We start from the raw sequence: 1,153,433 nt of genomic DNA on the forward strand, positions 1-1,153,433 counted from the left end.
AGTCGCCACAGGACCTAAGAATCCGACGAGGGTAACGCTGAGCCGACCTGCACGACGACACCTCCGGTGGAGCCCTGCGGAACCGACTCACCACTTCCCGACAACAGAGGAGATCTCCCTGCCGGAGAGTCTCTTCGCCTGACTGGTGGGAACAACCAGTCCCCTTTGCTTTTTATTCGCCTCAGGACGCAGTGGTCGAATTGCCCGTGCAGAGCACCCCGGCAACCGGATAGCCACTACCCCTGTATCGCGACCAAAAGGTGGTGCCTTGTGACGGAGCACTCCGCGGCTGGTCTCTTCCCTGGTGGTGCACCGGACTTCACTTTTCTTCGACGACGAGATCATCTCTACTCTTGGCAAAGACCCGACGTGCATCCACCACCAGGAACAACTGCCCCCGCCGGAGCTGCCCTCCACAACAAGGTACCGTGTCCGCCTGGCTTCCCTTTCGATCGGTTCGAGTGAGGTGTCTTAATCCTCTCCTTTCCGTTAGGGTCGCCTCCAAGTTTTCTCATGCGTTGTTCTGAACTGGTTCAATCTGCCGATAACAATTTGCTACAAAGACTCGAACGCATTTCCACTAGAGACTTTTTGGGACATATCGCCTTGCCTCTCTCCGAGTAGGCCTGGCCTCTGAACTTTATGATCTATTGTGGTTCTTGCCTTCTTGCCTTGCATCTTTCTCCTGTGAAGTATTGAACTGTGTTGATTTCGTAACCTGCCTATTTTTCTCTCCCGTCCTAACTAATATTAGAGTGCCATCTAGGTTGAGGCATACACCTCTGTCTGCAAATAAGTGGTGCCGGAAAAACCTAGACTTGTCGAAATATCGCTAGGGGGATTGATTGTTTCTTCTTCGTAGAGTAATTGTGTTTGATGTGTTTGCCGTGATAGTGCCATAGTGTTTTTGATAGATGTTTCGTTATAAATAAATACCTTAATATCTTTACACTGAGCCTTGTTGCGTGTTTGCTTGTCTTACTGTGAAGAATTGCCCTATCTTGTATACATACTGTTTAACTCTTCTTGAGAGAGGTCTGACTGCTCAGCCACAGCTGCCAACAGTGAATCTGTGTGGTACAGACTGCTACCTAGTGGGTTTACTTCCAAACACCTGTAGTCCTAAATCTTTTGCAGTGGTCCCAGAGGGAACAGCACAGGTTTCCGCCTAACAGAGACATGAGTGGGGGCCTGGTGGAGGGTGCCCACAGTGCTGGGGGGGGTGCAGGGAGACATGAGTGGGGGCCTGGTGGAGGGTGCCCCTGACTGGTGGGGGGTGGGGGTGCAGGGAGACATGAGTGGGGGCCTGGTGGAGGGTGCCCCACAGTGCTGGGGGGTGGGGGTGCAGGGGGACATGAGTGAGGGCCTGGTGGAGGGTGCCCCTGGATGCAGGGGGGTGGGGGTGCTGGGAGACATGAGTGGGGGCCTGGTGAAGGGTGCCCCACAGTCCTGGGGAGTGGGGATGCTGGGAGACATGAGTGGGGGCCTGGTGGAGGGTGCCCCTGGATGCAGGGGTGTGGGGGTGCAGGGAGACATGAGTGGGGGCCTGGTGGAGGGTGCCCCTGGATGCAGGGGGGTGGGGGTGCTGGGAGACATGAGTGGGGGCCTGGTGGACGGTGCCCCACAGTGCTGGGGGGTGGGGGTGCTGGGAGACATGAGTGGGGGCCTGGTGGAGGGTGCCCCTGGATGCAGGGGGTGTGGGTGCACGGAGACATGAGTGGGGGCCTGGTGGAGGGTGCCCCTAGATGCAGGGGGGTGGGGGTGCTGGGAGACATGAGTGGGGGCCTGGTGGAGGGTGCCCCACAGTGCTGGGGGGTGGGGGTGGGGGTGCAGGGAGACATGAGTGGGGGCCTGGTGGAGGGTGCCCCTGACTGGTGGGGGGAGGGGGTTCTGTGAGACATGAGTGGGGGCCTGGTGGAGGGAGCCCCTGGATGCTGGGGGGTGGGGGTGCAAGGAGAGATGAGTTGGACATGAGTGGGGGCCTGATGGAGGGTGCCCCTGACTGTTGGGGGGTGGGGGTGCAGGGAGACATGAGTGGGGGCCTGGTGGAGGGTGCCCCACAGTGCTGGGGGGTGGGGGTGCAGGGGGACATGAGTGGGGTCCTGGTGGTGGGTGCCCCTGGATGCAGGGGGGTTGGGGTGCTGGGAGACATGAGTGGGGGCCTGGTGTAGGGTGCCCCTGACTGGTGGGGGGTGGGGGTGCTGGGAGACATGAGTGGGGGCCTGGTGGAGGGTGCCCCTGGATGCAGGGGGGTGGGGGTGCTGGGAGACATGTGTGGGGGCCTGGTGGAGGGTGCCCCTGGATGCTGGGGGGTGGGGGTGCAAGGAGACATGAGTTGGACATGAGTGGGGGCCTGGTGGAGGGTGCCCCTGACTGGTGGGGGGTGGGGGTGCAGGGAAACATGAGTGGGGGCCTGGTGGAGGGTGCCCCACAGTGCTGGGGGGTGGGGATGCAGGGGGACATGAGTGGGGGCCTGGTGGAGGGTGCCCCTGGATGCAGGGGGGTGGGGGTGCTGGGAGACATGAGTGGGGGCCTGGTGGAGGGTGCCCCACAGTGCTGGGGGGTGGGGGTGCAGGGAGACATGAGTGGGGGCCTGGTGGAGGGTGCCCCTGACTGGTGGGGGTTGGGGGTGCAGGGAGACATGAATGGGGGCCTGGTGGAGGGTGCCCCTGGATGCAGGGGGGTGGGGGTGCTGGGAGACATGAGTGGGGGCCTGGTGGAGGGTGCCTCTGGATGCAGGGGGGTGGGGGTGCAGGGAGACATGAGTGGGGGCCTGGTGGAGGGTGCCCCTGGATGCTGGGGGTGGGGGTGCAAGGAGACATGAGTTGGACATGAGTGGGGGCCTGGTGGGGGGTGCCCCTGACTGGTGGGGGTTGGGGGTGCAGGGAGACATGAATGGGGGCCTGGTGGAGGGTGCCCCTGGATGCAGGGGGGTGGGGGTGCTGGGAGACATGAGTGGGGGCCTGGTGGAGGGTGTCCCTGGATGCAGGGGGAGGGGGTGCAGGGAGACATGAGTGGGGGCCTGGTGGAGGGTGCCCCACAGTGCTGGGGGTGCAGGGGGACACGAGTGGGGGCCTGGTCGTGGGTGCCCCTGGATGCTGGGGGTTGGGGGTACTGGGAGACATGCGTTGGTGGGCAGTAGTGCAAGGTGACATGTGGGTTGGCTGGGGGGCATGGCCATGGTTGATGGGCTGCCTGCGGGACATGTGCAGGGGTGCAGGGTAGTCCCCTGTGGTGTGGGCCGCCTGCAGGGGCCGTGGAGGGTGTAGACGGAACAGCTGGAAGGACCCACATGGCCAATTCACGTGTGGAACTCCCCGGCACCCCAGAAATACACGTAGGCTGCTGGATTTGCGTGTGGAATTTGCCGAGCACCCGGAGTACACGTACCCTGCTGAAATTGCGTGTGGAACTTCACGCGCACACCGAAATACACGTACCCTGCTAATGTGCGTGTGAAACTTCCCCCGGCACACCGAAATACACGTACCCTGCTAATTTGCGTGTGAAACTTCCCGCGCACCCCGAAATACACAGACCCAGGGCAATCGCGTGTGGAACTTCCCGCAAACCCTGTAATACACGTACCCTGCAAATTCGCGTGTGAAACTTCCCGCGCACCCCGGAATACACATGCCCAGGCCAATCGCGTGTGGAACTTCCCGCGAACCCCGTAATACACGCACACGCTAATTTTCACACAGAGGGTGTCCGTGTTTGTTGATACCCCTTTGCACCTCATTTGTCCTAGAGGGCCACTGTATGGACCATTCATCATGGCTGTATATGGGTGCTTTTTGTTAGCGCACATTTTGGTGCACATTTATTTCAGGCGAAGGGACGCTACCGCCTGCTTTCTTGTGGTGTACTTGTTTGGCCCTGTGCGCGTCTTTCACCGTGTGCTGGTTTGCGCTATTCGATTCCATGAATATGGGTTGTAGGCGAGCGTGTGGGCGTTCCATGCACTTGCCTCCTGTACTTCCCCCGTGACGCCCATATTTTCACGCGTTGTTCCCCATTCATAGTGTTACGCCCCGTGTTCCGCCTACTTTTGTGATGTGCGCTGCGCTATGTGCGATTTCGCAGTGGCCGTGGTGCACGCCGTTGGATGACCTGTGCGCCGGCGTGCGCCGTGCACTTTTTCAGCGCACATCCAATGTTTTTCTAGCGCACGGACTTCCATGAATCGATGTGCGCTGGTTTCCCTGCGATTTTCGCAGTTGCACTGCGATTTTTGCACTTTTACTGCGAATCGCACGTTTTGGCACCGCTGCGTGGGAATTTTCGGCGCACATTAATTCCATGAATCGACCAGTAAGTGCAGCCTCCATGAAGGTGCCAAGGGTTTTAACCTTAATGGGCATGGGTACATGGCCTCCATCAATGCAGAAGCTCATATATTCCCTGCCCAGGCAGTCACAGGCATGATTCGACCCGTACAGCATAAGCTCAGCTTTACTAGCATTTAAGCAACGCCAGTGAGAGAACATCCAGCTTTTGATGAGCATTTAGATTTCATTTAGCTTTTCTTGATCTGCTAGGTAATCCCCACTGAGTTCCACAGAGAGCTGAAAATCCTCTGCATAATTATCAAAGAATACCCCCAATCTCTCTATTTCCTCACACAATGGTTGGATATAAATATTCAAAAGAGATGGGGACAGACAGTCCCTCTGTGGGACGCCACACAGAATTGGCTCAGAATCAGGGGAAGCATCTTCGCAATAGTTCCTGGAGTTTCGACCACAAAGGAATGATTCCATCCATGTCAAGGCTTCCCTTAAGAAACCACCAACATCAATCAAACTACACAGCAGCCTTTTATGGTCGAGGAGGTCAAAAGCTGCTGATATATCTAAAAGAATCAACAGGCCGGTAACCACTCCTTTCCAAGGCTGAAAGCATATCGGTTTGGAGGTCTAATAAGGCACTTTTGGTCCCATGGGCAGACCGAAAACTTGACTGTTTCTTATGGAGAAGACCCTTAGCTTCCACATGACATTGCATTTAAATGGTGGCCACTTTGATGAATATCTTAATAAGAAAATGGATATTAGTAATAGGCCTAAGGTTTAAGGGGTCCTTAGCATCCCACCTTTGTTTCTTAAGGAGAGGGGTGACCACCACATCTTTAATAGTCACAGGAACCAAATTATGTTGGACTGGCAAGGTTTTCCATGAGGATGCTATGCCAAAAGAATTGTCCCTAAAGTGTGGAGTGCCACAAGGCTAGTGCCTATCTCCTACCCTTTTCAATATATTTATGCTCATACTTTTTGATCAACTTGATGCTGATGGTACCTGTTATCCTAACTATGCTGACAATACTCAGTGTCTCTTTCCACTTTCAGGTGATTTAGAAAGACACTGAGGTCATCAATGCCATGTACAGCCAAATGATATGATATGACATTTATAACGCACCTATACACAAGTGTTTCAAGGCAAGATGAGGCAAGGGGGGGCAGAGGGACGACAGAGTCAACTATCTTACTAGGCAAGGTGACATTGAGATTGCGCAAGTGCAGGGGAAGGGGGAAAAGGGAAAGTGCAGGGGGAAGGGAGGGCATGCAGTACATGGGATTGACAGTAAAACATAAATAGAATAAATAAAAGCAAGAAGTAAAAAGTGCGGCCAGCTGGTGGCAAGTGCAAGAGTAAGTGCGGACATCTGGTGTCAAGTGCTGGTAGGGGACTGTAGGGATACAGAAAACAGTCCCCAAGTGCAGGGGTTGCCAGAGAGGCAGTGCAGGTGAGCAACTGGTGGGGGAGGGGACCTGGGCCCAAGATCAGAGGGTTAGCCAGGTGACCAGTGCGGTTTCATTTTCAGCCAGGAGTTAAGCAGGGGAGAGGAAGAGAGAAAGCAGAAGCAAAGAGGAAGATTTTGAGGTTCTTCTGGAACCGGAGATGATTCTCCTCAAGTTTCAGGGAAGAAGGCAGGCTGTTTCAGAGAGAGGCCCCAGCTGAAGAAAGAGTGCTACCACCAACTCGTTGATTGGAGAAGCAAATGACCCTGAGGGAGTTGGAGGCGGATGAGCGAAGAGCAAAGAGCTCGAGAAGGAAGATATTTAGCAAGAGAGAGTTGAAGGTATTGAGGCTCCAGGCCCCAGAAGGTCTTATGGACAATGCAGAGGGTTTTCAAAACTTAAAGGATAGTTCCGGGACTTTTCTTTTATTGTCCCTACGGGTCGGCCATGTGTTTGTAAGCATAAATCGGTAGATCGTAGGAAACTTTCCTATGGACCTTACCCGACTTTTCGCCCATTATCGCACTCGAAATCAGCCTCCATTTTGTGATAATCCTATCATTCCGCCGCATCGACCTGGCTCACCTGCCTTTGCGGCACTAAATCAAATCCCCCGCCCCTGAAACAGACTTTATCAAAACATTCATATTCCCCGCCTCTATCCGTGACGTGACTGTGCTGCGTAGGCAAACGCGCCCAGGCGTCTTCTACGCGACTCCACACAGACCCCGGAAATCAACACAGATCAGCTCACAATACAGCGCACCACAATTCGGAATATGAAACTGTACTTTGAAATCAAACCGCAAGATTGTAAATGTGGTAAAGTACATTTATTTGACATCAAATGTTTAGAGAATATTCAGCGATTTGCATTTTTATTTGCTCATGTTCCAAAAAGTTCGTATTGAGGAACGCGATGGTCCTTTGCTGTACACAGGGTCTTAGAGCATCTCACAATACAGCACCACAATTCGGAATGTGAAACCGTGGTTTAAAAGCAAACGGCAAGATTGTACATTTGGCAAAGTACGTTTATTGGACATCAAATGTTTAGAGAATATTCAGCGATTTGCATTTTTATTTGCTCATGTTCCAAAAAGTTCGTATTGAGGAACGCGATGGTCCTTTGCTGTACACAGGGTCTTAGAGCATCTCACAATACAGCACCACAATTCGGAATGTGAAACCGTGGTTTAAAAGCAAACGGCAAGATTGTACATTTGGCAAAGTACGTTTATTGGACATCAAATGTTTAGAGAATATTCAGCGATTTGCATTTTTATTTGCTCATGTTCCAAAAAGTTCGTATTGAGGAACGCGATGGTCCTTTGCTGTACACAGGGTCTTAGAGCATCTCACAATACAGCACCACAATTCGGAATGTGAAACCGTGGTTTAAAAGCAAACGGCAAGATTGTACATTTGGCAAAGTACGTTTATTGGACATCAAATGTTTAGAGAATATTCAGCGATTTGCATTTTTCTTTGCTCTCGATCCAAATTAGTTCGTCTTGAGGGAAGCGATGTTCGTGTGCAGTACACAGGGTGTTGGTTTACGATAAAAATAAGCTCTTCTGTCGCACTGATAATCGCATGGCTGTTCCAACAACGAGGCACTAGGCCACCACAACGGTAGGTATGTTGCATCTAACCGTTAGTACCGCGTAAGGGCATACTTGTACTTGGCGATCGTCCCATAAAATGGTCAGGGTGGTAACGTTGTTCACGCGGAGAAGCAACTGGCGGCTGTAGAAGCCGTCCGCCGGTGTCTGGTACTCGTGACACAGACAGTAGTGAATGATGTACCTAAAAACATAAAAAATGAAATTAGTCTCACCATCAGATCCTTATTAAAATTATTCATTTCATAGCGAGGACAGCGCTACTGGGTGTACACAAGTGTTTAAAGGCGTGGCGAGGCATGGAGGGGGGGGAGTGGAGTACAAGGTAAGTAGCATAAAATAATAAATAAATAGGGCCAGCTGGTGGCAAGTGCAAGGTAAGTGCAGAACAAGTGCTGGGAAGGGGGGGCTGTAGGATACTGAGACAGTCCCCCAGTGCAGGGGTTGACAGGGAGGCAGTGCAGGTGGAGAGTGGAAGGGCCCAGGACCGAGGTCGCAGACAGTGGACCAGTTGTAGCAGGGGAGAGGGAGAGAGAAAGCAGAAGCAAAGAGGAAGGTTTTGAGGTGCTTCAGTAAAAGAAGATGGTTCTCCTCCAGATAGTGCGCGGTAGAAAACACTATGCCACATAGAACGAACAAGTACAACTGAACCCGTCTTTAAAGCCACTGTATAGTAATGAAATTGCGGTATAAACTCATCAAAAGTTACTTACATTATATTTGCATTTTCCATTGTGTCTCTGTGTAGGGCAGACCCGAAACACCACTCCTTCTTTGCCGACGTTACTTCTTCTAATGAACGTGGCTCATCGTTTCGTTTCTGAAATTTTATTCATTATCTTTTCTTAGTCTTTCAGGATGGTCCCGGCCTGTCAAGGTCAAATCACAATAGAACCTTATATTGGGTCGTGGGCCTTTCCGCCACCCGAGCAAAACATCAAAGCAGCTGACCTTCACTTTGAGCGAGCACACATTTCTAGTTAGCTCCAGTTAGTGTAAGGGCATCTTGTCTGCGTGCCTTTTTTTTTATTGTCCCTATGGGTCGGCCATGTGTTTGTAATACGGAAACATTCTATAATTTTTGTAAAAATGATTTATATTACTGTTTGGTTTAATTGCAATGGGCCTGCAACATGAGGAGACTCGAGAGAACAGACAATCGAATTACAATCATTTAAACCGTGATGTGTATTTCTCAATGAGCTCTGCTTTAGGTGGACATGGAACAGAGGCAATGTTGGGTGGCAATGCAGTTGTCCCCTGCATAGGTTCGTTCACCACTCCATGTATGTGCCTATCGAGGACATCTACGATAAGTCTCTCAATAAACTCATATTGCATATCCTCAAACACTGGTTTGATCACCCATTGTTTACTTCTTTTAGTGAAAGCCTTATTGTAGCGAAGCGTCCCTAAAGTTCCGGTCGTCCTACTTTGTTGACGGCCAACATTATGGTTATGTGCCAAGACCGCTAGAAGAGTCCGATTTATCATGCCTTCCATGCCAAAATGCAATCTTTTGGGCCTGTACTTTAGGCACATATTGTGGAACACCTCCAAATCTCCTGTGTGGCAGAATTCCGTGAGTCCCCTCAAATCTCTTGTTATAGTTTTATCAAATACAATCTTTTCAATGGCCTTGTGAGTGGGTGATGAAGGAATCAACCACTTCTTCTTCCGTGCCTCCTCTGTGGACAAATGGCCATGTTCACATTTGTGGAAATGCTCATTTGTCGACCATTGATGTACGTTGCTACAGTGCAACATTACTGACCGCCATTTTTCCAGTAGAATTTCCAACGACCCTTCACATGTTTTTGAGCTCCACCAAAGATGGTTGCTGATTGACTTGGACCACTGTGAAATACCTTGCATATCTTTTTTTTTTCCTGCAGCCGACAATTTTTTATTGATTGTTTTTGCAAGATGCCATACGTCAAATTGGTGATTTATATTTTTGTACTGTTCTCTCATTGTCTTGGCAATTGAAACGTGTCTGTCCGTGGCTATCAGGTCGATCACCATTCCCCGCGATTGTAGTTCTTGCAATGATGCTACAAAGCCAACTTTCTCCATGGCCACTGAGGATGTACTTTGTGACACCTGCACGACCACCGAACTCACAATTTTCTTACTTTCCATGTCCTGAAAGTGGTAGGTGCAGTACTTGGCTGAAAATCCTGGACTGTCGCATTGTCCATCACCGGCTAGCCTGAAGCGTTTGCCCGCGAATGTACTTTCCATTGACATTTTTTCCATTCTCCAAGCTTCGCTGATGGCTGGAAATAGATAATCGGTTTGGTATTTGTAGAACTGACTTTTCGCAATGAAATGGATTCCCACAAACTGAAAGAAATACTGTAACTTTTTAAAACTTGAACCACTAAAAAGTGCGGCCGCTGCACAAAGTAGATTGCCTGCTGGCAGTTGCCCCAGCATGGGTTGTGCAGACCATGCGAACGGATGATATTGTGTACAGGTGGCATGTATTTTAAGGTTAGTGCCTCGAATTGCACGAGTCACATTAATCAATGGCTCCCCACATACTTCCCCACCAACCCAATGCCCACATTTCATCATCATAATAATATCCATCAAACAGCTATCGAATACAATGAATTTGGCCTCTTTCCTTATACTGTCACTCTGCATCCCAGCTGGTTCGGCCTGTAACGTTGAGGACATGTCACTCGCATGAAAGGTACAATCTCTGATATCGTCTTCCGCTATGCTGAGTGATATTGATGGTGTTTCATTGTCGTCCACTTCATTCTCTTCCATTGCAACATCTGTTCCTTGTCCGGAGATGGGAGAAAAAAACAATGTCTTCAACTTTCGCGTGCTCTTATTTTTTGCGGGTGTGGATTCTGTGAATTGATCTACGACTGCATCCAAACTACCAGGAGGACATTCACTATCAATGGCTGGTGGTGGTATAGCTCCGTTGTCAATCACTTCATATTCTTCCCATTGGCACGATGCATCTCCAGTCTCAAGTCCCTGCCAAAAGGTTTGACAAGCAACATCTCTCGTTCGCTTCACTGTCTGTGTAGATCTAGTTCTTACACCCACTCGCAACTAGAGGACAGATTAGAAAAGGGATGTTCAGTTTAAACACAACTTACAGTATTGAACTATTGACAGTGAAAGACAACATAATATAGTGAACAGGACACTAACCTTCTTTTGCTTTCTTTTCTTTGAAACTTTCTTTCCTCGAACTTCAACATCTGGACGCTGTTGCTCCGACTCGTGTGTGCATGTCTCCACTTCCTCTCGCGCTGCAACGACTATACTTTCATGATAAGCACATCCATCACTCACTGAGGCTCCATCGACTCGCTGAAACATAGAACTTTCATTAGTATGTATAATAATATTGAAAACACAAAATGTACTTGGGGACCAATACCCATACGTACATCTCAATAGCAAAACACGAATGAACGCATTGTGTAGAACATTCAAACGACAATAGTTCACGCATTGTTGATCTAGTTAGATTGAACTGTCAAGATCCATACCTCGGGCTCCGCATAGACTTCCATTGATGATATTATTGAAGATGACGCTTCAGCAACTCCCTGAAACACAGTAATTGCATTAGTATGGTTTTCTATTTTGTTTAAAAGAACATAAACTTTCTGCAGGCGTCAACGGCTCATCTAAATAGACCTGCACAAATGATCAGTTGTCTAAAATAAATAATGGATATCTAAATATGATTCGATTTGCTCCATCGTTGGAAGTGTCACCACCCAGAGATCTGCATCAACTACTAGGGGTGATGTTCTTGTTGAAGAAGCTCCGTCAGCTCCCTGAAACATAGTACTTGCGTTAATAAAGAAGGAAGTATAGCGGATGTAATCACGTCATTTGATCTCGCATGATTGATCTGTCAGTATCCATACCTCGAAATGCATAAGAACATCAAGGGACGCTGTAACTGCGGTGCACACTTCTGCAAGCTGTTGCGCCGACCCGTAACTGCATGCTCCCCCTTCCTCTTGGACTAATGCTCCATCGACTCCCTGAAACATAGGACTTTCATTAGTAATGAACACAATATTGAAAAAAGAAGACACATAGGAGGGCGACGACAGAAGGACATACCAATGGCTAAAAACGAAAGAAACATTGTGTGTAACAATCACGCTACAAGAATGCAAGATCTGATGATCTCCATCGATGGAACTGTCCGGAAACGTACCTCGAGCATCTGAGTGACATCTACGGTTGTCGTCAATGCGTTGGACTCCTCAGCATCTCCCTGAAAGACAGTACTTGCATTATTTTGGATAACAATAATTATAACTGAAAACAAAGACTAGAGGACGAGTACTGTGGTGTACCATTAGGTAAAATAATTACACGATCAATTAAAACTATTGATTTACATGCCTAAAACAAGTCAGTGTCAGAATAGCTAAGTAAGATTACCCGATAGGCGCTTGAAGTGGCTGATGACTGCAATAACGAAACGGATGGAGAATCTTCAGCCTTCATATTGAGTGGATACATAAATGGGGAAATTATTGTTAGCTAATGCTACACACTACCGCAATGCCGAGAGATAAATACGTAAACTTGACTCACCAGTGGAGGGATGTGGACGAATAGAGTGGGAATAGCGGTTGAGAGCAATTTTCGCCTCGCTCGCGGTGTTTTCGTCCTTATTAGCAATGATGTGGAGTACATGTCTGGGCTAAAGTGCCTGCTGCAGATGCGGTATCGATCACCCCTCTTGTCCGCAAAGACTTCTAGGACTCTACTTTCTATCTCAGAGGCTGGATATCCGCAATATCGGACCCATTCTCTTATCTGATCTATTGTCTTAGGGAAAACATGCATTATAGTACCTTCAGATTTGTTATGGGTCTTCGAAGGGCAACCGCCAATGGAACAGGCAGGCATTATGGAAAGTTCTGAAAAGTAAAGATCAACAATTCTCTATGAATACCAATGTGTTAAAACATTAAATGACACATAAAAGGTTCAATGCAAGGTCCGTTTTGGTTCTTGGAACTATACATGTTATTCACATGCGGATAAGTATTTCAATAACTTTCAAAAAATAGAAAAAGTAATTTGACTAAACTCAGAACATGTGACTAGTTCCTTGCATGTACTGTCGTGAACGAAAAGAAAACATGGATGCAATTTGATGACTACTAGCAAATAGATATAAATTAAAAAATTGGACGCAAAATGATTATGGTACATGGACTTACCTTGACGAACAAACAGTTAGATGCAGGGATCAGAGTAGTTTCTTGTCGTAGAACAGGGAGCAGTTCACAGGTTGCAAACTGACGAGTTTGCTCAAAGTGGTCACGGAAGTTCACAGAGACGAAGAGCAGATAACCAGCACCTTCACGGGTTGACTAGCAAAGCGCAAAGAAGTTCTCATTAGAAATATGAAGTGGGTTATAAAGAATTCGAAACAGGGGTGTGTTTGTGAATGAATGACGTGTATATGTCGTGGCATTATGCGGTCTGCAGGGGGCCGTCCAGCGTGAGGGGGGATGCTTGGCAGGAGACACGGGGTCTGGAGGTAGACATGGGAACAACAACCCATGCTCTATAGACCACTTTGAAGTGTACATGGTCTTTGGCACCTCTTGGCCTTTATCGCTCCCTGACAGCTCCACTTGCCAGCACAAGTACCCCGGTGCGAACTGCCTTTGATAGGGCGGGGGGTGGATCGGGGCGGTGGTCGTGCAGACAAGACACAGGAAGACTCGTGAATGGAGACACACTTATGTGCATTGCAGGGGGCCGTCCAGCGTGAGGGGGGATGCTTGGCAGGAGACACGGGGTCTGGAGGTAGACATGGGAACAACAACCCATGCTCTATAGACCACTTTGAAGTGTACATGGTCTTTGGCACCTCTTGGCCTTTATCGCTCCCTGACAGCTCCACTTGCCAGCACAAGTACCCCGGTGCGAACTGCCTTTGATAGGGCGGGGGGTGGATCGGGGCGGTGGTCGTGCAGACAAGACACAGGAAGACTCGTGAATGGAGACACACTTATGTGGATTGCAGGGGGCCGTCCAGCGTGAGGGGGGATGCTTGGCAGGAGACACGGGGTCTGGAGGTAGACATGGGAACAACAACCCATGCTCTATAGACCACTTTGAAGTGTACATGGTCTTTGGCACCTCTTGGCCTTTATCGCTCCCTGACAGCTCCACTTGCCAGCACAAGTACCCCGGTGCGAACTGCCTTTGATAGGGCGGGGGGTGGATCGGGGCGGTGGTCGTGCAGACAAGACACAGGAAGACTCGTGAATGGAGACACACTTATGTGGATTGCAGGGGGCCGTCCAGCGTGAGGGGGGATGCTTGGCAGGAGACACGGGGTCTGGAGGTAGACATGGGAACAACAAGCCATGCTCTATAGACCACGTTGAAGTGTACATGGTCTTTGGAACCTCTTGGCCTTTATCGCTCCCTGACAGCTCCACTTGCCAGCACAAGTACCCCGGTGCGAACTGCCTTTGATAGGGCGGGGGGTGGATCGGGGCGGTGGTCGTGCAGACAAGACCCGTTTGCCGCAGGGCCTCACCAAGGAGAGGCCATCTAACTGAATGTAAGAGGATGGCTGCAGGATCTACTACATGGAATGCAGGGGGGTGAGTTTATAAATACCTCACCCTCCCAGGAGAATATACACTAGATTCATTTAAAAAATCAAAACAACCATTGTTAAAATATATGTTGGGCTTTATTTTAGATTTTAATTAAACATAAATAATAAACATTACACATTGTAAAGTTGAGGTTGCAGCACATCGAGGGAAAATCCGCGGTATTGTCCACTGTCACTGGGGAAATGTTGTCTAATGGCAAGTACCGCACAGGCAGGTATTACTCTCCGAACGCGGTGTCCGAGCCTCCCGTGAAGCCACCAAGTGAAGCAACGATAGGCCACCAGCCTGTACCACCTGTGAAAAAAAAAGATGCAAACTGTATTAAAGTGACCAAACTTTCTTATCAATGTCGATTCAGGTAACACATGTCATTTTTCTTAGAAAAAAATTATATCTAGAAAATGCACTATATGGAACAAATTTACATGCGTTCGAATGATCTGTAAATGTAATTTTATATGTGGGAGACGACCATGAAATAGTGGTGGCATCACTGACATCACAAACAGAGTATACTTACTCGTTACTCGGATTACGCGGACGAACAGTGCCGCGAAGTTCGTGCATAAGCACCATCATCATCCTCAACACGGTCCGTGAGAGGCAGGCTTCCCTGAACTCTGGCAGCTCGGTGATGCATTGCGGACTTTGCTCGCCTTCCTGCAGACTTTGCTCGCTTTCCGAAATGTAGGCCAAGCACCCGGAATTTTCACGGCAGCAGCAGTTCTCCTCCTCAGTTGGCATTAGCTCGCACCGATTGCACGTGCACCAGGTGGAGACGCCGTCCATGCGACATGGTCCAGGCTCTTCATCCGTTGACTGGTCCTCCCAACTGCCGTCCGAATCCCCATCGTTTTCGCGTGCTTGACTTTCCAGTAGTTCTTCCTCGGTGTACTCGGGCTCGTACATATACGGCATTATTGTGGCCATTGTGCGGTAAAGATAGTAAAATAATTTACAGAGATGGTACAGGTGTTCACACGGGCTACAAGCGGCGAAGGTAGCTGACCAGAGCACTGAAACGAGTCACAGAATACTCAAAGTAACACAGAGAGAGGAATGGAATCGAAAATCTGCTGCTGTGTGTTGTGAAACGGTCTGTTTATACTTATTGGGGAAAGAGGCGTCCTGCCATTTCCATGGCAACACGTCAATAGCTGAGGCGCAGCGATTGTTGACACGAGACGTGCTTGAAATGGGCAGTACGCGTCTGCTGATGTCAGGCTCAGGGGCGGGGGATTTGATTTAGTGCCGCAAAGGCAGGTGAGCCAGGTCGATGCGGCGGAATGATAGGATTATCACAAAATGGAGGCTGATTTCGAGTGCGATAATGGGCGAAAAGTCGGGTAAGGTCCATAGGAAAGTTTCCTACGATCTACCGATTTATGCTTACAAACACATGGCCGACCCGTAGGGACAATAAAAAAAAAGTCCCGGAACTATCCTTTAATCCTCACTGCCACTGGGATCCAGCGCAGAGATTTCAGTCCTGGAGAGATACGATCCCTGGACTTGAGGCCAAGGACAAAACTTGCAGTCCTGTTCTTGATGAGTTGCAGAGGGCGGAGAGTAGAAGCAGGCAGATTTTGCAGTAGTCCAGCCTAGAGAGAACCAGAACTCTGGAGACAGTGAGCTGGTGGGGGAAGGAGAGAAAAAGAAAAATAGCACTGAGGAGGTGCATCTGGTAGTGTGACTTTTTAGAGACGTCAGAGATGTGAGGAGAGAAGGAGAGTGTGGAGTCGAAGTTGACCCAAAAGGCTTTTAGCCTCACAGGTGGGAACAGAAAAAGGGCCAAGAGAGGTCTTTTATTTTTTTGTTCCTTTCCTCCAACAGTGTCAGAAATGTCTGGAGAATTTTAATTTTTCAAGGTCCTTATGTAATCTAGCACGTGCTGATCTGATTTTGTCTGCAAATACTTTTTGAATCATCTTTATCCAGATTAATGGTCTAATATAAGGCATTGGGTTTTTCCCAAGTCTTGAACAATTTGAAAAGCTCTTTGGTCTCATTACTTGCTTTTGTAATTTGTTTGTTGTAGTAATTTTTCTGTGCCTCCAATATCTTAAATTTGTATTCTCTTTCCCTAAGTTTCCCTAAGAATAAAACACAGGACAAACATGTAAAACCATGCTTTGAGGTCCTTGCTGATACACCTCACGAATGTTTTCTGCAATCCTGTCTAGCACTTCGGGCTGTAGCCAAAAGCTGAATTTCCTTCCCATTCAAACCTATCCGGATTTCGAAAAACGTTAACACTTAGCTGGTCCCTGGTGGCTATGACCACTTTAACGCCATTGTCGGTTCCTCGTGGTCATGGCCAGTAGCCAGATTGTCTGGTTCATGGACACTGGCCATGACCCAGATAATGTGGCCACTGCCCATGGCCACAGGCTATACCTCAGTCACCAAAGGTATATCACTTTTTTATACCTACATTATAACACAATCCAAAAAAATAAAATACAGACAAATTTGCAAAATCACGCTTTCGGGTCCTTGCCAATGCTCCTTGCAAATCTGTCCATGTTTTATTTTTTGAAAAGTGTAAAAATGTATATACATAAAATAATCATATAACTTAGCCCCGACTTGACAAAATCCATTCAGACTTTGAACAAACATTCAAGGTTGGATCTATAATCTTTCTGAAAACCTTTGAGAAGATTTGTCAAAAAGCAACAAAGTTATAACCCCCCCTCTAATTTTTCCCCCTGTTGACAAAGTGCCACCAAACTTTGCAAAAACATTCAAATCTGCGTCTAAAATCTGTCTGCAAACCTTTGTGCAGATTCATCAAACATCACCAAATGTATAAGCCTTTCAAATATTGTGGGCAAGACAGCACCAAACTCTGCGGAACCATTCAAGGTCAAGTCAACAATATTACATAGTTACATGCAGTTTCGTTGAATGGTGCCAAAGTTATAAGCCATCCAAAAACTGCTTTTTACTGACCCTGTAATGCAGAAATATGCATGACTGTCCCCAAAACATCTGAGATGTTCACAGACTTCGTAGAAGAAAAAACACCCAATGCCGTGCTTGTTATGGCCATATTCCATCCCATCCACATCACCCCTCACCTCTCCAGAGATTGCCTCATTAGTTTGTCAAGTGAAATGTTGTATTTTTAAATATGTTGTTTCTGCGATGTCCACGGACTATGGGTGCAGTTCGCGAATCCAGCATGATGTCCATTTTGAAAGTTTTGACGCGAGGAAGGGCAACCAGGGGGCGCAGAGGTGAGTCTAGCCTCTGTGTGAGCTCTGCTTTCTTAGGTCCCAAAAGTGCCCTGAGCCCCCACTTTGAGGACCCCCAACCCAAGAAACTCAGCTGAATCGGATGTTAGAGTATGCCCTCCTGATCGTGAGAGAAAACCCGATGAAAAACGGATCACGACGTCCTGAGAAAAGTGAATACTGCGATTCGTCATGCTGCACCAGCCACTCGACTCGAAAGTGAAAGTGGCTTGGCATTGACGCGTGTACCTAAATATCCCAGTGAGAGCCCCGCGGCGAAATGAGCATACAATCTGAATACGCCAATAACACTCAGAAGAGGCCTGGGCCCAGGGTGGTCCCCATTCAGTGAGGCGCTCCATCTAAGGCTGACGGCGCGCCTGACCCCCCTACAACCTGTGAGGTGAGGCACTGTTAAGGCAGATCCAGTTGGAGGAGGCCCTCCTGTGGGCCTGCTAAAGGTGAGCTAGCAGGCATCACCCCGTTTCCTGACTTTGTGCAACCAAATCCCTCTCCGAGCACCAGCTGGAGATAACGGTGCAGAAGCGGGCTCGTAGGAGTTGAACAAGCTCCCAGCCTGTGGAGACCGGACAAGCGAGGGCTCCTCCTGCTCCTACATCTCTCGCAGGGGCCTAATCAGCCCTCCTCTGTTGGCAGGGGCAGTGTACTACATGAACATTTGTATGCCGTCAGGCAATGTGACACACCCCACCGGCTCTGGTGGTAAACCAGAGATGGACAGATGTCCCCGTCGCCCTCAGAGATTCTGGTGATGCCTGATGTGATTACCCCTTGTGCACCGCCCGCCATTTGTAGTTCAAGGCCTTGAGATAGGCGCCTCAACGGGGCAGCCGAGCATGCACCTGGCCGAATAATCAATCCGCTTGACATCCCAAGCTGGGACTGGCTCCGCGCAGATACAGTCCGCCTCCAGCATTATTCATAAGGCCTTGCCACACCTTGTAATTCAAAGCTGGAGACATAGTCAGAAGGGGCAGCCGATAAAGCTGGCAATAGATCAAGGCTACAACAGATCACCCAGGACCCCACCCGCCAGCTGACATGCATGATCCCTTCCCGATAAACTGTGAAGTATACCCTCTCCGCACACCCTGTACCACATAGAGCGCCTCACATGCCCCAGAAGACCGTGAGAGTCTGACTTCAGCCCCCTCCCTGACTTCTGGACTATCCTGAAAAGGGGACACAGAACCTGTCCTGTTACCCAATGATCCCTCAGTAATCCAGAACAGTCCACAGGGCGCACCCCCCCCACAGTAGCAGCTACGAGCGGGGTGGGTAAATAAGAAATAGTGGGGGTTGCCTCACTGCCCTCATTGAGTAGCGGACACACGTGTAATAAGGACCTGGAGGACTCCATTGCACACCCATCAGCACGAGGATGCCCCCTGCACAGGGGCATACTCCTGGAATCATACTGGAGACCACTCAAACTGAGGGATCTAGTCAGTGTACCACCCCACAGAACTGTATAATTCGCCCTAGTGGATTGGCTCCGAACTGTGAGGCATGAGAATTGCGCCCTCACCCGCCGGTGTGGGTATAACCTTTGCTGTTCCAATGGGGCAGAACTACGGCCAAACTCGCAAAGAAAATAGACTTAAAATCTGGGTAAAGGTGCAGAGACAGACAGATTCTACACATCCAGGCAGACTCATCTGGGACACACCATGGGAATCTACTGAAGGGTTGGGCTCCCGTTTACGGGGTGTGTGCCCTCCTTCTGATTCAGAAGACACAGCGGTTGAAAGGAAGAAGCCCTCCCCACATCTGAAATCCTCTAAGAACTGATGGCCCCAGAGTGCCACCTTTAATCATCAGTGCGACTCTGTGAGAACCTTTTTGAAGGTCCCGAACCCTTTACCTCCTCCCTGGCAGGCAAATACTCAGACCATACAACTACCCTCCCCGGCTTCGGTCTGCGACTGCCATTGCGAAGATTGGTCCCGATTTTGTGGGGTTTGTGGCCTCTTCCGCAGGCAGCGTCCTTTGAAGAAGTAGTGTACTCCCCTTTGCACTAGCGGAATCAGGCCGAAAGGTAGACCATAACTGGTCCAACAAAAGAACAACAGAGCTCAGGTCGAAGTAATACAGTGAAGCAGTGCATATCCAGCTGACAAGGCCCAGGTGAGAAACACATGGACATAAGGCAGAAACTTGCAACGTATCGGTTTTCCTCACACTGTGCCGATCTGACCCCCTCTGTAACGCTCACCTGATTCCCACGGAGGAGCTGATCCCGGCTGGGCTGCTATCGTTTCTTCAATTGAGAAGCGTAGAGCTCGGACGACTCTCAGGACTGGGCTTCCTCTTATCGAATGTCTGACTTGCAGGGTAAGTTTTCTGCAGGTGGAAGAAAAAGGGTTAATCACCGTTTGATGGGATTCCTTCTCCCACCAATCGCCAGTTTCTCCCACAGCCTAGCTTTCTACTTGTCTCGGCAAGCTCTCACCTTAGGCGTATAAATGCTGAGCTCTCCATCCTGCGTCTGGTGCAGGGGTGCGTGGATTCCAGTTACGTCACTGGATGAGTTCAGTGTTGAGGCTCAAGTCTTTTGCGGCCTTAGTTGTGGCACTGGTGCTGGGATGCCGAAGAGCGATGCCGCCGTTACTGCACGAGCGGATGCCTGTAAGTATACTCAGGGCTTTAAGTGGGGTAAGAAATCGAGGGGGGGCCCTCATTTGGGGGCGTGGCTTGTGGGGGGCGTGGCCTAAAACGTACGCAAATCGTAAGGTATGCACACACATATATATATATGCATGTTATATATCTGTGTGCGTACCTTACTATGGTTTGTGTACTTTGCAAGCCATCTTTTCTAAACATAGAAATATTTATTTCTATGTTTAGAAAAGATGGCTTGCAAAGTACACAAACCATAGTAAGGTATGCACACAGATATATAACATGCATATATATGTGTGTGTGCATACCTTACGGTTTGCCTACTTTTCAGGCCATTTTTTTTTAAACATTTCGGTTTTATAAAAGATGGCTTTGAAAGTACACAATTCAAGCCATCTTTTATAAAACTTTGACTACGGACAAAATTGTCCGTCGGCAAAGCTTTATAAAAGATGGCTTGAATTGTGTACTTTTCAAGCCATCTTTCATAAACCTCGAAAAATGTCGAGGAATCCCCAGGTTCGCCGAGGGTTAAAGACGCCTCGGCGACCTGGGGAAACAAAGGGACAGTAACTGCCTCTGGTGACCCCTCGCGCGAGAGGTCACCAGAGGCAGTTACTATGACTTACAGAAGTGGCAGCCAGGCACAGCATCGCTGTGGTTGGCTGCCACTTCTGTCAGATGCCTGACTTCATGGCAGGCGCATCTCCCGTCGCGGCTACCGCCGCGACGGGATAATGCATCCCGCCAATGTTGCGTGCAGTGGAAGGGGGGGCCCCGGCAGGGCCCCGGCTCAGTCCCACTTTTTGGAGACTGCCGGGGCCCGGCCCTGGCAGGCCCCGGCCCACTTAAAGCCCTGAGTATACTGTAGTCTTTAGGCTTTAAAAGATGGGCACCTCAATAATGTCCCTTTTCCTTTGTTTCAGGCCTCGGGATGCTGTGGGCGTAGTTTTCCAATGCCGCTGCACGTGCGGATGCACGTAAGTATAATGTTCGTTGGCCACTTTTAATGGCACCTCTAATAATGTCCTTTTTCTAGTTTTCAGGTGCCGGGATGCTGCGGGCTTTATATCCGTTGCCACTGCACGTGCCAATGCACGTAAGTATAATGATCGTTGGCCGCTTTTAATGGCACCTCTAATAATGTCCTTTTCCTAGTTTTCAGGTGCCGGGATGCTGCGGGCTTTATATCCGTTGCCACTGCACGTGCCGATGCACGTAAGTATAATGATCGTTGGCCGCTTTTAATGGCACCTCAAATAATGTCTTTTTCCTGTTTTTCAGGTGCCGGGATGCTGAGGTTGATGCGGCCGCTACTGCGTGTGCAAAAACTGGTAAGTTAAGATGAATGCGACTGCCTTCACCCGAACCCCTTTTTAATTATGTCCTTTGCCTTTCAGGTGCAGAGAAGCTGCCGAAGAGAAGGCCGCGGTTAGCTCCGTTGCAATCACGGATGGATCAGGTAAGCGGGCGTGGCTGCGAGCGAGTTGCACTTTTCTAACCTTATGTTTATTCTTTGCAGGTTTTGCCGGTGACTGGATTCCGGGATCTGGTAAGTATTGTTCTGTGTCTTTCTTCATCCACCGGTTGCTGCGCGGAAGCTGAAGATGACTCTGGACCTGGAATGCAGGAGCCGACTCGGTGAGCGTCCTGCTGCTGCTGCAGAATAACGCGAAGCACGTGTTTTCCATCGGGCGTGGTTTAAATAGCAGAGAAGTGTTTCCAGTGTGTGTTCTTCCACCGGTTCCACCCAGGTAAGAAAAGAGTTCCTGAATGGAGGGAATAGTTCCTCCCAGCCCTGATGGCTGGGGACTTCAACCAGACTGGTTTGTTCTGGGTAAATATGCAGCATTGTCTGCCTCAGGTAAGTCCACCCAAGCATTATTACACTGTTTATCAATATGAGCCCGGCGCATATGGCGCCGGGACTGAAACCCTTCATGAGCCTGGCGCCAAAGGCGCCAGGACACGGTCCAAAGGGCCCCTGTAGGGGTCTGCTGGGTCCGGAGTAGTGGAAGACGGGTCTGCTTCCGAGGGCGCTGGGCCAGTCCTGGCCCCTCGGGAGTAGCGCCCATGACAGCACCCCCCCTCAAGGCCCCTCCCAAACTTGTCCTCCCCGGGGGTTTTGGTTTATCGGGAAAGGTTTGGTGAAATTTCTGGACTAGACGAGGAGCATGGACGTGGTCATAGGGTTCCCATGACCTTTCCTGAGGTCCGTAGCCTTTCCAGTCGATTAGGTAGAATAGCTTCGATCTGATGATTTTAGAGTCCAAAATGTCTTTTACTTCAAATTCGGGCTCCCCATTCACTTGAATGGGCTCTGGAGGATTGGTCAATCTGGTTCCAGGTTGCATGGGTTTCAAAAGAGATACGTGAAATACAGGATGTATTCTCATATGGGTTGGCAATTCTAATTTAACGGCCACTGGATTAATTATGGCCGTAATTGGATATGGTCCCAGGTATTTGGGGTTGAAGGTGCGAGGCCCTTTAAGCGATAAATGTTTGGTGGACAGCCAGACTTGATCCCCAACCTGGTATTGAGGGGCATTGCTTCGGTGTTGATCTGCTCCTTTTTTGTACCTCTCTTTAGCTTGTTGTAGATGTGCAGTCGCTTCCTTAAAAGCTTGGGTAATAACGGTGTGCAATTGATCCACGGCGGGTGTTCCAAGATCTTGAGGTGGATCAAGGTTGGAGGTTCGAGGATGAATCCCATACAAGATGTAGAAGGGACTCTTCCCGGTACCCGAATGAACTGAATTGTTGTAAGCATATTCAGCTATCCAAAGGATGTCCTTCCAGTTACTCTCCGACTGTTGTGCCATGCATCGTAAATATTGCTCGAGAGTCTGGTTTGTTCTCTCGGTTTGCCCGTCGTTCTGGGGATGATAGCTGGTCGAAAGTCTTACATCGATTTGAGCTAATCGACAACAGCTATGCCAAAAGTGGGAAATAAACTGGCTCCCCCTATCTGAGATTAGTACTGACGGGAAGCCGTGTAGCCGGACGATGTTTTCAAGAAATACTTTGGCTAGGACTGATACTGAAGGTAAGCCTTTTAGCCGAATGAAGTGGGCCATTTTAGAAAACAGGTCCACAATAACAAGAATGGTGTTGTACCCGGAACAGGAGGGTAAGTCTGTGATGAAGTCCATGGAAAGGGTATGCCAGGGACACGGTGGGATGTCTAATGGTTGCAGAAGACCAGCCGGCCTCTTCTTCTGACCCTTGTTTTGAGCGCACACACCGCAGGACATCACAAATTCCTTTATGTCTTTTCTCCACGAAGGCCACCAGAAGTGTCTCTTCACCTTTTCTGTGGTTTTGGCAATGCCAGGGTGACCCTCAATTAATGAATCATGATAGCAGGAGATTACCTGTCTTTGTAAATCGGCCTGTGGTAGGAACAATCGTCCTTGGAAATAAGGCAAGTCATTGCTTACGGTGAAATCTTTTCCTTTTTGTAACCAGTTCAGTAAGTCTGGTGAGGTTACAAGTTGTTTAGTTTTTTCTTCAATATCCTCAATGGACTGTGAAGAAATCAGACCCACGATCCTTTGTTCAGGAATTATTGGTACAGGTTCTGGATTGGCAACATTATCTCCCATTCCAATTCGGGAAAGAGCATCCGCTTTGCCGTTCTTGTTGCCGGGGCGATAAGTGATCACGAAGTCAAATTCAGCAAAGAATAGAGCCCATCGAAGCTGTCTGGAGGATTGAGCCTTTGCGGTTTTCAGATACTGCAGATTTCGATGATTGGTGATCACTGTGACGGTGTGTCTGGCCCCGAGGAGATAATGCCGCCATGCCTTAAAGGCTGATTTAATCGCTAGAAGCTCTTTGTCTGTGATGGTGTAGTTGATCTCAGGCACCGAGAACTTCCGAGACCAGAATGCCACAGGATGCAGTTGGTTAGTCTCTGAACCTCTTTGTGATAGGACTGCTCCCATTGCTAAGCTGGAGGCGTCGGTTTCAACAATGTAAGGGAGGTCCGGGCGTGGGTATTGGCGCCGAGGTGAATTTAGCCTTTAGCTCTTGGAAGGCTTGTTCTGCTTCTGCGGACCATTCAAAGCGTTTATTTTTTCTTAAGAGGGCGGTGATGGGTTGTACCACTCGTGAAAACTCTGGAATAAATCTACGGTAAAAATTGGCAAAGCCTAGCATGCTTTGAACACCTTTCACGGAAGTAGGAGACGGCCATTTGAGGATAGCGTCTACTTTTCTCGAGTCCATGTGGACTCCTTTGGGTGTCAGAATAAATCCCAAAGATTCGACCTCAGTGACATGAAAAACACATTTTTCGAGCTTGGCAAAAAGTTTATGTTGGCGAAGTTTTTCAAGGACCGCCCTAACATGATTTCGATGGTCAGCTTCTGAAGATGAGTACACAAGAATGTCATCTATGTAGACGACAACGCAGACATCAATGAGCTCTCTGAGGACATCATTCATAAAATATTGGAAGGCGGCCGGTGCATTGCATAGTCCAAAGGGCATCACTTGGTATTCAAATAGCCCATACTTAGTGCGAAAGGCCGTCTTCCATTCATCTCCTTCCTTGACCCGTACCAAGTGATAAGCTCCCCGGAGATAGATCAAGCTTAGTATAAATACAGGCGTTTTTTACCTGGTCAAGGAGTTCCGGGATCAGAGGTAAGGGTACCAGTTTTTTACTGTTATCTGGTTCAGAGCACGATAATCTATACAGGTTCTGAGGTCACCTTCTTTTTTTGGTACGAAGAACAGAGCCGAGGATGCAGGGGACTTCGACGGACGGATAAAGCCATTGGCCAGGTACTGGTCTAAATACTGTCGCAGATGAAGGTTCTCAGGCTCGGTAAGGGCGTAAATCCTACTGCAAGGGGGAGTTGCACCGGGTAGCAAATCTATCTGACAATCGTATGATCTGTGGGGTGGCAAGGTGTTAGCCTGTTCCTTTTGAAAAACATCTTGGAACTCTCGATACTCTAGAGGTAATTGTGGACCGTCAGCGTTACGGACGCTAGGCCAATGTTGGGTCGTGGATAACAAGTTGGTGTGCACTCTGGGAACTTTATCGTCTTTGCTCGCCAATCAATCTGAGGATTGTGTTTCTCCAACCAAGGAATCCCTAGAATTACTTGGAATTGAGGAGCCTTGATCACGTCGCACACAATTACCTCCTGATGCCCGTCTTGGCGTAGTATCGTCACTTCAGTAGTGGTATGGGTCACTGGTCCGGAGGCGATTTCCGTCCCATCCACCGTGGTAATGACGTCTTTAACCACCTTTGGACAAAGAGGTAAGTTCATCCTGGAAGCCAATTCGCGGTCCACATAATTTCCAACTGCTCCGCTATCAATGTATGCCTTAATTGCATGCAAACGATCCGGTTGCTTTGGGTTTACGAGGACCATTGGCATTATGAAGTGCAAGGTCAAAGAACTGGTTTTTACGCTCGGCAAGCGGGCCTCTACACTTGTCGGGCGAGGTCGTTTCCCGGCTCAGGCTTTTCAGAACTCTTATCAGAAGCTCCCACTGTCTTCTTAGGTGGTTTCACCGGGCAATCTCGAAGAAAATGTCCTGAATTTCCACAATAGAGACATAGTTGCATTTGTCGTCTCCTGTCGCGTTCTTTCTGGGTTAGGGGACCCTTTACAACCCCAATTTGCATAGGTTCGACGGCTTCAACTCCTTTGGTGTGACTTTGAGGCTTAGGGAACACTCGTGTTTCAAACCTGGATCGATCCGCCTTTCTGTTTTGTAGTCTGTGATCCAATTGGACCACCAAATCAATGTACTCTGAACAATCCTGAGGAGGATTCAATACCTGGGCAAGGATGTCTTTGAGTTCGCCACGCAAACCCCGGTGAAAAAGCGTGATTCTTTTGTCCTTAGGCCATCTGGTTTCCACGATTAGCCTATTGAATGATGCAATGTAGGCCAAAAGATCTTGATTGCCCTGTCGTAGGGAAAGGAGTTCGTTTTCCAGGGCCTGCCCCTGGGAATGCCTTGCAAAAAGTCTTTCCATATTTGCCTGGAAGGTCGGGAAATCACGAAGGATCGGGTCATCCTGTGTAACCAGAGGGATCGACCAATCAGCGGCACTGCCGCTAAGATACGAAAGCACAAAGGCTACCTTAGTCTGGTCAGTCGGAAAGGCTGCAGGTCTACAAAGAAAGTGCAATCGGCATTGATTTATAAACACTGCAAACCATTTAGGGTCACCAGAGAAGCGTTCAGGCGGTGCCAATGGCACATTTCCGGGTAGGTTGATTTGAACAGGATTGGCTGAAGCCGCTGGGATATAGCTCCCTCCTGAATTAGGTAGCAGGGTTTGCCCCGCTTGTGTCTGTAATAACTGTCTGGCGAGATCATCAGTTCGTTCTTTTGATATTATCAATTCCCTCCTAAGGGCATTCGTTTCCTGGCGGGCAGCATGAACTTCAGCTCTTAATTCCCCTAATAACTGGGCCAGTTGGTCTGTGTCGGAAGTTTCCATAGCGCCTGGGTAGGAGGTTATTGGTGGGCTTCGCATTCTGTAACGCTCACCTGATTCCCACGGAGGCGCTGATCCCGGCTGGGCTGCTATCATTTCTTCAATTGAGAAGCGTAGAGCTCGGACGACTCTCAGGACTGGGCTTCCTCTTATCGAATGTCTGACTTGCAGGGTAAGTTTTCTGCAGGTGGAAGAAAAAGGGTTAATCACCGTTTGATGGGATTCCTTCTCCCACCACTCGCCAGTTTCTCCCACAGCCTAGCTTTCTACTTGTCTTGGCGAGCTCTCACCTTAGGCGTATAAATGCTGAGCTCTCCATCCTGCGTCTGGTGCAGGGGTGCGTGGATTCCAGTTACGTCACTGGATGAGTTCAGTGTTGAGCCTCAAGTCTTTTGCGGCCTTAGTTGTGGCACTGGTGCTGGGATGCCGAAGAGCGATGCCGCCGTTACTGCACCAGTGGATGCCTGTAAGTATACTGTAGTCTTTAGGCTTTAAAAGATGGGCACCTCAATAATGTCCCTTTTCCTTTGTTTCAGGCCTCGGGATGCTTTGGCTATAGTTTTCCGTTGCCGCTGCACGTGCCGAAGCACGTAAGTATAATGTTCGTTGGCCGCTTTTAATGGCACCTCTAATAATGTCCTTTTTCTAGTTTTCAGGTGCCGGGATGCTGCGGCCTTTATATCCGTTGCCACTGCACGTGCCGATGCACGTAAGTATTATGATCGTTGGCCGCTTTTAATGGCACCTCTAATAATGTCCTTTTCCTAGTTTTCAGGTGCCGGGATGCTGCAGGCTTTATATCCGTTGCCACTGCACGTGCCAATGCACGTAAGTATAATGATCGTTGGCCGCTTTTAATGGCACCTCAAATAATGTCTTTTTCCTGTTTTTCAGGTGCCGGGATGCTGAGGTTGATGCGGCCGCTACTGCGTGTGCAAAAACTGGTAAGTTAAGATGAATGCGACTGCCTTCACCCGAACCCCTTTTTAATTATGTCCTTTGCCTTTCAGGTGCAGAGAAGCTGCCGAAGAGAAGGCCGCGGTTAGCTCCGTTGCAATCACGGATGGATCAGGTAAGCGGGCGCGGCTGCGAGCGAGTTGCACTTTTCTAACCTTATGTTTATTCTTTGCAGGTTTTGCCGGTGACTGGATTCCGGGATCTGGTAAGTATTGTTCTGTGTCTTTCTTCATCCACCGGTTGCTGCGCGGAAGCTGAAGATGACTCTGGACCTGGAATGCAGGAGCCGACTCGGTGAGCGTCCTGCTGCTGCTGCAGAATAACGCGAAGCACGTGTTTTCCATCGGGCGTGGTTTAAATAGCAGAGAAGTGCTTCCAGTGTGTGTTCTTCCACCGGTTCCACCCAGGTAAGAAAAGAGTTCCTGAATGGAGGGAATAGTTCCTCCCAGCCCTGATGGCTGGGGACTTCAACCAGACTGGTTTGTTCTGGGTAAATATGCAGCATGGTCTGCCTCAGGTAAGTCCACCCAAGCATTATTACACTGTTTATCAATATGAGCCCGGCGCATATGGCGCCTGGACTTAAACCCTTCATGAGCCTGGCGCAAAGGCGCCAGGACACGGTCCAAAGGGCCCCTGTAGGGGTCTGCTGGGTCCGGAGTAGTGGAAGACGGGTCTGCTTCCGAGGGCGCTGGGCCAGTCCTGGCCCCTCGGGAGTAGCGCCCATGACAGCCTCTCCGGAACCTGCAATGGCGACAAAGGAGGTGGAAGCAGCAGCTACGAAAGCTGATATTGCGGCCTTGCTATCCGACATGAGAAGCAAGAGAGCAGACCTAGGCAGGAAAGTCGATACAATAACACAACGAATTGACAAGATGGAAGAACGACGGGAAGAGGTTGAAAACAACCAAACCTCGCTTGGCACGCTTGAGTCCCAAATGGACCAAAGGATCACAGAAATTGAAACTAGGGAGGAGGAGTTCAGTCTGAAAATGGATGACCTTGAAAACCAGGAGCGACGGAACAACCTGCACATTTTCGGCATTCCGGACAGAGAGGGGGAGACTGAGCAGGATTTGAAGAGGACCCTCCATACGATCATGAAACTCCTTTTTGAAGACAAATCCATCGATGAACCAAAAATTGATCGCATACACAGGGCAGGCGGAACCGCGGGTGGTCCAAAGACAATGTTAGCACAATTTCACAATTATGCTGACAAGGCCAGGGTTCTCAAGAAAGCCAAACACAGCCAACAGATCCTCTTGGACACAGCAAGAGTGACAATCTTTCAGGATTTGTCTTCTTTGACTGTTGCCATGAGAAGGATGTGTATGCCGCTCACCAAATGGCTAAAAGAAAAAGGTGTCTGGTATCTTTGGTGTTACATATTCTCACTTACATTTGAATGGGAGGGGTCTACGGTGAGACTACAATCTGAGAGAGACATTTAGAACTGCACCACTGACCTACTGGGAAATCAGGAGAACGGAGCGAAACAAGGGGAAAAAGGAGAAGACGACAGGCAATGGCGCATTCAGGGCCCGAGGCGGACGCGCATACCAGGGTCCAGGAAGTATAGGAGATCTAACGCCTCGCCAGGTGCAGATCGTTGAACACCATACCACCGCACATCGGCACAGCTCAGGCCAGCCTTGGGGCTGACTTGATATACTGCTGCGACAGACAAACATCTGCTAAAAGAAGACTATCGAAGGCCACACATGCGACCAGCAACATTGAACACACATGACTGACACTCCAGGCATTCTATACTGGTGTGGCTGTGCCCTTTTGGTGCTTCACGATGTGACCGTGACCTGCATCGGAGACGAGGCAACAGAAGAGCAGACAGAATTGCTGATGGCATGAACTCTGATGAGTCAGGTGATTTATTCACGAGGGAATGTGCCCAACTTGACTTGAGGGAGAAAAGTAATGATTTTGGTGATTGTGGGGAGTGGGGATTCTGATGACAGGGGCTCAATAGTTATTTGATTGGTTTATGATGGCACTGGGACGGATCCAGTTCTCACTGGTGGTCCGATGATAGCTGGGTGATGTTAAGTGAGCTGAGTCGGACGCCACTAAGGGATCAGGGAAGGGGATTGGGTAAGGGGAGGGGGGAGGGCAGGAACAAATTTATGTGAGAATGGGACGAACGGTCCAAGATGTTACATATGTCGGCTGGAGTGGTTCAGAGCTGCAATGAGAGCGTTACGAGCAAAAAGAGAAAAATGGCGGTGAACTCCAATGTAATGAAGGGCAAGCTTCTTAGAGTTAGTACGCTCAATGTCAAGGGGCTAAGTTCCCATGCAAAGAGGTCCTTGGCGTCTAGGGAATTTCAGAGATCAGTAGATGTACTCTTCCTCCAAGAAACTAAATACGCACATGGGGACAAACATAGAGTCCTGCAATCTAAGGTGCGGATGGAATACTGGGGGTAGGGCCCTCTCAAAAAAGCAGGTGTGGGGATGCTAGTTTGAAAGGGACTGAATCTTAAGGTCATCAAGACCTGGGCCGATGTGGAGGGTAGGGCACTCATAGTGGTGGGTACTGTGTACAAAATCACGTTCACGTTTGCGACACACTATGCTTCCAATACTGGCCATGCCAGATTTCTACAGCGCACTATATCGAAGATAATGTTAGATGCCATCGGCCATGTAGTGCTAGGTGGAGACTTCAATTTCTGGGCAAACACTACAGAGGACAGACAGGCAGGCAACCCAGACCAGTTCAATCCAGGTGATGGTGGCCGGGCAGCGGTAGTCGAGATAATGACAACATATGGGTCACGAGATATATGGAGGTGATTTCATCCGAGCGAAACAGGCTATAGCTTCTATTCGGCATCCCATGGCACCTTTACCAGAATCGATTATGTGTATATTTTGGAAGAACTAGTGAAGGTCGCCACTGCCTCAGAGATTATGCCTATTTCGTGGTCAGACCACGACATGGTCACCGCCAATGTAAATCTAATAGCCCTTCCACATAGGGGGTCAAAATGGCTGTGTAATGAAACACTCTTGAAGGATCCTGTCTTCCGAACAGAAATGACCACTGCGATTGAGGAATATTATAGACAAATTGCATGGGGGAATATCAAAGAGAATGGTATGGGAGGCAGGGAAGGGAACATGGTGATGGGTATTGATCAGGGAAGGCGCTAGAAGGAAAAGAGAGATAGCTCTTATTGAAAATAGACTGAGAAAAGAAATCGCTCACTTGGATTGGACCACACGGACCACTACCGAGGAGAGGGCAGAGAAAATCTCAGCAGCCACACAGAAAAGGGAAGAACTCTGTCTACTCGACGAGGGACAAGTCGTCCACAAACTACAGCTCCTCAAACAGAGGTATTATGAGGAGAGAGACAAAGCGGATGCCCTTTTGGCAGCTAGACCAAGGGGTCAGAGGGAAGACAGATGGGTGACCGCCATAGACACCAGAGGGGACACCGCCTACCATAGGCAGAGAGAGGACATCACAGAGGCATTTGCACAATTTTGTATTTTCCGAGACAACTCAAGACACAGTGGAAATAGAGGGGTATCTAGAAAGTCTTGAGATGCCGAAACTCACCCGTGCAGAGGCAGACACAATGGATGCTCCAATCACGGCTGAAGAAGTGGAGCGGGCGGTGAAGAGGCTACCTTTTGGAAAAGCCCCTGGGAACGATGGATATACGGCCTGCTTTTATAAGACTTTCCTCTAAGTCCTATTGCCGTTGATGGTAGTCTTATTTAATGATATATTGGAGACAGGGATAGCACCATTCTCCTTCTCCGAGGCACTGATGACGGTTATCTTCAAAGAAGGCATGGATCCAAGACACTGCGGATCATACCGCCCGATATCACTGCTCAATATTGATGCAAAGATATACATAAGGATATTAGCAGCTAGGCTGGAGATATACATGCCTAAACTAATACACTCAGACCAAGTGGGATTCATATTGTGGAGACAGGGAGCAGACACGATGTGCAAAACACTGCACCTGATCCACGAAGAAAAAAAGATGATGGTCGATCTGGCTCTCCTGTCTGTCGAAACTGAAAAAGCCTTCGACAGGGTGGAATGGAGCTTTCTCGAGGCTGTCCTGACTAAGGTACGATTCAATGAGAGATTCAGAAGAGGGGAGAAGGCAGTCTATACATCCCCTAGAGTCTCAGTATCAGTTAATTCGGACTATTCAAGTTTGTTTGCTCTAGGTCGAGGAATGAGGCAGGGCTGCCCTCTATCTGCGCTACTCTTCGCTTTATCCCTTGAACCCCCGCATAGACAATTAGAGCTGACCACTTAGTTGAAGGTCTGAAAGTCCATGGGAAATAATATATATGCCGATGACTTATTATTGCATGTATCGAACCCTTTAACGTCAATACCAAGAGCCATACGACTGATTGATCAATGTAGACTACTGTCCAGCTTTAAAATTAATAGATCTAAGTCTATCCTGTTCCCCTTAACAGAACCCACCCAACAAGATAATGACAGGGACTCTACACTAGGTGTCACCATTGGAGAAACGACGTTGAGATATTTGGGGATAAAACTCCCATGAAATTTAGACGCCCTATATGAGGCCAACTTCCCCTCTCTACTCGCCCAATTTCATGCTGATCTAGCCAAGTGGCAGGAGCTCACGATCATTTTGGATGGGGATGCTTAACACAATTAAAAAGGTGTGCATTTCCAGATTCTTGTACCCATTTCAGATGCTTCCCATCAAAATGCCGAAATCGCTCTTTGGTGAGGTGAAGAGAGCCATTTTGAGATTTCTCTGGCAAGGAAAATAGGCGAGGATAGCGTATGAGGCCTTAACTCTTCCAGAGGAACAGGGAGGAGCGGCCTACCTGACGTTAGAAAGTACTATGTAGCGGTACAGCAGCGGATCCTAGTACCCCACATGCGAAACCACTCGCACTTTCAGTGAATACACCTTGACAATTACAACTTCACACCGGCCACTCTATCCAAATGGTTCTGGGTACCAGGAAATAAATTAACCCATAGGATCAGACACCATCCCATATTAGGTACCATTTGGGAGATCTGAAGGGAGGTGAGCAGAGATGAGAGGCACTACCACATGGCTATTGCACCTGAGTCATATTTGGGTGCCAGGAATCCGAGATAAGATTCCAGACCATAGCCGATTCCAATCCTGGTTTGAGGCTGGCCTGGAGAGGGTGGGACAACTCTGGAAGGAGGGCAACTTCCTAACAATTATAGATCTTGAGAATGCATTGGGGATAGGGCCCCTCCCTGTTTTTCACTTTCTGCAACTTAAGGGCATACTGGTGAGAGAACCATGGAAGGAGAAAATACAGAGGGACCCCCTGCCCCCCATTCAAGACTATTCTCAACACCTTCACAGAGATCAAGAGTCTCATATCAATTATGTAGAAAACATTAATAAATGCGTGGAGAGGATCCATGGTTAAATTGAAGGGTGAATGGGAGAAAGACATGAATCTAAAAATAGACCCCGAGTTGTGAATGAGAATTTGTAAGTGGGCCTCGCTAGTTTGAGATAATTTGCAAGTATTGGCCTGCAGAAGTGGTTAGATAGGATTAGAATGTGAGAGATATGTTCAACTTCTTCCAATACCCGTATGTTGTTTAACCTGTTTTTTTAAAAAACTTAATAAAATCAAATTTAAATAACAATAAAAAAGGTTTTGATGCAACTCATGTTTTTAATTGACCAATCAGCGGACTCAAATGGGTGGGGAGTGGAATAAAGTTGACATGGAACTGGTTTTATATGTGAAAAAAAGGTGCAGGAGCCGCGGACATCTTTTAGATGGCACAAGGTTCTCAGCGAGTCTTGTTATTTGAAGTTGTATTGTACGTACTTGTTATATGGTTTAATTATATTGTGGTGACAGTGGCCAGTGGCCAGATTCATGGGGGCATGGCAATGGGCCATGCACACCTGTAATCAAGCCACGTGCATCATACACTATAGTAATATGTGTATAGAAAGTATAAGTACTGTAGGGGGAGTATAAGATATTTGTAATATGGCGGAATTATATAATTGAAGTATGTGTGATATTTATGATCGTAGTACAATTGAGGATAGTGCTCCTCAATCTTTGACCTGCCTTTGACACCTTCAATCATTCTATCCTCATTAAATGGCTACATGATACCTTCAGCATCACGGACTGGGCACTGGACTTTCTGACTTGTTTCCCTCACTAACCGCCCTTCCCAGCTGCAACAGGGCTGTTTCTCCTCCACCACCTCACTGTCTACCTACAGCATCATCTAGGCTTGTATCCTATTGCTGTGGCTCTTCAATATGTATCTCGTCACTCTGGCTCACCTATTTTCTAGTGTTATGCTGATGACACACAGCTTTCCTTGAAACTTCTCTCTACTACTTTTTCCTCCCCGTCTTTCATCCCTGATTGTCTAACCGCCAAACAGGCATTGTGTGCAGCTAACAATCTCTATTTCAATTACAGTAAAATGGAGATCCTTCAGATTGGGACACGTGTGCCCTGTTTCCCTTCTACCCTCTGGCTGCCCTGCTTGGGCCCTCTACTATCACCATTCTGTGAGGCCAAAAACCTTGGGGTCATCTGTGACTCCTCTCTGTCCTTCTCTCCTTACATTTTGGACTTTGTCAAGAAGGCCCACTTTCAGCATCACCACCTTACAGGCATTCTACCTTTCTCATCAGTGTGTAAAACCAAAACCCCGCAGAAATGTGCCAATTATGGTAAGCTAAGCAACCATAACTCAAACCACCACCGTCCACTGCGAAGTCTAACACCCAGGACATCAAAGATGACATCACAAATGTCATTCATGACATCACCGATGACCTCACATATCTGGGCCACTTATTTTTGTTCACTGACATATCTAGACTAGTTGTTTTTTTCACTGACAGTGAGAATTTCAATAATAGAAAAGGTGCTATACATCTAGAAATGACCCTTCACATATGTTCTCAAAAGTATTTTCCTTAGAGTTTGATCTCAGCTCATGGTGAACATACATGGGCTTAATAAGGAGGCTTCAAACACACAATCCATTTGTGTACATGATAATCAACTCTAATGTCATTGTCATTTTCTGGTGATTTTGGTTCTTTAGTCCTTACTGGTGTTTCACTGTGCCTCAGAATTCTATACATTGTGGCTCTGCAAATGTATTGTTTGTACTAACACAAGTGTATAGTGAGTTTTATATTGCTATCTATTTCAAGTTTAATGTTAGTCAGCATTCTGATAGGCTTGCATTTATTATTTAATTGGCACTATTACCAGATTAAAAATACTGTACTTCTATGGTACATGCTGCACCCATTGCCTATGTGTGAGTATTGTTAGTTTCCTGGATTAACAACACACCAATATCATGTCTTGTTTAGATAAGTACATTTTTTAATACATTAAATAGTTCATGAGAGGTCTCCCAATCATCCCTGATATCTCGCTACCAACATTGTAAACACAACCCCCTGTAGAGACTTTTCATCAAAATGAATGTCGTGTGTGATGTCATCAGTGATGTCATCAATGACATTTGTGATGTCATCTTTGATGTCCCGGGTGTTAGTCTTAGCAGTGCACAGTGGTGGTGCGAATTATGGTTGCTTAGCTTACCATAACTGGCAAATGTCTGGCTCTTTCGGTTTTACTTGTAACCATAACGTCCCTTTAACAAAGTGTTTTCCATTAATTTCATAGATTTTTATTAGTGCAACTGAACCATAATGTCCCTTTAACACATTTGTTTCCCCAAATATATATATATAAAACAAAACTTTATTCTAGTTTGCCTCACACGTGCAAGCTGGACTTGAAATTCAATCTGTATTAGCAGCTCTGTATGCAGAGTTAACTGCTCTTTTCATGTGGGCCCCATGGCAGCTTGCCATTTAGAGTATAATACTTTCAAGGACTGATATTAGCGCAGTTTTAAAAGAATAATGTTGATGCCTTGTGTTTTCTTAGTCTGTAATTAGATATTCAAAACTAAGAAAGCACACATCATCTAGGACTGTGGACTGCTTAGATTCAAAGCGAGGCAATGTTGCTCTAATTGGTCAAGTGGTCTTGTAACTTGTGCTCATTTATTAGGCAACTGGCCCCTTCTTCGCTTTGATGCTAATCGGGGTGTGTCCCGGTTACTGCATGGATGGGAGTCCCAGATGCTTATTTCCAGTCTGCGGCTGTGTGTAGTTTTATAGCTGCGAATATATCAGAAAAACATCTGGAAAAAATGATTTGTTGCCCCCCCGAGGCCCCAACTATGTGCCCCATCATCTGTGCCAACTCCCCTCACTCCCTTGATGTCCTACTCACCTCCCCTGCCCTCCCCTATTCCCCCAACACACATTTTTTCTGTGACACAGTTCACTTTGAGATGTCAGCTATTTGTGGCTAGCCCCAGGTTGTAGCCACGGGTATTGTAATGTAGCCGCCATTTATTTAGCCCCATTTGTATGGCTTCAATGCGCTTTGTGGTTGGAACACCCTCGGGGACCGAAGTCCATGTAGGGAAAATTCTAAGAGTTTACTTTAAGATGCTTGTGTACATTCAGCTGGGTTAGGACTTGGGTGGGCTGGCTGGGCCCCCACAAAGCAGCCCAGAGGTCAGGCAAGTGCTGTCTGTGGTTTAAGAATGTGTGCAAGTGAAGGAGACCCATTGTGTGCCCAGCTAGACTGATTTTTTACCAAGGTTGTCGCTGTATACTACTGGCAGAGGTGTTGAGGCATACCAGGGGTTTCAGGGTAGCTGGCTAGGTGAGCTGCTAGACAGGATTTGACATAGTCATAGCTGCATTTTAGAGTGCATGAATGGGAGCCATGCCTGCGGCATGTGTCCACAGATGTGGTACCATTTTTACATACATTAGACTTTGATAGATTTTATCTTTGGTGCTGTTTTCCTAGGTCTCTCAAGGTGATAAACTGGTTGTTCGAGTGCATCTCCTGGTGGGGTTAGAATACTACTATTGCAAAGGACCGGACTGGTGGCATTCTTTGAGTGCAATAGGAAAGTAAATTAAATAGACCTTGACACCTATGGCCTAAGGCCAATGTTATCATTTCCCATCCCCAGCAGAGAGAACCGTCTAAGTGTGTCTCAGTGCATCTCTATTCCTACTCCCAAAAGCCAATAAAGTGCATTCTGTGCCCAATAACCCAACTTGAACTGGAAAATGTCCTCTCTACCTGCAGAAAATCTATGGGTTGAGCATTCTGAGTGCTTGGCTAAGCCGCTTGATACTTAGGTAGGGCCATCAAACTGAGTGCGTGGCAATATATGTCCCCAATTCAAATGGGTCCCAATACTGTTGCTACCTCTAGTGGGACGTCTGATCGAGCATTCTGTCCAGACACTTCTAAGTGGCTAGACCCAAGGTGCAATCATATTTACAGGATTTACTTGGTAACCGTTTTGCAACAGTTATAGAGTTAGTGGTCCGGGTGGAGGTGGTGGTGGGGCAAGGGAGGGCGAGGGGTTAGGAGTGATGTTTGATTGTCTGTGGTGTGGAAGGAGCATGTTTACCATGGTTTGCCACAACAAACTCTGCCAGCATCCACAGCATCCATGGTGGTTTGAAAGTGCAGGTGTTTTGTTGGGTCTGGGCCAGTACTTGTGTGCGAGGAGCAATCAAAGTATAAAGTGGAAGAGGGTTTTCAAGAGGAGGAAGGAGAAATCCAGGATTTGAGGGCCTTTCTGAATGTGAGGTAATTGTCAATGCTGCTAATGGAAAAGTTAAAGAGTTAAAGATGCCAGGAGTTTGCATGGAGAATGAGGATACACCCAGTCTGGTGCAGTTATATTTTGGGGTAACTAGGAGAAAGACTGTGCCAGATCTGAATGTCCTGAAGGGTTGATGGCATGGAACTTTATCTTGGAGGAATTTGGGGCTGGTGTTGTGGATGGCAAGGTGGGTAATGCACATGGCTTTAAAGTTAGTTTGTTGATCAGTATGGAGCCAGTGAAGGACTCTCGGTGTGAGGCTGATGTGTTCTCTGGGAGGGAGGCCAATAAGCAGGCGAGCCCCAGCATTTTGGATTCTTTGGACTTTCCTAGGTTGGAATGCCAGCATGCCTAGAAAAAGGCACATTGCATAATCTAAGCAGGAGATGATGATGGAGAGGATGGCAGATATTTGGTGTGGATAGGTGAGGTATTGGAAGTTACAGAGGATTGGAAGGTGGAAGACACAGGTTGGGATGTGTTGGGAGAGGGATAGATTTGGGTCCAGCGTGCATCTGAGGTTTTTCATCAAAGTAGAGGTTGCCAGGGGAGGTGTAGGAGGCTAGAGAATGAAGCCAAGGTTTATGTTGGGGAAGGAGTGTGGTTCTTCATAGACTAGGAGTTCTGTTTTCCCACTGTTGAGGATGTTGATCATCATCCAGTAGTCAATATCTGAGAGGCATGATGAAAGATCTGGACAAATGGTGCCTGGTGATTTGGAGATTTTGAGGATGATCTGGCTATCATCTATGTAATTTTAAAAGGTGAGAATGTGGGAGTTGATGAGTGCAGGGAGTGGTCTGAGAGAGATATTTAAGAGGAGGGGAGATAGGGATGATCCTTGTGGGACCACTTTCGGCACTGGGTGGGGTGTGGAGATGAAAAGGTGGAGGAGCATGATTTACGAGTGATTAGAGATGAACAAGGAGATCCATGTGTCTATCTAGTAGAATGGTATGGTCAATAGTGTTGGAGGTGGCAGAGAGGTCAAGGAGAATGAGTACAGCTCAGCCTTCCGCTGTTCTTTTTAGGTTGTCCCAAATGGTCACTAGGGAGGACTCCGTTCCTCGTAAGGGTCTTAAGTCAGATTGGGGAGGGTCAAGAATGGTGTTGGCTTCAGTCAAGTGGCAGAGTTGCTTGTATGCAGTGCGGTCCATGTGTTCGAACATGAAACAGGTGTTGGAAATGGGCCGGTAGTTCTGGGGGAGGAGAGGGTTGAGCATAGGTTTTTTAGGAGGGGTTTGATATGGGAGGTTTTGAGGGCTTCCAGGAAGATTCCCGATGTGAGGGATTGGTTAAGGATTGATTGTGCAATAGTGTCTGCACAGGATGAGTTAAGGATGTATTTGAGAAGAGTGGGCACTCAAGGGTCATCAGGGTATCCTGACGGGTGGCTTTGTGCTAGGAGTGAGAGGAACTCCTGGTTTGAGATCGAGGAGAAAGAGGCAAAGGTTTGCATTGAGAGGGAGTTGGGACAGGGGAACGGGAGGTGGGCTGGAGTATTGTTCCTATTTTAGAGCACTGTGGTTATCGATAGTGATGTTGTGAAAATGTTTGGATAAAGCATTGCATAGGGATTGGAAGATAAGTGGACTGTGCGTTGAGCAACCTGAAGGTTTGGATTCAGAGATGATTCTATGCAATTCCTTGCTAGGGTTGTGAGAGTTCAAGATTCTGTTCCCATGGAATGCTTTATTGGCTTTTATGATTTCTGATCTGTAGGTCTTTGTAAGTCTTGTCAGAGGTTTTGCTTAGAGGGGTTGGTTGGTTCTCTAGGTCCTTTGCAGATGGAGCTTAAGTTTTTTCAGGGATTTGAAGTGGTGGTGTAGCTTTTGTATGAGGGGCCTGATCTCTGAGTGGTCCATTTTATTGGAGTGAGGGGTGTGAGGGCACTGGAGAGCCAGTGGTCAAAGAGTTTGATGGGTGAGCCTTCTTGCTGGGAGAGTACTGGGAGAAAGTTGAGGAGGGAGTTGGCTAGATCGGGGAGAAAATGACTTTGTTCCAGAGTGTGGTGAGGGGGTGCGTTTGGAGTTGGCCAGGCATGGCCTTGGGATGGAGCCGGGGGTAAAGATGGTAAGGAGAAGAATATTGATGAGTGGTCTGTACATGTTAAGGAGTGTGGAGTTGCCAGAGAAATGTGTCGTGTCAGGTTGAAATCTTCTAGGTTATCCTTGAGAGAGCCAGTTCATGGGGTTTGAAGGGGAGTTAAACCAGATGTTGAAATTACATTGTATTGTGAGCACAGAGCATCGCTCAGTGTTTCTGCAAAGTTTTTGTTGCACCCAGGGGGTCTATAAATTAGTATGAATCTCTGGGAGGTAGTGGGTGAGATTTGGAATTTTACAAGTAGGGATTCATAATCTGTGATGTTGGTTAAGGTGTCCTTGATAGGCACTTGAATTTGTTTTTTGTGTAAGATGGCTAGTCCCCCACCTCTTCTGGATCTGTTCTGAACAGTCAGGTTGTAGCCTGTGAGACAGGCCTTGTGTGCAATGTGTTCATTGTCATCAGCAAACCATGTCTCTGTGATGAAGAGGATGTATGGGTTTGCATCCGAGATAAGGTCAAAGATGTTACATCTGTTTTTAGAGACCAACCTGTTGTTGATGCAAATGCCAGAGATTTGTTGGGATGTTGGGTGTGTGTTCCTTACAGCACAGGGAGACGTGCAGTGTGATGTTAGAGATGTGGGCTGTGCTGGAAGCCCTGAACTTGCACAGGCCATCTTGGGGATTCTTGAAGGAGTGGGAAAGGAGAGGGAAGTTCTGGAGGTGGGGAGAGGGATGGGGTGGCCAGTGGAGGGTATGGGAGGAGGAGGTGGACAGAAGGGGTGGGGAGTGGAGTGGGATAGAGCTAAGACCGTGTTGAGAGCGGGAGGGAGATTTGGATGCTATAACGAAGGGGCAAGGATTGGGATCTGGGGTGGAGCATGGGCAATGCTAAGTGTGGTTTGAGGTGACTGAGGCCTGTGCCTTTTCTTGTATTTCTGGTGGCCCATGCAGTGTTGGTGAGAGTGGGGGGCTGTTGAAGTCAGGGTGTTGGCCAGGGCTGCCCTTGCTGCACTAAGTGACGGGATGTGTGATTTGGGGGGGCAATGGTGTTCCAGGGAGGTGAGACATGCAAGCAGAGGCAAAGTCGTAGCAGGGGGTTTATTGGGAGGGTTGGCAGGGATGGGTAGGTGGGTGGTGTGATATGCTCAGGTGGTCGATGTTTTCAAGCGTAGCTCTCCAATGTGTTGCTCTGGCTTGTGAGGAGGCTTATCTACATGGAGGTTGGAGCAGGGGGAAAAGGGGTGGTTGGACATGGGTCAAGGTGGGGCATAGAACTGGGGGTGTTGGAGGGAGTGTGAAGGGCTGTGTGAAGGGGTGGATGGGAAGGTCGTTGGGCTGTGCAGGGACAAGGGTTTGGGTTGGGTGGAGTGGGCATCATACAGCCCTGATTTGGGAAATGTGGGGCAGGGTGTCTATCACATGTGTGGATGGTGCAGCTGGAGTAACAAAGGGGCAGGGGAGGCCGGACCCTGAGAGCACAACTAGGCAACGTACTTGGAGTTTAAAGGAACGGGAGTGCACCTAGGTATAAGACAAACCCAGACGAGAGGATGCAGCTAGATCACTAGAACACAGCAGGGATGACGTACCTATATCTCACAGAACAAAGTACCCAGATCACAGACAATGCAGCAGGCAGTAGTATGCCTCCGCATAGGAGAACACAACAGTGGAAACACACTTAGCCTTGAGGTGACAAAGCAGGAAAAAGTACCTAGACTTAAGATAATACACTGTAGAATAGCTTAAATATAAGACAGCAGCAAACAGAGAACCACCTAAATTTGGGACACAGATGTGAATGGAGACACACCTACATTTGAGATACTTTAACACTCGGAGAAAAGTCTACATTTGAGAGACAGCAAAAAGTCGAAAACCACCTAGATTTGGGACGTATAAGTGAATGTAGACACATCTAAATTCGAGACTCAGCAGTGAATGGAGAACACCTACATTTGAGACACTTGAGCAGTGGGAGAAAAGCCTGCATTTGAGAGACAGCACCAAATAGAAAACCACCTAAATTTTGGACATATGAGTGAATGGAGACACAGATATATTTGAGATTCATTTAAATTCTGAGGAATTTGGATGTGAAACATATCTGGATAGAATGTCCCCTAGTTTCACACACACCCTTTTTGTTAATTTCCTACTGGGAACTCTGTCATTGTTGGACCGTCAACTAGCTTGGGGACTGAGCAGCACTGATGTCTGTCCCATTTGCTTGACCTCTAGGGAACATATTGCACATTTTATTTTTAATTGTCCAGTGTATAGCAGAGTGACAGCATGTTACCTCAAACGGTTTATAGTTATTGCATCGAATGCAATAGCATTGAAAGCCATACCAGAGAAAAAAAGCATCGAAAAAAGCAACAAATGCATTTTTTTTTTTTTAATGGGGGTCCCCTCCAACCCCTCTCTTTTAACCTTTAAAACCAATTTTAATTAAACTAAACCCTCTACCTTTAAAACAAAAAAAAACATTAAATTTCTGTGGTATGGCATTCGATCCTATGAATCTATGTGATCACTGCGACGGCCAGAAATGCTGACTTTTTCTTTTTTTAACCCTTTACACCACATATATATGCGGGGGGAGACCCCCGCAGCCCCCCACCATTATAATATCATACTCTAAACCCCCCAACATATATATATATGGTGTAAGGGAGGGGTTAAAATGAAGAAAAAAAAGTCTGCGTTTTTGGCCGTCGCAGTTCCCAGGTCGACATTTTTGTACTATTCCGATCCTATTACATTCAATGGAATGACCAGATACCACATCAAACCATTGCTTCATTTGTGTTCTATTTGCCAGATTAATGACACATTGGCTCTAATCAAATCAACAGAATGCAATTAATAGACTTGCACTTTTTCTGCATGCCTATATGCGGTGTGGACCATTGGAGCAAACTATCTTAAGTGCAACCAGGTATAACAAACTATCGTAGGTCTCTTTTGATGTTAGGGGAACATTGTTACATAATACTAGAACCACAATTCTCAGTAGATGTGATTCTCTTAGCAACATGAGTTGATGTGTTTTATAAAATGGTACCTTGCATATGCACTTTATTTTTCTGAATGTTTGTCCATAAAGGATTCAATAAATGAATTGATGTTTTTTATAAAATGGTACCTTGCATATGCACTTTATTTTTCTGAATGTTTGTCCATAAAGGATTCAATAAATGAATGTGTCATGTATAGGGAGGTGATCCATTCATTAATATTTTTTATATTTGTAATTAACTGAATTATGCTGCTGCAATGAATGATAATCTGTTTAACCTACAAATATGTGTGGATTTGCGGTTTGATATGGATTGTGATTGTTTTATACTGTCAGTTATACTTTTATGGCTGAGGCAGAAATAAAGTTGTATTAATTAATTGATTGGAAACAACTTTTATGGTTACCTCAATGTTTACTATGTGTGTAATTCAAATTGAACTGGGCCTTCAATTTTTGGAATCTATCTGATTGTACACAAATTGATGTTGTTTTCCAAGATAATGAAGCCTCTGCCAAATTCTCTGTACTAAGACTTGCAGTTTGCAAATGTAGCTGGTACTGTACCTCCACTCTCCAGGATTTACAAGGATACCAAGATTGAACTGGGAAATATAGAGTCTAATCTTGAGGACCTAATGTACAATCCTAACAAAGTCAAAGTGTCTTTATGAGATTGGTCTACTCAACATGATAATCTGCAGAAGTATAAAGTATACCCATTGTAAGTATGGAATCAAAAGATTTAACACGCTACTAGAATATTTAACTATTTTTCGGAGTCCCAAAATTTGCATGACCTTCCTGATATTAAATTTGGATGTTTGAAACACATTTGATGTCATGCGTCCTCTTAGGGGATATTGTCCCTTGTCATGTCTTCTATTGAATGTGTAAAAACATGAACACAATGGAAAATTGGAAGCACCATCTTCTTGAATGTGTTGAGACATCCTCATATTCGAAATCACTGGCTGGGTAAATACATCTGTTAACCTGAATCTAGTAATAATGAAATTCTGTGGAGCCAATTATTATTAGGTACTCAGACGTCCATCATCATTGCTCTTGTGAACCTAACCAAAGTGATCCATAGTTTGTTCAGCGAAATATGTGCATTGAGCTACTAATATCCACTTGTTCTCTACGAGGCACTCTAGCTACTAATTTCTGTTTTTTCCCATTTAAAATTATCTTTTCAAATGGATATGTTATAAATTGCTGATAATTATTATCTATCATAATGTCTTATTCTAATGAATTAATTGTAGAATTAATTGGAGTACTTTTCCATTTTTCTTTTCTTTTTTCTTCTTTTTATGATGTTTTGGATGCAATTTTAATAAGGTGTATTTTGTATTTAATGTGTAAGCTTTTGTAAACCAAATCACATAGAAAATAAATAACATATACAATTAAAACATTAGTTGATCAACATATAACAATCGTTAAAAAAGTAATAATATTGACTTCAATGCAATCCATTGATAGCCTCAGATCCTATTAAACCTTGGTTCCAAGAGGGGCATGCCCAAATGACTAGAAGATTTGCCTTACTTTACCTCCCCACCTCCTCCTAGCAACCTATTCTACCAGCTGCAATTGTGGTTCAGAGTCCATGCGAGGGGGAGCCCCCGTGGTTTGATGCGCTACCTTGGTCTGTCTCCCGATCCCTTCCTCTCAGTTTTGTAGTCCTGGGGCTTTGAATGCTAGAATGTATGCTATAATTTATGGACTGAGGGCTAGGGGAGTGACAAGCATCACAATGAACCCTCATATAATAGAGGAACATTCAAATAAAAACGAGTGTCAGCAGCACTGTACTGGAGGGAACAGTATGACCAGATGTGTGTAACCATGAGATGTGGTACCAAGGGGGACACCGGACTGGCTCAATGAGTGTGCACAAGTCCATCTCCCACTCCTAAGGGCTGGCACAAAACCCCACATTAAAGATCACCATTCTCCTAGCTTCAGTGTGATGATGATAGTTTCAAAGTGCCTAATGCAGAAATGTTGAGACAGAGAAGTCCTACAAAATAGGAATATGTAAACTTTAAACTTTGAAAAAGGGCTGATGGTGTCTGATGGGACAACAATCACAGATAGCTCGGACAACTTTAAGAATTGAGATGGCCCGGGAGTTGTGTAATACGCAGCAACAGTACGAGATTCACAGCTAACTTCAGAAACCTGTCAGTGTTCATTGTTTTCTCTGCTGTGTGTCCCGGCACTCCAGGTTGCTTCCAAATGGCAGGAATGAGTAACTCTTGAGGCCAAGGATACGTTTTGCAGTCCCATTCAGGATTAGTTGAATGGGCGAAGGTAGGAAGATGTTGTTGCATTAGTCCAAGTTTATAGAGAACCAGGGCTCTAGAGACGTTGAGCTTCTGGGGGATATGCATTGCCTTTACCACAAGAGGGCCAAATCCACACAATTGAATTGCTCCATATTTTACAAAGGTTCCAATTTTAATATATAACCAAAAACGTACATGAAAGGTAAAGCAGACAAACATATGCATATGCTCTTAAATCAAACTAAGTTCTAACATAAACTCTTGTTATAAAATCATTGCACATGCCTGTGTTAGCCCTGAAAAGGAATTTAGAGTGTTGTCTAAATGTACATTCCAGTTGGGTGTTCCTTTATCTTTAATTTACAACTAAACTTAAGAGAGAGAAGTTTTTATTGAAGGCAAATAGGTTGGCAGAGTTTTTAAATTCAGAAACATAAAAAGAAAAGAAGAGTAGCTACCATTGTCTCCCTCGATTGCAAAGTCATATACCAGAATGTAAAATGTGAGCTAACATAGATAAAGTGTATCCCTCTAGCTGTTACTGCAGATTCTGAACTATGTTATGTTGCTGTGTTTACACTACTGTGAAGTTCATTAGAGAGAAAAGTGCAAAGATATGACAGATTGCTACTACAGAGGCATCACAATTAGATTGTATGTGAGAGCATCCATTTGGATTTACATAATACTTATTTTCAAAATGTCAGCAAAAAAAGTCATGAATAATTTATTCTTCTTTGCCAACATATTTCTGTACTATTTGATGAAAGCAGAAAACGTAGGTGTGAAAACACATCAAAGTAATGAGAAGTTTTACAAACTCACTGAGAAAAGGAGAATATGAGAAGAAAGTTTGAAGAGTCATACATTATTCTGGTGTGTACCTAAGGACATGAATTTTAATATGAGTAACTCTTTAATACCAAAAAACATTAAAGTGATTTTAAAATAATCACAGGGGCATTCTTCCAGAATCGTCATCAGGGACATGTTTTATCAAATGGATAGAAGTAAATAGTGGAATCTACACTCTATTACGATATTGGACAATAATGTACATACATGTATTATTGCCCCTGAGCTTAAATTCATGATCAGGATCCGTTTAATTAATAGTCATTTTGAACTTGGAAAGCCACTGAACTGCAATGTCACTGTGGGAACTTCAACATTAAGTTTAAATGCAGAAATAACACATAGACATTTCTCATCCAGCCCATCCACCAATTGGTTATTCCAAGCCATAGAAGAGCCTCTATTTACCAAGTATGTCTCGGAAGAGAGCTCAATAATTAAGTGCTCACAGCTAGCATAGCACTTACAAGCAGGTGGCCTCTGTCATGAAGCGATATACACCAACACAATTATTTGTTATATTTGCCTGTTTTTCTTTTGGTATATATTATGTAGTTGTAGTAAAGTTGCACTCCCCATGGGAAGAGCACTTTTGAGTTGGCTGCTGGCTTTGGCAACATTAGAAATATCTGCAAGAAACATTTAAATATACCTAGTAAACCACTCTGTATTGTTTGGAAAGTGACAAGTTGTTTAGCAAAGTGGATACAAAGATTATAGTGGCGATCCAAAAAATGCAATTTTGCCATTCATTTGCCTTTGACAACCCAAACTACTGGGCAGATTTCCTTAACCTTTTGCGTGAATTGGCCATCTGGTCTTGAAATATGCCTTTTGAAATGTTGGTGAAAATCTGTTCACCTGTTTCTTTTAAAAGTGCCCACAAATAGGTAAAAATGAGTAAGAGATTACTGGGTCCTGTTTGTGGGTCCTGTTTCTGGTGCTCATGTTCACAGTATTTTTCCAGCGTGGATTCATTTGTTGTGAGTCGTTTGATATGATTGGTTGGTGCCATGTACCATTTTTCAAACAGATTCAATTTTATTTTCTGACTTTTGTGGGGTCCTGGGGATCCCATGTGTTACAGGTACTTTCACTTTAAGACAGTCTCTAAAATGGACGTCACAGCAGGATGTGACACAGGGAGAAGGAAGGGGGTTTTGAGGCAAGAGGAGGAAGTTGTCACTTCCATTTTCATAATCCAATAAAGAAGGTTATGGCGTTGTTTGAGAAATTAAAGTGTTTTTTTAGGGTTTCACAGAGTTTGTCCTGGTCTACCAGATCAAATGCTGCTGATAGGTCCAACAGCAGTAGGGTAGCCATTTTTCCTGTATCTCTGATGGTGTCTAATTGGCTTTTCAAATCCAGGAGGGCCGTCTCAGTACTATGGATGGGCCTGAAGTCGGATTGTCTAGCCCCTAGGAGGTTATTTTGTTCAAGGTGGGTTTGTATTTGGTTGTAAACTAGTTTGTTGATGATTTTGAGTAGGAAGGGGGCGGTAGTTATGGGCCGGTAATTGGTGGGGGCTAGTGGATCTAGTGTGGGCTTTTTAATAGTGGCGTGACCCACGCTTCTTTCATGCTGGCTGGGACCAGATTAGAATTAAAGGAAGTGTTCACAAAATTGGTGATTATGGGGGTAAGGGTAGGGGCACATAGTTTGACTAGATGTGCTGGGAAGTTGTCTCCTTTGCAGTGTGATGCTTTGAGTTTGGTTATAGTGCTTTGTACTACTTCTTGGGAGACTGGGGTGAAATTGAAAGTGGGAGTAGTGTCTCCTATGTGCTTGGTGATTTGGTTCAACGTGAGATGTTTTTCAGATAGAAGATTTCTTTTGGAGATAATTTTGTTTTGTAATAGTTTGATTTTAGTGGCAAGAGCATCTTGAATGGTGGTAAACCATTCTTTACTTGGTTGAACCGGGTTAATGATGGGGATGGGGTTTTCCAACTTTTTAAGGATGGAGAATAACTCTTTTGTATCAGAGGAGGCCTTTCTGATCCTGGTATTGAGGGCATCTGCTTTATGAGCAATGATGGCTGCTTTATAAATTTTGTTGGCGGTGTTAAAAGGGTACACAGCTTCTAGAGTGTGGGTTTTGTTTAGACGGTGTTCAAGCAATCGTTTAATCCGTCTAAGAGAAACTAATTCCTCATTAAACCAGAAGGAGGATTTTTTGTTCTTGCGTCTGGTTTTGGTGACACAAGGTGCTAGGGTATCTATTGTATTAGTGAGCCAATTGTGGTAAGCGTCGGCCAGGTTACAGGGGTTCTCATTATTGATCCTTTTGCCATTAAGGGTGATTGCTAGCAGTGGGTTATGGTTTTCTGCTGAGAGTTTGTGGATATTTCTAGTTGTGTAAGATTCCGCTATGGTAGTTTTAGGTAGGTCAGGTTCATTACATAGGATAGAAAAATGTGCCTATGATGATCTGACCAGGGTACTGTGTTAATGGAGTCTATGGATACTGTAGTATTGAGTGGTAGTATCCAATCTAGAAACCTCCCTTTCGCGTGGGTGGGGGCATTCACGAGTTGTGAGAATGCCATGTATTTGAGTGCACTGTGTAGTGCTTCTGCTTTATAGTCTTGGGTATCATTGAATCCGAGGTTCAGGTCGCCAAGGACTATACATTTTGTGTTAGGTTTAATGAGTGCCATAAGTAGTAAAGGTATGTCTGATTCAGGCTGAGATGTACTGTTAGGCGCTCTGTAAATAGTTACTATGTTTATAGTAGTTTTGAGGTTAGTAGCTAGTTTGGCTAACAGGATTTCATATCTGCCTGGGTTCTCTATGGGGCAGGCTCTTATTTTGAGTTGGGTTTTAGCAATAATAGCTACTCCCCCGCCTACTGACTTCATTCTGTCCGTCCTGAGGATGGTGTAGTCCGGAGGAATGGCAATGGTAAGTATTGGTCCAGAGGCTTGGTGGAGCCAGGTTTCAGTCACTATAAGTAGGTCAAGTTGTTGCTCAATAATGTAGTCATGTATTTCTGTGGCATGTGCAGCTATGGAGCGTGCATTAATGAGGGCTACTTTGAGATGCATAGAGGGGGGTGGCACTTGGACTAAAGGTGATGGGCATGTGTTGGTAGTCCCAACGGCGGTGGTTTGTTGTTTGGTTGTGTTATTCATTTTGGAGGGTTTGGTACACTGGTGGGTATACACTACCTATAGTGGCAGATGTATTAAGGGATTGTATGCTAGGGCGATTTATGAATCGGGATCTAAGTCTTTGGGTTCTAATGCTACCCTGTAGCGGGATCTGTTTGGGTTGCTTGGTTTTGTTGTAATCTCTATCTGGACACCATGGGGTGGTGTAGGTCCGTGATCTGAGTCTAGCGCATCTGAATGCACTGAGACTGGGTAAGTCATTTTGGGGGACTTATTGGTAATGAGTGTGTTTGGTTTGGTAGCAATTTGTGGCTTTTGGGTCATTATAGTGTCCGTTTGATTGTTGGTCTGGTGATGATGCTGGGAGAAAGGATTGGTATGTGGTAGGAAAGGCAGAGGGCAGGGAATGGGTGGTGACGTGGGCATGCTGCCCTGAAGAGGCCATTTTCACAGGTAATGAAATGGGAGCCTGTGCAAGGCAATTCACACGGTACAATGCAAAAGGGGAACATCATAAGCAGTAACTAGCCTTGCATGGTTTAATTGAATTTAGTGGGCTAGGCGTCTACTGTCTGTAGGGTGGCTAGTGGCAATGACTAGGGAGAAGGAGGCTGGACAGGCAATAGCGCTAATAGTTCACTAAGTCATTTGGATTGCTAGAGATACAAATCCAAGGCAGTAACAGAATAGTAGTAGCTGCAATTGTACATATAAGGTTCGGCTAATATGGTTAGCTACAGTATTACAACATTGTGCTGGTAGGAAGTGTAATTGCTAACTACAGTTGACACGGATAGTGTTACAGGTACTCTTGCAATACTTATGAGAAAAACATGACGATAGGAATAAAGCGTGGTTGGAGACTATGGCAAAGCAACACAGTGCATGGAGGGTGATTGGCAATCAACATAAGCACAGAATGTAATATGGATATGTAGCAAGTAAACTAATGGACTATAGAGGGTGGTGCAATAACACTGTGTGTTTATGTTCATTGCTCAGGACACAGAGATCTTGCAGTCTTACCAGGTCACTGGCTGGGCTAATGGAAAGACATTGTGGATCCTAGGACGGCTGAATCGGACATAGTGGCTGGCCCTGGGCTCTGTTAGGCTCGTGACAGGCTCAGGACAGGAGCCTTAGTTTTCCGCCTTAGTGCGGACGCCGGCTTGCGTGTGCCGGTGAGTCGGGTGGGTAATAGGCTGCAGTGTGACCAATCAGGAAGCTGCTTAGGTGAGGGAGCCGAGAGCCCTAGAGGTCAGCCATCTTAGTATGGTCAGACCACCTCTTAAGCAGCAGGGCATTTCGTAATTAAATAAATGCACGGCAATGTGCTGGTGAGAGCGGCACGAAAACCGCACATGCTATGTGCAGCCAGCAGACTCCGGTGGGTAGAGGGAGGAGGGTGGACCCCAAGCTAACCTCATGTGTGCAGCTGGGCTTCAGCTGTGAAGAGGGCACTGCTCCAGCAGTATGCCTCGATGAAGGAGATATGATACAGATCATATCGAAGGGCACCGCCAAGTCAATCATACCAGATGCGCCCCTATCAATAAGTACCAAGAAGATATGTGAAGGTAGTAGAAGAACTATACCCAGAGGACGAATTCCAAGAGTACGAACCACAAGAATGACATCCACGAATCAGCGACGAATATGATGGTCTACCTCCACCTCGCTCAGGCTACCAAGCCGTATCTCAACAATCCAAAGACTATGAGAGTGATCGCTTTGATTTGTATTCACATGACAAATTTGTAAACCTCATCATGGACAAGGAGAAGGCACGGGAAGCACCACGGATACCGGTGGACATTTGTGACAAACAATTCTGCTTCTTCATTATCTCGGGTGCCACAGTAAACATTATGGGGAGAAAGGATTCCAGCAACTTCAAGACAAGCCACCACTAATGCAGACACCCTCCAGGATAGTCAAATGGGGTGCCAACAATCCCCTGCACTGTGTTGGTTCATTAAAAAGATAACTTTTCCACAGAGACAAGTCAACTACTACCATAATACATGTAATAAGGCGCTCAACAAAGGGCCGATGCCTGTTGAGCTACAAGTCGGCTTCCTGTCTAGGCCTCATTGACATAAATGTACAGGAGGGCAATACGATCAGCTCAACTGCGCCGAGAGGTGAAACCCGAGGATACATGTACAACATTGGTCAAACACCACCCATGAGCCCGAGCATCTCAGAAGATGACATCCTGAAAGAATTTCCCCATCTCTGCCAAGGCCTACGCAAAATGAAAGGTCAACCAGTCAAGCTACATATTGATCCACAACAACCACGCAGAGTTGGATTCCACCTTCAAGTGGTAGTATCAAATGACCTAAAGCAGCTCCTTCGAGATGATATCATAGAACCAGCCACTTGACCAATGCCTTGGGTATCCCCACTTGTGATCGTCCCAAAGGAAGGGGGTCAACTGTGACTGTGCGTCGACATGAGAGTAGCCAACACAGCCATCGGAATGGAACATCATCCTGGACCCAAGATCGGAGACATGATCATTCAATTAAACAAAGCCGTTCTGTTTTCAAAACTGGACCTGAATCAAGGATATCAGCAATTGGTACTCCATCCAGAGTCTCAACCAATCATCACGTTTGCATCCCACGACGGATTATTCCATTACAAATGACTAAACTTTGGGATATCGTCGGCAGCTGAAATTTTTTATGAAACCATCAGGCAAATCATCAGACCTGTGAGAGGAACCTTAAACTACTGCGACAACATCCTCGTGTTCGGAAAGACTCAAAGAGAACATGATGAAGCACTTTGTGCCACCTGTGCAGCTATGCAAGATGCCGGACTAACCCTAAACCTGGAGAAGTGTCTGTTCAGTAAGTCCAAGCAAAAATTCTTTGGACACATCTTCTCAGCCGATGGAATGACTCCAGACCCAGACAAAGTCTCCACCATCTCCAACTTGCAGAGACCTGAACAGGCTGCCGACGTAAGATCGTTCGTGGGGGTGGCCGGATATTGCGCTCGCTATGTACCGCACTTTGCCACCATCACTGAACCCCTTATCAGACTGTTGAAAAAAGAGGTCCCGTTTGCCTGGACAGATGAATGCCAAGGGGCATTTGACTCCATCAAACTAGCCCTTGCAGAAGCCCGGAAGCTCGCCTAGTTTGACCAAACCAGCGGCCCGGACAACCATCTGAGACATGTAATTGCCTACGCTAGCAGAGCGTGGCTCCACCTGAATTGGCATACTCCCAGGCAGAAAAGGAAAGTCTGGCAGCCGTCTGGGCCTGTGAACATTTTCACAATTTTGTCATTGGAAAAAAATTCACACTAATAACGGATCACCTGGCACTGCTGTTTTTTTTGAGAATCCAAGGACAAAAATGCTCCCCAGAATTGAACGCTGGGGCATCCGCCTTCAAGAATATGATATTGACATCATCCATCGACCAGGCGAGAACAATCCAACTGACTATTTATCCAGGCACCCGACAGACAAACCCATCCCCAGATCCGGTGATGCCGAATACGTAAGCTATGTAATAGCCAACGCACTACCCCCTGCCATTTCCAGCGAAACCATCGCAGCTTCCTCAGCAGCGGATCCCTCCATGGTGTTAGCGATAAGCTTGACAGAAAAGAATAAATGGAAAGACTTCCATCGAGCAGTTTAGAGACACCCTGGCGCATGCAGAGATGAGTCCGAAAGGCTTGCCAAGATACACACCAAACTAGCCGTCCAGGACAAGACAATCCTATTGAGGGGATGCTGGCTAGTGATTCCAGTGACACTCAGATTGGACATCATCAAGACGGCCCATGAAGGACATAGGGGCGCGGACAACACCAAAAGACAACTCAGGTGCCATGTCTGGTTCCCCTTCATGGATTATATGGTTGACAGGTGGGTGAAGAACTGCACAGCCTGCCAATGCACGGAAAATGTGGAACCTCTGGTGCCACTCCGAATAACCACAATCCCAGACCACCCATGGGAACGTGTTCCGGTTGACATTTATGGCCCACTCGAAAAAGGCGAATACCTACTATTATTCATTGACGAACATTCAAGGTTCCCCAACATAAAGAAAGTGAAGTCCACAGCATTCACCCACGTAGCCGCCACGTTCAACGAAGTCATCAGCGAATGGGGAATCCCAAACACAATAAAGTCAGCCAACGGTCCACCGTTCAGCAGACAAGAGTTCGGAATATTCGCAAAGCACATGAGGTTTGTACATCAAAAGATCACGCCACGCTGGCCCCAAGCCAATGGGATGGCAGAAAGGTTCATGGACTCAATTAAAAAGACAATGCAATTAGCAAGAGTTGAGGGGTCAGACCCCCACCAAGCATTGTGCAGAATGTTGAGAGACTATTGAAATACCTCACATGAGGTAACCAACAAAACCCCAGCTGAAGTCATGGTGAAATACCAAGTCAGAACCAGACTTGTCAACAACCCAACAAAATGTCCCGAAACAGATCAACAGGTTATTAGATGGGATGGGGAACGAAAGGAGAAAACCAAAATCCAGACAGACGAGAGAAGGAGAGCTCAATCGAAAGAGTTTCAGATAGGAGACGCAGTCTGGGTTCAACAGAATACGACCAGGAAAACAGACTCAAGGTATAACCCAGAGCCTCTCCAAGTAATCGCCGTAAAAGGGACAATGATAACAGCTGCAACTGAGTCAAAGGAGGTGACCAGAAATAGTTTGATGTTCCAACATGTCCTGAGGGAAGAGGAAGAGAGACCGCCACTGGTTGACCCAGACCCTGAATACTATGACATGCAAGATGAAGAGTGGGTTCCTCTCGAACCGCAGGTTCAACGTCAGTCAGAGCCACACGACCAGATTGACGGTGGTTCAAGTCAAGAGTCACGAGGATGACCCCAGAGGGTCATCAAGAGACCTCCAAGACTAGTAGAAGAATGTTAAACCACAGTTAAAAGAGTTCCAGTTAATTACCTGGCAAGGACATTTCATCCGGGGGTGTTGTTACAGGTACTGTCGCTTTAAGACTGTCTCTAAAATGGACATCACAGCAGGATGTGAAGTAGGGAGAAGGAGGGGCATTTTGAGGAAAGAAGAGGAAGTTGTCACTTCCATTTCCGTAATCCAATGAAGAAATGTCCATACTCTCCGGCGGTGTGCCTCCATTTCAACAAAGGTCAAAGCCTTTACACCATGCTTCACAAACTTTGAAAAGTTGTATATTATATTTGTCTGGTACTTACATCAACTCTAGAGAGGGTGAGGGGATGTGTCAATTTGGTATAATGTGCCCACAAAAGTGAAGGCAATGTGCTGACATTTGGCTGATGTTTCCTCCTGGGATTCTCCAAACCCACTGGAAGGATCAGCAGACCTGCTGATGCTTCCAATTTTTTTAAAAGGACACACGGGAGTGTTCAGGTTTTCATCACAAACCTATAGATGTTGAAGGGCGTGGCCACAGTGGTGTGTAGCGTGCTTTTAAATGTCCATAGAAAATACATTGTATTAATGTAGTTCATGATCATGAAACATTTTCTGCAGGAGAAAGTGATCGCCAGCAAACAACTATCATTTGCATGATGGTGCATTACAGGTGATTTCCTGTCAGGTCAGTAAGAAAGGCGGAAGGAGTTATTATGGTATGCATTATTTTTAAATGATCGTGAGTGCTTTTAGTTGCTGAAGTAGGGGTAAAGAGGTGACTGGGTGTGCACAGTGGACAGGTTCAATAACTTGTTTAGGTGGTTTGTGGGGCTTGGTGTATGTCAGAAGCAGTCAGTGGCCGTTGTAAGTACAATGGGTATGAAGTGGTCACTGTGCCGGGTGTTAAGATGGATTTCTAAAATCTGGCTTGGTGTACAGATTTTAGGAGGCCACCCTAGTTATGGTGAACAGGGGAGTCCGGGAGTTTAGCCGGACCCAATCAAGGTAAGCCTGGAAGAGTGGTGGAAGCTATGTATCAGGAGAGGTGAGTATAGTCAGGTGTCCACAATGCATCCACAGAGAGTAATACACACGGATTCTACTTAGTAGGTACCAAAGTACTCTATTTATTGTAGGCCCATAAACACACTAAAAAAATAAATCAAGCAGGCAATATATCACACAACACTCTAAATATAAAACATATATACAGTCACAGTTGGATATTCCAATGCATCCTTGTCACCATAAACCTGAAAGGAAAGTTAAGTAGTTAAGTAATTGTATAATCAGTTGACAGGATCGGAAGCCCTCATTTTATCAGTTCAACCATAAGTTAAATTGAGCCTTGTGCCCAAAAGTTCCCAGAACTATTTAGAAGATGGGACAAAGTTAAAAGTGTTTCCTGTGGGTGTGATGATTGTTCCAGAAATCTTTCAAAGGTATTTACTGTTAAGTAAAATGCTTTTCCTAGCTTCTAAAGCAGCTTTTTCAACAAAATTTTTAAAAAGTGGTGGAATAGATTATAAATCAAAATTCTTCACAGATTATATAATGGTGTAGATAGGGGCACCTGTGAGTATTGTGACTGCTTACCGCCCTTACTCCAATTTTCCCAAAGGATTTGGCAGGTTGAATCGGGGTCACTGAAGTTAGGTCTCCCCACTGTTGGGTCTAGTAGAGAATGCCCCGTTGCTGCGGGTTCAAGGAAATGTCTGTTCAGGTCCAAGAGCTGAGTGCAACCCTTTCCAGCAAAGAAATGCAGCAGGAACCAATGCAGGACTCTTCAGGACACTCTACCAGGTGGAGGAAGCCTTTCAGAACATTACCTGACGATGCTGGGGTGCTCAAACTTGGCAGGAAGGTGACTTGTCGGACTAGCTGGAGACCACTGATGATCCGGGCAAAAACGCAGAATGGCAATAGTTCTGGCACGGTCATCCAAAACAAAGCTGCTCAGTAGACTGGGTGGTCCAGGGACACTTCCAAAGGCTCCAGGTTGCAGAATCATGAGCAGGTGTCGAGACTGGTTGGTACTGTATGCATTTGTTTATAACCACTAAACATTTTATATTGGGATCCTTGGTTAAATACACTAAGCTTAGTACCATGTCAGGGAACACATCTATAAAGCTTGGTGTTATGCCAATAAACAAACACTATCACACCTTTTTCAGAAACCAAAATAAATTTAGAGACAATGATAATCACAACACTCTTTTAGTGTTTTGAGTTTTTTTGTTATATTAGATTTCATCAAAAACAGCCAACACGTAAGAACTACTTATCACATGTGGACACATTTGCAGAAGAACATTTGAACCAACAAAAAAAACATATAAACACAGCTTTGCAAAAACACAGCTTTCATGATTCATCATATCATTTACATTCACATTTATATTGGCATACTTTTAAACTCCCATGATAAACCCCACCCAAGGACAGTGAATTCTCTTTCCCTTAAGCAAACATAACTACTCTTTATGTACAACCTTGGAAATATAATGGACACATTTTAGCACTCCTGAAAACTCTCCCATTTCTGAAAAAGTTACCATTTGTGCACAGGCAAACCCATGTGTCCTTTGGTACCTCAAGAAGAAATGAGGTAATGCTCTGTTTGTGTCCAATTTGACACTCTACTAATAGGACTATGAGAGTCCTCACAAAGACCATCCCTAAAGTATCCACCCAGGTGGCCAGAAAAAGGCAGAAACTTCCTGATCCTGACCCTTGGAGTATCACCTGCGAGAAGAAAGGCCCACAGGGGAATAGGAGGACTCCACTGGATGAGGCACAGTATTTATCTTCGTCAAGGAAGAAAGTATCATAAGTACCAAAATATGTAACGGCTTGTGGTCAGATCGAGCTTTTACTTTCCCAAGCTAACTATCTCAATGTGGATGAAAACAATAATAACCATTTATGTATTGGAAAGAAGAAAAACCCTTTTAAAGTCACAGGCCCCTATAGAGATGAAAGCTCCTATGAACTCCAGGGGAGTACTAAAGATGTATCCTTAAATCTTAATAGCTTATATGCTGTACATCATAATTCCCCTTTAAGACCAAACTCTACATTAAATTCCTATACCACTCCTTTATGGAATATAAGTAAGGAAATAAATTCATTTGTTGTTGATTCTTTCATTAGAAAAACTGATCTTTACATTGTGGACTCCAAGTCCCACAATTCCCAAAGTACTGGGATGAAGAAGAGGGCTGCAGGGGCACAAGACAGCACGTTGCAGCCTAATGGTGTTAATAACCCACACCTGAGGGAGACTGGGAGGCATTAAAGGCCTCCTCGCATGCAGGCCAGAGAGAGTAGCAGCAGGAGGTGGAGTAGTCCTGTTTTCTCCATGTTGCAGCAGAAGCAAAAGCAGAATCCGGCAAGAGAGCAGAGACGCAGGAATTACTGTTTTGTGTTGAGCAGTAGCCGGTCCTGAGATGGTATTTTCCTCTGAAGACCTTGATTTCAGAGGTTGCACATCGGGAAGTGTTGGATTTAGAAGCTTTCCCCCCTGGAGACCCGAACTGCAGAGGTCGCGAGGCAGAAAACATAAACGTTGAAAGCTTTCCCCGAAATACAAAAAAGCTCCAGTGGCAGGCTAGAACTGGAGAGCCTCTGGAGCAGAGAACGCTCCTTTTTTGAGTGGCACAGGCTGCAGTGGACCGAAGGAAGACGGTTGCCGTGCCACGCATGGCAGAAAAAGAAGAAGACCTGGAGGCAACAAAGAGAGGGGATGTGCACTATTTTATTGTGATCTCAGAGAGCTCTGCGATCGCCTGCTTGCCAAGCTGGGGTACCCTGAGTATGATTTAAATATTAAGAGAGTAAAGGGACAAAACAAACCTTATTTTGAATACTGAACTGATATCAAGTTGAATAATAAGCTGGTTGAAAACCAAGCTGATGTAAAGAAGAGAAAGTGATAAAATAAGAACTGGACAAACAGACCAGAAAGGTGTGATTTTATTTATATGGGTCAAAATGAATGCAAGCAACAAGAGAGGGTAATATTTCAAGAAACCAATACAAACAACTATTGCCAAATCCAAAATAGAATCATATCAAGGCAAGTTAAAAAGAACCAATATTGCCAAAGCCAAGACGGGGCAATTAAGAATCAAATTGTTTATAAAACAGAGTGGTCACATATAAAAGAGGTGCTAAGATGAACTGACTTAAATACACATTGCAGCAGCCAAAGAAGTGTAAAAGTGAGAAGAACCATTGCCAGCATCTGGTTAATGCAGAAGTGGGGAAACAAGAGTGGCAGAAGGGCTGTCCTTCTGACAAAAGATATTCTTAAGTAGTGGAGCATAATCATACACGGCATCTGTGTGTTTCTTCTTTCCCCCAGAAAAGTACTTAAACTTGAAGTTGTAGACGAAATACGTAAAGTTTGTGAAGCAAGAGACATTGGTAACTTTGATGTCATGGGAATTAGTTTTAGCAGTGCATGGTGGTGGCGCTAGTTATGGTTGCTTATTTTACCATAAATGACGATTTTCAGGGGGTTTTTGGTTTTACTTATAACCATAACGTCCCACTGAATTTCATAGGTTTTTAGTAGCGCAACTTAACCATAACATCCCTTTAACAAGGTTTTTTCACTGAATATAGATATCATGAATTTCATAGGTTTTTACCAGGATACTCTTAGTTTATATAGATATACCATACAACATACTGAACCCCCCCTGACCCATCGCAATGGCTGCAGTGTCCGCGGACTATGCAACTGTCCGTGGACTCGGGCATCATCCACACTGTTCAAAAGCTTAGGGGGTATCTTACATTGTTGTAGCATACAACAAACACACTGAACATATTCAAAGAGCAGCATATAAATGAATTACTTTCATAAATAAATAAGAACTACAAACTGTATACGTAACAATCCAACAGTGCAATTACATAGGATATGAAACATAATGGAACACACCAAAAACAAAAATAACATATGCCTCTAGCAGAATGACCTCACTGATGCTTTATACAGAAACTGCAAACCAACTATCATCAGCACACCTACAAAACACTAACAGGAAAACTGAAAAACAAACTGGCAAGTGCACTACATTGGGATACACTAAAAAAATAATGTATCTTTTTTTACACAAAAATGTCTAGCACCCTGGAGTGGCTTGAAGAAAATTTTCCCCGGGATGAAATGAGTGAAGACAGCGATACTACTGCTGTTTTCAAAGTAAGCCAAGTAATACACATTATTTCACATGTACCTAACACATTTCTTTTTCTTTAAAAGTACATAAATAAAATAAGAATAATACTCCAAAAACAGTACATCATGAAGTACTCCCACTTCACACATGCAAAACATACATAATTTTAACAAAAAAAAGTCTTCTTACCTTTTTCTTTCAGCTTCGGTCCGTCCTTGCAGGCCCCCTTGGCTCCTCCGTGCTGCTCACAAACAGGATACAGGAAGCTGCAAGAGCTTCAAGGTTCCTGTATGTGAAATGCAAGGAAGCCAAGGGAGAAGGTGTTGGAGCTCAACGTGGCATGTTAGAAGTGGCATATGTCACGGCCATCTCCAACCCCTACTCAGTGTCTCCCCGGCCCAGCCTTCAACCTGATGTGTGGGGACTGGGCCAGAGGCCCACCAGACATGGTGTAGTGGGGCACCCATGCTGCAGGAGGGCCCACTACACCAGGAGCACCCATTTTATTTTGGGAAAAATAATCTTTTTTGTTAATAAAACAAATATATATTATTTTGAAGTTGGGCTCGCACAGGAATACCAGGGGTTGCAACTGTTGCCCCCAGGGGTCGCAGATGAGAGCCCTTGCGACCCACAAATTACATCCCTGACTTTAACATCATTAAATCATTCAGTAAGTTTATCTCTGGTCATTTGGTTTGATCTGTTCAGTTGAGCAACATTATTTAGTTGAAGCCGTGGATTAAGCAGTGGAAATTCAATCCTTCAAATGCTCAGAATGTTTTCTTCTGTCTCATTGGCTCATATCTACTTTTAATGTAACATTGGTTTCTTGAGTTGTGCCATATCAAGATTTGCCGTCCAACTTTCTATATTTTGAGTATAAATTGTAGGAACCATACAATTGCTCGAGTCAGGTTATGTTACAATTCGATATGTGGATGGGATTAATTACAGCTGTAACAGAAGCATTTTTGTTTCTGTTCATCATTCTAACAGAGAGGATGGCATCTATGGACCTCATTAGGTGTGCAATGAAGCTAATGGTAAGTACATATGGTTTTAAACAATCCTTTTTTTTATAATACCCTCTAATTAACCTTAACAAAATACACAGCTATATAAAAAGAGAACACAATTTAGCTTGCTCAATTAAAATAATAACACGTCAACAAGATATAAAAGTCCCATTTTATGAAGGTGGCCAAATACAACACATATTACATATTAAGCCGGTCAAGTGGCACAGCGAGTAGAGCGCCCGCTTTGACACCCGTGCAGAGCCTGTTAACGCAGGTTCGAATCCCGGCGGGGCCAAACTCAGCCTTTCATCCTTCCGAGGTCGATAAATGAGCACCACACACCGTGGGTAATAATAAGCAGCGCTCAGATACCTGAGGGTTTGTAGCGCTATATAAAAGCCTAATTATTATTATTATTACTTTAGATCCAGCTTCAAACAGTGTTTTAAATCCCAAGACATCTAAAACAAGCAAATTAGAGCCACCACCCAGAAAAGTCCTCCAGAGGGTCCCAGGGTTAAACATTGCCAGTTTGTTAACAAAGGATCCCAAGTAGCGGGCTTCAATATCAGAGAGGTACCCTGTGTATTAACATTATTTTGAACAGTTGATATGCCAACTGAATTGCTGTGGATGTCTAGATAATTTTGATATCCTGGAAAGCAATTACCCACAGGATTTATCAGTTTTTAGAAATAGCTGATCTAATGGCTCCCTTTTGCACCTGACATGCGACTTGTCAGGGGAAAGTGGTTCTCTACTGTTTCTGAAGTGAATACGGGTTTCCGCATTGCTGATCAACATGGTGGCCCTGTTCATTTGTGAGTCCCTGCCGGTGCCTCTTGCCTGGTGATCCGATCAGGGCTCTGGGGTTCGGCTTGATGAAGTAGGACTTTGCCATTGGCATCCATTTTGGGAGGCAGATGCAAAGCTCATTGAGGGAAACTTCTGAGTGCTGAGAAATACACCTGGGTGAGACTTGGGATGGGTGCCTGGATTGATTGTGTAGGGGTTATTGGTTGCTACAGGAGATTGAGTCAATTTACTTCTCCTTTACCTGTGCATTAGCATTATCCATATACTGGGATGCTCTGGAGTGCTAAACCTGCTGTGGAAATACAAGTTTTTTTTATTTTGAGCACCTGTTTATTTAGAGGGTAATTTTTCAAAAGTTAACTTGGTGTTCATTGGTGTAAGAGAAGTATGCTGAGACAGCAAATACTACTACAATTAAGTGTCAAGTGAAACATGTTTTTCACAACAATGCCAGTGTATCCCTGTTGATGAATTTGCCTGCCTCGTTTGCAGGACCCCAGTGTGTTGACTTAAGGATTCAGTGGCCAGGCCAGTTTTCACCTAAACAATGCTGAGGCTTGGAATGATATGTGGAGGATACCCTGATCACTTCACCTTGCTTACTGACTGATTTGGGAAAATCAGAGTCTCACTCTAATCTCGCAGTCAGACAGGTGAGTTATAAGAGCTTTGTCCCTCCCCAAACCCATTCTAAGTTCATGGTAATCCTGGTGCATCATCTCCCCAACTGAGAGTGCCCAAACCTCCCGAGTAGACCGAAAACTCCTACATAGTGAAATTATATATGGTTTGATAAATCATATTATTAGGAACAACCCTGACCTACGGACACATATACTTTATCAGATCTTTTGTGATGTTATAGCCTCCTAGGTCATCCCTCGATCAAGGTGCAAATCAGTGATAGTCCTGATATTTACAAATGGTAATCAATGGCTACCTCATAATTATCGCCCAATAGCACTTCTAGATAAGCCAGGAAAACTATTTTGTAGGCTAATCTTAAGAGATCTTACTAAGTGGATCAATAGCAACAACGTATGTGATACCCATCAAATTGGGTTTGTGCCTGAACTTGGGACAGCTGTTAACTTGACTGTTATAACCGCAATCAAAACTCAAGTCAAACATACAAAGCAGCCAATCTACATGGCATATACAGATTTCAAGTCTGCATTCGACTCTATAACAAGAAACATCTTAATTATGAAATTTCAAAAAGCAAATTGCCCCCATCTCTTTTGTTCATTATATCACAGTTGCACTCAGAAACATCCATCCAACTTCCAACTTAAGTTGACACTAGATGGGAAAATATTCACCTCAATACCTACATATGGAGGGCTAAAGCATGGGTCCATATTGGCCTCAATACTATTTAACATCTTCATTGCTGATATATATAAAAAATGTACATCCTTGGATGCTGATCCACCACGACTAGCAACATCGTTTGTAGCTTGGCTGCTCTATGCGGACAGCCTCATCTTAATGCCCAAGACACCCAGAGATCTTCAGAAACTATTTTCCGCTCTAGGGGAATTATGCCAAACAAAATCTACTTGCGATTAACATCGCAAAAACAAAAGTATTATACTATACTGCAGAGAAGCAAAAGAAGACAAAATCCTTTTGCTGGCTTTTAAATCATGAAAAAACTTGAAGTTGTGGTCCAATACAAATACTTAGGCATTAATATCAATAATCAGATGTCAGACCAGTCAATTCTAACTCAAGACTGCCACTTCACAGGCATGGATAATTCAAGGTAGATATGGCAAATTTTCATGTTCTCCAGCGATAACTTACTACATGCAAAAAGCAGTTTCTATAATTTTATATGGAGGAGAATCTAAACCCAACAAACCAGAATCATACTGGACCAAACTTGAAGAGTCCTACTGGAAGAGAGTCTTAGGATTACCAAAAAGCATAGCCCATGCCTATTGTAAGAGCAGAATTAGGCCTAGCCATCCCTATACATTATGTACAGTTGGAAGTCATGTTCATTGTACAGGAAATATTTACTAGCGAATGGTCAGAATCTGCTCTTACCTAAGTTGTCAAATGACATGCTCAATTCGGAACACAAGTTTGCTCGTGAAAGGAGAAATCAAATTATCTCAGTATTAGCCGCGGCTAGCATATCTGAGGAATTGCTTAAAACCAATCCCACATGAGCCAGATATCAACGTTGGTATCATGATTGGACATGCACCATTGAATCATGCTACAAGTATATGCCATTCAAGGATAATCCCTTTTATCTCAAAAAACTGTGAACAACAGAATCATGCTTAGTTAAATTCCCTAGCCGGGTATAGAAACACATTCTTGCGCTTTCACAAGGAAAGCTGCCATTCCCCTCAAATATAGTAGAATAACCAAATAAGGGACACTAATGGATACACCCCAGTAGGGAATGAGACCAGGAACAAGTTTTACATCTTACTATGTGTATGTTGGCACTGGATAGAATAATCTCATAAGCTGTTACTCTCTGAGTTGTCAGTATGGATTTTGCTCTTTCGAGTATGGCAAACAGTGAGTGCTCTACGAACAGTGTCACTGAGCATCCCATTACAATTGTGGCTCTTTTCTCTATCGCAAACGCGGTGGTTGTGAGAGCCTGTTTGCATGCAAAGTGTCCTTGCATCACTATGTCAAGTGTTCTGCTGTAATATGCTAGAAGTTTTTGCCCTAGTGACGTTTTTTGTGTCAGCACTGCTGTCATCAGCATTTCGTTACAATGTGAGAACAGGTAGAACTCACAGTCATAATCAGGGGTCGCTAGAACGGGTGCTCTTGAAATCAATTTTTTGAGTGTGTCAAAAGCTATGCTCATTTCTGGGGTCCATAATAATGTTGTGCTTTCTTTCTGTGCCTCTTTCAGTGTGCGCAAAAAGGGTTTTGTGTATGCTGCTTACACTAGTATCCAGGCGCAACAGTAATTGCACATGCCCAAAAAAGTTTGCATTTCCTTTACCGTGTTTCGTTTGCTTACTGCTCACACCGCTGCTGCTCTGTCTGGTATTATTTGCTTACCATCTTTTGATATGAACTCTCTCAGATACAATACTTCAGATAGGCAATACTACAATTTTTGTTTGTCGATCTTGTACCCTTTGTGGTCTAACAGTGTGAGCAATGTTATTGAGTCATGTCCGCACTCTTCCTCATTCTTTCCACAGATTAGCAAATCATCTACATATTGGATACTGGTACCCTTTGTGACAATATTTCCGAGATCTTCGTGCAATATCCTGTTGAAAATACTTGGGCTTTCGCAATATCACTGGGCAGTCTGCAATGTTCATACCTTTTTCCCCCCCAAGGATGAATGCTGTTAAATATTGCGACTCTGGGTCCAATGGTACCGAGAAAAATGCATTTTTTTTCAAGTCCAGCACTGTAAAGCATGTCACCGTCTTTGGGATGCTACACAAAATTGACGCAGGGTTTGAGACAAGTGGAAATTCCTTTTGTATGACATCATTAAGAGGCCTTACGTTCTGTATCACCCTCCAAGCCCTGCCCTTCACTTTTTTGATCGGATAAATGCACGTTTTACATGGTGATTTTGATGGTACAATGAGCCCTTGCTCTAATAGGTCATGTATTGTTTCTTTTTTCCCCTCCTCTGCCTCTCTAGATAGTGGGTACTGCTAGTGGGTACTGCTTTACACAAGGTAGTATTGCTCTGGGCTTAAGCTTGATCTTAACAGGGGTCACTTCCTGCAATAGGCCCACATCATATGTCTGTCATGATGCCTACCTCCAAGGAGCCAGGTCCGACCCAGCAACCCCAGAGGCAGGCATCATTTCCCCCAGGGGAGTGCCAGCGGGCCCAAGCTGGGGCCCTTTGGACGCAGTCCTGGCGCCTTAGGCGCCAGGCTCATGTTGGACCCCTGTCCTGGCGCCTTAGGCGCCAGGCTCATAAAGCTAGACATGTGTTCAAGTCTTTTAATGTGCACTTACCTGATGCAGACCATGCTGCTACATCCAGGCCCACTTGAGGCCTGAATGGAACTACTTTACCTGTGGGACTACTTTCCACCCGGATGTGGTCGGGGAAGGATACATACCTGATCGGTGGAAGGATACACACTTGGAACTTCTTCCAAGCTATTTAAACCACACCCGATCAGCAACTCACGCTTCGCGTTGTTCTGCTCCTCGCAGCTGGACGCTCACCGTGTCAGCTCCTGCATCTGGACCTCAGCCACGCCTGTCAGTATCCTGGGTCACCTGCAAAGGGAGACAAAAGACCTTACCTGCTAAATCAGCACCACGGAGACATCACACCGACGATCCTGAAAAGGAAGACATCATTTTTAAAAGCATTTCGCTACGATCGCTGCAGCGCTGCATTTCACTCACCTATCCTGGACGCCTCCATCTTCAGCAGCGATCATCCGGCTCCGCAGCCACTTCCCAGAGCCTAGAGAGAAAAAGACAAGAACAAGGTGAGAGAAGGAAAGGAATAGGAAAAGCTCAGTTTCCTTCTAAGACTTACCTGTTGGGTCATTCCCATTTCATTTCGGGTCTTGCCGCTTCCAGGCATTTTCCGGACCCCGGCCCCTATGGGGAAAAAAGACAAAGACATTGAATGAGCAAATGCAAAGACATTGGGCCTCATTCCGAGTCCGGCGCTAATGGAAAAACGATGGCGGTAAAGTAATACCGCCATCCTTTTCCGCCGTGGACTATTCCGACCCATCACACCGTAATTACCGCCGCTGTAAAGTACGACGGCGTAAATAGCGGACCAGTGTCGCGCGCCCGAGACACCACGTCGGAAATAACGCTAAGGCGGTAACCAGTGCTGATCCCAAGTAAAGCGGACACGGTAAAAACGGGCTCCACAAGGGCGCAAAGTACCTTAACGCCATGGCGTAATTACCGGCATCGCAGAGAAGGTGTTAACAACCCTGAACAGTGCCAGAAAGAGGAACAGGTGCACCCAATCAGCACAGGTGGAGTCCATAGAGTCAGGCACAGCACAAAAGGAGCACACCCACACACCACACCCCCTCCCACACCAAGATGATACCAATTCTCGCAGCATTCATGGAGCTGGAGACCCTGCTTGCAAGGCAGCAACTACGACAACATCAACAACAGCAACCACAGCAACCACAGCCCCCACCACAGAGGATACACAGGAGGAGAAGGAGGCAGAGACAGGCCCAGCATGCCCTACCGGTGCAGCCACCATTACCACGCCGTCAGCCCCCAATTCCACGCATCAGACCCACCCCCTTCAACCTCACACCAGAGCAGATACACACCCTGTACCGGCTTGACCGGGACACCATAACCACCACAGTGGCCCTGATACATAACGACATAGTGAGCCTAATAGAAATCAGCACTGCCATCCCCCCTCTACTAAAGGTAGTGTCTGTGCTCCACTTCCTTGCCACAGGGACCTACCAGCATACAGTGGGGCACATGCATGGCATTTCACAGCCCATATTTTCCCGGATACTCAACCAAGTGCTCGATGCCCTCCTCAAGCACAGAAGGGACTACATATGCCTCCCCCGGACTCCCCAGGAGACATATGATACCAAAGCTGCCTTCCATGCACTCGCAGGCATGCCAAATTGCATAGGTGCCATCGACTACACCCACGTAGAATTGGTGGTTCCCCATGCCATGGAGGTGCCGTATCGCAACCGCAAGCAATATCACTCCATCAACGTCCAGATGGTGTGTAATGCCAGTAAAGCCATCACACAATGCAATGCCCGATACCCCGGATCAACTCATGACTCCTTGGTCCTGCGCAACTCTACACTACCACGCTACATGGAGCGACATGCTGAACGACGTACCTGGCTGCTTGGTGAGTAACCGGAATGGGCCATGGCAGTCCATTGGGGCTGTGAGTAGGCTGTCAGCATACTCCACCCGGGTGGTAAAGGGTGGGGTAGAGAGATGCATAAGGGTGGGACAGTCAACGCCATTGTACGATGTAATGGGGTGACTGTTTCCTGGGACATGTGTGCATGGCCAGTGAACACCTGCTGCAATGTCAGATTAGCACAGTTCTCCACCATGATTGCACGAACACTTACCTTCATTCCACTCTCATGCAGGTGATGCTGGCTACCCATTGAAGCCGTGGCTCATGACCCCGGTCCGCAACCCACAAAACAGGCACCAGGAGGACTACAATAGATCTCATACCCATACACGGGTGGTGATAGAGCAGACCTTCGGCCTTTTGAAGGCACGATTTCGTTGCCTCAGCCGGTCAGGTGGGGCCCTCATCTACAGCCACGAGAAGGTGGCCAAGATCACCATGGCATGTGCAATGCTGCACAACATGTGCATCCATCGGAACGTGCCACTGCCCCCTGACGTGGGTCTGCTACCACCAGATGAGGAGGAGGAGGAGGAGGAGGAGGAGGAGGAAGGAATGGCAGGACAGCATGACGGGGCCGATGCACAGGAGGGACGTCACGTGCGACAAGCATTGATTGACCAATATTTCTGAGTCACAAGTCAGCTGAGGGGGTGAGGATGACAGGAAATTGGGCACTGGGTGTGGGGATACATGTACTACAAGCACTGTGAGACATTAAAAGACATGTACAATGATCAATGTCCACTCTGTTTTCCAGGATACACCAAACTGTGTATTGTATAATCATGTGAAAACGTGTACAAATAATCCTCCACCCTCACCCCCCTCCCCCCCAACTCCCACGCACACCCTCACCCCCCTCCCCCCCAACTCCCACGCACACCCTCACCCCCCTCACCCTCCCCCCACAACAGCCCCACAATGGTCCCATCAATACTACATAGGCCACATGTGTGTGGCTTCATAGTCAATGGGCACTCCCCGAGCCTGGGGTATCATTTTCGCATTGTGCGTTGTGACCTGCGGACCGGGCTGGTCTGCGTGGAGGAGCACTGGGAGGGTGGTTCCTCCTGCTGGGGCTGAGGTCTGGGGGTTGCTGCCTCCAGGGCATCAGCAATCCTGCCGAGCACCTCACAGAGCCGGTTTGTGGATGTAGTGATGACCTCGCCCAGAGCCTGCAGGTCATTGTGATGCACCGACCCTGATTCCCGGTTGTCCCGGAGGAACTCCTCAATCATGGCCGTGAGGTTCTGGGAGTGCACAGCTTCTGCGGCCGATGTGGGGGATGTGGTTGGCAGGCTTGGTATTGGGCCTGCAGGCCTCTCAGGTGTTTCGGCAGGGGAAGTGGGCTGATGTGAGACAGGTGTTACCCCTTCACCTGTGAGACCTGGGCCATCACTCGACCCGGAGTCGCTGTGTGCAACCTGGCTGTACGATGGTGACTCAGGGCTGTAGACATTGGTCTCCTCCACGTTGACCACGGAATAGGATGTGGGGCTGTCTGGCACACTAAGGAGGCACATGGCAGCATTCTCCCCTGACATGCTGGATTCCTCAGGGTGCAGCGTGGGGCATGTTTCCGGCGGAACTGCAGCCATGTCCAGGTGCGCGGGTGGGGGTTGTGTACCCTCCATGGGGGTTGCTGGAGCAGGTGGTGTAGTATGGGCCTTATGTCTGCCAGCAGGTATGCGCTGTACCCTGCCCCTGTCCCGGGAGGTACTTGGCCGGGAGCCTTCCTGCTCCTCACTTTCATGACCGCTACCTGTAGGGGGCAAGAGAGAGACAGCATGATCAATGATCTGGGGGTCATCATGACTTCAAGCCTATGGTAACACATTGGGAGGGCAGCGTCTTGGTGATATTTTGGTCGGTGAGTGAACTTGGCTTGGATGGTAAAAGCATACTGTTGGCGGGGTCAATCATGTTGGCGGAGTACTGTGGTGAGTGACATTGACCAGCTTTCTGTGTGGCATGGCCAATATGGGTGTCAGCCTTGCACCTGACATCATCCTGGGTCCCACTTGTTACGACATGGTTGCAGGGGGGGGGGGTCTACGAAGCAAACATGATGTGACTCTTTGGCCGGCCCTTTGCGGTGAATTACATTAGGGATGCATGTACTGTTTGGACTCATGACACTCACCTGCATCAGCGGATGAGGGATCACCGCAATCCATTTCGCCAACACCTTCGATGGCTTCTGTGCCCATCATCTCCGCACATGTTTCCTCCCAGGGCATCATTTTAATGGGTGAGCCTGGGCCTCCTCCTGTCTCCAGGGCCTGCTGACGGTTTGCTGACATGATGGCCCGCACCCTGAGACGGAGGTCATCCCAGCGTTTGCGGCAATGCGTTGTGCTGCGGGGGGTGTTCCCAACGGCGCTCACCCTCTGTGCGACCAACTCCCATATCTCCTTCTTTCTGAGGATGGTGGGCCTACGCATGTCGCTGCAGAATACGATATCTGCATGTTCATGCAGAGTGTCGACCAGGACCTGTAACTCATCCTGGGTGAATTTTTCTTTTCGGATGCGCGCAGCACCCTTTTTCAGAACTTTAGGCATGATGATGTTCTCTGTAGTATATTTGGTCGATCTGAGTCCTGTATGGAGTCCTGTATGTCCTGTATGGAGAGGATTGCAATGGATTGTGATTTTAAATATGGCCGCCGTGATGCTTCCCGTTCCTGTGCGATGACGTTATTTCCGTTTCCGGTATTTAACGGTGGCCGTAATTTACGGTTAGCGTAAATTACGGTCTCCGCTAATTACGGATTCCATCGAAGGCGATGGTGTTAAATACGTCTAGGTTTATGGCGGTAAGGAGTTTGACGGGACCTTTTGCGCTATGCCGCAAGGGAGTTTACCGCCATGGCAGAATACTCGTGCACGCGAAGTTGGAATATGGTGGAAATAGCGCCTTCCAACCACATCGTACATGGTATTTACGCCATGGCGGTAATTACTGTTACTTACCGCCGGACTCGGAATGAGGCCCATTACCCGAGCGCTCATCCAGAATTTACCTGTCATTTACTGGAACTGCACGTTTCACTTCGGGTCGGCGCCATATCTCCGGCATTCCGAACCCCGGCCCCTAAGGGGAAAAAGACATAAGCATTAGCGCTTGCTGCAACAAGACAATGAACATTATTATTAAGCTTGGACTTTTGAACTTGCAGCAGAACTTTTGCAGCGCCTTACCTGAATAGTCAAGCTTACCTGAACTCCCATCAATCCTCAATCCAGTGAAGTAACTGGGTTTCAACGTGCCCCTGCATCAGAAGCAGGATGGAGAGCTCATCCTTCCTGACCCTAAGGTGAGACTTCACGGGGAATCGTGGAAGGGTATCATGGAGGGTTGGAAGAGAGTGGGAGGCTTGAGCATAACTCAGTCAGTAGGTAATACTCCCTTTTCACGCACAGGGGAATATTCCTGCGAGCCAGAGAAGCCAGAGTAGAGGGGCCCTTCCTGTCCATCTTCAGAGTCCTGCGCTTCACCATTGAAGAAGCATCAGCACTTGAAGCCAGACCTTCGCCTCCGTGGGAATCAGGTGAGCATTACAGAATGCAAAGCCTACCCACAATTTCCCACCCGGGCGCTATGGAGACTTCCGAGACTGACCAGCTGGCCCAGCTTTTGGGGGAATTACGGGCAGAGGTGCACTCAGCCCGCCAGGAGACTAACGCTCTCAAAAGAGAACTGATCCCATCCAAGGAAAGAACAGATGACCTAGCCAAAAGGTTATTACAGGCCCAGGCAGGGCACACTCCTTTACCTACTTCCGGAGACATTTCCACATCAATGGGTTTGAATAATCCGGTACAAATCAATCTACCTGGACACATGCCTTTGGCCCCGCCTGAACGTTTTGCGGGGGATCCCAAGAAATATGCCGTCTTTATGAACCAATGTCGTTTACACTTTCTATGCAGACCCGGAGCCTTCCCTAACGACCAGGCCAAGGTAGCCTTTATACTATCTTACCTCAGTGGCAGTGCTGCCGATTGGTCTATTCCATTGGTAAATCAGGATGATCCCATTCTCCAGAACTTTCAGGGCTTCCAGGCCAGCATGGAAAGATTGTTCGCTCGACACTCTCAAGGACAGGCCCTTGATAACGAACTGCTATCCTTACGACAAGGTAATCAGGATCTTCTGCCCTACATTGCCACCTTTAACAGACTGGTTGTGGAAACTGGATGGCCAGAAAACAAAAGGATCACATTGTTTCATCGAGGCCTGCGCGGAGAGCTTAAGGATGTTCTATCTCAGATAGTAAACCCACCCCAGGTCTGCGCAGACTACATAGACTTGGTGGTTCAACTTGATCACAGACTTCAAAATAGAAAAGCAGATCGGTTCAAGTATGAAACCCGAATACCGATCAAAACCCACGCTAACTCCAAGAGTACCGACGTATCTGAACCTATGCAAATCGGTGGTGTTAAAGGACCATTAACGCAGAAAGAACGAGAGAGAAGGCGGCAAATGCAACTTTGTCTGTATTGCGGGACTTCCGGTCACTTTCTTCGAAATTGTCCAGTTAAACCACCTAAGAAGGTGGTTGGAGCTACTGATAACGAATTATTGACACCTGATTCGGGAAACGACCTAGCCCGACAAGCGTAGGGGTCCGCTTGCCGAGCTTGAAAACTAACTCTTTGACCTCGCATTTTGTCATGCCAATGGTGCTCGTGGATCCAAAACCGCCTCAGCAGTTGCATGCTATAAAAGCATACATCGACAGTGGAGCTATTGGAAATTACATAGACCGTGAATTGGCTTCCAGGATTAAGCTTCCTCTCCGCCCGAAAGTAACCCAAGATGTCATCACTACAGTAGATGGAACCGAAATAGCCTCAGGGCCTGTAACGCATTCCACTGTTGAAGTGACACTGGTGGGTCAGGATGGACATCGGGAAGCAATCGTGTTTGATGTGATCAAGGCCCCACAATTTCAAGTGATTCTTGGAATTCCTTGGTTAGAAACACATAATCCCAGAATTGACTGGCGAGCAAAGAAGATAAGTTTTCCTGATTGTGAACCAACTTGTTATCCAAGAAATCCAGCTATGGGTCTAGCCTCAGCAACTTCCACCCCTGTACAGTTACCGTCAGAATACCAAGAATTCCAAGACGTTTTTCAGAAAGAACAGGCTAATATGCTATCTCCCCATCGGTCTTATGATTGCCAAATCGATCTGGTACCCAATGCTCAACTCCCTTGTAGTAGGATTTATGCTCTTACGGAACCTGAGAACCTGCATTTGCGTCAGTATTTAGATCAGTACCTAGCCAATGGTTTTATTCGCCCGTCCAAGTCTCCTGTCTCTTCAGCTCTGTTCTTCGTGCCGAAAAAAGAGGGCGACCTTAGAACGTGTATAGACTATCGCGCCCTAAATCAAATAACGATTAAGAATCGTTATCCTCTGCCCTTGATCCCTGAGCTTATCGACCAGGTGAAAGACGCTTGTGTGTACACCAAGTTAGATCTCCGAGGAGCTTATCACCTGGTGCGTATAAAAGAAGGCGACGAATGGAAGACTGCATTCCGCACCAAGTTTGGGCTCTTCGAATATCAGGTGATGCCCTTTGGTTTGTGCAATGCACCTGCCGCCTTTCAGTACTTTATGAATGATGTACTTCGGGAACTTATTGATGTCTGTGTCATTGTTTACATTGACGACATCCTGGTGTACTCTTCTTCAGAATCTGATCACAGAAAACATGTTAGGGCAGTTCTTGAGAAATTGCGCCAGCACAGACTATTTGCAAAACTCGAAAAATGCGTTTTTCATACCACAGAAGTTGAGTTTCTCGGATTCATCCTGACACCTCAAGGAGTCCGAATGGACTCGCGAAAGGTGGACGCCATCCTCAAATGGCCATCTCCTAGCTCGGTGAAGGGAGTTCAGAGCATGCTCGGCTTTGCCAATTTCTATCGAAGATTCATCCCGGAATTTTCCCGAACAGTCCAACCCATCACAGCTCTCCTAAAGAAAAACAAACGCTTCGAATGGACTTTTGAGGCCGAACAAGCCTTTCAGGACCTGAAAACCAAATTCACCTCTGCACCTGTATTGAAGCACCTGCACCCAGATCTCCCGTACATTGTGGAAACCGACGCATCCAGTTCGGCCATGGGAGCTGTCCTGTCGCAAAGAGACCCAAAAACTAACCAACTACACCCAGTGGCCTTTTGGTCCAGAAATGTTCTCCTCCTGAAATCAACTACGCAATTACCGATAAAGAGTTACTGGCCATCAAATCTGCTTTCAAGGCTTGGCGTCACTACCTTTTCGGGGCAAGACACACCATCACCGTAATTACGGACCACAGAAACTTACAGTATTTAAAGACGGCCAAAGCTCAATCTTCACGACAACTCCGATGGGCTCTATTCTTTGCGGAATTTGATTTTGTAATTACCTATCGCCCTGGCTGCAAGAATGGAAAAGCGGACGCCTTATCCCGGATTGGCATGGAAGAACCTAATTCGAGCTTAGAACCTGTGCCCATCATACCTGAGCAAAGAATCTTAGGCTTAACTTCATTGCAAACTATTGAGGACATCCAAACGCAAGTAAAACAACTTCTAGACTCTTCAACCTTACTGGAATGGAGTCAAAAGGGTCCTCATTACACCATTAAGGATGACTTACCCTACTTCCAGGAGCGGTTGTTTCTGCCAAGTAAGGAATTGCAAGAACTTGTTATTGCCCATCATCATGAATCTTTAATGGAAGGACACCCTGGTATCGCTAAAACGGAGGAAAAAATCAAACGCCACTTCTGGTGGCCTTCTTGGAGAAAGGACATAAAGTATTTTATCTGTCTTGCGGAATTTGCGCCCAAAACAAAGCTCAAAAGAAAAGGCCAGCCGGCTACTTCAACCCTTGGATATTCCACCGGCACCATGGCACACCCTGTCAATGGACTTTATAACCGACCTGCCTCCTTGTGCTGGTTACAACACAATCCTTGTAATTGTGGACCTATTCTCCAAAATGGCCCACTTTATCCCTTTAAGAGGTTTGCCTTCAGCTTCCACCTTGGCCAAGGAATTCCTGGAGAATATAGTTTGCATACATGGTTTCCCTTCTGTATTAGTCTCGGATCGTGGAAGTCAATTTATCTCCCATTTTTGGAAGAAGTGTTGCCGATTAGCACAAATAGATGTGCGGTTATCCACCAGCCACCACCCCCAGACTGACGGACAAACCGAGAGAACCAATCAGACTCTCGAGCAATATCTTCGGTGCATGTTATACCAATCTGAGTTGAATTGGAAAGACATTCTTTGTATCGCAGAATATGCATACAACAACTCAGTGCATTCTGGAAACGGACAAACCCCTTTTTATACTTTGTATGGTCACCATCCTCGGACCTCTGACCTAGATCCACCTCTGACCCTGGAAATGCCCGCAGTAAATCATCTGCATTCCACAATAACCCGAGCCTTCAAAGAAGCTGCAATTCCTTTACAGCAAGCCAAGAAAAAGTATAAAGAAAACGCTGATTTGCACCGAAGTAAAACTCCTCCTTACCAAGTAGGAGACCAGGTATGGCTAGCAACTAAACATTTACCCTTCAAGGGCCCGCGAACCTTCAATCCCAGATTCATAGGACCTTATCCCATCAAGGCTATAATCAACCCAGTGGCCTTTAAACTGGATCTACCGTCCATCATGCGTATTCATCCAGTTTTTCATGCATCACTTTTGAAGCCAGTACAACCAGGAACCCGATTGTCCAAGCCTCCAGATCCAGTTCAAATTGAAGGGGAATTAGAATTCGAAGTTAAAGACATTGTAGACTCCAAGGTGGTAAAGTCGAAACTCTTCTATCTTGTTGACTGGAAGGGATATGGACCTCAGGAGAGATCGTGGGAGCCTAGTAACCATGTACACGCACCTCGGTTAGTACAAAGGTTTCACCGGAGATTTCCGAACAAGCCAAAACCCCCGGAAGAAAGAACCTTGGGAGGGGCCTTGAGGGGGGGTACTGTCATGATGCCTACCTCCAAGGAGCCAGGTCCGACCCAGCAACCCCAGAGGCAGGCATCATTTCCCCCAGGGGAGTGCCAGCGGGCCCAAGCTGGGGCCCTTTGGACGCAGTCCTGGCGTCTTAGGCGCCAGGCTCATGTTGGACCCCTGTCCTGGCGCCTTAGGCGCCAGGCTCATAAAGCTAGACATGTGTTCAAGTGTTTTAATGTGCACTTACCTGATGCAGACCATGCTGCTACATCCAGGCCCTCTTGAGGCCTGAATGGAACTACTTTACCTGTGGGACTACTTTCCACCCGGGTGTGGTCGGGGAAGGATACATACCTGATCGGTGGAAGGATACACACTTGGAACTTCTTCCAAGCTATTTAAACCACACCCGATCAGCAACTCACGCTTCGTGTTGTTCTGCTCCTCGCAGCTGGACGCTCACCGTGTCAGCTCCTGCATCTGGACCTGAGCCACGCCTGTCAGTATCCTGGGTCACCTGCAAAGGGAGACAAAAGACCTTACCTGCTAAATCAGCACCACGGAGACATCACACCGACGATCCTGAAAAGGAAGACATCATTTTTAAAAGCATTTTGCTACGATCGCTGCAGCGCTGCATTTCACTCACCTATCCTGAACGCCTCCATCTTCAGCAGCGATCATCCGGCCCCACAGCCACTTCCCAGAGCCTAGAGAGAAAAAGACAAGAACAAGGTGAGAGAAGGAAAGGAATAGGAAAAGCTCAGTTTCCTTCTAAGACTTACCTGTTGGGTCATTCCCATTTCATTTCGGGTCTTGCCGCTTCCAGGCATTTTCCGGACCCCGGCCCCTATGGGGAAAAAATACAAAGACATTGAATGAGCAAATGCAAAGACATTACCCGAGCGCTCATCCAGAATTTACCTGTCATTTACTGGAACTGCACGTTTCACTTCGGGTCAGCGCCATATCTCCGGCATTCCGAACCCCGGCCCCTAAGGGGAAAAAGACATAAGCATTAGCGCTTGCTGCAACAAGACAATGAACATTATTATTAAGCTTGGACTTTTGAACTTGCAGCAGAACTTTTGCAGCGCCTTACCTGAATAGTCAAGCTTACCTGAACTCCCATCAATCCTCAATCCAGTGAAGTAACTGAGTTTCAACGCGCCCCTGCATCAGAAGCAGGATGGAGAGCTCATCCTTCCTGACCCTAAGGTGAGACTTCACGGGGAATCGTGGAAGGATATCATGGAGGGTTGGAAGAGAGTGGGAGGCTTGAGCATAACTCAGTCAGTAGGTAATACTCCCTTTTCACGCACAGGGGAATATTCCTGCGAGCCAGAGAAGCCAGAGTAGAGGGGCCCTTCCTGTCCATCTTCAGAGTCCTGCGCTTCACCATTGAAGAAGCATCAGCACTTGAAGCCAGACCTGCGCCTCCGTGGGAATCAGGTGAGCGTTACAGTGTCCCTGTGGTCCATAATATAGACGTTACCTGTTGCATATCTTCACTAATAAAGGCCGGTGGTGCACTGACAATGGCCATGAGGGGCATAATCACTTGTCTATGTTGGACCATTATTTCACACGGGATGGAAATCTCCATGATTATTTCTTCATCTGTGTCATTGTCAGTGAACACCTCCTCGTCTGATATGTTGTGCAGCGATATGTTAGGGCCTCTGCACAGCACTGTCCACCACTCACACCCATGTATGCCCGTTCCTATCACTGAAATTCTTTGTGTGGATACTCGCACACCGTGCAGGTCTATATACACGATCGAACCTGGCACACCTCTGGGGTATCCGCGGGGCGAAATTCAAATTCTGATGGTACTCGCCACTCTTAGCATGTTATCTCTGGCACTACTCTCGCCAACACCTGGATCCCTTGCACGAACATGTCTGGGTCTACAGGTATTCCACGTGTTGTTAGTTCATTAGCTTGTGTGTGTATAAGCAACATGGCCCTCATGGCGCATATCCCTGGTCTTGAACACTCTATGCCTCTTCTGTAAAGGATATTGTCATATTAAGCTTGCTGAGGTGGTCCCTCCCTAACAAGTGTATGGGTGAGTCTTCATAGTACAGCGGGGGTGCTTGCACTGTTTTTCCCCCAACTGTCACATCCAAATCTTCTGTGTATGGAACCTCGACCACCGCCCCAGAAAATCCCTGCGTCTCCATCTTTCTATTTGGAAGCGGAAATAAGCCATCTTTTAGACATGATTTTTTCGCTCCAGAGTCCACCATAAAGATGGACTGTTTGTTTCTTATCTCCGCCCCCATCAGTGGTTCCTCATCTGCGCAAAGGGTCATTGACAGTGCTGGACACGCAAGTGCTTTCTGTGGGCTGTCCTATGCTGGGTGTCTCATTGTATCATGGTTATTAAAAACATTATCTCCCACTACTGCTGTTCCTCTGAATGGTGCCGGCACTCCGTTCGCTGTTGTGGCAAATGGGTTGCCATGCGCATGTGTCAAATTAGTCTGTGATTGTGGGTGCTGGTGTGCACTTTGCGGGGGTGCTCTTTGTTCATATGTGTACCAGGGATCCGCTTGTTCTTCGCATCTAAATCCACCCATAGGCAAGCCATATGGGCTACTGGGGTGGGGGTGGCTGTACTGGTGTTCATTCTGGTAAGGTACCATGGCACGACTACAACACTCTCTTGAAAAGTGACCCAACCTCCCACAGTTCCAACATGTCCCTTGCCCTCCTCCTCTCGGACCTTCACCACAATACCCCCCTCTCGACCCCCTGTACCCACCTATTCCTCCTATTCCACCCCTTCCTTGCCACTGGGGCCCTCGATACTGTTCTTTGCCGGCCCATTGCTCCTGTCCGTTTGCTGCCCAATTTGCTGCCATTCTTGCCTGTACTGCTATTGGCCCCTTCTCCACATCTACCAGCCGCTCTATGGGGAGGGCAGCAGCTACTGCTGCGACCTTCACCAATTTTGTTTGTACTAATTTGGCTTTGTCCGCCAACCTTTTCTGCACTATCTCCTTTTCCCTCTCTTTGATCCTCCTACAATGGTGTACTATGATGCTCTTTATTTCGGGCAAGCCCTTGGCGTCTATCCCGGCAATTTTATCAAGAGCCTTCTGTACTTCCTTTGGGAGGCCCCTCTTGATTATGAAATAGAAAAGGGAGGTAGATTGGTCCCAAGCCGTGCCTGTCTCTGCTCGCCACATGTCCTGCACCCAATGAATGTAAGCTGAGGCATCTTCATCCTCTCCATTAGTACACTGCATAACTGACTGTAAATCGGGAGTGTCAGGGAATGTGTCCCTCAGTGCGTCCCACACTCGGGCCCTCAAAATGTTAAATGATGCCCCATCATGTCGGTCACAGTCTAGCGTGACTCCAGGGAATCCTGCCTTTGCCCACACTCTATTTGTTTGGTCGCCTACTGCAGAAACCAACAAACTTTTAACATCTCCAGTTGCTAAGGGGACTCCAGCGATGTTTTTCCCAAATTCATATATCCACTTACTCGCCCCCCCTGACAGTGGAGGCAATGTCTTCAGTAAGTTCACCTTGTCCATCTGTGCCCACGGAACATAATGCGGCATTCACGCCCCCTTATGTATCAATGGCATCTGTAACTTGCTCTTCCCTCTTCCCATACTCACCCTTACTCCTTTTTTCCCTGTTACCGGCCCCTTCCAGGTGTTATTTCTTAATCTCCCCTGCCACCCTTCCTCATTTCCCTCCTGGCCAGTTGATGAGGCCATGAGCAGGGAAGCTCCACCCCATACCCCACCTACAGCCTCATCTGCTTTGTTTTCTTCCTCATCCTCATCTAAATCACTCCAATATTCTTCCTCTCTTTCAGATAACCCAGCTTCTTGCTCTGTACTCACCTGTATCCCTTCCTGATCTATCTGTATGATTCTCATGGGGGTGTCATTAATTCGGAATAGAATCTCCCCCTTTTTCCACTTCTCTCCCACTGTATTTGCTGAGGTATCAAGTGTTTGGGGTGGCGGTGTCCGATCGCTCCCTTGTGAGTGTGTGTTTTGTTAACATATTCTTCTGAGTCGTGTTAATTCTGTTTGCGTATTGTTAATCATGCTTCTAAGACTTGTGTTAGCTGCCCTATATTTAGCGGAGGGGTGCACATCTGCCCGAACAAGACTTTTGGATCTGGTGCTGTTGCTTGTGACACAGGGGGGTTTTGGGCTGGTGCTGTTGCTTGTGACACGGGGGGTGTGTTGGGTTTTGAAATATAAACTGGGTCGCTATATCCCTCTGCAGGTTTTGTTAACATTGGGTATAGTCGCACATGCTCTATTGGTTTTTCCTTACTCTCCCCCTCATTGTTGTTTGTTGCCTGGGAAGACGTACCTTGACCCTTACTCATACTCACGGGTAATTGAAAGAGTCTCCACAAATCCAATACTTTCCTTCTGTTTTGGAGCAGTTTACTCTTATACTTAATGATCAGATAGGTTCTATCATGTCTAACATTGACTTATCAAACGACCCACCTTCAGGCCATACTTGGGGCATACCTTCCCCTTTCATTTCTGTGCGCCACTGTTCGTGGTACTTAATTTTTTCGCTATACCATGGTAAACTTTGACATATATGCATGAGTGGCGTTTCTGCCCCATCACCCCTTCATTTTTTCCTTTCGTATTTGTATGTAAATATGGACAATTTAATATTAATTCCAACAAATCTCTTATGCACAATAACCTTTCTTTTTTCGTCAAAACTATTGCAATGTTGTTCACCAAAATATGTTTTCTTATATTTCAATTGTCTCACTTTTTCATTACTGACTCAAAAATAAAACAAGACACTGGCCATGTGACATATAACACTTAGTCAGACAGACGCAACACAGGTCATTCAACATTAAACAATAAACCTTTTCCATGAACATTAAAACATAAACCCTGCCTGCCTAGGGACCCCTATCACCTGTATCTCTGTTTCACTCAGACCCTTGCTCCTATCCTGGCCCCTTGCGAACAACCCGCTTAGATATAAGAAATGGAGAATGGAAAAAGAAAAAAGCATTTCTAAAAACTATGCTGTGTCTTCTCCTTACACAAGACTCCTACTTTGTTCACTTTGTCCACATTTAATCCCTGTACTAGTCGAAATAGTACTACACGGCGCCGCCTTCTACCCCCTCGCGGAGTTAGGTTCCCGTACCTCTTTTCACCTCTTATCTTCTCTCTAAACTCCTAATGGCCATATGCGAAAGAAAAAGGCAGTAATGAAAAGCCCCCTGCTGAAAACCAGAAAATGTCTCCTATTTTTATCCCCACCTTATAATCTCAGCACACCTCTATCTCACTCCCTTTCCTACTTTCCCTCCCACCTTCTTTTAGGGTCTCCTGCACTTGATAATCACTTGTACACCTTGATTTGTGAGCCTCCGGACCCAGTCTGTCAAGATGCCGCCCCACACTCAACTGCCACACCCGGCTGCGGCGAGCGGTACGGATGGATATTTGCAAAAACCGGGACCTATGGAACCTTCTGGCCTAATGTGTGCACGTCTATGGGTACCAGTTTCCGTAGGTGGGTAGCCTTGACGGGGGCGCGCCCTGGATCTTGCCTCTGTGGCCGAGGGACGTCTTGTGCCAAAATGGACGAAAGAACGCTATCACGTCGGGGTCACTAAATGAAAGCTGGCCTTCCCCACAAATATAGTAACATAACCAAATAAGAGACACTGATGGACACACCCCAGTAGGGAATGAGACCAGGACAAAGTGCAGGCGAGGTAAAAGACAAGTCTTTATATGAAGTGAAATGGAGCATGCAGAGGACTCTGCTTGCTCCGAGAGCGCTCTGCCCAAACAACAGAAAATACATGTTATATTACAAAAACACGTCATCTATGACGTGTGCTATAGGGGATACATTCAGTTGTATTCATTGGGACACGGGGACTGGGCAGTATGCAGCATATATGAATGGTGTTCCTTGATTGGTTGGCCCCAAGTTGCAACTTCGTGGATCACATGGTTCTGCTGGGCTCATCTGGGAGGGGTGCAGGGTCAGGCGATGTCCATGTTGTGGTGATGTAGACTACCTGACATTTGCTCTTTTTGGCCACACATACCATGAGCATTATTTATAAATCTCGACATGTAATACATATCAGCAAACCTTTAACATGGGCAATAAAAGTAAGGGTACACAAGTTCAGGTACCATATCTAACACAATATTTCAATGAAACATTCATCAACTATCCCCTTGGATCTATTGAGAGGATGGTTTATTGTTTGTTAGTACGAAGAGAATATATAGCCATACATGGGATTAGTCTAGGGGGGTGAACTGGAGTGGCACACAGATGAGGGGTATGCAACTGTTACATCAAAAGGCTGTGGGGTCATGGGGCTCGTGGTCTATATTGCTTTACAGGGGGTCTGATGGTGCAGAGGCAGGTTTGTGGAGACAAATGTTTTTTTTCCAGGACCAGGCTCCAGCCCGGTCTTTCACAGGGCAGTGATGTAAAAAGGAAGGCGAGAGATACAGTGTTTAGTTTGATACTTCTCACGCCCAGGCTTCCATGAAAACAGGACAGCCGCTGAGAAGGCAGAGGGGAGGAGGCGGGGGTTGGCTTGCTGACTGTGCGCGGATACTGAAGGGGAGAGATGCAGACCAGCTTTCAGCATTTATATGTGTTCTAATAAAAAATGGAGTCAGTAACTAAACAAAATGGAGTTTCGCGGACGGTTATGTGTCATTCAATGGGTACCGCCCACCTTGGCCAGAGGCTTATTGTCAACTGTGGAATGAGTATACCATGTGCATTCAATAGGAATGAAGGGGGGCCTGGGAGACCCTTCTGACCTTACAGCCTTAACCTCTGTAAAACTGTAGACATTTTAATGAAACAACATGAACTCTGCAAGAACGAGAACATCTATAGATTTGGTTGTAATAAAGACCAGTGTGAAAATCTACAACATTTGCTGACAGAGTGTCCAGTCCTGTCGAGCTCAAGAAATAGGTTCCTCCAACCGTACTTTAAATAATTCACAATTTTTACATCTAAAGATCTATGTTACAAACTTTTCTGCACTCGATAGGTTAAGATTCAAATTGCAATTGTGAAATATATCGACCTAGTGAATCTTGATTAGTCGAGGTTAACCTTTACAAATCTAAGAATGTATAGGCTGATCATGAAATTGACTGCATGACTGTGATTCATGTGATTGTTCATAATTCAAACTCAAACTGTTTTGGATATCATGTTTCTTTGTTGTGTGTCACATAATTAATATCTTATTCACTGACATCATTCATTTTGTATTTCTAACTTTAATTTGTGACACATTCAATGCACATTTTTATAGATTTTCTTACGCAATTTCTTTGCTCTCTTTTTATTACTAAACAATTCTTTAAAACGTGTTCTTTATGTGGAACACTTTTGTAAGTTGAAATTATTATTGAAACTATTATTTAAAGGTTGATCTTCACAACTACAACAATAATTTAAAAAAAAATGATGTCTCGATACTGAAAAAGGTAGCAAATGTGTTGATGCTATTGCTGCTTCACCACGTGCACCAAAGGACTCATTTTATGGGGTTTGCTGGACCTCCAGTGTACTCTGCCTTTCTACTGATAAAATGCTGCCCATTTGCCATTTCCCAAATGCTGAGAGTTCAGCACAGGAGAACAAGATTCAGAGGCATTGATCCCCAGCAAGATATTTGCCTGCCGCTGATACAATGTTATTATTTGCCCAGAAACTCAGTGAAACAAAGTTTTCGAAAGGCTTAACTAGTGTGTTCCCAATTCCTAAATTATAAGCAGGAAACAGCAACAACTGGGAGAGTATAAGGAGGAAGATTAAAACTCAAAATGGTGGATGGGCTTATTTTAGACTTAGACAGCACCAGGTGCACTCAAGAAAAACAGCCAATCGCAGCCCTCATCCAGTTAACAGCCCCAGGTGGTAACCATAACTGCTTTTCCCACCCAGTCTGAGGAGGGCTCACACTATAAACATACCCAGTCCCAATCTGGCAGTGTAGGTTCTTGAGTTGGTTTTGGGGACCAGTGGAACAGAGTTTTAGCATGATATTAGGAACAATTAGGAGGCCCCAGAGGAGTGAGAAGGAGGTGTTACCGAGGAAGAGTTGGTAGTGTCTGAGAGGCAGGTGGTATCAACTGAAGAAGAGATAGAATTGTCTGAGGCGTAGATGTTAACAACTGATGATGAGGTCGTGTTTAAGGAAAAGGTGGTGACAACTGAGGTGAAGGTGGTAAAAACTACAGGGCATCTTGAGATAGCATAAGAGAGCATAAGGAACACGAGATGAGATGTGTGAGAAGGGAAATAACCTACTCAAACAAGACATCGATGCATGGAAATGTCAGTCTGGACCATGGAAGGCTGTGAAGGCAGGGGAAGAATGTGACCCTGGCAGGAAGGATAGATGAGGAGTGGCCAGGGTGTTGGAGGAGGGCGAATATGTGAGGGAGACAGGGACCCTCAGTTAAGAGAGAGCAAGATACCAAAAATCAAAGGTGACTACTCCTGGGATCATCAGCTTTCCAACAAGCACACAGTTTTTACTGTTTTGTTTCTTCTGTCCAGACCCTCTGCCTTCACTGTGAAGTGACAATGGAGTGATATGTGCGTTGGTTTTGATCCAGCGGTCCATAATATATCTGCCAGGTATCACCCCACATCATTTTTTCCATAGTGTCCTTCTAGGGACTGCTTTACTCTACTAATGTACGATATTTTATTTCGAAACAAAGATCATAAGAATGGGTGTAGGGAAACAGATGGCATGTGCCTGGTGGTGCCTCAACCTTTGGCAATTGCAATTCCCTTCTCAGCGGCTCCTGGTGACAGTTAAATATGATGCAAAACACTAAAACGGCGAAAACAACTGAACATTCCTTACCCTGCTGCCAGAAGAGATTGGGTACATTTTTTAGGCGGAGCTGCATCCAAAAGAGAAAAGTCAGTCACGCATTGTTGTCCAAGTCCCTACTGGACACGCTGCGGGAGAGGATTTTAGAAAATATGGAACCACTAAAGCCGTTTTTGAAAACAACTTACAAGAGACTTAATTTAATCAAATCAATCAATAAATAGTTTATCAATTTTTAAAAAAAACCTTAACCTTTACACATTCAATTAAAATATAACGTCTCTTTAAGAAACAGTTCTTACATAATCTCTTAAAAACAAATAGAAATGCCTGCAACTTATAAAGGATTTATTGATATTTACACCACATAAAGAGTGCCCGTGTCAAAGTTTGAAATATTTCTGCTAACAGAATAAGTAGGACTTCCGCACACTTTCTAACATTGAACGTTTTCATTGATGGTACTTTTCTGAGATGCTTCTGAGAACAAAACATGCATCAGAGTTTCAAGAGTTTGCTTATCACACTTACAAAATACTTTTATACAGTCATCTGTTGCCAATTCTGTTAGATTTGTGCAAGTTGGCAGTTAGCTAAATCTTGCTGTATTTATCCATATTCTTGTAAAACCTAGCGTAATGTTACCAAGAGAACCTCCCAGCCTAAACCCGTTTTCATCCTGAAATAAATACTTATGAAAGGTATGTCTCTTGCCTGGAAATACGACTCTATTCTTAGCCTTAAATAGAAGAGCGTTTAACCACGATCACTTGATTAAGGCCAGTCTCATGCCTGCCTTCATACCATCGACGAAGGCCCAGGTCAGCAAAACATTTTCTAATATACTTTAGCCAGGATATATTCGAGATAACCCCATGGAAGCTTAGATTACCCAATATAGTTTAACTCATTCTGGAAACAAGATTATCCTAAATACTCATCTGTAGGTCAATTACTAAATAGAGCAAGTCCATTCCTATTTTTGACCCACTAGAACCTAGATAGACCATGTATTTTTGTATTTTGTATTTTTGTATCAATGAGGCTACTATAAGGATCTTTTTTAAAAAAATAAGTCTCTATTAATTCTATTCATTCATATGTTTTGCCTGGTATATAAACTCAAAACACATTGGGCCTCATCACGAGTCTAGCGGTAACCCTTAAATGCGGTGGTAGCGCTATTACCGCTGCATTTAAGGGTCCGCCAGATCATGGCCTTGGCGGATTTCCCCCCAGCTTTAAGCTGGGGGAGAAATCCGCGGCAAAATTGCTGATTTTCGGCGATATTACCGACGGCGGGAAATCCGCCGGCAGTAGTAGCGCAAATTTTCCCCATTGGGCGCAATGGGGAATGCGGAATTCCCGAATGGGCCCAATGGGGAATGAGCAATAACCCTTCCGCCAAACCCGTGATCCGGCGCTAATAGCGCCGGGGGGGTTTGGCGGTAGGGCTATTAGCGCCAGCGCTAATAGCGCCGGCATTACCGCCCAACTCGTGATGAGGACCATTGTCTGATCTAATCATAGCTCTTTATTTTGCCACATAAACGTCCAGAGCAATATCATTGCTACGCTCCTTCAGATGCTGATATCTTGGACTCACAAGCTGCAACCATTAATTTTTTCCACTTTCAAGCGAGCATATCAGCAAAACATAGCCATATGTAATCAAAATGTCTGACTTATCCGGTTTAAATTCACTTTTAAAGAGAGCGCTTTTTAAAATTGTTTTAGGTCCGTCCACATCATAGTCAATTTTGAGCAATTTGTGGTTTACCTTCTCATGGAAATACAATGATCATAGCCATCAACCAGCTCCTGGAGGGGCAAGGGGTTTTAAGCCATGATTACATCATTTTAGACATTTAGCAGAAGTGGTAGGGGTCTGCCTCACTTAAGAAGAACATCAGATGTTGCTGTAACTTGCTCAGCCTCCTCTCAAGCTCACTGATATAAAGGGACAATAACAAAGGAGAAAGCACACAGCACTTTCTAAGTCCACATATAACTGGTGAAGTATTTTTGATCGAATCAGTATTTTCAGATTTTACTGAGCTTTCAAGTTTCAAATAAATATAGCTAATGATGTGCCTCAATCCGTCCTCCATTTCTTTTGGCTTTATGACTTCACATGAAATGTTTCCATCTGTGTGATCCAGTACTGTGGGGTGGTCCTTGCAGGAAAGCCAACATAACCCTTCCCTCCCCGTGAATACTTCTCTACCATAGAGGCTCAGACATTTTCCCACTGTTACCATATGACATCAGTTTCCAAATTGTACATTTGATAGCATGAGATTTATCTCACTACACTTTTCTGCATGAATCAGAATTGTTGTGTCCATCATCTCATAAATGCATCAATCAGGGTCTTAGTAAGCTGGGCAGCTCCTGTCAAGTGAATCTAAAGCAAGTGGCATGATACTATCTGCCATCTGGCTCCTGTGAAACAACAAATCAGTGACATCCAGGGCGTGTAGCCTACTTCGGCCAAACTTGAGGAAAATGTAGCAGGTAAGAAAGAACAAGGCGCACTTTGTTGAGAACAAAAATCATGCAATAACCCCTTCAGCTGTATGTCCTGATGGAAAACACAACGGCACACATATGCCCTGCCTTTGTGTATGCCAAAGCTCTATTTCCCAACTTGAACAAACCATTTGAAATCCAAATTGCTTATCAATTGGGTTATATCACTGGTTGGTCCTTCTGCAATGAAGCTGCAATCTTTCATTGCGGCCTGTAAGGATATTTGGCGTGTTACAGCACAGAGTACAGCACTACTGCACAGGTAGCAATTTTTTTTTGATGCAGCACCAAATGCCTATGGTGCATTGCTATATGTGTTGCCAGGATAACATGGACATAGAAGTAAAGTCAGGCTTTTCAGTCAAAAACGATTTTTACATATAAGATGCAAATCTATTTTCACGTGCACATTCAAAAATGCACAATACTTTTCACCTGAAATGCCTATGGTGCAAGAGACACATTTGAAAATTAATAACTAACATTACTCATAAATAACCTGACTAATAAAACTGAATTTAACATAACCCACATAAAAAAATGTGTCTCCACTGCAGAATTAGGCCTATTCTGAAAGTGAACTTTTAAACGCACATTCATTTTGTTTTTCGTTTTCTCTGCTGCTCTGTCCATATAACTACAGGAAGCAAAAGGGCTCGAAAGAACAGGAAATCAGTTGGTTACAAAGTATTACTATAAAAATGAGCCATTGTGTAGAGAGGGAGGATGTGGCATGATTAATTTCTGATTGGAGCAGCGTCATAGCAAGTATCATGCTAGAGGCAGTGATTAGGGTTTTGCTGGGGGGAGTTTGAAGAGAGAGGGAGAGAAGTCAGTCGAGATTTGGCAGAGCTGGGAGAAGGACCTGTTTTTTCCTGGTTGGAGCATTTCTGCTGAAAAAGCTGAGAGTTCCAGGCAATGACCCCGGTTTGAGAACGAAAGGCGCTCGTTTTCACTGGGGTTAATCTTCAAGGGAGCCACATTCAGAAAGAGAACAGCTGAAGAAAACTCGGGCTGAACAGATAAGGTAATTACATAAGTGTGGGAGCTGAGTGTGTACGAGAATATTCAGTCAGTGTAGGAAAGGAGATTCCTGTGCCTTAATCACATGTTAATGTTGCCAATTGAGTTCTTTTCTCCGCCACTCTCTTTTCAGTGTATCACAGACAATGCTATTACTGTGCTATTTTATTTATTTCTGTAAAGAGTGAGATCGTGTTTAAATGCAACTTTTATAATACAGAAAAATATTTGAAAGCAGACGGGTGGTGTGTTTTATATTTACCAATACAGTGCTGATGATGTGGGGAGATTTTTAAACAGTGCAATTGTCATTTTAAGACAGATGTGTGCATGATCATATTCAGTATGGACAGTTGTGAGTGCTGTTTGTAGCATAGCTCGTTGGAGGTACATGAGCCAACGGGAAGAGGGACTCTCTGGACATAGTTCCCTACCGTATATAAGGTAGTGGAAATTACCACAAAATTACCACATATAGCTCTCTGTCGTAAATAAGTCAGTGAGATCGCCCATGGTGGCACACTAACACTAACACTGAAAATGTGGTATTCCTGAAATGTAGGTCTGAGGTCTCTCTAGTGATTACACGAAAAATCTAAGCAAAGATAAGGGATTCTGGACCTTGGGGCCACAAATAAAACAAGGGAATTATGCTCACCAAAATACCACCAACCACGCATACCAACCACGCATACCAAATATGCATGTCTGGGTGCTGAAATAATGCATGTCCACTGTATTATTGTTGTACATGGCCCAATCTGAATACAAGGAGTGATTGTTGCTAAGTTATTTTTTTCGGCGGTAATAAAATACCGTCAGGCCCCAAATCTCCACAAAATACCCTACAGGCCTTCCTTAAGCTTGCTCAAATATGTATGATTTTCAAGGCAGCTAAAGAGAAACGGTTGGTGGGGCTAATTGGTCACAATCAGGTTTTCTCACAGAATGTACTGTGATGAGTCCGATGGTGTCATCACTTATTTCCTGGTGGTGACTTCATCACGTGTCCAGAGGACAGCAGCTGCTACCTGATCCTGACCATTGGGGTGGCTATATGAGGGAGGATCAAATGGGAGGAGAAAGCCTCCAGGAGGATATCATGGCTCCGTCGGATGAGACATGGAATCCCCCATTTTCCCTTGAAAATAATATCCCCATGTCTGAAACCCATATGGCCTATTGTCAAGTATCCACTCCTTTTCCTATGAAGAGCAGGGAAAACCCTTTCACCAAATCTACCGACCAACCTTCCAACGTTGGTCTAGTTTGCCAATGTGATGACATCAACTCTTTCAATTCCACTTGTCAATTAATCAGAACTAACGTGCCATAAAAACCTTTTAAAAATGTTTATCCAAATTCCTTGAGTCAAAAATGACAGCAAACCTAGCAAGCTCTCTAGTGTTTTCTTGTGTTCACCTCTGCCTGGAATGTTAAGCAGTCCAAACAGAGAATGGAATACAGCTGCTGTGGCACTTGGCGAGAGAAGGCTGCACCGCTCCATGAGAAGCAGGGAGCCGAGAAGCCAGGACCGACGTGGTGGATTCAGATGGCTCACCACCCGAGGAAGAAGAAACTGCTTAACCGAAGGCCGCTATAGGAAAGCCAGGAGCCGGTGAAAAACTGCTAGGCATTCACAGACACAGGGTTTCAGCATTTTGCTTACCTGAGCCAAGGGATAGCAGGCGTGTTGAAAGAAAGCCACAGAGGAACGGTGAGTGAAGGAAACAATACCGCCAGAGGGGAGTGGACAGGGAATCCTATGCCGGACGACTGCAAGAGACGAGACCAATGCCTACAGAAACTGGCGGGTCCTCTCAAAAGTAATGGGGACATCAGGGTATATCAGCGAACACACAGAGTGCAAACAATTGAAAGTTACTTACCTGAGAGTGAGAAAAAAAATTGACATATTAAAAGAAGGGAATTTAAGTCACAGCTAAACCCTTCTCTAATTTGTAAATGTATGCAATGCCAATACGAAGACAGCAGAAAGAAGATAATACATCAAGAAGATACATTATCAAATACAATGTACAGACAACTTCGGGAGTGGGCGAAAACCCCAACTGAAGAAAAGTCCTGGCAGGGGAATATACCAGGCAGTCACAAGTGTGTGGAGTCAATCAGAAATCTTGGCAGTTGAGTACAAGGGCAAATTCAAGTTTGTGAAACAGAGGTCCTAGCAAGAGAGTACACCAGACAACCTCAAGTGTGTGAATCAGTAGCCATGTCAGGAGAGTACACCGGGCCATTTCAAGTGTAGTCCTGTCAGGAGAGTGCACCAGGCAATTTCAACTGTATAAACTAAAAGTCCTGGCAGGGGAGCGTGCCAGGCATTTGAAAAACTGAAGTCAAACAACATGTGTGTGCAAGTGTTGCACTTGGCCAGGAGAAGCCCAAAGATTGTGAAATTAAAAAGTTGTTGTACAAGTGTTGTACTTGGCTAAGAAAGGTCCAAAGAACTGTTGTGAATAAACACTCAAGGAGTAAAGTAGAACACTGAGGATGAACAACCCCCTGGAACAAAGACCTTTATCTGTGAGAACACTAGTGTATGAAAACCTCAGGTAGTAAAGAAGAATCCAGGGCAAGAGATGGAACCAAGAATGTTATCCTTAAAGAAACTTTGGTTTAAGTCATGTATCCTTACTTTATGAACACTTTTCCCAAACCACTGAAGGTTAAAGACACTTCCCTTTTTCACCTTAGGGTTAAGTTTTTAGTGTGATGGTCAGAATAAAACATTAGACACAGGACAGTTTTGTTTTTGACACTCCTGACATGCACAGAGACTTAGGTTGTTTTAGGTAGGCAATTTCCTCTTAGAGCGGGGTCAGAAAGGCCTTTTCCCAACCAATTTAATTTTCAATAAAAGTCTTTAACCAAAAACATGTCAGACTTGTGTCCCACTCTCATGTCTGACTCCTCACAGTACCTTAAGTAATGACCATCCGGAGAAGCAGAATTTAAATAATTCCCTTTTCTTTCTTTTTTTCATAACAACATTTTATTGATCTTTCAAGATAGTATAGATAGTATATTTCATACAACAATGCAATACATATCAGTGTAAACATTAACTAGTGCCTTTGTAGTCTTTTGTGAGTTGGGGGTAAGAGAGATGGCGGGTTGATTCCTGGCTATTGCAGTTGGGTGGAAAAGTCCTGGATGATTGTTTGAATAGGTTCCGGTGTGTTTGGGGCCTGATCGGGAGTCAGTAGAGGGGGCTGCATTGGAGCCACCTTGTGAGTGGGGGCCTCCTGGTGCGAGTTGGGTATTTGGCCGCATAGTCAAAAAATGGTTCCCATATATTCAGAGTTCTATTTAGGGAGTCTGAGCGAATTGCTGTGATTTTTTCTGATACTGCAATCTCCCAGCATTTGGCCCACCATAGGCCGATCGAGGGGCCATTTTTGTCTTTCCATAGTCGGGCCATTGCAATTTTCGCAGCTAGTAGTAGGTGGTTGCATAGGCTGGAGATATGACCGGTTTCGTCCAGAAGGACAATTCCTGGGTTCCAAGGGATTGAGAGGCCAGAGATTTCTTTTATGTGTTTCAGCACTTCCTTCCAGTATATCTCTGCTTTTGTGCAGGACCATACTAGGTAAAAAAGAGAACCGGAGCATTGGCCGCCACGCCAACATGTGTCGGGAAAATCCGGGTTGGCCTTAGGGATTTGGGTGGGGTTGATATAGTATCTGTAACACAGTTTATAGCCTCCTTCCTTATTCGTGACGCATTGTGAGCTTTTGTGTAATCTGGTTCATATTTGCTCCCAGTCTTCTACTTCTATTTCCCAGCCAATGTCCTTTTCCCATTCTGTCATGTATCTTTCTTTCCTTGCTGGGTCAGATCTGTCTAAGAGCCGGTATACAGTGGATATTCTGCCTTTGCTGGTCGGAGATGACAAAGTGTGCTCCACAACTGTTGGTTCTCTCGAGCATTTGTCCCGAGTTCTCGTGTGACATCCAGTGCCTAATTTGAGAGTACCAGAATCTTTCCCGTTCCCCCACTCCAAATTTTATTTTGCATCTCTCGAAGGTAATGGGAGAGCCTTCTTCGAGAAAGTCACCAGTTTTTGCCAGGTTCCCTGCTATCCAGGCATGGAAGTCCCGTGGTGGGTTTCCTGGTGTGAATTCCGGGTTGTTCCAGAAGGGAGACATGGAACCCAGGGTGCCTCGAATTCCCCATTTCCACGCTGCTGTTTTCCAGCATTGGGTTGTGACAGTCGTGGCAGGTAAGGGCCCAGAGTTGGCTTGTGGTTTTAGCAATGGCAGGTATGGAAGATCGTGTAGTGGGACCGGACACCAGGACTCTTCGATTTATCGCCATTTCGGGGGGTCTACTTCCTGCACCCAGGCGAATGCGTGGGATAGTTGAGCCGCTAGTGAGTATCTGGCTAGGTCAGGGACACCCAGGCACCCTTGTGGATTTTCTTTCATCATGATTCGTTTGTTGATCCTGGGCCTCTTCCCCCCCAGACAAATTCCATTATTTTCTTCTGTAGTGCCCGTATGGCAAGGGAAGGGATCTGTAGTGGTAGAGATGCACATTGGTATAGCCATCTGGGTATCAGGTTCATTTTCATGGCTGAAATTCGTCCAAACCAAGAGATTTCTTGTTGTTTCCAACTTTTGAGATCATTCTGCAGAGAGCTGAGTAATTGTGGGATGTTATTTGAATATAAACGCATTGGATTTTTGGTGATCTGGACTCCAAGGTATTCTATGGCCTCCTTGGCCCAGGGAATTGGTGGTGGTGGGAGAGGTTGATGGATAATGCTGCGGATTTGGATAGGTTGACCTTGAATCCCCATAAGGCGCCAAACGCCTCGATCTCCCTCCACAGTGCTCCCAGGGAAGTTGAAAGGTTTGTCGCAGTTAATAGCACATCATCGGCATAAAGTGCGATTTTATATTCGTGGCTCCCCACCTGAATTCCTTTTATGGCTTTGCTTCGTCTGATTCTGGCAGCGAAGGGTTCCATGGACAGAGGAAAGACCAGGGGCGAAAGTGGGCAGCCCTGTCTAGTGCCTCTTGTGATGTGGATGTAGTCGGACCTGATGCCATTAATTCAGAGTTGTGTCGTGGGGATTTGGTAGTTGGCCATGACCCATGACGTGAAGTTAGGATCGAAGCCAAAGCGTTGGAGGACCGCACGGATGTATTCCCAATCCACCCGATCAAAGAGTTTGTGGGCATCTAATGCGAATACTGCCATCTTTGTTTTTGATTTGTGAGCACACTCAATTAGGTTTATCACTCGCCGAATGTTGTCGTGGGTTCCTCTGCCAGCGATAAATCCTGTCTGGTCACGGTCGATTAGGCCTGGAAGAGTCGGGCCCAATCTTCTGGCTAACACTTTGGCGAAAATCTTCCCGTCATTGTTCAAGAGCGATATGGGCCGATAGGAATCCGGCAGTTCGGGGTCTTTCCCGGGCTTGTGAAGCAGGATCGTGATTGATTTGGCCATGGATTTTGTGACAGCTCTCGTGGATAGGAAGGAATTGAATAAGGCGGATAATTGTGTGGCCAGCACCCTGGTGAATCTTTTGTAGAAGTTTGCGGTCAGGCCATCTGGGCCTGGAGCGGAGGATTTGAGGGCTTTGATGGATTCGATGACTTCTTCATCTCCAATGGGAGCCTCCAGATGTTCTAGGTGAGAGGAGTTGCGGGGCGGCAGCGCCCTCATGTATTCTGGTAGATCTTCTAACTTTGATGGTTCGCTGGACATTATAGATGTATGGTATCTCAATAGATCCTTTATTTTATCCGACTCGCAGAAGAGCAGTTTTCCATTTCCCCCTCGTAGTTTGAGTATGTTGTTCCGACTGCGGAGAGCCCTTAGCTTCTGTACTAATATCCTGTTTGCTTTGTTCCCTTTAGCATAATAGAACTGCTTTGTATACGCTAAAGATTTAGCTGTCCGGTTGGCGCAGTGCATTTCCAGGGCCGTCTTTGCCTTTCTCAAGGCTCATTCGGTTTTCCTTGAATATTGAACTTTTAGCTGTGATTCGTGGAAGGATACTTCTTTTTCTAATTTGGATGCTGCTATGTTTGAGATCCTTCGTTGTTCCACTCCAGCCCCTATTAGCACACCTCTGATCAACGCCTTCATTGTGTCCCAGATTATATTGATGGGGGATGTTTGCGTGGTGTTTTCTTTAAAGTAGTTAACCAATGAGTCCTCCACTTCGGCTCTTCTACTGATGTCTAGTAGGAGTGAATCATTTAGTTTCCAGTACCTTTGGGGGGGAGATTTCTGGACTGAGATGGATAGGTTCACAGAGACTGGAGAATGGTCGGAGATCATGCATGTGTGGATTTCTGTGTTGTTGTCACATGGATAAAGGATGCCGGGGATTAAAATCAGGTCGATTCTTGAGTATCCCTCATGGATGTTGGAGTAGTGTGTGTAGTCTCTTGAGGTGTCATTTTGTATTCTCCAGGCATCCACGGTCTCCGTTTCTTTAAATAGATTGATTAAGGCCAGGGCCTGCGCATAGTCTGTATTCGTGGGGGGAAGAGTTTTGTCTAGCAGCGGGTTCGGAATGGCATTGAAACCTCCGCCAATGAATAAGTGGCCTTCCCGGAATGATAGGATAATTGGGAGGATGTATTTTTATTTGTATTTGTATTTATTGATTTATAAAGCGCCTTATACCAAGGTGCTGTACAGTGGAACAACTTAGCACATAAAACATAAACAATATAACGGTAGAAGCAAAATTACAATATGAACCATTCAACAAAACAGTGAAAAGAGCAATTAACTGAGGGGAGAAGGGGGGGAGTAGTGGTGATGAGTTGGAGGAGGGAAAGGGAAGGGAGCGAGAGTGGAGGTAGGAGAGGGGGGGAGATGTCGTTGAGGAACTTGCTTTGGGAGGTATTGGGGCTGTAAATTGATACCAACGTGATGGGGAGTTCTTCAAAGAGGCCTTTGAGTAGTAAGTAACGGCCCTCTGGGTCTCTCCTTATTGTGATCTTGAATAATGGAATTTTGACGCTGAGCAGAATTGCCACACCCCTTTTCTTTGAACCAGAAGTGGCGAAAAAGGTCTGCTTATATCTCTTGAATTTTATGCGATGTTCATCCTCTGCGAGAAGATGCGTTTCCTGCAGTAGGACGATGTCTCCGGATAGGTGACCCAGGCGGTGTTCCACCGATCTGCGTTTTCTTGGCGATTTCATCCCCTGGATATTCCAGGAGAGGATTATTAAATTGTTTGTATTAGCCATCTCTGGCGCTGTGGTGTTGAGTGTGTCTCATGGGGTTTACCCCTGGTCTACCCTGTGAGTTTTGGATAAGGCATGTAATGAGTTGTGGGTTTGTTTTCGGATGTTGTTGCATGTTGTGCTAAAGAGTCCTTGGAAGACTCTAGTGACGGCAAATGTCTGTGGTGGTGACGGAATTCTTGTAAGTTTCATACTTCTCTCTTTTCCCTTCCTCCTTTCCCAACGTTGAACTGGTAAATGGAATGTCTACCTACTGCCACTGGGGAACTTGTGGCATCAATGCGCTCGGTGTGGCCAACTGGGCCGCCGAGATGAACCGTGTGGGAGCTCGCATATGAGTTGCTTGCGATAGCTGCAGAGGGGTTTCAATTGGTCTTGGGTGGATCCTGTGTGTGGGGTCAGCAGGCTCCTGGACCAAGGAGCTGCAGCTGCGCATTCAACCCCTGTCGCCGTCTTTTTTCGGGGGGGCCCCTGAGTCTGGGCCGTCTGTTGGATTTGGACCACGACCCTCCTGGGGGGTCGTCCCAGTGAGGGCCAACTGATTCTTCAGTTGCGGTGCTTGGGTCAGTATCGGCTATGCCCATGAGTTTCTCCGCCTCTTTCATTGACTGTATTTGTCTCTGTGATCCATCCCATTTGAATTTTACTGAAGTGGGAAATCCCCAGTGGTACGGGATTTTCTTATCTTGTAGCCAGGTTGTCAAGGGCCGCATTGCTTTCCGTTTCAAGAGTGTTGCGTTCGCTAGGTCTTGATAAAGTGAGATCGAGGAACCTCAAAAGGTGATCTGTCGCATTTGCCTTGCTTCTCGCATAATGTCCTCTTTCATCTGGAAGGAGTGTATCCTGACCAACACGTCCGGGGGGAGCGTGGAAGTTTTCCTTGGAGTAGTTCTGTGTACCCGGTCTAATTTCAGAGGGGAAGTGTCCGGGAGGGTAATGATGAATCGAAGGAGATCAGATATGTAGGCTTTCAGGTCTGATTCTGGGATAGAGGTTGGGATGCCTCGGACTCTGATGTTGTTCCTCCTTGATTGGTTTTCCAAATCCTTCTGCTTTGCCTCCAGGATGTTGCATCTTAATTCAAGCGCGGCTAACCTGTCTCTGTCATGTTCACTTTCAAATCGATGGTCACAAACTTCAGACTCTAATTCGGGAGTTCGATGCTCCACTTCCTCCATTCTTATGTCCAGGGAGTTTATTTTCTTAGTAATTTCCTCAGAGCTTTTCTGGATTTCCCTCGTTAGGGCCACTAGTAGATCCTGTAGATCAGCTTTAGTTGCAGCTTGTGGTGGGTTGGAATCTGATTCTGCGGATGAAGGAATGCTATTCTTGTTAGTATCCTCCTGTGAGCCGCCTTTCTTGGCCCTGTCAACGGCCGTGGTGGTCATGAGGGCGACAATGTCACCTTGTTTAGGTGCCTTCCCGCTTTTGGACATTGTAGTGGATGCACAGATGTGTGTGACAGCACCTCGGAGTGGACGAGACAAAGGAAGTTCTGTGCTGCCAGGGAGCTACTGGAGCTGGGTATCCGAGTCCGGTGGCGAGAGTCGCCTGCACTAGAGGGTGTAAGACTGAGACTTTGGGGGAGTCCTGGAGGCGGGGGGACCCCAGCCGGGTTAGGGGTTGAGTTGGCACCCCAGGAAGGTCCAGTGGGGTCTGATGAAACTGGGCTCAGGGGGCTGGGCCGATGAAACTGTTGGGGCCACCCCCAGCTGCGCACCCGGAGCCAGTAGAATGCCCCCCTGCCCCCTTCGACTTCTCACCTCCTGGTGCCGGTGCTGGCACGTTGCTGTGCCACTGTACTGGTTCCGGGGTCTTTCCGTGACCCGTGGGTGGCCTGCATAGGTGGTGGGGGTAACAACCCCTGTAGGTCTGTGGAGTGATAGATGGACCAGTAGGTGGGCCAGAGATACTGTGAGGTGGATTGTAGCCGGCAGCCGAGTGTAGGAGCTCCGGTGGTGGTCCACAAGATGGCCGACTGGTCTGGGCCCTGTAAATGCAGGAGCTGTAGCGGGTGTCCTGGGATGTTGGAGTGCTGAAAATAGCCTGGACGGGCAGAGGCTGAGAGTGCAGGAAATTCCACCGTATGACCGGAATCCCGAGCAAAGGGAGGAAGTTCGTGGGCTGGTGCCTCTGTGGATATTGCGCGTGCCCTGCGCGCACTTCTGGTGGGACTGGTACCCGGTTGCTGTTGGGGCATCCGCACACGGGTGGCGTTGTCTGGCGGTCGATGGGCCCCTGTAGTGGGCCATACATCGGAGGGAGTACTGTGTGTGCGGGAGGCTGCCCCGCCTGGTCACGGAGCTCGGTGGAGAGGAGCCATACCGGCGGCTGCATCCCGGCAGGGAGGAGAAGGCGGAAAGCCGATGGTTCCTCCGCTCAGTGTGTAGCGTAGAGCTGCTTTTGGCAGGCTTGGGAGCCCTTGGCCGCCACTGGGCCACCCGAGTTCGGGAGGCGTTGAAGGATCCCTGAAAGTTGCCTGCAGTAGGACGGGCGCAGGTAGGCTGCCCGAGGGTGCGAGAGGCCGATCCGCCCGTTGCTGGGGCTCAAGGAGTGGAGGCGGGCCAGCGGCCGCGTCCTGATAGGCGGGGGTGATGGAGAGCCGGAGACCTCACCACCCCAGGCGCAGTGCTGCTTCGGGCGGCGCCGGCGAGGGGAGCTGGGCGATGGGTCCGAGGGTAGTGGGGCACATCAGCAGGCGGCGAGCAGGTTCACACGGCCCACCGCACACGGCTTCAGATCGGCCAGGCTTCTATGGCTGTTCCGCCCCCTCCTGGGCGGCCTCCGAGATTCGGAGCTGCAGCGGCCCTTTTCCGCCGAGTGGGTCCCTGGGCGATCGAGGTGTCGCAGCGGTCAGTCCAAGGGTGAAACCGGGACCCACTCGGACGGAGGGTGCAGGGGGGGTTCCCCCACCGGTGGGTTTAATCCCGGGCTCAAACGGAAGCTGAATACGGGCTTTATTTAAAAGGGCGCATTGGGCCGAGCGGGAGCTCTCAGGAAAGCATTCCAGTCGAGTCGGCTCCAGGCCACGCCCCAATAATTCCCTTTTCTACACACACGTTTTCAGTGCAATGATCAATGGGTGAACAAGAGCTTATGAAGACTGTGAGGGCTTGAAGGTATTTATCCACCTGAGGAGGAAATTGGGTATAGAGATTGGAAATGTGGAAGAGGTTGGTTGATTGAATGATCAAAGTGATGTCTAATCTCTGTTGTGGATTTGAATCCCTCTGCTTGCCCAGCCTAGCTAGCCAATCAGTCTTGTGTCATGAATTATGTTTGCTGTTCATGAATTAATAATACATGCTCCAAGTTTGATGGTTATTTGCTAGTATCTTTATTACAAAGCAGTGAGATATGTATGATAACATTATGTCATGTGCATTTTCAGAGATGTGTTGGGATGGTTGATGAAAAGAGGTTTGCATTGCGCGTGCCATATCAGTGACTGGGTTAGATGTGATGTTAGTGCGATGTTGCAATCTGGTATTTATCTAGTATTGTTAACGAGAATCGGATGAGTTACAATTAGTGTTATTTTTTGTATAGTTGATACATTTTTGATTTTGCATACACATAGCAACATAATGACAATCGTGCAGATACAGTGTGAATCCAATTTAGTTGTGTGACATGCAACATAGGACCTAACGATGGGAAGCAAGGAGCTTTACATGTGCACGCATGGATGGAGAAACCACTGTGAGGGGATGCAGTAGTCTTGAGCACACATACACAAACATATAGATATAGGGGTTTTCAGGGAGAGTTGTTTGGGTCATTTGGGGATTAGGGGTTACATGATGAATACATGGGATGTTTGAATACCATATGTCCCTCTTAGCTGGGGTTTTGTGTAGTCCGCAGAAGCCTGGTTTGGCAAAATAAACTTTGTGTGACCTCAAGAGTTGGTTGACTGAGGTGGAAGGATGGGGTAAGACAGCTAACAGCATTTGACCAGCTTCGATAATATTGAATGGTCAGTCATGGCCAGGACAAAATAAGTGCAGGTGGATCATAGGTTTGTGACTTGGTACTGTTGTGTATAACAGATGTAATCTTCCTGAGAACATGGCAGCTTGTTATTCAGTGACCAGGGAAGTCTTGCCAAATGGCAAGGTTAACATGGGGCCAGTAAATAAACCAGGTGCAAGACGTGCTTAAGGGCAGAAGTGACAAATGGTGTATGGCTTTCAATTAGATTCTCCAAAAGATGTACTAGAGGCCATCTTGGCCGAAATGGCAGTTGCAATAGAATAGCGTGAAATGAGAAATACCAGGGACGTCAGAAAGTCAGGGTAGATAAGATGTATAATACTGGCTCAAAGCAAACTTGTTTATTTCTCGCCAACTGCAGGCACGACGGGAGAGGCCCAAAGGAAAGGAAGTAGGTAACGACACAGAAACAAATGAAGACCAGCTTAAGCTACCACAACTCTACTCTGGGAATACTGTACTCCTCCAGGACTTCACTGGGACATGGTTCACGCCCAGATTCACGGGTCCACATGAGATAGAGGAAGTAACTGATAGAGCGTTGAAGATAAAGGGCAATAAGGCCTGGAATCTCCTCTGTTACATCAAGCCCTGTCGAGCAGCGGCCTCTCCTAGCAACGACAGTAAAAGAGCCAACATCCCACAAGAAGAAGAACAAATGGATCAACAAAGAGCCTTACAGCCTAGCAGAGGGCATCTTATGATTATTCGCTCCTGAGCGAGAGATAGGGAAAAGATTTCCTACACATCCAGAGTGAGGATACACTGTTAGTTTATTATTTTCCTTTACGCACACTGACACCATTTATTGTGAAAGTAACGACTGTGATTTCTCCATTGTCCCTTGCGTCCCCAAGACCCTCACACCACGACCTTTCCAGGCCAATTTCTCCATTTTGTTAGGAGGTCCAAACATGTAAGAAGGCCCCCAGTTTATTATTTTATATTTTCCTGACCTATTTGTCCCAAACATACCCTCGACTCCATTGAGGAATTCCCTCCGTGATTAAAGTTCTTTGTGACCCTAGAATATGCACTGTGTGGGAATAATTTTTCCTTATAGCAGTAGAACAACATTGCGACCACAGAGTTTAACTAATATGTACTAACACCATAATAATGCATTTCTAGTGCATTGCAGGAAGTTCATCAATATCTTCAAAGCTACACAAGGTTCCGAAGCAGAAAACGTTATGAATTCCAATATTAAAAGTGTGATAATAATGACGTGTGTCCTTTTTTTGGTTGTCGTCTTTCACTCATTTTTTGGCAAATGTCTTTCATTGTAGAAAACAAAGCTGTGATCCCTACTAACATAACCGCATTTCCGACAGGTGTGGATACCATGTACAGTCAGGAGGTAAGCACTTCCAGACCAATTAGGAGAGGTAGATGCAGTGTTGATGTAGATGTAGAAGGCGTGGCATGTCCAGACAAGACTGATACATGCGTTGACCACCGAACATTGCAACCTGCAGGCACTCTCCCAGGCTAGCTGGTGATATCAGTGGCAATAATGGGGACACCAAGTTGTTCTCATTACCTTGAAAAGGTACACTGAGCACTGTGAAAAGAAAAGGGTGTCAGGCCTGGGGAAACCCGCACCGGCCAACCCAAATGATCAAATCCAGGGGTAGTGTACAATGTTGTAAGGACCAATACTCATTGTGCGACCCTGAAACTGAGTGAACTGGAGTACTTCCAGCCCTTTAAGACAGGGTAGCAGTACTCTGAGATGAATGAGGATGCATAGATTACTCAAAACATCAATAATCAAAACGACTCAGGAAGTAGCAAAAAAGAGAACTGTTTTAATATCAATTATGTAAAACAGGGAGTACAACGAACGCCATTCGGACGTATCATAGCAAGGTCTCAATGAACTTCACAAAAAAGCACTCTTTTATACTAAAATCTCATCATAGATGACATACAACCTGTGTATTACTAACATCATCCTACGTGGCAAACTACAAAACCTACTCAAAAGTGTGATTGGGTCTAAGGGAACATTTAAGTATATAATCCATACTAGTCTGATGGACGTAAAAGAGATGATACGCAACGTCCTATTGGCTACTTAACTATAGGGCTCGTAATCATCTGGTCCTCTATCATTGGTTGATTCCTAACCTCCATCAGCCCTCTTCCACCTACACTAGAAAAACACAGGCCAGACTGCCAGGTGCTTGGTGAGCGGGACATAACCATAGCTTTTCACCAATTAGAACATCATCCATCATCACCTCAGTGGTCTATTGTCAACTAAGCCTTTTGAACTTGTCCTTGAAAATGTTATTTTGCACTGGAAGATACATGGGAGTAGATGCACACTCTAGCCTCGTGTGTAGGTGTGACCATCCTGCTCGTCCAACTCCTTCTCCTCAATTGACTGAAGACCACAAAATCGAGTTAGGGCATATTAAAAAGACTATTTTCCAATGATTCTTTGACGTCTTTTATTATTCTTATCCTCGCCTTCAGAACAGGTGGTTCATTCCTAATTGCTACTAATTCCTGTTCCTTCTAGTCAGAAACGACCTTGGCTTCTTGGCTCTTTCAACCTCGCCTTTCTGAACTTCGTCTGTAATTCACTTATTTTCTTACTGCGACATACTTTGAAAATAACGTCTTTCTTCCTTCTTTTGGTATGGCTCTGCTATAATACGTGGGGGAAGACTCTATTTCTCACTTGTACTTTATATATATATATATATATATATATATATATATATATATATATATATATATATATATATATATATATATATAATATATATATATATATATATTCAGTGAAAAAAACTTTGTTAAAGGGACATTATGGTTAAGTTGCGCTACTAAAAACCTATGAAATTCAGTGAAAAAACTTTGTTAAAGGGACGTTATGGTTCCAAGTAAAACCGAAAAACCCTTGAAATTCGCCAGTTATGGTAAGCTAAGCAACCATAATTCGCGCCATCACCGTGCACTGCTCAGACTAACACCCAGGACATCAAAGATGACATCACAAATGTCATTGATGACATCACTGATGACATCACATGTGTATGTACTTCTCATGAAATATGTGTAGAAGGGATTCTTATTATGTTGCGAAAAAAGTGTCAAGAATCATTGCAAGAAATATACCCTAATAAGTGCATTGAACGATGCATTGATATAAATAGCAGCCTATTATGGGGTTCTATCTAGTATACTAAGCTACTCATACAGAAACATAACATTGTGTGCAGCGTACAAGATGAAGGTATGATATTCGTAATGTTAATATGTTGAATAATGAAATGATAATTGTTTTCTTAATAGATTTTTGTGTACTGTGAAATATTTAATAAGTAGCTAATAAAACCCATGTATTACATAATTGCATTACTATAGACAAAACACAAAGACACAAGAACACATACCAATATGGGTGTATACAGGGAAAGTGAAGTTAGCAAAAAAGCACAAGTAGTAGCAGAAACAATTCATAACTTAACTGATTAGTTTCATGCAAATAAATGATTGCTCTGTTTGAAAGCTGCTATTTACCCTATGTATATGTATCACTTGATGTGATTGGACCCTAAGGAAAGTAGTGTGAGTACAATGTATACAAATATGACCATATACAGGGAAAGTACAGCCATAAAAAAAAACAACAGAACTATCAGAAAGTGCTCATAAGTCTAGTGATTATCTTTATGCACAAAAAGGATTGCTGTCTTTCAAGCTTGTGTTTTCCCATATGTATATATTTCATATGATGTGACTGTACTCTAAGGGAATTACTGTAAGAACCTACTTGAAGGATATGTCTACAAATAAAATAAAATTCTTAGTTTCTGACTGTTACTGAAGAAAACCATGTGGCCTAGATATGTCAGCAAAAGAAATAATAGTGAGCCAGACATGTGATGTCATCAGTGATGTCATCAATGACATTTGTGATGTCATCTTTGATGTCCTGGGTGTTAGTCTTAGCAGTGCACGGTGATGGCGCGAGTTATGGTTGCTTAGCTTACCATAACTGGCGAATTTCAAGGGTTTTTCGGTTTTACTTGGAACCATAACGTCCCTTTAACAAAGTTTTTTCACTGAATTTCATAGGTTTTTAGTAGCGCAACTTAACCATAACGTCCCTTTAACAAAGTTTTTTCACAGAATTTCATAGGTTTTTAGAAGCGCAACTTAACCATAACGTCCCTTTAACAAAGTTTTTTCACTGAATTTCATAGTTTTTTAGTAGCACAACTTAACAATAATGACTTTGACTTTATATACATGTCATATGGAACTGACTAGATCTCTTCTTATGAACTTGATGTCCGCGAACTTTTTTAATGTTCGTGGACATGTTCGGAGAACAGTACCACTACCTAAAAACTGTGTGGGGGGGTGGTGGGGTATGTGTGATTGTTATATCATAATATAGGAACATTTAACAAATTCAAAAAGCAGTACACAAACACATTATATATAGTAATACATAAGAAATGTAACCCATATATGTAACACACTAACCATTCATTTAAATACAATATGTTCTGAAATGGAATATACCACAAGAAGATAAATTGGCTTCCAACATAATTACCTTACAGACACAACAGAACTGAGAACAAGACCAGACCCACTGAATACATAGGACTTATCTTAGCAGAAATAGTAAGTGTACTTCATTTTACTCATATATTTATAAACTTTCTGTATTAGATTAAAAAATATATTATCTTTTTTTTTTTTTCTCACAGAAATGTCTAGTACTCTGGAATGGCTAGAGGACAATTTCCCACATGAAGAAATGTCACAAGATAGTGAAACTAATGGTAAACACTTTATAATATAAACCATTTATTTATTTTTTTTTTTTATATACATTTAACATATATATTATTTTTTTGTACAGAGCATACCAAAATAGAAAAAACTTCAGAAAACCCTGTTATGGATAACAGTCTTCACAATATAGAAGAAAAAATGGATGTATTGTTGGCTAATTTTAATAATTTAAAAACTTTTGTAGAAAATCATTTCAAACCAAAAACCTCGTACCATTGCCCCACATGTACTTGTCCCTCCTCACCATATGCCAGTCAATTATCCCCAGACCCTCTCCATAATCCAAAATGTTTTGATGAGACTTCCATCCCTTCTTCACCTAATACCAATCATGTTGAAACCCCAAATTGTCCTGTTTTTGTTTCTGTTTCTGCCTCACCTTCTCTGTCATAAATTAGTAATATATGTAAAATAAAGTTTAATTTTTATATTGTATTGTGAATAGTTTCCGTTTTTTTTTAAAAAAAAAACAATAAAAGTGTCCGCGGACAGTGCGAGTGTTCTGAAATGTTCGTACATAAACGAAAATGGAGGTGTCCTGAAGAACACCACATCTGTTCGTACTGTTCGCTAGCAAGTTGAAACTGTTCTAAGAACACACGTGGTGTCCTGAAATGTTTGTAAAGAAAAAAAAATTAAAGTGTTCTAAAGAACACTATATCTGTCCGTAATGTTCGCTATCAACTTAAAACTGTCCTAAGAACACAATTGGTGTCCTGAAATGTTCATAAATAAACGAAAATGATGTGTCCTGAACAACAGTACAACTGTTCGTAGTGTTCGCTAGCAACATGAAACTGTACTAAGAACACAGGCGGTGTCCTGAATTGTTCGTAAACAAACAAAAATTAAAGTGTCCTAAAGAACACTATACCTGTCCGGTACTGTTCGCTAGCAAGTTCAAACTGTTCTAAGAACGCTATTGGTGTCCTGAAATGTTCGTACGTAAACGAAAATGGAGGTGTCTTGAAGAACACTGTACCTGTTCATAGTTTTCACTACCCAATTGAAAATGTTCTAAGAACACAATTGGTGTCCTGAAATGTTCGTACATAAACGAAATTACACGTGTCCTGAAGAACACTATATCTGTCCTTACTGTTCGCTACCAAGTTTAAACTGTTCTAAGAACACACGCGGTGTCCTGAAATGTTCGTTTTACGTGTGACGCACTTTTAATTACTTCAGAACCCGAACAGTGTCCGTAGAACATCAATGCGCATGCGCTAACCAATCTCCGTGCACTTGGTGTCCTGCGGACAGGTGCTTCCTTCGCGGACTAGTTCGCAAACGGATCATATGACCGCGCCCACGCTCATCGTGTGTCCTGAAATGCGGACACTGTTCGTGTCCCCGAACAATTTAAAAGTACATTTTCAGTTAATCCATAATATTTTTCAATAAAATCTCACCATGGCACAAGTCCCACATAGCAATCTTGAGTTTCTATATACCTTTTGAAACTTTCCGATCCTTTTTTTGTGTTCGATCTGTCCGAGGACAGTGCGCATGTCCACGTACCGCGCACAAGCACCCCTATAAAAGACCACGCCCAAGAGCGTATTCCCATTGTGTTTCTGGCTATTCTTCAGAACACAGTGATTTTTGCTGCCCACTGCACACTACACCATCATCGAGATGGCATCCTGGGCTGCTGAACTGCCACTTGGTGCTGCACCTGCTTCAGCACCACCTCCACCGCCTCCACCACCACCACCTCCCCAAGGGCCTGAAGAGGGGAACAGGAGTGAGGATGCGGAGGAGGAAGAAGAGGATGATGAGAATGAGGTAGAGGAAAACCCTACTACCCGCACTAGGCGTGAGTCTTGGGTGTGGCGGTTATTTACCATTCATGGTAATATTCCTAAGGCTCGTGCGAACCGTGTTACCTGCAATGAGTGCAAAATGATACTCAGTCGCGGGAAGCACGGTAAGTACAGCTTTGGGACCACTACTATGAAGCGACACCTGAGGTCATTTCACTCTGGGGCTATTCGTAAGGTTGTACCTTGCGAAGAACGTAGCAGGTTGATTTCCTCTACTTCATCCTCTGTTTCTGATCCTGTCACCACAAGGACCACCTCTGTGGGACAGCGTCTTCCTCAAGCTGCCTCACAGGCCATACAGAATGCTGATGACCCTTACCTTTCGAGGGTCACAGTTGTATGTATGTACTGTGACACAGTACTCTGCAGGGGGGAGCGACTTCGGAGTGCTTTTCAGACTATCGTCTCAGAGCACGAGAAGACCTGCTCACTACCCAAATAAAACCCACTCTACATCTTCCTCTCTCAGCTCGCCCTTTCTTATCCCTGTGGTTGGTGTCCCCCCCTTTACCCTCCTTTACCCTCCTCTCCTAGTGTGTCGTGTCTGAAAAACCCAAAAAAATAAAAAATTACAAAAATCAAAAAAAAATAAGGCTCTTTTCAGAGCCGCCTTTCCCAGTTAAAAAATAGAAGTGAAAATAAATGAAGCAGGGCTCTTTGTATTTTTTAGAAGTCTGCGGACAGTTTGCGAACATTAAAAAAATTGGGTTGCTACTCCATCACAAACATTGTAATTTTCTCTGGAAAGAAGTGGTGGATCTGAAAAGAGCCTTTGGGTGGTGTTTGTAAGTCAAAAATTGTAAATGCTTAACATCTACTTCAAAATCGTTGTTGTAATTCCAAAAAAGGTCGCAATGCATTTTGTACATTTCTCAGAAAAATCTGATTGCCAGCATAAGTAAGATGGACTCCATCTCTACGAAAAATGTATGTACTACAAAACATAATATTTTCATTGTGAAAAGAAGACATGCCAAAATCTCTTAGAAAGGCACAAACAGCCTTATTAACATTGCACCTTGCTTTTTCCATTTGTGGACCAAATGAAGAAGAACGAAGCCACATTTGTCTCTGCGCAATCCGTGAAAATATCACTTGAGAATTAGGAAACATGTCCATAACCTTCCTAAATCCTTCTTTCATAGCAAATTGCAAAAAAATTCCAGTCACATGTCCTAAACTGTTCCCTCCACAATGAATTACAATTATGTCTGGATGTTGCTCTGTCTCCAAAGTAGCACAGAGAGGTAGCAAGTCCAACCACTTCATTCCACGTACTCCATGCCAGTGTACTTCCACATGTGGGAATCCAAGATCTACAGCTACTCCACAGCTTTCTGCATGCACCTTCAACCAATGTATCCACGAATCTCCTAAAATCCAAACAATCTGTTTTCTGAAACACACAGCCATAGCTATCTTTTGTTCTCTCAGCAAAAAGAGTATCTGAGAAAATCTCTCCTGGCACAACACACCCACCAAACTTTCCTGACCAATCCCTTTCAGTGCTTATTCTCATTTGCATGACTTCTGAACCCAAAAATCCCCGGATGTAACTCCCGATGTCCGCGAACTACCGCCATGTCCGCGGACATATCGTAACATGAACAGCCCTTCTACCATTTCCACTACACTCTCTCTGCCATTCCCTCATTGGATGTATCTCAAAAATCACATGACCATGCACCAATCACATTCAAGACCTCTACATCTAACTGCATCATCATAGATCAGCACTGCAAATGTACTCTGAATCTCTCTAAGTACAAGTGTCATATCATTGGCAAGCAGCATCTACCAGAAATACTGTACAAGTCTTCAAGATTTCTACTTGCAGCTCCATGCATATCCATATGAATGAACACAAACTTCAGGTATGCATATTTTCTGTATAGTAGATGAACACATTTTCAAACAGACTTTTACCTTGTAAAATCTGTAAAATGAATTTACAATACTTTTTCAATTTCCTAAAATCAACTATCACTTATAAACCTTTATACTTTTTACTTTCTTTATACACACACACTCAAATCATGTTAAACTAACATTTTTTAAATGAAATATATAGACTACATATATTCAAACAAAATTGCATGCAAACACAATCTATGTTTAAACCTTTATAAAAATACTTATACAATTTCATATTTTTTGTTTTTATTTATTTATTTACTTAATTACTTTAAATTAGACATGACATTGACGCGCTATTACCTAGAACAGTTTACTTACAGAAATAGTGGTATTCACTAATATATTATAAATTTCACAAGACATAGTAAAGATATTTCTTTTTGCTACAGTTAGTCATTCAATACAATTTGTTCATTAAGAACATATCATATGTACTGAACTGATGCAATGTATCTTATGTAAATAAATTAGTTTAATGGTTTTACAGAAGGCACTGAGGATTTCAATTAAAAAAATCAATATCTAAATTAAAAACAGTGCTATATACAAACAAAGTTACTAATTTGAAGCTTTTACAATTGTAGTGAAGACCAGTTTCCTGAAAAGAAGCAGCCGAATTCGAAGACAAAAGAAAAACTAAGAAGTTACCTGTTAATTTAAAAAAAAAGTAAGTAAAATATCACCATAATATTTGTATTATTAATCAAATATTCTATAACATTAATACGAGCTATTTCGGTTTCTAAAAATAGAGATTTTGTACCATTTTGTCCAAAAATGTCCATGTCTTAAGCAGCGATTCACAGCCAGAATGGCTCACAAATTTCTATTTTTGGACACACAAATTACCCAACTGAACCACTACAATTTTCATATTATAGAACAAACAACTGTTTTAATTGTATACATTAGATTTACTATTTGTACTTTTCCACACCACTAGCTTACTTTTTTTTGTCATCTGAACCCCAGTTTAGTAACACATAAATTCAAGAATACCTATCCCTACTAGTTTTAGTTCCCAATGCACAATCACACGCCATTACATACATCTTTATCATCTTACTCAAACACTCATGCACACAGCACACATACATTCCAGAACACCCCAACCCATATCTTCTTTATTTTTTTCAACAGACCCTAAAGAATGCCTACCAAAAGTCAAGTCCGTAGAAAGCAACGCAAAAGTAGAGCAAATGAAAATAAAGGTGTCCAACATAAGCATCCATCTCTGGCAGAATTTGTAAAAAAAGTTGAAACAAAACAGCTAATACAATCATTTAGTGAAACACAAGAAGTTTCAGGTACAACAACTTCGCTTCCTCTATCAAAATGTAAAACAAACCAAAAAAGAATTAACAGAAAATGAGCTATCAGTACAGATAAAACTACTTCTTCAAATTTTAATATAGTGCAAAGTAAGCATACCAAGAAAAGAATTTTAGCCAAAATATACCGTCACAAAGTCCTTCAAAATCTTATAAAAACAGGAGAGAAATCAGGTTCAAAGCTTAAAACCTATCGTAGGAAATTAATCTTAGAAGCATTGATGGACAGTGCAATTCTTCTCAAAAGAAATGTATTTATTTTACTGTTAAACAAAATGAAACCACTAACAAAACTAATAACTAAATTACAAAAAAGACTTCTCAATAAGCGAAATATCAACAGAAAGAACTTCTTAAGTATCAGCGGAGGCGAATGGAATCACACTACAAGCACAGAACCATATTTTAATGAAGAAGCGTACGAACAAAAGCAAACGAATACAATTGCTATACATAGCAGTGGTCGAGGTTATGAAAAAGTAAATAATACCATAATGGAACAAGAAGTACTTCTTACAAAAATATGCTTTGAAAACTTAGAATTACCCCTCCATTCAACTGAATCAGAACGTCTAGTGTACAAATGGCCATGCACGTCAATGTGTAACATTCCCAAACAATGTTTCAAATCTTTACGCCAATTCCTCAATAAATATGTAAAAAGCAAAGACAAAATCAAAATTAAATTACTGCAAAATATAGATACCTGTCCAGTGCGCAAGTACACAGGACTACAAGGACATTCATTGGCCTGCATTACAGGACCTACTTGTAAAACCACTTTCCATGATATCAAAAGGATATCAACACATCATTCAACTATAAGAAATCTAGTCTATAAATTGTACTATGCTAAAAGTCCTGCTTTAGCACTAGCAAAGTTAAATAACATCCTTCTACAGGGTCCAGCAAAAGACCTACTTGAAGAAATTCACTATATCCAGAAAAAATATTTTGGAAGTGAAAGCCATTTACAGAATGAAATAGCTTTAAACCAATTAAGCAACAATTCTACACATGGCAACCTTTTGCTAAACACATACAAAAAAGAAATACAAAAAATTTAAAAGTACATCAGCTGAAGTACCAAACCATGTATGTGTATGTTGTCGTAGAATTTTTTATAAAAGTAACATAAAAACTGTGGACCTATCATACAAAATAGAAGACAATGAAGATTCTAAATGGTTTGAATTAGCTCTCTACCTTGTAGCAGAAAACAAATATGAAATAACTGAGCCCTTAATACTTTGCAGTTATTGCACTGCAAAACTTGACAACAACCAAACTCCTTCACGTTCTATCACAAATAATTTGGAATTATACCCAGTACCAAAACCTCTACAACAACTTAATTTATATGAGAGCATCATAATTCAAACAGTACACCCATTTCAAGCAATAATACGCCTTCAACCAAAAACAGCAAAATGACCTCCCTCTGAATTGGTAAAAGGCATTCGTGGAAAAGTAGTTTATTTACCATTAAATCTAAAAGAAAATGTGCATACTCTAGGAGTGCAACGTCCAATGCAGCAATCTTTAATTATATTAGTAAATGGAGTACCTACAAAAGACAAAACAATATGGCAACAGCTGGTAGATTTATATAAAGTTAGACAAGCCTTCCAATATCTTAAAGATAATAATGAATATTACAAAGAAATTAATATTGAAGAAAACTTGAAAGATACAACTGAAACAATTCAAGAAACACAAGAGGCTGGTCAATTTGAGCTACTAGATCCTGCTACAATATCAAATACTTTAGACCATTATACAATTCATTCTTTGCACTGTAATGACACCGTACAAGATGTACTGGAAACTTACCAAATGCGTCAAACAAAAGGATCGCCAATCAGTATATGGGAAAAAAGTATAGAAGCACATGCTTTTCCTCTACTCTTTCCTACTGGCAAAGGAGGAAGGTATGATGATAGACCTATTCAAATATCAGCTTCAGAATACCGCTCATTACCGATGTATTCTGAAGATCCCAGATTTAGACAAAATGTGGAATACATATTCCACCTACTCTTTGAAAGTGAACCAGCAACTTTATGTTACGGAGTTGCACACATATTAAAATCAGGATCTTTCAAAATATGACAGCTACACAATTATTAGAGAAAGTGCAACAAAAGGATGAGGTTTTACAATCAAATATTACAAATCTATTAGCAAATATGTGTGGTACTAAAGAGTACTGGTTTCAACGTCATGGAGATGTACGTTGTATGATCAGAAACCTTGGCCCACCCACTTGTATTGTTACATTAAGTTGTGCAGAATATGCATGGGAAGATTTACATGATTTCCTACGCATATCAAATAAAAACAAAACAAACATAGATATTCTAACACCTGGAGAACTTTGTTCTTTGGATCCTGTTAATGTTTCAAGATATTTTCACCATCGCTTCATTCCTATGCTACATTTTATTTGTAATAAAACTGTTCCTCCCCTTGGAGAAGTGCAACACTTCTTTTGGAGAAAAGAATACCAAGCCAGAGGAGCACCACATATCCACATGCTTTTATGGATTAAAGATGCTCCTAAATTTGGTCAAGACAGTGATGCCACTGTTTTACAGTTTATTGAAAAATATGTCACTTGTGAAATTCCATCAGAAGCCACAAATAGTGATCTTCGTGCACAAATGTTACAATTTCAAAGACACAAATGTGGAAAATATTGTCGTCGCAAATACAAAAACAAAGGCAAATACTACACCAAATGCGGATTTGGTTTCCCTAGACCAGTTACAAATACAGGTCAAGTAAACAACCTCATGTCTTCAGTTAGAGATAGTGTTAAAGGTAAGTCACCTAAAAATACATATTACATAAAAAGAAAAGAAGAAGAAAAATATATCAATGATTATAATGCAATCATTGCCCACTTATGGAATGCAAACATAGGATTGCACTACATTGCAGACAATTCTACTGCAGTTGCACGATATGTCACGGCATACTTAACTAAAGCAAAAAAGACAGAGCTCCAAGACCTCTGGAATGACCTGTCATCAGATAAAACAGTATCTCAGAAATTATACAGCTTGGGCATAAAAATGCTCACCCATAGAGAATGTGGATCTTATGAAGCAGCTGATCGTTTAACTGGTACTTCATTGTATGGTAAATCTGAAAATATAGTATGGCTAAGTCTTGGTCCAGCTAAATCTAGAAAAAGAGTTCTAAAATCATATGAAGATATAGAAACAATAGCCAAGCATGATCCCAATAGCCAAGACATTTTAAAAAACAATTTATTGGACACATACTACCCAAACAGAAGTAATACTTTGGAAAACATGTGTCTATACCAAATAGCCCAAAACTACACATACAAAAATAATATGAAACCTGATGAAAAAAAAGGTAAATATAGAGTGACAGACTGTGAAGGCAGCTTAGTTAAACTCACTAAACCAAATTTAATTAATCATATCAAATTGTCATTGAAGACTCCTCAACATAAAGAAGTATATTACATGTCCCTGCTACAACTCTTCAAACCATGGAGAAAAGAAGAACAATTACTAGATAACTATGACTCATATGAGGATGCTTTCAAAGCAAATGAAAGCACTAAAACTGATGTAAACTTTACACAGTACAAAACAATGTTGCACAATGAACAGCAACATGAAGAAGAACTCCAAGCCCAACTAGATAAGGATACTCCTGACAGTAGTCAACCTTCTGTAACAGGAAGCCAAGAACCACTGGGAGAACCACTAATAACAAATGAGGCAGAATTAGCTATGATAGAAGTAGAAAACACCATGTGTCAGTATGAAGATAAGGAAGACTTAACTATACTACAATCAAAACTAAACAATGAGCAAAGTAGCATTTTTCAAGAAGTAACAAAACAAATTGCACATGGTGTAAAACATGAAAATAAAGAATGTTCCTGCCATACTTATAAACCTATACTACTGTACGTCAGTGGTGAAGCTGGTTCTGGCAAAACATTCCTAATCAAAATCATTAGTAAGTTCCTTCAACAATTGACAAACAACAAACTGTCAGCTGTTGTCACTGCCCCCACAGGTTTAGCTGCCTACAACATAGGTGGTGTTACATTACACTGATTACTACTATTACCAGTAGAACACCAGAACAAATTAGACTATTACAAACTTTCTGCAGAAGCTGCAATGGAATTAGGCAGAGTATTGAAACAAATGAAAATGCTACTAATAGATGAAGTGAGCATGGTCTCCAACCTGATGTTAGCTTTGATTCACCTAAGATTACAAGAAGTACTCAAAACAGACTATTAAGAGCTCTTTGCAGGAAAACACATTATTGTTTTTGGAGATCTGCTTCAATTAACACCAGTAAAAGTTGAACCTATTTTTAAAACAATAGGGCACAAACTCTGCCGTAAAACTGTTGGCAGCATTGGAAATGTCAACCTTTGGCAACATTTCCAATACAGAGAATTAACAGAAAACATGTGCCAATCTGCAGCTCTAACTTATGCCAACATTTTAAAAAGTTTGAGAGTTAGTATACTTTCTAAAGAAGCAGAAGCAACATTGAAAACCCGGCACATTAATGCACTTTATGGCGATAATGCATGTGCTACAGATGTTATGGAAAAATTAGCCCACAAAAATGTCAATTGTATGGCCTTAATGCCAACTCTTGCAAGCTGTCTCAAATTCAATGAAATAATGTTAAGTAAAGAAATGCAACCAATAATGGAAATTAGCGCCACAGACAAACTAGATGTACATGGTATGACACTACCCATGTGTGACCAAGCCACAACAAGACTAAATAATTTAGAAAAATCAATCTCAAACACAGCAGGCTTAGAAAAGATGTTAAAATTATCCTTAAATTGCAGAGTAATGCTTAAACGTAACCTTGACGTGGACCAAGGACTAGTTAATGGAGCACTGTGTACAGTTGTTGGCTTTCAAACATACCCATGTGATAACAAAATTCAGTTTGTCAATATACTCTTTGACAAACTTTCTGAAGTAAAACGGATAGGACGCTCAATAGCTAGATTCCTTCTCTTCAAAGATATGTATGTACGCAGAGAACAATTTCCTCTAACTCCTGCATACGCAGTCACGATTCATAAATCACAAGGTCTTACCCTAGACAAAGCAATGATAGATATTGGTAACACAGTCTTTAAAGAAGGCATGAGCTACGTAGCACTATCACGCTTACGTACACTTGACGGTCTATTTCTAATCAACTTTGATGCAAGTAAAGTAAACGCTGATATTCCTTGCATTTTAGAATATAATAGACTTTGCTCACTATACACTCCCCATCTAAACACATATTCTGTTCCACAAAAACTAAAACGTTGTAAAAGAAAACTAAATCAAACAGAAATGCAACAGGACGTCACTGCAAATCCTCCAAAGAGAGTAAAAGAAACTAATACTTCATCAAGTACCACAAACAAAAAAGAATCAATTAGAGAAAGTAAACCAGGTGCTTCTTTAAAGAAGGAAGACAAACTCCAAAAAAAGCAGTTAGATACAGAACTACCTGGACCATTTAAATTCTCAAATATAGTTGGTGTAAGTTGCTATGCAAATGTAGCAATGAATATTCTATTTCAATTACCACCAATTGTTGACAACATTTACTTACACAGTACAGACCCATTGTGTTTGCAAATGTTAGTACTTCATAGAAATGCAGCAAACAATCCTGACAACACATATAGTGTTTTTGGAATAAGACGACAATTGGACTACTGTGCTGGAATGGTGAAATTCACTATAAACTCACAGGAAGATCCACAAGAATTTCTAATGTACTTACTACAAGTACTGGAAAACAAAAACATACCTATAAATGAAATCTTTCAGATTTCATACATGTGGAAACATACATGCACTCTCTGCAACAATGTGACACAAGAAGAAATCCCCAATGAACGCTTCATATATATATCAATACCAAATTGTGAATCCATTCCATTTCAGCAACTTGTACAAAATGCAAACCATGGTAGATTATGCTCTACCTGCAATTCAGATAATCGCTCCACGTTAGTAATACAAACACATAGTAAATAGGTAATACTAATTCTTCTACGTTACAATGCAGATGGTACCAAAAACAACTGCAAGCTGACTGGATTCACACATGGTCAAATATCACTTGGTAAGAAAACCTTCACAACAATAGGTATAATCTACCACGCAGGAGCCACAACCAATTCAGGGCACTACACTGCATATATAAAAAAGAAATGTGGATGGTTTGAATGTAATGATAGTACCATTACTCTAAAGCCGAGATTACCAGCAAATCTTACAAACGCTTATTTGATGTTCTTAAAACCAAAATTTGATAAATAAACTGTATTTAAACCTTTAAGTAAATTTGTGTTAAAAAAATATAAACTGTTAGAATACTCCAAAAGCTATCTAACTGCTCAGAGATTCTACAACAACTAATCAGATAAATGAATACCACTAAATTAGGCCAAAAAATACACAGTTAGAATACGCCAATTGGTATCTAACTGTCCCAAAATTTAACAATATCCAAATAGATAAATCAAAACCACTAAAATATATTTAAAAAATAGACAGTTATAATACGCCAATTGGTATCTAACTGCTCCAAAATTTTATAATATCAAAACAAATGAAGAATCTGTTACTGCTCCAACAAAAAAATACAACAAAGCAAAGTATAAAGCATTAGCCAGAAACAACAAGTGAACACTGAAAACAAACAAACAAATAATCTGTAGCATAACAGAAAAAGGGTTTTTTTTTAATCCAACATGGATTTTTTTTTCTCCCACAGACCCAATGATTTTAGCAACAAATACAGAAACTGAGCAAATTGCACTGTACTCTGATTTGTACTCTACTAAATATGAGGGTCGAAAAAAAATAAAAGTATATTGCTTATACAATGTAATAAGTCATTACAAAATACTAATACTAACATGCTATTTTCTTTTATCACAGAAATGAAGAAGAAAAACATGGACTCCCATTAATAGACCAAACAGTAAGTATACAATAATAAGGACAACCATAGCAGCATATCACATCCATAGTATCTAATACCTTTGTTCTTTATACATTTGTTTTTCACCCAAAGTTATAAGCAAATATGAATGTGATATGCTGCGGTGGTTGTTGCCAGGGCATAGAGTCTTGGGTGCATGGTGCACCCAAGACTCTATGCCCTGGCAACAACCACCGCAGCATATCACATCCATAGAGTCAAACATTTCAACTATGATCTATGGGAAACTTTTAATGTCCGCGAACAATGTGAGTGTTCTTAGAACACTTTGAACTTGCCAGCGAAAAATACGGACACCGTTTTCAGGACACCCCCTACGAACATTTCAGAACAACGCGATAGTTCTTAGAACACTTTCAACTTAACAACAAACAATACGGAGAGCGTCCTAAGGACACCCCCTACGAACATTCCAGGACACCGGGAGTGTTCTCAAACACATCTTCAGAACACCCCCATTTTGTTTATTTGCGAACATTTCAGGACACCGCGGGTGTTCTTAGAACACATTCAACTTGACAGAGAACAATACGGACAGCGTCCTCAGGACACCCCCTACGAACACTCCCCGGACACCGCAAGTGTTCTTAGAAGCGTCTTCAGGACACCACCATCTTGTTTATTTGCGAACATTTCAGGACACCGCGAGTGTTCTTAGGACACATTCAACTTGACAAAGAACAATACGGACAGCGTCCTCAGGACACCCCCTACGAACATTCCAGGACACCGGGAGTCATCTTAGAAGCTTCTTCAGAACACCACCATCTTGTTTATTTGCGAACATTTCAGGACACCGCGAATGTTCTTAGAACACATTCAACTTGACAGAGAACAATACGGACAGCGTCCTCAGGACACCCCCTACGAACACTCCCCGGACACCGGAAGTGTTCTTAGAAGCGTCTTCAGAACACCACCATCTTGTTTATTTGCGAACATTTCAGGACACCGCAAGTGTTCTTAGGACACATTCAACTTGACAGAGAACAATACGGACAGCGTCCTCAGGACACCCCCTACGAACACTCCCCGGACACCGCAAGTGTTCTTAGAAGCGTCTTCAGAACACCCCCATTTTGTTTATTTGCGAACATTTCAGGACACCGCGAGTGTTCTTAGGACACATTCAACTTGACAGAGAACAATATGGACAGCGTCCTCAGGACACCCCCTACGAACACTCCCCGGACACCGCGAGTGTTCTTAGAAGCATCTTCAGAACACCCCCATTTTGTTTATTTGCGAACATTTCAGGACACCGCGGGTGTTCTTAGAACACATTCAACTTGACAGAGAACAATACGGACAGCGTCCTCAGGACAACCCCTATGAACATTTCAGGACACCGAGAGTGTTCTCAAAAACGTCTTCAGAACACGCCCATTTTGTTTATTTGCGAACATTTCAGGACACCGCGGGTGTTCTTAGAACACATTCAACTTGACAGAGAACAATACGGACAGCGTCCGTCCTCAGGACACCCCCTACGAACACTCCCCGGACACCGCGAGTTCTTTGCTTGCGAACAAAACCGACACATATTGAGTCCTTAGAACACCCCCCAGTCAGTTTATTTAGAACATTTCAGAACACCCGTGATGTCCGCAAACAAATTGAACACAAAAAGAACGTCTAACACATAAAAAACACAACTTTCATCCTATCTCATTCACTCCCACCCTCCCCAAACACTCCTACACACCAACACACTCTACAAAATACACATTTTGAACAAAGTTGCACCGCGCTGTCTGCGGATGTCCGCGAATCCAAGATGGCGGGCGCTACCGAAAAATCTGACGCGCTTCACGCTCCATGCCGTCCAATCAGCGAACACGTTGCATGTCTGCGAACATCACGCAAGACGATTGGCCAATCAGGACACTGTCCGCAGAGCGAATAGGGAAGTGTGTCCGCGAACCGAACACAGATATCACTAATTTTTTTTTACCTACTTTTTGGTCATTTTAAAAAAAAATACTGGACGGATTTTCACCAAATTTGCAAAAGCACGCTTTCGGGACCAAGCCGCTGCTCCTGGTCCAAATTTGGTGGAAATCCGTCCAGCGGTTTGGGCTGTAGGCGCAAGCAAAAAAAATAAGTTTTGGGACTTGGGACCCCCCCTATAACTTTGCCCCCCCTGGACGAATCCTCACCAAACTTTGCGAAAAAATTCAGAGTGACCCAAATACTTTTTTTTGCAAAGTTTGGTGAGGATCCGTCCAGGGAGAGCGAAGTTATAAGCCACCCAAAAAGTGCTCTTCCTATGGAAACAGCAACTTAACCATAACTACATGGCCACTACCGTGGCCATGTAATATATAGATATATATAGATATATATATAGATATATATATTGGCACTTGCCGCAATCTATTTTTACTATAAAGTTAGCCTCATGAAAACGTTGTCTGCTTGCTTTACTTTGCATCTGTACATGTGTGAACTGACTTTAACAACATTTCTGTAGCATAAGCCTCTTCATCTTGAGCCCAAGATGTTGCTTATCTTGGATACATTATTGATGCCTTATAGAATATCTGCATTCTCTCGACTATGCATCTACTCTATTACACGTCAGCCCGAACCTCAGACCCGACCACCAGTCTGTTCTGTCATGCATTCGTCCTTTTCCGTCTGGGTTTTCATTCAAATAGCCGTCATACCATCTTGGATACCGGCATTCTCAACGGGAACCTCACCTCTAGGATTCTCTTGGATATGAGAACTTCCCCTGGTACTGCTTGAGTTTCACACTCTGGTATCCAACATATAGGCAATATGGGTGAGGTGGTTGAGGTGTGGGTACTTGGCTCCTTCTCTACACAAGTAGTAGATTGTTTTTGGGGAAGTCCCAGGTGAACCCACCTGACATGGGAAGACCAATGGAGTAACTCACATAGGGGATTTCCATAGGTGGTATCACCTGAGCCACCCAATGGATATGGCCCTTAGGTTTTTGGTATGGGTTGGTGGTTGCGACGTCACTAAGAAACAAAACCAAAGGATGCGGGCTCAGGAGCTGTGATTGCCAGAGATTTTGTTGTTTCCTGTATGATCCCTGTCTTTTGGAGAATAAAGATGATTTATTTGCCCCATGGCTGAGTTCTCCGTTATTGCAGGTCGGATGGGTTTGGATGGACCCCAAATGCTCTGGTAACTTGTAACATTATTGGTTGGAACACCCCCGTCCTTTGGTATACTGTTACGTGTTCTTTGTAATTCAGTTTATTGGCCATTCTTCTTTATGTGATATTTTTTGACTTTCTGAATACAGAACCATCTCAAGTCTTACACATCATGCCCAAATTATAGAAAATGTGACACTAGTGTTGCATTTAGGATTTTACTGCAAATTTCTGAGTGATGCTAATTTATTTGGAAGTGCATCTCTGTAGGTGTTTTGCCCACATATAGTTTTTAACAAGGGCATTACATCCCATAAATCACATGTTTTCTCTTACATTTGGTGAACGTCTGCAATTACCAGGTTTTTCACCATATTCAAAATATTGAATTTTCAGAGATAGTATGCATGCTGAACAGGATAATGCCCAAAACTGGTTGTTGAAATACATCCCTAATTCTCGATATTGTCCTTTCTGCTTGCCCTAATCAGACTTTGTTTCAGGTTGCACCCTTTCTCGAATGCTAACAGTGAATTTACCAAGTCTTACGTCCATGGAGGACAAAACCCTCCAGTTTTTCAAAATGGTGCCACGTATATCTGTACTATGCAGGCAAAAGGTGGTGGCACAAACCTATTTATCAGCATTTCTTTCTCTTGATTTTGATGTTAACAAAACTTGATAGTGCTTGGATAACCTCTTCGAATCAACCTTTTCTGCAAAATGCCTCCATGTTTATTGAAATTCACCAGTGTGGTACAATTGTGGCAGAGACGCAAAAACATACCATGCAGAATATTGTTTGGTAAACTTTGAGGATGTTGGCTCAAAAAATGTAGCATAGTGTTCCTTTCACCACTCTTGAGGAACAATTCAGTTTCAAGGGCCCCATTATGCTCTGATATTTTCAAATCCAAAAAGGAAATATTGGAAGTTGAATATTCACTGGTAACATGTAAATCAGGATCTAATTTATTGATCCAGGCTACACATTTGCACACTACCTCTGCTGTACCAGTCCAAATAAAGAAAATATCATATATGTACCTATGATATTTTGAAATAATTGACTGTAAGAAGTGATTGACATTGTACAGCACATAAATCTCTTTAAATGATGCCATGTGCAGAATGGCGGAATTTGGTGCAAACATACACCCCATTGCCGTACCTTTGTGCTGGAAAAAGTACTCTTCTTTAAACATAAATACGCTATTTCTCAAAACTGCCACTGCACAGACCATCAGAAAATCTGTTGGTACATTATGAGGCACAAGTCATTGATTTAACATAAAATCGAGGATGTGCAGCGCCTTGCCCTGTGCAATATGTGTTTATAATGCTTTGATGTCCATTGTGACTAACAATTGAGTCAAATGGCAAAAAGATATGTTTTCCACCAAATTGATTACCGCCTGTGAGTCCAACAAGAAAGTTGTGGTAGACACAGCTATTGGTTTCAGAAACAAATCAATATACTTAAACAGACGTTCCAAGATGGATCCACAACTGGACACAATGGGGCATCAAGATTGATTCCTACTGTCTTTATGCACTTTGAGCAGGATATAGAATAGCTGGATTGTGTCCTCTGATGAATTAATGAACACATACTCTTTTTTGGACAAGAAACCTTCCTGGAGTCCAACTTCACTTATCATCAGTATTTGTGCCTAAACCTCTTCTGAGGGGTAATATTGAACTAAATCATAATGGCCTGGTATTCTTAAAAGCCAATAGACTTCCTAATCATACTTTGCTGCATCACAGATCACAATAGCACCTCCCTTGTCAGCTCCTTTTATGACTACGGATAAATCTTTAGACAGGGATTCAATACTAGGTTGAACATTATGAGCTTGTCGAATGACAATATGGTCAAGTTCTGTAAGCACTTGTTTTTCGAAAATTAAGAACGTCCACAGGAATGTCTGCATTACTTGGAGTAAAAGAAGTGTTTAAGGCTAGTGATATATGTCCCTATCTGCCACTTTATTTGCAAAGTATGTCTTCAACTGTATGTTCTGAAGAAATTGTTTTACTTGTGTGATAAGAAGCATCAAGCTATGGGTCTGAGTAGGTACAAATGAGAGCCCTCGCCTCAATACCCCTAGTTCATTTTCAATAAGCTCATGAGCTGACATGTTAAACACAGGTAGGGGTTCCTCTAGCACCTGTATGCCCTGTGGGTTTAAAAGTCTCTTGGCTAGATTTCACTCTAAAAGTTAAGTATGCCCTAGGATTCGCAGTTCGTTCCAGTGCAAAGCTTGGACAAATAAAGCCAGGGACTGTTGCTGTAAATATTAAGAAGAAAGTTGGATCTAAAAGGAATGTTACGATGTTTGATTGTATGGTTTTCTCTTTTGTCTTGTTATCCTGCTTAGGCCCAATAAACAATGTAAATGTGAATATTTAATTAGTCTATTTTAATGTGGGATTTGTCGAGGTGTTATTTAGATCATAAAGAAGTATTGATTCTGAACTTATGAGAGACTATGATGAAGTAGATTCAGACCAAATAGTGGATGTACATGAATTTGCAGCTGACAATTTTTGGTACATGCATACGAAGAAGGTGGGAGAGAGAGATTTGCATAGTCGTGTTACACCTCCTCTCCTATCCCCCATGCTTCTGGTGAAATAGAGTCAAAATTAGCACTGTGTTTGGTGCACCTAGACTTCTGCAGGGTCGAAGGTCAGTTTAAAGGGCGATCTTCTGGCATACCTATTGATGAGGAGTGTTTGAAAAATGATTGTATAGAACATCAGAATGTATGCTTTACACATAGTGTCCAGCTGAATTTGGAAGGTGTAAAGACTGGAGAAGGGTTTCTGTACTCCTGCCCTATATATCGCAGAGTAGAAGCACAGAGCACCCCAGCCAAGATTCTCTATGTGGTAATGAAGGTCGAGCAATCAAGGCTTAAGCTCTCAGGAGGTGATGCAGGCTGGTTCTTAAGTACAGTGTAGCCCACAAGCCCCCAAAAAGGAATGTCCACACACTCTTGTATGTGATAACACAGTTTTTGTTATATATATAAGGTTCAGAATATATACACAATCAATAACACACTTTGTGCTTTGGCAATACTAAAATGATAAATATGTACAATATATATGTGGTACCACAATTCACTCTTGACCCCTTTAAAATGCACCAACTGCTGACAGTTACAATGACATACAAGTCTAATAGCAATGTGAACCAACACCAGACATAGGAGGGAAACAAGTGGTTAATGAATTGGCAGAATACTTGTCCCTACCAAAGACACAGTTCTGTTTGAGGATCCCCCCACCTGGACAACCAGTAAATAAAGTACATTAACAAGCACAGTCCACATATTGTTTAGAAGAGTCTGGTTTCCTTCTAAAATGTTCTACTACCCCAGTGTACCTGAGTTTAGCTGACTTCTTCGATGGGTCGTTGACGGTTCCCTCTTCAGTGGACACCCTTTAAGGCAGGAGCCATGGGTCTTTGAGATTCCACAAAGAAAAGGTGAATGATATCGCTGAGAGAGCAGCTTCGACTTTTGCGCTGCTCATCGATGATCGGTCGTGGACATCCAGTAAAGATGAGGCATGCAGTTCATCTCGATGAGGAGGGTTCATTGCCGCAAAGAGTCAATGAAGAATGTAGGTGCAGTAAGGGCATCGGGTCATCAGCGTTGATGATCGGGACTCAACCACGGGTGGCTTTCGGATCTTCATCAGTGTCTTGGTGTAAGTCGGGTGGTGGGAAAACCCACCGGCGGATTCTCCTTGGGGCTGTTGGCAACCTCGACTTTCTATGGTGGGACAAAGCAGTCGATGGTGATGAGCAAGGGAGTCCTTGATTACAAAGTGTCTTAGGCAATGGAGCGTTGCAGCTCCGGTCGATGAGGTTACAGCAGTCCTCCAAGCCTCGGCCGAAGGCGATGATTGTCAACGGCCTCGACGTCCTGGTGTTTCACTTCAGATTCCACAGTGGTCCCCATCTCCAGTCGGCAGCCTTTCGAGGACTGACTTTCAGGGAGACTTGGTGATGGCTAGCTGGTGCACAAAGGTCCCTCATAGTTCAGAAAGAGGTCTCCTAGTCAGGTCCTCTCTTAGATCAGTTCTTGGAGACACGAAAGCTTTCGGATTGTGTCAAAGGAAAGCAGCAGCAAAGCCTTCTTCTTCCAGCTGGGCTTCAAGGTCAAGCACCAAGTTTCGACTTCAGCTTCTGAACAATTCCAGTTGAGAGTTCCCCAGATATCCTGTTCTCTCTCTCTCATTCACATTGCTGAGCCAGACTCAGGCAGCCGATCATTCAGAAGGGCATTCAGTAGGCAGGCAGCCAATCAGGCTCACAGTGCATTCAGGCCATTATTCACATCTAGACACTCACAACAAGGAATGTGGATTGGGACAAGTACCCAGCCATTCAGCACTCCACACTGCATTCATACCCATTTCAGGCAGGGCTGTCTCATTCATTGGGCCTTATTATAAGGTTGCCGGTCCGGAAACAATGCTACCGGTAAGGTTGCTGGTACCATTGTTTCCAGACCGTAAAACTATGAGTTCTGCAAGTGGGTGCCTTTTTGCCCACCATGTCTCACCTGGCGGGTGGAACAGCACCCACTTGCAGACTTTGACGGATGCACCGGCACCATTCATGAATATTGCTGGTACATCTGTCCTCCCGATTCCCATTTGAGTTCAATGGGACTCAAATGAGAATGGGGAGTAATATTTTCTGGCGCCTGGCAATGAGGAATTACCGGGACCACCGGGCTGTTATGCCCCGGTAAGTCCCCATTGGATGGGCGGCGGAAATAAAATGACTCCTGAGACAGCCGTGCCGGAAATTAACAGCACAGCTACCGCCGGACTCATAGTGACCGCCATTGTGTCACACACCAGAACCCAGACACCCATAACATGAAATGTATATTGGTCACACACTCCATTCACCCAGTCCCACCCCAAGGGTGTACACAAAACATACAGTCATTGGGGAAGCTCCAGCTAGTCTTGCCTGGACTTCCCCACAATACCATATATGGAACTTCCACCCAACAGCCAGTCAGGGGAAAGGACTGAGTCAGGGCTTCCCAGGACTTTGGGAAAACAAAGGTAACAGGCAATAGAATACAAGAGGCCATAGGGGCAATCTTGTCTCCTATCAGGAATCAACTGATTCCAATGGCAGGGCCTGGGTATCCCAAAATTAAGGATACTCAGAGCACCTATCAAATTCAGCATGGAGATGCCACCATCCCATACCCTGCTCTGTGGGACACAAATAGGTGCCCAAAAACATACTCTATGGGTACAGGGTTGTACCCCCACCCATGGGTTCCATAAGGGTATGCCAATGGTCTGTTCACCACAACCAAAAAGAGGAAGAGATGCACTGCCAGGAGTCCCACATGGACTCCTGTGCAGAAAACAACACAGAACGCACATGAAAAAGGAATACAGGACAAGGATGTGGAGGCCCTGTCGCTCCAATGCATTTCCAGCATCACAGAAGGGTCTATGGTTATGAAGAACTGATGGGAGCAAGGGGTAAAGAGTTGCAGACCTGGAGGAATGAGGTTATTTTCTAAAGAAGGGATGACACAGATTCATAAGGATTGTGGAAATATCTGGAATCAATATCTGAAATGTTTGACATGGCCCAACAAGCCAGAGAAACCTGTTAAGATCCAGTTACTTACACGTTGTTCTATGTTTTAAGGGTGATGGCATGGCGCCCATTGGCACAAATGGGAACTGTACCCCAAATATAAAACCAGTTATAGAAACAATGAGGGAGAGTGGCGATTACAGTTAAAAACTATATTTCCCTATACAAATCTCCCAGCCTCTGTAGTGGCTGTGATATTCTCCATCTGAAATTAATCTCCACCACCCCGCAGTTGTCTGAACCTTATTCTGATCTATCGTCCACCAGTTGCCATGTATATCTTTAATCACAAAATCTTGCAGCTCCTGCCAAATCTGCAAGGAACCAACAATGACACCTTATTTCTAGGGGACCTCAATCATTGAAGAGGAGACCCCTTGGACAAAGAGGCTATCTTGCTTGAATCCACTTTAAATAAGATTGATCACCATGTTCTCAATATGGATCCTACCAACATCAAAGGAAATATTGTTGAATGGATTGTTACAAAAAATATTAAAGTCCAGATAATACTACACCTTGCATTTGGTCCAATTATTTCACGATTAGTTTTGTAATCCATCTTCAGACACCCTTACCAAAGCTACCTAATCCTCCCAAACTAATCACCAATTGAAACTTCAAGAAGGTTGTACCTATTAACCTCCAAGAATGCATTACAAATATTATGTCTTCCACCTCAGCCCTAGATGCCCCTGACTTGCTTATTGAAACCTTTAAAGCCAACTTTAATCTCCTCCTATACAAACTCACCCCTCTTAAAACACGGGCTGTTCTGAACAATCATAACCATCAAGCATGGCTCTCGTCTGACTTAAATTCCATGAAAACCAAAAAAAGAAGAGCAGAGAGATGCTCTCTTAAATGCCGGTCACCCGTTAATAGAAATGCCAGGAAAACTCTTGAGAAAAGCTATAAGGACACAATCCTTGAGTCAAAAAAGTATTTCTATAATGAAAAAATCTCCAAGGCCAGAAATAAGTCCAGGAAACTGTTAGAAATACTAAAGAAAATCCTCGGGCAACCCAAAGTACAACTGACGCCATTTACACCATCCAACACAGACCACTCTAAAATCCAACTGGCCTTCCAGGAAAAAGTAATCAAAGCAAGGGACAATATTCAGGATCAGATTACAGCTTGATTGAACTCATCAAGCTTATCCACCCAACTCATCCCCCACTCACCTCCCCGATTCCTGGACCCAACAGAGGTGGCACTGTTTTCAACTTCACTCAAGTAACCAGTGCAGAACTACTAATAACCTTAAGTACCATGCACCCGTCTGCGGGCCCAGATAACATGATTTTAGACAACAAGGGAATATTTTCTCTGTTCCTTGCTAGATTTATTAATGCCTCCTTCCACAATAATACAGTTCATGACTGCATCAAAAATGTTTGCATCACACCCCTCGGAAAAAAAGAGGATTAGACGCCAATGATGCAGCAAATCTGAGACCCATTACCAATTGCAACTTCTTTTTGAGGGTGTTAGATAAAGAGGCCACCCGTCAGATTCAGACTTGTATTGAATCTATCAGTATACTACATCTGAGACAGTCTGGCTTCCACCCCACTCATAGCACAGAGACGGCCCTTGTTGATCTCCATTCCCACATGCTGAGCCTTATGGACCAGGGAAAATTTGGCCTCCCGATCCTATTAAACCTTGTTTGTCTTACTGGACCATACGCACCCCATAAATACCCTAAGGAGAACCTGTCACTTTACTGGATGGTAGAAAACTGGATGTACCTCAATAAGGGTAAACAGAGCTACTTATCTTTGACTCCCCTCAATTAAGAGCCAAACTTAATGCCTGTTATCAGTCCTTATCCATCTAGGAATGCAACATCCAAGTTTACTGGATGGTAGAAAACTGGATGTACCTCAATAAGGGTAAACAGAGCTACTTATCTTTGACTCCCCTCAATTAAGAGCCAAACTTAATGCCTGTTATCAGTCCTTTTCCATCTAGGAATGCAACATCCAAGTAAAAGAAAAAATCAAAACACTTGTCATACAAACTGAGTGTGCCTTGAGTGCATCATCCCATGTAAGCCTGGTCAGTAAAAACTGTGCATACCACTTAAAACTGCTTGTAAACATTTGTCCCTACCTCTCTGAGGATAACACTTCCACAGTCGCCTGTGCAACTATTCTATCTAGAATAGATTACTGTAGTGTGCTACTGGTGGGTGCTGATAAAAGAAGCATCCAGAGATTGCAGGTTATCCAGAATGATGTTGTCCAGATTGTTAAAAAGGTCCCGCAAATGAGGCACACCTGAACCTACCGGCAGGGCCTGCACTGGCTCCCAGTTGCAGCTAGGTGTACTTTCAAAGTGGCCACCTTACTACACAAGTGCCTTTATGGGAAATCCCCAAGCTACTTGAAATCCACTACCGCTTGGTTTGAGCCGTCAGTATCTCTCCGATCATTGAACACCAAACTTGTCATCTGTCCCACTTTCAAAAGATCAAAAGGGCTTGGCAGATCCTTTCCAAACTGCTCTGCCAAAATCTGGAACAGTCTCCCTATAACTCTGCACTCAGACACGAGCATCAAAATATTTTTAAAACAACTGAAGACATTCCTCTTTGAATAATCTTAGACCCACTCCTTGCCTCTGTCCTCCTACATTGATGTCCTGTGAATCCTTTTTGGTTGTCTTTTGTAAATATGTGCACTCTTATCCCCTCAGGCTGCGGTGCGTTAGAAATAAACAAACACATTAATAATTAACAATCTATTGACTTTGCCTGGATGTGAGAAAGTGGAAGTTTTAAATTGGACTAAGAGGTCGAACTATATATCTACAGCATCTACATAAGCTCTGAGGAGCATTCCTGAACAGTACAGACTGTTCGGTAGAAATGAGATGGCCTTTGCTTTTCTTTTGGCCTCCGGTGTTCAAGCTATTACTCGCTACTAAATGTTATTGTTTTTCAATAATTCAGAGCCAGCTTTCAGTGCTGGTAAGGAAGAAATGGGGACTTTGAGGCTATGACTCTACAGATTAGGTACACCTTCGACCTCTTGACAGCCATGGAGGGTAGGGTTTGCCAGAAAAAAGGGAGTACATGTTGTACATTTGTGCTCCCTAATGAGTCAGAAAATGGGACTCTGACATGGACAATTGTCGCACTGTATTAGCTTAGGGTGGTCATGGAGAAAAAGGCAGGAATTACAAATGATAACTGTTTGGACTCTTTTTCTTGGTTATCTACCGGGATGAGCAGAGCAATGAAAATCCTCATGCTGGTTTTTGTCTTTTTTAATTGTTATTTTTTGTTCCAGTAATGCCATGGTGACTGCGAAAATGTCCAAGACTAGGGCCACTGCCATTTCATATCACATAGGTATGCAGTTAGAAATGGATCCAGGGTTGGCTGGTATTCCAGGTGCTGTCCTATGTCCTCCACCAAATTAGAATAATTGAATGGATCAATGGGTAGATTGAAGAAATGGTGGTGGGACAAGTGGGTCTTGTTCACAGAGGAGTATGCCCATAGTGGGACGAGCATGAGAGATTTTTGTAGGGTTTTGATTCCCCGAGAAGATGTTGTAAGAGAATAAGGAATGGGGTTATTAGTTCATAAATCAATTAACTAAAGGGGGAATGCTTGGATGGTCGATGTTGGTTTCAGTGCAGAAAAGAGGTTTGCATTGCGCATGTCATATTGGTGACTTGGCGTAGACGCGATGTTAGCATGATGTTGAAATCTGGTACGTAGCTAGTATAGTTAATGAGAATGGGATGAGTTAATATTAGTGTTATTTTGTATATAGTTGACACATTTTTGATTGTGCACGCACGTAGTAACATAAAAGCAATCATGCGGAGACAGCATGAATACAATCAAGTTGTGTGGCATGCAACCTAGTATCTATGTGGACTGTGAGGGAATGCAGTAGTATAGAGCACAAGTACACAAACATATACATATACGGGTTTTCAGGGAATGTTTTTGGGATATTTGGGAAACAGGGGATACATGGTACATGGAGAATACATGGGATGGTTGATCACCACAGGTCCCTCATAAGTTTACACAAAATACAAACACTGTGATACGTGCGCTAATAAAAGAAAGTTTTATTATTATTGGTATCTTCTTTACTTTGCTTTAGTGCACTTTAAATTTGAATACATTTGAAATTGATTGACCCAGTCACGTGTTTGCCCCTTAATCACAATGGTTCATCAGGAGGGTGGAAGCATTAGTGAGTGAACATTTTTGGGTTTCTTGTAGTTATAATTAAGGTGACAATAGGTATTCTCAAGATGCTTTTAAATTATTTGTGCTTATTTTGCTTAGTTTTCCAAATCTCTCTGTGATTTTATTCTTTCGATTATTTAATTTTGCATGGTTCCTTGCGCCGGTCGCAGATAGTTAATCCGTTCCCTTTCGGGTGCATTAGTCATCCCACTCGTGATTTCATTTGTTACACAAGTCCCTCATAGCTGGGGGTTTGTGTAGGCTGCAGAAGCCTTGGTTGGCGAGATAAGCTTTGTGTGACCTGGAGAGTTGGTTGACCAAGGATGAAAGATGGGGGAAGGCAGCTACCCGCATCGACTAGCTCCGATAATATGAAATGGTCAGTTACAGCCAGGACAAAATTAAGTGTTAGTGCGTCAAAGGTTTACGAGTTGGTACTATTGTGGATAAGAGATGTAATCTTCCTGAGAACATCAGAGCTTGTCATTCAGTGACCAGGGAAATCCGGCCACATTGCAGGGTTGACTTGGGGCCAGTTAATAAACCATGTGCAAGAGGTGCTTAAGAGCAGAAGTGGCACATGTTTTATGGGTTTAAATTAGGTTCTCCAGAAGATATGCTAGAGGTCATGTGGGTTGAAATGGCAGTTGCAATAGATTAGCTTGAAATAAGAAATACCAGGGATGCCAGCAAGTCTGGGTAGATTACATGTTTATTACTGGTCCAAAGGAAATGCATTTATTTCTCTCCTTCCTCATATCGATGAAGTATTCTTGTAAATGCCATGTGCCTTAGAGGTCCCTGACCAGATTGAATTTGTAATAAATTATAATTGCTGTAGTTGAATATATAATCATGTGATGGAGTCACAATTGACTATGGAAAAAGCCTAAAAGGGGTTGTATTTGTAAATAGGAATGTATGTTAAAGGGGATGGTGTTAAGGTTAATGTGTGTAACAAGAGTGTGGGAATTTAGGGGGATTTGATTTCCTTGTATGAGGTTGGCCAATCATATTTGAGGGGATGACTTTGTATCTGAAAGCTATTCTGATTATTAGCCCCATTTACAGATTAGTTAACCACTGATATGGACCTTAAATTATTGGTTCATGCTTTCTTTGTATTTTCTTTTTTCAGTCCATCCAAGTTCTCCACTCCTCCTCTAAGTCTTTCCCTCTGCTATTCAGGCTTTGGACTCTATGCATTGCTAGTTTATTTCTGGTTTTAGGAATGACAGACATATGACGCTTCAATGTATGTCCTATCATGTGGGCCTATCACTGTAAAATACTAATATTGACTGATTTGCTGCCACCCATGAATGGGAATCCAACAGGGATTATCCATGGGTAGTTCTCCAATGCCAAGACACAGCGTTTTTGTCCCATAATGTGAATTGAAAACAATTCTAAGGAATACTGGCTTGCCTTGGAACTTTAAGCAACCACATAATTGTTTTACCATGTTGGTCGGGGTTCCAGAGGTAGGCCTTGCTCTGGCATGAGTTGTCAGTCAGTTTTCTGGCTATGGTTGATTTACAATAGAAGGAGCTTGAGCCAAACTATTTTTCATTTTCATCTTCTCCCCATTCTTTCATTTGAACAGGCAGACCCACAATCTTTGCATCCTGTCCTCTAATTTGTATTTGCTAGCATTAAAGACTTTTCTGAAAAATATTAGGATAAATGATATAGTCAAGGGAATCAGTGTTTATGATCCTTGCATCAAACATTCACCTTACACTTTTTATTCCTGAACTACATGTCATACCCTAAATCATCACTATGTCACTTGTGGGGGATGGTCAGTTGATGGTTGGCTATCTTGGAGTATTCTTTAAACATTAGAAATAAGGAATTAAACGGCACTGTACAATGGACCTCAAAAGGTAAGGGGAGGGATGCAGCCCAAATAATCTTAAGTACTAGCTATTCTTGGTGTAACATATGCAGTTCTAGCATATCTTAAAGTCGATATCGGTCGGCAATTCATAGGGTGACATACGCTGTTCTAGCATATCTTAATGTCAATATCGGTCGGCAATTCATAGGACTTCTGTCCCCCTACTTAAATATCAAAATAACCACTGATTGCTTCCAGGAAGAGGGCGTAGGCCCCTGTGACTAATTAATGGTTATTGAAGGCTAAACGTATCAGATGGAATGAAAGGTATGTCCAGTATAAAAACAGTATCTAAGTTGTATCGATCACATGGGCATCTAAGATGTGTCTTTGTAGATGCTTAATTGTCCACCTTGTTCCATTGCAGAGTCCCTATGATTGCATAAGATTATATAGTAGCATAATCATAAGCACTTACTTTCAGTTTTAGCTTGTGATGAGGCATTCTTCCTACAGCGTTTCACTTTTTAGAGACTGAAAAGGTCAGAGTGCAATTAATTAACTGTTCATTTACACTGGAACTGCCGTGGTCTGTGAGAGTAGAAGTGGGGCTTTAAAGAAGTAACTTGAAATTATTCCAAACGTTTGTGATAGTGGAAGGTGAAGATGACCGCGTATAACCATGTTCATTCTATTTTTTGAAATGATAGCTGTTGTTGAAGTGGGTGTACTTTCCCATTTGGAGAACAGAGGGCAACCAAACACTGATAAATTGTATCAGCTGAGTACAGAAACATACGTAAGTGTGTTATACATATAGTTATGTGCATTTTCTTTGGGAAAATGCTAGGTAAGACAATAAGCTCAATGTAACCAATGTTCTAGCTAGTAAACAACAGACGTGCTTGCTAGTTGCAGCTCAGTCTGCCCTGGAGAAGCAGAATAGATACCATCAACATAGTGTTTCATCCTATACTCCTATAACAACACTCAATGCTACTGATTCACTGGTCAAATTACATCTTTAATGTAGTGGTGGCAAAGTAAGGACAGTTATAAATAAATTAAACAAGTCCAACGTTTTTTGGTGTGGTATGCTGTAATGACCTTCATAACTTCTGTAAAACCCAGGATCTAAGGCACACCCTTAGATGGACTGGTGCACAGAACATATATTTGTTGCCTTATCACTCATTTTTCTTCTGTTATTTAGAAGCCAAAGCTAACCTGACATTAAACACTTCTCTCAGGTCCTAAAATGCTTATGGAAATTGCAAAAATACCATACTAATCACTGCACATTCACCGTAGTAAAAGAAAATTGTCAATCTTAATTAGCGGGTATCCTTTCTTCTGGTGAGTGTAGTTGATGTGATGATACTCTGCGTCACCCTTAAAGTTTGTAAGTGGGAGACAGGGGTCTAGGCCCACCACCATGCAGACCAAGGCGTAGTATGCCCCCCTCGAACATTAAAGATATGGGGCAGGGGACTGCCACATGGGTTGTGCTACTGCCCTGTAAATTCAGGCTACTGCCCTGTAAATTTAGTCTCTGAATATATTGAAAATTGCAGGCGCTGTGAGCCTAGATCCTTAGTGCTTTGCCCATTGTGATTACATATAGAAGCTTGTGAAAGAGGAATTAACCAGTGATTTGTTAACCATTATCACGGAAAAAGAGCATCAGAGTGGGGAAAAGCTGTGGGGCTTGCTGTATCTGCTTGTGGAGCTATGCATGTTCCACATGTTGCGCATGTGTGTCTCTGGCAGATCCACGATAGGTGCTAGGCCTTTTGGTTTTGGGGTTGTAGGAGGAGAAACAAGCACTTGGTAAAAGGTGGAGGTCCGGCAACAGCCAGCTTTAGTGCCAGAGACAGCCCCTTACACATAAGGGTCCACACATTGAGGAGCAGAGTAACATGTAGTTGTGTGCTGGAACATTCTGTTCTGTAGTGCGGGGAGTGTAACCAGAACCCAGTCAGGTTCCTAGATAACCCTCTGGCTGACTGGACATATTGGAGACACTATGGAGTCTGCAACAATGTAACCTAGATCACCAACAGGCATAAATGAGAAGTCTTAGACTTGCTATCCAAACAACAGCCCGCTAGGAGAATATGCTCTCCCCGGGAACCAGCTTCACTAGAACGACTTTGTACCAGAGACTGTGAGTGACACCAGGGAGAGACCTGGAGAGACCAGGACAGAGACTATTTGCACATGTGCAATAATTGTGTGAAAAGGGGAAGGAACTGCAATTAACCTTTGAGCTTAGTTTGCATCTGGTTCTCCTCTCCATACAACTGGAGAGGGAAAACATTCCTTGAGAGACAACCCAATGAAACTGGATTTCACCATGAAGAGTTATTAAAGAAGTATTAGAGGTCCTGGGAAACTGTAGTGGAATTTAATGCAGACAATGTTAATGATCTATGATGGAAATCCTGGAATTATTTTGCCATTATTGGTGCCTGGGAGTAATTAGTAAAGAACTCTAGGGAAAAGAGGGTGGGGTAATCACAAGATGGATCGTGTTTGTTATTTTTAATTTATATATAATTCTACCTAATTTGGGATTTATTTCTTTTGTACCATGGCCAAGAGCCTGTAAAACCCAATAAAGGCCATATCATTGAACCATATTTGTGAATCTGGTGGTGCTGCACAAAGTCTTCAGGTTATGCGATAGGGAGCTTGCTGGGCACATCGAACTATGTGGGTGGGCCAGTATTACTTTCGTATGTTCCTCGTAATTCTTTTTTTTAAATGGCCCATACCCTCTGTTTATGTTCCTAAGGAAATCTTTTACCTAAGTGAGATTAATTTGTTGGACAGGAAAAGACACTGTTCTAGAATAATGTGTCACCTGGTATTCAATTACTCATGAAACTTTGACTTCTGGGGGAACGTGTAGTCCACAATTGGCATTATCATTGTGACTCGCCTCACTCTCCATCTTTCTGATATCTTCTGCCATTCTTTGTTGGAGGTACACAGTTCTGCATGTCCCTGTGACTTTACTGTTGGTGGTTCCATAAGGGATGGCAATTGTTCTTTTCATATATGAAGAGGACCCTCACTCAACTGATCCAAAATCAAGAATGGAATACCAGGTGTAACAGTATAAAAATATCGACTATACTACTATTAATATAAAGTAATGAATATATGTGTTTATGTATTCATAGGAGCCGCCATCTACTTTGTAGGTTATTCACTTGTTAAAATAGCTTTTTTCATTGTCAGATAATTGTTTAAACCTTTACAATAATACAATAATTTACATAGTGGGAGACTGCTAAGGTATTGATGGGGCTGTATACTCTTCAAGAGTCAAATTACCAAATCTGTGTTCAATTGCTTCTTGACTAATTTGCACATTTTCTTTGTTTGTGTTTACTTCTCTAATGGGAACTCTTTAAGTTTAGTATTGTATTGAAATGAGATTTACATATGCTTCTCATCCCTCCTCTGGGCTTTTCTGCAACCTCTGTGACACTCTCTCTCTTTCCATTCTGCCCTCTGTCCCGACACACTATGCCGGACATACTTTGGATGTTCTCATCACCTCAGACATACCCCTCTCTAACACTATCACCACTCCTCACTCTTGGACTGACCACTTTCTACTCTCCTCTCATCTGAAACTCACTATCCCTCAAGCAAAGCCCAACCCCAGCACTGCCACCTACCTTCTCAGTCATTCCTCTCATGAAGTGTGTATCAGTGGGTGCCTTTACCTCTAATTTCTCTGCTCCTCCTACTCCTGCACCTGACTTACACCTTGACATAGCCCTTTCTAATCTGCATCTTTCTATTTCCAACACAATGGACATCCTTGCCCCTGTTATGAGAATCTGGCTGAAGCCTACCTCCAAGTTCAACTCTTGGTATGATTCCAACCTTGCTGTCCTGAAATGCAAGTGAAGGGTGGCTTAGAGGAATGGGAGGGCTTCGGCCACATGCTCTGACAAACTGGCCTGCTGTCTGCTCCAAAGACAATACAGACTCTCTGTCCTGCCCAAGAAGAGAGCACACATTCAAGCATGCATCTCTGCGGCCGCTAACATCATGGCCAAACTCTTTAAAATCTGCAAGGAACTGGCCGATCCAGTTGCAGTCTCTACCTCTCCTGTTCCCTCCAAGGCCCTCTGTATGGCTCTGGCCTCTCATTTCTATGCTAAAACTCGGGACATCCTGTCCGCTATCAACTCTTCCGTTCCCTCTTTCTCTCTTGGCCCCCCTTTCGCTACTTCTCCCTCTCCTCCTCCTTTTTCCTCTTTCTCTCTTACAAGACCTGATGAGGTTTCTAGACAAGTCTGATCTATGAAAGTATCATCCAAACAGGTGCTCCCCTGCTCCCCCAAAACCATCAAGGACCATATTGACACCATCGCTCCAGCCTTGGCCAATTTCTGTAAACACTCTTTCGCCACTGGAACTTTCCCCTCTCCCGCTAAGCTCTCCCTTGCATACCCACTCCTCAAAAAGCTGTCTGCCGATCCTACCTGCCCAGGAAACTATCACCCAATCTTCATCACCCCTTTCCTGAGCAAACTCTTGGAAATGCTGGCCATCTCCCAGCATACTCTCCACACTGAATCGGTTGGTTGTCTCCATGACCATCAATCTGGCTTCAGAGCTGTCAGAGGCATGGAAACTGCTCTCCTGAACACCTGTGAAGATCTGGTGTTCAACCTTGACTCCAGCATTTCTTCTGTCCTCATCCTCCTTGTTCTTTCCTCTGCTTTTGACACAGTTAACCACACCATCCTGATCAATTGACTCTGTAAGTACCTGGACATCATGGTTCAGGCCCTGCAGTGGCTGACCTACTTCCTCTTGGACCGCCCCTCCGAGGTCCAACTTGGTCCCTTTCTCTCTGCCACCTCTTTCTCTAACTGCAGGGGTAGAATGGTCAATCTGCCATTCTGCCACTGGCAGAATCAAAATGGACTTTGGATGTCCCCGGGCCGATTTTATAAGCCACATTAATATCCATGGAGCTGGGCTGGATTTTTGTACTGAAGTTGTATGGATGTATTTATGATTAGAATGCATAGTGTCAGCCGGAGAACATCATCAAAGAAAGGTCAATAATTAATAAGTGTTAACTTTGCTTTGATGGTGCACTAAAAGCATGAGTCGTGGGCCTGCCACCAACAATTCCTGTCATGGGGAGTGGGCTCTACATCGAGTTTGCATTGAGTTTGCTTTTGCCTGCTGTGGGTGGGGGGCTGGGCGGATCTGTCCCGGGGATGACCCTTGAGCATCGCTTTTTCTCAGGGCAGGGTCAGGGGGCCTGTTGATATTTAGCAGGCTGGCAGTGGTATCCAATCATGCTCAAGATGCGTGGGACATCATGCACATTGGTGTGTTGCTAGATGCCACACCCAGCACAATTTCAAAAGGAAGTGTTGATGACAGAGAAGGAAGCAGGCCTCAAGCAAAGCACACCCGTCAATGACGAGGGGCCTATTCGAGCTGCCTGGCCCAGCCGTGAACTGCAACAGAGAGTCTCTGGAGACAGAATGTATGCACATGCTTTACACACAGTAAGTAATAAAAACATAAAATTGAATGGGCCAATGGGGGACAGGAGTCGGAGAAGAGCAAGTCACTCTGAACGAGAACAGTCAAGTGGAGTGTTTGTAATTAATTATTACTATCTTTGTTAGTCAAGAAAGGGCCAGAGCACTGCCACTCAGTCAGTATGTGTCACGGCCGTGCAATCATTATCCCTGCATGACTATCAACACATGAAACTCAAAACACAAGGGAATGTTTGAGCAGAGACCACAACAAATATGAAAAAACAGATGTCCAATCAGACTAAATGAGTGACTGTTCAAAGAAGATAAAGTTTTCACCAACACCTGTTGCAGGCAGCAGGATCCCTCCCATTCATGGCGTATAGTGTTGGGAGTATGAGATGACAAACTCAATGCTGTTCCTGGTGCTGGATCCAGAGCTGTGTCGTGTTGTGGTCTGTTTGGGTCATTGCTTGCAACACCTGGCTCAGTGTGGGCTAGACAGCAGTGGAGGGCCGGCCTTTGCAATAGTCCTTACAAAAGTGCACCATGGCAGGGGGGAACACTGAGTCCTAAAATGACCCGTTTGTGTGTGTATAAATGTGCACATGCAGGATTGCCAACTTAAATTAATGCCAGAGCAACAGACTTAAAGTAGTGTGGACTCGCCCCACATGAAAGAGCTTCCCTGGACAAACCGGGTGCAGCAAAAGGTGAAAGGTCCTGACCTGGTGGTGCATGCAGGGCCTTGGTATCCTGGTTCATGTGAAGTTTTCAGAAATAGTATCATTGTCTAGTCTTTTATTCTACTAATTGAAGCATCAACATGCTCCAAATTCCCATTCCCCTTTTGCCTTTATCTTCCTGTCTCCACCCTCCATATTCTATCAAGCATGGCTCCAAGTATTCAATGGAATCTGATTTATCATAATGTGGGCCCATGTGGTGTTAGTGACCCAGATGTCCATGTTCCTTGTCTGTGCGTGCATGAGGCGTTTATGCTGCAGCTCAGTTGGTTTGTTGGAGGCAGCCCCACTGATGCTTGCTAGTGGGCACTGGGTTTCTGGTCGCAAGTCCGAGACAGTCTGCGCTTGTCTATACATTTTAAGATAGCCCGAGCCGGGCACAGGCCTTCACTTCTTGGGGGTGCTACTCGGTGGGAGGGCTCCACAAATGGAGAAGGTCCAACTACAGTTTAGGTGAATCAGGCAGGCCTGGTTCTGAAGTGATTATCTGCTGCGGCAAAGTCAGGACAGAGTTACCAAATGTGCAGCCTAATATATAAAGCATTAATGCATCTCTTTGATGCTACTCAGCGAAAGAGATGTTTACACTGCTGTCAAAGGTGCTATGCTCCTGTAGTACTGCTTTGTGTTAAAGGCATGTGAATGTGATGGTGTTCTGTGGTTAAAACACTGAGTTCTGCCTAGTGATAAAGGCATTTGATGCTACACGGTGTGTCAGTGTTAAAAAAGCAAGGTGAAGGTGGTTAATTGTAAATGTTTAAATTGGGTGGGACTGGGAGGGGGTGGTGACGATACAGTATTTAGGTGGCTCCAGTGTCACAATAAATATGTGCAGGAAGCTCTATGTTTCAACCTGGAAGGCCCTGGGTTTATGTTATCGTACCTGCTGGCTCATGCAGTGAGTTTGTATGTATGTATGTCACACTTATCAAGTCATGATCTAGCCTCTCTGAAAACTCACTAAGACTGAAAACAAACTGAATCCACGCCACATGTCTCTTTTTAACCCAAAAGGGAAAGCTCGTATCTTCCCAAAATGTCTAAAATTAGACACGGACAAACCGCTGCAGGCCAGGACAAAGATGCATAATTTTAGTTTACAGAAATGGAAATATCCCTTAAACAGCAGGAAATATTGCTGCATGTATGTGCATTTTGTGCATGTCTGTTGACTAAGAGTGTCCAATGCACAGTGCTTCTTGTAAGAGCTCATTTCCTAAGTGCCTTTGTACAATTATAGGACACAGCTAGTCAATTGTACTTCTGCATTAGGTATAAAGTGTGGCAGCACAAGTGTGCACTATAATTTGCCGTAATGTGGTCCTTTCACTCTCAGACCAAACTGTTGGCTTTGGAGCCTAGTGTTTGACCTTAATTCCAAACTTTGTAGCATACAGCTGTCGCATTCTGTAAGCCCTAGGATTCTATTTCAGTATGTACTATACATCCAGAATATGGGGATTAATGCAATCAGCAAAACTCATTTTTTAAACTATTTTCCAGAATGCCTTGCACACTGCTTCATCCTTACCTTTGCAGGTCAAGGGAGGGTGAAATAAAAAGAACATTTGTGCTGGCCAATTGTTGCATTTGTTGATACCTCAGGTACGATCATTATTCTCTCTTAAAAGCTCAGTTTTGTTTATTCCAGCGTTAGTCACAGTCTCTGGCATCTAAATGCTGGCCCTTATTCCAAACAGCCTGCTTTAATATATATATTGGCTGTATGGTTGAATGTACAGATCCTACCTTTTATTGTCCCTATGCACTTGCATAGCTGAACCCCAATACACAAAATGATATGAAACAATGTTTTCTCTGTGCTTCCCCGTGCATTGGGAGTTTGGTTACAGGCCCCTCAGTAAGGGACCTCTCAGAGGCTGTGTATGGTTCAGATTCAGTGGCTGCATTGAGAACCCTTTCTGAAGCTGCTTCAAGGCCTGTTTTCTTGGGCCATTTTGTGTGCCTGGGAGGGAGCCCGAGGGACATAAGGTTTATTGCACCATGTTTGCTTTGAATACATGTTTTCTGGTGTAGGGCGTGTGTGCTCAGGGTTTTGAACAGAAAACATAAAGTTGTGGAACGTGAGAGCTTCTCATTTCACTAAAGTCTAAATACAGCGATCTAAAGCCAAGTTATTGCTAGTGCTAGTTCTGCAGCACGCTGTGTGTTAGGGAGAATTTTCAGAAATGTGCTAATTCCTCTCTACCTTAGTGACCCCCAGAACTTTTGCTGGACTCTATGACTTTTTAATTTTTAACCTGGAGAGAGTGAGACACTTTTTCCCACTTTCTCATGCATTTTAATGTAATCTTAACACTGTATTTCTCTTAGTTGTGGAGTCTGACAAACTCCATAGGCATCATCTTTTACATTGTGTCACACAGCACCTTCAGTGCACTGGCACAGGGAAGTATTTCAGATTTAACAAAGGTTTAAATACCTTCTCTTGTATAAACTACTGTTTCTAAGAGCAGTGAAGTGAAATTGACCTTACTTAAATTTGTAACTTTCTAGACCCAGCACACACTATCTTACAATAGGGTGCTAGAGGAGTTACTAAGTATCCCCTTTGTCTAGTTTCTCATGTAACATGTTTATGTTACCCTTTCCTCGATAAATGGCTGGTAGCAGTGGTTTACTTTTAACTACCGTGGTGTGCTTTTACCGCGGGCTGCATTCACAGCTGTTGTAAAGCACCCAAGGGTGCCATTTGTGTCAAAATGGCCCCTGTCTCCTTTTTTGCCATATATTTATGGAAAGGTCCTTCTTGAGATGTACTCTCCGCGTTTAATCAGGTTTGGTCCCTTTGTTAATTTTGCCTTTGGTGGGATTCACAAGTGGAGCCTGCCTCTGGCTCCAGGGTGTCTGGCGGGGACAGGAAGCAAGGGAGGTGCCAAAACTCCCTGTGCTTAATCTCCTAGGAGGCAGGAATGTATTCTTAGGTGATTGGCCGGCTGGCTGTCTGGCAAGGACAGCCACCCTGCTGGGTGACTTACAGCTTACTGGAATGAATGGGAGAAACCTGCATAAAAGTCGAGGATTTTGGTCTTGGAAGGCAGAGTCGACCACTGGACGATGAATCCAAAGAAGAACTTGGAATAAACGCCTGCTTCAACTCCTGGACCGTTGGTTTGCAGTGAAGCCCTGGTGCTGTGCTGAAGCTCCAAATTCATATCTACAGAGAAGCCATGGAAGGACGACTTCTCCCCTTGAGTTGGTGGTGTCGGAATAAAAAGTATATCGTGCCTCCTATTGTAATAAATATATTAATATTGGCCTACGCCAAGCTGCTCGAAAGTCATTTGTGAGATCTGTGTTACAAGGTCCTAACCTTTAATCTAGGTAGGCCGCCATTTTAGGTCAAACTGGCATTTTAGGATTTATGTGGAAAAGTCACCCTGTGAGCTAAAATGGTGGACAATGTCATTGCAAAATACAACATGGCCGTCTTGACCTTTGTACATCGCTAATGTGTAATCTGCCTGCAGGCTACTTGTTGAGGTCATGAACTGAGACCTCGTCCTGCGTTGACCTATGTGTAAAAGGATTACTCGCGCAAGTAAACCAATCCACGAGTATGTATTATGATAATGTATTTACACATTGGACAAAGAACATCTGTTTTACTATATTGTATTAATGTTTAAGAAGACCTGCAATACGAAACTTAGAATACACAGTTAATGCATATGCTTATTGTCACATGTAAGAAAGAACGAACCAGTTAGACGCGGTTATTTGAGACTCGGCAATGAACCCTAGAATTGGTGATGTATAAAGTAGAATATTAACCCGAAGAGGGGTTGGCCATAGCGCTCACAAAATGTATAAAAAGCGAATGCATTCTAATGTACAGTCTCTCACTGAACACACTGAACCACGCTGGAGTTTGTTGTGTTGTACTGAGGGCTGATAGCTGTCTGACTTTGCACTGTTTTATAATTGTATTCGATAGAGAATAAAGTACTTTGTATATTCATTTGAAACCTGTGTTTGGTGTATTTCCTTTTGGGGTGCTCAGCCTCGATATTTTGTTTCTGTTTTCACAGTGGGACCAATGAACACCAAAGTAAGCCACCTGGACATCCTCTCTAAGCTAGTTGATTTTCCACTGCAGTCGCTGCTGGAACCGAATAGCCAGGGAGAGAAACACCAGATTGTGTGCGTTGCTTTTAAGCTGGCCAAGAGCTCCAGGAAGATCCTCCGGATTGCCAGGAACCAGGACTGACCGAGCCTGGACCACCTCAACAAAGTGCTGGACCCCAGATGCAAGGAAAGCCCATCTCAACAGCCAGGAACCGCAGTGTTGCTATTTACGGTAGATGCAAGGAGCTGAAACACCAAAGTGCCACTTGTTTGAAGATTGCTGATTGTGGTCAGTGACCGTCCCATTGCAGTGCAGGAGTCCCCAGAAGTCCTCCCTCTTGTCCCCATGACTGAGGACCAGGAATATCAGCATCTGCAGAGCTGCACAGGAACAGAAGCCATCTTTTGCACTTTTCTTCAACCTAAAGGTACTGTACAGTCTAAGAGAATTTACCTCTTGCTGTCTAACCTCACTTGTCCTTGTTGGAGACTTTTCTTTGTTACTTCTGTAGAGTTGCTAACAGCTTCTTTACCTCACAAGCCTAATCCGCTTGTGGCCCTACTGGTTATTCTACAAAGACTTCTAGAACATTGTGCAAGACTTTTACTTACCTGCAAGAAGTGCTCCAGTTCACCTTGACTTTTGCTAGCTTAACATTGGCTGGCCTGGCTCCCTGAATGACTCTTCTCTTCTCTGCTTATGTGGTTTTGCCTTCCTTCTAGGAAAGAGTTAACTGACTTTGCATTGGTTTTTTTTCAATGTACTTACCTGATTGAGAATAATGGTGTGACCACTTGGATTATTCTGAAACCTCTTTTCTTTGACACTCCTCTCAATAATATTCTAAATGCAACAGGGATATATTACTATCCCGCGCACCTTAACTATTGAAGTCACCTGAGGGTGTAGGTAATGTCTGTGGGTCATCCGAAATGGGTATTTGCTGATTTAGAAAACTAAGAGTGTGTATTTTGAAGTATATTTGTGTGTTGCTTTATATGGCTCCCTTCTGAAGAAGGCTTATTCAAAATGACTGTTAAATAAATTAATAATTGTTTAATCATGAAACCTTGTGTGTAAGCATTTATTTGGATACTTGTCACTGTGAATCTCTGTGTAACTCCCCTACAGCTCACATTGACCCCTCTTGAGATAAGCCTGGCTACTCGACCACACTACCAATCTGTGTAGTACAGACTTATACCACAGGTCGGGTTCCTATTGCCAGGAGGTCAGGGTTGTTATAGTGCACCCAAAAGGTACTGCACACAATGTTGCCTAACACTGTGTCATACTGGTATGAGCATCACATGGTGCGCTGAGGGCAGGTTTTCCTAATTTTCCAGCCAGCAATCGCACCTCAGTAGTTTAGGTGCATTACCCCGATCTAACGAGGGATGGTTCTCACACTGTAGAAATGGGGAGGTGGTAACTGTAGTGTGGCATTGCTTTAAATTGGGGATTGTCTGAGCGGCATGCAGTGTGTGGTGGCACCATGGTTGTTTTGAATTGTGGCATTGTTAAGTCATAGCTGAAACTGCATGCTTGCGGACATCACCCTTTCCTGGCACCTAACCCGCAGGACTAGACAACAAATACAAGCATTGGAAATCCGGGCCCATATTCCTATGAGATATCCATACCAAGACAGACCTAGATGTGGGGTTCATGCATGCTTAGATGAAATGATTCTGTCTGAACATGGGTTTATCACACTCTTATGCTATCTTGACTAAGGGCTTGTTGATGCAGCGGCCCTTTGTTATCAGCTGTGATTCATGAATGCTGCAGAGCCCATCATTGCTCTCGAATCAAGTGCTCCCTAGCCTGTTGACTCAAGCACAATCATTTATCTTGAATTGCTATTTTCCAACATAACAATGGGGTAGAAATTACAGAGAGTGAGGAATCAAAGGAATAAGAAGGAATGGCAAAAGAGACAAAAACATGTAGGGTAGAAGGATGGGGGAAAGTTAAGAGGAAAGATGGTAGGGAGACAGGAAGGAAGCAATGTGAGAGAGGAAGGAAAGGAGGAGAGGAAAGATATCCATGAACGAAAGGGGAGCGAATAGAAGGAGAAGCAAGAAAACAGGAAGGAACAAAAGAAAAAAGAAAGAAGAGAATCAAGAGGAAGGAAGGAAGGCAGGGATAACAGAGTGATGGATGATGGGAGGGAAGAAGGAAGGAACTGCTTGCTCCTACTAGCTTACTCCAGTAATATAGAACAGCAGGTGTAGCGCTCGCTGGCTCTGCTGCGATCTATGCATGATCTGCAGGTAGCAGGTTCAAATCCTGGCATGCCCAACTCAATCAGAGGTTGATAAATGAGTATCAACTACTTCGGTTGGGAATGATTGTATTTAAATATGTGCTATGTACAGTGTTTTGGTAAACGCATATTTAAATAACAAATCATTATCAAATGCCAGGGCCATAGAAAAGGAATGTTATTACTCATTTTCTCACGTGTTTACACAAAACATAACATGCAACAAACACCATTAACCCTCCATAAGTAGCCTTTTCTGTAAAGTTGTGAATTCACATGATTCAAGGATGAGGGTTTGAGGGCTACTTTTTTAGGTGAGGGCCACTTTTTTGGAGGTGTCCAGGTTCTTGTCCCAGTCCGACCCTATCTACCTGTAATTTTCCCCAGGGCTCTATCCTCTCAATCTGATTTTTCAACCTCATCTTGGTCCTTGAGCCACCTGATCTCTACCATCTCCAAATTTCAGTGCTATGCGGATGACACTCACCTTTCCTTCAGGCACCCCTCAGCCTCCTCTCCTCTCTTGCTCATTGCTGACTGTCTATCCACTATTCGAGATTGGTGCACCACCAATGGTCTCTGCCTTAATACAAGTAAGACATAGATCCTTCTCATTGGAACCCCTGCTCCCGCTTTCCCTCTCTCACTCTGGCCACCTGCCTCTGGCCCTTTATCTTCACCTTCCTGCGAGGCAAAAAAGCTTGGTGTCATCTTCAAATCCACTCTCTCTTTCTCTCATCACTTCTTGGACATTGCCAAGCAGTCCCACTCCCAGCTGCACCTCCTCAAAGGGAGTCTTCCCTTTCTCACTTTCCCCCAGAAGCTCACTGTCTCCAGAGCCCTAGTTCCCTCTAGGCTGGACTACTGCAACAATCTCTTTCTCAATCTGCCTTCCTCTACTCTCATCCCTCTGCAACTAATCCAGAACAGGACTGCAAGACTTGTCCTTGGTCTCAATCCCAGGGAGCATATCTCTCCAGCCCTGAAATCTCTCCACTGTCTCACAGCAGCAAGGATCAAGTTCAAGACCCTTTGCATTGTCCACAAGGCTTTCTGGGGCCGGGACCTGCACTACATCCAACACTCTCTTCCAAAATACCTTCTTCTCTAGCCCTTTGCTCAGCTACCTCCAACTCTCTTAGGGTTAGACACTTCTGCAGGCAGATAGTGGGGGGTAGATCTCTCTGCTCTGCAGGTGCCTTCCTCTGGAATGGCCTCGATGCCCTTGTCAAAATCGAGCCCGACAACCTGAAGTTCCAGAAGCAGCTCCAAACGGTTCTCTTCTCCTCCATTTTCTCTCTCACCCTCCCCTGCTGACCTACGTGACCTACCTGTATGCTGTACACACTGGTTGCTTGGATACCCTCAGAGTAGCACTCGGTACCAGGCTCTTTCTTGATCAGTCACCCTTGCACTGCCTGCAGGCCTACAATACACTTAGGAGCTCTAACTTTAACCCTACAGTCCCTTGTTCTCCTTGCACTACCTAGAGGCCCGCTGGCCTGGCTGCATTTACTCAGAAGATTGCTGCCCTGTTTTCCCCTCCCCTCCACCCTGCACTTCCCCCTCCCTTTCACCTTGCACTTCTCGTTCTCACCCTTCTACAATCTGAATGAGACAAGGCCTAGTAAGATTGTTTTTCCTGTCCTCCATGTGTCTTCCTCCCCTTATCTTGTCGCACCTAGAAACACATGTGTACAGGCGCCTTATGCATGACTTATCATATCATATATTCCTGTTGATAAAATAATCTGTGAGTTATTGCAGAATACAACACATTGTTTAGTATAGTAGATGCATACAGAATTACAAATGCGCAGTCACGCTTTTAGTCCATAATACATTTACGTGGGGTGTTGGCGGCCCGCTGCTCACGCTGTTTTGTCCCTGGGGGGACTCCATACCTTGGCCACGCCCCCCTGGAGCATTTCTACCACGATCCAAGCCCGGCAGGGTGAAGCCCGGGGGTCAAGGGCGCGGGGTGTTGGTGGCCCGCTGCTCACGCCGTTTTGTCCCTGGAGGGAATCCTTACCTTGGCCATGCCCCCCTGGAGCATTTCTACCGTGACCCAAGCCCGGCAGGGTGAAGCCCGCGGGTCAAGGGCGCAGGGTGTTGGCGGCCCGCTGCTCACGCCGTTTTGTCCCTGGAGGGACTCCATACCTTGGCCACGCCCCCCTGGAGCATTTCTATCGCGACCCAAGCCCGGCAGGGTGAAGCCCGTGGGTCAAGGGCATGGGGTGTTGGCGGCCCACTGGGTGTGTTTGCGGATCCGTGGGGGGGCTAGAGAGAAGGGGCCACAACAATTAGGACCGGACCTGGATCTGAACTGGACTATGTCAAGAACCTCATAGGTGAGCAAAGGCTAGCCACTGCCATCCCGGCCTTTCCCAGGAAGGGGGGGGCTGAACATTCCTCCAATCACCCTCTTTTGCATGAGGTCTTTTGCCGCAGCTAATCCAAGCCAAGCCCATAACAAGACACCCTTGTAGGGTGGCTTGGTGTGACTTTCTCTGTTTGTATCAAATCCGGAGGGCTTCTCTCCATCCGGCCTGTATAATGGTTGGCCCTACCAGTGGTACTGACCTAAGAGTCATGGAGGGAGGAGATATCTCATCCCCTTTTTCCCCCCTCTACCTCTCTAAATCATCACTCCTATCTACACTACAGGAACATCTTTCCCCATCAGGAGTTCGGAAGCCTCGCATGGGCAGAAGACAGAGGGGGGTCGTGTTGAGTAATGCTCCGGTGGACTTGCAGGCAAAAGGCACTACATGCCTTTGCGCGGATGGAGCACTTGTCCAACTGCCTCCTGCCCTGGTTAGAGAGGGGGGCCCCGGGGTATCCACTTCCAAGTCACCCAAGTTACTCAGCAAGACTGGTCTACAGGTGGGGGCCTCAACACAGCTCTTTGGGTCCACCTGTGGCATCGCTCCCTTTGTTCACTCTAATTCGGACTTGGCAAACCCCCTCTTGGATGATTCGAGGATTCCTGTAAATTTGTTAACCCCAGGAGGGGGTCGTGACTCAGTAGCCACAGCCGCTCTTCTGGACACCCTGGCCAATGGCTGTGAGAAGATCTCCAAGGGCATCTCGAAACTGTCTGGAGGACATGTCCCGTTGGCCCTACCTTTGGCCCCTCAACTGGTGTCAGCCGCCTTCCACTCCTCTTCTGATCCAAATTTTGATATATTAGCCCTGTATATGTCACCGGATCCCATTGGGGATCGCTCCTCTCTTTCTCATGCGCCTATGCCTTCGGTCTCCAGGGGTGGGGGTTCAGTGGGTCCAGTGGGTTTGGGTACGGGAGAGAAGCACAGTACCCCTTCTAGTATTGGGAGTGTGCTCATGCTTTATGCTCCCTTGGGAGCCCCAGCAACCATAGCCTCAGCCATTCCACCAAGCTGTTCCTGTCATCACCTTCGTTCTGAGATGGCCGAGGTAAAAAACCTCCTACTTGTCCTGATTAATGGGCTGCTGGAGGGAAGGGGGAAGTAAGACGTGGGGAGGGGTGTAATGAGCACAGCTGCGGTTGGGCTAGGGGGGCCGAATTCTGACCCCAACAAAGGGCCACACACCTCATACTCCTGTCCATCCCCTCCCTCCCCGAGGAGACAACCAGAGGTGGCTCTTCCCCCAGTGCCGCCTACACGAAGGGAGTCCATCGGGTCCCCAGCCCTCGGGAGGGCCCGTGGCAACATTTGTTCAGGGGGAAGGGGGGAAGCTGCTCCAACCCCGGGTCAGGGGAGGCTCTTGTTGGGGTGTCACTCCCCGGAGGGTGGTGGCCGTTCAACTGTGTTTCTTCATGGAGTCCCAAAACTATTTTCTGCCTCTAGAGAACCAAGGGATGCACTACGGAACAAATGCCTTCATTGGTTGCGGGCTGTTGGGGATTGTGGGTTTGTATCCGGGGGCTCCATGCTGAATTGCACCAGACTGTCCAATTTTTCAGGCATTACGGATGTGGTCAAAGTGGTCTTTGGGGATGCACTTACGGCCAGGGTCGTTGCGGAACAATGTAATGGCCCTGGGTGGTCAAGGAAAAGTGTTATTACGGCCAGTCTATCCCTTATCCCTACCCATGTGTGTCCCACAGGAGATCTTCCCAGTAAGAATCCCCTTTCAGGGGCAAACTTGACTGCTTTGGGTTCAAGGTGCTATGGGAGATTGCAGAGGTAAGGGGTCGGTGGTACTTGATCTTGGGAGTAATTTGTTTGAAGAAAACTGGGAATTTGTAATTCTGTATAATTGTATTTTTGTCGTTTAATGGATATTTTTATATATCCGAATAAACGTGTTTGATTGATATTATTAAAATAGTGATTATCTCGAGAGAAGAATTATTTTCTAATAATTTTTAGCATTCAATATTTTACTTTTTTGACAGCATGCGATTTAGAGTTGTTTCAACAACAACGGGTAATTATATCTCTTTGCCTAAACACATCCAACATGTGACCTTTGGGGTTTATATGAAGGCTACTTGGTAAATATTTCTGGGTCATTCTTTTGTAGAGTTGGATAATATTTTACGTGTAGGATTGATCATTTGTTCGATCATGAATATGAATATGCATTCCTGTTGATTCTAGTTGCATCAGCATGATGGATCAGCCTAGATGTATTGTCAACTGAAAACATCTAATGTGGCGACTTGGATGAACATCATTCAGATAAATCCAAATAGCAAAATGCATTATGAAGGACTGTAAAACTGTGGAACTGAGAACACATTAGATGTTCTTGTTGTGTGGTTAGGGGCGTAGACAGCTTTTTGCAAGAGCACACGCTGCAATCAGCAAATTTGAAGCATGTGCAGTGGTAAAATTAGGCAAATTTGCTTATCTTTCCCCCAGAACTGCTAATTAGTATATTATATGCGTTAAGTTTGGTGTGTATTGTAAGGGAATGTATAAGGATAATTTAACTTAAACACCATTGACTTTTAATTAAAAGTTATACATTATTGTGGTGTTTTCCAACTGCTCTATAATTCTTTCACCCTTTTTTTTGTTCTGTCATTCCTGATATTGAATATATTTAACTATGATAAAGGCAACATTATGTGCTTGTAGCAACGGTAGGACGGTAGGCAGCACATACAAATGATATACTTCTTTGCAGTATGATTCACATTTGTAATTTTAAAAAAACACGTGATCTCAACTCAATAATTGGTGGTGGTATTACAGAAACTTTGCAATGGGCCAAGTACAATGTGCACTGGGGAAAGGTGCTCAGACAATCAGGTGGCTGTAAACGTGGGTGAGAAAACACAGTGTACTGCCCATGTTTTCCAGTCACCCGAAGCTCTTCCCTGGGTACCATCATCTTGATTGTAGTGAGGCAACAGGGAGACATTCCCTGTTGCCTCCCCCTGGCCAGTCTTCCTCCCACCCCTCCAAATAATTGTGTACCCTTGCACCACCCTCCTCCCTTCCCACTTACCTGCTGGACCAGAGCTTCGGCTTCAGTCCCGGCTCTTTCGATCATCCTTGGTAACTGCCATGGAAATAAAAAATGGGCTAAACCACTTTTCTATATACAATGGCGGGGAAACATTTATTTTTATTTTTATTTTCCATGGAAGAGTGGGCCCTCACAATAGTAAGCTCTCGGCTGCCACCACTCGGGCTGATTACCATTACCGGCCATGTCTGTCTACCGACGTGGAGGTGATAGATATATTTACACTGGCGCAAAAATGTACCAAGTGCACAAAACATATGCATTTTTGCACTAGGACAAATGACTAACACTGGAGCAAAAATGCCTTGGTGCATTGAAAGAATATGTTATTGGCATTAGGACAAATATTTCCCTCGTGCTATTTGCATGTGCACCAATGCACACAATTTGTAGTAGTGCACTGAGGTGTTATTTTAAAAACATGTACAGTTTAAAATACAACGTTATGACTGTGACCACCATACTCACGGTAATGCCGCTAGTTGTTGTTTTCTGTCTTTATCCGACACAGGCAGCTAATGCTAAATGGTTATGTGCTACATTAATTATGACGTCAGGCTCTGCGTACTGCCCATGGATGGTTTAGACGTATGCTAATCAGTGATTTTTGTTTTACAATTAAACCCACAGTGCAATCTATTTTAAATAAAACAAGGGATATTTTCTAACATCAGCTCCTTGAAAATATGAAATCCTTTATATTATTCCTATATTAATCCAGTTAATGTAATTAAAGTAGATTTGCACTCCGCAAGGTATTGCCACTATAATACTAGTTAATCTGACAAAAACATGCAGAGTATATTTTGGTTCAGGTATTGTGCCCATTAAAGGGTTTGCTTACATTATTTATGAGACATTTAAAGTACAATACTGCAAATGAAAAAGAACATTGCTGAAAAATGCAAATTTCATGAAACAGGCAACCATTCGTTTGATGCTGCATTAAGTATGCAACAGAGGCACTGAACGAGGGGTCATTTTTGGGTGGAAGTAAATTGTGGAGAAATGTTCTGTTGACATCAACATAATCAGGCAATAAAATACACAGCAAAATGACAGCCAATATGTCATGTGCTTGATTATGTTCAGAGACCATGGGCTTAGCACTTCGCACGCTGACAACTAATCAACACAGCCAAGGCCTGCTACTATCAGAACACCATAGCAGAAGCTGACAACAAAAGCAGAGCCCATTTCAAAGTAGTCAAGCATTGCGTCAACCTGCTAACCAAACGTGCCATACCACATTCCATCAAAAAATCCACTGCAACAACACCTTCTTCATCTACAAAATCAGCAGGTTTTGTAGCTCTGCATCCACAGACCCACCTCACGTTCCTCCTCACAAAATCTCCACACCATGTACAGCATTCAAGACCCTCTCTGTACAGGACCTGGTAGAAACCCTGGACACCCTCAAAGTCACATCATATACAGACAACATCCTACCAGCTTCCATCCTCAAGACCCTCCCAGAAGAAGCACTTATTCCCTACCTGGAGATCATCAATCGCTCCCTAACTCAAGGCACTTTCCCATCGACCCTACAAATCCTCCCTCTACTAAAGAAACTCACTCTGGATCCCAACAACTTAGTAACTATTGCCCCATCAGCCATCTTTCCTTCCTAGGTAGGATCATCAAGAAAGTGGTAGCCATGCAACTCCAGCAACATATCGACACCAACAATCTCCTCCAAACCTACCAAACCGGGTTCAGACCCAGATGCAGCATGGAGATGGCAACCATGCAGGTGGTTGACGACGCACTCAACATACTTGATGATGGCCACTCCGGCCTCCTGGTTCTACTAGACCTCTTGGCCGCTTTTGACACAGTAGACCACCAGGCACTCACAGACACCCTACATTGGTGCAGGGGGATCAGCGACCTTTTGCTTCGCTGGTTCAAGTGCTACCTCACCAACCACCAGCAGTTTGTTCAGATGGACTCCTCTAGATTGCCAATGCTACCTGTCATCTGTGGAGTTCGCAGGTGATCTTCAATCTATAAATGGAGCCACTGGGAGCCCTCCTAGACACACATACTGTCCACATCCATCAATACACTGATGACACACAACTATAACTCAAGATCGACTCCATTTTGGACATCCACATGCTCAAACCTTCCTCTTCCTGATCCAGTCTTGGATGTCCAGTGCATATGTGAAGCTCAACCCCTCCAAGATCAAATTCCTATTCCTCACCAACAACACCAAACACCATACATACAGACCTAGCTATCAAAGATTAACCCTGAGAGCTTCACACACCGAGGTCACCCCCTGCACCAGGTCCCTCGGGATTCACATTAACAAACACCTCTCTTTCAAGACACACATAGTCAAGAAAACTCAGACATCTTGGTATCAGCTCTCACTGCTGTTGAAAATCAAGTCCATCTTCTATCCGGACAGCTTTAGATCCACAGTGCAAGCACTGGTCCTATCCCACCTGGATGGGGAAAATACCCTCCTCGAAGGCCTCCCATCGTCCTCCCTTGGGCCCCTGAGAAGTATCTTACACGCGGCTGCACGCCTCATCAAGGGTCTATGCTAATACAACCACATCACCCCGGCCTTCATCGACCTTCACTGTCTCGTACTACAGGCACAAGTCACCTTCAAGTCTTACTGCATCATCTATCAGGCAGTCACCCTCAAGTCACCCTGCTACCTTGCAGAGAAACTCAGCATCTTCGGTGGACACTGCACAACCAGAAGCCAGGACACGTGTAGACTTGAAATCCACTGCTAAAAAAAGGAAAGGCCAAAAAATAAGCCTTCTCTGCCTATGCCCCAAGGCTATGGCACCTCTTCGTGGTCAGCATCAGTCTCCCCTCCCACGCTCCTACAATTCAGAAATGAACTCAAGACCCACCTCTTCAATGAGTCTCTCCTCCTCAACACCTAGGCCGTCACATCGCCCCATGCGCGACCTGACTCACTAGACGCTTTCCACACCTCTGCTCGTCACCACCCTGTACAGATGTACCCCTCCTCTGTTCCCCTGTGTATCCTACACCTGCTGTATATCTGTTCTATTGTATACCTATGTAAAATGCTCCGTTGTGTATCTGTATCGTTGTATGCCTCTGTAAAGCGAACCATTGCTTCTCAAAGCTAGGTCCGCGCTAAATAAATACCATAACAATAATAATAATATAAATAAAACACTCTTCTCATAATTTCCAGATTTCGAGCACACTATGCAGTGGGATTTATGATGAATGCGGGTAGTGTTCTGTTCTCGGTAGGGGGCCATGCAGTCACGTTTTAACAAGCATATCTAACAGGCTTGGTGAAGTGCTCTGTGGGGCAGAGGCTCCAAGTTGCAGGGCTGTTTGCGATGCTCTCAGAACACTTAATAGTTGCTTGTGTTTATTCTTTACTCTGAAGTGCCTCGGTGTGACATTTGAAATCACTCTCGCCTGCTCCTTTTGTTTTAGTATGACAGGCCATTTATCCTAGTGCAGTGCCACTTGAAATCTGCATAACGAGAAGCCTGCTGCTCTTCTAGTATATTTTCATGAATACTTGCATTCTGAATGCTCCTAAAATAATAATATTTAACGTACCTACCGTGAACACGTATCTAAATAACGGAACGTGTTTATTTGAGCTGAACACTGATACAGGCACAACAACTGTGCATTTGCAGTGATTATATAACGAAATATATAAATATGCTCCAATGGAACACTCCTTTCTTGGTTAACATCGTAACTGAGCATGCTAAACCAATACTACGGTTTTTGATAAAGTATTGTTCTTAAGAACATATTGTATCCTGTGATCATATTGCTACAGACACCTCCCTCCTCCCTCCTCCCCTCTATTCTTGTGTTCGTATGTTGTCTGTCCCCTCGTTTGCCACCCCCCCTGTAAGTCTTCTGTATATGAACTTCAAGTCGATTGCGGATCTCAGTGTTGTTGAACTTCCCTCATTAACTATTCTTTTGGCCCTAATCATTTGGCTACTAGTTCTGCAAATATATTATTGTATTCCCCTTGATTATATTATGATTACTGTTTGACTTCATGAATATCTGCAATGCTTTCAATATGTATTGTTTGTTACTTCTTATAATCTCAATAAAGATTATTAAACAACAAAAAAGAAGATATCTTACCTTTGATGATCACAAAAGTGATTGATATTAAGCCACAAAAACGTTGGCATCTGGCAAGAAATGGAGCGCAATGTTTGCATCTCTAAAGAATGACCGACTAAGATGGTCATTTGCAGAACTGACCACTGGCGCTTGAAAAAGCTATCTACCAGTTTGGTGATCATTGTAGCTAGCGTTGATGAAACTTTCCCAAATGTGACCTATGGGTATTTGCAGGTTTCTGATCCAACTGTCAGTGAGAAAGAGAATTATATTGGACATTTGTGAGGGTGTGAAGCAAGCAACCCCTAACCCTTGCAGTGCACCCCTCCTATGGCCTCTTGTTCCCATATACAAGCAGCACCCATCACCCCTGAGCATACCTAGCACAAATACTCTGGCAATAAAAACAAATAATAATAACATACTGCAGTGCAGAGCAGGAACTGCTAGGACCAGTATGGCAGTCGTTCATGCTATAGGTCACTGTAAGGGTTGGCATGCCTTCCCTCGCAGGGCACTAATGTGTTTACACTGGGTGACTTCAAACTACCCTGGCAAACATCTGGAAATGTTCTAGGTTTTTGGATTTCGAACCACCAAAAACGTGGCTGCTTTAAGGGTTCACTCCCCCCTAATTGTATCTACTCTTTCTGTATTGGAACAAATGTAGACGTAAAAACAATGGTGCATTTTATTCAGGGATGTCTTAATATTTTCATTTACATTCAATAATACCAAAAATCTTATTAGAAATACTTGTAAAAAAAACATAAATGCCACTGGGCATCAAGTAGTCCCCACAAATATTAATGAAAGACAATTGTGAAACTTTTTAGTTTTCAGAGCAATTGAAGGTTGTGATAACTGTAGCGGATAATATACACAGTTAAGAGTGGTTCCCAGAATACTGGCAACAGGAGAATGGTGGGATCCAGTAAAAAGGATCAAGGGATCTGCTGCTTCACCTCTGCTATTCAACATGCACGGGAAAAGGGCAAGTCCCGACAGTCCGGCAGGAGGCAGCTGCTACCCGTTTGCCGAGTGTACCTGTTGGCGCCACCCAGCGATCCAGAAAGGATATAAAGATCAGGTCGCTGTGCGAATAGGTGCATGCAAAAATTGCAGGAGGAACGTCTACCGAATTGCCGAATGCGCACCTGTTGGCTCTAAACTGTGATCCAGGAAGAGTATAAAAACGGTGCTGCTGCGCGAATGCCCAGGAAAAGTTCAGCCAGTGCAGCAGGAGTCAGCTGCTACCTGTTCGCCGAGTGTATCTGCTGGTTCCACCCTGTGATCCAGGAACGATATGCAAAATCGGGTCGCCACACGAATGCGAGCGTGAAAGCACAACGACAAGCACTGACCGCCGTCCAGTGGAAAGGTGAAAGACTTTATTTGCAATTCTTGCCTTAATTGTGTCTTTAGCACAACTGAGCTTCAACGTATTATCCGGAATGTGTAGCATGAGGGAAAGGGCACGGGCAGACATCCGCAGCACCCAGTAATATGTGGACGCACTGGAGCGATGTGAGCAGCATGTTATGGTGTGCTGTAAACCCCACCCACTTTCAGTTAAAACGGTTGCTTCTACTGCCCTCAGCAAAGCCAGAGGAAAGGGACAAGGTCAGTCATCTGCAGTCTGCTGTAAGTCTGAACAGCAGCGCTTGACCGATCTCTTGTGGATATATTGAACTCAGTCCTTGGACAAAAGTTGAAAGATAACCTAATACCTGTTACGTGGGCAAAGATGCAGTCCTTATAAGCGCAGCATGGGTAACTTTATAAATAGGACCCAACACAGAGTTATGGTTGCACACAACTTATTTGGCTTCTTGCCTCTCTACTGCCTACATCACCGCCGGTCACTTGTTTCCTGTCAGAGCGAGGGTAGTGAAACAGGACCATGTACACCACCATTAATAAAAACTAGAAGGTTAAATCCCAACACACACATTAATCACTGCCAGGTTCAGTCACTCCATCTCTACAATCCACCTCCTAGGTTTTATTATCAGTCTTTCTGGTGGACTACGTTTCTCCTGAACTCTTTTTACCTCACAGTCACTGCTGTTAGTAGTATCCACAACGCCATCTGAAAATCCGAGCAACTCTCTTGTGAACACGTGATATCTGAGTCATCTGTGGGAAGGAGTGAGTTTGCAATGTCTGTCAAACTTTGTGAAAGAATGGCGAATTTCTACTAATGCACTGCTCCTCATTCTCTGCAGATATCATGGAACCCTTTGTGTCCGTTACTCTCAGAGGACTAGGATGAAACACAGGCATATCCTTATGTGACACACTGAATTTAGAGGAGACTTCAGGGAACACAGAAAGGGTTGTCCCTGAAAAAATACTAACAATACAACATAGACCCTCCTGGGATATACATTTTAGTTAAGGCAGCATGTTGGTATTGCTTTATTTATTGTGTTTTCATAACAAAGGAGGATACATATTCCTAACTTTAGGATTTATACAATCACCAGCAAGCTTGAAAGTTGAAAAGAATTTTAATTAAGACATGTCATTTCTTTTTTTTTTAAACCCATCTTATTACAAAATTGACACAAAGTGACATATGTGACCCACAAAAAGTGAGTTTTCATCGATATGTAACACAGTTGTAAAATCAATGTTACTTATGGCTAATGTTTAATTTAATGTGACACCACTGTAGTATGCATGATAAAAAGATTTCCCCAACCCGCGTTGAAAAAGAACTCACATAAATTTGTGAACAAATTTTGTGGAAACAGAAAGGGCCTGGTGAAGAACAGTGTCAACATATATTGTACTGAGTGGAGATTTTAAACAAATAATACGATAGTCACCATTAGGCACTTTGTTCCACACTGACTCAAAAGTGATACCCCGCTCTTGTTTTGGCATAATATACCAAGAACACCACAATGTTCCTATACAATTGATTTTTCACATACTAGGCAGTAGCTTCCTCAAATATTGATATTGATGTATAATACCAAAGTGCTCCTAGAAAAGGCCCGATTTTCATACAAGGAACTTGTTGCCAAAAACAAAGATGCAAAATTATCTGATGGATTATACCAAAGCAATTGACAAATGGAAATCACTGACTTCATCAACTGCAAAACCAAATTTGTTATATATGGAATTGTGTGTGTGTGCAATAAGGTATATGTCGGCAGTACCATTCGGGAACACCGGATTAGCATCCGAGAACACCTTTCCAGTCTTATCAATCAACACATTAAACTCCCTTTGGCTACTCACTGGCAGACTACAACATCAGCTGGACAACTACCAAGACGTCAGTTTTGTTGGCTTACGAGTGGTGAAACAACATCCCAGGGGAGGAGACCGCACACTACAGCTGCGCCAGCAAGAGGCACGAATTATATGTAAATTACGATGTCTGAAACTTTGATTAGACAAAGAACATGAACTTAATGTGTTTTGTGAAATGGGGGTCCAATCAATATAAACGCCCCATGTAATTTATGGCACCTGTATACATCTTTCAAACACTAGGTTTTTGCTATACCTTCCCAACATAAATCCTTCGATGATATTTTACCTTTAGTAATGATCAATTATCTGCTCTCAATCGTATCACCATTGGTGGCACAATGGGCAATATGTCCATTAAATTGGAGGGTGCAGGGTGTACCTTTTCCCCGTGGGACCGAACATCTATGCCAGAAATCACTTGGGAATTGAAAAAATTATTATTGCAACCATGTGTACGTTGCTTCTTTCTCCATGAGACTAATCGTGAGTGTCATATCACATCAAAAAATCTCTATTATTCGTACAATATTTGCTGCCTAGCTGGCAAAGGAATTCCACAAAGCCATTTGGGCTATAATGTTCACACGCATTAGCCAAGCAGACCATAGTGTATAACTTTATTTATGATACTTGGCACACTGGACAGCTTTGCCTTTTTCTTTGATATTGCATATATATCTTTGAGAAAACAGACCAGAGACATCATCTCGCTTTCCATTGGCTATCATTACAGTCACATGATCACACACGTGACCATTCACATGACCTATACTCAACCTTTTGGCTGAACAGTGACACACGTGCGCATCGAGGCGCGGACTAGGAGCTGTCATTAACATTTTGCTGGTGAGTGTTATTAGTGAGGCTTTGCTGCTTTAGCATTTTGCAAGGGTTAAATCTATTTGGGCAGTTGCTAAGGAGTGTTTACTTCTATTTGTCAGGTCACTCAATAATTGCAGACACTGGCTTTTTCTCCATTTTTGGAATGTACACCGCTGAGCGTTGTCCTTAGTTTCAATCATGAAAGGGATTCGTGGTGAGTGGCAGAGTTCACAGCAATGCATGCTGAGTGTTTTTCTTCTGGCGATAAGCAGGTTTCTGTTCCTTTGTTCAGTGCCATTAATCAATGCTGAAATTGACTACTTTCAGTGGTTTCCTCTTACATTATCACACATGCCTAATGGAACAGCAGTGAATTGCGAGTATTTCACCCAGACACTGGAAGTAATATTTGGAGCAAGCTTCGGCATGGGATTGATACTAAGTCCTAGTTGGTGAGCAACCGTGTGTTACCGTGATATGACTGCACAGTTTGCAGTATAAACTCTTAGTATTTTATGTAAACGTTGGGTATTTCTCTCTCTCCTCTCTCTCTTCATTCAGTAAAATACCGTCTCTAGATCGGTTTGTTTGTTACATCTGGTCTTCACACTCTATTTTTCTCTAGCTCGCCACTGTGTAAGAACAGGTAGTTATTTCCAGTCTCCTACATGCAAAGCATTTATTCTTGGAATTAGCAACACACACCTAATTCATAGACTGGTATCAGACCTTTTTGTGAAGCAGTTATGTTAACTCAGAGAACAATAAATGACATTTAAATAAATTAGAACATTCATAAATACATTGGGAGATGTGACTTGGTTCACTGGGGTAGCTTATCCCTTGCACCCTCCAATGTTTCCTTTTTATCACGTGTTTGTCAATGATGTTTCTGCTTAGAATGCTTACTTTTTCTTGTGCTATATGAATCTGTCATCATGCGATGATCAGTGCTATGGGGTCAAAATAGTTAAGTTAGCATTGGCATACAATGCTCTGAATGTTCACAGTGAAAATGTTGCGTTATGTACATTTTTGTGCGGCCAAACAGACTAACATGCATTTTGTCTCTGTTTTTTTGTCCTCCCTTCCCCTCTTTCGTGTCCATGTGCTCTGACATCCCATCATTATGAATACTTGGCATTTTCTTTAGTCCAAGAAAGACCCTGTTGTGTGAATATTTGCTTTATTTCAAGGGCTTTCAGATGCAGAAATATTAATGATTCAGCTGTGTGACATGCAAATAGTGTTTGTGGGTTGAATCATGTATAGCACACAGAGAATTAATAATTAGAACATGCCCTGAGGAGGACCCAATAGCAGGTCAAAACACGTGTTGGCATTACTTATGATTGTGTTTGGTATGAGACACTCATATGATAATTGGGTATCTTCCATGATTGCTTTGGTATAATCCATCAGATAATTTAGCATCTTTGTTTTTGGCAACATGTTACTTGGTATTATACATCAATTTCAAAATTTGAGGAAGCTACTGTCTAGCATGTGCAAAATCAATTGTATAGGAACATTGTGATGTTCTTGGTATATTGTGCCAATACAAGAGCGGGGTATCACTTTTGAATCAGTGTGGAACAAAGTGCCTAATGGTGACTATCGTTTAATTTGTTTAAATTTTCCACTTTGTACAATAAATGTTGACACTGTTCTTCACCAAACATTTTCCGTTTCCACAAAACTTGTCCACAAATTTATGTGAGTGGTTTTTCAGCACGGGTTGGGGAATCCTTTTATCAAGTTCTCTCCAGCAAGTGGGTAGGGGGATCCACTTTTGTCTATAAACCGCAGCTAAAATCCTCATCAAATACAGGTACAATCTCATATTTTGGGCCTTAGCGCATAATCAAATAGGTACCCCACTTCGCCTTTCCCACCACTTTAGTATGGTTCACATGCAGAGAAATTCCTTTAGTCTTAAACTATCGTCATATAGCTTCTAATGTAACCCAACATGTTTTGTTCTCTACACATTTATTCATAACATTTTTGAGAACTTATTCAGGGGATTTGGAACACCATAAAGCATAAAAAGAGCTATTCTTAAAAACGAATGAACTATATAGTTTACACTGGACAATGATTCAAGCAGTCTTTGCCTTGATTCCCTTTGTTCAATTGCATCCAGTGGCATATAACATAATGCAGAACATCCTTAATTAGTGCTGTGATTTCTATTTAATGGCATTCCTCTTGTAATTGAATAACTTGATTCATGCTTACCACCAATCTGTGTTTTTTTGTCAAACACCTATCGATTAGGCTATTCACCTACAAATAGAGACAAACACAACTCTTATACACCAGAATCAATAGTATTTTCAAAACTCATTAATGGGGTATATCTATAAAACTCATTTTCTCGGAATATGAGATAATTAAACACTTACTAGTCTCTCTAGTTCTCAAATTATTCTGATTCTTGAAGGTTTATCTAATAAAGGGGCGTGATATCCCTTCCTTTCTCATAGATATTGACAAATTGCCAGAGGCGCTGACAACAAGAAGAACATTTCTCCTTGCAGCACACAGGAGCGACCTATTTGGACGTACTGATCACGAACGCCCCATCCCTCCTGGCCTGTCTGTCATGAATTACAGTTTGGAGACCGGGCCTGAATAACAGGACATTGTTGCCTCACACGGACCCCTGATTTGGTTCGAAGGCTCTGTGGCTCCCGTCTGTGACTCCATCTAACTTGACACGAGCACGCAGCATACTCTGACCCTACAGTTTTTCCATCCTGATGAAGGCCCATACAAGAAAGGCTTACAGTCTAGCCACTTAAGGCTGAAACACTTTTGTGTTGACTATATTACTTGAAGTCCCAGTGTTTTAACGCACACACTGTTTTACCATTGTGCAGTGCAGCTTTGTTTTGCATATATATTGTTGTAACCCCTGTCAGTTCTGTGATGGCAGCAGGGTTTATATGTTTTTCATCCTAAATCACAATCGAAGGAAATCACATTGGGTTCACTCCACTTGTATCATGTGTTATTTCATGCTTTGAATTATTGAGCCTCCTGTATTGTATCCACTGTAGATACCTGTTACATTGTGACTTATATTAAACTATCGAATAAGCGATGGCAATGGTCCCAAATGTGGTAATTGACCATAAGGAGTGGGTGTCTTTGGTTCCTATGATCCTGTCTGTTCATTGGTGTTTGATTAACAAAGTGGCAGGGGCAAACTAATTATTTCCTTAAATTGAGCCGTGTTTACAGCACCATACGTTTTTGCAAATAAAGCAGTTGTTAAGACGACCGTACTGCAATTCGCCATAATCTATAAAACATAACTCATAAGGAAACGCTAAGTACTGTTATATCTCTAAATGTGTTGCTTTACTTGTACACATGCATACCTATTTCTCTCGCTGTAATTCTATCCGAATTCGTAGCAAGATGTGTGTGACTGGCATTCGGCAAGTTCGGAAGCTATCTGCTGTGCCAAATTCTATTACCATGTATAGCCTCTTCTGCTATATGTCGCCAAGCGTCAACATACAAGTCACGTGTGGACCTCATGCCGCTTGCAAAGTGTTGCAGATTTAGCTGAAAAAAATGCCAAAAAATGCAGCGACCATTATTAAATGGCTGGACACCAAGGAAAATCAATAATGCCATTCGTATATTCTTTTGAGTTTTTAAGCCTTATCGAATCAGCCAGTTAAAATGCACATTTCCGTTGCCACGTGTTGACTCAAGTGGTACTTGTTATTTTTAAATATAGTTAATTGCGCCTTATTGCAAAGACAGTTACTTCAGGTGTACAGTCATCTGTTCATAATAGCGTGATAATATATATATTATTTTGGCTCAACATCTCAGTAGTTTATGGCGTGCTTTAAAACAAAAGGGTCTTTTTGTTCCCCCAGATTAATAATAATGCTGCAATCTAAAGATCAAACGGGCTTCTTCTGTGAGTTTCCTTTTGCCTCTAGCCATGTCACCACTTTGGTGTATATTTATCAATAGAGTCCATTGCAGTGCCTTACATTTATTTTCCATGCTAGTAAAGTGATCCACCATGGGAGCAGTAAATAGTTGGTCACGTATACAGCTTTTATGTTTTTTTGTTCTGTTTTGCCTATATATAACTTGTCACAAGGGCAAGTGTTTTGTGTCCATGTTCTATTCAGGCCAATGTCTACCGTGAGGCTTCTTTTAGTCTGACTGCAACACCTGCAGTGGCCACAAGGTGTGTGGTCTTGAGTTTTTTCATACCCCAAGATTCAGTAATGCTCATCTGGTTTTCTGTTGGTAAGCATGTCATTTTTAGTCAGCATTGCTTTTAAGTTCTTACGGCTCTTAAATGGGCATTTAGCTGGAGGTAGTGGACTGCTTCCACCTTTTAAAACACTACAATTCTTCTTAATAATTGTGTTGATCTGATTTGACAGGGGATTGTATGTGCTGACAAAGACAATAGTGTACTTGTTTACCACTTTCTGTTTGTATTCTAAAGGGCTTCCCTATTGTTGTTGCTCGCTCTTTTACAATCTCGTTTCACAATTTGTTTGGGATATCCTCTGTGTGTCAGCTTCATGCTGAGTTTCTTGGATTCCAATATGTGCAATGTTCTATTGGTACTGTTACGTCGTATGCTTAAGAAGTGTCAGACCGGTAGGTTCTCTCTTGCATGTCGAGGATGGAAGCCCGAAAACATGAACAGAGAGTTCCTGTCCGTAATATTGTGATACAGCTTTACAAATAGTACTTTGTTTACAGTATCTGTCTCGATTTTGTTTTTACTCTGGTTATATGTAAAAGTTAGGAATTGGTTTGGAGTGTTTAGCCAATTGAAGAACAGATCGAACAATATCATGTCTCCATGCAAGACCATTAAGATGTTGTCAATATAGCGTTTCCATAATGTGATATGTTCTACATCTGAGTTGCTATTTGTGAACACTTTATTTATCTCAAAACTCTCTTACATATAGATTTAGCAAGGGTTGATGCTACAGCTGACCGCATTTCTGTTGTGTGTATTTGGTGGTAGAATGTATTATTGAATGTAAAGTAATTTTCCATTAGGGCTAATTCTGTAGACCATAATATAAATTAATCTGGTGTCTGGCTATTCCGGTGTTTACCGAGAAGTAGCTCTTCAATCATCTCAAGTGTTGCTGTCTGAGGTATCTTAGTGTACAAAGACACTTTATCAAGACATATTAATATGTCTACTGTATCATACGTATGGTTTTAAATGAAAATCTGCACATTTTGATAATGGCTCTAGGATAGAACCTGTTCCTGACACTATTGGTCGCCCTGGAGGGTTTGTCAATGTTTTATGAATGTTTGGTAAAATGTAAAATTTAGGAACATTGGGTTCTCTGCTACAAGATCTTCAGATTCTTGTTTTGATATCCATCTCCTCTCCAAAGCTTTCTCGACTTGTTGAAATGAATGTCTTGAATCAATTGGTGGGGTCTGCGTCTATTTTTTCATAGAAAGATCTGTCTTCCAACTGTTGTTCACACTCCTTGTGTGACTGGTTCTGTCATACCAGGACCATGTTCCCTACATGAATGTCCGCCTCTTTAGCATTTCATTGATCATCAGCACAAATCTTCATCCTTGGCTTGTTGACTTTGTCTCTCTCCCGTGCATGAAGTATCGCTGATGTTAGGCAGAATTATATGCAGTACCCTTTGGGAACACCACACACAATTAAGACTACAAGTGACAGTGGAGATCCTCTAGGAATCTTCTTCCCCTGAGCTGGTGGGACCAAACAGTTCACCCAAACTACAAGCCAGGACTCGATCCTCTGGTCGAATTCGCTGTACAGAGCTACAGTGGGCCGGATAGCTAGGATGATCGGACCCTGCTTGGGTTTTAAGGAGCACACCTTTTATTTGTTGCTTTGCTCTGCTGCTGGTTTCTTCCCTGGGCAGTGCAGGACCCTCCAGTCTTCCTACTTCATGTCAGTCTGACAGTCGCTTCAGGAACCGTCAGCCTGCAGGAACTGCCAGGAACATCCACCTCAGCTACAGCTTCTTCCCCATTTAAAATACAGTTGTTCGTTTCATTCAGCCGCGGTGAAAGTGTGTGAAATCTTTCTCCAATCCAAGGGCTTTTCCTTCTCTACACTTTAAATAACCTTTCTGCCGACCAACTCCATCCGGAACTCTTGGCAAAGACTTAACTGCAAACTAACCTGAACTGTGTGATCTTGAGCAAAAGGCTTTTGTCCTACTGACTTTGGCCCTAAGTCTTTTTGATTTGATTCCATCACTATAGTTCCTATTTCTAGATTGCCTTACTTACTTACCTGTTGGTGCTGCTCAATTTCTGCCTAACTTTGTCTTTCCCTCCCTTTTAAATTACTAGAGTGCCATTTTGCTCACACTTCATTTTGTGAGCTTAACTTGTCTGGAAACTATTGGGAGTGGTGTGGTGTATTAAGAGTGTGATTTTTGAACTGCTTTACTTTAGTGAAATGTTATACAACTGATGTGTAAATAAATGTATATTCTTTTACTCAGAAACCGTGAGTCAGTGTTTGTTTGAATCATAGTAATTGCTGTCCTTTGTGTAACTATTGATACTGCTCACTTGCTCTTGAGATAAGTCTGGCTGCTCAGCCATTGCTACCACTTTTACTGTGTAGTACGGGCTTGTACCAAAGGTGAATTTGTACTAACACTTGTAGTCTTAATTGTGTGTGGTGTTCCCAAAGGGTATTGCATATAATTCTGCCTAACACTGGTGTACAGCGGTGAGGATCAAGTATAGAAATCCACTTAGGGGGCCATTACGAGTTTGGAGGTAGCCCTGGTGCTATTAGTGCCATGGCTGCCTACAAAGTCGTGTCTGGGTCCGGGTTCCCTGAATGGGGGCTTATCAGGTAATTCCAACCTTGGAGGACCCAGTAAGTCTCCATTCAAAATACCCATCCCCATTCCCATTCGAGCCCCCATAGGGCTCAATGGGGATGGGAGGGAGCTAATATAGCTCCCTAGTCCCTTAGCGGCTCCCGCTAAGGGCGGCTGGTTTTACCAGTCGGCCTTAGTGAGACCTGCTAAGGTAAGGGGTTAACGGCACCGGCATCCTTACCGGCGCCATTAACCCCTTAACGCCAGCCTCGTAATGAGGCCCTTAGAGTGCTTCTATTACCTTGGATCAACTAACCACAAGGCTAACATCATTAAAAAGCAATATTAATTATGTCTGATATGGAAAGCTACAATCAGGAGACCCTCCTTATTTACACTGTGGAGTATTTAAAAAATATGTCTAGAGAAAGGAATCTCTCTGCCAAAGGCAAAAAGTCTAATTGATTGAAAAGTTGTTAAAGAACCAAAGTCTGGGGAGTGGGTCTGAAATACCTGACTCTCCAGCAAATGTGGAAAATAATGAGGATGGTAATGTGTCTATTATTGATTAGTTAGAGGAAGTAGATGTGTCTCCAAATGTAGGCCTCACTGCTCCTTTGTCTGCTCAGCAACCTCAACCTTTGTCCACTTAGACCCCATGAGATCTACACTCAGTCCTGAATTCATTGCTCTAGAAAAGATGAGGCTTGAATTGGAATTCAAACCTTTAAATGTTCAAACTGAACAAAAACATCAAGAACTTAAACTCAGAGAAATAGAGTTGAATCAAGAAGTAGAAATGAAAAGGTTATCTCTTGAAAATGTTTCTCTCCCAGAGTCTTCTAAGTCTTACAGTACTAAGAGACCATGTATGCGTAAAGAAACTGTGGGTATGTATGAGGTTAAGCTTGATATTTTGGATTAATTGGCAATGTTTGAATATAACCATGGGATTCAAGGTCTTAGAGGGAATCAGTTGCTTCCCTGGCTCTTCTCTATGCTACCCACTGCTGTATCTGATGTTGTGATGGAGTTGGGGGAGGTGGATAGGATGGATTATGAATGTGTAAAGCTAGCATTAATTGCAAGATTTGGGAAGACCCCTTCCCAGTACCTTAAGAGGTTTAGGACCCTCAAAAAGCATGATGGTACCCCTTGGGCTACCTGGGTATGTGAATGTTTGAAAAACTTAGATGGTTGGATTAAGGGTTACAGAGTGGACACTTATGAAGGTATGAGAAATCTTGTTATGTTGGAGTAAATTTAAGATGCCTGCTCTCCTGAGCTCAGACAGCACTTGGCTGATTCTAAGGAGATAGATCCAAAGAGGTTAGCTAAGGCTGCTGACTTGTGGGTTGCCAACAGGGCTACTCACAAGGATTCTGGGGCAACTCAGAAGAAGGATGAGGGAAAGCAGCCAAAGAAGGATAACAAGGAGAATTCTAATACCTCCACTCCAAAAGAGGGCCACAAACAGCAACATAAGGGTAAACCCCAGGGGAAACCGAATCAGGCTAGTGCACAATCTGGACCCAAACCAGATGGACGTCAGAACAAACCCCCATTCATCAAGACATATGGGAAATGTTATGTTTGTGGGTCAACTGACCATGTGAAAGAGGATCCCAGGTGTAAGGGTAAACCTTCAGGGGTCCACACTGTCTCATTAGCCTTCTCCCCAGAGGAAGAAGTACCTATGGCAAGTGGAACATTTCACCTATTGGCTGATGAACCCACGAGAGTCTGAGCTAGTGTTTCTTTAGTGTCCTTGGGCTTGTGGGAACAACAGAATTTAGATGTCTATAATTCCATCCCAGATAATACTAAAGAGAATTATAAAGATAGTGTTCTTGTGAATGGCCAGGAGACCCCTGCCATCAAAGACACTGGAGCCAGCATAACTGTGGTGGATGAATCATTTTTCAAGGTGGAGGATGTTGCTAAGCCACACAAACGCCTCACCAAGTTAGCTGGAGGCCCTGTGCAAATGCTTCCCCAGTTACCAGCTCTCATCCAGTGTAATGATATGACTGTCAAAATACCTGTTAGTGTGCAGAGTGAAGTGCCTGAGAGAGTCCTGTTGGGTAATGACCTGAACACTCTTGGAGTTGTGTCCAGCACCCCCAGGCTTCCCAGTAAGAGGAGACAGGAGCTCACTAGGCCTGCAAGGGAGAGGACCTTGAGAGGCTCTCCAGAGGAGTTGAAAGAGGAAACTATCACTCCCACTCCAGAGAAGTTGCTCACTGCTATTTCTAGAAAGAATGAGGCAAAGGAGAAACCCAAGACCTCGAGGAAAAAGTCAGACAGCACCCCTGTGCTACCAACAAGGACATCCCCAAGATTGTCCAAGATCACACCTGGGATCCCCCCCACCTGCTGAGGCAGAGTGTGAGGTGCAACCTTGTGTGGTTGAGCCAGTTTCTGAAGAATCAGATCTAGAAGAAGACACTGTTTTGGTTGGAGATCTTGACCCTGTTGACCACCCTGAGCTGCAGTCTTTACTGGCAGAAGGTGGACCCAACAGGGCAGACTTCAGCAGAGGACAAATATAGTGTCCTACTCTCGAGGGTCTTCGACAACAGGCTGCTAACCAACTTGATGGGCAAGAAGTTGGAAAGCATAGGTTAAGCTGGGAAGATGATCTCTTCTACAGTGAACCTACTTAGTCTATCCCGGATGACTGCAAAATAATTGTAGTGCCCCTTGCCAACAGACTCCAGTTCCTACATTTGGCCCATGAGATACCTTTGGCTGGTCATTTGAGTTTCAAAAAGACCAAGGAAAGGCTCTCCTTATACTTCTTCTGGCCTAAGATGGGTTCAGAAGTTGACAGGTTCTGTAGGAGCTGTCACACTTGCCAAACCTCTGGCAAGAGTTTAGTCAAGAATGTGGCACCCCTGGTGCCTCTCCCAGTGGTGGGAGTTCTTTTTGAGAGGGTGGGCATCAACATTGTTGGTCCCTTTGACCCTCCCACATCTTCAGGGAACAGGTTTATCCTGGTTGTAATAGACCATGCTACAAGATACTCAGAAGCCATACCTATGAGAACTGTTACGGCTCAGGCTGTGGCTAAGGCTCTACTTGGTATTTTTACCAGAGTAAGGTTTGCTAAGGAAGTGATATCTGATAGGGGATCCAATTTTGTCCCACTACATGCAAGCCATGTGGAAAAACTGTGGTGTCACTTACAAGTTCTCTATAGCCTACCATTCACAGACAACATGACTGGTAGAGAGGTTTAATCATACTATGAAGAGCATGACAGGTGCTTCAGAGGAACCCCTTAAAAGAAAGTGGGACCTTCTACTTCCATGCCTTCTCTTTGCTTATAGGGAAGTCCCTCAGGAGGGAGTTAGTTACAGTCCCTTCAAACTTCTCTATGGCCATCCAGTCAGAGGTCCATTGGCCCTGATTAAGGAGGGGTTGGAGAGTGCTCCTTCCCCCAAGCCAGTCAGACTGACTGACTATGTGATAGGTTCTGGAGGAGAATGTCACACATGATAGCAGAAACTAGTGATAACTTAAAAGCAGGTCAGGCTCTGGTCAAACATTGGCATGACCAGAAGGCCAACATGGTTGAGTTTACTCAAGGCCAGCTTGTATTAGTTATGGGGCCAACAAGGCAGAGGGCCTTGCGGTACAAATGGATAAGACCCTTCAAGGTTGTGGGCAAACTTGGAGAGGTGAACTATTTGGTGGACTTAGGCAGACCAAAAGTGGCTTCCAGAGTCTTTCACACCAACCGTTTGAAGGCATATGACTCGAGACCAGAAGTGGGAGCTTTGCTTCTAGCTTCAGCTCAAGAGGAGGAGGAGAGTGAACCTCTACCGGACCTCCTCAGAGGCCAACCTTTGGTTGAGAAAATAGAAGGAGTCAATTTCTCTTCTTAACTGACTTCTGAACCACAGGAGGAGTGCAAAATTCTTTTAAATCAGTTTGCCTCCCTGTTTCCACTTTCACCAGGCGTGACCCCTTGGGGCCAGCATGATATTCTCACGTGTGACTATTAAGCTGTGAAAAGCAGAGGTTACAGAATGTCAGAACATGTGAGATCCCACATCAAAGGACAGGTCAACAAGATGCTTGATCTCGGGGTTATATAGCCCTCTATAAGTCCAAAGGCAGGATCCAAGGAGTTGAGATTCTGTGTGGACTATAGAGCTCTAAATGCAGTCACTAAGACTGATGTCCATCCTTTGCCAAGGACAGATGAACTGGTGGATAGACTTGGTTCAGCCAAGTACCTAAGTGCTTTTGATCTGACGTCAGGCTATTGCCAAATAGCTTTGACAGACCATGCCAAGGAGAAAACAGCATTCTCAACCCCAGCAGGCTCTACCAGTTTAAGTTTATCCCTTTTGGATTAAAGAATGCACCTGCTACATTCCAGAGGATGGTAAAACAAGTTCTGGATGGGATGGAGGGCTTCTGCATGGCATACTTGGATGACATTGCAGTGTTCAGCCCTACATGGAAAGAACATATTGATCATTTAGGATGTGTTTTGCAGCCTTTGAGCAGGCCCATTTGACCATAAAGGCAAACAATTGTCAAATTGGTCAGAGAAAAGTGTTCTACCTTGGTCATGAGGTAGGAGGAGGTGAAATAAGGCAATTGCCTAGCAAAGTACAAGCTGTATAACACTGGGCCATCCCTACTACTCAAACCCAAGTGAGAGAATGTCTAGGTCTCACTGGGTACTACAGGAATTTCATAGAGAATTATGGGACCAAAGCTTCACCTTTGAATGTGATCTCCTCTACAAAATTCCCTAAAAAGGTTAGATGGAATGAGGAGTGCACTCAATCCTTTCAAAACCTGAAGAAAGCCCTTTGTCAAGATCCTGATTATCACCAACCCTTTATTGTTCTGATAGATGCCCCCAATACAGGTATGGTGCAGTCCTTAGTCAACTGGATGAGAAAGGTGGGAGCACCCGACTTGCTTCAACAGTAGGAAACTGAAGGAACCTGAAACAAGGTGGGCAACCATAGAGCGTGAATTTTTGCCATTGTGTGGTCTCTGAAGAAGTTTAGACCATACTTGTATGGACCTACTTTTGTGATTCAGACAGACCACCAACCCTTGAGATGGGCACAGAGCAGGATGTCACCACCAAAATGCTGATGGTATCTCTAGGATGTTTTAACCGACTAGAGGTAGAGATTCATCCAGGAGTGGATTAAATCATCCTGTCTGGGGGGGGGGGGTCGAGTGCTACAGAGAATTCTCCAGAATGGCTAATTTCCTTTACCTCCTGATTCCTAGGATTTATTTTTCTCACCTGGTAAGGGTGTGAGCATTTTTTCCCACTCTTACATGTGTTTTGCTGTGTGTGTTTAACATTTTTGCGTTCATAGACTGTGGAGCCTCACCTACTCCACAGGCATTATAATTTTACTGTGTGTTACACAGCACCAGCACCTTCAGTGCAGTGACACAGGGTTGTCTTTTAGACTTCGCAACTCAGACTTCATTTTCTGGGACTGACTACTCTCCCCCAGAACATGTAAAGTTGCCATAGACTTTATTAGTCTTTTTAAATCCACAGACCCAGTACAAACCATCTTAGATGGAGTACTGGAAAAGGGTAATACTTTTCCCTTGTTGTATGTTTATCTTGGAGCATTGTTTTGCTCTCTTTTCTTCAAGACTTGGCTGGTGGCAGTGGTAACTACCCTATTTTTCCTACCACAGTTATCTTAAATAACCTTGGTATTGTTTTAGGCTATCTTGGTAGCCTCAAACCTAAACCCGCTAGACAATATATGTTTTTATACTGTTCGGGCTGGGTTTATTCGCCATTTCTTTTTGAAAATGTCTTTCTCGTGTTTTTCTTTGCACTCCAAACCATGTTTGGGTCCTTTGTTCACCGTCTGTTCGCGGGCTTCTACACAGAAACCCTCCTTAGGTGCCTGAAAGTCTGGCTAGGCAGGATGTGAGAGAGTGATTTTAGGACCCCTGCCATGGGTTCCCTTGGTAACCCTAGTCACACTCCTGTTTGATTGCCTAGGTGACTGTCCTGCCAGGACAGTCACCCTGCAGTGTGATTGACAGCCAGGCTGTGTGAATGGGGGAAAACTGCATAAAAAGCAGGACTCCGGGTCTGGAAAGGCAGAGTCACCACTGGAACGAAAGAACCGATGAGGAGCTGACGGAAGAGGACCCCTACAACGACTGAACCGTTTGGTGAGGCCCTGCTGCAGGTTTGAATCTTCAAACTCCAACGACAGAGGAGATCCTCCAGGAATCTTCTTCCCTTGAACTGGTGGGACCAACCAGTTTGCCCGAACTACAAGCCAGGACTCCCTCCTCTGGTCAAATTCACTGTACAGAGCTACAGTGGGCCGGATAGCCAGGAAGACCAGAACGTGCTTGGGTTTTAAGGAGTGCACCTTTTATTTGTTGCTTTGCTCTGCTGCTGCTTTCTTTCCTGGGCAGTGTAGGACCCTCCAGTCTTCCTACTTCATGTCAGTCCGACAGTCACTTCAGGAACCGTGAGCCAGGAGGAACTGTGAGGAACGTCTGCCTCAGCTACAGCTTCTTCTCCATCTAAAGGTACTGTGCAAATCCGGTTGTTCGTTTCATTCAGCCACAGTGAAAGTGTGTGAAATCTTTCTCCAATCCGAGTGCTTGTCCTTCTCTACTCTTTGAACTAATTTTTCTGCTGACCAACTTAGTCTGGAACTCTTGGCAAAGACTTAACAACAAACTACCCTGAACTGTGTGGTCTTGAGCAAAAGACTTTTGTCCTATTGACTTTGGCCCTAAGCCTTTTTGATTTTTTTTTTTTAATTTTATTTTGATATAGCTGAATAATTCAACTTTTCAAAAGACAGAAAAAGAAAAAGCAGAATGAAAACAGCAATTAAGAACAAACTAAAATCAACAAGTACGAAGATATACATGCATATTATTGTACATCGATTCTTCTCTAAAATTGCAATTTTAGCAGCATAAAAATTACGAAGCAATTGATAAACAAATCTAGCACGTAACTTATTTAGTTCGACGTTACTTAGTTAAAGCAGGTAAAATTGCATCCAAAAATTGCATAAATGATTTAATTGTAGAAAATTTCATATCAGCACATACTGCTTCCCAAATTTGTGTACCATTTTTTTTGGCTATAAAAGTTCATTAAATTTGTAAAGAATTTGGACCGTTGATCATGCAAGCCACTACAAAATATGATCAAATGCTGTAATGTCTCCTTTTCATCCGTTATTCCACAAAAGCGACAATAGTCCATATTATTTGGAATCAAATGCCGCCTCACAAGGACTTCCCTAGTAGGGAACAGGTTCAACCTAAACCGTAGATATTTGTTCCTTATGTCAGTGGATGGACATTTCAACAAATAAGGCGCAGAGTGGCCCAAAAGTTTATGACCAAAGATACGTCTATCAAAGTCTTTATATTTCAAGCATGCTGTTTGATTAAAAATCCATGACCATTGATAAAATTTTATCTTTGCCTGTGCAGGATTTTCAAGTAAAAGAGGAATCGATATGTTAGCTACAAGCAAAATATCAATTACATGATTACGCCAAGTTCGTGGATAAGAGTGAGTAGAAGAAATCAAGTAACGAGCTACAGTACTTAAAATATTGTTAATTCCTAGGCCCAATAAACATTTGCGGAAAAAAGCACACATACGCCATTTGACTCTAGAAGCCATTGAATTCAAGCCAAGTTCGAATCTTAGTATGGGCATAGGAACACAATTTGGTAGATGTAAGACACTCTTCCAAAACATAGCTTCAAACGTATTCCATATTCTATCACTAAGACAAAGCTTGGATTCTACAGCATATAATAATATAGGTATAACTTTTTGTTCATAAAAGAGCAAAGGTGTTATAAAGTGAATTTGTCATACTTAAAGTTCAAGATTCTTGCTTGAGAGGTCAAGTTAGCTAGTTTAGACTGTAAATTGGATAAGTAAAGATTGTCATTTAATGTATTTTGCACCGTAAGGCCCAAATATTTGTATTCTGAGACAGATTTCAAGGGTTCATTGCCAATAGACCAAGAGAAGTAAGTGGATTTTCTGTTGACATGAGGGTTACACATCAAAATTTGAGATTTGTCATAGTTTATAATTAAATAATTATCCTCAGCATAAATTGACAGTGCAGTTAATAGATTTTGTAATCCCTTTGGGGTCTGCGATATTAGGACCAAGTCGTCAGCGTATAATAACCATCCTATGCGCTGGCCCCCTAACTCTGGGGCATCAGAAGGCACCTCAGAAAACAGCTTACCCAAGTCAAGGATAAATAAGTTAAACAAAAAAGAGGCCAGTATACAGCCTTGTTTGAGGCCCGTATATGTGCAGAAGGAAGATGACAAAAGCCCATCTAAGTTTAACCTTACACGCATAGAGGTGTTAGAATGTAGCTGTACAATAAGGGTTAACAAAGAGGGAGGGCAACCTAAGAGATACAATTTCTGAAACATAAGGCTCCTATTTATAGAATCAAAAGCTGACCTGAAATCTATGAAAGCAAACTATAAAAACTGCTTCCGTACTGCATATTGGGATTTTAACATGTTGATGGTCATGATGTTAGGCAGAGTACCAACTCCTGAGATAAAGCCAGATTGAAAAGGATCTGCCACATGATTTTTGGTCGACCACGCACGCAGATCTCTTAAAATTAGGCGACAAAAATTTTTTCCCGGCACGTCTAACAAGGATATTGGGCGATAACTCGCCGGGTTAGATCGATCCCTTTTTTATAAATAGGGACAACAATAGACTTTTTCCACGATGCCGGGATGCATTGGGTCTTGTGTATGTGCACAAAAATGGAGTACAGTATTTTGGCCCAAATTAGAGGAAATTGCTTCAGGTGCATGTTTGACAACCCATCAGGCCCAGGGGCCCGTGAAGAATTAGCTTTATTGATAAAGAATAAAAGGTCTTCTTCATCAAAATTAAGCTCAAACGCAGACTGTTGAAGCTTAAAGCTGTCTGCTATGATGGTACGAGGAGCGTACAAATTAGAGTAATATTGTACCCAGGATCCTTCACTCACCCCATTCGTCTGTATAGCAGCCTGCTGACCTGCAGTCGCCTGGTTTATAATTTCCCATGATGCTTTTGAGTTTTTGCTAGCCAGTATTTTTAACATCTTACTGCCATCTTGTTGATATAGTTTAGCCCGCTTGCCTCTTAACCAGTTCCTATACCTGGTTTTAATTGACATAAGCATTTTCTTTCGATTATCATCATTAAGTTTACAAGCCACCCTTTTTTCTGCTCGAACTAGAGCTTTCATAGTTTTAATTTCATGATCGAAAGTGTGAAAATGAGGTGATTGTCTTTGTGTATGCGTGATAGAAGCGGGTTGAAACAGTTGCATTAGCTCATAATATATAACTGTGGGGTTGTGATCCAACATACACTGATGTTCAAGTTGAGCCTCATAGTAATGTCTAAATGCTTCCAAAGAGGTTTCAGTCCAATGTAATCTGTTCCCAGCTGTATTCACATTTATGGAGCCTCTTAAGTATTGTGGCATTTCGTGACTCGTGAAAGTCTTAGAAGTCCAAGACATGTTAAGAATATTATGGTCACTTGCTTCTGCGTCTATAACCTGAAATGATTTAGCCCTGTCTAAAATACGGCTATCTACATAAATATAGTCGATGGTTCCTTTTGCTAAAGGCACGTTGCCATGTTGCTCTTGCAGGTATATCAGGAGCAATTGAACCATTTAACATAAACAATCCTCTGTCCTCAACTAAGTTCAGCCATTTATTCAACCTACTTAACTCTGTACTGCGAGGCGTACCAAGACAATGGAGATTAAAGTCTCCGGCAATGACAATAGAATCTACTTTGTCATCTACAATAGTGAGGTCAAGTGCGTTAGTTATGTTGGCCAAAAATGTATCATCTGTAATGCTCAAGGCATTCCAATATACATTGATAAGTGCACAATGCATGTCGGGACCAATGAGCCTTGACATTTGGATAGAAGCATTAGGGAAAAACCATGGTTCAACTTTAAGAGTGGAGTTTTGTTTAACGGCCATTAGAAGACCAGAGGTAGGCCTTCCATATTTCCCCTTCTCAGCGGGTACAAGCAAGATGTCATAGTTATCCCAGGATGGCAGATGCATGAGCCAAGATTCTTGTAGCAGTATGACATCATGCTTCGACAGATCATAAAGTCGGTTATTCATCAGATGTCGATGCCCCCTGGAATTCCAGCTGATCAAGGAAAAGGTAACCTCATTGTTTGCCTGATGCTAACGCTGAGTTTGCTTTTGATTGCAGGCACACTTTACAGGACTGCAACTCAGATTACGATTTGCAAATTTATGTGTAAGATGCTGAGTGTTTTGTTCTGAAGTATGTTCTGATGAACTAGAATGTACCGAAACCATAAAGCCTAATTCAAGCAATTTTGCTCGAACTGCCCAGATGGTGTTAACTACAATGCGAGAATTTATCCATAATATTACTGAAGACCGTTGAGAGTGGTCAGGGAATTCCACTTGCGCAATATCAATAGAGCCAATATCATCCAGCTCTGAGAGCTCACTGAATATGGCTAAAATAGATGCGCGATTCAAGAGGTACTGAGTGGCCGGTAAGGGACAACATTTGAAAGATAGCGAATGGACAGCAGGTCTCTTAGGGCCCAAATTCCCTTGTGTCAGTTCAGAATTATTGTTAGCCTCCATAGATGTTTTGTTTCTCAAGGTCACAGATTTAGGGTCTTTTCCAACTACAGAGGAATCAGTATTAAGAATTTTGACTAATGTAGTTTTAATCAAAGATTCAATGTTCAGACAAGACAAATTTTCTTCTTGTGTTTTATTCTTATGAGGCGCTGTCTTAGTGTCATCAATCACTTGCTGTCCTGGCTCTTGAATTTTGCAAAAATTCAGAGATCGAGCATTTCCAGAGCTGGAATTAGCATTTGGACTCAATGTTTTGACATCGGGAACAATAGGTTCACAGTTCGGTAATACCAACTTCTTTAAGACCGGTTGGGAAGCCATATAGTCATCAACAGCCTGTCTAATTTCTCGTCGCTGAGCCATTAAATTCGGTTCATGTGTAGATTGTTTGGGTTGTAAAAATGACGTTTTTTTTTCCAAATTATTTACAGGTAGATCTGGTTCTACTTGCAGCGCCACATCAACCAAAGCATTCAGAGGACTATACGACTGAACAATTTTATTTTTCACCAAAGCTTCTCTAATTGACTTTGCCTGAGCATTGTTAAATATTTCTTTGTTATTGCTTTAGAAGCCATTTGAGAATTTGATGCGGGCAATGTAATATTTTTAACAAATGCTTTAATTTGTGACGGTCGTTTAGGGACAGATTTGATATTTTTTGATTTCTTTTGTAGATCATCCTTAGATTTCCCTTGCTTTAAGGATACGGTCTCTGTCCCCATATTGCCAAACAAAGCATAGTTTGGTTTTTTCTTCTGAATGGTAGAGTCAGGCAAATGCTCTTTAGGGCTACCCGTTAAATCCACGATGGGCTTACTTATGTAGGGTAAGATAGAATATGTTTGACGAAGCTCATCAGACCATACAGTAGTTTGAGAGTTGGCAGATTTTTTTCTGCGGAAGTGGATAAGATGGAAAGTGTAGATCGTTTAGCTTGTTAATTATGTCAAGATGACCAGATAGCAACTGATTTAGTTGCTCTGAATGTACATCAGCCTTGGAAGCCAAAGCTTCAAATAGCTTTGCAAGAGACAGAATAGCTGTGTTCATAGATGACAAGGCAATAGTGACCATGTTAGTTTGTGGATTTGCTACTTCCGTTATAGAATGATGATCAGGGCCAATTTTACGCGGAGTGGGAGCAATAAATGATATTTTCTCAGCAGAGTAAGAATCACTAATGTTTGTGAACATAATTGGTGATTTAGAGAGGTTGTCCGAAAGAGTGTGCACAGTAAAACAAGAAGCGTTTATGTCCGAATCTATTACTGCCAAATCGGTAGAAAGTGGACTTTTGGCACCATTTACAACAGGTAAGGGCAGAGCAGAATTGTTTGCAGACACTATTGTCTTTGCAGTAAGTACATTGTTTAAAAGTATACTGTCTGTTAAAGAAACGTTTTCCTTAGCAAATGTGACAGTGGGGGTGCCTCCAGTTTCGCCATAAGTTTGAACTCTTGGTGTTCCTGGAGAATTTTGCAACCCACACGTCTCAGAGACAAAAGTGTTCGTGCCATGGATGTACGTTGTGGCAGGTTTTATAACTGAACCAATCAGTTCATCAGATGTGGTCATCCGACCCTTCGCTTTAGAGTGTAAGTTATCCATATCACAAAAAAAAGGGCGGATATCCACTTGCAATGAAGAGTCAGTTTTGGATTTTACGGAACGCTTATTTGTAGTTGCAGAGGGGGTAGAGCTCAAACGACATTTCTTGGTTAAAGAAGACGAAGAATTGAGATAAGATCGCTCCACATTGGTGACATGATTTTTAGTAATTGCAGGCATACCTGATTTTAGAGAAGTAATGCCCCTTTTCATTTTATGATATGATGATTGCTTTATCAAGTGGCAAATGTACGTTACGTTATTAATGTAGGTGTCCTATATTTGAAAAGTACCTGCATGTATAGATGTTCCTGTGCGCAGCTCGCCAAACAGCCGCACAACAGCCAGTAGGCTTTACTCCACCGGGCTTCACGCCACAAGGGTGGTAGCCTCGGTCTTTTGTGGCCAGTTGCGGTCACGTGATGAGTCACGTGGTCTTGTCTCCGCCTCCTCCAGGAAGCGCGGCGGCAGCCCCGACAAGAGCATGATTATGCTCGCAGTGTCGGGCACATCAGATAGGTGTACGAGGCTCAGTAGGCAGTCCCCACACAATTCGCAATAGAAAACCGCGCACGGGCGGCAGCCTCAGTCTTTTGTGGCCAGTTGCGGTCACGTGATGAGTCACGTGGTCCAGTCTCCGCCTCCTCCAGGAAGCGCGGCGGCAGCCCCGACAAGAGCGTGATTATGCTCGCGGTGTCGGGCACATCAGATAAGTGTACGAGGCTCAGTAGGCAGTCCCCACACAATTCGCAATAGAAAACCGCGCACGGGCAGCAGCCTCGGTCTTTTGTGGCCAGTTGCGGTCACGTGATGAGTCACGTGGTCCAGTCTCCGCCTCCTCCAGGAAGTGCGGCGGCAGCCCCGACAAGAGCGTGATTATGCTCGCAGTGTCGGGCACATCAGATAGGTGTACGAGGCTCAGTAGGCAGTCCCCACACAATTCGCAATAGAAAACCGCGCACGGGCGGCAGCCTCGGCCTTTTGTGGCCAGTTGCGGTCACGTGATGAGTCACGTGGTCCAGTCTCGGCCTCCTCCAGGAAGCGCGGCGGCAGCCCCGACAAGGGCGTGATTATGCTCGCAGTGTCGGGCACATCAGATAGGTGTACGAGGCTCAGTAGGCAGTCCCCACACAATTCGCAATAGAAAACCACGCACGGGCGGCAGCCTCGGTCTTTTGTGGCCAGTTGCGGTCACGTGATGAGTCACGTGGTCCAGTCTCCGCCTCCTCCAGGAAGCGCGGCGGCAGCCCCGACAAGAGCGTGATTATGCTCGCAGTGTCGGGCACATCAGATAGGTGTACGAGGCTCAGTAGGCAGTCCCCACACAATTCGCAATAGAAAACCGCGCACGGGCGGCAGCCTCGGCCTTTTGTGGCCAGTTGCGGTCACGTGATGAGTCACGTGGTCCAGTCTCGGCCTCCTCCAGGAAGCGCGGCGGCAGCCCCGACAAGCGCGTGATTATGCTCGCAGTGTCGGGCACATCAGATAGGTGTACGAGGCTCAGTAGGCAGTCCCCACACAATTCGCAATAGAAAACCACGCACGGGCGGCAGCCTCGGTCTTTTGTGGCCAGTTGCGGTCACGTGATGAGTCACGTGGTCCAGTCTCCGCCTCCTCCAGGAAGCGCGGCGGCAGCCCCGACAAGAGCGTGATTATGCTCGCAGTGTCGGGCACATCAGATAGGTGTACGAGGCTCAGTAGGCAGTCCCCACACAATTCGCAATAGAAAACCGCGCACGGGCGGCAGCCTCGGTCTTTTGTGGCCAGTTGTGGTCACGTGATGAGTCACGTGGTCCAGTCTCCGCCTCCTCCAGGAAGCGCGGCGGCAGCCCTGACAAGAGCGTGATTATGCTTGCAGTGTCGGGCACATCAGATAGGTGTACGAGGCTCAGTAGGCAGTCCCCACACAATTCGCAATAGAAAACCTTTTTGATTTGATTCCATCACTACAGTTCCTCCTTCTAGATTGCCTTGCTTACTTACCTGTTGGTGCTGCTCAATATCTGCCTAACGTTGTCTTTCCCTCCCGTTTAGATTACTAGAGTGCCATTTTGCTCACACTTCATTTTGTGAGCTTAACTTGTCTGGAAAATATTGGGAGTGGTGTGGTGTATTAAGAGTGTCAATTTTGAACTGCTTTACTTTAGTGAAATGTTATACAACTGATGTGTAAATAAATGTATATTCTTTTACTCAGAAACCTTGAGTCAGTGTTTGTTTGAGTCATAGTAATTGCTGTCCTTTGTGTAACTAGTGATACTGCTCACTTGCTCAGCCATCGCTACCACTTTTACTGTGTGATACGGGCTTGTACCAAAGGTGAATTTGTACGGTCACTTGTAGTCTTAATTGTTTGTGGTGTTCCCAAAGGGTACTGCCTGTAATTCTGCTGAGTGTTTTCCATTTTCTCCTCGTGCTTGGGGCAGGCATGTCTAGATTCTCCTATTGAACATGAGTTCTGAGGGACATACACCTGTGGGGTGCTGTGGTCAGTGTTTTTGTAATCCCTCAAAAGCATACAAATAGCTTGCATAAACAACCCATTGGTCATAGTGCATATTTATAAGGTGCTCTTGATGTTGGCCATGAAGTGTTCCATTGTGCCATTGGCCTGTGGCAAGAGTTGAGTGATCTGTCTATGTTGAAAGCCCAGGTGTACGGCAAACAAGGCAATGTCCTGTCCACTGAAAGGAAGACCAGTGTCGGATTTCACCATGGTGGGAACTCCATAATCTGCAAACATCTTGTCAAGTGCTGGAATGACAGCCTGGGAGGATCACTCAGCGACAGCGACAACGATAACGCGCTCGCCTTGGAAGCAAGACAAAGCGAAGCAACACATGTTCCATTCCTGGGTCCACGCTTAGAAACCTCTGGGTATTAAGTGCGTTATAAATAACCAATTACAATTACAACCTGAGCGATTGTGGATGATACTAGATGTACCTCTTGGTACGGTGACATCTTGTTCACAGCGACAAGGACATGTTTGCCATTTGTCAGGGGTCCAAAGAAATCAGCAGCCAACTCGTCCTACACCTTTAGTGGCATCAACGTCATCTTCGGCGGTTCCAGAAAAAGTGCATGGTGGCAGTGACTTTCAAATAAGGCAGGTTTCCAGTGCCTTTTGTACCTTGGTGTCCATTTTAGGAAACCATCCTCTCATAAGCAGCTGCTGTTTTGTTATACCTTGTGCAATAGCTGGCCATTCCCAGGAATGACCGCACTGCCGAGATTGAGGATGGCGTGGGTGTGTCAACCACTGCATGTACTTTTTCGGAGTCTGGTTGGAGTCTATTGTTCAAAAAAATGTTGCCAACGAATGTTATTGTTGATTTGCTGAATTCACCCTTGTTGATATTTAGTGTTAGCTTTGCTTCCTCTAGGGCCATGCATACTCTTCTTAATGTGTCATTATGAGCCTCTTGGTTGGCTCCAAAGATTAAAATATCATCGCTATAATTTAGACAGTGGGGAATCTGCCAAATGACTTGCTGTATTTCATTCTGAAATATTTCTGTGGCAGATGAGACACCAAAACTTAATATTTTGCATCGAAAGAGTCCTATGTGTGTCGCAAAGGTGGTTATGTATCAACTCTCCAGGTTTAGCTCGAGTTGGTAGTATCCCTTATTGAGATCCAGTTTTGAAAACAATTTGACTCTGTTCAGGAGGTGCATCATGTCTGTCATTCTGGGAGATAAATGCCTTTCCCTTTCTATGGTCTCTTTCGGCATCCACATGTCTACACAGAGACATATTTTCTCACTGTTTTCTTTCTTGGGCACTGGCACACTTGGAGAGAGCCAAGGGGTCGGCCATTTTACATGTTCAATGATGTCCTGTGCAAGCAGTGACTGTAACTCGTCCTCTACCTGGGACTGAGTATTTAGTGGAATTCCTATATAATGTTGCACTGTTGGCTTAATATCTTTGTTGATATGTAATTTGATTTGGGTGACTTGCAGCTTTCCTAACCTCTCAAATAGCAAAGCGAAGAGCTTAATGACAATGTCCTTGGAATTTGATGAATATACTGACATCAATTGGAACATGATGTGCACCAGGCCCGCTATGATCAGTTATTTAAAACTAAGTATGCTCCGACCAGGTATGTTGCCATTCACTACATATATCTTCAGGTTTACAGCTTTGTCTTTGTAAGAGCATGATGCTTTAAACATGCCTATGCAGGAAAGCGGGGTGCTCACGCCATATGGATGTATGTCAATGTCTGGTGTTCTTAATCGAGTGGTATTCCGTAGACTGGCATACGTTTCTTCACTTATCATGTTTACAGTAGCGCCAGTGTCTATAAGGAACTCTTTAGCCATTCCGTTTACTTGTAGCAATAGAGTGTGGCTGAAGTTCACTACCGTCTTGTTTCCGATGACCTGCATGGGCTCAATTTTCGGCTCTCCATTGGATGAGGAGTCTGCTTGGTGCCTGGGGGATGTTTCAATATAACCTATCTTGTTGTACAGCAATCTCAGTTTATGATCCTTTGGGGTTGCAGTTTGATGATATTCTTGACATCTTCCAGACAAGTGTTTTGGGATTCTGTGCAACGTAGTGTGTTGTGAACCTCATCTCGGGTGTACCACAGATCTTGGTTTGGGCGATTGTTGCCCTTCCAAGCCCCGCTCTGAGTATCTTATATCTGGACTGTGTTGTCTGTATTTTGACATTTCGAACATGGACCTGAATTGCAGATGTTCTCTACCCCTATCATATCTGTGTCCCATGGCTGAGCACATTCCTGCATGATGGAAGTCATAAGCACATCTGAAACCCTTTAGTGACTCTTTTTTGTATGACTTGTCAGTCATCTGTACTAGGTACATCGAAGCAAGAGTGTCTTGAGATATGATTATTTTTTCCATGGAGACAGCTTGCATGTTGATTGCCATGTCGGATCTTGCCAGCATTAGCATTTCTTCCAGTGAGCTCCTCTTATGGAGCAGTTTTTCCCCAAATTTGACTGACTCACAGCCTGCTAATACTTGGGATCTGAGTTCCACAGTATCAGTCACAATATTTCACCCGTTTGCGCAGTCTCATGATAAACATATTGAGGGTTTCACCTTTTCTCGGGTGATGGTATGAAAAATGTGCCTCTCATAGTCAATGTTTCTGTGGGGGGAAAAATATGCATTTAAAGGAGTCAATAACACCCGTGTACGAGCCAGTGGCATCTTCTGACATTTCGTATAGCATTTGCCACACCATGGGGCCCATTGAGTGCAATCAATATTCGCATTAAGTGTCTTGGCTCACGTACACCCATGGCATCTATGTATCCTTTAGACATTTGACCCATCTTGGACCTAAACTGGTAGTGTCCATGATGTTGAATGTTGGTACCAGCTGTAGTTGCATGTGCAGTGTGGAACACTATTGATGCATTATGGCACAGAACAAAAAAAAACAACAGCATGCAAATGTGTCTTTGTGCGCTGAACTAACACCACAGAAACCTATTTCTCTTTTCTTTCTAGAGGAGACTCTGGATGCATCCGACATAACTGCTTGATGATAACTGCACAACAAGCTGTGGCACCAAGCTAGCTTCGTTACAACCAACAAACATCACTAAGAAGAACACAATTGAGCCTGTTTTTCTATTGCTTCAGATTCAGTGTCCGCGTGCCTGACGAATAGGATGACGTACCAGGTGATGTGACAGGCTGATGTTCAGCAGAACGCAGGAGCAACGTCAGCACAACGTGGGAACAATATAGATGAATGAGTCATATGGAGGAAATAAACCGTATATTCTTTCCGCAAGTAGCTTGTAAAGTTGTATTTTTGAGTTGTACACCACTCCTAAAAACCCCAAAAGCCAATGCCTGCACAAACACGCACACACGTTACCCCTAGCAACAATTGGCTTAATTTAAAATAAAATTGCAAAGAATGTAAACATGTCAAGTAAAGAGAAAAAAGGCAGCAGAAGTTCTGTGGGAACTTCTCAATAACAATGAAGTGAATGTTTAGCGAAATGATTAGCATAAGGACATTTGAAGACAGATGCTCCTTGATTCAGTTTGATGCACATGCAGAGATTAACTTGAGTAGAACGCGGCTACTCAAGGAGTGATGGTCTCGTCACTGGGCCATAAAATAGGCGCAGAGTTAGCACTTTCTACTGCTCACTACAACACCTACCAACTGAAATGTTTAAAACGGTGGCCGAGGAGCCTATTAATCCACGGTCTGCTGTTAGAAAAATACCATCTCACTAATCCAACGATTAATTTCTCCTGTCATATTAATGAGCTGTCTGTGGGAAGGGATATTGCAGAGCGCAGCACATATCACTTTTAAAAGTTGTCTAGAGTCTTCTCGGGGGAAATTAATGTCGTGCACATGCACAGTGCTAAAGCAAGGCATTTGAACACCAAGGGAAATAAATGGTCCGTGCGTAGATTCTGTCGAAGGAATGTAAACAGCCTCACATTTTAAAAGAGCCATACACGTATGGATTTTGTATTAATATTTTGTGGTAATTGTTCCCAATTCCGGTCGCTGTTATTTTTCGAATAACTGATCTGTGACAGGTTGTCATAGGGGAATGATGTCAGTGATTTAAAATAGCTACAGGAGCAAACATAATAGCAAAACTATACAGAGTTACTGGGCATTTCACTCGAGGACAATAGTAAGATGAAATATGGGTAAGTTATATTTCACTTACAAATGTTATTAGGTTAAGGGATGTTTATGGATGAAAACCTTTACTAAATTGCCAGTAAAGTAGCCCAAAGCTGATTGATATAATGTTCTGAGCATGAAAACAGAGAGTAAACGCCTCCAAACTCTGTTAATCTATTGTAATTCACACATAATAAAGCTACTAGCAAACAATATCCGTAATTCATTGGCTGTGCAATGTCAAACTTTTGCAAAGTTGCTGAGAATAGATAACGCAAGCAGATCTTGGAGAACCGAACCCGATTATTAAAATAAAATACTAAATAAAAGTGCTTAAAGCAATACAGAAAAGAACAGGCAAACAGATGTGGCTCGAATTTGGCAGCAAGAATAAGGCTGACTTTTGCTTTATAATTACTGGGACTAGAGTTACATTTAACACAATTCCACATTCCGTGTGACAGAAAAGGAGAAAACAGCACCATATAAATGCCTTAATGGTTAGGGCCAAACATTCTAATATTGCACAATGTGCTGAGATGCTCTCCTACAGAATCTAAAAAAATGAGTCATTTAATTTTTTTTTTAAACGGGGGCAGAAATAATAATTGAAAAAAAGTACAATATGCCTAATCAGATCACTGCTGCAATAAGGAACATGATAATTTGTATTTGTATTTAAAGAACAGGGATGTCGATTTCGAACAGAAATTACTCACAATGAGAAATGTACGGATTCTGGCACCTGTACAATAGCACAAAGATGATAACAAGTGGTCAGCCAGTTTATGATGGTGTAAAACAGTGCGACATATACCAGGGACAAAATGAACAGAAACATTATATATAAGAAAACAGGTAACTTACAAAAGTAACATTAACCAAAGGGTGCAAGTGCTTCAAACTAAAGAGGAGCACTGTTTAAATATACACAATTACCTAAGTGTCACTGGATATATTGGTGTGGTCAGGTAGAAAGGATGATGGAGAGGGCAGGAGCTACCACTTTAGCAAGTAGGTGAAGTTTAAGCCAAGTTTTGAAGAGATCCACAGTTGGGCTGGCTTTGATTGCTGGGGGGTGGGGTTCCAGCAGAGCAGGGTGAGTACGGAGAAAGAGTGGAGCTGAGAAGAGGCACACAAGGTTATGGGACAATGAAGTTGAGTGCAGAGGAGCAATGGTGGGTAGAAGATGGTGAGTAAAGTGAGGTACAATCAGACAGTTATTGATAGCCTTATAGAGTAGGGACAGAAACTTGAAAAACAAGAGGTTGTGTTTGTAGGGAAAGGTGGGGGAGGTTCTGGGTAAGTTGTAGAGAGTTTGGGTAGAAAAAAATAAGAGTAGCTAGGAAGACCAAGGAAATGCCTAAAGCACTTGTCAAGTTTGCTCAGCACGAGAGTGAAGATTACAGTTTTTGTACAGTAGTTCTCAAGAAAAGGATGTTCCCATATAAAAATATGTTATAAAATTCTTATTAGCAAGTTACTAGAAATAGTGAGAAACAGATGGCATTTTGGGAAGGGTAATAAGAATAGTTTAAGAACTTATATGACACCAACATGTGTAATGGATTCTTATATTCATATACATTTTAAGTAGGATGCATGTAAAATCATACATATTTCTGATAAGATCCTTGTAAGAAAAATGACAAGAAATTATTGTATTGGAGGGTTTTTGAAAATGTTGAGGAGGTTAATAAGAGCAGCAGAGGTGGTGGTAGCAAGGGAACGAGAAGGCCATGCAGGAAGGAGGTAGGAGAGGAGAGGGGAGGGATGGCAATGTAAGCTGGGAGAAAGATCACTTCTGTTTTTGAAGAGCTCAACATGATGCACAGGAGAGCCATCCAGTGATGAATTGCAGTGGGGCAGTGTGTAAGCTGTTTTGAGATGGCTGGGCTGAAGGAGGGAATGAGAAAAAATATTTGTGTCTCAGCAAAAAGCTGATAGTGAAAACAAAAGGATTAGCTAAGTCTTCAACGGGCAGAGAAAAGAGGAGAAGATGAGAGGTACATGGAATGATCTTTTGGTGGTGCTGTCAAGTAGAGGGGTGGGGCCAGAGGATTGCGAGTTCCAAGAGATTTGAAAGGATCAACCTTCCAAGAAAAAGGTGATGCAGGCAAGAGCAGACTTGTGAAACCCAAGATCGTGGAGAGTGAGAAAGAGAGAGGGTCCAAAAGGATGAGTATATAAGAGAGTTTGAACTAGTGAGCATTAGAGAGCAAGTTGGAGACAAGCACAAGTGCAGTCTCAGTGGAGTGTTTGCTACATTAGTCAGATTGAAGTGGCTCTCCAAGGCCATTATCCTCATACTACTTAGTGATCCAGTAGAAGACCATTTGTGCAATTACTTTTGAATAATGAGGAGAGATACTGGGTGATAGTTTGCTGGGACGTTTTGCATCAGCAGAAACTTTCTTCAATCGAGATAAGACAGTTGCAGTTTTTAAGGAGGCAAAAACAATGATGGAAGCACAAGATTGGGTGGCTCTGCAAAGGATGTGTGATAATTCAATAGGCGATGTGGGGAGATCTAGTCAAGAGTAGAATAGGTAATGGGAGGGTTGATTAACAAGGAGGGTCAGAGAGGGAAAGTGAGGAGGGCTTTGCAAGTGTCATGATTTTAGAGGAAATATAGTGAGAAAAGTAATTAGCAGAAATGAGGGAGGTGCTGGGTATTGGCTTTTGAGGTGTGAGCAGAGATTGGAGGGTAGATGAAAGTTTGAAGGGGTGGGTGTGAAGAGAGGAGATAAGGTTTGTGAAGAAGGAGACTTTGGCCAGTGCAGGGGTTAGAGCAGAAAGGAGGGGTTTTTTTGTAGGCTAGGAGTAGCCTAGGTGTCCGTAATTTGCATCAGCACCATAGGTCATGGTGCATGTACGTTTTTGAGGATCTGAATTTGAGAGACGATCCAAAGCTGAGGAAAGGGTGGTAAGATGGAATCATAAGTGCATAGTCAAAGTCAGAGAAAGCACAATAAATGGCAAATGCATAAATAGGGGAAAGCGACAGGAGAGAGGTCTTCACATCATTAAGGTAAGGGGCAAGAAAGTCCTGCCCGACTTGCCTCTTAGTCATTAAAGAGGGGAGATGAGGAGTAGACAGTGGAAGGACCGGTATGTTAAAGTCACTGTAAAGGTCAGAGGATGAGTGAGATGGAGAAAAAGATAAGGTCAAGACAGTTTCTACCAGAGTGGGTAAGCTGGTTGTGGAGGGAGCAGACGCAGTGATCAAACAGGAAAGAGTTAAGTTCAGCTCAGTTGGCTGCAGAGAACTTGGAGAGGTTAATGTCCTCAATCATAACAATGGGGAAGTCAGTAGAAAGTTACTCATGGGTAAGATTAGGGAAGAAGGAGTTGAGGGAATCGGGGGTCGATATATGGGATAGAAAGCCAAAACAGTAAGAGGGAGTAGTAGGGAGAAGTTGTATTGATAGGCGAAGGGGGAGACAAGCTAGTGTTGTGCAGTAGGCAAGTGGAACAGATGGGGCTGGAGATCCTGGGAGCACAGGAGTGTCATATCTCAGTGGTATGAGTGCAGAGGGGAAGGAGGAAGATCGGGAGGCCTGAGAATGATGTAGAAGTTACACTAAGTTGAGCCTGAAAACTATGAGAGAAAGGAAGGAGAAGAGTGAGTAGAAGGAGGAATGGAGCAAAGTCAAAATGCATGATGAAGGGTAGAATATATCTGCAGTTGAACACAATGAAAAAAGGGTGCATCCCAAAAGAGAGAGAGGGGCTAGGTAAGTGTGAAGAAAGGGTAGGAGTGGATGGTTGAGTGGCCCAAATAGGTAGTAACAGCTGCTTTTGGTCCTTCGCTGCAGCTGCATGTCTGGAGGCAGAGGAGAGACTGAATATGGGGGGCAGTGTGTCACATCTATCACGGGGTGCCAATCCCAGTGTTCAAGATGACTTCCACACTTGGAGGCAGAGCACTAGGAGTTTTATGGCAAGGGAGCTTTGTTTTGCAGACAGGACAATCGTATGGTGCACAGGGTCCTCTGATGGAGCAAATTGGATGGCCAAGCGGCCGAGAAAAATGTACTTCATTGAAAACAAACCTCCAGGCAGTCACATTTCCCCCTTGGAGTCAAACAATGTCTCCAGATGGTTTTCATACTTACAGGCAACCAGTAGACACATAGCCAAGACTTAAAATCTGAGCAGTATTACACAGAAAATAGCATCAACGTTGTTCCTTGTTGGTCTGTTATCAGCATATTTCATGGAACATTACTTTTCCCTTCATCATGTATGACCAATCTACTAACAGCTTGAAATTATAGCACATGCAGAGTTAAGGAGCTCATGTGCAGAAATTGCTTTAGTCCCTACACTGCTTACAAAATAAAATTGATTTTTATTTTATTATACACTTCATGACCACAAGACAAGGTATCAAACCAATGCTGCTCAGTGCAGTTTTGTTTCCATGAAGAGCGTGTTGCCCCAGAGTGATCCTGCCAGTCCTAGTATCATTGCAGAATGTTAATATTGAAAGTGAAAAGGCCCATCGTAAATTCATAATGTGGAACACTGAACAAGACTAAATAAATAAATAAATAAACACACAGACAAATAAATAAATAATCAATATGACGGAAAATACAAATGAAAGCAACGGAAGCTATTACAATATTAGGAAAATTAGAATGCCAGCTGCCCGAACAACATAATATTCCACAGCACAACATTGCCAAGCGGTCTAGAAATATTATTCAATTAATGGGAATACCTGAGTCAAACTATGTCCAACTATTCACCCAAACCCACATTCCTATATTTAAACTCACCCATCTCTTTAAGGATGGTACATTTAAAAAACAAATACTCTGCAAATATGTCTTAAAGATGTCACGAACATTGCCAAATCTAGTCACTACACGTTCATCCATCTTAATCAAGAAGCACATTGCGGCTATGGTCACTGCCCTGACATCACACATAACTGTCTTCGTCATCTATTGGCAGATACCCAAGGCTCTCAACCAATCTTGCATCACCCGAGTAATCAATACGGTACAATGAAATACAAACCCCTCGTTATGGGTAATCTTTCCCAAAGAGAAGCCATCGATCTGGACTGCGAATTTGTAAACTGACTGAGAAAAGGGGGAGGGGGGAGTGTCACCATGGTAGGTATCTAGGTATCAATGAGTGCATCTTTCCCGCCTTTCATCACTGAATTTGCAGTGTTAACATTATCATCCTTTTCTCGTTAACAGCATACACTGCATGGAAGTAATCTAAACTGTTCCAAACATTGTTGGTAACATTTGGATAATGTGTGCCACATCAGTCTGTCCCACTGATAACGTAATACGTTCTAGTCAGAAAATAGGCACCTTTAACAAGAATTGTCTCACCAGCTGACCTTTTTCAAAGCAAAGGTGTGCACAATAGATAACACAGTTATCACCCAAAATATAAGATTACATAAGTCAAATGATGAAAATAATTTAATACATGTGCTCAAGCTATGCAACAAAGAATAGTGCGACAGGAACAGATGACTACGCTATTTACTTGTATGTTATATTTAAAGGTTGATGCATGACAGCTTCGTATGTTTTATAGCATATGGCTTAACGTGCCCAGCACTGAGATGATCATGTTAGAGTTGATAACTCAAGCCATGATTCTCTCTTTGCTTGATAAAATATTGCGGCCCAATAACTGACCATATTAGGACATTTTAGCAACACCCGTTTAATTTGTAAACCTGTACTATGTTTTCAGACTCTAAATGTTGCATTTACGAACGAGCCTTACTTTTAACTCTCCATTAGCCGCATGCTTTAACCATGTGCACTAAACGTACAGGATACAATCTGTCATTGAAAGAAAAATCAGCAGCAACAAAAAGAACTGAGCGTTTGCAAAATGTCAGGATGAAGAGACCAAATGAATGCTTTTTAGGATGCAAACATGATCACTTTGAACCATTAATTAGTTATTTCCTGCCTTCTCAAAGAACTGAATAAGCTTTTACGGTATTCTGCCTTCTATATAAAGCTTCATGATGTCGTCCCAAAGTCACTCCACAATCCATTCACTCAGTGCACTCCCTAAGCAGGATCTAAAATCGTACACTACACAAGACATTGTGTTTGAGAGATAGCTATAAACTAGTATTCCAACAAAGGAAAAATACCATCACTTTGACCAAAAATGTCATCTAGAATTTGCAATAAATAAAGATCAGTGTTATGTAGAAAACATGCCGCATAGCAGTTGTACTGAAGTTATGGAGCAAGAAATATATAATATTGTTGTCCACAGGGAAGTGCTTGGTGGTATTATATGTGAGTTTACTGTGTTTATTGTATCAATGCTAACAGAAGAAGGGCTTAGCTCAAAACTCAAAATCGACTGAAAAACTACCTGATGCACCAATAATTCAGAATGAGTAGGAAGACAGTGATCATACGTAGCGTGCAGAATACTTCCAAAATGCTACTGTAGAAGAAATATACCAATGTAATGCAAGGTGCATTGGCCATGTTACATGGAATGCACACACCATGGTAGTTTTGATAGACTACAACCAAGAAACAACAAAACAGCTGGTAGAATTTAAAGATGAGAAGGAAGAAGCACCCCGCTATAAAATCACACAATACTGTTAGAAAATGCCTGCTTCGTCAGTGATAAACATGAAGCTAGGAGTCATCTATTGCACACTATTTGCACGAAGATGCTGTTCAGAAGATGCATGATGCAGTTCAGTTGAGTATAAAAAGCCAACGGAATCTGACGTTAAGTGGGTGCATCAATCCAAAAGGTGTTCATACATATGACTTAGTACTTCCTGAGGGATGCTATGGAAAGAAATGCATGCAATGTCTTGTAAAATGCAGAAACAACTTTAGGAAACACCAATAAATGCCAGAATGTGCAGTTCAGGGAGGCAATATTGATTGTTGTTTATGTTCCCTTTTGGAAGTCAAGGTGTAACAACGGCAGATTGTCAGTGATACTACAAGAAAAACTGTCTGTTACTCACAAAATGTTAAAGAGTATGGTAAAGGTCTGATATTGAGTAAACCCCTGAAAACATCTACAGTAAACTTGTGTTTTGCCATATGTCTAGTATTCAGCAATCGATTTTTCAAGAACCAAATACAGCGGATCAGTTACCAATGCAGTACTTTCCCATGCAAAAGCGGTCCAACATAAATACAAAATATTAGGCACTATATCAGGCTGATTAGTTACTGCAGAAGACCATCCTAGTAGACATTTAAATCTTTTATCACTGAGGGCAAAGTTACAAAAGCAATTTATCAAGAAGTGTTATCCTTTCTCAAATTAAACATTGTTTTTGTTGGAGAAGAAATATTTCATATTTTGCAGGTTGATAATGTTGGGTGTCCTGACCCACGTTTGGACTATTATGCTGCAACATTTGGTGCTGTGGGCTTAGGAAATCCAAGAGGGCGGAAAAGCCCACATTTTGCGCCAGAATCCTAGAGAACCGTGCAGTTTTGCGCACAACAAAGTGGTCCCCTGACCTGCCACCCACCAGTGCAAGCATGATGGGGCAGGGGTGCCATGAGTGGAATGTGTGCCAAAGGAAAAACAGCAGTGCCGGTTCGCTAAAAAAAGCGCTTTAAAATCACCTTTGTTTCCCTGAATGCAAGCTCAAAATGCCTATTTTAAACATCACAAGATATTCAAAAATCTCAATGAACACCAGCAGACATTTGGCAGAATGTATTCTTGCGTGCATACTAAATCTGGAAAGAGAAAGAGCCCAAAACCATGTTCATAACAAAACTGGCTGAACTGTGGATGTCAGCAGCTTAACTGAAATTGGATTTAAAACCACTAAAATTGAAATGTTTAAATTAAGTGAGTGACCTACTTTTGAGTGTCACATAGTTTGCAACTGTTAAATGTCATAGTTTTGAACTTAGAATCAGCATTCTAGCTGCATGTGTCAAAATTGTAAGTTTGATTTGAATGAAGAAAAACTTGGAACAAAAGTGACATTTAGCTGAAGCCTGGCTTAATGAAACTGGATTCTGCCTGACAACTACCCCCGACAGGAGAGGGAATTCAGCAGCTGTGTTCCCAGGCCTGGCTGCATCCTACTGCCCCTGCCAAAAGGAGATGACACATCGCTGATTGAATTAGGGGAGTGGCACCTGGGGACTACAGGAAACTAAACAAAGCACTGTCCCTGGCTCAGGCAAAGGTTATATTGGGGGGGTCGTAAAATGGCTTCCTCTTGGGTGAAACTGGGAGGGGCAGTGCCTGTGAGAGCAAGCTGAGCTTGGGGAAGTGGATAAACCAGAAATTCCACCATGTGCTTTGGAAAACCACACCCCTTTGGGGCCAGAGCATGATTTTAAAAAGATGGATAATTCATAGTGCAGACTTGCAAAAATTATATAAACAACATCATCATTCTTGTGATTTTTCTGTGCACATTGTAAGAGGTGTTAGGACCCTGTGGTATGTTCTTGGGGATAGTAGCGGAAAAAAAGGTTGTTACTCCAAATGTATGCATGTTAAAAATCTGACACTTTATCATCTGAAACCCATATCCCTGGTGCACATTTGTGTAAAATCTGTAAAGGTTTAGAGGTCGTTATCTGGATGAAAAGGGGAGAATTCTGTCATAAGTGGACACAACATCGTACAAAGACAGGGATCGGATGGTTTGGTGCTACAGAAAATATGTTAACTGGACCTATAATATTAGAAAAATGGTACATAGATAAATATGTGTTTGGATCAGAAATAGATTTGTGTGCAATTTGACAAGGGGAGGATCCTCCGACCATAAACCTACCTCATCATCTGACTCACAACCCAGTTCCCCCAATCAAGGAAGAGAGGAGGAACTGGCCAATGATAAGTTGAGAGGGTTGGGAATGCAGAATGAGCCGACCCACCCACTTTCTAAACACATAAAAAGAGCCACTGGAACCCAGGTAGGGACATTCACTTTCCACTTTCTTGCGGGACGCTTTGCCGGGAGACTCCAGACTTCAAATCCAGAACTCCAGGGATCCAGAACTTTACTTCAGAACTTGTAGCAGAGAGGCTAACCCACAAGCTGAGTTCTCTTCAGCAGGCCTCAGAAATCATTTGCAAACTATTCAACCACCGGGCTCTGCGGTTTGCTGCTTGCTAAGAATCCACTTGATCCAGACCCGCAGAACCAGAGACCGCTGTATCCGGAACCGCTAGCAGAACCGATAACAGAACCGGAGACCCAGAGACCAGATAGCTGTGAAGAACCGCTAGCAGAAGTCCAGCCAATCCTAATCCGATCAGTGACAAGGTCGCATTCCTGTCCAAAATCTAGTGTGAGTACCCAGCTAGCACTGTGCCAAAACCAATCTCTTAGTTTAAAATAATCTAATCCAAACTATTTTAGCCTATTAGAACTGCCTCCTACAATCATGTCATTCTGTCATCTTTAAAACTGAAAACTGTCATCTGTCATTCTGAGCTTTAAAATTTCAAATCCGAAAAACCACCTTTACTAAATCGGCCGTATCTCCGTTTTAACTGTCATCTTAAAGCTAAGATTCTACGCTTTCCAACAAGTCTTCCTACTCCTCATACTCCCTCCCTAATCGCGCTCGACGCACGCGACTAAATTTGCTGCGATTTGACATTTTGCTTAATTTCAGTCAGGTGTAAAAAGATTTGTCCTTGCTTTCCTTTGCTGAAATTCGTTTGCAACCTGACAATCATTCATAGAGCATTGCTAAAGTGATCCTGAACTAATACAAAGTAGCTGTCACCCACCCTGAACCTCTAGAGGGAATTAAAATCATTTAAGCATATTTCTCACTTCTTTGCATACCACATCAAAGTATATTGCCTGGGTTTAAAACTCCTACCTGTTTTCCTCTAAGCTTGCTAGGGGGGAACTGAATTATATTTGATTGCATTCCTGATAACTGTGTGCTTTCCTTCCATCTCTTTACCTTGCATAAAGGGGGGGGGGAGTGAATTGTCAAAGAAAAGTGATTACATTGTCTTTTGTTGAAGTCATATAAAGTTTATTTCCTGTACCTCATTTTCATTCATCATTGCATTGTCCTTGAAGCCATAAAAGCATCCTCAGCTACTGTATCCTCTCTGTATAACTTCTAAGCCATCAAAAAGAGTGTACCACTGTAACATTATCCATTGTTGATCACTAACTTCCTCACAAGTGTGCTATCAAATATTAATTTACTATAAAAGTGTGATAGATATATATTGTTTAATTTTCAAATAAACCTTTTAATTTGCAAAACAAACCTACTTCTTGTCTCAGTGGGGTCAGGGGGATTCGAAGAGAGGGGTTTTATATAAGGGTTGTCATCCAGAGTAAACGAACTGGACATAAAAATATATCAATAAGGGTTTCCCTCAGCATCCCAGACTAGGCATTGACTTAGCTGTAGTGTTGAATTGAATCCGCTTACAATAATAACCATTTACCTCTGTACTGTAAACATGCAAGTCCAATTTCCTAATGGTGTCCACAAGTACAACATATGAAACCTCTTTTAGCAAGGCATCAGACTCCTGATAGCAACGCAGGTGTCACATATTTTTCCGTGGTTTGACATATTTATTCACATTCTTTTTTACCACACTTATATTATAGATAAGGTTATGTAGTTTGGCTTTATTTGGATGCTGTAGAGTGAGTTTTGGTAAGCGTTGTTAGTTGATGTATTGAGCAAGAGGACTACCATTTTAAAATTCACTATTGGTAAAGCTGTAGACGTTACCATTCTAGTGTGCTAGGCTGCATTTCCAAGCTAAGAACATTTAATGCAAGGTTTATTTCAGCGGATGGACCGAAATCTCTAGACAGCCAAGATAAGGATGGCGAGAGATGCAGAATGAGACTCAAGGCTTCCCAGACGATAGCCAAATCAATTCATAATGGTTCTAAAGGACACAGTGAGATACACAAGAAAGCCCACACATTAGCATTGCCAAATTGAAGAACGAGCATGTGAGCACAGCGCCCTCACTGAGAGAAGAGCATTTGGTTTGGAGGTGAAAGTCTATCTAGAAGGTCAGATCCAGAGTTGGCAGCACGCTTTGAGACAGGAGTTGCAGGTGCAAGAGGCGGAAGGCCAAAGATGGATGCAACAAAGTTTTGATCTCACTGATTTCCACTCACCATATGTTGGCTCATCTCAGCGGGATGCTACGGCCCGAACTACCTCAAGTTTCACTGTCCAATATAGGTTTTTTTAAAAAAAATCTATTTCATCATGAAGAGTGCCAACCAATGGCGCTGCAGCATTTTCAGCTGACTATGAAATTAGGTCATGTTTAGGGATGATTTTGGTAACTGTCATGAGACTCCCAATCACAATGTTTAATGTATAGTATACTTTATGGGCTTGATGACAAATAGCCAATTGAAATGGTAGACTAAGAACTAATTTTGTATTTAGAGTATATAATAATTTTGCAATTTCCCACCTTAAATACTGTAGCCCCTATTGGGCTTGTTGAGCTTTTTTCCCGACCAAGTTCTACAAAGCTGTTCGCTTCTCCCAGCCATATTTCCAAATAAAAAGCATGTTGAGCACTCCATTTTTGATAACTTTTGGTTATTTCTTGGATTACCTCTAAGTGACTGTACCTTTTTATATCTGGAGGCCCCAGCGAGATCTCCAGTACCCCCCAAGAGCTAGAGACTCCCCGCTGCACACCTCTGCATCAGCGTGCCGACAACAGTTTTTTGGATACAACCAAGGAGGCGAGCTGACACCAAGTTTTCTGAAAGTCTGCCTGATCCCTTAGGTGGGCGACTGACCAAGGTGGTGCAGGCAGTTGAGGACGGAGACTCAGTATTGAGGGAACCCTGAGGTTCTATATCACGTGAGTGTACTCTTGCATGAAAATGCAGTATTGTGTGCAGTATTGTGGATGTTCATTTGTTTGTTGATGTTGATTTAATTTGTTGGTTAATAGATTCATAGATTAAGTTGGAAGGGAACTCCTCCATTGGGGGAAAGACAGTGCTAAGTAGTATTGCACATGGTTTTAATAAGATATTGAAGGGATTGCCTCCATTGTTGGGAATGATGACTTCATAAGTAGAATAGAGTTGCACATTGATGTGAGAGGTCTCACTATAAGAGGAACAACAGCACTGTTACAAAATAGAAAGGGATGCCTCTGTCCCTCTGTGGGAGGGGTGAGAGGAAGATATTGTAAATATTATTGGGCGGATTTTGTTGTGGTGGTATATTTAGAGTTTTCTTTTGATATGTGAATGATTTGGTTGAGATGATGGATGTGTGAGTAAGAAGAGTGAAAGTTGATGTGTGAGTGTAGGCACCTTTGAGAAAGAATAAGAAAACTGATTTACAATTGCATTTTTGCAAAGTTTTTTTATTGATGGAACAAATTGGGAAGAACTGTTGTTGGATTTTTGCAAATTGGGTTATTGATGGGACGCAAATGGTTTGGCATATACAACGCTGCTGGAAAAGTGTTGTCAAATATTTAGCTAGGAGAGATCGGGCTTCTTGGTATTATGGAGACTCAATTAGAAAATATGTGTAAAAAGCTTCAGCAGTAGAGGGATACAATATTGAAGTAACATGAAGAGTGGATACAGGGGCCGCTGGAAAAATATTTAAAGCACATGTACACATACCTGTTGTCAACACACAAAGGAAAACGGCTGAAGAGCAGACAAAGCATATCAGAATTGTGGAAAATATTTGCAAAGGAAGAAGAGGCCCCTAATGATGAGGTAGCTAAAAGCAATGAGACTGTTATGGTGCCTCCCGCACCAACTCCACCCCTTTATGGGTTCTTTCCTCTGCAGCCCACTGCAGGTTACACCAATCCCTGTTATAAACCTGTAAATGATGATAAAAGAGGCTACAGAGAGAAACCTACAGGGGCTATTAGAAAAACATCAACAGACATGGTTAGGAATAAGATAGCCAACACCGTTAATAACCCAGTGCTTTAAGAAATAGAGAAACACACACAAAGGTAAATAGAGTATTGAAAGGTGCAGAAGAGGAGTGGGAGAAGGAGGAGGGGTGATGTGCAGCAGTAGCAATTTATAAGTTGACATCAGGGATGATTATGTTTAAACTTGACAGTAAACCTGTCCCAGAGCTCCTTACCATAGAAGAAGTGGATGAATCAACGTGCACACAGGCAGAAAGTGATGATGGAGGGAGTGTGACAGGAGACACAAGGGACAGGGTCCTTTGGGAGGACAGAAGTAGGATATCAAAGCCTGGGGAGGACCGAGATTGGATAGCATCATGGTCCAGACGGCTTAGGAAAAGGCTCTCCAAAATAGCTGTAGTAAATATCAATAAGGAGGAGGAGACATTGTAGCACCACATGCAGGGAACACAGCTCCCCCTATTACAGAAAGCTTGCCGTCCCTCACAGCAGGGACAGACACATGGATTTTGGACCTTAAGAAACAGAAAGCAGTGAAATCTCTGGGTGTAGGGGAGATGAAAAGCTTGTTTGCCTCATTATTGGGTGAGCAGGCTGACACACTTTGGACAAAGGCAGGATATGATGGAGTGACTTTGAAGAGTAATGACCATGATGGCATGCCATTCAATAACTCTGAGTAATTTTTTCTCGCATTGCCTAGAGACAGATGTGGCTGTGTTCTTCGGCATTTGGTCCGCAAATGGAGAAAGCGAAGCACAAATCAACAAGGCGGTTTACGCCTTTTTGAGAGATGTTGGCATGTCCTCCTTCCACAATGAAAATATTATATTTCGTAGCACAAACATTTTCTGCAGAGAAGGAGTCCATCTTACTGATGCTGTCAATCAGCTTTTTTCTGCAAAATATCCTAAATGCATTGTTTTCCATTTTGTAAGTATAGGAAGTATTTTTCTGGTAGGTATTGGCCACTTCAACCCTTCCAAAAACAAACAAACACCACAAATCAGTGTAGCCACAGCTACATGTATGGGGCCCGTGCATAGCTGCAAAAAGGTGTACCGCACCACAACTGGTTATCCTGTAGCTGCAGGTATGATCCCCAGCCATTGCTGGGATGAACCTCACATACAATATTGCCAAATGATTGGCTGATGTGGTAGCCGTGGATGTTTAGAACAACATGAAATAAATCAAATTGTGATCTACACTCCCAAGTGCCCCAACATTTCTACAGCTCCCCCCATCCCCCTAATGTCCTCCTCACCTCCTCTGCCCACTTCCATTCCCCCATAACACTTGCTGATTCTCTGGTGCAGTTTTGCTCAAAAAGTCATGTAGCCGCAGCGATGCAAGCCGGTAAAGCACATAGCCTACAATTGGTTCGTATTTATCTGTGACAAGAAAGGGTGCTAATGTAGCTGCATGTTCATGCACTGTGCATTGACAGGTGCTTCTGTAGCCGCAGATGTGCACTCCAGTCATTGCTGTGATTAGCTGTGCCTCAAACTTTGCCTTGTCATTGGCTGTTATGAGAGCCAAGGTTATGGATTATTGTCTCTGAAAAAATATAAATTTATTTTTACATATGTATATATGTATGCAGTGGTCGAAGTGAGTGGGAGCTGACAGGAGCGGTGCTCTTATACTTTTTTAAATTAAGTTTTACAGCTCCTATAGTTTTATTTTAAAAAGAAACCGTTCTGGAACAGTTTCGTTTTAAAATAACAGTGTAGGAAGAGGTTGAAATTTGCACTTTCAGTGCACTGCACTGAACAGTCCCTTAAACAGCAGGCAAATGTGGTTGGGGGTTTGTATTGTGTGTGGGAGGGGGCAGGGCGATGGGGTCTGTGAGGAGCGAGGCAGGCTAGCAGGGAACATAGTTCCGCTACTTCTTTTCTTACACTTCGAGCACTGTATGTATGTATTCAGTACTCCTTTAAATTACGTTTTAAAATATATAGGGCCTCATTTTGAGTATGGTGGTAGTCATGGCGCTATTTGGGCCATGACTACCTCCCATACTGGTATCGACTCCGACCTGGTTCAATGAGGACTTACCCGTGTAGTCCGACCTTTGCGGGACCGGTAAGTCCCCATTGAAAAATCCATTCCCCATTCCCATTTGAGCCCCTATAGGGCTCAATGGGAAAGGGGAAGTAACTAATAACAGTACTGCAATTTGCGGTACCGTTATTAGCTTTGAAGTCCCTTAATGGGTCCCGTCCATAACGCCTGGTCAGACCAGGCATTAAAGGAGGGACCCACTAAGGGACCTCGTAGTAGGGCGGTAAGGGATTACCGGCACCCGTCTCCTTAACGGTACCCGGTATCCCTTACCGCCCTACTCGGAATGAGGCCCATAGACTGTATCAGATGATGGGAGTATGGTGCAGTACCATGAATACATTTTATGGTACTAGAAAGATAAGGGTTGAACAAGGTAGAGATAACTGGAATAAAAATTCCAAAGATGTAGATAGAATGTATAGAGTGTGCATAGACTGTAAACAGGCTGAATTGGTGGAGATAATCAGACATAGGTAAAATTTGAGGATTTCATATTAGGCATGGACTCTTAATACATGTCATGAGAAAGGTATGATTTTCCGCTCTCCTGTCTGCAAAATAATTTTTTTGTTTTTAAATTAGTTAGAGAACATACTTTATGAAATACAAGTAGACACAATTATTTTACCCTCATATATAGTGCATCATATGCACTATATAAGATACAAGATGTGTGCGTAGTAAACTCTCATTCTCTTCACATATAGTAATCATTGGGCCATTGAAAAAAGAAATCCAAGGTGGATTAAAAAAACCTGTACACTAATATAGCTTCATAGACCTGCAGCGAGGGCCCTACCAGGTGTTATGGGCCCTGAAGACTGAGTTATGAGGGACCATAACGCCCGGTACGGCCCGAGGTGCAGGTCTATAAAGCTATTAGAACACCCTCAGTCTTTAATTAAGGTACAATAAATGAGACATGTTCAATTGAAGTAGAAAAAATTGTTCATAACTTTTGCAGACATTAAGTATTTATTTGGAAAAGGATTACAGGTTGGAAGGTACAGTTTTCAAAAGAAGATTTTCTATTTGAGATTTAAGTGTGTGGTGCCATAGAAATTAAGGGTGCAATTGATAAATTGCCCATGTTGATCACGACTGGGGTCTCCACTTCTGGTTATATTTGGGGTTGAGGTAGTAGACAGCAAATTATGCCGAGATGATGTGCTTGGTAGTACATCCAGAAAAGTCTCTTCAACTTCTTCATTTGTTTTCTGGGACAGTTTAGGATATTTATTATTTTTGTGTCCTGCAGGAGTGCATATGCTACCAACCACCTACAGTATTGGGCTTTGATGATGTGCTTGAAAGTTCTTCTGGTATAGTTATTGCAGTTTGTTTTTCACTGCTTTCTGTTACTGCAAGATATTATGTTTTTCTGCTTGTTGTCGGTGTATCTGTGTCCGCTTTTGCAGTACAATGGGAAGTTGAAGTTTTGTCATTCGGTTTTCCTGCATTGTACACAAGTCCAGACCCTTCCCTTCTCTCAGAGTACTGCACTGTCCAGAAGCTTTTCATTGAGGACTCATTTCTGTGGCCAGTAACAGACATTATTTGCTGTGTTTCCAAGCCTGCATTGGCTAACATCTGCACAGTTGTCACACGTAAGGAGGGGTTTGTGTAGATAGAACTTAACTTTGCTTTCTTGCTAATTATCTGCATCATTGAGCCCAGTGAGTTTTTACCAAGTTGTCAACAAGTATACCAAATAGGGTTTACTTTCCCTTCCGAAACGGTCATCTCTTTGGCTAGGACAAAGAAACATAGTGCATTCTGGGGAGTTTCTGCATATATAGTTCCAATGATTTAATGGGGCAGTCCTCCTCATCTGGAACTTCATACATTGCGCCACGAAGGCTATCACTGTTCTTCTCATTTATGGACTGGAGGTTTTTGGTAGTCTCATTAAATGATAATGTCGCTTATTTGCACCGGGTTTCATCTGTGCAAAGATTAAAAGCATCCCTTGGTAGAGCGCACTGTCCTTCTCTATCTCGTCCTGCAGAATGCAGTTGTACATGGTACCATACTTTATATTGCGGAGTTATTGGATGGTCTGTATTGAAAATTCCACTGTTCTTCAGTGTGGGCAGATTGTTTTCACTAATGCACGGTTTGTGCGCAGTTTGATTTTTGCTCTCAGGTCTTGCTTTCTTTATCTTGGCAATAAAAATATTGCTGGCGCTCTGGAACACTTCCCCAAGCATCAAGTTCACATTTTGCGAAAATGGGGGGTTGTTCAGATACCTATTGATGCCAGGGCGGATTGAATTAGACTTGCAGGTTGAAATTCAGTGCTACATGAATTACATACCTCTGCATAACATTTCCACAGCAAGTTGTTCAGCATTGGTAGTTTAAGTTCTTCAAACTGCAAAGAAAGTTTGCACTGTGCTAGCCATGTTTTAAAGATGTCAGTCGGCCATTTCCTAGCATTTTGGGTGTTGGCTTCACACCTGTTGATCTCCAGGGCATTCAAATCAGCATCAGACACACAATTGTGCCTTTTAGGCATTTCCTCCATGCCTTCAGTGTCTTCTTTCAACCACTCTTCCACGGTTTTATTTCCAAGGAGGCCAAATGATATCACTGCCATTGCTCTCAAAGAACACAGTAAGGCTCACCAAAGTAGAAGCTACAATGTTCAAGCTATTCACTTGGTTGTGTTAATTTTATGAGATGATTGGGTGGGAGGAGTATGCTACTCAATAGAAATCAGGTGTGGGTATGCCTGCCCAGTGTTTCACTTAAGGTACATTCTGTATTTTTGTTGTTTTGCCCCTACACAAAGTTACATTTCCAATTACTTCACACTTCAACACACTAACAAAACATTCCCATGCAAACTCTGCATGTATATTTACTTAGTGTCTAATTAACTTACATGTCTCTCCTCTGCTTTTCCATTAGCCGTCCCATAGCATGGTGCAGGAAACAAACAAATCTCGTGAGGAAGTGAGGGCAAGGTTCCCCCTGACTTCATTGCGCTGAACAATCATGCCGGCCATGTTTCATTTTAAACAAACATGCCGCTCTTCGTCCTCTGCAATTTGACACTTGTTTAAATGCTTTCCTGGCGAAGGGAAAGCGGAAAGCGTTTCTTCCGCCTTGATTGCTATGGCCGGGGCTCCATTGCACACGTTGGTCTTGCAATGTGTAATTTGGAACGGAAAGTTAACTCTTTCTGTTCCGACATTACACTGAGACCAACGTAGCCTTTCCAGGCTTCGGTGGGCGCCGGCAACTGCAACAGGTAAGTAATTAAAACACTACTTGAGGGCTGTATTCAATCTGCGGCCTATACCAGTTTGTATAGCCCGCAGATTGACCATTCAGGATTGTGAAACACCCGCTAGGGTGCTCTAATCAATCAATAAGGTAAATGGCTGGCAGTATAGTGGGTGGAGATACATTGATTCAATACAGGTACACAAGAAGCAGGAGGGTGGGTGAGAGTACATAGTATGGAAATGCAGTGCTTGGGGAATCTAAAACTAGGGTAAGGTGGCTGAAGGGTGTCCAGTCATAATGTCGAATGAAATTAGTCGAATTACAAAAAAGTCGAATCCAAAAAGTCGAAAACAAAAATGTCGAATTTTTTATTTTTTTATTTATATATTTTTTTTAGTAGGTTCCAGTGGTAAAAAAATGGGGTAAAACAAAAAAAAAATTAAAAAAGGGGGATCGAGGGGGGAACTCCCCCATTTCGAAAAAAAGCAACCAAAAAAAAAAATTCGACATTTTTGTTTTCGACTTTTTGGATTCGACTTTTTGACTTTCGAAATTATTGAATTCGACATTATGACTATGAACCGGCTGAAGTAAAACAAAAACGGGGGATAGAAACTATACCACAGGCCATACAACATAGCATATCAGAGTTTGGGAACATTCATGCTCATCCACCACCTGGTAAGAGTACATTGTGATGACGTTGATGACGAGTAAAGGCCCATGAGCATCACAAATTACAAATTCATGCTCCCAACTCTGTATGCTAAAGACCTGCTCCTATTTCAACATCTGCAGCCGCCACAGCCACCTTACGGTCACCATGAGAAAAGAACCATTTGCTTATTGTGAAAAAAAACATGGTGGATTGAAAAAAAAACTATTAAATATGTCCAAAAACTCCTTCACTTTTCCCCATTGCTTTTAAAGTATATTTTTCTGCAGTATATCGTATGACCTGGATTATTTGAATGTTCTCATTGAATGAGGGATAGTTCACAAGAATAAATATGTACATGGATGGACTTGCAAGAAACTGCAGACAACTGGGCAAGTGCAAGCAAACAAACCTTTACCCTCAGAAACCTACATACAAAAAGGGAACTAGATGCACACAAATTCTATTGATTGAAAAATATATTTTGAAACAGAATGTTAGTGAAAGTTAAAAAAATACATCAAGAATGAATTGCCACTTAATCGGACTATGTGGAAAATAGCGGCAATGTATGCCATCTGATAGCAATGGTTGATATAGCTGATACAAACAACACTGCAAATAAACCGATAAATATGTAAATCTTGCCTTATACACGCAGGTATCGAAATGACCCATGGTGATGTTTTATTTATAGCCATGGCTGTTCTGAAAAATTATGAAAACAAATGATGTTCAGCACTCCCAAACCCTCACCCAGTGCAACACCATCTGTGCCAGCTCCCCCAAACTCCTAATGTCCTTCTCTCCTCCCCTACTCTCTCCCATTCCCCATATAACTCTTGTTGTGTCTATGTTGCAGTTTCACTCAAAATGTCGGGTAGCCGTGGCTATAACATTTCGGCAAGTGAACAACATGCCATTTGCCTGTATTTCGCTGCATTAACACAGAGTACCATATGAATAGCAATGGGTATGTGCGCTAAACAATGAGAGGTGTTGCCGTGGCCATGGATATGCACTCCAGTCGTTGCTGATATTTGCCACGCTTCAAACATTGCCTTCTGATTGGCTGATGTGATAGCTGTGGTTATGGACTAATGTTTTTTTAAAAAGTATATATATATATATATATATATATATATATATATATATATATATATATATATATATATATATATTCAATGAAAACAGAAAACACTTTGTTAAGGGGACGTTATGGTTAAGTTGCACTAATAAAAACCTATGAAATTCAATGTAAAAACTTTGTTAAAGGGACGTTATGGTTCCAAATAAAACTGAAAAACCCCTGAAATTCGCCAGTTATGGTAAGCTAAGCAACCATAACTCGCGCCATCACTGTGTTCTGCCAAGACTAACACCAAGGACATCAAAGATGACATCACAAATGTCATTGATGACATCACTGATTACATCACGTGTGCATTTACTTTTCATGAAAAGTCTGTACAAGGGATTCTTATTGTAATGTTAATAAAAAAGTGTCAAGGATCATTGGAATAAATTGGTAAGCTAAGCAACCATTACTCGCGCCACCACCGTGCATTGCTAAGACTAACACCCAGGACATCAAAGTCATGACGCTAGCTGATTAGCCAATCAGTGTCCTGCCCGCGGAGCGGACATAGATATCACACATTTTTTTAGACCTACTTTTTGATTGTTTTTAAAAAAAATACTGGACGGATTTTCACCAAATTTACAAAAGCACGCTTTCGGGACCAAGCCGCTGCTCCTGCCATAAATTTGGTGAAAATCCATCCAGCATTTTGGGCTGTAGGTGTGTGCAAAATGTTTGCCCCATTCAGTCTATGGGAAAAAAAGACATTTTGGGACCCCCCCTATAACTTTCCCCCCCCTGGACCAAACCTCACCAAACTTTGCAAAATAATTCAGAGTGGGCCATATACTTTATTTGCAAAGTTTGGTGAGGATTCGTCCAGGAAGTTATAAGCCGCCCAAAAAGTGCTGTTCCTATGGGTTTAGCAACTTAACCATAACTACACGGCCACTACCATGGCCGTGTAATATATATGCATATAGATTACATGGCCAGCGGTAGCGGCCGTGTAGTTATGGTTAAATTGCCCAACCCATACGAAGATCACTTATTGGGCAGTGTATAACTTCGCTCCCCCTGGACAAATTGTCACCAAAATTTTGCAAAACAAGTGCATGGGACACTCTGAACTTTTTTTTGGCAAGTTTGGTGAGATTTTGCCACGGGGGGGCAACGTTATAGGTTGTCCCAATTATTTTGTTACTCCATAGACTGAATGGAGAAAATCTCTGCACATGTGTACAGCCCAAACCGCTGGACGTATTTTCTCCAAATTTGCAGCAGGGACGGCGGCATTGTCTTGGAAGTGTACTTTTGTAAATTTTGTGAAAATCCGTCCAGTAGTTTTTGGAACAACAGGTCAAATGTAGGTCCCTAAAAATGTGTGATATCTGGCTCTGCTCTGCTCTCCCATTTCCCTGTTCGCTCCGTGGGCAGAACTCTGATTGGCCCAGAGGGCGGCATGATGTACGCAGACATTCGACGTGCACAGGCATTGGCTGGAGGGGAGCGTGATGTGCGTCATAATTTTCAGAAATGCCAGCCATGTTGTATCCGAGGATAGTGTGGCGGCGAAAGGGGCTCAAAAACATGCTTTGAGGCATCTGGTGGTGGGAAGAGAGGCTAGCAAGGATGGGGAAGTGAACAATTGATCATATGATGTATTTGTTTAGGTGGAAGAAGACGGTGGCAGGCAGCCTTCATTGGGGTAGTATAGGTCCTGAGGCCAGCAGTTTATGTGGTGACTGCAGGCAGCCTTAATTAGGGAAGGGGAGTTGATTGCAGATGATATGAGGATGTTGGTATAGGGTGTATTATGCTGTGTTTTGTGTGGTAAGCTCCTAGTATCTTGGGTGCCAAAGGCCATGCACCCAAGAGTCTGTGCACTGGTTGCAAATATTTAAATGGAATGTGTACAGGAGGGGGCTTCCGGCAGCTGGCTTATTTAACGCAAGAGTCTGTCAATTGTTTGCAAGTTCTGTAATAATGTGTGAACTGAAGTGGGGAGAGCCGCAGGTGGCTGTGTTATGGTTGTGGGGTGTGGTAACTGGGCAGATGATTGCATGCATGGCTGTATAATGTTGCAGTGCTTGTGGCCAGGGCCTAGAGTCCTGGGTCCATGGCCAGATGTTATAGGCCATAGGCCATGCACCCAAGAGTCTAGGCCCTGGCCACAAGCACCACAACATAATACAGCCATGCATGCAAAGATTGTGATACTAGTATATGGATTCGACAAATATGTGTACAGCGTGTAATTTTATTGTACCAATCATTCGGGCAAGTCGTTATAACCATACATTGATTGATCCTAAACATTTTTCCTATGCATCTTACCTTAGTTTTCCTCACTTTTACAGATGCGAAAGGATTATGTTGGGCGTTGCCATCTTGTGCTAATCGTATGCGTGGATCAATCGCCCTAAGTTTAAGTAAGGGCATGGAAATAAATGAAAAAAGCTGCCTCTGAAACTGACATCAGCTGTCCCAATGATCTGCTACAGCTATTTTCATTACGTTCGTAGCAAACGTAGCCCAACGTGCCACGTCATCACCCACTCCTGCTCAAACAGGAAGACAATCACAAGATAAAACAGACCTGCTCACACAGAGTGTACCTTCTGTGTCTTGCAATAAATAGTATTTTGTAAGTGAATGTTTCAATAATCCATCAACAATAGTGTGGAATGTTGCAGATGCTTTTATTTTTCAAAGAATGTTCACAAGAAAGTGTAAGCTTCATGAAACAAACAATTTTTAAATTTTGCGGGTAACTTGGAGCTGATAATGTTTTTTGTCCTTTGTGCCCTTATCTTGCCATATTGCAAATTAGCAAAATAATTCAATGATGGTCCTTGGTGGTCCATGTGGGAGAACAGATGTCTTCTTTGCATTTTGAAAGGTGAAAATTCTTGTTCATGCGGCTTCTTACATCATAAATGCGGATATGTTGCACCTTATTGCCGGAAACTCAAATGGACATATAGGGCCATATCGATCAACCCAGATAACGGTGAATGAAAAAACACCCCTTATGGTAAGCTTGCACTGTTGGTTCCAGAATTAGTCTGTTGGCACTTGGAAACAGTGACACGGACAGTAAGGTTGAAAGTATCTGCAAACGAAACCCAATAACAATACCTTTAAGTATCCGTTCTTTATTTTAATATAATTATTTAGCGTACAACTCATATTTGTTTAAAATCTAATCGTAAGCACCACATAGCAATCTTTAACACACAAATGAAACAATGTTTATTGTTTGAGACCACGAGTTGCGTCAATTTGAGCGCTGTCAATTAGGTATAGGTCCGAATATGATGGAGAACCACATGGAGCAAACCAGGAACAATCATAGGAATCATTCAGCTTGAACCTCGGAGAGATGTCATTGTAACAAAGTGTGCAAGATTACTGTGGAATACTGTGCACAGATCACACCGACAACGTTTACGCCAATGTCCATTAATAATTAGGCATACAACACTCTATCACACTCATTTTAATCCCAATAAAAATGAGTTTAACCTAATTTCTGCAAATTTCATGCTTATATTGTTTTCACTGGAAATCGCTCTGTACGACGTATCAGTTCCGTTTAGACTAACTTGGTGGTACATAGCCGCTCTGAATATAGTTAAAGTTATCTTTTCTTTTTTTCTATTTCGCACAATAAGTTTCCTTGGAGTAATTGATGCGTGCCTTTGAAGGCTAAATTACAATAAGCATTTGTACTGTTGAAGGGCAGATAAGTTAGGTTTCTATTTCCAGAAAGAATGCGGTAAAAAAAGACATTGAGGCGGAACACGCATATTATCATGTATTTCGCAATGTAAGCAGTGTAGTAAAATAGATCTTAGCATTAGGTACATGGAGAGATGATCCTACCTTACACACGATGCAATGAATAGACGGATGAACAAAAAAAACAAGTGAAGAATTATGCCCCTATGTAATAGTGTTATGTACAGTGTATTACAAATGACTGGTGCATGTTCGGATACTGTGTGTGACAGAATGTGTGTTAGACAGCTGAGCATACGTGGTTGGCAGGGCCATGTTAAGCACTTTTGGGTCCCTGGCAATGGACATTTTTGCCCCCCCCTTCAACCAAACCAAAGGAATAATTTTAAAACTATTAAAAAGATTATAAGTGGGACATGGTTTTCAAATAGTGTTTCATTTAGATATTAAAAGAGTAAAGTAGAAGTTTAAAACTTTAAAGAGTAGAGGAGACTTTAAAATATGCTTGCCCGAGTCCTGCACCATGTGGGGCAGTCCATTCTGTCTTCTACCCGTTCCAGTCCATTGGCCTACATAAGAAGAAAGGTCAAGTAATGGGCTAAACGATGCCACTGGTATGCAAGGAGGCTAATCTTATGTAACACAGTACAGTTATGCAGAGGCGTTGCTAGGGGGTGGCTAAGGGGGCTATAGCCCCTGGTCTTTTGATTGTAGCCCCGGATAGAATCTCAGGAGCTACAACCAAAAGGCTAGCTAGCCCCCAGTCCCGACAGTTCCGACATCAGCGTAGCCCCGGGCCTTTTCCAGACCTAGCAACACCCCTGCAGTTATGTGCCTGATATGAATGCATTGTGTGTTTGGGTTGTGGGTAATGGCCATATTATTTTGTCGTTTAATGTATTACGATGTATTCGTTGTGGGCAGGTATTAGAGCCTTGGGTGTAGAGGCCATTCATCAAACAGTTTGTCCATTGGCTGGATGTACTGCAGTACTATGTGAACTGAAGTTGTTAGGGGTTAGGTGGCTGTGTAATTTGTGTGGTTTGTGGTAAGTGGGTAGATGATTGCATGCATGCCTGTATTTTTTGATTTTTTTATTATTATAGTTGCATTTTAGTTCATAGAACCTTAACAACTATTTCAACAATTAACATAACACAATATCACAACATTAACAATGATTAAACAAAGCATCTCATATAATCAACTTATAAAGTGCATCATTATCAGTTTTGTTTCTTTTGTTAGATTCCTAGTTAAATTCATGAGATTATGTATATACAAACATTACATCCAAATCACATTTCATTTCATTACATTTCATTTCATTTCATCTTCATAGAAATTTAAATGTAAGTTCATTGTACTGCAAATAATACCCAGATCTGGTCATATCATATTAATGACAGGATCAATACACCTAGGAGTACCATTCCATTTTAGCTCAGCCACTGACCATATCTTATAAAGTGCAATGTGCAGTGAATTCATAGGAGAATTCAAACAGAGATGCCTGTATTATGCTGTGGTGGTTGTGGCCATGGTGTAGAGTATTGAGTGCATGGCTGGAGGCTGTAGATTGTAGGGTATGTAACCAAGAGTTTAGGCCGTCGGTAGAAGCACCAGAGTATAATATACCTATGCATTCAACAATGGTAATGGTATGTGGATTGCAGAAATATGTGTACACATTGCAATTTGTAGATTATAAAGAAGTATAACACCAATAATGTTATACTTACTGTTTGCATTGGTGAGGGCATATGCAGTTTTTGTGCATGGTATGTGGAAATGTAGGAGTAATTGTTGTTTAATTCTCTGTGATAAAAGAAACATAACTTGTTACGGTAGGTACTTCATCATGTTGTAGTTCATTGTATTGCAAACATTTGTATACTTTATGGACCCTCATAATTAGTACTTCATAAGTACCATGCTTTAAACAAGTTTACTGTGCAATTTGCACAGTTCCTGTGTTTCTTCACATAATCATTGGGTCTGTGGGAAAATAAAATCCATGCAGGATTAAAAACAACAGTTCTACATTGATTTGTTGTTATGTTGCATGGTCCTTTGTAATGACGTGTGCACTAGTTACAGCAATGTTTGAAGTGCACTGTTACAGTAGGAGGAATCGAAATGGTGTATGATTTGTCTTTTGGAAGTGGTGGTAGTATGGTTGCAGTCAGATACCAGTTGGCGTATTATAACTCTTTATATGTTTCCTCTTTTAAGCAGTATTTCTTTATGAGTTTGGTTGTTGTTGATGGTTTGTAAGTGTTGTGCCATTGCACTGTGATATTGCCATGAATATCAAGAAATATACCTGGACACCCAAAAAAAGTGGCCCACCCCTTGCCTCAAAAAAGCAGTCCACTCCTCACCTCAAAAAAGTGACCGATCCCTCGTCTCAAAAAAGTGGCCCTCAAACCACCATCCGTGAATCGCGTCAATTCATGACTTTACAGAAATGCTACTTATGGACGGTTCATGTGTCTGTTACATTACAACACAACTCATAAAATAACATGACTTTGCATATTGTTCTGTGACAGGGTCCACAGCTCCGAGGCGCAGGAGTGGCATGAACCAACCACCCCACTGCGATTTTGGGACCTGCTGCAAGTCAATGCTTATATAGGGCTCCACAAACCCAGCAGGGAAGGAGGGTTAGGGTGACGATGGTTGGATAGAAGGGGGGGGGGAGTAGGGAAACCGGAATGAGTTTTAGGGAGAAGTTATGGATACGCGTGGATGTTAGGGTAAGGTGTTGATCACCGCGCATGCTTCCAGCGAGCTGTTACTCTCATACAAACACTCGTCCCTGCTTCTGACTCTACACACATATACAATATCACCCTAGCACAATATCACCATGGCAGTATACAAAGTCACAGCAACATAATGAGGTAGTGTAGCACATAGCTTAGGTTAATTGTCACAAGGGTCTCCCTTGTTGCCTCCTGAGATTTCATTGTGCCAGGATGTGTCAAAATAGCTATTCAAATGCTGCAAGAAAGTGCTACAATTAGTGCACATATAAAAAACTGCCACATGTTGCTGTTCACGTGCTTGTACACATGCAAGAGATTTAGAGAGGCTGTGCGCATTACGTTGCACGTGGCTACTAAACATGCACAGTAGGGGCAGCATGTGGCTCTGGTAAGTGGTGGTAACGTGTTAGTTAGGGCATGCAGGAGTAAGCAGTTAGTAATGCCTTAGGAACATGCTCTGAATTGTGCCACGGCTAGCGAGCTGGCCCCCTCTACAATGATTTATGGTGCTGCGCGTGGCTGGGAAGCACTGATTAGTGTTGTGCTCTGTTACGTGGCATTCAGCGTCTTACTGGTACTGTTAGCTTTGTAGAAAGCAGACGCCAGTTGCCTCTGTCTATTCGGGCTGGGCCCCGTGCACGACCCCACTGTTCCCTATGGTTATGCAGAGTGCTGCAGCACATATTCTGTGTCAGGCAAGGGGCCGGAATATGGATCCGGTGGGGCGTGGCCCATGGCAATGGATATGAAGCCAGAGCTGCTTGGAGACATGTCTTCTCAGCAAGAGGACTTGAGCACACGCAATGTGCTTTTGTTCCTGTGCACGCACGATGACCTGCCACTCCCAACGTGGCCTTACTGTAGTTCGGGGCCACGTACTGCTGGGAAACAGTCTGTTAGGTGGTTGCCCTACAGAAAGGGCAGAGAGAAGCCTTCTAAAAGGCTGGATTGTACATTTGGGGATGCATTTTAGTTGTTGATGTGTCTCTGGCACTATTACAATGTCTTTGTCCTGACTGTGCCATGTTTGTTTGTTTGCTTGTTTGTTTATTTATAGGGCGCCCGAAAACCCTTGGGTAGCTGGGCGCACAGAATAACAAGAATGCTTAGAACTTGGTTATAGGTTGCATATTACAGGTTGTTGGTAACATAAATTGTATACAGTAATTACATTATGTACATTCTTTACATGTAAGGGTGGAAAGGTAACAAATTATATACAGTGAATACATTATGTACATTTTAATTGTAAGAGTGGAGGGGTATGTGTGTCATCAGGTCAGAATGCTCAGGGTCACCGGTTTCAGAGGTCATTGCGTCGAAGCCAGGTGCGGGTATGGTGCCTGAAGCTGTTGTAGCCATATATTGCTCGCTTGCCTTTCTTGCTTGTTGGGTGGCGCCTCCCCCTGGACCACAGCCCTTATATCTGTGGAAAGTCTTTTTTTTCTGTTGAAAGTCATGTAGCTGGCCTTCACTCAAAATCTGATGATACACGAAGATGTAAAGCTGAATGATTCATATATTGTCATCACAGATGTTAACAATGTCGTGATGAATGGTACCATCTTCACAGAAACTTTATGATTCTAAGTACTGTGTCACCTTTCCCACTTTGGTCTTTGATTAGACACATCATCTTGGTTTCAGAGTACATGATGCATTGCACATTTCAACTGAACCAAATCAAGGTCATAGCGATTAAAGTGATGATTGTCAAATGTGAATTCTGCAGGTTCAATACAGTACGTTTTTAAGATGTTAGTTGCTGGTGGGGGGGCTAGAGAGCCTGAAACCAAGATGGCCACACTTCTCTGAGCTCCGTGAAGGGCCGATGGAGTGGGAAGATTGCAAATATATCCATTGGGCATGTACCAGCTGCAAATCAACACAAGACCCAGCTGAGCGCGTCAACAGTGCCCGGACTGAGTTTGATCGACGGCTGAGCCCGGGAAGTGGCTGAAATAACATTGAGGCCAAATGACTTAGCACGGCCAGAAACCACACTTCCTTCCTGACCCCAAAGATGTGGCTGTGCCTGTGGAGGGAGTTCGGAGGCCTGGGCCCCGCAGAACTTCTGCCCACTGTGGTGGAGCATCCTGAAGCAACCTGATGCAGGAGCATAGAGAGCCTTAACCCCTCTCGCGGACGTGGCCCAACCAGGGTCACCCTGCTATGCGGGGGAGTGCAGGTCTGTTCAAGGAGGAGGAGGGACCTAGTGCAGCCAGCATTGCTGAAACAGCAGCCCAGCGAAGACCACCTACCGAGAGGTGCTGGTGGTTCATGGCCACGCAGGAGATGGTGGCGAGCAATCAGCCTGAGCGGTGTAGGAGGGGAGAGTAAGTGCAGGGCAGGGTGTCAGTGGGCCCCTGTGTTTGCGACCTGGGACCGTAGTGGGGGGCCTGCAAGCTAAGAGCGCAGAGCCCGTGCTTCTGTACCTTGGAATCACCCACAGCAGGAATAGTAGATCCAGAGCATCTGCCCACTTCACAACACACCACATCCATCAACGAACAATGGAGTTGTTGGCCCTCCGTGTGCAGACACGTTTTCATTGCAGATAACGTGTAGCAGACATAGCTATAAGAGTCCATTCACGTAGGAGGCAAGGGGGTGGAACCAGTGGCCCTACAGCGGCAGCACACTGCAGACCCCTGTACCGGTGGGGGGCCCCCAATGAAGATGGACTGAAAGCAATGAAGGTGATGTGGGGGACCCACGCCAGGACGGGTCAGAGGAAGGAAAGGAAGTGGGACACACCCTGGAGGCTGCTGGCAGGTACAGCTGAGCCGCTTATAACTGAGCCCAGCAGCAACCCTGTGTGGAAGATGGTGGTTGAGGGTGAGCGGGCGGCTCGACCCTCTGGGAACCCTAGTCGACCTCAATAACTGGAGGTACCGCAAGGAGGTTCAGTCAAGTGACAGCGACCCCTGCCCCATCTGAAATGAGGAGGGCTCCCCGGGGCATGTAAGTGTGGCACTTGGACAACAGCAATGAACATCAGTACTGGGCGAGAGGAGGAATTGGAGAGTTATCCCTGCATCCCCAGGAGGGGTTGCTGATAGGACCAATATAGTAGCCAATATCTGACTTGGAAGAAGCTCTGGGGACAATCCCCAGTGAATGTAACAGGGTGCGGAGTGAGGAGGAGACCTTGGCCCCCAGTACCCACGGGGCATTGCGGCGAAGGGGGAAGCACAATCCTTGACAATGCAGGTCCCCTATCATCCGGTCCCGACACAGGCCCAGTGCTGACGCATGTGCCGATTCCAGTGGGAGAAACCCCCCTTGTTATGCCGACTGACGACATTGTGGGGTCCGGACTACTAGGAGTATAATGGAGTTCCGGAATACGCCAGGCAGAACAATAGTGAGCTGCATGGCGAAAGGCAACAAAAAACAGTCCCGCCCGACCTGCTCCCAGAAAGCAGGGCTAAACACAGGCAGTGAGAAGATGCCAGGGCCCCGATGATGCTACCAGGGATACCACCCATTGCATAGAGGAGTCCCCCGTATGATCAAGTGGCAACCTCCAACAATCTGAACTGAGCCTCGTAATAGTGGAGATGAGGTCTGGCTTCGCCTCGGTCAACACCAAGCTGAATGGGCTGGTGTATAAAGTGGACCAGATGCAAGACCGCATCAAAAAAGAAAGCGTGAGGATATCGGAAACAGAACACGGCATGGGGGCCTGGAAGATTCCAGTGGAGAGACAGAGCCAGCTATCCGGGAACTGCGGAGGGATGTCAAACTGATAAAGGAAAAGAACTAGGACCTGGAGGTGAGATCCCGGAGGACTAACATCTGTGTGGTAGGAGTGCCAGAATCGATCCCCCAACGAAACAAGAGAACCTTCATGGAGACTTTCATAAAGGAGTTCCTACAAGACCCCCGCTATCAACTAAGTTCCTGGTGGAAAGGGTGCATTGGGTGTCGCAAATTACTCCTAGAGCGGGTCAGAACTCCCACCCGATAATTGCATGCTTGATCAATTACAGGGACGGTGATACAGTGCTGTGCAGAGTCAGGGAACTGGGAGACCTAATGTATGAGAACTCCAGGGTCTCCTTCTACCCGGACTTCACACCATCAGTCCAGAAAGCCCACCTATCCTTCCTAGCAGCAAAGAGAGCCTTGTGTGACAGGGGGAATGCAGCATGCCATGCTGTACCAATCTAAACTGCGGCTCCAATATGAAGGCCGGGCCCACTTCTTTGCTGACCCAGGTGTTCTACATGAATTCATCGATTCCTCAAGAAGAACCATCCTGACTCATGACCACGAAGCTGAGATAAGTAAGAGGCAGGGAAGGAAACATTGAGTCAAGGGTATAAAGGGCCGGGAGGGCCCATGACTTTATTGGGTTAAAAAGTTGGGATCAAAGTTATTTTCCAATGGAGGCTGACATTGTAATCTTGAAGTAATGTAATGAATCAGTCCTGCAGCACAACATTAGAAATGCTTATGAAATCTCTCCCCGAGAGACAGGGAGTCAAGCGAGGACTTGGGATGTGGTATCCGGTGCCCCCAGGCAGTGCCCCATGGAGAACCAATGGTTAAAGGGAAATGGAAAGGGGGGGTGTACCATTGCGAGTTGTGGATGGGCAGTGTGGGAGGTACTGGTTATCGTTTGTGTTGTGGGGCGAGGGGGCTGTGAGGGGGCGGCGTGCAATGTTGAAGGTTGAGTTGAAAAATGATTCACATCGCATGATCATGAAAATCAGTGACAAAGTCGCTTACACTTAGTGGGAGAGGCAACAGCGGTACACAAAGATGTAATGACAATCAAGGTACTTAGTTGGAACGTGCATGGCCCGAACAACCCACGCAAGACCCGCAAGGTAGTCCAATTCTGTGAACGACATGGCACCAAGGTGGTCCTCCTACAGGAAACGCACCTAAAGAGGAGTGTGAATTAGTGAATTGCTAGATCCTGGTGTACATGCCGGCGCTATACTTCATACTCAACTTACTCTGCCAGATTGATGACATTGGTACACAAGTCATTGGGTTTCAATGTGTCTGAGGTGATTATAGACCCAAATGGCAGATTTGTTATCGTGTCTGGGTCTCTGGGGGCCACGTTGGTAGCATTCATTAATGTCTATGAACCCAATGTGGATGGTCCAGGTTTTTTCGATTCGCTGGTAAACAAGAGCCATGGGTTTCTTCACACTTGTCAGGTCTGGAAGGGAGATTTTAACAATGTGCTTGATCCGACAAAAGATAGGTCAGCGGAGGGGGAACGCCCATGCTCCAGGGCAGCAGAGGTGATACTGGGGGGCATGCTGGATCTAGAGTTGGGGGACGTCTGGAGGATACTACATCCAGAAGATAGAGAGTATTCATTTCACTTGTCAGTACACGGTAGCTCCTCGAGAATGGATTACATTCTGGCCGGACCCTCACTGGTCCACCTGATGACCGAATGCATCCTTCTCCCCAGAACCCTATCAGACCACTAACCACTCCTCTGGTCAGTGAGTCCAGAGGAGGAAAGAGTGCAACAACCTTTCTGGAGATTCAAATCTGCAGCACTAACAGACTTGGTATTCAGAAGTGCAGTCCACGAGCTAATTAAATCATACTTTAGTGTTAACCCGTGCTCTCTACACTTAACGAGCACAATATGGGAGGCGTTTAAGGTCGTACTAATGGGTGGTTGCCTGTCCCTGGAGTTGGGGGTACTAAAATTGATTTGCAGACAACTAGCTGACACAAAGTGAAAATTAAGGAACTTGAAAGGAAGGTGGATAAGGGAAAGGGGCTCAGGCCATGACTGACCTGCGGGGACAGCAGGATACATTTAGTGACTTGGCCGAGAGGGAGATCAAGTTCTTTGCTCACCCAGCTATGGCTTGCAGATATGGAGAGCAGGGCAGATCAGACAAATTGTTGGCAATGATGGTCCACCATTAGAGAGGCAACACAGACTTAGCAGCTGTAAGAACTCCAAAGGGGGTGGGTGGTGGTGAAACAGGCCGAAATTGCACATACTTTTCACCAATACTATGCAAATTTATATTCCTCCAAGAGGCCCCCCCTCAGGCGATACTGGAGTACTATGTCGGGGAAGCCACCCTCCTAGTGCTGAGTGAGGAGGCTGCCCTAGCTTTGGGCGCCCCATTACCACTGATGAGATCATTGGCGTGATTTCAGCCCTACCCTCTGCTAAAGCGCCCGGCACAGACGGCATCACAGCCGAGTTTTATAAGGAATGGGGCCCGGAGGTGGCCCGACATATGCTGAAGGTGTGGGAAGAGAGTATGAGAGAGCTGAGCCTTCCCGGCAATGCGGAAAGCTGTAATAACCTTAATTTTAAAGCCAGATAAAGACCCCTTAAATTGCGCCTCGTATCGCCTCATATCGTTATTGAACTTGGACATGGAAATCTTTGCCAAGATTCTTGTGGACAGGCTTCTCTCGCATAATCCACGTAGACCAATCAGGCTTCATACCTGGCATATCAATCTCATCTAACCTGCGCCAACTCTTTGCGATGCTGGCCCAGATTGACCCTGATATACAGGCGGCAGCGGTGCTGTTAGATATGGAGAAAGTGTTTGATTCTGTGGAATGGGACTACTTGTTCGAGGTGATGCATCAGGTGGGAACCCCCCCTTACTTCCTGTCAGCTGTAAAGCTATTGTACGCGGGGCCAAAGGCTTGCATTGGGGTAGGCGGCTGGCAGTATACATCCTTTGCATTGGGCCAGGGGACCAGACAGAGCTGCCCACTTTCACGCTGATCTTTGCTGCAGCAATAGAGGTGATGGTGGCACGACTACTGAAATACCATGGGACTCAGGGCTTAGCCATGGGAGTGGTCCGGGAATTAATGTTGCTATACGCTGATGATGCAATCCTATAACTCAAGGACCCGGCGACCAACTTGGCTCCGCTTTCACAGGAAGCGATGAAATTCAGGGAATTCTCGGGTCTAAAGTTGAATAAAGTTAAATCCACCCTGTTCCCTCTGAACAGGAAAAATGAAAGTCCACCAGACACTGAGGGATTCAGCTGGGAGCCACAAGCTGTCACATACCTGGGGGTGAGGGTCAGTAGAGATGCCCGCACACTCTTGGAGGACAACCACTTCCAATACCTGCAGGCTTTGAGAGAGAAAGGAGAGTGATGGTGTAGGCTCCGCGCACACGGAATAAAAAAGACATCACTGTTGAGAAACTCTTACCACTCATCCTCCCATTATTGCACGCAGCTTCAGAGTCCTGCACTGACCCCACAGCATTAGTAGACACTTATAATCGTGTTATGCTAAAAGCCCTTAATACTATCGCCCCTATCATACTGCGTAAACAAAAACCACGGACCCACTTGAACTCTTGGTTCACTCCGCAACTACGTGACCTACGCAAAGAAAAAAGAAAAGCAGAGGCCTCATGGAAAAGTATCCCCTCCCTGGCCAACAAAAATAATCTTACGCTAGCCACCCTGGCCTATAAAGAAGCCATCCTTGCTGCCAAAAAGGAAGCTTATAACAAAAGAATCACCCAAGCCCGCTCTAACACTAAGGAACTGTTTAAGATACTTAAGGAACTGGAGTCCCCTATCGCTCCTCTCAATAAGTGTACCCCTGACACTGATTGGTGTACAAACATCCAAAATGCTTTACTAGACAAAATCACCACTCTCCAAACTAAAATCAAAGCAAAAAAAAACTACCTCTCAAGTTCAACGAGCACCACCCTGAATTATAAAATACAAGCACTCAATCACAACCTCAAACCATTCAGCTTCTCTCCCCTCTCCATCAAGGAAGTAGAAATCATTATATCTAAACTAAAACCTTCCAATTGCCAAGGTGATGCATGCCCCGCTGTCATCATTAAGGAAGCCGCACCCAAGCTCGCCCCATTTATTACCTCCTTCATAAATGCCTCCTTTGAATCAAGCACCGTACCTGACAACCTTAAGGATGCCTGGGTCATACCATTAATTAAAAAAGCCAATCTTGACCCCAGCAACCCTTCAAACTACAGGCCCATCACCACTGTGCCTTTCCTGCTTAAAATCCTTGACCGCGCAGCCTATCTCCAAATCCAGGAGTATCTCGAACGCAACAATCTACTAGGGCTGAGACAATCTGGTTTCCGTCCCAGGCATGGCACTGAGACAGCTTTACTGGACCTGAAAACCCAAATCGAGGACCTGAAAGACAAGGGCAAATTGGCACTCCTGCTCCTCCTTGATCTCTCAGCTGCCTTCGACCTGGTTGACCACCAAATTCTCTGTCATCATCTCAAAATCGCCGCCCACTTCTCGGAAGCAGCCACTTCTTGGATCAGTTCATTCCTTGCCAACAGAACCATGAGGGTCTTCTCTCCACTAGCAGCGGCTGACCCCTCCCACGTCCCCTGTGGAGTCCCACAAGGATCCTGTGTATCTCCCACCCTTTACAATGTGTTTACTAAACCACTCTTTGATATCCTTGATTATCTGGGTGTCTCCTACACTAATTATGCGGATGACACCCAGATACTCATCCCTATCACTGGTGATTTTGTAACCGATTCAAAATCACTTAATACGGTCTACTCCGTCATCCAGGCCTGGATGGCCAATCATGGGCTCTGCCTTAACGACGAAAAAACAGAGTTAATCATCCTGGGCTCCCAAACTAAACTCGCGAAACTTGACGCCAACTACAATTCCTTCACTATTGACGGGATTGACATCAAAGTGGCCAATGTCACCAAAACTCTAGGAATCTACCTTGATTCTACCCTGTCCCTCACACGACAAACCAATGCAGTTGTCTCTGCATCGTCCTACACCTGCAAATTGATTACAGCCTGCAGGCCATTCCTGACTCCAGACAATTGTCTGACCCTCGCGAGAACCCTCATCTTATCCAAAATAGACTATTGCAATGCCCTATACCTTGGGACGAGCCAAAGAAATCTGGACAAACTACAGGTCACACAAAACAACGCCATTAGGGCAGCATTCAACATACCTAGACGGAATCATATAGCCACTATCAGACGCAACATCCAGTGGTCACCTATCTTGCACCGCATATCACTCAAATCACTTGTGCTCACACACAAGGCACAGAACAATGCAGCTCCAGCCTACTTAATATCACGTTTCTCGCATCACACAGCCACCAGACCCTTGAGAGCTGCCCAGGCGCACACTTTGGACATCCCCAGCTTCAAATTACGCTCGGCAGGAGGGTCAAGTTTTCCGGTCCTTGCTGCCAAGCTCTGGAACTCACTCCCCAATGCACTAAGGAACATTCCGCTTTGCCACGTATTCAAAACCAAAGCTAAACTTTGGTTACGGGAACAAGACATCCTGTAAATTTGTAACTGCTCACAGCGCGTACCCTTCTACTGTAACCTTGGGTACTGCTACTTTGTTGTTATTATCTATGTCATTTTCACCCGTTATGTTATACTGTATCATTGTCATTTTCACCGTTCATGTTATACTGTATCACTACCTATGTAACTGTTAACCTCTTCTCCTGGAACCTGTAACTTCTCCTCTGCAACTTGTAACTGCCTACTAAACATGCGCCCGCAAGCCTCCGGGCAAGGTGCGCAATACAAATAAATAAATACAAATACAAATACAAATACACTATCAGTGCTGGGAAGGAAAGCAGTTGCTAAAATGGTGGTTGACCCCAAGCCGCTGTATATATTTCAGAATGTCCCTGTATGGCCGGGTGGTGGGATTCTGCAAGGACGTAAAGACTTTACTGATAAGGCTTGCCTGGAACCCCGAAGTCCCTGCATTGGTTGGGAGAAACTGAACCTACCTTGGGATGGGTGGGATTCATAGCCCCAGATGTAGAACTATACTTCTTAGCTTCACAGCTGTATTTCACTTCGAAATGGATGCCTGGGGCGCAGACCTCTCCCCACGTCCACATGCACTATTCATTCATGTAAGAGGTCCTTGAAAAGATTGAGGATAATCACCCCCTTTGACCCGGGCATCCAGGTGTGGAATGTGGAGACAATAACCCCAACCTGTGATGCAACTATTAGTAGAGAATGGCGTGGAGCGGTGATACTTCAGATGGAAGACACGTACCCAAATGATTCCTTTGTCACCCTGGAACTATTCACGGAAAGGATGGGAGGGGGTCTTCACCACAGCCTACAGTATCTAAGAATGCCGGGCAGCTTTTAAGGAATGGTCCCCAGTATTCCTGGAACGGCCGCTCACATCTCTGCCCCTGCAGTATAGTGTGAACGCACCATGCTGCAGAGCGGTGGTTTCTACACTACACAGGCTTATCCAATATAGCAACCAACAATTGCCCTTAAAATGCAGGTAACAATGGGAGGAGGATGTCGGGACCCCTTAAAAGAAAAATAGTGGGCGGTGATGTGCGTAAACACGCATAAGGGGGCCTTCAATACATGGTTACAGTTGATTCAACTAAAAACACTACACAGCACGTTCATGTCCCCGGGCGTATTAACCAGTTTGATAGCTTAAGGCCGGCTGTTTGCCAGTGCTGTGATCACGACCCAGCTGTCTTCCTCCACATGATGTGGGCATGCATTAAGTTGCGACCATTCTGGGAAGATTTGATGGAGTGCTGCTCAACAATTATGGGGCAGGTTATCTCTTGTGAACTACTATACTGCATGTTTGGTTGGGCCCCAATTCTCCCTCAACATCATTGAAAATTGGTCATGACATGTATGATAATTGCTAGACGCTGCATTTTACTGAAATGGACCAGCTCGACCCCCCCTGGGGATAAAAATCTGGCTCAAAGATTTAACATGGCACAATGACATTGATAAGGAACACAGGAGCCTGTGTGGTCAGCAAAACCGACCGAAAGATATTTAGGGCCCCCTTACTGCTTACCTACTATCACTAAATACCAAAGCAGAAGACTGGACTGGCGACAGCTGAGGAGTCACTTGCATGAGGCGATCCCTGTGGGAGGGGGGCAAGTGGCATGCTTACCTAATATTGCTCACCAGCTAGTCTGAATCACTGAAAGGACATTGGACTGCACCTATGTACCAATAATCCACCAAAACGTGGCAACCTCTGGTTTATTGTTATTGCTATATGATGATATAATGTGTACCAATGTTATGTGATGTGAATCTCCAATAAAGAAAGATGATAGTTGGTGACTTATCCAACCTTAAATGTTCTGGTTTACTTTAAAAGACAATATTAGGCTGTTTGCCTTCAAGAAATGTGGTTTGGCAAAGCAATCTAAGAACACTGTTGCATGCATTGACAAGTTGGCTCTAAGTGCTTCCTGGTAATCCTGAAAATCACTCAATCAAGATTTCCTCCAACAATGCACTTTTTTGTGCAACCAGATCGATTATGTGCAGATTTTGCAATTGGACAAAGCACATTACGCCCCACAGACATGAGCATAAAGGCTGTCCTGGCTGAGGTGGTTTCTTAGGCGGGTTTTAATATTCTTCAATTTTGAAAAAACTCTTTCACATCCTACCTGTGTGCAAGATAAGGTCAAGATGAACTTGTATGTCAAATACAATTGCCGGTAAGCACTACTAAAAAGTTCATACTTTTTTAGAATTGAGTAGCAACATACTGCACAGTTACGGCATGTATTGCATTTCTGTACTAAATGTTTAGGTTACTCTCCAAATTTTTCTTGTAGTCTTGGATCTTCACTATGTAGTGCTTCAAAGGCATACTCTTCTGGTAGTGTCCTCCTCAGTTTAGTCCACTTGGTTGCAAAGTCCAAGAGTTCTTCCCTTAACCCCTGTACCGCTATGGAGTCACCCAGTCTTTCAAGCAAGGAACATATATTTCTAGGAGCATTGTCGGGTAGACTTTCATTGACATTTTTTGGGATCCAGGCATACTATTTCTGCGGCAAGAGATGAGTGGGTTTTAAAACGACTAGTTAGGCTTTGAATAATGTTGTCCATAATGGCATTATGTACAGTAACTCTAAACCGGTCTTTAGTGAATGTGATTGGCTCATCCCTTGCAATCATTCCAGACAATCCTCCTTTTGTGGGACACTGTCCCCTCTGGAAGTGCAGTTTCCACTTCTTTATCATAGCCTCTCTCTTCCAAGCCCATGTTGGCCCATTCTGCAAATTATTCTGCTGCACAGTACACAGAATAAAAATGTCTTGACTCTGCAGCAGGCGCTTTTGTAGTTTCCAAGAACATTCTTTGTTCCTGGAGGATGTCCATTTCACTTGTCTGGAGGTGGCTAGATAATGGGGTTGTCGAATTAAATACTCTGAGATATAACTGGGCTGTGATCACTGTTTGGAATTTGCACAGAGCCTCAGAAAAGTTTAAAGCTTGGTAACAGATGTTTGCATTGAATTTATCTGTATTTGAGCCAATATTATTAAGTGCTACAACCACATCAATGAACATTTCTTTGTTCGGGTTATTAAAGGAGACAAAAACGTTCCGTAGTGCTGCATCCTTTGCCCACAACCTTGTCTCTCCTATTATTTGGACTGTGCGGACTTCCACAGACAGCTCACGCCACACATCCATCCTTTTGTAGGACTCCCGGAACAAAACAGCACAGGAGTTTAACAGACCAACCAAAGACATGGATTCATTTGATACGTGTGTCCCTTCTAAAATTACACGATTTAATACATGTGCATAGCATCAGACATGTATTTTACCAGGGGATTCCTTACTGATACCATTGTACTGGCTGTGCACATTGGATGCACCATTGGTTGAATTTCCAATGCACTTGCGTAGGTCAAGACCAGTATCTTTAATAATGCTCTGAACCAACTCAAACAGCTGCTTTCCAGTAGACAAAGTGCAGTTGGTTTCTGCTAGCAGGCGTTCATGTACAGTGTATGTAACATATCTAATAACTATAGAGCACTGATCAGTAACACTCACATCTTGGGTTGAGTCTATCTGAATGGAAAATAGTCCTGCTTCCTTTATTTCTTGACAGATTACCATTTTAATCAGTTTGGAAATGGCTTCAAACACATACCCAACTGTAGTCTTTCACATGAAGGTCACAGAAGCAGCGCGCCCTTGCCTGGTTTTCTTTTTGGATTTGGTGTGAATGGCCTCAATATGTTCTGTTAAAGGTCTGTCATATTACTTAGGAGCAGAAGGATTTCAAGGAAGTTGCCATGATCCAGCTCTTTGTTATCCAGCTTTAACATGGACTCTGAATTCCCACGAAAACTGATCTACCTTTTCCCAATGACTTTTACGTCAATTACGCACTCCAATATGTCTCTCCTTTTTCAGATTTGGTAACTTCGTGCTAATTTATGTTGGTGAAAGAGTAGACTGCCTATGTCCACCCCTGAAAAGGTCTACATGTATGAATCCATGCACCTCTGATGACCTTGGCCTGCCTCGCGCTGGTAAAGACGCCTCCAGTTTCTCATCCCGTTGATGAAAGGACCCCTCTCTCCACGTTTAGTAAACGGTAAATAAACTGTGCAAAAACAGGCATTTTGTATTTCAGGGTAACTTAACCAATACCATTTACTGCCATGTTTCCTCCAAAATGCTAACTCTGCTTTAATGCGTCTATGTTTGGGAAGTTGAATTGGATGGTGCTGAAAGAAATGGGAAAGTTGATCTGGTTTTGGAAGTTGAAACAAATAGTAAGCCACCTGTGGATCATCTTTCCGTGCTCTGTGCTGCACACCCCAGTCAACTGAGTCTTCAGTATTCAGGAAGGCAGATAAAGATTATTCCGAATGACTAGAACCTGTCACTTCCTCTCGGGGGATGATGTTGTCTCCAATTATTTCAGGGACACTGGTTTCTGCCACTTCCTCCTTGGGGGATTCTTCAATTGTTTGTGACAGACTGATACCACCACCGGCTGCCACTCCCTCGAGACAGACATCCTCAATTATTTCTGGCAGACTTGATTCTGACACTTCCTCCCTGGGGGAATCTTCAATTGTTTGTGACAGACTGGTACCACCACCGGGTGCCACTTCCTTGAGACGGACATCCTCAATTATTTCTGGCAGACTTGCTTCCGACACTTCCTCTTGGGGGGCACTTTCAATGATTGCTGACGTTGTAATTGCAGCTGCATCTGCTTCTGTTGAGATGTCCCCAATAACTGCCTTTGGCTTCTAGTCTACTCACATCTTGAGCTCTTTTTGAAGGCTCCAGTGAAGAACTAGTTTTAACACCTGTACCTGAAAAAGATGCCTGGTCACGCTCCTCCACCTTTCTCCCAGCAATAATAAATGACATTTTGATGGTATGACCTGTAAACAGATCTATTTTTGTTTTACCGGAATTCCTCTTCAATCTGCTTTTTCTTCTTTTCTCTTAGTTTTTCTGCTCCTCCCTTACTTTTTTTTAAAATCCATTTCTCTCCTAAAAAATGTAATTACCTTAAAAATGGGCATCGGATTCCTGCATTTATCACATTATGTCTAAGTAACCTGGCTGGCAACATACAAAATAGCATTTCATTTAGAGGTAACAAGTGCTTTCCATTAGTTCAATGTCAGCATTTTCAGATTTGACTGTTTCCCAGCCTCACCATAACCTCCCTCTTCAAAAAAAAGAGAACAATATCCAGCTGTGTCTATAAAATGCTGAGTCTAACAGTAATCCAGTCCCATGGCATTGTACATTAACTGGAAGCATGCATTTTATTTCTCCTGGCCAGCAGGGATCTGGACGTTGTATTATGGTCTGACTTCTCAGAAAATAATAGTAGCCTAAAAGGAAAGCGGCATGGTAATTAACTTATGAAAAACACCACGAGTGCATGCAGCAATACATACATATAGCAAATGAATTCCTGATGCATTCACACAAATGCACACGTTTGCGAGTATGAGAGATGTATAATCCAGGTTTTCTTTTTGACCTAGCACACATTAGATGTGGATGCAAATTCACAATAACAAAATTTGCCCAGATTGAAAGAGGAGAGTGACTGATTCTCTAACTCTAATTTGGGTGCGGACTGAAGAGGAATAGGATAGGAGTTCTGCCTGGTCACTGCTGCTTATAGGCAGAACTGGAGCCTAGGGTGGCCGTGCTCCTGGGGGGAGACAAAAGATGTGCATAATGAAGGTCGTCAAAGTGGTTTGAGTGTGCTATACAGGACCACCTTACGTTACACTGCATTGAAGATATACAGTCACTAGTGCTTACTTACCCAGAGGGATGGGGCTTGCTTGGCTGGTTGTTGGTAGCTCTGCTAAGGCCTGACTAGATTGGATACTTGAATAGCAACCTGCCTGCGAAAAGAAACAAAGTAAAGATGACAAAAACCCAGTAAAGACAGCATATATCATACAGTGCAGGGCTTGTAACAAAGATATGATGGGCACCGAAGCATCCCCCAATAGCTAGGGGCTAAACCATAGATAGTCTGTCACAAACAAAGGAGTAAAGACAAAGGTCATTTGAATATAAGCTTTCAAATAGAAAGTGAGGGGTTGTAAAAACAATGTGTGTGTATGTGTAAGACTTGATACATAGTGAACACTGACTGAGGAATGTGTGCCCAGCAAAACACAGGAAGTGGCATCAAATAGCATTGTTCCTAAGTACACTGCGAAAAATATGGTTATGATTTCACGAATGTGATATACATTTCATACAAGAATGGATCACCATATGTATCATTAATATCTGTGTGTATAGATCCATATTGTCAAATTACTGTGAATGCAAGCAGACGTCCAAGGCCAAATGATATGTTATTGTATAGCACTTGATATGATATTTTATGAATGTCACACTCATACACAGGTATTTCAGAGCGCGACCAGGCAAAGGGAGGGGAACAGGGGAGAACAAAAACAATGATCTTACTAGGCCCAGTGACATTGAGAATGCGCAAGTGCATAGGGTAGGTAAAAGGCGTAAAGTACATGGAAAGGGGGAGAAAATTGGAAAGTGCGTAACATAGGAGAGAATAACATAAATTATAATAAGTAAATTAAATAAATAGATAAAGGTGATAAGCAGTTGTAGTGCAGCCGGCGAGTGGCAAAGTGCAAGGTTGATCAGATATGGAGTATCTGATAAGTGCAGAAGAAGAGTAGGTGGGTACTGTATGGGTACAGATACAGGCCCCAGTGCAAAGGGTGGCCCGGAGGCAGTGCAGGAGGGTGGCAGGGTGAACAGGTACCTGTGCCCGAATGACAGAGGGTGGCCTGGTTCACAGTGCCGAGAGAGAAAGCAAAATCAGCAGGGTAGAATAGGGGCAAAGGCAGAAGCGAAGAGGAAGGTCTTGAGCTGCTTCCGGAACCAGAGATGGTTCGCCACAAGTTTCAAGGTGGCAGGGAGGCTGTTCCAAATGGAGGCCCCGGCTGAAGACGAGATCTACCCCCGGCTCGTTTCTTTAAGAAACGACTGACCCTGAGGGAGTTGGAGGTAGAGGAGTGAAGGGGTCGAGAGGGGAGGTATTTACGGAGGGATCGTTGAATGTAATTTGGACACAGGCCCCAGAAAGCTGTATGGACAATGCAGAGGGTTTTAAATGTAAACCTTGCATCCACTGGGAGCCAATGAAGGGATTTCAGAGCTGTAGAGATACGATCCAAGGGCTTGAGGCCAAGGACAAGTCTTGCATTCCTGTTCTGGATTAGTTGTAAAGGCCGTAGAGTGGAGGCAGGTAGATTTAGAAAGCGGCTGCTACAGTAATCCAACCTAGAGAGAATCAGAGCTTGTGAGACAGTGAGCTTCCGAGGGAAGGAAAGGAAAGGAAGAGTACCTCTAAGGAGGTGAAGTAAGAAGTTTGACTTTTTAGAGACGTCAGAGATGTGTGCAGAGAAGGAAAGTGAGGAGTCAAAGATGACCCCAAGGTACTTAGCCTCACAGTTAGGGGCAGGAGGAGGGCCAAGGGAGACTGGCCAGAGAGAGAGAGAGGAAAGGATAGTCATGGTGTGCCAATGAGGAGGGTCTCAGTCTTGTTGGCATTTAAACAAAGATATTTGGCAGTACACCAATTTGTAATGGTGATTAGGCAGTCACAGATGAGGGAAGCAGAGGAGGTGGCTGAAGGAAGCTTGAATATGAGTTGGGTGTCATCAGCATATCAATGGAAATTAGAGCAGAATATGGAAATGCAGTAGGCAAGAGTTTCCAGGTATTGGTTGAAAAGCCAGGGTGAGAGGTTAGACCCCTGGGGAACACCACAGGTAGAGAGGGAGATAGAGGATAGGAAGGACCCAGGTTGTACCTGGGAGGGTCGAACAGAGAGGAAAGAGGTCAGCCAGGCCAGAGCCTGATCGGTGATACCCAGGTTGTCACGGAGACGATTGAGCAGGGTAGAATGGTTGACCGTGTCGAAAGCAGAGAGATCAAGTAGGATGAAGACAGAAGGAATGTTACAGTCAAGGTTGGAGAGCTGGTCTTCACAGATGTTCAGGAGAGCAGTTTCCATGCTTTTGGTAGCTCTGAATCCAGATTGGTGGTCACGGAGAGAGCCAACAGAATCAGAATGAATGTTAAGCTGAGAGATGGAAAGCTTTTCCAGGAGCTCACCCAAAAAGGGAGTGATGGAAATTGGGTGGTAGTTAGCCAGACAAGAAGGATCAGCAATGGGTTTCTTGAGGAGAGGATGCACAAGGGAGTGCTTCAGAGGGGAGGGGAAAGATCCAGAGGAAAAGGATAGGTTGCAGAAATTGGCATGGGCCGGAGCGAAGGTATCTATGTGGTCCTTAATGGTTTTAGTGGAACAGGGATGGACCTGTTTTGATGATGTTTTCATAGATCAGACTTGTCTAGCGACCTCATCATGGGAGAAAAGTGGAAAGGAAGAGAAAGAGGGAGGGGGTAGCTGAAGGTGAGTCAGCAGGCATAGAAGGTGATGGGAGAGGAGGGGGAGGAGGAGAGTGTGGACAAGATGTCCTAGGTTTAAAGATAAAGTGAGAGGCAAGCAGTGGTCGAAGTGTACAAAAAGAAGTAGTGGAACTATGTTCCATACTGGCCTGCCCCCTCATATAAACCCCTTCGCCATGCCCTCTCCAACACACAATCCAAACCCCCAAACAAACACACCTGCTCTTTATGGGAATGTTCTGTGCAGTGCACTGAAGTGCAAGCTTCAACTTCTTCCTATACTTTTACCATTCCAGAACAGTTTCTTTTTAAAATAAAAGTATAGGAATGGTGAAACTTAAAAATAAAAAGTTTAGGAGCACCGATCCTGACCGCTCCTGCCCACTTTGACCTCTGGAGGCAAGGGCATTGCAAAGAGCCTGGGACGCGAGAGGAGGGGTGGAGATTGCAGCAGGGTTGGCCAGCTCTTTGCAGATTTTAAAGAGTTCGGCCGAATTGTTAGATGCCGCAGAGACACAGGCTTGAATGTGCACCTGCTTCTTGGTCATACAGTGAGTTGGTATTGTCTTTGGAGCAGGCAGCAGGCCAATTTGTCAGAGAATGAGAAAGAAGCCCTCCATTTCCTCTCGCCTGCCCTACACTTACGTTTAAGTGTAGCTAGGTCAGAGTCATACCAAGAATTGCACTTGGCTTTGGACTTCAAGCGGATCCTCATGAAAGGGGCAAGAGCATCAAGGCTAGCAGAAATAAAGGAGTAGAGATGAGACAGGGCTGTGTCAAGATGTGAGTCAGCCTGGGGAGGAGAAGGGGGGAGAAGGTGGCAGCGAAAGCCTCAACTGACACACACTTCATGGGCCGGATGTCCCAGAAGATGGGTGGCAATCTTGGGGTAGGCTTGGCTTGAAGAGAGGAGATGGAAAGATGAGAGGAGAGGAGGCAGTGATCACTCCAGGAGAGAGGAGCAGTGAGGGGAGTAGATAGGGAAAGGCCAGAGGACTTCAAGACATCAAGTGTGTGACCAGCAGAGTGAGTCAGGCCGGAGGGGAGGATACAGAGGGATAGTGAATCGCAGAGATCACAAAAGAGCGCAGAGGAGGAACAGGAAAAATCAAGATCAATATTGAGGTCACCAAGGAGGAGGAGTTGAGTGATAGATGCTAGGAGGGAGGAAGAGAGGTCTGCCCACTGAGAGAAGAAAGAGGTGATTTGACCAGGGGGCTGGTAGAGAGTAGCAACAGTAAGAGAGTGGCTAGGAGTGAAAGAGAGTTTGCAGACAAGGCCTTTGAAAGAGGAGTAAGTCTGCGTGAGGATGATGGAGGCAGGAATCCACTATGGAAAGATCAGGGCTACACCCTTCTGGGCCAGGTAGATCTGGGTGCAGAGAGGATCTTGTAGCTGTCAGGGAGGAGATTGTCAAAGCTCGTGACAGAGCTGGCCGTGAACCATCTCCCAGTAAGAACGAGGACATCAAGATCCAGTTCTTCTAGGAGGGGGCAGATGTCAGAGGAGTGTTTGACAGCTGAGCGAGAGTTGAGGGTGGCAAGATGAAGAAGGTTGCCAGCCTTAAATGCCTTCCGGGGAGGGGTACAAATCAGAGGAACGCCATGTGGAAGTGTGGAGGGAGCTTGAGATGGGGCAGAACAGGAAGGAGAAGAGGGCAAGATAGCCAAAGGAGTAGAGTAGGAGACAGCTGGAGATGAGAGGAGGTTGATGAGGTGGGGGAATCGCCTATCAAAGAGAAGGAGATTGGCCTGAGGGCCTTGCAACACGACAGTGCCATTTAGGCAGGGTCGGACTGGGACAAGAAATAGCCCGGACAACAACAAAAAAGTGGCCCACCCCTCGCCTCAAAAAAGTGGCCCACCCCTTGCCTCAAAAAAGTGGCTCACCCCTCACCTCCAAAAAAATGGCTCTCAAACCATCATCCGTGATTCGCGTCAATTCATGACTTTTACAGAAAATGCTACATATTGAGGGTTCATGTGTCTGTTATGTAAGATGTTTACCGGCCTATGCTAATGCGCTTGCTCTTAAGTGCCAGAGGTTTGCTGCATGCCCCACTTAGAGAAAAAGGTACAATGCCGTTAATGCGATTCAGCAGAAGGCAGTATTTCATGGGATGGATATGATTTGGGGGGTGCAGGGTTGGGGAATGGCCGGCTATTAGGGGTAGTCGGGTCATCCCGGATTTTCATCATGAAAATCTTGCCACCCTACACTGTGCACCTCGACTACAAAAAATCGTACAGACTCCTCTCGTACCTTGCTCTGAATGAAATCTATAAAAGCAGAGGTACTTAGAAAACGGCAGGTTGACGTACTACATGGTCGATTTCAGCCACCATGTTGCACAGACATTCCTTCATTATAAAGGCTGGTGGCCTGGGATTTGGTGGCGATCAATGACTTTCTCTTGGCCTCCAGCCAGGTTAAAGCAATTATGATGTCCGGCTTTCATTTTAATGCGTCGGAGGCTTCCTCATTTTATGGCACAAACACCTGCTTCCCAATCCCCCCTTGAGCCCCACCTCCCCCACACACCCAGCCCACAACACTCTCCTCAACGTCCATCGCACGCAGTCTTTACCAGACCCAAGAGTTACCTCTCATTCCACCAGAAACCTCGAAAACAATCCTTCTTGTGCATATACTGTTTTTATTTTTCCAAGTATGCCAAATATTTTACCATTTGAGGCAAATGGTGAGATGTACAACTTGTCCATGTATGGTTGTTATTATGTTATGTCATGTTCCACCCCAGCCATCTTTTACCATCCGTGATAACTGCCTAAATGAAAGTTTGCTTTCCAATCTGTGCAGCTTTCTTTCCGTGTCTGAATCCAAATTTCATTTGAACAAAATACATATATTACTTTCTATGCAGCCCAGCGATCATTCGCATCCAGCCGCTCAGTTGTACTTCCATGCCTACTTTAACTCGCATCCTTCTTTTGTGCCTCTTGCTTTCACTCTCTGCTGTTCCCGCTCATCTTTTCCCCCAGCTACAACCCCTCTCCACAGTAAAGTCATGGAAGCCTATGGTGGAAAAATAAAGCTCATAGGTGATCCCCTGATATCAGAATAGTCAAGCACGAGACACCAGGCATCAGCATATGTGCAACTTCTGCTCATAACATTCTTGTGTCTCTCACCATCCAGAAATGTAAGGGACCACCATTAGAACTAACCCCGCCGCGTCCGTGAAAACGCACTGAGCTAGCTGGTGGTGGGCTCGCTGCTCCTGCCTCATCCTGTATTGCCAAACCACTGCACTGTCTTTCTAGCTCTTAATATTGCAAATTCCTTGGCTAGGTGCAAAAGATGGGCAAAGACGTTAGGGTGTTAAATGCACTGGTAAGTACCATAGCAGCACAACACTGTCTTGTTGTTTTTTTAATTAAGGTAACCGCGCTATTGCAGTATCCACGAGAGATAGATTGAGCCTTTAATAAGGAAATCACTTTTATTATTTTCTTCCCATAGAACTATGTGTAGGTTCTATGCAGTGCACATTCCAAGCATTGCTTATTAAGTCAGCTGAAAAACATAACTCGAAGCAGCAGGTAGCAAGTAATTTTGTTTACACCAGTAGCCATTTTCAATTTCAGCTGCTTTTTAGAAAATGTGTCATGTCAGAGTTTAATCATGTAGCCATGCTTGAGCAGTTGCTAATCCGACTTCTGTCTCCATGTTGCGACAGGTGTAACTTTTTCATATAGACTCAAGATGGAGGGCAGGAATTGTGGATATATAATAGGAACAAGCAGCCATCCACACTACACCGAGGCACTGTGTGTACCTCAAACTGACCCAGTGATTCGGGGGTGGATTTCAGACTCCATGCCCATCCAAACTTTGCGTGGCCTCTCTGCTGAGACTGACACCAGGGTTCCATGTTGTGCCAACGCCACCAGTGTCTAGAGGCAAAATTAAATGGAAAAGAACAAAAGAACACACATTCGTAGAATTATCCCAACGAAGGGTGAGCCATGTTGTTCTATGACCAAAATTACAGCAGTGTGGACAAGAATCGCAAACCAGAGGACCCACGCAGAGTCAGCCCCCTTCTAAGAAAGGCAAAACATATGTACATGCCTTGCCAATACAATTGGGGCTCCTAATATTTAACATTCTCTAGACACCGAATGTGTTCATGAACATCATTGTGCAGCTTTCTCCTACCGAGCTGTGCTATCCTGCTCGGCTCGCACTGGTGCCCTGCCCGGGGCGCATGGAATGCTAAAGCACGCGCACCATGGCCCCTGAAGGTGCTGCGGGTGCGGGGGGATTACCAGGCCGCGGGATGCTTTCGGTGGAACATGCATGCAGGTGAATGATGGAAGTAGGTGTTACTACTTGATGTGTCATGTCAGAGTTTAATCAAATCAGCGCGAAAGCTTTCAGCGCACCAAAGAACATTTCTATGAATTAAACCATTTCCCAAATGTAATAGTTGCCAAAGATTGCACACATATCCCAATTAAGACCACTGTGAACAATGAGCACAATTATGTGAATCGAAAGAATTATCACTCCATAAATGCGCAGATGATTTTTTATGCGAAATATATATTAGTTACCAATGCTCTTTTCAAGATGCCAAGCTCCACATATGACAGCTACATTTTTAATCATAGTCAAATAAAGAGGCAACTCGAGACACCGGCGTTCGGTGATGGCTGGCTGCTAGTTAAGCTTAAGTAACATGGACCTGATTCACAGAAGCATTTTATAATGGAACAATCCCATAGGAATTACGCTCTGTGAATTAGGCCCATGTGTGGTTAGAATTCAGATCAAATGCGCGTTGCCGGTAGAGCCTCATTTGCAAGTGACATAGTGTTGGTTTATTTTCGGAGAATCAGCATGCAATTGTAGTCACCTGTTTTTCCTTTTCAAGGTGACAGCGGCTATGGGTTAAGGCCTTACCTGTTCAACATAACTCCAACCCACAAATAGAGGGGAGAGCAAGTACAATGCTGCACATGGTAAAAGTCGGAATGACATTGAACAGAGATTTGGGATTCAAAAGCCTCAATTTAGGTGCCTCCATCATTCATGGGGTGCCCTTCAATATGATCCATAGTTTGTTTGCAAACTGCATTGTCTCGCTGTATTCTTCACAACATAGCCATGCGAAGAGGCGGCCCTGAGTCACTACAGGTGATGATATGATGGGCCCTACGAGAATAGTACTAGTACTAGTCCTTACCTCAGTGGCTGGCTGGCTGTTGGGCTGCCCTGCTGTCTGTGGACTGTGGCCTGTGGCAGTGGCACTGGGCACTGTCTGCTGGCCGCCTCACCTGCTGCCTGGTGGTCCTCCTGTGTGTGGGAACTGGGCACTGGACTGTCGGCCTCCAATTTGTCTGGTGAGGTCCAGCTCAGTGGTGCCTGGTGGTGGTGGCTCTCTCTGTCTCTCTGCCAGAGCGCTGCCTGCTGCGCTGTGTCGGTGTGACTGCGGCGTGCCCAAATAAATCAGGGCCAGCCCAGGGTGGGCCAGAGAGGCAAGCGAGGCCCAAGGCAATTAGAAATAGCAGCAAATGGGTGGGCACTGCAGGGCAGCCTTCCCAGCCGAATTTTCATTCATTGGCTTTTCTGCGGCGCCGGCGGCCCCGGGCCACAGCCCAGCCCCCAGGCACAAGTTGAAGACAGTTGCTTTCAACTTTGCAAAGAAGTGTTACTTACTTCCTGCAAAGTTGAAGCAATTGTCTGTGAAATGTGTCACTGTTCTGGCAGTGCCGGCCCCAGGCAGGCTCCCAGCTCAGCCCTCAGCCCTGCAGGCAGGCAGGCTGCCCCCCCAGGGTCAGGACTTGGAGGGAGGAAGGTGTTACAATTGCTTTATTGTGTGTTTGCAATTGCTTCAGCCTGCCTCCCTCCCACAGATCAAATAAACGTTCTGGCCTGGCCATTGCAGGCCCGAGCGGAGCGCAAGCCGGCGAGCACACACGGCACTGGCCCCCTGCAGCCCTGGGTGTCCTACGACGCTGTGAATGAATTATGCATGCATCTGCATCTGCATGCATCATACATTATGATGCATGCATGATGCAAATGCAATCATCAAAGCAAGGTAACATCTAGTGTGTTACCTTGCTATGATGATTCTGCAGATGGCAGACAGTGCCGCCACCGCGCGGCGCCGGCGCCTCCCCATCCTGGCTCCCTGCCCTGCTGCACAGCACAGCCCAGCCCAGCCCAGGCGGCCCAAGCACCCCCCCCCCATCTGACTTCCCGGCCGCAGGCGGCCTCCTGCTCTGACTCTGAGCCCCTGGAGCCATTAGCGAGCTGATGCTCTGTGGTGCTCGGCACACACACACACACACACTAGGCCGGCCCGGGGCCCCCGGGCCTGCCAAAAGAAACCGGCCCAGAGGTGGCTGCTGGAAAACCGGCCCCAGGGGACCCCAAAGTCTTTCGGCCGCGGGCCGAAAGACCGAAAGGGCCAGTCCGAGCCTGCATTTAGGTAGACACTAATGATGACTCTGGAGGAGTCAAAAGAGTCCATGAGGACTTCCCAGTGTGTGCCACCATTAAAGGGAGAGGAGAAGACAGGAGAGAGCACAGAGATCATAAGAGGGGTCCAGAGATCTGGCTATGGGACGAAAAAGAGGATTTCAGTGAGGGTTTGTGTGGCAGAAGCTCTTAAGCTCTTTTTTATAGAACAAATATGCAACAATATCACCCGACCTGTGTTGGTACTCATTTATCGACGTCAGAAGGATGAAAGGCTGAGATCACCTAGCAGGGATTCGAACCTGCAACCTGCAGATCACACACACATATCACAGCGAGCGTTCAACCCACAGAGCTATCATATCGGCTATAGTAAAATGAGCAATTATTCTATAGTGGACACCATTAAACTGGTAACTGAGATTTAACAGCAGACCAGGTCTGGTGCAAATTTGGCCACATGTCAAACCTGCATGCATCTACTTTTCAGGCTACAGAATCAGAGGTTGGCAAAATAGGGAAATCAGTGCACTCACAGGACATCCCATACTCTGAGCATTTGTTACCTACATGCAAACAAACATCCTGAACAGCATGCCAGGGAGCGGGGAAAGATAGACACATCCAACAAACAACAAAGCATTAATTGGCACAATGAAGTCAATGTTGGAAGACCATAGAACATCAAGTGGCCAGGCCACTTGATGTGCTATGGTAAAATATTTCTGCACTATACGCAAGCTTTTAGGCACAAGGATTTTGCCAAGTGACCAAGGACACCGCGAGATGGAATGTCTTATGATGATCGTAACTGAGACAACGGCAGAAAAAAAAACATGCTATTACTGCAACTGCAAAAGCAAAATACATAGTCCGAAGTGGAGGATTATTCTACTCTAAAATTGGAGCACCAGTTATGGGACGCAAAAGAGGGGGGAAGGGGTATTGCACAGCACAGGCCTCACAGATCTTTGTGAAATCTGGGGATCACAGTTCAAAATCCCGATACTGGGACCGAGCCTAATTCAGAGAAGCGTGAATTAGGCCTGTTCCATAGGGTCAAGTTCAACAACAAGACAAGATTGCATAAAATGCGTCATGGGTGCCCACGGCTCACTTTAACTATATTTGGGTGGGGTCTTAGAGTCTGACTCTTCTTATCTCAACTCAGGCCACAAGTGTTTCTAGGCACAATGACTATCATTTTCCCCAAGCTTGGGTAAAGCTCTCTGCACATTTTTCAAAGTGAATGTTGCGTTTTCAGGGGGCTCTCATGTCCTTTATGTAATGCACCTCAAAGAATGTCTGTCCCTGGAAACCCCAAACTATAAAAGGTAGCAATCGTTCAACTAGTGTTTCTTGGGTTATGCACAAAGAATCAGGAACAGGCTGCTCTACTGAAGTATGCCTTACCCACTCATCACTATATCAAAGTGAATCTTTGTTTAGAGGGACATACACCTTCCTGGGTTCCTTGAAGCTGCTTCCTGCAGGCGGGTATCCATCATACTGTATTCAGGAAAGTTGAGCAACACCTCCTTTTAGAAATTAAGGGCAAAACTACATAATTCATTGCCTTTACTGCATGTCAAGACCATTCCTTCTCAGGCACGGTTGAGAGCAAGCTCCTAGTTCCCTACTCTTACTTTGTGTAACAATTACTCTCCCTAAAAATTAAATGTATTGTTCATTTGTTATGTCATATGTGGATTGATGCTCATGTGGTCCCGTTTTATGCTATATAAAATCTAAGAATGAATAAAAGAATACTTTATAAAGTCGTTCTGGTTCGCCTGATTGTTATGGTGGTGTCTATTGTGATTGAGTGCTGTTGAGGTTCATCCAGTGTTGTGGATAAGTGTTGGCAGATTTAGTCTGGTCTATAAAAGATATTACTATTTAGTTTCTGTTTACAGACTGGAGCACATTTACTAGTTAATTATGTGTAAAACAGCTTGAATTCTTCTGCAGCTGCACAAGCAGCACTCATGCAGAGGCATGCCAGAGTGCCATGTTTGGCCTGTGAGGACAGTGATAAGTGCGGAGAGAGCCTCCATTAAGACACACAGTCTGAGGGCCGTGATCTCTCCATCTCCGCTGCCAGGAAGCCTGTGGAGCGTGCCGGTAGGTGGCTGACTGGCTGTGGGGGTAGGGCGAGGCGAGGGTCTCTGGTGCAAATTTGGCTGCATGTCAAGCCTGCGTGCATCTACTTTTTAGGCTTCAAAATCGGAGGGTGGCAAAATAGGGAAAGCAGTGCACTCACAACACACACAAGACATCCCATACTCTGAGCACTCGTTAACTCATACATGCACAAACATCCTGAACATGAACAGCATGCCAGGGCGATGGGAAAGATAAGACACATCGCAAACTATAAAGAACAAAGCATTCATGGGGACACAATGAAGTCAATGTTGTCCATAGCACATCAGTTTGCACGGTATTAGCACGAGGGCAAAGTTTGTCCTATTTTTTAAAACAATGGGACACATTAAAAAATTACTGCACCTCAACAAGTGCAGTTTGGCATATTAAAAACACCAGGGCTAAAATTGCCCTAGTGCTAAAAAGATACATTTTTTATGCATTTTTGCATCAGGACAAAGATTGCCCTAGTGCTAATACGGAATGGTATTAGCACTATGGCAATCTTTGTCCTGATGCAAAAATGCATAATAAATGTCTCTCAGTCTCTCCCCCCCCCTCTTCCTTCCCATGGCCTCTGCAACACACTGGCCACCCACTGTGCCACCAAAACTCAGGATATCCTGAATAGCCTTGTTACTCACCCTCCCAAGCCTTCCCACATCACCTTGCCTACCTTGGTCCTCACCCTCCTCCTTCCCCTCATTCGCCCCTGTCACACCTGAAGAAGTCACCAGAGTTGTCTGTTCCATGAAGGTCTCTTCCAAACAGTTTTCCTCTTGCTCATCCAGAACCATCAAGGACAACATTGGCTCTCTTGCCCCTGCACTCGCGACCTCTGCAACCACTCTTTTGCCTCTGGTTCTTTCCCCTCCTCCCTCAAGCACTCCCTTGTGCACCTCTTCTAAAATAAAACCTCAGCAGACCCTAGGTGTCCAGCCAACCACCACCCTATCTCCATCACCCCCTTCCTGGGAAAACTGATGGAGAAGTTGGCACTGCTCCAACTCAACTTTTACACTGAACTTGTTGGTGGTCTTCAAGGTATCGACCCAAAAGCTCAGATCCAGAAGACCGCACACATGGTTTTCCCACATTAGTCACAGTGGGCCTCGGCATTTTGCAAGTCGATCTTTTCATCCTACGTTATTTTAACGTACATCCGGCCTTCACAACCATCCATCAATCTGGATTCCAAGCATCCAGAGGCATGGAAACTGCTCTTCTGAACACCTGTAAAGAACTGCACCTATCCCTCAATTACAACTCCCCTGCTGTCCTCATCCTACTTGATCTCTCTCTGCCTTTTACATGGTCAATCACTCCATCCTCATACAAATGCCCCATGACACTCTAAGTATCTCAGAATGAGCACTGTACAGGCTGACCTCCTTCCTAACTGACAGCTCCTCCCAAGTCATCCTGGGCACCTTCTCCTCTCCTACTTCCTTCTACTCATGTGGTGTCCCCAGGCCTCTATCCTCTCCCACTCGCTCTTCTTACTCAGCTGGCCCTCCTCATCTCCTCCTTCTCCCCAACTTCCAGTTTCATGCAGACAACACACACTCTTTTTCAAGAGTGAACTTCTGGCTGAACTTCTGTTAGGCAGAAACCTGTGCAGTTCCCTCTGGGACCACTGTAAAAGATTTAAGACTACAGGTGTTGGCAGTAAACCCACTTGGTAGCAGTCTGCACCGCACAGATTCACTGTGGTAGCTGTGGCTGAGCAGTCAGACTTCCCTCAAGAAGAGTTAGGCAGTATACAGAGGATACATAATAGGTACAGAGGTACAATAGCACAAGCAAACACTGACCAGAGCTAGGTGTAAAAGTATAAACTTATTTATTCAAGGTACACTCAAAGATTACACTAGCACATTAGAAAAGGTAAGAAAGTCAAACACAGTTACTATTACTCATATGTACATCCCTAATCGTTTGTTGGACAATTCTAAGTTAACACCACTTATTTCCAACCAGAGGTGAGCGCTTAACATTAGATGGTACTCCAACAAGTATTACCAAAAGGGAGGGAAAAGGCAGAAATAAAGAGAGCTGTAAGGTAAAACACTTTTCACATAAGGTTAGCAAAGACAGTCAATGGTGGAACAAGGTGCCCGCGTTGGAGGGAGCCAGGCGAAAATGTGCCCAAGATCACACAATGTCACAAGTCTTTGCAGGTGAGTAGAAAACGGTTTTACTACGGTTCTGAAAAGTTTAGTTAGGGTGTCCCAGACCTACCCAGGTTCGAGAGCCGAGGGCTAAATCTACGCCGTACAATCGGTGGCAAGGGAGGCCGGGCGGAACACAGTACCTTTAAAAGTGGGAAGATTCCTCCAGCGGTGGTAGTCGTTCCTGGTAGTGGGTGCAAGTCGCGGCGTCGTCCCGAGGAAGAGGTGATCTCGACGGGGAGGAAGGCTGCAGGTCGTTGCACTACCAGGGATGAGGCCAGCCGTGGAGTTCTCCGGTCACAAAGGATTTTTACCCCTCTTTCGCGGTTGAGGTAAAAAGTGGTATCCCGGTTGCCGGGGTGCTTGGCACAGGCAAGGCGGCCACGAGATGCTTCGGGACGGCGAAAAGAAGGCAGCAACTGGTTGTCCCCACCAGTTAAGGGAAGAAGACTCTCCGGCGGGAGATCTCCTCTGTCGTCGGGAAAAGTGGTGAGACGATTCTGCAGGGCTTCACAGGTGGTGTCGTCTTGGCAGGTCGGCTCGGCTTCTCCCTCTTCGGCTTCTTAGGTCCTGTGGCGACTTCTGAAGAACCAGTCCCAAAAACCCTGCTTTTATGCAGCAAACACCCATTCATACAGCCTAGCTGTCACTCAAACATGCTAAGTGGTGAGCGGGGTGGCTCACCACTTGGGCCAATCACACTAGAGTGCGACCTGAGTTGGCAAGGCAACTCGGTACAGGGTGCCTAAACCCCCTCCCACACCCCCTGTGGTACCCAGACAGAATGGCACCACTTTGGAGGGCTTCTGTGCAGAAGCCCGCCAAAAGTGGAACAAAGGCTCCACTCGGGTTCAGGGTTACTGAAGTGAACCTAGACGCCATTTTGGTGGCGAGTTCCTGCAAAAGATCCCAACCGGTGAATTTATATTAATTAAATAAACCGGCGGTATCTTTAACATTGCACCAAAAAGTGGTGCATCAAAAACAATGGGAAATCCCATTGGGAAATATTCCGGTGGAATATTTCCGTGGTATCCACTGCCACCAGCCAGAACTCGGCGAGGGGGGACGGGACAGTACCCCCTCGACAACATACCCAGGGGCAATCTAATTGCCCCTACCAGTACTTCCACAGTAAGATGGTTTGTACTGGTTAAGTTCCTAAGTTAAGACTAGTAAAGTCAATGGCAACTTTACAGACCCAGGGAGACAGTAGTCAGTCCCAGGGTGTGGAGTCTATGATTGGGGGTCTCTAAGACACCCCTGTGCTACTGCACTGAGGGTGCTGTGTAACACACATTCAAAAACCAATGATGGCCTATGGGGAAAATTACCCCCTAGCCCATAAGCACATAGCAAGTCTCAGAGAACACTCTCAAGTCATGTCCAAGAGTGAGGGTAAAAGAGTCTCACTCTTGGCAGGAGAAAAAAATAAACCCCACAAAATCCAGCAAAGCTGCTGGGGGACTCACTAGGTTAGGAAATTCAGCCTAAACAGAGAATTCTTCCTAACACTCGCCCCCCCCAGACTAAGGGACAGGAGGATTTAATCCACTCCTGGATGAACCTCATACCTCTAGTCGATGACATACATCCTAGAGAGTCCATCAGCATTTTGATGGTGACACCCTGACCTGTGCTCAATGGTGAAATCAAGCCCTTGGAGGCAGATTGACCATCTCAATAGTTTTGGATTTTCCCCTTTCATTTGCATTAACCATCTCAAGGGTTGGTGGTCAGTCTGAATGACAAAAGTAGAACCATACAAGTATGGCCTAAACTTTTTCAGTGCCCACACAATAGCAAAGCATTCTCTTTCGATTGTTGCCCACCTTGTTTCAGGATCCTTCAGTTTTCTACTGATGAAGCAAATGGGGTGTTCCCTACCCTTCTCATCCAGTTGGCTAAGAACTGCACCTATACCTACATTGGAAGCATCAGTTTGTACAATGAAAGTTTGGTGGTAGTCAGGAGCTCTGAGTACTGGGGCTTGGCAGAGAGCTTTCTTCAGGTTTTCAAAGGCCTGATTGCATTCCTCAGTCCATTTGACCTTCTTAGGTAATTTTTGAGAGGAGATCACATTCAGAGGAGAAGCTATGGTCCCATAGTTCTCAATGAAATTCCTGTAGTACCCAGTGAGGCCTAAGAAGGCTCTCACCTGGGTCTGAGTAGTAGGTGTTGTCCAATTTTGCACAGCTTCAATCTTGCTGAGCAAAGGCCTTATTTCTCCACCGCCTACCTCATGTCCAAGGTAGACCACTTTACTCTGACCAATTTGGCACTTGCTTGCCTTTATGGTCAGATTGGCCTGCTCAAGAGCCTGCAAAACATGTCCTAAGTGGGTGACATGTTCTTCCCAGGAGTGGGTGGCTGAAGACTGCAATGTCATCCAAGTATGCCATGCAGAAGTCCTCCATCCCAGCTAGAACTTGGTTCACCATCCTTTGGAATGTTGCAGGTGCATTTTTCAGTCCAAAAGGCATAACCTTGAATTGGTATAGGCCAACTGGGGTAGAAAATGCAGTTTTCTCCTTGGCATGGTCTGTCAGGGCTATTTGCCAATAGCCTGACGTAAGGTCCAGTGTGCTGAGGTACTTGGCTGCACCAAGTTTATCCACCAACTCATCTGTCCTTGGCAAAGGGTGGGCATCAGTCTTGGTGACTGCATTAAGAGCTCTATAGTCCACACAGAATCTCAACTCTTTGGATCCTGCCTTTGGTACTAACACCACTGGGCTAGACCATGGACTAGTAGAGGGCTCTATTACCCCGAGATCAAGCATCTTCTTGACCTCACCTTTGATGTGGGTTCTGACATGTTCTGACATTCTATATCCTCTGCTTTTGACTGGCAGACAGTCACCAGTGAGTATCCCATGCTGTCCCCAAGGGGTCAAGCCTGGTGAAAGTGAGAACAGGGGGGCAAACTGATTTAATATAGCTTTGCACTCCTCCTGTTGCTCAGGGGTCAGATCTGAAGAGAGATTAACTCCTTCAACCTTTTCATCCAAAGGAAAGCCTCTCAGGAGGTCAGGTAGAGCATCACTCTCCTCCTCCTCTTCCGAGGAAGCTAGAAGCAATGCTCCTACTTCTGGTCTAGAGACATAGGCTTTGAGGCGGTTGGTGTGGAAGACTCTGGGAGCTTCCCTGGGTTTGCCCAGATCCACCAGATAGTTGACCTCTCCAAGTTTTCCCACAACCTTGAAGGGTCCCATCCATTTGTCTTGCAAGGCCCTCTGCCTTGTTGGGAGCATAACTAGAACTAGCTGGTCTTGAGTAAACTCAACCATGTTAGCCTTCTGATCATGCCAATGTTTGATCAGAGCTTGGCCAGCTTTCAAGTTATCACTTGCTTCTGCCATCATGTGTGACATTCTCCTTCGGAGACCTATCACATAGTCAGTCACTCTGACTGGCTTGGGGGAAGGAGCACTCTCCAACCCCTCCTTAATCAGGGCCAAGGGACCTCTGACGGGATGGCCATAGAGAAGTTCAAAGGGAGAATAACCTACTCCCTCCTGAGGGACTTCCCTATAAGCAAATAGAAGGCCTGGCAGTAGAAGGTCCCACTTCTTCTTAAGGGGTTCTTCTAAGGCACCTATCATGCTCTTCATGGTTCTGTTAAATCTTTCTACCAACCCGTTTGTCTGAGGGTGGTAGGCGGTTGAGAACTTGTAGGTAACTCCGCAGGTTTTCCACATGGCTTTCATGTAGTTGGACATAAAATTTGTCCCCCTGTCAGAGATCACCTCCTTAGGAAACCCAACCCTGGTAAAGATACCAAGGAGGGCCTTAGCCACAGCCTGAGCTGTAACAGTCCTCATCGGAATTGCCTCAGGGTACCTAGTAGCATGGTCTACTACAGCAAGGATAAACCTGTTGCCTGAGGAGGTTGGAGGATCAAGGGGACCAACAATGTCAATCCCTACCCTCTCAAATGGGACTCCCACAACTGGGAGAGGCACTAAAGGTGCCACATTCTTGGAACCAACCTTACCAGAAGTCTGGCAGGTATGGCAGCTCCTGCAATACCTATCTACTTCAGCCCCCATTTTTGGCCAATAGAAGTAGAGAGAGAGCCTTTCCTTGGTCTTCTTGAAACTCAAGTGACCAGCCAAAGGAATCTCGTGGGCTAGTTGCAAGAACTGTTGTCTGTTCTCTTGGGGCACTACCAGGTGTTGGTATGCTCCAGGTTCAGATTCGGTTGGTTCACTGTAGAAGAGGCCATCTTCCCAGTGTAACCTATACTTCCCAGGCTCTTGCCCATCAGCCTGAGAAGCTGCCTGCTGGCGGAGACCCTCCAGAGTTGGACATTCTCTTTGTCCATTACGGAAAGCTGTCCTGCTGGGTCCACCTTCTGCCAGTAAAGACTGCAGCTCAGGATGGTCAGCCGGGTCCAGGTCTCCAATAAGTTCTGGACCTCCTTCTAGCTCTTCTTCAGAGTCTAGTTCAACCAAACAGGGTTGTACCTCCCTCTCAGCCTCAGCTGGAGGTGGAGTTACAGGTGTAACTTTGGACAACCTCGGGGAAGTCCTTGTTGGAAGCACTGGGGTGCTTGCTGTAGGTTTTTTTCTAGGAGTCTTGGGTTGCCCCTTTGCTCCTGATCTGGTAGTTACTGCAGTAAGTTGCTCCAGTGGGAGAGGAGTGATTTCTGTCATCATCTCCTGAGATAAACCTTGCAGGGTTTTCTCTCTTGCAGACTTGGTGAGCTCCCGTAACCTTTTACTAGGAGGTCTGGGGGTATGTGACACAACTCCAAGAGCTTTTAGGTCATTTCCCAGCAGAACTTTTCCTGGCACTTCACATTGTATACTGGCAGGTATCTTCACAGCCATATCATTACACTGGATGAGAACTGGCAACTGGGGACACATCTGCACGGGCCCTCCAGCTAACTTGGTGAGGCATTTGGGTGCCTTAGCAACATCCTCTGCCTTGAAAAATGATTCATCCACCACAGTTATGCTGGCCCCAGTGTCCCTGATGGCAGGAGTCTCCTGACCATTTACGTGGACACTGTCTTTATAATACTCTTTAGTATTATCTGGGATAGAATTATATACATCTAAATTCTGCTGTTCCCACAACCCCAGAGAGACTAAAGAAACACTGGATGAGACTCCAGTGGGATCATCAGCCAGTAGTAGAAAGTTTCGACTTGCCATAGTGACTTCCTCCTCTGGAGCGAAGGCTAAGGAGACAAGTTGGACCCCTGAAGGTTTACCCTTACATCTGGGATCTCCTTTCACATGGTCAGTAGCCTTACAAACATAACAGGCCCCAAAGGTCCTTTGGAATGGAGGCTTGTTCTGACCTCCTTCCGGTTTAGCACCAGAAGGTATACTACTCTGCTGTGGTTTCCCAGGTGGCTTACCCTTATGGTTTTGTTTGGGGCCCTCTTTGGAATTAGGATTATTAGAATTCTCTTTGGAGTCTTTCTTAGGCTGTCTTCCCTCATCCTTCTTCTGAGTTACCCCAGAATCCTTGTGAGTAGCCCTGTTGGCAACCCACAAGTCAGCAGCCTTAGCTAGTTTCCTAGGATCTAATTCCTGTGAATCAGCCAAGTGCTGTCTGAGCTCAGGAGAGCAGGCATCATAAATTGACTCCATCATTACAAGATTTCTCATTCCTTCATAAGTGTTCACCTTGTAACCCTTAATCCATCCCTCTAAGTTTTTCAACCCTTCACACACCCAGGTAGCCCAAGGGGTACCATCATGCTTTTTGAGGCTCCTAAACCTCTTAAGATACTGGGAAGGGGTCTTCCCAAATGTAGCTATCAAAGCTAGTTTCACACATTCATACTCTTTCCTATCCTCCTCCCCCAACTCCATTACCACATCAGTTGCAACAGGGGGAAGCCTAGAGAACAACCAGGTGAGTAACTCATTACCTGTGATGTTCTGGAGCCCATGATCATACTCAAACATAGACAACCAATCCAACACATCCAACTTAGGCTCATACATACCAATCAATTCCTTAGGCATCCGGGGTCTTTTAGGACTGGAACTTCTAGAGGAGCCAGAGAGAGAAGCATTCTCAACAGACAATTTCTTCATTTCTAGCTCATACTTGAGCTCCATTTCCTTTAGCCTTAGTTCTTTGTCAGTTTGAGCATTAAGTTTCTTGTACTCTAATTCAAGTTTCATTTTCTCTAGTTCAAAGTATTGAGGACTAAATGTGGGACCTGGCAAAGGTCCAGTAGGTACAGCTGGTAGAGCAGACCGAGGCCTAGAGGGACTATCTACAACAGTTTCATCCTCCTCTTCTGGTTCTGACCCAAGATCATCAATACTTTGTTCCATATCAAGACCATTGCTGCTTTCTACATTTGCTGGAGTGATAGGTTCCTCTGGACCATCCTCCAGACTTTGGTTTTCTAACAACCTTTCTATTAGCTCTATTTTCTTTCCTTTAGTCATGAGATTCTTATGCTTACAGAGAAGTCTTAGACAATCAGCAGTTTTTGTAGCAAGGGACTCTTGACTATAACTTTCCATAGTAGACAGGTTAAAAATGACTTTTTCTTTCTTGTGCTTAAGATTTGTGGTTAGTTGCACTAAGGTATCTCAAAAGTACTCTAAAGTGTATACTCAATACAGATCCCACCGCTGTACACCAGTGTTAGGCAGAAACCTGTGCAGTTCCCTCTGGGACCACTGCAAAAGATTTAAGACTACAGGTGTTGGCAGTAAACCCACTTGGTAGCAGTCTGCACCGCACAGATTCACTGTGGTAGCTGTGGCTGAGCAGTCAGACTTCCCTCAAGAAGAGTTAGGCAGTATACAGAGGATACATAATAGGTACAGAGGTACAATAGCATAAGCAAACACTGACCAGAGCTAGGTGTAAAAGTATAAACTTATTTATTCAAGGTACACTCAAAGATTGCACTAGCACATTAGAAAAGGTAAGAAAGTCAAACACAGTTACTATTACTCATATGTACATCCCTAATCGTTTGTTGGACAATTCTAAGTTAACACCACTTATTTCCAACCAGAGGTGAGCGCTTAACGTTAGATGGTACTCCAACAAGTATTACCAAAAGGGAGGGAAAAGGCAGAAATAAAGAGAGCTGTAAGGTAAAACACTTTTCACATAAGGTTAGCAAAGACAGTCAATGGTGGAACAAGGGGACTTAGTTCGGGGCCCGCGTTGGAGGGAGCCAGGCGAAAATGTGCCCAAGATCACACAATGTCACAAGTCTTTGCAGGTGAGTAGAAAACGGTTTTACTACGGTTCTGAAAAGTTTAGTTAGGGTGTCCCAGACCTACCCAGGTTCGAGAGCCGAGGGCTAAATCTACCCCGTACAATCGGTGGCAAGGGAGGCCGGGCAGAACACAGTACCTTTAAAAGTGGAAAGATTCCTCCAGCGGTGGTAGTCGTTCCTGGTAGTGGGTGCAAGTCGCGGCGTCGTCCCAAGGAAGAGGTGATCTCGACGGGGAGGAAGGCTGCAGGTCGTTGCACTACCAGGGATGAGGCCAGCCGTGGAGTTCTCCGGTCACAAAGGATTTTTACCCCTCTTTCGCGGTTGAGGTAAAAAGTGGTATCCCGGTTGCCGGGGTGCTTGGCACAGGCAAGGCGGCCACGAGATGCTTCGGGACGGCGAAAAGAAGGCAGCAACTGGTTGTCCCCACCAGTTAAGGGAAGAAGACTCTCCGGCGGGAGATCTCCTCTGTCGTCGGGAAAAGTGGTGAGACGAATATGCAGGGCTTCACCGGTGGTGTCGTCTTGGCAGGTCGGCTCGGCTTCTCCCTCTTCGGCTTCTTAGGTCCTGTGGCGACTTCTGAAGAACCAGTCCCAAAAACCCTGCTTTTATGCAGCAAACCCCCATTCATACAGTCTAGCTGTCACTCAAACATGCTAAGTGGTGAGCGGGGTGGCTCACCACTTGGGCCAATCACACTAGAGTGCGACCTGAGTTGGCAAGGCAACTCGGTCCAGGGTGCCTAAACCCCCTCCCACACTCCCTGTGGTACCCAGACAGAATGGCACCACTTTGGAGGGCTTCTGTGCAGAAGCCCGCCAAAAGTGGAACAAAGGCTCGACTCGGGTTCAGGGTTACTGAAGTGAACCTAGACGCCATTTTGGCGGTAGTTCCGGCAAAAGATCCCAACCGGTGAATTTATATTAATTAAATAAACCGGCGGTATCTTTAACATTGCACCAAAAAGTGGTGCATCAAAAACAATGGGAAATCCCATTGGGAAATATTCCGGTGGAATATTTCCGTGGTATCCACTGCCACCAGCCAGAACTCAGCGAGGGGGGACGGGACAGTACCCCCTCGACAACATACCCAGGGGCAATCTAATTGCCCCTACCAGTACTTCCACAGTAAGATGGTTTGTACTGGTTAAGTTCCTAAATTAAGACTAGTAAAGTCAATGGCAACTTTACAGACCCAGGGAGACAGTAGTCAGTCCAAGGGTGTGGAGTCTTTGATTGGGGGTCTCTAAGACACCCCTGTGCTACTGCACTGAGGGTGCTGTGTAACACACATTCAAAAACCAATGATGGCCTATGGGGAAAATTACCCCCTAGCCCATAAGCACATAGCAAGTCACAGAGAACACTCTCAAGTCATGTCCAAGAGTGAGGGTAAAAGAGTCTCACTCTTGGCAGGAGATAAAAATAAACCCCACAAATTCCAGCAAAGCTGCTGGGGGACTCACTAGGTTAGGAAATTCAGCCTAAACAGAGAATTCTTCCTAACAACTTCTTACACCTTCCTTCATCCCTAACTGCCAATCTGCTATCCAGGATTGATGCACTTTCAATAATCTCTGCCTCAATGCCAACAAAATGGAGATCCTTCCCATTGGGGCCCCTGCCCCTGCCTTCTTCCATTCTATCTGGACTTCCTACATGAGCTAACTCCTTCCCCTTCTTCTGAAGTCAGATAACTTGGAGTCATCTTCGACTCCTCTCTTTCATTCCTCCCTCACACTCAGGACATTGCAAAGACGTCCCACCTTCAGCTCTTCCATTGCAAAGGAATTCTCCAGAAGCTCAATGTTACCCGAGCTGTGGTTCCTCTAGGCTGTCTATTGCACTAGCCTCCTCCTGAATCTACCTTCTTCCATTCTGCGACCCCCTCCAGGTAATCCAGAATAGGGTAGCAAGAGTTCACTGGCTGCTGGTTTCTTCACAGATTAAATTAAAAACCCTCTGTATCATCCACAATGCTGTCTGGTGCTGGGGACCACACTATCTGCAACTCTCTCTTACTAAATAGTGTCCCTCTAGATCTCTGTGTTCCTCGGGCACCAACTCTTTGTGTGTAAGGTGTTTTGTTGAACAGAGGACAGGAGGTCAATCACTTTCCTCAGCTGGCTCCCTTCTATGGGACAGCCTCCCTCTGTGTCTTGAGCAGGATTTTCTTAAATTCCAGAAGCTCCTTAAGACTTTCCTCTTTAGCTTGTCCCTTCTCTCCTCTGCTAATTTCACAGTTGCTTTGATTGGTGCCAGGGTCCTTATGGATCCTCGGGCCCTGACCTCCCACACCAAATCTCCATACCTTGAACTTCATCTGTTGATCACCCATGAGCAGTGTTCCAGGGCACTTACCCCCCAGTGCCCCCTCCCTTCTGCACATGAACGTTCTGAATATTCACAAGGCGTAGTAGGTTCATCCTTTTTCCCCTCCACTGTATTTAATATTACTATGTATTTAATGTGTCTCGTTCCCATGTCCCCTCACTGATGCCCTGTTGGTGCTTTTAAATAGTATTTACTTCCGGTATAAGCGCCCAACAACCTAACAATAAATACATAAATAAATAAATACATTTTATATGTTGACATGTCACTTTTAATGGTGAAACCAACGGGAGTAAATTCTTATATAGGAGTACTGGCATATATTGGTAGAGCAAGTTTGTGCGCAGTGCCAGTAATGATACTATGAAACAAATCTTAAAGTGAACATGATTGTGGTCTTATATGGGAATGAATACTAGCAAATATTGGCGGAGCCCGCATGGAAATATATGGGCACAGCCAGCTTGAAAATATTTTTTTATACTGGCATATATTGCAGGGACCGGCATGACAATGCATTGGGAAATACCCCATGCCCTTTTGGTGACTTGCATCTATTGACATTGTTTCATGATTTACGCTACACCCTACAAAACCAATTGTTAACCTTTAACCCAACTTGTTGGCATTTTACGCACATTTTCACAGAAAGTGTGCTGTGTAATGCACCATTTTAACCCATTATTCAAAACATTTTCTCAGGGGAGGAAGAAGACTCCCCCTTGAAACTCCTCCAAACCCAACACACTCCAAAAAACAACTCACCTGCCACCACTGGTGGCTGGTATATTTGTGGACAAGGCACCCCCACCCCTTCTTTCTACATTATGTGAAACATTTAAGCTTTGATTAAAAAACATATTTACTTCTTCCACTTGCAGTAGTGCATGCCCCTGCAGCGGGATTATCAACATGGACATCGCACACATGTGGTGGTCCTGGCCGGCCCGTGGTGTGGCACGCCATGTGCTTTGTTAAGGAGCTTGGGGAGGAGGGGCCCAAAGCATGGCACGCAGAGGAGCAGTCATATTTTGTGCTACACCATTGGACACCACTGGGTCTGACAAAGGTGTAGTGTGGAGTGTGTACCTTGATGTATGCCAGTGAATCCCCAGGTGAGAAGCAACTTGTGTGTGTTTTCAATTTAAAATAAATGTGTGGTGCCATAGATTTATGTGTGCAGCAATGATATTACATGAAATGGTGGGGGCTTTTTAAGTCCTCTGGTACCCAGTATTACACTTAAATAGTAAAAATGATGGGGGTACTCGGTTACACTGAAATAACCTTTCCCAGGTATTATACTCCAGCAAAGATAACATTATAAGGTGCACTCCCCTGTTTGCATGCAGACCAGTCTAATAGGTTTCTTCTATGGTAGTGGTAGGCTAACCTCTCTCCCTGGAACCTCTCGCTCACTGTATCGCTACTTTCTGCTCCAATTTTCAGTGTTAGGCGGATGACACTGAGCTCTCTTTCAGGCTATCCTCTTCTTCTTCTCTTATACCAGACTGTCTGACCGCAATTCAGGAATGATGTGCAGCCAGTGATCTCTGCCTTAATGTCAGTAAGACTGAGATCCACCTCATTGGGACACCTGCTCCCTCTGTTCCTCTCTCTCTCTCAGGTCGCTCACTCTGGGCCCTCTTCCTGCTCCTTCTTGTGAGGCTAGGGACCTTGGTGTCATCTTCGACTCTACCCTCCCCTTCTCTCCTCACATCTATGACCTCTCTAAGAAGTCAAACTATCAGCTGCACCTCCTCAGAGGTATTCATCCTTTTCTCACTTTCCCCCAGAAGCTCATAGTCTACAGAGTTCTGGTCCTCTCTAGGCTGGACTATTACAACAGCCTCTTCTAAATCATCCTGCCTCTACTGTTCAACCTTTGCAACATATATAGAACAGGACTGTGAGATTTGCCCTTGGCCTCAAGCCCAGGTATCGTATCTCTCCAGCTCTGAAATCTCTTCACTGGCTCCCCGTGGCTGCCAGGATCAGGTTCAAGACCCTCTGCATCAGCCACATGGCTTTCAGGGGCCTGGGATTACTCTACCTCCAACTTTCTCTTCAAAAACATCTTCCTTCTTGAGCTCTATGCTCATCCACCTCCAACACTCTGAGGGTCAGATGTTTCTCCAAGCAGAGTGTTGGGGGCAGATCTATCTCCTCAGCTGGGGTCTCCCTCTGGAACAGCCTCCCTGCCTCTCTCAAACTTGAGCAGAACCACCTTGGTTCTGGAAGCAACTCAAGACCTTCCTTTTCTCTTCCGCTTTCTCTCTTCCTCTCCCCTGCTGATGTACCTGACTGCTCCGTGCACTTGTCAACTGGTCACCCTCTGAACTCGGACTCAGGCTCCTGCATGTCCAGTTGCCCTTGCACTGCCTTCAGGCTCTCCAGCACTTAAGGGTCTCTATCTGTAACCCTACAGTCCTTTCTCTCTGCACTTATGAGCCACCCGCTGGCTGCACTTGTGAGTTAACTGCACTTCCCTCTGCCCCTCCCCCCTGGCACTTCACCTCTTCCCTCTTCAGTGCAGGTGCACAATCTGAATGACACAAGGCCTAGTAAGATTGTTATTTTGTCCTCCCTTGTTTTCCCCTCCTTGTCAAATCGCACCTAGAAACACTTGCGTACAGGCGCGATATAAATGCCACATCATAAATCATATCATAGATACATTTATAACCAGGGAATTTTGTTGACACTAAATCCTGGTCAATTATTTAATTTTCAAGCCTTGGTTGTGTAGCATTTTCCTCCTGGGTAAACAGCAGTACAAGCCTCCCCAGGTCAGTGCTTTTTTGGCTAGTATAACACAGCAATGCCACAGATAACGAGTATTTATGTGTCCATTGATCTACAGATGTTTCATACACTAGTTGTAGCCTGCACTAGAGATTTTGCTTACTGTGTTACAAGTACTGCATTATGTATGTTTTACATATAGACCCCACTGTGAATCTGGAAAATGACATTCCCCCAAATTTGTGATTGTGAACAAATAATGTCTCCCTCTGTGCATGGGTTCTTATATCTGGCCGAAATGAGAGTGCCTGGAAGCACGGGTGCTAGATGCATGCGAATAATCTGAAGGTCGTTTGTCATCACTTCCCCTGATGTCATTTCTGGGCGGGGTCAAATCACATCACTTCCTGTTATGTTATCAGGGAGTCAAGGGTCGTGTGGCATTGTGGAATTTTGGTGCACTTACTTCCCTTTATGTTCTTTTGCCTGTTGTCTCCAATAACACTCCAATTCATGTGTGCCTTCATAGATCTTCTGTCCCATTCTCCTCCCTAACGTTTGCCCTTCCTCTGTGCTCATGTGGCACTGGCGGAGCTATGCACAGTGTGGCTGCTCATAGTGCAAATAGCGCTTTGTCAGCGCTAAACTATCTTTATGAATCACTTATGTTCTTTGTGACATGAACAACTCATGCAATTTTGGTGCAATATCACTTAGACGTTTTGTGAATCAGGGACGTCAACTTCTTTTTTTATGTTGCAACATGATTCCTAATGAAGAGACATTGGGCCGGATTCATGGAAGTGTTTCATAATGGCACAGTCCCATAGGAAAGCGTTCCATGAATCAGGCCGTTTAACATGAGGCCACGGCCTTTATGGGTTATATGTCCGAAACGGGAATGGCTTCGCTTGGTTTGAGAAGCATTTAGAAATATACCTTATAAAGACCTATCCAATCATTCTAAGGTTTTTCTTACTATATCTGAGATGGAAAAGTAGAGGTTCTGAATGAAGCATTTGCCTACCGACAATTCACTTGGAAAGTATTTCTTCCACTAAATACTACCACCAATAATGTCCCCATCAATGGTTCTCGCCGCCATTTAAACAAAAAAAAAAGCCGTCTCATTATTGCTCTGAGGCAACATCGCCTATTCCTGCAACGTTGTGATGAACGCCCTGTCTCAATATGCATTTCTCGCACTGTCACGCTTAAGTGGCAGCTTCTCCCCTCTGTTGTTGTCACAGAATCTGACAACCTTCTGAATTTCAATTATCATAAATACAATTCCATTTTTCTCCAAGCCATGAAATCACAGACTTGCGTATCCTGCAAAAAAAAAAAAAAAATACTCGGTAGAACAAAATTATTGGAACACACTTTGCAGAATGAATTGTCAAGCTGGAAACACATTTGTAAAAGCTCTTTCAAGCCCTTCCAGGAGAAGTACTGGATATAGCCGATAAGCAGCATAATGCTCTTGGCTCAGACTCGACATTCATTTGGCAACTTTCTTTTTTCGCTTGTGGCAAATGATTTAAAAAATCTGTGTGTGTGGTTGCCAAAGCATACGTAATTAATTAATCTGCTTGTTTATGTTAACGTCTGACAAAAACCTTTCTTACATCAGCCTGAGGCAAGCTTGAATGATTTAAATTCCTGTCCTAGAAGTTTGTCTTCTGATGGTTCTGGTTAAATTGCTATTTTCTGCTTACTGCAGCAACACCACCTTTAGTATAATATAGTTATTTAAATGTAAGGGCTTGTTAAATCAGACTGTGACAAAGTATGCGTTTTGCATTAGAGACGAGGATGGGATCTGTGGCTTGCAACTGGTTGTGATTCACCTTTGGTTGGCACCACACTAGCCTGAAAGACTGCTGCTCACCTCTCTGCTGTCCGTTCAGAACTGATCCTAATAAGGGGTTGTTATCCGACGTGATCACCTTTTGAGTACATAAGACAAGCATATCCGGTGTCCACAGTCTGTGGAGCATTTGCGTCCCCTGCACACACGATGTGTTTGTAAAAACAAACACAACTTTGAGCTATGTTGAAGTAGGTTTTCTAACAAACAAGTTTAAACAGAATGAAGTTCACAAAGAAGCAATATGAACATGAATTTTACGAATCCTAATTAATAATATTTAATAAATCAGCCTAACATGTCGTGGATTGTATCCATTATTTAGATCATACTGTATGAAACATTTAATTCAATCAATAAATACATGAATTTCTTATTTACTATAGAAAACCAGGAGTTCTACGCGTTTCGGGACATGAGTCCCTTGGTCAGGAGAAATATTTAATTGGCTTTTTATCAAACAACCTTCAATCGGCACTAATCTACATTTCAAAATAGGAAAAATAACGAACTAAATGAATGTTATCTAATCTTAGACTAATATTTATGATCTATATTAGAAAGTTCACAATTCATCAAGTGATCTCTCTCATGTGTTCAGCTTGGGCAATCACCTGTTAAAGATCAAGATTGGATGCTTAATCAGTTCAGGGAGGAAGGTGTCAAGCCTTCTGCTCCCCCTACCGCACCTGTAGTAAATGGCGATCGCGCCAAAGATGAAGCAGTGTATCCTTTAAGGGACTTGAAAGCGATGATAAGATATTGTAATCCGATACATGAACCGTCAGCTTACAGCAGTGACAAGTGTCCAGAAAGAGAAAGGGCTAAAGGAAAGGAGGAGACCTTTAAGGTCCTACAAGATAAAGAGGAGAAAAGTGAACAACTGAATGTGTCCATAGATATAGAATGAGAGATTAAGAGATAGAAAGGAGAATGGGTTAAAGCTGACGAGGTTACGCTCGTATAGAACAAATGGATGGGTGGACAGATATTGCTCAACCTTGATGGGAAGACCATTGAGGAAGTAAGGCAAGGGGAATATCAAGACGACAAGATAGAACAGACAGAGAACGAGAGAAGCGATTGAAAGAGAATGAGCTTAAAAGGAAGAGTAGACAAAGGTGAGAGCAAATGCATCAGGAGGAGCAACTCAGAAAGGAAGAAAGCGCATAAGAACAGCGAAAGTATGCCAACAGAGAACGAGAATAATCAAAGAAAGAGACAGGATAGAAAAGAAGAAAGAAGAGGAAGAAGACCAGAAATTATGAGACAAAAGAATGCAAAGACGAAGAGACAAAGAAGTGTGTAGAGCAAACAAAATAAGGGAAGAGAAAAGACAGGAAGAGGAATGAGTTGGATGGGAAGGGAATTAGACAAAGAAATGGAATGAAAAAGGAGACAGAGGGCACGCAACATTGATCACATTGAGAAAGAGTTGATGGAACCGAGTCCAGTAATATCATGGGGCAACATAGAGGAGTTCCTCCCGTCGCAAGGAGCAATGCCAGGACCATAAAGGCTAAACCTAGAAGTGAATTTCGAGATAGCAAGCATCGGAGATAGGATGGATAAAGCTTATCAGGAGATGAGGACAAAAAGTGAATCAAGAGCCAAGAGAAAAGAAGATTGTTCCACAGGTGTCCAGTCACGAGGCAAGAAAGGAAGCTCATTCAGTCTCGAGCACAGACCCTTTTGGACAGGCTGACTTTAAACAGAGTTAAGAATGATGAAAGTCATACTAGTTGGGGACTAGATAGGTCAGACGAAGCTTATCAGGAGATGAGGATAAAACGTGAATCAAGAGCCAAGGGAAAAGAAGATCGATCTCCAGATGTCCAGTCAGAAGGCAAGAAAGGAAGCTCATTTAGTCTCGAGCACAGACCCTTGTCCTTCGACAGGTTGACTTTAAACAGAGATGAAAATGATGAAAGTCATACTAGTTGGGGACTAGATATGTCAGACAAAGACAGAGAAACCTTCTGTGAGGAAGAGGGAGAAAGTGCATGAGGTCCTGAGGGATGTCTGCAGACGGATAAGGAAGTAAGATGGTCAGATTTAGAGCAACGTAAAGATAGGATGCCAGACCCCATGGCGTACCCAGAGCGACCTAAAGGACGATTGCATAGTGAGAGGGGGGAATCGCCACCATATGTGAGCAGGTTAAGGTCATTGCCAGGTTTAAGGCAATCAGGAACCATTGTCCCCACTATGAGTAGGCAGAGGATGGGAGCGGATTGCAGATGGGTTCACACAATTCCCCTTACTGGAGAAAGGAGGGGCCAGACTTCAGTATATTCCTTAGCCCGAAATCGATAAGGATACTTTGAGATGAAACTACCTAGTTCAATGGTGAGTATGGGAAAATGGATTTATGATCTAGAAAAGATGACAGGAGGAACTACGCTAGCCATAGGGGACATTAAGGGTCTCCTAGCACCCATTCTTGGAAAAAGAGCTGATGATATTTGGAGAAGAGCAGGTTATTTGAGTGTTACAGCATAGAACACAGCGCATGACGGAGTGCCATTTAATAATTTCAGGGCAGCTGTCTGGAAAGCAGTCAGGGTACAGTATCCAGACACATCAGATATGGGTGCAATTATGGCACATAAGATGAAAGATGACGAGGATCTGCTTGCTTACATTCAAAATGAATAGGGTCCTGCAGATGGACCTAAGCAATATTGATTTGCCAAGCATTGTGCTGCAGTACGTAGATTATATTTTAGTTTGTAGCATGACAGACGATGAGTGTAGGCAAGATTTGATTTGGCTAATGACTATTTTAATACACACAAGGGATAAAAGGTAGACAAGGAAAAATTACGATAGTGCCAGATAGAGGTGTTGTACATAGGTCAGTTAATCTCACATGAGGGAAAAAGGTTACACGTGAAAGAGCTGAGGCAATCATGAATACGCCAAAACCACACACGATAAAGCAAATGCAGCAGTTTTTGGGATTGTGTATTTGATTATAGTTCAGGTTTGTAAAAAGGGGGGGATGTCCTCTTTTTTGTTATAGAGGGGCCTGACCCAGGAGGACGTATACACTAGGGAGCAAGGGGGGCAGGGGGTGCAGGCTACCTCTTCCTCTAGACACTTACAGGTGTAGTACACTATACATGAAACAGAAAGTAGTACTTGAAATCTGTATTTTCATTCAGTAGATCACAACCTTTTTGTGGTACAAAACATGTTTTTATTACAAGAAAAAGAAGATGGATTGAAAACCATCCTTTTTAGAAATTATATACATAAGAAAGAACTTAAAAGCCCATATTTTCCATTATATTGTATAATCATATAATGTAGCTGTTTCATAGCCATAGACAGTGTGAGGGTTAGTACAAGGTGACTGAGAGTGCAGTTCTTGTGGAGATGCACCTATCAAGTCAACACTGTTTTGTGTTTCCAGTTTAGAACAGAAAACGTAGTATTGGTATAGTTGTGTTCCAAAGCTTTCCTCAGAACTGGTTTGGACAAGGATTGTTGGCTAATATTCCATGTATTAACAGTTGGACCAAAGTCACTAAGGATAAATAAAATGTCAAAGTTTTAAAAACGTGTCTACATACAAGAGGGATTCTTGACATGTATGTGTAACATAACATACCTGTTTCAATAACTTTTGTGTCTCGGGACTGGGTATTAAGAAAATGGCGTTCATCAATTGCCAGGAGTTGAGAATGCTTCTCGGCTCTAGTTGCGGTCGTCAATTAGTCATCTGCAACATAGATAAATTGATTTGTTCTGTGGTCTGTCTGTATAAGGGACAGATCTACTTTGTAATACGTGAAAGGGCAGTTAGCCCGTGCTGCTAAATATAATTGAAATGGTGCTGTCTATGGTGACCATTGTGGGGGGAGGAGCTGGGTGAAATTTATCAAAGATCCGTATGGTGGGTCTGGCTGCCCGCCTGTGCCTACTGATGCGTATGGGCTGCAAGCGTCTTGTGCTTGCTGACGGCGATTCTTACCTCATCAGGTGCCTCCGAGTGAGCTGTATTCGCTGGAGACCTCCGTGTGTACTCCGCACATGCGCGCTGATGTACAGAGGCTACGTGAGGGATCTAGAAATCTAAATGGTGTATGCCTGTTGCTATGCGACCGTTCAGTGTACTACTCGGTGCGCATGTGCATATTGGGCTCGCAGCTACTCTACACGGAGAGATTGTTCTGTTTTCAACTGGATAAACAACCCGATACGCTCTACTGAGACATGCGCAGTATGAGCAATCGTACAGTGGATATATAACAAACATAGTTTCGTTTTTGAATATACATAATTGTATGTTGTATTTACACAACTTTTGTATACCTATTATCCATTGATACATTACTGTTTGTTTATAGTTCATACACGAGACCCCTTTTGCATGCATTAATGAAGGCCAAAGTGAATAATGAGAAAATAGAATGGACTGAGGAAATGGAGGAAGGGTTTGAGGAGTTGAAGAAAGCAATTTGTACAGCTCCAGTTACAGCAATTCCCAATTATTCTGAGGAATTCATCCTCTTTTCACACATGAATGGAACATTTATGACAGTAGTGCATACACAGAGAACCACACCTGGGACAAACCTTGGGCATATTATTGTGGGAGTCTACATCTAGTTATGAGAGGACACTTTTCATGCTAACTATTGCTTGCAGGAGCTGCGTTCGCCATTGAGAAGACTAGAAGCATTGCGACGGGGTGTTCCATGACTTTATTTGTAGAGCATGCTTTGCTGTTTTAGAGAAACCTACACTGACATCTCAGAGGGCTTCTGCATACAAGGTAGTTCTATCGAATTCAGCAATCAAAATAGTCAGGTATAAAATAGTGAACCCTGCCACATCTGTAGTCGAACCTGTGATGGGACGAGCAAGTGCATGATTGCTCAAATTATAATGAGTTCTATGATGCTATCCCCAGGGTAAAGGAGAATGCTCTAGCGGGTGCGGTCTCTGTATTGATGGGTCATCATAAATTGATCAAACTGATGAAGAAAGACATTCAGGTTCAGCTGTGCTAAGGCACAGAGTGAATGGAGAATTTGAACTACCGTCTCACTTTTCAGCACAGGCTGCAGAATTGGTGGAGCTTATTGTTGTGCTCGAGAAACATGGAGGGCAGGAAGTCACTGTGTACAGTCACTCCGCCCATGTGACGTCAACAATGCACGCAGGATTAGCACTCTTGAACAGGAGGGGATACCTCCTGTATGTCCAGAAACAACCCTAACCAAGTATAGAAGGTATATTATGTTGGCCGAAAACCAATCACATCATATGACCAACATCGCAAACACAGAATCATCAGTATAACCACAGGGCGTCCATCTAGTGTAACATCCACCTTTTACTTCCTTCCTTTCTGTCAAAATGCTTTGCGAAACGTATTATATTCTGAAAGCTCATATACGGTACGAGGCCACAGCTTGCATGTTGAAAGGTCAGCCCAGAAAGGAATGCCAAACAGTGCAAAAATACATTGTTTTCCTCCCTCACTGAGTCCTTGAAAGCAAGCAGAAACAGCATTTAATCAGCGTCACAGGTGCCGGCCTGTCTCACTAAAGCTGTAGCAACAGGCAGTTAAAGCACGATTTATACTTGTGTAGCGGTCCTCCTTCGCGGATCTTCCTTAGAACAGGCTGACCCCTAGTTCATTAATAGGAACTAGTAGATAACGTGCTTTGGAATGTGTCTCTCTCGTGAACACGATATCCTTGCTGAGCAAGTGCTTTATGTTCTGTATAACAAAGAACTATGTCTGCAACTGTTGCTAAGAATAATAGATTGAGTAAGAAACTTGTCATAATGTGTCATATTTGTCATAATTGTCAATCACTAAACCCTAGCTGAAGAAGATACATTATGGGCGGTTCTGATGTGCCTTGAAGGCTTGCTTTTGCTATATATGTAACTGTTTGAATGATGTTCACTCTCTTGCGTCTCACGAGGTCTGGGTGACACACGTTGCGAGACGTTAGACCCGCAGTCGTCCGACTGAGCATATTTTTTGCAATAAACCATAGTACTTGGAAAATCAAACCTTGTGTTGTCATATCACTAGTATATGGGGATTGTGCCTTGGTTTCTATATGCGGAGGGTCTTCAGGGCCTAGCAGAAAATGGCGCCCGAATAGAGACCCTCCCCCCTTTGCTCCATTGTATAAATTAAGTTTGAAGAAGGTGAAAACGAATCGAGGATGAGGCCGTCGAGCCGGGATCAAAAGGTGTTTGGGGCGCCCCTGTAAAAGTGATGAGAAACTCCTTTGCAGATTTGTACACAGCCGGTCCCTGATCGATGAGCAGCGTCCAGAGAGCATCAAAGCGAAGGTCCTGAAATTAGGCAGATTGAGCCAGATACGCAGTCACGGGATTCTTGGTTGCATCTGTATACGGACGAATTGCGTCCTGAGTGACGAACTGATTGATCAGGTGATTCCTGCCCCGATTCTTAATCACCCTGATATTGATTGAGTGTTGCTCTTTCAAGATCAAACACCCATGGTAAGGTACGAGTAAAGATCAATTATGCCTGGGAAATTGTCTTCCTGTCTAGTGGGATTTTTTCACTATGGTAGACAATCTTTGGAAACTGGGAACAAATTGGTTGTAGAGGTGCAATCCTTAAAGCAAAATAGAGATTAAATGAAGGTAAATCATTAACAATAGATGTAAGTACACTCAATAGTGCTCCCTGTTGGAATCTATGCTACTAGATTCGAAATAGTGAAAGGAAAGGGATGATACCTCGAGACAACTCGAGGTACAAACAGGTGCACAAACAACAGCAGCCCAATAGCTACTAAAATATGTTCTTTAAGCAATGTAAATATTTAGACAATAGGATTCCACACGATAATCTTTAAATACAAAGTAATATTTTTGATTACAGTGACCAATCAACAGTCTTGTTGGTTTGTACTCTATACATAGATTCTCATAAGAGCAAGTTTCTCATACAATTAAATCAAAAAAACAGAACACATAAATATTTGGATTCAAATTACACAAACATATATCTTATTCTTTAAACATTGGATAATAACATAAATATGTCATTCAATGTTTTCTTCAAAAATTCTTTTGACTTCAAAAGAATGAACTTTAAAAGGAAACAACGTAAATATCTGACCACAAGAGAAAAACAGGTTCTTGATAAGCTTTGGCAAAATCCTGACATTATCATCAAACCGGCAGACAAAGGCAGAGCATTGGTGATTCTAGATACAACAAAGTCAAAGCGGAGGTTGAAAGACAACTGGCTGACACAGAAACATATATGGAAGTTTCTACAGATCCAACAGAACAAGTGAGAGGAATAATAAAGAAAGTCTTAGACGAAGCAGAAACGGAAGAAATTATTACCCATAAAACGAAGGCATTTCTAATCAACTCACATCCAATTATGCCTGTAATCTACATGTTACCTAAAATCCGCAAAGACTTACAAAATCCATCAGGACGTCCAATAATAGCTGCAAGTAATAGTCTCCTGGAACCACTGGCACAATATATTGATACAATTATCCACCCCTAGCACAACAGGCCACCTTATACAACAAAATCACCGACCACTTCTTGTCAAGGTTGGCAACGATCCCTTTTGATTCAAGGACAGACATAATGTTTACTATGGATGTTACCAGTCTTTATACGAACATCACCCATCAGGCTGGCCTTGAAGCGATAGAAGGGGCAATTTTAAACCCAGCAGTTAACATCAAGAGTGACAGACTTTTCATTTTACAACTACTTACAATAGTCCTGAATAATAATTTCGTCATGTTCGAAGATAGATACTTTATCCAGATCTAAGTAACTTCCATGGGGGCAGCCATGGCCCCCAGCTACGCAAATATCTTTATGAGATACCTGGAGGAGATGAATGTGCTCAACAACCCTGTGTGGAATGACAAATTTAAGTTTTTGCCAGATATATAAAAGACTTGTTTGGTATTTGGTGCAGGACAGAAAAACAACACAAAATGAATACGTTGGCACAAAGAATCAAATTCACTTACAGAACCAGCAGAACCTCGCTTGAATTCCTAGATGCTATGATATATGTACACCAGGACAAACTGTCTACAACTGTATTCATAAAACAAACCGACAGAAATAGTCTTCTTTTGGCCTCAAGCTTTCATCCACAAACTATGATTGAAAGTATTCCTTTGAGTCAACTATTAAGATATAGAAGTATTGTATCCAAAGAGGATGAATTTGACAGAAAAGCAAATGAACTTACCAAGACATTGTTAGCAAGAGGCTATGATCCAACCAAATTACAACCAGACACAGAGTAAGTGAAGAACATTACTAGACAACAAGCCCTATGTCCTAGTGTCAAGAAGGATACTAATGACATAGTATATGTTACCACCTACTCACAACAAAGCAGACAGATCAAAAAAATAGTCAAAAGAAATTGGGAGAGGCTATCCTTAGACCCGAAATTAGAAAATCTCTTTCCAACCCGCCACTCTTTGCCTATAATAAAAGTAAATCTATTCGAGACTCTCTGATCAAATCAGATTTTAACACCAAGAAGATACAGAGCAACACATTTAAGGGGACTCTTCCATGTAACAACTGTAACTGTTGTCATAATGCGATGCAAGGCAATTTCATACATCATCCATGCAAAGGTAATAAGATCCTATTGAATCATAACTCTACATGTGATACACAAAGTGTCATCTATGGAATCAAATGTCCCTGTGGACTTTATTATGTTGGCCTTAAAGGCAGGAAAGCGAAACAACGATGGTGCAAACATAAATACAATATTGGGCTGAAATTGACCGAATCTCCTGTGGCTAAACACTTCAGTGAACGGAATCACACAATCGCCCAAATGCAGTTTGTCATTTTGGAACATGTACAACTACCAAGACGTGGAGGTACTCTACAAACAATGCTTCAGCAAAGGGAAACCTTGTTTGACAAACTGGATACCATCTCCCCACGAGAAATGAACTTTGAATGGGACTTATATTGTTTTTTGTGACAAGTGAACTGTTTGTGTAAAATGTACCACCTTTTAAGAAAAATGTTTTACTTGGCCAAACATACACCTGCTTTATAGTGTTAAACTTATTCCATTATAGTTTGCTCACTATAATAACTCCCAAAGAGCCAGAATTACGCTCCAACTCATATAATTAAACGGTTCATCATAGACCAATACACCAACTTGGTAATATAGGAATACAATATGCAGGTAATTAATAGTGCTAAGGTTCCCTTAGCATAAACATTTGTAATCACAAATGACTGCACGCCCATCAGTCCACAGGCACATATACCTGCCCAGAACACCTGCAGAAAGGCAGGCTGTCGTCCAGGATTTTTACGGGGTGGCACACTTCCCCAAAGTGCTAGGTGCCATTGACTGCACCCATGTGGCTCTACGTCCTCCCAGGGCAACTGAGCACATCTACAGAAACCGCAAGCACTGGCATTCCATCAACGTGCAGGTAGTATGTGATGCCAAGAGAATCATCACCTCAGTATATGCCAACTATCCAGGGTCCACCCATGACAGTTTCATTTACAGAATGTCAACCCTAAACCGGGACCTAGAAGCTGGGTGGCATGGCGATACATGGCTGCTTGGTGAGTATAAATGCCCCTGCACATGCATGCATGTCAGATACTGAGTAATGTCACAAACCCACTAATGATACCCATCATCACCTCCCCAGGGGACAGTGCCTACCCTCTGAGCACCCACATGATGACGCCAATTCGGTACCCCACCACACCACCCGAGGTAAGATACAACACAGCCCATATTGCAACCCGGGACATAGTGGAGCGCACATTCGGAGTGCTCAAGTCACGCTTTTGCTCCCTTGACCGCTCTGGTAGGCCGCTGCTATATGCGCCCCCAGTAGTGTGCAGGATCATAGTGGCAGCATGTGTCCTGCACAACATTGCAACACGCCGGGGCCTGCCGGTGGACATGGTGGTGTCCCCACATCCCCAACCACAAGCACGGCCACTGCGCATGGGAGGGGAAAGGGCATGTGGTGAGGCAGCCTGTACGCAGCTGGTGGCTAATTACTTCACCTAAATCACACCCCTGTGGAGTGCACACAGCCCTGGCACGTACCAGATGACAATCAATGATGAGGGACAGTCAACTGTCACAACCATAAGGGACAGTCAACTGTCACAACCATACCAATCTGAGATTGGTCACCTGGAAGTGTTACATTGTGTGCATCCCGACCTACCCAAAGACAACCAATGCTGTGTCACAAAAAGAAACACATTTATGCTGCATGAATGACTACCCCCTTGCAAACTACAACATTAAAATAGCGCCATGTCACCCAACCCCTCCCCATCTCCGCCACTCAACACACCATGGCATGTCCTGCAATGTGAAAGCAAACAAAGGAATGCACAACACATGATACAAGTGTCACAATGTGCACTGTCCCAAATGGAAACAGGCCACAGACAATATGCTCCCAGTAATCAATAACAAACAGCACACATGACCAAATACTTACCAGCAACACAATACAGCAACACAGCATGAAACATTGCCAAAATATGACAGTACAAACTCAAAGTAATGTAATTCATACAACCTCAATAAGCCAGCACATCGACCCCTTCCAACTCCAGAGTGTTGCTGTCAGGAAAATGTGTCAGTGTACTGCATACAACATGAACTGCATCTGCAAAGGAGACGGCCTTGTGAAGACAAGAAGAAGGTACCTGAGGATAAGGAGGAAGACATGGATGCACAAGCACATATCAATACACCATGCAGTGTTCAATACAAAAACAAACCCCACTAGGGATGTCCCCACAGTTATGACTACAGACTGTCCACACAGCTCAAGGGAGCCCAATGTCACTGTGTAAGTCACTGTCACTTGGTCACACCCTTTGCGAGCCCATGGAAACGGGAAGATGGAGGTGTGTGTCAGGAATCCAAGCATCTAACCCAAACACAGGACAAGCCTGCATGTGCCCAGCTGGAATACACAGTGGATGCCCACGGGAGCCACACAAGGCAACACACTGTAAAAAAAAAAAGAAAAATCAAAAATGGCCATGTCGGGGCAAGGGGGGGGGCACCCAGGAGGTCCGAGGACAGGGTGCACACCAACTCCCACCTGTGTGGATGTTGCGAAAAAAAAAACACCTCCATGGGCTCATGGCTTGCACGGCTACGCTACTGTGGGAGAAGTGCTGCTGTCACTCTCATCACCTTATGCTGCTGCATCAGGAGGTGGTGGTGCTATGGGAAGCAGCCCATGCAAAGCCCTGGTATGGTCTTCCATGGCAGCAAGCATGCGGGTGTGGAAGGTCTCGTACTGGAGGATAATCGTGCGGAGATCCCCATCCAGCACCTGACGGGTTGCCTGCATTTCTGCACGCATGGCCTCCCGTGATGCCCGGATCTCCTCCTGAGTTGCCTGCAGCTCAGCTGAGAGTGAACATGTGAGCCGCTCCAGCTGCTGTTCTGTCCTCAAATTTGTGGAAGCCTCAAGTTCAACAAGAGTCTCCCTGAGGTTATGAGTTCTACCCTCAGGGCTTCCCTGTGGCCCTGTGACTCTATAAAAATGGCTTCCCTCAGAGTCTCCAGTGCCGCCCGTAGGTCCCTGTTGGATGCCAACATGTCTTCCCTGTGTGATTGGCAAATGGAGTCTGTTGCCTGCTGTTGTTGCTCCATCTGCCTTTCAGGGGGGATAATGGAAGTGGCCAACCTCTCCATTGCCTGAGCCATCATTTCAACTGATGCTGCCTGTTGGGTTGCCATACTGTACATGGAGTTTTCCCATACAGTATTGCCTGGTGGCGTACGGCCACCGTGTCGGCGGGCACCACACCTGTTCGGGGAAAGGTGATCTGCACCTTTCTGTGCTGGCACTGCCTGAGGCTGCAGGACTGCATTCCCCCTCTGATCTGCTGGCCCAGGAACAGGATCAGATGTTGTGGAGTGTGACCCTGCATCCGTAACCGCCAAAGGCAGACTTACCAACACTGACATCCCCATAGATGGTTCTACCCCTGGTGCAGGTGGATTGGACAGAACAGAATCCTGCCAGAAACACTCACCTGCGACGGCACATACATCTCATCATCCGATTCAGCACCTGAATAGAGGTCTGGGGAGGTGCACCCAGAGGCACGCCTGGACAGTATGGTCTGCAGTAAGATTGGGTTTTCACCCACCACCACACCATGTCACCCACTGGTGCCCGGTCGTGCCTGAGATTCCTCCTGGGTCTGCACCATCTCCTAAACCTCAACAGCATCAAGTGCGTCATCACCTGCAAAAACATGAAAGACACAAAATGGAAACAGGCATTAGCACCATAGCACACACATAGGCCTGACAAGCCAGAGATCCAGTACATGATTTACACATGTCCCACATAACTAAAACCCTGACATGCATGCACTGTCACTGAGTTGGAAGGGGAGGCAAAAGGCATACACTGATGACACCAAGATGGAAAAGCAACACATTTGCTGCATGCTGGGTAGCACTGGCATCAAACATTAGCCTGTGAGTGGCATGTCCAATACACATACGTGACACATGCCAGCACACAGATGGCATGTAGCATAGCCATGGTACATTTCACAAGTACAGCCATATGTCAGTGAATGAGTACTTTCAGCCATCCATGTGAGATGGACATGATGAGCTGAAAAATGCTACATAGTGTGAAAAAATATGCATTTGCCACTCAATGCAACACATCCAGTGTCAAAGAATACAGTGATTGCAGGCAGATGTACACATCAATGGTTGGTCACTTAAACTTCACAGGAAACAACTATCATGTACCACATACAAACTGGCACCAATAATCAATGTGAGCAGGCCAATACTCAATCAGCCTGAATGGTCTAATCATTCACATAACAAGGTAACACATGTGAGCCAATGTGGGGTGTAATCAATGACAGAAGCATGTCACATATGGGAAAATAGGGCTGGAAAATGTGTTGCAAAAGTGGGAGAATCAAAACAATCAGCCTGAATGAACACTGAAAAATTCTGAACAATGGTGTTGCAAGAGGACAGTTCAAGGGGAACTGCAGTAATGTGGCGCTAAATGGCTACTGTGGACAGAAGGGATACTGTCATACCCAAATCCAAGGCCAGTGAACGTTTTGGAGGAAGCACATGGGTGACCCATACCACTCAGGTGCACACACCCTCACCTGGCACTCAATCAGAACCCCTCAACCACACAACATACACATGGATTACACACACATGCATGGGCACTCACCGGACAATGCATCATAATCTAGTGGGTCTCCCACGCCTTGGATCTGTTCCTCTGTGACGAAGGTTCCAGCAACAGATTCATGTTCAGTGAGTTGGTTGTCCTCTTGTGGAGACCCAACGCCAGTCACCAGAGTAAAAGCATGATTTGAGGCCAGCTTGTTCTTTGCTCTGCGTTTCAGGTTATTCCACCGCTTGTAGCAATCATCAGCTGAGCGCCACACAAATCCAAGGGCACTAATGATGTTTGCGATTGTCTGCCAGTGTGCCTTACGTTGACCAGGTGTGGTCTGGCACCCTGGAGTCACCACCATTTTGCGGCTATATGCCGACACATAGGCCACTAGTGCATCAAGTTCGGCGTCATTAAAGTTAGTCTTCCTTGATGTGCTGGAGTGTGTAGCCGTGTCTGGGGTCTCAGCCTGTAGTGCCAGAGCACCCTTCTTCCTCTTTTTCAAAGGTGCTGCGGATCCTGAGTGGCTTACGCCGCTCTGGTCAGCTGGGGCAGAAGTGTCAGTGGACTGGGTACTACGAATACACAATGACCATAGGTCTTGGTGCAGGCATTGGCTGCAGGGTGATGTTGGCAGGGGCAACGTCTGTTTGATGGACCAGGACCGACACTGTCCCGGCTGGGAGACTCAGAGCTGGGGTGGATAGAGCTGCAGCTGCCCCTGCAGCCTCTCCACCCTGCCTACTTGGGGCAGCAGATGACATATCTGCCCCAGATTCATGTGGCCTGGTGACACCAACTTGCACCGCCACACGTGGCGTAGACTTGCTGACCTGGAAGTCAGCCTGGGAGTCATCCTGTGCCGGTTCAGGTGCCACAATGGGCTGGTCCAACAAGGGCTGAGCTGGGATGTCAGCTACGTTTCCCACAACCAAGGGGGGGTGCATGGGCGTCCCTGATTGCTCCTTCACACATGGGGGTCTTGGGCACCCTGCAAATCCTGGCCACGTCCCCTACCGCACCCACCATGCCCACCTTTGGTGGTCGGCCACCTTTACCTCCCTTACCGCTTGGTCACCTCCCAACCATGGCACTGATGTTGTTGTGTGTATGGGAGTAGCAGTAAACGATTGTCCTGGGCAATTGGGGGTAAAAGGGGTAGGGTACTAGATGGAATTCGTACCTTAGTGCTGTAGCAAGACTTTCTGTGACCCCTGGGGGAAGATGACGGGTCACGCAATGCACAGGTACCCCAAAAACAAAAAATAACGTGCACGCAACCCCTCGTAGACCACGTGCATGGAAAAATGAACCCGCACTACGCTATGGCACCCAGAAAACAAAAATAAGATATGTGTTTTACATGCAGCCTACAATGACCTCTGAAGGGGTACGCGACACACAGGGCAAGCATAGTTGGTAAATACGTGTGCGACTCACCGTCTGCCTGGAAAAAGAACGTGAAAAAGACACGCTTCTGCGCGTTGGCAACACCCCCGCAAAAAGAAGAATTGTACGCTGTCTGAGGAGACAGGACAAAAGAAGAAGTGAACGCTGTTTGAGGAAACAGGCTCAACAAAAAAAATTAACACTGTCAGAGGTAACAGGGAGTACGAACTTGAAACGCTGTGAAGTAATCGCGTGTGAACATACAAGAAGTACAGAATTCACCCACTCGTTCTCCACGAAAAGCATGTACAAGGAAATAGCGTCCTACATGTACCATTTAAACCGGCCCACAAGTACAACGTCACTTACGCGTGTACGCACTAAGGCCCTTTCCTCCAATTACACGAGCTGACACTCGGACGTATAGTTTTTGCACGTGTACGATGAACATGCACCCGTGTTGAGGGAAACGCCCTTGCGCATCACGTCACAGACGTGTAGGCCCTTTCCTCAGATTACATGCATTCACACGCGGACGTGCAGTTTTTCACGCGCCCTGAACCACTATGCCCACGTCACGAGGGAAACGCCCATGTGCGTAACATCACAAATGCGCTTACGCGTTAAGGGCATTTCCTCGAATTACACACAGACGTGCAAGATTTTCACGTGCCAAATCACTCCGTATCAAGCTAGCCACGCAACAACGCACGGAAGACCACGCTCCTGCCCAGAAAGCCGAATTACTGCCCCCCAGAGCCCTGAGCACACTCCCACCTGCCATCTGCTGCTGCCTGTCTGCCTGCTGCCAACGTGCCCTGCTATTTGGTGCCTGCACGTCAGCCAGGGTTCCAGTTGCTGTGTCCACCCCTGCTGGAACAGAAGACTCCCGACTGGGATACCATTGCTCCACAGCCCAATCCCAGGACCCAGTTGCCCACCCACGCCTGCCTCGGGGGTCGCCATGTCGGGGCAAACACCATCTGAGACCACTGGCGACCTCCAGCCAGAGAGGCAGAGGGCCAGCAGCGTCAGTGTCAAGGAAGTTGGTGTCCTGGTGGAGCATGTCCTGGGGCGTTTTGATGCCCTCTTCGGAGCATCACGTGCCAACAAGGAAGGACGGGAGAGGATCTGGGATGACGTAGTGGATGCCATCAAGGCGGAGGGGGTGGCAACCCGCGACATCAAGCATGTCAAGAAGCACTGGGAGGACTTCAGGTCCAGGACCCTCTACAAGGCCCGGCGCCTCAAGGAGGGGGGTCGGGTCAGCATGAGTGACATCCAGACGAGGGTCCTGGAATGCGTATGCCCAGCGCTCCACACCCAGATCCTTCGGAGGAAGACCCGTCTGGAGTTGAAAGGTAAGTGGCCAAGCATTGGTGTGTGAGACAGGGCATGTTGCAGTGTACTGGTGGTCTGATACTTGCCTGTTTGTGTGACATAGGCCATGTATGTATGTGTGTGTGCAGGGACATCATGGTCATGCATGTGAGTCCAGTAATGTGTGAACCACATGGTTGGTGCATGTGTTACAATGCAACATGGGGAGCTGTATGCCAAATGCACACATGAAAGCATGCCAGTCTCTGTTATTGGACATGGAGGGGGTGTGAGGGATGGGTGCTGCTGTCATGTACATGTATGGTGCACATGTGTGTGTCTGAGAAGTGTGTGTGTGACTTTGAAACGCCATAGATGCATGACACATGTCCGTGATGATGTGTACATTCTCTCATGCAGTGCGGTCACCGTTGAATGCACTGTGTCTATCCACTGTGTCTGTGGTGTACCAGCCATGATGCATGACCCTCCGGTGATGTGTGTGCATGGGATCAGTGTGAGCCATGATGCATGAGAGTTTGAAGGCAACATTTTGGTTAATAGAGGCCCTTGTACATGGATGCTGATGTTGATTGCAGGCGCCGTGCCTGTTTCTGCATGTGTGTTGCATGCATTCACCCATGTGTCGTGGAGGGACAGGATGGAAGTGACGTTTGACAGTGCCACTCATGTGTTATTGCTTCCTGTCTAGGGGAATATTGTACTGTACCCTGATGCTTGTGTTCTATGTCTCCCTCTACGCAGCGTCAAAGTGAAGAAGAGGGCGGAGACAGCGCTGTGGAGCCAAGCGGCGGGGATGCCTCCACCGGGCGGCGACGCAAGGCCCAGCCAAGCTCCCAGGACTTGCCATCATCCGGGAGTGAGGGGGCTGGTGCCGCATCTGCCACTACGGCTGTGGCGGAAGGGCCGGGTGAGCCCCCACAGGGGCTTGCAATGGCAGAAGACAGTGTGGAGACATCCAGGTTGGTGGTCTCCACAGAGGAGGAGGAGCCCGCTACTGAACCGCATATGGGGCCTGGTGGGGGTAGTACCACTGGTGCAAGTGGTGCAGTCCAGGGTCAGGAGGCAGCACATGTCATCACAGAGGGGCTTGTGCATGTCACTGTCCTTGACCCTGTTACTTCACCACCATACACCAGCAGGGATGCCCCTTCCCAGTCCCGTCCGCAGGTAGGGGAGAGTGCCATGTCATCTGCCTCTCGACTACCTGTGGACGAGGGGTCCCATGAATGTATGGGCTCCGTACTTATTGGTGTTGCATTGCGCACGAGTGACATTCGTGATAACGTGCATTCTTCCTGGGTGGAGAACATACACCATCACGAACAGCAGCGTTACGACGTGGCACTGTTGGGAGGGGCCCTGGTCGGTGGGTTCCTATATGTGACGCGCACTCTGGCAGACCTCTCCTCCTATGTGGAGACTATGCGCCAGTCGTTCTCCCTACCGTCTTCCGGCCCAGATTCCACCAGGGCCCCCTGTGGACCTGGCCTGACCAACACAGCCAGCTTGGTGGAGATCGGCCGTCCAGGAGGGGGGGCACCACAACTGGAGACCAGCTGATGGAGGATGCGCAGGCATCATCGGACAGGGCACATGGACAGCAGCAGCAGCAGGAGCAGGCTCTAGGTGGGAGCAATGATGGCTCAGGGCCATCGACATCAGGGGGGGCAGGCATCAGCCAGAGGGCAGGAGGACCCTGGAATGGGTGTGTCTTCTGTGTGGCTGCGGTTGGGCCAGCGTATAGGTGCAGAGCCGTAGTGGGCGGAAGAGGCGCAGCTCACCAGGTTCAGGGCGGAGTTCTCCATGAGTCGGGCGTTGAGGCGGGCAGGGTGCCTCGAGGTGACTCGCAGGGATTTGGAACAGGCCATGAGTACCTCCCTGCGAGACCTCGGGGCCAGGACAGAGGCCCACCTCCAGCAAATAGACATGGAGTTCGATGATCCCTTGGCCGAAAACATCACTGAGTGAGCCGCAGGACTTGTCCGTCGCCATTGTAAATAGTTTATAGTGTTAGGTTTCCTTTTTTTTAATTTTGGGGCTTTTCGACTATGCCCCACACTTTTGTATATAGTTTTTTTTTAGGTAGGTTATTAGATAGGTTTCATTTGTTTGGTTGGGCTCATGGACCCTTGAAAATTGGATTGTACATAGTTGGACGTTGGATTTATTTAGACATTTTAATTTCATTTCACCATGGATCAATGGATTTACCTTTTTGCCTTTCATTTGGATTTCGTTTGGTGGACAGAGAGTTTTGGCCATTTTTCTTTTTAATTACTTGGGTTTTTTGAGGAATTATATTTGTTTTATTTGGACATGCATTTAATTTCATTTTTGCCATTATTTTATGCTTTAAGTACTTTCAATTGGTTTTCTTGTTAATACATTTTGATCTTTTACTTCAATGTGTCGGATTCACTCATTGGGTTCATGCATGTTGACATGTGGGTTTACTCAATCAATGGCAACCTGTGTGTGTGTGTGTGTGTGTGTGTGTGTGTGAGGGACATGTGCTGATGTACATAGTTGACTTTTGGTTTGTGTCATGAGATGGGCATGTCACTGCTGGGTGGGTGAGTGGGTGGGTGGACATGAGTGGGGGCCTGCTGGCAGGTGCCCCTCACTGATGGGGGTGGGGGCGCAGGGGGACATGAGTAGGACATAAGTGGAGGCCTGCTGGCAGGTGACCCTCACTGCTGGGGGGTGGGGTGCAGGGGGACATGAGTGGGGGCCTTCTGGCAGGTGACCCTCACTGATGGGGGGTGGGGTGCAGGGGGACATGAGTGGGACATGAGTGGGGGCCTTCTGGCAGGTGACCCTCACTGCTAGGGGGTGGGGGTGCAGGGGGACATGAGTGGGACATGAGTTGGGGCCTGCTGGCAGGTGCCCATCACTGCTGGGGGGTGGGGGTGCTGGGGGTCATGAGTTGGTGGTCACTAGTGCAAGGTGACATGTGGCCTGGCTGGGGGCGTGACCAGGGTTGCTGGGTAGTCCCCTGTGGTGTGGTTTGCCTGCAGGATCCGTGTAGGGGGTAGAGGGCACCCCTGTGAGAACCCACACTGCCAATTGACATGTGGGACTCCCCGCACACCCCCGGATACACGTACCCCGCTCTGACAGCGAAAACACGTGTAGAACTTCCCCCGTACCGCGTTATCCACGTACCCCGCTCGTACAGGGCCAATTGCGTGTGAAACTTCCCGCGCACCTCAGTTATCCACGTACCCCGCTTGCACAGGCCCAATCGTGTGCGAAACTTCCCGCGCACCCCAGTAATCCATGTACCCCGCTCTCACAGGCCCAATCGCGTGTGAAACTTCCCGCGCACCCCAGTAATCCATGTACCCCACTCGCACAGGGCCAAACGCACGTGAAACTTCCAGCGCACCCCAGTAATCCACGTACCCCGCACGCACAGGGCCAATCACATGTGAAACTTCCAGCGCACCCCAGTAATTCACGTATGCCGCTCGTATAGGCCCAATCGCGTGTGAAACTTCCTGCGTACCCCAGTAATCCACGTACCCCGCTCGCACAGGCCCAATCGCGTGTGAGACTCCCCGCGCACCCCCGTAATCCACGTACCCCACTTGCACAGGCCCAATCGCGTGTGAAACTTCCCGCGCACCCCAGTAATCCACATACCCCGCACGCACAGGGCCAATCGCGTGTGAAATTTAGCGTGTACCCCAGTAATCCACGTACCCCGTTCACACAGGGCAAATCGCGTGTGAAACTTCCCTCACACCCCAGTAATCCATGTACCCCACTCGCACAGGGCCAATCGCGTGTGAAATTTCCCACGCACCTCAGTAATCCACGTACCCCGCTCGCACAGGCCCAATTGCTTGTTAAACTTCCCGCGCACCCCAATAATCCACGTCCCACGCTCGCACAGGGCCAATTGCATGTGAAACTTCCTGCGCACCCTAGTAATCAACGTACCCCGCACACACAGGGCCAATCGCGTGTTAAACTTCCTGCGCACCCCAGTAATCCACGTACCCCGCTCGCACAGGGCCAATCACGTGTGAAACTTCTCGCGCACCCCCGTAATCCACGTACCCTGCTCGCACAGGGCCAATCACGTGTGAAACTTCCCGCACACCCCAGTAATCCACGTTCCCCACTCGCACAGGGCCAATCGCGTGTGAAACTTCCCACGCACCCCAGTTATCCACGTACCCCACTCGCACAGGGCCAATCGCGCATGAAACTTCCCGCGCACCCCAGTAATCCACGTACCTCGCTCGCACAGGGCCAATCACGTGTGAAACTTCCCGTGCACCCCAGTAATCCACGTACCCCACTCGCACAGGGCCAATCGCATGTGAAACTTCCAGCGCACCCCAGTAATCCACGTACCCCGCTCGCACAGGGCCAATCGCGTGTGAAACTTCCCGCGCACCCCAGAAATCCATGTACCCCGCTCGCACAGGCCCAATCGCATGTGAAACTTCCCGCGCACCCCAGTTATCCACGTACCCCACTCGCACAGGCCCAATTGCGTGTGAAACTTACCGCGCATCCCAGTAATCCACGTACCCCGCTCGCACAGGGCCAATCGCGTGTGACACTTCCCGTGCACCCCAGTTATTCACGTACCCCGCTCGCACAGGCCCAATCGCGTGTCAAACTTCCCGTACACCCCAGTAATCCATGTATCCCTCTCGCACAGGCCCAATCGCGTGTGAGACTACCCGCGCAGCGGGGTATTTGTATTCAGAGGGGTGCGCAGGGAGTTTTACAGGCGTTTTCGAGGTTGTGAACCTGTGCGCCAAGTATGGGATTTGTGCGCTGTACATGGCGCACGGGGAGGGGTTGGGGGCATAACTGGCGCTGCTGCAGGGTCACTGCGCCACTCTGCGCCACAGCTGGTTTTGGATGTTAAAATCCATGAATACGCTGTGCGCGGAAATGGATTTTAGCGCACGCGGCTGGCGCAGGAAGTCGCACATGCACACTGTGGGCCAGCCGCGTGCGCCACTTGTGCGCAGAATTCTATGAATTACCCCCTTGGTTTGTAATTTTAAGTTGCACTGAGTATGTTTGGGATAATCTTACATAGTGGATTTGTGAAAGTAATCCACAGAAAGGAGACGTAGAACACATGAGACCAGGAGAATTGGACCATGTAGGTGTATTGTGGTTCTTTCATCATAGATTTTTAGTTATGTTACACTTTATATGTAATAAATAAAATGGTCCACTGGGCACTGTGTAACCTTTATTTTGGAGAAGGAGTACCAGGCATGTGGAGCTCCACATATAACTGTTGTGGAATCAAGATGCTGCTCAGTTTGGTAATGAAAGTGATGGCTCTGTGTTGGAGTTCATAGAAAAATATCTTACTTTTTCCATTCCTGCTCAACATGTGAATGATGATCTATGGAACAATGTGGAAGAATTTCAAAGGCACTCATGTGGAAAGGACTGTCATGGAAAATACAAAAGTAAAGACAAGTACTAGACTAATTTGGCTTTCCTAGGCATGTGACACCAGTTGGTTAAGTGAATAGTTTGATGTCATCTGTGCAACATCATATTACTGGTAAATCACAAAGAAATACATATAATTTAAAAAGAGAGAAGGAATGTTAATTCATTAATGATTATAATCCTGTCATTGCTCAACTTTGGAATGTAAATACTGATATACAATATGTTTCTGATGATATAACAGCTGTTGCTTGTCATGTTACAGCATATATGACAAAAGCTGAAAATAGCAATGCAGCTGAGGTATGGGCAGATTTATCAGCAGATAAAAGTCTTAGTCAGAAATGTCTAAGCTTTGGTCTGAAGATGCTCTCACATAGAGATTGTGGTAGCTACACAGCTGCAGATCAGCTAACTAGCTTTCTCTGTATGGATGTAGCATAAATGTACTTTGACTAAGTCTTGGCCCAGCTAATGCTAGAAATCGGGTACTGAAGCCATTGAGTGAAATTCAGCAGTTAGCTGAAACAGTACTGATAGTACAGAGATTCTGAAAACTAAATTGATTGATACATATTATCCAAATTGACCTGTAGAGTTGGAAGATCTTTGTTTATATGGAGTAACACAATGCTACCCATATAGAAATATTGAAGCAAACAGTGACAGAGGACAGTTTAAAGTAAATGGTTGTACTGGTTGTCTAGGGAGACATGAGAAGGAAAAACTCATTAAACACATGAAACTGTCTTGCCAAACTGCAGAGAAAAAGGAATTATTTCATTTTTGTCTTTTGCAGTTGTTCTTCCCATGGAGTGCAGAGAGTGATTTGCTTGGAAGTTTTAAAACGTTTGAAGAATCATTGTTTGCTAAAGAAAAAGTCTTAATTACATATCCCACATTTGAGCATTTACTTCGAGTTGCAGGAGAAAGAAATATGTCAAGAAGAACTTTTGGAAGCTGAATTGGCAAAAGCGACTCTTGGGGAAGTCAAGATTCTGCAACAGGAAGTCAAAATGTGCTTGGTGAACCAAATATTGAAACTGATGTTGAGCTTGCCATGGAAGAAGTTGAAAGTGCAATGCAACAAACTAAAGTTGCAGATGCACATTTTGATGAAATAGTAAACTTAACATAGAGAAAAATAGGTTTATTATACAATTAAAGATAGGTTCTTACAAGGTTTACATCCCAACAAGCATATATGTTCTTGTGTCCAATACAAACCTGCATTGAAATAAGTTAGTGGACGAGCAGGAACAGATAAATCTGTTTAATTCATGCAAGAAGAGCTTTGAACCAAAATGTAACTCATTGTTCTGTGTCATGTATTTTAACAGCTCTAACAGGCTTAACAGCATTCAGTGAAGGAGGTGTTACTTTACATTGACTGTTGATGTTACCAGTGGAACCTGACAACAGAGAATCAAAAAAGTGTATCAAGTGCAGCACAAGAAGTAGGAAAAGTTCTTTGAAAATTTGATATCTTGATTATAGATGAAGTGAGGATGGTGTCTAATTTGATGTTAGCTTTCTTTAATTCCCTTGCAAATACAAGAGGTTTTGAAGATTGACTACGATGTTTTGTTTGGAGATAAACATGTACTTGTTTTTGGAGACTTGTGACAATTAACTCCTGTAAAAGGTCAACCATTTACAAAATGCTGCAATCTAAGGATAGTCAAAATACTATAGGATGTAATGGCCATTTTAACCTTTGGAATTGTTTTGAATTCCTGGAGCTTACTATTAATAAGAGGCAATTTAGAGTATGCATAAACGTTTAGTAAAATGTGTATAGGTGTTCTTGAGGAGAATGTGAAAGCAGTCTTGAAGGGCAGACTTATTTCTAACATGTTTCATGTAGATTGCAGTCTGTCTGATCTCATGTTTACTCTTAAGGAAAGGAAAATTTCTTGTGCTGCTCTGATGTGCACACTTGTTGAGTGTATCAAGTTCAATTCTTCAATGCTACTGTCAGAGAAGCAAATTATTGTGGAGATAAAATTGTGTGACGTTTTAGATGGTTATCTTATGCCATTATTGTTGGATAAGAGCGCAAAAGCTTGATTAGACCTAGAGAATTCAATTTCTAAAACAGCAGGTCTAGAAGCAGTTTTGAAACTGTTAATCAATTTAAGAGTAATGTAAAAAGTAAACTTCAATGTAGGAATTGGTCTACTCAATGGAGCGATGGCAAGAGTGTTTGCATTTCACACTTTTCCTCACAGTACAAATATTGAACATGTTGAAGTAAGTTTGATTGTGTAGAAGAAACTCATTTGATTTCTCTGTCCTCTGCATGTTTCATGCTTTTTAAGGATACCTTTGTGAAGAGAGCACAATTTCCATTATGCTCTGCATATGCAATTACTATTCATAAATCACAAGGTTTGACTTTTGAAGTAGCACTTATGCACATTGGTCATACGGTGTCGAAAGAAGGAATGTCATATGTAGCTCTGTCACATGTGAAAAATATTGAAGGTTTATTTTTAATTGACTTTGAAGAAAGAATAGTGACAGTTGATATTTCTTGCACTGAAGAATGTAATAGGTTTTGTGTACTCTATGCTCCTGACCTGAACCCTATACATGTACCTGCTAAGCACTTAGCCAGGACACATAAGAAGTCAGTGAAACTACATTTTAAGAAAATCAATCCTCTTAAGAGTAAAAAACAGAATTTGCCAGAGTTGGAGAATTGTTCAACTATGACATACACTCTTTGTAGATTTAGTAATGAAACCGGAGTGCAATGCTATTCTAATGTAGATTTGTGCCTGTTGTTTCAAATGACACCATTGATGCAAGAAATAGCTTCCACAGCAGACAATCAGCTATGTGTGGAACTTGCATTTCTTAAAATATCTGTAGATGAAAAACCACACAGTACACATTCAGCAAAGTCAATTCGAAATGTAGTAGCTGTTGCAAGTGGAAATCTACAATTTTCTCAAAAATACACAGAAATTACTGTATTCGATTTATTGGTGCATGAAAGTGTTAGTGTAGATAGGTAAGTAGGAATTAGTTGAGTGGAATCATATATATCCACAATGTAAGCAAGATTACTCTATTCCGGATATTTCTGAAAGATTTGTATATGATATTATGCCTGATCAGAAAAATGTGCACTTTTCTGATCTTCTTCTAAGTAAAGTATTACCTGAGATGCAATGCAGTGCCTTTAGTTATAATTTACAATCAACAATGTAACATCTCGTTTTTAATAAGTATGTATTGATTATGTTTCGAAGATACAGTGCAGATGGTAGGAAGATAAACATGGCAGTAATTCATTTTGTAAATAGTTAAGTTTCTATTGGTAAGAAAACCTTTAAGACGTGTGCAATCATTTTTCATGAGGGGGAATCCATTCACTGTGACCATTTCACAACATGGGTACATACAGAAGTAGATTGGCTAGTTTGGAATTACTCTATAGTCACCCACAAAGCTAGATTGCCAAAGGGTTTGAAGAATGCTTATTTAATGTTTTTAGAAGCAAAGTTTTAAAAATATGTTTTATATTCTTTGTGAATATAAATATGTAAAAAAAGGTTTTAAATGGAAGAATAGGGTAATAAGTGCAGGAGATGGATTGTTACTAGGGTATATTTTAAAATCAGTATCAAATAAGTGCAGGGATACTATTCTTAAGATTATATAAATTAGACGAGAAAGCAGCATTCCAAATTCTTCTACTTCTGTTGTATTGTGTATAACAGTGCATATTTTAATATGTACAAGTGTTCCATATAAGTGCTAGGTTACATAAATGGTTCCATATGCATTATTTTGAGTGTTAGGGAGTGTAGAATGTCATGACCGTTTACATATGAAACAAGTAAACAGTAGGATGTAAATATAAAAACAATAACGTGCAATGTTTGTAAAATAAATGAGATATAACTACTAACAATATAGTTTTATGGAAGGATTTATAAATACTGTGTTAACTTTTTATGTGTATAGGTGGTCAAAATAAGGACGCATAAAACATTAGTTATCATTTTTATATTTTAAAATGAAGATTGATTTCATAGAAAAGTAGTCCACACTACACACATCGATATTTGCAAATAGAAGTTGAAATAACAATTACCAGTTTTAAAACATTTCAAATATGATGTGTACATTTTGAAATGTCAATATTAACTTCTCATGTGTGTATGTGGCCAAAAAAAGGACGCACACAGATGTTACAAGAAGTATGGAAATTAAATTTGTTTGTTTATTAGTGTAGCTTTTGCTAAGTGTTAATATGTCACACACACTCATGTTTTAAGTGTCTACCTATTATTTGAAATATTGGTATGACTATACTTCAAAAAAGATTTATACTCAAAATAACGTTACAATGGTGCACGTCTTCATTTATTTATTTGTAAAACTGAAGGCATAGTTAGGTTATATGTCCTGCTTTCCTGGTTAAGGTTACCTAAATTAATTTTTGTAAATGTATTTAATAGTAAATAATGTGTGTACAGTATTTTAACATATCTTCATTGTAGTGAAATGCCTTTATAGGTGCACAAACTATTGACATTGTGGGCAATTCTATTTAGAATTTGCTGGTGCAAAACTAAGTTTGTATTTACTTAAATGGTTAGTGTAGTTGAGGTAATCAGACAATATTTATTTTTTCTATACTACACTGTACATACCCCTTCTCTTTGAAAGTGTTATTATTTTAAGCTTTTTTTGACACAAAGTGTATGTTATGCAATAGTTTACATTTTTATTTAACATGTTATAAAGATATAATTTATTTTAGAAAGGGAGATGGTATATAATTTATATATATATTGTTGCATGGTTAATGAATACAACATTTTATTGGTTGTTTAGTAGGAATAAATTCAGTATTCACTTATTAACATTATGACAAAAAATCAATATTCTTATTTTAATTTTACTATGAAAGACATCTAATTCTGTTACAGAGTAAGTGATATTCAAGAAAGAAGATGACACTTATAAAGGTATTAGGTAAGACATTTGACAAATGTGATATATATATATATATATATATATATATATATATACATATATATATATATATATATATATATATATATATATATATATATATATATGTTACACAGCCCGCGGTAGCAGCTGTGTAGTTATGGTTAAGTTGCTAAACCCATAGGGAGAGTTCTTTTTGGGTGGCTTATAACTTCGTTCCCCCTGGAAAAATCCTCACCAAACTTTGCACAAAAATAAATAAATGGCCCACTCTAATTCTTTTTGCAAAGTTTGGTGAGGTTTGGTCCGAGGGGGGCAAAGTTATAGGGGGTTCCCACAATGTCTTTTTTCCCATAGACTGAATGGAGATACCATTTCTGTCGTGTTTACAGCCCAAACCGCTGGATGGATTTTCACCAAATTTACGGTAGGGGCGGCAGCTTGATCCCGAAAGCATGCTTTTGTAAATTTAGTGAAAATCCATCCAGTAGTTTTTTTTAAAATGACCAAAAAGTAAGTCTAAAAAAAATGGTGATATCTATGTCTGCTCCGCGGACACACTTCCCTGGACACAATTCCCTGTTTGGTCCAAGGACAGGACACTGATTGGATAATCAGTTTATTTCATGTCCGCAGACATGTGACGTGCTCTCTGATTGGCTGGGATGAGGCGTGAGGTGCATCATATTGTTTCGATGTGCCCATTATATTGGTTGCGCGGACATGCGCTGGAAGTGAGCATAAATCCAATTTTGGGGAGTGTGTTGATGTGTATGAGTGCTTGGAGAGGGTGGGGGAGTAAGAGATGGGTCAAATGCTATATATGTTTAGGTGGGAGAAGGATGTGATGTGTTTGCGGTGTTTGCAGTCACCGTGGTTGTCCGCGGACATACTAAACACTGGGCACACTACTGCACTACTGGCTATTTTAGTTTAGTATGATGTTGGTTTTGGGTCGTTAGAAGAGCATTGAGTGAAGTGGGAATGTACTGAAGGGTTTGTACGTTGGTTGTAATTATTTTTTAGAATGTTTATTGAAGTGCACATATTTGAGGTGGATGTATTATGTTTTTGGGTTGTGGTCATTTGGTGGGTGTTTGTTTATATGGGTGTGTTATGCAGTGGTGGTTGTGGCCAGGGCCTAGAGTCTTTGGTGCATGGCCGAAGGCTGTAGGCTGTAGGCCATGCACCCATGACTCTAGGCCCTGGCCACAACCACCGTAACATAACTCTACAATGCTACCAAACATTTTGATTGTGGTATGTGGGATGCTTAGGGAATATGTTTTCAAACATGTGAGTACTGATTGGTAGTAGTATAATAGTGTTTATAGGATAGTGAGATGATGTGGGGATTGGTTTAGGGGAAGCACTTACTTTTTAGGATGGAAAGAGTAGGTTTCTTCTGAGTTCTCGTTCGTACTTCAGGCGCTGTTAATGTAGACATGGATTTCTTTGCTTTTGCAGTAGTAGTGCTTTCTGATAACTGTGCATAGCATGTACATGCACTTTTCTTTGCCTATGTGTATTCTGTATATTTTATTTAGAATCTCTTAGTTGAATGTGCTTTAGAATTGAGTACAATAGTAAGTGCACAAAGCACACCTGGTATCGTAAGGCGGTGATATTGTATGTTAGGAGATAGAAGAAATAATTTTATGCTTTGTTTGCTATTTCTACAGAGTAAGTTGCAGGAAGTGTGTGGAAAAGTATGCAACGTATGTATTTATGAAGGTGTGGGAAATAAATCAGAAGGATTTGTTGGGGTCAGCAGCTTATTATTCAGTAGGTGATTACCAAACTGCTGGGTGATCCTGTAGTGCTTGGAGATGGGAGAGTGTGAAATAAAGTAAGGGTTGCAAGGAAGGATCTGGTACGTGTCTTGCAGACTGAAGGTAAGGGGGGAGATGCTGTATGTCTTGCTTTACAACACTGTACATAGTTGTAGATGATGTGATAGATATGACTGCACCTGTGCATAGTTGAATACTGTTGTGAAAACTAGAATCAAATGGACAACCAGCTGGAATGAGAGAGCTGTCTAGATTGGAAGAACAGTTGTAGTGGCAGTGGTGCTGTTTCAGCTGGGAGCCTTTCAAATGATAGTGGCTATCTGTGTGCATACATAAGATGCATGTACTCATCCTGGCTGCGTGTAATTTTATAACACACTAGAAAGCCCTTTTCCTTAATTATACTGTTATTTCTCTCATCTTTTAACATGAAATGACACTTTATTAGATAGCTGTGTGTGTTGTTTCTGATTACTAATATAGTCATTTGTAAAGGAAGTTGAAATGATAGACTGTATGTGAAATATGGAGAATGTATACAAAGGAAATTGTATGTACATCTTATGCACTATAATGCATTAAAATCTATCATGACTTGAAATGTGGTTAAATACGTGGCAGTGGTTACAGAAATGATTGATTGAATGACGAAAATAACAGTTTGCACATTGCAGTTAATAATATGGGTAAATACACATTTGGAGAGAAGACAACTTTGCAAATGACACTTGATCATAGTAGATGGGAGAAATGACAGTAAGCTTGTTTTACAGGTTGCACAGGGTAAGTGGAAGTTACTCTGTTTATATGCATTTATACAAGAGATATACATTGTACTGTGCAAAACATATTCACACCTGTACTTTGTGTTCATGCATATGGATGTGCATGAATCTGCAAGTAGAAGTCTTGGGGAGTGTTATAGTAGTTGTGCTGTAGGTCCTTTGCAGTCACAGCCAAATTGTACTAAGAGTGATCAATCATACATCTAAAGTGCTGATCTGTGATGATAGAGTTAGATGTAGATTTCTTGGATGTGATTGGTGGATGATTGTGTGACTGCTTAACAACAGCCAATGAAATAATGGTGCAGGGAGTGAAGTGAAAAGGGTAGAAGGGCTGCCCCAGTGTTACGCGCTCTGCTGTCACCGCGGTTGTCCGATGATCGGGCGTGCCACATCTGGGGTTTGTCAGCAAATCCAGCATGGAAAAGGGACTGTACAGATCAGCCAATCAATGTTCAGGTTGTGGTTTGTGTTGAATGAGGCTGTGTGTAGTGAAGATGGCACAGGTGGATAAAGTCAGGGTGTTGGTGCTCAGAGATATGTTTGCTGATATTTTGGAGCAGTATGCTAAAGGTAGGAATGTGTCAAAGAATTTTGATGTGAAAGGAGTGGAGGGGGTGTGGAGTACTGTGGCTGGTTTTCATTTGCAGGCAATGTTGGAAGTTTGTCAGGATATGGCTAGGTTCAAAAGTCCAGATGTAGTTGTCCTGCACTGTGGTGCTATGCATTTTGGGCTATGTCAGTGCCCCACTGTGTTGCAAGATCTGCAAAACTTGGTTCAGGCAATCATGAAAGTCCTTCCAAATGCCAAGGTTATTTTTTCGCTTTGTTAACTAGGGCAGTATGGGACAATAGTTTTGTTTTTTGTCCTCAGCAAAATATTGCTAGGTGTGCAATCAACTGAGGCATGTTTGTTTTCATGCTTAGAGCTGGTATGTTCTTTTGTAATAATGAGAACTTTGATTCTGTTAAGGTTGTTCATTTTAAAGAAGATGGCATTTCTTTATCTTTTATGGGAAATGCCATGCTGTTTTGGAACATAAGGGTTGCTTTGGCGAAGCTAATGTGAAGATTTTTGGAGGAAAATAAGAAGAAAAAACAAAACAAAAACAAAATAAAAGGTTTTTTGAAGTATCTGCAAAAAAACAAAAAAAGGTTCTTTTCAGAGACAACCTCAAAGGGGAAATTAGGCACACTATTTAAATTTTCATTCCCCACGTTCAAATTACTTGATTTGTCCGCAGACACCTCGGTTGTCCGCCGACAGCGCATATTACATACAGGGATTTTGGGGCTGTGAGGCATGCAAATGAGTATGAGCAGAGCAACGGATTGGTTAAGAAGGTTTACTGGGTGTGTTCTGTAAGGAGAGAGTTTGTCAGTAGGTCTTTTTCCTGAGAGAAGAGCAAATAGCTATGGCTTTGTGTTTCAGAAAGCAGATTGTCTGGATTTTGGGAGATTCTTGGATAAATTGGTTTGAGGTGCATGCAGATCGTTGCGGAGTGGCTTCACATCGTGGATTCTCTCATGTGGAAGTGAACTGGCATGGAGTGCAAGGAATGAAGTCATCCAGACATTATTATTATTATTCATTGTGGAGGGAACAGTTTAGGACATGTGTCTGGAATCTCTTTTCAATTTGCAATGAAAGAAGGGCTTGGGAAAGTCATGGACATGTATCCAAACTCCAGAGTCAAATGTGGTTGCGTTCTTTTTCATTTGGTCCACAAATGGAGAAAGCAAGGTGCAATGTTAACAAGGCTGTTTGTGCCTTTATGAGAGACATTGGCATGGCCTCTTTTCAGTTTGAAAACATGGGGCCTCATTACACGGATGGCGGTAAGATACCGCCCTTACTGGCAGGGCGCTATTAACCTGTCAGCCTAGACAAGAGGCCGCTAATTGCGTGCCATTATGAGTATGCGGACACGAGCATAGCGCCATGCCGTTAATTACCCTACTGCCATGCCGCTAAAGACCCCGTTAAGACCCCTAGCGGCACCGATGAAAGCGCTGATAGCACTTCCGACCTCCTGCAACACGTATTTAGCGGTGACAGCTATTAGCGGTCACCGTAAAATTGCGGAACCGGAAATAACGTCATCTCACAGGAACCGGAAAGAGCACGGCGGTCATCTTTAAAACACAATCCATTACCATCCTCTGCTCCCAGGACCTGCATCACACCAGTGCCATACAACACCATCCAAGACCCCCTGACAATGCCCAAGGCAATTAAAAAAGGAGCGGATCGGCAGCGGAAGGAGAAATTTACCAATGAGGAGCTTATCATGCTCACGGACATGCTTGCCGCCAATGCAGATGTGGTCTTCGCGAATGACATGCGGCGTGAGACCCTAAAAAAAATAGGCCATCTGGGCACAGGTGGCCCAGAAAGTCAGTGCGGTGGGCACCACCACTCACACTGTGAAACATTGCAGGAAGCGGTGGGAAGATCTCTGCCGCCGTGTCCGCAGCATGCTGGCTGCCAATCAGAAGCTGGCCATGGCCACAGGAGGTGGTGGAGAATCACCTATAAAACTGAGGGAGTGGGAGGAGACCTGCGCGAGCTCCATAGGTGTCGGCGACATGGAGCGTGGTGCGCCCACAACATCAGATGGAGGTGAGTGTCCACATAAAACAATACACTGTGAAAGGTGAGGTACCCCCCCAAATGTGAGCCCTAAATCAGCTCATGGATGCAGCCACAAACATACATGCACACAACCCTGCCCATGTGAGTGTCACACCCCAACACACACACATGCACGCATCACCACAGACACGTGCCACCCAGACCCATGCATGAATGACCCACCCAACAGTCCCATGACCTGAATGCCCACTAATGAAGTCGCAATGCATAGAACAGCATGATGAACAACATCTGCATAAAGCACGTTGCCCCATCACCAATGCCATCCCCCTCTTTGTCCCCCACAGGCTCACAGACTGACAGCGATGAGCAGGACACTGCGACACAGGCTCCCCCTGCCAAGGAACAAGCCAGGGCAAAGGAGCCAGGGAAAACCGCCAGCACATCAAGGGGCACAGGGAGGAGTGTGCTCCTTCAGAGGGGCAAACACAGCAAGCCACCCATGTCACCAAGATGTTAAGCTCCAGCTGAAACAATTGCTGCACCCACTCCAGTGATCCCCCCAATGCAGGAACCACCCACGGAAGGGCCACTGTCTGCTGGCAAAAGTTCAATTGGCGAGGTATCATCCACCGCACCGCTGTATGATGTGGAGGACACCTGTGACTTGGCCATGCAAGAGCACACCACCAGCCCCCACCAATCCACAGAAGCAAGCCCAAGGCCAACATCACAATCCAGCAGCCATGCCCAGTCTGGCGATGAAATCGTGGCAGGGTGCTGGAGTCCACTGGTGTCCTCACCTGATGCCCAACTGATAGATCAAGGTGCGGCACCCACCCCACGAGCAGGACACAGTGGCCATGACATGGCCACCATCAGACAGCGGCAGGTGGAGATAACAGCGCTGGTTGGCCAGCATGTTGATGAGGCAGCCCGTCTGAGGGAGGAGGCCAGGGAGAATGCAAGGGAGATGAGACAGGGCATGGAGGCCTGCACCAACAGGCTCTGTGAAGAGATGGCACTACTGAGGCAGGTCCTCACCCGCATAGCGGATGCTATGAACAGACACTCCCCCCCACCTCCACAAGAACAACCATGTACCTCCTCCTCTGCCAGCTCAAGGCAGACAAGCCCCCGGCACCGCTCCTTGCGATCCATGTGGCACACACCCTCCCAACCCCCTAATGGTGGTGGTGGGGATGGGAAGTAGGGCCAGCCCGATGTAGCTGGCACATGTACAGCAAGAGAGCAACGTTGTACCAGCCATACATAGGGTTGTCGTGGGGGGAGGGGGGATAGGGTGTTTGGGAGTGTTGTGGGGATGGGGGATAGGATGTTTTGGGAGTGTTGTGGGGCGAGGGGGGATAGGGGGTTTGCATTGTTGGGTCCATGCACTTCTTTATTTCTTAATGTATTAAACACACTGGTGATGAGTTAAAACACAGGCTTGGACCTTATCATTGAGTGTGTGAGCTTTATTGGGGGACAGGGCCCAGTGTGCGCTTCACCACCGAACCCAGTGGACAAATACCCACATCCATTCAACAGATTAGGGCCATGTGATTCAGAATATTTGGTTGATCAGATGCTGATGCACATCCCGTCCCTCCTGAGCATCGTCTCCTGCATGACCTGCAGCCCGATCTCCTCTTTCCTCATCCCCTTCATGATCCTCATCAGGTAGTTGCATTTTAATGTCATGGGGCATTGGCACATTCCGTCTGATACACATTATTGTGCAGATTGACACATGCCATGGTGATCTTGGCCACCTTCTCATGGCCGTACAGGAGTGCCCCACCGACCTGCTGAGGCACCGGAACTGTGTCTTCAAAAGGCCAAATGTCTGCTCTATTACCACGCAGGTACGGGTATGTGCACAATTGTATTCCCCTTCGTGCCTGTTCTGTGGGTTCCGTACAGGGGTAAGGAGCCCCCTCCTCAGGGGATAGCCAGCATAACCTGCATGGGAGCAACAATGGGGACGTGTTACTGTTCACATCAAGTACAACCTGTACATATCACACAAATCTACTTTGCATTGCGATTGTCATCCACGAATCCCAGAATGCATGGGGACGATCTGTGTAACTGCAATGTGAGAGGGTGAACTAGTTCTTGCAAGTGGACATGCACCATGCATGCCTCCGGCAGTTATTGCCATGTCCTGGGTGAGGACAGGCCTTAGGTGTTCCTGGGCCCAGGCAACATTTGTACCACACTGCTAGTGTACTGCCATTCTGAAATCGATGTCGCCATGCTGTGAAGCGGCACTTCAGTAGTGGTGTACGGGTGTGGTTCAGTACAATGGCTACAGGTGATCCCTTTGCATGCACTCAAGGGTGCATAGCTGTAGTGATGTTTTTCAGCGCACATTTTGATTTGCCATATTGGCACCATGTTGCTGATTTGTTTCATATGGGGTATGGTATGATGTACAATGTGCATGTGGATAGATGTGTCATGTTTGGCATATTGGTTTGATTTCAATGTTGTGCAGCTTCAAGATTGCATGTGGTTTTCATTCCGGTCCATTGTGGCCTATCTTGGTGGACATTGGCGTACATCTGTATGTCCATTTGTTCTACGGACGACAGTCCACACCCACTTTCCCCCCAATCACAACCAGTTGGAGTATGCATCTCTTCCCCACCCAATCACACCCAGTTGGAGTATGCATCTCTTCCCCCCCAATCACACCCAGTTGGAGTATGCATCTCTCCCCCCCAATCACACCCAGTTGGAGTATGCATTTCTTCCCCCCAATCACACCCAGTTGGAGTATGCATCTCTTCCCCCCAATCACACCCAGTTGGCCAGTTCGAGTATGCATCTCTTACCCCCCCAGTCACACCCAGATGGAGAATGCATCTCCCCCCCAATCACACCCAGTTGGAGTATGCATCTCTCCCCCCCAATCACACCCAGTTGGAGTATGCATCTCTCCCCCCCAATCACACCCAGTTGGAGTATGCATCAGTTCCCCCCAATCACACCCAGTTGGAGTATGCATCTCTCCCCCCCAATCACACCCAGTTGGAGTATGCATCTTCCCCCCCCAATCACACCCAGTTGGAGTATGCATCTCTCCCCCCCAATCACACCCAGTTGGAGTATGCATCTCTCCCCCCAATCACACCCAGTTGGAGTATGCATCTCTTCCCCCACCCCCATTCACACCCCACATCACACTGCCATGTGCTTGCCCTGCTACTCACCAAGTAGCCACGAACGTTATCCGGCATGTCGCTCCATGTAGCGTGGTATCATTGAGTTCCACAGAACCATTGAATCATGGGTTGATCCCGGATATCGGGCACAACAATGTGTGATTATCTTATTTGAGTCACATACCATTTGGACATTGATGGAGTGGAATTGCTTTCTGTTTCGGTAGACTGCTTCATTGTGATGTGGGGCCACCAATTCCACATGGGTACAGTCGATGACCCCGATGCAACCTGGGATGCCTGCCAGTGAATAGGAGCCAACTTTGGTGTTGGAGATCTCCTGGGCAGTCCGTGGCAGGGATAGGTGTTCACTTGTGTGCTTCAGGAGGGCATCAAGCACCTGGTTCAGCATGCGTGAGAATACTGGTTGTGATATGCCATGCATCTGCCCTACTGTATGCTGGTAGGTGCCTGTGGCCAGGAAGTGGAGCACAGTTACCACCTTCAGTAGAAGGGGGATGGCAGTACGCTGTCTATGAGGCTCACAATGTCATTGTGTATCATGTCCACGATGCTGGTGATGGTATCCCGGTCCAGATGGTACAGGGTGTGTATCTGCTCAGGGGTTCGGTTGAATGGACTGGCTCGAATCCTGGGGATTGGTGGATGCCTCTGTGGTATTACTAGGTGCACTGGTGGGGCTTGCTGGGCCTGTCTCGCCCTCCTCCTCCTCCTGCGTCTCCACTGTGCTGCCTGTTGTTGGTGCTGCAATGCAATCATCTCCTCCAGCCCATGTAATGCTGCTAGTTTTGGAACCATCTTGGTGTGGGAAGGGGTGTGGGAAGGGGTGTGGTGTGCTTCTTTTGTGCTGCAACACTCTCCATTGCCTCCACCTGTGCTGATTGTGGCCACCTTTGGCAGGTGGGAACACTGCTCATGTCTCTTAACGGGTGGTTCGCGATGCCGGTATTTCCGCCATGCCGTTATGGGCTTTTTGAGCCAAACCATGCCTCTATTAGCATGTCCGAATGGCTTGTGATGGTGTGCTATTAGCGGCATGCCACTATTTCTGACATGAGGGGTCGTGCGCCCGCTGACTAGCCGCTATTAGTGGCACCGTTCTTAGCGGTGCCACTAATAGCGGTTATGCGGGTTATAATTGGCGAGGGTATTTAGCGATACCGGTAATCCCTTACCGGTATCGTTAATCCCTTACCGCCATCCATGTAATGAGGCCCATTATGTTTTGTAGCAGACACATTTTTCCCAGAGATGTGGTACATCTTACTTATGTGGGCAATCAGATTTCTCTGCGAAATATACAAATGCATTGCGATTTTTGTGGGAATTACAGCAATCCATTTTGCAGTAGATGTTGACCATTTGAAGATTTTGAAACTCAAGAAAACACCACAAAAAGGCTCTTTTCAGAGCCACCACTTCCATCTATAGAAAAGTGCAATGGTTATGATATGGATGTAACCCAAAAAAATAAATGTCTGCGGACATATGAAAAATGTACAGGGCCCTGAAGTATTTATTTGTCACTTCTATTTTTAAACTGAAAAGAGCCTTTGTTATTTTTTTGGTTTTTTGGTTTTTTAAACACGACACACAAGGAAAGGAGAGGAAAGGAGGGTAAGAAATAGACACCAACCACAGGGATAAGAAAGGACAGGTGGAAAGAGGAAGATGTAGTGTGGGCCTTATTGAGGTAGGTTGCAGACCTTCTGATGTTCCTTGACCGCAGTCTTGAAAGCACTCCGAGGGTTCTCCCCCCTGCAGAGTAATGCATCACAGTACATGCACAATATTGTGACCTTTGAAAGGTAAGGGTCAACAGCATCATGGATGGCCTGTGAGGCAGCTGGAGGGATGTGCTGTCCCACAGGAGTGTCTTTTGTGGTGAGAGGAGCGGAAACAGAGGATGCTGCAGCAGGACTCAACCTACTACGTTTATCACAAGGTACAACCTTACGAATAGCCCCATCGTTGAGCAACTTTAGGTGTTGCTTCATTGATGTAGTTCCATAGCTATAAGAACCAGGCTTGCCACGACTGAGCACCATGCGGCACTGAGTGCAGATCACCTTGCTCGCATCAGCTTTTGACTTTCCATCAACAGTGGTAAATAATCGCCACACCCAAGACTCACGATGAGTGCTAGTAGTAGGGAATTCCACTACCTCATCCTCTTCATCCTCTTAAACCATCTCCTCTGCATCCTCACGGCTGTTCCCCTCTGCAGGCCCTTGGGGATGTGGTGGTGGTGGAGGGGTTGGGGGTGCTGATGCTGAGGTAGTCACAGCAGAAGCAATTTGGGATGCCGTCTGGAAGGTTAATCACCAGGAACAAGGGACCAGGAACCAAGAACAGCAACATACACAATTGTCCCGTTGTAAATCTTGGAAATCAAAAAGCAGAATTAGGATTGGCTCTGGGGTGAGGCCTTTTATAGCGGTGCTGGGGCACGCTTCACAGACACCCGTGCCATCGCCGAACACTTCGAACACCAAGAAAGAGATCAAAAAGTTCCAAAAAGTATGTAGATAGGCAGGGACATTGTCTGGGACATGTGCAATGGTGACCTTTTACTGTAAAATACTTTGGAGTGCTCAGAAAAGCACTTATTAAATGTTCGGGGGCCTGGACAGTGTCTGCAAACCAGGACACGCCGCTCAGCGTGGGTGCGGTCACATGATGACGTCGCGGACACGTTCACGAATGGGACGGCTGTCCGCAGGACACCATATGTGCAGGGACGGTTGGGCGCATGGGCGCGGGTGTTCTACAGATAGTGTTCGGTTCCCCAACTAATTAAAAGTGCGACAGATGTGCAGCAGACAGTTACGGACAGGCGCAATGTTCGTAGAACTCACGGGTGTGGTGCGCATGTGTGCAGGTGTTCTACGGACAGTGTTGAAGTCCCCGAATAAAATAAATGTCCATCAAAACTTTGCGGACAGGCGGACGGGATGTGTTCTATGGATATATTCATTCTGGTTGCAGACATTACGAACAGGGGGGTGTTCTTAGAACACCCTCATTTTGGGCGATTGCGAACAGGCGGGCATCTTGTGTGTTCTAAGGACACCACCGTTTTAATTATGAACAGTACAAACAGGTATAGCGTCCTTAGGACACCCCCATTTTGGTTAATTGTGGACATAACGGACACCCGCGCTGTCCGCGGACACACTGACTGTCATTTAAAAAAAAAATAAGACACAAGTATATACTAAGAACACACTTAAAATGTTATTACTGTTTAACAGTATACAAATTACGAAAGAGAGGGGGAAGCAGAAACTGAAACAAATACAGGGGAATTACAGGTTTGGACATGATATATGGAAGGAGAGGAAGGGATGAAAGTCTCATTGTAACATTTTTCTTGCGGGGGAGGGTTTGGGGATAGTTGGCTGGGACATGGAGAGGGGGAACAGGTACATGTGGGACAGTGATATGTAATCTTTTCTTTAATGTGGTCCTCAACTAACTGTTTTAGAAGATTGAAACTTTTCATTAACATATCCATTTTTAGTTCCATTCGTTTCAGAGGATGTTCTAATGTCTCTCTTGGTATTTTGTCTGTATGGTCTGTTAAAAAAATATATGTTAACTACACATAAAGTAATGGTTATTAATTGGCTTATATAGAGAAATGTTGTGTCTACCATTAGTATCACTGTCTTCACTCATTTTATCTCGTGGGAAATTTTCTTCCAGCCATTCCAAAATATTGGACATTATGTATTTATTTATTTATTTATTTATTTATTTATTTATTCACATTTGTTGAGCGCACAGCAGCCCGTAGGCATCGTGGCGCTTGTTACAATTTGTGCTTATAACTTAGTTACATACAGTGATACCGTCCGTATAGGTTACATTGGAAGAGATAGCTTAGTTACATACATATACTGAATGGTAGGTGTATGGGTGCGAGTAGTTAATTGAATAAAGCAGATTTGAGGTTTTTGCAGAAGGCATAGTGAGCTCTGAGGGCAGTAGGGAGAGCATTCCATAACTTGGGGGTGAGGTAGGGGAAGCCTATTCCCCCTGCCTCGGTCCTATTGATGCGTGGTACCGTGAGTTGGTTAGTTTATCGTAGTCTAGTCGGTCTGGTAGATTGGGATCTGGATATAGTGTCGGATAGGTATGAGGGTGCTGAAAGGTTGATGCATTTATGTGTGGTTGTGAGAATTTTAAAAATGATACGGTCCTTGACTGGGAGCCAGTGGGCGGTCTTTCTTGCTTGTGTAATGTGGTCTCTTTTAGGTATACTAAGGGCTGCTCTGAGATAATTATTTTGGGTGGTTTGGAGTCTGGCTAGGTTTTTTTTGGAGGTGCCAGCTAGGAGCGCATTGCAGCAATCTAGTTTGGCTCCTATCATTGCTCTGCCGATGGAAAGGCAGTTATCCTTAGTTAGGAATGGCTTTATGGCATTGATAAATTTCGTACTCAGTGCGGAAGCAGAGACAATGGTGCTGACTTGTTTATCCATGAATAGTGTAGCATCAATGTGGACTCCAAGAGTTTTAACTGAATAATACTGGGATGATGCAGTTGTCTATGCTGAAATTGAGGTAAAGCGGGTCAAGATTGGCTAATGTGGATTTCTGACCAAGAATGAGGATTTCAGTTTTGTCCCCATTCAGACAGAGGTCGTTAGTGGCCATCCATGCTTGTATGGTGGAATAGATTTGCTGTAGTGTTGTAGCGTCCTGGTGATAGAACCCAGTAAGGGGAAGGAGCACCTGGGTGTCATCAGCATAGTTTGTGTATGTGATCCCAAGTGCATCCATTTTATCAAAGTGAGGCTTGGTAAAAAGATTATATAAAGTAGGGGCAGTACAAGATCCTTGGGGGACACCGCAGTGGATGATAGTGGGCTCTGCTTTAGCTATGTTGGAGAACACTTTCATCGCTCTACCTTCTAGGAAGGAGGTAACCCAAGTCACTGCATCCTTAGAGAAGGGCGCAGCATGAGTGAGATGACTGGTGAGGGTGTTATGATCAACCAAATCGAATGCTGCTGAGAGGTCTAAGAGGAGGAGAAGTGAGGGCTTGCCTTTGTCGAGGATATTGGTGATTTTGTTTTTTAAGTCTAAAAGGGCAGTTTCAGTTCTGTGCCCTTTGCGGAAGCTTGATTGTCTCTTACCTAGGATTGAGTTTGATTCAGGGTATAGTTGGATCTGTCTGTGGGCGGCCTTATCTAGTAATTTCAGATTGAATGGGACTGTTGTTATGGGTTATAGTTATTAGGTTGAGAGGGGTCTAGTGTGTTTTTCTTTTAAAAGAGGGCACACACAGGCCTCTTTGAGGCTATCCGGGACTATGCCTGTTTTGAAAGAGGCATTGATGAAGGTGGTAAGGAGGGGAGCAAGTGGTGCCACACATTCCTTGATGATTTTGGGGGGGCACACCTCACCCTTACATTGTGATGGTTTGAGGTGTTTAAGGATGTCTATGACATCTGCTTCAGTGATTTCCGTAAATGATAATTTGGGCAGGTTGCTTTTTTTGGAGATGGGCTGTGTCTGCGCGCAGGGGTTCTGCTTAGGTAGGGCTTTGTAATGGTGTGATATTTTGTTTTGGAGGAGGTTTCTTTTTCTAGCATAGCAGTTTGTATGCTAGTGCACCATGCTTTGTCTTTGACGATCTCATCAGTGCAGATGGGTGGTACAGTTTGTTCTTTAAAGATACTAACGAGTTCTTTGGTTTGGGAGTTAGCAGCAGTGATTCGGTGATTGTAAGCTTCAGATTTAGTATTGAAGATGGAGTCTTTGCATTTTTTAGCAGTAGATTAGAAATTATCTTTGATGATGTCACAGGGATTGATCTGCCAATTTTTGAGTGCCTGGCATTTGCTTTTGGGCAGATTTTGGAGCTCCTCTGTGAACCAGGAGTTGGAGTGGAAGGATTTTTTCTCTTTTTTTATTTTCCAGTAGGGCAACAGTGTTTATTGCACTGGTGAGGGTGTCTTTAAATATCTCTGCTAGGATGTTAGGTTCTGAGGAGAATGGTGGTGCTAGGCATGGCAGGTAAAGACAAGCGCAGATATTATCCGCAGTGAGTTTTTTGGCACTTCTAGCTAGGGTAGCGGGTGCTGGAATAGTTGACTTGGTGCATGGCGTTAGTGGGATGGTGAAGTACAGACAGTTTTGGTCTGTCCATGGGAGGCTAGTATTAGATGCGATGACTGTATCAAAATAATGGTCTAACACCCAGTCTAAGATGCAGCCTTTCGTGTGAGTAGGAGATGTGATTTTTTGGGAGAAGCCGAGATTGAGGAGGTCCTTGGTGAGAGATGCGGCAGTTTTGTAATTAGGGTCGTTGAATACTAGATTTAGGTCTCCTAAGAGTAGTGTTTTGGTGGATTTTTTTAATATTGTCCCCTAGAAGGTGGTTGACTTGACCTAAGAAATCGGTAGTGGGCCCAGGTGGACGGTAAATGACAAGGATATTTATAGTATTATTTGGATAGAGTGCTAGTTTGACTGATAGGATGTCTACATTTCCTTCCCCTTGGCGATGTACAGCCTGATAGATAAGGTCTCTTTGAAGATTAGAACTACCCCCCTCCTGTTTTGCGAAGCCTGTCTTGTCTGAGGATTGAATATCCTTCAGTTAAGGCTAGCGTGATGGCATGCCCGGAAGCATTGTGAAGTCTGGTCTCAGTGATTGCTAATATGTCTAAGTCTTGGCTAGTGATTAAATCATTAACTTCTAGTGCATGGGCATTGAGAGAGCGTACATTAAGTAAGGAGCTCTTGTATTGCATAGGATGCAGATTCTTTTTAGGTAGAGGTGGAGTGTCTGTTTTAGTTGAGCTGGTACGTTGTTTGAAGGAGTTGTGGCTGGGTGAAGCATGGGTCAGTTTGGTATTGTTGCATTTCTGGGCATTTAAGCAGTGGCGGTCAGTCTTCCTTTTGATGGTGCGTCAGCCTAGTCAGAGGTTTCTGTGTGCTGCCAGTGTAGGAATGGCATGGAAGTTCATAGGGAGGGTGCGTGATCTAAGTCTGAGCAGTCTGTAGTGATGGTTAAGTATGTGTGTGTCTGCATGCGTGATGTGAAGAGGAGGGTGTGTGGACTTGAGCAGGATGTACATCGTAAGAGGATTGAGTCTGCGGGAATAATAGCGGTTGCTGGGATCTGTACTGGGATGGTTAGCTGTAGTCTTAGAAGTGAGCAGAGTGCCTAACAAGCATATGTAGAGAGGCAGGGTGTACATGCTGCAAATGAGTTCACAATTCATCAGGTAGGTATACACTATTGTTGCTAGTCAGACAGTATCTGATGGTCTGTAGCAGGATAGTTAAGCCCCTATAGGTAGTAATACTCTATGCATTAATAGTTACAACAGAATGGCTATATCAAAATATGAACATGCAAAAGGTAACGATTCTGAGCAGTTTCATAGGAGTCTATAAGTGAATGCCTCATACGAGCACTGTTAGGTAGGACACGTGCTACTCGTACCTATACCTAGGTATTCCGACTCTATAAGTGAATGCCTCATGCGCGCACTGTTAGGTAGGACACGTGCTACTCCTACCTATTCCCAGGTACTCCAAGGCTATTCGTAGCCTCCCTCTCCTCTTCCCTCCCCCTCCCCTAATTTTTCTCTACCTCCACCTCTGATGCCTCCTTCATCTTATCTTCTTCTCTCCCTTCTACTCTTGATCTACGCTACCCCCCTCACCATTTCACTCCTCTCACAAACCTGCTCAACACTGGTTTTCTTTCTCATCTATCCTCAATGCGTCGCCTCCTTAAGCGCCTTGAACGTCAGTGGCTCAAACACCCATCCCCCTCTAACCAATCTGCTTATTTCTTCTATCACACCCTCTATGACTCATGCATCAATTATGCGAAATGCACCTACTACTCTGACCTCCTCCAGTCTCATTCCTCTCACCCTATTTCATCTTTCAAACTTTAGCCACACTTCTCTCTCCATCTACTCCTTATCCCGCCACTACCTTTTCTCTAACTGCTACTGATCTTTCCTCCTCCTTTTCTAACAAAGCCCTCAATCTCTGTCAAACTATCATCTCCTCCCCCTCCTACTCAGCTCCATCTCCTCCCCCTACCCCCTCTATCTTCGCTATCTACGGTCACGCATTCTAAATGTCACTTTTCTCCTATCCAACACTCATCCTACTGCTTCCCCCTCTGACCCTATTCCCTCTCCCCTCATCCTCAAAATCTACCACCTCCTCATCCCCTACCTCACCTCTTTCTTTAGCATCTGCCTTTCAACTTCCACCTTTCCCTCTCCATTTCAACATGCTACTATCATCCCTATCCTCAAAAAACCTTCTGACAACCCCCACCTTGCCTCCAACTATCATGCCATCTCTCTACTACCCTTCCTTTCTAAACTTCTTGAGCATATTGTCTATTCTCAACTCTCTTCCTTCATCTCCAACCATTCACTCCTTCCTTCCATCCAATCTGGCTTCCACCCACTGGACTCCACTGAACCAGCCCTCACTTCTATTTTCAACTCTCTTCTCTCTGCACAATACGCAAGGCACTCCTCCATCCTTATTCTCCTTGAAATTTCTGCTGCTTTCGATACTGTTGACCATCATTTTCTCCTTACCTCCCTTTCATCATTTGGCTTCAAGGACAACGTCCTTAACTGGCTCTCCTCTTATTGCACCTTTTCTGTCTCCTGGGGTGGTTCCTCCTCCCCTTCTTTTCCTCTCAACTACAGAGTTCCCCAAAGTTCTGTTTTTGGCCCTTTTCTTTTCTCACTCTACACCTCATTCTTAGCTCTTATTATCTCCTCTTTTGGCATCTCGCACCATTTCAATGCTGATGACACACAACTCTTCCTCTCCTTCTCCTCTTTCTCTCCTGACATTCATGATATACTATCTTCTTGCCTTTCTGCTATTAATTCCTGGATGTCCTCAGACCTCCTTATTCATTCTCTTTCCCCCTGCCCAGCTCTCCTTCTCTCCCCACTCCTGCAACATTGGTCTCCATCTTGACCCTCTCCTCTCTCTATCTCACCACATTTCTCTCACTGCTAAATCCTGTTGCTTTCACCTCTATAACATTCGTAAAATTCGACCTCTCCTTACCTTTCACGCCACTAAACTTTTAATTACTTCCCTCCTCTTCTCCAGACTATTCTACTGTTCCTCCCTTCTCTTCAGACTCCCCTCCTCCCATCTCTCCCCTCTCAAATCCATCTTCCACTCTGCCATCCGCTCTCTATGCCTTCTCTCACCTCTTGACTCCATCATCTCCTCCCTCACCTCTCTTGGTTGGCTCTCTTTCCACTCCCAACTCAAGTTCAAGTTCCTCTGTCTTGTTTTCAAATCCCTCTATAATCTTGCTCCCCCTTACCTCTCTTCCCTTCTTTCCTTTCACACCCCTTCTCGTCCTCTCCGCTCTGCTAATCTTTTCCTACTCTCTCCTCCTCCTCCACCCTGCGCCCCCTCCCGCTTCCGTTCCTTCCAACTCCTTGCACCTTTCCACTGGAACCGCCTCCCCCTTCACATCCGCTCCTACCCTTCCTTTTGCTCCTCTCTAAAATCGTACCACTTACACTCGCTTCACTAGCACCCCTCCTTCTCTACCTCCTCCCTTCCCCTTTACCCTTACTTCATACTCCTCCTCTTCCTAACCCTCTCCATCCCTTCTTTCCCCTTTCTCCCCTGCCCCGCTTGATTCTTGTCTCACTTTCAACTACCTTCTTCCCTCACATTCCTGTTCTTTCCCCCGTCCTTAACTCCTCTTCTACCTACTACTCCCTAGTTCTCCTCCCCCCTCCTACAACCTTCTCTCCGCTGTAATATTGTAAATTGTTGTTTATGCTGTTATCAGGTTGTGGTTCAATTGTCATCTTATGCTTGCTGTATGTTTACTTGTTCTCATGTAAAGCACTTTGGAGTAAGGGTCTATATAAATTCAATAAAATACAAATACAAATACGTGTGCAAGTAATGTGGCGTATGGGCTATAAGGCCTTGGACATTCTGGAATGTTGGTATTGCATCAATATTCATGGTAAATCACAGAACATATGAGACTGGGAGATAACATTCCTTTATGTCGTTATACATGATTGAAGCACGCAACAACTTATATAAGGGCAGACTATACAGAGAATAGTGTTTAACTAAAGGTCCAAATCAAAGCGCTGGTCAGCCGTTATGTCGCAGCGTGGTACTCGGTGGTCATATGAAGGGAAAGTCATATGGGGATGCCTTCTCATATGCGGCGTATATTGCATAGATACAGAGTGCGGATCAGCCAGGTGGAGTGTCTGGGCTCACCTTAGACAGGGCACGGGCAGCGATCCATGGCTCCAGGCTCCTAAGGCTCCGACAGGCTCGGGACAGGGAGCGTTTATGGGTTGTGCCTTCGTGGAGAGGGCCGGCTCTCGCCTACCTCGTGGTGCTGGTGGTCGTCAATTTCGGCGGGCGGCCATCTTGTAATGATAAAGCCTCGTGGATGTCAATGGAGGTTCACTTTTTCAACAGAAGTTGCTCCTAGCAGGCGAGCTGTTGTGTGGATACATTTGCTGGTTGTGAATAGGCAATTAATTCACAGCGGAGATTCCGGCGTCCGGAGGGTAAATTAAATTTCTTATGCTTGTAGAGCAGAATAAGCCTTTTGGCTTACCTTGCAACAGGTAGTTGCAGTGATCATTTTCGTTGTGGTGGCACTGTTCCTGCAGTGTGCGGGGGAGAGCTCCTGCTCCTTCACGGAATAGTGGGGAGAGTCAGGCTGATCAGGATCGGGACAGGGAACCTTTGTGGGTCGTGCCTTCATGGAGAGGGCCAGCTCTCGCCTACCGGTTCCAATTGGTCTGCAATAACGGAGCAGTGGCCAATCAGCAGCCACAAGGATGTAGCACTGGAAAACAGAGTGCTGGTGGTCATCAATTTCGGTGGGCGGCCATCTTGTAATGATAAAGCCTCGTGGCTGTTAATGAAGGTTCGCTTTTTCAACAGAAGTTGCTCCTAGCAGGCGAGCTGTTGTCTGGATGCATTTGCTGGTTGTGAATAGGCAATTAATTCATGACGGTGATTCCGGCGTCCAGAGGGTAAATTACATTTCTTATGCTTGTAGAGCAGAATAAGCATTTCCGTGTAAACAAAATAAATATTAGTTTTAGTGTACGTAATACTGAAAATGTATAAATATATGAAATAAATATTGTGTACTTACTAGTTTCTTACAACCTTGTGGTGTTACTGCTTTGTATGTATGCTCTTGTTTTTTGCTGCACAGTTTCTGTGAGGTAATTCTGTTGGAGGCATATTTATTTTGTTTTGGTATATTCCATTGTATTGGAAATGCTATTTCAGTGGATTGTTGGTGTGTTACATATACAGTTTCCGCTTCTTATTTATTATTAAATGTAATGTATTTATGTGGTGCTTTTTTAACATGCTTGGTGTTTTTATTGTATGATACAATAATGTAAGATAACCCCTGAGTTTTTGGATAGTGTTGATGGTGACCGCGCCCGTCCGTTGACATGCGCGTGATCCGCAGACATCAAAATTACTAGCGGAGCAGGGGGTCCAGTATTTTCTATGTTATATGTATGTAAGCGAAGGGAGTCTTAGTAAACATTTTTAACATTTGCATTAGCTATGTTCAGTGAAAAAAACTTTGTTAAAGAGATGTTTTGGTTAAGTTGTGCTACTACAAACCTATGAAATTCAGTGAAAATAACTATGTTAAAGGGACGTTATGGTTAAGTTGCACTACTTAAAACCTATGAAATTCAGTGAAAAAACTTTGTTGAAGGGACTTTATGGTTCCAAGTAAAACCGAAAAACCCTTCAAATTCGCCAGTTATGGTACGCTAAGCAACCATAACCCGCGCCACCACAGTGCACCGCTAAGACTAACACCCAGGGCATCAAAGATGACATCACAAATTTCATTGATGACATCACTGATGACATCACATGTGCATTTACTTTTCATGAAAAGTCTTTACAAGGGATTGGTATAATAATGTTGATAAAAATGTCTGAAGGATTATTTGAATAAATATCATGAGGTACGTAGTGCATTAAGTAATGCATTGATACGAATACCATTCTATTATCAGGTTCTTCCCAGTATACTAAGCTACCCATGTAGAAACATAGGCAGTGAACGCAACATATATGATGATGTGCAATATTTTTAATCTTACCATGTTGAATAGTAAAATGATAAATACTTTTTATTACAGTTTTGTCTACTGTTCAACATTTAATAACTAGCTAATACAACCCACTTACTGGATAATTGCATTATTCATAACAAAACACAAATAACAACAACACAAACGAATATGAGCATATACAGGAAAACTGAAGTAAACAACAGTATTACTAGCCAATCTTCATACCCCAACTGATTAACTTTATACACAGAAATGATCACTCTGCTTCAAAGCTACAACTTCGCTATGTATAACTATCACGTAATGAGACTGGACCCTAAGGAGAGTAGTGTGCATAGAATGTATACAAATATGAGCATATCCAGGAAAGTAAAGTAATTAAAAAAAGTCAGAGCTATAAGAAAGTGTTGATAACCTTACTGATTATATTAATACACACAAAGCATTGCTGTTTTCCAAATCTGTGTTTTCGCCTATTTATGTGTTTCATATGCTGTGTGTGGACCACAAGAGAATTAATTTAAGATCATATTTGAAGTATAACTTAGCAGTGCACGGTGGTGGCGCAATTTATGGTTGCTTAGCTTACCATAACTGGCGAATTTCAAGGTTTTTTCAGTTTTAATTGGAACCGTAACATCACTTTAACAAAGTTTTTTTACTGAATTTCATAGGTTTTTAGAAGCGCAACTTAACCATAACATCCCTTTAACAACGTTTTTTTTACTGAATATATATAAAAATATATATACGTAAATCTAGAAAAAGAGTTCTCAAATCATATGACGACATAGAAACAATGGCCAAAAATGATCCCAAAAGCCAAGACACTTTGAAAAACTATTTACTAGACACATACTACCCGAACAGGAGTACCACTTTGGAAACCATGTGTCTATACCACATAGCCCAAAACTTTGCATACAAAAATAATATAAAACCCGATGAAAACAAAGGGAGATATAGAGTGACAGATTGTGAAGGCAGCTTAGTGAAACTTAGCAAACAAAGCTTAATTAATCTTGTCAAATTGTCATTAAAAACTACTCAACAGAAAGAACTATATTACATGTCCCTGCTACAACTTTTTAAACCATGGAGAACAGAGGAAGATATACTACATAACTATGACTGCTATGAAGATGCTTTCAAAGCAAATGAAAGCACTATCACCGATGTGAACTTTACGCAGTACAAAACAATGTTGCACAATGAACAGCAACACGAAGAAGAACTCCAGGCCCAACTAAATAAGGACACTTCCAACAGTAGTCAACCTTCTGTAACAGGAAGCCAAGAACCACTGGGACAGCCACTAATAGCAAATGAAGCAGAATTAGCTATGACAGAAGTAGAAAACACCATGTGTCACTATGAAGAAGATACAGAAGACTTAACTGTACTGCAATCAAACTTAACAAAGACCAGCACACCATTTTTGAAGAAGTAACAAAAGAAATTGCACATGGTGTACAGCACGAAAATAAAGAATGTACCTGCCAAAATTACAAACCTATACTGCTATACGTCAGTGGTGAAGCTGGTTCAGGCAAAACATTCTTAATCAAAATCATCAGCATGTTCCTTCAACAATTGACAATCAACAAACTGTCAGCTGTTGTAACTGCCCCCACAGGTTTAGCTGCCTACAACATAAGCGGTGTCACTTTACACTGATTACTACTCCTTCCAGTAGAACACCAAAACAAATGAAAATGCTACTATAGAGGAAGTGAGCATGGTCCCCAACCTAATGTTAGCTTTGATTCACCTTCGCTTGCAAGAAGTACATAAAACAAACTACGAAGAACTCTTTGGAGGAAAACACATTATTATTTTTGGAGATCATCTGCAATTGACACCAGTGAAAGGTGAACCTATTTTTAAAACCTTAGGACACAAACCCTGACGTAAAACTGTTGGCAGCATAGGAAATGTCAACCTTTGGCAACATTTCCAATACAGAGAATTAACAGAACACATGCGTCAATCTGCAGATCTCACTTACGCCAACATTTATAAAAGTATTAGAGTTGGTGTACTATCTAAAGAAGTACAAACATATTGAAAACCCGGCATGTCCAATGCACTTTATGGTGATAACGCATGTGCTACTGATGTTATGGAACAATTAGCACACAAAAATGTCAATTGTATGGCCTTAATGCCAACTCTTGCAAGATGTTCCAAATTCAATGAAACCGCGTTCTGGCCATTCAGGGCCATGGTAAAATCATGGCTACTAGACTAGACTCTCACAGACACGACCGGCCAGCCGCCGCTCTCTACCTGCAATGTAATTGTAATGCAACCAGTAATGTTTACTCTATCTACTGCCTATTTAGGACCAACCTGTACCCCGATCCTCACTCGCCACGCTACCTATTTTGTTCCTATTCCCGGTACATACTCTTCTCGGTATATTCTACTCTTGTATGTAAACATTCAGAGCCTGGACCAATGTATGCTCTGTCTGTTATATTATGATGTTCGTGTAACGATATGTAACTCTGCTGTGCACACGATTATGCGCCCAGCTACCTGAGGGTTCGGACACGCTTTATAAATAAACAACCTAAACTAAACTAATGTTGAAAAAAGAAATGCAACCAATAATTTAAATTTACTCCACAGACAAACTGGACGTACGTGGTATGACACTACCCATGTGTCAACAAGCCACAACAAGACAAAATACCTTAGAAAATTCTATCTCCAACACAGCTGCATTGAAAAAATATTAAAATTATTCTTAAACTGTAGAGTAATGCTTAAATGTAACTTGACGTCGAGCAAGGACTAGTTAATGGATCACTCAGTACAGTTGTTGGCTTTCAAACACACCCACGTGACAACAACATTCAGTTTGCCAATATTCTCTTTGACAAACTTTTAGAAGTAAAAATGATAGGGCGCTCAACAGCTCGATTCCTTCTCTTCAAAGACATGTATGTCAGCAGAGAACAATTTTCTCTAATTCTTGCATATGCAGTCACCATTCATAAATGCCAAGGTCTTACCCTAGACAAAGCATTGATAGATATTGGTAACTCAGTCTTCAAAGAAGGCATGAGCTAAGTAGCACTATCACGCTTACATACACTTGAGGGTCTATTTCTAATCAACTTTGATGCAAGTAAAGTAAACGCTGATATTCCTTGCATTTTAGAATACAATACACTACGTTCACTATACACCCCCCCATCTAAAATCATATCCTGTTCCACAGAAAGGAAACGTTGCAAAAGAAAAGTAATTCAAACTGAAATGCAACATGATTGGACTGCAAATCCTCCAAAGAAAGTAAAAGAAACAAATACTTCATCAATTACCACAACCAAAGAATAACCTATTAGGCAAAGTAACTCAGGTACTTCTTCAAAGAAGCAACAGACACTCTGAAAAAATGACTTGGACACAGAACTATTTGGTCCATTCAAATTTTCAAATGTAACTGGTGTAAGTTGCTACGCAAATGTAGCAATGAATATTCTATTTAAATTGCCACCAATTGTTCAGAACATTTACTTACAGAGTACAGACCAATTGTGTTTGCAAATGTTAGTCCTTCATAGAAACGCAACAAACGATCCTGACAACACATAAGGGGTAATTCATAGAATTCAGCGCACAAGTGGCGCACGGGGCTGGCGCACAGTGTGCGCGTGCGAATCCCTGCGCCAGCCGCATGCGCCAAAACCCATTTCCGCGCACAGCGTATTCATGGATTCTAGCTACCAAAACCAGCCGTGGCACACAGTGGCGCAGCGACCGTGCAGCAGCGCCAGTTGCGCCCCCAAGAACGCCTCTCGCGCAGGGAAAAGCCATCAAAATCCCCAATCCAGCGCAAAGGGCTGCGCTAACACTGTACCAGCACGGCAAGCGGGCTACGTGTATCACTGGGGTGCGCGGGAAGTACCTCACGTCATTTCAGCTGGGTATGTGCATTTCAGGGGTACGCGGGAAGTTTAACACGCAATTCCATCAAAGTACGTGTATTTCAGGGGTGCGCGGGAAGTTCCACGCGCGATTTCAGCAGGGTACGTGTATTACAGGAGTGCGCTTGAACTTCCACACGCGATTCCATCAGGGTACGTGTACATCAGGGGTGGGCGGGAATTTTCACACATGAATTCAGCAGGGTAAGTGTATTCCAGGGGTGCGCGGGAAGTTCCACACGCGAATGTCCAGGCTACGTGTATTTCGGGGTGCGCGGGAAGTTTCACACGCAATATCAGCAGGGTACGTGTATTCCAGGTGTGCGCCGGAATTTCCACACGCAAATGTCAAGGCTATGTGTATTTTGGGGTGCGCGGGAAGTTCCACACGCGATTTCAGCAGGGTACGTGTATTCCAGTGGTGCGCCTGAACTTCCACACGCGATTTCAGCAGGGTATGTGTATTACAGGGGTGCGCTTGAACTTCCACACGCGATTCCATCAGGGTACGTGTACATCAGGGGTGCGTGGGAATTTTCACACGTGAATTCAGCAGGGTACGTGTATATCAGGGGTGCGCGTGAAGTTCCACACGCGAATGTCCAGGCTACATGTATTTCGGGGTGCGCGGGAGGTTTCACACGCGATATCAGCAGGGTACGTGTATTCCAGGGGTGTGTGGGAATTTCCACACGCGAATGTCCAGGCTACGTGTATTTCGGGGTGCGCGGGAAGTTCCAGACGCGATTTCAGCAGGGTACGTGTATTCCAGGGGTGCGCCTGAACTTCCACACGCGATTTCAGCAGGGTACGTGTATTACAGGGGTGCGCTTGAACTTCCACACGCGATTCCATCAGGGTACGTGTACATCAGGGGTGCGCAGGAATTTTCACACGTGTATATCAGGGGTGCGCGTGAAGTTCCACACACAAATGTCCAGGCTACGTGTATTTCGGAGTGCGCGGGAATTTCCACACGCGAATGTCCAGGCTACGTGTATTTCGGGGTGCGCGGGAAGTTCCACACGCGATTTCAGCAGGGTACGTGTATTCTAGGGGTGCGTGGGAAGTCACACACACAAAGTCAGCAGGGTACGTGCATATCAGGGGTGCGCGGAAAGTATCACGTGCAATTCCATCAGGGTACGTGTATTACAGAGGTGCGCTTGAACTGAATCTCAAAACCCATATCATTATATGCATGAAACCAATGAGATGATACTACACATTGAAGTTCGATAAAAAAATATGTATTAAAGGAAACATAAATAGATTCAAACATAAAGAAACAGAAATGGGAATGTACAAAAATGAAAAGAAGCATGTCCGTGAAAAAAAGCAAAACCAAAAATCATAATCCAAAGTAATGGTGTCCAAAGTCACTGTCCACAAAAGAAAATCCAATGAGAAATAATAATTGAAAGCCATTGCTCCATGGGTAAATTGTGAAAGAAAAATAAAATCCAACAGTGAACTATGTACAGACGAACAAGCCAGGGTCCATTATCCCAACAAAAGAATAGAAACCTATCTAACAACACTAACTAATAAAATTAACTATATACAAAAATGTGGCCAATGTCCAAAAGGTCCAAAATAAATCAAAAAACAAAGGAAACCTAACACTACCTACATAACTATGTACAAGGGCAGCGGGCTAGTCTGACCGCTCACTTTTGGATGTCCCGGGCCAGGGCATCATCGAACTCCTGCTCAATGTCCCGGAGGCGGTCGTCCTCCATGGCCCCGAGGGTCCGCAGGGCCGTCGACATGTCCACCTCCAACCCCCTGCGGATTGCCTCGAGGCACTTGGCCCGCCTCAGGGCCCTCCGCATGGAGTTCTCCGCCCTGACCATTGTGAGCCATGCCTCTTCCGCCCGCTGCCGCTCCGCATCTATCGCGTGGCCCAACCGCTGCCACACGGAAGACACTCTCTGTCCTGGGACCCCCTGCCCTCCGGCCGATGCCTGCCCCTCCGATGTTGAAGGCCCCGAGCCTTCATGGCTCCCACCACGTTGCTGCTGCTGCTGTGCCTCTGCCCGTGCACTGCCTCCTGCTGCCTGCACATCCTCCGCCGGCTGGGGTGCAGTCGTTGATGTGGCCACCCCTGCTGGACGTCCGACTCCCGACTGTGGCAGGGATGCCTCCTCCACCAGCCTGGCGGCACCGTCAGAGGCAGCTCCACAGGGCACCCAGGTGACTGATGGGTGGGAAGATGGCACGGAGGACGACTGGCGCGTAGGGGGTTCAGTTGAGGAGGGGGTCGTAGCAAGCCCCATCAAACGGAGGAATCCGGCCTGGGTGACCTGTCCCAGCAGGCTGACTTGGTCAACGAGCCATTCGAGATGACGTGCAGTCTCCTCATGAAAAGACTGCAGGTCACCTCGCATGGCCCTTTGATGCAACGTCACACCAGTCAGGACAGGCTCAACCCAGACCCGGATAGCCACGTCCGCAGGCAGAGGAAGGCCAGTTGTCATTTGCTCACCCCCTGCCTGAAAACGGGTCTGGACGTAGGCATCCCTGCTGGTGCAAGATGATGCAGGGACAGGATAAGGGACAGGAATGCACACAGGCACCTCCGCGGCAGCCTGTGCTGCCTCCTGTCCCTGGTCCTGCACTGCACCACTAGCACCAGTGTGATCCCCACCTCCAGACCCCGTCTCTGTTGCTTGCACGGCCTCCTCCTCCACCAAACCCCCCACCAACCTGGATGACTCTGTGCCATCTTCCCCCGTTGGGCCCTGTGGGGTCCCAGCTGCCATTTCTGCTGCCGAGGAGTCCAACTCTAACCTCTGCCTCTTGGACCTCCCCCCGGCAGCTGCGGCCTGGGATGCGGCACCGGACTCCTCACTCCCCGACGAGATCACAACATGGGAGGGGAGCCGGGCCTTGCGTCTCCGGCTGGCGGTGGGATCCCCACCGCTGTGCTCCACAGCACCTTCTCCGCCCTCTTCATCAGTTGACGCTGCAGACAGGGAGAAATAGAACACAGGCATCAGGGCACTGTACAATGGACACATACACACATGACAGTTGTATATGAGTGGCATTGGCAAACCTCAGACATTGCCATCACAATCCCCAACACACATGTCATATCAACTCGCACACATGAGCCATACCACAGCCATATCGCAACTGCCAGCACCATCCATACCCATACAACAGCATGAGCAGGCAAAGGTGAGCCAGACATCACATGCAACACAGGAAGTGCACCACACATGTACACACACCACCACACTTGCATGCATGTGTACACCTCTGCCAAGTGTCGCAGTGTTCAGATGGGCATCCATGTCACATCTGCCAATCAGGCTTCCACATACCGCTGTCACATGTATCCATGTTGCATCACTGTTGCACCCTTGTCAAATACACACAGATGCACATGTACACAGTGCTGATGCATGCAGCTGAAAACAACATACATGCGTGACATCACGGACATGTCTACTTACATACACATTCATCCAAACATGTGTGCCCAGACAACTGCATTTGGCATGCAATCCTACACACACAAGCACCATCCATGTCTCACACATTACAGCCCTTGCATGTGTTAGCCCCACAGCCCTGTACACCCCCACCCATACTCGACCCCATACAAACAGATGTGCAACCTGCACACTACTGAAATATCACCACACGCACAGCTCACAATCAGGATGCATGTACACTTACCGCTCGAATCCAGACGGGTCTGCCTCTCAAGGACCTGGACGTGAAGCGCTGGGGATATGCGTTCCAGGACCCTCATCTGATCTTCTGACAAGTGGCCCCGGCGCAGCTTGGCATTCGCTGCCTTCAAGAGGACCGGGCCTTGTCCAGGGTCCTGGACCTGAAGTCCTCCCAGCGCTTCTTGACATGTTGGAAGTCGCAGACTGCCACCCCCTCCGCGTTGATGGCAGTCACGATGTCAGTCCAGATCCGAGTCCGTCCTTCCTTGTCGGCGCGGGAACTTCCGAAGAGGGCATCATACTACCCCAGGACTTGCTCCACCAGGACACCAACTTCGGTGGCACTGAAGCTGGTGCCCCTCTGCCTCTCTGGCCGGGGGTTGTCAGTGGTGCCAGATGTTGCAGTGCCCGACATGACAACCCCAGAGGCAGGAGTGGGTGGGCAACTGGGTCCTGGGGCTGGGCTGTGGAGTGATGGAATCCCAGTCAAGAGTCTTCGGGTCCAGCAGGGGTGGTCACAGCAACAGCACCCCTGGCTGATGTGCAGGCAGCAAATGGCAGGGCACGTGGGCAGCAGGCAGTCACGTAGCAGCAGATGGTAGGTGGGAGCGTGCTCGGGGCTCTGGGGGGGCAGTAATTCGGCCTTCTGGGCAGGAGCGTGGTCTTCCGTGTGCTTACGCGTGGCCAGCTTGATACGAGTGAATTGGCACGTGAAAATCCTGCACGTCTGCGTGTAATTCGAGGAAAGGCCCTTAGCGCGTATGCACGTCAGCATGCATATGCGATTTCATTGGACCGAAGGCCCTTAGCGCGTGAGCGCGTCTGTGATGTGACGTGCGCGGGTGTTTCCCTCATTACATGTGATGACATGGGAGGCATCATGGCTCGGGGCCATCAACATCAGGAGGGCCTTGAGGGTCTTCGCAGGGAGCTGGAGCTGGACACTGCTTTATCCCTGCGAGACCTCGGGTCCATGGAACATGCCCGCCTCCAAGCCATTGAACAGGAGTTCGATGATGCCCTGGCCCATGACAACATCCAGTGAGCCGTTGGACTAGCCCACTGCCCATGTAAATAGTTATGTAGTTAGTGTTAGGTTTCCTTTGTTTTTTGATTTTTATTTGGACCTTTTGGACATTGGCCACATTTTTGTATATAGTTTATTTTTTTAGTTAGTGTTGTTAGATAGGTTTCATTTGTTTGGTTGGGAATATGGACCCTGGCTTGTTCGTCTGTACATAGTTCACTGTTGGATTTTATTTCACTTTCACAATTTACCCATGGAGCAATGGATTTCAATTATTATTTCCCATTGGATTTTCTTTTGTGGACAGTGACTTTGGACACCATTACTTTGGATTATGATTTTTGGTTTTGCTTTTTTTCACGGACATGCTTCTTTTCATTTCTGTACATTCCCATTTCTGTTTCTTTATTTTTGAATCTATTTATGTTTCCTTTAATACATATTTTTTTATCGAACTTCAATGTGTAGTATCATCTCATTGGTTTCATGCATATCATGATATGGGTTTTGGGATTCACTGACACCCATTGGGTGTATGTGAGGGACATGTGTTTGTTTCAAAACTTGCAATTGGTGTTCTGTCATGTAATTGCCATTTCTGAGTGGGTGGATGCAATACTCAGGTGGGTGTTTTACATTTGGAGGTTGACCATAGGGACCAGGGATCTAGATTGTGATGACATGTGCTGGGTGATGGGGGTGGTGGGAGACATGGGTGGGGGCCTGGTGGAGGGTGCCCCTGCACTGCTGGGGGGTGGGAGTGGTGGGAGACATGGGTGGGGGCCTGGTGGAGGGTGCCCCTGCACTGCTGGGGGCTGGGGGTGGTGGGAGACATGGGTGGGGGCCTGCTGGCAGGTGCCCCACAGTGCAGGGGGGTGGGGGTGGTGGGGAACATGAGTTGGACATGGGTGGGGGCCTGCTGGTATGTGCCCCACAGTACTGGGGGGTGGGGGTGGTGGGGAACATGAGTTGGACATGGGTGGGGGCCTGCTGGCAGGTGCCCCACAGTGCTGGGGGGTGGGGGTGGTGGGAGACATTGGTGGGGGCCTGGTGGAGGGTGCCCCTGGTGGCTGGGGGTGCAGGGGGACATGCGTTGGTGGGCAGTAGTGCAAATTGACATGTGGGTTGGCTGGGGGGCATGGCCATGGTGGATGGGGTGCCTGCAGGACATGTGCAGGGTAGGCCCCTGTGGTGTGAGCCACCTGCAGGGGCCGTGGAGGGTGTAGAGGGAACACCTGGGAGGACCCACACGTGCAATTCACGTGTGGTGCTCCCCGCGCACCCCTGTAATACATGTACCCTGATGGAATCGCGTGTGAAACTTCCCGTGCACCCCGAAATACACATAGCCTGGACATTCGCGTGTGGAACTTCCCGCGCACCCCTGTAATAGACGTACCCTGATGGAATCACGTGTGATACTTTCCGTGCACCCCTGATATGTACGTACCCCGCTCAATCGCGTGTGTAACTTCCTGCGCAACCCTGAAGTACACGTACCCCGCTCAATCGCGTGTGTAACTTCCCGCGCACACCCGAAATACACATACCCCACTGAATCGCGTGTGTAACTTCCCGCGCACCCCCGAAATACACGTACCCCGCTCAATCGCGTGTGTAACTTCCCGCGCACCCCCGAAATACACGTACCCCTCTCAATTGCATGTGTGACTTCCCGCGCACCCCCAAAATACATGTGCCCCGCTCGCACAGGCCCAATTGCTGTATGTTGCCACTTTTGTAATGCGCAGGGACGCTACCGCCTGCCTTCGTGTGGCGGACGTGTTTCGGCTTGTGCGTGTCTTTGGCTGTGCGTGGCTTTGCCCTATTCGATTCCATGAATACATGTGGTTCGAGTGCGTGTGGGCGTTCCGTCTGCTTCCCTGCAGTACATCCCCATTTACGCCCTTATTTTCGCGCGTTGTTCCCCATTCCGCGCGTTACGCCCCGTGTTCCGCCCACTTTCTGGTGTATGCGCCGAGGTTGTGCGCTTTCACTGTGCGCGTCGCGCACGCCTTTCGGGATGTTGCAGTGACGTGTGCGTCATGCACGGGTTTGGCGCACATCCCGAGGAAAACACGCGCAGGGACTTCCATGAATCGCACGCATGCGCGTGCGCCTGTTTTTTGTGCTTGCGCCTGCTTGCGCAGAGATTTTCGGCGCACGTTTGTTCCATGAATCGGCCCCATAGTGTTCAGGGAATAAGACAAGAATTGGACTACTGTGCTGGAATGGTGAAATTCACTATAAACTCACAAGAAGATCCACAACAATTTCTAATGTACTTACTACAAGTACTGGAAAGCAAAAACATACCTATAAATGAAATCTTTCCGATTTCATACATGTGGAAACATACATGCACTTTCTGCAAAAATGTGACATAGGAACAAATCCCTAATGAGCGCTTTGTGTATGTAGCCATACCTAATTGTGAATCCATTCCATTTCAGCAACTGGTACAAAATGCAAACCATGGCATATTATGTACTACCTGCAATTCAGATAAACGCTCCACCTTACTAATACAAACACATAGTAACTACGTAATACTAATGCTTCTACGTTACAATGAAGATGATACCAAAAACAACTGCAAGCTGACTGGATTCACACACGGTCAAGTATCACTTGGTAAGAAAACCTTCACAACAATAGGTATAATCTACCATGCAGGAGCCACAGCCAATGCAGGTCACTACACTGCATATATTACAAAGAAATGTGGATGGTTCAAATGTAATGATAGTACTATTACTCTAAAACAGAGATTATCAGCAAATCTTACAAACGCTTATTTAATCTTCTTAAAACCAAAATTTAATAACTAATCTGTACTTCAACATTAACAAAAATTCAAATAAAAAACTATAAACAGTTAGGATACGCCAACAGTCATCTAACTGCCCCAAGATTCTATAACAACCAAACAGATAAATAAATACCACTAAATTGGAACAAAAAAATAGACAGTTATAATACGCCAACAGGTATCTAACTGCTTCAGAAATCTGCAACAAGCCAACAGATGGAACATAAACCGGAAACAACAAGTGAACACTGAAAGGAAACAAACAAATAGAGTGTAACATAACAAAAAAGGGTTTTTTTAATCCGACAATGATTTTTTCCCCACAAACCCAATGATTTGAAAAACAAACACAGAAACTGAGCGAAATGCACAGTACACTGCTTTGTAAACCAAATATGAGGGTCCAAAAAAAAGCTGAAATATCTATTATTCAATGTAATAAGTCTTTATAAAATGCACACACTAACATGCTCTTTTCTTTTATCACAGAAATTGAAAAATAATATTTCCTCCAGGTACCAAAGTCATGTAAAAATATATATTGAATCTCAACAAATCAAACAGTAAGTATAATTTCAAACATTTGATAGATATTAAAATCTATAGAAGTGATCTATAGCTGTGATATGGTGCGGTGGTTGTGGCCAGGCCCTACAGTCATTGGTGTTTAGCCTACGGCCTACGGCCTGCAGCCACGCACCCAAGACTCTAAGCCCTGGCCACAACCACTGCTGCATATCACAACCACAACCACTGCACCATATCACACCCATACTACCTTATAACTTCGGTCTTGGGTGCATGGCCTTCCGCCATGCTCCCAAGACACTAGGTTGTGCACACAACCACCACTCCAGATCACACCCATGCTGACTTATAACTTCAGTGCTTTTAACTTCGGTCTTGGGTGTATGGCCTTCGGCCATGCACCCAAGACTCTACGTCCTGCCCACAACCACTGCAGTATATGAAACACATAGTGGCTTACAACTGCAGTTCTTATAACCTTGGTCTTGGGTGCATGGCCTTTGGCCATGCACCCAAGACTTTAGGTCCTGGCCACACCCACTGCAGCATATCACACCCATTGTAGCTTATAACTTCACTACTTATAACTTTGGTCTTGGGTGCATGGCCTTTGGCTATGCACCCAAGACTCTAGGCCCTCCTCACAACCACCTGATAGATATTCAATACTATGGGTGTATCTATAGCTGTGATATGCTGCAGTGGTTGTGGCCAGGGCCTAGAGTCTTGGGTATATGGCCGAAGGCCAAGCACTCAAGACCAACATTGGCCACAACCACCGCAGCATATCACACCCATGGTGGCTTATAACTCAGTACCACACCCATAGAATCAAATATTTTAACTGAGCAATATACTCAATTTGCACCCAACGCTCTAGGCCATGCCCACAACCACCTGATATATATTCAATTCTATGGGTGTGATATGCTGCGGTGGTTGTGGCCAGGGCCTAGAGTCTTCAGTGTATGGTCTACAACCTACGGCCTGCGGCCATGTACCCAAGACACTAGGCCCTGGCCACAACCACCACAGCATATCACACCCATGGTGGCTTATAACTCAGTACCAAACCCATAGAATCAAAAATTTTAACTGCGGCATATACTCAATTTTAATGTACGCTGACACCATGCCTGTCCTTAGAACAGTTTCAACTTGCCTGCGCAAAGCACGGACAGAAATACTATCCTTACGACACCCTTCATTTTCAGTAATTACAAACATCCCGGACAGCGCGGGCATGGCGAATACCACAGTAGCACCTGCCACCTAAACAAATACAGTATTTCACCCATCTCTTACTCCCTAAACCTCCCCAAGCACTCTGACACACCAAAACACTCCCCAAAACTGCATTTCACCTCTGTTTGTCGCTGCTCTGTCGGCGGATCCAAAATGGCGGGCACATCCGAACAATCTGACGAACATCACGCCTCACTCCAGCCAATCAACGGACACGTCGCATGTCCGTGGGCATGACGCAAGCTCATTAGCCAATCACTGTACTGCCCACAGAGCGAACAGTGAAGTGTCTCCGCTTAACGGACATAGATATCACTAATTTTTGGAGACCTACTTTTTGATCGTTTTAAAGAAAACTACTGAATGGATTTTCACCAAATTTACAAAAACACACTTTCGGGACCAAGACCCTGCTCCTGCCGCAAATTTGGTGAAAATTCATCCAGCGGTTTCAGCTGTAGGCGTGCACAAAGTTTTCCCCCATTCAGTCTATGGGGAAAAAAGAAGTTTTGGGACCCCCCTATAACTCCCCCCCCGGACCAAACCTCACCAAACTTTGCAAAAAAAGCAAAAAAATCAGAGTGGCCCATATACTTTTTTTGCAAAGTTTGGTAAGGATTCGTCCAGGAGGAGCAGAGTTATAAACCGCCCAAAAAGTTCTCTTCCTATGGAAACAGCAACTTAACCATAACTACACGGTCACTACCGTGGTCGTGTAATGTACAATGCACATATGTATGCACACATTTGTATATTTGTTTAAAATTATTATTTCCAGCCGCGGCTACAGCATAAGCCATTGAGTTGCAGGTTTATAGTTGCGCGGATAAGGCAAGCAACAACTGCAGTGGTTCTAGCCGCAGCTACATGCCCCCTTTAATATTGTAACCACAGTTACAACTAAATATTTAGAGAGATTTTAAACATTCAAACAGCATAATATAAATTACAATACATATTGTAATATCTTTTTGCAGTCTGTGTTCAATTTCATCTATTTTTGTAACTTAAAGGGTGGCCCTTAAAAGGGTTGTTTTTGGGGAAGGAAAAAGGCAGTGGAACAGGGGAGGAAAACACATATGGCTGAAACATAACAACGGGAATTAAAATAAAAAGAAACATATAATGTTGGGGTATTTTCTTAGTTTTTATAATTTCTTATTAAAAAGGGGGGAAAATTGCCACTTAAAAAAAAAAATAAAGATAGTAGTTAATCTGGTGTTCAGATATTAACTACTCTCAAACCTTAGTTGTGGCACCTCCCGTGGCTACCCAGTCGAAGCATCGTCCACACAGGACTATCATCACTGAGATATTGGGAGTTGATACAATTGTAGCAAGTGCAGTTGACACTGCTGCTGAAGTTAAGGCTTCATTCACTGATGGTGATGTCCCACTGATGGATGCAGGTGGTGGAGGTGGTGCTGATGTCTGTGCATGTAGGGCATGAGCCCCATGCATTTTATTTTGTGGTGCTCGTATGATTTCCGATACACATCATCTCATTGGATAGGCACCAGATGATTTATCATGAGTGATGTTCCCAGGCTTTGTGAAAGAACATTAGAAGGGCCATGGGCCTCATTATAAGTTTGGCGGTAGCCTTCCCGGTAAAACCGGCAGGCTGCCGCCAAACCTCCAAAAAATTCCAGCACCTGCGAATGGGCAATTACCGGGTAATTATGGCCCTGCCGGACCCGGTAATTGCCCATTTGTGGGTGCCGGAATGGAATGCTCGCCATTCACATTGAGGTTGGATGCACTGGCACCATTCAGAATGGTGCCGGTGCATCCGACATGCTCTGCTCACAGGTGCTGGTATGGCCACCAGGTCAGACCTGGCAGCCGTAATGGCACCCTCTAGCAGAACTCATAGTTTGCCGGTCCGGTAACTACAGTACCGGCAAGCGTACTGGTACTGTAGTTACAGGCACGGTAAACTTATAATGAGGTCCCATGTCTCAGTGTGTTCTTGCACAATGTGCATAGTATCTCCTCTGCCTCTTTTTAGAAACAGTGCTCTTTCATTTTTAAATGTTGCCATCTTTCTGCAGTGGTCTTCATTCCAGTTGCTTTTTTTCCTGGATGGCAACGGATTGTGGACCCTAGTGACATCATCATCATTGCTGGTTAGACATGTTGGAATGTCATACTGGGGAGGAATATGTAAAAGAACAAAATTCACAACACTAAAAAGACAATGGCCCTCATTATGAGTGTGGCGGAAAGGCAACAATGGCACCGGTAGTGTTACCGGCGCCGTTATTATCTCTCCACCAGATTACGAGTTCTGCTCGCGGGTGCCGGACTGCACGCCTGGTCTGACCAATGTGTCCCGTTGTCTTCTTCAGAAGGAGGCAAGATGGATTCATTGTTTATCCACCCCCACTAACGGGCGGAATGAGGATTTCTTTCCCCTATCCTGAGCAGATTTCCTGCTCTACCCCCTTTTCCCTTCCTCCTGCTTCGGATTTCTCAGTCTCTTTGTGGTCTTTATTATTCATTTTTTAGTATTCGTTTTTTTCACCCAACTATATTAACATGAGTCGACTGAGGCCATTCAAATTGGAATTCACTGCTAATAAGCTGTTTTCAAAATTGTGCCTCCCGCATTTATGCTCATCTGCACGCTTAACTTGAGCTTGCCACCCACTAAGTGAGCTCATTGGCCGGTGCAATTGCCTATTTATTTTTGTGTCCTAACATTTTTTGCACTTGCCTAGGTATTCACTAGCTCGCCTGCCTTTACGTGTAATCTGCACACTTCTTTATTTCCTTCGATATTTAACGATCGTTTCCTGTCTTTCAGCTGGCTTCACGAGCCATATATCACTCCATCATCACAGCCTTCACATTCATATAATCGCTAGCCTCTCTTTAGGCTGGGCGTTCTAATCAATTGTACCCCTGACATAGGAGCGGCGTCAAATGCGATTACGCATTACAGCCTCCCAGGGGCTGGTCTGACACCATCCAACCTAATTCATCGTATCAGGAGGCACGTCGACCTCCATCCAATCCTGTCTCTTCTTCGATGAGACACTCACACAACTGCCAGCCTCTCTTTTTGGCTTGGCGTTCCAATCAATTGTACCCTTGACGTAGGAGCAGCGCCAGACGCGACTTCGTATCACAGCCTCCCAGGGGCAGGGCTGATATCATCCAACCAAATTCAGCGAATTAGGAGGCACGCAGACCTCCATCCAATCCTGTCTTTTCTTCTTTGATGAGACCCAATAGGAGGCGCTTTTAAGACCATCGCCCTTTTCCTTAGGCTCTGCTCTTTCCAATCTGCAAGCACACGCATTCGAGCACTTCGCAGTGACGTACGGTTTCAGTCATCAGCGAGACGGCTCAGGCTTTGCAAGCGTACGCATCCGAGCGTGTCACAGTGCCATACAGATTCAGCTACCAGGCAGCCGGCTGTCACTGGTGGTAAGCAGCTTTTCAGCTCCATTCAGCTCCTTTCCCCCCCAATTCTAATCTTTAAAAAAATCTACTCGTTTTTGCAACCCAGACCGCAACGAGCTCGATCCCGAATCACTGTTTTATCCACTCTTTGTCATTTTCCGTTGCCATTCACAATCGTCTGGGTTCAACGTTATCTCGCTTTTCAAGGAAGGTGCATATCATATCAAAATATATACTATTTTTCACTGGGCTAATAAATACTTATGTGCTTTCTTAAACATTCTTAAACATTTTAAGTCAGACATAGTTATATATATCTGATCATCCACAGGTTCATCCCTTGATGTCAACCACTGGCCCTAGGATTCATCCCAGGCTCACTAAGAAACACCATATCAGGAACAACCCCTTTCCAGCGTTCCCCTTAAGCATGGACTGACAGGTAGTTCAGTGATTACTTCAAAGGTACACCTACTCCTAGCATTATTTTCAAACCCCTGTCTTTGCAACTTTCTTTCATCTTACTTTTTAGAGAGCGTTTTTTCTCCAATGCGATCCCCTCTCTGATGATGTGGTCCTGTTGTGGGTCACCCGAGTTCCACCCATCCAGATGCCCTGCACCGGCTCTCGGGCCAACAACGCGCCTGGTTATACCTATCCACAGCCCATCTATTTGGTAATATTTGTATTTTTGTGCCTCCGGGCTTTTAACTCTCTCTCTAAGCAATCCTGGTAGAAACTCAGAAAGGGATCATCTCTTTCACATTATTCATTTTGTTTATGTCTGCTTCCCCACAGGGTCCAGTTATTGTGTGTTATCTCGCCCTGAGGAAGGCAACTTTAACTATGTCATGGAACTATTGGCCAGACAGGTGGCTTTTTTGACGAAACGTCCATTAAGATGTCAATTTAAATTTGTTGTTCATGTTATTATTTTGTGACACGTACATGAAGGCAGACCTGTCAACAAATTGAAGGACATAGAACAATTCTAATTCTGCCAATCCTTTGAAAAAACGTATGTAGTGGCTAAATACAAGCCAAATCTAGGATCGTTGACTTAGGTTTAGGTCATCATTCAGCATTGGCAGTTTTTTGTCCATTTTTTTCAGTTTTTTCCTTTTTTTATTCTGTTCAAAACTTTGAAGGAAAATTAATATTTGGGTTCTTGTGTTTTCAACTTTTCAATCAATAGACAATTTCATCTATATGTTGATCACATTGTTTTTCTTTAGTTGTTTATGTATTACTTATATCTTCTTGTTAAATAAATACTTTTATTGTTTTTTAATACGAGACTACCCTGATTGCTTTCTGAGTATGTAATAGCCCACAACTTACTTGGTTTAGTGATACTCTTGCGGTACGCTCATTACAAATAACCTACTATTTGAACAAACCATCAATTGAATTTACAGTAGTATGGACCCCATTAGTTTTTTGTATAGTTCTTAGTCCCTTTCCCTTACTGCTCTTGGGACACTTCCCCCCTCCTTTTGTGTTAGAACAGGCATGCAGTCCGGCACCGGTGGCAAAACTCATGATTGCACCAGCACCGTTATTAACGTTATTAACTGTGCCGGTGCAAACATGCTCCCGACCCCCATTGTGCCCCATAGACCCATGAACCGGTTCTTGCCCATTCGTGGGTGCCTGAAAAAATGCAACTCCGGCAGCAGCCGTGCCCTTAATAAGGGCACATCTACCGCCAGAGTTGTAATGAGGGCCAATGCCTCAAAAAATTGAAAAGGTTTTAAAAAAAGAAAAAAAGTCAACCAAATAATAGACAAACTGAACAAATCACAAGACAAGGGAAAAGAGGATTAGGTGAAAATTGGGAAAAAAGGAAGAAGAATTAAAGGGTTGAAAAGCTAAATGTTCTCGGATAACCTTTCACTAACAAGCACTGATAGCAATGATCAATATAACATTCTTTTTTTGTGAGTGAGGTGATTATTCACGGCTACACACTGCTGCACGCACTGATTGGACACTTTCGCATTAGCGTATGTGCTCATACAGCATGGACGTAGGCGTGTTAATGCATCGCAGCACATGATTGGACTGTTCATTGATGCAGATAACAATCTTGTGTAGGCGCGGAGCTACATTGTAGGATATCATTGGCTGGTACATGAGGTACTCAGATGCGTAACTGCATTGAAGAAGCTTGACGTCCTATTGGGTCATTTTGCATGTGCGGATTTAATAAAACAGCATGGGCGGAGCCGCATTAAAAAATTGCAACGCGTGATTAGACTGTTTGTTCACTTGGCTAGAAGTCACGTGTATGCACGGAGCCGCAGCATGTGATATGATTGGCTGGTGCATCAGGTGCAAAGATTTGTAGCCACATTCAAGAAGCTCAACATCCTATTGGGTTATTTTGCACACTTGGATTTTGTCAAGTGGCATGGTCGTAGTCATGTGAATACATTGCGGTGTGTCATTGGCTCATTTGTTGACGCAGCTAGAAGGGTACGACAGCCAGTAATGCGATTGGCTGTTAAAAATAGGCGCAAAGACACGTAGCCATGTCAACGTAACTTTCAAAGGGATTGGGCATTCCATTGACTCAGCTACTGCCACATGCCAGCACGACTACTCATTGGACCATGTGATTGGTCGATAACTTAGGCACAAACACGTCATTGCACTTCAGTGTACCCGCATGTATGGAGCACACATCCTGGTTTGCTATGTAGCGTAAACTCATTACACCCCACTCCCAAACATCTTTTTCATGTTTTCTGTGTTTGCTTTTCATGTCTTGGTGGGTGAATGTCATTGTGAGCCTTCAGTAACTTTTAAAAGCAATACCCTGATTTATCAATTCCTTTTTTACCTCTGTTCTTCATATACCTTTGTCTTTTGTCTTGTGCTTTGTAGTTTGTCAGTTTGTGTTATTTTAGTATGTTATATATTTTTCTTAAATATTTTTTGATATTAACTTTTTGTGTTGTGTATTTTTACAGTTTTGTTTTTCCTACATGTTCCAGCATTTTAATATGACTACGACCAGCAGTGATGATGAGGTGGTATGGGTGGCTTCAGCTTTGCCGCCACGGAAGAAGCAATGTGTACAAAAAAACATAGCTGGCAGTTGGCAATATTTCTGTGTAAAGGACCAACATAGCAAAAAGGAGATCGAGGAGGTCATGTATTATTTCTGCAGTAAGGTTTTGCAGAGGGGACCTTCACAAAAGCCATCGCAAAACTTGGGGACATCTACATTAATACAACATCTTGTCTGTGTTCATTGGGATGAAGTGGATGAATCATATAGGAAGGTTCATGTGAAACATGAGGTCAAAGCACATGGAGTAAGATCCGCACAGCAGTATTTGTCATCTGTGCCACAGACTTCAAACACTATTACTAACTATTTTTCCTCCATCTAGCACGCAACCTCAGTCCACCCTGCCCACACCTGATCCTTCTAACATTATCGTAATGCACAAAACCTGTTGCATCTTGATCAAGTTGTGAGATGGCACCCTAGATTCTTTTGGCAAGGCTCTTTAAGAACATATGGCCAATTTCCAACTGTAGGTTTATTTTTAAGTGTCAATTTTCTTTAACCCAATTCTTTGTTATATGTATGATTCCCTTCCCAGTTCCAACCTCTTTTTTCCTTATTCCCCAAAACGGTCCATTTCAGGGCCAACGTTTGAGTTATGAAAATAGACAATTAAAACACATATTGTATATATGGATCAAATACCTTAAATTGATCCTTTCAATACAGTGTGGTTGAAAAACAACTACATACCCTTATGTATTTCATTATATCTGCGGTTATACCATGTAGAAGCCATGGGTAAACCCCCCCGCAGTCATTGCCTGTATCTTGGAAGCCGCGGCTAGCAAACCATTTATAAAAATGTGCATATGTACATATATATGTGGGCAGTAGTCTTGTAAAGATTTATTTCAGGATATGTTGGGTGTAGTCTTTGTACACAGTTAATGTAACAATTTAATAAAGTTCTATTAATCAACAGTACATAGAAATGTAAACACTTTAAAAAGTGAAGTAAATATGCAAACAGTTTTTTAAGAACAGGTTTATATGGGGGGAATGTGGTTGCACAATTTCTTTTGATTTTGCTTTCTACACATATATGATACATCGTTTTCATGAGCCCAATTGTCTGTAGTATTAATGTCAATTGTTTATGGAATAACAACACCCTTGAAAAAAAATTTAGTTGCAGGGACGTTAAGCTGTGCAATACATTATAACAAAACCTTTGCAATTCAAGGAAAACACTTTAGTTGCATGAACGTTAAGGTGAGAACTTAACGGAACAAAACCCCTGAAATTCAAGTAAAGCCACCATAACTTTGTGCCCCCTGTTGCACAGCCTATGATCACAATAATGACATCACAGACCACATCAATGATGGCATCACTAATTATATCAAAACATTAACCGGCTATAAGGATGGCCTTCAGCCATGGTAAGTGTGCATGGCCAAGTATATTTTAATACATTAATGCGTACTAACCATGGCCTTCAGTCATGGACACTGGCCGCAGTTTTCACCCATGGGCACTGTATATATTATATTCAGTGATCATACCCTAGACATGAATGTTAGCACAATACTGGCCAGTAGCCACAATCTTTGGCTCTGCTTACTATATAGTCTAACATATAAATGGACGTCACTAGCCATGCCCTTTCACCATGAGAGGTTTGTCCACTGCGTATTTTAAAATAATAAAATGCAATACGCAATGGCCCTCAGCCGTGCCCTCTGTATAGCATGTACACTAACCAGCCACTAGCAATGGTGCACAGCACAATACTAGCCAGTGGCCACCGCCTTTGACTGTGCCGGCTGTATATTCTTACATATGAATGTGCACTAGCTATGGCCTTTAGTCATGGCCACTGACTACAGCTTTCAACTTTGTCCACAGTATATTTTAAAACAGTGATGGGCTACTAGGCATGGCTTTTAACCATGCACATTGGTATTTTTTAACACTAACCGACCACTAGCTATGGCCTTTGGTGCTGGCCAGTGACCCCAGCCTCTGTCATGGTCATCAGCGACCCGTGATGTATGTCAGAATGTGTGGATGCGCCCGACATCTTGGATCCGAAGACAGCGTGCTACTTATCAGAGGTGAAATGCTGTTTTCAAAACTGTTTTGCTCTCTTACAGTGCGTGGGGAGGATCTCAGAGTAAGAGATGGATGAAATGCTGTACTTGTTTGGCCGGCAATTGTCTGTTATATATTCTGAATTGGCGCCTTCTTCAGGTGTTTGTACATGGAGAAAATGAGGGATCTAAGAAGGCTACTATTTGAGTCCGTGCTGTGTACAGGCACCTTGAATATGTTCGCAGGACACACGCGGCGTAGGTGACCATTCATTTTGAGTGTATTTCCCGATTACATTACATTTTCCTATGGGTGTGTTATTCCTTAGTACACCACCATGGTCGTGACATGCTGCAGTGGTTGTGGACAGGGCCTAGAGTCGTGAATGCATGGCCGTAGGCCGAAGGCCATACTTCCAAGAATGTAGGCCCTGCCCACAACCGCCGCTGCATGTCACGACCATGGCTACACATGTAGTATTGATTATCGCTTACATGGTTGAGGGGAGAGTGAACAGTGTTGGGTGCATGGCCAAAGGCCATGCACCCAACAACAAAGTTATAAGCACTGGAGTTATAAGCCAGTGCACATCAACACATTGCAATAATATCTATGTACAAACAGGTAGGAGTGCAGTATCTGGCCAGAATAAGTGAAGCATGTCACGACCATGGCTGCACGTGTAGTATTGATTATCGCTTACATGGTTGAGGGGAGAGTGTACAGTGTTGGGTGCATGGCCAAATTTCCTACCTAAATGATCGCCTTTCTGTGTACTTGCCATTTTGTTTTCTCTTACGGCACATGCAAAATCTTGCCGTTTCTAACCTCCACCTATAGGTACATTTGGACATTAGTAACATATTACTAAAATGTCAACTTTGAGCACGTATTTTTGTGTACCACTTTGCACATTTTCTATTTGATCTTTTAAAAAATGTTGGTACAGGTTGGTTACTGACACTTATTTTTTGTACCTTTTCCCGACTAGGTATATTTTGCCATACTGTGCATGCCATGGCTTTCAAATCCAGAGTGTGGGCTTCTTCGGACGGCAAATACAACTGCTGGTGAGCAGTTGCCTGTCCATAACAATAATGTGGAATGACACTGTAAACCCGCTTTGTCCGTTCGCTGAACTCGTTATTTGGAGCAACGTGACATCATTTATGGTGCTGTAGGCTCAACATCATGACAACTTTTGGGAAATAACTGTGGAAACAAAGCGACTGCTTCAGCGAAGATCCCAAATTTTTGTTTGAGCAAAAAAACCGCCTCCATATCATCAACATTTGCAATGCCTCCCTAACCAGCATTGTAATCATTGCATTGGTTATGCGATTATTCCGATGGTCTCTGCAAGTTTGTTATTAAATATGAATAGTTTGTAACCTGTAAAATGGTCATGTGTTCTTTACCATTCCTCTGTTTTATTTGCAAATGTAATTTATTAGCTTGTACATTGCTGAATGTTTATTTACAGGTTCTGCGTCACGCCACGTCCTTGTGCTTTTTGCAACCTACAATGGAAAGGGAAGAGGGGCTATGTATGCAATAACCACCTTCCCTTTCTATGGCGGCCATCTTGAAAGAGGATTTTCTTTTGTGATCCTTACTGCCAAAGTCACCTCGGATTACAACAAGCACACGTCCTTTTTAGTAGCACACGTTACTGCATTCATAATTTAGACTATTGCTGGCAAAGATTATTGTGCCTATGTACAGAGAAATAAGGAGTGCGTGGAGTGTATTCGAGTTTTTTTTTTTTCAATGATACTGTGAAAGGTCGTTGTTAACCCATTATTAACTTTGTTTACGGGTGGCTTTATGTTTTTCCACGGCAGGCAATAAGGTAATATGCGACCGGCATTGAGCAAAAAGGCATCAAACGGTAATATGAGTGACTGTATGTGTGGCAAAAAATTATTTCCGTCTGTTATGTGCAAGATAGCAACACAGTTTCTTATGCTTTTGCATTACACCACTGCTGCTGTTTCTTAGGGAGGAAGGCTGCATTTAGCTGATGTCTTTTTCAGATAAGTACAACTTTTCCTACCAATATATAATGTGTAGTGCATTTGCAATCGCTGCATACCAGTACGTGTTGGCATTGTTTAAGGCAAATGTTGAAGGTGGACGTTCCCACATGAATACAAAATCTATTTCCACATTTCCCAACAGGCATACTTCGTTCAGGTAAGTGTGTACTGATTCTGGGACATGTCACGGTGCTGTACAACAGTATATTTTCATGTGGCATTCTTCAGAAGCTATATATTGTTTACCAAACAACCCTTTTTAAAGGAACCTTTTGGTTATGTTGCACTACTGAAAATCTGTGGCATGCAGTACAACATTTCTTTCTTAGGTACACCTTATACGTAAATTGTACTACTGAAAACCTGTACAATTCACACAAAACAAATTTTGTTGAGGGGACGTTATGGTTAAGTTGCCCTAAGAAAAACCTGTACACTTCACTACAAAAATACTTTCCACCTCCCCTTCATGCTTCAAATTAAAACCGAAAACCCCGTGAAATTCGACAGTTATGGTAAACTAAGCCCCCAACTCTGCCACCGCCCCTGTGCACTGCTAACACTAACACCCAGACCATGAAAGATGTCATCTCAAATGTCAATGATGACATCAATGATGACATCACTTGTTTAGCCCCTTTCTTTTCCTTCCCTGCCATACATATATATGTGCATTCAGTAAAGAAAATTCACTAAAAGAATGTTATACTTCACAGTGCAATCAAACACCACTGCACATTCCGCGATTATAATAAGCTAAGCAACCATAACTCGCACCATCTATGTGCATTGCTAAGACTAACACCCAGGACATCAAAGATGACATCACAAATATCATTGATGACATTTGAAAAGGGAAATTCACCCTCCCAGTAAAGTATGTGCCAGTAGAGATATGGCATTTGACACTTTCCGCCACTGACCCGCGGCTTGATCACAATGCTTTCCCCCAGGTGCACTACACCCTTTAAAAAGCAAATCAATAGAAAGTAAAAAAGGAAAAATAAATATACATCCTGCCAGTGCATTTCAGCCATGTTGCATAGGTTTGACAAATGAGCAATGTTACATACTGAGAAAAGCCCCTGAAACGTAAACTTTAAAATCAAATACATCCCAATCAGTAATTTGCAGCTAAATGTAGCATACGCCATACAAAACACGTGTTACCACATGTTAAGATCAAAAGCCTATATGCTGTTCAGCTTTACCTATTGTTTTGTCATTTCATTGTCACTGATGTATCTACAACTCCTATGTAGATGGCATATTCTTAAACACCTCACAGTGCTGTCTCACATTTTAATTATTATGATTCATGTCATCAGATTAGTTTAAAGTGCACAGTGCTTTTAAAACAGGGATTTTCCACCCCATATGCATTCATACATGTGCACATTACTGCAATATTAGCAATGTGTACTCATCCATATTCATATAGATATGTGTGGTTCAGGACATCCGATTTGTTTAAAGTACATAGTGCATTATCACTACTAATTATAACGTTGTGTACTTAGTATTGTCCAAACATATCTGGAACCTGGATAATCTGTACGTGTCCTTGAAGATAATTGTAGGAGTCCTAAAATAGGTAGCTTATTTTTGAACATTGTAACAAACATATATGTGCAACTTGTGGGATTGGGGATCTAGTCTAAAATGGCCTTGCAGATGTCTACTGCTTTACTTGTTAAGGTATCCAATGCCACGACCAAACGACCCATATCATAATGCAGATGGCCATTCAGTCTGCTTTCTATATGTTGGAGGAAAACAATTTAAACTTTTAGGTGGTCAAGTGTCAAGTGCAATGACTATAAAATTCCAAAACATGGCAGGGTCTAGCATTCAGATAGCAGTCTGTTAATGAACCATGATAGTAAAAAGTGTCTGGTACATATCTTTAAATGACTGGTGCAAATGACTATTCATCCTCAATATTAAGACAGTTAGACAGTATGTCCGCCTAGGGAGCCTGATATGGTGTTGTGAAACTTAGTGTTCACTTACCATAATCATGAAATGCTATTGCATAACTATTAATTATGTATTCTGTATACTCACTACTAAGTCATATATGGATCACATTTCAGGCTGGGCAATGTCATGACAACTGCATAAATTATCCTTCCACATAGCAGTAGGCAGGATACCTATTACAGTGCAAGTGTACCTTGTCACCAACTATTCCAGTTGAGGACTGTGAACCAATAAAGTGGAATGGAGGGATTAGGAAAAACACCTGATGAAACCCAAAATATATAGCTGTTCTCTGATTCTAGAACATCATATGTACAGTGTGATTCGAACATTTGGGGACAAGCAACATAAGTGCCGATTAGCAGTTCATCATCAATTGCACCATTTCTTTAGAATTTGTTAAGGGAAACAGATATTGAACAATGATTCCGTCCTATTCCTATATCTGTTCCAAGTACTCATTGTATTCAAACTCTACAACCGGTTTTATTTTGGAGCATAGAGTACATCAACAAATTATTCCATTCACAAGAATGTGTATAATCCTTCACCTAAATTGTGCCCCCTTGGATTTTTGCTCTCAAGGCTATAATGAATTGTTTCTCTTCTTGTCGCAGCAGTCATTCCGTATCTCCTCCTCTTGGTCCTATATCCACTTTGTATATTCCAAAGAAGGTTAGCTCAGTAGGATCACCTCTGTGCAGCTCAGAAAAATGTTTGGCCATGGAATAGGCACCATCATTATTCCTAATTGCCCTCACAGGTTGCAATATACAGGTCGTCAATTTTCATTTCGTGCTTCCCACGTACCATTTATGACAGGGGCAAGAGAGGACATAGACTACAAATTTAGATGTGCATGTGATTTTACCTTTAATCGTATTTGGGTGCCCTAAAACTGGATTGTTATAAGTATTGCAATTATGGGCATATTTACAGATTTTACAGTGGGTTCATTTGAAAAAGCCTTCTCCACTGGTGCCCAAACAAGTTTGTCCTTCCCTTGGTTTTTCTGATTTCATGAAGCTGTTTACCAGAGTATCTTTAATGGAGCTGCTTTTCCTGAAAGTAATATTAATATCAGAATATTCCTTGAGTATCACACCTAGATCTTTGTCTGCTCTTAATATTTTCTAATATTTATTGAGAATATGCCATATGGATTGTGCATGGGTTTCAAAAGTGAGAATTAATCGTGTAGCATCTTCATTGATTTTACTGAAAATTTTGGATGTCTGATTTATTAGCAGGGCATGTCTGTCCAGAGACCGTACTTTCATATATGCCAGTTCAATTATCTTGTTGGGATATTGCTGTTTATTGAAGCGCCAACCAGTGATTTTACTGGCTGCATCTAAGTCTTCTATATTGGTACAGTTTCTTTGTATTCTAATAAATTACCCATAGTGTATGCTTCAAATTAGGTTTTTTTGGGTGGCCACTTGTGGTTTGGAGTTGGGCATTTAAACCAGAGAATTTGTGCATAGCTCGCAGATGACATGTTGGTCCACTATTTTAACTGTGACATCCAGAAACACTATAGAATGCAAACTATGGGTTTCTGTAAATTTCAAGTTACAATTATTTATATTTAATTCTTTTATGAACTCCATCCAACCTTTTTCACTTCCTTTTCAGACAATGAAGAGATTGTCGAGGTAGCGCAGCTATAGCACTATATTCTCTGTATGAGCCTCATTTTTGTCTGCCCACACTGTGAATTTCTCTCAATAGACCATGGTCAAGTTGGCATAAGCATGGGCAAATGTGGCACCATGGCAGTCCCTTGGATTTGCCGAAAAATGTCATTATTGAAAAAAAATGTATTGTTGTTGAGACAAAGATAGATCATACCTAGAATCATGTTGGTGTGTTTCAGGTAATTCAATGACCTTGTGTTAAGGAAAAATTCACATGCTTTCATTACAAATGTGTGTTGAATAGTTACATCTGAAAGAATTCTTTGCTACAAATACATACAAAAACAAAAATCTTATGAAGGTCGTACAGACATCACCATAGGAAAACTTAACACACTCTCCTTACTAATAGCAGAGCTGCACCCACGAGCAGAACTCGTAATGTGGTGGCATGGTAACAATGGCGCTGGTAGCACTACCGGCACCGTCGTTGCCTTACTGCCACAATATAAAGAGGCCCATTATCTTTATGTTTCAATCTGCTATTTTTTCTCATATTCTTTAGACCCTGTATCGGCTAAATTCTGCAAAGCTTCGATGTTACTTCCTGTGGTACTAGTGGGATTAAATTTGGATTTCTATTTTAATTTGCTGGTAGATGGCCATTCTACGTTGATACCCAATGCCTCAAAATGGACCTCCTCTTCAATGGTTTACACCTTGCCTTCCTTTTACAAATGTATTACTAAGGAGAGTGTGTTAAGTTTTCCTATGGTGATGTCTGTACGACCTTCATATGATTTTTGTTTTGTATGTATTTGTAGCAAAGAATTCTTTCAGATGTAACTTGCGCATAGATCTGTCCATTCTGGTCTGCAAATAATCAAACCTTGCTAAAGGACACAAATGAAGCCCCGTATTTAGCACTTTAATTTGTTCATCAGTTAGAGTATGTTGAGATAAGTTGATCACTTGTTGTTGACTGGCTTCCCCTGTAGTAGTACTACTCATTTGCCAGAGCGCAGAGATCTCCCTGGGGGATTGTTGATTTTACTTGCTGCCCCTCTGCCCACTCCTGTTTTTTTTTTGCCTCCTCTCCCTTGGCCTCTTGAGGTAAAATTTCCACCTGGTGTTCTTTTTTTTTTACCCTGCCATCTTGACACAGCAGCCTCATTTCTTCTAAACAATTACGGCGTACACATGGTTCATCATTTTCACTCTCTGTAATATCTGATTCTGATGTTGACGCAATGGCATCAGAGGTATTTTCATGATTGCTTGAAGGTGTTACAGACACTATTTTAGCTTTTTGTCTCAAATGGTCAAACCTGCATGCAAAAGTTTAGACACAGCCTTTTCGTAGTCCTCCTTCTCACATAAGAATTTACGTTGTTTCCTTGCCTTCATTTATGTATAACTCAAACGTTGTGTGTGGGTTTGGGAGTTTGTGGCATGAAGGATTTTTCCTTATACAACTGTTTCACCAATCTGCACCAAAGTCTGCATTGATACCTGTTTGAACCCTCCAGATACCTGTTTGAACCTTCCAGACATTACTGGCTACATGACATTTGGACAACCCACCCCTTTCCCTGAATTTCAGCAAAAGGTAAAATTTGTTTGTGGGTTTGTGGCCTGCCGACGAATCCGTAAACCATGTTTACCGGGAAGAGAAAGAGAAAATATATGAGAGGCGAATGGACATGTGAGGCGAAGGTCAAGGCAGGTAGAAATGCAGATGTTTCCAAATGTTTGCCACATCAGGAGAAATTCCTTTTGCAGAGGATTTTTGCGAGATGGGCCAGCCAAGGGAAAGAAAAAATGTTGCTACTGGTCCCAACACGAGGAACAAAACTCGAGGTCCAAAAAAACATGTTTCAAGGTGCTAGGATGCACGATTTCCGAAAACGGGTACTTCAGCTAGTCTTCATTAAGACACATCTATGAAAAGATAAATCACCTGCATCAGCACATACTTGATTGTATTATTATTATTATATATTTAGTACTATAATAATGCATTGCATTATATCAGCTTTATATTCAAATAATGTGTCACATGTACATTATAATCTGGCCCGCAAACAAACTACAAACTTTGAGGTGGCTTTGGGAGTTAGGCAGCACTGTGTCCTGGCCCCCCTCATGCTCAATCTATATATAAAAGTAATTGTAAATGAGATAGTGAGGGGGGGTCAGGACTGCCCGATGCTGGCTACAAGCAAGTTCCCAGCATTATTCTACACTGATGCCGCTGTCCTAATAGCCACGTCACCGCAGGGCCTAAAGGAATCTCTTGCTATCTTCATACGGAAATCTAGGCAGCTTGGTCTTGGCATTAAAATGGCCACGACAAAGTCGATGGTTATCAAACCAAAAAGTGGGAAGTGGGTTGCCATCCAAATTACGATTGACAACAAGATAATAGAAGAAGTCAAAGTTTTTACTATCAAGTGCAAAGTTTGCATGGTATTAGCACTAGGGCAAACTTTGCCCTATTTTTAAAAACACTGGGACACATTTAAAAACCATTGAACATCGACAAGTGCAGTTTGGCATATTAAGAGCACCATGGCAAAAATTGCCCTAGCGCAAAAAAGATGCACTTCACTACATTTTATCACCAGGGCAAAGTTTGCCCTAGTGCTAATTCGAAATGTTATTGTTACCTAACAATTCAAAATGTTAATGTTACTTAACAATTGCCCAACTGTGAAAAAGATACATTTTTTGCCCTGATGCAAAAATGCATCAAAAATGTATCTTTTTCGCACTAGGGCAATTTTAGCCCTGGTGCTTTTAATATGCCAAAGTGCACTTTTCGAGGTGCAATGGTTTTTCACCCTCTGAGTGAAATCCTTCTTGACTGAGCGCACACTAGAGTTTCCATTGGCAAAGAGGCTGCAGACCCCATCCCGTCCCAGTCCCCATACGGGTCCCCCAAGGGTCATGTCTATTGCCTACCCTGTACAATGCGTACACTAAGCTCCTATTCGCGGCACTGGATGCTATGGCTGTCATCTACACCAACTTTGCAGATGACACCCAGATCCTTATACCTCTCACAGGGAACTACAACCAGGACTTATTGGACCTCATTACGACCCAGGCGCTAATGGGTTAACGGCGCCGTAAAAGGCTGCGGCGCCTTTAACCTATTAGCGCCAAATTATGAGGTCCCTTTGCGGGACCCTACCTTAACGGCTGGTGTAGACCAGCCGTTAAAGTAGGGACCCGCAAAGGGACCTTGGTGCTAATTACAGTGCGGCACCGTACTTAGCGCCTTCCCCATTCCCCTATGGGGCAAAATTGGGAATGGGGAAGGGCCGTGGAGGAAGGGGGAATTACTGCCCCGCCAACCTTTCTCCATGGCGGAGTCGGTAACTTACCGGCATAGCACCATGGTCTTCTGCCAGGGTCGTAATGAGGCCCATTGTCCTTAACAAAATGTATGTAATTGAGCAGACTCTGCCTCAACGATGAGAAAACGGAGATACTCATTGCGGGCTCCCCAATGAAAATCAACACCCTCCACTCGGACTATGCATCAATCAATATTAATGGTAGCCCGATTCCAGTATCGAAACAGGTACAATCCTTAGGCGTTTACCTAGACGCTAAACTAACAATGACCAAATGCCTTATCCTGATCTACCTCCTACACATCTAAATTAATTGCCCTAATTCGCCAGTTCCTCTCGCCCAAAAACTGTATCACTTTAGCCAGGGCACTAATATTATCCAAGTTGGACTATTGTAACATACTCCTACTAGGCACTTCCAATGCCAATCTAGATATAGTACAACTAATGCAAAACAAAGCTTTACGAGCAGCCCTAGGACTAAAAAAGGCAGATCATATCTCTAATATTAGGAGGAAGACCCGCTGGCTACCCATCAAGGCCAGAATTATTGTCAAAGCACTTTGTGTGGCCCGTAAATGACTTGCCAAGAAAGCACCCATCTACCTCAATCTTCTTTATAAATAAAAATGTAAATGTTCGTTCAAAATCTTACATTTCCGAAATTTCTTCACTGATTGCTTTGCTATTTTGACACAACGTTGCATTCAAATAGGCATGTGTTTTTATATACCTACTATACATAGGTGTTGCACCTGTGACAAATAAAAACATGCTTTTTCTGAAAATCAGTGCCATCTGTTGGACATAAAAGCAACACATGCTATACTAAATATTTTACTGAAAAACAGCGCCATCTGTTAGACGTAAAACCAACACACGCTATACTGAATATTTTACGATTCCATTTCAATGTTTCCAATTTATAATGGCTCAAATACGTGCCGAGGAAGCAGCAGAGCAACGTGCAGGCAGATTTCAGGATGCATGGTTGCGAGCACAGCGATTGCGTTCTGCAGCTTCAGATCTGCTTTGTTCTCAACAGAATGAACACAACAGGCTAAGAGTGGCTGAAAGACATCAACGAGAAACAGCAGATCAGCATCAAACACAACTCCGTGCTCAGCAATCATGCAATTACAATCACCTTGCATTCCGGTACAACCCAGCTGATGATTCTAGTTTGAGCCGACATGTTCTCATCGGCACCATGACTCAAGTGTGTCCTTATTGCAAGGCTCAGAAATTTAATGGAGGAAAAAAAGAAATGTCTTGTGCCACCGGGAAAATTAAACTGCCTGAACTTGGAGAACTGCCAGTGCCATTAAACATTTTGCTTGCCGGATATACCGCTGAATCAAAGCATTTCCTATCTAACATCAGGAATTATAACTCATGCTTCCAAATGACGTCGTTCGGCGCAGAAATCGTAACAGCTCAATTCATGCCAACTTGCGCTTGCAATCACCATCAACAAAGCTCAAGGCCAATCGTTAGAATTGTGCGGTTTAGATCTAGACATGGATTGCTTCTCACATGGACAATTATATGTTGCGTGTTCTACAGTCGGCAAACCAGATAATCTCCATATATGCACAGACAATGGAACAACAAAACAAATTGAATAACACAAGCATTGTGAAATTAAACATATTAGAAACATGCGCTTTGCCCTTTTCTTTCTTTTCCATTTAACCATACTGAGCCACAGCAACGCATGGCCGGGGACAGCTAGTAACTCAATAAGAAAAAAAGAATCTATCAGAATGCTTAGATCTAACAATAACTCACTCCTTGAAGTCCCATGCATCAAAAGTTCCAGAGCAGGGGGAGGCAGCTTTCCAGTGATGGCCCCTAAACACTGGAACTCCCTCCCACTAAAGATCAAAAATGAAGATTTCTTCCATTGCTTTAAAAAGCTACAAAAAACTTGGCTTTTTAACCACATTTAACTAACTGACACCCTGCTTACACCTGCCAGCCACTGCAGCTCCAGCTCTATGCTATGTAAATAAGTTAGGCTACTAGAATATGCAACTAACGAGTACAACTATATAACTATAACCTATGTGCTTAATATGTATTGTTGTTTGTATATGTATGTATTTTAATGCTACTGAATATTATCAAGATGTCTGTAGCTATGCCGTGATACCATAGGGTTGGGGCGTACAATAAATGCAATACATAAATAAAAATAAAATAAATCTTATCTGGATCAGATGAGGCCTGCCAATGCAATATCACTATATTTGAGGGTAAGACTAGGTATATTGCCTATCACCGCTTTAGCAGCCAAATGGAGTGGCCTTGGTTCTGTCAGATGTCCCCTCTGTGGTGTCCCAGAGGAGTCAATATCACGTTTTATTTTTAAAGCCATTCCAGCGGCTATGGTTCGTATACCTGAGACCCGTCCTGTTTGAGGCAGGGATCAAGTCATGGCCTAATGCCATGGAATTTCTGGTCCAACCAATTGCCCCAAAAACTGTGCGTGTTGCGGCCTGTTTTTTTGCATAGAGCATGGATCTTGAGGAGTAAAATGGTAGCACTTTAACTGGGCAACAGGCTGCGAGTATAGCTATCCTTCTGTCCCAGTAATCCCTTTTGACAGTTAATTACCATCTTGCTATGTTATTTATGGTTATATGGCAAACTGTTGGAACATTATTTTTTGCAGTCATTTATTAGTTTTGTTTTTATATCTTTTACCTGTGTTATTTACTTTGTGTATTTGTGATAGCTGACTGCAATTTTAATGTATTTTATATTTTAAATAAGGTAACCTAATGACTTTATGTCAAATCAAGTTTTAATAAACAAACCAAACAATTAATTGCAATCTGTAATATTAAAATGGAATCAATAAATAAAGCACGATTTACAGTTGGGTTTTGACATCGCTACGCACAAGTAATGTGAACATGACATCACAGACGATGTTTAATAGCTTATTATATTATTGCATTTACATAACGATTTCATCTGCTTAAGTGAGCCCCGAGCAGCAATCCATGTCCCACTGGACCAGTTAATTAATAACATAACTAGCTTTTCATTATTCTGTTCATGGTAGAAATGTTCTTTGGTGCACTGCTGCAGCTTGACACAGGCATGGACAGTTTCTCAAAATCCTCTATCCTGATTGGCCAAGCCATTTATAATATGTGCACCAGGGTGCTAATACACTGAGGTCAACTGTTTAAACTAGTTTTTTTTAACATGTAAATAGCTGAATATCAGAGTTATGTTATGTTTAGATCAAACAGATTCTACATTCATTGATATGTCACCCCTGCATCTGGGACAGGGCGTGTAACGGCACTCCACCCTAAACCCAAGATAGCCTTGTGTGTAGTAAGGGCATCAGAAGGTTCAGAAGGGGCTCAGGCTGTTGTCAGCCCTTTCCCCACATGCACAAGGAGTTGATAGCTACCAGCACCCTGGGGCACACTCCAAGATTTTGATAGCATTGTTTGTTTTTAAGGGGAACAGGCATTATGCGACCCAGCCACACCTTTTGCCCTCTAAATCAATCTACAAACAAAAATGGCCACTGTGGTAAGAGTAAAGTGATATGGTCCTCTTATTAGTTCCATGACCAAGTTGCAGGGCCTACGACAAGGGAAAAAGCGTGCACAGCTGCTGCCTAGAAAGTAAATGGTAGTGTGGGCTGGAAGGTGCAAGACACCAGAGGGTGGGTTCACAAAGACTTTAGGAGGATTGGGGTGCCGCACGAGGGGGAAGACAGCCAGGTCACTTGTGGAAAACTATGGGAAGTATTTTTCAAATATTAGTAAAAGATGTGAAATAAACGAGGTGTGGTTACTCTCTATATCATGGGTCTTTGAACTGAATTAGAAGGGTGTTTTTGCATTCATGGCAAAGGCTTGCAAAGGCCCCCTCAGCAGTCAACAGGTTTTGTAAATTTTGTCAACAGGGTGGCTGCGGTTAGTTGGCAAATGGCTCAAGTGCTGGAGGGCAAAGGGAAATACGATCTCTGGTAAACAGGAGAGCTCATTGTTGTAAGAAATAGGCATTTGTGAAACTTGCAAGGTTGTTTGGAACAGGTGCCCTCTCCCAGGGCACTTTCAGTAGTAATACATTTCAGAAGAGCGATTGTGTTGTCAAAATTGGGCGGAACTCATGTGAACTGGAAAGGTCAGTAGTCAAAAAAATCAGACACTGGACAGATTTGGGCAATGCGATTAGCAAACACAAATAGGTCAAAATGGAATCTACGTGTCTTTCTCTCATCTTCACTTTGCTTATGTATCTTTGGGGCAGGTCAGTGTGCATTATAAATAGGATTTCTGTTATTGTGTAACTAAGAGGCAAGGCTGCCACCAAATATGGAGAGGTTTTTGGGAAGGGGTATGCTGGAAATGTAAACCTTGTAATTATACATTTTTAGGGAATTGTGTTATAATGTTTGTGTCCAATGAACTGTGTGGGTTTTAGATTTCTCTGTACAGGGCAACCAGTTATGTTTGGGGGGATGCTTTCATAACGGTATCTGGGGGAGTGCATTAACTCTTGCAAACTGTATACAATGTGAGCTCTCTTTGTGGTTCAGGGAGACCAGGTTTAGTGTGACTGCTTGATGCCATCTGTACAATAAACATGCTTTGTGGACAAAAGGCACACTTACTAATTCTAGAGGTGGACCTAATTTGGGTAAAGGGGCAGAGCTAAAAGTCCACACTTACAGTTTCCCTGCCTCAACAGAACTAAGGAAAGTCTGTGTCAGAATGTTAAATAAAACAAAAGTGTCCTCTGCCCAGGGTCCAAACCCTAAAGTGACCATTACATTCAAAACCTAGTATAATTTGTAAAAGAGAATTCACATAAGCTATCCTCTTAGCTTTCTTTCCAAGTACCAAATTAATTAAGTATAACACAGGGGCAACGCGCTGGTCGTGCAATCAAGACCACGCAGAGCAACAGAGGTTCGAATCCCTGCTCCAGGCTTAGAAACTGAACTCAGGCACAGTATTAGGCGTGTTATAAAAAAACAACTAAATAAATAAATGAAAAAAGGTTGCAAGGAATACAATAATAAAGTTCTACCAGCCAAAGGGTTTTCCGTTTCCTTAGATTTCTTCTGGTAATCAAAAGAGTATTCAATCATAGTTCTATCCATTCTCTCATACTGTGTTTATCTTCAGTGATTTTTCCTCGTGAACTTCCTGGTGTCCACCCTTTCCAGGATGTGTTTTTTCTTTCTCATTGATTCTTCAAAAGGGTATGTTTTTTCCCTTGCACACTTGTTTCTTACAATTTTATATTATCAAGTTTACTCTGCTTTCTACTCATTGTGTACTCCATTGGCAGGATATTATTTTTCACATAGTTCAAGTTAGCTTTCTTTCTCACTCCAGGCCTACTCTACGACCAGGAAATCACTATTTTCATGAATGCAAGTTTGCTTCCTTTGCCACTGCTAGTTTATTTCCCTGGCAGGATAACACTATTTTCATAAATACAAGTTTGCTTTCTCTTTCACTTCTGATTTACGTTCCTGCCGGGATGACACTGTTTCCTTAAACCTCTTTCTCACTCCTGTATGTGTGAGTTCAACCTACCAATTGCCTGGTTCACTATCCATCCACTCTTTTCAAAGTGTTGGCCTACTGGTCCCTTTTTAACATTATTTGCATTCACATTTTTTCTTCTCTTCATATGTTGTGTCGCCGCCCCTTTCTCTGCGTTATTTGTAAATATCGCAACTTCCTCAAAGGCCTTGCTTTGACTTTCTCGTATTACCTCTGTAAAACAGCATTCACTTGCTGGCATTCTGGTAACCCGTTCAGCTTCCCTGGGCTTACCGGACATCTTTTGTTTCTCTCACATCTCTGTCTCTTCTGTTCCTCTGCTTTGCTGATGTAGTGTGCGTCCTTTTAGCTGAGCGACCAGTGTGGCGCTCCTTTATGCAGCGTAGCACGCCCGCTGCTCTGTGTGGTTCCTTCACTTTGCTTTTCCCACAGGCCTCTTGGGTCAGCCTCAATTGCTCTCTATTCTTTTAACTCACAAGTCAACAACTCACTTTCTACCTCTCTCCCTTTCTACTCATCAGCTGTGGCAGATTTTAACTTCTTGGTCTTGACAAACAGTTTGCAAAGACTAGACCGCTGTGTTGGTTTAGTGGCCCTAGTAATCTTTATTGTTCCGTTGCACTTCCTCGTCCCAGTATTAAAAAGGGGCAGGGGAGGCTGACACTTTGTTTGACTAGGCATAACTATATATTCTTCATCTATATCACAATACGCTAAATAAGTATGCTGTATAGATTTATGGTTGTCATTGAATACCGCAGTTAAAAGGTCATTTTGGTCAAGTATTAGTTTATCCTCTGGAGGTTGTCTCCTCCCACATGTCCTCTGGCCCATAGCCACCCGCTGGGTCAGATTAAGTGGCTTCTGCCTTTCCCTGGCCTCAAAAGAGAACCTTTATTACAGAGGATTAGTGACAATGTTGCTGGATTTGTCACATGTGTTAAACATCCAAAAATGGCAGCAATATATTTATTACCAAAAATTAATAAAACAGGTGGTTTTCTACCCACATCTTTGGAGCAGAAACAGTTTCAGCCGTATGGCGCAACAATAATATCATTCGCAGTTGATCTATGAGGAAGGTTTTGAGCAGACTGTGAATGCAGTAATTTGCTGATCCCGCATTGCTTGGCTACTGGCACTGTGATGTTGGGGTTGCTGTTGAAACCATTCCAGAGATGGCAATAACTTGTGCTCATGTCCAAGGAGGGTCTGTTATGTATAACGAGAGACCTGTGTTTAAGATGTCATTCTATTCACATAGCAGTGATGAACAAGTTGAATTCACACCTGCTGCCTTAACAAAATGGTACCCAATCTGCCAAAACTCAAGTAACTGGAGTTGATGTTTATGTGTTGACTTTTTAGGTTTCTCTCCAGTGACTTTTTTGAATAACATTTGTTGTATAGTTGTTTGCATTCATTGCTATTTGTATGACAATTTATTGTTGAGTGTTTTGGGGATGTTCTATGTATGTATGTTTTCTGGGAAGATCAGGATATGTCACTTTTCATGAGATTGATATTATTTGTAGACACATTGAATGAGTTTGAAGGTACAGTGAGGATTTGCTGAGTGCTTCGCTTCCAGCAGTACAATCTCTAATTATTAAGAGTGATACACAGCTATGTCTGCCCTGTTACATCTAGACACTGTCAGATGATTGTACGATGTGTTCACTTCTTTCTACAAGAACATGTTTATATTTCTTGCTTTCCCGAGGTGAATACAGGATGGTGCACAGCCAGGTCACTGTTTATTTAAGATGTTCTGTAGTATAGTGTTTTCTTGATCGTTGTTGTCTTTGAATCATTTCATGAACAGTGGCCTTTCTTTCTTTGCTGTACTGTTTACTCTCACACCGTATGCATAGTTTTTGAGAGTGCAATTTTTTGCTTTCCTTTGCTGTTTGGTTTTAGACTGATAATAAGTGGATATGTTTTTTTTTAAGTGAACTCATCCTCCAATTTAAAGAAAGACAATTGAATCCTAAAACAGCACAGCAACCAGTATAGCTCAGAGACACAAAGGAATTACAAAGCAATTTAGAAAACGTCAGCTGCCAATCTAATTACCTATTAGTAACCTTATACATTACAGCCCCCTACACGTCCATCAAATATGAGCCAGCCATTCAAGAAGTATAAACGTTCTTCAAACATAGGTCCGCCATTTATCTGCTTTACAATTAGGACATTTTGGAATTATTATATTTCACTTTGAACAAAAATAATATTTTCAAGTTCAATAGCACTTCTTATAGGCAAACCAATGGGGTAGTTATGGGGTTTAAATGTGTGCCTCCTTTAAACATGTTTGTCATATTTTGAACAAACAAACATGAGCAGTTCATTCATTGATGTACTTTAAAGTCATAGCATTCTGTACTCAAGGTACATAGGTGATCTATTCATGGTTTAGTATTGTCCAGAAATATAAATTAAAGAATTTGTTAGACAAATCAATAAGAATACTATTTGAATTCATGGTTGTGAAATGTGAACAGCTAAGATTGCGCCAAACTAAGTTGCTTTTCAAGAATTACGTCACTTGTTTTTTTTGGTAATGTTCATTTTTTGTAATGTTCATTTTCGTGCAAGCTTTGGATTTTGTAGAAAAACAAATCTCCTGTTATTCCTTAATTCTCTACACGTGTTTCACCAGTGATTTGGATACTGGCTCAACAGGAGGAAATCGGTGGACGATTTGAGATTTTAAAATATAGGTGCAATGTTAGTATATTGTCTTTTTCCAAAAAGATCCCAAAGAATTTAGTTTTTCCTTACTTTGCATTATAAGCGTTTTTGGGGTCTTTGTTGTGGCCAGTAATGTGCCTCATTTGGGCGCTCAGAATGCATTAGACATGTCTTTCCTGCTCGTGAACATGGGTGACCTTTTCACGCCGCAAGCTTTTTCTGTTCCATTAGCCTCATATAGGAGGTTTAAGACAGCGTTTTCGCCATACTTGTCAAAACGGCATAAAAAGGTCATCCATGAGCAAGCAATGATGGACGGAACACTTTTCACAAGTCGACTACCATTTAGATTGTATTTATATACTGTTAAGTGGCAAGTAAAATATGTAATGTGCCTATCAACTCCATCAGCTTCTAGCTTCTAGCGGGACCTGTTGGGGGAGTGTGTGGGAGCAAGGGGGAGGAGATGGACTACGGAATCCTCCCAAGCCGTTGGGCGTGCCTCACTTCACGCTCGAATAAACACTTGGATTCACACAGGCCTTGGGGCTAGGAGTTGTTGTTGCTCCTGCTGCTTAGTGCCCACGTTAACTGGTGTGCATATTCTCGCTCCTCCTGAATTTGCAGTGTTGTATTGAGGATTCGGCAGAATTTCTTTTCTGCTGGCCGGAGTCACTAGTTTATCATTTCGGACTATTGATAGTTGTCTAGCCTCGGAAGATAATTGGATTATTTGGGCAATTTTGAATACATGAATTCTAATTGTATGCAATTGATTGCACTGCTCCAGGGTTCTCGAAGACTTTCACCTCTGGATACTGAACAACGGGATAATCAGGGGCGTTGCTAGGGGGGGGCTAAGGGGGCTATAGCCCCTGGTCTTTTGGTTGTATCCCTGGATAGAATCTCAGGAGCTACAGCCAAAAGGCTAGCTAGCCCCCAGTCCTAACAGTTCTGACATCAGCGTACCCCGGGGTCTTTTCCAGACCTAGCAGCACCCCTGGGGATAATGTTGGGTTTCCTAGACTACTGGTTTATTGATTTTTATTACACATTATCTTCCACAATTAGTTTATACTATTCACATTTTAAAGGGCTTCTAACGGCTTTGGTTTCTGTAGGATTTCAATATTTTCAGCTGGAAACATTTCTTTTGAATTTAATTGAAACCTAGGCAGTTGCATTTTGTATTACATACAAATGCTCACAGGCTCATATAGGTTGGAATTTTAATCACTTAGGTATAGTGTAATGTTATGAACATCGCCAGAAGAGGCATTTAGGTGTTGACCATATAATAACTTTCAGTACAACGAGTAACAGACAGGCGTTGAGTCCCCTGCATAATGGCTCTGCTAGAAAATGTATTGAGGAAGCTAATGCAATGATGAAAGAGATAGCCGGGTTTCTAAAAGACATGGACCACCCTGGGGAAGGGGCAGGAGGTGGGAGATTGGCCGCACCAAGGGGGGACCCTGGGCTCAGAGGACAATCTCCAACTGCAGTGTGCTGACTGGTGACAACACTATGAAGGCAGTTAGCAAGGAGGGGGTACCCAGCATCAATAGATAACAATTTGTATCCAAATGCAGGCTCAGTTTAGCAGAAATGCAAGTATTAGCGAAGAAAAGCCTTGGCTTGCGTAAGGCGACTTTGGCTGCACCTGTAGATATGGGCAAAATACTCCAGGTTACCAGATCTCAAACTAACAAGTGGGCAAGGAAGGGACATGGTATAACATACCAGTGGAGGTTTACCCTTTGGGGGTAAAACCTAAGGTGTCTGAGAATGAGGGAGGAGGAGGAGGAGTTATTTCACCCGAGGCAGAGGCTGAAACTATTATTATGTATGCACCAGAAGTCACCCTCACTAATGCATTTCAGATCCTCGGTACTATGCCCACTACAGATGTAATTTCTGTTGGTCTTAGATCCTCCACGGTGTTGGAACCTGCATCTCCCCGGAATCCCTAATCACCATCTGGGGAGGGGCAAGAACCATGTGTAGTAAATAGTACAAGGCCTAATGGGTGTGAGGGTTGTAGGTGTGCTATGGAAATCATAGCTTAAATCCGGGAGGAGAATGAGGAACTAAGGAGTGACTTGAGCAGATTGGCCAAGATCGTTGAGGGCCTGGTGTCGGGGATCCCAGACCCCCTGGTGGCAGTGGGTGGTGAGGGAGCAACGACACCAGGTTCCTCAGGCAGAAGGAATGTGGTGCTTACTAGGTCAAGTGGCGTTAATGGGTGGACTGCCCGGAGAACCTCTGTGTGAGGAACAATCTCCTGTCAGGGAGGCTGGAAGTCGTCCTTGGGTAGCAGTGCCACCAATCCTAGGATACTAAACAGGATGGCACTCATAGTGTGGATACCTTTTACCTAATAAATGTGCCAAAGTCCCAGGACAGTCAATTTTTTCGGGAGGGGTGTCATCAATAAGGTCAAACACTGGCTAAGAGACAAGAGGGGGTGTATTTCTGTGACACGTAGTGATATTGCGTCTTGTGTGAGATTATGCAGGCTTAATGGCAAAGACTCTATAAGAATTCCGCTTAAAGACCCCCTTCTGGTTCGGGGGTACTGGAAATGGAGCAGCGGTCGCTGCTCCCAAGTGGATTGTAAATTGGGTGAAAGCTGGCCCCACCTATTTGGGATACTGCATTGGTAGGAAGTAGAAGGGGGCATGACAGGGGCTTAAGGGGCATATTTCATGAAGGTGCAGAAGATGATTATTATGGCTATCAGGTTATTAACCAACTAAGAGCTGAAAGTATGCTGATTGGCACCAATACTTGCATGAGGGGTCTTGTGAATGTTTATAATCACCGACAAGGATTCAACAGAGATTAGTCCTGCTTAGTGGGAGCCACAGCATGGTTCATAGGTATTGAAGGCTCGGGAACCCTGGGCAGGGACAGAGTCAGGTCCCTCTGGGTTGCGATCAGGAACTGCACTGCACCTGTCAAACCAATTTCAGGGTGCATGTCCAGCTCAGTCAGGGCCCAATAATGGTGGCACCTGATGGGAGGCCCTCCTTGCCCCCTTCCACTTCTCTAAGACCATCATTAATATCTACTTAAATGGTACTGTCTTGGTCCAGGGCCCGCAGGACGATATCCTCTTTTTTGATAGGTGCTGCTCATGACTTATCAAATTAATTTCTTCTCTTGCTATTCCTACTTAGCCCTCTCAGGCTCTTCTGCTGCCTCCTTTGTCCGCCACCTCTCTGGCACCCTCCACTGCTTCTTTGGCTTCCCTGTTGCCTCCTCCCTCAGACACCTCTACAGCACTCTCTTCTTCCTCTCTAATTACCCTGTCATCTCTTCCTTCCTCCTCTGCACATTCTCTGGCACCTCAAAGACTTACGCAGGGAGTACTTCATGCCTGTACCCCTCCACGGAAGTCCTTCAAAGAGGGCAATCTGTTCCACATCACTACTCTTTACTCTCGCTCCACTGTCAAACACTTCAATGACATCTGCTGTCTCCTGGAAGACCTTGATTTGGATGTACTCGGTCTCACCGAGACTTGGTTCATGGCCAGCTCTGTCACAGGTTTTGACACTCTCCTTCTTGATGGCTACAAGATCCTCTCCAAACGCAAAACTAACTGTCCCAGCCGGGGTGTATCCCTGGTTTACCCAGAGTGGATCCCTGCTTCTGTCCTTCCAAGGCAGGAGCCCTCCTCCTTTGAATACCTGGTCTACAGGCTCTTTAACTCACCGGGCCTGGATCTAACTGTGGCCACTATCTACAGGCCACCTGGCCAGATCGCCCTCTTCCTCTCTGAGTTGGATGACCTCTCCTCCTCCCTCCTTGCCTCTTACCTCTCAAATTCTCTTCCTCAGAGACCTGAACATCCAGCTGGAAACTACTAGCCCCTCTTCAGGGCTCTTTCACAACCCATGACACTCTATATCTCTCTCTCTCGCTCTCTATTCTTCCCTTGTCCTAGCTCGCTCTACAGGTCACACCTTGGATGTTCTGATCTCCTCAGACCTCCCCCTCTCCAACCCTCTCACCAATCCTCTCTCTTGGAGTGACCACTTTCTTCTTTCCTCCCACTTTTTTCTCTCTACCCCTCAGGTTAAGCCGACCGCAGTACTGCCACCCACCTTCTCAGTAATCTGGCCCATGAAGCATGCGTCAGTGGAGGCTTTAGCAACCACTTTTTCTCCTCCTCCTACACCTTTGGCTGACTCACACTCTGACACAGCCCTCTCCAAACTTTATTTCTCTATCTCTAACACCCTCGATGTCCTTGCCCCTGCCATGGGGATCCATTTGAAGCCTGCATCCAAGCGCAACTCTTGGTACAAATCTGATTTTGCCACCCTTAAGCGCAAGTGTAGTATGGCATCAATCGTACCCTCTGACACACTGGCCTGCTGCCTTCTCCAAAGGCATTACAGACTCTGTCCTCTCGAAAAAGAGAGCCTACATGCAAGCCCGTGTCTCAGCAGCATCTAACAACTTGCCCAAACCTTTCAAAATGTGCAAGGAGCTGGGCAATCCTGCTGCAGTCTCTACCTCACCTGTTCCCTCCCAGGCCCTCTTCACAGCTCTGGCTTCTCGTTTCACCACTAAATGGTTATATTGCCTGAATTTGGTAGTTGGGAAACCTGGGCAATAATACAATTCAAATCTGCGGTTCTTGTAGACCTGATTCGGGAACACTCAAACAATATTTGGGGTAAAAAATTGGAGATAGTAATATGTAATACCATTGCTAATTTTGAACAAAGGGAAAATAACATAGAGCATGTGATGAACCAAAGAACAGATTTGGCCACAGTGTGAAACCAAATGTAAATATGGATCCCAGAGAGTACTTATTTCCCAGACTACTGAGATAAGGAAAGCAGAAATGAAACCACCTTGCTGTCTTGGAATAGTATAGGATGTAATTCCCTACTACATGTAGATGGCATCCAACTATTGATGGATAGTGATATATTTGCCCTCCAAGAAACGTGGGTGAGTGGAGAAATGTTATTGGAGGGATACATAATTACATAATATGGAACAAAGCTGCCATTAGTGGGGGGGGAAGAGCGTCCGGTTGGAGGCCTATGTATAGGGGTGAAAAACAATATCCCTTTTAGGGAATATGATCACTTTGGGAACTCTCCCTTTGTTATGTGCGCAGTTATAGACAATGTGAGCCCATTTGGCCAGATGCAGCTTATTAAAATGTATTCACACCCGGGGGGACAAAATATGTCTGATAGAGGTGATGTTATAAACAACACAATAGAAGGATGATTACTGGAATCCCCAGATTCAGAAATATGCATAGTAGGCGACTTCAATGCATATTGTGATGTTGCTAAAATGGATATGGATAAATGGAAGGAATTATGGGATGATTCCCTAGATACCATGCCCGCTGAGATGGGGAAACGTGGTCCCAATAGGAAACACCAAAAACAGATAGTGAATAGGATCTCAAACTGAAACTTTTATTAAACAGGGGGTTGGAATATCTTGAACCAGTCAATGGGGCCACAAGGCATTAAAGGGAAAATTTGCTAAATTTGGCCAACGAAGATGGGATGTAGGAAAATAAATTAATATGCAGACCTCTATAGGAGGAATAGGATCATGAGGTCTTAGAAGAACTTAGAAAAATTTGATAGATTATTTGATATAATGCACTTAGATGGCCATGAGATAGCACTTAATGGCTTTACGGTGATTGGAAATCTATTGGGCATGATTCAAAAAGAGAATTGTAAGCTGTATGTTAAACATAAACATAGGAAAAGCCATGTAAATAAATATGACCACCAATCCATGAAAGAAATAAAGAGCTGAAGAGGGAAATTGAGAATCTAAAAGGGAATCATGAGATTAATTATGAGGAGAAAGGATTAAGAATAAGAAACACCAATACTAGATATAAAAATGTCTCAAGCACACAAGCATAACATTAATAATGCAAATTGGAGGAGTATATATGTGCTTTGTAAAACCCATGATTCCAAAAAATGTTGGTTCCTGTACCGACAATTTATGTTGGAAGAAGGAAATAGAGAAAATAATGAAGTAGGACAGGATACCCGAGTGCAGTATATTTCTAAAATTTTCTACATAAATAATAGGATAGATGATACTTATAAAAATAGTGGGGAATATGGGAAACAGAACTTTCCTTATGGAATTTCAGAAATATTAGAAATTATAAATAAAATGAAAGCATCACGAGCCCCAGGCCCTGATGGGTTGGCTAACATTGTAATTAAATGAAACCACAGGAAATGGGCAGTGCTACTATTCCAATTATTTACTGGGATTTGGGAAATGGGTATCATACTGGATAGCTGGAGAAAAGCCGTAGTTGTCCCAATTTTTTAAAAGGGTGTTAGAAAGATCCCAGATAATTATCACCTACTTGCAATGGCTGATAGCAGCTGTAAAATGTTCTGCTCCCTGTTGGTGGATAGTATTAACAAATGGAGCAAAGTGGAGAGATTACTCACTACCCAACAAATGGGTTTCTGAAAAGATTACAGCACTCTGGACAATCTGACCATGTTGAACCATATTGTCTCTGACACCATGGACACTAAAGGGACAAGACTATATGCGTGCTATATTGATTACTCCAAGGCATTTGACACTGTCGATAGGGATCAAGTTTGGAAAGAAATGAGGGATAGAAATCTTTGCCCCAGAATTCTACATTTCTGGCAAGAAATGTACAGGGACACAACATTTGTTATCAGCCTAGGTAAAGGGGACAAAATATCCCCAGCTATTAAAACTAATTTAGACCTTAAGCATCGCATCTCCAGTATTATACAACCTATACGTGTCAGATTTATGGGATAGATATGCTACCCACCAAAATTAGGAGGCAAGGCTATCTGTGGCCTACTGTATCCGGACGACACTATTTTATTGGATAAAACACCAGTGGCATTACAAAGGATGCTGAATGAATTGTATCTATATTCCAACAAAAATAATTTAAATATCAATATTAATAAAATAAAGATAATGATGTATGGACTGCTCAAAAGGAAGAGGGGAAAAACTGCTTTTAGATGGCATATTAACTCCAAAATATTGGAGGTGGTGGACATCTACCCCTACTATTCCAATCATGAACAATCCCCCTAAGAACTTTTTCCAAGAAATGGTAGAATCCAAAGTGATGAAGAAGTGGAATGTTATACAAAAATATATGTCAATTAGAGGTGGATATTCCATTGAAGGTTACTTGGAAGTGTATAAAAGTTGTATTCTATGCAGGGCACTTTATACATTTGAAACAGTGGAGGGAAATTATATGACCAATTTAGGGAAAGTAGAAGGGGAGCTGTGGAAACCTCTGCTGGGTCTCTCCGGGGCCATACTGATAGAGGCTATAAGGTGCGAATTGAGGTTATCCCCGTTGGAGACTTTGTGGAAAATAAGGTGTTGCAAACTTTACCTTTGGATTGTGATGTGGGAAGGGGAGGAAGAGAGCTTAATGAGACTTATTGGCAAAAATAGAAATGGGAAAGGGAAAAATTAATACTTATATGGAAAGTTTAAAAGACACTGTACTATCTTTCCTCAAAGAAATAGATTTTAATGCTCCCACGGAGAAAAGGAGATCACTATGTTACTTAAATATCTCAAGAACAAAGCAATAAACTGGGACTTGAGCAAAAACTTGACATATCTTTACACAAAGAAATGATATGGAGTATATGCTTAACAGGGGTTAAAACCTGCTACACCTAGAGGCTACCTGATAAAAACGGGAAATAGAGAGTTGGTGAGATTTATTATCCTACTTCGCTTTAACATCCTCCCTTGTAAGGTATATATGGGGATTTGAACGAAGACACCTTAGGGAGAAAGACTGTGTAGACATTGTAATATAGAGGTAGATACCACCAGACATATACTCACTAAGTGCATACAATTACAAGAATGGTACTATAAAGGATACAGAAATTTGGTGAGTGATCTAAATATGATATAATCTGACTAGTTTTTGTTGGCCATCTATGAGGCCGAGATCATGGTATATATTGGGGCAGCTTTTTATGTATGGAAGAGAGACATTTTTAATGGTTAATAATCCTTTTAATATGTTTTAATGTGTTATTATTGTGAATGTATGATATGCATTGTATTTAATAATTGAAGGAATAACATATAGCTTCTATTATATAATTTGTTTGGGTAGTACATATGGAATAATATGAGTATGGAATATGTACTTGACAGGAAGGGTTTCCTCCCCTTCTCGTAGAACAATATTTGAAAGTTGAATAACACTGTGAAGTAATGTCTTACTTTTTAATGTGTCCGTATAATTCATTTGTATTTGTATATGTTATAGTGTATAAGGTTTTAATAAACCAATTTGCACTTCAAACTAAAACAAATACAATTAAAAATGTCACCACTAAAACTCAGGACATCCTGTCCAATCTCTCTTCCTCTACTTCCTCTTCCTCTCCCTCTACCACCCCCAACCCCTCTTAGGCCATTTCTCCCACTCTTGTCTCTTCCTTTCCCCTGTTCATCCCTGACGAGGTTTCTAGACAAGTTTGATCTATGAAACTCTCATCAAAGCAGGTGCTGTCCTGCTCTTCCAGAACCATCAAGGACCACATCGACACCCTTGGCAATCACTCCTCTGCCAATGGGTCCTTTCTTTCCCCCTTATGCACTCCCTGGTGCACACCCTTCTTAAGAAGCCCTCTGCCGATCCTTCCTCTCCGACAAACTATCGCCTGATCCCCATCACTCCTTTCCTGCACAAACTCCTGGAAAAGCTAGGCCATCTGCCAGCTTAATCTACATACTGAATCTGTTGGGTGTTTCCACAACCACCAGACTGGTTTCAGAGCAGCCATAAGCATGGAACTGCTCTCCAGAACACCTGTGAAGACTTGCTCTCTAATCTTGACTCTAAATTTCCTTCTGTCCTCATTCTCTTTGAACGGTCCTCTGCTTTCAGCACGGTCAACCACGCCATCCTGCTCAATTGCCCTCATGACAACCTGGGTATCTCTGGTCAGCACCTGGCCTGGCTGACCTCCTTTCTAACTGATTGACCCTCCCAGGTCAAACTTTTATCTTTCCTCTCTTCTATCTCGCTTTCTACTTGTGGTGTACCACAAGGCTCTAACCTGTCTGCCTGGCTTTTCAAACACTATCTGGCACCTCTTGCCCACCGCATCTTCAAACTTCTGCTCTAACTTTCAGTGTAATGCAGATGACACCCATTTCTTCTTCAAGATACCCTCAGCCACTTCTGCTCCTTCTCTCATAGCAGACTGCCTTTCCGAATTTCAGGAATGGTGTGCCTCCAACGATGTCTGCCTTGATGCCAGTAAGGCTGAGATCCTCCTCATTGGGACACCTGCTCCCTCCTTTCCTCTCTCTATCACTCTGGCTGCCCACCCTGGGCCCTCTACCTGCTCCTTCCAATGAACATTGGGGTCATCTTCAACTCCACCCTCTCCTTCTCTCCTCACATTTATGATGTCTCTAAGAAGTCACACTATTAGCTGCACCTCCTCAGAGGTAGTCTTCCTTTTCTCACTTTCCCCCAGAAGCTCACTGCCTCCAGAGCCCTGCTCCTCTCTAGACTGGACTATTGTAACAGTCTCTTTCTGGTATCTAGTTTATCCATCGAATGTTTATTCATCGAATTGAAATCCAGCGAAATGCAAGCCATTTCCATCAAAATGCACTTTCATTGAATACATTTTGGTGGATTTCAATTAGGGTTAGGGTTGGGGGTGCCTTTGGGGATTGGGAGGGTTAGGGGGCACCCCCCAATAAAAAATAAACACTAAAACGTTACATGAAGCTGGCCAGTGCTGAAATACTTTGAGGATTTCAGCAATGGACAGCTCCATGCAACGTTTTAACGTAAAAAATAAATGCATCGAAATGCTATCTTTTACATTTAAAAGTACATATCCATTGTAACTTGTCCATTCCTATATTCGATGGAAAAGTTTCAATGGATATGTACTTTTAAATGTAAAAGATAGCATTTCGATGCATTTATTTTCGGTGCTTTTACTTTGATTAATTTCTTTTTCAATTGATTTTTTGTTTGTTACAAAGACAATAAACCTCTCTTTCTACATCTACCTGCCTCTACTCTTCGCCCTTTACAACTTATCCAGAGCATGACTGGAAGACTTGTCCTTGGCCTCAAGCCCAGGGATCAAATCTTTACAGCACTGAAATCTCTCCACTGGCTCCCTGTGGCTGGAAGGATCAAGTTCAAGACCCTTTGCATCATCCACAAGGCTTTCTGGGGACAGGGACTGCACTACCTCCAACTTTCTCTTCCTAAGCATCTTACTTTTCGGGCCCTCTGCTCATCCACCTCCAACTCTCTGAGGGTCTGATGCTTCTCCAGACAGAGAGTGGGGGGTAGATCTCATTCCTCCTCTGTGGCCTACCTCTGGAGCAGCCTACGTGCCTCTCTCAAACTTGAGCAGGACCACCTCAGGTTCGGGAGCAAGTCAAGACCTTCCTTTTCGCTTCTGTTTCTCTCTCCCTCTCCCTTGCTGATATCCCTGACTGCTCTGCACACTAGTCACCTGAACACCCACTGAACCTCGGGTCCAAGCTCCTGTGTGTCAAATTGCCCTTGCACTGCCTCCGGGCCTCCCTTGCACTTACGGATCTGTATCTGCAACCCTACATTCCCCCGATTCTCTGCACTTATGAGCCACTTACTGGCAGCACTTATGAGCTACCTGAACTTTGACTCCCCTCTCTCCCCCTGGCACTTCTGCCCCTCCTTCCCCCTGCACCTGCACAATCTGAATGAAACAAGACCTAGTAAGATTGTTGTTTTGTCTTCCCTCTGGAGGAGGAGGATAGTCACTGGGGATTGGTACCTCAAAATGCAAGTTACCCGGTCAGGCAACATAGGCTGGCAGAGGAGATTGCTATTTCTTTTCTGTCGGCCAACCTAAGGGCTTGTAATGGCAATTTCCCAGGGGGGATACCAGCAGTCCCAAAGTTTGACAGCAATTTGACCAATATTAATATTGACTATAATCTGGTGAATATTGAGGCCTGGGGCTCTGGGAAATCTTTTTGCATATGAAATAGGGATGTGAGAGATCATCACACCTTGCTCTAGGAGGTGAGTGAAGACTTTTGGGCAACAGCTGATGGGAGAGAGGTCAGAGCTAAGGTGGGTGCTCTGCCAGTGAATGTGTCAGGCCATAGTAAGCAAAGTATTAGATGGTGTAAGTTAGATCTTGATGTGATTGTGCCACTAGTTTACCAAGATATTATTCAGCTTTTGGGTGAGTTTATCACAGCAGACCCCCTAGATGGGAATGCTATACTGGCAATATATGAGTTTTGAAGATCTTCTTAAAAAATGTGCACTTAATGCAATGATAAGAACACTCCAAGTTCCACTTCTTCAACAAGTCTGCACTAGGTAAAGTGCTTATAGTTAGGCTTAATAAAAGAGATATGTAAGAGTGAATAGTTATCAGGTCTAGCTATTGCTCAAAGTAAGAGGATTATTTTACAGACAGGTGATTCAAAAATGTAGCACTGGTAGGATAATTATACAATGTTTTTTCTCCATAAAACATGGATAATATTTCTCTTTATCCAAAGTGCATATTTATTTCATTTGGATTATCCCACAACATGGCTTCTCTCATTTCATACTGTATAGTCTTCACAGTTCTGATCCGAGGAACTTGTAAATTTCCATTTCGATTTAAGAGATCACAGATTGGGTGGGCGACCAAACCCTTATCAGAGTATATTGATGCAATGCTCAGACTCTATGTAAGCCAACTCAAGTCCTATTTGAAGGATACGACCAGTGTACTTAATATTGTGAAGCAACTTAAATGGGATAAAGAATGTATGTTGGCCACACTTGATGTTCGGGCGTTGTACACCTCAATTAGACATGAACTGGCACTCAAAACTATTGAAATCGTATTCAAATACAGCTCTGCTTCACACTATCACCACCAAAATATACTAATGGAAATGCTAGATGCAGAACTGCTACACAACAAATGTATCTTCAATTACATTTATTAACCACAAGTGCAGGGTGTGGCAATGGGTACTAAATATGCACCAGCATTGGCTAATCTCTTCATGGGGCTCTTCGAGGATACTGTAATATTTACATATTCAAATTATCAAAGACATGTGATATTATGGACCAGGTACATAGATAATGTACTGCTCATGTGGAAGGAGAATGCCCAGCAGCTTGAGGGATTCATTAATGAAATCAATACCAACAACCTTGGCATTTTATTTACTGGGACTTAGAAACCGACCCAGGTGAACTCAACATTATATGCAACAAGCTGTCATCATGATATAGTGATACGTAATATACCAGTTGGTGAATTCATCAGGGGAAGAAGGAACTGTGATGACCAAAGAATCTTCCAAAGTGAATAAGATTAATTATCAAACAGGTTCTATCAGAGAGGATACTCTAGGATCAACATACAGGCAACAATAAACAAAGCTAAAGTAATGGACAGAGATGACACTTTGATATAAAGAAAGAAAGATCAAGACACACAGACCATGGACGTTAAATTCATAACGAAATATTGTCAAAATCACTTCAGGATCTGTAAAAAAATACTCAAAAGGCACTGGCATTTGTTGCGATCGGACAAGAGTCTAGCATAGCACTTGGAAAAGAAGCCTACGGTTGAATTCAAGAGAGCTGAATCATTGAAAAATAAGCTCAGTTCATCATTCCTAACAAGCTCTATGACGGACGGACCGGCCATCTGGTTCAACCCATAGAAATGTGGTATCCACACATGTGAGATCTGCACAATGTGCAAATGTGCACATGATGTTAAAGACCCATTTAATGATTCGAATTGCATATCAGTGTCTATCAAGCACTTCATTAATTATAAAATGCTGTACTTGGTGTATGCAATCATTTGAGAATGTTTCACAAGAGAACATTTCTCATCCATTGCTAGCCAGGACCCCAGACTTCCTTTGGCAGTGCAATTGCAAGGGAACCATCAGATGGAGAATAAACACAAGATCAGGTTTATTGGGCTAAACAGAATCATGATGAGTAACAGAGAGGGAAATAAGGAACAACTCCTTAGACAAATAGAAGCTAGAATGATATGCTATTTTAGGGCAACTGAAATTGGCTTAAATCTTTACCATGAAATGAGTTCATTTCAATAAAACACAATTGTTTTCCTAATTTGATCCAGGTAACTAACTATTCAGAATATACACGCTGTAGGAGGTGCTTTGGAAACCATCATACAACGATGTAAGGCTAAAATTTAAGGCATAACACCAATGATTGGACAACACGCGGTCCATACTAAATTAAACTAACATTATACCTTTTATGTTTTAATCAATAATCTCACATTGGTGTTCTCAAAACATACATAGAAGATAGATATTTAATATTAAACTATTTTTGGATAACGCAAGGCTCATACTTAATTAAAGTCATGGCACACCTTACATAGTTTAATTATCAATGTTACTTTGGTATATTTAATATAAATATAATTCAGTAAAAAAGTTTTTTAAAGGGACATTATGGTTAAGTTGCGCTACTAAAAACCTATGCTATTCAGTAAAAAAACTTTGTTAAAGGGACATTATGCTTCCAAGTAGAACCGGAAAACCCCTGAAATTCGCTAGTTATGGTAAGCTAAGCAACCATAACTCGTGCCATCACCGTGCATTGCTAAGACTAACACCCATGACATCAAAGATGACATCACAAATGTCATTGATGACATCACTGATGACATCACATGTCTGACTCACAGTTTTTTTTCCTTTACTGATATATTTTAGACAGTAATAGTTAGGAACAAAGAAATCAAAAAGTACTATATTTGTAGACTTATACTTCAAATATGTTCTTACAATAATTCACTTAGGATCCACTCACAGCATATGAAACATATACATAGAAAAAATACACACTTAAAAGATAGCAATGCTTTCTTTATATGAAGACAATCAGTACATTTATCAACAGTTTCTTATTTTCTGCTGTTTTTGTATTACTGTACTTTCTCTGGATGTGCTAATATTTGTATTTGCATTACTTTCTTTAGGGTTTAGTCACATCATGTGATATTTGTACATAGGGAAGTAGTAGGTTTGAAGCAGAGAAATCCTTTCTGTGCATAAAGATAATCAGTTAGGTTGTGAACACTTTCTGCTTCTACTGCTGCCTTTTTGCATACTTCACTTTCTCTATACATACTTGTATGTGTTGTTGTGTCTTTGTGTTTTGTATGTAATGATGAAATTATGTATTACGTGGTTTTATTAGCTACTTATTACATGTTGCACAGTACACAAAATTGTAATAAGAAAGCATTTATCATTTATCATTTCCCTATTCAACATGGGAAGATTATGAATATTGCACCTCCATCATGTATGCTGCACACAATGCTTATATTTATACATGAGTAGCTTAGTATACAGTAAAGAACTTCATAATAGAATGCTATTTATATCAATGCATTGCCTAATGTACTACATAGCTCAAGACATCTATTCCATTGATCCTTGACACTTTTCTTGTCAACATTATAATAAGAATCCCTTGTACAGAGTTTTAATGAAAAGTAAATGCACATGTGATGTCATCAGTGACATTTGTGATGTCATCTTTGATGTCCCGGGGGTTAGTCTTAGCAATGCACGGTGGTGGCGCAAGTTATGGTTGCTTAGCTTACCATAACTAGCGAATTTCAGGGGTTTTTCGGTTTTACTTGGACCCGTAATGTCCCTTTAACAATGTTTTTTTACTGAATTTCATGGGTTTTTAGTAGCGCAACTTAACCATAACATCCCTTTGTCAAAGTTTTCTTTACTGAATAAACATATACATAGAGTGAATTTGATAGATGTTTACTAGGATTCCCTTACTTTATATAGATATAACATGCTGAACCCCCTGCGAGTGATTTTGATGTCTGCAGACTGTGCATATGTCCACGGACGGACGCGGACAACATCAACAGTACGCAAAAACTCAGGGGGTATCTTAGATTGTTCTACCATGCTATATAAACACTGAACAAGTTCCAAAAGCAGCACATAAACACATTTTATGTAACAATAAATAAGAAGTGCAACCTATATATGTAACACATCAACCATCCATTTAAATACCATGTGTACTAAAATGGAATATACCAAAAGAAAAAAATATATGCTTCCAACATAATTACTTCACAGAAACTGCACAGCTAGGAGCAACAGCAGGCCTACACAACAGTAAGAACACAACCTACCAGAAACTAGTAAGAAACTTAATTTTTCTTATATATTTCTAAACTTTCTGTATTTGGTACACTAAAAGTAATATTTTTTTTTTACACAGAAATGTCCAGTACTTTGGAATGGCTTGAAGAAAATGTTCCACGCGAGGAAATGCCTGAAGACATTGATACTAATGGTAGACACTTCTCTATATAAGAAAATTAATAATCATTACTTTTTGTGTACTTAACATATATATATATATTTAACAGACCATGCAAACATAAATACAGCAAAAGAGACATTAGAAAATGCACTACAGCACATGGAACAAAAAATGGATATGCTTATGGAAAATTTCAATCTTTTGAAACATTTTGTAGAGGAACACATAAAAGAAAAAAATAAATACCATTGTCCCACATGCACCTGTTCCCCCTCTCCATGTCACAGTCAACCATCCCCAAACCCTCAGCACCAAGAAAAACATTATGATGAGACTTCCATCCCTTCATCCCCTCACATCGATCCTCTCCAAACCCCTAATTCCCTCTATTTGTGTCAGTTTCTGCATCCCCCTCTCTTTCATAAATGGTATATTTGTATATAATAATACAATGTTATATGTGCTGTTACTTCATTCCTTTGTGTCTTATTTTTTTAAAAGGTAGTTAGGGTGTCCTTGGACAGCGCGGGTGTCAGGAATGTCCACAATTAACCAAAATGGGGGTGTCCTGAGGACACTATACCTGTCCGTACTTTCTGAGAGCAAGATGGAACTGTTCTTAGAACACATTCGGTGTCCAGAATGTCCGTAATTAACCAAAATGGAGGTGTTCTAAGGACACTATCCCTGTCCGCACTGTCTGCAAGCAAGATGAAAATGTTCTGAGGAACATACATTGTGTCCGGAATGTCCGTAATTAACCAAAATGGAGGTGTCCTAAGGACACTATACCTGTACGTACTGTTTGCAAGCAAGATGGAACTGTTCTTACAACATACTTGGTGTCCAGAATGTCCGCAATTAATCAAAATGGCGGTGTCCTAAGGACACTATACCTGTCCGCACTGTTCGCCAGCAAGATGGAACTGTTCTTAGAACACACTCAGTGTCCGGAATATCCGCAATTAACCATAATGGAGGTGTCCTAAGGACACTATACCTGTCTGTACTCTCCGTAGAACATCTATGCACATGTGCACCACACCCATAAGTCCTATGAACATCGTGCCTGTCCGTAACTTGTCCGTCTCACGTGTGTCGCACTTTTAATTAGTTTGAGGACCCGAACACTGCCCGTAGAACACCCGCGTGCATGCGGAGGTCTGTTCCTATGCATTTGGTGTCCTGCAGACAACAGTTCCAGTCACGGACGTGTTCGTGACATCATCATGTGACCGCACCCACGCTGAGCGTGTGTCCTGATTTGCGGACACTGTCCGGGTCCCCGAACATTTAAAAGTACTTTTTCAGACAATTCAAAGTATTTTACAGTAAAGATTCACCATTGCACATGTCCCAGACAATGTCCCTGGCGATCTACATACTTTTTGGTGGAGCGTGCACCTGCAACCCTACAAAAAGGCCACACCCCAGAGCTCATCTTCACTCTGTCTTTCTACTATTGAAGATTGACCTGCTTTTGCCGCCTTTGCTGTTGCATCATCAAACCTGATGGCATCCATGGCTGCTGTTCTTCCAGCTGGTGCTGCTTCTGCCTCAGCAGCACCCCCACCCCCTCCACCACAACCACCTCCCCAAGGGCCTGCAGAGGGCAACAGGCATGAGGATGTAGAGGAGGAGGATGAAGAGGATGAGGTAGTGGAAGTCCCTACTACCAGCACTCGCAGTGAGTCTTGGGTGTGGCGGTTGTTTACCATTCATGGTGACATACCAAAAGCATGTGTGAACAAGGTCACCTGCAACCAGTGCAAAATGGTGCTGAGTCGTGGGAGGCCTGGTTCATACAGCTTTGGTATGACATCCATGAAGCAACACCTAAGGTTGTTCCACGGTGGGGCCATTCGCAAGGTTGTACTTTGTGATAAAAGTAGTAGGTTGAGTTCCTCTACAACATCCTCTGTTTCAGCTCCTGTAACCACAAGAGACACTCCTGTGGGACAGCGCATCCCTCCAGCTGCCTCACAGGCCATCCATGATACTGTTGACCCTTACCTTTCGAGGGTCACAATATTGTGTATGTACTGCGACGCAGTACTCTGCAGGGGAGAAAGTCTTCGGAGTGCTTTCGAGACGGTGGTCACGGATCATGAGAAGGTCTGCATACTAACTAAATAAGGCCCACCCTACATCTTCCTCTCTCCACCTGCCCTTTCTTATCCCCATGGGTTGGTGTCCCTTCCTTACCCTCCTTTCCCTTCCTTTCCTTGTGTGCCGTGTGTAAAAAAACATTAAAATATAAAACAACAAAACCCCCCCAAAAAAAGGCTCTTTTCAGAGCCGCCTTTCACAGTTTAAAAATAGAAGTGGCAAATAAATGGAGGAGGGCCCTGTGCATTTTTTAGAAGTCCATGGACAGTTCGCGGACATATAACATTTTGGGGTGCTGCCCTATCAAAACCATTGCACTTTTCTCTGGAAGGAAGTGGTAGCTCTGAAAAGAGCATTTTGGTGGTGTGTGTTTGTGATTAAAAACTTCAAATGGTCAACACCTACTACAAAATGGAAGGTTGTAATTTCAAAAAAGATCACAATACATTATGTACATTTCTCAGAAAAATCTGATTGCCAGCATAAGTAAGATGGACTCCATCTCTGCAAAAAATGCATGTGCTACGAAACATAACATTTTCATTGTGAAAGGAGGACATGCCAACATCTCTTAAAAAGGCACAAACAGCCTTATTGACATTGCGCCTCGCTTTCTCCATTTGTGGACCAAATGAAGAAGAACACAGCCACATTTGTCTCTGTGCAATACGAGAAAAAATTACTTGACAATTTGGAAACATATCCATGACCTTCCCAAGTCCTTCTTTCATTGCAAATTGCAAATAAATTCCAGACACATGTCCTAAATTGTTCCCTCCACAATGAATTATAATTATGTCTGGATGATGCTGTGCTTCCAAAGTAGCACAGAAAGGTACCAGGTCGAGCCACTTCATTCCATGCACTCCATGCCAATGCACTTCCACATAAGGGAATCCAAGATCTGCAGCTACTCCACAGGTTTCTGCATGGACCTCCAACCAATGTATTCATGAGTCTCCCTAAATCCAGATAATTGGCCTCATTACGACTTTGAAGGTAGCCATGGCACTATTGGTGCCATGGCTGCCTCCAAAATCTGGTCCGGGTCTGGGTTCCCTGAATGGGGAATTACCGGGCCATTCCAAGTATGGAGGGCCCACTAATTCCTCCTTCAGGGATCCCGGGCCCGGTCCTTCCCCATTCCATTCCCATTTGAGCCCCCATAGGGCTCAATGGGAATGGATGCGGGAGCTAACAACGGGGCCGATTACGACCGGCCCGTTGTTAGCTCCCTGGTCCCCTTGTGGGACCTGCTATGGACGTTCTGGGTTTAACGGCGCCGACACCATTACCCTCGTCGTTAAACCCATTCCGCACATCTTATAATGAGGCCCAATCTGTTTTATGAAACACACAGCCATAGCTATCTGTTCTTCTCTGAGAAGAAAGACTTTCTGACAAACTCTCTCCTTACACAATAAACCCAGTAAACTTTATTGACCAATCCCTTGCTCTACTCATTCTCATTTGCATGCCTCTCCACCCCAAAATCCCTGTATGTAATATGGGATGGGATGTCCACGGACTACCGCCATGTCCGCGGACATATCAAAAATCTGAGCGGGGTGAAAGTAAATTTAAATAGTGTGCCCCATTTCCCCTTTGAGGTTGGCTCTGAAAAGAGCTGTTTTTTTGTTTTTTTGCAGATATTTGACAGACACCTGTTATTTTGTATTTTTTTTTTCTTAGTTTACTCCTAAAATCTTCACATAACCTTCTCCAAAGCAACCCTCAGATTCAAGAACAACATGGCATTTCCCATAACAGTTAAAGAAATGCAATTTTCTTTAATTTAAACAGCATTACTGGAATCAATATTTTGATTATTACAGAAGAACATACCAGCTCTAAGCATCAAAGCACACATGCCTCGGTTCATTGCACACCTAGCAATGTTTTGCTGAGGACAAAAAACAGAACTATTGTCCCATATTGCCCTAGGTATTATTCCAGAAAAAAATAAATTTGGCATTTGGAAGGATGTTCATTACTGCTTGAACCAAGTGTTCAAATCTGCCAACAAAGCAGGGGCACTGACATAGCCCAAATGGAAAGCGCCATTGTGCAAAACTACCACATGGGGACTGTTCATCCTGCCCATATCTTCACAAACTTGTACAATTCCCTGTACATTGTAATCAGGCACACTGCTCCACTCCACCTCCACTCATTTAACATCAACATTGCCACATGCCTGCATTGAGCATACTGCTGTAAACCATGAACAAACATATCTCCAAGCACCAACACCCTGACTTTCTCCACCTCTGCCATCTTCACTACACACAGCCTCTTTCAACACAAATCCACAACCTCAACACCTGATTGGATAATCCCTACAATCCCCTTTCCATGCCGGATTTCCTGGAAAACCCTGTATGTGGCACACCCAGTCCGCGGACAGCCGCAGTGTCCGCGGCCCACATAACTCTTGGACAGCCCTTCTACCCTTTCCACTTCACTCTCTGTGCAATTCCCTCATTGGATACAGCTAAGCAGTCACACAACCATCAACCAATCACATCCAAGACCTCTACATCTAACTACATCATCAGAGTTCAGCACTTTAAACGTACTGTTGATCACTCTGAGTACAAGTCTCATATCATTGGAAACCACCTACTACAAAAACTACTGTACAAGTCTCCAAGATTTCAACTTGCAGCTGCATGCATATCCACATGCATGAATAAAAACCACAGGTATGCATATTTTATGCAGAGTACATGTACAACTCTTATAAATGCATATAAACAAAGTAACTGCCACTTAACCTGTATAACCTATAAAATGAACTTACTATTATGTTTCCCTTCTGCTATAATGAACTGTCACTTCCAAACCTGTCTGCTATCTACATTCTTTTTTTACACACACAACTATCTAAAAAATTATAGTATTAAAAGATGGGAGAAATAACAGTATAATTGTAGAAAAACACTTTGTAGTGTATTATACAATTACACACAGCCAGGATAAGTTAATGAATCTTTATACATTCACACAGATAGACACTATCATTGAAAAGCTCACAGCTGAAATAACACCACTCCCTGTACATCACATCTTTCTGCTTTATTACCCACACCTTCACAGCGCAAACATTCTATGCTTTTCTATACAGTTTCTGCCATTTACCTTACAAAAATTGCAAAACAAGCTCATCATTATTTCTTCCATCTCCTAACATGCAATAACACAGCCCTAAGAAATCAAGTGAGTTTCATATACTTAGTATTCTACTTATTTGCAGAGCATGTTGAACTAACATATTGTAAGTAAAATATAAAGACTGCACATAGTCAAAGGAAACTGCATGCACACACTATTTTCAGTTATCAAACAAGAATACTAATACAAAAACATAAAAATCAACATCTAAATTAACATCAGTGCTATAAACACACAAAATTACTAACTTCGTTCTTTTACAATTGCAGTGAAGACTACTCTCCTGAAAAGCAGCAGCAACTGAAGTACAAACAACAACTCAGACGAAACCTCCTCATTCCAAACTAAAAAGTAAGTACAATACTACCATAACATTCTTACTGTTACTGAAACAAACTGTGGGGTTGATTCATGCAATTTGTGCGCCAAAAAACACCATTCTGTCCACAAATCCCCATTTGTTAAACAGGGATTTGCAGGCACAATGGCACACAAATCCCTGTTTTCTGGCGCACAAATGACATAACTCAACCCCTAGTTAGTATTGCAGAACAAAAAACGGTTTTAATTCTATACCATTAGATTTACTATTAGTGCTTCTCCTCACCACTAGCTTACTTTCTACTGTCATCTGAACTCCAGGATACTGACAAACAAATACAAGAATACCCTTCCCAACTACTTGTAGCTGTCCAATGCACAATGACACACCACCACATACATCCTTAACATCATACTCAGACACTCATGCACACAGCACACATACATTGCAGAACAGCCCAAACAATAACCTCTTTTTTTTCAACAGACTTCAAAGAATGCCTACCAAAAAGCAAGTCCGTAGAAAGCAATGAAGAAGTAGAGCAAATGAAAATAAAAGTGTCCACAATAACAAAATAAGCATCCATCTCTAGCAGAATTTGTACAAAAAGTTCAAACAAAAGATCTAATAAGCAAAACAAAACAAGCTTCCGGTACAAAAACTTTCCCTCCTCTTTCAAAATGTAAAACTAAACAGAAAGTGATTAGCATGAATTCAGCTACCACTACTGCTAACACTGCTCCTATAAATCTTGATGTGGTGGCAAGTAACCATACCAAAAAAAGAAGTATTTTAGAAAAAAACATTCCGGCACAGAGTCCTTCAGAATCTTATAAAATCAGGAGAGAAATCATGCACAACCCTTAAAACCTACCATAGAAAATTAATCTTAGAAGCTCTCATATACAGTGCAATCCTTCTCAAAAGGAAGTTATTTATTTGAGTGTTAAACAGAATGAAACAACTAACAAAACTAACTACTAAATTACAGAAAAGACTTCTCAATAAACGGAATCTCAACAAAAATAACTTTTTAAATATCTGTGGAGGTGAATGGAGTCACACCACGAGCACAGAACCATATTTCAATGAAGAAGCATACAAACAAAAGCAAACAAGCACAATTGCCAAACATAGCAGTGGACGAGGGTATGAAAAACGTAATAATACCATAATGCAACAAGAAATAGTTCTTTAAAAAATATACCCGGAAAACTCAGTATCACCTCTACATTCGACTGAACCAGAACATCCAGTATACAAATGGCTGTGCACGTCAGTGTGCAACATTGCCAAAAAATCTTTCAAATCTTTACGCCAGTTTCTCAATCAGCATGTGAAAGCCAAAGACAACATCAAAATGAAACTATTACAAAATATAGATACCTGTCCAGTGCGCGAATACACAGGACTACAAGGACATTCATTAGCCTGCATTTCAGGACCTATTTCCAAAAGCACCTTCCATCATATCAAAATGATATCAAAACATCATTCAACTATAAGAAATCTAGTCTATAAACTGTACTATGCTAAAAGTCCTGCTTTAGCACTAGCCAATATAAATAACATCTTCTACATGGTACAGCCATAGACTTACTCGAAGAAATAGAGCATATCCAGAGAAAATATTTTGCAAGTGAAAGCCACTTACAAAATGCAATAACTTTACAACAGACTAGCAAGAATTGTACAGATGGCAACCTTCTACTACACACATACAAAAAATAAATACTAAAATGTAAAAGTACATCCGCTGAAGTACCAAACCATGTGTGTGTGTGTTGCCACAGAACTTTTTATAAAAGTAACACAAAAATTGTAGACGTAACATACAAAATAGAAGACAATGAAGATTCCTAATGGTTTCAATTAGCTCTCTACCTTATGGCAGAAAACAAATATGAAATAACTGACCCCTTAATACTTTGCGCTTACTGCACTACACAACTTGACAACAACCACACTCCTTCACGTGCTATCACAAATAACTTGGAATTAACCCCACTACCAAAACCCCTGCAACAACTCCATTTATATGAGAGCATCATAATTCAAATAGTGCACCCATTTCAAGCAATAATACGCCATCAACCAAAAACAGCAAAATGATCTCCCTCTGAATAAGTGAAAGGCATTTGTGGCAAAGTAGTTTATTTACCATTAGATCTGAAAGAAAATGTGCACACTATGGGAGTGCAACGTCCAATAGAGCAATCTTTAATTGTCTTAGTAAATGGTGTACCTACAAGCCTTGCAATATCCAAAAGACAATAATGAATACTACAAAGAAATGAATATTAAAGAAAACTTGAAGGAAACCACTGAAATAATTCAAGTGTCACCAGAAACTGGTCAATTTGAACTTCTAGATCCTTCTACAGTATCCAATATTTTAGACCATTATACAATTCATCCATTACACTCTAAAGACACCATAGATGATGCACTAGAAACGTCCCAAATGCGACAAACCAAAGGATCACCAATCAGCATATGGGAAAAAAGTATAGAAGCACATGCTTTTCCTCTACTCTTTTCTAATGGGAAAGGAGGAAGGTACGATGATAGACCCATTCAGATAACAGCATCAGAATACCGCTTGTTACGAATGTATTCTGAAGATTCCAGATTTAGACAAAATGTGGAATACATAGTCCACCTACTCTTGAAAGTGAACTAGCAACTCTATGCTACAGAGTTGCAAACACATTGAAATCAGGTACCCACTTTCAAAATATGTCAGCTACGCAATTACTACAGAAAAACACAATTATTTGCCTAATTTAATCCAGGTAACTAACTATTCAGAATATACACTCTGTAGGAGGTGCTTTGGACACCATCATACACAGATGTAAGGCTAAAATTGAAAGCATAACACCAATAATTGAACAACACGAGGTCCATACTAAATTAAACTAACATTATACCTTATATGTTTTAATCACTAATCTCACATTGGTGTTCCCAAAACATACATACAAGATAGAGATTTTATATTTATCTATTTTTGGGTAATGTGAGGCTCACACTTAATTAAATTCATGGCACACCTCATATAGTTTAATTATCAATGTTATTTTGGTATCTTTAATACAAATATAATATGGCATTTCAGGAAACAACATTTATTTTACAATGGCACATATGTTTTTTGGGGGTCTCGTTCTCACAGTAATGAAATGAGAGCTTCAAAATAATTCTATTTGTATCCTGAATAAGTACATTGCTGTTACTAAGCAACATCCAACTAGGAGAACCAAGTATACCCCAGTGCAAGTTGGTACAACCGCCTAGGGGGCGTGGGTTTACGGCTGCCGTTTTTGTATTTAGTTAAATTCAAAATGTTGGACGCATTTCTTGCAAAGGAACGTGGCCGCGTGGAGAACTAAGCTTCTTTATTTCAGGTTAGTTCAGGGGGCAACTGGGAACTATTGGTTGCTATAGCAGAATCCTGCAGCCTTGGATTGATATTCATGTAAATGAACAATGGTGGCCGTATTTTTTTACAAGGACGAGGGACGCGAGGAGAATTATGCTTGTCCTTGATGTATACCAATGTTAATAGGGTTCTGTTATTAACCTACGGGTAGTATGAGGGGGAGCTCGAGGCTCGATAGTTTACCAACAACAATTTCTCAGGTATGATATGATATGGCATTTTTAAGCGCCTATACACAAGTGTTACAAGGGGCGACGAGGCAAGGGAGAGGGAACTAATGGAGACAGAGAGAACAACCTTACTAGGCCAGGTGACATTAAGATTGCACAAGTGAAGGGGAAGAGAAAAAGTGCAGGGGACGGGGGAGTGGGCAGTGCAGGAAAATAAATAGAATAAATAAAGCAATAAATAAATGTGCGGTAAACTGGTGGCAAGTGCAAAGGTTAGTTCAGACATCAGGTGTCACGTGATGGTAGGGCGCTGTAGGGATACAGAAAACAGTCCCCAAGTGCGGGGGTTACCAGGGAGGCAGTGCAGGAGAATACACAACCTTAGTTAATAGAAAAAATGACATTGCAACAAGTCAAATATGAGGCATAAGAATGACAAATTAGAGCATCAAATACTATAACAGAATTGGGAAGGGAAATATAACAACGGCTTAATTAACCATTAGTTCAGTGTATGATGTTTATATTATAGAAAAACGATCAAACCGGAATTGAAGTCATTTCTGAGAATTACGGGAAAAATTATATGAAACGAGTTCAGAAGTAATTGGGGTGAGTACAACATTTGGGTATTTTCTCCAAAGGACCCACTCATGTGGTAGTGATTGATTTAACAAATTGAATTGGTTTGCAAACCGATGTGTATTACTTTATATCTAATTTAGTGTTTTATTATTACATTTTTTCTTTTCTTTTCTTTTCTTTTCTTTTCTTTTCTTTTCTTTGTAATCCTACCCTTGTCCAACCCCTTTTCTCTGTCATTCACACACAATTACGTCAATTAATATAATTATTCAGCATATGTCCAGTTTTTATGAAAGGCCACGGGCCAAAACACGTGTAAACCTCAGGACGTAATTGAAATAAATGCACCTGGTGCAGTTTGTGAAGTGGCTATTGATTTGTATTACTAGTAGAAGAATTATGTTCTAAACGAATTAACCACTTAACAAGAACTGGTTAAGAATCCAAGTTGCAGAGTGACTCTCCTTAATACCCCAAGTCTTACTGTCTAACCTGTGCACACCCCTACACACAGCATATAAAGCCTTGCAGGTGACAAGCATGTTCTATGTCCAAAGGAAGCCCAGTGACTATTCCATAATATAAACAAACACTGGACTGGCTTTTATGGCTGTGTATGATGCATACCCTTATAAAAAACAGTTACATCCAGTGTTTGATGATAGGGTTCACATTTGGTAAAATAACATTTTAATCACAGGCTCAATAACAAGAAATGACATTCTTTGTCATTTGCACGGAAACCTTTAATTTACCATAATGTACTAAAGAATTACTTTATGACGGGCCTAAAATGAGAGACGCCAGCACATTAACAAAAGCATTTTCATATTTTTTTTTAATATCATGATTTCGTTATTATTCATCTTTATCTTTCAAATTGTTAAAACATCATATAATTAAATACATCAAAAAATCATACAGCAAGATATAAGTGTAAAAAATGATACATTTAAATAATTAGATATAGACAATAGTCAGATCAGCTTTAAAAATATATATATATATATATATGCAACTCTTCTAAGCCAAGCATATGGAAGATATTTTGAAACAGTAAATACACAATCCAGAGCAGCTAGGTACCTACAGTGGAACATAGGAGAGTGTAAGTTGGTTATGCCCTTATTCCTCAACCAAGGTTTCAATTTTTGTTTTCCTTATATCGATACACACAGGCCATAAAAGCAAAAAGTGTCGAGGATCTCCTGAAAAAAATCTGCACGCACATAAAGGATAAGATCACCCCAAGTTCCACTTCTTCAACAAGTTGGCACCAGGTAAAGTGCCTAGAGTTAGGCTTAATAACAGAGATATGTTAGATTGATTAGTCATCAGGTCTTGCTATTGCTCAAAGTAAGAGCATTATTTTACAGACAGATGATTAAAACATTGAGCACTGGTAGGATAATTATACAATGGTTTCTCTGGAAAACATGAATAATATTTCAGTTTCACCAAATTGCATATTTAAATCATTTGGATTATCCCACAAAGTGGATTCTCTAATTTCATACTGGAAAGGCTTCACCTTTCTGATCCGAGAAACGTGTACATTTCCATTATGATTTAAGAGAACACAGATAGCATGCCTGCAATCAATCACGTTTAAGTCTGTATGCAATTTGAGCCAGTATAAAACCAGCCGTAATTTTAATAGTGTAACCACCCAAATGTATAGTGAACAGGGATGTTGGGTGCAGATTTAGGAAGACCTAGGATCTGTTTAAAAAATGTATTTTCAGTTTATGTTTATGTTAACTGTTTGTCACCTGTGTAATCCCAGATGTCTGCTCTACAGAAACAGACTTGCCAGATTTGGCTTTGTAAACTGTTAGTGCTAGATTGAGTAGCGTGCCACTTTGCCCTCGAGCACATTTCAATACTTCTGCTGCATTATTGACACAGATTATGTTCAGTTTTAGAGCTTGATCCCTCCAAGTTCCGTAGCCCGAGTGGATTAATGTGATGACTTCAAGGTATTTTACCCGCTTCATAGTACATAAATGCACTTGGCTCGAATCAACCAACAAACGTTGGGTCACAGCTAAAATAAATTGCTGCCTTCATTTGAAGGAAGAGGTTTGCAATTCTTAAAGCCACTCTACCTGCTTTACAGCTCATACCTGCACTTGGCTAGATTCAATCTGCACAAGTGGGGTTATAGCTATAAGACACTGCTGCCTTTGGGTACAGGTTGAGGTTTATAATTTCCCTTCCTGTTCATTCCACTTTTTTAGCCAACACAGGCAACATTAGTTTCCTGTTCCCAGCAATTGCACACAACAATATTAGAAACAAGGTGGCTCTCTCCACATGCCAAAGACTTGAGATAACACACTTATTTCCCGTACCATGGATCAAGGAAATTAGAATGCTGAGTGCATTCATTAGAACCTACACTGGGCTTCTCCTTTATTTCAGGGTTACTACCACAGGTCCCTTTTCAGGTTCCCAGTAAAAGTGGATTCCAGGGTTGTGTGGGACACGTAACATTCTGTGGTCTATTGATGTAAACAAGTTGTAACTTCTCTAACTCCCATCATTGGTACTTTTATATTTTTCAGATTCACTAGCAAAAGAATTCTATTATTTACTTCCCCAATCTCACTGAGTATCTTGAGAGAGGACTTTCAACTTAAGGTCAGTAAATATGGGGCTACAAGGAGCAGCCATACAGTAGTCTGTTGAAGTATGACTAGTAACTCCGTAATTCAGTCTCTTGTATTCCTTTCAGGATTCCTAGAGTGGATTAGCTCAGTGTTCTAGAACGTACAAATCATTTCTTGTTTTTGGGGAGAGGGTTCCTTGCCATTGTCAGCTCTTGCTGCCAGGGAATATCTGGCTCCAAGATACAAGCCTGCAAGGGCTAAGTCGGGTCACTGACCGATTGCAAAACCTACTCATTCTTTGTGAGCCATGGAGGACATAGTCAATGATCTAGTGTCCAGCCTCAAAAAATTCCAAAGCCTGAGGAAGCGGCTTCGCGACAGGGAAATGCTATGTTATATCAATCCTTGACATAGTGGGGCAACCTCAGGCTACGATGACAGGTACCTCCCCTTCTCCTTCTCCATCCAATCAAACTGATTCGAATCCCATTTCGAATCCACCAACCCTGCAGATCCCAGTGCTAGGCCCTAACATTTAATCTCCTCCCAAGCCTATTAAATATACAGGAGATCCCAAGGAATTCTGGACATCCATGACAAAATGCCCTATTGATTTCTTGAATTGACCTCCCCTATATGCAATGGACCAGGCCAAAGTTGCATTACTGTAGTTAAACCTAGACTAGACTGCATTATCTTGGGTCACCCAGTTCATAGCCAACAATGAGCCCATCCTACAGCATCATTCAAGGGTATGTTTGATAGACAATATACCAACTAAACAATGTGTAATGATTTCATTGATATTAAACAAGGTAACAAAGACCTTTTATCTTATATCTTGAGATTCGGGAACCTTGCAGCTCAGACCTTGTGGTCTGAAGAGGTGCAACTTACCCAATTCCAAAGAGATTTTAGGGAAGACCTTAAAGACGCCCTTAGTCAGGTGGTTTCCCGTCCCGACCAACCTTGTGAATTTATCTCCCTTGTGGTTCGGCTGGACCAAAGAATGAGCGATAGGAGGCGGGAAAGAAGAACATCAGACTACAGGAGGTACCAGGCTAGAACAGATATAGAGCCACCTCCTTCAGTTTGAGGAATGGTCAACCCATGCAGCTAGGCAGCATCCAGCAACCCATCCCAGGAGAAGAGAGGAACAGGTGCCAGAAAGTCAACTTCTGCTTTTATTGTGGGGACCCCGGACATACTGTATACTAATGTAAACAAAGAAATTCCAATAAAATGGGAAACAAAACAGCTTGTTAAGTACAGGGAATGCTGTAATGAGCCATGCCTTACCCATTTCCTGATCAAGTTATGCTGCTGCCCCTTCTCAAGCACCACATTTCCTTATTTCTGTTTCACTCTACGTGCTTACCCAACAGTGGTCCCAAGTATCGGTCCTCCTTGAATCGGGAGTCACAGGCAATTTTATAGACCTTTCCTTTTCCTGGAAGAATAGAATTGAACTCATGGATAAAGAAAACATAAGCCTATAGTGGGTCCCAACTCACCTCTGGTTCCATAACCCAACAGGCCAACCCTTAATCCTGATTTATAATGAATTTCATTACGAAGAGATTAGCTTTGATGGTATTTCTGCCCCAAATTTCCAAATCATTTTGGGTATTCCCTGGTTAAATATCACAACCCTCTCATTGATTGGGAAAAAAGAACCCTCGTATTGGGAACCCCCTTATGTCAGGATCAGTGTAATCTAGTTAATAAATACTCCTATTATTCCACTAAGGCTATTTGCTCGACCATTCGGAAACCTTGTGTCGTTGTCACTTCTACTGATTTAATACCAGTCTTTCAAAGCTGTGTTTGATCATGTGGCATCTAACAAGCTTCCCTAACATAGACCGTATGATGTATGTATTAAACTGATACCAGGGGCTAGCATTCACTATGGCCGAACGTATGCCCTTGTGGAAAAAGACAATCTTATTCTCAAGACATATAATGATGAAAATCTCCAACATGGCTATATACATCATTCCTCCTCCACTGCTGAAGCACCTATCTTTTGTAACACTAAAAAAGGTTCAGATGAAAGTAAGACCCTGTGTGGACAATAGGCAGCTTAATGCTATCACAATGAAGAACCAGTACCCATTACCTCTGATTCAAGTCATCCTGGACAAAGTGTGACATATCCCTGGATGTCGTCACTTCCTCCCTAGGGGCGACACTTTCCATGGGGCCAAGGAGGTAAGGGTGCTACATCATAGTTCCCATGGGGGTGGTACTCAGTGGGATAATCTCATGAGAGGAAACCCTCTCTTTGGAGGAAGGGAAGACTATGAAGGAAGAACGTGGTATAAAAATGATCACTCTACCCCCAAAAACAAATCCCCAAACTGGTAGGGCCAAAACTCCTCCATCCTCTTTACCTCCTCTTCTACTCTTCTACTCATAGTTACTTTATGCAGAGTAGGCCTGTATTTGAGTTCAAAACAGTGCTTGACAGGCTAGTGATTAGGGCCTGATTGAGAGACATTATAATCCTGAGAAAGGGGTCTGGGGCCCGAATGGTGAAAGGATTGAAGAATTGCATGTGTGAAACAATGCCTGTCAGGATAGTGAACCGGGCTTGAGTGAGATATATTATAAGCTTGAGCAAGGGGTCTGGCACCCACATAACTGGAAGAGAAGACCAATGGGAGAGAGATACTCTTTGGCAAATGTCGCGAGAAGACCACAGTAAGACAGATATGCTCCGGCAAAACCACAGACATCATTGGAAATATTAAAAGAGAGCCTGGGAAAGGATTGGCTAAGGGAGACATTTTCCCCATCTTTGCTGAACTGTAAAGAGTTGCCTAAGAAGGCCTAGGGAAGGGAGGCCTAACCCCCCATCTGTTTGGAAGGCCTAGTAGCGACAAGGGGAAGAAGGAGATTTCCCCAACAGTAATGGACATGACAAAAAACATTCAGAAGGAAGAACCACCTTTCTGGAGTCAGGATGGAACTAGTTATATAGTTTTCTTTTGAAATGTGAGGGATGTAAATATATTTGGGACATAGGACAATGGACTATCTTTCTTTTGACGGCCATTCTGACACTATCCTTAATTTTGTTTGAGGCAGGGAAATCCCCTCTTAGTTATAGGGACATACAGGGTTTTTCCTTACTTTCTACGAAATAAAAAAAAATGATGCCCACAAGCAAACCACCTCTGTTTCCCACAAGCCAAGATCAATAGCATCTATACAAAGTTATACTTGAAAGGAGGCTACAGTTTGGTTCACATTTTTCCCGGGATGAATGGGAGACTGTTAAAGACGTGCATGCCCCCAGATTGTTACGTTTATTTCATACCAATCAATCAGGGGAACAAGGGATATTCTTGGTGCTGAAGGAGAGACCTAGAGGTGGAAGTGCTGTTAGGATCCTGCATTGCCCATTACCTCATTCCACGCTTTTGATGGACAGACTCTGGCAGCTGTGATGGACCCACCATTAAATGGCATCTGTGGTCCGTTGCACCGAGGACCCAGCTGGATGGGCTGGCTCTCTCTCGCCTCAGCCAACAAGCCCGAGACCTGAGTCTTCATGGGGGTCAGCCTCAACAGGGAGACTGAATGGTCATTCACTGGTTCTGACGGGTAGACTCTGGCAGCCGTAACGGACCCGTCATTACATGATATCTGTGGTCACTGGGACGTTCCCACAAGAATGTGGGAACACGCATCACATGTCTGTTAGGGTTTAAAAGGACTGCGAGATCATGGATTTGTGTCTTGAAAATGTCGTATCCAGAGACACCCTGCTGGCCCCTTTTTTCTAGGTCTTTAGTTTTGTTTCTTGTTTTGTTCTGAAGTTCTTGTTCAGGCTTGTGTGACTTTAACCCATCAACTATTGGGGACCCGATGGTTACTACCAAGGCTCTGGACTTCCAGGTACTTCTTTTACATTAAGGCAATAATGTATAATTGGCACTGAATTGATCATTGACATTTTGTTAATTTCTCTCTTTTGTGCAGGTATGGGTCCAGGTTGTCAGGAAACCATAGAGGGGTGCACCACACAAGCCACCTCCACCTGAAATCCTAGAGAGGTGCACTACCTAAGCCTCCTCCACCAAGGGAGACAGGGTTGGCTTGTTGTTTTAGGACTCACCAATCAGGTCTTGTCTCTCGTGGTGAGGGTTCCCTGTCATTGTCGTCAATGGCTCCCAGTTCTGCTGTTAGAGATCTCTTCTCAGGTTCATATCCTGGTGGGATTTATTGGGAATACCTTTTGCTAGGCTTTTTCTTACTAGGGCTGTTGTCTTATGCTATACTATGTTTTTTAGAAGCATCTCACATTGTTGTTGAAGAAACGTGCTTTCATGGGACACCAGGACCACTGCGAAGTGGTTGCCTCTGTCTCCCTTTATGCTTTATTTACGAAAATGACGCCAGCAATTTGAGTGTGATAAAGTCATTAGCGTGATGACGTCATTGCATGCCGGCAGCCTTTTTCAGTGTGTTTTGAGAATGCATACACTGTATTCACAATATTCTTTAGTGCATAACTATGGTTGGTACAGTAACATTTATCATATTAAGATAGTTTACCCTTTCTAAGAATATCTTGTATTTAATGTATAATACACTCTTGAGTATAGTAAAAACAAATGAAAAAGGTTTAATTTGTGCAGCTCCGGGGTCCAGGTTGTCAGGAAACCATAGAGGGGTGCACCACATAAACCACCTACACCAGAAATCCTAGAGAGGAGCACTACCTAATCCACCTCCACCCTGGGAGGCTGTGTTGGCTAGGTGGTTTAGGACACCCCAATCAGTTCTTGTCTCTTGGGGTGAGGGTTCCCTTGCATTGTCATCAATGGCTCCCAGAGAATATCTAGCTCCAAGATAACAGCCTGCAAGGGGTAAGTCGGGTTATTGACACTTTATTACTATCTCTTGGGTTGGATGCCTTCAATAGAGCTTGCAATCATTGTTTGCAAGATCTACAATCCTTATTATACCCATTCTCCTTATTTAATATACAATGCTTGATCTCATATTGTGGCTTAGAGAAGAACTATATTAGACATATATGATAAGGAGTTTACTCTTGATTCTGGACCTTTCTGGCCTTCTAGCAATATTGATTCTAACATGTTGGAGGATGTATTAAGTACTGCTGGAAGGACACTATTTAAATTTGCTTTATCCCATCTTACTACCTTTCGGTTGTTACAAAACTCTAGTGAGATACCATTTATTAACTTCAACAAGACTAGTTCTGATGTAAATAGAATTAACAAATTAGTCATAATAGGATAATGATCACTTTCCGGATGATAGATAATCTAAGCAGCTTCACATATTTCCATTCTGAAATATTAACTAAAACATAAAGGCCCTCAGAAGTTTGTGGGTATCCCACCCGTAATTCTGGCAGGATACTGGCAAACGGACCTACCGTTACCGGCACCTCATATGTCGAATTTACCAGCATATTACAGGTGCCAGCAATTGTAGGTAAATCCCAATTCAATGGAGTCCATAGGACTCCAAGTGGGGATTGTCAATATTACCGGCTGCTTTTTGCTGGTGGGGACCTGGGTTACCTACAGCTCTTGGCTGGAGGTAAATCAGGTAACCCCACTCTTAAAATTGTAGTTTGGTGGTGTGGGCAAAATGGCAGTAACAGAATTACTAGTCTTACTAGTGTTTGAGTGGGCACCGCAGATACATTATCTGTTTATCTACTTTCAATTCAAGATTATTTCGTGGAATGATTTGGTCCTGTTGCCAGAAAAAATAACATCTGCACAGTGGAGAACAAACCAAATGTACAGTATTTTGTTTGGGTTCGAATGACGCAAATGTCTGGAAGGACCTGTGTGATAAATCACTTAGGAATTACATATATTCATATTATTCGTTTCAATTTTTCATATTTTCACTTAAAGATTATTTTACAAGCAGGGATTGCCGGTTTACTGGTGTCTTTTTGCGGGTGGGGGCCTGAGGTACCCACAGGTAACCCCACTGGCAAACTTGTAGTTTCACGCGGTATGGGAAAAGTGGCACTAATGCAATTACTGCCACTTTTTCCCATACCGCCAGACTTGTAATGAGCCCCAAAGTGTCCGAGTCCTCTATAAGTGGGTTTAGCAGGGCAATCATCCATGTGTATACCATTTAGAGCTCTTAAACCAACTCTAAGCAATAGCTGATCTTTTCATTGCAGGGATATTGAATATTAAGCCCTCTTTATCAGAAATACAAACAACTCCATCTTTTGGTTGAACTGTTTGGTTAGGTCACCCATGACCAGGCAGGTCACATCACCTTTTCTTTTGTACAGTGGTATCCATTTGTCAAACACAATGTCCAGTCTATACAGCATTCATGATCAATGAATAAAAGTCAGTAGATACTCCAGAGCAATGGCTAGTATATCAGGAGACATGCATTGTATTCGCTGTTCGTTTAAAGACAGGCCAGAGTCAATACTAGTCACAAGTCCCCCACCAGCCCGAATTCTAAGGTCCATAATTACAGGAAAATGGAAATTGACATAACCTTTAAACGTAACTTCTTCCTTCACCCTGGTTTCTTGCAGACAGATAATATCGAGTCATCTAATGAAAGCAAACTACACACTGGCCTCAATTTTGTTTACCAAACCTGCAATGTCCCAAGACACAATTTAACCTCTCTAGTGCCAAGGATGAAGTATCTCGTCCTCGGAATTCCCTCCGGGTTGCCAAGGACGAGATAGCTGGTCCTTTTAGGCACTCTGATTGAGCAAACCTTGCAAAGAAGGGATCGCTGAAAACTGTAATCAAACCCCCGGGCTGTTTGAGGGGGAGGTCCCTCTTCATGGCCCGGGGGTTGGATTACCTTCAGTTTCACGTTGGCTTGCGTAATGCACGCCGACATGAAACTGAAAGTAAATTCACTTCAGCAGCCATTTTCGGCTGTCGCAGGGAATCGAGAAGGTAAGAGCCCTTCTCCCTCTCCCTCGATCTCTGGCTGTATTGCAAGCCGGAGATCGAGGGAGGTGCCGTTGGAAAGGGGAGACTCTCCCCTTTCCAACACCTGTTTTGAGAGCATTGCTAGTCGTGGATCGGGCACAGAGCGCTCGATCCGAGGCCAGCAATGCCACTAGACCACCAGGATCTGTATGTGATGTGGGGGAAAAGGGGGCTGCTTACTAGGTAAGCTGCCCCCTCCCCCTAGGCCCCCAAAGGATGGGGCTGTAGGTTGGGGCCCAACTGGGGGCCATATGCCCCACAGGGAATGGTCCAAAGCCCTAAAGAAAAAAAAATATGTTATGCAATCGGGGACCACTCGACCACCAGGAAATTTGGTGAAAAGGAAGGGGGTGGCTCTCTCACCCCCCAAACCCTAAGTGGATGGGGGAACATAATGTAGCCCTCCCTGGGGGCAGATTTCTGCCCCTAGGAAGGGGCACCTGCCCCCAGGGAGTACTACATGAGATCCCCCTATTCATTTGTGGTGAGGGGGAGGCCACCAGACATGTGAGGGCAGGGACCCCAAGTATGGGGCTGTAGGTTTGGGGTTTCAGGACACCTGTGGGAATGGGGGAAGGTAGGCCATGTGTTGTTGGTGGCGTGTTTTGGTGGGTGGCCAGAGTGAAATGTCTGACAATTGTGTTTATTTTCACCAACTTTCAGAGACATTTCCCTCTGCCCACCCACCGAAACACGTCGCCCACAACAGATGTCCTACCTTCCCACGTTACCACATGTGTCCTGATAAAAACATACTTCACAAGTGTGGGTGCACCTACCTGGCGCAAAGGTAAAAAGCTAACCCACTGCTAACACCAAGCCTTTCAGCACAGCAGATTTTGTTCATGTGGGCAACCTACAGATTTGGCCCTGGGTTGTCCAAGCCAAGAGGAAAACTGTAAACCCTATGCATTTCTGAAAAAGAGGGCACCCGTGGCAATCCACAGAGGTCTGACTTGCACAAATCGGCCCAGAATGTATTACCCAGAACCTCCGGCACAGTCCGAAATGTTGACAAAAAAACACAATTTGCGCACATTTAACTCAGCTCACCCACCAAAACACACAGCCAACACCACATGTCCTACCTTCTTGCGTTCCCACAGGTGTACCGATGAAAATAGTACCTCACATGTATGGGTGCACCTACCTGGGCGCAAAAGGAATAAGGCTAAATCACTTGTAATCCCCAAAGGGTGTGGGGAAACAACCTACAGATTTGGGCCTAGGTTATCGAGGCGAGCAAGGAAAACAGGGAACCCCATGCATTTCCCGAAAAAGGACACCGGTTGCAATCCACAGAGGTCTGACTTGCACAAATCAGGCCAGAATATATTACCCAGAACCCCTGGCAAAGTCCAAAATGTGGCAAAAAAAACTAAATTTCCTCACATTGCACTCTGCTCAACCACCGAAACACCCCGCCAACACCACATGACCTACCTTTCTGCGTTCCCACAGGTATCCTGACGAAAATGGCACCTCACATGTGTGGGTGCACATACCTGGGCGCAAAGGGAAAGGCCTAAACACGGGTAACCCCAAGTCTTTTCGCAGAGCAGAAATTCAGGAATATGGCTCATGTGTACACCAGGCAGTCCAAGCCACCAAGGAAACCTGGGAACCCCGTGCATTTCTGAAAAGAGGACACCTGTGGTAATCCACAGAGGTCTGACTTGCGCAAAGCGGCCCAGAATGTATTACCCCGACAAAGTGAACATTGTGTTTTTCCCCACCAAATATCAAACTTTTTTCGGGGATTGGGTATAATAAAATCTGCGGCGATTTGCGCAAGTCAGACCTCTGTGTATTCCCACAGGTGTCTTCTTTTCGGAAATGCATGGGGTTTCGAGTTTTGCTTGGTGGCTTTAACACCCTAGGTCCAAATCTGTAGGTTGTCTGCATGAGCAAAATTCCTGCACCCACACATGTGAGGTACTGTTTTTGTTGGGACACTTGTGGGAACGTGGGAAGGTAGGCCATGTGGTGTTGGTAGCACGTTTCGCTGGGTGAACAGAGTACAATGTGCGAAAATTGTAGTTTTTTCGCCACATTACGGACTTTGCCAGGGGTTCTGGGTAATAAATGATTTGCACAAGTCAGATCTCTGTGGATTCCCACTGGTGTTCTTTTTTCAGAAATGCATGGGGATCCTAGTTTTCCTTGGTGGCTTGGACACCCTAGGTCCAAATCTGTAGGCTGCCCACATGAACAAAATCTGCTGTGCCGAAAAGCTTGGGGTTAGCAGTGGGTTAGATTTTTCCCTTTGTGCCCAGGTTGGTGCACCCACACATGTGAGGTACCGTTTTCATCGGGACACCTGTGGGAAAGCGGGAAGGTAGGACATCTGTTGTTGGCGACGTGTTTTGGTGGGTGGGCAGAGGGAAATGTCTCTGAAATTTGGTGGAAATAAACACAATTGTCAGGCATTTCACTCTGGCCACTGACCGAAACACGCCACCAACAACACATGGCCTACTTTCCTGCGTTCTTACAGGTGTCCCGACAAAAACACCTCACATAGGTGGGTACAGCTACCTGTGCGCAAAGGGAAAAGCCTAAAAAACGGTCTTTTCGCAAAGCAGATTTACAGGAATTTGGCTCATGTGCACACCATGCAGATTTGGGCCTATGGTTTTGATTATTCCTTCTTCACCTCAGGCTGAAGGGTTTGAAGAGCACAACTTTCCCAAGGGAAGTCCACTGAGAAAATCCAGAGAAATCAGAGAGGAAATTAGCAAACCTGCTGAAGGGGTAGAATACCTTTTCTTTTAAAGTCAAAAGTCCTCAGGTGATTGGACTAAAGCTAGCCTGCCTTTCTGGTCCTATCCCTGCTCCAGGACAGAGTGGACTTTTCTCTGTTGATGTCACACCCAAAGTGCTTTGCTCCAGAGGAGGTGAAGGGGACAAAAAAGAGAGAGGGGGACAGATTGACTGGACACCTCCTGTCTATCCTAATCCTGCCCCCTTTCCTTTCTTACAGAGAACAAAGACTTTTAGAGATGCAGCTTCCTTATATGCTCTCTTGATACCCATGCCCATGCCATCTGCCCGCTATTCGGCAGTTTTGGGTGAAGGGTGTTAACTGCGCTCGCAAAGAGATCAAAGATGAGGCCCTGCCTTCCAGGTTCTCATACTGCCATTAGGTGTACTACACCTGGTTGGTACACACAACCCTCCATAGTTACGCTGACTCCCAGGAGCTGAAACATGTGTGACATCAATTGGAATGTGCAAGTTGCTATCATAGGTAGCACCATGCACTGTGCCTAAACATAGGTCATGCTTTTATTTAGAGTTCACCTTGCCACCAGCATTGGCGACTCATGATCATCATCATTTTCGGTACAGCGGGGCATATCTTAAATGCTGCATCTGAGCTGCATGAACTTAGTTGTCTCTGTGGGTGTCAAGTGGTCATCTCAAGGACTTCGAACCTGCTCTGTGCCATGAGTAGAGCATGTGTCACGGATCAGACTACTGATCTGCAGATTTCCCATTTTTGAGACAAGACTACCCTCATCATTCTATTTGTTAATAATAATAAAAATAAACCAGGGGTTTGCTCCCTTGACAGATCGCTCGCTCTTCACAAAAGGTGTGACAGGGTATGTATATTGAGGTACTGTGATTTTGTCAAATGGAAAATATTGTTTGTGAATGGTGTGTGAATTGTGTGAACAGAATGGGTATTCCGTGATCCAAGCATGCACAGTGACATAATGGAGCAGTGTGCATACTGTGTACAGAGTGTACCTAGTGGATTGATGGGGTGAAAGGTACATTGAGTGTGAATGTAGTGTATATTGTTCATTGATGACCATATTTATCCCATGACATGCCTGTAATATTTTAGGAATCGTACCACTTTTGAAAGCCATTTATTTTGCAAAGCTGTATAAAAAGTATTTTGGAATATTTTATCAAGCTTACAAGGAGTGATATACCAGCTTTACAAGTCCCTTAACAAAGAATGCTGCTCTAGTTTCATAAACATTTTACAAGCATAGAAAAATACATCATCCCTGTTTTTGCTGGCCTCATCAACATAAACCAGAACATTCCGAAAATTATCTTTTAGGAGTACCCTAGCTATGGAATACCTCTTAGAACTAAACATGAAACCAATTTGTAGAAATCATCAGGAACACCTGAAATAGATAATACCAGACATGATTGTCCTTGGGACCTATCTCATTATCCCAGTCATTCCCAAACATAAGCAGCAGGTCTGCCTAATCCTTTAACTGAAGGTATATTTGGTAACCATTATTCCAGCTTGAAACCTCTGCAGATTAACAAAAAGCTGTGTTCAGAACGCAATAGACTTCCTCATGCAGATTCAAGAAAAATAAACAGTAACATCTAATGCACATTGCATCTAATGCACATTGGATGTCACTTCATCATCTTCCACTTTTCCACAACGCAATTGCTATAAAAAGGACATCCTTACTGATATTCATATTTACACCCAACAACATTTCTTTCAAAAAGGCATTTTCTACAAATGTTTGGAACTGGTGTTGGCACAGAATGGCACTTATGTTAACCTTTTTCTGCAAGGCCTTGAATAATCATTCAAAGAGAAATAAACCACCAGAACATCAATGTTTAACATAGATTAAATGTTCATCATTTGGATGGAAGGTGAGAATTCTCTTATAGAATTTCACGAATTACTCAATAGCTTCATCTATTGAATTAAATTCACAGTGTGTGCTCCAAAACGAATATACACAACCAATTTACAACAGTTTCTGTCGAAACAAATGGCTACTTGAAAACAGATGCATGCAAGAAACCCTAATGTAGGAAAAAATAACTGCACACTACAAACTTTAATCAAGACCATACACAACCAATCTGTGACACAAGGACAGCCAATCAGCTTGCAACGTATACCTTCTAATCATAGGATGAAGGGCGAGCAATTTACCTCTACACATTTGGTTTTGCAAAATGGCATTAAGCAAGATAAATAATGGATAGGGAATGTTTGTTTGTTTGTACTGAGAACATGGTCACTGATAACCTGCTGCAATACAAAGACATAGTAACTACAGGCAATGTCAACATGTTGTTGAGGCACAATAATTGTTAAAGATCTACAACAATAATCACCATCAATGCAATTTTAAAAGACAATACAAATGTTGAGGACATTTATGTGCTTTTCCTCAGCTTTCCAATGGACATCCACTCTTTGTGAGATTAAGACTATTAGATGGTGGTGTTGAAGGAAAGTCCTGTTTATGCATACTCCAGAGTGAATACACCCCTTAGGGAAATAAACCAGAAGATATCTTGCAAGGATAACAAGGTTTAATTGTACAGAATACAAATATCAGCAAAGGACTCTGCTGCTCGAGTAGGTTCTGACTCCAAAATACATGACAGTGCTTTATGAGGGACCATATCATCATAGATGACATCACATTGGGATCTGAACTAGCACATTCCATTGGGTGGACAGTATACATAAACCTGCTCCATATGGGATGCCAGGCTACAATTGGTTGGTTCTTCTGCCATCATTTAAGCTCCACGTGGGTCGGCTGGGTGTATCTCGTCGTATGGTGAAGGTCTGGTCGCTCATGAAATACAGTGTTACATCTAAGCTAGCACACTAAGCTTCTACTACATCACTGTGGCATGCACCTGGATGGCTCAGGTATTGGTGCCAGGGGGAAGGAGGATGAAATACAGTCACACTGACACACACATACTGGGTTTAATTGATACCGCTCCTCTTGCATTCAGGGTCTCCAAACTGGTTTTGATCTATAATTTAACCCCCCATGTACCTTGTGTTACAAAGGATGTTTGTATGCTGGGGGTTGAAACAGTTGAATATGCTTAGATCTTTTATGGTCACTTGATTTGTGCTAGGACGGGAAGGTTGCTCGCTTATCATGAAATGCAGGAATGTGGGGGTCGGATTGGTGGTGTGGGCTCTGGCTATGAGCTGGCCGGGTGGGGGTCAGAGGCCTGGTGGCAGCTTAATTGTGATGAATGGATACTGCACAGAGCCTGGTGTTGTCTCACTCTCTTGCAGGGCACATTCCTCTGAAAGATACAAACTGTTTGCAACTGTGAAGGGACATGGGGAAAGTGAACTTCCATGAGAATTCATTCTGCCTTAATGATGTTGGGCCTAGTTAAATATTTCCATAGAGCTCAGATGGTGCAACACGGCCGTGCAAGCCTGTGCTTTTGTCATAATTACACAATTGCATTTCTTTCTATGTGTCTCCTAGTGTTATGCGTCTGCTGTTCACGCAATGTTACCCCTGCGCAGAGTTTCATAGTCCGGTTCTCCCCCCCTTCTACACTACACTATTTCACAGGGGATTCTCCTCACCTGAAAGCGCCTCAGGGGGTGGGATACACTAATTTCCATCCAACATTCCCCCTTTCATTACTTCTACAGTAACACATTCTCCTCCCCATATTTATGCTTGTTTTCTTGTCGTACTGCTTCTTCATAAGCAGGTGTTTCCTTGATTGGCATCCATGCCCTACACACATGTCTTAAGCTCTCCCCTGCTTACGCGTATTGCTTGGTTGTACATGTCATATAAATGCATCCCCCATCCATAGCCAAGACAACCCACACTTCTTCGTAATTTTCAAGGTCAGGGGGACAGACAATAGTTGTGTGATATATGGGATCAACTGTGTCTCCTAAGGGCATGGGGACCATGTGGTGAACAGGGCGATCAGTTTGTACTTCTATTTCTTTTGTATCACAAGGTACTTTAGTACTGCCAGTTGAAACCATCATCATTGTGCTATTAGGTACTGCTTTGGCACAACACCGGAGACCCAATTGGCACTTATAGAAAATCACCAAGACAAACACGATGATGGGCACCAGTGTTTTCACCAATGTTGCAAGTCATGACAAGGCTCAACTGAAGGCCATTGTAAACCAATCTTCTTCTTGAACGCCAGCTTCTTTTTTTTCATTTTCACCCCTAGTTCATGCACTGCCGCAATGAGGTGTGACAATGTCCCATTTTCAGCATCTTCAGAAGGTACGAATGTGCAACATGAACTTCTAGTCTTTTTGCAAACACCTCCTTCGTTGGCTGTTAGTAGATCCAACATGTACCTATTTTGCATTGTTATTAGTCTAAGGGCCCTCGGCTCCACTCTTATGATGTTGAACCCTTGTTCAGTGTCGTAAGCCAACTGGATCAGCTCCCATCGTAGACATTTTGCATTGGCTCGTGTCTGGATGCTTGGTCTTAGGGATGCCAAACATGTCTCTGCAGGTTTATAGAGCTTGTATTCATCAGGTATGTGTGCTAACAGTTCAGAAGAGTCTATTGGATATGTCATATGAGGACTGTTTTATTCTTCGCAGTTGGTCATAGGGCTCTTTCTCAGGGAGGATGCGAAAGTCTGGCCGTGATATTGTGTGCTGTGCTCTGATTGTCAGGGGCACTGTGGGTGCTTCATCAGGCAACCCCCCCCCCTTTCAAGTGTTCTTCTGAGACTACTAACAGGGCAGAGTGCAGCGTGGCTAGCAAACAATGAACCCTTCAAGAAGGCGGGAGGTGCAAGTACGCCTGTTGGCTGCAGACCCAGTAATAGTCCATCAGCGCTGCAGTGCCTTCCCTGAGGTCTGGAATTAGGATAGTTCTGTTAGACCACTCGTTTGAACCAACAGAATCAGTTCCTTCACTGTAAAATCATAGTTCATAGCTTTTTTCTTGGTGCTCTTTTACAGGATTTTCAATTGCTGCAACCCAAGTCAATTTTGTAATGTGCTCTGTCCATGCCTGTGCGCAAGTTTGTTCCACAAGTGCTGCAATGCTTTTGGGTAATCCTAAAGGTCCTTCAACTTTGCATGTGAGGGTTGTTTCTTGCCACTTATTGTTAGTGTATTTACCCCTTTGATCACCATGCATGGTTCTTTCAAATAGTTTGCGTTGGTGGAACTCGTTTTGCATTTCCGGGTGTCTGGATTGAAGAGTTGTTGGTGGACATTGCGTGCCTGGAATGTGCCTTTGATCCTACATAGTGCAAGATGAATTAGGCATTGTGCCTTTATCACTGGTACTTCCTGCGGTACTAAAACCTTGGGTGCCACAGATGTGTTCAGTATTAAGGAACAGACGTAGCAAATCCCATGTGTTGTTCATCGTCCCATTGCACTCATGTCGGAGTACCAAATGTTTGATTGCTCAGGATGATGAATATCCTCAACTGTGCCTAGCCCTAAGCCATGGTATGCATCATATTTAAATGTACATGCTTCTCTCTTCTGATGTAGTACATGCCTTTTGGTTACCCTGCATCTACTGTTGGTAGAATTTATGCTACTGCTTATATTACACAAATTGTTTTTGACATTTGGTAGCAATATTTCAAAACATTATGCTGGTACATACAATTGTATCGGTGTTGCTACTATTCGTGGGGTCATGTTATGTGTGGTTCTCGTTATGTCTTTTGATTCTGTGGGATAAAATTGTACACTTTCATTTGTCCTTTCGTTCGAGTCTGGGTTGGGACTGACTGTTGTTACAATCAAAGATATAGGGGTAGGGGTGAATTCAGTTAGATTGGAGGGTACAGGAGTCAATTCAATGACATTTGAAGCAATACTCATGTTCCAGGTCCCTGTGGTCCCGTTCCCAGTTCTTTTAGATGGCCAGCCATATAATATATGTTCCCCAATAAATCCCTAATAAAAACATTAATACTGGAAACAAAATGGCCACCAAGTGGCGGCCCCAATCATAACTAAACATCCCGGTGCTACTAATACTGTTTCTATCTACAGTTGAAGAACATTTTGGCATGGTAATTTCCATCGTCGTTACACCTGTGGTTTGGAAAAACGGGGAAGGGAGGGAAGAACAAGGTGAGGAGGGAAAGAGGGAAGGGAAGGAGGAGAGAGAGAAGTAGTTTTAATTTATGTAGCTCGTGCTCTAGCTACAATGCATGTACTCATATGGTCAGCATGAAGCTACGCAAACTGAGGTAGTTGTGTTGTATTAAAATTGGACACCTGGTGTCCAGTCGGGTGGGGACCTGCGGATGTCTGAGAGGTGTATCCAATATATAAGCCCCTTCACCTTCACTGCGAGCAGGGTGGAAAATACAACCTCTTAGGGACCAAGGAACCTGGGGTTGTTCCATTTTTGCACAAATCTGACATAGACAAGTTCCCCCAGCAACAGTGGTTGAACGTGTACAGCGTATGTTTGGTGAGCAGTTGATGTTTGTGCATCTTCAGTATTTGGCAGAGCAATTTGTTTGGCAATGACTACTATTGCACGTGTTAGTTGGGATAGACAATGCTTACATTCTTCCCACAGAATCGTTGCTGCTCTATGAGCGTCTGACACTCTCATCACAGGAAATAGAGGTGTTCGCATACATCTGTCAGTCACTATTTCGTGAGGGTACAGGTGGTAGTCCTTACTGGGCTGGATGCACAGATGAAACAGGTTAGGGACAGACACTACAGCCAGTTCTTTTTAAGGGTGTTACATAACTTGGACAGTTTGCTTTTAAGAAGGATGGTTATTCGCTCCACCACCCCATCTGCTTGTGGGTGGTAAATTGAATACAACCTGGGAGGATAGCTTAATGGCAACATGCGCGCTTTGGAAGAAAGACGACACAAAGCAACACAGGTTCGATCCCCAGGTCCGCGCTTAGAAACCTTTGGGTGTTTAAGTGCGTTATAAATACGCAACTAAGACAAAAAAACGAACAATTCCTGTAACAGCGCCTCGATGCCCACGGGCTGTGCAAGCGCTTTAAAAATGCAAAATAAATAAATGCAATGTCCGATCCCCAAAAAGGGCTGTTATTTCTTTGAAGAGCTCATTGAAAAAAATGGGTGCCATTATCCAATCTCAAAATGTCACACACTCTCCAGCGGGGGAAGACCTCTCTGACAAGGAATTTTGTGACACACTTGGCATCTGGGTCATCACAGGGGCCAGACTCAACCCATCTCGAGAACGGACATAGTGGACCATAGTTGAAAGGTGTTCTTGTAAATTGGGTAACTTCTTGAATGTTTGCTGCAATGTGTTGCTTCAAACTATGAGAATGGTAATGTAGTAATTGCTCAGAAGCCGTGTGCATAATTCCACAGGCATCACTACTTTTCCTATACTTAGTTGTCTCCATAAGAGATCAGTGGGGGATTGCATGCACCCACGTTTGAGCCATATGTCCTTTTCTTCTAGGGGTGCCCTACGCTACAGCTCAATTATCTGTGTGATAGGGAGAGCTGTGTGTGTGTCTGCATCTGGTCTGGCATTTACTGTCGCTACCACATATTCAGCAGACGTGGGCACACAGAGATATGCTACAGCGTTTGCTGCTGCATCGCCGGCTATGTTTCCTAATGATATTTCATCAGTATTGTGTCTATATGCTGTGCATTTAATGACCGCCACCACAGAGGGTTCTGTGAAGGCGGAAATCAGTGTGTTGAGCAGGGCATCATGCTGTACTGGTGAGCCATCTGCTCACCTAAATTCCCCCCTTCTCCAGGCTAAAATTGGTTGGTTCTTCTGCCGTTTGTCAGGCACCACATGAGTCAGGTCGCTCATGAAATACAGTGTTACATCTAAGCTAGCACACTAAGCCTACTACTACATCACTGTGGCATGTACCAAGGTGGCTTGGGGATTAGTGCCTGGGGGGAAGGAAGGATGAAATACAGTCACACTGACCCACCCATTCTGGGCTTTGTTTATACCGCTCCTCTCGCACCCAAAGTCTCCACCCTGATTTTGATCTATAATTTATCAATCATTTTGCCTCTTGTTAAAAAGGATGTTTTTTATTCTGGGGGGTAAAACAGTTATGCATGCTTAGATCTTTTTATGGTCACTTGATTTTTGCTAGGACAGAAGGGTCGCTCGCTTATCATGGAATGCAGGGATGTGGGGGTCAGTTTTCCGGTGTGGGCTCTGGCTGTGGTCTGGCTGGGTGTGGGTCATAGGCCTGCTGAGAGCTTAGATGTGATGAATGGGTACTGCGTGGAGCCTGGTGTCTCACGCTCTTTCAGGGTGTATTCCTCCAAAAGATACTGTTTGCACCAGTGAAGGGACATGGGGGAAGTGAACTCCAGTGAGTGCGGATTCATTCTGCCTTAATGATGTTGGGCCTAGTTAAATCTTTCCATGGAGCTCGGCTGGCGCACCATATCCAAGCAAGCCTGTGCTTTTGTCATAACTACAAAATCGTGTTTCTATGTGCCTACTAGAGTTATGCATCTGCTGTTCTAGCAATATTACCTCTGCAATGAGTTTCATAGTGTGGTTCTCTCCCCTTATACATTACACTGTTTCATAGGGAATTTGCCTCACCTGAAAGTTCCTAAGGGTATGCGTTATACTCATTTTTATCCCAACTGTATATTGATGTCTTAGAGTTTATATGATATACAAGGTACAAACCCTTGTCCAAGAAAAGGAAGGTGATGCCATGTGTTTCATGCATGGCGTCCCATTAGATTTTCTATCCAACTCCATATGTCACAGCAAATCCATGCATGTAGGCAACATGTATAATATTATGATTCTGTTATCTGCTCTCGTTTACAGGCTCCAGAACACTGCCATAATTTGAGGCAATTATTATTTCCATCGACTTGTTGTTATAAATGCACTTTCATATGGATATATATATAGTATGAGCAGGGCCTTCAGAGTAATTCTTGTTTTATGCCTTGAGGCTGCAACCAATTATGGTAAAATATGTAATAAAAATCATAACAGTATGCCAAGGCCTGTTTCTATTTTGGTACCTATGCCAAGGCACCTCTGGAAAAAGAGAATATATTTCATATTATATACCAAGGAATCCTGATCCGACAAAGTCTGTTATGAGCTTCCTAGACACTTAGGCTGGTGTTGAGTCCTTTTGTATCTTTAGGCATTGAAAGATCCATACATTATTACAAACAACAGTGTTCTCAACAGATTCCATGTGTTGCTTCAGCTGGTCCATGTGTGTGCTTGCATGAAGTATAACTTTCCGTGGACACGCCATACTCGCATGCAAAATCTGTTGTCATTTGAGTCACTACTTATTGCAACCTGTGAACAGTACCATCATATGGGCAGGCACATTATACAGGTATATCTAATGAGCTTCCATGGCCTAATGATTTGATAGCACTGTGTTTTGACTAATTGCCAATAATGTCGAAGGACTTGTTCCATGTGGTGGGGTTGCTCTAATGGACATCCCTCTCTCTCTTTTGTCTCCTATGGGCTCCATCCACCCTTCGCCAGGCTTCCTATTCCCTGGGTAGATTTGCTCTAGAGATGTTCTTTGGCCAGTGGTAAAGGCCTAAAGACAGAAGCTCTGTCTTTCTCCCTCCAGAACTTCCTAAGGATATTTAACGTTTCCTCACAGATTCCAAATGATGTCATCAAGTTGGTGCCAGACGCAGACAACCTGGTCGTCCATTTGTTCTCTCACTCAAACACTCCCTTTCTCTCCTCTCCATGATCTTAGAAATTCCATCTTTTTCCTCCACTCTGTTACTCTCATCCCCCCCCTGCTACTCTCACCCCTCTTTTTCTACTCTGGCAAATAGGGCTCTGCTTAATCTCTCGGGGATATGCTACCCTGCGCACACTTCCAGAGATATGGTGGGCTGTTCCTCCGCCCACGTGTATGGTGTTCCGGTTACTTCCAGTGATATGGTGCCCTGTTCATCCTCCAGCAAAATGATGCCTCCTCATCCTAAAGGGATATGGTGCCCTGATCAACCTACACTACTTACCTTGCTCCCTCTCTCACCTCTCTACACCACACAATGTCTTCTCTAAGTCTCTATGTACGAGTTGTGCTACGCTCTGTCTGCCTATCACTTCCAACTACTTCACCTCGTTCACTACACCCTCATCACTACTTCCACTACCATCTTGCACTCACTCCTCCTAGCATACACTTTCTCTTCCACTCACACTCGCTCCCCAATTCTCCATACACTTTCTATCCACTATATCTCTGTATTCACTCTCCTTTCACACTCACCTTATACATGTAAACACACACTTTCAATTACTGTCTGCAAAGTACCACAGAAAACAATGTTCAATCCAGCCATTTGGAAAACTTGACATGGCTTTAATTAATTGATGCAGTGACATCTGGAGTTCTGCTCTGTGCTGTGTGCTGGCCCATTCTAACATCACAATTGAAGTGTAATAACTAATTACAGGTCAGTTGTGATGTCACAACTTGCCTGTAATATATGGGATAAAGTACCCCCTACAGAATGTTATAAGAATATTGTAAGACACTGAGGAGTTCTCTGACCAAATAGAGGAATGAGGCCAAAGGCTGAGTTCCTTTATAAGGCAATGGAACTCTGAGGTGCCTTGCAACATCCTTTTTACACAAAGTAGCAGAGACGTTTTTATGGGTGGGCAAATGGGGCACGTGCCCCAAGCCCTCACCCTTGGGGGCCCCACCTGCTGCCTAACTTGGGGTGTGTGAGATGCCACTGCTTGGGGGTGGAGGGCAGCACTTCATGGTGTGTAGCCAAGTCACGATGCCAGGAAACATTTTGCATTCCTTATTTCTTTCATTTACATCATTATTTAGATGTTGAACAGCACATATGCTTTGTGCGTACATGCCTGCACACACATTTCACACAGCAAAAAACAAGCATGGGCAATGCCAACAGTTTGGCCTTTTGTGCAGGAATTGGAAAGGCACTTGCCAGGCACTACATAGGGCCTCATTACGAGTTTGGAGGTAGCAAACCCGTGTCCGGGTCTGGGCTCCCTGAATGGGGAAATACCGGGCCATTCCGACCGTGGAGGCCATTTAGTGCTATTAACTGGCCATTGATGGTAGCAAGTACAAAACGGTGCAAGTACCTGGGCATCTAATAGCAGCTCCTGGCAAATGCCTAAAGGTATACATGTATTTATTTATTTATTTATTTATTTTTTAATTTAACATTTGTGGAGCGTTCAAAACCCAGAGGCAACTAGGCGCTAAAAACTTACAAAGATGGTTGCATTTAAAGAGGTTACAATTTTTCATAAAGATGCAGTTGCCATATTTACCTGTGTGCAGTCAGAGTACTTATCCTTTTCACTATCAAGGATTGCAGACAAGGAGCAGCTAAAATACATATTCAATGTACATCCAAGGATTACAGTCATGAAACAGCTAGGGTTGTAATATCTCTTTAAACTTGGTAATTGTCATGGTGGCAGTAGGGTCAACAACAAGGGGACAAAGACCGAGAGGCATGGTGAAGGTAGTATGGGGTCAGACTTAAATAATAAGGTTTTGAAATTTTTCTTGAATGACCAGATCGAGGTGTTAAGTTGAATAGGGAGAGAGTTCCAGAATCTGGGTGCAATCACTGGGAAACTTGAGCCTCCCGCTTTTTGCCTTCTGTATCTCAGGGTGATGAGCAGGTTAGTGTAGAAAGATCGAGTGGGTCTGGTAGAATGGGTTTTGCTAATCAAATTGCTAAGGTATGCAGGTGCCTTCTTTGAGATATATTTATGTGTGAGTGTAAGAATTTCAAATTTGATTCTGTCTTGGACATGGAGCCAGTGGATAGTTCTCGGATGCAACGAAATGTGTTTGTTGAAGGGGATATTTAGAGCTGCTCTTATGGTGTTGTTTTGTACAGTTTGTAGTTTTTTGATATTTCTAATACTGGTTCCAGCGAATAACGAGTTACAGTAATCAATCCTAGAAAATATCAGTGCTCTAGCCAGGGTTATGGAAGTGTTTGGAGAAAGGAAGGGTCTGCAAGCTCTTATCAGTTTGGATGTATAGGCAGCCGAGGATACTATAGAGTTAACCTGTCTGTTTAAGGTGAGGGAGGAGTCGATGTAGACCACAAGAGATTTTATTTCATTGACAACCATAATAGTGTTACCATCAATGTTAAATGATTTATACTCTTGTGGGAGATTGCTTAAATTCGTTTTATTTCCAATTATAATCAGCTTGGTGTTATCATTATTAAGACACAATTCGTTGAGAGCCAGCCAGGCCTGGATAGCGAGGTAAATTTCATTCAGATTATTTGAGTTAGTATCATAGCATCCAGTAATTGGGATGAGTATTTGTGTATCATCCGCATTGTTTGCATACGTGATACCCAATTTGTCTAACTTGTCAAATAGAATTTTAGTGAATGCATTGTAGAGTGTCAGCAACACACAAGAACCTTGCGGGATGCCGCAGGTCACCGCGAAGGGGGTGGGGCTGATGAGGTGTCCGAGAACACACTCATAGTCCGATTTGAGAGAAAGGATTTTATCCATTTGATGGCTTCTGGGGAGAAGTGGACTGTATTTTCAAGGTGTTGACATAGAATGTCATGATTGACCAAATCGAAGACTGCAGAGAGGTCTAACAGAAGGAGGATACACAGGTCACCTTTATCTTTGTATTGGTCCATCTGTGTTTTCAAATCTAGTAGTGCAGTTTCCATACCATGACCTGGTCTAAAGCCTGATTGTCTTAGACCCAGGAGATTGTTACATTCCAGAACTTTTTGGATCTGCAGGTAATCTGTATGGTCCAGAATTTTTTGTAAAAATGGTACTGTGGTGATTGGACGGAAATTGGCGGGGACTGTTAGGGTCTAGTGTGGTATTCTTGAGTTATGGTAAAACCCTAGCCGCTTTTGAGTCCATCGGCATTGTGTTAGTGGCAAATGAACTGTTGATCAGACTGGTGATAAACGGTTCGAGTTCAGACGCACATTCATTTACCAAGGTTGCAGGGCAGATGTCGCCCTTGCATCTGGAGGGTTTTAGCCCTTCATAATGTTAATAGTGTCAGGGATGGATAGTGGCGAGAAGGCAAATGTATTATCCTTAAGGAGTTCTGATAGAGGATGTGTCATTGGGAGAGAGCGCATGAGGTTAAGTTAAAGTTTTTTTTAGAGCTTTTTGTGTTGTAATATAGAAACTTTGTCTGCTAAAGCATTTTGGATATTAGAGCACCATTGTTAATTTTTAACAGTATGGTCTTGGGTGGGTGCTGGTGATTCCAGTTCTCAAAGAATTGTAAAGAGTTCTCTATTGTTGGATTGGGCATTAGAAATTCTTTGGTTTTAAACTTCACTCTTTGCTTTAAATATTTCCTTTATGTAGGTGTTAGACAGTGTCTGGAAGAGTATTTTGTTGGTCTGAGTTGGCACCTTTAGCCAGATGTTTTCTGCAGATCTTTTGGTGGCACGCATGTTATGGAGTTCAGGGGTGAACCAAGAACTGATATGTGCAGAGGGTTTGGATTTTTAAATTTTCAAAGGAGCTACTACTTCAATGGCTGATGACTTTATTGTAATTGCTGACCATTGTTGATGGGTCATTATCAATGTGCGAGCGGTCTAATAGAGGCGGTAGGAGTGGAATCATATTGTCTTGGTTAATACTTTTCATATTTCTAGATTGTGCTGTGGGTGCTATAGTAGGAGTTGTGGTTGTTTTCATGGAACTGGTGGTGGTGAAGATTATGGTATTATGATCAGACCAAGGCATAGGGTAGTTAGAGAGGATGTCTGTGATACAGTTGGTGTTAGCTATCCAACCTAAGATACGTCCTTTTTCATGGGTAGGTGAGCAAACTCTTTGTGTAAAGCCTTGGGCTTTCATAGAGTTAGTCAATAGTTCAGCGTGGGTGTCTAGAGGGTCGTTCAAGCCTAGGTTGAAATCGCCCAGGATAACTTTCGAGTGAGGTTTCATGTTATATGCCAAAAGAGATATAATATCATCTTCAAATGTGGAGATGGCGCCTGGGGGTCTATAGACAATGTGTAGTGTGAGGGTGCAGGTATGGGTGAGGGAGGTATTTAGTGTAATAATTTCACATGCTGTGAAGGAACGTTTGGTGGATATTCTTATATTCAATGCTTCCTTAGCTAATAAGCCTACTTCCCCTCCTTCCGAGGTAGTTCTATCTTTCCTGAAGATAGAGTATCCCTCCGGAATGGCGAGGGAGAGATGAGGACCAGAGGCAGCATGGAGCCATATTTAGGTGACTGCTATAAAGTCATCATTGTTTGCTTTGATGACATCTGCTATATCCAGTGCATGTGCAGTGATAGATCTAGCGTTAATGAGCACACCTTTTAGTAGGGACTCAATAGTAATGACTGAGACCTTTGTATGAGGGTTAGCATCTGTGAGGTGCATTGAGTTGCCTGAAGGGTAGGACACTGGTTGTCTAGGGATCAGGTTCGAAGGTTCATCAAGGATGGCTATGTTGTTGAAGTACAAGGCTGGCACAGTGCTAGTGTAACTATGCACCTTGGGTTTTTGTTGGTTGAGGTTGGCTAGCGCTTGTATCTTGTTGATCCGTGGATAGGTGCGTGAAGATTGTCTGAATTTTCTTAAGAGTCCTACAATAGGAAGTGAAGATGAAGGTAGGGTGGTAATTTGTAAGTCAAGAGGAGTAATTTTCTGAATGGGGTGAGTCAGAGGTGGGTACGCTACATAGGTAGCGGTGTATCTCTGGGCTGTCTGCGCAGATACACAATATAATCTTGTCTGTCATGTCAAAGATTAGTTAGGGGGTATGTGGTAGAGTAATGGTCTGGTCTTGCTTGGTAGTTTATACGCAGGGGGCAGTCGGGTGAGGTGGGTGGTACTGGAAGGGTGTCACTCTATTAAGGAAGGGGGTGGGACAAGGGATAGAGTGGTGACGGTTGCACTGCAAGCGAGCTAGGCCTATTCCTATCTGTATTTATGCACCTGCTGCACAGGGCATATCTTTTCCTATAGAGATAGCCATGCCAGGACTAGAGTGTGGACGTTTCAGCTGGCCGCTGTTAGGATACAACAATTGTAGCAATGGGAACAGCAGCAATAGTGTAAGCCTTGTAATGCCTGATATAGCAAAGACTTTTGGAGTTTGCAGCATTCAAAGGCTATTGTTGAGTGACATGTTTACAGCCCGCAATATATTGGGAGCAATTGGGAACAGTTGTATTCATAGGCAGTAGATAGGTCGACATTAATGTTGCAGTTAATTAGGTCGTGGCCATGCATACATCGGCGTAATGGCACACTAGGTGTACAGCTTACACGGCTACAGGCGTGTGATGGGGTTGCTAAACACAGTATATCTGTATATCGTACACAATATATCAGGAGCAATAGATGGCCATTGTAATCAAAGGCAGTGCATATGCCGACATTAATGTAACAGTTGCATCAAGGCAAAACATGCATCAGTATTAATAGAGAGGCTGTATACAAGGTAGCTGGATGTGGTGCCAGGAAGGTATCGCATTGAGTGAGGCAGAGTGTGCGTTAATATTTAAGCACAGCAAGAGTATAAGGCGATGTTTATTTCTGCATTCATGGACAGCTAAGGGATAAACTAGAAAAGGATGCTATTTACTGGGTAAGGGACTAGACTATACTATAAAGGGAGACCCAATAACAGGACGGCTTGCATGGCTGACATTGCTGTGGATGGGACATTTCACTCGCACGGGAGACGTGCGGTCTTGTGAAATGATACACACTGGTGCATCAGAGAATACAACGCAAGTGAAGACAAGAAAATCGGGTGAGATGTTACCTGTGGTATAGGCACATGTCATTGAGTATGATGTCAAATAAGAGGTGAATGTTCAGAGATAGCAAGTATATACTATGGATTATATTGTACTTCACATAATCATATGAGAGTACTTCAGCGCATAGAAGAAGGCATCTGAGATGATCTGTTCAAAACGTTCACTGACGGGTAGCCGTATAGATGGGCAGAGTACATGGGCCCAAGGCCTTTAGGCCCGGACAGGCCCAGACAGGAGTTGGCCTTTGGTTTATGGGCCTTAGGTGTGGGAGACCGGCTTCCACCTCCGGCGACCACACCAGCCTATGAGGCGTTGGCAGGGGTGGTTGCTAGGCAACCCACTCAATAAACAAAGTGGCGTATATCGGTAGCCATCTTATACGATTTCACTCGCACTGCGGGCAGCATCGACAAGGGGTGCAGGTGAGCATACGGGAGCACACGGCATAGATGATCAAGGGCTGTGTGTGTCAGGGGAGCCAGTGGAGAAATGCTGCAAGGCTACCCGATACAGCCTCTAGAGGATGGTGGCTGTAATGACAAAGGTCTTAGCACATAGTAGGCAGATCAGTTGGTGCTTCCTCTGTTGATCAGCTGCTCCTGCTGCTGTTTTGGCAAGGGGGTTCCTGCCCTTACGCTGGTCGCTGCATATAGAGCATATGTATACATAAGCCAGTGTTGTTGGCGTTGCCCAGGCTTGTTTTTAACAGGACTTCAGTGAAGGACACACAGTGCTTACAAATCGAGTGGATGAAGGCAGACCTGGTAGATATTTATATTACACCAGTAGCGTGTTTACAACTCAAATTATGTAATTCACTTTCAGAAGACTGCTTTGAAAAAACATTGCCAGGCAATTTGAGAGCAAAGTTTGATGGTAAAGCTTGACTAAAAGTGAGCTGAAAGAGTTCTCATGAGAAGGTGTTTTGGGTGGGGAAAGGGAGGAGCAGGGAGGTATTGGCCATAGGGATTAGCATAGCCATAAGCAGTCAATGGGTGGGCAAATAGCCGAAAAACACCTTCAAGATTTGTGTCTCTCCTCAAATGCCATTTCTACCTATCTGTACACTAATGCACTAGCTTTGGCTAATAAGTGGCTCTGGCACCAAATAGTAGAAACTAATTAGATGACACGCTGCTCCCTGCTGTACCATGCAGCCCCCATCACATGGCAACCAATCAGTTTGCTGATTGGACACATGCTGCTCACTGCTGGCGCCAGAGCGGGGAGGACCGTCAAACTATGAAGATATAAAAACAAATATTGGTAATGCCAACAGTTTGGGTGTTTGTTTAGGCATAGGAAAGGCACTTTCCAGGCACGACCGCAGTGTATTAACTGGCCATTGATGGTAGCAAGTGCAAAATGGTGCGAGTACATAGGCGTATAATAGCAGTGCCTGCAAATGCCTAATACTTATACGCAAAACAAAACTGTTGGCTTTGTCAATGCTTGCTTTTAACAGACCTTCAGTGAAGGACACATACAGTGCTTATAAAACGAGTGGCTGAAGGCAGGCCTGGTTAAGGCATTTTTATTACATCAATATCGAATTTATTAGTCAAATTAAGTCATTAAATCTCAGAAAACTGCTTTGAGAAAACACTGGCAGGTGCTTCGGGTGCAAAGTTGGATGGTAAAGCTTGATTAAAGTGAGTTGATGAGGTGTTTTCAGTTGGGAGGAGCAGGATCTGGGTGCAAATGGCCATAGGGATTATCATGACCATGGGCATTCAATTAGTAGGCAAATAACCAACCCACACTTATAAGCTATGTGTCCCTCCACATTTGCCATTTCTCCCTATCTGTACTTTAATACAATAGATTCGGCTTTTAGATTATGCTAGACCACCACTTTATAACCCGACCTAAAAAACATGAATGATGATTGACATGAAGGTTCCTGTGTTGTCTGATGGCTCCACCCCTCCTTGCAGTGAGCCAATCAGTTGTCACTGTTCTCTCTGCCTTCCCCAGCTCCTGGGAGTGACTGTGGGTGTGAAAGCAAGTGAGTGCACCTGCGTGAGCCTCAGAGCCACACAGCACAAGGGCCCACACTTTGAATGGCAGCAGTTCCTGCATTCTATCCTGTTCCTGCCTGCCTTGGATCGGAAGCTTCGCCTCCTTTTGTGCAGATGGCCCATTGCAGCAGCTTGCCTAAGTTGGCTGCTCTTCCTCTGCCCTCCACAGTGCATGGTGTCGCAGGTCACCACCACTGTAATTGTGTTTCTGCCCCCCACAAGCCGCACTTTCACTTTGCTACCTATAGACTGCCTGCCACACAAGGACAGCCAACCAGTAGCCAGAGGAGCTCTTCCTCAAGTAGCTCCTGCTCGCTTCTTGATATGAGGGAGATGAATGGTCATCAAATTGGTAAAGGTATGTGAGAAACCAGAAGGTGTCTCATCCGTTACTCCCTGTGGTTTTGGCTTTCAGGTGTCCAGGTCACATCCATTGCCTTTGGATCCAGACCCTGGGGGTGGACTAGTGTGGGAGGATCACCTGGGTGAGGGGTTTTAGGGTACTGTGAGTGGGACACCAGATGACGAGACACAGTATCCCTCCACCTGTAGCACCTTTACCTCATTCTACAAGGTATGATACGTGGGAACTTTACCCCAGCCCCACAAAAACTTCCACATAGACAGTCCGCTCTTGGAGAAAACAGACTCACACTTGAGTTGTGTACCTGACAAGCCCCACCACTATGGTCAGGGGAAAACAGGCAATTACTGACAATCACTCACACCTGACTTCCATATGAGCGAGGCAAAGCAATCGAAGGAACGGCAGTTTCGAGTCGGCAGCTGAATGAGGGGAGAAAGATGGGAAATTAAGATGGGTTTGCAAGGAGGGAAATATCCTTGATCTTTTTGGCAAGAACCTGTTACTTTCCAGAAACCTTTGAAGCAGAAAGCATAAGGCCAGGAAACTTAGTCACAAAGCCTCATATCCCTTTACTGCCATGAAATAATCTGTAGGTTTTTACACCTGCAGTAGCACAGACAATACTATCCATTCAGGGAAAAGAGGGATGTTTCCCACGAACATAGTCCTAATGATGTTTTCTCTGAACATCCTAGCAAGCATCATAGATCCCGACTTCGTGGGAGACGTAAAGGTTCTCCTACAGAATCATGGCAAAACTCCATTTGAAATTCGTCGTGGGGAGAAGGCTCTATTTCCCTGTTTTAAGGAAGCGAGAAACCAGAAGAAACTGAGAGAGGTAGTTAGGGATTTTGAGAGGCTGATGGATATCATTGGACCATTTGAGACCTCTAAACTGGGTAGTAAACATGTCCTTGTAATCATTGATTACACTACCCGGTCCCCAAAGGTTTTCCCCATGCAGGACAATACAATCCAACAGATCTTAAAACATATTTTACCATTTTTTTCTAGTGTTGGTTTCCCCAAGGAAATTCTAACGGATCAGGGATCCAATTTTATGAGCAAATTGATGAGTGAAGTCAAGAAATGACTACATATCTCCCCCTTAAAAACCTCAGTTTAACACCCCCAAACAGATGGATTGGCAGAGAGATTTAATACAATCATTAAGATGATTTTGAGAAAACTGATAGATCAGGATGGAAAGGACTGGGATAGCATCATTCCATGGGCCCTATTTTCAGTAACAAAGACCCCTCAGGCATCCACTGGTCTCTCCTTTTGAACTACTCTATGGTTCAGAACCAAGAGATGTCTTAGTCATGCTTTGATAGACCTGGGAAGAAAGGGAAGAGGCACCTATTTCCCTTTCACAAACAGCTACCTAATTATGAGAGCATAGGAACTTTGCTCAAAATCTAGTCTACACTCACATGGAAAAAGCTCAAGCCCAATAGAAGTCCACATATGAGAAATAAGTAAATGTAAGGTCCTTTTCAGTAGGATAAACGGTATAAGTCCTCTTACCTAACTCTGAAAATAAACTTGTCTCACAATGGCATGGCCATATGAGATGCTAGAGCAAACTGGGACCTGTACCTATAAAATAGCCCAACCTGATAAGAAGCAGAAAATCGTCCATTACAATGTAAATCTCTTAAAGGAGTAATCATAATTGTAAATGTTTATTTATACAGCACTTATGTATTGGTGGATTGCTTCAAAGCTCTTCAAGGTGGGAAGGGAACAAGGGAATACAGTAATCATTCTTAGACCTTGAAGTTTCCTAATGATCTAAACAGAAAAACTAGCATACTAGGCCTGACAACATTTTTCCTAATGCAAGTGCATGAAGTGTTACAGTTGGGACAAACTAGTAACTAGTAACAGCTAGGGAAGGCGGACAGAAAAGGGGGGGACAGGACAGACAAACTTACTAGTCCTAGTACATTTTAGTCATGAATGCGTACAGACGGAGGTGCGAGGAAGGGGGGATGGGGCATCCAGTCCAGCAAAGGAAGGAGAAGGAGGAAGGTTGGAGATAAAAAGAACAGTGGTTAGCATGGGAGAGGGAGAGAGAAGGAAGAAGAGAAGAGGAAGTTCTTGAGGAGTTCCCAGAACCTAAGGTGCTCCAGCTCCAGATGGAGAGAGGCAGGGAGGCAGTTCCACAGGGAGGCAACTTCAGAGGATAAAGATCTACCCCCAAATCTCTGTTTGTGAAAGCGACTTGCCCGCAGAGAGTTGGAGTAGGATGAGCAGAGTACTATAGAAGGAGAGTACTTAGGAAGAGAGCGTTGTAGATAGTGCAGGCCCCAGCCTCAGAAATCCTTGTGGATTATGCAGAGGCTCTTGAACGTTATCCTTGTAGCCACTGTGGAGCCAGTGGAGGGATATCAGCCCTGCAGAGATGTGGTCCCTGTGGTTGGGGCCAAGGATAATTCTTGTGGTTCTATTCTGGATGTGTTGTAGAGGACAGAGAGTAGAAGTAGGAAGTTTGAGAAAGAGGCTGTTGCAATAGTCCAGCCTAGAGACAACCAGGGCTCTCGAGGTGGTAAGACTCTGGGGGAAAGTGAGTAAAGGTAGAATACCTCTGAGGAGGTGTAGTTGGTAGTGGGACCTTTTGGAGATGTCTGAGATGTGAGTAGAGAAGGAGAGGGTGAAGTCAAAGATGACACCTAGATGTTTTGCCTCATTGGTAGGTGAGGGTGCAGAGCCAAGGAAGGTCAGCCAGTGGCAGTGTGAAAGTGGGACAGCGGGAGCAAGGGTCCTAGTGAGGAGGATCTGGAAAGATGCCTTCCCTGTGCCCCTAATGGCCATGTTCATACAACATGTACAGAATTCTCACATGCATGCATAACATTGTACTCCTAAATGTAGAGTCATTCCCCTGTATCCTATTCCCCTTCCATGTGTGTAGTACCCTTTCCCCGTCTGATACTGTCCATGTATGCACTTTCCCTGCCTGCCTGCATATTCCCAGTCTGCTGCATGTTTATGAACGCTGGTCGCATTAGTACCGTCTGCAAATGCTGGTTGGGTGGCACCTGTGCGTAGCCTCCTGGTGGCATCACTGCAGCCACTCCAAGCCTGCCTTGCTGTGTCTGAGGAAAGGCTACTGGCCCTGTGAGTACTGCTCCCTATATGTGTATTTTCACCAGTTTTTTCTGAACAAATTTGTATCCTGCCTTGGTAGCATTGTCCACTGCCTCCTTATCCTTCTCCTGTTTTTTATTACAAAAGTGCACAATTGTCACCTGTATCTCAGGCCACCCCTTTGTCTCAATTCCCACTATCTTTTAAAAAAAGACCTGTACATCCATGGGGAGTCCCCTTGCTAGGATATGGTAGAACAAAGGTATATTTTCGTCCCATGGCTGCTTAATTTCCTGCGTCCACATTTCCTGTGTGGATCTCATGTATTCTGCAGGCTCATCAGGCTTCATTTTGCGAGCCAGTTTAGAACCCATGTCTGATGTGTCTGGATACAGCTCCCTCAGAGCCTTCCAAACATATACTCGATAATTGTTAAAGGGCACTCCATTGTGAATATTAGAGCTTAACTTCACCCTGGAGTATCAGGCCTGTTTCCATAGTTTGTCGCTTCTCTCCCCAACCAATACTGCCAACAAACATTGTATATCTCCTATGGCCAATGGATTCCAAAAACATAAATCCACTTGCTTGCCCCTGCCATCAATGAAGGTAAACTGTAAACTAGATTGTCCCTGTATACTATCTGCCACAGTATGTAATGAACTTATTCTCTTGTTTTCTTTTAAAGTGCCATTTTTGTGCATGCTATAGGTTTATTACCATGTTGTGATCTTTTTGCTACCACTATTCTGGTTTTCCTCCTGCTGTGCAGCCTGTTTCCCCAGTTGCCCAATGATTCTTCCCTTTCCTCATCTTCTCTTTCATCCCTTCTCCTTTCCCATCTCTTATCTGTTAAAGGGTGGGTGTCTTTTTCGTCCTCCCCTTGATCGCTGTTAGTGCTATCTTACCAGTCTGATATTGTGTGACCCTCGTCTGCCATGTCATCTTCACTATGGCCTGAATCCCGTCTCCACTTGTCTATTTTAAATTTGATGCGTCCTGCTGTCAACCCCTGTTCATTTGTTCCCTTCCTTTCTCCTCTATTTCCCTTTCCATAGCTTTTTCTGCCTTCTTGAACACACTGTCAAGTTGTTGCTGCACACTGTTTTTTAGGTCATTTAAATATTTCCTCTTTCTTTTTTCGTCCTTGCTGATAACCTTTGCACTGTCCCCATCTTGCTGTTTATGTGTTGCTTCCTTATCTTGACACTCTTGTTTAGGATTTGTATACCCTGCAGCTGGATTTAATCCCTTTCTCTGTTTCATTCTCTTTCTCTTTGTATAATTTCCAAAGCCCCAAAATGTCCTGTCTCTGTTTAAGTTTTGATCCTTTATATGTAGCTGCTAAGTTTACTTTTTAAAATATCCTTCTCCGGGCCATTCGTTATAACCCTTGCTCACTGTGTCGTGTACCCAAATAAAATGGTACTTTGATATTTTATCGCAGTATTGGGGCAAGTTACAAAAGTAGTCAAAAAGGAGCGTAAGCTGGTGTAAGAAGTAATTCAATTTTATTCAAGGTTCCAGATGCAGCTGGGACAGCAAATTGAACCAAAATGCAGAACAGAACTGCATGAAAAGGCGCTGTCAAAGAACGCCCTTGAGATGAAAACCTGTATAGAAAGCAAAATAATTAGTATTTGCGATCGTGTGACATAGCAAAAATCACCCCACACAGAAATGATTGGTCCTCACACTTTGCACCCATATAGACCTCCATATGTTATGATTGATTGTTGGGTCCATGAACCTTCCCAGACTGCCCTCAAATACACTAATGTGACATCACAATCCACCCCCAATTCCCACAACACAAAATGATTTGAATGAAACATTTGAGATGGCCAGCGGAACTTTATTATTTTGCCCTGGTCGCCTCTTCCTGACTCTCCTGGGAACGGCTACCCACCACAACACCATCAGAGACTTGACCCACGGATGTACTATTGAGTAATTGTTGCATATTAGGAATATTCTAACCCTATTCCCAGGGAAAATGGTCTTGCCTGCCTCACTAGAAAATCATATTTCATAAATGATTTTGAATTATAAAATGGTCATATTACTCTTTTACTGGCAGACCCTGTATGCTCTAATCAGTTGACCTAGAAAAATAACAACTTTGGTGCGTTTCTCTGAATGTGTGGCCTGGGATCGCATGCTCTGTACTAATGAAGTGGCTGAAGTGGCCTTTGCTGCGAACAAAATACTTGAACATGTTTTGAGCAGAAGCAGGATTTTAGTGCTTATTTACCAGGCTGCACTCTACAACTGAGTTTTATTATACTTACCTGTGCCCCAGGATTTATAGATTTGTTTCATTAGGCTTTCAGTTTCACAGATATCAGAAAGAGCCCCTCTCGCTGTTTATAGCTCTACTCTCTCAGCTGATAAATGTGTTCCATCATACCGCGCTGAACAGTTTGTTGTCAATTAATGGCTGTAACGAGTCACGGAAAACACTGTTACAAGACAGCCATTTGAAAAGCTTTTCACGTCTTTGATTAATTGCTGCAGTGACATGGAGTTCTACTGTGTGCTGGCTCAAGCAGCAGGCATTCTGACATCACAATGAAGTTAAAGGTTGAATGTTAAAGGTATTTATATTGCTTACTGTCACCAACGGAGTTGGTCCCCAGGCGCTCAGGCAGATCTGAAAAAAAAGAAGGTGTGTGGGTTAGGTTAGTCGAGTGAAGAGCGAGTAGGAGAGTGAGAGAGTAGCGGTGTGCTGTTGGCGGCTTCAGTTCTGTTTACACCATACACTGAGCTTTGGTGTGAGTATCTGACCGGAGCGAGACCTTGTGCGCTGTTGGTGCTGTTTATGTGTTGTTTGCTTGTTGTTGCAGTGAGGTGAAGTGCGTGCAGAATACTGGCTGAGAGATGGTTTTGCAGATTTTCAGGTGAGTTAGGTATGCAGAGATTTGAAGTTGGGTTAGTGGGCTGTATAGCTTGGTTACAGTAGATCTTGTTCTGTTTAACTAGCACTTCTATGGGTCAGCTTAGTTGCTGCTTTCCTTTCTTGACCATCTAACTGTTGTGGATGATGGTGTGGCGCGTTCCAGGCTTTATTGATGAACTTAGTATAATGGGGTTGGGTATGTCTATTCCCCCCACTTGTTTCGGTGCTGTGCAATGGCCGCCCCCTGTTCCCTTGCTGTCTATCGTGACTTAGGGTGTGTTGGAGCTTGGTCTGCCTGTGTATTCAGTCTTTAGTATCATCCTATCATGGCTATCTATCAGATTGTAGTTTGGTATGTCTTGGAATAGCTTGCTTAGATTCTGTTTGTAGTAGATTGCTCGGTGGGCTCTGGAATTGGTGTCTTCATTCATCATCATTTTTGGCTATGTGTTTGCCCCTGGGGGCGGTCTTCTAGTTATGCAATGAAGAGCCAGGATTTGAGCAGTTTCCTGAACAGAAAGTGATTTCCAGTGTTACATATGTTCTTTGGTAAATCGAAGTGTAATAATTGATCACAGAACGATTGAGATGTAATTTTCTTATTAAAGGTCAGTTGTGTTGTCACAACTAGCTTTTAACAAGAACATTATTTCCAGGTTTTTATATGGATATTGCAGCCTGTCAATTATTATAACGTAATTTAGTAATTGCTATAGTCAATAACTATATTACAATGTTTATCGTACCATTAATATCTTTCTTCTTCAGTTAAAATATGTTGTTTTGTGAAGATTTTATCTTTTTGGCTTACTACTTACTAGGTTGCCAAAAAAGTTGGAAACATTAATAAAATGATCGTTGACACATTTAGAGGGTAATTCATGGACTAAATGTGTGCCAAAAACGGGCACTTGCACACGTAAATGCATGCAAGTGCCCGTATATGCGCGCCTACTTATTCATGGAACACATTGCGCGTGGCTTACCTGAGACGTGCGGGTACAACACGTCACTGCAACACCACAAATGCCTTGCGCAATCTGGCCAGGGAAGGCGCACACCATCCAGCACACACACCTAAAAAGGGGGCAGAACATGTGAAATGGTGAACAGCATGTGAAAATGTGGGCGTTACGGGGAAGAACCGCAGTAAAATCCTTGCAACGCCCACATGCGCACTAACAACATGTATTCATGGAATCGAACGCGGTTCACCGGTGTGCAGAAAAATATGCGCAAACCCGGAAAAACATGCGCAGGCGGAAGCGCTCCCGCGCACCAAAGCCAATGCATAAAAGCACGTCCAAACAACAAACGCGCGTAATCAGCTACGATGAATGTACCATTCCTCACAGCAGTGATCGTGGGACACCGCAGGAGGAGTATGGCAAGGTCCCGCATTTTTTTTAATCAAGGACCAGCCTTTTTGGGATTCCTGATGACCAGGTCTATGGCGGGTATATGTTTCCACCTCATATCACCCTAGACCTGGTCACTGAGTGGGAGGATGACCTCACATCACCACCCTGTGTTCCCAAGCACTGATCCCCTTGGAAAAGGTGGTCAATGTCCTGCGTTTTTTGGCCACTGGGTAATTTCAGCGGACAATTGCCATAGTTGGTGGCGTCACACAGCCCACACAGTCATGCTGCCTACAGCAAGTTTTGGCAATCTTGACTGCACACTCCTCAGTCTGCAGGCACATATACATGCCCAGAACACCTGCGGAAAGGCAGGCCGTGGTCCAGGACTTTTACGGGGTGACACAATTCCCCAAAGTGCTTGGTGCCATTGATTGCACCCATGTGGCCCTACATCCACTTAGGGCCACTGAGCATATCTATCGCAAGCGCAAACACTGGCATTCGATCAACGTGCAGGTCGTATGTGATGCCAAGGGAATCATTACCTCTGTCTATGCAAACTATCCATGGTCCACCCATGATAGTTTCATATTCAGAATGTCAACCCTAAACCAGGACCTGGAAGCTGGGAGGCATGGCGACACATGGCTCATTGGTGAGTACAAATGGCTGTGCACATGCATGCATTTCACACACAGACAAATAGACGACCCAACTGACAACCATTATCACCTCTCCAGGGGACAGTGCCTACCCTCTGAGCACTTACATGATGAAGCCAATACGGAACCCCACCAGACCACCCCAGGTAAGATACAACGCAGACCATATTGCAACAAGGGCCATAGTAGAGAGCACATTTGGAGTACTCAAGTCACGTTTCCGGTGGACAGCTACAATATGCACCCCCAGTAGATGGCAGGATCACTGTGACAGCATGTGTCCTGCACAATGTTGCAACACGGCGGGGCATACCAGTGGACATGGTGGTGCCCCCACATCCCCAACCACATGCACGGCCGCTGCGCATGGGAGGGTAAAGGGCACATGGCTAGTAAGCCCTACCAAGCGTGTGGCTACATTTTTCACATAAAATCTAACCCCTGCGGAGTGCACACAGGCCTAGCATATAGCAGGTGACAATCGATGAGGACAAAGGGACAGTCAACTGTCACAACCTTACCACCCTAAGAATGTGTCCTTGGAAGTGCTACATTGTGTGCATCCCTACCTACTTAAACAAACCCAATCCCGTGTGACCAAAAGCAACACATTCATGGTGCAAAATCCACTATCCTCTTGCAAAACAGCACATCCAAATACTGGTATGTCACCTAAACCCTCCCAAACCCCATGTCACCCACCCGACACACTGTGCCATGGCATGCAATGTGAAAGCAACAACATAAATGCACAACACATGACACAACTGTCACAAAGTGCACCGTGACGAATGGGAACAGGCCAGAGACAATTCCCTCTAACACATCAAAATCAAACCGTACACATGAACATATACTTACCAGCATAACAAATCATGAACACAAGACCCAACAGTGGGAACGTCAGTCAGTGACCAATCACTAAAGCAAAAATGTCTCAATTTGACAAAGCAAACAACATGGACCCCTCCCATTCTGAGTGTGTCGCTGCTAGCTAAATGTGGCAGGGTACCGTATACAGCATGACATGTATCAACAATGGAGACAGGCAAGGTAATACATGAAGATGCAACATGTAAATATGCACAATTAACAATATTCAAACAAAAATGCATGTCAACCATGCACTGGAGAAACCATCACGAATCCCCACCAGTGGTCTATACACAGTTTGGACTTCAGTCTGTACACACAACTGATGAAGCCCAACGCCTATGTGTAAGTTACTGTCACACGGTGCCCTCCTTGCAAGCTCATGGAAAGGGGAAGCAGGTGTGGCATATGTGTCTGGACCCCAAGCCTCAAACACAAACACGAGTCAAGTCTGTATGGTCCCAGCCGGAACACACAGTGGATGCCTTTGGATGCCACACAAAGCAACACACTGTTACATGAATGCACAATAGACAAAAAAATGAAAAATAAAAAAAAATAAAATTGCCATGGTTGACCAGGGGGTAGGGGAACCACCCAGGAGAAAGGAGGTACAGGGTGCACCTCAACACCCACAGACGTGGATGTTGAGAATAAAAAAAAACTCCATGGGCTCATGGCCTGCACGGCTAGCCTATAGTGGGATAACTGCCATCGCGGTCGTCATCCTTTGGTGCAATATGAAAAGGTGTGCGTGGTATGGGAGGCTGACCATGCATAGCCCTGGCATGCTCCTACATGGCAGCAAGCATGCGGGTCTGAAAGGTTTGGTTCTGCAGGATGATGGTTTGGAGGTCCCCATGCAGCACCTCACGTGCAGCACGGAGTTCCACCAGCAAGGCCTTGCGTGATGCACAGATCTCCTCACAGGTTGCCTGGAGCTCAGCCAAGATGTTGTGTGTCAGCTGCTCCATCTGCTGTTCCGCCTGTCTACTCTGGGCTAGCTCAAGTGCACCCAGAGTAGCTCTGAGGGATTTCTTCTCTTCTCTCAGGGCATCCCTGTGGGCCTTTGCCTCTGCAGCCATGGCTGTGCACAGAGCCGCCAGTTCAGCCTGTTGGTCCCTGTTGGGGGCCATCATGTCCTGCCTGTGTAAGCGGCACATGGACCGCGTTGCTTGCTGCTGGAGCTCCACCTGCCTTTCGGGGGGAGAATGGAAGTGGCCACTCTTTCCATGGCCTGAGCCATCATCTCACAATATACCCCCTGTTGCTGTGCAATGGCATACATGGAATTCTCCCACACAGTATTACCCAATGGCGGACGGCCACCACGTTGCCAGACACCAGACCTGTTGGGCCCAAGGAGACGTGGCCCTTGCTGTGCTGGCGCTGCCTGTGGCTGCAGGACTACATTCCTCCTTTCATCTGCTGCCCCAGGAACAGGAGCAAATAGTGTGGAGCATGGCCCTGCATCCGTAACCGCCACAGGCAGACATTCCAACACTGATTGGCCCCTTGAGGGCTCTAACCCCAGTGCAGGTGTGTCGGACAGAACAGCATCCGTGCCAGAATCACTCATCTGCGACGGGACATGTGGTTCAATATCCGATTCTGCACCACAGGCATAGAGATCCTCAGAGGTGTACTCAGAGACACCCGTGGACAGGATGGTCTGTAGCACCAATGGATTTTCATGCGCTACCACCCCACGTCCTCCACTGGTGCCTGGTTGGGCCTCTGAATACTACTCCCCCTGCGCCATCTCCTCCTCCTCTACTGCCTCCAGTGCCTCATTACCTGCACAAAATCAAAAAGAAGACATGCCCACACATGTTAACAGCATGGGCCACACACATAGTTATTACAATGTTGACATTCAACAGATGAATCAGACATGTCACACATGACACAAACTCAGGCATGCACGCAGGGCCAATGAATTGGACCCTGAAAGCAGACAATGATGAGTGTAAAATGGCAAAACAACACATGTGCTGCATGATGCATAGCACCTGCATCACACACAAGCCTGTAACTTTCATGGACCTTCAACAAACATGACAGATGCCAACACACAGATGGCACGTAGCATAGTCATGCAGAACTGTCAACCAGGCCCAGATGGGAGTGAAATACTACTGTCCTTGATTCATGTAAAATACATGTCATCAGACAGTACATGGAAATCACTACGACAAAACACACATGTGTCACAGGATGCAACAACGCTAGGGTTTTGAAATACAGTGAAGGGAGGCACATCGATACATGAATGCTAGGTCACTTTGACATCACACAAGTGAATAGGCATGTTGAATGGTGAAAGACGGCTCAGAAGTGTGTGGGTGCAGTGCAGTACATGTGTGCAGCCTCAACTGTCAATAAAAAGACAAAACCAGTAATTTCAATGTTGTTATGATGGCAGTGTAAGGGCAAGTGCAGTCATCATATGCAAAGTGTTGGCAGTGGGTTGCATGGATACAGTGAACCCCAACCCCAAGGGCGGGGTATGGCTTGGAGGCAGTGCATGGGTCAAAATGGTCACTCAGAGTACCCTGTTGTAGTAGACAATGTGAGCAGGTGTCAATTTCATCCTCACAGTTATCTGGGACTACAGCAGGGGAGAAGAGGACAGAAAGCACAACACATGAGGAACCATCAGAAGTGCCCCCAGACCTGGAGCACCATCTACAGCAGTTGCATAGAGGCAGGGAGGCTGTACCAGAGGGAGGCAACCGCTTGACACAGACGAGACCCCCAAACAAATGGGCGTGAGGTTCAACTGACCCTGAGTGAGCAGGAAAAGGATGATCAAATACCATGAGAAGGAGGAAATACCGGAGATGGAGTCGAATGAGGGGCTTGGGTCGCACCCGTAGGGGCTTCCTTGAAATGCACATGGTCCATGAATGAGCACTCATGGCCAGTGTGAGCCTGTGCCATCAGCACAGTCCGAGTGAGAGACCCTGCATCAAGGCCAAAGGATGTCCCACACAGTCCATGTCTACCAGAGTTACAGAGGGAACATTTTATATACACAGTAAATTGGGAACATGCGGTTGAAATAGTCCACCATGGGAATCACCAGTCCATGGAGACAGTGAGCTTTCTGAGGATAGAGAGGCAAGGAAGGATGCCCACGAGGAGGATCAGCTTGCAGGGTGACCTCACAGAGACGTCAGTCATGTGACGACAGAGGGCGAGTCTTGAGTGGAAGATCATCACAGACTATCTGCAAACATGTTATTGAGCAAGAATATGGACAAGAGAGGCTGGCGAGTGATTGACATGGAAGGAGGGCGCAGGTGTGTAAATCAGGATTGCCTCCGTGTGCAGCACATGGCCTGTATGCAGTCTGCATCCCAACAAGCACGTAACAGTCAAGCATTGCATGGATCATACATGGCAGTCATGACTACATAGGGCCTCATTACATGTAGTGCGGTAAGGGTTTACCGGTACCAGTAAGGGCACCGGTACCAGTAAACCCTTACCGCCTTACTACGAGGTCCCTTTGCGGGTTGGTACTTTAACGCCTGCTTTTTAGCAGGCGTTAAAAACCAACCAGCAAAGGGACCAGGGTGCTAATTACGATACCGCAATTTGCGGCACCGTGATTAGCGCCTTCCCCATTCCCATAGAGCCCTATCGGGCAAAAATGGGAATGGGGAAGGGCAATGGGGGAAGGGGGAATTAGTGCCCCGCCAACCTTGGAATAGGGCGGTAATTCCCCTTTCCTCCAAGGCAGTTCTGGTATTTTACCACCGCCTACCGTGTAATGAGGCCCTGCCTGAACTGGCAGTCAATCACAACACATCACCCAAGCAACATACACATGGCCTGGTCACACATGCATGGACACTCACCAGACATCGTCTCAAAATTCGGGAGGTCTCCCACACCTTGGATCTGACACTCTGCGGTGAACCCTCCAGTGATCGCCTCATGTTCAGTGAGTTCATCATCCTCTGGTGGTGTCCCACTGCCAGTCACAGAGTAGAGGCATAATTAGAAGCCTGCTTGTTTTTTGCTCAGCGTTTTAGGTCATTCGAATGCTTCGAGCAATCATCAGCTGTGCGCTTCTGTTAGGCAGAATTATATGCAGTACCCTTTGGGAACACCATACACAATTAAGACGACAAATGACAGTACAAATTCATCTTTGGTACAAGGCTGTACTACAGAGTAAAGTGGTAGCGATGGCTGAGCAGCCAGACTTATCTCAAGAGCAAGTGAGCAGTATCAATAGTTACACAAAGGACAGCAATTACTATGATTCAAACAAACACTGACTCAAGGTTTCTGAGTAAAAGAATATACATTTATTTACACACCAGTTGTAAAACATTTCACTAAAGTAAAGCAGTTGAAAAATCACACTCTTAATACACTATACCACACCCAATAGATTCTGGACAAGTTAGGCTCAAAATGAAGTGTGAGCAATTTAAAAGGGAGGGAAAGACAAAGTTAGACAAGAATTGAGCAGCACCAACAAGTAAGTAAGCAGGGCAAACTAGAAAAAGGAACTACAGTGAGGAAATCAAATTCAAGGGGCCTGGCCCAAAGTCAATGGACCAAAGTCTTTGCTCAAGATCACCCAGTTCAGGGTAGTTTGCGGTTAAGTCTTTGCCAAGAGTTCAGGATGAAGTTGGTCGGCAGAAAAGTTAGTTTAAAGAATGGAGAAGGACAAGCCCTCGGATTGGCGAAAGGTTTTCATACACTTTCACAGCGGCTGGACGAAACAAACAACCGGATTTGAACAGTACCTTAAATGGAGAAGAAGGTTGTAGCTGATGCGGACGTTCCTGGCTGCTCCTGCAGGATCACAGTTCCTGAAGTGACTGTCAGACTGACATGAAGTAGGAAGACTGGAGGGTCCTGCACTGCCCAGGGAAGAAACCAGCAGCAGAGGAAAGCAACAAATAAAAGGTGCGCTCCTTAAAACGCAAGCAGGGTCAGTTCCTCCTGGTTCTCCGGTTCACTGTAGCTCTGTACAGCAAATTTGACCAGAGAAGGGAGACCTGGTGAGCAGTTTGGTAAACTGGTTGTTCCCATCAGCTCAAGGGGAGAAGATTCTTTGAAGATCTCCCTGTCGTTGGAGTATGACGATTGGGACCTGCAGCAGGGCTTCACCGGGCGGGTCAGTCTTTTTAGTGGTCCTCTTCTGTCAGCTCCTCATCGGTTCTTTCATTCCAGTGGCGACTCTGCCTTTTCAGACCCAGAGACCTGCTTTTTATGCAGTTTTCCCCCATTCACACAGCCTGGCTGTCAATCACACAGCAGGGTGGCTGTCCCGCCAGGACAGTCACCACACTCAATCAGATCAGAGTGCGACATGGGTCTCCAAGGAGACCCTGTGAAGAGAGACCTAAACCCCTCCATCACATCCTGTCCCCCACAGACAAACAGGCGCCTAAGGAGGGCTTCTGTGTAGAAGCCTGCAAAAGGACAGCGAACTAAGGAACCAAACCTGGTTTGGCGGGCAGGGTAAAACACGAAAAAGTCTTTTACAAAAAGAAATGGCGACTAAACCCAGCCGGAACCATATAAAAAATGTATAAGGTCTAGCGGGTTTAAGTTTGAGGCTACCAAGATAGCCTAAAACAATACCAGGGCTATTTAAGATAACCGCGGTAGGAAAAATAGGGTAGTTACCATTGCCACCAGCCAAGTCGTAATGAAAAGGGAGCAAAACAATGCTCCAAGAGAAACAGACAAAAAGGGATAAGTATTAACCCTTTCCAGAACTCTATTTAAGAGAGTTTGTACCGGGTCTGTTCGTTTTAAAAGAGACTAATAAAGTCAATGGCAACTTTACATGTTTTGGGAGACAGTAGTCAGTCCCAGAAAATGGAGTTGGAGTTGGGAATCCAAAAAGACAACCATGTGTCACTGCACTGAAGGTGCTGTGTAACACACAGTAAAAAGTTGATGCCTATGAAGTAGGTGAGGCTCCACAGTCTTTGAACACAAGAAAATGTTAAACACACACAGCAAAACACATGTAAGAGTGGGAAAAAAGGCTCACACTCTTACCAGGTGAAAAACAAAAATCCTAGAAATCAGGCAAAGCTGCTGAGGGACTCAGTAGGTAAGGGACATTAGCCATGCTGGAGAATTATCCCTAACAGCTTCTCACATACGAAGGCACTAATGTAGTCTGTGATGCACTGCCAGTGGGCCCTATGCTGAGCAGGCGTAGTTTTCCACCCAGCCGTCACCAGCATGTTGCAGCCGGGTTCGGACACGTAGCCCACAAGTGCGTCCACTTCCACTTGATTGAAACTCTGCTTACTTGATGTGTTGGAAGTGCTAGCCGTGTCTGGCGTCCCAGCCTGTTCCGCAAGAGCACGCCTCCTCCTCTTGGGAGGTGGTGCGAACCCTGAGTGGCTACTGCCACTTAGGTCAGTAGGGGCTGATGCGCAGCTGGACTGGCCACTGGAAGTAGGCAATGGCATGACGACTGAAGGGCTGACTGCAGGCATTGGCTGCTGGGTGCTGCTGCCAATATTGCACGCCACAACTGCCTCAGTGTGAGGTGCCAGGACCAACACAGTCCGGCTGGGTGACTCACAGCCAGGGTGGTGTCAGCTGCAGCTGCCCCTGCAGCTTCCACACCCTGGCCGCTCCTCACAAGGAAAGATATAGTCTCACTGCAATCACAGTTCTGATGTTTATGTTACTACATTTAACACAACTAATGCATAGACGTTGTATGTGACTAGACACTAAGTTAGCTAATATAACACCAAGCACATTTCTATATAAATTGTGCACAGCGATCATGCTCTATCACTAAACAACATACAGTGGGCCTCATTACGAGGTATGCCGGTAGCCATGCCGCTATTGGCGGCATGGCTGCCGGCAAAGCCGCATCCATGTCCGTGTCCTTGGAATGAGGACTTACCGGACCATTCCGAGTTCAGATGGCCCGGTAATTCCTCACTCGAGGACACGGACACGGTTCATCCCCATTCCCATTTCAGCCCCCATAGGGCTGAATGGGAATGGGAGAGGGAGTAAACAACGGGCCATTACGAGATGGCCCGTTGTTTGCTCCCTCTTCCCCTTGCGGGACCCGGTATGCACGCCTGGTTTTCCCAGGCGTGCTTAACGTGTCCCGCGAGGGGACCTCATAATGTGGCGGAACGGGTTGAACGGCACCGCAGCCTTTTACGGCGCCGTTTAACCCGTTCTGCCAGGGTCGTAATGAGGCCCAGTGTCTATTAAACCACAGGCAGGATTTAACCCATGGATTAACAACTAAGCAATATGAACATGATTGGATACAGATACATGTAAGATCCTTTATTATTACGATAACTATTTAACTACTCAAGATTCATTTATGCTCTATAGCCAGCACATCTGTTTAAACCGGAATGTCTAACCAGAATATGGCAGGCACACTTGCATTTTCTTACTTGCACCTGCAGAGAGCATTAACTGTAACTCACATGAACTTTGGTAGAAACCAAAATATTGCAAAGCAATTGTAAGATGTTGAAAAAAGTGATGTTTTCAATTAACAGACTGTGAAATGACAACAACCTTCTCAAACATCTCTTCTTTCATTTTTCTTTTCTCTCTTTATCTGTCTCTCAACGCTAATGACCCTCCCTGATTCCCCACCCCAATCGCTCTGGTTCTTCGTTCTATTAATATTGGGCGCTCAATTTATGTTTTCACTAACTCACTGTAATTTATTAATTTCATTTGTGACAATATACCCAATTGCGGCTTTCTATGGACTGTAGCTATATCCCAACGGCATGTTGTTTATATTTTTACACATTTTTATTGTTTATATTTTCTTTACTTTTCACCTTTATTTCTTGTACATTGGATATTTTCTGTTTGATGAGTAAATCTACAGATATGCCCTGATTTGAAAAAGACACAGTAGTGGCGAAAACACGTGTCATCACAAAGGGCCAAGATTAAACTCTAACAGATGTGTGTACTTTATTCTACGACCTATGGGCAGAGAAATGGTGTGTAAGAAACCTATGTTAACCAGTTGTTTACAACGGAGTTAAGGAACGCTATGTCTCTGTAGCTTCCCAAACCAATGTGACATTTTCTTAACAGAAACAAAACATAAATCCGGTCGCGGGGGTTCTCAAGTTGATATCCCTCAAAGGTTCCTCACCGTACATCACTGTCCCTGAATGGGCCTGGACACACTGCCCTTGTTGGCCACCCTGCCCACTTTGCCCACTGCGGCCACCTTGGCCACCCTGGCCACCCTGGCTACGACGTCCCCTACCACGGACACCTCTGGGAAGTTGCCCAGCTTTGCCTCCCTTACCACTTGGTGGCCTCCCAACCATGGCAGTGATGTACTTGTGTGTATGGGAGGTGCAGAAAACAATTGTCCTGGGCAATTGGGGTGAAGGGTGCAGGGTACTAGATGGAAAATGTACCCCTGTGCTCCTGCAAGGCTGTCTGTGACCACTGGGGAAAAAACAACGGGTCATGCAACGCTCAGGCACCCCAAAAAAAAACATGCATGCAACCCCTCGGTAGCCCACGTGCATGGAATGAATGTCCCTCAGTACGCTGTGGCACCCATAAACACAAAAAATGCATACGCGTGGAACACACAGGCTACTATGACCTCAAAAATAGGGTATGCGACACACATGGGCAACCACAGTGGGAAAAATACATGTGCGACTCCCGTCTGCCTGGAAAAATGAAGAAAAAAAAACACAGCCACCAAAACAAGAAGTCAGCACTGCCGCAGTAAACAAGAAGCACGCACTGCAACCATAGTGAAGAAATCATGTGTGAACCCACAAAAAGCAGAATCTCATGCGTCGGTTCCCACGAAAAACACGTACAGCGCACTGGTGTCCTATGCGGACGTTTAACCCGTACTGAATGGCAACACATGCGCGTGTCATGTAATTTACGCGCTAAGGGTCTTTCCTCTGATTCCACACTAACGCGTTGTTTCTGCACGTGCAGAATCACTCTGCATCCGGCGGCCACCCGAAAACACATGGAAGATCCACGCTCCTGCCCACATGGCCATTTACCTGCCCCCAATGCCCCGAGCTGCCTTTTACGTGCCATCTGCTGCTGCCAGCCCACTCTGTGTTCCTGCTGTCTACATGCCCTTCAATTTGGTGCCTGCACAGAAGCCATTGTCAGAGATCCTGTTGCTGAGACCACCTCTGCTAACACAGAAGACTCCCGACTGCTGTTCCATCACTCCACAGCCCAGCCCCAGGACCCAGTTGCCCACCCACACCTGCCTCGGGGGTTGCCATGTCAGACCAAGCAACATCTGGGGCAAGTGGCAACCCCCCGGCAGAGAGGCAGAGGGCTGCCATCTTCACGCTCAACAAAGTTGGCATCCTGATGGAGCATGTCCTGGGGCATTATGATGCCCTCTTCCATGGACCATCGTGACTCGACAAGGAAGGGAGGAGTAGGATCTGGGAAGACATCGTGGGTGCCATCAACATGGAGGGGGTGGCACCCTGCGACTTCAAACATGTCCTGAAGTGCTGGGAAGACTTCAGCTCCAGGACCCTCAACAAGGCCCGGCACCTCGTCACATCTGGTGATAGAGTGGGACGCTGGGGCCGGTTGAGCAACAATGAGATGAGGTTCTTGGAGCGCATCCGCCCAGCGCTTCACACCCAGATCCTAGAGTTGCAGCTAAGTCCGGAGTCGAGTGGCGAGTGTCCATGTGTTCTTGTCAAGTATAGTGCATGTTGAGGTGTGGATGGAGTGTGCACCTTGGCCTTATGTCTGGCATGCCACATGTATGGATGTCTGTGTGCATGTCCATGGCAGTGCCACAAGTGAGTCCAATCAAGTGTGTTCCAGATCAATGGTGTCTGTGTTACAATGCATGATGTGCACCAGCATGTGATGACACACACATGTTTGCATGCCTGTTTCTGAACTTGGCCATGTGAGAGGTGTGAAACATGGATGCTTATGTCACCTTCATGGATATGCATGGTGTACATGTGCGTGTGTATGAGTGGTGAGTGTGTGAATGGCCAACCCCATGGATGCATAACACATGAGCATCACGATGCATGATTGACTGATGCGGCCCAGTTGTTCACAAGGGCACTGTGATGGGAGGTCTACATGGCCTGATGCATGACTGTCCGGTGATGTGTGTGCATGTGATGTGCATGTACCATGATTCATGTGAGGTTCAGCCCATCTTCTGATATTCCCGCAGTGCCTTCGACATGGATGCGGATGTCTGTTGCACATGCCATGCTTGTTTGTGCATGTGTGTTGCTTGCACTGACCCGTGTGTTGTGGAGGGTGATGATGGTTATGACGTTTGACAGTGCCATTCATGTGCATTTGCTTTGTGTCTAGCAGACATTTGTTAGGTGCACTGATACTTGTGTTCAATGTCTCCCTATCTACAGCGGCGATGGAGGAAGAGGGCGGAGACGCCGCTGTGGAGCACCACAGCGGGGATGCCTCTACCAGGCAGAGACGCAAGGCCCAGTCATCCTCCCAGGTTTCAACATCTTCCGGGAGCGAAGTGACTGGTACCGCGTGCTCAACTACGGCCGCAGCTGCTGAGGGGAGGCCCAAGATGGCGAAGTTGGACGTGGGCTCCTCGGCAGCGGAAGGGACAGGTAGGCCCTATACAGGCGCAATCCAATACGAAGACGGTTCAGAGTCATCCAGGTTGTTGGTGGGTGAGGGGGAGGAGGAGGCCGCATCAGAACAGCACATGGGGCCTGGTGGGAGTGATGCCATAGGTGCGATTAGTGCAGTCCAGGGGCAGGGGCAGGCAGGCAGCCCAGGTCACCGCAGAGGGGCCTGTGCCTAATCCTGTCCCTGATCTTGTGCACCTGTAGGCATGCCTCAGTCCAGGCCATTCTGCAGGTAGAGAATGAGTCCACGTCAACTGACCTTCCTCTACCTGCGTACAAGCCAAGCCGTGACAGGGTTGAGCCCGTGCGAGCCGGTGCCGCGAGGCACACAGGTGTCATTTGTGATGATGTGCAGGCTTCCTGGCGGATGCTTGCACTTTATCACAAAGAGGTCTGTGCCATCCTGAACCAGCTAGCACGGCTCATTGTTGCGGGTTTGCTACATGTGCTGGGCACTGCTGAAACCCCCTCCTCCTCTTCCTCCACTATGCGCCAGTCATCCTCCCTGCCGTCCTCCGGCCCAGTTGACACCAGGGCCCTCTGTGGATCTGTCCCTACCATGGCGGCCAGTCTGGTGGAGACCACATCCCTGCCACAGTTGGGAGTCGGAGATTCAGCAGAGGTGGTCACCCCTGCAACAGGACCACTGGCAATGGAGGTTGTGCAGGCACCTTCCAGCAGTGTAAGACTGACCCCGGGGTTGTCATCATCCCAGAGGCAGTCCTGGTGGCGCAGGCACAGGGCTTATTGGCAGCAGCGGGCTCAACATAGGAGGTGTGAGGACTCAGGGCCAACAACATCACAGGGAAAGGCATCGGCCATCGGGCTGGAGGAACCTGGAACAAGGATGTCTTCCATGTGGCAGCAGATGGGCTACCAGGGTACGGGATTTCACGGGGGTACACAAGTCCCTTTTCATGTGACTTGACTGGCACGAGTGACGTACACGATTTTGCTGGGGTACTCGAGGCACTTTTCACACGATTTGACGGCACGAGCGGTGTACAGGATTTTGTGGGGCTACGCAAGGCCCTTTTCACAGGATTTGACTGGCGCGAGCGGGGTTCGGGATTTCACGGGTGTACGCCAGGACATTTTCACATGATTTGACTGCCGCAAGTGGGGTACGCTCAGATTTTTCACGCAATTACGATGGAGGGGGGCTGTGTGCTGGGCCAAAGATAGCAGGGGTCCTTTGCACCGTATTGGACATTTCACAGGCTTTTTCCTGCGCAAGGGGCGGTGTTGGGGGCGTAACTGGCATTGTTGGATGTTCACTGTGCCACGGCTGGTAATGGCTCGGGAAATCCATGAATACGCAGTGCGTGAAAATGTTGTTTTGCTCTGCGGCTGGCGCACACTTTGCACACACTCCCTCTCTCCGCTAGGCCCCTGCGCTGCTCCTGCACCAGATTCTATGAATTGGGCCCTTAGTATGTTACTGGCAGGATTATACACCTATACATGTAAACCTGAGTGGCGCCAAGTAGAGACAATGACCAGTCACATCCATTTACACAATCTAATGTGTTTTCCACCACAGACACAGGATACTCATACTGAATGGTCACAAGCAAAGAAACCAGGACAACAATGTTATGCTATCATATCCCTGTACGAATTCTGGGCTGGTTTCCCACCTGCGAGGATTTTGCATGATCGGATGTTCAATTCTGATTCGGCAACCCACGTATTGTGGGCGTGCCTGTTCTCCCAAGTAGTAGTAACCACCCCATCAGAATGAAATATCTGATGCTTCCTCAGGGAGTTTATGAGAGCCACTCCAGCCTTTGTGGGCGAAGGGAGAGATGGAAAAAGGTCCACTTCGGGAACGCATAGTCACAGATTCTCCTCTTTAAAGTCGGGGTGCCCTGAACGGTACTTATGGTGACCTAGAAATTTGTTATTTATAACGCACTTAATACCCAGAGGTTTCTAAACGGGACCCGGGTATCGAACCTGTGTTTCTGTATGTTGTCTTGCTCCCAAGTCGAGCACGTTGCCCCTGAACTATCTATCGTCACGAGGTTTGGAGTATTTTGGCAGGAGCCATTTGAAATATTGCCTGTGAACGGGAGTCACAGACCGAACTCCTAATTTGATATCAATGTGGCAGTCAGTCAGTCATGAAAATGAAGGTTTTCCTGCACTGGCAAAAACCGCACTTAATGTAATTAGGGACTATACAGTTCATAACGTGTGTAGAAGATATACAATAATAGTAATGTATGGCATTGGTAGCATCTTTTCAGTAATGCATGCATTTGTGTCCATTAGTTTCCCACACTGTGCCATCTTTGACATTTTATTTGTCATATTGATCATATATTTGTCATATTTATTGCAATGTTTGAAATGTGAAAAAATGTGAAAAAAATCATTCCATAATGCAAAACATGATTTGGTACTTTTAGACATTCTTGTAAATTATCCCTAGCGAGATCAAGAACATGGTCTTTAAATGGAGTGAAAAGGTTCACGTGTCGAGCTTTTACCATAATTGCAGCATACCGGGCCTACGAATGTACACCTTGACTCTTGGTCTTTACAATGGCACACAATTGAGCAACCCCCACACAAGACTCTTTATAAAAAACAAAACTGACTGAGTGGCATAGTGCTGTGTCGCTAATTAAGATAGATAAGAAAGGCCAGCTTAATTTTCACCATGTCAAACGGAAAAGACAATATCAATGAATATCAATTCAAGAAACATATCCTGAAGTTTTTTTTTCTTCCATTAGAAATCCTGTAATTCGGAGAAGAATGCTAGGCTATTTCCTTCGAGGTTGCAAAGTGACATGTTCCTTTCACTTGCTGTAAAACTCAAAGCAGGAATGCATGGGTAATGGAATAGTCTCCCATAGCGATGCAATTACTCACTGCTCATTTCCAACGAAATTACAGGATATGCGCCCCATACCGATCTAATTGTGCTAAGAGGCACAAAAACACTACTTCCTTTTCAGATCATATGTTTAAAAATCCACGAAAATAAGTAGTAGACGTGCCCCTCCTTGGGATGGCAGCGACCTAGGCAAGAATAACAGAATATCACCAACATTATGTACTACTTGCCCTCGCTCGAAATAAAGACTTTCTTGTTTCCTTGTGAAATGTCACTACAAACAGGGATACAGAATTAGATGGGAAAAGACTGAATAATGCCAAAATCGAGACAGATGTGTCCTTATGCTCCAACATCTGCTAGTAGACCACGCCTACAGAAAGGAGTGTATAGTCTTTCTCACAGTGAGACATCAGGTAATTATGTGCAGCTACAATAGCACTTTCCATGTGGATAAGAAAAATAAAGATACAGTTTTTAAAAGAAAAAATGGAGGAAGAACCCTGCAGTCAAGAAATCATGTTCATAGTAAAGCTAGGTGTGAAATGGCTAATGTACAATCACACTGTTATTATATTTGTTGTGTAGAGCTTGCAAAATTTGCCAAGTAGATGACAGGATAAGATGTTAGAAAAAGAATGTGGGTGTGTATGTATACTAATGTACGGTGTTGTTCATTAATCATGGCAAGTATACATTTGAGTTCACTAGGTTCACATTAAGTCTGGAGCTAAGTAAGTTACTTAAGTGTGTAATCTTGGTATTGTGCCTGTCTCCATCTAAGGAGTTCACAATCTCTCCATACCATAGTGAAGATATTTTGAGCCAAAGTATACTTCTGTTAGGAAAACGGAGTGTGTTAACAAGATTGTCAAAAAAGTTATAGCATCCAAATGTGTAAATAAATCTGTCTCTTTGTTCAGAGTGCACAATCTTTAGGCTTTGGTATCAGGTACCAACATCAATATTATTAAATCAAAAGCTATTACACTTCAAGGCCGTGGTTTGGTGAAAAATCATTTTTTAGACTTGTTTAAACATCCTGTATGGATATAACTTAACTGACATACAAGTCTAAATCTCTTTTTTATTAATAGATTTTTTGAAAGTTGAATTAATTTTCAGCCCCTGATGAAGAGAATCTGTCTCGAAACGCGTTGGGCATACCTATTTGGAATAATAAATTGGTTTTGAGAAAAACTGAAAACCTTTTGTGAAGTTTAACTAATGTCATTTTCATTAATGTCATTTTTTCCCTAAAAATGTATTTACTGACATAGAATGATATGTGATCACTATACCCTGATTGAAATTCCACCAATATTCTTAAACCTTTGGGCTTATCTATCCACAGATAGCGTGCAGGGTACGGGAGTTCCCAAATAGGGAACTTATGCTGTTTCTATTGTATCTACAACCCAGATGCCAGGGTTGTTTTCTTTCTCCCCTGCACCTTAAAGCTTCAGAAATACCTATTTTAAAAGAAAATACCTCTCCCTTTATTTACAAAATCTGCTACTAAATACTAGGAGTGCAAGGTGTCTAAATTCCATTCTTGTTTGAGTTTCACCCAGGGTCCACAATTCGGGATTTGAGAGGGAGGGGACAAGCTGCAGCCATCCACCACAGATCCCTATAATATGCACAACTTCCCCACTAGTGCCTATGAGTCCCTGAGTGCTACTTTTTTCCCTATTTGTTGCATTCTTGTGCTGGCGATAGAAAGTAGTTAAATTTCCTTGATTGGGGTTCTGTGGGCAATGGAGCAAAGCACTGAGGGCCAGTTTGGAATCAGGGACGAATAGGGTTATTTGGGGGTGTTAGTGGCTGATTTGCCATCCGTCACCACTGTTAGGTAGAATCACATGCAGTACCCTTTGGGAACACTACATACAATTAAGACTACATGTATCAGTACAAATTCACCTTTGGTACAAGCCTGTACTACACAGGAATGTGGTAGGAGTGGCTGAGCATCCAGACTTATCTCAAGAGTAAAGTGAACAGTACAAGAGGTTACACAAAGGACTAGCAATCACAGTGATTCAAACAAACACTTACTCAAGGTTTCTTGGTAAAAGAATAGGCATTTATTTACACAGTCAGTTGGAAAACATTCCACTAGCAAGAGCAGCTCAATATCACAAACTAATATACTACAATACACAACCAATACGTACGTTCAGCTCCCCTGAAGTGGGAGAAAAATGGCACTTCAGTTACTTTTAAAAGGGGTAAAAAGACAAGGTTAAACAAATTAAAGCACACATTCTTTTCAGGGGTAGGGCAAATAGTTTCACTTCACTACAAGCAGCAATTCAATTCAATAGGTCTGGGCCAAAGTCAATGGTTCAGAGTCTTGGATAGGATAGCACAGTTCTGATAGTAAATGGTCAAGTCTTTGCCATGGTTTTTTAGAAGTAGTTAGTCAGTCGAAAAGTTATACGTTGATTTAGGGAAGGACAAGCCTTCGAAGTTTCACCGCGTCAGAAAGGATTTCCTGACCGCATTTGCAGAGTACCTTTTTAGTGAAGAAAAGCTGTAGCTGAGGCAGTACTTCCTGGCAGTTCCTACAGATCTCGCTGTTCCTGAGCTTCAGTTGTGGGGACAAGAAGGAGGATGTCGGGAGGTTGTTGCACTGCCCAGGTAAGAGGCCACATGCTTGGCAAAACTACGGTTAAAGGTGTGAGTGCCTTAAAGACCACAAACTGGTATCCTTCCCACTGGCTATCCGGTTTTCAACAGCACTCTGAAAAAACATTTGACCAGTATAGGGATGGTTTCCAGGCGGCTTACGAGTTGGTTGTTCCCACCAAACTCAAGGGAAGAAGTTATCCTTGAAGGGCTTCTCTGTTGATGGAGTTTCAGGCTATTCAGACCTGCAGCAGGGCTTCACCGGTGGACCAGGAGTTGCAGCAGTCATCTTCCTTCAGCTTGTCTTCGGTTCTTTCATTCCAGTGGTTGACTCTGCTTTTCAAGTCCCAGAGACCTGCTTTTAAACAGTTTTCCCCCATTCATTCCAGCCTAGCTGTCACTCACCAAGCAGGGTGGCTGTCCTTGCTGGACAGCTAGCCAGCCAATCATGCCAGAGTGCATTCAGGTCTCCTAGGATACTAAGCACAGGGAGTTTGGGGCACCTCCCTCACATCCTGTCCACCCCAGACACTCAGGCACCAGAGGAGGGCTTCACCACTGAAGCCTGCCAAAGGTCAACGAACAAAGGGACAAAACCTCGTTTGGTGCGCAGAGTTGGATACAAGAAGGACCTTTCCTAAAAGAAACGGCAAAAAAAAGTCGACCGGAGTCTGTTTTTAACTACCGGTGTTCACGGTCGGGAAAAATCATGATAGTTTGTTAAAAACCACTGCCACCAGCTATTTCAAGTAGGCAAGGGTAGCATCTGACTGTTACACAAGTGTTCAGACTCAGGGGATGCTAGGCACCCCTCCAGCACTCTATAGGAAGATAGTGTGTGCTGGGTCTGTACATTTAAAGAGGCTAGTCAATTTAACGTTACATGCTCTGGGAGACAGTAGTCAGTCCCAGAAAAGGTTTCTTAAACTTGGGGAGTCTGTAAGACACCCCTGTGCCACTGCACTAAAGGTGCTGTGTGACACACAAGAAAAAGATGATGCCTATGGAGTTGTTTTAAAACTCCATTTCCAAAGAACAAAAAAGTAAACCACACTGAAAATAAAAGTTCAAAGTCCCAACATATAGCAAAAGTGCCAGAGGGCTCCAAGGTAGAGGGAATTTAGCACTTGGGTGAGAAATCTCCCTAACAACCACCCTCGCCCAATAAAACTGACCTGGGCAAATGTGCCAACCACTCAACTTTTGGGTCAGTGATGTGAGAATATTTGTTTGTCACTTTTTGGGTAGGTTGCCCAATATTACTGTAGAGGAGCAGCTGAATTCCTCTGCAGGAAGTCCCGCCCCCATACCTCCTGTGTGTTGTTAAGTCAGACTGTGCCATGCTTGATACCAGGATTTGTGACCATACCCTGGAGAAGATTCGAAAGAAGGTGCCCTCTGAGAAAACCCTACCAGATGTATTCCCGAAGAGATGATAATCAGAGGGCGGAACTCCCTGAAGAAATATGAAAGAGTGACAGAAGAGCTGCCAACGTCACAAGGGACGAGCATGACACACTAAGAAAACTGGCTGAAGAAGAAGTATGACCCTTATAGAAACTGATGACGAAGTAAAGAAGCAAGTAAACAGTGTGTGACGCACTGCAGAAAATGCAAGCCGTTCAATAACTGTACAGATGCAGCAACGCAAGTAGATTTAGTGACCTTAGAAGCCGGCTATGTGTAGGAAATAGACTGAGGGTGGAGCCGCCATTGTATAGAAACTGGACATCGGTGTCAAGAATTTAGTAAGCCGCACCCATGTTGAAGGAAAGCTGAAAACTGTATTGTAGCAAGAATTAGCTGATACCATTTGTGATATTATCTTTGATGTCCTGTGTCTTAGTCTGAGCAGTGCATGTTAGGAGCACGAGTTATTGTTTCATAACTAGAAAGGCAGAAGAACAGTACAGCACACCTAATTAATGATAGAAACGTTTTCAATCTAGAAAGTATGAAGCAATTTGTGGTTAATAGTGTCATAGAAGGTTATAGTTGCAGGGGAGAAAATCTCAGCCTTGGTATCTAGGCTGGGGGGAAGCAAAAAGAGAAAAGGTTTTCAACTAGGAAACCTGCCTCCCCTGCACAATGTTGGTGGCCTAAGCCTAAAGGTCATTTATACAGTATGACATCTGTTCTCTTAAAAAAGAGACAGAAGCCAAAATAGACTGAAGTGCATTATGGAACAATTCAAAGATATTACTTTGTAAATTTATCATCCAGCCTGTGAACAAACATATACATTTATGAAAAAAGGAACAGTACAAGTTGACAGTTGAGGTACAGTATAGAATACTTTAATTTGCAAAAAGGCCCAACGTGTTTCGAGTCGTTTTTCACTCAGGGGCAACATTAATTGCAAACAATTTCTACAAAGAAAAAGCAATTTATAAGAAATGTTAGTCCATATTCCTTGAACCAGTGAGATTAAGAAGCATTTCATTGTGTTCAATAACCAAATTAACATGTTACAAAACAACATCTAGTCCATATTCTGATCACTTTTAAGTTCATGCATTAAAAAACACGATTGCATACATATCAATCCTACAGTATAGTTTGTACATGCATTTTAACATAATGCATATAGTCTTAAAAATGCAACTAGTGCAACCTTGGAATCATTCTATTGCTCAGCCTCAGTCATTTGATAGACAGAATCACTGTCCCCTTGATCTAGGTACAGGTCAGTATAACGTGTTAGTGTAAACTTCAGGTATAGCTATATCTCAGTGTTCCCAAAGATTCAAACCTAAGGTAATAAACATTATCTATCTTATCTTACAGTTTTGTGGAAACTACATTCCAATCAATAATAGCCTCTTTGGATCAACAGAATAACTTCTTCGGAGAACGGTTCTGAACTGTCTTTTTGAGGTCTATGGGAAACATCTGTGATTTCAAACGCACAGTAGTGGGTCTGCTTGTTCTAAAAAATAGCATACCATGCTGTTTTAGTGGAGTACCCTTCAATTGGAGAAATTCTATAAAGATTCTACAAAGATTCATGTGCCAGATTCCTACCTCTGTCAGCCTTCACAGTATCTTATGGATTTGAGTAAAAGATTTCAGTGCAAACATCTTTAAAATGTGAATTTGGCAAGTAATGCTTGTAAAGAGACAGTGCCAGCTGATTAGTATACTGAGTTAAAGAGAGGTGGATGGAACATAAGTCTTGTATTAGACCTAAAAACACCAAATCACCTGTCATTAGGCATTTCAGAGACAATAAAAACAACATCTCACAGATCAGAGTGGTCATCTTGGAAGTCATACATCCCCCAGCAAGGGGGTGGTAACCTACCAAAGAGTTTATCCCAAAGGGAATTATTCTGGATCCATGAATTGGATGCCATGACCCCTTTAGGGATCAATGAAGATTACTATCTAGGACCCTTCCTATAGACAATTTTGGGTAATGTACATCAATTACGTATATTTCCACATGCATTGACAAAATCATCTCATGCCTTAGTATCAATATAGACTGGAAAACCTTGTTTAGAAAAAGTTCCTTTCTATTAATTTTTCGCTTTTTCAAGCGAAAGTTGTGATGATTGTTCATATTGAATATATATGTTTGACCAATATCCATGAAGAGTTGATTCTTCTGGGTAATGCACAATGATTTCGATGTATGCTGATTATAGGCACTCTAAGATTGTACACCCTATGGTTTGGGTTAGATTAATCTCGATGATAACACCTGCCTGATATGTAAAATAGTACATCTGTGGTGCCACACAAAACTATAAACCATAAATTGATCCTACAGGCTGGGTACTTCAAAGTATTGCATCCTCCATACTTGAACTATCTAGTAAACCCAGATTTGACTATCGAGGGAGCCAGGGTTCTATTTCAGCAATTACAGTAAAACAGATAATCTCTGTTACCCTAGTCACCCGACTTTCGGTATTTTTATCAAAACCTATGCTGACATATGCAGCAGTTTCTACAGATATGGAAATATTTTCCCACACACTTCCTTTGAGGTAGACGTGAACATATAGTGCCACACGCACTTGCATACAATCATCCATCCAAGTTGCACACCTTCAGACCATTTTTGGGATGTTTTCTCAATTGGCACACAGATTGTCATTATTTCTTCACCTTGAAGACATAGTCCGGTATGTCTTCCCCTTTTTTTGGGCATTTAAAATATCAACAAGAACTAGTAGGACTAACATTTTGAGTTCCATGATATTTCTCATTCATACACACAGATGACGTGATGCACCTCCTAGCACATTCTTTAAAAGACCGTTCATAATTTTTATATACTACTGACCCATCTTCCAGTCCTTATTTATGATCTTTTTTCTAAACGGGCGGTCTTGAGTAGTACTACATATGTCCCAGTCACTTTTCCGGCAAAAGACCCATGACGTCACTTGCGCATACATCATCCACCAATGAGTACACAATTCTTGTGACTTACACTATTCTTTCTTTTTCTTTACAAACTATGACTCATTCACAAGCTGAGTAGGTTTCTTTACCTAACAATCTCTGATTCTTCTTTACTTTGAACAAATCAGCTCAACACATTTTATGACGTCACTCGTGCATGGCTTCTCTCTCTTTTTAAGAGAACAAATGCCATATTGTACTGTATAAATAACCCTAAGGCTTAGGCCACCAACAGCGTGCAGGGGACGTGGGTTTCCTAGTAGGAAACCTTTTTTCTTTATGGTTTCATAACTAACCATAAATGGTGAATTTCTTTGTTTATAAAATGTTGCCTAGCAGCCATCCCATCCCTTTAACAACATTTTTTTACTGAATATCAGAGATTTTTATTAGAGAAACTAAACCAAAACGTCCCATTACTAGCATACAAATACACTGGGTGTACCATATTGTATATTTTGTTACATACAATAATACTGGAAAACAAGTATAGCAATTTACACATTTTTAAACAAAACGTTACGTACCTATCTCCTAAATTTGGAAATGGTAATAGTGTTTTTAAAACTGCAGCACCATATTATGTATTGTACCACATATTTAAGTAAAGGGTACACATGTGTAAACAGTTCACTTCAACATGTGACGACAATCATTTAAACACTTCAGTGAGTACAACTCTTAACTAAATAAATAGAATTTAATTGTATTGATAAACTGTTAGGAGTCAGAAATGAAATGTGGACACTAGTTAGACATGGTTTAAACCAAAGACTTTTTTTATTAAAAAGGGTTGGGGAAATGCCTCACTGTCACCGGATTAGAGTTGTTTCCATACCTGAAAACCGAAAAAAGTATCTGTCAGTGTCCTTGATCTAGAGCGTGTTGCCCATACCCTGGATTCTTCCTCACCGACTTGTTTATTCACAAGTAAGAGTTCCTTGAGTTTCTCTTGATTCAATAACAAAAGTTATTCACAAGTTTTTTGACTTTTTGCCATTCTCTTGTCAGGATACCTGTGTACTCGCCTGCCAAGGGTTGTTTCTCTGTAAACACACACTTGTAACTGCTTGCTAAACTCTCCTTCCATGGGCTTTACACTGATGGGCACTAGTTCACACTTGCCGACTTGATAGTCCCGTATGCTTGCCTTGCTGGCCAATAGATTACACTTAATATAAATTGCCTTGTTGGGATTTATAATATGCATATACTCTCATCCATCATTGGAAACTTTGAAAGTGTCTCCTTCCTGGTTCAATTCAATTCCCCTTTTTTGAAAATGTTTTTGATCCTTTCTCTTTCGGGTTTTACACAATACTCTTTCTCTCTTTTTCTCTCGGTTACGTTATTCTCAATGATGTGAAATCGGCATGGCCGGCAATAGGCCCCGGTGTTCCTTCTGTCTCTGGATGGACTCTTGAAGGTGTTCCTTGCTTCTACCACTGCAAGTCAGTGATGGTCTTTTGCTGCTTTCTCTCTCGTGATCATTTTCCCTTGGCATTTCAGCTCCTCGCAGCTTCAGCTGGGCACCAATGTTCCTCTCCAATTATTTTCTTCTATGTGCGGAACTGGTTGGCTGTTGTGCGCACATTATTTTCAATGTGCGCAACTGACTAATGAGGTAAGCCACTTTGTGAGCATGCACATTTAGTGAACTACCGTCGCAGTAGAGAGTTTGGAAAGGAAAGTCTTCTTCGTAGCCACTGCAATTCTTTACAAATCTTAAGACACTTTTTCCAAACACATAGGCTTAAATAAAATATGTCATATGTGATTATACAGAAAACACATCAACCAATCCAAGACTTTAACATCTGCCAAAGTACCTTGCAAAAGTACTTATGTGCAGTGAAATATATATGTTTTATGTCACTGGAAAATCACTCATGCCACGTGTATTCCAAAACACAAATATCTCCTGTCATAACTGATGTGGCTGTCAAAAAATTCAGAAAGAATGCAACATTTGCCGATCGATTAATGGCAATTAAAAGCAATGTGTCAAAAAAAATGCTGATCGGAGTTCAAGTGCCACTTTAATCAAGTAATTCAAGGGACAGGAGAACATGCTTCTAATAATGTGTAAGGCTGATAATTGCATCAAAATAACTGCACCTCAGAATATGATGATCAAAAATTCCTGTACCTCTGCTTATTATCCACATTTTTGTTTTGTGGGTAGGGATGACACCAGTCTTCTAGCTAAGAGACACGTGCACCATCCATTTTTACTCCCTAAACAATGTACCTAACAAAAATTAAAAACAATGAACATATTGTAGTGGCCTAGCACCTGGCAGGATGAGCTGCGTGTGTGTAAGCGGAGTGGAGGTCGCAATGTGGTGAGGGCTCTGGAACCTAGGTGGCACCTAGGTTCCAGGGATGACGGTTGGTGGGGAAAGAGATAGAGAGCCAGAGGGAGTAGAAGCTTGTTACCTGCTCTCCTTACACACCTTCCTCCCTGTAACTGGAACAATAAAGCAAGCTTACCTTTTGTACATATCTGGCTCTGGAGTAGTTCCTGCTTACTACTTGATAATCCCTGCCACCTATGATACTACACATATCATTGCTTCAACCCACAAAGCTCCACTGATATTTTATTGGATTAGTGACCGGAAGGAACTCTAATAATATTAATGCCCGATCTCAAGAGGAATTCTAAGGGGAAATAACATCTTTTAATACACAGAAAGTATCCCTACTGGCAATGCTAATTACTTATTTACTCCCTGAAAAATCATTTGACTCCAGGTAGGGAGCAAAATCTGATTAGAGCCCTGCTTCTACCCCTGGCATAGTGAGTGAAATTATAGGGAACATAATAAAGTCATTAGTTTTGCCCACACTTCCGCACCACAGCCTAGATGAAATGTAAACAAGAGCCTTAATGAGGTTTATTATAGAGCCCTGTTGAAGAGAATCACATATATATGCCTTTTAAATTGATTGCATCAATTCATCAGGGATACAACTGATTGAGTGCCTTCTTATCTAATTACGGATCCCTCTTCTGTAATTCTTTGTTATCTGTTAAATAAGTTTCAGGGAGATGCTAGAGACGATACACACAGAACACATGGTTATATTGAAAAGCCCTTAGCAGCTGAACCTGGAAAGAAAAAGAAGGTGTTAAGTGGACAAATTATTTTCACTTTACCGAGAAAAAAAAGATTGATTCAGAAAAACTGCTCTGTGACCGCACAGAGCGGTCTTTCTAAATCAAACTCTCATGCCCCTGCCACACACAAATACATGAAGGGGCTGACATGCATGGTGAGACCCAGAGGAGCTGTTGCAGCAGTGTCAGGTTCAGAGGCATTGCTAGGGGGGGCTAAGGGGCCTATAGCACCGGGTCTTTTGGTTGTAGCCCCGGATTGAAGCTCAGGTGCTACAACCACAATGCTAGCTAGCCCCGAGTCCCGCCAGTCCCAACATTAGATTAGCCCCTGATCTTTTCCAGACCTAGCAACACCCCAGGTCAGTGTGTGTCTGTGTACGTATGTGTGGGGAATAAGTGTGTGTTATCCTGGGAAGGGGTGGTAGGTGGTGAAATGGGGTATTTGTGGGGTTAAAACCCCTGATTACCAAGACAACCAGTGGGAGAGGGTTGGGAAGGGATCAACTTGCAGGGGCATTATGTGATATTTCAGCATTTTAAAGCCAACACAAAAAGGGCCAGAAAAAAACAGTCGTTTTTGTGTTCGGTCTTTCAAATGTGGAAATATCACACAGAAACATCTAGAAGGGTATTAGAATTTCCTATTCTTAAGCAAACAAGCAACACATTTCCTTCAGTATACTGCCGAAACGTCTGCTTTGGTTTTTGAAATGTGCTGCTTTGTTCATCACACGCAAGAAGTGATGACCTGTGCTGTTCCACCCATACCCTTCCCCAGCCCCTGTACTAGCCTCCAATACTAGTTCAGAGAGCACTGTAAAAAGTGAGGAATTGTAGCAGTAAAAATCCATGGGGAAATTTTCAGACCCATAATACTTTGCAAGTAAGGCATATTTAATGCCTCAACATATTATGTGAATTTTTAAGAATGTCATAACTCTGCATGTATACAATTCTTTTGCAGTGCAAACAAGATTGTTTGCAACATACCCCATCGTTATATCACTGTGTAGGATTACACAAGTGCGCATTGAAAATGTTTTTGTATAGCACCTAGTTACCATATAATGTGTGAAGATCTATAACCAAGAGAACTCTGAACACTTGGAAACAATGCAGATTCTGTGAAAACATTCTCCTGTCTGAATATACAGTGCCCTGATACTATGGTCAAGTAATACCAGGCATAGTCCATACCCATTATCCCTTGTTGGCAAAGTAAATGATATTGCAATGTTGCTCTCCACTTATAGGGTAATGATAGCAATGCTAAAGTAGGAGATGCTGAGCATCACATTCGTCTTCTCAAAATCCTTAAAGGGCCAATTAATATTTGAGTGTTATAATGCGTCAACTTGGAAGGGGACTGCTTCAAAGCACTTGTGTGACATATGTACAAAGAAGAGGAAGTATGGGATTAGGTTACTCACCCAAGTAGCCTGTTACTTACAGTCAGTATCTGATGTTTGAGCTGGTAGTTCGATTATAGATTGTGGGTGACGCTTTTGGTAAGGCACAATGAGTAACAGAAATTCTGGCGTGTGAACGTTATTCATATTACAACAAACATAAAACAAGTGGATGTAGCTACATGTCTGCTAAACTTTCGCAGAGCCAAGAGAGGAAGTGTCAAGGTTGTCCAGTAGTATCTTAATGTGTTCTGGGGCAGAGTCATAAGGTTAAAGTGTGGTGGTCAAGTTTAGGAGTCATGGATGGGGAGGGACCATTATTTGGTTAATGAGTGCAAGCATATCTTGGTTAGATTTTTCTGTTCATGGAGTCAGTTTTTCATATTCGTTTTTTAACCTCTTGTGTGTGTATTTTGCTGTTAGGGATTTTAGGTGCTTGCAAATGCAAATGAGCAGAATATCAAGACTAGTTGTTTATTTTAAGAGAAAGAACATTTCAGGTAATTGCTGTGGCTTGTGCCTTATTAAATCTTTTTGAATAGGTGAGAATTGTCTTTGTGCGCTGGTAAAATTCTTCTGAGTGGCACCCAGAAGGAATCTGGGCAAGCGCACATGCGCACAGCTTAGAGGGAACATCGTTGGGCACATCTGTTTCTTACAAGACTCGGGTAAGTGAAACACTGCCTCCCAACACCTGCAAATGCACAGGAGTTTCCTAATTACTTCAACCTGGAGCAGCTTTCCTTCCCTCCGTCCTCGCGTCTGTTGGCTCTGTTGAGCTTCCTTCAGCGTGCCACCTTCCCCGATTGCATGTAGAGGACCAGCTCTCTCCAGCCAGCAGTGATCTCTCTCCTTCTCTCCATAGACTCTAATACTTCTCACCCCTGCAGGGTAGTTAAATTAACTCTCCTGCCAGTCTGGTGAACTCATTAGACTGGGAGTCACAGCTTTTCTCCACAGCTTCCCGGCTATCTCTCCCTCTGCTGGACCAGTCACACATGGGGTCTTTGCAGGTTTGCCAAACTGTGAACCCCAGTCCTGCTGTAAAGCTGGGCAGCTCCTTCTCCTTCTACTCAACCAGTGTCTCCTCCTTGCCTCTGTTAGGGATTCCACTCCCTCCAAGTAAGTGTCCCCGTCTTCCCTCTACTGGCTACTCTGGAATGTCTTCACTCCTTCCACATGGTTTGCCCAGAGATGGCTCCTCTCATACTTCCTGAGTTTTTCATTGCTTTCATAGTGGCTATGGCCAATAGGATCTGGGGAAAGACTAGACTACTGATAGTGGATCTCATTGGGAGTGATCATCACTGCTCCTCGCCTCTTTCTCGTCTCAGTTATTGGAAAGAGACTAGACTGCTGACAGGGGTTTCCACTAGGAGTGATGATCATTCCTCCATTCCTCTCCCTTGTCAAAGCACTGAAAAAGTGATCTTTATTTTGGTAACTCTTATTCTTCCTTGTCACAGTACTTTTTAGTGTAATGGTAAGAGTGGTACAATTTATGAGTCCTTAAGGGGTGTGAATGTTCTTAGGGTTTTAGTATGGTGGTTTAGGGTCCCTTGACTGGTGGGAATACTTGTTCCATCTGACGAGTCCACTTTACTCCCATTAGGATTGTCTCCCCCCACATGTTCCTCCCTCGGGTAGCCACCTGCAGGGTCGGGATTAGGTAGTGGCTGACCTTCCCTGAATACATGGGGAGAGAATTTCACAGGGGAGATATTGTTGACAACATCAGATTCATTACATTCCCTTCCCCTACAGACCGTGTCATCCCTTTGGGGTTCCCCAGACTGTATCTTTTCCTTAGGGGTTCTTATTCAGGCCACTTGGGAGACCCATTGGTTGAACTGGGGTGCATTACTCCCTATAACTAATTGGGCCGGTAGGTTTGCGATCAGAGCTACCACAAGGTGTTATTTTCTTTGCAAGATGGTAATGTGGGTATCTCTCAATGAGGCCATGGACACAGCCTACTTCCTCTTGCCCAACTCTCTTCCATTCCTGGGGATGTAACTCTGCTTTTATAGTGCACCTCTTACCCCCAGTGTCCTATTGTGCCCAGATGGCCTTCCCCTCTAGGGTAGCAGGTGTTTTTGCCCCGGTGCATAGAAAGACATCGGCTTTGCTCTTGGTCTTATTTTTCTTCCCTTTTGGGAGGGGTTTCTCTGGCTCTCTTCTCAGCCTGACAATATTTCAATAGGTTGAGTATAGAAGATGTTCACATAAAAACGTTCAGCCCTTGTTTCTTCACCTGGCCCACCCTTACTGGTTGGGGAACCGATTCCATTCAATGGGTAACATTTTGGTTCACCACCTTTAGAACAATTGGGTGTCTCCAGTTCCTGTAGACACCTGAGTGGTGCCTCTGGGGTAAATGGTTCTTGGTCTTCCCGGTCCACAGGGTTATACCGTGGAGGAAACCCAGATCTGTCCCAAGAGGGACATGGCTGATCTCTCATAGGAGATGACGGTCTAGGAGATGGTATTTCTTCATCTTCTCCTCCTACTTTAAGGGTCTCTTGTTTGTCAGGGCAAGTGGATGACTTCAATAAGAAGTCTTGCTCAAGGAAAAACGTTCTTCCCCTTCTCACGCAAAAGTGATGGGAATGTTGCCAAAAGCAGGAAACAGGATATTTGAGACAGGGAAGTTTTGCAATTTTCTGTCTCTGAGGGATAAGAATTTTCCCCAAAAGATATAAAAGTGGGAAGACTGGTATTGTTCCTAATAGGAGCCCCAGTTAGGGCTCAGGTACTTTGTAGGGCTGCAGGAGACACAGCTAATGGTTGCTCGGGTGGTCTACTGTCCTCCCAGTGTAAAGGGGTATTCTCGTTGGTCCCAGATTCTATTTCTTGGTGGAAGAAATGCTTAACATATTTTAAAGCATGGGAGATTTGGTGTTTTCCCATAAGGACTTACCCATGGTTTGCTCATAAATCACCTCCCCTTCTATGGGATAGAGAACATTTTCCGGGGTTCCTTTCTCATCAGATGGGCTCTCTGGGTAACCCCCGTTATCTTCCCTATGGATCTCATCTGAGGGATGTTCCGACAAAGATTGTACAATAATCTTCCCACCAACTCGCCCCTTCTGATCTTAATAAGGACTGGAGTAAAATGTAAGAGAGCACATTTCAACTTGTCTCCACAGGAAAGTAGGGGTAGTATATTTAACTTTCTCTGTGGGACATAATATAGATGGCAAAGCTGGTGGAGAAGCTTATCTGTAAATCTTAAGAGATTACTGTCTTGTATCTCGCCTGCACTAGATAATTTCAAGGACAACAAAGATGGTAATTGTTCCCCTACATGGTCTTCCTTATGGGGAGAATGGCTTGTGTGGTCAATAACTGGAAGGGGACCCTTATCTGATGGCTTAATGATTTGGGTGGTTTATATTCTCTAAACTGTCTCTGACCTAAGGGTCTTGACCCATTTAGGTGGGTTGATGGGTCTTTATCTCTTGGGCTAATGACCCACCAGCATTGAAGATAACATCAGTCCCATTTTTCCTAGATGTAACAACCACAGGGCTAGAACCTACACTATCTTGTTTACTGCGCGGGTGGGAACCCCAGTGTGTGTCAACTGAGCCCACTCTTGTATATAAGTGATGAAGTATGTTCTGGACAACTTTTTTTTAAATAAAACAATTTGTGCATTGGTAGAAAAGAAAACAGATAATCTTTCAGCTGTTGTAACAGCACCCATAAGAATAGCTTCTTACAACATAGGAGGAGGAACTTTACACTGACTACTGCTCCTCCCATTTTAGTACCAAAACAAATTAGAATATTACGAATTGTCTGCAGAAGTTTTGTTGAAGTACGCAGAATTCTGCTACAGAGGTAAGTCCTTCTAATAGCCGAAGTAAGCATGGTTTCCAATCCAATGCTTTTTTTAACTTCACCTAAGAATGCAAGAAGTCCTTTAGACTGGATACTACAAACTGGTTGGAGGAAAACATGTCATTGTCTTTGGATATCTCAGACAGTTAACACCAGTCAAAGACCAACCCATATTCAACACATTATGTTACAAAGAATGTCTTACCACACTCTGCTCCATAGGAAACGTTACTCTATTCCATCACTTTTGCTATAGACAATTTGCCTATTCTCATATTTAAAAAAAAGCATAAGAACTGGTGTACTTACGACTGTTATGAAAACTGTTTGGAACCTAAACATTATCCCCTGATGTAGTGGAAAAATTAATACAACAAAAATAACAATGCATGTGTTTGTTGCCAGTCAAAGGGTGCCAAAATGTAATGAAATAATGCTTCAAAAAGAAAAGCAGCCTATCATTCATGTCAGCTGCACAGACAAACTATATGGACATGGCATGACATGACACTCCATGTGTGTCAACAAGCAATAGCATGCCTAAATAACTGAGAGCAATCTATCTCAAACACAATGGGATTGCAAAAACTATTACCTCTCTCCCTAAATGTCAAAGTGATACTAAGATACAACCTTTACTTAGAGCAAGGTTTAGCTAATCGAGTTATTGGAAAAGTTGTTGGCTTTCAAACATATCCAAGCAAAAATTATATCCAATTTGTCATCATCAACATAGACAACTTAAAGAAAGTAAAATAATTCACTGCGTGACAACACATTTCCTTCTTTTAAACATATGTATGTATGCAGAGAACACTTCTCTCTCTCTTTCTCATTGCTGTTACAATTCACAAGTTTTATCCCTTTACCAGGCACTTGCAGGCATTAGCAGCACAGACTTAAAAAAAGGTTAAGTAGCACATTCACATCTTTGTACACTCTGTTAAATCCTTACTAAATGTTGATACAGTCAAAGTCAAAGCTGACATTCCTTGCATCCTTGAATAAAAAGACTATGTGCATCGCACACTCCACACCTGAACATGTACCCTGTACCTGACAAAAGAGAACATTTGAAAATGTTATGAGGACAACATTAAATTAGTTCAGATCTCGCCACCCAAAAAAAAGCACCTCCTTCAAACCAAACTCATGTCAAATTCTCTGGTCCTTTAACATTTCTAAACATTACTACAGTGAATTACTACGCAACTGTAGCAATCAATACACTATTCCAATTGCCACCAATTGTGCACAATATTTAATTACGTGACTCAGAACAGCTTTGATTACAACTCCTCAACCTGCACAGAAATGTCACTAACAATCATGACAATGCTATTGTATATCATGAATTAGACAGGGTGTGGAACAGTGTGCACAAATTGTTAAATTCACCATAATCACACAGGAGGATTCCCAAGAATTCCTAATGTACTTACTAGGAGTACTAGAGAGCGAACCCATCCCTGTAAATGTAATCATACAGATTTCATACACATGGAAACATAAATGCAGTCTTTGCAACCATGTTTCTCAAAAGCATGTTCCCAATTAACAAATGGTGTAAGAATCTATACCGAATTGTGATACAATACCATTTCAACAGCTTCTCCAAATTGCAAATCATGCCATTTTGTGCTCCTTTTGTAATTCATGCATTCAACAATACAAATCGATTCACATTTCCACTATGTTATTTTAATACGTTTAAGATACTACGTAGATGGAACTAAAACTGACTGCAAACTAACTAACTTCACACTTGCACAAGTACCTCTGGGCAGAAAAACCATTCACCAAAGCAGGCATAATATACCACACTGGTGCCACAATCACTTTAGAAGACTGTACAACATACATAAACAAAACAGTTGTTGGTTTGAATGTAATAACTTTTCCGTTACTCAAAAACAAAAGTCACCAGCACACCTAACAAATGCCTTAATATTACTTAAACCAAAATGCAGTCATTAAATTATTCTTTAAAATCATGTTTACAATAATATACAGTTAGAATACAGGAATTGGTATATAACTATTTTAGAACATAATGCAATATGCAAAACAAACAAAATAACAGAATTATGCATTAAATAGATCACACTTAGAATGTGCCATCAGTTATGTAAGTACATTCAATAAAAAACATATACCAATCATTAGCAAATAATATAATACTCACAGGAAAATATCTGTTTTGATATTGATGTTCCTACTAACCTACCTACCGTTATTATTTTTCCCATGACCCAATGATTAGGCTATGTTACCACAGCAATAGTGTGGGAGACAAAAATATTGTAGAAAACAGTGCATACAATGCACTACTTATGAGGGTAAAAAAATGCATGCACATACAAAACAAATCACTGTGATTTCCCTCATTACCCTAAACATTACATCCTCCAAGATCTCCAACTACTACTTCCTAAAGAGGTACTGGCCCATCAGACAAAGATACAAGCATCCATGCTGTCATTATTGTACTCTTTACTCATTCTGGTTTGTCCTTTTTCGCGTCACAATGGCTTTCAAAATAAACAGAAGAAATGTGCATGACCATTGATTTCACAATGCACAATATCTTTCCTTTCCACAAACATCACAGTCTGAATAAAGGGAGAAAGTGTTTAACAAAAAGGAAATTGTACTAACAGTAAATGTAAAAACAAAACAAAAGTTTTAATTCAACTTTCTTCCCATGACCCAATCATTAGAATGTGATAATAAAACGCAGTGTGGCACACGCAAATGTTGTAGAAAACATAGTACATAGAATGTATTAATTATGAAGGTCAAAAAAAGTGAATGCATGAATAAAAGTTAACGTATGTTTATCATGTTCTACAACTAACTATATTTTCATTTCTTTGCAAGTGAACACACACACAGATGATTCCTTTTGCCCATGGCCAGTGCCTGCCAATGTAAATCCAATATATCATCCCTTGTCATAGTAGTCCAAGTAAGTGTGTCTGTGGCCATTGCCAATGGCCTGATATTCAGCCAAATCCCGAACATTCTGGCTATTGGCCATGACCACGGCCACTCTTACTTTGACTACTACTATACCAACACTTCGGCACCCCATGACAAGATTATTCAAACTGATTCCCCAAACAATTTCACATTGCCAAGCCCACAGCCAACCTCAATCCCAAAAATTATCCCTTATGCCCATAGGCAGTGGCTACCAAGGTCTGACAAACAAACAAACAGATGGTACCTTATGCACATAGCCAGTGGCTTCCGAAGTCAATCTGATATTCATTCCTTGCAGGAGTAGTACGATTAGTGGGGCCACACGATTGTCTACAACAATAAAACTCAAGCCAACATATATGCCAACAGACATGTGATCAACATACATGCAATAAATCACGAAAAAGAGTATGTCACACACTGCCACCATAATAAATATGGTGATGTCTGCGAATGTTAAAAATAACTTGTGGACACCTTTAAATAAGGCAAACGTAGGAAAGAAACTTTTTATCGGACAACACCAACATTATGTGTGGTTGCCCCTTCCCTGCCCTCCCCAGGCACTCTTTCCTTCTCAAAACAATCACACATGTGTTTCTGAACCCTTTTCATTCTGCATTGTCCATAAACAACTGGCACTGATTACAGACCCAACATTGCAATCGTCTCATAATATTTTGACAAAGCTCACATTCCTTAGTTGGCCAATCATCTCCCTTGCGCTATGTTGGCAGACATTGCATGGCTCCCTGATTGGTTCAGAGACATTCAAGCTCACCAAACCAGGAAGTGAGTCTGCAGATGGCAGACATTGCATGGCTCCCTGATTGGTTCAGAGACATTCAAGCACACCAAACCAGGAAGTGAGTCTGCAGACTGAACAAAGATAGCAACTTTTTTGTACCTCTTCTTTTATATTTTTAAAAGATGCACTGGACTGATTAATATCAAATTTGCAAAAGCACACTTTTGGGACCAAGCTGCAGCTCCTTGCACAAGTTTTTTAAAAATCGATCCAGCGGTTGAGGCTGTAGCGGCAAGCAATATTTTTTTCCTATTCAAGTTTACCAAGATTTCAAAATGTTTGGAACCCCTCTTGAAGACACCACACCAAACCTTTCTGATAAAGGTCTATATATTCTTGGGAAAGATTTGTGCATATTCGTCACATGGCACCAAAGTTATAAGCCACGCAATATCTGCTCTTGCTCTATTTTATATAACTACAGTTAAGGAGAAACATGTTTACACAGACGTTTCTGAAATGTATTTTACTAAAAACCTTTGACTTGCTGTATGGATTTCAATGATAATTTTCCCACATGTTTTTGTCATGGGCCAGTCCAAACAGGGCATTTAAAAAAATGGTTAACAGCTGGGCATGTTACCAAGAAAACCAAAAAATGCTGTTTTAGTCCAAATCTCATTAATTTTGGTATAAAAAAAGTGCTTCGATTCAACAACTGCAGCATGAAATTGCAGGATGGATTTGCACCAAATAAGAAAGAACTTGGACAAAAAGTGTCACAAATGTACCCTTTGATGGTTTGAGGTAAATCCGTCCAGTAGTTTTTAAAATAATTTATGGAGAAAGGGGGTCCCCGTGCTCCATAAAATCTTGGATATATAGTTTTTTGCTGAAGAGCGTCTGAGAGGATTTTCAGAAATGAAAAACTGCCTTTTTACATTTTTTTGCTTGATGCAAACGACTCCAGCAGCAATCCTTCGACAAGCTAACAATGAAAAGTGCTAGTGAAGGCAGAGTGAAGCAGAGCGTTCTGTCTAGTGAGGAGGCTAGTTCTACGCTCGTGCTGTGACTCAAATCTATCTACTGTCTTTAATGCTGCTGGAGGAGGGACCGGCGGCTTTAAGAACTCCTCCCCCCAGCGTAGCGGTGCGGAGTGAAGCAGAGTGTTCTGTCTAGTGAGGAGTCTGGTTGTATGCTTGTGCTGCGACTTCAGTCTATCTACTATTTGTATTACTACTGGAGGAGGGACCGACTGCTTTAAGAACTCTTGCATCCACCAGGGTGGTGCGGAGTGAAGCAGAGTGTTCTGTGTACGCATGTCAGATAACACGTGCTGCCAGCTGAGCAACCATGTTGCTGCACTAAAGGTAACTCATACTGGTTAATATCCGCTAAGGGACCTGCACATCGTATGATAGGAACGGACTGAGGGTGGGAGTGACTGCAGGCAGGATTTGCCTTTGAACACCACCCTGCTTGCAAGCTTACGGTCCTTGATGTTTGAAGCTGCTGGTAAAGAAAATAGACGCATCCACTGCCTGTGTGCTATAGTGCCAGTGACAGGCGTCTGTTGTAAAATCCATTACCTATCCCTCCACTTATATTATCATACCGGGCAAGGCGGTGTCCAAGCAAAAGGGCCAAAGGAAAGTTAACAATTTGATTAAAAAAGTGCAGCAAAACCCTTGGTAAAAACAAACAAACTCTCAAGGCCCATTGCCATTGTGATTCATTCTACTCCTTCTACAACTTGCCCTCCCTTCCCGCGTCACGACCCGTGCAGTAACAGCAATCATCAGAAGTAGTAACAATCGGGCCCTTTGGGCCTCAAGCGCGAAAATGATGGACTATTTTCAGCCAATCGACAAGGATGCTATTAATGGTCAATTAGTTAAAGGTCAACATGACTCAACTGCAGGGGCAGCAAACACAAAGGAGGTCTCTATGAGTGACTACAAGGACATTGACAACAATTCCCTATTGGCATTATGTTATTCACTGCAAGGAGCTGCTGCAGCATGTGTATCTCTCCCCTCTGTGAACATTGACCCCCCCCCCGACAATCAGCTCTGACACAGGTGAAGATATAAAATCTGTGGAAGGCCCGTCTGTGGGCTGATTGTCTATGCTCACAAGGGGGTTTGATTCCTTATCTGAGGTCCCAGAAGTCTCCACAGTGGACAAATCTATTAATACACAAGAAGCAGAGACAGATGTACGACTTTCCATCACCCCAGTACTTTTTCCCATGGACTTGTCGGGCACACTGGGGACTGTCTGGTGCCCAACAGCCCAGTTTTCAACATTAACCCATCCTGATTTAAGCACACTGCCTGGCACCTAAGAGCCTGCAGATAGAGTGAAACACTTCGCCCTAAAGAGATGAATTACATGATGTGCTGTAATTTTGGAAGAAGTTAAAAAACAAGGTGTGGTTATAGCCACAATAGACAAAAGACTGCAAGTCCCCAGAGCTGACGTAACACCAATGAATCAATATATGTTGCCCTTAGCCATCCATAAATCTTCGGTGCGAAGTGACACCTCTACAGAGGTGCCAGTGGATGTGTTGGAGGTGGAAGATTGTAGGGATGATATTATGGTGGTCTCACCATACAAGACTAGAAAGCAAAGGCAGCTGGCCAAGCAGGCCAGGCAACGTAGTAGGGATTGTGGTAACAATTTTCCAGCTATTGCTGAAATACCTGATCCCATGAACTCTACATGTATTACACTAGGTATGACTCAGGATGAGGTTGCTAAAGGTTCTACTAGTGTGGGGCAAATCAGGAGAAATAAGCAGGCAGTTCTTTGACTAGATGGTTACTTGATGGTGTGCAGACTACCGCCCACCAAACAAATCTTGATAATCCCTTAGCCACTGGGGGGACCAAGCATATGCCATTACTGTACCAGCAAGTACCCAACTGCATGAAATGGCATGCACTGCCAACGTACAGTCCATGATCCCTCATTAACCATCCTCAGCCCTCCTTCTCTCCCTAATGACCCCTTGATCCATCTCCTACTCTAATAGAGAATGACCCTAAGTCATTTACCTTTGGACGTGGCCCCACTATGTTCACTTAAAAAAGGAACAATAGATCAGACATTTCAAACCTATGCAAAAACATCCCTGCATTACGCATATTGACAACTACAGATTTTAGTTTTGTCAAACCAGTGGATTTACAGGCTGGTAACTTTGTACTTGTAAACTACTCCACTTCTGATGTACCAGCTTTAATACGTAGCAACCTGGGGTCTATTAAAAATAGTGCATTCATTGTTGATGATGTTACCCATGTATATACCAAGGAGGAAGGGCAGGCAGAGAGTATACCAATGTCTATACCCAAAGCCAGCTTGCCTGCTAACCATCTGTCCACTGACGATGCCAAGGGTTGGGACTGGTTCAGAAAATTCCTAACTAGGCAGGTGACAGAAACTAGATGACCCCTGTAGGTGCTTGGCTGGAATACTAGAGGTTATACCCATTTGTTAGACCCCAGGGGTGCATAACTGAGTTTGATGTCCTGTTTTTACAGGAAACATGGCTTACGTTAGGGATACAAATGGTGGGACTTCATTACATACCTACATCTGGCTACCAAAGGTGTGAAGGGCCAACCTTTTGGGGGAATGGAAGTCTCTATTAAAAAGTCAGTTCCTCTGATAAGTGTAAAGGCCATTATGAGCACCAGTTATGTGTTAGCTATAGAAGTAGTGATAACAACTATCCCTGATATACTGACGTGCTTGCTAATTAACATTTATGTCCCCCCTAGTTTGGTACAACTGGAGGTGCTCCATGAGAATCTAGATGAGATGTTGATTGAATGGTTATTGGGAGATAAGCACAAATTCATACTTCTTGGGGGGACTTTAATGCTGCCTGTATTAATTACGAATCATGTGCCCAATATAAATGTATTAAACATTAGAGTTTCATGACTAACCCGAGAGGGAATAAGAAGGGAAAGCAGTGGCTGGACTTTCTTAATGAATGGTCTTTACTGATGTATAATGGCCATACAGTCAGGGATAGTCCAGGCCACAGCACTTGTAGTATGGGTACTAGAGTCTCAACCCTAGATTATCTTTTCGGGAGCAATATGTGTTCTGAGCGAGTTTTATCTCTTGAACCCCGACAGACAGTTCACAGTGACCATCATATGCTGATATTAACATTCAATTTAGGAAATCCTATGGAAATACAGCATGGAGGAGTGGGCTTGGTGGCGAACCATGGGGGGAACAGGATTTGTTGGTCATCACGTAATCTTACTAAAAGTACCAAGCTTGTGAATCATCTGATAAAATATGAGCTTGACATGTTTGCACAGCTAGGGGTAGATGAGATGGGAAGCTACCTTAAGAACCTAGCCTAATAAACTAGATCATGTACAGCAGGCTTGTCCAATCTTTTTGAATGTGGGGCCGAAGCATTAGCTTTTCGTCACGCAGTGGGCCGGCGAGCCAAAAGTCAATGACCTCACCCAAAGCAGTATATTAAAAAGTGATATTTTGTGACCTTTGACACAATAGCATAACAGGCAATGATGCACCATGCAGTCCCAAAGATAGCTTTTGGTGTAAGGGGTAGCAAGTATCTAAGGGAGCCCCTCCATCAAATGATCCGAGGTCAGTTGCTTGTGATTTCTTTCAGTGTATATGTGTTAATATTTTCCTGAAATAGTGGGGGCAACCAAGCGTAGTGAGAGAGCTATAAGGATCTAGGGATGGTTTGGGGGGGGGTTCCCCCTCCAAGAATATTTGTTCAAATATGCAGTCAACATGGTGCATTTTACAGCAGAAAAGGTGACCAAAAAGGCATAAGTATACAATCACTTCTAAAGGGAAACATGAAAATTCAATTTCACCAACAGCAGACAAGAACATTTAACAACACAACACATTTTAATGTTCTATGTGTCCACAGTGTTAGGAAGCACTGTCACTGATGTAACACATTGTCATGCTGGTTGTGCTCAAAATATGCCTCTATAGCAACATGTCTATCCTGGCTGTTCCCAATGTAGGCCAGCATTGTCCTGTACAAAGCATGATTGATGCTGCCTGAGCATGTGCAGTGTGCCCAATACATATGCCATCTTATCTCTGTAATACACATTCATTACGTCTGTGGTAATGATTGATACTGCCTGTGCAGTGTGCCCAATACATATGGCAGCTTATCTCTGTAATACACATGCATTACGTCTGTGGTAATGATTGATGCTGCCTGTGCAGTGTGCCCAGTACGTATGGAAGTGTATCTCTGTAATACACATTAATTACTTCTGTGTTAACGATTGATGCTGCCTGTGCAGTGTGCCCAATACATATGGCAGCTTATCTCTCTAATACACATTAATTACTACGTCTGTATTCATGAATGATGCTGCCTGTGCAGTGTGCCCAATACATATGGCAGCGTATCCCTGTAATACACATTAATTACTTCTGTGTTAATGATTGATGCCTGTGCAGTGATGTGCCAATACATATGCCATCTTATCTCTGTAATACACATTAATTACTTCTGTGTTAACGATTGATGCTGCCTGTGCAGTGTGCCCAATACATATGGCAGCTTATCTCTCTAATACACATTAATTACTACGTCTGTATTCATGAATGATGCTGCCTGTGCAGTGTGCCCAATACATATGGCAGCGTATCCCTGTAATACACATTAATTACTTCTGTGTTAATGATTGATGCCTGTGCAGTGATGTGCCAATACATATGCCATCTTATCTCTGTAATACACATTCATTACTTCTGTGTTAATGAGTGATGCTGCCTGTGCAGTGTGCCTAATACATATGGCAGCTTATCTACTGTAATACATTCATTACTTCTGTGATAATGAAAGAAGCATAATCCTATTCAACAGAAAAAATGTGGAAAAGCGATCGCCCAAAGGTGAACCTAATTGAAGAAATGCAATGTGAGCACACTCTTAAAGTATGAAGAACTAGACATGGCCGGGTGCCATGAGGCTGCCGGTGCGCGGTACTCTGATCACTCCATTTGAGCTGAGGGCCATGTTGTAGGAACCAAGGAGGGAATTGACCTCATGGTGTCTGCTGTAAAGCCCACAGTGTCTTGGATCTAGTGGGCTACAGTGTTATGCACTCTGAAAATTCACTCCCCAGCTGGCCTTCCTCCAACAGGGGCACGGACACCTCCCAAGGGCTGTTTTGCCTCTTCCAGATTAGCACTTGTCAGTTGCAAAAACAAAAACTATATAGATCCCCAGGCATTGTACCTGCTGCGCTGCTTTTCCGAGTGTGGATGGCGTGATTGTGTTGCCTAGTCATTTTGTCAAATAATTCATTCCAACATGCGGTAAAATCATGTGGAAAATCGTTCCTTTTGTGACGAAATTTGAACAGTAGCCAAGGGAGAGGTTTTTGTCAAAACGTGATGCAAATTGTACCCTCCTTCCCCAGGCGGAATGTTCAAACATTAAAGTGGCCCGCGCTGCTTTTGAGCCTCCGAGATACTGCTGGCCAGATACTTGTGTTTCGGTGTATCTGGCCAGCAGTATCTCGGAGGCTCAAAAACACTGCATGCCGCAAACATATGTTGGAAAATATAGCAGGCAGTACTTCCCACTGCTGGAGGCATGGAGAACTAGGCCTCGGTGTGCACCGCAGGTGGCACTGTGAACCTGGGCTGAGCTGCTGGCTCATGCAGGCTCTGCCCTGGGCTCGGCAACGCAGATGTGTGAAGGTGGCGCTGTGTACCCATCACTCCACCTACACACATTATGTGATTATGATTTCCATTGACTGAGAAACAGCCAATGGAAATAGTGTTACCGTGCAAGGCATGCATTTATTGAATTTATTTCCACTACTACGACCTGCTTTGCATGGTAACAATGTGTGTGGGCTACGATTCCTACCCTGAAACTGCAGCCAGAACACTCAATGCATATAAAATAAATGCAAAACGTACAAAAGTAACCCTAATGCTTTGCCTGTGCTCTTGGGCTTCGAGGGCCTTATAAAATGTCTTGGAGGGCCGCATGTTGGACAACCCTGATGTGCAGCCAATTGTATGGCCCTCCATGGAGCACACAAAAGCAAACCCTTTGATATAGAAATTAAAGATGCTAAGCGACTCATGAGATGCCAGCTCAGACATGCCAAGGGGGGCTGGATGTTAGCAGAATTTGTGAGGCTCGAGTCAGGCACATTAAAAGTGATTACAAGAAATGGATCTGGAGAACGAGGCACCCCGAGCTTACTGTGAAATGGCAGCAAATGGTTATTGTTCTCTGTACAGGCCAAATTAGACCTATCTGGCAAATACTGTCCCAGGCTAAAGGTGACCTTAGGCATGCTGTGGTTAACACCATAGCAGAACGTGAATGGGTTCTTTTTATGGGTTCCAAATAAGCTGCCGTCGGGGAGACAGATATAGGAGAAATAACACCTGTGCCATGGTCTTTACAGCCTAGCTGGGTGGGCATACGTAAGGTCATCATAGGTTTGAAGGGTTCTCGGGTGCCAGGCCCAAGTGGTGTGTCTAATGCAGTGTTAATTGAACACCCTGATGCAAGGGCTATGGTGCTAAAACTGCTAGTTGTCAAGATGTGTGTGGAGAGGAGAGTACCTGTTTTATGGCAGCAGGCAATTTTGCTACCTGTATATAAAAAGGGAGATAGGCTAGGCCCAGTAAATGACAGGCTTCATTCCCTGCTCGATGTCCCTGGGAAACATTTCTGTAATTTTATATTGCAAGCCCTGCAGCATTGGGTAGATGAAAACAGTATATTACACTTTACCCATGCAGATTTCTGACCAGACTCAGCAACAGTACATAACATCAGAGCTATGGATTTGCTAATTAGGGAAGCCTCTACTAAAGCAAATCCGGGTTTGTACATAACATATGCAGACTTCAGTGCCGCATATGACACTGTAACTGACTAGCGATTATGGCAGAAACTTTGCAACTACGCTTGCCCGGAATGGCTGATTTCAATCTTGAGACTTCTCCAAAAGAACAGTAGTATGCAACTATGACTAACAAGTGAGGTCTACTATCTGTGGCTGTAGGGAGCAACAGGGGTGTCAGGGAAGGAGGTGTCCTGGCTCCTCTGTTGTTTAACTTATATCTGGCTGATTTCCTGGCACATTTGCTTGCCATATCTGGTTGTTCTGTTAAAATAGGTGACAATGCAATAATAGTTTAATTTATGCAGACAACCTCATTTTGTTGGATTGCACTATACGTGGAGTAAATAACAAGCTCACAGCCCTCTAAGAAAATGCAAAAGAAAATGGGCTGTTTATTTATTTATTTATTTATTTGTTTATTTGATTAAATCAATTTAATGATTTTTACAAAACAATGTTGAAGAAGAAAAATGCTGAAGAAGAAAAAAGAAGAAGGGGAAAAGGAGGAAGAAGAAGCAATAAAAGAAGAAAGAAGAAGAGAAGAAGATTACAGAGACAAGATGTGTTTGAAAGTCTGTGTGGTGGCGATTGTCCAGGTGTTCCTTTCTCCGCTCATTAAGCAACCCCACTAGAGTTACTCCTCCTTTGTGTACGATCCCGAAAGGTGTGGTAGCAAGAATTTCCTGCCTATTGTCTTTGTTTCTGGACAGTTTAGTAGCAGGTGCCGTAAGGTTTCAACCTCTTTTTTGTTTTTGCAGAAACAGCATTTATCTGAGATGCTTAGCCCTCTGAGTTTTAGGTTCTCGTTGGTTTCCAGAAAGTTAAGGCGCCCTCTCAAGAACAAATTTCTGGTGGATTTGCCGGGGAACTTGCTCAGGTAGTTTGGAACGATGTTTAGTTTGTTTTGATAAGGTGGAAGATGTCTGACAGATTTCGCCTTTGCTGCGTTGTCCAGGGTTTTGATCCAGTCGAGCTCGCCCATTTTCCTCTTTATTTTTTTCGGGTGTCGGAGGGGCTCGGCCTCCAAGGCGGTGATTTCCAGTAGTTTCCATTTACACGCTTCTTCCCAGGATTTTTGCGCGCTGCAGCGTGCGCCCACAGTTTCTGAGCGTATTATGGCGACTATAGGCGGTCGGTCCGTAAGCAGTGTTTTCCTGTACAGCATCATACTCTTAATCTCCGTCGTCCCACCCAAAGAGAGAAGGCCTAACTCTCTTCTGATTAATAACATGGAGGTTGATTTGGGCAGACCTAGAACCGTATGCCAAAAATAACCCTCCGGTTTCAACCACAGGGGCACTGGCGTGTGCGGGAGAGCTTCCGCTGCGTAGGTAAGAGACGGAACCACCTTTGAACGATAGAATCGGACCGTCGGCAGCAAAGAAAAACGTCTGAATTTCTTGTCCAGTGCACGTGCTTGTGCTGCCAGTTTTTTTGTTTTGTCCATTAAGGAACACTGCAAAGATGTGTTGATGCTTGAGCAATCGAGAGTGACTCCTAAGTATTTGAACTTGTCGACTTTTTCTAGTGGAGTCCCCCCCAGATACCAGGACAGTTTTTCTTTTGGGCGTTTGGCTTTTTCCAGGACCAATATCTTGGTCTTGGATACATTGATGGTGAGGTCGTTGAATGTATACAACCAGGTTGTCTAACTGAAGGCCTATGGGGGTTAGGTCCATTAAGATCAAATTGTCTGCGTACAATAGCCTTGTTGTTTTCTGCTCCCCCATGGACGGAGGAAAATAACGGATGGATTGTTCGGAATCGTTGAATTCTCCAAGGTAAGCGATAAAGAGGGCCGGGGCTAATGGACAGCCCTGCTTCACTCCTCTTCCCACTGGAACGTCTGCCGATAATAGTCCCGCTTGATTCAGCCTCACTCTGAGCTTGGTTTCTTGGTGCAACGCTCGGATGGGTTGAGCGATTTCAGTGGGACAATTCCAGTGTCTCAGTTTGTCCCACAGGATGGTTCTGTTCACCTGATGAAAGGCTTGGGCCAGGTCGATAAATGCCAAAAAGACACGTGGCCCTCCTCCCAGGACTTTGCTCTTTAGTGCGCTCAAGTACAGGATATTTGTCACTGTGCTGTTGTTTTTGGTAAACCCAGATTGAAATGGGTCCATGCACGGAGCCTGGAGTGCCCATCTCTGAAAGTGTTGTAATAGTAATGCTCCAAAGACATTGCCGATGGTGTCCAGCAGTGCAATGGGGCAGTAAGTCTTTGGTTCTTCTTTGCGCCCCTTTTTGAATATAGGCACCACGATTGAGGTAGTCCATGAGGAGGGAATTTGTCTTAAATTTTTGCAGCGTTTGAAGATTGCGCTTATCAACGTAGACCACTCCAGTGGGTTTTGTTTGAGGTCAAAGTTAGTAATTCCATCTGGTCCCGGCGCTCTCGATGGTTTGAGCTTATGAAGAACTTTAATAATCTCCTCTTCGTCGGACAGGTCGACCCAGGGATCCAGTTGAGTACTGGACTCTGTGGTATTTTGCAAAAGCGGTGGCTGGAAGAGGGATTTGTAAAAGTTCGTCTAGCCTTCTTCGCTTATTGGGTTTGTTTGTAAATCCTCCGTAGGGGCGGATGTTGATCTTAAGAGAGACAGGAATTCTCACGGGTGGTGGCCGGAGATCAATTTCAGCATGGCTTTTGCGTCCTTTTGGTGTAAGTGTAGTCGGTGTTGCCTGATCCAGGATTTGTAGGTTTGCTGAGCCTTGTTGAAGTTGGCTTGATTTTCTAGCGAAGGATGTTCGCGCTGTTGTCTTTTCATTTTCCTCACTAAGGGCCTTTTCTCCACCAGTTCTTTGCTGTACTCATGAGTGAAAGGTTTGTTAGGACGTCTAGTCTTGTTGATTGATGATATGTAAGGTACCAGGAGAGGTTGGTAGTCTGGTAGTAATTCCTTCTTTTTGGTAGTAGTTCGTAATCTTCATGAGGGAGGTTACCGATAGCTTAAGGCGTTTTTTTGGTTGTTGGTCTCCACTTGTGCAAGCATGTGTAGTTTGTTCGTTGCGCAGGTCTTCCACTTCAGGACCAGCAGATTTTGGTCGCTGGCCATGGACTCTAGAACTTCAAATGAATTTGTTAAAGCTGCCAGGTGTCTGCTTTTGAAAATGTGATCAATATCCGCGTGTGAGTTTCCTCTCTCCCAAGTTGGAGGTGGATTTTCTCTTGAAAACAGGTCCCCAGCGCATAGTAAGTCTCTAGAGGACATCAAAGACAGCCATTTTGATCCCTGACTTTTTCTCGGGGATACAGAGGTGCGGATGGCGCAGCTTGCGTCTTGCGGGGGCCAGGTGGCATTTAGGTCACCGCAGAGTATCAAGAGAGCTTTGGGGCAGTTCACACGGGCTTCGTCGATGGATTGCCTGATCAAGGCTATGAAAGAGGTGTCGCTCATGACTGCAGGGTTCCAGTAGACGTTGATAATAATTAAGAGCAACTGAGTAGAAGAACCCTTTTCTTCTGAGGGCAGATCCCAGCTTACCTCCGTAGCAAGGAGATGAGTGGAGGATTTCAATGTTTTTTTTAGATGTAAGCCGCAGCTGCAGCGGATTGCTGTTATAAGGCTGGAAGACGGACGACCAAAGATCCCTTTTGCAGCTGGAGCGCACGCTATGTCGTATCCGTCCATGGTGGGGCATTATGTCATCCTAGACTCTTGAAGGCAGACAATGTCGAAACAACCCAGATTCAAATCCTCTTTCTTGGTCAGGTGAAGAAAACCCTGAGTGTTCCACGACCCCAGCGCTATCTCTTCTTTCCCGGTGATTGTCTTTACGGAAAGCGGTGCAGAGGGGTACTCAGCGCATTGCTACTTGTTCTTTTTAAGCGAGATGGCCTTTGGTATCCAGGCCCATAGTTGCACAAGTGGCGCTTGATTGGTTATTTGTAGAAGTTTGGGGTCCTCCGGTTTGGGACATTGGGTGACAGTACGTTGGATCTTGGCCGTTGGACCGACCGGGAATCTTCCTATTCCCAGTGGGTCTTTTTATGCGTTTTCTGATCTTGGCTTATCCTGCCTGAGTTGGTGTGTGGCGGTCGCTGAGTAAGATTTCGTAGTTGCGCCCTGTGTCGGGCCACCTGAAGTGTTTGGTTATTTGTTGTTAACTTGCTGATTGAAGTCTTTCGAGTCAAAAGTCTCCCAGGTCACTTTTGGCTTGCTACTTGAGTTCGTAGAGTGACGGGGTATTTGGGACCTAACTAACTCTGCGCTTGGTCGTGGTGAAGTGGGCGGCACGCTCTCTTCTAGTTCGAACAAGTCGAACCCCAGTTTCAGCAGATTTTCGGCCACCTCGTAGATCCTGGTTTTTACCCAGTTGGTAGGTACGTGTAGGTATGCGTTCGCAGTTTTACCCTCGTGGAAGGGTTCTACCAGGACAATGTCTTTAGTTTCCACTCGTTTGAGCGACGGCACACATTTAAAGAGCTGGAGCACAAAGCCGCGGTTGAGAACCACGTATTTTTTGTTGTCCGGTAGTTGTTAAATCTTGAAGGTACGCTCTGATTTGGTGCGGGAGCCAATTTCCACAAGACACGCTTAGGGCTGGATCTTAGGCCGTGCTTAGTCTTGTTTTCTGTGTTGGAATTTTCAGCGTGCTTTGGCGTGCCGGGTTGCCGTTTGGCCCGGGTGGCATGCACCCATCTCTGCGTTTGCGCAAGGTCTGGTGTGGGAGAGGGGGCGGCTTTCTCCGCCCTCCATCTAGGAGGGGATTGAACACGACTAGTGTGTCCTTCGCCTGCCTTTTTAAATGAGTGATTTAAGAGTTCCTGAGTGGGGGAGCTGATGTGCGTTGGTCCCCAGGTAGATTTTTTGATGAGCTTCTTGCAGTGGGTTTCCAGAGTCAGAAAGAGTGATGTCTCCTCGTCCCTGTGCAGCGACTGACCGCTAGCCTCATGGTCGTCAGAAAGCGGGTAGACGCTAAGGTTGAGTGTGCCCTCCTCTTCCTCAGATGCTCCCACCTTAGAGGCGGGGGCGGTGTCAGAAGTGAGTCTCTCACCCTCCTTATTTGAGTTTTCCTGGCGGGCAATGATTGCCGATGGTTCGATGTGGAGCGGTTTCTCTGTCCAAATGTGGGGTCTGCCTTCCTCTGTAGCGTTAGGCTCTCTGGTCTGGGTCGGCTGTGTCATGGCTGAGTTGGTGGTTGTTTTTTGATTGTCGAATATGGCAATTTTTTTGTTTGCATGTGCAGTTTCCTTTACATTTGAATCTTGGGTCAGGTCACAGACGGGTAAGATGACGATCACTTTGTTGTTGACAGCACTGTTTTTAGTTAGAGGTACTGACTTGGATTTGCTCCCAGTGGGCCCTCGACCTGTCGTCTCCAGACCCGATGTTTCCGTTAGCCTTTTTGGTGTGGAGGTCGACCAGGCGGAAGGGGTCTGGGAGCTGGAGTCGCTGACCGGGGCTCGTGTTGGCACAGGAGAGGGGTTGTTTCTGACTTTTGGTGCCCCTGCCTGGGCTTGGGTCGTCTCCTCTTCTGCCTGGCGTTTCTCCATTCTTTTGTTTAACGCGTTTATGTAGACTTCAAAGAAGATAAGACGACTGTTCATCATTGCTGAGATCGAGGTATGGTCTTTTAGCAAGTCGTTTATAGACTCATACAATTTGCAGAATGGTGCGAGAGCCAGTGTTACTGTGGACAGAACTTGTTACTGGCCGCTGACACTGACACGTCCGCCTTTGGGGACGAATTCTGAGGTTTTAGAGACGGGTTTGGTAGTCTGATGTGCGGAGTCGACTGCGCTTTGAGGCCAGATTTTTGTCTCAGGTGGACGCATCGTTTTCTTCTTGCTGGAACCCCCTTTTTCTTTTGCTGGATGGAGTTTGTAGAGACATGTTGGGATTTGACATTGCTGCCCGGCAACTGGTCGCTCAGGATGGCAGCCAGGGTGGCAGACTCCGTTGGTGCCCTCTTATCAGCTGTATCCAGCCCCTCCTCAGCCTCCGACATTCCCTCTGGCAGCCGAGGACTGGGGTGGTGCAGGATGGGCACCACTGTCAATTTTGTCAGTCCTGGGTCAGTGTTTCCTGATCTTGTCAGGGATGGAAAAACCCCCTCTCCGCTCTGATCTGGCGGCCCCACCCTTGGCGGCAGAGGGGTAGTGAACGGGAAGAGGGATGAAGGCGAGTTCCCCGATGCCTCATCGACAGCTGATACAGACTCGGGTACACGGACCCCTTCGCTCCCAGAACCTCCCGCCAGCGCCTCCTTACCTTGTGCGAGGGGCGACGCTGAACCCGCCTCGTACGTCACGGGGCTGCAGGCGGGAACAGGTAGCTGCGTTGGAAGAGGCTGATGAATTTCATTGGTTCCATGAGGGGTCTCCGGGTCCTTCGCCAGGGGAACCTGTTCGAGTTCAATTGTAGCACGGGGCACCTGCCTCACCACGGTTGGCCCCGCCTCCCAACTCGGGGGAGAAGAGTGTGACGCCAGGGGGGGCCAGAGGGGCCACACCTTTTGTGAAGCTCCTTAGGCAGCGACCCTTCACCTCCAGCTGGGTTGCGTCGAAGTGCTGAGAAACGAAGAGCACGGAGGTTTTGCTGCCTTTTCCTTTTGCCGCCCTTGCTGCCATAGACTGCAGAGACTGCTACTCTTCAGCTACTCCGCGGCCACTCCGCGGAATGAGAGGGGTTTTGAGCAAAGTCCCGCCCTCTCAGCCAAAACACTGTAGAAAGACTTTGTAGCCACACAGGAGCCAGGAAACACATAGAAGGTAGCAGAGACTGCTACTCTGCAGCTACTCCGTGGCCGCTCGGCAGAATGAGAGGGGTTTTGAGCAAAGTCCCACCCTCTCAGCCAAAACACTGTAGAAAGACTTCGTAGCCACAAAGGAGCCAGGAAACACGTAGAAGGTAGCAGAGACTGCTACTCTGCAGCTACTCTGCCGTGGGCTGTTTATTAACATCACAAACACAAAGTTCTAGAAGCCATTGCATTTCCCAATCTATCATGCCTGGATTTAATTGAGAGCCTCTTCTGGAGGACGCTCCTGAGGCTGCCCCCATCAACACCAATGGCTTAGCTCCATTTGGAGTTGGGCCTATTGTCCTTATCTAGCCGATTGTTGATCAGAAGAGGCATACTCTTCATCAAGACGAGAACTGATCCTAGGTGCCCGATTCTGCAAATTGTGAGCAATGAAACTCGGGTGAATCGGACAGGCACCAGAAACGGGGACGATTTCAACAAATTTAACAATGCATGCTTTATCACAATTGATTGGCATCCTGACTTTGCACGGGACACAAGGTTTGAAACAGTGAAAGTCTTGTTTAAGAATCAGTTACAGCCATGGGACTGGATACAAAACTATACTCATCTAGCATCACTGCATAACTTCAAGTATCTTGAGAAAATTGCACATCAATACGTCAAGACTCAGTAATATCTGTTGAAATGTCCCAGTCCTGCTGTACAAAGTTTCAGATTGCACCTCTGGACCAAATAAGCTTTCTGTGCTGGCACTGTATTTGTATTTGTATTTATTTTATTTGTATAGCGCAAACCAGGCCCGGAGGCTACCGGGCGCATATCTTCAAACAGTGGTTACATCACAGGATGACATTGCATAAGACATTTAGGTTGAGCAAAGTAGTACAATCACATTACAGATTAGACAAGCAATACAAGATTAATCAAGTTTTCAGAGTGGGGCAGTGGGGCCGCTTGACAATTACTGATGAAATAGAATATGTAGGATGTGTATGCTTGAATCTGATGTTCAAACCCCTAGGCACGTCGTGACTGATTGCCCAAAATGGGCGCCCCTCTATATGACTATGCTGAGGCAATTTTGGGGGCATTACGATGCAACCAAGTCTGGTGAATTTTTGGCCTACTGTCTGAACACAGACTCAGAGGGGGTTCACTTGTGCTATTGAAAATCTGGAGTGCACTGTGGGGTATCTTGAGGGTCTGACAATAGCCACTCCTACGCTGTGCTACATATGTCGACACTGACTACATTGACCACTGACCACATATGACTGATGTTAAATGATTTATTATGTGATGTGGTCAGAAAAGGTGATTACGTTTTAAATGTTTCTTAAACGTTGCATGTTTTTAAATGTATGTATATATCTCTTAACGTTTTTAAATGTTTGTATGAATCTTTTGGTAAATTATGAATTATGTCTGATTAAATTTTGTAAAGGTTTGTAAGTTTATCAAAACAAATAAATAATAATAATAGAAAAGTGCTAAAAAATAAATATGGAGGAGGGCAATATGCGCATTCATACTGGGAGGCAAAAGGCGACCACATGTGCAGTGGGTACCTTTTGGGTAAGCTGGGGAGCCCATTTAGAGAGAACATTTTTTGGCTTATGAGGGGAATCCCTCTGCTATTCCACTAGCTCCCTTGGTAACTTTGAAAGGTGCGTCCGGGAAAGCAAATGTGTCACACAAAATGAAGAGTGAAATGGGGAAATCGGAAAAGAACAGGCAAGTACAATGAAAGGGGGAGGAGTGAGGTTCACTGTGAAAAGATGAGGGGGGCTCATAGTGAGTGTTAGAGAGGACGTCAAAGACTATCTGATTTTCTAGTTAAAGAGAATTTTGCTTGACAAATTGCATCAAGGTGTTAAGTATGTTACATAAAGCCATGTGTACAATTTACATTGAGAAAGGCACATGCAGTTTTGCAGAATTTGCCTACTTTCTGATGGGAATGAGTTGCAGCCAATGAGAGGTCAGGATTTGAGCTTGCAATGTTATGAAGAAACACAAAAGTGAGATGCCATGGAAGACTCAGGCGAAATATACATATCATGACAACAACAAAGGAGTGGGCAGCCAAGGGGATGGTAGTTGGAACATATATAGAACATAACCTATACATTACACAACACTTGTAGTGTTGAACCTGCACAGAGATAGAACAAATAGAACAATATACAGACAAGGGGGTGTCCTGGCTCCCCTGTTGTTTAACTTATATCTGGCTGATCTCCTGGCACATTTGCTCGCCATATCTGGTAGCTTCCTCCTCCTCCCGGCAGTTGGCGCTTTGCAACCCACTTCAATGGTAGCTCTCGTTGGGCTTACACACTGTTTGTGCCCTCCCTGACTCACACGTGTGAAATGAATAAAACAGACACTCCCTGGGCAGGGAATAAGGCACAAAAGAGCAGGCTGTGAGAGTTCAAGGATACATTTATCTAGATCTCTGAGAGCGCTCTGACCACATCAAGGTTACAGCACATTTATATAGTACATCTACATCTTTAACATATGATGCTACGTTGAACCTGGATTGGACAGCCGTGGTGGTGTCTTAGGTGTGGGCATCATCTCTTCCTCCGGGTTGGTTGCTTGGTTGGCAGGAGGATTGACGTCAGACATTTTTGCTGCGGATGGGTGAAGGTCAGGTCGCTGTGAAACACGGTGGTCACTATCTAAGCTAAGAAAATACATTCTGAATAATGCATGCACTAAATAATGGTTGATCAAAAGATTCTCAGTAGTGTATCATGTCGTTATACAAATCACTCAAGAGTTTATATCATCTACACATTTGGGTTATACAGGTCACAGATTTAAGGGTCTTGACCACTATAATACTGTCATTGAACTATAGGGTTAGTCTCACAAGAATCTCAGGTATGTGGCACTTGTTAGTATTGGGCACGATATACTGCAACAGGGGTCTAATTTTAGTTGGGGGTCTGTTGGGTGGGCTTCATAGCATGGTTGGCAGTCTGACACATGAAAGGGATGCCTTGCAAGGGCACAGGGTTAGAATGGCAATAAGTTTCAACTGACGAGGGTAAGAGGGCAAGGACACTTTTGTGGAGATGAACGAGCTATGTGCTTGGCTCATGTTGGTTCACAAGCAGGACAGTGATCTCAGAGGAAAAGGGATGTGTTACATTTATTATTTGTTGCAAGCAGCTCCGGCCTCAGCGTGAGAATGGAGCTGCAGAGTTTTACAGTTGGGTGGGGACGAGGGCGGGGGCCATGTGCTCCGAGCAAATGCGGCGGGCAAAAGGGAGAGATGCATTTGAGGCCTGGTTACCAAGATGGAGTCGAAAGGGGGTACAAAAAATGGATGCCCTGTGTCCTGCTTTGTGGTCCCATCTACGAAATGTAACCAAAAGTTAGTATCGCATAAGGGAGAGGGGCGTACCCACCACTAGAGGCACTTGGTCCAAGTTTTGTACTGAGAAGAATGGTAGAGAGGGGCCCATTGGCCCCTCACTCCCACACAACACTGGTGTTTTTCCGCTTTCCGTGCACACTGCACAGCGTGCCTTTTTTCTCTATTCCCTCAGCTGTGTCTCACTGCGGTTCTTCTCCTGCCTGTCCCCCGTGTCCCCTCATGGCTCCTCTCGATTTTTCCCCTCTCTCTCTCTTGGTCTTCTCTGCTCCCCTGTCCCACTTTGGTTGGCCTGCTCAGCTCTGCGCTTCCCTTCCGTGCATGCTGGTTCTCCTCTCCTTGGCTCACTCTGTTTGTCTTGCTCCCCCTTCTGGGTTTCCCGTACGCTTACTTTATTGCTATTTCTTCCGCCTCTGTGCTCTGCTGGAGCCCGCTTCCCCCTTGATCTCTCTGTGGCTTTCCCTTCAGACTTACCTTTATTGGATAATTTAATTCCGGCCATTTACGTTCTGGAACCCATATTCCACCAGACCGGTACTGCAGCGAGCCTGTCATATACTTACTGTCATCTCATTCACCTGCTAACATTGGAACTTGTGAGAAGCTGGATAAACGGAGTACTTAGATCCGGCTTAGGTTTTTTTTTGTGCCTTTTGGCTTTTTCCCCTCACCTGGTCCATCCCAGGGGTGGGCCAGCTGGCCACTACATCTCTAAGCGGTCACGGTGGCTTCCTCCCATGGAGAAATCGTCCAGGGAGAGCAAAGTTATAAGCCGCCCAAAAAGTGCTCTTCCTATGGGATTAGCAACTTAACCATAACTACACCGCCACTACCATGGCCGTGTAATATATATATATATATACATACTCACCAAACTATGCAAAAAAAGTATATGGCCTACTCTGAATTTTTTTACAAAGTTTGGTGAGGTTTGGTCCGGGGGGGCAAAGTTATAGGGGGGTCCCAAAAATCTTTGCTCATGCCTACAGCCCAAACCGCTGGACGGATTTTCACCAAATTTGCGGCAGGAGCAGTGGCTTGGTCCCGAAACCTTGCTTTTGTAAATTTGGTGAAAATCCGTCCAGTAGTTATTTTTAAAATGATGAAAAAGTAGATCACAAAAAATTAGTGATATCTATGTCTGCTCCGTGGACACATTTCCCTGTTCGCTCCACAGACAGGACACCGATTGGCTAATCGGGTCACATCATGTCCGTGGACATGTGACGTGTTTGCTGATTGGATGGTGAAGAGCGTGAAGTGCGTCAGATTGTTTCGATGCGCCCACCATCTGGGATCCGCGGACAGCACATTGACAAATGGGGGAGAAATACAACTTTGGCAAGTGTGTTGGTGTGTAAGAGTGTTTGGGGAGGGTGGGGGAGTAAGAGATGGGTCAACTGCTGTATTTATTTAGGTGACAGGCAGCCCCATAGTGTTCATCTTGTCCGCGGACAGCCACGCTGTCCTGGATATCCGTAATTAATCAAAATGGGGGTGTCCTAAGGACACTATACCTGTCTGTGCTGTACGCAAGCAAAATGAAACTGTTCTGAGAACACATTCGCTGTCCAGGATGTCCATAATTAACCCAACTTGGGGGTTTCCTAAGGACACTATTCCTGTTCGTACTGCCCGCAGGCAAGTTGAAACTGTTCTAAGAGCACGTGCGGTGTCTGGGATGTCTGTAATTAGCCAAAATGCAGGTGTCCTAAGGACATTATTCCTGTCCGTACTGTCCGCAGGCAAGTTGAAACTGTTCTAAGAACACACATGGTGTCCAGGATGTCCGTAACTAAACAAAATGGAGGTGTCCTAAGGACATTATACCTGTCCGTGCTGTACGCAAGCAAAATAAAACTGTTCTTAGAACACGCGTGGTGTCCGCGGACATAAAAAATGCCCATATGGCATAGTTAAAATGTTTGATTCTATGGGTGTGATCTATGGGTGTGATATGCTACGGTGGTTGTGGCCAGGGCCTAGAGTCTTGGGTGCATGGCCAAAGGCTGTAAATATTTTGTATTGTGGTGTACGGTTACATGTTTGCTTCAATGGTTGTGTTATGGAGCAGTGTTTATGTGTTGTACTTTTTATAATATATGTACTGATTGGTTTGGTAACTGGAGCACATATATTCTTTGTCAATTTCTGTGATAAGAGAAAAGATCATGTTAGTGTTGGTAGCTTATAAACACTTATAACATTGAATAATAGACATTTCTGATTTATTTCGTACCTCATATTTAGAAGATTACAAACCAGTGTACTGTGCAATTTGCTCAGATTCTGTGTTTGTTGCTTAAATCATTGGGTCTTTGGGAAAATGAAATCCATGTTGGATAAAAAAAAATGTTTTGGTACAGTACATTTATTTCTGTATTTCAGTGTTTACTTGTTGTTTCTGGCTAATGTTCTATCTGTTGGCTTGTTGCAGAATGTTAGATACTTGTTAAATTGTAACTAGTTATAGTTTTTTATTTATGTTCTCAAATTGCTAATCTATCTATTGGGTAGTTTCAGATTCTTGGGACAGTTAGATACATGTTGATGTATTTCAACTGTGTATTTCTTGTTATTTTTCAGTGGTATTGATTTATGTGTTTGGTTGTTGCAAAATCTTGGGGAAGTTAGATACCTGTTGCCATATTCTAACTGTTTATTTCTTGTTATTTTTCAGTGGTATTGATTTATCTGTTTGGTTGTTTCAAAATCTTGGGGCAGTTAGATACCTGTTGCCATATTCTAACTGTTTATTTATTCTTATAATTTAGTGGTATTGATTTATCTGTTTGGTTGTTGCAGAATCTTGGGGCAGTTAGATACCTGTTGGTGTATTCTAACTGTTTATAGTTTTCTAATTGAAGTTTTATTAATGTTTCTGCAGAGATGAGTTATTAAATTTTGGTTTTGAGAATATTAACTAAGCGTTTATAAGATTTGCTGCTAATCTTTGCTTTAAATTAATGGTACTATCATTACATTCGAACCATCCAAAATTCTTTTTTATATATGCAGTGTTATTACCTGCATTGGTTGTGGTTTTTGCATGGTAGAGTATACCTATGGTTGTAAAGGTTTTCTTACCAAGTGATAGTTGACCATGTGTCAATCCAGTCAGCTTGCAGTTGTTTTTAGTACCATTTGCATTGTAACGTAGAAGTATTAGTATTACGTATTTACTATGTGTTTGAATTAGTAAGGTGGAGCTATTATCTGAATTGCAGATAGTACTTAATCTGCCATGGTTTGCATTTTGTACAAGTTGGTGAAATGGAACGGATTCACAGTTAGGTATGGATACATACACAAAACGTTCACTAGGGATTTCTTCGTGTTGCATATTGTTGCAGAGAGTGCATGTATGTTTCCACATGGATGAAATCTGGAAGATTTCATTTATAGGTATGTTTTTGTTTTCCAGTACTTGTAGTAAGTACATTAGAAATTCTTGTGGATCTTCTTGTGAGTTTATAGTGAATTTCACCATTCCAGCACAGTAGTCCAATTCTTGTCTTATTCCATGAACACTATATGTGTTGTCAGGATTGTTGGTTGCATTTCTATGAAGGACTAACATTTACAAACACAATTGGTCTGTTCTGTCTAAGTAAATGTTGTCAACAATTGGTCCCAATTGAAATAGAATATTGATTGCTACATTTGCGTAGCAATTTACACCAGTTATATTTGAACATTTGAATGGACCAGATAGTTCTGTGTCCAAGTTATTTTTTCAGAGTGTGTGTTACTTCTTTGAAGATGTACCTGATTTACTTTGAGTAATAGATTCTTCATTGGTTGTAGTGATTGATGAAGTATTAGCTTATTTTGCTCTCTTTGGAGGATGTGCAGTGAGATCCAGTTGCATTTCGGTTTGAAGTAGCTTTCTTTTACAACGTTTTCCTTTTTGTGGAACAGGATATGTTTTTAGATGGGGGCGTATAGTGAACTTAGTCTATTGTATTCTAAAATGCAAGGAATATCAGCATTTACTTTACTTGCATCAAAGTTGATTAGAAATAGACTGTCAAGTGTACGTAAGTGTGATAGTGCTACGTAGCTCATGCCTTCTTTAAAGACTGTGTTCCCAATATCTATCAATGATTTATCTAGGGTACGACCTTGTGATTTGTGAATGGTGACTGCGTATGCTAGAGTTAGAGAAAATTGTTCTCTGCGTACATACATGTCTTTGAAAAGAAGGAATTGAGCTGTTGAGCGCCCTATCCATTTTACTTCTGAAAGTTTGTCAAAGAGAATATTGACAAACTGAATGTTGTCACGTGGGTATGTTCGAAAGCCAACAACTGTACCCAGTGCTCCATTAACTAGTCCTTGTTCCGGTTCAAGTTTAAGCATTACTCTACAGTTTAAAGATAATTTTAATATTTTCTTCAAACCAGCTGTCTTGGAGATAGAATGTTCTAAAATATTTAGTCTTGCTGTGGCTTGTTGACACATGGGTAGTGTGATATCATGTACGTCCAGTTTGTGGAGCAAATTTCAATTATTGGTTGCATTTCTTTTTCAACATTGTTTCATTGAATTTGGAACAGCTTGCAGGAGTTGGCATCAAGGACATACAACTGACATTTTTGTGTGCTAATTGCTCCATGACATCAGTAGCACATGAGTTATGGCCATAAAGTGCATGGATGTGCCGGGTTTTTAATTCTGCTTGTGCTTCTTGAGATAGTACACAAACTCTAATACTTTTTTAAAATGTTGGCGTAAGTGAGGTCTGCAGATTGGCGCATGTTTTCTGTTAATTCTCTGCATTGGAAATGTTACCAAAGGTTGACATTTCCTATACTGCCAACAGTTTTATGGCAGAGTTTCTGTCCTAAGGTTTTAAAAATAGGTTCACCTTTCACTGGCGTCATTTGAAGATCTCTGAAAACAATAATGTGTTTTTGTCCAAAGAGCTCTTCGTAGTTTGTTTTAAGTACTTCTTGTAATCTGAGGTGAATCAAAGCCAAAGTTAGGTTGGAGACCATACTCACTTCATTTACTAGTAGCATTTTGATTTGTTCTAACACTCTGCGTAGTTTCATTGCAGCTTCTGTAGAATGTTTGTAGTATTCTAATTTGTTTTGGTGTTCTACTGGAAGGAGTGGTAATCGGTGTAAAGTGACACTGCCTATGTTGTAGGCAGCTAAACCTGTGGGGCAGTTACAATAGCTGACAGTTTGTTGCTTGTCAATTGTTGAAGGAACTTGCTGATAATTTTGATTAAGAATGTTTTGCCTGAACCAGCTTCACCACTGATGTATAGTAGTATAGGTTTGTAATTTTGGCAGGTACATTCTTTATTTTCATGTTGTACACCATGTGCAATTTCTTTTGTTACTTCTGGAAAAATGGTACACTGCTCTTTGTTCAATTTCGACTGAAATACAGTTAAGCCTTCTGTATCTTCTTCATAGTGACACACAGTGTTTTTTTTAATTCTGTCATAGCTAATTGTGCCTCATTTGCTATTAGTGGCTGTTCCAGTGGTTCTTGGCTTCCTGGTGCAGAAGGTTGTCTACTGTCGGGAGTGTCCTTATCTAGTTGGGCCTGGAGTTATTCTTCGTGTTGCTGTTCATTGTGCAACATTGCTTTGTACTGTGTACTGTTTATATCCGTTATAGTGTTTTAATTTGCTTTGAATGCATCTTCATAGGCATCATAGTTATCTAGTATCTCTTCTTCTTTTCTTCATGGTAGCAGGGACATGTAATATAGTTCTTTATGTTGAGGAGCTTTTAATGACAATTTGATATGATTAATCAAGCTTGGTTTGGTAAGTTTCACTAAGCTGCCTTCTCAATTTGTCACTCTGCATCTACCTTTTTTTCATTAGGGTTTTATATTATTTTTGTATGTCAAGTTTTGGGCTATGTGGTATAGACAGATTGTTTCCAAAGTGGTACTCCTGTTTGGGTAGTATGTGTCTAGTAACTTGTTTATCAAAATGTCTTGGCTGTTGGGATCATTTTTGTCTATTGTTTCTATGTCGTCGTATGATTTGAGAACTCTTTTTCTAGATTTAGCAGGACCAAGACTTTGCCATACTATATTTTCAGATTTTCCATACAAAGCAGTACCGAGTTAAACGATCTGCAGCTTCATAGCAGCCACATTCTATTGAGAGAGCATTTTTATGCCTAAGCTGTACAATTTCTGAGACAGTGTTTTGTCTGTTGATAGGTCATTCAGGTGTTAAAGCTCTGTTTTTTCTGCTTTTGTTAAGTGTGCTGTAACATATCATGCAACTGCAGTGTACTTGTCTGCAATCTACTGCACATCTATGTTTGCATACCATAAGAGGACAATCATAGCATTGTAATCATTGATATATTTTGCTTCTTTTGTTCTTTTTATCTAATATGTGTTCTTAGGTGATTTACCTTTAACACTATGTCTAACTGTAGACATGAAGTTGTTCACTTTACCTGTTTCTGTAACTGGTCTAGAGAAACCAAAGAGGCACTTGGTGTAGTATTTCCCTTTGTTTTTGTATTTTCGACGACAATATTTGCCACATTTGTGTCTTTGAAATTGGACAATTTGTGCATGAAGATCACTATTTGTTGCTTCTGATGGAATTTCACATGTGACATACTTTTCAATAAACTGTAGAACAGTGGCATCACTGTCTTGACCAAATTTAGGAGCATCTTTAATCCATAGAAGCATGTGGATATGTAGTGCTCCTCTGGCTTGGTATTCTTTTCCCTAAAAGAAGTGTTGCACTTCTCCGAGGGGAGGAACAGTTTTATTACAAATAAAGTGTAGCATAGCAATGAAACAATGATGGAAATATCTTGACACATTAACAGGATCCAGAGAGCAAAGTTCTCCAGGTGTTAGTATATCTATGTTTGTTTTGTTTTTGTTTGATATGCATAGGGAATCATGTAAATCTTCGCATCGATATTCTGCACAACTTAATGTAACAAACCAAGTGGGTGGGCCAAGGTTTCTTATCATACAACGTACATCTACGTGAAACCAGTACTCTTTAGTACCACGCATGTTTGCTAACAAATTTGTAATGCTTGATTGTAAAACCTCATCTTTTTCTTGCACTTTTTGTAGTAATTGCATAGCTGACATATTTTTAAAGTGGGTTCCTGATTTCAACGTGTGTGCAACTCGTAACATAGAGTTGCTAGTTCACTTTCAGAGAGTAGGTGGAATATGTATTCCACATTTTGTCTAAATCCTGGCTCTTCAGAATACATTCCTAATGAACGGTATTCTGATGCTGTTATCTGAATAGGTCTATCATCGTACCTTCCTCCTTTGCCATTAGGAAAGAGTAGAGGAAAAGCATGTGCTTCTATACTTTTTTCCCATATGCTGATTGGTGAGCCTTTGGTTTGTCGCATTTGGTACGTTTCTAGTGCATTAACTATGGTGTCATTAGAGTGTAATGGATCAATTGTATAATGGTCTAGAATATTGGATACTGTAGCAGGGTCTATAAGTTCAAATTGACCAGTTTCTGGTGACTCTTGAATTATTTCAGTTGTTTCCCTTAAGTTTTCTTCAATATTTATTTCTTTGTAGTATTCATTATTGTCGTTTAGATATTGCAAGGCTTGTCTAACTTTATGTAAGTCTAGGAGTTGTTGCCCATTTTTTTGTCTTTTGTAGGTACACCATTTACTAAGACAATTAAAGATTGCTCTATTGGATGTTGCATTTCCAGAGTGTGCACATTTTCTTTTAGATCTAATGTTAAATAAACTACTTTGCCACAAATGCCTTTCACCAATTCAGAGGGAGGTAATGTTGCTGTTTTTGGTTGAAGGCATGTTATTGCTTGAAATGGGTGCACTGTTTGAATTATGAAGCTCTCATATAAATTCAGTGGTTGCAGGGTTTTGGTAGTGGGAATAATTCCAAATTATTTGTGATGGCACGTGAAGGAGTTTTATTGTTGTCAAGTTGTTTAGTGCAGTAACTTCAGTTATTTTGTATTTGTTTTCTGCTATAAAGTATAGAGCTTATTCAAATCATTTGGAATCTTCATTGTTTTCTATTTTGTATTGTATGTTACATCTATAGTTTTTGTGTTATTTTTATAAAAAGTTCTGCGGCAAAACACACACATGGTTTGGTACTTCAGCGGATGTACTTTTAAATTTTAGTATTTCTTTTTTGTTTGTGTGTAGTAGAAGGTTGCCATCTGTCCAATTGTTGCTAGTGTGTTGTAAAGCTAATGCATTTTATAAGTGGCTTTCACTTCCAAAATATTTTTTCTGGTTATGCTCTTTTCTTCGAGTAGGTCTTTGGCTGTACCATGTAGAATATATATATTTAAATTGGCTAGTGCTAAAGCATGACTTTTAGCATAGTACAGTTTATAGACTAGATTTCTTATAGTTGAATGATGTGTTGATATCATTTTGATATGATGGAAGGTGCTTTTGCAATTAGGTCCTTAAATAAAGGCTAATGAATGTCCATGTAGTCCTGTGTATTTGCGCACTGGACAGGTATCCATATTTTGCAGCAGCTTCATTTTGATTTTGTCTTTGCTCATCACATACTGATTGAGGAACTGGCATAAAGATTTGAAAGATGTGTTGGCAATGTTACACATTGACGTGCATTGCGAATTTGTATACTGGACGTTCAGGTTCATTTGAATGGAGAGGTAATACTGAGTTTTCTGGGGACATTTTTATAAGCAGTATTTCTTGTTGCATTATGGTATTATTAACTTTTTCATAACCTTGTCCTCTGCTATGTATGGCATTTGTGTTTGTTTGCTTTTGGTTGTATGCTTCTTCATTAAAATATGGTGCTGTGCTCGTGGTGTGACTCCATTCACCTCCACAGATATTTAAGAAGTTATTTTTGTTGACATTCCATTTATTGAGAAGTCTTTTTTGTAATTTAGTAGTTAGTTTTGTTAGTGGTTTCATTCTGTTTGACACTAAAATAAATAACTTTCTTTTGAGAAGGATTGCACTGTCTATAAAAAGCTTCTAAGATTAATTTTCTACGTTAGGTTTTAAGTGTTGAGCATGATTTGTCTCCTGTTTTTATAAGATTCTGAAGGACTCTGTGGCGGAACATTTTTGCTACAATACTTTTTTTGGTATGGTTACTTGCCACTTTATCAAGATTTATAGGAGCGGTTTTAGCATTAGTGGTAGCTGAGTAGAAAGTGAGCTAGTGGTGAAGAGAAGCACTAATAGTAAATCTAATGGTATAAAATTAAAACAGTTCTTTGTTTTGTAATACTAACATTCTAGGGGTTGAGTTATGTTATTTGTGGTCCAAAAAACAGGGATTTGTGTGCCATTCTACCTGCTAATACCTGTTTAATAAATGGGGATTTGTGGGCAGAATGGTTTAGAAATGTCTGTTTTTTTGGTGCACAAATTACATGAATGAAACACACAGTGTGTTTGATTAACAGTAAGAACATAAAGGTAGTATTGTATTTACTCTTTTTTTGTGGAATGAGCAGGTTTCTTCTGAGATGTTTTTTGTAGTTCAGATGCTGCTGCTTTTCAGGAGAGTGGGCTTCACTGCAATTTTAAAAGAAAGGAGTTAGTAATTTGTGTGTTTACAGCACTGATGTTAATTTAGACGTTGATGTTTATGTTTTTGTAGTAGTATTCTTGTTTGATATCTGAACATAGTGTATGCATGCATTTCATTTGATTATGTGCAGCCTTTATATTTTATTTACAATATGTTAGTTCAACATGCTTTGCAAATGAGTAGAATATTAAGTGTATGAATTTCACTTGGTTTTTTAAAGCTGTGTTGAATGTTAGGAGAAAGAAGAAATAATAATATATTTATTTTGCAATTTGTATAACATAAATGGCAGAAACCGTATATAAAAGCATGGAATGTATGCATTTTTGAAGGTGTGGGTAATAAAGCAGAAGGATGTGATTTACAGGCAGTGGTGTTATTGCAGCTGGGAGCTTGTCAATGATAGTGTCTATGTGTGTGAGTGTATGAAGATGCATAATATTTTCCTGGCTGTATGTAATTTTATAATACACTACTAAGTGTTTTTCCACAATTATACTGTTATTTCTGTCATGTTCTAATATTATAATTTTTTAGATAGGTGTGGGTGTAAAAAAATTGTAGATAGCCGACAGGTTTGGAAGTGACAGTTGATTATAGCAGATGGGAAATATTGCCTGTTCGTTTTTATAGGTTATATAGGTTTAGTGGCATTACTCTGTTTATATGCATTCATAAGAGTTGTACATGTACTCTGAATAAAATATGCATACCTGTAGTTTGTATTCTTGCATGTGGATTTGCATGCAGCTGTAAGTAGAAATATTGGTGACTTGTACAGCAGTTTTTGTAGTAGGTGCTTTCCAATGATATGAGATTTGCACTCAGAGTCATCAACTGTACATTTGAAGTACTGAACTCTGATGATGGAGTTAGATGTAGAGGACCTGGATGTGAATGGTGGATGGTTGTGTACTGCCTAGCTGTATCCAATGAGGGAATGGCAGAGAGAGTGAAGTGGAAAGGGTAGAAGGGCTGTCCAAGAGTTACGCGGTCCGCATCCAGGGTTTTCCAGCACATGCATCATGGAAAGGGGACTGTAGTGATCAGCCAATCAGATGTTGAGGTTGTGGATTTGTGTTGAAAGAAGCTGTGTGTAGAGAAGAAGGCAGAGGTGGAGAAAGTCAGGATGTTGGTGCTTGGAGATATGTTTGTGCATTGTTTACAACAGTATGCTCAATGCAGGCATGTGGCAAACAATTTTGATGTTAAGGGGGTGGAGGTAGTGTGTAGCACTGTGCCTGATTGCAATGTACATGGAATTGTCCAAGTTTGTGAAGATGTGGGCAGGATGAACAATCCCCATGTGGTAGTTTTGCACTATGGTGCTTTCCATTTGGGCTATGTCAGTGCCCCTACTTTTTTAAGCAGATTTGGAACACTTGGTCAAGCAGTAATGAACATTCTTCCAAATGCCAAAGTTTGGAATAATACCTAGGGCATTATGGACAATATGGGACAATTGCTCTGTTTTTTGTCCTCAGCAAAACATTGCTAGGTGTGCAATCACCCGAGGCATGTGTGCTTTCATGCTTATTGCTGGTATGTTTTTCTGTTATAATGAGTATATTGATTCCAGTGATGCTGTTCATTTTAAAGAAGATGGCATTTTTTTATCTTTTTTGGAAATGCCATGCTGTTTTGGAATGTAAGGGTTGCTTTAGAGAAGGTTATGTGAAGGTTTTAGTAATAAAGTAAGAAAAAAAAAACCAAAAAATACAAAATAACAGGTGTTTGTCAAGCATCTGCAAAAAAACCAATAAAAAAGGCTCTTTTCAGAGCCAACCTCAAAGAGGAAATGGGGCACACTATTTAAATTTACATTCACCAAGCTCAGATTTTCGATATGTCCGCGGACAAGGTGATTGTCCGCGGACATGGCGTATTACATATGGGGATTTTGAGGTGAAGAGGCATGCAAATGAGAATGAGCAGAGCAATTGGTTGGTCAGTAAAGTTTACTGGGTGTGTTGTGTAAGGAGAGAGTTTGTCAGAAAGTCTTTTTCCTGAAAGAAGAACAGTTAGCTATGGCTGTGTGTTTCGGAAAACAGATTATCTGGATTTTGGGAGACTCATGGATACATTGGTTGGAGGTGCATGCAGAACGCTGTGGGGTAGCTGCAGATCTTGGATTCCCTCATGTGGAAGTGCACTGTCATGGAGTGCGTGGAATGAAGTGGCTGGACTTGGTACATCTCTGTGCTAATTTGAAGACAGAGCATCATCCAGACATAATTATCCATTTTACCTATGCTGGTAATCAGATTTTTCTGAGAAATGTACAAAATGCATTGCAACCTTTTTTGGAATAACAACCATCCATTTTGCAGTAGGTGTTGACTATTTCAAGTTTTTCAAACACAAAAAAACACCACCAAAAGGATCTTTTCAGAGCCACCACTTCCTCCCAGAGAAAAGTGCAATGGTTTTGATAGGGCAGCACCCCAAAATTTTAGATGTCTGCGAACTATCCGTGGACTTCTAAAAAATGCACTGTGTCCTGCTCAATTTATTTGCCACTTCTATTTTTAGACTGTGAAAGGCAGCTCTGAAAAGAGCCTTTTTTTTGGATTGTTGTTGTTTTATATTTTTTTTTGGTTGTTTACACACGACACCCTAGGAGAGGAGGGGAAAGCAGGGTAAGGACGGGACACCAACCACGGGGATAAGAATGGGCAGGTGGAGAGAGGAAGATGTAGGGTGGGCCTTATTTAGGTAGTGGGCAGACCTTCTCATGATCCTTGACCGTAGTCTCGAAAGCACTCAGAAGACTCTCCCCCTGCAGAGTACTGCGTCACAGTACATATACAAAACTGTGACCTTCGAAAGGTAAGGGTCAGCAGCATCATGGATGGCCTGTGAGGCAGCTGGAGGGATGCACTGTCCCACAGGAGTGTCTTTTGTGGTGACAGGAGCAGAAACAGAGGATGTGACAGAGGAACTCAACCTACTACGTTGATCACAAGGTACAACCTTGCGAACTGCCCCACCGTGGAACAACCTAAGTTGTCACTTCATAGATGTCGTACCAAAGATGTGCGAACTAGGCCTCCCATGACTCAGCACCATTTTGCACTGGTTGCAGGTGACCTGGTTCGCACATGCTTTTGGTACATCACCATGAATGGTAAACAACTGCCACACCCAAGACTCACAGAGAGTGCTAGTAGTAGGGACTTCCACTACCTCATCCTCATCATCCTCTTCATCCTCCTCCTCTACATCCTCACGCCTGTTCCCCTCTTCAGGCCCTTGGGAAGGTGGTAGAGGGGGTGGGGGTGGTGCTGAGACAGATGTAGCACCAGATGGAGCAGCAATCATTGATGCCATCAGGTCTGATGGAAAGCAGGAAGAGCAGCAAAATTTGGAAGATTAGCAGCCAAAGTAGACAATGCTCTGTCAGATACCCAGAAGCACAATGAGGATGAGCTCTGGGGTGTGTCCTTTTATAGTTGTACGGGTGCGCGCTTCACGGACACCCGCACGGTCCGAGGACAGATTGAACACCCAAAAAGGCTCAAAAAGTTCCAGAAAGTATGTAGAATGTCAGGGTCATTGCCTGGGACATGTGCTATGGTGAATTTTTACTATACAATAATAATAAATAATAATAATTTGGCATTTATATAGTGCTATGAACCCTCAGGTATCTGAGCGCTGCTTATTATTACCCACAGTGTGTGGTGCTCATTTATCGACCTCAGAAGGATGAAAGGCTGAGTTTGGCCCCGCCAGGATTTGAACCTGCATTAGCAGACTCTGCACCAATGTCAAAGCGAGTGCTCTACTCGCTGTGCCACTTGACCGGCTACATTACATTACAACACATTGGATTGTCTGAAAAAGTACTTTTAAAATGTTCAGGGACCAGGACACTGTCTGCAATTCAGGACACACGCTCAGCGTGGGTGCGGTCACATGATGATGTCGCAAACACGTCCGCAAAGGGGACGGGTGTCCGCAGGACACCAAATGGACAGGAGCAGCTGTGTGCATTCGTGCGGTTGTTCTACGCACAGTGTTTGGGTCCTGAAAGTAATTAAAAGTGCAACACAAGTGAGACAGACATTTACGGACAGGCGCGATGTTCGTAGGACTTATGGGTGTGGTGCACATGTGCGTAGATGTTCTAGAGTTAGTACGGACAGGTCCTTAGGAAACCATCATTTTGGATAATTACGGACATCCCGGACACCGTGCGTGTTCTACAAACAGTTTTATTTTGCTTGCGTACAGTACAGACAAGTATAGGGTCCTTAGGACACCTCCATTTTGTTTAATTATGGACATCCCGGACACCACATTTGTTCTTAGAACAGTTTCACCGTGCCTGCGGACTGTATGGACAGAAATAGTGTCCTAAGGACACCTCCATTTTGTTTAATTACGGACATCCTGGACACCGTGTGTGTTCTTAGAACAGTTTCACCTTGCCTGCGGACATTACGGACAGGTATAGTGTCCTTACGACACCTCCATTTTGGTTAATTACAGAGATTCTGGACACCATGTGTGTTCTTAGAACAGTTTCTTAGAACTGTCATCTTGCCTGCGGACAGTACGGACAGGTTTAGTGTCCTTAGGATACACCCATTTTGGTTAATTACTGACATTACGGACACCGCGTGTGTTCTTAGAACAGTTTCATCTTGCCTGCAGACAGTACGGACAAGTTTAATGTCCTTAGGACACCCCCATTTTGGTTAATTACAGACATTCCGGACACCGTGTGTGTTCTTAGAACAGTTTCATCTTGCCTGCGGACAGTACAGAAAGGTATAGTGTCCTTAGGACACCCCCATTTTGGATAATTACGGACATCCAGGACACCTGTCCTGTCCACGGACATCTTAACAGCCTTTTTAAAAAAAAAAAGATACAAAGGACTGAATTAAAACACACATAATGTTTTTTTAATTATATACAGAAAGAGAGGGGGAAGCAGAAACTGACACAAACACAGGGGAATTGGTGGTTTCGAGAGGATGGATAGGAGGAGATGAAGGGGTGGAAGTCTCATGAAAATGAGATGGGGAGGGTTTGGGGATACTTGACTGGGATATGGAGAGTGGGAACAGATAGTGCTGATAACCCTACTGATTATCTTCATGCACAGAAAGGATTGCTGTCTTTCAAGCCTGTGTCTTCCCTATGTATGTTTCATATGATGTGACTGGAAGCTAAGGGATTTCAAATATAGTACCTCTTCAATTTTTAGTTCCTGACTGTTATTGAAGAAAACCATGTGGCCTAGATATTTCAGTAAAGGAAAAAAGGGGAGCCAGACATGTGATGTCATTAGTGATGTAATCAATGACATTTGTGACGTCATCTTTGATCTCCGGGGTGTTAGTCTTAGCAGTGCATGGTCGTGGCACGAGTTATGATTGCTTAGTTTACCATAACTGGCAAATTTCAGGGGTTTTTCGGTTTTACTTTGAACCATAACTTCCCTTTAACAAAGTTCTTTTAATGAATTTCATAGGTTTTTAGTAGCGCAACTTAACCATAACATCCCTTTAACAAAGTTTTTCTACGGAATATATATATATCACACGGCACGCGGTAGAGGCCGTGTAGTTATGGTTAAGTTGCTAAACCCATAGGAAGATCACTTTTTCGGCGGCTTATAACTTCGTTCCCCCTGGATGAATCTTCACCAACCCTTGCAGAAAAAGTATCTGGGGCCGGCTGAATATTTTGGCAAAGTTGGGTGAGGTTTTATGGAGGGGGGCAAAGTTACAGGGGGGTCTCCAACATTTTTTTTCCAAAGACTGAATAGGGATAAACATTGCACACGGCTACAGGCCGAACGGTTGGACTTATTTTGACCACATTTTCGACAGGAGTTGGGGCGTGGTTCAGAAAGTGTGCTTTTGTGTGTTTGGAAGAAATCCGACCAGTACTTTTGTTGCAAAGAACTGAAATGTATTTCTCAAAAAATGAGTGAGATCTGGCTCCGCTGACCCATTTCCCTGTTCGCTCCGCGGACAAAAGTCTCATTGGCTTGCAGTACGCTGTGATGTCGGCAAACATGGGACACGGCCAGTGATTGGCTGGAGGGAAGCGTGCTGTGAGTCAAAATCTTTGGGAAACGCCACCATGGTGTATCGGAGGATAGTGTTGTGGTGTGTGTTCAAAGCCCCTAAGGCATTGTGTGCATGGCTTGGGCTCCTTTACGTAACAGTATGCCCACTAAAATTAGTCATATCTGGCTCCGCTCCGGCATCCCATTTCCCTGTTAGCTGCATGGTCAAAAGTTTGATTGTACTGCAGTGTGTGGTGATGTGATGTGCGTCATAAGTTTTTGATAACGCAGGCATGTTTTAATCCAAGGCCAATGCGGCAGCAAAAGGGTCTGGAAAACATACTTTACGGCATCTGGTGGTGAGAAGAAGGGATGGAAAGGGTGGGAGAGTGAGAAGTGGTTCATCTGATATATCTCATTGGAAGAAGACGGTGGTCTGCTTGCGGTACCCATACCTACTACGCCAGTGTAGGCACAGATGTGGTATGTTTGTGGATTATGGTAATTGGTGCATGTCTGCTTGCATCCCTGTATTATGGTGCAGTGGTTGGGTAGCAATGTCGGTGCCTATGTTGCCTTTGTGCATTCTGGGACATGGCTACATGTTCGCCTGAATGGCTCTATTATGTAGTGGTGGGTGTGGGCAAGGCCTAGACTGTTGGGTGCCCCTCTGCCAGACATTAGTCCTGCTTACAAGGGCCTTACCCAGATTCTTTAGCTCACTACCTTTCACAGAGGAGTAATATCCAAAGCATATCAGTCTTTGTCCTGCCCTGGGACAGTCCAGCACTGAAATTCTGGGCAATTCTCCTACATCCACCTACATACCGTTCAGCACACCAAACGCAACGTTATGCAGAGATATTTAGGAAGTGAGAGTTACAGGTTTTGGAGCTCCAGGGCCCAGAAGGCCTTGTGCATAATGCAGAGGGTTTTGACCTTATTTCTCGCAGCTACTGGAAGCCAGTGCAGACATTTCAGTCAAGGAGAAATACGATCCCTGAGCTTGAGGCCAAGAAAAAAGCACAGTCATCTTCTGGATGATTTGCAGAGGGCAGAGAGTACAAGCAGGCAGATTTAGAATGAGGCTGCTGCAATAGTCCAGCCTATAGAGAACCACAGCTGTGGAGACAGTGAGCTTTTATAGACCTTGCTTTAGGTTGGTAACATACATTCAGTGCTGGTTTTGGTGCCATAATTTTATGATTTATGTAGGAGATGGGTTAGTGGGGAAAAAAATATGTAGTATTGTCGAAAAGAAAGAATAGATTTTCTGCTTTAATATTACAATGGGTGATATGGGTAAATGGAAATGTTGCAAGCATATACAATTGAAGTGCCACTTGATGGTAGTAGGATGGGAGAAAAAAACAGTACACTTTATAAGAATGTAATGGACATTCAGTGGCAGATACCATGCGCACAGGCACTTATAACGAGCTGAAAGCATACTGCAGAAAAAGTATTCATACCTCCACTTTGTGGTGATGGGTGCTCATGTATATGAATGTTGATTCACAAATCTTTCATTTTTTAACTGAACTTTCTACTGGACGTGTTTTCCAATGACACAACACTTGGAGACTGAATGTGTAACGGTACATATGAAGTGTTGTACAGAAGCGACAGTGTTAGATGCTAACTTTTTGGATGCCATTGATGGATGTCTGTGACGATTTAACGTTACCCAATGAGGTAGTGATGGCAAACATTTTGTGGAAAGGGAAGAAGGACTGCTCCAGCTTTACTGGGATGCAGCCCTTGCAGTACTTGGGGAAGCGCACATGCCACATTCTGCATATCTCAGCATGCTGGCCAATGGAAATGGGACTGTTGGGATTGTCCAATCAGGTGCTCAGGGTGTGCGTCACAGGAAAGGGCGGCAAAATATTTGTTTTCATTACTCTATGTAGTAAGGCTGGAAAAAGATGGAGAGACACACAGTTTTCATTGTGGGTGATGCCATTGTGCTAGATTTGTTCCAATATGCTGTTGAAAGAGGCTTTTATGGCAATTTTGATTTGGAGGGAGTGGAGGCTTTGTGGTGTGATGTCGATGTCTGCAGTTTCGGCGTTGTGCTTGCAGAATGTCGACGAGTGGCCACTTTCGCTACTGTACATGTTGTAGTTGTGCACTATGGAGCCTTGCAGTTGGATTCCATGGCTTGTTCACGTGTGTTCCATCAACTGAAGAAGTTGATGAAAGCAGTGAAGATATTTCTTCCCACTGCAAAGGTGCTTTTCTCATGCATACCACCAGGAATAGTGTGGGACTATTCCAATTAATGTTGTCGGCAGCCAGAGGTCGGAGGGGGTCTTATCAATTGATGCATGTGTGACTTCTTGAGTGCTGCTGGGATGTTCTCCTGTGAGAATGACAACATTGGGTCTCGATATGTGCACCTTTTCAATGCAAATGGCATTTATTTGATGACCAGTGGCAATGATATTTTGCTTTACAATCTACATGCTCTACTGAAGATACTATTGTAAGTATGTGAGGCGAACTACAAAAAAACCCTTGTAAAAAACTGAAAAAAGGTGTTTCTATGAAAGCAGCTTTAAAACATTTTTTTCAAAAAGGCTCTTTTCAGAGCCACCACTACAAACAAAATCCCCTGCCCTGGTTGAAATGTATTACCCCACTCCCGCGGGCACAGCACGATAAGTCCGCGAAGATCGCAATAGTTGCAGGGTTGCACGTGTCACATCCAGGCCTTTTTCAGATGGTGGCCATAGAAATGGCTCTCTGGAGGCTACGGGATTGCTCAACAGGGTGTATGTGTGCAGTTTGTATGCACAGACTGTGGTACACAGTGTATTTGTTGACAAAAATGCAGAAGGTACGGTTATGGCTGTGTGTTTCACGAGCCACAGCGTATGGTTTTTGGGGGAGTTCTGAATACATTTATTGAAAGTGAATGGAAACCACTGTGCAGTGTCTGCTCATTTTGGATTCTATCATGTGGATTTGTACTGGTATGGAGTACCAGCAATGAAGTGACTGATTTTGGTTTGCCTTTGTAAGACTTTGGTTATGCGTGATCCTGCTGACATTATTGTTCTTCATTGTGGAGGGAAAAGTGCACAACATGTTACCGGAGTTTCAGTGCCGTTTGCGATGAAGGAGGCACTTGACCAGGTCATGCATATGTTTCTGATCTTCTGCATAATTTTTATCGCATTACGTAGACACAGAAGTGGCTGCGTTATTTTTCATTTGGTCCGGAAATGGAGAAAGTGCGGTACATTGTGAAGAAGTTTATTTGTGCCGTTTTACGACATGTGACAATGTTGTACTTCCGAAATGGGAATATGACGTTTCACAGCATGAAGAGTTTTTCCCACAAATAGCATTCATCTAACTATTGCTGCCATTCCGATTATTGCACGACCTATCCAAAATGCTTTGCTGCCCTTCTGGGAATTACAGGATGAATTCTTGTAGTAGTTATTGCACACTTAAACGCGTTAAAACCTACGCAACCCTGAACAACAACTATTTTTACAGCCAATCCTTTCTACCTGATTCCACTACAGTGTTTTCCACAGAGCCACACCTCCCTTTATTTAGTGCACATTCTGTGGAGCGTATACGGTGGGCGGCACCTTGCAGCTGTTCATTACAATTCAATTCAACTCTGAAAGAAGCTTTTTTCATTGAACTTCTTTCCTTTTCCAGTTGGTTTCTATTTATGTTGGTCTTATAACTCACGACACAGAAGGAAAGGAAGGCAAGGGCTGGTACGGTTGGGGCACCACCTAGAGGGATAACATAGGGAACGTGCAGAGAGAGGGAAATGTTGGGTGGCCCTCACTTAAATAGGCGGCAGTCATTGTCATGCTCCCAGACTGACCCTTCCCAAGGAGCAGGAAGATAATTATTAAGTGCCCCCCATGCGGCTACAGTACTTTTCAAACCACCACTGATATTCCTTGTGTTCTGAAGAATCTGCTGTTTGCTTACTTGTTTTTGCATGCACTTGTATGTGAGTGGCCAAGCTGCACCATCTTTACATTTGGCAGACTCACTACAGACTGTCACACCTTCAGTTAAATGTTTTCTCCGACTCTTTGACCCGAAGGTGAACCCTTGACACTTTCCGTCATGGTGCTCACTGCAGAGGCGGTGTGTCTATTTCACGGGTCATGGAAAGGCAAGCAGCACATCAATCAAATTAATGTGACATTTAACACACCCAGCATACACTGGAGGTTGCTTTTCTTTGTTTCCAGTGTGCTTCATACAGCCATGCGTGCTGCAGCCATAAATTGGTAGGTTTTCACAGCAAACCACGTCATCGCCAGGACTGCTTGAAATGCAATAGCCTACCGTATGAATTTGTCGGGCTGCCGAAAGGGGCGGTGTTACCAACACACAGAGGATGCCCTACACATGCGCATAGCAGTGGAACGGACAGACATGCACTTCCACAACTAATTAAAAGTGCATTAGAAGATGCACCCATGCATGTCATGAATCACTGATTCCGACCTTTCTGGTCCATGATGCACCGCAACATCAGGTTGGTGATTCTCCCAACATGTCCGAGAGCACGGAGACGCTGCTTTCTAGTGTTTATGTGCAGTGTGCTGCCTCCTAGAAAATAGGCACGCCCCTGCAGCTCTGCGCGTCTCAACGCTTCTGTTCTGAGTTGTTCGGCAAGTGTATAGTATCCTCTTATTAGTGCTATTCTCCAAATGCCACCATCCTCTCCTTCCTGGAACACCCTTTTTACATGCCCTTGCTCCTGCCAGACCATTCCCTATTCCATCCCAGACTCTGTCCCATGCTCTGGTGCCGCGGACTCCCCGGCACCCACTGAGTGTTGGACTACCTGTTCCCTTTCCTCCCTGGATTCCACCGCCGTAACCTTTCTGGATACTGAACGCAGCCCTGCTTAGGCACTCCTCACACTGGAACCCGAAGACTCACGTCCTTTCCTGTACAAGTCCCGATCAGTCAGGAAGAAGGAAGGAGCTTCCAAGAAGACTGCAATCAAAGACAAACAGGTGAGAAAGAGGAAAGGGTGTGACATGCGGCCAATACTGGAGTCCTATGGATACCTGCATTGTAATTGCACATACACCGGCCAGATGCAGTCTCCCTAGGAAACCTCCATATTGCTTACCTGCAGCCATCTTGGACAGTAATGTGCACCACAGACTCACCATGCAATGTTAACACAAAAAGAAAAACCACCCATGCACTCACCAACACTTAACATGTACACCTTTAATTTTTAAGATATAGAGACACTGATTGGAAAGGGACGGGTAGCACACATGGATACATACACAGGGGAATTTTGGCTTTCCAAAAGTTCGTCATGAGGACAGCCAAGGCTTCCGTGAAAAAAACATTGTTAACGGGATGTTATGGTTCAGTTGTGCTCCCAAAAACCTATCACCTTCACAGAAAACACTATGCTAAAGCAAGGTTCTGGTTAAAGTGCCCTAATAAAAACCTATGAAATTCACAAGCAAAAAACATTGTTAAAGGGACGTTATGGTTAAGTTGTGCTACTAAAAACCTATCCCCTTTACTGAAGAAACTATGCTAAAGGAAGGTTCTGTTTACAGTGCCCTACAAAAAATCTATCAAATTCACTGACAAAAAACTTTGTTACAGGGGCGTTATGGTTCAGTTGCCCTAAGAAAAACCTATCATGTTCAGTGCAACAAGTACATGAAAGGAACATTATAGTTACTTTGCACTTAAAACAACCTATCAATATTAGGGTTACAAGTACAACCGAAAAACACCAGAAATTCACCAGTTATGGTTAGCTAAGCAACCATAACTTACGCCACCACTGTGCAAAGCTAAGACTAACACCCATGCCATCAAGAATAACATCACAAATGTCAAAGTGTACCCGGCACGCAAACTACATATATGCGTCCACGGAATAGCACTGTGGTATGGCACAGAAACGAGCCAATCTACGTTTAGTGTTTACCATGGACGCACAGTGCCGGGCACTAATGTGAATCATCTTACAATTCCACTACATGTGCATAGCCGGTGAACAATAGGTAGGAACATCATGTTATGGAATTTCTAAAAACGTGTAAAAAATAATGTTTGCAAGCGCAAAAGGCGGTTGGCTATGAGCACTTTCCTTAGCGTTACGTAATTGCACAGGCACAAACACCTTTTTAATGATTGTGCAAAATATATTTGTGTTCTGAAATATTTTTGATAATCCGGCTCTATCTGATTTATGGGTGTGAGAAACTCTTAAACATCATATAGAAATATCATATCATGGTGAGAACGAGCGATAAATGTCACCCCTACCGGTTTCTCCACACGCCAAACCAATTTTGAATGATTTTGCCATCGATGCACCTCTAGACGAATAATAAAATGATATGATCAAATAAGGTTATTTGTGTATTAGTGTATTCGGTGTATGTATTGATCGTGAACTTAGCGTTGAGAAGCAACGCCGTGCTAATTGTATTTAAAACATTATATTATAAAATAAAATCCAGGGCTGTTGTAATCTATCACTGCTCACTTTTATATTTCGCTTTTTGCACTTTTCAAATATACACTTTACGCACATTTTGAAAGACATGCATTTAAAACAATGCTGCCTTTCTCAAGGATTTCATTTCAGCTATTTTGCACTGGAGTAAAGCGATGTTGTCAATTCATATATCCTCGGCAAACTGCATGAGAACCTTCCTTCTTTCTTCTATAACATCTGTACCTGTTGTAATTTACAAACATAATAGTCGTGGCCCACGTCAATGTATACTGCAAATTACTCACTTCTTTGTGACCTTTTCAATCATCTCCAGTTTTCAAAGTATAGCCTTAGCGATTTTCCCTTTAATAGCCACTATTATAAGCTATGAACGAGAGCAGCAAACGATTCCGTGCCCATTATCGGTGAAAGTACTACACATAAAAGCTTACGTTGCTTTACATGTGGCATTTAGTTGCAGGAATGCTCGAGCTTGAATAGAAAACCTTTTGTATTGTAAAGACGGTGAGGAATGGTTTGCAAAAGGATCATTGCAGTGCTGACAGTGAATTTCAAATTGATTGTCCATTTCTATTAGATCTAGGACATACTTAACATATAATTAATCTTTGAAGAAGCACACATATTTGGCAGTTGGCATAACTTCCAGGTTGTCTACTGATTCTGCTCATGCTCTGCAAATGGTGCATGTTCCCAAGATTTGGGAGCCATGAGCAGGTGACCAGGAAATGATGGACCAGGCGCCCCAGGTGAGGAGAGAGCCCTGCTGGACCCGCTCCCAATATGGACCGAGATGCCATTGTGCTGCAAGCTAATCCGAGTTTTGAAATGGACGATGGGCTGACGCAGACCACACCTGGGGTGCGGGTCATTTCCCGGAATATTGCAGGGGCTACAAAATACCCATCTGATAACAATTGGCTTGATCATGTCAGGGACTGTGGGGTGATCTCTCTACAGAAACATTGGGCTCTAGAATCTCCATACATACAAGGGTTTGCCACCTTCTTTCCCCCAGCCCATAAGGGGCAAGAGACTATCCCAGAGGTGGTTTGGTGACATGGGTAGATGTGGCCCTGTTTAAGTCGATCACAAGGATTGAAACAGCATGTTGCGAGCTGCTCCTTATTCATATCAAACTACAATATGATTCTAAGATCCTGTTGATTAACTTTTACAATAAGGCTCCAGTTGTAAGGGGCACAAACTTAATAGATAGAATCATGGACATTGTAACAGATTGGAGATTGCACTCCCACAGGCCTCTCAAGATTATGGTCATGGGGGATCTCAATTTCCAATGTGTGCCACTTCGCTGTATGAGTGAGATCATGGATGAAGAGGACAGCCATTGGGTTTGGGACCCTTGTATGCAGTTTATCCACCAAGACAGCATAGGTGTGCGGAAGAAACAGCTCCTCAGTTTATTTCTATTAACTTATTTATTTATTTATTTATTTTATAGGGCACATAGACATGGCACATAGGCGTAAGAGCGCAGTGACACACAGTTAGAACACAAACAGTTCTGAACAAAAGATCATTGCAGGGGTAGTCAAAGAAAAGTTTTAGCAGAAAAGGGAAGTCTTTAGTACCTGTTTGAATTTCAGAAAGCTACTACAGGCTCTCAGATCTGGTGGAAGCTCATTCCAGAGCTTGGGAGCTGTGTGGGAAAATGAGTTCTGTGCGATAATGGCCAGTTTTGCCTTCACGAATGAGTAGAAGATTGGAGTTGTTGGATCGTAGCACCCTTCTTTCCAGCAGCTGGACCAATTTCTCTGCCAGATATCTGGGGTCATCTCTATGCAGGCATTGGTGTGTGATGCAGTGTCTGGAAGCCCACTCTCTTTTCCACTGGGAGCAGTGGAGATTTTGTCTCGCAGAAGAGACGTGGTCAGATTTTTTAAGACCCTTAACCACTCTTACTGCATTATTCTGGATGACCTGTAATCTGGCCAATCACCATTTTCCAACACCCTGAAGGAGACTAGAGCAATAGTCTATACGGGCTCCGATATTCCCTCTTGCAGTCACCACACAGTAGAAAGCACAAACAGACTTCCAGAACAACAGACAAAGTTCAGGGTGGACTGCAGGACTTCCACTCTAGGCCCGCTCCACGTCCGCTCCGCGGAATAGGTGTGCTTTTATGTGGGTCCTCCCACACAGTAGAAAGCACAAGTTGAATCTGCTCAGAAAGGGCCTGTTTTGGGCCAGCAGTTTCAGATAGTATGTGCTGATACTAGGGCACTAATGTGTGCTTTCATGGAGAGCTCCTGATCCAACACCACCCCCAAGGTCTTCACTTTGTTCAGTGTCTTAATTTCGCAGCCTGCAATGTTAAAGACCAGGTATTCAACCCCAAGTTTTTTTGTCTGTCCAACAGTGCCTGCACTCAACAACTCTGTCTTCTTGGCGTTCAGTGCAAGCCCATTATCATTCGTTGTTAGAGATGGTATCCTTGGTGTAGTTCCCATTGAGGCGTATCAGACAGTGAGTGTCGTCAGCATAGTTGGCATACAGGGTGTCCTCCATATCCAGCATGTTAAAAAGAGGAGTCATAAATATGTTAAACAGAGTGGGCAAGATACATGCCCCCTTTGGCACCCCGCATGTCACCAAATAGCTTTCTGCCATGGCCTCAATACAGAAAACTTTAGCCATTTGTCCAGAGATAAATTATTTGACCCAGTTGGCTGTGTTGGGTGAGAAAAAAGTAGAATCACAAAGTCTCTAGATTAGTATGTCATGATCCACTACATCAAACACAGAGGATAGATCAAGCAGCATAAGCATAACTGTGCTGCCCTTTTCAAAACGATGCAGGATATTGGATTTTAAGATCGAGTAGCTTAGATTTCATGCTATGTGATTTTCTGAAGCCTGACTGTTTATATCGTAGGAGATAGTGAGTTTCCAGGAAGCCCTGATTCTGAGTATATGTCACCCTGTCCAGAAATTTGAGGAGGAAAGGTATATTTGTAATGGGGCAGTAGTTCTCTGGTAGGGCTGGGTCGAAAGAACGTGAGGGCGTGTAATGGGCGTTTCCCAGGTGACTCACCAGCAGCCTTCGCATTCGATAACAATCTGGCTACAAGTAACATAGATTATCTTCTGGTTAACCGAGAGGCTTGGAGCCTTACAAAAGCATTATCTGTGCTCAAGAGGGCAGAGAGTGACCACCACCCCTTATGCTTAGAGACAAGCGAACACCCAGGTTTGTAGATCCAACTTCTGGAGGACTTTCAAAGGGTACCTCCTGGCGATGTAGCACAGGTAATCTCCCTGCATGAGAGGAGCATGTGGGCCAGTGCTTCTCCAAGCCATGGAAAATCATGCGTAGATATACTGAGACAGCTACCCCATGGTATGAGAAGGAATGCAAATTGTCCAAGGGCCAGCTGGTGGTGGCAGCTAAGCTTCCTCTCCCTAGGAGGGGGCTAGAGTTGAGGTTGGCCAGGCTGGAGTACTGTAGATTACAGAAGGAAAAGAAGAAGGGTTGGTATGAGGGCATATGGAAGTCACTGCTCAAAGCCATAGGAAGAGGGGACTCAAAGGGTTTCTGAGCATTGATGGGGGCAGGCCATGGATCTGGAGCCAATGATCTGCAGGGAAGTATACCCAAGCAGACCCGGGTTGACTACTATTGCAACATGTACTAATCAGAGGGGATGTCATGCATTGGGGCTAACTCTATGGGATCTGGGACATGAAAGGAGAAGGATGGTAGCACTGTTCTATTGGTCATATCCAGTGAAGTGACGAAGAAGGCTCTTTTAGGCCAGAAATTGGGTAAGGCTCCAGGCCCGGATAGGGTTCCCATTGATTTTTATAGGAACAAGATCACGGTCTAAGTCCCTTATTTGACCAAACTCTTCAACTCAATATTGAGTGGAGGCATGGTACCGGGGTCCTGGAGGTGTGCCAAATTGGTCCCAATCTACAAGAAGAGATCACTTGATGATCTGGCTTATTTTAGACCGATTTCTCTACTGGATGCTGGAGGAAAAACATTTTGCCAGGCACTCCTACACCCTATAACTGAATGGGAAAGCAACAACACGATCATTGACCACCGTCAGGTGGGCTTTCGTGTACAGCTGGGCACAACTGACCAAAGCCTTCTGCTGTGGCTAGTGTGTGATAAGTACGCAGTCCTCCAGAAAACTAGTGTCTACGCAGTGTTTGTAGATTTGCAAACTGCTTTCAACACTGTTCCTAGGGAACAGCTGTGAGAGGTCCTTAGAAACTATAGCATTCCGGGGTGCATTTATGTCGGCTATCCAAAGTCTTTACTCAGTCAACACTGCAGTGGGGAATGGATGGGAGTACCACTGGAGTAGAGGTATTAAGAAAGGTGTCTGCCAAGGGTGTGTCCTGGTGCTGATACTGTTAATTAATGGTGTCATTATGGAGCTCCTGGGTCCTCAAACAGAGGCCCCATCTCTGGCTGCTGAAAAGATCCTGGTCCTGCTATGTGAGGACAACGCGGTCCTATAATCTCTAACACCTCTGGGCTTCTGCAAGCAGCTGGAGATCTTCATCTCCTTCTGCAGGGAAAATGGGCTATCGCTTAACATCAGTAAAACCAAGTTCATGATTTTTAATACAATGGCTAGAAGGAGAAAGAAGGGAAATGGGAAAATTGAGCAGGTAGTCAGCCATGACTACCTGGGGATGCGAGTCATGGGGCCTCATTACGACTTTGGCGGTAGCCATGGCCTGAATAAGGGCATGGCTGCCACCAAAACCGGGTCCGGGTTACCTGAATGGGGAATTACCGGGCTATTCCAAGTTTGGAGAGCCTGGTAATTCCTCCTTCAGGGAACCCGGGCCCGGACCTTACCCATTCCCGTTTGAGCCCCTATAGGGCTCAATGGGAATGGGTGCAGGGAGCTAACAATGGGCTGATTGCGACCGGCCCATTGTTAGCTCCCTGGTTCCCTCGCGGGACCCGGTAAGGACGCCTGGTTACCGCATACCGCGAAGGAACCTCGTTATCAGGCGGAATGGGTTTAATGGGTCCACCTCCATTAGCGGCACCCGTTAACCCATTCCGCCAGAGTCGTAATGAGGCCCACGGAGTCGTTTGGGTGGGCATTGCATCTGGAGAAGGCAAAGTTAACTCTGGCAAGGTATAGTGGCCAGATTTACGAGTGAACCTGGCAATGGGGTTGGCTCTCTTGAGGCATATAGAGCACAAGCACGGCAGGCTGCAGTGTATGGTGCCAAACTGTGGGGCCAGACAAATTTCCACCCCCTATTTTTAAAGAATATTGTGGTTTAATGCTTTATTGGGAGTGGTCCTTTAGCATAAAACATCACAGTTACAGTCAGTTACTACATTCACATTAAATTGACATAAAATACAATAAGGAGCGCAAAACGAAAATTCAAGGATAAAACCACAATATTTTTAAAAGAAAAAGATGCAATTTAAAAATAAATCTATAAAATCGAGTTTAGGCCTCAAGAGGAGAGCAAGCTTGCAGCCTCGAGAGTGATCTATGGTTGTAATGGCTCATTGCACATCAACTTACTTCTTAGGAGCCAAGTGCAGTGGACATACCTATCTGAATCAAAATCAACTTTCCACTCCAACGTACTGGTAAGGAACTGCATTGCTTACCTTCTATTTCTTAGCCCCATATCAACTAGAAGGCGTCTTAAGTATCTGCGCCTATGCTGCATTAGGCTTGAACATATCCTTATGAAATAAGTTAGGGTTTCTTCTGCTTGGTGTTAAAATGGATTTCTGAACTCTGTCCTGGAGGGGCAGAGGTTCAGAAGGCCAGCCTAGTTTCTTGGAACAGGGTAACCTCTGGACAAGCCAGACTTAATCAGGGTAGCAATGGCGGCGGTCAAGACTAGGTCTCAAGAGGGGTGAGGGTGACTGAAAGCCCGCAATGAGCACACAAAGCAAGGACGCTTACAAATTACTCCAGGCAGGTGTTATATTAAAAATATAGACACATTTATTACAAGGCCTTTGTAACATCGACCATAGTAAAGAATCACGATAAAACTCAAGTAAACCAACACATCACAACCAATACAATATATATACCAGACCGAGGGGTCTAACAAGGTAGGAGCACGAAATATGCAGGCCACCTAGATGGGGAGGAAAACAGGCAGTGCAAGTAATCGTTAGGCCCAGTTCGACATCATAGACCACCCAACTAGAAGGAAGTCCGAGCCCTACGAAGAGTGGAGCCTTGTGCTCAAAAGTACCTGCACACGCGGGTGCCAATGGGCCAAGGAGTCTCTCTTCGGGGAAATCAGGCAGTTCAGCGAGGTGAACAAATGATGGCGAACAGACCTCCGCTACTCAAGCACACCCTCCACTTGTGGGCAGAAGCAGGGCACGACTATGGAGAAAGGGGTGCTGCTTTTCAACAGCGGGGGAAAGCCACAGGCTTCTGCAGGAGGGAGACCGGTTCAGGGTATTGACTACTCACCAGTCCCCGATGCAGGCAGACCCAGGCTTCTCCGAGTTAGTTTCTTCGCTGGCAGGTTCAGATGCGATCAGAGGGACGTCTCGGCGCTGTGTAGATTCCGCAGCAGCAGAAGTCAGGGTCGAGGGTGTCCCAAACGCAGCGAACACGCACAGATGGTTACCTTAGCAGGGCAACTCGGGAGCTGCTTGTATTCCAGGCCCAATGTACACTTCTCACTTCAGACCTGGGAACGCCAAGTGTACGAAGCGTATGAGAGTGTCAAGGGCTCGGATTTCAGCAGCAGCCAGACGGCGGTAACAGAGCAAGGTTCCTGTGTAGGCTGGTCAGTCCGCTGGATGGCCCAGGGACGCTTCCGAAGACTTACGTACAGGAGTTGGTGAAGATGCCGAGAATAGTTGTTCCCACTATTCTAAAGGGTCGAAGCGCCAGTACAGGCCTTCTCGTACGATCAGAGGCAGAGGGGTCTCACAGGACGACAGCAGTGCAGGGTGCCAAACCTTCAGCGGGTCACCAGCGATTTCTTGACTCAGCTTCTTGTTTGCAGGATACTTGGCTCCTTTATCCTTTGTTCGTGAGAACTCAGGAGATCAACATGGTAGTGGTGTTTCCAGCCACCTCTTATTCAGGGTTCCCTTCGCGCCAAAACGGAGAGGGCCCAATGGGAGATCTGCTCACAAAACACTCACACCCTACGTGGACCTATCACGGACCATGGTGGTCCCAGGCATTCAAGACACACTAAACTCTCTGGCACCCAGGATGTGTATTGGGACCAGACATCCCAGCCCACATCCTGGAGGCTCACAGCAGGCCTGTAGAAGCCCGCGAAAGCATCTGTGTTTCGCGGGAAAGTACATGCCCAAATAAGGATGGCCCCGGGTCGGCTCGACCTGGGGAAGGTGAAGGGGCAAGACGGTCAGCAGACAGGACAAAGAACCTCGTGGTCTGGCCATTTTGGAAGCCAGGCCACCCATTTTGGCCAAACGCGAGAAGCGCAGTTAACAGGGCAAAAGGGAGTTCAAAACACAAAGAAACGATCGCTGCCACCAGTCCCGTCCGTGACATACTTGCACAGTTCGTTATAATTCCATCGAGAGTTTCTAGGGTCTGTCGAATGACGAGAGACCCAAGAGAGCAGTAATTTAGCTTACAGTGCCCTCTTGTGCCATTTTGCGTGAAAGCTGCAACATGAGAAAAGAACTACGGAAAACAACGTTTCCCGGTACTGACTGTTTTAAGGGCATGTCAGTTTCCCCGTAAGAATGGAGCGAAAGCCCAGAGGAGTGCGGCGGAAGGCTGCGCTTCTCTGGAAAAGTCTAGATCAGGGTGTAAAACAACAGCAAAAAGTTTGGGGGTTGCCACATAGAAGGAAAATTACCTACAATATGAAATCTTTCCTAACACTTGGTTACAGAGTCGGCATACACCAGAGTTGTGCGAGGACCATTCGCGAGTATACCAAGCAGTGTGCAAAAAGCCCAGCCTAAAACGTACACATAAAGAATGCTCATAAGGGGGATGTATTACATTTAAATATGGACAAATATATTGGGGCTCCCAGCTTGCACACCAAATATTCCAGTCCTCTAAGAGACAGGCATGCAAGGGATTCTTTCAATCTGTCAATTGAGACCCATGCTTTATCGGGTCCTCGTCTGGACCAATGGAAATATCTTGGTATTTAGAGAGGCACTACAAGATGTTTTGTCCAAACAAGGGGGCAGTTCACTGAGATGGTTCAAGCATGTGAAGACTCTTTTGGGAGACCTGGGGATCAAGGATTATTGGTGTAACACTAGTGCTCTAACTCTAGTATTTAGTGCTGTGGTAAAGGGGGTGGCTTTGGTTAAGGTGGAGCTCAATCATGTGTTCAGCTCCCAAGCCTCTGTAACCTTAGTTCATTATCTTGCCATTAAACACCAGGTTGGCTGTGAAGAATACTTAGATTATATTCCCTAGAAATTTGAAAGATCTTTGTATGTAAAATTTCATTTGAGGATATTATTGATGGCCGATTTGTTGCACAGGTGGGACAATGCTGTTTCTTTGTTGTGCTTGTTATGCAAGGATCCAAAAGAAGACATACAGCACCTAATTTTGCTGTGCCGGGCCTCTTTGGGTTTAAGGAAACAATTTCTGAAACCGCTATTACTGAGCCATGGCTGCCAGTCAGTTGCTGAAGCTATGGGCTTGTGCCTAAACTCAGCGGACACTCCTGCGGTCTTTCTGAACAGCAGTTACCTTAAATGGGTATGGAGACTTGCATAAAAATGGGAAACAAGCATGATTAACTTATATTAAAAAGTATTCGTAATTTGAGCATTTTTAGAGTATTGTTTTATATTACTATATTTGTATGTGATGAACATGGGTTGTATAATGAATTGTTTTATCTTTGTATGATGTATCTATGAATTGTTGCTTTTTTGACTTGTTTCGCCGAAATAAAGCCTATGAACCTGATTATCAAAATAAATTAGGAAGCTCCTACTGGACCTCATGAATGAACTAGTACCTCATCTCTGATTATATCCAAATGAGTGGTGCTGAATTTGGGTCAGCCTGGAATACTGGTTCTTATGGTTATTCTCTTTTGTGTCCTTTGGCACTGTCAACATATTGATTTTAAGAGACAAAGATTTATAGTCCACCACCATTGTTGAAGTTATGAGATTTCAGAGCTACACTGCTAGAGAAGAAGTGTCTATTCCTCAGTGGACTGAAACCACTACAGGGATTCATATTTGACCCCATGCTCACAGGTTTGTAATCAAGCAAGTCTGCTCACCCTTCTGAGGTCAATAAAATGAATACCATTGAGTTGGGCAACAATACACATCCGTTATACACCACCACCATACCATTGGGTGAAAATGGACTTTACAAATACCAATGTAATATTAGAGATTAACTAAATAAAATGCTATGACATCAATGTTTCATCAGACGGTTCAAGTCTCTTGAATTTTCTTTACAGTGTACGTCAATAAGGTTGTTCTGAATAAGTAGTCGTACAAATTTACTAGTATTAGGAGTGGACTTTGCAGGAGTCCTTTCAGGACTTATCATTACATTTGTCTGATAAACATGGTTTTTAAATGCGGAGTGGGCATAGAGTGGCAGTCCTGCAGTCCACCCTGAACTTTGTCTGTTGTTCTGGAAGTCTGTTTGTGCTTTCTACTGTGTGGGAGGACCCACTTAAAAGCAAACCTATAGCGCGGAGGGGGCGTGGAGTGGCCGTAGAGTGGCAATCCTGCAGTCCACCATGAACTTTGTTGTTCTGGAAGTCTGTTTGTGTGTTCTACTGTGTGGGAGGACCCACATAAAAGCACACCTATTCCGTGGAGCAGACACGGAGTGGGCGTAGAGTGGAAGTCCTGCAGTCCACGCTGAACTTTGTCTGTTGTTCTGGAACTCTGTTTGTGCTTTCTACTGTGTGGGAGGACCCACATAAAAGCACACCTATACTACAGAGCAGACGCAGAATGGGCGTAGAGTGGCAGTCCTGGCAGGCCTGACAGGACGACACTTGCATTCTCCCCGTTTGCAGCAGGCGATAGCCGCCGCCTGAGGAGCTTGCGAACTCGCCTTGTGGTGAAGGGCTCCCTGCCAGCAGACTCAAAGACAGCTACCCTCAAAAAAGGTGAGCGGAAACCACGTATTTTAAAATGAAACCTGTTGACACCTATCGCTACACATATTGTAGACTCATCTGACACTGCAGCCCTTTTGGCTCCATACCTGTCTTCTACCTCAGCCATTGTCATAGTATCACCAGAGGTCCGTCCCCCCCGGCTTCGGAGATCTTGAACATTGCCATAACCACCCCCTGAGAACAAAGCTCGCCCGCCGAGAGCTCCCATGTTCCACTGACCTCAGGGGGGTCCCCCGTTGGGAACTACCAGGTGGACGTTGCGGGCCGGGTCGCGGACACAGGCGCAGGGTGGAGTAGTGGCTCCGCCTGCTTGTTGCCCCAGGAGCCGAGTGGGGAGAAGAACTGGAGGCCTTCTGACGTGGCGAGACACGAGAAAGGAGACCCTGATCCAGCGGCACGTACTCCCATTGCCATTGCCGCAAACGCTGTCTTCCAGGCTGGGGAGCAACAGGAACAGTCGTTGCTGGCCCCACCCACTGACAACTCCATCCCTCAGCCAGGCTTCACATTAACTGTAAAGGTGCTGGTTCATTCAACAAGTCAACATATGGACAAATCCTCAACTCTAGGAAGCTCGAAGAGGATTCCTTCGGCAGACTGCCCATTGGGGACTTTCATTAACCAAGTATTAAATGGCACAAAGAGAAAAAGAAAACAGATTTCTCCCCGGACAGAGGCAACTTTGATGAGATCTCATTGTCCCCCGAAAGCGCCAGGTAAAAAGAAAAGTAACCTACGAAGCATATCAAAAAAACTTTCTAATTCAGCCAGAGGGAGGAGGGCTCTCACAACTGCAAACTTAAAAAAAGACTCGAAGTGCCCAGATGATGGAAACAGTTTCAAAAACTACTTCCAAACTCGACAAAAAATAAACATTGCATGCAGAGAAGAACTTTCAGATACAGAAATCCTCCAGGCTTTAAAGGATTGCCTACCCCTCACCAAGTGTCGCAGAATCAAAGAGGCACCAATGTTCTGTTCACTAAGATTACCCCCAGATGTCAGTGCAATAACCCTGGCAAACGAACAGGTCGACGATTCTGGGTCAAAGGAAGCCTCTGCCTGCATGCCGGAGGGGGAACCCTTTGAGGAGGGAGCTCCCGCATTTATATTCCCTACTTCAGCTTTTAAAGAAAAGGACACAAAAGCGAGAAATTTCAACCCACAGAAGTCACGTGGAGGGGAGTCCAACATCTCTGGGGCATTGGCTACCGCTACGGTATCCTTACTTTCTAGTGAAGAAGCATCTAGAGTCATTGAAATTCAACTCTCTCATCAAATGAGTGCCAGATCTCAGGTAGACCTGTCTAGGGGATGAACTGAAAAACTGGAGAGAGCCATTACCGAATTGTCCCCGACAGCTACTACGAAGAAGCTAAGTCTTTTGAATCTGGTTGTAAACCGCAGAAACTCTTTGCACTCCCAGTGAATTCACAACCACCAGCGCCCACTGAGACAGCCCATGTTGTTAGACACCTCTCAGAAAGAAAGAGCCTGTACTTCTACAAATCAGACGCCGACGGAAACACCTTCAAAGAAAGCCAACATTTTTTCTATAATGTCAGCGGTCACAATAGCGTTAGCGCCTTTCATGAAGTTATATGAAGCGGTCAGCGACAGTCTTAAAAAACGCACAACAATAGAAGCGATGATGAACAGCAAACTGATCTTTCTTGAAGCATACATCATGGTGGTGGGGAAAACAGGCCCAAACTCATCCTTAAATGGGACTGATATTCCATCTTTTCCTCCACCTCTAGCAACTTTAACAACTCCGTTGGAGGCAAAAAAGACAGCCAGCTCTCAAACTGAATCCACAATTGACTTGACTATGGAAAACTTAAGAGAGCCAGGTACTGCAAACTCTACCTTCGCAACCCGATCGCTCAAATTAACGGCCAAGCAGGTGTCAGAGTCACTGGCAACCATCACAGGGGCCACTCAGACTCTACAATCTGATACAGGCCACAACAAACAGAAGCCAGGGCCTAAATCTTTGAGAGAGAAATCAAACAAAAAACCAGGGACAAAACCAATGACAGACAAAGAAAAGCCCCTCGAACCAGTCTTCAGAAATATCCCCTCTTCTAAGGGCTCTGCAACTTCATCTAATAAGCCAGACCTAAGACTGGTCCTTATGGGGGATAAAGTGTCAAATCAAGCTGCTGCAGCTGAGACAATTGTGGTAAATAATGAAACCATAGTTTCTGCCATCTCACCGAGGACAGCAGATGAATTCCTCAAAGATGAGGCCCTGATAAATCTCAGCCAACATTTGAGCGATGACACGACACGGGATGAGAGGCCCCGAAGTTCATCAACCAAATGTTCATCTCCTCCGCAACGACACGAAAGAGTGCACTACGTATCTAGAACCAACCAGTACAACAGGTTAGAAAAGAAGCAAGAGAAGACCAAATGGATCCTCAAGCTGGAACCAGGGAATGATAAACCTCTAATTGCCAGAATTTCGTTTGTTTGAAACAGGTTGAGTCTGGCTCTCAATAGTGTGTCGCACGCTATTCTAGATGGGAACTTCTTGATATAGGGCTGCAATTCATTTAATTTCCTGATGTTGTAGGGAAGGTGGCTTATCACTTTGTTGTTTGCCGCTACTTCTTTGGTCCTTACCCAGTCAAACTCTTTTAATTTTTTCTGGATTTTTACAGGGTTCGTATGTAGGGTCTCCTCAGCGCTTTCAATTGAAAGTAACGTGTCTAAATTTGATTTAGTCCAGGAATTGAGCATCTTTTTGTTTGCGCCCATGCTTTCCTTGAGTATCAGATTGTAAATCGACAGCTCTTTAGACATTCTGCACTTTCGAAAAAGAATGATGGTGTTTATTTTCACCGTTCCTCCCAAGGACATCAGGCTAAGTTCCTGTCTGATTGCCACAACTGAGGTGGAGTTTGGCAAACAAAAGACAGATCTCCAAAACATAGCCTCCAATTTTGGCCAAAGTGTCCCAGGTAGATTGGGCATAGCGTCCGCACCGTCAGTGTCGGCACCACCTTTTTTTTGTAAAAGTCCAAAGTCGGGAACAAAGAGAAGCAGCCACATTTTCTATCAATCGCCTTGCCTTTTTGTAGTTGTTTTCAGGTGTTCTTGCATGGTCGTTTCGTGCCTGGAGCTGTCCAGAATCACCCTGAGGTATCTGAACTCACTCACTTTTTCCACTGAGTGAACGGCCAGCTGTAGAGCAACTTTTTCCCTTTTCTTTGTAGATGCTGAGATGACCATACATTTTGTTTTCTTTTAGTTTATATCTAAGCTGTTATTAGATGTATACTCATGAAGATTGTTCAATTGGCGCTGTAGGCCTATAGGAGTAGGATCAAGAAGAATTAGGTCATCAGCGTATAGTAATCGGTTTATGTGCATTCTGCCCATTTTCAGAGGAAAACAACAAACAGTTAGACCCGATTCTTTGAGGTCCCCGGTGAAGTCCAAAACAAGCACCGGGGCCAAGGGACACCCCTGCTTAACTCCTCTTGATGTAGGTATTTCCGATGAGAGTAACCCTTGCTGATTTAATCGCACTCTCATACCAGTGTCCATATAGAGGGCTTTAATTGGCTCCAAAAGTAGTTGCGGGCAATCCCAGGCCTCAAGTTTTGCCCACAATAGAGCTCGATCTACTTGATCGAAGGCCTGAGTTAAGTCGATGAAGGCAATAAAGAGCCTGGGGCCCCCCTCCAACACCCTGCTCTTCAGGACACTTATCATCAAGATGTTAGCCGTTGTTCCCAGATCTTTCTTGAAACTGGTTTGCAAGTAGTCATTACAGCGTTTCTGGCCCAGTCGTTAAATTCTCGGAACAATAAAGACCCGAAAACCTTCCCGATACAATTGAGCAAAGCGATTGGTAGGTATATCTTCGGGTCAACCTTGTACCCTTTCTTGTAAACTGGCACAACTGTGGCAGATTTCCATGAAGGCGGGATCGACTTCAAGTTCACGTATCTGTAGAAGATTTTACTCAGGAATGTCACCCACTCTAATGGAAAGGCCTTCAAGTCTACATTGGTTATTCCGTCCGGGCCCGGCGCTCTGGAGTTCTTCAATTTCTTAATCTGAGAAGTTATTTCTTCAATGTCGTCAAGACATGCCCAGTTTGAAGGTTCAAAACTGGAGCTCTCTTGGCACGGACTTGATGTCTTCTGGAATAAAGACTTGTAGAAATTGGCCCATGTTGTTTCTCTGATGTTTGAAATAATGGAGGGCTCTGTAGTTGAAGAAGATGATTTTAGTAGTGACCAAAACTCTCGACTGTTGTGGGCACTTATCACCTTTAATATACTCTCAGTGTCCTGTTGGTATAAGGTCAAGCGATAGTTTGTAAGCCAAGCTTTGTATACGCAAGATGCTTCAATGGGGGCCGAGACTGCAGAGGGTGTCCCCACCGATTTTGCTAAACGTTTTAATTTTCTCATTTCTTTTCTTTTTTTGACTAGAGTTTTATCATAGATGTGGTTTTTTGTGCTGTGGGTACCCTTTTTGAGGGTTTGATGTTTATAGGTCATCAAAAGAGGCAGGTAATCGATCTGTTTGTCCACTTTGATATGGGCCTGGACTTGGTATTTAGACGTCAGGTCTCTTATTGTCGTGGCAGACAGTTTCAGTCTTGAACGTTGGTTGTTCACATCCAACTTGAAGTTGGAGCTAACAAGTGAAGTGAATTTTGCAGGCCAGGTCGTTGAGAGAAGGTTATGGTCACTAGCTGACGTGCGTATTACTTCAAACGATGTTGTAACTTGAAGTAATGGCGTTGATGTCACCACAAATTAAAAGATACGGCGATAGGTGGCTAGCTAGTGCCTCATCAATTGCTTCTTCCAGCATTTCTAAATATGAGGAGTCGCTGATTACATCTGGGTTCCAGTAAGTGTTCGCAATAATGAAAGACGAGGTATTTCCATTTCCTCCCTTGGCATCTGGGTGTGACCATCTGGCTTTGACAATAAGAAGAGATGGATTGCTGATAAGCGTCGCTTCCAATGTAAAGCCACTTCCTTGTCGACAAGCTACCAGAATGCCCGAGGAGGATCGCCCCAGCATCCCCTTTTTTGCTGGAGATAAGGAGATTTCATAGACCTCTAACGTCGGGGCTTGTGTAAGCCAAGTCTCCTGTAGACACAGGATGTCATAGTCAGATAACTTTATGTCCCCTTGTGCCGTCAGATGAGAATGGCCCCTGGCGTTCCATATACCTAGCTGAACAGAAGTCCTTGATACTAAGTCTGTGCTGATGGGCTGAAGGTTGGGCTCATGGTCCAAGCGTTGCTATCTTTTTGTCTGTCTTGCTAGGGCTTTTGGTAGCCAGGATCATATACTCTGTGAGGATGAGGTCTTGTCTGATGGCACCACAGATGGCTTTGCTTCTGGCCCCATTTTCAAGATAGTTCTTGTTATCATTGAATCGGTGCTCGAGTAATTGCACTTCGTAACTTCACCGATGTTAGACCTGGCTGGTGCCAAGTGTCTTGGGGCATTTTCTTTTGAGTCTCTTGGTGTTTCTTTTAAGTGGCTCTGCTTGGGTGCATCGTCTGCGCTCTGTGACACCTCAACTGTGAAGTGGTCCTTCAGGGCCATATTTAGGGTAACATGAGAGCTCCTTATCTCCAGCCAGTGGGCACTGAGGTCCCTACTTGGCGCCACTCGGTCAGGTGAGTTTAATTGTAACCACTTGCTCTTATGAATAGACCCTCTTGTGATATCATATCCCATTTTCAACAATGGCTTTGTTTCTTCTTTTAGGAGAGAGTGGACTGATTTTGAGGCAGTATAGAGATGAGTTATGGATTTTCAATGTACCTGCCTGGGGTCCACGATAAGTAGGTCTTCAGTTTTGATCCGGCGCAAGTTTGGGATAAAGTCAAATAACTTTAGCAGAGATCTTCGATTTATCTTCGATTTAGGGGGCTCAAATGGGAATGAGGTAACGGGTCCGGGTCCCACGAATGGGAATTACCGTGCCCGCAAAGGTGGGAATGGCCCGGTAATTCCCATTTTTCGGGACCCGGACCCAAGTTTGGGGGTAGCGATGCCAGTAAAAGAGGCATGGCTACCTTCAAACTCGTAATGAGGCCCATTAAATATGAAAATGATTTGCTTTGAAAGGCTGTGCCGTCTGATATTGTTTTATTTGGATATTCCTATTATTGTAGACACATTCATGTTCTTCTTGTTGAACTAACAGGTTTAAAACGTGCAGCTGATGGTCCCTAAGAGGGTAAAGGGCAGACTTACATTTTAGCGATAACAGAAGACTTTTCATACTGAACACATTTATTTGATCATGGATCATCCTCCTAAAACGCATAATTATAAACTGTTCTTCATGTTTTCAAGAAGTGTTAAAGTTGCTTGAAAAACAAAAGACATGATATGTGTCAATTTTATTGGGCCCCTTCTTTTAGATGGATAATAGTTGTTCAAACGCTCATGTGAATGCCATAGACAATACATGTTCATGTGGCTGGATCAACTGGGTTGAATTTGTAAGCTGCAAATGTATAGGCCTGAGTGAAGAAAGGGCATTTAACATGGGTCACAGTATGTTGCCACCTGTTAAAGACCACCACTTAAAACGAATAAAAGACCAATAAAACATTATGGCCCTCATTACAACACTGGCGCTAAACCATGGCGCTATTAGCATCATGGTTGGTGCCGGTGTTGTAACGGGTCCGCCATGGTTCAATGGGGAATTACCACCCCATTCCAAGGTTGGTGGGGCGGTAATTCCCCATTGAACAATGGCCGTTCCACATTCCCCTTTTCGCCCCATAGGGCTCTATGGGAATGGGGAAGGCGCTAAGTACGGTACCGCAAATTGCGGTACCGTACTTAGCACCAAGGTCCCTTTGCGGGTCCCTACATTAACGGCTGGTGTAGACCAGCCGTTAAGGTCGGGTCCCGCAAAGGGACCTCGTAGTAAGGCGCTAAGTGTTTAACGGCGCCACAACCTTTTATGGCGCAGTTAAACACTTAGCGCCAGGGTCGTAATGAGGCCCTATTATTTTGTTACATTAATGGTCCTCTTTTGTGACACTAAAAGTTCAGCTTGGGGTGCACATAAACGATTTTCACACAAAGTACGAATATAAAGAGGAGTGCCATTAAAAAGACAAAGGGAGCATTAGGAAGAGTACCTTTTTCACTTCCATTGTGGCACACAAGGAGATGAATAGGCAATTTAAGTGGATTAAGTGATCGAGAGGACCCACGAAGAGTAAATAGCTTTTATGTTACACCGGTTTATACTGTTATATTGAGTGAATTTTGAAAAACATGATTCAATACTAAGGCCACCACAGCTGTTGCCATTGTATAGCTCACAACATAAACTTCTACTCTAGGGAGTTGCATTTGTTTTCAGCTTCAAAGTCCTTGTGACCTGACGAGGGATGTAAGATGTTCTGCCAAATGGCAGATGTGAGAATTTAATCTGGGGGTTACGGAAAGTCAAATACCTCCCGACACCCCCATACTGTTTCATCTTAATGACTTCAATAACACAGTTATCAAGTTCAGAGGCTACGATGTTCATGTAGATTTTAAAAGCAGAAGTGAAAAGTGAAATCAGCCCTTCAGCTTCTTGCTTTGTGAGGGCTTTTAGCCCCCTTCGGCACGCATATGATCATCAATTCGGTAAAGCATTGGTTGGTTCTTACAATTTTATTGACTATGACTAACCATAAGGGTACAATCCAATATCGAACTTGAAATCTGTTGTATGATGAGTCAAGACTTTTTTTCACCTTTCCCCAGTTTCAATTAGGCTATGTTAAGTGAGTAGCTGTAAAATGCATGATCAGCTCTACAGTTTTTATATCGCAGTATCTGTTATTTAATATATTTATGAAATCAGAAATCACCTTACATTTCTTGCAATTAGTATCAACCTTTGGTTGAATACTATTTTCTGGGGATAAAACTCTGAGATGATTTTAGCTAGGCTATTATTATTTTTGTTGTTATGATACTGTATTTAAATGTTGTTTATACAGTGATGTATGAAAGTCACTTCTTTCTACCCAGAACTAGAGTTTCAACAGCCTTATTTCTGCCTACATGTTACATGGCATTTATGTTGAGATCCTGATGCTGGCACAATCACTGTTATGTTGAAATGTCTGTTTGGTTGGTATTCATTTATTTTTTATTATTACCATGCTTTTTTATGATCCCATGTGTGGCTCCCCGACTCTCCATCAGGAACTAGTGTCTTTTAATTCACATTCAATCCTCTGAATTTTGGATGAAACAGTGCCCCCGGATGCTCTGGGTAAATGGTTTATAGAACTGTCTAATAGTTAGCCACATGATTTTGTCCGCAAAGATTCTTTGAAAAGGAGCTGGTTTGATGAAGAATGTAAATTATCAACAACAAAAAAAGATTGCTTGATGTTTTGAGAGCACCTGATTGTTCAAGAGGGACATTATTTGTGCTAGAGCTGCATTTAAGGCTATTGTAGAGAATAGGAAATAGGGCCTAGCAATTCAGGCATGGGAGAATTTACTTGCAACAGTCTCTTCTAATTATTCAAAAAGATTTGGGGAATTTGTGGCCCTGGGCCCTTCTTACAAAAGAGTGCAATATCATTATGAGACACACGTGGAGGCCAAGGCTTGGGTGGACCATTTTTCCTCTTTATATAGGGGCCTATAGCTCCTAGCATACCTCGGGATCGTGATGCCGTCCTTCATGTTTCCATAGAGGAAGTTGAGGATGCTATTCACCAAGCGTGTAATTGTGTCCCTGGTCCAGATGCAGTCCCTGTGGACCTCTTTCAAGCATCATGGATTTACGGGCCCCAATTTTAACAGCTAGATTCAAAGTTTCCTTAGACATTGAGGAATGTCAGCCCTCATGGGCAAAGGCTATTATTGACCCTATTTTTAAAAAGGGTGCCCGTAAAAGCCCACCTGCTTATAGACCAATGTTTTTGTTGGACACGTCATATACACATTTTGGCCGTATAGTATTGGGGTGCGTTGAGGAATGGATTTCTGCTAACTTAATGCTATCTGATAATCAATATGGCTTTTGACCAGGTGTGGGCACTTGTGACCAAGCCCTGAATCTCTACTTGTTAGTAGCACAATCTGTGTTCAGTAGGGGTGAACCCATTTATGTAGCATTCATGGACGTAAGCACCGCCTTTGACAAGGTGAAAAGAAACTAAGCTGTGGCCGGTGCTTGGGTCCATGGGCTGCCCCCTTGGGATCTTGAGGTTGTTACAATTGATCAATAGGGGCATCCAGGCGTGTGTTTGATTTGGGGAGCAAGGTCAGTGCACTAGGTTTTTTGATGTCAACTCAGGAATCTGACAAGGATGTGCATTGGTCCTGGCCCTTTCTTAGCCTTTATATAAATGGTCTTTACAAAGCTCTTGTAGAATTGAATGTGGATTATTCACATACAGGTAATAAGGCCTTTCCTTTATTAGCATATGCTGCTGACACAGTGCTCATCTCTCATATTCCTAATGCTGGGCAGAGGTTGATCATGGATTCATGACTGATTGGATTTGAAAATTAAGACACCTAAATCAGCTGTTATGGAATGTGTCCCGAGTCAAAAGAACATTACAAAAAATAAGTTAAAATGAGCCAGTCACTGGGGCAGTGGCCCGTTTCATGAATATGTGCCAGGGGCAAACACTACAACTGATAATGAATGTGTTTAGTGCTCAGACAAGGGGCCTCATCACCATCACGACTTTGGCGGTAACCCTTAAATCCGGCGGTAGCGCTATTACTGCCGGATTTAAGGGTCTGCCAAATCAGGGATTCGGAGGTATGATCGCGAAATTTCCCCATTGAGCCCAATGGGGAATGGGGCATTCCCGAATGGGCTCAATGGGGAATGGGGAATACCATTACCGCCGAACTCGTGATCCAGCGCTATTAGCGCTGGGGGGTTCGGTGGTAGGGCAGATAGCTCCAGTGCTAATAGCTCCGGCATTACCGCCCAAGTCGTGATGAGGCCCAAGGGCTGCAACCAACTATGGGGCTTAGCTTTGTGGCTATGAAATACTTCATGTACTCCAGATCTTGGAAAATACATTTTTCCAAAAATGGCTTGGCGAGCTCACCGCTTACGCTTGCTGTACATGCCTAGCTTGGCGCCAAGTACTTGGAAGATGAGTGGTATCAGGTCCCACTATTACATTGGCTTTGCGTATGGTGAAATCCCAAGGTAGCAGTAACTCAAGACATTATTAAGGCCCTTCCTCAGAGAGATGTTTGGTGCAACATCCCTTGGTTTAATTTTATTCATGGTTGCTTGACTCAGCTAAATGCTCTAGGCTTTTGTTTACTGACTGACCTGCTGGGTCTGGCTCACATGAATATTCTTGAGAAGAACATTTGCCTCTTGGTTAAGGAGAGGCACGAATCAAATGAGTTATCATTGTATTCCAATAGGAACTTATGCTATTGTTAGCAATTTGGACTCCCTACAATCCTTTCTAACCTGCAGTAATAAGAGATAGGATTGTTTGGTTGTATCGAGAGCCTGCATGAATTCTTTATTGTTAAGAGCGAACACTGTTGGTTGGCAAGGCTACCCGGAGAATTCTAACTGTCCTTGCTGCAAGTCAGCTGCAGAAGACCTCCTTCACTTCATACTTTTGTGTCCATATTACTTGGAGAAAGCAAATGAGCCTTCCTCTACTTAGATGTGACACGCGTGTACAATGTCGCCCAGCACCAGTCTTTCTTCTCAAAGCAGATTCATCCAGCATTGTGTGGGTGCTGTTATCTTATCTGGAAAAAAGCTTGAAGTGCAAGGAGGCGTTGTCTGGGCACTTCTTTGAGCATGTCTGATTGATTCTTAACTCAGGAATATACTCGTTGTAATACAGAGGTTTATATTTATTTTTATTTTGTTGAGACATAGCTGATATTTGTACCTCAGTGTGTGTAATTTTAATTTGCAGTCAGTGATGAAACATTATTTTTGAAGGACCATCTGTAATTTAGAAATGTTTGACTTTTTTAGAGTTAATGGTGTACAGTTCAATGCGTTCAGTTTATTAAGACAACCACAGAATTGTGGTAAAATATGCATTTAGGTTTTCCTTAGGAAAATATTATAATCATTCATGGGATGATGTGGTGCATTCTTTCCGAGTATTATGTTTAAAATGACCTTCTGTTATATTTATTATATGAGTATTTATAGTTGTACATGTCATTTTACATTTTCTGTTCAGATACAGGCCTCTTGGTAGTGAGAAAATATCATTCAGAATCAGGCAATAGTTTTTGAACATGTGCTAACATGTTTGTATCGATATACAAAATGTGGATTTTCTGATTGTATGAATTTATTCATAACATAGTAGTTTCTTTTTTTAATCTCTTTATTATATTTCCAAACCATAAAAACTTCACATAGATTTAACAAGGTTTCAAAATAAGAAATAACATCCAAAGTTTCAAAACATCTTACATATCATACATTATAAATTCCATTAAAATAACCATTCCATGTGAAACATAAGAGTCATCACCAAATGAACTCACTTACACACACAAAACAACACAAAGGACAACATACATAGTAGTTTCTGATCACTAAATAGTTGTATATTTTACGCAGGATCGACTCCTAAGAGCAGTACAGCAAGGTATGGATGTCTGCCTGAAAACATGCATGAATGATCCAGACTGTCTTAAAATTACAGTGGGCCTCATTCCAAGCCTGCTGGTCCGGACCACCAGACTACATGTATGCCTGCAGAGATTGTTGCTCCACACAGGTCTGACTTGCTGGGTACAAAGGCCCCTGCAGGCATCGCTTCTGTGTCCCCATTCCCGTGAAGTCTTATAAGACTCCACGGGAATGTGGACCTACTCTTTCAGCCATCTGACATCCTGGGAAGTCAGGACTTGCAATGTCCCGGTGGTACTGGGATCTCAGGCAGCAGAATGGTGTTACGAGTTCAACGGCAACCCGACGGGTTACCGCAAACTTGTAATGAGATCCCAGTGTCTTTGTATTATAAGTGGATTTCAAAAAGAATATCAATTGATCATTCTCTTTTGTGCTCAGTAAGGACTTTCATATTGTATGCCATTGTGTTACGTTTCAGAATACATTGGATTGCAGTGATTGAAGTTAAACATTTCACAAGCTCAAGTATCATTGCAAAGTTAGTGAAACTCTAAGACTATAATTCAGATCAAAACAATTGAACATTAGAAGGCAATGCACCATTCAGAACATCTTAGCCTAATAGTATGTCCCAGTTGATTGTGTGCAAAGAGAACAGGTATTTACCAATAGCCACCAGGGTACTGTAACAGGAACCAATTACACTGCTCTGTCGTTCCTTCTCCCGACCTATGTACTATTCATATGGTCGCTCTGCTCTCCCCTTAAACTTCCTCACACATTAATGGTGGCATCCGCAGGGAGGTCCTTCTTGCTGTATTCTCCACCTTCAGGTTCATTATAAATGTCTATCGAAATGGCACCATCCTGATACAAGGGCCTCAACTCAACCTCTTACTTTTTGATAGGCTTCTCTCTCGCCTTATCAACTTTCCACATTCATCCTCATGGGCTCCCTTTCCAGACGTTTCTACGACTGCCTGGGATCCCTTGCCAGCTATGGCCACCTTGGCTACCTTGCCTCCTACTAACCTCACTGCCTCTCTCACAACTGCTGCCTTGTTGCTTGCAACTGTAGAGGCTCTCTTGCCTACACACACCGCTCTGACAAACTCGTCATCCCCCACCTCTCTGGTGCCCTTGCCACCCACTTCTGCTGCATATGAGGGTTCCTTGCCCCCTGTGGAACCTCCTACAATGGTTTCCTTGCCATCTACTACTGTTCTGGCTCACCTGCCTACGCTCCCCTCACTGACATTCTTGTCAGCCTTGGCTGCCCCTTCCTACCTCTATCTCTCAGGCCCTCTCGCCACTCACTGAGGGGACCACTATCCTCTGTACTCCCCCTCAAGTCTTTGAAGAACAGCATTCTGCTTCACGTTGCACACTTAACTCTTGCTCTGCTGTCAAGCACTCCTCCGATATGTGCCACCTCCTTGAACTCCTTGATCTCGATGTCCTTGCCCTTACTGAGACATGGTTCAAGGACTGTCATGTGTTTTGACACACTTCTCCCTGAAGGCTACAAGATCCTCTATGTCCCCAGGCTTAACAGACCAGGAGCGGGAGTAGACCTGCTCTTTCCTGAGTGGTTCCCTGTTTTCGTCATGCCCACTCAGTTCTACCTTTCCTTTGAATGTCTGGTCAGTAGACTCTCTCTCTCTCCTATCCCCTATATTACCCTGGCCACCTTCTATCAGCTGCCGGGCCAACCCACTCTCTTCCTCTTTGAATGGGCTGACCTGGCCTCTTCTCTCCTTTCTCCTCCTCTAAACTCCTCCTGCTGGAGGATCTTAACATCCACCTTGATTCTCCTGACTCCTCAGGTCCTTTACGCAATTTATGCAACTCGCTTTCTTTCTCCATTCTACCTTCTGTCCCGACACACTCCGCTGGCCACACCTTAGATGCTTTTATCTCCACAGAGATCCCTTTCTCTATCCCTCTCATGACCGCCCTCTCCTGGGCTGATCATTCTCTTCTCTCTTCCCACATGTAGCTCTCTTCTCCTCTAGCACTTGCACACCCTTCACTGCCTTCTGTCTTCAAGGTCATTCTACCCATGAAAAGAGTGACAGTGGCTGCGTTTGCCTCCACCTACTCTCCTCCTTCTACTCCTGCGGCTGACTCCCACCCTGACACAGCCCTCTTAAACTCTCACCTCTCCATCTCTAACACTCTTGACATTCTTGTCCCTGTCATGAGGCTCCATCTGAAGCCTTCCAAAAGGTGCAACTCTTGATACTAATCCAAGATGGCTGCCCTTAAACGAAAGTGCAGAGCAGCATAACAGAAGCACCATCTGACAAACCTGCCTGCCGCCTTCTTCAAAGGCAATATAGAATCTGCATCCACTCCAAGAAAAGAGTCTATATTCAAGCCTACATATCAGCTGCATCTAACAACATGGCTGAACTCTTCAAAGTCTCCAAGGAACTGGCCAATCCTACTGCAGCCTCTTCCTCTACTGCACCCATCCAGATCCTTTGCTCTGCCCCGGCTGCTTATTTCACTACCAAAACACAGGACATCCTGTCCTCGGTCTCTCCCACATCTTTGCCTGCACCCACATCTCTTGGGCCCCCTCAGCTACCCCCACCTCTTCTTTCCTCCCCCTCACCTGTCACACCTGATGTCCAGGAAAGCCTCCTCCAAACAGGTTGACCCATGCCCTCATAAAACCATCAAGGCCAACATTGATTCTCTTGCTCCAGCCTTGGCCGATCTCTGCAACCTCTCTTTCGCCACTGGAGTTTTCCCCACTTCTCTCGAGCACCCTTTTGTGCACCCTCTGCTCAAAAAACCCTATGCCGACCCTTCTATCCCGGCAAACTATTGCTTGTTCTGTATCACTCCTTTCCTGGGAAAACTCCTACAGAGAATTAGCTATCTCTCAGCTTAACCTCCACACTGAATCTGTTGGTTGTCTCCTTGACCATCAGTCTGGCTTTAGAGCATCCAGAGGACCGGAAACTGTTCTTCTGAACACCCATGAAGACCTGCTCTCAAATCGTGACTTGAACTCTCCATCTGTCCTCAAACCTCTTGATCTTTCTTCTGCTTTCGACAAAGTTAACCACAACATCCTGATCTTCTGTCTCCGTGATACCCTGGGCATCACAGATCTGGCCCTGGCGTGGCTTGCCTCCTTTCTCTCTGACCGCCCTTCCCAGGTGGAACTTGGGTCTTTTCTCTCCTCTATCACTCTCTCCACTTGTGGTGTCCCCCAGGTATCTAACCTATCCCCTTAGTTCTTCAATGTCTACATGGCCCCTCTGGCTCACAGGATCTCTACCTTCACCTCTAACTTTCAGTGTTATGTAGATGACACACAGCTCTCTTTCAGGCTACCCTGGGCCTCTTCCTACTCCTTGCTCATTCCTGACTATCTGTCTTCAATTCAGCCTTTGTGTGCGGCTGCCTCAATGCCAGTAAAACAGAGGTTCTCCTCATTGGGACCGCTGCCACTGTTTTCCCAATTTCTCACTGGCCTGCCTCCTTTGGTCCTGCACCCCGCTTGCTAGTGAGGAAAAAATATGGGGGTAATTTTCGACTCCGCACTCTCCTTCTCTTCTCACATCTCGGACATCTCCAAAAAGTCTTGTGCATAATATGCTGATGTCATGTAGCACAGTGATGCTTCATTGTGATCCCTGAGCATCAATGAAGTCTTTTCTGATTGCTTTTCTGTGATCATTGACAGGTGAGGGACCTCCAATAGAGGAGGACCAGGCATGCCCAACAACCAGCATAGGCCACCAGGCCGCGGTTGGAGAGAAGTGACAGTGCTGGTAGGCAGTCGTTAGCAGGCCAGATGACTCTTCATCATCAGTGACATTCATGAGATCTTCGAGGAACTACCGCATGGTCCATAATTAGGAAACCTAGAGGAGGTGAAATACTTGCTCATGATGTTTGAGGGCAGTTTGTTACTCTGCATGCAGGGCACATCTACCTCTGCTAATGACACTGTGGTGCCACAATCTAAAACTGTCGATGGTAACCAGATCAATGAAGTACAAATATATATGCCTGATACGAAATGGGGCTGTCTTTGGTGTGTCTACTGATGTGTTGGAACACATGTCGCAATGTGTTAGCTCCTCCCTTAGTGAGTGGTGCCTGCTGAGGCTGCTGGAGCAGTGATTGTGCCTCATGGACCGTTAGGTGACATTGTGGAATAATCATGTGATGCCCCATGTCCTCCTGTGTATGTGCAGTCTTCGAGATTGGCAGCACTAAGTAGGTAAATATATCATCCCTGTGCTGCCTCCGCCTTCATGGTGAGACATTGCAGACACTTGTCTTCCAGGTTGCATAGCTAGCACACACATGGGTGCCTCTTGGCTGAGCACCAGCCAGACTGGGAGGAGGAGGGGTTTCATTCCAGCAGCAGGAAACAGCAGCTCCTGGAGGACTTGTCTTAGAACATTGCCAAGATGCGACAGGACGTGGTACTTGGCATTGGGGAGATTGAGCAGGAAATGTGCATATTCAGCTAGGACGTGCACCAGGATATAATTGTCATTGATAGGATTCTCCATGAATCTCTGTCTCACATTGCTGCAGCAATAGAGGTTCGGGACTTGCCACAGGGTGTTATGAGAGGTGCTGTGAAGCAACAACCCCGACATGAGGATTGGGCTCATTGAAACAGTGAGGAGGTTTCTTGGGAGCTTTTCATATACTCTTTGGCCTGTTCACTCAGATTCACATTTGATGGTATTCTTTGGGTTCTTTGGGTCTGAATGTTATTCCATTTACTTTGTGCTTTTTTGGGAGGTGGGAGGTGGGATCAATGCATTTGTGTTATTGGTCTGGACTTGCCTGCACTTGTCTCTTTTTTTGGGCCACCTTCTGTTTGTATTTGCAGGTTCATGCCCAATAATTGTATTATTTTCATTGTAGTCAGATCCTGCATGTGCTCCACGTGAGTTCTATGTTCCACTCCCCTCGCCTTGCTCCGATCTGTCACCTGCTGCCACTGGCTCACAGGTTCTGCCACAGTGATTGGGTTGTCAGACCACATACACGGGTCAACATGATGTGAAACTGGCATATTTGAGGATTACCAGCTCACTACTGATGTACTTTAATAGTGTGTCGGAGATATTTGCGATCTTAGGTCCTTCTTTGCCGATCAGCCACCATGGGGAGAATGGTGCATTGTTGACCGACTCTGTGAAACGATGGTTGCAGTGTGACGTGTTTTGGCATATGCATGCTTCTGATAGGTGGGTATGCATATGGTCTTGTGCGTATTGGTGGCACATTGGTAGATAGGCTCATGGGCCTATGTGCAGTACTCATGCTTGGAATGGGTTGTGATTGATGAATTCATGAGGTATGGTTGTTATGTCTTTCTTCAGGCATGTTTGTGGGTACGGCCTGCCTACTTCTCCACATGTTCATTTTCACATTGTGGCGTAACTCCTTGCCACTTCTTGACAGGCCTTCTAAGAGACCTTCTTAGCATGGTGTAGTCCAAACAGGTAATGGCATTCCTCAAAATCGAAAGCCAGTTGGGGAGAGGGTTTTGAATCTTACCGCGATATGTGGTGGTGTTCATGTGAAGACTGTCCATACCACATGGTTCTGTGCTGCCTGTGCCTGGTCCTTTTGCCCCTTTCGAGGTATAGTTTATTCACGTCGATTGGGATGCAAATCCTACTGCCCTACACTTGCAGGCTCTGATCTGATGCAATGCTGTGCAAGAAACTACAGGCAAGTATTTTTCACAGACAACTGGTGATGTTATACAACATTACACCACCCAACAGATCCAGCAACCTACATGTGATTTCAGCACACCAAAAGTGCAATCCACTTTGCCTCCTGTCATAATGTCACTAGATCACTGCTGGCATGGAGGGATCCCAGAGGGTTTCAGAAGGAATGGGGAAAGTGTGTTTGCACAGTCCCACATAAAGTAAACATATGGAGCAATGGAGTGATTGTTTTTCTATTGGAAGAACATGCTTTTCCTATGCTTGTTTTGTGTATGTTGAGGGGTGCATCACATTAGTCATACTCAGCAAGTATCCACATGGTGCCAAAAGTTCCAAATGCCAGAAATGACTGACATATGTGGATCCAGGGTAATTTGCATTGAAATGAATGCATAATGTGCACTTTTGTGTCACATCTGAATTGAACATTTTTGCAATGCCAGTTCTTCCTGTTGTGGCATAAGTGTTCAATTTGGTTTGGTGGCTGGAGCGCTACATGGGTGTAGTCGATGGCTCCAAGGATTCTTGGGAAGTGGGCAAACGCTTAAATGGCCGAAGAAACTCTTTGACACGCCTGTGTGGTTTGGGGCATTTCTGTGTGGGTGTACAAGTGACCCGTGGTTCATTGCAGCACCTGATGAAGGCACTGGATCGTGAGGGTTGCAAAATGCGCCTGCGATCGTTTCGGGAGGATAGCTCAGGGGCAATGGTCGCTTTGGAAGGAAAACGACAAGGAGCAAAGCAGGTTCGATCCCCAGGTCCCTGCTGAGAAACCTTAGGGTATTAAGCACGTTATAAATATCCAATTACAATAGTTGTGTTGTGCTCAAATGAGTCTTTTGCAAACAAATGCAGGGTTGCTAGAACTTTGACATGGGGGAATGTTATCTGAGCGCATGATGTTGGACTTAAAGTTAAATCTCTTTCCCTCTCCCTCACCCTATCCAATATAACTTGTGCTGGGAATCTGCATCTGGAATGCACCTCACATCTAGCATTCAGAAGATTCTTGTCCTGATTTTGTAGATGGTTGTCATGGTCTGGCATTGAGTTCTTGTACTAGTGCTAGCAGCACTGGACCTGCCATTGAGTGAAACCGCGCCTGAGCTTGCATGCTGCATTTGCACTTTGCCACTGGTCTGGGAGGGCAACATTTGGGGCTCTTTCCACTTCGTTCGATGGTGCTATTGGTTTGGAAATTAGTCTGTGCCTGCAGATGAGAGAGAGGGACTGTTATTTTGCCAGTTCCCTCGCAGTCCACTCCCATGCAACTCCCCTTTATAATGATGCAAGGAGCCGTCGTGCATATTCTGTCTCGCTCCCCTCCCTTGCGTTTGCCCTACCTTTGCACTCGTGTGGCATTGTCACAGTTAGCCGCAGTGTGGTTACCCAGAGAGCACACAACGGTTGGACAGTGCAAAGTTGGTTTTAGCAGCTGCTAAAGATCTTTGCACCACCTGCAGCGAACGCAAATATTTTGCAATTTAAATTTGCACAGCACTAATCGTTTGGTGAATCACACCATTTCATACTATTCAATATTCATCAATATCAATCTGATCTCAGTGAATGAGTTGATCAAAATAAATACAAATGAAATGTGACGGTGCCCTTTATTCACTGAGTCCTAGAACGTCCTAGCATGAAGAGGAAACATAAAAATATACCCAGCGTCCACTGTCATAATCTTGTTCATACTTCCCTACCACACAGCTGGTACTAGACCTACCAAAGTCAGAAACCCTCACACCACTCCTTAGTAAGCCGACCTTAGATTGCAATGATTTATCTAAAATCTACCTGATATCAAACCTCGGATTTAACAGTAAAATTCTAGAAATCCTAGTAATATCTCCAATGAGAAAACCTCTATCTCCCATGACTATCAGTCTTTCTTCAGACAACACAGGGGACTTAGGTACTCAATTAACCCAACTGCATGCCAGGAACATCCAGCCAACTGCTAAAAAATAAGTTAACATTTGGTAGATATGATATGGGATTGTGATATTCTAAGTTTGATACAGTTACCACATTGCCCTGCCATGTTTTCAGATGTCTAGCACTTTAAGTTGGGGATTATTTCAGCAAGTAAATCTTGCGGGTATTTAGGAATGTCCATTTTGAGGATAGATAACTGTGCAGCATTGTTTTCTTTCCTCTGGGTTCTTGGAGATCATGGCAGGTTAATTTGGGTAATCTTCAAATAAATGTGTGGATTGTGCAATGCTGAAAGACAAATAACTTCAAAGTTAGTAAGAAGATGTTACAATGTCTGTCTTGGTGTTAGAATCTCTGCAAAGAGCATGGCAAATATAAATTCAGTGACCCCAGAAATAAATTGAGTTGGATCGCTTTGTGTCAAGGAAAGGACCCTGCGGTTCACCAAATTGGTGATAAAGTGATCAGGCTATTGCGCAATAAATGTACTCTCTTCCCAATAGAACTTTCTTAAGTGTGTCGTGCCCAATACATAACCCTTATGCCCTTTCTATCAAGTACAAACTTATTTTGACAGAACATGTGACAGACAGCCACTTGTTGGAGAAATAGGAATTGTATATGCACTGCAAAGAGGCAAATAGCTTATTGACACGTGTTCTAGTTGGGCTACTGATGACATTAAACGTTGTAATCTTCTACTTAGTGGGGTGCACCTGGCTAACATAAGGGCTTGCTTTGGCACGCTCAAGCAGACTGAAGTGGGTCAGAATCTATGATCTGTGAACTGGAACATTTCAAACACTTAAATGTACAGAGATCTTTCAACTGTAATAATGTATATGTGTGTAGTATACAAGAACACCCATGCATGCTGACCAAACTGTATTATTCAAAAATGATTAATCTTAGCTCTCCCTTGAAATCACGTGATCTTTCTGCTTATTTCTTTTAAGTGTGTGGGGAAATCATTTGTTATCCCTTACTTGCCATTGGCAGGTAATGCAACCATATATTACTGCAATTCCAGAGGGGATTGTATAGCCAAAATCGTCAAGGGCAAGGGATCTCCCCTAATGAAATCCCTGCTGCTTGTAGGTATCAACATTGACATGCCCCTTCAACAATATTTCTGGATTCCATATTTCTAAATATTAACATTTCATATCTGCTTCGATATCTGTTTAATATGTTCTCATTTCTCTGCTAAGTTACTTTAAGCCAGCATTACTCATCTGAAGCTTCCCTTTTCTATAGGGCTTACAAATTCTCAATGTGTACCAACTGAGTAAAGTTTGGACACGTAAATGCTATCAGATTAAGTTAATATAATCTAGTAAGGAGTTATCTTGCTCCAGTCTATTGTTCTTTTGTTTTGTTTTTGGCATGCACTGTCAAATCGCACTGCTTTTCTTTTGAGCAATTCTGCATATTGCACAGAATGATGCACCCTTTGGAAATTAGAGTCAATAGTTCCACGCCATTTTCAAATTCTTGCTTTTACAGAAGGAGTACAATCATGTGCAAAACAACCGCCCTCCTTTAGTTTCTGCGTTTATTGCTGCCGTGCATGTATTTCAACTTTAACATTTAATGTGACCATCTGGTTCTACGGTACATGTATATCTCTCTCTCTTTAGGTCCTCCAGCTACCTCCCAGACCTCGTAGGGCCTGATTCACAGAAGCCTGTTATAATGGTATAGTCTCATAGGAAAACCTTCTGTGAATCAGGCCACAAGTCTTTCCCCACTCCACCTGCCATGTGTTAATGTTTGCATGGAAAGCATAAATAGGATTCCTAAAATGCAAACCTAGTTGGGAACCAACAGAGAGCTGTGCACAGGAGACACAGTTGATCTTTTGCTCGCAATGCACTTTTGCCACGTATGTAATTTCTTTACACATGCACAAATGAAAAATGTTCTCATGTAGATTCCAACTCTAGGCCCTTAACATATATTTGATGCATATCGGTTTCCTAGTCACTATCCACAGTCTACGACCTCTCGATGACATGGGCCACTCTTTCAGACAGTCACTGAATGAAGCGCAGGCCCCCAACCCCTGGAGAGACTCGTATCATCTGTAATGTGGCCATTGTGGCCAAGGCAAGGCATCTCAGTTAAATATGTAGCCCTTGTTGATTATTAGCACCTGTCTGACCACCCACTGCCCTCCTCCTCCATTTCTGTACTCACCCACTCACCATATCGAACTGCTTTGACAATGAATGCCATGGAAAGGGAAAAGGGATTGGGAGGAGTTCCCTTCGCCAGTATTCCTCGTCAGATATTTTAAATTGCTGGGCTTTTTTAACTATCTTATAAAATCTGCAGCATTTTACAATTTACAATGCATGCTGGGATGCTAATAGCTACAACCCCCTCTGTAGGAGCCTTTACCGGCAGGACTTCATTACTTGGGACTCCGGCCATTTCTTTGCAGTAAAGGCCTCCACCTCAGGGCTTATTTCTTTGCAGTAAAGGCCTCCACCTCAGGGCTTATTTCTTTGCAGTAAAGGCCTCCACCTCAGGGCTTATTTCTTTGCAGTAAAGGCCTCCACCTCAGGGCTTATTATTTACATATATACAAATACATGAAATATAACACTTTTGCACCAAACTCCAATACCTTATTCCTTCTTCCCCAACTCCTGTCATATCTCACACTTTTTGAAAAAAGGAAACTTTATGGAAAAATGAACTTCTTTATACTGCCTTAATGTGTTTAATTAGTGTCTTCCACATTGGGATCGTTATTCCTGTAATCATGTGATAAATGCATGTAATCACTTTATATTTTGATGTTCACTGGTTTGAAGAATGCACGATTTCAAACATATTAAGAGGAGATTATATATAGCACACCATTAATGGTTATATTTTTAGATTAAACAACGAAATGCTGCTAGTTTGGATTTCTTGCAGAAGTGGCTCAAGTTTCGTTCATGTTATTTTAAAGCATTCAATACCATTATATTTTGTAAAAAGGACACAAAATATTAAAGCATGTGGGGCCTCATTTTGATGCTGGTTTTGTATCTGTTACTAGGAGCATGGCTGCTATCTGGTGTGGATTTAGGAGGGATTGTGAACCTACACCACAGGATGCAGTGTTAGGAACAGGAACCAGGATGTACCCTGGGGTTCTTTGCCTAGCAACGCATCATGCACTGACATGTCTAGGTTCACTGCATGAGCTCATGTATGCAAGCAGGTGATCGGCAACGGCGGCTGCCATGTAAATAAATGCCATTACAGCAGAAACCTAGGGCCTCTGTTTACTGTTTCCACATGCAAAGGAACGGGCATAGTCCACATGGGTCCATGCTTCTCCAACAGCATGTACATTGGGCTGCAGGCGAATAAAGGGGCGCTCTGCTGCAGAGAGTAGTGAAAAAAACGGGGCAGATTGTTTGCCCTCCATTATGCTCTGTGTTGAGTTTCGAAATAAAAATAGCTTGACTGCATCAACACCCACAGAATGTTTGAGCAGTAGTTTGAAAATCTGTGCTGTTTTCCTTACATATAAAAACAAGCATCATCAATGCTAATGGGTTGGGCTTTTGTGCAAACATGGGAAAGGCACTTCCCAGGGACCACTGTGGTGGTATAAACCTGCCATTAATGGTAGCAGGTGAGAAAATAGTGTGAGTACCTGTGCATCTGATAGCAGTGCCTGGCAAATGCCTAATACTTACACACAAGACACATTTTTTGGCTTTGCCAATTATTGTTTTTAACAGAACTTCAGTGAAAGACACGCATATTGCTTATAAACTGAATGCCTGAAGCCAGACCTGGTTAAAACATTTTTATAACACCAGTAGCGTGCTTACAGCTCCAATTAAGTCATTAACTCCGAGAAGTGTTCTTTGAAAAAACACTGGCAGCCACTTTGAGTGCAACGTTTGATAGTAAGGGGTGAATAAAGTGGTCCCAAAGCATTCCCATCAGGTGCAGCTTTCGGGTGGAGAGGGGCAGGAACTGGGTGCGAATGGCCATAGGAATTGGCATAGCCATGGGCAGTCCATCGGTGGGCAAATAACCAAACAAAACCTAAAAGCTTTGTGACCCTTCTCATATTTTCCATGTTTGCACAGACCGCAGTCTTCGGATTGGCCTTCCACCCTACAGAGCTTCAAAGTCATAACATTGGCAAAGCACTATACAAATAGCAAATAACATAGGGCTGGGAGGATAGCTCAGGGGCAACACATTTGTCTTGGAAGCAAGACAACGGATAGCAATACATGTTTGAATCCCTGTCTCACGCTTAGAAACTGGTCTTCCTTATTAAGCGTTATAAAAGAACAATTATAATTATATCACATGCCATTTCTGCCTAGCTGCACTCTAAAGCCAGTGCCTTAAGTGGCACTACAAATCGAGCCGGGGCTCATCGAGGGGGCGTGGCCTAACAACGGGGGTCTTGATTGCCCAGTAGGCCACGCCCACTCGATGCTACCTGGCTCAATGGGCAACTGGCACCCCTGCCAGGCAGCCTTTTGTAGAGATTAGCACCCTCTCCCCTATGGGGGAGAGGTTGCTAATCTCAGCATTTATTTGGTATAGGCTTGCCTGGCAGGGGACAGTGCCTCGCCTATTCAGCCTTAATGGTGGCGCTGCCCCTCGCCAGCTGGGGAGGGGCAGCGTCACCATTAAGGCTGAAAGGGTGAGGCCACTGGAAGCAGAGGCCTTTTTCCTAAAGACTGAAACTCCCGCGAATCCGCGGGAGCTTCAGTATTTAGAAAGCAAGGCCTCTGCTTCCAGCAGCCTCACGTTTTCTCCATAATGGTGGCGCCGGCCTATGGGCATCACTTGATGAAAGGGATGCCGCGCAGGTGCTGCGCCACCATTATGGCTCAAAGGCATTTTTTTCTGAAGCCTGAAGCTCTCGCACACGAGCGAGAGCTTCAGGCTGTAGAAAAAAATGCCTTTTCGTGTAGTGGCCGGGCCTGCCAGGGGAGATTAGTGGGCCCCGGCAGGGCCCCACCTCAAAACGAAATTTCGGAGCCTGCCGGGGCCCAGCCCCGGCAGGCCCCCTGCCCACTTAAAGCCCTGTCTAAAGCTTTGGCTCATAGATGGCACAAGCGCCATATAATAACCCAATCTAATAAGGGACTTAATAGCAGGTGGAACCTGGGTTAAAGAGCTTTCATTACAAATGTATTATTATTATTAACAACTTCTAAAGAAATCTATTTTTTAAGCCGCTCCCACAATTTAAAAAATATAAATAATCCATGTATACAATGACGTATGAATTAGTAAAGGCAAGAATCTGTATTTTCGAACTTAAAAACGCAAAATAAATAATTACTGTGAGGTCATGCTTTCACAATGGACCCAAGTGTATACTATCTGCCGTCAGAAACGGGCATATTGTACATTATACATTTCAGAGGCTCTTCAAAAATAACTCCGTAGAAAAAGCTTGCTGATGTTTTTCAATATCAGCTTGCAGTTTTATAAACTTGAGACCTTATGCATTTTACCATCATGCAGAAGCTAGAAAATGAAGACCCTAAGCCAAGAAAGGTCCAAGAAAAGAGGTAATTCATGGAATGATTGAGGTGTAGTGACTGAATAAAGCAAGAGGCCTAGGTTATATTGCAGAATGTCTTTTCAAAGCAGTGCTAATGGCAGTCATTATTTTACTTCTAATGCTGCAGTTGGCTAAAACCAGACTAGAAAATGCGTCGATATTCACTGCAGGGGAAGTGTAATTGTCGCTCACTAAGGCATGGAAAAGATGTTAACGAATAATAGAGTGAACCAGACACAAAGAAGTAAAGGGAGCACGAATAATGACCCAAGGTAGAGAGGGGAAGAGACACAGGTGAACATAAATGGCTGAATAAAGCTGTGAAATATAATAATGTGGATGTGATAAATGCATGTGTAAATGTTGGGAAGGGGCCACAATCTCCCTGCACCCCCCAAGAGCCTTAGGAAACGGCAAAGGTTGCCACAAGTACTGTAGGAGTCCAGGGGAGAGGGGGATGCCCCTAGTGCATGTGTGCAATTACATTATTCCATGCTTTATAGGTGCAGTACACATGGGAGTATAGCAGCTATCTTAGATATTAGCAGCTATACCGTGGCACAAAGCTTAAGCATAGCATGACAGCAAGCAGCCCAGGCATAGGCCGTGAACGTGAAGAATGGAAACGCTTATATTGCAGGCACTGAGGAGAAAGGCCAGAGCTACACAGATGCATAAACCCTTCATTGTCCTAAAATGTTGCCAACCTTTGTGCCCTAGACCGAATAGGCCCTGCAAGGCCATGGGAGGAGGGCTGTGTGCCTGTGAACAACATGATCCCACAAGAAGGCGGGCACGGGTCTCCGACCCCCACCAGTCCCAATTCTAAGTTATAGCACCAAACTGCCCTAGCTTTAGGACCCTTGAGCCAGCCCCAGACCACTGATCGTAAACCTGTTCGATCCCCGATCGATCAAAAAGAACAGAATACAGGGCTTCCCTGCCTTCACTTCTAGGTCACGTGATTTGTGCTGCAAGGTGCAGAGACAGATGATATCTTAGCCCAGAATGGGGATGGATGACCTTGGAGAAGTGCTAGGCTGTCTGGGGGTGAGTGAAGTGTGTGAGTTAGTATGACCTCAGCTTTCCTGCCAGGCCCCTGTCTGCTCATAGATGGTGCACTGCAGCATAGATAGAGATGTGTTGTTTAGTTTGTGAATAAATTACTTATTGCACACCTTGTGACCGATGACGAGTGCAGCATCAGTCACGTGGAAGAAGATGGACGGACGGGGCAGGGACCAAAGGCATGGCATCTCCTATGGAGCAGGCGGCCTATGTATTGGGTCTCACCAACCAGCCGCACAGGTTTCTACTGTATGTAATGATGTCACTGATGACGCTATGTATCTTTATTATGTACTGATCATGCAGATTCTGTCACTTTTCCCTTTTGTACAGAAATGAACCTTGTTATCCTTGCAAGAGGTGAATTGGGCCTTTTTTCCTTGTGGGTTGTATTGTTTCTATTGTGAGCGTCTAAGGGGGCTTTCCTATGTAACTCGTGAAGAAGAAGCAAACATTGAGGAGGAGAGCAAGAAAGATGGAGAGAGAGAGAGTGAGGATGCATGTATAGGAAGCAATGCTATCAAACTGCATGAAACATGCAGTGTGCACTGCCACTAATATTGAAAGCTAGTGCATTTCAGAACCAAGTCTGTCCTCAGGGCTAAACACTGCATATACACATAAAGTTGTGCTCAACCAAATAATTATTTTACCTGAGTGATGCTTCTAACTTACTCAAGGATGATAAGTACGCTCTGCAACTCTAATGAATGCTCTACACGACTAGCAAACACGGAGCATTGGCTACACAATAGTAATGGATTTTCACTGCCTTTTATGGTAAAATAAATTAACTGAGTTATTAAGACTATTGGCGTGATCCATAGAGCGTTTTCCAATGGGATTGTGCCATTATAAAACACTTCTGTGAATCAGGCCCCGTATATCAGAAGTATATGAACTTTTCAACTTGTTATAAGAGATGAGAGAGAGCACATGGTCAGTCAAGGGGTAACCCTGAACCTTTTCTTTTGTATATCTCTCAACTGTGCCTGGTGTACCTTGTTGATGTTGTTGGCTCTTGATTTGTAATAGTATGAGGCTGAGTGGGCACTTAAGCATCTACTCTACTCTACTCATCCTTGAACTCCTGTGGGGCAGAGGTCAATTTATCACCATACTTTCTTCTCCTGTTGCGGTAATGTGGACCAAAAAAGGTTATACTCTCAAAAGGGGTGTGACTGTTATTCAGTCGCAAAACAAACAGCTTCCTCAGATGTTTGTTCAAGAGTGAATCCAAGAAGAAGTGGGATAACGCTTCTTTCAAAAGAAAATATCCACTGGTGATTGAACTAAAACAAACTTGCTTTCAGGGGTAAATCCATGTTCTTTAAACAAGTGGTCTTTGCTTCAGAATTATACACAATGTTCTTTGTATTAAAGGAAGTGAATGAGACAGGAAGGACGATAAACTATACAGAGAAACAAGACAGTGGTATCTTTCCCTGGTGATGCTGAGCACCCGCTTTCTACACTCTGTCCACTTTCCTTGTCAATAATATTAAATGCACTTTTGGTAGGCAGCACCTTTGTGTGAGGGTAGTCCTTGTGCGGATGGGTGTGCCCTTTAATCCATGTTTCCCATGACAGCTTGCTGGGAGGCTGTCCTGCTAGAGGGAGGTGTTACCAGACCTCACAAAGGATACATTTCTCCTATTGGTGGTGGTATGTAGGGCCTCACAGGGAGAGACTCCCCTTTTGGGGAAATTGACTCCCTTTCCCTCGAGCTCCCTGAAGTCCTTCCTTGTGGACCATCAGTACCATCCAGGATTCAGAGAAATCCATTAGACCAAGCCATAGTTTGTTATTGCAGCATTAGACTACAAATTCAACTTGAAGACATTTTTGATGAAAATACTGAGAAGATGAGAGGTGAGCGAGTAATGCCGATCTCCCAATGATTGGAAGTCAAGCAAACTGGGACGATGACGAACAAAAGAACAAGTGAGAATTCTCAGTGGAAAGAGAAAAGGGACTTTGATGATGACCCACAAAGCTAACATACAAATGGAAGAAGGGCTATGGAAGGGGTGTGAAACACAGGAAGTTTGAATCAGCCAAGAAGCTACTGAGAACAGGTCTATCCTCTATCGTGAGTATTCATCTGTGGGTGTAACGAGGAGGCATGATAAGAGAGGCAAGCTGAGCCGTGCAGCAGAAGAGAACCCTGAGCAAAGGAGAACCAGAACAGCAGTGACGTGACCAGTGGACGGTGGACTGTTCAGGCCAAAAACAACGCCAAGACCATTTCTACCCTGGCGCCGCTGGGCCACAAAGAAGAACCAAGAAGCATTGCAGTGAATGCAGGAACCATCAGACTGCAAGTGCCGTCCCCATCATGGAGAAAGACCTGGTGATGCTAGCCCATGAACAAGAACATAACAGGAGAGAGGGGGACCTGGGAGGGCATAGAGGGACCAATGGCACACACAGCCTACTCATCCCAGTGAAAGGACAAATGTTTGTAAGAATGATAATATCTACAGCACTTAGCCTACTTGTCCCAGTAACAGGACAAGTGTTTATACAAGTGAGAATAACTATGGCATTCAGCCTATTCATCCCAGTAAAAGGATAGGTGCTCATAAGAATACAAACCACTTCAACATTCATCCTACTCATCCCAGTGAAAGAACAAATGTTCACATGAGTGGGCACCTCTACCACAACCAACCTACTCATCCCAGTGAGATGGCCTGTGCCTATAAAATTAAGAGTAACTCTGAGACTCTGTTTACACTTCTCAGTGAAGGGTCTAATATCTATAAGAAGGGAAATCACAGTCAGATATGTCCCAATCAGTGCAACAGGACAGGAACCCAACATGGGAGAAAACATAGTTGCTTGGACTTCTGTATTCGACACTAACACCCTGATTCATGGAATTAATAGCGCGTAAAACGCAGATTTGCACGCCATTCTACCCGAAAATCCCTGTTTGAGGTATGGGATTTTTGGGCAGAATGGCACACACATCTGCGTTTTACGCGCAGATAATTTGATGAATCAGGCTGTTAATCATTCACACATGCCTACTTAAATACTCCACCCCCTCCCAGGATTGACAACTTGCCTTAACCAACAGCTTACCTGGCTCCAGGGGGTGTGTCATGGGCAGGGTTTGGGAGGCTTCAATAAAGGCTTCTAAGCCCTGCCCCTTTCAAACTTGGACCGTGCCGGGGTCCATGGAAGTTGGATGTGAAAGGCCTCAATGGGACTTGTAATGTAATATTCATCCCTGCTGGTGTAGTGGATTAAAGGCCTTTCAGGAGGCCTTTATTTAATAATTAAAAAGTCCCTGGTAGGTTAGTGGTCTTATTGGTCGTGCAGGCTCCTGCAGACACTGTCTGCTTGAGCTGCAAGGGTGTTGTAGTTGTCGCAGCACGAGCTGGTGTTATATACAACCTTACAGATTCTCTTGACTGGTTTTACAATGTTCATGGCACGCCCTGGATTTTTGTGGCCCACTGCTCCACTTGGTCTACTGTGACGGTGTCTCCTCATTGGCAGCTCCTCAATGCAGGTAAAGTAGGTTGGGGAGGGGGCTTGCCCGGACCTGTGCACTGTTTTCCAGTTGGGGTGGGCTCCCTCCTCCCTCCCTGGACTCCCTCCCGATCCTTCCCACTCCCTCCCTTCCTCCCTTCCCCTGACAGGGCCACAAAGCTGGCTCTGTCCCACCACACTCCAGCAACAAGAAATATGGACCCTCTGAAGCATGGACTGCACTTTGTTTCACAATGGACAGTTCAGTACAAAATGGAGTGTGACCAAAACAAACATGCATTGAATTCCCACATGCTAAAATATAAGGAAGTCTAATGCAACAGAGAGGTGATGTTGTGTTTTGCATATCAGATGGAAACTTTGGCCATTCAGGTTCAGTTTAAACACAGCATTGCACTGTTTTCCAGTTGGGGTGGGCTCCCTCCTCCCTCCCTGGACTCCCTCCCGATCCTTCCCACTCCCTCCCTTCCTCCCTTCCCCTGACAGGGCCACAAAGCTGGCTCTGTCCCACCACACTCCAGCAACAAGAAATATGGACCCTCTGAAGCATGGACTGCACTTTGTTTCACAATGGACAGTTCAGTACAAAATGGAGTGTGACCAAAACAAACATGCATTGAATTCCCACATGCTAAAATATAAGGAAGTCTAATGCAACAGAGAGGTGATGTTGTGTTTTGCATATCAGATGGAAACTTTGGCCATTCAGGTTCAGTTTAAACACAGCATTGCCTAAAAAACAAAGGCTTCACAATGTCAAAACACTTATCCACAAAGAGAAATACATTAAAAGAGTGACACAGATTTGTAATGTGTAGTTCATCTAGACTATATAGTGTCCAATACGAGAATATAAATAGTGTTTGTTTTTCTAAACAATAATAGATTTACAAAGCACATTGATATTTTTCCATGGATATATGTCAGAGACATTACTGTCGTGCAACTGAAAATAAAAGGTAACACAATTTAAACACACCAGAAATAAATAATTCTATTTTAGATTGTAGACATCACACATACATTGCGGATTAAGCAGCATACCAAATAGTCTGGTGCCTAAATTGGCTTTGCAAATTTGTGTTTACCAGTTCATTTCATAAAATGATAACTTCAGTTCATTTTTGCATCGAATATAATATTTTTGAAATTGAATGGAAGGAGTAGGGTTGATCACAAGTAATCTATCGGGGAAAACATAAATGTCCTCAAAGAAAACTGTTGGTACAAATACAACAATATAATCACATATTCAGCTCAGAATAAATAGCAAAAAATACACCAAATTCGCATGCCAACAGGACTCAATACAAGGTCCTCCTTTCAGTTATTGAGGTACCTGCATTCTCAGCATTAGGCTTCAAAGGGCCCAGATCCAATTATGCTTGACCTTTTTTAACTTTACCTGATCATGTAGTATATTTGTGTTTAGCTATTAGATTGTTCCAATCCCCAGAGAGATAAGCTATCTGGCCTTGCTGAAAGTTAATGATTAGCAGATATGGAACTCCATGTACATAAATAAAAGGAGATAACATTTTGTGCTTATTTTGGAAAGCAACATTACAGTTAAAACTAAACAATGCTTAGGTCTTCAGGAAAAATGAAAACTGCTCCGAAATTTGGGGAGCATGCACCATGAAAAGACACAAAACAAGACATATACATATGTATCAATACATAATATTGTAATCATTTGCTCAAATGTCATATCACAAGCACATGACTCATGTTCCTGAATTCAGTAGGATCATACACATCTAGACATCATCAAGTCAATCATGGTAAATATTGCAGCCAAGAGTTATTGGAAAAAATATGAATTTGGCTCACAAACCCTGTCACATGTCTACAATATTATGAACATATCAAATGAAGGGAGGTTTTCGCTAGGGGTGTCGACTCGTTAAGCCAACCAATGGGAAGATTCAATCAATCAGGAATTATGATGTTGTATGTCATATGCCACTCATTGGGAAATGTAGAGCTGTTTTAAGTAGAAACTCATAGGAAGTAGCAAAAGAGGTCTGGGATTCTGGAAGGATTGCAGCCAGACACCCTGTAACAAGTGGAGGAGTGCTGGTGTGGGATAATACCTTGAGAGAAGGAAGAACTCACCCTGGGCCTTGTCCAAAAGGAAACATGATGCAGAAGTTTGCTTAGAGCAAACAAGACTCTATGGGAAGGAAGCACAGGCAGTGGAACTAGATGACTGCTGTTAGGCAGAATTATATGTTGTACCCTTTGGGAACACCATACACAATTAAAACTACAAGTGACAGTACAAATTCACCTTTAGTACAAGCCTGTACTACACAGTAATAGTGGTAGCTATGGCTGAGTAGCCAGACTTCTCTCAAAAGCAAGTGAGCAGTATTAATAGTTACACAAAGGACAGCAATTACTATGATTCAAACAAACACTGACTCAAGGTTTCTGAGTAAAAGAATATACATTTATTTACACATCAGTTGTATAACATTTCGCTAAAGTAAAGCAGTTTAAAAATCACACACTTAATACACCACACCACTCCCAATAGGTTCCAGACAAGTTAAGCTCACAAATGAAGTGGGAGGAAAATAGCACTCCAGAAATTTAAAGGGAGGGAAAGACAAAGTTATGCAGAAATTGAGCAGCACCAACAGGTAAGTAACCAGGGCAATCTAGAAAGAGGAACTACAGTGATGGAATCAAATTAAAAAGGTTTAAGGCTTAGGGCCAAAGTCAATAGGACAAAATTATTTTGCTCAAGATCACACAGTTCAGGGTAGTTTGCGGTTAAGTCTTTGCCAAGAGTTCCAGACGAATTTGGTCGGCAGAAAAGTTTGCTTAAAGCGTAGAGAGGGACAAGCCCTCGGATTGGAGAAAGATTTCAAACACATTCACCACGGCTGAATGTAATGAACAACCAAATTTGCATAGTACCTTTAAATGGAGAAGAAGCTGTAGCTGAGGTGGACGTTCCTGGTAGTTCCTGCAGGCTCACTGTTCCTCAAGCGACTTTTGGATTGACACAAAGTAGGAAGACTGGAGGGTCCTGCACTACCCAGAGAAGAAACCAGCAGCAGAGCAAAGCAACAAATAAAAGGTGTGCTCCTCCTTGGAGACCCATGTCACACTCTGAATTGATTGGCTGTGGTGATTGTCCCGGCGGGACAGTCACCCTGCTGTGTGATTGACAGCCAGGCTGTGTGAATGGGGGAAAACTGCATAAAAATCAGGTCTCTGGGTCAGGAAAGGCAGAGTCGCCACTGGAACGAAAGACCCAACGAGGAGCTGATGGAAGAGGACCCCTGGTCGAATTCACTGTACAGAGCCACAGAAGGTCGGACCTTGCTTGTTCGTCTGTTCAGCACGCATACACGATTCCATTGGACCAAAGGCCCTTAGCGCGTATGCGTGTCTGTGACGTATCGCGCACGGGCATTGCTTTTCATGGGGTGCGGTGCGTGTGTCTTGCAGGCGTTGGGGTTCACACGCTATTACTTCACAGCGGGTGGGTGTTGGCTACGCGTTCTTCTACACGCAAGGCAGACGGTGAGTGGTACCCTGCTCCCCCAGGCCCGATCGCGTGTGAAACCACATGCAAGCCCCTGAAATACACGTACCCCGCTCCCCCAGGCCCGATAGCGAGTAAACCCCCCGCGCGAGCCCCTGAAATACATGTACCCCGCTCCCCCAGGCCCGATCGCGTGTGAAAACACCCACAAGCCCCTGAAATACACGTACCCCGCTCCCCCAGGCCCGATCGCGTGTAAAAACACCCGCGAGCCCCTGAAATACACGTACCCCGCACCCCCAGGCCCGATCGCGTGTGAAAACACCCGCGAGCCCCTGAAATACACGCGCCCAGGCCAATCGCATGTGGAACTTCTCGCGCACCTCTGAAATACACGCGCCTAGGCCAATCGCGTGTGGAACTTCTCGCGCACCTCTGAAATACACGCACACGCTCCCCCAGGCCAGATCGCGTGTAAAACTTTGCGCGCACCCCTGAAATACCCGCACGCAGCCCTATTGCGTGTGAAACTTCCCGCACACCCCAGAAATACCCGCACGCAGCCCAATCGCGTGTGAAACTTCCCGCGCACCCCTGAAATACACGCGCCCAGGCCAATCGCGTGTGGAACTTCTCGCGCACCCCTGAAATACACACGCCCAGGGCAATCGCGTGTGGAACTTCTCGCGCACCTCTGAAATACACGCGCCCAGGCCAATGCGTGTGGAACTTCTCGCGCACCCCTGAAATACCCGCACGCAGCCCAATCGCGTGTGAAACTTCCCGCGCACCCCTGAAATACCCGCACGCAGCCCAATCGCATGTGAAACTTCCCGCGCACCTCTGATATACACGCACACGCTCCCCCAGGCCAGATCGCATGTGGAACTTCTCGCGCACCTCTGAAATACACGCACACGCTCCCCCAGGCCAATCGCGTGTGGAACTTCTCGCGCATCCCTGAAATACACGCGCCCAGGCCAATCGCGTGTGGAACTTCTCGCGCACCTCTGAAATACACGCGCCCAGGGCAATCGCGTGTGGAACTTCTCGCGCACCTCTGAAATACACGCGCCCAGGCCAATCGCGTGTGGAACTTCTCGCGCACCCCTGAAATACACGCGCCCAGGGCAATCTCGTGTGGAACTTCTCGCGCACCTCTGAAATACACGCGCCCAGGGCAATCGCGTGTGGAACTTCTCGCGCACCCCTGAAATACACGCGCCCATGGCAATCGCGTGTGGAACTTCTTGCGCACCTCTGAAATACACGCGCTCAGGCCAATCGCGTGTGGAACTTCTCGCGCACCCCTGAAATACACGCGCCCAGGGCAATCGCGTGTGGAACTTCTCGCGCACCTCTGAAATACACGCGCCCAGGCCAATCGCGTGTGGAACTTCTCGCGCACCCCTGAAATACACGCGCCCAGGGCAATCGCGTGTGGAACTTCTCGTGCACCTCTGAAATACACGCGCCCAGGCCAATCGCGTGTGGAACTTCTCGCGCACCCCTGAAATACACGCGCCCAGGGCAATCGCGTGTGGAACTTCTCGCGCACCCCTGAAATACACGCGCCCAGGCCAATCGCATGTGGAACTTCACGCGCACGCCTGAAATACACGCACACGCTCCCCCAGGCCAGATCGCGTGTGAAACTTTGCGCGCACCCCTGAAATACCCGCACGCAGCCCAATTGTGTGTGAAACTTCTCACGCACCCCTGAAATACACGCACACGCTCCCCCAGGCCAGATCGCGTGTGAAACTTCTCGCGCACGCGTGTTCCCGAAACCCGTAATACGCGTTCCCCGCTTTGCGTTTGCTGTTTGCCAGTCCGGTAAACTGGTACAGGGTTGGCACAGCCCTTTGCGATGGTTTTGCGATCTTGATGGCTTTTCCTTGCGCGAGGGCGTTCTTGGGGGCGTAACTGGTGCTGCTGCAGGGTCGCTGCGCCACTCTGCGCCACGTCTGCTTTTGGAGGCGAGAATCCATGAATACGCAGTGCGCGGAAATTGATTTTATCGCACGCGACTGGCGCAGACATTCGCACGGGCACGCTGTGCGCCAGCCGCGTGCGACACTTTTGTGAGGAATTCCATGAATCGGCCTGTATGTGTACTACTAATCCACATTTTGAACAGTAGCCATGTGCTTGCCTAGATGAAGCCGATACAGGGCAAAACATTTGCACGTGCACCAATAGGCAGATGTCGCACACGTTAGTACATGTAGAGTTATGAGCCGTTATCTGTACAAGTGGATTTCAGGCACCTACTGTTATATGCCAGTTTTGTGGGAAATATGTTCGAGATAAACAATTGTTCAGGGTAGTTAATAAACCCATTTGTAGGAAATGATTATGTTCAATTTGTGATTTTATTTTAAAGATTGCAATTGTGCGCACCTATACCTGAGTTTTTTTCTTTGTAGTAAATCGGCTGTGCCTTTTTTAGACTTCATGATTAAATATGACTCCAAATGATTGATTCTGTCATTATATAGAAAGCCTACCAACAGGAATACACACCTGATGCATCACAGCAAACATTCCCCGTGGCCTGAAAGACAACTTGCACTTTGGGCAATTATTGGGACTTAGAGCCCGATTCATGGAATTTTTTGCACGGTTCCAAGGTGCTTTGGACTACTGACAAGTGACTTTGTACTACCGACACGAACCGTGATTCATGGAACTGTGCAAAGGGTATTTTTCCAGTGCACTGCAAAAATACACTTTGCACAGTTCCATGAATCAGGGTTTGTGTCGGTAGTGCAAAGTCATTTTTCAGCAGTGCAAAGTCACTCTGAATCATGAAATAAAATTCATGAATTCTGCCCTTAGACTCAGCTGTACCTATATGGCAGACTGTGAAGATGCATCTGCTGTTCTCGAGGACAGACTAAGAGACGTTACCCCGCCAGATTAGTCAAAAAGTCCAAGATAAATAGCGCTCTATTGTGACAGTGCAGCATTACTTACAGTGGCATGCAAAAGACAGCCTATTCAACGCATTGTTTGTGTGTCCACATTCAATATTCAAAGCAATAATGTATAAAGTGTCATCCACAAAAACGTGTTATATTGTACAGGCTAGATTCCCTCTACATGGGAGAACATTGTTCGCGTCCAAGCGATGGAAAAACCTCAGAGTTAATTTGGTACGAGCAATGCACAAAATACAAAGTCCTCCCTCGAACACTACTAAATCATGGGGCCTCAATCCAATAGTAGGTCATGTCCCATGTGGCCAGTGTGCACCCTGTCCTATACGGGCAAACCCAGTGAAGTAAAGTTTGATAACTTCACATGAAAAATGAAACAATTCACGAAATGTCAGACCATGTATTGTATAAATATATATGAGAAGATGGCCTTGCAATAAAACATACATTGGAATGACCAGTCGCAAGGCCATGGTTAGTATCAGTGAACATAGTTCCCGGATTTGACTAGGCACCCTAAATGCACCATCAGTTTCCCAATATGTAGAACATGGACACCATGCCAGTGAGTTGATGTGGGATGTCCTTCAGGTGGCTGAACCAGATGCTCATTGTGAAACAGTAAACAAGATGTTATGCCCCTTGGAACAATAATGGATGAAAACAAACTTGCAGTCATGTGCATGGTTTGGATGAGAATATTCATTGGGCTATACTCTGAAGCTGGCCCAATAGCCTGGCTTCACAGTTCCTTATATTTATTCATATAATTTTGCTATTCATTCTTTTAAAACAGTGTCCTAGATTGTTGCAGTATTTAGAGAACGTAATGTCTTTTTCATACACCATCATAATCTGTGCTCTCCCCTTTCTGCTCTGCTGCCATTAATGGTGGCACCCGCTGGGACGCTCTCCTGGCATCCCTCCATTCCTCTAAATTCATCATCAATGTGTACTCTAATGGGAACGTCCTGGTCCAAGGGCCCCAGGCCAACCTTCACCTCTTTGATAGACGCTTCCCGCACCTCATCAACTTCCTTTCTTCTCCTGCTGTCCACTCTCCCCTTTCCGTGACTACCTCGCCTCCCCCTTCTGCCTCCTCCTCGGCTACCTTCTCTTCTCCCTTCCTCTCTGCCCCCTCCCGGGCTCCTCCTACACCTCTGCAGGGTGTACCTCTGATCTGTACCCCTCCCCGGAAGTCTTTCAAGGATGGCAACCTTCTCCATATCGCCACTCTAAACTCTCGCTCTGCTGTCAAACACCCCTCTGATATCTGCCGCCTTCTGGAAGAACTTGACCTTGATGTCCTCTGTCTCACCGAGACATGGTTCACGGCCAGCTCTGTCACAAGCTTTGATACGCTCCTACCTAATGGCTACAAGATTCTCTCTTCTCCCAGGGCCAACCACTCTGGGGGTGTGTAGCCCTGATCTTGCCTGAGTGGATTCCTGCCTCTGTCACTCTTACGCAGGCCTACTCCTCCTTCGAATGTCTCGTCTGCAGGCTCTCTCTCTCCCCTAGCCATTCTCTCATGCTGCTACTATCTATCGGCCACCTGGTAAGATTTCCTCCTTCCTCTCTGAGTGGGTGGACCTCTCCTCTTCCCTCCTGGTCTTGACTACCCAACTCCTCCCTCTTGGAGACTTCAACATCCAACTGGATGCCGACTGTCCTCCCTCTGGACTCTTTCGCGACATCTGCAACTCTCTCTCACTCACTATTCTCCCCTTTGGCCCAACTCACTCTGCAAGGCACACTCTGGATGTTCTTATCTCCTCAGACCTTCCCCTCTCTGTCCCTCTCACCACTCCTCTCTCCTGGAGTGATCACTTTCTCCTGTACTCCCACCTCACCCTCCCTACCCCTCAGGCCAAGCCACTTCCATCACTGCCACCTACCTTCTCGGCCACCTGACCCATGAAGCGTATGTCAGCTGAGGCTTTCGCTGCCACCTTCTCAACCCTCCCTCCCCCTTTGGCTGACTCTAATCCGGACACAGCCATTTCCATGCTCCACTCAGCTATATCTGATACTCTTGATATCCTTGCCCCTGTCATGAGAATCCGCCTGAAGCCCAAAGCCAAGTGCAGCTCCTGGTACGATTCCGACCGCGGCACCCTAAAACGCAAGTGTAGGGTGGCCGAGAGGAAATGGCGTGCTTCATGTACATCCTCTGACAAACTGGCCTGCCGCCTGCTGCAAAGGCAATACCAGCTCTCTGTTCTATCCAAGAAGAGAGCGCATATCCAAGCCCGCGTCTCTGCGGCATCTAACAACTCGGCCGAACTCTTTAAAATCGGCAAGGAACTGGCCAATCCTGCCGCAGTCTCTACCTCTCCTGTCCCCTCCCAGGCACTCTGTACGGTACTGGCTTCACATTTCATCTCTAAAACTCAGGACATCCTGTCCTCTCTCTCCTCCTTTCCACCCCCTCGCCCCATTCCTTCTTTTCCTCTGGCCACTCTGAAGCCACCTCTCCTCCCTCCTTCTCTGCCTTTCCCTGTTCTCTGCAGATGAGGTTGCTATACAAGTCCGATCTATGAAAGTCTAGTCGAAACAGGTTCACCCCTGTTCCTCCAAAACCATCAAGGACCACATCGACTGCCTGGCTCCTGCCCTGGCTGATTTCTGCAATCACTCCTTCACCACTGGAGTCTTCCCATCCCCCCGGAAGCACTGCCTTGTGCACCCCCTTCTCAAGAAACCCACTGCTGACCCCTCCTGCCTGGCCAACTATGGCCCAATCTCCATCACTCCCTTCCTGGACAAGCTCCTGGAGAAACTGTCCATCTCCCAGCTCAATCTCCACACTGAATCTGTCGGCTGTCTTCATGACCACCAGTCTGGCTTCAGAGCTGCCAGAAGCACAGAAACTGCTCTCCTGAACATCCGTGAAGACCTACTCTCCAACCTTGACTCTAACACCCCCTGCGTTCTCATCCTGCTTGATCTCTCTTCTGCCTTTGACACAGTCAACTATTCCATCCTGCTCAACCGTCTCTGTGATAACCTAGCTATCACCGGTCAGGCTCTGGCATGGCTGACTTCTTTCCTCTCCGACCGACCCTCCCAGGTCTAACTTGGGTCCTTCCTCTCTGCTATCTTTTTCTCTACCTGTGGCATCCCCCAGGGGTCTAGCCTCTCTCCCTGGCTTTTCAACCAATACCTGGCACTCCTGGCCCACTGCATCGCAGCTCTCTGCCCCAATTTTCAGTTCTATGCGGATGTCACCCAGCTCATCTTCAGGCTACCTTCTGCCTCCTCCTCGATTTCCCTCATCTCTGACTGTCTGTCTGCTATCCAGGAGTGGTGTGCTGCCAATGACCTCTGCCTTAATGCCAGTAAGACTGAGATTCTCCTAATTGGCACACCCGCTCCCTCCTTCCCTTCAGCTCTCTGGCCGGCCTCCTTTGGCCTTCTTCCTGCTCCCACCTGCAAGGCTAAAAACCTTGGGGTCATCTTCGACTGCACACTCTCCCTCTATCCTCACATCTCTGACATCTCTAAGAAGTCTCACTACCAACTGCACCTCCTCAGAGGTATACTTCCTTTCCTCTCCTTCCCCCAGAAGCTCACTATCTCCAGAGCTCTGGTTCTCTCTAGGCTAGACTATTGCAACAGCCTCTATCTAAATCTGCCTGCTTCTACTCTCCGCCCTCTGCAACTTATCCAGAATAGGACCGCAAGACTTGTCCTTGGCCTCAAGCCCAGGGATCATATCTCTCCAGGACTGAAATCTCTGCACTGGCTCCCAGTGGCTGCAAGGATTACGTTCAAAACCCTCTGCATCATCCATAAGGCCTTCTGGGGCCTCAATACCTTCAACTCTCTCTCCCTAAACACCTTCCCTCTTAAGCTCTTTGCTCATCTATCTCAAACTCCTTCAGAGTCAGTCGCTTCTCCAAGCAATGAGTTGGTGGTAGATCTCTTTGTTCGACTGGTGCCTCCCTCTCTAACAGCCTTCCTGCCTCCCTGAAATTTGAGGAGAATCATCTTCGATTCTGGAAGCACCTCAAAACCTTTCTCTTTGCTTCTGCTTTTTCTCCTCCTCGCCCTAGCTGACTTCCTGGCTGACACTCAATTTGCACTGGTTACCTGGTCACCCTCTGATCTCGGCCCCAGGTCCCTTCCCCTGCCAGTCTCACTCCTGCACTGCCTTCCCGACTTTCCCGGCACTTGGGGACTGGTTCTGTATCCCTACAGTCCCACCACCAGCACTTGACACCTGATGGCTGCACTTTCCTTGCACTTGCAACCTGTGGGCCGTACTTTTACTTAATATTTGTCTTTATGTATTTATTTTGTTTGGTTCTCATCCCATGTACTGAACTGTCGCTCTCCCCCTTCTCCCTCACACTTCTCCTCCTCCCCCTTCCCATGCACTTGCACGATCTGAATGAAACCTGGCCTAGTAAGATCGTTGTCAGTCCTCTCTTGTTCCCCCTCCCATGCCTCGTCGCGCCTTGAAACACTTGTGTATAGGCGCGTTATAAATGCCATATCATATCATATCATATCATAATTCTTTCTCATTCTCAACGTATGTTATTATTTCATCTTTATTTCATTATTATCGCTTCACTCTTAAACCTTCCTTGTGTGGTGGTTCCCTTTATTGCTCCTTTTTACTTCCTCATTTGCTGGGACTGACATTATTCTCTGCTTTTGAGTGCCACTCTGTGTTGTCTTATTTATTTCTATTTTATTTGTTTGCACTGTTCCTCAGTGTCATCTTTCTGCTGTACATGTTCATTCATATTTCCATTAACTTTTTTTTTTTTAACTTTGTTTTTATTGACATAATACATATAAGGTAGGGTGCGCAAGCAATCCCTGCCAGTAACACATTGAGCAAACATAACTGCCTGTATTTTTTAACATTTTAGTCCCATCCCACCTCCCCCCTCCCGCCCCGTCCCCCCCAACTTTTTCAACATAATCCCCTTCCCCCACCCCCCCAACTTTGCAACATACCAAGTTTTGAGGTTTTTTTCGCAGGTTACAGAAGCAGCAGTGAGAACTTTCGAACATTGTTATATGCACTTGTTATACCATTTGACACCGTGGGAGCAGCGCGGCTCAGAGCAAATTGATGGACAGGCTCCAGTTCTAGGGCCGGCGCTGGGGTAAGCCCGGGGGACACATATTGGGAGCCAACGTTACAGTCGCATAGAGACACAGTCATCGTGGAGGAGAACTGCTGTCCATTCCTGTGAGAACTCTGAGGCTTTGTCGTTTTTCACTGCCGTGAGTTTTTCATAAGTAAATATAGCCCTTAATTTACAGAGCCATTCCTCTTTAGTTGGTGCTAAGGGGCTTTTCCACTTTTGGGCCTCCATTAACTTTTTAAATGCTTTATCACTCAGTGTGCACTGATTGTTTTCAATTGCTACCATACATGCGTGTTTAATAACACATTTAAAGATGGCACCGACATTTGCCACCTGCTGTTCATGCTCTCTATGCAAACATGCTACATTAACAACTTTTAATGGCCACATGGGAATACACAATACCAGAGATGCTGGTTACAACGCTGAAGGGGGTGAGTGGCCTGGGACTCCACCAGTATACACACATTAGACTGTGGTAAACCCTCACCCCCCCCCTAAACTTCAATCCCTGTTGGTTGCTTACATATTACAGCCAGCAAGAAAGAGATTATGCTCCACACGCAGTATTTAGCGAGGTATCTCTGTAGATCCTGCGCGGACGTGCAATGATCTATAGCTTGCGAGACACACATGTGACATCTAAAATTTGAGGTAACTAGACTTTACCCCACCCGATTGCTGGGTGATTCAGTCCATGTTTTTCCCTACTGCACCGTTCCACTATTTTAATCTTTCACTTCATCCAATCTTAATGATTTTTTCACTTTTCAGTTCACTCCTTTATTTTACTTGATTTTGTATTTTCCTTTTCGTTTGCCTTGTCATCTATATGTCTGACATAATGAAAGACCGTGCTTGACTCCCCATGCAAAATATGTGAATACCTTTTTAAAATATATACGTTAATACTGTTTTCAGACTGCTTTAAAACTGTGACTGAACAAAGGATTATGTTCTTGTATGCTTTTTATGGTGTATATGTAACATATATGAACACTACTTCTAGACCGTGTTAACATTATGATTGAATTGGCTTTGGATTCAGACAGTTCTGTGTCTGTGGTGATAGGATTTCAATGTATGTTTATTGTATGCCATGGTAGATAAATGTATTTCCTTGTATATTGATTAGGTGGATACATTTCTCTGACCATGGCGAAGGCGGCCATACATTGGGTGAACACCACAACTAGTTGGTCTTCAGTTCCTCAATCTTCCTGTCTAGTCGTTATATGTTTTAAGTCAAACGCCATTATGTATTTTGTACAATTTTGAAATTAATGGTCATTGTATGGTGGTGATAGCCTTTTGACTCACATATTTAGCTGAACGTCTTCTGCAATGTATTGCCAATGTGTTTAAAGATTTAAACATTGGAGCGGACGTCAGCATTTGATGAACCATGAAATTTGAATTGCACTCACATATGCAATTCTGTTAATGCAATGCAATTAAATATGCAGTTGCTGACCACACCATCTTGAGCATATCACTCAATGCCTCTAGGGAATACTATGTATATAGTGACCTTTTAGCACTGTGATGAATGCAAGGACTTCATCACTTCTTTCCCTGCAAGAAATCCTGTATTTGACCTAGGGACGGCAGGCACTACCTGATCCTGAGCCTGGTGGTGGCTATATGAGGAAGGATCACCTGTGGGGAGTTGGCTCGCAGGGAAACCCAATGACATTAACAGAGGAAATTACATATCCTCCTTTTCCCTTAAATGGTGCTTCCCCAGTCCCCCATGCCTTTATGGCATGTTGTTACCATCATTTCTCATCTCAGGGTAAGGATGAAGTGTCTGGCCATCAAATGCCCAGCAGGGAGACTATGCAGGCCACTGGAACGAGGAAGAGGCAGGGGGTGATGAGAATGACTCCCTAGGTAGCCCGATATTTATCTCCATAGAGTTAGCTAACACTTGACGTGGCATCTGAAACCTTTGGAAATGCTTTTTCCCACTTAGTATATAAATTGAAAAAACCTCCCTTCTAAAATCACTGGAAGTATGACTTCAAAACCTGCACATACATTGTCAAACTTGCCAAAAAGGGTGCAAGCAGAAGCTTAAAAGGGGACACAGCCTTATTCATATACAGTAAAAACCTGCACGGCTGGTTGGTGCAATCCTACACAAGGCTGGCCTAATCCATATGGGGTGCCAGGGCATTGGACCCAGACCTGTCCGTCTTTCATCACGTGGGGTCAGCTGGGCTCATCGTCTCAGGGAACCATGGTCTAATAGACAATTAGCTACATTGCCCTAGCAGTGTTACCCTATCATTATACAGGGCACCTGGCATGATCATAGGCTGGTACAGGGGGAGTCTTGAGGTCACTCTGACCCGCACACATTTCACTCATCCCAGCTGCATCTTCCGGCATACAAGGCTTCCATCCTCGCATTTGAACTATAATGTATCCCTCCATGTACCTCACACTACAAATCATCTCATTATAAAGTAAAGGTAGGGTGACCATTCTCTTGGATGTTTTATGGTTGACTGGTTTATGTTTGAAGGACTGGGGTCAGCTAATATCTCGAAATTGAAGGGTCTTGGGACTCGGACAGTTGCAGGGGCTATAACTTGTAGTTGGCTGGGTGGGGGTTGGAGGCTTTCTCTGGCCTGTTTGTGATAAAACATGCAGCGAGGAGCCTAGCACTGTCTTGTGGCTTTGCAGGGTACATCATTTTTTTCTTGGGATAAACATATTGGCAGCAGTTTCAGAACAAAGGAGGGTTTTTGTGGGAATTAGCAGTCCTGCCGGCTGCTAGTGGGCTGAGGTTTTGGCCTGAGGTCGGCATACCAGTCTGGAGTGTATTGGTGATAGTGAAATCTGACCAACCCCACCCATTCGCCCAGCACAGGGCGGGGTACGGCTCTGTGCTAACAGTATTGGTGATTTCGGGATATTGACTATTTTGTGACTTATTCAAAAATAGGAAGTTAGCACACAAGGTCAGCATACCAGTCTGGGGTGTACTGGCAATAGTGAAATTTAACAACAAAACCCATGCTCCCTGCAAAGGGGTGGAGCGGGGTCTGGCCCTGTGCTATCCGTATAGGTGAGTTCAGGAGATTGCCGATTTTTAGACCCCACATGCATACACGGGCAATGCTGGGTGGTACCGCTCGTAAAACATATCCCAGAGTAAAAGAAAGCTTGTCAGGAGAGTTCACCAGGTAGTACTTTGTGTGCTAAATCTATTATTTTTATTTTTTATTTGGTTAGTTCAATTCATTGAACCTTTCAAATTTTACAAAAGAAACAATAAAAACATCATCAAATTCAACATATACTATACCAATTAAAACCAATATGTTTTTACAAAAAAATAAATTAAGTGCCCTTAAATACAACCTAACATTGCCTTAAAACAAGAGAGCATTGACTATGTGATTGCTCCAGCATATATACACTGACATTTCATTCACTTTGAGTTGTGCAAAAAGTAAAAAGAAAGTAAGAATAACACTCTATATTTCTTAATAGGATTGCTTATTTAGTCATTTTCAGATTTAAACAATTCATTCAAAAATTGAGCAGTAGCAATTTGTACAGACAAGTTAGAAGTAGAGAAACAAAGCCATTTCCAAGCATCAGACTGATTCATAGGAAGTAAAGAGGATGGGACTAAGTATTTCTTTCACAAGTCAACAAAGTTTGGACATTCGATTAGACAGTGCTTCAAGGTTTCTTACTGAGATTGTATATTACACCATCTACAGAAGTTTTCATTCTCTGGTATTAGTTTCCTCCTTGCCAGTACTGACCTAGAATGCCATAAATTACATCTAGAGCGCAAATATTGGTTACGCATGTACAGAGACAGATATTTCTGCAAATAACCAACCAAGGTTCCTAATTTCGTGTGGCCAAATGCAGTTATATCAAAATCTTTCATTCGGAAACACTCTTCAATAGTAACAATCCAGTACATTTGAAATAGCTTCATCTTTGCTCTAGCAGGATTGTGTAACAACATTTCGGATGAGATGTTAGAATCTGCAAGAATATTTAGTGTATTTTGAATCCATCTAGAGGCAAAGGTGTTGTTTGCGGTTGCCAGATGAGATGCTAATATTCCTACTACATTAGTAGAAGCAAGATTTACCAGACATTTCCTAAATAGCGCGCATCTTTTCCATTGGTCTTGTGAGTGCAGGGATGTTAAGCCCAGTTCAAACCGTTATATTGCTTTCGACAAGCACATGGGGAGATTAAGGATTTTTTTCCAAAACTTGGATTCAAACGTATCCCAAAATTTACGTTGTTTGGGTAATGTGGTTTCAACACCATACGTAAGAATGGGAATCACTTTCTGTTTGTAAAAAAGAAGAATGTGAGAATAGGAAAACTTTGCATATTTATGCATTAATAACTTCGCCTTGACAAAGGGTGTAACTTCTGAATAATTCCAAACTCGTTGTCGTTATTTCTTAAAGAGTTGGAGATCGAAACACCCAAATACTTATACATATTAACTTTTTCAAGTTTTTCATTTCCCAAGTACCATTGATAGGAGTGGACCTTCGACTGTGTCTTAGGTTTACAGACTAAAACTTGCATTTTAGTAGTATTGATGACCCAATTATTTTTCAATGCATAAGAGTTTAATGTGTTTAACATGTTTTGTAATCTACCAGGAGTTTGTGAAAGGAGAATGAGATCATCTGCATAGAAAAGATAATTGATTGGATGGGTACCTAATTTGGGAGTGTCACAAATTGTTTGTAGGAAGGCAAGACTAATGTCTAAGATGAACAGATTAAGTTTGCATTTGGCTATATCATCATCATCAAAATATGTTTATTCAAATTTCACAATTCATAAAACTAACATATACATATACTAACATAACATATACAACTCAAGACATAAATATGGGTTGAAAGGGATACCAAAATTTGATCTTAAAATGAACCATAGTTAACACGGTCTAAACAGTTCATCTAAAAACTGCTAATTACTGAACATAATATACACATTGCTCATGTCCATATAAAAAACATTTGCTATTCTGTAGTTTGTTAAATTTAGATTTATTAGGACTGATACTATATATTTTGAACTCGAACTCTTGTACAGATAACAAAAGAATAACACATGTAAACTTGATCTGTGAGTGATCCCGTCACTGTCACTTATAGAAATGTTATTGTGATCATGTTTGGCCATTGGTAAATGCAGCAGACATTGCGCCTCATTATAAGTCCGGAGGTAACCGAGCCGGAAAAAACATCAGGTTACCGCTGGACCCGTATTACCATTCCGCCTCCGTGATTCACGGAATCACCAGGGCATTACGACCCCAGTGACCCGGGAATTCCGGAGGCAGAATTGTGTAACTCCCCATCCCCATAGAACTCCATGGGGATGGGGACATGGAATCACTGGTTCCGTCTATGACAGAGCCGGTGTTTCCATGTCCGCCTGCAGGACTCTTAATCAGCCGGTCTGGAAAGAATGGTGGCAGCTGTTTTACCACCACCGTTCTTTCCGGACTGGCAGGGTCGTATGAAATGTAGTGATCAGTTTACGTGCCTTAACATTTGAAACAAGATTCGTGGACGTTTCTTTTAAAGACAACAATTGGGCATGTGTATAAAATGATATGACAGATATTTTGTTTTGAATGGCATCAGCCATTCTGTATTTACAGATCTTGGAAGTTCGTTATTTTAGATCCATGTATCCTTTGCTATTTCCTGTTTGTAATAATACAGATCGACCATCCCAACATCAGCCAGAAAGTTCAAACACATGCAAGCATTCAATACTGTTGGCATCAGATAAACTCTTTATACCTTCAATCAGAGCCCTTTTGTATTTCCAGGGTCGAACACCTATCCCGACTAGGACAGCCCACAGAGAGCCCTGACGTTGCCAGTCCTCTCAGTCACTGCCGACCCGGAAGAGGAATCCCTGGTAGGTGTGGAGATAGGCAACTTAGTTCTTTGATTAGACCATACAGGAGCGGCTTCCAAAGTAATTTCAAGTGGGGTCATATGTTTTTCTAAATATAGTGATTTGTTGGCTGTACACATTCTAACACCAAGTCGTTTTTTAAACAAATCACGTTCAATATTTGACAGTCCATACTCCTGCTCCATATCGAACGTGACCCACTCACCTGTTTTAGCTTTATAGATGTCCAAAACAGGGACTACGGCATTGTCACCATGATTTTTCATAAACCGTAGAATTGCAGCATTTCTCTGTGTCATGTGTGTTGCCATAGTTTGGTTTATTTTTGTTAAAAGGGAGCACTGAGGAGCTGGCTGCAGGATGGGATGTTGCCCTAATTGCAGGAGTAGGAGCAGACACTTGAGGTGTGCATGGAGCACCATTAATTAGCCAAAAGCAGCAAGCACAAGCAGGGCACTGAAGAGCTGGGTGCGGGTCGGGTTGGGCTGCTGCCCTGATTGCAGGAGGAGGAACAGGCACTCAAGGTGTGTGTGGAGCAGCATTAATTAGCCCAAGGCACTGAGCGCAAGCAGAGCTGGTTGCTGGGTGGGCTGTTTCCCTGCTGTTTGCCTGCCATCTGCCTGACCACCTACAGCCTGTGTGCTTGTTTCAAGCCTGAAGCTCGTTGGAAAGCTTGTTGGAGTCCAGAAGCCCAGGTATACAGGTGTTCAAGGAAAAAATTAAGTAAGAAAGTTGGCATATGGGGCGGATACTAGCCGCTGCTGTGGTCTGGTTGCTGCCAGTATGGGACCCACTGTTTGTGAATCGCTTTGGTTGTGCAGTGGCTATGCAGTCCCTGTGAGGATACTTGTGAGGACACTGTGACCCTCTGAGGCCCGTGTGTCTTTTGGCCGGCTGATCTGTGCATGTTGTATGGTGGAGATCCAGCTGTTGGCAGAATGCATAAACGCATTGCAAATTAATATACCGGCATTGGACTTCCTGCTTTCCACTTCCTGCATAATTAACGGCAGTTGGCACCTTGGCGTTTTGATTTTGACTTTGGTTTTGATCCAAACCTCACATAGACAGCTTGCTGCTTGGTCCCCTGTACTCAGCAGCGTTGAGATATGGGCAAGAGATAAGCTACCATGAGTCCTCCACAGCCCGGTGGGACCAAGGCAGGAGTGGTGACAAAGAAGCTAAAAGGGAATAGGGTAAAGGAGAAGGAGAAGGGGTTCCCTCAATGCTACTTTGGACTTTTATTTACAGAAGGTAGCGGGGAAAAAATCAAGGCCACAGAAAGGGCCATATCATTGTCATCATTGTTATCATTGTCTTCTAGTGCTTCCCTGGTCTCCCACAGCTACCAGAAATAGAAGCCAGTTTGATGGAGGCAGTGGAAATTGGGAGTCTATGCTGACCTCAATGGGTAATCAAGGTGCTACTCTGAATTATGGCTCTAGCTCTGATGACATCCAGTATCCACGTTCGACATATTGTGATGTAATTCCAAGTATCGGTGCATTCTACTCGCCAAATTCTTGTGACTTTTCTGCTGGTCTCTTTGTTGGCCCAGCTTCTATAATGCCTGTGGGTTGAGTCAGAGAGGATCTGGCAAATTCAAGGAGAACTCACCCAGCCAGTGCCCTAAGGGATGTAGCAGGTAATGATGATAGTATGGCCATGAGGATACCATCCTGGGGGGGCTGACCCAGATTTACATTGCCCTTAGTGATCTAAGAACGGGTCATGAAGATCTCTCCAAGAGTGTTATGGACTTTTTTTGAACATTTAAAGTACATGTTTTTAATATACTGTCTATTCTGGATGACCATGTCACTTGAGAATGATTCCAAGAAGGGTGCTGTCCAAGCGATGGTGCCAATCCCAAAGTGAGGGGCCCAATATTTCTATCAGCCAGCGGGCCACGCAGTGCACTGTAGTTACACTTTTGGACAAGTCTGGAACATTATCTCAAGCCAACTGTTCTGTAAAAGTTGGTGTGATGGTTCATGATCAACTAACCTTATCAGGGTGCCCGGTTAGGTGTTCTGAGAGCCATAAGAGCATGGGGAATAGTATAGATCTCAAGGTGGCTCAGACTTGTTTGCAGCTGCCCTCTGAGGCTTTACCTCTTATTGCAGTAATTGCCAATGGTCCCTGGTTGCCAGCTGGTGTTTGTGAGGACTGTAGGTCTTTGCTCAATACATCAAGTCATTGGATTAATTCCAATATACATGCTATGCCTTGTAATCCTCAATACTTGTTGATGGCCAGAAGGATCCCCTGGGTGGGTGTTACCTGCAAACAGATGGAAGGGAACTGTATTGTCCTGACATTCGCCAAACTCTGTGTTGTGAGTTATGTAGTTTACTCTAATCTGGGAAAAGTGAATGGGGTGTAGGTGGCACCCTTGAGTCATTTCTATCCCATGGGAGTCAGCATGAAGGGCTTGGCAAAGCTAGATGATGTGCAGTCTTCTAACGTCATCATGGGGAGGGACGCTGGAGGTATGCAGGATCCACTTAGGGCTAATTGTCTCTGGGAGATGCCAGTTATGGAGGGTGTTGGTTGTGCAGAAGCAACCAATCAGGAATATTCTGTGAACCCCTTGTTGTCGCACATTAACTGTTTTGAATGCCTGACGAAAATGTATGTTATCTATTGTCCATCACAATCTGTGTGTAGCTTGGGTAATCAAGTCAGGGGCCCACACTAGCTGCACTTCCCACCCTCCTGTTGAAATGTATGCAACCAAGACCCTGATGTTGCTCTCTTCGAACATAGCAGGGGCTAAATCTATATTGGGAAATCCAGAGACTCTGATACTTTTTGAGTTTTCTGATATTATTCTACTGCAGGAATCTTCGTCCTTGGATGATGCGATAATCAATGGGTTATTTACTTATGGTGTTGCATCCCAGAAGAATTCAAGAGGGCATGGCTATGGTGGCCTTACAATATTGGTAAAGACGAATTGAGTCAGTGAGTGTTATAAGTTGGAATCATGATACCCCTTTCTGCAGGTGGTCAGAATCAGTGGGAATGGTTGTGGTGATTTCTTGGTGATCAATGTCTACAACAGCCCACATGCTCAGTTTGCTAGGGGCTGTTTGGCAATCTTGTTGACTTTCTTGTAGAGTTTAGTTAAATTTGATGTGTTAGATGCTCTCCCCCTTATATTAGGAGGAGATTTCAATGCTAAAGTAGGGGGGTGGATACTGGCTTGTATAATGTTCTGTAAGACAATATGTAAGACAATATGTCTGGAATTCCATTTCCAAACAAGTCATACCCCAGAGTATGTTCTGAGAGATTAAGGTTCTGGCAACTATCATATGATCATGGTTTGCGTTCTGCCAATGACTGCTTTTCTAAGGACATGCTAGCTGATTGATGAGCAAATATTGATTACTTGTTTGTCTTTGTGAGATTCTGGGATTAAGTCATTGGATACAAGGTTGTGGTTGATATTTGTAGCACACATTTTCTAATCTGGCTTAAACTCACAGGGGGTAACAGTTGTAGTTTTTCAAGTAGGTCTTATCTCCTCAAATTGAATGTAGATGCTCAACAGCGTAGGTTGAAATGGCAGCCTAATAATCAGGAGAAGCTTCTGAAGAGTATAATTCAGGGGAATTGGCACAAATTGGGAATAGTGCTGGTCAAGCAGAGTGCCCAGGGACTGACTCTGACAGCTTTTTCTGCTCTAATGTCCAACCTGGCAGGTATTTTTACAACAATGGCTAGTAAAGGGAGAACACAGCCATGGGTGAGATGGTTTAAAGCACAATGCACAAGAGCTAAATGTAATCTGCCAGAATGAAGGACCCTCTAGCTGATAGAAGGGATATTGTTACTTCCCAAATATATTTCAAGATAATTACTGGGCAAAGAAAATGGGAGATCGAAGATGTAGCCTGGGAGGAATGGGTTAGTGTTTCTTCAAGGAATGATTCTAGATGCTTTTAGGAGATATATAATAATGGGCCCTTCTGCAGATTTAAGCAGAATGGTGTGTCTGTTACGGTTACAGATAAGGCATGGGTGGGTCATTTTACCTCCATGCATAGTGCAGGACCTGAAGAAGTTCCCCATAAGTGGCTGCCAGTAGGGTTAAGTTCAATGAATTTGGGTGGCAGTCTTGTTGAATGGACCAACTTAAGTTATAGAAGATTCGATCCACCATAATCTGCCAATCTTGAAAAAGTTCCCCAGGATCTGATAACATTCCTGCTGACCTGTTTTTATGTGGGCCTCATCTTTGGGCCCCTGTCATGACCGTGGGCTTTAATGCAATTTGTGCTAGGTGCCGGTCTCTTGGTCCTAAACCTTAATCCAACGTATCCATAAGAATGGACCCGTGTCATCTTCAGCATGCTATAGGCCCATTTGCCTTCTTGTTCAAAATGTTTGGGCAGTCCGTTTTAAAGAGACTTGAAATTTGGGCCAAGAGTGCTAACATCCTTTCCCCAATCCAGTTTGGGTTTATGGACTTTGGAACAGTCCCGGAATCTCTGGTGGCACACACTCTGTTCATTGATAAGGTCAATTGTGTGATGATTTGGTACATGCTCAGATCTATGTTGGTCAAACGTCACAGTTCCACCAAGGCTTGTGTGAGAAGTGGGGTACAAGAAGGTTGCATAGCCCCCTTCTCTGTGGAGCAGGGTATGTGCCAGGACTGTGTCCTGGTGCCGCTGGTATTCTGTTTACATATTAATGGTGTGTATGACCATTTGTTAAAATCAATCACAGACATTCCAAGGCTGGGTAGTAGGGTGCTTCCCCTGCAAGCATATGCGGATGACACAGTACTTCTGGAACACACACCTCGTGCATAACAGCAGTTAATTTATGAATATTCATAGTTTTGCTAGATTTAAAAGTAAGTGTAGATACATCATCAGTGATTGTTTGCCATTGAGGAAGCCGTCCACTAAAGTTTCAAGCTATGTTTAGCAGGGTAGAGCCTATACCTAGAGTTCAAGGTTTTGATTATCTTCGAGTGAGATTTGCCTCCCGGGCTATCTCTTAACCACATGTGTGTAAACAAACTATGAGATTTAAGCAGGACATGGGGGGAGTTGCTATTGCAATGGGTCTGTTCAAGGTACAACTGTTGATTTGACACTAAGATTTTATAATGGGAAGGAGGCCTCAGTCGCAACGCAAGATATGGTATGGACCAGTACGCCAATGGCAATATAAATTCAATCCAGGTGGTTGAGAATATTTTCTTCAAGAAGATATTAGGACTTCCGGTTTCAGCAGCCAATTTTGCAGTGCATCTGGAACTGGGGTGTATGTTCATTAGTGACATCATTTCATCCCAATCAGTATGCCATTGGCTCAGGCTTTGGAGTAATGTAAATGCTGTTTTCTGGTGAACAAGGAATTCCATCTAAAAATCCCCTGGTTGAAGTTTGTCAAAGCCAAGTTGGCAAACATCAAATGTTTGCCAGCAGCTGTTGCATAAAACAGAATCTGGAGAGATATTGAAATGGGCCAACAGAGGGCATATGATTATTGCAGGTTTCAGACTTCAAACGTATTTGTTAAGGGCAATGCACCCCTCTAGTAACCAGGGCACATTTTAACTGCATTTTTCTGAGAGATGTTGTGGCTGCCTGGTCCAATGATACCTTTAATCGCTCTTGTCTGTTGTGTAACTCACCTAAAGAAGATCTGGCACATTTTTTATTTTTTTGTCCCGCACATTGAAGGATCTTGGGATCCACAATAAAATAAGTTTTTAAGAACCAAGGTTTTTACAGTTTGAACCTGCTTTATTATATTTGTTGTGGTGGGCTGACTCACCATTTGTGGGATGGGGACTTTTATTGTATTTAAAGAATGATTTGAGGTTGAGGAAGTGTATAATGAACTCATTACTATTCTTTTGTTCTTTATATATATTAACTTTTCTGTTATTTTTGTTTTATATCTGCAATGCATGTTTTTATTATTTAGTTGGTGATGTAATCATGCCACGGTTTTTATGAAACAACATATGATGTTAAAAGTAATAGCAAGAAACTGAAAGGTATCAAGGGCTTCAATTTTTTCTAATGCAATGTATAATGTAAACCAGTTTTTATTCTTAATTTTTGTGACATTCTTGATCTTACATTTATTTACATTCACATTCATTTGTGATTCGTCATACATTTTACATTTTACATACCCATCCAACAGGTTTTACAACCCTATTGGTTCTCTATCGAAGAGAACCACAGTGTCTGTGTAATTAATGTAAGGCAGAAGCCTGAGCGCTATTTGTGGGATGTCCGATGTAATACTAGCCAAAACTTCATCAAGACCATTTAAATATAAGTTATATAATAGTTCTGCTATTACACACGCTTGACAGACTACTGTTTTTTTTTTTTTACAGAATTGTTCAGTGTTACCCCTAATGTTGATAAATAAAACAAATGCTGTAGTATTAGTGTATAACTGGACAATTTGGTACAGCAGTTCGGAGTCCATCCCCAAGGATCTCAAGGTGTACCATGATAATGAACTGACCATAGTAACAAAGGCTGTGGACCGGTCCATAAACTCTAAATACAAATACGTTTTCTTTGCTTCCAACATCATTACATGAACACAGTAGTTTCCCGGGAATAGCATTACTATAATACACCCACATGTGAAGTTCTTCCAAAATACATCTGCCTAAAATCTTTAAGTAGACATCACTTATAGAAATAGGCCTATATCACTGCACTTACTGCAGTCTCTCTTTTTAAAAATTGGGCCTAGTGCACTTGGCAACAATGTCTCTGGTAGCTCTTGAGTTGTTAGCATAGAATGAAACACATTCACCAGTACTTGGGCCCACGGTATCCCATTCAGGCCTGGTGCCTTTTCCATGGTAACTTCTTTATATTGCAAATGACAATATCAATGGTAATTTTATAATCAGGTGATCTCAAAAAGGGTTCAATGCTTTCCACTGGTGTAAATTAATATTTACATCGAAAAATCTTAGTATAGTAATTATACCAATCAGTGCCCAATATATTATTGCTGGCCAGTTCGCCCTCCTTATGATAATTGAGTCCTTTATTAACCAGGTACCAGCATTGTCTGGGATTATTTGTTTCACGTGACACCAGTTCATTCCATGTTTTTATCTGGATTTTTATTTGTTGCTACCATTTGATTGGCTTAATAGTTCTTATGCACATCCTGTATCTCGAGTTGAGTTAACTCTTTGGATGTTAGTGCCTTAATCACTTTCTACTTTGCATCCTGGCAGCCCTTATCAAACCAATATTTTTACTTTTATTTATTGGATTATTGCCTGTCTTAGAAGTAAGGCACGTGTGAATTATTCCATTTAACTCATACAATCACTTTAACACCTCTTTAGGATACTAGATTGTTCCCAGACATAGAAATATCTGTATATGTCCCAGGTTATATATTTTGGAAGTAAGAACATCTGCCTTAGTCATTGACCACTGTAAGTGTTTATGTTTAAAGGCCAACACATATTCATTCAAGGCAGTATGAGATATGAGTGGTACTATAGAACATATTGGGCCTCATTACGACCGTGGCGGTACAGGGTTAACCAGGCGTGCTTACCGGGTCCCGCGAGGGGAAGAGGGAGCAAACAACGGGCCAACTCGTAATGGCTCGTTGTTTGCTCCCTCTACCATTCCCATTCAGCCCTATGGGGGCTGAAATGGGAATGGGGAAGTACCGGGTCCGGGTCCTTGGAGGGAGGAAATGGCCCGGTAGTTCCTCATTCTGTGGACCCGGACACGATTTCGGCGGCAGCCATGCCGCCAATAGCGACATGGCTACCGCCGAGGTCGTAATGAGGCCCATTATGTAGCTAAAGGACAGAGGATAGTGGTCACTGTGAGTCTTATTATGATCTCAAATGACTGTACTCTACAACAATCTATCAGCCTTATCAGAACATAGTCAATAGGGACCACTTTTGATTTAACAAAGTTGTTTTTAGATGGCCGATCCAACTTTACTCTACCATTTATGATACCCAGTAGGTACTTATCGCATTGTTCTAACAATTTACATCCCCAATGATTAGTAAAGTCCCATTATGTTACCATTGGTGAGATTTTTATATTCCTCCCATTACTTTGTATCCAACTTTGTAAGTTACCTGTTCTTGCATTGACATCTCCCAATAGTATATCACATGGTTTATTTTTAAAGATAAACACATCTTGTTTGGTGTACTCATTTATTACCTTGACCAATATATTAAAAAGAAAGTTATGTAAATTCATAAGCAAGGGGCTGTTACAATAATTTAGGAGGACTCCTCTTTCACCATTCTGTATTTAAAAATTCAAAACCTGTACATGTTTTTTGGATTTGGGAGAAATATTGAATTCACCATTAATTGTATTACATATCAAAATTATAAAGACCCAGCCGGTGTGACTGGCTTCCCGCAAGATGGCTGCTTGAATAACTAGCTCTGAGCCCCACATACACTCTCTAATATGACTTGCCTGACCATTTGCTTGGGCCTGTGACCCACATGAGTTACGCTATCCTGGTGGTGGCCAAATGGCGTTTGCATGACAGGCAGCAGAAAAGACCTGGAGCATGACACCCCATACCTGCGTGAATCACACTTCACAAGGAACACACAGCACCTTGAGTATCACAACTGCCCGCAGACCAGCGCATAACAAAAGACTAAAAAGCTGCACATTGCAACAAGTACCCTCTCATTATCTGGCACAGCGCGCACACCTATATACAAAGGTCACCACTTTTCTTTTTTTGCATAAAACTACTGCTTGCTATGTTTTTATTTTTTGCACATGATGGTCATGTGCATTTTTTATAGGTTTTGCAACACAGGGCAAAATCACAAGTTGGGCAGTAGCACTTAAATGTGAGATAACAGGGTTCACGCCACATTTACCACTCCGCCCAATCTCGAGCTTGGCGTGTTTACCTCCAGCTCATAGCTGGGGGTAAACACGCCAGGAAAATGGGTTTTTTGGTGGAATTACCACCAGCAGTATTGCTGCACGGTAATTGAACTGAAAATGTCCTGTTTTGTCCAATGGACCCAGTGGGGAATGGGGAGTAACGGTTAGCGCCCAACCCATGATCCGGCGGTAATACAGCCAAACGGGTGGGTGCTAACACAAATAAAGTTGGGTGATAACCAAGTTGGGATACTGCCCAACTCGTGCTGAGTTCCACGTTGTGAAGCATATGACACGGTATTGAAAAGTCTTCTGTTTATAGGGATGCTAGCTGCTATAAGCAGAAGCTCTGCCATTATAGAATTACCTTAAGTAAAGGCAATAAGCTGCCATTTTAGTGCATTAGGCCACAGTTGTCAGAAGGAAGCACGGGATTGAATTTTGTTTCGCCCTGCAAACAGACTGAGAGTCCAATGGCAGGCAAAGAGGAGTGTGAGGTAATTGGCAGCTAGTTGGTGCATGGGAAGCGTTTCTCATGGGATGAATGCCTGGTCCTAGTCAGCAAGTACCGCCTCATCAGATTGGGGAGGAATACATAATGTTTGTGAAGGCCGTAGTGAGCATTCCCAGGCTCAATAATATGGGGAAATTAGCAGAAATGATGGTCCAGGAATGGTGATCACAGTGGACCAGTCATGTTTTCTCTAGAAGGTGATTTATCGCAGGAAGAGTACTAGAAGGCAGTGTACCAGGGATGGCTACATGTAACAAGATAGGGAGCTATATGGTGAAAAAAAGCAGATGGTGGGAACAGGGAATGAACAGGAGGTGTGTGCCATGTTGCTTCAATGCCTATTCGCCCATTTCAGTGGAACGTTGTAGCCTTAATTGTCTGAGGTAATATGTCCAATTAAAATTAAGCCCTTTATTAAAAACGTTTTTTTCTGAAATGCGATTGGTGCATTTTTTGGACAGATCAAGGGGGTTGTGAATATATGTGGTGGATGGTCATCTTTTTATGATGAGGTGGATTCAGCCAGTAGTTTTTCAACAATGTATAGAGAGTTTTAGGTCGCTGGTAACGACCAGCCAAGCACTTTGCTCTGATGATATGTTTGTTACACTTTTATTATCATATGCTAAAGTTCTTATTGTGGCTATAAAATGTTGGGCCTGTAAGGGTTGGGTCAAAGTTGGCTTGTTTTATGCATCTTCCGCACCTCAGTGTACCAATACATTTTGGGCCCGATTCATGGAATAAAATTGCGTGGAAAAAGTAGCGCTTTCATGCAAAATGCACGCAAGCACCCTTTTGGGATTTCATGGAACCCAATGTACGGGGCTGACCCGCAACTTACGCCGAATCCACGCAGCTCCATCACGTTACTGCGACATCACAAACGCCTTGCCCAAGATGCCCACAAAGGCGCCTACCGTCTTGCGCAAAAAGGGGGTGGAACATGTGGAATGGGGAACAACAAGCGTGAATGTGGCCGTTACGTGGGAAGTACCACAGAAGAATACTTGCAACACCCACAAGCGTGCTAACAACGCTTATTCATGGAATCGAGCACGGCTGACTGGCGCGTGGAATAAGACGTGCTAATCTCGAAACACATCCGCCACACGAAAGCAGGCGTAAGCGTCACTGCGCACTAAAAACAATGCATAAAAAGTGTGAGCAAAAAATCAAAGCGCGTATACAGCTATGATGAATGTAACATTTTTCGCAGCAGTGATCGTGGGACACCACAGGAGGAGGAGGATAGCCAGGGCATGCATTTTCTTACCCAGGACCAGCCTTTTGGGATGCCTGATGACCAGGTCTATGGCAGGTATAGGTTTCCACCTCATACCATATTAGAGCTGGTCACATCACCCACCCTGTGCTCTCAAGCACTGAAACCCTTGGAAAAGCTGCTCAATGTACTGCATTTTCTGGCCACTGGGTCATTTCAGCGGACAACTGCCATAGTAGGAGCATTTCACATGCCAAACATTTACGCTGCCTACACCAGTTGTTGGCAATCATGACTGCACATCCCCTAAGTCCGCAGGCATATTTGCATGCCCAAAACACCCGCAAAAAGGAAGACCGTGGTTCAGGACGTTTACGGGGTGGAGCACTTCCCTAGAGTGCTTGGTGCCATCGATTGCACCCTTGTGGCCCTACGTCCACCTAGGGCCACAGAGCACATCTATCGCAATGGCAAGCATTGGCATTCCATCAAGGTGCAGGTTGTATGATATACCATTTGATGTTGTTACTTGGTCCAATGGGCGGAGTTCATCTTGCTTAGATTGCATTTTTGTTACTGATATGTTATGTGGTATTATGTTGAAATGTGAAATTATACACACTCCACTCAGTGACCATACTATGCTAAATGCAGATTTTCACAGAAATACCCAAACAAATAGGAAACTGAACCTAGTTAAGGTTTTTGTAACAACACAGGGCAAAATAATTCTATGGTCTGAGGCCAATGTAAAAAGGGCAAATTAATTTATAACTAAATGATTTGCTCCCCAGAAGAGCTGAAGAACACTTGAACGAATACAGAGATGATTTTTTGTGAGTTGTATAAAGTAATCAGGCCTTTGCTTTACATGTCTGGTAAGATCACAGTCCATTATATATACATATTGAAAATTGTGCGACACGTAAGACGGTGGCAGCGATAAAAAAAGACTCTGATGTGTAGTGAGCAAAAAATCAAGATCTGGACCATTACCATCAAATACAAGAATTGGCTACGTAGTCACAAAATTAGCAATAAATCGGCTAATTGGAAAAAGGTATATGGCCTGATTCAAACTCAAGAATCACACACATTTTGGCATTTGTGCCATACCAATTTGGCTGCAACTACTCTGAAAGAAATCTCTGTTATTGCTGAGGGTGACTGGAAACAAAGCTTCCAACAGTAATCAGTAAGCCTCAGAAGAAATTCCGGGCAATGGGGCGCTTTGTAGTGTTTAACACACCTGCAATTAAGCCACAGTGAGACTGAGAGCAAAGTGAAATAAGGGGGATCGGGCAAATAACGTTAAATGAATGCCTAATTAAACCCCTTAATTGTTGAAATATAAGAGGGCAAAAGAGGATCAATTCTCCATTTACGAAACGTCAACTTGTAGAAACATGTGACCTGATTTGCCAAAAGACAAGAGGCTATCCAGAAGAAGTAAGAGGCCAAAAAGAGCACAATTCTGTATTTCTGAGATATCAACTTGGGGAATCCTGTAACCTGCATTGCCAACAGTGCAAAGACTATAACAAAGAAATAAAAGGGCAACAATGGGGCAATTCTCCTTTCCCAAGACACAAGTCTGTGAAAATCTGTAGCCCATCTTGCCACTAAGAAGAGATCCACTGTGGTAGTAGGAGTTTTCTCCCTGGCAGAAGAGTGAACCAGGAAAGGGACCACTTGGAGTTTGTCCTGACAAGTGAGTATCCCTGGAAAGAAACAGTTGCTTTGAAGGAATGTGGTTGTGGTAAAAAGGTGTTGTGGAAAGACATTGGTAATTTTATCATGCTGACAAACTGTTGCATCATCAAAGCTAGTTGTTGTCCTATCCTGACCAAAGTACTCCATTGAAAGAAATGTAGTGATACTGATATGTGCCTTACATCCTGGGAAAGACATTGCGTGGAAGAAAACAATGCCTTGGTTTTTGTACAAGTGTTTGTGAAAGTGACATTTGCCTTCTCAGGATGGATTCTGTGGCAGAAAACAATTGCTTGGGGTTTTGAACAAGTGTTTGTGAAAGATACTTTTACTTTACCAAGTGGGAAGACACAGTGGAAGGAAAAGACTTTTTGTGTTGAACTGAACAGAACTTTGTTGAAACAAAACTTTCCCTGGGGTATTCCTCAAGTGATCCAGAGGAAGGGAGGCCAAGCCTGGTCACAAATAGTACTATATAAAAACTATGAGTTGTAACTTCTGCATTGTTTTGTTGAACTGAAGACAGCCAATTATTCCTTGTACACTTTTGTTATGTTTATTAGTATGAGGGCCAGATGCTTTTGGGACAATAGGTCATCGTTCTTGAGTTTGGATTTTCTAGGCAGGGACATCCTCGTTAGCACAGGGAAAGATAGGTGTTTATATCAACCCATTTTATTTTAATATATGATAAAAATTGATAAAACTATACCTTTGCGTCCATCTCGCATTTCTAACCCCTCACAGCTCTCCCACGGAATGACGAGCTTGGGTTACTCAACATAAAAACTACATAAAAAAAGGTTACTACATCTTGTATCCATGGATCTCCCTTATGTTCTGCGTTCAATAAAAATAATTCCTCTAAAATGCCATATGGTCAAGCTAAACATAAAATACTTTACCTATACGCCTGCTACAATGTTCTACAAATGTTATTAATCTAGAAACAATTGTAAATATATTTCCTCACCTCACTGCTTTACCTGTACGTACCTGTACTACCTTTATCTCTCCAATAAAGGTCAATTAGGGAACTCAGACATCCCCTTCATTTGCACAAGTATTTACATTTTCTTTCTTGTCACGCCCCCTTCATATCCACAAGTAGTTAGCTTTTCTTTCTAGTCTCCAAAGAAAAACATTATGGGAAATTGACCCTCCCCTTCATGTCCAATGATAACCCTTTCTTGTGAGGCTCATCCCTACTATGTTAATAAGCTCTATATTGGTAAGGCACTATAATACTCCTTTGGGGTCTAAAATAATGATCTTTTGGAAGCTATAGTACACATCAATGGTACTGTCAGTCTCATAATGTTCACTGTTTACAAACAAAATAATTATTTTGTACTCACTCTGGTACATTGTGGCCTGTGCTGTAATCCTTGTAACCCCTCCTCTGTATTTCTGAAAACACTGAATGCACTATGGACGTGACATGTGCTCAGTTGGCACATACTCTTGTGCTTACAGTATGACATCCTCTACTATTCCTCACTCTTTTGAGGGGTCAGAATTGAGAGGCGGACACAAAGTAGTAGTGTTTCAACATCAGACATCTTTATTGAAAGGAAAGGGTTGAATAAAGGTATATCTGTCCCTATCCTAAAGAGGGTTTCCCTACCCAGGAACTAAAACTAAAGACCAGTCATGAACATTATATACATGGTCCTTGTGTCCAAAACATTAATCTGACCCTCACACTAAATTGAGCAACTAAGAATGTAATAAAGTGTCTCTGATGTATGTTTGATGAAAAGTGTTATAAAAGCAAATAGATACATTACAAAAAATAATCATCGGATCCAGAGGTGGGTTACAGGGTGATGTCTCAGGTAGGATGGCAAAACGGTCTCTGTCAAATAATGTCTCTTTTAATGTAGCAAAATTGTCTCTTTCAAATAACCAACTCTCAAGGATGGCAAAGGTGTCTATTTTAAGCAGCCACTAACTAAGACTAGCAAACATTTCTCTTTCAAGCAACCACTTCTTAAGGATGGCAAAAGTAGTTTCTTAAGATGTTGAAAGTACTTTCTTAAAATGGTGAAAGTGTCTATTTTAGAACAATCACTTCTTACAGAGAACTTCCTGTCAGGAAGCCTATAGTGAGAGCATCAGATTTCCTGATGTACTCTCCTGCCAGGTATCTGTTCCCAATGTCTTAATATCTGAGTAATTTAGAAGGATTTCCGGGTATGCTCCCCTTCCAGGAATCCCTGCCTGGGGTCTGCAGACCCCCTAGTATATTCTCATGCCGGGTATATCCTCCCCAAAATGCTTACTGGCTGATGTCCTTCTTTCACTAGGGTTTCTCTTTAATGTTCCCTCTATCTCTCAGGACACCACATTTGTATTATTTGACTGCATATACTTTCTTGGATTAAGGTATTAATTGTCCCAACCTTCCCAACATTGCCATTTCATATGTGTAGACATTTTCAGGTTTGACCTTTTCACTTCTTCAATAGTATTCATCCTCCTGATTGTGCTGGCAAAAGAACTCACTCTTGCGATCCTAATTGTATGACTCTGCCCATTCTACCCAGCATTCCCACATTCCCTACATTCTGTGCACGCGCGTTTAAGCAAAGTGCTGTTTGATAAGTGCTGTTGTGGCTGTTGGATTATCCTCCTGTTTGTGCTGGCACATGAACTTACTCTTGGTATGGACTTACAAAAGGACTTCTAAAGCGTCTTATTTTTTATGTAGATAGGAGTCACTCTATAATAACGTTACCACGTTAATATAATTGTATTTGTTTTCATTTTAGCTGTCCTAATTGTATTACTCCGCCCATTCTACCCAGCATCCCTACATTACCTGCAGTCCGCACGCATTTGCACACAAGCGTTCAAGCAAAGTGCTGTTGTGGCTGTTTGGGCTGCATGGGCGAAGGCCTGCTAATTTAGCATTGCATCTGACTGTCAGGAAAAAAGTATCGTGAAACAACTGCATCACGCGAGCATTGTCTGTCAGAGTAAAGGTCCTACACTGTCCTGGATTCACAGAAACGTTATTCCCTAAAGACAGGAATGCCTGCAAACCTAGGAACCATAAAAGCAGCTGCGCGCTCCATGCGAACCCCAGTAAAAACATTACAAACCTCCACAGCTATAAAAACTAGGCTCTCGATCTTACGTTCATGTACCCAATCTATGACAGCAGATATCCGAATGTTCTGTTCGCTTGACCCCTCCAAGTCAAATAAAGTAGATACAAACAAACTCTGCCCTTAACGAATCTGTCAGCTCAATGCACTGATGGCATAATTCCAGCAGAGCCATCGATAAGTGACTTGGCAACACCACCGGATTTCCAAATGGCGGCAGGTTTCAATGAAATCATTTCTCAAAATCGAACTTTGGATGCGGTATCGTTAAACCATCACGTGTCTCACATGAGAACTGATGGAACCTAATTGCAGCATGGAGCCCAAACACTAGCCCAGAAACACAATCCTCATGAAGATACCTGTACCTTACAAGAAAATGCTGAGATGGCTAGTGTAGCAAAACAATTGGCAAACAGGAACGAGAGCGCCATTACATCTCCGATCCTTTCTTGCTCTCCCAAAATTCCTATTCAAAGTCCAAATGCCCAGACTATTCTATCACAGTCTGCAATTATGTTTGATCCGTCCAGCAGTAATTTGTCGGCTCTCTCTATTTATTTTGCACAACCGAAGGTCCACAGAACAACCTTCTAACTTAGGCTCTCCATCGCCTCCTTTATTAGAACGAACCAGGGCTCAAGTCGAGGGTACAAGCGGGGGGACCGAGTCCCCCCACTTAATTCAGAGGGTGGACTCACTCCCCCCCCAGCTAAAAGATAAACATTGGACGTTCTCTTTGAATTAATGAATTAAAGCAGACCTCGGGGATCAAGTCGTCAGGTTTGTAGGCCGGACACTTCACCAGTGCACTATATAACCTGATCAAAAATAACAAACAACTAAAGGTGAAATATCCCATTTTGGTACTGCAAGTCCCAGGGAAAACATTTGTATTGGATCTTGGGGTTTATAACATGCACACATTTTAATGTTTTCAAAAACACTATTAGAAGAAAATATCCTGTCTTGTTTTGTGTGTGTGTTGATTTTATGAAAGGCAAATGGCATCCCTCCTGCTCATTATGGGTGGTTATGCAAAGCCAATTTAATGAAATGTGCATATTTCATCTTGATATGCTAATTCCTGGAGATGTCACATGTTGATGAGCCCCCCACTTACATTTTTAGGACTTTACCCCTGGAACGAATGCTGACAGCGATGAACACAGCCTTGCTGTCTTTGACAAAACTCTATGAAACGTCAAACAACAAAATGGACGTCCAAACCAATCTACTCCAGAAACTCTTACAAGTGGACAGCCTCAAAAACGGTCATTCCACACACTGTGAATTAACAAGTGTATGCAAACTACTAAATAGCAAGCTAAATGGTCACACGATCAATCCTGAAAAATGATTGCACCATAATGTACATATATCCGGAATGCCTTCGGCACGCCCTAGCACTACTAACCAACTAAATGTAGTTGATATGACAAGCTCTCAGGCCCACGCAACACCGTTGATTAATCCATTAACCTGTAAAATGGGATTGAAAAGCGTAGTACACATACCCGGAATGCCTTTGGCATGCCCTAGCCCTACTAACCAACTAAAAGCAGTTGATTGACAAGTTCTTAGGCATCTGCAATACTGTTGATTAATCCGTTAAACTGTGACACAAGATTGAAAAGTGTAGAAGCTCCCACTTGCACCCACCCTATGTTACCAAATGCATCACAAAAATCCAATTTTACAAACTTTACAAAGTCAAAAAAGGAACATCTACACCTGCCCAGCAGGTCAACATGCAATTACACAATGCCAGTGCAGCTATTACAAAAAGATACATGAACATAGCCTTAAACAGCAAATCCAAACACTCGAAACATGCTACTCATAACAGCTCTACACAAGAACCGATTGATGACCTATTGCATGCAATTGCCTCCCAAGAACAGAAAGAGCTCGCAAATAACGTTTCAATACCAAGCTCCAAGTGCCACGAACAAAACAGTTCAAACCAAGAAAGTGAATATCTCACCTTGGAGCAGAGAAGAGAGACCATAGCCAATTCAGTACCTCAGTACCGACATGTCACTGAATACACACAGAAGGTGCTCAAGGGACCAACTGCGTTTAAAGGTGAAACAATGATAACCACACCCACAAACTTATTTAACGAACAGCAACCGAGCAAAAAAAACAACCTACACCTCATTTTGTACCCTCAGAGGCCAAGAAGGTTATGAATCCGAAACCCAAGTACTGCCATAGGTTGATAATATACTGTAGACCCAGGCCATATCCCACCTATGACCTATACAGGACCTGTGTCCTGAACATCTATAGTGACATGCCAACTTTGAAGGGTCTTTCTACTTCTGACACAACTTGAGTAGAATTTCCTGATGACTCTGACCTTTCTAAAGCCAGACACTGTACACAGTCCGGTATTGTTTTCAATACTATATGGCAGGCTAGGCACTCACTTTTTGAGTTAGGGTTTTGCTTTTGCCATGAATCAGGCAATAACATAGAGATGACTATAGATTTAACTAGCGCTTGCTTCCAACCTTCAAATAGGACACCACAGTCCCCAACTATCACAAGGTCGTGTTCTCAACAAGCCTTAGATCACCACTGTCATATTGAAGTCATTGGACATGAGCAATAGTCTTCCCGTTCATGACCAACTGTAGCAGAATAGCAATTTGAGAGACACAAATCACAATCTTACCGACTAGTCAGCTGGAATACAAGAGGGCATACGCACCTCATGAACTTAAGAGCAAATGGTCTAGATTTATATGACATTGTCGCTCTCCAAGAGAACTTTCTTGTTGAAACCCCAATGTTGGAAGACCACACAATCGAAGTTTTACCTGCCAGAATACAGGTTAAGGGCAGATCTATGGCTGGATTATTGGTAGCTGCTAAAAACTCGACTGGCCTGAAAGTAGAGGCTTGGGCAGAACCAAATAGTTACATTCAACTGGTCAGAATTAAAACGCCCAATAAAGTTTTAGCCCTAGTTAACTTGTACTGGAATCACTCAGCCCTACCAGCAGATGCCTTCTTCACAGCCATGGAATCCATACTGAATTCAATCATATTTGACTCCTCAATAACGTCCACTATTGTGGGCGGTGATCTAAACATTCATTGCATTACGGAATCCACATCTAATGATAGCACACTAACACGAAGATGGTCCACGCTGATGGCCAGCAGAGATTTAATTATGCTAAATGGAACTATAGATGGGGACATACCACCAAACAGCATATGGAGGAGATAAAATTTAGAGGCAACTATAGACTAAATCTATGTAGATAGATCCTTATTTTCTATTGCAAAGCGATTTGAAGTCATATGGCAAACTTGCAGTGACCATGAACAACTATCCTTGATATGGATTTGGCAAATTCTCAGCCAAACCACTCAGTCACGTGAATACAGCGTAAATCTAATCGTAACAGGAGGACAAAATTGCCTATGCTGGTCTTCAGGAACAACTCACCAACCTTTACAACTGTATCACATCTAACACAGCCAATTCAACTTCCCATTTAACCAAAACAGATGGACACTATGTGGCAGTCCTTCAACTTTTTAAAGAAACAACATCAAAAATAAGCAAACCAATTCAAAGACATAGTCATTTGTATGACTGCAAAATATGACAGAAAAAGGCTACTCTTCGTTGATCCAGGAATTTAGCACACAATTTACCACTAGAAGCCAGGCTTGCCCAATAAAAAAGACTCAAAATCCAATATAAAAATTGGACGACATCACGTAAGGCCCTAATGTATCAACATTATGGTGAAGAAATGCTATGAGTCATTGCAACCAAAAGATCAGGTGACATCTGGCACTTGCTCAACCAAGCAAATCATCACACGCAAGTGCCTCTTCAAATACATGCAGCCCCAGAACAATCTCGGACCCAACATTTCACGGATCTATACACTCCATTCGACCAAAATGAGCATCCAAGTATTTTAACCCCTACTTCCTCCATCACACTAAACTTTGACCAAGATGACATCCAATTCTATATCTCCAAACTTAGCTCCTCTACAGCGCCAGGAACGAGGGTCTTACAAACCTGGTGCTCAAAGCTCATCCAGAATACTGGGCCAAGATACTCTGTGCAATCTTTAAACAAGTACTAAGCTCACAGATAATTCCTTCGTCATGGCAGACATCCATTATCATACCTATTTTTAAAAAGGATAACCAGCAACTGGCTTCCAACTATTGTCCCACAGCTCTATTGGATGTTCCAGGCAAACTGTTCTCTAGATTGGTACTCAGAGACCTTAGTGAATGGATAATCAACAATCATGTGCAGGATCCTTATCAAACAGGGTTTGTTGCTGGCCTTAACACATCCATTAACTTAACAACTATAACAGTCATCAAAATGCAAAGCTTCCAAACTAAACAACCTGTTTACATGGCTTATTTAGACTTCAAAACTGCATTTGACTTAGTAGTGTGACAACTACTAATCTCTAAACTCAGCGAAGAAGGCTGTCCTTTCTCCATTGCAGCATTAATACATCAACTAAACACTGACACTACAATCCAAAGTATGCTAACATTGGAGGGCAGACTATCTGCTCCTATCAAAACCTACCAAGGCCTAAAACAAGGATGTGTTCTACCTTTCTTCATATCTGATATGAGGATAAAGCTTAATGGAATAATTTCTGATTCTCCAAAGCTGGGCACAGAACCTATTGCGTGGTTGTTTTACACTAACGATCTTGAAATGCGATCCCAGTCGATCATATAAAAGATCTCCAAATTGGCATCTGTATGGAAAGACAATTGAAGTAGTCAAAGACTAACAGTATGTGGGAATCAACACTAATGATCACAATTCAGATCAACCTTATTTAATGATCTCAAAAGTAAAATAACAACAGCATCATAGCAGGCAAAAATAATAAAAACTAAATGTGGGAAATTCTCGTGCTCACCCTTGATGACTTTTTATACCCAAAAGGTTGTACCAATTGTCTTGTATGGAGCAGAAACCAAAAACTATAGGGCGCAATCACACTGGTTAAAACTTGAGGGTGCATTCTGGAAATGTTTACTTGCCTTGCCAAAGTCTCAGCTGATGTGTATTCTTAGGTATGAACTGGGTTTCTAGTCACTCTCTAACATGTACATCTGGAAGGCGTTGTGCTTATACAGAAAATGATGCTCGAGTAACAAATCAGGGGCCTTGCTCCAGACACTTGCCAACTATCTAAGCTGCTCTAATCATGCCTTTGCAATTGATTGGAGGAACCAAATCAAAATTGTCATGAGTACAGCTGATATCTGAGAAGACTTACTGTTGGCAAATCCAAATCAAGCAAAGCGAAAAGTAATTTTTTGACAATGCATTTGCTCCAAAGAAGTTGCAAACAGTAGAGTCATATTGGCTAAAATTTCCAAACCCAGTATATAGAAACACCTTCTTATGCTTCAGATCAAATCTGTGGCAAACCAGACACATTTTATGTAGACAAAATCTAATGCCCAATGGTAACAACAAATGTAGATATGGTTGTGACATTGAACAGTGCAAGAATTTGAGGCATCTGCTGACTGAATGAATGTCCTGCTTTATTGGGAAAAACAAAATCACTATCTGAAACCTTTTTTTAAGATTTTAGACTATTGACAACAGTCATATTATGGAAGCAAGTATTCCAGACACGAACATTGAGAGAAAGAATTGTAATCATAACATCTCTCATGTCCTTAGGTTTGGGATAATTTGTAAAATCCTGTTATCTACAGAAGATGAATTGTATTTGCTTCCTCAGACGATAATCTGAATACTGATTTTACAATGCCTAAATGTATAACATTGCTTTTTTATCACAATTGTAATCTTTACTTTACTTTATTGCTTTATTTCGACAAAATAAAAAATGTAATCTCTTCTTATACTCTCTCTCTATTCTACCTCTATATTCTGTACTGTAATATATGCAAAAAAGTCTAATTTATTGAAAGGTTGATTATTTTTCATTGTCAACCATAACAATAAAAAATAAAAATAAAAATTAAAACATTTTTAAAAAGTATTCATATGATTCTGATAACACTTGCTCCAACCTTCCCCATGTTGACATCTCACACATGAGGACTTGGGCAAACTCTATCTTTGTTTTCTGCTTTCTCGATATTCAATATGAGTTCTTAAGGCTTCATATGCCAGTCGGAATGCCTTGGGGCCCCCAACATCTCTGGGCAGACTCACCGGTGTCTGGCACTGCCTCTGACTCATGGCACATTGCTGAGGTGAAGCTTTCACCTCTGGGTGGTGTCCTCCATTATGTAGACCTCCCCTCAGCTCTTCTGTTAACTCTGCGCATGTCTGCGGGTAAGCCTGCTGCTCCAATACACAACTGGGCTACCAGTAGCTTATTTGCTGCTGCCTGTTCACCAGCAGTCTTCTTCCAGTGCCTGCAGCTTCATCCATGGCCCAGCAACACTCCGGAGAGTACTGCCCACAAACAGCAGTTTTGGAACACCTGTTCCCACCAGCATGATCAGTTTTCAAGCCTCTGCCTTCTCCTGTGGCTCTTCTTCCTTCCAACTCTGTTCGGCTTCTCTCCCTTTGGTAAATGTGGCCACCATTTTTAAATATCCTATTTAGTTGGGTTTCCTCATAATAACCAGCCTGCATATTTAGTTTAGTGTTTCTTCTGATCAACTCCTCCCTCCTCTTCCTTGTCCCAGTACTTGAAGTTTTATGTGAGTTGGATTCCATAGAATTCATAGGGCATTTGAGTCTGGAATTTTGATTAGCACAAAACCATCAAAGACAGGAGGCTTTGTTGTGTGTCATGTACATATGAGGTGGGGATGGTATTCTGTATAGAATGTCTGATAGGAAGGGATTGTGGGGTTGATCAACTGAAGGGAATTGTATAATGGCAACATGTCATCAGGAATTTAGGAATGATAGGGTCTTCTTCTTTTGGGAGGGAAGAATACTGCATCTCTCCTGATGAGGTCACCACATCTCCCCGACAGCCATCTTCTCCCATGTGATCCTACCTCATAATTCCAACCTCAGGGTCAGGATCAGGTAGCGGCTGTCTTCCCCTGGACACATGGGAGGAGGGATCAGTGATGACTCCAGAGGATTCCATTACACTCTGGACAGCACTGACAACTTGTATATTTACTTGAATACCCTGGTGGTCATTTTGGATGCTTTGTTCCTATGCCCTGCAAGTGAATGTGGTGAGTTGCTCTAATTCTAGATGTAGGGAATGCATTCTACACCAACTATGCTGTTTCAGAGGCCAAAGTCCTCGAAACCGATTTGTATCTTTGGTAATGTTTGTACATGGGTCATTTACAGCTGGCAATGAACGCTCTGTGTGTTTTTCCTTTTGCTACTGTCTGGTATAAAAAATAATTGGTGCTTATCTAATTTAAAGTCTTGGGAACAGCCCATTCTTACAGCTCCAGCAAAACACCCTATATTCCCTTGCAAGCTGAACACTGCATCTCACCTGGGCATTCCCCCATGCATAACCCTGAGCTCCCCTACCCAGGTGATCCTCCCTTGCCCGTCCACCCTCAGGGTTGAGATCTGAGAGTGCCAGCCCTCCCCATGCTACCGGAATGATGGAATCTCGTGGCCTACTCAGGAGAATACCCTCAGGTTTCTCACATACCCTTCCGCTGTGCTGGTTGGACCTTAGTGTTTTGTTTGGATATTCCATGATGGAACACTCAGGCTGTTGGTCCAAGTATTCCAGCATTTGATTGGAACTGTCACAGCTGGGATTTTCAACTTTTCCCCAGTGGATTATGGCATGCAACAGAGATGGTTTCAAGATCTCTCTCACCTCTCTTTCTCTTTCCATCTTTCTTTCCCTGTCTTGAGTTGCCAGCAGCTATTCCTACATATTTTCAAAATAGGCCTACATAACATGCCCCCACTCTCTGCAAAATAAGCCTTGATCTGATTGAGGGACCTCTAAGTCAGGGGGCTAAAAGAAATTCCGGTGGCATGTTTACTCTCCAGGTTTTGCTCCTCCTGGTCAGTATAAGGTTCTTTCTGTATCTCTTCTGTTAATTGCGTGTCCCTTATAATCCCCTTTGAATAGTAAGAATGGGATTTTGGGATGTGGTCTTCTGTAAAAGTGGTCTCTAGAGCCCCTCTTGATATTACATTTCCCCCAAGGTCTCATATATCAGGTTTTCTTTGGGCATTTTACTCAGCTGGGGTTCCCTAGGTGTTTCTTGTTCTACACTTCCCAGATTGTTATCTTCCTCTGTCTTTAAAGTGTTGTAACCTGGTGTCTCTTTTACACCTTTTCTTGTCCCCCGGAATGAATTTGTGAGTAGTTTCTCCAGTGACAGGGATTTGTACTTCTCATACCATGGGAGATGGGAGGTTAGTAGGGTTTCAAATTTCGGTGTTACAGGATTTGGGTCTACAAGGTAAAGGGATGGTCTATCTGAGGTTTATCCAACCCGCCTGGGTTTTTAGTGGTTCCCATCGAGGGGAACCTCCACATGTTCTCATATATGAGGATCCATAGTATTTCCCCTCAGTGAATTCCCCTTGGAATGGAAGAGAAATTGAGCAAAGCACATGTTGGCTCATCTCCACAATATATAAGGGGAAAGATCTCTATACCATGCTTTTAATGCAGTACCTGATAGATGGCTGAGGTAGCAGAATAACCCATCCGTAAGTCTAAAGGAATCACAATCTTGTCCCTTCCTGGAATTAGATAGTTACCAGGACATGAGAGGCAATAGCTATTGCCTGCCACTATTTCTCATTCAGGGGAATTGCCTGGGGCTTCAAATGATAAAAGGGAACGCCCTTTCTAAAATTGAAGTCTCCACTGACATTCTGGTCTTTATTTTGGTTGGGTCCCCAATTATTTTCAATTGAGTAACATCCCATTCCTGATACCATATGTAAGGAACAGTAAATACAGACACAAGTGATCACAGTACAATGGTGTTTAATAAACTGTAAATGCAAGGTGGAAAAATGCCTAACCTAAATCTAAGATGGGAGCAAGCTTCGACCCTCAAATGAAAAATAAGGTGGTACTTGTGGCATCTTGTCAAAGTAAAAGGCCTATACTAAAAAAAAAAAACTATTGCCAAATTCCTACAACTAATTACAGAAAGAGTGTGGTATAGGATTTTCTATGAAGAAAGAAGTGTTCACAAATAATAAGTCAGTATTTGATTGCCAGGGTTCTCCCTTCCCCACGTTTTGAGCACGGGAGAAGGTGGATCTCCTGAGCACAGCACACACTCGTGCTTTCCCAGCATGAGCTGACAGTTCCATTTCAGCTATAAGGTTCTTCGATGGTTAATTCTCTTTACAATAAAAAGTCTCTTGCCTTTGAGGGCCTGATGTATTCAAAAACAAAACAAACACAAATGTTCCATTCCAAATAGACTTTGGGTGTTGACTTTCCACCCCTGGATCTCCCTCTTTTGTGGCTCAGACCACTAGGCTTCCCTCGATCGGGCTCAGGCCTTTCTTTAGGGATCTCCTTCTGCTGGGTTTAGGCCCAAATACAAAGGGGGACCTTCCACTTCCCTGGCCAATACTTTTTGCATTCACAAATCTTAATGTTTTTTTTAAACCGTTCTCCAGGCTTTGTCCCTTTTTGTCAGCCTCCCTCTGGCGGGTTGACTCTTGCCAAGTTTTGCTAAACAGTTCACTGTGGACATCCCTCGGTCAGGTTCACTCATGTGAAAAAACACTGCTTATAGGGAGTTCACTCTTTCCAACTTTGTCAAACGTACCTTTCTCATTCATCTCTTGTCATGTGGGACTCACTTCACTTAACTTCACAAATATCTGACGGCCAAATATTTTCGACTATACCGAGGATTTTACAAGAGCCCTGTATGACCACTTTGATGCCCTTTCGCCTTTTCCCAAGGCCTTCTGGTTATGATAGTTTCTACCATCAGGTAATCACCCAGAGTATCCTGCGTGAACACCCACCTGGTGCCGGACTACTCTGTTGCTGGTTATCCCAATTTCCATCAACAGCTCTTTCAGCTGTTCACAGTTCAAATTAGCCGTTGGCTACTTTTCGGTCAACACAGTTTGGTTTCTTATCAACTCCCTCCTCGACTAACTGGCTGTGATGAACCGCTTGGCTTTCTTTCTCTTTGGAGTCAAGGTTGGCACCACGGAGACAAGCGTCTCTCCCCGGCTTGGTAATCAGAGGAGGAGTGTCCCGTGTTCCATTGACATCTGCTGCAACACATGCTGGCTATTGTTTGCAGTCTTATAATTCCTTCTGCTGAGGTTTCACAGGCCTTGGTCTGAAAGGGAAAGGTTGCTTCTCTCCTTGTCACCCTCTCGGTATGCGCTGTGTTTCTCCTCCTCTTGAACTGCTGAGTCAGCTCTTACATTGTGTGGTCGGTGTTGCATGTATTGTGCTCTCTTGCTCTACCTTTTACCTTTACCTTTTAAAGGAAAGGGCCATTAGGTGTGTGTGATTTTGGTCAATTGCCTGACTTTGCCTGACCCTTAGGTTGGGACATGTCAGGTAAACAGTTTTTGCAGTAGTCCATTATCTCCCATGATATAAACAAGTGCTTGTGTCAGAAAGGGAGAAGGTTAGCATTTGGTAGGGTTTATGAAATAGACAGGGGGGATTGTGGGAACAGTAGTTGAAAATTGATCAGACTAGTGGAGAAAGGCATTCTGGTGCAGCTGTAGTGAGGCATAGATTGAATGGGAAATTTGAAAATTGTAGCAAGTGCCAGGTTACCTTCTCACTTTTCAGCACAAGCGGCAGAATTGGTTGCGCTCATTGTCGAGCTAGAGAAACACGAAGGGCAGGAAGTGACGGTATACAGTGACTTCACCTATGTGACGTCAATCGTACATGCAGGGCTAGCATGTTGGAAAAGGAGGGACTACCTCAGAGCAGACGGCACTCTAGTGCAGCACACATCCGTATTGGACAGGCTTATTAAGTCACTACAACTCCCAGTAGCCATAGCGGCCATTAAATGTGCTGCTCACACTAAGCAAACATATCTTATTTCTTGCAGGAATGAAGCTACAGTTGCAGAAGCCAAAAGGGTTGCGTATTCCCCAGATATCTCAAGTTTTGACACTGCAAATGTCAAAGAGAAAGTAGTCACACGTATTGTAATGCAAGAAAGGTTTAATCATTTGCCAAAGACCCAATTAATGGAGATTCAAGAGAGTGCACTGGAGGAAGAGAAGGAGTTATGGAAACAAAGGGGGTGTTTTTTATCCCCCAAAGAAACATTATGGTGAGAGGATAGCACTGGAAAGCCTGTGATGCCAGTAGCATTGTTAAAAGTAGCGCTTGATCAGCTGCATTTCCCCGCCCATGTAACTAGGGAAAGTCTTTCTGCAACGATTGCAGAAGACTGGTTCATTTCAAATATGTTAGAACATGTTGCATTCTTCGCAGTGAATTGCATTGTGTGTCAAAGGTTTACGGCTGGGCATACACTGAGAACGATTAGAGGAGTAATACCTCAACCGAGTGGTCCTTTTCAGCATTTACATATTGATTATGTTGACATGCTGCAAGCATGTAATTTACAGGTATCTGATAGTGGTGTGTCCCTTCTCTAGGTGGATCGAGGAAGGTCCGTGTACACACCCTGAGCCACTTGTGCAGAAACATTTTTAGTATGTGAAGTCTTTCCAAGATGGGGTGTGTGTGAAGTGCTGAGATCCAATAATGGGCCTCATTTTGTTAATGAAGAGCTTCAAAGAGATAGGACTATTATTGAGTATTAAACACAAGTTATCTTCTGCTTATGACCTTCTAGCAAATGGGATATGTGAGAGACTCAATAGCCTCCTTAAACAAATGATTAGAAAAATCAAGCTAACTCTGAAGAAGGGATGGCTATATCGCCTGCCCTTAGCTTTATATGCCCTGAGGAATCTGCCTGGTACAGACCACCACCTCACCGCACATGAACTAGTAACAGGGAGGCAAATGAGAACGCCTCTTATACCTCCATCGAGGAGTAGAAGTGATGCCCAGAGTACGGCAAAATTGTTAGTTGATGAACTGCACAATTATTTGACATGTATGACCTCTAGCATCTCTCTCATTTCAGATCAACTCACACATCAGAGTGGTCAGTCTCACAACACAGATGAAAACAAACCAGCAAACAAATCTCCTGAACTTTTATTGGCACCTAAATTGTTTGTTGGTGACACTCTTCTGACTATAAATGTCACTCAAAAGTGGCACAAGCCACATTTCATCGGCCCCCTTTGCGTTGAAAATATAACCTCCTCAGCAGTAAAAGTCTTAGGCAGGTGAGCTTGGCATCACTTGAACGATGTGAAATTGTACAATGGCAAGAACGCCCCTCCTACTGTTGCCGATCCAGAAGCAAGACAAGAAGAACAAGAAGAACATATTCAGCGTGCGCAGACTCGATCGATGACCAAGAAGAAGGACGACAAACCAACCAGCTGATAATGCAGATTTTGCATTTGGACTCTGACTCATTCGGACACTGCTTATAGATATTATAACGGGAGTGCAAACCTTTGCGGAGAGTCACAAGAATCTTGAAAAAAGAACTTTAGAATTCACATGGATATGTCAAAGTTATGCCTAAATGACATTTCCTAATAAAGAATTGGAAATGAGAGCAATATCCAGATTCCTTTCTCACTGGGTATCTATTTGGTTAGCCCTATGGTCCTAACTGACAGGGAAGTGCATAAGATCGTGTTTACTGTTTTTGTATTTATTATTCAAGCTTTTCCTGCTCTTATCAGAAGAAACATTGATATTCACACTTTTTTACACAATCTTAAACATGGCCCAGTGATTAGGAGGTTGTTAATTGCAATCATTGAGCATATACTGCAAAACCAGGAGTAAAAACATGTTCTTATGATTATATTAGAAATGAGGAATGATGAGGCAAACACAATTTTAGGGAATGGACAACCACAAACAGCACCAGGATGGCGAGAGAGGTGGATGTCAATGGTCTTATGCATTGTGTATGCAGTGCCCCAAGGAAAATGGTGGCTCCTACAGAGGTGGATCCAGCTAGTATCTGCAGGTGTCAGCAGGGGTAGCCAGAGGCCACCCATCAACAAGCAGCGACTAATAAGGTATGAGTGGCCTGGGTGAGGGATAGAGCAATCACTCTACCCTGAAAACTCTGCCACATACCAACCTTACCTTCGCTAGAATAATTCTGTGATTATTATCCTGTGCCACGCTGGAATAGTGTTGTGATTATTGGCGTGCATCACACCCTGAAAGACTTGGTAGCAGGGCTGTGAGTCGCATCTAGAGAGTGCCACACTTGGATAGTACTTCTGACTTGTAGCCTGTGTAACACTGTGATAACACTATGGTTATTGCCCGAATGTATATTGCATTGTGAAACCTAGGACTTTCTCCGACTATACAGGACTCTCAGACCAAGGTGTGTTTTACCCGGATTTAAACTACACTGGGAAAGTATTTAAACCGCATTGTGAAAGTATTCAAACTGTATTGTCATATCTAGGCCTTTTACCCACTATACAGGACTCTCAGACAAAGGTATGTTTCTCCCATACCTAAACTACATTGTGAAAGTAGTGCTGTCTTGATGTTGCCTTCTTAGCAAAGCGTTCAGCTAGCAAACTGTTCTACTATTGTCTGAGCTTGTGTCGTTTTGTCCAATTGTTTACTTGTCTCCTCTCTCTGCGGCTCATCTGCTTGCAACCCTCCCTGTGTCCTTCCCTAGTAATCTCCCCACACCCACACCCCTCCCAACCCCTTTCCCCTTCTCTCCTCTCCCCACCTACTCTATGGTGGTCTGTGTCTCTCCTATCTTTTCTAACTGCTTCTATATCGACTATCCTGCTCTCCTCACTAAATCTGGTAGGAAGAAGTTTAAAAATGACATCCTGGTCTGTAACCCAAGCCTCCCTATCGCTGACACCTATATCAGTGCTTACTCCAGACAAACCCTCACCGAAATTTCTTTGTCGTTCCCTCGCCAGACCTATGGACTCTTCACATGGTCTCTGTGCTTTTTCCTTTTGCTTCTTCTCCCATTAATAGTGGCATCCGGTGGGAGGGTCTCCTCGCCGCCTTCCACTCCTCTAAGGTCATCATTATTGTTTACTTGAATGGTACCATCTTGGTCCAAGACCCTCAGGCCAAACTTCTCCTCTTTGATAAACGTTTCCCGTGCCTCATCAATTTCCCATCTTCTCCTGCTGTCCCCTCTCTTCCCTCTCTCCATGGCTTCCTTGCCTCCCCATGCTGTCTCCTCCTTGGCTATCTTGCCCCCTTCCTCTTCTGCCCCCCCCTCAGGCTTCTTCTACACCGCCGCAGAGCATACCTATAATTTGTACCCCTCCCCAGAATTCTTTTAAGGACGGCAACCTTCTCAATCTCCTCTCGCTCAGCTGTCAAACACTCCTCTGACATCTGCTGCCTTCTTGAAGAACTTGACCTTGATGTTCTCTGTCTCACCAAGACACGGTTCACTGCCAGCTCTGTCATGAGCTTTGACACTCTCCTCCCTGTCAGCTACCAGATGCTCTCCACACCCAGGTCCAATCGCCCTGGAGGGGGTGTAGCATTCATCTTCCCTGACTGGATTCCTGCCTCTGTCATTCCTTACGCAGGCCTATTCCTCTTTCAAATGCCTTGTCTGCAGGCTCTCTCTCTCCTAGCCATTCCCTTCAGGTATCTAACATCTATCAGCCACCAGGTCAGATCTCTTCCTTCCTCTCTGAGTGGGCGGACCTCTCCTCTTCTCTCCTGGTCTCGACCACTCATCTCCTCCTTCTTGGAGGCTTTAACATCCACCTAGATGCTTCCTGTCCTTCCTCTGGACTCCTTAACAATCTCTGCACCTCTCTCTCACCCTCTATCATCCTCTCTGACTGGACTCGCTCTGCAGGGCACACTCTGGATGTTCTGATCTATGCAGACCTTCCACTTTCGGTTCCTCTCACCACTCCTCTCTCCTGGAGTGATCACTTTCTCCTTTCCTCCCAGCTCACTCTCTCCCGCACTGCCCCTTACCTTCTCGGTTATCCAAACCATGAAGCGTGTGTCAGTTAAGGCTTTCTCCGCCACCTTCTCATCCCCCCTTCAGCTGACTCACACCCTGACTCAGCCATTTCTATGCTCCACTCTCCTATGTATGATACTCTTGATGTTCTTTCCCCTGTCATGAGGATCCACTTGAAGCCCAAAGCCAAGTGCAAATCTTGGTATGACTCAGGACTCGTCACCCTTAAACGCAAGTGCAGGGTGGCTGAGGGGAAATCGCGTGCTTCCTGTAAATCCTCCGACAAACTGGCCTGCCGCTTGCTCCAAAGGCAATAACGGCTCTCTGCCCACACCAAGAAGAGAGCCCTCATCCAAGCCCGCATCTCTGCGGCATCCAACAACTCGGCCGGACTCTTTAAAATCTGCAAGGGGATGGTCAATCCTGCTGCAGTCTCTACCTCTCCTGTCCCCTCTCAGGCCCTAAGCACAGCCCTGGCTTCTCACTTCATCTCTAAAACTCACGACATACTGTCCTCTCTCTCTCTTCCTCTCCTTCTCCTCCCTCTACTGCCAGCTCTTCCTCTGGCCCTTCTGTGGTCACCTCTCCTCCCTCCTACTCTGCCTTTCCCTTGTTCTCCCCTGACGAGGTTTCCAGACAAGTCTGATCTATTAAAGTCTCATCAAAACAGGTTCTCCCCTGTTCCTCTAAAACCATCAAGGACCACATGGACTCCCTGGACCCTGCTTTGGTTGACTTCTGCAACCACTCCTTTGCCACTGGAGTCTTTTCTTCCCCCTAAAGCACTCTCTTTTCCACCCTCTTCTTAATAAACCTTCAGTCGACCCCACCTGCCCGGCCAACTACCATCTAATATCCATCACTCCTTTTTTGGGCAAACTCCTGGAAAAGCTGACCATCTCCCAGCTTAATATTCACACAGAACTGGTTGGTTGTCTCCATGACCATACGTCTGGCATCAGAGCTGCCAGAAGCATGAAAACTGCTCTCCTGAACATCTGTGAAGACCTGCTATCCAACCTTGATTCCAAAACCCCCTGTGTCCTCATCTTACTTGATCTTTCTTCTGCCTTTGACACGGTCAACCATGCCACCCTGCTCAACTGTTTCTGTGATAACCTGGGTATCACTGATCAGGCCCTGGCTTGGCTGACCTCTTTCCTCTCTGATCGACCCTCCGAGGTCCAACTCGGGTCCTTCCTCTCCTCTATCTCTGTCTCTATCTCTACCTGTGGTGTTCCCCAGGGATCTAACCTCTCTCCCTGGCTGTTCAACCAATATGTGGCACTTCTTGACCACTGCATTGCTGCCCTCTGCCCCAACATTCAGTGCTAAGCAGATGATAATCAGCTAATCTTCAGGCTCCCTTCTGCCACCTCTTCTCCTTCTCTCGTCTCTGACTGTCTGTCTGCTATCCAGGAGTGGTGTGCCGCCAATGATCTCTGCCTTAATGCCAGTAAGGCATCTCTGGGCAGCCTCTTTTGGCCCTCCTCCTGCTCCCACCTGTGAGGCTAAAAACCTCAGGATCATCTCCGACTCCACACTGTCCTTCTCTCCTCAAATCTCTGACGTCTCTAAGAAATCACACTACCAGCTGCATCTCCTCAGAGGTATTCTTCCTTTCCTCTCCTTCCCCCAAAAGCTCACTGTCTCCAGAGCTCTGGTTCTCTCTAGGCTGGACTACTGCAACAGCCTCTTTCTAAATCTGCCAGATTCTACTCTCCGTCCCCTGCAACTCATCCAGATTAGGACAGCAAGACTTGTCCTTGTCCTTAAGCCCAGGGATCGTATCTGTCCAGGACTGAAATCTCCGCACTGGCTCCCAGTGGCTTCTAGGATTAAATTCAAAACTCTCTGCATTGTCCACAAGGCATTATGGTCCCTGGGGCCTCAAAACCTTCCACTCTCTCTTCCTAAATATCTTACTTCTCGAGTTCTTTGCTCATCCACCTCCAACTCCCTCAGGGCCAGTCGCTTCTCCAAGCAACGAGTTGCTGGTCAATCTCTATCTTCAGCTGGGGCCTCCCTCTGGAACAGCCTCCCTGCCTCTCTGAAACTTGAGGAGAAACATCTCTGGTTCCGGAAGCACCTCAAGACCTTCCACTTTGCTTCTGCTTTCTCTCCTACTCTCCCCTGCTGAACTCCTGACTTAAACTGCACTGGTCACCTGGCTACCCTCTGATCTCGGCCCCAGGTCCCCTCCACCACGAGTTGCACACCTGCACTTCGGGGCAACACCTGCACTTCGGGGCTGTCTCTGTATCACTACAGTCCCCTACCAACTCTTCACACTTGATGTCTGAACGTACCCCTGCAATTGCCACTTGCTGGCTGCACTTTTTTACCTATTGTTCTTACTTGTTTTCTTTTTATTTTACTGTTGATCCTATGTATTGCACTGCCCCTTCCCCTTTACCCCTACAATTATCCCTTTCCCCTGCACTTGCACAATCTCAATGACACCGGGCCTAGTAAGATCATTGTCTTTGTCTTCCCTCTGTTCCCCCTCGTTTGCCTCATCGCGCCATGAAACACTTGTGTATAGGTACGTTATAAATGCCATATCATATCATGTACAATTTCTCTTTTTGTTTTCTCCTGTTTACACTCTTTATCACTTTAGTCCAAATAAAGCAGAAGTCCTGTTGGTTCTTTCCACTATGAAAACCACTTTTGATTCACTTTGTGGTCAGTACACAAACCTTGTATATGGGAGAGTTAGGAGAAATGCAGAGGAACATAATGAAGGGATAAACACTTATCTAGATAATGCAGCACACTTGGGTAAAAACATGTGGTATCAACACATGAAAAAGGTGGGAGAGAGGAAATCTAAAGAGGGTTGCTATGTGTGTTCCCTAATACCTAATGCTTTGGGAACCTCTAAAATATTCATAGTCACTGAAATATCAGTGAAAAAAGCACATTGCCTGACACATCTCACACTTTGCTTGAAATGAGGGCGGTTCCTAGGCAGAACAGCATTCATAGTGTGGATGAATAAAGCAACATCTCAAAGACAAGACAATTATGTGCAAGATTTAAAGACAAGAGAGAAGCCAGAAACAAAGCATCAAATAATAAAATATGAACAGTCTGTAATGAATGGAGCAGGAATCAAGATTAAAGAAAACAAGATTCTGCAATGCAAAGATAAGAATAGGAAGGAAATATGAGAATTTTGGAAAGAGGTCAACTACAAATCATAGGAACATTGCTTACTCACAAAGGATGGCCAGATGAACTGGTTGTGTGCAAAGCAACAGCATTCACCGGATAGTGGAAGCAGTTGTGGCAAATGCAGAAAAAGCATGCAAAGATCAATGGCGGAAGATTGCAAGATTATTGACATGGGTCGACGATAAAGGAGGACCAGTGCAGATACTACCCCTGAAGGATGCATCAGAAATAATGGTACGAGGAAAGTTGGAGAGAATCACAAGTGTGGGCTAATTTTTGATGTACCAGGCATGAAGGAAGGGTCAGGCGTCCTGATGGATCATTATTGGGCTTGTGGGTCCAGAGCCTACATGTGGCTGACCAAGGACTGGGGAGGGACGTTTTCCTTAGTCATCATCGATGTTCCAGCATTAGTGAATCCTCAGAGTGACCTGAACATTGTAGGATTTCCGAAAGCAGAGGCCCCTTTAAGAAGAAGAAGGAGATTGCTTGAATTTCTCAATCGAACAAGGAGGGACAATTATTTCTCAGCAACACGTGTATGGGGCTGCTGTTGGTACTCTTGTTCAGAATGGAATAACCATAGTATTTTGGTGGTGGACTGCCCATGTGGGCGGGACAAAGACTGATATGCAAATGTATATTTCCCATCTGTGAAAGGTACAGTGATCAAAAAGTGATGGCTGCAAACTCTCAAAGTGGGAAAAAAACACAGAACAGGTTATCATGCCATGTTCCTTCTGCAGAGGGGTGCCTGCTACCTTTTTTAAAACCAATTGAAGCCTTTGATGATATCCCATATGAGCACAGGTTGTTCAGCAAGCCTGTCTCAATATTCACAATTATCTTTATGTCAGGGATCCAGACGATGGCCAACGCCAAATGGTTACAGATGACCATATGGGAACTTCTACAGACCATCAACACCATAAGTGAAGAATTGAGGGCCATAAGATGAATGACCCTTCAGAACAGATATGTCCTTGACATGATCACAGCGATGGATGGAGGATTTGCACCAAAATCATGCCATCATGTTGCACGTTCATACCTTCTCACGATGACAAGAATGGCGCCTTGACAGAGGCCATAACGCTGCTGACAAACCTGCACAACAAGATGGAAGAGAAGACAGAAGACATCACAGGTGATAGGTGGCCCGCATCTATTTTCTCATGGGTTCTACAGTGGATGGCAAACATCTTCAAGTTTCTTGGAGCAGTATTAGTGATGGTGATGTTTGGATTCTGTGTGATCAGGATAATCATTACACAGTGTGAGAAGACAGTGAAGAAGGCAGTAGGAATGAAGATCATGATCAATTTCAAATCAGGGTTGGGAAACCAAGGAGTTCACAGATGAAGATATCAGAAAATACACAGAGGTAAGCATCATAGCGCCCAAGGGGCCCAGTTCCGATACCCAAAGAATCACAAGAAGGACATGGCAGGGTGGGTCTATTATAATCTGAATGGACAGTGCAGCTACATGACCTGGAGTGTGGATGAACATGTAAAATTAGCAGGGTCCCTAAAAGGAGTGATGAAGATTTGGACCCCAAAGAAGCACCTCTTCAAAAGAAGAAATCAAAATGTAGAGGTTAGTGAAAGTGTAGTCGATGAATCAACCAGAGGGGGGAGTGTAGAGGAACAGCATACTGCCCCTGCAGGAAGTCCCACCCCCCAACTGCCTGTATGCTGGCAGCCTGAAATTGTGCCATGCTTGACACCAGCAGTTGTGACTATTTCAGGTCGAATCTTTGAGAAAGGTATACACTAAGAAAACCCTATCAGAAGTATTCCCGAAGATATGAAAATCTCTTGGAGGAGATCCCCGAAGGAATATGAAAAAGAAAGAAAGAAAAGTTGGTGACATCACAGAATTTAGCGTGATGCACTGAGAAGAGTGGCTGAATAAGTGAATGTATGCACCTTATAGAAACTGATGAATGAAGTAAAGAATCAAGTAAACTTTAATTTGCGAAACGAAGATTACACGTATGAAGAGCACTGTAGAAAATACAAATCGTTCAATAACTGTACAGATGCAGCAACGCAAGTAGATCAAGTAATCTTAGAAGCTGGCAATGTGTAGTGGATAGACTGCAGGTGTAGCCGCCATTATATAGAAGTTGGACATCAGCGTCACAATTTTAGTAAGTTCAAACCATGAAGAGAAGGGCTGAAAGCTGTGTCGCAGCAGAGAATTAGCTAGGAGCATGGAAGAATCAAGAAGGGCTGTCTGGCCTGGTGTCAAGACAGAAGGCAGCCAAGACTGGTTATCTATTCTTGAAGGCAGAGAACGTGAGAAGCTGAATCATCCCTTGTTAAGGTGCAAAGAGTGGGAGGGAGGGTCCTGTCATTACAAGTACACAAGCCGTTGACCCTCTACCCCCTTATGGGTGCTTCCTATTGCAACCCCTGTAGGATACACAAACAACACATTTTCTTCCCCGAGGAAATTAAGAGAAACCCTGCAAAGTCACGGGGTGCCCCCGAGCGATCAAAAATTATAGCCTGTGGGAGCAGGGCATGCAAGCAGGTAGATGAAGCATTACAGGAAGTAGAACAATAATTAAGGGAGACATTGCAGAGTGGGAGCAACAACCAAGAGAAGAGCACTCCCATAGGGACCGATGAGTGAAGAGAGGTGCAGATATTATTTAAAATAGATGGCCAGACAGTCCAAGGTCCTCCAATAGGGACTTGGGAGAGTGAAGATGAGGAAAATACGAACGAGGACAGAAGGGATGGATGAGAGGAAGCGGGCAGCGAGTGGGAGTCTGATGGCTAGGAGGAGCAAACCCCTTGGAGCTGCAGGCTTCAACCGTGGTTCGGCTGACTCGCCTTAGCTAAAACCAGGAGACAAAGGAAAGATTACAATCTAAAAAGCGAGGAATACAGTTCCTGCTGCTACATAAGGGTGTGGCAGCACTGCAGTATGTGCTAAGGCCCCAAATGTATTGCGACAATCTAATGCATACCTTGACCTCCCTCACAACAGGAGTATGCAATTAGATCTATGCACTAGAAAAACACACAGCAAGAATCACTTTAGCGGTAGGGGATATGAAGAGCTTGCTCACCTCCCATCTCCCACTGTTGAGCACCGGTGTGTAGATTTTTGAGGTATATATACCCAGACCAGGCAGATATTAACTCTATTATGGCCCGCAATGGAGGCAGGTGAGGACCCTGCAGCTTACATACAACAGATGCAAGAGATGCGGCAATTAGAGTACTGGTATGCATAGGACAAAAACATACCTGTTTTTTATCACCTGTTAAGTAAGGGTCTCCCCACAGAAATAAAAGCAGATCTGAGTAGGTGGTTGGGATAGAAGCAAAACCATGGCCTTAGATACAGGCAAACATAATACACTACTGTCGAAAGAAGCAGGAGAAGGATAAGGATCAGGCAGAACAGATGCTGGGGGCCAAAGCAAAGTTAGTAAAGAAGAAATTAGCAAAAATTAACATACAGGGTACAGTAAAAACCAATACCCCGGTGGAAACCCGAGCCAGTCCCTTACAGGGAGGAGCACCGGGATTAGAATGCACATGGAAGGATTTAACATAGGGTTAGAGGGGAGGGCTCGCAGGGACGAGATCACGAGTGGGGAAGCAATGTTGGTCATGTGGAAAGATGTGTAATTTTGCATGAGAATGCAGCAGCATACCAACCATACAGTTTAACACTAATACCCAGGCATATTACCCACCATCGCCAGCAGCACCAATATGCCCCTGCCCCTTATGCTCTGGGCCCTGAACCGCAACCATAGGCATAACCCCACAAGTGCAGCCCCAGAAAATGCAGCCCAAGGCAGACACTTTCATCCAGGCATTCGCTCCGTTGTCTGTCAAGAACATCATGCCACAGGACACGCTAACGCATTACACAGGAGAGAGCGTGTGGGGGCAATCTTTTTCCGCTCCCACGGCCTGGCACCACTAATCAATAAGATAGCCCACAGCGAGCTTTATCGGGCCCTGCGCTATCAGTAACTGCCAATCAGAAAGAGAAACCCCGAGTAGGAGTGAAGATAGGGAATATAGCACTTACTTTTTTGTCAACGTGGGGTTCACCAAATCCTGTATTATGGAGGGGCTGTTCCCACTGTCAGGCAGATAATGGACACACAGGGATTCTCTATTACGGCAGTTCCTTTAATATAAGACTTACTGATAACTATAGGCACACGTGCCTTGTCAGCCCCACTGCTGTAATCTCCTGGGTAGGAATATCATGAGTAAGCTAAAAATGACGATTTAATTTACAGAAGAGGTCAAATTGTGCTCCACACCAGTCACATACTACATCAGGGCAGTTGCCCTCACCCAGGCGTTGTGTGCAGACAACTCTTTGAGAGGTACACCACTTTACCCAGAGTTATTCCTGTATGGGGTAACAGTACTGATAGGGCAGGCGCCAGGGATTAGAGGAAAAAACTGCTGAAATAGTATTTAGGCCAGCAGTTCAACACCAAAAAGAAACAGGTTCCATTGTTATTTTGCATTTAGCCGCAGTTATCACCAGGGCTGACCGTGTGCGGTTTTGATGGGGATTATCTTAAGTGGGACATCATCATTTGCCCTGATCCCACACAAAGGTTGAGGGAAGTGTCCGATGAACACCTTTTCAAAGACACCCAGAGTGAAGTGGACATCATATTTGAGACAGGTATACCTTGTCAGATAAGGGTAGAGAACAGGGAAGTGCCCTACACCTAGCTCCTAGACAAAGATTTACCATCGCACATGCAGAAGTATTTGGTGAAGGTAGCCAGGTATCTGTGATCCCGTGGCCCGCATGATGTGGGGATATTGAAGAGAATATGAGCAGTGTGCATTCAGCTAAAGCCAGGTGCAGTCCTACCCTGAAGTAAAACAGTGCCCCATGTCAGAGGAAACATTTACCCAAACATTATAGCATTATGGCAGCAAGGGGGTATTAAGTTATCAGAATCCCATTGTAACACAGCTTTGTACCCAGTAGAAATTAAATTGGTCATCTTGGGGGATGGTTTAGGATTCCCAGTGGTCACTAATCTCGCCACCATCCTTTGCAATGTTCCTGTAGAAGCCGAAGAAGTTATTTCTAGGGATCGTTATATGGACTGTGCGCTAAATAATACTGTTACTAAATACAACATATCATAAAAGTCACACCAATTACTGAAGTAATAGTGGGACTGCTGCGCTGGTTCACTTTCACTGGGACCCCCCTAGTGATACCAGAAACATAAACTGAACAGTATGGTTGAAAGGAAAATTCAGCGCGTAATCCTTGATGATTATTGTGGTTGATAGATCAGTGGTATCAAAGGTAGTCTTGACTGGAATGATAAATATAGTCTTTAATTCTATTTTTCAAAGTGAAACACAAAAAACAGCCGACACGTGTTTCGACCTCCCGGGTCGTTCTCAAGGCTGTTCAATTGACAGAAAACCAAATTAACAAAATAGTTGGCACAAGAAAAACAAGCATAATTAAAAGGTGCACATGCGACCAAAAATATATACATATCAAAATACAGAGAATCAAAGTACAACATAAAAAGAGAAAGCAAATGGAATTAACATGGTGTCATACATAGAGTGATAATCTCGTGGTTAACTTATCACACCGTGTTTTGAATGATGATGAAATTAGAGTTTTGAATAAAGGCTTTTCTTTGCACCTACAGCTTCTACAGATTTTGTCAAATTTCAAATATATCTATTCAAATTTATTAGGAAGTTGAAATTAAAGAAATCTTTTGCTAATCAAGTCATAATGTATGTTTCCAAACCAATACTGACACCATTAAGCACACTTACTATGGCAGACATTGCTAATATTGAGACATTATTGTCCTTGACATCTGATACTGTTCCTAACAAAATTGCAATACTTCAGGACCTTGGTGTCCAATCTAGGCATTTGGAAATGACTGAACGTATGCCTCGCTCTAATACTGAACTTAGGTACTGAAAATGTGATAGATACATTTCATGCAGCAATGATAAAGGTTATACATAAGGTTTTGGATAAATAACCACAAAATTCTTGACTCTCGCGAACTCATAGCCCTTAAAAACCTAGCGGGTGATGCACCCATCACTATAAAAGAAGCTGATAAGGGCGGCAATGCTGTTCTTTTGAATACTGATGGTTATATTAAAATGGTTACCAAACATCTAGATATACCAGATTGTTACATTAAGCTACAAAAAAAACGACCAAACAGATTGTACAAGAGTTACATTCCATAATCAATTAATGGCATTGTTCAGGATATCTAACTGATGAAGAAAAACAATTTTTACTTATCAAAGATCCTACAATGCTTACTCTTTATTTTTTGCCCAAGATACACAAACAGTTCACGGAATTGCCGGAGGTAAGGCCAATAATGAATGGCATTGGGTGGGTGACTGAAGGCATATCGCAATACTTAGATCAAGTGTTCCAACCCTTTGTCACTAGTATGAGCACATACATTAGAGACAGTACTCAGGTACTACAATTTCTACGAAAGCTTGTTTGGCAAAAGAATTACTGTCTAGCAACCCTTGATGTGACAGCCCTGTACTCGAATATCAAACACGATCTGGCTATTGATGCTGTGGACTTTATCTTTCACAATTCATCAGCCTCTTATCATCACTATATACAAATGATCAAGTCTCTTCTTAATTTTGCTTTGTCTAATAAGCATACTGTTCAGTTCCTGTAGAAAAGAATGCATTCTTCTCATTCACACTGAACCCTGTCTCCCAGCCCCTAACCGCATTCTTCCTTGTTCTTTGAGGACATAGGGGCAGGCAGCTCACAGGGGTAAAGTAAAAGCAGCATTGGCACAAAGTGAAATATTCCTTTGAGAACATTTCTAAGTGTGAACCCCCCCATAGGATTGATCAGTGCGTTCCCCCATGGATCATGTGTTGAGTATAAGCCAGGGTCCCCAAGTCTCATCTCAGCCTGCAGAATGCATGCCTACACTAGGGAATGTGCATGTGAATCGATAAGGCCCAGGATTGCCGGCCGTACATTTTTTATAATTGTTGAACAACAGCCCTTTGATACCAGCCATTTCCTCAACCTTGCCAGGATTCTGGATTTATTACATCATATACCAGTGTTTAGTATTATTTTATCCAGTAAAATGGAATGTCTTGAACTGCCTGATCTGTACAGCACCTCTAACTGGGTGTTGGCTACACTTGTCTCCCCGATCATTGTTGAGAGAATATGTGCATATTCTGCTGATATGACTAGAATGGGTTTTGATCTCTCAGACTTTCTACCCAAATATCAACTGGCACAGTCATTTCTGCCCTTGTATACAATGGAAGGGAAACAAGACTTGATGGTCCCATACGGTCCCCAAACATCAAACTTGACTATCAAGTGGAACGCTACACAAAAACTCAGAAGCGGCAAATTCAAAGTCGAGGCAGACCTGGTCATGGGTGCCTGTCAGGGGGGAAAATCCTTGACTTAAGAAGCAAGATGTTGAGCCCTTTGCCATTCTCTCTTGGAATACCCACGGCCATTGTTCCTTCCTGTACTAACTGGCAGTCCTGGGGGCCCTACCAAATACTAATGGGTTTAGATTACAATAGACCTGGCTTTTGACAGACTTTGCACTTGATGGCGATATGGTTGTCTCGTGCTTGGCACAAGTGGAAACAGTGACTACTCATCTTGAGGATAACACTATGGTTCTACCTGTGGTAAATAAAGTGTTCTCATTTTTCCAAAAGTTGAAGGAGAAGTCGCTTGAGTGGGACCGCATGCAATCACTAACAAGCCTGACAGCCAAGAAAGAATATAGTCAGTATGTACATCAAGGACTCTTTGCTACTTCCCCGCACAGATATTTAATTAAGCTATGTGATTACCCTTTGATTCGATTCATAACAGACAGCAAGACATGTTTTTAAGAACTGCCCAACGTTACCCATAGAATATGGCAGAGCATATGCAAAATTCATAAGCCATGTCACTGACCAATTTATGTCAGTGATTTTTGGGGTGGAATCACTAGTAATAACCATGGCTGCCTACCACATATGGCTGAATGTTAAGTGTCATGGGTCAGAAATGTGAGGCGCACAATTTTTGGATCATTGCCCTGCCTAGAAAAACTAAAGGAAAACACTCTAATACAGACTATCTGGCCCCCACACTTAACATCAAATACACAAAGAAATATATGGCAATTTGCAACAACATCAACAATGTTATGTATAGTCTTTCTTGGTAACTTGAGTGAACTCCCCGTCACCAGGTTTCAAGGTAAATTCAGTTCCAACATTCAACAAAAAGAAACAAGGACATCCAGGCTTTGTAATAAAGTCTCAATTCTGTTCTTGGCTCCTTCAATGCGTCTAACGAAAGTCAAACAACAGAAAAGCTCCTCTTCTTCTTCGAACAATGACTTTCCACTTCATCAAATAGCATCTGTTTATTTCAGGCCAGTATGCTTTGCCACAAGTTACACATGGCACAGAAGAAACACGGTTCCTTATTAGATTCAAATAGACACAACTTTCGGTAAGGTAAAGGAAACACATCTTATTAGATGTATGAAAATATGTCAGGATGACTTCACAGTACTTCTACTTTCATCTCAGATCAACTTCAACAAAACCTCACCATGCAAGTCCACTCGCCTTCTCCATAGTGTTCCACATTCTACTGTACTTCTGAGGTTTTAAGTCTGCTGACAACCAAAAATAATACTACTGTTGCAACAGTTTGTTTCTTAGTCAATTTGCACAGAGAAGCTTCACTTTAGTGCATTTCAACACCTTTCAAATAAGCAAGTCACTCTTCTTCTAACATTCACCTTCCAGAAAGGGCAGCCTCTTTGCCACTCTTGTCTGTCTGCAACAACCACTACAAACATTCCTTTAGAATGAAATCCCCTTTTCACCTCTTGACTTTGGCAACGTGAGTTGCTCATTGAAAGGCAATATCGACTCTGCATCCATTCCAAGAAAAGAGTCTTTATTCAAGCCAGCATTTCCGTGGCATCAAAGAACAAGGACAAACTTTTCAAAGTCTGTAAGGTACTGGCCAATCCTGCAGCAGCCTTCTCTTCTGTCACACCCATCCAGGACCTTTGTTCGTCCCTGGCTGCACACCTCACCTCAAAAACCCAAGACATGCTTTCTCTCTCTCACTTCCACACCACATCATACACCAACACCTCTGGAGCCTCTGTTGGCCCCTCCACCACTTCTCTTCTCATCTCTCACTCCCGACACACCTGATGAGGACCCCAGACAACTCTGGTCTATGAAGGCGTCCTCCAAACAGATGGACCCCTCCCACTCCAGTACCATTAAGGACAACATTGACTCTCTCACTCCAGCCTTGGCTGATCTCTGTAATCTCTCTTTTGCCACTGGAGTTTTCCCAACTTCACTTAAGCACTCCCTTGTGCACCATCTGCTTAAGAAACCCTCTGCCAACCCCTCCATTGCAGCAAACTACCACCCTTTCCCTATCACTCATTTCCTATGCAAACTCTTGAAGAAGTTGGCTATCTCTCAGCTTACCCTCCACACTGAATCTGCTGAGCATCCAGGGGCATGGAAACTGCTCTTCTGAACACCTGTGAAGGCCTGCTCTCAAATCTTGACACTAATGCTCCCTCTGTCGTCATTCTTCTTGACCTCTTCTTGACCTCTCCTTTGGCTTTGACACGGTAAACCATAACATCTTGATCGCACGTCTCTGTGACACCCTGGGAATCACAGGTCAGGCTCTGGTGTGGATAACCTCCTTCCTTTATGACTATCACTCTTTCAACCTGTGTCGTTACCCAGGGTTCTAACCTATCCCCCTGGTTCTTCAATGTCTACAAGGCTGCCCTGGCACATGTGATTGCCACCTTCATCTCTAACTTCCAATGTCATGCGGATGACTCGCAACTACCCTCAGCCACATCCTCTTCCTCACTCCTATCTGATGGTCTACCTGCAATTCATTCATGGTGTGCTGCAAATGACCTCTGCCTCAATGCCAGTAAGACTGAGATTGTTTGCATTGGAACTCCTGCTCCCGCTTTCCTACACTCACTTTGGCCGACCTCCCTTGGCCGTGTGCCCGAACCCAACTGCGAGGCAAAAAAAACCTTAGGTCATCTTCGAAGCCACTATCTCCTTCTCCACTCACATTTTGAACATCTCTAAAAAGTTCAGATGCACCTCCTCAGAGGTACACTTCCTTTGCTCACCTTCCCCAGCGGCTCATTGTCTCCAGAGCCCTGGTTCTCTCAAGGCTGGAATACTGCAACAGCCTCTTTCTCAACCTCCCTGCTTCTGCTCTGCACCCTCTGCAAATCATCCAGAACAGAACTGCAAGACTTATCCTTGGCCTCAAGCCCAGGGACTGCATCTCTTTGGTGCTGAAATACCACCACTGGCTCCCCGTGGCTGCAAGGATCAAGTTCAAGACCCTCTGCATCGTCCACAGGGCTTTCTGGGGCCGAGGCCTTACCTATTTGCAACAATGCCTACTTAAACACTGCCCTTCCAGAGCCCTCTGCTCAACCTCCAACCTTCTGCGAGTTAGCCAGTTCTCCAAGCAGAGATTTGGAGGGAGATCTTTATCCTCTGCAGGGCTCTCCCTCTGGAATAGCCTCCCTGCCGCCCTCCGTCTTGAGCTGGATCTCTTTAAGTTCTGTAAACTTCTTAAGACATTCCTTTTCTCCTCTTCCTTCTCTCTTATTTTATTTATTTATTTATTTATTCGGATTTATTTAAAGCGCACGTCAGCCCGGGGGCATCGTGGCGCTGTTACATGAATACATACATAGGGCCTCATTACACGGTAGGCGCTAAAAAACGGGATTTACCGGCATGGCGCTATTAGCGTGTCCGCCCTCACAGGAGACCGCCAATAGCGCACCATTACGAGTAAGCGGACACGCGCATAGGGCCATGCCGGTAAATGACCCTACCGCCATGGCGCAAAAGCACCTTACCGTGCCCGCCCAAAGTGCTGATAGCACCTCCGCCCTCACTGTACATGCTATTTGCGGTCACCGCTATTAGCGATGACCGCTATTAGCGGTGACCGCTATTAGCATCGACCGTTAAATAGCGGAAGCGTAAATAGCGTCATCGCACCGGAACGGGAAAGAGCACGGCGGCAATCTTTAAAAACACAATCCATTGCCATCCTCTGCCCCCTGGACCATATTGGAGTAGTGAGCTGTGTGAAATCGACCGTGACACCTGCATCATGCCCAAGGCCCTGAAGAAAACATGTGACAGGCAGCGGAAAAAAAAGTACATCAACGAGGAACTGGTCATGTTGACGCAGACCCTTGCAGAGCATGCAGAGGTCGTCTTTGCAAATGATATGCGCCGTGCCACCTTGCTCAAGAAAAAAGCCATCTGGGAGGAGGTGGCGGTCAAAGTCAGTGCCGTGGGCACCAGCACGCGCACTGTGCGTGAATGGAGGAAGAGGTGGGACGACCTCAGGCTGCGGGTGAGGGGCATCCTGGCGGAGAACCACCGCATTGCCACTGCTGGCGGAGATGGCTCCCCAATACACCTGAAGGAATGGGAGGAGACATGCGCCAACATGATAGCCACCGAGAGCATTGAGGGAGTGGGCAGCATGGAGGTCGGCGTGGCTACCACTTCTGATGCAGGTGAGTGTACACATGACAGGATGCGGTGTGAATGCACAGTCACCCCCATATGTGAGCCCAGGCCCCACTCATGCATGGACACACATCCACACATGCACCCATCCATCACCATGTCAGTGTCAGACCCAAACACACACACATGCACACATCACCAGAGACAAGTCCCAAACTCAAACATGCATGGATGAGGCACTGAACAGGCACATCACCTGCATCCATAACTGCTAAGTCCCAATGTCCACAACTGCATGAACCCTGTGATTTACATTGAGTATATTGAAACGCAACCAATGCCATCCCCCTTCTCGTCCCTGACAGGCTCACATACAGATGGGGAGGATGCTGCTGATGCATCAAAGGCACCACCTACATCAAAGAGGCCAAGGGCACAGGAGCCGGAGGAAACCCCTGCAACATCGAGGGGCAAGGGTGGAAGGCCACACCTGAAGAGTGGCAGCCTACGTCACAGTGCCACTGCCAGGGCAGCAGTAGCTGCACCACCAACTGTGGGCCCACCACCGGAGGCAAACCCACTGGCAACAATGCCAGACACCCAGGGCCCACCATCAGCTGCGGCAAGCTCTGCTGGTGAGGCAGCCGCCACTGGCCCCCAGTCCGATCCAGAGGACACCCTACTCCAGCAAATGGAGATACACACCCCAAGCCCCCCAGGAAGCCCAGAGCCCATGGCATCCCAGACCCCTGGTTCTGATGGGACTTACGAGGACACCAACCCTGCAATAATGTCACCCATGCTACCATCACCAGTTGCATTGGAGCCATCTGTGGGCACGGCATCCAATGCACGGTCACCCGGCACTGATCAGCAATTCACCACCATCCTGCAGCGCCAACAGGAGCTGACCGTGCTGGTTGGGCAGCATGTCGCTGAGGCAGCAAATCTCACCGAGAAGATAGTCCAGACAGCGAGGCACTCCACTGAGCGCATGGACGCCAACACGGACAGGATCTGCAATGAAATTGCAAGTCTTAGGGAGGTGCTTGTCCGCATGGCAGACACAATGGACCGCCACTTTCACCCACAAGGCCAGTCTGCCCCCTCCTCGACTTCCGGGTCGACTCAAACAAGCCCCCTCAGGCGCTCGATGAGAACCACCAGGCACACGTCTGGCAACCCTCAAGACCCTTCCAAGGACAATTGCAATTAGGGGGCTAATGGGGATACCCCAGTGTGCATTGGCCATGGCAGAAATGGCAGAGACATGAGGGACTGTTGTGGGGGGTGGTGGGAAGGGTGTTATGGGTCTGTTGGGGGGGGGGAGGGTGTTATGGGTCTGTTGGGGGGGGAAGGGTGCTATGGGTCTGTTGGGGGGGGAGGGTGTTATGGGTCTGTTGGGGGGAGGGTGGTGGGATGTTTTTGGGCTTGCACTACTACACCTTCATGTCACTCAATACACTGGTTTCTCAACAAAACACAGGCTTGGACATCTTCATTGTGTGTATTTATTGGCAACAGGGTCCATTGCGTGCTTCAAAACATACACCAGTGCATTACCCCCCATATCCATGTGACAGTACGGAAACATGTTTCTCAGAATATTTGGTGGATCAGATGCCGTCTCACAGCACGTCCCTCCTGGCCATCCCCTCTTGCAACACCTGCATCCCCTTCACCTCCGTCCTCATCACCATCATCATCCTCATCAGGTACTTCTATTTCTATGTCAGGGGGCAGTGGCACATTCCGTCTGATACACATATTGTGCAGCATGACACATGCCATGGTGATCTTGGACACCTTCTCATGTCCATACAGGAAAGCACCACCAGACCTGCTAATGCACCTGAAACGTGACTTCAATAGTCCAAAAGTCTGCTCGATCACGATGCGGGTACGGGTATGTGCACGATTGTATTCCTCCTCGTGCCTGTTCTGTGGGTTCCGTACAGGTGTGAGGAGCCAGGGCTTCAGGGGATAGCCCGCATCACCTGTATGGGGGAATGAACGGGGTCCTGTTACTGTTCACCTCAAAATCGGCCTGTTCACATCACACAAATTGACATTGCATTGTGATTCAGGTACTAAATTGACAGCATTCATGCAGATGGTCTGTGTGACAGCAACGTGCAAGGGGGAGGTCGACCCTGCAAGTAGAAATGCCACATTCATGCCTCCAACAGTAATTGACATGTCATGGGTGAGGCCAGGTCTTAGGTGTCCCTGGCCCATACAAATTAGGTAACACACTGCTAGTGTACTGACATCCTGACACCGATGTTGCCATGCTGTGAAGCATCACTTCAGTGGTGCCATAGGTGTGTGGTTCAGTGCTATGTCTAGGGGTGATCCCTTTGCATGCATTCAAGGGCGCGTTGCTGGATTGATGTTGTGCTGCACTGATTCTGTATTACGGTCTTGACACCATGTTGCAGGTTTGTGTAATATGTGGCGTGGCATGATGTGCAATGTGGATGGATGTGTGATATTTTGCAACCTGCATTGTTCTCAATGTTCTGCACCTTCGAATTGCATGTGGGTTCCTCTCAAGTACATCGTGGCCTTCCCTGAAGGACATTGGCGTACATCTGTATGTCCATTTCCCCTACGGACGCCAGTCAACACCCAGTTGGAGTATGTATCTCCCCCCCCCCCCATTCACACCCAGTTGGAGCATGTATCTCTCCCCCCCCATTCTCCCCATTCACACCCAGTTGGAGTATGTATCTCCCCCCCCCAAATCACGCAGCCATGTGCTTGCCCTGCTACTCACCAAGTAGCCACGAACGTTGTCCGGTGTGTCGCTCCATGTAGCGTGGGATAGTTGAGTTCCGCAGAACCATGGAATCATGTGTTGATCCTGGGAATCTGGCACAGCAATGTATGATTATCTTGTTGGCGTCACATACCATTTGGACATTGATAGAGTGGAATTGCTTCCTGTTTCGGTACACTACTTCATTGTGATGTGGGACCACCAATTTCACATGGGTACAGTCGATGGCCCCGATGCAACTTGGAATGCCTGCCAGTGAATAGAAGCCAACTTTTGTGTTTGCAATCTCCTGGGCAGTCTGTGGCATGGATATGTGTTCAGGTGCATGCTTCAGGAGTGCATCGAGTACCTGGTTCAGCATGCGTGAGAATACTGGTTGTGAGATGCCATGCATCTGTCCCACTGTATGCTGATAGGTGCCTGTGGAGCACACTCACCACCTTCAGTAGCGGGGGGATGGCAGTTCTGATGTCTATGAGGCTCACAATGTCGTCGTGGATCATGTCCACGATGCTGGTGATGGTAGCCCTGTCCAGACGGTACAGGGTGTGTATCTGCTCAGGGGTCAGGTTGAATGGACTGGCTCTGATCCTGGGTATTGGTGGGTGCCTCTGTGGTATGATTAGGTGGCGTTGTGGTGCCTGCTGTGCCTGTATTGCCCTCCTCCTCCTCCTCCTCCTGCGTCTCCTTTGTGCTGCCTGTTGTTGTAGCAGCTGCGCTGCAATGAGGTCCTCCAGGCCATGTAATGCTGCCAGTATTGGAACCATCTTGGTGTGGGGAGGGGTGTGGGAAGGGGTGTGGTGTGCTCCTTTTGAGCTGCCACAGTCTCCATTGCCTTCACCTGTGCTGATTTGGTGCACCTGTGTCAGGTGGGAACACAGCTCATTTCCCTTAACGGGTGGTCCGCGATGCCGGTATTTGCACCATGGCGGTAAGGGGTTTGGGGGGATTTACCATGCCGCTATTAGCATGTGCACTGGCCTTGTGATGCTGTGCTAATAGCGGCATGGCGTAATTAACGGGATGGAGGGTCGCGCGCACGCGGACTGCCCGCTATTAGTGGCACCGTAATTAGCGGTGCCGCTAATAGCGGTGTGCCGGGTCGTGATCCACATGGGGATTTAACGTTACCGGTAATACATTACCGGTAACGTTAAATCACTACCGCCATCCGTGTAATGAGGCCCATAGTCTGGTTACAATTGAAGGAAGATGGTTACAAAGCAATTTTCATTACAGGAAGCATTTCGTGTCGAACACTTTTCGTATCAGATGTGTGCGAGCTGAAGTGGGTGAAGGGAAGGTGGACTTAGTTGAATAGCGTGGTTTTGAGGGATTTGCGAAAGAGATACAGAGATGGTTCTGCTCTGAGCGAGTTGGGGAGGGCATTCCAGAGCTTAGGTGCTATGTGAGGGAAGCCAATGCCGCCGGCTTTGGCTCTTTTTACAGTGGGTACTTGGAGTTGGTTGGCGTGATGACTTCTTCTGGGGCGGATGGAGGAGTTCTTGGTTATAGTTTCAGATAGGTAGGGGGGTGCTGTGACTGGGAGCCAGTGGACGCGTCTTCTGGCCTGTGAGATATGGTCAGTTTTGGGAATGTGTAGTGCAGCACGGAGGGCATTGTTTTGCACTATTTGGAGCCTGTTTAGTCTCTCCCTCTACCCTGTTAACCTCTCTCTCTCAACTCTATCCCTCTCCCCCTCCTTTTCCGCACAGCCTGCTGACTGGCCACCTGTCATACCTCAGAGTCTCACAGGTCCCTGGCACCCTCACCAGTCCTCTTGCACTTGCCTCCGGGCCTTGCACTTGCCTCATCGTTACTGCGCTTTGTCAATGACCCATGAGAGTGGTATCTCTTAGCACTTACCCCAACTTCTGAATGACTGGGTGCACTTGGTCCACTCCTCCACCCCCCACCCCTGCACTTGTCCCCCCTTGCTCCCCCTCCCCTCTGCCATACCTGTCTGCCCACTTGCATGATCTGAATGTATCATGCCTTGAGGACGCCTATCTGTTTTTCCCTTGTCTCCCATCCTTGCATGGTTGCGCCTTGAAACACTTGCGTATAGCCACATTAAAAATGAACAATAAATAAAAAAATAAACAAAATAGATCTTGTTGTCAGTCTCTTCTGGCTTTAGTTATTGCTTGCACACTCTTGCTTTAGACAATGCTTGTATCCTTTTTATCATAGGACAATGTGTGTACCATTCTTTGGCTTTGGGAAAGGTTAGCGTCACTCTTGACTTGGGCAATGCTTGTTTACCTCTTGGCTTGAGCAATGCTTGTCCTCTCAACTCACAAGTAATAATGTTTAGTCACTTAACTTCAAAGTAACACTGTTTTTGGGTACTTCACAACTGACTCAGAGAGTGAGTTTCATCTAAGAACATCTCAGAATCATTTTTACCTACACGTGACCAGTCTTTCATCTGTTATGCTTCACGCGAGTAAAGGGAAGAAAAATCACTCACACGAGAGTGCTACTTTTTATACTTCCCATTGTCCAGTAATCAATGGTCGCATTCCGATGGCATTCCGATGGCGCAAGGGATCAGAATGCTCGGTAACTCTCATCGGCTTATGTATTGTTCCCTTTGCGTCGCGCAGGACTTGGACTGCCTCAAACTTCTCTTAGGCAAACACTCTTCCTCTGCGAAGGTCATAGAGCTTCTCTTGTTCTCAGGGCACTGTGCTGCAAAACTCTTCTCATCCACGTTCTCCGGCACGCCTTCTGCTGCACAATCTCCGCAATTAGGTTCACTGTCGGAGAAGCCGTCTTCCTTCAAGCCTTCCATTGCACAACCTCTGCACTTCAGAGTTTGGGGAAACAAGATTCTCTCAGGACAGGCAGTTGGAATCTGCTTTGTCAAAGTCCTATCGTCCCTACTGTTCACCCACTTCTGTCTGGATTGCCAACACAGTGCTTTCTTCTTTCTGCTACCACTGCTGCTGCAACCTTTCCAGCTACAGCTCCATCTAATGGCCTGCAGCTGAGGGGGCCTTTTAAGCCTCTCACTTTTCCGCAGGTGTGGGTCGTTAGGCTCAATTGCCTGACTATTGCTGCAACATTGCTCCTCAGCCCTCTTCCTCATCCCATTACTTCAGGGATTATGGGACTTGTAGACCCTAACAAACAAAATTAGGTTTTGTTACTTCTTCTGCTTGGCAAAAAGCCATTCGAAGTGTGGAATTGCGGGGAAAGTTAAACACATGGATTCCCAGTCTTCCTCACCCGTTCCCCCCTCATGTGATCCTAACACAGAACACCACCCCCAGGGTTAGGATCAGGAAGTGTCTGCCCTTCCCTGGCCCCATGAGAAGGTTCCCAGGCCAGGTTTATGGGGGAATCCGTGCTTATTTAACACATAAGTCACAGTTTGATTCAATTATTTTAACTTAATCTAAGGATGGCTCTTTTTCCTTTTTATTGCTGTTTTATAATTCATATCATGAATTACGACAGGAAAGGTTGGAATTTCTGTTTGTTTTTGATTATTTTATCATATCTTACAAACACTTGTAAAGCGCAGCACACGCATCTTGGTGCTAAATTAGACAGGACAGGGCAGGTAAAGAATGCCTAATGAAAGAAAGAAAGAGGATTAAAAAAGATAGGTCTTTAATGAGTGCCTGAATGATAACTATTCATTGACCACATGGAGAGCATGTGGGAGGGAGTTCCACAAATAGGCGGTGGCCACAGAAAAGAACTGGCTGCCCACATGAGTCAGCTTAACCCTAAGAATCTCCACCACATGAGCTTCAGTCGAGCGCAGCGCACGCTGAGGGACGTAAAAGCTACATTTTGCCTATAAATAGACAGCTCCTACACCGTGCAGGGCCTGTTGAACCAAGCAAAGTGCCTTAAACTGAATGCGCTTTCCAACTGGAAACCAGTGCAAACCATGCAGAAGGGGATAACTGTGCACCGCATGGGGTAGTACAAGCAACCACATTCTGCAATATTTTAAGATACTGGATCAGATAGGCAGTATCACTGTACCTTTCAGCAAGGGAGAAATATCCATTTACATATCAAGCTTTGTCCTACCCACTTGAGCAGTCCAGCACCGAAATGCTAGGTTATCCTCTTTTCAACAAGAGTACCAACAGCAACACCAGACATGTGTTTCGGCCTAGTCAGGTCTCATCTGTGAGTGGAGCTGTGCCTCTTTGAGCACAGTGAGCAAGGGGTCCATCTCTGGATAACCATAGGTAACTTGGGGGAACCAACCCTAAGTTCCTTAAACATATAAAAAGAGGTATGGTGCCCATATACGAGAACAAACACAGCTAAATGACCTGCTCTATGGGAAGGTGCCCACTTGAGAGTCCGCAGCCACATTTTAGCTCACTATACCTTTCACAAAGGAGGAATATCCATTTGCATATCAGTCTTTGTCCCGCCCACTTGAGCAGTCCTGCACTGAAATGCTAAGCAATCCTCCTTTGAACAAGATTACCAACAGCTACCCTAGACACATGTTTTGGCCTAGTCAGGCCTCACCAGTGAGATGCAGCTGTAACTTGGGGTGATCAACCCTAAGTTCCTTAAACATACCAAAAGAGGTATGGGGGTCCCTCTATGAGAACAAACACGGCTTAATGACCTGTCTATGGGAAGGTGCCCACTCGAAAGTCCACATGAAGCCTGCCTCCAAGTGCACCACCTGGTATGATTTGACCTGGCCTCTCTGAAACACAAGCACAGAGTTGCTGAGCTGAAGTGACAGGCTTCTAGCACATCCTGGTACAGACTGGCATGCAACAAAGTCAATAGACTATCCTTCCGCTTGATGAAAAAGGCCTATATCGAAGCCTGTATCTCTGGTGCTATTAACAACACGGCTGAACTGATCAAAATCTGCAAAGAACTCGCTAATCCCACTGTAGTCCCAACTTCTCTCCTGCCATTCCTGACCATCTGTACTGCACTGGCCTCCAACTTCAAAACCAAAACTCACGGAATCATGTTCTCACTTTTCGCTATACCACTCCCTTCTCTCACACCCGCTCTCAGGCCTCTCTTGGCCCCCATTCACCCTTCCCTCCTACTGTCCTCTTTCTCGCCCATATCATCTGATTAGCTCTCTAGACAAGTCCTCTCTATGAAAGTCTCCTCCAAACAGATGCTCATCTGCTTCTCGAGAACTATCAAGGACAACATAGCCTCCCTTGCTCCGGCCATGGCTGATTTCTGCAATTGCTCTTTTGCCACTGGCTCCCTCCTGCTACTCCTCAAGCACTCCCTTGTGCATTCTCTCCTCATAAAGCCCTCTGCCGACCCCTCCTGCTTGGCTAACTACCATCCTATCTCCATTACCCCCTTCCTGGGCAAACTCTTGGAGAAGCTGGTCATCTCCCAGCTGATCCATCACACTGTTGGTGTCTCCACAATCCCCAGTCTGGTTTCAGAGCAGCCAGAAAAACGGAAACTGCACTCCTGAACACCCATGGAGACTTACTCTCATATCGCAAATCCAACTCTCCATCCGCTCTCATCCTTCATGACCTTTCCTCTGCCTTTGATATGTTGAATCATACCATCCTTATAAATCAGCTCTGTGATACCCATGGCAACATGGACCTGGCACTGGACTGGTGGACCTCCTTTCTCTCTGACAGTCCATCCCAGGTTCAACTCGGCCCTTTTCTCTCCTCCGTCACCCTCCCCACCTGTGGCATCCCTCAGGGCTCTATCCTCTCGCTGTGGCTCGTCAACATCTACATTACCCCCCTAGCCAATTTGATCACCTTCTCTCCTCACTTCCAGCGTTATGCAGATGACATGAAGCTCTCCTTCAATTTTTCAAGCTTCCTGTCCCTGCCACCTCCTGTTCCTCTCTCACTCCTGACTGTCTGAATGCTATTGAGGCATGGTGTGCTGATAACCGTCTTTGCCTTAATGCCAGTAAGACTGAGATCCTTCTCATTTGGACCCCAGCTCCCTATTTCCCCCATACTCTTTGGCCACACTCCCTGGGCCTCCTCCCCTCTCCCTCTTATGAGGCAAAAACCCGTGGTGGCATCTTTGACTCCTCTCTCTCCTTCTCTCCTCACATCACAGACCTTACACCTCCTGAGAGGCATTCTCGCTTCCCCTACCTGCCCCCAGAAATGCAATGTCTCCAGAGCTCTGGTCGTCTCTGGACTAGACTACTTCAACAGCATCTTCCTCAATCTGCCTGAATCCTCCATTCGCCCCCTTCAACTAATCCAGAATAGGACAGCAAGACTTATCCTTGGCCTCAAGCCCAGGTACTGCATCTCTCCAGCTATAAAATCTCTCCACTCCACTCCACCCCCATCCTAGCACATAGCATGTAGACCTTCATCCCCTGCACTCTCTGCATTCCCCTGGCATTGTCTATCTGGTCTCCCCTTTGCACTGACCTAGCCCAGGGGCCCTCTTTTTCCCCTTCCTTCTCCCCCCCAGCAATTGCGTGCTCTCTACTCCAACTGCACTTCCTTTCCCTCCTTAGCATTTGACCATTGCGCGCTAACCAGCACTTTCCCTCACTTAGCCACTTCCCTGCACTTGTTGTTTCTGCACTTGCATGAAATGAAATGACACAAGGCCAAGTTGGACCTTTTTTGTTATTCTTCATCCCTGCCCCCCCTTCATTATCTTGTTTCACCATGTGCTGTATATGTGTATTATAAATACCCAATAAATTAAAATAAATAAAAGAAAATCAATCACAATCTGATTTTGACCTGTTTGGACGTGTTATCGGTATGTATAAACGATTGCAGGCTTTGAGAACTCACAATGCCTTTAGGCAATACAATGAGATACCATTATTTGCCATGCATCACACACTTTGGTTAGGCAGCATGCTACAAGTCCCTTGTTTCATGACCATTCTCTTGGTGACTGTTGTGATACATCGCACAACCCCAACTAAACACATTTAAGCAGCACGGAACAGGGAAAAAAAATCAGACTCCAAGAATAACATGTGCCCAGGTACTTTTGCCCCCATTGCGAAAATCAACAGCTGGCACCTATGAATATACGCACAGTAACTGAACATATATTAGAAAGTGAGATATACAATTGTAGTTCAATTGACCTTCCCCTTAGATTAAAGTGTGCAAGACAGAATTGCACTGGACTTTAAAAAAAAGTAATGAACAACAGAAAAATAACCTGAAAGAAGAAATGTTCCAATAAATATGCTGGCAAAGTATATAAGATGCTCACCATTTAAAACCAGCAATTTGTTGTGAAACATTCTCTGGAAAACAAACCCCATTACGAGGCCAGTGCTTGTGTTCTTGTGGGTAAGGATCTGCACTGGGAACATGACAACTTGAGTAAACTCCTGGTAGCCAAATACTTGAGTAAGCTTGCCAACCTCAAAAACAACCGAGGTGTTGCATCCATCCTCTGAAAAAAAGGTACGCTGTCCACCCACATGTCCTTTACCTGTGCTCTGAGAAGCAGCCACACATAATTGCACCAGTGTCCAGGATTGCAACTGTCTTGCCACATCGTGGGCAAATACTCATGACTTACTTGCCCTCTCATAATTCCCCATCGTCGTCCCCATTTCTGGCTTTCAGCAATACTCTGGTTTATAAAGATAACTTGAAAAGTGCACTTACTATAGTATAATTCAAATATATAAATACTTATAGAGCTATGTTAGGCAAACGGTGTACAATTGTGGCATTATTCCCCCCCATCTTGACTACAAATATCAGAATGCAATTCAGCAAAAGACAAAAACATGGTCTCTAAGTCCAATACTTTCAAGGTCTGGCAGTAGCATGGTTTGAAAAAAGAAATAATGCGGACACTCTTTGTTTTCTTGGTGTGTTATGAGATATTTAAAACTAAGAAAACACACAGCATTTCGGACTGTGGACTGTCTTCCATCCATGCAGTAACCGAGACCGACATTGCTAAGCTTTCAAAGAGTGGGAGGGTCCTGCCACCTCAAGCCAAGTTGCTCTAAGTGATCTTGTAACTTGTGCTCATTTATTAGGCAACATGGCCAAGGTTGCCAAACGCTACCTTGCTTTGAAGTTAAGCAGGGTCTGTCCCAGTTACTGTATGGATGGGAGTCCCGGACATTGGGCATTTATTTTTCACCCCCAACATGACTGTAGCTGTAAAAATATTGATTTCTTCGGTATTATTTATTTTCTATAGCTGTTGCTATCTGTAATTTTATAGCTGTAAATATCAGAAAACGGCCAGAAATAAAATATGTTCTTGCCCTCCCAGGATCTCACCAAGTACCCCTCTCATCTGTCCCAGTTTCCGCCACTCCCAAGACGGCCTCCTCACCTCCCATGCCCTCTTCCATTTCCCCCACAACACATGCTGATTCTGTGATGTAGTTTCCTTTGATATGTCTGCAATTTGCGGATATAGCTGTGGTTACAAAAAAGCCCCTCAACCTCCTTCAACACCAAATTTCACTTGGTGTCCTCTTACACCCCCCCCCACCTCTAGACTGATGGAATTTCCATTTATTTTTACATGCAAATGGCTTTTTTTCCTGCGTTTCATTTTAACCTCAATTATCTCTCGCATCAAGCAAAAAACATAGATGGTTCATTTTATTTATTTTTTACTGTTTTGGCAATTTACCTGAAATATAGCTATCTATTTTGGGGAAGGAGGCACCCACTTTGCCATCAAATATTAAAAAGCTCCTTCACGGAATAACCCCAAACCACAAAAAGCCCCCCAGTAAATGCTTTGTGCCCAAGTTGTTTCAGACCTGGTCCAAATCCATCCAGTAGTTTGGGCTGCGCTATCCGGCAAAAATTGCACTTGTTTGTCTATGGGAAAATGAAAGGGGAAATATGCCGCAACTTTATTTTTTTTTCTTCTTAAAATATTTTTTATTTTTAACTAATCTTTCTCAAACATTACAGTCTGGCGGTTAAGGGGTGTCCCTAATTCTAATTGACTTCAACATTTTGTGGCCAAATCCGTTGTACAACTTAAAAGTTATTAGCAATATAAAGTTTTGAGGTTCCTATGGGAATCCGACTCACCTTAACTATAGGGCGGTGACTGCCGCCCTATAAAATATACAAATATATATTTGTATATATTGTTTCCTTTTCAGACACTGAAGGGAGGCTGAACATTCACAGCAACTCCACAGAAAATTCGCCCCATTTTCTTTACATAGAACCGTGTTCTGAAATTGCTGATCTACTGTTTTTTTTTATTCTTTTAAGAAGCATGCGTTTAAGGCCGATTTATGTTTTTTCAATATAAGGAGCTCCCCTAGGACTCTAGCATTATGCAGAGTGAAAATCCTAATGGAATCTTCGATGGGAAGTGGCTGCTTGAGGGCATTATTTCCCAACACATAACCATCACTATGGAAAATAATGTGTTGCTTCTAAGAAAACAAAGGCCTTTTGAAATATTTTACAGTCAAGGGGGCCTCGAGTATGCCATGTCACATGTTTAGTTAAGAGCCCTGGGCTCTGCTTTTGACTTCGATTCTCCCAGCCGGGCATCACAAGAAATCATCAACATGAAAGTCATTATTTAGCCAATATGTCTTGACAGCCAGAGCATTCTCATCCTCGACTGACCTGAATGTTCAGCTATGCACCACTGGCAGATGGTAGACACACACCGAATGCTTGGGAGTTTTATGAGCTGATTATTTTCTGGTCTGAGCAGTATTAATATTTAAGACCTTTTTCAGACTGCAAAACATTTTCCAAGTTCTCTTTGTATTTACACAATTTGGCCTAAATTGTATTCAGATAAAACATCACTGTGCCTGACATATATAGCTAGGAATCAATGGTATTATTTTACTTTAGATATTAGCTTCTATTCATGCAATTAGGCTGAATTATAAAAATGGAAGCACGCCTCATGAGTGATTTTACATTGTTACCTGTATCTCAATGATGACATATTTTCTATTGACCTTCAGAGTGATGCTGTGTTCTATAACCTACATATATTCAAGAAGAACACGTAAAATACATTTAACAAAATAGGTTGATATACTTTGAAGGTGACACAAATTATCCAACCATAAACCTGATACCTGTGGAGCCTGGCATTCCCTTGTCTTGATGATGTACATAGGAAGTGTTGAAGTAGTACAATATTTGCCCTTACACGTGCAACAGTGCCATGCTTCTGTAATATCACCCTCACAAGAGAGCTTTCACCATGAAGTACTTTACATCAGAGTACAGCTGACTGACGCCACGGCTAATCTACATATCACTGCCAGAGCTCGGGCATAGAGCTACAGATTTCACTATGAAGACCTACACGCTAGTAAATCGTGCTGCGTGCCATACATCTAAAGAATACAAAAATGGAAGGTTAGAGGAACCATGAGATGCATTTAGATGACAATGTTAGGTCAAACTAGGTGATCCCAATGCCGCATAGGCTGTCATTTTTGTTGGAATATCCATTGGCAGTGAGGTTAGAATAACAATAGCATGGTTGGGCACTTATAACATGTCAAACAAAAATGAATGAAGTTAACATATTCTTACAATGCATTTTTGAACCAAGGCGGAATTTTGCACTAGTACTAGCGGCAAACAATACCGGTGCACAAATACATTTGCAGAATATCGGGCTGACAAATAGCAACAGTATTTGCATAGGCCAAAATGTGTAAAATGGTTGTAGGTCAAAGGATCGACAACCAAAGGATCGAATAGTCAAAGGGTCGACACCAAAGCACCGAAAACAAAAGGATCGAAATTATTTTTTTTGTTTACATTTTTTTTTTTGGGGGGCGGGATCCCCCTAACCCCTGTTGTTTATGGTAAAAACCACTTTTTTTTCCATAAACGAAAACCCCCCAAAAAAATGTAATTAAAAAAAAAAAATCGATCCTTTTGTTTTCGGTCCTTTGGTGTCGATCCTTTGACCATTCGACCCTTTGTAGTCGACCCTTTGACCGGACACCGTGTAAAATGAGGTTCCGTCAGCTCAGATGGCATTTCAAACAAACTATTGCATGCCAGGTTTTGCACTGGTAATTCAGTGCAAATGTCAAAGTAAAATGTGCCATCACAGGGACATACTGGCCAAGTGGGCTAGGTTTCCTGCCACTGCTGTCTTTGTGTGACCAGGGCCTATGGGCACTACCACTGAAACTTGACACCAGTGCAATTCCCCCTAGACCGTATATGTTACTAGTCCAAAGTGCTACTACAAAACATTGTACAGGTACTAGTGCAACTTGCACTGGAGTAAAAAATGCCCCAGTGGAAAACAAAACAAAAAAATAGTCTACCAATGCATTTTTACCCCATAGCAATCTTTGCCCTATTGCTAGTTGTTTGCCCTGGTGCAACAATGCATTGAAGGAATATATGATGTTTGCACTGGGCATTTCTTGTGCCATTGCAGTTTCTAGAATGCTGTCCCATGTTTAATTTCTAGGACAATTTTGCTCTTGTGCTAATTGCACTTGAACTCGAGCATCGTTACTGTAATATCATGCATAGGGTCATGTTCTTGAAATATTGCATCAGTGCCAGTGCGATTAGCACCATGGTAAACATTGGTCTAGTCGAAACAATATATTCTTTTAAGGCATGTATGTCCCAGGACAAAGTGGCTAGGACAACCATTGCCCTGAAGCAAATATGCATTGAAAAACGATGTCTTATGTGCTAGGGCCCCTAGACGCAGTCATTTTGAAGAACCTAGTTCAACGGTGTAAGTTGAGAAGTCTTTCGCTCAATGTTGATTTTAAGAGCTTCTTATGTATCCACGTGGCTGTGCATATTAGAGTTATTTCTACTTGTGTGGTAAAAGAACATAATACTGAAGCTCCCAATGCAGAGCAAGCGGCTTGATGCAGAGAGTGACTTTCATAGAAAAATTCATTTTAATTCAAGCTGTATGTTAACAGATATCTTCTTAGGATGTGAAGTGATACCTAACACTGTTGTGGTTAGTGTTCACCTGTATGTTTAGTTATTTTTTTTATTTCAGTGTTTAAAGAGCAGACGTAGCTCGAGAGCAGTAGAGTGTTGGACAGAGTGTGGGTATCCAGCGTTTGGGCTGGCATCTTTTAATAGTAGTGCAGTACTGTGAGCTGTGGTCTGTGCATCCATTGAAATTAGTCCATGGTCCTTAGTCTAGGGAATTGGTCCTAGTTAAGTTTGACTCTTTCCATTAGGTGTGTGTTTTTCGTGTGGGTGACAAAAGTGAGATGCAGCATGAAAGTCTGCATTATAGGGAATAGATCACTCATTCATTTATTGCGTGCATATTTTGTTATGTGTTCTTGCATATGATAACTTTGAGGTGCTGGCATGCAATGAAAAGACACATTGCAGTAATTGTATCTCTCCTTTATATTGTAGAAATACATAGGGCCTCATCACGAGGTTGGAGGTAGCCATGGTGCTATCAGCGCCATGGCTGCCTCCAAACCCGTTCCGACTCCGCCCTGGTGAATGGAGCAATTATCAGTCCATTCCAAGGTTGGCGGGACCGGTATTTCCCCATTCACCAGGGCCATTCCCCATTCCCATTTGAGCCCCATAAGGCTCAATGGGAATGGTTAAGGCGCTAATAACGCTACCGCAAATTGCGGTACCGTTATTAGCTCTAGAGTCCCCTTACGGGTCCTGTCCTTAACGCCTGAAAAAACCAGGCGTTAAGGAAGGACCCGCAAAGGGAACTCGTAGTAGGGCGGTAAGGGATTACCGGCACCGGTGCCCTTACCAGTGGCGGTAATCCCTTACCGCCCACCTCGTAATGAGGCCCATAGTCAGTTACAGATGTATGGTTTCACATGATAGTGAACCTATCCTTGTGCAGTTGTTCAAGGATGCTGGGGGAATGTTGGGCTGCCTCAATAGGCTAGAGTGTAACATTACGTCTCAGTGCATTCCACAGAACAATGTTTTCAAAATACAACACATTGGTGCATATATAACACTATTTCTGAAGTCATTTCATATTTAGATTTACATTGTTAATTCTTACACAACTCACCATGCACCCAGCACTCTGCACTCAACCCTTTGGATCCATCCAGTGTGAAATAAAACATGATTACAGTATGGGATCAGCCAGTCCGATCAAATGTCAAAGCTACTTTAAATGACACCTTCCTGACTTCATGAGCATGCGTATGAAGTGGTGTTCAGGGAAATAGAAATACATAAAAAAACAGGACTGCAAAGAGCCATGAAAATCTGGCACACGTCATGAAGTTGGTATGTGGGGCATTCTCTTCCATGGCACATCTATGTCAATAACCAGTGGAAAATCCAGTAGCTCTGGCTATGCAAATGGCACATCTATTTCAATAACCAGTGGAAAATCCAGTAGCTCTGGCTATGCAAATGTAGAAAATAAGCCTATCATTCCTGTCAGTGCTTGCAAACAAAATCGTCTACTCGACCTTTACAAAGCCAGACCTAATAGCTTTGCCAATATTTGTTTTTCTTCCAACCACAACGCCTATGCTTTATGAAAATGTGTCTTCCTTTCACTCTTATAATTCGTTCCTACTATCCCTGACCACAGAATTATTATTTCAACAATGTTGAATAACTTGCCCAACCAGTATTATGTCCTGTGATTACTGCCAATGACGGTAATAGCATTGCAGTCTTCAAACATGATATTTAACTTTTAAATTGTTGAACAAATGTGCACTCTTATTCTGCAAAGTTGCACAATTTGTTGTACCAGTTACTTTCCCTACTGCTATTCATATTTGTTAGTTAGTCATTGTCTCCGGAGCTCTGGTTCTCTCCAGGCTGGACTACCGACTTTCTCAATTTGCCTAACTCTGCTCTTTGCCCCCTTTAACTAATGCAGAACAGGACTGTGAGACTTATCCTTGGCCTCAAGGTCAGGGGCCGCATCTCTCCAGCTCTGAAATCTCTGCACTGGCTCGTGGTGGCTGCAAGGATCAAGTTCAAGACCCTTTTCATCATCCACAAGGCTTTCTGGGGCTGGGTCGTGCACTATATCCAACTCTCACTGCCTAAATACCTTCCTTCTAGAGCCCTTTGCTCAGCTACCCGGAACCTTCTGAGGGTCAGACGTTTCTCCAAGCTGAGAGTGGGGGGTAGATCTCTTTCCTCTGCAGGTGTCTCCCCTGGGAACAGCATCCCTGCCCCTCTCAAACTTGAGCCGGACAACTTGAAGTCTCTGCCTTCTCTCTCCCTCTTAATTGCTAACCTTCCTTTCTGCCTGCCCTAACTGGTTGCTCGTTACCCTCAGTGTTTTCACAGGGTAACAGGCCCCTGCATTACCAGTCTTCCTGCACTGCATCTGGGCATACTGCACACTTAGGGGCTTTAACTGTAACTCCTACTGCCCCCTGCCTGCCATGCACTTACCCAGAGCTGTGTTGCCCTGGCTGTACTTTTCCCCTACCCTCTGACTTGCACTTCCACCCCTCCCTTTCCCCTTACACTTTTGCTGTCGGACATGCATGGTCTGAATGACACAACACCGAGTAGTATTATTTGTCCTGTCTTCGATCTGTTTCTCTGTTCCTTGTCTTGTGGCACCTAGAAACTCTTGTGTACAGTCGAGTTATAATACCAAATCATATCCTATCATATCATAGTTGTAGGCAGTCAGTCCATGGGTTCAAATTATTTTCATCAATCGGGACATGTAGATGTTGAAGATTAGGGGGAGAGGCTGGAGCCTTGTGACACTGCAGGAGATATTTTTGATGTTTAAGGTGAATGGAGGTAGGCAGGTTCTTTTGGTTTGATTGGTGAGGAAGGAGGTAAGCCACCATAGGGCTGATAATTATATGCTACATTCTGTCAGACTTTTTTATTAGTGTAGCATGGCTAATTTATTTTAAGGTCATCCCATATGGAAATGAGTTCTGATTCTGTTCCTCTCATTGGTCTGAAGCCGACTTGCGAATGGCTGAGTATTCTTTTTTTTTTCAAAGTATTTAAGTAGGATTTTGTATACATGGTACTCCAGGATCTTCATTGGGTAGGGAAAGTTGGATATATGTCTGTATTGGCTTGGGTCTTCTGCACTTTCCATTTCCTTTTTTATCAGAGGTTTGATCTATGAAGATTTGTAGGAGTTTGGTACTATTCCTGTGATTAGTGACAGGTTCATTAGGTGCCATAGGTGAGACGCTGGGGTTTTGTGGTTGAGTATTTCTTTGTAGATGTCTGGTGGTCAGGGGTAACTTGGAGTTACTGTGAGGCTGGTGCCCTTTATAAATATGGAGTCTTGCTGTAGTCAGTGTTTCGCCCATTATCTGTGCTTCAATGGTTGAGTTTGTGTTAGCACTGTTTGTATTGATGGTCTATTGGATTGTTTTTTTTTAATCTCAGGTGGTTGGTGATGTCACAACGTGTTTGTGTTGGGATGTTGTCTTTGTTGCAGGATGAAGGTTGTTTTATCTCTTTGATGAGTCTAAAGAGTTCTTTTTGTGGGTTGGTTGCTGCTTCGATTCTTGTAGTGTAGTATTTTTATTTTGCTTTGAGTACCATTGATTTGTATCATCAGTGTTGTCTTTGGTATTTTATTTTGTCCGGTCAGGTGTAGTGTTCTCTCCATATGTTTTAGAATTTGCAGTTGTTTTTTTGAGTTTTGTTCAGCTCGTCTGTGAACCATCACGCCGCAAGTTTCTTTGGTGTGGCTTTGAAAGGATTTGCTGTTGCTAAACGGTTCAGTGATCTAGGGGCTGAGTATTTTTTCCTCTAAATTTGGGGTAATTTCATTTAGCTCTGTGGTGCTTGGTGGCATTGATTCTAGCAAGTCTGCTAAGGACTCCAGGTCTAGGCTCCTCCAGTTTCAGAGAATTTGGTATCTCTTTGGTTTGAAGGTCCTGCATCTGTTTGTTCTTCTTTTACAGGGATTATGGGGAGATTTGCTATGGTTTGTTTGTAGTAGTTTTTTTTTTAATGTTTTCTTTTTAGTCCAGTGTACATATTGCGTATCCACATGTCGAGTGTACAGCACATGCAGTCTGTTGTATTCGAGGATGCAAGGAATGCCAGCATTGACTTTGTTTGCATCCAAGTTCACCGAGAAAAGACCAGTAAGTGCACAAAGACAGTAAAGTGCTAAGTAACTCTTATCTTCTGTTTTTGAAGACTGCACTGCCAATGTCTCGAAGTGCATGGTCAAGGATTAGACCTTGTGACTTGTGAATGATAACAGCATGTGCAAGAGACAAAGAGAATTGTTCTCTGCTTAATACGACAAAATGCCAGGTCTTGTCACTTCTCTCTTGGGGTGCCCCTTTCCTATGAGGCTGGGAAGGGGAGGTCTCTACCCAACAGTCCCCTTAGGGGTGGTTTAATGTATGAGGTCCTCATGGGGAGGGAATCTCTCTCTGGGGATGAGGATGATTACCTGGGGTAAAGCCTATTGAATGTTGTCACTCCCCAACATTACGTAGACCCCCTCCATCCCAAACACCTTCCCTGAAAGTAAGCCCATGTATTATTGTGATACCTTAAGTACCACCAAAGTAGACACTACTAGGACGAGGAAGATCATAGGAGACATGATGGTTACTCCCCATACCAGTACTGAGAATAGACATCCCAAAGGGTCCATGGAACTGGAGGAAACGTTCTAGTGCTCCACAGATGAGTGTTCACTTAAGCAACATAACGATAGTCAAAGGACTCAGAGAGAGTACCGTCCTGGATGTAGGCAAGGCCAGGAAGAGAACAACATGGGAGTCAGCGCAGCCCGGAGACTTGAGGAAGACGCAGAGAACGGTGTCCAGAGGACAAAGATTGTCCATGGCCTTAAGTGAAAGGCAGACAGTGGGAATCCCTTGCCTGTTGGCATGGAACCGCTCCCCAATTTAGCTAGAGACTGGGAGATGTGGCAAGACCTCAAGGAGGTGGACCCGGTGGTCCGATAACATCGCTGATACCGTTGGCCAGATACTTGAAGAGACACTTGGATGATTACCGAAGCAGAAGTAAGACCCCAGGAAGAACTGGGCAGGTGTCCCGGGAAGACCCAAGGTAGTGGGAGTGATGCAGACCATGTTCAGGGCTTAAAAAGATATGATAAACATATTCCGGATGGGGAGTTCATTGGGGATCATCTCCCTCATGGCAATAGTTGGCAAGAAATTGAGCGAGATGTAGAGAATGAGAAAGTGAGCATCAGAGGAAATGTATTTGGCGCACGGGTAATGACGAAACCACTGTCCACCAGAGAAGGGTCTGTGACCCCAACATGGAGAAAAAGAGCATCATAGGAAATCTTCCTCAGCACAGTGGTAGCAAGGAAACCACTGTTCACAAGAGAAGGGTCTGGGACCCCAACAGCGAGAGAGAAGGCATCAGAAGACATTTTCCTCAGCACAGTGGTAGCAAGGAAACCACTGGCCACCATAGAAGGGTCTGGGACCCGAACAGTGAGAAAGGGAGTATCAGAAGATCTTCCTCAGTGCAGTGGTAATGAGGAAACCACTGTCCCCAGAGAAGGCTCTGGGAACCCTACAGTGAGAAAGAGAGCATCAGGGTAAATCTTCCTCGGTGCAGTGGTAACAAGCTAACCACTGATCCCCAGAGAAAGCATTGAGACCCAAACACGAGTAATGAGATAAACAGTAGTAACAGGAATACTACTGAACAGCAGATAAGGGTCTTGGACCCCATTCAAAAAGAAACAAAGATCCACTAGGATTTCCTGCAGAACAGTGACAGAAAAAAACTCAGAAGCTACCAAGGAAAGTGGTGGGATCTTGTCGAAACTTATAAAGAATGGCAAAGTTACGTTTTTAACTTTTGTACAGGAAACCCTTTAAAGATACCAGGGAATAGGAGTAATTCCCCCGGTTCAGGCGCCATTTGGAAAACCCCCAAAGGTCAGGAGAAGGGAGTCATTCTCCTGGCCCATAAATATGGCTTCTGTTAGAGACACCTTGGGAAGGGAGTCATTCCCCCTAGCATTGTTTTGTGGGACACTTTGAAAATAACTAACAACTTAAAGAGAAGGGAGTCATTCTCTTGATAAAGGAAGTCAAACTGTTTCCAAGGAGTTTGCTAATCCTGCCGCAAGGAGAAGGAAGTAATTCCCTGTGGCCCTTGTTGTTTCAAGGAACAAGTATTGAAATTGAAATCATATATCAGGAGAGGGGAACCATTCTCCTGGTAAAGGAACTTTCTTTTGGAGTTTTAGTCTTCCTTAGTTTTAGTGTAAGGGATAGAGTAAGGTTTTTTGACACAGAGTGGTGGAACGTTGATTTGACAGACATTCTGACAATTCCTTTAATTTTAGTTTGAAGCAGGGAACCCCCTCTTAGAGATAGGGATAGTTAGGTTTTCAATGTGATAAATGAAAATGTACAACCATCACTATGTCATCTTTGTGTCAGCTTCCTTCTTCTGCATCCTTACAGTACATACATATATTCAAAAAGAAGGAAACACAATGTCGTGCAGGAAATTGTTTTAGTTTGTTCAAGTTTGTCAAAATGTATTTTGACAAAATGGATATTGTTTTTGTTTGGATATGTTTGAAAGCCAGAAACGGTTCCAATTGTTCCACTGACGAAACCTTGTTGTAAACCAAGGCTGTGTTTTAGTATCATTCTGCAGCTTAGGCAGAGAGTTAATAGATGTTCGAATCCAGCTGTGTTTGAGATAGATTTTCTAGGTGATTTAGTCATGCTGTTGCTTGTTGGCACATAGGAGTGCCATGCCATGCACTTCTAGTGTACTAATCATTGCATCTCTTTTTCTGCTTTGGTTCCTTAAATTGGACACAGTTTGCAAGGGTTGGCATTAAGCACAAGCATTTTTGATTACATGTTTTCCTCCAAACAGTTCTTTGTAACCAGTTTTCAGTACTTCCTGCACTCTTAGATGAATTAAAGCAAGCATTAGATTTGAAATCACTCCCACTTCATCTACCAGGAGGACTTCCATTTGCTGTAAGATTCTGTGTACTTCTGTTGACGCGTCTGCTGACAATTTGTAATGTTCTAATTTGTTTTGGTGTTCCATCTGGAGGATGAGTAGTTGGTGTACAGTTACACCTCATATGCTGAAAGGTTGTTATTTTTTTTTTTCTTCTAAAAATATCCTTATTGTTTTAATTAAGAAGGTTTTGCCAGAACCGGATTCAACACTTACATACAAGAGAAGAGGTTTGACATTTTTACAACTGGAACTATATTTTTCATGTTTTAGTCCATGTTCAATTTCTTCAGTGGCTTCTAGGTACATTCTGAGTTGTTCATCATTTAACTGTGAGTTGAGCACTTACACAGCATCTTTAGATTTTTTGAATTGATAGATTTTGTTTTCTACAACATTAATCACTAGTTCTGCTTCATTTTGAATAAATTGTCCTTGGCTTCCTGTAAGTGCTGGTTGACTTGCTTCAGGGGTGCCTTTATCTAGTTGTGCTTCTATTTCTTCTTCTTGTTGGCATTCATTGTCTAACATGTTTTTGTACCATTTAACATTTCCCATTTGTAACACTGCTTTCATTTGCCTTGAATGCAGCTTCGAATGTGTTATGGTCACATAACAAGTCTTCCTCTTGTCTTCAAGGTTTGAATAGTTTCAGTAGAGCCATGAGTTAAAGTTCTCTATGCACTGCAGATTAAATTGATAATTTTACATGGTTACATAAACTATGTTTTGAAAGTCTTACTAGACTACCTTCACAATTTAATATTGAGTATTGGCCAGTTGTCTAATTTAACTTTACATTATTTTTGTGTGTATATTGTTGGGCTATATCGTACAGACACAGGTTTTTCCAAAGCATTACTTCTATATGGGTAGTATGTGTCAATCAGATCATATTTTAAAATGTCTTAGCTGTTGAGGTTTACTGTAGCTAAAAATTTGATTTCTTTAGTAGGATTTTAGTACTCTTTTTTGCAATGAAGCTGGGCCAAGCTTAAGCCAGAGAATGTGTTCATATTTCCCATGCAAGGCGCTAACTGTTAAACGATCTGCAGCTTTGTAGGCCTTGCACTCACTATGGGACAGAATTTCGATACCAATGTTGTACAGTTTTTTTGAACGGGTTTTGTCAGATGATATTTCATCCGGGAGGTCTTTTAGCTTAGTTTTCTCAGCTTTGGTGGGATAGGCTTTGACATATGTTGCAACGGTATTGAATTGTCTGCAATGTATTTAATGTCTATGTTAGCATTCCACAAGAGTACAATGATATGATTGTAATAATTGATGTACTTGGATGCTTCGCTTTCAATGTTGTTCGTGTTTTTGGGAGATTGTGCCTGACAAAAGACATGAAACTATTTACTTGACCTTTGGTACAAACTGGTCTAGGGAATCCAAAATGATGTTTGTTGGAGAATCTTCCTTTGTTTTGTATCACCCTCAGCAGTATTTGTCACACTTATGCCATTGGAAATGTAGGATTTGTGTCCATAGGTCTTTATGTATGTCTTCTGAAGAAATATCATAGGCAATGTACATTTCAATAAATTGTAAAACAGTGTTATCACTGTCATGGCCACATTTGCAAGCATTTTTAAGCAACAAAAGAATGTGGATGTGTGGTTCCCCTCTGAACTGATATTCTTTCCTCCACAAGAAGTGTTCTACTTCTCCAAGTGGAGGACAGTTTTTATTGCAGGTGAAGTGTAACATCACAATGAAACAATGGTGAAAGTATCTTGAGACATTGGCAGGATTGAGAGAACATAGTTCCCCTGCAATTTGTATGCCTATAGCTTGTTTATTTTGGTTTGCAGTGCATAGGAAGTCATGTAAGTCCTCCCATGCATATCCTTCACAACTCAGCAAGAAAAACCATGTGGGTGGAGCCCTTGGTTCCTTAACCTTAACACGCAGCGTGCATCAGCATGACATCGGAATCAGTATTAATTCATACCATGCATATTTGCCAAGAGATTTGCAATATTTAACTCCAACATTTCATCCTTGTCTTTAATCTTTTAAATGAGTTCAGTAGCTGTTTTAGTGTGTGTGCAACACCATAACATGGAATTGCTAGTTCACTTTCAAACAAGAGATGGAAAATGCATTCAAAAGTTTGCCTGTATCTGGGATCTTTAGAATATTTTTGTAGAGAATGATGTTCTGATTCACTGTTTCCAATGGGTCTTTCATTGTCTCTTCCTCCTTTTCCTGTAGGGAATATTAGTGGAAAACAATAGGCTTATTACCTTTGTTACCATATACTAATTGGTAACCTTTGGCTTGACGCTTTCAACATGTTTCTAATGCATCTTCAATGGTGTCTCTGAAATGTAGTGGGTGAATTGTATACTGGTGAATAATGTTCTCTGTAGTGATAAGATCAACACATTCAAATTGACAATTTGTGGTGTATCTTCATTTATTTGTGTTGTTTTGTTTAAGTTCTCTTCTAGCTTATATCTTTGCCGCATTCATTGTTTTGTTTAAAATACTCTAGGGATTCTCTATCTTTGTTTAAGTCAACTAGGTTTCAGTAGAAACTTGGTTTTATTGTTTTACCTGTCGATCAAGATACCTTGCTAAAAAAGTGTTTTACAATTTATATGCAATAAATAAATAAAATGAAAACTAGTTTTTGGCAATTTCTTTTGTCTTTTGTTGGCACACCATTAACTACTACAATCAAAGATTGCTCTACTGGCCATCCTACTCCTTGTGTTTCCCATTTTCAATAATAGCTATTGGTAAGTATACAACCTTGCCACAAATGCATTTGTGTAATTCTGATTCAGGCAAATTGGCAGTCTTGGGCTGCAGACATGGTATAGCTTAGAATGGGTGTACTGTTTGAATCATGATACCCTTGTACACATTAATTTGTTAGAGAGCATTATTATTGATTGCGTGAGATAGCATTTCATTATCATCAATCTTAGTATTCCAGTACATGCAAACTATTAAGGAATCAGTTATATTTTATTTATTTTCTTCTATTACATGCGAGACAAATTGCCCAATCGGAAAGCTACCACTTTTGTACTTGTCTTATGGAAAGTTCTGCAACAGACACCTACTTTGTCTGGAATTTCAGTCAATTTGTTTTCAAACTTTGCTATTTCTTTTTTGTATGTCCGTGGCAGCTAGTGGAAGGTGGTAAGTCATCTGTGGAACTGTATGCCACTGCCAGGGATGAAGTAGATAAATCCCTTGCCTCATCTGCAGCTTCAGTGTACAGAATTCTGTCTTATCTGGTACACCCTTGTGTGAATCTGGCAACAGAGGCGATCTGAGCAGTACTGTGTGGGCAGACTTCCCAGTAGATTGCTGGCCTGATATTTGTATGAAAATTAGACACACCTCATAGCCGGCATCGGTCATTCAGACTCTATTCATGGTGTACAACAGGGCCCTTTTCACGTCATCTAAAATTTGACTGGCACAATGGGATGTGCAGTGCAGGTTATGCTGGCCATGTAAGGGGGACATTGGTACATTGCGACACATGCTATATGACTGCAGATTTACATCTATCTATTAGAAGTCAGTGTGGCCACAGATATGCAGAGACACTTGCTGTATAAGCAACTTACAAATGCACAATAAATACATAAATAAATACTGAATATGTATAAAATGCGCGTAAATTTGTCACTATCCTCAATATTGTGTGCTAGCATGCACCCCCTCTTTTGGAAAACTGAAGCCCAGCATCATCTGTATGACACACTGATTGTGGTTGCCCTCAAACATATAACATCAAACTGGAAGGACTTACAGGCAATGTCTTAGTTGGGACGGTGGAACCTCATGGCTTACACCCATCGCATGGAGTATTTTCTACTGAGGAATTTGCTGGCAATGAGCAGAAGTGGGGTGCGTGGTCCCTTTTTGAGGATGTTTTGGAAGCTGCGCAGCCGTGGCCTCATAGTGTGTAAGCTGCAATGTCTTTGCATTAGGAGCAGCTCTTGCTCAGAACTAGCAAGTTATTTTATAATTTGGTTATAGAGGTGTCTTTTGTGTCGCTACAGGAGTAGATGCTAACTGCAATTAAACTGATGGTAAATGCAATTGAACCAATTGTAACCAAATGGGATGTGACTGCATTTATTAGCATTGTATTAAGTGTAGCTGAAGTGTCTGCAATTTCATACCTGTTACTGTAGTATCAGACCTCGCTATCCCTTCCTTTTTCTATCTCCTTCTTATCTTCCTTTTTCCTTCTTCCTCCCTCTTCCTCTATTTCGAACCTCTTTAAGTATTTACTATAGATATGTATTTGAATATATTTGGTTGTTGACAGCAGGACACAAATACCTATATGGTGAGATGGTTATGATTGACATTAGCAATATTCTTTAATAAAAATGATTGAAGTAAAAAATAAATGTACAGTGCTTTCTTGGCTAATACATTCTTATAGTGCTTTCTCAGTAAATGTATTACATATTCAGGGCGTGGTCTTTATTTTGTAGTGATCCCAATAACTTACATTTAGTGGTGCTACATTCCCGGTCATAACACCCCGTTTACGTAGCTTGAGATCCTTTATCTATTTCACCGGTTTAGTAAGCCATTTACTGATTATAGCCAAAATCCTACTGTCCCACTAAAATCTAACATCATTTTCAGGTGTCACAGGCCTGACAGGCTCAAAATCTGTCATAGCCTAGTAATGCGCTGCATTCAGGCTAGTTACAAGTGTCACCTCAGCCCATCTCAATCTAGGTCTACTATTAGATGTACACATCTCCTGCACAAAAGTGTGCGGTCAGGGTCAGACCCAACACATTTCCCTTCGCGTTTGTACTTCGAAAGATTTAACCATGGGGGCATCTAAGTGTACTATATCATAGTCAATGTGGTTGTTCTTATCACCACTAAAATACGGAAGTGGATGCTGCAGTTTGACATGCATATTTATACAAATTGTATACACAGTTCTCTTGCTAGGAGGAAACATTCTGTTTTTTCCCAGATGGAATCCTCTTCATCCATAAATTCAACGAATTCCTCACAGGGCTCAAACTGCAGGTTCATTTCACCTGCTGTTATAATTCTGAGCTTTCCCCCATACTTCATCAACCCCTCTAATCAATGCTAGACATCCATGCCCGTATTGTCATTTGGCCTGTTACTGATGTTGAAAATACAGAATATTTATTCAGAATTAAGCTCAGCTATTAGAACATTGCAACTATTAGGAGTGTGTCTCTACCTTAGTAACATAAGCATTGAGCATAGTATTAATCCATGCACATAATCCATCACTCGTTTGCCCTACGCCACCCCTAGGTCTGGGCGCCGGATTAGTAAACACGGAGAAACCTTCCAGCATACCCTGTCCTGTAGCCCATGTCTCCTGAAAACATAATACATCATGTTCTCTAACATAATTTACCCAGTCGGGATCATCCAGGAGGCCTGCAATATTCCATGATGCCACTGTCACCTCCTTTGGTGTAAACCGAATCATATCTTGTCTATTGGCTACATTCAGACCACTTTGTAGGGAGGGAGAAGGATCTCAAAGCATACCAGGAGATTGCCACGCGGCCACAACTGGCAGGGTTGGTTTTTGGGTTACACTATTGTGTGGTGGTCTTCCTCTTATTTTAACTTTAAAATCAGTTGTTTGTTGTGACCTCACCTCTATTGACAGCAGTCCCGACCTTAAATAGTAATTTCCCAAGGTCAGTTTAACATAATCCAACCCCATTTGCGAATCTTGACAAAAACGCCCTGCATTTAAAATATCAGATCTACCCACAGAAAGACACTGTTTTTTGTGAAATAAGCAGTGTCCCTTTTGTTAGTAAGGCTGACCTTGTCTCACCACCACTTTGCTGTAATTTTGGCACATTTGTTAGATAAATAACATGTTCCTTGGGGTGAAAAAGTCTTAGCTATTTGTTTCTTTCCAGCATCATACAAAATCTGGACTGAATTAAGTGGTGCACGACTTGGCCTGGTGTACTTGGCGCTACCGAAGTAGCGCCTCCAGGGACATTTGTCCTTTTGAACGTACCAACACACAGCGTGGGATGGTTTTTAACATGCTTCTCAATTGCTTTATTTAAGGCACTTAAATCAGGGTTTTGTCCAACAACTGATGCCGCCCCCCCCGTTTATGTCCCAATTATCTTGGGGTACTCCCCTTCGCTCATCCATTATTTGCTTCATATCCCTCATTTCTGCCTGAAGGTCAACTATCAAGGATTAAAGGGCCTCAATGTCGGTCTATTGGCAGCCCTTGCACCAAGATTCCTCATTTTACACTGATCCTGATGCTGGGGCTTAACCTTTTCAGCAGGACTGTCATATCAAGAGGGGCTCTTGATAAGATTACTGGCATCATCAGCGTTTACCCCTGATAATGGTGAGAAACTGTTAGAAATTGGAACTTATTCATCGATAATCGCGAGAGGCAATGGTACTGGATCAGCTAATACTCTGTTAGAGGCACCCACAGTGTTAGGACATCCACAGGTACTAATGCAGGATAGATTTAAATGGGGAATGTATAATTCCGCCCCTGTTCATAGTCTATCCAAGGGGTAACCCATTAACTTGCAGTCAAAAATCCCCCTCCCATTCATTGTCTTGTGCTTCATATTTAGAAATGACAATTCACTTTGTGATGATTTCGCCTTTGTCATTGCTTCTTCTGCATTCCGCCTTCTCCATTTCCCTTATCCACAGGACCTTGGGAATGAATGCCTTGATCAAAGTCTTCTAATAGTACCCCTTTCTCTTCAATCAATAGATTGACTTCTTTAATTGAGGCCATCACACTTGCACTCTTTTTTTTTTTGGGGGGGGGGGTGGTTTGGGCCAGGGAGACCTGGGTATCTTAATCTACGTAAATCTAACAGCCCTCTAATTTAACTGATTTGGCTTGGAAAGAAAAAAAACCACTAAACGTTATACAATTCACGGCAATGCAAAGCACAGATTGCAGATATTGATCTATTTTCATTTTTAAAGCCGCTCACACAACCTGGGGGCATTGAGGCGCGTATTTGCACTTGCCACCAGCTGGCCCTATTATTTATCTTGTATTCTACTAACCATCTACTGCATTTCCTTGCACTTGCCACCACCTGGCCCTATTATGTATCTGTTTTTCTACTAACCATGTACTGCACTTTCCCCTCTCCCCTTCCCCTTGCACTTTTCCCAATCCCCCCTACCCTTGCACTTGCGCGATCTGAATGACACTTGGCCTAGTAGGATCGTTGTCTGTCTCCCCTTGTTCCCCCCCCCGCCTCGTTGCGCCTTGAAACACTTGTGTATAGGCGCGTTACAAATGCCATATCATATCATATCATATCAATACCCAGAGGTTTCTAAGCGCTGACCCGGGGATCGAGCCTGTGTTGCTTCGTGTCATCTTGTTTCCAAGGTGAGTATATTGCGGCTGAGCTATCCTCCCTAGATATAGCTGCTTACACCCGTTTACATTTGCAATATCTTCATATGACATATTTGGAATATACGTGTGCCTCCACTCATGTGTGCAAACATAGGCTGTAAATAGAACCTATTTACATACCTTATCATCATCCCAACCGAAATTGGTACATTCATTGCATACATCAGAATGTAGAAAACAAAATATGTGTTTCTGTTGACAAGGATGCCCTCTTTGCACCGAGGACCAATTTAAAATAGAAGCTGGGTCCTGGGAAATTTGTCAGGAATTGGAAGGACCTCCAATATGAATACATGCATTATTTCATAATGTCCAGTGATCAAGCCTTCATCAAACCAATAGTGTCTAGTGACTTGCTAAACACTCAGAGAAAGATTCGTAAATAACTATAATTAACGCATTCCTTGCATTTATTCCATCACAGGCAGACAACAAATGATAGGGCCCTACAGGCAGACAACACATGATAGGGCCCTATGCATTTCAGACGTGGAGTCCATCCTCAGGGGTCATATTCTAGAAAAACAATAAGGAAAATACAGAAATGAAATAAAGTGACTGTGCATTAATTAAAGCTTTCTACTTAAAATGTTCAGCACTTGGTCCAATAAAGCTGACTTGTAGCCTATGATGTGTCCTGCCTGCTCGACTGTGAATTAGAACCATGTTCCCTCAAAACCTTATGCATTCTGCAAAATGGATGAAAAAATGCCACACTAGAATTTACAAGACCGTGGTATTATTTACGAATAAATGGAAAGAAATGCCATGTTGTGATCGACACGAACATTGTATTATTTGCAAGTGCATCTGTTGAAATTAACATACCTGAACTTCACTGCTCTGCTGCTCAAAGTGAATGGTTAGACTGGAGTCTGCATGCTGTGAATGAAAACAACACCTAAGCGTGGGTGATTCACTAAATACACATTAACACAACTTCCACAGATATGTCAAAATCTTACCTCCAATGTGGGGCAGGTGAAAGTGATTGTTCAGAATGAACCTTCTCCAAAAGTTCAAGAACACAGCAATTGCCAAAGGGTGTATATATGGATGGCGATAATGCCAAATGCGTGCAATGACGTTATGACATCATTAGCATAATTATGCAATTACGATTGATGTGGATGCAGATACCCTAGTTTGCATGAAATGACACAATGACGTCATGTGGATGATTACATAACAGCATGGAACGTAATTCCAAAAACTATATGATGCCAAACTATGTTGCGAACACAGTAGTGACTGCACCCAACAAAGCAAATTAATCAGATAGAAGTGACTCCAACATCAGCAGGAAACATGTCCACGTTAATTATTCCAAATATAGAACTTAATGTGTGAGTGAAAAACATTGTGAGTAAAGAAGGCTAGGTTTAACTGCAATAAGAAATACAGTTAGGCAGTTAGGCATGACTAATATATATGTGCAAAATTATCAACTACATTAAAAAGAGTAAAACATAATAAGTGTTAGCCCGCTTGGTGAGTTTATTGTGCAGTTCTCCCTCCCGCTCTTTTTCCCTTCACATCTCTCTGCCCTCTCCCTCCATGGTACTTTCCATCTTGCCTATCTTCTCTAACTGCTACTCTATCACCTATCCTATCTCTGTTTTGAAGCCTGGAAGGAAAATGTTCAAGAAAGATCTCCTGGTCTCCATTCCAGGCCTGCCCATCACTGACACCCCTGTCAATGCTTCCTCCAGCCAAACTGTCACTGACATCCTCTTTGTCATTCCCTCTCCTGACCTTTGGACTCCCTATATGGTCTCAGTGCTCTCCCCTTTCTCTTCTTTGCCCAACAATGGTGAAAACTGATGGGAAGTACTCTTTGCATATTTCCCATCCCCTAGGGGCATCATTAAGGTCTACCAGAATGAGACTGCTGTGGTCCAGGGCTCTCAACCCAACCTACTCCTTCTTGATAGGTGTCTTTAGTCTCTCATCAACTTCATCCCTTTTCCTGCCAGTCCTCCTTTTGCCACCACTGATGGGTATACGACATTCCTGAGGCCCCTCCTCGGAAGACCTTCAAAGGTCGCAACTAGCTCCACTTAGCTACCTTCAACTCTTGCTCTGTCGTTTAACACTCCTCTGACATCTGCCACCTTGAAGACTTCGACCTTGATGTCCTCGCTCTCACCGAAATGAGGTTCTCGGCCAGCACTGTCACTATTTTTGACACACCTATCCTGGAGGGTTACAAGGTCCTCTTTAAGCCCAGGTCTAACTGGTCTGGGGGTGGAGTATCCCTGATCTTCCCAGAATGGGTGCCTGCTACTATCATACCCACTCAGTCCTACTATTCCTTCAAATGCCTCGTCTGCAGGCTTGGTGTCTCTCCAATCCTCTCACCATCTACAGGGCCCCTGGTCCGGTCTCCCCCTTCCTCTCAGAATGGTCTGACCTTACCTATTCTCTTCTGGCCTCCACATCCAAGATTCTCATTCTCATAGACTTCAATATTCACCTTGACTTCCCTGATGCAACCTATGGACTCTTCCACAGCCTCTGTGATTCTCCTTCCCTCATCATTCTTCCCTCTGGTCTGACACACTCAGGCAGGCACACTTTGGATACTCTCATCTTAGCAGGCATCTCCATCTCCAACCCTCTCACTACGCCTCTCTCCTGGTTTTACCATTCTCTTCTGTCATCTCACCTGGATCTCTTGGTTCCCCCGGCTAAGCCTCTGCCCACACGGCCGGTCTCCTCTGTTATTTAGCCAATGAAGCAAGTGTCAGTTGCTGCTTTTGCCGCCACTTAAATTCCCCCTCCAAATCCGGCTACTGATTCTCACACTGACACAGCCCTTGCTAACCTTCACCTCTCCATCACCAACACACTGGACATCCTTGCCCATGAGAATCCACATGATGCCTGCCTCCAAGCGCAACACCTGGTATGGTTCCGACTTAGCCTCTCTGAAACGCAAGTGCAGAGCTGCTGAGCGGAAGTGGCAGGCTTTGAGCACATCCTCTGACAGACTGACATGCCACCTGTTCCAAATGCAATACAGACTGCATCTGCTCGAAGAAGAAGACCTATATCCAAGCCTGCATCTCTAGGGCCACTAAAAATATGGCTGAACTGTTCCAAATCTGCAAGCAACTCACCAATCCTACTGCAGTTTCACTTCGCCTCTACCATCCCTGACACTCTGAACTGCACTGGCCTCTCACTTCATAACCAAAACTCAGGACATCCTATCCTCACTCTCCTCTACACCCCTCCCTTCTCCCTCACCCACTCCGAGGCCTCCCTTAGACCCCTCTCCTCTTTCCTCCTACTCTCCTCTTTCTCACCCATATCACCAGATGAGGTCTCTAGACAAGTCCTCTCTATGAAAGTCTCTTCCAAACAGGGGGTCCCCTGCTCCTCCAGAACTATCAAGTACAACTTTTCCTCTCTTGCTCCAGCCCTGTTTGATTTCTGCAATTACTCCTTTGCCACTGGTTTCTTCCAGCTACTTCTCAAATACTCCCTTGTGCACCCTTGTAAGAGGATTCAATTCAGCACTACAGCCAAGTCAACGCCTAGTCTAGAATACTGAATGGAAACCCTTATTGATATATCTTTATGTCCAGTTCATGCGTTCTGGATGACTACCCCTATATAACACCCCTCTCTTGGAATCCTCCTGACCCCACTGAGCCAAGAAGTAGTTCTGTTTTGCAAATTAAAAGGTTTATTTGAGAAGTAAAGCAATATATATCTATCACACTTTATAATAAATTAATAATTGAATATCACACTTAATCTGATATGATAAAGATTAACAACGGAGAATCTGGCACTAGCACACTTCTTTATAATCACTAAGGAGTTGACATGAAATGGATAAGATAGCAACAATACTTTTATGGTTTCCAATGGATGCAATGTGGAATGAAATGCAGTACAGAAAATAACTTGATAGGATTTCAGCAAAAGACAATGTAATCACTTTCTTGGACAATTTACCCCCCCCTTTATGGGATGCAAGGAAATGGGAGGAAAGCACACAGTTCTCAGAAATGCAATCAATGTAATTCAGTTCAATCCCCCCCAAGCACGCTTAAAGAAAACAGATAGGAGTTTTGAAAACACAGGCCCAAATACTTTTATATGTGCTAGCAATGGATGAGAAATATGCTGGAAATGCTTTTAATTCCCTTTCAGAGGTTCAGGGTGAGTGAAATCAAGTTAATATTAGCTCAGGCTCACTCTAGCAGTGATGCAGGGATAGTTTTTATGAGGCAAACGATTTTTTTTCAGAGGAAAGCAAAAGCAGCTATCTTTTTGCAAGTGGAGAAATTTTCAAAGCGCGGCAAAATTCGCGGATGCGTCTGGTGCGATTACAGAGGAACTACAAGGACTATCACTATCGTTTTGGGGTCCTAAGAAAGCCTAGGATCTCAGCTTCCAGATGAAAGTTACTGCAAGTCTCTAGCACAAACGGTCACGGAGATATGAGCGATTAAATAAAGGTCGTTTTTCAGATTTGAAATTTTAAAGTTCAAAAAGACAAGTGCAGCTTGCAACTAGAAAATGACAAGTGACAGCTTTACAAACGACAGGTGACAGTTAGGAGACAGTTCTACTTAGATTAAAATAGGATTGAATTATATTATTTTAACTAAGAGATTGGTTCTGCACAGTTTTCTAGGTACTCACACTATATTCTTGAGTTAAATGGGCCTTGCCACGGATCTGGTCAGGTTTTAGACGGGACTCTGGTCTCTGCACTTCACAGTGATCTGGGTCTGCTCTCTCTCTGGATTCTGAAGATTGAGGGATTTAAAGTCTGGATCTTTCTGCACAGCTTTCTCTGGAGATTGATGGAGGTAAAGTATGGATTTTCCCGGCAGAGCTTCCAGCTGCAAATGGATTTGAAAGTCCCTATCTGTCCTGTCTGTCTGCTTTTATGTGTTTAGAATGTGGGTGTGTTCTAGCATCACTGACCCTACCTCTCTCCCAGCTTCTAATTGGTCAAACTTCCATTTCTCACTTGATTGGGGGAGCTAGGTTGTGTCAGAGTGATGTCATTTTACAGCCTGCAGAAAGTCCACTCCTCCTGTCAACTTACACACAAATCTAGATTTGAACCAAATACATATTTCATAACTACACAGTGGTTTGAAATTACATGCACCCATCACATATCACAGGAGGTATACCCTGTTCAAACTCTGCTCTTCCTGGGGGCTTGCATTCAGAAATGGCGATATTTTGCACTTTTTAACTGGTTTGCAATACCGGACATTAACCCAAATTTACACACATGTGCGCAAGGAGTATGGACATTAGTTGATGAAGTGTCAGATTTTTCACATGCACACATTTTGAGTAATATCCTCTTTTCCGCTAAAACCCCCCTGAACATGCCACCGGTTCGAAAAACCTCTTAAAATGTGGGCAGAAAAATCACAAGAATTATGGTGTCATTTATAAAATTTTCACATGTCCGTACTATGAGTTATTCATCTTTTTCTAAAACCATATTCTGGCTATAGAGGTGTGTCTTTTCAGGTCACATGGTACAGAAACCAGTCTTTCCAGTTTCTGCCAAGCTAGCTTGCTCTCACAGGCAGTGCCCCTCCCAGCTTCTGCCAAGAGGAAGCTGTTTTACGACCTCTGTAATAAACCATCTGCCTGGGTGAAGGGGGTTGCATTGTTCAGAGCTCCTGTGCTCTGTGGGGCTCCCCTTAATTCAATTATCAGGGAGATGGCATATCCTTAGTGTGGCCAGCAAAAGGCAGATAGGCCTGGGAACACAGCTGTGACTCAAGTTTCACTCCTGATGGGGGTAGTTGCCAGGCAGAATTCAGTTCCTTAAGCCAAGTTTCAGATAAAATGTCACTTTTTGTTCCCCAGTTTCTGCATTCAAATAAACTAAACATTTTTACATATGCAGCTATAATGCTGATTCTAAGTTTAAAACTATGACATTTAAACAATTGCAACCTATGTGACACTCAAAAGTAGGTCACTCATTTCTTTTGAACATTGAGATTTTTAGTGTCTTTAAATCCAGTGCAACTTAAACTGCTGACTCCATAGCAGTTTTGTTATAAGCATTGTTTTGGGCTCTTCATTTCCCAGATTTTGTAGGCACACAACATTCCATTCTACCAAATGTCTGCTGGTGTCCAGTGAGTTTTTAGATGTGTTGCAATGTTTAAAATAGACATTTTGAGCCTGCCTTCAGAGAAACACAGGGTGGTTTTAAAGCGCTTTGAAGCTAACCGGCGCTACTGTTTTTCCTTTGGCAACCCATTTCCCTCATGGCAACCCGGCCTATCATTCTCGCACTGGTGGGTGGCAAGTGAGGCAACCATTTTGGTGTGCGCACAACTGCGCAGCTTTCCTGGATTTCGGCGCACATGTGGGTTTTCCGCCATCTTGAATTTTCTAAGCCCACAGCACCAAATGTTGTAGCATGATAGCTTAAACGTGGGTCAGGACACCCAACAAGCCCCCCCACGCGACTGCACTTTGAATTTGAGTCGATGGGGAGTCGGGTGCACAAGGGTTTTGACCCACGCACCGGTCTGTCCGCATAATCTTCTTCCAATTCTGCAAATGGCACAGCTCAGCATCTTCTTCTCCATCCGGTACTGATCGATCGGTTCTCCTCGCCGGTCCTGATGGGAGTATTGGGCGGTACACAGGGCCCATCGCGTCTCTGCTCCCAGTCTCCGGATCGTCCTCCTTGGCCCGTCTCCAGGTTTTCTTTCTCCTAGGACGACAAAGGAAGAGCAGCAATACCTACTCATAGACGTTTTTCCACCACTGTTGAGATAGTGGGGCAGCATATGCATTTCATCATCACGAAACATTACATTCTTATTTTGAAAAAAAAAACAGTATAACTAAGAGACAGTTTCATGCAAATCACAATATTTTAGAGACTAGATGTGGTATGTTTTATGATTGGAACTGAATTAGTCCGAGACAGTACCCGCTAGGATTCCAGAGGATTCCTCCAGTTGTTGCAGAGCGTGCCTGGGATGGCAACACTTCAACTGGTTTATGTGGACCCACTTGTCTTCCCCCGCTGCCAAAGGACCTTTGGGGATGTGGATTTTGTAGGCCACAGGGGAGATTTTGTCGATGATCTCAAAGGGTCCCTTCCATGTAGGCAAAAATTTGCGCTGCTTGGCCTGGTTCCTTTGGAAGTTGTATAGATAGACCCGGTCTCCCACCTGATATTCCTTCCTGGAAGTTTTCAGGTCATAGTGGGTCTTCATGCTATCAGCTGATCTTTCTAGATTCCGCTGAGCGTAAGCAAAAGCATGTTGGAGGTGTTTCCTTAAATTCTCCACATACTCATGAGTAGTGGAGGCATTTATTAGTGTCTGCTCTTGGGTCCTGTAGAGCAAATGCTGCGGAAGCACCATCTTGCGCCCAGTCATCAACTCAAATGGTGACATTTTGGTTGCAGATGAAGGGGTAGATCTGATGGCCATTAGGACCAGAGGTAATCGGATATCCCAACTTGGCCCAGAATCTGCCACAAACTTTTTTAAGATGCTCACAATTGTCAGGTTGTAGCGTTCCACTGCTCCAGAAGAAGCTGGCCTGTAAGCAATATGTAACTTCCTTTTGACCCCCAGTATCTCCCACATCTTTGTCATTACTTCACTGGTGAAGTGGCTACCTCTGTCTGACTCAATCCTTTGAGGTAGGCCGAAACGGGAAAAGATGTGGTTAATCATCAGGGCAGCTGCGGTTTCTGCCTTGCAATTTGGGGCTGGGAGACATTCCACCCACTTGGTAAACAAGCATGTGATGGTCAACATGTACTTATTCCCCCTCGCGGAGCGAATCACGGGGCCTACAAAGTCGATTTGTAAATCTGACCATGGCAGTGTCATCCCCCGCTTTTGGAGAGGCGCGCAGTGCGTGAGGGATGATGGCTGAAATTGTGCACACACGAGACACCCCTTCAAGTATTGGTCGAGGTCCTGCCCCATGTGTGGCCAGTATGCAACCTCTCTTAAGATTTCCAGTGTTGTGTGAAACCCCCTATCACCGGCGGTGGCCGCATCATGGGCGTGACTTAACATCAGGCTTCGGAATGAGGTAGGAACCACCCACTGATCGTGGCCAGCTTTGGATTTCCTTACCAACAAACCGTCTTGGATCCGGAACATTTTTGGACATTTCATCAACACTCTTAAGTCCTCTTTCCCAGTGTAATCGGTATCCGTCAGGGGAAAGTTCTCAGGGTCCTCAAGGTGCTGGTAAAATTTACCAATTATTGGATCCCCCTTCTGAGCGGTAATCAAATCAGCATCAGGGGTCTCCTTACTCCATTGTGCAATTGAAAGGTCGTTGTGAGCATTTGTCTGGGACCTAGTGATAACAGTGACCTGGATTTCCCCCAACAGGGACTCAATCTCAATTAGATCCCCTTGGATGGCCCCGGTTTTGGCCAGCTGATCAGCTAAGTCATTTCCAGTTTTGTCTGGTCCCTCTACTTTGGAATGACCCTTGATCTTTTTCCAATAGATGGTCATCTCATTCGAGGTGACCAGATCATCAATGTTTTGGATCAACTTCCCATGTTTCAAGGGTTTGTTGTTAGCACATAACATGCCTCTGGTTTTCCAATTAACCAGGTGCTCCACGAACCCATTCCGTACATAATCCGAATCTGTGATTATGACCAGTTCGTGGAGTTGATGCTGGACAGCAGTGAGGATGGCCTGATGCACAGCCATCAATTCTGCCACCTGACTACTTCGGGGACCAATTTTGTATCCAGCGGAGGGTTCTGGGAACTCATTCACCCATGCATTCCCTACGCCGGCCACCAGTTCTTTCTCCCCGTTGTTGTCAACATGGTAAGAGCATCCATCCACATAGACAGTGGGCATTCCCTCACACTTGTCCTCTTCAAAGACTTTGTGTGGGGAATTAAGGTATGCCTCCGTGTTGTCCTTGATTTTTAGACTTTCGTCCTCGAGACAGTTTTCTCTGGCACAATCATGCAAGTCAGCCAGACCTTGCGCGAGGGGACTCTTCTTGTTTTGGCCATATCGGACCTCCACAGGAAAGCCTTGCATTGACAGAATCCAGGAAGTAATTCGGGAATTACTCACATTTCCGGCCCGGATTCTGTCACTTTGGAGATATTGCAGAGGCTGGTGTGGAGTCTCCACTATGATGTGTTCCCCCTGGATAAACGGGCGGTAATTCTTCAATGCCCACACCGTTGCCAGGAGTGCCTTCTCACAATCGTTGAATTTTTCCTCCACAGAGGATAAAGTTTTGCTCGCATAGGAGATTACTTTATTGACCTTGTCATGCTTTTGGTATAATACTGCCGTCAAGCACGTATTAGAGAACCCTGTCTCCAGGAAGAACTCCTTGTTTCTGACAGGGTAAGCTAGGCAAGGCGCTTGTGAGAGGCTTCTCTTGAGTTGTCTTACTGCCTCGGCTTGTTCTGGACCCCATTCCCACTTGACCCCCCCTTCAGGAGATGAATCAGGGGTCTGGTGATCTCTGCGTAGCCCTCAATGAACTTTCTGCTGTAATTAGTCAGTCCAAGGAGGCTCCTTAGTTCCCGCAGAGTTGTGGGGTCTTTCAGTTTCTGAAGTGCTTCCACTTTCTTTTCCTGGGGACAGAGACCCTGAGGAGTAATCTCACGCCCCAAGAAATTAACACGGGTTCTACACCACTGTGCTTTCTGAAAGGAAAGTTTTGCTCCGGCGGCTCTCAACTGGGTCAGAACATAACGGATCTCCGCTATGTGTTCCTCCACAGATGAACTTTTGATGAGGACATCATCTACATAAGCCAGGTTACCCCTTGCACCCAGGTCGGGCATGGCCTTATGTAGGAAAATATTGAACTCATTACCGGAGTTAAGGTATCCGAAGGGCGTCCGGGTCCATGTATACTGTTGGCCCCCAAAGGTAAAAGCCAGTTTGTATTGGTCCTCCCTACTGACAGGCACAGTCCAGTATCCATTGGTCAGGTCTATTGCAGTGAATACCTGTGACCCCTGAATCTGGGCCAGCCCTTGGTCAATGTAGGGCAGAGGCCATCGGGAAGTATGGACCCGTTTGTTGAGCTCCCTAAGGTCAGCGCAGAGTCTCCACTGGCCGTTTGGCTTCAATATTCCCAGCACCGGGTTATTGAAGGTGCTGTGGACTGGACGGATTATTCCCCTGGACTCAAGGTTCTTAATTATTTCAGTAAGGGACTCCATTGATGCGAGAGGCAAGCGATATTGCTTCACAAACACAGGAGTCATGCCAGGGTCCGTGGGGATTGTGGTTGTGTGGATGTCGGTGCGACCACAGTCATATGAGTCTACCGCAAAGAGATCTTGGAAATCCAAGAAAACTTGTTTCAACTTTTGCTTTTGTTCCAGAGTCACACAGGCATCAGCTAGGTTGACTCTCTCTTCCACCATCTGCCTGAAGCCTGGAAAGACTTCTGGTTTGGCTATCTCCGCGGCCTCCTCCAGCTGCGTGGAGAAGTCCCTGGTCAGAGTGCTGATTTGGACTGGAGGCTTCAGGTGGGAAAGGCAGCCCTCATGGACCTGGAAAATCACCTCATCCCTCCTGAAGTCACAAGTCACATCTTCCTTACCATAGGGGCAGGAAGTGTACACCAGGAAGTTCCCCCCATGCCGGGTAAAAATCCTGTCTGGTGTTGTATTGTCCTCACTGTCACTGTCAAAACAGTCCTTGGGGATTGGTCCTAACAGTTCATTTACTAAGTCGATGGAAAAATGTCGGTCATCAACCGCCATTCCAATAATGGTGCCTGCGGCTAGAGTAATACTCTTTAAGTCGCTGTCATCCACCTCTGTTAGAATGGTGTCATGTTCTATGTTGACTAATGGAGTTGGGTTTACCCCCAACCCTTGCTGTTGGAGAGAAGCGTTTAGATGTATGTAAGCATCAGGGTTTTGCAAATATTGTCCTCTTTTAACTTTCACTTCCAGGGAGAATTGTCGGGTCCTTTCTGGGATGGTGACTTCCTCTTTGATCTGAATTTCAACTGCATAAGGTAGCAATTGGGCTGACCTAAATGCTTTTTCTGGATCATCAAAGCCCATGGGATTATCCGCTAATCGGGACCAAGCTTTGAAGTTTATTAGGTCCAAACTAATGGCAAAGCGATTGAGAATGTCACTGCCTAAGTAAAAGGCGGCAGGGACGTCTCGCACGACCCAACAATTATGGACAATGCTCTTGTTGCCAATGGAGATTTTGAGCATACACCTGCTTGGCAGGAGATGTTTGGAATTAGGTGCTTCCAGGTTCATTTCCCATTTGTCTATCAGTTTGAATGTGGGAATGGCTGGATCTTTTGGGAGTTGGCGGAACATGGCTTCGCTGATGAAGCTCTTACCGTTGTTCACACACACTCGAGCGAGAACAGAGTCCTTCCCATCATTTAATTGGACAGGGATGAACAACTGCTCTCCAATTTGCTGAATATCAGCCAGGCTCTGAGCTGATTTCACATCTTTCTGGACTATAGGAGTGGGAGTTTCTGATTGTGGATTAGTATAGAATCTCAGAGTGTTTCCTTCCAGCGTGGAATACCATCTTAAACTGGAAGGAAGGTTGATTTTCAGAAATAGAGAGGACCCTCCATCACCAGTCTGTTGTCCTACTGCTATTACTGTCACGTCTGGAATTTGGCTATTCTGGAAGTGAAATTCTACTTGGTCAGATTTTTGTTCAACCATGTGGCAGGTGCCGTTTAAACTAACATGGTTAACACTCTGTTTTAATTTTATTGGTCGGCTAGTCTGGGTCCAGAGGACCTTGTTTACGCAATCTATTAGGGGTGACAACCTTCTCAGGAGGTCATTCCCTAGTAAACAAGGGGTGCCCTCTGGAGTCACAATTATGACCGGGTGTTTCAACTTGTGTCGCCCAATTTTAATGTCCAAATCTGCCGTCCCCTCGACGGGAATTTCCTTCCCGTCAAAGTTCTGGAGTTGTCCAGGAAGTGAGGTGAGAGGAATTTGGTAATTCTCTCCCCTTCCTGCATTCAGTTCATCAAAGGCCCTTCTGGACAGAAGGGTAGCTTGAGATCCAGTGTCCACCAGTGCCAAAATTGTACCCTGCCCCTGTACTTGTACCGGGGCATAATATCTTCCCTCCTTCTCCTCAAGGGGGCACAGATAATGTACATTTTTGGACAACTAGTGGGCTAATTTTCTGGTTTTGGACATCGCTAGCGAAGAGATTTGGGCAGAATTCTGTGGAGAGCCTTGGGAATCTGAAAGAAAAATTTGGCAACTGGAGATCAGAGCCATTGTGGGTTCCCCTGGCTCCGGTTCTGGGCCTCCCCCCCTTTTTGGAGGCAGTCACCAGGATGGGTTTGAACCAGGGGATTTTCTTGCGGTTGGTTCTGGGATGAGATGGTGGGCGGCGGTAGCTCAGTCTCCACATCTCCCCAGTCTGGATTTGCATCCCTAGGGACCCATTTTTCTTTGGGAGGAGTTCCCCCCTCTCTGAAGGAGAAGATCCTTTTCCCAGGATCCTCTGAGGATCCCTCTCCCTCAAATTGGAAGACCTGTACCTCCTCCTCAAACTGAGTCTGTTTGGGTCTTTTGTTTCTCCTACCCCCCCTCTGCTCCTTAGGAGGAAGACTTTCAGGGGCAAGAGATTTTGTTTCCGGTTCCTGGGTTTCCAGGGGCTGTTTACAAGTGAGGAAGGAAGCTTCCTCCAAGGCTTTACACCCCCCTTCCCCTTGTGCCTCCTCCCTGGGAACCGGTGAGTTATCGGGGTGCTGCCCCCGTCATTGTTCTGGAGCACCAGGTCCAGAGTTGGGTGCGTTCTGCGCCGGCATGCCGATCTGAGGGTTCTGCTGAGCCCTCAGTATGTGACCCAGATCCCGCGCCATGTTTTTAACCTGGCGCTCTAACTGGGAAACCCGCTCAGGCTGATACGGGGCCCTTTTTTCTCCCCTGGGCTGATCCCGGGAAGGGTAGCTGTCCCTCCTCTGGTAATACCCCGGGTTGGGAAGATTTGGGTACCCCTCCACCCTTGGCCTCCCCTCTCCCGGATTAGGTTGTCTGGGCTCAGGGAATTGGGGAAAGAAGGATGGATGATTTTGGGGTTGGAAATTGGGTGGATACCTGGGGAAAAAGTTCTGCCCAGGATTTGGAGAATTTCTGCCCTCCTGTGGGAAGTTGGGAGGGAAGTTCCCTGGGTTAGGTGCTTGGCTGGATCCCCCCCCTTGGGTTGGAGGAGTCCACACATAACCCAGGATGGGTCGATTTCCCTTGTAACGGGGACTTACATAATCAGGAGAGCGAGGGACCCCATTTGTGGGGCTGCCTCCCTGGCTCCCTGTCTGTGACTGGCCCGAGGACCTTCTGGGCCTAGCATTATTAGGTGCAGGTAGGTTTTTAGGCCCCCCCATCTCCAACTCTAAAACGGGGGTGACCTTTACCTCTGCCACCTTGGCAGCAGCAGGGGTGCTGTTGGCTTTGGGGTTTTTCTGAGCATTATTTTTGCTATCTACCGGTTTCTGCACCTCATAGATCCGGGTAGCCTGTTCAAGGACCCAGTCTAAAGATCTTTTCTCGTGAAAATCCCTCACGAGCTGGGTCATTATGTATTTGGGCAAGGCATGAAAAAATGTATTGATGAATTCTCTACTGTCTGTGCGCACCCTTCTGGTGGTCTGCGCAAAAGCACGTTTCAGTTCTTGCAAAAATTCTTGTGGGGCCTGATCCTCCCCACATTGCAAATTGTAGGCTGCCTTGCGAGCCTCTTGAGGATTTCTATGAATGGAAAAATGTTTCAAGATGGCCGCCTTATAGGTGGACCATCTTAAATGATTTTGGTCCTCCAGCCCCGCAAAGAAACTGGAGTATTCCGGGGAGAAGGTCCACTTTACATATTGAATACAGCTTTGGCTGTCCTTCAAATGGAAAGTCTCCATCATTTGCTCAAACAACTCTAAGTGCTCCCAAACAGAATACTTAGCGTTCTTATGGTAAGGCGTGATGACGCTCCTGATCGCCTTAATCTGCTTTAAGGGGTCCTTAAGCAAGGCCCTTTTTGCCTTATTGGCCTTTTTGGTTCGGGTAACCCTTGTCCATTCATCCTCTGACTCAGAGGCACTGCTCCCAGAGGTTCCTGTCTGCTCTTCCAGGTTTTCCCGGATTCTGCGAGCCTGGGAATGGCTGGCAGAATGTGGGGACCTGGTCTCCTGTGTCCTGCGCAGTTCAGAGGAGTCTTCAGATTCCTCCTTGCTGCCAGGATTTGATGGGTACCCCCTCCACTGACCTAACTGGGCAGAGGTTTTCAGGATGCCCTTAATGAGCCTACTCTCCTGGGGTTCCCCACTGAACTGTACTGTACTTGGGTGCCCATACCCGGATGCCCACCCCTCCATTCCTGAGTGGTACTGGCCTATGAGCCCCATACTTTTAGCTGGATAGTAATCTGCCATCCCTCTGGCCCTGTGCTCATGTGCGCCAGGGGACATGGGGGTGGTAGAGTCCAGGGACTGGGAGAGATAAAGGCCCCTGGTGTTAGGGCTCCTGAGGTTATGGTCAGGAGTCTCTCTTTCCCAGCGGACCTCATCTCTATCCGCCCCTGCTCCCTGTTGCAATGCAAGAGCCTGCATTTGTGCTTTCAGTTCCTCAGTCAAGGCCTTACTAGACTCTATCAGTCTCTCCTGCATCGCTACCTGTTGTTGGAGCCTATCATTGTGTTGACAGAGGGCCTCATTTTCCCTCTGTGCTTCCTGGTTGGTCCTGGAGAACTGGGCCAGTCTTTGCTGCAGGAGGTTTACCTCCTGAGTCCCATCCCTACCGGCCTGCTCCTTTCTTGCCAGAGCATCTTCCACCCTTCTGGTGTGCTCTACCAAGTTCTGGTTTTCTTTTTGGAGGTCACCCAGCCCCTGGAGGGCCAGGTGATTTTCTTCAATTTCCTTTTTTAAGTGGCAGACTTCCTGGCCTAAAGTGTCTCTTTCCTGACTGAGAGCCTGCATCTGTGCTGCCAGGTCGTCCCTCTGCCTTTGAAGGGCACCAGCTTTCCGGCGCTCTTCATCAAACTCTGCCTGGGTATCCAGGTCTTTCAGAATCAGTTTATTGCTTTCTGCCTTTTCCCTATCTAGGTGGCCTTGCAGGGTGACTACCTGCTCAGCACATACCCTGTTGAAGTCCAGTTGTTGCTCCAGCTTTTTCTGGCTTTGCAGTAGGGAGTCCAAACCTTCTTGGTGTTCCTTCTGCAAGGCCCGAAATCTGGTATCCTGTTCTGACTTTTCCTTTTGCAGCACATCCATATCCTCCTTTATTTTAGTGATGTACTGTCTGGTCTCATTTTCTGACTCCTGGCTTCTGTGCAGCCTTTGCTCAGAAGAGTCCAGATCAGATTGGGCCTTCTCTAACGCCATCTGTTGCCTTTTTGCCAGATCATGGCCTTCAACACATTTATTCTGTATGGCTCCCATATATAAATATAAATATGCCGCTATCCTAACAATCTTGTCGTGTTCATCTTTGGCCTTAGGAGCCATATATAGTTCACTCAGGGCCACATGTAATGGACCCTGATCTCTCCATGAGTCTGACCCTGTTTCAGTGGCCTGTCGCGTGATGGCCTGCAACCAGGCCTCCTGGCCCTGCTCAGCCCATTCACCTCTCACAAATAACTTATGTAAGAAGTGCTCTCTGGCTATTTTCATGTCTACTAAGGTCGTCATTCTAGAGATTGGTCTCTGTCCTGACTTACAGAAGTTTGTATTTTATTTTTGCAGAACAGAACTTTTCTTGGAGTGTCCCTTTTGAGGAATGCTTTACAGCGTAACACAGCGTGGTGATCCGACCGGATATGTGTATCTGGTCAGCTGGCACGCTGTATTAATCTGCACAAATGGTAGATCTAACCCAAACGTCCGGCACGAGCCCCCAATTTGTAAGAGGATTCAATTCAGCACTACAGCCAAGTCAACACCTAGTCTAGAATACTGAATGGAAACCCTTATTGATATATCTTTATGTCCAGTTCATGCGTTCTGGATGACTACCCCTATATAACACCCCTCTCTTGGAATCCTCCTGACCCCACTGAGCCAAGAAGTAGTTCTGTTTTGCAAATTAAAAGGTTTATTTGAGAAGTAAAGCAATATATATCTATCACACTTTATAATAAATTAATAATTGAATATCACACTTAATCTGATATGATAAAGATTAACAACGGAGAATCTGGCACTAGCACACTTCTTTATAATCACTAAGGAGTTGACATGAAATGGATAAGATAGCAACAATACTTTTATGGTTTCCAATGGATGCAATGTGGAATGAAATGCAGTACAGAAAATAACTTGATAGGATTTCAGCAAAAGACAATGTAATCACTTTCTTGGACAATTTACCCCCCCCCCTTTATGGGATGCAAGGAAATGGGAGGAAAGCACACAGTTCTCAGAAATGCAATCAATGTAATTCAGTTCAATCCCCCCCAAGCACGCTTAAAGAAAACAGATAGGAGTTTTGAAAACACAGGCCCAAATACTTTTATATGTGCTAGCAATGGATGAGAAATATGCTGGAAATGCTTTTAATTCCCTTTCAGAGGTTCAGGGTGAGTTAAATCAAGTTAATATTAGCTCAGGCTCACTCTAGCAGTGATGCAGGGATAGTTTTTATGAGGCAAACGATTTTTTTTCAGAGGAAAGCAAAAGCAGCTATCTTTTTGCAAGTGGAGAAATTTTCAAATCGCGGCAAAATTCGCGGATGCGTCTGGTGCGATTATAGAGGAACTACAAGGACTATCACTATCGTTTTGGGGTCCTAAGAAAGCCTAGGATCTCAGCTTCCAGATGAAAGTTACTGCAAGTCTCTAGCACAAACGGTCACGGAGATATGAGCGATTAAATAAAGGTCGTTTTTCAGATTTGAAATTTTAAAGTTCAAAAAGACAAGTGCAGCTTGCAACTAGAAAATGACAAGTGACAGCTTTACAAATGACAGGTGACAGTTAGGAGACAGTTCTACTTAGATTAAAATAGGATTGAATTATATTATTTTAACTAAGAGATTGGTTCTGCACAGTTTTCTAGGTACTCACACTATATTCTTGAGTTAAATGGGCCTTGCCACGGATCTGGTCAGGTTTTAGACGGGACTCTGGTCTCTGCACTTCACAGTGAACTGGGTCTGCTCTCTCTCTGGATTCTGAAGATTGAGGGATTTAAAGTCTGGATCTTTCTGCACAGCTTTCTCTGGAGATTGATGGAGGTAAAGTATGGATTTTCCCGGCAGAGCTTCCAGCTGCAAATGGATTTGAAAGTCCCTATCTGTCCTGTCTGTCTGCTTTTATGTGTTTAGAATGTGGGTGTGTTCTAGCATCACTGACCCTACCTCTCTCCCAGCTTCTAATTGGTCAAACTTCCATTTCTCACTTGATTGGGGGAGCTAGGTTGTGTCAGAGTGATGTCATTTTACAGCCTGCAGAAAGTCCACTCCTCCTGTCAACTTACACACAAATCTAGATTTGAACCAAATACATATTTCATAACTACACAGTGGTTTGAAATTACATGCACCCATCACATATCACAGGAGGTATACCCTGTTCAAACTCTGCTCTTCCTGGGGGCTTGCATTCAGAAATGGCGATATTTTGCACTTTTTAACTGGTTTGCAATACCGGACATTAACCCAAATTTACACACATGTGCGCAAGGAGTATGGACATTAGTTGATGAAGTGTCAGATTTTTCACATGCACACATTTTGAGTAATATCCTCTTTTCCGCTAAAACCCCCCTGAACATGCCACCGGTTCGAAAAACCTCTTAAAATGTGGGCAGAAAAATCACAAGAATTATGGTGTCATTCATAAAATTTTCACATGTCCGTACTATGAGTTACTCATCTTTTTCTAAAACCATATTCTGGCTATAGAGGTGTGTCTTTTCAGGTCACATGGTACAGAAACCAGTCTTTCCAGTTTCTGCCAAGCTAGCTTGCTCTCACAGGCAGTGCCCCTCCCAGATTCTGCCAAGAGGAAGCTGTTTTACGACCTCTGTAATAAACCATCTGCCTGGGTGAAGGGGGTTGCATTGTTCAGAGCTCCTGTGTTCTGTGGGGCTCCCCTTAATTCAATTATCAGGGAGATGGCATATCCTTAGTGTGGCCAGCAAAAGGCAGATAGGCCTGGGAACACAGCTGTGACTCAAGTTTCACTCCTGATGGGGGTAGTTGCCAGGCAGAATTCAGTTCCTTAAGCCAAGTTTCAGATAAAATGTCACTTTTTGTTCCCCAGTTTCTGCATTCAAATAAACTAAACATTTTTACATATGCAGCTATAATGCTGATTCTAAGTTTAAAACTATGACATTTAAACAATTGCAACCTATGTGACACTCAAAAGTAGGTCACTCATTTCTTTTGAACATTGAGATTTTTAGTGTCTTTAAATCCAGTGCAACTTAAACTGCTGACTCCATAGCAGTTTTGTTATAAGCATTGTTTTGGGCTCTTCATTTCCCAGATTTTGTAGGCACACAACACTCCATTCTACCAAATGTCTGCTGGTGTCCAGTGAGTTTTTAGATGTGTTGCAATGTTTAAAATAGACATTTTGAGCCTGCCTTCAGAGAAACACAGGGTGGTTTTAAAGCGCTTTGAAGCTAACCGGCGCTACTGTTTTTCCTTTGGCAACCCATTTCCCTCATGGCAACCCGGCCTATCATTCTCGCACTGGTGGGTGGCAAGTGAGGCAACCATTTTGGTGTGCGCACAAACTGCGCAGCTTTCCTGGATTTCGGCGCACATGTGGGTTTTCCGCCATCTTGAATTTTCTAAGCCCACAGCACCAAATGTTGTAGCATGATAGCTTAAACGTGGGTCAGGACACCCAACACCCTCTTCTCGAAAAGCCCACTGCCGACACCTCCTGCCTGGCTAACTACTATCCTATCTCCATTACCGACTTCCTGGGCAATCCCTTGGAAAAGCTGGTCATCTCCAAGCTGTTCCACCATATTGAATCTGTTGGTTGTCTCCACGGCCACCATGATGGCTTCAGAGTAGCCAGAGGAACGGAACTGCACTCCTGAACACCTGTGAAGACTTGCTCTCAAATCTCCATTCCAACTCACCTTCTGTTTTCATCCTTCTTGACCTTTCCTCTGTCTTTGATATGGTCAATCATGTCATCCTTTTAAATCCTCTCTGTGATGCCATCCTCTCTGACTGACCAGCCCAGATTCTACTGGGCCCTTTTCCCTCCTCCACCACACTCTCCGTTTGTGGCATCACCCAGAGCTCTATTCTCTCGCTGTGGCTCTACAACATCTACCTTGCCCCTCTAGCCCATTTGATCTATGCCTTCTCTCCTCACTTCCAGTGTTTTGCGGACTACACACAGCTATCCTTCAAGCTTCCCTCCACTACTGCCTCTTCTTCCTCTCTCATTCCTGACTGTCTACCTGCTATTCAAGCATGGTGTGCTGCTAATTCTCTCAGCTTTAATTCCAGTAAGACTGACATCCTTCTTATTGTAATCCCAGCTCCCGCCTTCCCTCCTACTCTCTGGCTGCCTTCCATGGGCCCCTGCCCCTCACCCTCTTGTGGGGAAAACAACCTTGGAGTCATCTTGGACTCTTCTCTCTCCTTTTCTCCTCACATCACAGAATTTGCCAAGAAGGCCCACTTTCAGCTGTACCTCCGCAGAGGCATTCTCCCTTTCCTCACCTTCCCCCAGAAACACAATGGGCCTCATTACGACCCTGGCGCTAAGTGGTTAACGGCGCCGTAAAAGGCTGCGGTGCCGTTAATCACTTAGCACCTTACTACGAGTTCCCTTTGCAGGACCCAACCTGAACGGCTGGTCTGGACCAGCCGTTAAAGTAGGGACCTGCAAAGGGACCTCGCAGGCAATTACGGTACCGCAATTTGCTGTACCGTAATTGCCGCCTTCCCCATTCCCATTGAGCCCTATGGGGCAAAAATGGGAATAGGGAAGGGCCATGGGGAAATGGGGAAATACCGCCCGCCAACCTTGGAATGGGGCAGTATTTCCCCATTTCCCCAGGGCGGTCTCGTTACAACACCGGCACCAACCATGTTGCTAATAGCGTCATGGTTTAGCGCCGGTGTTGTAATGAGGGCCATTGTCTCCAGAGCTTTGGTTCTCTCTAGGCAGTATCAGGTAATATTATCCCCATCAATAATATCGCCGTATACATGGTTGTGGGGTAAGGCCATAGGCGATATTATTAGTGGGGATAATGTATGGGGTTATTGGGGCCGGGGGCTGCAGGGGTGACCCCCGCTCCATTAAAACAATTATTGAGGCTGCAGGGGTGTCCCCTGTAGGTTCCATGGCTTTATATCGCTGAAAAAATATGGCAATATTTTTGTATGGCAATATTTTTGAGGGGATATTAACACATGGAACCCTCTAGGCTGTAATACTGCAACAGAAAAACAAACAAGTTCCCAAATTTTGGAACTCACGTCCCCTGCCCACTTTCATATGTCTGGAATACCAGACCAACAATTCATAACTTAAAATATCAGTATTTCTGGTGAGACTTTATGTTATATATGTGTATTGAAAGGGAAAACGGTATGAAAAAAAGGAATCATTAAATCAATTTTGTCACAAGAACAAGTCTTCATTTTATTCATTCATGATGGTGAAGCTGTACAGGGCCCAACGCGTTTCGAATGTTAGTACACTCTTCATCAGGGGCAATTCAAATTCTGCAAAAGATTTATAAACAATATTTACAAATAAGAAGTCATAGGACATAATTATTTAAATCACACATGAGTAGATAAATAATACCCTCAGAAAAGAACTATTTTACATTTTATCAATCAGAGATAGAATCAATTATTTTACTAAGACAAATCTCCCATAGGTATTGTGGGTAACGTGTGCACACTAAAGTGCAGTAAACAATCTGTAGTGAGACCTGGTTTAGAACTTTTCAATAGTCATTTAGATAGCCGAATGTCACAGAAGTGAGGGTATACAATAGGCGCCCTTATAGTTGAACTGATCAGACAGAACTAAGAGTCTAGAAGATAAACTAAAGCAAATGGAGTAACCCCCTAGGGCTAACATTGTGATTTTTATAGTTAATATCCAATGCTTCTGAGTTCGTAATTAGTGAGTCTTTCACCAGTTATTGGGACCCGCTCAGACAGGGAAATGGAGCACTTCTAGGTTAGGACAAAATCCTATCTGAAGAAAAGAGGAAGCACTTAATTAACTGCTGGAATAGATACATTACAGGATAAGATGTATTAAAAAAACATAACACGCTTGCCACTCTGACCTGCTCTTCCTTTCCCTCCTTAGCACTGGCGCATTCTGCTCTGACTGGCACTTCCCCCTCCTCCCTGTTCCCCTGCACTTGGACCATCCAAATAACACAAGTCCTAGTAGTGTTATTCTTCATCCCTGCCCCCCGACCCTCATCTGCCTTGTTGCACCTTGAAACACCATTTGCTGTATGGACGCATTATAAATACCCAATAAATAAAATAAATAACACATTTGTCGGAAGAAGATCCAACAATAAACATAGCCAAATAAGAATGAGAAAGTTAGATCATAAAACTGAACTACACATAAAATAACCATTACATTCAATGAGTTGTGAGAATAACCTTGATACTTACTGTAAATTGAGTGTCAATAAACCATTACATTCAATACTTTGTGAATGCGGCCTTCATGCTTACAAATGTGTACTATTATGTGTGGAAGAATTGCATTGTTAAAAGACTGCAACTATTTCTTTAGATGACGCCCTACATACACGCAATTAAGGTGAACAATCATAAGAAACAATAGAAGTTACACTCTTCATTAAGCCCCCTCTGTGAACCGAGAATGTAGACGGTCAATCCAGAAAGTCTCTCTTTGCTTGAGCAGTTTAGTTAAGTCCTGACCACGTCCTTTGGTGTTCATGATTTGCAGTACTTAGAACTTTATTTGTGACACGTGGTGTTCTTTGTCTAGGAAATGCATGGTGACTGATGATTTTTGTAATACTTCAGGTGAAATATAATTGCTAATTCCAAAATGTGTAATGTTTAACCCTTCCTATAGAGATGGATAATTGGTCCAGGTGAAGTTATTTATGATACAAGATGATCTAATACCACATTATATAGTTGAGATTTGTAATTCTCGGCCTAAACACAATGGGCCTCATTACGACCCAGGCGGTAAGTTACCGCCTGGGCCGTGACTTTACCACCATGGCGTAAACTACGTTTACGCCATGGTGGTTGGCAGATTTACCGCCCCATTCCAACCTTGGCGGGGCGGTAAATCCCCATTTTCCCATTTTCCCTTCCCCATTCCCATTTTGCCCCATAGGGCATAATGGGAGTGGGGAAGGCGTTAATTACGCCACCGTAAATTACGGTGGCGTAATTAACATCAAGGTCCCTTAGCGCTATGGATTTTAACACCTGCAGGTGTTAAAACCTCCATGGCGCTAAGGGACCTCGGAATCAGGCGGTAAGGGTCGGCGCTGTTTACGCCGCCGTAAAACCCTTACCGCCTGAGTCGTAATGAGGCCCAATGTATCCAGTGCACACCTACTCTTATCCGTAGATTTCAAAATAGTACAGGTACAAAGTGAAATGATAAACTTGGCTGCGGGGGAGGTAAATTAACCCTGACACAGGGTTGTAGACAAACACATACTAAGAAAATCGTATCCTAATGTTGAACTCCTCTGTCCCCTGAAAATCTTTGTGCTATATATACAGACAACAGTTAAATTACAATTTCCATATGTCACTTTCGGTAAATTCTGGAAGAAAGTATTCAAAATGTAGTCTTTAGTATCTGAGTAAGCTTCTTTACAAAGGCCCACATGTGTTTCGGGGGAAAACCACTTCTTGAGGACCAAAAACATAATAAATATTAATTCTTAATGAAGATCGGATAAATGTTTTGAACTAGTCAAGATAAGTTTACAAATAAATACCTATTCACATGCCAACCAACAACCTGTCTTAATACTAGACATTGAAGGAGCTACTCCCAGACTCTACACTATTCAATATAATTAATTTATGAAATGATCATTCGAGATCAGGCGCCCTCTCCATGATTACACGTGTTTCGGCTCGGCTGAGCCTTTTTCAAATCAGGGCAGCAATAATTCAAACAGAAATTCCACGTGATGTTTATCATAAAAGGGTTAAATCCCACGATCCAAATCTCCTGCAGCTCCTCTCCCTCGTGTTGGCTCAATCAGAGTTCATTCTTAATACTAAAATCACCAATGCCGCAATCATAAAGCGGTAAATCATCCTTGTGTAGAAAGTTGCACTCATCAGTCACATCACCATCAAGTGAAAATAGATTGCACCTGTGAATCCTACTTTACAGAGAAGAGGGCATCCCCAGTGTGTTAATTCAGACCCTATACCCTAGTGATAGATCCATGGAGATACTAGTTAGGAAACAAGGAGAGAAAGACTAAGGACCAAAACTCCCTATTGGTTCATAACGAGATCACGCACCTAAAGGATAAACAAATTAAATCTGCGCCGATATGTTCGAGTATACCAATCCACTTGGGTGTGCAGGGAACAGAGGAGTCCAGGACACCAGTTTCTTTGTATGTTTTTTTTTAATTCTCTCTCTCTCTCTCCTTATATGAGAACGATTTTGGGGAGTTTCAAAGTCAATTTAACACTGCTTAGTAAGCTATTATTATTTATATGTCTGGTTTCTTTTCTCCATATATGAAAACCTAGTCCTACTGTGAACGTACCGATGTTGACAATAGAAGAGTACCCTCCCCAAAATAATAACGTTTCTACCGAAAGTTTTCATTGACAGACATTGTTCAGTGTAACACATTCAGTAGTTAATGTAATGCGTCTTTCATCTTCCCAGCATAGTTTTGTTGGATTGGATAAACGAGGTTGATGATAAGCGTTCAAGGCGATTGTTTTGCTTGATGGGTGTGATCTTGACATACTGCACAGCACACATCATTTCAGACAATCATTTGGTTTAAAGATGTTATGCTTTGGCTTTGTTGATATTTCCATTGTTGTGATGCACTTGTTTACACAGAATGCATAATGTTTGTGTCATAAAGTAGCTTTAGGGGTGGTTTGTTTAGCATCATGCTCATTTTTATTTTGGAAAGGGCTACCGAGTGTATTGCAGATCATGTTGGATACATGAACACATTGAAATTGGTGCGGCACATCTAATCAATATTTTATTTATCTCAGTCATTTCTATTTTTATTTCATTGAATCACATTTTTGCAATGATGAATTGTGGAAATGTTTCGGCAGCAAAGTAATAATTGTCACTCTGCATGCTATTATATTAAATTGAGCATGAAATAGCATTTTCCCGCACACTTTATCATTATTTCTTGTGCATTTCACTTTCAGATGCTGTGTGCTTCCCTGAATTTTCTTTGTGGGAGCCATGCATATTAAAACTACATAAAAATAATGTCTGACTTGTTCTAAAATTTGAAGCTTTGTTCAATATTTCGGGCGAGTGATCAATATACTCTGGTCACCCTACTATACATAAAAACATGGTATTTTGTTTATATTTTCGCAGTACTTTCTCAAACCGAGATCTAATGCACGGCACGTATTGCCACATTCCACATAACACAAAAAGATAGCCGGTGTTGTATGTCATCCCTTGTATGCATTTACACTTCACAGCAGGCAGCACAGCATATTTCTGAAAGCAGAGTACTTAATATGGCTGATGGCATAGAGCAAGCATCTCCATGTCCAGTCCTTAAGAGCCAAATCCACACTGTTCATTAAGTTACTATGGTATCTACGGTGCAGAGTATTCCACCGTAACAGTTTCGAAGGGTTGATCCATGACCATGGCGCACTCCACCCGCTGCTGGTGGAAACCAGACCTTCGTTGGGAAGGAGAGCACATTGAAAAGTAAAGTAAAAGGAATGTAAAGCAAGTAAGAGCATTGCAAATGCATGGAGAAGCTATGGGGAGGGTGTGGGGGGGCGTTTTGTGTAGCAGGGATGTGTGTTAGTACCATAATGCCTGTGAACATGCTTGGGCAATCTTGGTAGATATGTAGATATTAGTGATATCATCGGTGATGTCTTGCATGATGTGATTAGTGATGTCATCAGCAATGTCATCTAGGATGTCATCTTTTTTTTATTGATGAAGCTGAAATTATTCAACTTTTCAATCATTGTATAAAACAATTCATCCAACATACTATATACATAAAAATAAAAAATACATTTTAACAACATGAAAAAGAAAAATATCACATAATTGCATCACTTAGAAGAAAAAAGAACATGAAAAGAACAGAACAACCTGAAACCCAGTTCATTATGTCTCAATGTACACTATTCAGGCATATTCACACCAATGTTTCAGGAGTATTTCATTCTTGTATTCTCCAAGATTTAGTTCATGCAAAAATGCAATAGTTCTTATATTTACAGCTGTAGAGACCCCAGAATAGATTGTTCTACACAATGTATCGGAAGTGAACACTTTATATGGTTCCATTATTTGTCTGAAATATTTCACTCATTGGTTTAAGAGTGCATGACATTCCGTCAAAAGATGTTTTATGGTTTTTATCTGATCCTCTTGCTTTGGTTTTGGGTAATGAGTCTCCGTCGAGCTAATACTTGGCCAGTCGGTCACAAATTAAGCCATAGCCACAAAAAGTTACTCCAATGTTCTGTAGAAGGAGACTTAATAAGATAACATTCTGGCACATTGTGTCTTTTTAGCACAAACAGCTCTGGATCATAATCACGATATTCTGTACATTTAATTCTCGTGTTTTCCCAATCTTGAGCAAATATTCTTAATTTTACTTGCATTGGATTTTGGAGAAGTATAGATAAACTTACTTCTGCAAATGCTAGTGCTTGGATAACTAAGTTTTGACATTTGATTATAAATCTATCCTTGGACGAAAAAACATAAGTTGCTAGTGTTCCCAATACTGTACCTGAATTGAGAGCTAGTAGACATTTTCTAAAGAGTGCAACAACAAACCATGTGTACCTTATATGTAGGGAAACCAGTCCCAAATTGTGGCGTATCAGTGGGAGGGGTGTGGACTCAGGAAGATGTAAGACTCCACGCCAGTACTTCCTCTCTAGAATTGCCCAAAAACTGTCACTCAAAATGGGTTTGATTTCTGAAGAATAAAGTAGAATTGGTGACACTTTCTGATGGTAAAACATCAATGCTGGAGCAATGGTAAACATGCCATACTTCCCCTGATTTTTGCTTGCTGAATAAATGTTTTAACTTTAACCTGTTGCATTTGTTTGAATACAAGACTTTGGTTATGTGTTACTATTCATGCACCTAAGTATGTATAATGTTGTAATATTTGAAGTGTTGACCTTTTAAGGTTCCAATTATAGATCTTTCTAGTATGCCTTGGGTTAGTGTTGAACGTCATAATCTTGGTTTTCTCGAGAATTATGCTGAAGTGATTGGCCTCCCTGTAAACTACCACAGCGTCCAACGCCCTCTGAAGACCCTTAGGTTTTTTAGAGATGATAACTAGGTCATCAGCGTACATTTAGAATGGGATAATATTATTTTCCAATTTCGGCGAATCTGTGAGAATATTCTTGAATGTCTTCCCCACATCCAAAATAACAAAGTTAAAGAGGGCTGAGGCTAGGGTACATCCCTGTCTCAGCCCTCTAAATGTCATAAGTGTCTCAGTTAGTTTTCCTTCCGCTGCTAATCTTATCTGGATACTATTATTATTATGTAGGTCATCAATAAGATGTACAATGTAACTTGGGCAGCCTTGTTGAATAATTTTTGTAGTAATAGCTCTCATGAAACAGTCAAACGCTGCTCTTAGGTCTATGAATGTGATACATAGCAGCTGTTTTATTTCTCTATGATGCTCAGTTAATGCTGTTAAAGTGAAGAGATTTACACACGTGCCCTATACGGTAATAAACCCTGTTTGGAAGGTATCTCTTGCACCATCTTTTACCATCCATTTTTGGAAATCTCTCAGTATAAACCTCAAGAACAGCTTGCCTGAAACGTCCAGCAATGAAATTGGCCTATAGTTTCCCGGCACAGCTCGATCTTCTCTTTAAAAGATTGGGATGATTACTGCTGAACTCCACGTGGCTCATATTCTGTTAGTAGTTATAATCTGCTTGAAAATGAGGGTCAGAATCTTGGACCCCAATGCAGGATTCTGTTTCAAAACATAATTGCTCATCCCATCGGGACCCGAAGCTCGCAAATTTGAAAGCTTGTTTATGAAAATCAGCACGTCAGCTTCTTCAAAGTTGAGGCCTTCATAGTTTGAGCATTCTCTAACAGATACACTACTAGGAATCCCTTGAACTGGTACATCTTAGTAAAATACAAGACCTATTCTTTTTCATTTACCCCATTTAGCTGGACTGATTTTTGTGTTGTGCTATTACCAATGTTGATCAATGCTCATATCTGTCCCATGTTTTTACTTAGGCTACTGCGCAACATATTTTCTCCATCTGTTTGTAACAGGTACTTTTTGTGGGCTCGTAACCAATTTTTGCAATCACAATTTAACAAATGGAGCCTTTTAAGTTTGTCTGGGCACTTCAAATCGGTGATGAGTTTGTTGTTTTTGCATAGTGACGCTTTTTTGGCTTGAACCAGAGTGTCAAATTCCTGGTGTGGTTTACAATAAGCCAAATTCCGCTCAGTACATGAGACACGATACAGATGGAGGAAAGATGTATATTCTTTTGTTGCAGCTTTGCCATCATGGTAGGTACTTTGTATGTTCTTGTAAAAGACTAACAGTTTGTGTGTGTTCCACGTAAGTCTTGTGTGTGCATTATTTACTATTAGTGAATGAAAACAAGTTTGTGGAACACCTTCAACTACTGGGACCTCCACAAGCCATTTTAGATTCAATTTGTTATGGTCACTATACGTTTGGGGGACAATATGGAAACTCAGGGCCTTGTTGAATGTACCAGGGTCAACAAAGACATAGGGCCTCATTACGAGTAGGGCGGTAAGGGATACCGGGCACAGTTAAGGAGACCGGTGCCGTAATACCTTAAGGCCCTACTACAAGTTCCCTTAGCGGGTCCCTCCTTCAACGCCTGGTAAGGGATACCGGGCACAGTTAAGGAGACCGGTGCCGGTAATCCCTTAAGGCCCTACTACGAGTTCCCTTAGCGGGTCCCTCCTTCAACGCCTGGTTTTACCAGGCGGTATGAACGGGACCCGCTAAGGCACTTCAGAGTTAATAACGGTACCGCAAATTGTGGTACCATTGTTAGCTACTTCCCCATTCCCATTGATCCCTATGGGTGCTCAAATGGGAATGGGGAATGGTTTTTTCAATGGGGACTTACCAGTCCCACAAAGGTCGGACTACACCGGTAAGTCCCCATTGAACGAGACCGGTGCCTGTACCATTATTGGAGGCAGTCATGACGCAAATAGCGCCATGACTACCTCCAATCTTGGAATGAGGCCCATAGTCAATTATCGAGGAACTTAAGCCTCTTGACCAGGTCCCATTTGGGATTGTATCTCCTGGCAGTGATCCGTTCACATCACCAGCTCACGATCCTCAATTATACACACCAACCTCAAACAGGCCAGGTTATATCTGGGATTGTGAACTGGCAACAGCTGAAGATTCAGATCTACTACTGCTCATACGGTATTGATCTCTGGGGACTCCGAAATTCAATTCATCAACATTTCCAGATAAAAAAGAAAAGCATTGTCTGAAATTCACTTTGGATTGCGATAAAAGTTAATAATGGCCATTACACCCCCCGGAAACTCTAATTTTGCCAATTGTAGACATAAATGTGGGGCTAACCACAGAGAGAGATGCCACTTCTTATGGTTTTTAGTTGCAACCATTAGCCCAGAGGATGGTCTTCCCCGGGCTGCTGCCTTTGCCGAATGTAGAATGATTGTATAGTCTTCCCAAATTGGGATTTCAAGTAACCACGTTTCTTGGAGAATTATTATATCATGAAGGGCTAGAATATTTGCACAGGGCCCCATTAAATGGGAAAACCCACATGTGTTCCAACTAATCATTGAAATGGCATTTCTCTCTTGTTGTAAAATGGCTTGGGATGGTTATGAGTTTAGATAATTTGTTCTCTCTTGATTTTGAATGTACACTCCGGCTTTACTAGATATGTTCTTATTGTGATTCACAATTTGATCTTGTTCACGATTATCCATGTATTTGCCCTTATTTTCCAGCCTTATAATTCCCTCAGAATCCATACTCAGTGGATCTCAGGCCAGAACGGAACCCATTGCAAATATGTCCAATTTTGCTTGCCAGAGAGCATTCCTAATCAAGTTGGACTGTATCCATAATCTCACAATAGAAGAGTCAATTTCGTGAAAGAATTCTACCTGTTCTATGTCAGTAGAAGAAATATCTTGTAGGGTACCTACCTCATTGCATATCACCAGTATACTTGTTCGATTTAGCACATTCTCTGGAAAGGGAGCTAGCGGACATTTTAGTATCAACCTATGGTATTTTTCCCATTTCTTTCAAAGATAATTGGATGCTATTGGACCATGGGCCATCCCCTTAGTAATGTTCTGATCATTCAACTTTACATAATGTTTTTGTCTCGTATTCATAGGCTCTGGGTTAATTTGTAAACCTTGTAATTGACTGGGTTCTATCTGGGGAGTGTTCATATTGGTCGAATTTTGCTTAGGCATGTTGTGTCTAAAGTAATTCTCTATAGCCTTAGCAATTTGTTCCTCTATTCGACAACTTTCATGTTGCTCCACATTAGGTATGTAAATACCCTCCTGCCCTTGTGCCTGCTGAATGGATGGTTTACTATTCTTTTCACCTATCATTCCCGGTTGTACTCTAGACATTAAGTGTCTTTGCTCAGGGACCCCCTGTAAATCAGTTACTCGTTCCATGTTGCCCATCTGCCAGGATTGCTTTTGGTGGATAGGCTCATTTGCTAACAGGAATTGAGTTGGATTTAATAGCAACACTTCCTGTTCATGCAATGCCGCTTGGACTCTGCTGCTAATCCGAGCATCCAATTAGTGGGTTGTCACTTGATCAACAGATACTTTCTTGATTTGATCAATAGGCAACTCTGGTGCTAAACGTGAGATGATATTTTGAATCGGTACCTGACTTGCTATTGGATTAGCAACCAATTGCTGTAATTCCACATACTTGTTTATAGAAATTCTCGATTTGGGCTCTGACATCCGCTAGAACAGAGAATTATAAATTCTTTTTTTTACAGATAACGGACTAGTCTGACCACTGCTCAAAGTATCAGTCTGTGACCGACTTGGCATTCCAGACAACCCATTATACTCCCCGCCAGATGGATTAACCGTTTGGGACCCAACCGTGTTTAAACTACTCTCCTGTTTCGTTTTGTCTAATATTACCTCTGCTTGTTTCACCATTGGAACCAGAGTTTGTGATCAACCGTATTGGAGCTATGTTTCTGAACAGTTTTGTCTAGTACTACCTCTACTTATTTTACAATTGGATCCAAAGTTTGGGAACCCACTATCATTATGCAAGGCAGATTTGTTCTATTTTTTGGTTCATCATCAGCTGTCATGGTAGCAATCAATTGGTTTCCTGAAAGATAATCAGGAATGACAATTTGGATCCCAGAGCTCTCACTCCGGCTCTTCTTGTCACCCATCTGTTTTTATTTTTTCTCGAGGAGGATTTGGGAGCTGGTTTTAACTTGGGCACCAGTCGTTTTATTAGATGTTTAATGTTTGCCCTTGACCTCACCAGTGTGTTTTTTTGGACATATGGTTTCCCTGGTAGCTTTGATTCTCGGCGGCTTTGGGCTGAAATAAGTTATACATGATTTTTCCTTTGTGAGCAGCCATTGCTAATGGCGCTATAAAACCACTTGGTGCAATCAAATCTTTGTAAGTGCTGCCCTTTTTGTTTGACTGTGGATCAGAATTACTTTCATGGTGTGGAATAGAACTGTCGTGATTGGTTTCACGTTGGACATTTGAAATATTGCAATCAGGTTGAACATTTGAAACAACAATCAACAATTAGTGAAAAATGTATTCAATATTGGTCCAGATTCTGTAGTTCTCAGAATACTTACATGTACAACAGTATTCCGGGGATGAAATGGTGCATTTCCAGTCATCCAATCTGCCACCTAACAGTGGGAAAAGCATAGGGAAACAGCAAGCTTCTAAAGGTTTTTCCCAGACACTGACTGGTGCACCTTTTGTTTGTTTCATTTGATATAATTCAAGACTACCACCCATTAATTCTCATGAGTGTAGAGAATGAATAGTGTAATACTCACACAAACTGTTACCTTCAGAAACAACAAGACACTGAAACTGACCTTCAAGATTCTTGTCTTTTAATCCAACATCAAATATGGACAATCCTGGTACATTCAGACTGTCTTGTTACAGTTCATTGTGAATGACAGTAAACTCAAAATCTCCCTTTATCTTTGTGATATCTGTAAGCTGTTGCCATGCTTGTTTGTTCTTTGTAGCAACACCATTCACTAAAAGAAACAAAGAATCATTAATGTCACATTTCACCCGCAGAGTGTTCACCTTTTCTATCAAATTGAGAGGCAAATACACAACCTTGCCTTTCACGCCTTGCACACAGGATTTTATAGAAGTCTAACAATAACCTGAAAAGGATGAACAGTTTGCAATGCAATCACCTCAAACATGTTTAACATTTGAAGCACAATAGGATTTTCAGGCATCACCATGTTGTTCAATATTCTTCTTGTAGGGATCGCTCTTCTTTTTAACACACTGAAACAGTATATGAACACAAATAGTTCATCACTTGTACTAAATCGCTCCTCTAAAAATATATACAGATAGAGGTTCATTCTGTTACTTTGTCTTCTATTTACACTTTACAGCCTTGTCTTCTGTAAAATTTGTGTCCATAGGAAACATACTCAGGTGTTTCACTTAATGAAGACACAGGGGGCAATTACAAGTTTGCCGGTCTGGTAATAAAGTGCCAGTAAGTGTGCCAGCCCTTTTACTAGATAGACAAACTACAAGTTTGTCGGTAGGTATGGAGGATTTACCTCCAGCTAAGAGCTGGAGGTAAATCTGACCTCTACCAGCAGAACATTGCAGGTATTACCAGCATTTTAATACTGTTGCCAGTAATACCAGCTGAATCCCCCCATGGAGACCTATGGCACTCCATGGAATGGGGATGAATTATTTAAACTGGCACTTGCAATCTGCTGGTAATACCGGCAGGCAAGTGCCGGTAACAGTGTTACTGTTTGCAAGTATCCCAGTGGTATTACCTAATGACCCCCAAAGATTGCCAAACACATGAAAAATGTGATCCTTTTAAAGGATAGGATCATCATGGCCACTGCCTACAATTGATTCTTCTACATGTAAATCATATTCGAGATGAGCAATTTTTACCATTTAAAGGGTAGAAACTAAAGTTTCTACAGACCCAATGGTCAACACGTTATGTAACAGTGCAATTGACATGCAATGTGTTTTGCACTCATACAGTTTAAGAAGAAGATACCATATTTGCTCTGATGAGCAGCCAGAATACGTATGTGATGACATTGACTGTCATAACTTCATTTTTCAGGATAGGCCAGAGAGTGGCCCAGAAATCCAGTTCTTTTCGCCTCATAATTGTAAACCTGTCTTTAAGACTCTTCAAGAGTCCTTGTCAATATTACAGAAGGAAGTACATTTCCATATTACATTTTCTTTTCTCACTTGCTTTGAATGCTGCACTAATGTATCCTCTTCATTTCGTCTTGATTTTTGGATTTCGTCAATTTCAGAAATCATAACACCTTTCACTTCATATCTTCATCCAATTTCTGCAATAGCAAGAGTCACATTACATTTTGGAATGCAATTCTCTTTACTCAAAAATCTTTCTATATGTGTCATGCGTATCCAATAATCTCCAAACATCACAAAAGTGTTCTTGTTTATGTACATAGCTTGACCAGAACATTATCTGATTTCACACTTCTCCAAAGATTGTAGAACATTTGATAGTGAAATATTTTAAATGTACCTTCTTAATCATGCCTCTTAAAAGTAAAGCAGTGCTTGTTTTTCTTTATTAACTACATCCAGTCTGTTCATATGTTGTAATGATGTTGATACACTTGTTCTATTAACAGTCTTACAGAGGTGTACAGTCTCGGATGATTGCTGCTGTTCAAGTCTGTTTTCACTCTCCTTTGTTGTCCCAATTTGCCAGCAGCAAGAGCTTTTCTTGAAAAACCCTAAGAATTGCAGATCGGCGCAGAGCTGCACAGAGGTGGGCAGTCTCAGCAGTTTCTGGTGAGGATTGGCGGAGAGGCGGGCACGTTCTGTTTTAAATACCAGACTGTATTCAAGTGCTCCTTGACTTCAAAGTGGCATGGGTCCGATATTGGCTTGAAACTTCTTGTTATGTATTTATTTTCCCTAAGCTACATTCTTCTCTACTAGTGCTGGCCTCTGTGCTGTCCATGTGATATCTGTGCCTGTGTGGTGCCTGTGGGGGTTGTTCACTTTGAGCCAGGACAGAGCACTATTTGTTTGTGACTGTATTTTATGACTGGGGCAAGAAAATTAAGTTTCTGTTGCTTTACCGTGGCTATTGGTTCCCCGCCCACTGACCTGTGTACCTTTTCACTACTTGGTTCCCAATTGGACTGCTCCATTTAAATAGTCCTGTGCGGGCGATCCTGTGGAGTCACATAAGGCCTTGTGACGGATTCACTTTTATTCTATTAATCTCCTCTGTTTTGGCAGCTACTGTTACCTGTGGTATTCCTCCTAATTTTTTACTTTTGATGCCGGGGAGTGTACTGTGTCCATGGTCACTACATTGAGAAGTATGGGGGTGTGGTTAGATACAAACCCATCAACCTCCAATCCTCCGCTTGCGAAGTTGGCGGGAGCCTCAACATCAAAGCCTTCTGTGGTTGATAACATGGCGGTTGCAAAGTGGGGAGATATTGGCCTGCCTGGTATTTGTATGCCCCCCTAAGACTCTGGACTGTGCACCTCATCGTCAGTGGTATACAAAATATGTTTACGCGCAAACACGTTTTAACGGAAATGTCTGCCGTAGCGATACTGCCTTCTTTAAAGTAGGGCATACACGTGTGGCATGTATTGCCAAATTGGATCAGGTACTATCAAAAATAGAGGAGACTATTCAGAACATGGCTCCTCTGGAAATTGGGCAGAAAGTGGACTAAGTTTCTGATGTATCAATGCTGGCTCCAGTAATTTCCCACAAGCTGGGGAAATGTGTTAGACTTTCTCTGGACTTTAAATCTAATCAATGGGTAATTCCGGAATCTCCTGCCCATGCCCAGGCTTTATCAGAGATTATACTCCACCAGCCGGTCCACATGACTATTGAGAAATATGATGTAGCCTGCTCCCATGTTTTAAATCCATGTCATCTGGGGATGGGAGTGGGGAAGGGTTGGAGGATGCATACTTGGATGAAGGCTCACAGCCTAATGGGGAGTCAGCTCATTCCTTTGGGAAGCCTTTAACTGATTCGCTGCTGCATGTTTTAGGCCTCCTGAGACTGGGTTGGACATGACGGTTGTGGATAAGCTGTCCTTCCCGGTCCTGTCCCCGCTCTTAGATACTATGGATAGAGGCTACCAATCCCTTAACTTTGAAATATGCAAGGTTAGCCTGAATTTGAAGGAGTTACGTGGAAAAGTGAACTTCCTTGAAGGGTGTATTATTGCATCAATTTTAAACCAAAGGACCTCAGCGATACTATCTGAGCCCAACCCACCAGATCATTAACTTTCTGGGTTGGGTCCATAACCTTGTAAGAGCCAATGAGGAGAGAATAGCTGAAAGAGAAAATGACCCAGGGTCCCCACTCCCCATCAGAAAGAAGTCAAACAATAAAACGATGCCCCCAAACACAAAAATAAGGTATTTTGGAAATGTCTAAATAAAATAGTTGGACACTGCTTTGGTTCCAGTTCGGGGGACCACTACATTTAAAAGAAAAAAAAAAGAGGAATGTGGTTATGGGAACTAAAGGGGTCCAGAAAAATGGGGGAATAACATCTAAATTTGGCTCCCCAAATGGACACGTTTTAGGTAGTAACATTGGAGGAGGAGGGCCCTTCCTTTGACCTAAGTAATATTTCAGTGTACCCCATAGAAACCACATTTCTGGAAAGAAATTTGAATCAAATGGCCTGTAGTTGCGCAAGTCAAGGTGGCCAGCTAAACACTGATAGGACCCAGCAAATTGTGTATGATGACGGATGATACTGTGCAATTTTTAAATGGGAAAACCTTGGGTTTACAGCCAGTACAGAATAATAAAGTTGGGTGTACACAAAACATTGCTATAAAGCTGAAATGCTTCCCATTATTTACTAAAGCAGCGACCAAAGAAGAAACAGGCAAATGGCCTATCCCTTATTCCATTCTATTGATGAAAAGAGGTTGTGTTTGTCCAAATGTGTACATTTGCCTGTGGTTACACAAACCCAGGTGCGACCTAAAGACGTGATATGGAATCCTGAGAAGCCTAGAAGAGTACCCACACAGTCTAATGATAAAACTGTTAGGAAATAGTTTTGGCTTTGGGGTTCCGGCCTGCCAAGGTGACACAAATAGTTTAAGCAAAGAAAATGATTTATCTTGGGACATGGTGAACCATTTGTTGCTTCTTCATTAGTTTTTGTTCTCTCCTCAATATCGATGCTAAGATTTATGCCAGGGTCATTGCGGCCCGGCTTGAAATGTACCTCCCTAGGTTAATACATTCTGACCAAGTTGGTTTCGTTCTTGGGAGACAGGGCGTGGACACTATGCGAAAAACACTTCACTTACTCCACGAGGCACATGATATGGGAGGGGACACATCACTTTCGACTCAGTATTCGAATTTGAATGTAATTTGTCTGTTGAACCTTTACAAAACCAATAAAATTGAAATTTAAAAAAAAAGCCAAATAAACCACTCGAAACCTGTATTTAACAGAGATACTCAGATATCAGACAGCGCCAAGTTAGTGCTCAGAACATAGATTTATTTGGAATAGTTTCCCTTGGTGATGACACGTGTTTCGGCTTTGAAAGCCTTTATCAAATCAGGGGCTTAATACACTGTGTTAATCAATCCATGATTGCAAGTACAGATTCAACATGTTTTACAGAATGCACACAAATCAAATTTACAAAATACATTGTTACACATTGATTATTTTAAACCATTGCGCAAAGTGGTAAATGACAAATAGAAAAAAATGAGATGTTCATTCATTTAAAGTGAGTCTTTGAAACAATTATTAACCACAGACAGTTGAGGGTTGGTGAAGGGGAGGATTCACAGGGTTAGAAAAACAAAATAAGAAAAGGGACGACAAAAAGCCAAAATTAGTATAAGTAATTGGAGCCCAATCAATTACACTTGTAAAACTGCATTCATTCAAGTTTGTTAAGATTAGTTTACCTTCTGAAGCGTGTTCCCATTGGGCTGTGGAATGGATGCTCGACCAATAACAGGGTTCACTCCCTATGCAGGGAATTAAACACAAGTGTATCTATAATCAGTATCTATACTGTGATCAAACAGTATCTATATGCAAATAACATGTGATGAATAGTTATGCCATTTATCTATATTGTTGTTAAGTCAGAGATCCTTTTTGTATAATATATGTTGGCGAGTGAAATGAGCAATACAATCAATCATATTCTCCATTTATCAGCATATGCATGCGCTCTGCTTTTTACGTGTGAGCGCTTCTTACATTCAAGTAATTTAACTAACAGTAAGGGACTATAGTTTTGAGACGGTCTCTTACAGTGACTCTTCCTCTGATAACTATCTCCACGCGCGTCGGCTGCTAAATGGGGTGCCGAATGGCGTCTGAGTTCAGTATTTAGTGTTGTTGTTGCGTCGCCATGGGAACGATCGTGCCATGGTCCCTCTTTTGTTTTTCCTCGCGCTTCGGTTTAGCCGTGCGCCATCTGTTGGGGATTCTATTGTCGTGTTCCTTATAACAACATGGCTGTAATTCCCCAATCTGATTCAAGCATATGTTTCAGAATATTTAATCACTAGTTGTACTAATGGTTTACATCTATTGTGCAAATAAAATAGCATATGGTTAACTATAATAATAATAATTTGATTTTAATTTCATTCAGAACCAAAATATAGAAATAATTTAATCTGATCACTGATTATGTTCTTATTAATTAGTAGCATGCAAATATTTGTCCTGGGAGTGGCTCTATTATCCGTTTAGACCATTAATTGGTCTGGTGTTCATGTGTTTTGGGTTTAGAGGGTGTGTGTAGCTCTAGTTTTGTCCATCTTGTGATACATGTAGTGCTGCATTTGAATATCTTTGTGATCACATGCAAAAACAATTGAAAAATAATAATCTATCTATTTTGAGAGTTGCTGCATTAGCTTAATTGAGAGGCAGACAATTGGGGCTTATCACATGCCATTGTTTGTCTAATCCGTCATTTGCTGCATTTAGGAAGTGAGTAACATTGCACAGAATATTCTGTTAGCTGTTGTTCCTTCATTACATAGAATTTTGACATGAACGTAGTGAGAATGTATCGTGCTTGCAGAGAGGCATGTTGTATCAGAGATTATAGGTCATCTGTTACATATATTAATTTGCATATAATTATTGGTACATTGCTTTAAAAAAGACACCATCTCATTGTCTGAATTAAGGCCAAAAACCGTAGTGTTCAATTTGCAAATCATTCTGGCCTCTGCCTGGCATAATGATTTCTCCCTATTTCCTCCTCTTTTGCCCATTGAGATTCTTTGTAGTCCTATGAATCTTATATCAGCTTTGTTTGCCATTTTATGTTTTTTCTGCCAATGGCAGGCCAAAGGTAATCTCAGATTGTGTCTTCCAATCTTTGCTAGGTGTTCTCAGATGAAAGTTCTTAGTTCCCTGATGATACTACCTATGTATACCAAATTGCATATACAGATAATACCATACACCACATATTTTGTTTTGCCACTTATTGCCTGTTGATTTTTAATCTCTTTGTTATATTGGTCTTTAAATAGATTTGTTTTATCCAAGGCATATTTGCACATAGTGCAGTCCCCACATTTCTGAAACCCTCATTGGGAGGTTGTAACCAATGTGTGTTCTTTGTATCTTCTATATCTGGTAACAGTGAGGGACTTAGTTTGTTTCTCAAATTTTCTGCCCGTTTGAAAATAATTCTTGGATTCTGATCCACATGGTTCTTTATATTTCCATCCAATTTCAAGAGATGCCAATGTTTTGACAGTATTTTGTTGAGGATGTTGTGATTACTGCTGAATTTAGTGACGAATCCTACTTTAGGTTGTTCTGTCTTTTTATTGCTTGGTAACAATGTCTGTTCTTCTGTGAGTGTTTTGCTTTTGTAAATTCCTCATTTGACGAAGTCTTCAGAATAACCTCTTGCCAAAAATCTTGTTTTCAAAAGTAGGCATTCTCTTTCAAAAGTTTCTTTTGTTTCACAATTTCTTCTTGCTCAAATACATTCTCTGGATGGTATGTTGAGAATAGTAGATCTTTGATGACAACTCTTAGCATGCAGTGTAGAGTTCGCTTCCATTGGTTTCCTAAAAGTGTACGTGTTAAGTTTGTTGATATCCACATAGATTGTTAAATCTAAAAAGTTAATTGAATGTTCATCACATGTCCCGGTGAATTGGATGCCAAACTGATTGTTGTTAATGTGGTTGGTGAACTCTTTGAATTCTAAGTCTGTTCCTCTCCAAATTATCAAAACCTCATCGATGTATCGCTCAATGTTCTTTGAGAACTGCTAAAATGGATGCGATACATTGATGATGTTTTGATAATTTGGAGACATGGTGGAGGGAATGACTGAGACACTGGAGAAAATGTTCCACAGGAGGAACAGGAGGAGGATGATTATATGGAAAACTTCCTCAAGTTGGCAGGTAAATGTAAGAAATATTGGGTGTGGCACTTCTTCACAACATTTGGAGGTGTGACAAAAGCTCTGTCATGGCAGTACTCTTTTGGCATTGCCGTTTGGCGGTAGCCTTGCCGGTAAGACCTCCAGGATGCCGCTGAACTTGCGAATCTTACCGACGCCCGGGAATTAACAACCCGGTACCGGTTTGTTAATTAATACCACACCCAGTATTCACCCATTCCCGGCGCCGGTAAAACATTTTCCCCATTTTAGCCCCATAGGGCTCCATGGGAATGGGGAGGCTGGATGCTCAGCTCCCGGTGCCAGTCCGCCCGCCAGATACGACCTGGCGGGCAAAAAGGCACCCGCAAGCAGAACTCGTAGGTAGCCAGTCCAGTAGCTACAGTACTGGCAAGCTTACCAGTACCGTAGTTACCAGACTGGCAAACTTGTAATGAGGCCCATTATGTCCATGTGCCACCACACCCACCTATTCTATGAGGCCATGTCATGAAAGGCATTTCCTTTGTTGGGATATTGGACTTCATCCAGATCTTCATTACGTTCCACATCTGACAACACTAAAAATGTCTCAGTCAACAGTGAGTACCTCTTTCAGACTTTTGTATATATTGGGCCTCATTACGACCCAGGCGGTAAGGGGTTAACGGCAGCGTTAACAGCGCCGACCCTTACCGCCTGAGTACGAGGTCCCTTAGCGCCATGGCGCTTTTAACACCTGCTTTTAGCAGGTGTTAAAATCCATGGCGCTAAGGGACCATGGAGTTAATTACGCCACCGTAATTTACGGTGGCGTAATTAACGCCTTCCCCACTCCCATTATGCCCTATGGGGCAAAAATGGGAATGGGGAAGGGTAAATGGGGATTGGGGACTTACCGCCCCGCCAAGGTCGGAATGGGGCGGTAAGTCCGCCAACCACCATGGCGTAAACGTAGTTTACGCCATGGTGGTAAAATCACGGCCCAGGCGGTAACTTACCGCCTGGGTCGTAATGAGGCCCATTGTGTTGCACTCATTCACCAGGGGGAGATTTTCATTATGCTCTTGAGGTGACAGTGAAGACACATGTAAATAAACAATTCCCCCTCCACAATGTATCAAAAGTGCCCCAGTTCTTCCCTCATCCTTCTGTCCTTTCCTTCCTTAAGCCTAAAAAATGAAATGGAAAGGACATTCAATAAAAAATGCAAAAATAAAGGGTTCTGAAAAGCACAACCTTTTCTAGCTAATAATTAGAACAAATAAAATATTGTACTGCCCTATTTCCACTCATAGGGTGTCTGCGCATCTGTGAACAAATGTCTGTTGACTAAATGATCACAAAACAGAGAAGGGAAGCAATACAAGTTCTTTTTTAATGCTTTAATAGTGGCTCTTAAAAGCGCCTTTTGGTATTGTGAGATTGTAGTACCAATAACTACAAAAGCAAGTTCCAGGGCTTGATCTTGTCACTTTATATTGGTTATAATTTTTCACAAACATTTTTTTTGACAGTATTTTGAATATTGCACAGAAAACACTCTATTCCAGTATTTGTAAGATGGACTCCATCTTTTCAAAGAAATGTTAAGTGCATCATGTCGAATAGTCACATTTTCAAAACATACCACACCAAAATCTTGGAGAAGTGCAGAGACAGCTTTATTCACATTATTCCTGGATTTTTCAAATTTAGACCACATTGTCTTTACCTTTTCCATACTTGTTTTTACATAATTTGGGAAAGATGAACTCAGTTTCTTGAAGCTGTGAATGATTCTTTTATGGCAAACTACAACGATATTCCAATATCATACCCTAAACTCAAGAACAATAATCATTTATGTGTGTTTCCAATTTACCATGTCTTAACACATAAGTAACACGTGCTTCCACTTCATATCATAGACCCCATACCATATCACATCAAGATTTTTCAAAACTAAGATTATGTGAGCTACTTAGCTGCTTTGAATACTCCAACCAATAAACCATGGAATCTGCAAGATTCGAAGCAGTTATCCTGTTGAGCCCTATGCTTTCAGCAATGAAACATAGAAATAAGGCACGTGCTTTCCTTTCCTTGGAAGTCCAACTCATCCTCTACAAACTGAAGCCCTTATTTCCTGAGCCTTCATATGTACATTGAATGTGTCCATGAGCACCACAGTCCTCTTTCCCTGCAGGATATGAAAAAGTACCCGAATAGCATGTGCACGCCATCCACAAAAAAACACATATGTCCATAGACATTTGTTGAGAGGCAAACAGAATCTCTTTGTCTGTTTTTACCCGTATTTCAGTAACACATGCTGATTGGCTTCATTAAAGCAGCCAAAGAGTCATCCACCAATCACATCCACAAATCCTCGATCTAACCTTCTCACCACAGCTCAACAGTTTAGATGTACCTTTCAACTTTGAGGGTGCATTTGTGTTGTAATTCAGAGCCCGCTTCATTGCAAGCAACTTTTGATCCTTCTTCAGATTTCTGTTTCCCAGATGTACATCGGTCAACATCTAAGAAGACATTCTACTAAAATGGCCTAACCTCATTTGTCAAAACAAATTAATGTAACTTCGGATGTGCAGTACCACTGAAACAACCTAATCATGCAGTGAGTCTGAACAGTGAAGACAGCAAATTAGACGGAGCAATATCCTCCCACATGAGCTCAGACAATTTGACAATCCAAACAGTTCACTGGCCTTTCTCTGCAACAATTTTTGCAACTCCCATTTTGAAACATGTTGCTATCCCTGGCACACATTCTTCTAGCTAACTCTTGGGAACTAGGTGGCTTCATAAAATATGTAACTGAGACCCCACTCATCAGAAGTCATTTTTCACATGCATTCGTACCACCAGGCCATTTTATTGCAGACGCAGTTGTTCCAACATTCCCTAGGGGGCAGTATAACCACAATCTGGTTTGACTCTTTTGGACACCAAAATACTTTTGTACTTATCTACCACCGAATACAGAACCAGTTGTTCTACATTTCACTAAAAATTCCTGAGAAGAGCTAAGCCCCACAACAATAAATAATATGTTGGTTGCACCTCACCCTTCCTCCAAGGACCTTTACATGCTGAACGCTCACTGGGGGACGTAGGAATAAAGGTTGATTAAATGGAAGGACAGGGGTTTATATTTGCCACCTAGTGCCTTGAGTGGCAGAAATATACAACTCAGATGGGGGTCTAGTTCAAAATAGCACCACTCTGGCAAATGTGGCAAGAGGCCCTTATGCTAATATAAACCAGTAACAATATATTTTGCTGCCCCTCATTCCACCATGCCCTTGGTAGCCTAGGGCTTTCTAGAATGTGGCAAAGCTAAACCCAATTGGAATATGGCCTGAAATGATGCAACAATTGACAAAAACACTTACACAAAAAATGACCAAATCTTCATGCTAATAGAATTTCTGCAGCTTGTACTTGCATTCACATTTAGGGCATTGCATCTGCATCCTAACAATACCACAATAGTACTCCATTCCATGACCATGGCATTATCTTCGGCTCCCTCTTCTTAGTCCAAGTATACCAATAGTAGTCTACACAATTACCTCCACCTCCATCTTCCTCAACACAGTACTACAATATTAGACATTTGCATTTCAACGATCCTCCTCTTTCTCATGCCACTGTCCAATTAGTATGTTTACATTAACGACAACCTCCTCTTGCTCATCCCAGTACCCCTTACTAATCTGTTACTTTTTCACAGCCTCCCTCATCCTCATTGCAGTACTCCAAAACTTGGCACTCTCTTCTCCTCATCCGAGTACCCCATTAGTAATTGATTAAATAACCCATCTCCCTCTTCTTTGTCTCAAAACCCCATTATTAGTTTGTTCCATTCCCCAAACCTCCCTCCTCCTGATACCGCTACGCAACTACTAATAAGTTACATTTACCCCACAGCCCTCTTCCTCATCCCATTACCATTTTACTGATCTGTTGCATCAACATTCCCTCTCTCTTCCTCATCACACTATTCCAAGACTCAAATGATCTCTTCTTTATCACAGTAACATATTAGTAATGTAGCTTCCATAACTTCTAATACGTCCAAAAGCAAACACATGCCGATAAGTAAGCCCCCTCTATTCATAACTGTGCTAATTAACTAATACATACCAAAAACTATAGTCCTTCTTCAAAGCTCCATCTGTAAAAATGATCCCATGAAAAGCAATATCTTCCCAGATACTAACAAACAATAACAAAACTGAAATACACACACAGTTTATTGTAAATTAATGCCAATATTTGTTCTTTCCTCCCACAGATACAAAAAGGGTGCATTAAAACACACCTCTCTAAAAAAACAAAGAAAACATTAGGCAGTAAAAAAGAAGTCAGAGATATACACTCACTCACCACTAAAACAATTAATTAATCCAATATGTTTATTCGGATAACAACAACCATTAAACAGCACAAAAATACAATTAGAGATTTTCCACATTGACCCATAACAAAGAATACATCAATTCAGTGGACATATACAAAATACTGAAGATATAATTCACAGAACAACCAAGACACCTTTTCTAAGATACATAGCTCTTTTAAAAAAAGATAAGAATGCCCAAGCAACATATGGAGAATTGGCAGATAAAAGGAAAGATATAGCTGAACAACATTGTCTCAATTTAAAATGTCTAAGTAAAAATGAAGTAAATCATCAACAGCAGCTCCACACACCATACAGCTTTGAGAATCTGAATAAACTTCCAGCTTGCAGTGTTGCTCCTCAACAGCAATCTGTCAATCTGAGCATGAGTAATCAAAAAGCTATCATGCTTTTTATTAGCTTAAAAGGAGATAAGGCTGAATCAAATCAACCCTACCAATGGCTGCTATGCCTCAGTTCAATGGCATGGATAACTCCTTGTGTTCCCTCACTGGTATTGCGTCATCTTCAATTGTTGCTTGCCTAGATGGGCTTTACCCGTTACTGTTGCTGAAAAATGAACTCCCAAATAGTGAAATTCTGTAACTCTTGGGATAACTGCACCATTACAAACCATGGGGTCATCTTCATGGTCCTTCTCCAACACATAGCCATTACCTCAAATCTCGTAGTGTTCATTCTCAATTCTAAATTATTCATGAAGTCGGGATAGGCATTAGTCATTTTCTGAAGGACCACTGGGGTTCTGCCTATCAATACTGTGTCACCTTTGTAAGCTAGGGTGGGGAAAGTGCACCAATCTGAGAAGTCATATACCTCAACAAAGAAAACTGGTCCTAGAAGCAATGATTGACAGCATATTCAAACTAAAAAGACAACTATATATATGTGTTTACATTTTTTTAAATTAAACCATTAACAAAGATAATTTTAGTTAAATAATTTTAAAAAACTACAAACAAATCTGCAGCTTTTGTTATGGCGAATGGTGACACACCACTAGCACACTACCTTACTTTAACAAAGAAGCATACTGCCAAGAGCATAAACATCCAATTGTTGTGCACACGTATGGTAGAGGAAGTCAAATAATATGAGAGACTATTATGAAAAAAGAAACTTTATTTCAAAAATCGTTTCTCAACAAACATTCAACCAAATCTTCCTCATATCCAGACAGTTCATCCAGTTTATAAATGGCGGTACAGCTCAATATACAATGTACACCAATAGTAGAACACATTTTATGACAATTTCTAAAGAAATACAATAAAGTAAAAGACACAATTTGAATCTAAAATCTGAAAAACATGGACTCCTGTCAGGTGCAAATCCATGCCAGACTAAGATGACATTCTTAAGACTGCATTTCAAGAGCATCCTGTAAGAGCAACCTGCATTACATAACAATGTTAGCAACACACCATAATAGAAGCTAAATGTTCAGCTCTAAAATTACAAAAAGTCAAAGTCATCCTCCTTACTGGAACAACAGAAGAGGTCCTGCAATAAATAAATGACATACAGAATACATATTTTGATAAAGAAGAAGTAGAACACACAATTAACTGACAAAGTTATGACCAACAATTCTTAAATAGTACCCATCTTTCTAACATAAAGACAAAAGAAATAGCAAAGTTTCAAACTCCATCAGCTGACATTCCAGACAAAGTATGTGTCGGTTACCTTAAAACTTTCTATACATAAAGTACAAAAACAGTACCTGTGTCCCATAAAATGTAAGACAATGAGGAATCTCAATGGTTCCAATTGTCCTTGTATCTAACAGCTGAAAATAAACACAATATGACAGACCACTTTTTTATGCACACATTGCAATATTAAGCTTGTTTACAACCAAACACCATCTTGAGATATCAATATTAACTTAGAAATATTCCCACTTCCCAATGCTCTTCAACAAATCAATTTACATGAGAATATTATAATTCAAACAGAACACCCATTCCAAACTATAATACGACTACAGCCCAAGACTGCCAAATTGCCTTCATCATAATGACTTGAAAGCCTTTGTGGCAAGGTAGTATATATACTATAAAATCTCGAAGAAAAAGTTGAAACTCTAGGAGTAGGATGACGTATACATCCATTTTTATTTGTACTGGTGAATGGTTTACCAACAAAAGATAAAACAATATGTCAACAAACAAGTTAACTTAAACAAATTAAATGAAGCCTTGAGTATATGAAACAGTGAATGCTAAAATGATTTAACGTAGATATTAATATTACAGAAACAAGAGAAACATATGAAGATACAAAACAAAATGGTGAATAAATGTGTTGATCCTAACAATACAGGCAACATGTGTGACCACTACAAAATCCACCCCTACATTCAAGAGACGCCAATGAAAATGCATTAGAAACATAGAACAAAATATGTCAAGCTAAAGAGTCTCCAATGAGTTTATGGGGAAAATAGTTTAGAAGCATACTATTTTCCACTACTCTACCCTACAGGAAAAGGAGGAAGAGATGATAAAAGACCTATACAATCAGTGCATAAGATTATCCTTGTCTCAGAATATATTCTGAAGATCCAAAATACCATCAAAACATTGAATCCATTTTCCATATTTTGTATGAAAGAGTACTAGCACGTCTATTCCTCACAGTTGCACACACTAAAAATCTGGACACCACTTTACAATATGCCAGCTAATAAACTTCTTCAAAAGATAAAAGACATAAATGAAGTGTTAGAATCAAGTATTATTGGCAAATATGAGTGGCACGCTAAAATATTGGTTCCAACATCACACTAATATTCCCTCCATACCAGGGTTCTTATTCTGTGGTGTACTAACATCTTGCCCTTCTTTGTGTGTGACCCTGTGTGCCTCCCTCTTGTTGCCCCTAGCCTGTGACCCCCCACTGCTTGGGCTGCCCCCCTTACTGTCTGCCCCACACCCTCTATGGTGATCTATGTCTCCCTTATCTTCTCTAACTGCTATTCTATCGACTATCCTATCCCTGGCCTCCCTATCGCTGATACCTACACCAGTGCTTCTTCCATACAGACCTTCACCAACATCCTCTTTGTCATTCCCTCTCTAGGCCTTTGGACCCCCCATATGGTCCCTGTTCTCTCTCTTTTTTCCTCCTTTCCCATTAATGGTGGCACTAGGTGGGAAGCCCTCATGGCCTCCTTCCATTCCTGCAAGACCACCTCCTTCCTCTGCCACCTCTCTGGCACCCTCCACTGCTTCGCTGGCCACTGTGCATTCTCCTCCCTCCCCCACCTCTCTGGCACCCTCCCCTTCTTTGCTGGCCGCTCTGCATTCTCCTCCCTCCACCAATTCTCTGGTACTCTCTTTTTCCTCTCTGACTACCCTGCCATCTTCCTCTTCTGCCCATTCTCGGGCACCTCTAACACTTCCGCAGGATGTATCTCATGCCTGTACACCTCCACGGAAGTCTTGAAAAGGTGGCAATCTGTTCCACGTAACTACTCTTTGCTTACGCTCCACTAGCAAATTCTCCCGGACATATGCTGTCTCCTAAAAGAGCTTGATTTGGATGTACTCGGTCTAACTGAGAATTGGTTAACACCCAGCTCTGTCACCAGTTTTGACACTCTCCTCCCTGATGGCTACAAGATCCTCTCCGAACCTAGAACCAACCATCCTGGCAGGGGATTAGCCCTAATCTTCCCAGAGTGGATCCCTGCTTCTGTCAATCATTTGCAAGCCTACTCCTCCTTTGAATGCCTGGTCTGCAGGCTCTCTCTCTCTATCTCCGTGCCTCTCTCTCACTTTGGCCACCATCTACAGGCCACCTGGCCAGGTCTCTCTTTACCTTTCTGAGGGGGTTGACCTCTCCTCCTCCCTCCTTGCCTCTACCTCCGAATTTCTCAACCTCTGAAACCTAAACATTCACTTGGATGCTGCTAGCCCCTCCTTGGGGCTCTTTCACAACCTCTGCAACTCTCTCTCTCTATTCTAGCCTCTGGAATGACTCACTCTGTAGGGCACACTCTGGATGTTCTGATCTCGTCAGACCTCCCCCTCTCCAACCCTTTCACCACACCTCTCTATTTGACTGACTACTTTCTTCTCTTATCTCACCTGTCGCTCTCTGCCCCTCAGGTTAAGCCGACCCCAGCACTGCCACCCACCTTCTCGGTCATCCGGCCCATGAAGCGTGTGTCAGTGGAGGCGTTTGCTGCTACTTTCTCTCCTCCTCCTACACCTTTAGCTGACGCATACTTGGACACGGCCCTTTCCAACCTTCATCTCTCTATCTCTAACACTCTTGATGTCCTTACCCCTGTCGTGAGGATCCATATGAAGCCTGCATTCAAGTGCAACTCTTAGTACGATTCTGACTGTCTTATGGGACTCTATGGGAATGGGGAACAACATATTACCGGTTTTAATACCCCGGTGTTACCGGCAAGTTAGGTAACTGTTTACGGGTCCAACAGCTACCTGTCGGTTTTACCGGCACGGTTACCATCAGAACCATAATGAAGCCCATTTTGTTTAGTGATCTCCTACATTAACAAAGGTGAAAGGCCAGCCCATGTTATTAAAGTATTACATTGCAAGAATGCCATACCATACCCATGCATAGGGAACGTTAATCTATGGTATCACCTTGGCCACAAAGAACTTCTACCAAATATGCATCAGTTAGAAGACCCAAAATATGCTAACATTCTAAAGGACATCCTCATTTATGTACTTACCGAACACACAAAATTCTAATTTAAAAGTAGACTTTTAAACAGTATGGAAAAAACACACCGGGGCCTGAAGTAATGGAGCAAATAACACAGAAAAATCAACAATGCCTGTGTTTAAGTTCTTCTCTACCAAACTGTGCACACTGCTTGTGCATTCTGGCCATGAGGGATACCCATGGGTTGCTGGGATGGCATTACTTGCTGCTGCGGTATACTCTAAATGCTCTTGGTAAATGTGTAGTACATGGGCTGTGTTTGCTACTGTGTTTGGGTGTATTGTATAGGAAGTGTTTTCTGTTGCATTTGTGATTAGTATGGCATTTTGGGGTAGAACGGGATAGCATCATGGCCATACTGTACTTGGTTCCTGCACTTACATTCCCTTGAAAAGTGATCTATTCCTCTATAAGCCCAACACTGCCCTCTGTATGGTGGCTTCACACCTCCATACCCAAAACCCCTTCTACTTTGGAACCATCCTCATGCTCTCAGAAAATACCCCGCTTGTTGCGTGAAACCTCCTTGTGGCATGAAAACACCCGGGGGTGTGAACCCTCCCTGTGGTGCAAACTCTCCCTGTTGTGCATACCATCCCTGCTGTATGAACCCTGGTGGTCTATATTCTCCTGGTGACATGAAATCCTTCTTCTGTAAGTACTGTTTCTTCCATGTTAATCTTAATCAATTTCTTCTGCACTAGTTTTGCTTCTGCCTTTTGAGAATCGTCTCTCTTCTTTCTATCCCTATTCTGTTTTGCCCTACACTGATGTAATATGTTGGTCTGTATCTCTGACCGCCCCTTATTCTCTATACCCACTATCTTTCCTAGTTCTGTGTGCACTTCTATTGGGCAACCTCTCAATAGGATGTGGTAAAAAAAAAGGTATGTTATTATCCTATGGTTGTTGTGTTTCTAAATGCCACTTCCCTTTAATCTCTTGAATGTAAGAGGCGGGATCCTCTTGAGGCTCCATCGTTTCCACTGAGGATAGATGGCATGTCAGTCAAATCTGGGTACATGTCCCTAAATCCCATCCATACATGCGTCCTGCAATTGTTGAATGGCGCGCCATCGTGAGCATCATTCCTTATCATCACATTCTCATACCCTGGCTTCCACCATCAATCTTTAGCTTGTTCCCCCAATATTATGTTAAGCAAACTCTTCATGTCACCAATTGCCAAAGTCATCCCTGCTGTTTCTTTTTCCAGGGTGTATATCCATTTTTCCTGCACCCGTGGTGAGGGTTAGTAAGCTACTTATCAAATTCCCTCTGTTCATATTTGCCCATGGTACATACTGGGTACCCCTGCAACTTTTCTGTAGTTGGAGAAAATGCATCTATAAATCTTGAATTCCTCCCTTCTCCCCACCTCCCCTTGTTGTTCCCGTAGAAATGCGGGTCGGTCTCCTTCTAAGTCTCTCCACCCACGGTCTGCTTTCCCATTCTTCCTCCTCTTCATGCCCCCATATTTCCCCCTTTTTCTCCTCCTCCCTTGCTCCACAATCCAAATAAGTATCACATTCCCCATGCAAGGGAAAGTTCCTATCGACAACGGGCACGATGTCTAACTTAATCATTATCTGTCCTAATCTCCACTGATGAGGGGACATGGTCACCTGTCTCTACCCCTCCTCCTGCTCCTTTGCTATGCATACAAGCTCTTCCTCTGCCTCCTTCAGCACCTCATTGATATGTCCCTGTGCACTGTTCCCTAACTCTGTAACCAGACTGGCACTATCTAAGTCAATTGACGAACTTCTGCCCTGTACGGTGGTACTTTTTAGGGTATCTTTTTGTCGGTCAGGGGCATATCAGCAGTTGCTTTATCCTGTGGTAGCCATTAGAGGAAAGGGCGACACTATGAGCAGAGCTGACATCTCACAGTGCCCTCTGTGCTTGCTGTAGTGACAGGAACAGCCTGGACACCCTCCTCCTATTTCCTTCCTTTTTGTTGGACCTCCCCTCCTCCATAATTCCAAAACGCCCTGTCTTTTCTTCAATTTACGCCCCTCTTAATTTGCTGTGAGATAGGCATACATATGCCATATGATATCACACCCATCGGTACCCTCCCTGGGACACGGTGTGAAAATCTGTATAATCTGCCCCAATGTGTCCTTTTCTTACTGGAAATGATATTTCAATGTCTTGTCCCATTTCTGTGGAGGTGACTCACACATGTGCTCCAGTAAAGACGCCATATTGCCGAAGTTTACCTTTCCCCGACCCCTTTCAAACACTGTACCAGCAGTACCTAGTGCAGCCTCCCCATGCTTGTTTCCCCCTTGTCACTACTAACAGAATACAACTTGAAAATATGTTTACAACCCCAATAGTCAATACAGCACGCCTAAATTCCAAAAAGGATTTTCAACAGGTTATTTTCTATTTGTCTTTAACACATACTACATCCCAAACTCCATAATTCTTCAATACAGCCAACAACACAATAAAGTCAATTACATACTCCTTACACCCTCACACATTCTTCCAATCACACACTTCATCAATTAAAAACAAATCAAAAACACAGCCAACCCATACCAAATATCTCACCCAATTCTACTTAAATCACACCAAAACATACTTTTCCTCTAACTATATCAATTTAAACCATACTCTAATACTCCTCCAAACCACACACCTCTAAACACCACAATTAAATTTGCTTATCTTTCAAAAAACTATTTCTGAACAGTGTGGTAGCTATTTATCACAAAAATGACTCCATATAAATATATCAACACTACTCTACTCTCAACTTCATCTGTCCTCTCACCAGAGGTGTTCCCCTTCTTCAATCCACATGCACTACTATCCTGCAATATTACATTAAATATGATGTTATCACCAAATCGCCATCCACCATTTTGACACACGTCTTTCTCCACCTCTGGATTGCTCCCTTTTCAACTCTGCACGCACTACATAACGCTGCCTTTGCCTAACTACAGGGAGGCACATGGACTAAGTGCACTACTCAATAAAAGAGAGAAAAAAGAACAAATCTACTAAATCAAATACCATGCTGCAACTTGGGCTTTCATAAAAGAGTGCACTCACGTGCTTGTCACTCCTCTGCTTCCCTGGATTTTGCACCTGTCAAAAGTACCTGCACCACAACCGGGGCAGGCGGACATGCCCAATGGATCATGCAGACCTTTCGGACACTCAGCGCCTGCTATGCGTCCTCATTTGTTCGCACTACTACTGTTCTCTGTGAGCCTGATCCACCTCTCTGGAGAGCCCCGAGTCCCTCTGGTTTTCAGCAGGATCTCAATGGGCCTCCAAATGTAAAGGCAGGGGCGTTTCCAACTTGGTTCCAAAAACAGGGGAAAAATCAATCCACAAAAACTCATAAACAGAGTGTTTCACATGCAGTAAAGAAAAATGAATTTTTACATCACGGCCGGGAAGAGTAACAAAACAAGCCAACAACAACACGGCCCTTGCAGGCCTAGCATTTTATAGCCATCATCAAGACATTAACATAGTACAACAGGCATGTAACAACATCATCATCCTAACATTATGATTGGCTGTGTGTCTCCAGTCAACTAAACCGTCCTATACATTTCTAAAATACTATTGGTCATTACCGATTTGTTTCACAAAAGACACCACCCACTGACATGGTCGCAACCCCCTTGATTCGCCTGATGAATGCACTAATCCCAGCTTGTGAGAAGAGTTTGATAAAGGGCTTAATTTTAATTGGACAATGCCACCTCAATGGGTGGCAAAGAAACATGGCACACACCTCCTCTGTTCATTTCTCATTCCCACCATCTACACCTGCTCACTGTGTAACTCCTTATCTTATTATATGTTGCTAGTCCAGGTACATCGTGTCTGAGCACCCTCCTTCCAATGAATGGCCTTCTATAAAAAACATGATCGGTCCACCACTGTGCACTGCTCCTGGACCCTAAGTTCTGCTAAATCCTCCATATAATTCTGCTAATTTCATATTGTGGCTACGTTCAGATACATAATGTATTTTTCTGGATCTGATGAGGCAGCAATTGCTGTCTGGGATCAGGCATTCATCCATTAAGAAATGCTTTCCTTGCAATAAAGAGCTGGCAACTGTATCACACCCGCCCCACCTGCCCTTGAGCTCTTATCCTGTCTGCAGGGTAGGACAGCAATCTATCAAATGCAGCGAAATCCCTCTAACTGAGGCCTAGAAAATGGCAAAGCTCTTGCTAAAAAATGCTCAGTACCTCTAAAAGGATGGTACAGTAATACAATGTCATATAGGACTGGGATGATAGCTATGGGGCCACGCGTTTGTTTTGGAGGCAAGACATCGCATAGCAACATAGGTTTGAACCCGGTCTTGCGCTTAGAAACTGGTCTTCGATAGTAAGTCTATTATAAAAGAACAATTATAAAAGAACAATTATAAAAGAACAATTATTATGTTTTTTTATTTTATTTTTTTATTTGTTTATGTTCACACAGTAACCTTTACAAAATGTATGTACAGACCAATAAAAAACACTCATATAGTATTTCAGCACAATATTCATGTCAATATCTCTAATAATATTCCTAACAGCATCAGTAAAAATATTTACATAAGCAATTAATTTCACAACCATTCCATACCATGCACAACTTTTCCCTCCAGTAAATCATGGTAGCCAATTTGTATCTGTCCACAAAAGTGCCAGAGACACGTAACACACAAATAATATTACAATGTAAGCATTTAAATGCAATTTCAGTTAGAGGAATAAACAAACCGTTTCTTCAATCAATTTAATTTAGAACATATACCTTCGAACTTGAGTTTGACTTTGGAACTAAACACAAACGATTCTTCATTTGTTTGCATTTGCATCCTTCAATTTGAAGGAACACAAACACAACCATAACATTCCAGCTTCAGCGTTTGAACTAAATTCACGTATTAAATAGGCATGCCATTTCTTCAATTAATTTCATTTAGTACATACACCTTTAGATTTAAATTCAACTTTCAAATTAGACAGAACCAGTTAATTAATTATTTACATTTACATCTTTCAATTTGCAGATATCGGGCAGAAACTTTACTGCCGCAATCTGCACATTTACCCTTCAACCATGCAACATATTAATCCACAGGAGATCTAGATCAACACACTCAGTATTGGGGACAATTTTACTAAAACTGCTAATATGTTTAGATCTTAAAGCTACACATTCCATTACTACATGCCTTAATGTTTCAGTAATATCCTCCTGATTACCGAATCTACATGGAGAGATGTTCCCACTGCTTCTCTCTCTAATATCTTTGATTTCTCCTGTCTTCAGCACGTTGAACCTGAATCGCAGGAAGTCCTGTCTAAATGATTTGTTCAGAAATTTAGAGAGGTAGGGTTCAATTGTTCCTATTTTCTTCTGATGAGATACAAGATGAAGGTATAATTTGTATTTAAGTACCAAACCCACTGTGTTATTCCAATCTTTGTACTGTAGTAGCTTCTTTACTTTCAGGGGATTGGATATTAACAGTTTTCGAGGTACTCCCAAATTGTGCCCGGATGTCATGACATTCAGATTCAATTCTGCTTAGATAAGTGGAGACAGGAGAGCTGTTGTGCAAGCCATTCCCCAGGATTGCACATAGAGTGTTTCCTTACATGTAATCTGCTTTCTGTAGAGGGAGAGTTGACACCATTCTATGATGTTTACCAGAGAAAAGAGACCAAGCTCGTATCTAATAGCTGGTAAAGGGACACATTTCAGAAAACATCTAAGAATAGATTTTAACATCCTCGACTCATATCCAGGCAATTCGCGAGTTCTAAGCCATAGCAGAGCTGGGCAAAATACTTGTTTTTATAAAGGCGCAAGCATGGCAGGAGAGAGAATTTGCCAAACTTTGAATCTATTTTCCTTAATTGCGCAGTGATAGGAGTTACTTTCCTTTCCAAGAATTCTCGATAATTGGACTTTTTCTTGTCCCCAAAGATGGGATAGCCTAGATATCTGATAACAGGCCTGACAGCAGTTTCTCATGGTTTAAAATCCAAGAATATTTGATGGAACCTTTTCTCTCTGTCAGTCTCACAATGATGCTTTTTCTGTTGTTTATAATTGATGAATTGTCTGTTGTATATTCTCTGAAGGCACACAGAAGGTGTTGCAAACCTATTGAAGTGTCATCGAACAGCATAATATCATCCGCATATGTCGTCCAGCACACCTTCTTTCCTTCCACCATACGGAAGGCAAAATTCACTTTCTCCCAGGTTGGGATAACATCTGCAATGCAAAGATTAAAAATTGTGGGGGCAAATATACATCCTATCAAAGACCATTCATGACACGTATAGATTGGGATAAAACTCCCAAGCTGTTCAGATGACTTTTAACCCTAGAGCCTTCATGTAGATGTTAAAGAATTGATAGTAAAAGATCGGGCATCCCAAAGGACAAAAGTTTCCTCAAAAGTATGGTTCTATCAACCAGATCGAAAGCTGATGTAAGATCCATGGAAGCTACATATAGTGGTAAACTCTCATACATCCATGCTTTCTCTTGCATTATATTTAAGAGAACATCTCCCGCATCCGTCCACACATTACGCCTGACTCCAAAAAGAAAAATAGAGAGCGAGGTGTGTAAATCCATCCATTCTTATATGTGCCCCAAAACCAGTCCAGCAAAGATTTTTGAATCAGCGTCTCAGAGGATGATAGGTCTATAGTTGGAGGGACAGCCCCTATCGACCTTCTTGTAAATGGGCACAATGTATGATAAGTGCCAGCTGTCAGGTATAGATTTAGTCAGGATTATATCTCTAAACAGAACATACAGGATTTTTGCCCATAAAACAAAATTTTCTTTCAGTCCAAGATTAGCTAGGAAGTTTGGGCCGGGATCACGGCAAGGGGATGTTTGAGAGATCAGATTTTTAATGTCTGCCCACATAAAATCCAAAGTCCACGATGCATGAAGAATATAACCGGGTAAGGACCAATCTATTTGGGAAGGAGAATAGAGTGTACCGAAGTGCCCTCTGCATGAATCAGAGATGGTAGCAGTTTGGACCCTAGTTTGAAACCCAGCCCCTCTGTTGATCAAAGCCCACATCTTCCGAGCAGTAAAGTCAGATAGCGATGATAACATTGCCTTGCCATCCCTCTGGTACAGTGAGGCCCGAAGAGTCTTTAGCTGATTGTTACATTTAGTTTTGACTGTTTTGGTCAGAAGCAGTTTGGCATCCCTGGAAAGGAAGAGATTACGGATGGAAGTTCTAAGTTCTTTATTCCATCCATTTTTCAGATCCTTCACATGTTCACAGAAGATGTGTCTGTGTTTGACACTTACGATATTGGTTTTCTTTTGACTGGGGACCTTCTCCATAACAGTTTCCACATATTGGTCAAATTTTTTGTGGGCACATAGGGTTAGCTTCTCACTAAGCTCAGAAGAATTCAAATTGTGCAAAAATAACATGTTTACTTTTGCCACATTACCTGTGTGCCATGAAATCCTTTTACCGGATCTATTAATCGATAATGCAAGAGGGAGGTGAGGATGTTTAGAAGCAGGCATCTCCCAAAGAAAAGATATCTTTAGGATTTTATTGTTGCTCTTCAAAGTGGAGATTAGTAAAAAAGGTTTTACCATATCAAGTAAGTATCTGAACATAAAAATGTAGTCGATAGTCGACACCAGTGTTCCATTTGTCCAAGTGGAAGGATCACTAGATGTTGCTAATAACTCATTTGCACAGTACAGAACCCAATCTTTGAAAAAGCAATGCCACCTCTCTCCCTGTATTATTTTCCTAGTTGTCCTCTCCGAGCGTTATCATACTTGTTCGATATATTTACATTTCCTGTGGAGACATCCCCCCTTTTTATAGCAAGTTCCGAGTTTAAATCCCTTGCAATAAAAATATTCAGATCAGAACACGATTCCTGGCACTCAAGAAGAACAGCATCAATGTGTCCCAAAGCCTCTTTCAAGTTGTTGTCAGGAGACCAATATATGTTAAGAATCAAGAGATGCACACAAGTAAGGGTCACTTTGAATTCCACTAATACCGCAATGCAACCTCTGGAGATATTAAAGCATTTAATCATCTTCTCTTCAATGTCTGTTCTAACTCCAATCAGAAGACCCCCTGAATCTTGATTTGGGGGAGGGCTCTAGTTTCACTGTCCCTCGAGCCATAAGAGGGCGGCCTAATTTCTATTGTGGGTGGATGTGGATTCATACCTGCTTCCTCTCCCTCGTTAATTCTTGATTGATCTCCCAAAGATGGTAGGTGCAGTAATATTCCACCATTTGAGGGGAGTTGCAAAAGATTTTTCAGCGATTGTTGGACAAAACTTTGTATGTCCTCAGTGGAGAGAGTTTTAGTAGTCCCTGCTTCAGTTTCAGGTAACTCCTCCTCCTGATCAATAGGGTCTTGGGACCCTGCTACTTGATGTATCCATCGTATTTTGAGAACCAGCTTGTTCTGCAATTGCAGTCTTAGCATTGACATAGCTAATTAGCAAGGGCTTCTTAGAACAGATAGAAAGGCGGTTAGCAGTGTTCTTGTTGTTTCTAGTGAAGCACTGCTGAATGCCTCCTACCTCCTGCTGCCCCACAGTTTGTTTCTTCTCTTTTTGTACAGGATTTTTATTGGTTTTGTTTTGTTTTGTTATTTTTTTTCTCTTTTTTCCCCCTTATCCTTCATGGCCTCTGACAGGGTATCAGAAGGTTCTCTGTATCCCTCCATCAGGCCACCTCTTTCTGGGTTTACATATACATCTACAATGACCACATAAACTTCGCATTCCTGTGGAACAGCAACTTCCTCACTAATAAAGTTACGCCAAGATCTTTGCGATTATTTTTTACTTCCCTTTTCAATCTTTAGTTGTTTTTCTATTGCCGTTGTTGTGGCTGAATCAGTTGAGCCTGTTTTGCCTTTTTTTTGTGTCTTGTTTCATAGTCATTAATGTTTTTCTCATCTGTCATGATTGTTTTGGATGGATTTTCCTTGAAGAGCCAATTTACTTTTCTCATCCAATTGAGTTAAGTCAAATGTTCCTTCTTCCGAGGATAAGCTACAGATATATTTTATTTTAGAGTTATGCTTTTTTATTTTCGGTAGGGGAACATGTTTAGTTTTTTGCCCCACCTGAAGCGACTGCTGATGTTTCAAAGTCCTTCTCTTCATGGCCCTAAAGTATATACTTTTTTCCTGGCGGGATGCAAAATGTCTAGATGAGGAGATCCCATCTGAATTGAATGAATCCCCCTCTGAGCGTCGGTATTGATAAGCAGAGCTTTTGCTTCTAGTTCCATGACATCTGTAAGAGCAGATGGACTGTCAGGATTAGTTGTCCATTAAGCGTTTTCAGCCCTTAAGTTGGAAGTGGGCGATTTTAGTTGCTGTGGACAGGCAGCCATTTGATTAGATTTAATTATACACCTCTAAATCTCTAATCTTAGCAATATAAACATTAATTGAGTTACTTGCTTCTATAGTTTCATCACATGTAGCTTGTGTCCCATCTCAGTATTGGATAAAGACTCAGCGTAGGATTTGCCCCCAAGATTACTTACTTGAGTGTGTCTATCACATGTAGAAATGTGAGATGTCTGCACACTCTGAGTGTTCTTAATGGAATGAGCCATGTTCATGGGTTTAGCAACATTTAAGGTCCTGAAAGTTTCTTGTGTGCAAACAAATCCTTCTAATCTATTCAATTTTGCAAAAACCTCAGCTAGGATAGATTTTAGTTCTTGAATCTAAAAATGAGTTTTATCATGTCCCTTGTCTAACAGATTTAAAATCATTGTCAGCACTGGGAATGATGTTTCGGAGGCCAGTTGGTCTTGTGAGGATAGTCCATTAGAAGGAGAAGCAATCTAGGATGCTTCATGGTCATATGGAATAGCTTGTCTAGAATGTGTGGGACTAGAGCAAATATGAGGGTCAGAGTTATAAGCCATGTTTTCTAATGAGGCCAGGTCACTGCGCCCCTGATTCTCCAGGCCCTGTTGCTCATCCAAATGTGGTGCCATATGTTGAGTAGATAGACCAGATGGTGTTGTGTCAGAAGGTTTAGATTTATGAAAATGTACGTTGTCAAAGCCCCCCGCTCTCACTCTTATTGCAGTTGAAGGACCTAGTGAGAGACAAAATCTTTTGTCCAGTTCTGCCATTACTGCTGGCACCATTAAAGAGGTATCAGACTCCGGTTTAAATGGGATCTCCTCTTCACAATTGGGGATATCTGGATGCAAGATTATTTCATGCATACTCAGGAAGATCTGCTGGGTTGATAAATCCAGGCCATGAGCAGCTTTGAGCGGAAAAGATTGTTTGTCACACGGGGCATATTGGGAAGCTTGTACCTGTGCTTGTATAAATGATAATGTGAAATCTTGAATGGGATTATCTGTCACAAGTATCTCCCCTTCTCACCTGTTTTTGTTGTTTGCTTGAGACTTTCTTTGGTGTCTTCTTTCGCACGGTCTGGGATTTGTATAAACCTGTGTGCTGGTCTTCGGATTCCAGTGTGAGGATGACAACTCATCTCCAGGATACGTTCAGATGTCACGGACGGAAACCAGGAAGAAACAATGTCCGTGCTCGGGGACACGGAACGCCGTGACCAGAGTGCGGGCGAAAATCCAGGAAGTATGAAGGTTAGTTTTGAGGAAAGGGTAGGAAGGAAAGGGGATTCAAGGAACCGGGAAACAGGATACAGAAGAAAGTCCCGAGTGAACTCCGGCAACACACGTCCAACTACAGCAAGCGGTAGCAATGAGACGCGCAGAGCCGCAGGGTCATTTCTGTTTATTAGAACGCAGAGCGTGGAGTGCAAGGACTGGCAAGCAGTGTTCCGTATCAGGCGGCCATGTTGGAAGGATTACTGTATTCAATCCCCTATGGGTCAGGGACCACGAAGTCCAGAAAGACGATGGTTCATGACATCATCCCACTTATCATTGTGTTTGCAGCCTAGGGTTGCCTCAGCCATGCCTAATTTAGGGAGTTCTGGATGGGGTAGTGTAATTGCCAGAGTGGAAACTTCAAGAACGGAAACAATTTCCTTGCCACTCATGTTATTCAATTTCAAAGATCTTTTAGGAGGCATAGTTTTACAGATCTTGCTACTCCTCAATGACCCCACCATAATATTTAGCTTGTTCGGTACAACCCATAAGGCAGCAAAGACATTTACATAATTGTGCAGATTCAAGCTATCAGCAACAAAAGAATACAGAATTACACCGCCACGATAGTGGCTGTGTAGTTATGGTTAAGTTGCTGTTTCCATAGGAAGAGCACTTTTTGGGTGGCTTATAACTTCGCTCTCCATGGACGAAATCCTCACCAAACTTTGCAAAAAAAAATATATGGCCCACTCTGAATTCTTTTGCAAAGTTTGGTGAGGTTTGGTCTAGGGGGGGAAAAGTTATAGGGAGGGTTCCAAAATATTGTTTTTTCCCATAGACTGACTGTGGGAAAAACTTTGGCACGCCTACAGCCCAAACTGCTGGACAACTTTTCACCAAATTTGCGCCAGGAGCAGGAGCCTGGGCCCAAAAGCGTGCTTTTGTAAATTTGGTGCCAATCCGTCCATTAGTTCTCTTTGAAAGGACCAAAAAGTATGTCTCAAAAAATGTGTGATATCTATGTTCGCTCCACGGTCACACTTCCCTGTTCGCTCCGCGGAAAAGATAACGATTGGCTAATGGGCTCACGTCATGACCGCGGACATGCAACGTGTCCGCCGATTGGCTGGAGTGAGGCGTGATCTGCATCAGATTGTTCCGATGCACCCGCCATCTTGGATCCGCCAACAACAAGGCAGCGAACTGAGGCGAAATGCAGTTTTGGGGAGTGTTGTGGTGTGTCAGAGTGCTTGGGGAGGTTTTGAGAGTAAGAGATGGGTGAAATACTGTATTTGTTTAGGCGGCAGGTGCTAATGATGTATTCGCCATGGGCGTGCTGTCCGGGATGTTTGTAATTACTGAAAATGAGGGGTCTCATAAGGATAGTATTTCCATCCGTGCTATGCACAGGCAAGTTGAAACTGTTCTAAGGACACGTGTGGTGTCAGCGGTCATTCAAATTGAATACATGCCGCAGTTAACATTTTTGATTTTATGGGTGTGGTACTGAGTTATAAGCCACCATGGGTGTGATATACTGCAGTGATTGTGGCCAGGGCCTAGAGTCTTGGGTACATGCGCATAGGCCGTAGGCTGTAGGCCATACACCCAAGACTCTAAGCCCTGGCCACAACCACCACAGCATATCACACCCATACATCATACCCATAGATTCAAAAACCAAAGTTATAAGTACTGAAGTTATAAGCCACTATGGGTGTGATATGCTATAAGGAGTACAATTATAAGCTACCATGGGTTTCATATACTGCGGTGGATGTGGGCAGGATGTAGAGTTTTGGGTGAATGGCCTGTAGGCCATAGGCCGTAGGTCCTACATCAAAGACTCTAGGCCCTGGCCACAACCACCACACCATATCACACCCATACATCGCACCCATAAAATCGAATATCTATGAGGTGGTTGTGGGCAGGGCCTAGAGTGTTGGGTGCAAATTGAGTATATGCCGCAGTTAAAATGTTTCATTCTATGGGTGTGACAATGAGTTACAATCCACCATGGTTCTGATATGCTGCAGTGGTTGTGGCCAGGGCCTAGAGTCTTGGGTGCATAGCCGCAGGCCATAGGCCGTAGGCCATATACCCAAGACTCTAGGCCCTGGCCACAACCACCAGTGCATATGACACTCATAGATACACCCATAGAATTGAATATTTATCAGGTGGATTTTGGGCAGGGCGTAGAATCTTGGGTGCATGGTCAAAGGCCATACACCCAAGACCGAAGTTATAAGCACTGAAGTTATAAGCCACCACGGGTTTCATATACTGTGGTGGTGTGTCCAGGACCTAGAGTCTTGGGTGCATGGCCGAAGGCCATGCACGCAAGACCAAAATTCCAAGTAATAAAGTTATAAGCCACAATGGGTGTGATATGTTGCGGTGATTTTGGCGAGGACCTACATTCTTGGATACATGGGTGAAGGCCATGCACCCAAGACCAAAATTATAAGCCCTGAAGTTGTAAGCTATCATGGATTTCATAAACTGTAGTGGTTTTGTCCAGGATTTAGAGTCTTGGGTCCCTGACCAAAGTTGGAAGTACTGAAGTTATAAGCCACAATGGGTGTGATATGGTGCAGTGGTTGTGGCTAGGACCTAGATTCTTCGGTGGATGGCTGAATGCTGTAGGTCGTAGTCTATACATCCAAGACTCTAGGCCCTGGCCACAACCACCGCACCATGATACAACTATAGATCACACATAGAGATTGGAATATGTATGAAATGTTTGAAAATATACTTACTGTTTTCATGTATTGAGATTTGATATTTCTTTTTAGATGACTTTAGTAATTGGAGGAAATATTAGGCCATATAGCCAAGACTCTAGGCCCTGGCCCCAACCACTGCTGCATATGACACTCATAGATACACCCGTAGAATTGAATATCTACCAGGTGGTTGTGGGCAGGGCCTAAAGTCTTGGGTGCATGGCCGAAGGCCATGCACCCAAGACCGAAGTTATAAGCACTGAAGTTATAAGCCACCACAAGTTTCATATATTGTGGTGGTTGTGTCCAGGACCTAGAGTCTTGGGTGCATGGCCAAAATTCTAAGTACTAAAGTTATAAGCCACAATGGGTGTGATATGTTGCAGTGGTTTCGGCAAGGACCTACAGTCTTGAATACATGGGTGAAGGCCATGCACACAAGAGCAAAGTTATAAGCAGTGCAGTTATAAGCACCCAAGACCAACGATATAAGCCCTGATTCAGGATATAATCCCTGTTCAGGATCTAGAGTCTTGGGTGTATGGCCAAGGTCATGCGCCCAAGGCCAACGTTGTAAGTACCGAAGTTATAAACCAGCATGGGTTTTATATATTGTGGTGGTTGTGGGGAGGATGTAGCGTCTTGAGTGCATGACCAAGACCAAAGTTGTAAGTACTGAAGTTATAAGCCACAATGGGTGTGATATGCTGCAGTGGTTGTGGCTAGGAACTAGAGTCTGGGGTGCATGGCTGAAGGGCGTAGGCCGTAGGCTATACATCCAAGACTCTAGGCCCTGGCCACAACCACCGCACCATATTGCAGCTATAGATCGCACGTATAGATTTGAATATGTAAGAAATGTTTGAAAATATACATACTGTTTCATTTGTTGAGATTCAATATTTTTTTTACATGACTTTAATACTTGGAGGAAATATACTTTTTCAATGTCTGTGATAAAAGAAAAGAGCATGTTAATGTATGTATTTTATAAAGACTTATTACATTGCATAGTAGACATTTTAGCTTTTTTTCCGAACCTCGTGTTTAGTTTACAAACCAGTGTACTGTGCATTTTGCTCAGTTTCTGTGTTTGTTTTTCAAATCATTGGGTCTGGGGGAAAAGAAATCCTTGTTGGATTAAAAAAAATCAGTTTTTGTTATGCTACACACTATTTGTTTGTTTCCTTTGAGTGTTCACTTGTTGTTTCTGGTTAATGTTGTATCTGTTGGCTTGTTGCACATTTTTGAAGCAGTTAGATACCTGTTGGCGTTTCTAACTGTCTATTTTTTGTTACACTTCAGTGCCATTCATTTATCTGTGTGGTTGTTATACAATGTTGGGCCAGTTAGATACCTGTTGGCATATTGGAACTGTTTGTAGTCTTTTAATTGCATTTTTGTAAATGTTGAAGTAGTTTTTAAATTTTGGCTTTAGGAAGATTAAATAAACGTTTGTAAGATTTGCTGGCAATCTCTGCTTTAGAGTAATGCTACTATCATTACATTCAAACCATCCACATTTCATTTTTAATTTATGCAGTGTAGTGAACTGCATTGGTTGTTGCTCCTGCGTGGTAGATTATACCTATTGTTGTGAAGGTTTTCTTACCAAGTGACACTTGACCGTGTATGAATCCAGTCAGCTTGCAGTTGTTTTTGGTACCATCTGCATTGTAACATAGAAGCATTAGTATTATGTAGTTACTATGTGTTTGTATCAGTAAGGTGGAGCAATTATCTGAATTGCAGATAGTACATAATCTGCCATGGTTTGCATTTTGTACAAGTTGCTGAAATGGAATGGATTCACAATTAGGTATGGATACATACACAAATCGTTCATTAGGTATTTGTTATTGTGTCACATTGTTGCAGAGAGTGCATGTATGTTTCCACATGTATGAAATCTGGAAGATTTCATTAATAGGTATGTTTTTGTTTTCAAGTACTTGTAGTAAGTACATTAGAAATTCTTGTGGATCTTCTTGTGAGTTTATAGTGAACATCACCATTCCAGCAGAGTAGTCCAATTCTTGTCTTATTTCGTGAACACTATACGTGTTGTCAGGATTGTTTGTTGGGTTTCTATGAAGGAATAACATTTGCAAACACGATTGGTCTGTACTGTGTAAGTAAATGTTGTTAGCAATTCTTGGCAATTGAAATAGAATATACATTGCTACATTTGCATAGCAACGTACACTAGTTACATTTGAAAATTTGAATGGACGAGATAGTTCTGTGTCCGAGTGATTTTTTTCGGAGTTTGTGTTCCTTCCTTGAAGAAGTAACTGATTTACTTTCACTAATAGGTTCTTCTTTGGTTGTGGTAATTGATCACGTATTAGCTTCTTTTACTCTCTTTGAAGAATTTGCAGTCAGATTCTGTTGCATTTCTGTTTGAATTAGTTTTTTTTTTACAACATTTTCCTTTTGTGGAACAGGATATGATTTCAGATGGGGGGTGCACAGTGAACGTAGTCTACTATATTCTAAAATGCAAGGAATATCAGCGTTCACTTTACTTGCATCAAAGTTGATTAGAAATAGACCGTCAAGTGTAAGTAAGCGTGATAGTGCTACATAGCTCATGTCTTTTTTAAAGACTGTGTTTCCAATATCTATCAATGCTTTGTCTAGGGTAAAACCTTGGGATTTATGAATGGTGACTGCATATGCAAGAGTTAGAGAAAATTGTTCTCTACGTACATACATTTCTTTGAAGAGAAGGAATCGAGCTGTTGAGCGTCCTATCCTTTTTACTTCTGAAAGTTTGTCAAAGAGAATATTAACAAACTGAATGTTGTTGCCACGTGGGCATGTTTGAAAGCCAACAACTGTACCCAGTGCCCCATTAACTAGTCCTTGCTCCACGTCAAGGTTATGTTTAAGCATTACTCTACAATTTAAGGATAATTTTAATATTTTTTCCAACCCAGCTGTGTTGGAGATTGAATTTTCTAAGGTATTTAGTCTTGTTGTGGCTTGCTGACACATGGGTAGTGTCATACATTGTACGTCCAGTTTGTCTGTGGAGCAAATTTCAATTATTGGTTGCATTTCTTTTTTTAACCGTTTTTATTAAATTTAGAACAGCTTGCAAGAGTTGGCATTAAGGCCATACAATTGACATTTTGTGTGCTAATTGTTCCATAACATCAGTAGCACATGCATTATCGCCATAAAGCACATGGATGTGCCGGGTTTTCAATATTGCTTGTGCGTCTTGAGATAGTACACCAACTCTTATGCTTTTTAAAATGTTGGCGTAAGTGAGGTCTGCAGATTGACACATGTTTTCTGTTCATTCTATGTATTAGAAATGTTGCCAAAGGATGACATTTCCTATGCTGCCAACAGTTTTACGGCAGAGTTTGTGTCCTAAGGTTTTAAAAATAGGTTCACCTTTCACTGGTGTCAATTGTAGAAGATCTCCAAAAACAATAATGTGTTTTCCTGCAAAGAGTTCTTCGTAGTTTGTTTTAAGTATTTCTTGCAATCTGAGGTGAATCAAAGCCACCATTAGGTTGGAGACCATGCTCACTTCATCTATTAGTAGCATTTTCATTTGTTTTAATACTCTTCGTAGTTCCATTGCTGCATCTGTAGAAAGTTTGTAATAGTCTAATTTGTTTTGGTGTTCTACTGGAAGGAGTAGTAATCGGTGTAAAGTGACACCACCTATGTTGTAGGCAGCTAAACCTGTGGGGGCAGTTACAACAGCTAACAGTTTGCTGTTTGTCAATTGTTGAAGGAACTTTCTGATGATTTTGATTAGGAATGCTTTGCCTGAACCATCTTCACCACTAACGTACAGCAGTATAGGTTTGTAATTTTGGCAGGTGCATTCTTTATTTTTGTGTTGTACACCATGTGAAATTTTTTTGTTACTTCTTCAAAAATTGTGTGCTGGTCTGTGTTCAGTTTTGCTTGTAGTACAGTTAAGTCTTCTGTATCTTCTTCATAGTGACACATGGTGTTTTCTACTTCAGTCATAGCTAATTCTGCCTCATGTGCTATTAGTGGCTTTCCCAGTGGTTCTTGGCTTCCTGTTAGAGAAGGTTGACTACTGTCGGGAGTGTCCTTATCTAGGTGGGCCTGGAGTTCTTCTTCGTGTTGCTGTTCATTGTGCAACATTTTTTTGTAGTCCGTAAAGTTCACATCGCTGATAGTGCTTTCATTTGCTTTGAAAGCGTCTTCATAGCAGCCATAGTTATGTAGTATCTCTTCTTCTTTTCTCCATGGTTTAAAAAGTTGTAGCAGGGACATGTAATATAGTTCTTTCTGTTGAGGAGTTTTTAATGACAATTTGTCATGATTAATTAAGCTTTGTTTGGTTTTCACAATCTGTCACTCTATATCTAAATTTGGTTTAATTGGGTTTTATATTATTTTTGTATGCAAAGTTTTGGGCTACGTGGTATAGACACATGGTTTCCAAAATGGTACTCCTGTTCGGGTAGTATGTGTCTAGTACATTGTTTTTCAATGTCTTGGCTGTTGGGACCATTTTTGGCTATTGTTTCTATGTCCTCATATGATTTGAGAACTTCATTTCTAGATTTAGCAGTACCAAGACTTAGCCATACTATATTTTCAGATTTTCCATACAAAGCTGTACCGGTTAAACAATCTGCAGCTTCATAGGCGCCACATTCTCTACGAGAGAGTATTTTTATGCCTAGCCTGTACAATTTCTGAGATAGTGTTTTGTATGATGATAGGTCATTCCAGAGGTCTTGCAGCTCTGTTTTTTCTGCTTTTGTTAAGTAGGCTGTAACATATTGTGCAACTGCAGTGGAATCGTCTGCAATTTACTGCACATCTAAGTTTGCATTCCATAAGAGGGCAATGATTGCATTGTAATCATTGATATATTTTGATTCTTCTGTTCTTTTTATGTAATACGTGTTCTTAGGTGATTTACCTTTAACACTATGTCGAACTGAAGACATGAAGTTTTTCACTTTACCTGTTTCTGTAACTGGTCTAGGGAAACCAAAGCGGCATTTGGTGCAGTATTTCCCTTTGTTTTTGTATTTGCGATGACAATATTTGCCACATTTGTGTCTTTGAAATTGTACAATTTGTCCATGAAGGTCACTATGTGTCGTTTGTGAAGGGATTTCACAAGTGACATATTTTATGATGAACTGCAAAACAGTGGCATCACTGTCCTGACCAAGTTTAGGTGCACTTTAATCCATATAAGCATGTGGATATGTGGTGCTCCTCTGGCTTGGTATTCTTTTCTCCAAAAGAAGTGTTGCACTTCTCTAAGGGGAGGAACAGTTTTATTACAAATAATGTGTAGCATAGCAATAAAACGATGGTTGAAACATAAACAGGATCTAGAGAGCAAAGTTCTCCAGGTGTTCTGCACAACTTAATGTAACAAACCAAGTGGGTGGTCCAAGGTTTCTGATCATATAACGTACATCTCCGTGACGTCGGTACCAGTATTCTTTTGTACCACGCATGTTTGCAAACAGATTAGTTATGCTTGATTGTAAAACGTCATCTTTTTCTTGCACTTTTTGTATTAATTGCGTAGCTGACATATTTTGAAAGTCGGTTCCAGATTTCAATATGTGTGCAACTCAGTAACATAGGGTTGCAGGTTCACTTTCAAAGAGTAGGTGAAATATATGTATTCCACATTTTGTCTAAATCTGGGATCTTCAGAATACATTCATAATGAGCGGTATTCTGATGCTGTTATCTGAGTGGGTCTATCATCGTATCTTCCTCCTTTGCAAGTAGGAAATAGTAGTGGAAAAACATGTGCTTCTATACTTTTTTCCCATATGCTCATTGGTGAATCTTTGGTTTGTCACATTTGGTAAGTTTCTAGTGCATCATCTATGCTCTCACTAGAGGGCAATGGATGAATTGTATAATGGTCCAAAAGAGTGGATACTGCAGCAGGATCCAGAAGTTCAAATTGACCAGTTTCTGATGACTCTTGAATTATTTCAGTTGTTTCCCTTAAGCTTTCTTCAATATTTATTTCTTTGTATTATTCATTAGTGTCTTTCAGATATTGCAAGGCTTGTCTAACTTTATGTAAGTCCACGAGTTGTTGCCAATTTTTTTTGTCTTTTGTTGGTACACTATTTACTAAGACAAATAAAGAATGCTCTATTGGACGTTGCACTCCTAGAGTGTGCACATTTTCTGTCAGATCTAATGTCAAATAAACTACTTTGCCACAAATGCCTTTCACCAATTCAGAGGGAGGTAATTTTGCTATTTTTCATTGAAGGTGTGTTATTGCTTGAAATGGGTGTACTGTTTGAATTATGATGCTCTCATACAAATTGCAGAGGTTTTGGTAGTGGGAATAATTCCAAGTTATTTGTGATAGCACGTGAAGGAGTTTGGTTGTTGTCAAGTTTTGTAGTGCAGTAACTGCAACATATTAAGGGTTCACTTATTTCATATTTGTTTTCTGCGAAAAGGTAGAGAGCTAATTCAAAGCATTTGGAATCTTCATTGTCTTCTATTTTGTAAGTTACATCTATAGTTTTTGTGTTACTTTTGTAAAAAGTTCTGAGGCAACACACACACACATGGTTGGTACTTCAGCGGCTGTACTTTTAAATTTTAGTATTTCTTTTTTGTACGTGTCTAATAGAAGGTTGCCATGTGCAGAATTGTTGCTAGTCTGTTCTAAAGCTATTGCATTTTGTAAGTGGCTTTGACTTCCAAAATATTTTCTCTGGATACGGTCGATTTCTTCTTGTAGGTATTTAGGTGTACCATGCAGAAGAGTGTTATTTAAATTGGCTAGTTGTAAAGCTGGACTTTTAGCATAGTACAGTTTATATACTAGATTTCTTACATTTGAATGATGTGTTGATATCATTTTGATATTGTGGAAGGTGCTTTTGCAAATAGGTCCTGAAATGCAGGCTAATGAATGTCCTTGTAGTCCTGTGTTTGCACACTGGACAGGTATCCATATTTTGCAGCACTTTCATTTTGATTTTGTCTTTACCTTTACCCACATACTGATTGAGGAACTGGCCTAAAGATTTGAAAGAGTTGTTGGGAATGTTACACATTGACGTGCACGGCCATTTGTATACTGGACGTTCTGGTTCAATCGAATGGAGAGGTAATTCTGAGTTTTCTGGGGATACTTTTGTAAGCAGTGTTTCTTGTTCCATGATGGTAATATTGATTTTTGCATATCCTCATCCACTGCTATGGATGGCAATTGTGTTTGTTTGATTTTGTTTGTATGCTTCTTCATTAAAATATGGTTCTTTGGTCGTTGTGTGACTCCATTCACCTCCACAAATATTTAAGAAGTTATTTTTGTCGACATTCCATTTATTGAGAAGTTTCTTTTGTAATTTAGTACTTAGTTTTGTTAGTAGTTTCATCCTGTTTAAAGCTAGAATATATAACTTCCTTTTGAGAAGGAATGCACTGTCTACGAGAGCTTCTAGAATTCATTTTCTACGGTAGGTTTTAAGGGTTGTGGATGATTTCTCTCCTCTTCTTATTAGATTCTGAAGGACTCTGTGGCGTTACATTTTTGCTAAAATACTTTTTTTGCTATGGTTTCTTGCTAGTATATGAGGATTTATAGGAGCAGTGTTAGCAGTAGTGGTAGCCAAATTCTTGTTAAGCATTTTCTGTTTCGTGTCACATTTTGATAGAGGATGCAAAGTTTCTGTAGTTGAAGCTTCTTTTGTTTTGCTAAATGACTGCATTTGCTGTTTTGTTTCAACGTTTTCTACAAACTCTGGTAGAGATGGATGCTTACTTTGGACTCTTTTATTTTCATTTGCTCTGTGTTCCTTTCTATGAACTTTCTTTTTGGTAGGCATTCTTTGGGGTCTGTTGAAAAAAAAGACGGCATGGGTTGGTCTGTTTTACAATGTATGTGTGCTGTGTGCATGCGTGTATGAGTTTGATGGGGAAGATGTTTGTGGTGGTGTGTGAATGTGCATTTGGCAGTTAAAATGATTTGGGAAGGCTATTTTTCTGTTTGTATGTTACTACACTGTGCTTCAGATGAGAGTAGAAAGTGAGCTAGTGGTGAGGAGAAGCATTAATAGTAAACGTAATGGTATAAATTTAAAACAGATATTTGTTTTGTAGTACTAACATTATAAGACTTGTGTATGTAATTTGTGTTCCAAAAAAAACGGGGATTTGTGTGCCTGTTAATCTTTGTTTAATAAATGGAGAATTGTTGGCAGAATGGTTCAGAAATCAATGTTTTTTTTGGTGCGCAAATTACATGATTGACCCACACAGTGTCTTTGAGGAACAGTAAGAATATAAAGGTAGTATTGTACTTAATTTTTTTTGTGGAATGAGCAGGTTTGTAGTAGTGTAGATGCTGTTGATTTTCAGGAGAGTGGTCTTCACTGCAATTGTAAAAGGAAGAAGTTAGTAATGTTGTGTGTTTATAGCAGTGATGTTAATGTACACGATCATTTTTATGCTTTTGTGGAAGTATTCCCTTTTAATATCTCACCACAGTTTATGCGTGCATTTCATTTGACTATGTGCAGCCTTTATATGTTATTTGCAGTATGTTAGTTAAACCTGCTTCGCAAATGAGTACAATTTTAAGTTCATGAAATTCCCTTGTTTTTTTTCAGCTGTGTTGTAGATAGCAGAGAGGTTTGGAAGTGATAGGTCATTATAGTAGATGGGAAAAATGTTAATACTTTCATATTATGAGTAGGCATGCGAAAAATCGGGAGCACCTGAGAGGGAGATGTCACCACAGTAATCGGGAACGTTTATTTTTCTCATTCGATCGCAATGGGAGTAGCATTAAGTTAGGCAGAAGACAGTAAAAAATGGTGACATTTTTTAATGAAAAATCGAGTTTCATGCGTAAATCGGGAGAGTTGGTACGTATGTATAGGTTATGCAGGAGATAGTAAGAAGTAGTGCGATTTTCCAATGAAAAATCGGGAGTCTCGCATTTAAAGCGGGAGTGTTCGTATGTATGTTTTGGCTATGCAGATTTAGTGGCATTAATTTCTTTATATGGAATCATAAGAGTTGTACATGTATTCTGAATAAAATATGCATACCTGTACTTTGTAATCATGCATGTGCGTATGCATGGAGCTGTAAGTAGAAACCCTCGAGACTTGCACAGTAGTTTTTGTAGTAGGTGCTTTGCAATGACATGAGACTTGTAATCAGAGTGATCAACAGTACATTTGAAGTGCAGAACTCTGATGATGGAGTTAGATGTAGAGGTCTTGGATGTGATTGGTGGATGGTTGTGTGACTGCTTAGCTGTGTCCAATGAGGGAATGGATTTGCTAGTCATGTGGAAAGGGTAGAAGGACCGGCTAAGAGTTATGTGCCGCACAGACACCGTGCCTGTCCTTGGGTAGGGCGTGCCACATACGGGGTTTTACAGCAAATCCAGCATGGAAAGGAGACTGTAGGGATCAGCCAATCAGATGTTGACGTTGTTGATTTGTGTAGAAAGAGAGTGTGTGTAGTGAAGATGGCAGAGGTGGAGACGGTCAGGGTGTTGGTGCACCCTGGTATTTCTAAGGTATAGGCACTGAAGTTATAAGCCACCACAAGTTTCATATATTGTGGTGGTTGTGTCCAGGACCTAGAGTCTTGGGTGCATGGCCAAAATTCTAAGTACTAAAGTTATAAGCCACAATGGGTGTGATATGTTGCAGTGGTTTCGGCAAGGACCTACAGTCTTGAATACATGGGTGAAGGCCATGCACACAAGAGCAAAGTTATAAGCAGTGCAGTTATAAGCACCCAAGACCAACGATATAAGCCCTCATTCAGGATATAATCCCTGTTCAGGATCTAGAGTCTTGGGTGTATGGCCAAGGTCATGCGCCCAAGGCCAACGTTGTAAGTACCGAAGTTATAAACCAGCATGGGTTTTATATATTGTGGTGGTTGTGGGGAGGATGTAGCGTCTTGAGTGCATGACCAAGACCAAAGTTGTAAGTACTGAAGTTATAAGCCACAATGGGTGTGATATGCTGCAGTGGTTGTGGCTAGGAACTAGAGTCTGGGGTGCATGGCTGAAGGGCGTAGGCCGTAGGCTATACATCCAAGACTCTAGGCCCTGGCCACAACCACCGCACCATATTGCAGCTATAGATCGCATGTATAGATTTGAATATGTAAGAAATGTTTGAAAATATACATACTGTTTCATTTGTTGAGATTCAATATTTTTTTTACATGACTTTAATACTTGGAGGAAATATACTTTTTCAATGTCTGTGATAAAAGAAAAGAGCAAGTTAATGTATGTATTTTATAAAGACTTATTACATTGCATAGTAGACATTTTAGCTTTTTTTCGACCCTCGTGTTTAGTTTACAAACCAGTGTACTGTGCATTTTGCTCAGTTTCTGTGTTTGTTTTTCAAATCATTGGGTCTGGGGGAAAAAAATCCTTGTTGGATTAAAAAAAATCAGTTTTTGTTATGCTACACACTATTTGTTTGTTTCCTTTGAGTGTTCACTTGTTGTTTCTGGTTAATGTTGTATCTGTTGGCTTGTTGCACATTTTTGAAGCAGTTAGATACCTGTTGGCGTTTCTAACTGTCTATTTTTTGTTACACTTCAGTGCCATTCATTTATCTGTGTGGTTGTTATACAATGTTGGGCCAGTTAGATACCTGTTGGCATATTGAAACTGTTTGTAGTCTTTTAATTGCATTTTTGTAAATGTTGAAGTAGTTTTTAAATTTTGGCTTTAGGAAGATTAAATAAACGTTTGTAAGATTTGCTGGCAATCTCTGCTTTAGAGTAATGCTACTATCATTACATTCAAACCATCCACATTTCATTTTTAATTTATGCAGTGTAGTGAACTGCATTGGTTGTTGCTCCTGCGTGGTAGATTATACCTATTGTTGTGAAGGTTTTCTTACCAAGTGACACTTGACCGTGTATGAATCCAGTCAGCATGCAGTTGTTTTTGGTACCATCTGCATTGTAACATAGAAGCATTAGTATTATGTAGTTACTATGTGTTTGTATCAGTAAGGTGGAGCAATTATCTGAAATGCAGATAGTACATAATCTGCCATGGTTTGCATTTTGTACAAGTTGCTGAAATGGAATGGATTCACAATTAGGTATGGATACATACACAAATCGTTCATTAGGTATTTGTTATTGTGTCACATTGTTGCAGAGAGTGCATGTATGTTTCCACATGTATGAAATCTGGAAGATTTCATTAATAGGTATGTTTTTGTTTTCAAGTACTTGTAGTAAGTACATTAGAAATTCTTGTGGATCTTCTTGTGAGTTTATAGTGAACATCACCATTCCAGCACAGTAGTCCAATTCTTGTCTTATTTCGTGAACACTATACGTGTTGTCAGGATTGTTTGTTGGGTTTCTATGAAGGAATAACATTTGCAAACACGATTGGTCTGTACTGTGTAAGTTAATGTTGTTAGCAATTCTTGGCAATTGAAATAGAATATACATTGCTACATTTGCATAGCAACGTACACTAGTTACATTTGAAAATTTGAATGGACGAGATAGTTCTGTGTCCGAGTGATTTTTTCGGAGTTTGTGTTCCTTCTTTGAAGAAGTAACTGATTTACTTTCACTAATAGGTTCTTCTTTGGTTGTGGTAATTGATCAAGTATTAGCTTCTTTTACTCTCTTTGAAGAATTTGCAGTCAGATTCTGTTGCATTTCTGTTTGAATTAGTTTTCTTTTACAACATTTTCCTTTTGTGGAACAGGATATGATTTCAGATGGGGGGTGCACAGTGAACGTAGTCTACTATATTCTAAAATGCAAGGAATATCAGCGTTCACTTTACTTGCATCAAAGTTGATTAGAAATAGACCGTCAAGTGTAAGTAAGCGTGATAGTGCTACATAGCTCATGTCTTTTTTAAAGACTGTGTTTCCAATATCTATCAATGCTTTGTCTAGGGTAAAACCTTGGGATTTATGAATGGTGACTGCATATGCAAGAGTTAGAGAAAATTGTTCTCTACGTACATACATTTCTTTGAAGAGAAGGAATCGAGTTGTTGAGCGTCCTATCCTTTTTACTTCTGAAAGTTTGTCAAAGAGAATATTGACAAACTGAATGTTGTTGCCACGTGGGCATGTTTGAAAGCCAACAACTGTACCCAGTGCCCCATTAACTAGTCCTTGCTCCACGTCAAGGTTATGTTTAAGCATTACTCTACAATTTAAGGATAATTTTAATATTTTTTCCAACCCAGCTGTGTTAGAGATTGAATTTTCTAAGGTATTTAGTCTTGTTGTGGCTTGCTGACACATGGGTAGTGTCATACATTGTACGTCCAGTTTGTCTGTGGAGCAAATTTCAATTATTGGTTGCATTTCTTTTTTTAACCGTTTTTATTGAATTTAGAACAGCTTGCAAGAGTTGGCATTAAGGCCATACAATTGACATTTTGTGTGCTAATTGTTCCATAACATCAGTAGCACATGCATTATCGCCATAAAGCACATGGATGTGCCGGGTTTTCAATATTGCTTGTGCGTCTTGAGATAGTACACCAACTCTTATGCTTTTTAAAATGTTGGCGTAAGTGAGGTCCGCAGATTGACACATGTTTTCTGTTCATTCTATGTATTAGAAATGTTGCCAAAGGATGACATTTCCTATGCTGCCAACAGTTTTACGGCAGAGTTTGTGTCCTAAGGTTTTAAAAATAGGTTCACCTTTCACTGGTGTCAATTGTAGAAGATCTCCAAAAACAATAATGTGTTTTCCTGCAAAGAGTTCTTCGTAGTTTGTTTTAAGTATTTCTTGCAATCTGAGGTGAATCAAAGCCACCATTAGGTTGGAGACCATGCTCACTTCATCTATTAGTAGCATTTTCATTTGTTTTAATACTCTTCGTAGTTCCATTGCTGCATCTGTAGAAAGTTTGTAATAGTGTAATTTGTTTTGGTGTTCTACTGGAAGGAGTAGTAATCGGTGTAAAGTGACACCACCTATGTTGTAGGCAGCTAAACCTGTGGGGGCAGTTACAACAGCTAACAGTTTGCTGTTTGTCAATTGTTGAAGGAACTTTCTGATGATTTTGATTAAGAATGCTTTGCCTGAACCATCTTCACCACTAACATACAGCAGTATAGGTTTGTAATTTTGGCAGGTGCATTCTTTATTTTTGTGTTGTACACCATGTGAAATTTTTTTGTTACTTCTTCAAAAATGGTGTGCTGGTCTGTGTTCAGTTTTGCTTGTAGTACAGTTAAGTCTTCTGTATCTTCTTCATAGTGACACATGGTGTTTTCTACTTCAGTCATAGCTAATTCTGCCTCATGTGCTATTAGTGGCTTTCCCAGTGGTTCTTGGCTTCCTGTTAGAGAAGGTTGACTACTGTCGGGAGTGTCCTTATCTAGGTGGGCCTGGAGTTCTTCTTCGTGTTGCTGTTCATTGTGCAACATTTTTTTGTAGTGCGTAAAGTTCACATCGCTGATCGTGCTTTCATTTGCTTTGAAAGCGTCTTCATAGCAGCCATAGTTATGTAGTATCTCTTCTTCTTTTCTCCATGGTTTAAAAAGTTGTAGCAGGGACATGTAATATAGTTCTTTCTGTTGAGGAGTTTTTAATGACAATTTGTCATGATTAATTACGCTTTGTTTGGTTTTCACAATCTGTCACTCTATATCTAAATTTGGTTTAATTGGGTTTTATATTATTTTTGTATGCAAAGTTTTGGGCTACGTGGTATAGACACATGGTTTCCAAAATGGTACTCCTGTTCGGGTAGTATGTGTCTAGTACATTGTTTTTCAATGTCTTGGCTGTTGGGACCATTTTTGGCTATTGTTTCTATGTCCTCATATGATTTGAGAACTTCATTTCTAGATTTAGCAGTACCAAGACTTAGCCATACTATATTTTCAGATTTTCCATACAAAGCTGTACCGGTTAAACAATCTGCAGCTTCATAGGCGCCACATTCTCTACGAGAGAGTATTTTTATGCCTAGCCTGTACAATTTCTGAGATAGTATTTTGTATGATGATAGGTCATTCCAGAGGTCTTGCAGCTCTGTTTTTTCTGCTTTTGTTAAGTAGGCTGTAACATATTGTGCAACTGCAGTGGAATCGTCTGCAATTTACTGCACATCTAAGTTTGCATTCCATAAGAGGGCAATGATTGCATTGTAATCATTGATATATTTTGATTCTTCTGTTCTTTTTATGTAATACGTGTTCTTAGGTGATTTACCTTTAACACTATGTCGAACTGAAGACATGAAGTTTTTCACTTTACCTGTTTCTGTAACTGGTCTAGGGAAACCAAAGCAGCATTTGGTGCAGTATTTAACTTTGTTTTTGTATTTGCGATGACAATATTTGCCACATTTGTGTCTTTGAAATTGTACAATTTGTCCATGAAGGTCACTATGTGTCGTTTGTGAAGGGATTTCACAAGTGACATATTTTATGATGAACTGCAAAACAGTGGCATCACTGTCCTGACCAAGTTTAGGTGCACTTTAATCCATAAAAGCATGTGGATATGTGGTGCTCCTCTGGCTTGGTATTCTTTTCTCCAAAAGAAGTGTTGCACTTCTCTAAGGGGAGGAACAGTTTTATTACAAATAATGTGTAGCATAGCAATAAAACGATGGTTGAAACATAAACAGGATCTAGAGAGCAAAGTTCTCCAGGTGTTCTGCACAACTTAATGTAACAAACCAAGTGGGTGGTCCAAGGTTTCTGATCATATAACGTACATCTCCGTGACGTCGGTACCAGTATTCTTTTGTACCACGCATGTTTGCAAACAGATTAGTTATGCTTGATTGTAAAACGTCATCTTTTTCTTGCACTTTTTGTATTAATTGCGTAGCTGACATATTTTGAAAGTCGGTTCCAGATTTCAATATGTGTGCAACTCAGTAACATAGGGTTGCAGGTTCACTTTCAAAGAGTAGGTGGAATATGTATTCCACATTTTGTCTAAATCTGGGATCTTCAGAATACATTCATAATGAGCGGTATTCTGATGCTGTTATCTGAGTGGGTCTATCATCGTATCTTCCTCCTTTGCTAGTAGGAAATAGTAGTGGAAAAACATGTGCTTCTATACTTTTTTCCCATATGCTCATTGGTGAACCTTTGGTTTGTCACATTTGGTAAGTTTCTAGTGCATCATCTATGCTCTCATTAGAGGGCAATCGATGAATTGTATAATGGTCCAAAAGAGTGGATACTGCAGCAGGATCCAGAAGTTCAAATTGACCAGTTTCTGATGACTCTTGAATTATTTCAGTTGTTTCCCTTAATCTTTCTTCAATATTTATTTCTTTGTATTATTCATTAGTGTCTTTCAGATATTGCAAGGCTTGTCTAACTTTATGTAAGTCCACGAGTTGTTGCCAATTTTTTTTGTCTTTTGTTGGTACACTATTTACTAAGACAATTAAAGAATGCTCTATTGGACGTTGCACTCCTAGAGTGTGCACATTTTCTGTCAGATCTAATGTCAAATAAACTACTTTGCCACAAATGCCTTTCACCAATTCAGAGGGAGGTAATTTTTCTATTTTTCATTGAAGGTGTATTATTGCTTGAAATGGGTGTACTGTTTGAATTATGATGCTCTCATACAAATTGCAGAGGTTTTGGTAGTGGGAATAATTCCACGTTATTTGTGATAGCACGTGAAGGAGTTTGGTTGTTGTCAAGTTTTGTAGTGCAGTAACTGCAACATATTAAGGGTTCACTTATTTCATATTTGTTTTCTGCGAAAAGGTAGAGAGCTAATTCAAAGCATTTGGAATCTTCATTGTCTTCTATTTTGTAAGTTACATCTATAGTTTTTGTGTTACTTTTGTAAAAAGTTCTGAGGCAACACACACACACATGGTTGGTACTTCAGCGGCTGTACTTTTAAATTTTAGTATTTCTTTTTTGTACGTGTGTAATAGAAGGTTGTCATGTGCAGAATTGTTGCTAGTCTGTTCTAAAGCTATTGCATTTTGTAAGTGGCTTTGACTTCCAAAATATTTTCTCTGGATACGGTCGATTTCTTCTTGTAGGTATTTGGGTGTACCATGCAGAAGAGTGTTATTTAAATTGGCTAGTTGTAAAGCTGGACTTTTAGCATAGTACAGTTTATACACTAGATTTCTTACATTTGAATGATGTGTTGATATCATTTTGATATTGTGGAAGGTGCTTTTGCAAATAGGTCCTGAAATGCAGGCTAATGAATGTCCTTGTAGTCCTGTGTATTTGCACACTGGACAGGTATCCATATTTTGCAGCACTTTCATTTTGATTTTGTCTTTACCTTTACCCACATACTGATTGAGGAACTGGCCTAAAGATTTGAAAGAGTTGTTGGGAATGTTACACATTGACGTGCACGGCCATTTGTATACTGGACGTTCTGGTTCAATCGAATGGAGAGGTAATTCTGAGTTTTCTGGGGATACTTTTGTAAGCAGTGTTTCTTGTTCCATGATGGTATTATTGATGTTTTCATATCCTCATCCACTGCTATGGATGGCAATTGTGTTTGTTTGATTTTGTTTGTATGCTTCTTCATTAAAATATGGTTCTTTGGTCGTCATGTGACTCCATTCACCTCCACAAATATTTAAGAAGTTATTTTTGTTGACATTCCATTTATTGAGAAGTTTCTTTTGTAATTTAGTACTTAGTTTTGTTAGTAGTTTCATCCTGTTTAAAGCTAGAATATATAACTTCCTTTTGAGAAGGAATGCACTGTCTACGAGAGCTTCTAGAATTCATTTTCTACGGTAGGTTTTAAGGGTTGTGGATGATTTCTCTCCTCTTCTTATTAGATTCTGAAGGACTCTGTGGCGTTACATTTTTTCTAAAATACTTTTTTTACTATGGTTTCTTGCTAGTATATGAGGATTTATAGGAGCAGTGTTAGCAGTAGTGGTAGCCAAATTCTTGTTAAGCATTTTCTGTTTCGTGTCACATTTTGATAGAGGATGCAAAGTTTCTGTAGTTGAAGCTTCTTTTGTTTTGCTAAATGACTGCATTTGCTGTTTTGTTTCAACGTTTTCTACAAACTCTGGTAGAGATGGATGCTTACTTTGGACTCTTTTATTTTCATTTGCTCTGTGTTCCTTTCTATGAACTTTCTTTTTGGTAGGCATTCTTTGGGGTCTGTTGAAAAAAAAGGAAGGCATGGGTTGGTCTGTTTTACAATGTATGTGTGCTGTGTGCATGCGTGTATGAGTTTGATGGGGAAGATGTTTGTGGTGGTGTGTGAATGTGCATTTGGCAGTTAAAATGATTTGGGAAGGCTATTTTTCTGTTTGTATGTTACTACACTGTGCTTCAGATGAGAGTAGAAAGTGAGCTAGTGGTGAGGAGAAGCACTAATAGTAAACGTAATGGTATACATTTAAAACAGTTATTTGTTTTGTAGTACTAACATTCTAAGACTTGTGTATGTAATTTGTGTTCCAAAAAAAACGGGGATATGTGTGCCTGTTAATCTTTGTTTAATAAATGGAGAATTGTGGGCAGAATGGTTCAGAAATCAATGTTTTTTTTGGTGCGCAAATTACATGATTGACCCACACAGTGTATTTGAGGAACAGTAAGAATATAAAGGTAGTATTGTACTTAATTTTTTTTGTGGAATGAGCAGGTTTGTAGTAGTGTAGATGCTGTTAATTTTCAGGAGAGTGGTCTTCACTGCAATTGTAAAAGGAAGAAGTTAGTAATGTTGTGTGTTTATAGCAGTGATGTTAATGTACACGTTCATTTTTATGCTTTTGTGGAAGTATTCCCTTTTAATATCTCACCACAGTGTATGCGTGCATTTCATTTGACTATGTGCAGCCTTTATATGTTATTTGCAGTATGTTAGTTAAACCTGCTTCGCAAATGAGTACAATTTTAAGTTCATGAAATTCCCTTGTTTTTTTTTCAGCTGTGTTGTAGATAGCAGAGAGGTTTGGAAGTGATAGGTCATTATAGTAGATGGGAAAAATGTTAATACTTTCATATTATGAGTAGGCATGCGAAAAATCGGGAGCACCTGAGAGGGAGATGTCACCACAGTAATCGGGAACGTTTATTTTTCTCATTCGATCGCAATGGGAGTAGCATTAAGTTAGGCAGAAGACAGTAAAAAATGGTGACATTTTTTAATGAAAAATCGAGTTTCATGCGTAAATCGGGAGAGTTGGTACGTATGTATAGGTTATGCGGGAGATAGTAAGAAGTAGTGCGATTTTCCAATGAAAAATCGGGAGTCTCGCATTTAAAGCGGGAGTGTTCGTATGTATGTTTTGGCTATGCAGATTTAGTGGCATTCATTTCTTTATATGGAATCATAAGAGTTGTACATGTATTCTGAATAAAATATGCATACCTGTACTTTGTAATCATGCATGTGCGTATGCATGGAGCTGTAAGTAGAAACCCTCGAGACTTGCACAGTAGTTTTTGTAGTAGGTGCTTTGCAATGACATGAGACTTGTAATCAGAGTGATCAACAGTACATTTGAAGTGCAGAACTCTGATGATGGAGTTAGATGTAGAGGTCTTGGATGTGATTGGTGGATGGTTGTGTGACTGCTTAGCTGTGTCCAATGAGGGAATGGATTTGCTAGTCATGTGGAAAGGGTAGAAGGACCGGCTAAGAGTTATGTGCCGCGCGGACACCGTGCCTGTCCTTGGGTAGGGCGTGCCACATACGGGGTTTTACAGCAAATCCAGCATGGAAAGGAGACTGTAGGGATCAGCCAATCAGATGTTGACGTTGTTGATTTGTGTAGAAAGAGAGTGTGTGTAGTGAAGATGGCAGAGGTGGAGACGGTCAGGGTGTTGGTGCTCAGAGATATTTTTGTCCATGGTTTACAGCACTATTCTCAATGTAGTGAGTACAAAAAAGAAGGTGGGTGAGGCGCGCACTCCCGGTCCTGGTCAATTGAACCTGTTGTAGATAATAAGTAGCTGGGTCAAATCCCAAAATGGACTAATATTCACAGGGTTAGATCCCTATTCTCAATGTAGGCATGTGGCAAACAATTTCGATGTAAGAGGAGTGGAGGTGGTGTGGAACGCTGTGACTGACTGCAATGTAGAGTCAATGCTCCAAGTTTGCAGAGATAAGCGTAGAATGACCAGTCGCCATGAGGTAGTTTTGCACTATGGTGCTTTCCATTTGGACTACGTGATTTCACCTACTTTGTTGGGATATTTGGAACAGTTGGTTCAAGCAGTCATCAACATCTTTCCAACTGCAAAAGTCTTTTTTTCTGGATTACATCCTAGAGCAAAATGGGACAACAGTTCTGTTTTTTGTCCTGATCAAAGTATTGGTAGGCATGCAATCAATCGCGGCATGCATGCTTTCATGCTAAGAGCTTTTATGTTTTTTCTGTAGCCACTGTTTCCAGTAATGCAGATGCAGATTTTGAAGCAGATGGTGTTTCTTTATCTTTTTTGGGAAATGTCATGTTCTTTTGAAGGCTTGCTTTGGAGTAGGTTATGTTTTGATTGTAGGAGTAAAGTAAGAAGAAAAAAAAAGAAAAAAATACAAAATAAAAGGTGTCTGTCAGTCATCTGCAAAAAAACCAAAAACAGCGGCTCTTTTCAGAGCCCGCCTTAAAGGGGAAATGGGGAACAATATTTAAATGTACAGTCATCATGCTTAGATCCTCTACAAGTCTGCAGGCAGCGTGTATTACATACAGGGATTCTGGGGTGGAGAGGCATGTACATGAGAATGAGCGAAGCTAGGGATTGGTCAGTAAAGTTCAGTGGGTGTGTTGCGAACGTAGAGATTAAGGGGGTAATTCATAGAATTCAGCGCACAAGTGGTGCACGCGGCTGGTGCACATTGTGCGTGTGCGGCAGTCTGCACCAGCCACGTGCGCCAAAACCCATTTCGGCGCACAGCGTGTTCATGGATTTTAACATCCCTAAGCAGCCGTGGTGCAGAGTGGCACAATGATCCTGCAGCAGCACCAGTTACGCCCCCAACCCCGCCCCGTGAGCCATGAACAGCGCAAAAATCCAGTACTATGGCGCACAGGCTTATGGACCAGCATACAGCCCCCAACCACGAAAACGTGTGTACAACTCCCTGCGCACCCCTCGGAATACACGTACCCCGCTCGCGCTAGGCCAATCGCGTGTGAAACTCCCCACGCACCCCTCAAAATACATGTACCCCGCTCATTTGCGGGAAGTTTCACACGCAGTAGGCCCTGTGCGAGCAGGGTATGTGTATTTCTGGGGTTCGCAGGGAGTTTCACACGAGGTAGGTCCTGTGCGAGTGGGGTATGTGTATTTCTGGGTTTCGTGCGGACTTTCACATGCGGTAGGCCCTGTGCGAGCGGGGCACGTGTAACACTGGGGTTCGCGGGGACTTTCACACGCGGTAAGCCCTGTGCGAGCGGGGCACATGTAATTTTGGGGTTCACGGGGAGTTTCACATGCGGTAGGCCCTGTGCGAGTGGGGTACGTGTATTACTGCGGTTCGCAGGAAGTTTCACACGCGATAGGCCCTGTGCGAGTGGGGTACGCGTATTACTGGGGTTCGCGGGATGTTTCACATGCGATAGGCCCTGTGCGAGTGGGGTACGCCTATTACTGGGGTTTGCAGGAAGTTGCACACACGATAGGCCCTGTGCGAGTGGGGTACGTGTATAACTGGGGTTCGTGGTAAGTTTCACACGCGATAGGCCCTGTGCGAGTGGGGTACATGCATAACTGGTGTTCGCGGGAATTTTAACACACGATAGGCCCTGTGCGAGTGGGGTACGTGTATTACTGGGGTTTGCGGGAAGTTTCACACGCGATTGGCCCTGTGCGAGTGGGGTACGTGTATAACTGGGGTTCGCGGGAAGTTTCACACGCGATTTGCCCTGTGCGAGTGGGGTACGTGTATAACTGGGGTTCGCGGGAAGTTTCACATCTGATTGGCCCTGTGCGAGTGGGGCACGTGTATACCTGGGATTCACTGGAAGTTTCACATGCAATTGGAGCAGGGTACATGTATTTCGGGGGTTCGCGGGAAGTTTCACAGGTGATAGGCCCTGTGCGAGTGCGGTACGTGTATTACTGGGGTTCGCAGGAAGTTTCACACGCGATTTTGATGTCAGAGCGGGGTACGTGTATTTCGGGGGTGCGCGGGGAGTCCTACACGTGAATTGGCAGTGTGGGTCCTCCCAGGTGTGCCATCTATCCCCTCCATGGCCCCTGCAGGCAGCCCACACCACAGGGGACTACCCTGCACCCCTGGTCATGTCCCGCAGGCAGCCCATCCACCATGGGCATGTCCCCCAGCCAAGCCACATGTCACCTTGCACTAGTGATCACCAACTCATCTCCCCCAGCACCCCCACCCACCCACCATTGACGGGCACCTGCCAGCAGGCCCCCACTCATGTCCCCCAGAACCCCCACCCCCCAGCAGTGAAGGGCACCTGCCAGCAGGCCCCCACTCATGTCCCTCAGCACCCCCACCCCCAGCAGTGAGGGGCACCTGCCAGCAGGTCCCCGCTCATGTCTCCCAGCACCCCCACCCCCCAGCAGTGAGGGGCACCTGCCAGCAGGCCCCCACTCATGTACCCCAGCACCCCCACCCCCCAGCAGTGAGGGGCACCTGCCAGCAGGCCCCCACTCATGTCCCACTCATGTTCCCCAGCACCCCTACCCCCCAGCAGTGAGGGGAACCTGCCAGCAGGCCCCCACTCATGTACCCCAGCACCCCCACCCCCCAGCAGTGAGGGGCACTTGCCAGCAGGCCCCCACTCATGTTCCCCAGCACCCCCACCCCCCAGCAGTGAGGGGCACCTGCCAGCAGGCCCCCACTCATGTCCCCCCTACATGAAGTAAAGATGCACAATCATGGCCCACTTCTAGACCAAAATACCACAGCACGCCACCCCATTCTTGAGACGCAATGATTTCCCAATCCACCCCACACTGACATGCCTATCTCAAGACACAAACCAAAAGTCAACTATGTACATCAACACATGTCCGTCACACACACCCACTCGTTGTCATTGATTGTGTAAACCCACATTTTCACATGCATTAACCCAATGAGTGAATCCCATACATGGAACAAAAATATAAAAATGTATTATGTACAAAAATAAAGCAATGAAAGGAAAGCATAACAAAATAGCAAACATGAAATAAAAACCATGTGCAAAAGATGAGTAAATGAAAAGTATAACCAATCCAAAGTAATCTTAAAGAAAAATAGTCAAAACTCTCCCTCCACCAACGCAAATCCAAAGGAAACGTAAAAAGAAAAATCCATGGTGAAATCAAAAGAAAAGGTTCAAAATAATCCATTGTCCAACTATGTACAATCCATTGTCCAAAAGAAAAATCCATTAATCCATATTCAAAATCAAATAAAAAGTTCAAATAAATCCATTGTCCAACTATGTACAATCCATTGTCAAGGGTCCATGAGCCCAACGAAAGAAATGAAACCTACCTAAGAAACTACCTAATAAAAAAACTATATACAAATGTGTGTGGCATAGTCCATTCACCACAAATCAGAGGAAAAGGAAAAGGAAACCTAACTCTAAAAACTATTTATAATGGCAGCAGGCTAGTCCAACGGCTCACTTTTGGATGTCCCGGGCCAGGGCATCATCAAACTCTCTCTCAATGTCCTGGAGGCGGTCCTCTTCCATGTCCCCGAGGATTCGCAGGGACAATGACATGTTCACCTCCAACTCCCTGTGAATTGCCTCGAGGCACTCGGCCCGCCTCAGGGCCCTCTGCATGGAGTTCTCTGCCCTGACCATTGTGAGCTGTGCCTTTTCCACCCGCTGCTGCTCCGCATCTTTGGCATAGCCCAACTGCTGACACACGGAAGACACTTGAAATCGTGGGTCCTCCTGCCCTATGGCCGATGCCTGCCCCTCCGATGTTGAAGGCCCCGAGCCATCATTGCTCCCACCATGTTGCTGCTGCTGTGCCTGTGCCTGCACCCTGGCTCTTGCTACCTGCTCATCCTCCTCCGGCTGGGGTGCAGTTGTCGTGGTGGCCACCCCTGCTGGACGTCTGACTCCCAACTGTGCAGGGATGTGTCCTCCACCAGCCTGGCCGCTGGGCCAGAGGCAGCTCCACAGGGTACCCAGGTGATACATGGGTGGGAAGATGGCATGGAGGACGACTGGCACATAGGGGGATCAGGTGAGGAGGGGGCCGCAAGAAGGTCCAGCACACGGAGGAATCCAGCACCGGTGACCCGTCCCAGTAGGTCAACGTTGTCAAAGAGGCATGCGAGACAAAGTGCAGTCTTTCCCCAAAAAGACTGCAGGTCACCTTGCATGCCCCGTTGATGCAACGCTATCCGACTCAGGACAGGCTCAACACGGTCCTGGAAAGCCACGTCCGCAGGGAGAGGAAGCCCAGTTGTTGTGCACTCATCCCCTCCCTGAAAACGGGTCTGGTCGTAGGCATCCCTGCTGGTGCCAGATGATGCAGTGACAGGATCAGGGACAGGATTACACACAGGCACCTCCTTGGCTGCCTGTGCTGCCTCCTGTCCCTGCCCCTGCACTGCACCACTAGAACCAGTGGAATCCCCACCTCCAGACCCCGTGTGTGTCCCTTCCGCGGCCTCCTCCTCCACCAAACCCCCCAACAACCTGGATGACTCCGTGCCATCTTCCTCCATCGGACCCTGTGGGTTCTCAGCTGCCCCTTCTGCTGCCGAGGAGTCCACCACCGACCTCCGCCTCTTGGACCTACCCTCGGCAGCTGCGGCCTGGGATGTGGCACCAGACTCCTCACTCCCCGACAATATGACAATCTGGGAGGGGAGAAGGGCCTTGCGTCTCCGGCTGGTGGTGCGATCCCTGCCGCTGTGCTCCACAGCACCCTCTCCACCCTCTTCATCAGTTGACGCTGCAGACAGGGAGAGATAAAACACAGGCATCAGAGCACTGTACAATGGACTGATACACACATGACAGTTGCACATGAGTGGCAGTGTCATACTTCAGACATGGCATCACACTCCCCAACACACATGTCATTTGTACTCACACACATGAGCAATTCCACAGCAATATTGCACCAGCCAGCACCATCCACAAACATACAGCAGCATGAGCATCCGAAGGTGAGCCTGACGTCACATGAAGCACGGGGAGTGCACAACATATGCACACAAGCCTCCACACTTACATGCATGTGTACATGTCCACCAAATGTCACAGTGATGAGATCGCCATCCATGTCACATCTGGCATTCAGCCTTCTACATGTCAGTGTCACATGCATCCAAGTTGCATCACAGTTGCACACTTGTCAAATGCACACACATGCACATGTACACAGTGCAGATACATGCAGCAGGAACCACCATCCATGTGTGACACCACAACCATGCCAACGTACATACACACAAATTCAAACATGTGTGCTCCCACACCTGCATTTGCCCTGCATGCTTACCAACACATACACCATCGATGTGTCTCACACCTGAGAGGACTCATGTGGCAGCCTCACGCCCATGTTCATACACATCCCTACGTGGCCCTACAAAAACACATGTGCAACCTGCACACTACTGGCACGACATGCACAGCGTCCAATCAGTATGCATGTACACTTACCGCTCGACTGCAGACGGGTCTGCCTCTCAAGGACCTGGACGTGGAGCGCTGGGCATATGCGTTCCAGGACCCTCATTGGTGGTCGGACAGGTGGCCCTGGGGCCCCTTGGCAACCACTGCCTTCGAGAGGCGCCGGGCCTTGCTGAGGGTCCTGGACCTGAAGTCCTCCCAGCGCTTCTTGACATGTTGTAAGTCGCGGACTGCCACCCCCTCCGCGTTGATGGCAGTCACGATGTCCATCCAGATCCTGGTCCGTCCTTCATAGTAGGCGCGCAAACTTCCAAAGAGGGCATCATACTGCCCCAGGACTTGCTCCACCAGGACACCAACTTCCCTGGCACTGAAGCTGGTGGCACTCTGCCTCTCTGGCTGGGGGTTGCCAGTGGTGCCAGATTGTGTTGTGCCCGACATGGCAACCACAGAGGCAGAAGTGGGAGGGCAACTGGGTCCTGGGGTTGGGCTGTGGAGCGATGGTATCCTAGTCGGGAGTCTTCGGTTCCAGCAGGGGTGGTCACAGCAACTGCACCCCTGGCTGACGTGCAGGCAGAAAATAGCAGGGCACGTGGGCAGCAGGCAGTCAGGCAGCAGCAGATGGCAGGTGGGAGCGTGCTCGGGGTTCTGGGGGGCAATAATTTGGACTTCTGGGCAGGAGTGTGGTCTTCCGTGTGTTTTTCGCGTGGCCAGCTTGATACGGAGTGATTTGGCACATGAAAAAATTGCACGTCAGTGTGTAATTCAAGGAATGGCCCTTAGCGCGTAAGCGCGTCTGCGACATTACGCGCGCGGGCGTTTCCCTCATGATGTGGGAATAGTGGTTCAGCGCGCATGAAAAAACTGCATGTCTGAGTGTGAATGCGTGTAATCCGAGGAAAGGGCCTACGCGTGTAAGTGACGTGACGCGCGTGGGCGTTTCCCTCAGTGCGGGTTAAAGGTGAGCGGGGCCAGTAGTTCGCTGTACGTGCTTTTCGTGGAGACCGACGTGTGTTGCTGCTTCATGTTGTTTTGCGCGCCATCACAACTTCACAGCTATCAAGGACGTATCTCTTCTTTTGGCGGGGGTATTGGCTATGCGTGTTTTTCTGCATCACGCTAGTCATACGGTGAGTCGCGCACGCTATTTTTCCCACTGCGGGTGCCCCTGTGTATCGCACCTGTTTATGAGGTCATAGTAGCCTGCGTGTCCCACGCGTATGCGTTTTTCGTATTACTGGGTGCCACCGCGTACTGCGGGAGGTTGATTCCAGGCACGTAGGGTGCAGGGTTGCGTGCACGGTTTTACTGCAGTTTTGGGGTGTCTGAGCGTTGCATTACCCATCACTACAACACCGGGGTCACATACAGCCTTGCATTTGCAGGGGGGCTGTTAACATCTTGCATCCCACTCCCTTCACCCCAATTGCCCAGGTCAATTGTGGTGTACACCTCCCATTGGCACTACTCCATCTGTGCCGGCACTACTACATCTGTGCCATGGTTGGGAGCCCACCAAAGGTGAGGGGCGCCTCAGCTGGGTGTCTTCCTCATGGCGGGCATGGTCAGGGACGTGGCCGGGGTGACCAGGTAGGGGGACTCCAGGGTGTCCAGGGTGGCCGCAGAGGGGGAAGAGGCAGGGGTGCGCCACTTGACCACGATTTTGTGCCATGTGTCGGTGCAGTCATGCCACCAACCTCTGTGGTTCAAGGAGATGCAGCTTCTGCATCTGGCACTGGTGGCCGCGTGACCCGGCAGTCAGTTTCATCGACTGCCACGGGCCCAAGGGTAGTGGTAGCTGCAGGTGCAGCTGTGGACACTACCACCCAGGCTCAGGGTCTGCCAGCGCAGGCTGCGTTGGCACTTGAAGAGCCCTTGGAAGATTTCCAACAGGCCAGGAGGGAAACCGTAGGGGCACGCAGGGCTGCCCTGACCAAGACACGTGTCCCTTGGGCAGTTATGTCATCTGCTGGCCCGAACAGCCGGGTGTTGGCAAGTGCAGGGGCAGATGCACCCAACAACACCCCGGTTGTGAGTCTGCCAACCAGGACAGTTGCGGTCAATGACCCTGCCACAGCGGATGTTGCTGTGCAGGGTCCATTAGAGGGCGCCCAGCTGCTACTGACACAAGTCAGGCCTTTGGTCGTCCCTCCACCTGGCACTCCCTTGGCTCAATCCACCGAACCCACTGGCCATACTGATCAGGGCGGCATTAGCCAGCCAGGGTCTGTGCCACAATCCAAGAGGAGGAAGGTTGCACCTGCAGCACAGGCTGGGAGCACACACACAGCCACGACCTCCTGCACGTCGAGGAAGAAGCCTTTCTGCAAACAGGAACTGGACTTCCTCGTGGACTACGTGCGGGACCACAGCCGTGACATGCTAGTGGATGCTAATTGTCAGACTACGGCTGCCCACCGTGATACCCACTGGAAGCAAGTTGCGGAACATGTTAGTGCATTTGGCCATGATGTGCGCACAGCGCAAGAGTGCAAAAAGCGTTGGAATTACCTCAAACCCAGCGCTAAGGCTAAGGGTGCCTCAAATTACAACTTGACTCTGGTGACTGGCAGTGGGCCTGCACCAGAGGAGGAAGACCTTACTCCGCATGAGTCACTCATTGCGGAGTTCATACCATCTGAATCAGTCGAAGGAGTGGGAGCGATGTCAGGACTTTGATGCCCAGTCCAGTGAGTGTTGATGCGTGTTTGTTGAGGACGTGTGTGTTTTACTTGTGTGATGTGTTGTGCATGACTGCCACTACATGTCACATGTACATGGTTCTGATGTGCAAGTAATGCAATGCTTCCCTGATGCATGTCTGCTCTGCTGGATGGTGGACATGTGGAGCAGACGGGGACTGTCCGCATCACCACTATTGCACCCTATTCACATGCTGGTTACCAGTGTGCCCCTCCAGTCCATGTTCCAGCTCACTGGCACTTCTGCATGTAGTGTGGGGTGACCTTCCTCTCAGCCCAGGGACAATGTCATAGCATGAGTGACGTGCATGTGTCCTCTGCCTGCAAGGGGGTACCCAATGTAGGCATGCTCCCTTGCCCCTCCACCCCCCGCTCTGCACCCCAATTCCACCTTTGCACTGGTCTGCTTCAATATTGCTGTTGGGTACTTCCCTGTTCATGCGTCCTGTGTACATGCTAACTTCCAGTGGCCAATCTGCCAGACATATGCTGTGTGATACATGCAGGGTATCTCACTTGTACTGTGTAGAGGTCAGATGCCCCGCAGGGACATGAGTGCCCATTCATGCTCCATGTGCATTCCACGCATGCCCCTATCTGTCCTTGACTGGATGATCACTGTAATACAAGTCCTGGGTGACATATATTGCATGTCATTTCATCAGCCTTTCAATGTCCACTGTGGCTCAGTACTGTGTTGCACACATGTTTAGGGCCTGACAGTCTGTGTGTGTCACAGGCCTCAGCCTGTTTAATGGTCAATGACTCTGTCCAACTGGTGTAGTGTCTTCTTCACACGTGGGTGTACTCCAGAGGTTTCATCATGTGTCCTGCTTACTGTCCCATCATCATTTGCTGTGTTGTCACTTGATTCACATGATGACGTTGATGCTAGTCAACACTGTCTGTCAATACACAGTTTTATGTTCAGCCTTTTGATACCATGCTAGGCATCCCTGCATTTGCACTTGGGGGGAGGGGTGGTTTGCTTGTAGACATGCTACCCATTGAATGCACATTGCACGTGATGCCTGAAGTTGACCTTGCACTGCCTTCACATTTTATGACACACATCATGAAGTTCTTGTACAAGTAGATATTGAGTAACGTACATATTTGCTGCACTGCATTGACCCACTTCAGTGCAAACTGACACCTTTTGACATGCCTAATCACAGAAGCAATTTCAACTTGACCCAGCATGCATGGTAGGTTCTATTTTGTGTGTGACATGTCTGCTTGATGTGTTTGGTGTCTGTGTGTGTGTGTTGTGTGCTTCTAACATGTGTAGTGACCTTATTTCTCTCTACTTTTCAGATGATGACGCAATGGAGCCAGAGGATGGTGTTGTCATGCCAGGCACAGGGTTGTTATCACTACAGCAACCCGTCACAAGTGGGGTTAGTGGGGTGGTAGGCCACGAAAACCCACATGTGCTACAGTCCATCTTGTCTCTGGCTGGCAATGTGTCCAGCCCTGATGACCACTCTGACGTCCATGTCGAGTTGGACGAGCATCAGGTCCATATGTCAGGGGTGAGTGATTCTGATGTGGACACTCCTCTGTCCGCGACACCTGCACTGAGGGGTCAGACAGTCTTGGAACATCCCCCTGTGGTGGATCGGGACACAGGGTCACCCTCCACACCTGTCAATGATGTGCCTGGGCCATCACGTCGACGGGGGCATGTAGTCGTGCAGCCACGGGTGGTGCCAACACAACGAGGACACCCAGTCCTTGGGTCCCGCAGGGGTCAAGCCCAGCAACGCGGTCGCCGCACGCAACCGCAGTATACTGAGTGGGAGCAAGACATGACTGCCAATTCTGAACGGCAAGGGGCAGCAATGGAGAACATTGCTGAGAGCATGGAGCGTGTGGCCCAATCCGTGCTCCCCCCTGCTAGGCAGGTGCTTCTCCAGCAGCAGGCGGCACGGTCCATGCCCCGCTCGATAAGGCTGGGCATGGCGGCCTCAGACAGGGCACGCCAGGCTGAAATGTTGTCACTGCGTAAAGCAATTGCTGCTCACACAGAGGCACACATGGAGGCCCTGAGGCAAGAGTATTCTTCCCTCAGATCCACTCTATGTGTCCTTATGATGTTCCAGAGGGAGCGGGCAGAGGAGAGGTTTGCGCAGCTTGAGCGTACCATCTCGGCTGAGCTACATGCTTGCCGGGAGGTGCAGCAGTTGTCCAGCCAGGGCTTGCAGGAGGAACTCGTGTTGCACGTGCTACCTTGCAAAAGAAAGCACGTGTATCACGGGAGGTTCTGCATGCAGACCTACGTGTGATCGCCGCACAGAACAAGGCTCACCCGTCCGGCAGACTTGCTGCTGACGAGGGGCATGCTGCGGCTAGGCGTGGTCAGGCTCCTGTGCCATGTCCTCCTTTCCAGGAAGAGCCAGACTCGGACGACAGTCTATCTCCCACATAGGTCGGGCTGTGCAGGCGTTGAGCCCATGGAGGTTTTTATTTTTCCTCAACATCATCGCATGTGGGTGTAGAGCAGCACCCTGTACCTCCACCCTCCTGTGTACCTCCCACCCCTGGGTCGTATGTGGCCATTTTTGATTTTTCTTTTAGTTTAGTTAGTTTAGTTTCAATTTGATAGTTTAAATAGGTAATGTAGGTTTTTCATAGTTAGTATAATTAGTTAATATAGTTTAAAATTGTTTGTCTATTATGCTTTCATGTGATGGTGTGGTGCTTTGTGGCTTTTGAGAGCATCCACTGTCTGTTCCAGCTGGGCCCATCAAGCTTGTCTTGTGTATGTGTTTGCAGCTGGGGGTCCTTGACTCACATATGCCACTTCTGCTTCGCTTATCCATGGGCTCGCAAGGATGGTTCGGTGTAACAGCCTATTACACAAGGGCTCTGGACTGTCATATCTGTGGCATGTCTGCTGCTATGAAACTTGTGTTAACACCCCTAGTGGGGATGATAGGGGTGTTATTGACCACTGTTCTTCATTCGCTAGATCAGGGGTTTCATGATTGATGTGTACATTCATTGCTATTCATTGTGTAGTATGTTTATGATCTATACTGTACATGTGCTTGTTGCAATTCATGGCGTAGATGGTGTGTTCAACAGTTTGCCTGTGAAAGACGGACTGATGGTGTGATTTGTGATGTACGTCTCTGTCATGGTCCAGTCATGTAATGCCTGAAGAGACACACACAGATGATTTAAAAGCATTAATCATGTGTTTCATGCACTTTCTGTAGGGGGATGAGCCTCCAGACCACCTTTGCCAGCAGACATGGGCCATTGGACGTCTGGAAGCTGGACACATTTGGTGGTGCCGACATGCACATGTGTGCGCAAGCAGAGGCACAGGGATTGCGCTCATGCATCCGAAAACAGCTGACGTATTTCAAGGGACTCCAGGCAAGGTGAGCAGCACAGGGGGGCCACCACGCAGCAGACCTTCCACCTGGCCAGTTGCACATGCATGCTTAGTAGCAGCACTGATGGTGGGGTTGGACAAATATTGGTGTTGAAGCGCACAATACAGCTGAGATGCGTTAGTGGACTAATGGCTAGTTGATGGGAAAGTTGCCTGGGGCACCTGCATGGCCAGTGGCACATACATTCTGGTCCACCATGGTCCATTGAGGCACTTGTATTAGCCATGTAGCATTGCAAAACATGGAAAGAAGCAGATCACAGGGACAGACAGCAAGGGACAGACTTGTGTGCAGTGCATTTCATTACCATGTATAATTGGACACATGCACTACCTACTTTATTTGGGTCATGGTGGAACACGACTTGTTCTGAAGTCCTACCTTGCTATTTGTGTCTGGCTGCTTATCCAAGGAACATTGCATGTTGTGTGATTCGTGACACACTGGTCTTCCATTTGCAATGCACCCACCGGCGCATGACTTACTGCATTGACTGTGTATGAACCATCACAGGGGTAATTTTACGTATGGGTACGAAGCATACACACCAGATTGTTTGTTTGTAGAGTATTTTGTTACTTTGGGGCATATATGGTGGTGTGTTTGTGTGTTATGGGCACGCACAGATTAGTAACTGTGGCTCTCTTTGCAGCATTAAACTGCTCCTGTTACCGGACCTGAGAGTGCGCAGGCAGGAGGCCAGCACTCACCCCAGAGATAAGTTTCTCTTTGTCTTCCATTTGAGTAATTTGTTACTATATGCATGATGATCAGGTTTGGTGTACTTGTGCATGTGTAAATGTGAGGAGTACATTTTTGTGCATTTCCTACTTTCCTGTGTGAATCCTACTCCCCTCTCCTGCCCCTCCTTCCGGTTATCCAGTATAGCGATGCCTGTCCCGACTGCATATCCCTGACCCTCCTTCCCCACCACGTTCTCAGAGGCCTGTGTGAGTTTGACCTTGCAGGCATCCTGACCAGGGTGGGGGTGGTTGGTCCGTGCCACTCCTGCACCTGTACACGGGAGCTGTGACAGTACACATCAGTTTGTGGTGCATTGTTCTGTGTTATGTACCACATATGGTACACATCCTGTTGTGACATTGTTTTACTGTGCTACCTTGGTTGTTACGTCATTGTGGTAGTACTTGGGCTTTGTGACGTACTGCTACTTCAAGTCATCTACTGGAGGCTCTTCTGGTTTGTTTTGCTGCCTGCAGGCTTTTTGGTTGGCTTCTGTGTTGGCCTGCTTTCAGTTCTCTTTGATTTGGTGTTTTTGCAAGTCAAGGGGGCCTCTGAGGGTGCTGGACACTTTTTTGCACACAAGGTGGGAGATGTTAACAAAGGGGAAGGGTGATCCAGTGGCCAGGTGAACTTCAAGGATGAAGGCTACATAACCCAGGTGCTGTTTTTAGTGGGTCATGGTGATTTGTGAGGGAGGGGGGGTGTTTTGTTGTTGACAGTTGCCTTGCCCTGATCAGTGTGATGCGCACCCTGACATTGTAATTGCGGTATCCTATGTACATGATGTATTCTGCTGATCAATGCCTGTTCATGTGTTGTGTTTAGCTTTCAGTTGTGAGGGAATAGTTGTGGCTTGACATGCTGGGGTGTACACATTGTGAATGTTCACATGTGATGTGTAGAGGACACTGATGGTCACTTGATTGCACATGCATATATTGAGTGCATGTCCCTACTGACCCACACACTCGCACTATGATCCAGTACATGTACAACCACCCTTTCATGTCCACATGTACACTCTGTTTGCCTTCTGTGTCCCTGCAGCACATGATCTATGACCAATTGTGGATCCTGTATATGCGTATTTTGCTTTTTGATGTAGTTTGTCGCTTAGATGTGATGCTTAGGGTGTGCGTCACACACAATGGCTGTTCACTACGCTGTGCACTGAGCAGTGTGTTGCATGAGGTGGACACTGCACACAGAAGGTGCAGTGATGATTTTGCTATGCACAATGTGCATGTAGGCAGCCATTCTTTGTTATGTTACAACTACAACTGTTGGAATGCATTTCGGTATGACTTCTTTTGTGTGGGAGGTTGTTGGTCCGTCATTTCATCTGATTCCTTGTCAGGCATCATTGTCTGATGCCACTTTACATTTTTCACATGTCAATGTGTACCTTATTGGTATTGTGTTGGTGTATAGCTATTGCTTGCCATGTCCTGTTGTGGTTTGGGAGGGTTTGGGTGACATAACAGTGATAGTCATGGCCTGTTTTGCAGGTCTGTGTGATTCACAACTTGCATGTGTGCCTTGTGGTCACACAGGATGCTTGTGTTTAAGTAGCTAGGGATGCACACAATGTGGCACTTGCATGGCAACATTCTCAGGGTGGTAAGGTTGTGACAGTTGACTGTCTCTTTGTCATCATTGATTCTCACCTGGTATGTGCCAGGCCTGTGTGCACTCCGCAGGGGTGGGAGTTTAGGTGAAAAATGTGGCCACAAGCTGGGTCTGGGCTTCCTCGTCACATGCCCTATCCCCTCGCATGGGCAGCGCCTGTGCCTGTGGTTGGGGATGTGGGGGAACCACCATGTCCACCGGTACGCCCTGCCGTGTTGCAATTGTGCAGGACACATGCTGCCACAATGATCCTACACAGTACTGGGGGTGCATAGAGTAGCTGCCCGCCAGAGTGGTCAAGGGAGCGGAAGCGTGACGTGAGCACTCCGAATGTGCACTCCACTATGGCCCTGGTTGCAATATGGGCCACGTTGTATCTTACTTGGGGTGGTGTGGTGGGGTTCCGGATTGGCGTCATCATGTGGTTGCTCAAAGGGTAGGCACTGTCCCCTGGAGAGGTGATGATGGTTGTGATTTTTGCGGTTTGTGTATTTGTGTGTGTGTCACATGCATGCATGTGCACAGGCATTTGTACTCACTTAGGAGCCATGTGTCGCCATGCTGCCCAGCTTCCAGGGCCCAGCTCAGGGCAGACATTCTGTATATGAAACTGTCATGGGTGGAGCCAAGGTAGTTTGCATAGACAGAGGTGATGATTCCCTTTGCATCGCATACCACCTGCACGTTGATGGAATGCCAGTGCTTGCGGTTTCGGTAGATGTGCTCAGTGGCCTGAGGTGGACGTAGGGCCACATGGGTGCAATCTATGACACCAAGCACTTTGGGGAAGTGTGGCACCCAGTAAAAGTCCTGGACAACGGCCTGCCTTTCTTCGGGAGTTCTGAGCATGTATATGTGCCTGCGGACTGAGGGGCGTGCAGTGATGATTGCCAACATCTGGTGTAGGCAGCGTTACTGCGTGGCCTGTGAGACCCCCTCCACTATGGCAGTAGTCCGCTGAAATGACCCAGTGGCCAAAAAATGCAGGACATTGAGCACCTTCTCCAAGGGGCTCAATGCTTGGGAGCAGAGGGTGGGGGATGTAAGGTCATCTTCCCACTCCCTGATCAGGTCTAGGATGATACAAGGTGGAAACCTATACCTGCCGTAGACCTGGTCATCAGGCATCCCAAAAAGGCTTGTCCGGGGTGAAAAAATGCAGGCCCTGGCTATTCTCCTCCTCCTGCGGTGTCCCACGATCAGTGCTGTGACAAATGGGGCATTCATCGTAGCTGTATATATGTGTTTGTTGTTTGCGCACACTTTTATACTGTGCGCGGGACGCTTCCGCCTGCCTTCGTGTGACGGATGTGTTGATGCCTGTGCGGGTCTTTTGACGTGCGCGAGTTTCCCGTATTCGAATCCATGAATACTGGTTGTTTGCGTGCATGTGGGCATTCCGTGTAGTTCCCTGCAGTACTTCCCCAGTTACGCCTTCTTTTTCACACGTTATTCCCCATTCCGTGTGTTACGCCCACTGTTCCGCCCACTTTTGTTGTGTGCACCACGCTATGTGTGCTTTCCCTGTGCGCGTAGCACACGCCGTTCGATGACGTGTGCGCCCGTGTGCGCCATGCACGGATTTGGCGCACAACGAGTGGAAAACACGCGCAACGCATTCCTTGAATCGCACACGTGCGCGTGTGCTTGCTTTCTCATGCTTGCACTGGAATTTTCGGCGCCCATTTGTTCCATGAATCGGCCCCTAAGTGAGAACGTCTTTTTCCTGAGAGGAAAACAGACAGCTATGGCTGTGTGTGCTCGAACACAGATTATCTGGATTTTGGGAGACTCATGGATACATTAGTTGAATGTGCATGCAGAACATTGCAGTATATCTGCAGATCTTGGATTCCCTCATGTGGATGTGCTCTGGCATGGAGTGCATGGAATGAAGTGGCTGGAATTGATACCTCTCTGTGCTACTTTACAGACAGAGCGTCATCCTGATATAATTATCATTCATTGTGGAGGAAACAGTTTAGGGCATGTGTCTGGAATTTCTTTGCAATTTGCAATGAAGGAAGCACTTGAGAAGGTCATGGCCATGTTTCCAAATTGCCAAATAATTTTTTCTCGTATTGCGCAAAGACAAATGTGGCTCTGTTCTTCTTTATTTGGTCCACAAATGGAGAAAGCAAGGCACAATGTCAATAAGGCTGTGTGTGCCCTTCTAAGAGATGTTGGCATGTCCTCTTTCCACAATGAAAATATTAGGTTTCGTAGCACATTCATTTTTCGCAGAGATGGAGTCCATCTTACATATGCTGGCAATCAGATTTTTCTTTGAAATGTACAAAATGCATTGCGACCTGTTTTGGAATTATAGTCACCTATTTTGCATTACACGTTGACAAAGTTTTTGAAACACACAAAACACCACCAAAAGGCTCTTTTCAGAGCCACCACTTACTCCCAGAGAAAAGTGCATTGGTTTTGCTACTGTTGCACCCTAAAATTGTGTCTGTCCTAGGACTGTCAGCTGACTTTTTAAAAAATGCGCGGGGTCCTTCACCGTTTAATTGATAGTTCCATTTTAAACTGAGAAAGGCAGCTCTGAAAAGAGTCTTTTTTTATTTTTTGTTGTTTTATATTTTTGGGGATTTTTTACACACGACACACTAGGAGAGGAGGGGAAAGGAGGTTAAGGAAGGGAAACCAACCATGGGAATAAGAAAGGGCAGGTGGAGAGAGAAAGATGTAGGGTTGCCCTAATTTAGGTAGGTAGCAGCTCTTCTGGTACTCTGTGAACGTAGTCTCGAAAGCACTTCAAAGACTCTCCTCCCTGCAGAGTACTGCTTTGCAGTACATACATAATATTGTGACCCTCAAAAGGTAAGGGTCAACAGCATCGCAAATGGCCTGTGAAGCAGCTGGAGGGATGCACTCTCCCACAGGAGTGTCTCTTGTGGTGAGAGGATCGGAAACGCAGGATGCTGCGGAGGAACTCAACCTACTACGTTCTTTACATGGTACAACCGTGCGAATGTCCGCACCGTGGAACAAAGTTAGGTGTCGCTTCACGGTTGTCGTACCAAAGCTGTATGCACCAGGTCTCCCACGATCAGAACCAACTTGCACTGTTTACAGGTGACCTGGTTAGCATGTGCTTTTGGTACGTTACCATAAACTGTAAACAACCGCCACACCCATGACTCCCGGTGAGTGCTGGTAGTAGGGAGTTCCTCCAACTCATTCTATTCATCCTCTTCATCCTCACTCTCTACATCCTCACGCGTATTCCCCTCTGCAGGCCCTTCGGGAGGTGGTGGTGGTGGAGGTTTTGGGTTGGTGCTGAGGCTTATGTAGCAACAGCAGCCATGGATGCCATCAGGGTTGGTGAGGTAATCTCTGCTAGAGCACTAAAGGCAGCAAAACTCAATCTGCAATCGCCAGAAGTACAATGAAGATGAGCTCGGCCTTGTGGCTTTTTATAGGGGTGGAGGGATGTGCCTCGTGACCATATCGATCCCTCAAAAGGTTTCAAAAAGCTCCAAACAATATGTGGAAAGCTAGGGACAATGAGTGGGACATATGAAATGGTGTTTTTTTATTGTAAAATAATTTGGCTTGTCTGCATAAGTTCTTTTGAAATGTTGGGGAAGTGGACAAAGTGCGGAAATTAGGACACACGCTCAGTGTGGGTGCAGTCACATGATGACGTTGTGAACACATCCGCAAAGGAAATGGGTGCCCGCAGGACACCAAATGCACAGGAACGTTTGTGCGCATGCACGCAGGTGTTCTACGGTCCTGAAACTAATTAAAAGTGCGACACAAGTGAGACGGACAGTAAAGGACAGGCGCGATGTTCGGAGGACTTATGGGTGTGGTGCGCATGAGCGTAGATGTTCTGCTGACTGTACGGCCAGGCATAGTGTCCTTAGGACACCTCCATTTTGTTTGACTACGGACATGCCCGAAACCGCACCTGTTTTACGGACAGTTCCATCTTAGTTGCGGACGGTACGGACAGGTATAGTTTTACTGAATTTCATAGGTTTTTAGTAGTGCAACTGAACCATAACATCCCTTTAACAAAGTTTTTTCACTGAATATAAACGTGCATCATGTGAATTTGGGAGATGTTTACTAGAATTCCCTTACTTTATATACATATAACATAGAACATACTGCAGCCCAGCGCTAATCATTTTTGAAGACCACGGACTGTGCGTATGTCCGCGGATGGGCGCGGACCACCTCAATACTACCCAAACACTCAGGGGGTATCTGAAATTTTTCTATCATACCATAGAAAAACTGCACAAGTTTAAAACGTAGCACGTAAATGCATTGTAAGTAATAATAAATAAGCAGTGCAACCTATACGCCTAACACATCAAACATCCATTTAAATACCATATGTAATTAAATGGATTGTCCATAACTAAAAAGATATGCCTCCAACAAAATTTCCTCACAGAAACTACAGAGCTAGGAGCGACAGTACACAAACACAACACAACGAATACAAATTACCAGAAACTAGTAAGTAAACTTCATTTTTCTTTTATAGTTGTACACTTTTTCTGCATGACAAAATGTCGGAAGATAGCGATAATAATGGTACACACTTCTTTTCATAAGCAAAGTAATAGACAGTACTGTAAAAATACTTAACATATATACATTTATTTTTAACAGACCATAGAAAAATTGAACTAATTCAACCAAAAGACACAGTGCAAGACACATTGAAACGCATAGAAGAGAAAGTGGACATGCTCAAAGATAATTTCAATAGTTTACGGCAATTTGTGGAGGACCACGTCAAACGAAAAATTAGATACCACTGTACTACCTGTACCTGTCCCCCTTCTCCATTTCCAAATGAACTATCCCCAAACCGACAAGAACAACATAAATGTTTCGACGAAATTTCCATCCCTTCATCCCCTCACAACCAGGATGTGGAAATCCCTTATTCACGTATATTTATTTCAGTGTCTGCTTCCCCCTCTCTCTCTTAATTTCTGTATATGTGTTTAATAAAAAAAATGTTATGTTAGATTTAATGGAATTGTTTGCGTCTAATTTTTTTTTTTTAAAAGAGTTAAAATGTCCATGGACAGTGCGCATGTTCGGCCTGTCCGTAATTAATAAAATATAGATTTCCTAAGGACACTATACCTGTTTTTTTACTGAATTTCATAGGTTTTTAGTAGCGCAACTTAACCATAATGTCCCTTTAACAAAGTTCTTTTACTGAATATATAATAAGAGTCAACAATCTGTTGCAACAATTATTATCTTTGCCATTTGCTGTTCCAAAAAAAGATCAAAAACAACATGTTAATCATAAGTAGAAAATGTTACGTTATGACGTGTGTAAGTGTGAATGTGTGTATGTGCTGGACCAGATGGTAAATGTATGCCTGTGGGTGTTCTTCACCTTCCATTCTGCTGTTGCTTGACCTGAGAATGTGGTGTCAGGTGCTTGGTTGTGGGTATGTGTGTACTGTATGGTGTGCTTTTCTACAATGTGTAATGTTTGGAGGAATGTGGTGGTATATTCTCTGAATAGGAATAGTGCATGCCAAAGACATAGTATTGTGGGTTATAATGTTGGCAGGAACAAAATGTTGCAATGCAGAAAATGAAACCTACATGCACCACGTATCTATGTTATGAAAAGAAAATGTGCTATTATGTGCTAGTGTTACTTTGTGCCGCTTTTCAGCTGTTAACACAATGCTGTTAATGCTGCAACTGTTCTTGTGACACTGCCGGGGTTCTGATGTGTTGTTAGAAGACCCTCCTCACCCGTTGCTTCTGCTCATGCAGTGGGCTGTGTACATGCATCTGGACACCCCCTGAACAGGAGGGTGGTTCTGTCTGACCACCAGCCATGACTGTTACCACCATGCAGTCAGCACTTGCCATGCCAGCCCCCCTCCACACACCACAGGACAACTGTACACCTTCCATGGATGCAGTCTCCTCTCCACCTCCTGGGTTGTGAAAACCCAACTGCACCCAACAGGAGGTGGAGGTCTTGGTGGGGGTCCTGGGGGACAGAGGTGCTCAACATGTATGGGCACCTCACCAGTTGCAACTGAAGTCCTGGTCAAAGATTGCATGCCACAAAAGTGCACTTGGGAACTAACAGCACAACGCACAGGAGGTGACCAAGCTCTGGGATGACCTCAAGCTGGTCACAGGTATGAAGGAATGGAAATTGCTGGATGCGGGTCCAGAAGATCCATCCTGGTCCATGTTGCAGGCCTGCATCAGACCCCTAGAACTCCGGGAACAGTGCCAGATTTACCATGGGGACTACCAGAGGGTTGTGCGTATGTTCAGGCCACTGCAAATGGCCGGTAGGTGTTCTCCGCCTTATCGGCCACCGCATCATGTCCATGATGCTTGTGTCATTCCTACTGTTACGCGGATGTGTGTGCCACACACAATTTCACTGCACCCCCAACACAGGATAGCATTGGCTTGTTATCCACATGTGTTAATGCTTTTCCTATCTGTTGCTTGTGTACACATAATGTGTGTTGGGAGCAATAGAATTGTGGAACTACTGTGCCTGATTGGTATCCTTGTGCGTACTCTGCTGCTTGTGCTGGTTTCTCTTAGGACAGTGATGGTATTAGATTGGGAACAATAGGAGAAGAGTTGGAGACACACAGTTGCCGTGGGTACTTGCAAAATGTATGTCTAAGTAACCCCAGATACTGCTATGTTGTATCTTTTAAGGAGTTGGCAACAAAGTTTCTAGTTGAGTGTCCAAAATGTATTTTATTTCTGTAGTCGACACATGTTTCGAAACGCAGGCGTCATTTTCAAGGCTAAACATTGACATGGCTTACATTACAGTGTTGAGTGAGTCACCCATTGGTGTGGTGCCCAAGTGGAAAAGTTTAAAACAGTTCACATACAGCATAGAAAAATGTGATTGGTGAGTCAAAACAACATATGTACATATGGTAGTAAAGTTAGTAGCCAAGGCAGAAAAACCATGGTTACAATTGACGTTGTATAAGAAATTACAATATCCGACAAATTTGATTCATGTCATTCTTGACCAGAATTTTTCTATGAAGACACACGTGAGCAACGCCTCCCTTTTGGTGATGCAATGTTCCAAATGCTCCTTTGTGGCAAGAGGGTTGTTCCCTCATGCAGCCCGAGTCTCTGGAATGAGCTTCCTCTCAATCTTAGAGCATGCTCATCGTTTTCTGTTTTCAAGAAGGGCCTGAAGACAGCACAGTTTTGCTAACTTCTTGAACTAGTAACCAAGCAGTGTTTTATGTGCATATGTATTGTTTAGGGCCCCTATGACCACAGGCTCTCATCTTTTGTGCTACATAAATAAATCAAATACATTAATGGCAGACGCAACATTCAGAGACTAAATTTGAGTATGTTCAATGGAGCCCCAATGAACTGGGAGCATATAGATGTTTAACATGTTCATATGAGATAGCTCTTACCGAGGTGGGTTATTAGGAACAGGATAATCCTTGGTGAGTTCTGGGGAGGAGCCCCGTATACTGGATAAGTTCATATTCCACTGATGGGGCCAAGGCAGCCTATATAGAAAGGAGGAAAGGGGGAAAGTGGTTGCCTGAGTAAAATTAGGAAACTAGTTAGAATAGGGGCAATACATATTAGGCAGGGGCTGTAAGTACGGGGCACCGCATATTGAGCGAGTTATATGACATCATGTGTGTACCACATGTTAGTGCTGTACATCCCTTGATGTGTGAATTGCCTAATGTGTCCCTTTCTCCTCTCTTGCAGCCTCTGTTGCCAGTGACCCGATGTCCCAGGATGACAGCCGTGTGTCACAGATCTGACCCACATACAGGACACACATAAGGAGGAGAATGGCAGAGGTGGAGTTGTCAGAGGTGGCGGCCCGGATGAGGCATGAGTAGGCACAGGAGTGGCAGTAGACAGAGTATGCATGGCCATGTAGCCCCCAAGGAATTACTGTAGCTCCATCTACTGTGGCTCCTCCTGCTCCACCTGTCCTCCCACCACTCGCTGTATGTCCTCCAGCCAGCTGCATTAGGCCAGCACCCCTTCCAGGACTGTCTCACACCCTTGTTCCTCTTTGAGAGCTGCCCCCTTATAGAGCGTGGACCAGCACAAGTGAAAAGGTAGTGTGCCCCTCCTGCTGCCCTGCATGGGGCATGTCCGAGTCCTGTGAAATCTGCTGCAAAAGGTCCAACATTGTTCATTGAGCTACCTGGACCATCTGTGGTGGCTTCCACCTGCCCACATATGGAGGCAATTTTGCCTGCCCCGGCGACCTCTGCCACTGTGCCGTAAGGGGACCAGCTGGATGTCACCATATTTCAGGTCCCCATACCTGGAGGTGCCAGTCTGAACTGGACTTCAAACCATAGTTGCTGGGGTACTGCATGAGATGGCAACAAAGGCGAGGGGAGCAGGGGAGCAACAGTTGCAGGAACAGAGGGCTTTGAGGGAGGATGTTGCAAGGCTGTGAGCCAAATTGAGGCAGACAGAAGGGAATTGTGGGCACTTAAAGATGCTTAATGTGTCATCTAACAACATCTGTTGCTTACACAGGCAGCCCCTTCGCCTCAAAGGTCCCCTGTGCAGGTACCCTGCACTCTCAGCCACTTTCACTCTCCTACACCCTTGGGTGGTCAGTAGGGATATACAGCAGGCACCCCCTTGTCAAGCCAGTGGGCCCGGCATAGCAAGGTGAAGGAAGAGAATTTTGTGGTAGTAGTCGTGGGGGACAGTGATTCTGAGTAGTCAGAGGGTGACCCGTGATGACATTTGATTTACCCTATTGTGGCAATCCCATTTCACTCTCCCTGCAAATTGTACACTGTGGTTTGTTTAGCTCTTTCACAATTCTTTTGTCCTTTAGGCCCTTTGACTCCCTCTGTGGATGCCACCTTTTTTCCCTGTGTTTCATTTACCTGCACTCACCCTTTCATTCATGTATTCCCTGGCAGTGCTCCTTTGTGTCGTTTCCCTTATTGTTCTCAACACCAGAATGCACTTTGCACTACAGTTTTTCATGTGCCATCGATGACTCATGTGTACTTTGTTATATGTGTGTACTTTTTACGTTGGTAGGTTGGGGTAGGACATTGTCAGCCCTGACCCTGCACATGGTCAAGGCACATGTGTCCTTAAGCATGGCATTGCAAAGCCTTCAAACTTGTGCCATGTATGCTTATTTCCCAAAGGGTGCACATTTGAATGGCTTGCTGCGTGAAGTGTCATGATGCACATGTGCATTCACATGTGCATCAGGTGAGTAGACCTGTGAGAGATGCAGTGTGTCCACCCCATCAGTGATGTGCACACCAGGTCATGCAGCTACTGGTAGTGTGTTTTGCAGGCATAGAGGTGATCTGCCTATGAATAGGTCGGTATATCTAGTCCACATCATCTTGCATCGTGTACAAACATGGACGAGACAGTACACGCTTCACCGACATATTTCCACATGGATCGGTAAAGTGGATGGTATTCCTGGATACTGGGGGAGGGGGGTGGGCAAGAGGCTGGTATGTGCTATTCATTTCTGTATGCAGCTGCATTGGCCTCCCTAAATCCTGGAACAACACACTGACCATGGACGTTCCTGCTATGTCGATCGTGATTGGGACCTTGTTTCCTGCAACCTTGTGGGCTGTGGGCGAAAGACCTTTTTGCAACAGTGAAGGACTCACTGCTTTTTCCGGCCTACCTCAACTGATTAGTGGACAGGGAGGCAGACAGTGGAAGTCTTGCTAAAATGTGTATGTGGGGTCTTAGTCCTTTGGAGGATGACTAAGAATATGGTTGAAATGTTCTATCCTGCCAGTATTGTAGACAAAAATGGTCTGGAAGGGGTGTTCTTGGACATACGGCTGCTCCTCTTCAGGATACTCTTTGAAATCGGGTGGGACCTTAAGATAGTCACTTGGAACGTTAGGGGGCTCAATATTTATCTGAAGCGGAACAAGGTAATGATGTACCTACGCAGACAGAAAGTGGATATAGCCCTGTTACAAGAAACTCATTTAACGGAAGACAAACTAGAAGTGATACGGAGAAAATGGAGAGGGACATTGGTGGGGGCAACAAACTCCACCTGTGCAAGAGGTGTAATCACATGGGTGGCCCCGCATGTTCCGTTTCAGTTGCTGAGCTCGCAGGTAGAGGCGGATGGCAGGATGGTGATTATGAGAGGGATGGTGGAAAACAGAGAGATCTGCATTGTGAATACTAATGCTCCGAACCAAGATACAGCTGCATATTTTAGGACCCTGTATAGTAAACTCAGTGGCAGCTTGGAGGGGGCCATATTGTGGGGGGGAGACTTCAATTGTGTGTTGAACCCCACCATCGAAAGATCAGACACTAAAATAGTTAGATCCACCCCGGCTGCATAGGCACTACATGCACTATTGGCGGAGTTTGGGCTTACAGATGCATGGAGAACATGCCATCCGCAGGATAGACACTATTCACATTATGCGGCCCCACAGGGCCTACATACAAGATTGGACTATATATTTGTCATGCAGGAGTTTCTGACTGAAATACCGCAGGCGGAATACAAAGCTAGAGTCCTCTCAGAGCACTCGCCACTGTTGCTAACATGGCAATACTGACCCCCTAGGGGAAGGATACCCACATGGCGATTGCGTGCAGAAGCTCTTAAAGACAGCATATTTAGGGAGGATATGCGAGAGGAAATAATACGTTATTTCGAGATAAATACTGGCAGTGTAAAGACAGCGGGCACAGTCTGGGAAGCCTTTAAAGTGGTAGTGAGAGGAATTGCCATAACCAGGTCTAAAGGACTGCAGGATGGGATTCTGACCGAATTACAGGACTCTGAGAAGGAATTGGAGAGGCTATTGGAACGGGGCAGTAACACTAAGGCAGATATAGAAAAGGCTCTGGGCCTGCGGCAGAAATGTGCAGGATGTTGGGAGAGATTATGTAATCTTAATTATAAAAAATACATAGAAATACAACATGCTGGAGGCGACAAACCAGGAAGACTCCTTGCATGGCTTTACAAAAACGAGACTCCTAGGCCCCCAATCAGAACAATGGTGAGATATAATGGCGATGTAGTGGATACGCAGGAGGGGGTTAACCAAGAATTTGTAGACTATTATAGACGCTTGTACGGAGACAAGACAGGAAGCAAGAGGGGGGAAATAAGAGACATATTGGAAGATATTGGGCTACCCCAAATTAGTGTAGAAGAGAGGGAGGAGCTAAATGCCCTGATCACTCTAGAAGAGTTAGAAGAAGTGGTGAGGCAGCTGCCCACGTGCAAAACCTCGGGAACTGACAGACTCCCAAGTGAATTTTATAAGGCATATAAAGCAGAGATTCTCCCCCAACTGCTGGAAATGCTTAACGAAGCATATGAAGTTGGGAGACTACCAGAATCACTGCGCAAAGCGGTTATTATACCACTCCCCAAACCCGACAGGCCTGGTAGTGACTGTGGTTCCTATAGACCCGTATCAATGTTAAACCAAGATAGTAAGATTTTAACAGCGGTGTTAGCAAACAGATTGAAAAAGGTCATAATCAAATTAATTCACCCTAATCAAACATGATATGTCCCAAATAGAAATATTTCGAATAATTTGAGGCGACTCCATCGAGTGATTGAACATACTGAAAGGAACACTAGCGAAATGGCGATAGTGTCGCTGGATGCGATCAAGGCATTTGACTCGGTCAAGTGGCCCTGGCTGAAGGCGGCCCTAGCCAGCTATAGTATGGGACCAGGATATCTTCACTGGGTAGAACTTCTATATAGCGAGCCATTAGCGAGAGTGAAGACAGGAACTGTGATCTCTGAAACGTGGCAACTTGGTAGAGGGACCAGACAGGGATGCCCCTGGTCCCCCATGTTGTATATTCTGGCTTTAGAACCTCTGGCGATTTATCTAAGGCAGCAATATGATGCAATAGACATTGTCGTTGGGGAAACATCACACTTAATTTCTCTATACGCAGATGATATGTTATTGTATTTGCGCTACCCAGAGGAAAATCTGCAGTATGTATTAGAAGTGGTAGATAGGTTTGCTGAACTCTCAGGTATAGCCGTGAACCCAAGTAAATCCTGTGTGTTTCTGCTGGGCAGATATAGAGGGCTCTTGGCGGAAAATTTGCCGGTACTCCAGATACTGTGGGAGACCACAACCTTTAGTTATCTTGGGATAGATATATATCATACAGTAGAAGCCGAACATAGGCATAATACAGAAAGAACGGTTCAGAAGCTGGAAAACAGCATGAAGTTCTGGGCGAAACTCCCCTTAGCAATGATGGGACGGGGGCGATGCTCAAGATGGTGGCATTGCCCAGACTGTTGCATTGCTTCGTGAACATCCCATACTCCATACCCCGGCAATTCTTTATTAAGCTGGACAGCATATGCAGGGAATTCCTATGGTACGGAATGAGGAACAGGGTAGCCCTATGGAAACTCCAAAACCCGCATGAGAAAGGAGGCATCAAATTACCTAACTGGGAAGTATATTATGTAGCGAGCCAGTTGCAACATGTAGCCAAATGGCTCTCTGCGGAGTCCACCTTAGAGCATAAGCTGCATCAAGGAGATTGCACCCCATATTTTTTGAGAGAAATGATATGATTACCCAAGCGGGAGCTAAGAGGTTGCCCGGGGATGTTGGGTCTTGGGTGGGGGATGTGGCAGAGGGCGTGTCGGTTGATGGACAAGCCGGCCCTGTGCTCTACGCAAATCCCACTGGTTACAATGATGGGAACAGAAGAGCAACTTAGGTTAATGATTAGGAAGTATTGGGAAATACAACATTGGGGGATGTGTGGCAAGAGGGGAAAATACTGGAATTTGAGGGGCTGGTGGAACAAACGGAGTGTACGAGATGATGATGACTCAAGTGGGCAAGGAAGTGGTGCAACTTAGACTGGCTTGGGAGGAGGAAGTAGGAGATGTGATGAGTGACGGGATGTGGGAAAGGGCTCAGGGGTATCATAAGAAAGTGTCAAGAAATGCTAGGCTGCAACAAATACAGTTGTATATAACGCACAGAGCATATCTGACGCCACTAAAGGTAGCTAAATTTAAGAATGCTGGAAGTCATGTGTGTCCCAAATGCAATGCGGAAAATGCAGGAATGGTGCATATGTTCTGGGCATGTCCACAGATAGCGAAATATTGGGGAGATATAGCACAGAAAATGGAAGACAAGGGAATCCGCATGAAGGTGAATACGGCGTGGGCTTGTTTGTTGAGAGGGTTCCCCAGACCGCGGAAGCTTAAACATGTGAGCAAATTGAAAGATCTGGCATATGTATTGGCCAAGAGAAGGATTGCAATGGGATGGAAAGCGTGCCACAAGCCCAAAGTGGAGACGTGGTGGAGGGACTTGCAGAAGTGGGCAGAGGCAGAAACAGTGGCATGGCAGGAAGCGTGCAAAGGGGACATAGAGAGTGAAGCCGTAGCCTTAGAGGGTTGGAGACAGCTAATAGCAGAGCTATTTGGGCCCACGTATGATGGACCAAGTGATGATGATTCAATAAGCGTGGCAGAAGAGGTCTCCCCACCACAAAAGGTGGAGCCTAACAATGGGAGAAAGTAGGCTTGGGAGGGGGGTGGGACGGGAAATACAGTGGGTGAAAAAGTAACAATGTATGTCTATTTACAAGCAAGATATGTAACCACTGTAAATTGAGTTGGGTTTGTTATTTGTTGTTTGAATAAAATCAATAAAATTGTTTAAAAAAAAACTTTGTGAGTAGGATGCGTGTACATGTGGGTCCAACGATGAACGACTGTGTGCAGAGCTTTATGCATTGTGAGCCCCTCGATGAGCATTTGCCTGATTGTCTTCCAGACTCAGCCCAGGACCCATAGACAGGGCACAGATGTCAACAAGAGAATATCCTTTGGAACCTCTGCATCTGATATGCCTCATGTCCCATGTTGGGTTGTCACTGTGCTATCCATCTCCTTGTCCCTAGATACATTTCTGGTATCTGCAGAAAGTGCAGGATATTTGTCCCTGAAAATTGATTTTTCCTTGAAGTGATGGCTATTCATCTGCCATTTTGTGGATCACTGTTGATCATGCACAGTGACATGTACAACATGTAAAGGTGCAGTTCCATAAGAAATCCAAGAAACACTCCAAAAGTAGTCAAAAATTGAGTGTACAAGTTGCATGAAAAAATACAAGTTGTATTAAACAAAAACAGCTGGGTGAAAAAACAGACAGCTCTGTGGAACTGAATTGGAAAAAAATTCCCAAGTTGCCACTTCCGGGGAAGACTTTTTAAAGTGGAAAATAGAAAATCAACAATTTCTACAACTGCAACTGCAACAATTAGTATAATTATAACACGTTGATTGACTGCACGTCATCAACCCCGTAAAGAACCCTATACATTAAATGATCTAATTGGAGGTTTCACTTTTCACAACATTAAGAAATACCACCGCTTGATGAAGACATACTCTGCTGGGAAGCACACAAAACTTGGCATACTGATTGGCTAGCATCCTTCATAGCACAAGGTTATACAATTCTCAATGCTATATGCTAGTTATGCTCAATGCTAATTAGACCACTGCGTTGGAGACAGCATGGTCAGTAGCATCTCGCCAAAACCAAAAATGATGTGTGGATATCAGTCAGGGCAAACCTAGGTTGCAGCTCTTGGAACACACCATCCCCTTTTCCTGATTGGATCCCCCCATCCCTTGCCCCCTGCCCCTGCTCCCTCTGCTCGCTCTGTATCCCTCGTGTTGATACATGTGCCAACCCTGGGCCCAACCTTCTAGTTATCTTCTCACGATGAACAACTACATAAAAAGCATGTGCGTGGCCCTGCTACTAGAAATGAATTCCTTCTATTAATTTGTTTTACCACACACTTTTGTTCCCGAACAAAATGCCCTCTGGTCAATTGGGGCTCTGTTGCTCCCTCCTAGTGCAATATTTTGTCATTGCAGTGATTGGAGTCCCTTGGTGCATCAAACTGTGCCCTTCACGATTACTCTGTATTCATTAGTTTATCGCCTGGGAAGGCAAATGCTGAATAGAGAACAGCATCATGCCCATGAGAAAAATACTCCCTTGCAGCAAACAATTGGATTCTATAAACTACCCTTCTGCATGTGTGTTTTCTGAATTGCTGCGCACACTGCCAGCTCCCTGATGTTTGGCGCCGCTATATATATATTCCAATTACCCTGTAACGTCACCAAACCATGTGACCACCATATCACTACCCGGCCTAAGGACTCGCTTCATTGATTCACCCTTTCTCAACTCTCATGCTGGACTTCCTTTGCATCTTGTACTCATTTTGGCCCTGAATCATGCTGTTCCTATCTTCATCTTGTATCCTGGCTTGCAACATTATGTGTTACTACTGACGTCTGCAATTGTATTTGCTCTCTCCTCTTTCTTCTCCACTCTTTCTGACAGCTTACTCTCTGTTCTCTCCTCGCCTCCCCTCTCCCTTTTCCTATCTACTCCTCTCCTCCCCTTACTTTCTTCTATGCACTTACTCTATCAGAATTGTCCCTGGACCTAGTATGATAGCAACCTCGTCTGTCGCTCCCCCATTCCCTTACTGTTCCCCCCCTCCCTCCAACACTATCTGAAACATTGTCAGGCCTAGTACGATAGTTGCTTGTTTTGTTCCTCCCCTCCTTTTCTGCGCCCCTCTCCCTCACCTTTTGTTTTTCTCTGGCTCTACCAGAAATGTTGTCAGGCCTAGTACGGTAGTCGCCTGTCTGTTTCCATTTCCTTCCCACTCTCCCCCTCCCTTCCTTATCTATGTCTTAGCTCTTGCACTATCTGAAATGTTGTCAGGCTGAGTACGATAGTTAATTTCACATCCTTACTGTTCATGGACTGTAAGAACGTCATTGTATTTTCCTTTGTTCCCTCCCTTGCCTTGAAGCGCTTTGAAGCACATTTTGTATAGGCGCTATATAAATAAACTATCATATCATATGATATAATCATTTGTGTAGCTTCTACTTGCACCCCCTTTGGAGCACTGGATCTGCACCTTCACAGACTGATGTCCCCACATGCTGTGCTAATCATGTTGCTCTATACACTCATGTTCTGTAGTGCTATCTGTGTAATTTGTAATAAAGTGTACCGTCTCCCCAGGCACAATGTACTTGTTTGTGTGTCGTACATGGTGATTGCTGTTCATTCTGGTGCCCTTGCGCAATCGTGGTGATTTGCAGTTCCGTTCACTTCCATGCTCAGTGGATATTCAGCCCTGGCTGGTGCAAAGGCCATTGTGGGGAGGTGTGACATTCCATGTGGATCTGCAGGGGTCCTGTTGCAAGCTACTGATCAATCTCTTGTGATGTTTTTGAACTAGTCAGCCTTGTGGTTTTGTATGTCAGGTAATCATGGTTCACCCATGTTCAGATGTGCACAGGGTTGGAAATGGGCTGTCATGTAGGGTAGAGGGAGGGGGGAGTCTCACATTTTGGGAGAGGTGCTGTCTGCAGTGGGTGTGTGTGTGTTGCTGTTCATCCTTGTGTGGGCAATGTGGAGTTGTTGCCACTGTGTGGTTGAACCTTACAGGTGTGTCAACATTTTTCCAAGTAGTGCACCCTCTCCCTAATATCTCATGCCAGATAGTGCATGTATGTAGTGTGCATCAGCATTTCAATGTCTTCACCCGACCACACTTTTAGAGCACTCAATGCCAAAAATGTTGTGGCATCATGACTTAATTAATGTGTGTTTTTGAATGTGTTGACACTTACTGACATTCTGCTTGTTGTGCTTTTGTAATCAGTGCATCCCCAGTATTATTATCTGTACTGTTTCTTGTACTGCTTGGTGTCCGTCCTGTCGGTGAGCCAGGTCATGTTGACCTACACTCTGCATTATGGTCGACGGTGTTGTGCCCTGCCAGGTGTAAGGTTGGGGCACCACTGCATGTGACATGTTTGCAAGTGTTTTCATTGCAATCTGTACTTTCCTTGGTAATTTCACTTTGGATCCACACTCTGCTTACCTCTGTGCACCCCACGCCCCCTCTCAGTGTATAGATGATGACATGTATGCCTTCAAATGTTGTACTTGATGGGACCAGTGCATCCCATTCAATGTTTGGCATCACTTCACCATGCTGGGGTCCATCATGTGTGCATCCAAAGGTCTGGCCACTCCCAGTTTTCCATTTGTAAATGAGGCCGTATTTGGTAATGGAATGTTTGCTTAATTCACTCCATGGGGCACTTTGAGACTCCTGCTCCTATTGTATGCAGTGTCCTATCAGTTCAGGCCCCATAGTCAGTCATGTGTCCATGTGACGTATTTGTGGTTTAGGGCCTGCCTGTGCATAATAGCACTAGGCAAATGTAACATGTGAATGTTTATTGGCCCCATATGCACTCTCAGATGTATCCCATTATACCTCTGCCCCTGCAGCGCAGGTGCCATGTGCTATATGTGGTGTAGTGCTTTCTTTGGCAAGAACAACAGAGTGGAAACCACCCCGTAAAGCCCAGTGCTCCTTATTGCTTCCTACCAGGAAGCTAAATTAATTCCTTTGTATCTTGAAACTTTTTGTTAATGTTATTAAGTTCAATACTGTAAGTGATTGTAGTCATTTATGATAACAAGTTCAAAAATGAAGCTGCCTCTGTCGCTCTTTTTCAAATCTTTACTAATATGATTGTGCTTGAGTCACACAATTGTTAGGCGAATCCACTTCCAACTCCCTCAGGGTCATTCACTTCTCCAAGCAACGAGTTGGTGGTAGCTCGCTTTCTTCGGCTGGGGCCTCCCTCTGGAACAGCCTTCCTGCTTCCCTGAAACTTAAGAACCATCTCCAGTTCCTGAAGCACCTCAAAACCCTCCTCTTTGCTTCTGCTCTCTCTCCTCCTCTCCCCTGCTGAATTCCTGGCTGGACTGTACTGATTACCTGGCCACCCTCTGATCTCTGGCCCAGGTCCTCTGCCCCACCAGTTACACACCTACACTGCCTCCTTGGCAACCCCCACACTTGAGGACTGTTTTCTGTATCCCTACAGTCCTCCACCAGCATTTGACAACTGATGTCTTTACTTACCCCTGCACTTACCACCAGCTGGCCCTACTTCTTATATTGTTTTTAATGTATTCTATTATCCCATGAACTGCACTGTCCACACCCCCCTCCCACTCTGCACTTTAACTCTTCCCTCTTCCCCTGCACTTGCGCGATTGAATGACACTTGGCCTAGTAGGATTGCTATCTCTGTCTTCCCTCTGTTCCCCCCTTGCCGCGTCGTGCTTTGAAACACTTGTGTATAGGTGCGTTATGAATGCCATATTTTATAGAAGGGCGTGGCCAACCGCCATGTAGAGCGGACGCGACTTCGGCAAGCTCCGCAAGATGAGCCATCGATAAGCTGTTTTTCCTGTATTTAAGCCGGCCTCAGCGCCTACAAATCATCCCGAGAGCCGCCGGCGGCGACGAGAACCTCCTGGACCCTTCACACGCGAGGGTGGAAGCCCGGGAGCCGAGCTGAGAGGATCGCACACCCCACGACGCGGACAGCCAAGATGGCGGCTCACATCTGCTGAGCCATCCGAGAGAGGGCCGCCCTGCGCCGCCGAGCGGAACGGCGAGGGGGTGCCCCTGCTGACCCCCCGGTGGCCACCCCTGCGGTAGGCTCGGGAGCCCCAAGCCCGAAAACGAGTGATCGACTGAGGCGGACGAGGGCGCCTGCTGGCCCCGCTGTCGGAACCGCAGGGGACGGAGGCCCGGCTGGAACCGAGGCCCAGAGATCGCGCACTACACCGAGTGCGAGTGCACCGGCCACCTCGCGCTGCCCCGGTTGGCGATACCACCGGAGCTGCGCACCCCTGCCCGAATTGCGCCACGGGGGGCGGAGTGCTGGAACCGCGGCATTCGGAACGGGCAGCTACAGAAAGGAGTTCCCCCCCCCCACCGGGCACCGAGAAAAGCAGCGCGGGCCGAAACGCGAAGACTTTCCACGAACTACCATATCAGGCCTAGCCAGGCCGTATCGCACCCCGCGGTGCCTGGAGGCCCTTGAGAACCGGCGCCGGAGCGCTTGACGCCCCGCGGGAGGGCCCGAAGCGTGGACCATAACCCTCCGAGCGCCGGAGGACATCAAGCGGGCAACTTCCACAGCGAGGTGAGGGGATGTCCTGCCCGGATAAGTCAGCGGGGAGGGGGACCAGGTCTAAACAGCGGCAGACCACCCTGGATGCCTACACAGCCCCCGAACCCCCCAGCCCTGAGTGCCCGACCATGGCGACTGCCGCAGGGGACACGAGCGCTACTCCAGCGACGCCTGAACCCACTAACTTGCAACTCTTGGAGGCCATCAAGCTAATCCAAACGACTATGGTGAATAAAATCGACGCAGTGGCCATAGATCTGGGACTCCTCCGCCAAGACGTCCGCTCCCTGGCTAATCGAACGGAGGCACTCGAGACTCAAGTACGCGAGAATTCCGAAGCGAACACCCAACTTCTCCATGACATGGAAGGCCTCCAGCAAACGGTCAAAAACCTCGAGAACAAGGTGGAAGAGGCCGAAGGGAGGGCCCGCCGGAATAACATCCGGCTGCTCGGACTGCCTGAGGGCATCGAAGGCCCAGACCCCACCAACTACGTGGAAAACCTCCTGCTGCAGGAAATCGGCGCAGAGAAACTATCGCAGGGGTTCTCCATCGAAAGGGCCCATAGGTCGCTTGCCAAGAGGCCCCCGCCAGGTGGCCCACCCAGGCCCATGATTGCTAAAGTGTTAAACTACAGAGACCGCGAGGTCGTCCTGGCGTACTCTCGGTCAGGGGGCCAGATATTGAGAAATTCGGCCAGGATCGCCATCTACCCCGACTACACTTTTCAAGTGCAGATGAGCAGGGCCCAGTTCATCTACACCAAAGCCAGGTTGAAGGCCGCTGGTTTGAAATACATGCTCCTTTACCCTGCTAGGTTGAAAGTAATACACAAGAACAGAGCCCACCTATTCGACACACCGGAACAAGCCCGGGACTGGATGGACGAGCAGCAACTACCAGACATAGACGACAAGAGGCGCAGGCCGCGCTGATACACCTACCTAAGACTACTGTATTATACCGCACCATAAGAACACTGCAATCCAACCCCAGGAGCAGCTGAAGGGATCCTACCACGCGGAACACCGAGGTTTTAGCTCCCTCAACCCCCCAGGAGCTTGTGTTTTTCTGTTTTTTCAGGGTACGTTTACCCACCCGTAGGGCACCCGAAGACCATGCCAGGTCCTAGGGAGCGGAAACGGGACAGTCACGACGAGGAGCACCTTGTTAGACCAGTTATTTGTTGGGGAAGTTCTTTCTTAGGGAAAGGGGTGCCGGATATCCGCACCCTAGTTGGGATCCCTAAAGTTGACACACCGAGACCACAGGACTCCTCCAATACCACAGCACCTCCAATGAGGCCTCGACCGGGACCTGGACTAGTGAGAGTACACCACCTTGACTATGGCTGAGAGAGTGAAAGTGATGACATGGAACGTCAGAGGCATGAATAGCTACGTGAAACAGCGAAGAATTCAAGCATACCTGCGACGATGCAAGGTAGGGATCGCCATGCTTCAGGAGACACACCTAACGGAGGCTAAACTGACTGCGCTAGCCAAAACCTGGCGGGGGACCTTGGTGGGATCCTCCTACTCCTCATATGCTAGGGGGGTCCTGGTGTGGATTAACCCGTCAGTCCCTTTTAAAGTCACGGACACAAAAACGGATAACGAGGGTAGGATGGCGCTGGTGCAGGGTACCATGGAGGGAAGAGACCTATGCCTGATTAGCACATACGCACCCAACCATGACGCCACAGCTTTTTTCCGCTCCTTGAGCCCTAGACTATGCCCCCACGCAAACAGCACCATGATCTGGGGCGGGGACCACAACTGCACTTTAGACCCCCTCAAAGATAGGTCAGACACCAAACACTCCCGCCCGTCCCCCCCCGCCAAGATACTATCCAAACTGATTTCCAATCTGTCCCTTAGCGACCTGTGGAGGGAACTGAACCCGGAGAGACGGGAATACTCCTTCTTCTCCCCGCCACATAACGTCCACACTAGGCTGGACTACATGCTAGTCAGCCTGGAGCAGCAAGCCACTTTCAGCGAGGCACAATACTTACCCAGAGTATTATCAGACCACTCACCCCTGTCGGTCACTTGGGAGGTACACCCGCCCAGACCCCCTATCCCTACATGGAGACTGCGAGCAGAAGCATTGCTTGACGCGGCCTTCAGGGACCACGTACAAGACAGCACAGACGAATATTGGCTACACAATCTAGGCAGCGTAGATCGCATCAGCACCGCTTGGGAGGCGTATAAGGTGGTCATGAGAGGGGACATGCTGGCAGCGGTAGGGGGAACCCAAAAGGCCATCACGAACGCCCTGGCAAAAGCAGAAAGTAAGCTGGGGGAGCTGGAGAATAGAGCGAACCCGACCCCCGAGCAGGTACGGGAAATAATAGCGCAGAGACAAGCCTGTCTGTCACACTGGGAGTCCCTGGGGAAACTAAGCTACGCCAAGCACACGGAAAGGACACACGCCCTGGGAGACAAGCCCGGCAAACTCCTGGCCTGGCTGTACAAAAGGGAATCCCCTAGGACCCCCATCTGCCACATCCTCAGACCAGATGGCACTGCGGTGCACACCCAGGCTGATATTAATATGGTCTTCTCCGAATACTACCAGGACTTATATTCTCAAGCCCCGCCCCCGTTAGACACTGGGATCGAGGACGCCCTAGACTGCATAGAGTTACCCAAACTAGACCCACAGTTGGCCGCAACCCTGGAAGACCCAATCACCCCAGACGAGGTCAAGGCAACCATTAGATCTTTACCCTCTGGGAAAGCCCCAGGTATGGATGGTCTCCCGGGGGAATTCTATAAGACATATGAGGAGACCCTCGCCCCGCTGCTGGCACAAGTGTACAATGAGGCTTTCGAACGCGGCATACTCCCTGACTCCATGAGGGAAGCTGTAATCATCCCCTTGCTGAAGCCCGGCAAAGATGGAACAGATTGCGGTTCCTATAGACCTCTCTCCATGCTCAATGTCGACTGCAAAATACTTTCGGCACTCCTCGCCAACAGGCTACGCAAGGTGATCCCCCTGTTGATTCACCACGACCAAACTGGCTATGTACCTGGGCGCTCTATCACTGAAAATTTACGCAGGTTGCACCACATCATATACCGCACTGAGCATGACACCCAGAAATACGCGGTGGCATCACTAGACGCCACCAAGGCCTTTGATTCGGTTAATTGGGAATGGTTGTACGCCACCATGGCCAGGATGGGCATTGGACCCGCCTTTCTTAAATGGACCCATTTGCTTTACACACACCCCGAGGCTAGAGTGCGTACCAACAAGACGTACTCTGACAAATGGCCCCTCCACAGAGGCACACGACAGGGATGTCCCTTATCTCCCATGCTCTATATCATTGCTGCTGAGCCAGTGGCCGCGTACATCCGGCAGGAATACGGTGGGGGAGGCATTATACTTGATGGAGTGACTCACATCATCTCCATGTACGCGGACGACACCCTCCTCTACCTCAATAACCCTGAGCATCTCCTGCCCTACATCTTGGAGACTCTGGACTGCTTCCAAAAACACACAGGCATCCAGATAAACAAAGACAAGTCGTGTCTCTACCCCCTCGCAGCGCTACACAGCAATGAGGGCGGACCCCTGCCCCCACTGGCTCTCCAGTGGCAGGTAACGTCCTTTAAATACTTGGGCATTGTCATACACCGTAGCCCGTACACAGAACACATCCTCAACACAGCCAGATCAAAGGACGCACTCACCAACTCCATGGCCTTCTGGGGCAAACTTCCCCTTTCTGTGGCGGGGAGGGCGGGTCTCCTCAAAATGGTAGCGCTCCCACGCCTACTGCATTGCTTCACCAATGTCCCCTACAACATCCCCTCAGCCTTTTTCAGAGAATTGAACAAACTCTGCAGAGAATTCCTGTGGCAGGGAGGCAGGCACAGGGTGGGGCTTGACATCCTCCAGAGACCCTACGAGAGGGGCGGACTGAAAGTCCCTAATTTCGAACTATATTATCTGGCCAGCCAATTGAAACACGTAACGCACTGGATGGCGGATGAAACCACCACTGACACCAGACTTCTCCAGCCGGCCCTGCCACTACTGCTACTTAGAGACTTGTTGTGGGTCGGGAAGGGGGCTCCACAACGTCACCCATACCTGGCCATGTTGGGAACCCAGCTCTGGAAGAGGGCCTGTAAGGCTGTGGGGCTGCGAGATCCGTACTCCCCACAGATCCCCATCGCTGCAGTCATGGCGACACCCTCATGGGGGCACACCGAGGCTCGCTCGGTATGGGAGCCCCACGGAGTAGCGACGCTGGGCGACCTCATGCACGAACACGAACTTTCTACATTCTCCGACCTCTGCGAGTCGACGGGCCTGCCCATCGGGCAGTTCTTGCTCCACGGGGCAATAACTCGGGCCTTAAGGAAGAGATGGCCTGAGGCAGACAATCGATTTACAGAGAATGAAACCATCGAAACCTTGCTGGACACAGCCGAGGGAGGCCACGAAACCTCCAGAATATACGAGGCCCTGTTACAGGCAACAACAACGAATGAACTGAAATGCAAAAAGAGATGGGAGAGCGAAATGGGCCTTGTATTCGAGGACAACGCATGGGAAAAGATTACCCACTACCACAAAAAGACCTCCAGAAATGCACGCCTCCAATTAATACAGCTATACATCACGAACCGAGCCTACCTCACACCTGACGCCATATCTAAGTTCAAGGGGGCCTCGCCACAATCATGCCCCAAGTGCCATGCGCCACAAGCAGGAATGACCCATATGTTCTGGAGCTGCCCCATGGTCCTGAGGTTCTGGACCCAGGTACGAGATAGGGTGGCGCTGGCCGGGATAGAAGTCGAAATTCACGAACCAGCAGCTTGCATACTGGGGGCTTACAAGCGAAGCACCAAGAACAAGCCCCTAAATAGACTCCTGGACTTGATTTACATAACGGCGAAAAGGCGCATAGCCATGAGCTGGAAGAGCGCACGAGGACCTGGTGAGGCCCTTTGGTGGTACGATCTCAAGAGATGGGTCGCCGCGGAGACGGCGGCTTGGGAAATGGCCATCCAGGTACAAAAACTTGACTCCAGTGCAGATCTTCTCCGCTGGGTAGAACTGACTGAGCCGCTCCTCCGTTCAGCGACATCGGCCAGCACTCCAAACAGTCCTGGTAGTCCCTGCTCGACACATGAGCATATTGAATGATTGGGGACTGACCTGTGGTCTCGGGGGGAGGGGGGCGGAACGGGTGGGGAGGGATTGTTGAGGTTGTTGGGGGTTTTTTTTTTTTTTTTTTTTTTTTTTTGTGTGGGTGTTACACATATTACACCGCCATACCACGCACTGTTTGTTATATGTTTTGAAAAACCAATAAAAATTTTTCAAAAAAAAAAAAATGAATGCCATATTATATCATATCATATCACATTACATTCCACTGGAACATTATTCCATAAAAGTCCATTTTCTATATAAATGTAATGCAATGTGAGTAGTCTTTTATAGCACCTTTCTGCCATTATTGGTGCCTTCGCTGGTGTGGCTTTGCAAGTAAAAGGAGGATCATTAGTGGGACAGTGAGAGAGTAAGATGCTAAACCTGTGGTATTGATGGGTGCAAGTCATAAGTATGCAGTTGCTGTATGCCACTTTCTGTTGCTTTGGCAGAGGCACTTGGGAGTATGTTATCATACGGAAGAGTCCAACGTCTAATACCCTTTCATGCTTTGGATCTGGTTAGGCACTGATGTGGGAGAGTGCTATGGGGCTAAATAGGAGATCTTAAGACTTGGTTTGGTAAGCATTGATGTGCTACAGGCTAGGCCCTTTTGGCTGCGTGCAGGGTCTTTGTGTGTGTAGTGAAGGTGGCAGGAGATCTTAGAGTTGTGTTGGTTAGTCAGCGGAAGGAGTAAGTATGGCTTTCAAGGCAAACCAAACTGAAAATCTTACCACTGGTCACATTTAACCAGCTCAAATGGTCACTGTCAAGCCTACTCCTCTCTTTCTCTCTGTCTATGTCTGTCTCTCATTTTCTCTCTCTCGCCCTCATTATGTCTCAAATGCGTAAATATTATCCCATGTGCAACACACAAGAATCCGTGAGTTGGCAGATGAGGGAAAATGGCTTGCTTAGTATACTGGTTGATAGGCTGAGCGATTTCTTAAACCTTACTCTAGCAAGCTCAGGTGCTGTGCTCGGTGACCTTCTATGACCTTTTGCCATCAGAGCAAGGCAAGCACGTGTTTTTTCAGGGATTCGTCAGGTGATCAGCACAGGGGCCAGAATACCTACTCGTTCGTTCGCCACAGGATTCTAACCTGCTGTTTTCCTTAAGTCCCAAAACTCGTCTCACACAGGCTAAAATTACATTACTTCAGCCCACAGCAGTCAAAAACCCCCAGGCTATGAGGCAAAACAAGGACTTATGCATCAAAGAGATGCTGTAGCACTGCAGGGGTTCTTCATCATTAAACAAGGAGCAGAGAAGATGAAGGTGGAGTGTTGAGTCCTCAAATGTGCAGCACCTTGGCTTAATGGCGGGAGAGCGGCTGCACTAAGGTGAAAAGCAACATGTTGGCAGTGACAGAAAGGGGGGTTTCGGTGGGGGCTTAAACACATTTTTATTTATATGTATGTGTAATTTCCAAAGTCACTCGAAGCGATGCCAATGTTGCAGCATGCAGTACATATGCACAATACATTATCAATGTTTCGTTATACTATTTTGCAAAATAACGTATTTTACAGACCCGGGGGTCTAACAAAATATTGCTTTGTTCAACTGACTGAAGTGTCCCTGGGACTGAAGCCCCTTTTAAAGAAACGTAAAAGCCAGTCACTTGCTTGACCTTCATCACAAAAAGACGTCAGAATGTCAATGCTGAATGCTGGCAATCCAGCGATGCAAATAGCAAACAGAACCTCACATACAATGCATTTTCCCTCTTCACAAAGAAATGATTTTGAGCGAGAGAAGCAGACGCATTCGCACACCACTGTGATTAATAACAAATCGAGTGATGGAATGTAGATTGCATTTTGTATTAGCATACATCAGGATTTTCAAGTCTAAGCGACTCCATCCAGTAGGCTTTGACATTCAATATAGCTGCCATAAATTATTCATTCAGTTGTTCATTTCTTTCCTGTTCAAGGCTTGTTAGAGCAGTTATTTTCACTTGAAAGATATGCTCAGAGGCGACCGTGAACAATTGCAAGCGATTAGCATTTTAGAGTGATTCTGCATCGGTTTGTAACAGCATACCTGTCAAAAATGATACCCATTACCTGCAAACTGTAACAGCATCGTTACTAAATTTTACATACCGAGAGAGAAAAACATGGGCAATGATGCAAACCAGACGCAGGATTTGAAATGCAGGAGAATATTGCAAAAGTTTCTGGATTATTAAAAATATGCGGTTTGAGGAAAAAATCTGCAATACTCAACTATTTCGAATGATTATTGTAATTTGAATGTGTTGCTTCTTTGTGGTATTTTATGAAATGTAGATATGTGCTGTGAGACACCTACCCTTAAGAAAGTGCTACATTCTGCATGCTACTTATGATGTCTTAGAACTGCAAATTGAAATAACATATTGACTCGTCACAGTGAAGCACCTCTTTCAGTTTTTTGTCATGCGTGCTTTCTGTAAACAATTAGACTACAGTTTAGAGGGTTGTGAACTGTTGTGCCACCGGTTGGTGACTAGCTTTGGTGGAGGCCGGCGGCGATGAAGCGGGCTGCCCACATTGTCTGTGTTATTGTTTCGACGACACGGAGCAACACAGGTTTGATCCCCGGGTCCGCACTTAGAAACCTCTGAGTATTAAGCGTATCTTTATAACATATCATATCATTGTAGAAAGATTTTGGAAAATTCCACTTGAGATGTGGGTTTTGCACATATTCTCTACTGCTGCTCTTGGCTTCCTGCAGACGTGCTACATCATCATCATTAAGCCTGTTTTTTTTAAAAAAATTTAACCGAGATTCTGTATATGTAAATCTATGGTATTGTTTAATGATGTGGTTCGTCACTTTTTATTTTTATCTATAATGTTATGTAATTTTTTTTAAAAAAAAAACGTTTTTTGTGCAAAAGGCTATCTTGCCATACGCACTAGATAATAAAAAAAAATGATAGCCTGGTTTTGGCTATTAATGACAACATACCATCTCTCTGGGTTTTATCCTGCAATGGCTTCAGCTATAGCTTGCCGTCAATGTTTACAGAGCTTATCAAAGTGAGTGATCTCTGATTCCTAGGATTATGTGATGGCAGTACTGTTAAATAGGAGTTTACATATAGTGGCTGCTCTTGAAATACAATTAAGATGTATCATCTGTTGCCTTTGATTTTACATCGAGTATATCTTGTCATAAGTACTTATACATCTCTATCTCTATATTCAATGAAAAAACGGCAGTTAATGATCAGTTAAGGTAAGAAACGTATTGCAACAAAACTCCTCAAATTCAATGCATTGGGGAGCTCAGGACCGGCTTAACTCGGTGCACCCATGAATTAAAAGCTGGCACCCATGAATATACACATTGGTAAGTGAACATATATCTTAAAGTGAAACATACACATGTAGTTCAATTGACCGTCTCCTCAGAAGAAAGTGCGCAAGACAAAATTGCATTGAACTTTTTAAAAACGTAATGAACACCAGGAAAATTACTTGAGAGGTGAAATGTTTCAATAAATATGCTGGCAAATGTGCGAACGTCAGTGATCACTAATGTAAACCAACATGTACTAACATGGTACCCTTCCTTAGACAAGGTATCTATGGATTATGCCCACATTTTATTACATTCAGAGACATTTCATCCCCATCTGAACTTGATCCAGATCATGATGATTGGGAATTGCATGCACACATGAAATAAACCCTGAGACCAAAGACACTTGGTCAAAATAGCCCAGAGGCAGTTGCTGAAGGAAACACCACAGCACTCAAATGTATAAGCAACAGGTAACAGAGTCCGATTTATTTGACTGCAATGCAGGAAGCAAATTGGACAGAGTAACCCTGTCCGACAAAATAGCCACCCGTCATATCACTTAATTCCCACTTCAGCGGGTCATATTGTTCATACTGGTCAAATATGCCTACTATCAAATATAGCCTGCTACTTACATCTAGTGGACCAGTGTTGTGTGGTACATGTATTGGAGTTGGAGGACCTGTTAGGACCCTCATGTGCCTTTTGTTAAATATTTCAAATCTAAAAAGCATGCTACTAAGAACTCTGATTATATTCTGTCTAAGCAAATTGATATTTGTGCGGTCATAGAATCATGGCCTCATGCTGCCACGGGTCCGGCTTTTTCCTTAGTGGTTCCCGTGGGATATAATATTCTTAGAGCTGACCATGCATCGGGTCGTGGTGGTGGAATTGCGCTAATATTTGAGGCCTGACCTCAGATACATCCAGTAGATGTTGCCTGCTTGCTGAGCTGTGACGTTCTATTTGTAACGTTGTCAACTGATCATAACTCTACCATTAATATTCTTGTCTTCTCTATCGTCCAACTAACACTATGCCAGGTGTCTTATTGCAACGTTGTGATATGATTATGACTGCACTCAAACCACTGTCAAAGGTTATCATCTTGGGAGACCTTAATTTAGGATACTCAGCACTGACACTAAGGCAGTTAAGGCAGTTGCTGTCAAGGCTTATTTGACAGACTTAGGTTTCTGCCATCAGGTCGATTCGATCACACATGTTAAGGGCATAATACTTGACTGGGCGGCTAGCTATAATGTTATCATCTAAATGTAGCGGTTACCCTCTGCCTGTGGTCAGACTACGATTTGGTTCAGTTTACCTTTGTTTGTTCTTCACAGCACATGCAACTGAAAGCGAATAAGTGCATTGCTAAATTTAGAAATATGCGTACACTCTCTACCATATCTATGGCGCCCTATTTCATGACTATCTTAGATAGGTTGGGCAACTACACCAGTGCCAGTGATCCGGATGATGCATATCAAAAGATGTTGGTTAATGCGTTTAATTGTTTGGCTCCTGAGAAAACACACATATTTTAGGTAAAAATGCATATCCTACAACGACATATACAACTCAATACAATTCATTATTAACAAATAGGAGTTAATTTACTACATTCAAGATACAATCAATTAATTCAATCTAAGACCGCCAGTTTTCCTGCAACCACTTTCCATACCTGGATAATAGCACGTAATAAACCTTTACTATAGCCAGATAAACATCTCAACCAGAAAAATGTATTTCTGATGAGCTCTAACTTCTCCACATATTTACTATACTATTGCACTAAGATATAATGCATGGCTGTACAGGATGTCATCACATGTCTAATAGACTCTATTTGATGGACTTGATGGCATAAACAGCACGAACTACGATTCTCTTCTTGGATAACAAGACATGCCCCTTTGACATCCAATACGACTAATCTATTTAATCTGAGCAGCATGAATAGTCTTCTAATAGTTGGTGAAGGAGCAGGTGTTAAACACAGCTGATTAACCATTTTGGTTAATAAGAGGAAGGACATTGGTCTAAATGGTACTCTTTTCTATTTATTAGATTATTGATAAAAAAAGACAACACTTTCACCTGATGATGGGACTTTCCGTCCCACAAACGCATAGTGAGAATGGGAGCACCTGAAGGAAGAACCATCCATTGTTGATGTTGAATTATTCTCATACTATAAAGATGTCTTTGAGCATTTCAATGAAAATATCCTTTGATAAAATACTTCACATGAGATCAATGGATGAGGTTTTGAGCATTATACTCTGCATTCTTCTTCTTCATATAAAAAATGTTGAAGGATGTGCTTGGAAACATTCAAAAGTGTACCTATTGCTCTAAGCAAAAATGCAATTGATTCGTTTTTATCCTGATTATCAAGAATTACATCATGAAGTGTTTTTTGTAATCATCATTCAAATTGAGAGGATAATTCCTCGAAAGAGTGACTGGATAACTTGTCAAATCATTGATGGACAAAGTTATGTATACCATTGCAGCAAAAGCTCAGAAATCTGCCATTATCACAGCAAATAAATGGTCATATAATCAAAGGATTGAAAGTGCTGGTTCCAACTCCAGAGAGGTCTTTACAATTCTTAAAGAGCTAGAAGACCCTTGTCAAGCAATTACTGCAGTCAATAAAGATCAAGACTGGTGTATCTCAACACAGAACGCTATGACTAACAAGATAACAAATATCCAGGACATTGTGACCACATATAATGTGTTAGGTAGGTAATGTGTAAATCTAACACTTCCTGAACTGCATAACACTATTCCCGTGCTTGGATTTAGGGTGTTCACAGAGACTGAAGTCTCAAAGATACTACAATAACTGAAACCCAACAAGTATAAGGGCGATATATGTCCTGCTTTGTTGGTTAAGTCACGCGGTACTCAGTTGTTACCCTTGCTTACAAAATGTGTTAATGCATCTTTTCAGGAAGACCTTATACCACCTTCTATGAAGCAGGCATGGATGTCTCCTCTGCTCAAAAAACCTTCTCTTGACCGTAACATGCCTGTAAATTATTGACCTGTTACCAATGCCCCCTTCCTATAAACAATCTTGGATAAGGTCTCCATTATACAGATCCAGACATTTCTGCTGAAATACCACATCTTGAGTCAGATGCCACTCTGTTGGATCTTAAGGCTAACACCTTGGATATTCTCCAGAAAGGTGGCACAGCACTCGATATGCTTTTGGATTTGCTGCTTTTGACTTGGTGGAGCATATGATGCTAGTTTCTGGGTTTTTACACTCCTCCTCCTTCTCTCCAGCAGTGGCTAACTGGATTAAATCCTTTCCGAGGGACTGTAAAGCTAAATTCCTTTACAGTGATGTAATGTTGGATGCATTTTTGGTGATTTGTAAAGACTCTTATGTGTGCTCAATGCTATAACATCTTTACTAAGTCTCTTTTTGAACTGCTGGATGCCAATGGTGTGATGTATACAAATTACGCAGGTGAAACACAGTAGGCTTCATTACAAGTGTGGCAGTCTGGAAACAGCGCCCCAGTAATTCCGATTACCAATGCTATTTCCAGACCGCAGCACTACGAGCGAGAATGCCAGTAGCAACGGTGCCGATTACAGCGGATACTGTGCTACCTTTGCCGGTAGCACAGGTAACTGAAACATCGGTTTCTGGGTAAACCATGTCGGAAACACCGGCACCATAGATCATGCAGTTCTCTGGGCCAGGTGTGACGGGACAGCCCACATGTGCATCCAATTTACCCAGCTGCAGACAATGCTGAGAAGGACCACACCCACACCACACACTTCCAACACAACATGATGCCTCTCTTAGCACTAGTCATGGACCTGGAGGTGCTGCATGCAGGAGTGCAGCTCTATGAGCAGGAGCTGCTTCAGTGGTAACAGGCCAACAAGCAGTGGAGGGGGATGAGAAGGAAAATGCAGATAAACAATGGACAACAACGTGTGACCCAGAGGTGTGCACCTATACCCCGCACAAGGACTACACCCTGGTCCCTGACTGACAGGCAGATCCACACACTATACGGCCTGAATGGGGAGAACATCCAGGAAATTGTGGATCTCATCGAGGATGACATCCAGAGCATTATTGGCATCTGAACTGCCATAACCCCCATGTTGAAGGTTGTGCCTGTGCTTCACTTTATAGCCACAGGCACATTACAGCACACAGCATACATGGTGCGTTATGGTAGACAGCGGACCTGGCCATTGGGTGAGAAAAGCATCATCACACACACCACATTGCATGTGCACCAGTGCATGGGAGATGTTCACAGTGACCAGTGCATGGCCCACAGGTATAATGTCAATGCAGGGACACACTCGGCATGCAATAGTGGGTGTCGACAACTGCCATCTACCACATGCAAGTACAATATATGCCACTGGAGAAAATGTGCAAACCATGAACATGAGTTTAACAGTGAAACATCTTTTTTTCTTTAAACAGTACCATCCGGATGCAATGTTCAGTACAATGCATGCTGAACTTACCAAAGGTATTGCAAAACCTAATGACAGCCAGTTTTCCCTTAAAAAAGTATTATATTCAGCTGTAGAAAATATAACAATGGCAAGTGAACAACAACATAATTAACACCAGCATAATAAGTGAATTTTAATATATTAATACATGAATGTAAAACATGTTTGTACTTTATATTGGAAACATTAGTACTGATTCATGAACACAAACACTAAAAGCATGCAACAGGTTAACTATTCAAATGTTTTGATTCCGTTTGTAAACAATTAACTTATTAGTATGTATTTAACATAAGAAATAACTGCATGTTCTTTATGTAATGTTTTTGTGTCTTTTTAACTTCTGATGAAGTTTTTGCTTCAGTTGTCATAATTCCTTCAAAGCATGTAACAGAAACAACTGAACATAGTGATATATGTAAATACGTATATTGTTACTATTGACAATCTGATTCCTAATTCCTAAAATCAACAAATTAAAATTATTAAAAATCAGATTAGCATTGTATTCAAGAAAAAAAGAAAAATCAACCTAATATGCCTAGTACCATTTCTAGGAATATTTTAATAATGTGAACAGCTATTATAGAATGAAAGAAAAAAAATACCTAGTCTTGCAAGCTAGTAATATTCCAAGAGGGCAAAGTCAGCCATTCTGAAAAATAAAACAGATATTATTCCCTAGTACTGTTACTAGTACTATTTCAAAAGTGCAAACATACATTATGCAGGCACAAACATTATGTTTTACTTACTACTACCACTAGTACCATTTCAAAAGTGCACTGTGCTCTAATTCTGCAGAGGAAAATAACATGAAAGGCCTCCCACTTCTACTACAACTATTTAAAAGGTAAACACTTGTGTTGTAGCTAACACCAAAACACCACATGTGCCTACTATTTCAACAGTCCAACATTCTGTTACCTTTTCAAAAGCAAAACATGAAACTCCTACTACTACTAGTACCTGGTCTAAGAGTACAGTTTCCTTTGTACCTTCAACAACAATACATCATTTATCTATCACTAGTACTGCTTTTATTTGTGTATCTGAAAGTTCATCTATACAAGAAACATAAAAACCAAATGTCCCTATAACTGACAATAATGCAAATGATGTAACTAGTAACACAAAATGTCATTAAAATGGTTCCAACCTCTGTAAGAATTGCATTTGTCAGTTTAGATTTTGGGTTTGAGACTACTTCAAAGCTCCTGAGCCAGATGATGCTTGAAATATAGTTTTGCAAAGGTAGCGGGCGCCCCTCTCTCGAAAAAAAAGACTTGATAACCTGTTCAGTGGTTATTAACCACTTGAGAGTTCGCAGCCACTGCTTTTACTCACTGTGCCTTTCACAGATGGGAAATATCCATTTGCATATCAGTCTTTGTCCTGCCCAGGGGCAGTCCAGCACCGAAATGCAATGGCAATTCCAACCTGAACGAGAGTACCACCAGCAACCCCATACACGTGTTTCACCCTTGTTGGGGATCATCAGTGAGGTGAAGCTGATGCCTCTCTAAGCACAGTGAGAGGGAGACCATGTCTGGTTGCCCCCAGGAGACCTAGGGTTACCAATCCCAGGTTCCTTGAAAAATAGTTTTGCAAAGGTAGCGGGCGCCCCTCTCTCGAAAGAACAGACTTGATAACCTGTTCAGTGGTTATTAACCACTTGAGAGTTCGCAGCCACTGCTTTTACTCACTGTGCCTTTCACAGATGGGAAATATCCATTTGCATATCAGTCTTTGTCCTGCCCAGGGGCAGTCCAGCACCGAAATGCAATGGCAATTCCAACCTGAACGAGAGTACCACCAGCAACCCCATACACGTGTTTCACCATTGTTGGGGATCATCAGTGAGGTGAAGCTGATGCCTCTTTAAGCACAGTGAGAGGGAGACCACGTCTGGTTGCCCCCAGGAGACCTAGGGTTACCAATCCCAGGTTCCTTGAAAAATAGTTTTGCAAAGGTAGCGGGTGCCCCTCTCTCGAAAGAACAGACTTGATAACCTGTTCAGTGGTTATTAACCACTTGAGAGTTCGCAGCCACTGCTTTTACTCACTGTGCCTTTCACAGATGGGAAATATTCATTTGCATATCAGTCTTTGTCCTGCCCAGGGGCAGTCCAGCACCGAAATGCAATGGCAATTCCAACCTGAACGAGAGTACCTCCAGCAACCCCATACACGTGTTTCACCCTTGTTGGGGATCATCAGTGAGTTGAAGCTGATGCCTCTCTAAGCACAGTGAGAGGGAGACCACGTCTGGTTGCCCCCAGGAGACCTAGGGTTACCAATCCCAGGTTCCTTGAAAAATAGTTTTGCAAAGGTAGCGGGCGCCCCTCTCTCGAAAGAACAGACTTGATAACCTCTTCAGTGGTTATTTCCCACTTGAGAGTTCGCAGCCACTGCTTTTACTCACTGTGCCTTTCACAGATGGGAAATATCCATTTGCATATCAGTCTTTGTCCTGCCCAGTGGCAGTCCAGCACCGAAATGCAATGGCAATTCCAACCTGAACGAGAGTACAACCAGCAACCCCATACACATGTTTCACCCTTGTTGGGGATCATCAGTGAGGTGAAGCTGATGCCTCTCTAAGCATAGTGAGAGGGAGACCACGTCTGGTTGCCCCCAGGAGACCTAGGGTTACCAATCCCAGGTTCCTTGAAAAATAGTTTTGCAAAGGTAGCGGGCGCCCCTCTCTCGAAAGAACAGACTTGATAACCTGTTCAGTGGTTATTAACCACTTGAGAGTTCGCAGCCACTGCTTTTACTCACTGTGCCTTTCACAGATGGGAAATATCCATTTGCATATCAGACTTTGTCCTGCCCAGGAGCAGTCCAGCACCGAAATGCAATGGCAATTCCAACCTGAACGAGAGTACCACCTGCAACCCCATACACGTGTTTCACCCTTGTTGGGGATCATCAGTGAGGTGAAGCTGATGCCTCTCTAAGCACAGTGAGAGGGAGGCCACGTCTGGTTGCCCCCAGGAGACCTAGGTAGGGTTACCAATGAAACATCACTCAAGTAATTAGCATGATCTGAAAAGCATATTTAAAAAGAGGTAGCTCAAACAAATAGGAAAGTCTGCCATGTTTTTGATTATGCGAAATAGAGATAGGCTAAAATATTATGAAATGTTTATTAAAATAAAACCACAGAACAAAGTAAACAAAACATACTTCATTCTACTGACCTTAGTATAAGTAAAAACATACCACACAAAGAAAACATGTTGGTAGTGTAACATTCCTGCAAGTATATGAACCTGTACCTTTGAAAGTTGACAAAACATATCAAATTGGTGATTCTGTGGTACCTCCATCCTTACCAAACATTGATACTGAATATGGCAATTTTTTTTTATGGTGCATGAAAAGTAAAATAATTGCAGCAGCAGAAAAAAATGTTGCTACTCATATGCAAAAGGTAAACTATCAAAATTTAAGACATACGCTCGAAAAGTAATTATTTACAAAAACATGTATTTGCTTTATGTAAATTACTGTACCTTTCACACACTCTTTAATTGAATTTGTTCACTTTATCAGCTTTAGTTATTTAAATTCTTGTTTGCCATTTTTAAATCATGTTTGAATTTTGTTTAATTTGCACCATTTATTTCACTTTTTTATGTGAAAACAACATATTTGCGGGTCAATTCATAGAATTCAGCGCAGAAGTAGCGCACCCGTCTGGCCCAGAGAGGGAGCGTGCGCCAGGCGCAGCGCAAAACAGCATTTTGGCACACTGTGTATTCATGGATTTCCCGAGCCATTTGCAGCCATGGCACAGCGAAAATCCAGCAGTGCCAGTAATGCCCCAAGAACGCCCCTTGTGCCAGAAAAAGCCATAGAAATCCCCAATAAGGCGCAAAGGGGCGTGCTAACCCAGGACCAGCATAGAGACCCCCTACACCGTATTCACGTGAAAAATAGGGTGTACCCTCCTCACGGCAGCCAAATCTCATGAAAAGGGCCTTGCGAAACCGAGCAAAATTTAGTTCCAGGCTCGCGCCGGCAACATTGCATGAATATCTGCTTGCGCACCCCCTGGAATATGCGTACCACGCTGGCGCCATCCAAATCGTGTGAAAAAGGCCTACCATAACCCCTTCAATACGCGTACCCCGCTCGTGCCAGCCAAAATGCGTGAAAATCTACCCGTGCACCCCCTTCAATACGCGTGGCCCACTCGCGCAATCCAAATCACGTGAAAAGGGCCTACCTTAACGCTGAATATGCGTACCCCGCTCGCGCCAGCCAAATTGCGAAAAAACTCCTCGCGCACCCCCTTGAATATGCGTACCCCGCTCGCGGAAGTCAAATCATGTGAAAAGGGCCTGCTGTAACTCTGTGAATATGCATACCCCGCTCACGCCAACCAAAATGCATGAAAATCTACCCGCGCACCCCCTTCAATACACGTGCCCCACTCGCGCAAGCCAAATCATGTGAAAAGGGCCTACCGTAACTCCATGAATACGCGTACCCTGCTCGCGCCAGCCAAATCACGTGAAATCTCCTTGCGCACTCCCTTGAATATGCGTACCCCTCTCGCGCAAGCCAAATCACGTGAAAAGGTCCTACCGTAACCCCACGAATACGCATACCACGCTCGCGCCACCCAAACCACGTGAAATCTCCTGGCGCACCCCCTTGAATATGCGTACCCCACTCGCGCAAGCCAAATCGCATGAAAATCTACCTGCGCACCCCCTTCAATACGCATACCCTGCTCGCGCAAATTAAATCACATGAAAAGCGTCTTGCGTGCCCTGCTCGTGCTTGTCAAATCACGTGAAAAATGCCTTGCATGCTGGCAGCACCCATGAACACACCCTGCAGGCAGCCCACACCACAAGGGACCCCCCCATCACCCGTCACCATGCCCACAGGCAGCCCACATGGCACCATACACCGCATGCAGGCCCCGACTCATGTTCCCCCACAGGTGACGGCAACCTGCAGGCAGGCCACCGACTCATGTCCCCCCACCCACCAGTGATGGCAACCAGCAGGCAGGCCCCGGCTCATGTCCCCTCACCACAGTGTGTGTGTTGTTCTAGGAAGGTGGTGGTGGGTACGGAAAAGTTGGATTCACAGAGTCTTTTTTGTGCTTGGTCTTTAAAATGTGGAAATATGACAGAGAACCATGATGACACCATCGGATTCATCACATAGACTTCCCCTAATGCTGCTAGTTCTCTCAGTACCTATTTGGAAATGGGAAATAAAGTCTATATTCCCCTGTTTTCTTCCTTTTTGGTGTTCTACCGTAAAACAATAGGGCTCCATATCTATGAACTAGCGCATGACCCGTGCATTGGTGTCCTTATGGAGGCTCATCAATGTTAATGGAGAGTGATCAGTGACCAGTCTACATTTCCTGCTAATGAGGTAGTATTTGAGGTATGAAACCAGCCACTTTATAGCCACAGCCTCAAGCTCAATTTGGTCAGAGTTATTTTCCCAGGGAAATACACTTCCTACTTATATAAAGAATAGGGTGTTCAATGCCATTATGATCTTGTGAAAGATCAGCCCCCAACCTGACTTGTGAAGGCTCTGTCTGCAAGATATACTCTTTGTTAACATCTATCACCTTTAACACTGGTTCAGTACAGAGAATATTCTTGCGTTTATCAAAACATGTTTGGTCTTCATCACTGTAAAGACAGGAGGGCGGTATCTTCACTTCTGTCTTCTATATGGTTGGGCAAATTCACACAGCAGCCCCAGCCAACCAAGACTTAAGTACTCAAGAGGTAATGCAGGCAGACTCTTATGTACAGTAGGGCTCATTACGAGTTGGTGGTATTCTGGTGGTAAATAAACCAGAATACCGCCCAACTGAATTACTGTTACTGCCGCTTGGTCTGGTGGCATTACTGCTGGATTACAAGTGGCAGTGGCAGTGTAAATTCCCATTTCGGTTTAGCTCCTTAAAGGCTTGGCAGATGAGAACCAAACCCCTGGAGACCTTCGGTGACTTCTGGCAGTGACAGGTGCATAGGTCACTTTTGGTGTCAGGTTTTGGAATATCGCGGTTTTCAATCTTTTGGTTCTTCAGTGCTGCATCCACAGCACGGACCTCTGGATGGCTTCTGGTGACCTGTATTCGACCACTGGAGCAAAGTGAGGAGTAACAGCATAGATTAGGGAAGTAATGCATGTTAGTTATGAATAGTGGCAGAATGCTTTCTTACTAGATGCACAATTCTGTGTGAGGATCCCCCCACCTAGGCAACCTGTAATAGAAATGTTTGGGAGTAACTTATCTTGTCTTTTACAGCCCAGACCAAAAATGTTCAATAACCCTCTAGTTTCTTCTTAAAGATTCTACCACCCCGAACTACCTGAGAGGCCACAGGAGAACAGGATCCAAGATAAATCTCTGACCCTTAGACGACTCCTGACATTAGAAGATGTTCTTCCTTTTCACAGTACCTTGTGTGCCTTGGCAGGTGAAGTTGTAGAGTTCTTAGTTCCAATCGAAAATTCCCCTGGAGGATGGACCCCCCCTTGGAAGAAGGAGCCACTGGGATGCTGAATCCAAGAAGAAAAATGGAACCAAAGACTTTCTGAAGTGCAGCAGTTGTTCTCTTTGCAGTGCTCTCCGTTGGTCGACAATTTCTCTGACTGTAGAAGTCCTGGGGAGATGAAACTTGCTGTGGGCTCCTTAAAGGCTTGGCAGATGAGAACAAGACCCATGGAGACCTTCAGTGACTTCTGGCAGTGACAGGTGTATAGGTCTCTTTTTCTGTCATGTTTTGGAATATTTTGATTTTTCACCTTTTGGTATTTCGGTGCTGCAGCCACAGCACGGACCTCTGGATGGCTTCTGGTGACCTGGATTTGACTACTGGAGTGCACCACAGACCCTCCGCTACACTGGATTCTCAGGAAATATTTGTTGGATTCTGGTGGAACTTCCCCGGCACTCAGCGACCCTGAACATTCTCTGGCAGGAAAAAGTGGTGATGGCAAGGAAGTCCTTTAAAATTTTCTTAGGCAGTTTGGAACTTTCGCAGCTCTGGGTGTCAAGCAGCACTATGCCAGGGTACCCCTCTTCTGGGTGGTATACAGCAATGGGCTTCCAGAAGTCACAATGCTCCTTCAGACCCTGGGTGACACCAATGGACATCTTTGACTCAAGATGTCTGGGTACTCCTATTCAGGACTCAGGAAGATCTCTTCACGAGACAGCAGGCACACAGGACTGGCTTCCCGGGACCTTCGGATGAAGAGCAGCAGGTTGCACAATGGTCCCTCGTAGCCTGGGAGAGGTCACCTAAACAGGTCCTCTCGGGTTCAGTCCTTGGAAGAACACAGGAGCTTTTGCATTCAATAAATAATATGCAGCAACATACTGCTCCTCAAGATGGGCTACAAGGAACAGCTTCTTCGTACTTCACCTTCTGAAAAAATTGGTGAGTGAAAGGTCCCCTGTTATATACATTGGTTCCCATTCACTCAGGCTGACCCAGGCTCAGTCAACCAATCATGCAGAAGGGCATTCATGCAAGCAGGCAGCAAATCAGGCTGACAGGCATTCAGGCTATTCACTCCACCCAGACATCCATAACAAAGAATGGGGATTGGGGTAAGCACCCATTCTTTCAGCACACTACACTGCATTCATGTCCATTTCAGTCAGGGCTGTCTCAGACTTTGTGTCACACATAGAAATAAGACACCCATAACGCAGAATGTGAGCTCACTTCAGACTCCATTCACACAGGTTCCATCCCAAAGGTGTAGCCACATCACATAGCCCCTGGGAAGGCTACAGTCAATCTGACAGGAGGCAGCCCCCAAGCCATATATGTTATTTCCAGCAACACCCAGTCAGGATGAAGGGACAGAGTCAGGGCTTCCCAGGACTTTGGCAAACAATGTAAAAGTCAATTAAAACCAAGAGGCCACAGTGGCTATCTTGCCTTCTATCAGGAATCCATTGATTCATATTGCAGGGCCTGAGTGTCCCAAAATTGGAGGACACTAAGAGCCACTGCAATGTCAGCATGTAGCTGCCACCAGCCCATACTCTTCTTTGTGGCAACCCACCGGTGCACAAAAAATACACATACAGGGTACAAGGGTGTACCCCCATCCATGGATGCCATAAGGGATCGCCAAAAGGAAAACATGAAAAGCTGCACTTCCAGAGGTCCAGGCTGGACCTCAGTGGCAGATAGCATAGAGAAAACATACACAGAGAAGTGGTAGGACAAGGGCTAGCAGGCCCTGTCCCTCCAAAAGCATTTCCAGCATCACATTTGCTTCCCCCTCAGATTGAGGTTAGGGCAACTGATCTCACATGAGATTGTTATCCTGATCCATACAATCAACATACCTTTTGGAAAGGCATTCTGCATTGTCATGACTTTTCCCTGGCCTATGCTTAATGGTGTGTCTAGCCCTTGCAAGCTAATGGACCACCTGAGCTTTTGGGCTTTTCACCGTTCATCTGCATAAGTCATTTTAAGGGCTTGTAATCAGTTTTGACCTTAAAGGCAGACACTGTAAGGTAAAGTCTAAAACGCCAAAGTGCCCAAATTATGCTAAAAAAACCTCCTTTTCAACAGTGTCCCACCTAAGATATGTACCCTTGAGTTGCCCACTGATAAAAATGTTGGGGTGTTTTCTCCCTGTGTCATCTAATTGTGACAAGGCAGCTCCAATTCCAGTGTCGCAGCCATCAATAAAGAGTTTGCGGTAGTCAGGGGCACACAAGACAGGGGCCCTACACAGAATTTCCTTTAAGCCATCAAAGGCCCTTTGACAGACCTCACTCCAGTGAACCTTCTTAGGCTGCTTGGGTGATGTCAGAGTTGTCAGAGGGGCAGATACGGTGCTGTAGTCAGCCGTAAAGATTCTGTAGTACTCAGTGAGGCCCAACAAAGTTCTCACCTGGGTTTGAGTAGATGGAGTCTGCCAGTCCTGTACAGCTTGAACTTTACTGGGGGAAGTTGGATTTGACCACGTCCTACCTCATGACCCAGGTAGGTAACCTTCCCCTGTACTATCTGGATACCTTAATAGTTATGCTGACCCTTTTCATGGCCTGCAACACTTTATCCAAGTGTGTCAAATGCTCTTCCCAGGTAGAACTGTAGACAGCAATGTAGTCCAGGTAGGCCACACAGAAGGCCTCCAGTCCACTGAGAGCATGATTGACTAACCTTTGGAAGGTGGCAGGGGCATTCTTCAACCCAAATGGCATAGTCATAAACTTGTAAAGCCCTTCTGGTGTTGAGAAAGCTGTTTTCTCCGTGGCCTGGTCAGTCAGAGATATTTGCCAATAGTCTGATGTGAGGTAAAAGGTGCTCACAAACCTGACTGCACCTATCTTGTCCACAAGCTCACCAACCCTTGTCAATAGGTGTGCATTAGTCTTGGTGATTGCATTGACTCCTCTGTAGTCCACACAGAACCTCCTATCCCTGGTACCTGCCTGCAAACTTGCTTGGGGACAAGGACCACTGGGATGCACCATGGGCTGGTTGAGGGTTCAATAAGACCGAACTCCAACATCCTTTGTGACATTTGGCTGGATGTGGTTCTTAACAGTATCTGATATCCTGTAGGATCTCTTTTTGATGGGTACACTGTCACCAGTGTCAATATCATGCTTACAATATGGGGTGAGGCCTGGTGACAGTGAGAACAGGGGTACATTCTGCTGGAGCAAAGCCCTGCTGGTCCTCTGCTGTGTCAGAACTGGAAGAGGTTGCACTCCCTCCACTGAGCCATCCTGAAGGTTGCTATGCAGCAAATCTGGAAGGGGCTCGCTCTCATCCTCTTCTTGCTCTGAAGCAAGCAAGAGGCATGTGACTTGAGGGGCTTCCCATTGAACACCCATATCAACCAGATAGCTGATTTCACCTATCTTGAAGATTATCCTGGAGGGTCCAGTCCACTTATATGCCAAAGGCTGGGGCTTACTAGGCTCCATCACAAAGATCTCCTGGCCCAGAGTCCAATCCACTTGTGAGGCCTTAAGGTCATGCCAGTACTTGTTCAATTCTTGGCTTGCCTTACGATTTACTGTTGCCTGGCCCAGCATCTGTGCCATCCTTCTGATGCCTAACACATAGTCCTCCACATGCTTGGCAGGACCTGGAGGGGTGGCTTCCAAACCTTCTCATCCTAAGGCAAGGGGCCCTCTCCCTGGATGTCCAAAGAGGAGCTCAAAGACACTGAAACCAACACCCTCTTGAGGTACCTCCCTGTAAGCAAACAGCAGGCATGGAAGGAGGAGCGCCCATTTCCTCCTTAGGGGGTCTTCTAAAGCACACAACATGCCCTTGAGAGTCTTATTAAATCTCTCAACCAGACCATTGGTCTTAAAATGGTAGGAGGTAGAGACATATAGGTTACACCACATTCATTCCACATAGCTTGCATGTAAATAGACATGGAGTTGGTTCCTCTGTCAGAAATCACAACTTTAGAGAAACCAACAATGGTAAAGATAACCAGGAGGGCCCTGGCAATGGCCTTGGTTGTGATAGTCCGAAGGGGTATAGCCTCAGGGTACCTGGTGGCATGATCTACCAGGACCTGGATGAACCTTTGTCCACCGGAAGTTGCATGGTCAAAGGCTGCAGGGGGGGCAATGACACTGCCATCAGTCTTGCCAGACAACTGACAAGTGGGAAGGTCTTGCATAGAGCTTCCACTTCTATTCCCATCCTGGGCCAATAAAGGTGAGCTGAGAGCCTTTGCTTGGTCTTCTTAGTGCTAAGATGACCAGCTAAGGGCACCTCATACGCCAACTGCAAAAGAAAGGGCCTGTATACCCTGGGTACAACCAACCTCTTGACTGCCCCAGGTTCAGGGTGAGTGGGCTCACTGTGAAGGAGCTCACCCTCCCAGTGACTCTTAATAGGCCTAGGCACTTCCCCTTGTGCCTGGGCCAGTTTTCTTAGACCCTCTATAGAGTGGCACTCTCTTTGATCCTTACAAAAATCGACCCTAGAGGGCACACTTTCAGCTAACAAGCACTGGAGGTATTTTAGCAACACAGTGTACTCACTGTTTGGTGGTTTGCAGCAGTGTGGTTCACAGCAGATAAGTAGTGAAGACTGTGAGTGAGTCCCGCAGTTCATTGAGAGGCCAGAGGTTTCTATGCTCCATGTACCCCACGAGCAGTGCCCTCGGCAATCCCTCAAGGGGAAAAAAACTATAGAGATGGCAGGACGGTACATTCTTGTCTGCATATGGGAGCTGGTGTCGTAGACTGAATGACGGAGATGCTTGAGTGGAAATAAGAATCCTGGTGGTATGTCCAATGATAAATTCCAAAGGAATACTGGATCTCAATTCCAAAATACTCCAGGAAGGAATTGGACTCGGAAGCAAAAAGACAAGTAAAGAAGAATGGAATGAGAAGAAGAAGCAGCGAGGAGAAGACAAAGCAAAGAAAGAGAGAGAGAGAGCAAGAGGAGAAAAGCGTGATAGGGAAACTAAACAGTACAGGAAGGATATAGGTAAGTAGAACAGAAGGAGAGAGTGTGTGAAGACAGCACACTGAAAGGAAACAAGGGATGAATAACAGGGTTTAAACGGAAGGCAAGAAAGAGCAGCGTACGCATAAGGCAACGCACCGATAGAATCGAGTTACCAAAAGGAAAACAACAGAAAGGTAGATTAGAATAGAAAGAGTGTGCGTGGGTAGGAATTCAAAAGAAGACGGATGGAAATACAATGAACAGCAATTCACAAAAAGGAGGGAAGTAATGCAGCACCTATCCGCTTGGCTCATCTGCTTTTAATGTGAGCGGAGTGTGCCAGAGTGTTTGGCGGTGCCTCAGAAATGCACTTAATTGGATGGTGTCTGTCTTCTGCACCCGTGAGAATATTCCAGTCTTTCTACAGCCTGTGCTGTTTGGCCACTCTGGACTGGCCTGTGAACTCTTTATCCACATAGCCCTACACGCGGAGCTTGCAGCGGAGTGTGTGGCAGAGTGTTTGGCGGTGAATCAGAAACACACTGAATTGAATTGTGTCTATCTTCTGCACCCGTGAGCAGATTCCAGTCTTTCTACAGCACGTGCTGTTTGGCAGCTCTGGACTGGCCCTTGAACTCTTTATCCACATAGCCCTACACGTGGAGCGAACAGCGGAGTGTGGGGCAGAGTATTTGGCGGTGTTTGGCAGTGTTTGGCGAAGTGAGTCTACAACTGCCTGGGTAATATATGCTCCCCTTGACACTGTATATTGTCATTTTTTTAGTGTGAACTGCCCACGCTGCAAACTATTTCTATTTTCGTCTGTGAGCTCAACATGCAAGGTAAGGCACAAAACAAGAGCAAACACAATAACCTCCAGAAATCTAAACCCTGTGGCAAAGCCGCGGGTTATAACCGCGAAAACCGTACTGGAGCGGGTAGTGAGGCTTCTTCTAGAACTATTGGTCCTTCTGCAAATAAAGCCCCAAAGAAAGATACAAGTCAGATAGGAAGAGTACCAGGCCAAATTACGGATTTCTTTAAACCTTGCAAAGAGGGTAATGAAGAGAAGGCCTACAGACTTCCTAAGAAAACAAATGCCCAAGTCCACAGCGGAGACGATAATGGTAACTTAAGTTTGGCGTCTGTCCCCTCGTTTGGTGCAATAGACGATAATTCTTTACTAAATCTGTGCTACCAGTTATGTGGCGCTAACGGAGTTACAGCGGAAATGGTGGTTAATAGAAATGAACTTACTGTCATAGATCTTGCTCAAAGCAGTTTGACGGGAGAAAACAACCAACCATGTACATCTCCAAGATTATCTAGTACGCCATCACTGTTCCCACCGTCAAATTTACCTAGCTCGCACTCCACAAACGTTCCTGAAGATGAAGCAGAAAATAATCCGAGTGTTGAATGCAATGAGACGAAGTTGAATTCGAACATTCCAGCAATCTAACAATAGTAGTCCTTCAACTATCTCGCTTCACTTCGGCCTTAAAATCTTGATAAAGCTTTGCGATACAATATACACCCACTCTGTAAAGCACAGCGATATTTTAGAAATTCTTCTTCACCATAACAATCTGCCTGTTAATAATGTAACACAAATGACTGACTTGTCTTTAAATAAGGTGGCCAATACTGCAGAGAAATCAGTGGTACCCTTAGATGCCCCTGATTCTATAATGGGCTCTCCTGTCTCTTACCCGATGAGTAAGCCAGCCAGACGACAGGCCAAGTCAAAGAAGCAATTGAATGGCAACATGTCATCTATGTCATATACGGAGGAAGTGCCTAACTGTTTAGCCCATCCTCTTAATTCAACAACAACCTCACAGAATGATCCAAAATGTAATGTGAGGCCGGAAGTGAGTATACGGAAGCGAGCCAACCATCGTTAGAAAAGACAAGTAAAGAAAGCTGGTATGCTAATAAGTTGGCTCCTCCCAGATAACAGACCTAGTATTAATATAGAGTCGAAATGAAATGATGAAAAGAGGAACTCTTTTACGAGCGAACTTGATAGCTCTCCCACTAGCTCATGTAGCCACCAGCAAACAGAAAAATATAAAGACAAATACAAGAAAGATAAAGCCACTGATGAATTAACTACCAAAACACCTGTAGATGTTTTGAAAAAATCGAGTGGTGACCATGAGTAAAAAATCTGACAAGAGAACTAAGAATGCCATCAATCGCCCTACTCTGGTGTCACTGTTTTCAAACATTCCCGCATTGCGGATTCTTAAGTCATCCGATTTCGAGTTCATTGAGATGTTGAAGAGAAATTTTGGGGCAATAACTTTGGTTCACTGTGTATTGCCAGCGACAGCTGCATTGATACAGTCCCAGAGAGATTCCCATGATTTCCTTGGTTATGAACTAGATCAAGTGATTCCCACTATTAATGAACACATTGAATGCCAAAATTGCAACAAATGTAAAGGTGAAAAAAACAAAAAGATAAAACCTTACCTGTAACATTCTTAAGGGAGGTGTAACATAATAGATTAGGGAAGAAAGGAAGGTTAGTTATGAACAGTGGCATAATGCTTTCTTTAGACTAGATTCACAATTCTGTGCGAGGATCCCCCCGCCTGGGCAACCTGTAATTGAAATGTTAGGGAGTAACTTATCTTGTCTTTTACAGCCCAGTCCAAAAATGTTCAATAACCCTCTACTTTCTTCTTAAAGGTTCTACCACCCCAAAGAACCCGAGATGCCAAAGGAGAACGGGATCCAAGACGAGTCGGGGACCCCTGGACGATTCCTGAGGCTAGAAGATGCTCTTCCTCGTCACAGTACCTTTTGTGCATTGGCAGGCAAAGTGCAGAGTTTCACTCAAAGATTCCCCTGGAGGATGGATCCCCCCTTGGAAGAAGAAGCCACTGTGATGCTGAGTCCAAGTAGAGCTGCAGTTTTGCTCTTCCCAGTGCTCTCTGTTGGTCGCTGATTTGTCCGACTGTAGGAGTCCTGGGAAGATGAAACTTGCTGTGGGCTCCATAAAGGATTGTCAGATGGGATCAAGACCCCTGAAGACCTTCAAGGACTTCTGGCGGCAACGGGTGCATAGGTCACTTTTGGTGTTCAGTTTTGGAATATCGCTGTTTTCCAACTTCAGTGCTGCATCCACAGCACAGACCTCTGGATAGCTTCTGGTGACCTGGACTCAACCACTGGAGAGGTTCACTGATCCTCACCAAGTATGGACCCTCAGGATGTCTTTGTTTAATTCTGGTGGTGGGAAACCCACCGGTAGACCTTTCTCAGCACTCAGCAAACCTGGACCTTCTCTGGTGGGAAAAAGTAATCAGTGATGATGGCAAAGATGTCCCTTGAAATGTTCTTAGCAGTTTGGAACTCTTGCAGCTTTGGGTGTCAAGCAGCACTATGCAAGGGTAGTGCCTCTTCTGGGCCATAGACAGCAACAGGCTTACAGCGGTCACAAACGCTCCCCTGGACCCCGAATGACACCAATGAACTTCTTCCACTTGAGATTGACCGGGCACTCCTCTTCAGGACTCACAAAGACCCCTTCTCCGGATGGCAGTCACACAGTACTGGCTTCCAGGGCACTTTGGATGAAGAGTAGCAGGTAGCCCGATGGTCCCTCGTAGCTCAGGGAGAGGTGTCCTAAACAGGTCCTCTCAAGATTAGTCCTTGGAAGAGCACAACAGCTTTTGGATTACATGAAGAAATGCAGCAGCAGACTGGGCTCCAAGGAACAGCTTCTTCTTGCTCCAGATTAGACTTCAACTTCTGAACAAATTGGTGAGTGAGAGGTCACCTGTTATACACATTGGTTCTCATTCACTCAGACTGAGCCGGCTCAGTCAGCCAATCACGAAGTAGGGCATTAATGCAGGCAGGCAGCCCATCAGACTCACAGGCATTCAGGCCATTCACTCCACCTAGACACCTATGACAAAGAAGGTGGATTGGGTACGCACCCAGCCTTTCAGCAGACTAAACTGCATTCATGTCAGTTTCAGTCAGGGCTGTCTCAGGCATTGTGTAACACACAGAAAGCATACACCCATAACACAGAATGGGAGTTCACTTCAGATTAAATTTACACAGGTCCCATCCCAAGGGTGTACCCACAACACACAGCCCCTGGGAAGACTCCAGTCAGTCTGAATAGGAAGCAGCCCCAGAACAATACATGGTATTTCCAGCCAACAGCCAGTCAGGAGAAACGGAGAGAGTCAGGACTTCCCAGGACTTTGATAAACAAGGTAATAGGCAATAGAAACCAAAGGGCCACATTGGAAATCATGCCTTCTATCAGGAATCCATTGATTCCTATGATAGTGAACTGGATAGTCCAGCTCCTTTGATGAGTAGCAATTACCCTTGAGATGGATGGGGATGTAAATCTTACTCATAAACCAAATAATAGAGCCGACTCAGGAAGTTGACAAAGGAAGAGTGTTTTAATGTCAATTATCTATAACAGGGAGCATAACACACATCAACGAAAGCACTTGATCTTCAAACTCAAAGCATTTAAGAAAATAATTTACCTTTATAAGCAAATTGTGTCATTAATGACATCTAACCTACGTGTTACCAACGTCATCCTACGTGGCAAACTACAAAAACCTAACGGAGGGAGTGATTGGCTCTAAGTGGATATCTAAGAGTATATAATCCATACTTAGTCTAAAAAAGTGTGACTATGTGATTGCTTACTTAACAGGTTGGCAACTAAGCCTTCCTCTAAAAATGACCACTATGAACATCACTAAATACACAGCATCTCATTGGTTTACACACTATAGGACTCCTAAATATGCAGGTCCTCTACAATTGGTTGGCACTCTATCCATCTTCGGTACTTTTCCACCTCCGTTAGCAGCCTGCAGGCTGGCCGTCCAGATGATGGTGAGGTTGCCTTCACAACTTCCCACCAATTAGCACATCAATCCATCATCACCTCAGTGGTCTTCTGTAAATTAGGGCTTTGCACTTCGTCCTTGAGAGTGTTCTTAGCTCTGAGAAAATTAGGAAGTGAGCAGCCCAGTCTGCCTCCATGCGTAGGTTTGATGATCTCATTCGTCCAACTACATGCTCCCATGTGACAAGAGACCATAAAATCAAGCCTTTTTGAGTATTTAATATTTTATTCCAATAGACCTCTGACATCTTCCTTGTTATGTTCACTCCTTTTGGACAGGAGGTTTGTTCTTTCACACGATTTTGTATCCAAATTCAGTCTACTCCAGTTTGATAAGACCATGGCTTCTTGGGGCTCATCCAACCTCGCCTTTCTGAGCTCTGCTTCTGTAATTCAATGCCTGCTTTTTTCAACTGTGACTCACTGAACTGAGACCTTTTTGCTAATGCCCAACCTACTTTAATACGTTTACTGGAAACATCCATAATTCTCTCATTCCTATGTATGTATACGTTGGTGCTTGCCACAATCTATTTCACTAAGAGCTTCAAGCTAGCTTTCCGATTACTTTGCTGCTTGCGTTTCTTCTGCAACTGTATACGTGTAAAAAAAAAATTATACCTTCATCTGTTTCTGTGGCATGAGTTTCTTCACCTTGAGCCCAAGATGTCACTTATCCTTATTGCTTTCTTGATGCCTTATAGAATATCCACATTCTCTGATTACTGCATCTTTTTATGTACTTCATCTTCAGCTCCATATAACATATACTGGGCAATGGCTAGTAGTACTACCATTTATCCTTGCCGTTTATTGGTTCTGCTTCTTCAGGAATCTCATTCAGATGGCCATCATATTTCTTTGGAAGCAGATAAGGTTTTCTCAATGGGTACCTTGGCTCCCAGATCCTCTTATGTACTGGCCCTTTTATTGGTACTGGACTCAGTCCATATTCTGCTCTTTGTAGATTCAGCTGTTCTGTATATGGCTCATACACTGGTTTCCAGCATACAGGTAAAAGGGGTGGGTCGATTGAGGTGGGAGTACTCGGCTCCTTCTCTACCGTAGGGCCTGGGTATCCGAAAAATGGAAGACACTCAGAGCCACTGCCAAATCAGCATGTAGCTGCTACCAGCCCATTCCCTGCTCTGTAGGCAACACACAGGTTCCCCAAAACCCAAATAAGTGGTACAAGGGTGCACACCAACCCATGGGTGCCATAGCGGTATCCCATGGGTGTTGGTTACAAAAAGAAAACATGAAGAGCTGCACTGCCAGAGGGCCAGAGTGGACCCCAGTGGCAAAAAACATAGATTAAACACACGCAGAGAAGTGGAAGGACAAGGACTAGGAGGCCCTGTCCCTCGAAAAGCATTTCCAGCATCACAATCACTCCACTTTATCTTTTGGGGCTCTACATTCATAAATTAGTCAAGGCGTGATAGATGAATAACTGGAGATGAATCATCTATAATAACCCCTAGTCCTAAAAAGGCTGTCAGATCTTTCTTGGTTCTGGGCACTGGAGTTTCCTGCAAACACAAACAACCCGTTGTTGCCAAGAGGCAACCCCTATGCACACTTCTGGGGTTGCAACAACCTCCAATAATTTTTATAGTGGTTAGTGCCACAATATAAATTGTTCAACTTTATAGACTAAAAATATTAATTCGATTTGATTTGCATGAAGTATCTCAATACTTGAAAAATCTCAATACATGAAATAACAACATGAATTGAAAACACAATGCACATATATTCATAGAAGATAATGTTTACTTCTATCCAAGAAGCATCATCAAATAAACTTATAATACAATTCACTTTGAAAAGCAAATGATTCACTTTAACAACCAATAAATTCAAGCACACAAATTTCTCATCAGATGACGGTATATAAATTTGCACAATAACAGATAATTGGCTTTTTTTCCTCTTCATATAATTAATCGACCAATCCTGGTCCAAGTCGGAGTTCAAACATTCAAATCTTGGCCTACGTGTTTCGTAAATTGAATCGTTCATCAGGGCCTATTCAGCACTGATATATGGTTGCTATCATAATTCAATTTCATCTGCATATCTGTAAACAAGGACAATGATCCCAATTAATACAGGAACATTTGTGTCTAAATCTTAATGCTTTCAAATAATTAGTCTATCACTAACCTTCAGGTTAGTGATGTTCATGATGATTGTTATTGTCTTATGTAGGTGATTACAAACATTTTTATTGGAGAATAATTTTTTCGAAAAAATATACAGCATTCAATGTTACATGGCTGATGACTATTGAAGCACTTGAAGGTTAGTGATAGACTAATTATTTTAAAGCAGGCAGAGTGAGGTAGAATGACTTGGGGAGCAAGAGTCTGCTCACTACCTCTATTGTGACATGTGAACGCTGGGCTAAGCATTTTTAAACCTTGCATTACGGCAAGCCGTGGCAGAGAAAGGTAGAGTGACTTGTGGTGCGAGAGTCTGCTCACTACCTCTATTGTGACATGTGAACGCTGGGCTAAGCATTTTTAAACCTTGCATTACGGCAAGCCGTGGCAGAGTGAGGTAGAGTGACTCGATTGCGAGAGTCTGCTCACTACCTCTATTGTGACACGTGAACGTTAGGCTCAGCGTTTTTAAACCTTGAATTATGGCAGAGTCGCGGCATAGAGAGTTGGAGGTGCAGAGGGTTTTGAACTTAATCCTTGCAGCCATTTCAGTCCTGGAGAGATATGATCCCTGGGCTTGAGGCCAAGGACAAGTCTCGCAGTCCTGTTCTGGATGAGTTGCAGAGGGCGGAGCCATCATCACTGATTTAGAAAGAGGCTGTTGCAGTAGTCCAGCCTAGAGAGAACCAGTGCTATGGAGACAGTGAGCTTCTGGGGGAAGGAGAGGAAAGGAAGACTACCTCTGAGGAGGTGCAGCTGGTAGTGTGACTTCTTAGAGATGTCAGAGATGTGAGGAGAGAAGGAGAGCGTAGAGTCGAAGGTTTTTAGCTTCACAGGTGGGAGCAGGAGGAGGGCCAAGAGAAGCCAGCCAGAGAGTGACAGGAAAGGAGGGAGCGGGTGTGCCAATCATGAGAATCTCAGTCTTGCTGGCATTAAGGCAGAGATCATTGGTGGCACACCACTCCTGGATAGCAGACAGACAGTCAGAGATGAGAGAGGGAGGGAGGGAGAAGAGGTGGTTGAGGGTAGCCTGAAAATGAGCTGGGTGTCATCCACATAGCACTGGAGGTTGGGGCGGATTGCAGCAATACGGTGGGCAAGAAGTGACAGGTATTGGTTGAACAGCCAGGGAGAGAGGTTAGACCCCTGGGGAACACCACAGGTAGAGATAGAGAGAAGAGAGAAAGGACCCATGTTGAACCTGGGAGGGTTGGTCAGAAAGGAAAGAGGTCAGCCACGCCAGGGCCTGACTGGTGATCCCCAGGTTATCACTAAAACGGTTGAGCAGGATGGCATAGTTGACCATGTCAAAGGCAGAGGAGAGATCAAGTAATATGAGGACACAGGGGGGGGTTGGAATCAAGGTTTTCTCAAACTCTGGGCCGCTGCCCTAAAATTGATGGATGACTTTTACCATGCATGTTATATGCGGATGACCTTGTCTTGTTGAATTATACTTTTAGTGGGGTTAAGAGTATGTTCGAGAAACTTATCGAATATACTATTGACAATGACCTAACAATTAATTTGGACACATCCAAGCTGATGGTAGTGGGAGTTAAACCTATTAAATGCCTGGTCTTATCCACAAGTATAGGAGTTATATCGAGGGTTGATAAATACACCTACTTGGGCCTAGAGATGAGCTCGTCTAGAGCTTATACTTATATCAAAGAAACAAAAAGGCTCAAGGAAATACAGTTAGCAAATTTAATTCGTAAATTTGCAATGCAGTCTGCTGGGTACTCCTTGGAAGGGATCTTGATACTTTATAAACAATGCCATAGTCCTATGATGCTCTATGGACTAGATGTATTGGCAATGCAGGCTATGCAGTGGTTGGATAGAGCGGAGAGCTATTTCTGGAAAACGGTTCTAAGTGTACCCCGGTCGATGCCTATTGAATATATTAGATTGAAACTAGGCTTGACATCACTTAGAGGGCAGGCTATTGCGAGGCGAGGAGCCCTGTATCTTAAAAAGAACACTGTATTGCTTTGTGAATTGCTTTCTCTCGTGGCCAATACCCAGGGTAGTACCTCAAAGATGATCAGTAACTATTTCGATAGCTGGGTTGTAAAATGTCTGGAAAAAATTGCTTGGAGCACAGATTTTAGCCGCGGCACTATCTATAACATGTTAAAACGGATATTCAAAAAGAAGCTGTGCCAGTCGGATTGGACTAATAATTATGACCACTTGTACAGTTTAAGTACACACGTTGAAGTGGCAAGTGTTACTCATATATATCTTAGGGCACAAAGATATATCAAGTGTTGTCCGAGTCCGGCTCTGAGAATGTTTTTGATTAGACTGAGGTCCAACCAGCTATCTACATTATTTAAGTTAGGTCCCCGTTTTAACATTCCTCATAAAGATCTAACATGCTGGGTATGTAACAGTGAAAGTATATTGGAATCTATGAGCCATTTGTTTACAGAGTGCCTAGGATTGGTTTTGGCCATTGCTGAGATCCTTGGAAGTTTTGTTCATGATCTAGAGTACATACAAACTGATCTTTTTTGGTCCTTTTGTCTGAACTCTGCAAATCCAAAGTTACATTTTGTGTTGTATCGATTGTGGAATATGATTCTGAAAAAATGGCTGAGTATACCCTCCTTGTGTAATTTGGGGTGCTGAGGATGCTGTGTGTGTTGTGGGGGGGCACTCAAGTACAAGTACGTTAGTATTTATTAAGCAAGTAAACTGGAATTATTCTATTGTATATGAGTTTATTCAGTTTTAAAGTTTTACAGTTTATTAATAAAAACTGTACCCGAACGCCAATAGCTCCACCCAGGCGTTTGGGAAACGACAGCTCCCGATGCTGAATGGAGCCCAGCTACGGGAGAAAGGTACTTGCTCCGCTTCTTCTCCTTCCTTGAACTGTCTTCACCAAAACACCTTGGTGTTACTGCAAGCATCCTTGTAATCGGCCAATAAGGAGACACATTCCATCCTGGCCCTAGTGGATTGTGGTGCTATGGGAATATTCTTGGACCACAAATGGGCCTTAAAGCACAACATTACTCGAGAATCCAAAGAATCAATCCAAGCAGTGTAAGGAATTGAAGGGAAACCACTGTATTCAGGACCCATAACCCAGCAAACCACGGAACTGTTACTGTCAATAAACAACCATGAGGAGATGCTTCATTTTGATATCATAAAGGCAGCTCATTACCCAAGGGTTCTGGGCATGCCCTGGCTTCAAAAACACAACCCATACATCAACTGGGCGGCCGGATCCTTATTTCTAGGCTCCGAATTCTGTCTGTCTAATTGTTTATCCCAGAATGTGATGCAGACCATATCCATGGAATCCCGGATCCCTGAACAACCTCCTATATGTGTTACCAACATTACCCAAGTACCTGAGATCTACCAAAAATACTCGGATGCGTTTTCAACAGCCATTGTTCAATCACTACCACCCCATCGACCAGAAGATTGTGCTATCGATACTGAAGTCTCTGCAGTTATACCATTTGGAAGGATGTTTATTCTTTCTGAGCCGGAGAAAAGAGCACTACGAGAATACCTGCACACCAATCTCGCCAATGGAACCATTCGTCCTTCTAAATCGCCAGCTGCGGCCTCTTTGTTCTTTGTGCCCAAAAAGGACATCAAGGAATTCCAACCATGCCTGGACTACCGGGGCCTTAACCAATGCACCCTCAAAGACTGCTATCTTTGCCACTCATTTCAGACATATTGGAAGCAGTACGTGGTGCGGTAATCTTTACCAAACTTGACTTACGGGGGGGCTTACCATCTCATACGAATAAAGGAAGGTGATGAGTGGAAGGCCGCCTTCAGGATGCCCTTCGGGCACTTTGAATACCTGGTTATGCCATTTGGCCTTGCCAATGCTCCTGCAGTTTTTCAGCGCTTTATGGACAGAGTCTTTTCAGATATGCTGTTCCTCTTTGTCATTGTATACCTGGATGACATTTTCATATATTCCAAAGATCGTAAGGTACATCAAGAACATGTGACCTTGGTTTTACAACACCTACGTCAGAATAAGCTGTTGGCTAAACCAGAAAAATGCATCTTTCATGCCCCAACAGTTCATTACCTGGGACTTGCTTTGAGTTCTAAAGGAATAGAAATGGATCCCTCCAAGGTTGACTCTATCCTTTCGTGGCCAGCCCCTAAAACAGTAAAACAGATTAAATCCTTCCTGGGAATTGCAAACTTTTAAAGGAAATTAATTCCTACATTCTCTGTCATTGTACAACCTATAGTTACATTGTTAAAGAAAGACATTCCTTTCAACTGGTCTGTTGCTCAAGAGACAGCCTTTCAGGAATGAAAGCAAAGGTTTACTCAAGTTCCCGTCCTGGCTCAACCTAACATCAATAAACCATTCCTGGTGGAAACTGATGCCTCAGATTACACTATTGGAGCAGTATTAAAACAAGAGTCCGAGGACAAAGTGGAACATCCCATTGCTTACCTCTCTCGAACACGGAATCCCAGTGAGACCCATTACTCAGTCCTGGAGAAGGAATTGCTCGCCATCCGGCAGACCTTTACTGAGTGCTGTCATTTACTTCTGGGTGCCAAATTCCCGGTCCAAGTGCAAACCGATCAAAGGAACTTGCAGGTCCTGTAATCCCTGGAGTGCAGGAACAGTCGTCAGGCTCGTTGGGCCTTTTTGTTTGTCCAGTATCAGTTTCGCATTCATCACGTCCCTGGAACTAACAACATAATCGCTGATGCTTTATCCAGACGCCCTGATTACGAACCAGTTGAGGCACGTGCCTTTCCTAAGATGTTTCCCAACACTGTTTTCGTGGCCCAATCCAATTCCTTATTGCATAATGTCCGTGTTGAAACACCCCTTTCTGATCTCTGGAAGGATTACACCAAGACCAACCAATAGTCCCTAGTTGCAAAAGATGGTTACCTTTTTAAAGACAACAGGTTGGTGATACCCACTCAAAAATTAAGGCCCTCATTCCGAGTAGGGCAGTAAGGGATACCGGGCACCGGTAAGGAGACCGGTGCCCGTAATCCCTTACCGCCCTACTACGAGGTCCCTTAGCGGGTCCCTTCCTTAACGCCTGGTCTGACCAGGTGTTAAGGACGGGACACGTTAAGGGACCTGGGCGCAAATAACGGGCTTGGCATACGCCGGCCCATTATTTGTGCCCTCCCCATTCCCATTGAGCCCTATGGGGGCTCAATGGGAATGGGGAATGGTTTGGTGAATGGGGACTTACCGGTCCCGCCAAGGTCGGACTGGACCGATAAGTCTCCATTTCACCAATCCAGACACGATACCGTTATTGGTGGTAGTCATGGCGCAAATAGCGCCATGACTACCACCAACCTCGTAATGAGGGCCTAAGAACCAAGATTATAAACCTCTGTCATGTTACCTTCCATTCTGGGCATCGGGGCATTACTGCCACTCTCCATATCATTCAGAGACAATTTTGGTGGCCTAGAATGATCAATGGGGTAAAAGCATATGTCTAAGCCTGCACTGTCTGCAGTCAGAACAAGTGCGATAATAGAAAACCTGCAGGCCTTCTCCACCAACCCACATTGCCAGAGCGCCCTTGGGAAATAATTGCCACCAATTGTATCGTGGAGTAACCTCCTTCCAAGGGTTTTACTACCATTATGGTAACCATCGACCTATTTTCCGATATGTCTCACTTCATCCCCTTGTACAAGTTACCTTCAGCAGAAGAAATGGCAGGAATATTTTTGAATCACATCTTTAGACTGCATGGTCTCCTTTCCAAGATCATTTCAGACCGTGGGCCTCAGTATATATCCCAATTCTGGAAGTACCTGTGTCAGATGTTAGATATTCAACATGCCTTATCTTCAGGTTACCATCCTCAATCCAATGGGATAACCAAACGAGTAAATCAGACCCTAGAACAATATTGGCAATGTTTTGCAGCCAAGGCCAAGGATGATTGTTCAGTTTTAATCCCATTTGCTGAGTTTGCAAACAACAACTCTGACCACTCTGCTATCAAGACGAGCCCTTTCTTTTGCAGTCAAGGGTTCCATCACTCTGTTCCGCCAACACTCCTACCTCATTCATTCCACCCCGGTCCCTTCAGATGATTCCTGGATTGAACATCTGGTCACTGTACATAAGAGTGTTAAAAATCATTTGGAAAAGGCCAGAATGGATGTTAAAAGAGATGCTGATACTAGAAGGAGACCCGGTCCCATGTATACCATTGGCAACAAGATCTGGCTTTCCTCTAGACTCTTGCCTCGACACCTGCGACCCAATAAATTGGCCCCTAGATTCTACAGGCCTTCTTCCATCAAGGTAATCATTAACCCAGTGGCATATCGACATCAGTTACCAGAATCCTGGAAGAAGATACATCCCATTTTTCACACATCCTTGCTCCAACCCTATTCTCAATCCACCAGATCAGCTCATCGACCTAACCCTGTGCTCGTCAATGAGCAGATCGAATTTGAGGTCTCCAGGATATGTGATTCCAGATATAGAATAGGTCGACTACAGTACTGAAAGGAAAAGATATCCCCCCAGCGAACGAACGTGGGAACCGGTCTCCAACATGAATGCCCCCCATTTGGTACAGAGATTCCATCTAACCCATCCAGGTAAACCCGGTGGGTCAAGGTTTAAGAGGGGCATGCTGTCATGATTCATCATTTCTGCTCCTTTTGGACTTCATCGTCCATTGTGCACCGCAACGTCGTACCTACTATCATACCAACATAGCCGACTTCACAGAAACACTGCTGTCTAGTGTTTACACAAGACTTGTTTCTTCCTATAAAACAGGCACGCCCCAGCGGCTCTGCGCCTCCCAACACTACCTTTCTGAGTACTCGGCAAGTGTGTTCCTAACTTCTTCCTTTACTCCTCCGATTGTTATCCGCTCCAAATTCCTTCCTTGTGTGCTATTGTGTTGCCCTTGCGCTCCCGCCTGAGTGCCACTCTTTCCTCTCCCATCCCTGGCCCTTGTCCAGTCCTCCCATGCTCGCCCCCTGCCTTCTGCACTCCGTGAGCATTGCAACTCCTTCCTGGTGCCTAGATCCATCCCGGACATTGACCGTTGCTCTTCTTACCTTCCCGCAATTCTGAACGCTTACCATCCATCTGAGGCTGGTGTCCGGTCAACACACCTGAGACAGAGGATACCCGCCCTTACCTGTATAAGTCCCAAACATCCAGGAACAAAGAAAGACATCCAAGAAAGAAGACAACACAGGACAAACAGGTGAGACAAGGGGCAGAGTGTGACACTGACACTGTCACACATCAATGTCCACTGGCCACCAAAGGCCAGTGAATGGATAACTCTGACATTGTACACTGCTTAGTTTTATTCCATGTGAGTCAAAATATGTTTTCTAAATGCACTATCTACAAGCATGACATTGCAAGTTTGTCAAATGACATGAGTCTTGTAGGGTATTGCCACTTATAGGTGCATTGGCATTGTTAAATATTACTGTTGACAGTACTGTGTTGCAAGATCAATGTTAACCACAGACAAAGTTCAAGCATCCATCTTCTAGGATGCACAGCATGCAATGGACGTGGGCATGGATGCATTACTGTACTGCTCATGGATGGGTGTGAAGGACCCCAGCCAACTGCACTAAAACATGTGAGAGCATATCATGTGTTCAGGAAAGCATACAGATCATGCACACGTGGCACTCACCTGATGATGCTGCATATATGTCCATTCCTCCCACCCCAACCACCTGCTCACTGCTTATAAATCCACTGGTGACCTCTTCAAATGTAATCTGCCACCATGGCTCCTCACCATGTGGTGATCCAACTTCAGTAGCCTGGGCAGAGGCCACATGTCTGCTGAGTTTCTCCTTAGTCTGTCGCATGAGGTCCCCCATCCTCTTAAGGACTTCTTCTGAAGTGTGCCTCTGCACCCCACAGGCATTTATCAAGTATGTCACCTCCTGCCAAATCCACCACCGCTGGGACACAGGAAGGGCACTGTCAGTCCAAGGGTACAGGTTGACCTGGTGTTCTTCAACGTAAACAGTGAGGATTGTTAGTTCATCTGAAAAGCACATCTTCCTTGGTGGCCCCTTCTCCTTCACCTGTACCTCTTTGTGGGTGCTGCCTATTCCTGATCTGCAGGGTGATCACTCTTAGCCCTATTGGGCTTTGGTGGTATAGGGTTACCTATGGTATCACCACCATGTTTAGCAGGTGGCCCCTTCTTCTGCCATCTTCCCTGTCCAGGCCGATCCCTTTTTGCTGAGTCCTCCCACTTATGCATCAAGCAGAGTTCATGGCAAGGCACCCGCAACTTAAGGTGCAAAATCCTCAGTGTAACCCCTAAATGTCTCCACCTCTGCGCACACCAGGAACTTTGCTGTGTACCCACTAAATGTGGCCACATCCGTGCACACCAGGAACTCTGTGTTGTACCCCATCAATCTCTCTGCCTTTGCAAGGGCACATCATGTACAGCATTAAGCATGTAGGCATGCTGCCTTGGCCATAAAATAATGTGCATAAAGACATTTTTCTAATTTCATCACTGCTGCCTCGTGCATGGAGAGGAGACACACGTGCCTTGCAGCTACCCCTGTCTCGTGCCATGTTTTACCACCTCTACCCATATGTTGCCTCCATACCTCAACATCTCCTGCTGCTGGGTAGTGTGTTACTGGGTAGTGTGTTACTTGCTGCTGACCACTAGCACTGCTTTGGAATGACTGGTATTCCTCCATAGCCTGTTCACCTGTGGCTCGCCTGTCGGGCTCTGTCACCACCTCATCTGCCATATTAGAACTTCCTCCACATCTCCACAGTAACCATAGTCAGGGCCCAGCATTACCCCACCAACCTTCGGTGCACCATGTCCACCACTCCACACATCCAAGCACAATGCAAAACACCCTCTCAGACCACTTCCACAACATAGCAGTGGATAGAAACTGCACCATTGGTGATAAACTAGCAGCATTTACTTGCACACCCCTCCAACCTCACAGATCCTCCCTCAACCCGCCCTATTTTTTCGTCCTTCTCTCCCCTCTCACCACCTGAATTCCTGAGGCTTCTTTCCTTCAGCTGTCCGTTGGAATCCTTGGGAGACCTGTTACCTCCTACTCTCCTAAAAGATATCCGTTCCTCAACCTGTGCCGTCAGCATCGTAGGATCTATCATTAACTTCTCCTACACACCAGGCTCATTCACAACAACTTTCCAGACATCCCACATCAAACCCCTGCTCAAAAAACCCTCCCTTGACCCTCTCCTACTGGCTAACTAAAGACCCATCTCTAACAACTGATTCATAGCCAAACTAATTGACTGAACCAGTTTTACAAAGGTAGCGGGCGCCCCTCTCTCGCAAGAACAGACATGATAACCTGTTCAGTGGTTATTAACCACTTGAGAGTTCGCAGCCACTGCTTTTACTCACTGTGCCTTTCACAGATGGGAAATATCCATTTGCATATCAGTCTTTGTCCTGCCCAGGGGCAGTCCAGCACCGAAATACAATGGCAATTCCAATCTGAACGAGAGTACCACCAGCAACCCCATACACGTGTTTCACCCTTGTTGGGGATCATCAGTGAGGTGAAGCTGATGCCTCTCTAAGCACAGTGAGAGGGAGACCACGTCTGGTTGCCCCCAGGAGACCTAGGGTTACCAATCCCAGGTTCCTTAAAAATTATTTTACAAAGGTAGCGGGCGCCCCTCTCTCGCAAGAACAGACATGATAACCTGTTCAGTGGTTATTGACCACTTGAGAGTTCGCAGCCACTGCTTTTACTCACTGTGCCTTTCACAGATGGGAAATATCCATTTGCATATCAGTCTTTGTCCTGCCCAGGGGCAGTCCAGCACCGAAATACAATGGCAATTCCAATCTGAATGAGAGTACCACCAGCAACCCCATACACGTGTTTCACCCTTGTTGGGGATCATCAGTGAGGTGAAGCTGATGCCTCTCGAAGCACAGTGAGAGGGAGACCACGTCTGGTTGCCCCCAGGAGACCTAGGGTTACCAATCCCAGGTTCCTTAAAAATTAGTTTTACAAAGGTAGCGGGCGCCCCTCTCTCGCAAGAACAGACATGATAACCTGTTCAGTGGTTATTAACCACTTGAGAGTTCGCAGCCACTGCTTTTACTCACTGTGCCTTTCACAGATGGGAAATATCCATTTGCATATCAGTCTTTGTCCTGCCCAGGGGCAGTCCAGCACCGAAATGCTGGTGGTACTCTCGTTCAGATTGGAATTGCCATTGTATTTCGGTGCTGGACTGCCCCTGGGCAGGACAAAGACTGGTATGCAAATGGATATTTCCCATCTGTGAAAGGCACAGTGAGTAAAAGCAGTGGCTGCGAACTCTCAAGTGGTTAATAACCACTGAACAGGTTATCATGTCTGTTCTTGCGAGAGAGGGGCGCCCGCTACCTTTGTAAAACTATTTTTTAAGGAACCTGGGATTGGTAACCCTAGGTCTCCTGGGGGCAACCAGACGTGGTCTCCCTCTCACTGTGCTTAGAGAGGCATCAGCTTCACCTCACTGATGATCCCCAACAAGGGTGAAACACGTGTATGGGGTTGCTGGTGGTACTCTCGTTCAGATTGGAATTGCCATTGTATTTCGGTGCTGGACTGCCCCTGGGCAGGACAAAGACTGATATGCAAATGGATATTTCCCATCTGTGAAAGGCACAGTGAGTAAAAGCAGTGGCTGCGAACTCTCAAGTGGTTAATAACCACTGAACAGGTTATCATGTCTGTTCTTGCGAGAGAGGGGCGCCCGCTACCTTTGTAAAACTATTTTTTAAGGAACCTGGGATTGGTAACCCTAGGTCTCCTGGGGGCAACCAGACGTGGTCTCCCTCTCACTGTGCCTAGAGAGGCATCAGCTTCACCTCACTGATGATCCCCAACAAGGGTGAAACACGTGTATGGGGTTGCTGGTGGTACTCTCGTTCAGATTGGAATTGCCATTGTATTTCGGTGCTGGACTGCCCCTGGGCAGGAAAAAGACTGATATGCAAATGGATATTTCCCATCTGTGAAAGGCACAGTGAGTAAAAGCAGTGGCTGCGAACTCTCAAGTTGTTAATAACCACTGAACAGGTTATCATGTCTGTTCTTGCGAGAGAGGGGCGCCCGCTACCTTTGTAAAACTATTTTTTAAGGAACCTGGGATTGGTAACCCTAGGTCTCCTGGGGGCAACCAGACGTGGTCTCCCTCTCACTGTGCTTAGAGAGGCATCAGCTTCACCTCACTGATGATCCCCAACAAGGGTGAAACACGTGTATGGGGTTGCTGGTGGTACTCTCGTTCAGATTGGAATTGCCATTGTATTTCGGTGCTGGACTGCCCCTGGGCAGGACAAAGACTGATATGCAAATGGATATTTCCCATCTGTGAAAGGCACAGTGAGTAAAAGCAGTGGCTGCGAACTCTCAAGTGGTTAATAACCACTGAACAGATTATCATGTCTGTTCTTGCGAGAGAGGGGCGCCCGCTACCTTTGTAAAACTATTTTTTAAGGAACCTGGGATTGGTAACCCTAGGTCTCCTGGGGGCAACCAGACGTGGTCTCCCTCTCACTGTGCTTAGAGAGGCATCAGCTTCACCTCACTGATGATCCCCAACAAGGGTGAAACACGTGTATGGGGTTGCTGGTGGTACTCTCGTTCAGTTTGGAATTGCCATTGTATTTCGGTGCTGGACTGCCCCTGGGCAGGACAAAGACTGATATGCAAATGGATATTTCCCATCTGTGAAAGGCACAGTGAGTAAAAGCAGTGGCTGCGAACTCTCAAGTGGTTAATAACCACTGAACAGGTTATCATGTCTGTTCTTGCGAGAGAGGGGCGCCCGCTACCTTTGTAAAACTATTTTTTAAGGAACCTGGGATTGGTAACCCTAAGTCTCCTGGGGGCAACCAGACGTGGTCTCCCTCTCACTGTGCTTAGAGAGGCATCAGCTTCACCTCACTGATGATCCCCAACAAGGGTGAAACACGTGTATGGGGTTGCTGGTGGTACTCTCGTTCAGATTGGAATTGCCATTGTATTTCGGTGCTGGACTGCCCCTGGGCAGGACAAAGACTGATATGCAAATGTATATTTCCCATCTGTGAAAGGAACAGTGAGTAAAAGCAGTGGCTGCGAACTCTCAAGTGGTTAATAACCACTGAACAGGTTATCATGTCTGTTCTTGCGAGAGAGGGGCGCCCGCTACCTTTGTAAAACTATTTTTTAAGGAACCTGGGATTGGTAACCCTAGGTCTCCTGGGGGCAACCAGACGTGGTCTCCCTCTCACTGTGCTTAGAGAGGCATCAGCTTCACCTCACTGATGATCCCCAACAAGGGTGAAACACGTGTATGGGGTTGCTGGTGGTACTCTCGTTCAGATTGGAATTGCCATTGTATTTCGGTGCTGGACTGCCCCTGGGCAGGACAAAGACTGATATGCAAATGGATATTTCCCATCTGTGAAAGGCACAGTGAGTAAAAGCAGTGGCTGCGAACTCTCAAGTGGTTAATAACCACTGAACAGGTTATCATGTCTGTTCTTGCGAGAGAGGGGCGCCCGCTACCTTTGTAAAACTAATTGACTGAACCACCTACTCCCAGCTCTGCCCTTTCATAGAATCCAACCTCCTCTTCGAACCCACCCAGTCTGGCCTCAGACCCTTATGAGGAATTGAATCTTCCCTAGCCTCCATCTGGGATGATCTCATATGAACTGCAGACTCAGAAGGCTGTGCCACACTTATCCTCCTTGACTTCTGTGCAGCCTTTGACACTATCAACCACAGCACCCTCATTGACTCCACTCATTCAGCATCAGGGACACAGGGCCTCATTACACGGATGGCGGTAAGGATTTACCGGTACCGGTAAAATACTGGTACCGGTAAATCCTTACCGCCTTACTACGAGGTCCCTTTGCAGGTTGGGGGATTTAACGCCTGCTTTTTGCAGGCGTTAAAAACCAACCCGCAAAGGGACCCAGGGAGCTAATTACGGTACCGCAATTTGCGGTACCGTAATTAGCGCCTTCCCCATTCCCATTGAGCCCTATGGGCCAAAAATGGGAATTGGGAAGGGCAATGGTGGAAGTGGGAATTACCGCCCTGCCAACCTTGGAATGGGGCGGTAATTCCCCTTTCCGCCAAGACGGTGCCGGTATTTAACTGGCATGAACCATGGCGCTAATAGCGCCATTGTTCTCCGCCATCCGTGTAATGAGGCCCACAGTATTGATGTGGATATCCTCATTCCTCACCACCCAATTGCAAATTACCCACTTACCTCCTTTATCCTCAACCCCATGCACTCTCACCAACAGAGTCCCTCAGAGTACTGCAGGGTGCCTCCCTTTTCCCCTGTTGTGCAACCTATACCTGAGCCCCTTTCCTGCTCTCATTCTCTCAAATGGTCTAACCTGCTACAAATACGCAGATGATACCCAGAAAATCTTCGAAGTTCTCCAGGACCTCTTCAAACCCCACACCCAACCTCACCTCATACCTCATAGAAATCGACCTCTGGATGATGGCCCACTACCTCCCCCTCAAATCCAGAAAAAATGAAATCATGATCTGTGGGAAAACTGCCCTTTTCCCCCATCCCACCCTGTGGTTGTCCTCTCTAGGCTCCCCTCCCGCTACCTCCAGCTCAGTAAAGATCTTGGAATGTATCATGGACGCATATCTGACACTTTCACACCGCATCAATGTTGTTTCTCAGTCATGCTATCTACACCTCTGAATTCTAGGATACATCTTCCCCTACCTCTCCTACCCTCAGAGAGTCACAGCATTCATGACTATCATCCTATCTCACCTAGACTACACTATCTTCCTCTACCTGGGCACCCCTGCATCTCAACTCAGAAAATGTCAAAGGGTCCAAAACAGCACAGCTAGGCTCCTCCTAGCCCTCATCCCCGGAGAGCACCTCACACCCACCCTCCTTGTGCTCTACTCGCTCTTTGTCAGGTGACAATCCACTTTCAAAGCCATGTGCAGTACCCACCATGCCCTGTACAAGATCAGACACCACACTCCCCCTTGTAATTCCCCCTGCAAATCAACCAGAATAGGGGATCCTCCTTTTCCGCCCAAGCACACATTATTTGGAACACGATCACCCTGAGCATCAGTTGGTTACAGGAAACTACCCAGGACTCACGGTTACATATCATACTGTAACAAATCAAGTTCCAGTGGTCATAGGGTTAATATCGGTTTCTAAACCATCAATCAGCCCCACACCGCTAATACACCAGGATGGATCCAAACAGATTGGAATAAACCTACATACAATTAAAATTATGAACCTCCTTGTCCAATATTAGTATTGTGGATGGAACGGCATGCTCATCTCCTCTCAAGGTTGTGAATCGTTGATTGGTTGCAAGACAGCAAAAATACAATTATTACCCAATGATAAAAGGAGTGTTCAGTCAAGGTTGTATACACACATCTACTTCATTATTATCACAACACACAGTTTAATAACACTACGAAACACAACCCACCATGTAAAGGAATGTAGAGGAAAGACAGTCTCAAAGAAGGAAAAGGGATGCACTCTGGATACTGATAATGGTCTTAAAATGTCTTTTGGGGCCTTCAGGGAATGACCAAGGGGACAGAACCACAACATACCTTTTGCTTTTGGTGTACTTGGTACTTGACAGGGTCGAGGTGGCATCAGGGTACTTTGCAGGCTTCTCTGACAGAGTTCGAGATGGGAATCAGCTGTGAGTATCGGGCAGCAAGATGGTTTGGCGAGCTGCAAGCTGGCCTACAAGGCGGCTAAGGTTCATAAATTGTCTCAGTGCTGTTCGCTGTTTCTGAAGCGCTGGTCGAGTCGTCTCCGGTTTCTTCAGTGACAGCTGCTTGAAAACAATCAGCACTGCAGTCGGTTGCAGATCAAGGAACTCGACTGGCTCAAAAATGTCCTTTAATTCGGATGGCGGTAGATGCTTGTTGAGGCACTTCTCCCAGCTTTTCAATGGGTTCATGTCATCCTCTAAGACATCTGTGGGTCTGTTGCAGACAGCCACCTTGTCCTTCATTTCAGGTTCAGGGACCTTCTGGTACTTCCTAGCCAGGAAGCTTGCTGTAGAGCATAGCAGGGCACGCTGTGTGCTGGCTGGGTACCGGTTCTAGACTGGCTGGAGGGTCCTCTAAGTTCTGTTTCTCCCTCTGTTCCCTGTGAGAAGTTTAGGGGTGGCTTCTTGCTTCCCTCTTTGGATATCCTGGCCTTCCTTCACTGGCAGAAGATGTAAAGCAGACTGCACCTTCAGCCAGGGTCCAAGGTTGAGTTCTTATTTTGTACTTCTCAGGAAGTCTTCAGATGATCTGCAAAAAGAGGGGCTCAGCCCTCTTTTGAAGCCAAGTGGGCAACAGTGATTGGAGTAGGCTAAGCCTACTTTAGTGGAACAATATTGGGGTCCTTGCCAACAATCTTCTGTATGCGTAAGGTCATAACCAGAGTGCTTTGCAACATGAAAGGTAAAGAGGTGAAAACAGAAAGAGCTCTGGGCTCATTCCCTTGTGCTACTAATTCCCAACCATCTTCCTGTCTGTTGTGGTAAAAGAGTCTCTCTGGTTAATGGTCCTGCTTGTGCTTTTCATGTTAAAGTGGCAGGCCTCCCTTGAAGGTGATGGGAGACCAGACACTCTGGCTCCTGAAAACCACATTCTTGTACCTATGAATGGGGTCCGCCTAGCAGGGTGGCCTCCTGTAACAACAGACCCAGACACGACGGTTGACTGCCATTGATACTGAGAGGAGGGAGCTGACTTCAGCTTGACACAGTTACATATGAAAGGTTGTGGGGTTGCCTGTCTCCTTTGTTATCATCTGCAACCAGGCCAAGTGTGGGCCTATTACAAATATCCCTAGCTATCTGATGTGATTAACATTAATAGAGGGGTGAAACAGGTGTGTATGTTGGCCCCTCTATTGTTTCATCTATATATTGCTGACTTTACCCGACATATGGAGGCTTTGGGGATTTGGTCTCCTATGATAGGAACTGACCGTATTACAGCTATTTTATACGCTGATGATTTACTGATGACATACTTTATCTGGCATCAAAACTCTGTTAATAAATCTTGTAAGAAACACCAGTAAAAATGAACTTGAGATCAATCTGGATAAAACTAGGGTTATGCTGGTTACTCATAAGAAAATTAAAAGGGTGCAAATAATTCTTAATATAGGTAAGATCCAATATGCTTGTCAATGGGCCTCATTACGAGGTTGGAGGTAGCCATGGCGCTATTAGCGCCATGGCTGCCTCCAAACTCGTTCTGACTCTGCAATGGTAAATGGAGCAATTACCGGTCCATTCCAAGGTTGGCTGGGCCGGTAATTCCCCATTCACCAGGGCCATTCCCCATTCCCATTTGAGCCCCATAGGGCTCAATGGGAGTGGGGAAGGCGCTAATAACGGTACCACAAAGTGTGGTACCGTTATTAGCTCTAGAGTCCCTTTGAGGGTCCCTTCCTTAACGCCTGGAAAAACCAGACGTTAAGGGAGGACCCGCAGAGGGAACTCGTAGTAGGGCGGTAAGGGATTACTGGCACCGGTGCCCTTACCGGTGACGGTAATCCCTTACCGCCCACCTCGTAATGAGGCCCAATATAAATATTTGGGTTTAAATCTATAATATGACACTAGCTATGGTAATATCACTGTTGTTACCAGACTGGCACAGATATAATGAGGCCCACTGGCTTCCATCAGCCAGGCAGGGGCTCTACAACTGCCTGGGCTTAGAACCCTCATCAAAAGCATTCCCTCACTCACACCATAACATTCCACCTTTCATCCCAGGCTTCTACAATCTCTTCCAAGAACATCACAACACATCTCCCTTTCTTCCATAATCACCACATACACACAAAGCACATCACAACACATTTCTCTTTCTTCCACACACTCCACACACACACAAAGCCCATCATACGTCCACAGGGAAAATGGCATGCAACCAGCACACACAGGACAACATGGTGCACCTATTTTAGAGAGAGGCACAACTCTACATGAATACCAATGGGAGGCGTCCCCCCTTCTTGAACTCTGAATCTGTAATATCTACTCTTGCTGACATTTCATGCAGCACTCTTATAACATGCCGAGATACACACACCCCTATATACACAGTTTGGTTGTGAACGTGCACAACCACTTACTTTGTATGGATTCACTCACATCTACACATACAGTGGGAGATTTACACCCCCTCTCTACTCATGCTGACATTTCATACAGCAAACCTTCTTGACTTAAAGTCATTCTGCGGAAGTCTTACACCCCCTATCTACCCTGGTTGGAACATACACGTTTCACAACCATTCAAATGGGCCTCATTACAAGTCTGCCAGTAACCGTGCTGGTAAAACTGGCAAGTTGCCGCCGGACTTACAATATTTACTGGCACCTGTCTTCCCTGGTAAAACTAGGGTATTAGGACCCCAGCGTTCCAAGAAGTCAGTCGCTGGTAAATGTTAATCCCCATTCCCATTTGAGTCCCATAATAACAGAGCCCATAATAACAGTGCCAGTGCTTCTGTGAAAGTCTGTGGGCGGGTGCCGTTCCGCCTGCAAGGTCTGATCCTGACGGGCGGGACGGCACCCGCCTGCAGACTCGTAGTGTGCCGTTCCGTTAACAACAGTGCTGGTAGGCTTACTGGAACTGTTGTTACCGGACAGGCACACTTGTAATGAGGCCCATAAAATGGAAGGTATGACCCCCCCCCTATCTAACCTGGTTATGAGACACTCAGTCCACAACCACTTATACAACGGAAAGCATGTCCCCCCTATCTACCCTGGTTATGATACAAAGGAAGGTATGACCCCCCTATCTGCCCTGGATATGATACAATGGAAGGCATGACCCCCCTATCTACCCTGGTTATGACACACTCAGTTCACAACCGCTCATAAAGTGGAAGGCACGACCCACTATCTACCCTGGTTATGATACACTCATTTCACAACCACTTATAAAGCCTAATTCCACATTAGGCATTTACTGTGTCAGTACTAAACAGATTAAAACATTTCTACACCATGTGTAATACTCAGATCTACACAGCATGACATCAAATTTTACAGCATATTTTGGACCTCAATGCTACAGCTGCAATTCCTCTAGCAGTTTCGTTATGTCTACCATCACCAGACATATAATGCGCTTTCATTGCTAAAAGTCCATGGTTGCATGCAACCTCTATGGCTGCAAAGCCTCAAAAACTGTTATCTCTAACCAATTTCTCACCAAAACCTAACTGAGGTTGCACCCCATTCATACACATCACTCACTGCCTTAAACATCTCCTGGTACTAAAATGCAAATCGTACCACATGCTTCCGCACACAACACTATACAGATGCTATGCAAAATTGCGACTCCCTTCATACCATACAAAACATATTGACCTACTCTTCACAATGCCAGTTAGCTTTCTGAATAACTACTATATGTATCTCATACATATAACCAACACCGGGGCTACCAACAGTAATTTGGTCCACTTCACCAGCTTCCCCTTTTAACTTTCACCTGCAAATCACCTTCTGGTACAGCCTCCCACACTCTTCTTCTGGGGAATGGGACAGTACTTCATTACCTTTGGGCCTCTTTTAATGCCCGTCTCTTTTCCTTGGGTTTTTCTTCTGCCCTGGCCTTTGTGCTGTGCTCTGGGTTTTGAGGCAATCCCCTTATACTCTGCCCTGGGTTGATGGGACTTACTTGTGTGGGCAGTGTTTCCTTTCTCTTCTTGCTGCACCCCCTGCAGCAGCCTGGTCTCTTAAATCGTCTCTCTTTTGCCTTGCAGGTCCATTTCTTGTCATCTTGAAGACCATCCTCGTCGCCAGTGAAACAAAGGGCCTCATTACGACCCAGGCGGTAAGTTACTGCCTGGGCCGTGACTTTACCACCATGGCGTAAACTACGTTTACGCCATGGTGGTTGGCGGACTTACCGCCCCATTCCGACCTTGGCAGGGCGGTAAGTCCCCAATCCCCATTTACCCTTCCCCATTCCCATTTCTGCCCCATAGGGCATAATGGGAGTGGGGAAGGTGTTAATTACGCCACCGTAAATTACGGTGGCGTAATTAACTCCATGGTCCCTTAGCGCCATGGATTTTAACACCTGCTAAAAGCAGGTGTTAAAAGCGCCATGGCGCTAAGGGACCTCGTACTCAGGCGGTAAGGGTCGGCGCTGTTAACGCTGCCGTAAACCCCTTACTGCCTGAGTTGTAATGAGGCCCAAAGTGACTTCCTTAGGCGTAAGCTATGTTCCAAAAGCTTTATTACATCTTTTTAAGTTACATATGGTTATCCCAGCTGGAACAGTTACTAGGAACAGACACTGGCTCCCATCACCCAGGCAGGGGCAATCCAACTGCCTGTGCTTAGAACCCTCATCAGAAGTATTCCCTCACTCACACCATAACATTCCATCTTTCATCCCAGGCTTCTACCATCAATTCCAAGAACATCACAACAGTTATACAGCATCAGCACGCGCTACAACAGTATTCCCTGGGTTCCTGGGGGATTGTGAGGGGTTCCCCTCCGACTCTTGTGATTGTGTTATCAGGTAGTGTATGTATGGACACCATGGGCCTCGTTACGACCCAGGCGCTAATGGGTTAACGGTGCCGTAAAAGGCTGCGGCGCCGTTAACCTATTAGCGCCTAATTACGAGGTCCCTTTGCTGGACCCGACCTTAACGGCAGGTGTAGACCAGCCGTTAAAGTAGGGACCCGCAAAGGGACCTTGGTGCTAATTACGGTGCCACAATTTGCGGCACCGTACTTAGCGCCTTCCCCATTCCCTTTGAGCCCTATGGGGCATAAATGGGAATGGGGAAGGGCCATGGAGGAAGGGGGAATTACCACCCCGCCAACCTTGTAATGGGGTGGTAATTCCCCCTTTCTCCATGACGGAGTCTGTAACTTACCGGCATGGACCATGGTGCTAATAGCACCATGGTCTTCCGCCAGGGTCGTAATGAGGCCCCATATATTCCTCTTTTTATCTTGTGATATGATAATTTACTGTATTCTGTTTCCATATAGTTGCAATACAGGATGTCAGCTTGCCATTGGTTTAGTTTGGGACATTGTGGTCCTCCCCACAACATTGCTACCAGTCTCTTGGCCAGGATTAGAAGCAACCCAACCAGTTTCCTCAAACCCCCCGGAATTGGTTTAGTTTAACCCAATAATGCCATCAATGGGTTTGGGTTCAGATTCTCACCTGTTATCTCACTAAGTGTCTCAAACACCTTTCCCCAGAAACAAGAAATCTGTGGGTATTCGCACGCCAGGTGCAGGAAGGTAGCCGGCACGGTGTAGCATCTTGCACATCCATCTGAGGCGTCAGGGAAAAATTGGCATAACAAGGCTGGTGTATGATAGAACTGGTGCAAGTACCTGAAGTGGATTAACTTATATCTAGCGTTGAGGGCCATTTTTCTTGTACCTTCACAGCAATACCTCCAGATATCATCTCTTAGAGATCACATCCCAGTGAGAGCTCCCATTTCCCACAAGGGGAGGTATTTGTCCTACTCTTGGTATCAGCGCACATAGCATACATAGTTGAGACCACTCTCTTATCACAAGCACCCTGGAGTATTTTATAGAGTACTGGGGCCGCATCAGGTTGCGTGGGGAAGGTCGGGAACAACTGCGTTATGGAGTTTCGTAACCGGAAATACAAAAACACCTCCGAGAGCTCCCCTCTACCCCGTATCTCTTCAGCGTTATAAATTTCCCATTTGGGAACTGCTCCCCAAAGGAAGTCTGTTTCAATGCATTGTAAAAGTGACATAGCTTCTTTTGCTAGTAAGGGGAATCCCAGGGATGTAAATACTCAGCAGTGCTGGAGAATAGATGATCTCAGCTCTGGATTTGTGCTCAATTCGGGTCCATGCCCTGCATGTTAGCTCCACCATATTATCTGTGCTGGACGTCCTATCAGGTGCCATCAGGATAATGGACGTAGAATAAATGCCAATGCCATTGCTCTTTCCACCTCTACCTGTTCCCTGTTCCCCCGGTCCCGAAACCAGTATAGAAGGAACCCAGTTTGGGCCACATCATAAGTCTCAAAATCAGGTAATGCCAATCCCCCCATGCACTGGCGCCACCAACTTGTCCCACAAGACTCTGGATTGTTTCCCAACTCATATGAACACTAGCATTGCAGATCTTAGGTCCTGGAAATATTCTCTGGGTAGTGCCAGCGGGACATTGAGAAACACATATAGAAACTGAGGGAGTAGCACCATTTTGACCAAGGAGACCATGCCATAGAGATTAAGAGGTAGGTTCAACCATCTGCACATTACATTTTTGGCTTGTTCCAACACTTTCTGATAGTTGTATCTATATAAAACAGATGGGTTGTGGGCTAGTTTGACCCCCAAGTATCAGGTGTAATTGACATGCCACTGAAACCCCCACCATCTGCATATTGTGCCAGACTATCTGTCAGAGGGAAAAGGATAAACTTCGTGGGATTAATTTTGAGCCCCGAAAAAGTCCCCAAAGGGTAGTACGTTCCACATAATCGGGTTGAGGTTGCACTCGGGGTCAGATACAATAAGCACCATATCATTCACGTAGAGAGAAACCACTACCCTATGTTTGCATAACTGAACCCAACTGTGCAAGTGTCTTTCCCTGATTTCCTCCGCCAGCGTCTCTATCGTGAACAACAGCGGGCATCCCTGCCGGGTGCCTCTTTCCAGCATTATTTTTGGAGTGAGTTGACCATTCACTCTGATCTTAGCCTTAGAGAGTGTGTATAACAACAACACTATTGAGATGAATTGCTCCACATTCTACGTAATACCACGAACAGGAAGGGCCATTCCACCAAGTCAATGCCTTTGTGGCATCCAAGAGTGCCGCTATTATTGGTTTGTTCTGTTGCAGCACTCACATTAGCCCAAACATCCTGCGAAGGTCATGGGAGGTGGAACAGCCAGGTATGAACCCCGATTTGTTTGCCTTTACCATTATTTTCATCAGGAGCATCAACTTAGATGGCAGCATTTGGATAGGATGTTATTATCCAAGTTGATGAGAGATATGGGTTTATAGGAGGAACAGTCATCCACAGCCTTGTCTGGTTTGAGCAGCACTATCACCACTGCCTGTCTCAGATACTCTGGTAGAGGGGTGGCCCTCAAACTTTGATGGAACATTTGCAGCCTGTAGGGTGCATTTTTTCCTGCATAGTGTTTATAGAATCTGTCCGGGCTAGGGGATTTCCCGAATGGGAGAGATCTGATAGACTGGAGCATCTCCTCAAGAGACAGAGGATGACCCAGCCACTCCATTTCCTCCTCCATGCACCAATAGAGGGCCTCCTGTTCCAGGTAATTATTCACCGCTTGTTAGGAAACCAGAACATGGGAGGAGTATAACTGACCAAACAACCGGCAGAATTTTAGCACTATCTCTAGGTCTGCAAACCTCTGTGATCCCCATGTGTTGTGTATCAACAGCACCCGATCCCTGGGGTCATCCGTTTTGGCAGCTCTAGCCAGCAGTCTACCCGGTCCCTGACCCTCACCCAATTGTCTTATAGGTGCTTTCCCCAGGAGAAACCTTACTTCTCTGTGTGCTAGTTCATTGAACAACTGTAGATGTTTCCTAATCTCTACTTGTTCCAAGGGTGTTGGTGTGGGTGCCCCTGTATGTAGTCCCTGTAAATGGGTTTCAGCCTTTGCGATTTCACTTTGCATTTGTTTTAATACCCCAGATTCCCTTCAGATGCACTATCCCCTAATTGGGCATTTAAAGCTCTCCCATAGGGTCACAGCTGACTCCATTGATCTGATATTTATTTTAAAAAATGCATCTATTGCCCTCCCGGACAGGCCCTCCCGGAATAACACATCTGCCCGTCCTTCACTTTTAAATATCCAAGGCGTTCCTCCTATCCCTCGGTCCGTTATTTCAACAACTAATAATACTGGGGCGTGGACTAACAGTGTAAGCGCCAGGATGGACACTTCGGTCACTTTGCTCATTAATGTGTTGGAGACCAGGTAGTAATCTAGACGGGATCCTGGGTTGTGCATGGAGGAGTAATATGTGTATTCCATTGTCCCCTGGTTTCTGATTTTTCAGACATCGGTTACCTCCCACGTTGTACACAGGCCTTGTTGTTTACCCATCACCCTGGATGCCGGGGGGTGAGCTCCCCCTGTGCGATCCAGGCCCTACTCCATGACCGCATTGAAATCTCCAGCCCAGATTATCTCCCCGGGTAATAGCATCCCTAACTGCCGATCGATCCATTCTAATGCTTCCACCGTGTCTTGATTTGGCCTGTAATAGTTGAGCAGAGTGTACAATCAGTCCTGTATTATTCCCTGCACTACCAGACCTCTCTCTTCTTGATCTTTGACCTTTGTAGTCAGACAAAACCCAACAGATTGATGGATGAGAATGCACACCCCTCTTGAGCATGAGGAATAAGAAGAGACGTAGAAGTGGCCTCCCCAGCGTTTCCCAAATTTCTATTCTGTATCCGATGTCAGATGTGTCTCTTGTGGGAATGCTATTTCTACTTGGTGTCTCTGTATGTCTAGTCGTACCTTGCGACCCTTAGATGGGCAGTTCTGGCCGCTCACATTCCTTATGATATTTCTAAGTGACCCGTTCATTAGACTCCCATATCAAAATTCTGGCCATGTATTGAACATTTAGCAGTGTGTACATTAGTGTGATAGTTCGTGGTCCAACGGACCCCCATGGCTTTCTATTTTTCTGTACGACTGAACCTCTAACCTTTACAACAATCCCCTCCACCCACTCCAGTCTCCTTGACCCACTTATTCCCCACCTCTCCTAGATTGGAACCCGGCCATCCAGGTAGTGATAGTTCAACAGTTGACATTCAAAGAGGTGACATGGCTCAAGACCCTACTGTGTAGCCCAACTTAAATCCCCAACTGTGACCCCCCTCCCCACCAGCAACCCCAACCTGCCAGTTTCCCCCTCCCCATCCACCCTGATAGCACACATATGCTCACGCTTGGGAGGCTCACCAGGACCCAGTCATCCCAGTAACCCAATCCATGGATAACATCTCAACTGCCATGAAATATCAAAGACCACTATATTCCTTGCTCTGTGGATGCGCCATGAAAACTCCTCAGGGAGACCCCCACTCATCATTGGGCCTGTGCTACGTGGGGCCCTCGGGAGAGTCTCAAGGAAGGAATTTGCCTCCTATGGAATCTTGAAAAAATTGCACCCTTCCGCCGTGTTCAATTCTAAGTTTAGACAGGAACAGTATTGCATATTTAATGCATTTCTCTGTGACTCTTCTTTTCACCTCAATATAAGTCATCCTGGATGATTATACCTTATCCGAGAAATCCGGAAAAAGACAGATATGCATGTCCTGGTATCTCATAGTGCCTTTTCCCCAGACCCTCCACAGTGCCACATCCCTGTCATAATAGTTCAATAATCGAGCTATCAGCAGGCGGGCAGGGTCCACCGGTATTGGTTTCCTACTATTCTGTATACAGTGGGCTCTTTCCACGATAAATACTGCAGAGAATTCTTCATTGTCTAGGGCCTCCTTCAACAGGTCCTCCACCATTGCCTCTATATTGCGCTGGTCCGCTGCTCTGGCACTCCTATTATCTTCTGATTGTTTCGCAGGGATCGGGATTTGAGATCGTCTTGTTTCTCAGTCAACTCTTTCCCATTCTGTCTGAGCTATGCCAGGTTCCTTTTCTGCAGTATTCATCCCATCTTCAACTGTAGATATTCAGCCCTCTGCCTTGTCCAATCGTTCACCATGCTTATCCAGGTGGACCTGCATGTGATCCACCTTACATGTCAGGGTGTCCATTTTGCCATCTAACGATTGAATACTCATTTGTACCTGCCTCAGCATCGCTTTAATGTCACAGACTACCTCGCTTGGGTCCGACATTGAGGCTTGTGAGGTACCCTCCCGAGGACCTTTCTCGATTCTGGATGATTTAGACAGCATTTATTCAGTGTTTCTTCATCCCAGTTGATAGGAGTTTCTGTAGTGGGGAAACACATCATGTAGACGATAATGTGGCTGTCTCTAGCAAGTTCCTCACTGGAACAGTAGTCCTTTTAACCAAAGGGGGAGTCTCCCCCATTGAGGTTCCGCTTGCCTTGACCCCTAGGAAGCGTGTTACGGAAGGGGGCTCACCTCCATACCTTCACAGGGGGGTTCCCCCTTGGGGAGAAGTGGTTAACTCTCTGAATGTATCCCAGTAGCGAACTATGGTTGACTGATGCCCTTTATGGTGCAGGGCCATTGGAAGTTTGCTTTCGGTGTCTCAGTGGTGATAGATGATTTGAACTGTGTGTCTATTAGTGGCGATTTGGGTAGACATTTTGTGATGGGAGGTATTTTTCTTAAAATGTTTTGGGTCTCTTATTGTGGATATGTACACAGTTGTTCAGGTGTCTGGCCAGATGTTCTCCAGTGCAGATATATTTGAGTAATCTGGAGACAGTTCTTTCACATCAGACCATTGACTTCTCCAGATTGCCCGTTCATCTATGTGGTGTTCCTTTATGCTAGGACAGCAGTTTAGATGGCTCTTGGCAGTTGCTTGTATACGTGGTTGTGCTCACACTTCCACATCAGGTATGGCTTATTGGCATTGGGGCTGAAGAGGAAGGATGTGGTCTATGTCACCTGACATCAATGGACCAAAGTGTAGCTGCATCAACCATATGGTTGTCTGATGTTGTGCAGCTGAGTGCGATCAAAGGGGACGCCATGGAAGAGGTGACTGTCCTGGATACACCAGCATTGCTTCCAAGTGATCGTGTTGGTGGAGGATGTCTGCTAGGTGTGGTTCATGGTGGGCACGGGTCAAACAGGTTGAGGAAGTGAATTGCTCCACAGTGAATTGAGCAAAATGGGTGTTGATGTGCAGATTTGTCAGGGTACTGGGATGAGGGCAGAATTGTGGTTTCAGCCTTCATGTAGGGTGTTGACCCACAGATTAGTTTGGGTACTGGGATGAGGACAGGCCTGTGGGTGCTGCCTTAATGTAGGAGGCCGGGGTGCAGTTTAGTGGGGGTACATGGGTGCTGCCTTAATGTAGTGGTTTGGGGCACAGTTTAGTAGGGCTACGTGGGTGCTGACTTAATGTAGGGGGCTGGGGTGCAGTTTAGTGGGACAACATAGGTGCTGCATTAATGTAGGTTACCAGGGTGCAAATTAGTGGGGGTTCATGATTGCTGCCTTACTGTAGGGGGGTGGGGCACAGTTTACTGGGGGTACTGGGATGAGAGCAGACTTGTGGGTGCTGCCTTACATTAGGGGGTTGGTGTGCAGATTAGTAGGTGTAGACTTGCCGGTCACAGGAGAGGAGTGGAAGTAATGGTGATTGCTGGTAAGTAATCCTTGACTACTTTTTAACGTGGTCAAAGGTTATTCGATAGCGCTACGTTCTGTTTGCCACAGGGGCATGTTGTGGGCATCCCGGGAGCTACTCATTTTTCTTTGCGCTGCTGGTTTCTGTGCACATTTAATGCCATGAATCGGCTCCCAGCGCTATTCTTTACGTCTGCGCAATGTTTTTGCTTGCACTAACTACTTAGCACAGCTTTAGCACTTTCTTTTGTAAATGAGGGCCTTCATCTCTTTTTTACTCTGCTGCAATAGATCTTCCAGTGGTTCATACATATAATAAACGTAGAATCTGTTTGTTTGAAAAAACATAAACACTATTCAGCATGTCATTTAGTACATACAATATTTTAAGCAGCTTAGCGTGAATCATTTAACACCATGTTTGTGGTTTAAAAGAAGAGGTAACAAGCCCGTGCCTGACACCAATCCTGTGATAATCTCCAGCAGTGCACAAAATAAACACACTACCGTAAGCAGTTCCTTATCAGTGAATGGCTGTAAAATGCCAGAAATGTTGGAAGATAGAACTCTGAAAAGCGAGTCACTGCAGATCCAGTTATTACATTTGGTAGTGATGTAATAGCTAAACTGCTATGATACCTGTAATTTTAGGTTTTATAGAGATGTTACAGGCTGACGTGAATAATAATAACACCATTGATATTGTTAACTTTATAAATAGTCTTAAATAGTCTGTCATGCTTCTTTGTCCCCGCATTTTACAGCTGTAATAGCAGTGTTTCTTTAGGGATTCGAACATGTGAACAGAGAGCACAACAATAAAGCTTAATTTACAGAGCTATGGCGCCATATTAGGACAGGCAGGCTTTTGGGAGCGCTTCTCAATGTCTGCAGTGGGGCAAATCCCCAAGCATCTACAAGAAGTTTACGTGCAATGTGATTCCGAGATGTGTTCAAATGCATCTCACAGATGTTGTAATGTCAATGACTGCTCATATTCTCGTCTTTGGGAATTGGGCATGAGGGAACTGGTGCAATTCGGAGATACCTCCTGCTAGCGACGTGCTCGATGTAAACTGAGTTAGAACAGGCCCACTGTTCACTGTTTCCACTTCCGCGTCTTTTGCTTTCTACCTGTGATAAATGGAAACGTTAGGGCTTGTTATTCTAAATCTTACTGCTCTAGCCCTTCTGATATATACTTTACATGAAATGTCTTTCTAAATTTCTACACACATAGCTCTCAACCATTTGTGTCACAAAGGCGGGTGAAAACATCCGATTTAATTTTGGTGGGTGAGAGGCCCATTGGAACGAATGGGCATGCAGGAGGCTTGGCGGGTGAGTCAGCTGTTTACAAGGCAGGTGACACCCGTCAAAATACACACACATTCCCTGCCTCCATAGAAGTACGCCTGTTTCATTAGTTTCAAGTTTCCGTTTCCTGAATGGAATCATCCTTTGGAAATGGACAGCAAAAGATCGGGTTATTTCAAAATGCCGGTGGAGTGAACTTTTTTTTTTCTTGACCGTAAACAAGATTCTGAAAGGCATTAAAATATTCCACTCCGTGGAAGAAAAACTCATCTAACTAGAAGAAAAAAAAACGAAGCTGCTGGAAATGGCTAATAGGTTTGCAGTCACATTAAGTCGGAGCTTTTCATCCAGATATTGATGCATAACTAAAACAATGAAAAATACCCCATTGAAGCAAAAGGCTAGTGGAAAGCAGTATGAGCATAGGCCGTAGCTTCTTTTTATATTCATGAAAGCAATTGTGCGATTACATCCCCCATCTGTCATACAGAACTCCCTGGAATACTTTATTGTGTGGTAAGTAAAACATCATTCATTTTTAAAATGCAATTTCTTGAACATGTTTGAATGGTTTGGTGAGGCTGACAGGAGCATTGGTGCTGGATCGTAAGTGAAGTCTGTTTTCCCAAGTGAATTACACTACAATTTAATTTAATCATGCCCCTCTAGCCTTATCCATTTATCTTCCTGATTAGTGTGCTTGACACTTGGATTCAGCAATATCTGTAGTGTGAAGGGGCTTCAGCATATGAATCCGGCAGGCAACAACGGTGCTGTTTTATGTCTACATGACACTCATCCAACAGCACCTACACATACAACGCACATATTGTATGGAAGCTGGTACCATAAGTGTATGCATGTGTATGCTTCTACTTTTTAAACTTTATTCGGACAAACATATTCCATAAAAGTTCATACATAATTGTACTCATAGCATACACAGAAAAGGTATACAATGCTGTAATTAATATGCAATAAAAACATATCGACTTTGATCATGCAAAAGAGGCACTTAATTAATGCAATCCATCAATGCAACTATCAGTGTTAAAGCCCTGCTAAGATATTATAAAACGGTCCAAGTAATCAATGACGGATCAGCTGATAAAATGACATATACATTTTGTAAGGCCTATTTCAAATAATAAAAAATATCTCTTTCTCTTAGAGTAGAATGGACACGAAAATATAGAACGAAACTAGTCTTCAAGCGGGGCATTGCACAACAAGGAGTTTTCATTGGTCGTATTGTGTGTGCCAGTCCTTTGACAATTGCCAGCAATCACCCTTAGTGTTATTAAGTTAAACCTTGCCCTTAAGAACCTGCTTATATTTGTATTTAGACCATAACAAATAATCAGAGCTCTGGTAGATGACAAAATGATATGGGACCAATTGGTTGCTTTTACTAGTTCTCTCTATTTGCGTTGAGCTGAAAGGAAAGATATTAGGTTCCCCGAGACTTCTATGTACTCAGAATTTGTTTTGGATCTAGGGTCCATACAATAGTCAGTTGCATTTATTAAGGCCAGGTGTTGTTTTATAAAAGAAAACCAAGGGATAAACCTACAGTTAGCTTCACATGACGATGTATACTTTAATATTGCCCGGGAGAGTGAGGTTTCCTTCTTATAGGACCATATTTTCAAACAGAGCTTATCTGGTTCACCGCGGAAATCATCTTCAATATGTGACATTCAAAATTCCTCATGCACAGAGAATGTTGGAGCTGAGGATGGCAGGCCAAGAAGAGTCTTAAAAAAACGTTTTTGTTCTACTTGTAAACTAGACAAATTTGAGAAAGCCCATAGACTTGTTCCATATTTAGCTATGGCAATAGGTTTAGCGCCATCAATTCTTTAAGCCGTTGCTATTGATTGGGCTTTAAATGCTCTTGCAACTCTACGAACGCCCCCTAGAGCTTGTAACTTTTTTGTTTGCTGCTTTGCTTTGTGTTGTGCCCATGTCAGTCTTGGTGTAAATGTAAAGAACAATTATTCATATGAGGTGCAAACATTTCTGGGCTCATCTCCTGCTTTGAAATTCAGTAAGGTGGAGCTTTTATGACCAGACCATTATAGGAGATTTGGAAGCATTGACAGACAAATCCAATTTCCCTGTTAAATTAACAGAGGCACATGTAAATCGTTGACCTGCTAAGAGCATTCTAGCAATTAAAAAAGTATCATCTGCAACGTCAACACAGGGATGGGCAGAGCACCACAACATGGAATATAAAAGATGCAATCAACGAGCTGTTGGTTCAAGTTGTTAATATAAAGTGGAAATAATAGGGGGCAAGGACACAGCATTGTCGTGCCTATGTTTGCTCGGGAAACCGGGTGGTCTAGTGCCCTTTTGCTCCCAATCAAACACAAGCCTTATTGTCATGATGTAGAAAATACAATATCCTAGTCAGATTCTCTAGTTTGATTAACTTTATCAAATGCAGACCTAAAGTCAATTCAATGTACATTGTCTGTTTTTAAAGGTAAATTGCATTTGCTATAATCAGGAATGCGTTTGAAGCGTGTTCGTTAAGGACAAGGCAATCATGGAAACCCAGCTTTATCCTTGCCCTGGCCCCATTACTATCTACGCATGCTTGGAGTCTGCAAAAAAACTATTCTCCTAGAAATGGTGAATGAAGTGGGAAGATAGGCTTGTAGGCATTTAGTAAATCTCTCAATCACTTTATAAATATGGCCCTATGACAGCCAGCTTCCAAGATTTATTTAAATCGCCTGTGGTTAATATGGAACTAAAGCAAACATTCTTCTAGGCTTCTAAACAGAGCAGCTGGGATCATATCAGGACGAAGCTTCTGTTCAAGGCCTGTTTAAAAGTTGTATTTAATATTTCCAATACCGAAAAAATGATTGCCACAACCTCAAATTGCCCTTCTGACTGATCCATAGTATTGTAGGATTCTGATTTGGTAACACTGGTACTGCACCAACTGCTTATAGATTAGTACAATGAGTGACACAATGGTGTCCTGTATTTTGTTTCCCCCTGATTATGTATTCCGGACAGAATTGACTAATTGCCAAAAGGGCCTAGGGTTTGTCTTATTTGCTGCAATGGAAAGTTCTTCTCCCATGCTGACACATCTATGTCAGTTTAGCAACAGTTCATATGTGGATCATGAACTCATGATCTCACTCTTATAAGTATTGGTATCTTTAAGGATCAACACTAAGTTTTGTTTTGCACAATTGTGCATTAGAAATCTGGATGGTCTGACTAAAGTAAGTTGAAACCAGATTCGTTAGTTCATTAACAAGATGGGCTATATCTCTTTGTGATAAGTTATGTGATAAGTTTGAATCACATAGCTTGTCAATCTTTTGCAGAGTCCCATCTAACAGGTCTACAAGATGAAGCAACTGTTGTATACAAGTAACATTATCCTGATGGTCACTATTAGAAAATCATTTCATCTTTAACACTGTAAAGCTCAGAATAAATAACAATCACAATCACTGACTTTTGAGTAATGGAAACACAAAAAGTCAATGCTGGAACTTCTCTGGTGGCCTCCAAAAGTAATACCCTCTGGAATGTCCAAAGTAAACCAGCTGTTGACAGATTATAGACCCCATTCTATTAGCCAGGCATGCATCTAAGGCAGACTGAATTCATTCTAGGATATACCATTACAGGGGTAGGTATATCACAGATATAAACGTCAGTGTTATCAACAGTAAATAATTGTGGGTCAATACCTAAATTCACATTCAAGTGACCTGCTAATATGACCAAAAAATAAATGTCATGTTTAACATTTAACAAAAAATCAATAGTGCTCTTAAGCTCCATCAAAGAAGAGCTCAATCCTTTCTCCCCTGTGCTATTGTACTCATGAATTAGGAGTAACACGGCTCATCATCTTTCTGTTAATTGCAAAGTTAAGATATGTTATGAATCATTGGTTATATACTTTATATCATGATCCAATGAAGATTTAACAAAAGTAGCAAACCTCCAAAAAAGGCATACCCTATATTTCTGGTGGCTTTAATTTGATATACATAAAAGCCACCCAAGTGTAAGCCATGGTTGGGCCAGGTTTATTGTAAAAGGACTACATAACAGGAATTAAATATAGATCTGATGTCTGGTTTATCCAGTTTGTCTCTGCAGCCCACTATGTTCCAGGACCGAATAGATAATGGACTTAAAAACATGCTCAGGAAAGGAGGTTTGAACAGAATAGTGCATTCTTTGTCTTTGCAACCAGGTAAAGTTGTATCAAGTGGTGAATAACATTAGACACAGTAGTGATATTTTCAATTGCTGTACGCATGACAGATGTTGTAGCAAGCTTACCTCTAACTAATGAAAAACAAGAGGGGGCGAGGCACGCACTCCAGTTCCCAGCCAATACACTACCTGAAACAAAAATGACCGGGTTAAATCCCAAAAGTGTCCAGTACATTCACAGGGCTAAATCCCAACTGTTGCCAAAATGTTCATAGGGTTGAATCCCTTCAGCTGCATTTGTAATGCTGTTCTCCGTGTTCACATGGTTTAATCCCTTCAGCTATATTTGCACTGCTGTTCTCCTCCTAGCACTTTCGTGTCTCCAACACTCATCAGGAAGGTTGTGTTGGCTGTCTTTCCAGGTGATTCCAATATAATTGCTATTGCAGTCTCTCAGGATTATGGTATCTGTAGTAAAACCAATTTAACAATTCAAGTGACTAGGAAATGACTCCCCTCCAGAAGCACACATCCTACCCTTAATAGGGGGAGGGGAAAACCATAATTATGGCTCTCCAATTTGGGGTATAATAACCCCGGTGCTGCAGCCTCTGGAGTCCGGATCTCCACAAAAATACATTAAAAACAAGAGGGGACGAGGCAACACTACATTTCCCAGCCAATATACTACCTGAAACAAAAATTACTGGGTTAAATCCCAAAAATGTCCAGTACATTCACAGGGTTAAATCCCAACTGCTGCCAAAATGTTCATAGGGTTGAATCCCTTCAGCTGCATTTGTAATGCTGTTCTCCATGTTCACAGGGTTTCATCCGTTGAGCTATATCTGCACTGCTGTTCTCCTCCTAGCGCTTTCCTATCTCCAAGACTCATCAGGGAGGCTGTGTTGCCTATCTTTCCAGGTGATTCCAATATAATTGCTATTGCAGTCTCTAAGGATTATGGTAGCTGTAGTGAAACCAATTTAGCAATTCAGGTGACCAGGAAATGACTCCCCTCCAGAAGCACACATCTTACCCTTAATAGGGGGAGGCGGGAAAACCATAATTACGGCACCCCAATGTGGGGCATAATAACCCCTGTGCTGCAGCCTCTGGAGTCCAGACCTCCACAAAAATACATGAAAAACAAGAGGGGGCGAGGTGCGCACTCCAGTTCCCAGCCAATATACTACCTGAAACAAAAATGACTGGGTTAAATCCCAAAAGTGTCCAGTACATTCAGAGGGTTAAATCCCAACTCAAATGTGATGACAATTCAGTCACCAGCAGTAGAATTAAAAGTGGAGCCCACCCATGAAACTCATTTAGCCATCTATATTTTACCAGGATTAATATAGGGATCAATGGCCCTGGTATTAATCCAATGAGCCACTTTAATGATGAGCAACATTAATGATTATCGTTGGTTAGGTTTCAGGGGGCTCCAACAATGACACCTGCTAAGGGGGCTGCAGCAGGTGGTAAATTAAATGTAGATGTGTTATGTAAGTACATTTGTGTCTTAGCTAAATGGTTAAACCAAGGACCAATATCTCCCAATCTACTTACAACATAGGTTGTCAAAAAACAAAGTTGGATCACAAATTTTAATTTCGATGCTAACACATGAGTCAGTTTTACTTGGATTAGAAAGAGAGGAGGGTGGAATTTCAGACATTTTAGTAGGAGCTGCTTTATGTTTCTAGTTAATATTAGGAGAGGTGTAGAGAGGCAGTCAATGCAGGAGCCTCTGTTGGATGCAGTCTGACTTCAATTTGTACAGGCAAGGCGGGGCTTGAACTATTAATACCCCTTTACCCGTGGTGTGGAGAGGCATAGAGAGGCAGTCAATGCAATTTATATCAGTCGCGGGCGTGTGTGCTTGATCGAGCAGCTGAAATTGTAACAGTTTTCTAGAAAAGCATAGGTGAGAGACATCTGCTCGAGAGTTGATAGCTCTCAATGTCCCAGTTTCTGTCTCCATTTAATTTTGCAAACCGGCTTAACTTTAAAACTGAAACCCCGTCGGCCGCCAGGGGGCGCACGGATGGAGTTGTGCGCCGTGTGAGCTTGTCCCTTGATGGTCCCTGAAGAGGTCTGAGTCCCCACTTCTTGGACCCCCCCACGACTGAGAATCGGTATTGAGCTGCATGAACGTGTCCCCCACTGGCAGTAGAAAATTTGGCGAAAAACGGCGAAGAATTCCCCCAGAAACAACCGACTGAACAGTACGACCGTCCACGCAACCAGAAAGTGAAAGTAATCCTTCCCGCCGCTCCGCCGAAGTTTCATACAGGCCCTGCGTTGGAAACAAGGCCGCCCCTTAACGCAGAAAAGTATCTCGACGCAGCACCTGTTCTGCGCCCTCCCTCACGAAGCCCATCCAGAAGCTCTGAAGCAGCAAAGGAGCGCCACCAGGACACCAACGCGTCGGCTTCACAAAGCGGAAACTGGCGGTACCCGGAGGGCCCGCAAATCACAGGACGGCAGCGGGCAGACGCCATCCAGCCCATGTAACAACAACCCACGAAATTGGAAGTTGGCCCGGATGGCCGGTGTGCCTCCAAACCCACTGATCGGCTTTGAAGACCAGACCAGCGCACCTTCCGTAGGCCCAGGGCGCGTGATCCGAGGTGCGCGTCGAGCCGGCGCCATCACTGCACAACCAAAGCAGTCAAAGCGGATGGCCAGCACACGCAGTAAGTGAATGCTGCAAAGCCTCCCATCCCCCCCGAGGACGAAGTTGGATGGTGGGTCCGCACCACCACCATAGCCCCCACACGGGAATCCCCGGCTTCCGGCTACACATCGAGTCGGTCTCCAGGGGATGCTCTGATACCCCACGGGACAGCTGAAGATCTGAGGGTTGGGCCCCCAGGACCCGGGGCGTGTGCCCTCCTCGAACGTACCAGGTGTGTCATTGATTCCCAGACTGAATGGCGAGAAGATCATCCACGCTCTCCATTCGGAGTCACCCTTCAACTGTACCCCGCTGGCAAACTCCGAATTCGCAAGACGCATCCCATAAATTGTGTAAGGAAATCATTGGGTCGATAGGCCATACCCAGAGGGCCTCTACTGCGACACTACATCCACCCCAGCTTGCTCTGGTCCCATCTGGTGGCAGCCAGAGTTACATCTACCGGTACGCCAGTGCCCCCCAGATTTATGGACGCCAAGCAGAAGTTGGCAAAGTACAAGTTTTCCCAAGCCCCCAACATACCGCCGACTCCTGACTGCACAAGCATGGCATGCAAAGGCCCTGAGGCAGCTTTAACTAGGGAAGATATCGCCGACCTCCTCACTGAAATGAAGGGAATGAGAGCGGACTTAGGGAACAAGATTGATAAAATCACAAACAGAATGAATAAAATGGAGGAGAGGCTAGAGGAGGTCGAGCATAACCAAACCTCATCGAGCACGCTCGAAATGCAGATAGACCAACGTCTTGCAGAAATTGAACATAAGGAAAAAGAGATTCGTCTAAAGGTCGACGACTTAGAAAATAGAGAATGTCGCAACAACGTACGTGTATTTGGCATTCCGGAGACCGAGGGGGAATCCGAATCACACCTCAAAAAAGTTCTACACGACATCCTGAAGCTACTCTTCAAAGATGACATGGTAGACAAGCCCAAAATTGACCGGATCCATCGAGCCAGGGGCAAACCAGGTGGCCCGAGAACAGCACTAGCCCAGTTTCATAACTATGCAGTCAGGGCTCGGATTCTGGAAAAGACGAGGCTCACACCACAGATCTCGATGGGGGAGGCGAGTATCACCATTTTTCAAGACTAATCCTCCCTCACACTGGCGCTGAGAAAAAAATGTCTTCCGATCACTAAACTACTCAAAGACAAGGGCATAAGATACCGGTGGGGCTACCCATTCTGTCTGTCATTCGAATGAGACGGAACAAAGACAAAACTGATTTCCGAGAGAGACATCTCCAATTGCATCGCAGACTTATTGGGCCCTCAGGCAGACGGTGCTGCCATGAGTACACAGAGGAATGAGGTTGGAGAATGGCAAATCAAAGGCCCTCGAAGAAGGAGAATACGAGGATCCAGAAAGTTTAGGAGGATGAACACATTCCCGGACATGGAACACTAACTCTGTCGCTAATCCGATCACTTCTCTCACGAAGAAACTTTTGACGACAACGTCGGAGCAAGGTAACACTGAAATAAAGGTGATCCTCGAACTACAGCCTGCCTCTGAAGAATGACAGCAGGCCCTTGTGAACTGAGGTACTGACAGGAAATAAGGGATTGTATGGCTATCTAAAAACCACTGAAAACGTCGGAATGACACTCATCGAGTATCACTAGATGATGGGTGGGTTGTCACCCTCCTCACATCGCCCTACTCGACCCAGGTGATGTAACCAGGAAATGGACAATGGTAAGGACGCACACACACGATGTGCACCAATGCATTTCCATTGTCTCTGAAGGGACTTGGGGGAGATCGAGGACTGGGGGTGGCCCGGTGAAGCGAGAAATGGAGGTGGTATTGAGAGCCAACATAAAACAAAAACTGCCCATACAATGTCTTATTAGGATTCTACTATTGGACTCACATGACTGAGATTCTATGATTGAAACACGGTTCAGTTTGTTAATGTGTTTATATAATCTAGGGGGGGAGTTGGGGGCTCATGGTTAAGATGAAATGTATATGAGATCGGGACCGTTCAAGGTGTGGTTCCCGCTGGTGGTCCGAGGGCGACTGGGTGAACAATACCCAGCCAAATCGGACGCCGCATAGGTGGGAGGGAGGGGTGGGTGGGGCAGTGCAACTCCTAGAGTCCGAGAAAACAGATGAGGAAGATGGGGAGAGGAAGGGAAAGGCAAACTTCGAACTCTTTACGGCAGAGCACCGAGAATGCTCATCAGCCCGTGCAGGGCCAAGCAAATCTTGGCTCATTAGCAAGAAACCAGACATGTTGCAGGTACCTAGAGCACAGACATTGAGGCAGGTGCACTGACTTGGCTATTCCACACATATAAATAACAATTGCGACCGCACCTAGACACTGCATGCTACGCATATGCAGACTCAATGTGAAAGGCCTAAACTCCCGCACAAAACGCTCATTACTAGCTAGAGAATTTAAGAGGTTGAACATTGATATTATGTTCCTACAAGAGACAAAATACCACAGGGATCTTGATCCAAAAAAGCCTCTGCATGAAGATCCTGAACTCCTGGTCCGACACAGAGGGCAGAGCCATGACAATAGTGGGATCCATCCGGGACACAGTGATAACCCTTGCCACAATTTATGCTCCCAATCAAGGTCAAAAGAGATTCCTTCTTAGAACAACCAAATGGCTTTTCAAAAAGTCGCAGGGTCACACCCTCCTAGGGGGGGATTTCAACACATGGGTGAACGGCACCATGGATAGGCAAACCACACATGATGTCTCCCAACCCCCTAGACAAAAGACCACGCAGAAATTAAAGCAACCCTGGCCTTGTACAGCCTCTCGGACAGCTGGCGCCATCTACACCCATCTGACAAGGAATTTAAATTTCAGTCCATCCTCCACGATACCCTCACAAGAATAGACTATGTGTTTCTCTCTGAGGACCTAATGAGAATACTGCAGACCGCAAATATACACCCCATTGCATGGTCTGATCATGACATGGTCGTGGTGGACATGGACTGGGATTGCCTGGCTCGTCGCAATACAAAGTGGAGGTGCAACGAAACTCTATGGTCGGATGTGGTTTTCAGGGAGGAACTGGAAAATGAAATTAAACAATTTTTCATAACCAATGACACAGGTGAAGTCACAAAAGTAAATGTATGGGAAGCGCAAAGGCCACTTGGCGCGGGATCCTAATCAGAGAGGGAGCGAGTAAGAAGAGAGAACGCACCTTATTGGGGACTAACATCAGCAAGAAATTAGACACAGCACAGAGCCTAGCACAGACGTCCCTACAAAATAGAGTCAGACACCTTGCTGAAGCCAAAGACCTAAGGGAGGAGCTAAAAGCCCTGGAAATGGGTAAGGTACCTCAGACCTTACAATACCTAAAACAAAAATACTACGAGAAGGGAGACAAAGCTGATGCCCTCCTCGCGGCAAGACTTCATGCACAACGGGCAGAAAGATGTGTGGACACGATAGAGAGGATGGATGGAACTCTCATAGACACAGTGGAATCTTCCCCAGAAGGCATACAAGAGGCATTTGCCTTCTTTTACAAAGACTTATATACCAGCGACCCTCCCCCCAATGGGGAGTGTAGACGCTTACCTCAAAGAGACAGATCTCCCAACACTCACGCGTCTCGAGGCAGAGTCCCTCGATGCACCGGTCACCGGGGACAAAGTTTCCGAGGCCATCAAGTGTCTTAAGTCAGGGAAGGCACCAGGAGATGATGCTTTACACCCAGCTTCTATAAAACGTTCACTGCGTTCCTCACCCCCTTCCTAGTCACCCTATTCAATAATATCTTTGAAACGGGACGGGCACCTCCGCCCTTTGCCCAGGCCCTCCTAACAGTCATTCCGAAAGAAGGTAGAGACCCAAAACATTGTGCATCATATCGTCCCACTCCTCTACATAGACGCCAAAATATATGCAAGAGTAATAGCAGCCAGACTAGAAACACACCTACCTAAATTAATACATTCAGACCAAGTCGGCTTTGTAATAGGAAGACAGGGAGCGGATACAATGAGGAAACACTACACCTGATACATGAGGCACAGGGGAGAAGTGACGACCCAACCCTCCTGTCGCTTGACGCCGAAAAGGCATTCGACAGAGTGGACTGGGAGTTCCTGGAAAGGGTCTTAGTCTGGATAGGTCTCGGCCCCAAACTCTGTCGCGCCATCAAGGCAATATACTCATCTCCCATGAACTCCGTGACAGTGAACGATGGCTACTCAAGATGTTTTCCACTGGAAAGAAGAACCAGACAGGGCTGCCCACTATCCGCCATACTATTTGTGCTGTCCCTTGAACCATTGGCGCAGATGTTAAGGCTTGACAAAAGGGGAGTGGGAATTACAGTTGGGGGCCAAGAATACAAACTAGGCCTATATGCAGATGATATTCTCTTACACACAACCAACCCCCTAAGTTCTATACCGGCTGCTATGGAGATAATTCAGGAATATGGCCAACTGGCTGGCTTGAAAATTAATACAGCAAAATTGGTCCTCCTTCCGATTGATAAGAGTAGGAACTCAGAGGTTGATAGATTTGCACCTTTAGGCATGAAGGTCAGTCTCACCACGATGCGGTACCTGGGTATCAATGTGTCTCGAAACCTAGGTGACCTATTTGAAGCCAACTTCCCCTCGACACTACACACGCTCCAAAAAGATATTGCCCGAAGGACAAAGCTTACCATCTCGTGGATGGGCCGTTTGAACACCATTAAAATTGTAATTTTACCGAAGCTGCTCTACTTATTCCAGATGCTCCCCATCCAGCTACCCAAAGAATTCTTTGTGACCACTAAAAAAGTTCTACACACCTTTCTATTTCAAAACAAAAAACTGAGGGTCCCCGCTGCTTTACTTCACCTTCGGAAAGACGATGGGGGGGTAGGCCTCCCGAACATAGAGCACTATAACAGGGCAGCTCAATTACGAGTGCTAATCCCGCATGTCCGACAACAAAAAGACCTCCAATGGATAGCTCTAGACAACTATCACCTACGCCCACTTATCGTGGGAGAATGGATATGGGTACCTGGACCCCAGATACGAAATAGTATTAAGAACCATCCCATCCTCGGGAACTTATGGGCCATATGGAAACCAAACAGGGGTATGAAAGGAGTCACGACATGACCCTCCCCACTAACACACTTATGGGCACCCGGCATTCGGAATGATATCCCTGATCCAGGTAGTTTTGAATCATGGTACCAGGCGGGGCTTGAAAGGGCAGGGCAACTACGGCGAAATAACGCATTCATCTCCATCCAGGAACTGGAAGAGGCCCTTGGCATAGGCCCACTCTCAGTTTTCCTATATTTAAGACTGAAAGGCATCATGACCCGTGAGGTCTGGAAGGAGGCCCTACACAGAGACCTCACCCCATTTCAAAGCATTCTAGATACATATCTGGGCTCCAAGGGCCTCATAAGTGCAATTTACACAGCGTTAATAGGAACCAATATATCCCCCTCAGCCACTTTAAAACAGAAATGGGAAAAGGACCTTGGCAGACATCTCTCCCCAAAGACATGGCTTAAGATATGCAGAAGGACCTCAAAAACCTCTATCTTATGCCAGTACAAATTGCATGGAACTAAGCTACTCTACAGATGGCAGTATGACCCGCTTAGACTAGCTAAAATGTACCAGGATGTAAGTCCTTCTTGTTGGCGGGGCTGTGGCCAGAAAGCAGTCGATGGAACATGTGGTGGGGATGCACGGCGGTCCAAGCTTACTGGAACGAAGTCCTCAGCTGGATCAAAGAGGTCGAAGGCGAGGAGAGGGAGAAGCAACCACTCATGATCCTATTTAGCCTGGTCGAGACGGATGAACAAACACTTAAGGTACCTAAAATGACACATGGGCTCCTGCTTGCTGCAAGGGTCTGCCTCACGACTGTGTGGAAAAGAGCAAGTTTACCAACCAAAGCTGAGTGGATCAATGTCTCCCGTAATATTTACAATATGGACAAGCTAACAGCCGCCACCCATGGCGATCGCACCTCCATTGACAATGAGTGGTCCGAATTCCGAGCCAAGTACATTACCTGAGTGTGCAATACAACGTAGCCAAGTCGCCAGTTTTTTGTTCTGTCTATTGCTTCAATGTTTATCCCAGCATGTCATATGTAAGTACCATTGATTCAAATTACGAACTTGCCTACTAACTCCGCCGTTGATCTATGGAAATCAGTGAGACCATCTTTCGCCTCGAGGGTTGCAGGGTGGGGGCAGGGGGGTAGGGGTTAAGTTGGGGTTACAAGTTATTATGGGTGTTCGTATTACACGTAAGTTATTTCACAATCTTTGTAATGTAAGCTGCAATATCCTTGTTGAAAACCAATAAAAACCAATTTAAAAAAAAAAAAACTGAATCCCCTCTCCTTTGTCAATTATCTTGCTGCCAAGGTCAGCAATTTTTTTGCCCGGTGACTGCGGGCTTAGGGCCTTTGAGCCGACCCATTGGCTTATCAAAATGGCCATAGGTAGCATTTTCGGGCGGTCATTGCAGGCTCGGTGCCTTTCAGTAGACCCATTGGGGTACTGAAGTGGCCGTAGATATAATTTTCAGGTGCTGACTGCAGGCTAATTAGCCTTTAATCCACCCCAGAGGTCTAAACAAGAGCAAAAGGAACTTATTTGCAACACGGCTACAACTACATAGTCTCTACGTGCGGTTATGTCTTCAGCAACACTATATATTGGTAGAATGCTAATCACGGAAAAAGGTTGTCAGCTTTGAAAGAACTTGAGGATAGAGAAATCCTGCAGATTGGCACTATGCAGCTAACATTGAATAATGTACCTAAATCACAGCAGGTTCCAGAACAGGGAAGCAACAGAGGGTTGCAATTATCAGCTTAGGAGTCTCCTCCCCTCTTTTCAGTAGCAATGGGATGTTTGACACCTGCAACCACTGCTTCCTCTACCTCAAGCCTCACAGCAACCTCACCTATTCGGGTTGACCTAATTTGTGACCCGCTTCACCATATGCCCAATGGAACTACACCTCGTTCCACTACGGCATAGCGGCCGCCAAATTCAAGTTCTCCCTCCTCATTGGGTGTCCTGAGGTCTCTGGTACATGAAGGGCTGCAAAGACAGGAGACTGGTGTTATCAATCTGGCAAAGGAACACACTATCTTGCAGTCGGTTTCGGCAGTAAAGTTCAACAATTCAACAATACTGGATCAATCTTTTGAATGCCTTTGTGTGAATATGGAAGGAATTACCAGTTGGGGTTTTAGAACATCCCCCTTGGGGGGATTGATACCAGTATCTGGGTCTTGTCTTCAAGTCCTCTGCCTGATAACTTGGGGATCCCGTCTCTGGCCAAACTGAAGTTGATTCTGTAGCAACCACTGAACAAGGAATTCTTTACCCCTTGTGACAGCGAAAGGACTCAACTCAGCCATATGTTCACAGATGTACACATTGGGGCCAGCTTCGATTTCAGCATTACATCTTGTTTTGGAATCATTACTCCGCTTATAGGATAATATCAAAGACATTGTGCAGGACAATGCCAATAAGCTGGCTACCTTGAACCTAAATGTAATCTAACTAGTGGGAGCAGTGTCCTGTCTTCAACACACTTTAGAAACCTCTGAACCTAAGGCTCCGTTCTTGGATCAGGTTCATTTGGTACTTGACAATACAACCAAGGAGGAGAATTAACACATTGAAGGTGGTGTATTGCCAGCTGAAACTATCAATCTGCCAAATCAATCTTTAACACCGGACAGCCCTATGGTGTTACTGGAGGTTCTGCTGGGGGAGGAGGATCATGGCCAAGCGGGGGTCACTGAACAACAGGAAGAAATAGTAATGGACCCACAGTCAATGACAGAACCCTCTCCCTCCTCCAGTAACCAGGACTTTTATCAAGTAACCTCCAAGAGGCAACGGAAGAACAGAAAAGGGCAGGAAAAGAAGAAAACTAAAAATCTGCCCGCTCCTAACCTTAATAGGCGGAAAAGCATGTAGAACTTTCTGTTGTCACTTTCTGACATTGGATCAGTCAAGGACTTAGCTTTGGATCAACAGCTGCAATGCGATTACCCTACGCATGCAACCCCCTACGACAACACAGTCGAGACTACAAGGCCTAAGAAAAAGGCAGCAAACAAACAGAGCAAGATCACTACGTTCCTGGGAAATTGCGTTGTGCCTTCAGTGCATGCTCCAACAAACGTCACAAATTACATGGGCAAAGTGGTTCCTGTCCCAGTGGACAGAACTTCTTCTGACATTGGAGGGCTAGTGCCATTCCCGGCCCAGCAGGCTGTTGCGACACTGACTACCTGTTGCTCGCAGCAAGAGCCGCTATCCACTGAAGCCGGGAAACAAAGTAGAATGTGCACTATTCAGGGTCATAAGCAGCTGGGGCAAAGGTGATCTACCCCTGTGTAAAATCTGCGGGCAGGGAGATGAAGACCTTGCACACTTTTTGTTTACGTGCCCCTCATACAGGAACATCCGCTACAAGTAGCTTGTCCCTACCTATAAAAAGTGCGACCTAAGAAGAAGAAAAGACTCATCAGAATTTTTCTTGTGTGGTCAAAATGATGTTGACCTCCAAACTCATTTAGCCTTTTTGAAAAACGCCTGGTGCCTGAGAATGAAATGTATTTTGTGATTGTAAATGCCTGTTTTATGGTCTTACCCTGCATTTTAAATGTTGTTTTATCTGATTCTTTGATATTCCTGCTTTTATGGAGTTGCTGCCAAAATAAAGATTACTACTAGTACTACTACTACTGCTACTCTCATGGGCTGGGGCTACAATCACAGTCAAGTGACCACTTTTTTATGAACACAGGTCTGATGTTGCAGAGTTTCCAGGAAATTCCTCACTGCACGCTGTGTGCTCAAATTTTATAGTTTGAGTTTTTCCTTTACATGGGTCCAAGAGATCTATATGCCACTTCACGTCCAACTTAATTGAGGAGATAGTTTGGAAGGAGAGACAGTTTCTTGAATCCTTGGGCCTTGAGCTAGTCAACTTACATCTGCCTACAGCGCTTTTAGACTTCCTGGTCTTGATAACTTTACCGTCCACAGTGGTTGTTTCAGCCCCAAACAGTACCACTTTGGGGGTCCACCAAATTCCTCTTTGGAGGAGAGGTCATGGTTAGAGGCGGCAGTGAAAATGTTTGCAAAAGTAAAATCAGCCAACCGTGTCTCTATGATGGGGTACTTGCAGTGGTTACATGGGTTTACAAACTTAAATAGAGATGTAGAGAGATGTGTAGGGACTGCGAATATGCTCTTGATTCAAGAAACTATGGACATTAGCCCTTTTGAGTTAGAAGGTTTCCATACTTCCTGTAAAACAGCTATCAGAAAGAATAGGGGGTGACCACGGGGGGAGGCTTGGCCATAGCCATCGATTTGAAGTAGGTGTGTGCCCACCATGAGGTGAAAACAAATTCCAATTATCTCTTAGCTGTTAGTGTCACATTCAAGGGTAACATACAGGAGGTTCTGTTTGTGAACATTTAATGGAACCGTGCAAAGGCTGCCATGTCAGTATTCTATGGGGCCCAGGATGGAGTACTGGAGGGGTGGCTTGAAATGAATAAGCTACGTACCATCATCATTGTGGAAACTTCAACATGGGGTGTGCAGAGGGCTTTAAAAACAGGGACCAAGATAATAGGGCCATTTTTTCTCTGTCGGATGCAGCGACTGCTACACTGTAGGATGAGTACCTGAACAACTGGGGTTTGGAAATATGTCGTCCCGCAGCGCAGGACGTAGCCCAGAACATCTTCACCTGGAGCTGAGGGCCGAAGTGATCCTGGATTGGGCACTTTAATTTGTCTTCTATTTTAAGCCCTAGGTGCGAACCTCTTGTACGTTGTCCTTTTTTGGGCAGCGACCACTGTCGGGTGGCATTATGTTTACACTGGTCTCATCCTACGTGCACAATAATTCCATCTGTTGCTTTTGTGATGCAGGCAAGAGGAGGCTTGACGGTTAGATGGAAGGATGGTGTTTGTAGGCAATTTCGGTCTATATTGATGTAAGTTGTGAGGAGGAAAGGAGCACTACTTGAAGTATTTTTAGTGGAGGCCTACAACACAACTATGAATGAGTGCCTGGGGTTGTTAACAAAAAAGTGTAAATACACTGGCTTGTTGACCCATCAGCATCAGCACAATCTTAATATTGTGCTTGCCAGAAGGAAAAAAAGGAGGAACTTAGAACACTGACAGGGTTAGATATGTCATTGCGAGACTACAGCCAAGCTAAGCATTCAATCCAAGCTTGCTATAAGAGGCTGGTGAACACATTGAAAGTGGAAGCCTACCTCAAGTAAAACCAGGAAATGACTCACACTCTGGTGAAAAACAACTACTCCAGCTTCTGGTCTCTGATAAAGGGGACTGCTGAAGGTAGAGGAGCACCACTTGAATGCTTTATACCAGAGCAGGTGTGGGTTGCTTACTTCAAAATGAAATTCTCACTGCCTGATGGGGACAGGGGTTGGTGGGGGGCCTCCTCTTGCTTTTGACACGGGAGTGACCCGGTATTATGCCCTTGGATGGAAGAAGTTGTTCTTTGGGCTATAGGGTGAGCAAAGGTATTCAGAGCCCAGGTCCTGATGGCATTCTTCTGATGCTCATAACGAAAGATCCAGGGTCTGGTTGGGTCCTTTAATGGCCTCATTTAAAATCATTCACAAAACCCATCAGCTGCCTTGCATGTGCAAACACTTAATAATTATTCTGATCTATAAACACAAGGACAAGATAGATCTGAAATATTTTAGGCCGATTGCACTGCTGAATGCTTCCAGTAAAATCATCTCTTCTCTATAACTTAGAGATCTTTTCAACCAGTTATTTCTACTAAATCTCCCCTCATGCTACCAGGTGTGGTTACGAAGAGGGTGGGGACTTACCTAAATGCCACAGTGCTTGCACACATGTTGGCAGCTGTGAGAAAAGGAGCCGTGGGTCGGTTTACATGGCATCTGGAGATATGTCCAATGCGTTCGACACAGTAAACCGGTCCACCCTCTGCAGGAATCTCACAGTTTGGAACATTCCCAGGAGAACGGTGCAGCTGTTGGCCATGCTTGATAGTGAGTCCGTGCTGCAGGTTAGGTTGAACAGAGAGAGGGCTGTCTCGAACCCAGTTCTAACTTTTGTGGGTCTCAGGCAGGGGATGCATTATGGCCCGACCTTGTTCAACCTGTACATTGAATGTTGTCTGGAAATCAGGAGTTACGTTTCCAGTGAAAATGGGTTAGCTGATTATAAACTGGCTTGCATTTGCAGATGATATCATCCTATATGATAAGAACCCGATCCCACCAATACGCCGTAAATAACAACTTAAATCTGAATAGGCAAAAATCCAAGGTCATCATCTTCTCGGCTGAAAGGCGACCTAAGACCATGGTCTGGAGGTTGGGTTCCCAACCCCTGGAAAGGCTGCAGGCTATGAGATTTCTGGAGTACAACTTGTCTAGCACCCATTCTAGGGGGGCCTTGGACGTTTATCTGAGGGGAGGACTTACTCCCCTCCTTATCCAGATGAAGAGAATTCACTTGCAGTTGTGCGCTATTCTCTTCGTCCTCTAATCAAGTTTTACCTCCAGAAGGTAGAACCAACAATCCTGTAAGGACTGGACACTGTGCCATTTGACATGGGATTATACCTGAATATTTTGCAGGGCCAATTGTGGAAACAAATCCTGCTGTTGGCTAACTCTGTGCCAAATGTGATTATAAAACAAAAGTTGGGCTTAGTATCCCTGGCAGCAAGGCTGGTGTGGAAGAAACTGGTGGAGTATGGCAAATTCCTCAACCACCAGAGGAACTCACTTTATCTAAATCTGGGTGATTTGGCCTCCGATCAGGCGATGGTCTCAATGACGAACTTAAGGGGCAAATTAGTGAGACTTTGTATCTTATTGACTCTTCAGCACAAGAGCTGAAGTTTACTCCCAATCTGGTGAAAAAGAAGCTGTTTGTGACAGATTGGGCTGTGACCTCTGATTTACTAGCTATGCTTTCTCTCTATCAAGAATGGGCTTCCTTTCGTAGGAAAAGTGAAGACATTCTTCACTATATCTCTCTATTCCTGTGCCAAAACATTTGGGGGGGGGGAATGCGTGCGCTTCCACTTGAACCAACTACCCCCTCGTGAGCGGAGGAACAAATGGGACAAGTTATCAAATGACACCCATTGCAGGTTTTGCCTTTAACCCATAGAGGAAATGATAAAACATCTAATCTTGGGTTGTAAAGGTTTTGTGGATGCGAGAGTGCAATACATGGGTCCAGCACAACTTTCAGAGCTGTACTGGGTTAGATGAATGTGGGGAACTGGGGTGAATACATGTTGTGGCTTTGTCCACCTTCCTGTGTGTTGTACTGACTAGGTTGAATGACTCTTAGGAAACTTCATGAAATGTTTTGGATGCATGAACAGGGAGGCATTTTGTGGTTCGATTTAGGCATTTATGGGATGTTCTGTGATGTGTGTGTGTCATCACTTTTATAGTTTTGGATGAGGTAATTGATTGTGAAATTGTTATTTTATTTTATGTATGTTTGTGAAAGGTTTATTTTTATAAGCCAAAACACAATAAAAAAAATTATAATAATAATATTAGCATTTAACTTGAAGAGCGTTAAGTCCCTTAGTGAGCCATCAATAATAGACAGAGACTCAAATGGTGTTTGTTTAAAAGCCTTAAAAAATAATTATTTGTATTTCTATTCGCATCCAGGTTATCAATCTTGGTATTTATCTTGGATATATTGACCAATTGGCCCTCAATTGTATTTAACAGAATACGGCTCAGTAAGCTTATTTCCTGATACAACCGTCTCTGAACCCCAACCTTGTGAACTAGGGAGATCAGTATGCAGCAATGTGTTACTTTGAACGGTCATAGGATTTGCCTCAGTGCACTGGTCATCTGGAGAGGGAGAATCAGCCATGGCCCTGGGTGGATTTCTCTGTGTTTGTGTTGTCTCCTGTGCCCCAGATGTGCAGTTATCATGGCAAGAATATTTTGTAGATGCAGGTGTGCGTATCATTTCCTCTCGATGGTTGCACACAGCACTAGAAGGAACAATGTCAAGAGTCCCTTCATTAATTGACATTCAATTGCCGACTTGCAGGTCATTCACCAGTTCTTTGACCCTCAACATTCTTTACTCTAGTCCGCTTGTCACTTTTTTTAAGTAGGCTCTAATATGACGCTCTCAAAGTTCTTAGTGGGTGCTGATGATGATCTCCTAAACTCCCTTGTCAATCAATGACTAGGTGAAGTAGCCACGTTGTATTTACCATTTTATGGAGCAAGTTGTTTGAAGTTGGTATACAGCTATACTTGGATAAGCTTTGATGGGCTTTTGAGGAAAAGGCCAAAATGGTCCAACAATAGGGTCGGTGCAATGGCAGAGCACCCACGGTCATCACAGCATAGGCACTCCTGCCATGGGAGAATAACACAAGCTTGAGGCTCGCACATGTGGTATATAGCCCACACAATGTCACAATTTCACAAGTAAAATGGAATAATCAGTAGTATGCTGTGACGTGCATAGTAATATACAAGACAAGTTCTCCAGTTGTTAGAGAGATAGGATACTTACACGTCACACTCTGCTGTTGTACCCCCAGATTGCATTGCCACTCCAACCGTTATGTAGCCAGCAGTTATCAGATACCAGAAATTCAAATAAATAAATAAATAAAATCCAGAAAAAACAATAAAACACCCAAGCTGTCAGTAGCTACTCTGCATCCTTCTTGTAAACATCAGAACGCCAAAGAGGAGCCGAGAACAGAGACCAGAATCAGTTCAATGGCTCAGCGTGGACCAGCATGGACCGGCAGGAACAGCCCGCTCCATGCCCCGCTCTGCTGTGCTTCACGGCTGGTGTTGGTGTTTGAGTTCCTATGTCTCCCACGCCTGCCTGCTGACGCTGGTGAGCATTCTGCATGTAGGGTGGCACGGCTGGGGACTTGAATATCAGCTGGAACAGCCCGCACCATGCCCCTGTTCATGGCTGGGGGTGGCATCTAAGAAGCTATGCCTCCCACAACTCTTGGTATGCAAAATATGTTTCATGCAATTGTTTTAAATGCATCTAGGTGTCAGACCAAATTTTGAAGAAAACATTGTATTTTGGTATTTGTAAAATACCTACCTCTTTAAGTAGTTTATTTTAGTAAGCTTTATAATACAAAGTACACATATGTTGTTGCTGAAGATAATCGTATGACAAGAAAAGACCAGTCCGTTAATGTGGACTGGATACATGTGTTCCCCACAAGGGTATTGCACTCTCTAATAACGGCTGAGCCCTTGGAGAGAGTTGATTAGAAAGGGCCAACTGTTATCCGTTGTCCTCAAATATTGCCTGTGAAGGCCATTATTATTGTTTCAAAATAGTACGTTATGGGGGAGAATCTTCCAATAAAATATACTGTGTATCTAGTTGGACCAGCAACAATCGTCCACATTAATTAACCAAATTTGGCAACCATTTCATGTGGATGTTGTGTCTTTTTCATTATCGATGATGAGAATGATCATACACTCTGTCAAACTGCAATGGCCTTTTAACAATGTTGGCTATGTCTTGGTAACGTTATTTTAATATACAAACCATTTTTCTGTGCCTCATTTTTAGTTTCTAATATTTCTAATGTCGAAATCTTTGCAAGGGTGTTGCTAGCTGAGCTAGAGGAATGGATCGAAATAAACCAAATCCTGACATATAATCAATTAGGATTCTGAAAACTATGCTCCACACTTGACAATCTTATGCTGATGGCAACTGCAGTGGAGTATGCGTGGGCGATCTTTAAACAGTGTATGCTGCATTTGTAGACTTCAGTGCCGTGTTTGACAGCACAAACAGCACCATACTGTGGAAGAAATTGGATGCTTGGGGTATCCCGAGAGGATTACTCAACATTTGTTAAAGTAAGAATTAACGGCAAGAACACCCCTCCCCCTCTACTAACACATCCATGGGGTTGAAGCCAAGGTGTGTCCTTGCACCTTTACTGTTTAACTTACATATGGCTGACCTCTCATTAACCTTGGCAAGGAAAATCACGCCCTCTCTCTCCCAAGCTAGGAAATACATCTTTCTTGTGGATCATTTACACAGACAGTTTGGTGCTGTGGAATCTTACCCCTGAAGGCCTACAAGATCTATTGGACCTTTTCACGACATTTGTCTGAGAGCACGATTTGGGCAATAAACCTTAATGAAACAAAGATCATTTATTTTCTGGAACCCAATAGTAGACGCAAGAACACATTCAGATGGACACTACATGGAAACAAAATTGAAGAAGCGCGTAACTACAAATATCTGGGGATCATTTGTGGTTCCTGATTAAATTGGTCTGCACTTGTCAGGCAGCTGAAGCGAGAACTGGCCAACATCATTCTGGCTATACTCTCACGGCCCTAACAACAGTTTACAAAATGAAGTTGTTCCCTAAACTTTTCTACGGCAGTTTGGTTTGGGGGCTGGGAAAAAGATAAAGTCCTAAAGCTATTAGAGCGGCATTGCATTAGATCACTACTTCATTTACCTGGAGACACTCCGGTAGAATACGCAGAGGGATTTTAATTTTGATTTTGATTCGGCCAATGTCGTTTATAATACAGCTGGTTAATTACCACAAGAAGCTCACAACATACGACACAGAGCTCTGGAGTACTGCTCCAGCAGCGGTCAATATGACATTATTAGCTGCCAATGAGCGGGCGGCCTGCACAGATATGTGGGAAACTGGGCTAGGTGGGATGCTAGGGTGAGTGCAGGCTTTGTGGATCCTTCTCCCGACACATTTAATGACTGCTGACAATACAAGGAAAGGCGTACCATCGCAAGCAGAATTGGGTCAACTTGGCCCCTGAAAGTAGCAGAGTCAATGCACAATCGATGGCCCCCTCTCCAGGGGTATTCCTGCATGAGTTCCCCAACTCGTACATACGCGAGGAATATGTAAGACTGAAGTTCAATTTAGTTGACACCTTGGACAGGATTGGCCCCATACTAGGAATTGCTAAAGAAAATCGTTTTAGTGGATATTGCAGGGGTAACATGAAACAGCCAAACATCTATTATCTGAATGAATGGCATTCATCCTAGACTGATAAAGAAGACCTCTGGCAGCATTTATTACAGCGGAATGACATCCCCTCCATTTAACATCTCACTGCTCCTAGGAGAACTATAAAAGGCAGCTAAAACACTCCTTCAAAGGAGAGCTAGTTCTTGGGAATACATCAAGTGCATAGCGCCTGGAATGTGAAGTGTTCTAAATCTCAATACAATCTAGTGATTGGACATACACTGAGTTCCGTGACAAGGGATGTAAACAAGGAATGCGGCAGAAGGGGAGGGATGACTTGTTATTTTTTGTTTTCTTTTTGTAAAACGCCTATGTATATATATTGCATTATAATGAAAAAATAAAAATATATCTAAGTAAATTATGCATCTGGAACCAAAAATCTCTTCCTTTCGACAATGATGACTTTTTCTGTAATGTGTAAAAATTTTAGCACAGCTGGAAAACTGTCCTTAGAATACCATAACCTTTACTTGTTGCTGCCACGTTGACATTAAACTTGCATATGAAAACGGGAATTATCTACAAGGATTTCAACTTGCAAAGAAACTAAGAGCTATTGATTGTAAAAAGGGCCTTTGAAGTCTTCCTTTCATGGGGCAGATTTTTTCAATGCTTTGTGCATTTCCTTTTCTTACTTGTGATACATGTAAAGATTGAATCTATTAATGTGACTTGTGTTTGATAACATTATTTCAGGATAACGCAGTGAAAATTAGGTTTATTAAGGAAGTCATATTTTCGTCTGTACGTAATGAGTAGCTGACTATTTTGCTGATTCCTTTTGGCATCATTTCTGTCATTGTCTATTGAGATGCAATTGTGATCGTATACTGCCATTGTGAAGTCAGACTTGTCTTCTCAATTCTGGTGATGGTTAAGAAAAAAGAGATTTCTTAGTTTGCCTGCAAGACAAACAGACAGCATCATAGTCGTAAACCTGTGCCCTCGCTTACGTATCAGCCACAAGACAGACAATTATTCCAGAACCCTTACCCTGGGTCTTCTGGCACACTATTCCCCACTTCAGCCTAAAATATAGAAGCATATTCACTCTGAATGTATAGTCCTTGCCATTGTTGATTTAGAATCATACCACGTAATGTCCGGGGAGGCTAGCTCAGCGGCAACGTGCTCGCCTTGGCAGAAAGACAACACGAATCCCCGGGTCCGCGCTTAGAAACCTCTGGGTATTTAAGCGCATTATAAATACGCAACTAAGAAAAACAATTACTTAAAAAAACAAACAATTCCTGTAACAGCGCCTCGATGCCTGCGGACTGTGTGAGCGCTTTAAAAATGCAAATACATAAATAATGATGATGTTCCTCCCGATTAACATGGATGACCAGGGGCATTTCTGGTCCTGTTTTCTTCAGGTAAGGGACATATGATCTACGCCCCAATGACAACCTTTTCTCCAGATGTATTGTTCATTGCCTTGGACAGTTTGTGCTGCTGAGCCATTGTCCTGTATTCAAAGGCCTTATCCCACTGCGCCAAGGCGGACATAAAGCTCATAGTCAGCAGTTTTGGTACACAGTCCAGATCATGCTGAACACATTTTATCCAGTGCCAATAGGGATTAGGGTATGCCGAATCAAAGTTCAGTGGAGAAAATAAAAATAATTCGAATTTTTGAATTTTGAGGTATTTATAAGCGTGCTCACCACAAACTAAATCGAATCCTGGCGCAGAGGGAACAAAGACTCGTTCACAGTATTAGTCATATGAGCATTTGAGCTACTGGAGAATGCAGGACAAAAAAACAAAAAAGAAGATCATTACTTGAAGAGATAAGTCTTTAGACCAGCACGAAAGGTCAAAAGGGAGTTAGACCTTCTTAAGATCAACAGGAGAATGTTCCACAATCTTGGTCCAGCGACAGAGAAGCTACAATCTCCACTCGAGACACATTTAGACATTTGGAATAGTCAGCAGGTATTTATCTTCTGACCTTAGTGCCCGAGCCGGATGATACAGTTTCAGTTTATTCCTTAGATAGCTTGGTGGCCGGCCATTCATTCATTTGTATACCAGGCACTCCATCTTACATTTTATGCAGACCTCCACTTGATAAAGACTAAGGATCCGGGGGCATAGGTAAAAATCACTGGGGGACAACAAATATGTATAATGATTACACGTCCTGTAACAGTGGCCATGTAGTTATGGTTAAGTTGCTCAACTCACAGAAAGAGCACATTTTGGACAGCTTATAACTTTGCCCCCAAACTCTGGGCGAGTCTTCATGAAACTTTGCACAAACATTATATGGCCCCCTCAGAATGATTCTGTGATGTTTGGTGTGGTTTCAGGAAGGGGGGGCAAAAATTATAGGGGGACCCAACATGTGTGGAAATGCTCATAGATGCAATGGAAAAGAAATTCTGCTCACGCCTATAGCCCAAACCGCTGGACGGATTTTCACCAAATTTGCAGCAGGAGCGGTGGCTTGCTCCCAAAAGTGTGCTTTTGTAAATTTGATGTAAATCCATCCAGTAGTTTATTTTTAAAACGGCCAAAAAGTAGGTAAAGAAAACAGTGATATCTAGGTCCGGTCTGCATTCTCACTTCCCTACTCGGTCCGCGGATATCCCCCTGGGCCAATCAGGGGGCGGACTGATGTCTGCAGACATTGTACACGCCCGCTGATTCGATGCACAAAAGCGTGAGGTGTGTCATATTCTTTGAAACGGTCACCATGTTGGATCCGTGGACTGCTGCTGGTGTCCACAGATAGTGAAGTGGGGAAAAAGTCTGGAAAACACATTTGGGGTTATTTGGGGACCAACAGAGGGTCTGGAAAGGGTTGGGGGGTGGACTAAAGATGGTATGGAGCTGTTTTTATTGGTGAAAAAGGTGGGTCCAGGTGCCGCCCAGTCCGCTAATTCTGCAGTAATCCGCAAACAGCGCTGGGAATGAACAGCTTGGAAAACACATTTGAGGTTGTTTGTTGGCCAAATGAGGGCATAGAAAGTTAGGGTTGTGGAATAAAGATGATATTGAGCTGTTTTTATAGGTGAAATAGGGGTTTGCAGATGCTGCTGAGTCCGCAGTCACTTTTGATGTCCACAGACATCATTTTATTTGCAAGGGGATCAGGGCGATTGTTATTTGAAGGTTTATTGTACATACTTGTTATATGTTTTAATTCTATGCCCTCATGAATATGGCCTCTGACCACAAACACTATAGAAATATATGTAAAGTAAGTATAGGTAGTATAGTGGGAGAATAAAGTATTTGTAAAAATGTGAAATTATATAATTGAACTGTATATGGTATTTATGATTGTAGTACAATTGAGGAAACTTCTTATGGAAATGTATTTGTTTATACTTGGTATGGTTACTTAGTTGCATGCAGTAATGAAGCTAGAATCTCTGGTTCTTTTTCTGTGGAAAATAAAACATAATTTCTTAAGCAGGATAGTTTAAAAGCTTTAATTGCATACAATTTTACATATACATTTACTTTTTTTTACCCTCATAAACAGTACATTCTATGTAGTATGTTTGGTACAACATTATTGTATGATGCACTGCTGTATTGACATTAAATAATCATTGGGTCATTGGGAAAAAATCCATAGAGGATAAAACAAAACGGATTACAATTATGTGAGTTTAAGTGTGATAGTATGTTTGTTTGAAGTGTGTTGTCATTAAGGGAATGTTTAAAGTAGTTAGATACTTGTCGGCATAATTTTACTACATTAGACTTTAGAAGAAGTTTTGTAGTAACAAGAATTGTGATGGTGTATTTGAAGTGTATTGCAATGAAGGGTATTTATGAAGTAGTTGGATACCTGTTGCAATATTCTAACTAAATTGACTTTTAAAAGTGCTATTGTAGTATTATGGATGTAGTTAGATACCTATAGGTGTATTCTAACTGTTCATTGTGCTACGGTTTAATGGGTAAATTTGGGTTGAAGGAATATTAAGTAGGCATTTGATAGATTTGCTGGTAACCTATGTTTCGGAGTAACTGAGGTATCGTTACATTCAAACCAATCACTTCTTTTTTTTACATATGCAGTATAGTGCCCTGAAGTTGTTGCGGCACAATGCCTACTGTTGTGAAGGATTTCTTGCCAAGAAATACTTGGCCGTGTGTAAAGCTAGTGAGTTTACAGTTATTTTTAGTACCAAACTGAATTGTAGGTTAGAGGAATTAGCATGGCATATTGGCTGTGTCAGTTTATTTGTATGCTGGAACAATTGTCTGAATTGCAAACTGAGCAAAATAGGCCATGATTTGCATTCTGCAGAAGCTTGTGAAATGGAATGGAATGGATTCACAATTTGGTATGGATACATAAACAAATCGTTCATTAGGGATGTGCTCTTGTGAAACATGGTTGCAGAGAGTGCATGTATGTTTCCGCGTGTATGAAATATATAATATTTCATTCATAGGGATTTTTTGCATTCCAGTACTTGTAGAAAGTACATTAGGAATTCTCGATGATCTTCCTGTATGTTTATCGTAAACTTTACCATTCCTACACAGTAGTCCAATTCTTGCCTTATACCTAAGACACTGTAAGTGCTGTTAGGATTATTTGTGGCATTTCTATGATGGGTGAACATTTACATCACACTGGTCCAAGCCTTTTAAGTAAATGTTGTGAACAATTGGTGGCAATTGGAAGAGAAGATTGTTACATCTGCATAGCAATTTACTCCAGTTGTGTTGCTGAATATAAATGGTCCAGAAAGTTGTGTTGCTTCATTATTTAATGGGTCTGCAGATTTATTGGGAGAAGAGATATTTGTCTCTTTCTTTTTTATTTATTTATTCTTGGTTTAATCAAGAATCTGTTTTTTACAAGATGATTCTCTTTTGATAGACATGCAGTTGAGTTTGTAGTAGACAGATTTTTGGTTGTATTAAGTGATGAAGAAGTGTTGGTTTTTTGCTTTAGCAGTATTGTTGTGTGATCTGTTATAGGTTCAGTTGTTAAACGGAATATCATATTATGCCTCCTTTATTGTATATATTGGCCTAAGCCCAGTCTCTCTGTGAAGAAAATCCGCGTTGCAAGGTTCCGACCTTAGATCGACCTAGCCGCCATTTTGGGAACATCCGCCATTTTGATTTCTGTTTCAAAGTCACTCTGTGTTCTAAAATGGTGGACAGTGTTCTTCTGATCGTAACCTTATCTGTTCTGACCTGAACTGCCCATAGGCTAAATGTTAGGACCGTGTAATGAGACCTTGCCCTATGTTTGACCTGTAGATTAAAGGATTACTTGCGCCAACAAGTCCGATCCACGGACATACATTGAATACGATGTTGTTTAAATACTGAATGTGAACACTTGTTGAACTACATTGTATAAGACGTGTACTAAGGCTTAATGTCAAATTCGAAGATAAACTCTTGCCATTGTGACTTGTTGGTATGCAAACTAGAAGTAATCCAAATGCATATAGTTGGACTAACTAGAGGCGAACTTGGCACAAACCCTAGACCAAGAATAATGAACTTGCAGAGGGGCTGGACATTGTGATTGAAAACTGTATAAAAGACGCAAATGTTTAGACGTCCAGTACCCTCTCACTTCTCACACCGAAATGGCTGGTATTCGTTGTGATGTACTGAGGGCTAGATAGCTATCTGATATTTTGTTTCTTTGTAAACTGTACAGTTATTTGAATAAAGATCTGAGAATCTTTATAAGCCCGTGTTTGGTGTATTTCCTTTTGTGGTACTCAGCCTCGATATTTCTTTTTGCTTTTACACAGTTTGTATTAGTTTTCTTTTTAAAGGTTTTCTTTTTTGAGGTACAGAGTACATATCTAGATGGGGTATACAGTGCACATAGCCTGTTGCATTCTAGTTTGCAAGGAATGGCAGCATTGACTTTGTTTGCATCAAAGGTAACTAGGAATAGACCATTGAGTGTATGGACATGTGCAAGTGCTACATAACACATACCTTCTTTAAAGACTGTGCTGCCAGTGTCAACCAATGCGTGATCTAGGGTTAGGCCTTGCAATTTGTGAATAGTGACAGCATATGCAAGAGACAGATATCATTTTTCTCTATGTATGAACATGTCTTTGTAAAGAAGGAAACGTGCTATTGTGCGGGCACATTTTTTAAGCTGACAAACTGAATGATATTGTCATGTGGATATGTTTGGAAGCCATCAACTGTACCAATTGCTCCATTGACAAAACCTTATTCTGCATCAAGGTTACATTTTAGAATCACTCTGCAATTTAGACACAAAGTTAATTCTTGTTCCAATCCAGCTGTGTTAGAGATATATTTTTCTAAGCTATTTAGTCGTGCTGTTGCTTGTTGACACATAGGGAATGTCATGTCCTGCTCTTCTAGTTTTTCTGTGAAGCTGATATGCTCTATGCATATCTACTCGGAGGAGTAGCAGTTGGTGTAAAGTCACACCTCCTATGTTGTAGGCAGCTAAACTTAGGGGGCTGTTACAACAGCCGAAAGATTGTTGTTTGTTAAGTTTTGTGGAACTTGGCTGATTATTTTAACTAAGAACATTTTACCAGAAACAACTTCACCACTTACATACAAGAGCAGAGGTTTATAATTTTATACAGCTACAAGTTTTGGTTTCATGTTTAAAACCATGTTCAATTTCTTCCGTGTCTTCTATATAAATGTTGAGTTGTTCATCGTTTAGCTGTGATTTCAGCACTGACAAATCTTCTGCAGATTGTTTATATTGATGGTATTTTCTTCCTCAGTCATGGCTATTTCTGCTTCTTTTAAAATGAGTGGTTCTCCAAGTGGTTCTTGGCTTCCTTTAAGATATGGTTGACTGCTCTCAGGAGTGTTTTTATCTAGTTGAGCTTGAATTTCTTACTCTTGTTGGCATTCATTTTCCAGCATTTATTTGTATTGTTTGAAATTAACATTTGTTATACTGCTTTCATTTGCTATGAACGCCGCTTCAAATGAGTCATATTCACCAACTAATTCTTCTTCTTTTCTCCAAGGTTTCAAAAGTTGCAGTAGGGCCATGTTATAAAGTTCTGTAAGTTTCAGAGATTTTATATGATTAATTAGGCTGGGTATGGTAAGTTTCACTAGGCTTCCTTCACAAGTTGAACCTGAATATGTGCCAGTTGTCTCATCTGGTGACATTGTTTTTATGTGAGTAGTTTTGGGATATGTCATACTGGCATATATTTTCCAGAGCAGTACTTCTGTGTGGGTGGTATGTGTCAAATAAATTGTGTTTTAAAATGTCCTGGCAGATGGGATCATTTGTGGCTATAGTTTGTAGTCTTGGTTCGAATTTAGTACTCTTTTTCGTGATGAAGCTGGACAAAGGTTCACCCAGACAATGTGTTCAGAATTTCCATATGATGCTGTACATGTTAAACAGTCTGCAGCTTTGTAGCACCGACATTCTCTATGGGAGAGCATTTTTATACCAAAGCTGCACAATCTTTGTGACAGTGTTTTGTCAGATGATATGTCACCCCCTAGGTCTTTTAGCTCTGTTTCCTCAGATTTGGTGAGATAGGCTGTGGCATATCTTGCAACTGCAGTGGAAGTGTCCACGATGTATTCTATGTCTATATTTGCATTCCACAAGAGGGCAATGATTGCATTGTCCATTTTAATGGTTGCTTTGTCCCTTTTAATGGTGTATGTGTTTTAGGGGATATACCTGTTACACTGTGTCTACCAGAAGACACCAAGCTATTTACTTGTCCTTTTTTGCAAACTGGTATAGTAAAGACAAAGCAACATTTGGTATAAAAGGACAAATGAGGTTTTGGCGCACTTGACAAAGGGTAAGATGGTTGACGGGCAGCAAATAGGAGCAGTGTGTGAACACCCTGCCTACAGTGTGCACATAAATAGAATATGATGAGTATTGTTTTCCTCCCAGGAACTGCGCACACAACCAAAAAATTAAGGTGCTCAGTTGGGCGTAGTTTAATGCCATTAGAACAACAGCCAACACGTGTTTCGAGCAAGAGCTCTTGTTCCAAGGCTGCAAAATTACAAACATATTTTGTAAATTTTTGACAATCAAAATGTTGGGATGAGCAACAATTGGACATGAGACAGAAACAAAGACCATACTGTAAGCATTAGGGTGGCATATAAATTAAACGTCACAAAATTTCCTGCCTGCACCAGGTGTTGGCCATCATGACTGCATGCCCATCAGTCTGAAGGCACATATATCTGCCCAGAACACCTGCAGAAAGGCAGGCTGTCGTCCAGGATTTTTACGGGGTGGCACACTTCCCCAAAGTGCTAGGTGCCATTGACTGCACCCATGTGGCTCTACGTCCTCCCAGGGCAACTGAGCACATCTACAGAAACCCCAAGCACTGGCATTCCATCAACATGCAGGTACTATGTGATGGCAAGGGAATCATCACCTCAGTATATGCCAACTATCCAGGGTCCACCCATGACAATTTCATTTACAGAATGTCAACCCTAAACCGGAACCTAGAAGCTGGGCGGCATGGTGATACATGGCTGCTTGGTCAGTATAAATGCCCCTGCACATGCATACATGTCAGATACTGAGTAATGTCACAACCCCACTAATGATACCCATCATCACCTCCTCAGGGGACAGTGCCTACCCACTGAGCACCCACATGATGACGCCAATTCAGAACCTCACCACACCACCCGAGGTAAGATACAACACAGCCCATATAGCAACCCGGGGCATAGTGGAGTGCACATTCGGAGTGCTCAAGTCACGCTTTCGCTCCCTTGACTGCTCTGGTGGGCAGCTGCTATACGCGCCCCCAGTAGTGTGCAGGATCATAGTGGCAGCATGTGTCCTGCACAACGTTGCAACACGCCGGGGCCTGCCTATGGACATGGTGGTGCCCCCACATCCCCAACTACAAGCACGACCACTGCGCATGGGAGGGGAAAGGGCATGTGGTGAGGCAGCCCGTATGCAGCTGGTGGCTAATTACTTCACCTAAAATCACACCCCTGTGGAGTGCACACAGCCCTGGCACATACCAGCTTACAATCAGTGATGATGACATAAGGGACAGTCAACTGTCACAACCATACCAGCCTGAGATTGGTCACCTGGAATTGTTACATTGTGTGCATCCCTACCTGCCGAAAGACAACCAATGCTGTGTCACAAAAAACACACATTTATGCTGCATGAATAACTACACCCTTGCAAAATACAACATGAAAAAAGCGCCATGTCACCCAACCCCTCCCCAGTTCCGCCACCCAACACACCATGGCATGTCATGCAATGTGAAAGCAAACAAAGCAATGCACAAGACCTGACACAAGTGTCACAAAGTGTACTGTCCCAAATGGAAACTTACCACCGACACAAAACAGCAACACACCATGAAACATTGCAAAAACATGACAGTACTAAGTGAAAGTAGTGGTAGTCTTACAACCTGAATAAGCCAGCACATCGACCCCTTCCAACTGTAGAGTGTTGCTGCCACGCAAATGTGTCAGTGTACTGCATACAACATGAACTCCATCTGCAAAGGAGACAGCCTTGTGAAGACATGAGGAATCTGCAAATTAGGAGGAAGACATGGATGCACAAGCACATATCAATACACCATGCAGTGTACAAGCAACAACAATACCCACTAGGGAAGTACACACAGTATTGACTACAGACTGCCCACACAGCTCATGGGAGCCCAATGTCACTGTGTAAGTCACTGTCACTTGGTCACACCCTTTGCAAGCCCATGGAAACAGGAAGCAGGAGGGGTGTGTGTCACGAACCCAAGCATCTAACCCAAACTCAGGACAAGCCTGCATGTGCCCAGCCGGAATACAGTGGATGCCCATGGGAGCCACACAAGGCAACACACTGTAAAACAAAAAAAACAAAAAAATCAAATATGGCCATGTGGGGGGCGGGGGGGCACCCAAGAGTTTCGAGGACAGGGTGCACACCAACACCCACATGCGTGGATGTTGCAAAAAAAAAATACCTCCATGGGCTCATGGCCTGCACGGGTATGCCATTGTGGGAGAACTGCTGTCGCTCTCTTCACCCTCTGCTGCTGCATCAGGAGGTGGTGGCACTATGTGAGGCAGCCCACACAAAGCCCTGGTATGGTCCTCCATGGCAGCAAGCATGCAGGTCTGGAATGTCTGATTCTGGAGGATTAAAGTGCGGAGATCCCCATGCAGCACGTCACGGGTTGCCTGCACTTCTGCACGCATGGCCTCGCGGGATGCCCAGATCTCCTCACATGTTGCCTGCAGCTCAGCTGAGAGCGAACGTGTGAGCTGCTCCAGCTGCTGTTCTACCCTAACATTTCGGGAAGCCTCAAGTTCAAGCAGACTCTGCCTGAGGTTATGGAGTTCCACCGTCAGGGCTTCCCTGTGGCTCTGTGACTCTATTGATATGGATTCGCGCAGAGTCTCCAGTGCCGCCCGTCGGTCCCTGTTAGACGCCAACATGTCTTCCCTGTGTGATTGGCAAATGGAGTCTGTTGCCTGCTGTTGTTGCTCCATCTGCCTTTCAGGGGGGATAATGGAAGTGGCCACCCTCTCCATTGCCTGAGCCATCATTTCTACTGATGCTGCCCGTTGGGTTGCCATACCGTACATGGAGTTTTCCCATACAGTATTGCCTGGTGGCGCACGGCCACCGTGTCGGCGGGCACCACACCTGTTTGGTGCAAGGCGATCTGCACCTTGCTGTGCTGGCACTGCCTGAGGCTGCAGGACTGCATTCCCCCTCTGATCTGCTGGACCAGGAACAGGATCAGATGCTGTGGAGTGTGACCCTGCATCGGTAACCGCCAAAGGCGGACCTACCAACCCTGACATCCCCATAGAGGGTTCTACCCCTGGTCCAGGTGGGTTGGACAGAACAGAATCCCTGCCAGAAGCACTGACCTGTGACAGCACATAAGTCTCATCATCCGACTCAGCACATGAATAGAGGTCTGGGGAGCTGCACCCAGAGGCACCCCTCGACAGTATGGTCTGCAGTAGCAAAGTGTTTTCACCCACCACCACACCACGTCCCCCACTGGTGCCTGGTCGTGGCTGAGAATCCTCCTGGGTCTGCACCATCTCCTGAACCTCACCAGCATCAAGTGCATCATCACCTGCAAAAACATGAAACACAAGAAATGGGAACAGGCATGAGCACCATAGCACACACATAGGTCTGACAAGACAGAGATCCTGTACATGGTTAACACATGTCCCACATGACCATAACCCTGGCATGCATGCACTGTCAATGATTCTGAAGGGTAGTCAAAAGGCAGACAATGAGGACACCAAGATGGAAAAGCAACACATTCGCAGCATGTCGTGTAGCACTGGCATCACACATCAGCCTCTGAGTGGCATGTCCAATACACATACATGACACATGCCAGCACACAGATGTCATGTAGCATAGCCATGGTAAATTAGACAACTACAGCGATATGTCAGTGAATGAGTACTGTCACACATCCATGTCACATGGACATGATGAGAAGATTAATGCAGAATAGTGTTGCAAAATATGCATGTGCCGCACACTGCAACACATCCAGTGTACAATTAGACAGTTATTGTAGGCAGATGTACACATAAATGGTTGCTCACTTCAACATGACAGGAAACAACCATCAAGTTCCACATGCAAACATGCAGGCCAATACTCCCTCACCCTGAATGGTTTAAACATTCACATAACCAGGTAACTAAAGTGGCACAATGTGGGGTGTAAACAATGACAGAAGCATATCACATGTGTGGCATTAGGGATGAAAAAAGCATATGAAAAATGGGATAATCTAAACAATAAGCCTGAATGAACAGAGAAAAAATCAGAATAATGTTGTTGCAAGATGATAGTTCAAGTGCAACAGCAGTAATGTGGGGCTAATTGGCTACTGTGGGCAGAAGGGATACTCTCATACCCAAATCAAAGAAACATGAATGTATTGGAGGAAGCACATGAGTGACCCACAATACTCAGGAGTACACACCCTCATCCGGCACTCAATCAGAACCCGTCACCCAAACAACATGCACATGGATTAGACACACATGCATGGGCACTCACCAAACAATGCCTCGTATTCAGGTAGCTCTCCTGCGCCTTGGATCTGTTCCTCTGTGATGAAGGTCCCAGCAACAGACTCATGTTCAGTGAGTTTGTTGTCCTCTGGTGGAGACCCACCACCAGTCACCAGAGTAGCGGCATGATTTGAGGCCAGCGTGTTCTTTGCTCTGCATTTCAGGTCATTCCACCGCTTGTAGCAATCATAAGCTGTGCGCCTCACAAATCCAAGGGCACTTATGCGGTCCGCGATGGTCTGCTTGTGTGCCCTACGTTGACCAGGTGTGGTCTTGCACCCTGCAGTCACCACCATTTCGTGGCTATGTGCCGACACAAAGGTCACAAGTGCATCAAGTTCGGGGTCATTAAAGCTAGGCTTCCTTGACGTGCCGGACTGTGTAGCCGTGTCTGGGGTCTCAGCCTGTAGTGCCAGAGCACCCTTCCTCCTCTTTTTCAAAGGTGGAGCAGAGCCTGAGTGGCTTGCGCCGCTCTGGTGAGTAGGAGCAGAAGCGCAGGTGGACTGGGTACTGGGAGTGTGCGAAGGCACAATGACCATAGGTCTTGGTGCAGGCATTGGCTGAAATGTGATGTTGGCAGGGGCAAAGTCAGTTTGATGGACCAGGACCGACACTGTCCCGGCTGGGAGATTCAGAGCTGGGATGGATAGAGCTGCAGCAGCCCCTGCAGCCTCCCCACCCTGCCTACTTGGGGCAGCAGATGACATCGCTGCCCCAGATCCACAAGGCCTGGTGACACCAACTTGCACCGGCACACGTGGCTTAGACTTGCTGACCTGGAAGTGAGCCTGGGAGTCATCCTGTGCTGGGTCAGGTGCCACAATGGGCTGGTCCAGCAAGGGCTGAGCTGGGATGGTGTCAGCCACGTTTCCCTCAACCATGGGGGGGGCATGGGTGTCCCTGATTGGTCCTCCACACATGGGGGTCTAGGGGCACCCTGCAAATCCTGGCCACGTCCCCTATTGCGCCCACCATGCCCACCTTTTGGAGGTCGGCCACCTTTGCCTTCCTTACCGCTTGGTCGCCTCCCAACCATGGCACTGATGTTGTTGTGCGTATGGGAGTTGCAGTAAACAATTGTACTGGGCAATTGGGGGTGAAAGGGGTAGGGTACTAGATGGAATTCGTACCCTATTGCTCTAGCAAGGCTGTCTGTGACCCCTGGGGGAAGATGACGGGTCACGCAGCGCACAGCACCCCAAAAACAAAAAGTAACGTGCACGCAACCCCTCGTAGACCACGTGCATGGAAAAATGAACCCACACTACGCTGTGGCACCCAGAAAAACAAAAATAAGCGTACACGTGTTACACACAACCTACAATGACCTCTGAAGGGGTACGCGACACACGGGGCAGGCACAGTTGGTAAATGCGTGCGCGACTCACCATCTGCCTGGAAAAAGAACATGAAAAAAACATGCGTGTGCACGTTGGCAACACCCCCGCCAAAAGAAGATTGGTACGCTGTCTGAGGAGACAGGACAAAAGAAGAAGTGAACTCTGTTAGAGGTAACAGGGATTACGAACTTGAAACACTGTGAAGTAATTGCGTGTGAACCGACAAGAAGTACAGAATTCACTGACTCGCTATCCACGAAAAGCACGTACAAGGAAATGGGGTCTTATGCGTGTACACGCTAAGGTCCTTTCCTCCAATTACACGAGCTGACACTCGGTAGTGCAGTTTTATGGACGTGTACGATGAACATGCACCCGTGTTGATGGAAACGCTGTGCGGGTCACGTGACTTACGCGCCTGGGCCCTTTCCTTGGATTACACGCATTCACACGCGGACGTGCAGTTTTTCATGCGCGCTGAACCACTATGCCCATGTCACGAGGGAAACGCCTGCGCGAGTCATGTCACACAAGCGTTTACGCGCTAAGGGCCTTTGGTCCAATGAAACCACGTACGTGTGCTGACGCGCTTATGCGCGAAGGGCCTTTCCTCGAATTACATGCAGACGTGCAAGATTTTTACGTGCCAAATCACTCCGTATCAAGCTGGCCACACAACAACACACGGAAGTCCACGCTCCTGCCCAGACGGCCGAATTACTGCCCCCCCAGAGCCCCGAGCACCCTCCCACCTGCCATCTGCTGCTGCCTGCCTGCCTGCTGCCCATGTGCCCTGCTATTTGCTGCCTGCACATCATCCATCTGCAGGGGTGCAGTTGTTGTGACCATCCCTGCTGGAACTGAAGACTCCCGACTGGGATACCATCACTCCACAGCCCAGCCCCAGGACCCAGTTGCCCACCCACACCTGCCTTTGGGGTTGCAATGTCGGCACACCACCATCTGGCACCACTAGCAACCCCCAGCCGAACAGAGGGCCACCAGCTACAGTGCCAGGGAAGTTGGTGTCCTGGTGGAGCAAGTCCTGGGGCAGTATGATGCCCTCTTTGGAAGTTCTCGCGCCGACTATGAAGGACGGACCAGGATCTGGATGGACATCGTGACTGCCATCAACGAGGAGGGGGTGGCAGTCTGTGACTTCAAACATGTCAAGAAGCGCTGGGAGGACTTCAGGTCCAGGACCCTCGACAAGGCCCGGCGCCTCTTGAAGGCAGCGGATGCCATGGGGCACCGGGGCCACCTGTCCGACCACCAAATGAGGGTCCTGGAACGCATATGCCCAGAGCTCCACTTCCAGGTCCTTGAGAGGCAGACCCATCTGGAGTCGAGTGGTAAGTGTACATGCATATTGATTGGATGCTGTGCGTGTCGTGGTGTGCCAGTAGTGTGCAGGTTACACATGTGTTTTTGTAGGGCCATGTATGGATGTGTATGTACAGGGGCGTGCGACTGACACATGCGAGTCCTGTCATGTGTGAGACACATGGACGGTGTATGTGTGGCTAAGCATGCAGGCCAAATGCAGATGTGGGAGCACACATGTTTGAATTACTGTGTATGTATGTTGGCATGATTGTGGTGTCACACATGGATGTTTGTTCCAGTTGCATGTATCCGCACTGTGTACATGTGCATGTGTGTGTATTTGACAAGTGTGCAACTGTGATGCAACATGGATGCATGTGGCACTGACATGTAGAAGGCTGAATGCCAGATGTGACATGGATGGCGATCTCATCACTCTGACAGTTGGTGGAAAAGCACACATGCATTTAAGTGTGTTGGTGTGTGTGCATGTGTTGTGTACTCCCCGTGTTTCATGTGCCGTCAGGCTCACCTTCGGATGCTGATGCTGTTGTATGTGTATGGATGGTGCTGCCTGGTGCAATATTGCTGTGAAATTGCTCATGTGTGTGAGTAGAAATTACATGTGTGTCAGGGATTGTGATGCCATGTCTGAAGTTTGACACTGCCACTCATGTACAACTGTCATGTGTGTATCAGTCCATTGTACAGTGCCCTGATGCCTGTGTTCTATCTCTCCCTGTCTGCAGCGTCAACTGATGAAGAGGGCGGAGAGGGTGCTGTGGAGCAAAGCGGCAGGGATCGCACCACCAGCCGGAGACACAAGGCCCGGCTCCCCTCCGAGATATTCATCTCTTCAGGGAGTGAGGAGTCTGGTGCCGCGTCCCAGGCTGCAACTGCCAAGGGTAGGTCCAAAAGGAGAAGGTTGGAGATGGACTCCTCGGCAGCAGAAGGGGCAGCTGAGACCTCACAGGGTCCCACGGATGAAGATGGCATGGAGTCATCCAGGTTGGTGGGGGGTTTGGAGGAGGAGGAGACCGTGGAAGGGACACACATGGGGTCTGGAGGTGGGGATTCCACTGGTGCCAGTGGTGCAGTGCAGGGGCCGGGACAGGAGGCAGCACAGGCTGCCGTGGAGGTGCCTGTGTGTAATCCTGTCCCTGATCCTGTGACTGCATCATCCGGCACCAGCAGGGATGCCTACGTCCAGACCCGTTTTCAGGGAGGGGATGGGTGCACAACAACTGGCCTTCCTCTCCCTGCGGACGTGCTATCCGGGACCGTGTTGAGCCTGTCCTGGCTGGGATAGCGTTGCATCAACGGGGCATGCGAGTTGACCTGTGGTGTTTTCGTGAAGACACTGCACGCCATCTCGAATGCCTCTTTGACCGCGTTGACCTACTGGCACGGGTCACCAGTGCTGGATTCCTCTGTGTGCTGGACCTTCTTGCGACCCCTCCTCACCTGAACCCCATACGCGCCAGTCGTCCTCCATGTCATTTTCCCACCCATGTATCACCTGGGTACCCTGTGGAGCTGCCTCTGACCCAGCGGCCAGGCTGGTGGAGGACACATCCCTGCCACAGTCGGGAGTCAGGCGTCCAGCAGGGGTGGCCACCTTGACAACTGCACCCCAGCCGGAGGAGGATGTGCAGGCAGCAAGAGCCAGGGCGCAGGCACAGGCACAGCAGCAGCAGCAACATGGTGGGAGCAATGATGGCTCAGGGCCTTCAACATCGGAGGGGCAGGAATCGGCCAGAGGACAGGAGGACCCAGGATTGGAAGTGTCTTCCATGTGGCAGCGGTTGGGCCACACCATAGATGGGGAGCTGCAGCGGGCGGAAGAGGCACGGCTCACAATGATCAGGGCGGAGAACTCCTTGCGGAGGGCACTGAGGCGGGCCAAGTGCCTCGAGGCTATTCGCAGGGAGTTTGAGGCCAACATGTCATCGTCCCTGCGAAACCTCGGGGCCATGGAAGAGGACTGCCTCCAGGATATTGAGTGGGAGTTCGATGTTGTCCTAGCCCGGGACATCCAAAGGTGAGCCGTCAGACTAGCCCGCTGCCATTGTAAATAGTTAGTTAATTAGTTAGTGTTAGGTTTAATTTTGGTTTTCATTTTTTTTGGGGTGCTTGGACAATACCCCACATTTTTGTATATAGTTCTTCATTAGTTAGTGTATTGTGTAGGTTTCATTTGGACAGTTGGGCTCATGGACCCAGGATTTCATCCTTGTAAATAGTTGGAGTGTGGATTTGTCGGCATTTTCTTTTTTGCTTTTTTCCATGGAGCAATGGATTTTACTTTTTAATTTCTGTTTGGATTTGCTTTGTTGGAAGGAGACTTTGGAGACATTTTTGATTTCATATATTTTGGATTATGATTTCCTTTTTTATCATTATGTGACATTCTGCATTGTTTTCCTTATGTCCATTGTTTGGTATTTGATTTTCTTTCACCACATTTTTTGTTCAATACATTTGTTCCCATACTTCAATGTGTGGTATTCTCTCATTGGTTTCATGCATGTCACGATGTGGGTTTTCACATTCACTGGCACCCATTGTGTGTGTGAGAAGGACATGTGTTGATGTACATACATGCCATTTGGGTTGTTTCATATAATGGGCACTTCAATGTGGGGTGTATGTTATGCTTGGTTGGGTATTTGGGCAGAGGTGGCATTCCGTGGGATTTTGGTGGCCATGAGGGCCATGATTGTGGGTCATGTTGACATGTTGGGGGGGAATGAGTGGGGGCCTGCTGGCAGATGCCCCTCACTGCTGGGGGGTGGGGGTGCTGGGGGACATGAGTGGGACATGAGTGGGGGCCTGCTGGCAGGTCCCCTCACTGCCTGGGGGGAGGTGGTGCTGGGGGACATGAGTGGGGACCTGCTGGCAGGTGCCCCTCACTGCTGGGGGGTGGGGGTGCTGGGGCACATGAGTGGGGGCCTGCTGGCAGGTGCCCCTCACTGGTGGGGGTTGGGGGTGCTGGGGGACATGAGTGGGACATGAGTGGGGCCTGCTGGCAGGTGCCCCTCACTGGTGGGGGTTGGGGGTGCTGGGGGACATGAGTGGGACATGAGTGGGGCCTGCTGGCAGGTGCCCCTCACTGATGGGGGTGGGGGTGCTTTGGGACATGAGTGGGGGCCTGCTGGCAGGTGCCCCTCACTGATGGGGGGGTGGGGGTGCTGGGGGACATGATCACTAGTGCAACGTGACACGTGGCCTGGCTGGGGGGCATGGCCATTGTGGACAGCCTGCCTGCGGGACATGTCCAGGGGTGCAGGGTAGTCCCCTGTGGTGTGGGCTGCCTGCAGGGGCCATGGAGGGGGTAGAGGGGACACCTGGGAGGACCCACACTGCCAATTCACATGTAGGACTCCCCGCGCACCACACTGGATACACGTAACCCACTCTGACAGCAAATTAGCTTGTGAAAGTTCCCGCGCACCCCAGTAATACACGTACCCCGCTCGCACAGGGCCAATCGCGTGTGAAAGTTCCTGCGCACCCCAGTAATACACGTACCCCGCTAGCACAGGGCCAATCGCGTGTGAAAGTACCCGCGCACCCCAGTAACACACGTACCCCGCTCGCACAGGGCCAATCGCGTGTGAAAGTACCCGCGCACTCCAGAAACCAACGTACCCCGCTCGCACAGGGCCAATCGCGTGTGAAAGTACCCCCGCATCCCAGTAACACACGTACCTGGCTTGCACAGGGCCAATCGCGTGTGAAAGTACCCGCGCACCCCAGTAACACACGTACCCTGCTCACACAGGGCCAATCGCGTGTGAAAGTTCCCGCGCACCCCAGTAACAAATGTACCCCGCTCGCACAGGGCCAATCGCGTGTGAAAGTTCCCATGCACCCCAGTAATACACGTACACCGCTCGCACAGGGCCAATCGCGTGTAAAAGTACCCGCGCATCCCAGTAACACACGTACCCCGCTCGCACAGGGCCAATCGCGTGTGAAAGTACCCGCGCACTCCAGAAACCAACATACCCCGCTCGCACAGGGCCAATCGCGTGTGAAAGTACCCCCGCATCCCAGTAACACACGTACCTGGCTTGCACAGGGCCAATCGCGTGTGAAAGTACCCGCGCACCCCAGTAACACACGTACCCTGCTCACACAGGGCCAATCGCGTGTGAAAGTTCCCGCGCACCCCAGTAACAAATGTACCCCGCTCGCACAGGGCCAATCGCGTGTGAAAGTTCCCATGCACCCCAGTAATACACGTACCCCGCTCGCACAGGGCCAATCGCGTGTGAAAGTTCCTGCGCACCCCAGTAATACACGTACCCCGCTAGCACAGGGCCAATCGCGTGTGAAAGTACCCGCGCACCCCAGTAACACACGTACCCCGCTCGCACAGGGCCAATCGCATGTGAAAGTACCCACGCACTCCAGTAACCCACGTACCCCGCTCGCACAGGGCCAATCGCGTGTGAAAGTGCCCCCGCATCCCAGTAACACACGTACCTGGCTTGCACAGGGCCAATCGCGTGTGAAAGTACCCGCGCACCCCAGTAACACACGTACCCTGCTCACACAGGGCCAATCGCGTGTGAAAATTCCCGCGCACCCCAGTAACAAATGTACCCCGCTCGCACAGGGCCAATCGCGTGTGAAAGTTCCCATGCACCCCAGTAATACACGTACACCGCTCGCACAGGGCCAATCGCGTGTAAAAGTACCCGCGCATCCCAGTAACACACATACCCCACTCGCACAGGGCCAATTGCGTGTGAAAGTACCCGCACACCCCAGTAACACAGGTTCCCTGCTCGCACAGGGCCAATCGCGTGTGAAAGTTCCCGCGCACCCCAGTAATACACGTACCCCACTCGCACAGGGCCAATTGCGTGTGAAAGTTCACGCGCACCACAGTAATACACGTACCCCGCTCACACAGGGCCAATTGCGTGTGAAAGTACCCGCGCATCCCAGTAATACATGTACCCCGCTCGCACAGGGCCAATCACGTGTGAAAGTACCCGCGTACCCCAGTAACACACGTACCCTTCTCGCACAGGGCCAATCGCATGGGAAACTCGCCTGGGTGTACATGTATTCGGAGGGGTGCACGGGGAGTTTTACTGGTGTTTTCGTGGTTCGGGGCCTGTGCGCCATTTACGGGATTTGTGCGCTGCGCATGGCGCACAGGGAGGGCTTGGGGGCGTAACTGGCGCTGCTGCAGGGTCGCTGCACCACTCTGCGTCACGGCTGGTTTTCGAGGCTAAAATCCATGAATACGCTGTGCGCGGAAATGGACTTTAGTGCACACGGCTGGCGCAGAAAGTCACACGTGCACACTGTGTGCCAGCCGCATGCGCTACTTGTGTGCTGAGTTCTATGAATTACCCTGTCTATACAGTTGCCTGCGTAGACACCAAGATGATGTCAAACTTCGAAAGTCTAGAAAATTCTCACGTGATGATAGGGACTACAGAGACAATTGAGTTTACACCTATTAGCCTAAATATGACGGAGTTTCCAAATCTAGAACTAGCAGCGTAGCATCCTCTCCTGCAAGTTCTGACATCGATAGCGAAAGTGAAAGACCAAGCATTAGCCGAGCTCCAGGGTTAGACATACCTGTTAATGACTCGGATCCTTTGGATAAAGAGAGACCTACAGATTCCGAAACTCCGACAGGAGATATAAGTAATATACATTCGTCTGCTTTTTTGAAACAGGTACGTCGTTTTAAAAAAGGCAAACGGCAAGCTGCACTGGCAGCCATGAAAAAAGTTTGCTTTCAAGTACCACTCACATCAAATATCCCAATCCCAGGCCAAAACGTAGGAGCACAAGGGGTGGCAAACCCAACAGGAGGAAACCCACTCCACCGCCCCGCCGAGTAACCAGGTCATCCTACCAGCAGAATCTGAGAAATCAGACCCGATAAACTTAATTTGTAATTTGGGCAGTTATTCACTCTCCTCGTGTGAATGTGCAGTACTCAACAAAGGAGTTTCATTTGCCCCTTCGGGCTACAATGAGTATGTTCAGATACAAATCGGTCTGTTTAAGTTCATTCGTAAACTCAAACTCAAAAAATATTTTGCGACCCAAGTAAAATATTACAAGACCAAACCTGCAATACCCTGTCCATCAGACATTACACTGCAAATGATGCACAACACTCATGTTTTGATGCCTTTGGATGAATGTGAACATAATCCTATGATGAAGATTAGTGACTTAATGAAAGATTTGGATATACAGCAACAACATTTTTCCGAAGGACAACATAATCGATACATTCCATCAGGCAGTAACCAATGACATCCATCACCTTGAGGATAACTCCAGAGGCAAAAAATGTAACAGTGCTAAACATAATTGATCTTCAGCTGAACAATCTGCACTACGCAAACTAATGGAGAATGATTCGTTAATTATCAAGGAAGCAGATAAAGCGGGCAATGTGGTTTTGATGGACAAACAAGATTACATTGACATGGGCTTAGAAAACCTACACTCCCCTGGCTGTTATGAAGAACTTTCAGCCAACCCCTTGCCCCAGCTTTGCAAAACAGTGAGTGAACTATTATGTAACTGACACTCACGCGGCTTATTAACAGACGGTGAAAAACAATTTCTACTCGTTAACGGTCTGTCGGGGGGGAAATTCTGCCGGGGTCGGCCGGGCCGTCCGCAGACCTCCGGGCAGGGAGGCCCCAACTCCTCCCTTATATCCCAGATGAGATAGAGTATGAGACACACGCAAGAAGCAAGGTGACTCTGCTGTTTATTAAACAAAAACGGCAGGGATGGGTCAAGGATCGTACGCGTCCGTCCTGACACACACACAATCGTGGGGCTCGCAGGCCCTTTTTACCTTAGTATGACGCGCTACTTGCGTCACCTTAGAAAATTAGCAAAAAACCTATCGCCACTCTTAATTGGTTGCTCGAGTGGTAGGGTTAGTATAGCATACGTATAGAGAACAATATTAGTGGACAAGGGTTAGTCAGGTGATATATCTGGGTTGTCCCTACAATTAGATACATGAGAATTGTTACATGAGGACTACTGATGATTGGTCAATGTTAATGGCGTCAGTGATAAGAGCCCCATGTTCTGATTTGTGCGCCCGTGAGCTTCCCAGCTTGGGACCATCGCTGTTTCCAGCTCTCGGTGTACCTGTCATTTGCAACAATGTTTCACTATGAGTACGTGCAGACAATGTGAGGACTTATTCATGAGCTGGAAGGCCGACTACTCCCACTGTCGTAGATGTCCATTGAGCCTTTTAAGTGTGTCTGCCTGTGTCTTGTACCAAGGGATCCAGACGCCTTCTTTCTCCTGGACTTGGCATCCTGTCAGGTTCGGCTTGGTCACGTGAGGTGGGACCGTGTTTGAGGCAGACTTTTACACAATTAATATTGTTTTTCTACTGTGTGCCTGGTTTAATTTGCAGGTGTGATTTTAACATTGGTGCGCGGCGTGCGAGGTTGCAACATCGTGCCCTTGATGGTCTGCTTTCGGAATGTGGGTTTGCAACATTGCGACCTTGGGTGTCTGCTCTCGCCGGGCTCATTCTGCAGGATCAGCAACCTGACTCTCGTTCTTTTAACGTCCATGGGAGCTCTTGCTTGCGGCCTACTTAGGCCTGGTGTATAGGTGGAACCGTTTGGTGCACAGGCGCTTTAGGTTATAGTATCATATTGTCTTATGACCAGTATCGTGTCTTCGTTATATTTCTCATTATGGCACCTGGGTTTAGGAGAAGCGTAAGCAAGCTCTTTAGATGAGTTCATGATGCGTCTTGCGTTTCTGCATTTTGAGAGTCTATGTGGAAAATAATAAAGATGCACGTCCGTGAGTATGTCTGTCGCCTACGTCATAGCACTGAGTATATTCTTCGTGTAGATTGGTGCGGGAGTGTCCAGTGTGTATATTTGCACAGGTGTGCTGACCGTTGGCTAGGTCGTCATGGCATCTCTAACGACGTGTTGGTTTTAGTCTAGTTGATCCGTGCCGCAGGTGTCAGCATGGGCAGGGCGTGCTGTTGGGCAGGCAGATGGACACATCCGTATGTTCCTGTACCAGGGTATTTGGTCGTCTGGTAGATGGGCAAACTCTTCTCGTGGCGGGTGCCTGGGCCGTGATCCTTTAGGCCAGGCACGAGAGGGGAAGGACGGGAGCCTGTTTTTCCATTCTCCCACTTCAGTCCCCCCTCTGGTCGACTTGTCGACCACAAACATATCCTTTTCGTTATCTCCTCTTACTCTCCATATTTTAGTTATTCCTCCTAGATGTCCATAGTGGTTAACATGATCTTCGAATGACCAATACATATATTCACAGGTTCCTCCAGGAGTACAGTATAACCATTTCCCTATGTAACTCCTGGGGTTTCTTGGGTTCTCGATCTTCACTGAGGGTGGGTCCAGATGGTTGGTGATGATCTGGTTGCGCAGCTTCTCCCTCTCTTGTATTATTATGCCTGCGTGTTGGCCGTCATCTGCTGGCATCAAGGGGTGCATACCGACCATTTCAAGCAACTCGTCGGTGGTGCGTGCCTTCCGGGCCTTCCAAAATCTTATTATGATCAGTGTAGCTACAGCCAAAATAGTACAACCAACTATAATTTTTAGTCCATCTGACAGCCAAGATGGCATCCATGACCATAATAGCGAAAACCAGCTCTCATCCTTTTTCACACCTTTACTTTCATCCATCATTTTGGAGTGCATCTGGGCCAATTGTGAAACTGCTTCTGTCAGTGTACCGTTGTCAGCATCGTTGGCAGGAATGAACGTGCAGCATGATTGTCCTATCTTTGCGCATACTCCTCCTTCCATGGCTGTGAGGAGGTCCAATACATATCTGTTCTGGAGTGCTACCATCCTTACAGCTCGCAGCTCCTCTTTTATTGTGTTGAATCCATTTACTATAGAATTGATGGTCATCATTAGTTCCCATCTAGTTATCTGGAGCCATTTTGCGTTTGCGTAAGCCTGCAGTCCCGGATGGATTATTGAGGAGAAGAACATTGCTGCTCTGCTGAATAGTCTGTGTTCTGGCGGAATTGAAGTGAGGGCCGTTTCCGACCTTCCCCATAGGTAATTTCCAGTAAGAGGTTCTCCTTGTCTTTTCCTTCTATTTAGGACGGTATTATTGCTGTTGGTCCTGTTCCCTTGCTCCTCCTGAGGTGGTGCAGCTCTCTTCTTTCTCTTGTCCCCTTCATCCATTTTGGGAAAGTTTGCCACATGCACATGCTTCTTGGGTACCACTAGTGATGGTACATTGACGTGCACCATCGTGCATACACCATTCCACAGAGGGGGCAGTGTGTGGTATGCCTTTTCTCCACAGGCCCAGTAATGGTCCATTATTACTGCTCTTCCTGCTCCCCCCTCAGGTAACTCCATCAAGCTGGCTCAATTGGTGTTGTATCCTACGTCCACTTCTCCTTTATGTTGGTAGCATACCTTAGGCGCAGTCAGCGGCAGTATTGTTATTGGGTCTTCATCCGTCTCTATCCATGTGAGCATTGGTACGTACTTGATCCAAGTCGTCCAACATCTGTGGTTGTGTGCCTCGATAGTTGAGATAGTTTCCTTTGTCACCATGTTGCTTCCAATCACTCCTATCTCCCAATTGTTATCCAAGTACACCTTCCCCGTTATCGTCACCAGTGGCCTCTCCCAGCATCCTAGTATACCAGGAACTTCAGTGGCATACCAACCACATGGTAAATACTGCAGTGTTACTTTCTTTGTTTCCCCTTTTGCAGGACCACTTGTTATGTATCTGAATGCTTCAGCATGTAAACTGCTCTTGTGGTAACTCAAATAAGTCTTGAGGAAGTTGTTTTCGTATGGGTATGAATCTCGTGTTTTCCACACCATATGCACCACTGTCCCTTGAAATCTTCCTTTCGTTTGGAACAGTGCCAAGTATATTATGCATCGTGCTGTCTTTTCATCTATTTCTGTGGCAACAAATGTTCGGGAAGCGCTCATGGCGTATGGTATTAATGAGCAAACGTAGCAGCTGTCTTCTGTTGTCTGCTTACCAATGCGGGTCATGTGTTGGTACCATATGTTGTTTGAGACGTGTGCTGAATCTTGTATATAATTATCAATACCTTTATTATCTGAGTATGTGCTGCGTTGAACTCTATTTTGCTTGTGTATAATTTTACTAGTATCACCTGACGTAACACCTGTTGCAGCTGGGGATGGGGGTGTATTAGGTTTGGGTACAGCAATAATATTGATAGCACAGCTGTACTGCCATACAGAGGCAGCCAAGAACCCGGTGATCATCAAAATCCCTATTATTTTTATTACATATGCTAATTTCACCGGCATTTTTGCTCTTACCTTGCTGCGGTCCGGCAGCGTATTCTTGCGACGTTAAAGTTGCCCGCCTGAAAATTCTCAATATGCTGGTTATTAAATGTTAGTTGTTGTTGTTTAAGCTCTCCCTATCAGGTAGTCATTCAGTGCCCAGGCGAAGAGTTGTTCCCATGCCAATCTAAGCAATCTATCTCTTAGGGCAGGCAAGTATGGGTGGAGGTGGGGCATTGAGTATTCTATGGCCAAGAGGAATGCTGTGTAGTACACACGTACCCTTTTCTTTTTCAGGTACGTTGGCCTTTTTATTTCATATACAAATTATTGGTGTGACAATTCTTCTGGGTAGTAATCGTCTGAGGGTACCATCTACTCCTGGGCAGTGAATTTGTTAGTTATCTATTCTCTTAGCAGTACAATAATACGCAGTTCCTGCATGTGCGAGAGAAAAGAAAAGAAAGCATTCACGTGTTTACATGTGTACTTGATCAATACAATGTCCTTTAGTTCAGTTGTTACTCGTAGTGGGGGTAGGGGTCAATGGGCAGGGGGTTTGGGCTCAACTGGCGGAAGTATTTTTACTCTTTGAGCGTGTGACCATGGGGTGGGCAGTATGGGGATCACCCTTTTCTTCTTTAGTTATTGTCTCTGGGGAATCTGGGGAGTGACAGGGTATGGGAACACTTGGGTCGTTGGCTGTGATAGAACTTCCTTCCTCCGTCGGCGATGTTGTTGTTGTTCTTTCAACAGACCTGTCGGTGGCGCTGGGGCGGGTCTGGAGTTTGTAGATCTTTAAATCGTGTAGGTGGTTCCAGGCATGCTTATCCTGTAGCTTTTCTGCTCTCGTTGATACCTCCTCTACTAGATGGGGGCCAGTAAATCGCGGACTGTTCCACTTCCTATTGAAATTGCGAAGTAGTACGTGGTCACCTTTAGCAACTTTACAGAGTCTTTCTTTTTCCAATTCTTTATCTGCGTCTTCTTGTTGATTGCTGTTAGACCCGCCCCGTGTGCGCTTGAGCTGTTGAGACACAAACACTACACCAGTAATCAAAGAAGACACATATTGGTACATTTCATCACCAAGAACACTCGCTGTGCTTTCGTGGTCGGTAAATGCTCTTGATGTTGGCGTTAGGGGAAGGCGCATTTGACGTCGGGTAACCACCTCGTGTGGGGTGAGGTGGTGGTCGGACCCTGGTCTATTCCTTAGCTCAAATAGGGCTAATGGAAGGCAATATAACCAACTCTTCTTTGTTGTTTGCTGTATCTTTGCAATTGCCTCCTTTAATAGGCCATTCAGGCGTTCACATACACCTTTGGCCTGTGGGTGGTATGCGCATGCAAATTTATGCTTTATGTTCAGCAAGGATGTGATGTGCTGGAACATCTTGTTTGCGAAATGTGGGCCATTGTCTGACCTTAACACCTCGCACACTCCCCATCTTGGGAAGACCTCCCTCACTAGGAATTTAGCTGCTCTAAATGCATCTGGGTGTGAACAGGGCCCTGCTTCAATCCACCTAGAGAACGGGCATACTACTACGATCATATACCTATTTCCTTGACATATGTTGATCATATCAACATAGTCAATATGGAGATGCCGGAAGGGTCCCTCTGGCCGGGGTATAGTACCTCTTACCACCTTTAGAGTATGGCCGGCCGTAAACTGTTGACATGTGAGACAATTACTGATAAAGTTTTACACATGAGAATTTAGCTCGGGGCAGAACCAGTCTTCCCTAATTCGTGCTGCAATTACTTCCTTGCCTGTGTGGGCTGGATGATGTAGTTGGCTCAGGGCAGTGTCCAAAAGTGCCAATGGTATTACAACTTTTCCAGTGCCACCCTGGCGCCATAGTGCGTCAATTGGTGACATTGTGCATCCTCTTTTTACCCATATTTCTTTTTCGGCCATTGGTGCAGCCGCTTGTAGCTCCATAATCTGCGTGGCTGGGAGATGGGTGTACCCTTCTCTTATCAACATCTCCTTAGCTATTCCCTTCCCTCTCCCTCTCTGTGACTCTGGGGGGTTCCATATCTCACCAAAGTATGCAGCATACTTCGCATGTGCGTCTGCTGCTGCATTCCCCTTCGAGACGTGGTCTTCACCATTGGTGTGTGCGGTGCATTTTACTAAAGCTAATTCTTGGGGGTCATTTATTACTTCAATTAGTTCAGCCAATAAGAGAGCATGTTGCACTGGAGTGCCATCAGCTCTCCTAAACCCTCTTCTTCTCCATTTCGACAGCCCTGAGTGGACAGTGGATGTAACATATGCGCTGTCGGAGTATATGGTCACTCGTTTGTCAAAGCTTTCCTTCAACGCCAAGATCAGTGCAACTAGCTCCGCTGCTTGAGCAGAGAAATGCTGTGGTAATTGTACACATTGTATTGCCACACACACCGGTACCTCCATCATTTTCACCACTGCTGCCCCAGTTCTCCTTATACCATCCCCTTGATCGATAGTTGATGACCCATCAATAAATAAGAGCTCACCACCCTCCAGTGCGTTTTCTTCAACCTTTCTAGTACATGAGTACATTTCAGTTATTTCCGTACAGTCATGGGCATAATCTCCCTCCTCAATTACTTCTGCTAGGAACCTTGCAGGGTTGACCGTGCTACATCCAGCAATTGATAGTTCAGCTCTTGATAAAATGATCTCATAACCTGATGCTCTTTGCGTGGTTAGGGTGGACTTAGGTTTATTCAATATCGCAAATAGTGCATGTTCCACAAACAGTGTAGTTGGGCACCCCATGGTGATTGCTGATGCCTTTTCCACTGCAAAAGCAGCTGCGGCGAGACCTTGTTCGCAAGGAAAGTGACCTAACATCACAGGATCTAAGTGGCCGCTGTAAAATGCTACTGGTTTGTAGCCCATGCTTGTTTTTTGAGCCAACACTGCTTTCATTACTGTTGAGTCGCAATGTGAAAATATAAAAAATTGTCTCTCATAGTCTGGGGATGCCAGCACTGGAGCAGTTGATATCGCATCTTTCAATTCAGCAAAAGCCTCTTTCATTTCCATCGTCCACCCCAGCTTTTTCTCCCCTTTATTAGCTTCCCTTAACGCCTCAAGCAGGGGTCCTATGTACGAGCTGTAATCAAACACCCATGCTCTACAGTAGTTGCACAGCCCCAGGAACTGCTGCAGTTCCCTCACAGTTTGTGGCATTGGAGTGTTTGAAATGGCCTGTGCCCTTTGTGGTGCAATCTTTCTTCCATGTTGGGATATAAGCTGACCAATGTAAAGTACCTGTTCTTGACAGTACTGTATCTTTTCCATGTCTACCTTGTAACCTTTTTCAGCCAATATTGTCAACATCTTTAAGGAGTCCTCTCTGCATGTTCTTTCATTCGTGCTGCAAATTATTATGTCATCCACATACTGCAACACTGTGCTCTCCACTTCAATGTTACCCAAATCCATCTGTATCACTCTATTGAAAATTGAGGGTGATTCGCAATACCCTTGTGGCAATCTAGTGTGTTTCCACTTTGTGTTTCTGTAAGTGAAGCTCGTCAGATATTGTGAGTCTGGGTGTAATGGTATTGAGAAAAAAGCATTTTTAAGGTCGATCACTGTAAATCGTGATGCTTCTGCTGGAATGCCACACAATATCGTGGCCGGGTTTTCTGCTACGGGATATTCCGCTTCTACTATGTTGTTCAAGGGCCTGAGATCCTGTATGAAGCGCCAAGACCCCCCTTTAGCCTTGCGCACTGGGTACACAGCCGTGTTGCAAGGTGATTCTGAGGGGACCAATATACCATTATTTATAAGGGCCGTTATGGTTTCATATATGCCCTCATCTGCCTCTTTTGATAGTGGGTACTGTTTTACTCTGGGGAGTATTGCACCTTTTTTCAATTTTATTCTTACTCCCCCTATACTTTTTATGCACCCCACGTCATAGGGGCCAGTAGTCCACAATGATTTGGGTACCTTTGACATATCCTCCTTAAAGAAGGGTACTGGGGTGCATGCGGGTGCCTCAAGTGCCATTGCAATTTTCTGTGCTACTTGTTTGTAAGCCACTCTTAGCCATATTTCCACACTCATCATAAACACCATTTCACCTTCTTCCTTTTCATCTGAGAACAGCTCCTCATCTGACACCTGGGTGAGCCTACATCCTTCTGCTAATGCTATCACAGCCCTCCATGCTCTTCCTTCTTTGTCTTGGGCATGTACAGCAATGTAATCAGCTGTTGCAATAATGCTCTCAATGTCCATTAGGATCACCTTTCCTTCTAGTTCATTAACAGGTGTTTCTGGTCTGAACAGATAGGCTGCTGGCCTCCTTCATATTTTCCCTTCTATCCCTGGCATCCATGCAATTGCCATATCTGTTCCATACTGGAATAGTTCGCCATCTACTGGCTCCGCCCTAATCGCTGTCTGTCCGCAGTATGCTTGCATAATCTGTCGTGCTGCGAGCATGCTAATCCCTGGAGTAGAGCAAAGTATGCCGTCCTCAGTAAAGGAGATCGTCATATTCAACCTGTTCATTATGTCTCTTCGCAGTATATTTACTGGTGAGGCACTATAATATAGAAGTGGAACTGACAGATCATAATCTCCAATAGATAAGGGAATGTTATCAGTAAAGGGAACCAACCCTCTAGCCCCAGAAAATCCTTGGGTGTTCATGGCTTCGCCTGACATCTTAAATTTACCTTCCCTTATGCAAGACCGGGTTTCCCCGGTGTCAACAAGGAATGATAATTTTTTGTCACCTATCGTTACCTCTATGCGTGGCTCCTCCGCACTATTAGGTGTTACTGACAGGATGGGACACACCAAGGCCGTCTGTGGGCTGTCCTATTCAGGGTACAATGATTGGCCATTTCCTGTGTAAGGGTTGTGTCCCAAGACCGTCACCCTACCCAGTTGTGTTTGTTGTGCTTGGGGTTGCTGTGTCATCACTACCTGTTGTTGTGGCAGTGAATACGTCTGTGGCTGTTGTTGTGTTAATTGTTGTTGTTGTTCATTTCCCTGTTGCTACGTCTGCTGTTGCTGTAGGCCCTGCTGTTCCTGTGAGGACCTTGGTTGTCCCTGTTCACTCCATGATGGTGTACCTGGTCTAACTCTATACGTGCGTGACAAGTGCCCCAATAGCCCACAACTCCAACACACCGGCGGTTCCCTACTTTGCCATGGAAAGCTCCCTGTGTTGTCCTGGTATACTGGTTCCCCTGTGGGGTAGGGATTTCTAAGTCCTCCCACCTGTTGTTGGGTGTTATATCCGTATCCTCTCCCTCTCATAAATCCTCCTCTCCCCCTGTTATAATTATAATACCCAGCTCCTGCCATCGTATGTCCTCCTCCCATGTTGGTCATGTATGGTTGTATTGGCGGCGCCTGTTGTGTTACAGTCTGTGAAGGTGGTATTTGGGCGGAATCTTGTGCAGCCACTACTTGTGTGGGGCTTTGGGTCATTGTTGTGGGCGTAGTTATTAGTGCCCCTTCCATTGTGTATTTAGTAAGTTTTTTCTGTACTAGTTTAGCCTCTTCCGTTTTCCTGTCCTCTTCCTTTTGTTTCATTTTTCCTTGCCATGTCCTGCAATGATGCACTATAGTAAGTTGTATTTCTGGCCATGGTTTTGCTTCCATTCCCACTACTTTCTTTAGTTGTTTCTGAACTCCTTCTGGGAGCCCTTGTACTAGTATATGATAGAATATTGCTGGTGTTTTATCCCATTGCTCTCTCGTTTCCATGCGCCACTTCTCTTGGATCTCCTGGATATAATCAACAGGATCTTCATTCTCACGCATCTTGCGAGAGTTAATTGCTCCTATGTCTGATGTGTCTGGGTCCTGTACCCTCAGTGCCTGCCATAGTGCATGTCTGCAGTTTGCGAATGGTGCCCCATCGTGCGATGTGTTTGTTATTGTTACCCCATGGAATCCCGCTCTCTTCCAAATGTCATCCGCTCTATCTCCTAATATTGATATTAACAGGCCCTTTACATCTCCTACTGCCAGTTTCTGTCCTGCGGTGTGTTTTTCCATTTCATATATCCACTTACCCGCACCTCCACTTAATGATGGGAGCCTGCATTTTATATTTTCTTTATCGGTATGCTTCCAAGGGACATACTGCGGTCTAACCCCTCCTCTCTCTAAAAGTGGCATCAAGTTATGTCTCGTTTCACCCTTTGTGTTCCATAATACCGAGTTCTCACACCCTTCCTCCTCTTCCCTTTCTTCTACATCTTCAATTTCGTCCGTATTTCCCCTGCTCGTAACTCTTTCTTCTCCATCTTTTCCTGTGTTTAATGTGGGCATGTGTATTCGTCTTTCCTGCCTGCGACTAGGGAGGTTTCTAAGCCGATATGCATAGGGTGTCAGTTCTTCTGTGAAGGGCGCAAGTTTAATTTTGCGTAACGAGCGTGAGGTGGTTGAGCATGTAGGGTGCGATGGGGGAGGGCGTGATGGGGATGGGGATGGTGCGGCCTCATGTGTCTGTCTTTCCACTATTCCTCGCTCTCCCTCCTCACTTCTCTCCAGTTCATCCTTTCTCCTACTGATCCATGGTGAGTCTGTGTTGGTTCGGGTGATGTATAGTTTATCTAAACTTTCCCTTTCACTGTTTCTTCCTTCTTTCTCCACTCCTTCTTCTTCCTCACTGCAAAAATCAGTCATAAACGGCAACCCCCACTCGGTCTTTTTCCCCTTGATCGTTACTGTTTGTAAGTCTATTAGGTCCAGTTCTCCTGTTTCTCCTTTATCAACCACTCCCCTTTCCGCTGATGTTGTTGCTACTTCTGTGTTTCTATATACATTCCCCCATTCTCCACTCTCCCTACTCCTATCTTCTCTTTCTCCTTCATTTCTCTCCTCCATCTCCCTACTATTTTCCTCCCTTTTCCTTTTTAATTCCTCCATCACTTCACTTCTCATCTGTTCTAATATTCTCTCATCCTCCTTCTTCCTTTCCCATTTCACCCTTTCTCTTTCTACTATACTCTCTATCACCCTCCCTTCTTCGTATTTCTAAGTTGTTTCTGATAGTAACCTCCTCTTCCACATTGCCATTTCTTTTTCTTTTTCTTCTTCTTCCCTTTTCTTTTCTCGCAGTACTACTCTTGATACCCTTTCTGCTGCTGCTTTTACCCTTTCAGCTTCTCTCCTTTGCTCCTCCGTTCGTTCCCGTATTTTTTCCAATTCGTTCTTACCTTCTTTCCTTTTCCTCGCTCTCTCTTTCTCCTCCCTTTCAAGCTGCTTGATCAATTCATTCTGCTCATCCCTTAATTTTGCTAGTCGTTCCTCCAAAATCTCTTCCTGTTGTCATAACAGCTCTTCCCCCCTCATTTCACTGTCCCTGGCATTATCCTCATCTGTTTTCTTTACTACCTCCTTCTCTTCTCCTGTTAATGAACCTCGTAATTTTAATAATATCTGTGCAGCTACCCACTCATCATTTCCTATTTCCACAGTCTGGTCTTCTCCAGTCCTCCCCTCCCCTGCTGGCATCTTCCTATGAGCCACATATGGTGGAGGGCTGTATGCCGGGTTCGAGTATCCCTCAGCCGCCCTTAACTGTCCTCTTTCTATTTCTCCTAATTGTCTTAAAGGGTACAACCCCCCTCCCTCTGTTTTCACCCCCTTTGCTATGGGTATCTCGTTGCTCTGTTCCTTTTTTATCTCATCTGTTTTATTATACTTTTCTCCTCCCTCTCCTCTGTTCCCTGTGTTCTTTGGGTCCTCACTCCCCTTTTTCCCATCCTCTCCTCCCTCCTTAATCTCTTTTTCTTCCGGTATTTCCCCCATAGTGAACATTCCATTTGGTCCTGGTCGGGACCCCTGGAACATCCTCCATAAGTTAAACACCTCCACATGGATTGCCAACTTCTTCCCTTTATATGTATTGTGCAGATGGTTTAATAATGAATGTTGGACATATGGATCGAAGCTACCATTAGGCGGCCACGGTGTTAGCATTTTGTTATCCGTCCCCTGGGTCCATTCTATGCTATATTTAATCAGTTTCTCCCTATGGGGTGGCAGTGTTGTGCAGATGTGTTGTAGTGGGGTAGTGAGGGTGTTCCCCCACCCTCCCGATCCTGTCCCGTATGACATAGTAGTGCTCCACTTGTTACCCTTCCCCTATCTGGTAGCAGTTTGTCTCACCAGCATTTTACAATATACAGCCTTATATCGTTTACCTGGTCCCGTAAGTTTGGGGACTTACGATAGTCCGCTAAGAAAAATTATAAAAAATATAGTATGTTACATTTGTATATTTCCTTCTGTCTTTCTTTCTTTATAGAACACCCTTACGGCCCCCTGCGGCCGAGGCGCACGTAGCCCCCTGCGGCTGCATACCCCTTATGACGTTCTTATACAGTCGTCCTATTTTCACATCCTCCTCCCCCTTCTACACTTGCCGTGGCCGGCGTTCTCCGTGCACAGCCACGTTCCCCGTTTCGCCTTTCCCCGATCAACTCATTGCCGTTTATCTCCGTTTCCACTTCCTTACCACAGTTCTCTTCCCCACCAATCTCAGGAGGGAAGATGCCTTGTGCTCGGGATATCCTATGAAAGCCCTACTGGTGACGTCACCGATCTCTTCGAGCTACTGATAAGTTCTTCATATATTCTTTAAGTTCAAAATGCACTTTCAATCTACCCCCGTTAACCCTACAGCTGTCTTCCTGTCACTCCTGGAACAAGGTAATCAAATCAATAATATAATCAGACTGCGCACGCTGCGTCGCCTCGCGTGTGATACGCCCCTCGACAGGAGGGCTTAACCAGCCAATTATCTTCCGTATTAGGCAACTAGCTAGCTACCGCCTACAGGGAAACGTCATCTACCTATCGAGTTTCTTGCTCGAACAATAGGGATCCTCATCTACTCATTGATCAATAAATGCCAAATCGTAGGAAACCACACACACCCACCCTTGCAAGTAGTCGCTACCTAGGCCGATCAGTTTCTACGAGCGGCCGCACGTGATTTTTTCGTGCTCCGCCCCCCCTCTCTCTCGCGTAACATAGTCGACTGCTCTCGCACTTGTTCGACTACCATTCATTCTATTTCCAACACTAAGTTGTCGAACCTTCGCCGCGCACCTGTGCAATACCTCCCGTCTCCCTTATTTAATTCCTCACCCCTCCCTCACAATTTCACATTGCTTGTTGTGCGTGGCATGCTCACCAAGTTCTCTTGATGCGGGGCCGCTCGACTGCGTGCACCCCTCCAAGCGGCTCGTCACCTCCCCTCGTCTGGACCACGTCTGGACACTCGCCAACCGCGGGCGGGATACTTCTCAACCGGCTCCCGAGGGCCAATATCCGGATGGCGCTGTCCGGTCTTCTCGCAGCTCCGCGATGGTCCTGTAGTCCTCAGAAGGGGGCGACGGCAGAGGGGGCCGCGCCGCCGGGCCTCCTCGCAACCGGAGTGCCTGGAAAAAGTAAAAAAAATAAAAAAAGGCGGATCTTAAACAGATCTCAGCAGTGCCTCCAACTTGTCGGGGGGGGAATTCTGCCGGGGGTGGCCGGGCCGTCCGCAGACCTCCGGGCAGGGAGGCCCCAACTCCGCCCGTATATCCCAGATGAGATAGAGTATGAGACACACGCAAGAAGCAAGGTGACTCTGCTGTTTATTAAACAAAAACGGCAGGGATGGGTCAAGGATCGTACGCGTCCGTCCTGACACACACACAATCGTGGGGCTCGCAGGCCCTTTTTACCTTAGTATGACACGCTACTTGCGTCACCTTAGAAAATTAGCAAAAAACCTATCGCCACTCTTAATTGGTTGCTCGAGTGGTAGGGTTAGTATAGCATACGTATAGAGAACAATATTAGTGGACAAGGGTTAGTCAGGTGATATATCTGGGTTGTCCCTACAATTAGATACATGAGAATTGTTACATGAGGACTACTGATGATTGGTCAATGTTAATGGCGTCAGTGATAAGAGCCCCATGTTCTGATTGGTGCGCCCGTGAGCTTCCCAGCTTGGGACCATCGCTGTTCCCAGCTCTCGGTGTACCTGTCATTTGCAACAATGTTTCACTATGAGTACGTGCAGACAATGTGAGGACTTATTCATGAGCTGGAAGGCCGACTACTCCCACTGTCGCAGATGTCCATTGAGCCTTTTAAGTGTGTCTGCCTGTGTCTTGTACCAAGGGATCCAGACGCCTTCTTTCTCCTGGACTTGGCATCCTGTCAGGTTCGGCTTGGTCACGTGAGGTGGGACCGTGTTTGAGGCAGACTTTTACACAATTAATATTGTTTTTCTACTGTGTGCCTGGTTTAATTTGCAGGTGTGACTTTAACGTTGGTGCGCGGCGTGCGAGGTTGCAACATCGTGCCCTTGATGGTCTGCTTTCGGAATGTGGGTTTGCAACATTGCGACCTTGGCTGTCTGCTCTCGCCGGGCTCATTCTGCAGGATCAGCAACCTGACTCTCGTTCTTTTAACGTCCATGGGAGCTCTTGCTTGCGGCCTACTTAGGCCTGGTGTATAGGTGGAACCGTTTGGTGCACAGGCGCTTTAGGTTATAGTATCATATTGTCTTATGACCAGTATCGTGTCTATGTTATATTTCTCATTATGGCACCTGGGTTTAGGAGAAGCGTAAGCAAGCTCTTTAGATGAGTTCATGATGCGTCTTGCGTTTCTGCATTTTGAGAGTCTATGTGGAAAATAATAAAGATGCACGTCCGTGAGTATGTCTGTCGCCTACGTCATAGCACTGAGTATATTCTTCGTGTAGATTGGTGCGGGAGTGTCCAGTGTGTATATTTGCACAGGTGTGCTGACCGTTGGCTAGGTCGTCATGGCATCTCTAACGGCGTGTTGGTTTTAGTCTAGTTGATCCGTGCCGCAGGTGTCAGCATGGGCAGGGCGTGCTGTTGGGCAGGCAGATGGACACATCCGTATGTTCCTGTACCAGGGTATTTGGTCGTCTGGTAGATGGGCAAACTCTTCTCGTGGCGGGTGCCTGGGCCGTGATCCTTTAGGCCAGGCGCGAGAGGGGAAGGACGGGAGCCTGTTTTTCCATTCTCCCACTTCAGGTCCTGTCATGCCAACTGCATATACTTTGCCTAAGATACACAAACAATTCATACATATACCTGAAGGGAGACCCATCCTAAGTGGGGGGTGGGGGGATCATGGAGCGCATTTCCATCTATATCAATGAATGTCTAGCACCTTTAGTAAATTCAATCCCCACCTTTCTGCGGGATACAATGCATATACTGCAAATTCTATCAGAAATGGCAGTCATTCCTGGGATGTTGTTGGTCACGCTCGATGTCAAAGCCTTGTATACTTCTATTAATCATGCAAAAGCAATTGCAAGTGTTGACTTTATTTACCGTAAACACTCTGCATCCTATTTTGAACATATTCTAATGGTCAAAGATATGTTGTCTTGTGCTCTAACTATAATAATGTATTCTTGTTTAATAATTGCTAATACAAACAGAAAAGTGGTGTAGCCATGGGGGCTAGCTATGCCCCGGCACTTGCCAACATTTTCATGCATCAATTTGAACAACAATTTGCATTTGCAGATAACCCGTTTGTTGAATTTATCCATGTCTGGAAACACTACATAGATGATGTGTTTTTGGTTTGGAAGGGTACAGTAGATGTTCTGTTGGGCTTTGTAAAGCACTTGAATAACAATGATTGGGGTATCTCATTTACACATGAATTCAGTGCCAGCAGTATCAACTTTTTATATCTAACTATCACTTTGGTTGATAATTCAATTGTCACTAAAACATTTCGCAAGGCAACCTCAGTCAATGCAATCTTACAGGCCTCTAGTTGTCATAAAAAATATGTTATTAAGAATATACCGAAGGGTGAATTTATTCGAGCTCGCAGGAATTGTTCAAATGATATGGACTTCCTACAAGAATGTGCATTCTTACGTGAGAAATTCCAAACAAGAGGTTATGACAGCAGTATAGTAACTCAAGCTCAACAAACTGCACACAACATGAAGAGGGTGGATCTACTCACCCCTAAAATTAGACACAACTCTACTCACTAATCATGGCCAATTATATATTCCTTATCTGTTGATCAGGCTAATCCCTGGCACTGTCTGGATTTATTGGGTCTCTCTCAGGTGATTTATAACCACATTTTTGGACTTATAACAAGACTTCATTGCTCCGTGAGAACATTGCCGGGGACTAGTTAAATATAGTCCCCCTCCCTGTATTAAAGTTTGGAGGCATCCCCATGTACATGGTATTTGTCCCTTATTTAACTTTAATGATATTACTGGTTTCCTAACTTTAACTTAGCCGCACACCCGTGCATGTAGAATAGGTCTTTGGCCTACACCCAACATGGCCGCCACAAGCTCACGATGTAGCTCTAGTTGTTCACATGGTGCTGGCCGCAATGTAAATACGAGCTCAGACATCACGCGCAAGGCTCCTTCTCATCAGTCGGGTGGAAAAGGCGGTAAGTGCAGGTCTTTCGCGCCGACCCCTACGGCTATTCACCCTGGGGGTATGCGCATGTGACCGTCTCGCCTTCGCGAGTGTCAATTAATTGACTAATTGGATATTTCCTCTCCTGTCTCCCCCTGCACCTCTCTACCCGATACTGCGTGCCTGCTCCATTCTTACTCCACTATATTGCAATGAGTCTGCTTGACAGCTACGCTTGGATACGCACATGCGTTTATATAGGTATGCTTTTACAATTTCCATACTATCCTCCCTCATGTGCTATTAATTCTTCATACGCTAAGCGGCTAACGTAGTTTTCTTCCGCTTGCAGTGGAGCCGCAATTGCAAATTTATTGGATATCTATCTGCCATATATAAAGGTTAGAATAGATGCAAGTTAATTTGGGTAAACTTGCTTTAGGCAAGCAATTTATTTTGACAAATTTATGAAAGCCAATTAATTAGGGCTTTTACAAACATTCAAATTGTCCACTGAATGACAAATACCTTGTGTCTCTGGTTCTTTGTTTTTTCCCATGCATTACAACTAGTGCCAAGTCTTCTCAGGTAAAAATACTTTCCTTTTAACTGTAATGCATTGATACACAAGCGTGACGAGCTTTGTATTTACTGGGCCGTTCCCATTATTCATGCACATTTATCTCTTTCTTTCTTCATTTTTACACATGGCATTGATTCGATGGTTCGATTAACTTCAATGATCAATGGACTATATATCCTTTCATGTTTAATTTTATTGTGCCATGTTATATTATTATACTATGCAATGTTAATCAATTTGCCATATCTTGTTGGGAAATTTTGTGACGTTTAATGTATATGCCACCCTAATGCTTACTGTATGGTCTTTGGTTCTGTCTCATGTCCAATTGTTGCTCATCCCAACATTTTGATTGCCAAAAATTTACAAAATATGTTCGTAATTTTGCAGCCTTGGAAGAAGAGCTCTTGCTCGAAACTCGTGTCGGCTGTTGTTTGAATTGCATTAACCTACTCCCAACTGAGCACTTTAATTGTTTGGTTGTATGCTCAATTCTTGGGAGCAAAACAACCCTCATCAACATTTGGTAAAGTAGTTACCTTTTTTTATATCTATGTCTGCACTATTTGCCACACTTATATTTTTAGAAGCATAAGATGTGTGTACGTAGTTCTCTATCTGTGGTTTCTGAAGGGATGTCGCAGGTAATGTATATTTCAATAAACTGTAAAACAGTGGCATCACTGTCATGGCCAAATTTGGGAGCATCTTATATCCACAAAAGCATGTGGATGTGTGGTGCTCCTCTGGATTGATATTCTTTTCTCCAAAAGTATTGTTACACTTCTCTGAGCAGAAGGGTAGTTTTATTGCAGATGAAGTGCAGCATGGCAATGAATCAATGGTGAAAGTACCTTGATACATTGACAGGAGGCCTCATTACGAACCTGGCGCTAAGTGGTTAACGGCGCCGTAAAAGGCTGCAGCGCCGTTAACCACTTAGCGCCTTACTACGAGGTCCCTTTGCGGGACCCGACCTGAACGGCTGGTCTGGACCTGCCGTTAAATTAGGGACCTGCAAAGGGACCTCGCAGGCAATTATGGTACCGCAATTTGCAGTACCGTAATTGCCGCCTTCCCCATTCCCATTGAGCCCTATGGGGCAAAAATGGGAATGGGCCATGGGGAAATGGGGAAATACCGCCCCGCCAACCTTGGAATGGGGCGGTATTTCCCCATTTCCCCATGGCGGACTCGTACAACACTGGCACCAACCATGATGCTAATAGCACCATGGTTTAGTGCCGGTGTTGTAATGAGGGCCAGGGTCAAGAGAACAAAGTTCTCACAGTGTTTTTTTATTTTATTTATTCCATCTTTATTTTGGTTTGCAGTGCATAAAAAGTTGTGCAAGTCATCCCATGCCTACTCTGCACAACTAAAAGCAACAAACCAAAATGTGGGCGGACCAAGGTTCATTAGCATACAATGTATATTACAGTGACGTCAGAACCACTATTCTTTAGTACCACACATGTCTGGCAAGAGATTTGTGCTACTTGACTGTTAAACTTCATCTTTGTCTTTTCTTTTTGAAGCAGTTGGGTAGCAGATATGTTTAAAAAATTAGAGCATGTTTTTAATGTGTGTGCAACTCCATAACATAGAGTTGCTAGTTCACTTTCGAACAGGAGATGGAAAATGTATTCTTCCTTTTGTCTGAATCTGGGGTCTTCAAAATACATTTGTAAAAAGCAATATTCTGATGCACTAATTTGTGTGGACCTTTTATCATAGCTACCTCCTTTTCCAGTAGGAAAGTGTAGAGGAAAAGAACATTCTTCTACACTTTTTCCCAAATGCTCATTGGGGATCATTTGGCTTGTCGCATTTGATGTGTTTCTAATGCATCTGCAAAGGTGTCTTTGGATTGTAGTGGGGGAATTGTATACTGGTCTAAAATGCTGGCTGCAGTAGCAAAATCTACATGTTCAAATTGGCCAGTTGCTCATGAATCTTGAATTATTTGGCTGGTTTCTCTTTGGTTTTCCTTTATGTTTATATGTTTGTAGTATTGTAGGGCTTGTCTAACTTTGTTTAAGTCAACTAGTTGTTGCCAGTTTATTTTGTCTTTTGTTGGTACACCATTAACTAGTACAATCAAAGATTGATCTGTTGGTCATTGTAGTTCTAGAGTTTCTACATGTTCTTTAAGATCTAGTAGCAAATACACTACTTTGCCACGGATGCCCTTTAGTAACTCAGATGGAGGTAATCTGTCTGTTTACGGTTGAAGGCGTATTATAGCTTGAAAAGGGTATACTTTCTGGATTCTAATGCTCGATTACAATTTTAGTTGTTGGAGAGCCTTTGGAAGTCAGAATATTTCGAAGTTATAAGTGATAGCACATGACAGCATTTGGTTAGTGTCAGGTTTTGTGTTGCACTACATGCAAATTATTGAGGGGTTAGTTATGCTGTATTTATTTATGTCTGTTAGATATAAAGTCCTTTATTTTGTAGGCCATGTCTACTATTTGTGTGCTCTTTTCATGAAAGGTTCTGCAAGAACAAACATACTTTATCTGGCATTTCAGCAGATGTGTTTTTAAACTTAGCTATTTCATTTTTGTATGCGTTTGTTAGGAGGTTGGTGTTTGTGAGGTTTTCAGTGATGTTTTCTGAAGTTACAGAATTATTTTAGGCAACTTCAATTCCAAAGTATTTACTTTGGATGTGCTCTATTTATTGAAGGAGTTCTTTAGCTGTTCCATGTAGGAGAATGTTATTTACTTTTTGCAGTTCTACAGCAGGACTTTTCACTTAGTGTAGTCTATGCACTAGATTCTGCATAGTGGAGTGGTGTGTTAGTAGCATTTTGATATGGTGTAAGGTGCTTTTACAAGCAGTTTTTAAAGTGCCGGATAATGAATGTCCTCAAAGACCAGTGTGGCTGCACACTGGACAAGAGTTCATGGTTGTAAAGTTTTCAATTAGCTTTCGTCTGTTAGTTTCACAAAGTGATGGAGGAATTGTCATAAAGATTTAAAGGATTGTTGGCGTACGCTATATATTGAGCCATCACTATCTGTGTCAATTGTTTTTTGTTGCTCTTGTTTATGAGCCTCTTTTTTTTAAATATGGTTCTGTGCTGCTTGTGTGAATCCATTCACCTTCACAGATGTTTGAAATGGTGTCTATATTGACATTGCACATGTTTAGAAGTTACTTTTGTAATTAATTGATTAATTTAGTTAGTGGTTTCAATCTGTTTAAAATCAATATAAAAAATGTTCTAGAAATGCGCTGTCAATTAGATTTTCAAGGATTAGTCTCCTGTAGTTTTTAAGTGTAGATTGTGACTTTTCAGATGTTTTTATAAGATTGTGAAGAACTCTATGGTGGAACATTTTTTGTAACATACATTTTTTGGATTGCGTTGTAGTGGCTACGTTAATACTGGTAGATACAGTGTTAGGTTCATTAGTAGGTTTGCTTATCTTTGTACATCTTTTTTTCTTCTATTATTTTTTTGCAAGAGGGTCCTTACTTTTTTTAGTCGTGGCCGGTTTAGTTTTGTTGAGTGAGGTTACTTGTCAGGAAAAGGGTTCTGAGGGACAGACGGCAGTAGCGAATGCGGTGCGCATGCCACAAACTCCATTTCCAAGCATGCTGGAGAGGCGTGGCTTGCGCATGCTACGCAGATCAAGTGAGCATAAAGTGTCTGTTCCGCCCATGTCCGATACAGTTTATTAATGATGATAGTCTGCACAGGTGGAAGCGGCCTGGAGAGCAGAAAGACCATTTTCCTTTCACAGTGACCAGGACGGGAGTGAAGTGAAAGAAACCGGGCTATGAGCAGTGACCGGTGGAGAGCCCTGTGTGTAAGGCATCGTCCTTAGCATCCGGTTGCTAGTGCAGGGCACCCAGACTTCCGTTGGTGCATCTCGGGACAACCATGCGTGATTGCTAAACCTGGCTTGTGATAAAAGGAGATATGAATGAACACTACACTATTCCACATTGTGGTGGAGGGACCATATCTCTTGGGCTACAAACCATTGGGGCCAACAATGGGGCAAGCACGTGCATGTAACATGCTCATGACTCAGTGCAGAGGCGCTCAGAAGTACATTTCTTTTCTGTAGTGCTGCATGTCACGTGTTATGTGTTTCAATGTACATTTTGCCTCACAGGCCTTGAGTTTGTACAGCATAAGGGGAGAAACCTGCTGTTTGTTTTCTTTCTGTGCATCTTGTTTAACAGGCCATGAGTTTTGTCAGTCATAAGGTGAGATCCATGTTGTTTGTTTCACATGTTGCTATGGCATAGTGTGTGAGGATTAAGTTGTATGTCACAAATGTTCTGGGTCCACAGAGGTCAGGGAGAAGCATGTGAATAGGACATAGAGATACAGGAGTTTATATCAGGCAGGGTGGTCTATTCTAGGAGAGGGCAGGTTATGAGGTGCCTATGCAAAAGTATCAGAGTGTGTTTTTTCCCTAATTCCTCTCTACCTACTCACTTTGCTTCCCTAACCTTTTTTTCGGTTACCCTACTTCCCCTTCACTATCCACAACCGCTCCCTAATCCCTCCTTTCCCCATTGGCTGCCGTGTGGCCCCCTGTACTGCTAAAATCAGGAGCTTGTGCCAATCACAGTGGGAGGGGATGAACTCATTCAGCTTCTGTGTTTCGGGAGTGGGTGTTGATACCCTTCCTTTCAAGTTCTTGACATTACTAGCTCTTTTGTTTTAATGTTTTCTATAAATTGTTTTAGAGGTGGATGACTATATGGCTTGCTTTTTTTCTTATCTGCTCTATTTTTTGTTTTTTCTACTGATTTGCTTTTTAGTAGACATTTTGTTGTGTATGTTGGGAAAAGAGAAATGTGTAATGTATATGCATATATTTATTGTTCATGTGTGTGTGATTGTGGACATTATTACAGTGTTGTGAAGTGGCATAATATGTGTGGTTGGGAGGTTGTGAGAGTAAGAGTCTGTAGAGGTGTGATGGGGTTGGGTTAGTAAGGGGGTGGTGGTGGTATTGAATCAGTAGGGACATTATGATGTTTTAAGGAAAAAAGTGGGTGTTATAATGGTGTTTAGATGGGAATATAAAGAGTGTGAATGGTGCAATATAATGAGTAAGAGTGAAATACATGTTTATTGGAAAAGAATGCTGTAGGCTAATATATAATATAGTGGAATTATATAGTTAAAATTAGAGACATTAATGCACTTACTTTGTAGGACGTGAAAGGTATTCTTTTTTCGGTAGCGGTCATCAGCAATGTTTTTCTTTTCTGTATTTGTAAGAATACACATTCTTGTAACATTAGTGGGGATATGTGGTAATGGTGAAATACTTTTAATAAGCAAGGTTGTTATTTATGAAGGTAGGAGGAGTTGTTGGGAAGAAGAGTTAATTAAGTTGTGTCACAGGTGGTTTACTAAAGTGTGTTAAGTATGTTGTTGTAAGAATTGGAGTATAAGTAGTTCTGTTTCGCACATTAGAAGGAACAGGGCAAACATGAGTGTGAGAAAAAGGTGCATATTTAGGTTATTTTTTGTACTGCTGACTTTAATAAAAGAAGTGTTCTGTTTGGTGTGTAATGCATTTGTATCATGCTGCAGTATTTTTAAAGAATAGGGAAACTATGGCCTAGTGGAAATGTAATAGTGGATTGTTGTTGCAGCAGTATTTGGTGTCTTATAGTAGAGGTTGGGAAGGAAGAGAACTTTATATGTAAGGTGAATATTTTACATGGCCTGCGGTAGCAGCCATGTAGTTATGGTTAAGTTGCTCATCTCATAGGAAGAGCACTTTTTGGGCGGCTTATAACTTCACTCCCCCTGGATGAATCCACACCAAACTTTGCAGAAAAAGTATATGGCCCACTCTGAATTTTTTTCTGGTGAGGTTTGGTCCGGGGGGCATAGTGATAGGCAGGGTCCCAAAATATCTTTTTTTCCCATAGACTGAATGCGGAAAAACTTTGCTCATGCCTACAGCCCAAACCGCTGGATGGATTTTCACCAAATTTGTGGCAGGAGCAGCGGCTTGGTCCCGAAAGCGTGCTTTTGTGAATTTGGTGAAAATCCGTCCAGTAGTTTTTCTTTAAAATGACCAAAAAGTAGGTCACACAAAATTAATGATATCTATATCCGCTCCGCAGACACACTTCCCTGTTTGCTCCGCGGACAGGACACCGATTGGGTAATCGGCTTGCGTCATGTCCGCGGACATGCAACGTGTTTGCTGATTGGATGGTGAAGAGTGTGAAGTGTGTCAGATTTTTGGAAACACCCGCCATCTTGGATTCGCGGACAGCGGCCGCTGTCCGCGGACATCGCGTTAACAACATATTAAAAAATACAACATTGCACTTGTCAAACTTATCAAATGATCTCTGCGGAGGGGTGGGGTGATGAGGATGGGATGGGATATGACTGCAAGAAGCAAAACTGTGGGTTTTTTTGCTGCGAAAGTCCGTGAACAGTTCGGATGTTCGCGAACAGTCCTGTAAAGTTTGCGAACACCTCAGCATTACAGGGTTGGTGAAATGCAGTTCTTGAATGGCTTATAACTTTGTCGCCGCTTAATGGAACTGCATGAAATTTTGCATGCATATTTCTGACCTGATTCTGGGTGAGTTTGCAAAGCTTGGTGCGATTCTGTCATGAGGGGGCAAAATTAGAGGGGGGTCCCAAAATATTGTAAAGGCTTATAAATGAGGTGCCATTTGACAAATACACACTTAATTTGTAAAACTGATAACACATTTAGATATAAATGTTTTTGCGAAGTTTGGTGGGATTCTGTCAAGAGGAGGCAAAATTAAAGCATTTGTGATGTCATCTTTGATGTCCTGGATGTTAGTTTTAGCAGTGCACGGTGGTGGTGCGAGTTATGGTTGTTTAGCTTACCATACCTGGCGAATTTCTGGGGTTTTTCAATTTTACTTGAAACCATAACATCCCTTTAACAAAGTTTTTTCTTTGAATTTCATAGGCTTTTATTAGTCCAACATAACCATAACGTCCCTTTAACAAAGTTTTTTCAGTGAATATAACTTTATATATAAGGTGAGTGTTGTATATAAATACTTTGGCAGTATACAGATATGTGTGAGTAGGTGGAGAAAGGTGGCAGTGTAAGGGATGTAATGAGTGAGGTTGGAAAGTGTGCCATTTATATTGAATGAAAAAAGGAAAATGGTGGCCATCTAAACATTTTGTTTTTAGAAGCATTTTCATAATAGTTAAGAAATGCATATGTGTAATGTATAGGAAGGCGCTCTGCAACTTTTTTGTAAATGAGAAGAAAAGCAGATGGAAAAGATTTTTAGAACATTTGTTAAATGGCTCTTGGTGTGTAGAAGTTTAATATGTCTACAGTACATGCATACTTGCCAACATGATCCATTCTAATCTGTAAGGTGCTTATGTAGTCCTAGATTTTTTGTTTGCGTTTTGGGACTTGTGTTCCACTTTTCCCATTATAAAGCCCAGATTGCAGAGAAAAACTCAAGACTGGATAAAGAGCAAAAGATTGGAATGGGCTATGTTAGCAAGTATACATGTACTGCCAGCATATTACTCATATCAAGTGTCCTTAAACATGTTGTACACATGTTTTGCATCTGCTTGTTCTTTCTTTTACAGAAATGTTACTCACAGTGCTTCTATAAATGCACATCTTTAACTTTCATCAACATGCAAAGCATTTTATATTTTTCATTCGATATAAATGTCACACTTTCCAATTCTAGCATTCTGGGACTTTCAGTTTTATAATGGGAGGAGTGTAATTACAAGTCAAAGAATGCAAAGAAAAAACTGAAGACTTGATAAGTACCTACAGATTGGAATGGTTGATGTTTGGCTCCTAAAAATACATATTTTTTAAATGCACAGCATTGTAAGTATTTGCTATTTAATGTGAGCAGGTGCTGAATGCTGCAATGTGTGGCATTTGCTAGAGTGGTTAAAAAAAGAGAATATGCTTATTGAGAAGCGTATCACAGAGTTAGTAGCAGGAACCCTATATATATATATATATATTCAGTGAAGCCACGTTGTTAAAGGGACGTTATGGTTCAGTTCCACTAGTAAAAACCTATGAAATTCAATGGAAAAACGTTTTTACAGGGACATTATGGTTACAGGTAAAACGAAAAACCTCAGAAATTCCCCAGTTATGGTAAGCTAAGCAACCATAACTCACGCCACCACCGTGCACTGCTAAGACTAACACCCAGGACATCAAAGATGACATTATAAATGTCGTCTTTGATGTCTGAAACGTAAAACATTTAATATCTATTGCTTCACCTAACAGATTGTTTTCTTTAAGAGAACATATTGGAAAGGAAAGCAATACAGCACAAGCGGCACCCCTTCCACAACAGCATTCAGGCACAGGAAAGGAAAGAAACTCTGTAAATGGCAAAGTGGACAGCATGGAAGCCAAAATGGAGGAATTGGTGAACAAGATTACGTACAAGGACATATTAGGGACAAAATAAAATACCACTGCCCGGCCTGCACATGTACCCCTTCCACAATTCACAGCCCGCCATCCCCTCAAAATCTGTGTGATCAGAGTCGTTACAATGATACCTCAATCCCTTCCTCCCCTCACGATCAACTTGTACAAATCCCCAATTCCCCAAAATATTTATCCGCTTCTGCTACCCCTTCCCTTTCCTAATAGTATCTATGAATGTCTGGAAATAAAGGTTGTTATGTAAATTGTTGCTGAGTGTATATGTGGCTTTTCCTTTGTTTTTAAAATCCCGTCATGACTCAGCAGCGCACAGTACTGGTGGGAATGACCACAATTAAGCAAAACGGATGTGTCCTACGGACACCACACAACGCCAGTACGAACCGCATGTCCACATCTTGTGAACCACCTATAATTAGTTGTGGGAGCGGACGTTTGTCCGTTGCACAAGTACGCGCATGCATATCTCTTCCTCTGTCTCCTGGTAACACTGCCCCTGTTGAGCATATGCAAAGACACTTGTGACAAAATTTAAGTAGTTTGAGGCACCCACCCATGTCCTACAGGTAGCTGTACACATAAACATCCCACCTGCAATACCCTACAAACACCCAGCTTGTCCCAATATGGTCGGCGCATGTGTGTCGCACTATTAAGCAGTCCAGAGATCCCAATGGTGTGCATAGGACACCTATGCACATGCGCACAAAGTATTCCACCCAAAATGCGTCTTGCGGACAGCAGTCCCAATCGAGAACATTTGCGACATCACCTTGTGATCACACCCACACTCTGCATGGGCCCTTATTTCACAGACACGATCCAGACCCTTGGACAGTGGAAAAGTGCAATCTACTGAGTGTTAATGGGAATGCACACGCTTACAAACACCCTACAATGTGCCATTGAACGATGTAGGCCTCTTTTCCGGTTGCAAGGTCTCCACAGCAGCCATACAAAAGGACACACCCCAGAGCTGCTCTGCATTCTGTTTGGAGCTTTTCAGAACAGAGTAGCGGGCCACATAGCTTTGAGCTGTAATTGTTTTCAGACCAATTCTTCCATGCTACATTACCTTTGCAAGTAATGGCAACAATGTCAGATCGGCTCAATACGCACAGTAATGGAGAAAAGTATTAACGCCCCTTCCTGTGAGCTATACCCTCAATATCGATAATCCCCACTGTCTCATTCCCATGGGCAGCATGCTGAAAACTGTAGTATGTGGCACATGGGCTTCCCCAAGTACTGTGAGGGCCGCACCCCAGTTAAGCAGGAACAGTCCTTCTTCCCTTTCCACTACGTTCTTCCCAGCACACCCCTATTGGGTACTGTTAAATAGTCACACACACATCCACCAATCACATTAAAGAGCTCTCCATGTAACACTATCAGTCCTTAAAACATTCCCCTGCATAGACACCACACCCAGAAATGGTATTACACAATCCCTTAGCCTCCACAGTCCCATTTCCATGCCTGACATCCTCAAAAGCCCTGGATGTGGCTTTTGTGCTGTGTGCGGGCATGGTGAAATAAATTGCAACCAGGGTAGGGGATTTTGTCTAGATGCTTTATTTTCAGTTTTTAAAGGGTTTTCTGTTTTCTTCTCCTCCTCACTCTTACAGTAAACTTTTCAACGCCTCCTGTAGATGGGCAAACAAAAGAGCATCACCAATGCTGGACACAGAAATGCCATTTGCATGGAAAAACTCAGCATTCTGTGAATTAATTATGTCATTGTTGCAGAAGAACATCCCACGAGCGGACAAAAAATCACGCATGCTTCTGTTGATGAGACACTTTGCAGCATCTGGCTGTGAACAACATACATTAGGATAGTCCCATACTCTCATTGGTGGTATGGCTTAGAAAACCACCTGGGCAGTGGGAAAACACCTCTTCCCTGCATTCATCAACATCTTCAGATGATGGAACAAAATATGTGAACAAGCCACGTAACCCAAACGCATGCCGCCATACTGTAGGACGACAACATGAACAGTTGCAAAACAGGCCACTTCTCTGCAAAGTGCATGAATAATGCCGAAACTGTGGACATCAACAGCGCACCACAATGCCTCGACTCCTTCCAAACCAAAATCTACATCAAAGTCTCTTTCCTGGGCATACCTGTGCAGATCTACCACAAAGGCATCACCCAAAATCGACACAGTGCGTCTCACCATGTCAGCCCGCCTCACTACGCAGAGTAATGAAAAATAGTATTACCGCGCCTTCCTGTGAACCATACCCTCAGTACCTAATTGGATAATCCCCAAAGTCCTATTCGCATTGGCCAGCATGCTGAGAAGCATAGAATGTGGCACATGCACTTCCCCAAGTACCGCAAGTGCGGCACCACAGTAAAGCAATAGCAGTCATTCTTCCCTTTCCACTATGTTTTATCCAGCACCACCACATTGGGTAGTGTTATATAGTCACACATGCATCCACCAATCTGTTACACTCACTTGGTCTCTGTGCGGGTTTTGGGGCACGGTTGGAGCCCTCCCTGGACTGGACTACTCTGGTTCAGGCTCACCCCTAGCCGCGATAGTGTGGACTGCTCTGGTTGCTGGCAATACCCTTGGGAAAAGGTAAGAGGCAATGAAAATGCTGCGGCTGAATTGCGATCCCCCTCGAATCCCTTATTCCAGAGTGAGATGAGCATGCGTTTTCCCATATGATCTCACCTGTTGTTTTGTAAGGATGAGCTCTCCATCCTGCTTTCTCTCAGCAGGGGCGCCATTGTTGGACCAAGTTGCAGCACTGGTCCGCATGCGTGGTGGCCCAGTCCGGCTGTGACCAATCCACCTTGAAGGTACATTTTTTGTCGCAGTGATTATTGTTTGTGTCATTTGTTTTGACTTTTCCCCAATGATTATTGTTCGTAATGTTGCAATGTCTTTTCTCTGCCCAATAGATGTGATGATGGCCACGCAGAGTCACGGTGATGGAAGCGAGTTCAAACGGTGCCAGAGGGGATTTTGGAAGACCCCACTTGAAGGTAAGTTGAATTTCCTATGGTGCGCAAGGTTTGCGTATTGCGCGGCCAAGTGTTAAAAGTTTATGCAGTTGCTAACCTTGTGCATTCTGTCTCCCTTGCAGGTTTAGCCTGACGGCGCTTGATGGCGAGTGGTTATCCGAGGACCTGTCGGCTCCCAGATGGATGGATACATGAGGATGCTGAGCTGGAAGGTGTTTCCCGAGCTTTTGGGTGTTCGGGACAGGTAAGGATACGAGGCGCTGCAGGCGTTGGATTTGCAGAAACAAGTAAGATTTGCGCGTAGCTGCAGAGTTGGAATCAGGTAAGTGACGATTGGAGCGATGGCGTGGCTGAACTCACTTAAGATGTGCATTGTAGCTGCAGAGTAGAGATCAGGTTAGTTGCGCTTCGAATGATGGCATGGCTGGACCCAGGTAAGATGTGCGCTGTAGCTGCAGAGTAGAGATCAGGTTAGCTGTGCTTCAAGCAATGGCGTGGCTGGACCTAGGTAAGATGCGCGCTGTAGCTGCAAGTAGAGATTAGGTTAACTGCACTTCGAGCGATGGAGTAGCTGAGTCAGGTAAGTGCGCGCTGAAGATGGAGTTCCAGAGAATGAAGAGAAGCGTGCAGAGCTGAAAGCAGGTAAGAAGCTGCAGACAGCGGTAAGCATTACGCTGCACCCAGCAGACTAACGCGAAGCGCCAGCATGCGGGTGGGGCTGGCTTATATAGCCTGGCCCCAGCTACTCCCCTTAAGCCCCACCTTGTGGCCATACCTTTCCACTCCCTCAGACTTCTGCACATGCTTCCAATGCTTTTGTATCGACACGCCCGGCCTGGAAGCACGTGACTTAGGCACACTGTGTGCAGAGCACATTTTCAAATGAGCCTGGCGCCAAGGCGCCAGGACTGGTTCCATTTGGACCCTGTAGGGCATAAAGGTAATGGCCCTTGACCAGTGGCCATGACACAATCACAGCCAAGACATCAGCATCTAACACTGTCAGTTCTGTACAACACTTCATATGTACCATTAGACATTCAGACTGCAAGTGTTGTGTGAATCGAAAGTGCCTCCAGGTGGTCAGAACACAAATCAAACATCAGAATGGCACTGGATTCACCAGTTATACAGCATGTCATTAAAAACAGACATACTATTGCTAAAGCAAGGTTTATCATATTGGAGCAATTGTGTTTACCCAGAAGAGGTGGACATTTGAACAAACTGTTGTTACAGAGAAAACATTATTGGACAGACCGATTAAATTCTGTCAATTTGGTTAACAACCATCCAGCTGTTTGGGCTGTAGGTGTGCGCAAAGTGTTTATCCATTCAGGCTATGGAAAATAAAATGTGGGATCACCTTATAACGTTGCTCCCCCTTGAAGAAACCTCACCAAACTTGCTGCAGAGTCTGCTGAGTTATCATCTTAAGAACGTGAGGGGGTAAGAAAGTTGAAACAGGGTAGGGGATTTCGTCTTTAGTGGTGGCTCTAAAAAGAGTATTTTTCTTCTTGATTTTTTTACGTTTTTGCAAATAACCTTTTTTGTTTTTTCTCTTTATATGAGTTGCTGTTTTCTTCTTCGCCTTACATTTTTACTGAATTCTGGTCAACTCTTCTTGCACAGTGTAAAAGAAAATAGCATTGCCAATGGTGGTCAAAGAAATGTCCTTTGCATAGAAACAGTGCATATTTTCGGAATTCATGATCTCATAGTGGGTGGAGAACATTCCATCAGTGCACATCAATTCACACATGCTTCTGTTTATAAAACACCTTCTGAGCTTTGGATTGGGGCACAATGGCACAGTCCCATAATCCTCTTGGTGGTATGCATGAGAAAATCACCTTGGCATTGGGAAAATCTGCATCACTGCATTCATCAACTTCTTCAGGTGATGGAGCAAACGTCCACATGACATGTAACCCAAATGTAGACCTCCGTAATGCACCATGACAACATCAACAGTAGCGACAGAGGCCACATATCTGCAAAGGTGAACCATACCGCCAAAACTGCACTCATAGAAACTGCCCCACAAAGCCTCCACTCCTTGCAAGCCGAAATTAGCAGCAATGCCTCTTTGTACGGCATACCTGTGCACAAATGTATCACCCACGATAGGCACTGTGCGTCTCTTCATCTCTGCCAACCTCACCACACAGAGTAGTGGGAAAAATAGTTTTGCCCCTTCCTGTGAACCACACCCAGAACGCCTGTTTGGATAATCCCCACAGTTCGATTTCCATGCCCACCATTCTCAGAAGGGCGGATGTGGCACATGCACTTGCTTCCCTTTGCACTGTTCTTTTTGCAGCACTCCCTCATTGTGTACTGTGAAATATTCACACATGCATGCACCAATCACATCGAAGACCTCTGCATCCAACACTATCATTTCTGTACAGCACTCTGTATGTACCGTTAAACATTCCGAGTACACATCACGCGTGTTTCCAAAGCACCTCCCATAGAACGTTCTGTAAAAGAATCCAAGATTTCAGCATCCAAAATCATCCAGAGCGGCACCCATCATGGCTTTGGCCATGCACTCAAGAGTCACGGCTTTGGCCATGCACTCACTCCCCCACCCTTGTCCACACCCAGCACAACATACTGGAGCCATGCATGCGAACATGTGGCCAGGTACCACAATCCACAAATGTAACATAGCCAGCAGCACTTCCCCCCAACCCCTGCACCCTAACAAAGCGATGTAAGGAAACATGTAACATTTAGCAGAATCCACAAACATACTACAGCCTCCGGCACCCCTATCCACTTCCATTCACAAAGTATTGTGTCACTGCCAAACAAACCATAAAATCTTCACAACATTGGGCCTTCTCCCAGCAATCTGCACAAAGGAGAGTAACCAAGCACATATAAGATCCAGATCAATCCTATCCTCTTCTATACTGACAGTATTCCAACACTGCACCTGTGGGCACACTGCAGGACTTGTCACTGCAGTATTTCCAGCCATACACCAAAAACTGTAGGATATTCTAACAATCACCTCACCCATGGAACCAACAATAAACGCATGCCAGCTCACTTCTGGTGCACTATCAAGTCTACAATGTGCTCCACAACCATTCTTTAAAGGTCACCACTCTCTGAGAGATGCAGAGTGAAAACTGCATGGCTGTGATGGGTGTGGTCCAGGCCTAGGCTCTTGGGTGCATGGCCCCCACTCCTGCCGCCAATTTGGTTAAAATCCGTCCAGCCGTTTGGGCTGTAGGCATGCACAAAGTTTTTAACCATTCAGTCTATGGGAAAAAAGAATCATTTGGGAACTCCCTATAACTTTGCCCACCTCCCTTAAAGAAACCTCACCAAACTTGTCAAAAAAATTCTGAGTGGCCCATATACTTTTTTTGCACAGTTTGGTGAGGATTCGTCCAGGGGGAGAGAAGGTTTAAGCCACCCAAAAAGAGGTCTTCCTATGAGATGAGGAACTTAACCATAACTACACAGCCGCTACTGCAGACCGTGTTGAACATTGCACCCAGTTGACATACTGCAGGAGGGTTCACTCCATGAGAACCAGCCATGGACTAAACACTGTAGGATGTGCTAACAATCACTACACCCATGGAACCAACAATATATGCAATGTTGACAAACCACACACACAAGACAACAATGTCAAACCTACTTCCAACCATGGTAAAAAGTTGTCAGCGAAAGGCCTCCAGCCATGCATCTAAGGGGTTAAGGGCTTACCACACACAACACACCACAGTACACGCTATGATCAAATATTAATGTAATGTGCAATGCACTCCCCTTCTGCAATTGACCAGCCACCAGTCATCATGGAAAGAGGTCACTGCATGAGTTATTGTGCCGTAACGAAGGCTGCCTGCATTCTCCACACTTAGTACTCACCTCTGGAGGTACGTGCGAATTGGTGCAGTACGCATGGATAGTGCAGGCACACCACTGTCTTCTTCCACCTAATGACATATATCAGATGAACCACTTCTCACTCCCCCACCCTTTCCATCCCTTCTTCCCACCACCACATGGCGTAAAGGATATTTGCCAGGCCCTTTCGGCCCTGCACTGTCCACGTATAGAACATGGTGGCGTAACCCAAAATTGTTATTCACAGCACGCTTCCATCCAGCCAACCAGCGGGCGCGTCCAATGTTCACCGACATCACGCCACACTCCAGGCCAATAGACTTTTGACCGCGAAGCGAACAAGGAAATGTGATTGCAGAGCCAGATATCACTATTTTTAGAGGTGTACATTTTAGCTGTTTGTAAAGAAAGTACTGGATGGATGTTACCCAAATTTACAAAAGCACACTTTTGGGACCAAGCCGCCGTTCCTGCTGCAAATTTGTGAAAATCCGTCCAGCCATTTGCCCTGTAGGTCTGCACAAAGTTTTTTTTTCTTCATTAAGTCTATGGGAAAAAAATTAATTTGGGACCCCCTATAAATTTGGCCCCCTCCACGAAACCTCACCTAACTTCCGCAAATAATTCAGGCCTATATACTCTTTTTGCAAAGTTTGATACAAATTCGTCCAGGGGGATCAAAGTTATAAGCCAGCCAAAAAGTTGTCTTCCTATGAGATGAGCAACTTAACCATAACTACACGCCCGCTACCACAGGCCGTGTGATATATATATTTGTAAACAAGTTGAAGAAAATATTTTTAAAAATATAAGTATACCTGTACTATGTCTTGTTAAATGCAGATGTTGTTTGATTCTGGATATAGAAATCTTGGAGAGTTTCACAGTAGTTTTTGATGCAAATGGTTGTGATTAACAGGAGATATGTACTCTCAGAGTTCAAGAGTACATCTGAAGTGTTGAATTGAGATGACAGGGTAAGGTGTAGAATTTTTGGAGGTGATTGGTGGATGGATGTTAGACTGTTTGAAAGCAGCCATTGAGGGAGTGTTACATACATGAAAGCTACTAGGACTGCGGACACCACAGTAGTCTGCTGACTCCAGATAGGCCATCCAGGTCTTTCAAGCATGCTTGTCATGGAAAGGGGACTACAGAGACCCCAGACAGTCATGGATATCCACGGACATCAGGGGATCAGTCAATCAGGTTTCCTGGGTGTGGTATGCAGGATGAGAGAGTAGCAGAGAGAGTAACAGGAGTTTTGTTTGGTGAATGCACTGAAGATGGCTATGTCTTTGAGGAAGAAGAGTGTATGCATTCTGGGAGACTCTTGGATCCATTGACTGCAGGTTTATTCTGAGCAATGTGGATTGTCTGAAAATCCTGTATTTAATAAGTTTCAAGTTTCATGGAATGGCGTGCGATAAATCAAGTGGGTGGACTTCCTCCCGTTTTGTGAGAATATGGTTCACTTGAAACGTCCAGCCGTTTGGGCTGTAGGCATGCACAAAGTTTTTACCCATTCAGTCTATGGGAAAAAAGAATCATTTGGGAACTCCCTATAACTTTGCCCACGCCCCTTAAAGAAACCTCACCAAACTTGTCAAAAAAATTCTGAGTGGCCCATATACTTTTTTTGCACAGTTTGGTGAGGATTCGTCCAGGGGGAGAGAAGGTTTAAGCCACCCAAAAAGAGGTCTTCCTATGAGATGAGGAACTTAACCATAACTACACAGCCACTACTGGAGACCGTGTTGAACATTGCACCCAGTTGACATACTGCAGGAGGGTTCACTCCATGAGAACCAGCCATGGACTAAACACTGTAGGATGTGCTGACAATCAGTACACCCATGGAACCAACAATATATGCAATGTTAACAAACCACACACACAAGACAACAATGTCAAACCTACTTCCAACCAGGGTACAAAGTTGTCAGCGAAAGGCCTCCAGCCATGCATCTAAGGGGCTAAGGGCTTACCACACACAACACACCACAGTACATGCTATGATCAAATATTAATGTAATGTGCAATGCACTCCCCTTCTGCAATTGACCTGCCACCAGTCATCATGGAAAGAGGTCACCGCATGAGCTATTGTGCCGTAACAAAGGCTGCCTGCATTCTCCACACTTAGTACTCACCTCTGGAGGTACGTGCGAATTGGTGCAGTACGCATGGATAGTGCAGGCACACCACTGTCTTCTTCCACCTAATCACATATATCAGATGAACCACTTCTCACTCCCCCACCCTTTCCATCCCTTCTTTCCACCACCACATGGCGTAAAGGATATTTGCCAGGCCCTTTCGGCCCTGCACTGTCCACGTATAGAACATGGTGGCGTAACCCAAAATTGGTATTCACAGCACGCTTCCATCCAGCCAACCAGCGGGCGCGTCCAATGTTCACCGACATCACGCCACACTCCAGGCCAATAGACTTTTGACCGCGGAGCGAACAAGGAAATGTGATTGCGGAGCCAGATATCACTATTTTTAGAGGTGTACATTTTAGCTGTTTTTAAAGAAAGTACTGGATGGATGTTCTCCAAATTTACAAAAGCACACATTTGGGACCAAGCCACCGTTCCTGCTGCAAATTTGTGAAAATCCGTCCAGCCATTTGCCCTGTAGGCCTGCACAAAGTTTTTCTTCATTAAGTCTACGGAAAAAAATTTATTTGGGACCACCTATAAATTTGGCCCCCTCCACGAAACCTCACCTAACTTCCGCAAATAATTCAGGCCTATATACTCTTTTTGCAAAGTTTGATGCAAATTCGTCCAGGGGAGCAAAGATATAAGCCGGCCAAAAAGTTGTCTTCCTATGAGGTGAGCAACTTAACCATAAATACACGCCCGCTACCACGGGCCGTGTGATATATATATTTGTAAACAAGTTGAAGAAAATATTTTTAAAAATATAAGTATACCTGTACTATGACTTGTTAGATGCAGATGTTGTTTGATTCTGGATATAGAAATCTTGGAGAGTTTCACAGTAGTTTTTGATGCAACTGGCTGTGATTAACAGGAGATATGTACTCTCAGAGTTCAAGAGTACATCTGAAGTGTTGAATTGAGATGACAGGGTAAGGTGTAGAATTTTTGGAGGTGATTGGTGGATGGATGTTAGACTATTTGAAAGCAGCCAAAGAGGGAGTGTTACATACATGAAAGCTACTAGGACTGCGGACACCACAGTAGTCTGCTGACTCCAGATATGCCATCCAGGTCTTTCAAGCATGCTTCTCATGGAAAGGGGACTACAGAGAAACCAGACAGTCATGGATATCCACGGACATCAGGGGATCAGTCAATCAGGTTTCCTGGGTGTGGTATGCAGGAAGAGAGAGTAGCAAAGAGAGTAGCAGGAGTTTTGTTTGGTGAATGCACTGAAGATGGCTATGTCTTTGAGGAAGAAGAGTGTATGCATTCTGGGAGACTCTTGGATCGATTGACTGAAGGTTTATTCTGAGCAATGTGGATTGTCTGAAAATCAGGTATTTAATAAGTTTCAAGTTTCATGGAATGGCGTCCGAGAAATCAAGTGGGTGGACTTCCTGCCGTTTTGTGAGAATATGGTTCACTTGAAACATCCGGACATCATTGTTGTTCACTGTGTAAGCAACAGTTTGGGCTATGTTACAGTTTGCAATGAAGGATACATTTGGATAGTTGATGAAACTGTTTCCACAAATGTTTTTCTCGAATAGTTCACAGACAAATGTGTATGCATTAGAATGTATTTTGTCCTCAAATTGAAGAAGCAAGGTGCAATGTGAAAAAAGCTGCTTGTGCTTTTTTTCAAGATGTTGCATGACATCTTTTCATAATTAAAATATGACATTTGATATTGTCAGCATTTTTCGAAGCAATGGAGTGCATCTGACTAATGTGAGCAATCAGATCTTTCTTGAAAACGTTAAAAATGCATTGAAGCATTTTCTGTAAACACATAAAATATTGGTTCATGTATTCTTTATGAGCTGCATTAAACAAAAATGAAAAATAGACCTGCAATATCAGAAGCACTTTCTGTGAAAGTTACAAAAAATATGTACGTTGTGTGGAATTATTGTTATTTAGAAAAAAAATGAAATATTCATAAAAATAAATAAAAGTGAAAAAGAGAAGAAAAGGTACTTTTAAGAGCCACCATTTTTGTGTAAAAAAAAAATTATTATGATTTTCATTCCCCCACCCCAAGCCTGGAAATAGCGTTTTTGCAAGTGCAAATTAACCATAACATCCCTTTAACAATGTTAATGAAAAAACTTTGTTTAAAGGATGTTATCGGTTACAAGGTGATCCTAAAAAACTGGCATTATGTGAAAACCCCTGAATTCAATCACAGTACTCCCAGCTTTGCATTTAAAAGACTGAGAAATTTGAAAGATATACTGGTCCAAACTTATCCCATGAACAGTGCCGTTTCAACCAAACAAACCACCTTGTGTTATGGAGTCAGCCACAAGTTGTAGGCCTCTTTAAATGTGGACAGTGTTCAGTATGTCCTTTGACAAAGAATATTAAGTCTATCGAATTAAATGGCAAAGTCTGGCTCTTGTGTGATTTTACAACTTATACTACAGAGTGGGTTGTATATGGCATCAAATGCCCTTGCAACCTCATATATGTAGGAAAAACGAAACTCCAAATCCAGCAAAGAATCAGCGAACATCGCTCCTGTGTGAAAAACAAAGTGGAGAACAAGCTGTTAGTAGCACATTTTGTGGCACACCAACATAAGTATACAGATATTTTCTGATTTGTCATTCAGGTCGTTAAATCCACCAAGAGAGGGGGTAATCAGGATTTAGCTCTCTCCAAGTTTGAGCAACGCTGGATATATAATTTGGACACAGTGAAGAAAGGTTTGAACATATTTTTTGAGCAGAATACATTGATATAAATGGTGAAACATGTTTTTTCCACAATTTGGAACAATCTCAATTGTCGAAAATATATACTCCATGTGTTTTTTCAGGGATGGCTAAATTTGCCTAAAATAACTCCTCTCAATAAGGAACAGACCACTCACGTCAGTATTGCAATATCCGGCCCCAGACCAAGACTAATAAAAAGTGTGAAATATGTACAAAACCTTGTATGTAGTATGAGAACGTTTTTGATAAACAATGTCCAGTAGGAATATCTAAAGTGGACTAGTGGTAACCGTGAAAAGAAAAACCAATCATATTTGGTATATAATGACAAACTAGATAAGAATATTGAATGAAGTAATTGATCCTTTTGAATTAAGAAGGAAAATAAAGTGGCACAGCCTATGCAATACCCCCTTCATCAATCTTGAAGATGAAACACTGTCGTGGTCTGTAAATCATTTAAATGAGAATTCACCTTTGTGCTAATAATAAAAATCGTAAGACACAATCCTTTAAGATTTGTAAAAGATGTCGCCAACGATAGATACATTGTGCAATAAATATTAAAATAGGATCAGAGCCCTTTAACAATGGGACATAGAAAGCCACGTTTCCCTTTTGGGATGTTTTACGTTGAATACATCAAGTGATTGCGGAAGCCTTGCTGTCATTACAAACAGCAAGGAAGGCACTGTAATTTTTCCAACTCGTTTCGTTTTGGAGTGCCACGGAATATACCGAAGCAGACAGAAGCTCGGGACACAGTTATACAAGTAAGTGCAACAGGCATAATGTGTTTGGGCAAAGAGAGAAGTCTCCGGAATTATTGCTAGTGAATGCTAAATATTTCGTGTTTTTTAGAATGGAATATGAAGACCCCATCATCCCTAGATCTAGTTATTGTTTAAAAAGTTTCTTGTAGCACATAGTCTAGAAACATGAGCATCGAACTAAACTCCCCTCTTCATTTTGCATATTTCCACTGATCCTGGTAGAAAATTGAAAGCGGACACACAAGAGACGTGAGGCGCGCAGACAGCGGCTGCATCCACATGAAAAAAGAAAAGTGATGTGCGGAGATGTTTTAGGAAGTCCATTATAAAATCACAAAGGACTCCGCTTCAAAAGTAAGAGAATTTTGAGAAAAAATGTGGCAGTGAACTTTTTCAGAATAGAATTAAGAAATACTAAAGTGGCAATATACATTAATGGATGAAACTTGAGATACATACAAGCAATGTAATTAAAGCACTGTGCATTGATAAATAACTTTAAGAGGTAAGAACAGTGTCATGTATATCCCTTAAAAAATTCAATAGCAAAAGCATAGTGAAACGGTGGCAGTAACTATAAAGACACCCCAGAAGGAAGTAAAAACAGTGTAAGAAAAGAAGGGATAGTAAAAGTGATAACCAATAAACGGTTGTCAACTCAATATTCCTATAATACAAATACCCAGAAAAACATCTAATAAGTGGTTTTGATGTATTATATTTGTAGGGGTAAGGGGAGCCTTCTCCAAAAAGGAATTTAAGAAATCACCTCTGTTTAAAAAAAGCTATGTGAAAAGTTTAAAGTGCTCACACCCTGAACATAAGTATAATTATACCAGCATGTTTTAAGGGTTAAAAATAGCCTTTGTTTTTAATGCCAGCAGGGGCATTTTATCATTAGAGTATTTTTCTGCCACAGGTCAATTTGAGACACTCATTGAAATGCTTTTTATTGTACTTTTGTAGCACAAGCACACATTTGAAATTGAGAAATGGGGTAAAGATGAATGCTTCAGCACAAGAAATAGTCTGTCCTGAAGAAGGCCAAGTGCATTTGTTCTAAAATGTCACTAGAGAAAGTGTCTAATTGTGATTGTAATGGCCACAACATGTTGACCATCTTTAAGACTAAGAATAAACAAAGTCTTGTATCGACCAGTAGTCAATACATACCTCTGAAAACCAAGTTTTGTTGTATTATATGATATACTAACAAAGAGGAATGATCCTGTCATATATGAATTACATAGGTAATGTGTCTTTTTGTAGAACCTATGCTGGTTTTTGCCATCCCTGACAATGTGAGGATGAAGTATAATAAACAACATAATTAGAACCCCAGTCTAATGAACGTTATTCAATTGTGGATTGATTCTCTTATAATGAGTTGTTAAACTACGGAAATCTTTTTTTGAATATATGTAATGAACTTGATAAACTACTTTTATCTGGTTTAGAGTTTTCTCTTGAAAATGGATTTTGAGATGTTATGTTTTTATATGTAAAGAATGATAATAAAGTTATCATTTTTTATTACATGTTTGAAACAAATTGTGAAGGTTGTGGCACCAGTGCGCTGTTCAGGTTGGAGAGAGGGGTAACCAGTTTCCGTGTATGTTTATGTATCCTTGAATTTCTCCCAAACGGAAACTGGTCCCCCAACAATAAAAAGAAAATAGGGAGAATACCCATTTGTTTAGTATCCGGGATCATAATATGACATGTTTTCAGCTTTTGCGACCCTCTCACGGAGGATTTTGAATGCCTTTTGGCATTTGTCGGTCCAATTGAACGTGGCTTCTTGTTTGGTCAGCATTCTCAAAGGCTCACTCACTGTGATGAAGTGCTTGATGTAACGTGTGCATTAGCTGGCGAGGCCTAAAAATGATAGCAGCTCTGACACGTTTGAAGGAGGTGTTGTTTCATTCAGCGATGCAACCTTTTCGGGGTCAGGTGTCATGCTGGTCTTTGAGAAGTTGTGCCCGAAGAACTGCAGTGTGCTTTTTCTGAATTCGCATTTGTCATGATTTAGCGTGAGATTGGAAGCTTCCAATGCTTTGCATAACTTTAATAGAGCTTGGGCATGCTTGATGACATCTGTTCCGAAGATCAGGATATCATCGCTATAATTAAGGAAGTTTGGAATGTGCTTCATAACGTTGTGTACATCTGCCTGGAATATCTCCGCTGAGGATACGCCGACGCTTAGCCTCTTGTAGCGGAATAGCCCCAGGTGGGTGACCAAAGTGGTGATATTGCTGCTCTCGGGCTCAGCACGAGTTGATGGTATCCCTTTTGTAAGTCTAGTTTAGAGAACACCTTGGCTCCGTTCAGTTCAGTAAATGGATCATGTCGGTTATGTGTGGAGCCATGTGTCTCTCTCTCTCTCTCTCTGTATCGCCTGATTGGGTCGCCACATGTCGAAACATAGCCGGATGGCTTCAGATCCTTTTTTTGGGACAGGCTCTATCGGCGATACCCAGGTAGTGGGGCCTGTGATATTGGCACTGGCTCTCAGCTCGAGCCAGTGCCAATATCTCGTCCAGGGTGCAGGAATTTTGCAGTAAATTCCACCTGAACGTTTGTGATTCACACCCCGCAATGATTTGTGATCACAAGGCATCAGTGTTGGAATAATTGTGAAATCACAATGTTTCATTTTTGTTTGCAGCCTCATCACATATGCGACCATTGTCTCTCCTTTGGCTTGTTTGGTGCTATGGAATAGATGGTGCTCATAGTCCATGTTTGTGCACAGGGTGAAGTAAGCTGCCAATGCGTCTTTCAAGTCCTCAATGGAGTCGATGGTATCAGGGGCCATCTCATCAATGATGTCACGCGTGGCCGGTCCCACCGCTAGCTTAAGGAGACATTTTTGTCTCTCATCTGCTATGGGCCCTGTGGCCCCCCCATGTATAAATCAAAATCCCTTATCTATCGGGCCCACCTGGGACCCATGTTGATAGTATCAGTCACATCAAATGTACCTGGCATCTGGGCTTCCAGAGTGTCCGGTAATCTGTATGGGGCCTGTTAGAGTGTCTCTGGCCCTTATGCTGGTGGTCCTTGGATTTGGCTTGTTCCACCTGATTTCCATCTGGGTTGAACATTATGGGTGCTTAGGAGTTCCTGCTCCTTGAGTAATGTTCCCCTGTGGCCCCTCAAGCCACCTGGAAAGACACTGGAACTGTGCTGTGGGTGTGGGTGGCCACACTAGCCACAGGCTCTTTGTGGTGATGGCTGTCTCCTCAGGCACGAGCACCATCAGTGTTTTACTGCTGTGGGGCCTTCCTCACCTTGTAGCATGTGTCTGCTGGGCCTTGGGCCTGGGTCTGCTCAGTCAGGCATGCATCCCCGCTCACTGCTGCAGCCTGGGGTTACGAACGCTGCATTAAATGATGTGCGCACATTGTAACTCACTGCCGCGGGCCGGGCCGTGCCTCTGCCTTCTTAATATGAGGGATGGAAGCCCTGGCCTAGCGCCCCTGCACAGGATACACGGCTTGCCGTGTCGCACCTCCGATTGTGCGACACTGTGGGCGGTGCCTCCAGGCGACCGCCCGATGCACAGCTGCTCCTTGCATGGTCCGCGTCGGCTTTCACACCACCCGCCTAGTCACCAGTGTTGTGGCCTCGGTTAGGCCTTGCAACCACACGGGGACACCCACAATAAATGGCTGGACATGGAGGGTTGTATAATACGTCTTCCCTTTATTTTCTCTTAATATCGTCTGCCTAAATCCTACCCTCCCGCGTCACTCTTCCCCCCTCATAGTCTCTCCCTCCCTCTGTCTCGGAGCACGTCAACATGACATTGTCTAACGTTTTTTTGACCTTAGGACATCAGTAATTATGACGATTGTTGCCACGATAGTTTGTGTTCAAGTCGTGGTACTTTCACAATATGTCATCACGCAGGATTAAACGGCTCATCACATGATTCACCATTAGCTTGGTGGGGGTGCGAGCCACAAAAAAAGTCCTGCTACTTTTGCCCCAAATGTAGTGCGCACAATTCCATATGGTCTCATTCTCGTCCACAAACCGCCTACCCCTGCCCCAGTCTACTTTTTTGGTAACATTAGTGGCAGATGGCATTTTAACAAATAACAACAACAAAATTAAACTGCAGAATCATTACAGATGCAGGGAGGTCATCTATTAGAGCTCTGCCCATGCGCTCTGGGGCAAAATACATACATACCTCCTAATTTGCATATGGATTGCACCAACAGAAGTGACTTCACAGAAAAGGACATTGCAAGGAGCATCATCAGTCTTTGATACTTGGAACCACCATCCATGGAAGTGACTTTAAGTTGCCATAAGTAAGCCAAGTGGCAAATAACTTTGTAGTGCAAAATACCTAAATTGCTCTTTTGTTATATATGGAGCGACTCATATAGTCAGGCTTTTTTTTAAAATAACAGCATGATATCTTAACACAAACTTTGAAGTGAATCACTTACAGAGCTGCAGATAAGACAGTGTGATTAAATGATCTGCCCACGATCACACATGTTGGCTAAATGGTGAAACCGGGATGTGGACAATTTCAGCAACTGAGCACACCTTTGCAGGTTTAGTTGATATTGATATTTATTAAGGTTGCTCTTTGCATTCATGTACTCAAATAGTACTTTATTTATAGCAATGCCTTGGAGGCAAAGCACATTACATAATAAACTATCTTTTAATAATTCATTTTACACTATATACATCACCATAGAAACATGTTGAGCATTAAGCGGATGGTTTTAGTTGTATTCTCCCATACCACCCTGCATGCAAGGTCACAATAGCATCATGCAGATTAATGTCAGCCCAACAAACCCCCCTTGGGTAAAGCCATAGTCATTGTTTCATAAAGCCTGCAGCATTATGCACCCTTCTCACTGCTGATCACTACCTCCCATGCACATTTCCAAAGAGACAACCGTCCCTGCTAATAGACCCCCTCCCTCCCATCAGTGCCTAATGGCTCACATTCTAATGCTCTGTTTACAGAGAGCAACATGAGAGCCCCTTCGCTCCCTGGAGCTTCTTGGGGCATTGTCCTGGCAGTGGGACCCCTCTCTCGTTCGAAAATGGTAAGGGGTCCAGCTGCCAGGACAATACGCGTGCATTGTCATCCCAGCAGACACCTTTCCCGTTTGGCACCCTCATTGAGGTGCTGAGCGGGAGAGGTGACCCACTAACAAAAGTCCTGGTCAGGCTCTCAAAAGAGCTTGTGCGGGGGCAGCTTGCCCCTATCCCTCGCATCTCGCTATGTCACTGGGTGCAGTCTTTCCAACAGCATTTTTCCTCTCCCCTAGTGGTAATAGCTGTACTACGGTAAGCTGTATATTAGGGTCACATTGGTCTATTTGCTACACAGTAGTGGCAATGTGGTGGTTTTTATGGCATAGAGCTCCATTTAATGAAAGGGAGCATTACATGACTTTGCATGTTGCATGTTGCATGTTGCATGTTTTCAGTTTTTCTCCGATTGGGCTGTCTCTAACATCCATGTTCATGTCACATTGCTTATGTTTGGTGATCACGGGTGATGTTGGGTGTCCAATGGATTTGATTAGGCCACTAGACTTTCCTTGCTTAGACATAGTCTCGGGGGAATAGCTCATGGGTGACGTGCTCGCCTTGGAAGCAAGACGACACGGAGTAACACAGGTTCGATCCCTGGGTCTGTGCTTAGAAACCTCTGGGTATTAAGCATGTTATAAATAACCAATCATATCATATAAAATCATGACAACTGAAAATGTTGCAGTACTTCTTCAATAGAAATTCCCCCGAGGAGAAGTGGATGGCTAGCACTAGTTAATTGCTCCAGAAAATGAATTGTGAAAGACATTGATCTTTCCACTAACTCATCCATGGACCAAATTGTGCCAAGTAAAGATTTCCTACTTCCCCACTTTTATTTATTTTGTATTCATTTATTTATTGGGCATTTATAATGTGCCTATACACAAGTGTTTCAAGGAGCAACAAGACAGGGAGGGGCGGCAGCAGGACAAAACAAAAACGTTCCTACTAGGCCTTGTGACATTGGGATCGTGCAAGTGCAGTAACAAGAAGTGCAGGGGAGAGGGGAGGGGGGAAGTGCCAGTGAGGGCGGAAGGGCTCATGAGAAAGTGAGCGACAGGGGAGGCCAGGTGGACAGCGCTAGGGGAAAGCAGAGTGTGCAGGGAAAGGAAGGCCCATGAGCTAAGTGCGAGGTAAGTGGCTGGATGGCTGCAAGCATGCAAGCCCAGCCAGGCTAGTGTGGGAGGAGGGACCTAGAGGGCAGTGTAGGTTGAGGGGGCGGGTCAGGGGAGACCAAGTGCAGGGGTAGACTGGACTAGGGTGCCTGGTGCACTGTAAGAATATGAAGGAAGCAGGCAGCCAGTCAAGAGGTAGATAGGGACATTAGCAGGGCAGGGGGAAGAGGGAAGTAAGAAGAGAAAAGGAAGGTCTTGAGAAGCTTCCGGAACTTAAGGCGATCCAGCTCAGGACTGAGAGGGGCAGAGAGGCCATTCCAGAGGGAGGTGCCTGTGGACGAGAGAGATCTACCCCCCACTCACTGCTTGGAAAACTATCTGATCTACAGAGAGAGCTAGAAGACCGAACGGCTCTTGCAGGAAGGTATTTTGGGAAAGAGAGTTGGATATAGTGGGGTACCATGCCCCAGAAAGCCTTATGGATGATGAAGAGGGTCTTGAAAAATTGATTCTCACAGCAACCGGGAGCCAGTGCAGTGATTTTAGGGCTGGAGAGATATAGTCCCTGGGCTTGACACCAAGGATACGTATTGAAGTCTGTTCTGGATTAGTTGAAGGGGGCAAAAGGAGGAGTTAGGCAGATTGAGGAATAGGCTGCTGCAGAGCTCTGGTGTCATTAAGTTTCTGGAGGAAGGTGAGGAAAGGGAGAATGCCTCTGAGAAGGTGCAACTGAAAGTGGGCCTTCTTGGCAAGGTCAGTGATGTGAGGAGAGAGAGTAGTCAAAGATGCCTCACGTGAGGTTCAGGGGGGCCATGATGGGTGCCCAGATTGTGGGAGGGAAAGAGAGATCATGGGTCTCAATGAGAAGGATCTCTGTCTTACTGACATTAAGGCAGAGATTGTTAGCAGTGCACCATGCCTGAATATCAGACAGTCAGCCAGGAAGGAGAGAGGAAGAGGAGGAGGCAGAGCAAATCTTGAAGGAGAGCTGTATTTCATCCGCATAACACTGGAAGTTATTAGAGAAGGTGTAGATACAATGGGCTACAGGGGCCAGGTAGATGTTGAAAGGCCAAGATGAGAGGATAGAGCCCTGATGGACACCACAGGTGGAGACTGAGATGGTGGCGGGAAAAGGGCTCAGTTGGACCTGGGAAGGTCAGTCCAGGAGGAAGGAGGTCAGCCAGAGCCAGGTCTGTGATGCCTATGGCCGATATAGCAGGGTGGCATGATTTACCATTTCAAAGGCAGAGGAAATTACCAGAAGGATGAAAACAGAAGCAGAACAGGAATTGAGCTTAGATAACAAGTCTTCACAGGTGTACAGACGAGCAGTTTCTGGGCCTCTGGCAGCCCTGAAGCCAGACTGGTGGTTGTGGAGAAACGCTGGGAGATGGTCAACTTCTCAAAGAGTTTTCCCAGGAAGTGTGTCATGGAGATAGGGTGGTAGTTAGCCAGACAGGAAATGTTGGCAGATGGGTTTTTGAGGAGAGGGTGCAAAAGGGAGTGCTTGAGGAGTGAAGGGTAGGATCCAGTGGCAAAGGAGTGATTGAAGAAATCGGCCAAGGCTGGAGCAAGGGAGACAATGGGCCTCATCAGGAGTTGGGCGGAGTGTTAAAAGTGCAGCACTAATGCTACTGCATTTCTGCTCAGCCCAATCCCGAGTTTGGGGGAACCTCAGAGTATTCACCTCTAGCTCTGAGCTGAAGATGAATGCACCGACTTTGCCCCCTCATTTTCGGTGCAATTACTGCGGTGCAATTATCACCACAGTAATTGCTCCAAAAATGCTGCATTGAGTCCTATCGACTCAAGAAAAATGGGGACTGTAGGAAAGTAGACTCTGCATTTCATCATTCACATTTTAGCAAAGGTTTGAATTTTAACTATGTGATTCAAGGGTATGACTCAGGCTGAATCTTAATAGATGCCAATTCACAGAACACATGCTAGAAAATAATCACTTTGCTCCACAATGCTATTGTAATGGACTGAGTTGCACTTAAAAGTATCATGAAACTAATATAATAATTTACCCAAATCCATTTAACATATAACTCCCATAATAACATTTAGTGTACATCAGTCCACGATAAACTGGATGCAAATGATTAAAACGTGCAGGCTTGAAGATGTGCTGTGTTTTAAAATGTGGAATGTGAGCTGTGTTGTGCTAAAGACATGGCATTGTCTCAGAGTAGGAAGTGGAGAAATTTAACATTTTCTCTTTAGCAATGCAGTGTGTATCTCGTGCAAAGGTACAGAGGAAATAACATGCTATTTTAATTGGATGATTTATATTGAGAGGTGCTTTTTGAGTGACATAGGGCTTTGTGAAAAACGTTTGAGGTAGAGAGGGCTGGGTCATTCATTGGCAAAGGAAGCAGAAAGACTGAGAAAGAGAGTTAGCATTTTGGGCAGACTGAGTCTCCCTTGTTCTTGCAAGCTGCCTGTCTCCTGGGTTTACATTCCTTAAAAGAGCTGCAGTCTCGAGCAACCTTATCTGTGATTGACCCTGAGTGCGGCAAGCAGAAAGCTGGGGAAATATTTTGTGGTTACTGCCAAGCTGAGTCAGGGATATCACCAGCTTAATCTAGGTAATTATGAGGTTAAGGGAGGAGCGTGTTAAGGTGCATGTTTGAAACTATGTAGCATAAGTAATTCAGTTCATTTTTAGGTGCTGCACTATAAAATAATCTAAACGTGCATGTAAAACTTTGATTCTATTTAACCACGTTTTGCTGCGATTCCGAGTGGTTCAGACTCTGCCAGCTTTGTGGCGAAGTCAAGGTCGACAATACGCAGAGCTCTGCTCTTTATCACATATAAAACCTTGTTTATGTTTGAAATTACAGCGTGGGTGCACATGTCATTCTGTGTAACTTGCATAGTTCTAGTTGCTGATAAAGAATAATAATTCGAAAAGGTAATTTAGTTTCAGTGTATTTATACTGCAATCAGTCTAATTGAGTGGGGATGCATAAAGATGTAAAACGTGGAGTGAGAAAAATCTCAAAGCAAAGTAAGCCACAGTAAGAGAGGCTGAATGAATGTTTTGTATTTCATTTGCATGTTTTACATATTTTTGAAACACAGCCAAAAGGGCATAAGAGTGATATTGTAGATGAAATACCACTCTCTACCTGGAGAAGTGTCTGACCGTCAGAGAGTTGGAGGTGTATGAGCGAAGGGCTAGAGAAGGAAAGTGTTTTGGAAGAGAGGGTTGATTGTAGTGTGGTCCTTGGCCCCATAAAACCTTGTGGACAATGCATAGGGTCTTGAAATTGATCCTTGCGGCCACTGGGGGCCAGTGGGGAGATTTCAGGGCTGGAGAGTTGCAATTCCTGGGCTTGAGGCCAAGGACATTTCCCGCAGTCTTGTTCTGGATTAGTTGCAGAGGGCAAATAGTAGAGGCAGGTAGATTTAGAAAGAGGCTGTTGCAGTAGACCAGCCTAGAGAGAACTTGGGCTCTGGAGACAATGAGCTTCTGGGGGAAAGTGAGAAAAGGAAGAATACCTCTGAGGAGGTGCAGCTGATAGTGGGACTTCTTAGAGAGGTTTGAGATGTGGGGAGAGAAGGAGAGCATGGAGTATAAGATGATGCCAAGGTGTTTTGACTTGCAGGAAAACACATTGAGAGGGCCCAAGGAGGCTGGCCAGAGTGAAAGAGGAAAAGCAGGAGCAGGGGTCCAATGTGAAGCAACACCATATGTGGAGAGAATGGTGCTGGTGTCACGATGCCTTCCCCCGGAAAGCCAGACCAGGCCCAGCAACCCCGGAAGCAGACATCATGCCACTTGAAGCATGCCCAAAAACCCCAGTTAGGGGCTCTTTGGCTACAGTCCTGGCGCCTATGGCGCCAGGCTCATAAGAATAAAGTCAGTCCTGGCGCCATGGGCGCCAGGCTCATTACAGAAATCTTACCTGTTGCAGACCATGCTGCATACCTACCTGATGCAGACCATGCTGCACGAAGCCACAAGCCAAATGAGGCTTAAAGGGACTACTTTACCTCAGGGACTCCTTTCCTCTCGGGTGGGGCTGTGGAAGAATACTTACCTGGGACTTCTTCCAAGGCTATTTAGGCCACACCCGGACAGACACACGTGCTTCGCGTTATTCTGCTTGCTGCAGCGTAACACTCACTGTGTCTTCAGCAGCTCCAGTCTTCAGCCACGCCCGCTTCAGCCCTGGAACACCTGGAACAAGAAAAGGAGAAGGAGAAGAGGTCAGAACAAAACCCTTACCTGAATCCTTGATCCAGCACATCGTTGATCTGGAAGAGAGAAGCCTTCACAGGTGCGTTGCCACGCACCTCGCAGCGCCGCGCTGAACTCACCATCCGGGGCTGCATTCCTTTACTCCATCGCGAACCCAGCATCTCCAGGCCATTCTTCAACACCTGGGGGAGACAAGAACAAATAGGTGAGCAAGGGCAATACAAACCACCCCCAAAGACTTACCTGATTACCACAGGGGGGTACTCACCTCATCTCGGGTCGGCGCAGTCAATTCAGCATCACCGCTGCACCCCGGCCCCTAAGGGGAAAAACAAGGACAATACAACCTAACCCCAAAGACTTACCTGATTACCACAGGGGGGTACTCACCTCATCTCGGGTCGGCGCAGTCAATTCAGCATCACCGCCGCACCCCGGCCCCTAAGGGGAAAAACAAGGACAATACAACCTAACCCCAAAGACTTACCTGATTTACCACAGTGGGGTACTCACCTCATTTCGGGTCGGCGCAGTTAATTCTGCATCATCGCTGTACCCCGGCCCCAAAGGGGAGAACCACAATAGACTTACCAGGATCTTACCAATTGACACTTGGAACTCTTCTAGTGGTTTAAATCTGCAACCTGCAAGGAATCTGGCAGAGTGAAGATCAGACTTTTGAACTCTTACGAACGATTGGACTTTAGAGTCAATACTGGAACTCGCCAATTCCTCCACGCCAGTGAAGTAACTGGTCATCTACGCGCCCCTGCGCTCGACGCAGGATGGAGAGCTCACCTTTCCAAATCATCAGGTGAGATTAAGAGGGGACTTCAGGAGTGTTCTGTCGGCAGACAAGGGGAGTGGGAAGGTGGGTTAACGCTCAGATTACGGGAGGTTAATTCCCCTTCTCCATTGCAGAAAGATATTCATACGAGTCCAACAAACGAAGTTAAGTGGGTCTGTCCAGTCTGTCATCTCGGCTCTATGTGTTACTCTGGTGGAAGCAACAGCGGGCCAGTCCAGATCGACACCCCTGTGGGAATCAGGTGAGCGTAACAGAACGCGAAGCCTACCCACAAATACCCACCTGGGCGTCATGGAGACCACGGAAACTGATCAGTTGGCCCAATTATTAGGGGAACTAAGGGCCGAAGTGCATTCCGCCCGCCAGGAAACCAATGCCCTCAGGAGGGAATTGATAGTATCAAAAGAACGAACTGATGATTTGGCCAGACAGCTATTACAAAGCCAGGCTGGACAAACACCTCTACCTGGACTCGGGGCCAGCCCAGCTCCGGTGCCACCGAGTAACCCGGTGCAGATAAACCTTCCTGGAGCCGTTCCCTTGGCTCCGCCTGAACGCTTTGCCGGAGACCCAAAAAGGTTTGCTATATTCATGAATCAATGTTGCTTACACTTTTTATGTAGACCTGGAGCTTTCCCAAACGATCAAGCCAAGAAGGTAGCTTTTGTACTGTCATATCTCAGCGGCAGTGCAGCGGACTGGTCCATTCCGCTAGTAAATCAGGATGACCCGATTCTTCGAGATTTCCAAGGTTTTCGAACTAGCATGGAAAGACTGTTCGCCCGACATTCCCAAGGACAGGCTTTGGATAACGAACTTTTATCCTTACGGCAAGGTAATCAGGATCTTTTATCTTACATTGCAACTTTCAATAGATTAGTTGTGGAAACCGAATGGCCTGAAGCCAAGCGAATTACATTATTCCATCGAGGGCTTCGGGGAGAACTCAAGGATGTTTTAGCCCAAGTCGTGAACCCGCCTCTAGACTGTGCTGAATATATAGATTTTGTGGTCCAGTTAGATCACAGACTTCAAACCAGAAAGGCTGATCGAACCAAGTTTGAAAACAGGGTCTTGGTTAAAACCTACGTAAGCTCTAAGGGGGTAGATGCCTCAGAACCCATGCAAATCGGGGGGGTTAGAGGGCCCTTAACCCAAAAGGAAAGAGAAAGAAGACGGCAACAGCAATTATGTCTATATTGCGGAGCTACTGGTCATTTCCTTCGGAACTGCCCTGTAAAACCACCCAAAAAAACTATAGGAGCAGCAGACGAAAACCACTTGAAACCTGACTCGGGAAACGACCACGCCCGGCAAGCGTAGAGGTCAGCTTGCCGAGCTTAAAGAAGGACACTCTGACCTCGCATTTCACCATACCCATGGTCCTTATAGATCCAGAGCAGCCATCACGCATGCACGCGGTAAAGACGTACGTAGATAGTGGAGCCATAGGAAACTATTTGGACTGCGGATTGGCTTCCAGGATGAATCTATCTCTCACCCGAAAGACCACTGCCGATGTTGTCACCACTGTTGATGGAACTGAAATTGCCAGGGCCCGTAACTCATTCCACTGCAGAGATGACATTGCTGGGTCAGGATGGACACCGAGAGGTTACGGTGTTTGATTTAATCAAGGCTCCACAGTTTCAACTGATACAGGGAATCCCTAGGTTGGAAAAACACAATCCCTGTATTGATTGGCGAGAGAAGAGACTAACCTTCCCAGAATGTGCTAACACCTGTTACCCAAAGAGAACTTTAAATTCAGTACTAGCCCCAATAATCCCAGCTGCCATACAATTACCTGCTGAATACCAAGACTTTCAGGATGTCTTTTAAAAGGAGCAGGCAAACACCTTACCACCGCACAGATCGTATGATTGTCAAATAGATCTCATCCCAGGAGCACAACCACCTTGCAGCAGAATCTATGCCCTCACGGAACCTGAAAATCTCCACTTGTGCCAGTACCTAGACCAGTATCTTGCTAATGGCTTCATCCGCCCGTCCAAGTCCCCTGCATCTTCCGCTTTGTTCTTCGTGCCAAAAAACAAAGGCGACCTTAGAACATGCATTGACTACCGCGCGCTGAATCAGATAACTATCAAGAATTGGTACCCATTGCCTTTGATCCCTGAACTACTAGACCAGGTAAAGAACGCTTGTATATACACAAAACTAGACCTTCGCGGGGCATATCATCTGGTACGCGTCAAAGAGGGTGACGAATGGAAGACTGCTTTTCGCACCAAGTACGGATTATTTGAGTACCAGGTGATGCCTTTCGGACTCTGTAACGCACCAGCAGCCTTCCAGTTCTTCATGAACAATGTCTTCCAAGAGCTCATCGATGTTTGTGTAGTCGTTTACCTCGACGATATCTTAGTATACTCCCTATCAGAATCCGATCATGTAAAGCACATCCGAGCAGTCCTAGAAAAGTTACGCCAGTATAAGTTATACGCTAAACTGGAAAAGTGCATCTTTCACACTACAGAAGTAGAGTTTCTTGGATTTATTCTGACCCCGAAAGGAATGCGGATGGATACACGGAAGGTGGACGCAATTCTTAATTGGCCTTCGCCAAGCTCAGTCAAAGGAGTGCAAGGCATGGTCAGCTTTGCCAATTTCTACCGCAGGTTTATCCCAGACTTCTCACACATTGTACATCCCGTTACAACACTATTGCGAAAGAATAACCGCTTTACATGGACAGAAGAAGCCGAGAACGCCTTCCAAGTGTTAAAAAAGAAATTCACGTCCGCTCCTGTATTACGACACCCGTGCCCAGAGCTTCCCTACATAGTGGAAACAGATGCATCCAGTTCAGCTATGGGAGCAGTGCTCTCCCAAAAGGATCCCGAAACTAACCAGCTGCACCCAGTGCCGTTTTGGTCAAGAAAGTTTTCGGCTCCCGAATTAAATTATGCTATAACCGACAAGGAACTGTTGGCCATCAAGTCCGCCTTCAAGGCTTGGCGGCACTATCTGCTGGGCGCCAGGCATACCATTACGGTCATCACTGATCACCGCAACTTACAATACCTAAAGGTAGCCAAGGCCCAATCTTCACGCCAACTCCGTTGGGCATTGTTCTTCGCCGAGTTTGATTTTGTAATAACCTATCGACCAGGTTGTAAAAATGGAAAAGCTGACGCCCTGTCCCGAATAGAAATGGGAGAAACAGAAAGAGCTTTAGAATCTGTACCCATAATTCCTGACAGAGGATCCTTGGTCTGACATCCATACACTCTCTGGAGGACATTCAAGAAAAGGTCCATCAGCTCTTTGATTCCGATGCCTTACAGGGCTGGGCAAGGAAAGGCCCAGAGTATTCTGTCACCAACAATCTACCTTATTAACAAGGCCGGCTATTTTTGCCACTAGAGGAACTACAGAAACTTGTCATTTCTCATTACCACGACACCTTGATGGAAGGACATCCTGGCATTGCTAAAACTGAAGCCAAAATCAAGAAACAGTTTTGGTGGCCCACCTGGCGAAAAGATGTCAAGTTGTTTGTCATGTCTTGTGGCATTTGCGCTCAAAATAAAGGGGAAAAGAAAAAACCTGCTGGATTATTACAACCGTTAGACATACCACCTACTCCTTGGCATACCTTGTCATTAGACTTTATCACGGATTTACCCCCGTGCAAAGGTTATAACACCATTCTAGTTATTGTAGATCTTTTTTCTAAAATGGCTCATTTCATTCCTTTAAAAGGAATACCTTCAGCTTCAATCCTGGCCAAGGAGTTCCTTGAAAATGTTGTCCGTCTACATGGTTTTCCTTCCGTGTTAATTTTAGACCGGGGAAGTCAATTTATTTCACATTTTTGGAGGAAGTGCTGCCAGCTGGCACAAATTGATGTTAGGCTTTCAACCAGCCACCATCCCCAGACCGACGGTCAAACTGAGAGAACCAACCAGACTCTTGAGCAATACCTACGTTGTATGCTACATCAATCTGAGGAGGATTGGAAAGACATTCTTTGGATCGCCGAGTATGCATACAATAATTCTGTACACTCAGGAACTAAACAAAGCCCTTTTTTTACCATATATGGTCACCATCCTCGAACCTCAGACTTAGATTCTCCCCAGCATTTAGAGATGCCTGCGGTGGACCATCTCCACGCTGTTATCACATAAGCCTTTAAAGAAGCGACTGCACATTTACAAAAGGCTAAGGATAAATACAAGAAGGATGCTGATCAACACAGGAGTGAAGCACCGCAATACCAAGTAGGGGACCAAGTATGGTTAGCCACCAAGTACTTACCACTCAAGGGAACACAGACTTTTAACCCCAGGTTCTTGGGACCTTATTCTATTAAGGCTATTATTAACCCAGTGGCCGTCAAGTTGGACCTGCCTGGTCATATGCGTGTTCATCCTGTTTGTCACGTGTCTCTTTTGAAGCCTGTGCAACCAGGAACTAGACTAACCACCCCACCTGAACCTATCCTTATAGACTGGGAACCCGAATTCGAAGTCAAGAATATTTTGGACTCTAAAAGGGTGAGATCAAAACTCTTCTATCTCATTGATTGGAAAGGGTATGGTCCACAAGAAAGATCTTGGGAGCCTAGTGACTATGTGCATGCACCTCAATTAGTGAAAAGGTTCCACCAAGAATTTCCAGACAAACCAAAGCCGAGAGGGAGAACAGCTTTAGGAGGGGCCTTGAGGGGGAGTGCTGTCACGATGCCTGCCCCCGGAAAGCCAGACCAGGCCCAGCAACCCCAGAAGCAGGCATCATGCCACTTGAAGCATGCCCAAAAACCCCAGTTAGGGGCTCTTTGGCTACAGTCCTGGCGCCTATGGCGCCAGGCTCATAAGAATAAAGTCAGTCCCAGCATCTCCAGGCCATTCTTCAACACCTGGGGGAGACAAGAACAAATAGGTGAGCAAGGGCAATACAAACCACCCCCAAAGACTTACCTGATTACCACAGGGGGGTACTCACCTCATCTCGGGTCGGCGCAGTCAATTCAGCATCACCGCCGCACCCCGGCCCCTAAGGGGAAAAACAAGGACAATACAACCTAACCCCAAAGACTTACCTGATTACCACAGGGGGGTACTCACCTCATCTCGGGTCAGCGCAGTCAATTCAGCATCACCGCCGCACCCCGGCCCCTAAGGGCAAAAACAAGGACAATACAACCTAACCCCAAAGACTTACCTGATTTACCACAGGGGGGTACTCACCTCATTTCGGGTCGGCACAGTTAATTCTGCATCATCGCTGTACCCCGGCCCCAAAGGGGAGAACCACAATAGACTTACCAGGATCTTACCAATTGCCACTTGGAACTCTTCTAGTGGTTTAAATCTGCAACCTGCAAGGAATCTGGCAGAGTGAAGATCAGACTTTTGAACTCTTACGAACGATTGGACTTTAGAGTCAATACTGGAACTCGCCAATTCCTCCACGCCAGTGAAGTAACTGGTCGTCTACGCGCCCCTGCGCTCGACGCAGGATGGAGAGCTCACCTTTCCAAATCATCAGGTGAGATTAAGAGGGGACTTCAGGAGTGTTCTGTCGGCAGACAAGGGGAGTGGGAAAGCGGGTTAACGCTCAGATTACGGGAGGTTAATTCCCCTTCTCCATTGCAGAAAGATATTTGTACGAGTCCAACAAACAAAGTTAAGTGGGTCTGTCCAGTCTGTCATCTCGGCTCTATGTGTTACTCTGGTGGAAGCAACCGCGGGCCAGTCCAGATCGACAACCCCCTTAGGAATCAGGTGAGCGTAACAGCTGGAGAGAAAGATCAAAAGTTGGAACTGGGAGGGCCAGTCCAGGAGGAAGGAGGTCTACCGGGCCAAGGCCTAATTGGGGGTGCACAGGATGTTACAGAGACGATTGAACAGTGTGGCATGATTGACCGTGTCAAATGCAGAAGAAATATCAAGGAGGATGAGGACAGGAGAAAGGCTAGAGTAAAGATTAGTGAGCCAGTCTTCACACGTGTTCAGGAGAGCAGTTTTTGTGATTTGGGTAGGCCCTGAAGCCAGACTGATGGTCATGGAGACAAACAACAGATTAAGTATGGAGAATAAGCTCAGGGGTGGACAGGCCTATAGGAAACTCTGGAGATTTCCCGGTGGGCCTCTACACCCTGGGCCTCTTCTGTGTGGTATTTCCAAATTTTCTTATAGGAAAAGCATTGGGCTTGCTGAAAATGTGTACTATGGGGCCACTTTGAACTTTATTTCCAGGGCCTCTTTTGGTCCTGAGTAATTGTTTCCAAGGCCTTTTTTAGTTCCTAGTCCACCCTGAATAAGCTGGGAGATGGCCAGCTTTTCCAGGAGTTTTGCCATGATAGGAGTGATAGAGATCGGGTGGTAGTTTGCCAGAGAGGAAGGATTGGCAGAGGCCTTTCTAAGGAAGGGGTGCACAAGGGAGTGTTTAAAGGGTAGGGATAGTTTGAGTGGCAAAAGAGTGATTGCGAAAATTGGCCAAGGCTAGAGCGAGGGTGTCAATGCAGTCCTTGATGGTTCTGGAGGAGCAGGGGAGCACCTGCTTGGACAACACTTTCACAGATCAGACATTTCTAGAAACATCATCAGGTGTGTTCACAGGGAAAGAGGAGGAGGGGGAGAGGTGGCCAGAGAGGGGTTGAGAGAGGTAGAGGGGGAGGTGGAGGAGAGAGAGGACACAATGAGTTTAAGTGGTGAAGTGAGAAGCCAGTGCGGCGCAGAGGGCCTGGGAGGGAACAGGAAAGGTGGAGACTGCAATAGGATTGGCCTACAAGAGTTTAGCCGTGTTGTTAGAGGCTACAGTGACACAGGCTTGGATGTAAGCTCTCTTCTTGGACATGACAGAGAGTCTGTACTGTCTTGGGAGCAGGCGGCAGGCCAGTTTGTCAGAGGATGCACCTTATGCCATCCACTTCCTCTCAGCCATCCTACTCTTGTATTTTAGGGTGGCGAAGTCGGAATCATACCAAGAGTTGCACTTGGAGGTAGGCTTTAGATGGATCCTCATGGCAAGGGCAAGGATATCAAGAGTGTTAGAGATAGAGAGATGCAGGTTAGAGAGGGCTGTGTGAGACAGCCGCAGGCATAGGAGGAGGAGAAAAATTAGCAGCAAAAGCCTCCACTGACACACGCTTCATGGGCCAGATGACTGAATAGGTAGGTGGCATTGCTAGAGTCAGCCATTTTGGTGGACAGAGTGTCAGGTGGGAGTAGAGAAGAAAGTGGTCAGTCCAGGAGAGAGGATTGTTGAGACGGTTAGAGAGGGGGGTGTCTGAGGAGATGAGAACATTCAGGGTGTGCCTGGCAGAGTGTGTTGGGCCCGAAGGTAGAAACGAAAGAGAGAGAGAGTTGCAGAGATTGCAAAACAGTCATGAGGAGGGTTTAGAAGCATCCAGGTGGATGTTTAGGTCTCTGAGGAGGAGAAGTTGAGAGATAGAAGCAAGGAGAGAGAAGAGAGGTCAGACCACTCAGAGAGGAATGGGGCGACCTGACCGGGTGGCCTATAAATGGCAGCCACAGTCAGCGAGAGGCCAAGGGAGTTAGAGAGCCTGCAAACCAGGCATTCAAAAGAGGAGTGTGCCTGCATAGGAATGACAGAAGGAGGGGCCCACTCCAGAAAGATCAGGACTGCTCCACCTCCGGGACGGTTGGTTCTGGGTTCGGAGGGAATCTTGTAGCCATCAGGAAGGAGAGTGTAAAACTTTTGACAGAGCTGGGCGTTACCCATGTCTCAGTGAGACTGAGGACATCCAGATCAAGTTCTTCAAGGAAATGTCAGAGAAGTGTTTTACAGCAGAGCAAGAGTTGAGTGTAGAGACATGGAGCAGATTTCCACATTTGAAAGACTTCTGTGGAGGGGTACAGGCTTGAGGTATGCCCTGCGGAGGTGGTAGGGGTGCCTGAGATTAGGCAGAGGAGGGAGAAGGAGATGGCAGAGTAGCGAGAGGGGGTGAGGAGGGTTCTGGAGAGGTGATGGAAGAGGGAGGTGGCAGAGTAACCAGAGAAGATGAGGAGGGTTCTGGAGAGGTGGTGGAAGAGGGACGTATTAGAGGAGCCAGAGAGGTGTTGGTAGGAGTAGAAGGAGAAGGAAGTAAGTTGATAAGATGCGGGAAGCGCCTATCAAAAAGGAGGAGATTGGGCTCATGGCCCTGTACCAGGATGGTGCCATTTAGGTAGACATTAATTATGGTCTTGGAGGAGTGGATGGAGGCTAAGAGGACCTGCCATCGAGTGCCACCATTAATGGGATAGGAGGAAAAATAGGAGAGAACAGAGTCCATAGGCCTGGAGAAGGAACGACAAAGAGGATGTTCAAAAGGGTCTGTCTGGAGGAAGCACTTGTGTAGTTACCATTGATAGGGAGGCATGAGTTGCAGACCAGGATGTCCCTCTTGAACTTATTCCTACCAGACTTAGTGAAAGGGATAGGATAGGAGATAAAGTAGCAGTTAGAGAAGATAGGGGAGACTGAAAGCACCATAGAGGGGTGCGTGGAGGAGGAAGGAGGAGAAGCAGCCCAAGCAGGAGGGTGAGGGGGCGTCACACACTAGGAAAACACAGAAGGGGAGAACAGAGAGGGAGAACAGGTACACTTGACACAGAATATAGTAGCAAAAGTAATCACAGTTGGGGGGCCAGAAAGTGGGAGACAGTACAATAATACAATACTGTGGTAACCACTGAGGACCTAGGGGATAAGAGGAGAAAAACATGCAAGGCAATACAGTAGTGTGCACTACAATAGTACAAAAGTAACCACAGTGGGGACCTAGGGAAGAATAACAGAAATGCATGCTATACAATAAAGTTGAATACAAAACTATGATAACCACTGGGGAGGACCTCAAGACAAAAATTATGAACACAGGTGCAGTTATCTGCTGGAAGGGGAGAGCCTAAATGCAAGGGAAGATCTCACGTGGAGTCAGGCAGGTGGGTGGGTAGATGGGCATTGCTGGGGAGTGCATGGAGCCTAAGGTTGCGAGACAACAGTGCACGTGGAGTCGGGCAGATAAGGTCGATAGACATGCAAGGCAGAGAAGTGCATGGAGCCTAAGTGTTAGGGAGAATTCTCTGTTTAGGCTGAATTTCCCTACCTAGTGAGTCCCCCAGCAGCTTTGCTGGATTTCTGGGGTTTAATTTTTTTCTCCTGCCAAGAGTGAGACTCTTTTACCCTCACTCTTGGACATGTTGAAGTGTGTTTTCTTGGTTAAACCTTGTGTTGAATGGGCTATGGGGTCTCTTACTCCATAGGGCCTCATGTATTTTTGTGATGTGGGTCACACAGCACCCTCTGTGCCGTGACCCAGGGGTGTCCTAGGGACTCCCCAACATAGACTCCATACCCTGGGACTGACTACTGTCTCCCAGGGCATGTAAAGTCACCAAAGACTTTGCTAGTCTTGAATCCTGAACAGAACCAGTACAAACCATCATATTGTGGACGTACTGGCTGGGGCAATTCGATTGCCCCAGGGTCTGTTAGTCGAGGGGGCACGTCTCCGTCCCCCCTGATCGAGTTTTGGCTGGTGGCAGTGGAAACTACTTTTTATATTCGACCGCGAATATTTCCCTATGGGATTTCCCATTGTTTTAGGCTAACACATTTAATTATTTATTTACGGTAGCCTTAAACATACCACCGGTTTATATATTTATTTTTATAACTCCGGTTGGGACTTTTTGCCAAAACTTGATTCTAAAATGGCGTTGGTGTTCGCCTCTGTAACTCTGACCCAAAGTGGAGCCCTTTGTTCCACTTTTGGCGGGCTTCTCCACAGAAGCCCTCCAAAGTGGTGCCACTCTGTCTGGGGTACTTAGGAGGGGTGGAGGGGGATTTAGGCACCCTGGACTGAGTTACCTTGGTAACTCAAGTCGCACTCCGTCCTGATTGGCCCAAGTGGTGAGCCGCCCGGCTCACCACTTAGCATGGTTGAGTGACAGCTAGGCTGGGTGAATGGGGGTTTGCTGCATAAAAGCAGGGCTTTGGGGACTGGGACTTCAGAAGTCGCCACAGGACCAAGAATCCGACGAGGGAAGAGCTGAGCCGACCTGCTTCGACGACACCACCCGGTGGAGCCCTGCTGAACCGTCTCACCACTTTTCCCGACGACCGAGGAGAACTCTTAACGGAGTGGCTCCTTCCCTTGACTGGTGGGGACAACCAGTTTTCGCCTTCTTTCCGTTCTTTGAGGTATCTCGTGGCCGCCTTGCCTGTGCCAAGCACCCCGGCAACCGGAATACCACACTTTACCCCCATACCGCGAAAGTCGGCACCAACCCTTTAACCGGAGGACTCCGCGGCTGGTTTCTTCCCGGGCAGTGCAACGACCCTCTTCTTCTGCTCTTCAGCGAGAACTTCTTCTCCCCTGACCGACGTCGAGCCCTGCTGCCACTGCCTGGAACAACTGCCACCGCTGGAGGATCCTTTCCGCTTAAGGTACTGTGTTCTGCCTGGCTTCCCTTGCTACCGACTGTACGGGGTAGATTTAGTCCCCGGCTTTCGAACCTGGGAGTGCCTGGGACACTTTGGCTAAACTTTCTGAGCCACTCTAACCTCTTTTTGACTCTTTGCAAGACTTTGAATCTCTAACTAACAGTGTGATCTTGGGCACATTTTCGCTCCGGCTACTCTAAGAGTGGGCCCTGCCTAGTGACTTTTGCTCACCTGTGACTTTATTCTTCTGTAAGCCTATTGCAAGTGCTCTGGACCTTAGAGTGGTGTGTCTAACCCATTTCTGCTTTTTCTCTCCCTTTCTTGGAAACTACTAGAGTGTCATCTAACGTTAAACACTCACCTCTGTTTTAATTAAGTGGTGTTTACTTAGAGTTGTCTAGATAGGAGAAAGGATTGAATCTACTTTCATTATAACTGTGTTGAAGTGCTTTTACTATATTTTTGCTAGAGTGTTTTTAACTTATGTGTATTTTAAATAAATAACTATATACTTTTGAAACCAAGCTCTGGTCAGTGTTTGCTTGTGCTATTGTGTTTTGGTACATATTGTGTATACTTTACATACTGCCTAACTCTTCTTGAGAGAAGTCTGACTGCTCAGCCACAGCTACCAGGTAAATCTGGGTGGTACAGACTGCTACCAAAGGGGTTTACTGCTCTACCTGTAGTCTTAAATCTTTTGCAGTGTTCCCCAAGGGAACTGCACAGGTTTCTGCCTAACACTGGTGTACAGCGGTGGGATTTGTATTGAGTATACATTTTATTGTGCTTTAGATACCTTAGTGCAACTAACCACAAAGCTTAGCACTGAAAAAGTAAAACCTCTAACATGTCAGTTATAGAAAGCTATAGTCAAGAGTCCCTTGCAGCCAAAACTGCTGATTGTTTAAGAGTGCTCTGTAAACATAAGGATCTCCTGACTAAGGGCAAGAAAATGGAGCTGATTGAAAGATTGTTAGCTAACCAAAGTCTGGGTGATGGTTCAGAGGAACCTACCACTCCAGCGACTGTAGATGACAGTGTTGAAGTTAACATGGAGCAAAATGTTGATGTTTCTGAGGAAGAGTCAGAAGAGGAGGGTGAGGCTGTTGTAACTGTCCCCCCTAGGCCTCTGCCTGCTCTACCTGCTGTACCTACTGGACCTTTACCAGGTCCCACATTTAGTCCTCAGTACTTTGAACTAGAGAAAATGAAGCTAGAATTGGAGTATAAGAAACTTAATGCTCAAACTGACAAAGAACTAAGGCTAAGGGAAATGGAGCTCAAGTATGACTTAGAAATGAAGAAATTATCTGTTGAGAATGTTTCTCTCTCTGGCTCCTCTAGAAGTTCCAGTCCTAAAAGACCCCGGATGCCTAAAGAATTGGTTGGTATGTATGAGCCTAAGTTGGATGTGTTGGATTGGTTGTCTCTGTTTGAATATAATCATGGGCTCCAGAACATCACAGGAAATGACTTACTCACCTGGTTGTTCTCTAGGCTTCCCCCTGTTGCAACTGATGTAGTAATGGAGATGGGGGAGGAGGATAGGAAGGACTATGAATGTGTGAAACTAGCTTTGATAGCTAGGTTTGGGAAGACCCCTTCCCAGTATCTTAAGAGGTTTAGGAGCCTCAAAAAGCATGATGGTACCCCTTGGGCTACCTGGGTGAGTGAATGTTTGAAAAACTTAGAGGGATGGATTAAGGGTTACAAGGTGAACACTTATGAAGGTATGAAGAATTTGTTTATGTTGGAGACTATTTATGATGCCTGCTCTCCTGAGCTCAGACAACACTTGGCTGATTCCAAGGAATTGGATTCCCGGAAGCTAGCTAAGGCTGCTGACTTGTGGGTTGCCAACAGGGCCACTCACAAGGATTCTGGGGTAACTCAGAAGAAGGATGGGGAGAAACAGCCAAAAAAAGACTCCAAAGAGAATTCTAATAATTCCTATCCCAAAGAGGGCCCCAAACCACAAAATAACCAGGGTAAGCCCCAGGGTAAACCGAATCAGGCTAGTGTACCTTCTGGCCACAAGCCAGAAGGAGGTCAGAACAAGCCACCCTTCCAGAGAGCATTTGGACAATGCTATGTCTGTCAGGGTACTGACCATATCAAAGGAGATCCCAAGTGCAAGGGTAAACCTGCAGGGATCAGTACAGTCTCCTTAGCCTTCACTCCTGAGGATGAAGTACAGATGGCTAGTGCCCACTTTGAACTCTTTGCTGAAGAACCCTCGGGTCTTCAAGCAACTGTAAACTTAGAGCCTATGGGTCTGGTTAGTCCCCAGAATAGGGTTGTGTATAACTCCCTACCTGTTAACTCTAAGGTGTATTATGTGGACAGTGTTCTTGTCAATGGCCAGGATACTCCTGCCAGGAGAGACACTGGGGCCAGCAGAACAGTAGTGGATGAAAGCTTCTTTCAACCTGAGGATGTGGCCAAAGCACCCAAAGGTCCCACTAAGATGTCTGGAGGCCCTGTCCAAATGGTTCCTATTCTACCAGCCCTCATTCAATGTAACAACATGACAGTAAGGATCCCTGTCAGTGTTCAGACTGAGGTACCTGGGAAGGTCCTGTTAGGGAATGACCTAAGAACTCTAGGAGTAGTGTCACATACCCCCAGGCCTCCCAGTATGGAGAAGCAGAACTTAACCAAATTGGCTAGACAGGCTACCTTGAAGGACCCTTCTAAGCCTGTGGGACCCTCTACTGAGAACCCCACTACAAGCCCTGGGTTTAGTAAGTTGACCTCTGACCCAGGCACCTTTCCGGATAGTATGCTAGGAACATGGGAGCCCCAACCAAGCTCCATCATTGTTCCCCTAGTCTCAGAGTCTCTGACTCCCCCTGCTTCTGAGGAAGAGGTGGATAGACCAACTAGGCCCCTATCTGGACCTGAGAGAACTGGTAATTCTCAGTGCTGGTGGAAAACCAGAAAAGAAAAGTCTAAGGCCAAAAACCTTCAGACTGTTGGACCTTCTACTGAAGACCCCAACTCAAATCCTAATATTAGGGGGGAAACTCCTAACATAGGTAAGGGTAGATCTAAGAGGAAGGGGAAGCAGGTGCATTGCCTAACCCCAACCCCTCCAACCAAGAGGCCTAAGACCCAACCTGCTCCCACAAGAGAGGTGGTGAGGAACCTTGGAGGCCCCTCTAGATCTAAGGGAATCCTTTATAAGGACCCCTTGAAAAAGCCTAACATAGGTTCAGAAGTTGTACCAACTTCTGAGGGACTGGTCAACCAGATCCCCTATAACAAAAAGACTGATGTTCCTCAAAGGGTCTGTAGGTCCGTTAGCTTGCAAAAGAAAACCTTTGAGTTCTCCATTGAACATAGGTCAAGGTGTCACCATCAAAATGCTGATGGACTCTCTAGGATGTATATCATCGACTAGAGGTATGAGGTTCATCCAGGAGTGGATTAAATCCTCCTGTCCCTTAGTCTGGGGGGGGCGAGTGTTAGGGAGAATTCTCTGTTTAGGCTGAATTTCCCTACCTAGTGAGTCCCCCAGCAGCTTTGCTGGATTTCTGGGGTTTAATTTTTTTCTCCTGCCAAGAGTGAGACTCTTTTACCCTCACTCTTGGACATGTTGAAGTGTGTTTTCTTGGTTAAACCTTGTGTTGAATGGGCTATGGGGTCTCTTACTCCATAGGGCCTCATGTATTTTTGTGATGTGGGTCACACAGCACCCTCTGTGCCGTGACCCAGGGGTGTCCTAGGGACTCCCCAACATAGACTCCATACCCTGGGACTGACTACTGTCTCCCAGGGCATGTAAAGTCACCAAAGACTTTGCTAGTCTTGAATCCTGAACAGAACCAGTACAAACCATCATATTGTGGACGTACTGGCTGGGGCAATTCGATTGCCCCAGGGTCTGTTAGTCGAGGGGGCACGTCTCCGTCCCCCCTGATCGAGTTTTGGCTGGTGGCAGTGGAAACTACTTTTTATATTCGACCGCGAATATTTCCCTATGGGATTTCCCATTGTTTTAGGCTAACACATTTAATTATTTATTTACGGTAGCCTTAAACATACCACCGGTTTATATATTTATTTTTATAACTCCGGTTGGGACTTTTTGCCAAAACTTGATTCTAAAATGGCGTTGGTGTTCGCCTCTGTAACTCTGACCCAAAGTGGAGCCCTTTGTTCCACTTTTGGCGGGCTTCTCCACAGAAGCCCTCCAAAGTGGTGCCACTCTGTCTGGGGTACTTAGGAGGGGTGGAGGGGGATTTAGGCACCCTGGACTGAGTTACCTTGGTAACTCAAGTCGCACTCCGTCCTGATTGGCCCAAGTGGTGAGCCGCCCGGCTCACCACTTAGCATGGTTGAGTGACAGCTAGGCTGGGTGAATGGGGGTTTGCTGCATAAAAGCAGGGCTTTGGGGACTGGGACTTCAGAAGTCGCCACAGGACCAAGAATCCGACGAGGGAAGAGCTGAGCCGACCTGCTTCGACGACACCACCCGGTGGAGCCCTGCTGAACCGTCTCACCACTTTTCCCGACGACCGAGGAGAACTCTTAACGGAGTGGCTCCTTCCCTTGACTGGTGGGGACAACCAGTTTTCGCCTTCTTTCCGTTCTTTGAGGTATCTCGTGGCCGCCTTGCCTGTGCCAAGCACCCCGGCAACCGGAATACCACACTTTACCCCCATACCGCGAAAGTCGGCACCAACCCTTTAACCGGAGGACTCCGCGGCTGGTTTCTTCCCGGGCAGTGCAACGACCCTCTTCTTCTGCTCTTCAGCGAGAACTTCTTCTCCCCTGACCGACGTCGAGCCCTGCTGCCACTGCCTGGAACAACTGCCACCGCTGGAGGATCCTTTCCGCTTAAGGTACTGTGTTCTGCCTGGCTTCCCTTGCTACCGACTGTACGGGGTAGATTTAGTCCCCGGCTTTCGAACCTGGGAGTGCCTGGGACACTTTGGCTAAACTTTCTGAGCCACTCTAACCTCTTTTTGACTCTTTGCAAGACTTTGAATCTCTAACTAACAGTGTGATCTTGGGCACATTTTCGCTCCGGCTACTCTAAGAGTGGGCCCTGCCTAGTGACTTTTGCTCACCTGTGACTTTATTCTTCTGTAAGCCTATTGCAAGTGCTCTGGACCTTAGAGTGGTGTGTCTAACCCATTTCTGCTTTTTCTCTCCCTTTCTTGGAAACTACTAGAGTGTCATCTAACGTTAAGCACTCACCTCTGTTTTAATTAAGTGGTGTTTACTTAGAGTTGTCTAGATAGGAGAAAGGATTGAATCTACTTTCATTATAACTGTGTTGAAGTGCTTTTACTATATTTTTGCTAGAGTGTTTTTAACTTATGTGTATTTTAAATAAATAACTATATACTTTTGAAACCAAGCTCTGGTCAGTGTTTGCTTGTGCTATTGTGTTTTGGTACATATTGTGTATACTTTACATACTGCCTAACTCTTCTTGAGAGAAGTCTGACTGCTCAGCCACAGCTACCAGGTAAATCTGGGTGGTACAGACTGCTACCAAAGGGGTTTACTGCTCTACCTGTAGTCTTAAATCTTTTGCAGTGTTCCCCAAGGGAACTGCACAGGTTTCTGCCTAACACTAAGGTTTTGACGGGACAGCGCACGTGGAGTCGGGCAGTTGGGAGAGTAGTGTGAGATACCAGAAGGTGTCTCCCTGACTATTCCCTGGGGATCTGTCATCCATGTGGCCAGAACATGGCCATCTCTATTGGATACAGTTCCTGGGGGTGGACCAATGTGGGATGATTCCCTGGATGGGGGATCTTCGGGGAATGGGAGTGGGACAATGACCTATGAGACGCAGTATCAACCTTCTTTTAACAACTTTTCCCCATCCTACCATAAAGGATACTCAAACACTCTGCCCCCCCCTTTCCGATACGAACACTATCATACACCACGAAAGATGACTGACAAATACCAGAGCCGTTTACCTGATATGTCCCGACCCCAGGGTCAGGCAAAGTCAGGCAATTGACCAGAATTACACACACCTGGCGGCCCTTACACTTCCCCACAGGAATAAAAGGTGGAGCACGAGAGCACACTACAGGAGAGTGTGCTACGAGGGCACACAAACGTCCTGCCCTCCTCGATCTAAAACGCCTGTTGTCCCTTTCCACCATCCTTAGTCTGGGTCGTGACAACTGCTGGTCCTCCTCCAACCAAACACTCCCCAACCACCTGCCGCTCAGTCCCCACTACTGGACCTCCTCTCTCTTCCTCTTCAACGTTGCCCAGCAAGGACCACAATTGCCTACCCCCTTCCACACAGCCCCTTGCTACTGATCCACCCTTCCTCATCCTATACTACTCTATCATACCATATGATAGCTTCCCTACCCTTCCAAACAGTCTCTACTGCCAAACCCCCCCACCTTGGGTTCAAATTGCACACACTAATTGCCCCAGCTCTCACCCTTCCCTCTCCTTGCCTGACACACGCCTCTCACTCTCTACAGCTGAGCCTCTTCCCACCGCCTTTCCAGCCTGGGCCCAACCAATACTACCCGCTCCTTGCCTTCGCACAGAGTCCTGCAGTCGGACCTTTCTCACTTCCTTCCTAGCTCGGGCCCAACCACTCCTCATTACCTGCTTCTGTTCTAATCTGCCCTGACTCTCAGCCACCTTCCATACAGTCTTTACAGCTGAGCCTCATCCAAACTCCTCCCAACTTGGTCCCTACCACTTCTGGCTGCCTACTCCTGATCTTGTGTGTCCTGACTCTCTACTTTCTACCCTCCAAACTGAGCAGCATCCTGAGTAGCAACCTGAACACCAAACTGTGCCTTCTCATTCTTCTATGCCAGCACAGACTCAACTAGATCTGCTACATTGGTCCCTGTCCCACCATTATAAGACTCATCAGCAACAGATCTCCATAGCCCATCGTCTCACTTGCTCCCTCTGTTATGCGTTCTGCCAAATCTCTTCCTCTCCGTCCACTATTCCCTCCCCCCCTTTCAGTCACCTCTCCTCTCCCTTTCCCTCCTACTCTCCTTTTCCCTTCTCCTCATGCCCTGTCCCCTCTTCAATCCCCTCCCCCACTCTTCCTGTCCTACACCTACCCTCTCTCACCGTCCTAATCTTCTTTACCCCCCTACTGCTCATCACTCCAGCCTCATGAACATTGCCCTCTGGAACGCCAGATCCATCTGCAACAAGACAGCAGCAGTTCTAGACATGTTCTTTCATCTCAACCATCATTTCCTATGTCTCACTGAAACCTTGACCCCCCCCGCAACACCTCTGTACCCACTTCTCTAACTACCTCCTCATCCTCCTTCTCTCACATCTCTCACGCTACTGGCCGCGGTGGAGGTATTGGCCTCCTCTACCACCCTAAATACCTTTCCTCTACCCTCTTCCTTCTTTCCCTTCCTTTGAATTTCTCTACAAATCTTTCTCCTCTCCTCACCCCATCTCCTCTCTAATCATCTATCAACCTCCTGTCCCTCTTTCTTCCTTTGAAGACCTTGACCACCTCCTTTCGCTTATCTCTCCCTCCCCCTCTCCTCTAACTGTACTCAGTGACTTTAACCTTCGCTTATCTTCTTCCCCTCATTCCTAATCCCTCTTCTCCATCCTTGACTCTTACCTCCTTGGCCCTCTTCCTTCTTCTCCTACTCACTCCTCTGGCTCCACTCTAGACCTCATCTTCAATTCTTCCTACACTTCTTCCCCTGTCTCTACTCTTCCTATCAACCTCTCTGATCATGCCTTACTCTCCTTCTCCCTTACTCCCCTTCCACACCCACTCGCCACTAGGCCCTCTCCTTCCATCTTCTCACGGCGTGACCTTCACAACTTTGATCCCTCCCTCTTCTTTGACACCTGCTCCTCTTCTCTTCCCTCTCTCCAAGATTTCTCTTTATTATCAGCCAATGATGCTCTATCCACTCACTCCTCTTCTAATTCTTCTTCCCTTGATCAACTCTACCCCCTTTCTTTCTTCGGCCAACCCGGAAACCCTCTCAACCATGGCTAACTCCTCAACTTCTCTCTATGCGGCGTCTCCTCAGATGTCTTGAGAGACTCTGGCACAAATCCCCTTCACTTTCCAACCAAACCTCGTATTTCTCTTACCACTCTCTTTATGACTCTTGTCTTGCCTCGGCTAAATGTTCCTACTACTCTAACGTTCTTCACTCCCAAGCCCCCCACCCTCGCTGCATCTTTCAAACTCTCTCACAACTTCTCTCCCCTGCTACCCCTGATCCCTCGACCTCCTCTACCGTTTCTCCTTCTGACTTTGCTAACTTCGTCTCCTCTAAGATTCTTGCCCTTTGGCAAAAAATCAGCTGTTCCTCATTTCTCCCCTCTTCTCCTCCCGCTCCCATCTACCTGTATGTCTGTCTTCTCACCTGTCTCCCCCTCAGACGTCTCCACCCTACTTTCCAAAGCCCACCCTACATCCGCCCCTATTGACCCTCTCCCATCCCTTCTTATCCCCAAGATCTACCCTCTTCTCATTCCCTACCTTACTTCCTTCTTCAACACCTGCCTTTCATCGGCTACCTTCCCCTTGATTTCAAACATGCCACTATCATCCCTATTTTGAAGAAACCTTCGGCCGATCCCCTTCTCACCTCTAACTTCCGCCCTATTTCTCTTCTTCCATTCCTCTCTAAGCTGCCTGAGCGCCTCGCCTACTCCCAGCTCTCAACCTTTGTCACCAATCTCTCCCTCCGACTCCCCTCCCAATCTGGCTTCCGTCCTAAACACTCTCCTGAAACTCTTAGCTACATCCTTAACTCCCTCCTCTCTGCTCGATACTCTAAGCAATCCTCAGTCCTCATTTTTCTTGACCTCTCTGCTGCTTTCGACACTGTTGATCACCACCTTCTTCTTAACACCCTTTCTTCCTTTGGATTCACAGGCTCTGTTCTTTACTGGCTATCCTCGTACCTCTCCTCCCGCTCTTTCACTGTTTCCTGGGGTGGCCGGTACTCTCCATCCCAACCTTTTGAGTACGGCGTACCTCAGGGATCAGTACTTGGGCATTTCCTTTTCTCACTCTACACCTCCCTCCTTGCCCCTGTTATCTCCTCGTTTGGCATTTCCCACCATTTCTATGCCAATGACACTCAACTCTTCCTTACTTTCTCTTCCTTCTCATCCGACCGCCACTTGAAACTCTCTTCTGCCTTATTGAGATAAAGAACTGGATGTCTTCCCGCTTTCTCTCCCTTAACTCTGACAAGACTGAAGTCGTCTTTTACCCCTCCAACTCTCTTATCCCTCCTACCCCTCCCCCTTTCATTCACTTCCCTCCCACTAATCTCCCTATCTCTCTCCACGCTCGTAACTTAGGCATTCACTTCGACTCCTCTCTCTCTTTCTCCCACCATATCTCTCTCACTTCTCGTGCCTGTCACTACCACCTCTTCAATATTCGCAAACTCTCTCACCTTTCATGCTACTAAACTTCTAATCTCCTCTCTTATCTTCTCTCGCCTCTTCTAATGCTCCTTAGTCTTTGGCCTACCTACTTCTCATCTCGCCCCCCTCAAGTCTATCTACCACTCTGCTATCCGTACCCTCTGTCTCCTTACCTCCCGCGACTCTATCTCGGCTTCCCTCTCCTCCCTTGGCTGGCTTCCATTTCACTCTCAACTTAAATTTCACTTTCTCTGCCTTGTCTTTAAATCTCTCCATGGACTTGCTCCCCCTTACCTCTCCTCACTCCTCTCTTTCTACACTCCCTCCCGCTCCCTTCGCTCAGATGATCACTTCCTTCTCACTGTACCTCCGTCCCCTTTTGCCCCCTCCCGTTTCCGCTCCTTCCAGCTCCTAACTCCCCTGCACTGGAACTCCCTACCTCTCTCAATTTGTTCTAGTCCTATTTTCTCCTCATTTCTTACCTCCTTTAAATCTCTCCTTCTCCACTCCACGCCTTGAAACTCCCTCCCGTACTTGCTCCCCCTCCTTTCTTTCTGCTTCCCTTGATTCCCTCCCTCCACTCCCCAATCACCCCACTCTCACCCTTTCCCCTATCTCCTCCTTCTCCTCCCCACCTCTCTTTCTTCCTAACATTCCCACTGCTCTTCTTTCCTTATTCCCTTCGGTTTAATTGCTCTTCTTACTGGTTTGTTGATTGATTCATACTGTAATTTACTTCTACCGTTATATTGTTTTATGTTTTATGATATGATATGATATGGCATTTGTAACGCGCCTATACACAAGTGTTTCAAGGCGCAACGAGGCGGGGGGGGAACAAGGGGAAGACAGACAGCGATCCTACTAGGCCAGGTGTCATTCAGATTGCGCAAGTGCAGGGGTGGGGGGAAGGGAAAAGTGCAAGGGGAAGGGGAGGGGGGGAAGTGCAGTACAAGGTAAGTAGCGTAAAAAATTAATAAATAAGGCCAGCTGGTGGCAAGTGCAAGGTAGATGCAGAACAAGTGCTGGGAAGGGGGGGCTGTAAGGATACAGTGACAGTCCCGCAGTGCAGGGGGGTGCCAGGGAGGCAGTGAAAGTGGAGACTGGCTGCGCCCTGGACCGAGGTCACTGAGAGTGGCCCAGTTGCAGATTCAGAGCAGATTCAGTGAAGAATTAAAGCTGTTCAGCAGGGGAGAGGGAGAGAGAAAGCAGAAGCAAAGAGGAAGGTTTTGAGGTGCTTCTGGAACCGGAGGTGGTTCTCCTCAAGTTTCAGGGAGGCAGGAAGGCTGTTCCAGAGGGAGGGCCCTGCTGCAGAGAGAGATCTACCCCCAGCTCGTTGCTTCGAGAAGCGGCTGACCCTGAGGGAGTTGGAGACGGATGAGCGAAGGGCTCGGGAAGGAAGATATTTAGGAAGAGTGAGTTGAAGGTATCTGGGCCCCAGGCCCCAGAAGGCCTTGTGGACAATGCAGAGGGTTTTGAACTTAATCCTCACAGCCACTGGGAGCCAGTGTAGAGATTTCAGTCCTGGAGAGATACGGTCCCTGGGCTTGAGGCCAAGGACAAGTCTCGCAGTTCTGTTCTGGATGAGTTGCAGAGGGCGGAGAGTGGAGGCAGGCAGATTAAGATAGAGGCTGTTACAGTAGTCCAGCTTTGAGAGAACCAGGGCTCGGGAGACAGTGAACTTCTGGGGGAAGGAGAGGAAGGGAAGAATACCTCTGAGGAGGTGCAGCTGGTAGTTTGACTTCTTAGAGACGTCTGATATATGAGGAGAGAAGGAGAGTGTGGAGTCGAAGATGACCCCGAGGTTTTTTGCCTTGCAGGTAGGAGCAGGAAGGGGGCCAAGGAAGGCCGGCCAGAGAGCTGCAGGGAAGGAGGGAGTGGGTGTGCCGATAAGTAGAATCTCAGTCTTACTGGCATTAAGGCAAAGGTCATTGGCGGCACACCATTCCTGGATAGCAGACAGACAGTCAGAGATGAGGGAAGGAGAGGAGGAGGCCGAGGGTAGCCTGAAAATGAGCTGGGTATCGTCCGCATAGCACTGGAAGTTGGGGCCGAGAGCGGCGATGCGGAGGGCAAGGAGTGCCAGATACTGGTTGAAAAGCCAGGGAGAGAGGTTAGATCCCTGGGGAACACCACAGGAGGAGAAAAAGATGTCAGAGAGGAAGGACCCCAGTTGGACCTGGGAGGGTCGATTGGAAAGGAAAGAGGTCAGCCACGCCAGAGCCTGACCAGTGATACCCAGGTTATGTACCAAGTTGTTCAGTTGTGCAGCACTTTGGCATAAAGCGCTATATAAACAAATAAATACAAATACAAATACAAAATATGGGCAAGGCAGACCTCACAATGAGAGAGATATCCAAGCACGGCAGTTCATAAGGAGGAGAAAGGCGGCAGGAACCGAAGGGGAGACAAGAAGAGAAGCAACCTTGCACTTTGCGACCCAGACCCTCAGAACCTCCCGGGAAGGAAACATAAGACCATGAACAATAGCCAGCGTGTGTTGCAGAAGATGTCAATGGTACACAAAGTCTTCCTAAACTGATAAGCGGGACATGGAGAGCCGCTCGCTACCATGGTATCATCATTGACTACAGCAGCAGAAAAAAACAAGCGGTACATCCAGCCAGTGAGTCGAGGGGAGAAACCAATAAGAAACTGAACTGTGTTGCCTGAAAGTGGCAAGTGATAAAATAAGGAAAGTTCAAAGAACTGTCAACGTTTTGCGTGAAGACCACCGATACCAGAAGGCCTTAGGAGAGCTGACAGGAAACGGTCAAAGTGGTCATACAGGTGTTTGGCAAATCCACCTGTGCAGTCGAAAGTCTTTGACCGGCACGTATTTGGAAAGCTAAGGGAGATGAATCATGCATAGTGGAAAAGGAGAAGGAACTGTGATTGGCAAGAGTAAACCTGACAGAGGGACGTTGACAGAGGGGGGCAAAGTATGATGCGCCAATGAACATTAGGTTCACAAAGAGTAAACCCGACAGAGGGATGTCCACAGTGGATTGTTTAAAAATACATTAAGACTTGTGATCACAACAGGTGAAATTGTACAGAAAAAGGCCATAGTGAACCTGAGAGAGGAAAGCCAACATTTGAGAAGGGTCTGAGCCCGGAAGAGGGGGATCCAATGGTGAAAAGCCATCACCCAACGTACATAGGGAAAGGAACTTTTTGTTTGTTAATTTGAACACATCAGGTCCTCGGAGGCAAGAGACTTTTTGTAGGTCCTGATACTTGAGAGCTGAACTGTAGTCTTGTGCTGGGAAAGCTCGAGCATGTGCTGTGCTCCACAGTCCTGCCTTGTCCTGTGCTCAAAACGTGGGGAAGTGAGACGCCAACTACCATATCCTGACCATTTGTGAACACTTCTTTCTTTCTTGTGAACATTATCCCATGCTCTTTTTTTGTATTAGTTGTAAGGATTGGCAATCGTTTTTTTTTTAGTATAGGCCCTTTTATTTTGACAAGACAACACTAGGACAGCCTTTTTATTGTTTGATGGTCGTAGCTTGCTCCCATCTTAGATTTAGGTTTAGATTAGACTTTTTTCCAAGCTACCTATACAGTTTAATAAACACCCTTGAACTGTGATCACTTGTGTCCGTCTTTACTGTTGCCAACATGAGTTCCATACAGTAGACGCGCAAGGCCAGGAAGTGTGTGGAGCCTAAGATTGTGAGGGAACAGCAGACGTGGAGTCAGGCAGAAGGTGTTTTAGTCACAAATGGATGACGATTTCATCTCCCACTCGCAATATGCGCCGCAAAACACCTGTATCACACAACACCACAGCCTTGTCCTGTGCAGGCTGTTCCTCACAGGGTCCGATCTCAGTTTTTAAAGGTTGCAATGCGTGCACCAAGGCACAGCGAGTAGAGCGCTCGCTTTGACATCCGTGCAGAGCCGGCTAACGCAGGTTCGAATCCCAGCAGGGCCAAACTCAGCCTTTCATCCTTCCGAGGTCGATAAATGAGCACCACACACCGTGGGTAATAATAAGCAGCGCTCAGATACCTCAGGGTTCGTAGTGCAATATAAAAAAAATGCCAAAAAAAATGCCAAATGTGTCAATGGGAGCGTCTCCTGCGCACCTGCGTTGCACAACACAGTGGCCTTGTCCAGCAAAAGGTATACATTGATGACTAGGCTGGCGTATGTGTACAATCCCATGTCATAGTAGTGGTAATATACTGACTAAGTGGAACACATTCGCACATCCCCCTTAGTAAATGCAGAGTGGGAAGTGCATGCTCCCATTTACATCTGTTTTTAATTAACTGGCAGACATGCAGGGGTTGCATTGCTTGAAGTATGTGGTATGGGCAATTACGTCATGCTTCTTGGTTTAGTTTAAATTAGCTTTTAAAGAAGGCTAGATTGCAGCATCCTGGCACTGAAGGTCCCAAGAAGGCAGCAGTGGACAATGACCAATGTTACCTTTGTAGATTCCTGTACCCCCCTCACATAGCCATACCTCCCCGGAATGTCTTTAAGGCTGGCAACCTTCTTCATATTGCCACTCTCAACTCTCGCTCTGCTGTCAAACACTCCTCTGACATCTGCCTTGAAGAACTAGACCTTGATGTCCTTAGTCTTACTGAGACATGGTCCATGGCCAGCTCTGTCACGAGCTTTGACCCTCTCCTCCCTAATGGCTACAAGATCCTCTCTACACCCAGAACCTCTCGGTCCGGTGGGGGGTAGCCCTGATCTTTCCTCAGTGGATTCCTGCCTGTATCATTCCCATTCAGACCTACTCCTCTTTTGAATGCCTTGTCTGTAGCCTTTCTCTCTCGCCTACCCATTGTCTTACTGTGGCTACCATCTACCGACCTCCTGGTCAAATCACCACATTTCTCTCTGAGTGGGTGAAGCTGTCCTCCTCCCTCCCGGCCTCTACTACTCAACTCCTCCTCGGTGATCACAATATACATTTAGACTCTCCTTGTTCCTCCTCTTTACTCTTCTGTGACCTCTGCGACTCCCTCTGCCTGTCCATCCTCCCCTCTGGCCCGTCTCACTCTCCAGGGCACAAACTCGATGTCTTGATCTCCTCTGACTTCCCCCTCTACATCCCTCTGACCACTCCTCTCTCCTGGAGCGATCACTCCCTCCTCTCCTCTCATCTCTTGCTCTCTCCCCCCCAAACCAAGCCTACCCCAACACTGCCACCTAACTTCTCAGACATCCGGCCCATGAAGCTTGTGTCAGTTGAGTCTTTTGCCGCCATTTTCTCCCCCCTCCACCTTTGGCTATCTCACATCCTGATACAGTCCCATCTCTGCTCTACTCTTCCATTTCTGATACTCTTGATGTTCTTGCCCTTGTCATGAGAATCCGTTTGAAGTCCACAGCCAAGTGCAATTCCTGGTATGACTCTGACCTAACTACACTTAAACATAAGTTTAAGGCGGCTGAGAGGAAATGGAGGGCTTCCTGTTCATCCTCTGACAAACTAGCCTGTCGCCTGCTACAAAAGTAATACCGACTCTCTGTCCTCACCGAGAAGAGAGTCCACATTCAAGCTTGTGTCTCTGTGGCATCTAAAAACTCGGCCAAACTATTTAAAATCTGCGAGGAGCTGGCCAACCCTGCTGCAGTCTCTACCCCTCCTGTTGCAATGCCCTTGCCTCTCACCTCATTAAAAAAAAACAGGACATCCTGTCCACCATCTCCCCCCACCCCTCCACTCCCCTCTCCATCTGTGCTTGCTGACCCTTCTCTCCTGACAAGGTCGCTAGACAAGTCCGATCTATGAAAGCCTTGTCAAAACAGGTTCATCCCTGTTTCTCTAAAACCATCAAGGACCACATTGACACCCTCGCTCTGACCCTTGCTGATTTTTGCAGCCACTGCTTTGCCTCAGGATCCTTACCCTCACCTCTGAAGCACTCCCTTGTGCATCCTCTTCTCAAGAAACCCACAGCTGATTCTTCTTTTCCAGCTAACTATCGCCCAATTTCCTTTACTCCCTTTCTAGGTAAACAGCTGGAAAAGTTGGCCATCTCTCAGCTTAACCTTCATTCCAATTCTGTTGGATGTCTCCATGACCACCAGTCTGGCTTCAGAGCTGCCAGAAGCATAGAAACTGCTTTCCTGAACATCCATGAAGATCTGCTCTCCAACCTTGACTCTAACATTCCTTCTGTCCTCATCCTCCTGGAACTCTCTTCTGCCTTCAACACGGTCAACCATACCATCCTGCTCAACCGTCTCCATGAAAGCCTGGGTATCACTGATCAGGCTCTGGCCTGGCTGACCTCTGCTCTCTGATCGACCCACCCAGGTCCAACTTGGGTCCTTCCTATCATCTATCTTCCTCTCTACATGTGGTGTTCCCCTGGGGTCTAACCTCTAGCCCTGGATTTTCAACCAATACCTGGCAACTCTCGCCCAATGCATTGCCATTTTCTGCTCAAATGTCCAGTGCTGCGCTGACGACACTCAACTCATTTTCAAGCTGCCCTCGGCAACCTCCTCTCTCTCATCTCTGATTGGCTAACTGCCATTCAAGATTGGTGTGCCGCCAATGATCTTTGTCTGAATGCCAGCAAGACGGAGATCCTCCTCATCGCCACACCTTCACCATCCTTTCTCCTCACTCTCTGGCCGGCTTCCCTTGGTCCTCCTCCTACCACCACCTGCGAGGCTAAGAACCTCTGGGTCATCTTTGACTCCACCCTTTCCTTCTCCGCCCACATACCTGAGGTCTCTAAAAAGTCAAACTTCCTACTGCACCTCCTCAGAGGTACTCTGCCTTTCCTCTCCTTCCCCCAGCAGCTCATGGTATCCCAAGCTCTGTTTCTCTCTAGGCTGGATTATTGTAACATCCTCTTTCTAAATCTTCCTGCCTCTACTCTCTGCCCTCTGCACCTCATCCAGAACAGGACTGTGAGACTTGTCCTTGGACTCAAGCCCTGGGATCGTATCTCTCCAGCTCTGAAATCTCTCCATTGGCTCCCAGTGGATGCAAGTATTAAATGTAAAACCCTCTGCATTGTCCACAAGGCTTTCTGGGGCCTGGGTCCAAAATACCTTCAGCTATCCCTCTGCCAATACCTCCCCCCTCGAGCTCTTCGCTCCTCTACCTCTAACTCCCTCAAGGTCAGTCATTTTTCAAAAACATTAGCTGGGGGTAGATCTCTGTCTTCGGCTGGGGCCTCCCTCTGGAACAGCCTCCCAGCACTGTAAAACTTTTGGAGAACCATCTCCGGTTCCGGAAGCACCTCAACACCTTCCTCTTTTCTTCTGCCTTTGCTCCCCCTCTCCCCTGCTGATCTGTTCTCTCTTGGCACTGTGCACCTGGCCACCCTCAGTCCTCCGGGTCCAGGTACCTGCTCACCATGCCACCCTCCCGCACTGCCTCCGGGCCAGCCCTTGCACTGGGGTCTGTATCTGTACCCATACAGCTCCCCCTTTTTCTTCCTGCACTTATCAGACCTACCCTCTATGCTACCTTAAACCTAGCACTTGCAAATTACTGGCTGCACTACCACCGTTTGTTGCCTTTATTATTTATTTATTGATTTATTATTATTTATCTGTTTCTCCTCTGCTTCGCACTTTCCACTTCTCCCCCTTCCATGCACTTTTTCTCTCCCCCTCTCCCATGCACTTGCGCGTTCTCAATGTCACTGGGCCTAGTAAGATCGCTGTTTTGTTCTCCCCTGTTCCCATCCGTTGCCTTGTCGCGCTCTGAAACACTTATGTATGAGCGCGATAGAAATAAAATAACAATATCAATATCAATACCTGGGCATATACTTGATTGATGTCCAATAAGGACAGGAACTTGAGGAAGAAGAGATCTGAGGAGTCATCCTTCAGATGAGTCAGTTCTGTAAGCTAAGTAAAAATCCAAATCTTAACCCACATCTATGAATAAATTAAAAGAGTACAATGTGGGTGCCAGGTGTATGAACATATTTAAGGCATGATCTCACTGACTACTGTACCAGCAAAAGATCTGGGTGTACAAAATGGATGAGGGACATTTAACAAGGACAACTGTCAAGCAAAGATTCACATTGTGTGTGCTTATCAGCCACATCTGTCTGTCATCCATACAATTGCAGAATTGGTGTGTGTATGCCAAAGGTCACAGCACTGTGGTTGTATTATATTTACATAGCTCCTGAAGAAATGCTGCTTCATTATTTTTGATGAACATCATTCAAGTTGCATGACAAATATACCAAACCTAACAGCTTATCTGACAATGGAATACTCTTAATGTGAATGATACAACACCTATCGCATGCCCTTTGTTGATTATTGTGTATTTCTCTGGATCATTCCATATTAAACATGCACATGCTATGTGCACTCTCTGTGGAAGGAGCCAAATGGAGTACGGTGACCTTCCCACTTCCTCCGTCTGTTAAATTAGCAAACATTGCGTTTTAAATCGGTGACACTGTGTTCTTTCGCACGTCTGCTTCAATGTTCTATGTGACCTACTTTGGTATATTTTACAGTTAAACACCAAGCAATTGAATGGACTACCCACAGCTAATGTGTTCCTCTTTCAGTAGACATGAAGCAGCTGCATGGTATACCTTTACATGTCAGTGACATGTTACAATACAGACTAGTGCATCTCAACAACATAGAGAAACACAAACAAATCACTCAATGTAAACCATGCAGCAAGAAGCCCACACAGAGTACCTGGTTAATTCTGAACTGCACCAATTGATTTAACTACAGAGGACCTCATTCAGAAAGCTGACAGACATATCCTGAATGGTGTAAAGTAGTTGGAAAAGAAAGAAACCGATTATGTGTGGAGGACAAGAAGTCTAATGGACTTCATTGGTCTGCCCAATGATCTGCCATTAGCACTAACCAACCAGAAATGGAAACAAGGGGTACATCTATCAATTGGCTGATACACCAGTGTATGTGTATCTGCCAATATTGCTGTGAGCCATTACCAAGAAACCATTCTGGACAGCACTGATAATACATATCTGTGGAAGATGGGTTCAAAATAACAGAAAAGGCCAGCACACACTCAGCAACGTTACTTTTTCAGGGACACACCTGGCACCCACGCCTTCCATCTTATTGTAAGAGATGTGCAGTAAGATGACCAGCAGGGCAGGGCACATTTGAAGCTGAGGACACATCAATGAGTGACCTAGAGGATAGATCTGCATCGCATGCGGAGTGATTGCAACTTAATCACTGGGGTCATGAGTAGATACATGTGCCTGGTAGGATTGTGGGAGGCACAGGAATGCATGCATATGTTGGATGAAGCACAGCACAGGGGCCACCTTACGTCACATGCACCTCTTACAGCCATCAATGTGCACCATAGAACATGCTCATAGGCAACAGAACACAACTTTGTGAAACCCACACATGCATATAGTGTCCTATGTCAGTGAATCATGCATCTGCATTGACACATCAATGACTATACATTGTTCCTCTCACAAATCATGTAGACATTGCCACAGGGAATGCACCTATTATAAAACTGCCTGCCTCCTGACGTTGACTGTCTTGGTCAACAGATAATTCTGGACATAACAGATGCTCTAGCTTTGAAACGTTAGTCACAGATGCATGTTGGCATTCCTAAATGTGATAAGAATCCGGCACTACTGTGCAAGTACAACATTCCAAACTACAGTGCGGGGCATGGCAGGAATTTACTAACCCACTTTCAGTGGCATTCTAATGCAGTTTGTGGGTACCTTCATCCCCCATGTAGAAGAACACAACATCTTCTCCACTCAACATGTTAAAGGGGGAATTCGACAGAGTGGTGGCCATCCGACACATTGTAGGTGTCATAAACGGAACCCATGTGGATTACATTCTACCAAAAAGTACTTAAACCCATGTTCTGCAAAAGAAACAGTATCAACAGCATCAACCTAAATGCTGTTCTGTTTATGATGCCTTGATGATCTTTGCACACACATGAATTACTGCAGGATACATTCTTATGCTATCAGCCCACCAGAAACCTCAGAGACGGTGTTGCCCTTCTAATTGTTGTCCCACACTACAATTCCACTAGATTGGGAGGATCCCTTTCTCCATCCAAGCCCCTACCATCTGGAACTCACCTCCTCTCTACATCTGCCGCAATGATAACAACTTTGCCTTCAGAAAGGCCCTCAAAACTTAGCTATTCTGCACTATAACCTGAAATCCTCCTTCCCATCTCATTGTCTTCAACATAGACTTCACAAGCACCAGTCTCATTGTCTATCTGAAGCACCACCTAGTGGATGCAATCTGCTGTCGCGGCAGCCCGCTTTACTCATATCAATCAACGAACCTCTCTTACACAAACCCTATTACAGATGCCAACCAGCCAGCCCTACACACATCACTTTATAAACATCAATCTTTGGAAACCTTTCATACACATTTCCCGCTCTGCTGACTCAAATGGACCCCATGCTTTTCACACAATCATAAAATCTACGTTCGAACATTTATGCCTCATAAATTGAGCTTGCCTCGATGCTCTAAGTTATAGGCTGGTAAGCCCCCATTGCACTTATAACTACATAAGGTTAACCTTGATAACTAACAGCAGCTATAGACATACATTACTTAATATTACACTTAATATACACTTGGGTTTTCAGATGGAGAACCTGGAAGACATCTAGTAAGATAATCAGTCTCTTGCGCTTAGAGAATCCCATTACCCTATTTTCTGTATATTCTGAATCTTGGTGCATTTTCCAACTATTGTGAATTCTTAAATCCCAGGTGCACCTTGCACTGTAGTGAGCTTTGCTTTTGGGTGCATCCTTCCCAGCTCTAGACACCATGCCTCACACATCGCAGCTAAGAGTGGCACACCAGCGCTCTGGAAACCTAGCTAATGACCTACCCAGCCAACCTCTCCCCTCTTCCTCAACCAGCCTGCCCCACCCCCCACTCAACCGCACCCATAGCCACCTCTATCGCCCTTGTTGGGGGTAGGAAATTAGTTGTGCTTCAATGGATTGTTGGAGGTGGGAAATGGGTTGCTCTGGGATGGATTGATGGTAGTGGGAAATTAGTTGCACTTAGATGGATTGTCGGGGTAGGAAATGAGTTGAACTAGAATGGATTGTTGGGGGATTGGGAATGAGTTGCACTTAGATGGATTGTTGGGGTGGGGAATGAGTTGCACTTAGTTGGACTGTTGCGGGTAGGAAATGTGGCACACTTAAATGGATTGTCAGGGTAGTACATGTGCCACACTTAGATGGATTGTTTGAGGTAGGAAAAGTGGGACGTTTCTATAGATTGTTGGGGGTAGGAAATGTGGTGGAATTAGATGGATTTTTGGGTGTGCTGAGCTATCCAAATGTTTAGGTTAGCCAGTGTAGCACACAGTGGTTATAGTCAAGAATCTTTGAAATTCTATTTAGTAGGCTCCTTTGGTTAGTGTTTTTAGAACCTTAAAGATATGTAGTAAGACTATAAAGGTCACCTATCATGTGCGCTTAGGGAACCCCATTTTCCTAGTTGCTATGGTAGCCTATCTGTCTATCATAGAAGATGTTCTAGGAGAACCAGTCCATTGCACTAGGTAGAGTTGAGGGTAGTCTGTCCATAGTGCCTAGAAAATTCTAAGAAGGAAGCAAGCTTTTTCTTCCCCACAGGAAATTGGATGACAGCGACATGAAATACAAGCTCCATCTGAGCTTAAGGTATGTATATACACATCACTTCGGTGGACACCTGCTGCAGGCACAGCTATCCTTTTATGCACTTAGAATGCAGCTACGACTATGATAAATTTGGTCTAGCTGATCACATAACTCTTTCACACTGAATCACCAGACTTGCCTCAGCACCTATGTCATTAGAACACAGAGAACATTTATGACAAATTTGGTCTAGCTGGGTACATATCACATCTCCTGCTCTAGCTCTCTGTCGTGGCCTCCCTCAGCACCCTTCCACATGCCTGACCTCTTGGGTTGCTTACTGGAATCTACCCAGCCCTCCTTAGATCTAATCTTGGCCAAATGCACACACATATCTTAATCCTCCTCTGAGAACTTTCCCATACCTGGACTTTGGTCCCCGAGGGCATTCCTACCACAAAGTGCATTGAGGCCATACAAATGGGAGACTACTACAATACAATACAATACAAAATATGCCACATTTTGCAGGTCTACCCATAATGCTGTTGTCTTGCTAAACAAAAGTATGCCCTGTGTGGAGGCAAAGCATGAGCAACAGGCAGACATGGTTTCCAGATAACTGTTCCACCGCCCAAGGAGGGCGACTATGTTGAGATCACACATAATGAATGCCTGCCAAATTGACTAATGTTAGTTCTTCCTTCCACTAACACAGGTGATGCAGGGCACCCATGAAAACCTTGCCTGGGGAACCCTGTGTGTAATCCCCAAACAATGTCTCAGCAGAGATACAATCAGGCCCTCACATAGGTTGAGCACGCCTTTTATATGTTAAAAATTAGATGGTGCTGTCTGAACTGTACAGATGACACCAAATGTACTCCACTGTCCAGGTGAGCAGTCTCATCTTTGTGTGCTGCATCCAATATGACATTTCCACATGAATGGGTGTGACATTGCTGCCACATGGAGTGTGTGATATTGAAGATTAAGGGAATGACCAAGAAGACACATAAGCAGAGAGCTCCTTCACACTCTCTGAGTAATACTCGGTCATGAGACAGACACTAATGCAGGATTACATTTGAATGTGAAGTGGTACAGATTTACTGTTGGTAAGACATGCATGGGGATGCCCTCACTGTACACCCAATGTGCCACTCGCCCCTGAAGTCTGTAAGAACAAAATGTCCACGTGGAGGGACAGGCAATAACCCTCACACTATCCCATATTCCCACAACTCAGGTTAATGTCATGGGCCAACCACCACGTGGCCATTTTCAGCTTGGCAAGCCCATCATTCAGGTCACTGGAAATGGTGGCATAGCAGAGGGGGGACCCTAAAATGTGTATGCAACACTCCTTTTTATTGACTGGTTCACATCCAAAGGTACATTGCATAGCACTGCTCACCCACAAAGCCTGACCGGAGCTGGGTATGGAAAATCCTTCCATGGCACATTGCCCCACATACTGCCACGGAGTTGCCGAACAGTAGTTGGGTACATCAAATCAATCCCGGAAATGTTTCCCCACACGCTGTTGCAACCTCTGTGACTTTTGTACAGGAGTGATTATAGGCGTATTGTTGGACCGTGCCTAGACTGTTTAGAGGCACTGTCACCTCAATGCAGGTGGTGGCTGTAGCTCAGATGTGGTGTTTGGTGGTGATGTGGGTGTTGCACAGCTCATGCTTGATGGTGGGGAGCACTACCAAATTGTGACACTCGGCACATGTGATGGTGATGACTGCTCCAGCTGTAGCTTAAGCAAGACTTGTTGCAATCATTGGTTCAGCGGGTACTGAACAGTTCATCGCATGATTTATGGCCTTCAGACACCTCACCAAGTGAACATGTTGGTCCCGCTGCAAGATTCCCATGGCAGACAAGGTTTGCAAGAGATCCCTTTTTGATGAGGTGAGTGTGGCTTTCTTGAGATGAAATCTCCTTCTGCATCCACAGACTGCCCTCGGTCCTCCCTCATTTGCTCCAGCATGAGTGCAAAGGTATGATGGATGAGGGACAGCTTAATTGAGAGATGGATGTCATTTTGCATACTGAAGCTTATTTAGCTCCTCAAGGAGTTGTAGAATATCCTTCTGCTTCTGCACACAAAGTTTGACTGCCTCAGACTGTCACGATGCTTCATGTATGAATTAGCTCACATTGCGCTCCATCGACAAGGGTGTGTGTTCAGGGATGCCACTGTCATCTTCTGGGTAAGGTGTGCACTAGGGAGTTCACGTTGGTAGTGGTGTGGTAGGCCAAATGTCATTTGGGTCGCAACAGTTTAGCGGTTCGACATGTTGAGGTGACTGATCTCCCTTCTGCTCCTGGCCAAACAACTGTTTGTCTTCCAGTGTTGACATGGACGATCAAGGGAGGTAGAACACAACCTGGTGACATGATCTTTTCTTGTGATTGTCAAATGGTCATTTTGGGGAAACAGTTCCTTTTTTCAGTCATGTCTTTCATTCCTCAACAAATCTATATTTGTTCAAGTAGCTGTGTGAAATTTTAACAAGAAAATTAAATGTTAAGTTTTGATTTATTTATTTAATATACTAATAGCGATAAGCTTTTTATACACAACATAAAACGGTAAAGCACAGGTAAAAACAATTACTACATAAACGTATATCAAGACAACATCAAAACAACAATTCCATAAGTTACAGATAAAAACAGATAAAACGAGTTTTCAGAGTATGTCTAAAATCTCTTTCCACTTCCAATAACATTTTACAATAAAATATATAAGATTTGGATCATTGGATAAATTGAGGCCATATCAAAAGTAAATCAGTACAGTCTACTTGGTTATTGTAAGATGTCATATACTTTGCTCTTAGCGAAACAGACCGGCATATGTTATAATGATGTGTTCAAGTGTTTCTATTACGTTTTCACCACATAGTCTACACTTGCGTTCAGCACGTGGGATTCCGGTTTTCCCCCGACCCTTTATCGCCAATACATCACAGATAAGTTTAGGAGAGGATACTGTCTGATAACACAACTGTTTGGAAATGCCTCTATATATGATGGTATCATAATTCGTTCATTTATATATCTAATAAAAGGGCCACTATTGGACTTCGTAGATAACTGTCCAGTATGATTTTCATAAATGTAAGTAATTAACATCAAGTCCAGCCAGCATTTTATAGCCTGGCTGGAGCGGGTGTGACGATAAGGTTTAGACCAACAGACCAACCTGGCATTTATTATAAAGAGTCATTATCTTACCCAAAGGCCCCATCTTTCTACAGTTCTCAAGACAAAGAAAGGCCTGAATATATTTCACAGTCATTGCTCCATTATTAAGTGCACGTAAATGTACCCAACACAATAAATGTTCTTGAGATGGATGTAGACATTATCCCTATTAGCTCACATTCTAAGTATAGGAATTTGTTTAACAACACTTGAGGCATTCTAAATAGCTTACACAATATATTTGCCTCAAATCTGATTAGTTCAGCTCCATAAGCATGGCCCCGATTTCAATCCCACAAATCAGCACAAGCAAAATGTTCAAAGTGTATAGCAGCAGGATAGTATGGACAGATGATCCACCATTCACACCAATAAATGCACTAATTGTGTTCACCATTACCATACATTTGATTTTAGTTCCATGCCAATGGGTATTCCATTTTAAGGAGTCGAGATATTTAGCACCATCCATTAACCTTACAGGACTAGATATCAGCCTCTTCTTGCCAGGGAATATAGCTACATTATCTTTTAGCCCATTTTGAGACGCATACACGCCAAGTGCGCCAATCATGGACTGGAGACCTTTAGGGGTGTGATCCAGCAGTACAAGATCATCTGCATAAGCTAGACAATTTATACATTATTTGCCAACTTTAACTGGGCAGTGGTTTATATCATTGAAAGCCACAGTTAAATCAGCTAAATATAGATTAAATAATGTGGCCGCAACACTACATCCCTGCTTCACACCCTGACACTTGTAACTTTATGGAGCAACATAATCATCTTCAGTAACCCCGGCGGAATCTCCCATGCCACCAATTTTTGCCATAATCTGTTCCTCGACACAGTGTGGAAAGCGGCACTTAAGTCAATTAAAGCACAATATACAGCCATCTATCTTCTCAACCGTGCGTATTCAACCGCAGACACCAAGGTAACAATTTTGTGAGATGTTGAGGATTTAGAATGAAAACCAGTCTGATATGGGCTCAGAATAACATGGTCATTTATCCACTCCATCAGTTCGGGCAGTATTATGCTTGCAAAAATCTTAGCCGGGATATCCAGCATTGCCAGCATGCGATCATTTGAAGGACAATCACAGGAACCTTTCTTGTAAATTGGAAGAGTATGGCTCTGATGCCACATGGCAGGGAGTATGCCTGTTTTACCTATATCCACAAGTGTAGTGCATTTGCCCATAGATCAGGAGAAATGTTTAATAGGCCATTGCATTAACCATCAGGGCCTGCGGCACAAGATGGTTTAGGTGCTCTAAAATTAAGATACCGAGGATTGATGTTTTGCCGTTCCATGTTGCGTGAGGTATAACCAACTCACTGTCCTCAGGAGTAGTATCCCCCAAGATGGATTTAATGTGGTCAACCCAAATTGACTCAGACAACCCATTTATAGGTAGTTCTCTTTTTGAGGACGCTCTTATTATTTTCCATATTTTGGTATTATCGTTGGATATTGCCAGGGCGGCTATGCGTAGCCATCTCTTTTTTACTGCAAGGGGTTTGTGTTCTTTTACCCATATGCTATAGCTTTTTTGGTGCTTTCGATTTGATCACTCATTTTATCAGCACAATAAATACCCACTGTATGCAAAATAACACAACTGAATCATTGGTTTGTCACTGTCCCAAATTGAATGCTCGAAGGTCAATACATTTTTTGAAAGTTCTGCCTTGCATAGAAACTGTCGATCAAGATATGAGATGGACCTTCTTACTATGCTCTAATATTTATCTAGTGCAGATTGCACTAACCAACTTTTTACTATCTTTAAGCTTAGAAAAGAGTTAAATGAGATGTAATTAAAGTCTCAAGCAGCTTGAAACCTAAAAGTTAAGGAAACGAGGACATTCCTCCTTTCCTTTCCTAATCTTATTTTATAATGTTAATGAAGTATTTATTTCTGAAGTATATCTAATTTGTTTGAATTTTTATTTTATTATGTACTAGTTAAATGTCTGTATATTTGTTAGATGATGGGCAACAACAGTTGTGCTGCTTGAATCTGTATATCCTATCATGAAATTTTCTAAAATTGATTAATTTTTTATGACTTTAAATCAAATTTCATGTTCGTGTATTGAAAAGTTGTTTCAACAGCTAAATCAATAAAAAAAAAAAAAAATACCCACAGAAGGAAAAATACAAGCCTTGATGACAGCTCTCAATAGTTTTTTGGCTGCAGAGATCACTGGGTCATAGTTTATTCGCTTGGAGATCACTTTACTACAGTGCTCATATGGATCTACATGGTTTTGTCACGGAAAAGTCTGCGACGGAAATGTGTGCATGAGAAATGTACACACCACAAAAGGTTTGTACATTTCCCATGCGAACATACATTTAAAACCCCTGCAAACCCACAACCCCACCCACAACACCCCCACCCACACCCACACCCCCAACATACCCCACGCACACCCTACTTACCTTTTAAGACGTGTTGTGTCTTTGCAGCGCCGGTTCCCTTTCACTTCTGTGATCGGGAACCGAGGCAGCAGGGTTCTTTTCTTTTTTTTTTTTTTCAGGCAGCTGCAGGGGTTTCCCCCTGCAAAACCCGCTCACTACATTGCATAGTATAGTGGGCGGGGTTTTGCAGGGGACACCCATGCAGCCCCCGCTTTTTGTTTTTTTTCTCAGGCGTGCAGGGGTGTCCCCCGCAATCCCCACTCACTACACTGTATAGTTTGGTGAGTGGGGTGTTGCGGGGGACACCCCCGCAACCCACCGAGTCATTTTTTTTACCTACCTAAAATGTATGCCACCAAAGGTTCGAACCTTTGGTGTTGGAACCTTTGGTGGCATGCATTTACGATATGTTGGAAGATTTTATTCGGTCATTTCTTCCAATTCCTGCTCATATGGACTTTTGTCCTGTCTTTGCTCCTGTATTAGCTCCTTAACACACCTAATGATTAACGAAAAGGATTCTGCAATGGTTTAATAATGACTGGCCCAGATAATTGTTCAATGAAAGTTGGTAAGAGACAAGCCGAAGCCTGATACCATTTTTCCAAATTGTGGGGATTCCATTGAATCCGATTTCCACTATTATTGACTAATATGTCACCATTCAAATCATATTGACTTGGTGGTATATTCATTTGAAGAGGCTGAAAAAGAACACATAGCGGGAAATGGTTGTGTTCTCCTCTTGATAGAATTGCCACGTCTTCCGCCATAGATAAATCCCCTCTGGTTAACAGGAAGGTAGGCCATGTCTGGCCTTAATGCTTAGATGCAATCTGTCTCACTGGTGAGGAATCCAGCCTCACCTTAAAATCAATATCGCTAACATCAATGTCTGCATTAAAATCACCCATCATCCAGACCGGGAAGTTTTTCAAGTTAGCATCCAGGATGAGCATCACTGTTGCTGCGTTGCTTTCATTGGCAATACAGTTTGGAGGATTGTAGATATTAACCAAAATGAAAGACATCTCACCATACAAGATTTTTTCCACCTGAACCAAGGCTGTTGAGCCAGGCAGCTCAAAAATCTGCCATGAATGTCTAACCGAGATCACTATGCCACACTTTAGTCGGCCAAGTGGATCTTTTATGGCTAATTTCTGCAAAATGTTATGGCCATCCAAATGATTGATCTCAGTAAGCCATGTTTCCTGAAGAACAACAGCAGCAAACAGGTCCATGACGGACCAGAGGCCATCTGCTCCAAAGAGGTGAGAAAACCCAGAAGCATAGAATATTACTGTCATCACAACGACGATGTGAAATGAGATTTAAAAGCCGCTGGCAGCCATTGCCAGTAGCCTTCATTAGGTTCCATCCTCTCAGAGATCAAAGTACCATCAGAAGGTACTAAACAGGCCACCGTGGACACACCTCCTGTTACAACTACACTACCTAAATTGGTGGTAGAATTTCTGGCTGATGAAAATACTGCTGGTTTCCCTACACTCCTTGTAGGTGTTACAGAGGTATTAGAACATGATGTACCCTTCTTGCTGCTCAGAGATGAAATCAGACTGACATGGCCTAAGTTTATCTGGTGGGATATATAGTATGTTACAGACTTATCCCAGTCGATACAGCTCAGTCCCGTACCTCAGAATATAGCCCAGCATGGCCTCAGATTTGAACCATATATTCGAGATGCTATTAGCAATGTGTATAAACTGGTCAACTATTTTTATGTTTTCTGACTGAATCATATGTAGTGCATCAACAGCATGAAGGATGCTAAGAACTGCTGATCTAGGTAGCAGTGGACGATATTCCTCTTTGGACACAGGTTGGAGTTGTAAGGCTTCCATATGTGTAGCCACTGTAGGGTTTGGAGTAGTAATTTCCTTAGGGAGCAGCTGGGACGGGGGTGCCCAGAACTTGGAGCATGTCCTACTAGAGGCAAATCAGAGGTGTCTTGTGTAGAGATTCCACTGAGCAGGTATGGACCGGTGTTATCGATAGTGGGTGGAAATAACACTGATCCCACAGCACTAGTAGCCATTCGGACGCTATTGGTTGCCACAGTTGCAACAAGATTGCACTCTTAGGGAGCAGCTGGGATAGGGTGCCCAAAAATCAGTCAGAGTAGAAGGGATAGAACGTGGTGCATGTCCTACTAGAGGCAAATCAGAGGTATCTTTTGTAGAGATTCCACTGAGCAGGTATGGACCAGTGTTATCGATAGTGGGTGGAAATAACACTGGTTCCACAGCATTAGTAGCCATTCGGACACTATTGGTTTCCACAGTGGCAACCAGATTCGGTTCTTCAGATGGTTTTATTTTATTATCACTAATTGAATCAGTAGAAAGGGAAATCATTCCGGGAATACAGTTCATGGGAGCTATACATGTGTTCTTACGTGTTTTTACTCTTTTGGCATACATGAAACCTTGTGATACAGTCTTGGCTTTCCGTTTAGTTGTTTCAAGTTTAGTTGGCAACACTGCCCCATAAAACCGGTAGCAAGAAGATTAGTATGCTTATCAATTGGCCGATCGATTGTAGATTGGAATATACTAGGAGCATATCCCGATATCATTGTTATAGTTCTGGTCTCTAATGGTTTTATAAGCAAAATTGGATGTACATAAATCATTTTGAGAAGGGAAAGGGCTAATGGGTTAGAATATAAATATAGCTTTGTCTCCAATTCTCATTAGTCATGATTGTCACAACTTTGCTGTACTTTGGTTTCTGGAACTTACATTTTAGCTCTAGCGGGGCCATCATCTTTTGGCGCTGTCAATGGAGATAATCTAAAATACTGACACATCATGAATTAAATTTGCGAAGATGGGCAGCACAGTGGGGTGGATGATCATTGCCACATTTGCTGCCATTAGCAGGGTTGGCAATGACTTTGCTTCCTCATGTGTGGGTTTTATGATACTAGCGCCTGCTTCTATTCAGGGGCCTCTAACCTGGAAGGAAGACAAAGAGAAGACAAATCAACAACAACAAAAAAATCAGAGTAAATTAAAGTAATATTTGTATTATTTAAAAGAAAAAAAGACAAAATTATAGTAGGAATATGGGTTGTATACGAATTGTTCGTATTACAACTGTTCGAATGACAATTGACCTTTTCACAATTGACCGAATTGTGAAGGTCAATTGTGACATATATGCGGGGGGAAACCCCCCACAATACCCCACCAAACCCGCACTGTATCTGTATATATATATATATATATTACCAAAGCGATATCATTACCACATTCAAGTCTGGAGCTAAGAAACCAAAAAGATTTTGAACAAATATTGGTATCTTTTGAAACGAGATTCTGACATTAGCCCGCATTTGTCGTCCCATGCCACTGTAACGTATAGAAAACCATCATCTATACAAACCAAACTATCTCCCAGCATGTTTCAATCACCCAAACCAAGCATTAACACCTGGCTGACTACCAAACCATCAGGTTTTTATACCTGTGCCAAATGCAAAGCGTGCCGCTGTGGAATAAACACCAAAGCTTTTTTACATCCTCGAACTAGGAAAGAAGTTAAGATTAAACAAGATCTGAGGTGTTCGACTCAATTTGTCATTTATGTGATTACTTGTGCATGCAATCTATGGTATATTGGCAGCACCAAACTGGAAGCCAGATTACGAATACTACAACATTTACGTGCAATCAAGAATCACGACATGTCCTACCCACTTGCCAAACATTTTGAAGATGCCCACCAAAATGACATTTGCACATTCAAGTATTTCATCATTGACTCAGTGGGAATCCATCCGAGAGGAGGGGACAGATTGCGAACTTTGAGACAAATGGAATCAAGATACATAGTTGATTTTAACACCAAACACCCGGGAGGTCACAACCGTGACGAAGAATTATATGCATTCCCGGGGTCTTAAATTTGTGTTTGTCATGATTGCCATACTATGTTGTGCGTGCATTTTCTCCTATTTTTGACCAAGCCCTTTTAAATGTGATAATTTCCTGACCTAAAATTTCCCGATCATCTTCTTGTTCTTTGTATATATTGGGCAACAATATGAAAGGTGAAGTTGCTTATAACACTAGGTACGATTTGGACGCCTACTCAGCAGAAAGCAGTTTTCTGCATCTATATCTTATTGACTTTTCCGATAAGTATATTTTTATCAGAGTTTTATATATGCACTTTTTTTGCGTAAAATAGGAGAGAAGGGTAAGCAGTTATAGACATGGTGCCCTGCTGTAAATAGTGCATAGTTTGTATTCGTGTTAGGTGATCTCTATGGGAAACAATTTTTAAGAATACAATTATATAGTAAAGAGCCCTCCACAATGACCAATGAGTCTATAAAAAAAAGGGACAATGTGATAAACAATCTCGATGCCTAAACACTGACATTTCAATGCTTTAAACATACAGATTTTATAATTGTACTATTTAACATCTTGTATCTTAATCTGTAACCCCAGTTGTTTTTAACCATCTACCAAGTTTATTTGTAAAACTGTGTGCTATTCATTTTAATATGTTTGTGGCTTCATTATGAAATATCATTCTCTTACAAATAGTATTATGCAGTCGAATATACCAGATATGGCACTTCAATATTAGGAGAGGGTAACACATGGTCACAGTACCTATTACGGGTGCCCCTCTTCCTTTTCATTACGGTTGTCCATTTTTCTTTAAACTATAAGTGTGATTTTATGTCAGTGTTTGATCAGAGCCAGACACCTGCATGGACAACAAACTGTATACGTTCAGTTTGTGGCAAAATATCTTAATTCTCCACTTGTTCCTTGTCTTTTGTTGTATTTAGAAAGTTGTATTAGGTGGGTTAATTTATATTGTAGAGGCACCCGCAAGGGCAACATACAGCCTCCATTGTTCTAACAAAACTACTTAGGTCTTAGTAATAGCCCAAGTTTCCGATTATGGCACAATATTACCAATTTCCCTGCCACTATTCAAAAGTACTTACTTAGGCAGGTTAATCTTTACTGTAGAGGCACCCGTGAGGGCAACATACAGCCTCCATAGAGCCATGAGAATCGTCTGGGCCCTATAATTCTCAAATATCTTTTAAATATCTTTTAGTATTCTGAATATTTTTAAGGCCACACAATACAAACTTAGACCATAGAGGCACCCGGAAGGGCAACACACAGCCTCCCAGGTCTATGTACGAATCACGTATATATTTTTCTAACATGCACTGTGATAGCACATAGCACTTTATTACTGAATAGTCCATCCAGGTTTACATAGCACACAACACTTTAGCATTGAACAGTTCATCTGTGTTTACATAGCATGCAGCACTTTAATATGTATTGAGGTATATCAATACACATGAATCGCCCGCAGTTTTACAACATGTATGTTGAAAAGTATCCATTATTTTGATGTATTATGCAGCACTCAGTTATAAAATTACCCACTTGGGAAGACAAACAATCAAAATCACAATATTAAATAATTAAATAATTTTAACAAACAGTGGAATAATTATTTAAACATCATCAAGCTCAAACCCACTTGGGATAAATATATTCTGGGTTGATTCTATGCACAGTCATAATAGTGAACTGCTATTATTCTACACAAACACAGACATTAACAAAGAACAGAAGCAATGTTCATTTTGTTTCAATATGGCTGCCTGTTTGTTTATTTATTTACTGAGTGCTTTTCAGTCAACTCACTTAAGTGTAAAACACTGAAGATGAACTTACACATGATTGTCTATAACACTGCAATCCTCTCTCCATGTCACATACCAGACGAAGCCCGAGCAGGGTGAAACGCGTTGTTCTCTTTTTTGTTTTAAACTGCTGCTGCCTTCTTTTGTCCATGCACTTTTATTAATAAAGGACGCTTTTGGCTGCACTGAAAAAACATTGATTGGTGTCGGATTTATGAAGAAGAGTGATGTTTTTCCTCATGAGCATAGCCTAAGTGCCGTTTCTCCCAAGATTGGATTCCAGTCCCTTGCTTTTTTCAAATATAAATATATATATATATATATATATATATATATATATATATATATATATATATATATATATATATATATATGCGGTCAATTGTGAAAAGGCCAATTGTGACCCTTTAAATTCGGTCAATTGTTCATTCGAACAATTGTAAACAAACAATTTGGCTAATACCGGAATATGTTGGCAAAATGGTCAGTAAAGTAAGGTTTAAAGGAGAATATGGGAAAGATGGGGAGATTAAAAATAGGCAGAGGAGGAAAAACTGTAAATGTTAAACAAAAAGGGAAGAATGGACAAAGTAGGAGAAGAGGAAAAATACTGATGGACAAAAAGAGAAAGACATGTTACATTTTGAAAAATATATTACGTTAAATTATAACAGATAACAGTAATGACAAATACACAAACACATTTACATTCAAAGTTCATACTGAAATAAGAAGGATAGTGTAGAAAGACTGGAAGAAATGATAGGAAATTGAAAATGTGAGGAAAAGTGGGAAAAGACTAGAAGAAAAAGAAGGTAAAGGATAAAGAGTGAGGGCACTTTTGAGCCGCAACAATGATGGCCGCCATCTTTGGTGGCTGGTGAAGGGGCATGAAGCAGGGAGGAGAGAGGACAGTCTGGGGAGACAGGTGCTGGAACGGGGATAACTGCCCCGAGACAAACAAATGTGCTATTTTGCTGGGGCAATTGCCCATGACTGCAAGGCCGCTTGTTCCATCCACGTGAAACCGTGTTGTCCTTGAGGTTACTCTTATAATACTAGGCAAAGGAGAAGTGCATCAGAGTTTCCTGGTAGAGACAGAGTGAACCTTGGTGTAGCATGATAGCAGCAGAGATATATTCAAAGGCATATATTGATTGCTGATGACACCTACCTCCTGGCTTACAAGTCGATTATTGACTAAAGGTTTTCCTATTTGCATGACCAGAGTGAACTGACAAAAGTGACATGTGTTGACACAATTGAAACACCTGCTTTCAAAACAAACATAAAAGTAAAGCAAGATATAATGTAGACATGTCGGATAGACCCTCATATTGCACAGGGATGACAAAGATCCTGCTCCTGAAGAAATGTATGGCATATGGTGCAACAATCACGTCTGGTATGCAACATCTGAAAATGGACTTAGGCTACATTACCAAGAGCCTAGATGACGCAGAAAATAGAATGTAGCAACTGTAAGATGACCGTCCTGCACAAAGGGAGGGTCATAGTCACCCCGTGAAAAAAGCTAACTTTAGTGGAGGAAATGTTAATGGGCATGTAATTGCAACATAGATGCCAAATGGTTAAAGTTTTGGGGGAAAGGAAGGACAGAAGATGGAAGTGTTCCTTCTCCAATTGCTCGCTGAAGTCCCTGAACTGATGTGCGGTATGCATTCTCGTCCCTAAACACACAGAAAACACTCCTAGTGTAAAACACGGAAGTCTGCCTCTGTGAAATCCTAACAAAAGGGTTGTTTTTGTATACTGCAGGCGAAAGTCATAGCCGGGCTTCACGTGCCCAAGGACCACCCCCGTGTCTTCTTCTTTTAAGTCTTATCTGCTAATGGCCTTCTCTCTGTGAAGTGGGAAGAGGACATTAGCACCCCAAAGCCCCTCATCCTGTGTATACTCTATACAGGGAATACCTCCACTAGAGAAAGCTGTGGGGTTTTTTTTTTTTTTTTTTACTTAACAAAACAGGGGGACTCATTACAAGTTTGCCGGTCCGGTAACAACGGTATCGGTAAGCATGCTGGTACTGTTGTTACCGGCAAACTACTAGTTCTGCTCGCGGGTGCATTTCAGCCCGCCAGGTCTGACCTGGCAGGTGGACCGGCACCAATGAGCAGACCTACTCGGTAGCACTGGCACAGTTATTAGCAGTGTCAGTAATGGGAATTGGGAGGCGAATTACCGGGTCTGCTTGGGCCGGAATGCCCCAGTACATCCCCATTACTGGGTCCTGGTAAAAAAATGACTCCGGCGGCAGCCGTGCCGGTAATTACCAGTACGGCTACCCCCAAAGTCGTAATGAGGCCCAGTGTGTTAATAATGCATTGAAGGCTTGCAACCTTTAGCACAAGATGCTGTGGAAAAGGTTGGCCTGATTCACAGAGCGTTTTCAACTGGGGTTGTTGGATTATAAAACACTTCTTTGAATCAGGCCCAGTGACTTTTGTGTTTAGATATTAGTGCAACACACAGAACCTAAGTATTTATCTCTTAGAAGGTAAGACTTTTTCAAACATAAGGGTGGTGTAATTGTTTCACTTACTCCTTGATTTCGGGCTAAGGGGTGTTTATAATTAATATTGAAAATGAGGAAAGGGGTCGTTTTAAAAAAATGGACATGAGAAGGAGTTCAACTTTAGAGCGAGAGCGCCACCACCGGGGCTGAGGTTCTACGGACAACTATTGTAGATAGAACATAACTGGAGAGGGCCAGAGTGCTTAGTCATCTACCTGACCAGCACAATCCACCAAGACATATCAATGTCCATTTCCTGCGCTATCCAGTGAAAGAAAAGGGAAATAAACAACATGATGTCCTGAAGGCTCACAGAGTAGACTTTCCTCAGGACCTCCTCTCACAATTTATACTGGAACAATGGAACAGATTTTCAGAAGTGAAGAAGGAATTTATGAGATCAAAAATTAAATACAGCTGGGTTTTTGAGCTTGTATCAATGAGACTCAGAGAGAATTATTTAAATCATAGCTGTTTCACCATCTCCAATTCGTGGATTTCAACTACTGCTGCATGTGGTTATGTAATCCCCATGGAGTCCATAGTGACTCGACAATAGGGAATAATTTACCAGTCTGCATGACTCTAAATGCGTTAGTACATGCTTACCACAAGTAGCAACGATATTTGAGTTTGGTGGAATTTCTTGAGGAAATACCACCAAACTCAAAAAAGTGGCCTGAAGTGTAAACTGGCACAGAAGCAAGCGTGTTAGAATTCAGGAAAATAATACAGACTATTTATATTTCATTGTAGACTGGTCTGCCTCTGCTGAACATATAATATATAAACTATTACCTGTGCTTTGCCCATCACCACTGTTGCTGCATGCTTCTTACCTAAACCGATGGGCACACATTCTCAGTTAGGTAAACTACCTAACCTTGTGCCCTCTGTAGATCTTCTAAAGCGCATGCGTCATTCGCACGTTTAGGCTTAATTTCGCATCAACGCCATTGAAGGTGCCTGGTGAGCTAAACCAATACCTAATCCGCCTAAACGCTATTACATTGTGCTTACCCTTTCTTCCATGTTTCCCAATTAATGTTCAATTGTACGATTTGTAGAGCAAAGAAGAACAGTTGAGTGAAAAAATCTGTCAGCCTGCAGCTTTGCCAATGATGATTACTGCCACTTGAGTAAATTGTGCATCAAAGTGCTTAAGAAGCGTACTCATTTAATGTACTTTGGCCTCGATTTTCTAGTCTAAAAATAGCGCTGTAAAAGGAACTTTTCAAAACAGGCATGTTTAATTCCTAAAGCTCTCTATGATTTTTCGTTATGCTCTTTATACAAAAAACTAAAGCATTACAATGCCCTGAACAATTTATTAAACTTCACTTATAACAGGGAATTTATATGTATTTGTATGTACACAAACATCTGAATGCAACATAAAAAAGTAAAGCACAGAACCTTTCCTCACATTATCTCACCATGCAGAATTACAGTGCAAACATTCGCTAGGACACATGAGCATGTGGAGTCACAGTTATGTGAATATGTGCAGGGATCCCTGTGATTTGAGTGGAGTGGGCACTAACAAAAGATGAAGATTATCGGAGAAGTTTGACTCGTAGGGAGAAAGTACACAAATCATTAAGAACTGTTTGGAATACAACAACGAGATGGAAAAGTTTATGGCAATCAATTAGTACTTGTCGAGGGACAATGAGTTTATAACAAGCAGTTCATTGGCCCTCTCCGGGTCGTTACCAGTGAAAGTGAGCAGTCCCCAAAATACAATACAAACTCCCCAACAAGAGTCAATAACGGACACACCCCAGGAGGGAATGAGACCAAGACCAAGTGGGGGCGAAGTTCAGAGGTAAAGTTTATGCACATTGAAATAGGGCACACAGAGGACTCTGCACACTAAGAGCTCTGCCAAACATTACACAGTCATTGCATTAAGAAGGGTTACAGCGTCATTAGTGACGAAAACATATACAGTACAAAAGTTACATTTCAATTGGTGGAGCCGCAGGTCCAGTATGTCTACTTAAGTGCCACTTCATGCAATTGGATGGCTGTTTGGCAGGAAGGCGGGCATCACGTGCATCAGCTCGGCTGGTCAGTATGAGGTGAAGGTCATGTGGTTCTGACCGAGGTGATTGATGCTAACTCTCTAATCTACACACTACTTCAAAGTATACAATAAATGACAATCAGTTGTATTTCGGCTTGTCAGGTGTCTTGACCCACGTTTGAACTATTATGCTACAACATTTGGTGCTGTGGGCTTAGAAAATCCAAGATGGTTGAAAAGCCCACATTTGTGCCAGAATCCAGGAAAGCCGCGCAGTTTTTGCGCACACCAAAATGGTCGCCTGACCTGCCACCCACCAGTGCGAGCGTGATGGGCCAGAAGCGCCATGAGCGAAATCAGTGCAAAGGAATATGGTGCTGTTCAAAATCTGAAATGTATTAATTCAAGACAGCTCCCAAAAAGGGGTGCAGTACCAGCGCTCGACACTAACCGGCGCTAGAGGTCTAAACTCTGACAGGAGGCCTGTCTTTCAGGAGCTGACAAGGAACCTGAGTTAGCTGGAAACTTCAAAGCCTTGCTGGTTAATGAGAATTCTCAACACCTACTGTTCCCAGGCCCCACATCAGAAGGCAGTCTGATCTAATTAAAAGTTCAAGAGGCCTCTGTCAATGGGAAACATTCACACCTGCCCTTATCAGCAACAGCACAAGGAGATCATAGGTTTCTGTTAACCATATGCAGAGTGGCACCCTTCTCTGCTGACCTCAGGCAACACAAGGACTCTTCGGCTGAATAGGATATGCTGATTTGAGGTGTAATTGTCAACAGTTGCTCTGGGGGAAGGAAGACATTTGATCTCTGAGTCAAGCCAAGTTCCCAGGGCGGGGACAAGCAAATGGGTGTACTGAAGGAGAGGCAAATGTAGGTTTTATTTAATTGCTTATAAAATATTGTATTAAGCTTACAAAAATGTACAATTTGGAGATTCTTTATATGAAAAATGTACCTACAAATTGAGACTAAGTTCAACTCTGTGTGATGTTCTGAGGCCGAACCCCGGGGTTTATGGAGATTGTGGGTATGGTGTTTGTGCTAGAGACATGATAACTTATATTAATATGCTCAGGGAGAGGGGACATGTCTGTGTAAATTTTGAGGAAAAACCAATATGGCAAAAGTCACTAAAAAGCGTAAAATGTTGTTGTTTCTGAACCCAAGCTCGCAGGAACATGGGGCTTGAACAGAGAACTGTACTAAATTAATCTGGGATGTGTACATATATTCTTAACAACTTGTATAGCTTGGAAACATGTTTGATTATAATAAATTGGGTTCTCAGTAAAAGCAAAGGGGCGTTTCTTCAATAGATTGTAAAATGTAGCAACACTCTGACTCACAACTCTGTTCTCCAGTGAGATCACAGAAAATCCTTGAACCTATCAGGATCCTCAGAGGGTTGGGCATAGAAAGTCAGCCTTCCCACCCACTTTCAAAAGACATAAAAAGAGCCATTGAGACCCAGATAGAGACATCCACTTTCCATTTCAAACTGATTTTTGCGAAGTGCTTTGCCGGACCAGACAATATCCAGAAGGACCATATCCAGAACTTAGAATCCAGACTTCAGAACTTGTAGCAGAGAGGCCTAGTCCACAAACTGAATCCTTTTGAGCAGGCCTCAAAATCTTTTGCAACCTAACTAAACTCTTCAACAGACGGGCTGTGCTGTTTGATTCTGGCTGGAACCCTGTGCCAGAACCCAGAAAGCAGTACTGTATCCAGAGAGACCCAGACCATACCGCTGTGCAGTGCCATGGACTTTTGTCAGAACCAGAGATCCAGACCAGCAAAGCAGAGCTGACCCAGATAGCTGTGACTTCAGAACCACCCGCCGGAAGTCCAGTCCCAACCTGACCAGATCTTGACAGCCTATTTCAAATTTAGAGTGTGAGTACCCAGCCAGAACTGTGCATAGTCATCTATTAGTTTAAAATAAGCTTATCCCATCCATTTCAACCTGCCTAGAACTGCATTAGAAATCGTGTGTTCATTCTGTGACTTTAAAGCTGTGAAAGTGTCATTTGCCATTCTGAATCATTATTTCATTTCTGAAAATCTACCTCCACAAAATCGTCCATATCTTTTGATCCATATGTGCTAGGAACGAGATTTAACTTTCATTTTAAAGCTAAGCCGACTTTCTACTCCTTATAGTTTTTCCATAATCGTGCTCGACGCACTCGGAAAAAGTGCCGCAAATTGCAATTTGAATCAAATTTCTCCACCTGTCAAAATCGCTGTCTTTTGCTTGCAACTGCTGAAATCCGTTTTCAACCTAATAATCCCTCATGAATCACTGAAAGTGTTGACCTGAACCAATCTTAAGTAGCTATCACCTACCCTGAATCTCCTATAGGGAATGAAAATCATTTTTAGCATATTTTCACTTCTTTGCAAATCACATTTAAAGTATTTTTGCCTGCATTTTAAAATCATCCCTGTTGCTCTAAGCTTGCTAGGGGGGAACAGAATTGGTATTGCATTTGATTGTATTCCTGACATTTGTGTGCTCTCCTTCCATATCCTTATATTGCATAGGGGGGTAGTGAATTGTCAAAAGAAAAAGTGATCATATTATCTCTTGGGGAAACCATCTCAGTTATTTCTGTGCTGCATTCTTTTCCATCAGAATATATATCTTGTTTAATTTTTCAATATATCTTTTAATTTGCAAAACAAACTTACTTCTTGGCTCAGTGAGGTCAGGGGGATTCAAAGAGAGGGGCGTTATACAAGGGTTTATCATCCAGATCTATGAACTTGTCATGCAAATATATAAATAAGGGCTTCCCTTGGGCATCCCAGACTAGGCACTGACTTAGTTGGAGTACTGAATTGAAGTCACTTAACAGAAAGTTGGGGAGGAGACCATTTATTTCACCTGTCACTGTACATTTGTCACTGGTCAGGTGAGAGGTGTGGGGATCATCTCTGTCAGGCGGCAGAGGGGTGAGATATCAGTGTGGACCCAGTGGAAGGATGAAAGAGTACATTTGTTGCACTGAGACATCTGTGAGAAATGGGCCTTTGGCAACATAATGATGAGGAGGAAAAAAGGTGGGGGCCGAGTGCTAGCCACGCGCTGCACTGCAACGGGGAGAGGAGACCTGGACATAACAATAAAATTGAAGATACACATAAAGGGTCTTGGGTGAGTTTCGCAAGTGCCACCGCTACATATTTTATACGACCCTGGTCATATTCACTTTATAGTAAGATACAATATTGGTTGTTACCACCCTTGGGGGCCACAAGATTTACATTATTTCACATGGTTCTTCTAACATCATATCTATGCATACATAATGTTAACAGCAATTGGCCTCGATTGTGGGGCAGGCGCGCTGGGGCCCAAATCTCTTATCTACTACAATTAATCAGCTAACATATTTATCAAGCATTCATTTAGACCTCATGAAGGCTACTTTATTATGGCTTTAGTAAAGAGAAGGACATATGGTGACACGCAGGATTAGTAATAGGGGTGAATCTGAGTGGCACAGAGTTGTGGGCCAGGCCTCTGTTACATGAAATAAGGGGTGAGGTTAGAGGTTGCGCAAGTAGTATATCATTTGCGTGGGTTCTGCGGGAGCAGAGCAGCTTTGTGGAGATGAATGGGTTTTTTCCAAGACCAGGCCTTGGCCCGGTCATTTACAGTGCAGTGTTGTAAGGAGGAAGGCGAGAGATACAGTGTTTTGTTTGTAGCATTTTGCACCCAGCTTTCTGTGAGAACAGGACAGTCACAGAGACACCAGAGGGGAGATGGAGGTGGGAGTAGCTGGCTAACTGTGCACAGACCCAGGGGAGAGGTGCAGGCCTGCAGGCTGGCATTTCTGTGAAGCCTGCTAGAGCAGAGACAAAATGGAGTCGGTGTTCATACAAAATGGGATCAGTAATTAACCCTCTTATAGATGTTGCACTTGTATGTGTCGTTCCGAGGCTGTCCGGCACCTTTGGCCAGAGGCGCATGGCCAGCCGTGGGATGAGCATAGTGCGTGTTCAGGGACAGGAATGGAGGGGAGGGGGCCTAAACAACATTTCTTCCCATACATTCCCCCCTTTTGTTACTTAAGTAATAAATATTGTAGTTGTCCTAACCTTTGGCGTTAATTTTCTTCAACTATTGCTTCAGTCCATGCGAGTGTTCCCTTTCGTGGCATCCAGGCCCTGCATACTGCCCTCAGACATTCCCCTGCCTGGGCATACTGGTCGGGGGTGAAAGTCATGTAGATGCAACCCCCATCCCCTTCCAGGTACACCCATACTTCATTGTACCATTGTAATTCATGGGGCTCCTTGATTGTTGTGTGATAAAATCTGTCTACAATATACCCTGTATATATAGCCATCATTCTGTATTTTGGCTCTGAGTCGTCCCCTGTTTGTGCTTGCACCTCGTGTGTTATCTGTACCACTCCTTTTGCATGGCCCATTGTCACCATCATCATTGCACTGTTAGGTGCCGCATCTGTGCAGTACTTAAGGCCTAATTGGCACACGCAAAAAATTAAAAGAAGGAAAACAATGGTGGGTATCAATAGCTTGACAGTCATTCCGAGCCAGGACAGAACCCACGAAAACAAGTTGTTGAACCAAGTGCTGGGTTGCAATCCTCCTTCTTCCTTCATACGCTCACCAAGTATGTGCAAAGCAGCTATAACATGAGATAATGTTCCATTGTCTGTGTCCGTCTGCAGAAGGTATGAACGTGCAACATGTGCTCTCAATTTTTTGGCAAACACCTCCATCCATTGCTGTCAACAGGTCTAGGACATACCAGTTCTGCATCGTCATCAGCTGCAGGGCTCTTAGTTCCACTTTTATCACGTTGAACCCCTCTTCTGTGTCGTTGGCCAGTTGGATCAGCTCCCAACGAGTGATCTGGAGCCATTTTGCATTGGCCCGGGTTTGGATGTTTGGGATGAGGGACATGAAGAACGTCTCTGTGGATTTAAACAGCCAAAATCGATCAGGGATTTGTGCCAGGAGTTCAGAGGATGCTTCGGAGATGTGGTTGGATGATCTTCGTTTTCGTGACACCGTGCTTTGCAGCTGCTCCTCAAATAGGGCGTATACGGGGGGTTCTTCAGTTGTTGGCAGGGACTCTGAATACTTGGTTGTCGACAGCCCCCTCCCCCCTTGAATATGACTTTCTCATATCACCATCAGGGTGGAATGCAGCGTTGCAGGAGCACACACCCCCCTCCATGACTGTGGAAGGTGCAAGTACGCCTGTTTGCCACAAACCCAGTATGTGTCCATTAATGCAGCTATGCCTTTTTCCATGTCTGGGATGATGAGAGTTTAACTACAGTTCTTATTTGTGTCCAGATGCGTTCTTCCTTCTCTCTGTAGCTTGAATGGTTTTTCAAGGGCTGTTACCCACGTGAGTTTTGCGATATGCTGTGTCCATATTGGGGCGCATGTTCTATCGATCCACTGCAAATTTTCTTCTGACAGTCCTCACAGTGCTTCTGCCTTGCATGTTATTTTCTCTTCTTGCCATTTATTGTCCAACAATAATGTTCCTTTGATTACCAAAAAAGGATCTTTTAGGCAGATCACCCCTTGCGGTTTGCTGTAACACGTCTTTTCATTTTGGAGCATTTAAAAGAAACAATGTGTGCTTGAACAGTGTTTTTTATTCTGCACAATGCGAGATGAAGGAGACATTGGGCCTCGGCAATAAGCGACTCTTGTGGCAACAGCACTTTAGGAGTACCCGAGGCATGGGGTATTAAAGAAAATACGTAACAGTTCTCATTTGTGGTTTGCTTTGTCATTGTGTCATGTCTGCGTACCATTTGTTAGACTGGTGCGGGTGCTGTGGATCTTCTATTTTGTCCAACCCTAGCCCATGGTATTCATCATATTTTTTGCATGCCCCGCCCCCCTTTTCCTTTTTCTTTTCCCCCTAGATCATCTGATGTTTTTCTTTTTGCCCCGTGTCCTCTTGGGAATATTCCACCTTCCCTCCTCTTTCCCACTCATTTTACATTGTAACATATTTCTGTATAGTTTTTTCATTTGCATCTTTTATTCTCTGGTTGACTGAGCTGGCTTGTGTGGTTGTATAGAGTTCATTGTTCCACCATAAAAATTCAGGGGCGTCTGGGTAATTTATTTCATGGCTATTAAACTCATACTCATTATAATGGGCCATAGGTTCAAATAATACAGGGGCGCTGATTGTGTCATTTTTATGGGCCCTGTGTGTCCACATCAATTTAAATCCATCCCATATGAGATGGGTACCTTGTTTTAATAATTTCACCCCTCCTCCGCCTTCCTTTATGTCGATAGATATAAAGGCTATCGCCCAATACAGCACAAGGCCAAACATCATGGAAAAGAAAATAATTGCACAGAAAAACAGTCCGCACTCATAGGAATATATTCTTAATATATTTTCTCTGTTCCTATCTCTATCTATACTATTATCGTTGACATTGGGCACACCCGTCGTTGTCATGGAAAGTCCTCCAGAATAAAATATTAAAGGGGGTTAAGTACACATTTATATAAATATTTCTTTCAGCGCTCTACCTTCATGTATTACTTTGTTATTTTCCATTAGATTATTTACACATCTTACTTCTATTGCATTTATTAAATACACAAAAACTATACACTTATATTGTTTTTTTACCGAAAGTACAGAAAGACAGAAGGAGAGAGGGGTAGTGAGATAGAAAAGAAACCTTTAAATACATATTTCTGCATTTTTCATTTCCTTTCTCATGATGACATTAATTACAACGTTGCTCATTTAGCCTCATATTTGCATACTGTCTTTCAATTCACCAAATATTATTTATTCTTTATTAAAGTGTACCTTTCTTGTTTTAAGTCTGTTTTGTTGTCTCTAAGTTGCTGTTTTCCTGTTCTTGTGTCACACTGTCATATGCTTTGCGCACATCGGACAAATGTATCCAGTACCCTAGGCCCTTCACCATCACCGCACTGGGCATGCAATATACTACTTCATAAGGACCATGGAACCTGGGCGCATTCCACCGGCGCACAAAGATACATATGTATATCATCTCCTCTGGCAACAATTTGCAGTTTGGGCTGTCTGTGGCCGGGGTCATTGTGTCACTTTCATTTTCTTGTGTGAAGGGGGCTGCTAACTGTTTCGCTATCATTCTTGCTGCATTTGTCAGCTTACTCAAATAATCCTTAAATTTTTCTCCCAATAATGTGACACTTCTGTGAGCATCTGCCTGCCTTCTCAGGGGAGATGGCAATTGAGGCAGCCCTCCAGTCTAGTTTTTTTGCATGTCTTCTGGTCTTCCTTAATTCACGCCTTTTTTCTGCCACCAATTTATCGAAGACGTGTTTTGTTTTTCGGTTAGGTATCGTCTTCTTCCGTGCTGAAACTTTGTAAGTAGTTAATAACGGAGTATAATACGCCTAAACATGGTTTTCACTGATTGTTAGATCACTGTATTTGCCTGTCAGAGATCTTAGAGCCCTCTCGGTCATTCTAAGTCTTGCTTAGCTCCAGATGGGGTATCATTTTTTCGGAAGGTGAAGTTCTTGAAGACCAAGCGGTTTGCAAGAGGTTATGGTCACTGGCAGGCATCCTCACCACGTCAAAGGCCGTTATTAATTGCAATAGTGGCCGTGTGACAAAGATATGGTCAATCATGGATTGTGATCCTGCTCATTCCCAAGAAGGTATTCTGTTGGGATCCGGGAAAACTGAGTCAAGATGTAAAAAGTCTCTTGATTTCATCAGTTTCATCCATTGAATAGCTCTCTGTTCAGTGGTGTTTTCTTGGTATTCCTTTTACTTGCATCGTCTTTTTTCTGACAGTTGAGGTTTAGATCGCCACATATTAAAATGTGGTCTGCCTGATAGGTAACTTGGATCCAATCGATTTCGGTCTCTATCATGATAAGGAATTGTGCTGGTTCGATTGTGGCAGGATTCAAAAAGGTGTTAATCATTATAACCATCTTTGTCATAGTCTGCCTTTCGTTAACGCTGGCTGTAGACCAATTTAGCTTTACCACCAGCATAGATTGATTTTCTTTGAGTTTTTGTACGAACATAAAGCCACTTCCATTCAAATTATTGTTAGTAGCCCCGAAGTAGGAAGTCCTGCAGTGCCTTTTTTGGCTGGTGCTGTGTTGATTTCATAGCCATCCAGGGTGGGGATAAACTATGTCTCCTGGAGGCATATGATGTCATAGTCGCCCAGCTATATGACCCCTGGGATCGTTAAATGCAGAAATCCCTCAGTGTTCCATGAGCACATCTTGATTAGTTCTTGGTCGGTTGCCAGACGGTGATCATTTTCAAGACTGTGCTCTTTGGTCCCGGGTGGCTATCTTTGATGTTGAAGGGTCAAGGCTTTCGGGAGCCATGACCACATAGCCTGGAGTGAAAGGCCTGGTTGCGATCTTGCCGTTGTAGAGCAAATATCAATCTGCACATTTCTTAAGATTTTTGGAATTGTCTTAATATTTGAGTCCTGGGTTTGTTTGCTTGAATTAGAAGGGTTTTCTTGAGTAGCTTTCTTGTTTACTTTTGGGTTGCTGTTTTCAGCAGGGTTAGAAAACTGAATAGGTACCTTACGACTTGCTACTATAGGCTTTTGGTGGTCGTTGGTGGTACAGGTCAAGCTGCCTGGTGGAAGATTTATAATTTTCCTAGATGATCTTCGATAGCCAGGTGTAACAGGTTTAAACCGGTTGTCATGTTGATATATTTCCAATTCCTTTCCCCTTTCAGTTTGTCTAATCTCCCTGATTTTCCTAGATGATTCAATAAGGTTGTATCCCATGATTAAGAGGTATTCAGGCGCTGCTTTTAAGAGGTTATTAACGGTGAACAACGTAATATACAGAAGGGAAATAGCCTTTTGGTGCTGGTGGCTAGGGTCAACAATTTGCAAATCCAATGACTTTAGTGAGCAGAGTTTTGGAATATGATGGAATAGTTTAATTACCGCTCTTCTGTTGAGAACAACATCATCACAGTTTCCAGAGATCTGTTCCAACTTAAGTATCCATCTGGTTTGTTGCGTTTTTTGAGGCTTTTTGTGGTAGATGGCCGTTCTTGACTTATAATGGGCGCCTGAAGGCACCTTGTCTTGCGCTGGCTGGTGGGTCCTTCTGTTTGACTCAGCTACTAGATAAGTTTGATTTTTTCTTGGACACCTATTGTGGTCAGCCTCCTCAGATCGATGTCTGATAGTGTATCGCTTTTCAGTGTCTAGCTTTCGATGGGTCTTTGTTAATTAAGAAGAATTGGTTGAAAGGTGTGTCCAATCTTTGGACTGTTTGTTGAATTTCTCCGCCAAGTGGAGTCTCCTTTCCTCAAGGGTGAGAAAAGGTGACTCTGCTGCGCCAGATCCATCTTTGCTAAATTGCAGAGATTGTATGGTTGTGTTTTGAATTGCTGGTTCTTCTCTAGACTCTGGGTGGGAACGGGGTGTGGCTTCACTTATGTGTTGCGTAATGTTCATCATCTCGTCATTATCAAGAAAATCTTCTATCAGTCTAGGAGACTGAATGGTTGTGTCTTTACCCTTTGTTTGAGCTTCTTGGGCTTCTTTAGAAGTTGTTTATAGTGTTGTTTGGACTATTGGAACTTTTAAGAGAGGTGTTGGTAGAGTCGTTTTACGTTTAACTGCCCCCAACTGGTGAAAAATGGGCTCCAGCAGTGGTTTGTCGCAAGGTATAAGTTTAGCTCCTTTCGTGTAGTAACCAGTTAGAGTGTTTGCAGTTGGTGAAGTCACGGTGGCCATTAGGTCAATGAAAGGCAGAGTTTGTGATCCCTCTGACCTGTAGGTTTCCTCTGCGTTGAAGCAGGCCATTGGGCACAATGGGACTTCTTGTAGGTTGGGGGCCAGAGATGGTTGGTGGCCTAAAGAGGACTCAGAAGGCTTTAATTTTGACTCTACCGCCATTATATACCCTTCAAGGTAGATAAGTTTACTTAACATCATTGCTTGAATCGATGTGTGGTCCTTGAGTGAATCCCCAATTGTCTCATATAATTTGGTGAAGGGCGTTAAGGCGATTGTTATTGCCAACATCAATGTGCACATATCCAGATTTTTAGATGGCGTTTCTCTGATTGAAGTCGAATTTTGGGAAGCTGATCTAGCCTTTAATGGAGATGGTATCCGAGAAGTTGACGGTGGTCTTCCGAGAGAGGGCATTAAATTGGATGTCTGTTGTTAGTCTTCGAGGTGAGCTATAATGGTCAGAATTTGAACGTGAGGATTCAAGCGGTTTCTCAAATAAATGTTTATTTCTCTTTTTCTGAGTTTGGTTGTTGGCCCAGGGACTTTCATGGCTGTCATCATGGGACTTATTAGTCCTTTCGGGGTCAAGATCTACTGGTTTGGGAAGGATTTTTTGGATTTTTTTACTTTGACCCAATTTCCTTTCGTGTGTTGAATTCTTCTGCACAGGAGTTTCGGTTCCAGAGGGTTTCAAGTTTGGGGCCCTGGTATCATCCATGTGCGGATTCTCATCTTGTGAGGGTCTATGTTCACGATGTTCGTCGTGGCTGTCTAAGACTCCTTGGCCTTTTTGGATTTGGCCCAAATTCCTTTTGTGTATTAAGGTCTTCTTCGGAAGAGGATTAGTTCCAGGGCTCGTCATCTTGGGATCCGTGGTGGCATCCATTTGCGGGTTATCTTCAAAAGAGGATCTTATTTCTTGTAGTTCATCTTGTGTATCAGTATTGCTATAATTAGATTCTTGTGTTTTAGAGAGCTCAAGGAGGTGCGTTGCTCCCCTACCTCTTTCGTGATCTTTGGGGATAATGAGAGGTTCAGAGGGGAATGACATCGGGTCAATTCTTTCCCAGAGGGCGAGGAGGCCCTCATTGGAAGGTCAAAAGTTGCTGGTGTTTCACTAGTGAACTGCCATTTGGCCTTGTTTATAGACCGGTTATGTTGGTCAAGCCCTTGATGTGGTTGTAAAGTGAAGTTGTGGGTTGCTACAGCAAGTTTACGCTGTTTGCATGGTGGCATACTGTCATTCACTACTTCAAGCATCTCAGCGTCCGTGAGTTCTTGAAATTTTTCTTGAATGGCTTTTGAGTGCTTGCAGAAGAAATCTGATAAAAGTTTGAGCGGCGGTTGAGGTTTTTTTGTGCTTTTTCTTGCTAGGTTTAACACAACACAGCGGCTTCTTTTATTGCTAAGGGGCTTTTGAATGGACCCTTGCTGCGAGGAAGACTTAGCTGGAGTTTATGTGTATTCCGTCAGATTCTTGCAAAGGATCTCTAAGGTTTCTTGGTCTTTTTTTTTGATTTAAGGAATCACTTAGGTCGTCCGCTTCATGGTTTAAGTCCAAGGTAACTTTATCACCACTTATGACTGAGCCATTGGACTCAGTAGGATGCAAACTCATTGGTTTCCCATGGATCAGGGCCTTCACTGATAGTATGGTGATGGGCGGGGCCATGGGCTGCAGACTCTGCATTTCCTGAGCTGCCTTTGTACACGGATCCCCTGTGATCAGATGCAGGTCAGACCGCGGGAGCCCAACGTCAGGGGGATCCCCTCCTGCCCCACCAGTTCTCTGACTGAGTTTTTGATCTCGCCACCAATGAGGGCGGCCCCTCTCAGTGGAGCACTCCATGAAGAGTCGGCTCCTCCCCCAAGGGACGCCTCAGCTGCCGAAGGCAGCAGAGCCAGGGAACCCGACGTCAACCCCCCTCCAGAGGATGACGGAGGGCTTGGCTGGGCAGGACAAACAGGAGTCTGAACGGGGGCAGGGAGAGATTGCAACGCTGAGGTAGGTGTTTCATCACAGAGTTCGATGGGAGCAGACATTTGCTGAAGGTACTGTTCATTGTTGTCATGAGTGAAATCTGCGAGGAGAGCGGGCGTTGCATGTTCTCTACTCACATGTCTCAAGGAGCCTCAACAAAAGTAATGCGACTGTAGTTTCTGGGTACTTGCTGTGACTCCACTGCTTGTCCAAGCGGGGGCAAGAGCTCCTTAAACAACGTCTTGCATCTTCTTCTAAAGGTGAAGTCGGAGCAGGTGGGGGTGCCGTCTTTGTAATCTTGCCTGTCATGACTGCAAGACTGCCACTCTCTGCCACTCCACCTCCGCTCCGCGGACTGAATGAGGCTTTGTAGGAGTCTGTAGCACACGCCTCCTCTGCAACTGAGACTGTAGACAGGAACAACAGACTTGGAATAACGGGCATAAAGACTGCCACTCTCCGCCACTCCGGGTCTGCTCCGCGGACTGAATAAGACTTTGTAGGAGTTTCTAACACACGCCTCCTCTGCAGCTGAGACTGCAGATAGGGACAACAGACTTGGAATAATGGGCAGCAAGACTGACACTCTCTGCTACTCCTTAGAGTGGCTTCTTTTGCAAAAAGAAGAAATAGGGGCATCCAAAGAATTTATCATGATACTGCCAGAATGTATGGCACGGAACATATACTTCAAACACAGCACTGCATTTTGCTTACAGACATCAGGAACAGCCATATGAGCAACTATGGCACCGTCATATGCCAATTGCTTTATGTATATATTTGAAATTACACACATACTAGGAAATTATGAATGGTCAGCATACATAAAAACATGGATAAGGTATATTGATGATGTTTTTGGAGTCTGGCATGGCAACTGGGCATCACTTGATCAGTTCCTGATATACACCAACTCTATAGAGCCAAGGAAACAATTCACTGCAGAGATTGGCAACCCTCGCATACATTATCTGGACGTACAAATAAAAGTACGAGAGAATACAATCTCAATGACATTATTCACCAAACCAACAGATAGGAATAATTTACTTCATCGATTGAGCTTTCATCCACAAAACACACTTAAAAATCTACCTTTCGAGACCACTATGGGCCGCGGAACGGAATGGTCGCCTGAACCTCGACTCTCTTTATTGGGCAATAAAGAGAATATTTCGAGAATATCCCAGCCCAAGTTCAAAGCGAAAACCATGAAAGGGAAGTGTTACCAACCATAGGAATGCAGTGGTACCCCAATCGCACACCCAAGGGGCGAATAAACCAAGTAGAGTGAGGGACGCGCCCATCCCCCACCACGCTCCATATGCTGCAGCGCTAAAAAGGGAGAAAGCTGACCCACTGCCGTGAGGATCCGTGGAGGGCACAAGCCCATGAGAGGCAGGTCCTACTGAAGGACTATTGGCCACCAGAGATGCCCCGCCAATGGGTACAACTTGATCGGTCCGCCTGCACTTACTGAGCGAGGAAGTGACGGGCAAAGAGGCGCACTGTGTGGTAGAGCGGGAAAGAAAGTCTTGAAGAGCTGCTGATGAACGGCTTTCTCCCAGAAGCAACTCCCCAAAACACGCGTCATACTGCCGGACCACAAGCTTTGCAGCCACACACGGAACGACTCCCACCGGGGGAACCAAACTTCACTCACCACAGAAAAACAAGAAAACATTGATACCCCCGATGGTGCCGAAAACCATACAAGCACCCCCCCTCTTCCCTACCCGAGGTCTCCGAAACGCGTCAGGTGTAGGCGAGACAGGCAACACTGTGCGAGCCCCGGCACACCGCTCATGGACAGATCACAGTCCCCACCGACCCCCAACATTACAGCCGGCTCCCTCTGAGACCCTGTGGCAAGGACCGACGAGGCCCGCATCAACGCTGGAGCATCACCGCTGCATGGGACGGAAGAGGCAGTGACTGAGCCTGGACCTGGGACATTATTCACCAAACCAACAGATAGGAATAATTTACTTCATCGATTGAGCTTTCATCCACAAAACACACTTAAAAATCTACCTTTCGAGACCACTATGGGCCGCGGAACGGAATGGTCGCCTGAACCTCGACTCTCTTTATCGGGCAATAAAGAGAATATTTCGAGAATATCCCGGCCCAAGTTCAAAGCGAAAACCATGAAAGGGAAGTGTTACCAACCATAGGAATGCAGTGGTACCCCAATCGCACACCCAAGGGGCGAATAAACCAAGTAGAGTGAGGGACGCGCCCATCCCCCACCAGGCTCCATATGCTGCAGCGCTAAAAAGGGAGAAAGCTGACCCACTGCCGTGAGGATCCGTGGAGGGCACAAGCCCATGAGAGGCAGGTCCTACTGAAGGACTATTGGCCACCAGAGATGCCCCGCCAATGGGTACAACTTGATCGGTCCGCCTGCACTTACTGAGCGAGGAAGTGACGGGCAAAGAGGCGCACTGTGTGGTAGAGCGGGAAAGAAAGTCTCGAAGAGCTGCTGATGAACGGCTTTCTCCCAGAAGCAACTCCCCAAAACACGCGTCATAATGCCGGACCACAAGCTTTGCAGCCACACACGGAACGACTCCCACCGGGGGAACCAAACTTCACTCACCACAGAAAAACAAGAAAACATTGATACCCCCGATGGTGCCGAAAACCATACAAACACCCCCCCTCTTCCCTACCCGAGGTCTCCGACACGCGTCAGGTGTAGGCGAGACAGGCAACACTGTGCGAGCCCCGGCACACCGCTCATGGACAGATCACAGTCCCCACCGACCCCCAACATTACAGCCGGCTCCCTCTGAGACCCTGTGGCAAGGACCGACGAGGCCCGCATCAACGCTGGAGCATCACCGCTGCATGGGACGGAAGAGGCAGTGACTGAGCCTGGACCTGGGACAAGGTGAGAGCTGCTCCTCCACCTGACCCCCAGCAACCACAAAGGACAGAGTGTCTCGCTGCGGGGGGAAGCCAAGCCCCCCATACGACCAGGGCGGCTCCCAGCCTTCATCCCACAGCATAGTGATCCAGAGGGACCAGTGGGACAGAACCTGCATCATAAGGTAAGGTGCTACCACCGACCACCACCAAACGGGAATCACAGGACACAATGAATGAAGGTGGGCCCATAACAGTGAAAGAGTACCCAGGAGAGTGGAAAAGAGGAGAGGCACAGAAACCCCCAATTGGCCATGCCCGGGGGTGGAGGCGCCCCACAGAAGACAAAAGAGAACCCAAGAGACTGTAGGGTGGTAAAGCCAAATCAGCCACAGCAATGCGCAGTGCAACTAAACCTGGAAAGCGCGAAGGAGGGGACAGAGGGGTCCCCCTGTGCCGATACCACACACCCTCAGAAAGGGGAAAGAAGAAAGCAGCGCCCCATGCCACGAAAAGCCTAGACATGCTGCAACAGTACAGACGAGAAGAGGTTCCAACCGCACAGACCGACAAAATGAGTACAGCGTCCACAAAAGAAGACATTGCAGGGATCATGGCAGAAATCTGTGCCTTAAGAACAGACATACAGACGTCCATCTCAGAAATCTTCAGGGGAAAAGTGGAACACATCGAACGAAATGTGGAGAACTTGGAACATAACCAGAGCAACATGGACTTAGTAGAAATAAAGCTACCTGTGCGTATGACGGATATAGAACTGAGAGAAGAAGAACTTACACTCATAATGGACGACATGGAAAACAGGGAAAGGAGGTCCAACCTAAGAATCCTAGGACTGGAAGAAAAGGAAGGGAAAACACTGACCCAAGTCGAGAAAAAGATCCAAGAAATACTAAACCAACTATTTGTGGCCGAGGGTGGGAAAACTGTACATATCGAAAGGGCCCATAGAGGAGGATGTGCATTTGCAGGAGGCCCATGCTCAATAGTCGTCAAATTCCTAAGCTACAAAGAGAAAACTGAGGTCCTCCTGAAAGCCAAGCAGATGCAAGGCTTCGAATTCCACAGCTCAAAGATAAAGATCTACTAAGATTTGTCAAACTTCACGCCGGGAAGAAGGAGACCATGCAGGCCACTGATGGCATGGCTAACTGAGAAAGCTATGCGATACAGATGGGGGTCACCCCTGATGAAGAAAAGCAAGTGCTCAGCCACCTAACAGGACTAGGCGATGACAGGGCACTGGCCGGACCCAGCAGGACCCAAGTGTCACAGGCTCAAAACCTGGAAATGGCCCACCAGTGGCGAAAACAAACTAAGGCAGGAAGAAAATACACCAGACTGGGCCCAGTGTCTCCCACAAAGTCACCATGAGAAGGTAAAGTGGGTGTGGGGAACACAACCACTAGATTCACGCACAAGTCAATTGGACAGGGATTAACAAAGTGACTCCCTGGGGAGGAACGAGTTTCACACCTAGTGGCCCTCAGTTGCAGGAGGGCGTTTCAACCCCGAGAACCTGGGACAATTATAATGACCGTGGTTCAGTTAGAGGGTTCCTTTACATTTAAAGTTCAAGGGGGGAATGGGGGAGACTCACAGACGGACAAAGAGGTGCAAGAAATAGTGGGAATGGGGTGTCACACGGACCAAAAGCGAGATCTGGGAGGGCTCTGGGAGAAAGAAGGGGACCCAACATAACAATGGCAACACCAAGTAAAAATGGGTCAGGCTGCACGACTCTGAGGGTGGCCACACCGAATGTTAAAGAGCTCAATTCCCCAACCAAGAGATTCCTAGTTGCAAGGGAATTTGACAGAGCTGACTTAGATGTGCTCTTTATACAAGAACCTATGCTCAAAGCAGAGGAGGAGAGACCACTAAGAGGGAAAGGAGTGGGACAAACATTCTGGGCCTCAGAAGGCCTTAAAAATGGGGAGTAGTCCTGATACTCCACAAGAAAATCAAACTCATAGGCCCACAGGTGCAGGCATTAATGGGAGGCTGGCTCTTGATAGTCCGGGGTGAATGGGTCAACATGCAGATTACCTTTGCAGGGGTGTATGCACCCAACCATGGTCAAGCGGCATTCAACGAGAGTGGCCTCTCCACCAGACTGGCAAGCAGCAGGGGTCTCCTTGTGGTGGAGGGGACTTTAGCACATGGGCAGACCCCCAGATGGACAGGCAAACCACACAGGAGCTAATCAGAGACACCTCTTGAGAAGTAGGAAGCAAATTCCTCATGTGCCTAACAGAAGGAGGCCTGGTCGATGTCTGGAGAATGACTAATCCAGACAAAAAGGGGTATACATTCAGATCCAGTGCCCACAAGACTTTTACTAGAATAGACTACTTGTTGGTCAACAGAGACATCAGCCCCAGAATAAAACATGGAGACATCCGACCCATAGGCTGGTCAGACCACGACATGGTCATGGCAACACTAGATGTGGAAGGGCTCAACCGACGGAGCCCCAAATGGCGTTGTAATGAGTACTTGTGGAAGGACAAACTCTGCTCACAGGAACTCGATAAGACAATACATGAATACTGCCAGATTAATGGCAATGGGGAAGTGGGTATTGGAATGGTATGGAAAGCGGGGAAAGCAGTCTGGAGGGGCGACCTGATAATGGAAGGGGCCAAGTGTAAAAGAGAGACAAAGCTGCAGGAAGACAAACTGCGAAAAGAGATCACCACGCTTGAGGAAAGGATGCATGCCCTGGAATCTTACTGGGATGAACACATAGAGACGCTCAAGCAAAAGAGGCTAGAGTTGAAAACACTGGGAAGTAGAGATGTCCTTAGAAAGCTAACATTGCTAAAACAAAAGTTCTAGAAAAAGGGCGACAAGGCTGACAAAATGTTAGCTTCCAGACTAAGAGCACAAAGAATGGAAAAGTGGGTGGAAAAGATCAAAATAGAAGACGAGGTGGGCACAGACCCCGGAGACCATAGCTGCCCAATTTACCAGTTTTTACACAGTTGTACACCTCAGAGGGGTCTGGGCAGAAGGGGAAATGGATGAATACATCGGGAAAGCAGGACTTTCCCGCTGACTAGTTCTGAACTATCACTTTTGGACTCACCCATAACCTCTGATGAATTGAAAGCAGCAATAAGACTCCTCCCAGCGGGAGGAGTCCACGCTGAAGACGGCTACACCATGGGTTTCTACAAGCACTTTATGGAAACCTTAACTCCACAGCTGGCAAAGCTACTCAATCACATACACAAATCTGGTATAGCGCCCCCCTCTTCCTCAATGACCCACATAGTGGTCATCCCCAAGATGGAAAAAAACCCATATCCTGCCTATCCTACCACCCAATCTCCCTACTTAATACAGACGCCAAGTGTGCACAAGAGTCTTAGCCACCCGCATGGAAGACCTTATGCCCCGCCTGATAGACCCGGACCAGGTGGGCTTCATAAAGGGAATGCAAGGGGCTGATGCCATGCGCAAGACACTGAACATCATGGACCACTCCTGGGCAAAGGAGAGAGGTCATGCTCTCCTCAGCATGGACTCAGAGAAGGCCTTTGATCGGGTCGAGCGGGGCTTCCTCTGGACCATACTGAGAAAGATGGGATTTGGCGAGCAATTAATGAGGGGGATACAGGCAATCTACAAAAACCCTAAGGGTAGAGTGTCGGTGAACTGGAACCTCTCAAAAGAATTTGGCATGTCCAGGGGTACCAGACCCTCACACCAGTCCTCTACGCTTTTTCAATCGAACCCCTCGGCAATGTCATTAGAAATGAGGAATTAATAAAGGGAATCGAGGTGGGGGATAAAGAATACAAGATAGCTATGTTTGCTGATGACATACTGCTCTATCTCACAGACCCCACCACAGCCATACCAGTAGCCCTGCAGACAATAAAAGAATTTGGCAAATGGGCCGGATTAAAAGTTAATGCAGAGAAATACATGCCCTTCTCTTACAAGAACCCAACCCACTCAAATGACGGGAACCATCCCACAGGAGGAATACCAACTGCACACAGCCACTTAAAATACCTGGGGATCAATATCACGAAGAAGACAGAAGATCTATATGAGGCGAACCTGCCCCCACTCATTAAAGAAATATCAAAGGATTTAGAGAGATGGAGTAAACTCAGTCTCATGGATGAGTCGCCTGAATGCCATAAATATGGTAGTGCTGCCAAATATTCTCCACTGCTACCAAATGCTCCCGATCTCCATTCCGTGAAATAATTTGACTGAAGTAAAAGCAAGGTTTATAAGATTCTTGTGGCAGGGGAAAAACAATGCATTGCCTACAGCACTCTAATCCAATCGAGAGAGGAAGGAGGAATAGGGCTTCGGGACCAATATACATACTATCGAGCTGTCTAACTTCACGCCCTGGTCGCACATTTGAGATGAGACATGCAAAAGCAATGGGTGACTATTGAAAACCACCTGATGCATCCCGTGATGCTTGGAGAGTAGTTATGGGCCCCCAAAAGGGCATTCCCAACTGGTGTGGTCAACCACTTAGCAATGGGTCCGCTTCTGAAGATATGGTGGAGTAAAGGAGAAATGATAGGGCTCACGTCATGGCCCTCCCCCATGAGCTGCGTCTGGGCCCCACCATCAGGAATGAGATCCAGGAGTCTGTTTGATACCAAACAGGGTATAAAGCGGGCCTGGAAAGAGCGGGTCAAATCATAAAAACCAATTGGTGTATATCGATTCAAGACTTGGACACTGGTCTGCAAATAGGCTATGAGAATTCATGTTCTTACAGCTAAAAGAAGTGCTACTAGCATTGACATGGAAAGAAAAGCTGCAACGGGAACTTACTCTCTTCAAGAAAATACTCAGTGAATCCTGCTGCACCAAGGGGCTCATCTTGCAAATATACAGATCCCTGATAAGGGAACTTGAGAGCAGAATCGACCACCTCCAAAAAAAAAGGTGGGACAAAGACCTAGGCCCCCTGATGACGGACCAATTGTGGACACAAATGTGCAGGTCAGCACAAAAAACCTCAATTTAAGCACAATACAAGCTCCACGGAAAAGAATGACTGAACAGATGGCAACAAGACCCCAAGAGACTAAAATGTTCGAGCAGTCTATCCCCCAATGCTGGAGGGGGTGTGGTTCGCACGTGGACTATTGGCACATGTGGTGGTCCTGCCCCAAAACACAAACATATTGGAAAGAAGTCGTAACGTGGATTAGAAAAATTGAAGGAATTGTGAGGGAAAACAACCCCAGACTAGTACTATTTGGTCTTGAGGAATGAGAGGGCTGCTGGAAAAGAGTCCCCCACATGACTCACTTCCTCCTTCTGGCAGCCAGGGTCAGCATGACCATAAGTTGGAAATCCTCTGAACTACCATCAGAAGTTACTTGGGCCTGCAAGGCCAGAGATCTCTATGAGATGGAGAACAGTACAGGCACCATCCACAAAATCTCTCTAAGCAGAGAAATGGAATGGGCATGAGTCCTCAAAGTCTATAAATGATCTAAAATGGATTTTGTGACACTAACCCCGATGCCACAGACCAATGATGATACGAAATCGCACTTCCACTGTCTGTCTCACCTCCGAGGGGGGGTGGTGGGAGGCTGGAGGGAGTTCGGAAGTGTCTAAAGTTACATAACTTTCATGCTACATAGCGCAATGAAGCTGCTGAAATGTTAATGTTGATACCTGATAATGCATGATTGCGAAATGCTTAATAAATACATTTGAAAAAAAAAAATCTACCTTTCGTCCAGATGTTACTAATCAACTGGATTGTGAGCGACCCAGCTGAATGTGAAGCAGAGCTTTCAAATGTTTGTAAGAATCTAAGCAATAGAGGCTACTCCGAGGAAGATTTAGCAACAGCAAAATCAAAATTGGCAATATGGACACAAGAAAGTTTACTACATGGTAACGCACATAAAGAATCACCACCAATGGTGTTTGCATCAAAATTCTCTGTGCAAAGCCAACAGATTAGATGATGTATTTCAAAACATTGGAATATTCTAACAAGTGACACCAGAATGAAATACTTATTTCCTAACCCTCCAGTCTTCACATACCAGTGGAATAATAACCTGAGGAATGTATTGGTTAACACCAGTGGAAAAAGTAAAGACAAAAGAGGAAAACAACAGGGAACTTTGCCATGCCTCAATTGTGGAAACTATAATATTGTGACCAATGAGGAATTCTTATTCCACCCAAGAACGTATGAGAAGATACAATTAAGATGTCCTGCAACTTACCTAACAGAAAATGCTATATATTGCATTGGGTGCCCCTGCAGTATCTATTATGTAGGAGAAACGGGAAGTAAAATCCAACTGAGAATGAACAAGCACACATCCTGCTTTAGGAACAGAAACATTACCCCTGCAATAGCAAGACACTTTGGAGAAAAAGGACATATTATCACTCAATTGAAGTTTCAAGTATTAGAAGCTATTTGTGCTGAGATCTCCAACAAGACATAAAAAAGATGATTGCTAGCTCATCCCTATCCCTGCGGAGTCTCTCCCTTGCCATCCTATCCAACTCTAACTCCCTCTGTTCCCACTCAGCTAACTTACGTTTTTCCCGCTCTGCTACTCATCTCCTCTCGATCTCTTCCACTTCCCTTGTCCTTCTGTCCCGCTGGTCTCGCTCAGCTCTCTTCCTTTCCTTGACGTCTCTTTCGATCCTCTCCTCCCTCCCCCTTTCTATGCACTCTTTCTCCTCTTCCTTCCTGCGCTGCCTATCCTCCCCCTCCAGCTTCTCTTTTCTCTTTCTCTCCCTGTCCTTGCGCTCTAATCTCTCATATAGGTCCTTCTCCCTCCTAACCTCCTCATCCATTATCTCAGCCCAGTCTACAGCTTTGCTGCTTCTGTTCAGACCATCCAATGCCTTTGTTGCCCTTTCATCTCTCCATCTGTCTTCCCTTGCAGCTTCAGGAGTATCTGCCCTCCTATCCATTCATTTGTATCTATGCCCCTGAGCCCCTCCTTCTTGCTCTCCTGCACCTCACTGGTTGCCTCTCGCTCGATACCTGTTGCCCTGCACCTATTGGTTTGTCTTCCTTAGTTTATGGTTGTGGCAGAGTACCCCTCAGCTGACCTTAACTCTCGCATTGGATACATCCCCTGCTCATCATCTGTGTCATTGGATGCTACATTTGGAGAGACATGGGGAGGTGCAGAGGGATGAGTCACTGGCTGCTTCACCTCCTGCTGGCTCAGCATCCACTGACGCCTCGTGGCATCCCGCTCACCCTCTTGAAACATGCGCCACAACTCAAATATAGCCATGCCCTTTGTTAATTTCTTCTAACCTGAATGATATATGATATGATCTGATATGGCATTTATAACGCGCCTATACACAAGTGTTTCAAAGCGCGACGAGGCAAGGGAGGGGGAACAGAGGGAAGACAGACAAGGATCTTACTAGGCCAGGTGTCATTCAGATCGCGCAAGTACATGTGTTTCAGTAGTGATTGCTGCATGTCTTTGGAGAAACTTCCACAAGGTGGCCATGTTTAGTTAACTTTCCTTTGGCATTGTTGGACCATTCTATGCTATACTTTCAAATTTGTTCTCGATAAGCCAAAAGTGTCTTACATAAGTGCTGAAGGGGTGTGTCCTCCAGCATTTCCCCTGATACATGTTCAATACCTTTACCTGACCTCATGTCAAGGGTTTCAATAGTCTGCTGGATAGGGAAAAGGTACAGTTTAATGGCAATACTGTTCAATTTCTACATGCCTCTCTGGCTCCACAACTTATCAGGCATGCTCCATGCACCGCCCCTCCTTTGCACCCACTGCCTCCTCAGGCACACCCACAATCTTGCGCATGAACCTTCCACGCACCACCACTGGTTCACCTCGTCTCCCAATCCCAAGTTTCCAATACTACCTCTTCACCGTCTTGTGCTCTCCGTCTCCTATGTGCCAACCTATGGGTGATGTCACCAGTTCTAGACAAGGTAGTACACAAACAAATACAGTGCACACACTAAAGTAGCCTGTTACTCCCAAACCAAACAGAACCCCCACAGCTGTCTTCCCACCTCCAGGCAGAGTATACCAATATTCTCTTCAGATCGAATTGCACCCGCTGTGTCGCCTAGCATGCGAAATGTCTCACTCCAGGAGACTTAACCAGTTGACTCACCTCTGCAATCTAAGTCAGCTCCCTTGATAACCCTTACAGGGATACGTCATCTATGACCCAAGCTAAAACGTCCAACCCACAGGAATACCATTATTTACATATCTTCTGTCATCCGTGTGCTCGAGTCAATAGTCTAGGCTATTCACTAGAACCTTTTACCTCTCAAACTGAATGTACCCTAACATAGATGAAAGACTTCTACCTCTGCTCCTTGCTCTACTAACTTTGAGAATGCTAGACAATACTTTGGCAATACTCGACGATACTAAACAATGCTCAATACCCTCCATCACACCCACAGTTGCCGTTAGACTGGGTCAATACTTGCACTCCGTGGTCTGCTGGAGCTGCTCAGCTGCCAAATAGTCCTCAAGGCGCACACCTTCCCATCCTGGTCTGCCTGGACTACTCTCTGACTTAAGGCAGGATGATTTCCAAGGGGCTCCTGATGGCTTTTACACAGACATGCGCTTTTCTGTCTTCTCGAAATATGCGAGAGACCTGCAGCCTCTCAGGTTCGGCGGTGAAGGAGATGACCTGGCGCTGGGCTGGCGCAGCCAAACATCACCTCTGCTACCAAACTGTTGGGGAGGAACCCAGGTATGCCAAAGGGACACTGGAAGTCCGCGGATTTGGAGGGACCAACTCCCTCACCCAGGATACACAAAGGACTCAGTCAACGGGAAGTTCAAACTGCGGTTTATTACAGACAAAACCAACAGGGATCAGCGCAGGAACAGGAAAAAATCCATGCACATCACATTCTTCCTCAGCTCGCAGGCCAGTTTTACTACCCACTGGTGTCAGCATGACATCACAACCTGGGCCCTTCTCCAGAAAACCTATCAGACCATGGGATTGGGTATTGAGTATTCTACCACCTAGCGTGGACATTATAGATGTTATTCTACTGGCACTCGCATGTCAGGTGGCTTGCCTGGTCCCGTCCTCAAGTCACTAACTATAACATTGTTGCAGTGTGGTGGACTTACCACTGGTTCTTGCCTGTTGCTACCCACCCCTAGGGTACTAAACTGTGATTGGCTAGAGATGACGTCCACTGTCCTGGGATCTGCAAAGGTTCTCAGCTCGCTGTGTACCGCTTTAAGTTAACAAGAATGACTCTGTCTGCATTGTAACTTGTGTATACCACCTTAGCTTATGAGAGTGCTCTGCTGATCGGCGCAACACTTGTTGCACATTCTTGCATTCTTGTCATTGTCTGTGTCTGGTGGCCTGGGACCAGTGTTCCTTTCCGTGTCACGTGTTCAGAGACCACGAATTTGAGATGTGTAGCTCTGAATTATGAAGATTTCTTAGCATTTTCTACAGCTGGTCCCTTTTTCATCTCGGGATTGGAATGCCATCCGTAGCTCTTGGCCTTGGCAACGGGTCCTGTCTCACACACCTTGCTCTCTGTCCAGCCTGAATCAGCTCAGCTTGTCTCTTGCTCTGAGGCCTGAGGCCTGCTGTAGTTTTTCTAAACCTTATAATTCAGTTTCTACAGTGTCCATGCTATGCTACATTTCCATAGGTTAGTCATGCCTGGTTCTGTCAGGTCTTATAGGTGCTCCTGCCGTTCCATAGGTTTGTTCACATGTAAGCATCTGCAAGCTTTGCTCAGTATCACTTGTGCCTTGCGGTTTCTGTGCTGCTGCATTTGGCTAATGGCAAAAATAATAAGAGCAATGACAGTATGTATATGTTGCTGTCCTCTAACTATAGAACTGTACGCTCATGTCATTCATGTATTCAAGTGCGTGTTTGTTTCCTGAAGGGCGGATGGCACGTGTGCTTCTGGTCTAACGCTGCTATGTCGTGTGGTTTCTTGGTCTATTAGTGCAGGCTGTTCATACAGGTGTCCTTAATCATGGCCTACAGCACTTCATCCACACACGGATAGATCTGTATGTCCCTTGACCGGCTGAGGGGATACCTCTCAGCATATTTGTCTATCATGAGTCCATTGGGAATTTGTCCGAAATAGAATGGGCAATTGCATTGTTTTCTAGCCTTATTTCTCATGAATTTAGGAGTAGGGGAAGGGGGTGGTAAGATTTCCCCATCCTTCTTCACATATCTATTGTGTCCTCAATTCATGAGAAAGTCAATAACAGAAAAGAGCTGTAAGATAATGCACTGCCACTTAATTTCTCCACCCAGCTTCAGTTTTCACACCTTAAAAGCCTCTCCCTAAAAACTAAACACCAGCTCCAGACAGGCAGCATTAACTCTACAGCTAGTCAGATAACTGTTCCCTGTCACAACCATCCTCCTCCTACCACCCATTTAATCCATTCTTCTTATTCATCCTCATCAAGCAACATGTGAAGTCACGCACCTCACCTGTTTTCACCTATTCAACCATCATAGGTCCAACAGCCTGACCCACTATCCTACATTTCACCTGAAACTAATCGCTACTACTCAACAAAAGATATCAGCAGTATATCCTCCCTTCTCTGCCCATCCCCACTCCACTAGGCGTTGAATATCCAAGTGCCCTGCCAGCCCCAGAAATCTATCTTGCCAAACCTCATCAATAATACTGTTTCCCCAACCCACTATGCATCCCCATTTACTTTACATCTCCCTATGTCAATGCATTGCGTTACAACATATTGCATTATATAGCATGAACCCCAAATAGAATTCTGCCCTTCCAAAGCACACAATTTTCCAAGCAAATTGTATAATTGCCAAATATAGTTGTTGATTATTATTTCTAAAAGACTAGCAAGTTTGCATTAACCAGGTGCACTGCCTCATCAAACTTCTCAATTTTAAATCCACATTCAAACACTTATACAATTTGAAGACGTACACAATCAACAATATAGGGTCACAGAAAAACAGCTTAAAATCCAACTACAAAGCACACACACAGTCACAATATTGGCGAAGGGTAGAGTTATGCTCTTTAGTTCATGCTAGAGTTTCTTATACACCCACATTCATATCACATCTCCAAATGTCAATGAGAAACAACCTTTATTAGAAAATATATTTTTTGTCACAAATAAGCATTGCATAACGTGTCATACAGTTTCATCACTTCTCCTAAAAACAATGAACTAAAATATGGCAATCTCTAATTGCCAAACAATACTTATAAACGTGTACACCTTGAACATAACATATATAAAAACACACTATCACTCACCTTCAGCTGCTCCAATTAATGAATAGATCTTCACAATAGACAAACACAGAACATGTGCACACTTTGAGTTCAGGAATCAGAATGTGAAAAGTTCACCAAAAGGTCACGTTCATAGCTTTCATAAATCAATAGCACAGAAAGAGGACTGTAGAAAGCAAACAAGTAACATGGCCAATATATTTTTTATTACAACCCATATCAATCAATAAACCTCAAGACAATCCTTCTAAAAAATCCTATATACAACATTTACACACTATATAAAAAAACACCACACGCTAATATGCCAAAATACATAACCGTGGCTATAACCCCGGTTACATGACTAGAGCCTACCTAAAGTCGCAGTAACATGTATATTTTTCAAAAGTGCTGAAAAAAGCAGATTACAAAGGTTTCAAAATCAACTCACACTAGCCTTCAGGGAAAAACATCCTAACAGAAACACATGTACAAATCTGTGCTGAAACATCAAACATATAATATGATAACTGCACCAAAATACAGACTTAAATAACCGTTGGAAAAACCACCAGGTTCATACCCGTGGCTACCAAAGCCCACCATAAAGTATAACATTCATAGACACTGACAGAATCAACGCCAGTAGTCATGGCTACCCATAACATCTTCACACATTCAAAAAGACATATTAACAGGGTGTAACAATTCAAATAACTTAAAGGTTACCAATGAGGGCATAGAATCAGGAACACGTGCAATTGTGGAGTGTGAAAATACACAAGGTCCCATTGGCTTAGTGCTACCTGTGGTTTTAACCTCCTGAGCCACAGCAATGATGTTATTGTCAATTTCGAACGAGGAGTAGTTCTTGCCAGTTTGTTGAGATTAGCTATTGTGCCTAGGATGAGGAGTTCCGTTTTGTCATCATTCAGGCATAGACCGTGTGAGGCCATCCATGCCTGGATGATGAGGTACACTCTGTTAACAAAGGTCAAATCATTGTCATAATCCCCCATCAGCAGGATGAGGATCTGAGTATCATCAGCATAATTTCGAGTAGGTGATACCCAGACCATCGAGATCATCAAAAAGGGGCTTTGTGAAGATGTTGGGTCAGTGACTGCTAACGGGGAGAAGACTTGCATTGTTCTATTAGTGACAAAGGACTGAATCCAGTCAATAGCCTATTGGGAGAAATGGGCTGCCGACTTTAAGTGGTTGCAGAGGATCTCATGGTCAAACAGATCAAATGCTGCTGAGTGATCGAGGAGCAACAATAATGCCATCTTACCCTCATCTCTCAGCTCATCTATTTGTGCCTTAAGGTCTATGAGAGCTGTCTCATTTCCATGTTTGGGTCTGAAACCTGACGGTCGGACTCCTAGAAGGTGGTTGTATTCAAGGTAATGTTGGATTTGTAGGTACGCCATTTTATCAAGGATTTTAAGTAGGAATGGCGCTGTGGTAATAGGGCGGTAGTTAGTAGGGATGGAGGGATCTAAATTTTGTTTTTTGAGGAGTGTGAGGACCCAGGATTGTTTCAGGTTATTAGGTATGGTACCTGAGGTGAAGGATGCGTTTATAAGTTTGGTAATAAAAGGGGAGAGTTCGCGAGCTGCATCTTTTATTAGTTCTGCTGGACATAAATCAGCATGACATTTCGAAGGTTTGAGAGTAAGGATGACTTTTTCAACCTCTTTGGTGGATACTTTGCGAAAGTTAAAGAAGGGAATGTCTGCATATGGTGGAGTCAAGATAAATTGCGGCGCTGTCACATTAGTGTTACTAGGTTTGGAGGTAGTGAGAAGAGTGTCTTTTTTGTGGTTGATCTTGGTTTGCAAGGTTACCATTTTATTGGCCAGAGCATTTTGTATGCCTGTGCACCAGTTTTTGTCCTTGAGGCAGGAGTCTGGAGTTTGGATGGGGGATTCTACCTCTTTCAAACTTGCATAAAAGCTCTTTGGTATTGAACTTAGCTTGGGAAATTCGGAGGTTGTAGGAAGTTTGTTTGGCAAGGATGATTTCCAAGGGGCTCCTGATGGCTTTTACACAGACATGCGCTTTTCTGTCTTCTCGAAATATGCGAGAGACCTGCAGCCTCTCAGGTTCGGCGGTGAAGGAGATGACCTGGCGCTGGGCTGGCGCAGCCAAACATCACCTCTGCTACCAAACTGTTGGGGAGGAACCCAGGTATGCCAAAGGGACACTGGAAGTCCGCGGACTTGGAGGGACCAACTCCCTCACCCAGGATACACAAAGGACACAGTCAACGGGAAGTTCAAACTGCGGTTTATTACAGACAAAACCAACAGGGATCAGCGCAGGAACAGGAAAAAATCCATGCACATCACATTCTTCCTCAGCTCGCAGGCCAGTTTTACTACCCACTGGTGTCAGCATGACATCACAACCTGGGCCCTTCTCCAGAAAACCTATCAGACCATGGGATTGGGTATTGAGTATTCTACCACCTAGCGTGGACATTATAGATGTTATTCTACTGGCACTCGCATGTCAGGTGGCTTGCCTGGTCCCGTCCTCAAGTCACTAACTATAACATTGTTGCAGTGTGGTGGACTTACCACTGGTTCTTGCCTGTTGCTACCCACCCCTAGGGTACTAAACTGTGATTGGCTAGAGATGACGTCCACTGTCCTGGGATCTGCAAAGGTTCTCAGCTCGCTGTGTACCGCTTTAAGTTAACAAGAATGACTCTGTCTGCATTGTAACTTGTGTATACCACCTTAGCTTATGAGAGTGCTCTGCTGATCGGCGCAACACTTGTTGCACATTCTTGCATTCTTGTCATTGTCTGTGTCTGGTGGCCTGGGACCAGTGTTCCTTTCCGTGTCACGTGTTCAGAGACCACGAATTTGAGATGTGTAGCTCTGAATTATGAAGATTTCTTAGCATTTTCTACAGCTGGTCCCTTTTTCATCTCGGGATTGCAATGCCATCCGTAGCTCTTGGCCTTGGCAACGGGTCCTGTCTCACACACCTTGCTCTCTGTCCAGCCTGAATCAGCTCAGCTTGTCTCTTGCTCTGAGGCCTGAGGCCTGCTGTAGTTTTTCTAAACCTTATAATTCAGTTTCTACAGTGTCCATGCTATGCTACATTTCCATAGGTTAGTCATGTGGATGAGGAGTTCCGTTTTGTCATCATTCAGGCATAGACCGTGTGAGGCCATCCATGCCTGGATGATGAGGTACACTCTGTTAACAAAGGTCAAATCATTGTCATAATCCCCCATCAGCAGGATGAGGATCTGAGTATCATCAGCATAATTTCGAGTAGGTGATACCCAGACCATCGAGATCATCAAAAAGGGGCTTTGTGAAGATGTTGGGTCAGTGGCTGCTAACGGGGAGAAGACTTGCATTGTTCTATTAGTGAGAAAGGACTGAATCCAGTCAATAGCCTATTGGGAGAAATGGGCTGCCGACTTTAAGTGGTTGCAGAGGATCTCATGGTCAAACAGATCAAATGCTGCTGAGTGATCGAGGAGCAACAATAATGCCATCTTACCCTCATCTCTCAGCTCATCTATTTGTGCCTTAAGGTCTATGAGAGCTGTCTCATTTCCATGTTTGGGTCTGAAACCTGACGGTCGGACTCCTAGAAGGTGGTTGTATTCAAGGTAATGTTGGATTTGTAGGTACGCCATTTTATCAAGGATTTTAAGTAGGAATGGCGCTGTGGTAATAGGGCGGTAGTTAGTAGGGATGGAGGGATCTAAATTTTGTTTTTTGAGGAGTGTGAGGACCCAGGATTGTTTCAGGTTATTAGGTATGGTACCTGAGGTGAAGGATGCGTTTATAAGTTTGGTAATAAAAGGGGAGAGTTCGCGAGCTGCATCTTTTATTAGTTCTGCTGGACATAAATCAGCATGACATTTCGAAGGTTTGAGAGTAAGGATGACTTTTTCAACCTCTTTGGTGGATACTTTGCGAAAGTTAAAGAAGGGAATGTCTGCATATGGTGGAGTCAAGATAAATTGCGGCGCTGTCACATTAGTGTTACTAGGTTTGGAGGTAGTGAGAAGAGTGTCTTTTTTGTTGTTGATCTTAGTTTGCAAGTTTACCATTTTATTGGCCAGAGCATTTTGTATGCCTGTGCACCAGTTTTTGTCCTTGAGGCAGGAGTCTGGAGTTTGGATGGGGGATTCTACCTCTTTCAAACTTGCATAAAAGCTCTTTGGTATTGAACTTAGCTTGGGAAATTCGGAGGTTGTAGGAAGTTTGTTTGGCAAGGATGATTTCCAAGGGGCTCCTGATGGCTTTTACACAGACATGCACTTTTCTGTCTTCTCGAAATATGCGAGAGACCTGCAGGAAGTTTGTTTGGCAAGGATGATTTCTTTTTTTGTAGAGGGAAGCTTGTTTACTCAGGTTGATCTTGTTGGTCTCTGATGGATCTAGTCTCCATATTTTTTCGCATTGTCTAATTTCTTTTAGGTGTGGAGAGAACCAGGCATTCACATGTTTGTGAGGTTTGCTCTTTCTCATTTTCAATCGTGCTATGACGTGAAGGGATGACAACATCACTTTGTTGTACATATCTACCATAGTGAAGGGATCTGTGTGGTCTGAAATAGAGTTGAGAGTTGGTAGTATCAAGGAGATGAGGTTTCCGGGAGTGATGTTTCTTTTATTTCTGGTGGGGACAGCTGTGGCTATATTGTCGGTGTGCAAAGGAGGTGAGGCCTCTAGTGAAAACGTAATCAGATGGTGGTCAGACCAGGGCTGGGGTATTATGGACGTGACCGTGATTGGGCAATTGTGCTCGGCAATCCAGTCAAGGGTTCTACCTTGGGTGTGGGTAGGGCCTGTGATCTTTTGGGTGAAACCTAATTCCTCTAAGGAGTTGTTGATTTGAGAGGCATTAGAGTCTAAAGGGTCACTGAAGCCAAGGTTAAAATCTCTCAGAGGAGTTTTTAAGGTTCTTGGACAGGATGTTTGTTAGGTCCTCTTCAAAGGATCCTAGGTGGCCTGGAGGTCGGTATATAAGGTGGATAGATATAGACTGCGTGTTGGATGTGGTTAACTTGGAAGATAGGGATTTGCATGAGTCTGTGTTATGAGGTGAAGAAAGTCTCAGTGTAAGGTTAGTTTTAGCTATTATCGCAAGACTTCAACAAAGGTAGCAGGCGCCCCTCTCTCGGAAGAACAAGGCATGACAACCTGTTCAGTGGTTGTTAACCACATTGAGAGTTCGCAGCCATCTGCTTTTTGCTCACTGTACCTTTCACAGATGGGAAATATCCATTTGCATATCAGTCTTTGTCCCGCCAACATGGGCAGTCCAGCACCGAAATGCTATGGCAATTCCTCTCTGAACAAGAGTACCTACAGCAACCCCATACACGTGTTTCAGCCTTGTTGGGCATCATCAGTGAGGTGAAGCTGAGCCTCTCTAAGCACAGTGAGCAGGGAGTCCACGTCTGGTTGCCCCCAGGTAACCTAGGGTGACCAACCCCAAGTTCCTTCAAAGAATTCAACAAAGGTAGCAGGCGCCTCTCTCTCGGAAGAACAAGGCATGATAACCTGTTCAGTGGTTGTTAACCACATTGAGGGTTCGCAGCCATCTGCTTTTTGCTCACTGTACCTTTCACAGATGGGAAATATCAATTTGCATATCAGTCTTTGTCCCGCCCACATGGGCAGTCCAGCACCGAAATGCTATGGCAATTCCTCTCTGAACAAGAGTACCTACAGCAACCCCATACACGTGTTTCAGCCTTGTTGGGCATCATCAGTGAGGTCAAGCTGAGCCTCTCTAAGCACAGTGATTATCGCAAGACCTCCACCTCGAGAGGTGTTACAATCTAGTCTTAGAAGGGTGTAATCATCTGGGATGGCTAGCATAATTGCTGGGCCAGCTGCAGGGTGGAGCCAGGATTCAGTAATAGCTAGGAAATCTAAATGTTCATTTTGTAATACGTCTGCAATATCTTTTGCGTGGGCAACCATAGAGCGGGCGTTTATAAGGGCACCCTTTCCTTTGTCCCAAACTGTGCTGGCTGTACCTTGAGATTACATTTCTGGGCAGAAATGGGCTCTCGGAAGAGTCTGCTATTAAGTTTAAGGGGGTGCTCTGGGTGGCTGGTTTTGCGAGGACCAGTAGTAACATTACTTGACACTTTTTTAGTTAATGGGTCGTACAATCTTGTGAGTCTTGCACGTAATTTGAGGTTCCTCTGTGGTAAAGTTCAAGGTCTGGTGATCATGTCAACCTGCCTAGGGAGGTTATGCGCAGGCGCTAGTGGAGGTGGGTATGGTAACATAGTGAGATCTTGTATGGTGATTATATAGAGGAGTGTCCTAAGTAGGACCGTGTAGAGCGGTGGGAGGTACATATCGTGTATTTGTGGGTGGCCTGTAGATGGAGATGAGATGTAGGCTACTATCAAGGCTAAGTTCATAAATAGGACTTAGAGTTAGGTTCGGGCATATATACTCGTGGGTCTACAGGTCTATAATTTGGCAGCTGAGCATATAGCACATATATGAGAAATTACAGTGTAGGGCTGCTGTCTATATGCGTGCATGGCATAGTAAATCTATCAACTCTGGCATAGAGTTTGTGCATAGGAGCCTATGGCTGTACAATAGGAGAGATAATGCATATGCAATAAACAAGCTGGCATGAGGCTGGTATACTAGGTAACACATTAGGAGGCAAGCATCCCCAAGCAAAGGTTTACTTAGTTAATGCTAGGTTGGTTACAGTATAGCTTACAGAATGCTGTAAATCTATTGGCAGTCATGGGGCGCCAAGGGAATCGGAAGCCAGTCACAGTCTCACAAGGCTTATAAACTGGTGCGCAACAATGCATGGGTGGAAATATAGGTCAGAGGGTTATGGCAACATATATTAGTGTGACGGGTCTGTACATAGAAAGTCAAGTCAATACAGCACAAGATCCTTTGAACAGGTGCGCGGTGCATAGGCTAATGATACCTTGAAGTAAAGTTGGCGGATCAGAATGCATGCAAGGAATCAGCGGTAATAACAGACACAGATAAACATACTTAGCAATGCCTAGATTCGATTATCAGGTTAGGACCCTGAAATGCACATAGTGGTAATGATCAGACACAGGTAAACATACACAGCAATGCCTAGATTCGATTATCAAGCTAGGGGCATGAAATGCACATAGTGGTAATAATCAGACACAGGTAAGCATACACTGCAATGCCTAGATTCGATTATCAAGCTAGGGGCCTGAAATGCACGTAGTGGTAATAATCAGACACAGGTAAACATGCACAGCAGTGCCTAGATTCGATTATCAAGCTAGGGGCATGAAACGCACATAGTGGTAATAATCAGACACAGGTAAGCATACACGGCAATGCCTAGATTCGATTATCAAGCTAGGGGCATGAAGTGGAGGAAGTGGTGGTAATAGGCAGCTTAAATTTGCGCAGCCGTGCCTGTATAGAGGTAGGCTAAATATAGGTAGCACACATACCTGACAAGTACCTGACAAGTACTGTTGGCTGTTTGCTGGTTTGCTGTTTGCGGTTAGTCTGGGGTGCTCAACCGCTCTTTGCCTTATACTAATTTCGAGAAGGCTGGCATATTTTTTTTTAGATTATTTTGTTCTGCATTAGGAAAGGCATTTCCCTTTGAAGTTGTTTATTTGTAATTAGTAAGTTTTAATACCCGGTGCATTTTGCTATTTTCTTTCATTTTTTCTTCTTAGTTAACCTATAATGGCCAATGGTTTGCGAAGTGGGCGTTGTACCGAGGTTATATCTAATATTTTAACATCTTCTAGCATTGACTCCATGGTGTGTAAAGGTCGAACCTCATACCATGAATCGCCATTAATGGATGCAGTAGATGAGAACATCCCTAATGACCCTGTAGATTGCTTAGATACTGATAATCACTCTACTCATACAGCTCAAGTACAGGCTACTTCTTCTGTTTGTAAACATGCCCTAATAAAGGTCAAGGAAAGGGAGCATGCAGATGCAAACATGAGTGACAGTATGATTTGTTTGGATCCCTGTACTCCAAATAAAGAGCAATTTAGTACTACTATCCAGCAGATGGCTGCATTAAATGCACAAGTTAACCAAACTATTAATATGATGACTCCATTAGTACATGGTACAACAAATTTGGGTACCTCAGGGAAGTCTAATAGGAGTTATCTGACTAAAATAGTGGACGACGTATCGGATGAGGCATCCAATGGAGCAATCCCGCACGTACTTTCATTCTCGCCTGATCAACTTAATGTTTCAAATAAATGACCACTCGATGATCTTGAAGTAGGTGGGAATAGAATGTGCGGAATTGAAAATCAACCCCCAACTCCTCTTCCGGAGATCACTAAAATTCTTGATCTTCTCGATAAGGGTCACGAGCTCACTCATCTTGAACTAAAAGAAACCAAGGCCATTTTACATTATCTTTGTTCTAAAATGGATAAAATCGATGGCTTTATTACTGCAGTTGACACCCTCAGATCCATTCAATTTGATATCAGTGGACAAGGTCATAGTAATAAAGGGGCAGTGGGACATGACACATGCTTGAATTACCAGAAACAGAGCAGTCAGGATGCATTAACTGAATCTGTGAATTGCAAGTGTGATAATGATTTGAAAGAAATTAAGGCTTCAGTTGATGCACTGAATATTACAATTGCAACTCACTTCTCCAAAATAGAACCCTCATTGCAGACCCCTGATAGCCCATCTGTTTTACTTGAAGAAATTGAATCACAAAAAAAAATAGAGACGGAACACCGTGTAACTGAGGAGACTTCAACTTTTATGTCCCGCTGAGTCAAAAAAAATCACATGCAAGCTGTCAAGAGATATGCTAAGCGTAGGAAGGAAGCACTGACCCATAAGAAAGATGACTGTGGAAAGGATCCTTGTCCAGTTCCTAGTATAGAATTAACCAATGAGGATCATATTGATGTAGAACAACTATCCAAAGAAAGTCAAGTTGCGCTTACTCTTGCTACTAACTCATTGGAGGAAGCAAATCAAAATGGTATCATAACCAAGTCACTAATGAAGGGTGTTGCCCCTTCTAGGACTGTTAATTTGAAGTCTGGCATTATTAATCCAGTGAACAATCCATCTGAGAAAATAATGAATTCTAAACCTTTGACTAAAACGGAATCATGTAGAATGTCTTTAGAGGTGTTGGAAAATCAGGAGAATGGATGTGTAACATCTATAATCGGACCTCCTATTGGCTCTGTAGTAAAAAGTAATTTAAGGGATTTCTTCCCGACTGTAGGGAGACGTAGCACGATGAAAACCAACATTATGCAATTGGGCCCTCTTAGCAGTGATAATTCAAATTCACTAATTAGGAAAACTTATAGTGAAGTATGCTTGAGTGATGCGACTACTGAATTGTCTGAGAATAATATTTTCAAAGAGTCCAGAAATAAGCCCTTAGTTGTTGTAAATGGCATTGGTAAAACAGGGATGGTAGCGGTGGATGAAATAATTAATACCATAGACGAGGGGGTGAATAGGAATAAGTCGGTAATTGTAGCAAATGGTATGAGAAAAAAATTGCATTGGGTGAGGTACCGACCATGCTCACCAGCGAGAGTTCCAAGTTTAGTCACTCCGTCCATGCGGGAGCAATTGACACTTTAATAACTCCAAATTGTATATCTATTCATGGTCCCGCCCAAAGCAGATCACTACCACCAAATACTAATACCAATCCACTCTTGTATAACAATTACAAAGCCTTTGAAGCTCTGAGTAAAACCTTTTTGTGGATATTCAGTCTACAAATAACAACGTAAAATCTTATTAAAACAATCTAATAATGCTGTAACTAATCCTGCTGTGAAAGCAGTAACTCCAGTAGTTCCAGCGTTAATCCCAGATAGGCCCTTGCAGTTAGAGGAGAAAAGGGAGTTCATCATAGGATTCGAAGGGAACGTTGAAGAATTGGTAGATAAACGTATTAACCGCTCATTTATTTTCTCCCTTTTCTCTAAAATACCTCAATTGAGAATGGTCAAATCTGACGATATTACCAGAGTCTCGATGGCTAGAATAAACAACTTTGTGGCTTTATGCTATCTTAACTCGGAGGCGGTAATGACGTTTATTTGGTTTAACCGGGAGGAAATCAAAAGAGAGGGTTTGGTATTATTCACCTTCGGGTCTGAGGATGATGCGGCTCTATTTTTAGAACCACCAAGAGTGACGGATCGAAATTGCATTGACTTGACATCACCTACTGTTAAATCAAATATAGGTTCGGAACTTGATCTGGCTGAGATTATGAAAGCTGTAGCTCATACAAATAGTCTACCTTGGTTGGAACCAATGCTTTTGGCCATTCTGTCCTCTAACACTATTTCACCACCCAAAAAACCAGTCACATAGCAATTTAATCACAAAGAACTTAAAATTATATCCTGGAATTCGTGTGGCTTTATTAATTTAATGAACTGGTATTCCAATCTTACTAGTGATGAACGACCATCAATAATTATTATTCAAGAGTCGATGAAAACTGAACCTCTACTAATCCCTGGCTACATTACTTTTAACTCGTTAGCTAAGAGACATCTATTAGGCCGCCCATCTGGGGGCTTATCAATTGCAATATACATCTCATTTAAAGTTCAATCTAAATTAGTTTGGAACTCTCCGTGTTTACTAGGAGTCCACCTTGATATACTTTCAATCAGATATTCATCATTAATTATCATCTCATTATACTGGAACCCTGTTAATTTAACTATTGATGAGATGCTAGATGATCTTGAAGCATGTTTAGAATTGTTCACTAACATGTATCAGTCTTGTGAGATCATTATCGGTGGTGATTTTAATTGCGATTGTAGAAATCCGAATGAATTAAGCCCTTTTAAGCTCTCGACCTTAGCATGCATTAGAGGAGCTACGTTTAGAGAACTCCTAACTGATTGGGACATAGATCTCCTGGTGACATATGATATGAAATCAAAAATAACATGGGAAAGAGGAGCAAAGAATTCAATGATAGACTTTATCTTCGTCTCACGTAATCTCATAACCCATATGACCCCATTAGAAATAGATCATATACTGGTTGGCGACCACGCTCAACTTATAACATCTTTGAAATTGAAATGTCACTTGCTTGGAGCAAACAGTTCATTAGCAGCAGTAGAAATTGATCGTACACAGCACTCATTTAGGTGGAATAATGGGTTGTGCAATCAGATTGTTAAACACATATCACAAGAAACACTGCGAGTTAAGCAATATGGTGTCAATTTAAAAAAACTTTCTGGTAGGGAGTACTCTGAAATAATTGACACTGTATTGCTTAAATTTTGTAAAAAACGCAGCAATTTGAAACATAATCATACTTATGATCAGAAATGCAAATTGCTGAAAAGGGAAAAAAATAAATTCCTAAGACAACTAAAACACTATGACGTAGGCACTGAAAGATTTAGAGAAAAGCGGAGTCAAATTTTGTCCCAGTATAAACAAAATGTAAGGTTCGCCCGGATTCTAAGACACAATGAGGAGAATTGTACTTTAATACGTGCCATCACGTCACATGACAGCCGAGTAATATGGCGCACTCTAAAAGCTGACCCAAAAAATGTCCTGTTACCTATGCCAAATTGTATCTCTGACCAGACATGGATGACGTATATAACGGCCAAATATCAACTGCCCTATAAGTTCCAATTTGTTCCTGGTTTATTGCTAGACCCTAAAAAAATCCCTCGGTTTAATTGGAGCATTAGTGACATAATTTGGGCGATCTCAAGGTTGTCGTACTCTAAGGCTGCAGGACCAGACGGGCTTCCTCCCTGTCTTTACAAGGCGGACCCTGCAATGTGGGCAGAAATCATAAATACCAAATTTGAAACCATCTTTAATTCTGGGGATATCCCATTATCTTGGCTAACTGCAAATATAGTCCCCATATTTAAAAGGGGTGATCCCTCCCTTCCTGAAAACTATCGCCCGATTTCTCTAATCGATACTGAGGCTAAAATCTTTGCGATCTTACTTTTATATGATCTGGAGAAAATTATTGAGTCCAAGGGCCTTTATTCTAAATTTCAAACCGGTTTCAGGAAGAAAATGAGTACAACCCTAAATGCAGTTATCCTTGCTCATGTTATTGCAGGAGCCAAAAATAAGAATTCCAATCCGGTATACATTGCAATGATTGATATGAGTGCGGCCTTTGATAATGTTGTCCGCAACTTGTTGTGGACGAAAATGTCGGCTCTTGGAATTCCAAGCGATTTGATGTATTGGATTATGAAATTGCACACTAACACAACTTATAGAATAAAAATATCATTGGATGGGGGTACCACAGCTCCAATAGGAACAGCATTGGGTTTGAAACAGGGGTGCAATCTTGCAGCAACCCTGTTCAATCTATATATGGCGGATCTTGATAAGAACTGGGAAGATATGAATCTGTTTTCTGTGAAGGCTGGGAGTATATCTTTGCAATGGATTGCCTTTGCAGATGATATTATCTTGTTTGACCCCACTCCTGCAGGGTTACAAACCAAATTAATACTCTTTGAGGAATTTGCAAAGAATCATAATCTGACTCCCAACCCGGCAAAAACTGCCATCATGAAATTTGGAGGGAGGCAGAAAAAGGGCAGTTTTCGATGGCAGATCATGGATACACAGATATCCTGCATTAACAACGCTATTTATTTGGGGTATCATCTCTCCGACCAGAATTCAATTAAATCATGGACGGACATCATTAAATGCAAAACCAGGCCACTCCTTTCGCAAATGAAAAGGATTTATACCCGGTTCTGCAAATTTTCACTAACCCCGCTAATTGAATTTATGTCCCTTAAAACCGAGAGTGTTATCCTTTATGCACTAGATATTTGTTTGTGTGATATGTCTGATATGTTGGATTGTTTACAAGGCTCACTTTTGAAAGCAGCAATGTTTTTACCAATGTCCATTCCAAAGGCCATCATCAGACATGAATTGGGGTTGGTGGCATTATCGTTTAGATGGAAATGGAGACAGCTTTCTAACTTTGCAAAAATGTATTATCCACCGACTAATTCATTATATGTGGATTTAAATAAGATGCTGGGCACACATTGTCCCCTCTCTTTTCACAAATACCAATTGAAAATGCAACAACTATTGAGTGAAGCAAATATTACAGTAAATGATGTACATCTGCGTCCTTGTTATGCTAAAAGAAAACTCTTTGAATTGGACTGGTGTGTAACCATTGATCGGATTATGACTTATAAATCTTATGAAGAATACGGGGCTTTTGTTAAGCGGCGCATCCCTCGCTATGCACATATCACTTTATTCCCCAGTGAAATTACCAGGAAGGCATATATTCGATTTAGATTTAGGGGGTAATTCATAGAATTCAGCACACAAGTGGCGCACGCGGCTGACGCACAGTGTGCGCGTGCGAATCCCTGCGCCAGCCGCGTGCGCAAAAATCCATTTCCGCGCACAGCGTATTCATGGATTCCAGCCACCAAAACCAGCCGTGGCGCACAGTGGCGCAGCGACCCTGCAGCAGCACCAGTTACGCCCCCAAGAACGCCTCTCGCGCAGGGAAAAGCCATCAATATACCCAATCCAGCGCAAAGGGCTGCGCTAACCCTGTACCAGCACAGCAAGCGGGCTACGGGTATCACTGGGGTGCGCAGGAAGTACCTCACGCGATTGGCCCCGTGCGAGCAGGGTACGCGTATTTCAGGGGTGCGCAGGAAGTTCCACACGCGATTTCATCATGGTACATGTATTTCAGGGGTGCGCGGGAATTTCCACACGCGATTGGACCCGTGCGAGCAGGGTACGCGTATCTCAGGGGTGCGTGGGAAGTTCCACACGCGATTCCATCAGGGTACGTGTATTTCGGGGTGCGTGTGAAGTTCCACACGCAATGCCATCAGGGTACGTGTATTTCGGGGTGCGCGTGAAGTTCCACACGCGATATCAGCAGGGTACGTGTATTTCAGGGTGCAGGGGAAGTTACACATGCGATTCCAGCAGGGTACGTGTATTTCAGGGGTGCGCAGGAATTTCCACACGCGATTGGGCCCGTGCGAGCAGGGTACGCGTATCTCAGGGGTGCGCGGGAAGTTCAACACGCGATTCCATCAGGGTATGTGTATTTCGGGGTGCGCGTGAAGTTCCACACGCGATTCCATCAGGGTACGTGTATTTCGGGGTGCGCGTGAAGTTCCACACGCAATATCAGCAGGGTACGTGTATTTCAGGGTGCAGGGGAAGTTACACACACGATTCCAGCAGGGTACGTGTATTTCAGGGGTGCGCGGGAATTTCCACACGCGATTGGGCCCGTGCGAGCAGGGTACGCGTATCTCAGGGGTGTGCGGGAAGTTCCACACGCGATTCCATCAGGGTACGTGTATTTCGGGGTGCACGTGAAGTTCCACACGCGATATCAGCAGGGTATGTGTATTTCAGGGTGCAGGGGAAGTTACACACGCGAAATCAGCAGGATACGTGTATTCTAGGGGTGCGCGGGAAGTTCCACACGCGATTTCATCAGGGTACGTGTATTTCAGGGTGCAGGTGGAGTTAGACACGCGATTTCATCATGGTACGTGTATTTCAGGGGTGCGCGGGAATTTCCACACGCGATTGGGCCCGTGCGAGCAGGGTACGCGTATCTCAGGGGTGCGCGGGAAGTTCCACACGCGATTCCATCAGGGTACATGTATTTCGGGGTGCGCGTGAAGTTCCACACGTGATATCAGCAGGGTACGTGTATTTCAGGGGTGCGGGTGAAGTTACACACGCGATATCAGCAGGGTACTTGTATTTCAGGGTGCAGGGGAAGTTACACACGTGACTTCCGCAGGGTACGTGTTTTTCATAGGTGCGCGTGAAGTTCCACACGCGATATCAGCAGGGTACGTGTATTTCAGGGTGCAGGGGAAGTTACACGTGTGACTTCCGCAGGGTACGTGTTTTTCATGGGTGCGCGTGAAGTTCCACACGCGATATCAGCAGGGTACGTGTATTTCAGGGTGCAGGGGAAGTTACACACGCGAAATCAGCAGGGTACGTGTATTCCAGGGGTGCGCAGGAAGTTCCACACGCGATTCCATCAGGGTACGTGTTTTTCAGGGTGCGGGGGAAGTTCGACACGTGATTCCATCAGGGTACGTGTATTACAGGGGTGTGCGGGGAGCACCACACGTGAATTGCACGTGTGGGCCCTCCCAGGTGTTCCCTCTACACCCTCCACGGCACCTGCAGGTGGCTCACACCAAAGGGGCCTACCCTGCACATGTCCTGCAGGCACCCCATCCACCATGGCCATGCCCCCCAGCCAACCCACATGTCAACTTGCACTACTGCCCACCAACGCATGTCCCCCTGCACCCCCAGCCACCAGGGGCACCCTCCACAGGCCCCCACCCATGTCTCCCACCACCCCCACCCCCCAGCCACAAGGGGCAGCCTCCACCAGGCCCCCACCCATGTCTCCCACCACCCCCACCCCCCAGCACTCTGGGGCACCTGCCAGCAGGCCCCCACCCATGTGCAACTCATGTACCCCTGCACCCCCACCCACCAGCACTGTGGGGCACCTGCCAGCAGGCCCCCACCCATGTCCAACTCATGTTCCCCACCACCCCCACCCCCCAGCACTGTGGGGCACCTGCCAGCAGGCCCCCACCCATGTCCAACTCATGTTCCCCACCACCCCCACCCCCCAGCACTGTGGGGCACCTGCCAGCAGGCCCCACCCATGTCTCCCACCACCCCCACCCCCCAGCAGTGCAGAGGCAGCCTCCATCAGGCCCCCACCCATGTCTCCCACCACCCCCACCCCCCAGTCACCAGGGGCAGCCTCCACCAGGCCCCCACCCATGTCTCCCACCACCCCCACCCCCCAGTCACCAGGGACAGCCTCCACCAGGCCCCCACCAATGTCTCCCACCACCCCCACCCCCCAGCAGTGCAGGGGCACCCACCACCAGGCCCCCACCCATGCCTCCCAGCACCCCCACCCCCCAGCCACCAGGGGCACCAACCACCAGGCCCCCACCCATGTCCCCTATCACCCCCACCCCCCAGCCACCATGGGCAGCCTCCACCAGGTCCTCACAATCCCCAATCATGTGCGTTATGGTCAGCCTCCACAGCCAAAAAGCCCTACCAAGTAACCCATTCACCCACATGGAAATGGAAATTACATGTTACACCCCCAATGTTCATAAAGCAAATGAACCCATGTCTGTCACACACAATGGTTGCAATTGAATGGGAAAACACCCAACATGACATGCATGAAACCAATGAGATGATACCACACAGTGAAGTATGAAAACAAAATTGTATTAAAAAAAAAGAATGCAAATGAAATGAAACAAACTACAATGGCAATGAAAAAAAGATAAGCTGCATGTCCGTCTAAAAAAATAAAAACACCAAATCTTAATCCAAAAAAATGTTGTCCAAAGTCAAATTAAAAATAAAACCAATCCAATGAAGAACTATGTACAAAACATCCAAGGGTCCATGAGCCCAACTGAACAAAGGAAACCTACAAAAAACCCTAACTAAAATGCAACTATATACAAAAAGTGGAGCAGTGTTCGTCGACTCCAAATCATAAGAACAAACAAAGGAAACCTAAAACTAAAGAACTATATACAAAGGCGGCGGGCAAGTTCAGCGGCTCACTCCGTGGTGTTCCGGGCCAGGGCATCATCGAACTCCTGTTCGATGTCCCGGAGGCGGTCCTGTTCCATGGCCCTTAGGGTCCGCAGGGACGACGCCGTCTCCTCCTCCAACCCCCTGCGGATTGCCTCGAGGCACTCGGCCCGCCTCAGGGCCCTCCGCATGGAGTTCTCCGCCCTGACCATTGTGAGCCGCGCCTCTTCCGCCCGCCGCCGCTCCGCACCTATCTGCTGGCCCAACCGCTGCCACACAGAAGACACACCCCGTCTTGGGTCAACCTGCCCTCCGGCCGATGCCTGCCCCTCCGATGTTGAAGGCCCCGAGCCTTCATGGCTCCCACCACGTTGCTGCTGCTGCTGTGCCTCTGCCCGTGCACTGCCTCCTGCTGCCTGCACATCCTCCGCCGGCTGGGGTGCAGTTGTTGATGTGGCCACCCCTGCTGGATGTCCGACTCCCGACTGTGGCAGGGATGCCTCCTCCACCAGCCTGGCCGCACCGTCAGAGGCAGCTCCACAGGGCACCCAGGTGACTGATGGGTGGGAAGATGGCACAGAGGACGACTGGCGCGTAGGGGGTCCAGTTGAGGAGGGGGTCGGAGCAAGCCCCATCAGACGGAGGAATCCGGCCTGGGTGACCTGTCCCAGCAGGCTGACGTGGTCAACGAGCCATTCGAGATGACGTGCAGTCTCTCCATGAAAAGACTGCAGGTCACCTCGCATGGCCCGTTGACGCAACGCCACACCAGCCAAGACAGGCTCAACCCGGACCTGGATAGCCACGTCCGCAGGCAGAGGAAGGCCAGTTGACGTGAGCTCATCCCCTGCCTGAAAACGGGTCTGGACGTAGGCATCCCTGCTGGTGCAAGATGATGCAGGGACAGGATCGGGGACAGGATTGCACACAGGCACCTCCGCGGCGGCCTGTGCTGCCTCCTGTCCCTGGTCCTGCACTGCACCACTAGCACCAGTGGGATCCCCACCTCCAGACCCCGTCTCTGGTGCTTGCACAGCCTCCTCCTCCACCAAACCCCCCACCAACCTGGATGACTCCGTGCCATCTTCCCCTGTTGGGCCCTGTGGGGTCCCAGCTGCCCCTTCTGCTGCCGAGGAGTCCAACTCCAACCTCCGCCTCTTGGACCTCCCCCCGGCAGCTGCGGCCTGGGATGCGGCACCGGACTCCTCACTCCCCGACGAGATGACAACACGGGAGGGGAGCCGGGCCTTGCGACTCCGGCTGGCGTGAGATCCCTGCTGCTGTGCTCCACAGCACCTTCTCCGCCCTCTTCATCAGTTGACGCTGCAGACAGGGAGAAACAAAACACAGGCATCAGGGCACTGAACAATGGACACATACACACATGACAGTTGCACACGAGTGGCATTGGCAAACCTCAGACATGTCATCACAATCCCCAACACACATGTCATTACAACTCGCACACATGAGCCATACCACAGCCATATCGCAACTGCCACCACCATCCATAAACATACAACAGCATGAGCAGCCAAAGGTGAGCCAGACATCACATGCAACACAGGAAGTGCACCACACATGTACACACACCACCACACTTGCATGCATGTGTACACCTCTGCCAAGTGTCGCACTGTTCAGACGGGCATCCATGTCACATCTGCCAATCAGGCTTCCACATACCGCTGTCACATGCATCCATGTTGCATCACTGTTGCACCCTTGTCAAATACACACACATGCACATGTACACAGTGCTGATACATGCAGCCGAAAACAACATACATGCGTGACATCACGGACATGTCTACTTACATACACATTCATCCAAACATGTGTGCCCACACAACTGCATTTGGCATGCAAGCCTACACACACAAGCACCATCCATGTCTCACACATTACAGCCCTCGCATGTGTCAGCCCCACGGCCCTGTACACCCCCACCCATACTCGACCCCATACAAACAGATGTGCAACCTGCACACTACTGAATAATCACCACACGCACTGCTCACAATCAGGATGCATGTACACTCACCGCTCGACTCCAGACGGGTCTGCTTCTCTAGGACCTGGACGTGGAGCTCTGGGGATATGCGTTCCAGGACCCTCATCTGTTCTTCCGACAAGTGGCCCCGGCGCCCCTTGGCATCCGCTGCCTTCAAGAGGCGCCGGGCCTTGTTCAGGGTCCTGGACCTGAAGTCCTCCCAGCGCTTCCTGACATGTTGTAAGTCGCGGACTGCCACCCCCTCCGCGTTGATGGCAGTCACGATGTCAGTCCAGATCCGAGTCCATCCTTCCTTGTCGAAGAGGGCATCATACTGCCCCAGGGGACTTGCTCCACCAGGACACCAACTTCGGTGGCACTGAAGCTGGTGCCCCTCTGCCTCTCTGGCCGGGGGTTGTCAGTGGTCACAGATGGTGTTTGCCCCGACATGACAACCCCAGAGGCAGGAGTGGGTGGGCAACTGGGTCCTGGGGTTGGGCTGTGGAGCGATGGAATCCCAGTCGGGAGTCTTCGGTTCCAGCAGGGGTGGTCACAGCAACAGCACCCCTGGCTGATGTGCAGGCAGCAAATGGCAGTGCACGTGGGCAGCAGGCAGTCAGGCAGCAGCAGATGGCAGGTGGGAGCGTGCTCGGGCCTCTGGGGGGCAGTAGTTCGGCCTCCTGGGCAGGAGCGTGGTCTTCCGTGTGCTTACGCGTGGCCAGCTTGATACGGAGTGATTTGGCACTTGAAAAATCTGCACGTCAGCGTGTAATTCGAGGAAAGGCCCTTAGCGCGTAAGCGCGTCTGCACGCATACGCATTTTCATTGGACAGAAGGCCCCTCAAGCGCAAGCGCCCCTGTGATGTGACGCGTACAGACGTGCATGGGCATTTCAGCGCGTGTGAAAAACTGCACGTCCGCGTGTGATACGAGGAAAGGCCCTTAGCGCGTATGCACGGCAGCACGCATATGCGATTTCATTGGACCAAAGGCCCTTAGCGCGTGAGTGCGTCTGTGACGTGACGCGCGCAGGTGTTTCCCTCATTGCACGTGATGACAGAACACACGTGGATTTCCACCAATCGCGTGTGGAACTTTTCGCGCACCCCTGGAATACACGTACCCTGATGGAATTGCGTGTGGAACTTTCAGCGCACCCCTGGAATACACGTGCCCTGCTGATGTTGCGTGGGATACTTCCCCCGCACCCGAAATACACGTACCCTGATGAGATCGCGTGTGTGACTTCCCGCGCACCCCCGAAATACACGTACCCCACTCAATCACGTGTGTAACATCCCGCGCACCCCCGAAATACACGTACCCCGCACAATCGCGTATCTAACTTCCCGCGCACCCCCGGAATACACGTACTCCGCTCAATCGCGTATTTGACTTCCCGCGCACCCCCGAAATACACATACCCCGCTCTATCTCGTGTGTAACTTCCCGCACACCCCCGAAATACACGTACCTCGCTCAATCGCGTGTGTAACTTCCCGCGCGCCACCGAATTACACGTAGCCCGCTCCCCCAGGCCCGATCGCGTGGAAAAGTTCACGCGAACCCCTGAAATACACGTAGCCCGCTCCCCCAGGCCCGATCGCGTGTAAATGTTCACGTGAACCCCTGAAATACCCGTAGCCCGCTCCCCCAGGCCCGATCGCGTGAAAAAGTTCACGCGAACCCCTGAGATACACGTAGCCCACTCCCCCAGGCCCGATCGCGCGAGAATGTTCACGCGAACCCCTGAAATACACGTAGCCCGCTCCCCAGGCCCGATCGCGTGTGAAAGTTCACGCGAACCCTCGAAATACACATGCCCCGCTCGCACAGGCACTATTGCTGTATGTTGCCACTTTTGTAATGGGCACGGACGCTACCGCCTGCCTTCGTGTGGCGGACGTGTTTGGGCTTGTGTGTGTCTTTCGTTGTGCGTGGCTTTGCCCTATTCGATTCCATGAATACGTGTGGTTCGGGTGCGTGTGGGCGTTCCGTCTGCTTCCCTGCAGTACATCCCCAGTTACGCCCTTGTTTTCGCGAGTTGTTCCCCATTCCGCGCGTTACGCCCCGTGTTCCGCCCACTTTCTAGTGTATGCGCAGAGGTTGTGCGCTTTTACTGTGCGCGTCGCGCACGACTTTCGGGATGTTGCAGTGACGTGTGCGCCATGCACGGGTTTGGCGCACATCCCGAGGAAGACACGCGCAGGGACTTCCATGAATCGCCTGCTTGCGCGTAGATTTTCGGCACACGTTTGTTCCATGAATCGGCCCCTTAATCTTTACCATACTAGAGACCGAATTAAGAACTGGAAAATGAATGCCATTACATCTTTTGTGGGATGTCGGTTCGATGAATGCAATCAACCATGCGAAACATTGAAGCATTTCATACTTTATTGCCCCCACTTTAAAAAAACTCGTACAGCAAGATTCATGAAATTTGTTAATATTGGGTATGAGGACTGCCTCGAGTTCCTATGGTCTCGAATGATGCAAGGAGTTCTTTACCGTCTAATCTATGAATTAGTAAGTTTTTGTAAGCACATTAAAAAAGAACTCATTTTGTGCGGAGAATGAATTGCTTACATGGCAAATCTATCGGTAACCTTTTTCTTCTTTTTTATAGCTTGTTTATGAAAGTTGTAAATGATGAGCTAGATATTAATTGTGATATTATCCTTTTCCAACCTGTATTTTAAAAAAGTATTTTAAAGTATGGTGTGCTAATGTGAAGCTAGGAAACTTTTGAATGTTTGAATGTTTGTACATGGATTTTATATCTTTGTATATGGATTTTTATATGTTCTTTTGCAAAGGCTCTACTCAAATTTATTCTTGTAAACGAACTAAATGCAAATAAAAAATAAAAAAATAGGTAGCACATATATTAGGCCTAGCATGTATAAGGCTAGAGAATTATGTGCATTAACCAAAGTGTGTAGCCTACGAGAAAGGCTACGTGGCCGGATTGCTGCCAATTTCACGTGCTGGGTACAATAGGCTAGGAATGAGGCAATGCGTTAAGGCAGTTTAGTATAAAGAGAGCAGGAGGCATGCTCAAAAGTTTTAGCTGCAGTTGTGTGGCATAGTTGGCATTAGAACAGTTACACGTATGCTATGATGAAAATAGTGTCAGGATGCGGCATTATGAATATGCCGTCGGTTATGCGATGAAGCAGTGCTTCGAGAAGACATGAGGCACCTCAATATAAGCAATGTCAATGGCGAGGATGGATGCATGGGGGCAGTGGTGGTAGCCTTACCTGAACTGGTTGTAACGTTAGTGTGCTGAAAGGATCTCAGTCTAGAGGGGCAGCGTTCCTGGTCCAGGCTCAGTCGGCTTGAAACAGGCACAGAAACAGGCCTTTTCCTCTCGGGCCTTCTCCCAGGAGGGCCGGCTTCCGCCTCGCCGGCGGATGCTGGATCACAAAAAAATGAAGCATCTCCTAGCAACGGAGCAATGCTTTTGTTGCAGCAGCCATTTTGGGCGTAGGCCGTCGTACACGGAGCTCCACCAACTGATCCAGGGATCTTCGGTGAGGATCGAGCTTGGTGGATGGCTACCGCTGGCTTGCTATGACTGATACTGCAAGCATAGAGGTGAGGGGACATCCAGGTGGCAGTCAGCTTCAGGGGGGCTGCTGGATCTTCCCGTGCAGATGCACGTGGAGGGGCTGCTGAGAGGGGCTGCTGGGGCTCCTGCCTGCACCTCAGCTGCTGGTCAAGTGGGGCCTGGGGGCACAGAAACAGGCCTTTTCCTGTCGGGCCTTCTCCCAGGAGGGCTGGCTTCCGCCGCGCGGGCGGATGCTGCATCACAAGAAAAATGAAGTGTCTCCTAGCAACGGAGCAATGCTTTTGTTGCAGCAGCCATTTTGGGGGCAGGCCGTCGTACGCGGAGCTCCACCAGCTGATCCAGGGATCTTCGGTGAGGATCGAGCTTGGTGGATGGCTACCACTGGCTTGCTAAGACTGATACTGCAAGCATAGAGGTGAGGGGGCATCCAGGCGGTGGTCTGCTTCAAGGGGGCCGCTGGATCTTCCCGTGCAGATGCACGTGGAGGGGCTGCTCAGAGGGGCTGCTGAGGCTTCTGCCCGTCCGTGTTCTTCTCAATCCCTAAGGGAAACAGCATGAAAAAAACAGCCATCAATTAAACTGCCAACTATTAAAACAGCCAAAACACGAAGGAGCAATAAGTCTCCTACTGTTGGCTCACCGTGAACGTTTTTGTTGCTTATACCTTCAATGGGTAAATAGGCACGTCTACTTAGTATACTGCGATCTGTCAACAGAAACACACCAATTAGCGTCGGCCATACCACTTAAGCTTTGTACCAAATTTTATTACAAAACAAGCATTTTTTTACTTTAGAAATCTCACTCTACTTGTTATTTTATGCACCAATACCAACAATCAGTGCTTATGCTGATTATTTTTTGTCTTGACAAGACCTTGTTCTACGATGTATCAACCCTCAGCTATTTAGACAACTACTGCCTCCAAAGGCATGGCTCCCAAACAAAAAACAAAGACTGCTTCCTCTGATTATACCAGTAAGCATCCTGAAACGTTGTGACCACTCGTACGGTTGTTTCCTCATATGTGTCTCCCCTCGGAGTTATCTCTCATATCAACAGGAACACCATAGATTGAGGTAGGGAAATATCCACTTACCCTAAAATTGGGGTTGTCCTTTGTACCCCAAAAACTGAGGTGGTCAGTTAACCTTCATTCGGCGTCGCCACTTTCCACATCTTTCGGTAGGCCTCCCTGTTGTAACTCTGTGCTCGGAATGGCACAGCTTAATTCTAAACAGTATCTAAACAATAGCACGAAATCAGAGAACACCATTAGTTCTCCTTTTTGCTCTGTCCTAGCCCAAAGCTCTAGAACCCCTGAGTGAGAATTCTCAATGAGGGAAACAAGTCCGGGGGAACACCCGCGGGAAACTTACTAGCACACGTTGAAGTACTTTCGTCACTTCCGCATCAGTCGTTGTCACGTATCACGAGCCACCTGATCCTACAACGTCTAAATGCGGAGTTGCTTTTAAAGGCAACCCACTCAACAGCTGATTGTAATTACGTGTGCAATGATGTATAACTCTATCGAATATGGCAATCGTATTCTGCACGTATGCCACGCCTACAGTAGTGGGACCAAACGGCATAAAAACCATTCAGGCCCAACCTACGCTTACTCGTATGCATTGATGTCACATTAACATTCAAAACAGTGATCTACAAAATTATCCCTACCCTATATTAGAAGCAACACGCTCAGCAGCTGATTGGAATTACATGTGCAATGATGTTTAACCCTGTCGAATTTCACCCATATGACACGCCTACAGTAGTGGAATCAAACCACCTAGGAGCCGTTCAGGCCCAATCAACGCTTACTCATATGTATTAGTGTCACATTGACGTCCAAAAGGATGGTCAGCAAAATTCGTCCTATCCCATATTAGGGCTCTCATTGTATCCCAATGATGTTTGCCAATAGGCTACGTGTTAGTTGCCTAAACAACTGGGAATTTTTTTAAAACAGAAAAGGAAGAGAGAGTGACAAGATGGGCTGCTCGAATTATGGAATACAAATTTAAACCAGGCCATGCCAATCAACAAACTCATTCAGTCCTATGTCCGGTGATTTGCTTAGAAAAATCAACCATTGTTCCTTAGCCAGTAATCTTCTAGTTACTGATTCTCCATTTTTAGATGTTGAAATTTGCAACAGCACTGTCCACTTGAGATCATCCGTACCATGGTCCATCATCAAAAAATGATTGACTAGTGAAGCTGTGGTCACCTTATTCTTGATACAGCTCCTATGTTCTGAAATCCTGACTTGGATTTTTCGTTTTGTCATACCTATGTACAGTTTACGGCACGGACAACAAATTGCGTAAACAACATTACTGGTGTTACAATTTGTAAATTACACTTGTAACCATGGTTTAACCAATCCTAGGTCTATTTGTGTGGTTTTGCTAGTTAAATTACAATGAACACATTGTCCATAGGGTGCATGCCCTAACAATTTCGGAAGGCCCCACATTTCGGGGACACTCCTCTGTTGCTGAAGACCTCTAGAGATGTCATTCTTTGTGAGGAGGTCTTTCAAATTGGGCCCTCTTTTAAATGCACATAACGGGAGTTCGAGTGGGCATTCGCCACCTGCCAGGATATGCCAATTCTTCCCGATGATCTTAATAACTTGATTGGCTAAGGGAGTGTATGTACTAACAAAAACAATCCCTTTCTTATCTTTAGCTTTACCGCAATATTCTAAAAGTGCTTCACGGTTGTTATTCATGGATCTTTTAAGTGCTCGTCATACTATTCTTTTTGGATATTGTCTGGCATTTAGTTTGGAGCTTAATGTCTTTGCTTCAGACAAAAAAATCTCTTTCGTCAAGCTATTTTGCTTCAGACGTAAAAATTGGCCGAAGGAGAGATACTCCCTAGTATGGCGTGGATGGCAGCTGTCGAACCCCAAAAGAGAGTTACAGTCGGTCGGTTTGCGGAATGGTTTAACTTGAAGAATATTCCAACTAACATCGACCCCTGTTTCCTAACCAAACCTTCTATTCCCCCTCTCTCCTGCGACAAGATTACAATCGGGATGCTTTGAACGAGATCCCAACACTGCACCAATGATTTAGAAACAGTAAATTCTTAAACAAAATTCCCTCCCCCCGTCTCCCTCTCCCCCCCACGCCTCAGCATCCAACCCCGTCCGAAACCATCAGCCCTGACCAGATTGAATCATCAAAGGTTCTCTCCCACACATGGCCCGGCTCACTCAAACTCCCCATTTTGAGCCCCCACACTCTTTCTCTTCTACCGCCAGGATGAATTCCCTCCCCCCATCCCCAACCTGGAAACACTATATCCTACTCCCCACTTGAATCAAGAGGGGCCCGCCTGGGGGGAACCAAGCTTTTTGTATTTTCTGGAACCTGGGACTTTACCTCTGTTTGGGCACTTTCCTGGCCGTCTTCTTCCAGCAAGTCCCCTGTAATCCTCCTTATTTCCTCCTCATCATGAGTTTGTAGTTGTAGCCCTCTACCTCAAAGGACACAGAGTAGGGGAACCCCCAATGATATCTCACCCCCTTCTCAGTAAGCCACTTTGTGAGGGGGGCACATAATCGCCTATTCGCCAGGGTGAGTACAGATAAGTCTTTATATATTGCCACCTGCGTGTTGACTTGTGCCACAGATTTGTCCCCCTTGCCTTCTCAAGGATTTTGTGTCTGTCTGGGAAGTTATGGACCCGTGCAAGTACAGAGCGTGGTCCTCTCTCAGTTGTGCCCGCTCTATGGACCCTTTCCAGTTTAGGCTCAACCAAATTTTCATCGCCAAACAGGGTTTTTACCACCTCGTGTATGGTTCTCCGCAAGTCCCCCTCTGTTACGCCATCTTTTTCTGGGATCCCAAAAAATCTCAGATTGTTGCTTCTCTCTGTTTTCAAAATCATCCATCTTTAGTGCCACCTCACCCTCCCTCCTCTCCAACTCCGCTATTCGCATGTACATCTGGGATTCCAACGTTTCCACCACCTGTAGTCCCTCATCGGTGTTGACGATTTTCACATTTATTCTGTCCACTTTTCTGCCAATGTCTGCCCTCATTCCTCTAATCTCCTCCAGGAGGGAGGCCGATGTCTCTCTTGGTGGACATGGCGTTGCTCTCTGGCATGTTGGTGTTGGATTTTGTTCTCTCCTCCGTAGGCTGCTGGTACTCAAAGTGCTCTAAGTTTGCCCTCCAGTCCATGGGCAGACCAAGCGCCCTGAGGGAATAAGGGGTGTCTAGACACACCGTCAACAACCTTTCAAAGTGACACCCTTGTTGCTGTTGGCGCTCAATTCCTCTGAACCAGTGGGCTCCTTCAGTACTGTCTTTACGCCTGCACAAGTCGAGGCCACTGGATGTTCTTAGAACAAGGGGAGGCTTGTGCAATGGCGCCCCCTCTTTCCTTCCTCTGCTGTAATCAGAAGAGGTTGTTGCCCGCTCCTCTGTTCTACCCTTAAGAGCAGGGTTCCCAGCAGTGGGTTCCCTGACCGGGTCTGATTGGTCTCACTCCAGCCCCACTGGGGATTCGGGGGGATGTCTATACTCCCGTCTGGACCTCTTTCCTCGCTGTGCCCACTCCCTCCTGACCCCGCATTGAAGCTCTTTCTCTGTGGGTTGGGGTCATGATGCTGGTCTTCGTGGAGGTGGGCACTTGCCCCAATGGCAAGACTGGGGGCCCTCACCTCTGCCCACCTGTGTGGGATGGCCTCCGTCTGTTCCCCCTTTATCCTCTCTGCAGCGTTTTTCCTGGGCTTCTGTGGGTTAACTCCAGTCCTCCCCTCTCACTTCCCCTCCTCTGCCTTTCTCTATGGTATTGTCTGGAGGGGGTGAGTGTGTCTCCTGAACCGCCTGGGCGAGGCCCCGGTCGATAGATACCAATGTCTCAATGTCTCCCCCTGCAGCTCGATTCTTCTCTCCGGGGATTTGAGACCTCCCTCGTTGCCTGCCCCAGGGCAGTTTCCACTTGAATTGTCCCAAACACACTGCTCTTCTGAAGGCACACGCTTGTTCCTGCTGGCTATCTCCTGTCCTGCCTTGGCACTGCTTTCGCACAGCCTGCCCAATTTCCTGTTCACTGCAGGCTCTGTTGGGCTTTTTGGAAAGGGGGGCGAAGTCCCCCTTATTGTTTGTGCTGTGACTGACACACCCCCTCCTGAGTCCCCCGGGGAGGTCCTCTTGTGTCCAAGATTGTGCCGGGCCTCCCGCTCATGTAGTGAGGCAGTGGGAGGGACCTTGGGGAGTTGTATGGTCGCAGCACTGTTGCGATCCTCCGTGTCCCCCAGAGCTGCAATTCTGCGGGGTCTGCTCCTTGCAGTCTGGAGCAGGTCCCCGCTCTTGTGCTATTGCCGCGTGAGGGCTACCCCTTCCCCAGGTGGGCCAGCATACCAGGACGCGCCGGCTGCACTGATGACGATTGGGGGGGGCTCCTTACCTCCTCTGCGGTCGAGTCCTCCCTCGGCGTGGAGCCGGCCTTCGCTCCTCCGAACCTCGCGATGGAGGGGACCCCTCCTTCTGGCGCACAGGCACTCCTGAACTCCCCGGCCCCCCTGCCATCAGTGGTGAGACCCCACCATCTCTTCTTCACCCACGTTGTGGTAGTCTGCCTCAGAAAGGGCACAAATGAGTCCCTCCTCACACTCTGCTGTGCTCCTTAGCCGCTCTGAAGCCAGGTCCTTCCTTTTGTTCTCGTCTCTCCTGCCGTTACCAGACCACGGTGCGCGCTGCTGTTTTTTCCATTGACTACATTGTCTGCTATATCTCCTTAACCGGGAGGCGTTTATGCCTGCATTTTCCCCCGAGCTGCCCCGGCTACTTATCTTCCTAGGGGTGAGGTTTGCTGGATGTGGGGGGGGGTCTAAGTGGGGGCTCAATCCACTTTTGTCGGGCCTGAAGCAGAAGGACTAGCTTCTGCTGTCTCCATCAGCAGTGGTCTCAGTTTACCTATAATTAATTAAATAATCATTTGTAACACGCTATTAACCAGTGACCAATCTCTAAGTGCAGGACCACGATTCAAACCTGTGTTGCTCTGCATTGTCTTGCTTCCAAGACAAACGCTTTGTCCATTATCCTCCCGGCCCAAAGCGGCTAGGTTTTTTGATGACATGTTACAGATGCCATGTGTAGCACATAAAAGTATTCAGGTTAAATCTTGTTTACTAAAAACCAAGGCCTGAGATCAAGATTTGTATACAACCTTACACCATTGCTGTCTGAGCCAAGTAGTTCATTATATGGACAGTGATATCTTGTTTGACCTGTAGGAGTATTATATGTGAAATACAGTTTCTATGTCACAAGTGCATCGACCCTAAAGTAAAACATAGGGCCCCATTATGAGTATGGAGGCAGCCATGCCCTTAATAAAGGCATGGCTGCCTCCATACAGGGGTCCAGTACTGGGTTCCATCAATGAGGAATAATCGGGTCATTCTGACTTTGGAGGACCCGGTAATTCCTCCTTGAAGGAACCCATTCCCATTTGAGCCCCCATAGGGCTCAATTGGAATGGGGAGGGAGCTAATAACGGGCCCGTAAATAACGGTCCATTGTTAGCTCCCTGTTCCCCTCGCGGGACCCGCTAAGGACTCCTGGTTTTACCAGGCGTCCTTACCGGGTCCCGCAAAGGGAACCTCATAATGGGGTGTCCCGTAATGAAGGGTGCCGGTCCCGTACCGGCACCCTTCATTACGGGAGCGCCAGCCTCGTAATGAACCCTCGCCACATAGAGTGAAGCAGAAGTTTATACATGCCATTTGCAGTTCTAACAGGGGATTCAGTCGTAGATGCATGAACATAGCAGGGTCAGTTGAAATTCAAACTGCAGTGAAGTACAAGCTGCAAGCTGAGCGCCAACATTTCAGAAATCATGAATATGTGGCATGATGGGAGAGGAACCTTTAAGAATTTAAGAAGAATTACTGTCAAATGTAAGCCTTGAAGGCCAAAATCAGACTTGAAACAGATGTATCCACATTTAAGAAACCGATGTAACACATGGAGCCAGGACCCAACCACATTTCACACGCACAATCCCAACAATATAAGCAAAGTATTTTTTCGAACTTCGATGGTTTCGTCTGTCTTTTTACGGCAAGACGATCTGGACGATGTGAACCTTTGACAAAACTTAGTTGTAACTGAGTAAAGTTCAAATAAATAAATAAATAAATAAATAAATAAGCAAAGTATATCTCCATGCTCAAAGACATAACTACAGACTATGCACGTGCCAGTGTGTCCACAATCCAATGTGTGTTCCTTACATTTCTTCTTTCCAGCATCCCCTTCTGAATCAAATGTACTTAATATCTGATAATATCTGACATATGAAGCATACAAGAAGTCACACTGATTGACCATGTTCCTTGTGCTGTAGGTCTTGATAACTAGTGCTTGAAAAACATTCTCCCCTTGCAGTACAATTCAATAATAAGGAGAGTTTGATATTCTCTGTTCTCAGCTAAAGACATTATTTAGCCATTTGTATAATGTGTAATGAATTTAAAATAAAATGTGTGCTGTATTACTTGAATTATACTGTGGTACAAGGAGTTATTAGTACTGAACTGTTAGAAGGCTGCTAAAACAAGCACAATATGGTATTATCCTTTGTAAGAGGTTTGAGGATCCTCTTCCCATCTAGCGTTTCCCTAGGTAAGGGCTAAAGTCTTTATACTACTGTGCATTTTCCTACTACGGTCAGGGGGGGGAGGACTGGAAACCCAAAGAGGCCCTGGAAATATTGTTCAAAGTGGCCCATATCACACATTTTCAGCAAGCCCAACCCTTTTCCTATGAGAGCATTTGGAAATAAAATAGCTCACCACACAAAAGAGGCCCATGGTGCAGTGGCCTACCAGGACATCTCCCTAGTTCCCTAAATGCCAGTCTGCCCCTGACTATGGTGATATGGAACAAGTGCCAGAGAAGAAAGGTGATGAGTGCAGAACATGCAGGATGTGATCTACGCATCAAGGCAGAGGAAGAGCTTTAAAAGGAGGACAGGAGGATCACGGGAAGCCCCCAGATCTGTAGGGAAGCGTGGCGATGCAGAGCACCCCTCCTAAGTGCTCCTGGGTTTATCTATGTGAAGAAAGCTTCAGGGAATCGGTTCACTTTTTCAAAAATGCAAATGCAGCTGGAAATGAAAGGGGTGGGGGCTATGAGCCCCAAAAGCATGATGGGCACACTTAGTCACTCCGCCCATACTCATTGGCCTGTTCCGTCATGCCCCTATGTTTGTCTAGGATATCACTCAGTACACTGTTACAGAACAGTTGGACAGAGTCTCAGTCTTTAGGGGAGGTGACTACTCTGCAGCAGAGAAAAACCCTGTTCCAATGTGTTTCTGCACAGGACAGATAGCAGCACTGTATCTGCAATGCTTTATTTGGAGCTTAAAGGTAGGAATCCAGGTGGTTTGCCTTCATGACAGCCCCATTTAAACATGGAACAATATAGTGTTATAGTCCTGGAGTGTAAAAAAAAGGTGCTAGAGGCAGGTGTAAAGGTGTTCCACCTGTCTTAACATCTTTTTTTCAATATCTGGGGCACAGTAGTAATTTTTAGAGGTGGACAGACAGGAATGCTTGTCACATTTCCACCTCCCTTTTCTCCTCAACCTCTAAAAACCACTTGGTTTTAGGGCAGTTTAGTAGTATAGTAGTTTCATGTTGTCAGAAAGCCAATGGGTTCCTGTGGAACCCGCAGGCTTTTCCTACCTGAGAAAGGCAGTCAGATTCTATTCAATTCCATTGTAAATGGTGCTTGCCATTCATTATTTGCAGGCAACATGTATACAATGTGCACTGCAAAGTAAAAAAAAGTAGTCATACAGGTGATTTTTCCAGCTTTTTACACTTACATCTTGCATTTCGTAGAACGAATGATTAAAATTGTATAGAGGGATCCTGTTTGCGGTTAAGTGGAAACGTAAGCGGCCTCCATTTTGCAATTTACACACACATGTAAACTAAACTCTTTGCTCTATAAAGGGCAGCCAGAAGACGTAAATATGCTTTTGCCTACTTGCTCTCCTTTCTTGCACTTTGCTGTGAAAATGAAATGATGAAAATTGCACAAAGCAGGCATTTTTGCTCGTAAGTCTAAACGTCATGTGGCATCTCTGACCTATTAACACATTTCTTTTTCTTTTTTAGATAATTGTGTTTCTATTCGTGTATAATCGACCACTGAAAAAGGATGGCAACATTGGAAACACATGCAGATAATATGTCGGGCAAAAATCTCGCATTTAATACCTTTAAATTGCCTTCATTTGCTAGGGTTCAATTATCATTTGTTGCAACAGTCATCAGTTCAAAAAGAGATATCATTCTTCAAATATTTGTGGATTTAAATATGTCTTTTTATGTCATAGTCAATGCAGTTTGCAGTATTCTCAGTTTCCTTTTGGGTTGCTCCTATGCTATATAATCTCATAATTGACTACATTGGACCTCATTTTGTTCTGCTCTAAGGGTATCGGGCAAGGTAGGTCTAAAGGTTAAGCATTTCCTGCACGTGACTTGCAGTCAGGTTGGAACTCTTCTGGCAGGGCCATTTTAGCTCTTCATACTTTCCAAATCAATAAATTGAGTAATATTTTCTTAGACACTAAAAACACCTATTATCACAGTGCTTCATTACACTTTATAAGTATGTCAGTGTCAGATTTGCCACCCCTTGGTCCCTACGGAACTGCTGTCAGACTCACAGTAGTGTTCCGATATGTCATCTACCGCTTCTGTTTGGGCGGTTTATTTTTAGCAAGATGGCCCCCAGCGCTTATCAGGTAGTCACTCATTGTGAAAGAGGAGTTTGAAGCTGCCACACACTGGGCCTTTTTACGACCCTGGCGGTACAGTGATAGCGGGGCCAGTAGTGATGCTTGTGCTGTCATCAGTGTACCGCCACATTACCAGTTCTGCTTGCGGGGACTGCTTTTAAATGTTAATTATATAGTACCTCCTTAGTATTTATATTGGCCTAAGCCTATTCGCGCTACATGGAAAACCGCGTTGCAAAGTTCTGATTTTTGGGTTAACTTCGCTGCCATTTTAAGATTCATCCACCATTTTGATTTCTCCTTGTGTGTTCTACGTTCTAAAATGGTGGACTATGTTTTCGACTTGCAGCCAGGCCTTCCGACCTTTGAGTTCTGCTAATGTTTAAGTTGTCCGAGAGCCGACTGTTTAAACTGAGCAAAGAGACCTTGTGCTTCATATGAACTGCCATTCAAGTGTTGTCTACGCTCACAAGCCTCATCCTTGTATAAACATTGGGACAATGAAGAACAAACCTTGAGCGTATGCTTTAGCTGAACTACAATGTGAAGAAACTTGGAATAAGGCTTACAGCGGGATTCGAGAAAATACATCATTATTATGTCTTCATGGAAATACAAACCTATGTAATCCTTCACATGATATTGTAAAATCTGTATGTGAACTAGGCACAAACTCTAGACCACAAATTATTAACATGAGGAGAGGCTGGACAATAGAACATGAATTGTATAAATATGCAAGTGTTTAGATGTTCAACACTCTCTCACCTCTCTTTGTCGGCTGGTACACACTGCGAGGTGTTGGGAGCCAGATAGCTATCTGTACAGTAATAAAAGATCTGTGAATCTTTTTTAGCCCGTGATTATTGTATTTCCTTTGTGTTACTCAGTCTCGTTATTTCTTTGTTCTTTCAGATGGTGCCCGAATAGGGACCTTCAAGATTGATGCCATCTCGTTGAAGAGTAGACATGGCTATCGGACCAGGATCAGACGGTGAGAAAAAGGGGGCCCCTTTTGGATGAAATGCAACACCTCAACAGTACTGCACGATCCAATCCCTGGATGGTGAGCACGCGGTCCGAGACGGCATCTTGACGAGGGTCCATATATCGAGGTGGGCAGTTTCGCCTAAATCACCAACCACAAGGGTCCTTTGTCCTTTGTAATACAATCGGACCTCCCTTTGTCCTTTGAATCAGGTGAGTCGTGCCCCGATTCCTAAGTATCCTGATATTTGGTTGTAGAATTGTACTCGCGAGCACAATCGATGCCAGGTAACACCAGTAATCTTACATGCCTGGGAAATTGTCTGCCTGTTTCAGGGCATTATTCCGCAGAAACAGAAAATCTTTGGAATTTGGCCGACCGGCACCACAGGAGGGGTCACCGGCATGCACTATGTACTGTAAGTACAACATTGGTAGTATAGTATTCAACGATATTTGGCACAGACAAACTAGACATGCTTCCGAACATAAGTGGCCAGTCAATGGTAGTTTTGAGATTGCTCGAATAGAATACTTTGAATCTATATTGTTAAAGAAAAAAGCTAGACCTGCAGCATTTGATGTAATACAAGTGTAATACAAAATTGGAAAAAGGAAGCTACGCAGCAACTTAAAAGTAAAGAGAAGCATGCACGTCGCCATATGTCAAATTCCGAAAAGTCATTATTGTACGATCACCAAAAACAGTCAGAGTCTGTTAGAAACATGGATAGGGCTTTTCAACTTGGTATACAGTAAATATATCTGTCTATTTTCATGCCTCAGATGAGTTAATTGATTAACTCTTAAATGAACGTAGGCCTGGTGCCACTGCCCCACCTCCTTATGTACCTCTTCCGGCTGTCGTTCCTCCTCCCGTAGCAATTCCTGTTCTTCCTGTTGCTCCTCCGCCGCCAGTTATTGCTCCGCTGCCTGTTGTTGTTCCTCCGACTGTACCTTCGCTTTTACAGACTGTTACTGTTCCAGTAAATCCGTCTTTGTTGCCAGTGGTAGTGTCTCCGTTATCTGTTGTACAGGATTTGTCTACTCTCTCTTTCCCAAGCGGTTCTGCTCTGCTTGTAGCTGATAAAGGGGCGAGTGCTGAATCACTAATTGTAACGCGGAACACAGTTTCCAAAGAGAAGAGGAGTGATTTGAATGCATGGGCTAAGCAATGTATAGGGAAAGGTGAACAATCTACTGTCTTAGCTACACTCTTTAATCTAGAAAGTATTCCCGATTGGAATGTCTTTATTGAGGGGATGGGGATACATTTGGATGTAATGTGGAATAGATTGACAGACACAGATGTCCCACAAAGGTTGAGGGATTTGAATGTTTTAGCCTATTTACGGGATAATGTGGAGAAAGTACATGAGCATGTTGAGAGGGTTTTTGAGTTTAGAAGGGAGTTAGAATGGTTACAGAATGATGAAGTAAGTCAACGAGTGGAGAAACGCGAATTTGCACAAGGGATGCACTTATATGGATTTCAGATATGTCAATATCTCCCGTAGAAGTATATGATACGTATAGTGAGTATACTCCAGAAAAGCAGAGGAAAGTGTTACAGGTAATAATAGAATTCCTGCAGGATGAATGTATTAAGAAAAAGGTTTGTTGTCCTGCAGAATGATTGAATATTTATAAGAGAGCTTTTGCGTCTGATACTGCTTCCACCACTTAAGCGCTCGATTTGGCTCTGTTGCTTAGTAAACGTTTGGAGTTGCCTACTTCTCAGCTGCCTATGAGAGAGGTTCCTCCGACATTTGTTCCTAAAGTTGAGATCCCGGCTAATTTTGCAACAGGTGCAGCAGCCATTCATATTGAAGCTCACTATGTATCACAGTTTGTTCACGTCCCGTTCTCAAGACAGGAAGTGAATACTATTAGACAGTCAATTCCAGATATTAGGAAGAATCCAACAGGGTTTTACAAAGAAATAGAATCTGTCCTGCATTCGTCAGTTTTCACTCTGGGTTTTATAGATTTGTTATTTCCTGTGATCCTACCTGCTGATTTATGGAAACAGATTAGGACTGTAGATAAGGTTAGGTGATACATGGGTTAACTTGGTTAGGTTAGATGAAGAAAGGAAAGCTGTCGAAAGACCACCAAAAGTGATACTGACTTTGCCAGATAGAATAGTAACACATTTGAAGACTTTGATTCCAGACAGAAGGATTGTCTGGGACAAACTCACTGCTTGTACCCAAGGAAAATCTGAAGGTGCTACCGAATTCTTTAATCGGTTCGAACAAGTATTCTCAGATTTTAGCGGACAGGATTTAAGCACTGAGTCAGGGAAAAGATTGTTTGTGGATAAGTGTGTGCGTGGATTGTTGCCTGATATCCAGTCACAAATTATGACTTCCAAAAGTGCTTAGCAAGCTAAATTACAGTCCGAAGTATTGCATATGGCTCCGTATTACGAGAATAGAGTCAATAATGAAAAAGAAAGGATCGAAAGGAAAAGGGGAGATTTAAAAACTAAGGTATTATTGCAACAGATGGTCAGAGGGCCTAGAGTAGAGGTGGAAGTAGAGTTCTGAGGTCAATTTGTTCCACAAAGTAATGCAGCGTTGGGACCTGTACTCGCGAACCAATGTGCTTATTGCAGACAAGAGGGTCATTGGAGAGCGCAATGCCCGATCCTTCAGCAAAGATCGAATAACACATATGGTGTCATGGGTAGACGATCCAGAGGCCGCCCTGGGGTAGGGGGTCTTGCTAGAAGCCAGTTTGCTCAAGTTTCTCAGTCTTTTTTGCAAGATAATCAGCAACCTATTGTAGATAGCAGAAATATTTTTGATAATCCTTCAACTGCCTATCTTTCTGATGATCTTGGCTTTGACGATATATTGTTTCATTAGGACAGCCCGAAGCAGGGTCTGGAACTGACGCCTATTCCAGTTAATCAGAAAGGTCCCTACGTTGAGATGGTGGTGGGGAATAGGAAGCATCTATTTTTGATAGACACAGGAGCACAGAAGTGTTCCATTTATCATTCACGGGTTCCAGACATTCCAATGGCAGGGCAGAATAACATTTCTGTAGGGTTTTCTGGTATGCCAGTGGTTAGTCTGGTTTCTCTGCCGGTACCGATTTCACTGGGGCCATTCATGGATCACTGTCCGTTTCTTCTGACAAAGAACTGTGGAGAGAATTTGTTGGGGTTGAATCTGTTGAAGGAATTAAAAGTGGTAATTCATTGTTCTTCGGATGGAGTGCGTTTGGCGATTTCACCTCAGCAATCTTCTGCCTCACAGTTTTTGAATTGACCTTTGCCGCCAGAATTTAGTGCAGTTCCAGCATGTTTATGGGCGGTTGACAACAATGATGTTGGTATTTTGCAAATTGAGCCTGTTAAAATTGTTTTGAAACCTGGAGTTAAGTTGCCACGAATTCCAAAATATAAGATTTCAGTTGATGGTGAGCAAGCTTTGAAGTGTATAGTTTCTGACTTTGTACATCGTGGAGTAATTGAAGAAATTGCAGGAAGTTTGTGCAATAGCCCGATTTTACCGGTGTATAAGAAAGGGGATAATGCGATTCTGTTCCATTTCATTATCGATTTGCGAGCTATCCATAAGATTGTTGCTCCACAGTTTCCAATTGTGCCTGATGTAACGATGATACTAACAATGATTCCAGCTTCTGCTACTCATTTCAGTGTGGTGGATCTTAAGAATGCCTTCTTTAGCATTCCCATACACGTGGATAGTAGATATTTGTTTAAGGTCACCCTAGGGGGACGCTCGTTTGCATTCACCCGTGCACCATAAGGGTACATGGAGAGTCTGAGCATTTATGGTAAGGCTTTCAAAGAGCAGCTTGATACACTTGAGTTGCCTTCTACTTGTACATTGCTGCAATACATCAACGACCTTCTCTTAGCTGTAGACTCAGAAATTGCCTGCAAGGAAGGAACTGTGTTATTGCTTATTCATCTAGCAAAGCATGGGCATAAAGCTTAATTGAAAAAGTTTCAGTATTGTCGACAAGAGGTCGCCTATTTAGGCTATCTCCTGTCAAAGGTGGGAAGAAGATTGACACCTGAACGAATTAAGAGCATTTCTAGCATGTCTGTCCCAAATACACAGAAGGAAGTCAGAGCCTTGATAGGAATGGCTTCTTACTGTAGACAGTGGATCCCAAACTTTTCACTAGTGATAAAACCAATGTTGGTACTGACAAAGAAGGGCATTTCTTTGACTCTACCAGGGAACTTGGAACACCAGAAAGCTTTTGATCTGCTCAAGACTGCACCGTGTTCATCACCGTTTTGGGCTTACCAAATTATGATAAACCCTTTGAGTTGTATGTGCACGAACATGATGGATGTGCTTTGGCTGTGTTAACGCAGGAACTTGAGGGAAGAATAGTCTGTGCTGTTATTTTTCCTCCACACTTGATCCTGTTGCATGCGCTTTGCCGAGATGTTTGAGAGGTGTCAATGCTGCTGCTGCTGTTGCATCTGTAAAACAAAGTGAGGGCATGGTTCCAGGCCTGACCGTGATGGTACCTTACTCTGTAGACGTTCTATTAAATAGAATGCAAACGCAACACCTTACTTCCGCACGATTAACAAGATATGAACTGATCCTATTTGCACCACATATCGAAATTAAGAGGTGTTGCATATTGAATCCGGCTGAATTGTTACCTCTTCCGCAAGAAATTGCTTGCAATGACGAAATGTCACATGACTGCCTTTATACTACAGAGCAAGAAACTAAAGGCGGGATTGATTTAAATGATACACCTCTGAATGATCCACAAGGGGAGCTGTTTTGTGATGGATACTGCTTCAAACTTCCGGATGGTACATCCACTGCTGCTTATGCTATCACTACTCTAAGCACAATCGTGGAAATCAAGAGAATTTCGCATAACTCTGTGCAGGCCGCAGAGATTATTGCACTGACTCGAGCTTGTGAACTTTCAGAAAGGCTTAGAGTGAATATATTTACTGACAGCCAGTATGCCTTTGGGGTGGTTCATAACTTCGGTAGACTATGGGCAGAACAAGGTTTCTTGACCTCACACGGAACAAAAATCCAACATGGCACCTTGATAGTTCAGCTACTCTCAGCACTTGCGCTTCCTACTCAACTAGCAATCATGAAATGCACCGCACATCAGAAGGTAGTATATGATGTACGTAGAGGGAACGCTTTTGCTGACAGGATAGCTAAACAGACTGCTACTGATTTATATTCAGAAATGTATGTTATGAAGGAAGCAGCAAATACCTGTACAGTAGATGAAGGGATTGACTTGATAAAGAATATTCAAGCAGATGCCACTCCAGAAGAACTTAAACACTGGGCTAAGGGTTTAGCAAGCTTGGATGATGAAGGGTGTTGGGTAGACAGTTCAAAAAGAAGATGGATGCTACCCAATGCATATGTCATCGAAACGGTCACAATGGCTCATGGTCCCACTCACATATGTGCTAGGAAAATCTGTACATTTCTAGAATCTGTCTGGGTGAATGTCAACATCTCATCTCATAATCTGCTGACTGTTTTGTCCAGAATTCTATGGTTTGCTTGCAGCATAATGTGGGGAAGGGTACGACGACACTGAGGGGTAGTTGTGTTCCCCCCTCTGTGCCTTTTGAAGTGATTCCTTTCGACTTCATCGAGATGGAGCGCTGTTATAACTACAAATATGTCTTGGTAGTCATTTGTGCCTTTAGCAAGTGGGTTGAAGCCTTCCCTGTGAAAGATGCTACAGCAATGACAACAGCGAAAACCATGCTTAAGGAATATTTTCCTAGGATTGGTTTGCCAAGGGTCATCTGGTCGGATAATGGTCCACATTTTATCGCTACTGTTATTCTGCAAGTATGCACGGGATTACAGATCGATAAACGATTCCATTCGGCTAGACACACTCAAAGTGCTGGACTTGTAGAACGCCATAATGGTATCTTGAAGAATAAACTTGCAAAGGTCTGTGCTAGCAGTAATTTAAAATGGCCAGACGCCTTACCTATGGTGCTACTGTCCATGCGGACAACCCCACAGACTAGAACTGGGCTCTCACCATATGAAATTGTGATGGGGAGGCCAGCTAACATTTGGAACCTGCCAAAACATAAGAAACTGAAAGATGTGGAGCATTTGCTTCTAGCTGAATACTGTGACCAGTTAACTTGTATTTAATTTTTCAACTGGTGCAAGAAGCCCTCCAAGTTAAATAAGAGGGGCCAGGTCACAGAATTCGACCCAGTGACTGGGTGCTCACACAGTAATTTGAGAGAGCATCCAGCCTCACACTGCGCTGGAGAGGACCGTTTCAGGTCCTGTTAACCACACAGACTGCTGTATGAGAAGCTGGCCGACGACACTGGATACACGCTACACACATCAAGGGGATACCTTTCCCTTTGCCACATGAGGGAAAAGAAAGAAGAAAACTACTTGCTCTGCTTCTGGTGATCAATCGGTCTTGAACAACATCAAGGGTATTTCAGAGACTCTTCCTGAGCCTGTGGGGCCTGGGGAGACTGCTGCTTTGTCTCTGAATTCTTCTTTGGATCTTTCTGCACCCTTTTGCGACCTTGCCTCTGTTTCACAACTTCCATCAGGAAGCAACAATACACTGTTCGCAGATCACGCAGTGCCTGGAGTCTTAAGATACGATCTGCATCCACAGCACCAGACTTACAGCACAGCACGTCGGTTCCCACAGGAAACAACTGTTGAGCTTGTGCTTTGCAACTTTCATGCTGAAACATAAGTAAGTGGCTGGGACTGGCAAAAGTTATCTTCAATCAAGATCACGTGGTCAGGAGATCACCAGCAAATGAACTTATGGAGTCTATCGCAGAATCTTTCTGGGAAAGTGCTTTGATGAACAATGCCTGTCGCTATCTCCACTCGTACAGAGCAACCGATCGATTGTGTGGCTAACAAAGACATTGGACAGAAAAATACATGGTCCTTGAGGACGTACTGTTTTCTTCTAATTATGTTAACTGGTCTGACAGTAGTAATTGCTCTTGGGTTTTGGTACATTGAGGGTGTGCGTCCACTTGAAACTTTTATAGCCACTGAGAGTGTTCCCACTATGTCTTGTCCTTTCGTGCATCTGCACACTCTATCTCCTAGGGATTCCCAACATAGACAAAGTTATCACAACAATACGCTTTTGTTAATTATGAATGCAACCCATGCAATCTTGAACAGAACTAATTGATGGATATTTTCACAACACTGGGAAAAAGGGTTGGGCTGGTATATTCATCCTTTGCCTCTATCTATTGCATGTTATGCCTCTCTAAGGGCATTATTCTTTGGTCGTTGAAACGATAGCATCTCAGGGAACTTTGATGGGATTAATTTAAATGAATTTGAAAGGCGAGTCCTGACGCATCTGGGATGCTCCCTTTTCACTAATAGGAGCAAGCTTAATGCTGCTTCTATTAGGCCTTCTGATAGGCTTTCTATACCTTTCCAATTGCTAATTTCTTTCAAGGTGGCTCCCGTAGGTAACCGGGATGCTACGCCTCCTTCCTAAACTATCAATCACAGCCCCAACTCTGTTTCCTTCTGCATACAAAGGAATGGTTATCAGTCAATGGGTACTTTGATGGTTGTACCAATATTGTGAATTTGACTGGTGAGGACAGACCCTTGTGTGTAGGTGATACTGTTTATTTTGTTTGTGGCAACGAAGCTTATCCTTGGCTACATAGGGATTGGCAGGGTACCTGTTATTTGGGTATCTTGCTACCAGGGGTATATTTAGCTAGCACCTCTAAGGTCTCTAGGGCTCGTCCAAGGTGGGACGAGAACGGTGATACTCCTTCACAAGTCATGGGTGATGTAGCAAAATCCTTTGTGCCATTTTGGGGACAGATCATGAATTCCGAGGATATTAGGAGACTAGCAAGAGTATTGGAGAGAACCATCAACCTGGCCACTGATATACTCTACAACATGACGTTAGAACAGAAAGCAATTAGATGAGTGGCTCTACAGAACCGGATGGTGTTAGACGTCATCCTGGCTGTACGTGGTGGAGTATGTAAATTGGTGGGATCTGCTTGTTGCGTTTTCGTACCTGACTCCTCCCTTACCATACTAAAGGCAATTCAACATTTGCACATCCTAAGTACAGAAGTACATGTTCCCGAGGGAAACTGGGATTTTAGTGCTTGGTTCTGGGGATTTTTACGGTCTTGGGGATGGAAATTCTTTTCAGTGTTAATGGTAATCCTTGGTATTCTGTTGTTTTGTTGTTGTTGCATACAATGGCCCTCATTAGGACTCCGGCGGATCGATGCCGGAGTCCGCCATGGCGGAATGGGGAATTACCAACCCATTCCAAGGTTGGTGGGGCGGTAATTCCCCATGCCACCATGGCCCTTACCCATTCCCATTTTTGCCCCATAGGGCATAATGGGAATGGGGAAGGCGGTAAGTGCGGTACCGCAAATTGCGGTACCGTACTTACCTCGAGAGTCCCTTTGCGGACCGCTACATTAACGGCTGGTCTAGACCAGCCGTTAAGGTCGGGTCCCGCAAAGGGACCTCGTAATCAGGCGTTAAGGGTTTAACAGCGCCGACACCTTTTACGGCACCGTTAACCCTTTAACGCCAGGGTCCTAATGAGGGCCAATGTCTTCCTGTCATATGTTCGATATTAGAAGTATGTTGTGCGCAAACGGTAGAAACATTAGGACCGAAAATACACGCACCCGAGAAGATAACTAATGTTTTTGTAATGGAGGATATTACTGTCAAGGATTTGATGGCAATCGATATATCTGATGAATGTGATTTAGGATGTACAGACAATGACACATGGAGTTACGAGTAAAGCGAATATTTTTAGTAGGGCTCTTGGCTTAGGGTTTGTTAAATGGTAATTATATAGTACCTCCTTAGTATTCATATTGGCCTAAGCCTATTCGCGCTACACAGAAAACCGTGTTGCAAGGTTCCGATTTTTGGGTTAAATTCGCCGCCATTTTAAGATTCATCCGCCCTTTTGATTTCCACTCGTGTGTTCTACATTCTAAATGGTGGACTATGTTTTCGACTTTTAGCCAAGCCTTTCAACCTTGAGTTAAGTTAATGTTTAGGTTGTCCGAGAGCCAACTGTTTAAACTGAGCAAAGAGACCTTCTGCTTCTTATGAACTGTCATTCAAGTGTTGTCTTTGCTCACAAGCCTCATCCTTGTATAAACATTGGGACAATGAAGAACAAACCTCGAGCGTATGCTTTAGCTTAACTTCATTGTGAAGAAACTTGGAATAAGGCTTACCACAGGGTCTGAGACCATACATCGCTATTGTGTCTTCATGGAAATACAAACCTATGTAATCCTTCGCATGATATTGTAAAATCTGCATGTGAACTAGGCACAAACTCTAGACCACGAATTATTAACATGAAGAGAGGCTAGACAATATTTCATGAATTGTATAAATACGCAAGTGCTTAGATGTTCAGCACCCTCTCACCTCTCTTTGTCTGCTGGTACACACTGAAAGTTGGTGGGAGCCAGATAGCTATCTGTTTTGCTTTGTAAACTGTACAGTAATAAAAGATCTGTGAATCTTTTTTAGCCCGTGATTGGTGTATTTTCTTTGTGATACTCAGCCTCGATATTTCTTTGTTCTTTAATGCTCTGCATGCCTGGTCAGACCAGGTGTGCAGAGTGGCACCCGCGAGCAGAACAGCAGACTGGCCCTTATCCAGCTAAAGCTCTAAATCCTGTTTCATCCCTAGGGATTTTTGAGGAAATTTGTTTTCCCTCGTTTGTGCCTTGAAGCTGTTTTTCATTGTTCCCCTGTTTATCAAGGAGATTAGGATCTGCATGCCTGGTTCCTCATCTGCTAACGTACTGCATTGTCATCGTCTACATCAGCTAAGATGGTAAGTGGACTTTAAATCTCACAATCAGAGGTCAAAAGAACTGCAATGGTAAATATGGATTACTTACCTTACGGAGTACGTTCCATATGTCATTCAAGTCATAGTTAAGGCATATTCATTATTGCTGGTCCGAGTATGTTCATTTATAACGTACCTGCTACTCCATTGTAGTACTAGTGTTCTATTCCAGCAATTAATATTATCCTGTGGATTGTAATCCTTGTGGGATTCCCCTTAATATCAAAAACTCATGTGTCCATTTGTACATTTCCCATGTGTATGTCCCCAGCACTACCCCTGCCTCTATCCTCCTTTACTTCCCTAAGGGAAGGGACTTCCCCTATAACTCTTCATGAGGCCTTCTAGACCTTTCCCCTTTTCTGACTCCATTATCCTGCAGGCAGTCATGTGCGCATTCAGATCCTGTTCGCCTGTGTGTTTTATTCTGTTCTAGGAGAGTCTCTTTGCAAATAAGGGTTGGGGTGTGTTTCTGATCCTCCCCTGTATTTCTTCAGTCTCTTGCCAGTTTCAGTTCTTTGGCCGCTGCCCCAAAGCATCTGGGTAGTTTGTTGGGAGTTCTTGGGGTGGGTGTTTGTTAGGAAGGAGTCACTCCAGACCATTTACATTTGTGTGCTTAATCCATTCCAAAGCCACCTTATCACATTGGGGCCTGGGGATAGAGTTCAGCATAGCTGTGTAAACACAAAATCCTTGTGAGGGCCCCTGGAGCAAATTATTCTCTTGTGATAAGGAATTTGAGAAAAAAAAGTACTAAATAAGGCTTTGTCTTTTGCACCCCCCTGTGATGGCAATTTTACAAATCTAAAAATTTAACATAATCTCATAATAGAAGGTTCCAACCAGAAACAAGAGGAGAGAAAATACTTACAAGTACACTTACCATACAGGATATTGAGGACACCAGATGATTACTATCACTATAAGAGGGATTTGAACCATCTAATTTACACGTACCTCCGGAATTACCTATAGATACAGATATATAATATATAGTTATATCATCAAAATACACACACCATCTAGGTTTGTACCACATTTTCAAGTAGGCAATTACATTGAGCCATTTTACAGGGCATAATACATATTTACCACCGGGGATGAATCATATCAACAAAGGAAGAAACTTAGCATTGCAATCTCACATATCAGGAATGACAAGCATTAGAGATTTGACTAAGGATCCAAATATAATTGTAATAGAAGCTGAATAAATGTAGTTGTTCTTAATGCCACAGTCTATATCCAAATGGCAAAATGGCACCTCAATACACCCTGATGCTATCATAAACTAGCAAGCAACCGAGTATGAGAGATCACTTCAAACGCAAATAACCTTATAACTAAGTGGCATAGCCTGGGTTGTTAATGGGTGAAGAGAGGATGTTCTGACCGATTATTGTGATATAATACCTTCCATATTTAATTTCATTTATTATAATTATAACATACTGGAACAAGGGCTCATGTGCCCAGCAGCGCTGACAAGACACACCATATCACATTAAAAATGCATCCACAAGTGGTTTACAAGCAAAAAGTCAGGTCACTGAGAGGAGGAAAATCATTCAAACAAGAAGGCTTTAAGTCGATGTTTGAACACCTCCAGGGAGGCATAAGACCGTAGGTCCACAATTAGAGAGTTCCAGAGTCGTGAAGCTGCCATCGGGAAACACCCTTACAAAACTAGGGAAAGCTTAGCTTTAGGAATTACCAGGAAACTGGAGTCATTAGATATCAGGACCCTTTTAGCTCATAGCAAACTCAGCATTGAGGATAGATCGGACTCTTTAAAAATAAACATGCATGTGTGTTAGGGAGAATTCTCCAGAATGGCTAATTTCCTTTACATACGGAGTCCCTCAGCAGCTTTGCTTGATTTCTAGGATTTATTTTTTCACCTGATAAGAGTGTGAGCCTTTTTTTCCCACTCTTACATGTGTTTTGCTGTGTGTTTTACATTTTTGTGTTCATAGACAGTAGAGTCTCACCTACTCCATAGTCATGATCTTTTTACTATGTGTCACACAGCACCTTTAGTGCAGTGACCTGGGGTTGTCTTTTTCAGACTTCCCACTTCTAACTCCATTTTCTGGGACTGACTACTGTCTCCCAGAACATGTAAAGTTGCCATTGACATTATTAGTCTTTTTAAATTCACAGACCCAGTACAAACTATCTTCCATAGAGTACTGGAAAGGGTTAATAGTCTGTTTCTCATGGAACATTATGTCATTCCCCTTTCTTTAAGATTTGGCTGGTGGCAGTGGTATCTACCATATTTTTCCTACCGTAGTCTATTAATATAGCCTTGGTACTGTTTTAGGCTACGTTAGTAGCCTCGAACTTTAATCCACTGGACCCCATTTAATTTTATTTGGCCCCGGCTGGATTTATTTGCCATTTCTTTTTGTTAAAGTCTTTCTCGTGTTTTACTCTGCATGCCAAAACAGGTTTGGTTCCTTTGTTCACCGTCCTTTGGCAGGCTTCTGCACAGAAGCCCTCTTTAGGCACCTGAGAGTCTAGGTAGACAGGATGTGAGGGAGGGGTTTTAGGACCCCTGCGCACGGTCTCCTTGGAGACCCAAGTCACACTATTGTTTGATTGGCTAGGTGACTGTCCTGCCAGGACAGCCACCCTGCTGTGTGATTGACAGCCAGGCTGTGTGAATGGGGGAAAACTGCATAAAAAGCAGGTCTCTGGGACTTGGAAGGCAGAGTCGTCACTAGATCGAGAGAACCAAAAAGAAGCTGAAGGAAGAGGACTGCTGCAACTACTGAACCTTCCAGTGAAGCCCTGCCGCGGGTGCAAATCTCCTAAACTTCGACTACAGAGAAGATCTGCAAGGATTCTTCTTCCCTTGAGCTGGTGGGACCAACCTGTTTGCCAAACACCAAGCAAGGCCGCCCTCCCCTGGTCGAATTTGCTGTGCATTGCTGCAGTGAACCAGATAGCCAGGAGGACCGGACCCTGTTTGGGTTTTAAGGAGCGTACCTTTTATTCGTTGCTTTTCTCTGCTGCTGGTTTCTTCCCTGGGCAGTGCAGGACCCACAAGTCTTCCTCCTTCATGTCAGTCTGACAGTCGCTTCAGGAACCATGAGCCTGCAGGATCTGCCAGGAACTTCTGCCTCAGCTACAGCATTCTTCTTCTTCTACTGTTCAAACCTGGTTGGTCATTTCGTCCGACCGCGGTGAAAGTGTTTTAAATCTTTCGCCAATCCAATGGCTTGTCCTTCTCTACTCTTTTAAGTAACTTTTCTTCTGACCAACTTGGTTTCGAACTCTTGGGAAACTACTACTGAACTACTCTGAACTGTGTGATCCTCTGCAAAGACTCTGAACAATTAACATTGGCCCAGGCCTATTGATTTGAATCCTCATTGTAGTAAGCCTTTTCTAGATTGCCCTGCCTACTTACTTGTTGGTGCTGCTTGATTTTGAATAACCTTGTCTTTCCCTCCCCTTTTAAAATTGCTGGAGTGCCATTTTGCTCACACTTCATTTTGAGCTTAACTTGTCCAGAATTCATTGGGTGGTGTGTAGTGTATTAAGATTGTGTTTTTCTGCTTCTTTACTTAGTGAACTGTTTTACTAATGATTGTGTAAATAAATGTATATTCTTTCACTGAGAAACCTTGAGTCAGTGTTTATTTGAACCATAGCAATTGCTGTCCTTTGTGTAACTTCTGATACTGCTCACTTTACTCTTGAGATAAGTCTGGCTGCTCAGCCATCACTACCAATTTACTGTGTAGTACAGGCTTGTACCAAAGGTGAATTTGTACTGTCACTTGTAGTCTTAATTGTATGTGGTGTTCCCAGAGGGTACTGCATATTATTCTGCCTAACAATGTGCAACGCATAAAGTGTGAAAAGTGATTCTTTTTCCCATTTGGCAGCCAGTGCAGGATTTTCTGGTCAAGGAGATATGGTCCGTTTTATGCATGCGACAGACAATCCAGACAGCATTATTATGCACTACCTGAAGATGATTTAGTTCACCCTGTCCCATTCCCTGCAGAAGACAGGAACAGTCCCTCAGCTAAAGGTTTTTCAATTAATTTCAAGGATTTTGTTGTACCATGGTTAATTCAAGGGTCGCTCACCATGGTCTTCAGCCACTGAACATTTTCCACCTATAGGTTTCCTTGGGGCCCACTAGTCATGGTATTTGGCCCTGGCCAGTGAACACTGCCTTTGGCAGTGCCCACTGTATATTTGAATATACTAGATTTGTTTTAAATCCATTCGTCATGCCCTTCGTGTGGCCGCTGCACATATTGCACCAATAGGTTTCTTTGGGGCTGACTGACCAGGGCCACTGGCACACAGACCCATTCCACCTGCCTGTAGATTTGATCACACCAGATGTCCCCCCATTTATTTTGTTCCCCAGTTTTTCACTCCCCCAATAATTAACACTGTAATCTTGCAGTAACTTAGTGCTAATTACCATGATAACACTAAAAAATTAAAGTCTTCACATGCACTTCATAATGTGACACCTTCCTTTTCTCTGAGTCCCCCCACCAATCTCAGTAATTTTAACCTTAATGACCACCTCCCATTACTACCTTTCTCTCGGATTTTCGAATTTTCACATTTCCTATGGCTCATGCTACACACCTTGACTATAGTGTGGTGACCGCCGCATTATAACATAATAATCTATAAACTAATTTTAAAGAACACATGTTCATTTCATTCACTGCATAACACCATCTAGAACAAATGAAACATTCTCTCCCTACACAAAACTCCCCATGTAACTCCACTGTGGATTACATTACTACATCAACAACACGTCAGTTTGATTCATATTTAAAGCACTGCATTACTATAAACAACTGTGTCTCATAATTTTAGACATTAACATTCCAGTTTGCGGTCAGTGTTTCTATTTTCAAGATATGTTGTTGAGTCAACATGCTTCTCTTCATAACCCTTTGTTACAGAACCTTCATCAGGAGTTAGATCATTTCCAACCACATGTAAATGCACAATATTATTCAAATGAGTATTCTAATGCATAGGCAAGTTTTTCCTTGTTTAAACGTAAGACTTTCTCATCTTCTTTCCTCACACCCTGGATCCACACATAAGTCTGTTCTGTAGAAATCTGCATGTGACAATGTATATAAAAAGGAGAGTATTACTTTAATACATTTTGATCATTATTTCCAATCTGATATGTATCTCTGAAAAGGTTATAATTACCTTTTCTAGTTAGGTTACCACAAAACCATCTTGTTGTTTATGTTTCCATACTGGAAAGTTACATTTATACAAATGACAGGGTATACAATTAGTTAATAAATGTAAAATGTGGTCACGTGGTGATAACACCTCGTTAGTAGTTATTGTTGTCCTAGAACTAAAGTTTAGGAATATCTTAGCGCCACAGCATGTTGTATCTTCAATTCTTGCTCAAAGGTAATTTTTCCTGCTTGGAAGCCTGATCATCAAACCTTTTCTCAAACTTTCAATCTGAAAACAGGACATAAACATATCTTGTGTATCTCAAATGTTATAAAGGACAACCCTATACATTTCTCTATCTCAGTTAACCCACATGAAAAGATGGTTATGGAATTATCTTAAAACTCCATAATCCAAGAACACCAGAGTAAAACATACATCAAAATGCATGAAAGAGTGGGAAAAAGGGTTCACACTCTTTTCAGGTAAAAAAATCAAGTCGTCAAAATCCGGCAAAGTTGCTGGGGGTTTCTAAGGAGGAGGTAATTAGCACATTTATGAGAATTCTCCCTAACACTCGCCCCCCATACTAAGCGACAGGACGATTTAATCAACCCCTAGATGAATCTCCTTACTCCAGTCTGTCAAACAGTCTGGAGAAACCATCAGCATTTTGGTGATTACACCCTGACCTGTGTTCAATGGTAAAATCAAACCCCTGTAGGCTGACTGACCATCTTAACAATTTAGGATTCTCCCCCTTCATCTACATTAACCATCTCAAGGGTTGGTAGTCAGTCTGAATCACAAAAGTAGATCCATACAAGTATGGTCTAAACGTCTTCAGTGACCACACAATATGAAAACATTCTCTTTCAATGGTTACCCAGTTTTGTACGATCGGACCGAAAAAAAGGTCCGACCATACAAAAAGCCAGAAAAATGCTCCCACCAAAGGCTCAAACACCAAAAGTTTGAACCTTTGGTGGTAGCATTGCAGGTAAGTAAAAAGAAAAGACTGTGGGGGTGTTCCCCACAACACCCCACCCCACTCACTATGCTGTGCGGTATAGTGAGCGGGGTGTTATGGGGGGCACCCTCGCAGCACACCCACAAAATAATTTTAAAAAACGGGGGCTGCAGGGGTGTCCCCCACAACATCTGGCTACCTATACTTTACAGTATAGTGAGCGGGGGTTGCGGGGGAAACCCCTGAGGCCCCCGTAGTATGTAAGTGTGTTTGCATAAGAAAGGTGCAAAATTTTGGTAGTTCGCACATTTCTCGTACGAACTTTCCGGCAGCGGCAAAATCAGCCGCGGTCAGATCACTTAGAATCGGTTGCCCACCATGTTTCTGGTTCCTTCAGCTTTCGGCTGATAAAGCAGATGAGGTGCTCCCTACCTTTCTCTTCCAGCTGACTCAGAACTGGACCTATACCTGTATTGGAAGCATCTGTTTGCAAAATGAAGGTTTGGCTATAGTCAGGAGCTCTGAAGACTGGAGCTTGACAAAGGGCTTTCTTAAGTCCTTCAAATGGCTTGTTGTACTCCACATTCCACCTGAACTTTTTAGGAAATGTGGGTGAGGAGACTACATTCAAGGGATAAGCTATGGACCCATAGTTCTCTATGAAATTCCTATAATAACCAGTGAGACCAAGTAAGGCTCTCACTTGGGTTTGAGTAGTAGGGTTGGCCCATTCTTGTACAGCTTGTAACATGCTAGGCAATGGCCGTATTTCACCTCCTCCTATCTCATCTCCAAGGTAGACCACTTTGCTCTGACTAATTTGACATTTACTTGCCTTTATGGTCAGATGGGCCTGCTCAAGAGCCAGCAAAACATATCCTAAGTGGTCAACATGTTCTTTCGAAGTAGGGCTGAACACTGCAATGTAATCCAAGTATGCCATGCAGAAGTCCTCCATCTTATCCAGAACTTGATTAACCATCCTTTGGAATGTTGCAGGTGCATTCTTTAGTCCAAAAGACATATCCTTAAACTGGTAGAGGCCTGCTGGGGTTGAAAATGAGGTTTTCTCCTTGGCATGGTCTGTCAGAGCTATTTGCCAATAGCCTGACGTTAGGTCAAATGTACTGAGGTACTTGGCTGAGGCAGGTTTGGCCACCAGATCATCTGTTGTAGGTAAAGGATGTGCATCACTCTTAGTGACTGCATTTGGAGCTCTATAGTCCACACAGAATCTCAACTCTTTGGATCCTGCCTTTGGTTCTAGCACAACTGTACTAGACCATGGACTGGTAGAGGGTTCTATCACTCCGAGATCAAGCATCTTATTGACTTCTAGCTTTATGTGGGTCCTGACATTATCTGACACCTTGGAACCTCTGCTTTTAACAGGTAAACAGTCACCAGTGATTATATCATGTTGGCCCCAAGGGGTCAAGCCTGGTGATATTGAAACAGGGAGGCAAACTGATTTAACAGAAACGTGCACTCCTCCTGTTGTTCCAGTGTCAGATTAGAAGAGAGATTAACTCCTTCATATTTTCTCATCTAAAAGTTGTCCCCTGAGGAGATCAGGTTGAGGTTTACTCTCTTCCTCCTCTTGAGCTGAAGCTAGAAGCAAAGCTCCCAATTCTGGTCTTGAGACAAAGGCATTTAGACAGTTGGTGTGAAAGACCCTGGGGGCCTCCTTGGGATTGCCTAAATCCTTCATATTTTCTCATCTAAAAGTTGTCCCCTGAGGAGATCAGGTTGAGGTTTACTCTCTTCCTCCTCTTGAGCTGAAGCTAGAAGCAAAGCTCCCAATTCTGGTCTTGAGACAAAGGCATTTAGACAGTTGGTGTGAAAGACCCTGGGGGCCTCCTTGGGATTGCCTAAATCCACCAAATAGTTGACCTCTCCAACTGTTTCCACAACCTTGAAGGGTCCTATCCATTTGTCCTGTAAGGCCCTCTGCCTTGTAGGAACCATAACTAAAACTTGCTGGTCTTGAGTAAACTCAACCATGTTGGCCTTCTGGTCATGCCAATGCTTCACCAGAGCCTGACCTGCTTTTTAAGTAATCAGATGCTTCTGTCATCATGTGTGTCATCCACCTCCGGAGACCAGACACATAGTCAGTGACTTTTACTGGCTTGGGAGAAGGATCATTCTGCAACCCCTCCTTAATTAGGGCTAAGGGACCTCAAACTGGATGACCATAGAGAAGCTCAAAGGGACTAAATCCAACTCCCTCCTGAGGGACTTCTCTATAAGCAAATAGAAGGCATGGCAGGAGAAGATCCCACTTTCTTCTAAGGGGTTTTTCTAAGGCACCTATCATGCTCTTCATAGTATGGTTAAACCTCTCTACCAACCCATTCATCTGTGGATGGTAGGCAGTTGAGAACTTGTAAGTCACTCCACAGTTTTTCCACATGGCCTGCATGCAGTGGGACATAAAATGTGATCCCCTGTCAGAGATGACCTCTTCAGGCAATCAATTTATATTGGTTGTAGTAGACCATGCTACTAGGTATCCTGAAGCCATACCTATGAGGACTGTTACAGCTCAGGCTGTGGCTAAGGCCCTACTTGGTATTTTTTTACCAGGGTAGGTTTTCCTAAGGAAGTCATCTCTGGCAGGGGCACAGTAGCCACTTTCCAGACAAGCTCCAGAGCTGTAAAAGCAAAAGGGTGGTGAATGGCAAACTATGAATGCCTATGAACGTGCTATAATGTGTCACAACATAAAATGGCACAGCAAGACATAACATAGACATGACAAAGTATAAAAGGCATACTTTAAGACATTATAACAGTCACAGCAAGGCATGGAAGTACTAAATGATCGGGGCAATAATATGATCTCCTCTTCACAGTCAATACACTGCCTCTGCAGAAAGCTCCCATTTATTTTTCTTGTGAACACTCTCATACCCTGCCTCCCTCTCTTTCTCTCTCTCTCTCTCTCTCTCTCTCTCTCTCTCTCTCTCTCTATCTTTCTCTCTCTCTCATATAAACACATTTGTACGTCACATGCTACAAGGATCAGGGTATTGATAGATAACAGGGAGTGGAAGACAGTGGAACAAATGTGTTACTTTAATTGAAGTGACAATTGTTATTGGAGGTCTGAATGTTTTTAATTCAGTGGAAGAGCTGCCCAAAATATGAAAACCCTGGAAATACATTTCCCCTACCTTGGTATGTTGGCAGGTTGAGAGTCTCCTCAAACCTCATCTATCTTGCTCAGGTGCTGTAGGACCTGCTTTTGCTTATCATGGCTAATTCTGTCAAGCAAAGAACAATATTTGTTAAGTGATCATCAGGCAGATGTGTCAGGGCCAGAAGCTCTGATTATTGCTTTCAGAAATGTACCACAGTGTCTCCAGCAGGTCTCAACCCCCTCTCTCAAAACAAATACAGTGATAGACCTAACCATGTATCCCCATCGTATGCCAAACTTGACCTTGTGTGGCAAGAGATACGTACCTTCAGTTGCATAATGCTGCTGAGACCCTGAGGTGTTATTCACTGCAACGTCAAAGAGTTGTGGTGTAGGAAGGATAATGGGTTGAGTGTGGCATCCTCACAGGCTCCAAACACACCATTGATTGGCCCAGAGAGGGTGCAGTTGCTTCAGGGAGGTGAAGCAAAGCATGATGACAGGAAAAGAACGAGGGATGGATGGGGGGATCCCAAGATGGGAAATAAAACAACACAGCCATCCGAATGTGTGGCATCTCAGCCCATCACTAGGAACCAATCTATTCCAGAGCTGAGTGGAAGCTCAGAGCTCGAGATTAAAATGAATCATGACACACGATTCAAAGATGGGGGCGGGTCCTGTCACAAATGAGCAAAAGATGGGTTCTTCACATGCAAGGAGTCTGATGTTGTCCACATCAGGTGCTGCCAATCAACAAGGGTTGCACAGTTATCAAAGGAAACAATCCCGTGTAATACTTTCTAATGTGCATCAATTGTATTTGCAGACACTTCACTTGGCCTTTTTTGAAGAACAACTCACTTACTCGTAACACTGAATTATGCTAAATGGTATTGAGTTGAAATAAAAGAAGACCCATTAGAAAACATGAATAATTTGTCATGAAAACCATTTGTATGCTTTTCTCTGATTGCAGATATAGCTAAGCATTAGATATATTATCCACTCAAGAGAAACCAGCATTAGCATATAAGGAACGTGTCTAGACGGATATAACAAATCGTGCATTTTAGGTAGAAGTTCCGACGCCCATGCGGCTATGAGAAAATAATTGAAATTTGATTTAATACCTAGATTGACAAATAAAATCTATTTGAAATGGTTCGGTTGATGAAACACCCCTCATCAGAGTGTGCATGGTCAGCCAATACTAATTGTGATTTGGAATGTATTCGAGAAGCTTCTCTGTTGAGTTCTGTTGCGATTTTGTTTATCAGGTAAAACAACACATCTTTTATCAGTGTCTCAAAGAAAAGGTAGCCAAGCCAAAGAATAACTAACTTTTAAAGATATATCAATACTTTTTTTTTAAAGTACTTTGTTGGTCAATGCTGTCAACTTCAAGTGTCATAAATCACGTATTCTGAATTCAATAGCCAATGTCTCTTGTCAGCAGTTCATTAAGAGTTGTCAATCCATCATCTTTATTTTTGACATTCACATTGAAAACAGGACTTTCTTGGAGGCTGCATGACAAAAGACAGATAGTTCAACGAATGTAGCAGGTTTTCTTAAATATTTATTTTAAAAAGATGTGAAAACAAAATTAAACAAGCTGTCATGATTGATAAAAAAAATCGCAGAATTAAGATAAAAGTATTCAAAAATAGTCATTATCCCATTTTGAATCCAACAAATAGTAAATGCATTGGAGGTTCACACAAAAAATGTTAGCACTTATATGAGCGGCATAGTCGCATAGAAACCGAATATTAACACCTGAACTGAAGACCTTTCCAAACGAGATTATTGCTTCTTGCTCTGTGAAGACTATGCTTTCAGTTGCACCATGGTACAGTAATTATGTTAAATAGGTATTTGATATAGCATGGATTTAGTATCAAGGAGCAGAAGAGCACATGAAAGGAAACACAGAGGTGACTGGTTAATTGTTGAACTGCAATGGAGTAAATATATGACTTTAATATGCAGGAACGACCAAATGCAGAGAAAGAGCCGAAGCAAAACAGTTTGGGGTGGTCAGCCACCCAAGAAGCATATTAAAATATTGGGTTCAAATGGTGCATTTTTGAGCATTTTATTGTGAAAAATTGGGCAAAAATCCAGTCAGTTTGCAATCAATGTTGTATGGTAGAACATGAATAAACACGCGAGATGCAAGTCACCTATAGTGCACAGGACTATTTTCCAATGTATATTCATTATGCATTTGCCCACAACATATGTCATTATAACAACCATCTTCGTGCTGGCTTTGCCCAAACATGTCCATGCAGGCTGCACCAATATATGGCAGTATTACCACATAAGGACTCGCAGCCAGTAAAAAACCCCTGCCACAGAAATCAAGTATATCCAGACTGGACATAAAAAGAAGGGCCAGTGTACCAAGTTATCACACGTATGTTTGCTTTTACTATTGATGCAAAGTACAACAATGCCATGACACGCAAATAATACATGACTAGACTGAAGCCAACAATATAAGCCAGTCTAGTCACATAATAACACTCATCATGTTTGCTTTACCCTTGATGTCAAGTAAAAAGTAACAAATGCTATGCCACAGTAAGAATGTAAATGCACACTGACACCTCTGATGAATCCATGTTATTCATCCCTTCTCCCCAGGTTAGCCACTGCCTTTGAGGCTAGTGAGATGACCCCCCTCTGCAACACCCTACATAGCTGTTTGGGTAAGAGGAACCTCACTGGCAGGGACTCGCCGTTTTGGGATGAGGACTCCCAGGATAGGATGAGAACTGTATAATCTGTACTCTCTGCCTGTATGCGGACCACAGAAGTTAGAAATGCATTAAGACCTTTTTGTGGTGCTGGCATCACTGAAGCATGTTACCTCTTGTAATTTGTTAAAGCCTGTTTGTTTGAATAACACCACTGCTCTACCCTCAACTGACTCAACATATGATACTCAGTGTTAATAAGGTGTTCTCTTTCTAGCAACTTTCCCTCCATTTCTATGGACCAGCAACCAGTTTGCTTTTGTTTTTGCACTCTGTCCTGACTTTTTCCAGTGAAGTGAAGCCTTCAGCTTTATTCCACTATACTTTTGCTAATTGTTTTGGGGAAAATGATCAGACATTCAGACTGTCAGTACTGGGAAACTTTGTTTCCTTTTTCTTTTTACATCTTATCTATTTGTTTGGGTAACCTTTTATCAGTGCACTATGCATCTTAAAATGCAGTGCAATGGGATTTCTTTTGTATGACCCTAGACTACACTCAAAGGGAGATTTGGTTACTTTAGATGTGCTGGTGGCAGCAGTCACTTTCTTGATGATTTTGACTGTACTTTTTGTTAGCTTTACATCATTTACCACTTTTGCTAGTAACAGTGGCTAGTGCCCCAACACGGCCATGCCACAAGGCTTTTAGTTTGTTTCTTACCCATCATGTCCTGTTACTTTCTTCCTGCCTTGCCAGGCCAGGACATTTCTTTAATGGTCCTGCACGGCTTAGCAAAGCCATGCTTTTTGTGTGCTTTTTCATGACCATGTGTGTGGAATCCCAGGAAGAGGTTGGCACTGTCTGGTCCCAATCCACAAACAGGTTTCTGTATGTCTACAGTGGGCATGAGTTTCACCATCAGTGGTCCTGATTGGACCACTGCTAGGGTGGTGTGTGTGTGAGGGGTAGATCTTCCATTGGGAGGGCTGAATTTCTGTCTCACCTGAGTTTCTGGATAAGAAGAGGAGTCTGGCAGCCATGCCCCTGAGATCCTGGAGAGTTCCTGCATGGAGCCAAGCATCCTACCCTGCTGTGAGGATGTCAGAGGACCAGTGGACCGATACATAGAAGGCCTTGTGACCAATATTTGCTGCAGTCCTGGTGGAGCCCTGCTTAGGTGGTGATCTTTAGAAGGCCTTTGGTGGTACTCCAATGCTTGGAGTGGTGGGGCCAACCATTTCGGACATCAGCTTGGTGCCCAGCAATCTACTCTTCGGAGGCATTCTTGGAATAATCCGGTGAACTGATTAACTCCAGTTTGGGCTACCGCAGTAGAAGCGTTGTGGTTCTGTGTTTCGGCTCTGAACTTTGGAACACCTCAGCCTGTCCTACAAGAGATCCTCCTGCAACATTTCAGCATTTCAGCATCAGCGGGTCCTGAGATAGAAGGCAGACTCGGACCGCGACAGCTATGTCCCCTCCTGTTGCCGTGCATTGGTGACTTTTGTCGAAACCAGCTTTTCCCATGCCTGGTCAAGGGCCTAGAGGAGTGCTGCATTGGTGTGGTCTGCATTCATTCACTGAAACAGGTTGCACCAGCTCCTGGACCCGACTGTAACTTTGTCTTGCACCCTGAGCTCCTGAGCTCCTGGAACCAAAATCAATGGTGGGAAAACTGACCTTTGTGGATCCTCCAGCGACCTTCCAAGTCTGAAAAGAAACTAGAGTACCGGGGGTGTGTTACATCAAAAGTTACCTGCACCTCTATCTCCACCTGTAAAAGTTTTTATTACTTTTGAAACATTTTATAATTGTTTGGCTTTGGCAAAACTTGTTTCTGAAAGCCCTGCAAAAGCTGGGAACAGTATTATTCACTAGAATATGTCCTCTTCTGGCTTTTGGAAACACAGCTTCTAACTTTTTCCAAGCCCCCAAAACTTCTGGAAACTATCTGAACCTTTTGGGCACAAGGTCCCAGTCAACTTATGATTGGACTTTCCAAGTTAGGGTTGTATTCTTGGGGACTACCATCCCTTTCAGTTTTGAGGGGTGGGAGGATTGTGATTTTATTGCACTTGCTACAGGCGCTGTATATATGTATTTTCTTTTGAGTGTGTCTGATAGTTTTCCTTACCAATAGTCATTTTTATAGTGTTTGCTTGGCCGTAAATAAATATAGTATTTTTAATAACTATCTGTCTAAGTGTAATCCTTGATTACTTGCTTTGTGAACTCAATGTGGACCTTTTAGCAGGCTAACTCACTCTAGTGACTTAGCCTTGATCACTCTCCATGCTACCTTGATTGCTTTGGCTAGAGCTCAGAGAGTTTTCCCTGTTGACTAACTATGTGGGCCACCTACACATCTAACCACCAGGCCAGAGAGTAGAAATCAAGTCTAACATTCAGAAACCGGTTGTCTCTCATTTCAGAGATTAATATATAACTACCAAGATCCCGCCAAGAAGAAGAAGAACGCCTGACTTAGAGTCAATCCACAGTGGAGGAGACACGCAGAGTGGATTCCACCGCTATCGGGTGTAACCAGAATTGCTTGGGGGCAAGACCACAGAGGGTAGATGGTGGGTGCACAGCCCACAGAATGGTGCCAAGCCCAGGAAGGTTACCGCCATCGTCCCAACAGACAGTGACAGATGAGGGAGAAGGGACACTGGTAGGCCTACCAAGAGGTTGCCACTGGAGAAATCCTGACAAAGAAATAGCAGGTAGCCCATAAGGAGGCTACCGCTGGAGAGAGTCAGAGAATGAACTACTATTGAGCCCACAAGTTGGCTCTCACCAGAAAAATAACAGAAAATGAGGTAGCAGCCAAAACACAAGTAGTCTACCACCTGCAAGAGGTAGAGATACTAGCAAACTTTCAAATAGTCCAGAGAAGGAGAAAGCTAAAGATACCAGCCAACCACCATGAAGGACACTGACAGAGAGCATCGAGGAGTGGTCTAAGGTAAGGGAACTTATTAAGACTCCCCGGGTAGACCAACATGGAGCAGCAGGTATGCGGTCTACACATGAAAGAGATAGGTGGGCGGTTGAGCTTCACAATGAACCCGAGGAAATCCCTGAGCCAGGTGCAGGCCAATGGGCAAAAGTACCCAGGAAAAGTCAGAAGTGACCAAGCAAAGATACAGACATTGAAGATAATTAAAGGGGCCATGAGGCCCTTAAATAGAAGCAAACAGTAAAGCGTAGCAGTGCTGTTGAGAACAATTCTGAGGGTATGAAAACAGATGTAAAATACTCTCTTTACTACATTAGTGAAATAATGAACACAGATGAGAACTATTAGTAAGAGTAATTTTGAGAAGAAACTACACTATCTGTACCAACACTGGAGAAACTGGTTGGGTTTAATTGAGAGACCATTGGTACCAAGAATGGTTGATCAAAAGACTTATAATCAACAACTGTATTAAACCTTAATTTTCACAACTATTTTGAGGGTTTTCACAAACATATTTTTCAAAACTCATTAAGAACATATATTTCCCAGAACTCTTCACCTAGATGTGGTAGGCTAAACAAGCATGTTTATCCAAGCCCAACATGCAAACCCTTTTGTTTTATGTTTTTCTTACGTGGTAGGGGTAGTTACAGTACCAGCACAGGTTATGATGGAGGACTACACTTTTACTTTTGGACAACATCCTGACAAGCACCTTTTTCTTGTTTTCTAAGACAACGACTGTGCACCTTATGTTAGGTGAGGCGTTTTCTTTTAGTTTAAATAAACTGTTTTGAGATTGAACTATGTCCTGTTGTCTGTCCCCTCTTTCTGGTTTGCCACACACCAAAGGCCAGGGGTCTGAAACCTTTGGCTCTCCAGATGTTTTATACTACATCTCCCACCAGCCTTAGCCAGTATAATCAATGGTGAGGGATCATGGGAGTCCAAAGTCCAAAACATCTAGAGAGCCAAAGGTTGAAGACCCCTGCCGTAGACCAATTCAGTCATGTAAAAAATATTGTGTTTGCTTTACACTTGATGCCAAGTAATGCGACATTAAGAAAGTATGCAGACTGCCACCACTAATATTGGTCAATCTAGCAACATAATAACACTTATGCTTGCTTTTCTCTTGATGCTAAGTAAAAAATGCCATGCCACCTTAAGAAAGTATGTGCAGACTGACACTATTAGCGCCAGCCTATGTACACTTTCTTAATGTGCCATTGCATTTTCTGATTTGGCATCATGGTAAAAACAAACATGATTAATTTCATTCCTGAAGCATGTGACATGTTTGTGTGTCAACTTGGAAGCAGAGCTGACCATGACCAGACACATTCATGCATAAGCATCATCGACCGTTTACACATCTAGGCTCATCTCAGTGAGCAGGCAATTCCTCTCCCTGAGTAATTGCCTCATGTGAGATCCCTCATCAGCAAATTGTACTATTGCAATGTCCTGCTCATGCCTCGAAACTGGCCAAACACCAACTTCTGCAGAACAAAGCCTTGCATGCAGCATTAGGCTTACTACTGTCGGACCACATTTCAGCAACCAGGCTGGAAACCCACTGGTTACCCATCAAAGCTTGCATTGACTTCAAAACTCTGACTATTGCCCACAACTGCATTCATAATGAAGCCCCCCTCTACCTCAACAACAGCATTGCCCTGAAACTCCTTGTGTGTTCATTAAGATCCAGAAGCAGCATCTCACTATTCACCCCTCGTTTCTACAATAAGAGAGCAGGAGGGGTCAATTTCGGTGTCACTGCACCCTCTCTTTGCAACTCCCTGCTGGCTCATATCAGAAATGAGCAATCCTACCCTACTTTCAAAAAACTTGCAAAAAGCTGTGTTTTCCACAAATCTGACTAATGTTCTTAACTATTGTATGTGCTTGCTTGTAATTCTGTAACAAATGCTGTGATGCCCCAGGGTCTGTATGTTACTAACATATAATAAATAAATAAAATGATAAGTTGTATTATGTGGCTATACTGGCCTACATTCGATGTAGGACAGTCGACCCAGGTACTAAGGCTTATCATGCTTCCTGTATCCTTGATGCACACTGATTGTGCATCAAGGGTAGAGCTAGCCATGACAAGTGCAATTACCTAGCTAGACTGGCATATATTGAATGTATGCAAGTGACAAAACTTGTCATGTCTGCTTGCCCCTTGATGCACAGTAACTATGTATCAAGGTGTAAAGGGGGACTCTACTTCATCAGCTTTGACATCTGCAGACTAAGGCACTGGAGACAGGATCAAGTAGGGAGACGTACGCCCAGGTGCATTTTCACAGCCATCTTGTAATACAGATTACAAAGACCTTGTGGAAAGCACACAGATCTGCTTCATTCAGCATGCTTTTATATACTTATTACCAATGACATACTGCTTTAATATAAGCCCTCCTTATCTTTGATTGGTTGGCTTATGTTGGCTTATGTGTCACTCACAAAGCCCACATGAGTTCATTTTGGCAAGCATTTGTAGACAGGCACATAAACCGATAAGCTTGCCTGAGACCCAGTCGGACCTGATTATTTATCCTTCAACTTCTGCCAAGAACATTTGAACAATCATCACACAAGGTCATTGATGAAGAAAGATGTAGACATGTCCAAACTGTATATGTGGATGGATGTGCATACCACATGGGTGGTGACCATGTGTTAGAGAGAATTCTCAAAAATGTGCTAATTCACTCCAGCTTAGAGACCCCCAGCAACTGTGCTGGATTTTGAGGACTTGATTTTTTTACCTGGAGAGTGTGGGACACCCTTTCCCACTCTCTTAGATATTTTTATGTGATTTAATTCACCGTGTTTCTTTTGGTTATGGAGTCTAACAAACTCCATATGCATCATCTTTTACAATTGTTTCACAAAGCACCTTTAGTGAACTGCCAAAGGGAAGTCTTCCAGATTTCCAAAGGTTTAAATACCTTCTCTGGGATAAACTGTTCCAGAGCAGTAGAGTGGAATTGACTTAGCATTGTACTTGCTAGACCCAGAACACCCTATCTTACTATAGAGTGCTGGAGGGGTTAATTAGTATCCCCTTTGGCTAAATGCTCATGTAACATCTTATATGTTACCCTGCAAGTGGTTTTGCAATGAACTACCATGATTTACACCGACCGCGAACTGTTCGCAGCTCCAGTGACGTTAAATCGCGGGGGCCATGTTTTTCAAAATGGCGCAGATCCTCCTTTGTTAAAATGGTCCCTGGTCTTCTTTTTTTGCCATTTCTTTGTGGAAAGGTCCTTCTTGAGTTTTTCTCTGCGCGCCAAAACAGGTTTGGTCTCTTAGTTCTTTCGCCTTTGGCAGGCTTCAGAAGTGAAACCCGCCTCTGGCTCCAGAGTGTCTGGGATAGGCAGGAAGTGAGGGAGGTGCCCAAAACTCCCCGTGCTTAGTCTCATAGGAGACCCAAATGCACTCTGTGATGATTGGCTGGCTGACTGTCCAGCAAGGACAGACACCCTGCTGGGTGATTGGCAGCTAGGCTGGAATGAATGGGAGAGAACTGAATAAAAGGCAAGTCTTTTCGCTTAGAAGGCAGAGTCGACCACTGGACGAAGAAACCGAAGAAGAGCTTGAAGAGGACGGCTGCTGCAACTCCTGGGCCATTGGTTTGCCCGGTGAAACCCTGCTGCAGGTCTGAATCACCAAGTTTGCATCAATAGATAAGCCCTGCAAGGACGACTGCTCCCTTTCAGTTGGTGGGACCAATCAACTCCCAAGTAAGCCACCTGGACACCCATCTCGGAGCTGGTTGCATTTCTTCAGAGTTGCTGCAGGAAACCGTAGAGCCAGGGAGAGGGACACCAGATTGTGTGTGTTGCTTGTAAGCTGCCCTGAAGCTTTTGGAAGATCCTCCAGACTATCACAGAGCAAGACTTAGATCAGTTGAGTACGGGACCTCAGATGTGAGGAAAGTCCACCTTGACAGCCAGGAACCGCGCTTATTGCTATTTGCTTTACCGCAAGGAGCTGAAATGCAAAACAGCCACTAAAGTAAAGATTGCCGGTTGCTAGCTTGCCAATACAGTGCAGGAGTCCCCCAACATCCTCCCTCTTGTCCCCACGACTGAAGCCCAGGAACAGTGAGATATGCAGAGCCGTACAGGAACAGAAGTCTTCAGCTGCATCTTTTTTTTCTCTTTACTAAGGTACTGTACAACTAGCCTAAGAGAACTTACCTCTTATAGTGGAAGCGCTTGTAACTTCTGCAACTCACAAGTCTAATCAGCTTGTGGCCCTACATTTGATTTATTTTTATTTTCCTCAAAGACTGCTATGGACTTGTGCAAAGACATTTACTTAGCTGAACAGCTGCATCCTATACAAATACTTTGGCCTATTTACTTTGGCTTAGCCTATTGAATTGAATGACTCTTCTAAGTGCTATCTGAAAGTATTTGCCCTGCTTATGAATATTTGTAAATTCTTGTGTTCTAATAGCCTTTGCCTTTTACTTACTTTTTAAAGAGTATTCTGAATGTCAACAGTAAGGTACTAATGTCCCCAACACCCTTGTTACTGAAGTCACCTGTGGGTGTAGGTTGTGCCTGTGGGCCATCCCAAAAGGGCCTTGTCTGATTCAGAAACTCAGTGTACAGTATTGAAGTGTGTTTGTGTGTTACTACTCTATTGCACTGAAGGCTTTATAACTGCCTGATAAATACATTATTAATTGTTTATAGATGAAACCTTGAGTGTAAGAGTTTATTTGAATACCTGTAACTGTGAATCTTTGTGTAACTCCACTACAGCTCACATTTCCCCTCTTGAGATAAGCCTGGCAGCTCAACATGCTACCAAAACTGTAAAGTACAAGCTTATACCAAAGGTTGGGTTGCCTATACCTGTAGTCATAGTTGTTTGTAGTGTTCCCAGAGGGTACTGCATACAAACTTTGCCTAACACCCTGAAAATGGATTGGTGGCAAGAATTGGAAATGTGTGTGTCAAATGTGAAGATATCTCCTGAGTGAGCATGAGGATAGGTCCCAAAAGTAGTCAGGTGGCAGAATTGGCTACAATTTACAAAGCAATATCCACAGCGGTAGAAAACAATTTAAAAGAAATATTGTTGGTTACCGATTATGATTATTACCGGAATAGTTTTGTGGAATACCTACTGGGGTGGAAGGTGAGAGGGATTGTCCCATGTAGCAAAACACTTCTCAAACATGGAAAACTGATTCAGGTCATCGACAATCTTGTTTCAGTGAATGAAGATACACAGGCATTCCAGAACACCAGGGGAAGATAAGGAAGGGACTGACAAGACTGATCAGTTGGCCACAAATGAAGCAGTGATGGGGAACTGGTTCCTATTAAACACTTGCTCTGTAAGATCCAAGTGGACGTGTTAACATGTTTCAAATGTCAGAGAACAATTGATCAACCAGTGCTGCAGTGAAGCTTTGACACACTCAATCATGACTTAATTAGAGCACAATAAGAAGACACAATCATAGGCATGTTATACAATCATCTGTCAGATGAAGAACATCATCTTTTAACAGAGGAGGACTGTAAAGGATATTAGGGTAATGTTGAAGGGTAAAACAATGTCAATGATCATAATCTGCTGGAAATGACATGCAACATCCCCTGCAGCAAAAATGAAAGGATGAATATGCAAATTGAGACCAACATGCAAGTATCTCGAAATTGAATTAAATGCAAAAGCCATTAAAGAATTGAAAACAAAATACAAGTCTCGTCGGCAAACCGAGCAAGTAAAATCAGTTGATTACCAACCACTTGTCATGTCGTATAAACACCAGTCGGCAAGTAACAAGTATTCTCATACACCGAGAAATCACTCCTACAACAGAGAACTTGTAGAAAAAAGACAGGGAATTAGAAAAGCTAAGAAAATGGAAGAGACCCTGGCAATCAAGGAGGTTACAAGAGCCTATTAGGCATGGGTCAAATTCCATAGGGCATAGGTCTACCAACAGGATGCGGAAGCCATCACCAAAGCTATAAGCACCCACAATTCGAGAAACTTTTGTTCCTTGCTGAGATCTATCAATACGCCAATGGCAGACGTAACACCCAACAACATTGGGCAAAACACTTGGGAAACACATTTTAAAACTGTGTTTCAATCCATCTACGACGAACACCAACAGGATGTGCACCATGACAGCTCTGACTGGATCAATCTGAACAACAGAGAAGATATAGAAGATGCAATTAAAAAGCTCAAAAACTCCAGAGCCTCCGGGTCCGATGGAATCACAAATTTTGAGCAAAAACCTATCCGGCTGAATGGGCAGTGCTACTCAGCCTAATCTTCCGAAGATGTGCAGAGACGAAGTCGCTTCCACCATCCTGGACCTCGACGATAGTGATCCCGATCTATAAAAAGGGAATAAGAGTGACCCTCATAATTTTCGCCCCATAGCACTGCTTGATGCTATTGGTAAAAGTGTTTGGGTTGCTACTGATGAAAACATTTCAAACCTTGGAATCATCTGCAAACTGTAACAACCATCTACAGTCGGGTTTTTAAAAAACACGGGGACTGCAGGCAACATTCTTTTGCTAAGTGTTCTGAAGAGCAAAGCCTTACAACACAGACCACGTCTGTTTGTCGTGTTTATCGACTTCACACAGGTGTTTTATTGTGTAGAAAGATATCGCCTTTGGAAGAAACTCTCAGACTGGAGTTGCCCAAAAGAAATTCTGGCACCAATGCATGCCATACACTCTCCAAAACAACAATGAGAGTAAGATTACATCAACAGGGGATATATCGGGAGAGATCTCAACCACAAATGGGGTGAAGCAAGGGTGCCCGTTAGCATCATCTCCCTTCCTGGCCTATCTAGGTGATTTTCAGAACACAGAAGCGGCTGTCGGAGCATTGCCACCAAAAATTGGAGGTTCAACAATTTCACGGCTCTTGTACGCAGACAATCTCACATTATTTGACCAAACGCGTATTGGCCTACAGCGTCAATTGAATAACCTGCTTCAATATACAAGAGTAAATCATCTAGAGATCAATAAAGAAAAAACAAAAGTAATCTTCCAAAAACCCAGCAGAAAAACAGATAAGAACAAATGGTACATGGCAGAAACACAAATAGAGACAGTCCGGAGTTTTAAATATCTGGGAGTTACTCTGGGCAGTTCCAAACATGAAACTGCAATGGAAGACATTCTACAAGGAAAAATCAAAAAGCTAGCGGCTCAGGCAAAAGTAATTGACAACATTTTTTGCCGATATTCACTGATTGCAACAATCAATTTCTATAAAAATGAAAGTAGTCCCCTGTGTGACTCATGTGGTTGAGGCAATGCCAACAATCCCAATTGAAATTTGGCCCAAAACTAGAAACCGCTTTCTGGAGATCTGTTCTAGGTCTCCCAAATTCAACATCTGGAGTAGCCATCAGATGTGAACTGAGCCTTCTGTCTCTTCAATGTACTGTAAGCTGTAACTCCTTAATGCTACTGTCATGATCCGTCGATCATGCCCCTTCTGGTCTTCCTGGTCCGTGCACATCGGGGGTTACTCGCTGTAGTACACCCAACATGGCTGTATACACGGAATGTGGTCTATCGACCTTTACGTCCTATGCAGCACGTTCTATAAATTAGCCACTCCCCTGCGGTTCCGCGCGTCTCAACGCTACCGATAGCTGTGGCCTGACGTGCTCCATCGTTCGTTCTCCTGAACAGGGTTGCTTCCTGGTTCCCGGACCTTCCTCCTTCTCCTTTCCTTCTACCTTCCTTGATCCTGTTTCTTCCACATTCCACGCACACTGCCTCCGTGTGCTGCCTCCATTCCAAGCTTCCTGTAGTTCCCTAGATCCCGTACGAAGAAGCTGAACGAATCCTGGAATCCGAAGACGGCCGAGCGGGCTTGTACAAGACCCGAACTGCTCTGAAAAAAACCCTGACAAAGGACTCCGCAAAACAGAGAAAACAGGTGAGAAAAGGGGAAACCTGTGACAGATTGAGACGCCACCTGACCTATCTCGATACAGACATGGAAGCGGCCGTCCAGGATCTTATGCGTGGCATGCAAGAGCTGACGACCGAAGTGCAAAACTTAAAGGCTGAAAACGCAGCGTTAAAACAATTGGTGTTATCCCGTGATTCCGCCACGAAGGAGAGGGTAATTCTAGGCGGCGTTGTTGATAAGTATGACGGTTCTGCAAAGAGCCTTCGTGGATTCCTAGATTCTTGTTTGGTCCACTTTACATTTAAGCCTTATTATTTTTCTACGCCCAGGGCTAAAGTGGGCTTTATTATCTCGCATCTTTCCGGGAATGCGTTGACCTGCGCCACCCCATTGGTTAACTCTGGTGATGCTCTCCTGGATGACTACGACGGCTTTATAGAGGCTCTCAAGACCATGTTCGAACGCCCGGAACAAGTTTACAGTGCCCAGGAACGTTTACTCGACTTTCATCAGGGTACCCAGGACTTGCTCACGTATGTCACATGCTTCAAACAGCTGGCTAAGGAAGCGGATTGGTCCTCTGCAGCTTGTTTTACTTTATTTTGAAGAGGGCTAAACGGAGAGATCAAGGAAGAACTAGCCAGAGTGGCACGCCCGGTATCCTTTCAAGCCCTAATGGATCTCGCTCTACAGATTGACTTTCGCATTCAGGAGAGAAAGGCAGAAAAAAAGAAAATCAAGTTACCACTTAGGAAAAACCCCTTTGGAACCCCTTCGAGCTCAGAAGGCATTTCTACTCCAAGCAATGAGCCTGAACCTATGCAATTAGGGGCCTTCCGTGGACCCATTACACCACAAGAGAGGATGCAAAAGATTCATTCTGGATTATGTATGTATTGTGCATCCGATGTTTGTCGGAGAGAATAAGAGAATGTCCGATTGCCCCCCCACTGCGCTCAGGAAATGCCAGCTCCCGATCCTAAACGGAGCGCAGGTTCGGGAGAGAGATGTCTGCTCCACCTCTATTCCATCCTTGAACTCCATCCTGGCACTGGTCGACTGTGAAGCTATGGGGGTATTCATAGATCATGAATGGGTCTTAAAACACCATATTCCTTACGAATCCCAGACTATCATGCAACCTGTGGAAGCAATTGATGGAAGACCCCTTTCTTCTGGACCTATAACCCTGCAGACCAAGGAGATCGAGCTTCCTATAAATCAACATCGAGAAAGGATAAGATTTGACATCATCAAGTCAGCCCATTACCCCATGGTTTTGGGAATGCCCTGGCTTCAAAGACACAACCCCTATATCAATTGGGCAGCGGGATCCTTGTTCCTGGGTTCTGAGTTCTGTATGTCCCACTGCTTACATCCAGACCTTGATCCTACACCATCGAAGGAATTTCCTACAACTCATCAGAACACAATCTCAGTTTCAAACATCATCCGGGTCCCGGAGGCTTACCAGGAATATTCCGATGTTTTCTCCTCTGCCATTGTTCAGGCCTTACCTCCCCACAGACCTGAAGATTGTGCTATTGAGACGGAACCTTCCGCGGTGATTCCTTTTGGAAGGATGCTCATCCTATCAGAACCTGAAAAAAAAGCGCTTTGTGAATACCTGGATACAAAACTCGCAAATGGCACCATACGATCATCTAAATCTCCATCAGGGGCCTCCCTGTTCTTCGTTCCTAAAAAAGACACTAAAGAACTCAGACCGTGTCTGGATTATTGAGGTCTAAATCAATGTACTCTCAAAGATCGCTATCCGTTGCCCTTGATTTCAGACATCCTGGAGGCAGTAAGAGACGCAGTTGTGTTCACCAAGCTGAATCTCAGGGGCGCCTATCACTTGATTCGTATCAGGGCAGGTGACGAGTAGAAGACAGCCTTTAGAACACCCTTTGGGCATTTTGAATACTTAGTCATGCCCTTTGAACTTTCTAATGCCCCAGCGGTGTTCCAACGTTTCATGGATCGAGTGTTCTCGGACATGCTGTTCCTTTTTGTGATTGTCTATCTGGACGATATTCTAATATTTTCGAAGGACCCTCTCAAGCACGAAGAACATGTGAAAGCAGTATTACAACGCTTACGCGAAAATAAACTCCTGGCGAAGCCCGAGAAATGCATCTTCCATACTTCTACTGTTCACTACCTAGGGTTTGTCCTTACTCCCGATGGTATCGGTATGGATCAATCCAAGGTCAAGGCTATTTTATCCTGGCCTAGCCCCGCCTCGGTGAAACAGATACAATCCTTCCTGGGCTTGGCTAATTTCTATAGGAAATTCATACCTTCCTTTTCCGAGATTGTCCAACCAATAATTGCCTTATTGAAAAAAGAGTTCCCTTTCATTGGACCATGGCCCAAGAGAAAGCCTTCCAACAGTTAAAGTCTGAATTTACACAAGCTCCCATTCTTGCTCAGCCTGATGTTAAATGACCATTCATAGTGGAGACAGACATCTCCAATTACGCCATTGGAGCCGTCCTAAAACAGCAATTCGAGGATAGCTTGGAACATCCCATCACCTACCTTTCTCGGACATTAAATCCTAGTGAAAGCCATTACTCCGTCCTAGAGAAAGAGCTGCTAGCCATCCATCAAGCCTTCACAGAATGGCGTCTTTTACTTCTAGGAGCCAAATTTCCGGTCCATGTCCGCACGGATCATCGAAACCTACAAGTATTGCAAGCCCTGGAATGTAGGAATAGTCGCCAAGCTCGGTGGGCCTTCATTTTTGCCCAATATCAGTTTCAGATTCACCATGTACCTGGAACCCAAAATGTAATAGCTGATGCACTTTCTCGTCGTCCAGACTATGAACCTCCGGAGGCTCGGACGTATCCCAAGATGTTTCCTCATACCATATTCGTAGCTCAAGCAAACAACCTCCTGGAAGAGATTTGTATGCAAACTCAGACTTCAGAGCTTTTGAAAGGAATTTCAGAAAGGAATCAATGGAACTTGAGAGTCAAAGACGGATACTTATTCAAAGATACCAATCTGGTCATTCCTACTCAAAAATTACAACAAAGAATAATACATCTCTGCCATGATACTCTTCATTCCAGTCATCGTGGTATTTCCAACAACCTCTGTCTAATACAAAGACAATTTTGGTGGCCCAAGTTGAAGACCGATGCACAACTATATATTCAATCTTGCTCCGTCTGTAATCAGAACAAACATGATAACCAGAAACCAGCAGGTCTCTTATTACAGCCTACACCACCAACCAGACTTCGGGAAATCATTGCTACAGACTTCATTGTGGAATTGCCGCCTTCTAGAGGTTATACCACTATCATGGTCACCATTAATCTATTCACACATATGGCTCACTTTACCCCTCTGTATAAATTACCATCCTCCTCAGAACTTGATCAGACATTCAGACTGTCAGTACTGGGAAACTTTGTTTCCTTTTTCTTTTTACATCTTATCTATTTTTTTGGGTAACCTTTTATCAGTGCACTATGCATCTTAAAATGCAGTGCAATGGGATTTCTTTTGTATGACCCTAGACTACACTCAAAGGGAGATTTGGTTACTTTAGATGTGCTGGTGGCAGCAGTCACTTTCTTGATGATTTTGACTGTACTTTTTGTTAGCTTTACATCATTTACCACTTTTGCTAGTAACAGTGGCTAGTGCCCCAACACGGCCATGCCACAAGGCTTTTAGTTTGTTTCTTACCCATCATGTCCTGTTACTTTCTTCCTGCCTTGCCAGGCCAGGACATTTCTTTAATGGTCCTGCACGGCTTAGCAAAGCCATGCTTTTTGTGTGCTTTTTCATGACCATGTGTGTGGAATCCCAGGAAGAGGTTGGCACTGTCTGGTCCCAATCCACAAACAGGTTTCTGTATGTCTACAGTGGGCATGAGTTTCACCATCAGTGGTCCTGATTGGACCACTGCTAGGGTGGTGTGTGTGTGAGGGGTAGATCTTCCATTGGGAGGGCTGAATTTCTGTCTCACCTGAGTTTCTGGATAAGAAGAGGAGTCTGGCAGCCATGCCCCTGAGATCCTGGAGAGTTCCTGCATGGAGCCAAGCATCCTACCCTGCTGTGAGGATGTCAGAGGACCAGTGGACCGATACATAGAAGGCCTTGTGACCAATATTTGCTGCAGTCCTGGTGGAGCCCTGCTTAGGTGGTGATCTTTAGAAGGCCTTTGGTGGTACTCCAATGCTTGGAGTGGTGGGGCCAACCATTTCGGACATCAGCTTGGTGCCCAGCAATCTACTCTTCGGAGGCATTCTTGGAATAATCCGGTGAACTGATTAACTCCAGTTTGGGCTACCGCAGTAGAAGCGTTGTGGTTCTGTGTTTCGGCTCTGAACTTTGGAACACCTCAGCCTGTCCTACAAGAGATCCTCCTGCAACATTTCAGCATTTCAGCATCAGCGGGTCCTGAGATAGAAGGCAGACTCGGACCGCGACAGCTATGTCCCCTCCTGTTGCCGTGCATTGGTGACTTTTGTCGAAACCAGCTTTTCCCATGCCTGGTCAAGGGCCTAGAGGAGTGCTGCATTGGTGTGGTCTGCATTCATTCACTGAAACAGGTTGCACCAGCTCCTGGACCCGACTGTAACTTTGTCTTGCACCCTGAGCTCCTGAGCTCCTGGAACCAAAATCAATGGTGGGAAAACTGACCTTTGTGGATCCTCCAGCGACCTTCCAAGTCTGAAAAGAAACTAGAGTACCGGGGGTGTGTTACATCAAAAGTTACCTGCACCTCTATCTCCACCTGTAAAAGTTTTTATTACTTTTGAAACATTTTATAATTGTTTGGCTTTGGCAAAACTTGTTTCTGAAAGCCCTGCAAAAGCTGGGAACAGTGTTATTCACTAGAATATGTCCTCTTCTGGCTTTTGGAAACACAGCTTCTAACTTTTTCCAAGCCCCCAAAACTTCTGGAAACTATCTGAACCTTTTGGGCACAAGGTCCCAGTCAACTTATGATTGGACTTTCCAAGTTAGGGTTGTATTCTTGGGGACTACCATCCCTTTCAGTTTTGAGGGGTGGGAGGATTGTGATTTTATTGCACTTGCTACAGGCGCTGTATATATGTATTTTCTTTTGAGTGTGTCTGATAGTTTTCCTTACCAATAGTCATTTTTATAGTGTTTGCTTGGCCGTAAATAAATATAGTATTTTTAATAACTATCTGTCTAAGTGTAATCCTTGATTACTTGCTTTGTGAACTCAATGTGGACCTTTTAGCAGGCTAACTCACTCTAGTGACTTAGCCTTGATCACTCTCCATGCTACCTTGATTGCTTTGGCTAGAGCTCAGAGAGTTTTCCCTGTTGACTAACTATGTGGGCCACCTACACATCTAACCACCAGGCCAGAGAGTAGAAATCAAGTCTAACATTCAGAAACCGGTTGTCTCTCATTTCAGAGATTAATATATAACTACCAAGATCCCGCCAAGAAGAAGAAGAACGCCTGACTTAGAGTCAATCCACAGTGGAGGAGACACGCAGAGTGGATTCCACCGCTATCGGGTGTAACCAGAATTGCTTGGGGGCAAGACCACAGAGGGTAGATGGTGGGTGCACAGCCCACAGAATGGTGCCAAGCCCAGGAAGGTTACCGCCATCGTCCCAACAGACAGTGACAGATGAGGGAGAAGGGACACTGGTAGGCCTACCAAGAGGTTGCCACTGGAGAAATCCTGACAAAGAAATAGCAGGTAGCCCATAAGGAGGCTACCGCTGGAGAGAGTCAGAGAATGAACTACTATTGAGCCCACAAGTTGGCTCTCACCAGAAAAATAACAGAAAATGAGGTAGCAGCCAAAACACAAGTAGTCTACCACCTGCAAGAGGTAGAGATACTAGCAAACTTTCAAATAGTCCAGAGAAGGAGAAAGCCAAAGATACCAGCCAACCACCATGAAGGACACTGACAGAGAGCATCGAGGAGTGGTCTAAGGTAAGGGAACTTATTAAGACTCCCCGGGTAGACAACATGGAGCAGCAGGTATGCGGTCTACACATGAAAGAGATAGGTGGGCGGTTGAGCTTCACAATGAACCCGAGGAAATCCCTGAGCCAGGTGCAGGCCAATGGGCAAAAGTACCCAGGAAAAGTCAGAAGTGACCAAGCAAAGATACAGACATTGAAGATAATGAGGCCCTTAAATAGAAGCAAACAGTAAAGCGTAGCAGTGCTGTTGAGAACAATTCTGAGGGTATGAAAACAGATGTAAAATACTCTCTTTACTACATTAGTGAAATAATGAACACAGATGAGAACTATTAGTAAGAGTAATTTTGAGAAGAAACTACACTATCTGTACCAACACTGGAGAAACTGGTTGGGTTTAATTGAGAGACCATTGGTACCAAGAATGGTTGATCAAAAGACATATAATCAACAACTGTATTAAACCTTAATTTTCACAACTATTTTGAGGGTTTTCACAAACATATTTTTCAAAACTCATTAAGAACATATATTTCCCAGAACTCTTCACCTAGATGTGGTAGGCTAAACAAGCATGTTTATCCAAGCCCAACATGCAAACCCTTTTGTTTTATGTTTTTCTTACGTGGTAGGGGTAGTTACAGTACCAGCACAGGTTATGATGGAGGACTACACTTTTACTTTTGGACAACATCCTGACAAGCACCTTTTTCTTGTTTTCTAAGACAACGACTGTGCACCTTATGTTAGGTGAGGCGTTTTCTTTTAGTTTAAATAAACTGTTTTGAGATTGAACTATGTCCTGTTGTCTGTCCCCTCTTTCTGGTTTGCCACACACCAAAGGCCAGGGGTCTGAAACCTTTGGCTCTCCAGATGTTTTATACTACATCTCCCACCAGCCTTAGCCAGTATAATCAATGGTGAGGGATCATGGGAGTCCAAAGTCCAAAACATCTAGAGAGCCAAAGGTTGAAGACCCCTGCCGTAGACCAATTCAGTCATGTAAAAAATATTGTGTTTGCTTTACACTTGATGCCAAGTAATGCGACATTAAGAAAGTATGCAGACTGCCACCACTAATATTGGTCAATCTAGCAACATAATAACACTTATGCTTGCTTTTCTCTTGATGCTAAGTAAAAAATGCCATGCCACCTTAAGAAAGTATGTGCAGACTGACACTATTAGCGCCAGCCTATGTACACTTTCTTAATGTGCCATTGCATTTTCTGATTTGGCATCATGGTAAAAACAAACATGATTAATTTCATTCCTGAAGCATGTGACATGTTTGTGTGTCAACTTGGAAGCAGAGCTGACCATGACCAGACACATTCATGCATAAGCATCATCGACCGTTTACACATCTAGGCTCATCTCAGTGAGCAGGCAATTCCTCTCCCTGAGTAATTGCCTCATGTGAGATCCCTCATCAGCAAATTGTACTATTGCAATGTCCTGCTCATGCCTCGAAACTGGCCAAACACCAACTTCTGCAGAACAAAGCCTTGCATGCAGCATTAGGCTTACTACTGTCGGACCACATTTCAGCAACCAGGCTGGAAACCCACTGGTTACCCATCAAAGCTTGCATTGACTTCAAAACTCTGACTATTGCCCACAACTGCATTCATAATGAAGCCCCCCTCTACCTCAACAACAGCATTGCCCTGAAACTCCTTGTGTGTTCATTAAGATCCAGAAGCAGCATCTCACTATTCACCCCTCGTTTCTACAATAAGAGAGCAGGAGGGGTCAATTTCGGTGTCACTGCACCCTCTCTTTGCAACTCCCTGCTGGCTCATATCAGAAATGAGCAATCCTACCCTACTTTCAAAAAACTTGCAAAAAGCTGTGTTTTCCACAAATCTGACTAATGTTCTTAACTATTGTATGTGCTTGCTTGTAATTCTGTAACAAATGCTGTGATGCCCCAGGGTCTGTATGTTACTAACATATAATAAATAAATAAAATGATAAGTTGTATTATGTGGCTATACTGGCCTACATTCGATGTAGGACAGTCGACCCAGGTACTAAGGCTTATCATGCTTCCTGTATCCTTGATGCACACTGATTGTGCATCAAGGGTAGAGCTAGCCATGACAAGTGCAATTACCTAGCTAGACTGGCATATATTGAATGTATGCAAGTGACAAAACTTGTCATGCCTGCTTGCCCCTTGATGCACAGTAACTATGTATCAAGGTGTAAAGGGGGACTCTACTTCATCAGCTTTGACATCTGCAGACTAAGGCACTGGAGACAGGATCAAGTAGGGAGACGTACGCCCAGGTGCATTTTCACAGCCATCTTGTAATACAGATTACAAAGACCTTGTGGAAAGCACACAGATCTGCTTCATTCAGCATGCTTTTATATACTTATTACCAATGACATACTGCTTTAATATAAGCCCTCCTTATCTTTGATTGGTTGGCTTATGTTGGCTTATGTGTCACTCACAAAGCCCACATGAGTTCATTTTGGCAAGCATTTGTAGACAGGCACATAAACTGATAAGCTTGCCTGAGACCCAGTCGGACCTGATTATTTATCCTTCAACTTCTGCCAAGAACATTTGAACAATCATCACACAAGGTCATTGATGAAGAAAGATGTAGACATGTCCAAACTGTATATGTGGATGGATGTGCATACCACATGGGTGGTGACCATGTGTTAGAGAGAATTCTCAAAAATGTGCTAATTCACTCCAGCTTAGAGACCCCCAGCAACTGTGCTGGATTTTGAGGACTTGATTTTTTTACCTGGAGAGTGTGGGACACCCTTTCCCACTCTCTTAGATATTTTTATGTGATTTAATTCACCGTGTTTCTTTTGGTTATGGAGTCTAACAAACTCCATAGGCATCATCTTTTACAATTGTTTCACAAAGCACCTTTAGTGAACTGCCAAAGGGAAGTCTTCCAGATTTCCAAAGGTTTAAATACCTTCTCTGGGATAAACTGTTCCAGAGCAGTAGAGTGAAATTGACTTAGCATTGTACTTGCTAGACCCAGAACACCCTATCTTACTATAGAGTGCTGGAGGGGTTAATTAGTATCCCCTTTGGCTAAATGCTCATGTAACATCTTATATGTTACCCTGCAAGTGGTTTTGCAATGAACTACCATGATTTACACCGACCGCGAACTGTTCGCAGCTCCAGTGACGTTAAATCGCGGGGGCCATGTTTTTCAAAATGGCGCAGATCCTCCTTTGTTAAAATGGTCCCTGGTCTTCTTTTTTTGCCATTTCTTTGTGGAAAGGTCCTTCTTGAGTTTTTCTCTGCGCGCCAAAACAGGTTTGGTCTCTTGGTTCTTTCGCCTTTGGCAGGCTTCAGAAGTGAAACCCGCCTCTGGCTCCAGAGTGTCTGGGATAGGCAGGAAGTGAGGGAGGTGCCCAAAACTCCCTGTGCTTAGTCTCATAGGAGACCCAAATGCACTCTGTGATGATTGGCTGGCTTACTGTCCAGCAAGGACAGACACCCTGCTGGGTGATTGGCAGCTAGGCTGGAATGAATGGGAGAGAACTGAATAAAAGGCAAGTCTTTTCGCTTAGAAGGCAGAGTCGACCACTGGACGAAGAAACCGAAGAAGAGCTTGAAGAGGACGGCTGCTGCAACTCCTGGGCCATTGGTTTGCCCGGTGAAGCCCTGCTGCAGGTCTGAATCACCAAGTTTGCATCAATAGATAAGCCCTGCAAGGACGACTGCTCCCTTTCAGTTGGTGGGACCAATAAACTCCCAAGTAAGCCACCTGGACACCCATCTCGGAGCTGGTTGCATTTCTTCAGAGTTGCTGCAGGAAACCGTAGAGCCAGGGAGAGGGACACCAGATTGTGTGTGTTGCTTGTAAGCTGCCCTGAAGCTTTTGGAAGATCCTCCAGACTATCACAGAGCAAGACTTAGATCAGTTGAGTACGGGACCTCAGATGTGAGGAAAGTCCACCTTGACAGCCAGGAACCGCGCTTATTGCTATTTGCTTTACCGCAAGGAGCTGAAATGCAAAACAGCCACTAAAGTAAAGATTGCCGGTTGCTAGCTTGCCAATACAGTGCAGGAGTCCCCCAACATCCTCCCTCTTGTCCCCACGACTGAAGCCCAGGAACAGTGAGATATGCAGAGCCGTACAGGAACAGAAGTCTTCAGCTGCATCTTTTTTTTCTCTTTACTAAGGTACTGTACAACTAGCCTAAGAGAACTTACCTCTTATAGTGGAAGCGCTTGTAACTTCTGCAACTCACAAGTCTAATCAGCTTGTGGCCCTACATTTGATTTATTTTTATTTTCCTCAAAGACTGCTATGGACTTGTGCAAAGACATTTACTTAGCTGAACAGCTGCATCCTATACAAATACTTTGGCCTATTTACTTTGGCTTAGCCTATTGAATTGAATGACTCTTCTAAGTGCTATCTGAAAGTATTTGCCCTGCTTATGAATATTTGTAAATTCTTGTGTTCTAATAGCCTTTGCCTTTTACTTACTTTTTAAAGAGTATTCTGAATGTCAACAGTAAGGTACTAATGTCCCCAACACCCTTGTTACTGAAGTCACCTGTGGGTGTAGGTTGTGCCTGTGGGCCATCCCAAAAGGGCCTTGTCTGATTCAGAAACTCAGTGTACAGTATTGAAGTGTGTTTGTGTGTTACTACTCTATTGCACTGAAGGCTTTATAACTGCCTGATAAATACATTATTAATTGTTTATAGATGAAACCTTGAGTGTAAGAGTTTATTTGAATACCTGTAACTGTGAATCTTTGTGTAACTCCACTACAGCTCACATTTCCCCTCTTGAGATAAGCCTGGCAGCTCAACATGCTACCAAAACTGTAAAGTACAAGCTTATACCAAAGGTTGGGTTGCCTATACCTGTAGTCATAGTTGTTTGTAGTGTTCCCAGAGGGTACTGCATACAAACTTTGCCTAACACCCTGAAAATGGATTGGTGGCAAGAATTGGAAATGTGTGTGTCAAATGTGAAGATATCTCCTGAGTGAGCATGAGGATAGGTCCCAAAAGTAGTCAGGTGGCAGAATTGGCTACAATTTACAAAGCAATATCCACAGCGGTAGAAAACAATTTAAAAGAAATATTGTTGGTTACCGATTATGATTATTACCGGAATAGTTTTGTGGAATACCTACTGGGGTGGAAGCTGAGAGGGATTGTCCCATGTAGCAAAACACTTCTCAAACATGGAAAACTGATTCAGGTCATCGACAATCTTGTTTCAGTGAATGAAGATACACAGGCATTCCAGAACACCAGGGGAAGATAAGGAAGGGACTGACAAGACTGATCAGTTGGCCACAAATGAAGCAGTGATGGGGAACTGGTTCCTATTAAACACTTGCTCTGTAAGATCCAAGTGGACGTGTTAACATGTTTCAAATGTCAGAGAACAATTGATCAACCAGTGCTGCAGTGAAGCTTTGACACACTCAATCATGACTTAATTAGAGCACAATAAGAAGACACAATCATAGGCATGTTATACAATCATCTGTCAGATGAAGAACATCATCTTTTAACAGAGGAGGACTGTAAAGGATATTAGGGTAATGTTGAAGGGTAAAACAATGTCAATGATCATAATCTGCTGGAAATGACATGCAACATCCCCTGCAGCAAAAATGAAAGGATGAATATGCAAATTGAGACCAACATGCAAGTATCTCGAAATTGAATTAAATGCAAAAGCCATTAAAGAATTGAAAACAAAATACAAGTCTCGTCGGCAAACCGAGCAAGTAAAATCAGTTGATTACCAACCACTTGTCATGTCGTATAAACACCAGTCGGCAAGTAACAAGTATTCTCATACACCGAGAAATCACTCCTACAACAGAGAACTTGTAGAAAAAAGACAGGGAATTAGAAAAGCTAAGAAAATGGAAGAGACCCTGGCAATCAAGGAGGTTACAAGAGCCTATTAGGCATGGGTCAAATTCCATAGGGCATAGGTCTACCAACAGGATGCGGAAGCCATCACCAAAGCTATAAGCACCCACAATTCGAGAAACTTTTGTTCCTTGCTGAGATCTATCAATACGCCAATGGCAGACGTAACACCCAACAACATTGGGCAAAACACTTGGGAAACACATTTTAAAACTGTGTTTCAATCCATCTACGACGAACACCAACAGGATGTGCACCATGACAGCTCTGACTGGATCAATCTGAACAACAGAGAAGATATAGAAGATGCAATTAAAAAGCTCAAAAACTCCAGAGCCTCCGGGTCCGATGGAATCACAAATTTTGAGCAAAAACCTATCCGGCTGAATGGGCAGTGCTACTCAGCCTAATCTTCCGAAGATGTGCAGAGACGAAGTCGCTTCCACCATCCTGGACCTCGACGATAGTGATCCCGATCTATAAAAAGGGAATAAGAGTGACCCTCATAATTTTCGCCCCATAGCACTGCTTGATGCTATTGGTAAAAGTGTTTGGGTTGCTACTGATGAAAACATTTCAAACCTTGGAATCATCTGCAAACTGTAACAACCATCTACAGTCGGGTTTTTAAAAAACACGGGGACTGCAGGCAACATTCTTTTGCTAAGTGTTCTGAAGAGCAAAGCCTTACAACACAGACCACGTCTGTTTGTCGTGTTTATCGACTTCACACAGGTGTTTTATTGTGTAGAAAGATATCGCCTTTGGAAGAAACTCTCAGACTGGAGTTGCCCAAAAGAAATTCTGGCACCAATGCATGCCATACACTCCAAAACAACAATGAGAGTAAGATTACATCAACAGGGGATATATCGGGAGAGATCTCAACCACAAATGGGGTGAAGCAAGGGTGCCCGTTAGCATCATCTCCCTTCCTGGCCTATCTAGGTGATTTTCAGAACACAGAAGCGGCTGTCGGAGCATTGCCACCAAAAATTGGAGGTTCAACAATTTCACGGCTCTTGTACGCAGACAATCTCACATTATTTGACCAAACGCGTATTGGCCTACAGCGTCAATTGAATAACCTGCTTCAATATACAAGAGTAAATCATCTAGAGATCAATAAAGAAAAAACAAAAGTAATCTTCCAAAAACCCAGCAGAAAAACAGATAAGAACAAATGGTACATGGCAGAAACACAAATAGAGACAGTCCGGAGTTTTAAATATCTGGGAGTTACTCTGGACAGTTCCAAACATGAAACTGCAATGGAAGACATTCTACAAGGAAAAATCAAAAAGCTAGCGGCTCAGGCAAAAGTAATTGACAACATTTTTTGCCGATATTCACTGATTGCAACAATCAATTTCTATAAAAATGAAAGTAGTCCCCTGTGTGACTCATGTGGTTGAGGCAATGCCAACAATCCCAATTGAAATTTGGCCCAAAACTAGAAACCGCTTTCTGGAGATCTGTTCTAGGTCTCCCAAATTCAACATCTGGAGTAGCCATCAGATGTGAACTGAGCCTTCTGTCTCTTCAATGTACTGTAAGCTGTAACTCCTTAATGCTACTGTCATGATCCGTCGATCATGCCCCTTCTGGTCTTCCTGGTCCGTGCACATCGGGGGTTACTCGCTGTAGTACACCCAACATGGCTGTATACACGGAATGTGGTCTATCGACCTTTACGTCCTATGCAGCACGTTCTATAAATTAGCCACTCCCCTGCGGTTCCGCGCGTCTCAACGCTACCGATAGCTGTGGCCTGACGTGCTCCATCGTTCGTTCTCCTGAACAGGGTTGCTTCCTGGTCCCCGGACCTTCCTCCTTCTCCTTTCCTTCTACCTTCCTTGATCCTGTTTCTTCCACATTCCACGCACACTGCCTCCGTGTGCTGCCTCCATTCCAAGCTTCCTGTAGTTCCCTAGATCCCGGACGAAGAAGCTGAACGAATCCTGGAATCCGAAGACGGCCGAGCAGGCTTGTACAAGACCCGAACTGCTCTGAAAAAAACCCTGACAAAGGACTCCGCAAAACAGAGAAAACAGGTGAGAAAAGGGGAAACCTGTGACAGATTGAGACGCCACCTGACCTATCTCGATACAGACATGGAAGCGGCCGTCCAGGATCTTATGCGTGGCATGCAAGAGCTGACGACCGAAGTGCAAAACTTAAAGGCTGAAAACGCAGCGTTAAAACAATTGGTGTTATCCCGTGATTCCGCCACGAAGGAGAGGGTAATTCTAGGCGGCGTTGTTGATAAGTATGACGGTTCTGCAAAGAGCCTTCGTGGATTCCTAGATTCTTGTTTGGTCCACTTTACATTTAAGCCTTATTATTTTTCTACGCCCAGGGCTAAAGTGGGCTTTATTATCTCGCATCTTTCCGGGAATGCGTTGACCTGCGCCACCCCATTGGTTAACTCTGGTGATGCTCTCCTGGATGACTACGACGGCTTTATAGAGGCTCTCAAGACCATGTTCGAACGCCCGGAACAAGTTTACAGTGCCCAGGAACGTTTACTCGACTTTCATCAGGGTACCCAGGACTTGCTCACGTATGTCACATGCTTCAAACAGCTGGCTAAGGAAGCGGATTGGTCCTCTGCAGCTTGTTTTACTTTATTTTGAAGAGGGCTAAACGGAGAGATCAAGGAAGAACTAGCCAGAGTGGCACGCCCGGTATCCTTTCAAGCCCTAATGGATCTCGCTCTACAGATTGACTTTCGCATTCAGGAGAGAAAGGCAGAAAAAAAGAAAATCAAGTTACCACTTAGGAAAAACCCCTTTGGAACCCCTTCGAGCTCAGAAGGCATTTCTACTCCAAGCAATGAGCCTGAACCTATGCAATTAGGGGCCTTCCGTGGACCCATTACACCACAAGAGAGGATGCAAAAGATTCATTCTGGATTATGTATGTATTGTGCATCCGATGTTTGTCGGAGAGAATGTCCGATTGCCCCCCCACTGCGCTCAGGAAATGCCAGCTCCCGATCCTAAACGGAGCGCAGGTTCGGGAGAGAGATGTCTGCTCCACCTCTATTCCATCCTTGAACTCCATCCTTGCACTGGTCGACTGTGAAGCTATGGGGGTATTCATAGATCATGAATGGGTCTTAAAACACCATATTCCTTACGAATCCCAGACTATCATGCAACCTGTGGAAGCAATTGATGGAAGACCCCTTTCTTCTGGACCTATAACCCTGCAGACCAAGGAGATCGAGCTTCCTATAAATCAACATCGAGAAAGGATAAGATTTGACATCATCAAGTCAGCCCATTACCCCATGGTTTTGGGAATGCCCTGGCTTCAAAGACACAACCCCTATATCAATTGGGCAGCGGGATCCTTGTTCCTGGGTTCTGAGTTCTGTATGTCCCACTGCTTACATCCAGACCTTGATCCTACACCATCGAAGGAATTTCCTACAACTCATCAGAACACAATCTCAGTTTCAAACATCATCCGGGTCCCGGAGGCTTACCAGGAATATTCCGATGTTTTCTCCTCTGCCATTGTTCAGGCCTTACCTCCCCACAGACCTGAAGATTGTGCTATTGAGACGGAACCTTCCGCGGTGATTCCTTTTGGAAGGATGCTCATCCTATCAGAACCTGAAAAAAAAGCGCTTTGTGAATACCTGGATACAAAACTCGCAAATGGCACCATACGATCATCTAAATCTCCATCAGGGGCCTCCCTGTTCTTCGTTCCTAAAAAAGACACTAAAGAACTCAGACCGTGTCTGGATTATTGAGGTCTAAATCAATGTACTCTCAAAGATCGCTATCCGTTGCCCTTGATTTCAGACATCCTGGAGGCAGTAAGAGACGCAGTTGTGTTCACCAAGCTGAATCTAAGGGTCGCCTATCACTTGATTCGTATCAGGGCAGGTGACGAGTAGAAGACAGCCTTTAGAACACCCTTTGGGCATTTTGAATACTTAGTCATGCCCTTTGAACTTTCTAATGCCCCAGCGGTGTTCCAACGTTTCATGGATCGAGTGTTCTCGGACATGCTGTTCCTTTTTGTGATTGTCTATCTGGACGATATTCTAATATTTTCGAAGGACCCTCTCAAGCACGAAGAACATGTGAAAGCAGTATTACAACGCTTACGCGAAAATAAACTCCTGGCGAAGCCCGAGAAATGCATCTTCCATACTTCTACTGTTCACTACCTAGGGTTTGTCCTTACTCCCGATGGTATCGGTATGGATCAATCCAAGGTCAAGGCTATTTTATCCTGGCCTAGCCCCGCCTCGGTGAAACAGATACAATCCTTCCTGGGCTTGGCTAATTTCTATAGGAAATTCATACCTTCCTTTTCCGAGATTGTCCAACCAATAATTGCCTTATTGAAAAAAGAGTTCCCTTTCATTGGACCATGGCCCAAGAGAAAGCCTTCCAACAGTTAAAGTCTGAATTTACACAAGCTCCCATTCTTGCTCAGCCTGATGTTAAATGACCATTCATAGTGGAGACAGACATCTCCAATTACGCCATTGGAGCCGTCCTAAAACAGCAATTCGAGGATAGCTTGGAACATCCCATCACCTACCTTTCTCGGACATTAAATCCTAGTGAAAGCCATTACTCCGTCCTAGAGAAAGAGCTGCTAGCCATCCATCAAGCCTTCACAGAATGGCGTCTTTTACTTCTAGGAGCCAAATTTCCGGTCCATGTCCGCACGGATCATCGAAACCTACAAGTATTGCAAGCCCTGGAATGTAGGAATAGTCGCCAAGCTCGGTGGGCCTTCATTTTTGCCCAATATCAGTTTCAGATTCACCATGTACCTGGAACCCAAAATGTAATAGCTGATGCACTTTCTCGTCGTCCAGACTATGAACCTCCGGAGGCTCGGACGTATCCCAAGATGTTTCCTCATACCATATTCGTAGCTCAAGCAAACAACCTCCTGGAAGAGATTTGTATGCAAACTCAGACTTCAGAGCTTTTGAAAGGAATTTCAGAAAGGAATCAATGGAACTTGAGAGTCAAAGACGGATACTTATTCAAAGATACCAATCTGGTCATTCCTACTCAAAAATTACAACAAAGAATAATACATCTCTGCCATGATACTCTTCATTCCAGTCATCGTGGTATTTCCAACAACCTCTGTCTAATACAAAGACAATTTTGGTGGCCCAAGTTGAAGACCGATGCACAACTATATATTCAACCTTGCTCCGTCTGTAATCAGAACAAACATGATAACCAGAAACCAGCAGGTCTCTTATTACAGCCTACACCACCAACCAGACCTTGGGAAATCATTGCTACAGACTTCATTGTGGAATTGCCGCCTTCTAGAGGTTATACCACTATCATGGTCACCATTAATCTATTCACACATATGGCTCACTTTACCCCTCTGTATAAATTACCATCCTCCTCAGAACTTGTTGGTATTTTCCTGGAACACGTCTTCCGACTACATGGACTTCCTTCCAAGATCATATCGGACAGAGGACCCCAGTATATATCTCAATTCTGGAAACACCTCTGCAGGATACTAGGGATTCAACAAGCTCTCTCCTCGGGATATCATCCCCAAACCAAAGGTGTCACAGAACGAGTAAATCAAACTCTTGAACAATATCTTCGTTGTTTCTCTACCAAAGTCCAGGATGATTGGTCACTTTTAGTACCAGTAGCCAAATTTGCTTACAATAATTCGAACCATTCGGCTGTTAAGACCAGCCCTTTTTTCTGCAGCCAAGGATTTCACCCTTCGGTCTTACCTTCTGTTCTTCCACACCCTACACCGGTTCCTACTGTCGATTCCTGGATTGAAACACTCATAAATGTGCAGGGAGAAGCCAAGGAACATCTCGAAAGAGCACGAGTCCAAACCAAACACTATGCAGATTCAAGGAGAAGACCAGGGCCTTCATACTCCAATGGGGATAAAGTATGGCTATCCTCGAAACTTCTACCCCGACATCTGTAACGCTCACCTGATTCCCACGGAGGCGCTGATCCCGGCTGGGCTGCTATCGTTTCTTCAATTGAGAAGTGTAGAGCTCGGACGACTCTCAGGACTGGGCTTCCTCTTATCGAATGTCTGACTTGCAGGGTAAGTTTTCTGCAGGTGGAAGAAAAAGGGTTAATCACCATTTGATGGGATTCCTTCTCCCACCAATCGCCAGTTTCTCCCACAGCCTAGCTTTCTACTTGTCTCGGCGAGCTCTCACCTTAGGCGTATAAATGCTGAGCTCTCCATCCTGCGTCTGGTGCAGGGGTGCATGGATTCCAGTTACGTCACTGGATGAGTTCAGTGTTGAGGCTCAAGTCTTTTGCGGCCTTAGTTGTGGCACTGGTGCTGGGATGCCGAAGAGCGATGCCGCCGTTACTGCACAAGCGGATGCCTGTAAGTATACTGTAGTCTTTAGGCTTTAAAAGATGGGCACCTCAATAATGTCCCTTTTCCTTTGTTTCAGGCCTCGAGATGCTGTGGGTGTAGTTTTCTGTTGCCGCTGCACGTGCCGATGCACGTAAGTATAATGTTCGTTGGCCGCTTTTAATGGCACCTCTAATAATGTCCTTTTTCTAGTTTTCAGGTGCCGGGATGCTGCGGGCTTTATATCCGTTGCCACTGCACGTGCCGATGCACGTAAGTATAATGATCGTTGGCTGCTTTTAATGGCACCTCTAATAATGTCCTTTTTCTAGTTTTCAGGTGCCAGGATGCTGCGGTTGATGCGGCCGCTTCTGCACGTGCAAAAACTGGTAAGTTAAGATGAATGTGACTGCCTTCACCCGAACCCCTTTTTGATTAAGTCCTTTGCCTTTCAGGTGCAGAGAAGCTGCCGAAGAGAAGGCCGCGGTTAGCTCCGTTGCAATCACGGATGGATCAGGTAAGCAGACGCGGCTGCGAGCGAGTTGCACTTTTCTAACCTTATGTATATTCTTTGCAGGTTTTGCCGGTGACTGGATTCCGGGATCTGGTAAGTATTGTTCTGTGTCTTTCTTCATCCACAGGTTGCTGCGCGGAAGCTGAAGATGACTCTGGACCTGGAATGCAGGAGCCGACTCGGTGAGCGTCCTGCTGCTGCTGCAGAATAACGCGAAGCACGTGTTTTCCATCGGGCGTGGTTTAAATAGCAGAGAAGTGCTTCCAGTGTGTGTTCTTCCACCGGTTCCACCCAGGTAAGAAAAGAGTTCCTGAATGGAGGGAATAGTTCCTCCCAGCCCTGATGGCTGGGGACTTCAACCAGACTGGTTTGTTCTGGGTAAATATGCAGCATGGTCTGCCTCAGGTAAGTCCACCAAGCATTATTACACTGTTTATCAATATGAGCCCGGCGCCTATGGCGCCGGGACTGAAACCCTTCATGAGCCTGGCGCCAAAGCGGCCAGGACACGGTCCAAAGGGCCCCTGTAGGGGCCTGCTGGGTCCGGAGTAGTGGAAGACGGGTCTGCTTCAGAGGGCGCTGGGCCAGTCCTGGCCCCTCGGGAGTAGTGCCCATGACAACATCTCAGACCGAATAAGTTGTCTCCCCGGTATTATGGACCCTTCTCTATAAAAGAGATCATCAATCATGTGGCCTTTCGACTCCAACTCCCGGATTCCTGGAAGAAGATACATCCAGTTTTTCACAAATCCCTGTTGAAGCCCTTCATCCAAACTACCCGGACTACTCTTAGACCTAGTCCTGTGCTTGTCAATGACCAGCTGAATATGAAGTTTCTCGTATTTGTGATTCCCGATATAGACGAGGCAAACTTCAATACCTGGTGGAATGGAAAGGTTATCCACCCAGCAAACGTACCTGGGAACCTGTCTCAAATTTGAACTCCCCCAGATTGCTCAGAAGGTTCCACCGAATTCATCCAGGTAAAACTGGTGGAATGGGTTTTAGAAGGGGGCATACTGTCATGATCCGTCGATCACGCCCTTTCTGGTCTTCCTGGTCCCTGGCACATCGGGGGTTACTCGCTGTAGTACACCCAACATGGCCGTATACACGGAACGTGCTCTATCGACCTTTACGTCCTATGCAGCACGTTCTATGAATTAGCCACTCCCCTGCGGTTCCGCGCGTCTCAACGCTACCGATAGCTGTGGCCTGACGTGCTCTGTAGTTCGGTCTCCTGAACTGTGTTGCTTCCTGGTTCCCGGACCTTCCTCCTACTCCTTTCCTTCTATGTTCCTTGATTCTGTTTCTTCCGCGTTCCGTGCAGACTGCCTCCGTGTGCTGCCTCCATTCCAAGCTTCCTGGAGTTTCCTAGATCCCAGACGAAGAAGCTGAACAAATCCTGGAATCCGAAGACGGACGAGCGGGCTTGTACAAGACCCGAACTGCTCAGAAGAAAACCCCGACAAAGGACTCCGCAAAACAGAGAAAACAGGTGAGAAAAGGGGAAACCTGTGACATGTACAGGAAATGCAGAATGGCAGACAGTAACCAAATATACAAAATGATTAACAAAGAAATGCCAGATGACAGATGCGAGCTACTCACAAGATGGAAAAAGGAAAATGAATCGTTACTGGACTCAATTGTTAGCCAAGAAGATGAGCTCATTCAGAATGCAGGGAAGGTGCTATGAAAGATCAAAGAATTAGATTGGGCAAAGATGATAGAAATGGCGGCAAAAAACAAATTGTCCTTACACCTAACGCATAACACAAAAAAATGTAATGAGCTACAAAACTTCATAATCAAATTTCCAAACAAAGCTTCCCATGATCTAATCCTAAGAGCCAGGCTCAATCTGCTAGAAACAAATTAAATTCTTCACATCAGAGACCTTTCCTAATTGCCGCTACTGCCAAGAATTGCTGGCTCACAACAACAAAACCATACTGCATTTGTTACTCTCATGCTCAGGAGCTCACCTGATTAGACTACGATATCTGAAAAACCTGTTTGGAAACAATATTATACCGAATGAAGAGACATGTTGGCACAGGTTGATTGGTGGTGATAGAAATAGTTGGCAAATCGCAACGGCAAAAATTCTTGAGTACATCGTGAATAAATGCTTCATCGGAAATAGCCTCTACCAGCACTTTGAATTTCTCAGATGAATGAATAAGAGACAACTACTGCGAATAATTATCTTTGTTTCTTTTTTTTGTAAAAATCTGTTGTTGATTAAACAAATAATATATTTTTTTTTTAAACACTGTTTCAACTACAAGACGGACTGTTGGTCCAGAAATCTATTTCAGGTCACATCCAGTGGGTGGGCCCTGTGTCATTCTGGGGGTTAATGCTACATCATGCACATGTTGCAAAAATAGCAGGGCATAGAGGTTCACAAAAAACATTGAAACTATTGAAAGAATATGCTTATTGGCCGCATGTGTCCCAGGATGTGGAGCTGTATACCCGGTGGTGTTTGGTGTAAGCACAGTTTGAGCCGGCCTCTCTAACACATAGAGTACCATTAATGTAAAAAGGTCTGACACTTCCCTAGTCAGATTTGCAAATAGATTTCATTTTCCCAGTCCAAATGTCATCACAGGGAAACAAATATATGCTAACAGTTACCAGTTGGAAATCTAAATGGTTGGAATACATACCTGCACCTGTAGTGCACAAACCGCTAATACACTGTTAGTGAACCATATGTTTTCTAGGTTTAGTTTACCTCAGAGAATAGAATGAGACCATGGATGCTATCTTAGCAGTGCAGTGATGACCAATATGTGGCAGATTATGGGAGTAAAAAGGAAGCTACATATTGCGTACCGACACTCTTCTATTGGTGGAACAGAACAATGCAACTCATCAATAATTGATATTCTTAAAAAGGTTGTAGCTGAAGCAGGGTCTCGTTGGGATTGCGACTGCCTTTGGTACTGATGGCCATTAGGGTGACACGATCAAAGTATACAAATCTCAGTCCACATTAAATTATCACAGACAGAAAAATGGTACATCCCAAACATTTGTTGCATAGAACCAACAAGCAAGTCTTGGTGAATGCTTCCACAATTTGTGAGTATGGGGAAGAGTTGAGAAAACATTTGCAGCACACATTTGCATTTGCATTTGCACAGCAAAATCTGGAACGAGCAGATGAGGTTGCCAAATCATAGTCTGATAGGAAGGCATCTGTTAGGGAGTATGAAATATGGACCTGGTGTATAAATGTAACTTCATGAAAGGCAAGAGTAGAAATGCCACATTTATGGCATCCTGGCATGGGCCGTTCAAAATTGTAGACAAGGTTTCACTTGTGGTGTACAGAATAACGATGAAGGAAGGGGATTTAGATGTGGAACTGTTTGCTCACATAAATCAAATAAAACTATTTCAACTGAAACATGAAATATAGAAGTCTTAGCAGTCTGGAGAAATCAGTATAGCGTGAGAGGCGTAATAGACACATTAGAATCAAGGTAAATCGGTAATGTGAGTAGCAGTATGGTGAGTAGCTCATGGAAGTGGTACAAGGATTTATCAGAGCAGGTATGAAAGTATGTTGGGTGTTATGTGCCTGAAGGGTTGAATGAAAAGTAAAAGTATGAATGGAAAGTAGAAAATATTAAAAATAAATATGTAAGATAGTCAATAGATGAATATTAAAAAAAGGAATGTTAAGGTTCCAGACAACGGAAGAGGAAAGGAAATCCTACAGGAAAAGTATTGTTGCTTAGTACTTAATCTGTCTCTCTCTCTCTCTTCTGGTTTAGAATGCTTAATTCATGTTTAATGTTCTGTTAAGTGCCGTGGAGCAAAGTAGAGTCCCCTGGATGGAGTGGAGTCCCTGGGATGAGGAGATTGGCAGACGTAAGAACAGAGGATGAGATGGCATTATGTAATTTTTGTTCTGACGTACTTAGTGACATGGACACAGGCCTATCCAGGAAATAAACGAACAGTATTCAAGCCAGTGCCAGTAATAGGCATTGTGATGAAAAATGTCACTACCAAATCCCAAAGATGCCGAATTCATTGTTATGTTAGGTTATGTTATGGGATTTGTAAGGCGTGGCTGTGACCAAAAAGGTATCCTAGCGCTGAGGGGTCTGAAGGCGAGAGTCTAACCAACGGTAACAAAAGAAACAGAGACCGAGAAAAGAAAAGCAGAAAGCCACCCCACTAAGAATTTAACAAAAAGACTTTCAGAGATTTTCATATAGAGAAATGATCAGTAATAGTCTGAATGGGCAACGGAAGAGAGCTCCACAAAGCTGGGTGGCAGCTGAAAAATCTGTGCCACCCATAGTAGATTTGCAGAACCGGGACACTTGAAGCATGTATACATTAGCTGATCAAAGATTCTGTGAAAGAAAATAGCTTTTCATTTGTGACAGAGGTAGGAAGTTCCACATCCATGAATGGCCCAGTGGACCAAGCATAGGACTTTAAACTTAATACAACTGTGAATCTGGAGCCAGTGTAGCTTCTGAAGGACAGCCACAGTCTGTGTAAACCTAGGAAGCCTGACTGCTGACCGCAGCAGAATTCTGCTCAAATTGCAAACGTTGAAGAATAGTTTTAGGCTGCAAAAATAAGTAGCAGTGCAATAATCTAAGGTGCCTATCACTGCAGTGGCCACCACCAGCCCACACAGTTTAGCTGGTATAAATGGGATGTCTCAAAATCTTGAATTTAAATAAAGTGTGCTGCGATACATCTGGCTCTAACCTGAGGCTCAACAGAAGGAGATACAATCTTAACACCAAGATTTTTCCCAGTATGAACTGGTGCAGGTAGGGGGCCCAATGAGCGGGGCCAACAAGCAGCAAACCAGGGTGAAATCTCACACCTATCAGCACCCAGGACCATGCCCTCTGTCTATTCTATATAGTTTCTCATGTTGAACACTACTTTGTTTCTTTTTTTTCACTATAATTCTCATAGTATCCTTTTTCTCTGTTTTCATCATTTTGCTTTTCTTCCTCTGATCTATGGACAATCTTTGCCAAAGGATGTATTTAATGCAATTGTTTTCTCTTTAATATTAAGTAAAACACCTACTCACATTGTTTCTAGAAGCTCACATGGTTTGACGACATGATAAAGGTATTGCATGGAGCACATGAATTTAGGCCAGATTGGTGCTTACGGATAGTCCCATGTTTAAGCAGTTGCTCCACAGAAGAAAAGGTGGAGATGTAGGGAGATTGTCTGCCAATAATGTCAACATACACTAACATTGCAGCACGTGCTGTGTGTATTTTAGTATATTTGCAATAATATATAGTATTGAGGGTAAACCAAAAGGTTTAGATTTGTGGGCTGCAGGCCTTAACGTACTAACATTGTGGCAAATGCATGAACAAATTCACTGGCTGTGGCTTGCCAGTTTCAAAGAATAAAGAGAAGAGTGAAAACTGCATTTGCAGGCTAGATTCAGAGATTGCGTTGTGATGCTGCGCAATGGGCCTTGAAGATAAATTCCCAGTATTCTGAGCGGGAAAGAAGAAGAAGGAAGGAATATGTTACATTATTGGGTGATGTGCCGAATGCTGTTCAAAAGTCACTTAGGGCTGAGCTGGAAAATAACACGAAATGGGTGCAGGAGGGGTTGGAAGATTCGCAAAGGCTCTGCCACGTGTTGAATTTAGGACTGACACAATAAAGGGGATGGAGTTTGAAGGAGGCGACATTGCCTAATAGGTGGGTAAAAATGTCCAGACACTTTATACCATAATGGGTTGGATTCTGGAGAAGAGTTGATAATGGCCTGTCAGCTGGAAGGTGGTGTATTTTGCCTGGGGTTTTGCTGCATGACTTGTGGACCTGCTTTTCTCCATAGGTTTTTTTTGCCTGGATCTTAACTCGGGCTGGGCTTTGACAAAATCTGAGCAAAGCCTAGAATTCTTTTTTGCTAAATTTTGTAAGAATTACAAGTAAACACACTCTCGGGTCCTGGAAGGGGGGTGAGCATCAAGCTTAGAAAGCGGGGCTATCCCGTTTGGTAGCTGTGCTGCTCGAGCATAAGGCTTCAGGCTAAAACTCGTGGGGGCCTTGGAACTCCATGGGAGCCATCAATGAGCTTACTGTATATGGGTAGCTGGCAGCATGCCAAAGCTCAGAGGAGTGCAGAGTCACAAATATTCTGTCTGCTGGAGTGTGGGGGATGCTGCCGAGTGGAGCTCAGACAGCAGACAGACCGGATGGGCTGAGGTCATATGAGTCTCAAGTGAAGTAAAGTGAGTATTAATAGGGAGACTATTAGCTGCAACTCTCATGCAGGGGTAATCTGGTCAGGTCAAACTGACCCAAAAGTCATATCTCTCTTTATTCCTAGGGTACCCACGGATGAAGGGTGTTGACTGAATCAAAATTGGTTATCTGAGTTGTTCTGTTATGCAGGAGAGTTCATTATATCTAATCTGATACTAACCCTGACCTTAGTTAAAGGATAATGGGTAAATGAGGATTGAAGCTGTATCTATACTGCATTTGCCTTCATAGTCAAAGTGCAGAATACGGTATCTCCTAATCTCTTCCCTAACTCAATAATATGTGGAAGTGGGCACAACTAAGGTCATGTTACACTCGTTATTGATGAATGTAAGTTTGGGTTGTTCCAGAACCTAAAGTAAAATTGTCATTGCGGAATTGTATGTTTTGTTTTGTCTTTCCAACTCCATGCACTGATGAAATTATGTTGTGCTTGTTCATACATATCACCAATGTGAAAGCTTTAAATGTGTGTCTCTTCTTGCTATGAAGTTTAAATCTTTTCTGATAAATGAGTAAAATAGTGAACATGTGTGGTGATTTGTTATTGTATGGCCTGTTCAATTTATGTATAGAGTGTAATAAGAACATGGTGTCTGCTTGGCACAGTACTAAGCCTACTGGTGTCTAGCCAAAGAGACCAACTGTGATAAAAAGAAAGTGGCTGGGAATATATTTAACAGTCTCTCACCCTATCTTGGGCTTTTGTCTCATTTCCTCACCCTGCGGTCTCAGGTTTCTCACTCTTTGTTGATGTTTTGTCTCTTCTTGCGTATCCTGGGGTTTCGGGTATCTCACCCCACCTTGGGATTTCATATTTTCTACCACACTGAGGGGTCTTGAGTTTTCACCCGTATTGGGATTTTGGTTCTTCTACCCCACTTTGGGGTCTTGGGTTTCTCACCCCGCCTTGGAGTTTTGTTTCTTTTTCCCTACCCTTGGGTCTCAGGACTCTGCCTTGGGGTTTTGTTGGAACCATCCTCTCCTCTCCTGATCCTCTGGAGCCACTGAATACCTCTGTTACTGTGTTGGTGCTTGCTGGGGCAGTCAGGGAGTTCTGTGGCCACAGAATATCCTTGTCAGTCTGCTTTAGGCATCTCTCACCAGGCAGAGAATGCTCTTTTATTCATGGGACAAAGGTGGGGACCTGAGTTTATTGTTTCCTTTCACCATTTCTCAGCTTGTCCGGTAGTCACTGCCCCATGTTGCTCCCTTGCAATGAGCCTCTTTCACTCCTGGACTGGCAGGTTTGCCCACATTCTGCAGGCTCAACTATAACTCTCCTTGCCACACCTGACATATGTGCGTTGTGTTCTGGCCACACCTCCTAGGAGGAGTATCCATATCTTCTTGGGTTCTAAAGGCTTCTCTCGCCATCTTCAATGTAGATTGCCTCATCATCTGGCCACACCTCCCAGGAGGAGGATCCTAATCTCCTTGGGTCCCGCAGGCTACTCTCACCCACTTCAATGCAGATTGCTTCTTTATCAATGCAGATTGCCTCTTTATTTATTTTATAAGGGGGTAGATCCATCCAGCCTCTTCTTGCTCCAAGCAGGTCTGCTTCGTTGGAGGATCAAAAACCAAATCAGCCAGTACAAAAGGATGTTTCAAGTCATTATTGAAATTCAAACTCATGTAGCCAACAAATGTTTTGGGTCTTTGACAATAGGGAGAATCAGTGATATCCCTAGCCATGAATTTCCTATCTCTAGAGAGGGGGGTCCCCTCCAGTGGGTTCTCACTTGACCTCTCCCCAAGGGAATGTTAAAATTATAAGGCTCACCTCTCTAATCCCTCAGAGAGAGGGGACGAATACCCTGGATTTGTCACACCTGGCACAGGTGAGGTGAACCTATGAGCTATAGAAGGAACATCTTTGTTGCATTGGACCTACTCAGGAGACATGAATGGCACTGATGCACATGTATCTTACTCCACACATGCAGGCAAGCAGCAGGCAATGTCTGCTATGAAGGCAATATTTTCCTCACTTCTCGAAAAACTAAGACACTTTCCCTCAGTACATTCATAGGATGGGACATTACATCATTTTCAGTTGCGATTATCAGTCTTATCTAAGACATTTATTTGTCCTGGGAGGATAGCTCAGCGGCAACGTGCGCGCCTTGGAAACAAGACGACACGAAGCAGCACAGGTTCGATCCCCGGATCCGTGCTTAGAAACCTCTGGGTGTTTACGTGCGTTATAAATACGCAACTAAGACAAAAAAAACAATTACGCAACAAAGACAAAAACAATTCCTGTACCAGCGCCTCGATGCCTGCGGGCTGTCTGAGCGCTTTAAAAATGTAAATAAATAAATACATTGAATTCCTGAATTTTCAAAGGTCTCTTGAATGTCCTCACCTGTTGCCTCCCTAGCCAGTGTTATACTATGTTTACTTCCATTCCTGGATGATTTTCTCAAAAATGCTGATGATGGGCATTGTCGTTGATAATTATGCTGTAATTAGCAGCCTTTGATAAGGTTGACTTTGATATTCTCCTCTCAGGGTTATCAGAAATGGCTGGAGTATCAAATCATGACCTGGAGTGTTTTCAATCTTTCTTATTAGATAGTTTTTAAGATGTTAGGTTTCAATGTTGTACTTCAAATACCATCCCTATTCTGTTGTGTGTCCTCTAGGGTTCATCTCTGTCATCTGTTCTTTTTTATATATATATATATATAGATATATATATATATTCAAACAGTAATGTCAATCTTCTCTAAATTCAATCTCTACTACCATTCAAATGCGGACGACATGCAGATATACACATGCTTGAAAGAGGCAACGGAGTGATACCTCAACATTGTTCAATGCACTGCTTAAGTCAGTCACTGATGACAAGGTTCAGATACAGCTTATAAAAAAAAACACAGGTCATTTTGCTAAAAATCAAAGCATTTGGCTAGTGATTCAAATCAGGTTCCTTCCCCTTGTTGCCTATTTGATGTCCCCATTTCTTTTTCCCAAAAAGGTAAACAATATGGGATGTTACAGGCAAGTCAAATTCGCAGTGCACAAAAACAAGGGTTGATCGTACAATCTATTGTTTATACTTTGCATCTTCTGCATCAAGCCTTGCCTTTTATCGCCCCCTCTGATCATCCTGCAGTGGTTGCTTCCTTGGTAAATTCAAGATTGGATTATGCGAAAACAAGTTTAGCAGGCAGCCTTTCAAAACAGCTTCAACATCTACAGTGCGCACAAAATGCAGCTGTCAGGCGTGGCTTCAGGCTACCTAAGGGTACCTTGATTCATAAATCACAAAGTTCTCTTTATTTGCTGCCTGTAAGTCAGAGAATGGATCTTAAAATGCTATGTTTGTTTTTAAATGTATCCATTTATTTGCCTCATCGTATCTGGCAGAAATAAATAGTAGCTACCAACCAGTCTGTTCACTTCCATTGGCAGACATGTGTCTATTTTGCAGTTCCTTCCTCCCCATGTGTGTTTAGAGGAGACCGTCATTTTTCAATGTATAGACCACAGCTGTGGTTTATACTACCATTACCTATTAATACACTTGCATCTTTAGTTGCATTTAGGAAAGCACTCAAAATGTATTTGTCCAACTGATTGTTCGCAACTCCATACCTAACATATGTTTGTCAGCTCTTTCAGCATTACACTAGCCTCAAACACTGTGCATGGAAGAAGTTTGTTCTGTCCAGGGTGCTTTATTAGTACCCCAAATCAAATGAAATCTCAAACAAATCATATCTCAGAACTATTGTAATCGTGAGGCTCTCAACCTCCCCCATTTTCCATCTCCTGTCCCCAACAGTGTCCCATGGTCTCATCAATTCTGTATCACCTCATTGTTTACCACCACAATTAAGATGTTTTGTGCATCTGTTGTTACTTCCTCACCCTTTCCCCAACACTTCCTTGAATATAGAGGATGAAAATTGTATAGAAATGTTAGAAGAGTCCTCTTCTCCCTCCTATCTGCATCCTGATTGGTCCTCCTGTCCTGCAAATGGACCTATTGCGGACCGGCAGGCTTTAGCAAGCCCATCTCACCAAAGGCCCACTCCTAAGGCCCCTGTCTGCTCCCTATACGCTACCAAGCCGGGTCTGGGGACATCTCTTACCCCTTCGCTCTCATGGAGGTTGCTATCCCAAGGTCAGTTCCCTCGCCAGATTCCTTTTTTCCTCATCCCCTCCACCATGACTCTCACAATATTCATATTTAGCTGTCCCCCCTTGCTGTATGATTGTGCCTGCATGCCTGAAATTCGTATTTAGCTGTCCCCCTCTTGCTGTATGAATGTACCTGCGTGCCTGAAATTCATATTTAGCTGTCCCCCCCTTGCGGTATGATTGTGACTGCATGCCTGAAATTCGTATTTAGATGTCCCCCCTTGCTGTATGATTGTGCCTGTATACCTGAAATTAGTATTTAGCTGCCCCCTTGCTGTATGAATGTGCCTGCATGCCTGAAATTAGTATTTAGCTGCCCCCCCTTGCTTTATGAATGTGCATGCATGTCTGAAATTCATATTTAGCTGTCCCCTCCTCCCTTGCTGTATGAACGTGCCTACATGCCTGGAATGCGTATTTAGCTGTCCCCTCCTTGCTGTATGAACATGCCTGCATGCCTGAAATTCATATTTAACTGTCCCCCCTTGCTGTATGAATGTGCCTGCATGCCTGAAATTTGTATTTAGCTGTCCCCACGTTGCTGAATGAATGTGCCAGCATGCCTGAAATTTGTATTTAGCTGCCCCTCCTCGTTGTATGATTGTGCCTGCATGCCTGGAATACCCTTAACTAGCTGTCCCCTTGCCCTGCAGGTAGGGCACGCCGTACCCCTCTCCCCCATTTTCCCGTTTCTTGCCTCTCCACTGCCTACCCTTTCCTCCTCCCACCCCTCCTGCCCATTGGCCTTGTCCTTCCTGGCACATTAGCAACACTGCCATCACTCCGTACTTCCCCTTCCATGTCATTTCACAGTTGCAATGCTGCCTCCTGCTTCAACAAACTCTCCCTGTCCAAACTCTGGGTCTGATGGCCACATTATGGAGGTACCATCAGTGCTATGGTGCTAATGATTGAATTGACTTTTTGAATCATGCTGGTTCACCCATCTTGTATCTCCACGTTCTCACGCTGGACTTTTGAATCATTTGTCATCATGGTGGCCCTGAATCATGTTGTGCCCATCAATAAATTTGAATCATGGTATGGACATGCTGGACTATTGCATCAAAATGTGTTAATTATTGACTTTATTATCTTGGTGGTGCCCACTCCATCTGTTTGTTTGTTCCTTAACACTGAACTTTGTCAGCTTTGCATCTTCTCACATTATTCACTGTTCTCAGTCTTCTCTTCCTCAACCTTGCTTGTATCTTTCTCCCCTCTCCACCCTCCCCTCATCTTAACTAACACACTTACACTATCAGAAATGTCATCAGGCCTAGTATGATAGTGACTGTTTGTTCCTCTCCTCACCTATTGTCAATTCCCTTGCACTATCAAAAATGTTGTCAGGCCTAATACGATAGTCACAGTTTGTTCCTCTCCTTCCTCCCCCTGCCCTCCTTTCCCTCACTTATTGTCAACACTCTTGCACTATCTGAAATGCTGTCAGGCAAATGTTATTGTATTTTTCGCTTGCTCCCTCTCCAGCCTTGAAGCGCTTTGAAACACATGTGTATAGGCGCTATACAAATAAACCATCATATCATATCAATAGTACATCACTGTGATATAGTCATCTACTACCGAATAGCCAAAGCTCACATAGTAGTAGCAGACTTAGTCACTCCTCCAAGTTACCCCCGGCCTTCATGACACATGATATTGGGATTTTAGTCCTATTGGCTGGATGTCTGCTACTCCTGTGAAGATCTTCCAACTGATGCCTGTCTCCTTCATTTGAAATCTGGCCTAGAATTCTGGGGATGCAAGTACCTGTGGGCTAAAAATCTGTATGGTCAAGATAGGATGTGAGATGTGTTAACACCATGAACAAAAGAACATGAGGGCTTTCCTGCACTAAGGCAGCTCTCTGGGGTCATTTACAATCCCTGTATTGTATCCATCAGAGGTACACTGTAAGATTAAGGAAAATGATAGAATAGTGGCTGCTCAGGGCCATGTTCTGCAGAACCATCACATGGAGGTGTATTGGGCAAATGCATAGCTACATCTACCTTGCATGTTATAGCATAGACATGTCATTCCTCTCCACACACAAACCATTGTGTCTCTGTAGTGGTGCCATTATTTGATTAATATGTACCTCCATTAGGTGTGAAGTCAGATGCCACTTACCCAGGTCATCAGTGTTGTGACACTACATAGACCAGTTCTTGGGTGAGTCCATTGCAAACACTATCTTCTGAATCTGTGTATTTGCAAAGCTATGTGCACTATCACCAATTAGGAACATACACAGGCTCTGCTATGACAGTTCTTCTAAAGTCCAGCTATTTAGAACTTTATAAAACTATCCCCTAGGCAATACAGAACATCAACTCTTAGTATAGGTCTGTGCCACTCAAGGTGCTGGTAGTGTGACAGAGCAACCAGGCTTATCTTGGGATGGAGAGGGGGTTGTAGGACAGTACAAAGAACTTGTAGCATACATATGGCCCACATAAACCCTTATACACTTGGGGAGTTATGTACGAATAATGGTTTATTTTATATATACACAGGCAAAGAGAATTATTTCCAAAGGTAAGTACCATCCTAAACAATAAATACAATATAAAACCACTACAATACTTCTGATTAGTAAACCACAGTTTAAAAGACGTATAGAATGGCAGTAAAACACGATGTAGCAAACTTTGTAATACACTCTGTAACTTACTCTGTTTCAGGAATGATGCAGTTACAATACCGACATTAGCAAGTAAATACTTTCCAACACTTGTAATCTTTTCTTCACTTGTGGTCCAGTGGCCAGCTGTAGGCAGAACAGAACAAGAGCGCAATGCTTTTCAGTTGGTAAAAGGGTTCAGGGTCTTGGTAGAAGTCCCCTGAATGAGCACCAGCATTAGGCATGTGCAAATGGTATGGGAGAACCCCCAAATGTGTGATGCCCTTACAATGCATCAGCTACAAGACCCGATCACCAAATTTCTGGTCTTCAGATGGACGAAAGGACACTAGAAGGGATTTTGCAGCAGCAGTCGAATGGAAAGGCTTCCAGGAAAGGCTTTGTCATTGCTTCTCATGGCTCTGTGATTATGGCAAATTCTTTAGGACACCAGTTGAAGAATAGTTGTTGACCGGTCTATTTGATTTGCTTTCTCAGTCCAGCACTCTTAAGAGGGGACCTCAAGGAGTGAAATACTGCCTCTTGAGGTCCAGAAGGAGTCCGCCAAAGTTTCAGGAAGATTAGTTCTTCAGAAGCTGATGCACTGCTTTCAGGCTTCAGGTCCTAGGTTATAAGGGGTTTGCAGACCAGAAAATAAAAGATAATGTCACAGCTCATCGTGGGATGGCTCAAAATTCAGGTCATCTGAAGATTGATTGGTTTCACCAGTACAAGGGAAGGTGACATCCTTTTCAGAGCTCCTCTTTTGCATGGAATAAAGGATCAGCACTGCAGCAGTCACTCAGCAGGCAACTCCAGTCGCTGGAAGTAGCTGCAGGCAACTTCTCTTCTTCTTGCTCTAGGGATTTAGATTCAGTGGTTGACTTGTCTTCCACCTCAGGATTCAAGCCTTTTATCCAGGAATCAAGCCAGTCAGCACTCATGCTACATCCAAACCTTGGGAGTGTCTGTCTATTCATGACAGCCACCCTCCCAGTTGGAGCTGATTCCAGGAAGGTATGCCAGGAGAAAAAGACCAGGGACGATTCAGACTCCTGCCATGCTACCTGTCTTCACAGACACTCTGGAGCCTTGGTTGGCTTCACAAAGGATTCACACAGAAGACAAAAGTCAAACCAGGCTGTCCCTCACCCAGCATGAGAAGGACCAATTAATGGTAAGCAAACAAAAAATGGCAAAAGTAAATAATACAGTCGCCATTGTTGGTCAATGCTGAACTTTCTGTGCATTATCACAGTTGTGAACACAGCCTGCGAGTAAGAAATATAGGTATGCTTGTCACTGTAACAGAAATAGTGGGGTGTGCTGATCTCACAATATAAAATGTAGAGAGGATAGAAAGTATGCCTCTTCCCTTGGGTACATGTGTCACTGTAAAATGTAGAGAAGATAAATAGTGCTCCTCTACCCTTGGGAACATGTATCACTGTAGCAGAAAGGTGATACTGTATAACCCGCCAGCACTCCACATAGGGTGGTGTGTGCTGATCTTACAATATAAAATGAAGTAAGCATAACAAGTATCTCTCTACCCTTGGGACCATTTGTTCTCACAAGAAAAATAAAGAAAAATAAAAATGGAAGCCCAAAGGACTCCCCAGCAACACTGCACAGAAAGTGCTGTGTGCTGCAAAAGTAAATTACAGATGCCTAGAAAGTGGAGAGAATGACTCTAAAAATAAAGTATGGCGACATCTAAATAACTCCAAGGGTCAGAGTAAAAGAAGGGGTGAGTGAGGGAAAAGGTTCCCTGTCACCCAGGAATATAGAAAAACAGTCCACAAGTGCAGCAGAAAGTGCTGGGTGTCTCACAGGTGAAGGAGATTTGGCATAACATTAAAACTCTTACCTAACAGAGTCCTCCTAACTATTTGATATGTTATGGGTAGGCACAGTACTTGTTTTTCAGCTGAGCAACTGTCAAGGGAGATTGGGTCTCTGGGCACCAGTGCATACAGCGATATTCACAGGAATTATTCTTTTGGTCATATTGGGGGTTTCCTGTGTGATATAATAATGCAACTTGTGCCAGTATTCCTATGTTTGACCTGTATAAGAATGTCTCCTTTTCTGAAATCAGGTATATTTATTAGGATCCCACACAGTGGGCCCTCTGCTAGTTTTCTGCTGCTATCAGTTCTGTCGTCTTTTTTAGTAGTGGATGCAGTGAGTCCTGCACCTGCAATGCCTTTTCTTAGAATGGTTGATAAATAACTGTATTTCTCTACACTAAACCCACACATTTTCTCCCCAAAAACCAAACACACATGGCTCCCCAATGCTGTAATGATGTGCCTTTACCCACACCTGCTTTTGGTTGAGGTGAAGTGAGATGCTGCTTACCCAGTTCATCTGTGTTGTGCCACACCATAGACTTGTTCTCTGATGAGTCCACTGCTGACAGTGTCTTCAAGTTCTATGCATTCAGAAAGCTCTATGAACAAGCACTCAGTGAAGATACATGCCTGGTGCTCCTCAAAATCTGCCACTGGGTAGGCCCAACTTACAGAACCTTTCTTACAGTTGCACAACATTCAACGGGTTCTGGGTCTCTGTAAAGAAAAGTGCACAGGGTTGTCTTCCCAGGTCGTCTACTGTGGATGATGGTTTCTTTATCATCCAAGGTACATCAATTCAACATGGGGTTGTAGACCTGCGTTTGACTAGCATTAGTACTTCTGCTTTGCTGAAGTCAGGTAATTTGGACCCCCTGCAGGACTGGCACACTAGTGTTGCATACCAAGATATCTTTATTGTTGATTGCTGTCAGTGCTGTCTTCTGTGTTCATAGTTGATTTAGTGTGTCCTGCACATACCGCAATATGGTTTTGATTGTTGATAGTCTGAGTGACTCAGTGTTTTTGCTGAGATAGTTGGGATCAGAACTGGCAATCTCCTCAATCAATTGTGTGGCCGCATTGCACCTCTCTTGACCTGTTTCCTCAGAACTGTGCATTGCAAGGCATGATATGGTTTTCAGCATCTTCAAATAATGGAAAAACTGGTGTCCTGAAGGGACAGATGAAACACCACCTGTGCTAATGTTGTGTCTTCTGGGAGCGTATCATGCTTTGAGGGTGATTGCAATGGTTTGTAGGTGCTGGTGAATGTTATCCTCAATACAACAGATCTCAATGTGTCTGATGCAATAGCCATGCCATGTATGGGTTTGGGAATGGCCGGTGGACTTCATTAGTGGACACGTGTTGCCAGGCATGTAGGTGTTTTCTTTTGTGTCAATCTCTTTGCTAATTAGTGTGACATTGTGCTGTGATTCAGTTGCTGCACGTCATGTAATGCATAGCTCCAAGGGTGCATTGAGCAGGATGGCATGGCCAAAGTGTTGATTGCCATGATTCTGTATCCACGAAGGGTACAGACAAATGGCCACTGGTGGTTTGCAGGGTTGCTTCCTTAGGGACAGCTGCAGGTGTGCGGGATTTGGCAACTCGTGACATTTTCCCAGATTTCAAGATACGTCAGTGTGACATTGGAAGATGTGTATAGATAACACTGTCGTATGTTCATGCTCAATCTGTGTTGTGAATTCTAGCTCTTGATTCCGTCTGTAGGACAATGTCATTGGCATACGTTGCATAAGTGTGATTGACATTCAAATGACCATGAGGCATGAATTGCCATGTGGTAGGTGGGAATGAAGAAGGAGGAATAGCTCCAATGCACAGACAAATGGCTGTGGGTACATCATGTCCTCCCCTTGTTATGGATGCATGTTTATGGTTACTTTCTATTCTCATTTTCTGTTGTCTTTATGTGTATTTTGGCACTGCATATATTATATGCCTTTAAGCCTTTGCACACAGGATGTAATTTCACCAAAATGCCAAGGGTAGCGGAAGTGACATCACATGACCCTTGCCCTCTGATGACATCACAGAGAGTAATGCCACTTGACCCCTCCCCAAGTGACCTCACAGGAAGTGATGCCACACAAGCTTAATATGCTTATAACACCCATGTTTCTACCCACAGCATTCAAACACACACACTATCACATTTCTTCTCATTCACCCACTACTCACTGACCCATAGCAGTTCACACACTACACACATGCAAAATAAACATCACATTTCAAAAAAATTAAAAAAAGCCTCCTTACATGTTTTTCCTGCTTTAGTCCATCACTACAGGCCAAACTTGACTCTTCCGTGCTGCTCACAAACAGGAACCAGGATGCTAGAAGAGCTTCCTGTATATGAGCCATGAGGAAGCCAGAGGAGAAGGGGTTAGAGCTGAACGTGGCATTAAACACGTGCCACATGTCATGGCAGGTTTTGATCTGCCCCTCTCCACTCTATGAGTATGTGCTGGTGCTGTACTGAGTGTGTTGTGGAATGTTTGGACAGGACCTTGCATGAGTGTTCCACTGCACATTAGAGTTCTGAGAAAATCAGTTGGGACCTGGCACTGAATGGAAGAGGGGGCCGGTGGATGTCTCCCCTGCCCATGTTACTTACCTTTCTGCCCTTATGTACTTGCCCTGAGACTGAACCCAGTAAAGACTTATGAAACCCACGAGCGGCTCCACCTGTGTATATTTTGACCCCAAACCCTAAACTTAACAGTGGCGACGAGGAATTGTCTCTGAGGATGGTCTCTGGGGAAAGAGAGCAGTCTAAGGAGGAAGCACTGCACTTCAGGAAAGGGAACTGGAGGACAGAGGGCACATGCAGCAGGAAGAAGAGGCAGAACGCCACAGGAGTAGGAGACATCCACCGGCCACCCCAAGCTGTCCCCTGGCCATGAGGTGAGCGTGCCCCATTTGCCAATGTTGGCAATAGACTGCGCCTAGTTGTAATTTAATGGGGGCTGGCTTGCACCTTAATGGGGCTCTGAACTCTAAAGGACCCATCGGTCGGGGTATTAACCTTACTGGACACCCACCTGACACTATTATTTCCCCTGAGGGAGTGCTACATAGTGGGTATGGGCTGGCTAATTTAATGGCCTCTGGACATTGATGAAGGGCTGGTGAGGAGCGTGCAGGTGTGCCTACCACCAACATTGTATAACTGCTGCCGGTCCCAGCCCCCAAATTGCATAGTAATGCGGCGCAACTGGTGTCATCTGTATTGGGAGCAAGACGTCAAGGTTATGGCACTTACCTTTTCTTTGCTGGCTGCTCTTCTTGTGGGCCGTAGTGCATGCGGTCCAGGCGGCTACGTTGTTATGAAGGCCTGTGCGGTGCCGTGTGAGTCTTGGTGAGCGTGTCCACTGCGGCGGTCCAGGACGACGGTTGGAGCGGAGCTCTCCTTCCGTGGCCGACCTCCACATCGCAATGGTGACGTCACCTGGATGCTGGGGGAGTCGGCGATGGCTAACGTGGAATGCTCCCTTCAGCATTCCAGGACCCGGCAGCGCTGTGAGCGCGACGAACAGTGTTAGGAAGGTTAGAAAAAAGAACCTTCCAACGTGAGACCAACGTGCCCTAGTTCCGGGTTTCGTACGGAAATGCAATGTTCGGTAATGAACAATCTTAGGGCAATTCGGCTATACAAAGGATGTGGAATGTACTGCATTCGTTGGGAACATCTCCTACTGTAGCTTCCAGCCTGTGCAGTGTAGCTGCATTATGTTGTACCTTATGTCATATTTCGTGAAAATTACCCACAAGCTTTGGAAAAATTACATCTCATCGAATACAAAGACACGTTTTAGAGCCATTTGGAATTTCGGCGAGGGCAACCTCTACAGTGAAGTTAAGTGGGAACTCGGACATGCAGTGATGTGCCATGAACGGATGGAGGAACTGCATTTTGTACTTAAGTACTGGGAGTCATTTATGGGTCTCGCAGTGATTTTAACAAAGTTTATGGTCAATCCATTAATTGATTGAGTATTTGCTACTGCTGGTAGAGTTGTTGTTTTGGGAAACTTTGGTAAATTAATGTACTGCATTCCAGACTGAATTATCATATGTGTTAACTTTGCATTTTTTCCATGAACTTATTAGTGGGGCTCTGAGGACTTTAATGCTTGGATTTGGGAGGCGTTATTTTTTGAATTACATTATTTCCACTTTTGGGTCTGATTCGTTTCACTGATATGTTATGGGAAGGGCAGAGTATTGTAACAACTTGAAGTGGCATTATGATCTGTGAGAGAGAGTCTGGTTTGGGAGATATGTGACATGGTTTGGCACATCAGGTGTCAGCAGTCTGGCATAGTAGGTGCCATTGGTTTGGCATAGGTTGTGCCATGGTTGGCACGTTAGATGCCATTGATCTGGCATAGGTTGTGCCATTGTGGGATATTAGATGCCATTGGTTAGGCATGGATTGTGCCATTGTTGGCATATTAGGTGCCATTGGTTTGGCATAGGTTGTGCCATGGTTGCCATGTTAGATGCTATTGGTTTGGCATAGGTTGTGTATTAGTGCACAAGAAGTGCCATTTGTTCGGCATAGCTGTGCCACAGTTTGATTTGGTGATGCCATTGTTTTAGCATAGTATCTACACAAGTTGTATGGTAGATGCTTTTGGTTTGGTGCATGATGTGCACATGACGTCACTGATTGGGCGTTAGTAGTACATTTGAAGTGTACAATTTATGCCTTTGGTCTGGCATAGGATGTGCATTGGAGTTGCATATGAGATGTGTGCATGCCATTATGGGTTTGTGCTAGGCGCAATGTTGTGTAACACATCAATAGTAATGTGTTATGTGTCGAATTGACCCATGAAAAGGAAATGTAAATCAAATACTTGTCATGCATGGTATGTTAACAAACTATTTTTTTCACAGGTATACACAGATGAAATGTTTGTTTAACCTATTAATATCTTTGCCACATGTACGCACAGTATCTCTCTGCAAGCTTGAATTATGGTTCTATTCCGGGCGCATGTTTTGTGTTAATGTTCACCATATTTAATGCTGAATTCGAGGCTGTGTGCAGGTGTGAGTGGAGTTAGCTATGGGTTGCGTGTACTGGACATGGGTCAGTCATGTTGTTAAAATGCGGAAAACTGTTGATGTGGATAGTCCCGTCACCTTATTTGTTTGCGGAACAAATTTACTCCTGGCGCGTGTGCTAGGTTTTTAAGGTGTGTGTGCACACCTTGTAGTTGGAAGTTGGATGATTAGATTGTGTTGCATGTAACATGGTTGTTATGGTTGCCTGGTGAATGAGGGCTGGTTCCCTGTTATTTGACGTCTGTGGTGGGGCCCGCTGCAGAGTTGGTGTTTGTCTATGGTTGGTGCTTAGCTGTTTTGAGCTAGAGTAAGGTAAAGAGAGGATAGCAAATTTTGCTCTGAGCTGTAGCTTGGTAAGTCAGAGTTGTATTGAAGAGGATTTGTCGGACCTGACCGTTGTGGTCAGTATCAATTTTTTTGTGTTCAGAGCAATGTTGCATCTTCTCCCTGTGTTTTATCCTGTTGTTGTGTGGTTATATAGGGGGAAGATGTGTTAGGTTTTGATCTGCCCCTCTCCACTCTCTGAGTATGTGCTGGTGCTGTACTGAGTGTGTTGTGGAATGTTTGGACAGGACCTTGCATGAGTGTTCCACTGCGCATTAGAGTTCTGAGAAAATCAGTTGGGACCTGCCACTGAATGGAAGAGGGGGCCGGTGGATGTCTCCCCTGCCCATGTTACTTACCTTTCTGCCCTTATGTACTTGCCCTGAGACTGAACCCAGTAAAGACTTATGAAACCCACGAGCGGCTCCACCTGTGTATATTTTGACCCCACACCCTAAACTTAACATCATGCTCAGCTCACCATACTGAGCACTTCCGTCTTGCCTCCCCCCCAGACCTGGTATGGCATGGCCCCCGCTACGCCAGTGCCCAAGAGCTTACAATTAAATATATATTTGTTTTCAAATACTGGGGTAGCAAGTGAGACTATATGGGTAGCAAGGGAGTTCACAGGGTTGTGGCTGTGACGCCTGGTGGCCCCCAAATAATGTCCCTGCTTTCGCACTTGAGCAATTGAGACCTTGGAATGGGTTGTTACAATCTTCGTTAATGTATGTTGATCACCACTGTTCTTGAAAATGCATGTCTCTTGATTTGCACTTGTACAGTGTGCTTTTAGTGTTTTTATAATTATTATTATAATTAGTGATTTGTATCGCGCTTAATACCGAAGAGGACGGACCCGGATTTGGGACCTGTGTTGCTCTACATTGACTTGCTTCCAAGACGAGCGAGTTTCCACTGAGCTATCCTACCCGTTGGAAATGGTGCACTTCCAACCACGGTGTATACTTGTTGCATGGACATTAAGAACAAATATGTTTGTGGGATGGATTATTTCTTTTCCTGTTGCATTGATGGTTCGTTCTTATAGGTGTGACAAAAGGGCATGCTCACCATAGTTTTTGTTTTGTTTTTTTGCATTTATATAGCGCTATGAACCCTCAGGCATCTGACCGCTGCTTGTTATTACCCATGATTTGTGGTGCTCATTTATCGACCTCGGAAGGATGAAAAGCTGAGTTTGGCCCTGCCAGGATTCGCGTCTGCACGGATGCCAAAGCGAGTGCTCTATTCGCCTCGCTATCTGACCGATGTCTCTTGTCTCGTGCTAACTCACACATTTGCTCCTATTAGGGGATTGTTTTCCCTCGATTGGTGTAATTGGAGTGTTGGCAAAGACAATCTGCATGACTTCATAGTGTAGATTACCCCTGCTATCTGCGCAGGGAGTATTAATTCTATTAAAGACTAAGGAGGCGAGCATTATGCTTCATCTTCTTTTATTACTACTCCTCAGCAGTTCAACAACATATATAAAACCATGGAAAATACCCAACAAACTTTTCCATTTTCTTTTTTTTTTTTTTTTTTAAATTACAACCCCCATGAGTCTCTGTAGTCCGTGCTCATTTCACCAGTCCTGATCTCCTTCCTGTACTTAGGCTCCTCCTCTGCTTTTACTCGCTCTGATATTCACTCCTGTCCATTAACTGATCCTCGTCAACGGTGCGAAGAATCTTCAGAACTCTAACTCAACTGCCGGTGCGCTCCCGGCCTCCTGATGGTCTTTTCTACAATCCTGTCTTCAGTTATTCTTCTGCTCTTCCCCTATGAAGACACAATCATAAATCTTAGGGTGGTGCGTATGTACTGTACTCTCACATATACATTTCTCAACATTTTATACAGTACATCAATCGGGCGGGAATTTAATGATCGCCTCCTTAGTCTTTAATAGAATTAATACTCCCTGCGCAGATAGCAGGGGTAATTTACATTCTATGACAAGACAGGAGGCGAGCATTATGCTTGTTCAAAGCTTCCCCAAGACCGTACTAGCCAAACCCACTGCTGGCTTAAAGTAAAACTCTTTAAATGTACGATCGCTCGCCCAATCCGCTGCTCTCATTATTTCACTCAAAGGCACTCCTGCTCTCGCGGCTGACGAAGCCATCGCCCTCTCACTGAATGAGCTCCATACTCGTCCACATTCACTCCTGCTGCGCACATAATCTCTTTGACCCATCTGGCTATGGTGGCCGATGCCACAGCGTGATAAGGTTTCCTACGCGCTATTAACAACTGAGTAGTGCTAGCTGCTCTGTTCTCTGCTGTTCTGCTCTCGTACTCTTTAATGCATCGAGCTACGCACCATTTCGAGTTGTCCGGAAAATAAGGGTAATGGACTGAGAAGGTGCCTGTCTTAGTCCTCCTGACTATGGAGAACGTAACTCCCTCCGGTCCGAAGACTCGTCTATTAATCTCTAGCGCCTTAACGTCTGACACTCGTTTACATGAGATCAGACACAATAGCATAGCTAATTTACCTGATAGCTGTTTGAGAGAAAGGTATCTATCTGCTGGCCAGTCTGATAGTAATCGTAGCACTGTCGCCACGTCCCATGTAGTACTATACTTAGGCCCTGGTGGCGCACTAAATCTCGCTCCTCTGATGAGCCTCACTACCGCTGGATGTTCCCCTGCCGGTACTCCCTCAATCGACATATGTCCCGCTGATATAGCTGACCTGTACACTCCTATCGTACGGAAAGCTTTCCCGTTCTGCAATAGATGCGCTAGGAAATTTAGGATCTCCACTACAGGTGCTGAAACGGGATGAACACTTCTGTTCTTGCACCAACTCGTCCATTTTGCCCAAGCTGCGTCGTAGCTCCTCCTAGTGGAAGGAGCCCAGGATTCAGCGATAAGCTGCGCAGCCTGCTCCGAAATTCCTGGCAGAGCCCAGCGTCTCCTGATATCCTGCACGCGACTAATGGGAGTGTCCCTCTCACTCTCAGAGGATGACACGACCCAGCTGGGTCCGTGAGCAGTCGCTCTCCTTCGGGAAGAACTCTGGGAACATCTGCTGCTAGCTCCATTAACGTTGGGAACCACACTTGAGACTTCCACAAGGGTGCTACTAATACTAGTTCTGCCTTCTCCCTCCGACACTTCGCTAGAACTCTGCTCAGCATCGCGAAGGGGGGAAAGGCGTAATGCGGACCCCCTGTCCACTCTTGCAGAAATGCATCCGTCCCTAGAGCTCCCGGATCCAGCCTCCAGCTGTAATATAAGCTCGTCTGAGCGTTGAACCGGGAGGCGAAAAGGTCCGTATGCAATGGACCCCACTTCCTGTCCAGCCTCCGAAACACTCCTGGGTCCAGTCTCCAATCGCTGGAATCTGTCAGGTAACGGGAGTTCCAATCCGCTACTACATTCAGCGAACCCGACAGGTACTCTGCAGTCACTGACGTTTCTGACTGAAGGCAAAAGTGCCATAAGTCCTTCGCTAACTCCGCCAGCATCTTGGACCTCGTGCCACCTAAGTGGTTTATGTACCTTACTGCCGAGATGTTGTCCATCTTCAGCAGCACACAAGACTTCACTCTCCCTCTCGTGAAGGCCTTGATCGCGAACGATCCCGCTAGGAGTTCCAGACAGTTTATGTGAAGCTGGAGCTCCTCTTCGCTCCACTTGCCTCCGGTCTGTAGGCTCCCGCATCTGGCTCCCCAGCCCTGCCGGCTGGCGTCTGACTCTATGATCAGATCCGGCTTGTCTCCGAATATGGCACGCCCATTCCAGGCGTCCATATTCTTTAACCACCACTCTAGCTCTGTAATGGAGTCTTGATCTAGAGGTACCTGTTGGTGATACTTCAGACCCTGTTGAAGATGTTTTATCTTCAGCCTCTGCAGTGCTCGGTAGTGTAGAGGCCCAGGGAATATGGCCTGAATGGATGCTGCTAATAGCCCGACTATCCTCGCCAATGTCCTGAGGGATATTAGCCTTCTCTCTAGGCATACTCTGATCTCTCTCTTTATATCTCTCATCTTCCGCGCTGGTAGTTCTAGAGTCGCTTTATTTGTGTCTAGCACAAACCCTAGGAAGTCTAATCTCTGCTCTGGTATGGTATCTGATTTCTCTATATTCACTAGGAATCCTAGCGATATCAGAAGGTCTTGTACCCATCTCGTTTGGTATAGCAGCACATCCCGATTTTCTGCTAGCAGCAGAAGGTCGTCTAGATAGATGATCAGCCTGACGCCCTTCTCTCTGATCGCCGCTGCTACGGGTTTCATTAGCTTTGTAAATGCCCAAGGAGCCGAAGCCAGCCCGAACGGCATCGTCTGAATTGCCAGAACTGTTTGTGCCAGCGGAAAGCTAGATAAGGTCTGTACTCCTCGAGCACCGGAATCGTGAGATAGGCATCCTTCAGATCTAAACGTGTCAGCCAGTCTCCTTCCCTTAGGGAGTCTCTGAGCTGATGAATGCCCTCCATCTTGAAGTGGCGGTATACGATCCATCCGTTCAGCTCCTTGAGATTTATAACTGGACGCACCTTCTCTTTCCTGTGCACTAGGAACATATTGCTTACGAATTTGGGCTCCCTCGCGCATCTCTCTATCGCCTGTTTGCCATGTTTGCTCCGCTTGCGCTAGTCTCTGGCCCTGTGGCCTGTGCCGCTGAATTGGGGTTTCTATAAAATCTAGCTGCAGCCCTCTGACGGTCTGCAATATCCAGGAATCGCTTGAAATCATGCGCCAATTTTCTAAAAACATGCGCGTCCTCCCACCTACTGGAGGATACTGAATCGCTCTCACCTGGCGTAAATCCTTGGCCTCGGCCTGATCCCCTGGATCTGCGACCTCTCGGGAATCTTCCTCTGGACGGGAAGAATGTATCCTGGCCCTTGTTCTACCAGTATTGTGCTCTGGGATTATGGGGTCTTCTTCCTCCTTGACTGCGACCGGCTGCGCGACCCCGACCGCGGCCGGTCCCTCCAAAAACTCTACTCGGAAAGATTTTGCGGATCGATGCTTGGGCTTTCTCCAGGGAGGCGAATGTTCCGACGAATCGGCCCATCTCCTTCCCGAAGGTCTCTCCGAATAGAAGGCCTTGAGCCCCTTCTCCCGCTTCATACGATGATAGATCTCTGAGCTTCGAATCAATCTTGAGTAGTAGCCCCTTTCTCCTCTCTGAGGCTATGGCGCAATTCGCATTTCCGAGCAGACAGACCGCTCTCTGCGCCCATCCGGCGAGAGCCTCCGGGTCCACTGCTTCACCAGTGTCCTTGGACCTCTCTGCGAGGTCCATTATCTTTGCCAGTGGCCCTGACAGGTCTAGGATCTTCTCCTGGCAGCTTCTCCAGGACCTATCGATACCTTTGCGGGGGTCCTTATTCGTCTTTGACACGAAGGTCAGCATTTTCGGGTCGAGTTCGGGGGCCTCTGCTACTTTGCCCGGGAGATCCGGTCGCGGACACTCTGCACGCAGCCGTTGTCTCACTTCCTTGTCTAATGGCTTGCGCAGCCTAGCCGTCATGTACTGAGCTACTCGGGGGGATGGCTGCCACTCGGTGGACCTTGGATTCCTGATGCTGTCCGGGTCAAACATATCTTCTTGGCCATCAGTCAAGTGTTTCTCTTTCCGAGCTCTCTTGCCCCCACTGGGCTGGGCCCAGTCTCCCTCGGTCTCCTCGTCTCCTTGTGAGGTCTGATCCTCCCCCTGCTCATCCTCCGAGCCTGGGTCATCTCCAGTATTGTCCTCCCCTGGAGAGGGGGTCATGAGGTCTGGCACCGCCTGTCGTCGTAGATAAGCTTCCTTCAGCTTTGCGAACGCATCAGGCACCTCTGGGGCCTCATCTTCTGCCCCGTCCCAAGAGCCCCGGGGGTCGGCAGAGGCTTTCCTCTTAAGGGCTAACTTACTCCCCTTGTGTCCCTCTATCAAAGGATCTGTGGGCGTGCGCTTGCGGTCTGTGGTGCTGTCCTCAGGCTGCGAAAGCATAGCTTCCAGCGTCTCTAGCCTTTCTTGAAGGGGCCTAACGCCCTCCGCCACTGCATCAATGAGGGAGCTCCCTAGCACTTTTTTGAAGCTGGCAGCGAGGTCATGTGACTGCTCCTCCTCGCTCCACTCAAATTCTGACATTTTTAAAACAGTGCTGTGTGCCAAATTACCTGGATCAGGTGTCTTAGCACGCCCACTGCTCCCTCCTGATGGTATAGAGACAGTAGGGTCACCTACTTGTATTCTCTTATGTTTTTTTTTTTTTTTGTTCTTTTTCAGTGGCCGCACCTTGCTTGTCCACAGCTCAGTGGCTCTTGAGAGGTATTCTCTCCTCAGTAGCGCCGGTCCTCTGCTAGGAGCAGTATCGTTATTTTTTTATTTTTTTTTTATACACGTGAGCTGCCGTGTGATGTCTTTCTTAGGCACGGAGCTCCCGAGCGATCTGATCGCTACGGCCTGGCGCTTCCCTTGTTTAGGGGAATCCTGTCCGAACTAACGGCGTCTTAAATGCCGTGTGGTCGCAGAGTTTGAAGCCGTCGCAGAATGTACTGCGCGGCACGTCTTTGGTAGGCTCCTCCCACCCGCGGGTGGGGGCTGCTCTGAGAGCGTCGCTCTTCGCGCTCCTCACGCGGTAGCTCCGCCCACCCGCGGGTGGGGGCTACCTCTGCGAGAGCCGTCTGGTGGCCTCGTACAATTCGCTAGCGCCGCGGGTGTCCCGCGGCCTCAGCCGCGTAGTTCGCGAGGCCTGACTGAGCCCCTGCGGTGCCGGGTATGCGACACGGGGCCGTCCGCCTCGCGAACCGGCTTCTGTCGTCTAAGGTGAATCCCTGAATCGGCTGCCCGCGTGTACGCGAGCTCCCCTCGAAGTAAACTCGCCTATGCGTGCTATCAATAAACTACTATTTTATACACATTTTTTTTTTTTTTCTTTTTCTACATAAACTACAATCTCCTATACACTCCAGCCGTGTCTCAACTTATTTGCCGATAATCACCCACTCTCACACAGGCATTTTACCCCAGTCGTACAGAGAGTGGAGAAAAGGTACTTATCTGCTTGAAGAGCAGTAAAAGAAGAGGAGGAGCCTAAGTACAGGAAGGAGATCAGGACTGGTGGAATGAGCACGGACTACAGAGACTCATGGGGGTTGTAGTTAAAAAAAAAAAAAAAAAAAAGAAAATGGAAAAGTTTGTTGGGTATTTTCCATGGTTTTATATATGTTGTTGAACTGCTGAGGAGTAGTAATAAAAGAAGATGAAGCATAATGCTCGCCTCCTGTCTTGTCATAGAATTACACGCGGCCGGTAATATTAAGATATTAAGAGATACATTTGACTAAAATATGTCCCTACATTGGAAGTATTTAGTTTTAACACACTGGCCTTTGCCCATTCATGGTAGGAGTTTTAGACAATAAATAAATACGATTTTTAAGTTAAGATTTAAGAATTTGCTTTGCATGCAAATGCTGTATTATGTGAAAGAAAAATGTCCATGCCTGAAAATGTCTGGGTATTTCAACACTGTGTACTTAGAATTGTTATGGATGTTAATGAAAAATAAATCCATGTGAAGTATTATTTTCTGTGGTTTATCTGCCATTAGGTGTAATTAGATAGAAATGCAATTACACAGCCTCTAAGTCTATAATTAAATTATTTTTAACATGTTAACTCATAAAACACATTACTACATTAAATACAATTGGGAAAGCAACTGGTGTACAGAAAGCACTATAGAGAGAAAGCTGAAAGCAGCAAATGCAAGCAGTAAAACATGCATATTTAAATGGTGTGTGCATGTAATTCATTCCGAGAAAGGTTTGCCATTGAATTAATGGGATTGGTGGTTTTAATGCTGATGGCTTCATTTTTGTATTGAGTTGTAATGTAAATTGTATGTATAGAAAGCATAACGGCTACAATGTGCACAAATACATTATCATTAAAAGGTTAAGGCTTTTAAGTTGTGCAGCACCTAAACCAGTCCACAACTTCAAATCAATAAGGATTTTTAAGTCAGTATGTTCTTATCTTTGAGAAAAGGGTCTCACTATTCTGTCAATATTGGCATATTACTCATATTGAAGGATTTAAAAGAAAACAGATCTGTCTTGTTTTAAGTGTATGATACAGTGAACGTTGGTGTTTTAGTGAAACGTGTGTGGAAGTGTGATTTGGAATGTGTTTTCGCAAGTACACTATTTGCTTGAATTAGTTGGTGTATGATTCCTCTTTGTGAGGCTGTGCGAGTCAAAATCATTTTGGTTGAGGTATTTGCAGTGGCAGCAGGTGAATTTTTTAAATGTGTGGGGTGTAAGTATTTCCTATGAATATGCTTGAGCGATCGGCCGTAGCGAGGGAGCCCAAACCCATCCATGGGCTATTGGGGGGGAGGGGTGTTCCTCTTGAGACATTTTTTAAATAATGGGTTAAAAAGGTGCATTTTATGACACACTTTCTGTGAACAATTGAGTACAATGCCACTCAGTTTACAATCAGTTTTGTAGAGTATGACAGAAACAATCCATAAAATGCCACGTGTAGAAACAGGGATGCGCTATCAACACACCAAATGTGGCAGAAAGTATAGGCTCTGAGAATTCTATCCACATGAGGAGCTCTAACAAGCTGACAGAGGTTAGGCCATTTTACTGAACCAGGACCTTGTTGCATTTCACTAACAGATTAACACCACTAAGTAGGCAATTCTGACACATTAGGCCCAATGTCTGGTGTTTGCTGACCTTAAGAGGATAGGTTTTGCCATTCACAAAAGTTGGCCACTTTCTGAATGTTCTGTAATGTATTCAAATCAAACGGCAGTCCTACTTCCATTCAGTGAAAACATTGATGCACCAGTCTTGGGTGCCCTGCACCCTGAGAGCAGTTTCTGTGCACAACTAATGTATAGGTGAGCCAACACTGCGTTTGTCTAAACGCCTGTCTGGTCCCGAGAGGGGGATGCCAGGGTGGGCGGTACAGGCAGTTTGAGGAGGACACAACATTGAGGGGGACTCAGAGCACATAGTAAGTTGAGAGCGTGTTTTGGATGGAACTACGCTATTTGTCCTTTCTTAGTTTTGATGGTTTTCTTTTGCTTTTCACTTGTTTGCTAAACTATATGGTGATTTTGATATTTTAATGAACTAATGAGCAGGATCAGTGGCGGCTGGTGAGTTTGAAAGCTGGTGGGGTGTAAATTTCCTAGGGCAAATTTAGTAGCGAGCACGTGAAGCGCGCAAGCCCACCCCCCCCCAAGGGGGGGTGGGGGGGGTTCTCCCCCGTGAAATTTTGGGAAAAATGGTCTACAAAATGTGCAATTTACTGTCCAAAAAACCCACCGAAATATGAAAAAAGCATTCGGTTTTACATATTAACGGTGGTACACTATTCTTACGTGTGCAAGTGTGATGGTGTATTTTACAGCAGCTTGTATTGAGAATAGCTGGTACTATGGTAGGCTCAGAGCAGTATTAAAATAGTGTTCACACAAGAAGGAGAGATAGTTAACTGCTTGTAACATTGAAGCTGCACCAGAATAATCATTAGTACAATGTGTAAAGTACCAGCAACTACCACCATGTGCCAGTCATCAGTTGTATAACGCTGCAATATATCAATTTTTGTAATGTTTTCGTTCTGGGGCTTTAAAAGTGCGCTTTGCGGAGCTCACCATACAAAATTAATTTGCTGCAGCCCTTTGGGCACCCGATTTATAAGCACTCTGCGTGCCCTTCGCTGAAGTCCTGTTAAAAACAGCATTGGCAAAGCCACTGAGATCCTGTTCAAACACAAGCATTGACAAAGCCAACATTTTGGCCTTGTGCATACGGTGTAAGCTTCTGCCAGGCACTGCTATTAGATCATGATGCACAGGAACTTGCACCATGTTTCTGCTTCTACAACAACGGGTAGTTAATTCTGCTACAGCTGCGCCTGGCAAGTGGCACTGTGCCTGGCAAGTGCCTGGCAAGAGTAGCTGTGCTACAGCTGTGCCTGGCCACAACAAGGGATGAAGGGGTGAGGTAGACAGATCAAGCACAACAAAAGGCAGTGAGCCAAGGTCAAAGGGCAAGGTGGGTATACAGCAAGAAGAAGCACAGGCTGACAGTTAAATACCAGGGGTGCAGCTAAGCAAGAAGGAGAAACGGCAAGTCAGAGAACTGGTTGTAGACCAGAGAGAAGAGGGGCAAGGGGGTAACAAAGAACGTGGAGGACATAAAGCAGAGAAGGGGGGAAATCAAGGAAAGCGGTTCAAAAGTCAGATCAATGGATGCAAGTAGGTGGAACATTACACAGCCCAGGAGGCAAAGTATCAACAAGATGGTAAACAGCAGAAAGGGCAGTCAGCTAAGTAGGGTGAAGGGGTAGTAAAGCGCAGGGTTGGGAAAGACAGACAACATGGGGATGCATAACTTTGAGGTGCATAATTATTTACACAGGGAAATACCTCTCACCATGTACTGTTTCCAGATGATTCTTATGTTGTTTTAAAGATTGTCATGAGAGATCATCTCAATGGAATTCCTGCCCAACACTCTTGCTCTCACGTAGCCTGCTGGCTGGGCTGGCATCATAAGAACAGGGACTGCGCCCAGCACACCATAGGAATGCGCCTTGGCGAAACATTTGCTAAGAAGTGTTTTGTCCGTAAGCGGGGCACAGTCACATTGACTAATTGGCCCATCGGTAATGGATAAAAGATTATATCACACATACTTCAATACAAAAGGACTATTATGCAACGCAACAGGCCACGGGTCATACAAAACATGCACAGAATATAGAAAGCACTGCATCAAACAATGTGTTTCAATGATGACAGTGGCCCAATAGCAAGGGAGATTCATTCTGCGTGCAAATTCTGTCAGTCAGTCCACAGCCCTGGAAATTCAGCGCACGCAGCGGTAATGAAGCCGAGCCCTGTGGGGAGTTTGGTATACGTGTGTGTGCCTTATTTATGGCCTGACAATGGCCCTAGTGAGGGTCAGTAACTCAAGGAAAACACTGTGGGGGTGTTCTCCTTGCAGAGCCCAACTTTTGCATGTTTAACAAGATATGAGATAAAATCCTGCACCTTTGAGGTGTCTAACTGAAAAAGCAGTTCCTTTAGAAGCTAGGTATTTCTCGGGATGGCTTTACCACTTTTCTGATCTACTGTAGGCTGAAGGACACTTTCGTAAATGAGAAAAGTGTCACATTTTGAGAAATGCCTGCAGTGACAGTTGTGCACATGCAGCACCCACAACTATAGATGTCTATCAGCTTTTACAGCTGGAAAGCACAATATCTCCCCTCCAGCCCTTCCACCCACCTCAGAACGCTGCTGCTGGAAACTAAAGGAGAGATTGTGGGCTGTCTACACCACTTTTCTCCCGAGCTCAGAATCAGGGCCTAATGCATCACGGTGGTGATCCCTGCTCTGCTGGTTAAGTATTGCCTGCATTTCTCGCATATTCAAATGCAGAGCATGCAGCAGAAATAATGGTGTGGCAGAGGGAGTAGAGCAAAGTGTTTGAAGTGAGCAATTAAAGCGTGAAATGCAGCTGGCAACGCAGCAAATGGCAAACTTGAAACTCACTGGCATTCTCTCAACCCTGGAGAAAGGGTTAGGGTGACACCCAGTGCTCTTATGGGGTGATGCCTAAATGAGCTGTTGCATCCTCCAATTCCCCATTAATGAGGCAGGCTTTCGCAACAGTTGAAAGGCAATCAGTGGGGAATTAATATGGCCGCAGCGAATGAGTATGGTAAAAACACTTAACCCTGGAAGGCAATCGTTTGGAAAATGTAAATATCTCAAGACCGGGCATTCTGTGAACATAGTTTTATTAGATACTGCCCTGTAGGACAAAGACAATCTTGTGGAGCAAAAAACATACTTTGAAACTCATTTCCATACCCAGAATACATTGCTCAGATGCTCCGAACTGGGGGTGAACTTCCAAGGATGACTGTATTAAGTGGCGCTGTGCCGCGTCTGGTTTACCTGAATTGCCTATTCTGCTCTCACAGTTTTATTTTCGAGGTAGTGTGCCCACTGCCCGAGACAAGTGTGCAGCATTTTGAAGCTGTCAACGTGGAGTACTAGGCTCTGCCACAACCAAAACACTTGTGATTCTGGGAAAATCACTGTATGTGCCAGCAGCTCAACTTGTAAGTAAATGCTATGCAAACACGTTGAAAAAAAAAGAAAAACGAACTGCCCTCAAGTGTCCCAACTTGTAAATATAGGTATTGCAAACATGTGGAAAAAAAGAAAAATGAACTATGCCCAGTGTCTGAAATTATAAATATATGTTATGCAAATATGTTCAAAAAGAGGAAACATGATATTCTGCTGTAGATTGCCCAGAACATACGCAGACAATCTATCGCTCATAGCGTGCCACACATGTCAATGAAAGGAGCACATGGGGGCGCTGTTCTCTGGACCTGCACACCTAGCATTGTGTCCTCCCCAGTGGCCAGTTAGGAGCTGCAATGGGCATGAAAAGTCTTGGGAGCAGAAGCAGAGGGGCCCTCCACTCCAGAGACCCTGCTCATCCCACCACAGCACTGCTGTGGATCTCGTCCCATAACAGCCTGTGTGACTGCTGGGAGCTCATAGTGACTGCCGGAGCTGAAACATGGAGCTACTGCATGCAGTGGATATGAGCCTCACAGTGTGACGGGATCTCCGGCTCCCTGCAGCCCTCTGTGCCCAGACATAACACCTTCATACCGGCAGTGCACAGGAAGGGTTCAGCAAAAGTGTGCTAAAAAGGGCTAAAACACTCATCATACTTGCTGCGGGCTGATTCTGAAGAGTTAAACTGTTTAAATGAAGGCATCACCTTCACACACCTGTCCTCTCAAATCAGCTCTACGTAAAGTGGCCCTTGGAGTGGGAGGAATGGAGTGGCCCGTGGCTGGGCCATTTAACAGCTCACAATACGTCCACAATCTAAGCAGCGTAAATTACACCATTTATTCAATGTCCTGCACCACACCACTGTGCACTCCACAGCTCCAGGCAGCCTTGATATCGCTCTTGATCTGTGAAATGCACTGGTAGGTATAAGAGTCATTAGGCTCCTCTTAATGCAGCGCCCTTATCGATATTACGCCAGAATTGCTGTTTAGAAGTGAGGCAGGTCCATATGCACTCACTTCACTTGTCTAAAGTGGCAAAATCCGCGACGTGTGTCTGTGCAGTATTTCGACTGCATCTGCATGATACAGACAGCGGGGACTTCCAGAACCACACTAATATGCCACCAACAATCTTGTATTTGACATGTGGTCTGTATAAAGCACCCCATGATGGGGTGCTTTATATATGACCATTGCAGACTGAAGAATGCTCCAGATTCCCAATCCCGAGGAGGGACAGTGTGCTCAGAAAGTGCATGTCTCTGCCATCGGTTCTTCCCCTGATAACCTGCCCTCATCCCCCCCAGACCCACCCCACTGCATGAGATAGGGTTGGGCAACGGGCACCCACAGTTCCACCTCGCATGCTGCGCAGCCCTACAGCTTGCACTCCAACCACAGACGGACTTCCGCATCTGCACTGTCCGCGACCACTCCCGTATGCTAATTGTGCCGTTTTATATTTTTGGCATTTTTCAACAAAAAATGCAGAAAATATAAAACGGCACAAGTCACCAGGGGCAGGGAGAGCTCTGGCAGGGATAGGGGCTCTCCCTGCCAGGGCTCTCCCTGGTGACTTGTGCCATTTTATATTTTCGTCATTTTAGCATGCGGGAGTGGTTGCGGGCATTAGCAGCGCACGCCTGCCTGCCCTGGGCCTTGCCTACCGGTCCGGCGTGGCCCAAGGCAAGGCACTTGGGCCACGGCACGGACCGGGGCTAAACAAAGTAGGCCCAGGCGGCAGGCCAGGCAGCCCGCCGCCTTGGTGGTAGCGGGCGGCCCGCTACCATCACACTGAACGACATGTAGGCACTGGCCTACACTGGCGTTCAGTGTTGACTGGGCCTGGGCCGCCTGGTAGACCACATAGTTTGGGCCCGGGGAGGGAAGTGTAACACTCCCGAGTCCCCGGGCCCAAACAGAGAATATTAATAGACAAATACAATGCACAATGGGGTACTTACCGCGCTGGTGCTGCAGCAGCACTGTGTGTTGTTGTTGACTCGTCGACTCCGAAAGAAACAGAAACAGACGTGTGAAGGCGGCGCAGGCGCACGCACACACCCTGCGCCGCCAGTCATCATGGATACAGTAATGTCATTGGCTGTTTGCCAGCCAATGACATTACTGTATCCATGGCAGGGGAGGGAATAAGTGCGCTGTTTGCGCACATTTTATACTGGCGGGGCCACCCCTGAAGCGCCCCGCCAGGCTCCTTATTAAAGGGGCTACGTAGAGTGCGTGGAGCTACGAGCTCCACGCCCTCTACTATACAAAAAAATCTACTAAATTGGGACGCGCCCCTCTGCCGGGCCGGCCTGGCCTATACACTATTGTTTCCTTGCCACAGTGCCCCCGCGCTGTTGGCAAAGGAAATGCAGCATCTTAAGCTAAAAGAGATTCAATCAGAGAAGTTCTCTGATTGAATCTCTTTTAGCTTCTCTCTTTTTTTCTGGGGGGGCGGCGCCCAGCCGCCCTATCATAGCAGCCGCCACTGAGCAGGATGGTAATACTCCTCTGAGAAAGGAATGACGTTGTGTAACTGATTTCAGGGTCAGCCTCAGTTCTAGAAAGAAGGGAACTTGAGGAGGTTTTTGAATACCCTAATCCCGAGGTAAGGGGACAAGAGGAAGAATCTACATCATTGTGTATATACATGTCTTTTTTGGCACAGAAGGGGTGAATATATGTGCTTTATTATAGGATTTAATACAGGCAATTGTGTAAATGCAAGTATTTATTTTCTTCCTTTTCCTCTTCTCTCTTCTATCACTTTCCCTGTCCCTGCAGGTATTGTTAGTAATATTCTATATAAAAGTGATTTTATTGTCGGCTTTTCCACCCACAGTTTAGATAGCTATTGTTGGTCATTGTGCATATATGCAGAGCATATAGGCAACGCTCTGGTGTGAGCACCAGAGTTTGGTTGTTTGGTACTGTTGGTGGTGCAGTAAAAGCCACCGGTGGCTGGTGTTGTAAGTTGTTGACAGGAGGGAATAGAACAACCCACGGTGGAGGGGCACGTTTGAAGGTAACTGTGATTTGATGTTTCTTGGTCTGAGAATCGTTGACCAGCGGAGCTAACAAGACTTTATTTTTTAAGTGGATCAACGTATTGTGTAAATATGTCATTAGAGCAAATGTGTAAAACATTGTCGCAGCATAAGGAAAATACATGTATCACTGGGAATGGATTCAAGGAACAGTGGGAAAAATGTTGTCACCATGGCCCAAACAGGGCACACATGATATGGGTATATTGGAACATTTGCATACCTACTATTTTTTGTCAACTTACAAAGGAAAGCAGTAAATCATTCGAGTATTTTAGATTTATGGAGAATGTTTGCAGAAGAAGGGAGTGAACCTAAAGTGGGAGGGAAGGGCCTGCCATCACAAGTACACAAGCTATTACCTCTCCGCCTGCATATGGGTGCTTCCCATTGTGGCCAGCTGTAGGATACACAAACCCTAAGATTTCTGCCCCAGAGTAAAGGAAGGGGATTCCAGGAAAGTCACATAGTGCCCCCAGGCAGTCAGCAATCTTATCAATCAGGAGCAGTGCATGTAGGCAGGTAGAGGAAGCATTACAGGAAGCAGAACAAGAACTGTGGGAACCCTTGCAGAGTGAGATTAACAACCAAGAGCAGAACACAACCATAGGGACCGACGAGTGGAGAGCAGGACAAATATTCTTTAAAATAGACGTTCAGTTGGTTCAAGCACCCCTGATAGCGACTGGGTAGAGTGAGGATGAAGAACACACAAATGGGGACAGTTGGGATGGACAAGAGGAAGAGGACAGCGAGTAGGAGTCAGATGGCTTGGGAGAGCGAACCCTTGGAGCAACAGGTTTCGATCACGGTTTGTCCAACTAGCTTTATCTAAGACTAGGAGACAAAGGAAAACATTACAATCTAGGAAGCAAGGAACACAGTTCCCACTGCTACAGAAGGGAGGGGAGGCACTGCAGTATGTGCCCTGTCCCCAAATGGATTGGGACAAACAAATGCATACCTTACCCTCCCTCACATTGAGAAGTGGATCTATGCCCTACAAAAACACTCAGCAGGTGTCACACTAGCAGTAGGGGACCTGAAGACCTTGCTCACCTCACTGCTCAGGGAGCAGGCAGATGAGATTTGGAGGAAGTCAGTGTTCAAGGAAGTGATGCTGTGTGACACCACACATGATGGTGCTCCGGGCTTTGAGGAATATATACCTTGAAAGGGTAGATATTAACTCTACCATGGCCTGCATGATGAAATGAAGGCAGATGAGGACCATGCAGCTTACATACATCAGATAAGAGAGATGTGAGCATTAGAGACTGGGGAAGAATGGGACAAAAACATGCACAATTTCTACCACCTGTTAAGCAAGGGCCTCCCCATAGAGGCACAAGCGGATCTGAGTAAGGTAGTTGGGATAGAAGCAAAACCATGGTCTGAGATTCAGAAACATACAAAAAAGGTAGCAGAAGCCCCTCTCTCGAAAGAACACGGCATGATAACCTGTTCAGTGGTTATTAACCACTTTGAGAGTTCGCAGCCATCTGCTTTTTGCTCACTGTACTTTTCACAGATGGGAAATATCCATTTGGGATTCAGACACAGAACACTACTGTCAACAGAAGCAGGATAAGGATAAGAATTGGGCAGAACAAATGCAGAGGACAGAAGCAAAGTTAGTGTAGAAGAAATTAGCAAAGATGAACATGGAGCGTGCAGTAATAACCAGCACCATGCACAGATAACACAAACCCAGCCACCTACGTGGAAATGCACCGGGGCTTAGAATGGACATATGAGGATTATAAAGAGGATGAAGATGTTTTCAGAAGGGTAGAGGGGGAGGCTTCACAGGGACGAGACCGCAAGTAGGGCAGCAATGTTGGCCATGTTACCATGCCTACCACCTTCAGCAGCAGCAATATGTCCCTGCCCCTTATACTCCGGACCCTGCACCGCAACTGCAGGCCACCTCAAACAAGTGCAACCAAGCCCATGCAACCCCAGCCCATGCAGCTCCTGCCTATGCAGCCACAGCCCATGCAGCCCCAGTAAATAAAGCCCCAGGCTCAAACATTCACCCAGGCATCTGCCCCGGTGTGGGACAAGAACACTGTGCCACAGGGTATGTAGACACATTACACAGGGGGGAGCATGTGCAGGGATCCTTTCCCGCTCTGAGGGTCTGCCATCACTACCAAATAGGACAGTCCAATGCTATCAGTAACTGTCATCCCAGAAGAGGAAGTCTGAGTGGGAGTGAAGATAGGGAATGGACCATTTTCTTTTCTAGTCAGCACAAGGGATAACACATCTAGCATTAGAGAGGGATCGTTCCCACCATCATACATAATAATGGACACACAGGGATTCTCTGGAGCTGTTATGGCAGTTCCTTTCTGAGAATATTTACTGATCACCATAGGCACCCATGACTTGTCAGCAATATTGCTGTACTCGCGAGACACACCAGTAAATCTCCGGGGTCAGCTAAACATGACCATTTCGTTTACGGAAGAGGGCATAGTGTGCTCCACACCAGGCATGCATTACACCAGGGCTGTTATGGTCATCCAGGCATTGCATGCCCACAGCACTTAGAGAGGGATTCCACTTCACCCAGAGTTATTCCTCTACGATGTAACAGTACTGTTAGGGCAGGTGCCAGGGATTACAAGAACGATTTTGTGCATACACTCTGGGTTTGTAATTTAGACCAGCAGTTCAACAATACTTAGAAACAGGTAACATTGTTATGCTTCATTTAGCTGCATTTATCTCCAGGGCTGTCCATGTTGTTGTGAGTGGTACCAATGAGGATTCCCTCGAGTGGTGCACCAATATCTGCATTGATCCCATATGGAGGATAAGGGATGTGTCCAAAGAACACCTGTTAAATGACACCCAGGGGGAATGGGAAATAATATTTGAGACAAGTATAACCTGCCAGATAATGGTAGAGAACAGGGAAGTGCACCATATCCAGCTAAAGATTTACCATTGCATTTGCAGAAGGATTTGAGGGAGTACCCAGATATTTGTGGAACAGTGGCCTACATGATGTCGGATTACTGAAGAGCACAGGCACACTACACATCAGGTTAAAGTAAGGTGCAGTTTTACGTGGGGTAAAATGGTGTCCCATGTCAAAGGAAGCAGAGGAAGGCATCTACTCAACCATTGTAGCATTGTGGCAGCAAGGGGTAATTCAATTATCAGAATCCCCATGTAACATGGCTGTGCACCCGGTCAAAAAAGCAAAAGGGTAATCTTGGAGGATGGTACTGAATTTGAGCCCATTTAACAACGTTGTAGAACCAGAATTTCCAATGGCCCATAAACCTGCCACCATACTTGCAATATTCCCACAGAAGCAACTCACTTCACTGTGTTAGACCTTAAGAATGCTTTCTTCTCTATGCCTCTACACACCGACTCTCAGCCCCTTACCACATTCATCTGCAGAGGACAAACAATCCAAAACACTCATTTACCCGAAGGGTACTGTGAATCCCTGAGCATTTTTAACAGGGTACTAGAGATATGAAATGATATGATGCAAAATGTATAACGTACCTGTACACAAATGTTTCTAGGTGCGACAAGACAAGGAGGGGGAAACAAACAGAGGACAAAATAATGATCTTACTAGGCCTTGTGTCATTCAGATCGTGCAAGTGCAGGGAAGAGGGAAGGCGAGAAGTGCCAGGGGAAGGGGGAAGTGCAGATAACTCACAAGTGCAGCCAGCGGGTGGCTCATAAGTGCACAGAGAAGGGACTGTAGAGTTGCAGATATAGCCCCCTAAGTGATGGGGAGCCTGGAGGCAGTGTGAGGGCAACTGGACATACAGAAACCTGGGCCCAAGTTCAGAGGGTGACCAGTGTGCAGAGCAGTCACGTGCATCAACAGGGGAGAGGAAGAGAGAAAGCAAAAGTGAAAAGGAAGATTTTGAATTGCTTCCGGAACCAGAGGTAGTTCTGCTAAAGTTTGAGAGAGGCAGGGAGGCTGTTCCAGAGGGAGGGCCCAGCCGAGGAGCTAGATCTGCCCAGCATGGGGAAGCATCTGACCCTCAGAGAGTTGGAGGTGGATGAGCAGAGAGCTCGAGAAGGAAGATATTTTGGAAGAGGAAGTTGGCGGTAGTGCGGTCCCAGGTGTCAGAAAGCTGTGTGGATGATGCAGTGGGTCTTAAGCCAGTAAAGAGATTTTTAAGCTGGAGAGATATAATCCCTGGACTTGAGGCCAAGGACTAGCCTCACAGTCCTGTTCTGGATAAGTTGTAAAGGTCAAAGAGTAGAGGCAGGAAGATTTAGATTTATATAGTCCAGCCTAGAGAGGACCAGAGCTCTGGAGGCAGTGAGCTTCTGGGGGAAAGTCAGAAAAAGAAGAATACCTCTGAGGAGGTGCAGCTGATAGTTTGACTTCTTAGAGACATCAGAGATATGAAGAGAGAAGGAGAGGGTGGAGTCAAAGAAGTTATGAAAAGTTTCTTAGCCTCACAGGAAGGAGCAGGAAGAGGGCCCAGAGTAGGTGGCCAGAGAGAGAGGAAAGGAGGGAACGGGTGTCCCAGTGAGGCGGATCTTGGTCTTACTGGAATTAAGGCAGAGATCATTGGCAGCACACCATTCCTGAATTGCAGCCAGACAGTCTGGCTTGAGAGAAGAAGCAGAGGTGGCTGAGGGGAGCCTGAAAGAGAGCTGAACATCATCTGCATGGCATTGCAAATTGGGACAGAAAGTAGCGATGCAGTGGGCAAGAGGTGCCAGGTAGTGGTTGAAGAGCCAGGGAGAGAAATTAGACCCCTGGGAAAACTACAAGTAGAGAGAGAGATAGAAGAGAAGAAAGACCTCTGTTGCACATGAGAGGGTCGGTCAGTGAGAAAGTAGGTCAACCAGGTCAGGGCCTGTTCAGTAATACCAAGGGTGTCCAACTACGATGAAACTAGGAAACATACAAATACAGAGCACAATAATATAAAATGTAGATGACCTCCTAGTGTGCAGTACCACAGAGGAGTAGTGCAGAAACGACTCAGTGAAGCTCCTGATGTTATTTGCAGAATGGGCTATTAGGTGGACAAGGAGAAGTTGCAGTACTGTCAAAATGATGAAGTGTACCTGGGAAAGATAATATCATCAGCAGGGAAAATAATAATTCCAGAAAGAGCTATAGAAGTTCAAAACACAAAGTCAGCTACCACAATAAAGCAGTTGCAGCAGTTTCTGTTGTTATGTAATTACTGTTGAGCTTTGATACTTGAATATTCATTTTACAGCAAACCACTGTTGCAATGGCTTAAAGAGGCTCATAAGATAAAAGGGCCAATTGTCTTGGCAGACCAAATGATTGAGGCATTTCAGGAACCCAAAAAAGCAATCAGTAATGCCCTTGTTGCGGCATCACCGGATTACAAAAAGCTATTCTATATGTTTTCACTTTGAAATGATCAGGTAAGGATGCAATTCTCGCACAGAAGACATTCATGGTACACAAACACCTAGTTTATTACAGTGGTCTATTGGACCCCGTCATGCAGGGACACTTTCCATGTGAGCAGGCACTAGCAGTGTGAGCTTTCGCCATAGAGAAATCAGCCACCATCACTATGGGATTCCCAGTGACCCTCTATGTAGACCATGCTGTGTTTGCCGTACTAGAAAAATTAAAATCAACACTCACGACACTAAGAACGTCAGGATACGAAGTTATGTTGGTGAACCCCTCCATACAAGTAGTGAGGTGACACACTGTCAATCCTGCTACATTTATCACAGAACCAGTACAAGAGAGTGAGATAGTACATGATTGTGTCACATATGAGGACACCAAGGATGACATGACCCACTGGAGGAAGGGATGGTACTCTTCACAGATGGGTCATCAACCATTGACCAGAACTCAGGAGTAAGGTGCACAGGAGAAGCAGTAATCAGCCTTGAGTGTGGGGAATACCATGTGGAAGTAAAGGTTCTGCTTCCCCCACACTACTCGGCACAATCAGTGGGGTGCCACACTACTATTTATTCTGATTCAACATGTTACATCCACAGTGCACTTGAGCCTTTATAGATGGTGCAGGAGAGTTTTCAAAAAATCAGATGGCACATGAGTGCAGCATGCAGAACTACTCGTCAACCTCATAGATGCGTAATGCCTCCCTATTGCATTAGCAGTGGTGAAATGTACCACGCATACAGTCAACACGGGGCCAGTAGCAGAGGGAAACCACAGAACATATTTAGCAGCAAAAGCAGCTGCATACTCCGACAATCCATATGAAATACCTTCCTTCACATGTAAAGCTTTCACAACACACAGTCATAACAGTACCCTACAATGCACTTCTCCACAAACAACTCATTGAGTTACAAGCACAAGCACTCAACAAGAAAAATAGTTATGGTTTAGAGGGGAAGCTCTATATGCCCGAAGGATCTAATTTGGAGTCAGAATATTTCAGGAAAGCATGTCCTGCCCAAAGCATTGCTCACTGCTACTCTCAATCAGGTAATCATCCAGCACACACCACCAAAGTCAGTATTGCTGTTGACCTGCTGTTGACCTGCAAGAAGAGAGTTTTATTCCAAAATGTGAGGGAACTTGACACACAATCCTGGCCAAGCACTCAAAACACTTAAGGGAACGTTGCTCCACCCTGAAGGGCCCTTCAAACACTTCTACATAGATTATGTGGACATGGTTAACAGGTGCAATAATTATCGATATCTCATTGTTGTTTAATGTCCATTCTCACAATGGATAGACCCTTGTCCACTCTGATGCAAAGAGTACTGCAAGGCTCCTAATGTGGGAAGTGTTTCCCTGCTGGGGAATATGTGAGGTCATAAGATCTGATAATGGGAGCCATTTTGTCAATACACTTTTTAAAGAAGTGCTTTCACTGATAGGAATGAAGCCCAGGCTGTTTAGCATTTACCACCACCAGGCAAATGGGATGGTAAAACGCCTCAATGGTTTACTAAAGCAAAGACCTGCCAAGTTATATCATACGCTAACAAAGAGTTGGCTTCATTGTCTACCCTTGGCTATCCTTGCTTTAAGAACTCAAACAGGCTCTGACCATCATTTAACAACCCATGAGATCATGAGATAGGGACTGGCAGAAGGATGCATACGCCTGTCATTCCTGTACACACAGCCACACACACACAACATCTAATTCACACAGCTGTGCAGGTTGTAGGGGATGTGATTCAGGGGTACCTTAGGGACCTAATCAAATCTATCAGATTTATATCTCACCAGATTGGGCCCCACCAGCAACAGAACACTCCATCATGGATAGACTCATCACTGCAGCAACTGGAGCAGCAGCTCTTCCCAGGCGATCGAGTATATGTCTGCAAGTTCATCGGGAAATGGACAGAATCATGCTTCACTGGACCTATGCCAAACCTATGACTGGTAAGGTAGCTGCCACAAGCAGTGGATACATCTGAGCGACATCCTGAGAGATACCAGCTCCCCATGAAACCTCTTCCCCCCACATCAGCAGAAGCATGATAAGGGGGGGAAGGAGAAAATGGGAGCAGTATTGTTTCACTTTTATGAGCCAAATAAAGCCATTTGGGCACAAGGATAAGACTTCATCTCAGGTGCAAGAAGACCAAGGTTTAATGAAAATATGTATGCCTTGTATTGTTTTGCTCTTTTGTCTTCTCACTCTGTCTCCTTTCATGGTCAATATTATATGGTTTCTTTTGGGGGAGGAGGGTACATTAGCAAGAACTTTGCAGATGCATCAACACATATTAGTGTCTCCATGATTAGAGTGATGAGAGACACAACTAACCCAAATGTGCTACCAGATAGATCTAGTGATGTGCATCACCATGCAGAACGCAATTTGGGGTACGGACAGATGAGAGTGGTTGGAAGGGAGAAATCGAGTCAGCTGTGATTTTTTTGCTCATTGATCTCCCATGTGACAGCCATGCCAACAAAAAATAGTACCAATGGAAGCACAATGTTTAGTGCATCTAGCTTTATGCAGTGTGTGAGGTATGGTCCAGGGACACTCAATAAACATAGAGTGGGTGGGAGCTGGCACGTATATATATGATGACAACTATGTGAAGATTAAGGAGTTGATTGAGGAAGTGCATATGAACAAAATGTTACTAAAGCTTCCCAGAAAGGGGGGGGTGCTGACTTTGGGGGGAAAGGAGACAGGAAGAATTAGGTCATTTTCACAACATCATCCACTGTCCATTGTTCTAATTGTGTAGGGAGTGGCCAGCCACAGAGTGACAAACCTAGGTTACTGATGGAAGAAGTATTTTTCTTTAAATATAATGGGCCGAGAGCGTCATTCGGTGTAGAGAAAGAGGAATGGCCGGGTTGCCTAAAGAGATAGTATCAGAAACAAAAGGAACATGTCCTTGAATTTGGAATAAGAATGTGAAAAGTTGGACATGGCTCGATCAGTAAAAACCCACAAAAGTAATGAAAATTTTGATCGATTCTCCCTGTGTTTCAGAGTTTGCGGCAACAGACTTTTGAGGAATGCTAAGAACTGTGGCAAGAATGTTAGCATACCTGACCTCCAAACTGGCACTGCATCCCTAATAGACATAAATTAGATCTGCAGGGTACTGGCCTATGTGCAATTACCGCCATCCTAGGGAGGGGTATGTTCATTGGCAGCACTGCAATCCCCTATGCTGTGAGTCCCAGACATCAACTTACAGCCATCCGTGAGCACCCCATGACAAATCCGGTTCACAAGATGCATCAGCTGGCTTGTTGATCCTTGGATCTGCAGTGTTACCGACTAGGCAACTACATATCAGAAGAATCCAGCAAAGAATTATGATAGATACCAGCCGAGTATCAAGTGTTCACCAAGGCACAATCTTTCTTTGCTTAGATATTTGTACCAGCAATACAAAGAGCAGCTATAGCAAAACAGCTCCAGATCACCAGGTGGCAGCCTTTTCAGATGGACAATCAAACTAAAATGGGCCTAAACACCATTAAGGAGGAGCTCAGAACAATTAGAATAGTGACTCTTCAGAATAGGTATGAGCGGGACCTTCTCACTGCCATGAAAGGAGGGGTCTGCGCCAAGATAGGGACATCTTGTGTTGCCTTCCAACCTCAAAATGAGGCAGATAACAGATCACTTACCCAAGCAATAGATGCATTAAATGATTTGGGAAACCCCATGGAAAGTGATGGTGGGGGCACAACAAGTGACTGGCTGACATAAATTATTTTGTGGGTACCTTCCTGGATGAATACTATTTTTAAATTATTGATAAATAGAGTGTCAGGGGGCCACTCCGGTGGTGACAGTGCACGGTATAAATATCCTTTAACAATAACATAACCATGCTGGTTTTGCTACTTGTGCTCTTTTTCAGCTGTCAGCTGATTTCGGGATGCTGTAAGAAAACGGTTGGTAAAGTTCTGCCAATGATGATATTTGCACTGAAAGATATTAAAGACACATCTTTCTTGAAAGATGTTGAAACACAAGTGGGGAGTACTGTTGTGGTCAATCCTGGCAAGCTGCGCAGGGATCGAGTAGATCTGCCAATTGGGCCACCAGGCACACTTTTTTGATCATCCACACGATATTGAGAATTATAAAGAGAGATATGCCAATTGTGCAGGAGATGTGGATTGCTTTTTCTTGCCATGCATCCTGGAAGAGTATACAAGGGATCCCAGGAATGTTGGGAAGGTATGGGTACCATTTGATCCTTTTGATAAGAAAAGAGATATACGTAGAGTAGTTGATAGATCAACTAAAGGGGAATGTAGAAATGGATATGAACTATCAACGCACCAAACATGGCAGAAAGTATAGGATCTGAGAATGTTCTCCACACGAGGAACTCTGAAAAGTTGACTGAGATCAGGCCATTTTACTGAACCAGGTCCTTCTTACATTTCACTATCAACTTAACATCACTTAGTATGCCATTCTGTCATATTAGGTTTAATGTCTAACACTAAGATGACAGGGCCTTCTGTTTGCTGCTTTAGAGGTAGTTACTGTCATTAAGGGGAACAGTTTTGCCATTCAAAACACTACACCCCTTTCTGAATGTTCTGTCATTTACTAAAATCATACTGCAGTCCTGCTTCCATTCAGAGACACCAATGATGCAAGAGCCTGTGGTGAAGGGGCAGGACACACACACACACACTAGCTATTGTTTTGAGTATTAGTCCCAGACTGTACTTTCTCATGAAACTGTTCCCAGGACATTTGAGCATTCTACAAAGTAATAGTTTCTGTCCTTAGATCAGAGTAGACCAACATAAGAAATAATAAAAGGGCATTTTTGCAAAATGAACAAATACCTTGTATAGAACACCAAACCAGGCAAATGGTTCTACTGCCCTCTATCAAGTCTTAGGAATGCTGGCTTTATGTTAGGGTGACAATTAACACGCACACACACACATAAATATGAATAATTAATTCTCCAAGAGTGGGGCTTCAGTTACACAAGTCCACCTACTTCCCAGGAGATGTGCGATCTTGGTTAGAAGACTGTGTGCCAGAGACTGCAATATGTTGCACAAAGAGAGTCAGAAAAAGTATGTTACAAATTGAGGGGCTGTAAAACCTGAGCATGAGTGAGTGATCCGTGTTTATGTGACAACAGCATACAGATTGATATTCAATTGAATGTGTCCTTTAGAGTCTCTCTACATCGATGTCTCTTCTCTGCCCCCTTTAGGGAGAAAATACTTTACTACATAACTCCTGCCCTGAGGAAGGCTCCAACTACTGATGCCTGTTTAGGCACGCCGAAACGTGTTATCTATGTATTGTGTTCCCTTCTCGTTTGGAAGTACTTTGGGAACAAGCTTTTGATTTCTCTCACACGTTGGCAGATAACCATATAGCAGACAATCATATAAACCAAGTTGACTGAATGATTTTGTGTCTACTCACCAGGGTAATTTTTTATACACCCTGGCAATACCCGGTTGACAGGAACTATTTGTTTCCTGTGAGCATATTTTCACTAAACTAAGTCATTCAAAAATTACCTTAACTGTTATTTGTATACATGTTGATTATGATAAATGTGATGTTTTATGTCTTTTTTCTTCTTTTGATACTTTTTCCTTAATTCATATAAGAAGCTATTTAAATGACAAAATGTCTTTTGTAAAATAAATTGACTGTTTGTACTCTTAGGACTTTTTTCTTTGGTTTTTGTTTCAGTGACTTTCTTTGAAAGCATATACCGTTACTAATATGGGGGTTTAACTAAAATAAGTGACAGAAATCAGGACTGTCAACAGCGTGGGTACCTCTTTTGGTTTCTTGTTTATAATGGGTTTGCCTTGAACGCCATTATAAATGCCTTTCATTATAAGAAAAACTGTCCAGAAAGGTTGTACTAGTATAGGTCAATACAGGCCAGTATGGCCAAGTAGCAAACAGCACTCATCTGTGAAGCCAAAATAAGGATGCATATCTTTGCTGAATGCTGAAATGCCCCCCACATCTGCCATGTAAGACAACTGATGATGTTGGCTTTGCTCTTGATGCCCTTGATGCCAATTTAAATGTCATTCCACAGTAAGAAAACAGTAAGCATGCATGTCTTTGCTTGCTACAGAAATGCCCCCATGTCTGTGAGAATCCTCATCTCGGCTTTGCTCTTTACAGAATTCAAGAATGCTATGTCATAGTATGAAGAAATGTCTTTGATGGTTACACACATACCCACTTCTGCCCCAAAATGCAAATTAAAAAAAAACCTGTCATCATATTGACTTTGCCCTTAAAGCCAGTAAACGTGCCATGCCATAATAATAACATGTCTTTGCTGGCTACACAAATGCTTACCTGCTCCTTATGTGAGATTACTTGTCTTGACTTTTCCCTTAAAGTCAGTATAAAATGTCATGCCATAGTGATAAAATAAGTCTTTGCTGGCTACAAAATGTCCCGTGTAAGAACAATCCCATTGTTAGTAAAGTAAGTATAAATTGACATTCCATAGTAAGCACATATGCCTTTGCTACGTACACAAAAACGTCCCCCAATGTAATAACAATCATGTTGGCTTTGCCCTATAGTCAGTATTAGATGTTGAACTATTATTATTATTATTTGTATTTGTAATCATTTGTTGGAATGAGCAGCACACCCACAGGTCTCACGGTGCATGAGGGGGAAGAAAGATAAATAGAAGGTCATGCAAGGGACACCGACTGGACACAGGCTAATAATTAGTATTAAATGGAAAATCTTCAGGGTTTTCTTGAAGTGAGCAAAGTCAGCACAGTTGCTCACAGTTGCTCCGTTCTTGGGGTTGCTTGTTCCACAAGTGTGGGGCTAGCACATTAAAATGATCCCCGGCAAAATGTTTCAGTATATAGCGAGGTTGGGACAGTCTACTAAAACAGCTAGAACATAGAGATCGAGCAGCTGGAATATAAGAAATTCTTTGTGTCAAATATACTAATGCTTTGTCAATGTAAGCATCTTATAGGTGATTCGGTCCTTGACCGGAAGCCAATGCAGAGATCTCCGAGCATCGGTGACATGGTCCCTCTTGGAAATGCCACATACTGCTCAAGCAGCATTGTTCTGGGCAGTCTGAAGGGTAGCGACGTGTTGGGGGAGAGGTGGTCTTTCCCACTCTTCTCACCACTCCTGCATGCATGGATCTCAATTGTGCTGAAGGTGGCAGACATCGCCCCCCCCCCAACTGTAATCTGTGTTAATCATCTACTAATTACTAACAAAGAAAGGATGTAATCAAACCTTATTGAAGGACAAAGACTCCTTTTTAGGTAATACATCAGACGCCATATTTTACTAGGCCTGAAAATGATATCTAAAAGCCTGTCTCCCCCTCTGCCCTGCGCCTCACACTGCTAGCCCAGGCCCCCGCGCACTGCCTCCTGCCAGCTTTGCATAAACCCTGTTCTCATGGAAGTTCAGCCATTCATTGTTGTAACCTTTAGTGCTGTCCCAGAACTGATGAGCTCACTGTGTTGTGTGAGACCAGAACAGGCCCCCACCTGAGTGCCCATCCATCTCCACTGACCTGCGTATTCCCCTTCTGACCCCCATGCCAAGCAGTAGTCCACCAGGCCCATTCTCCTCTGCTCTTTGATACAAATACACATCTGACCTCTTGTAGTGTCCAAACAAAGACACCCCGCGAGCCCTGACCCCAGACACTCATATATTCTTTCTAATCCTAACACTTGTCTATTCGTAGCATGAGGCATCAGGTAGGTCAAAACCTCCAAGATGGGCACTGGGGTCGGGGACTCTGGGTTTATGGGTACTGGGGTGCAGAGGGTAGAATGTATACCTATAACTTGTCTATGAACTCAGGGAAGCACCCACATTCCTACTAGACTTTATGATTGTCATTTGTCTCATGCTCTCAGATACTTGTATTGTAGATCAGTTAGTCAGGGAAAGTGTCATTTTTGCTGGCCTTCACCTCACAGAGATGAGCCCAGCTGACCCACGTGCTACACTTGCATACAGTACTGATGACTTAACCCAATTGTATGGAAGAAATGTGTACTTGTAACATGATGTCATCAATGATGAATTTGTTCCCTTATAATGTGCTGCCCGTGTAATATTTGGCAGAGTGCTCTATGGGCAGCAGAGTTCTATGTGCGCACAATTTATCTTATATAAATGCTAGAAATAAGTGAGGAAATGGAAGCCTTGAGGAGCCTTGTATATTCAGTAGGCTCAGAAATTAGCAGTCTTTAGTATCTATACTGTTCTATAACTTTTGTGGAGGTAGGCCCAGGAGGGGCAGGGCTGATGTGAGTGTTGCGTGTGGGAAAAGAAAAACAAAGGTTGCGTAAAAAGGCGATTAGGGGCATATGGTTTTATTTTAAAGTGTTTCATGTTCCTTGTTTGATGTTGTCGATGTAATTGTTGGGTTGTCCTGTGGAATTGTTCACTGGTTTATGTTTTTGTAACTGACATAAAAATGCATAAGTAATTTTTTTAAGTAAACAATTGCAAACTGTGATTGATACATTAGAAGTTGAAGTGTCACGGTAGATACGAAATACAAGTGAGGGAAAAGGTCCTTTGACAAAAATGGCTCTTGATACGCCACTTACACACATTTGCAAGCATCTCATCTTGTATAGTGATCAAATAATGAAATATCATGGGCAGTGGGTAGCTGAAATAAAGGGGGAGGGGTCACCTCATATCTGACCAGAAGGAGGGTCTTTTGATAAAAGGATATTGGACCATATAACAACCTAATTAAAGGCAAAGTACAGAGAGAAACAGCTTCAAAATAGAAGAGAGGTGCTAGATTTGTGGAGGATGTTCGAGGAAACACCCCCTACAAATAAACAGGAAAAAGAAATACAGCCACAGCCGTGCCAAACGATGAAGGAGGAGATAAGTGGAAAGAAAGGGAGGAAGCAACAAAAATATACGCATTGCTTATAAGACCCACAGAGGAGTACGTGGACCCATTGAATGTACCAGGGGCCAGTGTGCTCATAACTCCGGTCACTGAACCACCTCCTCCATACGTTCCATCAAGCACAACTCCTGCCCCCACAGGGCCCACCACTCGAGATCTAGAAGTAGTGTTAACATCTACCCAGGCAGAACTGGCCCAATTACGAACACTCTGTGAAACAATGTTACCCTTGTCCGCGGGTGGGCAGTCACCATTCCAATATATGCCAACAAGCACTGCAGCATTACCAAAAGATTAATGGAAATCCGGGGATTTCCTTTTTAGAAAAGACAGCACCCCAATAAAAGCACTATGGGTGGAACGAGAAGGCGAGGTAGAAAGTGTGAGATATGCTACATTAGCCTCAGAAAGGAATGAGGAATGTTGAAGTGACCTTGATGAGTCCAATGAAGGGGCGGAGGGAGGCATGCAACAAATACAATGGGCTACTCTACAAATAATGGCAACAGAGGAAGGATGGCAGGGAAGGATCAGAAACAGGTTAGGAAGAATGCATTAGCAAAGAGGAAAGGAGTAAAGGTGAGTAAGGGGAAGGTAAGATCAAAAGTACAGATGCCCCTCATACAAAAGAGATTTAGCCTGGGGATCATCACTAGGGTATGCCCAAAAGTTGAAGTCACCCAAAATAACCACATGAGAAGAAACTTTTTATGAAGCCACCTGCAGCCATCATAGGTTGTACTTCAAATAGTGGAGTAGACATAGGAGGGTGTTAACGTACAAAAATACAGATGGTAATGTTTTGGTCTATGGCAATCTTAATGAAGGTATGCTAACAGTTGCTAATAGATGCAGTAGTGCATGTATGAGTAGTCAGAGTATCCCTAACAATAATAGCTGTGCCACCGCCTCTGCCCTCTGAATTGTCAGTTCTGAACATGTGATATCCATGAGGCAGGGAGTGACACAATATGGTTCATGGCATCAGAAAGCCATGTCTCGGTGAGACACAGAATATCTATGTGCTATGTGAGTATCACAAATCGGCCACCTCAAGAGCATGTTTGGCAAGGGATCGAGTATTAAGGAGGGTCATATTAATAGACCATGTAGGCGATGGTATAATTTTAATAGAAGATGAGGACATAGTATGCAAACAATGTCTTTGATGTCTACACACATGCCACTCCCTACCCCATCTAAGCACAATATTCAGGATAGTTTTTCCCTTAAAGCCAGTAAAGCCACGATTGAATGCCACACCATAGTAAATAGAATGCCACGCCATAGTAAGAAAACATATCTTTGCTGGCTACAAAAATGCAAATATCACCCTCTCCCCACCCTGCAAGTCAGAACACTCATCATGTTTGATTTGGCCTTGTGTTCAAACGCCATTCCCCACTAAGAAAACATGCTCTTGATGTCTAAATGAACCAAATACTCTTCTCCCTCCCAGGAACAGCACAAGTGCCTTTCAATATTTTCAGCTGAAAAAGGCCACAGAGCTCTTGGGGGACTAGAGCAGCTGCTCTGTTTTGGCGGTCTTATGAAACAATAGCATACTCTTTTAATTGAGGACATTAAAAGTGGGCAGTGTGCACCTTAAAAGCTGCCATCACCTCCTTCTGGAAGGCTCCAGCAACATTCTTAGCACTTCGCTATTCAGGTTTCCCTGACACTACCATCCTGCTGTCAAAGAGTGATTAATATCTTTTCAGCAGACATGTATTGTTTCAGACCCCAGCTGGGTGCCTGTTCTCAGAAAATCTACATCTATACAGAACCATGCTGCATTCTTTTGATCTTTTATAATTCATCAGATATATATTTGTAGATGATGTGAATAGTATTTGTGACAAAATGCTACGACTGTATTATTTATATGTTCAAGCTATTTGTATCATTATGAAAATGATTCAGCTGCTCCTTTGTAACTCATGCATGCTTCCTATGCAAGTCGGTAATGTATAATGACCAAAGATTCATGAAAATTATGAAAGGTGTGCTGGTAGTATACATTTAATGAAGACACATTTTCTGTAATGATACAATATTATTCAAATTTGCTAATGTCTGTGAAGATCTTTGTTCCTTTTATAATTTCAACACCTCAAAGGTGCCTCTGACTGTTTTTTACAGCTGCAAGTCAAGGGGGGCCAAAACGTCATGTTGAAAAAGGCCCCCATCAGCCTTGACACATCTTCAAATGTCCTTGCTACTCCCAGCCTCTCATGTGTATACATAGTCATACACATTCATCACACTAGTAGCCACGTACCCATACAATCCCTCAAACACAGCTATACCCCATAAATTAAATAGGCCTAACTGCACACATATTCTCATTCACAGCCTCCACTGCCACCAAAATGCAGACTCGGAGACCAGCTACCTTACTGAACACATTCCACTGATCTCTTACAACCACTACACCATGCTTGGCATCAGAATGCAGCCACCCACCGTGCAAACCCCACTGTCTTCACACATACTGAGTGCACCCAAGAACTATATACCATGCTACTCTTTCCACTGATTTGGACTATGGTCTTCAAGAGCATTCAACCCACAGCGCTTTGAGATCATATCAATGGTATATAGGGCACTATACAAATGCACAATAACATAACATAACATGCATCAAACATTTACTGTTATAAAAAGAAAATGTGTTTGCATACGTTAACCATTCATACACGTATGCAACAGTAGCATTCATTTACTCTCATATTCACAAGAATTCACTCATGCATTCCACAATCATACACTCAGGCAATCAGCAGCATTCATTCACTTGTAGATTCATCAGCATTTACTTGCACATCCCACATTTATACCTTCACTCATTCAGCAGTATTCATTCACTCTCATATTCTCCAGCATTTACTCACACATTCACAGCAGCCGCAAACTACACCTGAACAAAGCAGAAATATTAAACACCCCACAAGAAACCAGTCCAACACAGACATCCCTCACATGACCCCCGACCACGGGAACCCAACCAGAGAAATCAATAAATCTCAACAAATCTCAGAATACTCATGGACAACGGCCTCACCTTGGAACCATAAGTCAATGAACTAGCTATAAAATGCTACCACATCCACTGATTAATTAGAGGTGTCCTCTCTTATCTCAACCTCTCACACGGAGCCCTCACAATAATATCCTTGGTACTATCAAGGATAGACTATGGAAATAATCTATAACTGGGAATGCCCACACTCCTCATCAAAAATTGACAACATATCCAAAATACTGCAGCAAGACAACTCTTGAGATTAAATACCACATCACACCAGCCCTACAAAGTCAACATTGGCTACTGGTAAAGAAACACATCAACTTCAAAGCCCTCTGCATTGCCCATAAATCACTACATGGGCAAGGAGCCAAATTCATCCTAACAAAAATCACCCAATGATGGCTGAGGACAGACTTAAGATCCAGTTCTGACCTCCAAATATAAATAAAATGCACTTTGAGAAAAGAAAACTCAGTGGATCTGCCTTTTATTATCTGAGAGTCAAACAATGGTATTCGATCCCTAAGAACAAAAGAATGATGGCAGAACACCTCACTTTCAGGAAAAGTTTAAAAAACTTGCTTTTCAACTCACCAAGATAAGCACTGATCAACAACGTAACAACCAATCAATGAATGGACTGTCCAATCCATAAATCCATACATTCCCAAACCATAAAATGGAAACAAGGAAAACAAGGGATACACTTAGAATGGAAAACAAGAACATAACTACTAATTACCAGAAATCACCCAAAACCCACTAACCACTTTTTCTCTCCCCCACAACCCCCACTCCACACCCACAATAACCACTAAGAGGGCAAGTGGATGAACCCACCAAAACGTGCAAAACAAAAAATCACTGTAACCAATCTAATAACCCAATCACCTCAGACAACAATCAAATAAAACACTGGACGGTGCCCTTCCGGACATAGCAAGTCAAGTGCACAAAACAAAGCACATCCAGAAAGCTCACATGCACATGCCAGTTGCTCCTGGTTCTCCACAAACCAAAAGATGATCACACCATCTATCCTATCCCTCTCCCCCGCCCTAGCCAACCCTATCCACTTTACCTTGCAGAGCAACATGAGTGTCTGGAGACCATGAAAACAGTAGCATTGCATGGTATAAATCAACGTAACATAACCTGACATAAAACATTCCCCATTCATACACTTACACAATCAGCAGCATGTATTCATCAATTAATTAATTAATTAATTAATTCATCCATTCATTCGTTCATGCATGGGTGCATTCAGCAAGCATCTACAATCATTAATGGGCACATTCTAAAATATGACACCATCACCCATATATACAATCACTCACATACATGCATGCATGCTCACATACACACTTTCTTTTAATAAAATAAAATTATTACCTGTTAGTTGGCTCGGCTCAAGGCTCCTGCTAACTTCACAGCTGTTTTGGGAGGCCCTCACTGCAGGAACCAGGCAGTGGTGTCAATAAAACACGTGTTCCTGGTTTCTGGTGCCTGGAGAGCAGAGTGGAGCAGCAGGGACTAGATGCCCCTGGCCCTTCTAATCCATGCGGGGGTTCAGGAGCACCCCCTGTGGATGTCAAAGATGCCCTCCCCGTGCCATAATGGCCAGTCAGCATGAAAGGCTGGAGATGCAAAATGTCCCGGCCTTGTATGGCTCATTGATCATGCACAGCTAGGTTACTGCACCCAATGGGAAAACGTATTTACGCACAACACAGCACACAGGAGCACTCCATCAGATGCATGCTGCAGCTGAATGCCAGATGACAACCAGCGGTAGGGACCAGGTATTTTTTATCACTGATTGTTTTTGCTGTGGAGTAATCAGCAACAGAAATAGCAGGCAAGCTACCCATCTCTGGTGGCTCATGTTCCACAGTGCGCATCATGCCATATTCATGATGTCATCATGGTTACATCCGTGCAACCAATGGCAGCCCGAGAAACCTTCAGATACGGAAACCCGGAAGTCAAAAGAGAGCTGAGACCAAGGCACAATGTTTTAGATTAAAGTATTGATTCACTGACCTGAACTCTCAGAAGTCATGTAGATATTACAACTAGGAGGGAGAAAGAAGTGAACGCTCTAATTAAACCAACAGAGCTTAGGGTTCCTGTCTTCTCCTCCAGTGTTGATGGAGTTGATAGTAGGAGAGGTGACTTCTATCTACCCAGCGTGGTTTAGGAAAGTTGGAACATTGGATGTAAAGTTCTGAGGTTGATTTCAAAATAGCAAGCACTGAAATGAGATTAGACACAAAATGACTATAGAATACAATATTAATACATACCCATCTCCCTGTTTGATGGTATTGACCTGGGAAATGGAAAGCACACTCCTGTAAAGTGTTCAGTATCGTTAACTTAGCCATTCCAACTAAAAACATGAGAGGTTCGATGTGAAAGTAAACAGTCCCAAAGAAAAAATAGAAAATGAATTACCTAGTGATATAACTTGAAATCCTTGTTTCTTGAAAGTAAGGGGTCCTTGGATGAGTCTCAGCGAGTCTCCAGGACCTGTGATACAGTTTTTGCAAGACACCCGTTCAGTGTCTACAGCCCTTGTTATATGCTGTTAGTTCTTCCTTAGCGAGACACAAGGCAGTATTTGCGGCGGCCATCTTGGTGAGGGCAGGGATTGAGTGACAGGGCGACCATCTTGGCATGAGTGTGGGCCATAGGAGGCATGGGCAAGATAATGTTTGTGCCACAGCCATTTTACATCGGGCGAGAAATAACGGCAAGATATTGCTGTGTCCATAAGGGCTGCCACAAGTGTCCTGGCAGTAGGGAACTGTAACAGGTATGATTACTATAGAATTTCCTGACAGTACATCCCCTCTTAACTCTCCTCCCACCAACCAGTGACCCAGGATCCCCACCCCCGGGTTTCTCAGGTAACATACAATGAAACTTAGCTACCAAGGCAGGAACAAAAACATTCTTTAAGCGGTCATGGGTTTCAATAAGAAGATGTGAAAAATTGGGTGGATGTTGTAATGAGGAGGTAGGATGAGTCTCTTAGCTGCTGGATTGATGGTATTCCCAATGGGAAAAGGGCCAATATATGTGCGCTTCAATTTATGTCCACAGGAAGGTATATGGATATTTTTGTTAATAACCAGATCTGGTCTCCTATCAGTTTGGAGGAACTGCACTTCTCTTGATGTCTGCATATTGTTTTGCTGCTTTTCGTGCATTTTTCAAGTGTTCAACAGAGTTTGCAAGACCCGATTGGAACAAGCGTAGTCATTCTGTTGCTGCCGACATGGTTGAACGCGTGAAGGCAGTAACTTGTAGAGACGCAGGTAAAAAACCCATAGGATCGATGGAAAGGCATGTCTTGGATGGAGGCATTTTTTAAATTTTATTTATCATTTTCAACATAACAATAACATACTTTAACATTGCGCGTTGTGATGTCCGAACCCCCAACACCCCGTAGATCTAGCATGGATATCAGAAACAAACATATATTTTCATCACAATGTATAAATAGCAGTTGCCAAGGAGAAGGTTCCTGAGAACTTTTAAAGGATGCATTGGGGGGGTCTAGTGTCAGAGTTCAGTCTGATGTCGTTAGTAAGTAATTGATGCAGGGACCCCATATGTGCGTAGGTCTTGTGTGAAGGGGCAGAGTGCTGATGAAATTCGACTCCATATCTTGACAGTATGCCACATCTTGCAGCCATAGTTGCAGTGCGGGAGGGCGGCCTTTTCCCCAGGATATATCAACCCAACGTTGTGCTAGTACCAGCAGAAGTCCGGCAAGTCTCCTTATTGAGGGTTGTAGGCTTTTGGTGTACCCAAGAAATGCCACTCTGGGGCTTTGCTCGAGGTGTTCTACAGTTATCTTTGAGAACTTGTCCAGTACACTCTTCCAGAATTGGCTGACATTCCCAGGCTAAATGTTGTAATCCCGCTGGGGATTTGCCCCATCTTTCACAGGCTGCCGATATGGCTGGGCATTGTTTATGTAGTCGGGCCGGTGTATAGTACAACTGATGTACGAAGTTGAAATGAATGAGTTTGTATTTCTAGTTCAGGGACACCTTTTGTGTCTGCCATAGAATGTTGGCCCAGTCTTCTTCCATCATTGCCTCTCCAAGTATTCTTTCCCATCTCTCCTTAGTAGCTGTTGGCTGGTTTGTGGAGTTTGTCAATATGTCTTTATAGATATTGGACACTAGCCTGCCCTCTCCCTGCGTTTGAATCACTCCATGTGGGAGTTGCCATGTGGGTGGTTGCATCGGGGATACAGGGAATAATGCTTGAAGCGAATGTTGTAGGCGGTAATATACAAATATGTCCAATGCTGAATCGGCTCCCCTTTCCCATGCCTGTTGGACCGTGAGGAAACCTCTGTCTACAAACAGGTTGTTTAGTGTATCTTTATTTTATATTTATTTATTTTTGGATTTGTAGAGCGCACTATAGGCCATGGGCATCGAGGCGCTATAAGGATATTTACGAGTGCTTGCTTGAGGGTTACAGGAAGCAGCCCAAGGACAGATGCTTAATACAATTTGCTTGGTTACAGTCGGTTTGGTTACATGCTCAGAGGTTACATTGCATAGTACAGTGGATATGCAAATTGATGGTAAGATATACATTGCATAGCGTAGTAGGACAGGCCCATTCAAAATACAGTAGCAGGGCGCATGGATGGTTACATATATAGAACATATCATGGTGGGACGGGCCCTTTCAGACAAACAGCCACATTTGTATGGCCTTGTGGAAGGCTCCATGAGAGTCAATCGTCCTGATCTGGGTCGGGAGAGTGTTCCAGAAGGTTGTGGCCATGGTTGGGAAACTGGACCCTCCCGCATGCACTCTGCGTGTGAGGAACAGTAATCAGATTAGATTATGCAGAACTAGAAGGTCTGGATGCGGTCTGTTTGGTGATCCTTTGTGCTAAGTACAAGGGTGCCAAGCCGTGAAGACATTTGTGTGTAAGGGCAAGTGTTTTGAAGACAATCCTTTCCTTAACGGGTATCCATTGTACCCGTCTCTTGATTACAGAAATGTGGTCCCTGCGTGAGATGCCTGTTGCGGCCTCACAGCATTATTCTGAGCTATCTGGAGTTTAGCCAGATTCTTTTGTGACGTCCCAACAAAGAGGGCATTGCAGTAGTCCACCCTAGAGACAATGATGGCCCTAGAGATGGTGATGCAGTTCTGTTGGGAGAGAAATGGCCTAACTGCATTGATCAGTTTAGAATGATATGATGCAGAGGATGCAACAGCATTGACCTGCCTATCAATGGTAAGGCTGGGTTTGAAATACACGCTCAGTGTCTTGATTACTTGTGACACTATGATGGGAATGCTGTCAATGGTGAATGAACAATGTTCCTTGTCCAATTTACCCAGTGTGGAGGGGGATCCAACCAGCAGAAGTGATTTATTTTTTTATTTGTTTGTTTATTTGTTTTTTGGCACAAAACACCTTTACAAATATTTCCAACAAACAGTCACATATCCAAGTTTCTCTACAACATATACATTCTCTACAATTAGATTATTCACATTTTACAGATGCATTATATACACTCAGCTTCTTCACTTGTACAAATACATTTTCAACTTTAAAATGAATAAAATCATCTCATAAGGGGAAAAAAAACAACATCTGATCTTCAATTTTGATTAATTCTTCCTTTAGAACGTCCATAGCTTTACACCGCTCATTCATAGTTTATCTCACAGATAAGCATCTTATCATGAGTTTCAGGTATAGACAAGTACATTGAACCTTAAAGAACTACTTATACTTCAAATGCAGCATGATGTTCTTGGATAACTGCAAGAAATTGAACTAATGCCAGTATTACAGTCTGTCTGTTACCCCACATACATTGGGACCACAGTAGATCACTAGATTATACCAACTCACTGTTAGAGAACTTTCCCAAAAAGATATGCCTCACATTCTCAAAATGACCACAGCAAATCACCCAATGTTTTAGTGTCTCAGAGCTTTGCTTATCAGCACAGAATCTGCAACCATACGAGTCAGTCACACTTTGGTTATTGGTCCAGAGCCTCATTCTATCTTTGGTCTTAAGTAGATTTAACGTAAATCTCATGTATAATGATCTTGCTTTCGGGCATGGAAACAGAACCAAATATTGGAGGTGAGGGGCTTGTTTGTGAAAAAACCTTGCTTGCTCTCCATAGGATTTATACTTTCCTTTCAGCTCAATTATATTAGCCCAGTCCCAATGAAAAGAAATGTCTTTACCACACCTGGCCTTTCATATATTTCATTTTGTTCCATTGCTATAATGTGTAGTAGCATCTTACATTTCTTCACATAGTATTTAATCAAGAATGGATATTCTTGTACCACCACTCTGCTAAAATCCTCATATAACAAATTCGGTGGAGGATGAAGCATTTCCCATAATTCGTTAGCATACGCCACCAAAATTTACCTGCCAATGAATTACGCCCCAATTCATGTAAAATCGGTGAGTTTGGTAGTGCTTTTGGAAAGCCTAATACTGCTTTCCAGGTTTTACCTTGAAGCTTATTTAATGTTTTTGTTAAGTCCAATATACATAGATCAAGTCCAAACAATATTATAGGTTCCACTTTTAGCGTGTAAAATTCAATGGTAGGTGAAAGAGAAAAGTTTGTGTACTTGTTATATATGATTTTCATTTGTGATGTAAGATGAGTTACTTTTGTGTTTAGGGTGCTACTCCACATTGCCAATGAGTTAACATCACATAGGTTATATCCTAGGTACCTAGTTGCAAGTACACAATCAATTACCTCTTGATTCATCTTCCAAGTGAATCTGCAGATTTTTTTCTATTCGCAAATACCAATATGTTTGATTTGCTAGAATTAATGGCAAGATTGTTATTTTTCGCATATTCAGAAAACACATTACATTTTGTTTGCAGCCCGTATGGCGTTCTATCAAAAAGAATAATATTGTCTGCGAATGCCAACCAATTTATTCTTGTATCTCCTAGCTTCACTGGAAATACTACAATATTATCCCATATTTTATCAATGTCACATATGTAGAGGTTAAACAGTATGGCTACCAACTGACATCCCTGCTTAACCCCCACCTCTGTGTCAATCGCCTCTGTTGTGGACTTGGAGGCACCTCCTTCTACCACTTAGCCGCAAAAACATGGAACAACATCCCAAAGGAAATAAGAAACACTGAAGATCACCTAAAATTCAGGAAATCACTTAAAACCTGCCTCTACAACACCGCAGACTAAACCGCAAAAAGGAAACTGGTAAAAAGGATAACTAAACCGGAAAGACACAGACATCCCTGACCGGGTAGAGTAAAGACCACGGCAGCTGGACGGGTGACATCGGATAGACAGGAACACAGGCGGCACACACGGAGACTGAGTCATTTAACCCAGACAATCCCACCAACACTCTCGCCCGCCCGTAACTTAACTACCGCCATGTACCACGTTGGTGTGGAATTATCGAGACATTGGCAATCTACCCACTACCGGAGAGGTTGTCATTAGCAGATGCACTGGCCACTAGAGTCTAAATGGAGGATAAGGGGAGCCATAAGAGAGCATGTTAAATGCGGGGACTAGAGGAGTATGGAACCTGTATGCCAGTCAGACCCAGATCAGGACAGAGCCGCAACAGGGGAGACTACGCAAGCCGAGCGCTTCAATTCAGGATAGAGACTCAAACTAACCAAAACTACTAACAATTTCCCTTTCTGCATACACCTCTCAAATTCCAAACCAAACACAACCAAAACCTACAGCACAACAAACCGCACAAACTTCACTACATTGCAACAACAAACGAAAAACACACATAGCCTTGCACAACAGTACACGACGACTACCGGCCGCAAACACCCCAGGCCCAGCCAACGGACCCACCGGGCTGAGGCCGCCAACAGCACATCACTGCTCTCTTGCACTTTTCCTGCTTCCTCCCACTAACTCAACCTCCCCTCCTCTTTCAGAGCTGCCAGAGCACCAGGGGACCACTACAGTGGTGATAGTGCACGGTACAAATGTCATTTAACATTAACATTAACATTAAAATGTATGACGTTTTGGTATGCAGTAGTGCTATGAGTCCCACGATATGGGATGGAATTCCATACGCACTCATCTTGTCCCACAAACTAGCCCTAATGACACTGTCAATGGCTCCTGATTGAGTATGTTGCGAAGTTTCTAACAAAACAAATGGGCAAGAATTGATGCATTTAGTTTCGTTCCCATTTCTTTCCGGAAGCTCACCTGGTATTTCAATAACATCTGTTTGTCTGCTAACAAGATTCTAGTTCCCTTAGGAGAAGAGTGGCAAACACCTTGGCAGGGATATCAATCAATGAAATCGGGTGGAAGTTATTAGGGTCATCAATTGGCCCTTTTTTATGGATAGGGACAATAATTGCTGTGAGCCATGATTTGGGGATCGCTCTGGTTTCATAGACTGACTCAAACATGGGTTTTAATATTTTAGCCCATAAGTGCGGATCATCCTTAAGTAGGCAAGGGGGAATCCCATCATGTCCTGCGGCCTTAGAATAAGTTAACTTTTTAATGGCCCATCTTGTATCGTCAAGATTCCATGCACATTTACTGGGGATTTTCTTAACTAAAGTAGTGATGTACCTTTTGGTAACGCATATCTATTTAAGATATACTCGGACGATTTGTCCCCCGTAATTGCCACATCAAATATCGACTTCTTGTCTTTTTCGCAAGAGCGAAGTATCGCCCATACATCTTTTGTGTTTCGCTTGCATGTTTGCTTAATCATTAATTGATTAGCTGCCAGATGTTGTGCCAACTTCACCTTCTTCATTGCGTATTTACTGCGCAAATGAATTTGCTTTTTTAAGCTTGTAAATGCATGAAAATCTTGTGTTATCCTCTTTACCCTTCTAATATCTGTGTTGCGCCTAAGCTTTATGTCTGCAATCTCAGCGCTATATTTGCAGGGATGATTGCATATCTGCTTCTTTTGGAAATTTGCTATGTCTTCTAGATGACATTTTATCACATTAACATTGTGTTTGTTAAATTTTTGTTTGTACCAGAACAATTGAGGATGATCCTCACCACACCCATGTCTCGGTTCACCAAATATGAACATTTTCTGCATATGGTGGGGTTCCATCTAATCGATTTTGTATGTTGATGTATTTTGATTAGAGTGAGATGTGTGGTTTTCATAAACATTTCTGGTTGAATATTCAATGTTAACATCAATAGCTTATGATTACTATAGCCCATGTTGTATACCTCAATAGGCTTAGATAATTTCAATAGTTTTTGAGATACAGCAAAGTAATCAATCAATGACCTTGAATTACCTCTGAACCATGTATAGTCAGTTTGATCTTCTGCATGTGGAATGACATGTATGTTCCAATTCTCAAGGAACTTTAGCCAACAATAGTTAATTTGAATAAAGAAGAGTTTTTTAGGACAGAATTGAAGTCTCCACCGAGAATTACTTCACAGTTTTCTCTCTTAACTATCTCTTTCTGTAATATATCATCCAATTCATTTATTGTCTTGTCCTGCATATGGAAATTTGGGTTATTATACACATTAATAATTCCCAATTTGCTGTGGTTTAGTTTTACTTCAATAGCAAGTAAACTGTGAGAAGAGAAAATTACATTGGCTGCCATTTTCACAGAGTTGTGAACAAGAGTTAACAATCCTCCAGCTGGATGACCAGTCTCTCCTCCTCTAGCAGGATGACTGAAAGTTTTAAATCCATCTACATTAATGGATTGAACTGCCATTGTTTCTTGTATCAAAATGATACTCGAATTGTTTAATATCGAATTACTATTGAATCATTTCTGCAAGTTGTTGAAGCCACAACAGTTCAAACTGAGTATAGAAATCTCTGGAAGTTATGTATGGGTCTGATTATTATGTGTAGAGGCAGCATCTTTCAATAAAGTTTCCAGTCCTGCAACTCTTTTATGGCATTGACCACCTAGGTAAGCTGGGTTAGCAAATTTTGTGTCGTAACTGCGTCTGAACCCAATTGTCCACCTGAATTTAGGGTAATCAGCCTCTGTTGTGGTTGATATTCTATAAAAGTGATGTATTCATTCATATCTTCAAAACAGTATAGTTCGTATCCCAACATGTGAAAGTTGTTACTTTGATCCCACAACATTTTTGAAAATTAAGGGGGGGCTGGACTTTGCCTAACATCCTGTTGTTATTCGCAATTGACAGCTTTATCCATTCAATGTCATGTGTGTTCAGATTCCTTAAAATTGGTATTTTTTGGAACATGTTCAATAGATAAGTATGATTTATTCTATTGTTCCCATGCATCTGTGAATCACTGCTCCACCCAATAATTGTAAACATTTCCTGGGATATCTCATCACATGACCTGGAGCTGATATTGTCACTTTGCTGCTGCAATCCATGTACTTGAGTGGTCTCTTTTTTTACTCAAGTGTACCCCCTGTTCCTCTAGTTCACTACCAGCACTTTCTCTTTTCTCGTGCGTCTGCCCAACATTTAAGGACCCAGCTGTCTCAACCTTTTCACAACAGGGGAAATTATCTGTTTGGCACTGATAATGTGTGGGCAAACTTTCTGCTCTTCCCATAACAGTGTTGCTATGTTTCAGGTATGTATATGGAGTTTTTCTTGTGTTTATAATTGAGGGCCTAACAGAGTTGTGGTTTCTGGTGGCTCACTGTTACAACTGTCTTTTTTAGAGGTTTTTTGTTTTTCAATACCTGATAACACACAACTAAATTTGACCGTTTCATACTGTTTTTTGACTTTTGGCATTGGAAGCGTTACAGTTGCCTGAGTCACCTTTGGGATCTACAACATCTTTCTATAGATGTTGCTTTGGCAAAGATAAGTGTGCATTTTGTTGTAAGTTCCCAGGTACTTGTTGACTCTCCTCCACTCCATCTTGATTCTCCTGAATCTCTATTTCCAGATGGGTTCGAGATTCAGCATCTAACTGATTGGTATCGAAACCATTTTCTTGTGTCAAATCTATCGATACCATCTAACCATTCTTCTTTTGTTTCTGTGTTCCCACCCTGATTTTTGTTATGATATGCATTCTCAGAATCAGGTTTTATTTTGGGTGAATTAGTCTTTTTTTGATTAATTTTTTTCTCCTCCCTTTTCGTTGCTCTCAATTGTAATTTTGTGGCTTTTCTAGACATGAAGAATTTCCATCCATCATTTCTCTCTGACTCATTTTCCAAGTTAGCAGACCCCACCACTTCTTCTGTGTTTGGTTCTTCTTGCTCCAACACTACAAGTAGTTCTGATGGGCTGTCGGGAGTTTGTGCATCTGTAGTCCCCAAGACCTCTTTTTGTTGCTGAGTTTTAGATGTTCCTATGAAGTCTCTGGTTCCCACCATTTCTATAATGCATAGGTTTTCTAATACCAAGAGCCTATCGTGATGCAGCTTTGATACCTTGATTAAATCAATTTTTGCTATCACTTCCTGTGAAGGCTCATATGATCCTCCTTTTCCTCGCCCTGTTCCATACTCATTAAGTGAACTTGCAGCTATTATATTTGTTTCTTCAGTCTGTGTTGTCTGTGTTTTTGTACTAGCCATAGTATTAGAAATACAAGGCACATTTGTGTTGGTAGTGGAATTAGTAACATTTACATTCACCTTGGAATTTAACATAACATCATGTGTCAGCATAAATCCTTCCAGCCTATGTAACTTCCCCAACATCTCTCCCCAAGAACCTTTCATTTCCCTTATGGCAAAATGCGTGAATTCATGACCTTTGTCTAAAAGGTTCAAAATCCTCATTAATACGGGAAATGTGTGACAATTTTGTTCATTTAAATCCAACATTGTTTCATCAGTAAGATTATGAGTCTTAAACTCCCTGCTAGCTTTCTGCTCAGGAATATCATTATTACCTTTTGTGTTACCTACCAATGGGTCAAACTCTTCCTAGTCATTAGGTGACCATTTTTTTTGCCCTTGGCCCACTGGAGGTGGATGGACAATGACATCTGCCAAGTCCGCCTTTCCGAAGAGAGCCTTGGCAGGGGTCGCCGAGTTGCAACACACATCGCCTTCCTTTTTGCTATGCAGGTGTACAAAGTCTCTTTGTCTTCTCTGGGTGGAAACTGGCGTAGAAGGTCCTAAAGATAGACATATCTGTCTATCCAGTTCTGCCATAATCAGTGATGCTAGCATAGAGACATCTGCAATTTCATCATTTAATAAATTCTCAGGTTGAGAAACAACTCATGGTGATGCTCTTGGCTAGATGTATAGTAGCTTCACCTATGTCATGCATGCCATTTAGATCCCTCAAATAAAGTACCTTTTCCTCATGTAGTGTATTTCAAGGTTCTTGATGAGGTATACAACATTGGTTTTGTGCCTCAATATGTGATACAGATGCATTACATGGCAGTTTAGATGGTTGTGGTAAAATTGATGGTATTGTAAATGATAGCTCTCTTACTACAGGTTGAATTTCGGAGCTTCTATCCTCCTGCTGTTTCTTCTCTGATCTGTATTTTCTGGAGTACAGTATTTTTCTTTGCCACCAGTGCCATCAAGTGTTTACCATTTCCGAGGCAAGTTTCCATGATGGTCTTTTTCCACACACCAAATACAACCCACTTATACCTTAATCTATTATATCTCCTCCTTAATGCAATACACCTTCAGCAATGATTTTCCAACATAACATTTCTGCCCAGCAAGTTTGGGTATGTTATAACACTGTTGTGAATTTGTCATATACCACTATTCATCAATATATTGGTGGGGTTAGAGGCTCTGGTGCCAACAGTCACACCTCATGCATTGAACAATCAAGCATTACAATCTTAATGATTAAGCATTGGCCTCTCAATGGGAATACTTTGTGCGGTTCAAAGGCACTATGGCCCACAGTCACCCCACACGTGCAACACCCAAGCGTTACAGATTCCGGGATTTCAACAATATATCTCAAGTAAGCAAGCGTCTTGAGGCTCAAAGGCACTATGGCCCACAGAAACCCCACACACTTTTATCGCTTCAACTTTTTAGTATCAAATTGTAGGCAATATACTCTCAATAACAATACGTCTTGTGGCTCAAAGGCTCAACAGCCCGCAGTCACCACAAGGACTAAAATAACCAAGCAAGTTAAAACAAGGAGCAACTTTGCATGCGTTATACACTTTGGTTCAGATGACCTAAGGGCTCAGAGACTTATAGGTCAACATTCGCCTGCAATCCGTCAGTCAGAACCTGTGCCTGGGGACTAACACACTGCTACTTTTCCTGTGTTGTACTCTGTAAGAACGGTTTGCAGGGAGGTTGCAAGGCTCTAGGCCCGCAGTTACCTCTCCGTCACAACAAAATTTGTCAGACTTAGGGCCTCATTACATGGTAGGTGGTGAACCATGGCGCTATTAGCGCCATGGTTCATGCCGGTAAAATACCGACACCGCCTTGGTGGAAAGGGGAATTACCGCCCCATTCCAATGTTGGCGGGGCGGTAATTCCCCCTTCCACCATTGCCCTTCCCATTCCCATTTTTGCCCCATAGGGCTCTATGGGAATGGGGAAGGCGCTAATTACGGTACTGCAAATTGCGGTACCGTAATTAGCTCCACTGGTCCCTTTGCGGGTTGGTTTTTAAAGCCTGCAAAAAGCAGGCGTTAAATTCCCCAACCCGCAAAGGGACCTCGTAGTAAGGCGGTAAGGATTTACTGGTACCGGTAAAATACCGGTAGCGGTAAACCCTTACCGCCTACCGTGTAATGAGGCCCTTAGCGTGAGAGTCCCGAAGGTTTCATTTACAATATACAGACTAGGCAATTCAATAGCATTGCTTGATATAGCTACAATATGACCTTCCCTTGTTCACCAATGATAATGTTTTTGCACAGCGTTTCACGCCAATTTGTCAGCTTTCTATAAAGTTTGAAAGTTCAGAAAACGTTTGGCACAGTATACGCAGCTTACGTAGTGTAAACAATAACAATTAAGGAATAAAGTCCCCCAAGCGGTTTTGCTGAATATTATATAACTTCCTACTAAGTCAAATGCATGACTCACTAAGTTCCGAAAGTTCGATTTGGACTTCTTCCGCCTCAGCATGATGCTGTGTAGTGCTTACCTTCCACAAGGTGACCCTGGGCAGATCTACATCCTCCACTCTCTTTTTTTTCCTTTTTTTTTTCTCCTTCACTACTCCGCATCCTCCCAAACACCTAAACACACTGCTGGCACACAGCGCTGTTCGTACCAGAGCACCATTGTAGAGATGGAGTCCAAATCAGTCTTTCCACAAAGTGTGATGAAGAGGGGAGGGCTCTCTTGTCCCTCTTACCCCCGAGTGACCATGAAGGACCACTTCCACACCACTTCACTCCGCTAAAACTACTCCCGCTTGGACTCCCACTGCGCTGTTGGGGGCCTTCTGTCACCTCCGCTAAACTAAGTACACTATGTGCATTCCGAATGGCACGCGTGTAACCGTGGACACAAACAGGCGTTAATATCTATTGAAAGAGAGGTAGACAGGTACCTGCGTGCCGGATGCTCCTGCTCCCGGCACAAAACTCCAAAACTCCAGAGCACCAGCAGTTCGCTGAGAGTAGCTCCGACCTCTGGCGACCTCGAAGCTCAAAGTTCAGACCTCAGAACTCAGAACCTCCAAGAATCAAAGGCTCCACTGCTGTTGGCTGTCGCTGCCGGCACCTCTAGTCTTCCTCTCAGGTGGTTAGAGGAAAGGACCTGGGAAATTCCTATGCAACAAAGCAGCATAGCGTAGCTTACTGAGTCAAGCCCCGCTGTGAAAACACACTTCCTCAGTCTCACAGCCGCGTCCGACTACAGCCGTCCCAGCTATCAAAGCACATACCCAGTAGCCGAAGTTCTGTTTTTTTCGTTGTTGAGGCCTAGCCAGTTTTCAGCCATCCAGGATTGAATTGTGGAGAAGATGGAAGTTGAGGGTGATCATATCAGTTGAGTAATCACCCATGAGCGGGATGAGCACCTGTGTGTCATCTGTATAGTTGGTGTATGAGATGCCCAGGGCGTCAAGGATTCTGAACAGGGGCCTAGAGAATAGGTTATAGAGTCAGGGCTATACAGGATCCCTGTGGGGCCCCACATTTGATTGGACTGGGGATGGCACTAGAAGAGTCAGAGAAAACCTTCATCACTCTTTCCTGAAGGAAGGAGGTTATCCACTCACAAGCCTTCTGGGAGAATTTGGCCGTGGAGGAGGTAGTGACAAAGGATTTTATGATCGACCAGATCAAAGGCTGCAGAGAGATCTAGGAGGAGGAGGAGCGCAGGTTTGCCTGCCTATCAAGGTTATCAATTTGTTTTTTTAGGTGAAGTAGTGCCGTTTTGGTGCCATGTCGTGGCCGTAAGACAGACTGGCGTAGTCCAAGGAGGTGGTTGTCCTCAAGGAATTTTTGAACTTGCAGGTAGGCTGCATTGTCCAAAATCTTTAGCAGGAAGGGGACAGTAGTGATGGGTCTGTAGTTCCCTGGGACCGCTGGGTCAAGGGAGTTTTTTTTAGGAGCGGTCAAACACAGACTTCCGTGAGGGCAGTCGGTACATGGGACGACTGGAAGGACGAGTTGGTGAAGACAGTGAGGAATGGGGCGATGGCCGGGGCACAATCCTTGATGATGTGTGCCGGACATGCGTCACCTTTACAGTTGGATGGCTTGATCAACTGTATCAGGGCAATAACTTCAGATTCGCTCATGTCTGAGAATTCAAATGTTGGTACCTACCTGGAGACGGTAGCAACTGGGGGTTCCGTAGGACAGGAGGTTAGTAGAGAGGATAGAGCTTTTCGGTGAGCTAAGATTTTGGTGTGCAAGGTGTACAATTTGTCAAGCATGTCAGCTTGAATTTGGTTGCACCATGCCTCGTCCTTAATGAGGGTGGATGGTGGGGCTGAGGGAGACTCCAGTTCCCTGGAAATCGTGAAAATGTCCTTTGTCCCAGAGTTAGCATTGTTAATCCTCGTCAGGGGCGTTGCTAGGGGGGGCTAAGGGGGCTATAGCCCCTGATCTTTTGGTTGTAGCCCCGGATAGAATCTCAGGAGCTACAGCCAAAAGACTAGCTAGCCCCCAGTCCCAACAGTTCCGACATCAGCTTAGCCCCGGGTCTTTTCCAGACCTAGCAACTCCCCTGATCCTCGTGTTGAATGATGCTGCTTTGGTCTGGGTGATGGCTGTTTTATATTCTCTAGAAGTGGCCTTGAAGGCTGCTGTGGAGGCTTCATTGGGGATTTTTTTCCAGGGGGTAAGCGATGCCCTCTTTTTAGAGCTAAGGTCTGTGGGTTCTTGTGAGAACCAGGCATTGGAGTGATTAGTATTCTTCACCTTTTTGTCCCAGATGTTGTCTACTAAGAGGGTTATGGTCTGATTAAAGGCACTGGCTAGAAGAACAGGGTCATTAAGCAACGGGGGCTGTAGGGCTGGTACCGATAGGTGAGGTAAGAGATTATCTCTAGTCAGCTTCCGTGAGCTCCTCGCGAGTTTGGCAGGTAGAATGATGGTGGGCTTAGTAGGCCCAGAGGAAGTGTCGATGTGTACATTGATGCAGAAATGGTCGGACCAAGGGATAGGTGAGATGTCAGAGACGACAATGGGACAGTTATGATGTGCAACCCAGTCAAGCGTGCGTCTTTTAATACGTGTTGTATTGGTAATGGCTTGGATAAACCCTAGCATGGTTAGTGCTCTTTGTAGGCTGGAGGCATTAGCATTGTTGGTGTCATCTAGACCGAGATTAAGATCACCCAATAGTACTACTTTGGATGTTTTTTTTAAGGTTGTCTGATAACGTGTGGATAAGGGCCTCTTGGAAGTTGGTGGATGGACCTGGTGGTCGGTAGACAAGATGGAAGGCAATGGTGGAGTTGGGCGAGATCGTAAGTTTGATTAGGAGGTATTCTGTGTTATGTTCTAGTTCACCTTGAGTTCTCCTAATGTCTATTGTGTCTTTGGCAATGACGACTACACCCCCCCCCTTTTGGCCAACCCAATCTTGTTTAAAGATGGTGTAACCACAGGGGACAGCAAGGGAGAGGGCAGACCCGAGATGTATTGTAGCCATGTCTCACAGAGAAAGAGAAGGTCCAGCTTATCCTTATTGATACGGTCATGCACATCGAGTGTGCAAACTGAGATTGAGCGGGAGTTTACCAAGGCACAATTGAGTGGAGTGGTAGAGTGGCTGGAATGGGATGCTAAAAAGGAGGGTGGTGCGGTCACACATCTATCTTTAGTTTGCTTGCCCACTGAAGGTACACCTTCTCAGCCGCGAGCAGTATCCCTGGAATGAATCTTGCTGGGAGAAGGGGGGAGAATCTAACCATTACATTACTCTTCCATGCAATTCTTGTCCAAATCTCATATGTGGTCAATACTACATTAAGTGTTTTTGGTGGCACATGGAGTTCACTATGATGGCCGCTCGTAGAAGATTGGGGGTTATCAGGGGCCGCTCGATCCAAACGGATAAATTGGGTAGCGTACCAGTGGCCTAAGAATTGCACCTGCACCACCCAATAGTAACTTTCCAGGCCGGGGAGTGCTAGTCCACCTTTTGCTATTGGCTGAATGAGGGTTGCATGGGCTACTCTGGCAGGTTTGCCTGCCCATATTAGCTCAAGGATTAAGCTGTGCAGGCGTTGAAAGAATGTCCCTGATAATAGTAGTGGTATGTTTATCAAAATATATAACAGTTTAGGCAATATGACCATTTTCACAATCGAGACCCGTAAGCGGTGTAAGCGGTAGGTGCCGCCACCTGGATATTTTGTCGCGTAGTGTTTCGATCGACTTCCCATAGTTTTCCCGGAAGAGATCTTTCAGGTTTCTGGCTAGCATTATTCCTAGGTATCTGACTCCAGTGGACTCCCACTTGAACTCATAGCCGTCTTTAAATTCTCTTGTTTCTGAGGTTATGGGAAATATAACTGATTTTGTGTGATTGATCTTTAGCCCTGAAAAAGCCATGAATTTTAGCACCTCTCTCATGACCAGATTCAAGTTTGTCTCCGGGTCGCTGACAAAGAGTGCCATGTCAACAGCATACAGGGATAGGATCAAATTCTGCAGTCCTAGCACGAGTCCTCTTTCCATTTGTCTTGTTCTGAGGCCCGCGACCAGTAGTTCCATTGCCAGCGCGAATAGTAGGGCTGACAGGGGGCCGCCCTGTCTTGTCCCGCTATGCAATTCTATGTGTGTTTATTTTGTTCTCCCTAGCACAACACTGGTCAAGGGATGTTTGCACAGGAGGGAGATTAGTTTAGGTAGTGGTTTCCTAGGCCCAGTTTTTTTTAGTACCGCAAAGAGATATGGCCATTCGACATAGTCGAAGGCGTTTTCAGCATCTAAAAGGATTGCCACTGCCTGGGTTGATGGATCGAGTGCTTCTATGATACCAAAGAGTCGTCGGATCCTGAATGACGTATTTAGCCCTGGGATAAATCCTGCCTGGTCTGCTCTGACTAGTCCAGGCATCAGAGGAAGCAGTCGGGAAGTAAGGATCTTAGCAAGGATTTTATTGTCGACATTGATTAATGATACTGGCCTGTACAAGGCACAATCTTCTGGGGTTTCCCTGGTTTGTGAAGCAGAATAAAATTTGCTTCTCGTAGTGTGTTGGGTAGGCATCTGTTTTCTAGCGACTGATAGTAGGAGTGATGCAATGGTCAGAGCAAATGCTTTATAGAATTCATCTGTCAGACTGTCCGGGCCTGGTGATTTGGTTCCTGGCAGTTCTTTTATTGCAGCCAGTACCTCTTCGAGCGTGAAAGTATCATTCAGGGACCCTTTCATTTCTCCCTCTACCCAGTAAAGCTCTGTTTTGTCCAGGTATTCACGAAGGGCCTCTGGGTCCCTTGATGACTTGGAACAATAGAGGTATTGATAGAAGACACGCAATGTTTCCACAATTTCCTCTTCAGAGTAAACTTTTCCCTGGGGGTCACGGATTCATTCCACTTGTGGGGGTTTTCTGTCTGCGGCTAACAGCCTGGCTAGGAGGGCTCCCAGCTTTTGACCTTCGCCATACTTCCGAATTTGATGTCCCAGCGCCAAGAATCGGCTTTCACGGTCAGCATTAGTTCTAAACTAGTCTAATTCTTCTCTAAGGAGGGCTAAGGTTTGAGGGTCTTTTAGGTTGGTGTATGTGTGCTCTAACTCTTTTAGCTGGGTTTCGTTCTCTGCAAGTTCCCTTCTTATGAGTTTCAGAATTTTCCTTGCCTATACATATCCCCCTAATGTAGCATTTTAATGTTTCCCAAAGGGTCCTGCTCGATGGTACGGGCTCTCGGTTGATGGCCAGGAAGGATGTACTCTCTGCACGAAGGTCTTGGACAAACACCTTATCTTGGAGTGCTTCTGATTTAAATCTCCAACTGGGGTTTCCATTCTTGCCGGCTGCAGGGGCCCACTCCAGGCTAACTGGGGAGTGGTCCGCAATCGTTCTTGGAAGTATCTGACACTTCCCCCATTGGAATCCTTCCACCCTTGACACCAGTAGGTAATCTAGGCGTGAGCTGGTATTGTGAACCCATGAGTGAAAGGTGAATTCTCAAGTGTCTTTGTGACCGAGTTTCCACACCTCCACCAAATGGTAGGCCCGACAAATTTCTTGGACTTGGCGTCTTGCTTTAGTGGGTGTGTTGGTGGTTGTGCACGATTTGTCCCATTTAGGGTCAAGCGTATAGTGTTCATGTCTCCACCCCATATGATTGTGGGTTTGTCATTACAAAGTCAAAAGCATTAGCCCCATCAATGTTTGGGCCATACGTGTTCACTAGGGCAACTGCAGTGCCTTCTAGCACTCTGTGGATGTTACGCTCACCTGGTCTCAACGGAGGCCTTGGGGCATGGTTGCAGCCCTCCCAGGAAGTAGATCACCCCCATCAGGCCTCTCCCTCTGCAAATAAGCTGTGAGCAGCGGCAATTGGTGACACTGCTCCTGCGTGGATATGAGAAGGTGAGTGCGCTGATCTGTGACTATTGTACCTCTCAAACTCTTCTCCCCAAGGTGTGGTTTCTGTCAGCATGCACCGTCCCATAAAGCTCACCTGTTAATTATTGATGATATGCTCTCTCTCCTGCTACTTCTGGCAGGGGCGCTTGTCGATGGGACCTAGTTTCTTCACTGATCCCCGGAAAGTGATAGTACAGTCCAGCTGTGACTATGAGTCTCCTGGTTGGTAGTTAGTGTCTCTCAATGTCTCTTATCTCTTTCCCTTTCAGTTTTCTCTTTGTCTCTTTTCTTGTTAATGTTTTTGTATTATTGCTCCCAATATTGTTGTCAATTCCTGAATAATGTTTCTCTTTTGTTTTCTTTCCAATAGGTGGAAATGCAGCCCAAAAGCAGCTGTAGAGCATGGGACGCGGCCGGGTGGAAGATGGATGAATCCGCAATATCCGACAGCAGGTAAGTGATGGATCTAAGGAAAATCGTGAGGTTCGGTGGTAGCGCGACCTTAAACTGAATGACTTTTAAGTGTCTAACCTTGTCTTTCGTTTTCCTTGCAGGTGCTGCTGTCGCAGATGGATCGCGTCGTGCTGTGGTGCCAAGATGAACATTTCATTGTTCCGCAAGATTTGAAGATGAGCTGCTGTGCCAAGAAGAAGATTTCAGCGTTCTGGAAGATTTGAAGATGAGCTGCGGTGCCAAGATGAAGGTGTCAGCGTTCCAGAAGATTTGAAGAGGAATGCCAGGATCAACGAAGACGTGCACTGGTGAGAGCAGATTTCCCCAGGTGATAAGTATGATGGCAGGAAGCAGGATTTCCAAAGGTTAGTCTGATCCCAGGCGGCGGTGAGCGTCATGCTGCATGGAAGTGCACACAAAGCTTCTGCCTCGGGGCTCGGAGCAGCTTATATATCCTCGATCGTGGGCACGCCCACTAGGTCTGGGTTGCCTGCCACACCCTGCCAGTCCTAGAGAGTAAGCAGTTGCAAGGCAACCCAATAGCAGCAGCCACACCAAAGTGTACACATGGGGCTGCTTTAGTAAATGGAAGTGTCCATGTTAAATGCACTGTGCACCCGAAATGGGGTGCTAAATCCATAATAAAGCACTCTTATCCCAAATAAATGTTCTTGCTTACTGCTATTCATGAGCCAGGCGCCAAAGGCACCAGGACTGTGTCCATCCGGGCCCCCGTGTATGTGGCCCCTTAATGTTTGCATCCTCAGCCTGATGACCATGACAGTGGATAAGTAACGATCTGCCCTCTTTGTCTCTTGCCACAGAGAGCAATCTAAATGTTACTTTCTTGTTTATCAGTATGGCTACCCCCTGGCATAGGATGAGACGGATGAGTAGTACCTTTGGCATTCCCAGTCAGGGGCCCACTGGGTCTCGGAGGATGGAAGGAGGTGAGTCTCTTGTATAAAGGCGATGTCCACCTTATGTCTCTTGAGGTATTTGGACACTTTCCAGGTTTTAGCTGGGTTGCTGCCCTCCCTGATGTTCCATGTTGCTTACTTGAATGGTTTTCAGTAATTCTATCGTTATTCAGGTTTTTTTCTCTTTCCTTGAGTACTGTTATGTAGGTGCGTGTACGTCTCTTCTGTCTGTTGAACTTCGACCATGGAGTTGGCCGGTAGGAGCCAGGCTCACATGTAGCACAATCGATTGCTAACTTCCCTTTCCCAACTTGCTGCATTCCATTCCGATTAACTTGCAGCATGACTTGCCCCCTTTCCCACCCTCACATACAACCCCCAACCCGCCCGTAGATTGCCCCTCCCTCTTTAACCAGTAACTTTCAAACAATGCTGTGCTTGGGGCGCTAGTGCCCATCCAAGTTCAGTTGCTCCCTTCATGGTATGGTTATGGTTGCGTCTAGGTGTATAATTCAGTGGAGTAGGTGTTGATGATGAGCCACCATCTTGGTTGGGCTCTCTAGCGCCCTCCGGATGGGGGTATGACGTTAAACAATATATCAGAATTCTGCCAAAGGCGGAAGTCTGACACAATTACTGTTCTGTTCTGTAGTATAGTATCTTAGATATTGCCAATGACCTGATTCACCCTCTCTGTTTGACCATCACTTTGAGGGCGATAAGTGGAAAGGAATTGGATGCATCTTCTCCTACGGTGTAGGGATGTGTGTCATCTCCCTTTGGTATGAAGAAAATAGGGGCCACAGCAGGGGAGGTGGTATTACGGATTAAACTTTTCTTTAAATTGTCATCTATATAGTTTTAAGGATCAGGTTTACTTTTTCTTTAAGTGTGTATATTATTACGTAAGGAATAGAGGTTCCTGGTTGTAGTGTAATTCAACAATCATAGGGTGTATGTGGGGATAAACTGTTGTCTTCCACATGATCAAAGACGTCTGTGAAATCAAGGTATTCCGACGGGAGACCAGCGATCATCACGAAGGCTGCAGAATGAGGAGTGGTGTCTTCATGAACGATTTGTTGGCAACTGCAAGTACAGTGATTACAAGCACATGTTAGTATTGTATGTCTCCAGACTATAATTGGGTTGTGAAACACAAGCCACGGGATACCCAAAATAATTTGGAATTTGGAATTTGGGGGAAGCAATGACAGCAAAAGTAAGAACCTCTGTATGTCTCTTGGAACATACCGTATGTAATGGTTTGGATTGGTGAGTAATGGGTCCAGAAACTAGATCAGATCCATCAACTGAAATTATAGGTTCACTATATGGTTTGTGGATAATATTAATGGTATGGGAATTAGCAAAACTAAGGTTGATGAAGTTACCAGTAGCTCCATTGTCTATCATGGCCAAAAATTCACCCCATAAGTGAGTGCAATCTTGAAGCAATATCTTGATAATGAAATGTTGTGCCATGGAAGGGTTTTTAGTTAATTTCGGGTCGAATGACTCTAGACTCATTATCTGCTCCTTTCAGATAGACAAGACGGTTTGTTTCCTGAGCCGGTTTCTTGGGCAATTTCCAGATGGAATGTTCAGAGGCTCCGCAATAGTAACATAAATTCCCCTTCCATCTCTGTTCACATTCCACAGGGGAAACCGTCCCTTTTGTACTACCTAATTGAAGTGGTTTACCATCAGATGGAGGTATGTGTACCTGCGGCTGGTATGGATTATGTCTCTATTCAGCACACCTCCTTTCTCATTTTCTTTCACTCCATCTCTGATCCAATTGGACTACCGAAGAGATGTACTCCTTGGGTTTGGTGGGGGGGGTTTACAATTTGGCTCAAGGTATCGTTGATCTCTTGCCTAAAATCTTTCTGGAATCCTGTTAATTGAACCTCATCAGACAGTTTGGTTTGTGATGCTAGATTCTGAAATTGATTTATATACATCATAGTTCCTTGTTGCCTTGTTGCAGATCTATTAATTCATTTCTGACCGACTGGGCAACATAATGGCTGTCAAACATGGACCGAATTGCCTCATAAAACTGTCATCAATAAAGGATTGTTTTTGTCAACTAAGCGTGTTTTTCAAGCCAAGGCATTTTTCTCTAGGTTAAGCAAAATACATTATATTTTAGCTTGATCAGAATTGCACAACTGTGGATGAGTCATAAAATGTATTCTACACTGTATCAGAAAGGGTTTAAATGATCTGGGATTAACCCCATATTTCATTGGTATAGGAGGTTTAGGAATGTTAGGTCCTATTCCTGAGTGTTGTAATGTAGCAGAAGTGAGCAAGAGGTGGTTACCGCTCCCTGTATCTTGACTGTTCGAAGGGCTGTTACCAGGGGTTTATCAGTCATGCTATCAAACCTCACTTGTAAGACTTTGCAGCCGATTCATGGAACAAATGTGCTCCGAAAATCTTGCGATTCATGGAAGGGCCTGCGCGTGTTTACTTCGGGATGTGCGCCAAATCCAAGCGTGGCGCACATGAGCAACATCCCGAACGCTGTGTGCGACACGCCCAACGAAAGCGCACAACGTTGGTGCACACACCAAAAAGGGGGCAGAACATGGGGCGTAACAGGCGGAATGGGGAACAACACATGAAAAAGAAGGCGTAACTGGGGAAATACTGCAGGGAAATACACGGAACGCCCACAAGCACGTGAACAACACGTATTCATGGAATCGAATACGGGAAACCGTGCCCGCTAAAAGACGCGCACAGGCGTCAACACGTCCGCCACACGAAGGCAGGCAGAAGCATCCCTGCGCGCTGTATAAACGACAAACATGTATATACAGCTCCAATGAATGCCCCATTTGTCGCAGCAATGATCGTGGGACACCGCAAAAGGAGGAGAATAACCAGGCCCCGCATTCTTTTGCCCCGGACCAGCCTTTTTGGGATGCCTGACAACCAGGTCTATGGCAGGTATAGGTTTCCACCTCGTATCATCCTAGACCTGGTCAGGGAGTGGGAAGATAATCTTACATCACCCACCCTATGCTCCCAAGCATTGAGCCCCTTGGAGAAGCTGCTCAATAATGTCCTGCATTTTTTGGCCACTGGGTCATTTCATCGGACAACTGCCATAGTGGGGGGGTCTCACAGGCCACGCAGTCACGCTGCCTACACCAGGTGACTGCGCGCCCCTCAATCCGCAGGCACATATACATGCCCAGAACACCCGCAGAAAGGCAGGCCGTGGTCCAGGACTTTTACATGGTGGCACACTTCCCCAAAGTGCTCTTTGCCATAGATTGCACCCATGTGGCCCTACGTCCAACTAGGGCCACTGAGCACATCTATCGAAACCGCAAGCACTGGCATTCCATCAACGTGCAGGTTGTATGCGATGCCAAGGGAATCATCACCTCTGTCTAAGCAAACTTCCCTGGTGGCTCTACCCATGACAGTTTCATATACAGAATGTCCGCCCTGAGCCGGGCCCTGGAAGCTGGGAAGCATGGCTACGCATGGCTCCTAGGTGAGTACAAATGTCTCTACACATGCATGCATGTCACACACAGAGAAATACACAACCCCAACTAATCATGACCATTATCACCTCCCCAGGGGACAGTGCCTACCCTCTGAGCAACCAAATGATGATGCCAATCCGGAACACCACCACACCACCCCAGGTAAGTTACAACAATGCCCATATTGCAACCAGGGGCATAGTGGAGCACACATTCGGAGTGCTCAAGTCAGGCTTCCGCTCCATTGACCGCTCTGGCTGTCAGCTACTATATGCACCCCCAGTAGTGTGCAGGATCATTGTGGCAGCATGTGTCCTGCACAATGTTGCAACACGGCGGGAGGTACTGGTGGACATGGTGGTGCCCCCACATCCTCAACCACATGCACAGGCGCTGCCCATGGGAGGGGAAAGGGCACGTGGCGAGGCAGCCCGGACCCAGCTTGTGGCCACATTTTTCACCTAAACTCCCACCCCTGCGGAGTGCACACAGGCCTGGCACATACCAGGTGACAATCGATGATGACAAAGAGACAGTCAACTGTCACAACCTTAACACCCTGAGAATGTTGCCATGGAAGTTCTACATTTTGTGCATCCCTAGCTAGTTAAACATAACCAATCCTGTGTGACCAAAAGGAACACATGCAAGGTGTTCATCACACCACCCCCTGCAAAATGGGCCATGACAATCACTGGTATGTCACCCAAACCCTCCCAACCTACATCACCCTTGTCTGCCACACCATGACATGGCATGCAACAGCAAAAGCCCAACACATGACCAATTACATACAAAGTAACATGTGATAAATGGAAAATGGCCCGAGACAATGACGCCTGACATGGAATCAGATGAAATAACTGACCAACAAACTCCCACACATACCAAATCATACACACATGCTTGCCACCAGTGCTGGCATCACCAAAAGACTGATTGTATGTTCACATGCACATTGGGCCAGCCAAATTTGCTACTCCCTAACCCGTGTGCTGTGTGTGTCTCCTGCAACACACTGCTCAGCACACAGCACAGTGAGCAGCCATTGTGTTGGGGATACACCTTGAGCATCACATAAAAAGGACAAACAAAAAAAATAACCTATTGACGCATGTACACGATCCCCAAATGGTAATTGATCATGCGCTGTAGGGACACAGCGTGCCAGAGAAGGCAATCTGTGTGCACCTGTGGGCATGGAAGGGTGGCTATACATGTGGTGGAGCATTGTGTAACTGTGTGTGTCAGTAGAGACGTGCACTCAATATATGCATGTGAAATCAAGTGACCCTCAGTGTCCTGTACACATCACATGCAAACATTGCCCATGTGTACACCCCAGCATGTCAAACCACAACAATCCCCTGACACCTGAAAAGTAAACACAGCACAGGAACAGCCATTGACCAGCAGAACACATCATGTACATAGTACCCCACAATGACAATGTCAGAGAGTGCCCAAAAACTGTAGCCCAAGCTTACTGTCCAACAACAAAAGGCCCTCCCTCATTTACACATCACCATGACTTTCTGAACAACTGTGTCTGGGGTTTGTAGCCTTCTTCCTTCTAGACTAGCTGGCTACAGGATCCCCCTACCCCTTGGTCTCCATGTTCCAACTTGCGTGTAAATAGGGTCCAGCTCCCTCAGAGGCCACCTTGACTGGTAAAAATACCAAATCGCAGAGAACGCCAAGGAGCCAAACCCCCATACCAGGGAAAAAGCCTGTAGCCACAAAAAACCCTGGAAGAGTCTCCAGTAGATGACTTGAAGTTGCAGAAAATGTCCAAGCACATGTCCAAGCAGAATGATAGAACAACCAAGGTAGCAAAGTTCAACAATGGTTCAACAGGATGGGTACCATTTTCAGTACACAATATACAATGAGGATGCAACAACTGATGGGTAGTGTCACAGCTCCGGTCTCCAGGCGCAGGAGTGGCACAAACCAACCACCCCCTCCATGGTCTGGGCACCTGCATGGTAAAACTTACACAGGCCTCCGAGACCCCGGCGGGAAAGAGGGTCAGGGATCCGTTGTTTGGACAGGCATTGGTATTCAGGATAACCAGACAGAGGGCAGGAGAGGGGAGTTGGATTGGCAAGGGAAACTTGGCAAAATACACAATACAACTATTGACAATAACACATACTCAATCAGAGAAACCATGTTCTTCATGCACACTGTACAAAATGAGTCAAATGCAAGCCAAAGAGAGACTTATCTCTGGGGTGTGTACTGGCCTCCTTCCTGCGCACACTCATGTCCGCTAACAGGAGCAGTTCAATGCTGCATAGAGAGCGTGAGTTACTAATCTGTTTGTGTTTTCAACACACACACACAACACCATTCATGCCTCAAACTAAGTGACTTCTCCACAAACCAACACTCTTGTCTGCTGCTTTGTTCGTATATTTTAGCTTGCCCCCATGATGGTTCATACACTGTCAATACAGTAAGGCAGGCACACGTGGCCGCGCAGTAAATGGAAGACCAATGTGTCAAGAATCACACATGATAGAATGGTCCCTGGGTGAGCTGGAAGACGCGTATGGCGAGGTGCAACTTCAGTACAAGTTGTGTTCTGGCAGCCATGGATTTCAATAGTTAGTGCACGTGGCAATTTGCACATGCAAATGATATGCACTGCACTCGAGTCTCTGCCTTGCTGGGTGCCCCTGTGTGCTGTATTAGTTTTTGGCTAGGAACGCTACTGAGCTAATAACTCAGCTTCTATGGATCAGTGGGGACTTGAGGATATGGGCGACAGCCCCTGCATGTGTCCCTGACAACTTGTAAAGTTACTTGGCATTTGTTCCTCAACGCGTCTTAGCTGTACTGTGCTCTTCTTCCCCAATGCCTGGCCAAGCTCCCCAGCACTGGCGCTACTTAGCATGCATGTGCAAGGGGCCTAGTGGAAGGTTGGCTGGGGTGTGGTCCCTTGTGCTGCTCACCTTGCTTGGAGCTCCTAGAAACACGTCTGCTTCTGTCGACGTCTGAGCACAAGCCCTGTGCTTCTGCTTGCGCACAAGTGCACACGTTTGCACCACCCAACATGGCCAGGTTTCAGCAGTCCTTGGCCCCGTGTCTGCTGGGAAAGGTAGTCTGGGGGCTAATTTTCCTGCAGAAAGGGCATAAAAGATATTAATAAGGCTGGAAAGTTCCCTATGTGAGTGTCTTCATGTTGGTTTTCACTGGGCCATGTTTGAGACCTTCATCCGAACTCGTCCCACCATCAGTGTGACTTTGACAGCCAAAAGGTGCAGGCTACTGTCTACAGCATGAAGTGCATCAAGCACATATACAGGCAAGAAAAGAACATGCATCACAATCAACATCAATAAATGGACATATCAATCATGTACTCACCAAAATTGATTGCAGACATGCCGTGGAGAAAACCAACTTAATCCCCACTAGGGGTGTTAACACAAGTAGCACAGCAGCAGACAGGCCACAGATATGACTAAAGTCCAATGCCCTTGTGTAAATGGTTGTAACATCAAACCATCCTTGCGAACCCATGGATAGGGGAAGCAGGAGTGGAATATGTGAGTCAGGACCCCAAGCTGCAAACACATACACGAGACAAGCTAGAAGGGCCCAGCTGGAACAGACAGTGGATGCTTTCAAAAGCCACAAAGCACCACACCATCACATGAATGCACACTAGACAAGCAATTTTAAACTATATTAAATAATTAAACAAACTATAAGAAGCTATATTAACTAATTAAACTAACTATAAAAAAACATATTAACTAATTAAACCCACATGTGATGATGTTGAGGCAAAAAAAAAAACCTCCATGGGGTCAACGCTTGCACAGCCCGACCTGTGTGGGAGATAAATCATCGTCCTCATCACCCTCTGGCTAAAGAAATGTGGCACAGTACCCTGAACACGCCTATGCGTAGCTTGCCCCTCGTCGGCAGCAAGTCTGTGGGACAGGTGAGCCTGGTTCTGTGCGGCGATGACACGTAGGTCAGCATGCAGAACCTCGCGTGATACGCGTGCTTCCTCTTGCAAGGTAACACATGTAACACAGAGTTCTTCCTGCATGGCCTGGCTGGACAACTGGTACATCTCCCGGCAAGCACGTAGCTCAGCCGAGAAGGTATTCTCAAGCTGCTCCAACCTCTCCTCTGACCGCTGCCTCTGGACATCAAGAGCACATCCAGAGTAGATCTAAGGGATTCATAGTCAACCCTCATGGCCTCCACGTGTGCCTCTGCGTGAGAAGCAATTGCTTGACGCAAAGACACCATTTCAGCCCGGTGTGTCCTGTCTGATGCTGCCATGCCCAGCCTGAGAAAGCGGGCTGTGGACTGTGCCATCTGCTATTGGAGTTCAACCTGCCTAGCAGGGGGAGCACAGATTGGGCCACACATTCCATGCTCTCAGCGATGTTATCAATTGCTGCCCCCGGATGTTCTGAATTGGCAAAAATGGCTTGCTCCCACTCAGTATACCCCAGTGGTGCGCGGCCACCGCGTTGCTGGGCTTGACACCTGCAGGGCCCAAAGAGCCGCCGTCCTTGTTGGGTTGGGCTGCCCGCGGCTGCAGGGTACATTCCTCCATTGACGTGATGCCCCAGGCTCATCAGCAACTGGTGTGGAGTGTGACCCTGCATCCCGATCCACCACAGGCGGAGGTCCCACCACCGTCTGGCCCCTCAGTGCAGGTGTGGCGGACAGAGGAGTGTCCACATCAGAATCACTCACCATTGACGTATGGACCTGACCCACATCCAACTCGACATTGTTGTCAGAGTGATCATCCAGGCTAGACTCATTGCCAGCCCTAGACACGATGGTCTCGAACAAAGTGGGTTCTTGGGGTCTACCATCCCACGACCCCCACTTGTGCTAGGTTGCTGGTGTGATAGCAACCCTGTGCCTGGCATGACAACACCATCCTCTGGCTCCATTGCGTCATCATCTGAAAAGTGGAGAAAAAAAACATGAGTGCACATGTCAGAAGCACATAACCCACCCACATACAGACATAACATTGACAGTCAACACATGAAGCAGACATGTCACACACAAATGAGAACCTGGCATGCATCCAGTGGCATTGATATGCAAATACATCCCAAAAGCAGAAATGAATGTGTCTAAATAGCAAAGCATACAAAAGTACAAAATGTAGTATATGAACTCCATCAGACACCACCTCTGTCAGGCGCATGTCACAGGCAGAAAAGACAGATGGCAACAAAGAGATGGAACACACCATAGGCATGCCTGAACTGCAAATTGACCACTGCTGCAAGTGAATCCAAACACACAATGACACACGTAATATGCATGTAGACATGCATCACTAAAGCATCATCAGCAATATAGCTCCATCCATCTTCAGCTCGGCCCGTACCGGGTGGCATGGGCCATGTAGATATAGTGAATGTCCCAAGCAAAGCAAGGGCCTGCAACCAGGCATGAGGGACCATAACACCCAGTATGGTCCGAGCTGCAGGACATGAGGCCTTCACAACACCCCGCAGGGCCTGATTGGGCACAATGGGCTATGAATGTGCCCTATTCCATCATTCCTTGTGTAAAATCTCCACGCCCAGGCCGCACCATATTAGCTAAGTGGGACTGGGCGTACACATACTGCACAACAGTTCACCTTCAGGATCATGCCAGTTCAACATAACGTGTGCAATGCAGAAATCTCACCAGAATTTACATCAATCAACTACATATTAGTCTGTCAAGAAAAAATCTGCGGAAGACACATGTGTAAATGAACACTTTCACAAACACATAAGTGAGTAGTCGCAATGTTGCACTACACAACATTGAAGCTGCTTGCATATGTACATGTGAAAGCTTCAAAAACACCCCTTTCCCCATACACCTGTATTGTGAACATGAACAGCATCCAATACAGCAAAGAAAGCAGCTACAACGCCATTTTCCTACCCCCCAGAGACACGAGCATGCTCCCACCTGCCATCTGCTGCTGCCTTACTGACTGCTGGCCACGTGACCTGCTATTTGGTGCCTGCACGTCACCCATCTGCAGGGGTCCAGTTGCTGTGACCAACCCTGCTGGAACAGAAGACTCCCCACTGAAGTTCTAAAGCTCCACAGCCCAGCACCAGGACCCAGTTGCCCACCGACACCTGCCTTAGGGGTTGCCATGTCGGGGGGAACACCATCGGAGACCACTGGCAACCCCCAGCCAGAGAGGCAGAGGTCTACCAGCTTCAGTGCCGCAGAAGTTGGTATCCTGTTGGAGCAAGTCCTCGTGCATTATGATGCCCGCTTCGGAAGTTCACACACCGACAATGAAGGACAGAAGAGGATCTGGAAGGACATCATGGCTGCCATCAACATGGAGGGGGTGGCAGCACGCGACATGCAACACGTTGGGAGGACTTCAGGTCAGGACCCTCAGCAAGGCCCAGCGCCACTTAAAGGCAGCGCATGCAGAGGGGTGCCAGGTCTGCCTTACCAACATCCAGATGAGGGTCCTGGAACGCATACACCCAGCGCTCCACCTCCAGGTCCTTCAGAGGCAGACCTGTCCGGAATCGAGCGGTAAGTGTCCATGCATACTGATTGGACGCAGTGCATGTTGAGGTGTGCCAGGAGTGTGCAGGTTGGACATATGTCTTGAAAGGCTCATGTATGGATGTGTATGTACATGGACATGAGCATGCCGCATGTCAGTCCAGTCATGTGTGAGGCACATCAATGGTGTTAGTGTACAAATGCATGATGCCCAAATGCATGTGTGGGTGCACAAATGTTTACATTTCTGTGTATGTACTGTGGCATGGTTGTGGTGTGACACATGGATGCTGGTTCCACCTTCATGTATGTGCACAATGTATATGTGCGTGTGTGTGTATTTGAAATGTGTGCCACTGTGATACAATGTGACACCGACATATAGGAGGCTGATTGGCAGATGTGACATGGATGCCAATGATTTCACTGCGACAGGTGGTGGAGATGTACAGATGCATGTATGTCTGGTGGCGTGTGTGCATGAGTTTGGCACTCCTTGTGTTGCATGTGACGTCAGGCTAACCTTCGGATGCTCATGCTGTTGTATGTGTATGGATGGTGCTGCCTGCTGCAACATTCCTGTTAATTTGCGCATGTGTGTGGGTTCAAATGATATGTGTGTTGGGGAGTGTGATGCCATGTGTGAAGTTTGAGACTGCCACTCATGTGCAACTGTCATGTGTGTATCAGACCATTGTACAGTGCCCTGATGCCTGTGTTCTGTCTCTCCCTGTCTGCAGCGTCAACTGATGAAGAGGGCGGAGACGGTGCTGTGGAGCACAGCGGCTGGGATCCCACCGCCAGCAGGAGATGCAAGACCCAGCTCCCCTCCCATGTTGTCATCTCGTCGGGGAGTGAGGAGTCTGGTGCCGCATCCACGGCCACAGCTGCCGGGGATAGGTCCAAGAGGCGGAGGTCAGAGGTGGACTCCTTGGCAGCAGAAGGGGCAGCTGAGACCCCACAGGGGCCTATGGAGGTAGATGGAACTGAGTCATCCAGGTTGGTGGGGGGTTTGGTTGAGTAGGAGGCCAGGTAAGGCCCACACACGGGGTCTGGATGGGGGATTCCACTGGTGCTAGTGGTGCAGTCCAGGGGCAGGGACAGGAGGCAGCACAGGTGGCCGCGGAGGTGCCTGTGTGTAATCATGTCGCTGATCCTGTGACTGCATCATCCCGCACCAGCAGGGATGCCTTCGTCCAGACCCGTTTTTAGGGAGGGGATGCGCTCACAACAATTGGCCTTCCTCTCCCTGTGGATGTGGCAATCCGGGACCGTGTTGAGCCTGTCGTGGCTGGGGTGGCGTTGCGTCAACGTGGCATTAGGGGTGATGTGCTGGGTTCTCGTGAGGACACTGCACGTTATTTTGGATGCCTTGTTAACCGCGTCAACCTACTAGGATGGGTCACCAGTGCTGGGTTCCTCCATGTGCGGGACCTTCTACCGACCCCCTCCTCAACTGAACCCCTTCTGCGCCAGTCATCCTCTGTGCCATCTTCCTGTCCAAATATCACCTGGGCACCCTGTGGAGCTGCCCCTGACCCAGCGGCCAGGCTGGTGGAGGACACATCCCTGCCACAGTCGGGAGTCAGAGGTCCAGCAGGGGTGGCCACTACAACAACTGGACCCTAGCAGGAGGAGGACGTGCAGGCATCAACAGGCAGGGCACATGCACGGCAGCAGCAGGCTCAAGGTGGGAACGATGATGGCTCGGGGCCATCAACATCAGAGGGGCAGGCATCGGCCGGAGGGCAGGAGGACCCTGGATTGGGGGTGTCTTCTGTGTGGCAGCAGTTGGGCCAGCAAATAGATGCAGAGTGGCGGCGGGCAGAAGAGGCACGGCTCACTATGGTCAGGGCGGAGAACTCCATGATTTTTTTTTTTTATGAAAGGATCCATTAGAGCCATTTTACTTTGGATTTTATTGGTTACAGCATTTATTTATTTATTTCAGTTTTAGACTTCCGGATATTTTTTTTAATTATTGTGTGATTTTGGTTTCTTCATTTGGTTTATTCTTCAATACACGTTTTTTCTATACTTTACTTGTGTGGTCATCTCTCATTTGTTTTGTGCATGTCACAATGTGGTTTTTCACAGTCATGTGTCGCCATTTTTTGGGTCTGTGGGACATGTATTCAAGGGCATGCTGGTTATTTATTTTCTATCATGACATTGGGAATTCAATGTGGAGTGGATGGAATGCTTGGTTGGGTGTTTGGACTGGGGTGGCGTGGGGTGGGATTTGGGTGGCCATAAGGGCCATGGATCTGGAGTGTGATGACGTGTCGGGTTGGGGGACATGAGTCGGGGCCTGCTGGCAGGTGCCGTCAATGGTAGGTGGGGGACATGAGTCGGGCCTGCTGGCAGGTGCCCGTCCTGGGTGGGGGACATGAGTCGGGGCCTGCTGGCAGGTGCCCGTCAATGGTGTGTGGGTGGGATACATGAGTCGGGGCTCACAAGTGCATGGTGCGGGGAGTTTTACACACGATTGGCCTGGCGCGAGCGGGGTACGTGTATTCCGAGGGGTGCGCGGGGAGTCTAACACGTGATAGGCCTGGCGCGAGCAGGGGTACGTGCATTCCGAGGGGTGCGCGGGGAGTTTTACAAACGTTTTCGTGGTTGCACTCTGCACCACGGCTGCTTATGGATGTATAAATCCATGAATAAGCTGTGCACCGAAATGGGTTTTGGCGTACGTGGCTGGCACAGACTGCTGCACGTGCACTCTGTGCACCAGCCACGTGCGCCACTTGTGCGCCGAATTCTATGAATTACCCCCTATAACTGCCTGGTAAAGGACAGCATTTTCTTGACATGAAATGGAAACCTCAGGCTGTATTTTGTGCAATGCGCATGTTGATACTTTAATCATAACATCCATGACTTGGGAGAGTAGAACGGTCTTGCAATCTGTTAGATTACAGTATTGATTCACTGACCTGAACTCTCACTCAGAAGTCATGTAGATATTACAACTAGGGGGCGAGAAATAATATAACGCTCTAATTAACCCAACAGAGTTTTGGGCTCCTGTCTCCTCCTCCAATGTTGAGGGAGATTGATAGGCGGAGAGGCAACATCTATCTTCCAAGTGTGGTTTAAGGAAGTTAGAACGTTGGATACAAAGTTCAGAGGTTGATTTCAAAATGGCAGGACTGAAACGAGATAGAAAACGGAATGACTATAGAACACAATATTAAGATATGCCCCCCTGCCCATATGATGATATTTACCTGGGAATGGGAAAGCACAGTCCTGTAATGTAATCCGTATCCTTTACTTAGCTATTCAAACTAAAAACATGAGAGGTTTGACATGAAAGTAAACAGCCCCAAAGGAAAAATAGAAAACTAATTACCTAATGATGTACTAATGATATAATAATAAATAATATAATAATATATAATTACTAATTACCTAATTATATAATAATATAAATATAAATTATATATAATATCCGTGTTTTTTTAAAGTAAGGGGTCCTTGGATGAGGCTCAGCGAGTCTCCAGGGCCTGTGAAGCAGTTTTTGCAAGACAAACATTCAGTGTCCACAATCCTCATTAGATACTCATTATATACTGTTAGCTCTGCCATAGTGGGACACGAGACAGAATGTGTGGTGGTTTTCTTGGTGAGGGGAAGTATGTTATGTCAGGGCGACCATCTTGGTATGGGTGTGGGATATAGGAGGTGTGGGCTAGGTAACATTCATGCAGTGGCCATTTTACAGTTGTGTGAGAAACAACAACGAGATATCCCTGTGTCCATTGGGGCTGCCATAGGCGTCCTGAGAGTAGGGAAGTGTAGCGGTTATGATTGCTACTGAATTTCCTAACACAATGTTTCTCAAAGTGCTTTGGTGTGTGGCGATTAGTTTTGTATTTAGTCTAGCGGTTACCTGTTAACTGTTTCCCTTCTTCCTGGACTTAGGTAATCTCTTGCTGCATGGTACGTTCTTGGTTGGATGGACCCTGCATGTTTCCTCAAATGCTGTGTTTGTCTGAGGTTTGTTGGATGTGACGTCTTTGGTACTGTTGTGCTGCTTTGGTCCAAGTCTTGGCCTCATTGTTTCCTGCGGCAACTTGTTCTGGATATTGCCAATGTCTCCTTCTGGATCAGGTCTCTCCTCAATTTTCTGCTTTACTAGCTTTCCCTAGTGATCTCAGATTAAAGAAGAAAGGCTTCAGGTTTGGCTCTTCCTTCTTCTGTAAGGCATCCATTTGCCATCAGGTGTTAGGTACCTGCACGCGTTTCTTGAACTTGTTGCACAAGCTTTGTCTGCACTTGGAGCATCAAGCGGTTCTTCTGGACTTTGGACTTTTGCAACCTGTGCTTACTCACAAGTACAGAGCACGCACGAAAAGAAGACTGGGTAGGTGCTGTTTGTGTGGAAAATATGTAGTTTTGACGGAGTATGTGGAAACAATGTTTATTTGTTTTCCCTTCTAGGATCGACACTGTAATATCTGGTCCCCAAAAGACCAGCAGAACTTTGGTGTCATGGCTTCACTTTCTGCCCGATGTTCTAGTACAAAGGCCCATTCCTCAAACTCCAACCGAGTATCGCGATAAGATTCTTTTTTACATTTACAGGAAGACTTTCTGCTTTATTGACCTGAAGATGCTTGTGGTCTCGTGCAGAAGGGATGTGACCTAGCAGTTCGGGCTGGACAGCCCCTTTTGGGGTAGGACCAAGCCTGATTTGCATATGGATTTTCCCCTTCTATAATGGCTTGGAAGGCTGAGAAACAATGGTCTTGAAGGTTGCCCAGAGCTATGCCCATGGTTATGATTATTTCAAAACCTTACAGCCATCACCTTTTTGTTTTGCTACCTTCTTGGAACCCACAAACCTGAGACTGAGGGAGCATTCAGGTTTTCACTGAGCTCTGGTTTAGCCTCCTCTATAATGGGGGCAGGTCAGCGCCTCATCTCCCGTTATGGAGGAACGGCCCTTGAGTTTCGGAATAGCTCCAGATGCACAGATGGTGTCAATGTAAGGCCAGAGACTATGGTCACATGTCAGAAACGTGGATACATTATTTATGTTCATTGGGTGCTGAAACAACATGCAATGTATTGCCACTGCCTGCCAAGGTACCTGCATCACATGCCAGATATTACCATGCTATCAGAACACCAAGTATGATGTGATGACAGCACACATTGGTTATTGACATTAAAAGCCCACAACACCAACATATGTATTTTAGATGGCAGTTAGTTGCATGCTATTCTTGGGTGCTCTTTCTACATACCTTTGTAACTTCACTGTTGATGCTTTCATCATATCAGTGATCGCTACCTCTGCAGCCTATTACTCTAAACTCATCAACGCCACCAGACCTCACCTCTCCACTTGAAACTTCATGTCCATTGCTAGAGCCCTAATAGGCCCAAGGTTGGACTATTGCAATGTCCTCTTCATGGGAACCTCAACTAAAAATGTTGACACACTCCAAACTATACAGAATAATGCCCTTTGTGCTGCTTTTGGCATTCCCTAAAGAGAACACATTTCAGAATCCAGACAGCTAGCACATTGGCTGCCTGTCCGCCAACACATCCTTTTCAAAACTCTGTCCCTCACTCACAAATCCATCCATTACACAACACCCACTTACCTCTCCCACAGAGTCATCATTTCAAACCTCCAGACCCACCAAAACACCTTACGCCAATCTACTGCCTATTCCCCTTCATTGATTCCAGGCATTGGAACACCTTGCCTTGTGACCTCAGAGCCGAACCTTCCACCTCACCTTCCGCAAAGCATTCAAAACCAGGCCGTTTGCCTAAAACATTGCATACACAACCAATATGGCCTCCATCTAGCCTCCACTAGGCAAGTAAAGCCAAACAATCTTTTTGTCTTGAACTCTGTATATCCTGAGGCTATTTACTGTACAATATCAAGACTGTTTCTGTATATGCGCCTCGACATGTAACCCTGTGCTTCACTATCACATCTGTGATCAATCCTGCTTACTTAGACTCAGGTAAGGGCTAATATAACCCTGTCACTTACCCAAATTTGGAACTAAGCCATTGTCCCTCGCTGACCAATGCACCTAGCTGCCTATATATGTATTGTAACTAAGCCATTTTCTTGTAACAGGGCCTTGATGCGCTTGGGTTGTGCGAGCGCTTTATAAAATGCAAATAAATAAATAAATAAATACATGTCATGTATTTGAACAATAAGTCTAGATGGTCCCTTCTTCTGGCCAATTAGTCCCGATGTGAAAAATGCTGGCATGTTATCCATGAACTCCGTACATAAATGCATCTGCACTCACATACATATGCACATATACTTACACAAACAGACTGGTTCTGAATGTTTCTGCAAGAAGTCCAGGTACTCGCTTCATATGACCAGGTAAGTCACATCATGTGGCAAATTCTGGAGTAATATAGCCACTCACTTTGGCATCCTTTTATTGTCTACCAGTATTTCAATAGGAATGGTACTCATCTCGACTAAATGAATATAGTCACAAGCTATCCCTTCTTGCATATGCTTTCATAGCAAACCCCAACTATGACAGGTTGGCCAATGTTTATTCTTCTTCATTTCACTGGTACCTGCCTTGTGAATGCCAGAATGCACAAAGCTCTCTTTACCTGAAGCTCAGATACATATGGCATTACTTTCATATGACTAAATGCTTATTTGTTTGCGCTCAAAGACTTGTGGATTGACACCCAACCTGGACCAAAGTGTTTGGTCTAGAAAATCCAATACCATGCTCATTCTTTCCATTATGCCATTACCCAGACATGGTTGGGCTTTTGTTCCACTCACAACCTGCACATTGTGACACATGCATTTAGGCCAAATATTTATTTTTAGCATGCACTCTAAAGAAGAGTTAACTTACCAAGATGGATGAGAACATCCTGACTTATTCTCTCCAAGAAGAAAATATGGCACCAAGTCCCCAAGTTAATCAAGAACTGGAAAAAGAAATCTCAGCAATTTTTCAAATCCACATGAATGGAGATCATCCCCATTCATGTGGATTTGAGAAATTTGAGAAATTGCTGAGATTTATTTTTCTGGTTCTTGCTTAACTTGGGGATTTGGTGTAGTTGGAAGTAGTTTTCTGACTCTTTGTTGTCTGACTTTGATTCGCACACCGCAATGATATTGATGCTAGGGATACGTCCATTCTGTAAGTACACTTCAACATTTTTGGTTCTGACTACATTCCAGGGCAGTGATGGTTTGATGTGCCACCCTTTGTAGCTGCAAGTACCTCTTGGCTAACACCAGAGGTCGTCTTTAACTCCATTGATATGTGGAGACGATAGCATCAATCAATCCGTAACTATCGGAAATAGCATCATGTCCACCTTTTTAATGACCACCAGATATCTAATTTCATGTTTCTCCACTTTAATGTCAACTTCAGTGAAACTTTCCACCAGTATTAATTCTCCATTGATATTACACACGGCACCTTCCATGGACCTTAACTTTAAAATGTGCTTATATTGTTTCCCTTGGTTTATGCAGTCCAATTGTTTCCTTGACATGACAGTAGCTCGTGCACTCAGGCCCACCTATGAAAAGAGATGGAATTGTTTTTGTAATAATATGAGGGCATAATATCCTTCTTCACACTCCTCCAAGATGTATAGGAAATGTGAGTTATGTCTGATCGCATGACTGTTTTTTATTAGCAAAGCCTGACTCTTGGGAAAGCATGTTGGCATGTGGAATGAGGCCTTACATATATTTTCCATCACATCAATATTAGCTACTCTGTGTTAGGCATTTGTTGGCTCAATGTGGGGATCCAACATAATTGTGATACTGATTGGTTCCACTGGGCTCCTGTGTCACAGTGTCAGCATGAGTCACCACCTTACCAGATCCCTCTTGTCAGTGTAGTATGGTTTTCTTGTCACTCCCACTTTGTGTTGTCCTATTTTCTTCTGGGTTCTCAATGACCACATTCTCTGCCCTAGCACTGACTCTCGGAATTGCGGGCTGAGGCTAGGATATTAATGTTAAACACATAAAACATGGCATAAAGAAACTCCCAATGTACTGGAAGTAATCATTGACATTCTTACCAAAGTTACCCAAACCACACCTCCAATCGACTGCAATGGAAGGAATGATCAGGTATCTTTTTTGTTTCACAAGCATGCCATACTATATACAATTAACATAGTTTCTTTTTACTACGCAGGGATATGAAACCATAATTAAGACAGCATGGTAATCAAAAAACGTTATGACATTCTCTCTTATGACATTCAGAGTGGGCCCTGCTGAATCAGCCACAAATTTAGAAAAAATCATGTTTATTTTCAACGCACTGTTCCCGTAGCCAAATTGCTAGCAATCCTCACTACCGAGGTCAAAACGCGATACAATTGGCTGGTCATGTTTTCCAGAGTCTCCTCATTTAAAGGAAAACATGTAATCCAATGAACTTGAATACACAATTTTCACAAGCCCTTGGTATGAGAAGGTTAATGAAACTTAGTTTCTATGGCAACATTGACAGGCTTTAGCCAATCAGCTCTGTCAGGCTAATTCTGTTATAATAGTACAACTTACCATTTGCACGTTGACTGGATGCTTTCTGACCCCTATGCCTTCAGATTGCACCAGGACAGCATATCCCAACGTCTCTGTTGTTCGTCAATGCCCCCCGCCCCCATGAATCTATGGCTTATGTATTCAATCATATTGTCCTTCCTCTCCTAACACTGGTTTCACTTTCAAAGTCCTCACTAGAACCCCTCTCTGACTTGGAAAGGCCTCTGTCCATCGTTGTAGTACTAGATCCAAGATGATGCACAACATATCGAATTACCAACACCAGCCTCAAAAACAGCTGCAGAAATGGCAGCCAGAGAACGGCCAGCCCACAGCGGAAGCCTCCAACACCTCCCTCCTTTCTGAAACTGTATTTAACACCGTGTTCCCCTTTTTGCGCCCACATGCACATATCCTTTATCTTAATTCCAAACCCTGCCTATCACCATTGCCTAAATCGCCCATCTCCATATAACAAGCTTGCTCTGTAACTTTCCATCTCTCAGTGGCACTGTTCTGACTTTACATCAAAATGTTCCTTTTGCAACATTAGCTTCCTTTAGGTCTGCATTTGGAAGCCTCAGATCCGTTCCTATGTTCTCTCTGCGCATTCCATTCCAAACAAAGATGAAGCGCTCCTTTTGTGGGGAAACAGCTTTTTTCCATTCATGGTTTACTTTAGAATGAAACGATTGTACATACTCGATTGTTCATCACTGCAGGCCATTCTTCAGGAGTGCATTCATCTATCCCTTATTTGTGTGCTCATGTTTTATTGCAGCTTGAATTTCACTGTCAGTACTATGTCCTTGCACCGATGGCTAAACCATCCATCAATGGTAGTACTTTAATGGCATATGTTAACCTAACTCTGTCCCCCTAATTTTCGTTTTTATTTCAGTGTTAAGAAACCTGTGGCATAGAATCGGCATTAAACTTGTAATTCTCCAACAATTAGTATTCCAGGTCACTCTCTCCATGATACAAAAGAAGCAGTGTGTGTGTCCTACCTTGTGCCTGCGCATCAACTGTTGTCACATCGCAGCAGCCATCTAGGGCAGGAAGTCATTCTTGGGGACTTTGCAAAGTGAAAGTGCGTGACAAGATTACTTCTGATCTTCAGGAGTACGCAGGTGAGTAGTGCCCAAAACACCTATTCATCCCCCACATTTGTACAAACCAAGAGTGATCCCAATCACAAAGGCAAAATAGGCAAACCTAAGACCACCTTCCCCTTTTGTGTTAATGTGTGCCAGGGATATGCTATAATCTCAGAAGGCACTGTGAATGCGAGCCAGTAGCAACTCAGACAGCAATAGTACAAACGTTCCAAAATAAAAGAATGTCCAACCAAGGCTCAACTAAAATATATATTTTAACTACACAAATCGGTTGTGCACTTACCTATCAAAAACAATATAAAAACCCACACCTCTAAAGGCAGACAGAGAAATGCAGAATGTAATTATGCAAGCACTCTGGATAATTATCAGGCGGGAAAAGTAGGTATGAAATGAAACAAGAAATTCAAAAAGTATATGTCTTGTGGGAAAAAGATGCAAAAAGGGACTTAACCAGTCTCTAGCACCACAAACGGTGGATCAGGTGGACAGGGTCACTTCAAAGTACCTGATTCCAGGTTTAGGCCATTTGACCGTGTTGAATCAGACTTTGAGGTGCTGTAGATAAGGGTCGATTCAGGTGCAGTGAGTCATATTGGTCCAGGCAGCAAGCAGACATTTAGTCAATTCAAAGCGGGTGCTTGATGCAGTTTGAAGACAGCGGCTGAACAATGCAGTTCAGAAGGCTCACCAGGATAGGTTGTAAGGCGGAGTCAGTTTAAAACCATTTGAGACATTGGTAACCACTGGTTTTGGTCAACCAGTGATGTGATACGCCAGCTGTATGAGCCAGAGTCCAGTGGTTCGAAGCTGTGACCCTAATGGTTCAATTCAATGTTTGAGACGCAGCAGTTAAAAATCATCTGCAGTGGCAAGCTGGTTGTTTGAGCCGAACAGGAGATATACTCTATCTGGTACAATGAGGCAGTGAGCGGGTTTGAAGTGCATAAGCAGTGTTTTAAAGGTAGAGTGCCAAAAGCATAGACCAGTGGGTCCCCTTTATCAAAAGGTGTCAAACATGGTTTGAAGATGGCTTAGAGCAATTCAGCAAGAAATCAGTAGGGATCCTGGCTGTTCTGGCCAAGGAGGATGCTGTGACTCCCATCAATGGGCTCAAGGACAAGATGAGCAATTGATCTTATTCTCCCAACATGGGTAGTCTGTCTAACACCTGCAGAGGTCCTTCACCCTTCCGTGAGGTCCAGCGTACTGGTGTAGTTGCCAGAGAGGCAGGTATTTCTCCAACAGCATTTCACCACCAAATATGCATTTGGGTAGGGAGCATAGCTTTCCTCTGCCTTGAAGTGTGTTATTTCAAATGCCTCGCCACTTGCTTTGGATGTATTCACCTGAGCCTTTTTATGGACTTGAGTGCTTGCATATCTGTTTGCAGCTTAGGCAAGCCCTCTAGCATCTGGTTTACTCCTTTCCACTAAATCCTGGTGTACCCACATCTCCTAATTGTCAAGGATGTTCTCACATGCAGCCAAATGAAACATGCCATGAAAATTGTCAACTGTGTTACCTGTTACCTATCCAGTCAGTTACTTTAAGGACTACTATGCAAGGGTCTCAAAGTTTGACCCCCGCTTTTGTTTGAGCTTGCTAAAGCTCCCAAAGTACTGTTCGGGGGTTTTGTAGAACCTCCTGAGGTCAACAGCTTTAATTTTGAAATAAATGAGCATCTGCTCAAGAATCAAAGGAAAAACAACATCAGTTCTAGCAATGTCCACAACTCTTCTTCCACCTCCTCAAGGTGCAAATCTGGTTGCAGTGTTTCGAACCAGTGTAAAATATAATTTCCCACCTCATATGGTTGGTCTAAGTCCTTGGGGATGTGGTGCCTAAGATTTCCTTGAAAGCCACCACTAGAAACACTTCCCTCCCTGTAAAGACTGGAGGGGGGTGTCTGTATTTCTGCTCTCTATATGGCAGAGGAGAGGCAGAGAGGACCCCAGCCAAGATTTTCTATTATTGGTATGTGGTTGAGCAATCAAGGCCTAGCTTCTCAGCAGGTGCTGCAGGCTTGAAGGGGCCCCTAGGGGACCCTCGCATAGTGGAAACAAGGCAAATCACCACACACAAACTGACACGCCAGACACGAGGTTGTATTCCCAAAAGCTAGGGTTTATTGCAAAGCAAATAGTCTCAATTGGCCAACTCGGTCTCACGCCTCGCGACGTGTGTCTCCAGACCTCGAGGGACCCAAGAGAGCAAATAACGTACATCAGTTACATATATACAAAATGGACATCCTGCAATCATTCATGACATGTTCATTACGCCCATTGTACAGTTTCTTTGAACTGGGTCTGATGATTGACAATTTCGACGAATATGACACCTTCAAACATCTATTTTAGCAACAATATGCAACATTGCGAGTCTAGAGACATATTTCTTTGTTGAACAGAACACAGTGCGTCGGTTCTTGCAGGCAAGCTGCGTACGGGGGAAGAGTCGCATTCCAGGCCTTGCTATCTCCTATTAGCTATTCGTGTCCTGGGAGTCAGCACGCTCTGCTGGGTTTAGGAAAGGGGGCCCCAAGAAACGCATAATTCAAGCCTTTAGCTGTTTCTTTCTAGCATTTCTACCATATTAACGAGACTGGCTGGCATCAGTGAAATTATTAAATGCTGTGTTGCTCTCCTCCAAGGCTATATGCGGGAGGGGATTGGGCATTCCTCTCTGGGGCTGCCTACATTATGTTTCAACAAATAACTCCCAGGCTTGCGGCCTTGCTCTTTCACGTTGAACAACAAAGTAATCAGTGAAACAGAATAAGCAGCATAAGCTTTCGGCTAAGCAGTTTTAACAAAAAGCAATGAGCAAACGTTAGAGAACAAAATGGCGATTCTAGCTACATCAAAATGGCCACACATTGGTCAAACTTATGAGTCTGTATTTCTGACGTTTAGTGCGTGAGACGGTTGGTCGTCGGCCAATATGATACATTGCCATTGGTCGTGAGAGGTATCTATTTTTCTAGACTGACAGGCTGGTTCTTAAGTACAGTGTAGTCCCCAAGCCCCCACAAAGGAATGTCCACACACTGTATTACTGAAAACACAGTCTTTATATAATTAATATTCAAGGTTATGTACACTATCACAATAACTCACTTTTTGCTCAGAAAATCTACAATGGCAAATATATATATACACTTCTACGTGGTACCACAATTATTATCAGATCTCATTAAAGTGCATCACCTGTACTCTGGTTAAAATGTCACACAAATCAATTAATAAAAGGAACCAACAATAGACATAGGAGGAATGCAGTTGGTTAGAACAATTGGCAGAATACTGGCCCTACCACTAGACACAGTTCTGTGTGGAGATCCCCCCACCTGGGCAACCTGTAAAATAAAGATATACCACAAGCCCAGTCCATATATTGTTCTATAAGTCTTGTTTCCTTCTATAATATTTCTACCCCCCCAATGTACCTGGTGGAGCAAGTTCTTCAAAGAGGCGTCGATGGATCCTTCTTGAGTGACTCCCTTTAAAGCAGGAGCCACGGATCGACGAGAGGCGTCAAAGAAGGTGAACTTGGAGTCAAAAGCATCAATGAAAAGTTCGAGGGTGCCGAGGCCATGGGATCGATCCAGGTGATGCTCGTCGGCGACGTCCTGAGAGGATGAGGTGTGCGGAGCACCTCGGAGTTGGATAGTTCAGGACCACAAAGAGTTTCTGAAGAACTGTGGCCCAATAAGGGCGTTGAGTCGTCAAAGTCTTTGTGGTCTTTGGGTGGCGGGAAACTCACCGGTGGATTCTCCTCAGCGCGTCGGCGTACTTGACTTTCTCCGGCGGGATAAAGCGGTCAACGGTGCGGACAAGGTAGTCCTTCGATTCAACAGTCTTAGGTTAAGGAGCGGGCGGCTCTGGTCATCGTCGGCACGGCGTCAAGCGGTCCACTCTTCTGGGCAACACGGCGATGGGCCTCCAGTGGTTACAGTGATACTCCGAACCCTGGTCGACGGCAATGGACTTCGACGGCATCAATGTCCGGGTTCTTCACTTCGTTCTCCTCCGCGGTCCCCGTCTCCGATCGGCAGCCTTCCGAGGGTCTGTCTTCCAGGGAGCTTCGGCAAAGGTTAGCGGTGCTCGATGGTCCCTCGGAGCATGGGAAGAGGGCGCCTAGCCAGGTCCTCTCTCGGATCAGTCCTCGACGAACATGACAGCTTTCGGATCGGGTCAAAGCAAATGCAGCAGCAGTTCTTCTTCTTCCAGCTGGGCGTCGAGGATCAGAAGTTCCAGTTACTCTTCAAGTGTAGACACAGTTTCTGAACAATTTCCAGTGGTGAGAGGTCCCCAGATATACTATTTGTCTCTCATCCACACTGCTGGGTCACACTCAGCAGCCAATCAAACAGAAGGGCATTCATGCAGTCAGTCAGCCAATCAGGCATACAGTGCATTCAGGCCATACTCCTCCCCCTCAGACACTCACAACAAGGAGTGTGTATTGGGGAAAGTACCCAGCCATTCAACACTACACACTGGATTCAGACCAGGTCCCACCCACAGGGTGTACCCACAACATACAGTCACTGGGAGGGTTCCAGTCAGTCTGGCCTGGACTTCACAACAACACCATATATGGAACTTCCACCCAACAGCCAGTCAGGGGGAAGGGACAGTGTCAGGGCTTCCCAGGACCTTGGGAAAACAAGGTAACAGGCAATAGAAAGCAAGAGCCACAAGGGCCATCTTGTTTCCTATCAGGAATCATCTGATTTCAATGGCAGGGCCTGGGTATCCCAAAATGGGGGATACTCAGAGCACCTGTCAAATTAAGCATGGAGCTGCCACCAACCCACACCCTGCTCTGTGGGCCACACACAGGTGCCCACAAACATACTCTAGGGGCGCAGGGTTATACCCCCCACCAATCGGTGCCAAAAGGGTATCCCATGGGTCTGTACACAAAACCAAAAACAGGAAGAGCTGCACTGCCAGGAGTCCCACAGGGACTCCTGGGCAGAAAACAATACAGATCATAAGTGAAAAAGGACTACATGACAAGGACAGGGAGGCCCTGTCCCTCCAATGCATTTCCAGCATCACACTCTCCACTAGAAGGTGTGCTGGCTTATTTCCAGACCTCAAGTTCTTTCTTGCAAAGCAAAGCAACATAGCCCTCTGGATAGTAGCAAGGAGGGAAAACAGACAAGAAATGCAATAATGAATTCAAAAATCATTCATCTTGCAGGAGAAAGGGTGTAAAAGGGACTTAACCAGTCTCTTGGCTGCCACATGTGGAACCAAGGGGACAGGGTAACTTCAAAGTACCTGATTCAGACAGTGTTGAACCAGGCTTTGAAGTGCTGTAGCTGTGGGTAAAACCAGGTTCAAGTGCGGCAAGCCGTAGCAGTCAAAGTTGCGAACTGGAGTCAAGTTGGTTCGAATCGGCTGCTCTGTGCAGTTGAAAGGCAGTGGTCGAACGATGCAGTTGAATTCCCTCTTAACTTCTGGAGAGTCCAAAAGTGAATCAAAGAAGGGATGGGAGAGGCTTTCCTTTACAGGAAAATGTTTCCATGGAAATGGATGAAATCTAGCTTGCTCCAAAGGGTCCATACCATGTCCTTGTGACAATGGTCTTTGCCTAATTGCATCAAATCCAAATCACTTTGCGCCTATAGAAAGTGAAGGAGACTAGAAGGAAGGAAAGTTGTAGACAAAAGCAAGATGTGGAATCTTTACCCAGCTAGGCTGAACTCCCTCTGGATCAACTAGCGCCACCCACTTCTCAGACCTACAGCCTCATAGGCCCTTTGGTATGCACCACCCTGGTGTCTTTTGTTTATGGTGAGCCCTTGGATTACTTTTTTCCCAGGACACTTTATGTTGAGAGGATATTCCTGAAGAGAGGTGGGACCTGACATCACATAGGATCAAAATAGATCCAGCTCTCACTGCCTATTGTCCTGCTGGCTGCAGCAGAGACAGCTTGTCTAGGGCGAATGCACACAGCATGCCCGTGGCTATACCAGGCTCACATTGTTGACATGTGCATGATACAGATCTGATGTGGTTTAATGAGTATGTGAATTACCTGACACATAGTCTAACTCAGGTGTGGCTTTTGTTTAAAGATTATACTGCCACCAGGATCAAAGTTCATCATAAATATGTGTTTTTAACACAGGTGCACATTTAAATGCAACCTCTGTGCTGCAGTAAACGGCTGTCACAGCAGCTCTTCATAAATGCACGTGTGACCTTTCAATCTACTCTTTATCACTGTAGAGTAGAGACTGCAGATCAGGAGACTGGTGAAGAAGGGTACACATGTCACTATGCTATCGCCATGTAGCTTAATAGAAGGGGGGTCTTGTTAGCAGACCACCCTTTCTTAAATGAAATTAACTGCATCATGTTATATTTAATACTTCTAAACCCTTACCAGATGGCAATTGTAATACACTGGGATTGGGAAAAAAATTCCTTACGAAGACAGGGTATCTCGACTTTGTAGGAATAAGATAGACAAGCCATCACATTTTATCGTCTTGTTCAGCATTGAAAGTTTATTATATTAAGGGTTAAAAGGATTTTGTAAACCAGTTTGTGCACAATGAAACTGGTCAATTTTGGAGTGTCCTCTATAGTACCAGATCCATTGTTATAACTGCTGTCGCTCATAATCTTTGGAATAAGGAACTCAAGTTATTCTCGACTATCAATGACGATTAATAGCATTTAACAATGGTTATAGGGAATTTGATGTGCATGATGATCATTATTTTAAACATAACGTATCATCTGTTAAGGTATTTATTCCAGTGCCTATGAATTATGTCATGTTTTGTTTCATTTAGATAAGTATGATGACAGATTAAATGTGTTATGCATGATTGATATGTCATTACTAAGTGAATGTGCTTAAGGTTTGTTTAACAGCCAAATGCACAATAAAGAGAAAAAGAACATTAAAAAAAAAGATGTCAATTCCTCACAGGCAATTTCTCACATTGTGCTTGAGGCTTGAAGCTGTGGAAACCCGAGTGTCATTCGATTCTTTGTATAATGGAACACTGAAAGTCTATTTCTCATGTGCATGTTTTTCGTTATTAGTCTCCTCTTAGCACTTCCATGCATATTTTCTCTTTTTTTGTCTTAATGTCATCACTCAGAGTTGCATCCTTTTTCATTGGAATCTGTTCCCAACTTTTGGCAGAGTGTGTCACTCTCTGAAGGCATCATTGGTGTCTCACAAGCAAGGATACAAGCACAGGGCTAACCATTGCATCACCAAATGGGAACACATCAGCTCCTGCTACAGAACCACTGGAACCCTATCCTGGGTTTCTCATTTTGTGTGCATTATTTAATGCTCACGGCATGCAGCCGAGCAAGCAGATCACCTTCTAGAATACCTCACCTTTCTTTGCTTGTCTTTTTCTTCAATTCTCTTGATTTTCCAGATTACAGGCATCTTGTTGTGCTACCCTACTCTTTCTGCATCATTGCATTTGTCCACTTGAATATAATGAATTGTTTCACTACCTTTAGATGTAGGCACGCGACTTTCTTGTGTGTGATTTCATTCTCATTGTTGTATTGCATATGTGTATTTCTGTTAGGGGCTGACTCAGGATTTTCAGCAGGGGTTATTCCTGACCATACCCCATGTTTCCCCCGTTGCCCTGATTGATGAGTATGGACAACTAGTTCCTGATTTTCCCTTGCACTGCTTCTGAACTAGTGCCCTCCCCCTGCCCCGGGGTTTTCTGAATGCTTCTCTGGCGTTCACACACCCTACCTTCTCACTTGTGCTTCACGCCTCGCTATGAAAGCTCTCTTGCTCTCTAATGGTATTTCTTTGAAGAGTGTATCTGCATTCATTTGATTCATACTGGTCATCTATACCATTGTTACCATGTTTTTTCCTAAAATGACCACATTTGGTTTGTGTTTCCCATCAATACCCCTAATCAAGGTATGTGTTAGCGGAGCATTGCCCCTAACCAATAGATGCCCTGAACAGTTATCTGAGTGTACATCCGAGGATTCATGCTGATAGTGATCTCTTTGCTGTCCATTCATTTCTATAAATGTGCCCACATACCTTGGATCTGTTTGATTACCATGCCCATATATTATTGTTTCGGGTCAAATCTTCTCTGGACACCCAGGAAAGGCTAGGTCTGCATTGGCATCTGGTTCATGGGGCTTCTTTGTTCTGCTGTGTTGTAGTGGAAACCTAGATCCATGCCTCAACAACTGTGACGCACATAGGTGGAAATCGGTGGACCCATGATTTTGTTGAAGGATTTGGAATGTGGGTAATGGTGCTGTACAATTGCCCTCTGTCGTTTTCTCAGAGGAGGAGGTCTCCTTCTTTTTCTGAGCAGTACTAACTTTCCTTATTTCTGCCTTTTTGCTTTTTTTCATTTGGACTCTCAACATTCCAGAACCACTCATACCTTTCCTGCCTAATCTACATTCCATTGGAGGGTCTCTCTTTGAAGCAGTATCTTGCTAACTATGGATATAGTCTATGGAAAAATGGATGCTTGGAATCCCTAGATTCTGTGTTTAAGTCAAATATGTGTCACACCATACTTTGTGACTGTGATAGTTCCCTTGAGGGCTGCTTTGAGCCTGTGGCTAGGGAATAATCTGCTCACCGTGCATCCCACAATGAGCAGTATGAAGAACAATATTTCGTGACTTCATGCTTGAACCTATCCCTCTAAGGGATCATTTACTTGGATTCGTTTTATAGGAACCAGAAATAGCACCAACGGTCCAGGGGAAGAGTTCCCTGTAACCCCTCTCGCCCACTCTTCAGAACTAGGGAACCAGTGACATTTCTGTATTATTATTATTATTATTTTATTTTTTGTATTATAAGATGTCCTTCTGTAGCAGCACCTCCAACATTGGTAAATAGCTTCACTAATTCCCAAAGAGATTTTACAATGTTATCAGGATCTGCAGGGCAGGGATCCTTCTCCTGTCTACTTCTGTGAGACCTTCACAGGCCCCTCGTCTCCTGAGACTGATTCATCTGTCATGCCTTAAATTCCATGTCTAGTGCAGCAAATATTAGTGGTCTCTTTTTGAATGCTGCCTTAATGCTCTAAGCACAGTTGTCTTCCTTGTAAAATCTCAAATCTGCTTCTCTCTGTGAGATTTCTGTGCTGCATGCCCATTCAGAAGACCATTTGGAGGATAGCCCATGTTCCCAGATTAGCTACGTGTGCTTTCCAGGACAATCAGAGGTGCAAACCCTGTCTGCTGTGGGCACTGTGCCCGCACGCTTCTAGCTGCGTATTATTGATTTAGCTCTGTATAGTGACCCTGCATATTTCTTCTCTGCATATTCGGCCTAACTGAATGTTTGAGTGTGCCATGTCATACTTTGTCTTTCTAAACTTCATCTGTAGCAATCCCATTCAATCTGATTGATACACCTGCGCTCGCATTGCCTTTTTAATCTCGCATTCCGTAACATGTGTTTTATATTTCATGCACGTGCCAATGTTTGGTTGCATACCAGAGTAACTCTGTGAAGGCCTTTTCCAGTCCTAATGTGCTTGACCGGCAAAAGTACTGTAGTACTTCCAGTCGATCCCTCTCCTACTTTTGTGCTCATGTTTCATTGTGGCGTAACATGTAAAAGCTAGCATGGATTTACATGCTGATTTTATGCACCAGCATAAAGAAAACAGACCCCATAGTGATCCGTTGTACATGCTGCCTGCCATACGTGTACAATTACAGTTAAATGCTGCCAGAAATGCTCATGGCAAGCAGAGTTCACAAGTAAAATTAAACACTGCCCAACATGCGAGTACGTCATGCAGCGTTTGGTGTAATTGTGAATGCATGCCAGTCAGCATTTACTCACTTTGCATGGTGGAGTGCAAACGTGCAGGGCAAGAGGTGACCCACACGTACCTTTTGCCCTGCATATTTGCACTCCACTGTGCAAATTACGAACATTTGGCGGCAAAGACCTGGCTACGCTTGGATGCAAACAAACTAGGCCCCCCGTCAAATTATGATTGGGAGCAAAATGAGCTCCTTTCTGTCACTCGGTTCAATTGTGCAGGTTTAAGCTGACTAAAATAGTCTTGTGTCTGCATATTTGAATTCCCCAGCAAGTTCCAAAGTCCCCCTTGCTACAATGGACCTCCCTGCTGGGGTACAAGGTAGGCTACCTTCTTTATAAAGCTTGTTTCATTTCTGTTCCAATTGTGCCAATTCAGATATGGCTGCCTCTTTGGCCCCCGCATCTGTATTCCCGACTGGGGACTGGGTCATTTTAAAATGCAACTCCTGTTCTTTATGAATTTTTACGGCATTTGTCACCGCTTGGACTGGCTTGCCACATTGTTCTGTGTTATCTCATTCACAGACTGTATAACGTGGTTGAAAATAAACCATCACTTTGCACCCAGTCTGACAATTTCAAGCATACCAGTATATAAGATGTTTCTAACACTAAATAAATATGGCAATCATTTTCCCTCCCTTTATTTTCTCTCCAGTGATACCACACTTCTAGTGTGGGTGAAGGGACAGTTGTAAGCACACACATGTTCTCTGCATATAACTTCCCAAATCGGATACATTCATGCATTTCATTTTTTTATTTACCTCTGACAACCTTACTAATTGTGAGCTGGAACTTAGCCAGTGGATCAGCCTAGGAAACTAAACCACCATGGACAGATTTACCGTATTTTGTTCCGGAACTTCAGTACAGTAGGCTTGCATACCTCATATCTTACCTGTCAAGCACCCAGGTAATCAATGCAACATACATGGCTTTGCCTGTTCTCCACCATAAGCATGCTGAAAATGTATTTTGTATCCATAACACATATGTGGTGTTTTATTGCATCCACAACTCTTTTTAGTGTTGGCTATATGGTGGCGCTTTAGCCCCACCTTTAATCCTAAATGATTGCATTTGAGCGCAGGTAGAGGGAGATGGAATTTGAGGATGGATAGCGTGTTTGTAGGTGTTGTTTGGTTATTTACCCACCCATTGACTTCCTATGGCCATTCCCACCCACACTCAGCTTGGCCCTGTCTAAAACACACCCTCGTGGGATCTCTTGGAGCTAGCCTAAGCAAGCCATAACATCAAAGTTTGAGCTCGAAGTGCTTGCCAGTGTTTCTTCACAGCAGTCTTCTGCACCATAATGATTTAATTAGAGCTGTGCATGCACTATCAGAGTAATAAAAATGTCTTAGCCAGGTCTGCTTACAGTCACTTGATTTATAAGCAGTATGCACGTCCTTCACTGTCCTGTTAAAAAACAAGCACTGGCAAAGCCAACAGTTTTGGCTTGTGTATAGGAATTAGATAAACATTTGCCACACACTGCTATTATATGGCAGGTACTTGCACCATTTTGAGGCTTCTACCATTAATGGCCAGTTATTACCTTTATGGTGGTGCCTGGAAAAGACCTTTCCCATGCCTATACAAAAGCCCAAACTGCTGGCATTGCCAATACTTGCTTCATATACATAGCGGTTCAACAGCTGTGCATTCTATTCGTGATACCCTCTAGGCGAGTTCTAGCCTCTGCATTTACCTTTTTGTCCCCCCCAAACAGAAAAAAAAATTATGCAAACCAAAATATGTTATTCAATAAAACACACGTTGCAATCCATACAGAGAATATTTATGTGTCACCAAAACAGACATTTTAATATCAAACTTATAAACTTTCCATATGAATATCATTCAGTGGCATGTAAACACAAGCCTATTTTGTATGCAGCAAATACTGTTCAGTAAAAAAAAAAAGTCAATAAGAAAGGCAGACAATCAACAGCAAAATACTGCAAGTAGTGCCATATTTATGTGAATGGAAAAAACTATTATTTTGTTGCAGGACCCAAAAGAAAATCAAGAAATAACTGTTCTATTGTACTTCAAGGTCCAGGAAATGTACAAGTTCATATACACCAGACAGATACCACCTTTTTGAGCAGAGTCGCCTGTCTTCCTTTGCATTAATAACATTAATCGTTGACAGGTGTTTACAGTGCTGCCTCATGATTGCGATTTACAAGACATCTAACATGAGCATTACATTTTAACATTTTAGAAGCCTACTTTCTTATTGCTCAAAGTGGCAGTTAGCATGTTGTGCAATGAAAAGGAAAGTGATGCCAAAACGCATTTCCTCTCATTGAAGTTACTACACTTGTAGAAGCTGGAAGCAGCAGCTGGGACTGACGAGGTGAGACCACCCGACCCGGAGCCGCTGTGTGGACTTGAAGGAAGCTTTCAAACGTTGCAGAGCTTAAGAGCAGATGTTCACAGAGTAACTATTCCCCTCAAAACCCTTTTGAAACTTTTGAACATCATAGGTTAAAAGCACTTTGCCTCCAGGAGAAGCTGGTGTCTGCTTTACCTTTAATTCTGGACTGTCAAGTCCATGTTTGAATCTCTCTTTCACCATCTGGAGCTTTTCCTTGGGCCTGTGACTGTTGTTCCTATTTTGTCTTTGGGCTTTTCGAACTTTTTAGGATTAGCCTCAGACAACATTACTAGTTGTTTTTTTTTGCCTATGTGTCTTGACCCTCATGTACTACTGTTCCTGCGGGCCATCAAATAATTTAAAATTTCTGTTTTGGTATTATTTTGTTCTTATGTTCTCTGTGTTCTATATCTGTTTATTGCTTTTTCATAGTGTGGTTATTGTGTGCAATATCATTAATGTTTCTAATGTGCCCAAGACACTATGGGAGCGACATAAAGCAAACTACTGTAAATACGTTTGCCTTATTGTTTTTCATATTTTAATCATGTGGCTGTGTCCATACAGACTTCCTTTCAGGATAGGCTTAAATCAAAAGCCAGTTACTACTTTGAATACCAAACTTATTAGAATGACTTTTATTGCCAAAGGTACTCACTTGCAGACAAAGTAAACACGGAATTAGAATATCTTTGGGCCTCATTACGACCCTACCGGTCCGGAAACAACAGTGGCAGACACTGGTTTCATGACCAGCTGATTCAGAGACCTGCAGCTGGGAGGTGTCACTCCTGCCAGGTCTGACCTGACAAGATTAACACCACCCGTCTGCAGGCGGACATGGAAACACCAGCTCTGTCATAGACGGAACCAGTGTTTCCATTGTCCCCATCCCCATGGAGTCCTATGGGACTCCACGGGAATGGGCATTTACAGAATTACCAGGTCACCTGCCATAGACCTGATCATCCAGCGTCCCAAAAAGCACAGTGCATGTTGTGAAGATACGGGCCCTGGGCATGCTCCTCCTCCTGGGGTGTCTGTGCATGTTAGCTCTAACTACTGCTGGATTCATTGTGGCTGTTGAAGTTTGTTTGGTGTTTATTGCATGCTTCATATGCCGTTGTTCGCACGTAAATATTTACCCCTGCTATAATTTGACATATGAGTTCTGAGATTTACGTGTGCTTTTTGCGACCCGATGTTCAAAGCAGAAATCCATGAATTTGGTTATATTTGCACAGCTATGGGCTTGCAATTGATTGGCTGTGTACTGTCCATCAACACACACACATTTTTGCATTTTCTTCCTCATTCTGCATATGCCGTCCCCTGTTTTGGTCGATACATAGGTGTGTGCCCACACTCTGCACACACTTTGCGCAGAGTCTTGTGCAAGGTGCTCGTTGGCTCACAGAGATGTACTGGGCCTCAGCAAACTCGGCGCAAGTCCCAGAAAAGTCCTGTGCAGCCGGTTCCATGAATCAGGCCCAAAAGGCAGATTTGCCCGCAAATAGTTCCATGATTCGGGCCCAAAATTAGCAGACATTTGAAGGATGATTTGCTTTTTTATTCTCACACCCTTCCTGAACAATGAACATTCTGTCATCCATCTACCATTTAACCACTGAGCTTGTACTGACAAATGTGGCTTCTATGAGCTGCCTAGGTTCGCAGCCAATAGGCCAGAGGTGGTCAATAGTGATGTAATATGAGGGACCACAAACTTAGATAACTCCAGTAAACAAAGGATCTTGTGATTTTGCAGCAGACTAAAAGTACAGTAAAGGGAAACAGAAAACATAGATAAAGAGTGTTTTGCTGGAATTATAACGTAATTCTTCCTAAACTAAGTATGTTATTGAGGAATCCCCACAAAAGATCACTTAGTGACAATCCACAATGAATTAGCTGAAACTAGATAATCCTTGCTAAATATATTAGAGCATATGTTATGAAGCATATTTTGTGATGCAAAGAAAATGTGTCAAAAGAGCATTACAAATCAGGGAAATGCAATGTATCCAATGGCTTACATTCCATTTATGTGGATGGTGAAGGCGACCAAAGAGCCCTGAGTTATACATTTTCTCATACAGGAGTTAATGCAGCTTGTTTTGTATTAACATAATATAAATGTAAGCAATCAGGCGAGAGGAGTGTACTCCTAACCTGCCCCACCCATGAAGTGGATCACATGCAGGGTACACCCACAGAGGGATCTACGGCAGGGAGAAAGTAGGGACATAGAGATCCTCCTTAATCCTTATTTAATTCTCAGACAGCATGCCTCTGTTACAGCACACAGACCCCAGCGGCGGATTCAGTGATCCTGCGGTTCTTGGGACACAGCACACTTCTTAGCTAATGCCATCAATCCATGCTAGGACATGATAGTAAAGCTGACTTAGTTCCTCAAAATGTGCTCAATTCCTCCCCTGCCCTGGGAGAAGCAATGCCACGCAGGGAGTGGGTAGGTGCTAGCCTGTCAAGTGTCCTGGGAAGCTTCAGCACTCTGAAAAGAGGGCAAATGCTACATGCATAGTGGGGTTTTCCTCTGCTTCGGCACCTGCTTCATCGTGGGGATTACATTAAACCCCCAATAATGGACGCCTCTATTTTTAATTGTGGTAAAGACAGGGCACAGTTATTTCAGAGTCAGTTTAAAGGCAATACCAGCAATGTCCTGGTTACAAGTAAACCATGCTCTTATACATTCCTTCCAGGTGGCTCTCTGTCATTTCCAGGCCTTAGAATTCAGGGAATAATCTCTTCCTACTTTTAATTACTTCCAGGTATCTTCTATTAGTGGCAGCATTAGTCCTTCTGGGTTTTAAAACCTGCCTCTGATATTCTTTCCTAACAGGTGTTTACTCATATGGCACATAGCCCAGGCCACTATTCACCTGTTGAGGGTCTATCTGTTCTTAAGGGTCAGAGCATCTATCACTCCACCGGTCTGTGATGAAAAAACTCCTGCGCTGCAGGAGTATAAGGTTGTGTGGGGCATCGGTTATGGGTTGAAAATGAGAATAGTCTTTAGGGTCGAGGCCCTTTTTTTTAAATAATGGAGTGACGGAAACCTTCATGAAGGCCTCAGTGACACAGTCATCTCAGAAGCTGGCTTCGATTAGGCAGGTGAGAAAAGGGAGAAACAGGGTCCTGTTATTCAGAATTATTCTGGACGGCATAAGCTCTCCTGCACAAGTAGTTGGCCTCATGCTAGTCATGATTTTAACCAAGGCATCCTTAGTTATGCTCCTAAATTAAACCCCAAAGGGAGGGGTTGATCAGGGGCATCAGTCAGAGTAGTAGATTTAGTTTGATATCTCCCGATAGAATTTGCCTGGCTCTTCGCTTGAGCTGTCGATATTTTAGCTGCAAAGGCAGCTTGGATATTTTTACAGTCAGCATTAGTAGGAGTAGATTTTCCTAGCAAGGCAGGTGGCTTTTCCAGGTCCCTCATGATCTGAAACTGTTTCTTTGAATTATTACCTGCTTGGGTGATTTGATTGTCCAGGAAAGATTTTTTAGCACATGGGACTTCTAACCTATATGTTTTCTCAAAAGCTTTCCACTTTTCCATATTGACTGGAGATTGATTTTTCATCCAGGCTCTTTCCGCTTTTACTTTTTTTCTTTTTCAAGACTTGTAAAGCGTCACTATATGAATTTTGATAATTTCCTTTCTCTCTTATGTTTTTAGAAGTTATCGGGGAAACACCACGGTCTAACATATCCAGGAAGCATCTGTCAAACTCTGACAACAGAATTCTGGGGGAGTCTAGGTCAGATGTAGATGACATCACAGAAGATAGACACGATTCCAAATGTTCTTGACGGATATTATTAAAGTTGCGGCTGGTTATGCCAGTTATGGTTAAGTCGCACAAACCATAAAACAAGCACATTTTGGGCGGGTTATAACTTCACCCTCCTGGATGAATCTGCACAAAACTTTGCAAATAAGTATATGGCCTGGTCAGATTTATTCTGCAAAGTTTGGTGTGGTTTCGTTTAAGGGGGGGGCAAAGTTATAGGTGGGTCTGAAAATGTGTGTTTTTTGCATAGATGCAATGGAAAAAAAATGTTGCTCACTGTAAATTCATCAAGTAGTTTTTTTTCAAAAGTAGGTCATAAGATGTGTGGTATCTGGGTTTGGTCAGTGAACTCCTTTCCCTGTTTTGTCCATGTACGAGACTCTGATTGGTCCAGAGGGTGGCGTGATGTCCGCAGACATCGGACGCACCTACTGATTGGATGGTAAAAAGCTTGTGGTGCGTCATATTTTTGGGAAGGCCTGCCATGTTGGATCCAGGGACAGTGGCCGGTGTCCACGGACAGCACAGTGGAAGAAAAGTCTGGAAAATGCATTTTGGGTTATTTGGTGGTGGAAGGAGGGGCTGGGAAGAGTGATGGAGTGGAAAAGATTATATGGGGCTATTTCTGTGGGTGGAAAAAGGTCAGCAGGTGTTGTGGCTGTCTGTGGAAACCATAGTAGTTCCCGGAAAGCGCAGTGAACGGACAGCTTGGAAAAGACATATGTGGTTATTTGATTTCTGAAAGAAGGCCTAGAAATGGTAGTGAAGTGGAATGAAGGTAATGCAGAGCGTTTTTTATAGGTGAAAAAGGGGTTTGGAAATCTTGATGAGTCAGCGATCAATTTCAGTGTTCGCGGACATCATTTGGATTTCAGGGAATCGGGTGAGTTTTATTAGTTGACTGTGTATGGTACGTACTTGTTATATAGTTAATTGTATTGTGGTGGATGTGGTCTATGATACGTACTAGTTATATATGTACGTATGTATAAAGATTTATAGAGCATGACAAAGACCCGAAGGCATCAAGGCGCTGAGGCAGCAAACCGCCAGAGAGGAAGAAGAAAGGCAGCCAGGATCAGAACAGGCAAGTTTTTAGCTGTTTGCAAAAAATTGATAGGGCCTGGATGCACCTAACATGCAGAGGGAGAGCATTCCACAATCTCGGGTCAATACAGAAAAAGATCTACCCCCCTTGACCGAGAGCGTCAAAAGCGGGTGACAGTTAGCAGAAGCTGATTGGTCGAACAAATATCGGTTTGGGGCTGATGAAGAGACAGCTCTGACTGGAGAACCTTAGCACCCATGGAGTGGATGGCACGATGGACCATACAAAGGACCTTAAACTTCACCTCTCCATGAACAGCCAGTGAAGGCACTGAAGTAGGTCCTGAGAATGGGCTAGTCTAGGGGCGCAGAGAGCCAGCCTAGCCACCGCATTCTGGAGGATCTGAAGTCGTCGGATCAGTACCTCTGGCTGGCCCAGGTAGATGCCATTACAGTAGGCAATGGCACTCATTATGCCGGCAGTAACAATTTTGCTCCAAGCTGTATTGGGAAGAAATGGATGGACCTTCTTCAGTACCTTGAGTTTCACAAACTCACTCCAGCAGACCGCAGAGATCTGCGCCTCTCTAGAGCCTGATGTCATGATCTTGATTCCAAGACTTTTAACTACAAGAGTGGGCTTGGAACAGGGTCCCAGGCAGGTTGGCCAATAGTCAGAGGTCCAGCTATTGGGTGCCTGGATGATTACTAATATCTCTGACTTTTCCCCATTCAACTTAAGCCAATTTTCAGACATCCAATGGCACACAGCTGAGGGGCAGGCTCTGAGAAGTTCGAAGGGGTTTCCTTAGGAGAGTTGAGACGGAAACAAATCTGAGTATCATCCGCATACATGAAAAAATGCATGCCAAAGCTGTCAATAAGCCTAGCCAGGGCAGCCATGTATAGGTTAAAGAGGAGGTGGCAGAGTGCAGAGCCCTGAGGGACTACAGAGTCAGCCATCATGAGAGGAGAAGTGAAGGGAGGGAGTGAAACCACTTGGATGCAACCAGATAAAAAAGAGGAGAACCATTTCAAGGGCACTTCTAAAACACCTGCATATGATAGGCACTGTAACAATCTCTGGTCGACAGTATCAAAGGCCGCGGAGAGATCAAGTAAGATAAGAACATTTGTCTCTCTGTGGTCTAGTGCCAGTTCAATGTCATTGTGAAGGGCAACCATAACATAAGGACAGAAACCCGCCTGGAAAGGGTGCAGGATATTGTTAGCCTCAAAGTAGGTAGAGCTGAGGAGTGACAATAGACTCCAACAGTTTGGACATTGCAGGAAGAAGCTACATCGGGTGATAGTTTTCTACTGCTGTGGGATCCAAATGGGGCTTATTAAGCACCGGAGAAACAACAGCATGCTTGAGGGAGGGAGCGATGAATCCAGTGGTGCATGAATGTTGAAGCGCCGCGGTAAGTAGTGGAACCAGATTCAGGGACGGGTCCTGCAAAATGTACAAGGGAATGGGATCTGTGGGCAAAGCAGATTTTAACTTAAGAATCACTTCAGCTACCAAGCTTTCTGTAATAGTAACACAGCTAAACGTGGTAGAGCATTTGACAACGGGGCAGTGGGGAGGTACAGCAGTGCTGGGAAAAATAACTCTCTCGACATATATTTTCTCTCTGATACTGCAAATTTTGTTATGGAAGAAAGAAACAATAAGATTGCAATGAGATTGTAAACGAGTGGGCAAAGAAGAAGCTTGGACAGGAGTAGTGAGCTCCTTGGCAACCGTGAAAAGCTCCTTAGAAGAGAACAAGGCATTAAGGATATGATCAGCATAGTGCTGGGTTTTAGCTGCTTTAACGGAATCTTGATAATGATTGCATTCTTGTATATATGCAAACGTGGATTCAAGGTCATAAAATAAGCGCCATTTCCGCACCATGCAACAGCATTTCTTTTTCAGTGACCTCACGTCTGATGAGTACCAAGGAGCTGAAGGTACTTTGAGCAGAGGGAGTAGCTGGAGAGGAGCTAAAGCATCTGTTGAGTCCTTATGGGCTGCAGCCAGAGCATTGAGAATGTTCAAACCCTTCTTTCTTCTTTTTTTTTTTAAACCCTTATTTCTGTGTTATTGAGCAGAGTCAATAACGGCGTAAGACATAGGGGGTCATTCCGAGTTTGGAGGTAAGGGATGAACGATGCCGGTAAAGGATTACCGGCATCGCTTACCGCTCTGGGCTATTCCAACCAGCCAAGCCGCTATTAGCGGCATCGTAAATAACTGTGCCTCTAATAGCGGCATGGCCGCGGGCACGCGGGCCATCATATCAGCAATAGCGGCATGCTGTAAACTGGAGGAGATCACAAGTGAAGCGGACATGCAAATACCGGCATCATGAAGGAGTAAAAAGTGGTATGCGACATGCCGTAAATACTGGCATCTATGACCAACCGGAAAATGCCATGTGCAGTGTGCCCAACTGCCACAGGTGCACACCAACAGCACAGGTAGAAGCAATGGAGTCTGGGCTGACCAAAAGGAGCACACCCACACACCACACCCCTTTCCACACCAAGAACAATCCAATAGTAGCATCAACGCTTCAGCTGGAGGACATGCATGCATTGCAACACCAGCAACAACACCAACACCAACAGCAGGCACCACACAGGAGACACAGCAGGAGAAGGAGGGTGAGACAGGCCCAGCATGCCCCACCAGTGCAGCCAGTGTAACCACGCATGCTGCCCCCAATCCCAAACATCAACTCAACTCCGCAGCACAACCACACCCTGTACCGTCTGGACAGGGACACCATCAAAACCATTGTGGACATGTTAAACGATTGTCAGCCTCATTGAAAAACGCAGCGCCATCCCCCCTCTAGTAAAGGTAGTGTTGGTGCTCCACTTCCTTTCCACAGCCACCTACCAGCACACAGTGTGGTACATGATATGATATTATATGATTGTTTATTTATATAGCGCCTATACACAATGTGTTTCAAAGCGCTTCAAGGCAAGAAAGGGAACACGGGAAAATACAACCACATTCTTACAGGCCATGAACAGTAAGGATGTGAAATTAACTAACATACTCGGCCTGACGACATTTCAGATAGTGCAAGAGCTAAGACATAGATAAGGAAGGGAGGGGGAGAGTGGGAAGGAAATGGAAACAGACAGGCGACTACCGTATTAGGCCTGACGACATTTCTGGAAGAGCCGGAGAAAAAGAAAAGGTGAGGGAGAGGGGTGCAGAAAGGGAGGGGAGGAACAAAACAAGTGACTATCATACTAGGCCTGACGACATTTCAGATAGTGCTGGAGGGGTGGTGGGGAGGAAAAAAACAGTAATGGGAGGGTGTAGGAAGCAGACGAGGTTGGTATCATATTAGGTCCAGGGACAATTTTGATAGAGTAAGTGCATAGAAGAAAGTAAGGGGAGGATATAGGAAAAGGGAGAAGGGAAAGGAGGAGAGAAAAGAGAGTAAGCAGTCAAAAAGAGTGGAGACGCAAGAGTGGAGAGCGAATACAATTGCAGAAGTCAGCAGTAACACATAATGTTGCAAGCCAGGATACAAGATGAAGATGGGAACAGCATGATTCAGGGCCACCATGAGTACAAGATGCAAAGGAAGTCCAGCATGAGAGTTGAGAAAGAGTGACACACCGTGAATGAATGAAGTCCATAAAAGTCAAATCCAGCATTGGCCACAAGACAGTGATGGTGAAGGAAGGCACCAGGTGGGCGGGGCCTGGTAAGTGGTAAAAAAGAGCAGCAGGCAGCAAGGTACCAGGTGGGCAGGGCTTAGACCAGGTGACTTAGATCCACTTGCACCTCCTCTCCATCTTCAAAGGACAAGAAGCTGGAGGGCTCCTTAAGTAGGGAAACAGAGCGGAAAGCAGGAAGGCACCAGGTTGGTGTGGCTTGCTAAGTGGTGAAAAAGAGCGGGAAGCAGGATGGCACCAGTTGGGCAGGGTTTGCTGAATCGTGAAAAAGAGCGGCAGGCAGGAAGGCACCAGGTGGGCGGGGCTTGCTAAGTGGTGAAAAAAGAGCGGCAGGCAGGAAGGCACCAGGTGGGCGGGACTTGCTAAGTGGTGAAAAAGAGCGGGAAGCAGGAAGGCACCAAGTGGGCGGGGCTTGCTAAGTGGTGAAAAAGAGCGGCAGGCAGGAAGGCACCAGGTGGGTGGGCGTATCACCACCCTCATTCCCTTGCAGCCTGAATCAAGTGCTGGATGCCCACCTCAAACACACAACGGAATACATATCCCTACCACAGACTCCCTAGGAGATTCTTGAAACAAAAGGTGGCCCCCATGCCATGGAGATGGTTTACCGCAATGGCAAACTATACCCCTACAAACAGGTGCAGATGGAAGTCGACGCAAGCAAGATCATCACACACTGTTGTGCCCGATATCCCAGATCAACCACAGGAATGCTGAATGTCACCATGTCAAAAATCAGCGCAGAATGGCTAACATTGCAGAGCCTACTGCCAACGCTCCCTATCAGAAAATCCTACAGAACACAACACATCACTAAATTTACACAAACACAGCTGTATGTGTACACAATGCATGAGCTACAATATGGCAGAGCACACCGTGTATCATCTTGAAGATGCAACCCACACCATTATTCCATGGCACTGGACACACTGAAAGCCTAAAAATGACGTCCAAACAACCAGTGACATGTGCATGTGACCAACGAAAATCTGCCAACATGTGTGACTAGTACAGCTGTCCATCATCAATCGACTGACATATAGCTTTGCATGCCTCCCATGCAGGTGACAGTGGCTATCCCTAGATGCTGTGACTCATCACCCCTGTCCGAAACACACATAAGGACTACAATCGATCCCACACCCTTACTTGTGTGGTCATTTACCAGACCTTTGGCCTGTTTAAGGCATGGTTTTGCTGCCTTAGGCCGTCAGGTGGGGCACTCCTCTACAGGCACGAGAAGGTGGCCAAGACCATCATGGCATGTGTTATGCTGCCCAACATGTTTATCCGATGTAATGTGCCCCTGACCCCTGACATTGAACTGCTACCACCTGGTGATGATGAAGGGGATGAAGAAGAAGTGGCTGCACATCATTGCGGTGCTGATGCACAGGAGGGATGTGCTGTGCGTCAGTCAGTGATTGCACAATATTACTGACAGACATGGCTGCAGAGTGTGACATGATATTCTGACCAAGGCCACTGGGTGTGTGGGTACATGCACACTATGCACTGTATATGAATAAATTATACATGCACAATGATGAATGTCCACTCATGTCTTGCTTTTGACACAATGGGTGTATTAAATATAAAAATGATAACTAAAACCCTCCACCACCCTCACCCCCTCCCCTTCCCCCCACAACTCCCCCACACATCCACACCCCCTCCGCTCCCCCACAACTCCCCCACACACCCTCACCCCCCTCCCCCACCCCCCACAACTCCCCCACACACCCTCCCCCCATCCCCCACCTGCCACAACTCCCCCACACACCCTCACCCCCTGCCCCTCCCCCCACAACTCCCCCACACACCCTCCCCACCCTCCCCATCCCCCAACAACTCCCCCACACATGTCCCATCAAGTCTCCAATGCCTGCATGAGGCTGCCTAAACTGTCAATTTGCACTCCCTTGACCAGGTGGCGGCATGTCTTGCCGGCGCAGGGTGCGTGCTGACCTGCGCAGCTGGCTAGTCTGGGTCGAGCTAGACGATGACGGTGTGGCTGCCTGCTCGAATTAGGTAGCCGTACGCCCTGCCTCCATTGCATCGGATATGCGGCCTAATACCTGGCGGAGGGCGGAGACCTCCTCACAGAGGCGGCTAGTCTATTCGCAAATATTTTGCCCAGGGAGGCGATGTTCTCGGAGATGGACCTGCTCAGAGAGGCGATGTTCTCCCGCCACTCCTGCCTAGCCAGTGTGTTGTCCTCAATGAACTGCCGCACAAGGGCAGTCAGCTGTTCTGCAGGCTGCGGCCCTGCAGGTGCATCTGTGAAGTGTGAAGAATCCTGGCTGTCCTGCTGAGCCTGCTCAGCCTCAATACTCGGCCCTATAGGACTGAAGTGCCCTTCCATTTGCTCCTGACCAGACTGCTCTGGGGTGGTTAGGTGGTCTGTTTCAAGGGATGATATTTGGGGGGATGCCGGTGGACTGAGCGTGTGGAGCGGATCTGATGCATTGTCCTCAACGGGCAAACATACCTCTTCCTGTGGGTCCTCCACAGCCTAGGTTGCTGTGGCTGCGACCTCCTCAGCCAAACTAGACTCCTCAGAGTGTGGTGCCTCAGTTGATTCCTCAGGCTGGGCAATGGGTGTTGGTGCTTTGGCCCCTATGGCCCTTGGAGGCACCAGTGTACTGGCAACCTGGGGTGTCCTGCCTGGTGGTGCACGGCGGCCCCTGGGTTGTCCCTTCGAGGTCGAAGGGCAGTTGGCGTCATCCCAGGACCTCTTCCGGGGTGTGGTCTTCGTGGGGGTAGCGTCCTGCCCATCGCTGTGATGGTCAGAGCCTAAGGGGTCAAAGAGAGGGACGCCATGAGTGATGTTTTGATAGGCATCATACATACATTTGGACAATTGATCATCCACACAATTGAGGGTAATAGACATTTGAGTTTGAATGAGCACGTTGATACATGTGTAGGTTATGCAGGCATACGTCGGGGTCACTCATGTTGGCCAAGAGCTATGCTATCTGACATGCATTTTTGTTGGGGCCTGCATGCTGTGTGATTTATGGCAGTACATCTTTGTGTGGTATGTGTCAGGTACGGCATTGCCTTGCTACAGGCATCTTCATGTGTCTGTGATGCGTCCACCTACTTTGCTGGGAGTGTGTGTGTGTTGGACCATGGCTTGCCTCTTTGGACTGACATATTGGTTGACTTTCTTCAGACTCTGCATTGCAGTGTTTTGTTAGGACACTCACCTCCATCGGCCAATGTTGTGGCACCACACTCCATCTTGCTGACACCTTCTATCCCCTCCATTCCGATCATGCTGCCGCAGATGTCCTCCCATGGGGTCAGCTTTATGGGTGATCTGGGACCTCCTCCTGTTGCCATTGCCTGGCTCCTGTTGACAGAGAGTATGTTTCTCACACTGAGTCGCAATTTGTCCCAGCGCTTACGGCAGTCTTTGGTGGTGTGTGGGGTGTTTCCAACAGCACTAACTTTCTGTGCAACTAGTGCCCAGATCTCCTTTTTTTAAGATGACCTCCCTCTTCAGGCTGTTGGCAAAGACAATCCCAGAATGCTCCTGCAGTGTCCCGGCTAGTATCTCCAACTCATCCTGTTTGAATCTCTCCTTGCGCAGGCGGGCAGCTCCCTTCTTAACGGCCTTGGGCATTGTTGTGTGTTTGGAGAAGGTTTTCTGACAAACAGCAGAGTCCCACAGGTCCTGTGTGGTGAGGATGGAAATGGATTGTGTTTTTAAAGATGGCCGCCATGCTCCTTCCCGTTCCTGTGTGATGACGCTATTTCCGGTTCCGCTTCTTTACGGTGACCGCTAATAGCGGTCACCGCTAATGCCGCATTGGTTCATGCCAGTAGTGCTATCTGCGCTATGCATGATGCCACTAAGGGCATTTTTCGTGCCTTTAATGGCATGGCGGGAATGCCGTTCCCGACATGGTGCAAAGCTCGTGCCCGTGAAGTCGTAATAGTCCTCTATTAACGGACTAATGACTGCACAGACACGCTATTAGGGCCTTGCCGGTAATGACCGTTACCTGCAAACTCGGAGCGACCCCCATAGTCTCAATAAAGACCTTATACTAGCGCCGTAGAAATTTCATGGAGGGAGGAGGCTTGGCTTTAGGGAGAAGATAAGGCAGTGTGAAGGAAATCAGAAAATGGTCAGAACATATTATGGGCAAAGAGTCAAACACCTAAGTACCAAGATTAAGGGCCTCATTACACGGTGTGCGGTAAAATTCGCAAATTACCGGCATGGCACCCTTAACGTGTCCGCCCTCGTAGGAGTGCGCTAATAGCGTACCATCACGAGTACGCGGACACGAGCTTTGCGCCATGCCGGTAATGCCCCTCCAGCCTTGTCGCTAATCTCCCCCAAAAGTGACTTACCGCCTTCCATGACAGTGCAGATAGCGACTCCGCCTTGACGCATTGTGCAAATAGCGGCCACTGCTAATAGCGGTGACCGTTAAATACCGGAACCGGAAATAGCATCATCGCACAGGAACGTGAAAGAGCACGGCGGCCATCTTCAAAAACACAATCCATTGCCATCCTCTGCCCCCTGGACCTGTTCGTGTTACCTTGCTGCCTGAGACCCATTGCTACACTGTAACCATGCCCAAGGCAACAAAAAAAACAACAGACCGCCAGCGAAAGGAGAAGTTCTCCAGCGAGGAGTTAGTGATGCTGACTCAAACCTTAGCGGACAATGCAGAAGTGGTCTTCGCAAATGACATGCGGCGGGAGACCCTCCTAAAGAAGAAAGCAATCTGGGCTGAAGTGGCAACAAAAGTGAGTGCTGTAGGCACCAGCACGCACACTGTACGCGAGTGCAGAAAACGATGGGACGACCTGAGACTCCAGGTCAGGATGATCCTGGCCGAGAACCACAAGACTGCCACCGCTGGAGGATCAGGGTCACCGATCAAGCTGAAGGAGTGGGAGGAAACATGTGCAAACCTCATCGGGGTAGAATGTTATTAAGGGGGTCGGGAGGCTGGAGCACGGCGTGCCGGACACTTCTGATGGAGGTAAGTGCACTGATGCAAGCATGCAATGTGGAATGTACAAGTCCCCACAAATGGCAGCCCTCGATCACTGCATGGATGGGCCGGCATCCACACATGCATCCCACCCTGCGCATGTCAGCGCCAGACCCCAACACACACACATGCATACATCAACAGAGCCAAGTGCCACACACAACACTGCATGGATGAGGCACTGAAATGACACCTCACCTGCTTCCTCCACAATGAAGTTCAAACGGCCCCAAATTAATTCATGATGTAGCCTGCATTGAGTACATGCGACCATAACCAATGACATCCCCCTTCTTGTCCCCGACAGGGTCGCATACAGACAGAGAGGTAGCACCCCAGGCACCCCCTGTGCAAAAGAAGAAAAGGCCACAGCCCAGCGAGGACGCACCAACAACATCAGGTGGAAAAAGGCCAAGGCCCCTATTGCAGCGCCCAAAACAACGCCTGCGCGCCACTGCCAGTGCCACGCGAAACCCTACTGCCCTGCCTCTGGAGGTCCATCCCCCCCCCCAAATCACCGCCACTGAGGGTCCACCCTCAGCTGCTGCCAGTTCGGCAGGGGAGGCAGCACCCATTGCCTCATTGTCCGACGTGGATGAGCCCACGGAAATCGATCTGCCTATGCACACCCCAAGCCCTGCTGTAACCCCAGAGCAATCACCCCTACACACACCTTGCTCGCACGTCACCGTTCACGAGTCTATGGAGGCCTTCAGTAGCCCCACAGAGGCGGCATCTGCACACCAGCCAGCATCAGGATGCGCACCAGACACACCACCACAGGCCGCCACTTCCCCTGACCTGGCCAGCGTCATCCAGCGCCAGCAGGCTCTCACAGACCTCGTAGGTCAACATGTGGAGGAGGTTGCCCGTCTCAGGGCTGACCTCGGGGAAACATCCAGGCACTCCAGGGAGGGAATGGAGTCATGCACAGACAGGCTGTGTGGGGAGCTGATGCCCGTCCGGGAGGTGCTAACACGCATCGCAGATGCTATGGAGCGCCAATTTCCACCAGGACAGCAAAACACAGGCCTTGACTCCTTCATTGTGGATGATCAATTTATTGACGACAAGGTCCATTGTGAGCTAACAAACAGACACCAGTGCATCACCAGCCATATACAGGTGACAGTATGACTACATGTCACTCAGAATATTTGGTTGATCAAATGCTGTCTCACAGCACGTCCCTCCTGGCCATCCCCTCTTGCATGACCTGCATCCCCTTCACCTCCATCCTCATCCCCGTCATCATCCTCATCGGGTGCCTCCATTTCAACGCAGGGGGCAGTGGCACATTCCGTCTCATACACATATTGTGCAGCATGACACATGCTGTGGTGATCTTTGCAACCTTCTCATGGGCATACAGGAGGGCGCCACCAGACCTGCTAAAGCACCTAAACCATGACTTCAGCAGTCCAAAAGTCTGCTCGATGACGATGCGGGTACGGGTATGTGCATGATTGTATTCTTCTTCGTGCCTGTTCTGTGGGTTCCGTACAGGTGTGAGGAGCCACCTCTTCAGGGGATAGCCGGCATCACCTACATGGGTTCCTGTTACTTTTTGACACATGTGTGGCCTGTTCATGTCGCATACTTTGGCCTATCATTTTGATTCATGTACACATTCAACTGCATCAATGAATATGGTCTGTGTGACTGCTTTGTGCAAAGGTGAGCACAAGCATGCATGTAGACATGCCCCATGGATGCCTCCAACAGTGACTGCCATGTCCTGGGTGAGGCCAGGTCATTGGTGTCCCTGTGGGCAGGCACATTTGGTACCACACTGGTGGTGTACTGTCCTTCCGACATTGCTGTTGCCATGCTGAGAGGCAACGCTTCAGTGGTGCCATGGGTTTGTGGTGCATTGCCATAGCTAGGGGTTATACCTTTGCATGCATTCAAGGGCACAATGCATTGTTGATGTTGTGCTGTAGGAATGCTGCATGACTATGTTGGCGGCATGGATGACATTTGTGTACTTCGTGGAGTGTCGTGCAATGTGGATGAGGATTGATGTTTGATGTTACCCGATATGGGTTGTCAGCTCTGTCGTGTGGCATATACTTGCATGTCCGTTCATCCCAAGTTCATTGCTGCCCTCACAGATGCCCATTGGCGTACATCTGTATGTGCATTTGGGTGACGGACTACAGGCTACACCCAGTTGGAGTATCTATCTATCCCCCCCAATGCACACCCAGTTGGAGTATCTATCTACCCCCCCCAATCACACTGCCATGTGCTTAGCTGGAAATCGGGCACAGCAATGTGTGATTATCTTGTTTGCGTCACATACCATTTGGACATTGATGGAGTGGAATTGCTTCCTGTTTCGGTAGACTACTTCATTGTGATGTGGGACAACCAATTCCACATGTGTACAGTCGGTGGCCCCAATGCAACTTGGGATGCCTGCCAGTGAATAGAAGCCAACTTTGGTGTTTGCAATCTCCTGGGCAGTCCGTGACATGGATATGTGTTCGGGTGCATGCTTCAGGAGGGCATCGAGTACCTGGTTCGGTATGCGTGAGAATACTGGTTGGGAGATGCCATGCATCTGCCCCACTGTATGCTGGTAGGTTCCTGTGGCCAGGAAGTGGAGCACCGTCACCACCTTGAGTAGAGGGGGGATGGCAGTTCGGATATCTATGAGGCTCACAATGTCGTTGTGTATCATGTCCACAATGCTGGTGATGGTGTCCCGGTCCAGACGGTACAGGGTGTGTATCTGCTCAGGTTTTAGGTTAAATGGACTGGCTCTGATCCGGGGAATGGGTGGGTGCCTCTGTGGTATGATTAGGTGGCATGGTGGTGCTTGCTGTGCCTGTCTGGCCCTCCTCCTCCTCCTGCCTCTCCTCTGTGCAGCCTGTTGTTGTAGCAGCAGCGCCGCAATCAGGTCCTCCAGGCCATGTAATGCTGCCAGTATTGGAACCATCTTGGTGTGGGAAGGGGTGTGGGAAGGGGTGTGGTGTACTTCTTTTGAGCAGCCACAGTCTCCATTGCCTCCACCTGTGCTGATTTTGGCCACCTGTGGCAGGTGTTGACACTGCTTAGTTCTTTTAACGGGTGGTTCGCGATGGCGGCATTGCCGCCATGCCGGTAAGGGGTTTTGGGGTATTTACCATGGTGCTATTGCCGTGTGCACTGGCCTTGTGATGGTGTGCTATTAGCGGCATGTCGTTATTTACGGGTTGGCAGGTCGCGCGCACGCGGACTCACCGCTATTAGTGGCACCGTAATTAGCGGTGCTGCTAATGGCGGTGAGCCGGGTCATAATCCGCATGGGTATTTAACGTTACCGGTATTCCATTACCGGTAACGTTAAATACCTACCGCCATACGTGTAATGAGGCCCTAGGTCCAATTGGTTACCCCCGGTATGCATAGGATTATGGTTGAAGAGAGAGAAACTGGAGTCTGCAAGAGAAGCAACAAGGCTCAGTGTATGAGGGTCAGA

The sequence above is a fragment of the Ambystoma mexicanum genome, chromosome 14, assembly GCF_040938575.1.
Source record: "Ambystoma mexicanum isolate Mex_15411 chromosome 14, UKY_AmexF1_1, whole genome shotgun sequence".
NCBI lineage: Eukaryota > Metazoa > Chordata > Amphibia > Caudata > Ambystomatidae > Ambystoma > Ambystoma mexicanum.